The following is a 1153433-nucleotide window of genomic DNA, read 5'->3' on the forward strand; positions in this document are numbered from 1 at the left end:
TTTTGATCAGAAATGTTTTAGACCTTCATTTTAGTCCCACTCCTCCTTATTTTTTTTTTTTATTTTTATTTTTTTGTGGTACGCGGGCCTCTCACTGTTGTGGCCTCTCCTGTTGTGGAGCACAGGCTCCAGACGTGCAGGCTCAGCGGCCATGGCTCACAGGCCCAGCCACTCCTTGGCATGTGGGATCTTCCCGGACCAGGGCACGAACCCGTGTCCCCTGCATCGGCAGGCGGACTCTCAACCACTGCGCCACCAGGGAAGCCCCCTCCTTATTTTTAATGATTAAATTACATGAGATGAAGTTTGTATCAGTGAAAATAGATATGAGTAAAGGTGACCACCTCTACTCTGAGCGGCATCTTAGCCCTAAATATAATGCTGTGAGTTCAAATTAGTATTATTCAGCTCCTATCACCAGCAGTACTGAACCCTATTTTCTTCCTAAACAAAAAATGTCCTTAACTTGGCACTTGTATCACTACACTGTGATGGAATGTTTTCTTATATATCTTTCTTGTTCCACTTTAAAGTCCCTGGGTCCCTGTTAACTGTTATATTTACATTGCCTAACTCAATTTTTGGCACACACTAGATGATGAGTACTTGTACTATTGCATGAATCAATAAATGAATTAATTAATTAAGCACATAGATAAAAACAGTATGACTGATGTTGTTAAAAATCTTACTATCTTCTTTATTTTTTCCTCTTTCCTTTTTCAAAAGTCTCAGATTCTAATGTAGTGACCTAGAAATAATCATGGGATTTTTGTTGAAGTAATTTGTTGCTCAGTGTCCTGTCTATTGATATTTACATATGTCAGAACCTTTTAATGATACTCACTGGGCTCCCACCAGAATCATATTGTAGCTTCCACTGCTCAATAAAGTGAAATTAGAGCACAGTTTTTATAGAACTAACCCCATCTGTAGAATGTGTGGAAATATAGCATTATTCTAGACTGGAACAATATATTTTTTTAAGTTTTCATAAAATAAAGAGCAAAGACTTTTCTCAAGGATCCAACTGCTTTTGTAAGGATAAAACGAATATGGGTGTTAGAGCATCTCCAACTAAATAATGCTGCAAGGAACATAGGCATGCATATATATATATTTTTTTTTTTAAATTAGTGTTTTCATTTTCTTTGGATAAATTCCCAGAAGTGGAATGGCTGGATCATATGGTAGTTTCATTTCTTATTTTGGGGGGGACCTCCATACTGTTTTCCATAGTGGCTGCACCAATTTACATTTCTCCCCTTTCTCCACATCTTTTCCAGCACTTCTTATTTCTTGTCTTTTTGATAACGTAGTCATTCTAATAGGTGTGAGGTGATACATTATTGTAGTTTTGATTTGCATTTCCCTAATAGAGATGTTGAACATCTTTTCATGTGCCTGTTGGCCATCTGTATGTCTTCTTTGGAAAAATATCTATGTAGATCTTCTGCCCATTTTTTAGCTAGATTGTTGGGGCTTTTTTTTTTTTTTTTTCTATTGAGTTGTTTGAATTCTTTATATACTTGGGATATTACCCCTTATTTTATATATAATTTGCAAATAATTTATCTCATTCAGTGGGTTGCTTTTTGATTTTGTTGATAGTTTCCTTTGCTGTGAAGAAGCTTTTTAGTTTGATGTAGTTCCCTTGTTTATTTTTCCTTTACTACCTTTGCACTGGGGATCAGATCCAAAAATTCCATGCCAAGACCAATGTCAAGGAACTTACTAGTTCTATGTTTTCTTACAGGTCTGTGTTTTCTTCTAAGAGTTTTACGTTTTCAGGTCTTGCTTTAAGTCTTTAATCCATTTAGAGTTCACTTTTATGTATAATGTAACACAGTGGTCTAGTTTCATTCTTTTGCATATGTCTGTCCAATTTTTCCAACACCATTTACTGAAGAAACTCTCCTTTCCCCATAGGATAATCTTGGCTTTTTTGTTATAGATTAATTGACCACATAATGTGTAGGTTTATTTCTGGCTTTCTATTCTGCTCCATTGACTTACGTGTCTGTTTTTCTTCCAATACCATACTCTTTTGATTACTATAGCTTTGCAGTATAGTTTAAATAAAGCAAGGGCATGTGATATTTCCAGGTTTGTTCTTCTTTCTCAAGATTGCTTTGGCTATTGGGGGTCTATTGTAGTTCCACACAAATTTTAGAATTATTTGTTCTAGTTCTGTGAAAAATATCATTGGACTTTTTATAGCAGTTGCATTTCCAGGGTCTTGTATGTTAGCTAGAAGTTCTCAAAACGGGGAGTTTATAGATTTTTAAAAATTCAGCTAGCAACTTTTAGAAGTAACTTATCTGTGATTTTTTCTAAGCAGATGATTTTGTTCTTCCTGTATTCTAAGCTAACAGAGTACCATACTTACAGTAAAAATTATTTTGTCAATTAACTTTCCATCATCAATCTAATAAAGAGTTAATGGGCTAATTTTCCATTTCCATTTCATATTAAATTGAGTCTATTTCCTGCCTTATTGGGGTCTTCTTAAAAATCTGAATGTATCGCCATGATACCCATAACTCACTTCAGGAAAAGAAAATCAGGGTTAATTTTGCAGTGAATATATCTTATTCCTGTGGGGGGGGAAAAATAGAATGTCTGTGTTGTTGCTTAGGAAAAAAAGCTGCTTAAGTAGCACCATGCTTTAGATTGTTGAGTACATATTTGAGTAAATGAGTGAATGAATGAACATTGAAATGGTTGGCTTTTCTCTTTAGATGTTCTGCTGCTTAGCCTCGTGGTTATTTGGTACAATTATTACCCTTTCAATAATAAAAGGTGGTAGTTGGATCACCAGAAAACATGGATTACCTTTCAGAATTTAGACCCCTAAACTATCCTATGAATTAAATACAAGGAAAAAGTATTCATCAGGGTTTCAGTTCCTTCATTCACATACTCATTGTTTTTTGTTTGTTTGTTTATTCTATTTTATTTATTTATTCTTTAACATCGTTTTTAAAATTAATTAATTATTTTATTTATATTTTTGGCTATGTTGGGTCTTTGTTTCTGTGTGAGGGCTTTCTCTAGTTGTGGCGAACAGGGGCCACTCTTCATCGTGGTGTGTGGGCCTCTCACTGTCGTGACCTCTCTTGTTGCAGAGCACAGGCTCCAGACACGCAGGCTCAGTAGTTGTGGCTCATGGGCCCAGTTGCTCCATGGCATGTGGGATCTTCCCAGACCAGGGCATGAACCTGTGTCCCCTGCACTGGCAGGCAGATTCTCAACCACTGCGCCACCAGGGAAGCCCCTAACATCTTTATTGGTGTATAATTGCTTTATAATGGTGTGTTAGTTTCTGCTTTATGACAAAGTGAATCAGCTATACATATACATATGTTCCCATATCTCTTCCCTCTTGCGTCTCCCTCTCACCCTCCCTATCCCCCCCTCTAGGTGGTCAAAAAGCACCGAGCTGATCTCCCTGTGCTATGCAGCTGCTTCCCACTAGCTATCTATTTTACATTTGGTAGTGTATATATGTCAGTGCCACTCTCTCACTTTGTCCCAGCTTACCCTTCTCCCTCCCCGTGTCTTCAAGTCCATTCTCTACGTCTGCATCTTTATTCCTGTCCTGCCCCTAGGTTCTTCAGATCCTGCCCCTAGGTTCTTCAGATCCTGTCCCTAGTTTCTTCAGAACCATTTGTTTTTAGATGCCATATATATATGTGTGTGTGTGTATGTATATATATATATATATATATATATATATATATATATATATATTAGCATACGGTATTTGTTTTTCTCTTTCTGACTTACTTTACTTTGTATGACAGTCTCTAGGGCCATCCACCTCGCTACAGATAACTCGATTTTGTTTCTTTTTATGGCTGAGTAATATTCCATTGTATATATGTGCCACATCTTCTTTATCCATTCATCTGTCCGTGGACACTTAGTTGTTTTCTGAGGGAGGACTTTGTTATTAGACCAAATGAGTCTGTCTCCTTTATTTCCAACTGTGGGAAGCTGGACATGTTACTGTATGCCCTGAACTTCGGTTATTTCATTTGTTAAATGGAAATAATTATACCCAATTTAGAGAGTTTGTGTGAGAGTTAAATATAATTAAATTAAATAATGTATTCATGTAAATAGTATGAATACTCAGTAACTAATATTATTATTAACAACTTTAAAATTTAAATAATTTTGCTTAGAAATAGATTAGTTCTAGATAATTAATTTTCTTAAAATCTCTATAGTTCTTTGATAGAGAATAAAACTTTTCAGAATGTTTCTTCTTCTCTGAATAGACTACCTCAATTACAATAGATTTATGGATTTGCCAGTGTGTACAGCTTGCATGGCACACCTTGGCTTTGCTGATTGGCTCCATTCTGGGTTAGTGTCTTTTCTTCTGACCAGGGGAATTAGTGAAATGGATTTGGTGCCTGCTGAGTGGTAGTTCATCCTGTGCCCATCAATATTGTGTTAGGGACTTTGTGTATATTTTCCATAAAGAGTGCTTTCAGCTGGTAGTTCAGCCAATAGTCCTTTCCACTCTGATAGTTTCTGTTTGTGACTTAAATTACCCCCATCCAAATGCTGGCTTCAGATACTATGCTTATCTCCCAGACCAACAACATTGTTTAGTCCAGTCTCCCAACAAAGTAAAGGAGAAACTCAGTGTAAAATTTTTCTGTTCACACTTTCTGAATCCATCTCCCACCACTGAGGTACTATGTTTAACCATTACATGTCTTTTGCATGGAGAAAATTTTTTAAAAACCTCCCAAATCTGTAATTTCAAAGATATAATTTTATTTTGTGTAGCACAACTCCATTTACATGAATTTAATTAACCTTACCAGGAGAAATAACTCCTAATTGCTTTATTGCTTTAAAACATAATGAAAAGTATATGGTCATTGAAGCCACAGAGTTCTGAGATTCAAATTAGTTCCCCAGTACAGAAAATGTATACAAATACACAAAAACAAAGTGTGTTTAGAATCTCTATTAATTTCTAGCAATTTGAAGACTGACCAGTGAGAGTTCAGATTATCAGTCAAAACCATCTCAGATTCCACCTCATACCTTTTACTTTAATATGAAGTAAAGAAATAAATATGAAACACATTTTTTTGTTTTCAGTAGTACCACAGAAAATGGTGACCTCAGTTTGAAGTGCAAAGAATGTTTCAGCTGTACTCCATGCATAGGTTGGTTGTCAAATGGCCAACAAACAACTCAGAACGAACATGCATATGGAGGGAATTTAGGCACCCTGGAGAGTTTAGGCATTGTTGTAGTGCTTGCTTTTTTCTTGGCAATTGATTTATCTCAAGATAGATATGTTACTGGAGTTTTTACCTGGATGTGATGATCATTTCTCCTTCTCTTTTTGTTTTTTTGTGGAACAAGACTTAGACAGCAATGGGGTCAGTCAGTCAAGGGAGGGAGAGTACAGTAGATATTCAGAAATAGAGAGTCATAGTTTTGAGTAAAGACTGATCAGAATAGGAAAGTGGATTTAAAGAGTGATTAACCAAAGCAATAAATGAGAAAGCAGACCCATATTCAGAAAAGCCTTCTAAAAGGAAAAACAGGATGCCTATATATCTATCTATCTATCTATCTATCTATATATATATAGATATATATATATATCTATTTTTTTTTTTTTTTTTTTTGCGGTATGCGGGCCTCTCACTGTTGTGGCCTCTCCCGTTGCGGAGCACAGGCTCCGGAGGCGCAGGCTCAGCGGCCATGGCTCACGGGCCCAGCCGCTCCGCGGCATGCAGCCTCCTCCCGGACCGGGGCACGAACCGGCATCCCCTGCATCAGCAGGCGGACTCTCAACCACTGCGCCACCAGGGAAGCCCGGAATTCAGTATTTTTAATGACGTGTTCAATTAAGCGTCATGCCTATATTGTATGGAAAGTCTAAAGGGCAAAGAGAGAGTTTCAGTCTCAGCAAAGCCAGAGAGCGGGCAGCAGGAATTGAATCCCTTAACTACAAAAGGAGAATATTAATGGCCATAAGGCTTTTATTGGTAGAAAAATCATAAAACTACATATCACATACATGCATAATACAATAACATCCCAAATTCTATAAGCATATAAAGACAAAGAAATGACATGTATGCCTTTACTCCATGGTGAAATGAACAAAAGATGAGTTACCGAGGAATAAGGATGTCTTTGCTGATACTATAAGCTTTATTTAGTGAGGGGGATGGACTTGTTAGAAAGGAACTAATGAGCTTCATTTTTTATCCCTTCTTTCTGTCCCTTATTTTTATTCTTTCTTCTCTGACCAAGATTTCCAAGGGAATCCATCTCAGTCACCAAACTGGGGCACCACATTGGTTCTCTAAAGATAACTCAATCCTCAGTTTTTTTCTGTATTTCATAGTTGTGGAATCACCTATTCCACTCCTAGCTCCTGAAAACCCGGATGGTATTTTTCAAAATAGTAATTGCTGAAAAACTAAGGATGGGTTTTTAAAAAATCTATTATCTGATAAAAAATATATATATAATTTTATGGAATCCAGATTCCTCTAATTTCCCAAATGTCTCATCACAGACAACTTCCATTCACACAGTTTCTAGCTTTTAGTTACTTCTCATCATTTCAACCTCATGTGAGATGGTTAGCTAAATAATAATTGCTGTGTTAGCCTGAAGTAAATTTCACTTGTACCAACTTTCAGAATTGGAGAGCTGCTGGGCTCCTTCATATCTTCCAGTACCTACATTAAGAAATGATCCCTGAGAATTGGATCCCAAGAGAGAGCAGTCAGCATGTGTTAGTCCATACTTCCAAGTTCTTGTTGAAAAATTTGACCATTCTGCAGAACAGCATCCTGTATAAAAATCCTGAGCACCTGAAAAATCTAACTTTTTAGCTCCTGATATTGACACCCTGCCACTAATCTCTCAGATTCCCTGTGGTGGTGAATCTTTTCTCTTGTGCATCACGAAAGGATTGGCATTCTCCTCCAGATCCCTTTAATTATTTCCTTTAATATGTAACACTTCCAGTCCCAAAGCTGTATAACAAGTAATTTCTAACAGAATTCCTAGTCTTCTAAAGCAAGTCCTTTACCATATTTCTTAATGAAAACGTGTTCAGCCTGAATTCAGTTTTCACTATAGAGAAAAAATTTTTTTTCTCAAAGCTTTCTTCTTCTCAATCACCCCAATAACAATTTAGCGGCTCAGGTATGTTCTACTGGGCTGCTTCTTTCTCTTTTTCTCTGTGGATTTATTCTTATACAATCAGGAAAAATCTTGAAGGTAAACTTTGGCCCTCAGTGTTCTTATAAGAAAACTCCTACCTGAAATCTTTGTACAAGGGTTGACTGTTCCCCAAAAACAAAGATTTATTTTTCTATTATATATATTTAAGTATTTATTTATTTCATTATTTTGTTTGTTCATTTGTTTTGGTCTTGTGTACATGTGGGTTTTAAAATTTTTTAATGTTTATTATTTTGGGGATTACAGGAAAAAAATAGCTCATAGTTTCAAAGAGCTTATTTCCTAGCAGTTCTGAAAAGATGTATGCAAAAATGAGAGTATGTGGAACTTTAAAAGAGATACATTTGAGTTGAACCTATTAATTCCTTAAGTTGTCACAGGAAAAAAATAATCTGTCAAGTTATTTTTGACATTCTTTACAGTTTACTTTTATAATTAGTGCTGCTATATTCAGATTGCCGAATTAGGTCCATTTCTGAGTATTTTATTCTTACAGAACATGAGTGATTACAGTGGAAACTAGCTAGGAAGGAGTATTATAATTGGATAAAAAATTTAAAAGAGTGAATTAATTATTGGGAACTATAATTAATCAGGGTTATTCTTCTCAAGGTTAGCACTTTAAAATGTATTTTGCAGGTAATATAAATGCCTCACTTAGTTAAAACCTTTTATAATGATGATAATACACCTTATCACAAAGGCGAGGAGAAATCCCTTTTACATAAAATCCCTGTTTTGTTTAATTTTGTTACCTTTGCTCTATCATCAATCCAATGGTCAGCCAGCAGAACAGAAGGCAGGATAATTGGGTTTGGAGTATTACCACCCGCTTATGGAAATTTGGAGAGCTGCGGTCACAAGTGACACTGGTTTCAGTGCTGTTATACCAATTCCTAATGGACATCCGTCCACTTTCTCAAAGCCTTCACCTTACATTTTAGCCACCTGTCCAGCATGAGTTCAAGAGAGACCCTTTAGTGGGCTGCCCAGGTTGTTTTAAATAGACTTACATTTTAGAATCTAGAGTGTCTTTTTTAAATTGTAATTTTATGTTACAGAGAATTGCAGATATACATAAAAATTGATAAACTATATATGTATAGAAGCAGGGGGTATATTGGAAATCTCTGTCAATTTCCTCATCCCCTCAATTTTGCTATGAAACTAAAACTGCTCTAAAAAGAGAATAAAGTCTTAGGGAAAAAGTTGACAGTTATAATGAATCCACCTATACTCCTTCATCTAAAACCATCCACCTATGGGCAATTCTAACTCCTCTACTCTTCATCCATATTCTTTTTCAAATTAATTTGAGTAATAGCAGACATGGTATAATTTAACCCTTCATCACTTCACTATGTAAGCCTAAGACATAAAACCCCTTTTTTGTTAGTATAACCATATATACCATTCATAACTAAAAATTAATTTTTCTTTAATATCTTCAAATGTATTCAGTTAGCTCAAAAGGGAATTAGAATCTCTGGTAAAAAATTTTTTTTTCTAACAGTCGACAATTTTTTTTAAATTTTTAAAGCTTTTTTCCATATTTCAATTTCATTTTTTTGTTTTATATTCAAGCACACTCATATGTAATGCTTTCTGTAATATCGTTTGAAATTATTTATGTATATGTTTTTATCTGTTTATCTTTCCATTTGTAAATATGAATAAAGAGATACTTCAAATTACATTTACATCAAGCTAATGTAAGCTATTTCTGGGTAATGGGATCCAAGATGATCTATTTCAAAAATGTTTTGTGTGAGTGTGTATATACTTACACACACGCTTTTGGATATTTGATTTTTTTTAATTAAAAAAATATATACATACATACATTTTTAAAAATTCATTTTATAAAATATAGTGGGGTCACATGTCATTGCTAAGTTCAAGAGTATAATTTAGAATTTTAAAAATGTAGCTCATATAGCTAAATGTACTACATGTAATCAGGATAGTCTAAGTTATCCTACAGTAGCAAACAACTTCAAAATATCAGTGGCTTAATATAACAAAGATTTCTTTCTTTTTTTTTTTTAAATCTAGCATTTCTTTTCTCATTTCAGTTTGCATTACATAAATAGAATGGGGATATATTCATGTTGTGAAAGATTCAAACATCCAAAATGACATAATTTAAAACATGAATGATTCCTTCCCTTATTTCTTGACAGGTACCCTTCATATCATTTTTGCATGGATTTACTTACATATATGAACACTTTGTTAACACAAAGACTTGGGATGATATGATCTCTAGGACGTGTTGTTAAAGTGAAGAAAGCAAGTCACAGGATGAATAGCAGAGTCTAATCCCCTTTGTGTTAACAAAGATTTATTTCTTGATCACAATATACATTTGTTGAAAATCTGCTCACTGTAGTCATTTAGGGATCCAAGATGACTTAGCAACCAATCCCTTGAAAGATGTTGATAACCATCCCAAAGGGAAGAGAGAGAGAGAGAGCTTTGGAGAGCTTTGTACATGTAACTAAATGTGGGTTTCTTTGGTTTTTCTTAATTTTTATTTATTCATTTATTTTTGACTGCTTTGGGTCTTCATTGCTGTGCGTGGGCTTTCTCTAATTATGGCGAGTCGGGGCTACTCTTCGTTGTGGTGCATGCGGGCTTCTCATTGCGGTGGCTTCTCTTCTTGTGGAGCACGTGCTCCAGGTGCACGGGCTTTAGTAATCGTGGAGTATGGGCTCAGTAGTTGTGGCTCGTGGGCTCTAGAGTGCAGACTCAGTAGTTGTGGCTCACAGGCTTAGTTGCTGTGTGGCATGTGGGATCTTCCCAGACCAAGGCTCAAACCTGTGTCCCCTGCATTGGCAGGCAGATTCTTAACCACCTGGGGAAGTCCCTGTAACTAAACGTTTAGCCAGCAAGTCACTTCAGCTCATAACTTCTTGCCCAACTAATCACATGGCCCCACCCAACAATAAAAGTCCCAGGAAGTGCTTTCCTATCGGGCATCCAGAGCTAGTTTAGAACTAGAAATATCTGTCAAACTGCACTAATGCCTACCATAATAGTTCAATACTTTCCTACATAGGTGGGTTACCCAATTCATATATATAATTTTTAAATTTATGTTTTACTTTTCAAGTTTTATCTACCAAAGTTTTTGTGGGGTGGATCAGAAATAAGAAAATTTTCCTTAAAAGGACATAACAAAGTAAGACCATAGCTACATCTTGGGACCGAAAGAAGGTGGATACGAGTGCATACAAAATCAACTCTCATGTGCCAGACATTGGGGATAAAGACTGAGGGAGACACTAATTACTTTCTCGAGGGTTTCATAGGTAAAGTGAGGCATCAAGTCATATCTCATTTTCAATAAGAGCGTATCTATCATAGCCACATGCTGTCCATGTGGAACGGTAAGGTAGTGTAACGGCACTGTATAAATACCTGCCAAAAGGAAGTCAAAGAATTTGTCTTTATTCCATGAAGAAACTTTTCAAATTTCTCCTTCTCAGTTATACTGACAAGAACTGAGGCAGCTTACATATTGATTAGGAATTTTTAGAAGAATCACAGTGACTTCAGTTCTCTAACCTAGCTTTTTGTAGTCATGCTCAATATCAGTAAATCAAACCCTTTAATTCATTTCCCAATATAGTTTTCTCAATATATGAGGGATATATGTTTATTATGAAAACACATTTTTTAAGTTAAACTCAAATATAAACTACTTAGTGCTTGAACAACCAGAGATAACTGTCAACTTTTGGGCATATGTCCATAGAGATTATTTTCTTTGTGATTTTTTATGGATTACATTGTATCATAGTGTACATTTTATACACTTCAGGTACTTAAATGTATGATGCCACATTAAAATAGTTCACTATGTTTTAAATACTTCATGTCACAATATTGCACACCTCATTCTTAGTGTCTGAATTGTGTACAATTTTACTGTGATTTATTTAATCATTTCTATTTTTATTGAGCATTTATGTTGGTACAACTATTCCAACAGATATAAGCAATTTTGGGTTGAACATCAGTATAAGTTCATATTATGTTCAACTTTATTTCCTTTAGATAAATTGCTAGTTGTGAAATTGCTATGTCAAAATGTATGTTTATAGATTTTTGATGTTGCGTGCCGATTCATCTTCCAAATTATATAGCAGTGTATTCTTCCACAAGAAATGCATAAGAACATCCCTTATCTTAGGTACCTTATTTTTCACTTAGGCTATTATAATTATTTACTACAAATAAATAATAAAATTAAAATCCTTAATACAAAAAAAAGAAAATTTGTATGTTAACTAGGGAATTGTGTGTGGCTGTTAGTAAAAGAGCTGAAATTACAGCAACTTCTCTTTCTCACAAACAACAAATTCAGACAGGCAGTTTGGGGATATATGGCAGCTTCTCATATTATCAATGGCCTATGATTTGTCAATCTGCTTTGTTCCTTTTAGAATATGTCTCTATTTCTTAAGTTTGCCTTACCATCCACAATATGGATGTTGTAGATCCAGCCATCATATCTCCATCCAAGTCAATGAGTCAATGAAAGAAGGAGGAAAATAGATTTGTAAAAGTGTAGAAACCCGCCACCTGAGTAAGCTCTCCTAAAAGAGGTCATTTTATGAAGCCCCATCAAATGTTTGTTTACACATCATTGGTCATCCTTATCTGTATAGGAGTGTTGAAACTATTATCTTCAGCTGTATATATTACTGATTCTGGCAATATAGGTACTCCCTAGTAAGGAAGCCGTGGAAAATTGATACTAACAAGGAAATTAGCAGCTTCTGTCAAAACATTCTATATACATATACATTTAAGTTTTATCAATAGGTCAAAGTTATATGCCTTTTTTAGTTTACATTTTAATCAAGAATTATCAATAGTTTATAACTATTTTTTGGCAAGTTTAAAAACCCCAAGAGATAAAGTAAATTCAGGCTGCGGGAATAGATTTCTAAAGTAAGAATAGTTGAGTATCCAATAACTTCATAAAGATAAATTTTAGAAATGTTGTAAATTCAAATAGTACATGTATAACTAGATTAATTATTAAATGTACCTTTATTTTCTCTACTGAAAAAGCAGCACAATTTGTCTATTTAGCAATCCGAGAAGATTTTTAGAGTATTTTGAAAAATCACCCAGAGAAACGAACTGAAAGTCATGATTGAAAATGATAAAGGATCTTTCAAATTACAAAGTCACTTGTGGCAGGTTCCTTAATAGTTTAATCTACTCTCATAGTACCTTTCATTATACTTTTTAATAATAAAATATCCCTGAAGGTAATTATACCTTCCAGTTGGTTTTATAGAGCCCTATCTCTGATAAACTTGTGTTAAACACAACAAAAACACATGGCCACACATAAGTGTGATAATTTTTTTAACATTGTTAATTTTAAGATTTTTAACATAGTTGGGCCATCATGAGATCCCATGTTTGACAACAGTCTTTCTATGGAACAGACAAGCCAACAATAATGGAACAAAGTATTTCCTGGATAGAAAGTTCTGAGGTTTAAGTATAAGATCACGTTCCACCTTTTAGTCTAGAGCCTTTGGCAGATTTTTAAATTCTTCTGAGTTTAAGATTCTCTAAGGAAAAATGTAGGGAATATCTGATTTATAGTCTTGGATAAGGGAATTCCCTGGTGGTCCAGTGGTTAGGACTTTGTGCTTTCACTGCTGAGGGCCCAGGTTCAATTCCTGGTTGGGGAACTAAGATCCACAAGCTATGTGGCATGGCAAAAAAAAAAAAAAAAGAAATACAAAAGTACTTGGTGCTTAATAAAACTCCATTCAAACATAAAGTAATGCTATCATATTGGCAAACACTTATAAAAAGAGAGTCATTTGCCATACATCATTTGTTTTCCTGGAGGTAAAGGACAAACAAATATAGCTTTAGCCGTTATTGATTTTATAAAAATATTTCCGGAAGGCCTCAAATATTATTGGTCCTCTGCAAGATGCAGGAATATGAAGAAATAATTTACCTTAAATCTCTCCCTTTGGAGCCACTTGGGATCAATTTAGGAATCTATGGACAAGTTATAAGATTTTTGCATAAAATTTGATGTTTCAAGAACACATTGTTTAATGAATAACAGTACCATATTGTCTTTTAAAAACACTCTTAAAAATATAGAAATATATAGTAATTTGAGATTTCCACATAACAGTTTAAACTGCCTTCATCTGAACTCAGAAAAATCAGAACATACAGTGTTTCTCCTCCACATATAGAATATGAAATTTTTCCAGTAACAGTCCAGTGATTTACACTTTAGCATTCTAGCCTTGCCTCAATCCAGCTCCAGTTAGGAAACCAGAAACCACATTAAGTATTTCTACAGGAGGAAATTAACATAGGGAATTAATTATGCAGCTGTTAAAGGGCTAAACCAACACAAAAGGACCACTGAGGCAATCCAGACATAGTAGCTATAGGATATAGCCACCACCTCATGAGCTAGGGGAACAAAGAAAGTGGTTGGGGTGTCAAAACTGGGAAAACTGACACAGGGCTCCCCCAAACTGGGACTCACACATGTGAGGGAGTTCTGCCCACCTGGTGCAATTTTTTTGGGTCCCATAGAGGTAAGTCAGACCTTCAGGTAGGAATGGATGCTGCCAAGATGGTGCTGGTAACTCTAGGGGACACAGCAAAGTTGATTTAGGGAACTCTGTAAAAAGCTGGAGGCTCGGAACCAGTTGCTACCTCAAGACCAAGAGTAACTTATCAGGAAAGTTCATGACCCCTGCCCTTATTACTGATGCAATGAATTAGGATGAATTATCGTTGAATAGTAACTGTCTTCCCCTCTCCTCTTGATGTCTCCACCTCGAACAAAAGCAAAGTGTTCCTTAGCATGGTTCCAGAATATTTTGATTCAAAATTAAGAGAATGGGGAGGTAGAAAGAAATTTCAGAACATGAGGTGAGAGGGGGAAGATGAATCTAGAAATATTAATTCTAACTACAAAGGAGAACAAAGGGGGGGAAATGCCAGTAGACTGGAGTAGAGAGAAGAGGGTTTGAGATTTCACGATTTGAAGGACTTTAGAATAGACATGAGGTAAGAAAGTATTAGACTTTGGAGGGAAGGGTTTCTAGAAGTACTGGTGTGGGAACTTCAGTGTTCTCTGAGAAATGCATATAAATGTTGGAGTTTCTTTTTAGTTACTATCTGCTGGACAGAGTCTGCTGCATGCAGAAAGTGTACCATGTGGGTTTCAACACTTATTCAGTTTTCACAGAATAGAAACTTAGTACCTGTTAGAATGCTGTAAAAAATACCTTTATATATTCCTCCCTATGTAATGTTTACTGGTGTTTCACACTTACATGAACCACAGACAGAACACTACCCAAATGAAACCTCTTCTTCATGTTAAGGAAAATAAAATAAAATCATGGAAGGGAGAGGATGATGTTCACTAATCAAAAATTAAACATTATTAAAGTTCCGTAACAACTGTGTTTATGTGTTTCCTTTAATTAATGAAATGTTAGCACAATTAAAAAGAATAAATGATAATATCTAAATGTTAATAAATGTCATAATGATTAATTATATTATCTCCTACTGACAGCTCAAAAAAAAAAACATTTTTTTCTCTTGACATCTCAATAAAAGAAAACAGTCGACTTCATCATGTTACTTAGAAATAACAAACACCTTAAAATCTTATATTAAAAAAAACACAGAGTTAACAAGGAGCTTTCAAACTTTGGAAAAGCAATTGAATGGAAAATAAACATTTGGGGCTAGCTCATTTTGCCACTGTAGCATCCTTTTCCAACTCGTTTTGCTTTTGGATTGATTTTTTAAGTATATCTGTGACTGACAAGTCTTTCATCTCTGCACTGTTGCACAAATATACATTAAAAGTAAAAGTGAGCAGCCAAACAATGGTTGTAATTTACTTTCAATCATAAAATTTGCCTGGCTTAAGCCATTCTAGGTTTTCTTGGCGCCTCAAACAAGATCTTCTCCTAAGAGGAAGCTTGCCATGTCTAGACAGCAAAGCCTATGACAAATTATAGTAAATTTGGCAAGTGTTTAGAACATCTTTGTATAAAAGATATCACTTGCATGCTCTAGCTTTACCTTACTAAATGCATGACCTTGGGATTGATATTGACCTTTCCTAAGCCTGCATTTCTTCACCTGCTCAATGGGGAAACTAAAGTGTCTATGTCATGGATTTGCTAAAAGAATGAAGTGAAATCATGCTTCTATATCGCTGGCACATAATTACCAATACTTAGTAGTTTTATTATTAGCAATTTTGTATGGCACCTAGCCTATGTATCAGGAGAACGGCTGGGATTCCACAAGATTTTGCAGTTATTTTACCCATTGATCAATTCTGGTTTTAAGAAATACCTTCCCAGCAAAGATTAATTGATGGCATTTATTTCTTTCTTAACATTTAAAATGTGTTTGAATAGATCTGTTTTTATATTTGATGTTACTTCTCAAAGAATAGTTTCTCTGCTCATGATAATGCTATGGTTAGAAATTACTTGTATATCTCCAAACAAGACTTCTTAGCCTAAATATTTTAAGTATCACTATTATTAGGAGATAATCATATGCCCAGAATAACTTTACTAGTCATAATATAAAAGCTGTTAAATATGAAAACATTCCATATTCCTACTCCATAGAGAAAACCAGCTTTACAAAGTCTCCCATCATATTTTCCTCTTATTTTAGCTCTCTTTATGGCAGACTTTTATTCTCTCAACCAAGTCAGATATTTTACCTGCACTATTTCATTTTGCCTTTTGTCTTCTGCCCCTTCAGCCTACAATACTTTCTTTATTTTAAAAATGCATAGTATCACTTTCTTTCTGAATTTTCAGAAGCACACACAGACTCATACATTCACACATGAACATCCCTGGACACTTTCAGATAACCATCCATGGTAGAATCTGAAAACATAACTGGAAGAGACCTTAGTGACTAACAACTCCCACCTCCTTGTTTAGAAGACTTTGAAACCCCAGAGTGGTTAATAACAAGCCCTTTGTCACTCAAAGACAAGACATGAGCTCGTTTTGCTTCATCAGGCTTGGTCTACATATATTTTCAAGGTAGCATGTTCAACACTTATCCAATAAATATTGACTGAGCACCTTCTATTTGCCTGGCACCATCCCAGGCACTGGGAATAGAGCTGAAAGGGAAAAAATGGCAAAAATCCACCTTCACATTGTTTACTAGTAGGGAACAAATAAGCAAATAATGTTTAATATCATATCAATGAAAGACAAATTCTATAAGGAAAAATAAAGCATGTAAGATGACACAGAAGACCACTCTTACACCCCCTTCCATCTACTTTGCACTTACATTAGGTTCCATGCTATATAGGCATGTCCTCTTGTTCCTTTAAAACAATCCTTTAGATTATCCTTTTATTAGGTCACTGATCTGGCCCAGGCTTGGATTCCCCCCCGATCCACCCATACCCATTTTGCTCTACAGGCCTATTGGCCTGCTTTGTTTTCATCATTAACATGTGGTTCCCCAATCTGTAGTGGACTGGCCTTTAAATCATAGTACAAGAAGATTGTCTGGAGATCACATAGGCATGGATAGCTTTATAGCAATTTATTTCCTTAACTGTTCTGCTTTTCAAAGTTGCCTTCTTAAGCACCTGTCTGTCTGTGGTCTGCCAGTTCTTCCCTTGCTCCCCTTCCACAGTGTTCATCTCTTGCTGCAATAAGAAACTAAACTCTCTCCCAGTCCAAATCTCATTTTGATGCATTGCCCCAGGTTATAAAGACTCCCAGGGATAATCTGAGAATGGAAAGATTCAGTGTGGTGATTGAGACATTTTATTTCATCCCGGCTATAAACTTGTGACAGAGCTCAGCACCTCTATCTATCTATCTATCTATCTACCTATCTACCTATTATCTCTTCTTCCATCCAGTATTAAATACTTATAAAACATCTACAGTGAGATTGCTTCAAGATGGCAGAGTAGAAGGACATGTGCTCACTCCCTCTTGTGAGAACACTGGAATCACAAGTAACTGCTGAACTATCATCGACAGGAAGACACTGGAACTCACCAAAAAAGGTACCCCACATCCAAAGAAAAAGGAGAAGCCACAATGAGATGGTAGGAGGGGTGCAACCACAATAAAATCAAATCCCATAACTGCTGGGTGGGTAACTCACAAACTGGAGAACAGTTATACCACAGGAGTCCACCCACTGGAGTTAAGGTTCGGAGCCCCACATCATGCTTCCCAACCTGGGGATCTGGCAACGGGAGGAGGAATTCCTAGAGAATCAGACTTTGACGGCTAGCGGGATTTGACTGCAGGACTTCGACAAGACTGGGGGAAACAATGACTCCACTCTTGGAGGGCACACACAAAGTAGTGTGTGCATCAGGACCCAGGGGAAGAAGCAGTGACCCCATAGGAGACTGAATCAGAGCTACCTGCTAGTGTTGGAGGGTCTCCTTCAGAGGCAGGGGGTGGCTGTGGCTCACCATGAGGACAAGGACACTGGCAGCAGAAGTTCTGGGAAATACTCCTTGGCGTGAGCCCTCCCAGAGTCCACCATTAGCCCCAGCAAAGAGCCCTGGTAGGCTCCAGTGTTGGGTTGCCTCAGGCCAAACAACCAACAGGGAGGGAACTCAGCCCCACCCATCAGCAGACAAGCAGATTAAAGTTTTACTGAGCTCTGCCCACCAGAGCAAAAACTAGCTCTACCCACCACCAGTCCCTCCCATCAAGAAACTTGCACAAGCCTCTTAGATAGCCTCGTCCACCAGAAGGGCAGACAGCAGAAGCAAGAAGAACTATAATCCTGCATCCTGTGGAACACAACCCACATTCACAGAAAGATAGGCAAGATGAAAAGTCAGAGAGCTATGTACCAGATGAAGGAACAAGGTAAAACCCCAGAAAAAACAACTAAATGAAGTGGAGATAGGCAACCTTCCAGAAAAAGAATTCAGAATAAAGATAGTGAAGATGATCCAGGACCTCGGAAAAAGAATGGAGGCAAAGATCAAGAAGAGGCAAGAAATGTTTACCAAAGACCTAGAAGAATTAAAGAACAAACAACTAGAAGAATTAAAGAACAAACAAACAGAGATGAGCAATACAATAACTGAAATGGAAAATACACTAGAAGGAATCAGTAGCAGAATAACTGAGGCAGAAGAACGGATAAGTGACCTGGAAGACAGAATGTTGGAATTCACTGCTGTGAAACAGAAAACAAAAAAAAGAAAGAAAATGAAGACAGCCTAAGAGACCTCTGGGACAACATTAAACGTACCAACATTCACGTTATAGGGGTCCCAGAAGGAGAAGAGAGAGAGAAAGGACCCGAAGAAATATTTGAAGAGATTATAGTAGAAAACTTCCGTAACATGGGAAAGGAAATAGCCACCCAAATCTGGGAAGTGCAGAGAGTCCTAGGCAGGATAAACCCAAGGAGAAACATGCCGAGACACATAGTAATCAAATTGACAACATTTAAAGACAAAGAAAAATTATTCAGAGCAACAAGGGAAAAACAATAAATAACCTACAAGAGAACTCCCATAACGTTAACAGCTGATTTCTCAGCAGAAACTCTACAAGCCAGAAGGGAGTGGTATGATGTATTTAAAGTGATGAAAGGGAAGAACCTACAACCAAGATTACTCTACCCAGCAAGGATCTCATTCAGATTCAACGGAGAAATCAAAAGCTTTACAGACAAGCAAAAGCTAAGAGAACTCAACACCACCAAACCAGCTCTACAACAAATGCTAAAGGAACTTCTCTAGGCAGGAAACACAAGAGAAGAAAAGGACCTACAAAAACAAACCCATAACAATTAAGAAAATGGTAATAGGAGCATACATATCCATAATTACCTTAAACCTGAATGGATTAAATGCTCCAACCAAAAGAGACAGGCTTGCTGAATGGATACAAAAACAGACCCATACATATGCTGTCTACAACAGACCCGCTTCAGACCTAGGGACACATACAGACTGAAAGTGAGGGGATGGAAAACGATATTCCATGCAAATGGAAATCAAAAGAAAGCTGGAGTAGCAATACTCATATCAGATAAAATAGACTTTAAAATAAAGACTATTACAAGAGATAAAGAAGGACACTACATAATGATCAAGGGGTCAATCCAAGAAGAAGATATAACAATTATAAATACATACGCACCCAACATAGGAGCACCTCCATACATAAGGCAACTGCTAACAACTATAAAAGAGGAAATTAACCGTTAACACAATAATAGTGGGGGACTTTAACACCTCACACCAATGGACAGGTCATCCAAACAAAATTAATAAGGAAACACAAGCTTTAAATGACACAATAGACCAGATAGATTTAATTGATATTCATAGGACATTCCATCTAAAAACAGTAGATTACACTTTTTTCTCAAGTGCACATGGAACATTCTCCAGGATAGATCACATCTTGGGTCACAAATCAAGCCTTAGTAAATTTAAGAAAATTGAAATCATGTCAAGTATCTTTTCTGACCACAATGCTATGAGATTAGAAATCAATTACAGGGGAAAAAAATGTAAAAAACACAAACACATGGAGGCTAAACAATACGTTATTAAATAACCAAGAGCTCACTGAAGAAATCAAAGAGGGAATCAAAAAATACCTAGAGACAGATTACAACAGAAACACAATGATCTAAAACCTGTGGGATGCCGCAAAAGCAGTTCTAAGAGGGAAGTTTATAGCAATACAATGCTACCTCAATAAACAAGAAAAATCTCCAATAAACAATCTAACATTACACCTAAAGGAACAAGAGAAAGAAGAACAAACAAAACCCAAAATTAGTAAAAGGAAAGAAATCATACAGATCAGAGCAGAAATAAATGAAATACAAACAAAGAAAACAATAGCACAAATCAATAAAACTAAAAGGTGCTTCTTTGAGAAGATATACAAAATTGATAACCATTAACCAGACTCATCAAGAAAAAGAGGGAGAGGACTCAAATCAATAAAATTAGAAATGAAAACGGAGAAGTTACAACAGACACCACAGAAATGCAAAGCATCCTAAGAGACTGCTAGAAGCAACTCTATGCCAATAAAATGGACAACCTGGAAGAAACGGACAAATTCTTAGGTATAATCTTCCTGACTCAACCAGGAAGAAATACAAAATATGAACAGACCAATCACAAGTAGTGAAATTGAAACTGTGATTTAAAATCTTCCAACAAACAAAAGTCCAGGACCAGAAGACTTCACTGGTGAATTCTATCAAATGTTTAGAGAAGAGCTAACACCCATCCTTCTCAAACTCTTCCAAAAAATTGCAGAGGAAGGAACACTCCCAAACTCATTCTCTGAGGCCACCATCATCCTGATACCAAAACCAGACAAAGATACTACATAAAAAGAAAATTACTAACCAATATCACTGATGAATATAGATGCAATAATCCTCAACAAAATACTAGCAAACAGAATCCAGCAACACATTAATAGGATCCTACACCATGATCAAGAGGGATTTATCCCAGGGATGCAAGGATTCTTCAATATACGCAAATCAAACAATGTGATACACCATATTGACAAATTGAAGAATAAAAACCATATGATCATCTCAATAGATGCAGAAAAATCTTTTGACAAAATTCAACACCCATTTATGATAAAAACTCTCCAGAAAGTGGGCACAGAGGGATCCTACCTCAACATAATAAAGGCCATATACAACAAACCCACAGCAAACATCATTCTCAATGGTGAAAAACTGAAAGCATTTCCTCTAAGATCAGGAACAAGACAAGGATATCCACTCTCACCACTATTATTCAACATAGTTTTGGAAGTCCTAGCCACGGCAATCAGAGAAGAAAGAGAAACAGAAGGAATACAAATTGGAAAAGAAGTAAAACTGTCCCTGTTTACAGATGACATGATACTATACATAGAGAATACTAAAGATGCCACCATAAAACTACTAGAGCTAATCAGTGAAGTTGGTAAAGTTGCAGGATACAAAATCAATGCACGGAAATCTCTTGCATTCCTATACACTAATGATGAAAAATCTGGAAGAGAAATTAAGGAAGCATTCCCATTTACCATTGTGACAAAAAGAATAAAATATCTAGGAATAAACCTACCTAGGAAGACAAAAGGCCTGTATGCAGAAAACTATAAGACACTGATGAAAGAAATTAAAGGTGATACCAACAGATGGAGAGATATACCATGTTCTTGGATTGGAAGAATCAATATTGTGAAAATGACTATACTACCCAAAGCAATCTAGACATTCAATGAAATCCCTATCAAACTACCAATGGCATTTTTTACAGAACTAGAACAAAAAATCTTATAATTTCTATGGAGACACAAGAGACCCCAAATAGCCAAAGCAGTCTTGAGGGAAAAAAGCGGAGCTGGAGGAATCAGACTCCCTGACTTCAGAATACTACGAAGCTACAGTAATCAAGATGGTATGGTACTGGCACAAAAACAGAAATATAGATCAATGGAACAGGATAGAAAGCCCAGAGAGAAACCTACGCACCTATGGTCAAGTGATCTATGAGAAAGGAGGCAAAGATATACAATGGAGAAAAGAAAGTCTCTTCAATAAGTGGTGCGGGGAAAACTGGACAGCTACATGTAAAAGAATGAAATTAGAACCCTCCCTAACACCATACACAAAAATAAACTCAAAATGGATTAGAGACCTAAATGTAAGACCAGACACTATAAAACTCTTAGAGGGAAACATAGGAAGAACACTCTTTGACGTAAATCACAGTAAGTTTTTTTTTTTGATCTGCCTCCTAGATTAATGGAAATAAAAACAAAAATAAACAAATGGGACCTATGAAATTTAAAAGCTTTTGCACAGTGAAGGAAACTACAAACAAAACGAAAAGACAACCCTCAGAATGAGAGAAAATATTTGCAAATGAATCAATGGACAAAGGATTAATCTCCAAAATATATAAACAGATCATGCTGCTCAATATTAAAAATCAAACAACCCAATCAGAAAATGGGTAGAAAACTTAAATAAACATTTCTCCAAAGAAGACATACAGATGGCCAAGAAACACATGAAAAGCTGCTCAACATCACTAATTATTAGAGACATGCAAATCAAAGCTACAATGAGGTATCACCTCACACCAGTTAGAATGGGCATCATCAGAAAATCTACAAACAACAAATGCTGGAGAAGGTGTGGAGAAAAGGGAACCCTCTTGCACTGTTGGTGGGAATGTAAATTGATACAGCCCCTATGGAGAACAGTATGGAGGTTCTTTTAAAAACTAAAAATAGGGGCTTCCCTGGTGGCGCAGTGGTTGAGAGTCCGCCTGCCGATGCAGGGGACACGGGTTCGTGCCCTGGTCTGGGAAGATCCCACATGCCGCGGAGTGGCTGGACCCGTGAGCCACGGCCGCTGAGCCTGCCCATCCGGAGCCTGTGCTCCGCAACGGGAGAGGCCGCAACAGTGAGAGGCCTGCGTACCACAAAACAAACAAACAAACAAAAAAAAAACCTAAAAATAGAATTACCATATGATCCAGCAATCACACTACGGGGCGTATACCTAGAGAAAACCATAATTCAAAAAGACACATGTACCCCAATGTTCATGCAGCACTGTTTACAATAGCCAGGTCATGGAAGCAACCTAAATGACCACTGACAGTCGAATGGATAAAGAAGAGGTGGTACATACATATAATGGAATATTACTCAGCCATAAAAAGGAACAAAATTGGGTCATTTGTAGAGACGTGGATGGATCTAGCGACTGTCATACAGAGTGAAGTAAGTCAGAAAGAGAAAAACCAATATCGTATATTAACGCATATATGTGGAACTTAGAAAAATGGTACAGATGAACTGGTTTGCAGGGCAGAAATAGAGCACAGATGTAGAGAACAAACGTATGGACACCAAGGGGTGAAAGTGGCAGCAGGGGGAGGTGGTGTGGTGAATTGGGAGATTGGGATTGACATATATACACTAATATGTATAAAATGGATAACTAAGAAGAACCTGCTGTATAAAAAAATAAATAAAATAAAATTCAAAAAAAAGGAACAAAAAACCAAAAAAGAAACCATCTTCAATATGTTCTTTTGTTCAGAAAATATATTAGTAAGCAACAGTAAAAAAAATATTGCCTTTTTGGTGCTTACATTCTAGTGGTACACTAACTTCCTTCCTTCCTATCTTTTTCCAATCTATGTTAAATAAGAATTAATAAGTGAGAAAAGTTGTCACCAGGACATACATTATCATTTTTTTAAATTAAAAATTAAAATCAGACATTTTTCCGATTGAAGTTACATTTGATGTGAAGGGCTGGTTTGACAATGAGGACTGTTTTGCCAATTAGCTTATCCAGTTGAATTAACTAAGTCTGAAGCTGTGAACTTTTGTTGTATGTATATTTAAAACACATATGTAGTAGTCCTCACTTCTGGAAAATACATAATTTGCAACTCTAAACAAATGATAATTAAAAATATAGATATCAATTTTATAATGTGTGAAGACATAGATGTTTTTTCTAAATTATTTTGGGGAATACCCAGTCTACCATTTTGCAACTCACTGTGCTAGGGTTCTTCCACTTTAAAACTGATTATAGGGAGGGGTAGGGGCCCTCAAGTTTCCCTTGAATTTACTTTCTTACTTACTAGGAGATCAGCTTACACTGCAAAGTTCTCTCCTAATCGAATAAATGGAAGAAAGAAAGGTGGTAAAAATGTTTGAAAATTACAAAAAAGTTTATATTCATTACCCTTTGTTTACAGTTGACGGTAATCTTCCCTATGGGAAGCTGGGCTTCTCAACCTCAACACTGTTGACATTTTACACGAGATCATTCTTGGTTGCAGGAGCTATCCTGGGCATTGGGACTTGTTTAGCAGCATCCCCGGCCCCTACCCATGAAACACCAGCAACCCTTCCTCTTCTAGTTGTGATAAAAATGTCTCCAGTTATTGCCAGATTGTCCCCTAGGGTGCAAAATCATCCCTTATTGAGGACCACTGTGCTATTGTAACCAGATGTGTTGACTTCCTTCCTGATTTAGTATCTAGGCATCCCCTCGGATTTGCTTATCCCTGAAACTAAAATCTCACCAAACTTCTCTGTGTACATCTAGTCAGTAAGAGGAAAAAAAAAAAAAAGAAACTTTACCAAATCTATTCTCTGGGGTTATTGGTGGAGTGCCTCACCCTAAGAGGTACATATGTCATGGAACTATTTCTTTAGAAGATTTCCTCACATTCTACAGTGAGTTAGTACATTTATTCTTTAAGAGACACGTAATTCTACTCAGCATGTAACTGTCAAGCAGAGTCGTTGATTGAAAATTAACTCTAAACATTAAATATATACAAGCAAGGTAAAAACAACTACTCAGTTATTCCTAACTATGGTATGTATAGATAACTGTGGATTGACTTAACTATAGAATATGATTTTAAAAACGAACAATGCTGTGATATTTGGTGAAACTTCTTTGAGTGGAAAGGATTCACATCGATGGGCTCTTTCATGTGACTCAGTTTTAACCAGAACTCTAAGAAGGTAGGTGCCAACTGTGTAAATTGCAAAGAGAGGAACTATACAGGCAGGACTTACAGAGAGAGAGGTGGATTAAAACCAGTTTTGCCAATCTTACAAAGAGTTTTAATTTGGAGGGGCCAACAGGTCGGAAATAAAAGAATTTCTTCAAGGAGTTATTCATGATAGAGGACGGATTGATGGTTTTCACCTCCCCGCAAACCTAATTTTAAAAGCTACACGGAGAACCCTTGAAGATCCTAGAGACGTGACTCTTGGATATTAGTGGACATGGTGCATGGTGTCTGATTAACTCCCGAACAAAAAGGCTACAGCCGAGGCTGCCCAAAAGGTCACAGCAGCAGAGAACAGAGCTGCATTTGGAAGAAACCACCTTCTCCCTAAATGCAAGTCAAAGATAACTACACGCATCCCACAGTGGAAAGGTTGGCTGAAGGCTGCTTCCCCGGAGAGCTTCTGCCCAATGACAAGTGACCTCAGCAGAAGAGGCTGGAAGTACACAGTGACATGCAGAACTGAGGAGGAAAGGTAAATGGCCAACTGAAGGAGAGGCACCACCCAAGTAAGAGGAACACTGAGGACATCCCCCAGGAGTAAAAGGGGGCACATGTGAGAAAAAGGATCACCTTTAAACGTCTGCCACCTCCAGAGAGCACCAGCACCCCATTAATTAATGTCAGCCGGGAAGGACCTATCCTGTCAGCATCCTCTCCTCCCTCCTCTATTTCAGTCCTGGAGAAGGCACAGGCAGCCTAATGAGTGAGAGAACGGCAACAGCAGTCAAGGCAGAAAAATAAAGACACCAACCCTATAATTCCCTTCCTGCTAGACTAGGCAGCCAGAGGAAAGCAGGAGCTGGTGGAAGGAGGGTCCATTGGGAGAAACTTTTAACTTTGAATCACCTTCTGAGTTTGTGATCAATACAACACAGTAGACAAGTAATTACTAAAAGGAGATAATTTCTTTGTGGCTGAGATTGACTGAAGAGTGGTTGATTGGGTAAAGGGAAGAAGCCAAGCTGTGAGACTTGCCCAAGATTTCTAGGTAAAGAAGAACCAGTTGCATGAAAGGCATTTGGAGAAGCAGTGAGGAGGAAAAAATAAAGTTGTTTCCTGATTGCATTCTACAAGTCCTGCTTGTTCAACATATCAGTTACATACAAGTAAACACTGAACAGCTTATTCAGTGATAATCCAATTGACAGCTTTATAGTGATAATATAGTATCACTTTTATTTTGCTATAAATTACATAGTGCCTGCCTCTTCATCACTCAGACAAAAATGTTCTCACTTCTCTTTCATCATAATATAGTGAATTCCTGCCGTAGTACTGCACAGGATTTATCAGTCTCTAGTTTGAAAGAATAAGAAAAGAAAACCCCACACAGAAACAATTCAGACATGCTTGTTTTTGCTTGTAAATCTTCCCTAAACATAATAAAAATAATTGATTAAGGGAGACATTGGTGAGTGATGTTATAATTCAATCTCTGGGCTTTCATTATAGCATAAACCAACTGGATTTCTTCAACAGAGAAATAGCACTCACATCAATCTTGTCTTATTGGTGTCCTTTATACTACATATGTAATTACATAGCTTAGAAAAATGTTAGATTCCAAAAGCATTTATTCTTTCGATGGATATTCAAGACAGAAAATTCTCTACAGAAGCAAACTTGGAATGAATGTATGGGTTAAAAGTATATCTCAGCCAAAGGGGAAACAAGTGCTTATTTCTAAAGAGGTAGCTTGCCTAGTAAAGGAATTTTATATGCTGTATTGATATACCTAAGTTCCAGACTTACAGTTAAGACTTGGAAACTTGGATGAGTATTATTATTCAGTATTATTATTATTAAGCTTTTGACTGCAAAGCTTAGTTAGAGGTGAGGAAAGGAGGGAAGTGGAAGGGAAGAAGGTAGGAGTGATGGAGGTGGATAGAGAAAGAGAGAATTGATTTTAAAAGTAACTGAAAAAATCTAAGGTGCCTTCAAGTATAGCTGAAGCCAGGTGCTCAAGTAACATGAAACTGTCACTGTGCATACTACCTTTTCTTACCTTCTGTGTTGACTTCAAGCTCGTTCTTCACTCTGTGCTGACCTATGCAACAAGAAGCTTACATTCTTTTAGCTCCAAGTTCAGCGGAAGAGGATGCTCCCTTCATGGTTTTCCTTCTGAGCTTAGCCCTAAATAAATTGACATGGGTCGCATGTCCATTTTGAACACAACATTGTGACTGAATGCATAATACATGATGATTTCCCAAGCCAGCATAATACGCCCTCTGCTAGTTATGATGGTGGAACCAGCCCCAGGCAAATAATAAGAACTGAAAATAGTGTGGCAAAAGGAGTCTTCAAGCAAAATCTGCTCTTATAAAATAAAGGGAGAAAGGAAGCTAAATAGATGAAAACAACAGATTCCACTTAAGATGATTTATGTAATCTCTTAGGATTTAATCTTCTCATCTATAAAATAAATGTTGATAACACAAGTTCTACATATTTCCTAGATTCACTATTGTAAAGCTTAAATGAGATCACAGATGCACAAGTGCATCAAAAGAAGTACTGAGTTAAAAAAAATCTTTTTTAATATGTTGAAAAGGTCTGCAGATCAGAAAAAGTGTTTATATTGAGACTAACTAAATAGCTCTTTAATGGAGGATTATGTGATATTTCTCACTGTGCATGTCAGCAGTTATTGTTATTTCCTTTTCTAGGAATAAGGACTTCATAAAAAGGTTAAAATGGATCTAGTTGTTGTAGTTTTTTTAATTGAAGTATAGTTGATTTACAGTGTTGTGTTAGTTTCAGATATTCAGCAAAATGATTCAGTTACATATATATATATATATACACATAAATATATACACACACCCATATATGCTTTTTCAGATTCTTTTCCATTATAGGTTATTACAAGATATTGAATATCCCCTGTGCTATACAGTAGGTCCTTGTTGTTTATCATTTTATATATAGTAGTGTGTGTCTGTTTATCCCAAATGCCTAATTTTTCCCTCCTTCCCTTCCCCTTTGGTAATGATATTTTTTTTTTCTATGTCTGTAAGTCTGTTTCTGTTTTATAAATAAGTTCATTCATATCATCTTTTTTAGATTCCACATATAAGTGGTGTAAGATATTTATCTTTCTCTGTCTGATTACTTCACTTAGTATGATAATGATAATCTGTAGGTCCATCCATGTTGCTGCAAATGGCGTTATTTCTTTCTTTTTTATGGCCGAGTAATATTCCATTCTGTGTGTGTGTGTGTGTGTGTGTGTGTGTGTGTGTACATACATACATATATGTATACCACATCTTCTTGTTTTAAATTAATTTTTATTGGAGTATAGTTGATTTACAATGTTGTGTTACTTTTTGCTGTACAGCAAAGTGAATCAGTTATACATACACATATATCCACTCTTGTTTAGAATCTATTCCCATATAGGTCATTATAGAGTATTGAATAGAGTTCATTGTGCTATACAGTAGTTTCTTGTTAGTTATCTATTTTATATATAGTAGTGTATATATGTGAATCCCAATCTCCTGATTTATCCCACCACGACCCACTTTCCCCCTTGGTAACCGTAAGTTTGTTTTCTACATCTGTGACTCTATTTCTGTTTGTAAATAGGTTTGTTTGTACCATTTTTTTAGATTCCACATATAAGTGATATCATATATTTGTCTTTCTCTGTTTAACCTACTTCACTCAGTGTGACAATCTCTAGGTCCATCCATGTTGCTGCAAATGGCATTATTTTGTTCTTTTTTATGGCTGAGTAATACTCCATTGTATATATGTACCACATCTTCTTTATCCATTCCTCCATTGATGGCCATTTAGGTTGCTTCCATGTCCTGGCTATTGTAAATAGTACTGCAGTGAACATTGGGGTGCATGTATCCTTTCAAATTATACCACATCTTCTTTATCTATTCATCTGTCAATGGGCATTTAGGTTGCTTCCATGTCTTGGCTGTTGAAAATAGTGCTGCTATGAACATTGAGGTACATGTATCTTTTCGAATTAGAGTTTTCTTTTTTTTTTTTGGATGTATGCCCAGGAGTGGGATTGCTGTATCATATGGTAACTCTATTTTTAGTTTTTTAAGGAACTTCCATACTATTCTCCATAGTGGCTGCACCAATTTATATTCCCACCAACAGTGTAGGAGGGCTCCCGTTTTTCTGCATCCTCTCCAGCATTTATTATTTATAGACTTTTTGATGATGCCTATTCTGACCAGTGTGAAGTGATACCTCACTGTAGTTTTCATTTGCATTTCTCTAATAATTAGCAGTGTGTACCTGTTGGCCAACTATATGACTTCTTTGAAGAAATGCCCATTTAGGTCTTCTGCCCATTTTATGATTGGGTTGTTTGTTTTTTTTGTAGTTCTTCAAATATATAATAACCCTATGATATGAATAAGCAAGAATGAAATATTGAGATTCAATAAATATCCTCTTAAGGTTGAGAAGGCTATTTCTTTTTCCTAAGATGACAGCTTGGTGCATAAAAAAAAAAGAACTTGAAAAATGTGATCTTGAGAGTGTAACGGAGCTGCATTTGAGTTTCTGCTTCTGCTTTACCATTACTTGGGTGTGAGATGTTGGACAAGTGACTTAACCTCTCTGACTCTCAGTTTCTCATCTGTAAAAGTAAGGATGATAACTAGCTTGTGGGGCATTAGTGAGTTTTAGAGCTGAAGTGTGCCATAGGATTTTTCACATAGTAGGCACTCAGATGGTGATTTGATTCATCTTTGTTATTTTGCAGTCCTCAGTACACTCTCCTAATAGTTCTAGATAATGAGGTACTTTCAAAGGATAAAGTAATGAAGTGGAACTTAAGATGAACAGGTCAAGTGCTTGCTAAATGACCTTTGCTGTATTTCAGGAAGCCATGGGTATGAGTCAGACTTTGACTTGGAGGAACAGAGCCACTGTAAGTGATATAGAATAGGGGATTTTTAAAATAGGGATTATGGGAATTTCCTGGTGGTCCAGAGGTTAGGACTCTGCACTCAACACTGCCCAGGGCCCAGGTTCAATCCCTGGTTGAGGAACTAAGATCCCACAGACTTCACAGCCAAAAAAATAAAAATAGTAAAATAAATTAAGGATTACACCCTATGCAACTCTGGGAGCTGGTGGAGACAGTCACAGAGGAGATCTGGGTGTGGAGGAGAGAAAGGACACGCCAGAGTCCTCGTCTGTCTCTCATTGCCTACAAATGCCACCAGGGTGACCTGCAGAAGGAGCTGTGCTCTAATCTTCACCACCAAGTTGTAACACATTTGATCCAGGACTAGCTGACACTCAAGGGAGGAGATCTGGTGAGCACTGAAGACTGGTCGATGTCTGGGTGATGTCCCATACCAGCAAAGTAAGCCACCAGATCAGTGACAGCATGTGTGAACTGCCTGAAAGCCTGGAGACTGCACTAACTTTCAAGGAAAGAATAATGGCTGCTCTTTCCCTTCTACCTTCCATTCCTCTTGTGTCCAGCACTGACTCTAAACCATGCAGGTAGGGCAATCTGGGAAAGGTAGTTCCAGATGAGTTACGATGATACAGTACAAAGCCACCACACCGAGTAACAACTCAGAACCCAAATACCACTGATAAGGAGAAGCTGAAGAAGTGACCGTTTGTGGTTCACATTTAGGAGGGGGAAAAGCAGCTAGAAGTGCTTTCATCCTATTTTTTAAACTTTTTACTTTTAAATAATTTCAGACTTATCAAAAAGTTGTGCTGTACAAACAACTCCATTATATCCTTTACCCAGATTTCCCCATTTTGCCACATTTACATATTCTTCTCTATCTCTCTCTCTCTGTAGATAGACAGGTAGATACGTAGGTAGTTAGGTAGATAGATAGATAGATAGACAGACAGACACATTTACATTTTTTTTTTTCCCTGAAACATTTGGGACTAAGTGGTATGCTTGGAGCCCCTCTATCCCCAAATAATTCTGTGTGTATTTCCTAAGATCAAATAAATGACCACATTACAATTATCAGAAATAGAGAACTAGCTTTGATTCAGTACTATTATCTAATCTCCAAAGCTTATTTAAATTTTACCCTATTATTACAATAATATCCTTTATGGCCCAAAATTTAAAAAATAAAAAGGTCTGGTCCACATTTCAATCCAGGATCACATGCTGAATTTGGTCGTCGCATCTCTCTCGTCTCCTTTATCCTGGACCAGTTCTTTGGTCTTTGTCTTTCATAACCTTGTCATTTTTTAAGAGTATAGTATGTTATATACTTTGGTATTTTGTCTTTCCATTTTGGGTTGTCTGATTTTTTTTTCTCAAAATTTGACCGAGGAATTTGGCAGGAAGAGCAAGAAGTGATGCTGTGTTCTTTCTAGTGCCTCACATGAGATGGTGTCTGCTTTCTTCTCCAGTTTTTAAAATACATTCTTCTACCATATATGCACTTGTCCTATCATAGCAGAGGATTTTTGTTTCCTCGAGACTGGAGTTGGCAAATTTTTCCTGTAAAGAGCCAGAGAGTAAATATTTTTGACTTTGCAGGCCAAGTCTCTGTCACAACTACTCAACCTGCTGTTGTAGCATAAAAGTTAGCTCAGGCAATATATAACGAACATGTGTGACTCTGTCCCAGCCTTATTTATGGACTTGAAATTTGAATTTCATGTAATTTTCATGTCACAAAATATTCTTCTTCTTTTGGTTTCTGTCAACCATTTAAAAATGTAAAAACATGTAAAAACAATGATTTGCTCCTCAGTCGTACAAAAAATGGATTGCAATCCATACTTTGCTAACCTCTCCTCTAGCCCTGCAGGTATTGTTACTCAAAGCTGCTTTCTTCCTCATCATAGCTTCTCTATTACACAGCTATCTCAGCTGTGAAGTCCATCTTTGTATGTTCTCTTTGCCTTGAATGGCCTGAAATGTGTGGTGAGAAAGCAGAGCTGTTTAACTTGTAGAAACTGATTTTTCTTTATTACTCCATATTTTTTCCTCCAGTCCTTTTCTTGTATGTGAGTATTGTACTTAGAACTAATTTTCATCTATTGCACATTATACAATACTATTAGTTTGATTAATTAATGCATAATACATCCTGGAGACTAATTTGTTTACTCCAGTGGACTCATTAAGGCTTGCCGTATGAATGTGGGATTAGGTTTAAAAAGGGAATCACCTTCGAATGATTGACTCCCATGTCTGTTTAAAAAGAAAAAAAATCTGACAAGTGAAAATCAAGTAATCTATATCCCTCTCATTAGCCGTAAAAGAACATTAAAGGATTTCTAAAGCTATGTGCATATAACTTGATTTCCTATGGTGTTATTGTAGAGTTGCATGATTTACTTTCAATAATTGATCATAGAAAAAGCCAATTAAAGCAGTGTGCTAATATCTTCCTCCATAGGTGAATAGAGCAATGAGGACTTGCATCCCTGCTTAATTCTGTATGTCGGTGCATATTTTAAGTTTACCATCTTGCCACCCATGATAACGTTATTGCCTGTCATGCAGGAATAAAAGAACTTCTAATAAACAAGACTACTGTTAGGTGGGCCCCCACGAGCAAGCATTGTCAGAGGCAGGAGAACACATTTCTTGATGTTATATTTGTACTGTATTCTGCCCTTTAGGGATGGTTTATACACCTTGGTAGGATGAGATGGTGGGCCTAATATATCATAATCCTCCCCTGTTTCTGTTTCTGTTGCACTGTTTTTAGCTGAATACTTAGATATTCTGACAGAGCTGCCATTCGAAAATTCAGAAATGTGTAGATGTATGCACCTGTCCTGTGCCTGTTTTCTGCAAACCCTTATCTGTCACCCAGTGCCTTTTCCAAGGTCTCGGCCTTAGAAAAGAGCTGAAATCCAGTTATCAGCGGGGGTTTCTGCTGCAGATGTGTACCTGAGGGCTATTTTAGAAAGAACAGGTTTGTAATTAGAAATCTTGGTGCTGTGAGTATACTACAGGGCTAAATATGCAGACACTTCCCTTTTCATTGAGAAATCTCTGTAGAAGGTTTGAGGCAGATCTTCACAGCTTAATTTGCAAGAGAGCAAAGTGTATTGTGTTTTTATTGCTTGTGCAGCTCCGGGTCATCTCAGAGAGTGGCAGTGACTAGTTTATAAAGAGTTGTCATTATTGCCCAGCTTTGGGTATTTATGCTTTCAAAAAATGTGGCGTAAACAGTTTGTGATAAATTCTCTCTGAGCCAAGGTTACTGGAACTCCTTTACTGGAGATATTTAGGTATTGGATAGGAACCCAGCTGTCCTATGCTGTTTCCAATGCAATCAAGTCTGCAGACCTGAGGTTGAAGAAGATGACCTCCATTGATAGGCTGGCCTTGGGCGAAATTGTAAAGTAGGCAAAGTTCCCATTCCATTTGTCATTTCACCAGAATGCCCTCAGGCTCTTCCATGCCTCCCTCGGAGTTATTCCCCCGTCACTTCATCAGGCAATCTCTCCAGTGTTTTTTGTTGTTGTTTGTTTGTTTGTTTTAATCTAATTTAATTAATTTATTTTTTATACAGCAGGTTCCTATTCGTTATCTATTTTATACATATTAGTGTATATATGTCAGGCCCAATCTCCCAATTCATCCCACCACCACCACCATCCCCCCCAACTTTCCCCCCTTGGTGTCCATACATTTGTTCTCTACATCTGTGTCTCTGTTTCTGCCTTGTAAACCGGTTCATCTGTACCATTTTTCTAGATTCCACAAATATGTATTAATATACGATATTTGTTTTTCTCTTTCTGACTTACTTCACTCTGTATGACAGTCTCTAGGTCCATCCACGTCTCTACAAATGACCCAATTTTGTTTCTTTTTATGCATAAGTAATACTCCATTGTATACATGTACCACATCTTCTTTATCCATTCGTCTGTCAGTGGGCATTTAGGTTGCTTCCATGACCTGGCTATTGTGAATAGTGCTGCAATGAACATTGGGGTACATGTCTCTTTTTGAATTATGGTTTTCTCTGGGTATTTGCCCAGTAGTGGGTTTGCTGGGTCATATGGTAGTTCTATTTGTAGTTTTTTAAAGAACCTCCATACTGTTCTCCATAGTGGCTGTATCAATTTACATTCCCACCAACAGTGCAAGAGGGTTCCCTTTTCTCCACACCCTCTCCAGCATTTGTTGTTTGTAGATTTTCTGATGATGCCCATTCTAACTGGTGTGAGGTGATACCTCATTGCAGTTTTGATTTGCATTTCTCTAATAATTAGTGATGTTGAACAGCTTTTCATGTCCTTCTTGGCCATTTGTATGTCTTCTTTGGAGAAATGTCTATTTAGGTCATCTGCCCATTTTCTGATTGGGTTGTTTGTTTTTTTTTTTTAACATTGAGCTGCGTGAGCTGTTTATATATTTTGGAGATTAATCCTTTGTCCGTTGATTCGTTTGCAAATATTTTCTCCCATTCTGAGGGTTGTCTTTTCCTCTGGTTTATAGTTTCCTTTGCTGTGTAAAAGAAAAGCGTTTAAGCTTTATTAGGTCCCGTTTGTCACTCAAAATTTACATGGTCAGTGCCCTGTTCCCCTAGGAGCTCCATGATTGTATGAAGTAGTTATTTGAGTAAAATCATTTTAATAACTTAGTAAGTGATTCTAGGGCTTCCCTGATGGCGCAGTGGTTAAGAATCTGCCTGCCAGTGCAGGGGACATGGGCTCGAGCACTGGTCCAGGAATATCCCACATGCTGCGGAGCAAATAAGCCCGTTTGCTACAACTACTGAGCCTGCGCTCTAGAGCCCGTGTGCCACAACTACTGAATGCCTAGAGCTCATGCTCCACAACAAGAGAGGCCACCACAGTGAGAAGCCCGCACACCGCAATGAAGAGTTTCCCCCACTCGCCACAATTAGAGAAAGCCCACGCACAGCCACAAAGATCCAACGCAGCCAAATATTAAATAAATAAATTTATTTTTAAAAAAAGTGATTCTAGCTTAGTCTCCTATTCCTCCACATACTGTTCCCTCACCCTTCATTCATTCAACATATGTGCATTTTAGGACGAGCCTACCAGAACCTGTGTCATCATGTAAGAGGATAACTCTAATAGCACATATTTCTGATGTTATGGCAGAAAAGTGAGGAAGGTATTTTGGAGACCTTTTCACTCTTTCAAAATCATTTCATAAGAAAATAGTCCCCCTGAGAAACCAATGACTTCTCTAATAGTATGAGCCTTCCTTTCCTGCAAAGGCTAACAATTATTAAAGCTGACTTTTAGAATAATTGTTTGGCAGACCTTCTTGACTCTTTGCAAACTAGTGACCAGTAAAGAGGCAAGAATTGTAAAAATAAATAAAGAAGCAGCTTATAAAAGGCAAAGTTGGGAAGAGAAATGAGTGGCAAAAAGAAAGAGGGAGAATAAAGTGTCAACTGAATTTAGTTAGGAGAAGCTGCTTTTACCAGCCAGAAAGGATACAATTTGCAGATTGGGTTTGTTGTTTTAATAATTGCTTTCTGTGAAATGCTTTCCCTAAGCTATAGACTAAAGAAGTTGTAGAACCATAGAGCTTTAGTGCTGGAAGGAAACCTCAAAATTGATCAAATCACATATCTGACTAAACCATGTATTTTAGAGGAATTTGAAATACACAGTATAAAACTGCTTCCTTCAAACTCAAGGTGAAGAGGTATTGTCTATAATACAGGGAATATTAGAGCCCCTAAGGTATGGAAGAACAAAGTTTTAACCATGCAACCATAGCAGCACAGTGCAATGATTAGTAGCACAAAAAGTAAAGTCGGATGTATACAGAATTCTGTTTTACTAGTTGTGTGACTTTGGACAAGAAATACTATTTAGCTAAACCAAGCTTGTTACCCTCACTTGTGAAATTCAGATTATTAAAACAAATGAGGACCGAATGATATAATCTCAGTACAACGTGTGACATAATGTGGGCAATCAATAAATACCTCTTGTTAACATTGCTAATATTTAAGAAGCAATGTTTCTCTTGCCACAGGTAATAAATTAGGTAGCATTAGAGTGAAAAGCAAAGTGAAATTATGAAAGTTCAGTCACTACTATATGAAATATCTATAATCTGCTCACACGTAGGTATACTCCAGAATTTTCTTGCAAGTGAGATTTACGTTTGTTTGATTGTGAATAACTACATTCTAAAGAGGAATAACAACTGAAGGGAGGGAAGAGGAAAGATATGAGGTGGGGAGAATGCCTGTGATCCAATTACATTTGGGTAATTTACGGAGTAGTCTTCAGTCTGGGTCCATGAACTTCTAGTCTACATCAAGGTTGTCCAAAAGGTCTACAAGCCTGGAAAATTTAAAGGGCTGTGATTCACAAATCCCAACTTTTCTATGGATCCCTTCCTAAAACTGATCTGCCCAAGAACTCTGCTGTGACCTCTCTCTGTCCTAGTTACCTTATCGTGAAGTCACGATAAGGTAAGAAAGCCAGATATCTTACCCATCCCAGTCCTAAATCTTTGAATTCTTCTACCTCAAAGGAAAAACAAAACAAAACAAAAACCTCTGGGGTGACAAACAAAGGATATTTCAAAACGTTCTTGTAATTGATGTTGAGAATCAAAATGCAGCCTACCCTCGCCATCCACTTCCTTGACAGAAAGATTTTCAATATAAGTTTACTCTCTGTATTTAATAACTATTTTTCAATAATTCATAATATGTGTGTTTTAAAAAAAATTACATACAAATGATAATGAGATGCTGACTAAATCCTAAAGAATGTGTTTAACCCTTAAAGCCATATATTCATGACTGTATATGATATTCTTAATATAAAATTACTATTATAGGATTTTTTCTTCTTTAATTTTGTATTTGGTTCTTTTTTTTCTCTTACATTGAAGTGCTTGGTTCATATTATTACCCTATATATTTATTTAATTTATTCTGCCATTCATAATTATATCATCAGTACACTAAAAATTAAACCACTAAGTGAAGTTTGAGACATTTTTGTAGTTCTTTTGGTCCTACGATATATATACTATTATGGATATATTATCTGAGTAATGTACTTACTATATATTTAAACTCTATATAGCGATGAAACCAAATTTTACATAAAATTTTATCCATGTGTTTTACTTTGTTTTTAATTTTAGAGTCATTTTCCATGATTCATTTATATTCTAATATATAAATAAAATCATATAAATGGTTTAAAAGGGAAAAATATTTTAAATTCTTCTCAGAGAAATCTTGCTTTCATTCTAATTTTTATTCTCCTTGTAAGTAAGCATTTTCATTATTTCTTGTTTCTTTTCCAGTGTTTCTTTTTATGATAATATACAAGTACATGCATTTGCATATTCGTATTTCCACTTCTTTAAAAATTTCATTTAATATAACCTGGAGATCACTTACTACCAGTGCATAAATACTGGTCTTCACTCTTCTTTACAGCAGCATAATATACTCTTTTGGTAGAAATACAGTAATTCATTGAACCAGTCCTCTAATGCTGAACATCTGAATTATTTCCAACTTTCTGCTGTTTTAAATAATTCTGCTATGAATAACTATTGCCTTAATATTTTATACCTGGGATGGTTTTCTTGCTCCCCTGGATGAAATCCTTACAGTTAGATTGCGAAGTCAAGGGGTTAATAATACGTAATTTTGTTTGATATTGCCAAATTCTCTTCTATAGAAGTTATGCCATTTTGCAATCACTCCAGCAACGTTATAGTGGGTCCCTTTCTCCATAGCATTGCCAACAGAGTATATTGTAAAACTTTTGGATTTGTGTCATAGGTGAGAAGTTGCTTTTCTTTGTAGTTTAATTTGTATGTATCTTACTAAGAATGAGACATAATTTTTTCCATATATTTAAGTATCATTTGCTTAACTTTTCCTGGAACTCTCTTCACAATTTTTGCCCAATTTTGTATTAGGATTTTTTTTTACCATTTTCTTCTTGATTTTTTTAGCCCCTTTTTATCTGATAGGAGGATAAACCATGTGCCTGCAATATAATTTACTTATGATGTTTAAGTTTTCTTTGAAAGCTTAATATATCAGTCTTTTGTTGCTTTTGGATTTTGAATGTTAAAAAGCCTATCTCCATTCCTTGATTATAAAATAATCCATTCATGTTTTCATTTACTACTTGTAGTTTTTTTAAATCTTTAATCCATTTAGAAATAGTCTGGTGTAAACTGTGGGATTTATCATTTTGTAAATGACTATCCAGTTGTCCCAACATTACTGATTAAAAGTTTACTTCTCTCAGTGATTTCAGATGGCACTGAAAACCTACATCAAGATTCTGGACTTTACTATTCTAAAACATTGTTATCTGACTATTCATGTGCCAATACCTACACATTTTGAAAAACAGTACATTATAGAGAGTTTTTAGTATGTTTCAATTTCTGGTAGGTCTAGCCTGCCCTCCCCCCACCCAGTTGCTTGTCTTTTTCAGGTTTTTTCTTCTATCATTCTTAGTTGCTATTTTTTTTTTTTAACAAAGACATTTTAATAAACTTGTCTAGCTCCAGATAATAACTTCAAAATTTTATTGTGATTATATTAAATTTACTAACTTGGAGATCATTGACATTTTTATGACACTGAGTTATCCCATCTAAGAATGATTTGTCCTTCCATTTGTCTAATTCTACTTTTGATCTTCCAAAAAACTTAAAAATTGTCTTTATACAGACTTTGCTCATTTTTATCAACTTAGTTCTAGCTATTTAATCTTTAAATTTGCTACTAGAAATGGGGTTTTTCCTCTTTTATTACCTCTTCTAACTCATTACTGATTGAAGATATATAAAGTCTATTGGTATTTTATATTAATTATATATTCTTCTACTTTACTGAATTCTTACTGTATTATGCAGTATTTTAAAATCAATTATTTTGGATTTTTCAGACATATTACGATTTATACCTAGAGAATAATTTTACTTCGGCTTTTCAATTTTATGCCTCTGTTTGTTTTCTCTTGTTTGATTGCACTGAAAACATCTCTAGCCAAGTATTAAATAAGCGTAGAGATAATGGACATTTTTGTAATGTTCTTGTCTTTAGTGGGAAATCAGTTATTGTCTTCCCATTAAGTAAGATGCTGGTGTTTGGCTAAAGTATCTATTGATCTATTTATTCATACAGATAAATAAATAGATTATTGATTAATAGATATGTATAGGTTTACATAGATTAATACAGATACTGTGTTACTGAAGAATCCATACATTTCTGTTCTATTATGTAATTTTGAGAATTCGTCCTTTCTGAGTGTATGGAAATAATATGATTTATCTCTTCAGACACACTAACATGGTTATCTAATGGTTTTTGGATATTTCCTCCCACTTACATGCAATTTGAAGGTGGTTGGCTATATTCATGGGCAATAGATAGTTTCTTTTACTCTTCTTGCTCACTGTTTTTATTTATTTATTTTCTAAATTAAATGTAGGCAGCAATCATTATGCTATGGTTATCTGGAACTCTAAATAGACTTCTTTTTGTTAAGTAATATATTGGATTTATTTTAAGAAAGTAATTCTTTCAATTTGTTCTCTAGAGTTTAAACTTATAAAGAGATAAATCACCCAAGCGGGTCAATATATAAGAACATTGTGGTGTTGTCTTACTAGAATTGCGGAGGCATGGTCTTTGTCCCATAGTGAGTCCCAAACATTTTACATTTGCCTTTGAGATATCTCTGCCTTGCAATATCTCTAAAGAGTTTGCAACACAAAGTCTGAAAATGAGTAGGTTATCTCCTCCAGGAGAAATCTTCTCTAAGCTTCCTTAGTGACTATCTCTCTCCTGTGTATTTACAGTATCTTAGACTTTTTTTTAGTTCCAGTAGATAAATATCCTCTTGAGAAATACATTGAAAACTTTTAAAAAGGTCAGAGTCAAAATATTAATTTCTTCTTTACCTAAGGACTGTGTTTTAAAACCTGTAATACACAGATATTTCTATATGTAATTATTAACCGTGTTTGTTTTTTTTTTTAATGAAAAAACTGGCTCTTCCTTCTTTTAAAGTGTTTTGCAAACAAGTCTTTGGTTAAGTATGAAAATAAAAGTTTCAAGAAATTCACATACTATTTAAAACTATCCAAATATCCCTCTATTAAAATGATTGCTATTTCAATCAATTATTACATAATTTTAAGCCAGATAATTCCATATTCCCATAAAATCAGTTTTTTTACTTATACAGACAGTTCGAAAAGTGTATTTAAATTTTAGAACCACTGAATTATATCCCTTATAAAAAATTTATCACTGATGAGTTTTGAAAAATTGCTAGAAAACTATTCAGTGTTACTGGAACATTGCTTTATTCTCACTAATAGTCAGGCTTTTGTGTTTTTTGTTTTCTGGAAAAGGCAACATGTTTTTCATTTCTTTAAGAAGTTAACCTCTGTGACCCACCTTCTAAATAGCCATTGGAAAATGAGACGTCAATTCCCATCTTTCAAAAAAACAAAACTACGGAGAACAGATTTTAAAAGATTTTGAAATGTGTGGGTGTTTCCTTTAAACTATGAATCTAAAAATCTTCTGAGAATAAATTCTCTTTTCAAGGACTAATAGAGGTCATCTGTGGGGGTGAAAAAGAGTAGGTGAGAGTGGGGAGAAAGGAAAACATTTGTGGACCTAAGTCTACCTATAAACACCACTATGTTTATTATTTTATCAGATGAATGAAGAAAGAGAACTAAAATTTATTAGCTACCTATTTTGGGCCCTATCACACAGCCATGTTGTTAATGCTCACTTTTGAGAAAGGGATTCTATGTTTTTGGATTAAGAATCTGAAGAAGAGCACAGGAATTAAAGTAATTTTGTCCAAGGTGACCAAACTAGTGAGTCATCTCACTCCAAAGTCTGAATGTGTGTTTCTTGCTTTTAATGAGTATCTTAATCTTTTAAGACAATATTTTGCAGATATCTTTCATCCACATAGTACTGTCACACATTTTGCCATTACTGTGTACCACTTATGTAATTATTTAGTGATTTTCCCCTTTAAATTGACTTTAGGTCTACTCACTTTGTTAACTTTGCCTTGTTCTAAGAAGTAATAACCCAACACAAATATGCTAGACCAGTTATGGTTTTTTTTGCTCTATATTATAACTAACACACAATTTTTAATTTGTGTAATGCTCATCTGTGCATTACCTAAAATGTTGTCAATGGTTTTGTGATTACCACCATTTTGGAAATAACGTACTGGAAAGAAATGTACTGTCATGTCACCAAGATGCGTTTCTCCTTACCTCATTTTCAAGAAACTGATCTTTCTTCGTTTTGGAGCCACCAGCCTCCCTTGGGCTCTTCCTCCTCTAAAGAATCTATTAAGCAAAATAAAGTCAGAGCAGACATATCAGTAATTTAGTAGACACTCAAAAGAATAGAGTTACAAAGGTAAAACTTAGGAAAGTGGACTAAAAGAAGCCTAAGGCTGCAGCTAACTCAACTGTAGACAATTCCTGAGGTCCCCACAGAAGGAGAACTGACCTCTGGCTTCCTTGAGGTGGGGGAAACATGCAGACCATGCACTTCTCTCCCAGATTTAAGTGAGTAAAATGGCAGAGATTCTAAGGTTTGCTCTAGGGATACTAAAACACACAGTCTGGCTTTGAGCGTTCCTCAGATTTTAATAAGCAGATCCTCAAAGGATTAAAAACTAAGCAAAACATTTTCAAACATCAATGAATTTAACTTTATTCAAGCCAGACTGCTCTGATCATTGCAGTTCTGGGAAGCCAGTTCCAACAATCCTTTAAATTAAATGATTTTTAGATATGGTTTAAGGCTTCCATGAAGAAAAGTCCAGAAAAAAAGAAGAGATAAGTGTTCATGAAATCTTATAAATTTCCTGTTTGTTACTATTCTGTTTCTCCATCTGAGAATAGTAACAAAACCTTGACAACAAAAAAGTGGACTCCTGTATTTTTCATTTAGGTGATGTTATGGACTGAATGTATGCATACACCCCACCCCCAAATTCATATGTTGAAACCCTTAGGGTTTCCCCATGTGATAGTATTAGGAGATGGGGCCTTCAGGAGATAATTAGATGGGATCATGAGGGTGAGGTCCCCATGATAGGACACCAGAGCATCTACTCTCTGCCCTGTGAGAAGGTAGCTGTCTGCAAGCCAGGAAGAGAGCCCTCACCAAGAACTGAATTTGTCAGCACCTTTATCTTAGACTTCTGTCCTCCAAAACTGTCAGAAATAAATGTCTGTTGTTTAAGCCACCTATGGTATTTTGTAACACCAGCCTGAGCTGAGTAAGACAGGTGGCAAGGAAATAGCTTCTGGGAGAGGGAGACTTAGAGATTGTTGATTAAGAAACTAGAACTGGATACAAGACTACAGTCCTGGAAGAGAGATAGCAAAGGATAACTGGCTTTAAAAGGAAAACAAATCTAGCTGAATAATTGGTGATGGTGTAACATGACAAAAGGCCAAGGGCATAGAAACACTGTTTCTACAAGGTTTAAGATGAGGGAAGTTCCTGGGGGTTCCTGGCAGCTTGTATATTAGTTTGAAATTTAAGAGAGTATTAGATAAAGTATGGCATACTGGTAAAGTACATGGTCTCAAACTGTTTGGTTTTATATCTCAGGTCCTTCACTCACTAGGCTTGTGACCTTGGAGAGTTTAGTTTATCTCCTTACCCTCGATTTTCTTATCCTTAAAATGAGGAGAATTAAAGTTCCTGATTCAATGGTGTTTTTTTTTCTCCATCAAGTGAGATAATACATGTAAAATGTTTAGCGTTTATGTTAGCTCTTTATAATCAGTATATTTCTGATAGATAATGCAATTCATGTGGAAATATTCTTACCACCATACTTGAACTGCAAAATCAAACGGTCATGAACACATATGATTCAGCAATCCCACTCCTGGGCATATATCTGGACAAAACTTAATTCAGAAGGATACATGCACCCCTATGTTTATAGCAGCACTATTTACAATAGCTAAGACATGGAAATAACCTAAATGTCCATCAACAGATGAATGGATAAATAAGATGTAGTATATATACACAATGGAATACTACTCAGCCATAAAAAAGAATGAAATAATGCCATTTGCAAGCACATGGATGGACCTAGAGATTATCATACTAAGTGAAGCAAGTCAGAAAGAGAAAGACAATTACCATATGATATCACTTATTTGTGAAACCTAAAATATGACACAAATGAACTTGTCTACAAAAAAGAAGACTCACAGACATAGAGAACAGACTTGTGGTTGCCAAGGGGGAAGGGAGAAGGGACAGGGTTGGATTGGGAGTTTGGGACTAGCAGATGCAAACTATTATATATAGAATGGATAAACAACAATGTCCTTTTGTAAAGCACAGGGAACTATATTCAATATCCTGTAATAAACCATAATGGAAAAGGAAAAAAAAAATGAATAAATTAATGGAGAAGAATGTCATGAATAGAAAATTGCCTGGAAAGAATACATATTTGTGACATTTAATAAATAGGAGACTACCAAATCTCTTTAGGCATATCAGTTGTTTATATTTATTCTAAATGACCATAATTAATGCGAACTGAAAAAGAAAACATAGTTTACAGATGGTCCTGGTCCTCTACCAACTTGGAGTTGGTGTTTATAAAGGCAACTTCTTTCACCCATCTGTAGCAGATGTTGTATTACTTTTTCAGTTAGTGGTGTTAGGTTTAGATTTATTCATTTTCCATTCTTTCTAAGGGCTGGCATTTTGTCAGTAACTGCCCAAAGTCCATGGTATTGTGAAATACTGAAGGCATTTTGAGTTTCGAACATTATACTCTCTAACTACCTGGGTCAACCAGCACCAGATATTGTAACAATAGCCCTCCTTGACTGGTAGGCAAACCCTTAGATAACCACAAACTGAATAAGTAATTTTATTTTTTTCCATTGTGTGTAAGGGTTCCTGAAGAATCAAAATACACTATTGCTTCTTTTTTCTCTCCTTTAGTTAGATAAAAGAATAAGGAGGGCTGTTTTAGAATCACAGCATTGGAAACTGTAGTTGGTTGAATACTCCCGAAGTGTATGTCCACCCAAATAACTTATTTGGAAATAGGGTCTTAGCAGATATAATTAGTTAAGATGAGGCCACTGGATTAGGGTGGGCCCTATATCCACTGGTGCATTTATAAAAGGAGAGGACACAGAAAGACCCACAGTCTCAGAGGAGACAGAGACACAGAGATGAAAGTAATGGAAGCAAAGTTTGGAGTGATGTATCTACAAGCCAGGGAACAGTAAGGATTGCCAGGAGCTACCAGAAGCTTAGGAAGAGGCAAGGAAGGATTCTTCCCTAGAGCCTTCAGAAATACCGTGGCAGAGTTGATACATTGATTTTGGACTTGTAGTTGCCAGAACTGTGAGAGAATAAATTTCTGTTGTTTTAATCCAATAATTTTTTTTTGTAATTTATTATGGTAGCCCTGGGAAACAAATACAGAAACCATTTTCCCTCAGTCCCTCATTTTACAGGTACAGAATGAAAAATACAGCAAAATAACATAAATTGACAGATAAGAGTCAAAATATATTCATAATAGATTTGTTATCTAGGCCTGGTGACTTCCTGTATGACTTACTGATTTTCAGCTATCTATTAAATTCTTTTAACGCCTGTGAGAAACACTGAAGTTCTGGGTGGGGGAGACGTTTAATACATTTTTGTTTCATTGCCTTAAAGTGTTTCTTGTATCTAAATTATGGCTTTCACTGCTATGCTCCTATTATTATTTTAAAACAATTTATGTTCCTTTTCCTTTATGTTATGTGTCATTAGAGTCAGTGAAAAGAAAACTTCAAAATATTTGTTAACGTTGAAAATTTTTTTTTCTCCCAGCTATCCCCAATCAACTGTAATACTCTGATATTTTGACATTGTGAATCTTTCGCAAGGACAACTTCACAAGGTAAGGAATAGTCTTAAAAGAGTTTGATCTTAAAACATAAGTCTGTTTAAAAATTCTGTTTGATGAATTAAGAGATTCTTAGAACATTATCTTTAGTAATCTTATTTTTAAGGGATTGAGGTTGTTTGTTACTGCCTTTGCAAATTAGGGATAAATTGTTTTTTTTTTTATTTGTTCCACAGTTTTATTTAAGGAACAGAACAATAAATCTTTAAGTAGTAAAAGATAAATATGAAAAGTGCTATCAGGGTAATTGAGTTATGCTGAGCCATAAGTATGCATTTTGACAGTAATTTAGTGGTATTCTTTCAAAGAAGCCCTAGGAATGGAAGTTCTGGGAAACAGTAACATATGTTATTTGGATGGTAGGAACTTGCCTTAGGAAAGTTATCAGACATTATGGTGACACTAATCAGGGAAATACAAAGGCAGACTGATTTCATGTGTAAATGTACATTGTTTTTGGGAAAAAAATGTTGCATTTCCATAATCGGAGTAAGCCACAGTGCTGACATATACACGGGAGAACATTTGTACCTCTATTGTTGCTTTGGTGTATATGAAATGCAGTGACATTTTTGCTTTGGTGTATATGAAATGCAGTGACATCTTTATACTTGTATCATGTTGTCCATAGACTCTCTCAAGATTCTGCCAAGATTACCCTCATGAATTTTCTGAAATCTCTCATTTTTATCATGGCCCTCAAAAAACAATCCCTTCAGTTTCTAAGCATTCTCTCTAACATATCTTGGCAAAGGAAGGGAAGGAGTGAAGGAGTAAAAAACGTGAAATATAAGGGACGGGGGTGAAGCCACTTAGTTTTACTTAGCAGCCAATTTCTTCTGAACACCAATGAATCTCTTTTTCCTAAGCTCACAAAAAGATTCTCAGAAAATTGAATTTAGTAGTAAGTATCCCTGTAGTAGATTTTTAGATCTGTATCAAACCAACAAACTGGGAGCGGAGGTGGGGGTGGGGAATAGCAGGGGAAAGGACAACAGAAATATATTCTTTCACAGATCTGGAGGTCAGAGGTCCAAAACCGTAGTGTCTGCAAGGTTGGTTCCTTTTAGAAGCTCTGAAGGTCAATCTAGTCCATGTTTCTTCCTAGCTTCTGATGTCTGTCAACAATTGCTGGCATTCTTTGGCTTGTAGATGCATCACTCTAATCTCTGCCTCCATCTTCATATGCCTCAAATACCAGGAGTAAGGATTCAGATATACACTGGGGGGGAATACTGTTCAACCCACACTAACCTCCTCTGTTACAAGGCAGTCATTCCTCTGTGGCCAGATGTGTCTTCTAAAGCAGTGGTCCTCAACCTTTTTGGCACCAGGGACAGGTTTCGTGGAAGACAGGTTTTCCATGGACAGGGTGGGGAGGGGAGGGATGGTGCATGCAGTAATGCAAACGATGGGGAGCAATGGGGAGCGGCAGATGAAGCTTCACTCACTAGCCCACCGCTCACCTCCAGCTGTGCGGCCCAGTTCCTAACAGGCTGTGTACCGGTACCGGTCCATGGCCTGGGGGTTGGGGGCCCATGTTATAAAGCATCACTGGTTTATTCTCGGTTCCCACACAATCTAAGTAACTTGATGTGATGTGCCCTATTCAACAGAGCACAATATTCAGTAGGGCAAAATAAAACAAATTAAATTAGAGATGCCTTACTTAATTTTAGGATATTATTAGAAACCAGAATGCACAACTTTCTTTTTATTTTATATTAAGAACAGTCCCCCTGTCTTCATCTCTTTATCCCTAATCTAAATTGCATATCTATATGGCAAAATAAGTAGGTTTAAGTGTCTACCTTCAAAGACTCATCTGAGCACACAACTGAAAGTTCTTCTGTCCCCTGCCTGAATAGAGCTCTCTAGTTAGATAATAATATTTTCTACCATTTGGTTGGCTTTTCAGGGTTGAAGAAGGAACCTCAGCTGTCCACTCTGCTATTCATTAAAAATAAATGGTTCTTATAAAAAATATTAATTATAATAAACTTTAAAACTCACAATTTCAAGATGGGACTTTGGGTGAAATTGGAGAGCAGGGTTGAAGGGCATATCGAGTGAGCAGCCTATAACTCTAATGCTTCATGGAGAGCAGATGGCATTCAGAGTCAGTCCGCTTATGATTACTCCATGATAAAGATTAAAGTTACATGTCCCCTTGCAGAGGTACGCTTGGCAGGCTGCCAATGTTCTGAACAAGTTCTTGGCCCACCTTGTTCCATGTCAGATTTTTTCTTTCCATTTATCTGAATCACTTCATATTTCCACGAATAAATCTATCCATTAAAAAGTTAAGATTTTTTAAATGCTAATTTTATGTCATCATTATTATTCTGTTATATGAACCCATTAACAGTGACTGGAATTTTTTTTTTATTGTTCCAGATCTTAATCTTACAGTAATGTTTTGAATCCTACGTGTTTGAGCTATAGTCTGTCTCCAAGGTATGTGAGTTTGATAATTAGACAATGAATACAGGGCATTTTTTCTGTGAAGCTGGCCTTGTGACTGAAGAAATGTGGGTGTTATAACAAGGTAGCAGCTGTAACTGAAATTCTAATGCACAGCAGAGAGCCTGACACAAGGCAGTTTCATTCTTCTCATGAGTTGGCTGGAAGCCATTAATTCCAGGGAATAAAGTAGTGTATTGTTCTAACCCATGATCACTTGTGAGTTTCCATGGACAGCCCACATAAGACCTTGGAATGAGTATATATACACAAAATGTAACCAGCAGACAATGTTTTGATGCAGTTTGCAAAAGCTTAAACTCTTGAAAGCATGTAAGTGACTACCAAGTCAAAAGAATACATGTTTGAAGAATCACTTAAAACCAGTGATGCAATTAACCCTAAGAGAACCTGATTTGTTTCTTTGTGTTAGTATATATGGTATTACACAGAGGTAGGTATAAGAATAATTCTGAGAGGTCTATTTGTATTCACACTCAGTGACAGTCCATTTTCTTGGGACAATTTATTCTCTTAACTAATTATAATTTTTGAAACTTTTTTTTTGTTAAACTACAATATAAATACAGAGAACTGTACCACGTAATTATTATAAAGGGACAGCTAGATGAATTTTCTCAAGCTAATCGCACTCAGGTAACACAGATGGAACATCACCGGAACCCCATGATTCTTCTTCATGTCTCCTAGTCACTATCTTCCCCCAAATAGCAACTATGCTAATTTCTGACATCATAGTTTTTTTTCCTTTGTATTATTAGAATCCATATAGTATATACTCTTTTGTCTTTGGCTTATTTCATTCACCCTTATGTTTATGAGATTTATCTGTATTTTCCTGTGCAATTATAATTTGTTTATTTTCATTGATGCATAGTATTCCACCATGAGAATACACTATACATTTTGGTCACCTCCACTGATGGTAGGTTTTTGATGGTTTTTATTTTGAGGCTATTATGAGTAGAGTTTCTAAAAATATTCTAGTATATGGATTTTGATGACTACCCAGTTTCACTGTATATCTTAAAGTGAAATTTCAAGAGCGTAGGCAATGCTCTGTTCAGCTTTTGTAGACGTCAGGTATCATTTTAATATGGTTTCTTCTCCTGCCTGTATTTCTATGAATATATGATTTTTGTTCTTATCGATTCTTACACTTACTTGGAAAGCTGATGTTTTTCATGGTGGCATTTAAAATTATCATTCACAAGGATGATTGCCCCAAGAGTTATTGAGTAGATGAAATTTTATCTTTCTATTGAACACTAATTATCACAGTTATGATTACTAGTTTTATCTTCCTAATTTCTCCCAAACTTTTCCTTCTCTGTTACCGCATACCATGCCTTTAGTTCAGACTCTTATCTCTCACCTATACTGAACATTAGTTACTTAGCTAGTTCAACTGCTTTTACCACTGACACTCCCATCAAAGCTCCACTGATACCCCCCATCATAGATTTAATGGCAAATATTAAATAATCTGCCCCACTTCTGTAAGAGTTAGGCTTATTAAAATTGAATTATAATTTTACTGTTTCAAAATCTTCAGTGTTAGGTCATATCCAAGATTTTTTTTTTCCATCAAGCTCCTGCCTTCATAGGTAGTCTATAATCTATTGATCTATCCCTTTCCCAACAGTTTTACTATCTAGGCTCCAGCTTTAACACTGTTCCTTAGGTTGGGTACAGTAGATACTAATCATTCTCTCCTCTATGATACTTTTTAAAAGTGTAATACATTATTACTTTACTATGTAAGATATCATGAATTTGATTTCTCTATTAGACTAGAAAAATATATTGAAGGCTAGGGCTAACTTTGTTTTAGACCCCAGATCCATTGCACAGTCTTGGACACATGGTACATACCCATGGACAAAGCTAAAAAAGATGTTGACTGATACTTGCTTTTTGTGTGCTGCTATTACCAAGTATTTGGACACTAGAGTTGGTTGTTCCTTATTCTTCCTTACTATAAATGTAATGTGTATTCAACTCAGCTGCTGATGTTCAAAATAAAATTCTTAACCAGGATTGATTCTTGATGATTTCTCATGCTATCTGGCATTAAGTGTGGTGTGCTTCTGCTCTTAAAAATTAACTAAGCTGGAAATAGTGTCCTTAACCAGAAGAATGAGACATTAACCAGTTTTTTACAGGGCACAAAGTTATGTTTATATAATATTCTAATCCTCTAAATGTCCAAATTTAGTCATGGTAAAAAATACCAGCTTTATATTACTGATCAAAATCTTTACAAAAGTTCAAGGTCTCCCTGCTACAAGCTGGTCAGTGACCTCACCTTCCTCCAGGCTGATTGCCAATGCATAGCACTTTGCTGACTCTGCATAGAGGCCTCTAGAATGCTCTTGTAACTGCAAGATAAATTATGTTTCAATTCTAGATGTGCATTTTCAAAATGCTCAGCATCCAGTCATATGCCATGTTCATTTCCTTCAGCTTTCTTTTTACTTTTTGAAAACTGAACAGCACATGTATCAAATGTGTTAAATTGGTGATTTCACTTGCTGTTATAAAGTACCTGTAGTGCTTATCCCTTCAAGCCCCAGGGCCTGAATTTACTTCACAGGATTGTAAGTGCTGGAGGTTTAACTGGTGCATGTGCAAAGTGTTTGTCTTAAACTTGAAAAATCCTGAACTCTTGTTCTTTTTTGTACCTATCAATCCTAAATTACAACTTCAGTTTTATGACCCTGAGAAAGGGCTGTTGTAAAATACAATTGTTGTACGGGTTTTATCCTTCCTACAATGAAAAGGAAAAATGTGTGTACTAACCTTCAATAAACATTTAGAAAATTATATTGAAGGCTCTCCAGAATTGATGGAAATCTGTCAGAAGTATTGCTTAGTCCGTAACCTACAGGAGAGAACTAATATGACTGGCACACTTTGTTTCTTAGTTTCTAAATCCAGGCAAAGATTTCTTGAAAAAGACAAATACACCACTGCAAATGTAAAGGAAACACAAAGAGATTTTCAACTTACAGTACAAAGATGTAAGAAGTAATATAAGAGATACTGTCATCACATTATGATTCAGAAAATATATATCATCTCTACTCAGGCATTTGAAACCCAGGGCTTCACAAAAGCCATTTGTCTCTGCTCTAGGGTGCCATGAGATTCTCACTGACCAAGTGATGTTTGTTTGCCAAGACTAAGTTTTGTTGGCCAAGTCTTACTTTTCCTTTGTGGTTCACAGAGCAAGTTTTTTTGTCACTTATTGGAGAGTCTCATGTTCCTTCTTAGAAGTGCATAGGAAACCTCCACCAAGTAAAGAAGGAATAAGGACCAGCCAAAAATTTCAAATAAATTACTAATTGTGAGTGTGCATCTTGAGGACTCTTATTGGTGGGTCTAAAATAGTAAAATATAGCCCAGAGATGGAAACAACCTAAGTGTCCATCATCGGATGAATGGATAAAGAAGATGTGGCACATATATACAATGGAATATTACTCAGCCATAAAAAGAGATGAAATTGAGCTATTTGTAATGAGGTGGATAGACCTAGAGTCTGTCATACAGAGTGAAGTAAGTCAGAAAGAGAGAGACAAATACCGTATGCTAACACATATATATGGAATTTAAGAAAAAAAAAATGTCATGAAAAACCTAGGGGTGAAACAGGAATAAAGACACAGACTTACTAGAGAATGGACTTGAGGCTATGGGGAGGGGGAAGGGTAAACGGTGACAAAGCGATAAAGAGGCATGGACATATATACAGTACTAAACGTAAGGTAGATAGCTAGTGGGAAGCAGCCGCATAGCACAGGGAGATCAGCTCGGTGCTTTGTGACCGCCTGGAGGGGTGGGATAGGGAGGGTGGGAGGGAGGGAGACGCAAGCGGGAAGAGATATGGGAACATATGTGTATATATAACTGACTCATTTTGTTGTGAAGCTGAAACTAACATACCATTGTAAAGCAATTATACTCCAATAAAGATGTTTAAAAAAAAAAAAAAATAAAGGCAAGCAAGCACAAAAAAAAAAAAAAAAAAATATGTTGCCTAGTATCAAACCATCCTTTCATTCCTAAAGCAAATTAAACTTGGGTATAATATATTATTTTTTAATACAAAAAAAAAAAAAAAAAAAAAAAAAAAATAAAATATAATACTATTGTACAAAGCTATGCCAGAATGGTAGAGCTGCTGTTGCTGTCCGTGGTGCTGAAATATAGCCTTTAATGTCCATGGCAATTCTTATTCTAGCTTTGGCCCATGAGAGCTGTCTGCCCAGCATTTCCAGAGTTCAGAAACAAATGAATCAAGAAGTAGTAGACTATGGAAGGGAGAAAGTAAAAAAAAAAAAAAAGAGAGAGAGAGAGAGAGACAAACGTATGAGGCCATTGGAAAGACCCAATTTCTGAGAAAAGAAAAGGATAAAAATATTTTTCTTTTGAAATGGTATTTAAGCAGTCAGTGTCAGGGAAGCAAGCTATCATGACTTTGGCCAAACTGAAGTGGCTCAAGAAAGGTAATAAAAGGGTATAATGAATAACACCATTTTAAAAAATATATCATTAGGAGAGAAAGTTCTAGAGTGCAGAGAAAGGACATTTTCTCTAGGGATAAAGATATCATTATTGAAGTGCCAGTTGAATACTATTTTTTTTTTATCTTTCATATAATGAAAACATATTTTCAACTGTCATACTGTAGTAAGAAATTATTTATGTTCCAAACTGGGCACAGTTAATTTCATGTACCTTTTGACAGTTTCATCATATGTCTGATTGTTACAGGTGTTTTTTCTCCCTCTGGTAGTTTTAATGAGCAGCATGCTCTCCTCTGCTGACAGTATACTTATGTTTGTGGAGCCCATAAACCTGACAAATATTTAGAATTACCATGACAACTCAAGGTGGGATTGTGTAAACTTTCACTTTGCCAAAGGAATATAGAAAAATTAGAATAAAAGTGTTTATAGTTGCAAATTTCTGGAGATTGTAGATGTTTTGAGATATGGTTTGGGTAACTAGAGGATTGTTTCTTATACATGAAGAGTCAATGAATTATTTTTCTCTTTAAAGCTAGCCTCTTTAGGTCCAGGCTCGACCTTAGAAAAGATAGGTGTACCTCATTCTTTGAAGCAGCTGTCTCTGAAATACCCCTGCTTTTGTATGTTGAAAAACAGCTGTAGTAACATGCCTTGGTTTAGTGTTGCACTTTATACTTTTAAGTGTTACCACTTACATTATCTCACTGAGTCTCTCAAACTAGATTACACGTTAGTTAAATCAATTTACTTACCATTGAACAGATAAAGGCAATGGAATTCAGAAAGATCCTAGTTTAGGATCACTAAGCTAATCCTTAACAGATCTGAAATTAGAAATTAGCTCAGCTGGGTACAATATTTGTTTTACAATTCCAGAAGAGCAGGACTTTCTTGTTGTACATCAGATTGTTTGCAAGTGGAATGAACTCCCATGTCTCACTTACTGCATAGAAGACTAACAACTTTCAGGTGATCAAAAAGCTCCATTAAAGTTACCAGATTTTCTTTCATGGCAATTTTGTTTTTTGTTTTGTTTTGTTTTAACTGAAGTATAGTTGATTTACAGTATTATTTCAGTTTCAGGTGTACTACATGGTGATTCAGTATTTTTTTAAGTGATTCAATATTTTTTGTAGATTATACTCCATTTAAAGTTATTATAAAGTTACTGACTATATTCCCTGTGTTGCAAAATATATCCTTGTAATTATTTATTTTATACATAGTTTGTACATCTTTATTCCCTACTCCTATCTTGCCCCTCCTCCCTTCCCTCTCCCCACTGGTAACCACCAGTTTGTTCTCTAAATCTGTGAATCTGATTCTGTTTTGTTATAGTCATTTGTTTTATTTTTTAGATTCCAAATACAAGTGATATCATACAGTATTTGTCTTTTCTCTGTCTGACTAATTTCACTAAGCATAATACCGTCCAGGTCCATCCGTGTTCTTGCAAATGGCAAAATTTCATTCTTTTTTTTGTGACTGAGTAAATATATATACATATATATATATATGTACACACACACCACAACTCCTTTATCCATTCATCTGTTGATGGACACCACTGAGGTTTGCCTGGCAGTTTTAAGCAGTCTCCTCAGCTGTTATGTGTTAGCACTCCTATGTCTATGATTTCTGATATTTTGGGGGGAACCAGTAATATTCCTTAAAATGATCTAAATTTCTATTTTCTGATTTTTATTTTTTTTCCACAAACAAGTAATAATAATGTCCCTTTATATTGGATAGTACTTTTACATGTCTAAATTAATTCCACATTGTCTCACATTTATTTGGGGATATTCTAATTATTATAGTTTTCTCAGTTTTTATACGTAAGATTTCTGAGTCTCAGATAAATTCAAGAATTTCTGAAATTCATGATTGAAGTGGGACTGCAATATGGGTGTCTTGAGTCCAGACCCTGAGCTTTACCCGCTAGCTCCTATAGAACAGTGATTCTTATAGTGAAGGAGAGGGGGTATTTGGCTTTGCAGATGACAACTGGCAATGACTGGAGACATTAGTGGCTGTCAAAATTGGGGGTATAGTGCAACTGTCATTTAGTCAGTAGAGGCCAGGGTTGCTGCTAAATGTCTACAGTGCACAAGACAGCCCTCCACTACAAAGTATGATCCCACTCGAAATGTCAGTAGTACCCAATGTTGAAAAACCCTGCCTTAAAGAAATCCCTTTCAATATTCCCTCTCTTTCCTATTTTCCTACATATACTAAAGAGTAAAATGCTGATTTAAGGATAATAAATTTAATGTTTGAATCTAATCAGTTATAGACCAAAAATTATCAGATAGCAAAATGAAAAGCACCCACACTTTGGAGATAGGTAAAACTGCTTTAAAATTCCAATTCTTCTACTAAATAATATGTTCCCTTTGGATAGTCCACTTAACATCTCTGTGCATTAGTTTCTTCTGGGATAAAATAAAGATGATAATTCTGACTTTGTAAGATTTTTTTTACAGGATTAGGAATTACTATTATTACTATTATTTTCCTTCCTTCCCTTCTAAGAAGCTATCTCACTATTATCTTTTGTAGCATAATGCCTGTAAGGTGTTTCCTGAATGTCCAATGTCCATCACTTCAGTACCCTATAGATTTGACCCATTCTCTGGACATTGGTACCATCAACATGACTTGTCTACTAATATACCTTTTACTGGTAGATACATAACACCAGTAGGAGCCTGCCTCTTTCAGTCAGTGCCCAGTTTTCAGAGTTTCACAGGGATCCCCTTGGATGAATAGCATAATTGACAGAAATTATGATTTATTGATTTGCTTCACTCTTATTTGTCTCTGGCAGAATAAGAATGAGCTCAGGGTGTGTCATGCAGTCTTCACTAAAGTCCCAAAAGGAGAGAGAAAAACTATACAGGGAAAGAATAGATGCGACAATTAGTTAGATTTGAGTACAATCCCATTTGCATCTCTTCCAGCTGTTTATTTCTGTAACTCACTCGTGTTTCTGAGTCTCAGTTATCTTTTCCATAAAATAGGGCTGTCCTGGGAATGAAAACAAACAATACACATAACGTAGACCTAGCTATATGCTTAACAAATGATAGCTGTTTATTGAAACTAGTAAGTATCATGTACATGTTTCAACTGTAAATTCCAACTAGGCATCATGAAGGTTACTCTAAAGTCATTCCCATTAAAAAAAAAAAAATACCTATAAGTAGATTTTTCCAAGATATTTTTGAACTTACTTTTGTATGTTCAATCTCTTTTTTCCTAAAACCTCTAAATTAACATGATCATATCATTTGTTAGAATGTTTGTTTTTTTAAAAAAAATCTTAACTTGCATCTGCCTATTACAATGTAAAATTCAGTAGTTTACTTTAATGCTAGAGCAGCTCTCTTCCTTGTAGTAGCTCTGGTCCTTGGGGGTTTTGAAGTGATGAACATTTAGCACATTATAGTGGTGTGACTATCAGAATAAACTAGGACCATTCCAAAAAGGGAGATATAAGAAACAAACAAATTCCTTCTCTCATTTCAAAGTCTCCTTTTAGTTGTATCCTCTCTCAACTTCATCAAACTCTGCTTTCTATGTGAGAGTGTGAAGGAAAACATCAGTAGAAATGAGAAAAGTGAGTTTGCCTCTAAGATCTTTATTCTTAATTCAATAATGTGTGTCCTGAGGGACTCCATTTTCTTAATATAGAGACATTTAGTTGTGCACCTTCACAGTTGAATCCAGCATAAGCAATGACATCAATACTGCGTATTCTAGAGGAAAAGGAGAGACAAAATATCTCATTGCAAAGATATTCCAAAATATTCCATCTAATGCCTTAATTCATAGGAAGTACAGGAGTTGAGAAGGAATATTAGCTAAACAATTTCAAAATCACACATTTGCTGCTTTAGTGGAGAGGCCAGAAGCCATTCCACACTCTAATTCACTATTTCTTGTTTTAAAACACCCGAATGCTTGTGTTATTTAGAGTACTTTGGCCACTGGATCTCCAATTTAGGATTCTGTTCATTTATTTATCCTTCCATTGGCATACTCATTCATTCATTCAGCAATTATTTATTGAGCAGTTAGGAATTCTGGGTACAAGAATATGTTTTAAAAGTGATCATGTGAATATGACACTTAAAATCTAGTGAGAGAGTCATTTAAAAACACAAGTAGGGCTTCCCTGGTGGCGCAGTGGTTGAGAGTCCGCCTGCCAATGCAGGGGACACGGGTTCGTGCCCCAGTCCGGGAGGATCCCACATGCCGCGGAGCGGAAGGGCCGCTGAGCCGTGGCCGCTGAGCCTGCGCCTCCGGAGCCTGTGCTCCACAACAGGAGAGGCCACAACACTGAGAGGCCCGCGTACTGCAAAAAAAAAAAAAAAAAAAAAAAACACAAGTAGATAAATAAAATAAATTATAAGTGGATGTATTGCTTATAACGGTAACTGAAATATAAAACAATAGGGACATACTTTAAATGGAGCAATAACGCAGACTGTTCTAAAGAGGCAATAATTATGCTGGTGTGTGTGTGTGTGTGTGTGTGTGTGTGTGTGTGTGTGTTGGGGTATGCAGAGGAGGAGAGTGCAAGACTATTTCAAATCAAACAAAAGCATGTGAAAAGTTCAAGCCTCCTCCAAGACTGTAATGCGTCATTGACTCAAAACCTTGCTAGATGCCTTCCGAGTTAATATGATAACTTGAAAGCCACAGTTTTGTTATATAACACATTGAAGCTGCAGTTAATACACCTAACAAGGCCTGTTTTCTAATGTTATCACTTGATACAATGATTTTTGGGTCAGTTGTAGCCTCTTTGGCAAATAGGTAGGAGGCATTGTTTGGATGGGTTTTTAATGTTAATAATGCCCGAGTTTCCTTCAAACAGCCCTACAAAGACAGCGGCCAACTGCACTTAGAACACAGTTAACAATGTAGCTTATGGAATATCAACTTATTTTAAAAGATAAATATAAACGTGTATCCTTTGTTTCGCGTATCATCCTCTCTTTAGGGAAGAATAAAGAGACATCTATTTCTTCTTTGACCTTGCCAGGTAATCTCTTCACTTCACCCACAACACTCTCTACCCCCTCCCCTCCACCACTCCTTCTCCGTTACCCCCCAGCCCTCCCCCTCCCCCGCTCCCTCTCCCGTGCGCGCACACACACGCACACACACACGCTCACTCACACACACTTTGTACAGTCTCTTATAAAAGTGCTTGGTAATTGCATTCCTTAGTTGTTTAATTGTTCACCTCTAGACTGTGAGCTCCTTGCAGGCAGCCACTATGCCAACTTTGTATCTCCAAAATCTAGCATGGTGTCTGCATTAGAATGGGGTTCAGTAGATGTTTGTTTAATAAGTGATTGCATGAATAACCAAGTGAAAGCTAAAGTAATAGACACTGGCAAGGGCTCTTAGGAAACCATTCTAAATAGCCAAATATCTGAATATTTTTCTAAACCAAATCAAATAAAATATACACATGAGAAGCATATGGCAAATTTAAATTGAAAAACAAACGTTGACTTTACTTCACTAACAACTACATCAAAAAAAGACTTTGGTCAGAAACTTGCAAACTTTCAAATATTGCTCTACACCTTACCTCCCACTTTTCCTAAATTAAAGAAGATCTGTCTTCTCTCTTTGATTTTCTGTTCCGTCTCTGGGATCATATATCCCACACTGGCAAAGGATCTCTTGTTTATTCATCTGAAGATGTAGAATATTGCAAGAAACTGAAGTAGGTTAGGAATATTTAGCAATCGCTTTCACAAAGCAGCCCTAAAGGCAGAGGAGAATGAGAAGGAAAGATGGAGAGGGAACTGAGGATGGGAAAGGAGGAGAAGGGAGAAGGTCTGCTACAAATGCCGAATTTATTTTGGAATCCCTTTTTTTCATGTATGGAAATGTTAATATAATCAATATGTATCCATCTTTCTTTTATACAAATAACTTTTTTTTACAAATCTTCAAGTAAAACTGACTTTCTAGAAATATGTAATATCTTATTCCATGGTTTTACACTCTCCGGCACCCTGACTCATTCCACCCCCTTTCTACTGCTTTGAGAAAATGCGCTCGTGAATGCAAGTACATGTGTACACTTTTGCTAGAGGGAGGGTATCTCGCAGTCTCAAGAAGGTCTTTCCTAGAAAATAAAATGGAAGATAAAGAAGACATATGGTGAGGGCATGAAGCAGTAAAAAAGTGCAAATGTGGGGGACAAACTCTATAAATAACCATATTGTCTTTAACAGGGTTTCTCTTCTGTCCAGAAGCTTCCAGATATTTCCAGATATTGCACTTGAATAGAATGTTTTCTCCAAGAGCTGAAATGTAGACATTAAGAGTATTATCAATGAAGGCTATTTTTCATTGGTTTTGATTGCTGTAGAAGAACATACAAGCCTACAGCTGAGATTCATTGAAGCACTGTTCCTTTCCTCAGGGAGCTATTTCAATAAAAACAATGGAATCAGTTAGCATAGGTAATAAAATAATTACAGTAATTTATTTTGGCTATTAAATGTTGCATCCCCTTAGCTAATCATCCACTTCAAGCTATTATTCAAAGTGTTCTGCTCTTTTTGCCTTTAAGTTAAATATCATGAATTTCTATGCACTGATAAATCCAAATCTAATAAATTCCTGGTGTGTTTCCTTGCACTGTGACTACCAACAACTCTCTCTATCTTGTTAATTCAGTGTTACTCAACACCAGTAAAAGATGTTTTCTAATACAATATAAAAGCAAAGAATTACTTGTTACCTAACTTTGTACCAATATACAAGTATATTTAGCCTTCAGTGCTTTACGGCTATAGAGCACTCTGTGTTATAAACAAAGGAAGTATCTGAGAAGATTTGAATCATGGTATCTTAGAGTACAGTACTTTCTAAAACAACCCCAAACATCTCCTACCAGTGTTTAGTCCATGAAAGGATATCTTTCAGGATTCAAAGAGCTTAATGTGTGTTTCACCATATGAGTGAGTAGGTAGGTTTCTAATTAATTTCAGCTCTATTCAGTGTCACATCCATTTCATTTTGATAAGATCTAAACCAGGCATACTAAATAATCTGAAAGTACAGAGTTGTTTTCCTGTTTTGCAGGCATGTTATGTGAATTTTTCAGAGAGAAAACAAACTGGCATTCCTCATTCTCAGACTTCAGATCATTAAACAGTAGAAGCAGCAGAAATAATTTCAAATGATTCCTGTAGAGATTGCATATTCAGTTTAAAACTCGATCTTTCTTTGTACTACTGTCAGTGCACTTTAAAGGAAACAATTCATTCTTTAACCTCCCCCATCCTTTCCATGCTTCTGAACTCACCAAATAAATCAATACAAGTTTGACTTTAATTTAAGAATTGGTGGAAAACCTTGTCCTTTATTATGAGTACTAAGAATAATTTCCAAACTGAAAATATAATGTAACTAAGAACTTTTTTTTATTAACCATATTTCGGTTCTCAAAATTGTTTTGAGTTTTTGTTTGTTTGTTTTGCGGTACGCGGGCCTCTCACTGCTGGGGCCTCTCCCGTTGCGGAGCACAGGCTCCGGACGCACAGGCTCAGCGGCCATGGCTCACAGGCCCAGCCGCTCCGCGGCATGTGGGATCCTCCCACACCGGGGCACGAACCGCGTCCCCTGCATAGGCAGGCGGACTCTCAACCACTGCGCCACCAGGGAAGCCCTGTTTTGAGTTTTTGAGGAGTATCAGGCAGTTGAAAAGCACATTAAAAACTAATGACATTTTTAGTTCTAAAGTTGTAAAATCAGAAACTTCAAGAAACTTGTTCTCAAATGGATAGTTTTTCATTGACATTCTACTTCCGAAAAAAAATTTTTGAACATATTGATTTTTAAAAACCTTTCTATTGAACAATATGGTTTTCAGTTGAAACTGAAACATGTTTATAGGTTTTTACTGCGGTATAAATCTCAATTATACACCAACAACTTGTCAACACCTGAAACTTTATTTAGGTGAGGAGGTAGGATTTTTCTAAAAACTTGGGCGTAGTGTCCTCGAATTAATGGGGCTTTTCAATAACGTAATATATAAACACACTTCATAAAGTACCCATTGAAATGAATTGATTCTACTTCCTGAGTTGTGTTGATATTTGCAGTATATTAGAGCACATTGCACTTGGTATTATCTGTAATTCATTATAGCAGGAAGAAAGCACCCAGCAAATGTTGAATAACTGTACTTTCTCAGTCAAACTTACTACAGAGTCACAATATCCTGTCTAGCGCTGAACCCTTTGTTTTCCTTATAAGGAACATTATTCATGGTGATGAAAATCAGAACTTACAAAAAAAAAGAAAAAAAGCTTATATGCATACATCCAACCATAAGACATAAAAACTCCTCCAAATCAGCACCAGAGTTAAGGGTGCAGAGAATGTTTTCTAGGCCCTGCTAATTTCATACCCCATCCCCTTCCCACCTTTTAAAAAAAAAATACTTCAACTTGCTCTGTCTGATTTCTCTCAAGTCCCTCAGTCTGTTATGAATAGCTTTGATATTAGTTATTAACCATGCCAGAAAATATTATTTACTATGTTGAAAGTGATCTTGAGTAAATGATCTTTCCCAATCCATGAATATATTCCACTAGAGAGGAATATATTTTAAGGTTTTATGGACCAATTGCTGAATTAGAATTGGGTTTATTGGAAAAATCATTTAAATTAGTTTCTTCTGTTTAAAAAGTTATGTGTTGAATAGCTGGGAGCCAGGAAGTGATTTCACAAGGGAAATCTAAATGTATTATGATGAATTTAAGCAGTACAAAGAATACAAAAAGCTTTGCATGTAAATTGAGTTTATAAATTAGATACCATAAGTTGGTAATAGAACATAATAATACCTATGGACAAATTCCAGTCAACATAAAATTTGAGCTCTTTGAAGATATGGCCAAATCCGTTCTTTTAGAAGTAATAGAAAATTTCTGCCAGTGATGGACTTAACACAGTGGATAACCTTTTCATTAGGCAATTATGTGTTTCAGTTCACAGGATATTCAATATATATTTTTATTGTACGTTTTCAGATGTCAGTGACCCCATTTCATAAAATTTAAGTCACACTGAGGTTTTAAACATCTGAGGAAAATCAATAGATGAGACATTGAAGACTATTATATATCTGCTGAAAATATTTTTTATTCTCTTTTAAAAAAAAAATTTTATTGCTCAAAGCTCCACCTTAACATCAAAAAAATCATTGAAAACCTGGATGATAATTACCCGTGTCTTGAATTTTACAGTAAAGTGCTTTTGTATCTCTGCAGCATTTGAAGTTCTAATCCACTTGGTACAATACCCTAGGAAAGAAGGCAAGGAATGTAAAACCACACTAATCCATTGAGAAATGTTTTAAAAAAAGGGGGGAAAAAAGGTATTACTCTAAGTCAGGCTTTATTACCATCACAATCAATAGAAACAAATTTGTAGTCACAGTTCACCTTAACTGACACTAATTAAAAAGAAAATGGTGTGTAATTAATGTGTAATTAAATTGCAGTTCCTAATTAGTTTATTTGGGCTATTAGGAACTTACCATTTAGGCTTTGGAGAGAAGCTAGTAGATTTCACGCAAGTCTAACATAAAATATGTTCAAACAGTACAGAGAGTATTGTGTTGCTTTAGAAAGTAGATCCGAAACCCCTGAGTAAGAATTATAAAGGACTTATACGTTAAATTAGAACATTAAAAAATGGACCCATCTAAAAGTGAAATAAATTGCCTGCTGTAGATGGGTGACCCCGCCACTGGAAGTAAGCAAGGAAAAGTGAGGTGACTAATAGACTGACCTAGAGTGCATAGGTGGAAATTTAGACCAGGAGGCTTTAAGACTGTGTAAATCATAAGCTGCTATAATTGTATGGTCCTAGTAACTATCTCAGGGACACAAGTATTGGACTGAGAGTTCCCAGGCATGTTCTGTATTGCCTGAACTTGCCTCTCACAATCCTGGCTAAAGTTATAAATGAACATGTTTGTGAGTCCCTCTCTAACTTAAAGTAGTCCCTGTGTCTCTTCCCACTATCTTCACTGAAAAGCTAGAGAAGAAAAAGAAAACAAAAAGGATTATAAGGATAACCATTTGTGCTTCATTGTATAAATCGATGAAGATCTCATCCCCCTTCTTTGGAAACTTCCAACAGCAGATAGGGACATGGGTTTGTCACATTATAGGAGATGCTTAAGCAATTGTCTCAGACCTGGCCCTCGATTTTAGAAAGAGGGTTTAAGCAGCTTTCCAACATCACTCTGTAACTCAGAGAAAACCATGTGGTGTCTTAATAAATTAAGTATCAGAATTTTATTTCACTTAGTTAATTGAAGATGCCTACACCGTGGGCACCCAGTAACAGAATATCTAAATTATAGAGAGGCAGAGGTGAGAAAGTGCTAGCAAACCCCAGATCTCCTAAGGGAGAACGACCCTGTGGTCTTGGGAAGGATGATTAGAATAAGAGCTTTTAGGGACCCCACGTGAGCAAAGTGTGGAACTCTGGCTCAAGTGGTAAAGCACAGCCATCACAAATTGTCACAGTCCGTCCCCAAGATATTTCAAATAGCTCTGCCTCAGAAGTCCATCTGTTAGGCTTTTTTGTTTGTAAGGAAATTGAGAATAAAAAGATGAGGTGTTGCTCTTGTTCTGTTTTGTTGGTAACCATGGGGTAGAATTAAAAGAAGAGCTGGAAAATGCCAAGCAATTGCACACTGTGAAATCCAAGGAACCAGAATGATTCTGATGTATCTAGAAAACAGGATTTAATGGATTGCCACACAGGGCAACAGCACATGAGAGAATCGGCTTCTCTAATTTTCCTTTTGTGTTCTTCTACTTTGAATTCGAATGTCCAGGAGACACAGTGTGAGTAGTCTTGGGTTGCATGTTTATCCTCTGGCCTGGTGGGGTCAGGGCTCTTCAGTGTCAAGATCAAGAACACCTTTGAAGCCAGCTCCCCTAGAAAATCTTTATACTCTTAATAAATGAGGAGGAACTGGATGCTGGGCAGGGAAAATAATCAACTACCAAGTAAATAGGAAACAAAATAAAAACAAGAACACTTGTCTACAAATAGGAGCAGAAAAATAGGCTTTCAGCATTCATTCCACGGTTATTGATTGAGTGTCTGCAGAGTGTGGGACACTCTGCTCACATTAAAACAAACTTTTCTTTCACACAGCTGCCTATCAATGAGGGATCCATTATGAAAAGAGACCCTTTGCTTTTGGTGGTCATTTCATGTTGACTAAGCGTCCATGTCTATGTTCCCGTGTTACTTTTCTCCAGTTGAAAATCTTCCTTTTCTCATTTGAAATTTCTTTTTTAGAAGAAGTTTTTTATGTTTAAATGACTGTAAATTATAGGAGACAGAAGGCTTCTATCTCATCCTCAGTGACCAGTATCACGATGCGCACTATATTCACACGCACGCGCGCACACACACACACACACACACACACACACACACAATCATGATAATATCATGGCAGGCATTAGAATACCTACAATCTAGTTTTCTAGTCTTGATCACCATTCTTCATTTGCAAGAAATAAAAGAATAGGCTAAGTTATGATGCTAGAAATAAAACTCATTCAAATTAGAGTGAGCACAAGAAGAGAAAATATTGGAAGGCTACAAGATATCTTACAGCAGTTAGGGTCAGGAACACAACTGAGCCTCATAATTGACCACTAAGGACCGAGAAGAAAAACTCAAGTCACCACCACCCAACACCCACGTATACTCATTTCCTCAGCTCCTTTGAGTCTTAGATGAAATGACACTTCAGCATGGGCTTCTCTGATTTTTATAGTAAAACCTACCTCTCTCCCACTGCAGTGCTCTCTCTTCCCTACTTTCTTTTTCTTCTAAAGCACTTAACATCCATATCAGTTATGATAGACTAGGATTTGCTGCTATACGAAATAAACTCAAATATAATAATGGCTTGTAACAACAATAGTTTGTTTCTCATTCAAACCACATGGCCATCATAGCCCACTACACCTCTGCTCTAGGTGGATACACACACATACATATGTATATGTACATATAGATATACGTAAGTATGTGAATACAAAATTACTTTCAACTTAATTAATTTAAAATTAAGAGACTTCCCTGGTGGCACAGTGGTTAAGAATCCGCCTGCCAATGTAGGGTACATGGGTTTGAGCCCTGGTCCAGGAAGATCCCACATGCTGCGGAGCAACTAAGCCCATGTGCTACAACTACTGAGCCTGCGCTCCAGAGTCCACAAGCCACAACTACTGATCCCACCCACCACAACTACTGAAGCCCATGCACCTCGGGCCTGTGCTCCGCAACAAGAGAAGCCACTGCAATGAGAAGCCTGAACACCACAATGAAGAGTAGCCCCCGCTCGCTGCAACCAGAGCAAGCCCGTGCGTAGCAACGAAGACCCAACACAACCAAAAATAAATTATTTTAAAAATAATAAAATTTAAAATTTTGGCATTTGTAGCACAATATTTACTAGGACCTCCTGGATTGTGGTTGAGGACAGAGACTCAGTGGGAATTCAAAGAATTGTGCACTTTGTACTAAGAAAGAGCTGATAAGGTGCCCCTAGCCTCTGGGGTTAGAAAACCCAGGGTTAACCAACCATAAACATAACTTGTACTTTTTCTATCAATAACCCCACCCCAGCCCCTTTCTTACTCTCACTGGATATAAAAAGTGGATAGGAGGGCTTCCCTGGTGGCGCAGTGGTTAAGAGTCTGCCTGCAGATGCAGGGGACATGGGTTCGTGCCCCGGTCTGGGAAGATCCCACATACCGCGGAGGGGCTGGGCCTGTGAGCCATGGCCGCTGAGCCTGCGCGTCCGGAGCCTGTGCTCTGCAACGGGAGAGGCCACAACAGTGAGAGGCCTGCTTACCACAAAAAAAAAAAAAAAAAAAAGTGGATAGGAGGAAAGAAAGGGAGCATCAGTGTCACAGGCCTTGTTGGGAGTAGAGGATTGGTGATGTGATGTTTTCTTCTCATCCCCACAGGATGTTTCTTCCCTAAAGAGCCAAGCAGGTATGTGCTTGAGGTGAGGAAAGGTGACTCCAGGTGAATAAATAGTGAAAGCTTCAGTGAGAAGGAGAAACTAGCATTCCTTCTGTTCCATGGTTGGATCTCTTCTTTAGTAATATGCTTACTGGTCTGTGCCCATGCTAATCTGAATGGAGGAAAGATAATTGGTAAGATATTTCAGGTGAAATACACTTGAACAGCCCCTGCACGGCTACTGTCTTAGCAAGGATGCAAACTTCCAATAGGTCAAGTAGGAACTAGGGAAGTAACTGGCTTAAGCCATCCTATTGGTTCCCCACCCTGAAGAGGCAGAGCAACTTGAGTTTTGTAGGGAGGTGGAGGAAAGAAATGGCCTGGAGCTGAAGCTCCCATGGCAAGGGATTAGGTAAATGTTGAGACTGTGTGGAACCTCGGAAGAATCTACATCCATGTACTTATGAGAGCCAAAGGATGCCTGCTACACAGGAGCACTGATGGTCAGTATTAGCCAATAAAATGATGGGGCTCTAGCCTCAAGGAATTAAAAGAAAAGTTGACTTTTTCTCTCTTTTCCCACCCTCACACACTAAATACATATGAAACCTTACAAGAAGAAAGAGGGCATGTCAAACTTTGACTCAGTTAAGAGCTTAGAATTTTGAGCTGGACAGCCCAAATCTGTAATATCAAAACTTATCCAGAATATTATAGAACCTACCGAAGATATTGTTAAATCACCAGATTGGGGGACTTTGACAGGGATGAAATCAACAGTTGGAGATAAAGTCACTTCATTTGTACCCACCAATGATTTGAAGACTTCTCAATAAACTTGTTATACATGAAACCAAATAAATGCCACTATTGTGCTCAAAGTCTCTTAAAGCTTTTCCATTGTCTTTGGAAGAGTATTCTCCAAATTATTTTTCTAAATGGGTATACCACAAGAAAATGTTCTGTGGTATGTTAGAACAAGCCCTTGGTACTGCATCCTCAATCCAATGCGCACTGGCTTTTTAAAGGCTATGAAAAGTCCTATAGCTAAGACATCTGTTGACTTTGTTTAATCCAGCCTCTCCCCAATTACCACAGATGCTATTTTAGCAGTATTGCTATTAACGTCCTAGAAAAAGGTCTGTGTTACAAACATCAGCTACTTTAAAATAACAATTCAGTGTTTAGTGTCTTATATATGTTCCTGCAATATTTGGTCACTACCTAAATTCACAGCCTTGTCCACATCCCCATGTCCTGCTCAGATCAGACGATTTCACTCTTCTATGCACACATCCGTCATTTTTATTTCCACAACTTATTTTTTTTGTTTGACATTTTCATCATCAATATTATTTATTTCTATTCAGATCCATCCACTGTCATAGTCTTGTTTCAAGCACTATTTTCTAATTCATAAAGACTTCCCTAATCTAGTTAAGAATTGCTCCTTGCTTTTCTTTACACTCACAGCACCTTACTTACAATGCCTTATTTAACCTACTATTTAACCCAGGCTACCTTTTATTATTATTACTGCTGTTACTTCTAACAATATTATTACAAGATTACAGAGTGATTATATGAATCAGACACCATGCTCAGTCCATGTCAAAATAGCCCTATAAGTTATATTATTGCCATTATTTAAATAAGGCAACTGATGCTTAGAAAGGATAAACAACTTGACCAAGGTCTCAAAGCTAATAAAAGGCAGAGCCAGTACACTACTCCAAGTCTATCAGAAGCCAAGTCCTTGCTCTGAACCACTGTATAATAATTATTATGCCCCTTTGTGTGCATGTCTTTCTCCTCCACTTGATTATCAGCCCTCAGAGGGCAAGGATCCTCTTCAGTTCATGTTTATACACACTCTGTGCTTAATAAAGTACCTTTTAGATACCCAGGAAACATTTCTAGAATTAAATCAACCCATATGCAATCAGCATCATGAGGTAATGGAAAGGTATCTCCATGAGAATCATTTGTCTGCAATGAGTTCTTTGCACTCTACCTGCTTTCGAAATCTACCTGCTTTTGATTTCTCCTCCTAGGGTTTCTCATTATGATGCATCACCTAAGTTCCTTTTAGTTACAACATGTAATGCAACATGACTAGCGCAACATGAGCACATAAGCCCCAGAGAATGAAGAGCAGGAAGGTTGTTTTCTCCACACTGTGGATTTAAGAGAAGTTATAAAAAATATATGTTAGAGGTCAGCAGTGAACCTCCCAGTTAAGAGCACTGCTATGGAAGGGTTCCATCCTTGTTCATAGTGCACCAAACTGCTGTATTCCCATCGAAATTGAGTTGAATAAGCCATGCAAGCAGCCCCGCTTATTTTTCCAAGAAGATTGCCTTATTAATGTGCATTATGTAAATAGTGCTCCAGGTCAGACCTAACAAGAGGAATTTGGACTGCATGGGCACGTGAAAAATTGCCTCCTGTGCTTTTCATCCCAGTGGATCTCTGGAAATTTTCTGAAACTCACTTTCAGGCTCTGCCTGCTTCCTCAACTATCCCTTCCTTTGAAAACAATCCCCTCTGAAATGACCTCCTTCCAAAACACCCCAGATGCCAACCAGACATGGCAACCAGCTCAGCAGTTCAGTGACCCCAAACTTATATTTCATGGGGACTGGGTCTCCAGTCCAGGAAGAAATCAACCTAAAATAACAGGAAAGTCAGTTCACTGTGGTGGTTAGCTTAGCCACATGAATTGTGGAGCCCTGCAGACCTGGGCTCAGATTCTGGCTCTGTCCCTTAGTAACTATGTCACGTGGGGGATTAATACGTGCTCTCTAAGCCTCACTGTGTAAATAAGTAGAAACATTAGTAGTACAATTCTCTCTTCCTCTTCTTAGACTTATTGTGAAATTAAATTAGATAATATTTGTGAATGTATGTCTAACGAAATAAGCCTCAGCAAATAATGGCTAATAGATTTAGTAACAATAAAATTTTATATTAAAATTTGTGGTACTTAATATATTACCTGCAGAAATATGTCCCTTTTAAAAAAGCAATGGGAGAAGTTACCTTAAAGGTGAAGCCTAACAAATAAATCTAAAATGGCAGAATTTCATACATTGGGGGCACCACCCGCATTTTCATGTTAAGGGAGGGGGTGATTTTTCAGTTTACAGAAAGCAGACTGTGAACCACCTCTTCATTCACCAAATATATCATAGTTACCTTGTCAGTTGCTAAGGCACAGTGGTTCAGAATTAAAGACTGACCTGATGTTGCAAAGTGAAGAAAACGTTTCTCCAGCAAAGCACTTTATTACTACCTTTGGTGTCCTTAGGGCAGGCTGACAGAAACAGCCTTGTAGATTTCTAATTCCATTGGCTATAGACCTTTTGCTCTTTTTCTTAGCAAATCTTCTTTGCCCATTTCTTATGTGAAAGCAAGAAAGTCATTACTCACACTTTCATATAAAATACACTAACATAAACATCTTTTAAATATCCCAATTTTATACTCAATTTTATACATCTGGATTCATAGGTTTCCTCCCAGGTAGTCTAGATTTTGTGTACAATTTTTTTAATGTTTTTACTGATGTGCTCTGAAATTGTGAAACTGTGATAATCTCCACAATAGTTGTAATCTATTATTCTAGGTTGTCCAACTTATATTTAAAATTTAAAGGTAGATCTTAGAGGAAACATCATACAAGATAATTTCAAAATTACTTATACTATTAATTATTGTACTTTCTGTATTCTCTCCATTTTCTTGTCAGTTTACTATTGAAAAAATAATGAAGGGAAAAAGGACAAGGAAAAGGGAATAAAAATGCAAAGATTTTAAAAAGAAAAAGAAATAATCTAAATCACAGTGTGTGGGATATAAAAAGGAGAAAAAACATGAGAAAAGAGAATTGTACTAAATAAATTGTCATTCAGATTTCTGGTTCCTGGTAGTAAAGAACCTTTACATGGTCCTATGAAAAAGTTTCTTAAGCCCCCTTTTCTCAAAGATTTTGCTTGTGCTTTTTCAGTGGATTTAAGAAATAGGATGCTTTTGAGATATTGATTAGTGCAAATGTGGCTTAATAGCAGAATCATTACTTTTTAAATCTTGGAAATGCCAGTCCCTACTATTTCAACTGAACTTCAAGTTATTCGATTATAGGCTACCATTACTAATTGTATTTAAATTTTGTGGGACATATCTAGTTCAGGAAGTTTTGTTCTTCAGCAATAGATTTTTTTTTTTTTTTTTTTTTTAAGGTCACAGTTTTTAGAGCTTTATCTGCTCAGACTTCTGGGCATCTCATTTTGGATGTCTTAATCTTGAAACAGATTGAACTTGGATCACAGAAAAAATGTGGTCTCATTGACTCCTGAATAAAATATAATTTGGGTCACAATCCCCACTTGCTCAGAAGCATTAAAATGATGCATTTCTGTAGGTTTACATGGGCTGGTATCCCTGTCTGTCCTACAGTTCTTTACTGGAATTGAGCAGAAAAGGTCAAATGGGGGGTAATATGTCAAAAGGCTGTAATTAAGATTTAGAAAGATTAATACCGATGGTATTTAATGAAATTGGCTTTTAGAGGAAAGCTCATCTATTACTTTGATATTTAACATTTTTTTCTTATTAAAATGTTAGTGCTGAATAGAAGCACACAATCAGTGGCAGGAATATGAGTTTATACAGCCATCAGTGAAGGGGGCCACAACTAGTCAACAATCAGAGGTTTTGTGTGTGTGTGGTACTGATGATAAAATTACTCAGCTTTTCCACTTGAGATATATATATATATTTTTTTTTCCCAGAGCTGGCAAAAAAATTGTTCTATTGCCATAAGCAGCAGACTGACATAGCTGTATCACTTCACTGCACTGATGCAGTTTTTTTTTTTTAATTAGTAATTTCAGATATTTATAGCAATCTCAAATACACACAGAAAAAAAAAATCTGTCAATTTTTTACAGACGGGGGTTAATTTTTCCTCTAAAGGGAATACTGCGGTTAAATCCAGCATATCACATGGAAAAAAGACTCTGTAGTCTAAAGTAGCGGCTGATGCCTTTTGGTGTTTTGAAGAAGGAGCTGTTTCAAATTGCAAGGAAATTTCCATTTCAAAAATAGCTACTGAACTATCACAATGACTGCTTTGCATATATTTTTGGTCACAAAAATACCATTGTTATTTTTTACTATGGATATGCAAATGAGATGTTGATAGGATAAAGTTCTGTCACCTTCTGAGACAGTCTTATGTTTGCACTATTGAAGTTTTCCTTTTCCGCCCACTATTTCCTTTACATTTAATTAAAGACATCAAACTCATTTTGTTTTCCATTCTGCATGAGGTTTTCCTTTCCCTTCTCCTTTTAGCTTTTTCCCTAGTGATTTTTTCCCTGAGTCCTATTCAGTCTTCATATTTGCTCCAGGTGTTGCCTTATTTCACTGCATGAAATCTTCTATTTTCAGTTAAGGAAACTATTTTTCTACCTTATACTTAAAATACAAGAAAAATGTAATAGTTTATCATCATAATCTTATTTTGACTGGTTATATCCCCATTAGATTTGCTGGGTGCTTTGATATCATGTAAACTGTTTATTGCATTTGTTTATGAATGAAAACTAAAATATGCAGTTGGGAAAGCTCATGACGGTATCAAATATATGTGTGTTGGGGGGGGTGAAAAACAACTAATTCTGAAAGTTGTTATATCTTTGCCTGTTTCTAAATCCTGCCAACTATCCAACTTTTATAAAATACACATACACACACATATATTCATACATACACTCTCCAGTAATCAGTGTTCAGATTTAAAGTGTTGCATACTATATTCCATTCTGTAAGCTGGCTAAACATATATTTATAATAAAGTCTTGAATAACCAGCATTTTTTTTAAAGTGTTGTTTTTGTTGCTTTTTAAGAAAACCAATTTGAGTGTGAATGGAATTAGAAAGACTCACTGAATTAGACAGAATGAGAACTACCTCCTTTACAGCGGGAAGAACTTTCACAGCTGAAGCATATCAAAAAAAATTTCATGGTGGGGCAAAGAAAGGGGTAACCCACATCCTGGGAATATGAACACACTTCCTGTGTGGGTTATTCTCAAGTTTAAATAGCTGATAATTAAATGAGTTGCTACACTGCATATTTTTTATATGCATGCATGTGTATACATACACATGCACGTGTATTATTATAGTCCAGTCAATGCAAATATATATTTTTATGTTAAAAGCTATTTCATACACCTTCTTAAAACTATGCCATAAACATCCCTACCCTTACATTTGTTTTCTCTTAATCCAATTAATATCAAAATTATCATTAAAATAGTTCTTTGTATTCAAATGTTATATGAATATATACTTTGATTAAATCACTAACTGTTGAAGTTTCACTGATCTTGGCAAAGTGTGTGGTACACATTCATTTTTCCATTCATATTCTTTCTTTGGAAATGGAATTTGGTAGATGCTTCTAAAATTTATTTGCTTTTGAAACCTCTAATCTGCTCCCAAGGCTTGGAATTATGTGTAGATTATTTTAAAAGTTAAAATATATACATATGCAATTTTTAAATATTAAAATATCTGTGTCAAACTAGGATATTGTGACCATTGGGAGCAAATGTTCTTAAACTAAAGAATGAATAAGAGTGTTTGTAAAAACTTGCCAATTCAACTGAATGTTCTGTCTGGAGATGAAGAAATTGTGAACACTCATTCTCAATTAACATTTTTCCAATTTTGAATATTCAAGGACTATCAAATAATCTGTTTAAAATGTAAAGTTAAAGGTCAGGTTGGTTGACAAAGTTACCCTCAATACTCAGTATTTTTACCATCAAGCATTTCATTGTGAGATATACAATCTTTTTGGAATTTTCTCTTTGTTCAATATCCATATCAATTTTTTTGTTGTACTTGTGGAGAAAACATAAGGAAGTTTCTCTCTTTTGGTTTAGTTCTCTTTGGAGATAGATGAACTATGTTATAGAAAAGGTATAATTTCAAAACATTGAAATATAATGAAGGAAGTGCATTGAAAAACTAGAATTTAGTCAAATGAGCTATTTTGAGAATTACTGAATTGTAGTGAAATCTTTACCATTCACATGTTATCATTTATCTTTTTATTCCTTCCTTCCTTCCTCTCTTTCTTCCTTCCTCTCTTTCTTCCTTCCTTCCTTCCTCTCTTTTTCTTCCTTCCTTCCTCTCTTCCTTTCTTCTTTCTTTGTTTCTTTCTTTCTTTCTTTCTTTCTTTCTTTCTTTCTTTCTTTCTTTCTTTCTTTCTTTCTTTCTTTCTCTCTTTCTTTCTTTCTCTTTCTTTCTTTCTTCCCTCTCCCCTCCTCTCTCTCTTGCTTGAAAGTTTTTATATGTGGGTGTGGCATAGTATAGGCCACTGGTTTAACTTGGAGCAAAGACAGTAGTCAATTTAAGCTATGTTACAGAACTGAACTCAGGCCTGCTCACCCAAAGTGCAGCAAAGGAAATCTACTGACACCAGGTTGCAGTGAAGGAAAGTACAGTGTTTACCGCAGCGTGCCAAGCAGGGGAATGAGAGACAAGTCTCAGATCCACTCCAAATTGGTCTTTGATTTATGGGATTTTTTAAAGGGGAAGAACAAAGAGGCTAGGATTAATCATCATCTTGCAATTCTGTGACATTTCTTAATTGTAGTTTCGGTAGCTGGAATGTGTCTGGTTTATAATTTTCTAGCCAGGTGTTCCATGGCTTGGGGGTCAGTTAACTCATCTTGCCCTAGGGAAACAACCTGAGTTTGTATGTTAATGACAACATCTATAATAGCAATTTTAGTACATTAACAATGTTATCAACAACAGCAATTTTGGTCATCTGACTCTGGTTGATTAGGGTTCAGGTAGCACAGGACTGAGGTCAGAAGGGACAAGAAAGGGAATAAAGTTTTGGTTAGAGAGATTAATCAAAAACTTGGTAAGGGAAATCAGTTTTAGGCTGACTCAGTTTTCACTGATGTATGAGCACTATTAATTTTAAATTGGACTCATAAACTATTCAGTTATATATGATTATGTAAAGAATCAGGTCACAAAATAGTACATATGGCATATCACTTTTGTTTTAAAATATATAGAATTATATAGAATATGTGTGTATACACATGTATGCCTGCACACATGTGTATCTTGCAGATGAAAAGAGATTAAAGAAAACATTAATATATTATTACCTATGTTTGTTGCATTACTGATTTTTATTTTCTTCTCTGTGTTTTTCCATGTTTTTTTAAATTTCTACAATGAATGTGTATAATTTTTATATTAAGGGAATAACACATTTAAAAATGAAGAAAATAAAAAGGAAGATAGAGAGGGAGGTAGGAAGGGAGAGATGGAGAAAGGAAGGAAAGAAGGAAGTCTAACGTAGCAGGAATGTCTTTGCCTTTGTGAAGCTGAGTAGGGCACTGTTTACTTCCCGGCTTATCAGCTGTCCTCTTTGGTATCTGGATATTGTAAAGAGCTAGGAATTTTAAATTATGGAATTACATGTGCTAAAAAAGAAAAGTCATTATTAGCACAGATCTACCAAAAGAGAGAATAACTAAGTATAAGAGTATATGTGTGAGTACACATATTCAGATATGGCTTTCTGACATATTTTTCTTTAATATGGTCTAGTTTAGCATTAACTATAGTTTGCTTCCTCTAATTCTCTATAAACTCTTACAGGCAAGAAGGGAAATACATCTGAAACCGTGACCTTACTGTGCGAGAAGATGGCATATGATTGCCTTTTAGCCCAAGACTATCCAGGTTTCAGCAAGTAAATAGTTATGAGTCAGATAAAAAGACCTGAAAGAGATTTCCCTGTACATTCATGGGTCAGGGACCATGTATTGCATGATGTATGTTTTGCAATTGCAGCGTTTGGCACACAGGAGGTTTTGGTAAATCTTTGCATTGTTAAAAAAAAAATTGAACGATGTCTTAATCTAAATCATTTTTTTTTCTGATCAGTTAGAAGCTCACTAGCTCTTACTTTAGAAGTATAAACCATGCAAACATTCTTCTCAGAGAGTAGAAAAATGTTCAGGTGAATGCAGAGGCAGCCACTTCCAGCACAAGGATGTCAGAGATGCCAGATGAAAGACTTCCACTGTCAAAGCCTGCCTTGTGTCTCTGGGCCACAGTACCTGTGTTGTCCATGTGGAATATTCATTTTCCTGCTTAAAGTCAGTATTTCTGGAAGGGTAACCTATGTTTAGATTACCTACATCATAATCATCTAAAGTGTTTATAAGTATGCAGATTCTTAGAACTTACTCTAAACTTATTAGTTTGAGAAAATTGGGTAATGGTAATATTCCCAAATTCAGACTCTCAAATACAATATTAGCAAAGTCTCAAAGTAAGAATTATACCAGCTCTCTTACCCCCATATCACAAAATCTATATTTCGAATAGATTTTCATATATGGCAAAGAGAGTTTGTGCTCTACAGTGGAAGAATGGTCTGGAACAGCTGGGGTAAACCTGGAAAAAATTTAAAAGTTAGACAAGTATATTTATTGATCAGCAAAATCATAAGGGAAGGTTTTTTTCTTTTCTTTTTTAAGCTTCTTATCATAATTTAACAAATAAAAGTACACAAGTCATAACTGTGCAGCTTGGTGAATTTGCACAAATCTAACCTATTGGTGCACTCAGCAGTCAGATGTGGAATCAGAGCATCTCCAGCATCCAAGAAGCCCCTGTGCCCCCCTTCCTTTTATCACCCTCCCCCTTACCAAGGGTAACCACTATCCTGACTTCTAATACCATAGATTGATTGTGCATGTTTTGGAACTTTACATAAATGTCATCAAACAGAATAAATTCTTTCGTAATTGACTTACTTCACTCCACATTGTGTTTGATTCATCCATATTATTGTTGTAGTAATAGCTCTTTCATTCTCATTAAGGCATGCTATCTTTTTTGGTGAAATATGCCAAGATGTGCTTGACCGTAGATGGGTATGGATGAGTGTTTTAGTAGTTTTCCATTTTAGGCTATTACAGAGAGTGCCGCTATGAACATTTTAGTACATGTCTTTTAGTAAACATGTACACATTTCAGCCGAATACGTACACAGGAGTAGCATTATTGGGTCACAGGGTATGCATAACACCAGTTTTAGCAGACACAGTCAAATAGTTTTCCAAAGTGATTGTATCAAATTGTGCTCTAGCAGTGCTGAGTGTTCTACTTGTTCCACATCCTTGCCAGCACTTGGCATTCTTCTGTTCTTTCATTTAAGCCACTCTGGTGAGTATATAAACATCATATACTAATTTTAATGTGTATTCTACATGGGAAGTTGGTGTTATTGTAGTTGTTGTTTGTTTAAATATCTATTTTCTACACTTCAGCCTCAGAATTCTGATTCAAAAGGACGACAGAGGGTTTTGGGATGCGATATACTTTACAGCTCTCTAAAGTAATACTGGTACCCATTCAGGTATTTGAACCACTGACCTAAGATCCTGGCTTTCAAGGACAAGTAAGGGAATGGGTTCCTTGATGGACTCATTCAAAACGTTCCCACTGGGAGGTGAACATAAAGAACTCCTGGATAATTGTCTTAATGAGGGAAGATTGTTTTCAAATTTGTGTCAACCATTTTAATGGTCAGAGGTTTTTAGATATTCTACCAAGATATCCATCAAAGCAGGTTTGTACCCAAAGTGTACATTCAGTTTTTCAAAGGTGATTTAAAGTGTGGCATGGGGCTCTGTATTAGGAGAGAAAAAAGCCAATAGATTGTGTGTGTGTGTGTGTGTGTGTGTGTGTGTGTATACATATATGTGGGGGGGAGAGGGAGGGAGAGACAGAGAGAGGCAGAGAAATTCTAGGAATTGGCTTAAGTAAAGTTGACACAAAAAATTTACCATCGCAGGCTTTGAATATAATATTTAATTTTATCTTTGTAATTCTGAGGACAAAATCTTTAAATGATTCCAGGTATCTTTCCTTTAGTGAGTTCTTACCAAGCTTTACAGGATCTACCAAGATTAAGTTGACAAAGGAAAATAACCACACCCACAAGCTTTTTAGTAGTCTGCATGATATCTGTATATTAATACCAAATTAATTGGTTGGGGACTAGGCAGTAAGAATCTAAGCTTCGATACCAGAAGCTACTGCTGAAACCCTGAATGGGCAATGGATAATTTTTTTTTTTTTTTTTTTTGCGGTACGCGGGCCCCTCACGGTTGCAGCCTCTCCCGTTGCGGAGCACAGGCTCCGGACGCGCAGGTTCAGCGGCCATGGCTCACGGGCCCAGCCGCTCCGCGGCATGTGGCATCTTCCCGGACCGGGGCACGAATCCGTGTCCCCTGCATCGGCAGGCGGACTCTCAACCACTGCGCCACCAGGGAAGCCTCGCAATGGATAATTTTTGCTTTCTGGTTTTAGAACTCAAGAGAGAAATGTTAGGGATATCAAATTATGTATGTCATCAGATCACAATGTTTTACCTGACAAGGAATCAATTTTAAATCTCATCCAGAGAGTGAATGAGAGTGTTGCAGTTGCCCTAAGGTTTTCCTTTGTATCATTCTTTGATACATGTTGAGTGATTTCAGTGGGCTTTATTAGAGATATTTACTTTAGCCTCAGTTTAAGGCAGTAAATGTGTATTTCTTCTATTACAGCACAGCACACTTATGTGAGTGTAATAAAACAGCAGAGTTTGACACCATCCATTTCTTGTTATGAATTGCTGAAATGATGCTGGGGAGTGTATTTATAAGTAGTGCATACTAGTGTTTCCAAGTATTGACTTTGCTTGTGCTAACTCCATCCCATAAAACTTCTGACGACAACCTAAGTAAAGTTCAGTTGAAGATTAAATATTGCAAAATAAATGCCATAAATGGAAACCATTTTTCAAAACACTAAATTAGGAAGTTAAGGAATCAAGGCAATTAATCAATATTTCAAAATGATAAATATATTTTACAAAACACCACTTAAACTGAAAAGCTCAAAAAGGAGTTTTTTTTGTGTGTTTAAAACAATGTTTATTTTAGTCTTTTGTGGGAGATTTCTGATGAGGCTTTTGAAAAACACTTTACCTAAAATTTTTGCTACAATTATATACTTCATCAAAGTGATCTGAAGGAATACAGGTAAATCATTTAGGTTTTGGTGCTAATAATTACGCTTGTCATTTATTGAGAACATATGTTCCAGGTGCTTTACCTAAATGTATTCAATTCTCTTTACAAGCCTATATCATTATAATCCTGATTTTAGAAAATACACTAATGTTAAAACAACATTTGTTCAGTCAGTCATTCCAGTAAGTTTCATTTGGTGCCAAACAATTCCAGAGTTTAACAGGGAGTCCAAGTCTCCCAGGCTTGTGGGCTTACATTCATTCAGGAGAGAGGTGGTGAGGAAAAGGTAATAAACAAATAAGGAAAAAAAGAAAATGATGAGTTAAGAGAGAAGACAGGGAAGTGTGGTCATCTGGCAGATAGGCGGGGGCAAAGAAGGGAGGAGGTGAGGCAGCATATCACTGTGTGCATGCAGAAATCCACATGGAGGCAAACTTGGCATATCTAAAATAACCAAAGGAAACAAATATATGGTCACAGCTGAATTTAACATTTAGTTGGGAAGATATGTGAATATAAAATATTAAATAAGAAGACTTAATAGTAGCTTTAAATACCACCTATATGCTGATGACACCTATATGTCTATCTCCATCCCAGTCTGATTCCTAGACTTATAAATCCAAGTGCCTATGGGGTGCTTTGATTTAGGTGCCACCTAGCCATCTCAACCTTTCACATACTAGTTTATATATCTGCATCTTATAATTTTAATTAACATGAGTCATTACTCCTAGATCCTGGCTAAGTATGGCCCCATTGAGAGGATTAAATTTCTGGGCTTGCCAGAGGATAACCATAAACAAGTACTACTAATAATTGTTCAGGAAACTTACAGGGAACACTCTGATTTCCTTACTAATGCTCCAGATCATTGGGGCCCTCTGAGAGCCAGTCTTGAGTTTACAGTGGAAGAAATCAAATACCTGCCTCCTAGGAGCTTATATTTTAATGTGGAGTAGAGTGGAGCAAAGACAGTGAACAAAAACAAAAACAAAAACCTACATATACATATCTCACGTTATGCCAGGTAGTGATGAGTGCTATAAAGGAGGAAAAGAAGAAAAAAAAAAAGAGCAAGATATAGCACATACTTATCCCAGCTCAGGGAAAAGACACTGGGAGTTGCTGTAGTCAGGAAAGACTTCATGAAGAAGAATGCTTGATATAAATTATAAAAGAGGAAAAAAGCGTTATATCTATTGTTTGATAGATGGGGAGCTAAAATTACATTTTTAAAAGCCCTAAACATCACAAATTAAGTTTAACATGAGCCACTACATATCACTGTCTTTCAAACTTTATGCTACAACAAGTTGTTTTTGCCCACCTCTCCTTCTGCCATGTGGAATTTTGTGTTGCAAACTAAGGTATAAGAAGCTACCAGTACGTTTTCTTTAAAATTTTAGGAATCTCTTTAATCGGCCAGCAATAAAGTGGTTAAGAGGATTACTAATTTAGATATTAAACCCATCACTGTCATCTTATTCTTCCCCTTCCAGTAATCATCCACACATTTTTTTTAACAGTAATTAGCCAACTTTTATTATTTAGCGCTTTGTAATTACAAAATAGCTTGCAGTCATCATTTAGTTATTCTTAACGGCATTCCAATTAAGTTATTGGGATCTGTGTCTTGCATACTATCTGGAAAAATATTAAATTTCTTCCATACAATTTTGCTGTTTTCCATGGATATCTTTAGCTGTATTTCACTTCACTTGCTTTATATCTCACATCTCCTAACTTGAAGGTGCAAATTTTCTTGATGCAAGAATACCAGTGTTGAGGCTCAAGGCAGGCCACCCCAAAAAATGCCAAAATGGAATACTGATTATTTTTGAATTAAAGTTACTTGAGAAACAGCTGGTGCAAGAAGGACATTCTGACCCTCTCCTCTGTCTCCTTGAAAACAGGAAATAAATCTCCCCTATGAAAGTTACCCTCCCTGTACCAGGAGGTAGAGAGACATCCTTACCATCAGAGACGGGAAATTCAGGGCTGAGAAGGCTGTAGAGATGAATCTGGTTACTCCTTTATTAATTTACTACGCCAAGCCCAAGCTCTGTTTAGATTCTACACTACTTAAGCACCCAAGCCTAAGTTTCTTCATCCTGTTCATTCCTCACAAATTCATTTCTTTGTCTAGAAAATATAAAAGCTGCCTCCCCTGGTCACTGCTTAGGTTCTATTTCTATGAAACCTCTGTACACACAAATTAAATGTTCTTACCCTCCTGTTAATCTGTTTTCTGTCAATTTAATTATTAGGCCAGCCAAAAGAATTGAAGGGGAGTAGGGAGGAAATTTCCCTCTCCACGTCACCAGTTTGTAGCTTAACCTCTGATTAGAAAAACAGAACTTTTAAAAACATTTAAATCATTCATTTTGATGGGATTCAACATTTTGATGATTGTAGTATTCTAGTATGATTATACATGCTGATTTTATGGCACAAAATTTTGGAAAAATAAAAGTTTCCTATTTCTTAATTTTTGTTTTCACTTTAAGTTATACCATTTCAAAATACATGATTTATAATGATTTAATTGAAATCAAGAAACTCAGCTATAAAGTGAAATCAATTGGTGCACTTCAAGTTCACAGGAAATAATTCTAATTAAAAATTGGACAAAGAAAAAGTTTAATATAAATGGAATAATTAGAGACATATTTTGTGTTACCTTGGGTGCATGTTTGATTAAGTTCTTGTGATTTGGAATCAGCTTATTTGAATCCCACTTTACCAAGTGCCAGTTGACTCGGGCTGTGCCCTTTTTAAGTCTCAGGGTCAGGATCTGTACAGTGGTATTAAATAGAGTAGTTAATGCAAAGGATTGCCGTGAGGATGTTCATGACTGCTCAGTAAATGTCCCTTTTATGCTTGCAGAAGTAAAATTTCTCCAGAAATAAGGAAGACCTTCTTCCTGATATAGGATTACATATACAGACTGTATTTTAGGAGTATATATTGATACGATGATGATGTTGTTACTTAGAGAAATTAGCAGATTTTACTTAGACACTATGAGATTCACAGCCCAAGAAAGCCAGTGCTCAATCCTTAAACAAGTCACAGAATTTCCAATTCAGTAACACACACTCTGTTTGACACTTATTATAGAAGAAAAGGATTTTAAAAGCTGAATCCACCAGTTCATTGGATCAGTTAAGTCTTTATTATATCCATACACCCTTAAAGCTCTCTTTGTAATCAGCCTGTTCTATCATTTAACAGCCTTATTTTGTGTTTTGGCAACGGACCCCAAGTGAATGGGTCTATCTGGGGATGAGAAGAAAGGAAGCCACCCAAAGGCCCTTTTTTGCCTTTGCAAACTGATGGTTTCCAAGCAGTTTTCTGGTGTTTGGAAACACTGCATAGTAACTGGGGGAAGAGGCAGCTGTGCTTTGGCCCACATGAGGTAATTTGCAGACACATTTTAATTGCCTTTTAGGGAGCATGAAGGAGTTCCAAATAGTCTAATGAGTTCCAGCAAACACCTGTGAAATGCTTTTAGACGGCCATGTAATAACTGAAATTAAGAATGTAACGCAGCAATTGGAGGCATGGTGATTTTTTTTTTTTTTTCCCCTCCACTGAAAAGGATAGCTAGAGATGTTTGAAAGACCCCTTGCCTATATATAGTAGGTTTTCCACTCACCAAATGACCTTTGGGAGTAATCTAATGAATTCAATAATGTTTGATAGAACCTTCACATCAAACTTTATATTAAAAAAAATAAAAAATCTTGATCAGACAGTAATACTTAAATGAGAGGGATATCAGATAGTTATAAATCTAAAACTATACATCTATTAGTCAATAAACAATATTAAATGAATAGATCTGAAATACGCAAAAAAATCCTAACAATATGGTGATAGATGGAGATTGTGAAATACTTTATGTTTCTCTCCCTCCCTCCTTTCTTTCCCTCTCTGCTGCCTCGCTTCCTCCCTTCCTTCCTTGCTACATTTTTTTAATGGTTCATCAGTGATTTAAATGAAGATAGTTTTGAGAGATGGATGACACTTTAATCTTCCTGGTGTGCATTTGGGAGCTGCAACAGAGGAAAGATTCGTATAATTTGGAGATTAAGAAAAGAAAAAATTCAGAAATTATATCCTCATTCTAACTTTAGACTAACGTTATTATTTTGTGAGTGTATTTGTGTGTGTACCATTCTGTAAGTGCATTATGTAAGTGCATACTTCTAAGTAACAACAATCCTGAAATGTGTGTTCACATTCCAAAATTCTCCTTATACTTTTAATATATGTGGTATATGATATCACATATGCATACATACACACACATGTACTCCAACAAAATGAAGTAAAAAGCTCTAAAATCAAATCACACTGCATTGTTCCTCTGCAGGGCTATTTTTTCCTAACATAGTTGTAGGATACCTTAATAGATGTAGCTATAATTCATTTATTTTCATGATTGTATAATGTGCCACTGTAAAAATATTCACACTTTATTCCTTTGTGATAGACATTTAGGTTGTTTTCACTTTGTCACTATCACAGGCAATGCTTCCCTCATCTATGGCTGTAAAAGTATTTCTTTAGACTTCCTAGAAATGTAATTGATAGGTGACAAATTATAAGCATTTTCAGCTTGACTAGCTTCTGCCACCTTTCTCTTAAAAGCGGTTATAATAATTTGCTTTCCTACCAGTTTTGCCTAAGAATTACTATGGATTTATATGCCTGCCAGTTCCTGAAATTGTCAGTCAGTTTTAAGTTTGTCCATTTGATTGATAGGAAATTCCAATTTGGTTTATCTTGTATTTCCTAATGATTGGCAAGTTTCCGTATCTTTCGTATACATATTGATACTTCACATAGAATCTTCTGTGAATTGCCTTTTTCCTTTGTGTTGTTTCTTTAATTTTTTTTAAGTGGATTTTATGAGTCTTTATTTGGGACACAAAAACTTTCTTGGTTATATGGGCTACAAATACCATCTCTCTGTCTATGGTTTATCTTTTGTCATTGGGCTTATGGTAACTTTTGACACACACAAGGTTTAAAATGCAATTCATTATGGTTTGTCTTTTTATATCTTTTTAAATATTTATTTATTTGGCTGTGCCAGGTCTTAGTTGCAGCATGTGAGATCTAGTTCCCTGACCAGATCAAACTGCAGCCCCCTTCATTGGGAGCACAGAGTCTTAACTGCTGGACCACCAGGGAAGTCCCTATATCTTATTTTAGAAAGCCTTTCCTACATTGGGGAAATAATAAAGTTCCTATCTTAGAGTTTCTTCTGTATATAATACTGTTTTTCCTGTTTTTTAAATTTAATACATGTGAAATTTGGGCTGTATTTTGTGAGGTAGGGATCCATGTGGCTAATCCATACTTTTAGCACCTATCCTGTTTATCTGCAATGACCTTAAATATTGTTTCCACATATGCGTGCTTCTAGAGCTTCGCTGACTAATATGGGAGCCAGTAGTTAAAGCAGCTATTTACATTTACATTTAATTAAAATTAAGCAAAATTTAAAAATTCAGTTTCCTAGTTTCCCTAGCCACATTTCAAGTACTCACTAGCCATATATGATTAGTCTCTATTTTATTGGACATTGCAGATGTAGAATATTTTCATTATCACAGAAAGATCTGTTGGATAGTGCTATTAAGGAATTCAGCTCTCTTAGCCTTAATTCACCTCTGTCTGCCCCTGTCCCTGTCACTGCTCTAATGCAACAGTGTTTCTATAATCTTAGTATTTCATGGGGCAAGGCGTTCTCCCTTATTCTTATGTTTCAGAAGTGTCTTCTCTATTCTTGGTTTTTTGTTCCTCTATACATTTTTAATATCACCTTTAGGGAATTTGATTGAACTTTCATGTGTTTATACAGAAATCTGGATATAATTTATACATATATATCATTGCATTTCTAAACCTTGGTCAGTATACACCTTTCTGTTAATTTATAATTTATTTTTTAATTCATAAAGTTTTCTCTACGTATATCATCTACATTTTGAATAGCTTTAATCATAAGTACATTAAAGGTTTTGTTACTATTGTAAATTGTATTTTTCTTTTACATCATCTGCTTCTTGTTGGTGCGTAGTAATACTATTAATTTTTATGTATTGCTCTTATACCCAACTACCTCACTGAATTCTAAATAAACTTATTTTGTTCTATAAACTCTCTTAAGTTTACAAGGTAGACAAACAATATTTGTGAGTAAGGTCAATTTTGTATCTTCCATTTCAATTTCTACAACCTCTCTCTCACTTTCTTTTTTTTTTCTTTAGTAGTACCATGTGGACTAGATTTTTTGGGGGGAAATGAGGTGCTAAAATTGGATGTAGTTTTTTGTTGTTGTATTTTTTTAGTATTTTCTGTACAATTACCTTTCTTCATTTTCCTTTGGATTTATTCTGTTTGTTTTCTAATTTCTTGAGTCGGATAAATTCTTAGATCATTAGTGTTTGGCATTTCTTCATTCTTAACATAAATGTTAAGGCTGTTTTTTTTTTTTTTTTTCTAATAGCTACCTAACTTCATCCCATAATTATTTACAACACTATTCACTTGTAACTATTTTATAATTCTTATTTTCATTTCCCCCCTAATGCATGAAGTATTTAGAAAAACGTGTTTAAATTTCCAAATGTTTTTGGAAGTTTAGTTCTTTTTTTTCTATCTTAATTTTCATTCAATTATAGAATGTTGTCAGTGTGATTCTGATGCTTTTAATTGGACGGAGATTTGTATTATAGCTTAGAAAACTTTTGCTTTTCTAAAAATAGCATTCTATGTATGTTTGGGCAGAATGTCTGTTGTATAACTGTTGAGGACAATTTTCCATTATACATCCATTTGATCAAGCTAGATAAACAGGCCATTAAAATTTTATCTGTCCTTACTATTACTAGATTTTTAAAATTTATTTATTTTTGTTCTGTTTGGTAAAGGAATTAATAATAGAGGTGTGTTAAAATCCCCCAGTATGATCGTGGATTTGTCAAATTCTATACATTTTTATTACATTTTGAGGCTTAGTTATTAGGTTCATGAAATTTAGAATTCTTTTACCTTTCTAGTGAATTGAGTCTTTTATTGTTAGACAGTAACTCTCTTTATTTATAAAGATGTTTTTAACCTTATGATTTATTGGTCTAATGTTAAAATATTTACAACGTTTCTTTTAACTAGTATTTGCATGGTAAAACTTTTCTCATTTCTCTTCAATCTTTGCATATCCCTGTTCACATTATATAAATTGGATACTACATAGCTTGTGTGTGTATGTGTTTATTTTAGTTCATTTTGACAATCTCTTTATTTCATCCAGATTATTGAAGTTCCATTTATAATTATTGCTTATAAAGGTAAATTCTCTTTTACCATTACAGTTTATGCTATCTTTTCTCCTTTTTAATTCTCTTTCCCTATGTTTTATTTAATTGATTCACTCTTTCATTTATTCATTCATTCCAAATGATTTATTAAGTGCTGAGTGAATGCCAAACAGTACCTTAGCTGTTCAGAAAATAGCAGTGAAACCCCTACCTTCAGGAAGCTTACAATATAGGATGATGATAGACAATAAACATAAACAATTATAAATTACGGTTTGTTAAATGTGACAAGCAGTAAGGAGGAAAATAAAGCAGGAAGTTGTCAATAAATAAAAGGATTATTAGCCATCTAATTCAAGACCTTAAAGGAAAAAAAAGCAGTACTTCCTTTCAGTGAAAATAGCAAAATTCTAGGCTAATGCGTAGACAAAGACTTGGCAATTTACATTGCTTAATATGAGAAAGAAGATATTCTCTTATTCTTATCCCCCTTTCCCCTAATCTTACTCATTTTAATAATAACATGACAAAGTCCATCTATTCAGTCCTTGTTTTCTCTTGAGCATTTCATATGGGAAGATGATGACTGACCCCTCTGTCAGTTCTTCAAGAATGATTGTGAATGTGTCCTGGACATCACTATCTATCCTTTAGTCAGGCTCTATAATTTCAGAAATTACAAATTAGATTTTATAAAATATGCTCCAAATCTGTATCATTGGAAAACTGAGTGTTACTGGGATTATACTGATAATTACAATGAATCATTTGAAGTGCTAGTATTCAGTCATTTTGACTTTAAAACATGGACATTTCTTATAGGTTGGCCCTATTCAGGCCCTAATAATATACTTGTAATGTTCAGATCTATTGCTTGCTGTGATTATTCTACATATTGTTATTGTTTAAAAAATTTAGCTTGATTTTCTGAAAAAAAAATAATGCTTATGTCTTAAAATGTGTTTTCTGCTTTATTTGTGCAATATGACTTTCCCCCCATCAAGCATCAAGCATTTTTTCTTATTGGTAAGTTAGAAAAAATAAATAGGTACATTAAATATACAGTGAATACTATCATTTTAACAGAAGTATGTATTTGACTTTTCATATTTTGTCACTTGATCTTCCCAGATTGATTTATGACAGACAGTAAAGTTGTCAGAGGCCTTTTGTTGTTGGCAATGTTTTAGTTCTCAAATTATGAGAACATGGAGTTTTGCTATACAGGGAGAAGAAAGTAGTTCTTTGACTGATATAGATGAAATGACAGTTCATCCTGAGAATAAAGCTTAGTGCTGTGAAACTGGGGTATTGCTACTTCCTTAGCAGTGAAAAATCTTATTAAAAAATCACCTCTATCACATAGTTGGACATACTGTGCTGTCAGCTTGGCTACCAGGGTTAAAGCTGTTTAGAAAATTGAAAATGAGGAAGGGAGTAGTTCAACATAGCTTCCATATAATAAAAACTATTTGCCCTTGGAAAATGTTTAATATCTTGTTTCTCTGGTCTGAATAATCTAGAACATTGTTTTACTTTTATCTCTGGTATCTTGAACACACATAGAAGCTCTGCCATTTAATTTTCTTTCTCTGAAATTATTTTGCTTTTGAACAAAGTAGACATTTTATCTCTGCCTCATTTACAAATAAATAAAAAATAAATAAATAAGGTCCCATCAAATTCTTTTTGCCAGATCTTTTATCAGAATCAGAATATTCTAATATAAGTAGTGAGGAGCTCTACTAGATATTTAGGAAAATCAGAACATGTTGACAGCCCACAGAATAACTGGACTAATACCAATTTATTAGAAGCTGTCAGATTGCATAGCATAGGTAACATAAAGGCTGAAGCAATATGATAAAAAAAGACCCTTAAATTCTTCAGGATGAAGAAGAGGAGGACCAGAAGCCATCATAGTGGGGAATCCGAAGACAATTAGCTTTTTCTTATTATGAAAGTTAACAATATGTTAAAATTTCTTGTATATCTTATTTTACTAAAATTAGATTCCTCCCTCTCAAACTACAGTACCATTAGAAAATTCCTCTGACCCCACCATCAAAAAAAAAAGGAGTGGGGATTAAGGAGATGAAGAGGGAAGATTACTTTTGTTTTTGTATGTAGGGAATATAATAAGGGAGGTAGTGATTATGAAGAAAAGAAATTCAGTTATTTTACCAACTCCAGAAGAAACTGAATCTTGACAATCCTGGAACAGTCCCGTGATACCTTGTAAAAGAACCAAAATTGAGAATATCAATTCTTATATCCTGGCTAGTTCTTATTCATTTATTACATTCTGCCCTCATAAATTTTTGTTTAGAATTTTCAAAAGTATGATGTTTTTCCTCACTTAAACCAAACTTTCTCCTGTGATTCTTGAACCAAAACAGGCCGAGTTTAAATTGTCTCAGGTATCATTTACTTCTCACAATAGTTTTGCATAGCACTTGAGATAGGACACTGCATCATGACAGTGTCTGAACACTCTCACCATGCTAGTATAAAAGTGCTATTGTCAGTCTTCCCTGGTTGCGCAGTGGTTGGGAGTCCACCTGCTGATGCAGGGGACGCGGGTTCTTGCCCCGGTTCGGGAGGATCCTGCGTGCCGCAGAGCGGCTGGGCCCGTGAGCCATGGCTGCTGGGCTTGCACATCCGGAGCCTGTGCTCCGTAACGGGAGAGGCCACAGCAGTGAAAAAAAAAAAAAAAAAGTGCTATTGTCTTCTAAAAGCATAGCATATTTGCCTTTGCCATAGAAGTTAATATTATCGCCAAACTCAGAGTTTGATAGAGTAGATGACATTCGTTCGTTGACTGTTGATATGTCATATATAACTACTTCCTGCTACAGTTCATTGTAGGCCTAGATGGGAGGGTTTGTGTCAAACTTATTCACTCTATGAACATTTATTAAGTGTATCATAAACTCTAGACCAGGTAGTTACATTTTACTTTTTCCCCATCTGACAATCTTGGTTTTTAACTGACATACTTTATTCACTTATATTTTGTGTACTTACTAATATATTTGTGTTTAAATCTAATAATTTGCTCTTTGATTTCTTTTTTTCCAACTGTTTTTCTTCATTTTTTGCTCCCAACTTTCTTTCTCTTGGAATAATCAAACATTTTTATTAATTCATTTTATTTTAAAATATTTTAGCGATTACCCTAGAAATTACAACATGCATTTTTAAAATTATTAGCATCTACCTTAAAATAATTTTATAACTCTCTGTACTTTAGGACCCTATAATACTTTAACTCCATGTATATTCCCACCTCCTTTTGTACTGTTTTTTGTCATGTATTTTAATAATAAGTATGTTTTAAACACACAAGAACTACTTATTGTTGTTTTAAGAAGTCAGTATTCGTTTACACTGAACACATATATATCCTTTAATGTTCTTCATCTCTTCCTGAATTAGTCTCTCCATCTGGAATCAGTATTTAGTATTTTTTGAATATGGGTCTGTTGGTGACAAATTCTTATTTTTGTTTGTGTAGCAATGTTTATATTTTACCATAATTATTAAAGAATTTTTTTTTGTTGTTGTTATGGAGTACTAGCATGATAGATATTTTCTGTTATTAAGTAGTTGTTCCATTGTCACCTAACTTGTATAGTTTCTTTTGAAAAGTAACCCATAAGGCTTATTTCTTCTTTGAAAAGAATAGTGCATCCTTTTTCCCTATGGCTGCTTTAAATATTTTTTTCTTTGTGTTAGATTTCAGAATTTTTTTTAAAAAAAATTCTGCTTGGGGTTTATTGAGCTCCTTCAAACTATGACTTTATATATGTTAATGTTGGAATAATTTTAGCCAGTATCTATGTTAGTATAGGTCTTACAAGAAGGAAATACCAAGATGAAATTTTGTGCAAGAAGAAATTTATTAGAAGAAATGTCTGTGAGAGAAAATAGTAAGGATCCAGAAGAAAGTAGAAGATCTATTGGACTAAAGTTCATGTCTGATTCTGAATAAAGGAGAAGGAAGAGAAAGTTTGAGTGAAAGTATCTTAGACTTACAGTGAAGTCCTAAGGAAAGCTTGCCAAGGTCATTGGACAGTCCTTGAGCCACAGTCACCCATAAGAGACTTGTCTCTTCCAGAAACATGTCTGTCTTAGTATTCATGCAGGATATAGTCATTGTCTGGGATCAGGCTATTGAACTTGTGGCCTCGATGTGAACAGGGTGTTACTTTCAGATGAATTGTATGTCTCTTATGTTCCCTGCAGTCAGAGATCTGAGAAGCATTTTTCTCATGTTCACTGTGGTATCTCTTCATATACTACTTATGCTTTATTCTATCTGTGGTGGGTAACCTCTAGGATGGCTTCCAATGGTACCTTCCTTTGGTAATTCATCATGTTATATATTTACCTTCCTTTGAGTGTGGGAAGGACATAGTGAGTTGCTTCTAATGAGTAGAATATTGTCAACCTAATCGTAGGTCACTTTGCAGACTGGATTATAAATAGACTGTGGCTTTGGTCTACTGTTTCTTTCTTTCTTACTTCCTCTTTAAGAAGTCAGCTGCCATGGTATGAGGTATAATTTTCCCAATGAAGAGACCCACATGGTAAGGAACTGAGTGATTCCCAGCCAATAACAAACATGCTTGGAAGCAGACTCTCCATCAAACTTTCGGATGAGGTTGCAGCTCTAGTTGTTAATGTGACTGGAATCTAACTAGGGATGTTGAAATAAGGGCATCCAGATAATCCTCGCCCAGATTCCTGATATGTAGAAATTTTGACATAATAAATACTTTTTGTTATTAAGCCACTAAGTATTGTAGTAATTTATTACACAGCAATAGGAAACTAATACATCCTCTTTCTTCTCCTTTGGGAATTTAACTTATAGATAGGATAGGCCTTTCAAGCATGTCTTATGTATTTCCTACTCCTTTAAAAAAAATTTGTTCAGTGTGCTTCAGTATATTTTCTATTGATTTATAGTTCAGTTTACTAATCCTCTTTTCTGCTATATCTAATCTAGAGCTAGATAATTCACATTTGACTTCTACAATTTCTGTTTGACTATTTCATACTGATTCTACTCACCATGTAAATATCTCCATTTTTCCATCTATTTTTGATACATATTTATTTTAGCAACTTAAAACTCTATATCTGATATTCCAATATCTGGGTCACTTGTGGTTCCATTTCTATTGTCTGCTCCCACTCCCTCTTGATCACTTGGTTCTATACATGATATTCTTTGTAATTTTTTATTGAATTCTAATCTTTCATGAATAAAATGCTTCTTCAGACTGTCCATTACACATACGTTAAATATTAAATGAAACTTTTTAATATTAAAAATACACAGTAATTTGTAAAAGCTCATCTTCCTATGTAAAATAACCAAAATCATAGTATGTCTAGATTGACATAAATATATTAATCACTACCTAGGTAAATGTACTCAATTGCTATAATCTTTATGCACAAGATGGAATATAATTGAGGTTTATGTGAACTGTAATGGGCAACATTTAGTTATTATTAGTAATGGTAAAAATAAAATGCATAGAACTTTAAGTGCTCTGTATTATTTTATCAAATTTCCCAGTGTACCAGATGAATGCCATGCATCAAAAGATCTACATCCTTATTATACCTCTAACACTATTTGGCTTGTGTCCTTGAACATTATATATAACTTGGTTTTCCTTTTTTAATCTATCACATTGCATATTCTCTAGCATGCCTTTCATAAATGTTAGAGTGAGAAACTGACTTTATAAGAGAAAATGAGATTTAAAAAAAACAATACATCACAGAAAACAAACTTATGGTTACCAGAAGGGATATTAGGGATAGAAGGGAGATAAATTACAAGTTTGGGATTGACATATGCACACTACTATGTATAAAGTAGAAAAACAACAAGGGCCTACTGTATAGCACAAGGAACTATATTGAGTGTCTTGTAATAACCTATAATGGAAAAGAATCTGAAAAAGAAAAAAAAAAATACATATATGTGTGTGTGTGTATGTATGTGTATAAATGAATCACATTTCTGTATACCTGAAGCTAACACAAAATTGTAAATCAACTATACTTCAGTTTAAAAAATTGGTTAAAAAAAAAAGAGATATCATTTGGTAGAACTGGAGCTGTAAGTAAATGGTGAGCCCAAGTAGTGGGAAAAAACAAAAATCAAAACAAAACAAAACAGGGCTTCCCTGGTGGCGCGGTGGTTGAGAGTCCGCCTGCCGATGCAGGGGACACGGGTTCATGCCCCGGTCTGGGAAGATCCCACATGCCGCGGAGCGGCTGGGCCCGTGAGCCATGGCCGCTGAGCCTGCGCGTCCGGAGCCTGTGCTCCGCAACGGGAGAGGCCACAACAGTGAGAGGCCCGCGTACCGCAAAAACAAAACAAAACAAAACAAAACAAAACGAAAAAAAACCCAGAAAAACATTACATTAATGGATTTCAGCCAGCCCCAAAAGATATTAAGGGAGTATAGCTGTAAGTATGGATTTTAAAGTTATACAGTTACTTTTGAGTGCTGATTTAGCCATTTACTACATCATGGTATTGGCAAGTCATTAGATTAATATATGCTTTAGTCTCTAAATCTGTATAATGGGGATAGTAATAATAATATCTATCTACCAGGATTGTTTTGAATAAATAAGCTAATTCATGAGAAGCAATCAGAAAATTCTGAACTTCAAATAATTCAGTAATTGTATATAATAATATAGTGATTATTATCAACATTATTATTGTCATCATTATTATTATGTGCTTAAGTATCTCTTAGACCTGAAAAAAATCTTGAATATAGTTAATTATAAAAGAAAAGGAGATTTTTCTAAGTGGAACATCATGGAATAAGAGTATCTCTGTACTTCTGCATTGATTTCATTATTCTAAAGCAAGAAAAATGACCCTGCCCAGGCTATGATGCAAAGGTAATATAAGAGCTGTGCTGCATATTCTTATTAAAACCAAACTAGGCTCATGTCTGCATATTTGTCTTTCCATCCCAAGACATTTGTACTGCAGTGGTGAACAATAACTATATGCTCAGTCCCAAGTTAAGTCTGGTCTTTCTAAACTATGTTGAATTAAAGGTGACTGGTCCACTCATATACCCTTTCCATTTACAGAGTGAGATGCCCACAAACAGCACAGTACCCATCATTGATTACCTAATTACACAATCACTCCATCAGTAAATTAGTGCAACATCTATGACCCTATGTGTCACTACCACAACCCGCTCTGTCAATTCCCCTGGAGCTTCACTGAGACAGTTCTACTGACATAATATATTCATTATCCATTAGATCTGGCACACGCTCTGCAGTGCTCAAGTATGATACAATTGAGCGAAGGGTCTGGTGTCAGCCAATCTAATGACTTTCTGATTATCTGTCTTTAAATGATGAATGAAATGAAAATGTACTGGTCAAACCAAATATAAGATTGATAGGATGCCAAATGAAAATTATACGTAGCCTTATTTATGGGAAAATGGCAGAGACCTGCTTTTATTCAGCAATAGCTCCCTAAAGAGAGTTTTCCAAGTCATTCCCACATTTCAGTTATAAGATTACTATGAATCCACTGAATTTAAGTCCTAAATTGACATTTTGGGGTTATGGCAATACCCTTTGACTAGGGATTTAATTCACAAGAACTTTCAAATACTTTTGCATTTGCCTAGTCTTTCAGCTTTACTTGTGTAATCTGACCTCCCACTAATATTCTTCTTGCTTCTAGTTTGTCACCTGGATGAGATTATTTTTTGAGCTGTTTTTGTCTCGTGGAGAGCTGTAAAATAATTAAGCAGATTGATACATAGACAGGCATTTAAAAAAACGTGCCAGGATTATAAATAAGTGGGAAGCTCAAAAACATTTTGTTGTTCAAATAATTATGAAGTAGGTGTTTGATAGTACCGTCATTTCTGTTTCTGTTTAAATCTTTAGTTATTATTCTGTTAATTATAATTGAAAATCCAATAAAGCTTCATATTTGAGCACTCGCAAATCTGACTTAAATTACAGCTTCTTAGTTTATTCCCTTAAATAGAACACATTGGACTTTGGTTATAAAACAATTTTTAAAATCCAATAACCTTCCCAACTCTTTAAATCTTATATAAAAATTGAGCCTTTTGAAATATACAGACAAGAAAGAAACATAAATGTCTTCATTTTCCGTGTCACAATTAGGCTTACAGAATGTTTTTTTTGTTTTTTGTTTTTTTTTGGTATCAGGAAAGTTCCCATAGCGGCCCCACCATGATATAGCTATACAGGCTCAGGGCAAATCCCTGCCACACTCTGTGCTTCAGTTATGTAAAGAAATTACAGAAAATACGAGACATTCCGAATTAGAATGTCTGAATTAGAATGTCTAAAATAAATCTCAAATTTATCTTCTTACTTTAGTTTCCCTATTTGAGAAGCTGATCTGAAATTCAGACTTGATATTAAAATAGAATTTGTTTGGATCACATTTAATTAGAGCAAAGAGATAGTCTTTGTGCTTCTGGGAGACTGAACTCTAGGCGTAAGGGATTGATAGCTCAATGACCACTGAGAATAATTTGAGAGGTGATGTCCTTTATATTTGTTTTCATTTGCAACAGAATTAAATCTACTCTAGGGTGAAGAAATGTGCATGTGTGTACAAGATGTTCCCATTCCTAGGATTATAACTGCCTTCTTATCTTTTACTGTAAAGAATGACTACACTAGGTATTGGTTAAATGTCTTGAGAACTTTTAGGTAAAGTAAAAAACAAGGAAAAATTGTCCCTAAGCACACTGGTTAAAGGAGCTCACTAATTGATTAAGTACATCTCAGCATTCTTGATTTGGAAACCCTTAACAAGAATCTTATGAGCTTATATTTTGTAAAAATAGATAGGGTAGGTAAATATTGTTTTTTCCTTTTGATTCCAGGCAGAATGTAAAATATTTAAATGGAGACATATTAGAATCCCTAGAGAAATGTGAATTAATTTTAAGGTCTTTGACTGCTTTATTTTTATTTAATATGTGTTTATTTATTCAAAATAATAATACTAATTTGAAGGATTTACTGATTTTTATTTACATAACTGATATAGTAGCAAGAAGGTCAAAATTTCCTTTTACTTTGTAAAGACAGAATTTTCTTGGCATATGTTTTTTAAAGGTCTAATTCAGCATCCTCTTCACTGCCTCTCAATATATTGTTGGCTAGGAAGTAAATACAAAACATACAAAAATCAGAATCTTGAATGTGTTTTTCTTTTAATCACAAGACACAAATATGTTGGAAAGAGATAATTTAATTATATCAATAGAATGTCCAAGGTCATGTGAACTCTCACTTTCTGTCTCTAGGCTAGACTAAACACAATTTATTCCAGAAAGATACCTGTCTAGTGTCAATAAATGTCAATTTAGACTTCATGTAAAACTGGATCAGAGAAAAATAATTTTATTTATCATAGAAATAGCAGGAGCCAGAGTATCAGCATTTTTATGCCACTTCTAGAGCTCCAAGTTCCACAGGGTGATGCCTGGCAACACCTGCATACACAGTGGGTTGTGTTATAGGTGTTATAGGAGAGGAACCCTGGTCTTAGGGAGCCCAAATCTTTTATAATGGAAAGTAAGCATGCCTATCCCTTATTCCAAAGGGAGACACTATCTCTCTCTTCCAAGGTCCTAAGGAATTCTGCCCTTTCCAGAAGAAAATATTGTTTCTATAGTCCAAGGCTGTTTGCTATACAAACACCCTTGAAAAGATACTACAGAACAATAGCTTGCTCCAAGACATGCCAAAATATGACAGATCCATGAAGAATTGTCTCCAAACACCTATATTTTATATTTTCTAGAAAATAATAATATTGTCTTTATATTGGCTTAAAAGTTCATGGTTTAAAGAGCACATTCACAAACATTTTATATTTCTCTGTCAGCACACCTCTGGGCCAGGTTTTACTAGGTCCATTTTACAGATGAACACACTGAGCCTGGTAGACTAAGTAAATTGTTCCAGATGCCATGGCAATAGCTGATGAAGCAGAGACCTCATTCTATATCTTCTACCTCCAAATGCACTATATTTTCCACAAGACCAGAGTGCTCTCTTCATCTACCATACTTATTCACAACTGCATGTAAAGGGAATCAGTTAATTATGTGATATGAGTTGAGAAATGTTTTGGGAGGCCCTTCATCAAAGAAACAAAAAATTCCCCTGACTGCCCTTTGTATGTGCCATAAAATATATTCTTGAATTTTTTTTTTTTTTTTTCCATTTGAAATACTATCCCAGGGCTCTTCAAACTTTGAAGATTTGGGGTATCCACTGGAGTTCATCCAGCAACGCTCTCAGTATAAAAAAGGTATGAGGGAGAAGGGGCTGAGGATCAGCTTCTTAGCTATTCTACTCAGGAGCTGATAGTAGAAATGTTTCATTCTCATGTCTAACTGAGAACCCAGGGACATGGAGAGAACCAAATTGGAGAAGAAGATACAAGTGTACACATACTTTGCCCCGTTTATAACCTTTCTCAGTCTTGACTTGCATCTCACTCTTGACTTAAGCAGTTTCCTCCAGAGTCCCACTTTTTTTTTTATCATCAGGAAGGCTTTTGTCTACTATCTTTAATATAATCACTTTATGCAATGTCAACTTTCCCACTTGTCCTCAAAAATTAGAGAAAACTTTGCTATTATACTACCACTACTAAACACACCTAAAGAAGTATTTTCCAAACCTCAAAATGGTAATGAGTGAAGCATCAAAGTAAGCCCTTGATCAAGTAAATGTGGAAAAAGTGAGATTAAAAGAGTTATTCATGTCTTCGCGTGAGGGCTTCTCAGAGGGTTTAATATGCTGATGTAAATCGCGACCCTCCGAGGGAAGGAGGAGGTAGCTTGCAGGGTTTTCCAAATTTATTCCATACTGGAGCCCCTCTTTCATGCAGTGTACTTGGGAAATGCTGTCTTAATCAATGTGTATAGGAACAAAACCACAACGTATTAGTCAAAATATTTTTTTGGCACTTCATAATACCAATGTGCACCAGCATAATGGAAAATAAGAAGTTGCGTCTGTTTTCAGGTTGCCTCATGCAGCATAGACACATATATAGTCTGGAGATATATGTGTATTTGTATAAATGTATGTATATATATACATATATAATTTATAATATATAATTTGACTATATATATATGTAATTCTGTATATTTTTTTCAATTTAATCACAAGTCCAATATATTAGAAGGAGGTAATTTAATATCAATTATATATCTAAGGTGAGCTACATAACATCTGATACTTTATTTTGCTATATGTAGACACTTAAGATTTTTTTCCGTGTTTATTTTGAAAAAAAGTCTAATGGATCTGGGGAAGTCCCTATAAATGTTTATACAATCAGACATTATAAATGTGAGTCTCTCTCATAAATTATTATGCTGCTTTTAAAGCAGAATTTGGAGGCCTTGACAATCTATACTTAGGAGTAATTCCTGTGTGTCTCATTGTAATGCAAAATATTCATTTAAATATTTTTAATAAAGTTTCACTTCCAGCACGATGGAGTAACCATTATGCCCTCATGCCAACTATAAAAATGAACAAAGTATATAAAGCAAGTGATTTCAAATTCCACAATAGGAACACAGGACTGTAATCCCTCAGAGCAGAGAAAAATGAGGCAAGCTCCATAGTCATCCCAGATTTCTGCCTGGAGTCAGTCTCCACACTGCAGCATAGGCAGGTAAAGTCCATGGCAGTCCTCACTGAGCTGAGGAGGTAGAGATGAGTTTGGGACTGCTGGAATAACTGGAATTATGGGACAATATAAGAGAGGAAGAAGCTGTGTAGAGAATGAGCGCAAAATATCTGCGTTTATACCCCTCAGTATCTTTGTCCCGATATTAAACTATGCATGCTGAGGCAAGACGCCAAGAGGGCTGTTAGATAAGAGAGACTGAAGAGTTTTGAGCTGAACAAATATTCCAGGGGCTGCACAGTGCTTGTGGACTTTGGCACTCTAACCAAATGGTTTGGGGTTTCTAACCAAAAAGGAGAGATTTTCCTGATCACCCCAGTCATTCAAACCAGGTCATTCACCCTCGTCATTCAACACACTCAAATGGACATGCCTTAGTTGTAGTGCACTCTAGATAACATTACACCAAGTCTTAATATAATCAGGAAAAATCATCAATAAATTAACTGGCTATTCATATAAAACTCAAAACTACTTAAAGAAATACCACTCAATCCAGACTCTTAACAATATAGCATCCAACTGTCTAACAGTTAATAAAAAATTACCAGGCATACAAAAAGGCAAGATAAAGTGACCCATAAAGAGAGGTGGGGGCAAGAGGAGAGAGTTGAGTGTAGTAAAATAGTCAGTAGAAATAGACCCAGTGATAAGAGATGTTTGAGCTACCTGACAAGAACTTTGAATGGTCTTTATAAATAGATTCAAGAATTTAAAGGAAAAAATGATGGGTTCAATAGGGCATAACAAGTGAGCAGATGAGGGACCTCAGTATTTAAAAAACAGGGCAATAGAAACTATCTAATCTGAGCACAGAAAGAGAAAAGGCTGGAGAAAAAATGAACAGTTATCTCTGATATGCTATGATAAAATGTCAAGCAATATAACATACGTGTAGAGTCCTAAATGAAAAAAGAAACTCGGGAACACACGTGAAAAAAAAAAAGAAAATGACAAAAATATTTCCTAAATCTGTTGAAAAAATATCAACACAAGATGCTGGAAGCTCAACAAGTTCCAGTAAGAATAAGTGGACAGAAAACCACCCATGTAAAGCATAGTCAAATTTTTGAAAATCAATGATAAAGAAAAAGAAATACTAAAATTATCCAGATTGGGGGTGGGGTGACTTCAGTACTTACAGGGGGAAATATCAGCTAGAAAATGATGAAATGACTTGAAGTGCTGTTGACCTTGAATTCTATGTCCAATAAAAACACTCTTTAAAAATGAAGGCAAAATTAAGACATTTTCAGCTAAATAAGAGCTAAGATTGTTTATCACCACAGACTTGTTCCAAAAGAAACGTTAAAAGTCCTTTAGCCTGAAGGAAAAGAATTTACCTCTAGGAATGAAAAGCTGTGAAATTGTAAATATGTGGGTAAATGTAAGATTTATATCCCTCAGTTTTATGTGTATTTAACTAATAATTTATTGTTTTCAAAGCATAAATAATAGCAGTATACCTTGTGGTTTATAATTATGTGTAAATAAAATGTATTACAAAAATATTACAAAATATGGGAGGGTATAAGTTGAATTACATAATTGTGAGGTTCTTATATTGTACATACAAGTGATATACGGGTTGTGTAATATTAATATATGGTAAACTGCAATAAGTTAAGGATGCACATTGTGGTCCCTAGAGCATCCACTAAAAAAGAAAATCACAGGGGTATATCTAAAAGCTAACAGACAAGCTAAAAGTAAATGACTAGATTTCTCTAATGAGAAGTTTTTACTCTCTAGGGGAATATTAAATACAAGAACAGCAAGGTAGACATCTTCAACTTTAATCTTGGTTTATATATAAATTTGCTGTTGTTTATTTCAGAGCCAGGGAGTGGTTTGAGGTTATGGGAATTTTATTTCTTATCTAACCTTATTCTCTTTTGCTTTTCTGTGAAATACATTTTACAGAACTAATCTAATCATAATCCTGGAACCTACTCTTAGTAGTGAACCAATCAATCAGTCAGGTTGGGTATAAAGGGAAAGTTTGAGGACAAATGGACACAGTTTATAGAAGGATGTTGACTTCAAATCTTAATCACATATTCCAATTTTCAGTGACCCATTGTGCTGAATGCAACTTAATTTTTATCTTTTAATTTTGTTAAAACAAATAACACTAACACATCTTTCTTTAGATGATTAATATGATCAGATATCTCAAACATTTGTTTGTTCAATTGAAGGACTGGAATCATTAATTTTTGGCCATTGCATCAAACACACACAAAATCACATGAGTCACCCATGTGTAATGTTTACTTGGTTATGAATTCCCAGATGTGGAAATTGGCTATCTTTGCCATTTTGTCTCCTGAATTACATTTTCATTACATGCTTTCTTTATCCCCACCATTCTTTTCTTTCCCACTCCCCGTAGACTCTATTTTTTATTATTGTTATATTCATTAGACATAAAATCACTGTCAACTTACTATATGTCTCTAAACCTTTACTCTCAAATTTTTAACTTCTTTTACTATAAATCAGAGCAAACAGCTTGTGGACTGGCACTGATTCATGCACTATATACTTGGAGTAGAAATGGTATAAACTTTATGAGATGACACTGACGTGTTTCTAAAGAAAAAATGATCAGCTATAGGATATTAACGTCTGTCTGCTGTAGACACTAACTCAGTGTGCTTGCATCATTATATTTTTCTCTGAATTTCACTACTGACGCAGTCACTTTGGAAGCCCATGATGAGTAGAAATTAATTCATATACGAGCAGCAACGTATTCTTCGGTTTGAAACTACAAAGAGAGTAAAAAGGAAGATGGTTTACATACGTGAAAGCAAAGATAAATGAAGGGTTTCACCCTGTAAAGTCCTGTAGGTCTGAATGACAAGCACACCTCTTGAGCCAGGAGGATTAAGCCTTCAAAGACCGTAGATTCCTATAAGAACAAACCACTGTTTTCTCCATAAATCAAGTTTATTTATCTTAGCACCAGCGTACAGAATCAGGTAATAGTCCTAAAATAGTAGGAGCAGGAACAATGCAAAGGCCCTTCCTGAGAGAAGAAAGGGACCCATATGCACTGACATATGATTAAGCTAACATCCCATTGCAATGATGGTTTGTTCATCTTCACATTAAAAAAAAAAAAAAATCAGGGTCCACAAAAGATTTCAGAGGTGATGAACTGGACAAGAGAATCTTCATGAGATGCTGTCCAATTCGGAAAAGAGAGCTTTTTGCAGAGTTCCATGGCCAGGACCATCAAGAAAAGATTAAGGACCAAACAGCTAAAATTTTATAATATCTCTAATTGCATAATCACTTGATTAGTGTAGGGTGAATTACATAATTGCACAGTGAGACTTGACATTTCAAGACAGAGCATGCTATTCAAAAAGGGAAGGAGGGAGGGGGTTGGAGATGGAGTTAACAGGGAAACGTCACTGCCTGGCCAAACACTGTATACCAGGGAAAGCTGCTGAACACCATCAGAGTTTTCATCACACCTTCTAACTTCCTTTTTTGCCAGGTGAACAGATCACCATGGCAAGATGTTTCTCCACTTAGTGAACTTCAGAAAAGTTAGTTCACTTTGGGTATGGGGAAGTTCTGTGCTGTTACAGAAAGGACAAATATCTATCTTTGTCTATGTATCTATTTATCTATCACCTATACTGGTCTTCTTACCACAGCTTAACTTCTTAGTGTTGAGTATAATTGATAAGGCATTTAACACTTTACACACTTTAGAAAATAAGCTCATTGGTGTTCTCTTTTTTCCTTTTCGTTTACTTTCTCTCTCTTCACTTTTTTTCTGTCTTCCTAATGGCTCTCTCTTCTGAACCCAACACACTTCCATAAGTTGAAATGAACCACAGTATGTGAGTGTTTGAAATTTTAGAGTCATATTTGTTCTTATTCAGGGTCTTTGATTTTAATAGTTTTTCACCTTTTACTCAATGAATATTTTTTACCACATTATATGTGTTTTAATTATTTGATATGCTCCCAACAAGGTATTGTGATTCTTAAAGATATGAATTATTAGTCCCTAAGAGAGAATTCAATAAAAAAATACCACTTTTGCTTTTTAATTAACACTAAAACACAACTCTTCTTAATTTATTCTTACTTCCACTAGAAGAAACCTGAACAAGCATTTGCATCTATTATTGCTGAATAATACCTGTACAATATATTTTTTTCTCCTCAATTTCTGTGTTTTATGAGATTCAGGTTTTTAGATTTTTCCTAACTATATATTTTATATCCCATAAAAATGATTAGTTGAGCAAAACCCATATTTTAATGGGAACTCATAGTTATTGCCCTTTAAAAAAGAAACTGTTGGAGTCTTTTCAAGTCACTAACATGGGAATCTCACCTGCTTTCAGCAGTTTGTGAGCCACACACCCTCAAACGTGCACACATACACCCCTAAGGCATCACAGGTATGTCCATTAAGTTGCTTTTGCTTGCAGGAGAAAATCTCAACTCAGACTTCCTTAAACAATAAAGGTGTTTATAGCTGGAATACAGTGCTGGATATGGGCATAGTTCCTCAGCCTTGAAACTCTCCTTCTCTGTGATTTTCTTGACTTTGTTCTTCTTCTTGTGATGACATCATGCTTAGGTCATTAGTTAAATGACTGCCTCAGTACTATTAATCACATTCAGACATGAGAATGTCTAGAGGGGAAAAAAGTGATCATTTCTTCTTGTTTTTATTTCTTAGTAGTGGGAACCCTTTTCTAGAACCCCATTTCTACACCCAGATGACTATACTTCATGCCTCACTGGCTGAAGTTAGTTCACGTGCTCATTCCTAAACCCTTCACTACCGAAAGGGGTGGGGTTATAATATTTGGCCTAGACATGTCAGGATTTATTCCTGGCCCAAGAATAAGCTCACTGTCCCCTGAATCACATGGAGGAATAAATGTTTTAACAAATTCAAGGTTCATCTAAGAGTTGGGCAAAGGAAAGGAACAAATTTTAGTTAGATAACTAACAGTGTTGTACAAACAAAGCAAGAAAAATCAATAAGTGAATTTCATTCTGTACGACAAAGCAGTAATGAACTTTGGCCCAAAATATTCCAAATGAGAGTCAATCTTGGGTTTTTTACTGGGAAATATTTAGATATATAAATTCTCTGCCTAAGCCCATTATGAATAAAACAGTAGGCAATACAAAGAAATACAGGGAAGGGGAAAGTCATGTTGACATTATTTGAGTTCTAAATGCATCCAGGCATGAAGCCAGATTTAAATCTGGACTTCCAGGTATTTGAAACAATGATCTTTTGTACATGACCCTGTTTGAATTGGGTTTCTGCCATCTGAATTCCCTCCCACCCAAATTATTTCTAATACATACAAGGTTTCAAAATAAAAAGAAATTATATCCTCCTTCAGACTGGGTCTTTGCACCTTGAACCATTCATAATGGGAATCGTATCATGGCAAATTCAAGTTTCTGCTGTACTATCGAGAGCTTTGATGTAATCTTCTGGAACTAGAGTAGACATAAGGCCTCTGTACTGTTGTGTGAGAGAATAACTGGGAAAATTTACCGCCAGTTTAGAAACAAGAGTTGAGTTTTCAAACTCAAGTGGGGAAAAGTGATGATGGTGGACCCAAGACAGAAAGCCAAATTAGATGAGACCTGACAGGAGAAAATGTTTAAATTTTATTTCAAAGGACACATCGAAAGTGAACGAAAAGAAGACAAAGTCTAGAAGGATTCTAAGGCAGAATTCTGCTGCTGACTTGTTCTGAATTTGGATAGTGACAGTTTTGAATGGAGGCATGATAGAAACATTTAAAGCATCCTCGACTAATTGGACAGCAGAGAGTTGCCAACATGATCCAAGTTGGGTTTAAGAAAAATCATTCTACAAAGTTGCTTGAGATTAATTACTGTAGGAGGAGTTTAGAGATAGGGAAGCAAATTAGGACACTTGCATTCTTCCAGCTAAGAATAATAAAGGCTGACCTACATACTAACAAAAAGAAAGAGAAAATGTTATAAGGGTAAAATGTATTGAATTTATTGTAATAGGAAAAACATTAAAATTATTGTCAGATGATTTGGTTTATACTTCTGGCTCTAATAAAAGCTGTACAATCATGATCAAATGTATAAGGACAAGAAATAGTTTATAAATACCCATTAAGCTACCAAAATTATCAGTTCTTACATCGTGTTTTTTTCTACTTATTATGGTCTTCCAATTAAAGAACAATTGTTATATTTCTTGCACAGAAAATATAGCAAGTAATTCAAATATAATGGCCCTACCCACTTCCATCTACAGTAGAATAGCAGAACAATTAGGGCCATTTAATGTTAGAGTGTCAAGTATAACTCTTCAAAAACTTTCAGTGTACTAAGAGTAAATGTTGCTAAAATAAAAATACTTAAAAGAAAAATATGCCTTTAAATGAGTTCATTGGTACTACCATATTAATTTACATCTGTCAGATCTACAATCAGACGCATTCCACAGAAGCCAAATATAATGTGACTCCATGGAGACTGTTATTTTTTAAAATATTTATTGTCTTCTTTTTCTGTTCACATGTGAAGTGAATAAACTGGCAAAAAGCAATCTTGCCAAAATTAACTGAATAACAATATGAGAAATGTTCCTTTTCTTGGCTTCTCATAAAACAAAAGCTATCATCTGATCTCTAGAAACTTAGATATAATCAAATATGTGGTAGGAAATAGGGAGGGTTCTCCCAAATAAAATGGAAAATCTTAAAAGACAATGAAGACATAGGGCATAATTAAACTTATGAAAACACAAACAAAAATATAAGCCAAGGGTCAAAGCACTCCATTGACACACTGCACATTAAATGAAGATCATTTGTGTAAAGTAATTTTGCCCATTTAAAGTAACTTATTAATATACCACCATTGTCTTCTTCGGAATAGTCATGTTTATTCCAATGAAGATGCTGTTGGTCACACATATCGGAATTCTTCTTTTTTAATTGTTTGCAAAGACTTCATCATATCCTTTTGAATGTCCATAGGAATGGTAAATGAACTCAATACCTTATTTAAAGAGAAGGATTACCAGAATTATAAAGCAAAACCCAACCATATGCTGTCTATAATATATGCATTTAAAATGCAAAGATATAGATAGATTGAAAGTAAAATAATGGAAAAATTATACTGGGCAAGCCATAAGCATAAGAAAGCTGACACAGCTAAATTAATATCCAACAAAATAAATTTCAAAAATAGAATATTACAAGACATAAAAGGGGACATTAAATAATGATAAAAGAAACATTTCATCTGAAAGGCATAACAATACTCAATATATCTGCACCTAATAAGTGAGTATTAGAATACAAGAAGCAAAACTGATAGAGCCAATAAGAAGGAAAGAAAAATTTAGTCAGAAATTATAACATCCATTTCTCAATAATTTATAGTAAACATACAAAAAAATCAGTGGGGTATATAAACAACACAGTCAATCAACTGGATCTAGTTGACACTTATAAATCCCCAAACCCATATTAACACATATTAAGCCCCAAAACTACAGAATATACTTTATTTTCAAAAGACTTCACATAGATATTTCACAAAGGTTGACTACATGCTAGTTCATAAAATAAGTCTCAATAAACAATTCCATTTACCATTGCATCAAAAAGAATAAAATACCTAGGAATAAATCAACCTAAGGAGGTAAAAGACCTGCACTTGAAAAACAATAAGGCATCCATGAAAGAAATTGAAAATGACATAAACAGATGGAAAGATATACTGTGCTCTTGAACTGGAAGAATCAATATTTTCTACAGTATTTTTTTTAGCTTTTTTTCCTTTCTTTTAAATGAAATGTTGATTTACAATGTTGTGTTAGTTTCAGGTATATAGCAAAGTGATTCAGATATATATATATATTCTTTTTTACATTATCTTCCATTATGGGTTATTACAAGATATTGAGTATAGTTCCGTGTGTTATATAGTAGGTCCTTGTTCATTTCTATTGTATATATATAGTAGTATATATATTTGAATCCCAAACTCCTAATTTATCCCTCCCCCACCCCCTTCCCCCTTTGGTAACCATAAGTTTGTTTTCTGCATCTGTGAGTCTATTTCTGTTTTGTAAATAAGCTCATTTGTATCATTTTTTTAGATTCCACGTATAAGTGATATCATATGTTATTTGTCTTTCTCTGACTTACTTCACTTAGTAAGATAATCTCTAGTTCCATCCATGTTGCTGCAAATGGCATTGTTTCATTCTTTTTTATGGCTGAGCAATGTTCCATTGTGTATATATAACACATGTATAGTATTCTTAAAACATATCCTTTCTTTTGGTCCTGTAACTTCCTTAACTTCTCTCTCTGCTCTCCCTTGTATTATCAGACTTCGAAAATTAGTTGTAACAGACGTATTCATTAATAGAAAGGATATGCATTCATGGACTACAGATGTATTTTTCTTTGCCATCCTAGTAATGTTTTTTTTTAAAATGGAATGACTTTATGGAGTATGACGTCTTCTGCTTGTCACAGTCTTCACCACTTGTTCTTATCATACAATCCAGTATTTCAAGTACTTTAGTTCGTAGGTATTTAAATTTAAATATGCGTCTTCTCACACCACTACACTGAAACTGACCCCTCAGAGATCACTAATCAGTTCTAATTATCAAAGAAGATAGGATTTGCTCAGTCTTTATACTCAACGATATCTCTGCAGTATTTAGACTATTGACCATTTCCATTCATAATTTTGAAACAGTCTGGTTGTGTGTGTGTGTGTGTGTGTGTGTGTGTGTGTGTGTGCGCATATATGTTTTCCAGTAAAATCTCTTGGTTTGCGTTCTGAATTAGTTTCCTAGGGATGCTGTCACAAAGTACCAAAAATTAGGTGGCTTAAAGCCACTTCTTTTTACAGTTTTGGAGGCTTGAAGTACAAAATCAAGGCTCTGGCAGGACCATGCTCTCTCTGAAAGCTCTAGGGAGAAATACTTACTTCTTCTAGCTTCTGATATTTGCTGGCAATCTTTCACATTTTTGGCTTGGAGATGCTTCACATCCAGTTACACAAGTGGCTTTTTCCTGTGTCTTCTTTTTTTTTATATATAAATTTATTTATTTTATTTATTTATTTTGGGCTGTGTTGGGTCTTCGTTGCTGTGTGTGGGCTTTAGTTGTGGTGAGTGGGGGCTACTCTTCATTGCAGTGTGTTGGCTTCTCATTGCGGTGGCTTCTCTTGCTGCGGAGCACAGGCTCTAGGCACACGGGCTTCAGTAGTTGTGGCACACAGGCTCAGTAGTTGTGGCTTACGGGCTCTAGAGCACAGGTTCAGTAGTTGTGGTGCACGGGCTTGGTTGCTCCGTGTCATGTGGGATCTTCCTGGACCAGGGTTCGAATCCGTGTCCCCTGCATTGGCAGGCAGATTCTTAACCACTGTGCCACCAGGGAAGCCCTCCTGTGTGTCTTCTAATCGTCTTCCCTTTGTGGGTGCCTGTCTCCAAATCTCCCCTTTTTATAATGACATCATTCATATTGAATTAAAGTCCACCGTAATCTTAACCTGGTTAAATCCATAAAGACCTCTTTCCAAAAAATTCACATTCTGAAATATTAAGAGTTAGGATTTTAACATGTCTTTTTATGTGGACACAATTCAACCCATAACACCTTCTGTCTCTTTTGATACTCCTTGTTTCATTCTGTTTGCCCTTTCTCCTCCCATCCTGTGAAACATTCTCAAAGATTGGTCCCTGGCCCTCTGTCCTGGTTTCGTATACTCTCTATCATGGCAATAGTGTGATTTCAAATATTTCCTCTGTGCTAACATTTCTAAATCTCCGTTCCCAGACTCTCTTTTGAACTTTAGTCTTACATTACAAATTGCCTACTAGAACTCTCCATTGGATACCCTGGAGGCATCATGAACCAAATATATACTAAATATAAACTTTCCTTCTATTACTATTATAAATTTGAAATCTTACAGGTAAAATAGGAGAAACCCCCCACTCTTCTGACTCCACATCTAGAGAATTACTTAGGACCTTGGATTTAACTTTTAAGTAACTAAGAGTTGCTTTGAGCTTAGGTTCAGGAATCACATTATCTGTTTCAAGTTCTGGCTCTACCAATTGCTAAGTGTGCCCTGGGTGCTTCACGTTCTCAAGTGCAAAATAGGGTTAATATTGTATACCTGATGAGGTTGCTTTGTGGAAAAAAAATGATACAATAGTGGTCTTAGTCTAGTGCCTAGAACAATAAATGATCGTTGTAGCTGTAATAGTCGTTAATAATAAGAATAATTACTATATGCCACTGTATCTCCCTCCTCCCTTCCTGTACCCTGTTTTCAGGCTTCGTTGTTATTCACTTGTAATTTATAGCTAACCTGTCCCCTTACCTCCAATCTCTCCGCATTCTAATCCAGTCGGCAGACATCTCCCAGATTAATCATCCTGTACCACAGCTCTGTTCATTCCTCAGGGCACCATCCTTCACCGACTCCCATTGTCTACAAAATAAAAGTAAAATTTCTTAGATTGAAATAAAAGGCCCTCTGGTCCCAAACCTCCTTTCCAACCTCATTTTCCATAACTCAGCTTCATATATCAAATACTTCAAACTGATTTTTGACATTCTTCATACCTGCTTCGTATTTCAGCACCTGTGTGCTCATGTTTATGCTGCTCCCTTCCTCAAACCCAATCTCATTCAAACCCTGATTAGTCTTGCAGACCTAGGTAGAATGCTGTCTGCTATTAAAAGAAAAAAAACCTTCCTTAATCATCCCGGCTAGAAGTAACCTTGCTCTCTCTTAACACCGAGTAGTGCCTCTCATTTATGCATTCACTGCTCAAGTATTTATTGAATGATAATTATATATCAGCCACTAAAATAGGGACTCAGAAACAGTGGTAAAGAAAATGAACATGGCTCCTATCTTCATAAAGCTTGTGATCAGAGAGACGTATATTGAGCAAACTTAGAAATGGGAAAATAATTTCAATCTGTGACAACTACTATGAAGTATTATTTATTTTTTTATTGTATTAATTCATTTATATTATTTCCCTAAACTAGAATATAACTCATTTGAGGATGGGCACACATACTAATAGTATCTAGATCAAAGGCAATATTTTTCCCCCTTTGGCCAAAATCAAATGAATGAAGGCAACATGGAAGCTTAATATTAGAACCATCCTTTAGTATTTCTATCTAATGAAATATTTTGTTTTGTTTAGAATTTAAATTACTAAATCATTGTTGACAGACTAACTTTTGGTGTATTTCAATAACTGCAAAGTGAGATACAAAACAGAGTCACATTGGAATTCTATGGTAAACAAGAGAATAATGTAGACAAGTTATCTATGAATAAAGATACTTGGTAGAGCAAACAGAGAACAAATTACCAGATCAACTAATGAAACATATGTTTTTAGTATTCTGGCAACAATTTATGTAATCTAGGTCATATTGTTTAAGTCTTTTGTATCATAATTTCCTCATCTGTAGAAGGAGGGTGATGACAATGATTCCAAAGTCCTTCAAAAGTATGGTTAAGTGAAGTGGTTCTGTAACAGTACTATAAAATTCCTAAATGTGGTTATTTCCTTTATTTTTTTATTTATTTATTTATTTATTTTTTTTGCGGTACGTGGGCCTCCCACCGTTGTGGCCTCTCCCGCCGCGGAGCACAGACTCCGGACGCGCAGGCTCAGCGGCCATGGCCCACGGGCCCAGCCGCTCCGCGGCCCGCGGGATCCTCCCAGACCGGGGCACGAACCCGCGTCCCCTGCATCGGCAGGCGGACTCTCAACCACTGCGCCACCAGGGAAGCCCATATATATATATATATATTTTTTTTTTTTTTCGGTATGCGGGCCTCTCACTGTTGTGGCCTCTCCTGTTGCGGAGCACAGGCTCTGGATGCGCAGGCCCAGCGGCCATGGCTCACGGGCCCAGCCGCTCCGCAGCATGTGGGATCTTCCCAGACCAGGTCACGAACCCATGTCCCCTGCATTGGCAGGCAGACTCTCAATCACTGCGCCACCAGGGAAGCCCCCTCCTTTATTTTTGCATTGGTTTTAGAAATCATGAGTTGAGAAGAATTCTCTGGAACCAATGTCATGAGCCAATTTGATAGTTATAATAGAGTAACTAAAATCTAGATATTTTATTATAGATAAAGAAAGAGAGTCTAGTCTAAACAATCACAGGACTTGAGATTGCCAAGTGACAGAACCTAGCTCAGAGCAGTTAAAGAAAAAAGCCTTACAAAACAGAGAGAGAGAGAGAGAGATGGGGGTAGAGCTAGCCTGCAGGTCATCTGTCCTCTGGCTCTGCTCCAGTTAGGCTTCACCACACATGGGAAATTTGGCTTTTCTCCTCTTTCTTCTCGTCAGTGTATGTAGAGTCCAGGAAAGAACACCAACTAGCTTGACATGGCTCTTATAACTGCATTATTGACTAAAAAATGGGGTATGATTTTTATCTAGGCTGAGTTCGTATGCCTCTCTCTGTATAACCCCATCAAAATAATATAATTGGATTAGGTGAGGAACACCTCCCCAGATGGAAACTGAGAATATTTTCTAGAATGAGGAATGGGATACCATGTTGTCAAAACCAATAGATAACTCCAGCAACGTTTCCTCATTTTCTACAATTCACCTTCATATTCCAAATTCTTTAACCAAACTGAACTAGTTAATATTCTCCATACATGCTGCCTATTTTGGCATCTGTGTTTTGTTTATTCCCCCTTCATATATGGTTGAATTCTTCCCTCAAATGTGGTTGAATTTCTTACCTAAGAATTAATAAATAGAAGAGATTGCTATTTCAGGTGATTGTAGAAAGTTTCAAAATATGACCTACTGATCCTAACAGTGATAACTGTCCAGATGAGCTACAAAAATCCCAGAGTTTTAGAAGTACATCTGAGAGCAGAGGACACAAAGATGATTAAATGAACTAAAATCTGAACAGTAACAAGTCATTCCTAAGAGAGAAGGACTTACAACTGAAAGAGATGTCCCCTCCCCTCCCAGAGGATCACAGGCCTTTAAGGAGTGTAAGACGGTGACTAGTCGACTCAAAGTTGGGGCAGGGTGTGAGAGCCAGGAGGAAACTTCTTAGAGCCTCACGTTCTTACTGAGTGTGATCCAGTGGCTTCAAAGACTGGGGAGGGGGCAAGAGAACTGAGAGGAAACCCCACTGAGGCATTCTAGGCCTTCATCAATGGTACTGCAATGACCCTTCAAAGGTTGACGAGGGGAACAGGGTAAAGAAAGTTTTCCCCAGTCACAGAAGTCCGGGTGTGAGAATGGAGAGGAAAAAGTACTAACTCCCCAGTGATCCTCCAGACATTTGAAACCAATAGTGAATTGCATCTGTTTAAAGCTGCAACCAAACCTAGATCCAGCCCCGCTAATGTTTAGATTGATCCACCCTCCTCCTCCCCAACACTGTTGCCTGACAGAAGAAGAGACATGCCATGTTCTAGGGGTAAATATCATTTAATTTAATCTCTACTGTCTGCATATATATACAATCTATAGCATACAAACCAAACAGTATGAAACATGTGAAGAAGAAAGAAAATGTTGACTGATTGTCCAAAGAGGAAATACTCAAGAAGCAGATCCAGAAATGACACAGACATTGGGATTATCCAACAAGGATTTTACAATAACTATGATAAATATGTTAAAGGATTTAGTGGAAAAAGCAGACAACATGTGAGAAATACAATATGGGAAAGAAAATGTTTTGATAGAGTTAGCAGACTGTACACAGAATAAAAAAGATTCAGTTAACTAATAGATCAATATGTTATTCAAACTGAAAACACATGGAGACACTGTATTAGTTTCTTAGGGCTATCATATCAAAGTTCAACAGACTAGGTGGCTTAAACCACAGAAATTAATTTTCACATGTTCCTGGAGGCAAGAGGCCCATGTCAGCACAGTTGGTTTCTTCTGAGGCCTCTCTCCTTGGATTGGAATGGCCATTGTCTCCCTGTGTTTTCACATGATCTTCCTTCTGTACATGTACATGTGCAAATTTCCTCTTCTTAGAAGAATACCAGGCACAGTGGATTACGGCCTACCCTAATAACCTCATTTTAACTTAATTATCTCTTTAAGACCATGCCTGCAAATTTGGTTGCATTCTGAGATACTGTGGGTTACAATTTCAACATATGAACTTTGGAGGAACACAAGTCAGCTCATAGCAGATACATAGGAAAAACACCAAATGGTTTAATATACATGTCATTACAGTCTTAGGAGTGGAGACAGATAGTGGTGCAGAAGAAATAATTAAAGAGATTACAGAGGAGAATTTTCCAGAATTGATAAAAGACATCAACACTAAAACCCAAGTGCAGAAGATCCCCAAGCTGGATAAATATACCCAGATACATCATAGTCAAACTACTGAAAAGATAAAAAGAAAATTTTAAAAGCATCCATAACATGGGGAGAGATGCATTGAATAAAGGGGAACATCTATAAGAGTGACAAATGATGGCTAAATTCTCATCACAATGGAATTCCAGGAGACAATGAAACAATATCATTTAAGAGGTGAAATGTGGGTGGGGGGAGGGGTGACTGTCAACTGGAAATCCCATACTGAGGAAAATTAGCTTTCAGAAATGAAGGTGAAATAAAATATTTTTAGACATCCAAAGGTGAGTGAATTTGTTTCTGTAAACCTGCACTACAGGAAATACTAAAATAAATTCTTCAGGCTGAAGTGAAATGATAGCCAATGGAGCCCTTGATCTGTAGAAATGAATGAAGAATGTCAGAAATAGTGAATGTGTGGGTAGGTCTACAAGACTACTATTAAAAGCAAAACTGATAACAGTGCATTGTGGGGCTTATAACACATGTAGGAACAAGCAAAAAAAGAAGTTTTCTAATATCAAGATGGGTAATGCCTTAAATACCTAACCATCATAGTTTCTATGAGGAAATTTTTATTACAAACTCTGAAGTACTATTTAGCATCTATCAAGAGGGAATTTCTTCTTACAAATTAACCAAGAAAAAAAAAGTAAAGTATTCATCTTTCACTTCTTTTACTTTTTTCTTAAATGTCTCTCCTTTCTTAAGTTCTGTAAATAATATATAACAATACATATTATACATTAGAATATTATGTATACAAACATATATATATATGTATATGTATAGAGATAGATAGATAGATAGATATATCTCATGAGTTGATACCAACCAATACTGTACAAAATTCTCTGCTCAATAGGAAATTGACAACAAAGTTTGGAAGCAACATCCACACCAGCTAGAGAGCAGAATTTGAGCACACACAATTTGCTATAGAAGTCTTCAGTGGAAGCGCTAAATTTCTTTGGATAAATTATCTCTCCCCGAGCCACGGGCTTTGCCTTGCCTTGGTGCAACAGAGGCCTCATCATCCTTCCTCTTACACTGGGCACTGATTATCAAACATCCTCTGTTGTGCTGCTTGAACTACCATCCAATTCCCCTGCAGTCAATCTCAAGTAAAACTGAAAGGCTATGTTAAAAGAGCACCAACCTTCAAAGTTGCATGTGGAAAATATTCATTTTCACACTCTGTGATTGAAGTCAGAGATGTCTTACTGTCAGAAATCTCAAATGTCACTCCTTCTATGAGAGAGTAGAGGCCATAGGAAGTGTATGAAACTTTCCTTTTAAAAGAACTCCGAGTGAATACTTAGTGGCAACAGAAGGTGCCAGGTTGAGAAATGAAAAGCAACCGGGTCCTGTGAAAACACAGAGCTCTAGGATCTCAGCTGTCTTGGTTCCGATAATGATGATATCACTGTATAATGTGGCATTAATTTCCTGATCCTCATTTCAAAATTGGAGGTTCAAATGATGACCTGGTTTCAGGAATCAAATGTTGAAAGCCTTGATGGGTTAAGCACTATGAATTAGAGATGATGACTGGGGCTGGTACCCAGGAGACTCGGCTCCCTGTCTCAGTTCTTTCATGATTTGTCTCTGTGCCCACAGGTATTTTACATCTCTGAGGTTCCATTCCCTTGTCACAAAATGAGGCGTTGGAATTGAAGTGCCGAGATTCCTTTCAAGGCTGAAATTTTATGAGTAAATGTTCTGAATTTTCTTCGTAGAGAATTATTTTTACATGGGGAGTTTTACACAAAGCAAAAACTGGCTTAGAGTCAAAATTAACCTTGAAAATTCCATGTTGGAGACTAATTTGACACCTATCATTTTTATATAATTTCAAGACAACCTCCATATTAGATTTTTTTCTTTTTTGTCTATGAACACAAGTTGGAATGGTTGGCTTCTGTTCAAGAGTTTATGTGAAAAATACTAATTCTTATACACTTAGTCCAGAAATGTCAATTTTTTTTCCTTGTCTACTGTGTAGATTTGGACTACACAAAAGGTATTCAGGTATTTATTTAAATTAAAATTCAATGCATTAATAACAAATTCATAAACATGGTTCTTCCTTAAGCTTTTCAATTCAGTGTGCAAAAGTTACTATTCTATTTATAAGTATAACAAATTTTAGCAACTACCTTTAAGGAAGCCTTTGATTACTATTTGATCCCATTTACACATTTAGTTAATTAAACAAATTCACACTTTTAAATTGCATGTATAAATTTAATATACTTGATTTCCTTTTAATTATTTCAATTGTTTGATGAGCCTTAACAAGAAGTTAAATAATACATATTCTATAAATAAAACTTATAAATATAGTAATTTTTACAAAAAATTGCTGCATATAAGAACAGTAAGATTTTAGCTTAAAACATATTTAAACTAATTCCTCCATTTCCCATTTTACATTGGAATTGCAAGAATGTCCAGTTACTTTATAAGGTAAAAATCTTGTATATATTGTAAATACATGAAAAAAGTCAAATAGACATAATTTTCTTAACACAAAAATATTAATATTATAGTTTTATTCTCTTAAGAATTTTTTCTGTATTTCATTGTAAATGTACCCGGGTTTAAAAATATTACCCACTAAGAAAACAATTATGTCAATTTAGGCAATTTAAGGGATCTCTTCATAGCCAGTTGAAATCAAATAATGAAAAAGATATTAAGTAATAGAGATATCTAGGTGTGAAGACATCCAGGGTAATTTATCTTGACCTCAGTTGCTGGGCTGAGCCCATTCCTACAGTCACCATACCTTAAACTATGTAACTTAGTAAAGAAGATGGTCAGAAACCCCACTTCCTTCCGTTTGAGACATAGTACTACCCGATTAACTAATTGTCTCACAGAAATCTGCTATTCCACCAAGACTACCACATTACCTGATTGAATTTGCACCTTTATGCTTCTTAAGATTTTGAAATATGTTTCTATATAGTTTCAAAAATACATTTGGAATGATTTGCACAGAAATATTCTTCCTGTCTGGTGGGACTACATAACTTGTAAAGATATTACAAAAACTTCTGACCGATTCTGTGGGTCACACACCTTTATGGTCTTACCCAAGATAGAGAAGGCATTCTCACTATGAAAGTCTTGTAGAGACTAAGACTGACCAAAGAAACATCCAATTCTTATCACACTTACTCTGGGTACTGGGGTACACATCCATTGCAGAGATCGAAAACAAAATCACCTGCTTTATTTATTCATTTTTATTTTCTCTTATTTCTCCTTCATTCACATAAAGGTGAATTCTCATAAGATAAAACCACTGTGATGCAATCCCTCTGTATTTTCTTGTACTTAGTGTTATAGTTCCCAAATACTGCTCTAGGAACTTTCGGGCTTTAGAAAAAGACACATCCCTAGGATCTTTCCCCAGAGATTCAGCTTTCCAAGATCTCAGTTCAACCAAAGATTCTGTACATTAAAAAAAAAGATGTTTAAGAACAGTTAAGATATACATTTAGAATCTGGCCTGTTGGGCCAGGAGCCAGGAATTCTTAATACTCACATTTGGCAATGATATAGATATATGACCCTGAGCAACTGGCTTGGGCTCTCCAGGTATAACACCTTCATATTACACATGAAGAAACTGAGGAGAAGGTGTCATTATGATCTGAGCCTGTTGTCTTCCCCCAGTGTTTAAGCAACAAGCTGATTGTAAGCAAGTATATCAGTAATACATTTCAGGCAGAGAGAAATTAAAATCAAGGGATTGAATACAGAGGTATGAAAAGAGCAGGAAGAGTAAAGGACGGTTTAAAGGGAGCAAAGAGGTGAGGAAGGTTGTTAAAGCATGACTAGGAAGCTGCCGTTACTCCAGAGCCAAAGATAACACACTCCCTCGAGGAGTCAGAGGGTCAGAGTGGGGCTCTGGAAGTTATTCAGTATGTCTATTCCAACTGGAATCTAAGAACTGGGTAAACAATGCCAGAGTGGTCTCTGGCCTCGCTAGGCTAATTGCAAGATGGAAATGTGCTAAATTCCATTTATCGTCTAACCTCTCATCTTATTTATGATCATAGCATTTGGGGTCCTCAAGGATTAGCAACAACTCAGAGCCCATATCTAGTAATGCCCCAAAGATTGAGTTTCATTTTCCTCAGTGCACAGTTATCTGGCCAAATAGATGCAGGCTACTTTATAGAAGGTCTAGAGGAATATTTTCAGTATATATAGCAGGGTCACTTGGAGCATGTGTTGGGGGGCGGGATGTGGTCTTTCTGCAAAAACCCAGGCTTCCTTCATTCAAAGGGTTCCAGATCTGCTAACCTGTTCAGGTATAGGAATTGGTTAAGAGGCCATTATCTACATTATAACGACTCAAGTAAAGTCCCTGTATTCCAGACCTAGATGTTTGATTGATATTATACGCAGTAATCAATACAACAGTCAGTTAACCATCTAATTTAATGTTAGCAAATACTTTTTCTGTAATGGACCAGATAGTAATTTTCTTAGGCATTGCAGGCCATATGATCTCTGTTGCCATTGTGATGTGAAAGCAGCCATAGAAATGTGTATATATGTGAAAGGGCAAGACAGAGTTCCAGTAAAACTGTTTACAAAATGGCTAACATGCTAGATTTGGTCCATGGTCCATAGTTTCTCAACCTCTAAAATCTAATTCCTTCCAAAGGACCTTTGATTTATTAGCCACTACCAAAAATCCCTTCTTAAAGGGATCTAACAGTCACTCCAACCCTGCTGCCCATTTTTGTTACTGCATTCTCCTTGCCCTTTGACCTCTGCCACCTTATTATTCTCCCTGAAATCAGGGAGCTCCTTCAGTGATGTCAGCTCTTATAATAATCACCTGAAGAGGTCAGCCAAGTAAGCTTTTCAGGGATCCTAGCAGTCCTGTCATACAGACTTTCTCAATGCCATGGTCAAGATGAAGAATTGTCTGGACTCTGGCAGGGGACATGAAAGGCAGTGGGCAAGGCAGTAGGAAGCAGGTAGTATATGATAAATATACTGCAGCATTCCTATCTCCTAAATCATTGGATTCCTCTTAAACATTATTTCAGGCAAGTTCTGTCATCACAACCTCATTAAGTGTTTATCACTATTGACTCAATGCTTCAGTCAACCAACGAAGCAAACTGTTAGAGCTACTACTGCCTGATCAGTCTAACACATTGAATTCATTATTGTGTTTTGTCCTCCTTGGCCTAACAATCTCAGAAACCTTTCCTATACATATTACCCAGATTCTGCCAATATAAATTAAATGGGTCTTACAATTCCTTCAGTGTATAAACTATTTCCTTCGAGGCCAAGCTTTTGCTTTCATAATCGTGGGCCCATTGGAATATGACTCTAGTTTTGAGCATGAAAGCAATAAGTCGGGAAGAGGGTGTATCCTGAAAATAACGGGCACCATCTTGCAAAGTGACTGCCTCAGTTGAGTTTACTCTAGGATCATAAAGCAAGTGAAGGCTTGCTTTCCTCTTCCTGGGGAAATAAGAACTGCTCCCTCAGAAAAGGAGGCTCAGAGGACTTGGAATTCCAAAGCTTTCAGATTAATCTGAATCCACCCCAGATCATCATTACAATTTTCAGAGTTCTACTCCTTGTTAACCAATGCCCTGACATTTACGTAAGAGATATCCTGAAGCTGTCAATTCAACTTATGTTGTTCTACAACTTACAGGATCAAATTTTGGGTCTGATTTTCAGTGACTTAATTGTATGACCTCATGACTTAGAGACTCTATTAGGACCATCACATAACCTCTCTGTCCATATTTTGAGCTGAGAGAATTTAAAGCCAGGAGATTGCCATTTTCTTCCTTGAAGCTTTCCAGTATAGTCAGAAGCTACCTAACTGCCCCTCAGTCCTGTAATCATATCCACACAGACGCAGCCACTTGGAATTTTCAAGCTCAGCATTACCAGGCACATCATCCTGGGTGATGACAGGGAATAATTCCAGTTACCACGTTGCCACTACATGGTATGAACTACCAGTTTCCCATTTTCTGTTGGCAATAAGATCATGACAATATTTAGGTCCAATCAGATTACATAACCAGTTCCAATTGTTTTTTTTTTTTTTTGTTTCTGAGAACATTCTCAGTATAATGCAGCATCAGTTAGGGTCCAGTAAAGAAAACAGAAACCATTATAGACATTTCGAGAAGAGAGAGGTTTAACACAAAGAACTGGAGATGTTGAGGAGCTAGGAAAGCAACAGAGCAAAGAAAGGAGGGCTAGAGGAGCAAGGGAGAGATTGGTACTGCTTAAAATTCAAGGAGTTGCTCCACATCTGTGATTGCTTCTAAGGTGCTGGAGGTGGTGCTGATGGTGCTTTTGGAGCCCCAGCATTGTTGCTCAGAGAGCCTGCACTGCGTGATGTTGCTAAACCTGCCACCTATTGCTGCCTCTGGTCACAGTCCTTTGCTCACTGCTTTTGCTTTACTGCCAGAGGCACTGAAAATAAGCATCAAACAAGAAAGAAAGAAAGAAAAGAAAAAAGTAGAATAAACTCTCTTTTTTTGCTGTAATCTTCTAATCTCCAGCTGGTACCTCCTATTGGCAGAACCTAACAAGAAACCAGTTGGCAAAGGGACCTGAAAACAAGAGTTTTCTGGCTTCCAGCCCCAAGGATAGAAAGGATAGTACCAAAAGGTAAGTGTGAAGCCAAGGGACAACAGACAATATCTAGAATTACAAAGAATCCTTAGGGGTTGTACAGACTATCTCTGGCTGCCTAAGGTACTAGAACAACCTGTACTATTTTACATATGTAACTATCACTGGATTTAGTTGTCTCATCATTTTTGCTTTCCACATGATATTACCAGTGATCTTTGTTTTATATATGGGAACTAAACTTTTTGGTATTTCGTTTCTGTTGTAACTGAAGCAATGAATTCATTATACATACACTAGTTGGCTCTGTGGAATTCATTTTCCTATTGTAACCAATCACTACAAATCTTCACATGACAGAGTCTTTCACCATTTCAATCCCCTGAGTCATTCATTATGGCTGCAAATGAATAAATTGCTTGGGGCCCAATTCTGCTGGTGATATGTGAGAGTTAGACTAGTGAATATAAATCCCCCACATATTGACTAAAAGAAAAAAAGAAAGAAAGAAAAAAGGAGATGGATCCTGTTTTCGTTTAGCTCTTTGCACTGTTAATCAAAGCTAATTAAAACGCAGTGGGAAAAAAATAGCACCAAGTTAGTCTTTTGTAATGGAGAGTGCATAGCTGCCTAGTCAGAAGGGTTTATGTGTATGTGACCCCCCAAATAATCTTGTACCATTCTGATATTTTTACTTTACTCTGAATTCATTACATACCTACTGTGTACAATGAAATTTCCCATTTTCTAGAGGATTTTACAAACTGTAGAACATGTTCTCTGATCCCAAAAACCTATCATTAATTTGTGAAGGCAAAAATGTACAAAAAGGGGTAATAATACTAAAAAAAAATATACAAAGAGGTGACATTTGATACTAGCTGTATGAAGCTTAATGTGTTACCATCATTTGACTCCTGTGCCTTAGCAAACTCCACTTTTGTCGTTATGACCCCTAGAAGCCCTGAGATACTACTGGAGCAGAAAGAAACACACGTAGTGCGCAGAATCTCAAGATTTTTTTTTTTTTTTTTTGCGGTACGCGGGCCTCTCACTGCTGTGGCCTCTCCCATTGTGGAGCACAGGCTCCGGACGCGCAGGCTCAGTGGCCATGGCTCACGGACCCAGCCGCTCCGCGGCACGTGGGATCCCCCTGGACCGGGGCACAAGCCCACGTCCCCTGAACCGGCAGGCGGATTCCCAACCACTGTGCCACCAGGGAAGCCCCAAGATGTGTTATTGAATATATGTTGTGCTTCCCCTGGCCCTACTCAAGAAGTAAACTTTCCTCCAAATTTATATAAGCTAGCTTCTTTCTCTGGAATTGTTACATCTTCTCTGAACCCTATCTTTAATTCATGTTCTTCCAGCGACCCAGTAACCCACTCTATTAGTTTGCTAGGGCTGCCATAACAAAGTACCAAAAAATGGATTGCTCAAAACAATGGAAATTTATTCTTTCACGGTTTTGGAAGCTAAAAGTTTGAAATCAGGGTGTCTGCAGGGATATGCTTTATTTTCTAGGGGAGAAGACGTTTCTAGGGGAGAATCTTTCTTTATCTCTTCTGGCTTCTGGTCTTTGCTGGAAATCCTTGCTATTTCTTGGCTTGTAGATGCATTGCTCCAATCACCTGGACCATCTTCTCCCAACTGTCTTTACTTTGCATTCTCCCTCTACATGAGAACGTCCAAATGTCTGTCTCTGTGTCCAAGTTTTCCCTTGTTATAAGGGCCCCAGTCATATTGGATTAGGCCTACCCTAATGAGCTCTTTTAACTTGATTACCTCTATAGAGAACCTATTTACAAATAAGGTTACATTTTGAGGTACTGGGGGTTAGAACAACATATTATTTTGGGAGGGATACAATTCAACCCATAACATCCATCTTCCAAAGTAAATATTCAGAGATGTAGTTTTGTCATGTGTTTTGGCATATCTGATTTACTGTACCACCAATAAGGCTGAAAACATTCTAGATTCCTCCAGGAGCTACTTTCTTGGCATTTGCTACAGCACTAAAATTCAAGGTGTCCTTGCTCCTGAACCCAGATTGCATTAAAATATTAAGTTACAAAAAGCATACCTTACAAATAAGGGAGGTAAATATAATGTATTTATCTGTGCTTTTTATATGTCTTAATCATAAAATAGTCTTTAAAAACTCTAAGTTAAAAGTCAAATAGCTAGAATGTTTTTTCGAGATAATGTCCATCATAAAATTATGCACAAAAAATACTGGGAGAACTGTTAGAGAGAGGGCATGTGCATGGAGAACTGTGGCTGGAACACAAAGAGAAGAAGAATCTAAGCAGGTTTTAAAATTTTGTTTCTACTCTACAAGCTGGATGCTCAGAAAGATTAACCAAATTCTAATCATTCCCTTTGTAAGCACCTTTACCAACCAGGTGAGTGTTATTAAATAGAAGGAAAGTCAAAAGATAGGGGAGTGATCCCTCTCTCCCATCTATTCCACCTGTTCTAGCTGCCCCAATTACTAGCATCCAACCACAACCGACAAAAGTGTCTACAAGAAACAGCACCACCAACTGCTAGCCAGCAGACTGCCCCCCCGCCCCCCCCCCCGCCACCTCCCATGGAACAATGACAAGTAGGAAAGGTGAAGTAAAAATACATGTGTAGACTCGAATGAGATCAGGTCAGTGAACAAACTAGATTTGTAATCATATAGCAATTTTATATTTGAAACTTGTGTTATCTTTACGTCTGTTTAACGGGTTTCTTTCTTTCCCAGCTCCTCTACGAAAACTTAGGCAGGCACCATAACTTTTCTGCTTATTCTGGGTTCATAAAATAAATAAGTTTATAAGTAAAAAACCTGTGGTCGCTTCGGGGTCACTAAGTCACAAATGCAGTTTTTATTTGGAAATTAGAATGTATATCCTCTTACAATAACAAAAGCACTACATTTGATTAAAGTTAAATCTTCTCTCCTCCAGGTTGAGTCTTTTACAGCTGGAAATGGCTTTCAGTAAGGGGTGTTGGGGGAGGAGTGGGAAGGGGAAAGGAGGGAAGACAACAGACAAAATTCTCACTTCATTGATAAATTTGGGAGGTGGCTTCACATTCCCTGGTTCTGGCAGGAATTTAAAATTGCCTTTTCCCTGATGAGGTGCTTTTGTGAACTCTTCATAGAAACCCTCCTCTCCCCCACTACTGACCTCTCTCACCCGCAGATCTCTTGATGCTGGAAATGTCCTCTTACCCAGTTTGTCCTTTATAGCTTCTTCCTACAGCTTCTATCAATGAGCAACACATGCCACTCTAGATGGTCCCCTGGACAAGACATAAACACATCCATGATGATTCTCTCACATGTGTGGATCACTTCTGATCTATAGGACTAATCACACATCTTTCACTCCGACAATCTGAGAAGGCAGGTTGTCCTATGCCAGTCCTGTCCTATGCCACTTCCTCTTCCTAACCCACCATTTGGCAGTAGCCATCCCATTTCTTCACTTTTAGATTTTTCAGGTGCAAGTCGGATGCCAGTCCTCACAGAGCCTAAGCATGGAGGGCATATATCAAGTTCCCTGAAATGGTCTCATTGAAGTATCTCCCAACCCAGCGTGAAATGAGAGTCATTTAAATAGGATTAACAAACAATAACTCAAGTCACAAATCCCCTCTTCCCCAGGCGCTTTCAGATCCTTGACACAGATAAGGGTGTTCTGGGTGATCTCATAGATTCACATAAATTTACTCTGAAAAATATGCATCTTTACTTAGCATCTCGCTTGGGAATTTGTTATTGATTTTCTTCCCTTCTTGGCGGAAACTTTCATCTTCAGACACCATGGGCGCTGGTGTATTGCCCCAGGTGTAAGCAATAAAGGGCTGCACTTTCTATAGAAAATTTAAAAACATATTTTATGCTGTAGAAACTGTACCAATAGGAGAAGGAAGACACAGAAACAGTGGCCAAGCAGTTCTTGAGCTTGTAGTCTCTTCATTTTCATTTTCTTTACCATCCACAACTGCTCCATGTGATTTCGTGCTTTGCCGCGCAAACTCAAACTCCTCCCGAACTCTTCGGCGTCTCTCGCAGAAGGTGAAGCTCACAAGAGCGCATGTCTCTCCCAGCAGAGGGTGGGGCGGCGCGGGGTGGGGCGGGGCGGCGCGGCGTGGCGCGGCGTGGCGCAGCGTGGCGCGGGGCGGGACGGCGCGGGGCGCGGGCAGACGAGGGTGGTGTCCGCCAGTCTCTGTCCTGAAGAGCACCTCAACAGTCCCCAAATATGAGTCAAAGCAGATACCTGCGTCTCAGGCTGATGCTGCAAGACAAGCAAACGAGCCTCTTCCAAACACAGTCCGGGAGCCCCTTGCCGGGCCACTTCCCTCCTGGCCCCTGAGGCAGGTGAGTCTGTGCTCGCGAGCTCGCGAGCTCTTTACTCAGATGGTCTTGTGGACGTGAGCCTTGTTGGTTTTCAAAGCTACACTGTTTTGGGGGCTTGTCCCTCAGGTGCAGGTTTTAAAAGTCCGAGGTGCTCCATGTGGGGTTCAAGACCTTTTCTCCTCAGGAAGAAGTTCGAGGTTTTGACCGTGAGTCACTGCCAGGGCTGGGGTTTACGGCTCGATTGTGTCCCAACCTCTCTTACCAGGTTCCACCTGGGCCTTCTCTCCTCCCCCCACATGTAGGAGTCATGTAGCCAGTTTTTTGTTTGTTTGTTTGTTTTTCCAGATAAAGTTGTTCCATATGTAACTGTAGATTCGGTGTGTTCATGGAAGGGGATGGGTTCAGGATCCTTTTGTGTTGCCATCTTGAATGTAATATATCAATATTTATTTGAATGTGGACATATGCTTTATGTTATCAACAGAATGGAGGGTAAGTCCTTTAATAAAGAGCAACGGGGAGATTCTCTTCTTTCTTGGTTGATAGATTTATCACTCTGTCTTTGCCTAATTCTATTCATGTGATGATAAAAATTTAGTTCCATTACAGCCTCCTCCTCATATATTTCCTGTGTCTTAATATGTCTTTTGACCATGTCAAGGCAGTGGGTATTATGATAGGGCGCTGGTGTATTGCCCCAGGTGTAGGCAATAAAGGGCTGCACTTTCTGTAGAAAATTTAAAAACAATTATAAGACCAGCTAGAAGTCAATCTGCTTTTCATTATTACCATGTGCTAACAATTCTATGCTATGCTGTTACAAATGGAATTGTATTCCCCCGAAAGAGAGATAGTTTAAAAGATATTTATTTATTTATTTTATTTTTAATTTATTTTTTGACTGCGTCGGGTCTCAAGGGATCTTCGTTGAGGCATGCGGGATCTTTTTTTTTTGTTGCGGTGCCTGGGCTCTTCGTTGCAGCGCGCCGGCTTCTCTCTAGGTGTGGCCTGCAGGTTTTTTTTCCTCTCTCTCTAGTTGAGGCAAGCGAGCTCAGTAGTTGTGGGGCCCACGGGCTTAGTTGCCCCAGGCATGTGGGATCTTAGTTCCCCGACCAGGGATGTAACCCGCATCCCCTGCATTGGAAGGTGGATTCTTTACCTCTGGACCACTGGGGAAGTCCCCCCAAAAGAGATATTTTGAAGTCCTAACCTTTAGTACCTCAGAATGCAACCTTAATTGGAAATAGGATTGTTGCAGATGTAATTAATTAAGATGAGGTTATACTAGAGTAGGGTGAGCCCACCCCAATATAAGGAGTGGTGTCCTTACAAGAGGACAGCCGTGTGAGAACATGAAGACACAGGGAGAATGCCCCGTGGATATTGTATGCAGGGCTTGGAGCGATGCATTAACAAGGCAATGAGCACAAAGACGGCATTCCTGCACCAGAAGCTGGGAGAGAACTGTGGAACTTACTGTCCCCCAGAGCACTCAGAAGGTGCCAACCCTGTAGCACCTTGACTTCAGACTTTTGGCCTCTAGAACTGTGAGAACATACATTTCTGTTGTTTTAATCCACTCAATTTGTGGTACTTTGTTACAGCAGCATTAGGAAACTAATACAAATAGTAGTGATAGAGTACTCCTCTGTCTCTTATAATCACTAATTTAGTTACTGATGTCACAAAAATAAAATAATAAATATTAGTAAATAGCTACAAATTCTTCAGCCAAATGCATTTCGTTTCCAAACCTAACGCTCTATTGCAATATAATAGATTTCCCTTTTGATTGAAACTTCACCTTGGATTTGGACAGGAAGTCTAAAGGTAGGAGGAGGAATTTGACAAGCAGGAACAGTGGGTAGATGAGTGGAAAGCCATGTCTGCCATGTATTGGCAGTGCCTAAAAGAAGTAGGTGTGCTGACAATATCTGTTAGTCACAATATAAATGCCAAAATAATAAATACCCTGGCATTTGTATTATGATGTCCTTTCCTCACCAACCAAAACCATGATAAGAATATTTGTAGTGTCTTGTTATCCATTTTTTTTCTTTGCCTTAGCACCCACTTCTGTACTGTGTAACTTCCAAACCCAGCTCTGTACTTTACAAAATTCTGGATAAAATCTGTTTTGTTTTGTTTTTTTGGCCTTAACTGACTGTCCTCATGTCTAAAAATCTATGAACAGCCATTCTAGAACAATGTAGAAGGATGCCCACATGACCCAAAATGTCACGTGACATCTTTTGAAGCCAGAGAGGATGATTTCCCAAGTAAATTACTAAAATTTATAAATTGCTGGTTTGCAAAATTAACAGAACAATTTTAAAAATAAAAAGAGGAAATAACTGTAAGTAATTTTTGTGGTTTTATTTTAGGTCTTCCCTTTTATCCCAGTGGCCTGTTTTGACCAGCAAATACTGCTTGCCCCATACTTTCCCCCACATTCTAAATACCTAGGATGGATATTATGCATTCCCAACCTGTCAGCTTTGGCTGAATTACAGAGTGCTCAATTATACTCTAATCGAATAGCTGCCCAATGCAGGCCACGTAATGACTTCCTGATTATCTGCCTTTAAATGATGAATGAAATGAATATGTAACATTCTGTTCAAATATAGCATACTTAACATGCCAAATGAAAACTGATTTTGTGCTCCTCTCTCTGAAAAATGTATATTTTATTGTAATTCAGTTCAATGGTTGTTCTGCTGCTTGTTTCCCAGTCATCAAGATAAACGTTGAATGAGCTATCTAGGAGAACATTAGTCTTCATTTTTGCTTTCCAATAGATGCTAAAGGTGTTAAACATTGTTTAGATTATTTGAGTTCCTCTCTTTACATCATCTCATTGGGAGAAAAATGAGGAAGGTCATATTTTTAAGAACACTTCTTGTTGGCAGTGTTCCAATACGCACTGGCCAAAAAAACAAGTCTGTTATGATGAATGTGTTGCAAAGACAACAACATTAAAATATGAATAAATTATTTATTGGCAAGAGTATTTTTTTTATAAACCAGTAGTTTACAATATTAGCACATAAAAGAGTACATGCTTTGAAACCCAATTGTATGTCTGGTCTATAATAATAGTAGTTTGCATGACTACAGTAGTTCATTTTATTATCTTTTAAATGATGTAAATCATTTGTAAAAATTTTTAAATGCACTCCTTCCTGAGAATTTGCAAATACAGTAGTAAAACTTTTCACATAAATGGTAGATTAGATTATCTTATAAATATATGTTCAGTATACCAATTTCCAAAAACCAACTCAAGAAACTGCATGGGGGAACTGATTATATGAATAATAACTTTTAAGAGACAAAGTTTCCCACTCACTAGAAACAGAGAGAGGACACTCAAGTAAGTAAGGAGAGAATAAACTATAGAGGGAAGGAAAGAGAGGAGGAAGGGAGAAATTTTGTTACCTATTTTCTCTAATATATGGTTAATAATTGCACAATTAAATGGTGCTTCCATGACGGTCTTAGAAAAGGTTTTGCATGATCGAGATCAGCTTTCACTAAAATGCTGTCTGAGTTAAAGAAGACAGCATCCTCTAACAGCCTTTTGAAAATTTCCCTTAATTTTATTTGTATAAGGAGAATTTTTTAATTAAAATGGGGAAAAAACCCTTTTACATATGATATTTATTTCAAGATGTTAAAATAATTGATTTAGGACTCTCCTCAGATTATATTTGTTCTCCTTTTTTCCCCTCCTCATTCTCCTCCTTTTTCATGTTTTTTTTTTTCTTTTTTGCTCTTTAAATTTTTTTTCTATATATCCTCTTTTTTTCTAGTTATAAGAAATGAACTGGAAGACCCATGGGTAAATTCAGCCCATAAATGCTTTTGGTTTGGTCCATTAGAATTTTATAAAAGCTTTTCACTTATTTTTAGCATTTCCAAATGGACAGATTTTATATAAATATGTGGCTATCCAGTTTCTCAGTAAAATTCAGATCTAGGAATACTAGGCCTATATTAATTGTCTCCTTAGATAAGCCATGTACTGTCTAGTTTGCCAAAAACCCAGCCTATTTTTCTCATTTACATTGTAAAACTGGCACCCATAGGCTTTTGGGTTTGCAACTTCTAGGACCCATTTCACAATCCCTTGTTGGTCCAGTGGTATCCAACAAGGGATGTATCCATCCCAGGGGCACATAGGGCCATTCACTAGGTTCCAGAAGACAGTATTAGAACTTTTGCTTACAATTATTTTTATATTAAAATGAGAAAGAAATTGTGCTTTGTTAAGGTTTAATACACCTGTTGACATGGTGCCCACATTCACTGCATGTATCAGATGGCGATGTGTCTTATGTGGCTCATGGACTATTTGGAGAATAGTAAGCTTTCCACATTGTGGAGCACTTGACAGTTGCAACATCAATTTTAGGTCACTTTCAACATGGTATGATGTTAGAGTTTAATTAAAAATAAGAATTATATGATAAACTCTCAGAGAATGGATAGCTGACATTAAAAGGTTCCTGTAAAGAAATAGAGGTAATAAATAACACTGGTAGTTTGGAGCAAGTGAACATGACAGAGCTGGATGTATTCCTAGTGCAGTCTTCATCAGCCACATTATGAGCTAAAACATTATGATCTGATAAGGTCTGATAAGAAGTTGTCCACTAAAAATGAATTTTTCAAGGTAAAGGTGACATTTTAACACTGAGCATGAAAAGTGACTGTTTTTGTATTATGAAAAAAAAATTTGAAAAAGGATGCTTAAAAAGGCTTTCATTGTTCCATTCTGAAAGCCATAAATGTGTTAGCTTTAAAAGAAAAATGTCTAGTATCTCTCTCTCTCTCTCTCTCTCTCTCTCTCTCTCTCTCTCTCTCTCTCTCTCTCTCACACCCACACCCACACCCACACCCACACCCACACCCACACACACTTAGATGCAGAATCATTGAACCTGTTTTAAAATCTTCCAGATACAAAGCTTCAGAGCATTTTTAAGTCATGTAATTTTTTTTTTTTAAATGTACTCCTTCCTGAGAATTTGCAAGTACAACAGTAAAACTTTTCACATAAATGGTAGATTGGATTGAAAAGTTTTATTACTGAAAGATGATCCACTGTTTTATTTCTTATATTTGGATCCATAAATATATTTGTGAAGTATCTTTTACCTTGCTATGACAGTTTTGAAACCTAAGATTAGAATCCAAATAACTTTATAACAAGGAAGTTTAAGAGTTGTGTCACGGTTTTAAAACATAATTTTCAAAACTAATGAACTATATTCAATTTGATTTTCCCTTAAAAAAATTGCTTCATTTATTTGGTTGTAAGGTGTGTATTTTAACGTCTCTTAAATGTAGAGGAACACCTTAGGATCGATGGGTACCGTGTAATAGTTAAATTGGCGGTATTTTTCCTTCCTTAGCGGTGCATGAAATAATAGTATATTTTACATTTAAAAGAAGGTTGCACTAATAATGCTAATGGTAATACCCTTAATGAGAAAAAAATCAATTTTATGCAATTAATATATTAATACAATTTCTGAAATATTTTAATTTCACATTTTTATAAAAGTACACTTTGTACATTTCATTATCTTAAAGGTTCTATAGTGTGTAAAATATATTGCTTACAGTAAGTGTGTATAGTTCATAAGTATTTACATAATGAATATGTATCACAAAAAAGATTTATGGTTGGGGCAAAGAATCAAAACATTTGGATCCATAGCTATAGCCGGTATACCACATTGTTTAGTACTTTTTCTCTTTTGAAAATCTGGTCAATCAGGATAAAAGCAAAGAAAGGAAAACTACAGTATTTGTAGAAGAGGATCTGTGTCCCTTTTATGGACTGGACCTGCTTTTGTGGAAGAGAGCTTCAAAGATAACAGTAATGGTCTATTTCTTAAGACAACTGTAGCTATATGGGTTTTCATTTTATTATTATTCAAACCACACATATACATTACCTAGACTTTTGATGTATAGTATATTAAAATGTATGCTTATTAATATATAGTTATTTAACATATACTGTAGTAGACTGCTCACTGAAATATGCCATACCATTTAAGATATAGTTGTTTCTATGTTGTTTCTATATTCTGCTTATTGCCTAATAGTGCCAAGCATTGTTCTTTGGTACTAAGACATAGGAGTGAAAAATCCAGAATTCTCTTGTCTAAGAGCTTACATTCTAGTGGGAGAGACAAACAAGGAAGAAATAAACAAGATATTTTTTATAACTGATAAAGGCTAGGAGGAAGGTAGAATCCGGGTAGTATAATAAGAGTTGACTGGGTTTAGGCTGCAATAAATACTAGTTAGGGTGACTGTAGAAGGCCTAAGTTTGCAGAGTTTCTAAAGTGAGATTGATTGGTTCTTTAAAATACATCCCAAATCTGTCTACTGTCCCTCTCCCAAGCAGGATAATCTCTGTCTTCAAGATCAACAGCAGCTTCCTCCCTGGCAGCCTTGCTACCAGTACATCTATAACTATGATTTGTCCTTCTCCACCCAGAGCCTTTGAGTCAGGAGATTTCAGGTTTCCTGGGACTTTGTACCTTCATTGTTTTCAGATTCACTATATTCTGTCTTCTCAACTGTGGTTGGTGAGATTCAGGTGTAACATGTTCTATTAAACCAAATGAAGCGTGTCCCATACACATTCTCACTACATAGAACAAGAAAGGACAATGACTTCCCTCATGGAGCCAGGAGCTACAGCTGGGAGATTCACTCCCTTCAAAGGCAGATCTCCATGACCTGTTAAGAATTTGTTGTGTTCTTTAGACTCCACCTTTAGAATTTTCTAATACAATAACACCTACATACTGGGAACAAGAATGGACTCCTCTTACATTTGCTCTGGCATTTTGGCTTCAGTAATGTTATTTATTTTTTGAAATGATTGTTAATGAAAAATATACATATATAATTTTTAATCAACTAGTTTCCTTTGACATCCTGCTTCCTGATGTGAGCCAGTACAGTAAATAGTGATGGGTTTTCTACAACATATTCCCTGGAAGAAAAGGGCAAGTTGAGACTGCTCAGCCATAATGTTTCCTGTTTCAATCTATGGCTTGTTTTGTTTGTTTGTATTAAAGTTCTCAGTGTTCCTGGCCTCTGTATAGATAATAAACTCTCTGGCTATAAGCTTTTCTTTTGAGTAGATAAATCATCATCTTTTGTTTAGCAAAGCTAAATGGAGGGGGAAAAATGAAGGGAAAATATTTCCTAACGATATTTAGCAGTAAACTTACAACTGAGGATATATACATTTCTGGGTGGAGTCAAGATGGCGGTGTGGGAAGATGCAGAGTTCGCATCTCCCCACAACTAGGGCACCTGCTGGATGCTGGTGGGGGACCTTGATGCCCAAGGAGATGGGAGGAACCCCCAAGTGAACCAGTAGGACATGGGGGCACTGAGGGGGGACGAGAAGTGGAGGACAGGACCGGTGCCCCTGAGGGGTTCTCATGCCTGGTGGGACCCTCAGGGGCTCGGATCAGGGGGGAGCATGCCCAGAATTTCCCCTGCCCAATCGGCTGGGGATGTCTGCCTGGCTCTCGGGGCTGGGTCCTACACCCTCAGAGACCACCTCCAGGCCACGTTGGTCCTGGGGGCATAGGAGGGAGGCCTGGGGAGGATAGGAGAGGCAGGCAGGAGGGGCCCTCCAGGACCAGAGGGGTAGGAGAAGGAGCAGAGGGTGTTTGCCCCACCCACTTGGGCCCAGGAAGCCTGCTGGGCTCCCAGGCTGGGTGCCCCACCCTCCAAAGCCCCCTCCAGGCTACGTGGGTCCTGGGAGCATAAGAGGGAGGCCAAGGGGAGAACTAGAGAGGCAGGCAGAGGGGTCCTCCAGGACAGGAGGAGCAGGAGTGGAGGGTGTTTTCCCCACACACTGAGCCTGCTGGGCTCCCAGGTGGGTCCCCTGCCCTCTGAGACCAGAGGTGGGAGGCACGCCTGGGCTTCTTCTGTTCCGTTGAGCCTAAACCCCACCCCCCCACGCACCCCAGGGCCTTTTCCAGCCCTGTGGGTCCTAAGCACAGGCCCCGCCTACTGCCCAAACCCTGCCCCTGCTTAGGCCCTGCTCTCTGCAACCAAGGCTTTTTCCACTTTGTTTTTCTTCTCTTTTTTATTATTGTGGTTCTGTTTTACCTTCCAGTTGTCTCATCTATATCTTTATATTATTTCTAAGATATCTGTTAGTTTCCTAGTCTAATTTTATTTTTTACTTTGTTATTGTACTCTTTTTTTTTTTTTTTTTTTGCCGCCCCACGCAACTTGTGGGATATTGGTTCATGAGCTGGGGGTTGGGCTGAAGCTCCTGTGGTGGGAGCTCCAAGTCCGAACCACAGTGTTAACAGAGAACCTCAGACCCCAGGGAGTATTCATTGGAGTGAGGTCTCCCAGAGGTCCTCATCTCGGCAACAAGACCCAGCACTACCCAACAGCCTACAAACTCCAGTGTTGGAAGCCTCAGGCCAAACAACCAGTAAAACAGGAACACAATCCCACTCATCCAAAAAAAAAGGACGGAAAATAATGTCACAGACGAAGGAGCAAGGGAAAAACTGACAAGACCAAATAAATGAAGAGGAAATAGGCAATCTACCTGAACAAGAATTCAGAGTAATGATAGTAAAGATGGTCAAGAACCTCGGAAATAGAATGGAGGCACAGATTGAGAAAATACAAGAAATGTTTAACAAAGATCTAGAAGTATTAAAGAACAAACAAGATGAACAGCACAATAACTGAAATGACACTAGAGGGACTCGATAACAGAATAACTGAGGGAGAAGAATGAATAAGTGAGCAGGAAGATAAAATGGTGGAAATAACTGCCAAGGAGCAGAGTAAAGAAAGAAGAATGAAAAGAATCGAAGACAACCTCAGAGAGCTTTGGGACAGCACTAAATGCACCAACATTCAAATTATAGGGGTCCCAGAGAAGAAGACAAAAAGAAAGGGTCTAAGAAAATATTGGAAAAGATTATAGTGGAAAACTTCCCTAGCATGGGAAACGAAATAGTCACCCAAGTCCAGGAAGCACGGAGAGTCCCATACAGGAAAAACCCAAGGAGAAACACACCAAGACACATATTAATCAAACTAACAAAAATTAAATTCAATGAAAAAATATTTAAAGCAGCAAGGGAAAAACAAAAAATAACATACAAAAGAATCTCCATAAAGTTATCAGCTGATTTTTCAGCAGAAACTCTGCAAGCCGGAAGGGAGTGGCAGGATGTAATTAAAGTGATGAAAGAGACAAACCTACAACCAAGATTACTCTACCCAGCAAGGATCTCATTCAGATTTGATGGAGAAATCAAAAACTTTTCAGACAAGCAAAAGCTAAGAGAATTCAGTACCACCAAATCAGCTTTACAACAAATGCTAAAGAAACTTCTCTAGGTGGGAAACACAAGAGAAGAACAAGACCCCCAAAAACAAACCCCCCCCCAAATTAAGAAAATGGTAATAGGAACATACATATAGATAGTAATCTTGAATGTAAATGGATTAAATACCCCAACCAAAAGACACAGACTGGCTGAATGGATGCAAAAAGAAGACCCATATATATGCTGTCTACAAGAGACCCACTTCAGACCTAGAGACACATACAGACTGAAAGTGAAGGGATGGAGAAAGATATTCCATGCAAATGGAAATCAAAAGAAAGCTGGAATAGCAATACTCGTATCAGATAAAATAGACTTTAAAATGAAGACTGTTACAAGAGATACGGAAGGGCACTACATAATGATCAAAGGATCAGTCCAAGAAGAAGATACAACAATTATAAATGTTTATGCACCCAACATAGGAGCACTCATTACATAAGGCAAATGCTAACAACCATGAAAGGGGAAATTGACAGTAACACAATAATAGTAGGGGACTTTAACACCCCACTTACACCAATGGACAGATCATCCAAACAGGAAATAAATAAGGAAACACAAGCTTTAAATGACAGACCAGATAGATTTAATTGATATTTATAGAACATTCTACCTGAAAGTGGCAGAATACAGTTTCTTCTCAAGTACACATGGAACATTCTCTAGGATAGATTACATCTTGCATCACAAATCAAGCCTCAGAAAGTTTAAGAAAATTGAAATTGTATCAAGCATCTTTTCTGACCACAACGCTGTGAGACTGGAAATCAATTACAGGAAAAAAAAAACTGTAAAAGTCACAAATACATGGAGGCTAAACAGTGTGCTACTAAATAACCGAGAGATCACTGAAGAAATCAAAGAAGAAATTTAAAAAATACATGGAAACAGATGAAACAGATGACAACAAAAACACAACAACCCAAAACCTGTGGGACAGAGCAAAAGCAATTCTAACAGGGAAGTTTATAGCAATTCAACCTCACCTCAAGAAACAAGAAAAATATCAAATAAACAATCTAACCCTACAGCTAAAGCAACTAGAGAAAGAAAAACAAAGAAAACCCAAAATCAGTAGAAGGAAAGAAATAATAAAGATCTGAGCAGAAATAAATGAAATAGAAACTAAGAAAACAGTAGCAAATACCAATAAAACTAAAAGCTGGTTCTTTGAGAAGATAAACAAAATGGATAAACCCTTAGCCAGACTCATCAAGAAAAAAAGGGAGAGGACGCAAATCAATAAAATTAGAAATGAAAAAGGAGAAAGCACAACTGACACTGCAGAAATACGAAGGATTATAAGAGCCTACTACAAACAGCTGTATGCCAATAAAATGGGCAACCACAAAGAAATGGACAAATTCTTAGAAAGGTACAATTTTCCAAAACTGAACTAGGAAGAATTAGAAAGTATAAACAGACCTATCACAAGTAATGAAATTGAAACGGTAATTTAAAATCTTCCAACAAAGAAAAGTCCAGGACCAGATGGCTTCACAGGAATTCTATCAAACATTTAGAGAAGAGCTAATGCCAGTCCTTTTCAAACTCTTCCAAAAAATTGCAGATAGAGGAACACTCCCAGATTCATTCTATGAAGCCACCATCACCCTGATACCAAAACCAGAGAAAGATACCACACACACAAAAATTATAGACCAATATCACTGATGAACATAGATGCAAAAATCCTGAACAAGATACTAGCAAACAGAATCCAACACCGTATTGAAAGGATCCAACACCATGATCAAATGGGATTTATCCCAGGGATGCAAGGATGCTTCAATACGTGCAAATCAATCAGTGTGATACACCACATTAACAAATTAAGGAATAAAAATCATATGATCATCTCAATATATGCAGAAAAAACTTGACAAAATTCAACATCTATTTATGATAAAAACTCTGAAGAAAATGGGCATAGAGGGAGACTACCTCAACATAATAAAGGCCGTATATGACAAACCCACATCAAGCATCATACTGAATGCTGAAAAACTGAAAGCATCTCCACTAAGGTCAGGAACAAGACAAGGATGTCCACTCTTGCCACTCTTCTTCAACATAGTTGTGGAAGTCCTAGCCATGGCAATCAGAGAAGAAAAAGAAATGAAAGGAATACAAGTTGGAAAAGAAGAAGTAAAACTGTTGCTGGTTGCAGATGATATGATACTATACATAGAAAATCCTAAAGATGCCACCAGAAAATTACTAGAACTAATCAATGAATTTGGTAAGGTTGCAGGATACCAAATTAATGCACAGAAATCTCTTGCATTCCTATACACTAACAACGAAAGATCAGAAAGAGAAATTAAGGAAACAATCCCATTTACCATCGGAACGAAAAGAATGAAATACCTAGAAATAAACCTACCTAAGGAGGCGAAAGACTTGTATTCAGAAAAATATAAAACAGTGAAGGAAGAAATCTAAAATGACATAAACAGCTGGAGAAATATACCATGTTCTTGGAATGAAAGAATCAATATTGTGAAAATGACTATACTACCCAAAGCAATCTACACATTCAATGCAATCCCTGTCAAACTACCAATGGCATTCTTCACAGAATTAGAACAAAAATTTTTGCAATTTGTATGGAAACACAAAAGACCCTGAATAGCCAAAGGAATCTTGAGAAAGAACAATGAGGAATCAGGGTCCCTAACTTCAAACTATACTACAAAGCTACAGTAATCAAGACAGTATGGTACTGGCACAAAAACAGAAATATAGATCAGTGGAGCAGGATAGAAAGCCCAGAGTTAAACCCACGCACATATGGTCAACTAATCTATGACAAAGGAGGCAAGGATATATAATGGAGAAAAGACAGCCTCTTCAATAAGTGGTGCTGGGAAAACTGGACAGGTACATGTAAAAGAATGAAACTAGGACACTCCCTAACACCATACACAAAAATAGATTCAAAATGGACTAGAGACCTAAATATAAGACTGGACACTATAAAACTCTTAGAGGAAAACATAGTAAAAATGCTCTTTGACATAAACCACAGCAGGATCTTTTTTGACCAACCTCCTAGAGTAATGAAAATAAAAGCAAAAATAAATGGGACCTAATTAAATTTAAAAGCTTTTGTACAGCAAAGGAAACCATAAGCAAGATAAAAAGACAACCCGCAGAATGGGAGAAAATATTTGCAAATGAAACATCGGACAAAGGATTAATCTCCAAAATATACAAACAGCTCATACAGCTCAATATCAAAAAAAAAACAATCCCATTAAAAAATGGGTGGAAGACCTAAATAGACATTTCACCAAAGAAGACGTACTGATGGCCAAGAGGCACATGAAAAGATGCTCAACATCACTAATTATTGGAGAAATGCAAATCAGTATTACAATGAGGTATCACCTCACACTGGTCAGAATGGCCATTATCAAAAAATCTAGAAACAGTAAATGCTGGAAAGGGTGTGGTGAACAGGGAACCCTCCTGCACTGTTGGTGGGACTGTAAATTGATACAAGCACTATGGAGAACAGTATGGAGGTTCCTTACAAAATTAAAAGTAGAACTCCCATATGACCCAGCAATCCCACTGCTGGGCATATACCCTGAGAAAACCATAATTCAAAAAGAGTCATGTACCACAATGTTCATTGCAGCACTGTTTACAATAGCCAGGACATGGAAGCAACCTAAGTGTCCATCGACAGATGAGTGGATTAAGAAGATGTGGCACATGTGTACAATGGAATATTACTCAGCCATGTAAAGAAACGAAATTGAGTTATTTGTAGTGAGGTGGATAGACCTAGAGTCTGTCATACAGAGTGAAGTAAGTCAGAAAGAGAAAAACAAATACCGTACGCTAACACATATATATGGAATAAAAAAAAATAATGGTACTGATGAACCTAGTGGCAGGGCAGGAATAAAGATGTAGACATAGAGAATGGACTTGAGGACATGGGGTCGGGGGAGAAGCTGGGGCGAAGTTAGTGTAGCATGGACATATATACACTACCAAATGTAAAATATCTAGTGGGAAGCAGCAGCATAGCACAGGGAGATCAGCTCGGTGTTTTGTGACCACCTAGAGGGGTGGGATAGGGAGGGTGGGAGAGAGGCCTAAGAGGGAGGGGATATGGGGATATATGTATGCATATGGCCGATTCACTGTTGTACAACAGAAACACAGTATTGTGAACCAATTATACTCCAATAAAGATCTATTTTTAAAAAGTTATATACATTTTGACCTTGATAAAATATAAAAATTCAATGCAAAACAAAACAAAACAACTTACACCTGAAACCTGAAACTCCTACAGTATAAAATTATTAACTGCAGGTATCTGTATTATACAACCACTGACAGCACTTGGGGGATTTTGTTTCTGTTTGTCAACTCACAACCTCCCAAGAAATTTATTGGTTCCAACAAAGATGGTTGTCGAGTCCCAGTGTTCATCTTAACTCCTCAGTCTGTTTTCTAACCCTGTCCCTGCAATCTAGGTTTGCCACCAGCAAGAGCAGGTGCCTTGGCTTTGTCAGTGTGACAGCTCCCATCCCCACTAAGCTTCTTAGCATTTCACTTGTATTGTTGTGAAAATCCACCGCCTCCAATTTCTCCCTTTCTTACCCTTTGTATCTTAACGCCAGTGATGTTCTGTTTTTATAAGTGTCAGTGAATTCATTGGGACTTCCAAAGCCTCAATTCTAGTCATACGTTTTGGGGAAAATTGGTGACAATGCTTATTGCTCCTCTTTTGCTAATTCTTTTCACATTGATGGAAGAATGTCTGGAAAAAGATAAACTAATACATTAAGATGAGCCAAATAAGAAATTTTAAAAACTTTTGCTTATATTAAAATAGGATTCAGTAAATAGACTGTTAATTTACCACCATAAGAACAACGCTTTCTTGAGTTTCCACAACTTGATGCCTCACTAAGAGCTTTATATACATACACAGACACACGTATACATACATATGTGTATATATATGTATATATATAAAATAATGTATTATATTATCATTATGCTGTGTGTGTGTGTTTATAATGTAATGCATTATGTTATCATCAGAATTTCCTTTTTGGTAAATAGGAACAATATCTGTCTCCCAGGGCTTTGCCACAGTACTGAGATAATGCTTATTCAAAGAGCTTGGCACATGGGTAATACTCCAGTAGGTTACTATTGCTATGATTTTGATTTACTGTTGTTTCTCTCATTCTTACTTGATAGATGAGGAACCTGTTTCACAGAAATTAACTCCCTTCAAAAAGTTCACCTAATATGACAAGATTCAGATTTGAATCAAAGAGTGAAATCCTGGTTTCTGGAACCATTTCCCTTCCACCTAGGCATTTTGATTGTTTTACTTTTTGTTTTGTTTCAGTGAGTCAGTCATATGCCTTCTTAAGTTCTGTGCCTTATGCATGCTGTGTTTCTTTCTTTTTTACTTTTCTTTCTTCCCCAAATCTACTTGTTTTTTTCCCTAGCACAACTGACTGCTTCTGTCCAGTGCACCTCCTGCAAGGGCGGGGAATGGGGAATGAGGTTAGGAAATAGCCTGCGAAGCGTTCTCTTTTCACACCTTGCCTCATTTCTCACCCCTTCTACTTATTGTAGATCTCTGCATTGATTTTCTCTATCATATGTGTCAAAAAGTATGTTTTCTTATTTAAGTTGCAATTGTGGAGAACATACTGTCTTAGAATTCTCTCAAATACATGATACATATTTTTATTGTTATTTTCATGTATATCAGTAAAACTGGAAAATTAAATCCCATCGTCACAAGTGCCAGAGGACTTAGGGCCAGGACCTGGCTAAAGTGAATGAGGTGCCCAGGGTTCAAAATTTAAGGAGACCTGTCCTGTGAATATCATGCAAGTGGAGAATCTCAGCACCTCTGAGCAAGGGCCTGCTTCCGATTTGCACCATAGCAGCTTCACTTGCTTCCCCTAAGCCCAGGCCCTAGAAGTATCTAGGCATTTTTTCTTAGAATCAGTTTCCTTAGATCATTCCTAGATTGAGAAGGAGGGCACTTTGTTACTTTGGCTTTTTCATAATAATGGGCTTAATTTACAGCCCTCTTGGAATTTGCTATGGCAGGATAACAAGTTTAAAATCAGACAGCGTGCTACCAAAGGCCAGGTGTTCAAAGTATAATAAACACCTCCCTAAAGATTAGAAGATGAATATTTAACTAGATGACTCCATTTGATTTCCTTCATTCATTTTTTATTATTTCAGTGAAAACCTTCTTGATAGAAATTACATTGACAGGATTTTAATATTTTCTGGTAAATGAAACCTGTCATTCTTATGAGCTTATCTCTTGACAGTAGTATTTGGTAAACTCTGATGGCCAGTGATTTTCTCCCTAAATTAAGACTAAAGGAATTCCTTGCACCTTGAACATCAAGAGTACAAAATTTGTCCTGAGAGGTTGATGATTATGAGGAAACCAGTTGTATTAATTAGATCCTGTTTGCAAAGAGCCTGATGATTTTTTATTTTTTAATAGGAAAACAAAATAACCTCATCCATGGAAGCTTTAAGTGATTAATTATTGTTATCTTCCTTTCAAAGGCAAGGAAAACTATCATGCCCATCAAAACAGTTTTATGCAGAGAGTTTCAGTTTCCTTCTTGAAAAACTAGGCCCAAGAAGCAAAGCTATCTAGAACTGACATTCATTAAACATTAGCGGTTAGGACGGTTACTTTGGAAATAGGGGCCAACATATCTGTCTTTTTCCCCTGGGTTTATTTTACGATTGTAGTTCCAGAAATGTAGTGAGAAGCATTTTAGAGCTCCAGTGTCAGATTTTGCTAAGTATTTTCCAATGATCACAGTTGACAGTTTTCATTTGATTGCCTATCAGAACTCAGAGAAAAGTCCCAAAGTTATGCAAAAGCCTGATAAAATCATCAGGTTTCTCTACACTTGTGCATATCCCTAAATGTCGTCACCTTCATTTTCATGCTTACGCTTGGAGAGGGCCCAAATGTAATTCTGTTGTTGCTATTGTTTCTAACTTGTGTTACCAACATTAGGGAGATTCACAAGTATGTTACTGTTGTTTGTTGTAAATTCTCTAAGATTCTCATGTAAGATTGAACGCAATATAAAGGCGTACTTGGGATATCGACACAAAATAAGGTGTCCTGTTTTGCAGCTTTCATAATGCTTGTTTCATTGCGTTCCTTTGCGCTAGATTGAATTAAGTCTGAACCTAAGATAAATAATGACTTAATGATTATCTCTCTATAAATGATGAAATGTATACAGTCACCCAACAGAGAGACAAATAAATAGCTTGGGAGGAAAGCAAAACTATTAAAAGCTAGAGATGTGGTTTAAAAAAAAAAAATGTTAGTTTGTTTTTTTTAAGACATTTTTTTCTTTACTCCATATCATGTTTGTTAATGGTTATAGTGACAGGCATTGCATTTCAGAATCTGCTCAAATTCTCATGGAAGCAGCAACTGAGACAGAAGAAAACTGGCTCTATCGGGTTAATCTAGTATTTCCAAACTGAGTTTAGATCAAAAAAGAAACCCAAGATTTCCCAGTGAATCGGGATCTTGGTTTTATTAATGCAAAGCTCTTCCATCACCCACTCCGGCATGATGCTTCTGAAATGCAGAAACCTGTCAGTTCTGAGATAAACCTGTAATCCACATCTGTCCTTGGTGTTAGGTGGGCAGATCTTTTTGGTGTGGATATTTCCTGTCACTTATTCTCAGCACTACCTTTGTGTCTGAGGTAAGCTGATAGCTTTAGTCGATGCTCTTCGTGTCTTCCAGATTCTACGAGGACATCCAGACGGCTCTGTATGGTGTTTTGAGAGCAGCCCCCGTTGAAGCTCTTCTCCAGGTAATCCCCTGGAATGACAGCACGTGTGTCATAAACCAAAAGCCCACTTCTGGGTTCACGCAATCGAAGCATCTGTGAATGCTTGTTCCTAAGTGAATATGCAAATCAGCAGTAGCCTCATTTGGTATTTTTCTTGTTCACGGTCAGGATTCTAACCTTTCTTGCTGCTCACGTATATGGGGGGGAGAAGGCATGCCAAGAGCTGCTCCTCCCTCCTCCCAGGCTAAGTTAGTTATCCAGGGCCTCATTATGCTCTCAGTTTATCACTTATCATAATTCTCCTACTCCTTGATTTCATCTCTAGGCCAGGAGCTTCTTACTGATAAAGATGGTGCCTTAATCATTTTGTAACCCCCAGGGCCTGACATGTAGGTGCTTAAAGAAAGTTGGTTAAGTGATTGAATGAACTGATAACAAAAAACTTGAAAAAAATTATACTGCTATCCATACACATCATAAAGTCCACCGTCTATGCCTCCATCAAGTTTCGATTTTATATGTTTACATTTTTCATTGGTGTGGTCTTGCTTTCCAGCTAAGCAACCATCCTGACTTGGCTATTCTGTTAAATGCGCACATGACCATGTGCCCTTTTCATTTGTTGTATATATTATTACACCTTTGCACAGGAGAAAGAATGTTCATATTGGAGGGGAGACTTGACGTGTTCTAATGAGGCTGTCTCAGAGCTGGTGGTTCTTACCCTGAGAGTTCTTCCTGTCACCCAGTGTGTTTCAATCGAAGTGTTAGCCAGTTGGTGAATGAGATTTTGGAAAAGTTCCAAGCTGTAGTTCATTTTGTGCTTTTTCGAAGCTCAACTGTCTTTGCTGTCTTCATGGATGCCTTTTCTCTCTTTAGTACGTGGTTTGTTTTGCTTTTTTGAATATCTAACCTTATTTACAGTTTTCTTTCATAAAATAGAAACGTAATATAATATCGAGGCACATTACACTAGACTTGTTCAAAGGTTTTAAAAAGGCAATGAGATAACATATGTAACAACACTCTGAAAACTAAAGAATCCTACAACTAAAAGGAATTTATCATTGTTTATTGTCATTCATTTTACTTTTTAAAAAACATGGGAATGTCTGACTTTTGAACCTGTGACATGAGACAATTTTGTATTTTTTTTGTGGAGTTTTTGGTCTTTTTTGTTTTTCTTATAAGATGGCTTGTTTGTGTGTATGTATATATGTGTGCTTTCTAGAGATTTCCAGGGTTTTTTCTTTCTTTTCATTTCTTTCACTTTGGTTTTGCTTTTTCATGCCTACAGAGAATAAACTCTGTGATAAAGCTGATACTTCAACTCTAAAACTGACAAGTCTGTGGGATTTGGGGAGGAGGGGTTAGGAAAAAGAACAAGCTGAGGAGAAATTAAATAGTTCCCAAAGAGAGTTTTACTTACTGCAATATAATCCCAAAGGAAATTGCTATAATGTAAAAGACTTGGAATAAGAACTCTTGATATTAGGTACATGTAAGCTATGGTCAGAGGAGCTAAGAAATTTATGAGTTGCAGATCATCTCAGTTGCTGTGTTTGAAGACATTTCATTGGTGAATTCTGAAATGGAGTCTTCTGTTGGGTAGATACTTTGGCAGCCTCAGTAGTATTGATCCATTGAAGACAAAGAGGAAAATGTTCTGATCGGTATGCTAAGAGTTTGCTTCCTGGGGAAGGTAGGCAGTCTTATGCTTCCTAACTTTTCATTGCAATTGCAAAGCCCACCTAGGAAGACAGAGGTTTGAATTATTAAAGAAACTGAGTTTTCTAGCCATGAAGCAGAATTTCCAATATTCTGCAAATTTTATAACACATTGTTTGAAAATAAACATTTTCCCATCATGTTTAGAGACAGAATGAAAGATAATTCACTCGAGTGAGAAAAGTTAGCCATGATGCTAAAATTCAGTTGAATATATTAAAGGTGTATCTTGGGTTTTAGACACTTTTCTTAAGAATTGGTGATTTATAATTTGAACAGCTGGCCTGCTGTTTGACATTATGTCAATCCCAAAATAATCTGTGGGGAAAATTAATGTTGTTATTAATACTTTAAATCTTTTTGTCTAGATAAGCTGGTATAATAATAATTAAGCTTTCAACTCATACATGATTTTTTTTCCTTAAAACATCCTATTTTTGTGTTATGGCATAAATTAAATCTTTTTTTAAACAAAAGAATAAAGCATGGTATATAGCATGGGGGAATAAGCATTTCACTTCTTTCCTGGATGACAGTCTAGCTAGTAGCTAAGTAAGGGTGAGTGTTTTAGAGCAATACAGGCTTGAGATGAAATCTGTGTTGACCATTTTTCTAACTGTAAAACACTGCCCAGCCATTTAACATAGTCAGGTTATAGTTTCTTAACCTGTAAAGTGAGAAGTATAATAGAAACCATCTTTTGACCTTGTTATCATGATTAAATCAGGAAATAGATGGTAAACGGAGTAGTGTCTGGAACGCAATAGATACTTTAAATATGTTGGATGTTCATTTATTCCAGTAACTCTATGAAAGATACAGTGAAAAAAGGTAGAAATTTGTTTGACTCAAATGCTGTGGGCTTCTGCTGAGTTCGTAAGATATATCCAAAGTAGAACCTTTTATTTGTGTGATGACAAGTCTGTAAATATATTTTGATCCCAATGTTCTTTGGATTTGTAGTGAGGCCTGGCGGTACATAAGTTCCGAGAGAAGTAGAAGTGTGACGAGGTCTTCTTTCTGCTTTGACTGAAGTGCTCATTAGTGCCTGCTAATGAGAAAAGCTTAGGTCAGAAGCCAAAAGAGTACTACTCTTTTGGTAAGAAATGGGAGAGGTCAAAAAGCCAAGGTCAAAAATCAGGGATCAGGGTGAAATCGTGACTGTGGATAACCTAGTGTCAAGAATCAGGTGGCCACAAGCAGAAGGTACACTCTCTGATGGGGAAAAGAAATGAACACAAATTGTCACAGTTGGAATGAATTAAAACAGTGTGTTCCTTGACATCAATCAGAATATCATTAGAAGAATTTCCTTTGTAGTTCCAGTAAAAAGTTAATCTGAAGCATGCACTTTTTTTTGATGCCAGATAATAGACAAATATTGCTTTCAAAGCAATATGCCTATATATAAATATGAAAATATTTGCCTGATGGAATGGGAATTAAGGATAGGATCATGTTACAAGTTATAGTTAGTATCAAAAGCACCTTTGTGAAGCTAGGTATTCTACTTGTGATGCCTTGTATGAACAAATGCCTCAGTTCATGTTTGGGTTTGATTTGCTCATTTATTCATTCACTCATTTATTCATACATTTTTTACTTATTTTGTTTCTGTTAGATAACTTGATCATGCCATAATATTTTTCTGGCAAATGTTTCATTTTCACCTCAGTATGTTGACATGTTTGTTCTGCTTTCTTTCATTTTTCCCTTGGAGCCAAAACAGAGACACTTTCTCTGTTTACAGAGCCATGTGATCACTGGTGATCAGGGTATATTTTCCTGCTCTCATGCTTGCCCCCCTGCAGTGCAGTTCTTCTACATCAAACATTTGGAGTGATCCTTGTGAAATATGTCATTCCCCTGCCTGAAACTCTTTATTCACTTCCCCTTGGTCTCAGAAGAAAATCTAACCTCTTCACCTGGACCTAAACAGCCCTGCATAACTTGCTTAGCCCTCCAGCCCCCTGACACACCTCTCTCCTGCTTGCTCACCACTCTCCAGCCAATGTGAGCTGCTTCTTTTCCTGGAATATCCCAGCCCTTCTTCACCCTGAGATTTCTATGTCTGTCATCTCTTTGTCTATGCCTCACCAGAGGGCACTTGTCCTCATCCTTCAGGTCTCAGTTCAAATATTACCTAATTAGAGAGGGCTTTTTTTTTTTTTTTTTTGCGGTACGCTGGCCTCTCACTGTTGTGGCCTCTCCCGTTGTGGAGCACAGGCTCCGGACGTGCAGGCTCAGCGGCCATGGCTCACAGGCCTAGCCGTTCCGCGGCATGTGGGATCTTCCTGGACCGGGGCACGAACCTGTGTCCCCTGCATCGGCAGGCGGACTCTCAATCACTGCGCCACCAGGGAAGCCTGAGAGGGCTTTTTTGACCAACATATGTTGTTCTGTCATCAATCCATTTATTATCCTTAGAGCATTTACACAATCTACCATTTTTGTTTATTGATTTAATTACATTACTGTGATCTCTTTTGACCGCATTAACATATATATCCTTCGTAAGATTAAAGACTTTTTCTGTCTTGATTGTGATTCTATCCCCTTTTATCTGTCTTGATTGTGATTCTATCCACTGGAACCAGGAAACAAAAAAAAGTTTAGCAGTTGGTAGCTGCTCAATAATATTTTTTAACAAATAATACGTCATAGCTTATGATCTTGTCACTGTCATAGTTCATGATCTTCCTTTGTGCTTTGAGTTACTCAGTGTTTATTGAGGACTTAGCATATGAAAGGCACTTAGACCTTGGGGAACTACAGATTAGTAAAGACTCGTTTCCTTCCTTCTGTGATAGGGCTAACAAATAGGATGTTGCTTGCTTTGGTGAATTCCTGGATTGCTATGTGTAGAAAGATTCTGGAGCTATGTCTCAACACAGTAAAGGATGCCAGCAGCACAGTATAGAGAAGAGGAAATACTCATGTCATAGATTGACCATTCCTGATTAACAGAATCAGCACACTTTCAAAACACCTTTGTTATGGGAAAAAAAGTGGCTTTTTTAAGTCCCTCTTACGTGCCATGTTACCTTTAGCCGTGGAACTTTTTTGCACAGGCTGAAATCACCCGACTCCTGTCCACCTCCTGCCCCTCTTCATGGCCCCTTTACCTAGTAGTCATGTTACATATCTCAGCAAAGAGCTCTCCTTCAGGGATTCGTCCTCTGACTGCCTCTGCCTTCCGCTGACTAGGCTAATTCTTCTGCCCTACATTTTTCTGGCCCCCTGGACTTCTGTGTGTAGCACTTAGCGTTGTCATTGTATGTGGATCAGTGTCCTTAGTAGATTAATGTCTGTCTCTCACACTGGACTGTGAACTCCATGAGGACAAGACTTTGTTTTGCTCACTATTTCCAATACCAGCCACCTGAGATTACCCTGTGTTTCCTTTGGAAACTCCCTGTTAATACAATATTATTGCTGATTCCAAAACGCTGTATCTAATACGACATTTTTTTTTTTTAACATCACCCTTAATGATTTTGATACATTCTCACTGCTAGGGTTTTGTGCTTGTATCTAGAGATGATAATTTCATCAAGTATACAGTTTTTAAAAATATGACAATAAATGATTATGAAACAGAGAACTACAACCGTAGGTATTTGTACCACACAGAAACGGGTAGAACTTTCTCAGCCTAATCAAATCTCACCTCTTCAGCTTAGCATCATTCAACTACTTTTGCCTACATTATTCATCACCATTTCCAGATTTCTTTCATGTGTTATATCATGGAGGTTAGCAATTAGAACATTCCTTATCCAGATAGAGAACACAGTGTAAACAAACTTTTCTTCCCCCCTCAGGATGCCTTGTGTCCTCTCTCCCCAAAACCTCTTAGGAAAAAAAAAAAAAAATGAGTGACTTGCTTCACTTGTTAGCTGATTTTGCTCATTTTTTAAAAACAAGCTCCAAAAGCCCCTTACCACTTGCTTTTTAAAAGGTAAAGATGTGGAATGAACTAGATACTTAACAGGTTCAGAGCCGGCGACTTAATGTTTATAACCTTGAGGTTGCCTTTGATCCTAAATCAGCTTTTAATTACTATTGTAGTTACATTGGTGAAAAAAATAATTCTATTATTTCCAGAACACAGCAAGGATATGACCAATACTATCTCACGAGTACAGTTATTTTAAGGCTTTTATTACTAATTATAGTTGGTTTATTTTAATTCATTGTTCACTGGCCTCCTAGGCTATTAAGGTTCTATTCAGCATTACAGCTGCCACTGCAGCTGCTATTCCTCTGAGATTCCATGACTCCAGGAGAGTAGCAGGGTTCCTGTTTGCAAGAGGGTGTAATTGGACTCAAGGGAGATACTTAACTTGGTGTCCTATGGAATGTGTTACAAGAGGATGCATTATTCCCAACTCTAAGAAGAGGATAGGAATGTAAAGAGAATGGTACGTGAACTCTTTAACCATTACAAACTGACAGAAGCAACAATGAAACCAACCATTCAATTATCTATCTACTTATTCAGCTAGCTAGCTACAGCCAATTGTCACTTTGTACTAGATTTCACTTTATAATTTTTTCCTAACTGCTCAATTCTCAGACCACCCTCATTTCCCTTTTGCAAACAAAAAAAGTAGTAGGTATTTTAACATTCCTATGCAATTCATTTATTCAACAAACATTATTGAGCACCTACTATGTGCCTGGGACAACTTTTGCAACTCATGCAAACTTTATTAGCAAGCAAAGATAGTCATACGTCCTTTTCTGTAAGCTTGAGGAATTCCCACTATATTAGGTATTTTGACAAGTGGTTGCATGAAGAATTTGCAACAGCGCTCTGATGGCATGATCACCTAGTGTTCTAATTGAATCAAGTTAACAATCCTTCCATGGGTTTGAAATGGGGGAAGGGCAGGAGGGAATATAGGGTTATGGACTAAAGATATTTCTCTAATTATGTTAGGCTGTGAGGGTGACCGTATTCTTTCTGTTTCACCCTGTTTATGCAAGGGCAGACATTTTAGCCACCCCCAGAGTTAAACTTTACTCTTTTCATAAGTAAAAACTTATTTTCAAACACTTTATCCTAGTTAAAAAATCCTCTAGTGAAGATTTATGCAGGGATATTTACAATACTTGTCTTAGCCATCCATGGATCTCTGATTGAAGTCTTCAGATGGTAGCTAGTCTTCAGTGGACTGTGCATTTCTGATTAAAGTGCATAAAATGTAGACTGTTTCCAAGAGAATGAATTCAGTACACAAGTCATTATATCCCACGGTCTATACTGAAATATTTTGAAGTAAATTACAGGCAACATTAAAGAGAGGTTGGCATCTCACTCCCTGCCTGGATACTTGCTGAGTTACAGAATTAGCAGTCTTGCTACAGGACTGCAGTGAGAGCAGAGCCAAGCAGAGTGAGAGAAATCTTGGAAGAGCACACCACACCTGGAAACCAAATCCCAGCAGAGGCCACCACACGCAGTCAGATCAGACCAAGCCAGAACAAGACATGAAACATCCCTGCCAGAATTGACTGGCTTATTCCGTTGAAATTGGCCCTTATGCCTCTCTCCTCCCTTTTAGACTTGAACCCTGGACAGCTAGAACTAGAAGAGGATAGGAGGAGATGAAAAAAAACAAATACAAACAACAGCAAACACAACTTGCTTTCTTCACCCAACCTGTCCCCACTCTAGGACCCTAAGTTTGAGATCTACTTAGTGACCCAGAGAAGATCATTGTTCCAATGGATGAATCCTAGGATTTAAACTGGTCTGGAATCAGGTGTTTGCTTATACGGTGTGTGTTTATTTTATTGTGGTAATACGCGCATAACATGAAGTTTACCATTTTAACCAAGTGCTGGTAACTAAGCATGGAATTCAGTATATTTCTGTCACTGTGCAGCCATCACTGTCATCCGTCTCCCTAACTTTTTAATCTTCCCAAACTGAAACTTTGTACTCATTAAATACTAACCCCCCATTACCCTCATCCCCAGTCCCTGGCAGCCACCATTCTATTTTCTGCCCCTATGAATTTGACTACTTTAGGTATTTCATTTAAGTGGAATCACACAATATTTCTCCCTTTATGACTGGCATATTTCACTTAGCATACTGTTTTCATCCATGCCGTTCTTTTATGCGTTGGAATTTCCTTCCTTTCGAATAATATTCCTCTGTGCGTGTGTGTGTGTGCACATTTTGTTTATCCATTCATCTATCAATGGATACTTTGTCTCCACATTTTGGCTATTGTGAATAATGTTACTGTAAACAGAGACGTTCAGATATCTAGTTTCTGTACCTTCTCACCAACACTCGGTTTCTGTTTTTTTTATTTTTATTTTTGACAGTGGCCATTCCAGTGGGTCTAAAGTAGTATCTCATTATGATTTTGATTTTCATTCCCCTAATAATTACTGATTTTGGTCATCTTTTCATGTGTTTATTAGCCATTTGTGTATCTTCTTTGGAGATACGTCTATTGAAGTTCTTTGCCTTATTTTTTTTTTTTTTTTTGTGCGGTACGCGGGCCTCTCACTGCTGTGGCCTCTCCCTCTGCGGAGCACAGGTTCTGGACGCGCAGGCTCTCAGGGCCATGGCTCATGGGCCCAGCCGCTCCGCGGCATGTGGGATCCTCCCGGACCGGGGCGCGAACCCGCGTCCCCTGCATCAGCAGGCGGACGCTCAACTACTGGGCCACCAGGGAAGCCCTGCCCATTTTTCAAAATACTGTTTTTGTTGTTGCAGAGTTCTAAGAGTTCTATATATATTCTGGATATTAATCCATTATCCGATATATGATTTACAAATATTTTCTCCCATGTTGTGGGTTGCCTTTTCACTTTGTTGACAGTATGCTTTATATACAAAGCCTTTGGAGTACAGTTTGTCTAATTTTTTCTTCTGTTGCCTATGCTTGTGGTGTTTAATCTAAGAAATCTTTACCAAATCCAATATCATGAAGTTTTCCCCTTATATCATCTTCTAAGAAATGTAAAATTTTGCTCTTACACTTATGTCTTTGATCCATTTTGACTTAATACTTATATATAGTGTAAGGAAAGCATCCATTTTCATTCTTTCATATGTGCAGACCTAGTTTCCCAACATTATTTGTAAAAAAAAAAAAAAAAAAAAAGACTGTCCTTTCCCTACTGAATGGTCTTGACAACCTTGTTAAAAACCATATGACCATTTATGTGAGGGTTTATTTCTGGGTTCTGTATCAAATTCATTGATTAGCTCTAGTAATTTTCTGGTGGCATCTTTAGGATTCTCTATGTATGGTATCATGTCATCTGCAAACAGTGACAGTTTTACTTCTTCTTTTCCCATTTGTATTCCTTTTATTTCTTTTTCTTCTGTGATTGCCGAGGCCAGGATTTCTATAACTATGTTGAATAATAGCGGTGAGAGTGGACAGCCTTGTCTTGTTCCTGATCTTAGAGGAAATGGTTTCAGTTTTTTGCCATTGAGAATGATGTTTGCTGTGGGTTTGTTGTATATGGCCTTTATTATGTTGAGGTAGGTTCCCTTTCTGCCCACTATCTGGAGAGTTTTTATCATAAATGGGTGCTGAATTTTGTCAAAAGCTTTTTCTGCATCTATTGAGATGATCATATGGTTTTTATTCTTCAATTTGTTAATATGGTGTATCACAGTGATTGACCTGCATATATTGAAGAATCCTTGCATCCCTGGGATAAATCCCACTTGATCATGGTATATGATCCTTTTACTGTGTTGGTGGATTCTGTTTGCTAGTATTTTGTTGAGGATTTTTGCATCTATATTCATGAGTGATATTGGTCTGTAATTTTCTTTTTTTGTAGTATCTTTGTCTGGTTTTGGTATCAGGGTGATGGTGGCCTCATAGAATGAGTTTGGGAGTGTCCCTTCCTCTGCAGTTTTTTGGAAGAGTGTGAAAAGGATGGGTGTTAGCTCTTCTGTAAATGTTTGATAGAATTTTCCTGTGAAGCCATCTGGTCCTGGACTTTTGTTTGTTGGAAGATTTTTAATCACAGTTTCAATTTCATTACTTGTGATTGATCTGTTCCTATTTTCTATTTCTTCCTGGTTCAGTCTTGGAAGGTTATGCCTTTCTAAGAATTTGTCCATTTTTTCCAGGTTGTCCATTTTATTGGCATAGTGTTGCTTGTAGTAGTATGTTAGGATGCTTTGTATTTCTGCGGTGTCTGTTGTAACTTCTCCTTTTTCATTTCTAATTTTAATGTTTTGAGTCCTCTCCCTCTTTTTCTTGATGAGTCTGGTTAATGGTTTATCCATTTTGTTTATCTTCTCAGAGAACCAGCTTTTAGTTTTATTGATCTTTCCTTTTGTTTTCTTTGTTTCTATTTCATTTACTTCTGCTCTGATCTTTATGATTTCTTTCCTTCTGCTAACTTTGGGTTTTGTTTGTTCTTCTTTCTCTAGTTCCTTTAGGTGTAAGTTTAGATTATTTATATGAGATTTTTCTTGTTTCTTGAGGTAGGCTTGCATAGCTATAAACTTCCCTCTTAGAACTGCTTTTGCAGCATCCCATAGGTTTTGGATTGTTGTGTTTTCATTGTCATTTGTCTCTAGGTGTTTTTTGATTTTCTCTTTGTTTTCTTCAGTGATCGCTTGGTTTTTTAGTAACGTAGTGTTTAGCCTCCACGTGTTTGTGTTTTTTACGTTATCCCCCTTGTAATTCATTTCTAATCTCATAGCGTTGTGGTCCAAAAAGATGTTTGATATGATTTCAATTTTCTTAAATTTACTGAGGCTTGATTTGTGACCGAAGATGTGATCTATCCTGGCGAATGTTCCATGCGCACTTGAGAAGAAAGTGTAATCTGCTGTTTTTGGATGGAATGTCCTATAAGTATCAATTAAATCTGTCTGGTCTGTTGTGTCATTTAAAGCTTCTGTTTCCTTATTTATTTTCATTTTGGGTCATCTGTCCATTGGTGTGAGTGAGGTGTTAATGCCCCCCACTATGATTGGGTTACTGTCGATTTCCTCTTTTACGGCTGTTAGCAGTTGCCTTATGTATTGAGGTGCTCCTATGTTGGGTGCATATATATTTATACTTGTTATATCTTGTTCTTGGATTGCTCCCTTGATCATTATGTAGTGTCCTTCCTTGTTTCTTGTAACATTCTTTATTTTAAAGTCTATTTTATCTGATACGAGTATTGCTACTCCAGCTTTCTTTTGATTTCCATTTGCATGGAATATCTTTTTCCATCCCCTCAGTTTCAGTCTGTTTGTGTCCCTAGGTCTGAAGTGGGTCTCTTGTAGACAGCATATATATGGGTCTTGTTTTTGTATCCATTCAGCAAGCCTGTGTCTTTTGGTTGAAGCATTTAATTCATTCATGTTTAAGGTAATTATCAATATGTATGTTCCTGTGACCATTTTCTTAATTGTTTTGGGTTTGTTTTTGTAGGTCCTTTTCTTCTCTTGTGTTTCCCACTTAGAGAAGTTCCTTTAGCATTTGTTGTAGAGCTGGTTTGGTGGTGCTGAATTCTCTTAGCTTTTGCTTGTCTGTAAAGGTTTTGATTTCTCCATTGAATCTGAGTGAGATCCTTGCCAGGTAGAGTAATCTTGGTTGAAGTTTCTTCCCTTTCATCACTTTAAGCGTATCATGCCACTCCCTTCTGGCTTGTAGAGTTTCTGCTGAGAAATCAGCTGTTAACCTTATGGGAGTTCCCTTGTATGTTATTTGTTGTTTGTTTCTTGCTGCTTTCAATAATTTGTCTTTACTTTTTGCCAGTTTGATTACTGTGTGTCTCTTCTTGGGTTTATCTTGTATGGGACTCGCTGCGCTTCCTGGACTTGCCTGGCTATTTCCTTTCCCATGTTAGGGAAGTTTTCGACTATAATCTCTTCAGATATTTTGTCAGGTCCTTTCTCTCTCTCTTCTCCATCTGGGACCCCTATAATGTGAATGTTGTTGTGTTTAATATTGTCCCTGATGACTCAGGCTGTCTTCATTTCTTTTCTTTCTTTTTTCTTTACTCTGTTCTGCAGCTGTGAATTTCACCATTCTGTCTTCCAGGTTACTTTTCTGTTCTTCTGCCTCAGTTATTCTGCTATTGATTCCTTCTAGTGTAGTTTTCATTTCAGTTATTGTATTGCTCATCTCTGTTTGTTTGTTCTTTAATTCTTCTAGGTCTTTGTTAAACATTTCTTGCATCTTCTCGATATTTGCCTCCATTCTTTTACCAAGGTCCTGGATCATCTTCACTATCATTATTTTGAATTATTTTTCTGGAAGGTTGCCTATCTCCACTTCATTTAGTGGTTTTTCTGGGGTTTTATCTTTTTCCTTCATCTGGTATATAGTCCTCTGCCTTTTCATGTTGTCTATCTTTCTGTGAATGTGGTTTTTGTTCCATAGGCTGCAGGATTGTAGTTCTTTGTGCTTCTGCTGTCTGCTCTCTGGTGGGTGAGGCTATCTAAGAGGCTTGTGGAGTTTTCCTGATGGGAGGGACTGGTGGTGGGTAGAGCTGAGTGTTGCTCTGGTGGGCAGAGCTAGGTAAAACTTTAATCCATTTGACTGCTGATGGGTTGGGCTGGGTTCCCTCCCTGTTGGTTTTTTGGCCTGAGGCAACCCAACACTGGAGCCTACCTGGGCTCTTTGGTGGGGCTAATGGAAGACTCTTGGAGTCTGGAGTACTAGGAGTACTTCCTAGAACTTCTGCTGCCAGTACTAGGAGTACTTCCCAGAACGTCTCCTGCCAGTGTCCTTTCCCCATGGTGAGCCACAGCCACCCCCTGCCTCTGCAGGAGACCCTCCAACACTAGCATGTAGGTCTGGTTTAGTCTCCCCTGGGTTCACTGCTCCTTCCCCTGGTTCCTGATGCACACACTACTTTGTGTGTGCCCTCCAAGAGTGGAGTCTCTGTTTCTCCTAGTACTGTCGAAGTCCTGCAGTCAAATCCTGCTAGCCTTCAAAGTCTGATTCTCTAGGAATTCTTCCTCCCTTTGCCAGACCCCCAGGTTGGGAAGCCTGACGTGGGGCTCAGAACCTTCACTCCGGTGGGTGGACTTCTGTGGTATAAGTGTTCTCCAGTCTGTGAGTCACCCACCTAGCAGTTATGGGATTTGATTTTGCTGTGATTGCTCCCCTCCTACCATCTCATTGTGGCTTCTCCTTTGTTTTTGGATGTTGGGTATCTTTTTTGGTCAGTTCCGGTGTCTTCCTGTCGATGATTGTCTAGCAGCTAGCTGTGATTCTGGTGTTCTCACAAGAGGGAGTGAGAGCACATCCTTCTACTCTGCCATCTTGGTTCCAGTGTGTTTGTTTTTTAATATATGACTGAAGAGAGTTTATAGAATTTGCCCAAGATGCCTGGTAAGTAATGGGATCATGGAAGGAAGACATTGAGCAGTATGATTAGAGGCAGTGATTTGAAAAAATGAAAAGTTATTTTAAAAAAGTAAAACTTAATTTTAATAGCCCCACAAGTTGGAACCCTTTGTATTGATCAGCTTTTCTACATTGAAACTGCAAAGCAAACAAACATAAACTTCAGTGGCATATGATGTTAAGCACATAATTGACACATAACTCTGCAGGTTGGACACTGGCTTGTTCTAGGCTGGGCGACGCTGCTCAGCTGTGGTCACTCTGTTCCACGTGTCTCTTTTTTCTTCTCTTAAGACCAGAACGCTAAAGTGATCTTCTTATGGAGAAGACAAAACCTTAAGAGGGCAAATAGAATGAAGGAGCCTCTTAGGCCTCAGGCTTGTAACTGTCACACTGCCGGGTTTTATCTCATTCTCTTGTCTAAAGCAAATCCTATGGCTGGATCCATTGCTGGGAATAGATAATTATGGTCCATCCCTTTAGCTGGAAGAGTGAAAGGTTACATGGCAAAGGGGAAAAACTTAAGTCACCTAGACCAAGGTCCTTGATAGGTTTTAAAATAAAAAATTAACTTCTCTTATTATTTTATCTATGATTTCCTTTAGGGGAGAATGGAAACTAAAGTTTAATTTAAAGGAGGGAGGGGAAGTGGTAGAGTTAAATAAGAAGTCTCTACCTCCTGTGGTTATGTGTTTGAATTTGTCTTCACTAAATGTACAAGTGTTGCTACTTCACTGCGCACATGTCTGGTTTCCTTACAAATGGTGAACTACTTGAGGCCAGATGCCTTATTATCATAAAAATACAATTACTAGTAAGTAATGTTTATAAAGCACTTACCATGTGCCAGACTCTGTGCTATATGCAGTACAGATAGTATTCTATTTCATTGTTAAAACAACAGTCTTAAGTAAATGATAGAATCCTCATTTCACACATAGAAAATTAAGGCACAGAGAAATTTCATTACTGGGCAAATTATACAACTTCTTTATCTGGTAGATACTCCTGAGTAGTAAATCCATAAGTGTACATGGGGGCAGAACTACCATAATGCAGGGGAATGGGACGCTATTTTTAACAACTGTCCCAAAGTAAGTTTTCCAAAGGGAGAAAAATTATATTTGTCAGAAATACTATAAAGCAAAAAAAGTACATCAAAGCAATGATAAACAAAGTGAAATAGTCCATCATATTTGATGTTCAACATTGTAAATAATTCACAACTGCCCATTGGTATAAAAGTAATCCATTGGCATACAAGTAAAGGCAGGCTATTTCTGCCTTTATACAAGTAAAGGCAGGTCTCTTTCTCTTGGAAAGAGACCTACTGCTGCTATATACGTGTGTGTGTATATCTATATATATATTTTTTTCTTCTGCTTCTCAGGTTTTCTTTCACATATATTTTGTTTTGTTTTGTTTGTTCTTTTCACCTAAGCTTTGCATGCTTAGTAAATCTTTACTGAATGAATAATTGTCATATATAATTTAAATGACTAAGACACGCTCTTATATTAAGATATATATAAAACATCTCTTATGAGCTAAAGTCCTTACATTTTCTTTCATTAAAACAAAGTTACAGTAGCTTCACATTGAGTTATAATAAAATCTTTGGATCCAGATATGTCCTGTTTTGCTTGATCCATTAACTTATGCTTAAAGACTTTAAAAAAAAAGGTTCTGTGACCATTTTTATACATCCTACACTTACTTGGATTCAGAATAAGATATAAGAATTTTAACATTTATTATGAAAATTATTTGGTGGAATAGAATAAGATGGTCTGAATGATTAATTTTGTATGGCCAGAACACTGTGCGAATTTAAATGATATTAAATTAATGCTTTCATTTTTCATAGTCAATATTTGCATTTCTTAATAGTGAAAATCTGTTTTAAAAAATCAAATGAATCATGATCCTGAAGCCATGAGCAACAGGGAATTATTTTAAAAGAATTTCAGGCTTAGCTACACATCTCTTGATCGAGGTCAAAATTCTAACATTGAGATGTTAGAGGTCTAATTCAGCTGTCCATGCTTTCTAACATGGTTGAATGTTAGCAATCATTATATTCGGAACCAATAAGCATCTAGAGCTGTTCTTTTTTTAGAATTGCCTTTGGTCTGCAGAGGAGAAACAGCCTCAGTTAAGCTTTTAGCAGTGCTATTTTTATGATGTGAATTATTTAGATAGTGATTCTTTCGATCTGGTATTCTTCCACCTCTAAAAAAATAGTTCCTCTTTAAAAAAAATTCAATAGGATAGAAGTAGAAACCCTTTAAACATTATTAAAGCCTGAACAAAAGCATATTGGTATCATCAAATATTATCATTTTGGGAGGTGATCATATTCAGAATTCTTCCTGAGACCCTATTTTCTGTTGCAAAGGAGTGGAGTACCACCAGAAAACAGTACCCTGAGCTAAATACAAACCAACTAGTTCATATTTTTCTGTCTACTGGAAATAAAATTAATTTATTCAAGAAGAAAATTGTTCTTTTAATAATTTTTCTTTGGAGCATAGGTAAAGCTAATTTCTCCCCACATCAAAGATTTTTAAGATTCCTCCTTATAGAATAAAATGCAAAGCCTTTGAAAATCGACAGTAGCATTGTTTGAAAGGCACAATATGGTCCTCACTTTCCCTAGTTTAGGAAAGAAAACAAGAAAGCTTATTAGAATTGTGTGTAAAACAAGGCTAAATAGTCTCTAAAAGAGACCTAAGAAACAGACCCCATAAACAGATACAGCATAAACTATGTGATATTTATTTTGACCTTGTTTCTGTGGTCATTCTGTTCCCAGCATTTGCAATGTTATAAATAGGAGAGTGAAGGAGAAGGGTGTTAACTCTTTTAACAGTAGTGGAACCATTCTGACTGGGCTGCAGAGCAGCATGATTTATACAGTGGAGTGTTAGTGCTTGATTTAGGACTATCCTTTGAAAAATATATAAAGCCCTGCTTGGACTCCTCCCACCTAGGTAGTTATTGTCATTTCAATCCATTTGGTTAGCTTAAGTTTTCTACTTCAGTCCTATCTTAGAAAATAACCAAAATAATAGGACTAATTCTTCATCTCACCATACCGCTACTCCTTTGGAACTTATCTGACTTGTCACTGACCTGTATTCTGTTTGTGCTGGTCGTGCTCATTTCACACAACTCAGTTTGTGTTTCAGGGATAAAACTTTATGTTGGGCTTCCCTGGTGGTGCAGTGGTTGGGAGTCTACCTGCCGATGCAGGGGACACGGGTTCGTGCCCCAGTCCGGGAAGATCCCACATGCCGCAGAGCGGCTGGGCCCGTGAGCCATGGCTGCTGAGCCTGCGCGTCCGGAGCCTGTGCTGCGCAATGGGAGAGGCCACAACAGTGAGAGGCCCGCATACCACAAAAACAAAAAACAAAAAAAAACTTTATGTTACAATCCTGTTTCAAACAAAAAATTTCAATAATTTGAATTTCCTCAAAGCCCAAATTCCTCAGCAAGACCTAAAAACGTGTCACAAGGTACATGTAAAGTTCTTCACCCCTGGAGATAGTTTGCAGACCCCTCCCCACCCTCAGGTTTCACATAAGATGTCACCTCTTCTCTGAAGCCCTCCCTCAATTCCCTGGGTAGAGTTTACTACCCTATGCTATATCTTTTGTTTTCTTTATACCAAGTACATAATTATCGTGGAATACTTATTTATATTCTAATATTATAGTTCTCATTAGATATTGTAGCTCTTCAAAATATGGATTGTATAATGTTCATCTTATTTGTTACATGATTAGCCTCTCAAATAAATACATGTTCATTATTTGAAAGAGTCCTTAATAAATATTTATTGAGTAACTGTAAATATATATTTGGCTCTTTATTTCTTTTTATGTTCCTCCCCAACCCTCAGACTTTAAGTTCCAAGGGATGAGTGTTCATATATATTTTGTTCACCACTGTGAATCAATGCCAAGTACAGTACCTGGTGTATAGTTGGCATGCAACAAATGTTATAAAGTGAGCAAATACACTGATAAGTAAGAATGTCAGTGGCTGATAACGGCTTTTAATGTTTAAGAGAGTTTTTGTATGTGAAATTCTTTGACTCAAAAGAATGAACCTCTACTGATAAATATTTTGGCATCATGGAAAGATGGTTTTAAGATACAGCTGTGGTTTTCAGAATGTGGATCATGGCCCATATATTTGACATGCTGTCAACTTAGGTGACTGTGACCAGCATTTTTAAAAAAGAAAAGAAGTTGGATTTTATTAGTTTTCTGCTACTGTGTAACAAATTACCACAAACTTAGCAGCTTAAGACAACATTAATTATCTCATAGTTTCCGTTGGTTGGGTGTTGGGGCACAGGTTAGCTGGATCCTCTGCTCAGGGTCTCACAGGCTGCAATAAAGGTGTGGGAATGGGTGTCTGGCTCTTATCTTAGTCTCACTGTTCTTTTCTGTGACATTGTGATTTATAGTAAGAAACAGATATTGAAATAGGTATTTGCTCTTCATTGCATTTCTGGCAGAGATCTCCTAAAACCCTGGAATTCCCGAAGTGATGATGAAAGATGCCTTTTGTTATATTAATGGTGACTTGCGAACCACCTAAGGATGAGGTGAGGGCTGGTTGCCAGGAGAGCCAAACATGTGATTAGAGGGTTGGAACTTTCAGTCCTACCTCCTGACCTTCTGGAATGGGAGATGGGCTGGAGGTGAATCACTTACCAATGGCCAGTGATTTAATCAGTCATGGCTAGGTAATGAAGTCTTCATAAACCCCCCAGAGGTCTAGGTATGGAAAACTTATGGGTTGGCAAACATGTGGAGATTCCAGGAGTATGGCACACCTGGAGAGAAGTGTGCCTTTCCCTGCCCCCCCATTCATCTCTTCTATCTGGCTGTTGCTGAGTTGTATCCTTTCTTTTTTTTTTTTTTTTTTTTTTTTTTTGTTGCGGTACGCGGGCCTCTCACTGCTGTGGCCTCTCCCGTTGTGGAGCGCAGGCTCAGCGGCCATGGCTCACAGGCCCAGCTGCTCCACGGCATGTGGGATCCTCCCGGACTGGGGCACGAACCCGTGTCCCCTGCATCGGCAGGCGGACTCCCAACCACTGCACCACCAGGGAAGCCCCCTGAGTTGTATCCTTTAATAGACAGCAATCTAATGAGTAAATGGGTTTCTTGAGTTATGTGAATCATTCTAGAAAATTAATTGAACCCAAGGAAGGAGTTGTGGGAACCTCTGATTTATAGCCATTGGGTCAGACACATAGATGACAACCTCGGCTTGTGATTGGCATCTGAAATGTGTGTGTGTACGTGTGTTTGGGGGGGGGTAGTCTTGTAAGATTGAACCCTTAACCTGTGAAATCTGATGTCAGAACTGAATTGAATTGTAGGACATAAAGCTGGTGTCTACAGAGTTGCTTGGTAGTATGGGGGACCCCCCCCCCCCTGCATGCTGGAATTGGTACCAGAACCCATTTATGTTCCAAGATCAGGTAGTTGGTGGAAGAATTCATTTCCTTTCAGATACAGAACATCCGGCTTCTTTAAGGCTAGCAGGAGAGAGTCTGCTTCAAGTCTCTGACCTCTATACTCAGTTTAAAGGGATCACCTGATTAGGCCAGGCCCACCCAGGATGATCTCCCTTTTGCTTAACTTAAATTTAACTGATTAGGGGCTAGAGACTTTAACTATATCTGAAAATTTTCTTTACCTCTTCATATAATATTACCTAATCAGCACGTAGCATCTTGTCATTCACAGGCATTGTCCTTACTAAGGGGGAGTAGGGATTATACAAAAGCATGATTCATTGGAGCCATTTTAGAGTTTTGCCTACCATATTGCCCTAATAATATGTGTGCGTGTACATTTACAGGCTCATGTGTTGAATTATGTGTGTATAGCTGTATAAGTAGTGGGTCATAATGCAAAATCTATTTTGCAAATGTGAGTCACGTTCAAAAAACTTGAAAATCACTGAGTAGAGGATAAATTTACAGTGCTTCTCATATTCCCCAAAGTAAGGAAATATTCCAATCACAGCCAGTGCTAAGCAGCTTTAGAAGTTTATTTCCTGATATTCATTACTGACTATTGCAATTTTTGCATTCATTTGTTCCATCAATCCATGGTTATTGAATGCACACTGTATGCAAGCCTTTTGCGTTAGGCAGCAAAGACCATGGATTCCTTGAGATCAGCAGTCATGATATAAGATACTATGTGTACGTAAATAAATGACCAGTATAATTCCAGGGTAGTAATGGGGGGGAAGTGGTAGAGAATTTTGAAAAGAAAACAAAGGTAAAGTTGATATTTTGAAAGAGGTTTTAATATTACTGTATCTGCTAAAAGACCACATTTCTTTCCCAGCTTCCTAAAACTCAGCTTCATAGTTAATAATAGCAGAAATAAGGCAAGTAATTAAAAAGAGAAGAAAGGAAAAGATTAAAGAACTTATAAAGGAGCCAGTGACTAGAATATGCTTCTCACACATTTTAAAGAAATAATATCACTCTACTCGGCAATTAAAACAGAAATTAAAGTGCATTTCTAATATCATATCTTTTATTTTTTATAGTTTTATTACTTGCCTCAAGTCACTTCAAGTCTCAGGAATGGGGGTGAGCACCCACTCAAGTTGCTATCAATAAGACTTATGAGTCTTTGCATTTGCTGTGCTGACAATTGGTCTGGCACGAGCTGTGAAAACCCCCCATATCTAGCACAAACCCTGCTCTCACCTGTCTCTGCCACCAAGCGGAAGCCAGTGGCAATGAGGAGATCATACATATTATACTTTGATTGTTATCTGGACACGCAGACTTCCCAAAGTGCTCATAAATGAATGTCAGTTTCCCTAAACCAAAGCATATTTTGATTAGCTCATTTTATTGTTACACCCTATCCATTGTTAATGCACTGGAATACTGTTGTATTTCAAAGCTTAGGTCGAAATTTTAAAGCCTCTATCTCATCTTCGAATATGCCACCTATGGAAAGGGCTGCTCTGTCTTTAATGTTGAGGTATTGTGTGCTGTGCAGAGAAATGTTTTTCCTTAGTATCTTGTGACTTTCTATTTCCAAATGAACTGAGATTCAAGGCTATCACACAGTAATCACTTCCTTGGCAGTTAGATGAGGACACTCCAGTTCAGTGATTGTGAACCAATTGTCAGAGGACTGGCTGTCTGCAATTGTCATAAAGTGCCCTTTAGTTCCTTATTGCCTTAATATTTCTATCAGAGTCATTGTCTTTCATGATCCATTGATATTTCTCCCATAATATTGATAGATTTTTCTTTTAAGGATCTCAAAGAACTTAATGTGTCACAGACTCCTTTATTAATTTTGTCGATTAAATTTATGGATTTATGGATTCATAGTTTAGACTCATGAAGGATTTGTTCCCATTGAGCTACAAAGCCTGAGAGATTAATTACCACTCCCCCCATCCTCATTCTTCCGTCATGTTCCACCTCTATTAGAAAAAGTAAGCATGGAACGCAAAACAAAAGAATTATAGTTGTCGCTAATTGATTGTTTTTCAGCAATCATTTGCAGTATGTAATTATCCAAAATTATGTTAAAATTCATAATTTTATATGAAACTGAAAAAAGAAATAGACGTTCCATCTAGAAGGTAGTCTAAATATTATAAACCCAATTAAATCTAACAAAGTTAGATTTAGGTTGTCTAGAATGACAACCTTGAAATACTTGAGTCAGCCCTTTATCTCCTGCCCATGAGTTCTGTAAAGATAGCTAAAAATAAATTGTTTACTCATTTTTCTGTAATAGAGATCTCAATTCTCTTTGCACAGCTTTTCTTAGTGATGTTGCAGCTATTTCCACCTCTGTGTGTATTAATGCAAAAAGAGTTCAAGGGTAGATGTCCTTCAGATAATTCAAAATACATGTTATAGTTGTAAAAGTTCAGTTTCAAATGAATAACCTGCACTTAGTACAGAGTGACATTTAATTTAGATGTTCAGTAGTATAGATTATTGGTTCTGGGGGTTATACCTTGGCCGGTAATGAGTGCAAAAGTGACATATGACTGATGTTATTGTTTGCAAATGATTGTACTGCCAGGGAAGGTAACTATTAAAGATAATCAAATAGAACCCAGCTGTATAGTGAAATCATTAGTTTCAGCAAATATCTTGTGATTTATTCAAAAGCTTTTGCATTATGAAATGCTGAAGAATTTGAGAGACTACTCACCGTCATCCAAGGAGGTTGTAACCTCATAGATTAAATGGAATGATGAGTTTCTGTTGTCACAGTGACACTGACTTGAAGACACAGCCTTGGCAGCATAAGGTTAACTTGGTGGGATTAAAACAATGAATGGATTTACATAACATTTGAAATGCTGGTATAGGGTTTTGTTTGTCACATAAAATATTGACTTACCAGAGGTTGATTTGCTGTTAAAAACGTTCATTTCTGGTGTAGAATAAAATTCTGAAAAACATTTATCTTATTAATAGCTCTTACTCTCCAGATATTTTTTAAGAAAAATTTCTATTTGGCTGGACTACAGATCCATCAATCTCTGGACTCTTACTATATTCAAATTCCTTACCATGATAATATTCTCTTACTACTCCCACTTTTCTCTCCCTGAGATCCACAGAATAACTTAGCAAAGATGGTGATTGGCAACTTTAAAAATGATCTCAGGTTTTCATATATTTTTTTACTCATATATAATTGAGCTCTTACCTGAGGTTCATCAAGACTGAGTAGCTTGACTCATCAAGAGAACCCCCCCCAAAATCAAATGCCTTCAATTCTCCAGTCCACCATTTCACTAGAAGGATTAATGAATGGCATGTTTAAATTTTCGGTTTTCCAAAGAAGCTCTTTCATTGTTCTTCATCCTACCACAGTGCTGAGTTAGTATTTAAATGTTTCCTTTTGTGCATTTCAAACTGTCAGACTGAAGAAATACCAATAAGTGTGTTAGGTTTAGATAATCGAAAATTCCCTTTACTCAGCCTCTCAGTCTATATTTATCTGTCTGGCTGTGAAATCTATTCCAAGAGTATTCATCTACCACCCAAATCTATTCACCAAGCATCAAGACTCATCAGTGAGATGGAATAATGCCATTTAATTAGTCTTTGATATACAGCTTAATTAGGTCTTAATAAGGGGTAGTGCATCCTAAAATCAATTATCTTGCTCTTTTTAATAAGAGCAACTAATTAGTTGGAAAATCACCACAGTTCTCTTTTGATCCTCAAGCTTTCCATGGTGCTAGGAAGAAGGTTATGAAGAAAAAAAAAAATTCTCTAAAATATTTGGGAGAAATGTCATATTGAACCTAAAAGGATATATTCAAAACTATTGCAATACATTAGAAATATTTTACAGAAAATGCAATGCCACCAATTCAGCATCTTTGCGTGGTATTTCATAGTGTTTTAGTTTATGGGATAAAGAAAAGTCAAGTGCTTTTCTACCTGTGTGTCTAGCTTTTCCCTTTGCATTGTCCTAGATGTAGTTCCACCGCAACTTTGTCTACAGTGGTCAGGGTGCCACATTTACAAGGAGTCATCTTCATTAACTGGCGCCTCTTTTAGCTCTAACCTAGGAAATGCCCCCATGAGCTGCTGAAGGCAGTTACTATATGAACGGCTATGTGTTCCAGGTCTTAGGGTTCTTCTGTTTGGATTTTGTTTGTTTTCCCCAACGCAGTAGATTCTACTTAGCTCTGCAAAACAAGGATTGTCTTTTCATGATACTCATAAGTTCACTCTACATATATTTATTCAACCCATACTATGAACTAGGTCCTACTCAAGCCACTGAGATTTGGTTGTGAGTAAAAGAGCCAATGACCTTGGTCTTGTATAGCTCACATTTTAATGAAATGAGATAGAGGGGGTATGAACACAAAAACCCATTAACATTAACAGACATGCCTGCTCGTCAAGTTTGTCAGGAGTTGAAACGGTACTTCGTGGGGATCAGACTGAGTCTGTGGAGTGTACTCTGGATTATGCTCCACTGCTTATGAAATGAAGCCGCACTGCACTGTCTGCCCAGGTGTATGTGACTTGTTTTAGTTCGGCGCTGCTTAAGGATACAATAAGGAACTTGGAAGCCACGTTCAGGCTTAGCCTAGCTCCCTTTGGTAAAGTCACTCATCTCAGCAGGCAACCGGCTACCATAAAAGTTCTTCAGAGAATCCATTAATAATGGCTGCTTGCTGCTAACTACTTCCTAGAAATACACACTTCATAGAAGGGACAATAAATGAGGGACTTTTTTGAAGAGCTTAGTAATCAGGCTCAAGAAGGTATGGGTCATGGGCTTTCTGCTTGGCTCCAAAGAGAGTCATGTATAATTGGTACTTAATTAAAACAACTTTATGATGATAAGGGCTCCCTGTACCAGGGAGAGCAAACACATTGAAAGGTTTCTTTGGTACCCAAAGCTGTAAGCATCCTCTCCCTCTTGCTGGCCTCAATAGTACAGCATCAAAAGATGCACGGATACCCACACAGCTTGGGCATCCGTCACATTCAAGGAACTGCAGTAGTTTTAGTTACTCAGAATTGAAGAGACTATGTTAAGGACAGATGTGTTCCTGCTTCAGTCTCCATCACATAATACTACACCTTTTGGTCTTTGTCTTCCAATAATAGTCATTGATCACAGCACACCACTACTATTTAACAAGCATTGCATGCCTCTTTGTTTCTCCCCACCAATGTGTTCACCATGCTTTTCTGAGGGAAGAATTATTCTGAAAAGCTGTTCACTCTCATGAGGTCTTGTAAATTGTTGCCTTCCATTGATAGCTAATCCTGATTCAAATGTTGAACTTAACATCCTTGTGAGTAGTAACTGCTGAATGGGAAAAGCCAGTGAGCTCCTGTGAGACAAACTGCATCACAGGTGCCACAGAACAGAAGAGTAGATGTTCTGGCCTCATTTAATCCAAACACAGTGGGATTTGGGGAGAGAAAGTGAGTAGGGGTGAAAGGCGAGCCTAATGTTGGAAGAAGTGGGTAAACAGCTCCAAGTCTTTCTAAGAGAAAGATTGGATTGAACATGGCATTTATACATTATAAGGAACTAGATATCTAACCTAAGTAAGAACAAGGGGTTTAGGGAGAATTCTTGGTTTAAAAATTAGAAGATTATCAGAACGAAGTTTACTGAACTAAAATGCTTAGGTTTATTAGTGTTCTGCCAACATGCACACACAAGTCACACTCAAGTGTAGGGCCTCAGTACAGACCTCAGCTCCGTAAAGGACTGACTATTGAAAAGATGGATTGATAAATACAGAGGGGAAGGGAGGCCTTCATAATAGAATGAGTGAACACAGTTTCTGACCTTAAAATCCATTATTGTTACAGTTTAGAGATGAAAGTCAGAATTCTACTTCATTATTGTAGCCATATGCAGGAAACAAAGATTTCTGCCAGAACCTAATCTCTTCCCAGGCATTTTGGTGAAATGTCACATTTGCTTTGTCCAGAGTATGCGAAGGAACTTCTGATACTGGAAACTCTGGATAATCAACACATATCAACCATCTAGAGGAACTTGGCTCCAATCGTAAGCTCGTAGAGGCCTTCAGTTGACTAAGGCCTTAGCCGTTGGCTTGGGCTCATTGTGGCCTCTGTTTCTAAAGATTCAACATTCACTCTCTATGGAAGCCTCAGTAATTGCCTGTTCCATGCCAGTTAGCACTTTATTATAAGCTTTCATACTCATTGTTTGTATAGTGGATTATTGTCATGTCTGCATGTCTTATCTTTGATAACAGACGGTTAGAAGATACAGTTAAGTATGAAGAGTTGTCTGCAGTGTTTCAGATTCAGGCTGTTCATTTTCTTTGCTTTGTGACAGTGAGTGAGGAAGTTAAGTTCTCTGAGTCTCATGGATTGCGGTGAGGAAGGAAAAGATGCTTGTAGAATTCTTAGTGTAATTATTTGGCAATAGTAAGCCCTCAAATGGTGGTTCTTATTTTAAGGTTTTAAAGGCTATTTTCCCTCTTTCCACATTATTGTATTATGTAACTGAGCGTAATGTTAAATACTTAGGTGCTCTGGCCCTTTTTGTGTTTTCTAGAGAAAGCATTTTGTTCTTCTTCCTATTATCTTTCTTTATAAATTATACACTTGATATATATATATATATATATATATATATATATATTTTTAATGTCCACACATAAACCTTGAAAGTTAATACATAACAGTAGGTTCGCTATAACCTTCTCTTCCTACTCCCACACTGGGTTGTTACAGCCAAGCCTGTTAGTGTTATTTCCTTATAATCTGTCACTTAACACACCATGATGGCATTCAAGTCCAAAGGACTTCGCCATATGACCAATAACTAAATAGTCTTAGGTATCTGTTTGGCCTGTGTGGATTTTCAAATAACACAATTTTATTGAAAAGTAAAATACCTGTAGATTACAATGATGATAGGAAGCACAAGAATTCCTCTGTCATTGTTTCATTTCCTCCTTTTTAGAGATCTAGGAAGAACGGAAGCCAAGGGGAGCCTGTTTCTCTACATGGCTCACTTCTGTTTAGTTCATGTAGCCATTTATGGCTTCTTTTGCTTTTCTCTTTAATTGATTCCTTATTCAGCAAATAGAAGCAAGATGCAATTAACCTTGTGAATAGTTCTTTATGGGGGTACATATTCAGATTTGATTGGGTCTCAGTTGGGTCACTCTCATTGACCTCAAGGTTAAAAAAAGAGCATGCTGGCTGCTTTTGGGTAAGTAATATTGAATTAAATCTCTTCAGAGACTAGTTTAAAGCCTGGTGGAAAAGTCTTCTGGCTTAAACAGAGAGAGATAATTGGAGTGTCTTGTGTCATCGTTTGAGTACAAATTAATATTTTGGTGTGATTGCTTGCTATATGTTTTTGAAGGATTCCCAATGAAAGTGAGTTTAGTATACACACAAGCCTCACAGTTGTCTATTGAGAACAGTTGCAAGTAGTAGTTACAGCACTAATTACTGGACAGCCATTCTTTTAGGATACAAAGATCAGGTCATGTTTTCATGACACCTTAAACAAGTATCTACATAAGCCAGAGTGTTTCAAAAGTTAAATGCCTTCTGGAGACATATAGTTAATTGAAATGCCATAGGGCAATATTTCTGTTTTTCTCTTGTTTTGAGATAAAGATTTCCTTCTTCTGTCACTGAAGAATGAGTTGTGAAATCTGGGGCTTCAAGGGTAGATAAATTAAGAGCAGACGGGATCCCTGTGAAATCCTGGCATACAGTCTGTGAAACTACCCCAAAATGGAATGGCTTTCTTGAAGGTTTTTAGCCCCATGGAGCCACCAACTTTGTCTTTTCTGCACTCTGATTCTTCTAACTTGATGAAAGGTTTCAATTTAATAAAACAGTTTCTCAGTTCATTTTCTTGACCCCAACGTATATTTTAACTTTAAAACATTTCTATTCCTCAGGGTAACACTAGACACACAACAGTAAGGAAGGACCACTTCTAAATCCTTTCATTTTCTCATATCCCATATTAAAACCTAGAGTCTTAGTTTTTACCTAGTTTTAGAGGTGGGATATTTGGTCCTCAAGGTGTATCCTATCCATTAAATACTGGCTGCATATGGACTATGACCTTATCAAAAGACCTAAAGTATGTTTGCAACATGAACAAAATGTATTGCCTCAAATATGGGAAAAAAAACCCAAAACCTGAATTGGAAATCAATACACATTAATTCAGGGTCCATAACACAGTATATCAGTTCCATTAATTGTTAGGTTTAAAGATACAAGCTACTAGTTATAAAATAAAAAAGTCACAGGGATGCAAAGTACAGCACAGGGAATATAGTCAATAATATTATAATAACTTTGTATTGAATGTAATCTGTAAAAATATTGAATCATTGTGTTATATGCCTGAAGCTAATATAATGTTGCAAGTCAACTATCCGTCAATAAAAAAGATAATAATAATAAAAAATACTAAGTTTAGTATCATCAAAATTTCATAGCATTCAGAAATAACTTGCATGTTAGGTACCCTTGTTTTATAAGAATTCTTGGGTATGCACAATGACTGTTGAGGAATCATGGCCAGTCATAAATTAAGTTACTGACATATAGCCAAATAACTTCCAAAACAGTGTTATAAACAATAATTATTCACCAGTTTAAAACCATTTTAAACATGGATGCATGTTAATATTTTCAATATGATGTCAGGTAGTACCTCCAAATATGAGTACCTTGAATATCTAAAGAGTGACCTCTTGACCCTCAGCACATGGAGGTGTTTTCTACTTACCTCTTATCATAAAATGTTTGTATTAAGAATTGAGGGCTTCCCTGGTGGTGCAGTGGTTAAGAGTACACCTGCCAATGCAGGGGACATGGATTTGGGTCCTGGTCTGGGAAGATACCACATGCTGCCCACGCGCAGCAACGAAGACCCAATGCAGCCAAAAATAATAAAATAAATAAATGTAAAAAAGAATTGAAAGCAGGATCTTGAAGAGATATTTGCTCACTCATGTTCATAATAGTATTATTAACAATAAGCAAGAGATGGGAGCAACTCAAATACCTACCATGGCTGAATGGATAAACAAAATGGGACATACTAATACGATGGGATATTATTCAGCCTTAAAAAAAGGAAATTCTGTTATATGCTACAACATGGGTGAATCTTGAGGACATTTTGCTAAGTGAAATAAGCCAGGCACAAAGGGACAAATATTGTATGAGTCAACTTATATGAGATATCTAAAGTAGTCAGCTTCATAGGAAAGGAAAATAAAATGATTATTCTAAGGGACTGATGGGAGGGGGAAATGGGGACTTAATTGTTTTATGGAGTTTCAGTTTTGCAAGATGAAAAAGTTAGAGCTCTGTTGCACAACAATGTGAATATATCTGACACAATTCAACTGTATAGTTACAAATGGCTAAAATGATAAATTTTACATGTTTTTTACCAAAATTTTAAAACATGTATTATAAGAAGATACTGAGTCTTTTTTTTAATTTAATTTTTTATACAGCAGGTTCTTATTAGTCATCGGTTTTATACACATCATTGTATACATGTCAGTCCCAATCGCCTAATTCATCATACCGCCATCCCCACCCCACCGTGGCTTTCACCCCTTGGTGTCCCTCTGTTTGTTCTCTACATCTGTGTCTCAACTTCTGCCCTGCAGACCGGTTCATCTGTACAATTTTTCTAGGTTCCACATACATGCATTAACATACGATATTTGCTTTCCTCTTTCTGACTTACTTCACTCTGTATGACAGTCTCTAGATCTATCCACATCTCAAAAAATGACTCAATTTTGTTCCTTTTTATGGCTGAGTAATATTCCATTGTATATATGTACCACTTCTTCTTTATCCATTTGTCTGTCATGGGCATTTAGGTTCCTTCCATGACATGGCTATTGTGAATAGTGCTGCAATGAACATTGCAGTGAATGTGTCTTTGAATTATGGTGTTCTCTGGGTATATGTGGGATTGCTGGGTCATATGGTAATTCTATTATTAGTTTTTTAAGGAACCTCCATACTGTTCTCCATAGTGGCTGTATCAATTTACATTCCCACCAACAGTGCAAGAGGGTTCCCTTTTCTCCACACCCTCTCCAGCATTTGTTGTTTGTAGATTTTCTGATGATGCCCATTCTAACTGGTGTGAGATGATACCTCATTGTAGTTTTGATTTGCATTTCTCTAATAATTAGTGATGTTGAGCCACTTTTCATGTGCTTCTTGGCCATCTGTAGATCTTCTTTGGAGAAATGTCTATTTAGGTCTTCTGCCCATTTTTTGATTGGGTTGTTTGTTTCTTTAATATTGAGCTGCATGAGCTGTCTATATATTTTGGAGATTAATCCTTTGTCCATTAATTTGTCTGCAAATATTTTCTCCCATTCTGAGGGTTGTCTTTCCGTCTTGTTTATGGTTTCCTTTGCTGTGCAGAAGCTTTTAAGATTAATTAGGTCCCATTTGTTTATTTTTGTTTTTATTTCCATTACTCTAGGAGGTGGATCATAAAAGCTCTTGCTGTGATTTATGTCAAAGAGTGTTCTTCCTATGTTTTCATCTAAGAGTTTTATAGTGTCCAGTCCCAGTCTTACATTTAGGTCTCCAATCCATTTTGAGTTTATTTTTGTGTATGGTGTTAGGGAGGGTTCTAACTTCATTCTTTTACATGTAGCTGTCCAGTTTTCCCAGCACCACATATTGAAGAGACTGTCTTTTCTCCATTGTATATTTTTGCCTCCTTTGTCATAGATTAGTTGACCATAGGTACATGGGTTTACCTCTTGACTTTCTGTCTTGTTCCATTGATCTATGTTTCTGTTTTCGTGCCACTACCATATTGTCTTCATTACTGTAGCTTTGTAGTATAGTGTGAAGTCAGGGAGTCCAATTCCTCCAGCTCCGTTTTTTTCCCTGAGGACTGCTTTGGCTATTCGGGGTCTTTTGTGTCTCCATACAAATTTTAAGATTTTTTGTTCCAGTGCTGTAAAAAATGCCATTGGAATTTGATAGGGATTGCATTGAATCTGTAGATTGCTTCGGGTAGTACAGTCATTTTCACAGTATTGATTCTTCCAATCCAAGCACATGGTATATCTCTCCATCTGTTGCTATCTATAATTTCTTTCATCAGTGTCTTATAGTTTTCTGAGTACAGGTCTTTTGTCTCCCTAGGTAGATTTATTCCTAGGTATTTTATTCTTTTTGTTGCAGTGGTAAATGGGAGTGTTTCATTAATTTCTCTTTCAGATGTTTCATCATTAGTGTATAGGAATGCAAGAGATTTCTGTGCATTAATTTTGTATCCTGCAACTTTATCAAATTCATTGATTAGCTCTAGTAATTTTCTGGTGGCATCTTTAGGATTCTCTATGTATGGTATCATGTCATCTGCAAACAGTGACAGTTTTACTTCTTCTTTTCCAATTTGTATTCCTTTTATTTCTTTTTCTTCTGTGATTGGTGAGGCTAGGACTTCCATAACTATGTTGAATAATAGCGGTGAGAGTGGACATCCTTGTCTTGTTCCTGATCTTAGAGGAAATGGTTTCGGTTTTTCACCATTGAGAATGATGTTTGCTGTGGGTTTGTTGTATATGGCCTTTATTATGTTGAGGTAGGGTCCCTCTATGCCCACTAACTGGAGAGTTTTTATCATAAATGGGTGTTGAATTTTGTCAAAAGCTTCTTCTGCATCTATTGAGATGATCATATGGTTTTTATTCTTCAATTTGTTAATATGGTGTATCACATTGATTGACCTGCATATATTGAAGAATCCTTGCATCCCTGGGATAAATCCCACTTGATCATGGTATATGATCCTTTTACTGTGTTGGTGGATTCTGTTTGCTAGTATTTTGTTGAGGATTTTTGCATCTATATTCATGAGTGATATTGGTCTGTAATTTTCTTTTTTTGTAGTATCTTTGTCTGTTTTTGGTACCAGGGTGATGGTGGCCTCATAGAATGAGTTTGGCAGTATCCCTTCCTCTGCAGTTTTTTGGAAGAGTGTGAAAAGGATGGGTGTTAGCTCTTCTCTAAATGTTTGATAGAATTCTCCTGTGAAGCCATCTGGTCCTGGACTTTTGTTTGTTGGAAGATTTTAAATCACAGTTTCAATTTCATTTCTTGTGATTGGTCTGTTCCTATTTTCTATGTCTTCCTGGTTTTGTCCATTTTTTCCAGGTTGTCCATTTTATTGGCATAGAGTTGCTTGTAGTAGTCTCTTAGGATGCTTTGAACTTCTGTGGTGTCTGTTGTAACTTCTCCTTTTTCATTTCTAATTTTGTTTTGAGTCCTCTCCCTCTTTTTCTTGGCTAATGGTTTATCCATTTTGTTTATCTTCTCAAAGAACCAGCTTTTAGTTTTATTAATCTTTGCTATTGTTTTCTTTGTTTCTATTTCATTTATTTCTGCTCTGATCTTCATGATTTCTTTCCTTCTGCTAACTTTGGGTTTTGTTTGTTCTTCTTTCTCTAGTTCTTTTAGGTGTAAGGTTAGATTATTTATTAGAGATTTTTCTTGTTTCTTGAGGTAGGCTTGTGTAGCTCTAAACTTCTCTCTCAGAACTGCTATTGCTGCATCCCCATAGGTTTTGGATTGTTGTGTTTTCATTGTCATTTGTCTCTAGGTATTTTTTGATTTCCTCTTTGATTTCTTCAGCGATCTGTTGGTTATTTAGTAATGTAGTGTTTAGCCTCCACGTGTTTGTGTTTTTTTACGTTTTCCCCCCTGTAATTCATTTCTAATCTCATAGCGTTGTGGTCAGGAAAGATGCTTGGTATGATTTCAATTTTCTTAAATTTACTGAGGCTTGATTTGTGACCCAAGATGTGATTATCCTGTAGAATGTTCTGTGCGCACTTGAGAAGAAAGTGTAATCTTCTGTTTTTGGATGGAATGTCCTGTAAATATCAACTAAATCTATCCTGTCTGATGTGTCATTTAAAGCTTCTGTTTCCTTATTTATTTTCATTTTGGAAGATCTGTCCATTGGTGTAAGTGAGGTGTGAAATTCCCCCACTATGATTGTGTTACTGTCAATTTCCTCTTTTACAGCTGTTAGCAGTTGCCTTATGTATTGAGGTGCTCCTATGTTGGGTGCATATATATTTATAATTGTTATATCTTCTTCTTGGATTGATCCCTTGATCATTATGTAGTGTCCTTCCTTGTTTCTTGTAACATTCTTTATTTTAAAGTCTATTTTATCTGATACGAGTATTACTACTCCAGCTTTCTTTTGATTTCCATTTGCATGTTATATCTTTTTCCATCCCCTCACTTTCAGTCTGTTTGTGTCCCTAGGTCTGAAGTGGGTCTCTTGTAGACAGCATATATATGGGTCTTGTTTTTGTATCCATTCAGCAAGCCTGTCTCTTTTGGTTGGAGCATTTAATCCATTCACGTTTAAGGTAATTATTGATATGTATGTTCCTGATACCATTTTCTTAATTGTTTTGGGTTTGTTTTTGAAGGTCCTTATCTTCTCTTGTGTTTCCACTTAGAGAAGTTCCTTTAGCATTTGTTGTAGAGCTGGTTTGGTGGTGCTGAATTCTCTTTGCTTTTGCTTGTCTGTAAAGGTTTTGACTTCTCCATCGACCCTGAATGAGATCATTGCTGGATAGAGTAATCTTGGTTGTAGGTTCTTCCCTTTCATCACTTTACCATGCCACTCCCTTCTGGCTTGTAGAGTTTCTGCTGAGAAATCAGCTGTTAACCTTAATGGAGTTCCTTTGTATGTTATTTGTTGTTTTTCCCTTGCTGCTTTCAATAATTTTTCTTTGTCTTTACTTTTTGCCAATTTGATTACTGTGTGTCTCAGCGTGTTTCTCCTTGGGTTTATCCTGTATGGGACTTGCTGTGCTTCCTGGACTTGAGTGGCTATTTCCTTTCCCATGTTAGGGAAGTTTTTGACTATAATCTCTTCAAATATTTCGTCAGGTCCTTTCTCTCTCTCTTCTCCTTCTGGGACCCCTATAATGTGAGTGTTGTTGTGTTCACTGTTTTCCCAGAGGTCTCTTAGGCTGTCTTCATTTCTTTTCATTTTTTTTTTCTTTACTCTGTTCTGCAGCTGTGAATTCCACCATTCTGTCTTCCAGGTCACTTTTCCGTTCTTCTGCCTCAGTTATTCTGCTATTGATTCCTTCTAGTGTAGTTTTCATTTCAGTTATTTTATTGTTCATGTCTGTTTGTTTTTTTCTTTAATTCTTCTAGGTCTTTGTTAAACATTTCTTGCGTCTTCTCGATCTTTGCCTCTATTCTTTTTCCAAGGTCCTGGATCATCTTCTCTATCATTATTCTGAATTCTTTTTCTGGAAGGTTGCCTATATCCACTTCACTTAGTGTTTTTTCTGGGATTTTATCTTCTTCCTTCATCTGGTACATAGTCGTCTGTCTTTCTGTGAATGTGGTTTTTGTTCCACAGGCTGCAGGATTGTAGTTCTTGCTCTGCTCGTTACTGAATCTTTAATCCTAGGATTGCCCTATATATGGAATACTTTGTTAAACACAAAGAGTGTTCTTTTCTTATTCATTTCACTTTTCCCAATATAGTAGAAAAGAACACCATTAAAAAGCTTTAATATTTTTCCTCAACCTTGAGTAATATAAATTCCATGTTAAGTTAAAAATAAAAGTTATGACATCTATTAATTTTGTTATAAAGTTAATCCAATACATACATAAGTAAAACCTAAATTGACAAATAATATTTAACATTTGGACAATTATAAGGCAATCAAAAGTTATAAATGACAGTATTCTCGTATTACCTTTGTTTGCTTTAAATACCTGAACTCTTCTTTGTATGGCAATGTTGATACATTTATTAGGCCTTCACTTGGGAGAAATAATTTCTACATTGCTTCATTTTTACATTTCTGCCTCATGTTCTGTTCTTGTTAACACACAACAATAAAAATAGTATGATGTCTTGAACATCATTAAAAATGTAAATGCAGGTTACCTTATGTTTGATAAAGGAGGCAGGAATGTACAGTGGAGAAAGGACAGCCTCTTCAGTAAGTGGTGCTGGGAAAACTGGACAGCTACATGTAATATTATGAGATTAGATCACTCCCTAACACCATACACAAAAATAAGCTCAAAATAGATTAAAGACCTAAATGTAAGGCCAGAAACTGTCAAACTCTTAGAGGAATACATAGGCAGAACACTATGACATAAATCACAAGATCCTTTTTGACCCACCTCCTAGAGAAATGGAAATAAAAAAAATATAAACAAATGGGACCTAATGAAACTTCAAAGCTTTTGCAGAGCAAAGGAAACCATAAACAAGACCAAAAGACAACCCTCAGAATGGGAGAAAATATTTGCAAATGAAGCAACTGACAAAGGATTAATCTCCAAAATTTATAAGCAGCTCATGCAGCTCAATAACAAAAACAAAAAAACCCAATCCAAAAATGGGCAGAAGACCTAAATAGACATTTCTCCAAAGAAGATATACAGATTGCCAAGAAACACATGAAAGAATGTTCACCATCACTAATCATTAGAGAAATGCAAATCAAAACTACAATGAGATATCATCTCACACCGGTCAGAATGGCCATCATCAAAAAATCTAGAAACAGTAAATGCTGGAGAGGGTGTGGAGAAAAGGGAACCCTGTTGCACTGTTGGTGGGAATGTGAATTGGTACAGCCACTATGGAGAACAGTATGGAGATTCCTTAAAAAAGTACAAATAGAACTACCATATGACCCAGCAATCCCACTACTGGGCATATACCCTGAGAAAATCATAATTCAAAAAGAGTCATGTACCAAAATGTTCATTGCAGCTCTATTTACAATAACCCGGAGTTGGAAACAACCTAAGTGTCCATCGTCGGACGAGTGGATAAAGAAGATGTGGCACGTATATACAATGGAATATTACTCAGCCATAAAAAGAAATGAAATTGAACTATTTGTAATGAGGTGGATGGACCTAGAGTCTGTCATACAGAGTGAAGTAAGTCAGAAAGAGAAAGACAAATACCACATGCTTACACATATATATGGAATTTAAGAAAAAAAAAACATGTCATGAAGAACCTAGGAGTAAGACAGGAATAAAGACACAGACCTACTAGAGAATGTACTTGAGGATATTGGGAGGGGGAAGGGTAAGCTGTGATAACGCAAGAGAGTGGCATGGACATATATACACTACCAAACATAAAATAGATAGCTAGTGGGAAGCCGCCGCATAGCACAGGGAGATCAGCTCGGTGCTTTGTGACCACCTAGAGGGGTGGGAGGGAGGGAGATGCAAGAGGGAAGAGATGTGGGAACATATGTATATGTACAAGTGATTCACTTTGTTATAAAGCAGAAACTAACACACCATTGTAAAGCAATTATACTCCAATAAAGATGTAAAAAAAAATAAATAAATAAATGCAAACTTCAGCATTTAAATAGTACTTCGTCATAAATACTCAACCTGATTTAGAAATGCTTATATTTATTTTTTTTAGATTATTATTGAAAGGAAAACATAAATTGTTTGAAAAAGAATTCCAAGACACATTCTGAGAATACAAGTTTCCCAGTTTGGGAAAACCTAAGTTATAATCCAGTGAGAGAAGAGGTATTAGAGAGGTATATACAAAATGACATTGGAATATAAGAGGAAGCAATTAATTCTCCTAAAGGGACCCATGGAAGGCTTCAGAGAGAAAGTGTCAATATTTAAATTGGACCTTGTTAGCAAAGTATGAGAAATGCCAGTGGGCTAAGTTTTGGTGTATTGACAGAGCAGAAAATTCCAACAGAGGAAGTAAGTTTAGCAGAAGCCCGGACATGAAAACAAGTGGTACATACGAGGCAGCAACATGTAGTATGTTTGGAATAGTAGCTGGAGGTATAAATAGAGAGGTACAGAGGGCCAATTTATGAGGGACTTCGGTACCATACTTAAGGATTCTGAACTTTAATGGCATATGGCATATGGCATAATCAAAGACGATTGCATTATAGGGAAAGGTTGATCATATTTCTGTCTTAGAAATATACTAAAAAAAGAACTACATAAAGACAGGTATTATAGCAAATAAAATCATAGTTGCCACCAGGAGTTTCCAGTATACCTAAGAGATTTGTCAAGGCTGAAGGTAAATTAATGGCAGTTACTTCATTTATTGTTGAGGAAATAATTTTTTTTTTTTCTTAAGGCGGGACCAAAATTACAAAAGAAACTTGTGTATTGCTCTTATCTGGTTTTTGAAATATAGTGAATACCCCATAAAACTCTTTAAATAAATAAACTGAAATTTCAAACTAAAAGGACTGAGAGGACGTCTTCTCATATTTATAAATATTTTTCAAGTGAAAGCAGGTCACTGAATTACAGATGTGAAAGAGATGAAGTGCCCAACATTTTTATGACTCCCAATGCTGTGTTTTTACCACTGAGTATGATTCATGCTTCCTTCAAGAGAAGTGAGAAGATCTATCTTTTTGTGATAAGCCAAGTTGAGAAAAGTGCAGGTATGGGCATTTAGGTGGGGGTCATAATACACTGATTTTGGTTACTACTTGAATTGGAAAGAGAACAGATGAAAGAAAGATTCTCACTCATTCTTGGTGTGATAAGCCATCACTTAGTGAGAAGTTAGAACAGTCATTAAAAACACATTGCTAGCCTAACGTCCTGGATGTCCACAGATGATTTTAATTCATTATTTCAAATATTGAACTCCTAAACTTCCCCCTCTCAAACACTGTTCCTTTTTCTGTGTTTTCTGAATTTTACTTTTGGTTAATAGGATGGCTATTCCTCATGGACAGTCCCTCCTGCTTGATGAAAATATAACCCTGGGAGTCATGCTAGAAGCTTCCCTCTCCCAAATTCCCTTGCTTCTATGTTTATAGAATTTATTCATTCTGCTTTGTACTCACTGCAAGCAGCTTCCTGTATGTAATTCCTTATTATCTCCAGTCTCTGTTCTTGGAATATTTTTGTCTTTGGTCTTGCCTCCTCCTTAATTCATCTTTCACAATCTACCAGAATAATATCCACCTAAAATGTAATCATTCCTTTGTAGTATATTGGGACAATATGGTTTCATTCTCCTGCAGTCATCTAATGTGTGTAAATATCGAGCACAGCCCTTTCTGGCTGAGAATCATGAGACAGTATTAGTTACCCTTTGTGTCTCAGTTTTTCTCAGAAAAGTTGTGAGGATTAAATAACACTTAGAACAATGCCTCATACATAATAAATGCTCAACAGTGTTGTGATTATCTTCATTAAATTCCTTCTGGCTCTCCATCTTCATATCAAGAATATCCAATGTGATAATCAAGGTCATTTATAATCTGGCCACTGCTTACATTCTCCTGTGAGGTTAGGAACTATGGGCTAAAAACATACGGAGAGCTTTTTATGTTCCTGAATGAACCATGGGTTCTCAACCCTCCAGGACTTTGCACATACTGTTCTTTTTGAGTTAAATGCCTTTTCCCCTGTCAAAAACAATTTAATCTCTAGTTTCCTTCTTTGTTCATATTAAGGGGAGCTTTCTTAGAAGTTCCTGAGCCCTATCAGAGCATAGTAGTCCTAATGCCATACTCCTGCAGCTCCCAATACATATACCTCTACCATGACCATTACTATGTTGTCTGGTTTCTTTTCTGTCACATCAACCAAGCTGGACCCCCAAAAGATAGGATTCTAGGCCTTACTCATTTCTAAAATCTCAGGATGTAGGTCATTTGTATCTTGAATGAAAGTGACGTGGATTATGTTAAAAACAGTCCAAAATTTCATGAGATCCTCAGAAGTCTTTCTGTGGAGAATAAACCCATTTCAGTAATAAACTGTTATTTATTTACATAATTCAACATTATGAAATTGATGAACATGTATGAGCTATTAAAAATTAGCCTCATTATTTTTATATTTTGCCTGTTTTCCAACTTAATGCTCTAAATTGCTCACTGAATATAGTTTGAACAAGTTAAATATAATTGACAAAGTATATTTTTTTTAAATGAGAAAAGATGGACCTATATTTTAAAAGGATAGTGGCCACAAAATATTTGAACACAAAGGAAATTTGGATCAGAGGTCTCTTGGAGGCTAGCTAAAGAAACTGAAATGATCTGGTAACTGGAACAATTGAGATTAGGTAAACTAATTCCACGGTTCTCCTTTCTCAAAATGGTCTATTATTGCTTTAGTTCAGTTTACAAAATAATTTTTCAGTTTCAGAGAAAGCATTGTATTGATATTGGCAGGGGAAATAGCTGGGAATTGTAATTAGATTGTGGAGAAGAAATTATTATGATGATGCATCTCCTCTTATGCAGTATGTTAGATTTCTGTTTTCCATTTTTCTTTCATTCTTTTTGGATTATTGATTTGTTTTCCTTAGCTCCCTTTTCCTGTTTTTTTTAAACTCCAGGGTTCAGTGAAATCCCCCAAATAGTCTATGTTCTGGTTAACTTATTTTCTTCTGAAAGAAAAGGTCCTAAGAACAAACTGGAACACTGGCATTGCTCCACAGCCCCAAACTAATTCCCAAAGTAATACTGAAATCATTTGTGACCTCCTAAAGACTATGTGGTATAAATGTGGACTCATTCCTTACTCTAGGGAAAAAGTTTAGCATGGAACCCTTTATATTTATTATATGTGTGTGTATATATATATGTGTATATATATATGTGTGTGTGTGTATACACACACAATAATTATATAGATACAGATGTATACACACAAGTATATATTGTGTATATATATGTGTGTGTGTGTATATGTAACATTATATATATATATCCAAATATATATATAGAAAGGGGGGGGAAGAGGAAGGAAGGAAAAAAAGGGAGGAAATTAATTTATCTCTCCCTGCAGGAGGGCTGGGCAGGTGATTCAGGCCTGTCCATGTAGAGCATCAAAATCCACTAACTCCTGTGACTGGTTTAGAGCCAAAGAGAGTAAATGAGCATGTGGGATTTTTAACCACTCCTCTTAGTAACAATATGATCAATCTTGAGAAGATTCATCCAACTTGCCACCACAGGGCAAGAGTCAGATTGAAAAGAGAACAAGTTGAATATTAGGAGAACTGAGTCAGAAAGACAGAAACCAGGATCTATTTGAGCCCCTCCATCACTTTGTCCTGCAGCAGGCACAGCCTGAACCTTGAACTGAATTTTCAGTTATATGTGCCAACATATATATTGGATTTTCTGTTGCTTACAGAGAAAGGAATCTACACCATTACATGAGTATTAGGTAGTTATTCATAGGTTCTAGAGTTTTGCAGCATGTAAAAAGCCCTCAAGGAACTTGATTAAAACAGATTCTCAGTCCATAACCACAGAGTCTTTGATTCATTTGGGAGTGGGGAGAGATGGGGGAAAAGCACTGGATTCTACATTTTAAGAAGCATATCCTATTATTCTAATGCTGATAGTCTATACCCTACCTGCTGGAAAAACTAATGTAGTGATGACCTCTTTCCTTTTTCAGAATTGTTCAAAAGCTCTGTTGAGGGAATGTTTTAGACTAATATTAAAACCAGAATGAAAAGTAAATTGTATTTATGTCCCTTAATTACTTACCTTTCAAATGTCCACTCTTTTTGGAGATAACATCATCATGCTCATAAGGGGCTTGGAAAAATTAAAAAATATCATTAGCTCTACTGTAAGTTATGAAAATCACCTGTACTTTTAATTTAAATTAAAATAATCTAAGACTCAAAGATTATTTTTTTCTTTGCAGTTTTGAAGAGCAATTTATTAATTTACTATAACATTTAAAACCTTAAGTGAACCATCATACTCAGGACAGTTGACTAGCACATTTCTTGTTCAGCCAACAGAGCAAAAGAAAATTTTACTACCCAAGGTTCAGATAAAAGAGTTTGAAAAGCTGTCATGGTTTTTTTTCAATTCAGAGGAAAAAAAAAAAAAGAGAGAGAAAATGGAAGGTAGGCAGGAGGGAAGAAATTAATTGAGGAAGAATTAAGACAGCTATTGAGAATTCATTATATTGACTATGGAGTCTGTCAAGAAGGGTAGATAACTATTTTTCTAGTAATTACATTCTACTAATTCCATTTAATTTATTGACTTGGTCAGTGAATATTTACAGAGTGCTAGCTATGTTCCAAGCATTGCCCTAGGAATTAAACGATGAATACACACTGTGCTGCCTTCAAGTAGTTCAGTCTAATAGAGAAGTCCAAATATATTCAATGACTAGCATATATGGATTCCATAGGGCTAGACATGGTGGGGTTACAAAATGGAACTTTACATTTATAGGAGATATGCACTACTTCTTATAAAGATGCTTAGAGATAAATAAGTGCTTAAAATAGTTACTAATTGGGCACACATCAAAGAATAAAGGAATTAATCAGTGAAAAGATAAATAACTACATAAATTATGAATCATCTCACACGCTGGGGTTGGCTCCCAGAAATGATCATTTCAAAGAATAACAGCAAAGAAAGCAATTTCTCTACATTGTTTTTTAAAAGGAGGGCAAGCTGACACATGCTTAGCATAATCCATTGACCCACTTCTGTATCTTGGAAAAGCTGTGTGAGTTCTAATAGTGGTGCTGTTGTTTACTAGTGGTCACTGAACCTTTCTAAACCTCAGTTTCCTCATTTGTAAAAGAGCTGTGAAGTTTATTGCATTGGGCATTTCAAATGCTCTTCATTCCTCTGTGTAGATCCATATTTTCATCTGGTTTTGTTTTCCTTTTGCCTGAGGACTTTCTTTAGCATTTCTTGTAGTGTAGGTCTGCTGGTGATTAATTATTTCAGTATTAGTGTGTGCAGAAGTCTTTATTTCATCTTCATAGAGGTGTATTTGCTGGGTATAGAATTCTAGCTTAACATTGTTTTTCACTTCTTTAATGATACTGTTCCATTATCTTCTTGCTTGCATTGTTTCCAACAAGAAATCTTCTGTCTTCTTTATTTTTGTTCCTCTGTAGGTGGGGGGTGTGTGTGTGTTTTCTTTGCTGGTTTTAAGGGTTCTCTTTATCACTGGATGTTGGAAATTTTATTATGACATACTTTGATGTAATTTTCTTCATGTTTTTTTGTATTTGGAGTTTGTTGAGCTTCTTGGGCCTGTGGGCTCAGTTTTAATCAAATTTGGAAATTTTAGTAATTATTTCTTCAAATATTTTTCTGCCCAATCAGAGTCTGGAACTCTGATTGCATTATATTAGGCCCCATAAAGTTGTTTCACAACTCATTGTTTTCTAGTTCACTTTCAAAATTATTTTTACTCTATGTAGTTTTATAGAGCCTTATTGTTCTGTTTTCAAGTTCACTAATCATTTTTTTCTCTAATATCCATTTTGCCATCAAAACCATTCAGTGCAATTTGATCTCAGACATTGTTGTTTTCAGCTTTAGAATTTTGATGTAGGTCTGTTTTTGTATCTTTCATGTCTCTACTTTTGGGGTATAGAGTGTATAGTAACTCTTTTAATGTCCTCATCTGCTAATTCTGACATCTGTGTAAGTTCTGAATCAGTTTCAGTTGATTGATTTTTCTTCTCCTTATGGTTTATATTTTCTGCTTCTTTTCTTACCTATTTTTTTTTTTTTTTGGATGTCAAACATTTTGAATTTTACTGTGTTTAGTGCTGGATATTTTTGTATTCCAGAAATATTTTTAGGTTTGTTCTGAGTGGAGTTGAGTTACTCAGGAACAGCTTGATCCTTCAGGTCTTGTTTTTAAGATTTAAGGAGACTAACAAGGCTATAGTCTTGTTAGCCTAGAGCTAATTATTCTGCACTATAGAAGTAAATTCTTCTGGGTCCTTGACCTAATTCTCTGTGACTTTTGAGGTTTTTCCAGTTTGCCTCTTGCGAAGAGGTACTTTCCTGTCCCTGTCTGAGCACTGGATATTATTCCCTCTAATAATAGGCTATTCTTTTCCTGGCCTCAGCTAGTTTCATTGCATGCACGCACTGATCATCACCTGCCAAATACTTGAGGGGGTACTTGCTACAGATTTATGGAGTTTTCTCTCTGTGTAGCTCTCTGTAGAACTCTGACTTGCAGACTCTGACTTCCTTAGTCTCCCTACACTCTCATCACAAACTCCTTAACTCAAGGGTTCTGCAAGTTCTGGTCTGGTTTTCCCTTGCTGTGCTACAGTTGGGAAACGTTCTCAAAGCAGAAAGCTGGGCAACTGTTGGGCTCACCTTGCTTTCAGGAAGCATTGTCCTTTATTACCTGGTGTCTTAAAAATCATTGTTTAATGTATCGTGTCCATTTTTGGGTGTTTTTAAAGGGAGGACAATTCTCGTCTTCATTACTCCATCTTAATTAGAAGTAAACATTCCCTAAGGGTAATTTTTAAATACCAAAACATGTTTACTCTCAGGGCAAGATAGGATACCATTTCATATTTCATATTCCTAGAAGGGAGACAGTATTCCCCTGTTCATTTTCTCAGGAAAGGTACACTTGCAGAGGGAGATCTCATTATTTTGATAGACTCTGGAGAAGGTCGCAACAGCACAATATTTGGTGACTTGTTTGAGCTTGCTTCTTACCAAGAATAGCACACACTTTGGGAATCTTAGCCAAGGCTTTAGTGTTGTTTTGCACAGTGCCCTGCTGATTGCTGGAATCAGCTGAATTGTCTTCTGACTTCTCATATGATTCTTTCAAGATACATATGAGGAGTGTGTGTTTTGGTTTTACATTGCTCTTCTAGGTACTGGAAGGATACTGAGAGAATGGAAATATCAGCTGTTGATTCCAGGAGATGAAAGTATGGTGGACAATGGAATATATTTCACTGAAGAATAATAGAAAATGAAGATAAAGGCTACATTACAGTTTGCCAGAAACTTCATTTTAAAAGTCGTATTAAAATACCTTACTTTTGGGCTTCCCTGGTGGCCCAGGGAAGTGGTTGAGGGTCCGCCTGCCAATGCAGGGGATGCGGGTTCGTGCCCCGGTCCGGGAAGACCCCACATACCACAGAGCGGCTAGGCCCGTGAGCCGTGGCCGCTGAGCCTGCGCGTCCAGAGCCTGTGCTCTGCAATGGGAGAGGCCACAACAGTGAGAGGCCCGCGTACAGCAAAAAAAAACAAAACAACAACAACAAAAAAACCCCTTTTATTAATGTCTTTCTTTGAATATATTAACTTAAACTGGTAGGACTTAGGGTAAAATTATTGTAGTTTTAATGTTTTATATTTATATCTGAATGAATATATGTATATACAGACACATTTGTGTGTATATATGTATAGATAAATATGGTTATTATTAAGATAAAAATGTATGTGTATAAATTTTAAAGTTTAAGGACCTCCATGCATTCACCCCCACATCACACAGTGCTGTATAGTCTAGATGGCCCGTAATTTATTTCCCAGTACTCTTACTGATGACATTCGTGTGTCTCTACTCTTTATCTTCTACAGTTAATGCTTTGACACACATCCTTGGTCATATATCTTTATGAAGATATCTTTATGAAATTGAATGAATATTATACTAAATATTTCTATGAATTAGATTTTTAGAAGACATAGAATATATACAATTTTTCTCTGATTGTAACTGCCAGACTGCCTTCCCCAAATAATTGTTCTTGGTTTATATTACAGTGGATATAATAATAATAGTGCTTGCCACCTGGATCTTGGTATGAAAATATTTACTTGAGATATAATCATTGTACAACATAATCCACTATAATCTTTAGTTTATTATTATTATTATTAAATATATAAGGATAAGGTGTCAATTACTAATTTAGAACTACTACACTGAGTTGGCAGTCTAAATAATCACTATCCGTTATGAATCCATAATCACATGTAATCAGTTTATTACAAAATAGATGTATGAATCTTTGGTGTCAGTGTCTTAAGAGACCAAATGAAAATATTAACCTTTATAAATAGATTTGTATGCTAATGATTTATATTAGCACACAAATACTTACTATAATGATTTATAGTAAGTATTCCATTGCTTCTTGTTTTGTGCTAAGAACTAATATCATACACGATTCTTTCCATTTTGAGAGGTCTGTCCTATAAGTAGGTGCATTCCTGTATACAGCCGTTTCCATATTTGTGTCAGGAGGAATATTCAGAATTAGATAAAATTATATTGTAAACTCACAAGAAAGGAAGCTTGTAGGAACAAAATGAGAAGTTGTAATGTAATAAAAGCAGAGTTTCCAGACTAGCCTTTTAGGGTGTGTGAGAAGAATCCAGACCATATTTCTTTTCAGTTTAAGTGTGGAGAACTAGACATTACTGACCATAATGTGGACAAAACATGCCACTAGAATCCATAATACTGCTACAAATCCTTCTGGAATTGTTACCCAAGAAGCATTTTTCATTAGTGTTACTAAGTTACCTTAACTATTGTGCAGACAGCACCCTCAGGGACCATGTCTTTATTTACATCTGTTGTTCTTATTGCTAATCACGGAAATAGCAAATGGAGAAAGATAAGAATAGACCCATTTACTCTCTTTACCAACGGTAATACAGATAATAATCTGAGAAATATAGGGTTATTGCAATTTATTGGACATTCTGCTTCCTATGGGCACAGAATGAAATAAACCAACAGCCTGCATTTTAAACGCTGAGTTTTCCTAGTAAGGCAGATGTGGGTAAATAGATCATATCCTCTTAATGAGGACATATTAAACTTCAGCCTTCTGCCTGACCTACACTATTGTGAGCCCATATTTTTTTTAGCATTGACAAGTGCTACTTATGAGGAAACCAGTTGTGAAATCATCGAAAAGATCTTTTGTTTGGAAGCTAACATGAGATACATAAACACTGAGAATTAACATGGAAACTTGAGGAAACCTATACTGTATATGTTAAAATCTACCTCTCTTGAACAGTTTTTACACTGGAACTGCCTTAAAAGAAGGTAGCATAAAATGTTAAGGTTACTGTTTTTCCTCTCTGCACGGAACAGTTGTCGTTTGGTATTATGTCCGAATTTCAGTAGGTAAGAATTCTGTTGAAGTTGAATCCCCATCAGGAAGTAGTCTGAAACCCAATTTTATATACACGTTCTAATCATGATAGCGGAAACTTGTGATGACAGTAAACTCTTGAAGCAAAAATCATTCGTATGCATTCAACTGCCATTGTGATATTTACGTTGCTATTTATTCAGGGTACTGGAGAACAGACTGCCTACCTATAATTCAATCAGGAAAAAAATAGCCAATCCAGGAATTATCAAGCACGCCCACACTTCCAGTACTAATTTGTGATGTAAAATAATCTCTGCCTTTTCCTTTGAATAAACTTAAGAGAAAAATTTTAACATACTTTATACCAAGTAAGATACAGATATCATCATGGGATGCCTGGAAATTGGTCAGCACCAGTACATTTGGTTAAACGGAAGCTTTTAGATGCAGACTTGGGTGCGCTGTTTCCACTATGCAGCATGAAATCATCCATTTATATTCATTAATAATTAATGAATCCTCCCCTGGATTTTTTTTTCCCCAAGGCTCTCTTTTGGCTTCTGTATTTTATAATAGTAAACTATTACATGTATACATCCCTAAATCCATTCAGACATCAACGCACTTGGCTAGGAAAAAATCAAGGGAGAGAATCCATTGAACTGGGAGACTATGGGAGCTTTGTTTTAAGTATTTTCCTTGGAATAATTGAAAACACCATTTTTTTTTTTTTCATTAACTTTCACTTAGTGGTGATTTTTTTAATGAAAAGTCTGATTTCCACTTTCTGAGATGTATGTTTGGATGTAAGCACTAGGAAAACAGTAAGGTGTTTCCCAAACATCCAGTACTGTGTATTCTTTTCAAGAAGCCTGAATCCATGAGACCCAGGCATGATATACTTGGTAGGTAAATACATTGCAGCCTAAGAATTGAAATTAAGCTGACCAAAAGTTATGGACACATTAATAGACAAGTTGATGAGGAAAAAGCATTCTGAAAATTATTTTAAGTCAGGAAGGAAGGAATATGAACAACTTTAGAAATATGTGGCAATCTCTGTCATCAGCAAACCAGTGAGCAAATACTGGTATCAAGAAAGCAAAGTTACCACCACTGCCCCAAGTTGGGAGAATGGAACTTAGCATTTATTTAAAACCACATTAATTAAACTTTTAGAGACATGTTATGCTTTCTTTTCATAAATGATCTCGATTTAGATTCTGTGGTCTGTAGTCCTCTGAAAAATATCAGGAAAATAATTGACAGAAACTAAGTGGTGTTGGATCATATGAATTTGCCTTTAGAAATAAAATCATATTTATAAATCTTAAGAAAGGCACTGAAAGCTCGGTTTCACCTTTCAACAGAAATTTGAGGGGAATCTCACTTAGGATAGTGGGGGGACTGTTGATTGACTTAAAATTGATCTCTGCCCATATAGGTTGACAATATTTATGGTGCTATACATTAATTATAAGATGGATTGCTAGGGTCAGACTGTGATGGGTCTGTATGTCTATCAGAATGAGGGCTGATGAGGTAGACTTAGATGAAAAATAGAAAGCAGTTTTTAAAAACATTTTCTTGGGTTGTAAGTTGCCTGTACTTTTTCATCTTTAAATGTCCTGTGTAAATATCTTCCAAAGAATGACTCCTTTTATTTCCTTTGAGATGGGCAATGAATACATATAGAAACATGAACTTTAGACACTTACAGGACACTCTCCATTACTCAACTGCCATTTTGATTTTCTACCTATATAGGGTTTTGTTTTCCCTAATTCTCATTTTTGATGGTAAGTAGATAACCAAAATAATTTTGACCTACCAAGGCATGTCTTTGCAATATGCTGATGTTTCCATGAATATAAAAAGACATTCTCCTACAGGCATTGGTTTTAAAATGCCAGAACTATCCATTTTGAATGTAATTATGCAAAATAAATGAAAGAAATCTACCCTGCTGATATTTATGTAACAACTTCTAGAATAAATCTTCTGATTTACAAATATACTGGGACCATTAGCTAGAAGCCACACCACATCATTATTTAACAGAACTTTAGGCAATTTTGTTGACTTTTTTCAAATCAGCATTATTTTGCCAAGTAAAATAAAACAGAGAAAACCAATTGACTTTTTCCCCAGCATTTTTCAAGAAGAAATAAAGCTGCTTAAAAATCAATGAAGGTTGCACTTTCAGAAATATTTTTAGAAGTGCATTTTTTTTTGAAACTAGGATTCTTTTTCCACAATTCATCTTATTTTTATCGCCACTTAATATTCTTGAACCGTATTTAACTTCCCTGGGAAACTGTAAAGAGTGGGTTGAAATCCATAATTGTATTAGAGCCGTGGGTCCCAGTAACAATAGCTATTCCACAAGTGCTGGCAAATGCCTGTCATAAGAATATAAAAGCAGAAAGAAAGTGAGATTTTTCTCTACTTACTTTTAAGTAGTACTGATCCAGAAAAGGAGGTTGAAGGATTTTGGAAAAGAGATAGATGGAAAGGAGGGGTTTCATCTAGAGAAGAATTGTCAGTAGTCAAGTTTGTCTGTAGTCACAAACATCTAGACGTGCACACACTTAATATACTATATCAGCATTCCTGGGGAGCTTTCATGTTTGTCTGCCCATTGCACACATATCTGATGCCCTGCCCACTTCACAAATGAACCTTTCTTTTTTCAAAAATAGAATTTTGCCTTCTGAATAAAATGGGTTCATGTCTCTATATCTGTTTTGATATCCCAGAGTTTCAAAATAGCACAAAAAAACAGTCAAAACATTAAGGCTAATGTAGAAAGGGAATCGAAGAAATTATTATTTACTTCAAGTATCCAAGTTCTCCTAAGTCATAACAAAGAATATGTAGAAATAATAATGATTGTCAACTACGTTAAATGAATTCTCCAGGCTGCAAAGGTAATGGGAATAAGTAATTTGAAAATTAGAGACTTACTTGTTTGAGTAACTCTTTAGTTATTATTATATGTGCTTCCTATATGCCAGGTTTTATTTTGTGCACTTCACAAATGCCATTTTATTTAGTTTCCGAAATAACTTTCAGAGCAACATTCATGACACACTGAGATCAGTACTATTATTGTCCTTTTTTTTTTTTTTTTTTTTTGAACAAATGAGAAATCTGAGATACAAAGAGGTTAAATAACTTGGCAAAGACCACACAGCTGATAAGTAGTGGAGCTGAGCTGGGGTTCAAATCCAGACAGTCCTGCTTCAAAAATCTTCCTTTTACGCACCACAGGGTGAGGTCTAAGGTCTAAGGCAATGGTTATCAAACTTTTGTGTGCTTAAGAATGGCCCAGGAAACTTGTTAAAATGCGAATTCCCCAGACATTGTGATTCTGTAGGTCTGGCTGGGCCTGAAGATTTATAGTTCTATCAGGTTCTCAGGTGATGCTGATGTTGCCCACCTGCAGACCACATTTTGGATAGCACTGACCTAAAGAACTATGCAAATAAACAAGATAGAGAAGGTTTGCTAGTGGGTTATAAGTATCCAGGCTTAGATTCTTTACAGAGTCTTGTAGTTTTGGCTTTAGCTACAAAATACAACCATGCTTCCCTTTATAAACCCAAGTGATTGTGGCATGAGTCTCTACTAGTCTAACTCCTGGCAATGGTCCCCTACATTTCCTACCTCAAATCTTAGCTATGATGAAATAAAAGTTTTGTATGACAAGTGTACACAAATGCTTAGGAAAAAGTTCTTCACTGTGTCCCACTAGGCCAGTTTACCTTGCTGTTAGGCCACTGGTTCTGTTGCAGATAGCTTGGCTTCCTTGGACATAGCTAGCATCTTCAAGGAGCCCTGATGGCACCACACCTCAGGCTCCTGGGAAGCCCCAGCTGCCCTTTCCTGTCTCCCTTTGCTCAGAGTGGATGCTCAGCCCTTTTAAGTACAACATATGGGTCTCTGCCCACTAGCTCTCACAGTCCCTTGCTGGCTTGCACACACAGGACCAGATACAGTTTCCCTCGAGCCAACAACGATGGCTCCATATACCTGCATGGTCAGGCTGGCTTACTTCCCCACTATTGTTTTAGGTCCAACACTTTTTCATTGGTTTCATTTGGAGTTGAGTTTTCCTGAGATGATTGATGGTGGGGAATCTTTTCCTTTCAAGAGAAAATGTTCTCTTACCCTCAGGAGTGTTGTGTGACCCTAATGGCCTTAACAAGACAAGCTTAAAATACTCTAACGTTTATATATCTCCCCTAACCTGAGTTACTCAGCCATGTTCACGATAACCTTATTAGAAAAAGAACTACCTCCTGAAATATGAGATGGCTTTCTTCCCTTACACCCCACATCTGGTAGAAATTTCTGATGATTTGCTGTGATTTCTAATCTCCCACCTCTAGGATTCTTCAACCAGTTTAGGAAGTAGAAATTAAAAAAAAAAAAAAAAGAAAAGAAAAAGAAAAAGAAGAAAACCAGAAGAGCTCCCTAAAGTGAAGAAAGTAACTTCTTGAGCACAAAGAGAAGAAAAACAAAACAAAACAACACTATAATACCTTTAACATTTTTAGAAAAAAAAATAGATGTTATTGTTTAAAGCAGTTTTAAAAATTACACTTTAAATCTCTGTAGCAACAGACTTACTAAACAGATTGATTTACAGATTCTATCCCGGGGAGAGTTTACTTATTGTGTTTGTTTTATTTCTGATATACAGCCATAATAATAAGACATGCATAATGTTAGATTATTAAAATATCACAATGTCTTTGTACCCAGTCCTGAAGCATTAGATAGAACTATGATGATATCTAATCCACCCATTTACTGATTAATTGCATAAAGACAAATGTCATTTTCTCTTGAAAAATTAAAAATCTCATCTAAAAATCTTTTTTGGGGGATTTATGTAATCAGTGGTATTTAAAGGTGTTTTCAGAATTGTCATAGTATTAAAGAACACAAAAACAGACAATAATTAAGCCCTCTAAATCTAAAGAACACATGGTCGTGGAAGATACCTGTGGATCCTGTTAACATATACATTCTACCTGAGCTGTTTTCTCCTAAGATTTTTTTTAACATATTTTTTCTGTGGAACAGAATGAGAGTATACAATGGATCTATTCTGTATTCAGAGGATGTTTTTCGTAGCTCCTCCATTAAAATACCTAGCTTCACCTCTCCAGGGCTGGTTCTTAGCCTTGGTAAATAATACAGGTCAGACAACTTGATTCACATCTAGCGAAAATGGTTGCTACAAAAACCACCTTCAGAGTTATCCGATTTGCCTGCTTCTCAGGATGGTGTCTGAGGATTAGTGTAAGATTTGCAGTGGACCATCCTTAAAAATTCTGCCTTGTGTCATAACAAAGAAGAAAAAAAACTTAGTTTATTTCTTTCTCTGGCTGCCCATTGGAATTCATCATTTTAAATGTCTTGATATATCCATGTATTCATCTGTCCACTTGTACAACAAACTTCAAGTATCTGCCATCTTACCTAACCAATTATGGCTCATATTGCAAAACCCAGAGGAAATATGTGGCCCACATCTTCCATTTCCTCTATATTCTAGCTGCAGGCTCTATTACCTGAATCTTAAAACATCACCTTCCCTCCCCTATCCCAATCCAAATATAATTTTAAACTGTCTCTGTTAATGATGCCATCATTCTGTGTGGGTATACAAGTTCTTGACCTACAACTGTCCTTGACAATTCCTAAATACAATCCAACATATGAACATAAAGCCTGTGTGTGTGTATATATATATAGAAATCCTCCAGATGTCCAGAGAGGTAATTTGGGAACCTGTTCCTGAATGTTTGCAAAATTATTAATATGGAGCAAGGCTTTCTTTTTACATCAGAAGCTACATTCTGTGCTAGCTGATTAAACTAGTTGTTCTTTCACTTTGCATTCCTCTTCTACCAATGACTATAGGGGAGGAGGAAAAAACCCTTATATAAAACAAATTCAATATACGAGTACTAATGGACTCAGTAACATTTAGTATTGGAAAATTGCTGAAAATTTTTCAGGTAATGTGATTTTGTTTTCAATTTATGCCACTGAAAAGTAATGTAATGTCTAATGCCAAGAAGAAGAAAAAAAAACCCTACACTCCATAAAACTGTGTTACTGTATATGGCTTTGACATTTGAGAAGCAAATGAGAGCAAGTTGTCCTTTTCTCTATTTCTTAAACAGTGTGTAAAGTTGTTAGATTATACTGTAACATTTTAAGAAATCCTTTGTGCTATGAGAAAATTGCTTTCGAGAGCGTGGCGATGTGTACCAAATGTAAAGCATGTGAGTGAGAACTCAAATGGCAATACGAGGAGGGAAAGACCTGGAGCTGAGTGCAGAGAATAGGGGCCCCAGCATTCAATAATTATGTCAACGTGAGATTTTAGTTTCTTGACCAAGAAAGAAAAATCGTTCGCCTCCAGATCCTTCAATGAAATTCTTACTAATGTAGATCTAAATCAAGTACCTAGTTAGGGCAATTTTCTATTTAAAAAAAATACTACAAATGCAAATGGTTCAGACAGAGATGTTAAATGTTTTGTTTAGTAATCGAATATGCTGCTTTGAGAGAGAGAAATGAGTACATATTGGGAGTCCATTGTTTGGCGATAGCATGTATGGAAGTTCTAGAAAAAAAAAAAAATCTAGGTTTTAGTTTCTACTGCCATGTACTTTATTAACTCAAACAGCTTTCTTACTTCCTAAACCTGTTTCCTCTTTGGAGATGCTGGGATAATAAGATCTTCTCTACTCGTTTAAAGTTCAGTCCTGTGTACTAGAGTGGGTTTGTGAAGTAGATTAGCATGCCCCATCCCTCACAGTACCAGCAATTCATTTTATTTTATATTTTAAATATCCAGTGTTGAGTAGACGTATCAGGTATGACCAGTGACTGGTCCAAATTTCTACTTGTCTCAAATTGTGACACAGTAATATTTTAGCATTCTGTATACATAGAATTCTCTTTAGCATCTGATTCTCTTTGCACTTGTTCATTGCTCATATTAAAAAAATTCTTAAACTTTTTAATCATGTTTTATGTTGTTTCCTATTTAGTACCAGTGTCTTTGTACCAGCATCTCATAACAAGTTACTTCAGAAAGCCAATAAATAATTGAGAAACGTGCCCTTCTCTGCAGTTCCTTCTCTCAGTAAGCTTTTTTATTCCCCTAGTTCCTTTCAGCTTTCTCTTGGCCTTTTATCTTTTCAAAAGCATTTCTGCAATTTCTCTGTTGCTCTTTGACCTACCCATTAAAGCAAGCATTTGTTTCCATGTGTTTCTTTTTGGTTTTTGAGCAAGATGTTTATCTCATCTTATTCAGTTTAAAAAAAAAAAAATCTTCCTGAAGCTTTTCATTACTCATATTCTTTGTAGAGTTCAATCATTTGTTCTCATTTGTGTGTTTCAACTTATACCAGTGCATTGTTAACTTAATTCTTCAGAATCACCCACAATCTTTTCATCTTTGCCTTGTTTTTAACCATTTTGGGGTTTTTTGTCCTTTTGTCATTTGCCTTTTCAGAATTTCATATTAACCTTTTGCCATGTTTCAATTTCATGCTACACTGAAGTTGTGACTCTTCTCAAGTCCATTTTCTTTTTGTCATTATTTACTTTCTTTTATCTGTTCCTGTTCTATTTTCAGCTTTTCATCTTATACCATTCCAAAATTACATGGACATTTTCACCATTGTATAAGTTTTTGTTACCTTTTTCACCTTCTTTGTTCTTGATATGAGTTCTGCTGCCACTTTAGTTACCACACTTATAATTTAGAGTTTTTATGGAATTATACTTAATAGTTACTAGTTATAACTTCACTTACTTGCACTTTAAATTCCCACTTATGTCTTAGAATCAAATTTTATATTTTTTTCTAAGACTGTTTGAAACTAATTTTACTGTCCTGAAAATTCCCATTTCATTTATATCTCTTCTTTTTTTTAAAATGGAAACTTAGTCCCTGATCTTAATGTTATTTTAAATATTTCTGCATTGATTCCATCTATTTCTGTCTTTCAGATGACACACAATATTAACAAGCGTAAACACATTTTAGGTTTGAATCTGCCTAGATCTTTTATATTTACAGTATAGAACAATAAAGACAAAAGAACTGTTTATACTACCAATGCATTAAAAATGTTTCCACAATATAGCCCCTTCCATTGCATGTTATGTTTTATATGTATCTCTGATCCCTTTACCTCTAACAAGAGTAATTCTACTAACCACTTAGCCTTCCTGTAACAAGCTACTAGAGCAAACCTGTTGTAGAAGAACTAACATTTGTAGCATCATTGATATTTTCCTCATGAGTATCTTTAAATTAATTGTACTCCCCATGAATGTTTTGATGGGGAGGATCATCTTTTCCTGAAACCTTGAGATAACAAGGTTGGTTTTCAAAACCACTTTATTGACCACATAATTCATATCTGGGCTGTGATGACATATATGGAGGAGGAATCAAAAGTTTAAGAAATTCAGGTGGTTCCACATTTGTGTCTTAAGTCTTAGCCCTGTAGATGTTTCTTCTTTGAGTACCTTTCCTTCTCCTAAGATCTAATTATTATTTTCTATATATATATATATATATATATATATATTTTTTTTTTTTTTTTTTTTTTTTTGCGGTACACGGGCCTCTCACTGTTGTGGCCTCTCCCGTTGCGGAGCACAGGCCACGGATGCTCAGGCTCAGCGGCCATGGCTCACAGGCCCAGCCGCTCCACGGCATGTGGGATCTTCCCAGACCGGGGCACGAACCCGTGTCCCCTGCGTCGGCAGTCGGACTCTCAACCACTGCGCCACCAGGGAAGCCCTCAATATTGTTTTTAATGATTTTTCACTTTCATTTATAATTTTGTCATCTAGCTATCCCTATTGTTTGGTTTTGTCTGCTTTTGAGTTTTATTTTAAAAAAAGAATAATCCTGTATGTAGTCTTCTATGACTTGCCTTTTTCTCAGAGTAGTATGTCCAAGATTGATCCATGCTCAGGTACGTAGCAGTAGTTGATTTGTCATCACTACTGTGTAGTATTCCAGTGGATGGAAATATATATGTCTGAGTGCTTTTCTGATTTCTGTCTTTAGGATACATTCCTAGAAATGAGTTTGTTAGATCAAAGATCAACTTATTTTAAAGATTTTTGATGTGTATTAAAAACTTGTCCTCCAAATATTGTACTCTAGTTAAAATCATTTGAGCTGCCTCTCAGAACCCCCGTGTCTCTGCCATCTCACCAACACTGATTTTGCAATCTTTCTATTTTTTTTTCATTTAAAATTCCATGGCCATTCCCTTAAGAATTAGTTCATTACACCGTGAATGAAATTTTATTCAAGAAAATGGTGCATGAAGGCATGAAGATAGAATGTTAAGGTTGTTTGATAATGTGTGCCTCTGGGAAATACTATTTAGATGTGACCAATAAGTCTACAGTATCTAGCATATCGTCATCAAAAGGAGAAAATCAGACCTTGGGCTTTTATTGGAAGGAAATTGCTGCCACAAATCTAGTTTTGAGAGATACCAATTTTGTTCAGTTTTAAATCCGTGCATATAAAGCTCAACTGCAGTGTGTGACTGGCATCTATTTTCTGGTTAGACCTGCCTTCTGCTTTCCCTTATCACACTGTGACCCTTGTTAAGTAAATGGCATCTTTCCAGAGGAAATTATTATATCAAAAGGCTGCTTAGCCATCAGAATCATTCAAAATAAAAGCTTAACACTCCTGTTACAAGCTAAAAGAAAGGGTAAAAAAAAAAAAAAAAGAAAAACCCTGTTGATGATAAACTAATATTTTGGGGGACTTTTTTCTCAAAAACTTGGATTGATAAAATGTATCTACCAACCTTATATTTCAAGACTTAAATATGTTTCCTCTTCAGTTCCCCTTCCTCCATGTAAAATTTAATTATATCCTAAATTTTGCATTTATTAATCCTTTCCTTGTAACTTTGAGCCTGATAGTCAGAAGAGGATTCAATGATAAATTTTCTGAGGAAAGAGAATTTGAGATGTCAGTTTTTTTCTCACCCTTCTTAGAAATCTTACAAAAAAACAAAAAAGGTTGTATGACAGCAGCAAACAGCTTAGACCTTTCTCTAGGTAAGGATGAAAATGATGTTACAGATCTTAATCTGCTTCGACTATTAGATTTAAATTTTCCCTTAATCTGTTGTTGATATGACTGACAAAAAAAAAAGCCCTCTATGGATAGCTCTATCATTGACTCCATCTGGCAAGTAGGAAAGAAAAATGGCAAGTGATTCTACCTCTAACCTCTGCAAATTACTTCTCTCAAATTAATGCAAAGAAGTTTACATAAAACTGCCTTTTAATTGATATTTTTATTTTAGACAAACAGAGGCTTCAAAAATTTAAAATTATATTCATATTTTTAAATTTATTAACTTTGGATGAAATAGCATTTTATGTGTGGAGAAATCTCCAACAACCCTGTATTGACCAAATTATGTTGGAGAATATATATAAATTCTCCAACATATATATATATATATAGAGAGAGAGAGAGAGAGAGAGAGAGAGAGGTGTTTCCAAGCACCTAGAATATAGCATGCCACATAAAAGGCACTGAATAAATATTTGTTTAATAAATGAAAGTAGGATAGAAGTTCAAACTATATTCTTCCTTTAGGGCAATTCCTTCAGGGAAATTAATCGATTTCCTCCCTTAAACTTTTAGTTATTTAAACCAGGCTCTGTTAAACTACAGAGGACTGCATAATATTAAACATTATTTCACACTGATATTTGGACTAAATGAACCAATTCAGCCAGGGCTGGAATTTCTGTAGTATGTATATGCCCACTTAGTTATCTTATCCCATGGCAAACTTTGATTCTTAATTCTGGTTCTGGCCTCTTCACTCACATACTTTGTGATTTTAGGCAAGTTACTTATCTTTCTAAGTCCCAGTTTCCTGATCTGTAAAATAGGGATAAGAATTCCAAGTCTATGATGAAAATTAAATGATACAACTTATGAATATGTAAAACCGTATAACATGGATGTCCAAAATATGTTAATTCATCATTATTAACAAATAGATCCACTGTTAATATATTTTCCCCTAAATATGTAGCCAAAGCATCTGGTTTGATTAAAATCAGTAGGGTTATTGAATGTAAGCCTTGTGCTAGGTTCAGTGGTGAGACATAAAGACCAACATGACATCAACTCTACCTATAAGTGACTGACAATCTGCAAGTGGGGCAAAACAGAGATGGAAAGATACAAATCATTACATTTGTGGCATAATCCAAAAATTTATGAAAAGATTGCAAGTGGGAGTATATTTGGACTGGAATTGGAAAAATGAGTAGAATAAAGGAGGAAAGAATTGTTCATGCAAGGAACTATTTCAAAAAGTATTCAGAGGCATTCATGTGTGCGAGGTCTTTGGGACTCGCAAGCCAGCAAGTATAGCTGGACCATAATGTTTATGAAAGATCTAGAAGCACCTTACTCTAGAAAACTAGTTGGTTCATATATGAGTTCAGAAACTTTGACTGCAAGTAAAAGTATGCTCAAATTAACTAAAAAGTAATGTATTGGCTAAGTACACTGTAAGTAAGGGTCGATTCACAGATTCAACAACAAAAAAGTTTTATATCTCTGTTCCCTGCCACATAGGGTATCAGCTCCCATGAGGAAATTTTTTTTTGTCAGAGAATGATTGTCAAGAGCAACAAGATTCAATGCTTTTTCATTTTTGCCTTCTGAGAGAGAGATCCTCTTAATTCAGTGATCAAAGTTACATGTTTTGTCTTGATTTAGCTGACTTGTATCACACAATCATCCCTGAAACTAGCAGGGTAGCTTGGGAATTCCATTCTTATTGGCCTGATTGCCACTCCCATCCTTAAGCCAAAGCTGTGTTGAGGGAGGTAGAATGACACTGGCCAACAAAGGCCTCGTCCGGAGTTGGGGGTGGAGGCAAACCTGCCAAATGTCCAGGCTGCTATACAACTGGGAAGTTGACCTGAGATGCTGCTGAAGCAAGCATCATATGCTTTCCAGTCTTAGCAATGAGGGCCTTGAATGCTGTATTAAAGAGCTTAGAATTTATTCCATATGTAAAGAGAAAGTATCATGTCAAGTGAGATTTTTATCCTGGACTGTATATAGCCTGCTGTGGTGGGCTGTAAGGATAGAAGTAGACATCAATGAGCTGTTGTCCCTGCTTTCAAGGAAACAACATTCTCACGTTCCTCATGTGACCCAAACTATGTAGTTTGAGGTGATATTAAGTCTAAACTATAGAGCAAGTGTACGCATTCATCTAGTTTTTCATATATTGACATTAGTGAGATTTTTGCTTGACATTTTTGGAAATGATAAGAGTAGTAACTAACATTTATAGCTATGTTCCAGATGTTAAATTCTGTCCATAGGTTATGTCATTTAATTTTCCTAACAACCTTATAGGCTGGTATTTTTCCTTTGCAAATAAGAAAACTGAGGCTTAGGAAAGTTAAATAATTTGTCCAAACAGGTGGCAGATTCAGGATTCAAAGAGAAGCTTTCTGATGATCTAAAATCTATACACTTAACCTCTAAATATGGTGATATTTGATGAAAAATAATGCATACTAGCTGCTGTGAATGATTATCAGACTCACATTTTGTGGAAAAAAAGATAAAATGAACCATGAATCTCTCTCAATATGCTTTTGAAGGCTCATGCCTTCAAATGTGTCTGTAATCTGTGTGAAATTTTCAAAGGTATAGATGAGCAGTGGCTAGTTAGGTTAGTTCTCAAGCATAAAGAAATTTCTGATATTTTCTCCAAATATTAAAAAATACAATTATTTGGATTGAATAAGTGCTGGAAAACTGGGGGAGGAGTCAGGCATGGGACAGAGTGAGGAGCTAGGAAGTAGTTTTCTTTTCATTAGTCATTGCTTTCTTGAAAGAGGCCAAGGAAAGCTAACAAGTGATGTTGGTGTACTCTACCAAATTATTTTGGTTGATAGAAACTTGGAATTCTGGGAAAATTCCAAGTGGATGTAAGCACTTTAGGGAATTGGATAGTACGTGAAATATAACCTAGAATAATGTGAGAAAATAATGGATATTGGCCAAAATAGTCTCAAAACCCTTCTCTTCTCTGATAGGCTCTGATTTTGATAGCTCCTTTGAGGAAAAATATTTAGGAGTCATTCTGTCTAGAGAGAGCTCTTTGCACTTGATGCCCAGTCCATGTCAACAGTTAAAGCCAGAAATAAGATGCCAGGTACATTAAGAAATGAATAGAAAATACTTAAAATATTATAAATTAATGACATGATCGAACAAATGCAAACTGTAGTATCTGGAATAGAGTATTCCATTCTAGTCACTTTGGTTTATAGTTGCCTAAGATTATATATATATACTTTATAAGCACATAATCTTTCAGACAAAAGAAAAACTTTAGAATTTGCCTCTGGTATTTAAAGTCGGTAAGGCATAATATATCAGTCCAATTCTCTTAGCTTTTAGAAAGAGAGTGTTATTTCAAACAAAAGACCCTTATGTTATATATTTAAAAAACAGATTTACATTTTCTGAAGCTTTGATTTTTCAGACCAGAAATCCCAAGTTTATATGTAAAAGGGGTCTGTTAGTGTTCAACTGTGCTTCACTTTTCAGGCCAGAAATACTATGAGTGATTACCCTTATTTTGTATAATGTATATCTTAGTGGAAGATCTTTTTTTTCTTTACTTCTTAGGGGTTGCTTTCTTTTTCTTTTAAGATTTAAAATATTTCAGTCACCAAGTTTTGAGTGATTTCAACTCTACATTCCCAAATTTGAGTGTGTCTGTAAGCATAGCCTCTAATAAAATTGCCCTTAGTCCAAATTAGAATCAAATTGAGCAGTATTTTCAGAGTCATTTAAAGGTTTTGGATTTCATTTTAAACAGTTCCTAGTCTCAGATACATGTCTAAATGATGTGCATGTATCAAGACAAAATGGTAAACATTTATTGCATGTCTTAAGATTTTGTTGACCTGACATTCTGACATTCAGATAATTGAATGAATTTCTCTGATTTCATTGGCATACTTGGCATTAAGCATCCATAGCCTTGCTCTATTACGTAAAGACAATGACTTCACCATTATCAGGTGTCAATCTGGTGCTTTTTCATGAGGAATAAATTATGTACTGTTAGAGGTCAATATGACGAATTGTGTTGCTTTATTTTTAATGAGTGTAATTCTAAGACCACTAGCAAAACTAGTAATCTTGAAAGTTGATATAATGCTAAGTGTAATCAGATCTTACATTTATGGTAGATCATAGCACTAATATCTCAGTTCATATCCTTGCTTCCACATATAGCTACTATGGCAACAGAAAACTAAAAATATCCAACTATGTAACAGACCTATATTGTAGAGTTGGATTATTGTTTTCAATGGAGTTTTTCAGACTCATTAATGGATACTGTCATAGACTAAAGGTACTGGTATCTACTGGCTATAGTCATAAATGTGTCTTAAAGACAGAGATCACAGCACCAGAGTTCAAAAGTCCACTGAGTTAACAATTACCCACCTTGTGCATTTACCCAGTTACTGGTTTCTTAGCCAGGAAATCAGTCAAAAGGACACAGCACTCTGGTGTGTACGTACATGGCCAGAGACAGAAAACAGGGTTCCCCTTCATTCAGGTTTTTTACTCTTTGGTATGTGTTTTGTTTCTCTCAGGTTTGAGGTCATACCCCAATAATAAAAAAAATAACAATAAAAACAAACAGAAACAAAGATCTGTCACTTGTTAAGCACTTGTTTCTGTGGAAAAATGAAAAGCTTCATAGCATGGTGCTTGAGAGTAATGGCTAGTTTTGTAATCTAAAGATGGTCTCCTAACCTCTCTGTGCCTCAGTAAAATTGTAAAATGGGGATATTAACAGTTTGGGTTGTTGGGATAATAAATGATAATGTCTAAAGTGTCGAGCATATGCTAAGTTCTTCATCTATTTAATTATTATGCTTTGATATTTTTAAATCTAGTAAACCTTGAAAGGTAGATATTATTAGAAAGGGGGTTAGTTGACTTAATGAAGACCCGTAGCTGGAATGCAGCTCAAATGCAGACCTAGCTGATGTATGAGCACACCTGTTGCTCCTACATCACGTGCAACCAAAGCCTAGAAAACAGGGCACCTGTCAGCACCATTCCACAAGTTGACATTTAGGTGCTTACTGGAGGAACTAATTGGTCACTAGCTTGACCTTTTTCCCCCGTTTTATTTTCTTTAAACAAATATTACATATCTTTATTGTAAAGGAAAATTTAAAAGGACTTTAACAGGGTGTTTGCAATGTGCTATCCATTTTTCTCAAAGATTTATATGGATTAAATTGTTGAATCCTCACCCCACAGAGTGGTTAAGTAAATATCCCCAAATCATATAGGAATAAAAAGACAGCTTGCATTCTGTACTACTACACTTTAAATAAATGAAAGGGCATTATATCTCTGGATATGAAAAGTCAGTATTAATATGAATCTATAAATTCAGTAGTCTCAATCTATATCCCAACTCTATCAGTATGTAAGTGGAACTTGAGAAGATGATTTTAGAATTTATCCAAAAAAAAAAAAAGTTCAAGAATTGAAAACAACCAAGAAGAAAATGGGGAAACTTGGTATTAAGATAGGAAAACATACTATAAAAACGGTCATAATTAAAACATCTCTGACCTGGCATGGTAACAGACAATAGTTAACAATGGCAGACTAGAGAGTTAGACATGTATAATTTTGAAAATCTACCATATAATCAGTGTAACATTTTAAATCACTTCAACTTGCAAGAAAAGGGAATGGTGAGTTCTTCAATAAATAACGTTGGTTAAATAGCTGTGTTTTGGAAAAAATGTTCAATTGCTCATTCACAAGATATAAAACCAAACTCCTTATGAAATCTAAACATAGGAAACTATGAACATACTAGAAGAAAAATTGGGATAATATTTATACAATTTTGGTGTAAGAAAGACTACCTTATGCAAAATATAGAGACTATTAAAGAAAAACTAATAAATTTAGCTATATATTTTCCATTATATGATTTATAATTTTAACAAAGTGTACATTTACAGTGCTTACACTGAATTCATTATATTGAATTATTCAGCCATCTCATACAGAGACTACTTTTATATTTATCCTATTTGTTCAAATATAATTATATGCTCAGTAATAAGGAATTAAAAAAGTAGCTAATTCTTGGGTGTAAAACATAGACGTTCCCTCTTTTTATACTTACCTGGATAAACAACATAATGAAATTGATTCTCTCTGTCACAGGGTACATGGACTTACTTGGGGAGAATGAGGAATTATTAGAATCATAATATGTTAAATATCTTTATGATCATCTAGTCTAGCCATTTTTCTAGGAAGTTTAGCTTCTATGTAGTTACCTTTTTCAGAGTTCTTTATTTCTTATGGCTTTGAGTTCCTGTCTAGTGGCCTTTCATTTCAGCCTGAAGGATTCATTTTAGCATTTCTTGTAGGGCAGGTTTACTACCAATGATACTCTTTCAACTTTTGTTTACCTGGGAGTGTTTTCATTTCTTCTTCTTTCTTTGAAAGATAGTTTTACTGGATATAGTATTGTTGGCTAACAGTTATTATTTTGTTTTTTTCATTAAAAAAATATCGTATTCCCTCTGGCCTCCATGGCTTCTGATGAGAAACCTGGTATTAATTTTATTGAGGATACCTTGTACATGATGAGCTGCTTCTCTCCTACTGCTTTCAAGATCTTTTTTTTTTTTTTGGCCTTGGCTTTCAACAAATTGACTATAATGTGTGTCCATGTGGATCTCTGCATTTATCCTTCTTGGAGCTCATTGAGCTTCTTGAATGCGTAGATTTGTGCTCTTCTCTAATTTGGGGGGTTTGGGTCCATTATTCTTTCAGTCTTTCTATCTCTTTCTCTTTTTCCTCTCCTTCTGGGATTCCCATTTTAAGTATGCTGTAGTTTTCTTAATAGTGTCTCATAGGTCTCTTAGGCTTTGTTCATTTTTGTTCTTTCATTTATCTTTCTGCTTCTTGGACTGGATAACTTCAATTGACCTACCTTCAGCTTTGCAGATTCTGTATTTGGCCTGATCAAATCTGCTATTTGAAACCCTGTAGTGATTTTTTTCATTTTGATTATTTTGGTTTTCAGAATTTCTATTTAGTTCCATTTTATAATTTTTAATCTCTTTATTGGTATTCTCTGTTTGTTCATACTTTATTCTCCTGTTTTCTTTTTCTTTTTTTGCTGAAAACTGAGCATTGTGAATATTAGAATGTAGTAACTCTGGAAATCACATTCTTCCCCATCCTCACCATTTGTTTTTGTTTTTGTGTTTTTTACAGCTCTAGGCTGTATCTTTTAGTTTAATGACTTTTCTAAAATATTTTGTTAAGTAAGTATCCCTTGTCTATAATCTATAACACATTTTGTAAAAACTGTATTCTTTATATGAAATCTGCATTCCTTTTGCTCGTAGCCAGGTAGGTTTTGACCTATGTACTTGGAGGGCAGAAGTTGAGTGAGAGAAAGAGAGGGAGAGAATAAAAAGACAGGGAAAAGTTTCCTAGTCTTTGCAGGTTGTGTATCTGTGCTGGGGCACTCCTTTAATGTTTAGCCATGGCATGGACAACTCTGTCATGACCTTCCCCTCCAGCTTGTGTTGAGTCTAGATATTCAGTAGAGGTGAAAGTTTAGGGTCTTCTCAGGTCTTTTCTGAGCATATATCCTATCCAGTGGATGTGAATGGCTTTTTAAATTCCAAAGTATACACAGGAGGCTATCAAACACTGTAATTTCTCAAAAACACCCTCTCTTCCCAGATTTTCCTCCCAGGTTTTCAGTGCTCTGTTGTATAGCTCAGTCAGTCTTTTGCTTCATTCAGGTGGCTGTGGGTTGTTTCATTTGCCTTACAAATTTTCGAAGATTGCTGCTTTGCTGCCCTGAGTGAGTTTTGATTTAGGTGACACAAAATCAAGCTGCTTGTACCAGTCCTTCAAGCAGTCTCCAAACATCTGCAACAAACACAATTATTTGTTTATATGGTCTTCTCTGCTTCTCCTGGAATCAGAGACGGGGGTCCACACTGGGAATATTGGCTGCCATCTTTAATACCACCACCGAGCCAAAGAAGGAGGTAAGGCAAGACCCAATAAAAATGCCACCAAACTTTTCTACCAATTTTTATTTGCCATTTTCTTGATTAGGGATTCACTTGGTTGTTGTACACTTTTGAATTCTTTACAGAGATCTAAGTTGAGTTCCTAACAGAAACTTTTGGCTTGATTTTTTTGGTCTCTCTCTGGAGGGATGGAGCTTCCTGCACTGCTATTTTTACTGACGTCACTCTGATTATATAGATTTCTAAACTTACATATGATGGAGTACAGTATAAAGAATATTACAAGGTGAGAAACACACTGAACGTATTTGTAAAATATTTGATAGACAAAAGATTAATATCTAAATTCATAAATTAGCTCCAGTTAGAAAAAGACAAACCAATAGAAAAATTAGGCAATGGATGTGAACATGTAGCTTACAGAAAAAAAAAAAAAACACAAAAGGTTAGAAGCATATACAATCTTAATAGATTAGAGGGTAATTCACTAGTTTATGAGATATCCATTCTCTAGAATCCTCTCTGTAAATACTACATACTGAGAAGGAATATCAGAGAGCAATACATACAATGCGACCCCATCTTTGTCAGTCAAGTGTTTGTTTTACAACAACTTTAAAAAATACTTTAAAAATTAGCAATATAAGAAACCAAAATTTTAAAAGCCATCTGTATACTATGCTAAACTTATCTCATGCCCATAGAAAAGAAGTGTTTAGATTGGCCCAGTGGCCTTAATAATTATTTAATTGATATTTATGAGCACCTTGATGGGTCAGTTACTTAGGAAACCTATTGAAAGTGGTAAGACTTCACCCATGCCCCTACACTGTTTTTCACACTTCTCTGTGCAAAACTTTCTTTTAACTTTCACCTTACACAGCTTAAATGTCAGATGTCATACCATGGCTACAGGGCCCTAGCCATGATGCCTCTCTGACCTTCTGTTCTTTCTTGCCTCTCTCCCGCTCTGTCCCAGCCATACAAGGGCTCCTGGCAATTCCTTGAGCACTTCAAGTATTCTCCAGCCTTAGGGCTCTCATACTTCTTTCCTCTGCTTAGGATACTTTTGCCCCAGATATCAAAGAGCTTGGTCCTCTCTTTTCCTTGAAAAGTCACTTTATTACAGAGGCCTTCCCTGTTCACCATATATAACATTCCAACATCCCACCTGCACTAACATGCATACTCCCTAAACTCATTATCCTGTTTTATTTTATTGTCCTAAAGTCATTATCCTGCTTTATTCTCCTTCTTACCATCTGATATTCTATATATTTGCAAGTATACTTGTTTGCTCTCTATGTCTTTCACTAAGATGTATGCTTCTTGAGGACAGGAATTTTGTCTGTCTTGTTAACTGCTGTATCCCCAACGTCTACAATAGTCACTGACATACAATAAAAAAAATTACTCAATACATACTTCTAAATAGCTGCATTAATATTTAAATAAATTGAAATAGTAATAAGACAGGCACTCTCTAGGAAACCAGAGATTGGTAGAGTATACCTGCATGAACAAACACAATATAAAACATGATAAGATGTCTAAAGAGTTATACAGAGGAAATGATGCAAGGCAGAGAGAAGCAGGGAAGGCTTGACTTTAAGGAAGGTTTTAGAGTCAACATACTTTCTCTTTTAGATGGTAGAAATGTCCGGGCGTAGGGAGTTAGTGTGAGAAAAAGCCAGTCAAAGCATAGAGAAAAGTATGTGCAAAGGCCCTAGAATGAGAAACAGCTAGTAGATAGTTCATTTTGACTGAGTTATGGAAAGTGATAGGAAAGGCTAGAAAAGTAGGTACTGACCAGATTATAAAGTTTTTGATCACTTATGCTTTTAGATTAATTCTATCCTGAAGGCAGTAGAGAGTTCCAAAGGAACCTTAAGCAAGGGAATGATGTGTTCAGAATTCTGTGTTATAAGAGGAGCATAAGATATGTTGCATTTATGCTTTGGAAATTTGAGTGGCCAGCAGTGTACTTAGGCAAGATATACCAAGCCCTTTAGAGAGAAGATTTGGATGCAGATGATAAATAAGGTGTTTAATTCTGATCCTGTGAGTTTGAGATACTTTTAGGCCATTAGAAAGATCTGAGCAAGAGGCAGTCAGAAATACCTGTGTACAGTGTAAGGGACCTCAGTATAATAAAGGCTGGAGGCTTGTGGGTGGGATAACCCAGAAAGAAGTTCTAGATTGAGAAAACAGAGCAGAAGACCAAAGGCCTGAAGGGATTGAGAATGTTTTACCTGACAAGAAACAGAAAGATTTACTATCATCTAGAATTTGCCATCATATGAAAAGGGAATTTCATTGATTTCTTAAGTCTTCAGTGGGTGAGTGAGGAATAACAAAGAGCAATCTGTGTCAGCCATCTATTAATACATATTCTCTATAAAAATGATCTCAAACTTAATAGCTTAAAACAATAATAAACATTTGTTATCAACAATTTCTGTGGGTCGGGGAGTTGGGAGTAGCTTAGCTGGGTAGTTCTGGCTTGAAATCTCACAAAATTGTTGTCAAGTTGTTGGCCAAGGTTGTAGTCATCTGAGTGCTTAAGCAAGGATGGATGACCAACCCCCAAAGCTGTCAGCTTACATGACTGGCGAGTGGCTACTGGTTGTTGACAGGAGGCTTCAGTATCTCTTCACAGGTGCTTCCCCACATGTGGGCCTCTCCTCAGAGCTGTTTGAGTGTTCTCATGTCTTGGAAGCTGGCTTTCCAAAGAGCTATTGATCCAAGAGATAGCAAGTCAGAAACTGTAGTATCTTTTATGACTCAGCCTCAGAAGTCAAATCTCATCACTTCCACAGTATCCTGTATGTTACTAGGTAAGCCTTATTCAGTGCCAGGAGGTGGAGACTACTAGGCAAGAACACACATACCAAGAGGCGAGGATCATTGGGGGCTGTCTTGGAGGTCAGCCACCATGATGGAACTGTCCCATGACAAAATGATAAGTCCCTGGGTACTGGAGGTGCAGAAGCAAAACCTGGGCCAAAACTGAGTAAATGAGGAAAGGGGGTGGAGGAATTCTAGAACATGTAATGATTAGACTAGACAAGCTTCCTCCTTTCAGAACTCACGGTTCTGTTAGGAGTATTTAAACTGACTTGGAAAAAGGAAAAGAGAGAGAGAAATGAAGTGAGTTGAAAACACCAAAACAGTTTTCATTTTTATAGTGAAAATATTTGATAAATTATTTGAGGGTTACATGTATTAAGTGAGCCTGGAGGTGAGGGCAAAGCAGAGCAATCCCCCAAGATGACATGATTGGCAGTATACTCTGGAGAAGGTAGCAAGAATTTAAACACTGAGAGTTATTTAATTAGCCTAACTTCATTCAAGACCTCTCAGCCTAATTTTCATTGTTTGTCTTACATACCATAACATCCTTTGGTATCAGCCCATCTTTTTGCAGCATCAAGCCCCAAGACTCCGAAACAGTGTTTTAGATAACCTACTAGGCATTTCATTCTGTAAAGAAACCAATTATATATGAAATTAATAATTAAAAATTATAAATAGAAAGAACAAGAAAACATGCATACTATATGTCCTGCGGGTAGATTTTTGCATGGTGAATAGGGAATTAGGTGCAAAAAAATCCATTTATGTTAATGGGCATTGCATGTCTAATTTCTCATGCACCACACTGCCAGTTTCCCCTGTGCCTTTGTCAGTACATGGGACCGATGGAGGGGGAAAGAGAAGTGAATGATTTATTTGATGGTCTGTCAATCATAACGGCAACCAGAGAAATTCCAAAGCCATTTTTAACCTCTTTAGAAACAGTTAGTTAGACCATATGCTTTTTTCTTCTTGCCAGATGCTGTCATTCATCAATTTCCTATTAAGAAAATGGGATTCTGCAAAAACCACTGAGGTTCTTTCTCATTTGTACTAGATATGCCACAAAATCAGATTGCAAACATATTCTGCAGCTTCCACAAAATAACTTCTGACACTTGCTAATCTCCATATTAATTCTGACTGACCTTTAATGGTGTTTCTTATGTGTGGTCAGAACAGCATCCAAAAATATTATTTTAAAATTACCCTTACCCTGAGTTTAAGCCTAGAGGTTAAATAGATTTGTTTGTGATTATCCAGTCTATAAAAAAGATAGAAATTAAATGGTCATTTAAAAATACCAGCAACCTCATAAAATACTCTTTAGACAGTAAAGAGAGATAATAAAATGTTTGAGAATTAAAGGAAGCAGCATGAGTCGAACGTTGATTACCCAATAGGGAGGGGGAAGGGAGACGCAAGAGGGAGGGGATATGGGGATATCCCATATATCCCCCCATAGGGGATATGTATACGTATAGCTGATTCACTTTGTTATAAAGCAGAAACTAACACACCATTGTAAAGCAATTATACTCCAATAAAGATGTTAAAAAAAAAAAGTTGATTACCAAAAGATGTCAAAGAAAGTGAAAAAATTTAAAAAAAAAAAAAAGCTATATTGACCCTCTCCCACTACACCAAGTAGAAAGATCATTTTGTTTAGAGCAGGTGGATACTTAATTGCTATAAAATCCTGGGTGGATTTGTTTGCTTGTTTGTTTGTTGTCAAGGATGAAGACACCTAGGAAACCTAAGGGCTCCTTTTCTTAGGGACAGTAAAATCCTTTCATCCTGTACAGGCAGCAGTCTGTCTTCCGGCTTCGGCACATGGCTCTAACAGCAATTGGATTTGGGGTTTTAAATTTGAATGCTCTAGGTTGTTGGAATGTATTGACACTTGCCATGATTTCTAACACAGATTTTCTTGAAGTATTCTTATGATAACACTGGTGGCTTTAAATGTTTGCTTGTCATGCTGAATTCACTTAGCAAACCAACTAACACGGAAGTTTAAGGGAGAAGAATATCATTGCATAACTTTCGATCTGCAGCATTTTGCATTTCTTATTAATAGGAACTGACTCTTTGACACCCCCTGCAAATAGCTTATAGGAGAGAGGAATGCTCTGAAATTCAAGGCAAATTTCTTTCAAGAGTTAGGCACTGATCGAAATTCTGAGTTTTCTCTGGCTGTCAGCCAGCGAGAAACATGCAGGGTCTGCTTATTATTTAAGATTTTGGTAGAAAGCCATTCAGAAAAAAGAAAAAAAAAAAAAAATCCATGACTTTACAGACTTTGTTGTATCCACTTCAGCCTAATATTCTCAAGTCTAATTTTTTTTAAAAGGTCACAAACGAGCTGAAATATAGTTTTTTAACATTTTAATTTTCCCTTTTCTTCCCCTGCTGTTTTTTTTTCCCCTGCTGGGACTCTCCATTCATGAAGGTCAAGGGAATGATAATGCTGAGGTAGCTCTGTCTTTTTATTCATAGACCAGGTGTAGAGAGTGCATAGAGCCATAAACGTGTGCCACCACCACACGGTGCTGCTATTGACCCCTGCCCTGAGCTGAAGATTCTACCTTCTCAGGGGATAACAAATGATTCACTTCGCAGGTAGGCAGAGGCCTGGAGCTCCCTCCACCAGACACTGCCAGTTTTCCTGAATGATCTCTTGTGATTGGTTTCCTCATAGGAATAGACTGTGAGTCCACCACTGAACTCTGTGTATTTAGGAATATGTCTTTGACAAGAACAGCTGTCCTAGAGTTAAAACGATTAGTACTTTATCTGCTAATGCAGGTTCCCATTCGGCTGTTGGCTAAAAACACATTTTCATCCTGGGAAAACATCGCTGTCCCTTTTGGGCACCAAAACAGATTTTTGGTGTTTGATCAAGTTGAGTCATTAAAAAAAAAAAAAAAAAAAAATTCTGTTCAAGGTCACTTTGGCTTGACCTCTACTTGCCAACTAAGGTTCCAGTTCTGTACGGTGACCTAGAAAAATGAGCTAGCTCTATACATATAAATAGTAGCCAAGTTTCCTCTTTCTTATCCAGTCTCAACTGGGAGCATGGTTCTAATAAGGAGAGAAGTGAGCACAAAGAGCGACCACACTTTGATTCTGACCTTGACTTAGAGAGAAAGGCCTTTGACAGGTCCATGGGGAATGAGAGTAGATGGAACTAGAGGCCCACCGCCAGAGGATTATTTAACCTGCAGCCAATATTCTTTAGAACTTCATATTTAGGAGTATTGTTATTTTTAAATGCAGTTTTACAAATACATATACATTGTTAGATACAAATATACTTAGTCTGTTAAATGAAATATTCAAAAAACACTACTTTTTGAAATATTCTGTCATTTCTTTATTTTTTAACATCTTTGAGTGCCTTAATTTTTTTAATGGCATCTGCCTGAGCCCACTTAAAGACATTGGTCTTTAAGATTGGTTTAAAATAAAGCTAAAATAACCCACTAATAGCATAGCTCTTAACAAATTAACCAATTGTCACAAACTGGGTGGCTTAAAACAACAGAAATATATTCTCTCACTGTTCTGGAGACTAGCAGTCTATAATTAAACTGTCAGCAGGGCCGTATTCTCTCTGAAGGCTCTAGGCAAGAATCCTTCCTTGCTTTTCCTTTCTTCTGGTAGCTCCCAGCAGTCCTTGGTATTCCTTGGCTTGTATTCAATAGATGCATCACTCTAGTCACTACCTCTGTCCTTACATCATCTTCTTCTCTGAGGGTCTGTCTCCTCTGTGTCTCTCTCTGCATGTCCTCTGCTCTCTTATACATCAGTCATTGGATGTAGGGTCCACCCTAATCCAGTAGGATCTCATCGTAGGTACATCTTCAAAGATCCTATTTTCAAATAAGGTCATATTCCCAGGTTCTGGGTAGACTTGAATGTTGAGAAAACACTTCAACCCAAATGTCTCTTTGTCTAATTGACCTACTGGGATAACTGACATAGCTAGAAAAACAGCAGGAGCAGTGGCCTGCCTTTTTCTTTTCAAGGTATTTGATGACTTGACAGTTGTGGAGACCATAACAAAGGCACGTAGAATAAATAATGTGAAAATGAGACTGAGAGACACAGAGACAAAGTGGTCTCTGCATGCTTTCCTTGTAGATTCCACATATTCCCCAACCAAAGTTTTGGCTGCACTTCACACTTGCCCCCAACAGAGAAACTGCCTTCACCATGACCCAAGGCACAGGAAAGTGCCATGCAGGGGCTGGAAGCCATTGTAGATGTGCCACATCTTGGAGCATCAGTTGTATTAATTCGTAAGTTACTGAAAACCATATTTTTAGGTTAAAATACACATGACAACTTTTAAGCATTTCTTAATTTTAATTTTTAATTACCAGGGCTTCACATTTTTTAAAAATTATTCAGGAAGCCCATTCACTGTCTTCTGACACGAGGATGATTTCATTGGAAAATTCTCTCTCTATTCTGTATGACCACAATCAGCTTAATCTCAAAATGATGGTCATGTAGTAAAACTTCAACAAAGACTTGTTAGGTTAGTAAAGCACTCTAAGAAATTGCTCTGATTCTGCCAGTCCTAAACCAAGAAACTGTTCCAGAGTGTCTCATTTTTTGTAGAGACCCACGTCTCTTTCTTGACATCTGAACCTCTTTGTAATTGCATCTTCCATCATTTCCCCTGAACTCTGAACCGTTATTCCACTGCCTAAATCAAGCAGGAATGAGGTACTTCTGCTTGAAAGAAGTCCTATCTACCTAGAACTTGAACACACTCCATTGTTGAGTCTGATGGTAGAAGTACCTTAGAGAACTACCAGGTAAGAATGATTTTATCATTTACTGTTTTGTCCAAAATCTAGTAACTTCCCCTCTGCAAATTCAGACTATAAATAGAATAAGTTGCACACAGTGGTCTCCTCAGTAATTCTCTGTTACTACCACCACCTCCTCCCCCTGTTCTTTTCTTCTCTCCACTTCCTCCACTTCTTTGTTCTCTCTCTTACTTTTTCTTCTTCCAAGCCAGAAGTCTATATAGATCCCCTGGCCAATTCATTTTGTCCTATTTACTAGTTTCTTGTGGTATTGAGTTTGTATTTCAGCTTGAATTAATGAATTAATCATTTCACTAACTCCTTACTCTTGCCTTATCTAAATACAAACCAGGGAGTGTTAGCTGAGTGCCTCATCCCTTTATCACTTATGGTGCAACCAGAGTGAAGATAAACCAGAGGTATACCAATGCACTCTAACAATACAGGAGTTGTATTTATCTCTCCTGTAGCAATCTGGAGATGGGAGAGTGGTTCAGGAAGTTGCAGTTCTGTGAGATCATTTATTCAGGGACCAGGGTTACCCCCATCTGATACCCCACTACCTCCTAGAGGTATTGTCTTTTCTGCCCAGTCAAACCAGCTTATCAGCACCAGATCCACATTCCATCCTATTGGATGGAGAAAGAGAGGAAGTGGTGGACAAATAATATCCTTTTAAAGCTCAGCCTGGTGAGAGTTCCCTGGTGGCCTAGTGGTTAGGATTCTGGGCTTTCACTGCTGTGGCCTGGGTTCAGTTTCTGGGCAGGGAACTGAGGTCAAATAAATAAAAATAAATAAATAAAGCTCAAGTTGAAAGTTGTGCGTACCTCTTCTCAGTAACCAAAATATAATCATGTGACCTAGCTTTTAAGGGAAAGTAGGTCTCTAACTAGGAATTTTCTTTCTAAAGGAAAAGGGAGCTATTGGATCCAGGGAGCATTTAGCAGTGCCCACCTATTCCCTACTCACTTTGACAGTCACAATCTGGTCTCATCCCCATCAAGAATTCTCCTTGATGATTTCAGCAATAGTGTATACCCTTCACTTGACACTTACTGTACCATGCATTAATTGCTAATTAAAATATTGTTCCTAATTCTTAACCCTAAATGAAATTTTAAATATTAGGGAAGGAATTATTATTCATTTCTTATACTGCACTGCGATTAGCACACAGTAGGCACTCATCAGATATTTCCTGGTTCAGACAATGTATTGCAATACAGTTAGGGATCCTTAGGCATCCTTGATCACTTTTTATGACACTTACCCTAATGTGTTTCAAACTTGAGCTTCTTCATTAATATTCAAGAGAGAGAACTGTTGTCTTAAAGCAAACTAAACTTTTCTGGCTTCAGAAGAAGAGAGAGGGCTTCCCTGGTGGCGCAGTGGTTGCGAGTCCGCCTGCCGATGCAGGGGACACGGGTTCGTGCCCCGGTCCGGGAAGATCCCACATGCCGCGGAGTGGCTAGGCCCGTGAGCCATGGCCACTGAGCCTGCGCGTCCGGAGACTGTGCTCCGCGACGGGAGAGGCCACAACAGTGAGAGGCCCGTGTACCGCAAAAAAAAAAAAAAAAAGAAGAAGAGATAATAAACTATGGAAAACACTAAGGGTGAGTGTCTTTGAAATGGTTATACAGGAAACGGGAATTAATGGCCAGCATTAAGTGTTTCTTGGAGGGTTAGAGAAAGCACTATATTTGCAGAAAAGAGTCATTCAGTTAGGAGAATGATAAGAGAGATTGGTTAAGAGAACCGTAGAGGTCAGTAGCGTGTGCAGTGAGCTCTGGATAGTGAGGTTTAAGAAGGTGTGACCCAGAAGACCTAGAGACTGGGAAGTTGAAGGGCCACTGCACAGGAAATGACGAATATGAATCTGGAGGTTATGAGCCTTCATCTGTGTGAATGATGAGAGCTGGGTCATGCGGTAAGAGGTGCTTTTTTAGACTCTATTTTTTTCTCTATACACTTAAGACTTCTTAGAGTCTGCTTTATTCAGCTTCCCTATGTTGTGCTGGTAGCACATGGACAGTACCCCACATTGTAGCCATCATAGCGGCTGGTGTATCTAAAGATCAAATGTGTTTCCTGACCTAAAAGATCAGGCTACCCTTTGTCTCTGACAAAGAGAACCTTCTGTGAAAGCGGAGTAAATCAGAGAAGCAATTTCTGCGCATTTGCAATTGTTTTAGGTTGACTTATTAACCGATAAATGGGAATAATGTTCTAATAGCACTGTTAACTCCTGTCACCTGGAAGATGCAAAGACTAATGCTATGGCCACATTCTCCTTTTCTGGTTTGATGGTATTCTCAGCAAAAGAGGGAGTCCAAGAAGTAGAAATGGTTCTCTCCATGCTCAACTATGGGAGACAATGTAGTTTACATAAGAGCCAAGGTTCTGGAGTCAGACTGATGAGGTTCTGATCAGGGTTCCCCACCCTCATAGCTGTGGAACTTTGGGAAAATCACTCTAAAGTCTCAGTTTCCTCTCATAAAGTGGGTCTAGCAATAGGATTTACTTCCAAGGTATTGCCCTCAAACAAGTCATCATCCTCTCATGGAAATCCATTCTTTTGGATTCCCTCCTCTACCCAGCTCTCATTTTTGCAGCCCTCCTTTTCCTCAGCACGGGGAACTATTGAACAGCTAGAATGATTTTTTTGAAATGGTAAATAATTTCACTTATTTAATGACACTCACCTGCACAGGACTTTCTCTTGATTTCCCATTTACTCAGAATAAACTAAATCCCCATCCAGGTCTGTAAGGCTATAGAATGATTTGTCCCTGGTCCCCTCCCTGACCCAGCTTCAACTGCACTGGCTTTCCGCCTGTTTTCTAACACATTAAAATTATACTCCCCTTATGGCTCTGTGCCAGGAACCCTCTTCTCTCTTCTTTCTGTGGTTGGCTCCTTATAACTTTCAGACTTGAGCTCAGATGTCACCACACCTTACTCAGACCATCCATCTAAACAGTTCCCTCACATGGACTGTCTAGCGCATCACCTTATTTAATTTCTCCCAGAGCATATATCACTATCTTAAATTATCTGGTTTACTTATTTGTTTACTTGTTTATTTTCTGCCTCCCCCATGTAGAAAGAAAGCAAGAACCCTCTCTACCTTGTTCACTCCTGTTTTCCCAACACTTAGAGTGCCAGGAACATACTAGTCACTCAATAAATATTTGTTCAATTAAGGAATGAGTGAATGGCTAAATTGACCTCAGATTTGTATTACAAATTAACTGAGATAGTGCATAAAAGGCATTTTTATTGGTGTCAGACACGTAGTGCTCAAGAAATACGAGTGACTCTTACATTATGGACTGTCAGTACTCTACCACTTACCAGCCCCCACCTGCAGGCGCTTCCCACCCATAGTTCCTTCCAATCCTCCTGACAACATTCTTTCCCTGATAAGGATCCACAAAGCAAAACAGAGTCCTGGCTTTTTGGAATTAAGTAGCAGTGATAGTTATCCACCCTTATTAAACCAGTCATGGTGGTGGTGGTGGGTAGGGGGTGCATGTGTAAAATCATTGCCTTGGGGGTGAGGCATTGGTGTGAAGTAGGGAGATACGAGCTTTGGAGTAACTTAGACATAGATTCTAATCCCTGCTGTTTCAACACTGGCATTTTCTATCTGTGTGGGCTCCAGAAATGTACTGAACTTTTCTAGTCTTTATGATGTTCTCCTTTAGACTTGCTTTTAAAGGATTAAATTTAAACAGCTATTACGTATAGATTATCAGTGGCACACAGTAGGAATCCAATAACTAGAGCTATTAAGAATACTAAATACTGACCTTGATGTGTGTAACCAAATGTCCAAATCTCAGGCATGGTTATTGTTCCAAATACCTTTCCAGCTTCAAGCAGCTTCAGGGTCATTCTCCCCAGAGTAAGTGACGGGTGGAATTAAGTGAAGGTGAAAAGACTCCCACCCTCTCCCCGCCCCCCGCCCCCAAAGGATATTGCTTACTTGTGACAGTCTTACTGACTGTGAGGCTAAACCACCAAGCTGGTAAAGAATGAGTTTTCCCCTGAATCGCAGTTGATGCAATCCAGCATTATGGTCCAACATGTTTATAAGTCATGGGAGATAAAGACATGGCCATTTTCATGTCAGAAAACTGTCCCCCTGACTGGGAAAGATAGTAATTGAGATAGTGCAGAAAATGAAATAATCACCTCTTTAGGTCTCCTTTGTGCACAGTTTACTACAGGCTTAGTTTTGCCTCCATGATGTAGAATGTGCTGAATGGGAATTAGACGCTAAGATCCCCCTAGACCATGTTGTAGGGAGTGTGATCTGATTTTAAACAATATTCTTGGCTGTGCTGATGTACTTGGGAATATTTTAAGACTAGCTCTGTATTGAGCAAGCAAGTGCTGAGTTCAGACCAGTGTTTACACAATCCAGGATTTAAAAACTCAACCCTACTCTTGAGGATAATTGGGACTTTAAAAACATTCTGTTTAAGGATCCATAAAGAACAGAGTCCATCTATAGGATGTGAAGAATGGCCGTGTTGGGGAAGAAAAAATTTCCCCTCTACCCTTTCTAGGTTATTCTGGCTGGTCTAAGAATAAAACTGACATGAGACAGAATAATAAGAGAAAATCAAATTTAATTACATATGTGCAAGGACTCCATAAGAATATGAGGCCCACGGACAAGTTAGGCAATTGAGGCATATAATATAGCCACCTGAGAGAAGGAGAAAGGGGGTAGGGATTTGAACTGCAGAGCGGGGAGGAAGGCAACTCACATAGAGATGGAAAAACAAATGTTTGATAAATGTATGTTTTCTGAGCCCTGCAGAGACAATGGGACACACAAATGACTTTGGTGTCCAGCTGCTGCAGAGTTCCCCCCACCACACATAGCCCATATTCTTGTAGATATCTCTGTTGGTAGTGCTCTTCCGGGACCAGGCCCTTTGTGTAAATTCTTTGAGGCAGTTAAGGGAGAGGTAAAGAGAAAGACTTCTGAAGTGTTCTGTTTTTTAAAAATAATCATCCTCATGCCAAAGACACACATTTTGGGGTAGTGAATTTTGTTTCCCTACAGCTGTTCCAAACATATTTATGAGGGTTCACCCTGGGCCAAGATAAAAAGATGAAAAAGACATGGAGAATGCAGTCGGTGGTGGTGATGGTGACTGGGAGAAAAGGGTTACGTGTTAGACAGACATCTCAGTAAAAAAAAAATAAACAGTAGAAAGCAGAGGTTGTGTAAGCATCCATTAGATTGATTCACAGCATTCATGGAACAGTTCCTTGAGTGCCTCCTTTACTGGGGCTAGGTGGTAAGACGTCCATCCCAAATGGAAACAGATGGACTAACAATGAATTCCGTCATGGAAGTTGTGTTAAGGAAGTTCTGTGAAGGAAAAGCAGGTGAGCTGTGAGGACCTAGGCAAGCCACACAGTATTCAGCTGCTTACCTTTCCTTCTGTCAGTGATGACCATAGAGCCATCCAAGTAAAGAGCATGCATTCTTTAGGCAAAGGAAAAGAAAAATTGGTGATGTTCTGGCTCAGACAGGAAAACCTACCTCCTAGATCCTCCCTCCACCCTCCTATTTTGTACAAGAAAGGTGTAATCTGGCCCCAGGTGGGTTTTTTTTTCTCTCGATGCCAAAAATTGATGAGCTTTTTTTTCTTTTTCATAAAAATTCATGCTTAATACAATTAGGCACATTTATATTTTTTAAAAGATTTTAAAAAGATCTTCACTATCACCTACATACCTAAGTATTCTCTAGCTATTCAATTTTAAATTTATCCTTTTTTTTTTCTTTTCAATTGAGTCTTTTCATAGATAGGCAATTAAGGAATGGTTCAAAGTGGCATTTGAAACCCACTGTACTTTTTTCAAAATAGAATTCATCGTTCCCTCAGCTAATGTGTATGAGACATTTAAATTTTAAAAGATGGCCTCGCTGGTTGTACATGACACTAAGAACAGGCAGAAGCTGAAATCCTGTAAGGTAGCATACCATGTTATCAAATGCTCTTTTCCCTTCTGGTTAGTATTACTTACATTGTGCAAATGTGTTATGCAAAATAATTTAAAAACTGATTCTGCATCTTCGCCTCAGGTTCATACAATATTCATTGAAAGCTTTACAAAAAAGAAATTAATTTAGTATAAAAATCAAGCACTTAAAAATGCCCATGTATATCAGTGCAACAACATTCCAAAGGGAAGCTTGGAAAAAGGAAGAGCAGCTCAAGTCAGAATTTCATACATCTTATTTAATTACCTGTGCGTATATATCTATATTTATGTTTCTAGCACAGTAAAACCCCATGGAAACCTGAACATGAGAAATTCTCACTCATGCTGGTTTCATGGCCTTGGACAAGTCACTGTACATCAACCAAATTCGTTTCCCTCAGTCATTTAAATGGTGCTGCTAATGTTAATCCCAGTTATTTTATAAGGTTGTTTTAAATATAAAATCAAATTGTATCAAAATTAAACATGTTTTACACACTGAGGAAGTGCTGTGTAATTCTAACTCTCCTAAATTATCATGAGTCTTCCTTTCTGACCTGTGGATGGAAGTTTGGAACTTCTGATAAACATATTTTTGTTATTACATCTAAAGGCAAAAGCAAGTCATCGAAAATTTTGGTCTCTCTGTATGTGTAGAGTGTAGGATTTTTGTCATTTGGCTGGGCCAGAGAATTAAGTTAATGTTTTCATTTGTGCAGAGTAATGTATATTTACCAAAGTTTCTGCAACTTTAGGAGTTTTTATTCTAATATTTATTAGATAGGTATATAGTAGGCCCCTGAATCTTCTATAATTTTAGTATTTGAGACCTGTAAGCTTAGTATTTCTAAAATTGCAATTATATGGGTTGCAAAATATTACATGATTGTGAATCACCCTGTGTACATAGCAAATTTTTAGATGAATTTTCATTGTGTATTATATCTTATAATCCTGAGATACAGAATTACATCAGATGCCTCATCTTTTGGAAGGAGATTTTTTTTTATTATTAATCCCTTGTGCAAATCATAAAATGAAATTCTCTTTTTTCTTTCTTTTTTTTAAATTTTCAACTAAAGCTGCTTTGCTCGTTGACTTTTGTGCTTTACAAGTTAGTTTCTATATGGTTTCTTTCTTTTTTTTCTTTTTTGCGGTACACGGGCCTCTCACTGTTGTGGCCTCTCCCACTGCGGAGCACAGGCTCCGGACGCGCAGGTTCAGCGGCCATGGTTCACGGGCCCAGCCGCTCCGCAGCATGTGGGATCTTCCCAGACCCGGGCACAAACCCGTGTCCCCTGCATCGGCAGGCGGACTCTCAACACTGCGCCACCAGGGAAGCCCTGTATATGGTTTCTTTTTATCAGTTAGTGAATTTATGTTCTTTGTCCAAAGTATCATTGAGCGATCATTCCACTGGGAAGTCTTGCAGGCCCTGTTGATTCTTTCTCTCTTGGGACCTGATTTTATACGAATAGATTATTCTTCCCTTTGGCAATTAGACATATTTTGGTCTGAAGGCAAAATTGTCACTACATAAGTAAACATTATTTATCAACCACCATTACACCCCATTTATGTGGGGAGAAAAAAACAAAACAAAACACTTTACCCTTCTAGATTCTTCCGGCTGGTCTAAGAATTAAATGACATGAGGCAGATTAAGAAGAGAAAATCAAATCTTATTAAGGACTTACGAGGGTTCCATAAGAATATGGATCCCAAAGACAAGTTAGGCAATTGAAGTTTATATGCTGGCTGAGAGAAGGAGAAGGGGGTGGGGGCTGGAGATTTCAAAGGAAAGGAGGGCAACTGACTGGAAGATGCAAAGAGCAAATATTTGGTAAACAAATGTTTGCTGGCCCAGAGGCAATGGGACAGAGAGGACTTTGATAAACAGGCCTTGCTAAGTTTCCCCCAGTCTACCACACCTACTTCATATTATACTTTAGTTATCTATGGTGGTAGTTCTTTTTTTTTTAGAGTTAGCCCTTTATCTAAATTCTTTTAGGTAGTTAAGGGCAAGAGGTATAAGCTCCTCCTGAATCTTTTATTTCTTAAAAGCAATCAGCCCCCAAAATCCTGAAGGCTGAAGAGATACATTTTGGGGTGGACAGTTTTGTTTGCCTACATTTGCATCAACATTTTGTGATGACAGCTAGTGACTTTGCTAATATAAGTATTTCATAATAGGTTTCTTGTTTCTGACCTACATGAGCAGCAGAATAAAGCAGATTTAATTTACACAATGGGGGTGAAGAGAAGTTACACGGGGAAAATTAAATATTTTGGATTTTTCATAAGACTGCCAGAATCTAAGGGAAAAAGTTATTTATCCATATAATTTGCTTTCTTAAAGACCACTCTTTTATATACGTTTATTTGTATCACTAATTGATACTCATATGCAGATGACTCAACAGTTTTAGGATTCATTGGCAAAAGGAAATGCAGTAATCCTCATGCCTCAGGTACCAAAGTACCTAATTGAAATGCACTATGAGGAAAATTCAAGTTTATTAGACTTGCCTACAACGTGCAGTGTGACATTTTGCTTTATAGCGTTTGGAATCTCTCACCTCCCAAGAACAATGAACTTCAAAAACATAATACAAGTGGGAAAATTGCCTTAAAAATGTAATTTTAGAAATGATTATCTGAAAATACTGTTAAATGAAAAAGTTTGGTGAAAAGATGAAACTAATATTTCATTCATCTTCTGTTGATTCATATTTAAGCCCAATGTAAAGTTCAGATGTTTAGGGGAAAGAGAAGAAAAAATAAGCTGATTGAATAAGTCAGGATGACTCCTTAAAGTTTAACTCAGATATTGTTATTTGATAGTCTATGGTGTGTGGCTTATGACTTTTTTCTTTGTTGTTGTTGTTGTTTCTATAGGTAAAACATCTTTTCAAAGAAAATATACAATTGTTAAATCTATAATTTCTTTGGGGGATTCCATTTTCATTTAATGTGGACAATTTACCCATAAACAGCACAAAAATAATCCAAAAAACTCTGTCATGAAGGAGGGGTAACCTGATTGAGCATATGAGTAGTGGTAATCCTGTTAGTCTGGGGCTGCAGATGGGTCTTTCATCATACAGTAGTTATAATAGATAATAGTTCTTAACAGTGCCAGGCACTAAGGACTTTACACACATTAAATCATTTCATCCTTGCATTAATATTAGGAGATGGATGTATTTATTATATTCATTTTACACATGAAGAAATCGACGTTTGCACCTGTGACTGTGCTCCGTGTTTCAGCACAGACTTCCTCCCATAGGGTCCATCAATTTATACCCCAAGTAAGCTTCCAACAGACGACCTCAAATAAATATACAATCTAAATAAAAACAGCCTGTTCTCCATGCAGGCACTATTTTCAAACTCCCACACTCCTTGTGGCTCCCACCTACCCCCTCCTCCAACTTCCAATCAACTTTTATTTACTTCCTTGCCATATTCACATGATGGAGCCAACACTAAAGAGGTGTTGGTCTAATGTTTCTCATTACCACAGCAACCTGCAAGTTCTATAATTTATGCAGGGTCGGCTTCCAAGTTTTTTTTAATAACCTGTGAGAATTTTAGTCTTTCTTTTTGCTTCTTCTACTGAGAACAAAAGAGAGAAATCAGAATTCTGAAGCTCACCTCCAAACAGCCTAAAAAAGATTGACCCAAGCTGTGGCACTAGGTCTAAGTTCTAAGAAGCACAGGGATTAAGAGAGTGCCACCCGGCCAACACCAAAACCCCAGACAATTTTCATAAATTGATTATGTGAAAACAAAACAAATAAATGCTCAGGGAATCTGTCAAATTACTTAAAACAACATTTATAGCTTCCCGCCTTCGCCTGCTACTTTATTTTTATATGTGAAATTTTAAAATAAACTGAATTCTGAAAATGCCTAAGGGCCAAAGATTCAAAATGGAATTGATTCAGAGAGGCCACCCTCTCCTGCTGTTTAAAGAAATTGTTAATGGTGGAGCCACTTAAAAGTTTCGTGAAATGAAAGACCAAAGAAATGTTATCAAGAAATCAAGACTGAATAATCTCACCATTTTCATTGTTTAAAATCTCAAAACTATAAGCCAGAAGTCATAATCAAGTCCATAAAGAAGCTTATGGATTATAGGGAAGTCATCCAGAATTTGAATTCAACTGTTAGCTAGTCCCCAGGAGACAAGTTGCCTAGGACTGTCTGATAATTAAAGGGATCCTTTACTTCTATAAAGATTGGAAATACCAAGCTGTTTAACTGTGAAGTAAATAATATCCCCAATCTAGCATTTTATGTATTCTTCATACAAAACCAATATAAGTATCTCTACAATTCATGGAGTACCTAGACACGATTTCAGGAGGAAAGGTATTTTGTCTGAATTATGTTTCAAGGAGAATGTTTTATTTAGTGAAGAACTGACACACATGGATCTGTGGGAATGATAGAACTTAGAAAGTTAGAAGAGCTATAGAATATTTTAATGGGTACCATAAAAATCTTTTCAAAGCCAGACATGCATTTCTATAAAGAAATGAACTGTGCAAATAATGTGACCCATCACAAGCCTGCTGCTTAAAGCCCCAGATGCCATATTCCAGAGAGAATAGACATCAGCCACTGAATTGGATGCCTGGACTCAACTTGGATGTGCATGTTTCATAGCAAAAAGCATTGGTTTGTTTAAGAGTCAGCTGTCTTAAAAGTTCATGAAATGTGCGCATGATTATTATTATGTACCAGCCACTTCCCAGGCACTGTATTCGACTGAGGGGACAGATTGATATGGAAGAGAGCCATGGCTGTGGCTCTCAAGGAGTTTCCATGATAATGAGAGAAATGAACAACAGTGAAGTAATAATTCAGTTAGTAAGTGTTGTGAAGAGAATCAAATAAGGCTTACCCACTGGGGACCTACTTGAGATGGAGTGATAACTTTCTGAGAGGGGACATTTGAGCTGTGACTTGGGTGACAGGAAGTGAGAGCATGGAAAGATCTAGGGAAGAGACTGTTGGGCAAAGTGATCTGCAGTAAAAAAAATTCACACAGAAAGACACTTCTCTTTAGAAACAGGAGATAGAGACATCCCTCTCCCTGCCACCCCCATCTTTGACCAACAATGAAATGGAGGTGCATATTTGTGGGTAAGACGATAAGAAAGACCAGCTCCAGATTTAGCCTGGAAGGGGGTTGCTTTCTTTTGCTTTGGAAAAAAAAAAACGTGGGTTAACAATGATAATGCCCTCCTCAACTTTCTCTGGAGCGTTGCTAGGGTGACACTGTAATTCAAAGGACAGAATATCAATAAAGCCAGGATGTACAGGAATGTAAACAAGCTTTAAAAAAAATAGTCCAAGTGTTTGTTAAATAGACCACAATGGGACAGGTCCATTATCATTGCAGAAAGCTCTGTACTTAGTATGTCCAATTATCTAAATAGCTCAAAAACATAATCAATCCATCAGTAGTATTCAGCTTTCTAGCTCTGATATCTGATTCTGAATTCTCTGTGTTTATTCATACTTCTGCCAAATGTCGATCCAGAAATGTATTAGCATCTGCCAGTGATGAATAAACATAAGATTGTGCCCCTCCTGGAGTTCTTAGTCGGGCTGATGAACAAAGGCTAGTCCCATCCATACCCCATGGATGTTTCTTCACATCAAAGAACTGTGTCCTTTTCTGTAATAGTCAGCATAGTCAAGGATGAGTCTGACCTCGAATCCTTGGCCTTTAGTGGCAGCACCTCTCTTTTTTCCCTTGCTCAGCCTACCCAGAGTTATGCATTTTAAAAGACCAGCTCTGCTGGCTTCCTTGTCCTTCAGTTTTCTTAACAGGCACATACTTGTGGGATTCCAAAGGTACTGGGTCTGAAAACCCTGGGGAGCTGAGAGCAATCCACCGGTGCTTGGGCAGAGAGGAGCGTGAAGGCAAAGGGTGAGGCCAGCAGCATTCCCCAGCCACCCAGGCTTCTGAGTGTGAACGTGTTCAACATCTCTGGGAGTCTTTCTTTTCTTGGGTGACATGCAATGTGGTGTGCTGAATGCCTGTTAATTAGTCCCTTATGTCTGTAAGTTGTGGGATCCGATTGTCCTGGTGATAATTAAAGGGATCCTTTACTTCTATAAAGATTGGAAATACCAAGCTGTTTAACTTTGAAGTAAATAATATCCCCAATCTAGCATTTAATGTGTTCTTCATACAAAACCAATATAAGTATCTCTACAATTCACGGAGTACCTGGATACGATTTCAAGAGGCAGACGACTATGGTAGAGATGAATGAGTCACACACAGCCCTGTGTGGACATACCCCATCATTCATTTTCTTGAAGCTCTTTGCATGGCGAGTATCAGCAAGTCTTCACATCGCCTCCAGCCCATGCCATTTGCTGGGCTAAAGCAAGCCATGCACCCTTCTTAATCTCAATAACATTGTTTTTATGGTGTACGTCCTGCAGTCCAGATTAAAATGTCACTGAGGAGAATTGAATCAGAAGCTCCATCTCTCAGCCTGTTTTTTGCTAGTCTGAGTGGCCAAACGCTTTACAAAATCAGTGTCAAAATAGGTGCTTATAGCGGTGCTGGGGCCCTGACTCTGTAAACATTGAGGTCTCCAGTTTATGTAGAAAGACCTGACATAGTCATGGTGGTCATCCAGCATATTCGAGAAAAGGGCATTCTTAGTGGCATTTCCTCATCCATGGGTGTGTGTGTGTGTGTGTGTGTGTGTGTGTGTGTGTGTGTGTGTGTTAGGAGGGAAGGGTTTTCACTTCACCAGTGCACCAACTTGCCCATTGTTACTTACCTATTAATGTCTATGATACTGAGCTACCTGCTCCCACCTATTAAGAGAGTGTGAAAACCCATCATTACCATGATAGCCCTTTCACTATGGTCATAGGTTAGTAGTGAATTCTCACTACTGAGCATTCTAACTTCTTTTGTATCTTCTCATTTGCTTTTCCATCTACTAGTTAGCCCTTTTCCAAATAATGAACTTCTTCTCCTTGTCTTTTCAGGCCAGTTTAAATGCCATGACTTTAGGAAAGCCTTCCAGATCCCCAGACCCAGATGATTTCCTTTTCCTAGGAGTCCCTGGTAGTTTTTATATACCACTACCAAAGTGCTTAATACTGAACTTCGTAACTATTTGTTTACATATCTGCCTCATTTATAGACTGCAGCCTCCAGAGTCAGTCAGCAGGCAAGTTTGTGAAAGGATTAGGTAGGAACTGTCTAACATTTGATGCTATTTAGCAAGAAAGCTTATTTATGAAGAATCAGAAAATGTTGTTTGGCTAAATTGTTTTCCGTTAAACTTTCATATCCTCAAGTGCACGCATTGTATCTTTTTCATCTCATACACTCAGAGACCTAGCACCATATCTGAACAGTGCTTGGGAACTGTTTGGTCAATGAATAAATGGTTGTCACTTTCTAGCTGCAAATATTCCAATGACACTATACTATGTGCCAGAAGATATTCAAATGCATTAGGCCCCTTATAGTCAGAGGTTAAAGAAAGTAAAAAATTTGTTAACCTGGAAGGAGAGAATGCAGTCTTTGCATTTTCACATATTTGCAGAGCTGTGTCTTCTAAAAATGATAAAGTCTGCTCTTTCTCAAAGACCCAGCTCAGAGTTGCCCTCTCTGCACCTTCACTAAATTCCTGCAGGCAGAAGTGTTCATGAGCATGTTCTCTCTCTCTCCCTCTCCCTCTCCCTGTACCCTCCACTCCTCCCTTCTCCTTCTCTCTCTCCCTCTGTCCCCCCTTGCTCCCTCACTGTCACTCTTTCTTCTCTCTCCATTGTGTTACTACCATTTCTTAAATGTTTCTTAATTATCAACATTTTTACATTGTATTACAAATATTTGGGAGCACATTTGCCTTCTCTGCTAAACCAGTGATTCTCAACCAGGATTGTTTTTTCTCCCAGGGACATTTAACAGTGTTTGGAGACATTTTTGGTTGTTAAATCTGGAGGATGTGTAGAGCTTTTGCAATCTAGTGAGTAGAGGCCAGGGATGCTGCTAAACATCTTACAATGCACAAGACTGCCTTCCACAACTAAGAATTATGTATCTCATAATGTCAGTGGTGCTGAGATTGAAAAATTCTGCACTAGACTACCAACTCTTTGAAGGCAGGGAATGTGTCTGAATTCACTGCTAAATTTTTTGGATCTCCAGAGTTTAACATGGCTTGACCTATCTGTGTTCAGATAATGTTTGATAAATTAATAATTGAATAAATGAATGAATGATTGGTGGATGAATGAATGGTTGGTGGATGGATGAATGGGCAAGCAGATGGATGAATCAGTTGATCAATCTAGGACCATCTTTCGGCCCTTTAAATTCTTGGCATCCTTTTCTTTCCAAGTCAGAATTGCTATTTATTATCCAAATTACAGAGTAATCAAGTCACCAACCAAGATGTTGACCTGACCAGCTCTAATTTTGAGCAAGTAAGTACTTGACTACAGATCTTGAGACATTCATTCTCAGCAAATATTATGTGTCTGGTTGTTTGGTAACTGGGTCATTTGTATGCTGTCCTTTTGTGCTGATCATGTGTTTCCCCTATTTTATCATCTGTATTACTTTTGTAATGCTTCTTATAACTGCTTTATTCTCTGAGGCTGTTGAAGAATCTGATGTGACTCTCACTTAAAAACCCTCTGAAAGGTCTGCTCTCTGGGTTTCTCTTAGGCAGTAGGACTTGGTCACAATCTTCGCTGTAGAAAACAAATGCATTTTCTTTTGGTCAGTCTCAACAACTTATCTTTCAGTCAATTGCTCTGTGTGTGTGTGTGTGTGTGTGTGTGTGTGTGTGATTTTTAAAATAATCAAGCATATCTACAGATGAGAAAATATTACTTCACTGAGAAGGTCCCCAAACAAAAGCGATCCACGTATTCGGAAGTCTTTACACCTTTCTTTCACTTGTATTATTTTTGCATTTGCTACAGCTAGCCCCCTATGGATTTTAGGTAAAAGAGTATGTGAGTTGCATGTGATTTTTTCTTTTGGGCTTCTGAAGTGGTTTTCATCTGTGCACATGCTCACTGCATTATGAGCTGGCTCTGGACAGTGAATACAGAGACATTATCCAACACATTCACATCAGTCAATACAGAGACATCATCCAATACTTGAGTCACTACCCTTCCTTTCAGGTTGGTTCTACTTAAAACAACAAAAAGCATCTGTATTTATTTTTGGATTTAAACTTTAAGTAAAAACAATACTGTACACACACACACACACACACACACACACACACACACCACACACACACACACACACACACACACACACACACACACACACACACACACACACACACACACACACACACACACACACACACACACACACACACACACACACACACACACTACTACTACGGAGTAAAAATGCTGGGGAAAATTCTCCTCCAAGGGAAGCTATGTTTAGATTGACAAAATATGAATTAATTACATTGAACATATTTTTTTTTTTAAAAAAGATGAAGGAAAAGATTGGAGTTTAGATATCTTGGCAGATTTATACTTCCTTTATCCGGCATGCTTTACCTCATTTTTTTTTTTTTTTTTTTTCCGTTTTGAGATACAGTACACATGAACTGTTGCATGAAAATGCAAGCATATTATTTAAAGGACAAAATTAAATGATCACTTTGTACCCACTACAAGGCTAGAAAATAAACATTATCATATCTGAAACATCATTATGTGCTTCTTGAATTGACATTTTTCTTCTCCCTGTCTCCTGTAGTAAGTGCTACCCTGAGTTTTGTATCATTTCTTTGCTTTTATTTGTAGTTTTTACCCCCATGTATGTATGTTTCAATAAACAGTACATTGTTTAGTTTTACCTGCTTTTAAAAAAACACATGGAACCATACAGTATATTTTCTTCTGTCTTAATTCCTTCACTCACTGTTATATCTTTGAGACCTGTCAGTGTTGAGGTGTAGTTCTAGGTCATTATCCCATTGTGTGAAAATACCACAACTTACTCATTTCACTCTGAATGAAGATTTGAATTGATGATTCTTTTTTTTCCCTTTTACAAACAGTGCTATTGATACTGTAAATATTTTGAACAATATATCCTGGTGTACCTTTGCAACAGTTTCTTGAGGATGTATGTTTAGTAATTAAATAGTTGAGTTGTAGAGCATATACACATGTTGTAAGTCAGAATATGTTGGATGTGCCAGACTGGTAATTAAATAGCAACCAGAGCAGCAAATCTCAGAGGCTCACGCTAACAGAGGCTGATTGCACTGTCCTGTTGCACATGCATCATTTGTGAGCTGGGGGTTTGCTCTGTGTCCTCTTCAGTCCAGGACCAGCTTCGAAGAGAAGCCCCAGATGGTAACACTGCCAGAGTTGTGCCAGAGAGAAAAGACCACAGCACACAACAGCTTGGAAGTAAAATCTTCTACTCAGACGTGATACACGTCCTTCCCATTTATATTTTATATGCTAAAGTAAGTCAGGTAGCCTAGTCTGAATTCTACAGGATGGGATTTAAAATGCAGGGAGGGGCACTGCAGAGAAATGTGCCAGTACATTTGGTGACAGTAATACAGTCTACCACAATGTGTGTTTAACTTTACAAGTAATATCAAACTATTTTCAGAGTGGTTGCATCATATTGCTTTTCCACCAACAGGATCAGAATTCTTTTGTCCACATCGTCACCAGTGTTCCCTATTATCTGACTTTTAAATTTTTATCAGTCTAACAGGAGTGAGTGATATCTCATTGTTGTTTTAATTTGCACTTCTCTGATTTTTAATGAGGTTGAACATCTTTTCATATGTTATAGGCCATTTAAAAAATTCTCTGAAATTTCTGATTAATCATTTGCCTATTTGTTAAATTGGACGAGTATCTATCATTCTTTTTCTTTTTTTTTCTTAATATTTATTTATTGTGACTTCACTGGTGGCACAGTGGGTTAAGAATCTGCCTGCCAATGCAGGGGACACGGGTTCAAACCCTGGTCCAGGAAGATCCCACATGCCATGGAGTAACTAAACCCACGCACCGCAACTGCTGAGCCTGTGTGCTGCAGCTACTGAAGCCTGCGTGCCTAGAGCCTGTGCTCGGCAACAAGAGAAGCCACGGCAATGAGAAGCCCGTGCACCACAACGAAGAGCGGTCCCCGCTCACCGCAACTAGAGAAAGCCTGCGCAGCAACAAAGACCCAGTGCAGCCAAAAATAAATTAAAAATTTTAAAATCTTTTATTTATTTATTTATTTATTTGACTGTGTCGGGTCTTAGTTACGGCACATGGGATCTTCGTTGCAGCATGTGAGATCGTTCGTTGTGACGCACGGGCTTCTCTCTAGTTGTGTTGCAAGGGCTAAGTAGTTGCAGCCCGTGGGTTCTTTAGTTGTACTATGCCAGCTGCAGAGCACACGGGCTCCGTAGCTGTGGTGTGCATACTTAGTTGTCCTGTGGCATGTGGGATCCTAGTTCTCCGACCAGGAATCAAACCCATATCCCTTGTATTGGAAGGCAGATTCTTAACCACAGGACCACCAGGGAAGTCCCTCTGTCATTCTTTTTCTTACTCACTCATCAGAATTCCTTTTCTGGTTGTTAATCCTTTCTCAGTTGTGTGGTGCAAATATCTTCTCCCAAACTGTAGCTACAATTATGTCTTGTGATAAGAGAAGAACCTAATGTTTTTCAATTATTTTAAAATAAGTTTAAATTTAAACTTAAAAGTTGTAGAAAATATGTATAAAGATCCAATATACTCTTTGCTCAGAATTCATTTTTCTTTCTTCTGAAGCATTTGAGAGTAAGTTGGGACACGTTGCCTCATTGCCTCTCAATACTTCAGTGTGTATTTCTTATTTAAAAGAATAATCACAGTACATCCATCAAGATCAAGAAGTTAACATTGATTCAATATTGCTATTCATCCAAAGATACTATTCAGGTTTGGCTATTTGTCTTATTCATACTTTTTATAGACCCAGGATCCAGTCCAGCAACACATTTAATTCTAACATCTCTAGTTTTCTTTAATCCAAGAACAGTGTCTCTGTCTGCATTTCTGTCATACCTTGACATTTCTGAAGAGTACAGATTAGTTACTTGGCAGCCCATCCCTTAATTTGGAATCTGATGTTTTGTCATGGCTCATGCTTTTTGCTAGGAATTCCACAGGAGTCATATAGTGCTATTCTCAGTGCATCATATCAGGAGGTACACGACACTGACTTGTCCCATTACGGGTGATGTTAACTTTTATCACTTGGTTGGGATGTTGAATAACAGGACCCACACTCTTACATTAATTAATTAGGATGTTGTATGTCAATTGATAAGTAATTCATAAGTATAATTGGAGGAGATTCTTAGAAGTTATGTGCGTGTCCTGTTCCCCCGTTACCAACCAGATTTATCATCCACTAATGATTCTTGCCTGGCTTAATTGTGACAAAAGTGCTTGCCAAAGGGTGATTTTCTAATTCCATCTAGATTTGCTGGTTGGTATTCCATTGGAAGGTAGAGCTTTTCCCTCCTTTCCAATTAAGTAATTAATTAATGCATTTATTTACTTATATCAGTATGGACTTGTGTACTCCTATTTTACTCAAAGGTTTACAATTCTATCATCACACCATCCAAGATGTGGCCAATGGAAGCCCCTTCAAACTGGCTTCTGTGACTTTTGACATTTCCCTGATTCTTTGAGCACTTTCTTACTTTCTGGCTCAATTATTTGTAGGCTCATCTTATATTTCTTCTGTCGAGTCAGACATTTCTCTAGAGAGTCCAAGTTCTTTTAGTGGAAAATGGTATTCAGAAACCAAGAGCAAGTACATCACTGCTACTGAGGTGTCATTGCTTCTAGTTCACTCAGAAAACACAGATAGAAGATGTTAAGTCTATATGCACATACAGACACACAGACACACCTGTATGTTTCTGTATGTAGATAGACAAGTTAAAAACCATGGGTTCACACTAATGATTTTTGAAGCTAATCAAATACCACAGAGTTTATTCAAGTCTTTTCTGCTCCATGTTCCTAACTCCCTTCTGCAACAGTGAGAAATCTGGCTCCATTACTCTGTCTGTTTACTTCTTAGATCAGCCTCCCCTGTATGTAAACAAAGTTGTGGATGAGTCAGACCAAAGGTGAGCCCTAACAACCTGCTAACTATTCTCCTCCACTGACACCCACTCCTTTCAGGCTTGCAGACCAAGAAAGGAATAAGGAGGAAAGGCCTCTCAGAAAGTTCAGCCCTGGACATGAGCCCTGCCTGTCTGGAGTGCCAGGTGAAGGCCTGGCCCCAGTCATAGGCACTGTTCAAAATCTCAGCTCCCCATAAAGGAGGAGAACATGGAAAAGAAGTACTTAATTATAATGTAGACAAATGAATCAAACTTTTCCTTTATAGTTTCTACTCTTTTTTTTAACATTTTGTTCAAGAAATCTCCTACACACAAGAACATTAATATATTCTCAAATATTGTCTTTTTTTTTTTTTTTTTTTGCGGTACGTGGGCCTCTCACTGTTGTGGCCTCTCCTGTTGCGGAGCACAGGCTCTGGACGCGCAGGCTCAGCGGCCATGGCTCACGGGCCTAGCCGCTCCGCGGCATGTGGGATCATCCCAGACCAGGGCACGAACCTGTGTCCCCTGCATCGGCAGGCAGACTCTCAACCACTGTGCCACCAGGGAAGCCCCTGTCTTCTTAATGTTATATATTTTTGCCTTCACGTTTAGGTCATTTAATGTTCCTGGAGTTGATTTTTTATTGATTGTTGTGAATTTGGTTCCCAAATTATTTCTCTTTTTCCATATGGATAACCAGTTGTCTCAGCAGCATTTATGCAACTGTCCATCCTTTCCCCACTGATCTAAAATACTATCTCTGTCATATTTTTAGGATCTATGTACTGTTTTATTAGTGTATTCACCAATTTTTGTACTAGTACCAATGTTGTCTATTTATTGCCAGATCCAGGACAAGCTACATAATTTGAAGGCCCACAGTGAAATGAAAATGCAGGGACCTTGTTCAAAAATTCTCAAGAATTTCACAACAGTGACAGCAGAGTGTTAGCCCAAGCACAGGGCACTTCGAAGAACAGGCCTGTGTGCTGCACAGGTCACACACCCATGATGCCACTCCTCTCTAGAGCTTTATAATATGTCTTCTTGTTTCTGTTAGAGAATTGTGTTCCCAGAGTGTCTTTCTTCTTTGAAATCACTGCAAATTTATTCCCTTTCTCTAGGAATCCACTAAGTCTCAGATGTGAAGATTTTACTCCTTAAAATAAGTCTACCTCTCATATTATGCTCTTCCAGAAAATCTTTTTTTTTTCCTTTTCCAAGGGCTACCTTAGCAAAGTATCACAAACTCGGTGGCTGAAAATGACAGAAATGTATTGTCTCACAGTTCTGGAGGCCAGAAGTTCAAAATCAAGATGTCAGAAGGGCCATGCTGCTTGTGAAATCTTCAGGGAAGATAAACCCCTTGAACTTTCTGAGCCTCCACAGGTGGCTGTTCGTTCTTGGCATTCCGTGGCCTACAGATGCTTCTCTCCAACCTCTGCCTCCATCTTTGCACAGTGCTCTCCCTACATGTCTCCTGTCTTCACAGAGCTGTCTGCTTATAAGGACACCAGTCACATTCAATTAAGAGCTCAGCCTACTCTAGTTTGACTTCATTTTTACTAATTACATCTGCAAAGACACTATTTCCAAAGAAAGTCACATTCTGTAGTGCTGGGGCATTAAGATTTCAATGTACCTTTAGTTTTGTGGATGAGGCACAATTCAACCCATGTCAGATACCAGGAAATTCAGAGCTAAATATCAAGCTCAGTGACAACAACTTTGATTTCCATAGCTGTATTTTGTCCTTCATCCTTATTTACTAGTTCTTACTTATATTTTACCCAGACCTAATTATTTATATCCATTTCTGTCTATCATATATCTTTTGTGTATATCTTTGTAAGAACTATCCTCAGTCTTTTGTGGAATGATACAGGTGGTGAGTGGATATTTAAAATTTTACAGTTAAATCTCATGGTATGGTTCAGTCACCACACAAACCTACCAGTCTATCCACAAGTTTCATTTTGAGGAGGAAGACTATGTGATGGTTACCTGCAGACTGCTTGATTATGCACATGTTTAAACTTTTTAAAGTTTATAACCTTCTTAGTTCTCAGGTTTCCTAAACTTACAGTGAGAATAAAAGTTGTAAGTACTTCAGGTGCCCACCACGACATAAGTACTCAATAAACATTAGCCTTCATTTGATGTTTTTGTATACTTGCTGTGCTTAACAATAATGGATATATAAATTGCACAGAGTGTCACCATAATTCTGCTCCAACTGGCTTAGGGGAACTCATTCATTTATTTATTCAACAGGTATTCATTGAATGTCTAGTATATGAAAGGCATTTTCCTAAGTAAACTCATTTGTCTTCTAATCCTAGAACAGTACCTAGCAAGCACATAGTAGGTGCTTGATAAATCACTGTTGAATGAGTCCCTGATATCACAGAATTTATATTTAGTTAAAAGAAAGATGCATGAAATAAATACATAATGCAAAGTGCTATTACATTCTGTGAAGAAAAATAAAGCAAGATGAGCGAAGAGCGATGGAGTGGAGATAAAAAGTAATTTTACAAAGTGTTAGGGAGAAAAAGTGTTTCCTCTACCCTTGTAGGCTCTTCAGATTGGTCTAAGAATCCAGTTGACTTGAGAGAGATTGAAAATCAAATTTAATTTCATAAGTTTGGGGGCTCCATAAGAATCTGAGGCCCCTGGGCAAGTCAGGCAGTTGAGGCTTATATGTCATCCAGAGTTAATGAGAAAGGGTGTAAGGCTCTGGGACTTCAAAGGGGAGGAAGAAATTCACAAGGAGATGGGAAGAGAAAATGTTTGATAAACAAATGTTTGCTGTGCCACATGGGTAAGTCTTTCCTGTGAAACAAAGTTATCTTTAGTTATAGCTCTTTCTGGTGCAAGTTCCCTATCTAAATTATTTCAGGCAGTTAAGGTGGAGGTAAAAGAAAAGCTTCCTGAGTCTAATGTTTCTTAAAAATAATCAGCCTAAAATAATCCCCATGCCAAAGAGATATATTTTGGGGTGGTAAATTTTTCTCCCCTCCAAAAGTGAGGTCAGGGGATGTATTGTTAAAGAGGGAATATCTAAGGAAAGCCGCGAATGACATAACTGCTTGCTGGTCAGCAGGAACAAAATGCAAAAGCTCTGAGGTGGGAATGTGCTTAGGGAACTGCAAGAGGCCATTAAGTAAGATAGCAGTTGAGATATTTAATAATGTCAAATGCTATTACATAAATGTAAAATTAGCACTGTTTGTATTATAGTATAGGAGGTCAAAGAAGGGAGGGAGAATTTATTGTGGTCAGTGAAAACCTTGCAAAGGAGGGAGGATTTAAACGTGGGTGGAAGAGAATCCCCTAGTGTCTTTCAAAGTGTGATCAGGAAAGAGCAGTATCAGTATCTCCTGGGTGCTTATTGGAAATTCAGACTTGGTCAGAATGGCCATCATCAAAAGGTCTACAAGTAATAAATGCTAGAGATGGTGTGGAGAAAAGGGAACCATTCTACACTGTTGTTGGGAATGTAAATTGCTGCAGCCACTATGGAAAACAGTATGGAAGTTCCTTAAAAAACTAAAATAGAGTTACCTTCTGATCCAGCAGTCCTACTCCGGGCATATATCTAGAAAAGATGAAAACTCTAATTCGAAAAGATACGGGTACCCCTGTGTGCATAGCAGCACTATTTACAATAGCTAAGACCTGGAAGCAACCTAACCATCATCAGATGAATGGATAGAGAAGATGTGAGATATATGTGTGTGTGTGTGTGTGTGTGTATATATATATATATATATGAAATACATGTACCCATGCACACAGTATACATGCATACAGTATTAATCAGACACAAAAAAAGAATGAAATAATGCCATTTGCAGCAACATGGATGGACTAGAGATTATCCTACCAAGTGAAATAAGTCAGAAAGAGAAAGACAAATATATGATATCACTTAAATGTGGAATCTAAAAAAATGATACAAATTAATTTATTTACAAAACAGAAATAGACTCACAGACATAGAAAACAAATTTATGGTTACCAAAGGGCAAAGCGGGGAAGGGATAAATTAGGAGTTTGGGATTAACAGGTACACACTACCATATATAATATAGATATTCAAGAAGGACCTACTATATAGCACAGAGAACTATATTCAATATCTTGTAATAACCTATAATGGAAAAGAATCTGAAAAAGTATATCTATATATATATATATATATAACTGAATCACTTTGCTGTATACCTGAAACTAACACAACATTGTAAATCAACTATACTTCAATTTTTTTAAAAAAAGAGAGAAATGGAGACTCTCAGGCCTTACTCAGTTTATTTCCTTGAGATGGGACTCGGGAATTGGTACATCCACAGACTCTCAGGGGGATTCTTCTTCATGCAAAACTTGAGAAGCACTTCTCCAGCTTCTCACGCCTGCACATCACCTGGGGATCAGTTAAAATGTAGATTCTCATTCCGTGGGTCTAGAGTGGAGCCAGAGGTTCTACATTCTCTCTCTGCTCCCAGGTGAAGCAGACACTATCAGTCCACACACCACACACCAGTGCCTGAGAGTTGAAGTTGAACAACGTTTTCTGTGAAGGGCCGGACAGTAAATAGTTTATTAGGCTTTGCCAACAATACAGTTTTTGTTGCAACATGAAAGGTGTCATAGACAATATGTAAACGGATGGACATGTTCCTATAAAACTGTATTTAAGGACACTGAAATTAGAATTTCATAAAATTATTATGCATCTCAAAATAATCATCTTTTGATTTTTTTCAACCATTTAAAAATGTGAAAACCATTCTTAGCTCCCAGGCCGCAGTATGCTGACCCCAGCCTAGAATAATGTTACATAGGGCAGAGCGATTCTGTTTTCTTGTCCCCCAGTTGTATAATGAGTGCCTAGTGTTTATACAGGAGAAAGTTTTAAAAACTACATTTTTCCAAGTGGAAAAAAAGCTTTCAGGAAAAAAATATGTTCCTATTGCTAATGGCATGTAAGGATCAGTAAATGCTAATTATTTATTAAAATATAATACATACTCGATACAACCATGTAAAATATATGGGTTAAAGGAACTGGAGGAGTGTTAACCTACATATGACAAATGATAAAAATAATAGTTGGTTTCGAATGTATGAAAGGTTGACTTTGTATTAGAGGAAGGTTACGTAGTTTGCTTTTCTTCAGAAGGTAAAACTAGCATCAGTGGGTCCTAGTTACAGGGAAGCAGATTCCAATTCAACCTACAAAAGAACTTTCTTAAATAGTTGAAGTTGTGCAGCAGCAGAATTTGTTTCCCCAGGAGGTAATGTTTTTTCCTGTCTCTAGAGGTAGTTTAGAGAAACTCCATCATCTGATGAGCCATGTGGAAAAGGAAATTCTATTTTGGATAAATGATAGATTCCATGTGTAAGATTTTTCTCAACCGTATTCTCTTTTACATCCTCTCCAGTAGTCCCTTTGTTATGTCCACTCTGCGTAACTGTTTTAAAAGCCTCTAACTAGCCTCTTCACCTCCAGTCTTACCAACACAATTCAATTCAGCAGTGAAGTGTCAGAGAAATCCTTTGAAATCTCAGCTCTGATTATTTCCCTGTCCCCAAACCTTCAGTGGTTCCAGATGAACTATTCAATAGTTTTCTTGTTCTGACGTTCAGTCCCATTCACAGCTCTCACAAGCTTCACATTTCCCAATTGTTGCTCACCCACTTACAATGGACCACTTGTTACTCACAGAACTGCCTTATACACTGTCACCTATTTGCCCTTACACAGGCTGTTCCTGCTAGCTGCTGTACTCTTTTACCACTCCTACTCCTATTTTTCATCTATCTATGTCCTACCCACCTTTCAAAGCCCATCTCAAATATTACTTCCTCCATGAAGATGGGTGGTATTTTTCACACAGACACACACGTTTATTCTCCCATAGCATTATAGCATTTTGAACTATCCTCATAGTAATTAAAAAACATTAGTTTTCTGATCTATTTCTTTGGTAACTTGTCATAATCTGGCTCCTTTCCATCTCAAGAGCTTCATCTCTTATAACTCCTGCCTTTCCTATTATATAGTCTTTCCATTCTGGCCTCTGTTGGTTCCTCAAATGCTCTCAGCTCATTTCTAACTCAGAGCCTCTCTGCCTCTAATGCTCTTCTTCAAGTCTAGACCTCAACATGGCCAATTCTTCTTCTCACTCAGCTCTTCATTCAAATTATCTCCTTTGACTAGGCCATCTGCTCTCTATACCATTATTCTGTTTTTATGTTCTTATTAAGAGCATTATTACTCTCTGACACTATCTTATTTATATGTTTATTTATGATCAGCTTTGCTGCAACATTACTAGAAAGTAAGGCTCATAAAAGCAGATACTTTTTCTAATGTGTAGCTACAGAAAAGTGCTGGGAACATGGTAGGTATTGAATTGAAGGGATGGTTAAATAAATTAACGATTAGACTCTATGTGATTTAAGAGCAGGTGAATTACCTGTGCATCTTTTCCTTCTCACTCAGTCAGTATTAGCTGAGAGTGGGCCAAGGGAGCTAGCAGAATGTCATGAATAAACTCTACCATCTGGAATATTGCCATCAGAGTTTTTACCTGTCTAAGCAATGAACACCCATGATAAGGAGCCCAAGAACAAGTGAGGTGAGAGATACTTAAAAATAAGTAGTAAAATTGTGTGAATGAGGAAATAAAGCAAGATGCAGAGCAATGTGGAAGAATATGATGTCTTTTTTTTTTTTTGTGAAGTAAGCAATGATTAAAACTTACGTGACAGAGGACAATGTGGAAAGATACATGTCAGATTACTTTGGCAGGATGGGGGATAGAACATAGTATGGGAAAAAAAAGGAATAAAAAGACAAGTAAAACAGTTAAAAAAAAACAAACCTTGGAAACGAAAAGCACTGTTGAACAGCACACATGGAAAAATAAGTTTTTTTTTTTAATTTCCATAACACATGGGTAAAGGTTAGGGGATGTAAAGGCTGGAAGATTAATGTAAATCTAACTTCAGGAGTATAGGTCAAGCAGAGAGGCTGGGAATAGGCTCTAATTTTTCTAGTACTCATCTGATTTGATGTTTCCTCAATAATATATCAGTGACACTTGGGCAGAAATTACACTGCTGGACATCTGCTTCTGCTGAACTTAAATTCCTTGGCAAGGAGAATAGTTCTCTTTCGGTCTTTGCCTTCTGAAAAGTTATGATGAAAGTCATAGCAAGAGAATAAATAAGGAAAGCTAGTCGGCCACAGTTTCAGGAGTCACTTCCCTGATTACTATGGCAATTTTAAGTACAGGGAAGAAGTCTAAGACAAGAAGGAAATACTGTCAGAAGCAAAAAAACTATATTTAAAATATAATAAAGACAAATCCTTGTAAGGTCTCCATTCCAAGTCATTTGAGGGCATGTGTCACTGCCAGAATCCTGCGGGCTCTCCAACTTGAGAGGCAGCTGAAATGTCCACATCAGTTTTTGTGGCGCACACATCAAGCGCTCTCAGCGAATGCCCAGTGGATGGTACACGCCTGGAAGACAACGAGCCATCCACATTATCTCTAATTGCACACCATGTGCTTTGAAAACCACCCACAAAAATCTCACACTGGAATTACAAAGGAGCAGTCCTCATTATCCCTATTATCTTCCTTTTATGGAATTAAAGAAATAACAGCATGCACAGTAATTTACAATTTTTCTTAGCCTTATAAACACATCAAAACCACACTTTGTTGAATCAAGGCAAGTTCAAGAAACAAAGGCAATGTAGACAAACTCTCAGGTACTTATATTTCCACTCTGCCTTAATGTACTTGGTGTTTAAGAGCGGCGGCTCTGGACTTGGAGAACCTACGTTTGAAACTGTGTGATCTTGGGCAATAATATCAACCCTCTGAACTTTGTAAAAATCACTATAAAATATGCATAGTACAGTAGACATATCAGTGAATGATTATTAGGAATTATATGAAAGAGTGGGTATCAAGTCTTAGCATATCTTAAGTACATGATAAGCAATAGATGTCAGCTATTCTTACTGTTTTCTCATTGTACAGAATAGCACTCAAGTACATCTTTGTTGAATGGGCTTAATAGTGACTTTCAGAAGAAATGAAATGCTGGTGTAGGGCAGTCTCATTTTATGCCAAAGGTATATTCCTGAAAAGATCTCATAATTCAAAACTGACATAAGTCAACATCCATTTTGCCATTGTGACAAACAGAATGTAATTGGAGTAAATTTGCAAGGTGTTTATATCTGTAATCGCTATAGCTTAGGGGTTGATTTTGTGACCATGTCACCAGCATTTTTTTCTACCTTATTTACCGTGTTACATAAGACAGTTTTTGCAAACTCAACCTGTAGCTAGATTAGAGTTGCTTTTTATTTTGTCACCATCATCTCCAATAATTTGCACAGTATCCTCTCCTAAATTCATAACATTTTGTATCATGGTAGTTCTTTGGCCTTCGTAGCTTTCATCACACGTAAAGTCTTTCTGAAGTTACTACTTTTCAGCTGAAGCACTATCACTGGTAGAAAATGAACATTTCCTTGACATTATTAAGGTAGTTTAAAAATACAATAAGAATGAATGCTAAAATAATAGTGCCGTAAGCTGCCAGATCTTTCAGAAGTTCTGTTACTCATAAATAACAGCTTGGTTCACCTGATGTTGAAAAAGGATAGTAGGTATTTCCCTTTATCAGCCAAAGTGAAGCCAACATGAGTCAACAGCAGTAATGCAATTTATAACCCACTTGATCTAAAATTTCTAAAAGATAAAATGATTGACAATTTAAAAACATTGGTGAAATATTTGTTTCAAAATGTATATATATGATATGATTTATTTAAAGTATATATCTTATTCAAATGTTTATAAAAAATGATCAAACTCTAATAGCTCCACCAAGCCCAGTTAAGTACCATGACTACTGCGACCTGTTACATGATTATAAGCCAACATGGTCCGAGTTGCCTGTAACTGAGTCTAGTAAAGTCTCCCAACTCAATAAATCCTTACCGTAATGTTAATGTGCCAGCAGCTCTCAGGGCTTAATTGTTTTACAACATTCATAAATGTGTCTGTTGTCCTAGCTATGTTCAGAATAGAGGTATCACTGTGTTTCCTAGCCTGTGAATAGTCATGAGGTAAAGTAGTTGACAAATCTCTTTCCTTCTGCAGTGACATGTGGGTGAGTCAGTGAAACTTCCTTCTAGTGACTGAGTTCTATAGCTCTTCACACTTAAGGATAGAGGCACACATTCCTTGCCATGTGTTCTTTCCATACTCTCTCAAATAATGACAGGAGACCTCTTCCCATAAGATTCCTTTGGTACCAACCTAGGGCCTAAAAATCTTCTAACAGGGTAGGCTGCCTGTCTCCTGAATATCATTGGATATAGTAATTTTGAAATGAGGTGGAAAATCACATAATTATGTAGCCACATTTTTTTTTAATAAACCTGTAATGTGTTAGTGGGAAGATGCTTGTTTGTCTAGCAGTTGACGAGGAAACCTCTAGAACCTTTCAAGTTTGTTGGTAAATTTCCATCTTAAACTGTAGTGCCGAAAGGTTAAAAGTAGGCAAATTGAACATTTCCGTGAGGGGTGGGTTTTCCACTTTTCTCTTCCACCATCTTTTTTCTGAGTCCTCTAAAAGCCAGTCTCTTTCAGAGGGATCAAGATGGCCTGCAGAAAACTCCATGCTTTGATTCTCTCCATTCTCACTCAAAATGAATTGTTCTACAATGGCCTTCCATTTGAACCTTAATTTCTATTAGTTGACAATGGTTGCTAAAGTGATTATTCAGATAAAATAGCATATCTCCCCAAAATGTTCCCCCAAACCCTAATTATACAAGATACTCTGCAGAAAAAGAAAATGAAGAAAAAAAGAAGCTTTTCTTTGTGGTTTCTTCACTGTGGGAAATGCCTTATACTGCATCCTCTCTCTTGGAGATTAAAAGTTGACATTCTCATATTAAAAGTTCTAATCAGTATGGAAGCTGTCTTAACTTTGCTTAACCTAATATTTCCCAGAATTTCACCTTGCCACTACCCCTCGCTGCCACCTTTCTTTTTGTTAAATGTGACACCTTTAGAAACACTGAGATAACAATCCTTGCTGAGACTCTGGCTCAGGAAGATAGAATAAGCAAGGTGGCACTTGCAAATAATGGGTAATTGATAACTGTCATTATTTTTAGTCCCAGATTAACAGTTATCAAATCAAACCTTGAGTGTGTGCCTTTGTATCCACCCATATGTTTTTATCTAAGACAGGTGTGTCAGATTCTCTACACGCAAGGTTTTATTGTTTTAATTGCCTGGTCAGTGTTGAAGCATCATCTCCGTAGCTGCTAAAATTGCAAGTGTTTGTCTTTATTTTTACCTTTCCTATCCTGTACTTATTTTATGTTTTGTTATCTTAATTTTCTAGAGACTTCTTTGTGGTTTCATGGCTAGCTGCCAACATCCTGGGAGTGTGTGTTTTAAAATTATTTTTCAAAGATCCACACACTAAAAACACTGTTCCCAGTAAGAAAAGCCACCTCCAAAGCTGGCATTATTTTACTTTGCAAGAGCAAGTTCGAGTTGAAGGAAGCAGCACTGTTTATTTCTCATGGGCCTGTCTTTAGTCCTGTCTTTGGCTCACCCTTGGGGGAAAATCCTCATCCCTTCAGATCAAAAAAGAACTGCCTCCCAATGAATTAGAATACAATCTACATTTGACCGCCATATCACACAGTGATTTCCGAAATCTGGGCTTGTTCACGTCTGGGGAATGATGGCAGGATGGCCCTAGTTAGGAGGGCTTTCAGAATCTACATGGGTGATTTTGATTCCCTAAGCCTCATTTTTTCATCTTTGCCTGACTTGATTTCTTGTTCTGTTTTGTGCTTTACTCTTGCAAAAGTGTCCTTCCTCTGCCCAGCCCTAACTGATTCACGTGCACACACACACACAAATACACACTCACTCAGACAAGTCGCCAAGGCCGGGGGGGAAAAAGTGAAAGGTCATCTTCACAATGGGTTTTACAGGATTCTTTAGATGTAATGAATAAAATTGCAAATTCTATTGAGGCTTTTAGAACTAATGAAAATTATCAATGTGTTACACAGCTGCATTTCAGTTTTGTTTGTCTGAGCCTGCAACAGAATAGATTTTATAAATAGAACTTAAATGTGACCACAGAGCATGCATACTAATCAGTTCATTTTAAGACATTGTTTTTGCAATACTTTTAAGATGCACACATGCTGGGAAAAATTACTTGTCAGAGGAACAATGTGGAGCAATTTCTTACCAAAGTTGCTAATGGAACTACTTTTTTCTTTTTTGCTTTTATTATTACTATTTTTTTAAACACGAAGCATCTCTCCTTATCCATCTTTTCTTTTAGGTAGATGATAAAATAGGAAGGATTTAGAGAGAAGGAAGCCTTTGTTGCAGGGAATTTCTATGAGAAATGTGACTTACTTGTGGGAAAGCATCCACTAATTTGGGAAGGTTAAGATGAACATAATCAAAATATATTGGGTAGCACATGCTGAGTCGTGTTATCCATTACACACTTTCTTGGCTCATGTAAATGCGGAGGGTCTTTTTTCTTCCTGACTGGCTCTAAAGAGGCTGGAAGCCTGTGGGATGGAGTGCTAAGTGGTCCCCCACTGAAAGTATTCTCTATCAGCCACCGATTTCCTCTAAGGAGGCAATCCTATCTGAATACTTCTGATATCTGGATCGCTTCCCTCCCCTTTGACAGCACGCCCCCCTGCGGGAATGCATTTGTTTCACTTGTTTGAAGGTGGAAATCCCAGGGGTGAGTTTTGATGTGGGATGAGGCAGTCAGCCCAGAGCTTCCCATAAAGGTGAAATGCAGACACTCTTTTAGAAAAGGAAAGGTGACTCAAAGGAAAGCTTCACTTCCCCAGTCATTAGCAGAGATGAATGTGAGGTTGTTAAAACTCAAATATATTTTCAAAGCCAACGGTGGCCTCGGTAAAGGTGTGCCTCCTCCAATTCTACACTGGGCCTCGTGAAGGGATTCTCAGCTTCTGAGCACCAGTAGAGGCCACGAACCACTAAGAGTTTTTAGGGACTTGTTATACTGGTGGTGAGGTGGGGTGGGTGAGATAAATGACCTGGATCATTAAAATCCGTGGAAAAGCGAGGCATTTCCTGTAAGCCATTCCCCACCACTCAAACTCTCACTAAAGCTGTTGACAACGAGAAGAAAATAGACTTATGAATGCCAATTCCTCTCCAAATCAAACCAACAAATATCTATCGCATGCCCACTATGCCTGAAGTATTATATTTTTACCAAACTCTGCTGGACAAGTCGTTGTACCATCCCAGTCATCAGCAACTGTGGCCAGGGGGTCAAATCCAGCCCACAGCCTCTGTTTGGACAGCTTAGGAGCTGAGAGTGGTTTTTACCTTTATAAAGCATTGTAGAAGAAGACAAAGACTAACATGAAGATAAGAGAGGGAAAGGGGACCCCCCCCACCAAAGTCTAAAATATTGACTGTCTGATCCTTGACCAAAAAAAAAAAAAAAATAAGCTGCCCCTGCACTGAACAATATTCAGTAATCAAGAAAATCGTCTGGAAAATTGCACAGTCCCTGAATAATTAAATGCAACATGAAGAACTGAGCAAGTAGGAAAAGTTTGTTCGATAAAAAGCACCAGGGTGACTAATGTTTTCTTTCCAGAACTTGTAGAATCTTAGGATTGAAAGGAATCTTGGGGGTCCACCAATCAAAGTTTTCCAAAACGCAGCTCCCATATGAGATTGTGCAAAATAATTGCAGCGGTGCCTGGAAGGACAGGTATTTATTTTAGTATAACTAGAATTTCCAACACATCATTTCCCAGATTTTATTGCTTGGGATGAAGCTAAAATATTAAGTAAACAATTATACAAATGGCAGTAGATATGTTAGTCAGCATTAAGGTGGTTTGTGGATGAGTACGGCCTTCAAAACACAAAATTTAGTCTAATCTCGTTCCTATTTTTGAATGGTGAGGGGTAGGATAAGAAAATATCTTCATCTTAAAAAAAAAACCCCAAACATACTTAAGTATACCCTGATTATAAAGCAATGCATGCTCTCTATTTTAAAGATCAAATATTGTTAAAAATATATAGTATAGAAAAAGAGAGTTTCCAATTATCCCTTTGCCAGAATCACCCACTATTAATTTGGTCTATACCTATCCAGATCAAATTTTCTAGGCACAAAATTAGATACTTAATAGCTATTATATCTAGACCATGTTTTTTTTTTTTTTTTTTTTTTAGTTTCTGACATTGCTGAGCTATAAATTATTATTATGATTGACTCTTGAATCATGTTTAGATTTTTAATGGAATGTAAAAGGGGCTTTACTATGGTATTGGTTTGCAATCCAAGTAGGTGCATATTGGGAAGCAGAGTGCAAATTGGGAAGAATTTTATCCATTAATTCCAGACACAGAAAAGGTTGGGAAGCTAAATGAGTGATCCTGAGTGGCTCATGCAGGTCTTCCCTACATTCTTCATTTCTGCCTAGGCTGCAAGTTAACCTGAAAGGTTAATATCATTGCTGACAGCTTGTGGACCCCCGCTGATGATGAAATATACCACCTCTTCCTCAGCGGGGTTCCTACTTCTCTTCAAGGTCTCCTCACTTCGCATTCACATTAGCAATTCTCCAGTTTTTTAGATTACAGTCCATTTTTAGACAGGGCAAAGAATATGAAGAGCCAGCTGCCCCCACTACCACCCAAGGGTGTTTTTCAATGGAAGAGAAACTTGTGATAAAAAGTTAGTTCAAAAGGACAAAAACAATGACAATACAGTTTTGCCAGTGATATAGAAGAATTGATATCATGTACTTGATAAAAAAAAAAAAGTACAAGCTTATTTACAAATGCAGTGTCCTAGGGGTGTAAGCTGATGTCCTGTAAACTTAAAATACGCACTCATCTCTTACAGTCCTTCACAAGTGTCACAAAGGTATGAGTGACACCTCACCACTGTAACACACCTTCTTTAACAATAGGAAGGTGAAATGTTAGTTATTTGGTAAACTGTAACAAAGAAAAAAAAAGGACACCATTCATTTCTCTGTCTAGATTTCCTGCAACACTAGTAGCTGCCCTACATCCTATACAGAAGGCTTGATTACTTGGTCACTTTACCCAGAACAGATAGATTGCAGATAATATGTTGAATATTACTGACCTTGACAATTTCAGAATCTGGTCACTAGGTCTCCTCCCCCATTACCGTCCCCTTCATATGTCCAAATCAAATTGTCGTTTTTTGGATTAGAACCATATAATAGAGCATTCCCTCTGCCCACATGACAAAGCATAAACCCCTTACTGGGATAAATGGGCCTCACTATGAACATGCATATTTCTCCTGACTTACTTTCCCGATGATACCTCTGGGGCAGCTGTGTTTAAAAACATAACTTGCAAGTTTTCAAATGCTCGGAGCTCCTTCAGCCAGACTCTAGTTCTGTCCTGAGTCCACCTGTGCTGAGTTAACTTGCTCTGTGTTCCCGTGATATACTGTGCATACCTCATGTAAAGTACTTTCCAGAGTGTATTTTATTTATTTATTTTTAAACAATTTATTTTTATTTTATTTATTTTTGACTGCATTGGGTCTTCGTTACTGCACGTGAGCTTTCTCTAGTTGCAGCGAGTGGAGGCTACTCTTAGTTGTGGTGCGCAGGCTTCTCATTGCGGTGGCTTCTCTTGTTGCAGAGCATGGGCTCTAGGCATGCGGGCTTCAGTAGTTGTGGCTCACGGGCTCTAGAGTGCAGGCTCAGTAGTTGTGGCACACGGGCTTAGTTGCTCCGTGCATGTGGGATCTTCCCGGACCAGGGAACAAACCCATGTTCCCTGCATTAGCAGGCAGATTCTTATGCACTGCGCCACCAGTGAAGCCCCCAGAGTGTATTTTAATGTTGAGTTTATTTATCTGCGTTCCTCACAAGACCCTGAACTCTTAAATGTAGTGACTATATCTTGTTCACTGCTATATCGCTCAAATTTAGCACGGCCCTGGTGCCTAACAGATAAGCAAAAACCATTACATTTAAAAAATGATTCTTTTTAGATGGCAATTTAAAGAATTATGAGTACTAGAAGGTACTAGATAGAGCAATAGAAATCATACTAATATTTATTGTTATATGTACTATCTCAGTTAAATCCTCCAACCACATTTCTTTAAAAAGCTGATGTAGGGGCTTCCCTGGTGGCGCAGTGGTTGGGAGTCCGCCTGCCGATGCAGGGGACATGGGTTCGTGCCCCGGTCCGGGAAGATCCCACGTGCCGCGGAGCGGCTGGGCCCGTGAGCCATGGCTGCTGAGCCTGCGCGTGCAGAGCCTGTGCTCCGCAATGGGAGAGACCACAACAGTGAGAGGCCTGCGTACCGCAAAAAAAAAAAAAAAAAAAAAAAAAAAGCTGATGTTACTCAGAGGTGACATAATTGGCCCAAAGTCACAAAGTAGTGAAAACCAAGCTGGATTTTATCCTATGTTTATCTGACTCAAAAACTGTGTTCCTAACCTCTCTACTACCCTAGGCAAGTGCTAGAGACTGCTTCTCTGCAAATTATTTTAACTGTTAATTTTGATCCCTAACACCCTGACAAATAAATTTGCAGTGCCCAGTGATACAGCAAAACAGATGACGAGAATGAACACTTAACTTCTTCACAAGTATCCCTCCTATGGGCAGTTTTTTGGTTGAAGGACTGTATATTCATGTTTGGCCCTCAGCTCTTCAAGCCCCCAAATAGTTGACTCCTTTATCTAAAATGGATTCAAATCACAGTTATTTTAAAGTGGGAAAAGACACGCAAACTGAAGAATCTGTTTGAGAGGTGAGCTGGGTGTTCTAGGAAAGATGACCATTTGTCAGTCTTCTTGGTGGCCAAGTATTCATTGAAAATAGAATGTTTTCCAGGAGTTTTAGTCCAACTTCAAAGCCTGATTAAAACTTTAAATAAATAATGATTGGGGAGACAATTATTATTTCAGAACACTATAATCCTCACCCACCCCATGCTGTTCAAAGCAATGACCTCACCCCTTAACTTCAAAATTTATCCAGGAGGTTCAAAAACAGAAGAGAAATTTTATTTAGCTTCTGTTAGAATCTGTTCCCCAGGACTACATCATGGCTGTGCATATTATGATAAAACTTTATTCCATGTGCTCTTAAACCGTTTTCCGTGAAGGAGGTGTTCCATGGGAAAATCCAGTTTGGAAATGGGAGTGTTTAAGAAGTTAAGCAGTGTTTTTTACTGAAAAGCTTCTCAGACCTTTCATATGCTAGGCATTGTGACTATCCAAGAAGATGATGTGATTTGGGAAAACCCTAATCTGGCTGTATAACTTTTATTTTTGGTTTCATTGGTGCTTAGTAGAGGAGTGTAGGGATCACGGAATTAAATTTTTCAGTTAACAAAGTACTTCTGTTCTTTCTCAGAACCCTCGCAGCATGTATAGCATATAAGGATGGTTTTGAATTGTTTAAAATGAGGTTCTTTAGCGGCCCCTTAATTGCCATACTTGTCTGTTTTCACATCAAGTTGGGAAGATTTTAACAGTCACATTTTATCCAATTCTAAACCGTCCATATACGGTCTATCAATGTGGACTACACGGTTGGGACAAAGGGAGGATCTCTTGGGATGAGGGTAGAGTAATTTGTCACAGAAGAATCAGGATGTGAGCTTGGGCTAAAAGTTAACTTAGTTTGGGGTGAGTAGCAAGGAGGTAGAGGAGGAAGATGAGGATCCCCTGGGGCGTGGGGGGAACAGCATAAGCACAGGTACCGGAGCAAGTGTCAGGAGTGTCCACGTAAAAAAACAGCTCTGATGTGGCTAAAGTGTTCATTTGGGATTCAAAGACAAAGTGAGATAGGAAAGGTAGATTGGAGTTAAACAGGAGAGGTTAGCTTCAGGCTAATGTCAGAATACTCTGAATATCTGAAGGTTGGGTATGTCACTGAGAGGTATTCTGACATTTCACTAAGTTTTTAGTGCCAGTGCCTAAGGGACTCCTAGTTTCCATTGCTGTTCTTAACAGAGAAAAGCAATACAGACCACCAAAAGGTGATGTGAAACACAACTAGTTTTTGTTTTCTTAAGTAGCACTCAGGTGTGGGTCTTCTAAGTGGGAATCAAAAGACCTAGATTTAAGGCAACAAGGAAGAAACACAGCAAAGACAAGATTCTGAGCGCAGACTGGTTCGTGAAGCAGATCATGTCTTTCTTTGCCATTTAATCACCTTCTAGTCATATGTCACCAGTGCTGAGAAGCCTGATTCAAAATGGGCTGCATATGATGCCAGCCAGTTCTGGGTCACTCAGCAGACCCCCTGCAATGTGCTCACTCATGGCTTACTGCGATTTTCCTTTAACACCGAATAGTGCAGTGACGAAGACTACAGATACTAGGCTTGGATTGCTTAGATTTGGATCCTAGTTTCTCTGATACGATTTCATCATCTTGGGCAAGTCAGCTGACATCTTCTAACCTCAGATCTTTCGTTTGGAAAATGGGCATATTCCTGTTCTCAGCCTTTAGGGTTGCTGGAAGGATTCAGGAAGCCCTTAGTACAGCTCCTGGCCTAGGGTAAGGGCTGAGTACATTTCAATTGTGGTTTTGTTTTTGTTGTTACCCCTAGCTGCTTGAAATAATCCTAGAATCTTGTTCCTACTCTTAAAACCCCAGAAGAGGGAATCTTACAGAAATATGAAAAATGACATGAATGGAATTGTTTTATCCCAGGCAAATTAGTACATTTTTTTTTTTACATATTTTGCCATGGCCCGAAGTCTTAAAAAATAATCATAGGATCAGCACCTCCAAGTTCAGTAAAAAAAGTTATTATTTCCTTTAAATCTCATGTTGCATCAATCCTGTTAGTAGCCAGCACATATTTAACATGTTCAAACAAAATGCAATCCATAAGTATATTAATATATGTTAGGGTAATTTTTAGAATCTGAGCACAAAGTGACATTGATGTAGATTTTTACTTATTATCAATATATCTGTTTCCCTATTTCTACTCTATGACCATAGTAGTTATTAATCCCAGTATTCCTAATGTTATTTTATTCTTGGCTACTTTTCTGACATATTAGTGCTTAGCAAGAAAAAAAATGACTCCGTAATAGTAGACATGAATTCCACTATCTCTTCACAGCTCACTACGTCCGGTAATAGTTAATGGCGTAATTACTTTTTGAGTTTAAAAAAAATCCATTGGAATGCCTGCAGGTATATGTACATTTATTTGGTTTGGAACTTATTTTTTTAGCATTCATTTACTGTATTTGGTATGACGGGTCCAAATGAAATCAAGCATCCAGAGGAAATTATTTTTTAATATAGACTCATAACCCAGGTATTAATGATACTTTTTTTTTTCTCACTCAAAGGCAGTAAGGCCGTTTTTCTCCTCAAATCCATCATCACCATCTATCAGAAATATTTATTCTTTTTCTTTGTTCCTATGAGGGTGGTCTGTGAATTGAGGCAAGGCAGAAAAAGGCTATCTGTACCCATCATTCATTTATTCATATACCTCTGTGTACAAGGCACTGCTCTAGGCACTAAGGATACAGCAGTGAATGTGAAACAGACAAAAATCCCCACCCTCTTGGAGCTGTCATTCTAGTGGCATCACATTACAACACTACCACCACGTGATGGCTAAAGAAGGACACGCACATTGTCCCTCTCATACTTAAGCTTAAAAAAACGGATGCTATGAAGCATTACAACTTGGCCAGATCTTTTCTGGCCATTCAGTCGAAAACGTGCTAACTTGTTTCTTATGTGTGTTAAATCAGGAAGCGTGAAGAGTCCAAGAAACTAGGAGATCCCAGGATCAGAGATAAAGACAGTTTATTATTTGCAACAAAAGCAGCGATCAGAGCGACATTATGGAAGCAGTTCCCTGAGATGCAATCGCTCAGAGTGATTCAGTGAGGGCTGGGTGGTACCTGTACGTGCCATGGGGTACGTTACAAGAGGGGAGACTCTGATCTAATTTAGCAGACTCTAAGCTCATGTAAGGATTGTTTGCAAATCTGCCCATTCTCTCTCCAAATAGAGATATCATTTTTATTATCATGGAATGTAAGTGTCTTCAAGGAGAGATGTCTTATGCCTCTAAATCTTTCAGGAGAAAAATCACTCTTTTGACTTTGCTTATCCAAGGATGTATATACATATGTTCCACAGGGGATCTTGTTCTCCTTCTTTGCAGAGCTACCTGCTTGTATAGGCATCCCTGAAAAGATAGGCCCAGAGCATACTGTGGCATGTAGGAATGCCACCGATTGATGGAGAAATATCTCCCAACAGTGGTACACTCCAGTAAGATTGTATGCCCCATGAGAACAGGGCTGGTGTTCTATCCCATATGCCTACAATAGTGTCAGACATGTGGTAGGTACTCAGTAAATATTTATTGAATAAATGAATAGGATTTATTTTGAAGATGATGATGATTATGATGGTCATGATTTTGTCCCATTTCAATTTTCAGAAGGAAATTATTCCTTTTGTGGCCAAGACAAAAACACCACAGGGACACCTTAGACAGAATGAAGCAGAAGTCTGCTAGCCATGTTTGGTCGAAAATATGTCTGAGCAGGGTAAATTAACGTCATCTGTACATCAAGGAAACAGTGGTTCCCAAATCTGTAGAGGTTTTTTTCCCTTATTTTGTGGTTTTATTTTGTTCTTCTGATGAGCACTACACCTATAAAATGCTCAAGATAAATATAGGAATTTCAGAATAATTACAAAACATTAAAATTGCATCTTCCTACTGGAGATGTACAATGTGTGTTGACATCTTCAAAATTCTGAGAATTTCTACAATAAAAAATCAATAAAATCAACAATAACAAAAATACAGAAAAATAAGAGTGACCCGATTAACTTTTTTACACCTACCCTTTCCGATGTCCTTCTTTTAAATGTTAGTTTAAAATTAACTAACCTTTTACAGGATATGTACGCAACAGAATGTATTTGAAGAAATACAGCTACCTTTTAGGTGCCGCACATGTTTTAATGATCAGATTTCTAGTTGCTCCTTCATCTTGGTTATGGAAATGTGAAATGCCTAGGAGCTCTAAGCCAGGAAATAGTGGACTTTATTGTGTGCAATAATGCAAAACAGCAAAAGGGGATAAAAGTGGCTTTTATCACAAACCATGGCTTGTGACTTGGCCAGCTATATGGTCTCCGAAGAAAATCAGAGAACGTCGTCATAGTTGTAGGATTCCACATCCCAGGGACAGTGGTGTCATTACCACGGCTCCTCATTGCCTTCTTCCCGTTCTTTTCTGGTTCCTGCAAGATTTCTTTGCTGTCAGACACCGTTTGCAGTTGACAGTGGCTGGTTGCAGAAGGAGTGAATTTTCATCTTAAAGGTCTCTATAAGATGAGGGAAAACACTTCCTAGAAGCCTTAAGAAGATTCCCATCAGTCAGCTGGAAGAGATGGTATTTCATGTTTAAAGGAATTGTTAGCGAGATGGGGAGGTCACATGATTAGATCAGACCAATTCCCTATTATCCTCTAGGGCCAGGACTCCCTCCCTTGAAGACATGTCCCCCACTCAGAGCATACAGCAAAATAACAGGGTTCTACTGGCAGAGAAGAAGACAGAAAGACTACTGGTCAAGCTGATACTTAAGTTGTATGACTAGTGTCCTATGAAAAGGCAGTTGAGGTTGAAGTGTTGGAATTTTCAGTTTAATTCACAAAATATCTCAATACCCAAACATGGAAGCTCTACCTGACAACCTAATATTTCATTTAGTGCTTACAAGGCAGGTCAAGTAAGTACTTTTACTGACATTTGATAAGCGAGGAAGCTAAGCCAATACCTCCAATCCTTTATCCAAAAATCCCATAACTAGCTGATAGTGCGGAATGACTAAATACCCTGGCTTCTAGATACCTTAACCTCATTCTTAATGAACTCTTCTCCGAGATTTGGAACTTTGGTTGTATCTACTAGAGAAGAGGTGAGGTGTAGGGGTGGAGGTGGGGTGGGGGGGTCCCTTGTCTCTTTCAGTAGTAATCACGTTTATAAATAGGTACCTGCATCTGCTCAGGGAATCACGCAACGGCTTCAGCCAAAGAGCACAAGTTGATGGCAGCCTGTGTTAGTGGGGTGAGCCCCTGGCACAGCGCCAGCCCTTCCAGCTTGCAAGCCAGTGTGAAATGAAAGCAACTCTGCGTCGACAGCTTTGACAGAAGGCGCCACACACGAATTAGAGTTAGTTCAAAAATTAGCTGCCAGATTATTAATTTGAGAGAAAACAAGCAGAGCAGAGTTTCTCCCTTCTAGATGTCTGGCTGAGCTTTCTCTTCTGTTGGTATTGATCTCCCTGCTTCCTCCTGCTCTCCATCACAGCACAGGAGCCTCTGAACGTCCTTGCCAGGAAAGATTCAGAAAACAGCCAGGCAGGTTTTTGCTCTTTTGAAGTTTCCAGCAGGTCTCGGCAATTTATGTGGCTTTCTCAACAGTTAACTTGCTTGTGGAATTCAGGCCAGTCATCTTTTTTACAGATGAGCCCAGATTGCTTATCTGTTAAAAAAAAAAGAAAAAAAGAAAAGAGGGAGTGGAGTAAATAGGATAGGACTATAATCTCTCAGGATACTTTACAAAATCTTTTTTGTTTTCCGATGTTTCTGTTTAAAACAAAAAAAAAGAGGGATTGGAATAAATAGGATAGGACTATAATCTCTCAGGATACTTTACAAAATCTTTTTCGTTTTCTGATGTTCAAAATAATACATAATTGTTAAATAAGTTAATTCAAAAGTATACAATTTTCAATATGAAAATTGCCCATGATTCTCGCTAACTCAGAGATAGCTCTTATGGATGTTTTGTTGTATATTCTTTGAGGTTTTATTTCTTGTTCACATACTAAATTTTTATATATTATGGTTCTGCAGCTTGCTTTTTTTTTTTTTTTTTTTTTGCGGTACGCATGCCTCTCACTGTTGTGGCCTCTCCCGTTGCGGAGCACAGGCTCTGGACGCACAGGCTCAGCGGCCATGGCTCATGGGCCTAGCCACTCCGCGACATGTGGGATCTTCCCAGACCAGGGCACGAACCCGTGTCCCCTGCATCGTCAGGCGGACTCTCAACCACTGCGCCACCAGGGAAGCCCTGGAGCTTGCTTTTTTGCTTAGTAATTAGGCATACTTTCATTAAAACAATCTAGATTTTTCTTTTTAATGGCTGTATAGTATTCCATCCCAAACTTTTATCAATCTGTGTTTGTGTGGTTTCCAGTTATTTACCAGTGCAAGTAAAACTGTGGTAAACACCCCTCTAGATGCATCTTTGCACTCTTGTCTGTGTATTCCTGCAGGATAAATCCTTTGAAAAGGAACTGCTGAACCAAAATCCTTTTCAATACTACTAAAGATGCAGTCACCCAGGACGCCACCTCAAACCAGATCTTGTCTTCACGTGAGAACTCCCTTTTTCTGTGATGGCCTGCAAATTAGCAGAGTTTTAGACCTGCACTTCTGACGGGGCTTTTCACTTCCTATCCAACGAGCAGGCCTCAAAATGATTCCTTTCTTACTCATTCTTATGGGTGATAATGTGTTCCTCCCACTCGGCACTTCTTTTTATTTCACTACAGCTGTAACAAGCACTTATAAAAGCAGCAATCTAGGTTACCTGAAAACCTTTTCCTTGTTAACTTGGGTTCCAAAAACTAAGACTAGAGATAGAATTGGAAGGCAGTAGCTCAACCCTGGTTACATAAAGCTGCTCTTGGACATATCATTAACGTTTCTCTTTGGTTTATCTCTTAAAAAAAAAAAATAGGGATGCAATTCATTTGTTAGGCTTGAGAGGATGAACTCATAGACCCTGTTAGAGCAGACACACTCTCTCACCCTCCCTTCACACGAATGCAAAGCAGTTTACTTTAGAAAAATGCTAAGTGAATGAGATGCTTAATAACAATGAACAAGTATCTTACTACTTTGTGATTAGCACTCAGAAATGACTAATGTTTAGACCTCCTTGTTTCCGTCAAAAATCTATTTTATTAGATACGGAAATGGCCTAAATTACTTGGTATGCATTAGGTATGAAGAAGACCTCTTGCAGCACTAGATATTCAAATCTCTGACCCTTCTGAGCTGGAGCAGCAATTAGGATAGATGTCTATTCCATTCAGGCCCAAAAAAGAAAGTATTCAGTGCCAGCAACACCAAAGCACAGTAGTTTTAAACTTGAGATACTCTCATTTCAGTATTGACTCCTCTACCCTCCCCCATCACCTCTTGCCTCCAAATTGCTCTTATTACCCTCCAACTCTCTGGTATTTTTCAAAGACTTCTCAGGACCCTTGCAAAATGACTGCCTACTCTCGTTAAGTGGCAGATTAGTGGGCCCTACCCCACTCTAAAGAAAGGAGGCTTGGAAATATGTAATCTTTAACAAGCACCACATCACACACACACACACCAGGTAGCTTAGATCTACTCTTAATATCTGAGGACCTCTCCATGCTAGACCATGCATCTGAAACATTGTCATGCGTAGGGGGCATCTAATTAAGATATAACTCTGATTTCAGAAGATTTGGGCTAGGGCCTGAGAGTCTGCATTTCTAACAAGATCTCAGATGATGCTGATTCTGCTGGTCTGTGGACTGCTGTTTGAGTAGTGAAGCCCTACTATGGGACATTTAAAGGGCAAGTCTCTGTCATTCATCTCTATAACCCCAGTGTGTTGTACAGGGCTTGAGTATAATGCATGCTTGTTTGAATGAACAAATGAATGGATGTCAGTATCAGTGGAGGTGAGAACACTGGAAATGTTATCTAGACTGTAGCTAACTTTGAAAAAAATTCAGCACAGATGGTATGATACGTATGTTTGTGTTCCTTTGCCTATAGGACCCGAGAGTGGTTAGTTCCCCTAATCAGGTGTACACATTCCACATGAAAGGCCACTTTCCAGAGGCAGCTATTACAGGAACAGCTATCTTTATCTGTGAACAACCCTGGAGTTTTGTTAAATAACAAAAGAAATGTTAGTAAGATGTCATTGGGAAATCTGTGATGTTCAAGACAAGTGCATTGATAAAATATTGTAGAGGTCTTCCTGCTCTTGCAGGAAATTAAGAATTGAGAGAAAACAGGAGTCTATGTTCTCAGGTTACTAGGCTACTGATTAGTTAGGTCTTCTAACTCTGTGGTTAGCCACATCCTTCTAAAAGCACCTGCCTTAATGATACAGTTTATGCAAGGCAGTCTTGGAGCACCTAGAAGGATGGAGATCTGGCATTCGGATATATGATTTCCCTGTGCCTGCATGCTACTAAATGCCTGTTTGTGGGGCTAAATTTGCCCTGACACTTATTTTCACTGTCACCTATTACTGAATGTATAAGAAGGAGGTCTGTAGCTCACATGTCAGTCTAACAATGGTGAATAACCAAATTGGCTAAGGCCAGTAGGCAATAGGAAGTAACTGGGTTCAGATCCACTGACATCTTTAAATTTGATCTGTTCATGTACATTTAAAATAATTAAAATGACTCACAAAGAGTTATGTAAACATTGGCAACATTAATTGGAATCCGTGTAATGCTCTTTCTCTCTTTAGCAAAACCTTGACACAGAAAGGCACATGATTTATAAAGACTAAGAGTTTACATTTAGAATGTCCTTTCTCAGGACATTTCAAATCTGGACGGGTTGAAGCAACAAGGTCCAAAAGCTGGCTCTGAGCCAGTTATACTAGTGATGTATCCTCCTAGGGTTGGAAATTTACTGTGGCACCAGGACCATGATCCTCATCCTACCTCTCAGAGAAGAAAGGCAGAGATAAGAGGCAATGAGTTGGACTTCCCTGGTGGCGCAGTGGTTAAGAATCCGCCTGCCAATGCAGGGGACATGGGTTCGATCCCTGGTCCGGGAAGATCCCACATCCCACCTGCCACGTAGCAACTAAGCCCGTGCGCCACGACTAGTGAGCCCACGTGCTACAACTACTGAAGCCCGCACGACTAGAGTCCATGCTCTGCAACAAGAGAAGCCACTGCAATGAGAAGGCCGCGCACTGCAACAGAGAGTGGCTCCTGATTGCCGCAGCTAGAGAAAGCCCGCGCAGAGCAACGAAGACCCAATGCAGCCAAAAAGAAAGAAAGAAAGAAGAGGCAGTGAGTTGATGTAGAGGAGTGAGCTTGGCTCTAGCTTGTCCTACTGTCTCCATCCATCCAATTGACAAATGCAAATGTCTCCTTTAACGAAAGAGGAAAGTCTGGGAAAGTGCATTTGGGGAATCCTCAGGGTGAAGTAGCAGTGTATTCAAAGCAAACAAATAGTAATAATAATGATGATGATAACTTAAGTACTAAAATATGAGGTGAAGTGTCACAAACACATTTTATTAAATATTAGATATTATATATCCACTCTTCTGATCAAACCCTGAGTGATGCATGAGTGATCATTGGGCAGTGTATACAAAGGTAAGAAAATGTAAAATAAATTTCAGTTATGTTGAAAGGGCAAAGGTCTCTAATGTCAGTGAAATATTAGGAGGTTTTGCCTTGTGAGATGGTACAAGGCAGTTTGAATGACGGTTAAGAGTACAGAGTCTAATTTAAGCAGAGCTTGAGGGAGAAGTCCCACAGAGGGTTTTTCCTTCCTTCTAGGGCTTCAGAAGATACGTGGGTGCACACAGGAAGGCAGAACAGTGAGGAGATGGGATTTTAAGGTTAACAGAACAAGTTGCATGAATGCTTTCCCAGATTTACTCAATTACACATAGTTTAAACAAGAAGGCGGAGAAAAGTGTGTTTTGATCATCAAAGTATAAGTTAAACTTTGGTCCTACTCAAAATTGTATTAAATGTTCTATGAAAGGGAGTCAGGGCTTGAAAGACCAGGAAGGAGGCCCACTGCTGGTTTCTTTTGCTTCTCCTGAAAGGCCTTTTCATTCCTCAGGTAATTCCTGGCCTTGTGCAATTTAGGCTATTCTTTCTGAGTTAACCAGCCCATGGAGGTCAGCAGTGGTACCATGTATAAGTGAGCGTAGAGGGCTTTAAGGACCCACTTTAGTCATTATGGGCCATCATCAAGTTTCTGTCACAGCTACCCAGGTGTACCATTGTAATGCAAAAGCAGCCATACCTAGATAATATGTAAGCATGTAAGTATGATTGTGCGCCAATAAAACATTATTTACAAAAGCAGGTGGAGAGCTATAGTTTACCATCCCCTGCTGTATGTCAGTGAAGTGTGTGTCTTTGCCTTGATCTATTTCCTGTGAGTAAAATATCTTTTATAGTAGACTTGTCTTTATTGATTCTTTAGCAAACTTTTCTTTAGCATCAAGTATGTGGTCTGTCTGTACCATATTAGTACTAGGGACTAGGGTGTCGGGAAGTTGGGGATGAGAAGAAAGGAAACTGGATAAAAACTACCTAGAGTGGCTTAAACCTCCCTAGGAAACATGCGTATGTAGGTAAATAGGCAAGTACTGAAAGTAGGTTTAATGTATAAGCAGCCAGGTACAGGTTACAAACTGTGTGGTTGGTTTTGCTTGTTGGTTTGGTTTGGTTTGGTTTGGTATATTCCGTTGACCCAGTGGTATATGGATGGTAAAGAATTCTCCCAAAGCCCAGGGGACATAGCATTGACTGAAGTGACTGTGTGTCCATCTATGAAATTCAGCTCATGTGATTTGATGTTATCTACCCTTCTTTGGGTAGATCTTATCTACTCTTATCTACTCTTGCCTACATCTTATCTACTCTTCTTTGGAAAGACATGATTACTAAGGCTTTCATCTGTGTGACACATCACTTCTTAAATGTTAATGTTCCTAAGTATCATAAGCAGGGGCTCTTGTTAAAGTGCAGATTCTGGTTTAGTAGGACCAGGATGGGGCCCAAGATTCTGCATTTCCAACAGTGTCACTGCTGCTGGTCACCAGGACATACTCTGAATGGCAAGGTCTAAGGATACTTCATCAAGTATACAAACAGCATCCTCATTAGATGAGGAGACCAGCCTCCCAAACTAAAAAATTTTCTACTAGAGGAATTTCAGAGTTTAAACATTGAATAGGTAAATGATCCCACTTCCTTAAAATATCTTTCCAACTTCCTTCCCCAACAGTAAGTATATAAATTCCTCATTTATTTATTACTCATTTATTTTATTGAAGTATAGTTGGCATACAATATTATATGTTACAGGAGTACTACATAGAGATTCACAATTCTTAAAGGCTATACTCCATTTACAGTAATTATAAAATATTGGTGATAATTCCCAATGTTGTACAATATATCCTTGTAGCTTATTTTATACATTTTAGTTTGTACTCATTTTTATAATGTGAAGGCTGCTGTGGAAATGCAAGGGGATCACCTGAGTTGGCCAACACTTTATGCTAAACTTCAATGTTACACTTTAGGTGGAAATGGCTTCTCAGATAAGTGTGAGTCCCCAAGCAGAAACATCAGAGAATGGGATAAAGGGAAGGGGAAGTTTGATAAGGAGTTAAAGGATCACAGATGCTTATAGGTCATAAAATCTGCCTAAAACAGGCTAAAGGCAAGACTGAACCTACTGGAATAGCTGTGCATACACAACAGGACTCCAGACTCAGGGCTAAAAGAGCAAGATGAGGAGAAAAAAGTCCAGAGGAAATACGGGCTGGGAAAAGACCCTGGAATTTCCTCCACTTCACAGCTGAAAGGGATCTGAGGGATGATCTAGTTCTCTGTTTCCCACCTTTCTGGTCCCTAAGGCATACTTGCCATCAGTAACAGTGACCCATCAAGAGGGTCACTATGAACCCCTGGACCCAACATCATGCCTTCTATCTCTTCCCCACACTTAACCCACAGACAGACATATCAGGATCTCAGGGAGGAAGCTGGGGATTCTGATGGCTGATAGATCCCACTATTTTGAGAATCCATAAAGCTCCCTTATTTTATAGATGACAAAACCAAGGTGTAGGGACAATTGATTTGCCAAAGCTTAGCCAAGTCATTTTTTGACAGTTGGTCTTCGAAGTTGGAGCTCTCGACCTCAAGCTAGTACCACTCTACTGTTGATACGCTCTCTACTCTTCAGTTGGTTGAGCATTGCGTGGACCACTTATCGATTATTTATTAGCTCATTTACCCCCCCAACATTATATAGTAATTCATCACAGCTTTTTAAAAGGATAGGTAACAGATAAAGTTTGCATTTTTAATTTATAAGGTGCTCACCCTCATAACTGCCTGAACTATTGATTTTATGAACTTAAGAAAAGCTAGGTGTATTCATTGTTACTACCTTACCTACTTAGTAGCAAGATTAATTTATTCAAAAATGTTTATTTGACAAATAGGGTGTGATAATAATACAGGAAGCATGCTAGGAAATACTATGTATGTCAACACAGGCTCTGTCCTTAAAAGGCTTGCATTTTTAGTGGTGAGACATATATTCATGAAAATCTTTTAAGAAATGCTCCATGATTTGCCAAGAAGAATTTTATAGAATTTCCCATAAAACCTTATTAAAAAATGTGTACCATATTAGAATAGTTTATTACACTGAATTTTAATTGTTTGCTGTTTGCATCTCTCACCACATTAAAAAAAGGAAGAAAGCAGAGGTTAACCATTGCCTAGCATAATAAGTATGTGTATTAGTCATTGAACAATTATTTGTTGATTGAATATGCATGAGTACATAATCATATGCTTTCTATATATGGTATATGGTGTGTATATATAAAGTATACATCTAAGTATACATAATTTATTTAGTATATTTTTATAGTTTATGCCTTATGTATAAGATCAGACTCATTAGGACATAATGTTCTTTTCCATTTTGGAAAAATAATTTATCAGTATGGATAATTTGCTTCAACAACTAAACCAATGCTTCTGAAACATCAGCATGTGCAAAATTATGCTATCAAAATTTGAAAACTAATGTTGAATACCAAATATTTTGCATATACATGCTATATATATCTGTAAACACCAATTTATTCCTCCTACAAAGAAGACATACTCTGTTATAGTAAGTGCTTTGCATAAACTATTTCATTTTTTTCCTCACAACAACCTTGTGAGATAGGAAATAGTTATTCCAGGAAATAGTTATTCCTGCCATTTTACAAGCGAGAGAACTAAAGTAGGTTAGCTGTGGTCACAAAGTTACTACATGGTGAAAGCAAGATACAAACAGAGAGGACAAACTCCAGAATCCATTCTTTCAGCTCCTCAGTTCACTGCTGGGCTAGGTATACTACGCTCCCCTCCCAAGCCAAATCCAGCAGCTGCCTGTTTTTGTAAGTAAAGTTCTATTAGAACAGAGCCACGTTCATTCCTTTTAGTATATGGCTTCTCTAGAGCTCCAGCAGCAGAGTTGAATTCCTGTAATAGAGCCCATCTAGCCCTCTTAACTTAAAATATTCGCTATCTGATTCTTTACAGAAAAGAAAAAAATTGCTGGTCTTCTTATAATGTATCAAATATATCATTCACCTTTACAAATTAAATGAAGAGTTGGGTCCAACATTTTGAAATATATGTTGTACTTAATATAGTGTATGAAGTGCCTAGGTGTACCCCCCAGCTTTTATCATCATATTTCTGGTTAGTATGTAGGTAAAAATTCACCATAATTTGTTAACATTTTCTATCATTTTGATCAGTGACTTGTAAGACACATTAGGACTATATTGTATTAACTCTTGCTAGACATTCTAAATGTTCAGAATTTGGTTCAGGATGCATTGGAAATGTGTGGTTACTGTTAAGATGTGCTCTTCTTAAAGAGGTTGCAATATGTTTATAGTTTTGAAATCTAATGAATGTTTGGTGGTGTTCTTTTAGGGTAATAACTTCAAAATGTATTTATTTTTAATTATATTTTCTTACCAAGTTCTCTTCTAGAAGCTACAGAAAAACATACATTGTAAAATTGCTAATAAATTTTGGAGGGGTTGAGCAGCGTATTTTTCTTACTAATTTTAAGGAGGAGTTTTTCAACATTATTGTGAATCATAATTATGTCATTATATGTTATAAATATATTACATGTATTTACACTACATAATTAGACCTAATTCTAATTATGTAGATTCATGGTAATCAGCTAGAATTTGCTTTAAAAAACCAAGATAATTCCTCTAACAGATGCTACCTTAATAGAATATTAAGTTTGAGACAATCTCATGAAAATAGGAAAATTAATAAGTAATGATTAAACCTCTAACATGCAAGCAGAATAAGATACCATATCATCAGTCTCCTAAAGCTTCATTATAAGAAAAAGTGTTTGTTCTGAGATACCCTCAAAAATTTTATAGTGTTTTGGAGAAATCATTTCTTAAATTGAAAAAGAAAGCAATCCAATAAAAAGACCTCAAAGTTTTAAACACTTGTTTTGGTTATAACATAAATACTCTCTTTTCAAAGCTCTCTATATGAAAAATATTTTAAATTGTTCTAGTAACAAAGAGGTAAATAAAAACACTATTTCCCTCTGGAATCTTGTTCTCTAGATGCTAAATCTAGCATCATTGCTGTAAATTGCTAGTTGTAGTCTTTGATTGACATGTTTACCCAGATAATGTAACAGTTTTTGTGAAAGAAATCTACTTAGTGTCTGGATGACATGAAACATGTTTCCTGTGGAGGGAAAAGCCCCAAAGTTTTCTTTCAAATGAGAGTCTTCTCTCTCCAAATCTTTCGAGCTGATAATGAATTGTGTAATTTGTTTTACTCCCTCATTTACCCAACATTAGTTCAACTGCAGTGTGCATCTAAATATACTTTAAAAAAAATCCCTCAGTGGCTCTGTCCTTGACTTTATTTCAGATTAATTTTTGGCACTAAATTGCAGAGAAGCCCGTTGTGCACCACATGATGTTTGACCAAGGAACCCATGTGGTTCTCTTGAGCGTGCTCTGTCTTTTTCTACTGGGTTTTAACCCTTTCTGTGTTTTCTGGATACCCAAACAACTTGCCAGCATACTCCAAATGAAAGAAATCATCCTCTGTTATTAATGTTTTTCCCAGTAAGTGTAAAGTACATTTTTTTTTCTTTCTCTGTAAAGTATATACTTTCTTTTGAAGCTGCTGCAGATATCAAATTAACATGAGGATGATAAAGGATATTTCCCAAGCTTCTTGAACTTGCAGTCAAACTTGATCTTCACATGACCTTGAGCCTTAAGGGTGTAAAATAACAAGTGATAAGGACAGGGGGAGGAAGTAAAACAACTGCTTCTCAAAGAATTGGCCAGAGTGGGCAGAAAACAGCTTCATAGTCAACTTGAAACTACTCAGCTGATGGACTTGAGGGTTAGTGATTGGTCTGTGCTGAACTCCTCTACAACCATTCCACCTTGAACTGATAAGCCACTGACTTTAAACTGGCCAGTCACATTTCCCCGTGAACTTTTTTGGCCTTTACCTTTAGAAGCCCAACTTGCCTCTGTTTGGGGAGGCAAGGGGCTATTCTTACCCTTTTATGATCCAGATGCAAATCAATTCCCAAGGCTTTAACCTGCTTTGAGTTAATAGCCCTTTGACAATCTTAAAACCCAACCCATAAAGCCTAATCTCTGCACTGAATCAGGTTTTCCTAGCCTTAGGGGCAGGAAGCTTGGGTTCACATTACTCTGCTTAAGATTTTGTTTTCCTTTTACCAGGGAAATTAAATCAACCCTGATACACAGAAATCAACAAAGCTTTATGTCAACCCCTGTCTATAGCACACCCTTAGCAGTTAAGGATTTATTCTCTGTGGTTTCACTTATTCATATGTTACTTGCTCTTTTCTGTGCTAAGATACAAATTTGATTGGGCCCTTCAAAGTTGGGTTACCGTAGAGTCATTCCATTGGTCAGGGAGCCTAGAATCCTCATCTCAGAATAGTTTATTAATTTGATTCTCATTTTATGTGTAACAACTGAGGAAAAGTGATTAAAACTTTTCTCTTTTATGAACACTGGCTACTAATCTAACATCTGCTAGTCCTAGCCATAGCAATGGGAAGGTTAAGAAAAGGAATGATTTGTAAGTAGAAAATCATTTTGTAAATTATTATGATTATTACGTACCTAGTATTAATCTAAAGGAGTTGTTTACAACTATTTGGTTATCCCTTATTTAATTTTATGGGAGAAATAATAATGACACACAGTGTTATTTGGAGGGGAACCTCCCAAAGGATCATTGATAAATCCTTTTGCATGGCTGACTACTTCCTGTATGCATTCCACGAGAATTATCATATGTATAGCCATTGTTACCCCTAAAGAAGTAGAGAAGTTGCCTTGTCCTCTCCTTAAAAGCCTTCCCAAAATCTAAATCCATACCACCATCTAGATAAAAAGGGAAATTGGCCTGATATTTATTCTTCGCAACTCAGAAAGTGAGAGAAATACTAGAAAAATACTAAAAAAAAGAACTGTACAGATTTTAGAAGAAACGATATGTTCCTAGGAACTCAATACTCTGCGTGACTGTTTTTAAATTACGAGAATGGCTTTTTTTTCTTATTCCACTGGAGAGCAGACCACTACACCATTCGTTTTGATATAAAAGACTATCTTTTTATTATTATTCAATAGCCTGTCCACACAGCCAGAAATAGTGCCTAAGGAAGAGGAGATGCTTCATCAATACTTAAAAGTAATCTTTATTTCATTCAATTTTTTTTTCTTTTATGTACTTACTTATGCAACACAAAAACAACAGCATACCACAGTCTCATCAGGTACTCAAAATAATCTGGAGAGCAAGTTGGTTAAAATGACTAGAAAGGGACGAGGCAGTGTGTGAAATATGTGCCATTATTCCCCTTTGCGTTGTCCAAGGCAGACATCCTTAATCCATCACAGCCCTCTTTCCCACTGAGCCTGGACGCATCATCAGAATCGTTCTCAATGCAGGGCTCCCATCAGCCACTGCAATCAGCTGGAGTTGGCAACTAGTTCCAAACTATTTGCTATTGTTGGACTATACTGTATTTCCCTAAAACCTTAAACAGAAGGTAGCATCTTATAATCATGACACTTTTTTGCCTTTCAAACTACCATTGTGATTAATTTCTATTACCTGTTTCTCATAGTCAGTTAATCTCATGATTTTAAAATTTTGACCTAGGTGCCGGTGTTTTGTAAATACAGTATACTTAATCAGCAGCTTTTCAGACTTCAGATCTATAATGCAAAATTCATTGTTCTGTTCATGCATTTTTGCAGTGAAATGGAAATTTTGTACAGAAAAATTTGGGTTGCCTCATTATCAAGAGAACTAAAGTATCCCTTTCTACTAATCCCGTGGTTCTCAATCAGGAGCAGTTTTACCTACCAGGAGACATTTGGCAGTATCTGGAGTCATTTTTGGTTGTCCAAGGTGGGGAGAAAGTACTACTGGCATCTAGTGGATGGAGGCCAGGGATGCTGCCAAACATCCTGCAATGTACAAAACAGCCTCCACAGCAAAGAATTATCCAGACCAAAATGTCAATATTGTTGAAGCTGACAAATCCTTCACTGAGTTATTGAATGCTTAGTTCTAGAATAGATGTTGAAGGAGATAATTTTGTAACTGAAATCTTTATGCTGTGAACTTGATTTAAAAGAGAAACTACTTAAATACTCTTTTTAAAAAAGTGTAGTCATGCTCATATTTGAAATTTGTCTTTGGGTCCACTGTTACCAATTTGATGACTAAGACATTCTCCAAAGGCAGTGGAATTCCATGGGACTTGCCTAGAGATGACAACTACAACTCAGCATTGTATTCCTTTTCTATCAGCTGTGAATGACCCAAGTGTGAGTTCTTCATTGTTTCATGCTATATTGAATCTCACACTAAGAAACTACTCTTGTAAAAGCAAGATGCATTTCAGGGGTCCTCCATTTTCTTTTAAGTGTTAAGTTTAGTCTAGCAGGATTTTTTTTTTTTTTTCCATATGAAAACTCAGTTCTGTTTCTCAAACAGACCAGTTGTTCATTTATCAAATATTACCATTACCAGATGTGGTTAAATTCTGCTAACGAAGTGATGGGAATAACAAGGTTTTTACTTATACCCATCTCAAAACACAACTTTACATTCTGAGAATTCAGTCCCGTGTCCCTCCCCCTGTTGTCAACCAGAGATAGAGAATGTCTTTTAGACTAAAAGATTTTCAAGCCACAGCGGCTGAGAACATTTCATGTTAACTCAAATATATAAGCCTTAATAAGCCAATTTCCCATTCAGTTTAATCTATTTTCAGCAGATCAAAATAATTAAAAATGCTAACAGTTATGGTAATTTTCAATACACTGTGAGAGAAGCAATTTAGATAGCACCTTCCTGACGAATCTATATTTGTATAAATGCTGATCAAGAATATTTGTTCAATTTTATACAAATCAAACATGAATGATTTCTTCCATATTACTCCTTCTATTGTGTTTTGCCTCTATCTAGTTATCCATTTGCCACTGGCGTGCTGCTCTAGGAAGATTTGATTAAAATCAATAAGTTATTGGGAAGATGGCAATTAGCAGTCTTTCACCTATAATAGCATTGTCTGTTAAGCTTCCTTTGTGTTAATCACAATATTTTAGCAAGACTCTCCTATCCAGCCATGCAGTTTAATGAAATGGAAGACTTAAAAACATCCTTAATTTGGGACACTTGGAAATACACTTCTCTGTTTTTTCACTATTTCGATAGGAATACCCAGCATTTCTGCAGTACATCAGAATCTTTGTCTCTTTTGAGAGTTTCTCAATTATGAGATCTCAGAAATACCTGCACAGAAGTTAACATTGCATAAACCTCAAGTCAGTTCAATGTAGCATAAAAAGATACCAGCAAATATCAATGTATAGATTTGTTTAACTATTTCAGAGTGACTTGATAGTTTGTTTGTAATAGATAATTGACATGGAGAAGTTCTTCACTTTGGCTGTATGATCTTGAGTGCTGAATGCCTAGCTAAAGACTGAACCTTGACTAATGCCCCTCGACAGCAAGTAATGATTGTCAAAGTCATTAATCAGAATGAAGTCATGGTACCCTTTTTTTTTACATCTGTTATTTACTTCTTTGTTCTGAAGACTCCTTCATTTCATTTTAGTTTTTCTTTAGAGGCAACATACACACAATTAATGTGCTTGCTATTTAACTGTGCTTATTAGAAGGGCCACTTTTATTCAGAATTTTTACGTAATGACAGTTGCTCTGAAAACACAGACACTTAAGCTAGTAAGTAAATGTTGTTCATTTTAGACCTGTAGCCAAGATCCTAATTCATAAATTTACTACTATTCTCTATTTAGAGAATTAGTACCCCGAAAAACATTAAAATGGAGACATTCAGATAAATAGTGGCAGTTTGGAAATATTTTGATTTCTTAGAGCATTGCCTATTCAATTTTTGCCTAATAATATAAGACTTGGTGTGTTTGTCAGCTAGAACGTCTAAAAATGCAAAGTCCCAAGCTTGGATATGTAAATTGTACAAAAGAAATGTGGAAGTGGGTTTTACCCTCAAGAAATTGTTTATCTAAAAACCCAAAGAAGTAAAGGGATAATGCAATTACACGGGTCATTCAAAGCAACTCATTTCTGGAGGAAAAGAGAAACTATTAATAATAATTAATCAGATTTTTTCCAATCTTTAATGTTCAAGTTCTCTAAATAACTGTGCAGTGCCCCGTTATATTTGCCCTTGTAGACACAACCTAAAATAAATGAAGCAATTTAAGACACTCAACATTGCCTTAGCTCTTTTTTTTTTTTTTTTAATAATTTTATCTCTACATCAAGGAAGATTTCAGGTAGTTGGTGTCATTTTTGTGTACTGGTAAGTTCAAGTGACCCTTTAATAATAATGGGTCTCTTATTAGACTCAAAAGAAAGATGCTAACATCTGAAATTCTTACTGCAAAATCAGTGTACAGGTGATGTTGACATCTAAGTAACATTTATTACAATATGAAAACTCTGCAAAAAGATTTTGCAATAAGAAGACCGTGACAGTGGCTAGGTATCCAAAGAGATGAAAGGACTTGAAATAAAACTTAAGAAACACTGGCCTAGGGACAAAGAAAATTCATGTTCTTTATATAACTTAACCCATGTTACAATTAACCACCGCCCAGTCAATGTTATTGCTGCTGAATCAGATGTAAGTGAAAAATTTGCTCAGTGTGATTTGTTATACTAGAGGCCTCACTGGAAATAGTGTAAGTTTTGCCCATTTCTTCAAAGTTCTTGAATACACCATAGGGTATTTTTGATGGGAGCCTATTATTGAACATTCAAGACATTATCAGATCCAGGGTCAGCTTCACGGACAGCTACTTGGGCAGTTGTCCAGAGCATCTCTCTATAAGGGACACTAGGGTCGTACGGCAAGTATAATTAGATAGAGGAAATTGTATTTTTCGGAACTCTTCTTTGGTTGAAAGGATTAACATGATTAACTGCTTGGGGGATGTTGAGTGTGGGAGCAGGTGAGATCCTCAAAGTAAAAGCATGAGTAACTTCAGTTTCATTCAAAGAAAGAAAAGTGTGGGTAACTGAAAGGAATTTATTTTGTTGAGTGGGTGATGAGAGTTTGGCAGGGGCAGAGCTATGTCTCTGGGGACAGTAGAGAGATCATTTCTTATTTGTTACATACCTTGTAATAGAGCAGAAGTTGTTTCCAGAGTGCTTTGAGTTCCTCAAGAGCAGTATATATTAACGGTTTTGGTCATTCATCAAATATATTTTAATCATCTCTGGAAGATGGTTCTTTGGGACACCAGTCTTCCGTCTCTCTGCTGGCTTTCAGAATAAAGTCGCTATTCCTTGCCTCCCCCTCGACCCCCACCAAAAAAAAAAAAAGATTATCTCTGATATGTTGTTGGTGAATTTCAAGATTAAAGACAGTTTCTTGCTCTCAAGGATTTACAGTCAGTTTGGAAAAAGGATACACACACAAGTGTCTTCTGTGACATGAGTGTTATTTTAAACGTATAGAGCATAGCAGAAGCCTAGAGAAAGCCAAAGCTTGCTGTGCCCGAGGGTATCAGAGAAGGCTTCACACAATAATATGTGAACTAAGATGTAGAGAACAAACGTTATGGACACCAAGGGGGGAAAGTGGCGGGGGGCGGGTGGTTGTGGTGGGATGAACTGGGAGATTGGGATTGACATGTATACACAAATATGTATAAAATGGATAACTAATAAGAACCTGCTGTATAAAAAATAAAATAAAATTCAAAAAAAATAGTAATATGTGAACTAACAAGACAGTACAAGTTTGACAAGGGAAGGCAGGACATTCTGAGTAGTAGGATCAGCATATGCAAAGGCAAGGACGTAAAAAGAGAGAATGTGGACTTCCCTGGTGGCGCAGTGGTTGATAGTCTACCTGCCGATGCAGGGGACACGGGTTTGTGCCCCAGTCCGGGAGGAGCGGCTGGGCCCGTGAGTCATCGCCACTGAGCCTGCGTGTCTGGAGCCTGTGCTCCACAACGGGAGAGGCCACAGCAGTGAGAGGCCCGCGAACCAAAAAAAAAAAAAAAAAAAAAAAAAGAGAATGTTCAGTAAATGGCTCAGGTTTCAAAGAACAGAAGAGAATGTGAAGGGAGAGCTGGACAGCTGAGCAGCAACCAAAGTAAATCCTAGTCTTCATGCTAAGAAATTGAGGTTTTTATATAGTGGATATATAGAGGGACATTAAATTTTTCAGGTGAGTTTTACTAAAATTGATATATATTGATGCTGGATGCTTGGAAACACAAGGTACTTTGAGCTGGATGCTTATATTGTCGTGATGGCATGCAAGTTCTTTCTGAGAAGGAGTAGAAGATAAATTGAAGGTGGCAAGACTGGAGGGAGAAAAGTTAAGAAACTACTGGGACAAACTAGAAAGAGATGATATGATTCTCAACGAGGCTAGTAGTAAAGAGGATTGAAAGAAAGGTGTGAAAAAGGGAATAGGTTGGAGAGAAAGAAAAGGAAGTATGTTCTAAATGACAGCAACTAATGTGATGTGAGGGGTGAGAAGTGAAGAGGCTACAGTAACACTTAGATTGAGAACTGTGTCGATTTAAGTACCACTTGCTCAGATAAAGAAGAAAAGCCATTTCTTTTTGGTTGGCAGTGTAGTTTTGAAAGAGGTAAGATAAGATTACTTTTCAGAACATTGAATAGAATAAGCACTCCTAAAATCAATTAGGTCTTCATTAGAGCATTAAATATATGTTTAATAGCTTCTGAATGTTAAATTCTAAGTGAAAAAATGACTTATCATCATCTGTTTTAGTTCTGTCCCCAAGAGTCACTGAGCAAGAAAAGACACCAGATAAAAGACAGTTTAAGGACATCCTTTCTTGAATCATAGAAGCAAATAATTTTAGAGACCACCATGTCTCGTGGATTAAACGTCTCATTCTCCTCAAGGGGACAAAGCAGGCTTCAGTAGCCCAAGAGCAGTCCTCCAAATAAGAGTTGCTATTTCTGGAAACAAAGGTACACAAAAACCAGGGGGCATTTACAAAAGAGATCAAATGGGGTCCAAGGGCATCTGGGTGGAATAGAACACATTCTCAGCTCCAAAATCCTTCTGAGAATCTCTCCAGATGACCCCGGCTTAAAGGATCTCCTGTCACTCTGAATTTTTGTTCACAGGATTTTTCATAGTTGTAATGAATTAACTGTGATATAATATTTTGGAAAGGCATTCCTCCCTATCTATATTTTAAACTCCATTAGGGCAGAAATTATATTTATATTATTTCTGGCTATATCAGTCAGGGTTCAACCAGAGAGCCACTAGGAGATATATCCATATAGTATTAAATGATTTGCTGCTGGAATTTGACCTTATGCATGTGGGAATTGGTGAAGCATTCTCTGTAAGGCTTTGTCTTCATGTCTCATGCTGAAGTTCAAAGTCCACAAGCAGGCAGGCAAGAATGGAAGATGGATGTAAACTGAGGGAGATCAGGAGTAGGCTGGAACCCACAAACATGAGCTGGAACCCCACAAGGATGGACTGAAACCCGTGTCAATTCTTGTTTCCTCTGACGATGGTGGTGTGGATGTCTTGCATGCATCAGGGCCCATTTTGATGTAGGAAACATATTCCTGGCCCATGAGTCAAAGAAGCTTGAGGAAGATGCAGGGCAAGGTGGAGCATCACAGGTCCAGTTGCTAACTCACATCAACAAGGTGAGCCAGCAGATCATTGACAATGTGTGTGAAATTCAAAATGGCTCTTGCTTTGCTTCTCCCCTCCAAATCTTCCATAAGAAATGTCTCTTCTGGCCCACTCTACCCAGAAATATACAGGAAAGGGAATTCTGGGAAATGTCATTCAGCCTAGCTAAGTTGATACATTACAAAGGTACTACAATAGCTACATCTTCAGCACCTTCAGAGTGCCTGTCACAGAGTGGGTGCTAAATTAACATTCATGGAATGAACAAATACATGAATGACTGGTGGAAGGGGCAGGGTTTACCATAGACTGATGGGAGTTCAAAGAGCAAGAATGAAATAAATGTTTAATCAGTCCTTTATCATGTTGCAGAACGCAGTCCAGTGCCAATGAGAAAACACATACAATTCTCTGTGTCTCTTTCTCTGTCTCTCGCTCACGCACACACAGTCACACGCACACACACGCACACACATGCACACACTCTTTTTTCCTCTTGAAAATGTGTAAAGTGTAGGTAATGAATTAGTTGAAACAGCGTTGTCCTACTTTCCACGCTGTAAACTCATCACTGTAATAACTACAAAGCCTTTACAGTAATGGCACATGAGTAGGAATTTGTGAAATGAATTTTTTGGCAGTTCATTAGTAAATTTGGGTTTTGCCACAGCCTTAGGGAACAGAAGGGATCCCAGAAGGTATAACAATCAGCAGATGAACTAAACCTCCCCTCAATAATATGAAATGCTATTTTAAAAGAATTAAGCAATGAGAAATAAAGCCTGGAAAATGAAATAATAGCTCATTAAAATTAATCTTTTTGAGTTACGTGGGTTGGGACAAAATACATTCTAATCACCACTGTAATTCAGATAACTAATGTGGTAGTTTCAAAGGATTTTTATCATGTGTTCCCAAAAAGTCCTTTTACACTGGGTTAGCTAAATGCTTCAAGGTCTGTATCATGCTTTAATTCATTTTATGTCCCTGGAACCTATCAGAGTGCCAGCATGTCTTAATGCTCAGTAATATTTGTTGGAAGAATAAATGAGAGAATGAGTTAAGGGCATCTAATAGGAACAGACTGAAGTCAGTTAATGATATAGACTTGACTTGTAGGCAAGATGCAGCTTAGAATACTAAATAATGCATTCTTGTTGAGATGACAAACTGGCCTGGGATATTGGTTCCTCCCCCGAAGTCAACCCTAAGGAAACTACAGAAGCTGCAGAAAAGCTTGGATTTGAAGAATGAAAAGTGAAAAAACACAGAACCCCCAAGGAGTCTGAGGTCTGCCTTGGCCTTTTGGGAATTTTGGGTGGATAATGGTGAAAGTACAGATCAGAGGAGAAAAGGAGGCAACTGTGAGGATACAGGTTGTAGGATCCTATTAAGCTTTGCTTCTGCTCTTTTACAACAGAAATTGTACGCAATACTCTAGACCTCCAGTGTCAGACAAGAGCACGGCTAAGTTCAGGCTATGTAAAAGACATTACATTGACATTCCTTCAATATCAGGTGTGAGTGAAATTGCATCTTGCCCTCCGTCTCCTGTTGCTGACGATCCTTCAGCTCTACCATCTCCCACCTCCTCTCCCTCCTCCAGTCAGTAACTCTCCTTGCCTGTTCACTCGATGCCAGCCCCTGTATGCCAGCTGTTGTACTGTACTACTGTACTTTTCAAGGTGCTGTACTGTAAGATTAAAAGTGTTTATTTTTTGTTTGTTTTTTATGTATTATTTGTGTGAAAAGTATTATAAACCTATTACAGTACAGTATTACATGGCCGATTGTGTTAGTTGGGTACCTAGGCTAACTCTGTTGGACTTATGAACAAATTGGACTTACGAACGCGCTCTCAGAATGGAACTCATTTGTATGTAGGGGACTTACTGAATGAAAACTTGCAGGGTGGCCAGACACGCTCAGGTATTCACATCTCTGTTCCTCTAAACCCAGCAATAAAAGATTAGGAGGCCCTACCTCCTGTTAGGGCCACTGCTTCCTAAGTGTTTAAAGGTGAAACAATGAGCAGAAGAGTCGCCTGGTGGATTGGAAATAAATGGGAGTGCCTAGCAGACTTTCCATAGTTCCTGGAGTTCTGTGCTCCGGAGCTTTTCTCTTTCTAACTCCTTATATTCACCTGAAGGTGTTCCAGCCCTGTCTTTCAGCCCTTTCTATTGCCGATTTCACACAGATCATCAGGTACCCGTGACACGAATTAACAGGCAAAATAACCTGACACTTGCAAAATAACCAGCTACTAGCAAAGAAAGATCACAGAAGAACAATATAACCCATCTGAGGCAGAATAATTGAAATATACAGAGAAAACTTAAAATAAGCATGGTAAATTTGCTAAAAGATAAAGGAAGGTGTTTACAATATGAAGAAAGAACAAGAAATCATACAAAGAGCCAAGTGGAAAAACAGGAATAAAAATGATAGAAATAGAGAACTCAGTAGTCAGGATAAATAGCAGGACATAGAGAGTTAAGAGAAAATCAGATGGATGGACTTTGAAGAAATTTGAAAAAAACATGGAAAATAGAAAAAGAGATTCAATGGATGAAAATGTTGAAAATAAAAATACCAATATGTAGGCAACAGAAAGTATAAAATGAGGGAGAAAAAGAGAAAACAGGAAAAAGGAAATATCTGAAGCAATAATGAATATTCCTAAAATTAAAGATGAAAATGTCATATTAAAGGGGCTCAAATTGGGAGAGACAAGGGCAAGGTGAACAGGAGGGATAAGAGAATGTCACAGTTAAGTATTTTAGTGAAATTTAAGAGAAAAGAAAAAAATTCCAGAGAGAAAGAATGTCACCTACAAACATTGTCAGTTATTCATTTATATGTTTATTTATTTTTGAGATATAATTGACATATAACATTATATTAGTTTCAGGTGTACAACAGAATGACTCAATTTTTGTATCTATTGTGAAAGGTTCACCACAGTAAATATAGCCAACCTCTGTCACTGTACATAGTTACAAGTTTTTTCCCCTTGAGATAAGCACTCTTAAGGTCTACTATCTTGGCAGCTTTTAAATATGCAATACAGTGTTATTAACTGTAGTCAGCGTGCTGCACATTATATCCCTGTGAGTTATTTATTTCACAGCTGGAGGTTTGTACCTTTTGACCCTCTTCACCCATTTTGAACACCCCCTTTCAAACCCTACCCCGACCCCCTCCACCCCTTCCTCTGGCAACCAGCAATCTGTTCTCTGAATCTATGAGCTTGGGTTTTTTTTTTGTTTTTTGTTTTTCTGTTTTTTTAGATTCACACAGTATTTGTCATTCTCTGTCTGACTTATTTCACTTAGGATAATGCCCTGTACGTCCATCCATGTTGTCACAAACGGCAACATTCCATTGTGTGTGTGTGTTTGTGTATATCACCTTTTCTTTATCTATTCACCCCTCAATGGGCACTTATAGGTTGCTTCCACATCTTGGCTGTTGTGAATATGCTGCAATTAGCAGTTACTGTTTTTGTTTCCTTCGAGTAAATACCCAGAAGTGGAACTGCTGGATCATATGGTAGTTCTATTTTTAATTCTTTGAGTAACCTCCATACTGTTTCCCATGGTGGTTGCACCAATTTACATTCGCACCAACAATACACAAGGGTTCTCTTTGCTTCACATTCTTGCCAACAATTGTTATTTCTTGTCTTTTTAATAATAGCCATTTTGACAGATATGAGGTGATATCTCATTTTGGTTTTGATTTACATTTCCCTAATGATTAGTGATGTTGAGCATCTTTTTATGTACCTGTTGGCTATCTGTATGTCTTCTTTGCAAAACTATCTATTTAGATCTTCTGCCCATTTTTTTTTTTTTTGCGGTACACGGGCGTCTCACTGTTGTGGCCTCTCCTGTTGCAGAGCACAGGCTCCGGACGCGCAGGCTCAGCAGCCATGGCTCACGGGCCCACCCGCTCCGCGGCATGTGGGATCTTCCCAGACCAGGGCATGAACCTGCGTCCCCTGCATCGGCAGTCGGACTCTCAACCACTGTGCCACCAGGGAAGCCCTTTCTGCCCATTTTTTAATCAGACTTTTTTTTTTGAAATTGAGTTGTATGTGTTCTTTATGTATTTTGTATATTAACCCCTTATCACATATAGGATTTGTAAATGTTTTCTCCCATTTAGTAGGTTGCCTTTTTATTCTGTTGATGGTTTCCTTTTCTGTGCAGAAGCTTTTTAGTTTGATGTAGTCTCACTTGTTTATTTTTGCTTTTGTTGTCTTATGTTGTCATAAATTAATTGACCAAATATGCTTGGGTTTATTTCTGGGCTATCTACTTTGTTCCATTGATCCATGTGTCTGTTTTTTTTTTTTTTCTTTTTTAATGCCCATACTATACTGTTTTGTTTACTGTAACTTTGTAGTATAGTTTGAAATTGGGAAATGGTATGTCTCTAGCTCTGTTCTTCTTTTTCAAGGTTGCTTTGGCTATTTGGGGTCTTTTGTGGTTCCATACAAATTTTAGGATTGTTTGTTCTATTTCTGTTTTCATTCCAAAAATGCCTTTGGAATTTTGATAGGGCTGCATTGAGTCTGTAGATTCCTTTAGGTAGTATGGACATTTTAACAATATTAATTCTTCCAACCCATGAGCATGGAATATCTTTCCATTTATGTGTGTCTTGTTCAATTTCTTTCAACAGTGTCTTACAGATTTCAGTGTACAGGTCTTTCACCTCCTTGGTTAAATTTATTTCTAGGTATTTTATTCTTTTTGATGCAATTGTAAATAGGATTATTTTCCTAATTTCTCTTTCTGATAGTTCAGTTTTAGTGTATAGAAACACAACAGATTTTTGCATATTGATTTGTACTCTGCAACTTTACTGAATTTATTAGTTCAAACAGTTTTTTGGTAAAGTCTTTAGCATTTTCTGTGTATAATATCATGTCATAGAAGAAGAAAAAAATTCCAGGAGAATTTTTTAAGGAGGTAGGGGAAATCAAATAACTTGGTTATGGTTAGGTTTTGTTAAAAAGAGAGAGAGGGAGAGAGAGAGAGAGATAAATGTATTCTTAACAATTCAGAGCAATCCAGAATGCAAATATAGACAATACAGAAGGAGATATAGATATTGATAAGTTTAAGAAATTAATGAGTGAATAGACGTAACCTTGGTCTTATATTAAAGGCAAAAACTTGAGTACAAATGTGTAACATATAATTTCAAATATGAAGAACAAAACTTGTTTATACAGAGGAAAGTAAGAAAAGAGAAGGTGAAGGAGAAAAGTGCAGAATATGAAATATATCAAATGAAACAGCAGAAATGTTCTACTATAAAAATAATTAAAATATTTATAATAGAGAAACTCCAGACAACCTCAGGCTGTATTTTTAAACATAGCAAATATGATCTAAAAAAATTGTCTTTTAAAAAGAGATATTTAACACAAAAAAATCTCAAAAATGTTAAAAATAAAAGATAGAAACTTACAGACCAGGTAAATATTAGTGTGAAAACGAAAATGGAATAGTACTCTTAATATCTGACAAATTATAATTTGAAGGGGGAAAATGTGGTATAATGAACATATTTGTTTAGGATTTTGCTCTGGGTTACCTGAAAAAAGGAACAAGCTGGATTCAGTCTCACATTTCTCTTTTCTATCAGGAAGAAAGAATGCATCTGAACTCAGTTTGCCATGAGATTAATGGCCCTTCCCCTGCAACTGGAAGAGAGATAATTATAGACAACTCCTATAAAGAGCCATTATCTGTATTCAAAATACCTAGCACCCACAGGATTTTTCATTGATAAATTTCCTCTATAAAAGCGCTCAAAAAGGGTTTCAGTTCTGACCCTTGAAAAATAGACTCATGCTATGGGTCCATGGTCCTATTCCACCTCTCCGTGGGATGTTGGGAAGATGTGGGTATCTTCTCTCCTTTTTCTCTTTTGACTCTTGTCTTCATAAGATGCCCCTTTTCCTTAACATGTGCAAGATAATATTGTAGAATTCATCCTGAGCACTGGTGTACTGCCGGGGAGAAACCACTCAGCAATCTAACCTCTACAAGAATATTGTAAGGGTCAAAAAAGGAGGTTGCCTACTTGTAGAAAGAACATTAGAGCAAGATGATATCACACCTATGCATCTAACACATTAAAGGTTAGTAAAAAGCAAAAGTCGGTTCCTTGAAAAGATTTTCAGACTTTTGCCAAGACTGCCTCAAGAGTGAGAGAAGGACAGAGGATTAATATTCTAGAATTCACAAAGAACTCCTACAAGTCAACAAAAAGAATACAACTCAAAAAAAAAAAAAATGGCAAAGGATAAGAACAGGCAATTTCTGTAAGAGGAATCCCCAGAGGATCACAAGTATATCAAAAGTTTCTGAAATTTATTAGTGATTAAACTAAGACAAACATGAGCTATTACTTTATACCTAGTAAATAAGCAAAAAATTAAAATATAGAAAAACACCAAATGGTGGTAGGATTGGAGATTATTGCCATTGCTCTGAAAATCACTTGGTGGGTCTTATTCAAATGCAGTGTATAGGAGTATATATACACAGTATGCATACTAAACATATATACATAAATATATATTTATGTTTTTTATATACACACACACACACTGAACACACGCACACAGACACATGATCAAGCAGTTGTGACCCTGAGTTTAGAGTCTAAAGGTTTTCTCACACAGATGATAAAGGACATCTAGGAGCATGCTCATCATAATATTGCTCATGGTGATTGGAAATTAGGGTCTATCCCAACCTGAGTATCTAGCGGTGGGGTACTAGATAGGTCCCCAGTGGCAGATATATCCCAGGAAGTACAAGGAAGCCCTCATAGAAACAGAAGTAAAACTGGATGACCCAAAGGCAGATAGGTGGATTGTAAAAATAGTGTAATGAGTATAAAAATGAGAGAGACAGAGAATTATCTGTTTATTATTAAAATATACTAAGATACATACAGCAAAATAAGAAACATTGTACAGATTGTACCAATAGATGATTACCTGACTTAGCAAATAAAAATGCAGGATACCGAGTTAATTGTGAATTTCAGATAAAATATGAATTTTTTTTAGTATAAGTTTGGGACAAATATTTAGTATAAGTATGCCCCATACAATGTTTGAGACTTACTCATACTAAAAAGTTATTTGTAGTTTATTGGATATTCATATCTAACTGGGGGTCCTGTGTTTTATCTGTTAACCCTATACCAAACAAATGATACACAAACACATGAGAACGGTTGCCTTTTGAGGGTGGGGAGGTGTAGGAAAATGCAGATAAAATGAAATAAAACAGACAAGAAGAATAAAAGCAAAAAAGGGCAATGCATAGATCAATGATGATAAAATGCCATGCTCTGACCGTAACTGGCTAGCTGATTCTAAGAATAAAAAGAAAAAGGGGACATTTTTGGAGAAAAAAGGAATCTTCTGCCATGATTTATGAGAGCTTGGTTATAAAAGAGATGTGAAGATCGTGGTGTGGAACTGACTTGTAAGTGAGAAGTGAGATTCCATGGTAAATTAACAATTGTCCTTTTGGTTTGGGGAATAACTAATTATTTTTAGATAAGCAAAAAACCTATTTTCCTTCTTTCTGAAAGTTTCATCTTTAGTGAATAAAACTGTTTAATGAAAGTTCAGCACATTAAAATGATAAGTTCAGGGCTATTGTGTGATAAAAACATAGTTTGAAACACCATACCATATTTTAACACACATGGGTAAAATGCACATGCAAAGTAATTACTTGAGCAGCAAAGAGAGTTAGCTCTAAGATACTTTGGTCTCCTTCTGCCATTGTACCTTAGAGAAAATGCCCTCCGCCAAGCCAAACAAGACTCTTGGGTCCCAAAGCCCCCAACTCATCCTAAGCCCAGGTATTTCAGCAGCAATGCCATCCTTATCACCTCTTTTGTCCTAAGACAAACATAGTTTCCTCAGACCCGGCCATCGAAATACTGATGTTATTACCTTGCAAATTTGAAACAACGTGCAAATCAAAATGTTGGATTAATAAACCCTTAAAAGCAGCCAAATTCCAACAAGTGAGTTCACTCACAGGGTTACCCGCGAGCAAATGGCAGGATTCCTTGCTAGAGTCTTGTTTTCATAATTAAATCAGTATCTGGGTGTGGTAATTCTCTGCTCCTTTGCAACAACTTGAGATGTTGGCATCAGTTAGAGATAAGAGAAAAATTCATAGACCTAAAACCCCAATCCCTCTAAACCCCTCATGCTCTTGCACAGGGAGCACCGGTTTCCTTTCTCTTACTTACCTATTTCCCTCTACTCTTTATCTTACTAATTGTTCTTCCTTTATGCTCTATCTTGCCGTCCTAGGTCAGATCAGCCAAGGTTGGTACCCTCCTCTATGCTGCTTTTGGATAGAGTTTCACCAGTTCCTCACGGTTTACCTGTGTTCCTGCCTCTCCCAAGGTTTCTTTCTATAACTCAAGAGTCTTTCCTGAATTTATCACTAAAGTGCTTGACTAAGCAGCTGATGCCAACTAGCAGTTTATTTCTGAGATCAAAGATCTTTGAGCCAATTTCATACTTTCACAATAAACAATTAAATGGCCCTCTGCAATCTGGCTCATATCATTCAGTTTTCAGAGTCTAGTAGCCAGAGGGTGGGGTCTGAAGTTATACCGAGTGCTTTGAAATCCGAGCTCTGGTGGCCAATGGCTATGTAAATACAGCAGGTCTTAGAACTTCTCTAAACCGTATGTTTAATGTTCCAACCAAATACATTCTTTATTTTTTAATGCACATAAAGGAATGGTCACTGCCATTTCTTCTCTAACTTTTCCGTTAAAGTTCTTCAAAGAAAAAGCAGAACAGAAAACACATTTCTAGCAGAAAATATTTGTCCTCTTTGTCACTTAATTTGTCTGTGATCCTAGGCAGATAATTTCCTATTTTTATTTTATGTATAGATATGAATAATAATCATAACTACCTCATGATATTATTATGAACGTCAAAAATTCAGCAAATATTTATTGACTGTCTGTAATGTGTGTCTTCAGTAAACAGGGTGGTGTCTTGAAACTTGTTTCTAGTGTGAAGAGAGAAAATAAGCAAATATTAAATATAAATATCACCAAATGGTTATGAAATGTAGTATACATACAGTTTCTGAAATACTTGGTTGTTTGCTTTTAGTTCATTTAATCATATGCATATATATAAAGAAATTGACTTACATGCTCACTGTCCTAGGTACCCTGCCAGATAAACCAGCGTTGCAAACTTTTTTTGTAAAGGGCAGAAAATAAATGTTTTAGGCTCTGTAGGCTGTAACGTCTCTGTCACAATTGCTCAACTCTGTCACTGCAGCACCAAAGCAGCCACAGACAATACATTAACAAACAGGCATGGCTATGTTCAATTAAACTTTATGGACACTGAACTTTGAATTTTATATAATTTTCTTATGTCACAAAATAGCGATCTTCTTTTGATTTGTTTTCAACCATTTGAAAATATAAAAAGTACTCATATTTGGCATGCTATACAAAAGAGGCAGCAGCCTGGATTTGGCTCCAAAGCTCTCTGATGCAGACCAGCTTAATATGTGTACAAATTACTTGAGATGTTGTTGAAATGCAGAGTTGGTTTAGTGGGTCTGGGATGGGATCTGAGATTCTCTGCTTCCAGTAATCTCCAAGAGAATGCTGATGTTACAGATCTTGAGTAGTGAGAATATAGAAATTATTTTTGTGAATGTACAGAAAAACTTCTGCAAGCATACAGAGAACGTGCTATAGAATATATCTTGCAGGACAACGGGGAGTAAATAGAATCTTCAGTATTTTTACTTTAGACTTCTGTTGTGCTGATTTTTTTAAACTGAGATTTCACTTCCAATATAATCTTTTTAAGAACGTGAAATTCAGGGCAGGCAAAAGCACACTTGGCAAAGTCATATTATGACATTTTAAGGAGCTATAAACTCATGTTTTGTAAGAATAGCAACAAACATGGAAAACATGTATAATAGCATGTTATGAGAAAAAAAATAATACACACAGTATGTATTGTACCATACATAAACATGTATACATACCCACTAGAAAGAAATACCACAAAACGTTGGCAGTGATTATACATGGGGAATGAATAAGAGAGAGTTTTACTTTTTTCTTTGTACTTCCATATTTTCCAAATTTTCCATGGCAGACACATGTTATTTTAAAATCAGAAAAAATGAGATACTTTTTTTATAGAAGATAAAGAAGCAAAAAGTAGGCCATGCTAAAGTCATGAGTTATTCTTCACTCACAGTCAAGCATGGGCTTGCTTATTCAGCAAACGCTCCCAAAGCACAGACCTACAACCTTGAGAGAGTAGTAGCAGTAGTTTTGTTCTCCAAGTCTGGAAACTTCCAGTCAGATCCAACAACTGACAAGTGGCCCAACCTAGACTCCCACAGAGGCCTTCTAATTCCAAGACCCATGTTCCTTTTCCTCCTCTTTACTGTTTCTCCTTGAGCAAAGATGGGGTTGTGCAAAGCGGCTCACTATTCATTCAGATCTACAGATCTAAGATCACCCTAGGAAGAACTATAAATTTACGAATGTTTGGCTTAGACAGTGCTATAAACTAAGATATATATGAGGGGTACTTAAATTTTAACAGACATAATCAAAAGGGGTGTACTTCACATATTAACATTTGAGGATGCCCAGAGTTTGGGAAGGAGGAAGACTTCTTCTAAGAACTGGGTAACTACACAAAACAGAGGCTTAATTATTCTTCTTTGGAGAACAGAAATGACACCTGTTTTTGTTCAATCTGAGGCAGATATAAGGAAATAGATACTTATGAAATGAACCTTAGAAAATAAATCATGCAATCTCTGGAAGCCTCCTGACTACCTCCCTAGGTAGCCCATGCTTTATTTTGACAACATTTACTCTTACAAAGTTCTTATGTTGTGCTTCAATTAGAGAACTGCCACCCTCTGGCCTTTCTTGTCCTTCCTGGAACCATGTGGAAAAGTCATGAGATGTACAAGGCTCTTCTGTGAGGGAGCAGAGTTCCAGAATATCACTAGCTCCTGCTTAGGAAGCTGACGTCATGATTTAGCCCTGTTCAGTACAATACCTTACACCTGAGTCACTGTAAATTTCAAAGCCTTTGGTACCTTTATCTCATTTAATCCTTACAGCATGACAATATCACCTGATGTAGGCTGGGCAGGGTCTTAAAAGACATAACTCAAAAGAGTGTTTCCATGACTTGCCTAAGGACACACAGCACAAAGATGGTAGAGTTTACAATAGAAGTTGAAGTCTTCTGATTCTTGGCCCAATTCCCTTTTCATTAAACTTCCCTGTTGATTTTACAAATGGGATAAACACAGAGCCAGATGACAGACAGCTAGATTTGTTAGGACTTTTCACTTTGTTTCAAGTTACAATTTTCAGTAGTTTTTTGGGTCCTGCATTGAATCCAGTATAAGTAAAGCAGGAACTGAAGTAAACTAGGACACATTTAGCCCTGATGTTATGTGTCAAAATACCACTTGGATTTGTCCATTTTAATCTACATTCTAAGATTTTTCGAAACAAAGAATAAATAAATACATACATTCTTGAGCACAATGTTTCATGAATTTGGGAGTTTCATTTTGTGATTTTTTTTTTTTGGTAGGCTGATTACTGTTCCAAGCTTATCTTTTGATCTTCTAAGATAAATGCTGTTTTTTAAAAGAAATTGCTGTTGAAGTTACTACTGTATTTTGGCTTTGATGTGTTGCTTTATTCACATTTTCTTGTTTTTCCTACTATATATTACCTTTCAGGGTCTTTGAGAAACAACCTCTTCATTTGCAAAATTCCGATTACAGATTTTTAATAAAAAGAGGTATGGTTGGATTTATTTGGTATTATAGATTGAGTTAAAATCCATTAGTAAATTAAACTAAAATTATTTCTTTTACAAAGGAAGAAATTTATAAATCAAGAAACCCAGGGTTACCATAGCAATCCACGGAATCTAAAGATTGGAAACAGAGGACTATATTCTACTTTCTAGAAAACACTTCATTAGAGGAAAGATATATGATGTGTCTTCAGGGCGGAATATGACAATAAGAGTAGATCATTGCTTAACAAAAATACTTCCATTTTTTTCCCTGACTAAAAATAATGCAAGGTAATTTGGAACAATTTTTATCAAAAATATGCATAATACTTCTATCTTTGGCACCATTTGTATTCAATAACAGGAATGGGGTAGAATTGTGTACTTAGCTGACTACATTTTGGAAATACCCTAGCTGTAGCAAATATGTTATGTGGGAAACTGGGCAGAAGGAGTGAGATTGGAGAGAAGAAGACATTGTTTTTGAAAAGCAAGAAGTGAATCAAAGGGGAATGAAGTCAATCAAATGAGGTGGGCTTTCTCTAGGAATTAACACAGAATTGTGTGTGTGTGTGTGTGTGTGTGTGTGAGAGAGAGAGAAAGAGAGAGAGAGAGAGAGATGCATGTGTCTTTGCATAGTTTCTGGTCTTTTGGCTCATCAAATATACACCAAATAGACCTGCTGCAGTGGACATCTGTTGTTTTTGCCTGCCCAGCATCCATTCCCCCTTCTTTTAGAAACAGCATTTCATTTTTCCTTTGAAAAACTATACTTTGCCCAACATGTATAGTCTTTGTGTTGTATTCATTCAAGGTGTCTTGTTTTCCTCTGGCCAGAGGGTAGAACCTGAACCCAGTAGGCCAGCCAGACTCTCCTTTGGGCATCTGAATCTTTCATGAATGATATACAGGCAGGAAAGGGTTGGCAGGGCTCCATCTCAGCCATAGAACCATGAAGAGATTCTCCTTTGCTTCCTGAATTTTGACACTCAGACTTGCCCCATTACTGTCTTTTCAGAGGTTTGATTGCTCAGATTTTCTTATATTTAGATTTTTCTTTTTAAATTAGCTTAAGTTAGCCAGAGTTAGTTTCTGTTACTTATAACCAAACCCTAACTGTTATTCATGATAAATGGGGCATGAGACACACCAACTGCTAGACTGCATATTTTACAATTCTCTATTTTACTGTTGAGTTTCATTTGGGAAGCTCAATGGTCCTAACATTCATCATTTTGTAGGGGCTGAATTCTGTCCTTTCAACAGATCTTCATCCTTAAGGCAACCGCCAGTATTCTACTTGTAACTCGTTAAATTTGAGATTCAGGATGCATGTGAGGAAGAAAAATATGGTGAATTTTACAAACCAGTAGTCCGGTTTGGTTATTCCAGCGAAGCAGCAAAAGGGGAAGCAAGAAGACTAGTCAGTGTTCTGGACGCCTTACACCCATAGGTAGGACTTTGTGTGTCAAGAACGAGAGACTTTAGCCACAGACTGAGGCTGCAGAAGATGAGGAGGCCCAGATGAGATGGAAAAAACCCTCAGTCATCCAAGCATTTTATAGAAATAGGATAATTCATAAAAGTAGTTGCAAAGGGGCTTAGTGGAAAGAAGCGTTCAGCTTTTTTGTGAAGGACATTAGGGCAGGAGCTGTTGCTTTGATTTTGATATATAATGCCATACCCTGAAACTCACAGTTGTTATTTTTTATTATCATTTTTTTTTCCAAATCCATCTCTGGGTATTCCTTTCCTGAGTTAGGGACATGAGAGCCCAGTTTTTCAGATGAGAAAAAGTTGTATCTTTGGTAAATGACTTATTCAAAATAACAGAGCTAGTAAGTAGAAAAGCCAGTCAAGTCTGTTCTCAATAGTAGGAAGTTCTATACTTTTAAAATTTAAATTCCGTAAATTTTATAAGTAATACTATACCTTATGTGTATGGTATTATACATATGTGGATTTCTCTCAACATTGAAAGATTATTTCTTCAATCTCAGAAAGGTTGACAGTGTTTCTCAGGCTCCCAGAGGTTCTGAGGTTTCTAAGCCCCTCTAGAAATAGTAATTAATAGTAATGCTGCTAATAACAACAGTTAAACATTGTAGATCACCTGATATTTCTCAGTCTCTGTGTTATCCTCAGTATATGCATTATTTCATTTAAACTTTACAGAGGAGACATTATTAGTAGTATTACCGTTATCTTCCTTTTATAGATGAAGAAGCTGGAGCTTAGAGAGGTAAAAGTGAACTGCCTGAAGTCTCCCAGTTCCTGAGAGATGGAGACAGGACTCAAACACAGGAAGTTTGACTCCAAAGACAGGCTCTCCCAACATCACATTCCTACCTTCTCAAATTGAGCTTTGCTTTTTCTCGGCGGGCTGCATCTTTGAGTTACCATTCCTTAAAAGGTTGTGCTAAAAATTACTGAAAACAGTATACTTGTTACTTTCACAACAGTAAAGAATAGGTCAAATTAAATTCTTTCACAGCAGGTTATCACTGTCCCTCTCTCTCTCTCTCTCTCTGTCTCTTGAATTAGTAATAGTATCTACCCCCAAAGGAACTGTGGCAAGCCTCTGTCCCACCCTTTCTCCCAGGCATCTAACTCTTCTCCTATTTGTTCTATTTTAAGCTCCAACTAGAGTCCATCCTTAGTTAACCTTCCTGACAATTGGTTGTTCTCTCCTCGGTCCGCCATAGGACTGATAACAGTGTAAAATACTGTTTTTCGGTTACATAGTCGGCTTCCTCATGAGATTGTGTACTGCTCTAAGTTGAGAACTCAGCTTGTTATATTCCCAGAGTCTTACACAATGCCTGGCACGTGGTGGCACTCACAGTGTCCATGCGTAAATGGTCTAAGGAAGTCTTCCTTTGAAATCCACATTGTCCTCTACCTTGCAAGTATATTTTTAAAAACAGAGCTCCCTGCACTTGATGTCCTCCCCTTCCCTTGATTTCAATTATTTACATCAGAATTACTTAATCATGTGGCAGATAATTAAGGAATACATTATTTATGTTAAATAAATTAACCCGACATCCCTTCTCCTCTCCTTCCCCTTGGCTGCCGAGCCTGGGTTTCAGTCATCTCACAAGGAGCGCTGACATCTTGCGGACCTGCGTGGCACACTGTCGTGGCTGCCTGATCCTCCAGACTCTCTGACAAGCTCATCTCCCACCTTGTGCCCTCACTTTCCTTTCTCTGTCCTGTTGCTGCCATACCTAGGTTTTTAGCCCTGGAAACTCTGTGACCATGGGCAGCCTCCTATCCTGTGTGAGCCTCAGTTTCCTCATCTCTTATTGACGCACAGAGTTGTGGTAAAGATTTAATGAGGTCATGCCTTGGACCTTTTAGGAAATAAAATGTCCGCTTAAACAATTTTATGCTCCAAAATGCATTAGTATCCTATCATATATCTGTAGGAGACATCTGTATTCACCAGCAATAAATTGGAGTTACACATCTGTGGGATGTTAGAGCTGGAAGCATTTTATCATAATAATCTATTCCAATTTCTCTTTCCACAGATGAGAAGATAGGCTCAGAATGCATAAGTTATTCTCCCAACATTTACTAAACTATTAATAGTAATGATGAACATTTATTAATAATAACTAACATTTAATGAGTCTTCGTCTATACCAGGCATCGTGCTAAGGCTTAACATAGTTTATTACGTTTGATGATCACAATAACGCCTTGGATAAAGTATTACTATCCTCATTTGACTGATGAAGAAACTGAGGCAGAAAGTTTATGTAATATGCCCAAGGCCATGGAGGTAGTAAGTGTTAGGGATCAAGCCCAGGCTCATCTTGTATCTGGAGCCCAAGTTCTCGCTCATTGTTCTAAATTACTTCCCACAATGTCGTCAGTTAGGAGTAGGGCCCAGAGTGGGCACTGGAGCCTGACCTCTTGCTTCTAAGTCAGTGAATCTTTGTGATACTATTTCTTAGGCTACCAAATCCCCAGCTACACACCTCATATGTATATAGCCTATCCCAGCAAAAATGTCTCTTTGTTGCAGAAACAGCTGCACCAGATCTCTAATGACCATTTTTTTGGTTTTTTTTTTTGAATTTTATTTAATTTATTTTTTTATACAGCAGGTTCTTATTAGTTATCTATTTTCTAATGACCTCTTGATAGATCTTTATGGCTGGGCTCTCAGTGTCAGCATCCATGCAGCTATTTAGATATTCTCTTTATGTCAGCATTTGTGCCTGTGGAGTTTTAGCATTGGTAAGAACATTCTCTCCTTTACCACCAAATGGCAAATGTGCTTTGAAATATCTGTAGGATTTTCATACCTAATGGATCCATCCAAGCACATTGGTCAGTAACATACATTTAATCTCTAGACAATGGCTATTTCCTCTGATTTAGGTGGGCACTTACTTGTGTTGTGTATGACACTCAAGTGTACTGTCAGACCCCAAATAGAGATTTTTGATTTCAGATGTCGAATATGACTGTTGATTCTGGCTCAGCAGTGTTCCATTTTCTGTCCAGTGTTTACGTGGAAGCAGTTGAAGACTTCAGGGAATTTATGTAGCATGCCGGTACTCCAGTTCACACAAGGGAAGATGCTGTGCCCATATTTGCTGCATGGACTACGTGTTTTATTAAATCTGCCATGATATTTGAACATGCTGTGTTGCACAGAAGACAGTGTTTTCCCCAGAGGAGAGATCCTGTGCTTGATTGACGGGGCTGGTGACCACAGGTCAAGGTTGCTTGGTGTTATCGGCCATCTGTTATCTTGGCAAGTATTTGACTGGAGGGCAATTAATGTGTTCGTAATTTCCCACTTGATCTGAGAATAAGGCTAAAAAGACATTGTCACCAGTGGGAGCTGCAGAGCAGAGCAGAGTAGCACCAGCAGTTCGTCTCCTGGCTTCCTGCTCAGAGTGGCATGGGCTGAAATCAGCCTTTCTTTCTGAGTCCCCCTCCCTGAAAGTCATTGAGAAGGCAGCCCCCTTGTCATGCTGCTTAGAGAGAAAAGCCCAAAGCAGGTCTCATCAGCGGGATTATGTACACAGTTTTAAATCACTCCAAAAGGTCTTGATCATTATAAAACCTTTTTAAAGTAAGACAGCCAATTCTTCAGTTTTGCTAAAAAGCAGTGAAATCTCATATCTATTCATATGTTCATTTCTTGTTGCCCCATTTGGTTGAGAAGTCTGTGCTGAAACATAGGATTTTGATTAAGCCCTTAATATTCAAGGAGATATTTACCTATTGTTATGCTTGCTGTGTGGATGAGAACAGGAGTGATTGCTGTGGAACTTCTGCGGTTAACGGTCAAGTCACTTTCTTGTACCTTCCTCAATGCAAAATTGGCAACAAGTAAAACATTCCAGAGAAAGATCAGCTATAATATGTCCTTAGAGCCAACACGAAAGCCCAGGTGAGCCATACTGACTAACAGGAAATAAGATTTTAACATCCTAATGAATACATTAGTGTATGCTGCTGTTTATTGATCCACTGAGTTTAGGCAGCTCTTCCTTTTAAACTGAAACAAGGAATAAAAGCAGATGGAGAAGAAATTCTTAAACAGACTGTAAATGGATCAAGAAAAATAACATATTTTCAAGCAGGGTATGCTTTAAAAAGTAATATAGTCACCCAAAGAGATAGGAGGATTTGTCAAAAAGACTGTCATTGCTGAAGTTTAGTTTTTGTTTGGGAACTTCAGCTCCCTAGAAATGTAAGTCTAGCAGAGGACCAACATGTATAAGTTCAATTTTCAGAAGATATATTATGAAGATAAATCCCCGTCTCTCTTTCCTCATGCTTTTTATCTTTAGCTGATAAATCATGACTGAAGACACTCAAGCACATGGATAGACCTTATAACTAGTGATATTTGTGCAAGGAAATCATGCCTAGCTCCAAAGATGGATTCTCTAGATTTTCTAATCTCAGAGATATGAAGGGACCAGGGGACTCTGGTGGGGTTCAGAAAGGAGGAGTCTAGCTGTTTTGACTATTGTGATAACACTGCTTTGCTTTTGATTAATAACAAGAAAATCATTCCCCAAAAGTACTACTTTCCTTATATTCCCCCAAATGTATTCAAATCCTTCTCTATGGTAATTATTCCAAAAATCTCCTCCAATTTTTTTTTGTTATTATAATAAGAAACTCAAAATTGAGTATTATTAAAAGAAGTCCAGGGTCTTCCCTGGTGGCACAATGATTAAGAATCCACCCGCCAATGCAGGGGACATGGGTTCGATCCCTGGTCCAGGAAGATCCCACATGCCATGGAGCAACTAATCCCATGTGCCACAACTACTGAGCCTGTGCTGTAGAGCCCGCGAGCCACAACTACTGAAGCCCGCACACCTAGAACCTGTGCTCCGCAACAAGAGGAGCCACCGCAGTGAGAAGCCCGTGCACCGCTACAAAGAGTAGCCCCTGCTGGCCGCAACTAGAGAAAGCCTGCACACAGCAACGAAGACCCAACGTAGCCAAAATAAAGAAAAAAAAAAGTCCATTCACTTTCCATGCCTATATATAAATAAAGGGGTGTAGATATGTTATTGGCTGAAAGTCCCACCGGAGCAATAAATGCACTTTACTGTTCTTTACCACGTCAGAGTAGTGTTTACTGAGTTCCAAGATATTTATAAGTTATTGCTATTGATGGGCTGAAATATAATTGAGAAAGAAGGAAAGATAATCATCCAGTGATCAAAAACAAGTTGCTTTGTTTTTCTAATATTATTTGCCCAACTTCAGAGCAAATTTGCTGGTAGTGAATTCTTTTAGTTTCTTCATCTGATAATGTTTTGTTTTGTTTAGCTCTTCATTTCTGAAGGATATTTTCACTGGTATTTTCACTGGGTTCACAGTAGTTTTTGTTCACATTTTCACGGGGTTCATAGTATTTTTTGTTCAGCTCTTTAAAAATGCTGTGACACTTCCTCTGGCCCCATGGTTTCTGAAAAGAAATCTGCTATCATTCAAATCATTACTTAAACATAGGTAACATTCAAGGTTTTTTTCTGTCTTTAGCAGTTTAATTATGTTTGGGGGCATTGATTTTTTTTTTTTTTTTTTGCTTGTTTGGGATTTGCTGAACTTCTTAAATCTGTAGGCTTATGTATTTCATCAGACTTGAAAAGTTTCTAGCCATTATTTCTTCAGATTTTCTTAGTACTGTCTCTGAGAGAAGAGAAAGAGTACAGTACAGAATAATAGACATTCTGTTATTGTCCACAAGTTCCTAAGACTGTTGTCTCTTTGTTGTTCAGATTGGATAATTTCTATTGTTCTGTCTTCAGATTCACTGACTATTTTCTCCATTCTGCTAATGAGCCCCTCCAGTGAGTTTATAATTTCATTTATTGTAGCTTTTCAATTCATTAGTCTAATTAATTCTTTATATCATCTTTTTCTCTGAAGAGACTTTCTGTTTTTCCATTTGCTTTAAGTGTCTTTGCAACTGTTTGTTAAAGCGTTTTTATGCTTTTAAATTCTTTATCAAATAATTCTAACATTTTTCTTATCTGAGCATCAATATCTGTTTATTGTCTTTTCCCATACAAGTTGAGATTTTTCTGGTTCTTGGTATGTCTGGTAATTTTGTGTTAAGTCCTAGACATTTTGAATATTATGTTATGAAATTTTGAGTCTGTTGAATTTTAAGGAGAATGTTTATACTTTTGTTTGAGCAGTTTAGGTTCAAGTTGCAAGTTATAATGTGCCTTCTTTGGGCTGTGGCCTCAGTGTCAGTTCAGTGTTCAAATCCTTTGTGGTGCTGTTCAGACCTGTTCCACCTGTGTGCCACATGGTGACCACTGTGGGATCTGGGCAGTGATCTATTTGTTCAGCTCTCAAATTATTCAACATGCTGATTAGAATCAGATCCATGCAATTCATAAACAAGTCCATGGTATTATTATCCCAAACTTCTTCTCTTCAGTCTCCCCAGTATTTAACATTTCTCTTAAGTGCTCCGTTTCAGTTCTCCGTCCAGAATGCTGGGGCTTTGGTTGCCCAGTGCCCAGCCTTGCTGTGCACCACTGTGATTGTGTCTGCATCCAAGGCCAAGTTGCAAGAGGACAGAGAGAGAGAGAGTGAACAAGCGAGAGAGAGAGAAATCTTCTCTTGGAACCATAGTTTCATAAAATAGAGAGGAAGGTGTTCCTCTCTCTCATTTCTGGCTCCTGCAGGCTCCCATTTCTACCACTACTGCTGCTAACACAGGATTTCTTGGGGGCTCCAGTGTGAAGAAATGGAGAAACAGTAAAAGAAAAATGATCATTTCTGCCCTCTCTCTGAGTGTTTGGGAATTCTTTCCACTCTTCCAGCAAAATGAGAAGGAACTCTTTGCCTGTGCCCCAGTTACCACTTTGGGGTCTCAGATTACATTGAGATCGGTTAGGTTGAAAGAAACAAGAAGAAAAAATGTTAGTAAGCTCACTGCCATTTCAGAGGTGTTAGGAATTCTTGTGTTCTTCCCCAATCTGCTCGCTGCTCTTTATTTTTCAGAGTCTTCACCTAGTTGCTCCTTGCATCCTGTCAGGTTTTATAGCTGGGTAGAGGTTATATAGCTGTATAGAGAATGTATACGGTGTGAAGGATGGGGTGGAGTGTGCTTACTCTACCTCATCTGGCCCTGGAGCCAGTTTGCTTAATGTTAAAAGTATTAGTAATGATCAGTCCAGTCTCACCTAGAACTTCTAAAATACTTTACAAAGTTCTTGGAATTTATAATGTTAGTGCCACTAATTCAGCTTTACTATAACTACCAAAAGAAAAGTCTACAACTTCACATTTGTGACTTTTTAAAATTAATAGGTTATTTTGAATGTTGTCCATTGAGTGTGTAGTAATCATAAAAGATTGTCTCTTCTCTAAGCCCACAAGTTGTCTTAAGTGAAAATTCACAGCTGCTACAGTAAGTACTTCTAGCAAAGAACTAAACTATGATTATGGTGTGTTATTTTTTTGTGTGTGAACCGACAAGTGTTACTTTTAAACAAAACTATAATATGCTATCCACTTAGTTAGAAAAAGGGGCGGGTAGTATCCTCTTTATCAAGATAGAGTCTCAACTCCCAATCAAAGCAAAATAAATAAATCATTTCATAAAACAGTTTATTATTATTTAAATTCTACATAGGTGGATGTCCAATAAAATTTCAAGTTGCTCTGTTCTAGGGGATGCAGACTACATTTGGGCCTCTGGGGACCATGGTCCACTTTAATAGATGTTTTAGGTAATATTTCTTCTTAAGAAGAAACTGAAGCAAAGAGTTTGGGGTATCCAAGATCTAAGTCATTACTGGCAGCCTTCTTATGTTTTCCTAAATGGAAAGGTGGATACAGTTAGAAATATGCTCCCTTATAATATTGCTTGCCTTTCCTGATACCTCTCTCCTCTTCTTACCCATTTCTATAAGGCCACGTTACCTTTTTTCTAAGCCAACAAGATGATAAGTGATTTCATTTTATTAAAGCTTTGGCGGAAGACTCTATTATGTCTCTTAAGATGGTGATTTGTTGAAGAACAGAAGGGCTGAAATGATAAAATCCAGTAGTAGAATTTCGGGCATGTTAGCTGGCAAGAGAGAGAAATTCTACTTAAGAAGCGTCCCATTCCTCTAAAATTAAACCATGTGTATACATGCTCATTTATAACCTTTTGTCCATCCTATGCCTCTTTATTGTCTTTGAAACACATTGTTTTTAGCACTATCGCTCATAGAACTGGAAAAGGTCAATGGAATATAGCATCACCAAATGAAAGAGGAATTTAATTAATCATTTATTAATATATTAGTAAATGAGGGCAGCAGTTCCTTTAACAAACTGTGAATGGTAACTGTGGCTGTTCTTTTTTTCCCCAGTGACTTGGTACTTTTTGTTCTGTGATGGCAGTATTCTACTTCCAAAAGGGATGACTCAGTCTGTAAAACAATGTCTTCTTACTTGCAGAATAAGATTACTAATACTGAAAAATGGATCCCTGCACTTAGATGTTTGCTACTATCTCTTAGGTTTCCAAGTGACAAAAAGTATTTTGTGTTACCCATGAAATAATAATACAAAGAGCTAAAATTCATCAAGTCCTTATATGTGCCAAGCATTGTATTAAACACCACATGCATTAACTAATCACACTTTTGCCACCCAACCTATGTGGGCAGATGCTGTTTTTATTCATATTTTATAGATATATTAAACTGACAAGAGAGGTGAAGTAAATTTCTCAGGATAATTCAGATAGCAAGTGGCAGAGTTGGCATTTAAACCCAGCTTTGTGTAACATCCAGGACAATGTCTTATCTGTTCTGCTGTCAATAAATAGGAAACAGCTGTTCTTAAAAGTGTTATTGAACTCAAAGACCAGTAGGTGTTAGTGTGCTAATTAGTAAATATATATTTTAAGAAGGCACACTTAAACAGTCTCTTTGGTAACATTTTCACAGTGAGTGTGAAAGAAGTGCATATTTTTAAAAAGTTATACTCTGGGAAAGCATTTTGAAATACAGTGTTTGGAAAAGTTTACATTGAAAGGCAATTTCATTGCCAGAAACAATGTGTGTCACATTAAAAAAAAAACAAAAACAGCAACAACAAGAGTCATGTCTGAGCAGTTAAAAATTTGGAAATGGCATTTTCAAACCTATTTTAAAACCCTCGAAATAGTATTTTTACTTTTATTATTTTTTATATAAATTTATTTTTTATTTATTTATTTTTGGCTTAGTTGGGTCTTTGTTGCTGCGCGCAGGCTTTCTCTAGTTGTGATGAGCAGGGGCCACTGTTCATTGCGGTGCGTGGACTTCTCATTGCGGTGGCCTCTCTTGTTGTGGAGCATGGGCTCTAGGCATGTGGGCTCAGTAGTTGTGGCACACGGGCTTTGTTGCTCCGTGGCATGTGGGATCTTCCCGGACGAGAGCTTGAACCTGTGTCCCCTGCATTGGCAGGCGGATTCCCAACTACTGTGCCACCAGGGAAGTCCCTAAATAGTATTTTTAAGCTGGAGTTTTAACTAATCTTTTACATTATAATAAAAATAACACTTGATGACTAGTTTGCAAGAATAGCTGAATGACATTAAAGAAGATTGAAATTTATGAGCTACATTTAAGCCAAAAAAATACCCTTAACATAATTGGTGGATAAGATTGAAAAATGAATATCATGATTTAGTAAGCAATGTCAGTGATTTGTGCGGTTTCCTTTTTATCAATGACAATGATTAAGAACACATGTTAGGAAAAAAATCAAACTGAACTTGAAATCAGACCTGTGAATCATTATAACACAAAGTACATATTCAATCACTTTGCCCTCACTAAAAATATATTTAAAAACATGATGATGGGCTTCCCTGGTGGCACAGTGATTGAGAGTCCGCCTGCCGATGCAGGGGACACGCATTTGTGCCCCGGTCTGGGAAGATCCCATATGCCGCGGAGCAGCTGGGCCCGTGAGCCATGGCCGCTGAGCCTGCGTGTCCAGAGCTTGTGCTCCACAACAGGAGAGGCCACAATAGTGAGAGGCCCGCGTACCGCAAAAAAAGAAAAAAAAAAGCCAAACAAAAAAAAAACATCATGATGATGATGATATTCTTATACTTCCAGACTCAAATACAGGAACAAACAACAAATAGTATAGATATTGGAGTCAATCCACAATGTATACCTTTGTTTTCCTAATGTCATATATAACCGTTTCCTCATTCTTTTTTTTTTTTAAAGAGTTTTTTTATATGGACCATTTTTAAAATCTCTATTGAATTTTGTTACATTATTGCCTCTGTTTTATGGGGTTTTTTGGTTTTCGTTTTTTTTGGCCGTGAGGCATGTGGGATCCCAGCCCACCAACCGGAGATCGAACTCACATCCCCTGCACAAGGAAGGCAAAGTCCCAACCACTGGACCGCCAGGGAAGTCCCCACTTCCTCATTTTTAAACTTCTAATCAAACATAAAAGCAATAAACTTCCTAGCTATCAAAATAATACTAATCTATGCAACATAGATAACTATTATTAATATATTTTAGAAAGTACGTAATGTTTTGGACCATTAATAAATAATATAACATTTCATGCTTATCTCACCCTTTTCTGTTTTTCGTGTGTATATCATTTGGTGCAGTTTTAAATACATATAATGCGCATTTGAATAAGAATTTGTTGGATTCATGCTCAACAAATTTCTTTTGGGAAGACTGCTCAATTTAAAAGCTTGGGAGGCCAATGGAATGAGTTTTCTGTTCATGGGCAGCAGTATAGGATGGTGGTGTAGAGCATAGCTTTCAGAGTCAGACAGCTCTGTGTTTGAAGATCAAGCCAGCTCTATGTTTGCCAGTTACTTCCATTCTCTGAATGCCAGTTTCTGTTTCTGTAAAATGGAGATAAAATTACTTACTTCAGGCTATTACAATGAGAGGTATATTATATAAAACACAGAGCACAGTGTTCATACCTAATAAGAGTACAGTACCTTTTAATTTTTTTTAAGGTAACATCATAGCTTGCATAGAATATATGGGAAGGTGACAACATATGTCTTAGACCTATTTGTTCTGAGCAGATAAGAATTTATCTTTATACATGACAAAAAATGATAGCACCAGCATTGCTTATAATTGTATGAAAAATGGAAACTGAGTCTCATAGTTGAAAAGAGTATATAATTAAATTGTATTTTATTCATTCAGGTAGATAGTATATGAAATGGAAACAATGTACTAACATGGATAAATCACAAAAATGCAATTTGGAGACTTTTTTTAAAAAGAACAAGTTGTAGAATTTAAAAAACCAAGTTGTACCATATAACAATACATAAAAAAATTTGGAAACATGACAAACAATGTTGTTTACAGATAGGTGCATATAGAATGAAGGTATAAAGAAATGCTTGGGAATGATAGGTACCGAATTCTGGGGAATGGTGGTTACCTCTTAGTGTGTGAAAAAGGAATGAACTTCAACAGCATTTGTAAGGTTTTAATCCTCAGTCTTGGTGAGAGAAACATGGAAGTTCATTATGTTTCCCCTTTTACCTTTTCGTTTCCATATTTTTCCCTATTTAAAAAAAAGTCAAAGACAAAAATATTAGTCTATGCAAAAAATAATGAATGGCCAACGATTTGAGACTGCTGTCTTAAAAGAGAGGGAGGGAGAAAGGAAAAATATTTTGAGTAAAAATAATTTGCTTGACATTTTCCTTCGAAAAGCATTTTGAACAAGCAAGCCAAAAAAAAAAAAAAAAAAAAAGTGGAAGGGGGCACATCTGGTTAAGGGGCTGGCATTGAATGTTTAATTATTCCATTTTGACACAAGGACATGTTTTAACATCTTGAAAAACCAGGTAACTTTCCTTATGTGAAGCCTGAGCAAGAAAAGGAAAAGCGTTGTTAGTCTCTATACCTTTCTTCTTTTTATTTTAATAAGAAATGGTATCATCGTAGGCAGACAATTTGATGTCATATTTTTCTATGATATTTTCACAGTGTGCACTAGGGTGCCTGTACTCTGCACTATATGACATGCAGGAATTTCTTTTTTTCCCCTTCACATCAGAGCCTCAAAAACAAGCTCCTCGGCATCAGGCACAAAGACTATCAATAAACATTCCATCTTTTCATTTTCTCCCTTGTTATTTAATAAAGAAAAGGCAGAGACATGATTTTTGACTGTCCAACAGCAGTCATTTTCAGAATGATTTCTCTTCTCATGGGTCTTTGATGACCAAGAGTTCTCCCACCTCCAGCCTCTCTGCTTGACCCCTGGGGATGGGCAAGAAGCCTCACTAGGGAATGCAATTGAGAAACTTGCCCAGCACAGTCATTGGCCTCCCTTCTGATCAGACTGCCTGCGACTTGGAGGAATATCTGGCACCTGTGTGTGTCCTCGCCCTGGCTTCACGCATTTGTGTTCCCTCCATGGCTTTGCTATCAGTGGGAGTGGCTTGCTGACATACCTGGCAAAATGCAGGCCACTCCTGTTAGCATATCAGCAATGCAGCCCAGGTTGCTAGGGAGCTGCCCTCTGAGCATCCCTTGATCTATTTTTAAATTTCCATGCTTGTTTCCTCTCTGAAAGGAAGCAAAGAATAATATGGCTTGGCTTTCTCCTCTTTTAAGAAACAAAGTAACCAACAAGGCTAGGACCTGTTGTGAAGTTAAAAAGCGTTTGCTAATTAAGCTTCAGAATGTTATGGTATTTGTGCCCATCTAGTTTCTGCTTAATTAATTTCCAGATAAGGCAGCATCTCAGAAGAGGTAGAAGCCAGTGTCTAAAAGAAGTGTAGGTGAAATTTGCTGGTCTTTTTTTTTTTTTTTTTAATCCGTTATGAAGCTCTTGAAGCACTATTCTTCCAAGTGTTTAACGATAACCCATTGTGGGGCACCCAGGATCCGCCCCCCCCATGGGTAATAAATGAGGAATTTGGAGGGCTATTGAACAGTGAGTTTTCACAGCTGATACACAGAAAAGTATTTAGCACAGGTGTTTTGGTAACTGTGAAATACTGAGGAAATTCAGTCTTCTGTGACACTTAGATTCACTGTCTTGTGTGGGATGGAGTCTTATGGAACTTGCAAAATATCTGTAATATAAATAAAAGAAGAAGAAGGACAAAATTAGCTTTTCACAGAACTCCAGAAATTGTTCCTTGTATGGAAAAGTCTTCCGTTTTGGCCATTGGTAACTAGCAGTTTTCTTAGTATTTTTTTTCCATGTTAAAATGAATCCAATTTCAAATGTTGTTAGTGAATTTTTAAAAGGATGTGTTATATGCATGCAGGTGTGGAGAAATCTGGTGGTATAACAAGTGTGCTAGTCTCCATGTGTCAGGATATTTTTTTTGAGCCTTTAAGAAAAGATTTTTTTTTCTCCTTCTCCATGGCCGATTTCAGCCCTCAACAGCAGCTAATCAACAAGGTTAGGAGCTGTTCGCTTTTCCAATTACAAAGCTAGAAGCGAGTTACACTTTCTGGAATCCATAGTAATATTCCAGGGCTACCATTTGGGAAGTCGTGAGCTTGGATATCGTGGTTTTTCTCTGTACATCAGTGAGGGGTTCAGTTAGTCTGAACTTTGAGGGAACAGTCTATATAAATTTCCATGAAATTTCTTGTCTTCTCTTTTACAATTTATCATCTTCGGTCTGATGTAGTTTTACCAGATGAGATAGTGTTTAAAAAAAAAAAAACATGCATCTGTAGGAAAGTTTATATAGAAACCGCTAGAATTACAGTGGAATTTCTTCATTTAAAACACACAGTTTAATTCCTAACATCTGTCAATAACTTTCTGGGGACGAATCGTTTTTCTATATTCTTCATTGTCTTTAATATTCATAGAAACCCTATAAACGAGATGCTATTGTTATTCTCATTTTTTTTTTTTTTTTTTTTTTTTTTTTTTTGCGTGTTATTCTCATTTTTATAGCTGAAACAACTCCAGTTTCCTGAGAGGAAGTTATTTGCTTTAGGTCATTCAAACACAGGGCTGTCAGATCACAGAAACTATATACACTTTCCTACTATCCCGTGTGATCTCGCTTCTTTGGACAAATAGTACACATGATGGATGTTAACTGAAATTTCTGAAACAGTTTCTTAACTAACAAATTCAAGGCATCTACCAAGATGCACTCCCCAAAGGTTGCATGTGGGTTGGATCACTCTTCAGACATTAGCCAAGGAGAGGCAGTTTGGCCATGGGGATAAGCAAAATATGGGTTTTAATCCTGGCCCCTCTACTGACTATCTTTTCCCCGTTGGCTTCCAAACCAGTTGAGAAGTAAATCTAGGAAGTGAGATAGCAAGAAAATTGTCAACTTCATTACAGTAGAGCTGGATTGGAGAGTGTGACTTAGACTGAGGGGACAACAGGGGTTTCTCCCAGCCCCCAGCCCTGCTTGCCTACCCAAATGAACTCATTATCGCCCTGGTCTGTGGCAGAGAACCCAGACCACAGCCGGCTGGGGCAGCACTCCCCAGGCTGACTCATCTGGCAGAGAAGGATATAGGTGTGGGCAGTAGGTGAGTAGCTTCAGAGAGAGCCACAGAGTTGAGACCCTCTACCTCCCCTGAACATAAGTGAGAAATGGGGTAGGAAAAATGGGTGCGTACTTACTCCACCCAGCAGGCCAAAAGACATTATGTCCTGGCTCACGAAGGAAACGTGTTTCGAGGGAACAATCTGTTCCCCTTACAATGCTTCTTTGAGCTGAATCATGCAGGACCAAAAGGAGCCTGCAGAAGAACAAAGGGAAAAGTGTTCCAGACAGATGACACAGCACATGCAAAGACAGAGATAGAAGGTCCTGGTGTGAGATCCAGGTGAATAAAGAGAGGAAAATAGAAGTACTGTGCATTTATGTTTACAGCTCCCAATGTACTGCACTATCAGTATTTCCTTTTGATCTTCATGATAATGCTGAGAGAGAAAATTCTGATAGCATTTGATATCCTTAGTTTATATGGCATCTGTGATTGAATGAGCTAAGTTATATAAAGCACTCCACAGTGTCTAAAGGGCAATTGGTAAGTATTAGCTATTATTAGTTACCACTACAATCCTATCAGTTACTGTTACTGTGGTTGTTATTGTTATTATTGCTCTTGTTACTGCCAAGGTCCCACAGCTAGGAAGTACCATTATGAGTGACATAGCTAGTATGTGGTATAGCTAGTGAATCTTGTAGCAAGTAAGTGGTAGAACTGGGACTCAGTAACATGGTGTCTAGTAGAGTCCAGGGACTTAATAAGAGCTCTAAAGAGCTGTGCAAATCTGTGAGTTTGCCCTGTTACATGAACAAGTTAGCCTGTGACTATTTCGTGGGCCCTGGCTCACAAGACTCCTGGCTCAGAACAAAATAACTTTATGACTTGTGGGACAGCAGGAGGCAAGGGCTTCATGCTCTCATTTCTTCTTCTTGACCCCAAGTCCCATAAGGGTGATGTGGGATGGCCTAGGAGAGATGTCACCCACAGTGTGCTTGTGCCACAGCTGAGAAATCCAAAGCTTCGAAATCCCCCAATTTTATGAAGAGTTGAAACTTCCTAACCTTTACCTGGAGGGGAGATATTATCTTTATTATCCTGGTCAGGAAGCATATCTGCCCTCTGCCCCCTGAGGAAGATAGGATCTTTATCTTCTAATGCTGTTTGCTACACAGGTATCTTTGAAAACTATAGTCTAGAAAAAGGATGGATATAAAACGTGCAGAAACAGGGAATAGTCTCTCAACAAGCATGTTGACAGAAAGTCACTCTCTGATTTTTGGGATTAGCCATTTGGTTAATCTAACAGTACCCAGAGAAAGCTAAATTGATGCATATAACGGAGAAGTTTACAGATAAGCTTGGTAAACAGATTTCATTCACTGGAAACTTCCTTACAACTCTTCGCTTAAGGGACTGGCAGGAGAGAAGAGAAATTTGCCAGGAAGAAATCCAGCAGAGTGTCAGATCCCTCAGACCATGGATTGCTCAGGAACCCATAGGAACCAGAGCCCTTCCAGTGCTTGGAAGGAAGCATCATCACCTTGAGCATCGTGTGCTCCAGAAAGTAAGGATGGAGGAGTGTATATTACAAAATGGAGACATGGTCTAAAAGTGAAAAACAGTGACTGACTACAGAGGAGCAGAAGTGAGGTCATATATTCCTTTGGACAGAAGCATAAGTTCAAGCACTGAATTCTCTCTCTCTTTCCCCAAGATGCCTGGGTATATATTTTAATGAATTCTTTACCTTTTAGAAATACCTGTTTCTGGTTCCTAGCCCTAAACTTTCTCATTCAGTATGATCTGAGGAATCTCTTTTGAAAACTCTCCCCAGGTGATGAATGGACAGCAAGGACTGGGGACTGTTCATTTTGGATACATTTTAATATTTGGCTTCATATGCAGCTAAGTGATTTTAAATAATTGTTATAGCAGCTTATAATTTAAGAATTGTCTTTTGTGAAAAACAAAAATCAAAAACTCTCCCAGACAAAGTAAGGAGAATTAAGTAATAATCTCTTAAATCTTGTCTTATATTTGGAATTAAGATGTGTGGTTTCATTAAGTATCTACTCTTGGAAACTCTAATGCTTCCCCATAACAAAATAGGTTATGGTAATAAAGATGCTATGCTAGATAGTAGACTTGGGGTTTTTCAAGTTTGCTTTAGAGAAATCAGGCCTCCGAAATATACTCAAGAAGGGAGATTCATGTTAGCTTTTCTCATTTGTGGTGCCATTCTAATGCACAACTTCATAATTCATCTTGAATCTGTCAATTCCATCATCTAATCTCTAATCAAAAATAGGTGCTAGGTGACTCTAGTTCATATGCTAATGTGACTTTCTGTTTTTTCTGACATTATCATACAATGTCAAGACTCTTCCCAACTCTCTTTAACCATTCAGTTTTTCCAAAGAGCAGGCCTGTCAGCTGGAGACAGTAAAACTGGCTTCACGTTTTCCACACTTACAGATCAAATGCAGTCACGGTGGCTCCAAGACAACTGACTTTGCATAAGTACCTCCAGTTTCACATTGATCTACATAGAGGGTCTTTTCATCTGCCCCCAATATGAATATTAATATTCAATGAACAGACCAAACTGTGTCTGGTCCCAGGAAGGAGCACTCAGCGGCACATTTCAGGGCATTATGAAAGAAAACTGAGTTTTTTGTAGTTATATTGGTATTGTTCATTACCTGTTTTGTTAGGAAATTTCCGCCTCATGTACTGGAGTTGTTTTGTTATGTGCTAGTTGCTCTAACTAGGATTTCTAAAAAAAAAAAAAAAAAAAGTTGGAACAGTTAAACTTTATTTGCAAGTGGGAGTGAGACTGAAATTTTTGGGAGAGGGATAATCTATATTTAATATTAGATTGTTTTTATTTAACAAATAATAATTGAATGCCTCTTAGGGCAACACAGTAATTGGCACTAAGACATCCACAAAATAATCCCGTCATTTGTAGTTTGAACACCTCTTGGATGCTTATTGTCTTATTTTGTTAAGATGGAGAAAGTATAGTGTTTTTTTTTTTTCAAGGAGATTATATAATTTGAGGGTGGGGGGTTGAAGGAGTGGGGTAACATAAATAATAAATTAGCTAATAGGCTACAAATTAAAATGTAATCTCTTAGCAATAAGAGATTATATAAAATAAAGCATGGATACAGAATTTATTTTGACGGATAATTCACAAAGACCCAATCAATCATGATGAGTGGAACCAAATTATGAGCTTAAGATACATAAGGTAGTAGAGTGAAAATGGCGTCTCTTTAAGGTAATACAATTCGATTTGGCAAAAAATTTCCTAAGCAGTTTTACTTTAACTTTTAAAGGGCCTTTGCACTTTCGCTTTTTAAGAGGAAAGAATGCTTCCTCCTCCAAGCTGAATTCAGCTGCTCATTAGCAGTTCTATTGATGGGATCCCTAAGATGAACTGTCACCTTCTTCTGTCACAGGTATGGTAAAGGCCAGAAGAAGGAGTGGGGAGTGTCTGTGATTTTGAGGCAAGCTCAGTATCTATAGTTCATCTCGGCATCTGAAGAGAATGTGGGCTAAAACCAGGAGAACTGGGTTTTCCAAAGGTGATTAAAAATTCAAAATCAGGGTAAATTGTTTTTTAAACTATCAAACTTTACTCTGGATTCATAGGTAACCACAAATGATCTTTAAACACCTGTTTAAAGAAAAGAACCAGAGAAATAGAAGAAAACATTATCTTTTGTGTGTAGTTATCTGTTTCTGTGTAGCATTACCCCCCAAACTTTACACATTAAAACTACAAGCATATAACACCTTAAAATTCTGTGGGTCAAGAATCCAGGCACATTTAGCTTGTCCTCGGGTTACAGTCTCTCACTAGCCTGCAATCAGGGCTACAGTCATCCCAAGCCTTGACTTTGGCAGGATTCATTTTCAAGTTTACTCACCATGCGGACCTCTTCATAGGGCTCTTCACAACTTCAGAAGTTTCCTTCCAAGAGAGGAAAAGATTGGGGTGAGGATGGGGGGTTAGTGGGGCGGGGGGAGAGAAAGAGATCACAGTCTTTGTACCATAATGTCAGAAGTTTCATCCTATCACTTTCAGTTTATCCTAATTCAGTTTACTCTGTTTATTAGAAGTGAATTACGAGGCACAGCCCATGCTCAAAGAGAGGGAATTAAAGAGAGGGATTTACCCAGGGCATGAATACCAAGAGGGTGGATCCTTAGGAGCCGTTTCAGAGGCTGCCTTCCATATATAGAAATAATCTAATCCAGTCTCTCATTTTACAGCCAAGAAAACTGAGGCACAAAGTGGTTAATCACTTGTTAGTGTTGCATATCCTGTGGCTATTGTTGCAAGAGCCTAGGTATCCTGACATAGTCCCAAACTCTCTGATAAGAGAAGGGCAAGAATGGACCGGGTGGAACCGTAGAAGCTATTATCTTCTGCAATAGTGGTTTTCAAACTGTTGTTCACAGAATAAAGTGGGTGGGCTTCAGATGACTCATCTGGCTCTTCCAACAGTATAAACTGTATTTCAGTTAGTTTTACATATTGGTCTTTCTTTGAATGAAGTAGTTGTGCTGGTCAAAATATCTTGACAGTAATTGTTCTTCATGAATTTTATTTGATAAAGTTTTTTGGGTTTAATTCTGGAGCTGATCACACTTGTGCATCTTTTTCTGACCCTTATATCCTTTTATCTAGAAATTATTTTTATTACTTACAAGTAGACAAAGATTTTTAATAATTACTTTTTTTTTGTAAGACTCAGTATGTTGGAAACTGTCAGTTTTTAATCCTTTTATCAATCACTTAATTAAGCCAATTCAAAGTATACCTTCTTGGAATTGTTCTCTCACATCATATTACAATGAATAGAATGGTGAGACTTCTTGGGACCAGTGATATGATATCTTTGAATAAACTTTTGCCATCTAGTAAAAAAGATAGGTACACATCTATCTGAGGACCTATTACATGTAACTAGATCTTTCATATATTTCTGTCAAAATCATTTTATATCCCACCACATACGTTCAGTAAAATAGCTGCAAACCTCAGGAAGACACACACAGAGAAAACCCTTCATGCGAGGTTTATTTATTCTTTTGCCAGATTTCTGAAACTTTTGCTTTTTTAATGTATCACCTCAGCAATCTGTTTTTCAACCTGCTCTTTTCACTTAAAATTTTATAAACCCTGTTAAATTCTCTAAAAACACATTTTAGATCACTTTCACCCCTCGTTGTTTAGAATGTTTCCAACTTTAAAAATTTATTATAAATATCACTATGGGGGGCTTCCCTGGTGACGCAGTGTTTGAGAGTCCGCCTGCCGATGCAGGGGACACGGTTCGTGCCCTGGTCCGGGAAGATCCCACATGCCGCAGAGCGGCTAGCCCTGTGAGCCATGACCACTGAGCCTGCGCGTCTGGAGCCTGTGCTCCACAACGGGAGAGGCCACAGCAGTGAGAGGCCCGCGTACTGCAAAAACTATATAAATAAATAAATAAATAAATATCACTGTGAAGACTGTCTATGTACATTTATCTATATACCATTCTCTGAGTATATATCTCCTTCTGATAATTCTCTGGGAGTCAAATTTCTGAGAGAAAGGGTACTTAAAGATTTTTGGTAAAAATCACCAAATTGCCCTTGAGAAATTTTCCATTCCCAGGAGCAGATTAGGAGAATAGAGGAATGTAAATATAGGTTTCTACAACTTTTGTGACAGACCTTTTGTTTAGCGCACACACACAAACACATACACCTTTTTCTTTCTTTTTTTTTTTTTCTGCTAAGGGAACAGTCACTGTCTTCTAAGAGGAGGGGAACTTGTGTAGTAGGAAAACATGAATTTAGGTTTGTGTCTCAATGCCCATTAGGTCCAAGTGGATACTCCTCTTGGCCCGATGCACTATTGCGTTCCTAATCGCCAAAGTGTTATACCAGGAAAAGGTAGTGTTCTGTTTTGCTCCCTATCTCTCCCATCCATTCTGACACTGCATCACTTTAGGAAATATTAAAAAATATATCACAGACATTTAGAGGGGAGCAGGGGAACTCATTGATTTTCTGAAAGCAATTTGTTAATTAACATCAAAGGAATGAAATCTGACTTGCATAGCCTAGTGAGTGGCATTTTCCCGTAGTCCTGGTTGCTATGGTGATGAAGGAAACTCGTTTGTTCTGGGTCACTCCTAAATTTGTGCATGAAAGCATAAGAGATTATTCCTGTCTAATCAAGTTATATGGAAAAGTTGAAGGGGAGGTGCTGTATTTTACAGCCATCAACCCTCACCAGAAGAAAACACAATAGCTGAGAAAAGGGGATTATATTTTCCTTTTAAAAACAGAGCAGAGAATTTCTAACTGACCCCAAAGCATCTTCCAGCAGAATATTTTTTTTTCCCCCTGCACTAATGTGAGGAATGTGGAATCACGTTTCTTAAAGGGAATTAGAGCACATATTGAAAAACTCTACAACCCGACTTTGCATAATGAATAAGGAGTAGGGTGTGCATTCATTAAACAGTTTTACTTTTGAACTTAAATTCTACAGTGTGTCAAATGCCTCACTAGCTCTGCTTTGCCAGGAAGCCAAGTTCTGTTACAATTAACATAATTGGGAAAGCTGGAATCGAGAAGGAATGGCTCACCTTTTTTTTGTTTTTTTTACCAGATGTCCTGGCCCCTGTGGTGTATAGATTTAAGCATCTCTTGCACATTCCTCTGCCTGCCCAACACCTTAGTTACTCCTTAAGCAGATGGTAGTTTTGTATGTAATTACTGGAATTTCTGTATCAGCCCAAACATTATTTTTATAAAAGATTGTGGTTTCCTTATGTTTTGATTTTTGTTTATACAAAGCTTACTTTTTTTTTTTTTTTTTTTCTTCTGAGACACATAGATGTGAATTCAAATCTTTACCCTTCCATTTATTAGCTGTGTGGTTTGGGAAATTTTTTTTTCTTTTTTTTGCGGTACTTGGGCCTCTCACTGTTGTGGCCTCTCCCATTACAGAGCACAGGCTCCGGATACAGAGGCTCAGCGGCCATGGCTCACGGGCCCAGCCGATCTGCGGCATGTGGTATCTTCCCGGACCGGGGCATGAACCCATGTCCCCTGCATCGGCAGACGGACTCTCAACCACTGCGCCACCAGGGAAGCCCTGGGAAATTTTTTATACCTCAGCTGCTTTATCTATAGAATGAGTAGATTTACCTATACAGGATTGCTTTAAGTTTTCCCCTATATTAGTCATCTATTACAGCATAACAAAATACATTCAACATTTAACAGCTTAAAACAATAAATATTTATTATATGACACAGTTTCTGAGAGTCAGGGATCTGGAGCAGCTTAGCTTGTTGATTCTGGCTCAGGGACTTTCATGAGATTGCAGTCAGACATCAGCCACAGCTACAGTCATCTGGAGACTTAACTGAGGATGGAAAACCTGCTTCCAGGCTCACTCATGTGGTTGTTGAAGGTTTCCATTCCATGAGGCGGCTGTTTGTAGCCATGTGGTCCTCTCCATAGCAGCTGTCTTCCCCAGGAATGACCGATCTGAGAAGAAAAGTATGAGAACACAAGAACAAGAAAAATACCCAACACAGAAGCCACAGTCTTTTTTTTTTTTTTCGTGGTATGCAGGCCTCTCACTGCCGTGGCCTCTCCCGTTGTGGAGCACAGGCTCCGGACGCGCAGGCCCAGCGGCCATGGCTCACAGGCCCAGCTGCTCTGCGGCACGCAGGATCCTCCCGGACCGGGGCATGAACCTGCGTCCCCCGCATCGGCAGGCGGACTCTCAATCACTGCGCCACCAGGGAAGCCTGCGATAGTCTTTTTTATAACCTAATCTCAGAAGTGACAACTCATCATTCTTGCTGTATGTTATTTATTAAAAACAAGCTGCTGACATCCAAAGAGCCCAACAAGCCCACACTCAAGGAGAAGAGAATTAAGCTCCACTTCTTAAAGAGATGAAGTATCAAAAGATTTGTGGATACATTTGTAAAACCACCAAGTCTTCCATAGTATACAATTTACATTCATCTCACGTACAAAATACGTACCCCAAATCAAAGCCTCCCAAAGTCTCATGCTATTGCAGCCTCAGCTGAAAACCTGGAATTTTACCATCTAAATTGAGTCAAGGTGCAGATAAGACTCTTCAGATTTAATTCCCTAATTGTGGCCCCTTGAGTACAGTTTCCCTCTGCTTATGAAACTAAAAGCATATATTATCTGCTGCCAACACACACAGTGTACATACACCTCTATAATGTTGGGACAGACTTAGGATAACCAGTCTGAGCTTTCCTGATCCAAACAAGTAAAAATAGGCACGAAATGTCATTGGTGCATAACTATTGTGAAATCCTGCTGGACAACTGTTTTGATATTTATTGATAAGTTCTCAGAGTTTGGGAATAATTTTCCGTGGCTCTCAGCTTCACCATCTGGGCCCTTGGTTCTCCCTCATCCTTCCTTTTTTCGACACATAGAATGTATTTGCAGCTAAGTAGTTTTCTTAGCCTGCTTTCTGATAGAATTTTGGAGGTCCAAAGCCTTCTTTTCATTTTCTATTGTTTCTGTCCTTTTCAATTCAAGCTGGCAATGTTTTTGCATATATAATTCTTCTATAAATCTTATTTATGTGAATCTTATAGAGGATCAGTCTATTAGAGAATAGCCACACCTCCAGTTTCCTCAAGATAATCCTTTAGCATAGGATTCTGCTGAGACTCCTGAAGGACAATGCCCTTAAGATTCCTTAGCACTCCTATTGTTTGATTGAGAGGATCTGCAAGACACTCAGTTGATAGCTTTATTGAGTCTTTTGTCTGATTAAAAGGAACTCCAAGGCACTGTTGTAACTTTTTCTGAGGCCTCATGAAATAATTTTACAGTCACACACTTGGCTTCACCTTTAGATTAGTTTTCCTGGCAACAGTCTATATATGTGCTTTGCTGAGAAGCCATTGCTTAATTTTAGAACTGTTTGCTATCTGGAATGTCTTAGATTTCTCAAAACCATCAGGTCCTGGTTCTTTCAAGTTTAATGACCTTTCCTTTATTTTTCTCCTCTCTCATTTTACTGTAAGGAGCAAAAAGAAACCAGGCAGTACTTAGAACAACTTTCTTAGAAATTATGAGGTTGCGGTCACCTGTCAGCTGTAGCTATAGTTATCTCAAAGTTTAAATGGGGCTGGTGAATCCACTTATAGGTTCACTCATATGGTAGTCGGCAGGCTTTAGTACCTCACTGGCTCTTGGTTAGAGGCCTCTGTTCTTCATTATGTGGGTCTCTATGGCAGTTGGCTTCTCCTGGATCAAACAGTCCAAGAGGGTAAGACCTAGAGTGTGAGAGTAAGATACAGCATGCAAATTGAAGCTGCAGCCTCTTTGTAACCTATTCTTGGAATAATGTCTCATCAGTTCTGCCATATTTTATTCATTAGAAGTAAGTTATGAATCCAGACTGCACTCGAGAAGAGGAGAATTAAATATCACCTCTTAAAAAGAGGAGTATCATGGAGGAATCAGGCTCCCTGACTTCAGTCTATACTACAAAGCTACAGTAATCAAGACGGTATGGTACTGGCACAAAAACAGAAATATAGATCAAAGGAACAGGATGGAAAGCCCAGAGATAAACCCATGCACATATGGTCACTTTATCTTTGACTAAGGAGGCAAGAGTGTACAATGGAGAAAAAACAGCCTCTTCAATAAGTGGAGCTGGGAAAACTGGGCAGCTACATTAGAAGAATGAAATTAGAACACTCCCTAACACCATACACAAAAATAAACTCCAAATGGATTAAAGACCCAAATGTAAGGCCAGACACTATAAAACTCTTAGAGGAAAACATAGGCAGAACACTCTATGACATCAATCACAGCAAGATCCTTTTTGACCCACCTCCTAGAGAAATGGAAATAAATACAAAAATAAACAAATGGGACCTAATGAAACTTCAAAGCTTTTGCACAGCAAAGGAAACAATAAACAAGATGAAAAGACAACTCTCAGAATGGGAGAAAATATTTGCAAACGAAACAACCGACAAAGGATTAATCTCCAGAATATACAAGCAGCTCACGAAGGCTCAATATCCAAAAAACAAACAACCCGATCCAAAAATGGGCAGAAGATACAAATAGACATTTCTCCAAAGAAGATATACAGGCTGCCAACAAACACATGAAAGGATGCTCAACATCACAAATCATTAGAGAAATGCAAATCAAAACTACAATGAGGTATCACCTCACACCAGTTAGAATGGGCATCATCAGAAAATCTACAAACAACAAATGCTGGAGAGGGTGTGGAGAAAAGGGAACCCTCTTGCACTGTTGGTGGGAATGTAAATTGATACAGCCATATGGAGAACAGTATGGAGGTTCCTTAAAAAACTAAAAATAGAATTACCATATGATAAAGCAATCCCACTACTAGGCATATACACAGAGAAAACCATAATTTACAAAGACACATGCACCCCAATGTTCATTGCAGCACTGTTTACAATAGCCAGGTCATGGAAGCAACCTAAATGCCCATCAACAGACGAATGGATAAAGAAGATGTTGTACATATATACAATGAAATAATACTCAGCCATAAAAAGAAACAAAATTGAGTTATTTGTAGTGAGGTGGATGAACCTAGAGTCTGTCCTACAGAGTGAAGTAAGTCAGAAAGAGAAAGACAAATACCATATGCTAACACATACATATGGAATCTAAAAAAAAAAAAAATGGTTCTGAAGAACCTAGGAGCAGGACAGGGATAAAGACACAGATGTAGAGAATGGACTTGAGGACGTGGGGAGGGGGAAGGGTAAGCTGGGACAAAGTGAGGGGGTGGCATTGGCATATATATGCACTACCAAATGTAAAACAGATAGCTAGTGGGAAGCAGCTGCAGAGATCAGCTTGGTGCTTTGTGACCACCTAGAGGGGTGGGATAGGGACAATGGGATGGAGGCGCAAGAGGGAGGGGATATGGGGATATGTGTATGCGTATAGCTGATTCACTTTGTTGTACAACAGAAACTGACACAACATTGTAAAGCAATTATACTCCAATAAATATTTTTTAAAAAGGAGTATCAAAGACTTTTTGGACATATTCAAAAAACCACCATACCTTACTTTTATGGACTGACCTGCATCCTCCCAAAAATCATACGTTAAAGCCCTAACCCACAATTTGACTGTATTTGGAGATAGGATCTTTAAGGAAGTAATTATGGTTAAATTAAATCATTAGGGCGGGACCCTAATCCTATAGAACTGGTGTCCTTGCAAGAAGAAGAAACACCAGAGATCTTGCTCTCTCTCTCTTTATTGTGTGTACATAAATAAAAGACCAGGTGAGAACATATCAAGAAGCCCAGAAGAGTGGCCTTACCAGAAACCAGTCCTGCTGGTACCTTGACCTTGGTCTTCTAGCCTTTAGAGTTGTGAGAAAATAAATGTCAATTATTTAAGCCATCCAGTCTGTAGTATTTTGTTACAGCAGCCTGAGCAGACTAATACATTCACAAAACACTAATAAAGAAGGAATCAAACTTCTTAAAGTCAGAGAAAATCCAGCCCCGAATTCATCTGCATGTGAAAATTTTCTTTATATATTTTTTTTATTTGTAAAGTTTATGAAAATATTATATAGGATCAAGTAAAATTGACGTTTTGGAACAATGTGCTATGATTATACTGTGAGTAATGAGTAGAAGCCTTATTACACAAAGTAGGTGTGCAATAAATAGTAATTTTTAAATTAGAAATAGGTATTTGTCTATATCATTTATTCTAATCTTCATTAAAAACTCCATGAGAACTAATAATCTTATCCCTACTTTCCATATGAGAACTTGGGCTCAATAAAGTCAATGGATTTGTCCCATCTTGGCATTCCCAATAGTAACAGAACGTGCTAGAGTTGTGTTCTTATGACTATACAAAGCTGCCTTTCTAAAGAGTTCACACTGGTATTTTGAAACGATTCACTTTTTGGAAAATTGACATTTTAAGTAGGAAAACTCTAGGATCCTCCAGTGACAAATACCATGAGTAGAGAAACCAGTAAAAATTATTTTATCTTATAGAGTCTTTGCTTACATGAGATTCATGTATTTTTAATTGCCAAGCACCAATCCTTACATAGCAGCACACTTTAGGAAATAGAAAAGAAGATATACATTTATTCATTCAGCATTGTTTGGACACTCACACCCTGCAAGACATTGTATTAGTTGTTTCGGAGGTCTAAGAGAAGACTGACGAGGACTCTGAACAACTCATATTATCTCATAAAGGAAATTAGGTATGAGCACAAAGAATAATCTTGAGTGTATCGGTTACTATTGCCACAGTAACACTGGGTAACAAACCACTCCACAACTCAGTGACCTATAAACAATAATTTATTCTTGCTTACTTGTCTGTAGATTGCCTAGGCAGGTGTAATCTGACTTAGCTTGCTCTTTGCTTGTCTTGACACAAGGTGATAGATTGCATCAAGATTTGTTCCAAGTGTCTCTCATTCTCCCTGATTCAATGTGCTAGCCAAAGAATGTTCTTCTCCTGCTGATGGCAGATGCATAAGAGGGGCAAGCAAAAACCTCCAGTGCCTCTTAAAGACTAGGCTCTGGACACATTGCCACTTATCCCATATTGCATTGGCAAAAGTGACACAGTCAAGCTCAACATTAATGGGGGTGAGAAAATCGACTCTGCCTTTAATGGAGGACTTACAAAGAACAAAAGACATGGATACAGAGAAGGGTAATGAGTTGAGAACAATAATACAATTTATCACAATAAGTAATAGAATATGATAAATTCCTTAAGAAGCATCAAAGAAGGAAAAGAGTAAGCAATGTAAAAAATGAGTTAAAAAGCTCATTAGAGCTTATTTTAAACCCATCTTCTTCTTTAGTTAAACATACATTAATTGTTTAACTGTTTGGTGCCTCAGTTTCCTCATCTTAAAATGATTTTTGTAAAGATCAAATCTAATCACAACACGGGCATGAGTACCAGTGCCTGGCACATAGCAAGAACTCAATAAAAAAAGAATAAATACAAGACTAAAGTTGTAAGAGTTAATATTCTACTGAAAGAAGCAAGACATCCAGTTGTGAAACAACTGGAGAATGACACAGGCAACCTCTAAGTAAGAATAAATAGCATGTCAAAGTTGATCCATGTGGAGAGAGCTTAGCCAGGAAAGTCTTCTTTATCCACGTAGAATGAAGCTCACTAAATGAATAACTGTAGTTCTGTCTCTCTTTTATTTCTTAACAATTAATTTCGGGAGAGCATGAATATATTTCCATTCATCTTAACTGTTTATAAGATATTCTGGCAGTGAAATGACATGGTTGTCATGGAAGCAATCAAGAATCAGGAATCAGAACTCAGGAGACTATAGGTAGCTGACCATGGCTCATTTTTTACAACACAAAAGATTTTGGGTTCTTTCTTTACAGTAAGTCACTTGTGAAAGAACATGTCTAACAAAATTTTCACTTTGTGATTCCAAATTAAATTTATTAAGCAGATATAGTCCCATGAGTGCTAAATACAGACACATTTATGTATGTGTACTTGATATCTATATGCATCTTACACATATTTGTGCATTTTAGGTATGGCTAATTCTCATTCCCTCATTGCCTTGGCTAAGTTTAGAATTTTCCTACTATCCTGGATACTGAGACCAAAATTCAGCTCAAGGATCTTTTTATTCAGCTGTGTAAAACCTCTCTATTCTCAAGGTGTTTCCAATTTATAGTAGTTCCCCCTTAACCATGGTTTTGCTTTCTCTGGATTCAGTTACTCCCAGTCAATCATGGCCTGGAAATATTATACGAAAACTCTAGAAGTAAACAATTCATAAGTTTTGAATTGCTGGCCGTTCTGAGTAGCATGGTGAAATCCTGTGCCATCCCCTTCCATCCCACCCGGGACATGAACCATGCCTTTGCCCAGCATATCTACTCTGTATGTGTTCTGACGCCTTCTCCCCATTAGTCACTTAGTAGCCCTTTAGGTTATCAGATGGACTGTCATGATATTGAAGTGCTTGTGTTCAAGTAACACTTATTTTACTTAATAATGCCCCCAAAATGCAAGAGTAGTGATGCTGGCGATTTGGTTGTTCTCTTGCTGTGCCTAATTTATAAATTAAACTTTATCATAGGTATGTATGTACAGGAAAAACATAGTACGTATAAGGTTAGGTACGATCCACAGTTTCAGACATCCACTGAAGATCTTGGAATGTATCCCCTGCAAATAAGAGAGGACTGCTGTATTTGAGAAAATAAAAAATATTAAAAAATACATGTTCAAGAAAACTGATAAGAATATACAGAAAGAATAATCAGTTTCCCCTAGGTTCTATTCTATACATTCTGGCTACACCCGCTTCATATTTTTGAAGTATTTGAACAGACTCTTTTCCAAGGTGTCATCTTCATTTGTTTTACCCAAAATCTTTATTTCAGTTTAATTTGGCAGTGATCATGAATGTTCTAATTGTAGGAGAACTGTGTTAGGTGCTTTGGAAGGTACAAAATTAAAACAAACAAACAAAAAAAACACCGTAGTTGTCCAGAGAGATCCTAGCAGTGGAACAGCCCAATAAAAAACTGTTTTGTACATTACACAGAAGAATGAAATTTTGTATGTACTTTCCTCTAAGGGAAGAAGAATGCACAAAGTAAGCGACATTTGAGCTGCTCTTAATTGATGAATAGGATTTCATTAAAGAAATACTAAGTAGAGACAAAGTACCCTAGAGATAAAAATATGGAGATGTCTTGCAGGCCTTTGAAACTCTGCATCTTAGACCTAGGCAAAACACCAAAACTGGAAGTGTAGCTATGGAAGTTATAATAATAGTGGTGTTATATAAAACTACATATATAGAGAGAGCCATAAAGAAAGACTATGAACAGAAGGAAAGAAAACATAAAGGATGATAAAGGAAAAAAAAAAAAAAACCCACAGAACTGGAGACTAAGAAATGATGACAATGGGCAATAAAGGGAGTGCAGTGTCATGGAAAATGAGGAAGTATCAAATTCAAAAGAAAAATCAATTGGAGTATAAATGAGGATCATGAGGAAGAAGTTCGTGAAAATTATCTTACTGGAGGGAGGTTTTTTTTTTTTTTGGGTAAGTCATGAGAAAATAAGGAAAGGACAAGTCAACAGACAAGTAAAATTTCAAGGAGAATAGGAGAGAAATTGAAGAGGTCCATATTAAAAGATCTTAGTGTTATTGTTTTATTGAATGATCTGGATCTGGGTGAAGTCACGTAGTGAATTTATTCGTTCTTTCACTGCCCCTTAAACTGGATGCCTAGACTCATTCTTTCATAATCTGGATAAAATATCAGTTGGGTACCACTGCTTTTCTGACCTCTTTAATTCCCAAGAGTAGCCTTATTTTGCTAACTGAATAGTCCAAAACAATATAATATTTTATCTCAAAGGCATTCAATTTATAATTGTCTCTCCTTCCCCAGCTCAGGCTGACTTCAGGCTTAGAAGCTTGCTGTTGGGAGGGATACATATATTCATTCTTCCCTTACCCTTATTTACCTGTTCCCCCACTCCCTATTTATTTTTATCCCTCCAGGGTATAGTAAAGTGGAAAGTGGAGAAAGAGGGAAATTTCTCAATCTATGTGGCTGGAATAGTTATCATCTCTTGTCCTTATCCTCTTGAGGTAGATGTACAGTTTTCAGGCTCCATGTCTCTTTTGTTGAGTTTCTCAGAAAAGAATCTTTTGTTGAGTTTTTCAAAGATACACACACTGGGAAGCACCAGTGGCAACTTCTGTAATCCAAGGCAAGACTTCTTTCAATTCTACCCTCATCCTCTGGCCTCCTGATTGTCCACCTCTCTGCTGAGTCACTTCAGCCCTCCACGCAGTTCCTAAGATGGTCCCAGACTGACACTGTATCTTGAGAACCATTTTATTTCCCAGGAAATGTGCACCTTTTCCAGCTGTTGGTGGAGGGGCAGTTTGCTCCTGGTGCAGGTCACTCTAGGCACAGCTTTTCCCTTCAGACTTTTCCCGGTAAGAACCTCATGGCAAACCTTAGGCCCAGCTCCAAGGACATATATTAAGGACTCCTTGGGGTTCTTTTGAAAGGTCTTTCACACAATATAAGGTGAGGAACAAGGACAGGACGTAACGGTATTTCAACTCTTCTCCCCAGTGAATTCCCTCATGACCTCTTAAACTTCAATATCTTATACATTCAAAAGGTAGTGATGAGCCTATGCTAGCAGAATTGGTTTTGAGCCATCTCTTTTGCAAGTCCTGTGTAGCTGGTTTAGCAACTGTCTTTAGAATGAGGGAGTGTTTGGCAACTACTGTGTCATTCTCAGCCAAGAACCTATGCAGAAAATTCAAGACAACAGGAAGAGTTGAATTTAACATCCTGATACATTAGTAAAATGGGAGATTAGATCATTTATTGAGCCTCAGTGAGGGCATTTAGGGATTTTTGTGGTTAATAAAAGAGAAATAGGGACTCCGATAAAGGAGGTAGACAGTCAATTAGCAATGAGAAAAATATTTGTTGAATAACAATTGAGGGGGGGTTGATTACATCAACGTGAACTTCAAACCATCAATACAGTTATGGGAATTTTGCTGTCAAAAACCAATAGGAGGGCAGCTAAAGAGAAAAAGAATAGTGAATTTATTTTCCAATCATGACGACTGGCAAAATGTTTTATAGCCTAAGATGGTACTTATTAATGGTTAAGACGTAGAAGAGAAACCAGACTAGGCAGAAAGGAAACAACAATAATGACCTTAATCATTCATTAAGCATTTCCTGTGTGCCAAGGAGTTGCTAATGTCTTGTAACATACTCTTGTAATATTATCCTTGTTTTACAAAAAAGAAAAAGGAGGTCTTAGGATAGATTAAATAACTTTTTCTTAAAGTCCTGCAGTTCTAAGTAGAGGATGTGGTTTCAACTCAGATCTGTTCCACAGAGTCAGCACTCAAAGGTGAATCAGAAGAGTACAAGCAGACTTGGAGATTAATGATTATACAGATCCAAATGAAAAGAAGAGCGTGGTTAGTGTGAAGTGGAATGATGGGGGCCTGTCAATCAAGAACAGAAATTCCAAGTTACTATCATAGAGTACTAATGAAGTGCAAGTGTGGCTGTGCAAATGGGTTGCCCATGTGGAGTACAGCTGAAGGTCACTGGAGTAGAAATAAATCCAAGAACTGATACACTAGGGTGTTGTTTCCTTGATCCTTGTGAATCATGTATCCATTCAAGCTAAAGGTGGAGGATAAGGTGCAAAATAGAGAATCTACGACTTGGGGAATAAAGATGTCAAAGAATGTAAGGGAAACATCATGGAAGTAGGCAAAATTCGATGGCCAAATGAAAGATGTTTAATGGTATGGGCTTCATGAAAAGCTGGAATTGTTGAATGAAAGGGATTGCAAAATAATTAGGAAGTGGCAATAGGAAGTAAATAGAATTCCAACACTGACTCTTGGCTCCAAGGTGTGAGAAAAGGAGTCACCTCTAAAGGGAACTGAGCAGGATGTATGGTTTTCAGGAAAAGAAAGATCATTCTCCATGCTTTCTACCCAATCTAAAGTAACTCCCTCCTCCAGTATTCTCCATCACATTAGTCTCTTCTTTTTTCCTTGTGGTGTTTATTTTTATATAAAGCTACTCTTGTTTATACTTTATCCATCACTACCACATGAGCAACATGAGGGCAGGGACTTTGATTTCTTGATCACTGTAGTCCCATCATAGAAAATAGAGTTTGGCCCCTAGTAGGTGCTCAGTAAACACGTGTCAGATACATGCATGAGTTAGAGTGAATGTCTGAGGAAAATCTTGAGAATATTTTCAAGCTTTTTAACAGTATAATAGGAGTATCAAAGAGGAGAAGGAGGAAAGGTGGTCAGTTTAGGTCAAGAAGAGCGGCCTGACCTAGATGGAGAAAGTGTTTAGTAAAATAGAAAATACACCTAACTAGAGAAGTTTAACTTTTGTTGACAAATTGAAATCCCCTGAATGATGGAGGTAGAGAACCAAGGAGCAGCAGGCTGTAGGATCAAGTTCATTATGGGAAGAAGATTGGATTATAGAACTCAGTATTCCAAAGACCTTTTTGGGACTTGGGTGAACTGTAGATTCTTCACCACCTGTGACTCTATTGGACTTCAGTTGTTTGCAACGGCTGAAGAAGGTAATAAGGACACTGAATAGGATCCTGTTCCTCTCATATGTATCATATTTTTCTTGAAATCATAAAATAATTATTTGATTCTTGGTAAACAGACTTTTTCAGGTAAAATGAAGTGGAATGTTGATGTTATTGCAAAAGTAACTTAAGAAAACTACACTGGAGAAGGATATAGGACTGGAGAGCCCACAAAATAATTTCATTTGCTTTCAGGCTTCAAACGGTAGAGGAGAAGTAAGAAGTGGGCTATTTAAGGTGTGATTATTTCATAGTGTTAAAGCTTAAAACAGGTAGGGAAATAAGAAAGTGAAGGCAAGCAGAAGGGCTGAGAAAGCTTGAGTTTTTCCATTTACATTGAAAACAAACTGGGATTTGGATTAAATAAACAGGATAATTGTCAGACTCTACCACATTTACTTAGGTTTCTACACTGGAGTCAACCAGAAACAACCTCCAAAATGTCTGCCCGGAATGGCTACTTGACCTTTTGTTTCAAGGGAGTGAAGTGGTCTGATGAACCCTCACAAACTCCCTGGCATATAAAACTTTTCAAGAGAGTCTGCTCTTATGTTAGCCTTAAAAAATCAAGCAAAAGGTCCTAGAGTTTGCATTTGAAGCTTATTCAGATCTGAACTGATTCAAGAAAGGAAAATCACCCCAATGCTTCAAAAAATTGATTCTCTAAATTCTGACCAAATAGTTTGGAATGGTTGTTTATCCTAATACATTAGAGCTCATTAGATAAAACACAGGATTTGTCAGAGAGGATTAGTGGGGGTTCTATTTGTTTGTTTATTTATGTTTCCTTATTGGGATTTATAAATTCAGTCATGGATAGATGAGAGATACAGCAGTAACTGATCTTAAAAGAAATTAATTAAAATATTGGAAAACGAGGGATTTGGTAAATGATCCAGATTAAAACGTTGAACAAGCATGGGAGAGATTCAGAGAAAACAGTAAAATTTAAAAACATGGTTCAGCAAGAAGTGTCATTCTGTCTACAGTCTCCTTACAATAACCTGGAAAGAAGTGCTCATGAAGCCCAGGAGGCCAAGGTGCCACCCCTGGGTGCCTGTGTGTCAGAGGCTGTATGTGTAATGGTTAAGGCTGCTGTACTCTGTAGTTAGATTGCTGGGTTTATAACCCACCGAGATCACTTCTTAGCAGATCTTGGGCAAATAACATTGTCTCTTTAAACCCTGTCTTCTCATTTGTGAAATGAGGATGATAATAGAATCGACCTCATAGGGTGATTATGAGGATCAAATGAGTGCATGAGTAGAGCAACATCTGGCCTTCCATAAGTATTAATTATTATTTTTGCCATCATCATCATCATCATTTCTGGTGACTCTTACAGTGTCAGACACATGGCAGACACTCAGTAAATATGTGATGAGTGACTGATGGAATGAATGCTAGCCAAAATAAATCTTTCTACCCCCTGTTATCACACTTAAAGTCAACCATGAGGAGCTAAAGTTGGGCCACACACTTGGTGTCTTGTATGGTTCATTCAAGGCATGTAAATGAGTAAAGCATGTTTGGTGTAAGAAAGCAAAATAAGCCTTTTTGGCCTACATTTTATATTCTCACTTGAGGTAGATCTCTGGGCATTGAGAAATAATTTCTGTAGTCTCAGTAAAATAATAGCTCATACACTGATAAATGGCAGCTGATTACTTCTCTTTGTCAAGGATGCGATAAGGAGTGGTGGGGACTGTGGCAACCTGGAGACCCCACAACCTTGGAAAGCAGATACCTTTTGCGCAGTTCCAGCTGATCATTGCATTTCAGAATGCAAGCGTAGCATTACCAACTCTTTGATTTTTCAGAACCTGGAAAGAGAGCGTAAAAACACTTTTTCACGTGTTGTCTCAATAGTCTTTGTAGTTATTGCTAGTCTTTTCAACACTGGGCAGGCTAAACATGCCCTGACTGCACACTGATGATCCAGTGCAAGGTCCTCTAAGTAGGAGAGTAACCTATTAAAATGCAAATCCCCTGAGAATGCAGAGCTCCTAAAAATACTGTTATCTGCAGTTGTCACTGGAGAGAGGACTGGGGGTGAAAACATCTAGGGGAGGAAAGATAAAGGAGAGGTGGGAGGAAGCTACAGGGAAAACCTGCTTACTCCACCATTTCAGCTAAAACTGGTTGTAATACAGAGAACTGGAGAAAAATGAGAGGCTTTATTTTTTTGAGAGGCGATTTTTGAATGATCATGAAGGAACACTTAAGGGAACTATTTAAAAGTTAGCATTCTTGAGGGCTTCCCTGGTGGCGCAGTGGTTGAGAGTCCGCTTGCCGATGCAGGGGACACGGGTTTGTGCCCCGGTCCGGGATGATCCCACATGCCGTGGAGCAGCTGGGCCCGTGAGCCATGGCCGCTGAGCCTGCGCGTCCGGAGCCTGTGCTCCGCAACGGGAGAGGCCACAACAGTGAGAGGCCCGCGGCCCGCAAAAAAAGAAAAAAGTTTGCGTTCTTGGGAAAGATGAATAAATTAAAAATACTATTTTTCAATCAACATAAGAAGTGTGCGGCCATTAGTCTTAAAATCACCCATTTAGATATCGAGTGTTGTTTTCCGTTTGTCTCCAACCATTTCATGTTTGCTTCTTAGAGACGCAAATACCTCAGTGTTTTTTAATCTGTGAGACGTTTGGGGAAATTGAGAATTGTCTGTTTGTACCACTGCTGAGCACATTTTTGTTCTATGTAAGCTTGCTGCTCTTGTCATCAATAATGGCCTTGTCATACATTTGCAGAATGTTTGCCTTTGATTTTGGTCATAAACTAAACTTTTGAAATACATCCAGAAGTTCCCATCACTGCAGAAGTTGACCATGTCCCTGCCTCCAGGTTCTGGTGTCCTGCCATTGTCCACATCATTGATTTAGGACCCATTGCATTTAATTCCCTATTCAAGGAAAGTCGGGCAATAAAACAGAAAGAGAAGATAGAATTTTAGGAGCTTAAAATCTAGCAGAGAAGACAAAGCGTTAAACAATGGCAATGTAAGATTAGTATACTAGTTATAGTATACATATAGTATACTGTAGTATAGGGTTTATATATAGTATACCATATATAATATATAGCATAACATTGCAATAGAATATATAGTACTGCCTTGCAGTAAAAAAAACAGGGGTTGAATTTTGTTCCTCTGCTGACCAGCTGGTTGACTTTGGGCTTATCTGTAAAAATGGAATAAAGATACCTAATTCCCAAAAGGCTGAGGATGAAAAGAAATACTGTTTGTTCATCACTTAGCATGCAGTCCCTAGCTTATAATGAGTGCTCCAAAAAGACGGATATATAAAATGTTGCTTGCCTTCAGAGAGCTTATTATCTAGTTACAGGCGAAATATATTTCATATAAAAATTTAAATAGCAATTCCATTGCTACCTAACTCTGGATTATAATAATAAGGTATCTCGAGGCAATAATATAATTCATAAATGATGATAATGAGGGACATTGCTCAGGATTCCTATTTGGAATATTAAGATCTGTTAAATTATGTATACCTAAAAATTGTGGATGAAGGTATAGCATACATGTAGTAAACCACATGGACCTTAAGTGCACATCTCAGTGGATTTTTTTCCTATGTATACACCCATGTCACAATGAAGACATAGAACATTTCCATTATATTAGAACTTTCTTTTTTCCCCCTTTCCTGTCTATATATCCCTGCCCTCCACCTTCAATTAACTGCTTATTACTACTATTTCCAACCCTTTAATCTGAAGGTGAGAGTTATTAATGAAACAGCTCTAACTTCCAGTGCTGGATTGCCTACTCAGTGACTCTGGACAGGTCTCAGATACCATATCTACCACCCATGTCAGAGGCACTCTCTGGAGTAACTAGAGACAATTCTGGCTATAGGATACCTCCTTTATTTTTGTTGAATAAATGCATTTACTCAAAAGTGGAATTTGCTCCCAGATGGCTGTATATTACATTATTGAGATTCTGTCCTTTAGTTCCATCCTCCAAAGTTTTCTAAATGTTTGGAGAAGAACATCTGTGACTAAGAGGTGTTCTGCCTGATTTTAATTATTTTTACCAGGACAGAAATAATAGGCCCACTATGAATCTGACTCCAATTTTCTTTTGACTTACATGGAATACGAAGTGGCAAATTTCTCCCTAATCTGTAGAGAATCAAATAACTGTTTAATAAAGAAATCTAAAGTAACTTGTTTGAAGATACTACTTATTCTCCCTTATAGCTTAATTTTCAGTGTTAATGGAGGATTGGGATTTAGATCACCATATTAGTTTTCTAGGGCTGCCATGACAAAATACCACAGACTGAGTGGCTTAAACAAGAGGAATTTATTTTCTCATGGTTTTGAAGGCTGAAGGTCCAGAATCCAAATTATCAGTAGATTTGGTTTCTTCTGAGGCCTCTTTCCTTGGCTTGTAGGTGACTCCCCTCTTACTTCTCCTCACATGGTCCTTGTTCTCCACTTGTGTAGCCCTGGTGTCTCTTTGTGTGTCCATATTTCTTCTTCTATAAGAACATCAGTCAGACTGGATCAGAGCCCATCCTAACAACCTTATTTTAACTTACCATCATTTAAAGGCTCTGTCTGTAAATATAGCCACATTTTGAGGTATTGTGGGTTAAATCTTAAGCTTATGAATTTTAAGGAGGAAACAGTGTAGCCCATAACAATCACTGATGTGTATTTTAGAAGGTCGACAAGGAAAAGTGCCAGATTAGCAAGCAGAGGATATGTCCAACAATCCACAAATATGTGTTTGTCATGGAAGCTGAGAGTTCAAGAAAAGGAATAGGCATGGAAACTCCACAAACCAACATTACCCAGATGTACAAAAGACTAGAAAATAGACTGAAAAGGTAAGTGCTGAGAAGGTCCAGTTAAAGCACACACATTGAACCAAGAGGGATCATGAAGGAAGCCTTTCTAATGGAGAAGAATGGGAGCTGATTTTGAACAGTGTGAATATCATAGGTTTTCAGGAAGATGGAGGACATTATCTCAGAGAAGAAAATTTAGTACAGGGACCAAGGATGTCAGTCAGATAAAAATGGGTGGGATATAAATACAAGATAATGATTTATATTTACTTGATTCCTTTCAGATCTGCATTCATGGAACTCACTTTGATGTAAAAAATCCTGTCATTGTTACGAGAAACATTTATTAAAGCACCTCTTGGAACCAAATTCTCATGAGGAACCAAATTCTCTCTTGTTTCCTGAATGGAAGAGAAAAATCATCTTATTATGCCTTCTAATACCAGTCAAAATCTTCCCCTGTATTCTCACCAATGTCTCCAAATCTTAGGACTCATGGAAGATCTTTTGCTCCCTGGGGGCATATCACACCAATAATCTAACATAGCAGTTCATTTTCAAGATCAATGGTAGAGAGAAAGGTAGAACGATAGCCAGCTCCCTCCTGCCAGTGGTCCGGGACCCACAGGATGTCTCATGTCTACAGAGGTCCCAAGTGAGGCAGCCACTGACGTAACCAAGGAGAGAAATATTTGAAAACTACTTGCCTAATAAGCTACATGCCCCAAACATGTTACACTCTTCCGTCCATTGAAAATGCAATTTTCTACTTTTAAAATCACAATTGGACTAGATTTTTACATTTTTCTTCATATAAAACTCTGATCGTTATTTAAGAGAAATCAAACGATACAGTAGAACATAAGGAAGAAAACAAAAATCATCTGACAGTATCCCACCCTGAATTAAAACCTTGTTAGCTTTTTGGTGACTATTATTGTTAACATCTCCCTATAACTGGGTATTTTTAAAATTTTACATAATTGAAATCGTACCATACCAGCTTATTGGCAACCTGCTTTTGTCGTTTAACGATATGTCATGGACTCCTTTTGATCTCAACGTGTTTAGATCTACATCATTATTTTTAATAACTGTGTGGTACTCCTTTGTGTGGATAAACCATCATTCTTAAACCAGTCCCTTTTTGAAGGACCTAGACATCGTTTCCAACTTTTTTGCTCTCATAAGCAGGCTTTAATGAACATCCTTGTGCACTATTGTGCACTGATCCTATTGTGTTCTTTGGATAAAGTCATAGAATCTGGAGACATTCTTAAAGTGGCTGCTTATGAATAAGATATACAATTTTCCCCAAATATGCCAGCCCCATCTTTTATTTTGAATCATTTTGTATTGAATATTTATGGCTTTGTCTTTCATTTTCAAAGATTCTACTGTGCAACCTTATTCTCACACCTTCTATGTTGGTCAGAAGGAGAGAGCACGCATTACTGTTTTTAGTTCTATGTTCACGTTGCCATGGACTATATGTAACTAAAGGGTGGGGATGATAGAAACTCTTATAGTAGTTTGAAATGCAGGATTGTTGTAAGATGGATTGTTTTTGCCTGGGTCTTAAAAGAACGGTAGAAGTTAGGTAAAGGATTTTAGGGAGGAAAAACTTCAAGAACAGGTAAGGTAATTGTAATGTGCTCGGCGTCTGGTGGGTAAAGGAGGGAAGTAGTGATCAAAACATTTTGGGTCAAGATCTGTCAGTCCCTGTTTACTTCTCCAGATACATCTCTCTTCATTTCCCTCCTTGATCTCTAACCCATCTAAGGCATGTCTTTTAATTCTTTGAACAGGGCAAGCTGTCTCCTATCTCTGCTTACATTATTTCCTCTGTTCTGTGCCTCGGACATTCCCTAGAATATACACCCTTCACTTGATTAAGAAATGGTTACTACAGAGCTCATAATATGCCCAATCTTGGAGGTCAGTCTCATTAGGAAGCCTTCCCTGAATCACCAACACTGAATTAGATGCCCCTTCTATTTGCATCCATACTTCCACTAACATTATATTGATTTCATTGGATTTAAATACCCCATCTTAATTATCAGTTTTCCCCCATTCAAGGATGACATGCCTTGAGTGTAGCGGCTTGTGTCTCTCATTTCCATCACTCATAATCTGTAGGTTCCTACAGAACCCTAGAATCTAAACCAAGAAATGACAAAGGTCTTCATAGCTCGATTAAATATTGTAATTAATCGACTTTTCTTGCAAAATTAATGACAGCCAGTACAAGCTTCAGGCTGGCTACTTGGGAATGAGGTTATCACAGGCAGCTCAGAGATTTGTTGGGAAAATAGGTGCTTCTCCAGAAAGCTGGGAGAAGTGAAAATGAAAAGAAAACTCTGGACAACACAGTTTCTCTCTCAAGTCATGGTTAACTTAAAAGAGCCTCTTCTAAAATGGTATTTTGTGGAAAACAATTTTAGATGATGATAATAATAGATGTGCACAATGACATTTAAGGTTGTGAAACATTGCCTACAAAATCTATTTCTGGGTTATTCACCACATACATTAGCATATTAGATGCTCTGAGAACTCCTACAAGAAAGAAAGTTGTTTAGCTACTTTTAACCTCATGTTTCCCAAATGTAATTATGACAGAATACTTTTCAAAGCATACCTATTTATTTGTTGCAGAAAAACAGTATGAGGAAACATTGTCTTCAGAAGTCAGGGGGAGAATTTCTGAGATTATTCAGGGCTAACATATTTGATACCACTTGCAGCTGTCCTTCACAGGGCTTATCAGTCTTGTGTGCTGTGATTATAATTAAATTACTGATTTTAAATTAGTTAAAATGCATCGCATACTCATGACTTTAAGACAAATCTATGGAGACAAAAAGTCTAAGCTAAAGTATACTAATGGTAAAATATATGTTTATCATTCTTGGGTACACATGAGACAAAAATACCTGAGCAGGAGAGCTGCCATTAAGACTACTTTTAATAATCATGTAAAAATCATTTGAGATTGGCATACTGGTTTTTTGAGTCTCCCAAACGTGTTTTCCTAAGGAGGATAAATACTCCCACTGAACTCCTACTTATCCTTCTTATTTGCTCATCTCTAAAATTCTGTAAGTCAGTGAATTTCAAATGGGCAGAGTTTGAATTAATGTGATTTAGATCATAGGTCAAAGACTTAGCATTTTAAATGGAAATATATTTTCTATTGTTCTTCTATGGCAGAGTTTTGTGAAGTGTATAAAAGCACTCTTCATGTGAGCAAGCAACCCTAATAATTATGTTTCATTCACTTTCAGACTCTTTTTTTTTTTTTTTTGAGAGAACATTTTTGCTTGAGAAAGTTTTTCATGTGTAAAGAACCTCAATAAGAGCAGATAAAAGTAGAGTGTCTTGTTTGGAGTAGAAGATTATAATCATTAAACAATAACCACAGGGTAGGACACAGAAAATTTAAAAAAATTTGATATAAATACATTAAGATAGAGACTATGGTATATATTGAAGGTATATTACAGTGGTTGAAAATGTGTAACTGAGTTCAAATTGCAGCTCTACGCTTCCTAATTCTGTAAGCTTGGCAAATCTACATCTGTAAAATCGGAAAAATACCATTACTTCCTCTTGACGATTCTTGTGATAGTTAAAGAGTTAATAAATATAAAGTACTTAGCGTGTGTTCAGTACACAGGAAGTGCTTGGTAAATGTTATTTATTAGTAGTAGTAGTATTATAAAATTATTATAATTTAGTTCTGGTCCTTAAATTTTCTTAGTCTTTTTCAGCTGTTTCAGGAGACAACTATCTTATTTATACCTGAGTTTCAATGTTCTGTGATACATTTTGTACATTGTGGGTATTCAATATTGATTTGCTGTTTATTAGCTGATTTAGTATTATTTACTGATTTGCTAGTATTCAGTTGCTTACATTCTTAAAATCTATTTTCCTGGCTTTTTACCTAGTTTCTGTTTTCCAAGTACTAGGGAGAAGTCCATCACATCTTTTCTTCCCTCATCTTCACATGTCATTGCTAATTTCTCTCCTAGCCCAAGGGATTGTTCCTTTTCCTGAAAGACTTTTTTGGAGGGGTTCTTTTCTTTTTTTTAAGTTTCAGGTATACAGCAGTATCATTCAACATCTGTATACACTACAGAGTGACCACCACCACAAATCTTGTTACCATTCATCACAGTTGATCCTCTCAACCCATTTCACCCACCCACTGAATACCCTTCCTCTCTGGTAACCACTCATCTGACCTCTGTATCTATGAGTTTATTTTAATTTTGTTTTGTTTGCTCTTTTTAAAAAATTTTGTAGATTCCACATGTGAGTGAAATCGTGTGGTATTTGTCTTTCTCCATCTGACGTATTGCACTTAGCATAATACCTTCAAGGTCTATCATTGTCACAAATGGCAGGATTTCATTCTTTTTTTTTTTTTTTAATCCATTCATTCATCAGTGGATGAACACTTCAGTTGTTTCCATATCTTGGCTATTATAAACAATGCTGCAGTGAGATAGGGGTGCATATAGCTTTTCAAATTAGTGTTCTTGTGTTGAGTTTTTTTAATACAAATTCTCAGTGGACAATGTCTTTCTTTCTGTTCCCTTTGGTCTATTCTCTAGTTACAGTCTTCAGTTAGAGTTTAGCTATCACCCCCTACTGCGTCTTCTTTTTGTTGTTTTGTTTTGTTTGAAAGGAGAGAAGAAAGTATTTTTGCCACCTACAGCAAAATGTAGAATCCAGTGAAGGGTAATGATTAAAAAAAAATGGACTTTGGACACATAGAGACCTGGAATCATTTTACCTGCTTTTTCCCTTGCTATCTCTATCAGTGTAGTTGGTTATTTCTCCATGGGGGGCCTCAGCTTCCTCATTTGTATAATGAACATACTACTAACATTGGTGAGGATGAGAAAACATGTATGTCTAGGATGGGGGGAATCGGTAAATTTTGACTCTGATCATTATAATTTTCCTGTTTTACTATAATAATTCATCATTCAGTTAGCAAATCAAAGGCCACAATTCATTTCAATATTTAATCTTCAGCAAAATAGGAGTATGCTTAATCATCATGTATAATTTGAAACTGACAGGGGCTAACTTCAGAATCTTCTCACATGTCAGCTGATAAAGCATTATTTAACTTCTTTTCTGCATATTAAACAAATAGTATATTAACTTTGAATTTTAAAAGATCCTGTTTTAAAGATCCCGATCATTGAAGACTTCCTTGTTTGATGGTTTTCCAACATTTTATGTACAGATATTTTGAAGAGTGTGAAGAGCACAAAGCATCTCTCGATATGTTGTATCATTTTAGCCTCCAGTTAGAATCTTATTTGAAATGTGATGCAGTGTACACGAACAAAACCAAATTTTATGGTGTTTTTGTTTATACATCACATATCTCTCCTCCCCCTCTAGGGAGGGGTAGAAATTCTGCAGAAGTTAAAGCTAAAGAAAACAAATTTTGAAAAAACAAGTGATTGATGTGATGCAAGTCAGAATCGTTCAGTCATAGACTCATTCAAAAATGGATCTGCCGGCATACCTTTGCTTTGGGATGTTATGATCCTGAATTCAAACTGTCTCTGCCACACATTGGCTTTGTGACCATTGTTAGCCTCTCTGATCATCATCTTTTTCCATGGAAATACTAATGCCTGCTCTATAGGTGGTTGTTAAAGATAGGGGAGATAACATGCTTAACATATAGCGATGACTCCTGATTACTAGTATACTTTTCCCCAGAGCCCTTCCTTGTATTACAGAAGTAGTTTAAAAAAACAAACAAACAAACAGAAAAAACAACACACAGACAAGCAAAGTATGGCTAAGAAACAGCACCTGCTCACCCAGAGGTCCCAGTCTGTTGCTGGAAGAGTTGACCTAGATTGTTGCTGTATCTGGGGCTTACAGCCATGTGTTAATTTCACACACTGGCAAAGTTTGGATTTTGAACATCGATTTTCCTGGGTAATTCCTAGCTCTACCTCCTACTAACTCTGCAAGTTTAGGCAAGTTGCTTAACCTTTCTGAGCTTGAAGTTCCTTGCCTGTAGGACAAAGCTAATAAGGGTAGTGGAAATTACTTACATCATACATTTATATGCAGAGTTTAAGGACTCAGTGAAAGCTTTTTATTATTACTATTTAATAATAATTCTTCAGCAGAACAGCAGATATACTTGAATCATTGTTTTAAGAGGAATTTCTTCCAGTTTTCACAAATTATAGGAGAGCTCATAAGGAAGTTAAACAAGTGTAGATAGCAGTGATCTTTATTATATTTCATCTTTTTCAGACACTCAGACACTGGGTTCTCATTGAGCACCACATTGGGAGCACTGAGATTAATATTAATAAGAAGGATGATGGCTCTTTTATAGCCTCAGAGAAAAGAACAAGACAGTTTTTTAATGCTCCTCTCAAGGAGCCTACCATTGCCTTCTCTAAGTGCTCAGAACATTATCTTGCTATGGATATCTCCACCCTCGTGGCAGAGTCTGCATTATTGTGGTATCTCTAATCATAACGCAGTGAGATTCAGATATTTTACTCTAATTAATGTCATCTTAAAGGGTGTGCTGTGATGAATATATGTAAATATCTCATGCATTTGACCAGGCTTTCAGATCTGAACTCTGGCTTCCAGGAGTCAGTGCGAACTAATTGAATAACAGAAAGCTCATAATTTAGCTCCTGTAAAGAAACTGAAATTGTCTTGTACACTATGCAAACTGGGTCAGGGTACGTAATTATCTGTAGAATAAAATATGAAATAATTCCTCAGTTTCCTTGTGTCTTTTGAATTTTAGCTGAAGATATTAAAGTGGAGGAAAGAGCATGTTACAACTTTGGAAGTTGAAGACACATTTTAAATGTAACTCCTGTGGTCTGCGATGTAATACATCGTACTTAGTCCTTAGTGGGTGCTCCACAAATGCTTGTTAACCACAAGAAAAACACCAGAAGGTCACAGAAGAAATGGGTAGGACTCCTCTGTGTTGTTTTTTCAGGTTTTGTCTTGCTATATATCCTCAGGCAGTACCCTGGATTTCTCTCTCTGAGCTGAGAGGGCTAACAGTCCTGTCTTCTCTCTCCCCTACGGCCAGACCTTCATCCAGTCCCATTTCCATTGCTGCAACTGTGTTCTGCACTGTCTGGCCTCTCCCAACCTGCACATAGCTGCCAGACTAGCCTCCCTACTACATGACTTTCAGCATATTATCCTCTTAAAAAGGACTCTGAAATGCTCTGGAATACTCTTGCCTGGTCAAATAATATAGTAGTAGGAAAGATTATAACCAACGATGATAGTTATGAACCATGGCAGTAATAGTTGTTGAAAGTAAGGAAAAATCCAACTTAAACTGACAAACACACAGGCAAGCAGCATTTACTGGACAACTCAACTAAAAAGTCCAGTAACATGTTTGGCTTCACGTGCTCCAGGCTATCATGTTAGGCAGGTCTGGTTTCTTCTGATCTTAGATCTGTTGGTCCCACCCTCCTCCATGGATTGGCTTCATTTGCACACAGGCTCTTCTCCCAGTGGTTGTATCGATGGTTCCTAGTTATCCTGGGTATGTTCCCATCCAGAAGAAACGTGTATGTCCTTTTCCTGATGATATCCACAAATGTCCTGAGGGAATCCACAAATTCCCTCTCATTGGACATCTTTGGTCATATGACCATCCCTGAACCAATGGCTGTGATCGGAGGATTGGAATTTAATAGCAGGCTTGGGTTAAATAGCACACTCCACTCCTGGAGTCCCCTCAGAGGTGGCAGAGACAAAGTGCTGGATGGGTAGATTCTTCAATGATGATCAGGAAGTTTTGCCTGAAGTATGTGTAAATGGTGACTAGGTGGCCCAAACAAGAGATGTGTATCATGCACATCTGTCAATTTTACCTCTTGAACACAGTGTTAACACAGCTTTTAAACTGCTGAACTCTGTGGAATGTGTAGATTTATGTGAATACAAATGTCAGACAATACAAAACATGTCACTTGCTGTAAACGCTTTATAAAAGAGCTTTAAAATATGTATATTCTGGCTACTCGGAGAAAGAGCCAAACACTACCTGAAAATAAATAAAAGGAAACCACACAAGACTCTCTGTCCATATCCCCACCACCACCAAAAAAATCCCAACCCCCCAAAAAACTGTAGCTTTGATGTGTTATTTTAGAAGTTAAACATTAATTTAACTAGAAAAGGGTAAGATGAGTAATGTGAAAAGCTAAGTTAAAAGTATAAGATAACTTATTTATCAATTAGTATGTGGTTTGTAAAAATATTTTTAATAAGAGATGTAAAGATTTAATATTTGAAGCATTTTTTAACTTCAAAAATATGAAGTGTTTGCAGCTTCTGATTGCTACTTTTTCATTGCTACTTGCCATTTCTGCTCAATAAGGCTCATGCTTTCAAAATGCCATGCAGGACTTGTAAGGGTGGAAGAAGAAAGAAATCTTTATTCTCTGTTTCTGATGAGAACGATTTCTTTCTTACAAATGGAAGTGCCTGTGGATTCCCCTCTGCTGATTGGTGAGCTGAGCTGCATATATTTCCCACTTAGTTTTTAGTCTCTGAGAATCACACTCCCCATATTCATTCTCCCTAATATGTTTTTTTTTTAAACATCTTTATCGGAGTATAATTGCTTTACAATGGTGTGTTAGTTTCTGCTTTATAACAAAGTGAATCAACTATACATATACATATATCTCCATATCTCCTCCCTCTTGCTTCTCCCTCCCACCCTCCCTATCCCACCCCTCTAGGTGGTCACAAAGCACCGAGCTGATCTCCCTGTGCTATGCGGCTGCTTCCCATTAGCTATCTGTTTTACATTTGGTAATGTATATATATATGTCCATGCCACTCTCTCATTTCATGCCAGCTTACCCTTCCCCCTCCCTGTGTCCTCAAGTCAATTCTCTACATCTATTTTTTTTTTTTTTTTTTTTTTTGCGTTACGCGGGCCTCTCACTGTTGTGGCGTCTCCCGTTGTGGATCACAGGCTCCGGACGCGCAGACCCAGTGGTCATGGCTCACAGGCCCAGCTGCGCCGCGGCATGTGGGATCCTCCCGGACCGGGGCATGAAACCATGTCCTCTGCATTGGCAGGCAGACTCTCAACCACTGCGCCACCAGGGAAACCCCTACGCCTGCATCTTTATTTCTGTCCTGCCTCTAGCTTCTTCAGCACTATTTTTTTTTTTTTTTTGATTCCATGTGTATGTGTTAGCATATGGTATTTGTTTTTCTCTTTCTGACTTACTTCACTCTGTAGGACAGACCCTAGGTCCATCCACCTCACTACAGATAACTCAATTTCCTTTCTGTGGCTGAGTAATATTCCATTGTATATATGTGTCACATCTTCTTTATCCATTCATTTGTTGATGGACACTTCGGTTGCTTCCATGTCCTGGCTATTGTAAATAGAGCTGCAATGAACATTGTGGTACATGACTATTTTTGAATTATGGTTTTCTCAGGGTATATGCCCAGCAGTGGGATTGCTGGATCGTATGGTAGTTCTATTTTTAGTTTTTTAAGGAACCTCCATACTGTTCTCCACAGTAGCTCTATCAATTTGCATTTCCACCGACAGTGCAAGAGGGTTCCTTTTTCTCCACACCGTCTCCAGCATTTACTGTGTGTAGATTTTTTTATGATGGCCATCCTGATGGGCGTGAGGAGATATCTCATTGTAGTTTTGATTTGCATTACTCTCATGATCAGTGATGTTGAGCATCCTTTCATATGTTTGTTGGCAATCTGTATATCTTCTTTGGAGAAATGTCTGTTTAAGTTTTCTGCCCGTTTTTAGATTGGGTTGTTGTTTTTGTTTTTTTTGTTTGTTTGTTTTAATATTGAGCTGCATGAGTGGCTTGAAAATTTTGGAGATTAATCCTTTGTCTGTTGCTTCATTTGCAAATATTTTCTCCCTTGCTGAGGGTTGTCTTTTCATCTTGTTTATGTTTTCCTTTGCTGTGCAAATGCTTTTAAGTTTCATTAGGTCCCATTTGTTTATTTTTGTTTTTATTTCCATTTCTCTAGGAGATTGGTCAAAAGGACCTTGCTGTGTTTTATGTCATAGAGTGTTCTGCCTATGTTTTCCTCTAAGAGTTTTATAGTGTCTGGCCTCACATTTAGGTCTTTAATCCATTTTGAGCTTATTTTTTTTAGTGTTAGGGAGTGTTCTAATTTCATTCTTTTACATGTAGCTGTCGAGTTTTCCCAGCACCACTTATTGAAGAGGCTGTCTTTTCTCCATTGTATATTCTTGCCTGCTTTATCAAAAACAAGATGACCCTATGTGCGTGGGCTTATCTCTGGGCTTTCTATACTGTTCCATTGATCTATATTTCTGTTTTTGTGCCAGTACTATACTGTGTTGATTACTGTAGCTTTGTAGTATAGTCTGAAGTCAGGGAGCCTGATTCCTCCAGCTCCGTTTTCCTTTCTCAAGATTGCTTTGGCTATTGAGGGTCTTTTGTGTTTCCATACAAATTGTGAATTTTTTTTTTATTCTAGTTCTGTGAAAAATGCCATTGGTAGTCTGATAGAGATTGCATTGAATCTATAGATTGTGTTGGGTAGTATAGTCATTTTCATAGTGTTGATTCTTCCAATCCCAGAACATGGTATATCTCTCCATCTATCTGTATCATCTTTAATTTATTTCATCAGTGTCTTATACTTTTCTGCCTACAGGTCTTTTGTCTCCTTAGGTAGGTTTCTTCCTAGGTATTTTATTTTTTTGTTGCAACGGTAAATGGGACTGTTTTCTTGATTTCACTTTCAGATTTTTCATCATTAGTGTATAGGAATGCCAGAGATTTCTGTGCATTAATTTTGTATCCTGCTACTTTACCAAATTCATTGATTAGCTCTAGTAGTTTTCTGGTAGCATCTTTAGGATTCTTTATGTATAGTATCATGTCATCTGCAAACAGTGACAGCTTTACTTCTTCTTTCCCGACTTGTATTCCTTTTATTTCTTTTTCTTCTCTGATTGCTGTGGCTAAAACTTCCAAAAGTGTGTTGAATAATAGTGGTGAGCGTGAACAACCTTGTCTTGTTCCTGATCTTATAAGAAATGGTTTCAGTTTTTCACCATTGAGAATGATGGTGGCTGTGGGTTTGTCATATATGGCCTTTATTATGTTGAGGTAAGTTCCCTCTATGCCTACTTTCTGGGGAGTTTTTATCATAAATGGCTGTTGAATTTTGTTGAAAGCTGTTTCTGCATCTATTGAGTTGATCATATGTTTTTGCTGCTTCAATTTGTTAATATGGTGTATCACATTGATTGATTTGTGAATATTGAAGAATACGTGCATTCCTGGGATAAACCCCACTTGATCATCGTGTATGATCCTTCTAATGTGCTATTGGATTCTGTTTGCTAGTATTTTGTTGAGGATTTTGGCATCTGTGTTCATCAGTGATATTGGCTTGTAGTTTTCTTTTTTTGTGAAATCTTTGTCTGGTTTTGGTTTCAGGGTGATGGTGGCCTTGTAGAATGAGTTGGCTATATTTTTGAAGAGTTTGACAAGGATAGGTGTTAGTTTTCTCTAAATGTTTGATAGAATTCACCGTGAAGGTATCTGGTCCTGGGCTTTTGTTTGTTGGAAGATTTTTAATCACAGTTTCAATTTCAGTGCTTGTGATGGGTCTGTTTATATTTTCTATTTCTTCTTTGTTCAGTCTCAGAAGGTCATGCTTTTCTAAGAATTTGTCCATTTCTTCCAGGTTGTCCATTTTATTGACATGTAGTTGCTGGTAGTAATCTCTCATGATCCTTTGTATTTCTGCAGTGTCAGTTGGTACTTCTTCTTTTTCATTTCTAATTCTCTTGATTTGAGACTTCTCCCTTTTTTTTCTTGATGAGTCTGGCTAATGGTTTATCAATTTTGTTTATCTTCTCAAAGAACCAGCTTTTAGTTTTTTGTTTTTTGTTTTTTGCGGTATGCGGGCCTCTCACTGCCGTGGCCTCTCCCGTTGCGGAGCACAGGATCCGGATGCGCAGGCTCAGCGGCCACGGCCCACGGGCCCAGGTGCTCTGCGGCTTGTGGGACCCTCCCGGACCGGGGCACAAACCCGCATCCCCTGCATCGACAGGCAGACCCCCAACCACTGCGCCACCAGGGAAGCCCCAGCTTTTAGTTTTATTGATCTTTGCTATTGTTTCCTTCATTTCTTTTTCATTTATTTCTGATCTGATATTTATGATTTTTTTTCCTTATGCTAACTTTGGGGTGTTTTTGGTCTTCTTTCTCTAATCGCTTTAGGTGTAAGGTTAGGTTTTTTTATTTGAGATGTTTCTTGTTTCTTGAGGTAGGATTGTATTGCTATAAAATTCCCTCTTAGAACTGCTTTTGCTGCATCCCATAGGGTTTGGGTCGTCATGTTTTCATTGTCATTTGTTTCTAGGTATTTTTTGATTTCCTCTTTGATTTCTTCAGAGATCTCTTGGTTATTTAGTAGTGTATTGTTTAGCCTCCATGTGTTTGTATTTTTTACAGGTTTTTCCTGTAATTGATATCTAAGCTCATAGTGTTGTGGTTGGAAAAGATACTTGATATGATTTCAATTTTCTTAAGTTTACCAAGCCTTGGTTTGTGACTGAGATATGATCTATCCTGGAGAATGTTCCATGAGCACTTGAGAAGAAAGTGTATTCTGTTGTTTTTGGATGGAATGTCCTATAAATATCAATAAGGTCCATGTTGTTTAATGTATCATTTAAAGCTTGTGTTTCCTTATTTGATTTCATTTTGTATGACCTGTCCGTTGGTGAAAGTGGGGTGTTAAAGTCCGCTACTGTGATTGTGTTACTGTTGATATCCCCTTTTATGGCTCTTAGCATTTGCCTTATGTATTGAGATGCTGCTATGTTGGGGGCATAAATATTTAAAATTGTTATATCTTCTTGGATTGGTCCCTTGATCATTGTGTAGTGTCCTTCTTTGTCTCTTGTAATAGTCTTTACTTTAAAGTCTATTTTGTCTGATTTGAGAATTGCTACTCCAGCTTTCTTTTGATTTCCATTTACATGTAATATGTTTTTCCATCCCCTCACTTTCAGTCTGTATGTGTCCCTAGGTCTGAAGTGGGTCTCTTGTAGACAGCATATGTACGGGTCTTGTTTTTGTATCCATTCAGCCAGTCTGTGTGTTTTGGTTGGAGCATTTAATCCATTTAAACTAAAGGTAATTATCGATATGTATGTTCCTATTACCATTTTCTTAGTTGTTTTGGGTTTGTCTTTGTAGGCCTTTTCCTTCTTTTGTGTTTCCTGCCTAGAGAAGTTCCCTTAGCATTTGTTGTAAAGCTGGTTTGGTGGTGCTGAATTCTCTTAACTTTTGCTTGTCTATAAAGGTTTTCATTTCTCTGTCAAATCTGAATGAGATCCTTGCTGGGTAGGATAATCTTGGTTGTAAATTTTTCCCTTTCATCACTTTAAATATGTCCTGCCACTCCCTTCCGGCTTACAGAGTTTCTGCTAAAAGATCAGCTGTTAACCTTATGGGGATTCCCTTGTATGTTTTTTGTTGCTTTTCCCTTGCTGCTTTTAATATTTTCTCTTTGTATTTAATTTTTGATAGTTTGATTAATATGTTTCTTGGCGTGTTTCTCCTTGGATTTATCCTGTATGGGACTCTCTGTGCTTCCTGGACTTGATTGACTATTTCCTTTCCCTTGTTTGGGAAGTTTTCAACTATAATCTCTTCAGATATTTTCTCAGTCCCTTTCTTTTTCTCTTTTTCTTCTGTGACCCCTATAATTTGAATGTTGGTGCATTTAATGTTGTCCCAGAGGTCTCTGAGACTGTCATCAATTCTTTTCATTCTTTTTTCTTTATTCTGCTCTGCAGTAGTTATTTCCACTATTTTATCTTCCAGGTCACTTATCCGTTCTTCTGCCTCAGTTATTCTGCTGTTGATTCCTCCTAGAGAATTTTTAATTTCATTTATTGTTATTCATCTCAGTTTGTTTGCTCATTAGTTCTTCTAGCTTCTTGTTATACATTTCTTGTATTTTCTTCATTCTTTTTCCAAGGTTTTGGATCATCTTTACTGTCATTACTCTGAATTCTTTTTCAGGTAGACTTCCTATTTCCTCTTCATTTGTTTGGTCTGGTGGGTTTTTACCTGCTCCTTCATCTGCTGTGTGTTTCTCTGCCTTCTCACTTTGCTTAACTTAGTGTGTTTAGGGTCTCCTTTTTGCAGGCTGCAGGTTCGTAGTTCCTGTTGTTTTTAGTGTCTACCCCCAGAGGCTAAGGTTTGTTCAGTGGGTTGTGTAGGCTTCCTGGTGGAGGGGACTGGTGCCTGTGTTTTCGTGGATGAGGCTGCATCTTGTCTTTCTGGTGGGCAGGACCGCATCTTGTGTGTTTTGGGGTGTCTGTGACCTCATTATGATTTTAGGCAGCCTCTCTGCTAATGGGTGGCATTGTGTTCCTGTCTTGCTAGTTGTTTGGCATAGGGTGTCCAGCACTGTAGCTTGCTGATTGTTGAGTGGAGCTGGGTCTTAGCGTTGAGATGGAGATCTCTGGGAGAGCTTTTGCCATTTGATATTACGTGGAGCCAGGGCTCTCTGGTGGACCCATGTCGTGAACTTGGCTCTCCCATCTCAGAGACGTAGACCTGACACCCAGCCAGAGCACCAAGACCCTGTCAGCCACATGACTCCGAAGAAAAGGGTGAGGAAAGAAAGAAAGAAAGAAGAAAATAAAATAAAATAAGGTTATTGAAATAATTTTTTAAAAATTGTTAAAAATTTAAAAATTAAAATGTAATAAAAGGGCTTCCCTGGTTGTGCAGTGGTTGAGAGTCCGCCTGCCGATGCCGGGGACACGGGTTTATGCCCCGGTCCAGGAAGATCCCCCATGCCGCGGAGCAGCTGAGCCATGGCCGCTGAGACTGCGCGTCCGGAGCCTGTGCTCCGCAATGGGAGAGGCCACAACAGTGAGAGGCCCGCGTACCGCAAAAAACAAAAAAAAGAAAGAAGAGAGTAACCAAACGAAAAAACAAGTCCATCAATGATAACAAGTGCTAAAAACTATACAAAAAAAAAAAATGAAAGAAAGATAGAACCCTAGGACAAATGGTAAAAGCAAAGCTATACAGACAAAATTACACAAAAAAGCATGCACATACACGCTCACAAAAAGCGAAAAAGGAAAGAGTAATACATATCTATATGTAAAAAAAAAAAAAATGGAAGAGAGCTACCAAATCAATAAACAAATCTAGCAATGACAATAAACTCTAAATACTAAACTAAGATCAACATAAAACCAGAAACAAATTAGATGCAGAAAGCGAACCCCAAGTCTACATTTGCTCCCATAGTCCACTGCCTCAATATTGGGATGGTTCGTTGTCTTTTCAGATATTACAGAGATGCAGGGTACATCAAGTTGATTGTGGAGATTTAATCTGCTGCTCCTGAGGCTGCTGGGAGAAAGGTCCTTTTCTCTTCTTTGTTCGCACAGCTCCTGGGCTTCAGCTTTCGATTTGGACCTGCCTCTGTGTGTAGGTTGCCTGAGGACATCTGTTCTTTACTCATACAGGAAGGGGTTAAAGTAGAAGCTGATTACGGGGCTCTAGCTCACTCAGGCTGGGGGGACGGAGGAGTACGGAATGCTGGGCGAGCCTGTGGCGGCAGAGGCCAGCGTGACATTACAACAGCCTGAGGCTCGCCGTGCGTTCTCCTGGGGAAGTTGTCTCTGGATCCTGGGACCCTGGCAGTGGAGGGCTGCACAGCCTCCCAGGAGGGGAGGTGTGGAGAGTGACCTATGCTCGCACACAGGCTTCTTGGTGGCGGCAGCAGCAGCCTTAGCGTCTCATGCCCATCTCTGCGGTCCACGCTGATAGCCGTGGCTTGTGCCCAGCTCTGGAGCTCGTTTAGGCGGTGCTCTGAAGCCCCTCTCCTCACACACCCTGAAACAATGGTCTCGTGTCTCTTAGGCAGGTCCAGACTTTTTCCCGGTCTCCCCCCCGGCTAGCTGTGGCGCCCTAGCCCCCTTCAGGCTGTGTTCACTTAGCCAGCCCAAGTCCTCTCCCTGGGATCCGACCTCCAAAGCCCGAGCCTCAGCTCCCAGCCCCCGCCCGCCCCGGCGGGTGAGCAGACAAGCCTCTCGGGCTGGTGAGTGCTGGTTGGCACTGATCCTCTGTGCGGGAATCTCTCCACTTTGCCCTCCGCACCCCTGTTGCTGCGCTCTCCTCTGTGGCTCTGAAGCTTCCCCCCTCCGCCCCCCGCAGTCTCCGCCCGCGAAGGGGCTTCCTAGTGTGTGGAAACCTACTTCACAGCTCCCTCCTACTGGTGCAGGTCCCGTCCCTATTCTTTTGTCTCTGTTTTTTTTCTTTTGCCCTACCCAGGTACGTGGGGAGTTTCTTGCCTTTTGGGAAGTCTGAGGTCTTCTGCCAGCAGTCAGTAGGTGTTCTGTAGGAGTTGTTCCAAATGTAGATGTTTCTCTGATGTAATTGTGGGGAGGAAGGTGATCTCCACATCTTACTCCTCGGCCATCTTGGAAGATTCTTAATGCCTTGAAGGTTCTTAATCACATCTTAATGACAGTGCTGGTAATTTTACAGCAGATTATGATTTTTTAAAATCCCTTCTGGGTGAAAGTTGCCATCCTTTATCATTTTCAGAGTCAGCTTTCTTCTCCTATGTAGGAGGCTATCTTGCTAGTGTAACCTACATGAAGTGGACTGTGCAGGGTTAGGTATGAGAGCATCCAATATCCAGCAGTCTCTGAAGTATTGCCACTCTGCTGTGGTGGGAGATAATTTTAAATCAAAGTGACAGAAAGCACCATAGAAAGAACATTCTTTTCCCTGGAGGTTTGTGTTCCTGAAGATACTGCTTGGAAGCCAGACTTTTCCCTCCAAAATGTTGATTTCCTGACAGTGAATGAATAGTTCTTTTTACCATTTGGAAAGACAGGGACAGAAAGAGACTGGGACAATGGAACATGGTGTAGGTGGCCAAAGGGAAGAGGAAGGGAAGGGGAAGGGAAGGGAAGGGAAAGGGAAGGGACGGGAGGGTGTGAAGGGGGAGGGGAGGGGAGGGAAGGTGTTTATTATCTTCAGGATTAGACTGGCAACAGCAATCAGCTAAAATATGACTAATATGGTGTGACACATGGAGAGAGCAGTCTAGAGCAGAGGTTGGCAAACAACATTCTGTGAGCCAAATGTGGCCTGTCACCTGTTTCTTTGTACAGCTCATGAGCCAAGAATAGTTTTTACATTTCTAAATGTTTGAAAAAAAAATCAAAAGTAGTGTTTCATGACCCATGAAAACCATATGAAAATCAAATTTCAGTGTCTGTACATAGTTATATTGGAACACAGACATGTTCATGCATTTACATATTGCCTGTGCTTTCATGCTACAAAGGCAAAGTTGTGTAATTGTGACAGAGACCTATGAACTGCAAAGCCTAAAGTATTCGCTACCTGACCTTTATAGAAAAAGTCTGTTGACCCCAGTTGCAGAGGAAAGAGGAGATTTATCAGAGAACAGCCTAGGTTAAAATGGAGAACACCTACTTCAGTCTAGTGGAAACATCTATCCTTTAGGCAGAGAGGATAAGATGAACTCCCCCCAAAAGGTATTTTTTCCACAATGTTAACATATCCTGAGCAGAAACTAGAGCAGAGGTGTTTTTCCTCTGTTTCAAAGTAGGATAGGTCTAATCCCCTAAGCTTTGGGCGCTCTTGATCCTTTGTGTCAGGGACTCCAACTTGACATGGAAAGTGCTTATGTTATGAGACATGTGAAGTGTGCCACATATGAAGTATGTATGAGCTAATGAAGTATAGATTTTGGACAAATTCACAGCTATCAGGATTTAAGTGAGTCAACTTTAGCTTTTAGTGCAGAAACATTACTTAGCTTTGATGGGAGGAGACCCAGGAGGCATGTCCCTTAGCATCTTTGTTGTATGACCAGTACAAGAGACAATATTCATTGGAGTGACGATACTAGCCTACTTTTATTTTTTTTAATGATGTAGGAAAATTATGACCTATTCCTGTGTTAAGTGAAGACAAACAGAGACAAATAGACATAGCATGTTTCTTTTGGTCTTTCAGCACATATATTGTGACTGATGAATGGGGATACAGCAATTCTACCCATTTGGACATTGTTAGAGTAGATACCTATGTAAGTACTTGCTATTTCTTCTTCTTTTTTTTTCTTTAAAATTTTTAAAAAATATTTTTAAATATTTTATTTATTTGTTCATTTTTTAAATTGAAATATAGTTTATTTACAATGTTGTGTTAGTTTCAGGTGTACAGCACAGTGATTCAGCTATACATACATATATGTCAATTTTTTTTCAGATTGTTTTCCCTTATAGGTTATTACAAAATATTGAGTAAAGTTCCCTATGCTATATAGTAGGTCCTTGCTGGTTATCTATTGTATATATAGTAGTGTACCAATTTCTTCTTAATCTATTTTTATGAAACCATTTAATTTCAGTATGTGAGACACGTGAACAGGCAGCATGGCAAAATTGCTTGTTTTAGTCAATCGTTTCATATTCTTATGAATTTAGTCAATTGTTTGAGAATCTTATGATTTCCTAATTGCTTGTCAATTAAAACTCCTGGCCTCAAGGTTTTATATTCTAATAGGAGAGACATGAACAAGTGACATAAAATTACGAATCTAAAGGGAAATGTGGATGGCTTTCTTTCCTGTTTGGAGATACGACAATGGTTCATAATGCCCTATAATTTGTAATATAAGAATAATGGAAATTCCTGGTAATATAGTATTAGAAGTAATTATTGCAAATCCTCAAAAAATTTACTAGCTAGTCCTTTACAGAAAAAGTTTTTGATCCCTCTTCTAAAACATCTTGCTAGTTGTTTTTATTCTTTATTTGGCTTTGATGGGAAGGATTTTGCTTTCTGAATTCCTATTCATTATCAAAAATATTGATTTAATGATTTTGATTTTGGGGGGATCATCTGTATTTGGTATTAATGACTGTTTTGGTACCTGAAAAATATTGAAAATTAACAAGGAAAATAAAACCAATCAAAAAATATACAGGATATAAAGAGACAATTCTTGGGAAACCATAATGGCTATCAAATTTGTGGAGAAATTCTCAACAATATTAGCTATCAGAAGTTGCACATTAAAACAAAAATGAAATTTGATTTAACATCCATCAGATTGACAAAAGTTAGAGGGTTGGATATTATCAAGTGTTGGAAAGGATATTTTTAAGCAAGAAACTTCATCTCCTGTCTCATATGTATTTGAGCAGATTCTGGATGGAATAAGCTGGCAGCAGCTAGTGAATTTAAGCCTCTAAATACTTTATATCTTAGAGATATATTTGTGAGTAGTTATCACCAAAAAAAAAAAAAAATGTCTCTCACAGGTCCATGACAAGGGCTGTTCGTAGGCCAGCACTGAAACGAGACACCTAAAGTCCAAAACAACAGCCAGAAAACACCAACCAAAAAACAACAACAAAACCGTTCAAACAAAAAATCCCCAAAACAAGAACACCCAACCATAAACCACCCTAAAATAAATGTTATTGTGAAGGACTCATTGGGAGTTTCTAGTCTAGTACCAGCTAGGAAAGTACATAAATTTGCTTTCTTAGTATCAATATTTTATTCAGAGGATTTGGCTTCTGCAGAATTCCCAGGAACTTGAACTTTTATCCCATATGTAAAGGCATTAATGACCAGAATATATCATCTCTTGTGATACAGCTTTGTGCTATTTTCATTAAAAATATCCTTAATATAATCCTCCCCATCTGTCCCTCCCCCAAACTTGTGAGTTATACATTAAGGAAAGTTCTTTTATGATAGAGAGGAAATCCAGATTCATTCTTTATTCCCCTTTCTCGTTACCCATTTGAAGCTGTTTAATCTTTCCTATAATCATTCTGTAATTCTGACAAATTCCCTTAAAAAAAGAAAAAAAAAACTTTTAGAGTCTGTGATGCAAGAGAAAAGAACACATTCTTCCCTCATATTTATTTACAATAAACTTTAGTCACTTCCCGAGACTAGATTATTGTGGATGATCCACTTCTCAGTATATCATTCCACTGGATTCCCACATGCACACACACATACCCATTTGAATAAGTATGGTCAGTTTCACATAGACAGAGGGGGTGCCTTGGTCTAAAGCTGAGATTCATTGGTCCATATTCCCTAGTTTCTAGGGCAATCTGCCTCCAGTAGCCTTTTCGCTTCCTAATGATTACTTTATGTGTTGATGTTCTTTTGGAGTGACCTTCCTGCCACTTATGCGTGGTGAACTCTGCCTTTTTCAAGAGTGTGGGCGTAGCCCTCTCAAGCCATGGCTTTGGCTTTGGCTTTCGTGCATACATTTCCAGAAATAAGTATTATTGGTTTGACACTGTTCAAAGGAAGAACTAAGGTCTGAATGTGGTAAATTGCGGCACCAAAAAGACGTAGGTTTAATCAAGGATTCTTACCTGTCAAAATCCATAGAAGCATTTCAGGGCTTCCAGGGATGATTTGTGTTGATGGGGCTAACTTTGGAGAATTGGGATGAAAATTTAGTGGCTTTGTTTTTGTTTTTTGGTTTTCTTTCACTTTTTAAGAAATTTTTGGTGTCTTAAAGAGAATGTTTAAGAGAACTTGATCCATCAACTTCAAATGTTTACATTCTCTCTGCACCACCTTTAAGTTTGTGATCACACAGGTTTTAGGGGTGCAATTTACAGCAATGAATTATATGACAATTGAATTAATAAAGCAGGAACAAAGTGATTATCATGCGCAGCTAACAAATTGAGAAACTGTTTTGTCTTTGTATTTTATTCTGTTCCCTTGCTATTCTGTTTTAACAGTTTCATGGGAAGTCACATCCATGCAATTGCAAATATGACTTGACTGCATTTCTAAGTGGTTCCAGGGGACATTTTCTAGTTTTCTCTGCCATGCAAACTTAAACATAGCCAACAAGGTTATCATTTCATAGCTGTTGAAACACTGTCATTCATCTTCTGTGATGTAATTTTACATAGTCAGTCCAAACTGTAGCTGTGCATAACAATTTCATTGATATTCTGTCAAATGTCACAAGCTTTCAAGTTCAGTACCTACACATTTATTGCATTGAAGCTGAGATTACCTGAAAATTGTCTTGTCAGGTGCTTCTTCCCATTAGGTCTAAAGAAGATGTAGAGGGCATGGGAAGGGCCCCTGCTGTCTTCGTGTGTATGATAAAAAAGAGTTTTCTGAAGACTAGCAGTGTTCCAAAATAATGATTGCAACTTATTTGGGGAGCTCATTGCCTTGTATTTTGTGAGAAATGAATAAATGAATGAAATAAATGAGAATTCCTGTTGTAAGTCAGTAAAGCATGGCTTAGTAATCATTGATCTTGGAGCCCTCTACCACACGCTATATAGGTGAATTTAAAAGGAGTATATGAGAAGAAAAAATACAATATGCAGAAGAAAAAGGAGAAGGAGAGAAAGGCAGAGGACATGGAGAAGAGGAAGTAGTTATTAAAGTTGTTAATATATCCTAATTCTGAGGGACACAGACTTTACAGTTAGAAAAATCAGAATTTTGATTTCTGAATATGCCATTTTCTTGTCATGTGACCCAATATAATAATAATAAAAAAAAACTATTTTTGAAAAGTTAGTTTGTGCCAGGGACTGTTGAAGAGATTTACTCTCATAAAATTATTTAATCCTCACAACTCTATGAGATATGTGTTTTCAGTATTACTGTTATTTGTCATTCTCATTTTGTAAGTAAGGAAATAAAGCACAGAGAATATAAATAACTTGCTCAAGTAGTAAGTAGGAAAGCTAGAATTGAATCCAGTTCTCATTCTTAACCACGTTTAACCACTGACTCTTTGTTACAATACTTCCTCTCAAGTGACTGAACTTTCTAAACCAGACTTTACAAACATAGCAAATGGGATAATGATACCTACACTATAGGCTTGATGTAAGAATTACATTAGGTAAATCCCAAGAATGAAAATGTTCCCTTAACTCCACAGACTGTGGGTACGTTCCAGTTAATGACTCTCATTTCCTGTGTTCTTGCCTTCATTGCTAACTTAGGGTCTCCCAACCTTCTGCAAAGTCACCCCTCTCCCACTGGTATTTATGGGATTTCTCAGTTATGCCTCATGTGACCTGATGAAGCTGCCCATCAGGTAAAGCTACACCTTTCTCTTCTTTGTGCTCCCACTTCCTTATCAGTGACTTATATTCATGGAAATCCTTGAGGAAGATGCTCTAATGGTACGACTGATGACATCATCATGAGCATGCCACCATTTCTGCCAAGTCTGTTGTCTCTGGACCTGGTCCCATAGCCACCAGTCCTTTAGGAAATGCAGGTCCCCTCAAGCACAGTGAGCATCTCTCCACAATAACTTGGCCTACAACACAATACTTCAGGTTTAGGGCAACCTGATGGCATTATCAGAAAGTCATGAAAACTGCATCTTGAGCTTCCTGTTCCTAACCCATTTCTTTGCTGGGGCTTAAAACCAATTCAAGCACGTGGGCAATGTAAATATGTTCTTCCTTTCCCTTCATTGGTCTCCTGGGATCTCCAGAGCATGTTCACACATGCACAAACCTTCTCACTCAGAATTAAGGCAAAAGCCAAAAACCCTTAGCCAAATCAACACATGCACATAGATACTACAGATACTACCTTGTGGTACCGATTAGTCATCGGTAGACTTGTTAAGATAAATCTAAATTATTTTTAAATTCACCCAGACCAGATATACACAGAATACTTAGTAAATATATTAAACATTCATCCTTTCTGTTACCATTAACCCAGGAATAGATACGTTAAAGCTAACTCTCCAATTATATATCAAGTCATTCCTTCAGCAGTTCTCTTTCTTTGAAACATAACCTATAACGTTTACAAAGAGAATAGAGAAAAATGATAAACCACAATCTCTGCAATCCAGAACTTTATAATCTCTTTGAATAAAAGAGACGCACACACTAGAAACACTGAAGTAGTTAAGTAAATGTGCAAATGTTAACATTCATTTATAGATTCAGTCTCCAAATATGTATCGTCTACCATGTACCAGCATTGTATTAGGAATCAAAAATGCTGTGATAGATAAAACAGATGTACTACTGTCAGTCCCCCATGGAGCTCACGTTATAGTGGAGGAGATGAAAAAGAAAACACATGATAAGACTGTGAAAATAATTATGCAGGAAGTAGAATACAGACTAGAAGAGTAGGATTTCAGAGAAGGAGGTTGTATTAGTTTGCTAGAGCTGCCATAAGAAAATACCACAGACTGGGTGGCTTAAACAGCAGAAATGTATTTCTTCACAGTTTTGGAGGGTGAAGTACAATATGAAGATATTCATAGGGTTGATTCCCTCTGAGGCCTCTCTCATTGGATTATAGATGGTTGTCTTCTTCCAGGGCCTTCACCTGGTCTTTCCTCTGTTTGTGTGTCTTTATCCTAATCTCTTCCTGGTATAAGAACACCAGTCATATTGGATTAGGGCCCATCCTCATGACCTCATTTTAACTCAGTTACCTCTGTAAAGACCCTGTTTCAAAGTACAGTCACATTCTGAGGCACTAGGGAATTAGGACTTCAGCATATAAATTGGGTTTGGAGGGGGAGCACAATTCAGCCTATAACAGCACATCGACATTACCTCTGCCAGGTTTCCCTAGCACTGATCCAAAACTAGTTGGACCAGAATTATCTGAGAATAAAATATAGCAATTTGGGCCCTACTTCTAGAGAGTGTGGGCCCTAGAGATGTGATATTAATAAGCCTTCCAGATGATTTTGATGTGGATTCAGGTTTGGGAACTTCTAGTACAAGAATAGTTGGAAAGACATATATACATGGTCAAGCTTGGGTTGAACATTGAGGGTAGAGAAATTTGCAAAATATCAGTTCTCAAACTTTTTGGTCCTTCAAACTGTGAAGATGGCTAAGAATTTTTATGTTTCTGAGTTTTATCTGTCAATATTTACTGTGTTAGAAATTTAAAATGAGACATTTAAAATATTAATATCTCAAAAATTTTAAAAATTATGTTGACATAATTTTATGAATGTATTTTCTAAAACAAAAATAGAGGGAAAAGAGTGACATTGTTTTAACATTTAGGCAACTCTTTCAAATGTAGATCAAATACAACACCTGGAATTCTCGTGTCTGCTTCTGCATTCAGTCTGTTGTGATATCATTTGTCATGCAACCTCTAGAAAACTCCATTTATGAGAGAATGAGCGTGAAAGGGATAATAAGATCTTAGTAACATTATTAAAATTGTTTGATCTCATAGACCACTAAATGGGTCTCAGGGATTTCCAGGGATTCTTGGAGCATACTTTGTGAGTTACCGGTATAGATTTGAAGTGATGACTTTTTGCTTTCGTTAGGAGAGCTGTGCGAGAAAACACTCCCTAACAAGAATGTCTGTGACCTATTTAAGGATAACATGGTTATCTTGGCTAGAATACAGTAAAGCGTTAGCTTTTCTTGCACCAGATTGTTCTCCTTGTGCCGGATTATTGCTCTTGAATATTATTCTCCATTCATAAATGGAATTGTCCCTGCTTTGGAGAGGCAGGCATTTGTTCTTGTATAGCTGCTGTTTTTTCACCCCAATTGTTTTATTGTAGTTTTCTTTCTAATTATTAGCTTTGGCTGTTTTTTCAACCCAATTGTCTTGTTGTCGTTTTCTTCCTAATTATTAGCTTTGGCAACAATATAGATAATGATTAAGAACTTCGAGATTAAGGGGCCTGCAGACTCAGTAAAGGCCAGATCATCAGCATTTTAGGCTTTGAAGTGTACGTGGTGTCTGTCATAACTACTCCATTCTGCTATAGTAGCATGGAAGCAGCCACAGAAAAATGTAAACAAAGGAGTGTGGCTTTGTTCCGATAAAACTTTAGTTATAATGGACACTGAAATTTGAATTTCATATAATGTCAATTGTCATGAAAAACTGTTCCTTTTTTTTTTTTCCCCCAGTCATTTAAAATGTAAAAACTATTCTTAACTCTGGCTATACAGAAACAGGCATTGATCCAGAACTCGCTCCTGGGGCTACAGTTTCTCTCACAGTTAGGAGTGTGGGGTTTGCAATCAAATCAGAAGTCAGTCACTGATTCAGCAATTTATTAACTGAGAGATCACACTCCAGGCAACCCCTCTAAAGCCTCTCTTTCCCCATCTGCAAAATGGTAATAATGATAATGAATTCATGAATATGTCCTGAGTTTAACATGCACAAAGGACTTATCAGAGTGCCTGGATCAAATAAGCACCCAATTACTGATCACTACTAGAATCATTGCTAGTTTTTGTCTTTATCAACCAGTGTAACAACATTCTAATTATGACTTTGAGCTGAATTCTACCATGAGTTTACTTTTTGAGCTTGTAGTGAAGGATGATATAGTCTTTTATAGGAAAAAGACCTAAACGAGCTCTGGGTAAATTTGGGCAAGGCATTTTTCTCTCTGGGCCTCATTTTCTTCACCTTTTAAATGAAGATGGTGGGAGGCCAGGTTTGCTTTAAAATTCTGGAGGCTCTGACCCCAGAAAGCTAATTGGCTTGCTTGTGTCCTTATTTTTCCATCAAAAAATGAGAGTGGGGCTTCCCTGGTGGCGCAGTGGTTGAGAGTCCACCTGCCGATACAGGGGACATGGGTTCGTGCCCCGGTCCGAGAAGATCCCACATGCCGCGGAGTGGCTGGGCCCGTGAGCCATGACCGCTGAGCCTGCGCGTCTGGAGTCTGTGCTCCACAACGGGAGAGGCCACAACAGTGAGAGGCCCACGTACCGCAAGAAAAAAAAACAAAAAAAAACAAAATGAGAGTGAAACAATATGGCTATTCCTCTGAGAAATAAGGAATTTAAAAAAATATCCCCTAGATAAAGGAAGTTGAACACTTCAGGTCATTTTAGTGAACTGACAAATGTACGGGCCCATGAGACCATAAAATTGTTGACTCCTCTTCCACTTTTAGTTGTTTACCCATGCTGGTTACAAGTTTCAACTTTCTAAATTGACTTTCATGTTTGGGGGAATAGAATATATTAGGTATTTTATTTATTTTCTGTCACCATTAAATAAGTCAGTCCAAGTTGAAATAGAGTTCTGGAACAAAGAATTTGCAGTTCTCTTATTTAAGAGTCTTTGATAGGAACAGACCCAATCAGGCCAACTTAATTTAAATGGGACTTTATTGTATGGGTGCACATGGCAGGTTATTGTAGCTCAAAAGCTTCAACTTCTTGAGGATCTAGTTCATCACAACTTGATTTTGTTTTAGTGTCCACTGAATTCTTCTCTCACTCACAACCATCCAGGACCTATATATTATTTAGACTAAATCTTGGAATGAGCCATTTCTACTGGTTTAGTGTTAGGTGGAGATTTTTAAACCAAGCCATATCATGGGCCACCAGCTCAATATTTACTGAGTACTGACTATATGCAAAGTTCTCCATTAGGCACTGGAGATAAAACATTGAACAAAACAAGACCCTGTTCTATGAAGGAAAAAGTTGAAAAAAATGAAGAAGTGGTAAGTGCTACAAAGAAAATGGTTTAGGAACTTCTTTAGATAGGTTGGTGAGTTCAGTCCTCTCTGGGGAGGAAACATTCAAACCAAGGCCTGCAGGAAGTAAAGGAGTCAGTCACACAAAAATGATGATGAAGATGGTGGTGGTGATGATAAGCATGATGATAGAAGCAACCACACATAGTGCTACCCTGTGCAGACATCGCTCCACGTGCATTTACATACACTAACTTATTTAATCCTCAGAATCACCTTATGGGTATATAGTATTATTAATTGCTTTTATATGACAGGAATCTGAAGCCCATAGAGATGAAGTCAATTTGCTCAAGGTCAGAGCTTTGTAAGTGTCAGAACTAGAACTTGAACCCAAATCCTGTCTTTTAATTAAAACACTATGATACCCCGAGAAAAGAGCATTCCAGACAGAAGGAACAGCAAATGTAAGGTCTAATTTTTGAGTCAGCCTTGCTCTGGCACAGGTAGTAGCCTGATTATTGCTTCCTTGAGCTAGAGATTGTTGGTGAGAGGATTGCAGCAAGAATGGGAAGTTGGTTGGGTTGTCATCATGACCAGCATGTCATGTGTAACTAAGCCTGTATTGACCAGTAAGCAAAAAAAAAAAAAAAAAAGACAAGAAAGTTAGGCTTTCATTTATCAGTACATTGAAAAATGATATATTAGTGCAAATTGTTATTCTCAATTATCTTCAGAAAAACTGGTGTGACCGTTTTGGTTCAAATTTCCCCATTTGGATTCAGACTTAGATATTGATGATGTACATTAAATTATGATTTCTATTAGCTTATTTATTTTACTATGATATGTGTACTACATTATTTTACTATACTTGCTGCTAAAACAAATTTCTTATTTTATCACACGGAATGTGGTATTATTTTCTTCGCTGTAGTTTATATCCTAGGTAACTAAACCTTGGAGGTTCTATCAATCAAATCAACACAAAACCAAAGGGTCCTAGAATCTCTGTTTGTCTTGGAGATATGTGTATCACTGCACTGTCAGAACAACTATATGACATCCTTTTGAAATGTCATAAGTGTTGTTGGAAGGCATAGTAGGAACTCCATCATTCCGTGGCTGTGGATGCACACTGTTTTAATAAGAATAACAAACACAGTAGCATACAATAAAAGAGAGGAAAATGAATTCATTCAAGTAACTATTTCAAAAACAGCAGTTAATGATGAAAATAATACATTTTAATTTCCAAGTTGTTTTCCAAACTGCTTATAAACCAACTATTAACTGGGAATTCTTCCACTGAAAAATTGGTGTTTTTAGACACAGGCTTGAGTATTAATTTATTGGCAGAGAAATTTCTCCTCTTCAACTCAATTTGGGTCATTATATGACATGACATAACAGAGTAATTTAAATAACTCATTATTTTCCTGTATCTCACCCTTCCAGTATATATTATACATCATACTTTCATCCCAGTATTTATGGAGCAAAGCAATGTACAAGACATTCTAAAAGGAATATGAGTCACCGAGACTTCAAAATATACTGTAATGTAACATGTGTAAGACACATCATAAGTAACTATAATGCAATAATAATAATGACATTGATGATGCTAACATTTTTGGTGCACTTACTGTGCGCTAGATATCATGTGGAGTGTGTTAATATACTCTCCCTAATCCTTAGAAGATGGTTTCAAGGTAGTTGTTATTAATTCTGAAGAAGTAGAAGCTCAGAGAGGCTAGATAGCTTGCCCACAGAGCTAATAAATAGCAAAATCAGGATTTGAACATGTTTGTCAGACGCCAAAGAAAATGTCTATTCTATTATGATGACATTTTTCCGTGTGTTCAACAGAATGTTATTAAAGATGATGAGCAAAATGTTTACAAGGTCAAATCAGTTTAGGAACATTGGGTTGACTATAGTTAAACAGGTTTATTAATTGAAGGGCTATTCAGAACCTTTAATACGCTAATATGCAAAGTAGAGCTAGATGAAAATAACAAAGTATAAATGTTGACCGTGCATATTCAGTTGCTGAACCCCGCATCCACACCCAGTAGACACACAGAATATGGTATAAGAGTATTGATTTTTAAATACACTTTTGACAGGCCTCTTCCACCCAATATTTTATTGTTTTAAAAGAAGAGGAGAGGCATAAGATATATTAAGGAGAGAAAATGGAAAGGACTTAGTGGAGAGAACAGACAGAAGTAAACTGTCAACTTTCAACTCTACCCTGGGAAAATACAGAAATTTAAAAGGACAATGGAAAAATAAGAGTGTGGAACTAAGAGAAAAGGCTAGGAATAGATATGAAGAAAGCACTGTAATAACAAAAGAGCAAAGATGTATCGATCATCTCAGCTTGCAGTAGGAGGAGTCAAGGAGTAGAGAAACGAGAGAGAGAATGGGTAGCACTGAGGAATGGATACACATTGATAACTGTTGTGGGAGTGGCAAGGGTAGGGATGACTTAGAAGGGAAAAATGACATCAAATCTGGCAATTAAAAAAATCTTCATTGAACCTTGAGATAATGGTTTCTTTTGAGCAGTGAGGACTGAAACCCTATTGGGGGTTAGGAAAAGTTAAGATAGAGAATGTAGAAAAGTTGGCAGTGTCAAGGGCAATTTTATTTGAAAAAGGAAGATCTGAGTAGACTTGAAGGTAGAAATCAAGGACATAGTCAAGTGGTGAAGGTGAGTATGAAGGATAGTATGAACCAACATTCCAGAAGAGATTTTAGGGCTTGAGAATCAAAGGTATGGGTAGACCTTGTTCGATTTGAGGCCAGTGAAACTCCTCAGAGAGCAGAGAAAAAAATTTGATATGAGGAGAAAAGTAGGGAGATTATGAAGAAGTAAGAAGAAAAATTGAACTCTTTCTTGTGATCATCCGGCCTATTCAGTAAATAGAAATAAAATAATTCATGCAATGAGGAAATACAAGTGTGAGATTGTTAATTTGATGGTAGTGACAGGATTTTGAAAAACTTTACTGGAAATATTATTTGTAATTAAAATCAGTTAGGTCAAACCTTATAAAATTGCTTACAATTTGATCATTTTTAAACTTAAATATATTATTTTGGCATGCAAAAATTTTATATGGTTTAACCTAATGATATAAATGGCTCACAGACAGGGTCCAACTGAAGCTGAATAGCATGAATTTGCAGTCCACACATATTACCTGCAATTTTTTTGAGGACAAAACAGTGAACAAGAGCAAAAATAAGAAGCCAGGAAGTGAGCCTGACAAGAGGACAAATCAAATTAAAAAGTAAACAGTGGGCATTTACTTAGCATCATAGGATGCTAATGAGAGTCTTCAAACAATTGATCAATTAATAATGCAGTATCTGATGCCAGAGAGGGTTGGCTTAAGGGAGCAGGGCATGTGTGAAGAAAGGAGTTTTGAAGAAAAGAAGTGAAATTTAGAAATTAATTTTAAGATGAAATTGTTTTTAAAATAACACTGAAACTTATTTCTGGTTACCTGAGTAAGTGAGACCACTGTCCATGGTCCTGAAATATTAGTGAACTCTCAGACAAGGTTGTTCTTCCCCTATCCCATGGAGATGCGTCCCCAAACCTGGAGTGCGAAGAGGCGAAAAGCAAAGGTGGAAAAAATAAAAATAGCAAGAGAGAGACAGCAGATTGAGGGAAATAAGATGAAAGAAATGCAGTGAAATATGCTCAAGGTGAAATTAGAAATGGCTCAGTATTCGTTTTTGACTTGCTCCTATAAAAAGTTACCACAAACTTAGTGGCTTGAAACAATACATTTATTTCCTAACTGTTCTGTAGGTCAGAAATCCCAACACGGGTCTCACTGGGATAAAATTAAGGTGTTGGCAGGGCTGCATTTCTTTCAGGAGGCTCTAGAAGGTAAATCCATTGCCCTTCTTTTTCCACATTCTAAAGCCTGTCCACATTCCTTGGCCCATGGTCTCCTTCCTACATATTCAAAGTCAGCAACATTTCATTCCTCTGACCATTCTTTTATTGTAACATCTGTCTATGACTCTCTTTTCTGCTTCCCTTCTCCACTTTTAAGGACCTTTGTGATTACATTCAGCCCACCTGGATAATCCAGGATAATCTCTTTATCTTAAGGTCAGCTGATAATCAGCCTTAATTTTATCTACAACCTTAATTTCCATATAATCTAGCATATTCACAGTTTCCAGGGATGTAAAATTATCCCTTGCTTTTCAAAAGTTCACTTTACACAACTTTGCTTTTATGAAAGACCTACATTAGTACCTGCTTTCATGAATTGAAAGAAATCTGAAGAGAATTTTCAAAAAAAAAAAAAAAAAGGTCAAAAACAAAAATGCCTTTCACCAAGCTCCTTTCCTGAGATCTACTCTCAGCATCAAGGCACCATAGCTTTGAACTGTGTCTGTGAGCATCTGTGCTTTATCTCAATTTATTTTGTGCATCACTTAGCAAGATGTGTCCTAAAATAATTACTTCTTTGCTTTAAGCCATTTCAGCTTACAAAAGGCTTTGTAGAAACACTACTTTCAGAGAGCAGGGGAAACTTGTATTGGGAGATTAGGACATTGGAGTCAGGCATTATTCTGTCTACCACAGATGAGGCAGAAGAACATGCTCATGTCCTATTTCACCCCCTTTGGGAAGCCTTCCATACTTCCATCTTGCAGCATCTTTATGAAAATAAGATGAGAACATGCATGTAAAGTGGTTAGAACAGTGTTTGGTACTTGGTAAATTATGCTGGGTGCTTTGCATTTTCTGTCTCATGCAAGGAAATAGTGAGTCCACTAAGAAGGGATTTAAACCAGGTCTGCCTGGCCCAGAACCCATTCAGATAAACATTATAAGCCTCTGACAAGGTGAGACCTTAAATAGTAGAAATCATATACTGATGTTCTATTTCTATAAATCTTTTCTAATAAAAGAAAAAGTACCAGGGTTTATGGGGAGCTGATTAAATTTATTTTTATATCAGACATTATTGAATACCTGTACTATACCAGGTCCTGTTGTAGGCACTGGGGGAAATGGCAATAAACAAGACAAAAACTTCAAGCCTTTATGGAACTTACATTCTGATTGTTTTGTTTTGCTTGTTTTTTGTGTGTTTTTTTTGGCAGGGGAGGGCATGGAGATTTGGGGTACACAACACAGCAAGTAATAACTGCTTATGGCTTGAGGGTTAAGAGGCAGTGTGGAGGAAAAATAATGCCTCCCCCTAAAAAATGTCATCCATATCCTAATCCCCAGAATATGTCCCCTTAAATGGCAAATGGGACTTTGAAGATGTGATTAAATTACAGAACTTGAGATAGGGATATTATCCAGGGTTATCTGGGATGGCCCAATGTAATCATACAGTCCTTAAAAATGGAAAAGTGGGGCAGTGGAGGAGGTCAGGGTGAGGTGATGTGAGAAGAACTCCACCTGCTGTTGATGTCTTTGAAGATGGAGGAGGGAGACCATGAGCCTAGGAATGAAGGCAGCCTCTGGGAGCTGTAAAAGACAAGGAAATGCATCCTCCCCTAGGGTCTCCAGAAAGGAATGCCGCCCTGCAAATACCATGACTTTAGCCCGTTGAGACCTGTGTCAGACTTTGGACCTCCAGAGCTGAAAAATAGTAAATCTGTGTTGTTTTAAGCCACTAAATGTGAGATAATTTGTTACAGCATCGATAGAAAACTAATACAGGCAGTGAGAGAGGTGTAATAAGGATCATCCTGACAATCAAAAGATACTTTATATACCTCGGAACTTCTCCTGAAACAATTTTTAGGAATCTTTTTGTCAAAAGTAGCAAACCAGGGCTTCCCTTGTGGCGCAGTGGTTGAGAGTCCGCCTGCCGATGCAGGGGACATGGGTTCGTGCCCCGGTCCGGGAAGATCCCACATGCCGCGGAGCGGCTGGGCCCGTGAGCCATGGCCGCTGAGCCTGCGCATCCGGAGCCTGTGCTCCGCAACGGGAGAGGCAACAACAGTGAGAGGCCCGACCAAACTGAGCTAGGTAAAGCAGAACAGGGAGAGTTCATTATAAGGATACAAGGATATCCCACAAAACCCAAGGAAAGCAATGTAGCCACTCCCTTGAAACATGTCCTGAACCACCAGTGGGAAGACTGTCTAGACTTTTCCCTTCCACATTCCCTTCCTGCTCCTCTCTAATATCTCTCTCAACTACCTCCTTTAGTCTCCTCAGTCTGCCCAATTGAATATAGATTTTGGCAGATCAAAGTTCACATGCTACACAAGTCCAGTCACCCAAAGGCAAAATCTCAGTGGAAACTCCTTTTTCATCTTCATTTTTGGCAAAGAAATTCTCATTGTTTCAGCTTGGGGTAGGTGCCATGCCGTGTGGACCCATCATATAGGGACAGTGATGGATCAGGGAAAAGGAGATTTATTATAAACTGAACAGAAAATCCAGTATGTTTGTTCCATCATGCTTATTTCACAACTGGGAAGGTAATTTTAGGAAAATATGTCATTCTGTTTAGCCAATCTTATTCAGTGTCTGTTTGAAACAAAGAATAGTGTGAGGTAACGTGAAAGATACAAAGACAAACATTTATCAAGCATCTATCTTTATGCCAAGAGCTCTGCTAAATACTCGGGACATAAAGATGTAGAAAACAGTGTGGTTAAGAATGGAGGAGTGAGAACAATTCAGATTATTATGTGATGTGTGCTGAATGGAAGGTATGAGCAAAGTGCCACCACAACACAATCAACTTACATCCTGCTAAGTTGGCTGGGATGGGGTGGGACTGGAGCAAATTCCCAGAGAAGGTATTGGAACTTCCAGGTGAACAACGGAGGAAAATGCATCTCAGGAAGGAGAGCCTCAACATATCCTACAGTCATGAAAATAATCATTGAAGTGTAGAGCCAGTGAGTAGTTCTGAGTGACAGGGCTTACAGGGGGAGAAGATTCCAGTTATTCAAGGCTCACAATCTAGTAGAGTATTTAGAGTGGGTAATAAACAGCCATCACAAGGTCTGAATACATCAACATAATAATGCAATGACAGAAAAACACACTGAGAGTTTTGAAGGTAAGCTTGGGGCGACAGTGTAAAGTTAAAATCCAGCTGGGAAGACTAGTATGTTCCTAGGATAAGCTGGCTTTTAAGCAGTTTCATAAGTAGTCTGTGGTTGACAGAAATGAGCAAAATAGAACTAGAAATTAATTAAAATGCTCCTCTTTGGTTTCAAAGCACGTAAACATTATGCAAAGCAACCTACCAGGATGTGGATCAGTATAGCAAAGGCATAGCATTAGCTCCCAAAGGTGACATGGTTTCCATGAAACTGAAACTCTGTAATGATTTCTATCATCTCTCTTTTTTTTTCAATAATTGTCTAGCCTCTTTAGAGGAGAAGTCTATGCTATGCCAGGAAAAATATGGGAAAAGCATCTTGAATATCACATGGCAATAGGAAACACCAGAGGAAAAGAATTTCTATCATAAAGTGCTCTCTTCTCATGGAATCTTTGAAGTTGGCCACTGGACTGCACAGACCAAATTCCTCTTGCTTTGTTTCTTTTTTAAATTAATCATTTGAACATGTTGGGGCCTCAGATGTTTACTGGGTGATTATAAACACACTGAAGTACTGAAGGAAAGCTCCTGGGACACCATATTCACCCTCCTCATCTTTTTAGATTTTATTTTGACTCACCATCAATTGGAATTTTTAATTCAGACTATTCTCAAGTGTTACAGCAATTTTACATAGTATATTATCAAAATTCCAAGTCTTTTGATAAGGGTAATTAAACATGCCAAGTTTGTTTCTAGAGCCCTGAGTCTGCAGTTGCTCATCCACTGGTTATGTTACTGTACTTCATCTGCTGCTTCCTGTGAAGGTATTTTACAGTGTTTGAGAGGCGTATTCACCTTTAACTCCTTGTAAGCTTAGAGAAAAAGGAACCCAATCACTGACAACCTATCCGGGTGAAATTTCCAAAGACATACCATACTTCTGAGGCTTCTTTTTTTTATTTTTATTTAAAAAAATTTTTTAAACTATTTTTCTTCTAAAGAGAAGACTCCATCTTCTAGGGCTCAGGTATTGATTTTATCACTCCTTTTGCCATAATTCCATATTCCTTATACATACAAAAACACCGCTGATTTTCATAAACTGGTGGCATTTTTTTTTCTGTCACTAGAAGTTTTGTTTGGAAAAAGGAGAATGGAAGCCAGTTCAGAGTAATCTATCTTTCTACATAAGTATTTCTGTGGCACTTATCACAGCAGTACCTGGGCACTCAAAAGCACTATTAGACTAAAAACACGTACACTAGAGGGAAAAAAAATAGGTGCTAAGAAAACAGAAAGTTTAAAACATCAAGAGAAATAGAAAATAAATGTTCTTTGTTCATGGGCAACCAATGGGAGTTTAAAGAAATTCTCAGGAGCAATAAAAAATATATTCTTTGCCCACATCCATTTATTTGTTTAAAGCCTTCTAAAGGACTATTCTGGGCCTTTGATTTAGGTACAAAACACCAGTGAGACTTGTTGTGGCAAAGTAAGGACAAAATACGACACTTTTTCTGGCACTCTGGGTAGAAGACAAAGAGAAAGCAAAAAAATTACATAAAAATAACTGGGCACCAATGAACCGCAATTGTGCTTGGAATTCTCCAGGACAGTGTTGGTTTTTCTTCCCCCCCCAGTACTCAAGAAAGTGGATCTGATGCTTGTCCAGTTGAATATCCATAGACTGTAGTATCTGTAATGAGATACCCTTAGGAAATGCATTGTTTGATGGTGAAAATTGCTGAACTAACTGAAAGAGAAAGGGACTGATATAAATCAAAGTTCAAACTGACTTTGTAGCTCAAGTATCTTTTATTCCTGACCATAAATTCAGTAAAATTATAGTATTATATGCCAGAGGTCAATTAGGAGGGCAGAACAGTTTGTAGTGTCAAAGGCTATTCTATTCTTTTTAATATATAAAAAAGAAATTACTGAATAATTGCCCAATTTTGTATCAAAAATATAATATGCTGTACAATTATTATATATGAAAATTCATATTTGAAAATAAGCCATTTCTCTTTGGCACATGGAATTTAGAGATTCATATTACAATTTAAGCCAACACATTGAGAAAAGGCACAGTAATGGGAAAGGAATAAATATCTAATTTACAGGAGAGTAACCACCATAAAGTTTTATTCATATCATGGTATAATTTCTGAGTAAAAATACTTTCTGCTCCATTTCATGGTGGGTAACCTGCCTATTCTTATGATTTCCCTCCTATTTTAACAAAAACGACTCAAATTTTTTATTTGACCTCATTATATAGTCAGAAACACTGCAGATAGAAATTACATTTCAATGAGTGAAGCCATCTTCACCTCAGATTTACGTAGAAGTTGGAAAATTAAAAGTATTTTAATAAGGCTAGCAGTGATAGTTCAGGAATGAGATTTAAACTGAGCTTCTATGCCAATGAGTGCATTAACTTTATTCAAAAATAGTGTATGTAAAATGGCACACAACTGACATGAGCTGATTATGATAATGTCTTAGTGCAAATTTTTGAAAATCAGGTACTATAAAAATATACCATTAACTTTATGTTAATAAAATATTTTGCTTGATGCCTTTTAAATTATTCATTTGAAGTAGTCTAAAAATATAAAAGAACTCTTATTATCATTCAATTTACATGATTACTTTTAAGTTCACTTTTTTGGTTTAACATAAACAGAGTGTAAAATTCACATCAAGCTTTTGGTATTTAAAATGTGTAATTTTTATGCAAAAATTGGATGCTGTGTTACATTTTTAAGGTTGTCATTAGTATAAATATAATTTTGACTTCTGATTTGAAACAATTTAACCCTTAGGAGAAATTATCATGTTTCCCAGGTTGACTCATTATTGCTGCTTTGATTATAGATGAATTCCTTTGTAAAAACACTTTTTAAAGAATCTAAGCACTGACTTGAAGCCCCAGGGGTTTCCACAGATGCATTTGAAGAAATGATAGAAATTACCAGAAAAAGAGGATCTTTTTTCTCCCAAAAAGCTCAGCTTTGATTCTAAATGTTAAAGAAAAAAACACAAAAAAGCTATTATGTGCCCAGGATTGTGCTTGGCTGTTGATGGGTTTGCACAGGACGACAGCACCCTAGCTGCCTCACATGGCTTACAGTAAAATGGAAATTCCTGCCATCACATACAGCCATTATAGCATAGTACTCAGCACATAATGCTGCCCAGAAAGGTGGATTTACATAGTCAAAAAAATAGTAATGAAAGACAGTAAAATTGGGTAAGAATTGTAAATACAGTGGGGCTTAAGTAGAAGGGATGTGATCTAGATTTTTAGATAGGAGAAGATGTAGTCCTTCAAATAAGAGAGGAATTTGAATGAAGTATTAGATTTGTTCTCTTTAGAATATGTAGAGCATACCAAAGCCTAGTTCTGTCCACAGTATAAATAATTAAAAATTTACATTTACATATACGTGTATATATACTTCAGCCCACATGCAAATATAAAACTAGTTATATAAATCATTACTTCAAGCCATACGAAATTCTAAATATATGTAGATACTTGAAAAAAGTTCTCCCAATGCCAGACAATGGCTCACTTATTTCGAAAGGTGTTTTAAAACTCTATTCTTGGGAAAGAAAAGAGAACGGAAGAAAAAGGAAGTAGGAATTTGATTTGTATGTGCTATAGATCAGCTGGATGCTTCTTTCTCCTATGGGCCCAAGTTGTGATCGCTTCATTCCTACATATTTAAGAGAATGAGGCTCCGTTGCGTATCACTGCAAGCAAACTTGCCATCAGTTATAACCCTTGGCACAAGCATGAGTTTCTGACTTTTGCATGGCTCAGTACAACCCTGTCTTCCAAGAACAGTACTAATTTGACATGACTGGACAAGGCACCGAGTAAGGTTCCCAGAAGTTTGGTAGTATTTGTAGAATGAGAATATCTTATCCTTTCAAAATTGTGAGGAACCTTACAAGCTAATCATCTGCCCTCCCACCCAACTGAATATTATTTCAACATCCTCCTCCAAGCTTAGCATGTCTGTTCTTTCTTCTTTTCATGAAAGAGTTCCCGAATTATCTTCCATATTCCTCATCTTCATTAGGGCACGTTCAGGTTTCTTTTTTTCCTTATAAAGCATGTTTATTGATGCTACCATACAGCATCAGATGATACAGTGGTAAAACACACGCACGCACACATCACCTGACTCTACCCTCAAGAAATTTATATTCAAGCGGGGGCAGGTAAACATGATTCAAAGAACAACACAAATACATAATTGTGAACTGTGTTAAGCATAAAAAAGGAGATCACTCAAAACCAAAACAGAATATCCAGAATGCTACATAAATTCTAGATCGGATCTGACCTGCACGAAAACAGAGAAGCTATGACTGACCTTGATCTAAATTCTACATGATACTGCAGGGAAAAAGATTGCTTTAGCGGGCTCATTTTGAGTTCGTGGTTAACACGAACCTCTGCGTCTTTTTCAAATGTATTTCTGTCATATCAACTTTCCAGTGCCCTGTACTTGCATCATTGAATGTAAAATTCCATCATCTTGGTTTTGGCCCATGGGTCTAACATGAATCATAATTAAAGCATCCAACATGTGAAGTAAACTTTTGGATCAACTGAAAATATGATAAACATCATTCAGTGACTTCAATAAAGCCTAAGACAAAGGCAAAACCCTGAGGTATACTTTGAAGACTTCTCTAAGTTGATATACTGATACATATACAAGGCTTTTCAATACCTCACCATCTGTAGTACACAGTTGTTTTTCGTGCTAATATCCATCTCTCCTTCCTCTGGCAGTGTATTTCCTTGAGAGCCATTCTTCTGCCATTTTCACTCTATGTGATTTTGAGGGCTCAGTCTGTCCCTGGTTCTCAGGGTGTCATGTGACCAAACTTGGTCCATGAGAATATTAACTTCTACTGGCTACAGAAATAGGAACATAATCCAAGTCATTCTAGGGAGATTAAAGTCTTGAACTTTTGTAGAATCGTTGGGAAGAGAGACTCTCTTACTGGAACTGAAACTGGGAAGACTTAAGGCTGGAATTGCCAGGAGTCACCATATGGACAGGACCTAGTTAAGCATTCTACTAGATGAAAGTGGAGCCTAGAGATAAAGAGAACGAGACCAAACCCACATCTAGCTGTTCTAGAGTCAAAGCCAGGTCTTGACTGTGCTGTTACATAAGCCATAATATGAACTCTTCGGCTTCAGCCAGTTTGCATTAGGTTTCTGTCATTTGCCAAGTGTTCCAACTGATACACCATATTATTATCTAGTCCACATTTCCCTTTGGTGACAAGAATATCATGGGAGTCTTTGTCATCTGTCTTATTGAAATCTATGTATAGAATCTCTACAATACTTTATATGCTGGTGAGTCTAGTAACCCTTTTGTCAAAGGAAATTAGATTTGTTTGTTTGTAGTAAGTTTATGCTGGTTCACAGTGATCATCTCTTTTCTAAAGCCATCTGGTTAATAATCCACTACAGAAGCTTAACTAGTTTAGAAGACAAATTTTCACTTGCTCTATGTGTCACTAACCATGGAATAATAAGTATTTTTTTCCTCTGATCTTTTGGACATTTTTTTCTAAAGTCTCAGGCACATGATTCCCAAAGTTTTTGAGTATGAGCACCTTTTTAAAATACCAAAATATATCTCAGACCTCCAGAGTCTTGTGGTTCTGCTTTTTAAGTTACTGTTTATTTAAAAAATACATAAAGGCAAAAAATTATTATGAGTCTGTCAGTTTTAAGTGAAATTCTGTTTTATCAATCACAGCATCTCTCAACAATTGACAAATATAGGAAATATTGCTTATTCAATCTGTGAATAAATCTGTGTATAAATGACTTCCCAATTTCTTTCAGTCTGGCCACAGGAATAAGTGAGCCAGATGGGGAAAGTCCTGTTATAGCATATATGTTTGACGATGCCTAACATTTTATCCCTGGCCCTTTTCAAATACATGCAAGACCCCGAGGTCCCTTTCTTCTAGAATCAACGTCACTACTCCTGTGAACCTCTGTGGAGGGCGCACTTTTGACTCTGCTAAATAGAAGTCTTGGAATAAAAAGTGATGACCTGATGAGGAAGAACATTTGGGCTCTCAAACCCACAAAGAGGCTGGGGCATGAGCTGACCCCAGAAAAACTTCACTTAGAACCCGAAAGTGGGGTTGGACATGGGGCAGTTTCCTTGGCTGTCTCTAGCACAGAAAAACAGAGGAACTATATACTCCCAATACTCTCAGGGGATAATTACCCGACAGACTGACCCTAATGAAAAAAGCATTGCACAGCACCTTCTTAAAAGCTTTTGGTATGTGCTTTTTTAGTAGTGGTACTCAAACACAGACAACTGATAATGCCCCAGTTTTCTTTCTACCCGCTTTAGGCAGTGTATTTTTTTAAAAAATTTATTTATATTTATTTATTTATTTTTGGCTGTGTTGGGTCTTTGCTGCTGCGTGCAGCCTTTCTCTAGTTGCGGTGAGCGGGGGCTACTTTTCATTGCGGTGTGCGGGCTTCTCATTGCAGTGGCTTCTCTTGTTGCGGAGCACGGGCTCTAGGTGCGCAGACTTCAGTAGTTGTGGCACGTGGGCTCAGTAGTTGTGGCTTCGAGGCTCTAGAGCACAGGCTCAGTAGTTGTGGCACATGGGCTTAGTTGCTCCACGGCATGTGGGATCTTCCCAGATCAGGGATTGAACCCGTGTCCCCTGCATTGGAAGGTGGATTCTCAACCACTTTGCCACCAGGGAAGTCCCTAGGCAGTGTATTTTTTAAAATGAGGTTAAGCAAACTGCAGTTTAAGGGGGAACACGTTTATTTTGACCTCAGTAAACATTGTCATTTGGGCATATCACCGTTATGGTTGACACAACTTTGACATTGTGACACATTAGTTCAAAAAAAAAGACTTTTTCAGAATAAGATCTTTTAATACCAGGCAACAGTGTTTTCTTTAAACATATTGCTACTGTTGTTGTCGTTGGGGGTTCCCACCTGTAAAAGGTTGCGGGCTAGACTCTGACACTCTGTAACTCCTGGTGGGTAATTAGTGCCTTGGATGTCAAACCTTGCTTTTTCCCCCCCACATAGTGGTGAGATTCACACTTTGTCCGGTCTCTGCCTTAAGTTTTGAGAACACAGTTCACAGTGGACACAAAGCTGATAAACATATCCAGTGTCTCCACGTGGCCAGTGATGGAAATCTTGTCAGAGGTTGTCTCCAAACACCAAGGCATAAACTACTTGAATGAAGAGTTTTTTTGTAGTGCATAGTTTTAAGAGATGCAGCACATGAAGTTGAAGGATTTCGGAGAGTGGTCCTCCTAATGTCTGGGTTAATGTGAATGAATAGCTGAAGAGCTGCCGTATTTGGGTTAAAATACCTTTGTAAGTGGCTAATTGTTTGAAACCTGGGTAGCAAGTGTATAGTTCTCAGTGATAATGAACAGTAAAAATATAATGCCAGATCTCTTATTTTTATTTTTCCCAAATATTCTTCTAGAGAAGCAGTTAGTTGCTTGACTCAGATTTGAGGTATAACTATCATTCCACAAATATCCCAGCAGCTTGAGACTTTGACACCTGATGCCTAAATCACTGAAACCATCCTCCAAGTAGTCTTCTTGTCTCTGATCCACTTTCCTTTTTTCCCCTCAGAATAATCTTCATAAAATACTCTCAGAGCACATATTCTTTCCGTTATTCTGCATTTGCATTTCAGGTCTACAGACTAAGAGGAAATAAAGAGCCTGCAGTATGCTGGTTATTACAAATCTGAAATTTAAAGTGATGGAGAAAATGTTCCTTACTTTTTGTGGTGTTTTTATACCCTAGCTTACCTTCTTTCTTCAGTCTGGTGGATGATGTACGTTGTAGGTATAGGACAACACAATGAAAGACAGGGTGACAGAGTAGAAAGATCATGATTCAGGACAGTTTCAGAAAAGTTTATCTCTGAAGAGTCAAATAGTAAATGTTTTAGGCTTTGCAGACCAGATATTCTCTGTTGCAACTACTCAACTCTGCTATTGTGGCATGGAAGCAGCCATAGACAATGTGCCTAAACAAATATGCCTAAACAAATGTGCCTAAACAAATGTGCCTTGTGTTCCAATAAAATTGTATTTATGGACACAGTAATTGGAATTTCATATAATTTTCATGTCTCCTGAAATATTCTTCCTTTGATTTTTTTTCAACCATTTAAAAATGTAAAAACCATTCTTAGCTCATGAGCCATACAGAAACAGGCTGTGGGCCAGCTTTGGCTTACAGGCTAGAGTTTGCCAACCCCTTGTTTAGGAAAGAGATTGATTTGGTTATGGATCCAGGCTCTACCATGTAGATAACCCTAGATACAGGTGATCTAGCTTCTCTGGACATTAGTTTAATTGTTTAATTGTGTGTGTGTGTGTGTGTGTGTGTGTGTGTGTGTACACATGCATGAGAGAGTCTATTTGCAGGGGTATGTGATATTTGATGAGTAAGCAAGTGAAACAAACGACATGGTCTTGATCTTGGAAGGACTCAAGAATTATGACATGCCTCTGCTTTGGGAAATCAGATAACACATCTCTCATATGTAACTTTAAGAGCATTGTTATTTAATATGTACTCAATAATTACTGCTGATGTGGAAAAGACTAGATTTCATCTCTCCACTCTCTTAAGCTTTGAGGTGAAACAGTTTTGATTCAAATTCTACTGCATGGACCTGGAAAATTTTCTGAAATTCTTTGAGTTTTCAGTACTTCATCTTAATATGGAAACAATAATGATCTCTGCCATATAGGGTTGCTGTGAAAATTATGTGAAATAATGCATGTAAAATGCTTAGACAGTACCTATCCCTTAAGGATGACTCAATAATTAGAAAGTTGTTATTAGCAATAATACTAATATTAATATATTTAAAAGGCTTCAGAGAACCTACTGGATAAAGTACAAGTTACACAACTTTATTCCAACTGTCTGATCAACTGGCTATCCTAATTTTTTCAAAATTCTCCATTCCATGTGCCACATACTTCCCTATTGCCTGTTTTACTTTATCCTACTCACAACTGGCTTATTCTGACTTGCATGTCTTTGCTCATGAGCTTTCTCTTATCTGAAAGTTATTGCCCTAACTTTTCTTTAGTCATTTGCTGTCAGAACCTCCACATTCTTCTCAATAGGATCATCCCTAAGAACTCTAGACTCATTCATTTTTCCTTCACCATTAATACCAATACTACTTTGGCAGTGTCTAATATAATTTTGCACCTAACTGTATGTGATCTTTTATTCTCTATTTCTCTCATATTTATAAGTCTATAAGTCTAATCTTGGGAACTAGATCGTGATCACCTGTAAAGGAAGAAATGGTGAGATCCACTTGCTCTGTATTCCCCATCCCCCCTTCTCTCTAAAATACCCTACACCTTTGAAGATCTATCTGCTGACTGATGTTGTCACTTGAGTAGACTAAGTCTACACTATTCCCAATTCTGAATCTACCCCGATCTGAATCCTATAGTAAAGACCTTCATATAATGGAATATTCTCTATCCACTGGAGGTTGTAATCCACTGCCTATTTTTCCTCTTGCTTACTTACCTGTAATATCACTGCTTGAGCTCTGCTGTTTCTGCTGCTTCTGGTGGCAGAGATACATTTTACTTTTAAAATCAGTTTATCTTGTTGAAATTTTAAGCAAATTTTGAATGTCATGCCAAGTATAATGTATCCTTTTTAAAATGTTGAGTCTTTAGGTTCCCTTTGGAGTATTTCATGAGGATTCTGAATTTCACCACATGATGCCTGATTTTTTTCACTGGAGTTTATTAGGAGCGCAATTAATTGTGATTCATTGAGTAGCATTTGGCAAGACTAGATGAGGTCATTAAAACAAGATTTTGCGCTTCTGGACACATTGTCTTTTGTTGCATTGGAGATTAGGGAGAGGTAAATTTTCTTTTCCTCTCTTGCCTTTTTTTGCCTTAATATTGTATTGATGTATGCATTTTTTTTTTTTTTTTAATTCAGAAGGAGAGGAAAAAGACAAAGGGTGGGACCTGAGAGAAAGGTAAATATGATGACATTGTTACTTTCTGCCAGTGTAGCATCCCTTCTTCTCAGTGCCTCTGGCCAAGGAGATTCCAATCAAATGCCCTTCCAAGCTTGTGATTTCCTCTATCCCATCAGCCACAGGATGCACGGTGGGTAACGTTTGATGCTGCTCTGCCCTGCAGACTAGACCTTCTGGTTTGACAATTCCACAGCCCCATGCGAAGAGGAAAGGGAAAGCTGCCTTGGTATCGAGTTGTAGAGTGAAGAGAATGGGAAGAGACTTAAATGAAAAAAATTATTTGCCAGCTCATCTCTTGGCCTTCTCCTATCCCCTTCAGCAGGAGAAGATATCAAAGCGCTGAAATTTAAAACAATAGGAAAGGCAAGTCCTGCATCTTCTTGAATAAATCCAGTTCCCCTGAGCACTGGAGAGAATGCCATTAAACCCCAAATTGGTCAGAAAGACTGGGCATCTTTCTGGGAGCTCTGAGAAAGCAAAAGAAATGAAAAGGAAAGCATATAATAAAAGCAAGAAGGAAAAACATTTTTCAGCTATAGCTGTATCCTACCCTGCTTTATCCTTTAGTTTGGGCAGCAATCGCAGACCCATATGCTAAGCAGTGGAAGACATTTTTCAGAAGCATTTGTCTCTTTGGGAGGCTTCTAAGCTTGTTTTATTTGCAACTATGAAACCACCACTGGGTCTGTCATGTGGTTATCCTACAGATGTTTTGCATGGGTGGCTTGTTTCTACTGAATGAAATTTCCCTTTGGACTCCGGTTTGGATTTAAGAAATTCATGCACTATTTAGTCTTTACTTTCTTTTGGTAAAATTCTCACACTGTTTCACCTGTAGACCCATTGTCTTTGGAGCTTTTGATGGCTAAGAAGGAAGTAGCATGGCAGAAGCCTAGTCAAATAGCACTGATGCAAAGGAACAATCTCTGAAGCTTCATCAGCCGTCATGGTCAATTCCAGTTTGGATGGGCGGCAGGTAGTCTGGCAGTTTTCTCGGTGCATACAGAAAGCAGCGTGCACTGGAAGCTCAAAAAAAATCTTACAGAATTTCACCTAAAGACAGGCGGCAATCTTTTATTACACATGTGGGTTTGAGTTTTATTTTTTCTTCTTCTCTTCTCCAAAACAATCACAGTTACACATACAATTCATGGCAGGGACATTTATGGGTACCTAAGAGAGAGCAGTCCTTTCAGATACATTCATTTCAGTATTACCACTTTAAAAATAGAATGCAGAAGTATATAATGCATCATTCTAGTTTGCAGAGGAAAAAAGTTGCACTGTAACTTTTCGAAGACTTTGGTTTCATTTTCACTTCTTCAATTGCCAAAAAAATTTAAACTGATTGTGCTTTTCACAGGGCCAAAGAGGTAACTGACTGGTATGTCATGACATTGGCTTTTTTGGGTTATGCGGAAATGGGTCTGAATGGCTACACAACTGCTCACTGGTGGGTGGACTCTGGTACGTTACTTATCATTTCTGAATCTCTTTTTCCATCTGTAAAATGGGATAACATGGCCTTACTCAGGGTTGATGTGAAGATTAAATAATACAACATGCAAAATCTTAGCAAAGGGTTGTCACTTAATAAACTCAGTTATTGCTTACTGAGTACTCTCTCTTTGCTAGGCTCTGCTTTTTGCACTTTACATGTTTTAACTCAGCTAATTTTCATAATAACCTTACATGCTAAGCAATATTATAACCCCCTGCTCAGCTGGGAAAACTAAGGCAGAAAAAGGTTAACTTTCCCAAGGAAGCAAAGGGAGTAATTAGTGGCAGTGGAATTTGCTCCCATGCTCTTAATCACTGCTCCATTTTTGGCTCTCCATGTAGTATATAGATGACCAAAGAATTTTAATTCTCCTTGCCACCAACTTTATGAACCTTTATTTCCCTTACCTGTAAAACTGATGTGATTAGAACACTGGCTTTTAAAAGAGGTAGGAAACACCTTGAAATTGGACACGGCTGGACCCAGTCCTATGAAGATTCCGATTTTGTAGTATTTATTTATTTCTAGTCTTGGAATGTGAATTTTTCTGTTGCAGAGGTCATTCTGATGCAAAGCACCAGAAAGGTAATCAGGGTAGAAAAAGTCATACTAACCAGGAAAACATTCTTAACTTTCTGTTGTCTGAAATTTTACATCAATCCACATGCAGAGGAAAGTCTCCGTTTTTGAAAATGGTAACATATATCTCCTCTCAGAGGGTAACTAGAGTCAAGATACGGCTATAATTTTTGCCGCGCCAAGGTTTCACCACCTGTTTCTCCTTTGTAAGTGACCTTTGGACTTTTATTCACGTGGAGCGGTCATGCTTTTTTGTAGTTGAAACAATTCTCATTTCAGGAATGTGTTTGGCAGTAGCCTCCCCCCTTCTTACATGGCAGTAGTACAATAGAGGCTTTTAAGCTACTCTTAACAGAATTACCCCATGCTGTTTTCTTTTTCTGATATGTCTTTGCCTTTAGTTCATTTTTAGTACTTATGAAAGATTGCATGTTTTTTATAAGCATTCATCTGCACCAAGCATAAGTTGTAATCAAATTCCTTAATATTAATAAATGGCAGATGGAATTTTTTATGGCATGGGAAGAAAAAAATGAATTTAAGTTCACTGTGCTGCTAAACATTAATCTAAATGGATCTCTTTCTTATTATATCAACCAGCTTACCATCTTTACAGATGCATGTGCCCATTCTAACTTGAAGTAGCAGGGTAACATCTGCTGACCCAGAAATGTCCATAGGCAATGAGTGTGCCTGTGTATGCATGTGTGCACATGCACACTCCTTGTTTTCTGAGAACATCTATAGATTAAAAATAAGACATGTTAGAAAAAATCATTGTGAAATTTATACACTGAGAGTATCTGAAGATTTGATATCTGGCATCATCAGGAAAGCAAAACCGACAAATGATTGTCCTTTTAAAATGATCCCTTGCGTGGAAAAAAAGGGAAGCAAGGCTTCTGTTGTTTCTTTGTTTGTTTGTTTTGCGGTACGCAGGCCTCTCACTGTTGGGGCCTCTCCCATTGCGGAGCACAGGCTCCGGACACGCAGGCTCAGCGGCCATGGCTCCCGGGCCCAGCCGCTCCACGGCATGCGGGATCTTCCCAGACCAGGGCATGAACCCGTGTCCCCTGCATTGGCAGGCGGACTCTCAGCCACTGCGCCACCAGGGAGGCCCCTAGGCTTTTGCATGTTTGTTTTTGTTTTCTATTCTTTGCTCCATTTTTTATTAGGTCCTATTTGACTTACTCAAAATCTGCTTTTAGATTTAACAAAGCAACAACAATAGCAGTGACAAACAAAACAAAAACCTAATATGATAAACTCATTACACATTAAAGTACAAATGATTCATACGGGATACTTATAAAGGGAAGCAAGTCTTGAGCCAAATACAACACAATTTTTAAAATGGTTAAATGAGTGCTTATTACCATGTCACAGTCACAGTTCTAAATGATTTAGTGTGTATTATTTAACTATCACAGCAATCCTATGAGATGGGGGCTATTATTGCTGTTCCCACTTTGCAGATGAAGAAACTGAGTCTCAGAGATGTTAAGCAGCTCATCTTAAGTCACTCAGCTAGAAATGATGGATCCAAGATTTAATCTGACCCCATAGCTTGAGCTCTTTGTCAACACTGGCACAGCTTTCCAGTTGGGTGAACCAATAGGTCAGAGGTCCAAATATCCAACTGTTAGAAGTAAAATGCTGTTGCTTAGACTAAAAGGAAAACATGGGACCACTGTTTAGCTGCTATGAAAATCAAGTTGCTCAGCCATGAAGTTGAGAGTCATGGGAGAAGCAAGAAAAAAACACAGAATGGAGAAGGCAAAAGAAAAATGGAAAAGAGAGGCTACAGAAAACAGAAGTAGCCATGCAGAGGCAAATGAGCTTGCCAGTCTGAAGAGTAGAGAAGAATGCTAGTTTCAAGGAAAGAGAAGACAGCCCTTTAACAAGCAGCTTAAATCTCCACACCCCCGCAGGGCACTAGGGTGCCACATTAAAAATACATCTGTCATTGGACAACTCTATAGTGGGAGCAGGTCCTGGGACATTTAAGGAAAGGGCTAGCCAGTTCCTGCTTCCTGCCTTAGCCTCTGAGAGTATGACTCCTTTTTACCTCATCCCACTTTGTGCTAATCAGGACAGATGAAGGAAAGGCTTAATTGGGAATGAGATGAAGTCATTCACTCTGCTGCAATAGAAAGCTAAACTGTGTTACAGTAGAACATACAAGTTATAACATAAAACACAGAAAGTCTGTATGCATCCCTAAGTGTGTACTCCAGACTTGAAGGAAGATCATAGAGTACCCTTCCAAGAAAACTCATTTTATCTTTGAAGAAACTGAGGCAGAGTACCTGGTATATAGTTGACTCTCAGTAGATGAGAGAGACAAAGAAGGAAGAAATAAAGAGTGATGGCAAGGAAGAAGGAGATGGGGAGAGGAAAGGAGGCCGAACATGTGCATAAATGACTAGTTATGTGAGCATTGTATCTTCATTAACTTAGGTGCTTTTATTTTTCTTTTACTTAATTACTTTATTTTTTGGCCGCACTGCACGGCATGTGGAACTTCCCTGACCAGGGATTGAACCCGTGCCCCCTGCTGTGGAAATGAAGAGCCTTGACCACGAGACCTCCAGGGAAATGCTAGGTGCTTTTTTTTTTTTGTGGTACTTGGGCCTCTCACTGTTGTGGCCTCTCCCGTTGCAGAGCACAGGCTCCAGACACGCAGGCTCAGCGGCCATGGTTCACGGGCCCAGCCGCTCCGCGGCATGTGTGATCTTCCCGGACCGGGGCACGAACCCACGTCCCCTGCATCGGCAGGCGGACTCTCAACCACTGCGCCACCAGGAAAGTCCCTAGGTGCTTTTTAATGAGACATGATAGGCAGCCAAATACAACTGGTTGAAATAAACCGATAACTCTTAGAGTCACAAAACCATTTAATGGGTATTTTAGAGGAAAGACTTCTCAACTGAACCAGTGCTTAAACAGTTTTAAATGGCTGATTAAACCCATCTATTTTATTTTAAACTAGTGAAACTGAACCTCAGTTAGTCTTCCATAAATCCTAGATTTCTATAAATGTGATGAGTAATTGGGAGTTATCATCATCCCAAAGCTTTCTAATGTGCCAAATATTTAACAGAGTGAGTTAGAATATATTTTTCTGGCCAATTCATTGATCTTTCGGTACATTCAATGAGTAATCCTTTCAAAATGGCAGACTTACCTGAAGAGAGTAAAGCTAATCTGTCATACAAAATAGAGTTTACTGTGAGGGAGCAGAGATGGTGTCCTGCCTTTCTTTTCTTTAATCCTTCTTCATAGGTATTGCTATTGGTATTCATTCGATCTAACCACAGTGCCCAAATCTTATTCACAGCATTAAGGTGTACTATATTGTAAGAATGTTGAAGTCTACTGTGACTTTAAAGGTTAAATAATTATTTTTCTTATACCCTAATCTCCTTGAAGATTCTAGAGTCCTTTTTAAAAATTTGTTAATATACATTCTATCTCTATGTTAACAACTTCTGGTTATAAACAATATGCAGGTTTGGGATTATCCCTTTTTTAAAACTCTCTTGATGGTGCTGGATTTTTGATGCTTCGTTCCCACCAGTAGATTCACTGTGAGTCAGAAAGACATATAAGTGGAGACTTACAAAGAGAGACATTTTACTCCTTGTGTTACTAATGCAGGAATCCTACACTATGCTCTGACTCTTGTTGATAAGGCAAAGAAAAAGGGGAGTACCGTGCAACAAGATCATTTTCTAGAGGAGAAGACAATTGCTTGGGAAATTAATATTTTGAGCTTTGATTCCCTAATATGTTTTGTACAAAGTTGGCTGTATTGTCTTTCCACAAGTCTGACACATGAATACCATTTTCTCCATTTTTTAAGAAAGATGCAAATATCCTAAGTAAAGTTGGCTGACACCAAAGGATTTTTTTCAAGAAGATAAATCCTTAGTTTAGGGGTTTTGTTCTTTTAACTCTGCAACCCACTGGGTTTTACACCTGTGAAACAGTACCATGACTGATGATTGTAATAGATGCCTGATGCTATCAAAATGTAAACCCTTATCTAGAGTTTGATACTAAAGAAGGCAGAAAGGCCTGCAACAATTTTAGAAAGAGTTCTGCTCCTCAGTAATTAACAATTTTATTTTTTAAACTTATTTTATTATTCTATTTATTTTTTTTTTTTGGCCACACTGTGTGGCTTGCGGGATCTTAGCTTCCCCACCAGAGATTGAACCCGCGCCCTTGGCAGTGAAAGCATGGAATCCTAACCACTGGACCCCCAGGGAATTCCCAACAATTAACAACTTTAAAATTTGGTTCCCTTAAGTGTTATATTAACTGTGTGGGAAAATTCAATTATCTGCAACAACTTTTGATGCCCAATAAGCCAGTGTCTTGCTCCTGAAGTAAATAATCCATTCTAGACATACTGTATAGAATTAAATCTGGGGTAAGTTTCAAAGTTTCAGTCCTGGCTTTTGCCATTTCCAAGTGCTGTGACCTTCAGCAAGTTACTCAGACTCTCTAAGTCTCAGTTATTTCATGTAGAAAATGGGAATATTAAGGCCTGTCTCACAGTGTTGAGGAATGTGCATTGAATATGACACAGTAGACATCCTTAATAAATGGCAGATATTTTTACTTTAAATATTTCACTTTAAATGTATGTGGAAGGAATATGTGAGTTTCTCAACAGTAATTAATGGCACTGTATTTTCCAACAACTTTGAAGTCATGCCCTCTAAATATAATTAGATGAAATTTGCAGCACAAAGGTGTAAGTTCATCAATAGTCATTAGTCCCGCTGTGTCCCTGCATGATCTCCAGCAGTCCAAAGAGTCTCCACAGACCAAATTGCTGGAAGATTATATTCTGTAGTCAAATGGTGTGCAGGTCCCTGCCTAGGCCATTGTCAGGGCCATGCACACACAGCCTCAATCTATCAGTCTAGACCTAAAGAAAGGACCTAAAGTGTTTGTAACCAATAAATGAGCAATAGGAAGTTTCCATTTAATAAACACATACTGTGGGTTCTAAATAAGAAAGTTTTAGGTTGAAGTCTTGACTCTGCCTTCATTAGCTGGATGACCTTGGTATGCTTTCTTTTGCTCTTTTTAAATATGTGGATGACAGTATATTCACTTCAGAGGGCTTAAATTGAATAGTGAATGTTAAGGGTATTTAGTACATTGTTAGCTTCTTTTGGAACCTCCTCCTTCTTTTGCCCTCATGATATCTTCTGGGTTTCCTCCAGCCTCACAGCCTGCTCCTTCTCAGTCTCCCTGCCAGCCCCCTGCCCTGCTTTACAAGAAATGGAGTGCCTGCAGGCTCCCACGTTGGTCCTTCTACCTACATACTTGCCCTAGGCATCCTCATCCCATCCCACATCTTAAAGCGCCACCTAAATTGTCAATGAAAGCTCTAACTTGCAACTTATTAACACTGCCGCAGTAGTTTAAATTGGCCAAAATTTTACAGAAAGGGTCAAATTAGCATAAAATCAACATCTGTCTGACACTGAAATCCAGCTATTGTAAAAATGCAAGAGGGAGAGAGAAAAAAAATGGATGATTTAGTACCAGTCACCCAAGTATCAACTTCCAAACAGCAAAAAGAGAAGGAAACATTGGAGTGTTTACTTGACTTGCTTGAGCCAAAGAAATCATGCAGTTTTTCCATATGATAGTGCAGCTTATCCTTTAATTAAAAATTTAAAAAAAAACAGTTTTTGAAGGTTAAGAGTTCTATCTAAAACTTCACATCATTTTCAAGGAAAATTAATGAAAATTATTAATTGTTATAGCTCATTTATAAGAAACTCGATGAGAACATTATGAAGAATTAGTGAAATTATTATCAGATGGAATAATTAAAGATCAATTGTGAAATAATCACATAATTCTAGCTATACGCTGTATTGCTCTTCATTAATCAAAGATAATCTGGAATTGCAATACTTAATTAAATGCAGAAAAGTGTTTGTGTGTTCTGGCTGTGAAAGGAGATAATTGGAGAGTACAGAAGCTGTACAGTTATCAGCTTTTGCTGATTTTTGGAGTCTAGAAATATAAATTCTGCAGTGTGGGGGGCTGATCATTTTGTGGACTGGGGAAATCTGACCTACCGTAGATACTCCTGTTTTCAATGAGGTAATACTCATCTCTTAATCCTGAAAAAAAAAGGGCTTTTAATTCATCAATAAGAAGAAAGTAATGCACCTAATTTTGGCAGATGTATTAGATCTCAAAGGCCCATGGACAAATTCCATCTCACTTTGTTTTCTTCTCTGCCAAATTAGCAACCTACTGGCTAAAATCCTCAGTGTTCCTTGAAAGAGAAAGTAATTCATTCTTTCTCCCATTTGTAAAATAAGGTCATGTATAATTCTCCTATTGATCTTTATTTCTCTGTAGGAACTACAGTGAAGTCACACATCAATTTCAAATGCAATTTTTAAAAGTTTTATTAAGTTAAAATTTACATACAATTAAATGCACCTATTTAAGATATGTATCAATGACTTTTGACAAATATATATACCCATGGTATCACCGTGACAATCAAGATATGAAACATTTCATTCACTCCAGAAATGTCCTTGTGCCCCATTCCAGTCGATCCCTACTCCCATCTTTGGTACAAGGCAACCACTGTTCTGCTTGTCTCATAATACAGATTACATACGTCTTTTCTAGAATTTTATCTAAGTGGAAGTATACAATATGTACTTTTTTTAGGTCTGACTTATTTTGCTTGGCATGATACTTTTGAGATTCATTCCTCCTAACTCCTCCCTTTTTTATTCCTCTTAACTCCTTTTTTTTAATTCATTGGATGAATATGCCACAATTTACTTATTAACTTTTGATAGAGGTTTGGTTTATTTTCAATTTTGAGCTATTATGCAAAAAGCTACTCTGAACCCTTGTGTATAAGTCTTTTGTTTGGTCATATTGCAAATCACTTTTCATATTGTTTTATTTCAATTGTTCATTCTTGTTCACTGTATCAACCAACTAAAAATAAATTTCAAAAATATCTCCAGGATGGAGGAAGATTGCTTTCCATGCTGCATGTGGAAATATAGTCAAATATAGAAATGTCTTCTTTTTGTAAAGAAAACACTTACATACGTCATTTCCTTTCTTCTTTGCATCGTGCTTTTGCAATAAGTAGGGAAGATACTATTACTGCTCTTAACTTACAAATTTGTCAGTTGGGTCTTAGAGGAGTTAAGTGATTTACTGAACACCACCCACCCAGTTGATAAATGCTACCGTCAAAACCAGAACCTGCATTGCAAGTTCTCAATCTGGTGCACTTTCCACTCTGCCATGTAGATTTTTCTCTTTTTTTTTTACTTCCTTCAACACATAATTATTAAGTTCCTTCTGCTTACCTAACACTGTGTTAGAGTATAGGGAGTCGCATAACAACAACTACAAAAATCCCTGTGTTCTCTCGAGGCATTTGTTAAATTGAGAAGACAATACATGTACATGAGAGAAATAGAGCGCATTTATAAGGCAATTAGTTAAGGTTGTTAGAAACTTGCATTCTGTGCTGCATTGAAAACAGGTGATGAATTAATAAATCACTAAATAAAGGGGTAGGGAATTATCAGGAAGAGGTTCATTAAGGAAGTGATTTTTCTGCTAGACATTGAAAACCAAAAAGTATGGATTGAGATAGAAGAGGTAAGGAGAAAAGCCAAGTATGCATGTCTATGTGATGAGGAATAATTTGGAATCAGTGGGACTGAGAGGATTTACTTTCAGATTGAACCCGTAGGGTGGGGCGAGTTGAATGTCAAGTCCAATTATATGGAATGGACAGCAGGGAGACGTTGTAGATTCTACAACGGGGGATGGTGAATGACATGGTCCAAGTGATGTTTTAGAAAGGATCCATTGGTTGCAGCTTGCGGAATAGGGTAGACCTAAGAATGACCATCAAATAGACTCATTAGGAGAGTATTATAACCTAGGTATGAGGTGATGAAGATCCAGACCAAGGAAAGGAAAAGTGAAGTGTAAATGTTTTTAAAAAACCAGACAAGCTATTACCACTCTTCACTGATTGGTATCCTAATTCTGAGGCATTCAAACAAAATTTTTCTAGAGACTAAATGTCCTTGTACTAACAGAACCAGGTTTCACAGCCACAGAAATGACTATAAAGCTATGCTTTATAGGACTTAATTTTGGCCTGAAGCTTCATTCCTTTTACTACAATTCACCGCCTGTCAACTTACCAAAGGATGCACTGACTTGCTGATTTCAGCTTCTTTCTTTAGAATATAGTTTAAAATAGCACCCATCAGTCTTAATCTCAAGTATTTTCCAAAATGTTTCCCAAATTAATAAGTGCAGGATTAGAAGCAGTGACCCTGTAGGGGACTATGACAAAAATAGCTCACCCATAATTAGACATGAAATCTTCTTTCATTGAGCTATAGGATATTGGCCAAACTCAGCAGCTTTCCTACTGTGCTGTGTCAAGGGCTCCTTAAAGCAAGTGCACCCCAAGTTCTCTCCCCTGTGGCCCAGTGATCTGGTGGATGCTTTTATTTTGTTCCCCGTTTTCAGGCTACCAACTTCAGCCTCATTCACGGTGTCCTAGGCACACATGTAGCTTGGATCCTGGTAATTAAATTAACTGTCCTCCTAAGCAGACCTCAGTTAAAGGTGCATGTGGACCATGGCAGATCAAAGACGCTCCTTCACAACATACACACTCTCTAGAAAACAGACTAAAGCTGTAATGTTTGATTGATTCGGAAGCCAAAGGAGCTCTTAACCAGAAATGTATAATAATGAAGTTAAGTTACTCTTATCTTTCTGAAATGAGTCCAGTGATTGTTTCTATGCATTGCCACTGGGAAGACCCCATAAACTTGGGGAAAAGACAAACTTCAGATCTTGCTCTGTGTGCGTATGCTCCATGCACAATAGTCATTTGATCTCAGACATGTGACTTGCCTTTCTCTGCCTCAGGTTCTTCATCTGTAAAGTTAAAATAATACTGGTACTTGCTCCAAAGAGTCAAGAAATATTCAATAACGTGATCTATTTAAAGTGCTGAGTATTACGCCTGACTCATACCAAGCACTTAGATATCAATGATGATTTTTGACCCGGTGCTCCTGCTACTGTTGTTGTTTTATTGTTGCTACTGCTGTTGTTGCTTCAGCCCAAATTTTTAGAGATTCTTTTCAAGATATTTTCAGTGTAATAGGGGAAGCTGAAATATAAATACCCCATGGCAGAGTTGTAAAAGTTCCATATATAGGTACAAGCAATATACTATGGAAATAGCAGAAGAAAGAATAATTCTGCAGGGGCAATCAGAGACCATTTGGTGGGTCAGATGCATGAAAGCTGAGCTTTGAAGGTAGAATTTTTCATTTAAACTCAGGCAAAGGAAGGCTGCTGGAGATTTTTGAAGGAAGACTCTAACCTGTATTTTATCCACAACATTGTGAAAAAGGGGCGGTGTAAGAGAAAAATTAGAGGCCCAGAAAGAATAGCAGATTAGAAATGCGTACTTTTTGTTGATTGTTTTTGTGGGATGATGGACCAAAAGTAGGAGGGAGGCAGAGAAGTAGGACGGAGGCCAGAGTGACATGGTGAAGGGCTACCTTCCTGATGTATGGACTACATCCAATCCATCAACAAGTCCTATGATTGAATACATACATACAAGTCCTATGATTGAATACATACATACATCTTGGAACTCATCCACTTTTCTCCCTCTTCCATTATTTGAGCTCTCAGCAGAATTTCTCACAGTGGACTCCTCTCTGCTTCTTGAACTTCATCCTGCTCTTGACTTTCATGACACACACTGGTTTTCCTCCAACCCCTTGGGTTCCCCTTCTCACTCTTCCAGATGTCTGCTACTCTGCTTGCCCATAGAACACACCAACCTTGGCATTTTCTATCTACATGCTCATCTACTTTCATGCCATAAAACACCACCTGTTTCCTAATGAGTGTCACATTTATGTCTCCTTTGTGAACTTATCACCAACTCCAGGCTCATGACCATAACTTCCAATCTGGCATATCTGCATGGATGTTGTCATGGGCATGCCAACATCCACATCTTAGCCATATTTTCCTCTCCTAATCTTACCTGAGTTGTGCCATCTCACAAATGGCACTGCATCCACGTAATTGCCAAAGCTCAAGATCGAGAATTTTTCCTTGATTTGTTTCTTTCTTCCGACCTCCATATTCAGTTCATCAGTAAGGGCTGCCAGTGTTACCTCCAAAATCTCCCAAACCCTGCCTCTGTTCTCCATCTCTGCCGCTCTCATCATTGTCACTTGTGCTAATGTAAAATATTTAGGAACTGGGCTAGTTTTGCCTCTTTTTGACCTCTACAGTCGTGAACTACTCCGGAGCCAGGGTGATCTCTTAAAAACCTAATTCCAGTCATGTTCTTTCCTTTCATAAAAATCTTCACTTAACATCCAAACTCTATCCAACTTCAAAAGTCCTGTTTCTCTGACTTTTATTCTCCCACCTCCTACTCTGCTCATCACACCAACTTTCATTCTTTGCTCTGAATATACAACCTTGTTCCTGCTTAGGATACTTTGTGAGTGCTTTTCTTATTGGTCAGTACTTCGTTTTGGTGTCCTCTGTTCAGAGAACACTTTTTTTTTTCCTAATCTCCCAATCTGAAGCCCCCTCCAACTCTCCCTGAGTTCATCATCCTACAGTAACCAGACAGTTTTATCTATTATTTATTTATTCATTCTTCCTCTCAGTTGCCTCCAATTAGAAAGTAAACTTTAATAGAGAAGGAATCTTGTCACTTGTACTCAAAACTGTGTCCCAACATCTAAAATAGGGCCTAACATGGTAGCTGTTTAATAAATAATATTTAAATGAGTGATTTTTTTAGTGCTATCATCCTGTATACAACTCACTGTTCTTTCTTGCTTGGATTATTACAGCAAGCCAGCTCACTATTTGTATCACTTTAATATTCATCCCTCTAATTCAGTCTATACCTAGGATCTTTTAAAACTGCAATCTAATCATGACAGCCTCCTCTCTCTCATAAGCACATACCATACAAGACATGACCCACATCTACTTCTCCAGCTCATCCCCTGCCACTCTCCCTTTAAGCTCAATGTGCCTCTTCTTCCTCTTTTTTTTTTTTTTTTTCCTAAATGCACAAATAGTGGAAGATGATTGGAGATGTCTTCACTACATTTTTCAGTCATCAGTATTCAGGAATGCTGATAGTTTTCTACTCTTGCACCCTCACCATATAGCCTATGCACCCTGCACCAGCATGTTTTTGCAGGCTCCTTTTTAATTTGTAAAGCGAAGGAACAGGAGGCCCAAAGGTGATTACCAGTTAGAGCGGCTCATCATTAAAAAGGTCTGAGACTTGTGGCAAACGGATGACTGTAAGATACAGGTCAGATGGGTTTTGCACTATTCAGGCTCAGGCTGAATTACAAAAATTAAATAGCACTCTAATTAACCAGAGTAGTTAGCACATAATTCAGATCTCTGGAACTCCAGCTGACTGTGGATTTTAAAAAATTGCATAATGTACAAATAAAAAAACAAAACAAAACAAAATAAAACCCTGCTCTGGTTGGTTTTCCATATACAGGCTTCAAGGGTAAGAAAACATTGCATATTTCTGGAAAAACAGAATTATTCTTACTGTCCAGGAGAAAAAAGGTGAATTCTGTTTTTCAAAGAGAATAAAGGATTAACCTAGTGAGAAGTTTTGCATTCTGTTGTTAAGCACTGCACACATCCTGATTTGGACATTTTAGGACTATACCAGATGAATGCAAAGGACAGGAGATAAGGTGAAAACAAAATTGTAGGCAAGTTTTTTATCTGAATCAGCTTCCCTGATTGCTTTCTGAAGGTGTAGGGTAACCGTTCTCCACCAAGTAGAATGCAACCTAGATGAACCTAAGATTTTCTAAATAAAGAGAATGACGACATCAGCAAAAATTACTTAAATTCCTGATAAAGAGATGCAAAACATATTAGGAAACTTCTAAGAGGGACTTCAGATATGAGAAGCCAAATACTACAGAAATTTTCAGATCACAGCCTCTGCATATAAAACAAAAAAATAAAATGAAGCCTGATTTTACTATTGCACCAGAGAAGCACTGGGAAATCACCATGAAATATGGGCAAATATAAAAGCTGAGACATGGAGCAGGCAAGTGGTTCCTTTAGAAATTAAAGATAATACCAACAAAGGGAAAATATAACAAAAATCCTGTGTTTCAAATACCTAAATTTCAAAAATCAATTAAAATATTTGAATTTAAGGGTTAATTTTATACTTATTACAGTAAGTCACTTCACTTTTTAATTTTCTCTTAAACATAATGAGGCTAATAATAATTGCTAACATTTATTGAACTTTTACTATGTGTCAGGTACTATGTTCAACACATTCATTATCCGATTTAAGCTCACAGCTTTGCAGCAGTGAGAATTACTATCTGTATTTTACAGATGGGGAAACTGTGATTCACAAACTCATAGTAAATTAGCCCAAGAACTCATAGATAGTAAATGGATGAGTTATGAATCTAGGGGTAACTGGTTCCAACATCCATGTTTTTAACCACTACCGTATGTTACCTCCCTAATTTAAATTCTACCTTTTCCATAGAAATGAAATGAATAGCTGTTTAACTAAAATTTGACCATATGGGGCTTCCCTGGTGGTGCAGTGGTTGAGAGTCCGCCTGCCGATGCAGGGGACACGGGTTCATGCCCCAGTCCGGGAAGATCCCACATGCCACGGAGCGGCTAGGCCCGTGAGCCATGGCCGCTGAGCCTGCACGTCTGGAGCCTGTGCTCTGCAACGGGAGAGGCCACAACAGTGAGAGGCCTGCATACCGCAAAAAAAAAACCTGACCATATGAATCACACTCATAAAGGACCATGGTCACTCATAATGTAGTGTTTGCTCATAATTTAAACTTTGGAGAAGTGGCTTGGGTGTTTTTCTTTTTGTCCATTTCAGAATACTGTTTGTCATGATGCTAACAGAGAAATCAGTTCTGTATTTTGTTCAGTTCTCTGCAGAGTTTGTCCTACAGTGATCTAGTCACTGCTGAAATCTAGGCCTTAGTCCTTATTTTTAAAAAAAGAGTAATTCATGGGCCTTACAGACATTCTTCACACTGTACTTTTCTTTATAGCCAAGATGAGTGAAGGTATTTTATGCTCAATTAAAAAAGCTATTTGAAGGTTAAAATATTAAAAGAAATTACCCTGGAAGTTTTTTACCCTCTATATTCTTGTGCCCATTGAGTCATTTTGAGATCAAAACTTTTTTTCAGAATAAATGTATCTTAAAAGTAAGTACTTTTCTGGAGGGGGGGGCTTCATCAAAAATACATCTACATGTGGAACAACACCTAGAGAACATCTACTGAACACTGGCAAAATACCTCAGACCTCCCAAGAGACAAGAAAATCCCCACATACCTGGGTAAGGCAAAAGAAAAAAAGAAAACCCAGAGACAAAAAATAGGGATGGGACCTGCACCTCTGGGAGGGAGCTGTGAAGGAGGAAAGGTTTCCGCACACTATGAAGGCCCTTCACTGGTGGAGACGGGGGTGGCAGGGGGGAAGCTTTGGAGCCACAGAGGAGAGTGCAGCAACAGGGGTGAGGAGGGCAAAGTGAAGAGATTTCTGCAGAGGATCGGTGCCAACCAGCACTCACCAGCCCGAGAGGCTTGTCTGCTCACCTGCCAGGACGGGTGGGGGCTGGGAGCTGAGGCTCAGGATTCGGAGGTCAGACCCCAGGGAGAGGACTGGGGTTGGCTGCATGACCACACCCTGAAGGGGGCAAGTGCGCCACAGCTAGCCGGGAGGAAGTCCGGGAAAAAGTCTGGACCTGCCGAAGAGGCAAGAAACCATTGTTACGGGGTGCACGAGGAGAGGGGATTCAGAGCACCACCTAAACAAGCTCCAGAGATGGGTGCGATCCGTGGTTATCAGCTTGGAAACCAGAGATGGGCATGAAATGCTAACGCTGCTGCTGCAGCCACCAAGAATCCTGTGTGCGAGCACAGGTCACTATCCACACCCTAACCCCGGGAGCCTGTACAGCCCGCCGCTGCTAGGGTCCCATGATCCAGGGGCAACTTCCCCGGGAGAACACATAGCATGCCTCAGGCTGCTGCAACATCATGCTGGCCTCTGCCACCGCAGGCTCTCCCTGCATTCCAATTATAATAACAGTACCCCTCCCTCCCCCCACAGGAGTGAGCAAGAGCCCCCTAATCAGCTGCTGTTTTAACCCTCTCCTGTCTGGGTGGGGAACAGATGCCTGAGGGTGACCTACACACAGAGGTGGGTCCAAATCCAAAGCTGAACCCCAAGAGCTGTGCAAACAAAGAAGAGTATGGGAAATTTCTCCCAGCAGCCTCAGGAGCAGTGGATTAAATCCCCACAATCAACTTGATGTACCCTGCATCTGTGGAGTACCTGAATAGACAACAAATCATCCGAAAATTGAGGCAGTGGACTTTGGGAGCAACTGTAGAGTTGGGGTTTGCTGTCTGTGACTGACTTGTTTCTGATTTTTTTGTTTACCATAGTATGGTTTTTAGCGCTTGTTATCATTGGTGGATTTCTTTATTGGTTTCATTGCTATCTTGTTTTTTATTATTACTTCTTAATTTTAATAATTAATTTTTTTTTTTATTATTTTTTTTTTCTTTCTTTTTTTCTCCCTTTTCTTCTGAGCCGTGTGGCTGGCAGGGTCTTGGTGCTCCGGCATGGTGTCAGGCCAAAGCCTCTGAGGTGGGAGAGCCAAGTTCAGGATATTGGACCACCAGAGACCTCCCGGCCCCATGTAATATGAATCATAAGAGCTCTCCCAGAGATCTCTGTGTCAAAGCTAAGACCCAGCTCCAACCAACGGCCAGCAAACTCCAGTGCTGTACGCCCCATGCCAAAAAATTAGCAAGACAGGAACACAACCCCACCCGTTAGCAGAGAGGCTGCCTAAAATCATAAAGTCACAGACACCCCAAAACACACAAAATGCGGTTCTGCCCACCAGAAAGACATGATCCAGCCTCATCCACCAGAACACAGGCACCAGTCCCCTCCACCAGGAAGCCTACACAAGCCACTGAACCAACCTTACCCACTGGGAACAGACACCAAAAACAACAGGAACTACGAACCTGCAGCCTGCAAAGAGGAGACCCCAAAACAAACACAGTAAGTTAAAAAAAATGAGAAGACAGAGAAACATACAGCAGATGAAGGAGCAAGGTAAAAACCCACCAGACCAAACAAATGAAGAGGAAATAGTCAGTCTACCTGAAAAAGAATTCAAAGTAATGATAGTAAAGGTAATCCAAAATCTTGGAAATAGAATGGAGAAAATACAAGAAACATTTAATAAGGACCTAGAAGAACTAAAGTGCATACAAACAATGATGAACAACACAAATTAAATTAAAAATTCTCTAGAAGGAATCAATAGCAGAGTAACTGAGGCAGAGGAATGGATAAGTGACCTGGAAGATAAAATAGTGGAAATAACTACAGCAGAGCAGAATAAAAAGAATGAAAAGAATTGAGGACAGTCTCAGAGACCTCTGGGACAACATTAAATGCACCAACATTCGAATTGTAGGGGTCCCAGAAGAAGAGAAAAAGAAAGGGACTGAGAAAATATTTGAAGAGATTATAGTGGAAAACTTCCCTAACATGGGAGAGGAAATAGTCAATCAAGTCCAGGAAGTGCAGAGAGTCCCATACAGGATAAATTCAAGGAGAAACACACCAAGACACATATTAATCAAACGATCAAAAATTAAATACAAAGAGAAAATATTAAAAACAGCAAGGGAAAAGCAACAAACAACATACAAGGGAATCCCCATAAGGTTAACAGCTGATCTTTCAGCAGAAACCCTGCAAGCCAGAAGGCAGTGGCAGGACATATTTAAAGTGATGAAAGGGAAAAACCTACAACCAAGATTACTCTACCCAGCAAGGATCTCATTCAGATTTGACAGAGAAATGAAAACCTTTACAGACAAGCAAAAGTTAAGAGAATTCAGCTCCACCAAACCAGCTTTACAACGATGCTAAGGGAACTTCTCTAGCCAGGAAACACAAGAAGAAGAGAAACACCTACAAAAACAAACTCAAACAATTAAGAAAATGGTAATAGGAAGATACATATCCATAATTACCTTAAATATAAATGGATTAAATGCTCCAACCAAAAGACATAGACTGGCTGAATGGATACAGAAACAAGACCTGTATATATGCTGTCTGCAAGAGACCCACTTCAGACCTAGGGACACATACAGACTGAAAGTCAGGGGATGGAAGAGATATTCCATGCAAATGGAAATCAAAAGAAAGCTGGAGTAGCAATTCTCATATCAGACAAAATAGACTTTAAAATAAAGACTATTACAAGAGACAAAGAAGGACGCTACATAATGATCAAGGGATCAATCCAAGAAAAAGATATAATCATTGTAAATATTTATGCACCCAACATAGGAGCACCTCAATACATAAGGCAAATACTAACAGTGATAAAAGGGGAAATTGATAGTAACACAATCATAGTAGGGGACTTTAACACCCCACTTTCACCAATGGACAGATCATCAAAAATGAAAATAAGTAAAGAAACACAAGCTTATGTGACACATTAAACAAGATGGACTTAATTGATATTTATAGGACATTCCATCCAAAAGCAACAGAATACAGTTACTTCTCAAGTAGTCATGCAGTATTCTACAGGACAGATCATATCTTGCGTCACAAATCAAGCCTTGGTAAATTTAAGAAAATTGAAATTGTGTCAAGTATCTTTTCCAACCACAATGCTAAGGGACTACATATCAACTACAGGAAAAAAACTGTAAAAAATACAAACCCATGGAGGCTAAACAATACATTACTAAATAACCAAGAGGTCACTGAATAAATCAAAGAGGAAATAAAAAATACCTAGAGACAAACTACAATGAAAACACGATGATCCAAAACCTATGGGGTGCAGCAAAAGCAGTTCTAAGAGGGAATTTTATAGCAATACAGTCCTACCTCAAGAAACAAGAAACATCTTAAATCCACAACCTAACTTTACACCTAAAGCAGTTAGGGAAATAAGAACAAAGAACCCCAAAGTTAGCAGAAGGAAAGAAATCATAAAGGTCAGATCAGAAATAAATGCAAAGGAATGAAGGAAACAATAGCAAAGATCAATAAAACTAAAAGCTGGCTCTTTGAAGAGATAAACCATTAGCCAGACTCGTCAAGAAAAAAAGGGAGAAGACTCAAATCAACAGAACGAGAAATGAAAAAGGAAAAGTAATATCTGACACTGTAGAAATACAAAGGATCATGAGATATTACTACAAGCAATTATATGCCAATAAAATGGACAAATTCTTAGAAAAGCACAACCTTCCTAGACTGAACCAGGCAGAAATAGAAAATATAAACAGACCAATCACAAGCAATGAAATTAAGACTGTGATTAAAAATCTTCCAACAAACAAAAGCCCAGGACCAGATGGTTTCACAGGCGAATTCTATCAAACATTTAGAGAAGAGCTAACACCTATCCTTCTCAAACTCTTCCAAAAAATTGCAGAGGGAGGAACACTCCCAAACTCATTCTGTGAGGCCACCATCACACTGATACCAAAGCCAGACAAAGATGATGAGGCCACCATCACACTGATTCCAAAGCCAGACGAAGATGTCACAAAGAAAGAAAACTACAGCCATTATCATTGATGAACATAGGTGCAAAAATCCTCAACAAATTACTAGCAAACAGAATCCAGCAGCACATTAAAAGGATCATACACCATGATTAAGTGGGGTTCATCCCAGGAATGCAAGGATTCTTCAATATATGCAAGTCAATCAGTGTGATACACCATATTAACAAATTGAAGGATACAATCATATGTTCATCTAATAGACACAGAAAAAGCTTTTGACACAATTCAACAGTGATTTATGGTAAAAAAAAAAAAAAAAAACTTCCCAGGAAGTAGGCATAGAGAGAACTTACCTCAACATAGTAAAGGCCATATATGACAAACCCACAGACAACATCGTTCTCAATGGTGAACAACTGAAACCATTTCTTCTAAGATTAGGAACAAGGCAAGATTGCCCACTCTCACCACTGTTATTCAACATAGTTTTGGAAGTTTTAGCCACAGCAATCAGAGAAGAAAAAGAAAGAAAAAGAATCCAAATCAGAAAAGAAGAAGCACAGCTGTCACTGTTTGCAGATGATACTATACATAGAGAATCCTAAAGATGCTACCAGAAAACTACTAGAGCTAATCAATGAATTTGGTAAAGTAGCAGCATACAAAATTAATGCAGAGAAATCTCTTGCATTCCTATACACTAATGATGAATAATCTGAAAGAGAAGTTAAGGAAACACTCCCATTTATCACTGCAACAAAAAGAATAAAATACCTAGGAATAAACCTACCTAAGGAGACAAAAGACCTGTATGCAGAAAACTATAAGACACTGTTGAAAGAAATTAAGGATGATACAGATAGAGAAATATACCATGTTCTTGGATTGGAAGAATCAACATTGTGAAAATGACTATACTACCCAAGGCAATCTACAGATTCAATGCAATCCCTATCAAAGTAGCAATGGCATTTTTTACAGAACTAGAACAAAGATTTCACAATTTGTATGGAAACACAAAAGACCTTGAATAGCTAAAGCAACCTTGTGAAAGAAAAATGGAGCTGGAGGAATCACGCTCCCTGGCTTCAGACTATACTACAGAGCTACAGTAATCAAGGCAGTATGGTACTGGCACAAAAACAGAAATATAGATGAATGGAACAGAATAGAAAGCCCAGGGATAAACCCACGCACATATGGTCACCTTATCTTTGATAAAGGAGGCAAGAATATACAGTGGAGAAAAGACAGCCTCTTCAATAAGTGGTGCTTAAAAGCTGGACAGCTACATGTAAAAGAATGAAATTAGAACACTCCCTAACACCGTACGCAAAAATAAATTCAAAATGGATTAAAGACCTAAATGTAAGGCCAGACACTATAAAATTCTTAGAGGAAATCATAGGAACAACACTCTCTGACATAAATCACAGCAAGATCTTTTTAACCCACCTCCTAGAGTAATGGAAATAAAATCAAAAGTAAACACATGGGGTCTAATGAAACGTAAACGCTTTTGCACAGCAAAGGAAACCATGAACAAGACGAAAAGACAACCCTCAGAATGGGAGAAAATATTTGCAAACGAAGCAACTGGAAAAGGATTAATCTCCAAAATTTACAAGTAGCTCATGCAGCTCAATGTCAAAAAAACAACCCAATCCAAAAATGTGCAGAAGACCTAAATAGACATTTCTCCAAAGAAGATACACAAATTGCCAACACACACATGAAAGGATGCTCAACATCATTAATCATTAGAGAAATGCAAATCAAAACTACAATGAGGTATCACTTCACACCGGTCAGAATGGCCATCATCAAAAGATCTAGAAACAAGGGCTTCCCTGTGGTGCAGTGGTTGAGAGTCTGCCTGCCGTTGCAGGGGACACGGGTTCATGCCCCGGTCCGGGAAGATCCCACATGCCATGGAGCGGCTAGGCCCGTGAGCCATGGCCGCTGAACCTGCGCGTCTGGAGCCTGTGCTCTGCAACAGGAGAGGCCACAACAGTGAGAGGCCTGTGTACCGAAAAAAAAAAAAAAAAAAAAAATCCAGAAACAATAAATGCTGGAGAGGGTGTGGAGAAAAGGGAACCTCTTGCACTGTTGGTGGGAATGTAAATTGATACAGCTACTCTGGAGAACAGTATGGAGGTTTCTTAAAAAACTGAAAATGGAACTACTATACAACCCAGCAATCCCACTACTGGGCATATACCCTGAGAAAACCATAGTTCAAAAAGTGTCATGTACCACAATGCTCATTACAGTTCTATTTACAATAGCCAGGACATGGAAGCAACCTAAGTGTCCATCGACAGATGAATGGATAAAGAAGGTGTGGCACATATATAAAATGGAATATTTTTCAGCCATAAAATGAAATGAAATTGTTATTTGTAGTGAGGTGGATGGACCTAGAGACTGTCATACAGAGTGAAGTAAATGAGGGAAAAACAAATTCCGTATGCTAACACATATATATGGAATCTAAAAAAAAACGTTCTGAAAAACCTAGGGGCAGGACAGGAATAAAGACACAGACATAGAGAATGGACTTGAGGACACCGGGAGGTGGAAGGGTAGGCTGGGATGAAGTGAGAGAGTGGCATGGACATATATACACTACCAAATGTAAAATAGCTAGTGGGAAGCAGCTGCATCGCACAGGGAGGTCAGCTCCATACCTAGAGGGGTGGGATAGGGATGGTGGGAGGGAGATGTAAGAGGGAGGGGAGGGCTTCCCCGGTGGCACAGTGGTTGAGAGTCCGCTTGCCGATGCAGGGGACACGGGTTTGTGCCCCGGTCTGGGAAGATCCCACATGCCGCTGGAGCGGCTGGGCCCATGAGCTATGGCCGCTGAGCCTGCGCGTCCGGAGCCTGTGCTCCGCAACGGGAGAGGCCAGAACAGTGAGAGGCCCACGTAACGCAAAAAAAAAAAAAAAAAAAAAAAGAGGGAGGGGGAATGGGGTTATATGTATATATATGCTGATTCACTTTGTGATACAGGAGAAACTAACAGAACATTGTAAAGCAATTATACTCAATGAAGATGTTAAAAAAAAAAAAGTCCTTTTTTATGAGGGGAGGGGAGAGGGAGTGGGCAAAATGTTCATGGATTTTTTTTTACTTTAAAATAGTTTTTATTTTAATTGAATGGAAGATTCTTTAAATTCTATAGTGCTTTACAGTTTTCAAAAGTTTCACGTACATGATTTCATATAATCCCATAATAACCCTTTTTTTTTTACCTACACCTATCTTGCCTCTCCCCCCTTCCCTCTTCCCAGTGGTAACCACTGGTTTGCTCTCTATATCTATGAGTCTGCTTCTTGTTTTATTCTCTAGTTTGTAATATTTTTTATATTCCACATATGTGATATCATACAGTAATTTGTCTGAGTTATTTCACTTAGCATAATGCCCTCCAAGTCCATTATAGATTCTTTTTAAATACCTTTAAAGAATGGATCCCAACTTTACATTTATAATGTAGTTCTACATCACTAAAAAATGGGTTAGTTGTAATATTATGGCTACTGCCCTGAATTTTCTGTTAGAGATAGCAATATCCATAGTTCCTCTCAACTTAAATGAAGGTCTGCTTATCATTGGATAACTTATTCATTTATGCAGTAAACAAATATTTATTAAGTACTTGCTATATGCAAGGCACCCTTTAATGATAAAGAATATCATTTCCTTTATGGAGCTAACAGTCTAGTTGTAGCGGTTGGAAAGAAACACAAGCAAGAGGAAAATGTCAAATAATAAGAATTGCTATGAAGAATATAAAGCAGGATGACGTGATAGAATAATACTGATGGGTGAGTGTGGCCATTTTAAAAGGATGGTCAGAGAAGGCCTCATTGAAGATGTGACATTCTATCTGAGACCTTTATGATAAGAGTGAACCATGCAAAGTTCTTAGAGAAGAGCATTCCAGATGGAGAGAAAAGGGCAAAAGCCATAAAATGAAAATGTGTGATGTACGTGATGAATAGAAAGTCCATGTGTCTAGAGTGTAGAAAATGTCAGAGGAATGCTGACATGAAGGTGAAGATACCATCACGGGACAATAGACCTTGGTATGAAGTTGTAATTTTATTTTCATTGCAATTATAAACCAAGGTGATTTTCAACTTGGAGGATTAATTTGGGGCCGTAGGATTTAATCTAAGAACTTTGGATTTCACAGCTAGGACAGTTTTTTCTGGCCTCAGACAACAACAAGATATGGAAAAAATTGAAGGCCTTGAGCCTTAGTGTTACATTGAAGCTGGAGTTTAAGCCCTCAGATCCAGAGACCACTCATCAAGATGCACGTTACATGTTTAACTTAATCACTGTGCTGGGCACTATTTTAGGCACCAGTGATACAGCTGTGAATACGAAATGTTACTTGCCTTATATTCTAGGTAATAGAATAGAGGGAACATATTATAACACTGAGCACTTGCTGAGGGTTCTTTTTAATAATCTAGCTTCCCTGTTAGTTTTTCAGCTTCAGGACCTGACTGCATTATTCATCAACTGTGATTGCCCTAGAGCCTATTAAAATGCTTGACACATAGTAGGTGCTCAGTAATTCTTAACTGAATTGAAAATTAGCTTTCATCTCATTGATATGCAGTATTCCATTGTGTGTGTGTATCTTCTCTTTTTTCAAAACCATGTTCTATTTTTGAATATAAACATATTAGAAAATCATTTTTTTTTCCATGAAGGGTTTATGTTTTTACAGGGCTTTGCTATATTAGTCAATATATTATCTTCATTCTGTGACATGCAGTCTACCTTAATCCTGTGAATTTAAATCTCTATGGAATATATCTGTTTTGGGCTTCAATTATGTGAAATCAGTTAAATCCCCCAATTTTTTGTAAACAGTATTTTCATAGCCACCTAAATATGCCCTGTTTTGGTTTTGCACATCATAAAGGAAATCCTGAAATGGAGAATCTTTGTCTTTCCCTATTTCCATCTACTTACACTATTATTTTAAAAACTCACTAATTTATGATTATTGCAAAAGGCAGTTTAAAATACCATCATATTTTGGTCTTTCTCTGGGTTTTTCCTTCACTCTCTGTGCTCCCGGTCCAAAGAAGTATGGACAGTTCCCCAAAAAGTGTCATGGTCTCTTTCATGGTGCCCATTCAACAGCATTGCAATGTCTTTTTCTCTCTTCTTATTCTCCCTATGTACTTTATCTTCAACCTTTTGTCTTTAGCTTAACTGTAGCCATTCCTAAAAGCCTTTGTTTAACCTTCCATATCTGGGTTAGCTGCCTGTGTTTGTCCTATTACCAGCTTTGTCACGTGCTATTGTAATTTCCATTACTCTAAGTTTCTTTTCTAGACTGTAAACTCCCCAAGGGCTGGGACTAGATTGTAATTACAATTCTAATGCCACCTCCTAACTCAGTGACTACCAAAGAGTGGACCTTTAACAAAAATGTACTGAGTGAATGAGTAAATGGATCAATTAGCTGTCATTTTCTGAGGCAGATAATAATTTAATTTGTTCTCATTGTCTGGTACATTTAAAAGGTCTTTGTTCATACCTGTGACTTTCCCTGTCTCCTGAGTTCTATTTTTATAATTTTCTTTTATTTTGTATAGTTTGGTACTTAGCGTGTTACTTCAGAGCAATATAGCTTTTAAGTCTGGGGTAGACAAGAAAGAGAAGACAATCTAGTGTTCATATAAATCTGCCCTTAGGACCCATTTCTCAAGAAAAAGCAGATAGGAAGGAGGAGTGGTGGTTGAAGATCTAGCAGCTGGTGTCATTAAGGAAGAAAACCTAGCATCCTTTCCACGTTCACTTTTATTCATTTGATATTCCAGCTCACAAAGGCTCTGGCTTGACTGTTGACAGTCAACATGTGAGAACTATGGTTTCTACTCCTTTGTACAGGAAATCTGTGTGGCTGTATGAGAAGGAGTGAGAGATGGTATTTTCATCTCATGAATAAAAACTGTGTATCTTGATATTGCTGTCAAAGAGCTGAAGTTACTAAACCAATGATATACTCTCGGGGAAATATAGGTGAAAAAGCCTCTTTTTTCTTTCTTTTTTCCCTCTCCCAGCTCTTCACCAGCGTTCAATTCAACCCGAGGAACCAGGAACTGAGGAGGAAGTAAGTAATTGACATTCAAAGCCTCTATTTTTAGACACCTTTACATTTTTCTTTTGCATCTAACTAGCAAGGATTTTTCCAAACAAGCTTTTAATTAGCAGGTGAGTTTAATTGATATGTGGGTTTCTCAGAAGGGGAAGGGACCTCAATGTGGAGGAGGAGGGGGGAGGGCTTCCATCACTCTCACTCACAATAGAAGACCATTAATTCATTTGCACCTGGATGTTTTAAAGGATCAATTTATTGTAGCAAAGAAAGAAGGCAGAGACTCAAAAGGTTGGAATCTGTCAGAGAAGAAAGAGAGGCACTATAATTTAACATGTTATGTGGATGATTTAAAACTTGGAAAAATATTGCTACTGATGTCCAAATAGAGGAACTAACCTATTTGCATAGAGTCAGGTTCTGTCCAAGTGCTGAGAAAAGATCAGTGTTTCACAATCAATGAAGTTAATTTTTTTTAAAAAGTTTTTAGTAGGTAGGACAGTGGAAAATAAAACACATAGGTAGGTCAGTTTCATTGGTCTCAAAAGAGTAGTTTATTAATGTAAGTGAATGTGAGACTGTTTTAAAAGTGAAATCCAGGGTAGTCTTGCTTTTTATGGTGGTGGGAGAGAACACATATCCTGTGTTCAGTTTTGCAAAGTGGGAAGTTGCAGGAAGCATGGGAGGGTGTATACATCATCATTCAGAAACCATTAGTTGCATGCAACAGAGGCCAATACTGACTAATATAAGTAGAAAAACAGAAGAATAAATTTAAAGCATATTGGCTATGACAGAATCAAATGAATGGCTGAATAGTCAAGCCTCATAGAAGGATGGGGACTACAGAAGCTCTGAAATCTAGGTAAGAAACTAATGGAGGGTCTGATTGGTATCTGATTGGCGAAGCATGATTAAAATCCGCCCCCTCCCCCATTGACAAGGGAAGTGAGATGCTTCCATTCAACCAATATCATCTCTGGTGAGGGACAAAGTGTTCAACAAGTACAAAATTCTAGATGCTGATACAACTTTTGACCTCCCCTAAAACTTGATATATGTGTATAAACACATATGCACATAACGTATAACCTATACATGCATCTGTAGACATCCATTGTCATATATGATTACCAAAATTGTGATTACCAAATTTTCTTCCAGTATTCCAGCACCAATACGCCCTACTTGCTTCAGGATGATTATAGGTGTTGAACTGGCATCTTGAAATTCTGTGCCACATCAGATATTGCTAAAATGCATATTCTCCATTGGTCTGCCGTCCAGAGGAAGAAAATTCTCCTTTGATTCTCCGCGGCTAGCAACCAGAAAAAAATGGCTGCGCTTTTACCCTTTAAGATGCCTTTTCAGATTATTTGATATTTATTCTTTAAAAAGCCTTAAACAATAGCCTGAACCCTGTTGAGTTCACCATAGAACTGTAAGAGACTTGTATTTATTGGACAAATGGTAGTTACATAGACCACAGGGTCCTAGAAGAAAAGCCGGCTACATAAATATCTCCTACCCCTAAATTTCTGCTTCAAAGATGGACCCAAAATGATTTTTATTGAGTATTATTACAGTAGAAAATAATTGTTTCCGATAGGAAGATATAGTTTATTATTTAAGAATGAACCACCCTCTTCAGGATAAATTTGGGGGATTCATCACACTTATCCTGAAGACTATATTTCCTTTTCTTTATTAGAAAACAGAATAAGTGAGGATGTTTGGAAGACTTTTGCCTGACCTCATGGTTAGTCCAAAAGGAAATGCATTACTATCTTTGGCAGAGTATTTAGTTTCATAACTTGGCTAACTTGGCTTACATATAGGCACTTTGTGTATTTGTAGGAGAAAAGTCTGAAGAGAACAGCATATGCAGTTATGGTTCTGCCTTGTATGATCTGTGGTCCTCTCTGTGTATCATCCTCTAGAATGTTAGCTGTGTGAGCTCTCATAGCAAGCAGCTACCCGAGTCTAGCGTGTGCTAACGATAGGAAGGTAATGAAAATAAGAACCTTTGAAAGTTATAATTGGTGATCCACCCTCCCAGAACACATGAAAATTAATTGGCCAGATGTTCCCTACCCAACTGTAATGGGGGTAATGTAGGAGACTGAGTTTTCAACCTTCCCCAGGTGTGCGCATTTGAGCAGGGAAAAGTGATTATGAGTGACATGGTGACAGGTGCAGTGCCCATGTTCCACAGTGCCCTTGTGTATCTGTTATATATTTAGGATTTTTCTCCTGAGGCACTTCAGAGATATGAAAATAGACATGGAACAAAACCAAAAGACCCTGAAAATAGAAAAAAAAAACTCAGAAGTTCTGAATTTTGTATTATGTGTATATTAATTGTATTGTTATTTAAGGTTATATTTATACCTGTACCTGCTAGCTCTTGTTATAATTATGTCAGGCACTGTGTTAAGCACTTTGCATTTTGTGATTAACCTTCACAAATTTAGAGGTGGATACTTACATCACCTCTACTTTTTAGATGCGTCACTGGAGTTCAGAGATTGAATCAATCTTTCATAGTTACACAGGGAGTAAGAGAGCAGATCTTTTTTTTTTTTTTTTTTTTTTCTTTTTAAAGAGCAGATCTTGAGGATCTAAGGTCAGAGCCCATGGGCTTACCTACTAAGCTATACAATTCCAAAGTAGCAGGTTTGTTCACCTCTGCAAAGCAAAGTCACTTTGATAAGGCCATTACTTGCGTTATCTCATTTAATCCTCATAACCACCAGGAGAGGTACAAAATACTGTCCCCATTTCACAGAGAATGATATAGAGGTGAGGAGTTTGATGAACTTGATCAAGGTCCCAGGTGACTGCAAAACAGAGAAGGTGCTCAAATTTAGTTTTCTTTGACTTCAAAGCCCAGATGTTAACCACAGTGAAGCAGTGCTACAGAAAAGATAACGTCTTTTGCAACTGAAACTATGAGATTGTTACTCTGACTTAAGTCTGATTTCCTTCACTGTCCTTATTCACACGTTTACATTTGCAGGAAAAGTGATTATCCTGCCATCTTCTCCTCTGCAGCATTTCCTTGAGCTTCAGTTTTGAATGGAGCCCAAAGTGTCCCCTGGTTATTCCATGCAATTGCCCTCAGGGACTATTTAGGAAGAAAATGTTTTTCTCCTAATAAAACAGCACAGCTGTCTCAAAGAGCTTTTAATCCATCTTTTTAAAAGATGTGGACTTTCTAAAATAATGTCGCCCCCATTTGTCTTCTCTGAAAGAAGATATTTCAAACACAGGAACACCTATCATAATAAACCATTAAGATGACTCCAGCCTTTCAGTGTATTTTTAGAATTTCATATTTCACCAAATGCTGTTATATATAATTCTTGGTAGTGGGATATGATGGGATATGACAGTTATCTCATTTGCGAAGAAAGACCAAATAACTCATTGTCCCACATCCACAAATAAATTATTCTTGTCCCCAAGCATAAGATTCTGTTTTGTTAGTTTCCTCACCTTAATGGATTTTCTTTTCTACATTAATACTTTTTGCAAGACTCTGACCCTTAATATCAGTTTGGCTATTGTGAAAGAAGGAAAATTCCTGGAAACCAGCCTCACTGATCTTAAAATGAAGCATTAACAGAGCAGTCTATACCTCTAGAAGTAAAATGAGGTCTGGAGTGATAATTATTTTGTAGGATTTCATTCAGCATTTTTGTCACATGTCAACCATGTGAAGAGAAAACAAATTTTTCCTACCTTTTGAGTAGATACCATCTGTTTCAGCTCAAGGAGGGCTCAGGGTTCTATTTTTCTTTCTTTCTTCAGTTTCAAAGGGTCCTATATTTGATTCAAACATTACAGTGCTATACTTGATTCTGGAACGTCTAAAAACTAAATTTGAGGGTCTTAATATGATGCTTTAGTCCATATGGCATTTAAAGGTATACATGAATACGTATAAGTGGAATTTTTCCCTAATTAAATTACATCAGTATGTTGAAAATATGCCTCACTAAGTTTTGCCTGTATTTTCACTTCTTATTCTTCATAGTCATGCATATTTCTTAAGTTTTTTTTTATCTTACCTGGTGTGAATTTTAGTCTATGGTGTCCTAGTTGATAAACCTCCTTGAGTAGAGATAGTTCCTATTCTTCCTTGTTTTCCCAGTTCATTGGACATTCATAAACGCACTCGATAAATCTTTTGCAAACCGAAGTGAAATTAATTTAATGTATTGTTAAGCCTTTTGTCATGAAAATTTCTAAGCATATGTTCATAGAATGACTGAAGGTATACATAAGTGCTTTTATCATAAACAGCCAATAGAGAACACTTAAATTTACATTTGTATATACATAAGCTAGCGCAAAATAACTTACTTGATATAAGCATTATCACATATTTATATATTTATTTAACTATATACAATTATCCAGTTACAGTAGTTGATGTAGCACGTTTGTGTTCTCTTTGCTAAATGTGTGTGTGTGTTTGTGTGTGTGTGTAGGTATGTAAACACTCATTGCATCAGGAGGCACTGATGTCTTAGCTCTAATCTTTTATGAGGAGATATATAGGACAGAGGAAAAAGAATATCCAAGTTAATAGTCCTAGTATCAGCAGTAACCACAGCTCAGCTGGACTCCCTGGATTTTGATATCATCTGAGTGCAAAGCTAATAATAATTTCAGAAGGCAGATGGCCAGTGGCCTCCACTAAGAGCTCCCCAGAAGGGGCTTTTTAGAGCCCACTGCAGTGGAGAGTTTTAGAGTAGTGAGACAGTCCTGCTAACATCCTTTTAATGACATCTTTGAGGCAACTAAATTGCTAACTACTTGACCAGTTTGCATTAATTCTGGTTAATTTTCAGTAATCAGATGATTAGGACAATTATACAACCAGTGATATTTGAACAGATTCTGTAAAATGTGATTGTTTACTTAGACCTATAGTAGCCAGTAGAGTTCTGCCACTTACTACCTTCAATATTTAACATAAAGACTGAGAGGTAGAAAACTGCAGAGATAGAACTAGATGAAAGTATAAAATCCTTAGGGAGGGTGGCAATGGAGCTGAACACATTTTGCATGTCTTTGAGGTACCAGTTCTTCTGGCCGGGATGTTACATTCCCAATGTTATTTAATTCTCATCCTTAGGGATAGATTGATTATCTCTAGTTTCCAGATGAGGAAAGTAAAATTCAGAGTGTTTAAGTGACTTGCCAATGCATTTACTTCTTTCTTTTTTAAAATTAATTAATTAATTTATTTTTGGCTGAGTTGGGTCTTTGTTGCTGCGCGTGGGCTTTCTCTAGTTGCGGCGAGTGGGGGCTACTCTTCGTTGTAGTGCGTGGGCTTCTCATTGCGGTGGCTTCTGCTGCAGAGCACAGGCTCTAGGCATGCGGGCTTCAGTAGTTGTGGCACGCAGGCTCAGTAGTTGTGGCTCGCAGGCTCTAGAGTGCAGGCTCAGTAGTTTTGGCACATGAGCTTAGTTGCTCTACAGCATGTCAGATCTTCCCGGACCAGGGCTGGAACCCATGTCCCCTGCATTGGCAGGCAGATTCTTAACCACTGCACCACCAGGGAAGTCCCTCCACCACTATTTCAAAACTTGAGGTCATCAAAAACAAGGAAAGCCTAGCTGTCACAGCCAAGAGAAGCCTAAGGAGACATGATGACTAAATGTAATATCCTCAGTGGGATCCAGGTTGTTTTCCTTTGTATGAATTCCTAGGCACTGAGCCACCATTTGTGTTCCTTTGGGGCCTGCAGAATTTATTCCTCTGGGGTTTTGTTTTGCTGATTAAAATTTGAGATATAATCCAAAATTTCAATGCAAAGGTTCATTGACAATAGTTTCTTTCAACCATTACTTATCTTGGTGTCACAAAGGGCTGTCAGACATCTGAGGTCCCAGTGGAGGAAGGTTTCTCACTCAGGTAAAGGCATATGATAATTCCATACACAGACTGTCCACCTGCCACTCATTTCCTTTCTTCAGGAGGGCCAAGGATACCCTACTTTCAAGTCATCCTGGGGCTGCATCTGCCCAAAGTCCACAGCTGGCCCCTCTGCACGTGTCCAAAGCTTGGCGGGGACACTGCAGCCCGGGTAGAGACCGTAGGGGAAAGGCACGTTTACTTCTAAGAAGCCTCTTTTTCCCCTTCCAAGTTGGATACAAGTATCCCTGTTTACTGTCTCCCCCTCACCCAGACCTCGAATTTAAGCTCCTTGAGGACTGGGACTTTATCTTATTATTGTACTCTAGAGTCTGATACATTCACTAAATGTATTCAACAAATATTTATTAAATGTCCAATATATGCCAGGCCTAAAGAAATAATGAACAAAAACAAACAGCACTCCCTGTCCTCCAAGAGCTGACATTCTAGTGCAGGGAGGCAAACGGTAGGCATAAACCTTATGTAAAATATATAAAATGTTAAGTGGAGAAAATGCACTGTGGAAAATTATAAAGCAGGACAAGAGGCTAGGGAGGGAGTGATCGGGGACTTTTTGTGGAGAAAGTGACGTTTGAACCAAGACCTGAGGAGGCGAAGCAGGAAGCCATGAGGACAGATGAAAGGAAGAGGGTTATAGGCAGAGGGAAGAGCCAGTGCGTAGGTATGAGGTGGAAATGGGCCTGACGTGTCTTGAATATAGCAAGGAGGCCAGAGTGGCTGGAAAGGAGTGAATGAGACCGAGAACAGTACGATGTTGGATCAGACAGGTCATGGAAGAGGAGGGTGAAAACTTCTAGGCCGTTGTAGACAATTTACTGTGAGTGAAATGCGAAGCCAATGGGAAGTTTGAACAAAGGGTATGGTGTGGCCTGACTTACCTTTCATCAGATGATCACAGATGGCCACGTTGAGAACAGACTGAAAGAGGTCAAGAATGGAAGCGGGGAGAATATTTGGAATGTCTTAAAATAATGCAGGGAAGCATAATCACATATGGCTTAAGCTGAGGGTGGGTGGTAGTGAAGGTGGTGAGTAGTGCGATTCTGGATATATTTTAGAGATAAATCTGACAGCATAGATAGGAGGTGTGAATGACAAAGGCCAGTCAAAGATGACCTCAGGGATTTTGGCCTGAACAACTAGAAAGATGTAGGTACCTTTTAACAGTGAGTTCGTCTATTGCAAGTTCTGGGGAAAAGATTTGGAGCTGGGTTTGGGGCATGCTAAATTAGAGATGTCTGTAAAACATCCTTCCTGAGATACTAATTAGTCTGGTGATTGGATATCCAAGTCATTTGGAGTCCAAGGCAGAGTTGGAGCTTGCGGGGTATATATATATATATATGGTGTCATTACTATAAAAATTGTATCAAAAAGCCATGAGACTGGATGAAATCTCCATGGGGGTTAGTGAGGGCCCAGTAGCTACTAGTTGATAGTTGATACATTTAAATTATCTGTATATGAATGAATGGATGTGTACAACAGAGGTGAGATTGGAGAAAGCCTAGTTTATCTGACCTCTGAGCCATTGTGTTTCTTATTTTTTGTGTAGGTCCAGGTTTTTAGTTGGCATCAGGAGAAAGTCTCTGGTTATTTTAAGCAACAATGACAGCAAAAATAATTTATTTAAAAGGTATTGGGGCACTTACAGAATTTTTTTTTTTTTGAGAACTAGAGAAACAGGAGTGAATGCTACATATGAAGAAATGGGGCAACCATTTAAAAGAATTGCACAACCGTTTAAAAGAAGAAAGTTATCAACATATCAGATTTAGGAACAGAGTAAGAATGGTGATGGTAATAATAATATTTGATGTTAAGGGAAAAAGGATCCTTTTTGATCAAAGCCTAGAATGTGACGGAGCATTTGCTCATTTAATCCTCACTCCATTTTTATGAAATATACATTACTCTTCTCACTTTGTAGATGAAGAAACTGAGGGTCAAGGTTGTTAATTAGTTCTGGTAGGTCACACAAATGATGGGCACCGGCATCTGGATTCTGATCCAGATTTGTCTCATTCCCAGCCCACACTTTTCCTATTTTACCAGACTGCCTTTCCAAAGCAATAAGTAGGTACAGCCATTTGGAAGAAGCCTTGCATTCTTTTCAGTACATGGTGATGTCAGCAGGGCTGATGGCTTTTACCTGCTTAGTAGAAAGGAAAACTGGAGCTAAATCACCTGGCCCAGCTCGACTCCCTCTCAAAGCAGCCTTGAGAGTTGGCTTCTAGTCTGCTAAATGCAAGTCCAAGCTCTCACACCACCACTGTGAACTAAGTTTTGCAAAACTAGTTGTGATCCTAATGACAATATCTCTATGCTTTTGCAAAGGTTTTTACGAGTTATTGATTGCTTTCAATACCAGTATATATGAATGAACTAAACACCTGTATTTATTGATTGTAAAGTTCAGTATTTTGGACAATGTAGCAGTACCTCTTTATGCATTTCTGCTCAACTTAAATCCTAATTGTGATAGCATTTTCCCCTAGTGCCACAGAATTCCTCTGGATTCTACTATTTTTAACTTTTCACTTTTTTTTTTTTCTTTTTTTTGCGGTACACAGGCCTCTCACTGTTGTGGCCTCTCCTGTTGCAGAGCGCAGGCTCAGCGGCCATGGCTCACAGGCCAAGCCGCTCCGTGGCACGGTGGGATCTTCCCGGACCGGGGCATGAACCTGTGTCCCCTGCATTGGCAGGTGGACTCTCAACCACTGCGCCACCAGGGAAGCCTGACTTGATTTTTATTTAGTTTTTTTCTTAATTGCCCCCCCCCCATCACTCTTATTTGGAAATAAGGAACCTCTCTCTTTCCCCAGGTTCTGTCATTCTGATGTGGAGAATCAGTCTCTCTTGTCAATACAAAATTTCTCTGCCTGCTTTGTCATTTATTTATTTATTTTTTTGGGGGGTTCGCGGGCCTCTCACTGTTGTGGCCTCTCCCATTGTGGAGCACAGGCTCCGGACGCGCAGGCTCAGCAGCCATGGCTCACGGGCCTAGCCGCTCCGCGGCATGTGGGATCTTCCCGGACCGGGGCACAAACCCGTGTCCCCTTCATCGGCAGGCGGACTCTCAACCACTGCGCCACCAGGCAAGCCCTGTCATTTATTTTTGTATTGGATTGTCTTTAACTTTATTTCTCTGGTCCCTTTTCTTTTGAATCTTTAAAAAATTTATTTATCCTGACTGAATCATTTCAATTCGGTGGAATGAGATTGTGCCGGCTTTTCCTCCTTCAAAGTGTTATGTTTATCATGAGATTAACGTCTTTATTTTTTGCTCTGAAGTCTCCTGAACATTTTCTCTCAGCCATTTTTATTTTCTTTCTTGTGTCCGTGGTTCTGTGCTGTTAAGGTTCTTGATGGCCCGTTCTCTACCTATCTTTCAGTTTGTCCCGTTTTCCTACTTCAGCTTTTTGGGAGGTTTTATTCAGTTTTTTACATGACAATATCAGAAGTCTTTGCTACCAGATACAGTCAAAGAATTATAAGTCCTCTGTTCTGCTCTCTGCACATGTTTATTAGTAAATAGATAGTATTGGAAGAGGTTCCATTCTTATACTACACTTGTCCAGAGTTTCATTTATTAAAAAAATACTTCTATCAGAAAGAAACTATATCTCAAAATAAGACTCAGTTTTACGAAAACTTAATGTTATTCAAGTGGTTTTGGCTGTCTACAACAAATATTTTTCAGGGTTATTACTTCACTTGGAGTTATTTAAAGTTTTGATAAATAGTACAACTACAAGCAAAAGACATTTTGCAGTGGATATTTAACTTGAGTGAACAGTGTTGATAAAATTGGGCCACCAGTTGGGTGTGGTGGACAGAGTTGAGCTTCAAAGTTAAACAGATATGAGTTTGAATCCTGGTTTCAACTTTTCCAAGGGTGTGGCCTTTGGGCGAATTATATTTCTCACCTCAAATTTCTCTTTTTTCTTAAAATCGGGGTAATATGTATCTGCTCTGTGAAAAGTTGGAAGACTAAATGTGATAACATGTATAAACATTTTAATTCAGGGACTAACTTATTGTAAGGTGCTCAATAACTTGTAGCCATTGTTATTATTTTGTATAAACTGTCAACATTTCTAGTCTTTTTTAAATTTGAAATCATTTCCAGAAGTAGACATGACCTTTCTCCCATCACTTCAGTTGGAGAACATCTGTCTTCTTCCTATTAAGTGTTCATTATTTTATAATTATAATTTGAACATATACTCCTCCTATGTAGGAAAAAAAAATACATAACAACCTAAAGATGTTTTGATAGCTGTAAGTATAAAGCTGATTTTGCCTTAAGGGAAAAAGCTTAAAACTGTTTAACTATTTCTGGATTGTATCATGACAAAGTAGTGAAAGTCATAATTAAAGGGAAGTCTGAATACACCCTTTATTAAGTCGCCTTAAGAACTGGTATAAGAAATCTAATGAATCTAACCTCATGGAGTTGTTAATGCTAAAGATAAGACCCAACTCCTTAGTCCTTATAGGATCCCCCTGCAGATGGTCGCCTCATTAATTTTAGTTAAAATTAGAGGAGTTAAGAGTATGACACAAATAAGAATCCCATTCTCGTAAGTCAGGTTTTATGAATAGAGAACTAAATTCTGACTGTGAAAGTATTGTCTTCCCAGTCAACTCCATCTATGTTCGAAACCTTTATCATCCATCCTAATGTCCTTCTTGAGCGTTGTTGTTCTGCTGGATGACTGATACTTGATATATCTTCTCACCTCAATGTCAACAAGTCAGAACATCTCCATCCTTTCTGGCCACTCACCTAAAACAGTCCCCTAACTATATTTTATCATGTGTGCCAGTGGTCTCATATCTTACTAAGTCCTTTAAGGCATCCTTGATTCTATCATTCAATCAGTCTCTGCGACTTTGTTTTCTAATCCTTTTGATTTCTACTTTAGATCCTTAACTGACAGTCTTACATGTGCATTTTATATCCCACTTACTTTGGTACCAGTAAAACTGGTAAGTGCTTTCAGATAAAGCACTTCACAAATCTATTAACATGTATAAAAATTAGAGCTGGGTTTCCCTGGTGGTGCAGTGGTTGGGAGTCCGCTTGCTGATGCGGGGGACATGGGTTCGTGCCCCGGTCTGGGAGGATCCCACATGCCGCGGAGCGGCTGGGCCCGTGAGCCATGGCCGCTGAGCCTGCGCGTCCGGAGCGTGTGCTCCACAGCGGGAGAGGCCACAACAGTGAGAGGCCCGCATACCACAAAAAAGAAAAAATTAGAGCTGTTTAATATTAGTATAGAATGGCCTAAAATCAGTGGGGACTCAGAAACACAACATGATTCCCACTTCTTTTCACTACTAGGGATTCATTAAGTACTTCTCTTAAAGATGAAATATTTTGGAAGCCCGCAAATACCTACCCAAAGACTTTCTTTTGTTCCTTCCTTAGTCTAGCTCTGTAGTTCTAAAAATTTTGTTTGGGTTGTATACATAACCATCATATGAGATGCATCTCCTCCATGCTATAGGTTATGAGAGATTTAAATGATCTTCATGCCAAATTTCGCCTATCTCTGATTTTTGCCCTACACGTTGCTTTCAAATCTAAGCACTGCTTAATTTGGGACTCCAGTGTCCCCTTTCTCACCCACTTAAGTGGCCATTTACTAACTACAGAATAAGTTTCAAGTTCTTTAATCTCTTACCCAATTGTTCAACCTCATCTTTTGTCCTTCCACAGATCCTCAGGAACATCACATTAGGGTTGTTCATTTTTCCCTATTACAGACTGTGCTTCCATGTTGGAAACTTGGCCCAATCCCCTTTATCTGAAATAACTCCCCTCCATTTCCACCTGGAGAATCCCTATATGTCTAGTAACTTTGAGTTAATCACCCACAACTGGAAATAGGGTCTCCTTCCTCTGAACTGTACCACTTGGTTTCCAGCACACACTCGTCACTTACCTCCACCATGCTCACTGTGGGAAAAAGAGCAATGTGGAAAACCAAGGGGAAAATGACTCATTATCTGACTTCCAGGGACAACAACTATTAATATTCAACAGTATGTCTTTTTTGATTTTTTTCTCTTACATATCACCATTGTTCTCATAATTAAAAGGAGAAGAAATAGAAATGCTATCGTTATTATTGTGAGATATGATTTTATGATTTTACAACCATTGTATTCTGTAATCTTCACAAGTACTATAGGAGTATCTTACGTTTATCCTCATTTAATAAAAAAGAAACCCAAAGCTTAGATATGTTAGGCCTGTTTCTCAAGGTCACAGAGCTACAAAGAGGTAGAAAGTGGGTATGAGCCCAGGTTTGCTTCCCTTCAGAGCCTTGAATCTTAACTGCAACCCAGTGTTGCCTCTCTGTACATAGATGCTGCTGTATATAATTGCAACAAAATTAGTTTTTCTTACATATAAAAAACAATTAAAACTTTGAGACAGAATGGAGAAATGAATTTTCTAAAGCTCAAAGTCAAACTGTACATTACGGAGACCCTAATGAATCATGATCTTAAAAGGACAGACTTACTCATAAGAATAATTATGGTTTCACACCTTTATGGTGCTTAACACACATCAGGCAGTGTTCTAAGTGTTATAGACATTAACTCATTTCACCCTCGCAATAACTCCGTGGGAGAAATACCGTAATTGTCACCATTTTATAGATGTGAAAACTGAGGAGCAGATTAATTACATAATCAATCTAAGGCTATTGGGATGTGTCAGCCTGTAAGAAAGAACTATACTATGTATATTATATTGTATGTTATATTATCTAGTTATAACTAATGCTGTATACCTATACACACACACATTACACACACAGGTTTAAAACTTCTGCCTTCTAACCTTGTGTAGTTATTCATTTTTCTTAATATAACCACAGTTTTACCTTGGCCATAATTTGACATTTAATATGTAATCAGCAGCTCAGAAACACGGTATGATTCTTGAACCAGTTTCGGTTGTAGAAGCAAGGCACTAACTTTAATTAACTTTAACTAGGACTGCTTATAGCTCTGTGTGAAAAGAGTCACAAAAAGGCCCATTAACTCTGAACATCATTTCTGTGTTTTTGCTTCTGTATGCCCTCAAGATAGTACTTTTTCCCTGCTGTTCTTTGATTTTTGCCTCTTTTTCCATTTTTTCAAATGTATTAGCAAAGGGTATGAGTCTAAAATTAGTCATGTATCCACTGTAGCCTTTTAGTTGATCTAAACATGTTATTTATATGATTAGAAATGGAAGAGAATTTTGAGGACAAATTCTGTTTCCAGGTTGAAAAACCTTGTTTTTCGGAATCCCTTCATCCAAGTTATGGGTCATTATTTGGTCTCGATTATTTTCTGAATGTGTGTGAGTATGTGTGTTTTAAAGATACTCTTTAACAGTTCTCACTCCAAAGCAATTGTCTTAACCCTGCTAACAGCAGGACCTTACTCCACCCTTGCCTGCCTATGGTTAGGTAGCATAGAAACTGCTAACTTTCAGATATTTAATGTGCAACTGTAAAAACCTGCTACATGATTCCACATGCAAACATTTTATGAAAACTAGCAATTAAAATGACTTTTTACTATTTTTGTGACTCTAGACTTGCGGGAATGCTTCAGTGACGGCTGAAGCCAGGCATTTAGCAGCCATTGTCCTTTTTGTATTCTGTGCCAGGCACAAGGGCTCCTTTCCTCTTGAAAGTTTTATCATGTACAAGGCTATTAACATTATAAGGATAGACTGAAGCATGAATAAATCCTGAGACTTACTGATGATGTCATTACATTGGTCAATAAAATACATAGAGGGAAAGGCTTCCCACGCTACCAGGCTCAGCTAACTAAATCAGGATACACGAGCAATTAACTCTTTAATTAAGATGAATGGGTGACATTAGCCCTCCTTAAACTCTGCTCGTCAGCATTTACAAATAGAAAAAGACGGATGCCTCCTTCCCAAGAAATGTGGGTTTTATTTTTCATTCATTGACGCAGTCTCATTCTTCCTACTTTGTAAACAAAGTCACCAAACTATAGGGGTGGTCGGCAATATTTTAACAGGTTCATTTCATCAGTCATATCTCTTACTGCTTAAGGCCCCCATATTGGAATTTATTAGGTTTTTTATGAAGCTAACTTTGTCACTATTACTATTGAACACAATTGCTTTGCCTTTTTCCCTACTGCCCACAAGGAGGATTCATGTCAGAATCTCTTAGATGAATGCAACACAGCATGGAAACACTATCTCTCCGTTTGTTCTTCCAACAGCTTGTCATTGTTATCTGCTACTTTGCCAATAACTTGGCTCAGGATTGCAAGTCTAGAAATCTGTGTTCCAGTTCTGCTGTTCTGCTCTCTGGTTAGCCTTAGGACCCTAGGCAAGTGTATCTCTGAACCTCCATTTCCTCATCTCTAAAATTTGGTTACTAGAGCAATTAATCCTGTAATTCTCTTTCAATAATATTTAACACAGTAAAAAGGAAAACAAAGGTATGACTCATTCTAGGAACAAAGTGTCTAATCTAGTGCTGTCCAAGAGAAATATAAGGTGATCCACATATGCAACTTAAAACTGTCTAATGGCCACATTAAAAAAGAAAACAATGGGATTAATTTTGCTATTTTATTTAACCCAGTAAATACAAAGTATTATTTCAGCATGTGATCATATATGTATACACATATGTATGTATATATTTAAACATGTATATATGTATATACATATATTTTTACACGCATGATTACATGATCTATTTCATATATGACCTGTTAATGTTAATTTTTGTACTAAGTCTTTAAGATCTTAGAGCACACTTAAATTTGGGATATTTCACAAGCCACATGTGGCTAGTGGTTACCATATTGGACAGTAAATTCCAATGTTAAAAAAAAAAAGAACAGATACAACTATATCTCTTAAATATTTGTCAATTTTAACTAAATTTTTTAAATAAAAAATTGCCCAAGATAACTCTCCAAAAACTAAGTAAACAACAAAACTTGGATTGTCCATAGGCAGTAGAATTTTTCTAGATAAATATGATTTCTTATAAAGGGAATAATCACTAATAAGCAAATCTATGTATCACTGTGTGGCATAAAATGAGAAGACCCAAGTGCAGAAAGAGATACTGTCCTATTAACTTCCCTACTGTAAATGGTAAGTAGTGTGTTCTCTTTGTTTACAAGCGCTTCAGCTACATGGTTAGTGATACTGACAGTCTACCGCATCAGATATTCTAATCAATAGAAAGATACTACCTATACCGTATAGAAATGTACCATTTAAACTAAATTTTTATTTTTCATTTGCTTTGTTTCTTAACTTCATTTATGTTTTAAATGGAAATATTTGAATTTCAGGGATAATGACATGTGTATTTATATGTAGCATACTTTAGCTAATCCCATTTTTTTGGTTTAATTGGACTTGATAAATGTTTATTGAGTTAAAAATACATTGAAGTGTAGAAAAACATTTTGTTTATAGAGATCAAAGATGTTGATCTTTGCAGCTTCTTTGTATCTCACATTATCTGGATTTTTTTTTTCTTCAGTTTGAGATATTTCCTCGAATAGATAGTAGCAACAATGAATATAATGTTAACCAAATTCTCTTTACCTTTACTAAATGCTAGGGACAGTGATAAGAGTATTATATATTTTAAATAACAGAATCTAACTTGGATCTGTATGTATTAAAAAACTAACTCAAAAGCAGACAGATATTCAGGAATACCTACTGAATGTTTTCCAGACCCTTTTTAAAGTGAAAGAAGTATTTTAAAAAATCTTCCTCTATGATGGACCCTTTATCAAGTGAAAAATATACACATTAAAAAATAGTCAAACATAGTTCTTCACCTTATGAGAGAGCTCACCATTCAGTGGATGAAACAGATGCTCAAGTAATTCCAAGACCACATTATAAAATGCTTCTGTAGAAGATTTGGAACAGAAAGGAAGGTTTAGTCTTCCAAGGGACAGTAAAAACACAGGAAAGGTAGCATTCTAGGTGAATCTAAAAGAAATTGAACCTTTCTAGGTATGAATGTCGCAAACCAAGGGGACACAGAAATGAGAGAGCATATAACGAGCTCTTCTTCAAGTAGCCTGTGAGCTTAAGAATTAGCACATAGTGGGAAGTGGCAGAATCTAAGAGTGAAAGTATGCATATATGTTTGTCCCATATAGAATTTTGCCTTTGACTTTGCAATGGGAAGTGATTAGAGGTTTTTAAGTAAAAAAGTTAAAAATCAGATTTGACTTTTACAACAATAATTAATAGTATCAAAATGGTGGATGATTTGGGGAAGCAGGACTCTAATTTTAGGCCATTGCAGTGTACGAGGGTACGGATAACAAGGATCCAAGCAAGCTTGGAGGGCTAGATGTGAGGGAGGAAAAGATTTCAACATCATTTCTAAGGCAGATTCCACAGGGCCTGTTAAAAGTAGCTGATGAAAGGGAGACATCCATTATAGCCCAAGAAGCTCTAGCCAGGTGAATGCTGGTATTATTAAATATTAAAACTGCCCTGGACTTAATTTAATCATTTTTGCTTGTTTCAAAGACACTTTCAGGTTTTAGTAATATTCTCTGTCAATTATTTGAGCAGTAGTTTATTGTAATGCTGTGGAAAATACACTGAAGAAGCAGTAAGAAGAACTATTTAATACACTGCCTCTGCAAATGATGAGTGAGATTCTTCACTCTGAAAAGATCAAAGACAAGTGTAAGGATCAAGCCTATGAACAGTCTTTGGCTATGGAGAAGTCACTTAACTTCCCTAAGTCTGATTCTTCCTTGTAGTCTGGTATTTACAGGAAAATTAGTAATTAAGTACATGTGTGCTTTAAAAATCATTCACAGCAAGTATTCTGGAGGGAACACCTTCAAATCATCCTAAATGATCCAGAAAATGGAAAAGTTACTTAGGAATTTTTCTTTAATTAATTAATTGGTTTTTATACAGCAGGTTCTTATTAGTGATCCATTTTCTACACATCAGTGTATACATGTCAATCCCAATCGCCCAATTCACCACACCACCCCCCCCACCCCACCACTTTCCCCCCTTGGTGTCCATACGTTTGTTCTCTACATCTGTGTCTCTGTTTCCGCCCTGCAAACCGGTTCATCTGTACCACTTCTCTAGGTTCCACATATATGTGTTAATATACGATATTTGTTTTTCTCTTTCTGACTTACTTCACTCTGTATGACAGCCTCTAGATCCATCCACATACCTACAAATGACCCAGTTGTGTTCCTTTGTATAGCTGAGTAACATTCCATTGTATATACGTACCACATCTTCTTTATCCATTCGTCTGTCGATGGGCATTTAGGTTGCTTCCATGTCCTGGCTATTGTAAATAGTGCTGCAATGAACATTGGGGTGCATGTGTCCTTTTGAATTATGCTTTTCTCTGGGTATATATGCCCAGTAGTGGGATTGCTGCATCATATGGTAATTCTATTTTTAGTTTTTTAAGGAAACTCCATACTGTTCTTCATAGTGGCTGTATCAATTTACATTCCCACCAGCAGTGCAAGAGGGTTCCCTTTTCTCCACACCCTCTCCAGCATTTGTTGTTTGTAGATTTTCTGATGATGCCCATTTTAACTGGTGTGAGGTGATACCTCATGGTAGTTTTGATTTGCATTTCTCTAATAATTAGTGATGTTGAGCAGCTTTTCATGTGCTTCTTGGCCATCTGTATGTCTTCTTTGGAGAAATGTCTATTTAGGTCTTCTGCCCATTTTTGGATTGGGTTGTTTGTTTTTTGGATATTGAGCTGCATGAGCTGTTGATATACTTTGGAGATTAAACCTTTGTCCGTTGATTTATTTGCAAATATTTTTTTCCCATTCTGAGGGCTGTCTTTTCGTCTTATTTATTGTTTCCTTTGCTGTGCAAAAGCTTTTAAGTTTCAGTAGGTCCCATTTGTCTATTTTTGTTTTTATTTTCATTACCCTAGGAGGTGGATCAAAAAAAGATCTTGCTGTGATTTATTTCAAAGAGTGTTCTTCCTATGTTTCTCTCTAAGAGTTTTATACTCTCTGGTATTACATTTAGGTCTCTAATCCATTTTGAGTTTATTTTTGTGTATGGTGTTGGGGAGTGTTCTAATTTTATCCTTTTACATGTAATTGTTCAGGTTACCCAGCACCACTTATTGAAGGGACTGTCTTTTCTCCGTTGTATATCCTTTCCTCCTTTGTCATATATTAGTTGACCATAGGTGTGTGGGTTTATCTCTGGGCTTTCTATCTTATGCCATTTATCTATATTTCTGTTTTTGTGCCAGTACCATGTTGTCTTGATTACTGTAGCTTTGTAGTATAGTCTGAAGTCAGGGAGTCTGATTGGTCCAGCTCCGTTTTTTTTCCTGAAGACGGCTTTGGCTATTTGGGGTCTTTTGTGTCTCCATACAAATTTTAAGATTTTTTGTTCTAGTTCTGTAAAAAATGCCATTGGTAATTTGATAGGGATTGCATTGAATCTGTAGATTGCTTTGGGTACTATAGTCATTTTCACAATATTAATTCTTCCAGTCCAAGAACATGGTATATCTCTCCATCTGTTGGTATCACCTTTAATTTCTTTCATCAGTGTCTTATAGTTTTCTGCATACAGGTATTTTGTCTCCTTAGGTAGGTTTATTCCTAGGTATGTTATTCTTTTTGTTGCCATGGTAAATGGGAGTGTTTCCTTAATTTCTCTTTCAGATTTTTCATCATTAGTGTATAGGAATGCAAGAGATTTCTGTGCATTAATTTTGTATCCTGCAACTTTACCAAATTCATTGATTAGTTCTAGTAGTTTTCTGGTGGCATCTTTAGTATTCTCTATGTATAGTATCATGTCATCTGCAAACAGTGACAGTTCTACTTCTTCTTTTCCAATTTGTATTCCTTTTATTTCTTTTTCTTCTCTGATTGCCATGGCTAGGACTTCCAAAACTATGTTGAATAATAGTGGTGGGACTGGACATCCTTGTCTTGTTCCTGATCTTAGAGGAAATGCTTTCAGTTTTTCACCATTGAGAATGATGTTTGCTGTGGGTTTGTCATATATGGCCTTTATTATGTTCAGGTAGTTTCCCTCTATGCCCACTTTATGGAGAGTTTTTTTCATAAATGGGTGTTGAATTTTGTCAAAAGCTTTTTCTGCATCTCTGCAGTTGATCATATGTTTTTTCTTCTTCAATTTGTTAATATGGTGTATCACGTTGATTGATTTGCATATATTGGAGAATCCTTGTGTCCCTGAGATAAATCCCACTTGATCATGGTGTATGATCCTTTCAATGTGTTGTTGGATTCTGTTTGCTAGTGTTTTGTTGGGGATTTTTGCATCTATATTCATCAATGATATTGGTCTGTACTTTTCTTTTTCTGTAGTACCTTTGTCAGGTTTTGGTATCATGGTGGCCTCATAGAATGAGTTTGGGAGTGTTCCTTCCTCTTCAGTTTCTTGGAAGAGTTTGAGAAGGTTGGGTGTTAGCTCTTCTCTAAATGTTTGATAGAATTCGCCTGTGAAGCCATCTGGTCCTGGACTTTCATTTGTTGGAAGATTTTTAGTCACAGTTTCAATTTCATTACTTGTAATTGGTCTGTTCATATTTTCTATATCTTCCTGATTCAGTCTTTGAAGGTTATACCTTTCTAAGAATTTGTCCATTTCTTCCAGGTTGTCCATTTTATTGGCATAGAGTTGCTTGTAGTAGTCTCTTAGGATGCTTTGTATTTCTGTGGTGTCTGTTGTAACTTCTCCTCTTTCATTTCTAATTTTATTGATTTGAGTCCTCTCCCTCTTTTTCTTGATGACTCTGGCTAATGGTTTATCAATTTTGTATATCTTCTGAAAGAAGCAGCTTTTAGTTTTATTGATCTTTGCTCTTGTTTTCTTTGTTTCTATTTCATTTATTTCTGCTCTGATCTTTATGATTTCTTTCCTTCTGGTAACTTTGGGTTTTGTTTGTTCTTCTTTCTCTAGTTCCTTTAGGTGTAAGGTTAAATTGTTTACTGGAGATTTTCCTTGTTTCTTGAGGTAGGCTTGTATAGCTATAAAGTTCCCTCTTAGAACTGCTTTTGCTGCATCCCATAGGTTTTGGATTGTCATATTTTCCTTGTCATTTGTCTCTAAGTATTTTTTTATTTCCTCTTCGATTTCTTCAGTGACCTCTTGGATATTTAGTAACGTATTTTTTAGCCTCCATGAGTTTGTGTTTCAATGTTTTTTTTTTCCCTGTAATTGATTTCTAATCTCATAGTGTTGTGGTCAGAAAAGATGCTTGATACAATTTCAGTTTTCTTAAACTTACTGAGGCTTGATTTGTGACCCAAGATGTGATTCATCCTGGAGAATGTTCCGGGTGCACTTGAGAAGAAAATGTAATCTGCTGTTTCTTGGATGGAATGTCCTATAAATATCAATTAAATCTATCTGGTCTGTTGTGTCATTTAAAGCTTGTGTTTCCTTATTGATTTTCTGTCTGGATGATCTGTCCATGGGTGTAACTGAGGTGTTAAAGTCCCCCACTATTATTGTGTTACCATCATTTTCCTCTTTTATAGCTGTTAGCATTTGCCTTATATGTTGAGGTGCTCCTATGTTGGGTTAATATATATTTAAAATTGTTATATCTTCTTCTTGGATTTATCCCTTGACCATTATGTAGTGTCCTTCCTTGTCTCTTGTAACATTTATTTCAAAGTCTGTTCTAACTGATATGTGTATTGCTACTCCAGCTTTCTTTTGATTTCCATTTGCGTGGAATATCTTTTCCATCCCCTCAGTTTCAGTCTGTATGTGACCCTAGGTCTGAAGTGGGTCACATGTAGACAGCAAACATATGGGTCTTGTTGTAGTATTCATTCCGCAAACCTGTATAGTCTGGCTGGAGCATTTAATCCATTCACATTTAAGGTAATTATCGATACGTATGTTCCTATTACCATTTTCTTAATTGTTATGGGTTTGTTTTTGTAGGTCCTTTTCTTCTCTTGTGTTTCCCACTTAGAGAAGTTCCTTTAGCATTTGTTGTAGAGCTGGTGGTGGTGCTGAATTCTCTTAGCTTTTGCTTGTCTCTAAGGCTTTTGATATCTCCTTCGAATCTGAATGAGATCCTTGCTGGGTAGAGTAATCTTGGTTGTAGGTTCTTCCCTTTCATCACTTTAAGTATATCATGCCACTCCCTTCTGGCTTGTAGAGTTTGTACTGAGAAATCAGCTGTTAATCTTTTTTTTTTTTTTTTTGCGGTATGTGGGCCTCTCACTGTTGTGTCCTCTCCTGTTGCGGAGCACAGGCTCCAGGCGCCCAGGCTCAGCGGCCATGGCTCACGGGGCCTAGCCGCTCCAAGGCATGTGGGATCTTCCCAGACCAGGACACGAACCCATGTCCCCTGCATCGGCAGGCAGACTCTCAACCACTGCGCCACCAGGGAAGCCCTCAGCTGTTAACCTTATGGGAGTTCCCTTGTATGTTATTTGTTGTTTTTCCCTTGCTTTCAATAATTTTTCTTTATCTTTAATTTTTGCCAATTTGATTATTATGTGTCTCAGCATGTTTCTCCTTGCGTTTATCCTGTACACGACTCACTGTGCTTCCTGGACTTGGGTGGCTATTTCCTTTCCCATGTTAGGGAACTTTTCAACTATAATCTCTTCAGATATTTTCTCGGGTCCTTTCTCTCTGTCTTCTTCTGGGACCCCTATAATGCGAATGTTTTTGCGTTTAGTGTTGTCCCAGAGGTCTCTTAGGCTGTCTTCATTTCTTTTCATTCATTTTTCTTTATTCTGTTCTGCAGCAGCGAATTCCACCATTCTGTCTTCCAGGTCACTTATCCGTTCTTCTGCCTCAGTTATTCTGCTATTGATTCCTTCTAGTATATTTTTCTTTTCAGTTATTGTATTGTTCATCTCTGTTTGTTTGTTCTTTAATTTTTCTAGATCTTTGTTAAACACTTCTTGCATCTTCTCGATCTTTGCCTCCATTTTTTTCCCCAAGGTCCTGGATCATCTTCACTATCAGTATTCTGAATTATTTTTCTGGAAGGTTGCCTATCTCCACTTCATTTAGTTGTTTTTCTGGGGTTTTATCTTGTTCCTTCATCTGGTACATAGCCCTCTGCCTTTTCATCTTGTCTGTCTTTCTGTGAATGTGGTTTTTGTTCCACAGACTGCAAGATTGTAGTTCTTCTTGCTTCTGCTGTCTGCCACTACTTAGGATTTTAATGAGATTAGGGAACATAAAAAAAAAAAAAGCTGTATGCGCTTTTTCTCATATCCTTCCCCACAAGAAAAGAAAAGTTTGGTGATACCAAATGACTATCTAAAACTACCCTTTTTCAAATCTTCTCTTCCAAAAAGGTAATTAAATGATCAGGTTAAGCAACTTCACTAGTTGTCAAATCTCTCTTTGTTGTAATGTGTCATCATTATGTTCCTAATGATGTATTCTATTACACTTTGGGTTGGAAGCAACCAGTTATCGGCCACCTGACCCTTTGGAGTTGTGGGAATATAGACTGGAGGCTTCAATTTAGAGTCATTTGCCTTCCAGGAGACTTCTGGCAATTTGGGGTTGTCATTACTGGGGATTCGTGCTGGCATCTAGTAGATAGAGACCAGGGATGCTGCAAAAAGGTTATAGTGCATAGGGGAGGCCCTCCCCACCGCCACCCGAAAACAATCTTGTCTAAAATGTCAGCAGTGCTAAGGCTGAGAATTTCTGATATACACCGTGTGTGAAGCTCCTTCTGAGTTTCAAAGTGGTGCTGTTGTAAGTTAAAGGGAGTTGTTTAATATTTTAAATTAAAACATCATCAAGTGGGGCGATTCATGAAGGAAGCACTCTGTGACCTTCCAATGGAAGATGGGAATAGAAAGTCTGTGTTACCTCATTTTCTGTCTCAGTAAGTGTGTGTTTCCCTGCTTGTAGGACCAGTTCTCTTTGAGGTCCTTCATATGCCACTTAACATTTTACCTGGTAAATTGCTTTTAAAAAATATCCAAGGTGTAGTTGTAATACCAGGGAAAATGGGCCACATAGATTGGCATGGCATTCCACTTGACAGCCATCCCCTCAAGCATGGTCTGTTTATATATCTGTCTGCTCGGGAAAGCGAACTTAACTTTAGAGCTAGGGTCACAAGTTTGATGCTTAAGGCATGATATTCAGCACCAAGTCTGGGCTCTTTCACAGCAGTTCAAAACTAATTGCTGCCTCAAACTCCCCCAGGGAGCCCCAAAACCTGCCCCAAGTGCCCTGGGTTATTTCCTAGGACCCCTCTCACCACTGTGCACCCAGTACCACAACAAGGGGTGAACTTGTAGCAGAGCAGGGAGCCCCAGGACACTGCCTCTAGGTGTAAAATCAGGGCCTGCGGTAATTCCCAGTGCTTTGGCCCCAAGCCACACCTGCTGTTAAATATGCATCAGTCCAGGTAAAGTAAATGGGTGAAGTGGCCAAGGTGTAAGATGCTCTAGGGCTGATGCCATTGAGCCTGACTGAAGAGTAAACACTAAGGAGTGGTGGGGACAGTGGGGCACAGAAAGCACACGCCACTGTAAATATAAGCAGCCTCGACTAGATCCAGCAGATGGTCGCCATGTGGGAATGCAGGCCCAGAGTTGCCAGCTTTTTCAAGAGAAGCAGTGAAATCTAATGATTTTTAAACATTGGCAATTAATTCAAATGTAAAACACTATTCAGCCCCCACTGCAGCCTATATAATCTCTTCTGGGGATAACCCATGGGCCAGCAGTTTGCAAATTCTGCTTTAGAAGGATGGGGAGAGGAATGTCTTGAGTCTCAGTTCCAACATGGAATCATTTCTCCAAGTACAAGCCTCCTCTCCCCAACACTGAAGAGGATTTCAGAAACAGCATTGCAGTTGAATTCAAACTGCTGCTGGTATTTGAGACAACAGTGGGCCTGCCTGTTAAAGAGCCAGACAATTGACACTTTTGGTTGTGTCTTTTAAGGCCCCAAGGTCCCATATCCATGTGACCAAAGAAGAGAGAGCCTCCATGTACTCACTTGTCAAGTTTGCAGGAAAACGTTCCCTATAGGTGGTTTAAATATGAGCTTCATGTTATGCTCAGGTAGGTATGAAATTCAGGGAATATATTTATGATTTGACCCGAAGAAATGCGTCAAGTAAAAAACATGCTAAATACTCTTTTCTGAGTAGATGTTGCTAATGAAAATGCATCAAGAAGCTATTTCAAGTGAATCTAGGTACAGGTGACAGAAAAGTTCACTTAATGTTCAAGTCTGGAAGAATGAAACAGTTCCATAACTCTGCTCCCAAATAATAGATCCCCCAAAGAGCCTCCCTGTTTTGCTTTTTATCAGTACCTCTACCAACTTTTTGAACATTTGGATCACTTAAGCAAGTATTTGCTGTCCCCTCCCTAATTTTAGGGTCCTTATCCCAAAGTAATAATTTGTACAATAACAGGGTTGAGAACAAATATTTCACGGAAAACACTGAAAAAGAAGAGCATCAAGTTTTCAATATAGGGTCAAATTGTAGAAGTCTCTGTTATGAAGAAGAGACTGTGAAGGGTCAGGTAAACTACCTGGAAGGCAGGCAGCATGCATTGGAGCTAAAAATGAATCATTCCCCCTAACCAGCTATGAAAATCCATAAAAAGTCTAAAAGGTGGAGAGAAGGTTGGAATCAACAAGGGCCACATAGTTCACAGCAACCATCACGTCATGAACGTTTACTCCTAGAAGGTTCTTTAGAAGAAATAACCTTCAGCTATTTCCTGTTCCAGCAGAGGAAATTGAAGCCTAGAAAGTGATACCCCAGAAGCTCCCAAAGTCACAGAGCTTGTTTTCTGCTGACTGTTCATTGTATTTCCCTCTGCTGCCATTCCTGCTGCCATATTTCTTGTGGCCATTTCATATGATTGGGATAAGAAAATGTGAGAAGAAACCCACGGATGGTGTGTGTGTGTGTGTGTGTGTGTGTGTGCGCGCGCGTGCATGTGCGTGTGTGTGCACACGTACACATACTGTTTATTGGTAACTCTGTTCATATGTTCAAGGAAAAGGAAATTGCACCCAAGAAGTAAAATGAGATTTTAATATTCTAGTAATTCTCAACCCCCTCTCATGTTGAATAAGTCAAAAGCTGTTAATATCTCACAGTAACCCATATTGGTTCTGAGGAACTCAAGGTTTTCAAGAGGAAGGAAGGAGCATTTTCTGAGAGCCTGTTACGTGCTTTCTCTTAACATACATTATTTAATTGTAATCCCACAGAAGTCTGAGCTTGGGACTCAGAGAAGTGAAGTCGCTTTCATAAAGCTGTCATCACTGTCCCAGCTGGCAGTAGGGTGTAGTGGATAGAGCACCCTTCCTGAGCCCACTGCTTGTGGTGTGAACCCCAGGCTCCAACACTCCCAAGATGGAAAACTTTGACCTACTTAATTCAGTCTCTAAGTGTGAGTTCCCTCACCAGCAAAACAGGAATAATCATTGTTCTCACATCATTTGTAATATGGGAATAAAAACTCATTGTTGTAACTCTTAAGGTTGTTTGGAAGATTCAGTGAAAAAAATCCATGTAAAACACTTGGCTCATGTTGGGTTATAGGGGAAATATTTGGGAAATATTAGCTATTATTATTGTTACCATTACTCCTGGGGTTTCAGGGTGCGTGCGTTTCTCACTGTAGCACACATTCTCTCTACACCTCTAATCGTAGTGTACCACCTTCCGTGTTATACTGATGTGGTAAAATTCTGTAATGAAGATTTCCATCTTTCAAGGATCAACAGACATTTTAGTAGTAGTTTATATTCATAATGGGTTTCTAATGAAGAAAGTGTTAACAATGCTCAGTTGAAAATTAGGCGGAATGATTGCACCCAGAATACCTGAATCCCGCCTACCCTTTTACTAATCATGGACACCTTGACCACTTTCCTAACACAATGCATGCAGAGTAAGTCTTTTGTTTATTGATTGGCCAAATATATGCAGGACCAATGTATGCTACTTCATCCTTGGCTCTTCTGAGGGAAGCTGTTACCATGGTAACAAAGGCATCCTTTGACTCCTATTTCTACACAGAGTTATAGAAATGCTTCTTAAAAAATACAACAATATTTAATGTCGAATCTAAAGTAATTTTTCTCATTGTTCGGGGAGCAAAATTGATTTTCTCTGGGCAAAGTTTGTTTGGCTGCCCAAATGTACTGTTTATAGTAATGTGTTCCACCAAATTTCTTTAAAAGCCAGTTAAATGTATTTTGTCTTAACTTCTAATCTAATTTCATCATTTGGAAGTGCCTCTTGCTGCACTGTGCCTATTTTGATTTGGAAACAGTGCACATTCCATCTTTGCTATGTCAGGGTAAGGTGGAGGGGAACAGAATGAATCATTTGATTTCTTATATCAGAGGTCAGTATGTGTGGGGAGGGAGAGAGAACACATGCTTGGGGATGTTCAAGAGTCTGTGGCTTATTCTAAAACTGAGATTTTCAGGTGGCAGCTGGTGCCTGGTTTATGATTCCAGTGGTTCAAAACCCTTTCTTTCCCAAGAGGCATCTGTTTTAATTTTTTTCAAAATTAAAAATAACGTTCCTTGTTCTCGTTACCAGAATAATGCATGATCATTTCAGAAGATTCAGAAAATGTAGATAAACAAAAGAAAGATTCCCAGAATCCCACATTCTAGAGATAAACCATTGTTACTATCTGGGTATATCCTTCCAGAGTTTTATGTGTTTATACATATATTTTATTTCACAAGACAAGACCAAGACCAGACCTATGTATTGTTCTGTTACCTGCTGTTTTTCATTTAAGTACTAGTGTCCTAGTACTGCTGACATGTTGAAAGATCACTTCTAAAGCACTGTGTTTAATGGCTGCAAAGTTGTAAGTTATTTGAAGATATTGGTAAATTGAATTAATACTCATTTGTTGGATATTTAGGTGGCTATCTAGAGTTTTCCTTAATTTAAGCAGAATAGTAATGAATTTCTGTATATGTTAAGCGTTACACACACTTTTTATATACATTTAAATGAGAAAAAAATAAAGGTAGATTTGTATGCCTTGCTGGGAAGGAAAGGATGTGAGGGTGGGGTGAGGTTGAAGTGACTCTTCAGTATGTCTCTACTTTCCCTTCATGGGAGGACATCCAGACGCCCCTAAGAGTGTCTGCATCGAGGAGTCATTGCAATGAACTTGACATCAGCTCATCCTCTGTGACCCTGAGCCATTCAAATGCTGGACCCTAGCTTCAGATTCCTAGGATCTTGGGAGGAATTTTAGCTTCTTTCTTTTATTTATTCCACAGACATTTATTGAGAATCAACTGTATCCTAGTACTCTGCTGTTCTCTGTGAATTACACCACCTACCCATACTTCATCTCTGACCCCACCATGTACACAAGCATTTACGTTACGGGATGTTGTAAAACAGCATGGACTTTCACTTCTGAGAATCAGGGGTCTGAATCCCAAGTCTCCTACTTAACAGTCAATTAATATTTCTGAGACTCAGCTTTCTCATCATTAAAGTGGTGAAAATAAAACTTCAGGTGTTCCCCCGCCCCCAGATTTCATTGACTTAATCATGGAAAGGGCTAGGTGTGTGTGTCGCATACAGTAAGGTAATGGCAATGGTGGTGCAAATAGCAATGGGGAATCATGGGAAAGGGAGGTGTTCATACTTCCTAGGGGCATCAGGAAGGCATCTCACTTCCAGTTTTGTGCTTAATAGACTGAGCACAGAGCTACAAGTTTAAAACTCCATGTCTGAGCTTCCCTGGTGGCGCAGTGGTTGAGAATCCGCCTGCCGATGCAGGGGATGCGGGTTCGTGCCCCGGTCCGAGAAGATCCCACATGCCTCGGAGCGGCTGGGCCCGTGAGCCATGGCCGCTGAGCCTGCGCATCCGGAGCCTGTGCTCAGCAACGGGAGGGGCCACAAAACTGAGAGGCCCGCGTACCGCAAAAAAAACAAAAAAATAAAACTCCATGTCTGAGTGACAGCTCTCCATGACTCACTGCCTGACCTTGGGTTAACCACTTAATCTCTCTCTGCCTTGGTTTTTCTCTCCATAATATGAGCATAATAACTCTTACCCACCTCACTAGGGCAAGGATGATTAATCAGTGTTTATAAAACTCAACAAATCCTTTGGGTATGAAGTGCAGTGAGATTGGAAAGCATTATTACTATTAGCTGCTTTCTTAATATCAAAACCAGCATGCCAGGGACTGCTGAATGGAGTACCGTAGAGTTATACCCTCATCCTATGTCATTGTCAAGGATCTTAGTTTCTTTAGCTGACCCTGAAGATATCAGTTTTTCTACCACTGTAATGTTCACTCTTCAACAAGGAGTAGTCAATTTCCTGCTTATACCCCAGTGTCCACAGCTACCCACACCTATAAGCAATATTTATTCCTTTAACAAATACTTATTGAACAGTTGGAAGGTGCTGCAATGGATACTGGAGGTACAAGGATGTATAAAGATCAATACGGCCCTTACCTTCAAGGTATTTAGTCTCTGGCGAGTGACCTAGACCGGTTACCTACAGTCCTATTATAGCCCAAGTGCTCTGATGGAAAATATATAGGACCCTGATATGTACATGCACAGTCACCAAAGTCTTCCTGCTACAAGTGATATCTAAATGAAAACTGAGAGAGAGGCAGCCTTATAGCTGTGGAAATATAGGGGAAATGGAAGAGAAAAAGGACAGAATGCTCTAAGAAGGAAAAATAATATCGTTGCCTCACAATGAGAGTGACAAGCTCTATTAAGGAAATTGAAAGGAATTTCTTAGGATTGAAGCTAAAAGAAGGGGAAATTTTGTATAAAAGGGTACTTCCAAGACAATCTAATTCCATCTTTTGATCAGGCTAGCCTGTTGCCCTCATCATCGGTACCCTTCATTTAATGTACCTCCTAGCCTGGCTACCTGACTCCTCTCCAGCCTGAATAGCTGAAGTGACTGCTTCCTCAACAATCTCCTGGGCCTTTAACCTCTTGTGCTTTTTTTAAGTAGTGATACTAATAAGCACTTTTTTTTTGAGGGAGAGGTCTGACTCCTTGCTATTGTCCAATCCCTTTCTGACTTTTCTTGTAGCTGTTGCTTTTTCTTTAGTATAGCTGTCAATTTCAGAGATGACGTTCGTGTGAATTGGGAGCCCAAATGTTAAAAATTGAAACTCTATACATGTAAAACGAAAGAACTAAAAAGAGAGAAAGGCATATCTGGGAAGAGTTAAGTTGAATGTCACTATGGTATTCCTGTGTATAACTATGAAAAGAATATGCATGATTTAGTTTTCTTTTATGCAATGCATATTGTACATTAATTCTGCATGCATACAATAGCAAGTCCTGAAAATAGCACCAGTAAGTATATATATCAAAACCTAAATGACATAATGAAATCTTAAACAGGAGGTGAGAATCATATTGAAAGAACTAGACCCCAAAAAGGAAGAAGAAAAAAGAAACTTGTCAATAATAAAAAACTTTTATCAACATCAGAGTTAATCACCTCATTTGGTAACTGACAGTTCAATGAAGTTTCTGTTTTAAAATCATGGGCAAAGCAGACTGCCAAGTTTTATTTGTCATCCAGTATAAGTTGAGATATAGTCTGAGATGGTAGAAAACCTTTCTTCTTGGGTTTTACCTTTTTAATCTCAAATGAAAACTGGCACTCCATCTGGACAATGTCCAACGTGACACATTCTGGGAGCCATCAACTACCTTTCCTTACAAATCAGGAACACTGATTAAATAATCAAGATTTTTGAAAAGCCTTGAGGGAGCTATACGTTTTTTGCATCGGTAATTGCCATTCTGTTTGTAGCACAAGATGTTTTTAAGCTCTGGATAAGAACTTGTGTTTAACATACTAGCACTGAGTATCTTATTTGCGGGTTAGCAGGAGTTTGACATTCTTTTGAAGTAATATTATAGGAAATATGGAAATTGCGAAATTTAAAAAATGTCTTAAACTAATGAAATTTGTCACTAAGAAAATGAAACAAGGTTGTATGTTTTTGAGGAGTAGAATAAAGGTAATGATATTTTGTCAAGCACCCATTTAAATAGAAGCTGTTATTGTTCTTCTGGATAGTATGTAATATACAAATAGCTACACAATTATCAATCCTCTATACATAAATTAAAAGTCACCTCTCCTTTATAATAAATAGAAATGTAAAGATAGAAAATTCTGCCCGTGACACGTAGTCAAACACACCTTTATGGTGATTTAAAATAACCACGGTTCAAATTAGCAAGACACTGATTAGAATAATAACTGATTTCCCAGAATTGCATGCACTAAGGAGCAATTCTTTCATTAGAGATGTCAAAATTAGTCCAGAAAATATCAATGAACATTATTAATGTTATGTTCAGCTTTGGCCCTAGGCAAAATTGTCAATTTGGTGAAGTTATTCTTTGCCATTTCTCAACATCCCTTTGAAGGACTTTATTTATGCTGGATTCAATCATTTATTCATTCACCAATTTTTTATTGAGAGCCAACTAGATGGCAGGCACAGTTCTCAGTGCTCAAGATATAGCAATTAAAAAATAGTCAAGCACCCGGTGTATATGGAGTTTGCATCTAGAAACTAGGGTGAAATCAGACTAAACTAAAGAACTAAATAAGTTAATAAAGAAGAAAATTCTGAGTTATAGTTAATGCAGTGACAGTCATCAATTAGAATGGCACATTAGAGAATATCCAGGGCTACCTTAAGTCGAGTGGTCAGGGAAGACCTCTCTCATGAGCTGAGACCTTTGAGCCAGCCATGGGGAAAATGTCAGGGAGCACCAGTGCAAAGAGAAGGATTCTAGCAAGTGCAAACCCCAAGGCTATAAAACTGAGATGGGGGCATATTTGGAGTTTGATGGACAGGAAGATCTGTGTGACTGGAATGAAAAGAACAGCGAGACAACAGGGTAAGATAAGGCAAGAGAGTCAGACAGGGGCTTTTGGCTCGTGTAGGTTCTTAAAAGTCTTAATTGAAATTGTATTTTCAATCTGAAGGGAGCTCACTGCAGACTGTTAGTAGGTACATCGGTCTTCTTCCTTCTTTTTTAGAACTTTTGTTCCCTTGTTTTTGAGAATCTTCTACTATTATAGCTCTCATAGTAGTCCCCTTTCCTAAGTTGTTTTATGATCTCTTCTAATAAAATGTACCTTTCAACTTTCTACTCTTTAAGGTACCTGCCAGGTAATTTTGTAAACTAATCTGATCAACCAATATGAATTATTCATAGTAAATGTGGCTTACAATAATACCTCTCTAAGACAGCATCTTTTCTTTACAGCAGTCTGTATTATCTAGACCTCAAGGAGTAAATACTTTGGAAATTATGGCTATTTACTAGGGAAAAAAATAAACATACAATTTAAGTAGCTGCTTTTTCCCTCCTATGCAAAGAATATCCTTGGTTGTGTGAAATCTTCTGATCAGTGGGCTGAACATCAGTAAGAATTATCATCCTTGGTTTTTATGATCAGTATAATTTATTAAGCATACCTTATGTGACAGGCACTATATTAGATACTTTATATCCATATTTTCATTTGATTCTCACTTCTAATGCTATACATTCCCAATTTATAGATGAAAAAAGTAAGGCTCAAAGACTTACCTGCCTTGTTCGATATTGTGGACCTGGAATGAGAACAAGGTCTGGAAATATAAAACAAATGTAACAGCTGTTTGCTGAATAAATGTATGGTTGGTTTAAAACAAACAAACAAAAACTCAGCCTGGAAGTTAATGGATAAAGCTGTGATTACATTCAGCCCTTACCGACTTTGAAACGTACCCTCTATATAGCAATGCCTTCCTCATTTAGTACCTGATGGGTTTGATTTTCTGATCCACAGCCCAAAGGAAAATGCATTCAAAGGCAAGAAGAAACACACAAGTGAGGCAAAGTCTTCAGTCAGTCGCAAGATTCCCTCCCCTTCTTTTTTTCTGGTTCTGGGGGGCAATTTGCTATATCTCCTGGGAAAATCAGGGAGATTAAATGACTAAAGTCTGATAATTCTGTTATTTTGACAGGACCAAAACTTGCCCATAGGTGTCTGCTGGGAACACACACACACGTGCACACACATGCACAAATATATACACATTTATTGCAGATGGGAAAATGCAACGTGGAACACAGAAGGATCTAGGCTTTTGCCTCCGGTCAGTGTCTATAACCAAGCAAGCTTGTTTTTGGGTGATGTTCAATAACTTACCAGTTACAAAGAAAATACCTGTGTGATGTCTAAGAATGTGATAAGAGTTATCTTCAAGGAATACAATTTTGTTCTTTGATTTTAGCGGTATCTACACATCTCTGTCAGAAGCTGAACGAGTGCCAGAGTCTTTAAAACAAAAACAAACAAGTGTGTGGCTCTGACTCTTCCTTTTCAGAAATAATACTGAACCTTTGGATAGGCACTGTCCTGAAGAGACGATGATGCTTCTATCTGTATTATAAACGTGGACTTAAGGATGAGTTAGAAGAGTTCCCCCCCCACAAAAAAAAAAATGCTCTTACAAAGCACTCATTCCATGGGTTACCATGTGGGAAGAAAATGTTCCTTGATCACACATGTTTAGAAAATAAAATGAATTATCTGACCTCTTAGAAGTTTGCAAAGACCATTATTAAAGGATCCAAGAGGTCCTAAAAAACAGATAAACAAGCAGCAACAACAACCTATATAACTGTGTTTACCCAGTGTATCCCAAACTAATTTGGCCAGAAAAAAAACCATGAAAAATCCATGGAATTAATGGTCCATGGAATATTCTTTGGGAAATGCCAGCCAAGGAACTTTAAGGGGTTCATGATAGATTAAAAAGTAAAGTTCTTGTGTATGGATCTAGCTTTCATAACCTTAATGATTGTGGGGTGATTTACAAGATTTCAAGGGGAAACATCTTTGGGGTAATATATGTTATTCATACATGGAACTATTCCTTCTGACTCTGTGACTGTAGGTAGTAAATCATGGCAGGTGGGAACACAGGCTGTTGGGTCCAGTCCTAAGACTGCCATTTACAACTTACATGGCTTTGTGTGACTCACTTAAATTCTTTGAATCTGCCCTATAAATAGTACTTAGCTCAAAGGAAATATGGAGATAATGTAAACAAAGCTCTTAGCATTATGTTGGGCAAATAGTAAGTGCTCAATAAGAGGCCACTGTTTTATCTTTTTTTTTTTTCTGATGCTTCTCATGAGTTTGTGCAGAAACATTCATACTGTCTAGAGCCCTCTTCTTGTCAGGGCATGCATTTGTAAGAAGGCCAAGTGGGTATTAACTATCTCATATATAGACCTCATTAGTGGAATTCACAAACCAAAACCAGAGTTTTATGGATACAAAGTGCAGAATGGTTTCTTGCAGTGTTACCCACTTCTTTAGCTCTAATATTCAGTTAAGTGGCACTTTAAAAAGCTATTAGCACAAAAATCACTCATATTAAAACTAGTCTTAACATTAAAAATCAGTTTTTTATAAAAATCTGAGACTATCCTTTAGGCTGTTACTAAGCTTGGAATGTCCCCGGAAAAAACAAATGAGTATCGTAAAATAATCTACCAAAGAAATTTGCAGTGTGACATAATGGGTTAATGTTTAAGCTAAGTTACAGGCCAACAACTGCCAAACAGACATTTGCATTTGCCACATTTGCAAGTCATTGGTAGAACTGCAAGCAAGTGCTTCAAGTTATCCACAAAAAAATTTGCTGCTCACGCCTCTGTAACCTACATCATAAAGGAAAAACTCCTCTGCAGGTTTATAAAAAGATTTTGCTACGTATACACTTAAGTTAGTAATGACTTATATAGGATTCTATACTGTATTATTGGGTTTATTATTTATTTCGAAAGCAGAACATGACAACAGTCTTCATAATTTAGAATGACTATATATTTTAAACCTTGTTATTCCTCTGCTCCAATCTAGTGGTGTCCCATCTTATTCAGAAGAAAAGTGAAAGTCCTTGAAACGGGCTCTAAGGCCGTCTGATCTCATCTGACCTCACCACTCCTCTCCACTTGCTCATGCTGGCCCAATCACACCATCCTTCTTGCTGTTCCAGGTGTGGCTCCCGACCTCGGGCCTTCATATTTTCTGTTCCTTCTGCCTCACATGCTCTTCCTCCATATACACACCAGATTGGCCGCCCAGTTCCTTTAGGTCTCTGCTCAAATGTCACTTCCCTCAGAAGCTCCTCACATCCCTCCCCCGCTTTATGTTTCTCCATAGCACTTAGTTCTATCTGATGAAATAACACCTGCACAGGAGACAATTTTGAAAGTTTCAGAAATTTTGCAGGTAGTTATTAAAACATTGTAAGCTTGAAATTGACCAGGGTGGGAATATTTACACCATGGTAATTGGCAAATGCTACCAATCAGAGCTTTTATATTTTCTGGTTTACCAGAATACCACAAAACATAATACATGTTTACTTGTTTATGTGTTTACTTTCATCCATTCCTAGGGTATAAGCTTGAGAAGAGCAGGGGACTTGTTTGTTCACCACTGTCTTATCTAGTGTCCTGGACAAGGTCTGATACAAAGTAGATGATTAGTTGAATGAATGATTGGTGAGGATATCACGTATTAGGATTTTTATGGCCTTTACTATTTGTGAAAAATGAGATTGGTTCTTTTATCCATTCACTAACGTAAACATTCAATAAATATTTTTGAAAGCCCCTGTACCAGTTACTCACTCTGTTCTAAGATTTGGAGACATTTTAGTAGAGAATGGAGAAAAAGTTCCTGCCTTCATGAAGCATTCATTGTGGTAGGGGAGAAAATACAGTGAACACAAACAAACCAAAAGAAAAAAAAAATCCAATAAAAACAGTAAGTTCAGATATTGGTATCTGTTAGAAAAAAAAAAGTTTAGATATTGGTAACTGTTAGTAAAAACAGACAGACAAACAACAGCAACACCCAGAATGAGGTCATGGGTAGAGAGGGACTAGAGAAGGGGTTGATCTTTTACACAGAGAAGTCAGGTGAAGCCTTTCTGAAAGGTGATGTTTAAAACTGGGATATGAATGATGAGATTAAGGCAGCAAACACAGATCTAAGAAAAGAGCATTCTAAGCAGAGGGCACAGCAAAGTGCAAGGGCCCTGAACTGGGAATGAGCCTGGTGAGCTTGAAGAATAGAATAAGAACCACTAATCTTGAAGCATATTGGGTTAGGGAGAGAATAGTGGTGGCTGAGGTCAGAAAGGCAGATGGGGCCAGATGACTCAGGGCCTTACAGGCCATAGGAAACCATTAGAAAGTGACATGACTTGATTGAAAGTTTACGAAGATCATTCTGACAATGGAGAATGTGAAGAGAGCAGTTAGAGGCTCCTGTAGTTTTTCAGCACATATACAATAGAAATATACAATATAGAGGTGAATAGAATGGACCCCAATGGGTCTTGTTCATTTTAGAGATGAATTTAACCAAACCTTCCACAAGCATGAAATCTCTGGCTTTTCCATTGCTGTTCAAGAGAGATAAAAAGACAGAATATTTTTCAACTTTAATTTAAAGGTAATATGTAACCTTGATACCCAAAGGAAAAAAGGGAAGTATGAGAAAAAAAAAAAAAAAATTGCAGCCTGACTCAATTAAGATTCTATATGCAAAAATCCTGAATAGAATATAAGCATGCCAAATAAAGAACTGTGTAAGAAATACTTTGTGACCAGATAATAGTGGTGAGAGTAGACAACCATGTCTTGTTTCTGATCTTAGAGGAAATGCTTTCAGTTTTTCACTATTGAGAATGATGTTTGCTGTGGGTTTGTCGTATATGGCCTTCATTATGTTCAGGTAGGTTCCCTCTATGCCCACTTTGTGGAGGGTTTTTATCATAAATGGCTGCTGAATTTTGTCAAAAGCTTTTTCGACATCTGTTAAGATGATCATATGGTTTTTCTTCTTCGGTTTGTTAATATGGTGTATCACATTGATTGATTTGCCTATATGGAAGAATCCTTGCATCCCTGGGATAAATCCCACTTGATCATGGTGTATGATCCTTTCAATGTGTTGTTGGATTCTGTTTGCTAGTATTTTGTTGAGGATTTTTTCACCTATATTCATGAGTGATATTGGTCTGTAATTTTCTTTTTTTGTAGTATCTTTATCTGGTTTTGGTATCAGGGTGATGGTGGCCTCATAGAATGAGTTTGGGAGTGTTCCTTCCTCTGCAATTTCTGGAAGAGTTTGAGAAGGTTGGGTGTTAGCTCTTCTCTAAATGTTTGATAGAATTCGCCTGTGAAGCCATCTGGTCCTGGACTTTTGTTTGTTGAAAGATTTTTAGTCACAGTTTCAATTTCATTACTAGTGATTGGTCTATTCATATTTTCTGTTTTTCCCTGGTTTACTCTTGGAAGGTTATACCTTTCTAAGAATTTGTCCATTTCTTCCAGGTTGTCCATTTTATTGGCATAGAGTTGCTTGTAGTAGTCTCTTAGGATGCTTTGTATTTCTGTGGTGTCTGTTGTAACTACTCCTCTTTCATTTCTAATTTTACTGATTTGAGTCCTCTCCCTCTTTTTCTTGATGACTCTGGCTAATGGCTTATCAATTTTGTATATCTTCTGAAAGAAGCAGCTTTTAGTTTTATTGATCTTTGCTCTTGTTTTCTTTGTTTCTATTTCATTTATTTCTGCTCTTATCTTTATGATTTCTTTCCTTCTGCTAACTTTGGTGTGTTTTTTTTTGTTTTTTTTTTTTTTTTTTTTGTGGTACGCAGGCCTCTCACTGTTGTGGCCTCTCCCATTGCGGAACACAGGCTCCAGACACGGAGGCTCAGCGGCCATGGCTCACGGGCCAAGCCACTCTGCGGCATGTGGGATCTTCCCGGACCGGGGCACGAACCCGTGTCCCCTGCATCAGCAGGCGGACTCTCAACCACTGCGCCACCAGGGAAGCCCTAACTTTGGGTTTTGTTTGTTCTTCTTTCTCTAGTTTCTTTAGGTGTAAGGATAAATTGTTTTTTTGAGATTTTTCTTGTTTCTTGAGGTAGGCTTGTATTGCTATAAAGTTCCCTCTTAGAACTGCTTTTGCTGCACCCCATAGGTTTTGCATCACTGTATTTTCATTGTCATTTGTCTCTAGGTATTTTTTGAATTTCCTCTTTGATTTCTTCAGTGACCTCTTGGTTATTTAGTAACGTATTGTTTAGCCTCCATGTGTTTGTGTATTTTACGTTTTTTTCCCCTGTAATTGATTTCTAATCTCATAGCGTTGTAGTCAGAAAAGATGCTTGATACGATTTCAATTTTCTTAAATTTACTGAGGCTTGATTTGTGACCCAAGATGTGATCTATCCTGGAAAATGTTCCAGGTGCACTTGAGAAGAAAGTGTAATCTGCTGCTTTGGGATGAAATGTCCTGTAAATATCAATTAAATCTATCTGGTTTATTGTGTCATTTAAAGCTTATGTTTCCTTGTTAATTTTCTGTTTGGATGATCTGTCCATTGGTGTAAGTGAGGTGTTAATTTTCCCCACTGTTATTGTGTTACTGTCAATTTCCTGTTCTGTAGATGTTAGCAGTTGCCTTATGTATTGAGGTGCTCCTATATTGGGTGCATATATATTTATAATTGTTATATCTTCTTCTCGGATTGATCCCTTGATCATTATGTAGTGTCCTTCCTTGTCTCTTGTAACATTCTTTAGTTTAAAGTCTGTTTTATTTGATATGAGTATTGCTACTCCAGCTTTCTTTTGATTTCCATTTGCATGGAATATCTTTTTCCATCCCCTCACTTTCAGTCTGTATGTGTCCCTAGGTCTGAAGTGGGTCTCTTGTAGACAGCATATATATTGGCCTTGTTTTTGTATCCATTCAGCCAGTCTTTGTCTTTTGGTTAGAGCATTTAATCCATTTACATTTAAGGTAATTATCGATATGTATGTTCCTATGACCATTTTCTTAATTTTGGGGGGTTTGGTATTGTAGGTCTTTTCCTTCTCTTGTGTTTCCTGCCTAGAGAAGTTCCCTTAGCATTTGTTTTAGAGCTGGTTTGGTGGTGCTGAACTCTCTTAGCTTTTGCTTGTCTGTAAATATTTTAATTTCTCCGTCAAATCTGAATGAGATCCTTGCTGGCAGAGTAATCTTGGTTGTAGGTTTTTCCCTTTCATCACTTTAAATATGTCCTGCCATTCCCTTCTGGCTTGCAGAGTTTCTGCTGAAAGATCAGCTGTTAACCTTTGGGTATTCTCTTGTATGTTATTTGTTGTTTTTCCCTTGCTGCTTTTAATATTTTGTCTTTGTATTTAATTTTTGATCATTTGTTAATATGTGCCTTGACATGTTTCTCCTTGGATTTATCCTGTATGGCACTCTCTTTGCTTCCAGGATTTGATTGACTCTTTCCTTTCTCATATTAAGGAAGTTTTCAACTATAATCTCTTCAAATATTTTCTTTGTCACTTCCTCTTCTTTTTCTGGGTCCCCTATAATTTGAACGTTAGTGTGTTTAATGCTGTCCCAGTGGTCTCTGAGACTGTCCTCAATTCTTTTCATTCTTTTTTCTTTATTCTTCTCTGCAGTAATTATTTCCACTATTTTATCTTCCAGGTCACTTATCCGTTCTTCTGCCTCAGTTATTCTGCTATTGATTCCTTCCAGACAATTTTTAATTTCATTTATTGTGTTGTTCATCATTGTTTGATTGCTCTTTAGTTCTTTCAGGCCCTTGTTAAATATTTCTTGTATTTTCTGCATGCTGTTTCCAAGATTTTGTATCATCTTTACTATCATTACTCTGAATTCTTTTTTCTGGTAGAATGCCTAGGTCCTCTTCATTTGTTTGGTCTGGTGGGTTTTTACCTTGCTCCTTCATGTGCTGTGTGTTTCTCTGTCTTGTCATTTTACTTCACTTACTGTGTTTAGGGTCTCCTTTTCGCAGGCTGCTCGTTCGTAGTTCCTGTTGTTTTTGGTGTCTGCCCCCAGTCGGTAAGGTTGGTTCAGTGGGTTGTGTAGGTTTCCTGGTGGAGGGGACTTGTACCTTTGTTCTGGTAGATGAAGCTGTATTTTGTCTTTCTGGTGGGCAGGGCCGTGCCCAGTGGTGTGTCTCGGAGTGTCTGTGAACTTATTATGATTTTAGGTAGCCTCTCTGCTAATGGGTGGGGTTGTGTTCCTGTATTGCTAATTGTTTGGCATGGGGTGTCCAGCACTGGAGCTTGCTGGTTGTTGAGTGGAGCTGGGTCTTAGCATTGAGACAGAGATCTCTGGTTGAGCTCTCACCAATTGATACTACGTTGGGCTGGTTGGTCTCTGGTGGACCAGTGTCCTGAACTTGGCTCTCCCACCTTAGTGGTTCAGGCCTGGCACCCAGCCGGAGCACCAAGACCCTTTTGGGAAGCCTGAAGTCTTCTGCCAGCGATCAGTATGTGTTCTGTAGGAGTTGTTCCAAAATATCAAAATATATATCAAAAATATAGATATAGCAAAAATATAGATATATTTTTGATGTATTTGTGCAGAGAAAGGTGATCTCCACATCTTACTCTTCTGCCATCTTGAAGGTCTCCCCTAGAGCAATTCTTGACTCCTCTTTTCTTTAACATTTCACATCCAATCCATTTAAGTTCTCAGAATTTCTCCACAGTCTGACCATGTTCAGTCATCTACATTGCTACCATCCTGGTTCAAGGCATCATCATCACTTGCCAACATTATGATGACAGCTTCCTAATTGGTCCCCCTGCTTCTCTCATATTCTTACACAGCAGCCACATGATACTTTAAAACCTCAGGTCTGATCATATATCAGAACTTTACAGTGGTTCTCTCATCTCCACTCCAACTTCTTCCTCCTTCACTCATTCTGGACCAGTCACACACAAGTCTCCGTTCTGCTCCTGAGACTTGACCACCTTGAACCTACCTCATGGACTTTTGTTCTAGCTCTTTCCTTTGTCTGAACTGCTTTTTTCTTTGAGAAACCATTTGGCTAACTTCCCTGGAAATTTCAAGTCTCATTAGATCTCCCCTCAGTGAGGACTAGTCTGACCACAATATTTTATACTGCATCTTGCACAATTCCCATTACTCTGCTCTATTTTTCTTTCCATTTTACACATCACCTTGCAACACAATATATATTTTACTTATTTTTCACATTCTTTATATATACCCCTTCAAAAATGTAAGCTCCAAAAGTGCAAGCATTTTTGTTTTGTTCATTGATGTTTCTCTAGCACATAAAAGAGTGCCTAGTAATAGTGAATGTTCAATCAGTGCTTTTTTGAATAAATGAATGAATGAAAATCAATAAAAAAGAAAGCTGGAAAGTGGGCAAGTGCTATAAACAGACAATTAGTTGAGCGGAACACTGAAATGACCAGTCAACACAGGAAAAGCTGCTCTAATCGTAATAGTTGGCAAAATGAAAAACTAAATGAAGATAGCATTTCCTTTTCATCTGACTGGCAAAACAAATTAAATCTGATAACACAAAGTGTTGGTGAGGATTTGTGGAAACAAGCAGTGATACAAAGTCTGGTTTGAATGTAAATTTCAACAATCATTTTGAAGTTCACTTTAGTAATACTGAATAAAATTATACAAATTCTTCGAACCACCACCATTATTTCTACATACTTTCCCCAAATAAACTCTCCCACATTGACAAGGAGATGTTGGCAGCACTGTTTATAATACTAAAAAAAGGGAAAACAATATAAATTCTTCAACAGGATAAACCAGTACTATATGTATTAACAAATTTAATGTGGAGTGAAAACAAATTAAAGAATGTATACAGTCTGTAACCCTATTTGAATTTTTTTAAAGACACAAAATACAAGAGTTATATATATAATTCAAAAAAACAAAATACAGAAAAAGCATGGGAATGGCTATGTTGACTTCAGGAGGGTGACAACCTCTGGGGAGGGGGTAAAAGAACGTTTGGGCAGTAAGGCTTTTAGTGTTATCATTTATTAGTTTCTGTTAAAATATTTTAAGTAAGTATCATAACTTATATTTACTTAATCTCAGTTGTCGTAGTCTTTTATATTTTCTGTGATATAATGCTGAACTTAAAATTTTTAAAACTTAAGGTAACATTTTGGGAAGTAAGAGTAGAAAAGAGAGACAAAAAGAGAGATTGGTTAATAACAAGGGAACAGCGAGAAAAACATAAAATTCTGTTTGGAGAGCGGAGATATAAGTATATTTGTAAGCAGAAGAGAAGGGGCTTTGAAGAAAGGTGAAATAGACAATATAAAAGGTAAAAGAGTACAATCACGATGACATGTGAAGGATGTCAAAACAAAGGCACACAGGTAGCTGTTAGTTTTGACATGAGGGAGTCATATTTCTTCTACAAGCAGAAGGAGGAAGGAAATACTGGTTGAACTTTCAGAGTAATACTGACATATAGAAGAGAAAGATAAAAAGAAATTAAACAAACTTAATGTTGTCAGTAAAGTTGAAGACAATGATATATCAAGACTAATTTCTCAGTAAGGTACTCAAGGGTTTTGGTAATTTGAGAAGACCAGAGAAGATTTGAAACCTCTGCAGGTATTTAATAGTTTGTAACACACAAATAATAGTTACACACACAGATATTTACAATACACAGATAATAGTTACCAAGCAGCCTTGTAAAAATAATTGTGTTAGGAATTAGTGGGTTTCATGCTGTACCTGACGTTCTAACTTCATCCAGCAGTGTTCAGAAGCCAAGGAGTATAGAAAACGAATTGGGAGAGGAAAGACTGACTCAGGGTTGAAAATCAACAGGATTGTTAAGTCAGAAAAGGAAAGAGGGGGAGCCAGGAATCTATGGTATTTTTTTTTTATTTTTATTGAAATATAATTGCTATACAATATTGTGTTATTTCTGGTGTACAATGAAGTGAATCAGCTATATGTATATAGCTGAGAAAAGAGGGAAGTGAGATCTTCCAGAATCTGATGGAAAGGGGAAATAGTAAGAAGTTGGAGATGTGCAGATTATCATGAAGACAAAGTAATATTTTCAGCAAGATTGCAATGATAGGAGGAATAAAGAAGGAAGGTGAAGGTACACTGGAATTTTGGAGATTGTCATCTTAGGCATTACGTAGTTGAGGATTAAGTCATATGTTTAAAGCTGGGCAAAATGAGTGAAAATGGTCATTAAAATGTGGAAGAGTACTTTGAAATCCACGTACTGGATGATACCAAGTGTTATTGTTGAGATAACCAATGGTGTTGGAAGTGATGAAATGAGAAGAACAGCAAGATAGTTGTTGAATTATTAAGAAGAGAATATTACTATTAATTTAGGAACAAGGGTAAAGAGTGAATGCTAACTCCCTCTTGTAAGAGCACTGGAATCCCAGCTAACTGCTGAACAGTAACTGACAGGAAGACTCTGGAACTCACCAAAAATGTTACCCCACATCCAAAGACAAAGGAGAAGCCGCAATGAGATGGTAGGAGGGGCGCAATCACAGTAAAATCAAATCACATAACTGCTGGGTGGGTGACTCACAAACTGGAGAACACTTATACCACAGAAGTCCACCCACTGGAGTGAAGATTCTGAGCCCCACGTCAGGCTTCCCAACCTGGAGGTCCAGCAATGGGAGGAGGAATTCCTAGAGAATCAGACTTTGAAGGCTAGCGGGATTTGATCACGGGGCTTCGACAGGAATGGGGGAAACAGAGACTCCACTCTTGGAGGGCACACACAAAATACTGTATGCATCAAGACGCAGGGGAAGGGAGCAGTGACCCCACTGGAGACTGAACCAGACCTACCTGCTAGTGATGGAGGGTCTCCTGCAGAGGTCGGGGGTGGCTGAGGCTCACCGTGGGGACAAGGACACTAGCAGCAGAAGTTCTGGGAAATATTCCTTGGCGTGAGCCCTCCCAGCATCCACCATTAGCCACACCAAAGGGCCTGTAGGCTGCAGTGCTGGGTCGCCTTGGCCAAACAACCAACAGGGAGGGAACTCAGCCCCACCCATCAGCAGACAAGCAGATTAAAGTTTTACTCAGCTCTGCCCACCAGAGCAACACCTAGCTCGACCCACCACCACTCCCATCCATCAGGAAGCTTGCACAAGCCTCTTAGATAGCCTCATCCACCAGAAGGGCAGACAGCAGAAGCAAGAAGAATTATAGTCTTGCAGCCTGTGGAACAAAAACCACATTCAAAGAAAGAGAGACAAAATGAAAAGGCAGAGGACTATGTATCCAATGAAGGAACAAGATAAAACCCCAGAAAAACAACTAAATGCAGTGGAGATAGGCAACCTTCCTATCAGAAAAAGAATCCAGAATAATGATAGTGAAGATGATCTAGGACCTCAGAAATAGCATGGAGGCAAAGATCGAGAGGATGCAAGAAATGTTTAACAAAGACCTAGAAGAATTAAAGAACAAACAAAAAGACATGAACAATAGAATAACTGAAATGAAAAATGCACTAGAAGGAATCACTAGCAGAAAAACTGAGGCAAAACAAATAAGTAACTTCAAAGACAGAATGGCGGAATTCACTGCCACGGAACAGAATAAAGAAAAAAGAATGAAAAGAAATGAAGACAGCCTAAGAGACCTTTGGGACAACAGTAAATGCACCAACATTTGCATTATAGGGGTCCAAGAAGGAGAAGAGAGAGAGAAAGGACCCAAGAAAGTATTTGAAGAGATTATAGTTGAAAACATCCCTAACATGGGAAAGGAAATAGCCACCCACGTCAAGAAAGTGCAGAGAGTTCCAGGCAGGATAAACCCAAGGAGAAACACACTGATTCACATAGTAATCAAATTGACAAAAAGTAAAGACAAAGAAAAATTATTAAAAGCAACAAGGGAAAAATAACACATAACAAACAAGGGAACTGTCATAATGTTAACAGTTGATTTCTCAGCAGAAACTCTACAAGCCAGAAGAGAGTGGCACAATATATTTAAAGTGATTAAATGGAAGAACCTACAACCAAGATTACTCTACCCAGCAAGGATCTCATTCAGATTTGACAGAGAAATCAAAAGCTTTACAAACATACAAAAGATACGAGAATTCAGCACCACCAAACCAGCTTTACAACAAATGCTAAAGGAACTTCTCTAAGTGGTAAACACAAGAGAAGAATAGGACCTACAAAACAAACCCCAAACAATTAAGAAAATGGTAATAGGAACATACATATCGATAATTACCTTAAATGTGAATGAATTAAATGCTCCAGTCAGAGTACACAGGCTCACTGAATGGATACTACAACAAGACCCATATGTATGCTGTCTACATGCGACCCACTTCAGACCTAGGGTCACATACAGACTGAAACTGAGGGGATGGAAAAAGCTATTCCATGCAAATGGAAATCAAAAGAAAACTGGGGGGAAAATAAATAAATAAATAAAGCTGGAGTAGCAATACTCATATCAGATAAAATAGACTTTAAAATAAATGTTACAAGAGATGAGGAAGGACACTACATAATGATCAAGGGATCAATCCAAGAAGAAGATATAACAATTTAAAATATATATGCACCCAACATAGGAGCACCTCAGCACATAAGGCAAATGCTAACAGCTATAAAAGAGGAAATCGATGGTAACACAATAATAGTGGGGGACTTTAACACCTCAGTTACACCCATGGACAGATCATCCAGACAGAAAATTAATAAGGAAACACAAGCTTTAAATGACACAATAAACCAGATAGATTTAATTGATATTTATAGGACATTCCATCCAAAAAACAGCAGATTACACTTTCTTCTCAAGTGCACCCAGAACATTCTCCAGGATGGATCACATCTTGGGTCACAAATCAAGCCTCAGTAAGTTTAAGAAAATTGAAATCATATCAAGCATCTTTTCTGACTACAACACTATAAGATTAGAAATCAATTACAGGGAAAAAACCATAGAAACACAAACTCATGGAGGCTAAACAACATGTTACTAAATAACCAAGAGATCACTGAAGAAATCAAAGAGGAAATAAAAAAATACCTAGAGGCAAATTACAATGAAAACACTATAATTCAAAACCTGTGGGATGCAACAAAAGCAGTTCTATGAGAGAACTTTATAGCAATACAGTCCTACCTGAGGAAACAAGAAGAATCTCCAGTAAACAATTTAACCTTACACCTAAAGGAACTAGAGAAAGAAGAACAAACAAAACCCAAAGTTAGCAGAAGGGAAGAAATCATAAAGATCAGAGCAGAAATAAATGAAATAGAGACAAAGAAAACAATAGCAAAGACCAATAAAACTAAAAGCTGTTTCTTCAAGAAGGTAGACAAAATTGATAAACCTTTAGCCAGAGTCATCAAGAAAAAGAGGGAGAGGACTCAAATCAATAAAATTAGAAATGAAAGAGGAGAAGTTACAACAGACACCACAGAAATACAAAGCATCCTAAGAGACTACTACAAGCAACTCTATGCCAATAAAATGGACAACCTGGAAGAAATGGACAAATTCTTAGAAAGGTATAACCTTCAAAGACTGAATCAGGAAGATATAGAAAATATGAACAGACCAATCAGAAGCACTGAAATAGAAACTGTGATTGAAAATCTTCCGAGAAACAAAAGGCCTGGACCAGATGGCTTCACAGGTGAATTCTACCAAACATTTAGAGAAGAGCTTACACCCATCCTTCTCAAACTCTTCCAAAAAATTGCCAAGGAAGGAACACTCCCAAACTCATTCTACGGGGCTGCCATCACCGTGATACCAAAACAAGTCAAAGATACTACAAAAAAAAAGAAAATTCCAGACCAGTATCACTCATGAATATAGGTGCAAAAATCCTCAACAAAATACTAGCAAACAGAATCCAACAGCACATTAATAGGATCCTACACCTGATCAAGTGGGATATATCACAGGGATGCAAGGATTCTTCAATATACGCAATCAGTCAATGTGATACACCATATCAACAAACTGAAAAATAAAAACCATATTATCATCTCAACAGATACAGAAAAAGCTTTTGACAAAATTTAACACCCATTTATGATAAAAACCCTCCAGAAAGTTGGCATAGAGGGAACCTACCTCAACATAATAAAGGCCATATATGACAACCCACAGCAAACATCATTCTCAATGGTGAAAAACTGAAAGCACTTCCTCTAAGATCAGGAACAAGACAAGGATACCCAGTCTCACCACTCTTATTCAACACAGTTTGGGAAGTCCTAGCCACGGCAATCAGACAAGAAAAAGAAATGAGGAATACAAATTGGAATAGAGGAAGTAAAGCTGTCGCTGCTTGCAGGTGACATGTAATATACGTAGAAAATCATAAAGATGCCACCAGAAAACTACTAGAGCTAATCAATGAATTTGGTAACATTGCTGGATACAAAATTAATGCACAGAAATTACTTGCATTCCTATACACTAATGATGAGAAATCTGAAAGAGAAATTAAGGAAACAATCCCATTCATCATTGCAACAAAAAGAATAAAATAACTAGGAATAAACCTACCTAAGGAGGTTAAAGACCTGTACTCAGAAACCTATAAGACACTGATGAAAGAAATCAAAGATGACACAAGCAGATGGAGAGATACACCATGTTCTTGGATTGGAAGAATCAATATTGTGAAAATGACTATACTACCCAAAGCAATCTACAGATTCAGTGCAATCCCTATCAAACTACCAATGGCATTTTTCACAGAACTAGAACAGAAAATCTTAAAATTTGTATGGAGACAAGAAAGACCCCGAATAGCCAAAGCAATCTTGAGGGACGAAAACAGAGATGGAGGAATCAGACTTCCTGATTTCAGACTATACTACAAAGCTACAGTAATCGAGGCAATAGGGTACTGCCATGAAAACAGAAATATAGATCAATGGAATAAGATAGAAAGCCCAGAGATAAACCCACGCACCTATGGTCAACTAATCTATGACAAAGGAGGCAAGGGTATACAATGGAGAAAAGACAGTCTCTTCAGTAAGTGGTGCTGGGAGAACTGGACAGCTACATGTAAAAGAATGAAATTACATCACTCCCTAACACCATACATAAAAATAAACTCAAAATGGATTCAAGATCGAAATTTGAGATTGGACGCCAGAAAACCCTTAGAGGAAAACATAGGAAGAACATTTGTTGATATAAATCACAGCAAGATCCTTTTTGGTCTACCTCTTAGAGTAATGGAAATAAAAACGAAAGTAAACAAATGGGACCTAATAAAACTTAAAAGCTTTTGCACAGCAAAGGGAACTCTAAAGAAGACAAAAAGACAACCCTGAGAATGGTAGAAAATATTTGCAAACGAATCAACGGACAAAGGATTAATCTCCAAAATATATAAACAGCTCATGCAGCTCAATATCAATTTTTTTATCTTGCCCTGACATAATAGTGCAAAAATAACAAAGAACTCAATCAAAAAATGGGCAGAAGAGCTAAATAGACAGTTCTCCAAAGAAGACATACGATGGCCAAGAGGCACGTGAAAAGCTACTCAGCATAACTGATTATTAGAGAAATGCAAATCAAAACTACAATGAGGTATCACCTCACACTGGTTAGAGTGGCCATCATCAGAAAATCCACAAACAACAGATGATGGAGAGGGTGTGGAGAAAAGGGGACCCTCTTGCACTGTTGGTGGGAATGTAAACTGATACAGCCACTGTGAAGAACAGTATGGAGGTTCCTTAAAAAACTAAAAATAGAATTAGCATATGACCCAGCAATCCTACTACTGGGCGTATACCCAGAGAAAACCATAATTCAAAAAGAGTCATGTACCACCATGTTCATTGCAGCACTATTTACAGTATCCAGGTCATGGAAGCAACCTAAATGCCTATCGACAGGTGAATGGATAAAGAAGATGTGGTACATATACACAATGGAATATTACTCAGCTATAAAAAGGAATGAAATTGGGTCATTTGTAGAGATGTGGATGGACCTAGAGATTGTCATACAGAGTGAAGTAAGTGAGAAGGAGAAAAACAAATATCGTATATTAACTCATGTATGTGGAATCTAGAAAAATGGTACAGATCAACCAGTTTTGCAAGGCAGAAATAGAGACACAGATATAGAGAACAAACATATGGACACCAATGGGGGAAAGCAGTGGGGTGTGGGGTAGGTGGTTGTGGTGGGATGAATTGGGAGATTGGGACTGACATCGATACACTAATATATATAACATAGATAACTAATAAGAACCTGCTGTATAAAAAATAAAATAAAATTATAAAAAAAATATAGAGAGTGAATGCTGTTTCTATCTAAATATGTATAATTTTTTAGTCAATATAATGTTATTTGAGATTTAACCATATTGATAGCATATATATCTAATCCTATTTTAATTTTTCTACACTGTGTATTTGTACAAATATGCTAATATATTATCTACTACTCTCTAACTGATGGAAATTTAGGTTTTTTAATTTTTTTTATCTTGCCCTGACATAATAGTGCAAAAATAAATTTTATTTTAAATGTGTTTCATTATGTACCCATGAGGGAATATCTTTAGGACATTTATGTAGAAGAGAAATTCCTCGGTTGTAGGCATATACATCTTCAACTGGAATATGCAAGGTGCAGGAAGATACATACAGTAAATACCATGTTTGTAAATTTTTAAAACACAAAAACTTTATATATATGCATATCAACTAAAAATATAAAACTTGCTTATGAAATACCAGGACAAATAATTACTCTAAAGAAGGAGAATTAGTTGTTTATTACTTTTTTAATATGTGTTTAAAATATATCATAATAAAAAGATAAAAATCGGGCTTCCCTGGTGGCGCAGTGGTTGAGAGTCTGCCTGCCGATGCAGGGGACACGGGTTCGTGCCCTGGTCTGGGAGGATCCCACATGCCGCGGAGCGGCTGGGCCCGTGAGCCATGGCCGCTGAGCCTGTGCATCCGGAGCCTGTGCTCTGCAACGGGAGAGGCCACAACAGTGAGAGGCCCGTGTACCGTAAAAAAAAAAAAAAAAAAAGATAAAAATCATATGTTTTCAAAATGATGTAGTTCATTGTAGAAAGTTTAGAAAGTGCAATGAAAGAAGTAGCTGAAAAGAAAATAACCTTCATCTCAGTACTCTGAAATAAGAACTATTAATAATTTGGTATTTTCTTTTTATTATATATACACATATGTGAATATAAATGAGTTACACTTTATATCATGTTTTAAAACATGCTTCTGTTTTACTTAACAGTACATCATAAATATGTTGTTAAACTTCAGGTTTTAGCTCCAACGTGTTAAGACGTTGGAAATTATCACTCCCATCCTTAAAAAAAAAAAAAGCTGAATAAACTGAATACCATTATTATTATTATTTTTGTGTTTTGGATCCATTAGTTAACTGAGGTTTCAGGACAAAGTGCCACTGCAAAATCTAGAGAGAAAGGAGAGTTCAGAGAGGCATAGCTAAGCTCTGCATACTGGAGCAGATGGTGCTTGAGGCATAAACTGCTAGGAATGCTTAAATGGTAATTGTAGCAAATTGTTGGAGGCTGTGTGTGGATGTGCTTGAGAGTGAACAACTCCTTGGGGGGCCCTGGTCTCCGAGGTTCCCCATACATTAGTGAGCTTTACCTCTAGGAACCCCACCAGGTTCTCTTGTCAAAAAGCCAGGAAAGATCCCCCTCATGGCTCTGGCAGAGGAGGGGAAGGGTAACCATTATGAAGTGTGCCTAGTACATTATCCATAATTAAGGTCTGCTCTCCAGAAAATACTTTACCGGAACCTTATCCAAAGTGGGGAAATATCCCATGGAGGGGTGGGGTAAGGATCTAAGAAATACTTCGTGAAGCTCACGGCCCAGGAACACATGACCACTAAATGATTGAGATGTAAGTCTGTGATTATGAAATGCTTCCCCATGTCCTGTATTTTGTCACCATATGAAAACATTTCCAGTATAATGGCAGTGTATTAAAGCTAAAAGAGCTGCAAGACACAGACGTGATCTGAGGAGGCGTTCTTAGAGAAGTTCAGAGACAACATGGGTATCAAAATCCAGGCTTCTGGAGAACTTTGAAGCCTCTAGCACCTATAGCTATAACAGAGGTAAAGCACAGACCAACTCCAAGCCAGATTCATGTAAAACCTTAAACTAAAGGCCTATTTATCTCAGTTCTTATTACTTGCAAGGTATGCTAAAAAGTGAGTAAAAACATGGTCCTAAGTGACAAAACATGAGAACCAGACCTAGATATGGTAAAGATTTTGGCATTATCAGTCAGAGTAACTGAAAATAACTATGATCAATTTGTTAAGAGCTCTAGTATAAAAAAGTAGACAACATGCAAAAACAGATGGTCAATGTAGTAAGAGAGTTGGATATTCTAAGAAAGAATCAGAAAGAAATGCTAGAAATAAAAAACACTGTAACACAAATGAAGAATACCTTTGATGGTCTCATCAGTAGACTGGACATGGCCAAGGAAAGAATCAATATTTGAAGATAAATTAGAAGAAAGTTTTCAAATTGAAATGAAAAGAGGAAAAAGAATGAAAAAATATAACAATAGAAATCCAGGGACTGCTGGTAACTTCAAAATCTGGCATACACACAGTTGGAATACCAGGGAGAAGAGAGAGAGAATGAAGCAGAAGAAATATTTGAACGAATAATGGTCAAGAGTTTTCAAAAATCAGTGAGACACTACACCACAGATGAAGGTAGCTCAGAGAACATCAAGCAGAATTAACACCAAAATATCTACATTTAGGCATATTGTATTCAAATTGCAGAAAACCAAAGATAAAGAGAAACTTTTGAAGAATGCCAGGGGTGGGAGAACACCTGCTCTATGGAGGATAAGAATCCAGTGGACTTTTCATCAGAACCATGCAAGGAAGAAGATGGTAGAGTGAAATATTTAAAGTGTTGAAAGAAACCACCAACCTGAAATTCTATATCCAGCAAAAGTATCATTTAAAAATGAAGGATAGGGCTTCCCTGGTGGCGCAGTGATTGAGAGTCCGCCTGCCGATGCAGGGGACATGGGTTTGTGCCCCGGTCTGGGAGGATCCCACATGCCGCGGAGCGGCTGGGCCCGTGAGCCATGGCCGCTGAGCCTGCACGTCCGGAGCCTGTGCTCCGCAACGGGAGAGGCCACAACAGTGAGAGGCCCGCGTACCGCCAAAAAAAAAAAAAAAAAAAAAAAAGAAGGATAAATAAAGACTTACTTGAAAAAAAATGAGGGAATTTATCTCCAACAAACCTGCCCTGTAAGAAATGTTAAAAGGAGTTTTTCAAGTAGAAGGAAGATGTATGTCAGAAACTTATATCTATATAAAGAAAAAAAGTGTTGGAAAAGGAACAAATTATGGTAACATATTTTATTTTTTAATTTTTAATTGATTTTAAGTGAGAAAATCCAGTCTGAAAAGTTTACAAATTATATGATTCCAACTATATGACATTTTGAAAAAGGTAAAACTCAATAATATAAAGGTCAGTGGTTGCCAGGGATTCAAGTTGTAGAGTTGTGTTGAATAGGTGAAACACGGGGGAATTTTTTGGGCAGTAAAACTGTCCTGTATGGCAGCATAGTCATGGGTACATAGCACCGTGCATTAGTCAAAACACATAGAACTTTATAGCACAAAGAGTGAAATGTTTATAAGTTTTAAAAAATTAATTTAATTGTTCAGAGAGTTCCAGGGTAGAAATCAGAATGTGATTTTCAAAAAATCTAAGTGTATTACAAATCTACAAAATATTCTCACAGGAGAAAATGTGCTGACCTAAGTAACATTGGATATGAGTAGAGTCTGCAAGAATAAAGTCAAAACAAACTATACATAAACACCGTACTCTAGTTGATAAAGTTGAGTCACACAGATGTATGAGTTAACAATGCTGAAACTGCTAGCCATGTATCCTGAAATGGAAAAATTAAGTAAGTGAATGACAAATGGTGGTAGCCAGGTTTCTCACTGTTGAAGTGGGAATTTATAGGTAAGCAAAGGGGAAAGTCTAGAATGATCCAGGTGATAATGGATTAGAGTTGGAGACATCAGTATGAACTCATATTTAGCTTAATATAGTTACAGATGGTTAAATATGGAAATATTTATAATTATGTATATATACTCTAGTTAGTATACTCATATATTTCATTGCTCTGTTAAGCATAGAAGCAATGACACCTCAATAGCAGTGAGCACACCTACTACCCAGGTTTTTGTTTCTAATACCATTCTTCAGTGAAGAGAACTAGGGCTCCTTTGTGAAATGACTGATTCTAGGTTTGGGGCAGAAAATGTAGAAGATGAGCATCTTATAGTACAAGAGAGTAAGACAGTGCTAAAAACAAAACAAAAAACAAATAGACAAAACAAAGCACAATGATGGGGGTATATTAAAGGGACATAGGAGTGAACTAAAAGAATATTCAATGGCCATAGCTGAAACTAAGCAATAAAATAAAACATAAATTAGAATATAACCTAAAGTGTAAAGTAAATATTCATAATTTTATGCTGATATAAATAAATTATTGAATAAATAAATAAATGGGAGAGAAGAGACAAATCTCCTATGCAGAAGAATCCTAAACAATTTATGTAGATAGTCTGTTCTCAAGGAGTTGGAACGTAACTCCCCACTCCTAAAGTGTGAGCTGCGTGTAATGACTTGCTTCCAAAGAATACAGTCTGAAAAGGGGGGGAAAAAGAGTAATTGTACAGTGAAGAAATCTGACAAACCCTGCTTCAGACAGGTGACCAAATTCAGTGTCAACAGTGATAAGCCATCCTTGCTATGACCTGATAAAAATGGCACATTATTCTGTGTCTCCTCCCCCAAAGCTGTAACTGTAACTATTTATTTGAGAAGTTGGGGAAAGTCTTCCTGAGAAAATAGCATTTGAGCTAAGCACTGAATGTTGACTGCTCTCTCCACAAATTAAATTCCTTTTACAATGGTGGCATCTAATATTTTTCCCCATTTTGCATGGATGAGACATGCTTATCACAGTGACACACAGTTCCTTCGTGTGCCTCATGACAGGAGTTATTGGAAGTCAGGGACGTGGTGGCATGGGAGGCATCAGAAAACACCTCTGAAAATACAAGGCAAGTCACCAACAATGTTCATGAATCCACTTGAGGTGGCTTCATTGAGCTGGTCAACCCTTCACTGACCAGTTTGATAAAACATCCCTTTCACATGACCCTATTCTTGGTACCACAACAATGCCTGCTGAATCCTCAATGGGGCAAACTGCTTGGTAGTCCACTTAGTATTCTGTTCTTAGTTTTAAAATCTGTCAAAGTGTAAACTGCTTGGTATTCCACTTATTATTCTGTTCTTAGTTTTAAAATCTGTCAAAGTGTACAGATTATAAGGAAGCATCTTCATGTCTGAGAGCACAGGTGCCCACCTGTGCTTGGTGGAAGGAAGGGAGGGGAGAAGGAGAGGAAGAATTGAGGGGTGTAGAGAGCGAGAGAGGGAGGGAGGGAGGGAGGAAGGAAGGAAGGAAGGAAGGAAAGAGGGAGGGGAGGAGGGAGAAGGGGAAAAATAAAAAGGCAAAACAAAATAATTCCACCTTGTTTGAATAGGATTTATAATTGAGGTACATGATAAGGCTAATAGATAAGGAGATGACTGCCATTGAAAAGATAGTTCATTCTACTCAGTTCCCAAGGTTGAGCATACGTGTCGCACTAGAGAGTGGTATCTGGCACACATGGGGTCACTGGGGTCTGTCACAAGGCAGAGGAAGAGGGGAACTGCATGCAAGCACCTTTACTGTGGTTTCCAAGGGAAGAAATGGCAAATCAAGGTAAAAAGGCCTAGGACTGGCTAGTGTGAATGATTTCAGGGGGCTCTGGGGCAGAGGGCTTGTACCTCATTGTCTGGTACCTGGCCTTGGGGTGATTACAGTGGGGTTATAGTGGCCAGGAGTGTGAGTGCCTGACATGGGAGATGTTCTGGGCTGTGGACTTAGCTGCTCAAGAAGAGGAATTAACTGGCCTTTAGCCAGGGCCTCAAAACAAGAGCAAGACATCATTTAAAAAACAGTATTACACATCTGAATGCTACCAGATCCAAAGAAGCAATTTATATGCTGTATACTTTCTTAGGGGGTGAGGGCGTGTATTCTCAGGTTTAGCCACTAATTTTCAGATGATTGAACAAACACAAAACCCAAACTAAAAACAGTTAAGTCCATAGAGAATTTGTTTTATCACTTTGCCTATTAAAATCAGTGAAAGTCCGTTACAACATACCAATTAAAACATCTTTATTTTAAACAGATATGAGGCAGGATTTATCTGAAGGAAAGGTAGTGCTACACTCCATTAATTATATTAATGTTTAATTTAGCACTATTCACAAATTTGAGGCAATCTATGCAGTTATATTTACCATTAGCATTTTACTTGAAAATCATTAAATTCTAGTCTGTTATCAGTAATGTCAAAGCAGGTTTCATGTAAAGATTCAGGGGAGAGAAAGAGAATGAATTTGTGTGCTCAGAAGACTAATTTTCAGGTGATGTAGAAAATGTCACTGGAAAGCCCAATGATGTAAGCTAGCATCAAGGTCATTAATTTTTGGTTTTACTAGTAAAAATGATGCTTTAATGAATTGAGAAAATTAAGGAAACAAGGACAGGTAGTTAAATTCTGTAGTTAAGTATATGACTCTCCCTCTGTCCAAATGGCTTGTATTGACATAATTTCTAATATGAATAAAACATTACCAAGATCAATATCTAGTGTTTGTTCCAACCAAAATGTGACAATAATCCATCCATGGTAGCATTTATTTGATCAAAGACTTTATGGTTATTCAATCTATTTAGCAGAAGAGCAATAACATTTTACTGAAAATTAAATTAGGGTTTTAAATGCAAGGCAGTATTCTTTCTAAAAGTATTTTGGCAGGAAGCATTCATTCCAACAGGGACATCTTTAATGATATCTAGCACTTATAAGGCATTCTCATCTTCCAAGTGTTTCACTAACACCGATTAATTAACTTTCATTATATTGCAACAAGATAGGTAAATAACAAGGAGAAAGCCAGTTTTTTTCAGTCCAGACGGGAAGTCAATGTCAAAATTTAAATTATGCTTAGGATTTTGGCTTCAGTCCTTTGTCCCAATCATTAAGTAAACCATACCTACCTCAGTATCGTCAAATGCTATGAAATCACGCCTTTCAAGAAAAAGAAAAAAAAAACCCACAAAGTCAAGAACTAAAGCTGAAAGGATGATTTCAGTTTTTCAAGACTTCTTCTGTACTTTCCTCTAAAAGAAAATGGTGGGGAGGGGAGAAAGAAAAAATAGTAGTGCCTTCTAGTGCTTTCCCTATCTCCCTCTTTATAAAATACCTTTATAGTCTTGATAAGTTCAAACTGTAGTCCCTACAATGTGAAGTCTGGTAGTTTTCAAATTATCTTTAAAATAACAGACTATTTTTCATAAAAGTGTTGGTGAGAAAATACTGAAAAGAATCAGATGTGCAAACTGTTTGTTACAGCTCAAGGATGTCTGCATAACAATGTGAGAGAAAGGATTCTTTTCAAATACACTTACACTCAAGGTATCTTTATATAATGGAGACTTAAAAAAATTACTACAGGTTTGAATAATGCATACCTTCTTTTGTCACAAGATTCCATTCTTTAAATAAATAATAAATATCTCCCAGGCTACCCCTAAAAGAAAGCCACATGAAGATTTCAAACTGTGATTAACGGCAACAAAGGCAGTCCTTTTGTAGGAGTGATTGGAATACGGGTGTAACTTTATATAGACTAAATGTATGTCCCTTTTCCCAAGTCATAGTTGTAAATGAGAGCAGTGTTAGAACCAAGGAAGTTTCTAGGCTATGTTAGAAAATCTTTGACCGTTGGTTCCTTTTTCAGGGGTTGGCAAACTATGGCCAGTGTGGGTCAAATCCAGCCACCCACCTGTTTTTGTAAATACAGTTTTATTATAACATTGCAATGCCCATTTGTTTACACATTGCCTATAGCCACTTTTGTGCTTCAACACTGGACTTGAGTAGTTGCAGTAGAGACCGCATGGCCAGAAAAAGTTAAGGTATTTACTCTCTGACCTTTTATGGAAAACATTTGTCAATTATCTGCTCTATTAAAGGTGACAAGTTGAGTCCCTGAGAAAAGTCAGACTATACTCATTGAAACAAGAAGGAGGCTATTAAATAATGAAAAGGAAATAAATTTATACATAGGGAGTATCTACTTTCTGAGACAGGCCATGATCCAAAATTCATTTGTAAGTCACTTATTCATCACTCTCTCATGTTCATCAACTCATAACATGACTTTCTAAGTTGTAATATAGTTCAAATTGTGTTTATAGGCCAGACTATGGATATTTAAAGTATTGGTTCACCCATCTTTTAAGAACTCCTGTGGGGGGACTTCCCTGGTGGTCCAGTGGTTAAGACTCTGCGCTTACACTGCAGGGGGTGCAGGTTTGATCCCTGGTTAGGGAACTAAGATCCCGCATGCTGTGCGGTGAGGCCAAAATAAATTAATTAAATGTTAAAAAAAATAAAGTTAAAAAAAACTCCTGTGGGTCCTGAAGTTACCTAGAGAAGATCAAAACAAATCCTGTTCATAGTACTTTATTCTTATGAAACCAAAAGATACCACTGGGAATGAGCAGTGTAACACGTCTAGCTTGTTTTAAAGGAGGTTTGTAGAGGTCACAAAAATGACTTCTTCACAATGGATAGGAAGGGGACTTACCCATTTTTTCTGGGGGGTGTATATTTTGTGTGATGTTCATGTAAAGTAGATTCCTCTTATGTTTCTGACCTTCTCAGATTTCCTGGACCCATGATGAAATCTTCAAGCTAACTTTTAGTGATGATGATGACAATAATGATATATAACCCTTTCCAAGTGTGTACTGTGTTCTCTTCATTGTTTTAAGCTTTGATATGTATTGATCAATCTTCATAACAACCCCAAGAAGTAGAATTATAATTACCCTTACTTTACAGAAAAAGAGATAAGTTCTAATAGGTTACACAGCTAATAAGGAATAGAGGAGAAAACAGGTCCCTATCAAAGCCTTAAAGATAAACTAATTTCTCTTAGCCTCATGAATCACTTCAGAAGCCCTGCTTCTATAGGTTTATTTCAACCCAGACAAGATATATATGCTTAAATTACCTTTCAGTTAATTACCTATTATTGCCACTAGATAGTAAAACTCATGGTTTCTGAATTCTACCCTACTTCATTCCAACCCTGCCTCAATTTTATTTTTTATTAAGTTTTGTGAGTTTTTGAACCAGAGGCTAGAAAATAGTGTTTGTTCTTAGTAGTATTTGGGAGGATTGGATTGAGTCACTGGAAGGAGGGGAAAAATGTTTAAAGCCTGTTAGAATTACATCTTTCAAAGAATGAGTATATAGTGAGTATATATTTTTGCCATTTACTTCAAAGATAGTTACATTTTAATTGTGGACAGGAGTAATGAATTGCTCACTGTACTAATACAACAAAAGAGAGCAAAAACATTCAAAATGTGATCAGTAGTGTGCATGGTGAGTTCATTAGCTTTCAGCATCTGCTTGTAAATTTGGAGTCAAATAATAGGAGGCATACATATATATTACAAGTTTTATATATATATACATTCTTAATTAGTGGTCTGTATCTGTTAATAAATACTGGTTTTCTATGCTGTTTAACTGTATTAGCTATTTTGTCAATCGGTTTTAGTAATATTAATGCTGTCTTAAAATTTCCTTTACCTTTTCTCATACTCTGATCATTTAGTAATATGCAACATTACTTTTTTAAAATAAATTTATTTATTTATTTATTTATTTTTGGCTGTGTTGGGCCTTCGTTGCTGGTGCAGGCTTTCTCTAGTTGCGGCGAGTGGGGGCTGCTCTTCGTTGTGGTGCGTGGGCTTCTCATTGCGGTGGCTTTTCTTGTTGCGGGGCACAGGCTCTAGTCACGTGGGCTTCAGTAGTTGTGGCATGCAGGCTCAGTAGTTGTGGCTCACGGGCCCTACAGTGCAGGCTCAGTAGTTGTGGCTCATGGGCTTAGTTGCTCTGTGGCATGTGGGATATTCCTGGACCAGGACTCGAACCCATGTCCCCTGCATTGGCAGGTGGATTCCCAACCACCGCGCCACCAGGGAAGTCCCAACATTACTTTTTTAATCAACTTACTTTACTAAAGAAAATATAAATGCTAACTATTTCAGCTTTTGATCTAAATCATATAAACTTTTATATTATATGAAAAATTGTATTATTTTATATTATTGTAAAGATTATTTAGACTTCAACTTCTACTAATAAATCACCAAGAAATTTGGACTAAATTTCTTATGAAGACAGCTAGAAAACTTAAAAAATGTAAAAATGCCTATTTGAAACCTTTGGAGAACAAATCATGATGCTAGGCTGGGGTCTATAAGATGGTGGAGGGCCTGAGAGGATCCTATTCTTAGGGCTATTTTTCCTGGAGTGTTTTCTGATCATTAAGCTAATCACCTAGGAGACTAAAGATTATGCAGCACTATTAAATAGCTCATGGACCAAACAGGAGGTCAGAGCCCACAAGGGGAAGGAAAGGAGGCTGTTGTCAAACTGTGATCACTTTGGTCTGTGACTCTGTAGGACTGAATCTTTAGAGTAGCAGAAACTAGATAAATTCTCACAGGGACTGCAGATCGCTTTCAAACTAACCTAAATTGGAAATTGGATGGAAGAATCATAGGTTAATTGTGCCCCTAGGTATCTTATGAAAACAAATATTATTTTTTTTATCAAGAGAAAAAATATTATCCAAGACTTAAATTTCTATATTTGGGGCTTCCCTGGTGGCGCAGTGGTTGAGAGTCCGCCTGCCGATGCAGGGGACGCGGGTTCGTGCCCCGGTCCGGGAAGATCCCACATGCCGCGGAGCGGCCGGGCCCGTGAGCCATGGCCTCTGAGCTTGCGCGTCCGGAGCCTGCGTTCCACAATGGGAGAGGCCACAACAGTGAGAGGCCCGCACCGCAAAAAAACCAAAACAAACAAACAAACAAACAAAATTTCTACATTTGTTTAATTGTTTAGTATACATTTTTAAAAGGAAGCATACAAAGTTATGAGATAACATAAATAAAAGCCAGCACAAATAACTTGCAGCATGAATAAATGCCAACAGAAACAAAAGAGAGTAAAAACAGTTTCATGGAGACTTCAGTTATAAAAGTTATGGAATATAGATTTTAAAGTAACCATAATTGCTATGATCAAGAAAACAAAAGAAAATACTGAAATTATAGGAAAAAGTGAAAATAAGAGAAAAATAGATATATGAGAACTGAAAAAATAGAATAACCAAAATTAAATACTCAGTACGTAACTTTATCAGTGGATTAGACACAGACAGACTTACTAAACTGGAAGATAAATAAGAAAATGTCCAAAATAAATCATAGACACAAGTATGGAAAATCACAAGAAAGTATAAAAAACATAGAGGATATGATGAGAAGGTCTACAAATGTCAGGAATGAAAAAAGAAGTCAAAACTACATACCTACAGATATTAAAAGGATAAAGATATGACAACTTTATGCCAATCAACATATACATTTACAGAATCAATTTTAAATCTAAGCATATCTGTAATTATTAAAGAAATTTAATTTATACATTAAAATCTTCCAAAACATAAAATTTCAGGCCCAGGAAATTCTAGCAAACATTTTTGGAAGAAATGATGTTAATCTAGCACAGATTCTTTCAAAACCTAGAAAAAGGAGGAAATACTCATTTTATGAGTTCAGCATAAATAATCTTGATACAAAAATCCTGTAAAGCTCATTATAAGGAAAAGAAATTAATGGCCAATATCACTCATGAACATAGATGAAAATTTCCTAACCAAATTATTAACAAACCAAATTCAGCAATTTAAAAAAGAATAGTGCATCATGAATAGGCTTATGCTTTGAATGCAAGGTTTATTTAATAGTTGAAAATAACTGTAATACAACATAGTAACAGAAAAAGGGAAAACTATCATACAATTATCACAAGAGATACAGAAAATTTTAATAAAATATAACATTCTTTATTGATAAAAAGTTTAGCAAAATGAAAAGAAAAGAGAACTTTCTTAATTTATAAAACTTACAAAAACAAATTCAAAAATTAAAAAATAAACCACGTCCAACTTTATATTTAATGTAAAATATTGCAAGCTTTCTCTCTGCGATCAAGTGTGAGGCAAGTTTGCCTAACATAACTTCAGTTTAATATTGCACTAAATGTTGTAGCCAATATAATAAATCAAGGAAAAAAAAGAATCAAGTAACAAGTGGAAACCAAGAAATAAAACAGTTCATTTGCAGACAAATCTACATGAAAAGTCTAAAAAAGCTGACTTTAAAATGTTGGAATCATTAAGGTCAATATATAAAATCAACTGTATTGACTGTACTAAATAAGCAATTAGAAAATGAATTTTATAAAACCACACCATTTATGATAGTGTCAGAAAAATAATCCACCTAGGAACAAATCTAATGAAAGCCATGCATAACTCTTCAAATGAAATAATATAGTATTGAGAGAAGATAAAGATGATCTAAATAAATTGAGTGGAGGTTTTAAAATTTTTCTTCTGCTTGGTATAACTTGACATGTTGATGAACTTGACAAGTTGATGGTAAATGCATATGGAAATGCCAAGCGCCAAGAATAAACAGTATAATCTAGAAAAGATGAAGTCAGAAGAGTTATTCCACCCAGTATCGACTTTATTTTAAAGCTATGATAATTAAGGCAGAACAGTATTGCTGTAAATGTAGACAAACTAAGCAATGAAACAAAAATTCCGTAAACAGCTTCATCCATGTACTGATTCTTGATTTATGACAAAGTTGGTAATGCAGCATGGGATAAGTACAGTCTTTTCAATAAATGCTGCTTATTCATTTGGAAATCCTCCCAAGAAAAAAAATGACCCCACTTCATATCATACACAGAAATTAATTCCAGGTGAATTGTGACTTAAATTGTGAAAGATAAAACAAAAACCTTTCTAGAACACAGTATTTGGCATAGGGAAATTTTTTTAAGGAATATAATAGTCATAAACATAAAGAAAATTGGTAATTGGATTGCATTTATATTAGTAACATTGATATATTAAAGCATAGGATTAATGGAGTGAAAAATTAAGCCTCAGAGTGGGAGAATATATTTTCATTACATATTACACACAAAGGACTTAAATCCAAAATATACAGAGGTCTCCTACACATCATTTAGGAAAAGAGAGAGAGCACAATAGGGAAAAAAATGGATAAGTACTTGAACAGTCATTTCATAAACGATGCCTGATACACATATGTTTATTGTGTGAGTCTCATTAGTTATCAGGGTTATGCAAATTAAACCCACAATGTGATGTGACTATACACCCAGCAGAATGCCTAAAAATAAAAAGCCAGAGAGTATGAAATGGTGGCAAGGAAGTGGAGCTCCTGGAACTCTCACACACTGCCAGTCAGTTGGCACACCTTCTTTGGAAAAGCATGCTTTGGATTTTTAAATAATAAAGAAACATAACACAAAATTAACACATTCATGTGGTCTGACCTCACACTTGTTAAGTGTTGGATGCCATTGTAAACATTGAGAAGTTCCTCTCAACAGCAGTCAAGTAAGTAGGTTACATCTTGGAGATCATATGTGTGAACTTTGCGTAAGAGTGGGAAAATCAGCAAACAAAGTGTTCAAATGTTTTATGAAAACTGCAAGCTGCATGGTGTGGCCATAAAAAAAAAAAAATTAAGAAAAATTCTCTATTTCTAAAAAATTAGGATAAAGTGAAAATGATGTGAACTGGAAAAATTGTTAAGTAGGTCAAAAAGTGACTTTAGGGCTTCCCTGGTGGCGCAGTGGTTGAGAGTCCACCTGCCGATGTAGGGAACGTGGGTTCGTGCCCCGGTCCGGGAAGATCCCACATGCCACGGAGCGGCTGGGCCCGTGAGCCATGGCCGCTGAGCCTGCGCGCCCGGAGCCTGTGCTCCGCAACGGGAGAGGCCACAACAGTGAGAGGCCCGCGTACCAAAAAAAAAAAAAAAAAAAAAAAAAAAAAAAGTGACTTTATTGGTGATGAAGACTGATGTTGAAAATGCCACTCAAGAGTTTGAATAAAATTGTTTCAGAAAGTGTGAAAATATTCTTGTTAATAATTTTAAAATATCTGATTCTGCATATATGTTCAAACAAAAACTGTACATGGATGTTTATAGCAGCATTATACATAATAGCTAAGAGATAGAAACAATGCAGATGTCCATCAACTGACTAATGGATAATCGAAAGGGTATATATGCATACAATGAAATACTATTGAGCCCTAAAAACGAATGGAGAATGGATATGTGCTACAACATAGATGAAGATTGAAAACATTATGCTAAGTAAAATAAGGCCAGGGAACTCTACTCAATGCTCTGTAATGGCCTATATGGGAAAAGAATGTGGAAAAAAAAAAAAAGAGTGGATATATGTATATGTAGAACTGATTTCCTTTGCTGTATACCTGAAACTAACACAACATTGTAAATCAACTATACTCCAATAATTTTTTAAAAAAAATAACTCAGTTACAAAAGACTATATATTATTCCTTTCCTATAAAATGACCGGAACAGGGAACCCTGTAGTGAGAGAAAGCCTGTTACTGGTTGCCTGAGGCTGGAGAAAGTGATGGACTGATAAAGAGGTAACAACCAAAGGGTTTAAGCTTCTTAATGAAACTCTGAATGTATTAAAAAGCATTGAATTATACTCTTTAAATAGGTGATTGGTACAATATGTAAATATATGTAAATAAAATGTTTAAAGACATCTAATCTTGAATAGGTATGTGTAACTAAACTGATAAATATAAGTAGACATTTGATGATTTCAACTGTAGCTCAAAAAGTATACATGTTCACACTAGCCCCAAACATCTCTTTGTAGATCTCCTCTTTGGGAAAATGGAGGCCCTCTCCAACTATATCTTGGTTAGATATAGGAATGAAATAATGGGTCAGTGTGAATGTTGAAGAATATCAGTTCATTCCATTTTCAGTTCTTCCTGCCATGATTGTCCATACCAGTTTTGATCTCCATCCCTGGTCAATTACCACTTGGTCCATACTTTTCCCTTGACCATGTTTGTGTGTTGGAAGATGGAGGCAGGAACGGATTAAGACCTTATTGGTTCTAATCAGGGAATTGACCATATTGTCAACATCTATACATAATTCAAAATAAGAGAAAACAAAATCTAACTCAAAATTTACATAAACGTGGAAATTAAAATAGCTTTCCAACTTTTTTGATTGTAAAACTCTAGATAAGTTCATCAAAACTGGCTTCTCTCTCCTCTTTCCCTTTTTCTTTTTGATCAGATGACATACTCTACGATGATGCCAGTGTCGTAAGTAACGTTTCATTTGGTGGTCAGTTGGCCGAGCATGGAAAGTGGGTGAAGGCAGATGCTGAGCATCAAGACATATCTTGCTTTGGCTCTGAGTAGAAAAATTAGCATGTATAGAAATGCAAGAGTGTAACTATGCTGTAGTTTTAGCATTTGCATAGAGGCACATAGATGACATTTTCCTTTCTTTTCTTTTAGAAATTTGCTTCTGTCATAAATCCTTAGTTTAAATCTTCCTGTCTCTGACAGTGTAAAAGAAACCTTAAGTAATGGAGGGGTGGGGGAAGTAGGTCAAAGAGTTTTATTTGATATGGGTGAAAAGTAGCAGGAATATATTAAATTGATAAACCTAGTTTTCTCGTATATTTCTATAAAAATGAAAGAGGCTAATAGAAATACACAATCAGCATACACATGCAAGCATAAACCATGTCCGCCTGTGTTCTCCTAATGATTGAATCATTAGTGGTGCCGTATTGTTATCGGTGTCTTCGACACTGCCTTAGGCATGACAGTCAAAATGTGACTACTACACTCATTGACAGTTTGACAGTTTCCACCTGAATCAGAATTCTAAGACAAGCTTGCCATTTTAGAAGGTAACTACCACTGCAAAATTAAATCTAAAATAATTTACAAATATATCATACTATATTTTAAGCAGTCACTCTATTAGCATGTTTTAGGCCTTGTTAAAAAGGTTTTTATCTAGTTATTAATTGTTATTTTATTTTCTCACACAGTATGTTGAGACCCTTCTCTGCACTACTAAAATTAAAAAGAAATTTTAGTAACATGAAAATGCTAAGATGGCAAACATTCACTAAAAATGGGGAAATCTTAAAATTTATTGTTTTAAATGTAACACCAAAAAAAGGAGACAATTGAAAAAAATCAAAAAAATTGAGGGATTTTATCTGTTTTATACGTAAGTTTAAGATCATGGACTGATTTTATGATTCTGGAGGCTTTTCAATATTATTCCTCCAGTAACTAGCCTGCATTTACTCAGAATATCAATCAGCTGCATTTTTGTAGTGCATAAAACACTCTCTAATTAAGCTTTATTTAATTTGTTTTAACTCGGAGTGTAAAGGAGATGACACAATGTGAATTACTCATTATAGCAACCTCCCCTCAAGACTACAAATGGGTACGAAGTAATGTCTGTGTGTGTTTTTATACTGTAACATCACTTACAGAGGAGTTCCTCAGAAAGATAACAATAGTAATGACACTTAGCATTTATATAAGCGTCCTCTCCACAACACTTTATAAACCTTAACTGAATAATAGTACTCGCTGGAATGAGGTTGCAACACCAGTGAATTAGCATGTCCCTTGCTGTAATGTTAGAGCTCAGAAACGTCACCTCACTGTGTCTGTACCTGTGGGAACGATTGCCCCCTCATGATGGATTAAAACCAGATACGATTGATTGGCTGATCTCTGCCTGCACTGTGAAAGAACCTTCATAACCTTTGGATGTTTATACTGATTAACTCAAGCAAAGGCATCTTTATTTGTGGTCTCAGACCAGCCCCCCATTGACATAGCCAGGTGGAGAGTTTAGGGTAATTATTTGGACAATTCAGCCCCAAATCTCCACTCACTCTGAGTCAATGAGGTAGTTGCCTTATTACTCTATACCAGGGTTTCTCAGACTCAGCGGTCTTGACATTCAGGGCTGGAAAATTCTTTGTTGTTAGGGCCGTCCTGTGTATGGCAGGATGTTTAGCAGCATCTTTGGTCTCTATCCACCAGATGCCAGTAGCACCTACCCACCCCACCCACTAGCTGTGAAAACCAAAACTGTCTCCAGGCATCGACAAATGTTCCCTGAGGCTCAAAACTGTCCCCAGTTCAGAACCATTGCTCTGTGCTTTGCTGGTGGCCAGCATCCTTATTTTGCATCTCAGCACTACATATTTGTCTCCAGCAACACGTCCTTTGGCAGGGAGCTTTGGGTACATTATTCCAGTCTGAGTCTCACTAACTAGGAAACTCCAGTGTGTTCGTTTCGGAAACCTTCATTTCAGGTCAGTTTGGATGACATGCGGCCTTCCTACCTCCCCCAGTCAGCCCAGAGTCAGGAATCCTCCCACACTGAGTACAGAACAGCGGTGTAAACATACCCTGAAAATCAGTTTAGCATTACAGGTTATGAAAAACTTACTTCACAGGGTTCTGCGATAAGTTGACAGAGGCTAGTTTGAAAGCTCAGCCTTACACATTTTGCTTCTTAGCTGGGCTTCGAAAATTGTGACGACTGTAGTTGTAAGGAAGATACTACCTCAAGGCCTCATCATAACAGCTTCTATCTGCCAGATGTCTGCAGTTATTTTTGATTCTGTATTCAGTAAGTTTTATATGGATCTAATTCCCAGAAAAACTCTCCAGTCTGTTTACATGGACAGGATAAACTGGCTGTGTTTTCTTTGTATTCCTAGTGTGAGCTGGTAATTATCCATCTACTGCTGGGATATTTCATGTAACTGGTGGACATTTTAGACACCATGTGCATCCTTAATCTCCCTAGGATTCTCTAGCAACAAAATTATTTGATATGAAAACCTTTGATATTACAAGTTGTGTTTAACATTTCAAGCCGCATTTACATCAGTTCAGTTCAGTGAGCTGCTACGCACACAAAACGATGTATCATGGAGAGAAGGAAACCTATAGATGCACTCAGTAGCCTGAAGGTATATTACGCCACATAAGAAGAGTGTACTGCTGAAGGAGTATCTAAAAATTTATTAGCACAGAGTACATTAGTGAGGCAGTTGAGCACCATCCCAGGATATTTTTCCAAATAAATAAATAAATGAGAAGATGGGTAGCCAGTAAAAATGATGATGAAGTTCTTGATGTATAGATTACATATACTACGACTGTGGCCTAATCTGTTATGAACTAATTCTCCAAGTGTCAATGTACCAAATCCTCTATCTATTTAAATACTACAGTTTAAAATCTCAGTCTTTTTTATTTTCTGCAAATCACTAAAGGCTTTGACAATTTCCATGTGGGCTAGAACTAGGCAAGCCCTCAAACAGTTACTGTAGATCAAGGAGGTACTAATGGCTGTAGCTGAAACACCTGCTAACCTGCTATTGTAAGCATTTATCCACTATTTGCCTGCGGCAGAAATAAATGAATAAATAAACTTTTGCTAGTCATATTACATGAGTTAATGCATTATAGCATTATGTAAAGCAGCAAAGCACATTCTTCTGGGGCTTTTTAAAAATCATTATTTGTGGCAGGTTAGAACATATCTGCTGGCTTCTCTGCTCCATTTTCCTCACTCAGGTTTCTGTCAGAGCCCTCGCAACTACAGGGCTGGTTAGCCTTTGCTCTCTGAAGAGCACCATTGAGACAAACAGACTGCTGAATCCTCAGAGTTTGAAAATGGCATTGCAAACATGATGAATGTATTAAACACCTCAGCTGTCGATGAGCAGAATCAATAACAGTGGGTACCGAGCTTACGTTATATCTACTTACACAAGGTTTGCACATATTTGAAAAGGAGATCTTTTGACAAGTTGGCACCAGCTGTTTCGAGAAATAACCCAGCTGTATATCCCCAACACACCTGGCTCTCCTTTTATAATTTAAGGAGAAAGGATATAAAGCAGTGACCAGAAAGGGCAGACCACTGCTAGAAGCCTTATTAGCAGGTATATTTTCATTCGTATGTTTAAAAAGGCTAAATTATCAATTAAAAATAAAAACGTAGAGTTGGTTGCTCTGATCCTTTAAAGCTATAAGGATAAAATACTTTAGTCAGTAAAATATATAAAATACATCTCTGCAAGACAGTATCATGAAACACAATGATTATAATGAATAGCATCACTGAACATAGTATGAATAAGAATGTGTTGTGCTTCAAAATACACTGTCCTTGATCTAAACTTCCAAGGTTAAATTTATGTTTGCATTTTCTGTAGGATTTGCTCTAATTTTTAAAGATCTCTTTGCTTTTCTAATTCGGAAATCTTATACTGAAAATTGTGCATATTAGGACCTAATATGAGAGTATGCTTCCAGAGAGAGATGTCACCTAAAACAAAGGGAGAAGAGAGTTTAACCCTCATCATTTTTAGCATCCTCTTTAAACATTTTGGTATTTTACTGCCTGTGGAAGAAGTGTTCCTAATTTAACTTCTTCAGTTGTTGTTGCTTAATTTTCTTATACTGCAACAGGAATACTATGGTAGAAATTAAAAATGGAAAACATCCTTGGCATTATACAACTTTGCATAAAATTAGCAATGTGCCATATTTCCTTGCAAGACAATTGCCTAAATCATTTACATTTAATGCATTAAATTTTGGAATATATCTATGGAAATGATATTAAGAAAACAATAGCATTAAGAAGAATAAAATAATTATTATGGAGTGTAAGACATGTACACTGAAAACTACAAAAGTTTTGGAAGAAATTAAAGAAGATCTAAATAAATGGAAAGACATCCAATGACCAATGAATCAGAAGATTTAATATTGTTAAGATGGCAGTATTCCTCAAATTGATCTACAGATTCAACACAATCCCTATCAAAATCCCAGTGAGCTTTTTTGCAAAAATTGACAAACTAATCCAAAAATTCATGTAGAAATGCAAGGGACAATGTCCAAAACAATTTTATAAAAGAAGAATAAAGTTGGAAAACTCACACTTCCTGATTTCAAAACTTACTAAAAAGCTGTAATACTCAAAATAGTGTAGTTCTGGCATGAGGATAGACATAGAAGAGAATGGAATGGAAGAGAATTGAGATTACAAAAATAAAACCTTACATTTATGGCCAATTAATTTTCTACAAAGGTGGCAAATCAATTTTATGGGGAAAGTTGGTCTTTTTAACAGATGGTGTTGGACAACTGGATAGCCACATACAAAAGATTGAATTTGGACCCCTACCTCACACCATACACAAAAAGTTAACTCAAAATTAATTATAGGCCTAAATGTAAGAGCTAAAACTTATAAAATCCTGGAAGAACACATTGGAGCAAATCTTTGTGAACTTGGGCTAGGCATTTTTTTCATTTTTTTTAGATTTGACAAGCAGCAAATAGATAAAGTAGACATCATTAAAGTGAAATACTTTTATGCTTCAGAATACACAGTAGAGAGAGTGAAAAAGCAACCCACAGAATGAGAGAAATATTTGCAAATCATATGTCTAGTGACTTGTATCTTAGATATATAAAGAACTTTAAAAATTCAATAAAAAGAAAAATAATCCCATTAAAGAATGAGCAGAGGTTCAGAATAGGTATTTCTTCAGAGACTATGTACAGATGATGAATAAGCACATTAAAAGATACTCAACATCAATAGTCACTAGGGAAATGCAAATCAAAAACATAATGAGATATACCACTCTACATCCTCTAGGACTGATACATTAAAAAAGACAGACAATAATAAATGTTGAGGATGTAGAGAAATTGGAAGTCTTGTACATTGCTGGCGGGAATCTAAATTGGTGCAATGACCTTAGAAAACAGTTCCTCAAAAAGCTAAGCATAGAGTTATCATATGTCCCAAGTTATCATATACCCAGGATAAATGAAAACACACATCTACCCAAAACTTTTACATAAATGTACAAAACTTGTGCATGCGTATTCACAGCAACATTATTCATAGTAGCCAAAAAGTGTAAACAATCCAGATGTCTATCAACTGATGGATGGATAAATGTGGTATATCCATTCAATGAAATATTATTCAACAGTAAAAATAAATGAAATACTGATACATGTTATAACACAGATGACCTTGAAAATATTATGGTAATGAAAACACTAATCATAAAAGACTATGTTTCATATAATTCCATGTAGATATAATGTGTAATAATGAAGGATAACTAGACATAAAGCCTCTGTGTTTTCTTCAGCTTTTTTGTCAGTAACAAGTCTTAGTGTTTTTCAATATCCAGAAGATAATATGCATGATATCTAATAGTGTTACCAAAGGAAAGAGTCATTACCATTTGGGAAATTTCTCTGAATTTTTATTTTTATTGAAGGGGAGAGGTCTATGATTTGTGGCAAAACACTAAGATTACTGGATGTTATGTGTAAAAATAACTTCTATGAAGTAAAAAGTTGCTAAGTTCAGTCACTGATTTCAGCACAACTATGTAATGAACCCCTGCAATGTATCTAGTGCTATTTTAGGCCAAGGGTCTTTAATGGTGAACAAGCTTCTATGAAAACAGACACTAAACAAGTAAACAAATTAATAAATTTAGCTTGCAGATGGTAATAACTGTTATGAAGAAAACAAAAGAGGGTAATGAGATAGAGTATCTGGGGGAGGACTAAATGAGGGAAAAGATCTGCAGAATCCAAGGAAATAGAGCTCCAGGCAAGTGCAAAAGGCAAAGATCGGTAAAGAGGAGTGAGTTTGATGTCACCAGGAGCAGCAGGAAGCCTGTGTCTGTGGTGATTCACACGGAATGGGAGAAGGTCAGATGAATAGGCAAGACCAAACCATCTGAGGTCTGGTAAGACCACACGGGAGTCTGGAATTTATTCAGAGTACAATAGCATGTTGTTGGGGGAGGGGGGTTTAAGGCGGGGAAGTGCCAGGATCAGATAGGATTTTTAAAATTATATTGACTGTGTAGAAGAGTGTAGAGGCAGGGGCCTGTGTATCTTCTCTTCAAGCCAAGGTCAGTGGTGCCGTGGACGTGGACGGCAGCCGCGGAGATAGTGAAAAGAGCTCAGATCCCAGTTACTTAAGACATTTCTTTTTCTGTTTGATTTTATTTTGTGGGTTGTAAGAATATCGAACATTTTGTTTAGAGTTTAAAAGTGAATTCTGACTGATTATCTGGTCTTGCCAAAATGAAAGGCACACAAAGGCATCTGTTTCTGGGCAGCTCTAGCCACCTCTACTTCAATTCTTAGGGTGTAATCAATAAATATAACAGAGGCTATTCATTCCACCAGGATGGATTCCAACAAAAGGGCTCTATTCACACTGGTAACAGGCGGACTTCACCCATTCCATCACAGTATATATTATGACTAGCATCTTCAGTCACCTACCTGCTTTACTGCTTAGTGGTGATGAAATGCTCTGTTGGCATAAGAATGACTGTCAGCCGGGCTGTTTACACTTGTGGTGGCCAAGACGATGTCCTTCCAGTAGAGGGTGAGTCCCTGTGTATGATGACAGATCATTCACACGTTTGAAAGATTATGAAATTTGGTGTCTGCTAAAGGTTTGGATTGGGTTTTAAAGGTGTTCTCCCAAAAAGATAGTATTTTCAGTGCAACCTTTTAAATTGGTGTTAATAGGTTTGGGTGAATTTTAGTGGACGCGTGGTACTGGTGACATTTAAACACAGTGGGGGTTTTTTTGAGGCATGGTCATTATCTTTTGCCCAATCTCTTCCATGGTGAGGACCCAGCTACCTTTTCTTGGATTTGAATTTACCAGGCCAATGGCAGTATGGATACCTACAAGCCCTTATAAATAGTGAACATTCATTCACTTGAGCTTTTTCAGTAGAAGGCTGGTGTTCTGGGTTTATTTTAGAGCAATTAAATATGATTTATTTTCCATCATTTATTGACTTACTCATCCAGCAAATGATTATTGACTGCTTACTGCTATGTTATACAATGTGAGGCAGACAAAGCAGGCTAATTAATAATAATAATGGCTAGCATTTGTCAAATAGATACTAAGATCCAGCACTCAGTGCTTCACATGTTTATTTCACTTATTAAAAAGACCTGACGATGCAGCTGCTATTGTTATTTACAATTTATGGAGAAGAAAACTGAGGCATAAAGAGTTTTTAAAATAAGCCCACGCTAGTACATGATAGATCTGGGAAGTGAATTCAGGAACTGTGCCTCAACAGCCCTTGCTTCAGTGCTAACATATTCAAACTGCCCAGAGATGGCTAACATGCTGTCCTCAAGAAGTTTGTATGCTGATAGGGGAGAGGCCACTTAAACAGACAAGGATAGTTCATAGTTAATTCATATATAAAAGCAGTTAAAAACAAAAAGCTATAGGTATTGAAAGAAAAAAGTCACTCCTCTCCAAAAGCAGTGGTTCTCAACTTTGGCGGAAGGTTGTAATCACCTGAGGAGTTTAAAAAATATATATTGATGCCTTGGTCCCAGCCCCAGAGATTTTGACTTAATCGACCTGGCATGCCCTTAGGCAGCTGGAGTTTTGAACGTTCCCGAGGTGATTCTCATGTACAGCCAAGTTGAAAACCCTGGGCTAGAGGGACTAGGGAAGAAGTGAGGAAGGGGAGAGGGTCAGAGTTGATTTGTCAAGAAGAAGTAACTATTTTAAAGTCAAGAATGTCACGGGTGCAGATGGGAGTGGAAGGTCATGCTGTGATATGGAAGAGATCCTCACTACTCAAATTGTGGTCCTGGTACCAACAGCACTGGCATCACTGTGGTGTTGGTTAGCAAATGTGGGATCCCAGGCTGTCCCAGACCCCATGAATCAGAATCTGCATCCCCAGGTGATTTGTGTGTACATTATAGTTTGAGAAGTGCCAGCACAGAACAAAAAAATCAAGATGGGAAACTACAGAGCATATTTGGTGGTTGGCAAATGGTACCAAGGGCCAGTAGGTGGTGTAGAGAGTGGAGCACATGCATTGGCCTGCTTTGATTGATAAAATAAGCAATTAAAATTTTACTCTCTATGGTTGGAAGTTGAAAAACTTCCAAGCAAAAGTGATGGGTACAGGGACGGTTTAGGATAATAACCTGGTGATAAATTGCAGAACAGATAGGAGAAGGGAAGAGCCACAGGTGTAGAGGTGCTTAGAGAGGCCTCTGTGTGAATTCTCTATTCACAAACACCCAAAGAGTGAAACTCAGACCAGGGTGCAATTCAGTAGGCAAGTTCTGATCTTCAAAACACGTTGTTTTACTTTCAGGAATTCTTCTTTTCCAGCAGTCTGACTTCAGAGCTACATTATGTATCTGAATAGAGATAGAGACTGCATGGCAGCCAGTGTGTATAGAACAGCTTTGCCATTTCATCCATAATACACTTTCCCCCCCAATAGTAGAAGACTAAATAGAGGAACAAGAACAGAATTCTAATGGTATAAGAAAAACATTTGTTTTTTCCAGTTAGCAATATGATAACTACTATAAATTTTTTATGTCATCATGGAACAGGATATTGATAAACTGTTCTGACTGTGAGAGGGGTTACTATGAATTCTTGGGAAATGATATCTTCAGATATTACACCAGCTGAAAATACTTAATCCTGAACCCATATTGTATGTAATTTTTTTAATTTGATAGTTATGGCATTCTCTAAGATCAATAGCAATTACAGTGCCTAAGGATCATCATTAAAAGGGCAGCAATCATTTGATGCATGAAAATGAGCTTATTTATAGAATTTTTGGTTGGCCAGGTGCTGGGCACATGCACTGACATTATATTCTTTTAATCTAAGAGAAAACTTTTTATGATACAATGTCTAATACATTGTTTTGCACATAATAGTTCATTTGTTAAAGTAAGAAATGCAAAGGTTTGATATGAAAGGATATTGTATAATGAATAGACTTTAGAAATCAACTTTATAAGGATAAAATTTATGTAAAATAAACTGCAGTTGTTTAAAGTGTATAGACTTTAAAATTGAAAATAACTGGATACTGAATAATCAAATGCATTACAAGTATCTTTGAATTTATCTGTTAATCAATATAATACATTACCACAATGATCACAAGGTAATAACTCTTAGTGTGGTTCATATTTTTAAATTTAAACTTGCAGGTAGAAATTTCCAAAGTTTACCCATGTCTTAAAACTTGATATTGCAATTTGTCTGTGTTGCCACCAGATGATGGTGTTTTCTTTATTTGTGATCACTTGATCTCAGCCACTGTTACCCTTGTAAAACAGGTGAGGTGAACTGATACCCAAATCTTTTTTCATTTGTCCAAAACAAAACAAAGAAAAACACTAACAAATTGCTTTTTTGTTGGTAGGCATTCACAATATAAATAAGAATATGACATGGACTCAAGCCCTCAAATTATTCAATATCCTAGTAAGGTATTATAGAATACAATTACTATGATAGAGGAAATTATACAGTAAAAGAATTGTTAAATGTAATATAAGAGGTAATAAAGTAGCATAGAGGGGAGAATGCTGAATTCTTCCTAGTGAAATCTGGGAATATTTCAGAATAATATTTTTCTATTAATCAAAGCTTTGAGGGATGAATAGTTCACCACATGTGGAGAAGAAAAGGAGAATATGTATAGGGTAGGAAGCAAGACATGCCATGGCACAGAGCGTAATTATTTGTAAAAAGACAGTGAGTCTGTGATCAAAATATGGGGTCCATGGCTGAAGTGGGGAAAGACAGTACCTGATAGTAGGTTTAAAATAGATGGTCAAGGGCAAGGCATACCCTACTGTTGGGTTTAAGTCTCATTTTTTAGGCAGTAGGGAACAATTGAAGATGTTTAAGAAAAAGATGTCATGATAAAATCTAAAAGATAAAGAGATTTTAAGAAATAAATTTATGGATGTAATTTTGTCTTATTAGGAAGAAACACAGCTCGTAAGAAGATTCTTGGTGAGGAGACATTCTCAACAAGAATTTTCCAGTAGTCTCTCATTTCCTCTGCTTTTTCCCCTGCTAGATTATCAAATCAATCTGTGCTACAGTCTCTTACCATTTGCCCTAACATTCAGGGAATGGAGTGACTCGTAGTTCCTTGTTAAAGCCTCTCTCTCATTTCCTCCTCGGGACCTTCTCTCTAGCCGAAATGTGGTTGGGATGTATTTTTGGCCTTCTTTCCCCTCTTCTCTTTTTTCCTTCCAGTGACCATGGCTGTGCCCTGGGCTGTTAGAGCTCTTTATAAAGGTTTGGAACCCATTTGGGATGAGGTTGGGGGTAGGAATGGGATAATTACTTTTCCTAATCTAAATCCTTTAATGGCTGCTTTGTTTATTGCTTGCCTTTACCTTGAGTGTTTAGTCTTTTTCTTAAAATAGAAGTGAGGGCAATGTGCCCTATATCTGTTTTGTTCTAAGAATAGTTGGTTTGCTCATATGGGGTGCTAAATGCTGCCTAAGTCTGGGTACCCTGGAATAAGGGCTACTTCTCTGTTTTCCATAGAAATTGCTTTTTGGAGCTGGCTTTTCTCTCCACTAGGCTTGCCAAAAGACCAAAGGCTCACAGTTTGGTCACTGATAATACTAATGCTCTCCAACAATTAGTTGGCAACCTTTCCTAATAGAATATCTTTGAAGTGTTTCAGGTTGGGGCTGGAGGCTAGAATTGGGGCTGGCAGGAAAGGGTGCAGGCTTTTTCATCTGAGAACCAAAAATACCCTCCCGACTCCTTATTTCCCAAACTTCATTGCACTGTGGAAGGCGTTCTGCCCCTCAGTCACCTTGCCATCATTACAGGGCACTTCCAAGTGCGTTTGGAAGCCTGGCAGTGAATGTTGTCTCCTTACCAGAGAAATAAGGTTGCGAAGATGCAAAGAGCACAGCATTCTTATTATAACTCACCTTCTCACTGGCTTCTGGGCAGAGCGCTCACCTGCCCTTAATCTGTTACTTCTCTGAGCGTGTTTGTTGACGGCTGGGAACTGTTCAGAGGCTTTAGGGAAGAAAAGAGAAAGAAAAATAGAAAGTTGAATTCCCAACCATTCAATACCCCCTCCTTGAGCTAGTGCACGGTATACTGTGCCTCTTAGGGTGTGAAGCATGTGAGGGGACCACAGCAGCAAAGGTTCCTGAAGCCTCTTGAAAGCACGTATAAGTGAAAGCAGCTTCTGAACTGTTTTTTGCTGCCCCTTAAGAGAATTGTACGCTGTAAGAAAGATCTTTCTTGATGTTGCCGCCATCCCCCCTCTGTTCCTTCTTGCCCCCTTCCCGGGCCCACCTTGAACAGCTTATTTTAAGCACCATCTTTTCTCCTGGAGGGAGCATACACCACCTCCAATACCACTGCTAACACTTAGGTAGTGTTCCATGCCCTTTCCATAGAATAACTCATTTTCTACTCACAACAACCCTAATGAAGTGTTAGTCACCATTTCTTTGATGGAAAAACTGAGGCTTAACGAGTTACACCCGTTACATCCATCTAACTTGCCTGAGATGACTGAGCTGGTTGAAAAAGAGGGTCAGACGTGCTCTGATGCATTACTCAATCATCTTTCTGTCTTTAGCATCTTTATATCTCACATCTGAAAGGAGCCTTATTAATGACACAACCATTCATGAGAACTCTGCTGCCAGTAAGCCCAGTGAATTGTGCACATCTGTCTTACTGGATTCTAGTCCCTGTGCTGGATACCTGTTCTCGGAATAAACGTGTCCATTTCAGAGACTATACATCTTCTTCATCTCATCAACCTTTTCATTACGGGGGGACACAGCTGAACCAACGGTTTCAGTGACATTACTCTGCTCTACTCACCATTTTTGGTACCTGGAAGCCGTTGCAAATCATAGCATCTATTAATCTTTCAAAAGATGTTCACAGATATTGGAAACAAATGTGGAGAACTGTTGTGCTGCCTGGGAATTTGTTGATATGTCTTTCAACAGGTCAGGCCACATAAGTTTGAGGGGGAGGAAGAAGATGAGATGGGGGGAGAGAGAATGTTAGAATTACTATTTTTTGTGCAGCACCTACTACAATCTGGCATTGCTAGGTGCTTTCCCCATATGTCACAGATAATGCTCCCAACAAATCTAGGTGAGAAGTGTTTTTGTTTGACTCCATTTTATCAATATGATGATTGAGGTTCAGAGATGTCAAGTAATAAGGACCAGGGTGACACAGCTCGTAAGGGGCTGAGATCATGTGAAACTATCGTCTGAAGCCCTTGTTCTTTCACTCTATTAAGATGCTTTTAAAGAAAGCATATGACAGTTGCTTTTAGCCAAAGGGAAATTGGAGGTTCATGACCCAGGACTTCATTCTCACCGTGGTGCCATGTCATTTGATGGTAATGAGGATTTTAGGGGCCTCGTCTGTGGGCAGAATGTCAGGTGATCCTTGGAGTATTTAAATATAGATCTTCACTTTGGAAATGAAGCTAAATCACCTTTGCCATGTGAATTAGTTTCACCAATAGGACATGTTGGCCTCATTTACTTTCTATGTGTTAATTTATTAGTGGGTCATCAGATATTGTAAGGGTAGGATTTTGTTAGAATTTCTGTCTTTCAGTGCCTCTCATTTTTTCTCTTCTTGCCCTCTCCCCTCTGTCCTTCCTTCTAGCATCATGGACAAGAGCTGAGGTGTGTCACAAGCTGTTCATGACCTTGAGTGAGCCACTTGACCTTTCTAATCCTCAGTTTCTCTGTCTATAAAATGTGTATAACAATAGTACCTCAAACAGTTGTTTTGAGGAGAATATTAATTAACATGTTTATGCAAGGTACTTGAACAATACCTAGAATATAGTAAGCTTAAATTTGTCATTGTTACTCCTTTAATAAATAGGTATTAATCCAGACATGGTGCAAGGCAACTGGGACTCTTTGCTGGGGCGCAAATGGAATTTCCCTGGTAGAGGATATCACTAGTTTTCATCGTGATGTTCCTTTCCATTCTCTTGTATGATAATATTTCAAATATAGTTTAAAAAATGGATTTTCAGAGTCTTTTTGTTTCTTATTCCCGGCTCCCTGGCATCCCATCTCTTTGTCTCTTTTCTCTCAGAGTACTTGGCACCGTGCCTCTGTGAGGGTACATGGGCTCAGGGAGTGATCTGGGAGAAAAACAAACCTAGTAATGTGGAAAACCAAGGTACATAGGAAAAATAACAATTATGTAGCCCTCACCAAATGTTTTTCATCTTGAAAGTGCTTTGAAAACATTAACTAATTAATTAATCAAAGAGAATTTCTACCAATCAGTGAAAATGCTCTTTACAATGTATTAAGCCTCTTGAAAGGTATGATTTATTCAGCGATGTTTCTATTTAGTCTTCAGGGAATCATCGGTTTCCCTTTTTGGACACATTTCAGGAGATTTGGGGAAATCTCTGCACACCCCTCTGATTCTGTGCATCCCAGCCAGCATGAGCAAGTAAACACACATCCACACTCACCCCCATACACACAAACACAAAATATTCCTTTATCATGATGCCCCTTGCCATTAAATATGGTAAAATATTACATAAGATTCTCTAATCTACTCTGCTTATCCACTTTTTATTGACCTGCCAGCAAAGTCAAGAGAAAAAATTCCTGTTGAGTGTCGAGTATCAAGGTCACCTGTTACATCCATCTACTTTCCTGTCTCCTCTACTGGCCTGGGAGCCTCCCAAGAGCTGGGACTTTATTGCCATATCCTTAGAGCCTAGCTACTCAAAGAAACTCCCCAACATTAGCCCTATTCTCTAGCCTACAAAATGCCACTTCATCTCTGTGTGACATAGCAGGAGATTAGTAATAATAATCTTATGTTCATTCATTCAACAAATATTGAGCATCCGCCATTCATTTATTTATATATTCCTATAGCATACACTTTATTCAGTGCAAGTCTTTGTGTGACTCATGGTGATGGATTCAAAAATGATCCAGACAGCATTACTGCATTCAAGAAATTTGTTGTCCAGGAGGAAAGAGAAGGCAAGAACATGAATAACTTTAATGTAAGGGGAAAATGATATTCACCTACATTGAGTTACCTTCAGAAAAAGGAGAGAGGATTTCTGGCTGGGGCAATCAGGGAAGACTTTTGGAAATAGTTGATGACACCTGAGTGGGATATTTGAAGAGGAACTGGCTTGTGGAAATTGTGAAGGAGGCGATGGTGCGCCAGACAAAACGAAAGTAAGAGGGGAAATCCACGGACAAAGGAAAGCACAGTTGTATGGGAATCACTGATTTTTGACTAGAGCCTAGGCTGGGAGAGAAGGTTAGGGGACATAATCTAAGAAAGGAGAATTGGTTCTATGTTCAGGAAATGCATGGCATATGCAGGACTATACTGGGTCAGCCCTGGAAACAGCCATCACTAATCTATCTCAGCACTCAGAAAAATGTATTATAGATTACGGGAATGTGGTGTCCAAATCCCTCTTCAGACCTCTCTCCAGGAAGTCACTTTTTTTTTTTTTTGAGATATAGTTGATTTACAATATTGTGTTAGTTTCAGGTGTACAGCAAAGTGATTTGGTTATACGTATTATATATGTATATATATACTTTTCTATTCTTTTTCATTATAGTTTATTACAAGATAGTGAATATAGTTCTCTGTGCTATACAGTAAATCTCTATTGTTTATCTGTTTTATATATGGTACTGTTCATCTGTTAATCCCATACTCCCAATTTATCCTTCCCATTTGGTAACCATAAGTTTGTTTTCTATGTCTGTGAGTCTGTTTCTGTTTTGTAAATAAGTTCATTCGTACTACTTTTTAGATTCCACATACAAGATTCCATTATATGAGATCATATAGTATTTATCTTTCTCTCTCTGACTTATATCACTTAGTATCACATCTAATCAGATGCCTTGAAACACATTTGTTCAGGAGAGGAGAATTGCAAGCCACTCCTGGGCCACACCATGGAGAGCCTTAAGTGATAGGCTGAGGAATCTAGGATTTATTTCTCTGGCTTCAAGTAGTAATCAAGAATGGATTCAGAGTCAACACCATTAATATCATTCACTGGACTATAATAATGTACTCTGAAGATATACAGAATTTCTGTTGAAATGTGGGTGTTTGGAGGCTTACCTGAACATTAAATTAAGCCTTTCAAAGATTTTATGTAAAATTTAAATTTTATCTCCTCCTTTATTCTCTGGTTATCAGTTTCTATTTCTTGTTATTATTAAGTTTCTAACGAGAGCTGTTTACCTTTTGGTTTCTAATTCCCTACAGGCTTGTAGATTCAGACCTGTTGTAATACTACATAAAATTAAAATATGTAGGTTCTGAGCAGTTGTTAGAGGAGTTTTCAGAATTTAAATTCAGATACTATCACAACTATGCAAGCTACTCAGACATTATTTCTTTTATCTGACTGATTTTTGGAAAGATGAATGATTATTGTCCAAGTTACAATCTCTACCATTAAGTTACAGAACCAAGACAGTCATCAGTTATTCTCTTCTATCCAAGGTGTAGCCTATGCAAAAATGCAAATACTGGTACATGGGTGAACTACTTGGCACCAACTTAATCTGGCTGGATAGAATCACATTCTGAGGGTCTTTCCTGACCTTTCTCAAAAGCAAAAATCTACTGAATTTTCAAAAGGATGTTTGCAGACATTGGAAACAAATGTAGAGAAGTGCAGTGATTTTAAAAAGCTCAGGTTGTCTCTGCTTCTAAATTTCCCATTCTTATGAAAGTAAGACTTTTCCAGAATATTCTCTGTAAGGATTCTAGGAAATTAAAGAGAATATCTATTAAGAGTGAATGATCTGGGAAATGGTTGACAGCCACATTGCACTGCTGTTTAAAAGGAAAGGGAATAAAGGCTTGTCAAAGGGGACTCAGAATCCTTTGCTCCAATGACACTCATTTTGATTGGGTCCTCCCACCAAGCTTACTTGTGCATGCTCTCTCTCTCTCTCTATGTATGTATATGTGTGTGTATATATATATATATATATCAGATTTCTAATTTACCAAATAAACTAAATAATGCTTCTTTCGAGGGGCTATCTAAATTGCATTTAGTTTCCTAGGAGGATAGAGATATTACTATACTTAAATTATTGTGCACACCAAGGGCAAATCAGCCACTGCCCTCACCACCACCCCTCCCCACATCCAGCTCCATGTGCAAAGGGGTATCAGGAATTCAAGACGGCAGAATGTAGAGCTCACCACACAGGTGATGGCATCAGACGGACCTGGATTTGCATCCCAGGTCACTTACTCACTAGTTGTGTAACTTTGCCCTAAATGGTTTATTCTTTCAGAGCCTCTGTTTCTTAATCTATAAAATGGGGATTATGACTGTACCTGCCTCAGAGAATTACTATGGGGAATAACTCTCCCAATCTCTGTTAAAGTACTCAACAGTAGAATTATTAGGAGACTCCTCAAAAATCTTTAAAGTTCCTTTCTTGGAGACCACCACATAATCGTCACTAACATTTCAGGTTTCTGACACAGCTTTCCTTGAAGGTTGCCCTTTGTGACTTTCTTAACCGGTTATCTTATCATGAGTTAAGGATTCTGCTGCTCTCATGAGAAAAATCAGCAGCCTAACATATACATAGGAAGGTGTTACTGAGGATCCCAGAGAGCTTTCTGCCATCTGAGACATTCTCCAGGGAATAAATGTATTCTTAGGGGGAAGGAAAGAGGGTTAATATTTAACATTTTCTTAGCAACCCCTCACTCACTTTATTCATAATATTTCAGTATAGGGCAAGCTAATAGCCAGACAGTTGCAGGAGACATATCCACAGTCAAGGGCCGGTATGTATTTATAGCTGGAGGTATATGTCTACAGCTGTGAGCTGTGTAAATACATGGACCCAATTTGTGGATGCTTTTTGTGTGCACAGAGAGGACAGAACAGAGAGATGAATGCTAGTTATAGGGTAGAACATGCATGGGATGGAGGTGTTTTTCCGTATCTAAGCATCTCATTCTTATGAATTCTTACAGGCTAGGAATTTGCAAAGAGCTACACACCAATATCCCCTTTAGAGGTAATACTCCAAAATGGAAAGGTGTTTAACAAAAGTTTCCTATTCATAACCAAAGCCTCCCCTTGTCACCGAGCAAGCCCAGCAGTCTGCTAGGAGCAGAACCGTACAAAATGCAATTTTTACCTTTCTGTGGTTCGGAGCCACTGCTGGTGCTGAAAATGAGTGGGGAGGCAGTGAGGCATTGAGTTCAAGGTCAGGCCTGAAAAGGCAGAGGAATGAGACCTAAAAAAAGGTGGAACCCAGAGGAGTGGTGACAGGTGGGAAGGGAGGTGCCAAAGGTTCGCTTGCTTCCCTGCAGCTTTTCCTCCGAGGGCTCCCCAGGTCCCCATCCCCTTCCCCAGCCAGGAACCTCTGAAAAACTTGGATACTCTGCCTGCCACTCATGACACTCTGTACCACAAGTGTGTCGTGAAAGAGGCCTGGGTGTAAAACCTGGCTCTGCATGGTGACACTGGCTGTGATCTGGATCAGGTAACTTACAGTCTCTGAATCTCAGATTCCTTGTAAGATTTAATGGGAAAGACAAGCACCAGCAGTGGCTCTTCCTCTTGGTAGACCCAGATAGATCCTCAGACCCAATAGCCTGGTTAGGCTGCAGACCCCATAGTGACCCCCCCAATCCCGACCTCCCCTGAAACTCTCAAGTCAGACCTAGGTTTAAATCCCAGCTCTGTGGCTTACTCGCTCTAAGACCTTGGGCAAGTTGCTTGATATTGTGTGTGTGTGACAGTGAAAGAGAGAGAGAGACAGTGAGTGAGTTTAAAGTTTGCTAGGGTACTGTTGGATAAAATGGAAAATAAAAATAGATATCTCAGTTTTCCCCTGGAGTTTATAGTTTAGCAGATTTCTTTTTGTTGGGGAGCCTCGGTTTCCTCATCTGTAAAATGGGAAAAACAGCATTTAGCCAGAAGAATCGTCGTTAAAGTTAAAATAAAAAAAGTTCTGAGCAAGGTGACTATCATGAGGTGGGTGCTCAGTAATGGATTACTGATGTCCTATTGCATGCAGTTTCTACAATATTGAATTATCTCTATATTCCCCCACGATGCCATCCCCAAAAATCTGTCTGCTGTATTTACCATGAGCCACTTTTGCGTAGTCTGATTGGTTACTGGATAACGTGAGCCAGGCAGCAGAGCCTGAGGCCTAGTCATGTGGACTTAAGCACCAGATAAACCTGTTCGAGTCCTTCTTTGCCACTTATCCAAATGTGTGACCTTGGGAAAGCTACTTAACCTCTCTTAGCCTCATGTTACTCATCTTTGAAATGTAGGTAAGAACAGTTCCTACCCTAAGAATCATTACTCCTATGCTAAGAGTTGTGTGTGTGTGTGTGTGTGTGTGTGTGTGTTTGTGTTTGTGTGTGTGCGTGCACGCGTGTGCGTGTACCCATAAGAGAGAAAGTTTAACGTCTACCAGGTATTCTGAGATTAATAATATGGTCTAGAGAGTTGTGTGCATTGGGAAGACTATATACTAACTAAATCACAGCACTAATGGAAAATTGGAAATATGGCAACTTTTAAAAAGAAAAGTGAAATGATGCCTTGAAAGCCTATACTAAGGGGGATTTGACTCAGCTAGAGAGATCACAGTTGGCTTCCCTGAAGAAATGACACTGGAGTAGAAAACCAAAGGACAGATAGGAGTTTGCTAGATGAATAGGGAGGGAAGGACATTCATTCCTAGCAAGCTTTCAGCATCTGCATCACAAGCATATGATTGCCATCTTCTCGTCAGACTGTAACCACAAAGAGCTCTGGGATGTGTCTTTGTCATCTTCTGTCACCTGTAAGTTCCTTAAAGGAAGTAAATGCTTAGTAAATATTTCTTGAATGAGTGAATGTTAATAGGAAATCAATATGTGTTTGTTGAATGAAATAAAAAATAACTGCTCTGCCCTCATCTCGTGGCTTTATTCAGGATGCACTTAAGGAAGACACATAATTTAGTAAAAAAAAAAACCAAAAAAACCCGACATGGACCTTGCAGGCAAACAGACCACGCCCTCTTTATTTTGGCCTTATCACCTTGAGGAAGTCACAGGACATCTCTGTGTCAGTCTCCTCATGTGTAAAATGGGAATAAGGGTAGCTTCTTTACAGGATTATTTTAAAGGTTATGATGGTAAGTCTGCAGCGCCTGATAAAAAGGGTGACTCAGAGTACACAGTCAAGAGATGAGTGTTGTGAATATTATCAGTATTAGAACATTGGCAAATTGCAGGCATGCAGTTTTTCAAAGACTTGCAGATTGCTGAAGACAGGCTAGGTACCGCTTGAAGGCCAGAGGGTGTTATCATCCGGACATTCCGCAGACCTTTACTTTGCTGGAAATGTCTAGAGTTCATCGATGCACTGCAGTCTCTTTCCAGTGCCTGAGTCAAATTGCAGGTTCAGATTCCCAGATGCATTGGTTATCATTGACTAGCAGCAGTTGGTAAAATATCCTGGGGCCTCAGTTTCCTTCTAGGGTTAATCATATAGTGTTTGCACAAGATAAAATGAGTTAATTCATGGGCATCTCATAACACAAAGCCTACACAGGATAAGTAAGCAATACCTGTTAGCTGTTACTATTTCGACGGCCAGGCCCTGCTGGATTTTCTGTCAACTACTCTGTAACTGAATCAGCCTTTCCTGGGCTGGGAATTGCTTCCTTTTGTAATTCCCTTTACAGAAGGAAGAAAAGCAACTCCCCGCTGAGGTCTGGAAGCCTAGCTTCCCGGGCATCGCACCCTCCTGGGCAGGTTCAGGGCCACAGAGGAGTCTAGGTGAGGCAGGTCAGCAGGGGCTAAAGGCTCTGGAAACTCTGCCTTCCCTCTGGAAACCACGGAGCTCGGCCCTACCCCTCTCTACGTTCCTAATCCTGGAAGGCGCGATCTGCCTGGAAGGCAGCCGAACAGTGGGCACGCTCGCAGCCCAAAGCCAGCTCGGGTCATCCGCGGGGCGCTCGGGCTTGCTGTGCTCCCCTGCGTGCAGGGACCCGGCTGCAGCTGCGGTGCCTTGCGTTTCGAAGAGCTGGAACCTCGGTGCGTGCAGCCAGGGAACCGAGCCTCCCCACCCTGCCCCCACCCCCCGCCAACCCCAGAGCAGAACTGAACTCCGCACCACCCGCGGCTCGCGCACTCGGTGTCTGGTCTTGGAAATGCCTGGTTGGGGGAATCTCTCTGGAGACAAAGGGGTGCAGGAGCCCCTAGCGCCCCTCTTTCGCTGCCGTAATCCCCTGCCTGGCCCCGCAGCCACAGCAGCTGCAGCCCCAGCGCCACCACCCAAGCCCCGGCGGCCTCAGCCTGTGCGCGCGCTCGGGGCCGGGGATTGGCTCGCACTCCCCATTCAGGGGCTGCGCAGGCTGGCGGGAGGTGCGCGGCGCTCCGTGTGTCTGTGTGTGTTTGTGTCTGTGTGTGTGTGCGCGCGCGTGCGTGTGGGCATGTGTGTGTGCGCGCGTGTGTGTCTGTGCGGCGCGCGGGCGGGCGCGTGTCTGTGCGCGCGGGGGCTCCAGTGCGGGAGCCACTGGGTGTGCGTGCGTGTGTTATGGGTTTGATTCCAGAGCAGGTTGCACACTGGTCCTGGGTGGCTCGCAGGCTCAGGTCGTGCTTGGGCGTCCTCCTCCTAATCGTTTCCGAAGTAGCAGCAGCCGCAGCAGCGGCAGCAGCGGCAGCAGGAGCCGCGGCACATCGGCAGCAGCTCAGCGGCACAGCCGGCAGAACTGTGCAGAAGCGAGCACCGTTTGGGGAGTCCGGGGGGCGGGTAAGAGGGAGGAGGGGGAAAGCCTGTCTTGGTCTTTGGGATTATTTTTCCCTTTCTTTCCTTCTCTCTCTTTCTTGAGGGTGTGTGTTACCCCCTCGAAGTGAAGGAATTTTGCTCCAAAGCGAGCCGGGACCGAAGACTCTAGGCTAAGTTATCTCTATGTAGATGGTGTCAGGGAGCGAAGCTACTGACCGAGCCGCTGGTAAATGCTTTTCACTTCTTACTCTTTAATGCTTAAGGCTTTTTCCCCCCTCTTTTCTTTCTTCCTCATTTCCTTTCTGTTGCTCGTCATTCTGCAATCGCTCCTGAATCAGCCTGCAGTTCCCTTTTCTCTCTCTCCTTGCGTTTGTGCAGTTTGCAACTTGTTTCGTGGTTTTCTATGTATTTTTTTCCTCCTTCATCCTCAGATGAATGCTGGAACATTTAAATTCGGCACTTCGGGAGGTCATCATTAGTTGCATGAGTTTCAAGGGGGAGGGGAAAGATTGGTAGAGCAGACTGTTATTTCCCTGCAGAAGGACTACCGGTTTCTCTCTAATGTTCATCGCAATTATAGGGATTTTTTTTTTTTTTAGGATGCATTTTAACGTTACATTGATGTTTAAGGTTATCGTTCTTCAGGATTACAATGCATTTTGACTCAGTTTTGACAGCATGACAGAAGCCAGTGATTCCAGAACTACTGTATGGTACATGCTGGCTAAAATATTCAAAATTAGAGGAAGAATCATTTGCATTCCAAAAGAGAATTTCTTAAAAATGCTGTTTTGCCTCACATTGCTGCAGACTTGCAGGAGGTAATAATAGACACCACTACTCATGTTGCTTGCAAAGATAATAAACATATAAGTGGTTTAGTGCATCACATACTGTCCTGTCCTCCAGTGTTTGAGCTTTTGCTTAAATTTACTTAATAATAAATTTAGGGCTATGGAAAAGGAGGGAGATTGCTGGTATTGTTTTATTTAAAATTGTGAGACATGTTCAGCAATTTCTAATCCCCAAACCAGCCCTTTCTTAGATCTTACTTGAAGTGGCATCTGGTCAATTGGGGAGGGGGAGGGCAATTTCTGCCATCCACATGGAACAAAATTATTTTAAATAGCCAGCATAATGCATGCAAATTGAACTCTTAACTCTTTTCTTAAAAATAGAACTGACTCTGTAACTCTTGCTTCCAGGATGTTTTAAATATTATTTAAAAATTAACGTACCACAGTTCTTTCATGTATTCGTATTTAAGTTCTTTGGAGGGTCCTTAGCAGTTAACCATGTTTCGTGCTCTTTTTCCCCCTAACTTTTCAGTTCCAGTTCAGTAGAAACACTGAAGGGTCAGTAAGTAAAGGAAAATCAGCAGTTTAAAAAGAAATCAGTTGATAGTTGTGAAAATTTCTGCTAAGCCTTGGGAAAATAAGCTAAAATAATGACAGCTTAAATGTAGGGAGGGAAGTCGGGGGCAGGACGGATTGCAATTTCAGTATGTGTGTTACCATCCTGAGGAGCTCTGAACTCTAGATTCAGATGAGGATATCCAGTGCAGGGATACTCTGAGGCACACACATTTTACAGAGGGAAAATATCGTTGTTTAAGGAAGCCTGCTTCTCTGTGGTTGCCAGATCAGAGACCAGCAATTACCTAGGTGCAAAGGGGATGTTTGCAATAATACTGCTCAACTGTGTTTTAATGTAAACTTAGCTGATGTTGGAAGAGCAGCATAAAACAGTTTACGACTTGGAACAAAACAAACTGTAAATTAACTCAAGTCAGACCCTCTTTACTATAGAAGAAAGCCTACTCCAAGACACCATGCAAATTCACCTGTTCTGGGCTGCCTGTGTTGACAAAAGCTTTTCTTGAGATTGTGGACAGGATTCCTAAGATCTAAAGCTTATTTCTTCTTTTGTAGTCTGCTGATGGTAATAAGACGTTTTATTTAGAATGAAAGCTCAGCTTACTCCTGGGTCCCTTGAGATGGCAATATTGCTATTTAAAATATTTTTACGGACCCTTGCCATTTACAATTTTGATCAAGTTGGAGGGAAAAACCCAGCTTCCATTCATTTGGATCACAGTTGTCTTTGAAGCATTTGTTTGCCTGGTTACGAAGGAAAAATGAATTTGTATAGTAAATTATGATCCTAAGAACCCAAGTCTTCTAAAGCATGGTTTTCTCATTCTAAGACCAAAACCAGAAAGCAGTATACTCCATGCTGAGCAGCTGCATTATTTCTCTGGCATATTCCACAAACAGGGGCACAAACAGATAACTGACCAGGCTAAGGACTGATTTCACGTGGCCCATGAAACAAGATTTCTAATTGTTATATAATATATTCAGAGCATGAATTTATTTATGAAACAGCACAATTAGCTTCAGTTTCAGCATCTTCACTAGTTATGAAGACCAAGAGTCCATTGATTTAAAGAACACATTCCTTCCTGCTGTGGTTGTTTTTTACCCACCCACCCCTTTCTACGTCTAGTTTCCTGGCAACTTTGGAAAAGCTCTGAGAGTTTGTGTTAAAATATTAAACATAGCTATGTTTTGCGTGTATTGCCTGGTGAGATTGCTATTCAGTCAGCTGGATTTGTAATTACTCTTATATGGTTCTGTGTGGTATAGTGTTTGTGGCTTGTTGGTGGTTTTCTTATTATTGTTATTGATGTTAAGTTTTCCATTGAATCTTAACTAAGCTCATTTTAACTTTCTGTGCCTGGTGTTGATCTCAGATTAATGTGTCAAAATAATACCATCCTCTTGCTAAGCTTGTTGGTAAATTAGGTACTTTACGTTCAGTTGGTGTTTGTGTTGAATTTCAGCATTTCCAAAGGCATGGCATCTGATATCCTGGGGAGAAGGTAACTTTTTTGGGAGGACAGGCTGTGTAGCAAGAGACTGTTGGTTCATGGAACTTGACAATGACAATACATTTGCCTGTATTGTTAAGTCTCCTATTCTCATTTTGATAAGAGTAGAGTTTTATCTGCATGTGTGAGGTGTTTATTATGCTAGAGTTACTGAATGTTTCTTGAAAGTAATGACTTTTTGTTCATTGTGAATTGAAAGGGACTCTGCACTCCTTGTGTGTTTTTGAGGAAAACCTGTATTGGTGAGCTTTTCCATTGTTTTCTATTCTGTGTAGACTAATTTTGAGAAGTGATTTCTGGTGAAATATGGTCAAGGTCATTGTCAAGGGCCTTTTTATCCCTCTCCACTTAAAAACTCAAACTTAAACTGCAAGTCAGATTTAAAGTGACAAAACTTATATCAGACTACTGTCTCAAATGGGACTATGTGAAAAGCATATGTTTTTGTCTCTCGTTACTTTGTGTGAAGCAACAGTTTTATTCTTTGACTTACTGGTTCCTTGTAACCCTGATATACTCACAGGAAGAAACCTTCCATTCTGTACTCATAGTACATACAACTGATTCTCAGCCTTCAGGGAAGATTGTAAGGACATTTTCGGGGGGCGGTGGGGGGGAATGGCTGTCTTTTCATATGTTCTTAATGGAAAGAGGAACGTAACAATATTTTTTTAAATGTGATGTCGATCTAATTAGATAATACCCCATTTAAAATTTTGTGAAACCAACAGTAATTTTATAAGAATCATGTGCAGTGAGAGCAAATAGTAGCTTTGTCAAAGTATTTCTTTATACTTCTGCTTTCGCTTTTGCTTTGTAAGCAGAATATCCACAATGTTCGGGACTTTGTACTACCAGTAAATTGTGTGCATATATGTGTGTGTGTGTGTGTGTGTGTGTGTATGTATATATATATATGATTGTTTTCTCTACCTAAGATAAACCATTACTTAACATATTATTTTAGCTCTGCTAAAAGTATCCTGTTCATATTTCTAGAAGATTTTATTAAGTTGAAGAGATATAAAATCTTTTCCCAAAAATTCATGTTACTCACTGCCCCGAGTCTACTTAATATATTGCATTTTCCAATGTGATTTTGAACTTGAAATATTGCAGCCTTTTTGTATGAATTCCTCGTGGCAAAAAATGAAGCACCTTGAGGAATAGTTTGCACATAAAGTTCCCTCATTTTTGCTGAAAGACTTTAATTGGTCTCCCTCTTCTAAGTGTAGCATTACCAACCTTTTAGACAAAAAGAATTATCAGGAAAAAAGTACGGTTATGTGCTTTTCAGCAGTACTGTGGGTAAAAAGAGAGCAGGTGTTTTAACTCTTTGCATGTAAATTTAATGAATAGAAATTGAGATTAAATAATGCAGCTAATACGTTAAAATAAAATCTAGTTTCCCTAGCAAACATTTTTTCCCCTGTACAATATGAATTGATCTTTGACTCTGATGGAATGATTGAGAGCGTTCCTCATCTCATCACCAGAATATTGGTGGTGGGTACCAAAGATCCTGCATCCATTTTGGGAAAGTATGCTTGCGTGGTTTGAGAGGAAAGAGATGGTTTCTTTAAAAGTTTAGACTTCTTATGCTTTGACTGCAGTTCTTTCAGAGGAGGCTCTGTTCTCCTTGATACTTGTTTAGATCACCTATGAAGACTCCTCATTATTTCTCCTGTCCCTGATTTGGTTCTTCCACAGGTTATTCTAATATTAATATGATGCCAGATTTCTCAGTTTAGTTGTTCTTATCATTGTGTTAGTTTGTGATTTCTGGAATATGATGCAGATATATAAAAGTTTAGGACCCGGCCTTATGAAAGATAGTGTATTTAATTGTTCTGGTGACTAAATTATTTAGCTGTATAGGCTTAAGCCTGTTAAAAAATATTAGAAATTTTGTGTGATCCATTTCTATCATTATGGCCTTGGTAAAGTACTTATTTTATAATATATAAAAGGGAGTTATGGATCTTGTAAAATAAAGAATTTATTTATGAATTTGGTTCAAAAGAATAAGTCATTTTTGTTTGTTTGTTTAGTTGTCTCAGTCTTCAGTTTACCTATTAAGAGGCAAAAACTAAAGTTGGAGAATATAATTCACTTGGTGAAGATAAAATTGATACTAACAGTAATGTACTGATTTCACATCTTTAGGGAGGACAATTCTATGGAGGATTCTTTTGGAAAAGGCTGATGTTTAAATGTCATTTTTATTATTGCTTAGGATTTAACTGATACTCAATGTCTTGACATTTCTCCTCCTTTAATTAGAGGAATAAGAGTATATGTGGAAAAAGAAATACATCATTAAATAGAAATGCTTAGGTTCTTAGATTATTTCTAAGAATGAAATTGCACTATTAGAGAAGATAGCTATGTCCACGTTTCTGGCTAATTCAAACAGTAAATATCTACATAGCTAAAATTATAGTTATTATTAGGGAACTTACTGCAACAGACTTTGTGATCTTAACTGTGATCATTTTTCTAAACCATTTCAAATATAAGAGTATATGGTTACATACTATACATTTCAGTAGATATTACCTATTACCTAGAAGGAACACAGGCAAATTAAAGCTGCATGAAAGTGTATTTCAGGCTTTTTTTTTTTTTTTTTTTTTGCGGTACGCGGGCCTCTCCCGTTGCGGAACGCAGGCTCCGGACGCGCAGGCCCAGCGGCCATGGCTCACGGGCCCAGCCGCTCCGCGGCATGTGGGATGTTCCCGGACCGGGGCACGAACCCGTGTCCCCTGCATCGGCAGGCGGACTCTCAACCACTGCGCCACCAGGGAAGCCCTATTTCAGGCTCTTATTTTTTTCTTATTCCTTCAATAAGCACTTTTTAGATTCCCAAGACAGGCCAGGTACTGTGCTCTGCTAAGAGCTAGATCTTATGCTAAGAGTAATTTGATGCCAAAGTGATGTCTAAGAAAGTAAATGAGAATAGAAGTGTTTTGTTTTTTTTTTTTTTTAATACAAGGTAAAGCTTTGCTCTTTGTGTCACTTGAGAGTATATTAGAAAAGTGATTTAATTTAATTTTTTTTTAGGATTTGCTCAGACAATAATTGTATACAAATATCTTCTCATTCTCTGCCTTCTATATGCCCAACTCATGTCTATTCATGTAGTGTGGTGTGATATGACCTCTGGAGTTGGAGACCTCAGTCAAAATGTGGGTCTACCTGCATGGATTTAATGGAGGCATGAGAGCAAGGCAGTGTCAGTTTGTGGGAAGAGGATGCAGACCAGAGGGAAATGTACTCTGTAGTTGGCTACCATTTCCTTATGGTAATAATCATGCCACCAGTTTTATTTTTAGCCTCGCCTAAACTTTTGGAGAAGATGCAAACTGCTTTTCTAACCTTAAGAATAATAATATGATTATTACACAAACATTTCACAGTGGTTAGGGCTCTGCAATTTGTGTGACCTAGCATCTAATTTTTCTCCTCTCTAATTCTGTTTATATGCCCCCGCATATAATCAGACTCAGTCAGATGAAACCAATTACTAAGGGGAAAAAAAATCAAATTTATTTATTATATTTATTGGGTGTGTCTGTTGCTTAATTATCCATTGGCACATTTACATGTGGCCATGGAGAGGGCCGTGGATGAGTGTGGAAAAATGATCAATGATCACTTCTCACAGTCCAGAGGAGGCTGCCAAGAAAACAAGAAAAAAATAAAAAACACAAACGGAAAGAACCTACAACCCTACCCTTTCTTGTTGCTATCAACGTGGGAGACCTGAAAACTGAAAAACAAGTATCACCCAGAAATATGCGTTTGACTTGACATAGGAAAATCTGGAAAAGGTTGGGAGTTGTTTTCAGACTTCTTCATAACCACTAGATATAATGTTAGGAAGAAATGTAAGGAGTTCCGTACGCTTTGAAACAAATAATGATTTAGATGTTCCAAGGTGTGTGTTGGAAAATGAACTCAAATTATCCTGTGAAGCAGATGACCAAACCCACCCCTTGGCTGTGAGTTGGACTGTGGAAAGATGTGGGAGGGATGGTGGGGAGGGTGAGGGGATCTACAAGCGGCGTTTGCAAAGTGACTGACTGTTAGGTGTAACTGCAGTGATCTGATGCTAAGACAGCACTGTTAAAGCAGTGAATTAAAATACATTTTGTTTCTGACCTTCGATGGTAAAGACATAACACAGACTTTTATATCTGGTCTCATGTGTTTTTGTTTTAAAAAATTCCTCCCCTCAAACAAAAATGTTTTCTGTTTCACCTACTCCCCCACCCCAGATTAATGGGATCGATCTTAAGCATGGCTTACTTCTTTTTTTTTTTCCCACTTGCTCTCATCATCCATTTTTGGAAATATATCAGTGTGGAAGTTGTTCTTCAAAATAGATCATAACTGAAATAACCACCGTTTAAAGTAAATGTGGCAAGGCTAAATTGTAACAGAAACATCATCTTACGTATGGAATTCTTCAATTCCGGGGACCACTAAATTATCTGTTCTAGCCACACCGTTAAGGTAGAACGTGCATATGAACTTCAGCGAGAAAAGCAGATCACTTTTGAATTTGAGGCATTTGAAGATTGTCTTCAAGGGAACACTGACTGAAGTATGATTTTAGGAATTGTAGCACACCGTTAATGCATCCTTTAGAGAAGACAATGAGTAAATTATGATTTATTGCTAATTGCCATTTATTTGGAGATGCTGGTGTTGAAGAAACTATTTCAGCATTTAGATTATGCTTCTGTTACATTTGGCTGCAGAGAAATTAAAATGGCAACATGAGTCCTGAGAATTGAGAGGGAAAGGTGGCTTTATACCTGTCGACTTAGCAAGAAAATATTAGCGATGAGGTACATTTTGCATTTATTCTAATCTGTATTTTAAAAGTTATTCTGTTAAAAAAAGGTTATTACAGAGCAAAAGTTGCTCTCAGCTGAATTCACTGAAGAAGCCGAACAGTAAATAAAGAACGTGAACTCTCCTTCCTATGACAGTGATTTTTCACTAAGGACTCTCTCTCTAGGTATGTAAGGGGCACTAGTTCTTTTTATATGATTTGTGTAGTTCCCATAGACTGAAGTCTATTTCTGGGCAATTTTCAAGTTAAAATTGTGTTATGGCTACCCTGAAGGTTGTCATTTCTTGGTTTTTTCTTGTCAGTCAATTCATAACTGTTTATTAAGCCCCCGTGGGGTATATACAGAATCATATACTATTTGGGTGTGTATACGTGTGTATGATTGGTTTCTGGTCTAGAAGCTTACAGTCTGTAGGCAAAAGTACCACTGTATGTGTGTGTGCATGTGTGTGTATAGAATAATACTTTAATTACAGAAGTTAGTAGTAGTTTTTTGTTTTGCTTTGTTTTGTTTTTAATAGCATTGTTCTGGAACTCCAAATGCATTTACTCTGAGAAAAGCATAGCTTCACGTGAGGTCAGGGATATAACTTCTCAGCTTTCTTTCTTTTAAATTCAGATATAGCAGACATGTTTAAGTAAAGAAGAAAGCCAGAGGGCTTGTATTAAACTGGGGATTCTTGCCAGGTTAACATCTAGGTTTCAGAGTAAGGGCAGATCCTGATGCTGGTTATTTTTAGGACGTGCCTGTTACCTGTGTCGGTCCAATCAGTGAATGGATGAATGACTTGATGCCCCAGAGCTGTCAGTTTACATTTTTTTATGACCAGTGAGTCAATTTATGATTTACTTTTTTTTTTTTTTTAAATGGAGTGTTTTGAAAAATGATAGGAATTGTGAAGGAAAGAAAATTTCCAAGTGTTCCCATGGATGGAAAATGTTCTCTAAAGGAATATTTTCCCTGTTGTACTTGAAAGCGTATGGTGAATATGTAGGTTCAGGGATTTACTTTTCAAAACTTATTCACTTTCTTGAGTTTATCTTTTATCAGTCATTTGTGGGAATGATAATATTCTTGAAAAGTACCTGGTGAATAGCTCTGAAAGTGGATGGCAAAGGAAGAGTGCAAAGAGGCACTGACCCTTTTCACAGCCCCAGGTAATAGCTTGCTGGACTTCCGGCAGTCAACTTTGACTTTTGATAACCCTGGTCAGGCTCTTGATTAATGCTCATTTTTGCTGTGATTTTCAAGATGTGCATATCTCATTTCCAGCAAATTGTAGCTAAACCATCAAATTTCTTTTCCATCTTCTGTTCCTTGTGGATCTGAGTCAGAGAAGCAATGTCTGAGAAAAATAGGAAGGGATCTTCATTTAAACTTTAACTCTTGGCTCTTTTCCTGTTGGATCTGTGAATTTCTGAGAATTTCTGAGATCACTTCTCATCTGCTGCAGGAGAAGGATAGAAAGTTTCCTAGTCTTTGTGATAAGAATATGTTCTTTACAACTCACAATATTGTAGGATCTCTTAATTTCACAGCAGTTTCTAAAATTAACCAACACAGAATAAAAGCACAACTTGATATATTATTATTATTTTATATATATATATATATATATATATATATATATATATATATATTTTTTTTTTTTTGGCTGTACGCGGGCCTCTCACTGTTGTGGCCTCTCCCGTTGCGGAGCACAGGCTCAGTGGCCATGGCTCACGGGCCCAGCCGCTCCGCGGCATGTGGGATGTTCCCAGACCGGGGCACGAACCCGTGTCCCCTGCATCGGCAGGCGGACTCTCAACCACTGCGCCACCAGGGAAGCCCCTGATTTATTATTTTTGATTGTGGGGTTGGGTTATGTTCTTACTTGTAAGTTAGAGAGACTAATTATGGTGAACGTAAACATAAAGGGAATGCGTTAGAAAGATATTGGGAATCACGGAGTCCCCGGGAAAGATTTGGCACTTGTGCTTCTGTCACTGAATACCGTGTGCCCAGCTGTAGCCCTCCGCATCCCTGACACTGGGCTCTGCCATTTCCTTTAGTATCAGCTAGCGCTGCAGCCCTGGAGGTTGCAGTGGTACAGTAGATGACTATTCAGACCAGGCCTGGAAGGAACCACTGTCCTTTCTTCTGGGGATCCCGTGCTCTCGATTCAAAGTTCTAATCCGGTGCATCCATCCAGTTGGCTGCATTTTGATCACGTGTCACATCCCTGTAACTAGAAAGTCTGGAAAATCAATAGTCTGGCCCTTTTGTATTCTAGAATGAGGCAGAAAGACTTAGACTTTGAGCAAGATGTAAATGGTGGAATTCCCTCAAAATAAAAGGGGAGAGGCAGTCAACGAAACTGGTAAACAAAAAGCCCCCAGCAAGTATTTACCATAAGTGACCTGTAGCATCTTAGGGGATGGACGGCAAGGGCTTCAGTGCATGAACTTGGAAGGCTAATAGTGAGAACTGCTCTCTTGCTTAAAATGGATTGGAGTATATGCCTGATTGTAAAGGTGTTAAGCAAAATGCTTTTGATTTTAGCGCACACCAATCTCAAATATGTTCGTCATGAAGAATTATTTTAGTTATCACCAAGAACCATATTAAAATGTTATTCATGGGTTTCCCTGGTGGCGCGGTGGTTGAGAGTCCGCCTGCCGATGCAGGGGACACAGGTTCGTGCCCCTGTCTGGGAAGATCCTACATGCTGCGGAGCGGCTGGGCCCGTGAGCCATGGCCGCTGAGCCTGCGCGTCCGGAGCCTGTGCTTCACAACGGGAGAGGCCACAACAGTGAGAGGCCCGCGTACAGAAAAAAAAAAAAAAAAAAAAATGTTATTCATGTGAATTCTGCTTCATGTTGAAATTAAAGATAATCCACCTAGAATGGGCTGAAGTTTGCCTATGCGTAAATATGTAAAGTCAATAAATGGTGTGAAAAAAAGTGAAGATTTGTTTAAAGTACTGTAAGGAAGACATCTGGATGGCTGAGTAATTGCCTGCAAGGAAATTAGTAGGAATTTGGTATAAAAGATCAGACCAACTTTCTACTTATAAATTGCTAATAAGAGCAGTTGTGGTACTTGAAAGAAATAAAACCACATTTCTTTTTTTCTGTGGTTTAGACTCTCTGAGGTTCAAACACATCTTCCTCACTAAATTATTAGCAAACATAGTGAGATGTAGGACCCACACAAGTAATCCGTGTATCTAGTAAAACTTTTGCATCTGAAGGCTCAGTCCTTTATTCTTCAATTCCAAATTAATATATTTATCCTTCCATCACTGTCTCTCAAGGATTTTGAGAATTAATTAGAAACAAAATCACTTTCAGTCCTTGGATGTTACATTCTGTGCTGAAAAACTATGAGATACTGAAGTGTTATTAATAATGACAAAGGTTCATCCAATAAAGTAATCTGACTGAATTCTCACATGGTTGGTATTTTCTAATATAAATTACTGTAGGATTAGATAGTTAAATATTGAATATTGTCTCATTTAATGTAGTTGCATGAAATATTAATGATAATGATGGTTCTCCAGTTTGGGGAATAGGGAGGTTTTTCTTTTTTAACTGACTAATAGCCTTAGGCTGGTAACATAATACGTTTCACAAGATGATAATGACTATATTTAAATGTAGGTATAGCAGGAAATAAATGGCCACTGAATTGATAAATTTTAAGCAGGTCAAACATCACAAAATTTTTTTAGTCTTTGTATTAAATAGTTTTCTCTCTGTTCTAATGTCACCACTGTGATCATTGTGGTTGGCCTTGAGAATTTGTTAAAAGAACAGATTTAGTCTATTAGGCCCTTGAAGAGGAGCATTGTTGATGTTGTTTCGTTGGCATGAGGTGTAAAAGTCCGAAAACTAGATTGGACTTGGAAGGAAGGCTGGCCGTTTTGAATGTAATAGTTGAAATGGAATTGTTCATGAAGATTAAAAAAAAAGAAGGCAAAGGAAAAATAAGGAAAGAATGAAATAGAGAAAGAAAGAGAACTCGTGACCAAATAGTGCAACTGGTAAAACTTAGGTCTACTTAGAATTCACTATTTAATGAATAAAGCAGAAAACTTTTAAATTAAGACTTCTTATTGTTCGATTAAAAAAATTCCCTGTTTTGAATCTTCTTCATGTTCTGGAGCCTGTGCACTTATATCTCAAATTAGGGAAATACAACCCAGTGATAAATAGGGTGACTATTATTGAAATATTTTGTCATGAATACAGAATAAGAACATAAACCAGTGCATCAAATTGGTTTAAATCGGTTGTTTTCTCCATTCCCTCCCGCCCCCCCAGGGGAGAACTTTAATGTTTTGTGGGATGATTTTATTTGAAATTGCAGTTATCCTTGTTTCAGACCTTGTAATTTAACAGTTGAAAAAGCTTCCTTTTTTGTTCTGTGTAGTTAACGTATGTGGTGTGAGTGAATACATTTTATTTTAAAAAAGTGTTTTGGGGTAGCATTCTTTTCACACAAACTTATTCCTTGATAAAGGAGCTGGCTGTAATTTGCAGAAATGACTGTTTCTTTTTCTTTAGTTGTTGGATAATTGCTCTTTGTATACACTGTGGAAATGTGCATATAGACAGTGACAAAGCCTAGCAGATGCACTTGCAATTATCTGGAATTTAAGTAAATTTTGCATCTGATACACACAAAGCAAAGGCTTTGTCCAAGCAGGCTCACATACTGGCATGTAGATTGCTGTGAATACAGTGAGTAGATTTTTAATGGAAAACAAATGGGCCTGTTAGTAAGTCTTGTCTTTTACTTGAAAAGACACCCGCTTTAGGCATGGCCTACAACTTATTCATATTCGTAGTTGTTTCAGTTCTAAATATGACCTTTGAAATTGAACAAAAATTTTAGATGTTTAGAACAAAATGTGTAGATGTGTTTTTATTGGAGTCACATTCATAGTTTTTTGGAAAAAGAATGGTGAAATAAATATTTGTTTCATATTTCAGTGTTACTTTTTTTCCCCTGCTAAGGACATCGTTCACTTATTAAGACTCTAAAAATTTAAAAGGGGATTTCATGGTATAAATTAATCATGCTATAGATAAAAGGTAATTACAATGTTACTTTAACAACCTCAATTCACAAGGGGGACCCTAGGAAGGAATGTATAATGGGTCCAAACTCGACTTCTTATTGTAAACAAAAGAGATCTAGCCAGAGGAATTGTTTTCTGCAAAAGCCTCTTTTCGGAGTTTTGTTTGAGATTAATCCTTTCCACTGTGTATTTTTTGTTGTTGTCAGATTTACGTAAGTGAGATATTTTTGAAGGCTTAATCTTTTGCTCTGTAGTTATTCTTAGAAAATATTAAATGTATGGATGGAGCTTCTTGGACTCTCTTAAATGCCTTTAGGTCTTTTGGCCGGGTGGGAGTAGGGTGGTTGGTTAAATTATTTCTACTTTCAATGGGAGAGTTATAAATAATTGGTCCAGTTGACTTCTTTTTCCTAGTTTAAAGGTGCTCCGTGCTATTCTGGCCCTTGAATGAAGCAAATTTCAAAAGTAACTCAGGCAACATAAAGGAGTGCCTATCTTGCCCATTTTCTCCTTTCTTCTCAATCTAAAATGGAATCTAATAATAACTGGAGATCTTTTCTAATTCTTTTAAGAATCAGAAGCCTCCAGGGGGTCTAAGGGTTGAGTAATTGTTTGAAAAAAAGTAGATAAAATAGATTTGGGAAGAAATTTTTGAGAAGGAAAGGGAGAGCCTGACAGAAGTATTTTGGGCTCTGAATTAGGGCAAGACAGATGTGCTGTTACTGGAATATTGTGCCTACAAAATATGCCTCCACCTTAACCATTTTTCCAAAAACAAAACTTCTCCAACTAAGGACTTTTTATAGAATTTTCAAAATTCCAGATTATTCTCTGTGTTCCACAATCTCTCCAGTGCCGGTAATGACCTCTCCACTCACCCCTCCCCTCCCCCACTGCTGTTTACATTTCTTAATGGATCACAGGCTATCTTTAGGCTTGGAGAGGAACCAGGTACTTTCTTTGGTATTTAAGCAGCTTGCTATTTTGAAATTCCCTTAGAGAACTGTGGGCATTTTTATTTCTGTGTCTTGAAGCATCTCTTTCCCTCTCTGAAGGAGAAGCTGCTTATATAATACCCAGAAGCAGACCCCTGGGAACCGCCGAGCTATTTTATGGATATTTTGCAGAAAAAGAAAAGCAAGTGCTCCTGTGTCATGCGCGCCTCCCACGAGGGTCTCAATTTGAGATATTTGCACAATAGCAGATTCTCAGAAGGATAAATATATACAAATCCATTTTTCAAATGGCGTGGGATCGGTGGGAAGCAGCACCTAGGAGGGTAAGAGCCCACTAATAGCTCAGACTGAAAGAGAGTCTTCAGCGGTTCCAGAGCCAGTACCCAACTGTCTACAGAGCTTGCCAGAGAGACAGCTGCTGCGTGTGGAAGACAGTTTTCCTCAGTTAGATATTTTGTTCTTGTCGATGGCCAACCATGACTCCTGGGGGAAATCGGAGAGAGAGAGAGGAGAAAAGAAGAGCAAATTAATCATATTATTAATCCTTATTGAAAATTCAGTCATGTAACTAAATGTCAACCTGGTGAACTTTCCATGAAACCAGAAGGGTTGTAAAGACAGTTGCGGGGTTTGAAAGTTATGCCAGGTGATAAAGCCATCTAATTTAACCTGCAGATGAAATGACTGACACAATTTCAGATGCATACCTGGAGAAAATAGTAGTGTAGGAATTATCAAATAATCCAGACGCAAAGCTTGCTTTTGAAGGATTGAAAGGGCTTGAATCAGTTTTCTCTGAGAGATGATAGGTTTGTTCTCTGTTCTCTTTTTCTATATCTGTGTCTGTTTATGAAAATAGGTGTATATGTGAAAGATAATCTTTTCTTCACTGTTCTTCTCTTTCTCTCCCTCTCTCTCCATATGTGTGTGATATGCATGTGTGTGTATGTATACACGTATCACACCTACAAAGATGTGTAACATTAAGCCCAGGTTGCTGCTGCACCCTAAAATATCAGCTTTCATCCACATTTATCATGTACTTCCAGATCTCCTGACTCTGTAGCACATGCAGTTGATTAGATGAAAGCAGAACGTCTGTTATCTGAAAGATAGTAAAGTTCAGTTTTTGTAACTTATGACTATAGCCAGATTGTGAGTTTCTTTCAAATTTCTAGAAAGGGGTTAATATGGTAGATAATAGTCTTAGTTTCCTCTCTTTTCTTTTCCTTTTTTTTTTTTTTTTTTTAAAGATTGCTCATTTCTTTTGAAAACAAACAAAAGAATAGTTTGGTACAGTTTCCCAGATTCTCACTTGTTTGGGGCTGAGGACTTCAGGGTCCCTTTGAGCCAGGTTTATTTCATAGTTTATGAAATAAACTATAGTTTATTTCATCTACCCTGTAGGTCTCCAAAACTAGAAGAAGTTACATGTTTGAGTGCCTAATGGTAGCCCCTATGCCAGACTTTTGATCTATCATTTTTCTGATAGAGTCTCAAAAGTTTTCATTTTCCAATCTGCATGTCCTTCTTGAGTTGGGATGGCAGATGGCCAAAAGGTGTGTGTTTGGGGAAACAGCGGGCTTTTATTCCCCCCCCCCCCCAATCAGCTATTTGGAGGGTACTCTAGGAACTGAAAATCACAGCTGTGGAGCCAATTTAGAGAGAATATTTCACAACTGACTTGGGGAAGATGTAGCCTGCCTTCTTGAGCCACTGTGCTTGTCTGGCCAATATGGAGCTGAGATGAGGCTCTTCACTCAAGGTTTACATGTCTCCACTGTATCTCACGTCAAATCAAGCACTAGGAGACGAGCTTGTCAATCTGCAGCACTCTCTGGGGAACTTGAGGTCTTGAAAACCCTGGGTCACATTGATCCTTGAGTAAAGGTTGTTGCATGTCTTCTGAGATTTATCAAAATCATGATGACAGTTTTCATTTGACTGTTTCAGACCCTTATTTGTGGATGCACATAAAAGGTGAATGATTCTTGTCCACATGCCAGAGGTTGCTGTCTTTCACATTGCCTTGCACATAGTATGTGCTTGATAAATGTCTGTTGAGTGAAAGCATTGTGGATTTCTTTTGCTTTGGGAGCGTGGAAGAATCTACCATGTGATTTTAATTTTTTTAAAACAATGGCTAGTTGAATGAGTTATCTTGGTTTCATGGATATATATTGGAAGTAACGTTGTTCATGTTCTATTCTTTTATAAATAAGGAAATTGTCACAAATAAGACTGAAGGACAGATTCAGGCATTGAACAATAAGTGTGTGGCAGAATTAGAATTATTAGAGTCCTGAATTAGGAGTCCATCAAATGTTTAGTATACTGAAGATATTTTAAATAATTATGTTTACATTTTATCCTTCACATTATTTAGAAGATGCTATAGTAGCTGCTATATAGGAATGATAAAAGTAGTAATCTTTTTTGTATGAGAAAATGCATCATTATCACTTTCCATGTACAAAGAGAGGCCAGGTATATAGTGTCTTATTGGAAACTGGGAAATGAGCTAATAAAATTGGTTTAATATAGGGGTCAGCAAACTATAACCTGTGGGCCTAATTTGACCTAGTACCTGTTTTATGTGCCCGTCAATGAAAAAAAACTAATCAATGGTCAATCTAAGAAAGAAATGGAAAATTTTATTCAAGCCAAACTGAGGATTATAACCTGGGAGACAGTCTCTCAGAGAGCTCTGAGAACTGTTCCAGAGAGGTAAAGGGGGAGGTCAGTATATATGTGATTTTGGCAAGGGGGGTACATGCAATGAAGCACACATCTCAGTAGGAGTTTGCTGCTAGCCACAAGGAAGAGACATCTTAGTTAATGGTTTCAGTGCTTTTGTAAGTATGGGAAGATGCAAGAATCTAGGTTCATAAAAAATTTCTCCCAAAAATAGCTATCTGAAGTCCTGTTCTGCCGGTTTACCAGAACCGAGCACAGAGTGCCTCATCCTAATCTTTGCCCTGAATTCCTTTCAGAGTGTATTGTAGGTCAGTGACCGCAGTGGCTAATGACTTGATTCTTGCAGAACTGGACGGTGGGCAATGTTCTTTATTTTATAATCCCTTCCCTTTTGGTCTTGATTTCAACCGGTTTGGGAGGCATGTCACGACCAATTTGTTACAGGGCACTAGGAATGCTTATTCCCAGGTCAGGCAAGGATTTCATTGATAGGCCACTCAGTGTGCTATTCCTGGAGTAGGGCTTGTTAACAGTAACCAGAAGTGTCTGGACCTCCTGTCTTACTTGCTGTTATGGTCCAGGAAATGGTTCCCTCTTGTTGATTCTTCCCATATCTAGAGTTACCCTATCACAGTAATTGATCTTATAGACCTATGTCTGAGGGTTCAGTCACACATTTGATAATGCAGGAAACAATAATCTTGTAAAAAAAAAAAAAAGGCAGAATACAAGTTAAACAGCTAGTACTATTAATAAGGTCATAAGTAAGTCTTTAAGCAAAGACCATTTATTAGGTGCAGCCCAGCATCTCCCCAGGTTGTCTGACCAGTCTGTTCTGTACCAGTCGCTGTCTTTAAGGGAAATGATATATTGGTATTGTACATAAAGTCCACTGAAGATGTCTGCACATACAAGACAAGTGGTGGGTCCTTGTGACCCCCTTACAGGGTTGAGAAAGGAATGTTAACTACTAAAAAGTTATGTAGCTGATGCCAGAAGGAGAAAAATTGATCTTTAAAGTTGAGCAGGTATTTGTGCCATTGGAGAGGCCTGGTTAACACACAATGCAGATGCACCATGCACATTAGAGGGGCAGGAGGAGGCCGAAGGGCAGAGAAAACGTTTTAGTTTGAAATTTTTCTTGTCTTGCCTTAAAATGCAAATTTTTATTTCATCCTGATCATAAGCCAAGAGCGTTTTTCTGTTTTCAGATGGCTGGGAAAAATATCAAAAGAAGGGTAATATTTCATGATACTTAAAAATTATGTACAATTAAAATGTCTGTGTCCATAAATAAAGTTTTATTGAAACACAGCCATGCCCATTCCATTGCATGTTTTTGATGGCTGCTTTTGCAGCAGCAGTGTTGATTAGTATGGCCCACGATGCTAAAACATTTCCTATTTGTCCTTCTACAGAAAAACTGTGCTGGCCCTTATGTTATTTGAGGTTTACAGTGGTTCAAAGGCAATGCAACAAAACTGGTGCATTTATGTTGAACTAAAACATAAAGTGAAGTATGAGTCTAAATGAACAAGGCAGAAAATGGAGGCAGAAAGAAGGCAGACCAGGTATCACATGAAAAGGTGCAGAGGCCAGAGAGAGTGTGATGGATTTGGGGAAAAGAGACGTCTTCATTCACTTCATCTGAAGCAGAGCATCAGTGAAGGAGAGTGCTGGAAATTATAGGAGTCAGATCATTCATGAGTCACTGATTTATTTAGCAAACGTTTATTGAGATTCTGCTAAGTACCAAGCACTGATTTAAGAACAGGGGTAGTAAAAACACATGTAGTTTATGGTTTAGTGGGATGAGATAGACAAAAAGATAAGTAAACAAATAAAAGATCAAAATAATTTCAGAAAATGATAAGGACTTAGAAGACAAGAGATAGTGACATTTATGCACATAAGTGTACATCTACGTGCATACATGCACCAGTTAATTTAGATAGGGTAGACAGAGAAGGCTTTTCTGAAGCAATGGTATTTGAGCTGAGACCTCAATAACAAGAAAGAATTGGGCACTTGGAAAGGTATGGGATTTTCTCAGGCAAAAGGAACAGTAAGTGCCAAGGCCCTGAAGTGGGAGTGAAAGTGGAGTGTTGGTGAGATGGAGAGAAGACCAGATGTGGTTATAAGGAGGTCAAGGAGAAAGAGAGTGGGCCATGATGAGATCTGGTCAGTGACCAGATTCTGAAAGATTCTGTAGGCCTCGGTGAAGAACTTTTAGATTTTATTCTCAACGCAGTAAGAATTTATTGGAGTATTTTAAGCAGAGGAGCGCTATAATCATATTAATATTTTAAAAAGATCACCCTCCCTTGAATATTACTGTATCTAAATGGTACCTCAATGAATCTGACTTAAAGTGAATAGCTATCAAACTTCTAGCTCTAATAATTCATAGGAAAGAGAGGGAAAGAGAAATATGTTTCAAAGACACTAGAGGGATATAATCAGCACAATTCTCATTTTGTCCTGAAACTCACAGGCACTGATGAACTCAGGTGCATGTTGTCATGGTAATAAGAGGCAAAAGACATGGGATTTTTTTTGTTTGTTTTTAAATTTATTTTTAAAATTTATTTATGTTTGTCTGTGTTGGGTCTTTGTTTCTGTGCGAGGGCTTTCTCTAGCTGCGGCGAGCCGGGGCCACTCTTCATCGCGGTGCATGGGCCTCTCACTGTCGTGGCCTCTCGTTGCGGAGCACAGGCTCCAGATGCGCAGGCTCAGTAGTTGTGGCTCACGGTCCCAGTTGCTCCACGGCATGTGGGATCTTCCCAGACCAGGGCTCGAACCCGTGTCCCCTGCATTGACAGGCAGATTCTCAACCACTGGGCCACCAGGGAAGCCCCGGGATATGTTTTTGAGGTGGAGTTGGCAGCTCTTGTTTTGGCTGCAAAAAGTGAGGGTAAGAGAAGAAAGAAGGATGACTTCTGAGGTTCTGGTTTGAGCATTAGAGTCAATGATGACATCATTTATGGAGAAAGAATATCTTTAGCGGGTAAATGCCAAAACCACACCTAAAAGGAAGGGGGATCCACTGAAGATAGACTGACTGGTGGTAAGGTCAAGAGTAGACTAGGTGGTTGAGTCTTGGAGTCAGGGAGTTGGAGGTGAAAGACCATGGTGGTGATTCTGATGAGATGCTGAGCACATTGACTCAATTAATGAAAGTTTGAATGGAGAGAAGGCAAGGGATCTAGAGTATATTTTGGAAGAGGAATCAACGTGACTTAATTGGAGGTGGGAAGGAAGGGAGAAGGAAGACTCTATAGTGCCTTCAGGTTGATGGTGCGCATATACTAAATGATGGGCAGCTTCAGTCAGGGCAGAACAAGTGTTGGAGGAAGACATTAGAAGTCCAGCTTTGACCACCTGGTTTTGAGATAGATGCCTTTAATAGGGATGTCCTGTAGAATTAGATATATGAGTCTGAAGCTTAAGGGAGAGAGATGAACAAGAGCCTTCAGTAGTGTCAGTGTGAGCAAAATTGCCCAGAGAACTGGTAAGAAGAAGAGAAAAGAGAGCTGGACATAAGGTGTTGGGAAACACCAGTGTTTCCAGCTTAGACTGAGGAGAACAGAGTGTGGGGGAAGATTGAAAGGTGCAAGAGAGGAGGACCATGGGAGAGGAATGTTGTAAAACTAAGGCAAAAAAGAGTTTTAAGGAGCAGGGCACTATAATCAGTGTCAGATACTGCAGAGATGTTCATTAGATTTGGACTGGAAAGTATGCATCACATTTAGCTGTTAAGAAGCCACTGTTAAATTTTTTAGCAAGATCACAGTCAGTGGAAGGCAGAGCTACATTGGTATAAGCAGTTAATGGGAGTTCAGAAAATGGAAACCAAGATACTTTATCCAGCCAAAAATTAGGTGCAAACCAAGTAGAAATTAGGAAGATCAAAAAGAAAAGAAAAAAAATGTGCTGTCAAATACCAAGCATCTATTTGAATTGTTAGAACTTTCCCTCTATTGCCGTTAGTAATCATGAGTTTTACTTTAATTTGCTTTATGGAATTAGACTGTTCATATGAAAGTTTTATGTTATAAATCACAGTTTACAGTTTATAACTGGGAACATATTGGAAAGAAATCTGTAGCCAGACCTTTATAATTAAAAAGTAACCTCTATCTATTAAATTCATATATATATATTTGTTGCTTAAAGAAAAGCCTACCAAAAATGTAGTGGATGAAGAATTCTATGTGCCAAAGATAGTAGATGTTTGGACCATGATATAGAGTTGCTTTTTGAGTATATCATATATTTGTTCTGGTCTGATTGCTTAATTAAGAGCCATTTATTTAATAAAGTGGAGAAGGTAGATTGGAAAATTTAAAACAACATTTTTATACACATACGAATACCTTGCATAGAGCTAGTTTTTGGAATGAATAAATGGTTAAATTTATTATATATGATCATGTATAAATAAATGATTATGTGTATAGATAAGCTTATTGGAACCTTTAGTTCTATTCATAGAAAGTTATTATTTTCAGAACTTAATCAGGTGGTTTAAAACCTTCTATAATTTACTCATGTAAAAGCTCTCTGATCATTGGACTTTCTGGAGGAAAAGTAAGTTGTTCTTTGTGTGTTTTGTTTAAACTTTGTGCAGTTGTTGTTATTTCCTGGATTTCTATTTGCCTGACACAAAATGACAGTTTAGTCAATTAGCCAATACATTGGTTGATGGGTTAGTTAGTGAATTAATCAATTAATTAACTGATTAGATATTTTTAAATATAGTGTTAATTAATTGGTTTGTCATCCTGTGGGCCTTTTGAGATAGAAATGTAGGCTGGTGCAAAAGCTACCTCAAAGATTCTGAAATCCAGAAGTTCCACATTTCTAAATTAAGATCCAATTTAATTTGATGAGAAGCTCTGAAGTTTGAGGCGGATTGGTGTACGTTGTCAAGGAGGAAAGTTTGGCCTTGCGGTCTTCATGCATAAGCCTTGGTTAAAGGTACTGAAGTTTGATATGAAAAGGAAATTACCTCCTAAGACTAACAGCATCATGAGTTACTCTCATTTTCAAGCTTATGGAAAAGTTGTTCTCAAGGCATTCATACGTATTTCACATATCTTATTCTCCAGAGTGTAGGCAGTAATCTTAGATCTTGAATCTTGATTTCTTTATAGACCAGTACTGACCTGATTTGTGGGGTTGGAGGAGTTATGATGACATGCATAACTGCCGTTATACTTTATTGCATGAAAAGAGCATTGTCCAAGACCTACCCAAAATGGAATTATAAAAAAATATGAACAGTAAGAACCAAAACAGCTTAAATGTTCCTTATTTTTGTACAGTCGTTGACTGTTAGATTAGAGTCAATCAAATTTTAGGCTTTTTAAAAGCAGGCTGCAGGAACCACCCCCTCCCCAATCACGTTTTATTACAAATGTTGCTTTCCATGTTATCCACGAGAACAGCCTACTGGATCAAAAGAAATAATATTGTGTCCATGGCAGTGGCTGTTTTATACAGCAAAGCACATAGTACAAGCTTGTTGATAGCTAGAATTTGACTGCTCTTTTAGTTCTCCCTCTCTCTTTCTCCTTTTTTTAGTAGACAAATCTCATTGGAGTCTCCAAATGCTTATTTTATTTTGCTTTCTGATGCTCCTGCCTTTACTTATTCAGTGAGTTCCTTACAGAAAGTTGCTTGCCCGAGTTGATTTAATTCATATCATATGAAAACTATTCTTGTACTTTTATGAAATTGATTCTGTTATTCACAATATATTTTACCATTCTTATAACAATAAAATGACGGGATATCTTTGGACAGACTGTATGGTTCATATGAAAAAGAGCTAGGGAAAAAACGGTCTTTTTCAGAAAAATATCACTGGAGTAGCTAGCCATTTCAGAGCTGTAAATCACTTAGGAGAACATTTAGTTTAACCTCCTAAAGGAGAAAATTTGGGCCTAAAGCAATGAAACAAGTTGTGAAAGCATCCATAAAACCTGTTGTATTGCTTAAATGAAACTAATCATAAGACATTAAATTGAATGTTAACTCTATATTTTGAAAAAAGAAAATTAACACTATATTTAAAAATCTCATCTTGTGAAAAGAACTATAAGCAGTCTGAAATGAAGTAAATTATAACCAAAATTTCTTAATAATCAATGAATAGTAATAATAGTTAATAATAATGTCTTTTAATTATTCCAGGTAAGCATTTCCTCTTAAGAAGTATTAGACACTTGAGAGGTTATTTTGGAATGATATGGATTTTTCTTCCCCTTTAAAGTTCCTCCACATAAAAAATAATTAAATGCAATTAATATATGTAAAGTTCTTTTTTTTTTTGGTGACATTTTTTCATAAAACCCTCTAGGACTCATTTGCAAAGCTGCTTTGAAGTTAATTTCAGGCAGGTCTTCCTGATTTGTAGTTGTGGTGAATTATTGTTAAACTGAAAGAAAAATATCTGAAAAACCCAAATCATCCAAACTTACCATTTATTTTATCTTTTGTTTAAATTGGTTTACTTTAAACCAGGCAAGTGATACTAAGTAGTTCAAGTCTCTCATAAATTAAACAGATGTGATGAAAATCTTTCTATGAATTAATATAGGATACAGCAGAATTGCTGTTTAATAATCCAGGTGTCTTCACCCAAAAACAGTATTAAGATACCTATCACCTGATTAAAATGTCCCTACAAATAAAAACCTCTTCCTGAGTGTTCTTTTCCTTTTAAACTGTCATTTGCATAATTGGGGGAAGGGTATTTTCATTATGCAAATGGTTTCTAAGGCTCAAATCAGAGGAGTTGCTTAATTGTCAGTGAATAGGTCAGTTTATACCTCCTCATTCATATTTGAAGTTTTAGTTGAAACCACTTAATGGCACAAGTGGCAAGCTTCTGTCTTGTAGCATAATTTAATTGATTGTGACCAGGATGTCAGGTTTACTTTAAACTTTCTATGCGTGTGTATTTGTGATTGACAACCAGCCTTTGTTGCCTGGTTAGAAAGGTAGAACTTCTTTTATGTCTTAAAATTATAAGGTCATTTTGAAGATATGTGTAATTCAGGGCAAGGCAGTTGACAACCCTGCCAGTGTCTCATTTCTAGAAATACAGTAAAATTCAGTAAATAAATACTTTGATGATCTTGGAAGAGGGACTCATATTGTACAATAGAATGTAAAACGCTTTACATAACACATGTACTCTTTTCAGATGGTTCATTATTAACAAGGAGTGTGTCTAATGAGCATTTTAGCTTCTTACTTAGAAAATATACTCAACTCTCAGTTATAGGCTTTTGGACTCTAGTTTGTGGATTATCTGTAACAAAATGTTAATCCCAGCCATGATTCTGAGTCAATTCCTTTGCTCAGGAATTGTAATTCATTTTTAATATTAGCCTTAGGGGTAGAAACGTGATTAGAAATGCAGAATAATGCTTCCATTCGAAACCAATTAAAACAACTTCTGATTCTCCAACTTAATGGATAATTCACAGCACTGCATTTCTCCATTAGGATAGATTGAATTTGATGTATTGAAGGATGATTTAAGACTTAGTCACTGAAATATATTTTAAGAAAACATTTAATTTTAGTTTTTACTGATGAGGAAAATTCTTAGTTTTGTGCGTCATTTGAAATATACGAAATTGCATTATGTCTTGGCAAAAGAAAAGTTCAGTTTCTGTTTTTGATCTGTTGCAAAAATGATGTTTCATGTAAACTGTACTATATTTGTTTTAAGCTAGCTATTCGTTGCCGTGCAATAAAGTATCATTTTACAGTATATAGAGAAACCATCACTTACAAAAGTTATTTATTTGTGGCAGTATTGTATAATCTGGTACTTTTTTTATTTCAGGCAGGGATAAAAAACACAGTTGAAAAGAAGATGGTTAATGGCATATTCTGTAAAGTCTTATTGCATTTGCTAGATTCATTGGCTTTACTTTTTAGAGACCTTAGTGTTTAAAACCAAAGATGGGAAATGTTACTACTCTTTGAATAAGTACATGGCTTATTATTTGGTTATGAGTAGGTACCTTAGTAGGGAAATAAAACTTGATATATAAAAAGATTTTTAATAGTCTTCCAAGCTTGCAGACTGTGTTCCTTTCAGGCAGTATGCTCCACTGGGTTAGAAGGGACTTGCGTTGTTGAATGTCAAAGAAAAGCTTTTCTTCCACTCTGCAGCCCACTTATACGAAAGGAATGTGGGAAGGGAGCCTGTCAGATGTACTTTAAAATTAAGTAAAAAGAATTCTGTTTAACCATATTACTCATCTAGACCTTATTTCTTAACTGACCTTTCTTTCCAGCTGTTTTCCTAGGATGATTGGAATACTGAGTCAGGAAAACTACATTAATTCATTCATTTAAAAAAATTAAAAGGTATATATGTCCATGCCACTCTCTCACTTCATCCCAGCTTACCCTTTCCACTCCCCATGTCTTCAAGGGAATTCCCTGGTGGTCCAGTGGTTAGGACTCGGTGCTTTCACTGCCGGGGCCCAGGTTCAATCCCTGGTCAGGGAACTAAGATCCCACAAGCCGCAAAGCGCGACCAAAAAAAGAGTCCATTCTCTACCAAACGTAAAATAGATAGCTAGTGGGAAGCAGCCGCATAGCACAGGGAGATCAGCGCGGTGCTCTGTGACCACCTAGAGGGTTGGGATAGGGAGGGTGGGAGGGAGATGCAAGAGGGAGGAGATATGGGGATGTATGTATATGTATAGCTGGTTCACTTTGTTATACAGCAGAAACTAACATATCATTGTAAAGCAATTATACTCCAATAAAGATGTTTAAAAAAAATAAGTTGCAAAGGGATTCATAAGCAGATAATGACAAATAAATAGAGAAATATTAAACATGAAAAAAAAAATTAAAAGGTCAAGAAAACGTCCACAGTGCAGATCATTAAGAAAAAAATAAAACCAAAAAAATGTTTTTAAACAAAAGTTCTAGAAAGGAAGTTGGTTTTGGTTCTGTTTTCCTTTCAACTGGAACTCTGTGAGTCTCTTTGCTGCCTCAGTGTTTGCACAGCAATGTGCTATGGATTCAAGGGCTTTCTTCTGTAGTGTCTTTTACTGTTTCCACAGGCAGTGTGTATAATTTCATAGAAAGATCTGTTGAATGCTGGGAATGGTCTGTGGAGGGTAGAAAACGTCTAAAAGATGTAAAGATTTGTCACCCACTCCCTGGGTATCAAATATATTCATTTTATTAGTTTGTCAGTCAAGAGAATGCCAGTTTTTTATTGAAACCTGTAGGACATTCGCTGGGAGCACTGTTGAATAATACTTATAGAATGTTACTCTGTTTCCACCATTTTGGACTTTTAAAATGTGGGGTTTTTTGACTTCTAAGAAGGCAGATGAGAAGATAATGTGTAGTATAGCAAACTTTTACCTTAGTGCCATGTTTCTGATATGCTTAATTTAAAAAACATTAATCTTTCCTTCTTTTGATCTATACGGATATGCTTGCTGACAGTGAATGCTCATTCTAATCCGAACTGCTGAAATCTTTAATGAATTGTGGTAGGATGTAATAGAGCGGATGCAAACGCAAACCATTGAGCCTAGACTAGCTTTTTTAATCCTAAAGGACCTGAAGTCTTGGGTTCCCTCCCAACTTTACTGTCCTTTGAGCCAACCTGGGAGTCCTGGAATTGTGCATTCAGATCCCAGATATGTTATGGCCAGGCTAGCCAGGTTAATATACTTACTAAGATTTTTACAAAAATGTAAGAGGAACCGGATGCCCGATACTTTTTAGAAAACTTTTGGTCAGTTCAGCAGTAGAAGAGAATGTGCATACCCTTTTCCATTCTTAATCTGTCAAAATCGCTAAGTAGACTAGAGCTTGTTTCTTTGCAAGTATTTCCTTGCCCTTTTTCAAATTTTATTTTTAAAGCATATTGTTTTATTGTGTGATTTTACTTGATGAAAATGCTGAAGCATGGCATTGTCTGAAAGTAAAACAATGCAGAAAAGTAAAAAGAAGAAACTTTAAAAATCAGCCATATTCCCAGAACCTATATCTAACTGATATCAACATTTAAGTGGTATGTGTTCTTCCAGAGAAATGCATTTTTATTTACTTGTATGTACTTGTGCACATACTGGAGCATAGGTACATGATATATTTAACTTTATGTAATGAGTCACTTATTTATACAGCACTCCATATTCCTTCTTTTCACCTCATATTCTGTTATGCTTTTTTGGTCAATAAAAAATTTCAAAAATATAATTTCATGTCTGTGCAGTGCATGATTCTGCTTAATACATTTTAATTCATTTATTCATTCTCCTGCCATTGATTCCTTGCAGTTTTATAAATAATGGAAGTGCTTGCATTTTGAATATCATTATTGCCCTGCTTTAACATACATATTTCCATTTCTTTCTGCCTTATTCCTCCATTGCCCAGAATGACTGTGTCTCTTTGTCTGTTAATTTCAGGATCACATATATAGACTTAAGTCCCAAAGGCATTTCCCAGCTTTCAGTTAAAAGGATAAGCCTGTTGACTCTGTGAAAAGATTTTAAACCTGAGCATTTCCAATTTAAGGAAAAACGCTCACAGAAGTTAATTTTGGTGGAGCATATTTAATTTTTTTTTTTTTTTCTTTTGCGGTACGCGGGCTTCTCACTGCTGTGGCCTCTCCCACCGCGGAGCACAGGCTCTGGATGCGCAGGCCCAGTGGCCATGGCTCACGGGCCCAGCCGCTCCGCGGTATGTGGGATCCTCCCGGACCGGGGCACGAACCCGCGTCGCCTGCATTGGTAGGCGGACTCCCAACCACTGCGCCACCAGGGAAGCCCCTAATCTTTTACCTTATTTGGCTGTTAATTTATGAATGCAATGCATGCATAGGCAAAACAAAAGTACAAAAGTATATATGTATCCAGTTCTCTGTATATATGTTGCTAGTTATTTCTGTTCATTCTTTTTTCAGTCTACCCCTCCCATACCATCCTGTGTTAACTTTTATATTAATATTTTGATGCTTATCATTCCACACTTTAGTGTAGGCTTATATAAATAAATAATGAAATAAGATGCCCCACTCCCAGAAAAAAACATTCTGGTGCCGTATCATACCCATTATTTTCTAACGTACTCCACTTAAGCATGGTTAAATGTATATAACTATTTCATTCTTTTTACGGCACGTAATACAGTGATTCTGCTTATATGAGTTACCTCAAATGGTCAAATTCATGAAGACAGAAAGTAAAATAGTGGTTGTCAAGGGCTGGGGAGAGGAAGGAATGAGGAGTTGCTGTTTTAAAGGTACAGAATTCTTAGTTTGGGAAGATGGAAAAGTTCTGGAGATGGATGGTGGTGATAGTTGCACGAGAATGTGAATGTATTTAATGCCACTGAACCATATAGTTAAAAATAGTTAAGATGGTAAATTGTATGTTTTGCATATTTTGCCCAAAAAATTAATAAATAAACATACATAAACGAGCACTTGAAAAAAATAGCACATAATACACCATCGTGCCCCAGGTGAGGTTCAATCTTTCCACCTTTTTTGGGCCCACTGGCTCCTGGTGTGTTTTACTTCTGTCAGCCAGTACCTGCTTCTCTCTGAAGGGCTTGGCTCCAGCAGCCAGGGCTGCTTTACACCCGCCTTGGGAGTAGCCCAGAACCAGCGACTGACAGTTGCAGGGGGCTACCTGTGACAACACTGAACGCGACCCCGGCAGTCTCCAGAACTTTTCTATGTGACTGAGCCAGTTACCTGCTGTGGGACGCTGCTTAAAATTGCACAGTGGCCTCCCTCCCTTCCCTATCCCCCTCCCCTAGCTGTTTTTCCCAGGAGCACTTCCTAATGAATCATTTTTGTACAAATCTCATCTCAGAGCCTGTTTCTGGGGAACTCAGTCTAAGACATAGAGTGTGTATATGTTTTCTTCCCTGACAATGGACATTTAAATAGTTTATACTTTTGACTCTTACAGCCTTTTCTTCATCATTCAGACTTGTACACACATCTTTACATATGGTTGTTTTCCTTTGTTGGAGGATAGATGCATTCTAACATTGAGATAGCTGAGTAAAAGAGTTGATGTAGTTTTTAAATTTTAATAAACAGAGCCGGAAGAAAATCCAGAAAATGATGGCAGAAATTCATACCCCTTCCAGCAATGGATGAGTGTGCCTGCCTGTTTTCCTACACGTTAACCACATTGGGTGTTAACAGTTTTTAAAAATTTTCTTCATCTAATGAATCAGAAATGGTTTTGGTTATAATTTTTATTTACCTGATTCCTAGAGTAGTTGGGCCTCCTTTCATATATATTTCGTTTTTCATATCAGTTTGGTTTGCCATTAGTTTTGCTATTCACGTTATCTTCGTGAATGGGCAGTCTATTCCACGTTGGGTGTGCTGTCTCTTTCTTATCAATTTGTAGACTATCTTTGCATTGGGATATCTTAATTCTTTGTCTCCATGTATATTGACACTATGTTCTTCCAGCTGTCATTTGTTTGGCCTTTGTACTGAGGATGTTTCCTTAGGAACATCCTCGGTTTGGGAACCGTGCCTGCCCATTTGCTCCCCAGGGTATTGATGTACACATTTGTGAATCATATGCATCGTTCCTATTTGGGTCAGTGTGCACAACTTGAGTAAGTGCAGACCATCCTATTTATAGGCTTACGCTTTAGGAATTCCCACAACAAAGCTTTTAGCATGAGTCCTGCAGGCTGTCCCACTTACAGCTTTGTGCTTCACATCAACACATGAGAGGAGGAAAGGGATCAGAGGCCTGGCTGTCCAAGTGTGTGGTTATCAGGCACTTGTGAGAAAATGAGCTTCCATCCGAAAACGTGAGAGGATCAACTCCACTGTGCCATACGTTTCAACTCATTTACACCCTTCCACAGACACATGAGCTCCCAAGTTAAATTTTAGCCTCGAATTATCTGTTGTGATAGTTTATATTGATTACATGATCAGCTGCACATGGGCACAGGCCCAGACACGCACCCGCCCTACCCTGTTCCATCCCCTCCCTTGATTAACCTGAGCAAAGAAATAGAAACGTTCTTTCTTCCACTTTGGACTCCTTTTTGCCTTTCAACTTTTATTTCCTTTCTAATCCATTTATTAATTTTTCCATATTACTGTGCCTCTCTGCTTATTTTTAATAATTAGAAGTATAAAAATATTTACTTTTCAAAACAAATCCATGTCTACATAATTAACAGACATTTTTGCCAAGTACACTTTTTTCCTTTGGAATAAAGTGTTAAAAGTACAAAATAATACATAAGCAAAGAATAAACTAAATGATATTTAAACAATGGATTTCTGTATCTAGTTTGTACCACTCAATGATAGTATAATTGAGTGACATGGTCCCAGCTTTATGGAGATAGTCTTTTAAATCTCCAGATTCCTCAAAGCTTCTTTGGCCTTGGGGTTGTCGAACTTGCTTTTTTATTGATCTTTACATTTCAACTTATGCACCTAAAGTTTTCTCCCCGCATCACAGGAGAGGAACAACCCCGTGATACACGTATATGTTTCCTAATTAAAGCTTAAATCTAGTTCCCAGCAATTGCGCTTCTGAAATGTTGGAACCACAGGGTGAAATATTTTTAACTTTTTCCATCCATCACATTGGTTTTTAGGTTTCTAGTAATGTCAGCCAGAAAAATATCTGCATTAGGAGCATTTCTTCATAGAGACTGCTACTACATTTCTTAAATGGGTAAGTTAGTTTTAAAGATATCACTGGAATTTATCCCAAAATGTAACTGAATTTTTTATCGGTTTTAGGGTACAGTTCTTAGTTGTTCAGTTCAGATATGAACCATAGGAAGTAAAGAATGTAGCACAAGTTGGTGTCAGAACAGCAGTAAAATTTTACAAAGGAATTCTGTCTTTTAGAACGTCAAACCCTTTGCCCAGAGATACTGTCCGTTTGGTATTTTAATGGACAGCTTCTTGGATATGTGAACTAGGATGGCAGTGCTAGGTGAGAGCATATGGAGTGTTACTTTTTGGCAACTAATTCATTATTTCGAAAATGAATAAAAATCTCCTGCTTGAATACCTAATAGAGTTGGCTCTTCTGCTGCTTTATGGCTATTTGGGCAAACCTCTAGTTCCTCCTTTAAAAATTTAATCATGGTATTTTATATTCCTCCCCAAAGAAGTACTATATTTGTTTTAAATAGGAAGAAATGTTTTGATTCTATTTCTTCACTCTTTTTCCTTTTGTGTAACACAACTTTTATGAAACTAGGGCTATTGTTTAAACATGACAACAACGAAGGCCACAGCTTTTTGGATGAACGATTTTAAAGTGATACAATAGCAAATGATAAACAAATGTTAGGCTTTAGTCTGTGCCTGGTGTTTTGCCCAGCACTTTATAAAGCATTACACCATTTATTCCTCATAACACCCATGTGCACAGGTAGTATAGTTATCCTTGTTTTATAGATGTGAAGAGAAAAACTTTAATAGGTCAGGTAACCTGGTCATACTAATAATGTACCTTGGCTAATAAGGTAAAATTCCACAATTCCTTATTTGGAGTTTAGGACTTTTGGAACTATAAATTCTTTAGAAAGACGATGTTAATGCCTTTTTGTTCTTGCACTAACTCAAGCTAACTGCTCATTACTACATCCTCTGCTTTTCTTGTGCAAGGAAATGGTTAACACCGTTGACCTCGAGCAGGAGCCATTGTAAATGACAAAAAATGGTGAAATCCATAAACTTCTAAGCAATGAGTTATAGCTTTGTAATTCCTTTGTACTATTAGTCCTGTTTAATAAACCTTGTCTTCATCACACAAAGGCAAACTTAAACCTAGCTATGGGTCATAATGTCTACAGTTCCCAGTGTGAATGCTTAAATGTTTGGGTTTTATTTATAGGAGCCTGAACATGTACAGTGTTTCAGTATTTATGGAAAGGTGCTCACTGTGGGTTTGAAAATGGAGTCTTACATGTCAATAATAGTAAGTCTTCGTGTTCTTTGGGCACTTGGTGAGAGAGGCTGAGAATCTTGCTCAGAGGGGATCTGGAGCCACAGCAGTTAAGCCAGGACAAGGCAAGGGTGAGAGGGAGTCCTTCTTGTGTGTTATATATATTTGCCGTGGCAGCCAAAGTTCGGGAGTCCCTCTTCTCCCTGTTAACAGGAGAATTTGGGGCCAGATATGAAGTTGGAGGTTTTGTCCCTTCTATTAGGAACCGAGTTACGTTGATTTCTTTGGTGAACTCACTTGGCAGGTGACATATATTATGGTTTCATTTCCTATCCGAGAAGCTAATGTTAGTAGTATAGATTTATGTCACAGGATATGATCTGTTATTAGATTACTTTTGTCTTTGTTGTGGAATCAAGGTTATTGTAAAGTGCATCATTCTATTGGCTGTGAATTAGCTGAGGCATATTGTCATGGTTGATGGCCATGAAAGCTTTCAGCTTAGTCCTCTCTTCTGACTGTTGGTCCTCTTCTGTTGCTACCAAGATTCATCTCCTTGTGGGGTTGTGGCCTCTCAGTAATCATAAAAATCAGAATACAGAAGACAAAAACAATTTGCCTTACAGCACATTCACAGATTTTATTGGCCTTTTACCATTTCTTTCTCTATAGAAGTCTTGCAGTGCCCCAGATCAAACACACTTGGAAAGAAAAGCTTTCACAAAGATAATCACTAAACTGAGTATGTCCATTGATTCCATTTTCCTTCCACACTGAACTCTAGTGCCTGCATCCAGCCATCATTTAACACATATTTATCAAGTGCTTCCAATACATCAGGCATGCCATTGGTTCTGGAAATACCATGGTGACTAAGGCTGACAAGATCCCCTTGCTCTCAGAGCTCATATTCTCATGAGGAGAAGACAGATCATATCATATAAACAATCGGTATCAAGACAATTTCAGATGGTAGTAATTCAATAGAGATAACAAATGCATAGTGTACATAGAGAGTGATGGGGCTGCGAAAGTGGTTTATTGTAGTCAGGGGAAAACTCTCAGAGGAGGTGACATGACCTGAAATCTGAGTGATGAGAAGGAATCAGATGTAAAAATTCTGGAAGAAGAGATTCCAAGCAGAGGGATTCTAAGGCTGCCATGGAAGGTTGTGTAGTATGTGCAGTGAACAAAGGCACCTGGCCAAGGCAGAAGTAGGGGCTGAAATCTCATGCTTCTCTTACAGAGTTATGCTATCAGGCAAGGGGCTACATCTTCCCAGAGAACATCAGGACTTTTTAAAATTTTAACCACAAAAACTGTTCCTCTTGCCAAGCCATGTACCTGAGGGGACCATGCCCACCAAGGGGGTATGTATGTGAGTTTTGTTTTGCTTTGTTTTGACCAAAGACCACTTTATAGGCTATAGTTTTGAGTGAATTAGGTGTGTAAAGTTGACTTCTTAGAGCTTAATAAGATTGTAAGATTACTATTGATATATCATTGCAAGGGATGTATAATAAAGCTTTCAAATATGATACATTCATCAGGGAATGTTGAAAAGCTTCTTGTGAGAACATAGCAGGTTGGCAAACTGAAGTACCTAGTATTGCAAAACACTGATACCATCAGTAAAATCTGAAGTGGAACAAGTACATTGTCATTGACTGAATGAATCAGGATTCAGATGCATTATATTTTGTGAAAAGAATGTATTAGATTGTAGGACTTAGGAATTATTTACTGGTGTTTGATGCCATCTCAGAAAACCATTCATTTCCCCCCCAAATGATCATGAGCTTTATAAGAGGAAGACCCTGACAAATATTTTTGGACTTAACGTTTCTGAACATCACAGAATTTGAATTTGACAATGGTTTTTGGAGAAAGGTAGAATAAAGCATGGGGTCTTTTAGGCTTAACAGAAGAGGAGAAGATTGTAGTAATCTGCTCTTAGCTCTAGGGAAAAGAAATGGGGAAAAAAACAAACAAACAAACAAACACTGAATTCAGTGAGTCTTAATTTTCTCACTCTTCCTTCCCCCTTTCCCTAACTGTATTATAAAAGATCTGGCCCAATAAGGGAGTCTGCTTAAGGATTAGTTCCCTATTCACATAAGGAAGGTGATAGCTTGGGCAGGCCTGTGTTCTGAATTTTAATGGATTCCCCTCCCTTCCATCCCCGCCCCCCCCACCAACCGGGTGAGGAGAGGTAAGAAACAAATGGGCCAAACAGACTAAACAGTACAATAACCCTACAGAACCCTGTTACATAAAGAGAAAGAACCCAGATTAGATACTTCAACGTGAACAGATGTGGCTGGTTAATTCAGCTGCCCTGACCAAGCGATTAAGGGAATTAAACCTGGCCTGTTTCATTACGCTGAGTATCCTTATACCTACTCTTCTTTCGAGATACAATGCTGCTTGGAGTCTAAGAGTTATCATCTGAGACCAGGGTGAAACCAAACATTATCAATCCCAGATGTGACATTTCACCTTTTCCCTTAAATAAATGCATTTGTGAACGTAGGAAGCTTCTGCAGAGTCTACCTAAATTAATCCCTTTTTAAAAGGGTACGCAAAAACTGTTACAGGTTTGCTTTGTGATTTAGCTGTCTATTAGAAGGGTCTAAAATTTATATAAACCATCATTATACAAACCTGTTCTCTAGCTTTAATGAAAGACTTTCTTGCATGTAGTTTACACTATATATATGAAGTGTGTAGATGGTTTAAACGTTTTTCCAGCACATACTAGAGTCTCACTGAATGTCTTTAATTAGTGAATGTAAGAATGACAGGACTAATCTTTTGGTTTCCTATGATATTTTGAAACTCTAAATGTTTTTGTTTTTTTAAGTGGTTGGGAAAAACAGAATCTTTTCCTCAAAATGCCACACTTTTCTAAAATGTGATGGCAATATAGGGAACACAGTTAGTTCTTTTTAGTTATATCCTTGCCGAGGACAACATTTATGATCATTTTTTAGAGTTAAGTAGGGGTAGTAAACATTCTTTGCACAATGATATTTTAGCATGCAGGTGTTTGGCTGAGATTCCAACCTAGAAATCACTTTTTAAGCATAGGTATTTCTTCAAAGAGCATATGAAACGTCATAATCATAGCATACTAATACATTTTATGTTATATCTACCATTTATTCATACACTTCCCAGGATTACTGGATGGTCTTCTTTGTAAATTCTTTGAATTCTTTGTAAAATAAGCTTGGAAAACTGTTTAGCCATTACTTAGAAAATTGTCATTATGTAAGATAATACATGATTTCTGTAAAGTATTTGCACCTTGTAGTTTGTTTCTTTGTTTGACATCTTGCCATCTGTGTTTTCATGGTAAGGATACCAGCATGTACCATTGTGCACCTATTCCAAGTGGGTAAATCAAATCATTATGCTACAAGGACAAGATGTAAGGTTTTTGGTTTTTTCCTCCTCTGATTTGAATAGACTCACTGCTTCTATAGTCTGCAATGTTGAGTCATCATGGTACTAACTCCAAATATATCAAGCCATTTCCCTTTCTGTCTCTCTTGTACCAATTTACTTTTCCCTCTTCTGCCCTGAGTAATCCTCAGAGGCTCACAAAGTGAGGAAAATTCTAGTGTTGGAATAGAGATGGAGGCCTCCTGTCTGCTGTCCTTACCTGAAAAATCATTAGTGTGCACTGTTAATCATATTGACAAATGCCATTTCTTATGATAGTCTCTTTAATTTCTGTTTGTTTGTTTGTTTTTGCATGTATTAGAAAGGAGCTAGGACCCAAAACAAAAGAATTCCTAATTATGTGGGTAAAATACAAAATGAATGCACTTTACATTTGTAAGAATAGTTTTTCTCCTCTCTCATTTGTGGGTTGAAGGAAAAAGGTTGATAAACCTGAGCTATTTCTTGTTTAATGAAACTTAAGTCATGAAACTAGGGTGGATCCATTCACTATGGCTGCTAACTCCCTCCTGGTTATTGGAACTGTCCTTGGAAGAAAGGATAAAGGAAAATGCTTTCATTCTTACTAATATCATCACTCATCTTAATGAGGTTAAGATAGATTTCCCTATGAGAGCAAGACACTTTTGTTTATGCCAAAGCCCACCTGATTACTACCTAATGAGAAAATGGGATTTGGTGATACCTGGATTGCAGAAGATTATTTGTCATGCATGTTCCTTAGAGATTTGTCAGCAGCTAGCAGTGATGTCTCAGATTAAGGTACCTACTCACACCCCAAATTAGAGCCTCTCAGCTTCTTGCCCTTCCTGTCTTGGCTATAAGAGGTGGGAAAAAAAAAAAAAAAAATATATATATATATATATATGTTATGAGTATTTCCTTCAGCAATTTGATTGACTAGTAGGTATTTTCCCTTTCTGGTCTTATTACAAATAAATATTCTTCACCTTGAATATTATACGTGGGATTTTTCTTGTCTCCTGAGATGAATCAATATATTTCAACTAGATTACTTTTGTCAAAATAAACAGACCAATTTCCAACCCAGTGTTCTTGTGCTCCTTTAGCCATATAACTAAAGAACACCAGGGGAAATCTGAATTATTTATCTGGAAGCACTGTGATATAATTATTTATATTGCAATAGAAAATTAGATGATTTTTACTCTGAATGTTGTATGCGCAGCCCCATCATATTTTACACAGTGTTTGTAAGTGTGTGTCCATTTTCTAGACATTTTATCCAGTGGGAATTGATATTCATTGAAATCAGTGAAAATAACTAACATCCAATGAATACTTACTGTGTGCCATACACTTGCTATATTAGCCCATATAATCCTCAGAACAGCACTGCGAGATACGTATATTCTCATTCTGAAATTTAGAGAAGTATTTTAAGTATTCAGATGCTTTTAGTTATAAGGAATAGTCTGATAGAAACTGATGAAAGCAATAAGGAAGTTTTGTCTTATATAACTGGAAATCTAGAAATATATCAGGCAGGATCCAGTTAGAGTTCTGGCTTATTTTTGTGTGTGTGTGTGTGTGTGTGATTTTACTCAATCGGTCCTAATCTCTGTGTCAGTATTGTCCTCAGATTATTTTTCCTAATGGTTGGAAGAGAGCTGTCAAGATTCACTGGAGCAAAATACTTCCTTGTTCATATCCAGTGGTAGAGAGAAACTGGCTCCCTATTAGTCTCCGGGGAAAGGAAGAATTTTACAAGAAACCTCTGTTGTAAGCCTTTATTCAAATCACACTGATCACTCCTGATCTCCTGCCCATTCTTGAGCCGATCACTGGCGAAATAGAAGTGGATTACTATGATAAAGTTTATACATATCAGAGCTCGGGCCTGAAGGTGAAGGTGGGGGTCATAAGAAGGATGGGATAACTGAACACGGTTGAGATTCCCTGGAGAAGAGGGAAAGCATGCATGGGTTCTAGGTAAAAATCATTGTACATAGCAGAGGGAACCGGGTGATCTGTAAGGCCTTCTAACTACTTACTGGTGGTCCCTAGTGGTAAATCTAGGTCTTTTTCATTTCAGAAGCCCAGGCTTCTTTATTATCTCTTGTGATGAATATCCGGTCTTATTTAGGAGAATATATTTTCAATAAGACTTTAAAAGTAATCTGAGTAACCTTGGACATGTTATTTTCTCTTGGTCTCAGTTTCCCTATGCATACAAAGTAAGAGTGAATTGAAATATTTTAGGTTTGGGCACAATTACTCTGCCACTATAGCATGAAAGCAGGCATGGGCGACATGTAAATGAATGGGCGTAGCTGTGTTCCAAAACACATTATTTACAGTAACAGGTGGTGACCCATGGATTCTAGTTTGCCAGCCCCTGAACTGGATGAGTTCTAATGTCTCTCTACTCTAAAATGTAGGCTTCCGATTATATACATCAGTAGCAGTTTTAATATACATTTTGAATCAGAAACTTTTATTCTAGCTGAACTTCTATATTTAATATAACAGATTTAAGAGATATTAAAATTCATAATTGCTAAGACTTTACATTGTGTATTTCCTAGTATAAAATTTTAAAATTTATCCTCTGTAATTTGAATATCTGCAGGAAGTTTGTCTTATTTGGAGTTGTCATAGCATTCTAGAAACATTTTCTCCCAGATCATGTTGACACTTGTGAAAGTAACATTCCTGTCTTTACTGGCATGTTAACCTGATGGAGATGACAAATCCATGTCAATAAAGGTAGGATAAAGGCCTAGGAAAAGAGAAAATGCAGGAGAGACCCTCAGCTGTTTATCGACATGTGATTATCAGGTGTCCATCTTTTATAAAAAACAAAGTTGCTCATGGAAAATAACATTGAATAGTCTTTTACAGTTCCTAATCTTCTTCATAATGTATTCTTCTCTTAATTATAAAATGTGCAAGTAGATAAAGGGTATATAAAGCCACTCAATCACCTTCATTAACATTAAATGAACTACATTGCATATAAAAAGACTTGTTCAGTCAATTTCCCCTGAAATAATATATCACAATTCTTGTTACTCCCAGAGTAAAATAAATTGGTTTTAGTGTTTCGTTTTAGTGGGTCAGTGTTACACCCATAGCAAAGAGACAGGTGCTTGACAGACAACAAGAAAACTATCAAAGAGCTTGATAGCTGAAAAGCCGTCTTACCTGTTTCTTTTTTCCCCCTAAATTCCACTTAAAAAAAAAAAAATATATATATATATACACACACACACACACACACACACACACACAAACCAGACATCATCTTTGAGTCATAGAATGAATAGACTAATGAAGGTTCATTATGATCATAGTGTATGCCCTTTGCTTCTACTAAGAACAATAACTCATGAGAAATAGAGATTTTAATTTTAGGAATGCATATAAGTAATCACTCATTCATTCGTCCACATGTGTAAAATTGCAAATAACATGTGAGGAGATGAGATTTCTGCCTCACTCTAATCTGTGTATCTTGATTCACTCTCACTGCCATGGAAATATTTGGGGGAAAATATCTAGAGTGTCTAAAGAAAAAAAAAAGTGAAAGAAAAGGATGATCAGAACTTTTGGAGAGGGCAACCAGGTGGCAGAGGTCTGGAAGACTGTACCACAGTCTAGTTGATCGGGAAAAAAAGGCAATTCCATTCTTGCAGCTCCAATTCCCACATTTGTAAAATGAGACAATAACTTTCAGAGGCCTGTAAAAATCAAATGAGGTAATATACGTGAAAATGCTTTGTAATCTAATGTGGTTGTATTGAAATGAAGGATTTAAAAATCTTTCCCGGAGTAGATTCCTTCTGAGGTCTGGTCTGCACACATAGAGGCAAGCTCTGTCTTACTGTTTTCTATCTATGTTGCTAATTCTTCTCTTCACTTTGATTTACCTTGTCTACAGATTACAGACTTAGATTAAGGCATATTCTCTTTTACTTATTCATCCATCCATCCATCCATCCATCCACCTATCCACCCATCCATTTATTCACTCAACATTCGTTTTCTATTATTTAGAGGGGATTGAGGTGAGTCTCTTTAGCATGATTCAACAGCCTGAATGGATGTTTTCTCCAGAGGGAAGGGCCTTCTGGAGAAATTGATGTAGGCAAGGTCAGAGAAGAATATGAGTGGCTAAGTCATTTGCTGTGGTTAGATGCCTGAGTGGGCATCGCCATGGCCTGGTAAGGTTGGTTGGGGAGAGATTGTGAAAGACTCTCCTGAGCTATTGGCACTTCTTCTTGGAAGGAACAAACAGCACAGTTCTAGAAATTTAGAGTGCTTCCATGAAGATTCTGGGGCTCTCAAGCCCTCAAAATTAGAATAAATTAATTTGACAAGCTTTGTTTCCTTCCAAAAAAAAAAAAAAGGAAAAGAAAAAAGAATTCTATTCAGGGCCAAGAGCAAGAAGGTAATCTACCAAATTCTAGTCCTTTGGGGTTGGGAGGTGGTGTAGGTCAGGGGAAAAGAAAAGAATGATAAAAAAATGGAGGAAGAATAATAAAATATGGGAGAGTGTCAAAAAGATTTTTCCTATCTCTAAACTTTACATAGATCCAGCTCTATGCCCTGAAATTAGAGCTATCCACCTAGTTTAAAGTTCTTTATCTTCTGGCCGGTCCTGTCATGTCACCATTATAAGTGTCACCACGTATAATACATTTTCTATGGGAAAATTATTCCAAGTGAAATTTACTCACAAACACTTTTGAGACATAGCATTGTCAGTGAGCAGATAGTCAGCCTTGAGCTCAGGTAGAATTCTCCTCTGTACACTGAAACACCTGAAAGTCAACATTCTATATGCCTGATGACTCAAGTTACTGGAAGTCATTTTGGAAGCTACAGAATAGCATTAAGAATGCTAGGAAGGGGCTTCCCTGGTGGTGCAGTGGTTAAGAACCCTCCTGCCAATGCAGGGGACACTGGTTCGAGCCCTGGTCCGGGAAGATCCCACATGCTGCAGAGCAGCTAAGGCCGTGAGCCACAACTACTGAACCTGTGCTCTAGAGCCCATGAGCCACAACTACTGAGCCTGCACTCTAGAGCCTGTGAGCCACAATTACTGAGCCTGCGTGCCACAACTACTGAAGCCCACGCACCTAGAGCCCATGCTCCGCAGCAAGAGAAGCCACCGCAATGAGAAGCCCACACATTGCAACGAAGAGCAGCCCCCACTCGATGCAACTAAAGATAGCCCGTGTGCAGCAACGGAAGCCCAATGCAGCCATAAATAAATAAATTTCTTAAAAAAAAAGAATGCTAGGAAGAAACTTGGAAATACTTTTTCCTCTTTTTGTTTCATAGCTGAAGAAAGAGGTTCACAGATGTGCAGTCCCTGGGTGTATTTGGTCTGCCCAGACACTCTCTATCCAGAAACTGTGAGCAAGCTTTGCCTCACAGGGTAGAACAAAGGAAATCTTAAGGAATCTCTCCAAAATGGGCGAAAGATTACATTAGTCATTTCATCCCTTTGGATCTTAGAATCTTATCTGTAAAATAAAGACTGTGGGCCAGATGAATTATAAGAGCCTCTTTATTGGCTAATTGAGCCTTCCTTTTGGAGATGTGGGTGTTCGCTGGTTTGAGTTGGAGGCAAAGTGAATTACCTCTCCTGTCTGTCTGTTCTTACCAAAGTTTGCCCATGGCTGATTTCGTAGGGAAGCACTGAAAGACAGTGATGAAAGTTCGTATATATCCTGTGTCTGCGGCATGTTTTATTCATTGCATAAAGAGGTCTTTTTTGAAAGAGGTATCAAAGGGATAGAGAATACCCTTAAAAGAAGACCTAAATTTCCTCCCGCTCTAAACACGCATAACCTTTCACATAAAATAAGGCAGACTGGTGAGTTGTCAGGAAGTAAGTCAGGAAAAAGAAATGACTTATTTCTTTAATTTGGGGGATGGAATGATGTATCTGAGTTAAATTTACTCAAATGATTGCTGCAGAACCAAAATACAGTAGTACAGGAAATTAATTGTGGTAAAAATTTAAAATGCTATAAAGAACTGTGTTAATTTAATTTCCCGTTAACTTTGTGGAATGTACAGAACATAAAATTCACAGAATGACTCATAAAGCTGGTGGTATACTTTACTCTTCTGACTGTGAGGCTGTAGTCTCACCTTCATTTTGTTGTACTTTTTTTTTTTTTTTTAAAGAGATTATCTTGAAAGAACCTTTTTTTTTTTTTTTTTGGTCTCTGCATCCAAAAAGGGCATCACAAATTACACCATATGTTACTCTTCTGGATCTGTCAAACTTTTGTTCATGAACCTAAACCTGAATTAAATTTCTCTGTCTCAGCTTTCTGTAAAACGGATAGGTGTTTGCCTATATTTATCTGTCTTTGAGGGGTTCCTGCTCATCGATTTTAGCTCTTTTTTGAAAGATTGTAGAGCAAATATCAAGGCTCTGGAGCTAGAACACCTGGAGTAGAATTCTGGTTCTGCTGTGTACTAACAGTGTGGCCCTGGGCAAGGTACTTAACTTCTCTGTGCCTCAGTGCTTCATCTGGAAGATGGGAATGATGAGAGAACCACAATTCATAGAAACTAGAGGATTAAGTAATTTAAAGCATATGAAGTGCTCAGAACAAGATCTGATGCATAATATATGCTTAGAGGATGCTAGTTCTTATTATTGTTATTGTTGTTATTTTGTCTTGATTAAATTATCCAGATTACAGTGGAAGTTCACATAAGTTTATGTTCTTCAACACCTATGTACAGGGTCTTCATATCACATTTTATCTGCCCTTGAACTTACCTCTGTGTATCTACTATCAAAAAAAAAAGAGGAAGTTTTTGCATCCAAGGGACTTTAATATCTACTTGTTAAAACAAGACTCACCCCCCAATTTTCAAAACCCAGAAACAGAGTAATTGAATAACAAACTCTAATATAATGGTTCAAATTGAATACCCAGATGAAAAATCCATTGGAATTCATCAAGGCAGGGTTTTTTTAAAGTTGGTGCAGCCCAGTGTTGAATCTAGCTTGCAAATATGGTTCACATGTATGATTGCCAGATATGAGGATTGTCAGAGGACACACAGTGAAATCTGAATTCCCAAGTAAGCAACCAATTGTTTTTAGTATAAGTATATCCTATGCAACACTTAGGACATTCTTAAACTAAAATATTATTCATTGTTTATCTAAAATTCAAAATAAAATGGATTGCTGTAGTTTTATTTGCTGATTCTGGCAATTCAGTTCACACTGGTGTCTTTATAAAAGTAGGTATTCATTGCCTACTTCTAATTTTGGAAGATTTTACATAGAAATACGAATTCTTATCTTTTTTTTTTTTTTTTTTTTTTTTTTTTTTTGGGGTAAACGGGCCTCTCACTGTTGTGGCCTCTCCCGTTGCAGAGCACAGGCTCCGGACGTGCAGGCTCAGTGGTCATGGCTCACGGGCCCAGCCGCTCTGCGGCACATGGGATCTTCCCGGACCGGGGCACGAACCCATGTCCCCTGCATCGGCAGGCAGACTCTCAACCACTGTGCCACCAGGGAAGCCCTATTATCTTCTTTTGAAAAATTAGGAGGTTTGGCAAAACTGGACCCAGGTGGCAATGACAAGCCAGACTTGAAGCTTCTACTCCCTTTCCGTGGGGTATGTAATCTCCCATCAACACTGTCTCCCAACTCTCATTGTCCTTCTTCATTGTTTTGTCTCTAATTCCCATCACTTTCTTCTGGAGACCTTCAGTTTTGAGATCTTTACTATAACAGCTACGTAGGAATTTGGAATTTGAATATATTTTGCTCATTTCAGTATGAATGCTTTTAATAATGGTTCAGTTATACACTAAATTAGTAGACTGAAACACAATCTATTTACTCTAAGGGTCTGTAGATAAATTTACCAAGGCATTATCTAGCCGAATGAAAACTCTTCCCTCTGAGCTGTCATGGGCTAATACAGCCTCTGGGACTTACTACCCACTGGCCCTCTTAAATGCTTCAAGCCTCCTTCTGAGAATTTTAGCTTCTAAGATTCTGGCAACTTGTAGATAGATGAGGAATAATAATTTTCACATTCTGCACTACTGGGGCCAATCCAAGGACAGTAACAGGAATTCCTGCTGTCCCTTGCAACTAAACTTCATCAGCAGTTTCCAGCTAACTGTGTTTTAATGCATGGCATTCTGAAGTGGTTAAAATGTCATGAAGGGTATTAACATTAGTAATTTCTTAAATTGTGCTTGGCTTAACATGTGAAGAGTCTTCCTCACATTATACCTGTCACACATGAGAAAGTCATACACCTGGATGAATGTCATCCTTTTATTGGTTTGTGTGGACACAAGCCATGAGAGAATTATTTGAACGTCTTTTGAGATTCAGAGAAATTAGGTGTGATGTTCGTACTGTGAATTCACTTTGTTAGTGTAAAAGTGTAGATAATTTTCAAAGGTGAAATATATCTAATAAAAGTGCTCTTCTTCTGTCTCTATATCCCTGAAGGGTGACTGTTTGTATTTACATTGTTGACCAGAATGGCAGTAGAATCACACAGTCAATGAATTAAAAGAGTCTCTTTGCAAAACCACTCTGTTATCTTCTCAGTTTTAATTACCCTCAAGACAACATGTTTGCTGATAATGTACCTATATGTCCAAAATAGAAATTGCAACATGAGAGTGTCTATATTATGATCAGAGAATAAAAATGAGCCACATAGTATAAGTCTACAAGTCCAGATTCAGCTGCATTTTTCTGTTCTACTGGTGAGACAGGACACAGAATTCCCTTTATGACTGTCGTCTGGTCAACACATCTCTTCTGAAAGCAGATTATTCAAGAAGACTTGCTAATGGGAAGTACCATTAGCAAATAAATACATATTTATTTATTGGAATTTTAAAAAATTCACAAGCCTGGAATTTCACTCAAGGAAAACAGGCTTAATTTAAACTAATATATCCACGTTTCAAATTGAGGTAATAGGCTATTCAGATAAATGAACAAGCAATCAAATTAGCCTTAAGAATAGAGATTTACCAGAATTGACTATCGATCAATTCTCTCCTTCTTCTGGATTTAGTTATTAGCTCTAAGACTTGGAAAAAAAAATATCTCAAAATTTTGGTAAACTATTTGAAAATTGAAGCATCATGGTCATAATTTGTTGCTAAATATTATGTGAGCATTCTCTTTTTCATTAAATAGCTATTGAGGTTCCCCTATTTGCCGGTCAGTGTTCTAGGCACTGGAGATAGAACAGTGGCTAATAGGGACTGGTCTCTTCTCCTGGAGCTCCCGTTCTAGGAGAGACCCAAGGTAAGCAGTAAACAGAGGATGTCAGACAGTGTCAAGGGTCATGAAGAAAATAAAATGAAGATGGGAGTGAGAGGCAGGGCTGGCAAGACTACTTGAAATCATGGAATCAGGTTTTAACGTGGAAACATGGGTAACAGAATGAACAGAGCCATCCATGTAAAGGATCTATGCTATAAGCTTTGTAGGCAGAAGCAACAGCAAATATAAAAGGCTTAAAGTGAGATTAGCTTGGCTATTTCAAGGAACTGAAGGAAAGCCATTGTGAATGGATGCTAGTGAACCCTGGGAGAGAATTGTGAAGATGAGGCTGAGAGTGAGTGGGCTGCACCAGACAGGGACGTCCGTTCATATACTCCTTTCAGCCCAGGACTTCCAGATTGACCTTTCTGCAACATCTGATAGCACTTGGTTACTTCCTCTTTGAAAATCCTTTGGCATCTTCCCACTGTCTGCACGAGGAAGTTCAATCATTTTAGCATGGCACCTCATTCCTGACTGCAAGTACTCAATAGCCTTATGTGGCTAGTGGCTGCTTTATTGGACAGTGAAGCTCTACAATATAACTATAACCTGTGGTCCAGCGTGACACAGTCGTGGTTAAAAAACTCGACTTTTGGGCTTCCCTGGTGGCACAGGGGTTAAGAATCCGCCTGCCAATGCAGGGGACACGGGTTCGAGCCCTGGTCCGGGAAGATCCCACATGCCTCGGGGCAGCTGGGCCCGTGCGTCACAACTACTGAGCCTGCGCTCTAGAGCCTGTGAGCCACAACTACTGAGCCTGCGCGTCTGGAGCCTGTGCTCCCCAGCAAGAGAGGCCACGACAGTGAGAGGCCCGTGCACCGCGATGAAGAGTGGCCCCCGCTTGCCGCAACTAGAGAAAGCCCTCACACAGAAACGAAGACCCAGCACAGCCAAAAATAAATAAATTTAAAAAAAAAAACAAAAAGAACTCGACTTTTGTAGTCAGATATTAATTCAATCCCAACTGCGTGCTGTGGGATTATAGATTGGTGAATACCTGCCTGCCTTAATTCCCACATCTATAAAAGATGAATAATATTGTTATCCTATTATCATTAGAATTGAAGATGAAAACATAGGTCAAGTATCTAGTTCTACACCACAGACTTTCAATTGGTTAGATTTTTCTTCTATCCCTTACCATTCCACCTATCCCATACTTAATCCTTTAACTGTGTTGAATCTCTATGATAAAAATAATAATTAAAAGGACAAAGACTTTCATGTCTCTACACCTTTGGTTATGATCATCTTTCTCAACTTCCTTCATCTCTATCCTTTCTTTTCTCCTTTTCCTCCAGTGTCATTTTGTCCATAAAAATCCCGCCCAAACAAGTCATATGCATATATTAATATAGATTTGAAGATACTTTACTTCTGACACTGATTTCAATATTTTTCCCACCAGGCTGTATAGTCTTTATCTGAGGAGTTATCCACTGGGGGCATACAGACCAAATTTGATCCACAGTCCTGTTTTATTTTGCCTAATATAGTGTTTGTTCAAATAGGATTTAAAAATTGGTTGCTAGCATTTAAGAATCAACTAAAGTTGCATAGAACCTAGATTTGCAGCTTCTCATGAAAAAAGAAAAAAAGGAGACAGAAGTGTTGGCAACGCAAGGCCTGCATTTCCATGTCATGACAGTCTACTGAGCCAAATTGAAGCTTTCCCTTTAGATAACATGTATTTTCCAGGTATCCAGTCTCCACCATTCCTTCTTGTCTTTTTTTTTATTTATTTAATTTATTTATTATACAGCAGGTTCTTATTAGTTATCTATTTTATACATATTAGTGTATACATGTCAATCCCAATCTCCCAACTCATCCCACCACCCCACCCCACCCCTGCTTTCCCCCCTTGGTGTCCATACATTTATTCTCTACATCTGTGTCTCTATTTCTACCTTGCAAACTGGTTCATCTGTACCATTTTTCTAGATTTCAGATATATGCGTTAATATACAGTATTTGTTTTTCTCTTTCTGACTTACTTCGCTCTGTATGACAGTCTCTAGGTCCATCCACTTCTCAGCAAATGACCCAGTTTCGTTCCTTTTTATGGCTGAGTAATATTCCATTGTATATATGTATCATATCTTCTTTATCCATTCATCTGCCAGTGGACATTTAGGATGCTTCCATGACCTGAGTATTGTAAATAGTGCTACAATGAACATTGGGGTGCATGTGTCTTTTTGAATTATGGTTTTCTCTGGGTATATGCCCAGTAGTGGGATTGCTGGGTCACCTTCTTGTCTTTTGACTGTAAAGCTAAATGTCAGGGGCTATTTATCATCTCTCTTATAATTGCAATTTTTTTTTTACCCGTTACCATTACTTCACTGGCTACAGCATGCTAATGAATTTATGACTTCTCTGTTTCAGTGTTAAATCTGCCGTCTTCAACTCCACACCCTTCCTGTCTTTCCAAAAGCAGCTAGAGACTTTAACATATACAGACATTGTGTCATTTTCTTCTGATTGCCAGTGCTCACTCCATACTTTTGGCGATAGGACTTGAGTATTATATTTGATGTGAGATGTGTGGGTGTCCTGGAATGTGTGTAGGCGAAAAGCTTCCACTTTTGGTAAAACCCCCCACCAAGTGATCTTCAAGCTTAAAATACAGCCATGTTGTCATCAATTCTCAACAGGGTTTTTTTGGAGAATGGCAGTAACATAGTGAATGAGCTGCTTGAGGCAGAGCCCACTGATGGTTTTTCCAGATTAATCAACATTTTCATAATGGTGTGATTGTATCTAAGATCCTAGCAAAGCCCTCAGGAAGCAGAAGAACAGATAACATTTTTCAACCTCTATCATTGAAATGAGACCACTAAAGTAGGAATTTATGTTGTTTAGTTCTTAAGTCTCTTCAAAGACTTCTGGAGGAATTTCAAATAGCTCCATTTAAAATATGACTTTATCCTATATAATCTAGAGTCATATTCAGATAGGGGTTGGGGATCATTTTGAGGGGATGTGAATTACTAAGGTATTATTATTATTATTGTTAGAAATGCCTTCAGAGGTCATCAAGCTCAAGTTTGTCATTTAATGCTTTAGTAGGTGACGTCTAGGGAATGTTCACTGGCTAAGTCCAGTTCCCCCAGTTAGATAGCGATGAAGTCCCTGTTTGAATTCAAATATCCTCTCACTTGGTAAAGCCCTGGAGATGCTTATTTATTAGCACTTACTTTAGATGCAAAATTATTTTAGGATCATCAATATAATTCTACTTGCTTGTTAAAAATGGTGAATATTAAATGTTACTTAGAAAAACTGTGCTATTAGTATAGATCATCTTGTGCTTTTATTTTCTTGTTTTAGAAAAAGTACTCCTACTTCAGAAAAAAATCAAGCTAAAAATATATATATATATTTGTTTTTTTTCTCCTGATTATAATGCACAATTATGTACATTCAACTTGAATGATTCAGGAACATATAAGGAAGAATGTAAGTGTCATCCAAAATCTTACATCCAAATATTATCACTGTTAATTCTTTGGTGCATATTGTCCCAGACATCTCTTTATTCATACCATATATAATTTTACATAAATGGAATCATGTATTTACATTTTAAGTATCTTTATTGTTTGCCCTCTTGGCAATAGAAACTTACCGTCATGCCCATGAACACAGAGCCATATAATTTATTATGGGGGTATAAGAATCTAATAAAATAAATATATTATAATTTGTTTTACTAATATGACATATAAGTTGTTTCTAACCATTTTACTACAGACATTAAAATGAACATCTTTATTCACGTACTTTTAGTCAACTCTAATCTTTTAAAAAGAATCCCTAGTATTAGAATTAATGAATCTGAGGGTATACATACACATTATATTTTTGATGCATATTGTGAAATTTCTTTCACAGAATTATCAACAAATATTTTGTGTTGATTTACTTGTGTATTCACCAACAATGTGTTTTATCATATTTTTACTCTTTGCCAATGTAAGTGAAAAAATGTATCTCTTTGGTTTTCATATCTTGGCTGACTATTTATTTTGTAAATTTTTTCTGCCAATTTTTGTAGGCAGATGTTTGCATTTTTCTTTTAAATGTGAAAGAAGTCACTATATTAGATTTATCAAATATATATGTATATAGCAAATATATATAGTAAGTAGTCATATTTTTTAACCTTTTCTTTCATGTATTTTTTTTCCTGAAAAAAACAGTGTCATATTTAGTAGGCCCATTTATTAAAGTAACAAAAGACTGTAAGTCAGTTTCATCTTTGAGGTGGTCAATAGGTATGCCAAGATGTCTAAGCTTTGCCACTAATGAGTCAATGTGATTCGAGGCTTGTATTCTCATTCTTTCTAATCTCAGTTTCCTAACTTAATACATGAGAAAGTTGTATGAGAGAAATTATTCATAAGGACTCTTTCAGGTCTAACATTCTTTGAACCTGTGTTACATTTTATTGGACTTTTCTACATTATCACTGAAACTTTGAAAAACATTAATTTCTTAATAACAGGACATAAAAAAAAATTGTAACTCAACAATCTAGTTTCATCATTAATCAGAGTTGTGCTTTATTTTAGTCTTTTTATCCAAGGCAGCCTAGTCACATATATTGTATGGGTACAACATACACAGGATATTTGCAGTCGTAGAATCAGTACCCCAATAAATACATCTCTTTGCTCCATTGTAACTTACAGTGTGAGAAACTGAAGTACTTTCTTTTTCCTTCGTATTCCATCTACTAATACAGACCCTTGACCTTTGTGGATTCTCAACGTCATAAATATAGCAAGCATACCATTTTCTTCATAAAATGTAATGAAGAACAACTAGAATTCTTAAACAATCCCCTTTGTGCTCTGATGAGTCAAAAGATAATAGTATAACCAGTGCTTCGGTTTATCTGAAACATTTTGGAAGGGTGGAAGGGGCATACTCAACATCTCCGTATTGTTGGATGCTGGCCCATACCCTTCCATTCTCAGCACTAGGAGTGTAAACTGGTGACTAAAAACTCCTAAACATGGCTCCATTGCTTCCTAGGTACATGGGCATGTCACTTTGCAACCTCTCTAAATCATCTTCATCTGTAAAATCAGGATTACATCAATTCCTTCCTCATGGGGTTGTTGTCAGAGATAACCCAGATATTAATGATGGCTGACATTTATCCAGTGCTCTGTGCCTGGGACTGTGGACTAGATTTGTTATTCTCACAACCTAACCTACACAATACTTGGCCCTCAATGAATGTTGCTTTATTAATTTCATAACCATCTTCCACAGGTGAAAATAATGAAACATTTTGTTCAGTTTATATAACAGTTTCCAGTTACAAGGAATGGAAAACAGGTGCTGGGTAGAGCCCTGACTGGACCTTGCTAATTACCAGACTCACTCTGTCCTGGGGGCCGCCCTCCAGCTAGTGTTTCAAATCCTTACGGTTGGTGGCACAATGACTAACAGCCGCATGGATGTTCCTATGATGTGGGCAAAAATAACCAGTAATTTCTTAGAAACAAGCAAGTTAAATCTATGACTGTCAGGGAACAACCAAGCACCCTGGCTAATCTTTAACGTTAATTTCCTAGTTCCTCTGTTCAGTAGTAACTGCAAGCCCATTCCTTTTCAGTTGTTCTACATTGTGTTTTCCTTCCTGGGCTCTTTCATTCTTCACTGGTCACAATTCACACATCGCACATCTTCTGGGGTAGTAGATGCAGGCTGGGGGCCCATTCTGTTGGTGGAATTAAAAATATATATATATATATATACACATATATATATATTAAAATATATATAAATTAGTTATGAACACTTGAGTGTTAAGAATTGCAAATAAAATAAAATCTAGATTTCTGCCTTTCCTTGGAAAAAAAGAAAGGTAGATATGGCAGCCCTGGGCTTTTATTCCCAATTAATTGCAGTTGGCTGGTGACCCTCTTAGATGGGTCACATGCTTCGTCCTGCACTATCCCCATTGCTTTCTCTCCTTTCATTTCCCCACCTTCATCTTTACTGCGTGCCCACTTGTGGACTCTGCCCTATGAGGATTAGGTTTTTCCTCCTAACTCCCATTTGCTTGCTTCTTTCTTCTGACCTTTCTCCTTCCTTCCCCACTTTCAGGAGTCAGCTCTGTGTTTGCATCTTTGCTGCTTCTTCTGGCTTCTGTCTCCATAGTAACAGGAGCAGAGCAGGGAAGTGAGAAATTCTGGGTACTACCAGCAGGGGGTGAGAGTCCTGAAAAGGAAGGTGAAGGAGAGTCTGCACAAAGGAAGAGGTGGCAACTCTGTCCCATGTTTAAACGCAGCTGATGCCTGCCAGACACCCTTTATTTACCACCCCTTGCCTCCTTTCATGGGACATCACTTCCTGCAGGGGTTCCTTGGAATGTTCCAGTGTGAAAGAGCTGAAGGGCCTTGTTCCAGGGTCATCTAGTCCTGTGCTTCACCACGTCCAGGCTTTGCTTCAGGAGCCTCCCTAGCATCACCTCTCACAATTTGGATTCAGTAGAAGCAGAATGGGACCTGGGAACATGTAGTTGTTAGAAGTGATCCAGCTCTTGTAAGGAGCTGGTCCACAGAAAGACATCTAGAAACTGCTAAAAGCTTCATTTTGAGTATAGGAAATCTAAGACCCAGACAAGGGGCAAAACTGTCTAAGAGGCTCGTCCTGCAGACAGACTAGTGCTTACATGCAGGATCCAAGATCTCTCCTTCATGTCGACATTCTCTGGAAGTACCAGAGAGTATTTGTTTTCCAGTTTAATATCCAATTTAGACCGGCTTTCATCTGAGCCAAAAGTAAAGAGAATTTTAATATTGGAATGTTCGCATTAGAAACAAATTAGATTTGGGGGCTTTCCTTGAGAAATGGCAACCCTGCATGCCCATACAACACGACTTAAGTTAGTAAACTCGAAGTCATGTGAGTGCTTGAGTTGGTAGTTGGTTCCAAAATAGGATAACCTCATAGGTATACATATATATATATACTTAGGCTTATAACAGGAATAGAATGAACAGCTTGTTAGGATAGAAAAGTTGTTTCCTCCACGCGTCTCCTTTTATCCTGTTGTGTATTTTGAATTCTTTAAAAGCCGCCTGAGTTGTTCAGTTCTCCTTCCTGCTGAAGAGACCTTCATATAGGTTCATTTGGGCAGTTCCCACTGCAAGCAGTGGGCTACTGTGCAATCTTGCTTTGCCATCGTTAGAGACAGATAGCCACGATTGCTGGATTAAAACACCTACCTATGTGAACATGGAATTCAATGTTTTGTCAGAATTCCACTGAGAGTCAAGAAAAGGATATTAATTTTAAGTAAATAAGTACAATTTTATTCACAGTCTGGGGAATATTATAAGATTACAGGTATAGCTAATTTCAAGAAATCTCTGAGCTTTTGTAGAATACATACTCAAGGGTAAAACCACCAAAAAAACTGCATGCATGTAATTGAGCAACAAATAAGCCCCAATAGAGGTGCCTAGTGGCACAATTTGCAAGTCTGGCCTTAGAATTCAGGTTGAATGATGTCCCTAGGATTCAGTGGGATATATATTTTGGCTGCCTTTGCTATTGGGTTTCTGTATTGTCAAGGGTGGATCACAAAACAGTTATGATCATTAGTAGGAGAGTTTTTTTGAAGGGGGTGAGAAGCCTAGAAAGTAAAATCTTGGAAACCAACTAAATGCCCTTGTGTTTTATTAGCTAGCACTTTTTATAGCTCATAATAAAGTCAGCTCAGAAGGCCACTTCTTGAACACGGCTATGAATATTGTAGTGTATGAATTCTCAAATTGTTTATAAGCAGGCTGGGTGAGGATTTTTAATAAATAGTTGGCCAAGAGAACTATTTTGATATATATGTATATGAATCATGCAATGCAAAGTTGAATTGGATTCCTCTTCCTCTCTCTCCCTCCCATTACCTCACCCCAGGGCAGCAAGTCCCATCCACATTGAAGCTGTGGTTACTATATTCTTGTTTTTCCTTTTGCATTGAGTATCTGTGGAAATCATGGGGATTACAGTACTGTTTACATACCTTATTTCTAACTTAGCTGAAACATTTTGTCACCTTTATTTCCTGCCATCTTATATCTATTTCTTAATGTTTTTCTGTGGTGAATGCAAGGCTCCTACAGATAAAATCCTCACCTGAATTGCTTTATTTTTCAGCTCAAAAATTGAGGTGTAATTATTGCAAGCAATACCAAGTAGGTGCATGTAGGCAGGGTGGTGGGAAAACTTCAGTGAAAGACAGAAGTTAGAAGGAGAAAGCACATAGGCTCGCTTGCTAGAATAATTTTCTGCGTCACATGACAGATTGACAAGTGTTAGATCAAAGGGATAGGATCCAGTTTAGTAATATCTGCAGGAAAAGCGTTAACCTTAAAATCAATTGTATATTGTGATTAAGCACATATATAATTCACATCTCTTTATTTTTGCTAGTTTTTGTGAAAATTCACTTCATGAAATGATGCATTCAGTTCAATAAAATGGAACTAACATCCAACATTGCTGATGTACCTGATACTCTTCTACCTGATATATGGAACAAGGTGAACAGAATAAAGCAGTTTGGCCCAAGTTCAGTTTCCATCCACTTGAATTCTATCTTAAGAGCTGTAGATTTGTACATCATGTTGTCGCTGAGACTCGTTTTCCTTAGTTACAAAGTTAATTGTGACAAGCTGATTGTTGTCTTTAACCCTGATGAGTAGCCTTTGAAAGGTGTGTTTGCAATTTTACTGGATATTTCTTTCTGTTGCAGTTTGAAAAGTGAAAGCCAGCTAGTCAGTTTCAGTTTATTTTATAGAGATTTTGTAGTTTCCTCTTTCCTGTCTTTTTTATGAAAATATATTGCGGACTTTCCGTGCCTAATACTAAAAAGAGATGACAATGAAACTTTAAAATGGCATCATTTAAAAGAAGGTAAGCATATAAACATAAGTACCTTAACCATATTATTCTGAATAACGCTGATACTCATTAGGGGAAGCCTTTTTGTTTTTAGCAAATATAAGTAAACACACTGCAAACACCAAACTGTCATTCAACATTTGTAACGCAATACAATTTTGGGGGGGTGGGGGGGTGGAGTATGGTGTTCAGATTTCTTTTTTTTTGGATGTGATACGATACTACAAAATAAAACTCTTACATTGTTGCAGGGTCTATCTTTTTTTTAAAAAAATGATTTTTCCCACTTTAAATAAAAATTCAAGAAAAAAATCTTTTGCATGACCCATTTTTCATGCATATTTGGTAAGTCAGTATGCATGTTTTTCTGACCATACATGCACCTTGACTTTCCTAAATCCTTAAGATAATTAGGAAAATAGGCATTTGTCTATGTCGAAAAGCCCCAGTGGTAAAATGCTATATCGGAGTTGGGCACTTCACACATCTTGAGCGGCGGGGTGGCGGGGGTGATGGCGGCTGGGCATTTCAGGAAAAGTGAGAGAAACCTGCTCTAACCTACATGGAAAAACCTAGAGGAGATGTTAGGAATAAGAAAATGACACTGGATATTCCTATGTGCTTTCCTACTTTCCAGACCAGCCCAAATAACCCCGCCACCCCCCCCACCGCAAACCATCGATGAGTCTTGTTGCTTAATGCAATCTGGAGGGTTCAGCAGCAAAGACTAGGTCATCCTTTCAGGGTTTCACTTCACTTAGATATGTTAGAATTAGGTGATGTAACAATTGGTTGTCCCAAATTGATATCCCAGCACTGAACTCCTTCCTCTCAGAATAAGGAGGAAAAGATAGCAAAAAGAGAGGAAGGTGTCCACATGTGAAATTATTTTAAAATAGTGGTTCAGGCAAATGAGTTGAATTATGATTATTACTGTCTTCCAGCAGTTGTTCCAAGTGACTGTTGAACTGTGTTGATAATTTCTGAGTCTCTTTGAGGCTGAAAGCCATGGGTTGGCTATTTACACTACTTCACTTGATTTCACGTTGACCACTCTGGTCACATCTTACGGGCATAGGGACCCTTAGCTGCCATAGAAATTAGTGCTGTCTTCTAAGGCTCCAAAATTCCTCCTCAAAAGGGAAAACATTCTTCTGGAGTAGGTTAAAAACCTTTGTGTTGGTGATTTTCTATTATAAATGAAAGTGTTTTTTATATATCTTGGTTTGTGGGCCACGTTATATTTTGTAATAAATAATACAGCAAACCTGCATACATATTATAATGGTTTAGGCTGGGTGGGAGTACATTAAACCATCAGTTTCTCATAGGGTGACTTTGTATTCAGGTGCCCAGATGCAATTTGAAATTGAAGAGTGATTTAATTCTTGTTCTTCATTCTTTCCATTCCTGAAATGTCACCACAGACTCTACTTTATTTGAAACATATACACACAGAGATATTACTATGCATAGTAGTTCTTTAACTGCAGTGTATTTCATTAGGTTGCATGCATTAATTCTACTCCATTGGAAAAAGAAAAAAGAAAACTGGAAGTAACTACATGGCACTTAACTTCATATGAATTTTCATGAGTAAATATAGGCACTGGCTTGATGATATTAGATGAGTGATCCTCGAAAGTTCATTATTCGAGGCCTAATATAACCAAATGTGTAATTACAGAGTTGACAGTGTAACCACTCCAAAGAATTTGTAACCACTTTGAAGAATTTCATGCCTCTGCTGATTTAAAACTTTTGCCTCAATTTAGATTCTTTGCTGTTAGACATTGGTAATGATGTCATCTACCACCATTCTCTATATTACATCTACTTTCTTCCACTCTTTTTTTTTTTTTTTGCGGTACACGGGCCTCTCACTGTTGTGACCTCTCCCGTTGCGGAGCACAGGCTCCGGGCGCGCAGGCTCAGCGGCCATGGCTCACGGGCCCAGCCGCTCCTCGGCATGTGGGATCTTCCCGGACCAGGGCACGAACCCGTGTCCCCTGCATCGGCAGGCGGACTCTCAACCACTGCGCCACCAGGGAAGCCCTCTTCCACTCTTGATGGTATTTTCACATTCTCCTAACTGTCAGCCAGGTTACGTTTATTCATTTATTCAGTGATTATTTATGGAGGGAGCTATTATTCTGGCCAAGGCCACAGTAGTAAAGGAAGCAAGGAAACTGCCTTCACAGAGCTTGTATTGGGAGCAGAGTGTGGGGTGGCAGGAAGAAGCCAGGAAACAATGAAGTGACTCTAGGGTAGTTTTAGACAGTGATAAGTCCCGCAAAGAAAATTAAACAGGATGAGAATGAGATTCTGCCTTGGTAGGAAGGTCAGCTTTAAGTATGCTGGTCAGAGAAGGCCTTCTGAGAAGGGGACATCTGCCCTGACTCCCTCCTGGGGAAGATCCAGGGGGAGGAGTGTTGTAGGATGAGGGAAGAACCATTGCAAGGGACCACAGGCAGACCAAGATGGAAGGTTTGTTTTAAAGTTTTGAGCTGTTATGTATGCACATGAATAAAGTCAAAAAGAGATGAAACTCAACAGGTAAGTGGGGATCAGACTATTTCAGGCCGTATTTCTTCTTCATTGTGACTCATCTGCTTTGTTTGGAATAATTGTTCAGCGTTTCTAAGATAGCTTACTTATAAACCAATTACACCCTTCAAAATCTTAGTTTTTTAAAATTCTTTAGAGCAATAATACAATGATCACATTTCAATATGTAATCTTAATTTCTCCTCTATTTTAATTGTATTATGGGTTTTCACATTATATCAATAAAATGTCTTTGCTTTGAATTCTTATATTCTATTTAGACATAAACACGTTTTCTTTCTTCCAGAGTTGAGGTATATTTCATGAAGTTTTTCTTCCCCTACCTATTATTATTTTACATCTTTGAGTGGGAAGGTCAAATGATGTTGGTGATTATTTTCCTGAGGCACTGAATGCAGGATTTATTTAATTGTCTGCATAATCAGTTGAATTAGTTTTGAGCCATCCTGTTTTCCAAGGGCCTCATCCTGTTAAATATGTGCACTTTCTCAAATTCTTTTTTATTTGCTCCTGTGCTCCTAACCTCCAAAGCTTTCTTATTATCTCTCACCAGTCTTTGCCCCTCGTAGCAATTTAATACTACCTGTAGGTTTAATTAACTTGCTGTTTATTTCTCTGGCCTGGACCATTAATGAAGATGTTAAGTAACACCAGTCAGACCCTCCTACACTGAATATGCTTTGCCATTTAAATTCTATTTTGCTCTGGGACCTTCAATTCGATTTTTAACAAAATACTCCTCCCTTAATCTGAATCCAGTTTGGAAAGCAGATTGTATGAATCTTGAGTGTCTATTTAAAAAAAAAAAAAAATAGGTGCATGATGAATGTATATAAGATCTATTGGTTTCTTCAGTCCTGGTAAGGACATTTTGCATTGCATTTTGAGGAAGGTTTTAGCAAACCACTTCACAGACTTTGCTATCTTCCTCTTATTAGAAGAGCAAGTCCTCCATACCATTGCTCTATAAGCTTTAAGTTATGTTATGATCATTTGATTTCTTGAGGCACTTCAGTGGTCACATAGGGAGAAAAATTTTCTTGGCTGATGTCAGGTCCTAGACATCACTTGTATTTATTCCTACTGTTTTCATTCAGTTCCATGATTTGGAGCTTTTTGTTTTAAAGGTCTTCATTTAGACCCCCGTTCAAATATATTCAAAAATAAGAATAATGGTTTACAGATTCATTGCCAGTTGTTTCCAGTTTGTAGCAGGAAGTTACATTAGGATTATCTCTGTTTTTCATCTTAGGCCCTGATTACTTTCATTCCAACACAGGATCCTAGCCCAACCATGCAAAACTTGCAGAAGTGCCCAAGAACTGGTTTTGCCACCTTTTCACCACCAACCACCTTCTTGTTAAAGCAGCTGGAGGAGCTGAAAGGGGAACTGGGAATGGAGGGTGAGATTTCTCAGAAGGAGCTGTAGGGTCTTGTGAAGGGGCAAGGAGTGGACCTCTTGGGCCCACCGAGCAAGGTTCCAGAGACTGATTGACTCAGGTCCCCTGCTAACACTTAGGCACAGAGTATGGTGCTGGGACCATTCCTAGAGAAGAGGAGATGAGAAAACATGGCCTAGATTAGGGAGCAGGGAGAGGGGCTGCTTTGGGAATGGTCTGTGCTCCTGGGCTCCATTGTAGGGAGAGATGTGTAAGTGTCTTCTGTGGGCTTTTGTCTTCTGTGTAAGTGTCTTCTGTGGGAGAAACTTTCCTAGAGGAGGTTTCTTAGAAGGCAAGACAGGCCCAGGAGAAGGAGACTGGAGATGTATTGTGCAGCACAGAAGGAGACTGGAGATGTATCATGAAATGAAGACTGAGGGGCATTCCTTATAGCAGCCAATGGAGACCCTTAGGGGGTCTGTGATGAAGGTGTCCTCGTGATGGCAGAAGGTGGGGGAGGAGTCCTTGAACAGTCAGGCATTAAACGTCTTTCATGACCCAACGACTCCAAGGCCAGGTTACATCAGTGCTAGTCAAGTAAGTGGTAGTGTACCCTGTACCTTTTATCCCTTCTCTGCTTCCCCGCTCCAGTTCTGGAGGGATCAGAATTCAAGGCAGACAAGCTAGGAATTGGGAAAGAGGAGAAACTCGAAGCAGTAAACAGAAATTCAGGGAACTGCGATGGTCCTTCTCCATGACCGTGTAGTTTAGGCTTGAAGGAGAAGAGAGGGGAAAAGTTAGCTTTAAATGAACTTTGGAGTTTTAACTAGTACCTAGGACTGGACATCTAAACTATAGATTTTTTTTAACTGAAAAGCATTTTAGTTAACTAAAAGTCACTTAAAGACTTTCATTATCTCAGAGTGGTTAGAAGAGTCCTGGGGTTGGGCTAGATTGTCCTTAAAGGAGAGAGAAAATCCACTGCCGCTAGAATGAGGTTCATGACCAAGCCTAACTTTTTGCACCTGTGCCTTGTGTAGCTCTGCGCTTTCAACCTAACCTTTACCTTTTTGCTTTTAGAGATTACTAAGAATATAAACTAAGTGATGAGACTTTCTTTCAGTTTAACAGCTCGGAAGCTCCTTGGATTCAGCATCCTCAGATTCAGCATCCTCAGCCTTTATTTGATACCTACATTTTGTCTCTTTGGTCTGTAGAAATGAAGCCCAAATCTGGCTGCAGAGAAATTCAGTAGGAAATGTAAGCATCAGGAAAAGGTGACAGGATGACGAAGGATCTGAGATCCTTCCCATATGAAGAACAAATATAAGGGCAAGGGGCATATTTGCTGTGTAAAAAATTGAGAGAATCTGGCACCTATCTTCATATATCATGGATGAAGGACTGTATTTAATTCTGTATGTCTTCATAGAATCAAACTTGGGAGCATTCTAGGGAGAGAGATTATATGCTAACCCAATTACAACTTTAAAATGTTCAGAGCTGTTTTTAAATCCTGGAACCAGGTGTGCCTAAGAGAGTACGCTATTGTTTCTAGATATATGCAAGCAGAGACCGACTGGCTAAATGCAAGGGATGCTGCAGGAGACCCCTGCATTGAGGAGAATCTCCGATTTCATAGCGTAAGATCCCTTGCCAGTGCTGAGGTTCTGGGTGTTGGTAGCGTGTCCTTGAAGAGGCACTGCTCAGGAACCCAGACCGTCACAGCTCTGCAGTTACCACTGTAATACACACCTGAGGCAACTTTGCACACGGCGCCTGCACTAATATGTTTGTTCTATCACGCCCAATATGGCTACTGCCCATACTGCAGTTGTGTAGCTGGATTTTGTTTTTCTTTCTGGTTGTGGTAGCTAGCAAATGGAAACAACACAGAAGACAGATGCAGTATTAACTGCAAAAATAGAAGGTTGAAGCCACATCACATTTTAATTTAGTGTTACCGAAAACATCTGTGCATCTATAATGTGTGAAGCCTTATGTCAGTGTTAGTACTGGTTTCACTTTAAAGACTTAGTTTTCCAAAGTTATAAATATATCTCTAATCAAAATAACTAAAGGTTCTGAAATGAAGGCTCAGTGTACAGAAGTTGCTCTTTCATTGTCATAAAAAAAAGAGAAAAGTACAAGTCCTCGCCTGCTCAGTTAATGCTTCACCAACATACATCCTGAGGGGAGTCGAGTTTGAAGGCCTGGCTGCATTCTGTATGTCTCTTCTGGGATTTAGTTTCCAAACTGAGACTCTAATAACCTTCTGCTTCTGCTATTTACAATAGGAGTTCATCTGTCAGCATAAAGACATAGCCTTCTCTCTGGCAGCAGAAATAGGGCTTCTAGGATCCATTAATTCATCCATAAGTATTTTTAAAGATGCAAACATGCTGTTATTTTCACTACGTTAAAACACACACACACACACACACACACAGATCTCTTCATCTTCCACTCCTATCTAGCTAACACCCTGTTAATCTGCTTTTCAGCAGAACTTTCCAGGAGCTTTCTATTCTCGTGGTCTTCAGTTCTTCTCAAAGCATCCTTTCTTGAACTGAGTACCTTGTGGATCTCAAATATTCTTACAGTTTTAAGATCATTCCCAATATATATTACTATCCCAGACATTTCACTTACCAAAACCAGGGAGCAGACATGGTTGCCAGAGGAGATAAGCTTTGACATGAATCTTGAAGTTGAAGTTAAAAATTTAGACAAGTTAGAAGTTGGCTGGCAGAAGGCTGAACGTGAAGTCCCCAGGTCAGACATATGGCCAGGTGGGTCTAGATGCTGAGAGAATAAAAGGCAGTCTCCTTGTGGAATTAGGGTCAGGAACACAGAAGGCAGTGAAAGAGTTGGCAGAACAGAGGTGAGATGCCAGACTTCCTGTGAGAAGAAATACTAGCAGAGACCTAAAAGAAGTATTTGAGACACTAAATCTCTAATTATATCTATTTTCCTTGTGTCTGAATCTGGTTCTGGAAAATTCTTCATTTCCAACACTTACTTTTCCTTGTAGAGGCCTTTACCATGCAAAGGAAAAAAAAATCTATACAATGTATTTTAATAAATGCTGAAAAGTACATGAATAATATTTCCTCCACTGGCAGTTACTAATCTTACTTTACTGTAGCTCGAAGGCCATAAATACATTGAGCTTTAATGAATCTTTGAGATAAATTATTGATGATCATGAATTTCCTCACGCTGAAGCCAACTTAGAGCTATACCCCTGCAGTTTTATGAAAGTAAATTGTGTCTGTATATTATAAGTCTATTAAGAGAATCATGATTTCCTGCTGATGAGAGCTGTGGGTAGTATCATTTAGCAACATGGTGGTCAGTTTTCAGTAACCCTTAAGTTATTAGATACCAATTAGATGCATTTGCTTTTTCGTGACACATCAGGCCTTTGGTGAAAGGGGAGCAGAGCACAATAAACGAATAGTCGCGTGCATGTAGATAGTAAATCATATAAACATCATGCATTTCCTCAGCAATTGGCATTGAATTTGTGACAAGTCAGCCTTTATTGAGTGCAATTCCCTGGGTGCATTCAACATTTACCTGGCACTAATGACTAATATCAGTGCAGATATGGATCTCATTAAGGATATGGAAATAATACGTAAGGGATGTCTTAAGGAATGCCTTTGGTTGGGAAGATACCCCCAGCAGGCCATAATTTATGCAACCAGCCTTAACTGAAGATTCAGAAATCCATAACCACCACCAATGCATATGGAAGCGGAGTTCCTGAAACAGATTCTGATACTTTGGACTTGAGCAAGGGAACCACGTGTAGGCTGATGTTCTTGGCTGTGAACAAATTCATCTTCACTCTTCCCACCAAGTGTCTAATTACCAAATAGGCAAATTGTGAAAGTGTTCAGAGTCCTAAGAAAGCAGGGACACCAAAACGTTTCTAACAATCAGCATTGAAAGAAAACAAACTTGAACTTTGTAACCAAAGCAATCTGGAAAAACTCCATTTTAATTTCAGCATGTGCATGAAATTATGTGTTTTATGATTTAGTTTTTCTTTTTTTTTTTTTAATTACAAACTCAGGAGGAAGTATCAAAATATTTTCAGGTTTTAGTGCCCTTTAGTGCCCCTTCAGCTGACTTTGTTCTGCACTGAAATGGAAGCAAAGCCCCTCTCTGAGAGTGCACATGTGTTCCAGACTGTGTGCTGGTCCAGCAGTGTCTTTGTGACCCAGAAGGTAATTAGTCTGAGCCCAGAAGGATGATTGGATTACCCTTATCTGCACGTGAGCTTGCAGCGTGACAAACTTTATTAATGGTCATAAAATTATCTGATCCCTTTTTAACACCAGCCTTAGCATTTGTCTCTCTGACCTCGTGCAGGAGTTATTCCCACAGGCTGACCAATGTGCTGGGCGAAGATGAATTCTTTTTTATTGGTTTGAAATTTATTGTCCGTTAATTTCATCGATCAAAGGGAATAAAAGATCAAAGAAAGGGTAGCCCATTACATGAAGATACAAATCATTATTACTTTCTTTAATATTTTTGACATTAACATTAATCACTATGAACTATGGCAGTGCTCCTTTGGATATAATATGCAACTTCAAATACATTTTATTTGAACACCACATTATTGCTCACCATGTTACTTAAGCAAGTTTTCTTTTAGCACAGTTTTTTTTTCCTCATTTGCAACCAAATGGGGGGAAAAGCATCATGTTTGTATCTCTAGAGGCTGTAATCACACATCTGTGTACCTGAATCTGCTTTTGCAGCAAAATACTTAATATTTAATAGACGTGACTGAGCTGTGTTCTTTCCTCAATAGACTACACCAACTTGAAAGGCATATAAATATTCAGGATCTGTGGAATCAAAGACAAATTTGATATTTGGCGGGGGGGGGGGGGGGGGGCGGAAACTTAGAGCTGTGAATGATAATAGGATTGTGAACTTGATTTGAAAATGTGAGGGAAAAGATAGAAAGACGTCTTTGATGCATCTATAAAGACATACATTTCCTAGCCAAAGGACTGTTTTCCAAGACAGTTTTGTGGGGATTTTTTAGAGCTAAGTATGAAATATTCAATTATATGTGTACTTTTGAGAAGATTGTTGGGAGCAATTTGTTATTTCTTCTTATTCAATACACATCTTTGATTATTTACAACAAAAAGGATTTTTTTTTTTTTTTTTTGCTCCTTTTTTTTTCTTTAGTCCCTTCCTTTGAATTTCTGCCTGTGTGGTCAGTTATGATCTCATACAACAAAATAGATATTTGAAAGCTGGAGAGATTTTCAAGATTATTCTATTCAGCTCACTTTACAGGTGGAATGTTTGGATGAAGCAGAGATAAAAGATTTGTCTAAGGATTCACAGCTGGCCAGTGACACTGCAGGCTCTGGAACTATACATTCTGATTTCCAGTTTATTGATCTCCAAAATAAATCTCATTTGTTCTATGGCTAAATTGCTTCAAAGGCATGCTGATTATTTTCAAAATAATTGGGGTTGCCTGTTTATTTGCTTAAGCTTAAAACTGAAGGTTCTTGTCCATCAAATGTCAAGTGGAGTTCAACAGTCATTTACTCAGCATCTCCTGTGTGATAGGCCCTGAGCCAGGTACTGGAAAAAGCAAAATGCTTGAAAAGGGAGCTCTTGACTTCAAAGTCTTAGTGAGGCAGACAGGCTCAGGTAAAAATCAAATTACAATATAGTGTAAAGTGTAAATGCTAGAAACTTCATGCTGTTTGTGCATGCATTCAAGGGAGGGAGGGCTTATCTTCAGGCAAGATCAAAAACTGTTTCAGGAAGAAGATAAGTCTTGTCTGTGTGAGGTATTGAAGATAAAATAGGTGTTTTCCTGGCAAAAAAAGGAGGGGGAGGGACTTCCCTGGTGGCGCAGTGGTTGAGAGTCCGCCTGCCGATGCAGGGGACACGGGTTCGTGCCCCGGTCTGGGAAGATCCCACATGCCGCGGAGCGGCTGGGCCCGTGATCCATGGCCGCTGAGCCTGCGCGTCCGGAGCCTGTGCTCCGCGAAGGAAAGGAAGGGGGGAATTCAAGGTGGAAAAGGAAAACTGAATGTGCAAATATCCTGAGAGGTGAAAAATTACAGTGTGTTCAGAACACTCAGCTGTGCAGGAGATATGGGGACAAGGGTGCACATGGTGGGAGATGGGGCTGAAGGGGAAGACAGCAGCCAGATCCCTCACAGTCTGGCTAAGGGAGTTGGCGAAGCCAGAGCCAGGTTTATGCAGATGTAAAGCATCTGCATCCTTTAGGTCTGATCTGTGTTTTAGAAATACTGTTTTGAGGACGGTAAAGAGGACTGGTTAAAGGGGGCAGGGGTAGGACTGGAGACAGAGGACATAGGCCATCTCCTTGGCCCAGGAAAGAGTGACAAGGGCCTGAAGTATGACAAAGTGTGATTGTTTGTTAGAGAGGATTTGGTAGACTGAGGAATTATGAGGGAGGAAGAAAGGACTGTCCTGGAGATTGAAGTGTCAAGTGTAACTTCCAGAGTTGTGGCGTCTGTTTTTGACGTATGATATAAAGTGACTTTGAGGTAAGGAAGAGGGGTAAGAACACAGTGAACTCAGTTTTGAATATGTTGAGTTTGAGGTCACATCATTCATCCATGTGGTCATTGTGCCTAATACTCAGTAGGATGTACAGTTCTGGTTTTCGGATGAGAAATCCAGGTCGGTGGTATAGGTGAAGGGATCACCAGTGTGTACAAGTCACTTAAGCTTGTGAGAGATTGTGAGCATCCCGAGAGTGTATAGAGAGGTAGCAGAAAAGGACACAGATGGAGCTCTCAGTGGCACCAATATTTCTGAGACATTTAAATGAAGAGCCATTGGTGTAGAAGCTGGCTAAGGGATGGAGAGCTGGCAGACTGAGATTTTAGAAAATAAGGGCAGAATGTTTCAGTGAACCAGAAGCCTAAGGTCATGGTAAGATGTGTGCTGAAAAGTGTCCACTTGACTTGTCCACTAGTGGAATACTAGTGACTTCAGCAGAGGCAGTTCCGGGCATGGTTGGGCAGAGATCTATTCCAGAGGCAAGAGAGGATATGGGCAAAACCAAGTACAGTTGACCCTGGAAACAATGATGAGGTTGGGGATGCCAAAACCCTCACAATTAAAAATCAGAATATCACTTTAGAGTTGGCCTTCCAAACCCACAGTGCTGCATCCTGGTATTCATCCAACTGCAAATCATGTAATACAGTAGTATTTATTGAAAAAATATCTGTTTATAAGTGGACCCACCCATGCCATTCACACCCATGTTGTTCCAGGGTCAACCGTACAGACAGTGACAAAGTGGTGATGGTCAGAGAAAGTCCAGGAGTCAAGGAATAGAATTGGGGTGGACAGATTGGAGCAGTTTCAGAGACTGATGGGGAAGAAGACTCTAGAATGGGAGAGACTGGACATAGAGGTGAGGGAGCAAATTAAAGGAGAATGTTACTGGATAACGTGGTCCCAGCACAGAGGGAAAGCCGCCTTTGACAAGGAGGAGGGAGAGTTCACACTCTGAAACTACAGAGTAGGAGAGTGTGAGGTAGACTTGCTTGAGGGAGAAGACATGACGTGGAGAACCCTCCCAAACTGCATTATTTGGAATATAAATCCTGACTTACTGGCTGTGTGTCCTTTGCAAGTTTTATTATCTCTCTTTTCTTCAGTTTTGTCATCTGTAAAATCATGACACTAATTATCTAAACCTTATTGAGTTATGTGGATTAAATGAGATAAAACCTATACAATTCTCAGTTCACTACCTAACACAATGTAAGTGCTTGAAAATGGTGGCTCTGATGAAGGGCCAGCTGAAGAGCTTTCATCCCTACATCCTTCCTGACTTTTTTCATTCCCTTCTGCAGAGGTAGCTTCTCTCCATTCCCTTTTCCTTCCTCCACCTTACAGCCCTACCCTGGCATCTTCCTCGTCCAATACAGAGGTCACTCTTTAGAGTTGGAAGTCAATTTATTATGAATGGCCTCTTGTTCTTCTGTATTTAAGATTGTACATGGTTCAAAGGGAAAGCACAACTAGTCTATCATTATCAAGCTGTCTCTTTTTTCCTAGTTCATTCACTCAGCTTGTTTGCAGGAAGCAACTGTAAGCCAGGCAGAGTATGTATCACAGTGTAAAGACAGACCTGTCCATTTCAGGGGAGCAAAGAGAATTGCTGGAGGCAAATCTCCAGAATCTGGAGGCAAAACAATAGTCATTTGCCCAGACACTGAGCTCTGGACACAAGGAGTTCAGTCTGCACATTCCAACACTGACGGTTGCTTGGGTCTTCATTTGTACCTTGAGGAGAATGAGTGATGGCAGAGGGATGAGTGGAGAGAGTAACCTATACTCATCTTCTCTGATCAGTTTCTCTTAGACTGAAAGATCAGTTGTCTTCAACATGATGCTCAACCACATTTCTTAGTCCCTGTCTCAAAATTTGTCAAAGTTCCTTAAGACATCCCAATATAGCCACTTACTTGTGAGCACACAGAGCAAAAAGGTAAGTAATCAAGAACTCACCGGAAAAAAAAGGCAAAAGGGTCTCCTTCCAAATCATAGTCACGTTGAGAATAACCATGTGTGAACCCCCGTCACTTGTCTCCCTGCCCAGTCTCCTATACACACGAACACTCCAAGAGGTATAATGAGAATTTTTCCCCAAATATTTTGTTTATTTCCATGGTGAAAAAGAATCGTGTGATTGATTAGTCCATTGAAAACCCATTAAAGATCTACTTGCCTTGATTAAATGGCACCATTTTAAAGGTTAATCAGTGTCATTTTTTTTATATGTAAAACTGAAAGGTACAGTGCTTCTTATGTACTGAAAATTACCACCAAAAAATGGAATGAGAGCAGTCGTTGAAATGCATACTGACTAAAAGTGTGGAATAAATAGTGCGAACCATTTCTTGGTCAGAGCCTATGGGTCAGTACACTACTAATAATACACATTTTTCTCACTTCTAGTAACTCCAAGGTCAGTATGAGTGTCCTTATTTATAGTTTTCTCCATGCATCTCTATACTAAGCAGGCTGAAGAATTTCCCCTTTTTCTCTGTCCTTTGATTTCCAACAAACTGTGTCGGTAGATCTCTTGCCACCAACGTGGAAAACTGTGTCCTAGACTAATGGAGAAATACTCTGTTTTTCTTTATGTAGCTTTTTATTACAATTTGCTTTACTCTCATGTATTTTCTCAATTTTTATATTATATTTAATATCTAAATATCCTTCTCATATGTAGGGTTGAATCATCACAGATAAAAGTCATCTTTGACCTTCCTCCCACATCTGGTCCCCTCCCAGATTCTCTAATCAGCTTGACATAGGTAATCATTCTATTTTTTTTAACATCAAAACATCATTCTGTAGGTGTTCATCTGTACCTGGCATATTTCAGCCTGTGTTATGTCCAAGAGATAGCTTATTTTGCTTTCTTAATTCATCTTGTGAGACTTACAAAAAAAATGTTCAAATGAGTTTTGGAGCTATTGAAAAGGAGAAACCCTTCACATGTAAATCAATTATGAGTAGGTACTAGAAGGTAAATCCTGTAACTATTTAAGTAAGCTTCTTGACTTTATTAGGTGATAAGAGAGAGGCTAGTTTGTATTATCTCTTGAGATCTTGACAATCTCCCAACCTGAGATTCTGTTCTGAAGACTTTTCCCCATTTGTCGATATAGAGTGTGGTTTCCTTGCTGATGACTCTCATCATAGTAAGTCTTTAGTTGTGAGAACTAAGTGGTGATGTTCCTTATGTGATTGCCTGGTGTTTGCTTTTCAGTGAATTCCTGCATCAGGGAACAAGCATCCTCTTTTAATATGATGCAAGCACACTAGTGTTGGTTAACTTATCTGTGCTTCATCGCTAGAGAGAGAAAGAAGAAAGACCCTATAGCAAAAGCCTGTACACAGCATGCTCTTTTTTGTGTAAAACATATTGAAGAAGCAATACCACTTTGACAGTGCTATGCTCAGTGGCTTTGCCACAGATAGAAGAATTCAATAAGAAAAAAAAAAAAAAAAATCTAGATGAATTTAATCTGCATTCATGAATAATTATTTGGCTATGATTTCCTTATTTACCAAGTAATTATGGTTTTAAAATCTGTTTGGGTTAGCATTTAGCATTTCTCCATCCAAGGGAATCATAACATTGATGGAATATCTATCAGCCCATTCTTATGAGCTAAAGTAATTAAAAAAATTCTTTATTATTCTCTGTATGATAGTAACCTATAATAAATTTGGAATGAGTTGCTCAAATATTGACTATCAAAGCAATGTACTTCTGCTTCACTGAATAAAGGTGGGGGGGAAGAATTTGAAGGGCTTTAGGCTTTAATGACACTCATGATTTCAGAATTACCCATACACTGGAAAAGAAATGAATGAGGTTTCGTCACACCACACATACACAGGACCAACCACAAAATGATATGCAATGTGATGCCAATATTCATCAGACATACAGAAATGAAGTTAGAATCTGAACTTCAGAAGCGTGAAATTTTAGGGCTGTTATATGATAAGTTATGATTCAGTACTTTCTTTTGATTAAGTTAAATCAGGAAATTCACCCTTTTAAAAATGTGCCCCATCTCATTACTCTATATAAATGAGCAGCCATTATAAAATTATTGCTGCTGCTAAACAAAAACACCTATTTGGGTTATTTTCTATTTTGAGTTACTTTCTAAATTAGGTATAATACTACAAGAAATTAAAAAAAAAAAAATCTTCCAACAACGTGAGGGCATTGGGCAAGAATATGTCTCAGGTCTGACTGCTACCACTGTATAGTAGTTCTAAGATAGCTATCATGCCAACAAATATTCTTTGATTTGTTTCCCTTTGAAAATGTTATTTGTAGCTATTTAAAATTTGTAAGTGAGGATGATGGAGCAGAGATAGGGGTTCTCAGCAGGTACTGGGAGAACAGTGTACTTTTTTTTTATAAGAACCACAATGTTGAAACTATGTAATTACATAGTAACTGTTGACCTTGTAATTACACTGTAAGTACCTGTAGTGACAAGATAAATGCATGGTTATTTCAGTCTTTTAAGCTATAGGGCTATCATGCGACCCTAACAATGTAAGCTACATAGTAATTTATTTGTAGAGTAAATAGTGCTTACCCACAAGTAATAACCACACATGTGCAGTGCTTGCTACACAGAGCCATAGAAACGTGGTAAATCCGTGCCCTCTAGGTACTTTTATTAAAATGATACACAAGCCACATGCATGTATATCACTAGGATTACTTAATTTTTTTGTGGACCATTTGGAGGTCTTCATCACTACCTTTTTTCCTAAAATGTCCTTGTCTCTACATAAACAGAGTGAGCTCTTTTTATTGATAATTCTTTTTTTTTGTTACAATAGCATGTAATTATATGGTTTGTTGACCGGGAGTCCTCTTACTTTTACAAGTTTCCTTCACTTAAAATAAAGGCACTTTCACAAAAAAATGCACATGCATCAAACAATGTTTTAACAAGTTTCAAGTGATCATCTTTATATGACTGTGCAGTAGAAATAGTAGTTGTGAAGAATTTTCTAAATCATACATGCTTTTGTAATGTAAACAATAATCGTTTGTGCTACAGTTTATTGAATGCATATTAAGCCCTAGGACATCATGAGAATTTTGCCATGCCTAACCAAGTTCGGATTTCAACATACTGAACGTTTTTTGGCAATTTGATAAGAACTAAGAAGATAGGTGACTTCTTTTTCAGTTATTTATTCATTCAAAATATTTGTTTTCAGTCTCTCCATTGTACCGGATACTGTGCTATGTAGTCTTTAGAGACTAAGTATAATGTGAGAGAAAATTGAACCACTTATTTCAAATCTATTGTATAAAAATTATAGTGAGCGTAAAATACAATGGGAATCAGTGCACGTTATCGAGTCATAAGGGCAAAGGAGGGCTTGTGATGGAGGAGGAGAGTGTTCCGGCTGAGGGGACAGCATGGTACAAATACCCAGAGACCAAGGAGGAATGACAGGGGCAATTAGAAGCCTCTGTGTCTGGGACTTGGCGTTTGAGAGTCTGAGCTTGTGGAGAAAAGACCCCAAAAGACAGGCTCTGTTCCTCGAACAACCTTGTAGTGGGGAGTCGGGATTTCCTCATGGGGTCAGAGAACGTTAAAGAAGGTAAACAGAAGAATGTAAAGAGAATATAACACCTAGAACATCAGAGGCCCCTCCCCTATTCTGTCTGCATAGTTCTTCACTCTGGAGTGTTTAGTGTCACCACCCTTAGTGAATATTATACATTTGTCCAGGTCCAATGTAAATGCACGGTGGGTCGACTGATGGCACTGGAAGTACCAGTCCGGAACTATTAACTGGCCAAGGTCTAGTCAAGATGATTATAATTGGATCCTGAATTTGATGTATGGCACACTAGTGTTTATAAGTTCTGTAGGTGGGAGTTTGTCAGCCTGAAGGTGGTTTCAGCTCATGAGACATACTTCAGTCTTCCCTTGTTTAAAACATTGAATCATTCAATAAATAAGCCACTGGCATTTTTTCCCCTGTGGCCTCTCTGTTGATCCTCTAACCAACACTCAGTTTTCACATGGCATATTTGTTCCTTTTTTTGACAAGGGTTTGTGAGTGAACCTCCCTAGGAGAGACTATATATGTGAACCACTCCGAAGGGCTTATGGAAAGCTAAATTGGGACTGTTTTTCTTAGCACATCAGTGTATGATCATGAGAAAAGGAAAAAAAAAAAAAAAAAGCAAAAGGCAAACTTTTGTTTGGATTCAAATGTCATCTTTGCCTGTGCCGCATTTATTTTTACTTCCTCTCTGACAAGGAATGTTAACTTTCCAGGAAAACTCAACTTCTCTAAGAGAACAGCCAACACAAACAATTTTTGTTAAGGTGTGGTTTTCCTTGAGGCTGTGATTTTATCATTTGGAGCCAATGGTGGGTTGGAAAAAAAGAAAGCTTGGAGTGTACATTTCCTTTACTGGGCCATCAGCTGGAATCATGCTTTGGATATTGTGACTCTAGTTTTCCAGTCCTTTGCCTCTCAGGAGACCCTGATGTGAAACAAAATGGAAAACTCTATTCACATTTTCTTTGGGTCAGATCTCCAGGGGACCTGAGGAAGGTGAAAGAAACTTCTGCTTGCTCATGACATACTCTAGACAGACATGTTCCCTGAACATATTTGCATGGTCAACTTTTGATATTGGGGCAAGGTGGATTTTCTGAAATGAAAGCAGCATTTTCCTTTCTTAAAAGGCAAAAAAAAAACCCCACTCTATTTGGGTAGGATGTTCTCAGAACAGTTTTTTATATAAAATATTCAGCTATACAAAGATCTGAATTCCCTAATTTTTGCCCATGTCTCTTCTGTATTGCAGATCAAAGATAATATATATTTATTTCTATTTTTTCAATTCATTTAGAGCTTAAGTAGATTTCTCTATTCCTTCTATGTGTTAAGAGAGACCCATATTCACTTGCAGGATTTTCTTGGTGCTTTTGAATTTGAATGAATATCTTCTGCTTATAATATTTATGTTTTAATATAAATTTGTAGCATAAACAATTGGCAGGTAAAGCCATTCATGTCCTCCTTTTATTATGCAAAAGATTAAGCTCATTTATATATATGCTGTTTCGCATTTTAACCCCATCTTACTAGTTCTTTTATAATCATAAACTGTATCAATGATTGTTATTTAGAAAATAAGTAGAGTAGAAAGGGTGGAGAATAGCTCAAGAATATAATCTCACTAATATTTATAATTATGTGACATCTTGAATTCTACCTAATACTTGAGCTTTACTTTTTCCTTGAACTTTTACTATTAATGATATTCAGGCTGAAAAAAAAAAAAAAAAAGGTTGAAATGCCAACATCATATTGGAAGACAAATTTACATTTCATTCCCAACACTGTAATTTAATAAAAGTTTTATGGTGCTATGGGTACTTAATTATGCTTGAAGCAGAGCTGAAATTTAACTTTGTTCCACATACAGAGAGGATTTGGTGGTGCTTTATTTTAAAAAGATCCTTTGAAAGAGCGTTGTACTATGTGATACACCAAATATGCTGCTTTTAAAAGACACTTTGGAAAATAATGAATTACTTAAATTGTATTTCATTTCTGTTACAGAGAATAAACTCTTATAATTCACTTAAGGTGATTTAATAGATGAGGTTACTGGATTATCATGCCTTAAAATATTCATTCCTCTTAGAACTGCAACTCTGTTGATGCTACTATGATATAGACTGTGTATGCAGCTTTTACAATTGTAAGCCAAGACATGAGTTTTCTGACTTTTTTTTAAGTAAACATTATTTAATTCTTGGGGGCACCCTTGGATATAGGTTTTATCCCTCCTTCCCGAGATAGGTTTTATCCCTCCTTCCCTCTTCTAATATCTAATCAACAGTCCTATTGATTAGATCCTTTTGAAACTCAGTGAGAATCATGTTATCCTCTTCTGCTTAAAATTATTCAAAGCCTTCTTCCCCAGTGTTGACAAAATCTAGTCCAAACTGCCACTTAACAGTTCTCCAGTCTGGCTTCTCCCTACTTTTATTTGCATCCCTCATATCCCGGCAAAACTCCAGTCCTCAGAACAGGACCCTCTCTGCACTCCTGTTGCTTCATGCTGTTCCCTCTAGTAGGATTCTTTCGCTCTTCCTATTTCCACCTGGTGACTTTTCTCATCTTTTCAGACTTGGCCCATATGCTGCTTCTTTCTCAGACAGAAGTTTTTTTTCCAACTTTGGCTTCCTGTACTATATTCTTTATTTTCCTTTACATTTAGACTTACAAAAGAATTTTTTTCTTATACATATGACATCTCCGTGTTAACTTCCAAGATCCTTGTCAGAAGACTATACATCTCACTCATGCCCTGAAGCACTTGTACAGTGTCTTTTATGTAGTAGCTACTTCATCGTTGTTTGTGGAATGAATAAATTCAATTTTGGAGCAGATGTTTGTAGGTGTTAAAAGCGACTGAGTGGCCACACCTCTTTTCCTTTGAATAAATTTTACTTAAGGTCTCCATTTAAACTGATTATAATGTCAAAACTACCACTATAAACTATTACCCTTATCTATGCATGAAAGTCTTCCATCATTAGGAATTCCTGATTGGTTACCAGTGTCAATTTTTCCATTCACTTTACAACAGAGTATCTTTTATGTTGACCACCTCATCGTTTTGTAGGGTTGCATGATTAGCATAGGTATTCCCAGGCATAGCTATTTTGAGAGTGAGGGATTTTTTTAATTAATAAACTTTATTTTTAAGAGCAATTTTAGGTTCACAACAAAATTGAAAGAGCTCCCATAAATCCCTTGTCCTTATGCACACACCGTCCCCTTCGCTATCAACTTACCACACCTGAATGGTGTATTTTTTACAATCCATGAACCTAAATTGACATTTCATTACCACTCAAAGTCCATAGTTTACATTAGGGTTCACTTTGGTATTAGACTTTCTGTGCATTTCCACAAATGTATAATGACATGTACCCACCACTATTATATCATATAGAATAGTTTCACTGCCTTAAAACTACTCTATGTTCTGCCTATTCATCTTTTTCTCCTAACTGCCGGCAACCACTAATGTTTTTACTGTCTCCATAATTTTGCCTTTTCCAGAATGCCTTATAGTTGGAATCATACAGTGTGAAGCTTTTTCAGATTGGCTTCTTTCACTTAGTAATATGGATATAACAATCCTCCATTTCTTTTCATGGCTTGATAGCTCATATGTTTTTAGTGCTGAGTAAAATTTCATCATTAGGACGTACCACAGTTTATCCACTCACCTACTGAAGAACAGCTTGTTTGCTTCCAAGTTTTGGCAATTATAAATAAAGCAGATACAAACATTCATGTGCAGGTTTCTGTGTGGACATAAGTTTTTGGTTCATTGGGGTAGATACCATGGAGTGTGAATGTCAGATATTATGGTAAGCATGTATTTAGTTTTGTAAGAAACTGACAAACTGTCTTCCAAAGTGGTTGTATTGCATTCACGCCAGCAAATGAATTACATTTCCTGTTGCTCCACATTCTCACCAGCATTTGATATTGTCAGTGTTTTGGATTCGGGCCATTCTAGTAGGTGCATAGTGGTATTGTTTTCATTTGCAATTCCCTAATGACATGTGATATGGAATATCTTTTCATATGCTTACTTGCTATCTGTATATAGTCTTTGGTGACGTATCTGTTCAGGCCTTTTGCCCTTTTTTAAAAACAGATTTGTTATTCTTGTTATTGTTGAGTTTTAAGACTTTGTATATTTTGAATAACAGCCTTTTATCAGATGTGTCTTTTGCAAATACCTTCTCTCAGTCTGTGACTTGTCTTATCATTCTCTTCACATTTCTTTCACAGAGCAGGAGTTTTTAATTTTTTTTTTTTTTTTTTTTTTTTTTTTTTTTTGTGGTACACAGACCTTTCACTGTTGTGGCTTCTCCCGTTGTAGAGCACAGGCTCCAGACGTGCAGGCTTAGCGGCCATGGCTCACGGGCCCAGCCGCTCCGTGGCATGTGGGATCTTCCCGGACTGGGGCACGAACCCGTGTCCCCTGCATCGGCAGGTGGACTCTCAACCACTGCGCCACCAGGGAAGCCCAGGAGTTTTTAATTTTAATGAAGTCCAGCTTATCAGTTATTTCTTTCATGGATCATGCCTTTGGTGTTGTATCTAAAAATTCACACCCATATCCAAGGTCATCTAGGTTTACTCTATGTTACCTTCTAGGAACTTTATAGTTTTATGTTTACCTTTAGGTCTGTGTTAATTTTCAGTTAATCTTTGAAGGGAGTAAGATCTGAGTCTAGATGTATTTTTGCATGTCATGTCCAGTTGTTCTAGCACCAGTTGTTGAAGAGACTATCTTTGCTCCATTATTATCCCTTCATAAATAGTGTGAGTACTTTATAACAAAATATCCCTAATTCCTCCCTCCAGTTTCTTATATCGTTGCTATTATTCATTTCACTTATATATAGCTTACCTAAGGATCTAGAATTCTAGATTGGTAGGGTTTTTTCCTCTCAAAACATTGAGTGTTTCACTCCCTTATCTTCATGCTTGCATGATTTCTGCAGAGAAGTTGGATGTAATTCTTATTTTGCTCCTCTGTAGGTAAAGTGTTTTTTTTTTTTTCCTAGCTTCTTTCAAGATTTTTTCTTTAGCTTTGATTTTCTGAAGTTTGAACATTATCTAATTTTAGTTTTTTAGGCATTTATTCTGTTTGCTGTTCTCTGATTTTCCTGGATCTGTGGTTTGGTATCAACACTAATTTGGGGGAAATTCTCAGTTATTGTTGCTTCAAGTATTGCTTTTGTTACCTTCTCTCTTCTTTTTCTGTTACTCCCATTATACATGTTACACGTTTTGTAGTTGTCCCACAGTTCTTGTATATTTTGTCCTTTATTTTTTTCCCAGTCATTTTTCTCTTTGTTTTCAGTTTAGAAGTTTCCACTGTCATATCCTCTAGTTTAGAGATTTTTTCCTCTATCTTATCCAGTCTACTAATAGGCCTATCAAAGGCATTCTGTATTTATGTTAGTGATTTTGACTTATTTCTGTTTGATTCTTTCTTAGAATTTCCATTTCTCTACTTACATTATCCTATTCTTGTATGCTGTCCACATTTTCCATTAGAACCCTCAGCCTATTAATCATAGTTTAAAAAAATTATAGTCTAATAATTCTAATATTCCTGCTAGTCCTGACTCTGGTTCTGTTGCTTGTTAAGTCCTTTCAGACTATGCTTCCTGCCTTTTAGTATGCCTTATAATTTTTGTTGTTGTTGTTGTTGCTGTTGAAAGGCAGACATGCAGTACTGGATAGAAGGAATTGTGTTAAATAGGTCTTTAGTAGTGTGGTAGTAAGGTATGGGGGGAGGGTAAGTGTTCTGTAGTCCTATGATTAGGTCTCAGTAAACTTGGATTGTGAACCTTACCAGTGCTTCTCAGTGTTCCCCTGCGTAGGTGGGACAGGATGAATGGAGAGGACTGAAGTTGTGTATTTCCCTTCCCTCACATGAAAACCTGAGAAGGTTGGATTTGGGTATCTCTCTTCCCCTACATGAAAGACTATATAGAACTGGAATTAGACATTTCCCTTCCCACAGATGGGTTAGTGTCTGATGAATCCCTGCCAGCTTAAACTCTGGTAATATAGTTTCTCCTGAGGTCAGGCCTTGTTAAGAAGTATAGAATGTTCTAGCATATTTCAAAATGATTTCTTTTCCTCTCCCTTGCCAAAAGCACAAGGGAATTTTTCTCTGATATTCACTGTGAGAACCTGATAGAGCTTCTGGAGGTAAAACTCACAAAAGTTTGGGAGACTCACTATGCCTGGGGTGCCCCTGGAGTTTTTAACTCTCAGACTTGTCCAAATTGAGCCTCCAGCAATTTGTTAATTATAGTTCAGATTTTCTTATCCTGCCACTGGTTCCCATGGAGGTTTCTGATTGTGGGTTTCTGCTCTGGTAATTTGTGATTCTCTGTATCTGCCTATCTCTCCAATTTTTAAGGGCAGCCTTTGACCTCACTTCTCTGTCATATCAAACCAGAGTTGTGACTTTTCGGTTTGTTCAGCTTTTTACTTATTAGAACAGAGTGGCAACTTCTAATCATCTCACACGCCAGATAGGAACTAGAATTTGAGAGTTAGTTTTTACTTTTTGTTGACTCTTTCACTGTTTGAGTCTCTACCTCTGAAAAGGATAGCAACATTTTGGTTAAAATACTTTATCTTCAGAATTTCACAAGACTTCCCAGTCATCACAAGAATTTTAAACCATGGATTAGTAAAAACAACACAGTAAATAAAGATAAAGATAAGAAATAGAAGAATTTAGATTACAGTAATCATTTGAGCTCCCTATTTGAGTCATGTGATAATTTCTTTTAGAAAAACATGGGGATCTTGACATTGAGATGTATCTGTAGATAGATTATAAGGTATCGGCTATTTGAGAGTACAGACTTGGATATATAATAGGCATTCTACAAATGTATTCTACAAATACTTGTTGATTCATCAACTGATTGACTGATATAATCTATACTAACTGTCAATCTGAGATAGTTATTGCAGTGGTGCAATACATGATGACTTTTATGAACTCTGATAATTAAAATGTGTCAAAAGTAACAAAGTTCTAAATAGCTATTGTTATTAGGTGTGTTTTTTTCCCTTAAAAAGAACAGAATTTTGCATTTTACTTCCTAAAACATTTAAAACTATGTAGTCCTACCGTTCTCAAACTGGGCTGAGGCAACTGTGTGAACCTTAGCCAACTCACTTGGAACCTATGAGATATTTAAAATATTTAAACACAGCAACATCTGTCTAAACCACTTTTGTTAAGTTGTTTGGGCCTAATTGCTTAATAACTGGAACTGTTATGTAATTCTTTGCCCTAGGGGCATCATGAAAATATTACTGAGACACTAAGGGTACCATGAACTAAGAAAGTTTGGGGATCTCTGATAAAACCCATCATAAAAATATGAGTATATGGTGGAGGTGGGGACAAAGAATAAAATACGAGTATATGGTATACATCAGAAAAGTTAAGATTGAAATTGACTCATCATTACTAAAGCATATAAAGTGATATGAAAATAAATGTACAAACCTCACTTTAGTAGAATAATACTGGATAATTTGGAGTATAAGTAGCAATTCCAGATAAGTTGGTTTCAGAAGGTACAATTTGTGTCAGCTCTTTAGAATTCATAGTACAGTTGACACTTGAACAATGAGAAGATTAGGGTCACCAACCCTCCGCACAGTGGAAAATATGTATATAACTTTACATGTCTGTGGCCCTGCAAATCTGTGGTTGCACACCTGCTGATTCAACCAACTGCAAGTTGTTTAGCACTGTAGTATGTATTATTGGAAAAAATCAGCATATAAGTGGAGCCACGCAGTTCAAATCCATGTTGTTCAAGTGTCAACTGTACATTGGCCAATAGAGAGGATATTAACAAGGGTTATTATGTTCCCACATACCCATATAAATCTATTTATCTCATTACATAGCTAATGCCAATTACAACAATACTGGATTATATCTGACAGTTCTTTTGCCGAATGTTTCTACTTCTCTGGGGACAAGACTGAATGAAAGATCCTACTTTGTGGTGGGTTTTCTAAACAGTGTCCATATACACGAACATGCATACATATATCACACCCCAAGGGAATTCGTAATTAAAGGCAAACACCAGTCACACATGAGATTTGATAATCATTGAATGGTAGTTAAGGATAGTTAATTCTTCAAGTTATTTTTTTTTCTTCAATACAAAATTGTTATATCTTTGTCAGATCTTTAGAAGTATTCAAAAATACGTTACATACTAAAATTTTTATTATGCACACCTTTGTTCTGATTTTAATTTAGAATTATTTTTTAAAATTAATTTATTTGTTTATTTAGTTTTGGGTGCGTTGGGTCTTCATTGCCACATGTGGGCTTTCTCTAGTTGCGGCGAGCAGGAGCTACTCTTCGTTGCAGTGTGCGGGCTTCTCATTGCGGTGGCTTCTCTTGTCGCGGACCACGGGCTCTAGGGCACGCAGCCTTCAGTAGTTGTGGCACACAGGCTCAGCAGTTATGGCTCTTGGGCTCTAGAGCGCAGGCTCAGTAGTTGTGGCGCACGGGCTTAGTTGCTCTGCAACATGTGGGATCTTCCCGGACCAAGGCTCGAACCCGTGTCCCCTGTGTTGGCAGGTGGATTCTTAACCCCTGAGCCACCAGGGAAGCCCTAGAATTCTTTTATACCTTTGTCTTGGAATGAGAATGTCAACCAGTGTCGCCCCCACCCCCCAAAAAATGAGTTCACAAGGAAATATGTCAATTGACATACCAATATAAGCGACATATATAATTTAAAATTTTACAGTACCCACACTAAAACCAAGTAAAAAATTAATTTTAGTAATGTATTTTATGAAACATATCTAAAATATTATCAACATGTAACAAATAAAAATTATTCAGAAGATATTTCATATCTGTTTTCTTACTGAGTCTTTAAAATCTAGTGTGTATTTTTTACGTTCAGTGCACCTCATTTTGGACTAGCCACATTTTGAATGCTTAGTGACTACCTTATTGTACAGTACACGTACAGACTGTAGTAGAATCACCTGTTGTTGCTTATTAAAAATTCAGATTCCTGAATCTTCCCTGACACTTGCTGAATCAGAATCTCTGAGGAAGAGTCTAGTGATCAGAAATTTTTAAAAAAACTCCAGCTGATTCTTCTGCATGTTAACATTTAAGAACCATTTTACTTCTAAGAATGGTGAATGATTAATCTCTTCCCACCTCCTCTCTGTCTCTCTCACACACACACACACACACATACGCACACGCACATGCACATGCACACACACACAGTTAATCTTGGTTAATTATATCTTCCTGGTAAAAGGAGTAAATTCTCTTTCTTTTGTCACCCCTTCCGTAAGTATATGGTGCTGAAAAACGTGCGTTTTCCACAATGATAAGAAAAGACAAGTAGGGCTTCCCTGGTGGTGCAGTGGTTAAGAATCCGCCTGCCAGTGCAGGGACACAGGATCGAGCCCTGGTCCGGGAAGATCCCACACGCTGCAGAGCAACTAAGCCCATGAACCACAAATACTGAGCCTGCGCTCTAGAGCCCGCGAGCCACAACTGCTGAGGCTGCATGCCACAACTACTGAAGCCCGCGTGCCTAGAGCCCGTGCTGCGCAACAAGAGAAGCCACTGCAATGAGAAGCCCACGCAATGAAGAGTAGCTCCCTCTCACCACAACTAGAAAAAGCCCACGAGCAGCAGCAAAGAGCCAACGCAGCCAAAAATAAAATAAATTAATTTTAAAAAAAGACAAGTAATGTGACACTTTATAAGTAAGAGGAATGCTAACAAATATTAATATCTTAAGTCAGCCTGAATAATTTAATAATTTATGAGTCCATTTTATATTTTCAAAATGTAAATCATACATTTTTTGTTATAAGAATACATGACAGTCATTAGATAACTTCACTGGACTGCTTTTATATTTTAACTCCAAAGAATTCAGTTATGAGAGAACAGGCATCATAGCACAGTGCTGGCTAAGAACCTGGGATGTGAGATCAGATAGATCTAGGTCCAAGGTCCAGCTCTATGGTCTGTCCTTGGACAATATGTTTAATATTTCTGTGCTTAGGTGTTCTTGTTTGTAAAATGGAAATGATGAGTGTTCTGATAGCATAGGTATGATTGTAACAATGAATGGGATAAAAATAAGGCTCAGTACTTAATATGGTGTGGTTCTTGTATGGTTAGCACACCATCTTTTCATGCCAGTCAACGAGAAAATAAACCCTAAAGTTCCTTATGCACATACTTATTTCTTTGAACTATATTTGTTGGCAGAACTAATTCACCTGTTTATATTGCAAGAGTTCAAATTTTGAGAATGTCTGCTAGGCAAGAGCAACATTTTGGCCATGCATAGCTGCCACTGACCCTGAAGTTGAGCAATTCTGTTCTAGTTAATTGGTGGCTACTCAAAGGGATTTACAGTGAACACAGATAATTTAACAGGCACAAGTTATTAGATTCCTCCCTTTTTTCGAGTTAAAGCATTTTCAGTCAGTTTTATACTTAAGGGTTGAGAAAACTTTACTCACTATTTCCTGAATGAGTTTGGGACACTCAGGGAATTGGTAAGGGTGGCTTACCAATCCCCAGAAGTGACAAATGGCAGTGAAAGTGAAAGAAAAGAGTTAAAAATATTAATATCTCAAAAGGATCATTCAAGCCCTTTTCTAGAGGCAGGTAACTTTTTACACACCTCCTATTAGTGAAGCAAGTACAAACTGAATTCTTGCGTTAAATGTGTTTACTTTTGCCCTGAAATATAGTAATACAGAGAGTGTGTTTCAGTTAAAAGGAACCCTGGAGCAAAAATGTGTTACACTCAGGGGTAGAAGCAGAGCGTATCATTATCTCATAGGTACAGCAGTCAAGATAATGAACAGCTAAGAAGACTGGACAATGGTAGGTGAAGGATGGCTTGTCATGGAACTGTCGATAGAATCTGAGCTCCCTTTCTTTAGAAAGTGCCATCCAATTGCAGGGATGTGCTGAGCCCCTGGAGGAAAAAATAAAATAAAAGTAGCCTGATAGTACTTAGTAATTTTAAGCCTGATTTAATATTTTGACATTATTACCAAAAGCCTTAAGTCAGTGATTTCAGTGTTTAATTCCTGTTATTCTATGAGTTGATGGTCTGGGTTTATCAAGTTTATCAAGACTATTGCCTTGACCTTGAAACAGAAATTCCTCAAGGATTCTTCCTTTGAGGGTTTTTTTTTTGTTCTTGTTGTTCTTTAGTATGGAGTGGAAGATTTGAATAAGGTTTGGAATTCTGTCCCTGGTGAGGGGCATTAGGATACTTTATGAGTTATAATGAGAGATGGGCTGAAGATGTATTGGGTTGGCATAAACATGGATTGCTACTGAACTGAGTCCAAGAGTAAGCATCCTCATTGGATAAAAGCTAGATAACATATGGGCCAAAAGAATCAGGTTGGATTTCAAATGAAAAATTCACTAATGCTATAAATCCAAGAAGGTATGTTATAGAAAAAAAATCTATGTCTGGTGATAGATGGGATCAAGGAACAGTAAATATAAATATTTTTGGTTTATTTATTCATTCATTCAACCTCTATTGGATACCCACTTCATGCCAGGTGTTGTTCTAGGTGTTCTAGGTCCTGGGACAGGGGAATAACAGGCAAATCCTCTGCTCCCATGTAGGGAGACGGATAAGAGGTGGATAAACAAATGAACACAGTGATTTCACATCGCAATAAATGAGATGAGGAAAATAGAACAGAGCATTATGGGAGAGCAACTGGGGGTCCAGGACAGCTGCTCAATAACAATCTCTCTGGAGAAAGTATTTTCAGTCAAGAGGGAGAGGAAGCTAGAAGAAGGGAGATCTAAATGCATTCGAGTCTAAATAGAGGAAGGATGCAGGAATAAGCTGCCGTGTTTCTGGCTTCCTCTTTAGTGCTTAAATTCAACCTTCTTCACCTAAACAATCAGAGCCCTACCTAGGCATAGCTGTTAAGGTCTTTTTGGTAAGTCTAGTGGTTTCTTCCTTCCCAAATCTTCTAGAAATGTCCAAATAGACAGACACATTATAAATTGCTGGAAAGTTGCTCAGGGCTTTTTCACTCACTTTAGTTCTTGTATAAGAATCTTTCTACCCTTGTAATACTAGACAGTCTTCTGCCTCTTCCTAGAGCCACCCATTGAGCCACCCAAAAATAAAATCTTGTGTCTTACAGATTCTATGTATACCAAGCACCCAGTGCCAGGTACACAGTAGATACTATATAAATATCTTCTGCATAAAAGAAAGAATGGGCAAGAAAGTCTCAAAAAGTCAAGCTGTTAGTTCCTGAATATACTTCCAGGAGTTGTCAAGCTCAAGGTCTAGGATCGATTTCAAAAGAGCAAGGAAATTTTAAAATTCCTGGGTCTTACCTTTAGAGACTCTTATTCGGTGGATCTGGAGTGATACCTGTGCATCTGATGTTTTTTTTCTTTTTCTTTTTTTTTTTTCCAAGTTCTCCAGTTGAATTCTTATCAGTAAGCAGTTTCGTGAGTGCTATCAGACTTAGGGAGGGAGACTGGGGAGAAACAAAGATTTACTCTTTCCAGGCTTCCTGGACTTTTGTTGTTGTTTTAGTAAGTGGTGTATTTGAATTGGAGCCAACGATCAAGATTGTTCTTATTGTGTTTAAGAATATAGCAGATAAAGGTAAATTTTGTTGTTGAAATTCAAAATTCAGAAAGCAAATGGGGCAAGATACAGGTCTTCTCTTTTGAAATATGCTCAAAGTCTGCCTCTCTGTACCAGCCCCCAACCCTACAGTGAAATCAGTTCTTTTAATAGGCAGAAAGTTACACAAATTGAACCGTATTCAGTTGTTTCGATATTCACATACTGAAAGCTTTGGATAGTTAGGACTTTAGATTAGAATTCAACTTTTCCCCCTATTAAGTGCCAGCCAGGCGAGTTGCATTAATGACTGTGGTTATGTTTGAATGTAAATGGGGGACATCTGGCGATATCAGGAGATCAAACGCTGGGAGTCTGCATGATGATTCTCATCTGTTTGTCACCCAGCAGGTGTAATGGATGGCAGGCATGTGGGCTCTTTGCCCAAGTTAATGTACAGACCTAATCTATCGAGGAGGGAAGTTTTCCTTTGCCATTTTAAAGTGTCACAGCTCAAGATGGGTGTATGGGGAGGGTGTTGGGGGGGAGGCAGGGTGGATATTTCCTATTGCACCCATTTCTTTAGTAAAATTGCCGCTTTCTAGCCTACAGGCATTTCCCTTGTCCCGTTTCAACAAACTTCCACAGCCCAATATGTTATTCAAAAATTTATGGAAAATGTATGTTAAAGTGAAAAGGGTATATTGTACAGAAGAGGGAAGCAGCTTGTAAGCATATCATTATGTGTGAGCGATGGGGCCCGCAGATGGTACTTCTCCTCAGAAACGAGAGTGGTGCCAAAAGCTGAACTCTAAACACGTTTAAATCACATATCTTTCCTTAAAAATGGAGTATTTTGGAAGGAAAAGCAGATGTATTTAAGTACACAAGTGGTATTCTTTTGTTCCTCATATAATAGAGCCCTTTACAAAAGTCGTTGCCTTCTAAGTGTGCAGTAAGCCTTTGATTCCTCAAATTCGCCAGAGGATTTAGTGGCAGTGCATGGCTCAGTTCTTAATAGGATTAACCACTGAGGTAGTACCTCACTAGGAGAACGACTCTTCAAGTCTCCTTACAGCTACTGAAAATTAAAGGATTTGTTTTGATGACTGTGTTCAACGCTAACAGCAAACCTTTGTTTTGTACATTAGAAATAGTAACAAAAAATTATCATGACATATGGGCTTCTTATTTTAATTGAAAATAAATTTAGTTCTTAGACTGTGCCAATCTTAAATTAAGGGGAGGGTAGCCAAAGAGACGAAGGCATTTATTTGCTACTTAATATGATTTTCTGGGAATATATATATATATATATATATATATATATATATATTTAATCAGTTTTTGTTTTTAATTAATTAATTTTAAAGGAGATGTTGGGGGTAGGAGTTTATTAATTAATTTATTTATTTTTGCTGCGTTGGGTCTTCGTTTCTATGCAAGGGCTTTCTCTAGTTGTGGCAAGCGGGGGCCACTCTTCATCGCGGTGCACGGGCCTCTCACTATCGTGGCGTCTCTTACTGCAGAGCACAGGCTCCAGACGCGCAGGCTCAGTAGTTGTGGCTCACGGGCCTAGTTGCTCCGCGGCATGTGGGATCCTCCCAGACCAGGACTCGAACCCGTGTCCCCTGCATTAGCAGGCAGATTCTCAACCACTGCGCCACCAGGGAAGCCCAATTTATTTATTTTTTATTAAAAAAAATTTTTTTTTTTGGCTGCGTTGGGTCTCCGTTGCTGCGCGCAGACTTTCTCAAGTTGTGGCAAGCAGGGGCTGCTCTTTGTTGTGGTGTGCGGGCTTCCTATTGTGGTGGCTTCTCTTGCCGCGGCGCACGGGCTGTAGGTGCGAGGGCTTCAGGAGTTGTGGCACGCCAGCTCAGTAGTTGTGTTTCGCGGGCTCTAGAAAGCAGGCTCAGTAGTTGTGGTGCACAGGCTTAGTTCCTCCGTGCATGTGGGATCTTCCCGAACCAGAGCTTGAACATGTGTCCCCTGCTTTAGCAGGTGGACTCTTAACCACTGCACCACCAGGGCAGCCCTATAATTTTTAATACAGTAATCCTGCTGATTTCTTGTTTGGGGTGTGTTTATATTTATTCTTCTCAGAGAATTTATATTTTAAAGGGTACAGTTCATGTTAGTGAGATGAATATGGTAAATAACCAGTTCATTTTTATCTCTTCTTCTGGAAGAATGGCATATTCTTTCCACTAGCACCTTATATAATGAGTGTTTTAGCTCTGAAATTAATGGTGACTGGGTATCCTTAATTTTTATTGATGCCATTAGACCTGACAGCAATGTGATTATAATAGGCATTATTTGTATTAAAAATTTTAGAACATAACATTTTAATATTCTCACAGCTTCATCTGTTTAGTGATTGTACTTTTAGAAAATATAAAAGTATAATTATATCTATATGACAGTTTGGTTATGGGATTTTTAATTTTCAAAATATTGCGAACACGTTATTTCCAAATTTCTCTATCTCCTTTTTCCTCTCTTATTCTGAAATAGTGAACATAGAGTAAATCTCTTCCAATTGTAGAGGCCTATAATGAGTTGATGTGTATGTGTGTGTGAGAGAAAATACGTGTATGTGTTTGTTTGTACCCATGTATGAGTAGTGTGCCTGAAGGGGAGAAACGTGAATTTTTTTTTTTAAATGCAATTTCATCATTTTCCTCTAACTAAAAGTAAAACATAGTGATGGCTGATAAAATGTTGGTAAAGTCCACTGGCAGCTATTCTTAATGCAAAAATATGAATCAATTATGATTTTTAGTAAACTGATCATTTCAAACTGAGTGCAGTTAAAGCAAATTTAAAGGAGCTTCAGAAGTTTTTGTTCACAGACTGGCTAGCTGTATTGATTGTGTTAATTTTTGTGAAAAAGTTTGTACTCTCTCTTTACTGTCAAAAATTATCATAGACCAACCCTGGTCAGTGTTCATGTAGTTGGAAACGAAATTCCTTAAGCTTTTTTCTTTGGCTTCTTTTGTAGCTTTATAGCATTTGGTGGAATGCTGTGCCTATTTGTATTCTACAGTTATTCTGTATTCCAGGTCAGGCTCTCACCAAGGATGACTGTGTGTTGATGTAAAGTTTTAGGTGGTAGGCTGACTTGATACCTTGTTGGCTTACTCACTTGAATAACCCTCCCTGGGTGGTGAGAATGCAGGGCCACGAGTGAGCAGAAAAGGAGTTCAGCTGTCTCCATATCAGGGAATTAATACTATGAACAGCTGGGTAACCCTTTGAAGGTGTCGTGGGAGATAGTTGAGGGGATCAGATTAACAAATTAAATAGTTTGCTCATAAACAAGGGTTAAATATGTTGATTACTTTATAATGAAAACACCTGAGTAGTCTGAGACATCAGGTGAAAAGAGATGGCTACCATACACAAAGATCAAACTCTTTTTCTGATTTCAAAAGCATTCTTATTCCGTGGGTTAGTTGTCCATCTATCCCTATTTAAAAATAGATGATAATTTTATAAATGTGTGTTTATGTTTCAGTGCAAATCCAATGCCCCAGAATGTTTCAGCGTAAATCAATTCTAAGCAATGTCTTTTGTCAAGTTTTTATTTTTCCTTAAAGATTTCAAAATGTCTCTGAAGGACCCACATACATTCCTCAACATAAAAGAAATAATCATCAAGGGATTCACAGGGACCTACAGGTTTCTGCTTGAACCAATCTGTCTCCGAACACAGTATATTGTATCCTAAAGCTATTCAGAAAATAAAAACAGTCCTTATATGATCGAGTCCTCTTTTGATTGCACTCTGGGCCTCCATATGAATGCTCTTTTAAATACTTTAGCAAAAGCAAATGAACCTCAACTATCTATGAATTAATTATAATTAGTGCCTGATTTAATGTTTTCTTTTGCATTCCTTTTTATATGTATCCCTCTGAAACAAACATTATTCTAAGCTGCAGTACACAATTATTAGTTCAGGTTGAAGTGATTCTGTATAAAATTGGCCTCATATTTATTCATTCAAAAAATGAGCAGGGAGAGAGTGAATATTTTATAAAACTCCAGTAATGTCTCTATCAAAAAACTCTGGGGCTTCCCTGGTGGCGCAGTGCTTGAGAGTCCGCCTGCTGATGCAGGGGACACGGGTTCGTGCCCCGGTCCGGGAAGATCCCACATGCCGCGGAGCGGCTGGGCCCGTGAGCCATGGCCGCTGAGCTTGTGCGTACAGAGCCTGTGCTGCGCAACGGGAGAGGCCACAACAGTGAGAGGCCCACGTACCGCAAAAACAAACAAACAAACAAACAAAAACTCTGAAGCAAAATAAGGTTCGACCCTTTCAAAATTACTTAAAGAATTGGTATTACACGGGGTATCTTTTTAAACTTTTGTCGATTATTTTTTTTCTTTTTATTGAAACTGTTGAACATAAGCTTTGGATCACATATTCTGCATTTGAAAGTTGAAAATATGATTGTGTTTTGACTGGTTTGGTGCATCTCTATGATAGAAACCACATATTCTGAGTAAAATTATGCCAGAATTTGACAGGTTATTGTGGAAATCTCTGTGTGGGAGAAAAGATGATTTAAATTAATTGAAATGGTATCCTAAAGCGTGAACATTTCAGAGATTCCATACAGTGAGAAAAGGAGACTTCTTTGCTCAGAAGTGGTTTTGGAGGGAATAAAGCATATTATAAAAATAGATATTATTCTAAGCATACCTTCTTGTTATTCTGTGTGATATTGGTCAGAGCCACCAATGATCGTGCTCTGCTAATTAACCTCTAACGTTTACTTGACAGTTCTATAATCTATTTGTCACAGCCTTCAGGTCCTTAGGGGGGCTTCAGGGACCTCTGGAGGTTTTGAAATGTTTTCTCGGGGCTTTCTCCTCTTCAGATCTAACTTAGCCAGCTTGGAGATATCGATGAATTTCAAATAGCATTTGTGTTGAGGCTGCTCTCTTGCTCCGCTGTACAAATTTACCATTAAAAGGAAATAAAATATGAGCTCCCCCTCCCTCCACTGAAGCCCGAGGAGCCCGCACCACCACCCCAGTGGTACATTCGGCACCGGACGTTGACCTAATGCTCGCCTCATGACAAAAGAAGTGAGAGGCATTGAACAACCATAACTGTATTAGAGACTTCTTTGCAAAAATCAGTGTTATGTTTTAAGTTGTTCATATTTAGTAGCTTTGCTATTTATGTGACTTTTGATGTGTCTTTCTAATGCATATGACTAGGTGGCAAGATTTCACGGGTTGGCTTGCAGCTCACATTTTAATGCACGTTCCTCTGTGTCTGACACAGGTCCTTAAACAGCCTTAGCGCCCGGCCACAAGCATGCATACATGAATACAAAGACCTGATTTCCTTGTTAACTACTGTCATCTTCTTGGGAACGGCTGTGCAATAGAAATATAATGCAAACCCCATATGTTATCTTAAATGTTCTAATAGGCACATGAAAAGTAGTTAAAAGAACCTGGTGAAATTAATTATGTGAATATATTTTATTTAACTCAATATATTCAACATTATCTTTTCAATGTGTAATAACCAATATAAAAATATTGAGTTAGTTTACATTTTTATACCAAATCTGTGAAATCACGTGTGTGTTTTCCATTTACAGCACATGTCATTGCAGACTAGCCACATTTTAAGTGCTCAATAGCCAATAAGTAGCCATATGTAGCTGCTGGCTACTCTGTTGGACAACATAGATCTAGAGCTCAAAGTAATATTTGATATATGATCAATTAGGTATTTGTCAAATTAATGCATGAATATCACTAGTTGACTGGTTTTAGTATATCTAGGTCAATTAATACTTCTCTACCTCATAAAATTATTTTATTGCAGGTGCAAATGCTTTATTATCAAATTTCCTTATTGAGTAGTAGAGCGACCTTCTATTTGGACTTAGAATATTCCATTTTTGAATAAGGCTGAAGTTTCTAAACATTTATGTGAATCGCAGAAATCAAAATGGCTTGAGTATTCTGAAATTTATTTGAAATCATCATTTCATTTTCTTCTGCCGTGTGGAATGAAATTCATATGCTCATATTTTTATGTTTATGAAATATTTTTATTCATTAGAAAGAAGTCAGTTAATTTGCATTTACTAATCTCCCATTCCTCACATTGTAATATCATTCTCTTTATATCTCAAGGGAAAATTGTTCATATTTCTTTTAAGCCTATAAACTTAATTTCCATTAAGGGAACTTGTAGTTTGAATGAAGATAACAACATCTTGCAAGTTTTACGCCTATTGTCTGGCTTTTTATAGGTTTGTCGGTATCATTTTGTTTTGTGGCGTTTGTGTAAAATATGTAGCCTGGTATTTGTTTAATTTTTCTGATATGTTTAATCGTGGAAAAGTCTATCTGAAAGATGCAAATTAAGGCATTCCTAAATCACTCCCCAAATGTCAATAATATTTAATTAATTTAAATTACACATTTTTTAATACTTCTAAAAGAATATTTAGAATTCTCAAATTTCCTATAAACATTAAATGAAAAGTTAAAATAATTTGATTGAATCAACAGTGGACCCAGATTAACTGCCGTCAGTAATCTAGAATATGTATTTCTGTTAGAGAAAAGGGCTTGGAATAAAAATAGATAGATGGCATTGTCCTGTGTATGCACAATTTTCTGTATTCCATGTGAATTTATTTATAAAGAGAAGTGTAGGACAGTGCTAAACAGCATGTAAGCAGCAATTATCACCGGCTGATGTGCTTATTTTGTTTGTTTTTAAATTGGAGTATACTTGCTTTATACTGCTCTGTCAGTTTGATGTGCATTTTTTTTTTTTTTTTTTTTTTTTTTTTTTGCGGTACGCGGGCCTCTCACTGTTGTGGCCTCTCCCGTTGCGGAGCACAGGCCCCAGATGCGCAGGCTCAGCGGCCATGGCTCACGGGCCCAGCCGCTCTGCGGCATGTGGGATCTTCCCGGACCGGGGCACGAACCCGCGTCCCCTGCATTGGCAGGCGAACTCTCAACCACTGCACCACCAGGGAAGCCCTTGATGTGCTTTTGAATGACATTTACTGTCTTTGTTTTTTATTTTTCTTATTTATTTTTTTAATAGCACCAAATTCAATAAATATTTATTGAGTAGCTATTATGTTTTTTACATCTCTATTGGAGTATAATTGCTTTACAATGGTGTGTTAGTTTCTGCTTTATAACAAAGTGAATCAGTTATACATATACATATGTTCCCATATCTCTTCCCTCTTGCATCTCCCTCCCTCCCACCCTCCCTCCCTATCCCACCCTTCCAGGTGGTCACAAAGCACCCAGCTGATCTCCCTATGCTATGTGGCTGCTTCCCACTAGCTATCTACCTTAGGTTTGGTAGTGTATATATGTCCATGACTCTCTCTAACTTTGTCACAGCTTACCCTTCCCCTCCCCATATCCTCAAGTCCATTCTCTAGTAAGTCTGTTTCTTACCCCTAGGTTCTTCATGACATTTTTTTTTCTTAAATTCCATATATATGTGTTAGCATACGGTATTTGTCTTTCTCTTTCTGACTTACTTCACTCTGTATGACAGACTCTAGGTCTATCCACCTCATTACAAATAGCTCAATTTCGTTTCTTTTTATGGCTGAGTAATATTCCATTGTATATATGTGCCACATCTTCTTTATCCATTCATCCGATGATAGACACTTAGGTTGTTTCCATCTCCTGGCTATTGTAAATAGAGCTGCAATGAACATTTTGGTACATGACTCTTTTTGAATTATGGTTTTCTCAGGGTATATGCCCAGTAGTGGGATTGCTGGGTCATATGGTAGTTGTATTTGCAGTTTTTTAAGGAACCTCCATACTGTTCTCCACAGTGGCAGTATCAATTTACATTCCCACCAACAGTGCAAGAGGGTTCCCTTTTCTCCACACCCTCTCCAGCATTTATTGTTTCTAGATTTTTTGATGATGGCCATTCTGACCAGTGTGAGATGATACCTCATTGTAGTTCTGACTTGCATTTCTCTAATGATTAATGATGTTGAGCATTCTTTCATCTGTTTGTTGGCAATCTACATATCTTCTTTGGAGAAATGTCTATTTAGGTCTTCTGCCCATTTTTGGATTGGGTTGTTTGTTTTTTTGTTATTGAGCTGCATGAACTGCTTATACATTTTGGAGATTAATCCGTTATCAGTTGCTTCATTTGCAAATATTTTCTCCCATTCTGAGGGTTGTCTTTTCGTCTTGTTTATGGTATCCTTTGCTGTGCAAAAGCTTTGAAGTTTCATTAGGTCCCATTTGTTTATTTTTGTTTTTATTTCCATTTCTCTAGGAGGTGGGTCAAAAAGGATCTTCCTGTGATTTATGTCTTAGAGTGTTCTGCCTATGTTTTCCTCTAAGAGTTTGATAGTTTCTGGCCTCACATTTAGGTCTTTAATCCATTTTGAGCTTATTGTTGTGTATGGTGTTAGGGAGTGATCTAATCTCATAATTTTACATGTAGCTGTCCAGTTTTCCCAGCACCACTTATTGAAGAGGCTGTCCTTTCTCCACTGTGCATTCCTGCCTCCTTTATCAAAGATAAGGGGACCATATGTGTGTGGGTTTCTCTCTGGGCTTTCTATCCTGTTCCATTGATCTATCTTTCTGTTTTTGTGCCAGTACCATACTGTCTTGATTACTGTAGCTTTGTAGTATAGTCTGAAGTCAGGGAGCCTGATTCCTCCAGCTCCGTTTTTCATTCTCAAGATTGCTTTAGGTATTCGGGGTCTTTTGTGTTTCCATACAAATTGTGAAAATTTTTGTTCTAGTTCTGTGAAAAATGCCAGTGGTCATTTGAAAGAGACTGCATTGAATCTGTAGATTGCCTTGGGTAGTAGAGTCATTTTCACAATGTTGATTCTTCCAGTCTAAGAACATGGTATATCTCTTCATCTATTTGTATCATCTTTAATTTCTTTCATCAGTGTCTTATAATTTTCTGCATACAGGTCTTTTGTCTCCTTAGGTAGGTTTATTCCTAGATATTTTATTGTTTTTGTTGCAGTGGTAAATGGGAGTGTTTTCTTGATTTCACTTTCAGATTTTTCATCATTAGTGTATAGGAATGCCAGAGATTTCTGTGCATTAATTTTGTATCCTGCTACTTCACCAAATTCATTGATTAGCTCTAGTAGTTTTCTGGTAGCATCTTTAGGATTCTCTATGTATAGTATCATGTCATCTGCAAACAGTGACAGTCTTACTTCTTCTTTTCCGATTTGGATTCCTTTTATTTCCTTTTCTTCTCTGATTGCTGTGGCTAAAACTTCCAAAACTATGTTGAATAAGAGTGGTGAGAGTGTGCAACTTTGTCTTGTTCCTGATCTCAGTGGAAATGCTTTCAGTTTTTCACCATTGAGGACGATGTTGGCTGTGGTTTTGTCATGGCCTTTATTATGTTGAGGAAAATACCCTCTAAGCCTACTTTCTGCAGGGTTTTTATCATAAATGGGTGTTGAATTTTGTCGAAAGCTTTCTCTGCATCTATTGAGATGATCATATGGTTTTTCTCCTTCAATTTGTTAATATGGTGTATCACGTTGATTGATTTGCGTATATCGAAGAATCCTTGCATTCTTGGAATAAACCCCACTTGATCATGGTGTATGATCCGTTTCATGTACTGTTGGATTCTGTTTGCTAGTATTTTGTTGAGGATTTTTGCATCTATCTTCATCAGTGATAATGGCCTGCAGTTTTCTTTCTTTGTGACATCCTTGTCTGGTTTGGGTATCAGGGAGATGGTGGCCTCGTAGAATGAGTTTGGGAGTGTTCCTCCCTCTGCTATATTTTGGAAAAGTTTGAGAAGGATAGGTGTTAGCTCTTCTCTAAATGTTTGATAGAATTCGCCTGTGGGGGCTTCCCTGGTGGCACAGTGGTTGAGGGTCCGCCTGCCGATGCAGGGGACGCGGGTTCATGCCCCGGTCCGGGAGGATCCCACATGCTGCGGATCTGCTTGGCCCGTGAGCCATGGCCGCTGAGACTGTATGTCCAGAGCCTGTGCTCCGCAATTGGAGAGGCCCACGTACCGCCAAAAAAAAAAAAAAAAAAAAAAAAGAATTTGCCTGTAAAGCCATCTGATCCTGGGCTTTTGTCTGTTGGAAGGTTTTTAATCACAGTTTCAATTTCAGTGCTTGTGATTGTTCTGTTAATATTTTCTATTTCTTCCTGATTCAGTCTTGGCAGGTTGTGCATTTTTAAGAATTTGTCCATTTCTTCCAGGTTGTCCATTTTATTGGCATAGAGTTGCTTGTAGTAATCTCTCATGATCTTTTGTATTTCTGCAGTGTCAGTTGTTACTTCTCCTTTTTCATTTCTAATTCTATTGATTTGAGTCTTCTCCCTTTTTTTCTTGATGAGTTTGGCTAATGGTTTATCAATTTTGCTTATCTTCTCAAAGAACCAGCTTTTAGTTTTATTGATCTTTGCTATCGTTTCCTTCATTTCTTTTTCATTTATTTCTGATCTGATTTTTATGATTTCTTTCCTTCTGCTAACTTTGGGATTTTTTTGTTCTTCTTTCTCTAATTGCTTTAGGGGCAAGGTTATGTTGTTTATTCGAGATGTTTCCTGTTTCTTAAGGTAGGATTGTATTGCTATAAACTTCCCTCTTAGAACTGCTTTTGCTGCTTCCCATAGATTTTGGGTCGTCATGTCTCCACTGTCATTTGTTTGTAGGTATTTTTTTAAATTTCCTCTTTGATTTCTTCAGTGATCACTTCGTTATTAAGTAGTGTATTGTTTAGCCTCCATGTGTTTGCATTTTTACAGATCTTTTCCTGTAATTGACATGTAGTCTCATGGTGTTGTGGTTGGAAAACATACTTGATACAATTTCAGTTTTCTTAAATTTACCAAGGCTTGATTTGTGACCCAAGATATGATCTATCCTGGAGAATGTTTCATGAGCACTTGAGAAGAATGTGCATTCTGTTGTTTTTGGATGGAGTGTCCTATAAATATCAATTAAGTCCATCTTGTTTAATGTATCATTTAAAGCTTGTGTTTCCTTATTTATTTTCATTTTGGATGACCTGTCCATTGGTGAAAGTGGGGTGTTAAAGTCCTCTACTATGAATGTGTTACTGTTTATTTCCCCTTTTTTGGCTGTTAGTATTTGCCTTAAGTATTGAGGTGCTCCTATGTTGGTTGCATAAATATTTACAATTGTTATATCTTCTTCTTGGATCGATCCCTTGATCATTATGTAGTGTCCTTCTTTGTCTCTTCTAATAGTCTTTATTTTAAAGTCTATTTTGTCTGATATGAGAATTGCTACTCCAGCTTTCTTTTGGTTTCCATTTGCATGAAATATCTTTTTCCATCCCCTCACTTTCAGTCTGTATGTGTCTCTAGGTCTGAAGTGGGTCTCTTGTAGACAGCATATATATGGGTCTTGTTTTTGTACCCATTCAGCCAATCTGTGTCTTTTGGTGGGAGCATTTAGTCCATTTACATTTAAAGTAATTATCGATATGTATGTTCCTATTCCCATTTTCTTAATTGTTTTAGGTTCGTTATTGTAGGTCTTTTCCTTCTCTTGTGTTTCTTGCCTAGAGAAGTTCCTTTAGCATTTGTTGTAAAGCTGGTTTGGTGGTGCTGAACTCTCTTAGCTTTTGCTTGTCTGTAAAGGTTTTAATTTCTCCATCAAATCTGAATGAGATCCTTGCTGGGTAGAGTAATCTTGGTTGCAGGTTTTTCTCCTTCGTTACTTTAAATATGTCCTGCCAGTCCCTTCTGGCTTGTAGAGTTTCTGCTGAAAGATCAGCTGTTAACCTTATGGGGATTCCCTTGTATGTTATTTGTTGCTTTTCCCTTGCTGCTTTTAATATGTTTTCTTTGTATTTAATTTTTGACAGTTTGATTAATATGTGTCTTGGCGTATTTCTCCTTGGATTTATCCTGTATGGGACTCTCTGTGCTTCCTGGACTTGAGTATTTCCTTTCCCATATTAGGGAAGTTTTCAACTATAATCTCTTCAAATATTTTCTCAGTCCCTTTCTTTTTCTCTTCTTCTTCTGGAACCCCTATAATTCGAATGTTGGTGCGTTTAATGTTGTCCCAGAGGTCTCTGAGACTGTCCTCAGTTCTTTTCATTCTTTTTTCTTTATTCTGCTCTGCAGTAGTTATTTCCACTATTTTATCTTTCAGGTCACTTATCCGTTCTTCTGCCTCAGTTATTCTGCTATTGATCCCATCTAGAGTATTTTTAATTTCATTTATTGTGTTGTTCATCATTGTTTGTTTCATCTTTAGTTCTTCTAGGTCCTTGTTAAATGTTCCTTGCATTTTGTCTATTCTATTTCCAAGATTTTGGATCATCTTTACTATCGTTATTCTGAATTCTTTTTCAGGTAGACTGCCTATTTCCTCTTCATTTGTTTCGTCTGGTGGGTTTTTATCTTGCTCCTTCATCTGCTGTGTGTTTTTCTATCTTCTCATTTTGCTCATCTTACTGTGTTTGGGGTCTCCTTTTTGCAGGCTGCAGGTTCGTAGTTCCTGTTGTTTTTGGTGTCTGTCCCCAGTGGCTAATGTTGGTTCAGTGAGTTGTGTAGGCTTCCCGGTGGAGGGGACTAGTGCCTTTGTTCTGGTGGATGAAGCTGGATCTTATCTTTCTGGTGGGCAGTACTGCATCTGGTAGTGTGTTTTGGGGTGTCTGTGGACATATTATGATTTTAGGCAGCCTCTCTGCTAATGGGTGGGGTTGTGTTCCTGTCTTGCTAGTTGTTTGGCATAGGGTGTCCAGCACTGTAGCTTGCTGGTCATTGATTGAAGCTGGGTGCTGGTGTTGAGATGGAGATCTCTGGGAGATTTTCACCGTTTGATATTATGTGGAGCTGGGAGGTCTCTTGTGGACCAGTGTCCTGAAGTTGGCTCTCCCACCTCAGAGGCACAGCACTGACTCCTGGCTGCAGCACCAAGAACCTTTCATCCACATGGCTCAGAATAAAAGGGAGAAAAAGTAGAAAGAAAGAATTAGTAGAAGTAGAAAGAAAGAAAGAAAGAAAGGAGGAAAGGAGGGAGGGAGGGAGGGAGGAAAGAAGGAGGGAAGGACGGAAAAAAGGAAAGAAAGAAGATAAAGTAAAATAAAACAAAGTAAGAGAAAATATAATAAAGTTATTAAAATAAAAATATAATTATTAAGAGAAAAAAATTCAAAAAACAAAAAACAGACGGATAGAGCCCTAGGACAAATGGTGGAAGCAAAGCTATACAGACAAAATCTGACGCAGAAGCATACACATACACACTCACAAAAAGAGAAAAGGGGAAAAAATCATAAATCTTGCTCTCAAAGTCCACCTCCTCAATTTGGCATGATTTGTTGTCTAAAGGAGGGAAGAAAGGGAAGAAAGGGAGGGAGGAAAGAAAGAAAGAAAGGAAGTAAGAAAGGAAGGGAAGAAGGTAGGAAGGGAGGAAGGAAATAAAGTAAAATAAAATAAAGTTATTAAAAAGTAATGATTAAGAAAAAAATTAAAAACAAAAACAAAAAACGGACAGATAGAACTCTAGGACAAATGGTGGAAGCAAAGCTATACAGACAAAATGTCACACAGAAGCATACCACATACACACAAAGTGAGGAAAAGGGGAAAAAATCATAAATCTTGCTCTCAAAGTCCACCTCCTTAATTTGGGATGATTCGTTGTCTATTCATGTATTCCACAGATGCAGGGTACATCAAGTTGATTGTGGAGCTTTAATCCGCTGCTTCTGAGGCTGCTGGGAGAGATTTCCCTTTCTCTTCTTTGTTCTCACAGCTCACAGGGGCTCAGCTTTGGATTTGGCCCCGCCTCTGCATGTATGTCGCCGAAGGGCGTCTGTTCTTCACTCAGACAGGACGGGGTTAAAGGAGCTGCCGATGTGGGGGCTCTGACTCACTCAGGCCCGGGGGAGGGAGGAGCACGGAGTGCGGGGCGAGCCTGCGGCGGCAGAGACTGGCACGGCAGTGCAGCAGCCTGAGGTGCGCTGTGCATTCTCCTGGGGAAGTTGTCCCTGGATCCCAGGACCCTGGCCGTGGTGGGCTGCACAGGCTCCCCGGAAGCGGGGTGTGGATAGTGACCTGTGCTCACACACAGTACTCTTGGTGGTGGCAGCAGCAGCCTTAGCGTCTCATGCCCGTCTCTGGGGTCCGCGCTTTTAGCCACGGCTCGCGCCCGTCTCTGGAGCTCCTTTAAGCAGTGCTCTTAATCCTCTCTCCTTGCACACCAGGAAACAGAGGGAAGAAAAAGTCTCTTGCCTCTTTGGCAGGTCCAGAGTTTTCCCGGGCTCCCTCCCGGCTAGCTGTGGCGCACTAACCCCTTCGGGCTGTGGTCACACCGCCAACCCCAAGTTCTCTCCCAGCGCTCTGACCGAAGCCTGAACCTCAACTCTCAGCCCCTCCCGCCCCGGCGGGTGAGCAGACAAGCCTCTCGGGCTGGTGAGAGCTGGTCAGCCCTGATCCTCTGTGCGGGAATCTCTTCGCTTTGCCCTCTGCACCCCTGTGGCTGTGCCCTCCTCCACAGCTCCAAAGCTTCCCCCTCCACCACTCGAAGTCTCCGCCCGCGAAGGGGCTTCCTAGTGTGTGGAAACCTTTCCTCCTTCACAGGTCCCTCCCGCTGGTGCAGGTCCTGTCCCTATCCTTTTGTCTCTGTTTATTCTTTTTTCTTTTGCCCTACCCAGGTACGTGGGGGGTTTCTTGCCTTTTGGGAGGTCTGAGGTCTTCTGCCAGCGTTCAGTAGGTGTTCTGTAGGAGTTGTTCCACATGTAGATGTATTTCTGGTGTATCTGTGGGGAGGAAGGTGATCTCTGCGTCTTACTCTTCCGCCATCTTCCCGGAAGCCTCTGTCTTTGTTTTTATTTAACTGTACCTTTTTTTAAACAATGATACTATAAAAGAATATTCAAAAATAAATTTGAAACTATAGATTTCATTGTAGTTACATAAAGTCTATAAAATCTAACAAAAATTTATATTTTAGAACAAAAAATTACAGTTTGGGTTGGGTTAGTTTCATTATAAGTTAATTAATAAGATTTAATTTCAATCAATATATGCATTATCTGGCATATCAGTGTAGACGGAAACCTAATAAATAACAACATTTGGTAAATGTATTGCCTTAAAGCATGCATTATTTGTTACTGAATATTTGATAAGTGAATTATACTGGTCAAAAAATCATTTCCATTTATCCAACTGACAAATATTCATAATGCGTATAATATGAGGTAAATTTGATACTTCAGAAAGCAGATTTTTATGTAATTCTACTTCACTAATAAAACATAATAATAGCTAACATTTAGTATGTACCAGTCATTAAGTGAATTATCTATGTAATCTTTACAACAACCCTGTAAATTAGACATTGTTATTATCCCTATTTTACCCAGGAGAAGTCTAAGGAACATAGAGGTTTGAAATTTGTCTTGGAATCCATGGCTGTTGTGTCTTTGTCACATGTTAAACCCCAGCAGTTTAACTGTAGAGGCTAGAGATTTATAATCATTATGCTGTATTAAATATACTATGTACACTGACCATGCCTGTTTTTATTTTACATTGTAGCAACAGGCTTTTAAATTTATAATTAACATGATTTGAAGTAACAAAGCCAGTAACATATCTCTTGCCTAAAATTAACAGCTGTCTTGTTGTTATAGAGAATTCCTAACTTCTCTTTAAAATAAACTTGTAATCTAGCTGAAACAAATATTTGACTTAAGTGCAGGCTTATTTACAGGTCCAAAGATGAAGGTCAGTGACCTGTTCAAGGCTGTACAACTAGTCCATGGGAAAGCGTACAAGCTCCATGTGTTTCTACTGTTGAGGCTTACTTTTATGACTTGGTACTATTCCTAATTATAAAAGTAAGGTTTAGATTCAACCCATTAGTGAATCTTCAAAATATTCTCTCAGTTTTATTTAGTAATAAAATTGTTAAATTGTGGCTCTTATTAGCATTAAAAACTAATATTCAAGAGAGATTAAAGGATCAGAACTGCACAAGTGAGTAAACAGACTTGATTATAAGGACACCTAATTATTACAAGGTAGGATATAATTAAGTGCTAAAGTTGTACAATATAAAGACAATAAAGGCTGCGGAGTTTCTAAGGAGGAAATCAAAGAACTGTATTGCTTTGCTGGGCTGTGATTGCCAGGTTGAAAACTTGGAAAAAAAATAAAAACAAAGCAAGTTGACACAAGGTCTTATAATTGTGTGTAGTCTTGTCAGTTTGTCTTTTAAAGACACACAGTTTTGATCAGACAATTCTAATTCTATCATTTCCTTATAATCAGACTATCAATGTACCAAAATAAGCAAGATAGCAGAGCAAGGAAAGCAGAAATTGCGATGAACATTTGTTTTATGCCTGCTGTGTTCTAGAAACATTTTGTTTCCTTATTCAAATTTGTGTTGTAGGAGTTTTGCCCCTGCTCCCATCTTACAGATAAGTAGACTGAGGCTCAGAGGGTCTGAGGAACCTTGTATGAGATTGTACTTATTAGTGATAGAGACACAATTCAAACTCAGGTCCGCTGTGATTTAAGTTCTGTGCTCTCCATTGCTCTATGGCAAGCCCTCTTCCTATCTGGAAGATCAGGAAGCTAGCACCCAGTATTTATTGCATCCTACCAGGAGTCTTTGTGGAGGGCTGGAAGGCTTTTCAGAGTGGCCAGGGAAGATAGAGCCATCAGTCTGAAAATAATACTTTCCCTTGGGAGGAAGGTGATTAGGAGTGTGGTATCCAGCTGTGGCCACATCTGGGCACTGGAGATGGGCTCAGTCAGACTGGCCCCTCTCTTGCTCACCAGCACTGCCTGGGAACCTACCTGGGTTGGCTGATTGGTGGGGGGTGGCTCCTTTTTACATGTGGATGACTACGTTAGTACTCAGGGGATGAGAATGAGTTGAACAGAGCTGGGAAATTAGAACCATTCATTTTCAACTGTTGTTTCTCTTTGTTGACCTTTCTTTTCATGTTTGCATTATTTGTGAAATTCCTTTGCAAACTTAAGAGATCTCCCTGTGTCTCCATCACTGCCCCAGTCGTACTGCCAGGGGAGAAGGGAATCTAATGAATAGCGAATGTCTTAAGCAAATTCACTTAATTTGTGGACTTTTTTGAAAAGGGGAGGGGTGTGTGTGAAATTTTAAGAGTTAATCATTGGGAAATGAGCCCAAAAATCTCTGTTGATGATTTCGGACCTGTGGCCTTGGAGTCATGGTAACAACTGTGACAACAATGACAGCTGACAAGTAATGTAGGGGTGCCGTGTGCCAGGCACTGTACTAAGTGCTTTGATAGATTATCGTGTTTAATTTTCACAACACTTCTGTGAAATAGGTGCTGTTATATCCAAATTTTAGCTAAGGAGAGCTTAGGTCATTTGTCCAAAGCAAGTTGTGTTAGAGTCAGGGGACTTCCCATATCCTATTGACTGTGGCACCAGCTAGCAAGTATTTGAATTTAAAAGTTGACGAAATAATGCTCAAACTGTATGGGTGAGCAAACAGTACATTTTAAGATGAAGTAAATAATGTATAAATGTGAAGAGCAGACCTAAAATCTGTATATTGCTAGAAAGATGCCTTTAAATAATATCCCATTCTAATACTGTGCATTTCAGTGTTATAATATTATAAACAGCATCACATTTGAAGGATAACAAATGGGTATGCTATTGTGTCTTAATGGGAATGGTGTGCTATAGTCAAAATAACTGAACTAATAATGTTTTATACCATATTTTACATTCCTCTTTTGAAAGATATTTGAAAGGGTAAGGTATACAGTTAAGCTAATTTAGCTCCCAATTCCAGCTTCCCTACATTTTGAAGATATGTGGTATTTATTTGCATTTTTATTCTTTTTGTTTGTTTGTTTTATGTGCTCATTTTAGTCTTATCTGTTTTCTTTTCTTTTTTAACAGTCACATCCAACTTTTTATTGCCTAAGCAGTCTGGGGCTTGCTTCATCACTCGGCTTTGCTGCGGAGCGCTCCGGTAGAGCTCACTGTTGCACACTGAAGATCCACCATTTTGGTGAGTGGAATCATAGCTACAATTTTGTGTTTTGCTGTGCCTCAAGTTCTGTTTGCATTGTTGACCAAAGTGCTTTCATGCAGATCACAAAATAGGGCTCTTCCAGCTCTGTGCAGGAAAGCTGGCTTTTCTTTTTTTTTTTGCATTTTTCCTTATGGACAAAAGTAATTAGTACTGTCATTTTCTCTCTGCAATCTGCGATTGTCTCTCTCGCTCCCAACCCAAGAGAATGACTTTACCATTCTTCAGTCATGCATCTGGTTCTTATCTACCTGGATGGACTCCCCCTCCAGCCCCCAATTCCTCATTCCCTAGCCTCTAAGAATAACTTGGCCACCACACTTTTGGTATTTGTTATGTACATATGGAAATAAAAGGTGATGGTTTTGATTAGCTGGACCACATAACATCACATTGCCGTGTGTAAAGTCCTTTTGGATAGAAAAATGTGTTCCCCTTGATCTGTTTAATGTTGTTAATCTATGCAGGCAGAAAGCAAAAAGGAAGCTGGCGAGTCTTTCTAATGCTCCTAGTAAAATCCTTCTGCTTTTATTGTCCCTGAACTGGCATCCTCAATATATTTCTACAGCATCTAACATCATATATCAAATGTCTTCCTAAGGCTTTCTTGGGCTTCCTACATCCTTTTTTCTCTGGTGTTTTGCTTTCTTCGATCTTGCTTTTACAAGTCAAATCCTACCAAGTTTGACCCATAGATGAGTTCTATGGGGACAACTAATATATTATGCACTTCTAATTTGGGAATGGGATATCTGACTTAGCTAAAACATTAGTTACAGAATAATTTCAGTAATTTGAGTATGTATAGAGATTTTGTGGCCAAGGATGTGGTATGAGAGGAGGTCCAGTAAAGACTCTTAAGTGATTAGATGGATAAATGGAAAAGGTATCTGGATTAAATCCTTTTTTTCTTTTTCTATATTTTTTATTGCTTGCAGAAGCTTTTTCAATGAAAATGAGGCAGTGAGTATAGGTCTAACGTGGCTGAGGGAGTGGGCATGGGAATAAGGGAGGGATGATGATGGGAATACCCTCAGGAAGGAGGTGTGTTTAATACAGTCATCAGACAGCTTAGTTCAATCAGTCAGTTTAGAGTCTACTTTCTCTAAAGTATCGTTGTTCCTAATGTCTTGGAGATCAGATCCAAACTGGGTTGTACAAGGAAAACTTGATTTTGTTAGAGCACAGCTCTGACTTCACGGTTGCTCACACACAGATGAGGCACCATCCTCTCCCAGAATCATCTCCGGGTTCCACTTTGTGTCTTGGAAACTTGGGTCCATCATTGTTTCTATTCTTAAGGAAATATCACCAAGTGTTGCAAATCCATTATAAATGCAGAGTTGTTAATTTTGGAAGGAATAGGAGGGCGTACGGTGAAACAAACCTAAGACTCTGACATATCCATGCTAGCCCATCTGTCCTCTCCCAGAGCAAGTAACAGAGGAGAACACTGCAGAGTTAGAGGAGGTGAGTTTGGTGGGGCAGGACCTAGAAGAATGAATCCTGCATTGGAGAAGGAGGCCTGTGTTTAGGATTCCTAGAGGATTTTCCTTACTTTGTTAGAGCCAGCAATTGTCCCCTGTTTTTCCCTTTCTTGCTCATCATCCTAAGTTTATCATCTAAAAAGCTTACAACCTTTTGATTAGGTTTTCTGGAGAAGATGGATCTTCGGTACATGGTGGTCAGGCAGAGGATAATGAAGAGTAGCATGTAGATGTGGGAAGAGGGAGAAAAGGCTACATGGTCTTAGAAACTTCCTTGATAGTGAAAGCAGGTCTCCAAATCTCAGTGATCTGCCTAACGTGCTGGCCTGAAAATCATTACGCTTTCTCAAAGTTCTCGTTAGGTTTTGCCATCATTTTAGTTAGGGCAGTACTTTGGTAATTGACTATTGCAACCAAAAATGCCTTGAATTTTGGCCGAATAACAAGCCAGTCAGTGAGGCCGGGCTTAGTTTTCAGAAAACTACTATTAACTTTGAAAAGAAATTCTTCACAATAACTCTCTGGCATCATATTTTATGTTCTGTTGAAACTGTTCTCAAGAAATACCCACCTACTTGGAAAAGGACTCTGCAAGGCTTCTGCCCTCTGCTGTTCATTCAGAGTGTCATTTGCAGCCCTAATAGAATCAGTGAGAGTAGCTTTCCCAGACAATAGGAGGCTTTATAAATATAAGCTGGTGTTTGCCCAGGTTTTCACTTTCCTCCTAGACCACCAATGGCTATTTTTCTTTTCAACTTAGGCTTATGCCTGAAGTTTAAATGATACTCTCTTTGCTCATAAGAGGCAGAATAAAGTATACAGCTTTTCTGGCCAGGGATCTACCTTAAACGTTTCCATGTGTCTCCTTTTGCTTCGCTGGTAGTATATAAAATGGTTTTTACTCCATGGTGATGGTGGATTGATAGCAAACACGAGATTTAAATGGAGGTTCTTATAGTTCTAGGACAGTCGTATGTGCTTTCAGCCAGACTAGGATGAAATGCAAGCTGTGTTTTTATCATCACTAAAACATGCTTTTTGGCTATTTTTCACTATTTTAAAAATGAAGATGAAAGAGAAAGCAACTTAAAAATCATAGAAAAAACTGTGATACTTTGAAAGATTGCCTTTGATAAGGGCTAAACAGAACGAATGTTTCTTGATTTCCAGTATTATTGAAATGAAACCCTACTTTAGGTAGGAAATTTGGGAAAATCAACAGATCTACATGAAGGCTGTGTTTTCAGCTACACATCGGCAGTGGGTGAGGTGTGGATTTAATTCCCCATCAATAGAAAGCAAGTGACATTTTTCACTTTCCTTCCCATTTAAAGAGTTCATAATAATCAGTATGTACTGAATATATGTGACCACATCTCTTTAAAAAAATAAGATTAACACATTTATTCTCTAGTTTCAAATCCACTTCTATATAAGAACTGAAATTATTAGCATCATTTTGAAAGTATTACACTAAGCTCTTTTTTCCCCCTTTGCTTTTTTTGCCTGCAGAGAAACACCCTTTAATACGCAACATCTAACCTTTAAGATGAGTACATTTTGAAATTTTTTTTTCCCTGCATTACATGCCTGAGTTGCTTCTTAACATTGTGAGACTTACAACAGGTTTTCTTTAAATATTTCACATTCTCTCACATACAGTCATGCAAATATTATATATTTCACAAAATATTTTCTTAAAAATTTAAAGAACAAAGTAGAACTTATATAACCAGAACTAATATATGATGTTTGTGGTGTTTTAATATAACAATTATGAATAGATGAAAAGTAGAAAGGAACAGTTAGTAAATGCATACCATGTACCACATTTAAAACATGTTTTCTCCTTAATGTAAATTATTTTATTTAACATAAAAACAAAGTCTTATTTAATCCTAAAATCTGCGGTCCAAGGGGTTAAATATTTTGTTCAAGGGAACCAAGTTTTTGGGTCCAATCTGTTACTCCAGATACTGATCCACTGATTGAACATTTTTTGACCAGCAAAAATATGGGATTATTCTAGAGAAAACCATATGTTTTATTATAAAGAGTTACATAACTTTCTAAATTATGGATTGTCTTGTTTAAATTCCTGCTGTTGTCACTTATGCTGAAGTGGGACTAATGTACTTAGCATTTTTGCCAACCATCATTGGATGCAGATTTTGGTTTCCATGTCCCTGAATGTATCAATATATATCAGGGAGATATTTGTAACATGGACTAAGAAAATTATAAAATGCTATTTAAATTTTTAAGTAGCTCATTTGGAAAATTGACATGGAATACCTTTGAATGACTTTGTTTACTATTATACTACAGTTACAAAAAGAAGAAAAGTATCCTATAGCTGCTTATTGTATCTTCAGAACTATGCAAAACAGGATGAACAAATAGAATAGAATTTGAATAAAACCAAGCATCTCAACAAGGTGTTGAGTAAATAAAGGAAAATAAGTGAATGAGTTCAATTTGACTGAAAAACTAAAACATAAAAATATATTGTTAAAAGGTCAGTTTAAGGGCTTCCCTGCTGGCGCAATGGTTGAGAGTCCGCCTGCCGATGCAGGGGACATGGGTTTGTGCCCCGGTCCGGGAAGATCCCACATGCCGCAGAGCGGCTGGGCCCATGAGCCATGGCCGCTGAGCCTGCGTGTCCTGAGCCTGTGCTCCGCAACGGGAGAGGCCACAACAGTGAGAGGCCCTCGTACCGCAAAAAAAAAAAAAAAAAAAAAAAAAAAAAAAGATCAGTTTAATATAAATTAAATACCATGATACATAATATAAATTATAAATAAGTCAAAAGATTATAGTCAAGGTCTTTAAATGGATATTTGCGTGTGTGTGTGTTGTGTTCATGCATATGATACCCAGTTCCATAGAAAATGGGTTGCAAAAAGTAAGGCATCTTAATAAAGAATGTAAGAATACAAGATCATAGTCATACAAAGAATAAAATATCAAGAGCATAGGGAAAATAAATAAATACAGTTGAGTCTCCTTATTTGTGGTAGTCATGTTCTATAAAGCTGTCTAAAACACTGAATTAGCAAATGCTGAACCACTGCTCCTAGGGGGAATAGAGGATTAAGTAAGTGCAACCCTGTGGTCGCAACGTTTTTATCAATCAAGAGATCAATACGTAACCTTGTTTTATGTGTGTTTCTGTTTAAAAACAAAAGAAAAAAGAAAAGAAAAAAAAAGACTTCTTATTTAATATACATTGTTGATTGTTACCAGTGAACTCACAGACAACAGCACTATAACTCCTCCCTGAACAAAGCTTATCTAGCACATGTCCTTTCTCCATTAGGCACACCACAGCCTTTTTGCACTTACATCACTAGACAGCACTTCAGTACAATGCTTGGGGGTCATTTTATTTTTTTAAATAATATTCTTTTTTCTTTTTTTTTAAACCCCACATTTGTTTATTTATTTATTTTTGGCTGTGTTGGGTCTTCGTTTCTGTGGAGGGCTTTCTCTAGTTGTGGCAAGCGGCGGCCACTCTTCATCGCGGTGCGCGGGCCTCTCACTATCGCGGCCTCTCTTGTTGCGGAGCACAGGCTCCAGACGCGCAGGCTCAGTAGTTGTGGCTCACGGGCCTAGTTGCTCTGCGGCATGTGGGATCCTCCCAGACCAGGGCTCGAACCCATGTCCCCTGCATTAGCAGGCAGATTCTGAACCACTGCGCCACCAGGGAACACCAGGGGTCATTTTAAATAGCAAAATCACCAGCAATATGCACAAAAATGTAAAAATGTGACATTATGGAGACAATAAAAAAGGCTTATTTATAACATGAGCACTGACACCACAAGGCAGTTGCCTTGTTCCATCTCAGCTGGAAACCTGCATCGGGTGATTCAAAGTTTTCACTGCTCTGTGCCAGGAGTCTTGATTTCAGAGTTACAAATATCTTTAGTTCCTCTGTAAAAAGAAGTTGAAAGTGGATACACCTATGTTCAGTAATTAATGTTTCAATATTTTATCTTATTTGGAAATTATCTAGATATTCATTGAATAGTCATCGTTTAACTTATCTCTGTACAGATGGTTCCTGACTTACGATGGTTTGACTTAAGATTTTTCAACTTTATGACGGTGCAAAAGAGATTCACGTTCAGTAGAAACAGTACTTCGAATTTTGATCTTTTTTCGGGCTGGTACATGTAGTATGATGCTTTCTTGTGATGCTGGGCAGTGGCAGTGAACTGCAGCTCCCAGTCAGATATTCAGTCATGAGGGTCAAAAACCGATACACTTAAAACCATTCTATACCCGTGCCAGCATTCTGTTTTTTACTTTCAGTACAATATTCAATAAATTACACAAGACATTCAACTCTTTATTATAAAATAAGCTTTGTGTTAGATGATTTTGCCCAACTATAGACTAATGTAAGTGTTCTGAACACATTTAAGGTAGGCTAAGCTAAACTACGATGTTTGGTAGGTTAAGGGTATTAAATGCATTTTCAACTTATATTTTCAATTTACAGTGGGCTTATTGGAATGTAACCCCATCTTAAGACTGTAGAGCATTAAGGTTTCAAGTGACCAAAAAGATTTTGGAAAGTATATTTGACATGCCATAAAGCATAATTATTGTTGAAAAGTTTATTTATAAACTTCTATCTTATTTACATCTACTTATTTACTTATTCTTAACAATTATGTTTAGGTTACTAATGAAAATTTCATGAGGCATTAAACAGGTGACCATAGTCTTTTTTTAAAATTTATTTATTTTATTATTTAATTTAATTTATTTATTGTTTCTGGCTGCTTTGGGTCTTTGTTGCTGCTTCGTTGCTTTTCTCTAGTTGCAGCGAGCGGGGTCCACTCTTCACTGCAGTGCGCAGGCCTCTTATCGCGGTGGCCTCTCTTGCTACGGAGCATGGGCTCTAGGCACACGGGCTTCAGTAGTTGTGGCATGTGGGCTCAGCAGCCGTGGCTTGAAGGCGCTAGAGCACAGGCTCAGCAGTTGTGGCGCACGGGCTCAGTTGCTCCGCGGCATGTGGGATCTTCCTGGACCAGGGCTCGAACCCGTGTCCCCTGCATTGGCAGGCGGACTCTCAACCACTGAGCCAGCAGGGAAGCCCCTAACCATAGTCTTAAGTTTTCTTTCTTGCTGATAAATTCTGTAAGCGAGATAACGTGAGCGTATTTGAATGTTAGTAACCAAGATAGAATAAAAGTAGTATGTTTAATGTTGATAACACTAAAAATATGCCTGTTTTAATTAAGCCAACAAACTTAAACTAGCTTTTATTTTCTGAAGATTATCCTAGATCATGAAACATGAAAAACAGTTTAATTTCTATATTTCTGAGAGTATACTTGATTTATATAAGCAGTTGTTTGTCTTTGAGACAATTAAATAGAACTATTTACAAATTAAATTTGGCGATATCATCTGGGGGTAGAAAAAATATCACACATCTATAACATATATACATAGACATATATAAACTTACAGACAAACTCAGAGATCTTACAGCTTTTGTTTTAAAATTTTAGCCATGAGACAAATAAAATAATGCAAAACTCACTAGCTTATAAAAGAACAGTTGAATCCAAATTGTGTTTCTGGCACATAGAATAAGTTAAGGTTATCTGCTCAGATGGCTAAAGCTTTTACTAATATTTGTGGAAAAGACTTTTAAGAATTTTCATTCACCTAATTCCCAAATAGCTTCTTTTTTTTTTTTTCTAATAAGAATTACCTTCCGAAGTTTGCATTTCAAGAGATGGCTCTGGGTTCCTAGAGAAGACCAGGTAGAGCATTTACATCTCAGAGAACACAGAGAAAGGATTTAAGTTTCTCAGAAAAGGGATTTTGTTTCCTAAATTCAGACTTTTACAATATCTGTACGTCTTTCAGTTGAATGGGGGAGGCTTTGGGGTTGGTAAAAAGGATAAGTGGGCTTTGAATTTTTTCTATAGTCACATTTCTGTTCTTGTAAACACTAGATTTGTAAGACAAATAAAACTGTTTATTTTTAGTTTCTCAAAGAATTGGGTTGTAACCTGAATGATATCCAGAAGCTGACCCAGCCATCCAACTACATTATGCTCAATTTGCTTCTTTATATCAGGAAGAAGATCTTCAGCTAAGATGGAAATCAAAAGTTTCCCGTGTTCTAGATTTAGAGCTGGGTGTCTTTGGAGTGTTTTAGTAGATTCTTCCACAGTAGCTTCAGAATGCTTTTCTTTCCCTGTGGATACGTAGTATCATTTTAGCTTTGGGAAGAAGGCCTGAAAGAAAGTTCCTATAAGGCTCTGAATATCAACTTCCAACTTGACAAACTTCTGAACATAAGGCCACTTAAAAAAAGTCCTTTTGAATATCTTGTCAGGTTTCAGCCAGGACAAACAATAAATATTCTTGGCAGTATTGAACAGCGCTGTGAACACAAGAGGAGTCCCCAAAGAGGATGCAAAGAATATTGGCCTCCCAAGATCCAGAGCCATATCTCAAAGATAGACACAAGAAAGAAAAACTCAGTTCCCCTGAGAGCTGGCAACACTCAGTAGAACCAGGCCACAGACAGAGTGCAACCCGCATTTCTGTCTGGCCATATTTGGGGGCCCCTCAACCTCCCAGTTGCCAAATCAAGTTCTCTGGACATGAAATGAAATAAACAAGAGGCAGTAGGCATCCCTGGGAGAGACAGGATCCATAATCAATGTTTTTTCCTGCTAATCCAAGCTTGGAAAGGAAGGGACTGAAACCACCCAACCCAGATTGCGACTTGAACCCTCCGTCTTTTAATTGAGATCACACATCTGGTCTCAGGATTTAATGAAGCTCAGGTCCCTGATGTCTTGTTGCAGACGAGAATTCAGTGAGAGACAAAGTGATAAGTAAGAAGTGGATTTATTTAGAGAGATGCACATTCCATAGACAGAATGTCTCAAAACACAAGAGTGGCCCCAGGGCACGGGGTCGTCTCAGAAAGTGAGAGGGGCCATGGGAGAAACACACTCCACAGACAGAGTGTGGGTCCTCTAAGAAGGCCAGAGGCCCCAAAATATGAGGTGGTTAGTTTTTAGGGGCTGGGTAATTTCATAGGCTAATGAGTGGGAGGATTATTCCAACTATTCAGGGAAGGGGCGGGGATTCCTAGAAATCAGGCCACCGCCCACTTTTTGGCCTTTTATGTTTGGCCTCTGAACTGTCTGCTGCCTGTGAGTATGTCATTTAGCATGCCGATCTATTATAATGAGTGTATAATGAGGCTCAAGGTCCACTGGAAGTCAAATCTTCTGCCATCGCGGACGTGGTTGGTCCTAACCAGTTTTTGTTATATCCTCAATGGCTGTGTCATTCTTTTAAAGGTTGTGCCCTGCCTCCTTCTGTCCTGTTTCAGGACTCTATGAAATTTTACCTTCCTCTCTTGACCAGACACCAAAGATACAGGTCTGGGACAGCTGACTTTGGAAAGAATTCTCACCCTTTGCCAGCTTCTGCCAGTTTTCCCAGGATCCCAGCTAGGTTCTGGAGTGAATATGGTGTCTCATTAAGTTTCATTCTGGTCACCAGAAACTATAGAGGAAGGAATAATAATTTTCCCTCTACCCTTTCTAGTGAGTGCCTACCTGAGACTCCTTTTTCTCTAGGGCACCTCATAAATGGATAAGCTTATGTTAAAATGGTTGAAAGTTCTCCACTGTGGTTACTGTAATGCAAGATTATCTTTGGTAAGGTTAGCCTACTTGTTCAGCCTTAAAACAAAATTTTATTCACCTGAAGCCTCACCCTGGACCCAGTCCAGCTTAAGTCAGACCCAGTCTGGTTCTTAAGTCAGACGCAGTCCAACTGCCTCGGTTCTGAACCCAATCTGGAAAAGAAATGCTCAAATAAAGCCTGAAAGCTCATAATGCAAACACTGGCATAAGAATTCAGTAAAAAGGAGGAGGAAGAAGAAGGGAAGGAAGAGAGTGGTACTTGAAGCCTTCTGCTGTCCTGCGTTAGCTATTTAACCTTGAGAAGCATGTTTAATATCTGAGTCTCACTTTCTTTATCTGTAAAATGAGGTGATGTCGACTCCTGGCTAACATTGTGGCAAATGTTTTGAAGTGGTTGCAGTGAAAGTCTAGCACAGTAGGTGGTGTGTAATAGGCCCTCAGTAAGCAGCCCTTGTTGTTTTTCTGCTGTGCGCTTATCAAATCCCCAGCCATTATTCACGGCTCATTCTGTGCCATCCATTCTCTGGTGCTTTCCCTTATGCGTGCTGCCCACGATGATAACTACAATGATAACTCTTACCTCTGAATTTCATATCGCTTCTTTCATTCTTTTAAAACACCAACTTATACTTGCAATGTAATTGAACCTTTGAGAAAGCAAAAAAGACTTACAAACTTTTACCACATTTAACATACTATACTCTTAAAAGACACACATATAAAACATTTCACGAATTAGTTTTTTCAATTAAGAATTACATGAAATAAGAAAGGTCATCTCAGTGGAACCCAAGAAGGTGAATTCCCATCTAAGTAATAGTGGAAAAAACATAATTTAATTGTCACCTCTCAAAGTTTCAGTTTTTTCTGCAAAGTGGCATCAAAGTGGCTTGCCCAGGGTTGCAAAGTCAATGATGAAGCTGGAAACAAGGTCTGTCTGACTTAGAGCTGAGGTTTGATCAGTGACTGCTCTTAAACTTGGCAGGCTTGATCATATTACTAAACTTTCAAGGGCTCCAGGTTCCCATGTGTATAAGTGCTTCCCTCATGGGCTGTTAGGAAGAGTCAGTTAGTTATTCCGTGTGAAAATGTAAAAATCCATAAAACAGTGCTGGGCTTATAGTAAGCACTTTTATTTTTGTTGTTTTTGTTATTTTAATTATTATGACTATTGTCATTAGCAGTAGCAACAACAGTCATCGTATTATTATAGCAGTATTACCCAAAAAGCAAAATGAGTGTCACTGGTGGTGCAGGGTACTGAAGTGATTAATAGAACAGGGAAACAGGGAAACAGAGCAATGAGGAAGTTATTCCCATTTCAGATTTCTCTGATAAGTCCATTAATTCAAGAGGAGCATCTCAGTTTATATCTACTAAAGTTTTAACAACTCCCTTAAACTTGTTCTTTTCTCTCTTTTAGGAAAAAAAAAAGCTAGCAGGCTCAGACTCAGAGCTTTCATTAGCTAACTGTATGTAGTTTGAAATGAGGAACGTTTTAAAAATTAAATTTATTTTTACAGCTACCTTCTAGCCATGGCAAACAATACCGTTTCTTATGCTTAAGTCTTTCATCATTAACTTTTAAAATAGTGTGTTTAAAAAACAAAAATTTATCAAGATATGTACAAATAGTAAGAAATAATGCTGATGGTGTGAGAGGGTGGCCATTGGGATGGTAATGATGGAAATATGGTTGGGAAATATTGCGGTGTAAGAAGCTGGCAAAAAGTAGATGGAGCGAGCAAACTCCACAGAGGAACCACTGTAAGCAGAACAGAGGGTTTACACAGAGAATTCGTGGAATATAAGGTCAGTGAAGGTCTCCTTTTGCTCATTCCGCCACGAAGTGATGAAAATGTGGGTCGGGGAGGCAGCACTGTTCTGTAGACAATTATTGGGGAATCTCTTCTCTAAACCACAGCATTCGGGTGAGGACTCTCAGTGGCCACTTCTTTTTGTGATTTAAGTTCAGGAAACCTTTTTGGAATAACCAACTTGATTCAGGCTTTTCTCCTTAGGAAACTAAGTTCCTAGAGGGCAGCCACTGTGTCTGGCTTCCTTATTACTAAATCCCCAAAGCCTAACCAGCTGCTTGGGACATTATAGGTGCTCAATAAATAGTGTCTGAATGAATGAGTGAATTCTTTCTGCTGAGGGTCCTTCCCTGAGTTCATTTCATATTTGTGTTACTACATCTAAGAACTTTGATGGGATTGGCATAGAGAGAATAAGTGAATTAATTGAAAATGTAGTAGATATATGAGCTTCAGTGAGGTCATCAGTGTCACTGTAGTAGTGTTTCGGAGACCCACCACTGTCAGACGAATCATTGGTATCACAGATTGAGATATTAAATTGATCCAGAAGCCCCAGAGTACACACAGATGTCCCTCCTGGGACGAGGATATGACTACAGGGGCTTCAGGAAAGAAATGTCACCGACCACTGAGTTTCCTTAAAGGACCCATTCAGTGGTTTTTTTTGGCCACGCCATACGCCATGTGGGATCTTAGTTCCCTGACCAGGGATTGGACCTGTGCCCCCTGCATTGTACCACCAGGGAAGTCCCAGGACCCATTCAGTTTTAACTGTTAGGAGTCATCATGGATTGCCAGCAGTGGGGTGGAAAAGGCCGTTGGTAGGGCAATGGAGAGCAAAGAGATGGTGCTCCTGCATAATGGCATGACTATTTTAACAGGACATGAAGCAGGATGATTCATGAGACAAATAATTCTCTACTACAGTCTGTGAGTGTGTGTATGTAAGCTGAGGTTGTCAAGGGAAATGCTTTCAGAAAACTTGCCTAGTCTACCGCTCTAAAGCTTCCTCCTTACGTCAATCGAATATTGAAGATCATTGGTTCAGATGAGGGCGTGTGAAATTAGCCATTATAGGATGATTCTGCTTTTGGTGTGCTTTCTCATTCAGGTATAAGAGATGGTAGTGATTTTTTGGTGAGGGTACTGGGAGGAAGGTTATAGGGATTTTGTAATAAGAGACACCATATCACACCTTCCCAAATTCATTGCAAAGCAGTGAGTTCTAACTATTTTGTCAAAACCCCTCTGCCTATACTGACTAATATTTTGAAGATGTACCTATAGGATATCCAGGATTTTGCCTCTAATTACCCATAAGCTCTGTGTTGTGGGATTGCTTTGGAGAGCCATATTAGTTCTTTATGTATACAAAACAGATTGAGAATTTCCCCAAAATGTAGATATATTTTAGACCAAACGTTGAAATTCAATAACAACAACAGCAATAATAATAAATTCTGGAACTTAATAGTAGCTAGCATATGGAGACCATATAGTATCATGGGTTGGCTCTGCTAAGGACTAACCATACATACGTTATCTCATTTGATTCCCACAGTGCTCCGTGGGACACTCCAGACTCATAACTTCTGTACTCACTAAAGCTTCAGTTCATCACCCAGCCTTACCTGCATATTGTTTTTCAGCTTCTCTCCTAAATTGGACAAGCATTGAAATAGCACTTTTTTTTCACAGTATAATTCATCATTGTTTAATATAAAACAAAAAGACCCAAATTTGTTTACTGTATCACATCAGTATTAGAACCCAAGCTGATGTTATATATTATGAATGGCAGCTTTCTGAATAAGTAATACTCAGTCAATGTCTTGATCAGACAGTCTAGGGAAAAAATGATATTATACATACATTTTGGTTGTATGAGGCTCTTAGTCACAACTTCTTTAACATGAGGGCCATGGTAAATTATTCACCTGATTCAAATATGATAGAATTATTTATTTTCAAATTTATCCATTCCAGATCATGAACTCCAAATTGCTCTTTTGTATCCTTGAAGGCCACCTTAAGTGATAAAGAAATTCCCCTGACCTTGGAGTGACTCCAAGACACAATTCAAAGGCAAGACACAGCAGCATTCAAGAAAAGCTCAACATAAATTTGAATGTGCTCTAAAGAGAGGGCAGTTGTCACCATGGTGATTTTATTCTTTCCTAGACTGAGCTCAAAATGAAAGGGGAGGAGTTTTCAAAGCAAAGATGCTGAAATAGGTGAATCAAAGATCTGGATATAATTTTTAACTATCATTAGAAATACGGTACTTAGCTTGAAGTTTGGAGCTTACATTTGGGATCATATACTCAAGATAGTGATTGTTAGGTAGCCTGAGAGCTCACCCTTCTATTGTTAAAATATTTATAGATAATTGCAAAGTTATCTTATCATTATCAATATTCTGCTGAAAGGCATTATACTCACACTAATTTTTCCTCAACTAATAATATTGAATGTTTACCATTCCTATGCAACACACAAAGTACTTTGCTTGCATTATTTCATTTAATACTTAACAAATCTATAAGAGAGATAGTATAATCATTCCCATTTTAAAGATGCAAAAACTAAGGCAAAGGAGGCAAAGGCTTTAAAGTTCTTTTTAATTTTGGTTTGGATCTGGTTTTAATTTTTTCAATGGTGTATTCTTATAAAAAAATCAGGTTTAAAGCCCCATCCTCATGGAGCTTGCCTGCTAGTGGCTTGTGTGAGTCACACAGTAAGTGGCAGATGTCAGATTTGTCAGGTTCAAATTCAAAAACACTATTATAGATAGCTAGAATCAGAGTATCAAAGCATATGTAAATATTGTAGGATGTTGAAAGCCTTGTTTAAGGTCAGCCATACCTACAGGTCAAATGTTGGAACAGTACAGGAAGGAAGACTGTTGACTGTGAGTCTGGAGTGCTCACAGCTATTTTTGTGCCCCACTATCACCATTTCAGGAATAAACTACCAAGGATGTAACTTTTTTTCCTATCCTCTATTACCCAGAAGTCTCCCTGGACTTCTAGCAGTTCCTGTCAACCACAATTGAAGAATGATTCTCTTCCAGTTGGGAAGGGCCTTCTCTTAAACTGAGCACATGATGCAGAAATTTATCAAAACCAACCCTGGCTGCCATTGTGGTGACAGATGTCCCAGCTATATCTACCTCAAACAATCCTGGAGTGACTCTTTGGAATTCTAACACATGCCAACAGTCATTTCCAAACACCACAGTTTTTTGCTCATGCTCTCCCTCTTGCTTTTCATGTGAACTTCCTCTGGTAGATCTCTCCCCTGTACTTGTGCTTTCTGACTCTTAAAACTGGGGGGAGCCACTCTCTCCTCTTGGAGAGATCACTGGGACTCTGACAAGATGAATATCGTGGTGAATGTTTATCAGCATATGGGGGTATTGACCCCTCTCATGGTCCAGAGCTCCTGTGTTGTTCATCTCCTAACCCCAAAGCAAAAGAACCTTCCTTTGTCTCTTTTTCAAATACTTTGGAGAATTCCTAGCCAGTATCTTCATTTCCCTGGAGGAAATGCATGGCAGCCAGCTGCTAAGTGCTGGTGTTCGCATGCACCTGTTTGTTTATTTTTTTTAAAATGTAATTGGGAATATGCCTAGAAGCCTGAGTCTGTTTCTCTAGTGCGCTGGAAGCAGATTTAGGCTCACAGAAGACAATCACAGCCTTGTCTTGTGCATCTCGCACAACACTACAACTATTGCATGCACAGGTCTCTAGTTGGCATTTTGCAAAGACGTGATGATTAGGAATGCCTGGAACACGGACTTTTAATGGGTTACCGAGACACGAAAAACTAACCAGGAACATTCATGAAAAACGCCACGTAGTAATCATAACCCCTGATCACTGATTACAAAGCTCTTTATCAATGGCTTTTAATGCTGGCTGCATTTTAACATCATTTAGGAAACTTTAAAACACACACACACACACACACACACACACACACACACACACACACAGACCCTGGGCTCCACCTTTAGTGATAGTGATTTCATTGGTCTGTGGTGGGGCCCACGTATCCATATTTTGCAAAAGCTATATAAGTAATGTTATGTATTTGGTCCTGGGAGCCATAATGCCTACCTTTCTCACATTATCTTTGGGCATCTGCCCCCATGCTCACATACTGCAGTCCATTGTCCTGCTTTCAGTTTGAGCATACAGAGCTCATTCCTTCTGTAGGGTCTTTGGTCTCTCTTTTCCCTTCTACAGAAATGCTCTTTACCTAGATCTTGGCACGCCATTCCTCTTGTGCCATTTAGCTCTTAGCTCACAGACCCTCTTAGTGGAATCTGTATAAGCAGCACCTTCTGGGGTTGTGCAGTGCATTTCAAGGGAGGCCATAAACTAGGATGCTGCCTTTCCTGATGATCAGCACTCTTTCCAGTTCTTCTCAAATCAAATAGTTTAATTTTTCCCTTTTCCAGGTTACTAATTGAGACTAATTTGTTTATTGGGTTTATGTTTTTATTATTTATTTATTTATTTATTTATTTTGTGGTAGCGGGCCTCTCACTGCTGTGGCCTCTCCCGTTGCGGAGCACAGGCTCCAGAAGCGCAGGCTCAGCGGCCATGGCTCACGGGCCCAGCCGCTTTGGGGCACGAACCCGTGTCCCCTGCATCGGCAGGCAGACTCTCAACCACTGCGCCACCAGGGAAGCCCTATGTTTTTATTTTTTATTTTTATCTCCTATCACTAAAAGTTAGGAATCAAAAGAGCATAGGAACTTCCTCTGACTTGTTCAGCGTTGTATTTCTGGTACCTAGAATAATACCTTGCATAAACTTGGTACCCAATAAACATTTGTTAAGTGAATGTTCTGTGTGTGATATACAAAGCTTAAAATCTCTGCTATAAGGCAGTAATATTGATATAAGGTGGTTGAAATTCATCAGGAAATTTTAACAGCCAAAGTAAGGTTCCAAGTAGATTTCAACTAAAGAGAGGGTGGTCTTTGACAAGATTTGGGAGGATGATCTTTGTAAGGGGAACAGTATCCCTTAAGAGCTAGAGCAAGTCATGCTCAGAGTAGCACAATTTAGTTATCTTGGCTGGGATGAACAAGCTATGATTAAAATTACGCCAGTCTCATGATATAATGAAATCATCCAAAGTGAAGACAGTATTTGGAAATAGATCACAAGTGGTATCTAATGCAAATGTCTCTAAATAATATGATCATGGCTGTCATGGAGAAAATAGTGTCCCCAATTATTATAAAAGCTTGATTTTCAATTAATATTCTCAAAAAGCTAATCAGATAACAGCAACAACACTGACTACCATTTATGGAGTGCCTCCTTAGTGCTGGTTATTAGACCAAATACTTATTTATTATATCATTTTAACTCTTATAGCAAACTTATGAGGTGATTACTATCCACAGTTTACCATCGACAAAACAGAGACTTAGACAGGTCAAGCAATTGACTGAAGTCCTACCCCAAGTAAATGGTTGAAGTGTGATTTGAACCCAGAGTTGTGGACCTCAAAGCTGCTGCATTCACCCAAATTACTGCACTGCTTGATTTGGACCCAGTTTCATCAGATGTGATCCGGATGATTGTCTGTCTTTCCTACTAATTACATCTCACCAAATCAGAATTTTAATAAAAAGTACAGAAAGGGCTTCCCTGGTGGAGCAGTGGTTGAGAGTCCGCCTGCCGATGCAGGGGACATGGGTTCGTGCCCCGGTCCGGGAGGATACCACATGCCGCGGAGCGGCTGGGCCCGTGAGCCATGGCCGCTGAGCCTGCGCGTCCGGAGCCTGTGCTCTGCAACGGGAGAGGCCACGACAGTGAGAGGCCCGCATACCACAAAAACAAACAAACAAACAAAAGTACAGAAAGTCTTCGAATTATAATTTCTTAGGAACTTTTATTATTTATTTATCTATTTATTTTTGGCTGCATTGGGTCTTCGTTGCTGCACGTGGGCTTTTTTTTGTTTTTTTAGTTGCGGCAAGAGGGGCTACTCCTCACTGAGGCACGTGGGCCTCTCTGCGGTGGCCTCTCCTGCCGCAGAGCATGGGCTCCAGGCGTGCGGGCTTCAGCAGTTGTGGCGTGCGGGCTTCAGTAGTTGCGGCTCGCGGGCTCCACAGCGCAAGCTCAGCAGCTATGGTGCACGGGCTCAGCTGTTCCGTGGTATGTGAGATCTTCCCGGACCAGGGCTCGAACCTGTGTCTCCCGAATTGGCAGACGGACCCCCAACCACTGTGCCACCAGGGAAGCCCTCTTAGGAACTTCTGAAGTCCATCATTTGGAGCTTGAAATATGCCTTCTTAAAAGAATGTTATGAATACTGCTCCAATCCCCAGGCCACAGAAGCCAAACGTAATTCTGAACATTTTCTTAGACAAGAAAAACAAAGTAATTTTATTTTGCCTGTTGTTTACATACTAATATTTAATTATGGCAATAGAATATAACATTTAAAAATAGACAAAAGAATTTGCTGATGTTTTAATATACTGTACAAATATCTGAGCAAAAGAGACCCCCGAAATGCCCATTCAATTTTTGGTTTATACTTAAGTTGAATGCTGGTAGCTAGTGATGGTTTAATTAGAATAGGTGAAAAGATATATGGGTGATTTTGTATAGATGTCAAAGGAGATTAGGGGCTCTTTCAAAGAATTTAGGTGAATTGCAGTTGTTTTCACTACACGTGATTTCATTTCAAACTGGATTATTTTTTTTCTTTTCTCGTAATGGTATCATTCCTGTTAAAGCATGTTGACATAAGGAGAGGATGAGGGGAGGGCTCGGACAGGATCTGCAAGTCCAAGATAGATGAAAATGCAAGTGCATTACATGTATTAGCGAGCATCAGGGATTAAAGACAGAGGACGGGGGATGAGCGTAGGAAGAAATTTGAAAGAAGAAATATTGCTTGGGTTGGACCCAGTCACTAAACTGCTCTTAGCTTGAATCGCTTTACTTGTTGTCCAGAGTCTAGAGTACAGGGCTGCCAGTAAGATTGGAGCTGGGTGACCAGAGGGCATGAGCTCTCAGAACTCAGCAGGCAAGGCTTGTCTGCAAGGCTTAGGTGTTTCTAACTCAAGGGAGGGGCTGCTTTCTCTTTAGTTATAGAGGATTGACAGACTATATAGAAAGGTAATTCCTGTTGAATTCAAGTACCAGTACAAAGACAGTACCAGTTTCTGATAATCAGCCTCAACTGATACTGAGTGCACAGGTGGGCCTATTTTTCTTTTCTTTTTTTAATGATTTATTACTGTCAGAGAAGAATGGTAATAAACTATTCCAGTATATTTCCTTCAAAAAGTGGAGCTACTGCTGGTTTGTTTTTAAAACAAATAGTTAATTCAAAACTAACAGAATTCTCCTTTAAAAAAAAAAAGATGGTAGTTGCTTATTTACTTCGTTTCAAAGGTTTTTTTTTTTTTTTTTAATTCAGTCTCCCTAGCAACAGAGACATCTGTCTCTATTCTCTTAGTCATTAAAGCCAAAGAAAGTAGCTGCTTCAAAAATAATAAAGGCAATTTCTATGAATTGGGTAACTGTTAATTGTTGCCAAGAAATCTTAGTGAGATAATGAGGCATACAGCAATTGACGAAGATCTTTTCATTGATGCATGAGCTTCTAGCTAGCCCATGGTGGTTAGCTAATATATACAGTACCATCGATGAGGTATTGTGTGATTTGCTATGTAACACAAATAGAGAAGTGATCTTTACTCTTTCTAATTTCTTTCAGAAGTATGCCTTGCTGTGATTTTTCTGATTGCTTAGTAACTAATCATACCTTGGGATTCCAGGGAATATATTTGCCCATTACATTTCATGAAAGTAGAAAGGTTTGAAGCATTCACAACGGAGATCAATGCAACAAATAGTGTAGTAGCTGTTGGCGGTGTTAAAACACAATATACTTATTTGAGTTGTAGATTCTGCAAAGCCATTTTAGTGAAAATACTTAAAATTGCACTCGATTCTAAAACGTATATTGGCATTTGTGCTAAAACTGTTTGCAGGCCGCTTGTAATGAAACCCCAATCACCCTCTACAATAGCTTCACTAATAAACACAAAACAGTTTTTCAACGCTTTCTGCTTTCCCAGCAGCCAAGGAAGCAAATTATATTAAGTCAGTATTTTTTATCATTGGCCCTATGTTTGGCACATGCCTGGCTCTATGTGAAACTACTGTTAAATGGGTAATAACAGAAGGAGAAACGTATAAGCATATAAAGCATATAAAAACAGGTTTTTGTGATTTTTTTTTTTTTAAATCAGGAAATATGCTTCTGATAACCAGATGTGGAATAGCTCATCACATTATTGGCTCCATAAGCCTATTTTAGTTTCTTAAAGGGGGCGGGGGTGATTACAAATGGGAAGTGTAAAAAATGCTGAATCTAGTTTCAAAATTAGGATGTTTATAAAATTTACACGTGCATGGGTAACTATCAAGGCAAATACAATAAATATTAAATGTATATCAATTTTAGCAGAAATTTGAATAAGAATTTTGCTTTTATTATGGCATGTTGTAATGTAGTGCGGATAAGAAACAGAGGAACTAAAACATGTTTTGAACCTCACAGTGACATTTGTTTCATGTCAGACTCTAGATATATGTAGTTTGGTACAATATACAGGTCATAAAAGCATTGCTGGTTAGAAATTGGATGAGATCTTGGAATAAAAATGTAGGCACAGTTAGGCAAATCTTTTTGGTGTAGAGCTATTTCTGTAATTTATGAAGTATTTTCTTTAAAAAAATCCTCTCAGTGCAGATATTTCTAGTAAATGCTTATGAATATAAATGGATAAAAGACATTATCTTTTGTAAATTACAGTTTTTGTCTGCATAATTTCACACTGTTAAGGTGACAAACTGTTAATTTCCTTTCAAGATGCCTCTAATAGAATAAAAGTAGAAAGAATTTTTTTAACAACCGGGTAGAAATAGACTTGAATAGCTGTTGGTGACTTTTTATCAAAAGTTTAAAAAATTCAGTGTCAAGAAAATCTTGGCACTTGATGTAGCGTTTGTAACATACTCTGGAAGATCTCAAAGTTACAGCGCTGGCTTTTTTGATCAGGTTTTACCATATTGTCTCTCAGCATGTCACTTAACAGCTGGTGCAGACCTTGAAATGAATATTGTCTCAAACAAGGGCCATGTATAGGATGTGTCTCTTTCTCTAAATAAAGGATTGGGAAACTGTGGCCTATGGATGAAATTAGTCCCACTGCCTGTTTTGATATGGTCTGTGAACTAAGAATTATTTTTACATTTCTAAATAATTGGAAAATAATCAAAGAAAGAAAAATATTTTTTAACGTGAAAATTATATAAATTAAAATGTCAGTGTTTAGAAATAAGATTTTATAAGACACGAATAAAGACACAGACCTACTGGAGGACTTGAGGATATGGGGAGGGGGAAGGGTGAGGTGTGTGACAAAGCGAGAGAGAGGCATGGACATATATACACTACCAAACATAAGGTAGATAGCTAGCGGGAAGCAGCCGCATAGCACAGGGATATCAGCTCGGTGCTTTGTGACCGCCTGGAGGGGTGGGATAGGGAGGGTGGGAGGGAGGGAGATGCAAGAGGGAAGAGATGTGGGAACATATGTATATGTATAACTGATTTACTTTGTTATAAAGCAGAAACTAACACACCATTGTAAAGCAATTATACCCCAATAAAGATGTTAAAAAAAAAGAAAGAAAGAAGATTTTATTGGAACATAGCACACCCATTGATTTACATGTGGTATGTGGCTGCTTAATGCTACAATGTCAGGGTTGAGTAGTTATGACAGAGATAGTCTGGCCCAGAAAGCCTAAAATACTATCTGAAGCTTTCCGGAAAAAGTTTTCTGACACCTACTTTAGATTTAGGTTATAGTATCAGAGAGAATTTTTTAAAATGTGACACATACAGTATTTCCTAATAACTAATAAATGCAGCTAACATGTAAAGGGAACTTTATTGGGTCAGGGATTGTGCTAAATATTTTGTGTGGCTCATCCCCTTGAATTTTTGTAATAGGTCTATGAGGTGTATACTGAAAATTTTCCCATTTTATAGATGAGAAAACAAACTAAAGGAAAAGATTTGCCCAAAGCCACAAAAATGAGAGTAGTGGAGCTTGGATTTAGAGCTAGGTTTGTCTGAGGGCAAAAATCCAACTGCACTATAGTCATTTCTATGAGTACGAGCGCTTCCAGATCAAAGAGAAAAAGACAAACATTTCACTAGAAAAACAAAGGAAATGAGTAGACATTTCCTCAATGAAGAAACACTAATGCCTTTTTCCCACACAGCTATTAATTTGGGGATGAAGATGAGAAGAGTTACTGAAGCCCTTCCTGGTTTTCTGACTTGGAGTCTGAGATTTGGATTTATTTCCCCCTCAAACTCTGGTTAATAATTCAGCAGGGGTCTCCAGAGTTTCTGAAACATGACCTTCAGATCCCCACCCTGGTGTCTCCTGGCTAGAGCTTAATCATGCTAGCCAGAAAATATGGGAGAAGTAAATTTCTCTAGTGGATTCTCTATGAAAGAGAATTCACTGGAAAAGAAAAATAAAATTGTTACGACAGGGAGAAAGAGTGCTCCAAGAAGGTCTGGCACACAATTCTGTGGTGTTAGGAAAGCCATTTTAACCCAGATACACTGTAATAACCTAGGATTCCATGGACACAGGTGCTCATGGGGAGGTTCGAAAGGTCTTAAACCACTTCTCTGCTTCTTTCTTTCTTTTTTTTTTTTTGGTGGTACGCGGGCCTATCACTGTTGTGGCCTCTCCCGCTGTGCAGCACAGGCTCCGGACGCGTAGGCTCAGCGGCCATGGCTCACAGGCCCAGCTGCTCCACGGCATGTGGTATCTTCCTGGACCGGGGCACGAACCCGTGTACCCTGCATCGGCAGGCGGACTGCCAACCACTGCGCCACCAGGGAAGCCCTGCTTATTTCTTTTTTTCTGGTCCTGTGTTTTGTGCCAGATTGTCTTTGTATGAGCCCAGATTGTCTTTGTATGAGCTAGGATTCCAATTTGTAAACAACCTAAAAAGAGAAGGAACGTACTGGAAGAATGTCAGGTAGCTCTGAGAATCAGCAGGAAGCCAGGAAGGCAAGATTGAGAAAGGAGACAAGAACAGAAGATTTGGCAACAAGAGCCATTGGGTAGAGCTGACCAAAGGGTTGGGCTGAATGGGACAACATCATTAGTATTGATGCTGCTGAATGCTGCTACCTGGATTGACTTTTGACCTGTCCCTTAACCTTTGTGTCTTTTGTAAAAATTCACAGTTATAAATAGGAGTAGCCAATTGCCCAAGTCTTAGACTACGTCCATTAGCTCACTAGCCAGGTGTAGGAAGACCATGTGGACTTCTTCAGCTTCCAGAGTGAGCGGGAGAAGGTTTGAATACTGTGTAGACCAAATATAAGAGAATTTATCACTATATTTGGTGAAGGACTGGAATGAAAAGATGATTTTCATAGTCCTTGACTTTTGATGACTCAAAGTCATCAAAGCACTGTGGTATCTTTGGGCAGTGGTTCTTGGAAAGCACAGCCGAGGGATTGCTCACTGACCCGGTGGATGACGAGAGGTGCCCTGTGATATCTTTCCAAGAGTTGGGAATGGTGACACCTGAGCTGAGCTTCAGAGGGTAAATAAGAATGTGCACATGGCAGGGAGGAGACGATGCACTGCGGCTGGCTAATGGCACATCCCCAGTAATTATAGAAATCAAAATGCTGCTAATTTGATGGCATATTTAAAGTTTTAAGAATCATCTGAAATGGAGACTTCCTGTTTTATGTGTTACAGCTTTATTGAGGTGTAATCGACATACAATAAACTGCACCTATTTAAAGTGTACAACTTGATGGGTTTTGACATAGGTATACCTCCATGAAACCATCAGCATAATCAATTCCATCACCGCACAGGTTCCCTGTGGCCCTTTGTAATCCTTCCCTACCTCCACCCCCATTCCCGGGAAACCACTGTTCTGCTTTCTGTCACTGTATAGGTTTGAATTTTCTAGAATTTAGTATGAATGGAATCATTCAATATATACTATTCTGGGAGATGTGGCATCTGGTTTCTTTCACTCAGTGGGAGGACATTCACCCATGATGTTGTGTGAATCAATAGCTTATACTTTTTCATTGCTCTTTATAATTCCAACCAAAGAAAACAAACAGGAGACTCTGTCACTTGTCACTAAGTTTTTAGATATGTTTAGATAGTCCATTGAGAGTGAATCACAAAAGTTCTCCAGAGCTTATCATTTTGAAATGGTTTCACTAAAGATTGTGCTACTTGGATGGGTCACCTGGAGCAGATCTGGGTGAATTCACCACAGGTTGGTTTTCTTATCACTTTAAGTCAGGAAGGCACATCTAATCAACAGGCTGGGACAGGCCTTGTACACCTCAAATTCTGTGATTTAAAATTAGATAAGTTTGTGTATTTCTTAGATGGCAAATCAAATTTCCTTGCAAAATGAAATATTCTTGGAATTTACTGGTGAAGTTATGTTAGATCTAAATTTAAACCTATGTATAGATTCAACAAACATTTCATGGGCTTCTAATAATGTGCCAGATACTGAACTTGGTCACAGAGACGTAGAGATGATAAAGGCATGGTGCCCTGGAAGGACTTCTGACGTAATAGGGGGACAGGCTTCGAAAAGTCACAGTTTACAAATTGCTATTTATTGAGCATCTGTTATGTGCCAGGTCTGAGCTGGACCTTGTGGAAATGGCCACTTCCCTTCAATCAGAGAGCTTACTTTCTAGTGGAAGACACAGATGATAAGTAATTAAGCACATAGGTAAGCTGGTTTAGTATAGATTATGAGAAATTTTATGATGGAAAAGAAGAGGATAATGAGGTAGTAAATTAGGAAGACCATTTTATGGAAAGAAATCATGGACAGCTTTGCTGAGGCGCAGAGGAGTTGGGGCAAGAACATTCCAAGAGGCACAGAGAATAGCAAGCACAGAGGCTGATGTGGGTTTCCTGGTGAACGGAACACAATGGAGGAGGATTTGGCTGGGGAGAGTGAACCGGTGAAGAGTGCCTTGAAGTGAAGGTAGAGGGGTAGGCTGAGGAAGATCCTGTAAGGTTTTATCAGCTACGATCAAGAGTTTGGGGGTTTTATTTTATTAAGTGAACCAGGGAGCCCCTAGAGGAACTTAAAGGAGCGAGTATCTGACTTCCCCCCCCCCATAGTTTAATTTTATTTCAAAAATGAGGTCAAATTAACACAATAAAATTAATAAATCAAATTCATACCATAAAATGAACAGATCTTAAGTGTGCAGATTGAGTTTTGACAGTTGAACATAACTAGTGTATAACCACCACCATCCAAAACAAGATACAGGGTATTTCAATTCCAAGAAACTTTCCTTGTGGTCTTTTCTGATTTGCTTTAAAAAGATCAACATTGAGAAAATGTGCAGGGGTTTCACCTGCATGTTGTTATCTGACTTTCCTTCTTATTTACCTCTCCTGAATCATAACACTTTTCAGGAATCGCTGTTCCCTTCTGTTCTGGCCCCAATTAGTTTCTTACCACAGACTATGTGTTCTGATCATTCTCTTTCAGACTTTCTCAGGTACTTTATTTTCAAGGTTGCCTCCTGGTGAGACTTTGGTCTTTCCTGTCCTCTACCCGTCCAAATTCTACAAGCCTGACAAGCCTCAGCTCAAATCTTACCCGTTCATAAAGCCTGAAGCCCATAATTAATCCATTCCAGACAGGTCTGTGTACTCTGAACGCTGACAGTGTTTCTCAGCTATTCCACATGGAGTTTTTATTCATACTGTCTAGTGGAGGGGTAAAGAGAACTGTATGGTAGTAATGAGAATTAATATACTACATGATTTAGAGAAAATGATCATGATAATAATACAGAGAGGAGAGGCAGGTCAGTTCTACCTCAATGAAGCCTTGTAATTTTTAAAGGGAAAGCCTTATGCAACATGTATAGACCTGGCCCCAAACACCCTGCAGTCTTGGTTTGGTAAAACTGCTGAAGCTATTTGGTTTTTCTCTTTATCTTGCAAGGAGTTGTTTTTGTCCGCGATCTACTCAGCCAGTCATGAAGGCTTACACACTCCAGAGAACGCTGGATGCCTTTCTGCCGGGCTCAGACTTCACTGTCTGCTGCCTTGTCATCCATCTAAATGCTAACTAATGCCTTTTTTCGAGAAAGCCAAACGCTCAAGGCATTGGCTTGTCGATGGTGGGTGTTTGCTTGTACTAGTCCTGTGGCCTACTGAGGTAATGGATCTGCAGGATTTGCTTATTTTAAAGATGATTTGATCTGTGTGGGTTGACGTGTCAAAAATTCAGGATGTTATTTACAAAGAATTGCAGAGAAAACAAGGGCAAGTGGGACCTCAGCCAAGATTTTCTTCCTTATCCATGCTGCCATCACAAATATTTAATTGGCATCAAGGTAAATATTCAAAGGTTAATGTAACATACTGTTAATGGATCAAGAAGGTATGTGGTCCTTCCTGCCTCACTTTGCTCCTGGAATATAATTACCAGCACAGGGATGGTCAGATGTGGAAGCTTTGTATCATCTTTGGCATTCACCTGCCGGTAGCATACATAAGAGATGGCGATAGTTACGATACATTTTGTGTATTTGTGCATTAGTCACAATCCGTTGTTTGCATTTCCATGGGTTTAAGATCCAACATTAGTGAATTAGATAGTACTTTCTGGCAGCAAGACGATGACGAAGATTTATATGTTTACTCCAAAGTAGAGTTGGATTTATTTCTAATGCAAGTCCCATCTTTGACATTTCTTGTGGGCATAAAAAGACCCGTTCTAAAAGTTCTTTTTCGTGGTACGTACTTTTCTTTTTCATGTTTCTCACATAAACGTAGAAGAATGCCTGGCATATAATAAATGCTCGATAAGTGTAGCCCAGGACTACTCCTATCTTCTTGCTTCTCTAGGTAACTACTTCTTTTTTCACGGAGAGTCTTCTTTGTGCAAACTGTTTCTAATTTTTGTTTGTGCTGTGGCTGCAGTGACAATAATATTTGAATGATGTTACTTATTGTATAAATAATAATGCCAAATTTTTTCTTCTTTCCTTCTTAAAAATTATCTTAGTCATAGAATTCTATTCCAAGCAAACCAATTATGCTAAAATATATTACTTCTATGTGGTCATCATCTGGGAAATGAATACAGAGTTACCTTAGGCTATTATTTCTGCTCCAGCGCATTATTTTTCAAACACTTAACAAGAATCACGATAAATAACATTTAAAAGTAGGAGTATTTGATCTGATGTACTCCGTGACATTTAAGTGCAAGTCACACAAATGATGTGTTAACAGAAGAGAGTGGTTATAATCATATAATCACTTATGTCTTTGCCTCTTGTTTCTAATTGGGGTTTTCCACTTATGTATTAATGATAAAAGAGAGCTGCTTTTGAATGGTCAGGGAGTCTTAGGCCTCTTTAAAATAAATATTTATAAGAAAGCATTGAAATTTCATATTTGCGCTTGCTTGCAAGAGTGGGCCATACACCCTGAGGGTACTCCAACCTGGCTCTGACTTCTCTCAGAGCTGTCTTCCCTGTTGTTTCTGCCTGTTTTCTTTCTTTTTTTTTCCCGGTATGCAGGCCTCCCACTGTTGTGGCTTCTCCCGTTGTAGAGCACAGGCTCTGGATGCGCAGGCTCAGCGGCCATGGCTCACAGGCCCAGCCGCTCCGCAGCATGTGGGATCCTCCTGGACTGGGGCACGAACCCGTGTCCCCTGCATCGGCAGGCGGACTCTCAACCACTGCGCCACCAGGGAAGCCGTGCCCTTTTTCTTAGTAAAGAAGAGATTAGCAGCTGTTAAATTCATATTAGAACCCAACTGAGACTTTATTCAAGATGAAAACAGAAAACTTGAGAGCACACTGAGAAAAAGGGAACCCCTTACGGAGGGGATAGTCAGTTTAGAAGCATTTTGTCTAAAACGGATTGTTTCTGAGACGCAGTTCCCACGTTCCGAGAGGTTATTCTATCCATAGATATGAACCAAAGTTATGTGATGATTGAAAACAACACTACGTTGATAAGCATGGTTTTTCCTATTCTGTATCAGCTAAACAAAGTTACTAATGCTCGTTCTCTAACCACGTCTGTGAAGCTTTAGCACCTTTGCATTAGCATCACCTGGGGGTGGGGGTGTGGGGGGGTGTTGCAATGCAGACTCCTAGGCCCACAACGACCTATGGAATTAGCATCCCTGCAGTCAGGGCCCAGGGCCCAGGAATCTGCTACTTCAGACCTTTTCTAAACTGTCTGTGTGAGAGATTTTGCTGCCAAAAATATGTGTCTTTTGACTTTATTAATACAAAACTGTTACGAGTGTGGGATGTGGAGCCTGACCAGCTGGCTTTGTACCCCCAGCTCTACCATTCACTTGCTCCAGTTACCTGACCTGTCTGTTTCTTATTTGTAAAGTGGGAGGTACAAGAGTATGACCACTTAGGGTTGTTTTGGGACTTGGGTGAGACAGTCCCTGTGAAGCACTTTGCACAGTGCTTGGCAAATATCAAACATGCTAAGTGTTAATTGTAGTTGCTATTATACTAGTATAGTTGTTATTGTTTCATTAATAAAAGTAATAATGATTACATTGAAGCTTACCTGTGACAGATATGTAGAATAACCATACCAACAGAAGTCTCATATATTTTTGAAGCATAGAAATGACTACCTCTGTAGCTCTCTTGAAAAAGGAACTTAAAAAAATAAATAGAAGTGAAGGGATTTTTTGCATTGGGGCTGTTCATTTCAGCAGTTTCAGGAGAGATGCTATAGTGACAGCCTATAGAAGGCTGCCTCAAGGGTGGGTGACCAGCTCAGAGTGAGCCCTGCTGTCTTGTTCATTGGCTGAACGACATGGCAGATTTCTCCATACTTCTTCACCCTGCAGCGCCTTTACCTTTGCCAATGGCTGCGGCCAAAACCTGCGAGCAGCCTTCCACCCGCTCACACCTGCACGCTGAAGGTCGTCCATCGGGCCGTTTAAAACATGCCCGTCACCTTTCCGCCTGTAAAGGTGGCCTTGCATTTTCACTGTGTATGTTTTCAGCCAAGTTCCCACACACTGGGTTTTTGGCGATGAGAGGGCTTTAATTACGGCTATTAGACAGTCTGAGCGAATGACAGCGTTTTGCCTCTGGTCGTCTAGCAGAAACTTGAAAGGGGGAAGGCACAGCTAGAGATGGCGTGTGAATGGTTCCTGCAGTTCAGATGCCAGGGGCACCTGGGGGATGCGAGACAGTGCTGCTGTGTCTCCTCTGGGTCCAGGGGAGGCCCACCATTCTCACCTGGAACACACTGGCTGCTGTCTCCGGCTACCAGGAGGCAGCTGTGACTGCCCCCAGAGACACCACTTTCCTCCCTCTCCGTTGTTCTTGCTGGTAGATCACTTTTAATTTTCTTGAGGCCACGCTTCGGAGACTGAGAGGGTCTTTCAAAATGCTCTTGCTAAATGTGTTGAAGACTCTGCTCCTTTTGCTTTAATAGTTAACTGTTTTCCTTGTTTTCCGTGTAAGGAAAGCATCTTTCTTTCTTGCCATCTCCTTTGCTCCTGCCACATTCTCTGAACATACGTAGTGCCTGAGAATCAACTTCTCATGTTTTTTTTTTTGGCAACAAATTGAGTTTTCCTTTAAAATTATAAACTGCTTCCCTTGTATATCTGTTATAAAAAGCAATCCAGAGAATTAATTCAGGCTATTTTCAGACCTATTTCAAACATTTTGATGACTCAGAATCTGAATCAGAGCAAATAGAACACGATCTAAATACTACAAGGTGACACAAATTCAACACGAGAAGGAAAGGATTAAAAAAGCAGTAATTACAGTTATTCATCTTTAATTAGTTTATATTGAGAGAAGTAATGCTGAAGTTCTAGAGATATATGTTTAGGTATCAATTGCATCATTTTTCAAATATATGGTCCTAGGAAAATAAAAATAACTGAAATTTATGGACCCTGTAACCAAAATACAGAGTCTCTCTCTCAAAGTTTTAGATGGCTTCTTTATTAGTTAATGAATTCATGATTTATATCGTATCCCTCACAATAATCAGCAGTGTAATAATTAATCTACCTTGATTCTAGTAACTTTTGGGGGGACTTTTTTGATGCATAGAAAGAGTATATGGTGTAATTCCTGCCTACAAGAAGCCTCTAGTCTAATTTAGGGGAGAAGCCTAATATGAAAGTAATGTGAAATTGTTTATTTGCCTGTCCAGTAATTACTTATGGAATACCAACTATGTTCCAGACAGGGTTATACTATTATTTATCTGTGACCAAACTGAGTCTTGAAGAAGTAGTGAGTTTTACACAGTACTGCCTTACTGGGAGATTGTATTTCCCAAAGACAGGGACAACAGTAGTATCTCCCATTCCACATGCCCTTCTGCGGTGTGGCCTTGGACTGGCTACACTCCATCAAAAGGTGGAGTCTATTTCCCATCCCCTGATTGGGGGTCCTCTTAGTGACTCACTTGTAATCGACAGACTTTTGAGACTAGGTCAGAAAAGGTCAGGCAGCTTTCATCTGGCTCTTTTGAAATGGTTTCCCTCTTGGAACCCAGCTGCCATGCTGTGAGACCTCAGGCCACGTGACGGAGCCCATTGTGGGTGCTCTGACTCCAGTCTTTGGGTCATCTGCACCCAAGAACCAGACATAAGTGAAGATGATTTCAGACCCCAGACCACAGTCTTCCCAGTGGAGGCCCCCATCATTATGGAAAAGAGGCAGTCCAACCCCCTGCACCCTGTCCAAAATCTTGACCCAAAGAATCTGATGTTTTACACCACTAAGGTTGATTTACTCTTGCCAACATCTAATGATAAAGTATTGAACAAAACAGAGATCAGGAAAAGAGATGCTACTGATATGTCTGATAATAATAATCAACTAATAAAATTCCCATTGATTTGCTTGCTGTGTGCCAGATTTTGTGACCTAGTGTTTATATAACCCTCACCAAGACCCCAAGTTTGGCATCATTGCACTTCCCACTTTGTAGATGAGGGAACTCAAGCAAAGGGGGTTGAAATAATGCATCTCCATAGTAAGTGAAGCAAGAGGATGGGGAGCCCCTAAGCTTAACTTCTTGAGTAGATGATGTATCTAAGGGCTAAGTATGATTCGATGTAGCTCTGGCACTTGAGTTCAGAGACAATATCACTCTGAGGTGGGGTGGTTTTAGACTTTGTGAGGTTTGGTGGGGAGATAAAGTTTATACTGAGCCTGGTCAGGTGTGTCAGATCTAGATAAGCAGCGTAGAAGAGTAGAGGCAGGCATTGAATGTGGAAGTAACCATGGAAACAGAGATAGAAGTGAGAAAAGAATTCATGAGTGCTTGGATGGAGAACAAACCAGTAAGAAGAAAAGCTGGGGAGGAGGATGATACAGGGTGTTGGATGGGCTTCTTTAGAGATACAAGCAACTGAGGTGTTTGATCTGGGAGGAAGATGTCTGGATTAAAAGTTCATTGGAAGGTTAGTCTAGCAACAATATGGAGACTGGACCAACCTGAGGCAGGTGGGCCACCAGAAGAAAAGAGAACAGCTGAGATGTTATTCAGTTAGCCCAACAGGGTAATAGGCAGGTGGCACAGTGATAACATGAAGGGTAAAGTTAGGTAAATTTCTAAGAAATAAGTAGATTGAATATAAGGGTTGAAAGAATAGGAAATGGTGAAAATGGTTTCTAGCCAATGAAGCTGGAAGTGTGATAAAAATCTCCTTCACCAAATACTGCCAGAAATAATTAATGCTACAGAAGGCCAATAAAGGCATTAGCATTAGAATTGCAAGACAGGCACTGCAAAAGTTGACAAAGCTTACACAATAATAATAGCATAATATGCTATGATTTATTGCCTTGTATCTGGAAGACTCTTCACTTTTCTGTATTTGACATGCAACTATGATGTTTGATGCTCACTATAAGACTATGAGTTAGGTATGGAGAACAGTGGCTGTCTCATATCCCAAGGATGTAACTGAGTTATGTAGAACTTGAATTCCTAGTTCAAGATCCCACAATAGAAAGAGCTTATCCTGGGACCAAGTCCTTTGACTCATAATCCGCTGCTGTTTCCATTTATAAAAACTGCCTTTTTGAGTAGATTTTGGACTTGGGTAGGTAATTTTTTATTCTCAGAAGCTGAGGAACACAAATATTCTCGATATTCTGTACACTTACAATATCTTGTGCTTTCTGGCTTAGAGGACCAGTCTTGCACATAAGCCCTTGTTATATATACGAACTTGGATTAGTGGGTAAGTGAAATTGTGAATAAGGCTTGAGGAGGGTTCTTGAACTCATTCTGTCTACAAATTGACTTCAGGGAATTTTAAAAGCTATAAATACCTAGTTTTCAAATTTTGGTTACTCAGAGCAGAAACCACAGAGTCACTTTAGTTCTTAACCCTTTATATGCTGTCCTATTTATTTCCCATCCTAATTATCTCTAGAATCCTTGTATTCTCCTTATTCATATTACTACTGCCTTTATTTACACCCTCTATGTGTTTCTTGGAGAAACTCAATAGGCTTCTAATTTGTTGTTGTACTTTATTACCTTTACACACCCATATCAACCAATCTTCATGGAAATCTGACCAGTTCGAATAATCAGTGGTTCTCCCAAGACTTAAGTATGAGTTTTCAAGCTCTTTGGCATATAAGTCCCCTTGAGACCCTGTCAACCTCTTCCCGTGCCATCTCCTGTAGATCTACCTCATACCTTACATTAAGAGTAATACTGATAGAATAATGGGTTTACACACACACACACATGCGCGTGCACACACACACTTCTTTCCTCTGTATCATAGCACATTTTTCCCTTCCTGGAATACATTTCTCTACTGTATCCACTGGGAAATTGCTGTTTAGTATTGAAACCCTACTCATGTCAATTTCTCAAACACCTCCTGTTTCCCTCTGGTCTACCAGTGTCAGTCCTTCCTGCCTTTGTACTGCGTGTGGGCCCAGCACAAACTCCATGGTTCCTGGATCAACCTGTATTGTAATTATTTCTTCATGCCTGCTCTGCCTACTAGATTGTAAACCCCTTGAGGACAAGCATGATTGTCAGTCTCTGCATCCCTTGATAATTTTATAGCACTGACCATACTGTGGATGCTCATTACATAACTGTTGACATGAAAAAAGGCAGAATCTTTTGGCAATAAAAGATTTTTGGCTGGGAAATGTCATTACCATTTTGCCAGAACCGTGAATTTATCCAGCACCTGTTTTCATGAAACACTGTGCCGAGTGCTCTCAGAACAAATTACGCAGATCCGCTTCTTGACCTTGAAGAACTTATTTATAATTTAATACGTATATCAGGCATGAGGGCAAATAGGGAAAGTACAGACAATAATTGAATTACCATCATTAAACAGATATACAAATAAGTTAGATTAAATATTTACTTTGCTTGTGGGTTACCTTGTAAAGGGTAATTGCATTTTAGCAGCTGGTGAGTGTATGGGAACCATTTGAGTTTTATGTTTAGACAATAGGATCCTATCATAATGATTACAGTGTAAACTGAATTTTGATGTTTTTATGGGTGAAGATGGGCATTAATATTCCCTATGAGGTTAATTTATATTATATTGGAAGAAGAAACCGTATACCTTGGATAAAATCCAAATCTAGACACCTCTGGACAAATTAGAGCAAATGGAGCTTGTCTGTAGAACTCCACTATTTAAAAAAATGTGGAATCTGAAAAATATCTGTTTTTCATCAAAAGCAGGAAATAAGGTATTTGACAACATGCATTTGTCTACTGAATGTGATGGAATATGTGAAGAAATATGTTTTGTCAATAAAATAAATTGCCAAACAAAATATAATCCTTTCTGCAAATGCATTTAGTCTCCAGGATGAAATAAGCTACTTTCACAAAGCACATTTTTTCCTTTGAATTATTTTAGATTTGCTGTCTATAAAAAGCTAGAGAGAAAATGTGTTTTGTCAAAGACTGTATTTCAAGGTATAAAGATAAAATATATTTAATTAGGAAAAAAGTAGGCTCCATCGTGGAGGGTCAGTAAATGTTTATAGTATACTGATGCAGTTTAAATGAGTCTATAATTTTTGGCTTAAGAGGCTAAATTCTCAGTCCAGTGTTGGATGCATACTTTTATTTTTTTCCTTCAGTATTTTATTTTATTAGTTTTCTTCCAATATTTTAAAATTGATGTGTAGTTGATTTACATTGTTGTGTTAATTTCTGCTTTACAGCAAAGCGATTCAGTTATACATATATATACATTTTTTTTTAATATTCTTTTCCATTATGGTTTATCATAGGATATTGAATATAGTTCTCTGTGGATGCATTCTTGAAAACATTCAAGTTATACCCTCATGATCCTTGAGCATATTTTTAACACTTTTATTGTACCACGTTATTCACCACATCACTGAAAGAGTTAATTATATGACTAATTAGGTTCTTTTTTTTTTTTTTTTTTCATTTTCCCCTTGCTCTGTGAATTGCTCCTTTGCCCCAAGGCTCCTGAGGAATTTTAACTTACATAATTAATTAAAGTAGTTTAACCCTTCCGGTGTGACTCAAACACCCCACCTTGTTTAACATCATTTTAGATCTCTGGTTAACAGCCTGTAGTGCTATACAATGGACAAGTTAATGTCAAGTAATTAAGTGTTAAGTTAGGATAAAGTATAATTCTTAGAAAAGGGACCAAAGGAGTGATATGTGTGGAAGCAGCTTTGAGAAGAGTGAAGTGTTATAATACAAATGAAAGACGATGTGAATGGGGACGTTTTTTGTCTTTTTCTCCTATTCTTTTTTTTTTATTAAGAACACACTTCCTCACTTGTGATATCTGCTTAATATTTAAGGATTGAATGAGATAATGTCTATAGAGCTCTTGGCTCCACGCCTGGCACTAGTTCTATATTGATAGATCATTTTCCAGTATTAAATAAACATTGTTCCATTTGGTTCTCAAACTATCCACTTTCTGGACAAGTATAATTTCCATTTTATGGAAGAGTTACCTGAAATTCAGAGGATCACATAGTGATGGACCCGAAGTTGGGGGATCCATCTCTAATGCGGGGTGAGCAGGATTGTCTAGGGAGAAGGTAACATTTGAACTATATCCTGAAGCATAAGGAGGAAATTAAAAGGCAGAAACTGCATGGTAATGCTGAACATAGGTGGCTTGTTGAATGTATTGTTAATAACTATATTGCCAGGGAGAAGGGCTTAATTTATTGGGAAATGAGCCTAGAAAGGTAATCTGGAGTCATAAAATATTGTATGTACTAAGGAATTTTCACTTAATTCTAGAGGGACTGCAAGCAGATGGCTGATATGACTCAACTTATATTTTAGAGAACTAGTTTTGGTGATGAGGGTGAAAGCGGATTCGAGCAGGGAAGAGAGCTGAAGGCAGGGTGTGGATCGGTGGATCACTGTTGTCTTCCAGGTGAGAGACAGTGAACTGGATCTGGGGCCGTGATGAGAGACATGATGACGGTAGGAGAGGGATGTCAAAGACATTTCTCAGGTCTCATCAGTGAGAGGTCATACATGGTAGGGAAGGTATAGGTGAATTTGGGAATAACTGCAAAGTTGCTCAGGAAATAAAGCCATTAATATAGATAGAAAATGCAAAAATGCATAGTTGATGATGGTAAAGCAAATCTATTTGGTTTTGAGCATAAGTAATGTAACTGAAAGATCAATGGGCAGATGTGTTGTTAATGTGGATCCTGAGTCCAAGAGAGAGGCTGGGAGGAAGGAATAAAAATTTGGAGGAGTATTATTATATTTGTTTTTGTGGTTGGTGATGTATGAATGAAATACCTTTATAAGAAGAATTTTAATTAATATTCAAAATAATGTATCAAAGTGAAATTTGACAGATATGAAGCCCTAACTCTGCCGTGCTCCTCTCACTTTTACTTGGTAACAATTATTGAGGGTGTGTCAGGCTCAAGGTTAAGATGTACATGAATTATCTTGGTTAATTCAAAAACCTTGGAGAAATCTGGAGGAATTGATATTAACATTTCCATTTCCCAGTGAGAAAACTGAGGCTTGGAGAGATTAAATTAATTGCCCAATGCAGAACAGGAATTCAGATCCTTGTTTATCTCAAAGTCTGTATTCTTAAAGCACACCCCATATGGAAAAGTTCAAATCTGACTCATCTTCAAGGCATCCGGTTCTCAATGGCAACACTTGTTGGGATTTCATGGAAAGCCTAACCTCTTCTTTGACGTGAAATTATTCGCAACTATCCAGCAGAGAACTTGAGCTACAGAAAGCAGAAAATGGATATGTATTCCTGTTCTTCTTTCACCCGTATCCTTCCCTCTCTCTTAACCCTTTAGCACCCCTTCTGGATATTATTTATGACCCAGAGTTCCTCTACTTTCATTGTAGACATTGATACACGCTATTTCTCTCCTACTTGACTGTAGACATTTTGAATCCAACATTATCTTTGCCTTTCTCACAATAGGTAGCAGAGGGCCTAATACTGTGCTAAGTACTCTGCTTGCCTTGCCTCACTTATAACCCAATGAGGTTACACTGTAATTATCTCCATTTTTAGAGGAGAAATATGTAGCTCAATCAATAACTTGCCCAAGGACTCACAAAGAGTTAAGTCATAGATGAGGCTATGAACCCTTGTCTAGAGCAAGAAGAGTGCTAGGTGACTAAGTGCCTTGCACACAGTAGGACCTCATCCTTGTAGGAACGAATATGAACAAAAACACTGTTTCCATAGGCAAGACTTTGGGGTTGTGAACATTAGTTCTGTTATACGGCAGGCTTTTTTTTTTTTTTAAACGGTGCTCATGGTAATAGGATTCTGTCTAATATGACTCATTTCAGAGAAGACTTGAATAAAAGAACTCCATAGTAAAGCCCCCAAATTTAAAGTCAGTATTCACGAGTATCTGAAAGGCACACGTTCATTACTTAATCTCACCAATCCAAATAATGAACAGGGGAGTCCACAACAGAATTATAGAGATTGTTCCAAAGCTTAGAGGCTAATTTGATTTTGTACGGAATGTTAAGAAAGGGTTTTAAAGAATTTTAAATGAAAAGGCAATTAACGTTGAAACCTTCATTAATGGATAGTTGAGAGGAAAAACTGGACTTCTTGCTGAGTTTTTGACTTTTTCACTAATTGCAAAACTTTATGGTATTTTTACTGTATATTAGAAAGTGGTAAGACACTATCTGTTTAATACAGCTAGACCTTATGGGCAAATAGAACACTTTTAAGGGCTTTTAATTTTTTTTTTTTAGTAAAGAGGACAGAGCCCCCAAGAACTAATTATGACTGAACAACTCTCATTTGATAAAACGGATGCAGAGTAATAAAATGTTCACTAAGAAACAAGAATTTTGACTCAGCTTAAAAGATTCTTGAAACTATTATTTGTTTCTTCATGTTAGTATACATTGACCAATTTTTCATACAACAGAAAGTGGATACTTTACAAGAAAACTATAAGGAACAGTCCTGAGCATTGAACAACAAAAAAATAGATATTATTTATGAATGTTGGTGTATTGATTCAAAATTCTCTAAACTCTTTAAATACAGTTTATTTCTCGCTTTAACACTAATGATTAAAGTGAATGGAACATCTGTTCTTTGGTTTTTCAGATTGGCACCAGCATTTTGCAAACTTTGCCCTAGAAATGTTAGTAACTGTTATGTTCCCCGTTTTCTACCACACGTGTGTGTCTTAGGGCCTTAGAGTGATGGAAATAAAGACAGAAGTCTTTTGGCTGGCAAATTATTAGAGATTTTATTGGCTGTATGGTATACCCTCATGCCATGGTATTAGGAAAAATCTTGTTTCTTGCCTTTCAGAGCAATGTAGATAAATTTTATAAGCTCCAGAATTAGATTAACTTTCTAAGTTGTCTCCCATCAACTTCTTTCGCCATTGCCAAGATAACAAGCTACCTTATGGCAGAGTGGGGTCAGGGGTTAGGAGGCTGAGGGTCCCCCCCAAAGACGTAGTTTGTTATCCAGCCTTCGTCCTGTGGCTAATCTTTTTATATGTCATATTGTCCACCACTGAATCTGGTGAAAAACTCTCAGCCGTCCCTAATTTTAGATTTGATGTACCAGATAAGTAAAACGGGTTTTTTTTTTTCTCTTTGTCATCTCTAACCTTGTTTACTGGGGTGTGGCAATGTTAAAGAACTAGAGACATGTTCCTTTAACAAAAACAGGGTAATTCCATCTGTTGGCAATATAGAGAACACAGAAGAGACATATGTAGGTGTCTAAGCAATTAAAGTCATCCCATCTTGAGAGGATCCATGGTAGTAAATAAAGAAAGAACCAAAGTTTGAAAAGTCACTCCTTTCTCCAAGGTAACTGCTCATTCTTTATTAAAGCTAGAGCTCATTTAATCTAATTATATCATGACCCAACATACATATCAGAGGCATTCAGCCTATATATTTCAAGATGCTCTGGTTAATTGATTGTCATTTAAGTGCATCATATCAAAGACTTTTCCAGAGTAAACTGGAAATAAGATCTGGACTCCACCTCTGCCACTTACCAGCTTTATTATCTTGGAGATTCCTTAACTTTTTTCTTTGACTTGAGATCTTCCCTGTTTAAATCCATGTTCTCATGAGCTGAGACTAGACTGTCTCATTTTATAATCAGAACATTTTTAGAAGCTCAGAAAAAGACACAGGATCTCTCCATAACGGAAAACTTGTGTACAACCATTTCTCATGTGCATATTTTCCTGTATTTGAGGATTTGTACTTTAATTGTGAAAAAAAGAAATATGGCAGTAAAGACAGAAATATAGCAGGCAAAATGTGTTCTTGCTGTTGCTTGGTTGTCTTGCCCCAGCATAGATTCTTCTCAGTTCTCTCTCTCTCAAAAGGCGTAACTCCTGGAATCGGCTTCTTTGGGAGAGGTGCAAGGAAAACGAATTTTGGATGATAAAAACTGCTGACTTTATGTTTTCATAGAATCTTTTAAATGCATTATATTATTTTAAATAATGTTTCAGGAATGTTACTATAACACGCCCCCCTTTATATTTTGGTTTATTTAGGTATGGTTTATCTAGGTATGTTCTCATTTATGAGTGATATCAATAATTTGTCTGTTGTAGATCTTTGATAAACTAGAGAGCAAAATATTAACATATTGGACCTTGAGTAAGATCTCAGTGGTGCTACTTTTAACTGTTGATTCACTTAGGTAGTTGAGTTTTAATCTGTGCCAGGGTATAATTCTTTTCTTCACTGACACAATAGTAATAATGATAATTATTATGATTATTATAAAAATCTAGCGTGTTCATTAAGCTACAAAGAAAGAAAGCAAAGTGACATCCTATGGTGTCAGTTCAATCAAAGATCAGTGTTGTAGGGAGGGAGGGCTTATTGAACTAGGAAAACCAATAGGAATTAATTGCCATTTACTGCAGATAAGGAATGACCCAAGTCCCCTCTCTAGGGTCAGGTTTGTCATCTATGCTATATTTGGTGTCCACATTTATTGTTGTTTGTATTAAAATATATGCCCAGTCTGCGTCCCAAACAACATATGCAGATTTTGGTACTTTAGTTCCATTCCTTTCTTTTAAGTCAGAAATCATAAATCATAGACATTTTGAGTGAACCTTTATGCTAAAATATAATGTATTCATAGTAGAGGAGGTGCAGTAATTTTATGAGACTGTTTTACACACTGGTACATGAAATTATTAGATTAACCAGTCCGTATCATGTTTTTTTTTTAACTGTTGTTTTTAATCCTTTTTATTATGCCTTATCCAAATTACTAGTGTAAGTAATGTGTTCCCTTATTTCCACATTAGATTTATTAAATTGTTCATTTGGCCATATGTTTGGATGCCTTGACATGAACTGGATATCAATTCCCTTGTCACTCTTTTCCTTATTCTGCCATATTGTGAGCTGACACCAAAATACACACTGCAAAATGTATGTGAGGCTGGGACATTAAAATGATTGACAGTGAACTTACAGAGCAAGGAGGAGGCTAATCCATATATGACACACAGAAGCTGTTTTCCTGGCAACAACTTCATCATTGTTTCTAAACATGAGAGATGAGCCAGTGTACCTAAAAAATCATTCAGGTAAACAGCAAAGAATTTTGTTTGGCAGGACATGAATGCCATAGTCTTTCTTCTCACTTCACTGTGGGAAATGGAAATAGATTCTTCTCACCTAGATTAATAGCTGTTTTAACTCAGTAAAAGATGTGTAAATCTTTGGCAGTGTCCTATTGAGTCAATGTTTTTATATGTATGTAATAACATCTCAGAGTAGTTAAGATATACTTCAGGCCCTTGGGAGGAAAAGTTCACGTAAATTTGGAATGTAGGCTGGATGCGTAGCCACCTTTTGGGGGTAATAAATTGTTTTGAGAACAATTTAAATCTGATGATAATCTGATGATATCATTATATCATTGAAATCTGATGATAGCCTTTATCAAAATTTTAGATCCAATGTCTCAGAGTATTCAATGTTTCCCATTACATGAAGAAAAGAGAAAATAGGAGGCTAAGGTGCATTGAAAAAAAATTGTATGAGGCCTAAGAAAAGACTGTTCCCAGATGGAATTCACTGAAGATTCTGTTTCTTTGCATTTTCATTATAATTAATTCTTTAATATTGCCAGCTGAATCTCACGAATTGAAAATGTTCCAGTCTATACAATCTGGCATCATGCTGCTCTTCTGAAATTCCAGGGTGCTTTCCTAAGGGAAGATTGGGAAATTCACAGTATGAATGGAGCAATTAGAGCAGAGGTGTGGCATCAAGAGATATGGGCTGAACACTTACACCATCATGACAATGGCCTCTTTCCAAATACATCCTAGTCAAATTAGCACATGGTAATAAGAGTAGAAGAGAGAGAGAGAGATGCTGCTCTTTGGAAAACAGTATAAATTTAAAAATTTAAATTCCATGTTCTTCATACCGTATCCTGAAAGAGATGTTCACATCGGGGAGTTGGAAGGACCAGTAGATGGGTTGCCAAAATGTGCAGAATCTCAGGCAAGGGCACATGGGGAGTCGGGAGAGTGAGAACCAAGGAAGGGCTTAGGCCATTTCCTGGAACATAAATTATTGATCAGGGGCCCTTCGGGTAACAGGATGGAGATTTAGCAAAGATGGGAACTTCATGGTGTCTAATCCAATTATTTTGGAGAAGAGAAGTTGTTTGAGTCACAAAGGGGCTACACGTACATGGGGTGGCAGAAGGTCCATTACTTCATGACTTGCTCTAGGATTGCCCGAAGGCTTAGAGTAGTCACTCTTTTAAGACGTAAAACACAGAGGAAGTGTCAAACTCCCGGAACTTTATATAAACTTCATGTAATCTTTTATCTTACCCTATGACATTTTAATTGTAAAGGCAATGCATACTCATTGTAGAAAATTTCTAAAACTAAAAGGGAATGTTTTCCCTCTCCCTATCCAAAGATAACCATTGTTAACTGTCTTATCCTTGGTTCTAGAAGACTGGGAATGAGTGCAGAGATGGTAGGAATAAACTCACAGACAAGTATCAGTTTTATTCACAAGCTTTATGAGGCATCAGTAAGGCTGTGAAAATCAGTACAGACAAAGGATACCTCTGAGCAAGCTTGGTGTCCGCAATCTGCTCCTCTCAGGGATGTGGCCAGAAGAGACGTGATGATCTGCAGCCTTTGTTAGCCCCAAACAAATGGTCCCTAATCTTTAAACATTATGGCCACTCCCCCAAAACCACCACCAAAAGACCCACATCAGTTCCAGGGAAGACCATTTTGTTTTTTGCTTTCTGTTTCCGTCAATTTTTTTTTTCTTTCTCCCTCCCTCCCTTCCTCCCTCCCTCCCTCCCTCCCTCCCTCCCTTTCTTCCTTCCTTCCTTCCTTCCACCCATCCATCCATCCATCCATCCTGGCAAAATTGAGTTGATAGTATATATACAGTATTGGACTCTGCCCTTTTCATTCATTTAATACTTTGAATATTTCCTACATCAATATGGGAAGACTCTTTAAAAACATATTTATAAATTATTAACTCAATTTTAATGAAGCAAATGTAGACCTCACCAGATTTTTATTCGTTTGGGAAAAATTAGAAGGGGTTAATTGAACAAATACTCCTGTTTAAAAACTTACTTACTAAGTTTTGAGGGTAAAATTGACTGAACTTTCCACTTGTACTATTAAGAAAATAATTATGAGTGTTTGCTAGAGAAGGTACCAGTTAAAATTAACTGTTGAGAGTTTACCTCTGCAAGGAAAGGACACACGTTCAGAGGTCTTACTCATATAACTTAGAATTTGTCATGAAAAAATTTCACATAAAATCTTAATTTTTTTTTCTTTTGCTCCTTTAAAATTAAACCTCTATTTGCCTTCTTTCTTCTTTTTTAAAAATTTTTCCTTCTCTCTTTTCTCGTGAACCTTCAACAGGGTGTGTATTGTGTACTAACCATGTTAATGGAGTCCATAGATAATTTCCAGAGGTTGAAAAGGCCTTTGACTTCAGAGAAACTGAAGCCGTTTTGAAAGAAGCTGAAGAGGTGTACATTAGAATCCTCCCCATACACAGGAATAGTGGAGTGACATTTGAATTTGACAGAGGGAGTGAAAAGATCAAGTTGAAATGTGGCACTCGAGAAGGCAATGCAGTCTCATCCGTGCCTTCTCTGTTTGCTGAGAGAAGAGATTCTGAAACTTTGAATGAGAAGGAAAGGGCATTAGCATCAAGCGAGAGAGGACAGGAGTCAACCAGGATTTGCAAATAACAAAGTCATCCCGGGCTAAACTCTAGGAAGACCTTGAAGCTGAGATCCAAGATCACACACTTAAAAATGAGTAACTTTTGTTAAAGAAGAGTTCGTGTAGGTGACCAAAGTTGAATTTGCACAAGAAAGGCAAGATCACAGAGAGGAGACTCTGGAGGAGTAAGGCTACCTGGGCTGGTTGGGGGAGTCTAATTCAGGAGGCTGGCTAATCTCAGAGTCTATAAAATGACTTCTCAGAGGTGAACAACTTCCACTTTGGCTTTCAAAAAAATCTGAGGGCACCTACATTGACATTTTATCTACTTTAAAAGATAGACTCTTCACTGCAGTTATATGGTTCTGTTCGTAATAATAAGCACTGCATTTTTCCCTGGAGTCTCTCCTCAAAATTTAGGGCACCCATGGCCCCTCAAGTCCCCATGGTTTATTCAGAGCTGAAGACCAGGATTCAAACTGTAGGTTCCAATATCACTGCCCTTGACTCACTTGGAATAAGTAATAATTCAGAGAGGGAACTATTCATGGAAATTTACCTCCTCAAAAGCTACGATCTGTAGTTAGTTGGTTATAAATAGTATTTCTGCCTCTGTATTGTTAGATGCTGTTAGAATAAGAACACATTCATGTATTATTTGGGAATCTAAAAATAAGTTTAAAAATAGAAAATAAATTATAGTGTAAGAAAAAATAGCATAAGCAATGTTGAAAAAAGAATTTTAATTAGGGAATGCATTAAACATGCTTTAGTGGTAATGTTTACCTATGATAAATAAAACTGGTCAAGGAAGTTTAGCATCGTGGTTAAGAGAACTTGGGTCTACAGAGTCATACGACCTACATTGAAGCCTACATTTGCCAGGAAATAGCTGAGAGATCTTGAGACAGTCCTGCAGTTATAAAATTGGAATAATAATACATGCACACCAGATAGAGTTGTTTTGAAAATGAAATGAGATGCTTATAAAGCAATTCGCACATCGCCTGGCACGTAGGAAGGTCTCTCTGATAGTGCTTGTTCCTACGTGAGGCAGAAAAGGCCTGTGTTAGCTCAGATCCTTCGAGTAACAGATGCTGTGATGGAATTACGCGTGCAGGAGATGAATGGAGGGAAATATCTGTGAAGGATAAAGGGGAAGGAGCAGGAGTGGCAGGGAGAGCTTTCAGACCATAATGTAGGTCTGACACCTGTAAGGAAGGGGCAGAAGGAAGACAGATTGAGCAGGAAAGTCTCAGACTGCAGCACAGTTCTAAAAAAGTTGGGGGCAGTTTGATGCAAAGCCCTTGTGCTAAAGTCATCTCCTTTTTTAAATTTTTTTTTAATTTTTTGTTTTTTTTTTGCGGTACGCGGGCCTCTCACTGCTGTGGCCTCTCCCATTGCGGAACATGGGCCCTGGACGCACAGGCTCAGCAGCCATGGCTCACGGGCCCAGCCGCTCCGTGGCATGTGGGATCCTCCCGGACCAGGGTACGAACCTCTGTCCCCTGCATCGGCAGGCAGACTCTCAACCGCTGTGCCACCAGGGAAGCCCTTCCTTTTTTTTTTAACTTTTTATTTTACATTGGAGCAGAGTTGATGAACAATGTTGTGTTAGTTTCAGATGTACGGCAAAGCAGTTCAGTTATACATATACAGGTATCTATTCTTTTTCAAACTCTTTTCCTATTTAGGTTGTTACATATATTGGGCAGAGTTCCCTGCGCTTGTTGGTTATCCATTTTAAATATGGTAATGTGTATATGTCAGTCCCAAACTCCCTAACTATCCCTTCCCCGACCCTTCAAGTCATCTCTTGAAGCCCTGTGTCCTACAAGAGGAGGTCTTTGCAGTCACTGGCTGGGAACATTCCAGGAAAAGCAAGGACCCTGCAAATGTGTTGTGGATCTTATGGACAGCAGCTAGGGATTTGTAGCCACAGGATTGCCATGGTCCATCACTTGAGCTGGGGATGTGATACAGTAGTTATAAATCATTAGTTTATTCATTAACATATTCCTTCACTCCAACATTTTGGTAGCTTGGTTCAGGGTACCCTGTCTCTGAACCTCCATTTCCTCACCTATGAAACGGGTAAGATAATAAGTACGACACACTTATTGCAGGACTGATTTAAAGATTTGAGATATATAGAGAAGCATGTTATTTTAATAGTAAAAAGTGCTTTGGAAATGTAAAAGATCCCCAAACTCTTTCCTTTAGACATTTTCTAATTCACAAATTTCTTTTCATTAGTCTGGCCTTTCAATTAGCTTGATTTTACTTGACTTTACTTTCAATTAGCTTGACTTAGTGTATCATAACTAATTTCACATGAAAATATGTATTTGTAAAAACAATCAGACTCTCTTATCTTTGAAATTAAGTATTTAAGGTTTACCAGCAGAATGTTTTATTTGATGATGGTTGTAAGTAGGCATGGTAGTGAATGTCACTATTCAATACACAATTCGTGGAACCTAAGGAATTTAACCCACTGAATCCATGTTAAAGATGCTATGCATTGGAACTCAGGGATACTGTTAAGCAAGCATCAGTTGATCATAATTGTGTCATGGAGCCTCAAAAAATGATTGGGACATAGAAGGCCCCCTATAAGTATTTGTTGAATGATTCACAGAATCAGTTTTAGCTGATAAACTTTTCAGGTTTATCTCTGTGATCTTTCCTCGTAGAAATGAGGGACCCTAAACAAAAACATAGAAGAAAACATGATGAAAGTCCAGATCCCTGATGCTCGTGGACATTAGAAAGAAATGGGTCTGTATTCGGACCATACCTCTTAGAATCACAAAAACCACCAAAAAATGATAGGATCCTAAATGTTTGTCTAATTCTACTTTATTCTCGCAGCAGGTTTTCTCAATACTGGTCAGATAACAGGTTTTCTCAATACTGGTCAGATAATTCTTTGTTGGGGGGAAGGGGGGTTGTCCCACGCCTTGTAGGATGCTTGGCAACTTCCCTGGCCTTTACCCACTAGATGCCAGTAACGTCCCTCTCCCGATTCTCCAGTTGTAACAACAAAAATAATGTATCTGGAATTGCTAAAAGTCCCTGAGGGGATAAAACTGTCCCCGGTTGAGAACCCCTGTTTTACATATTAGGCAACCAAGCAAACCTTGAGAGTTTAAATAAGTCACCAAAACCCTTGGCAAAACTAGCATCACAACTCTGATCCAAGGACTAAGTATCTATCCAGTTCTCCTTCTACTGTGAGGCATTGTCTGTGATTCAATATGGGATTAAATGTGCCTCCAAGTAGAGTTGCTGTTATTTTTTCATGACTATTCCTGTTTATTCCTAGCATTCTTCCAGTTTGTAGGCTGTTTGACATCATATACATTTTATTGCATGGAAGGCAAGGTTTGATATTCCTTTCTATATTGGATTAAAAAGAAAGTTGGGCTTCCCTGGTGGCGCAGTGGTTGGGAGTCCGCCTGCCAGTGCGGGGGGCGCGGGTTCGTGTCCCGGTCCGAGGGGGTTCTGTGTGCCGCGGGGTGGCTGGGCCCGTGGGCCATGGCCGCTGGGCCTGCGCGTCTGGAGCCTGTGCTCCACGGCGGGAGAGGCCACAGCAGTGAGAGGCCCGCGTACCGCAAAAAACAAAAACCAAAACAAAACAAAAGTTCCTCCTGGAAGTGAAAGGGGCATGTTTTAAAGCCCAAAATTGACAGGGAAAAGAAAGTTCAACAATCTTTCTCTTAGGGACTGACTTGAAGATGTAGGATCCTTTCTTTGCCCAGCTTACACTTAAATAGAAAAATATATCTATATACAAAGATTTTTTTAGAAAAATTTGCCTGCCAAGTACGGAAGACACCTCTCTAAAGTGGCAGAGAACAGAATGATCTTGTAGGGATGGTTGAGTGTAATTTCAGATAATTCTATATCAGGTTTCTGAGAACCCTTTTGGAAAGCTCTGTTATATATTAGTGCTGGGTCTCAAAGAAATGGAAAATTAGTATTTTCTTTCCCAGCCTACAATTTATTGATCAAAGAAAACTTATTTTGGGCTTTGTAGTGTTGCGACAATCTGAAGCATATTAATAAAGAAAGAGAGTTGCTTCTTAGGGAGATAACCTTGATGACTGTAATTTCTCTCATGAGTATCAATGTGCTTATGTGCCAATATATCACAAGTGAAGGGGGAGGGAGGGAGCAGGTGCTGCCTAGCAAGGGCTGTACAGAGCTCTGTGTATTTTGCTTTGTCTCCTTTCAGCCTTTCTCAAGGAGTTCTCATCCTTCACTGTTTATTCTGGAGAAGGACTTGAGATAGTATTATAAGAAAAGAAAGGCTTTTTGATTGTGAAGGTAGAACGTGCTGACAAGGAGTTGCCTTATTCTAATCATTGGGTCCACCTAATACAATCATCAGAGAACGCATGCACACATGCATCTATTCCAAAAGCCACCTGGTCACACATCCCTGCCCCCTGCTCCCCCCCCGCCCCCATTAACCTTGTCACCCTGTGCAGATTTCTTGGTCTCTGTCTGCCTCAGTTTCCTAATCTGTTAAATGAGGAAATGAATAGGACCTTGCTCAAATACAGATAAAATCAGTTAATGTTTTTAAAATATGTAGAAAATTGCCTGGCACATAATGGATGTAAGTGTTTTTTACATGAAAATAATCTATTTAAGTATTTAAGATGCATAACGAGTGTATAATATGTAGTGAGCACTCTGCAAAGTGTTGGTGACTTATTACAACAACAGCCAAAAAACCCATCAGAGACAGGCTGATCCCCAAAGCAGGAAATAGGTCACATTTGTAAAATGTACTTTTGAGTTCCTGTTTATTGAACACCTGGAGGCCACTGTGATAGCCACAGAGAAGGCAGCGATAGCAGTCAGCACTGCTGTGCTCTAAGAACTGGTGGAGGAGGGAAAGTGAAATATAAGATAATGTGAAAAGTGATGTCATAAGTAGAGACACAGTGTAATAGAGGTTTCCACTGAGAGACTCTCATCTCAACCTGGACAAGGGGCTTGAAGGCAGAGAAGACCTGCAGGGGAAGTGGTGTGTGAGCAGTGTTCTAGGTGAGTCAGGATGGCTGGGATGGGGCAGGAAGCACTGCACACAGAGAAAAACAAGTAAGCCTTGGAGCCTGGCAAGGAGCGTGGTAAGAAGGGAAGTAAATGCCATGGAATGGCTAGGTCAGGAAGGGCTCTGCAGCTCAGGGTAAAGAGTGTAGGCACTGCCTTGAAAGAGAAAGGAAGCCACTGGAACATTTTCATTTGGGGAGTGGTATGGACAAAGAGGTAGGGATTTTCATGGATAAACTACAGTCTCCTGCTGTGTGGAGGAAAGTCTGGGAGAAGGCCAGACTAGAAAAGACAGGAAGCCCAACTTGGTGAGGTGCCACTGAAAGATGAAGAGCCTTGAACCTCATCACCTTGAGAGCAATGAGGAAGTAGAGATGGATATGGAAATGGCTACCAGCAGGATGCCAACAAAATCATATTGACCCTTTTCCTGGAGTGGGATTTGAATTGAGGAAAAAGTATGAAAAGGAGGCTTACTGTTTCTCACAATGTTGTAACGTCTTATTTGGCCTTTCCAGACCTTGAGAAGAAGAGGAAAAATACATAATTAGTCATCAGGAGTTGTCTTTATGAGACATTCATGCCACCTTAGAACACTGTGAACTTAGATTCCTTCCTGGTACTTCTTGTTGCCCTCTTTCTAGGTCCCAGGGCGTGGACCAAAATTTTGGAACTTTTGGTAAGATTATGATTTTCTTTGACCCTTTTCTTAAACCATAGTTATTTGAGCAGTGCCTGAAAGGATCATTAGAAATCTTCTAATGACGTAGTGGCAGAAAAGTTTTTATCTCGAATGCCATCAGCAAAGTCTTAATAGTGGCTGCTTGGAGTGCTGTGTTGACAAAGAATATGGGTCCCATATGGCTTGGTGGAAGAGTGACAAGATCAACTAAAGATGACCAACATGGGTGCAGCAGAAGCACATATGCGTCATATATCCATTTCTAGGATAAAGATACCAACCCCATAGTATTAATGGACTTGACAAAGGTCACCAATCTAGTTAGGAGCATGGCTACAAAGAAAACCATATCACAGGGCTTCCAGTGCTGAGATACTTCATTCATTTCTTTATCATATTTGCCTAGGGTGACTGTGTGTACAGACCACCTTTTCTTGTGTTCTTGTTTTTATTGTTATATTTCTAGGTTTTAATAATTCACACAAGGTCCCTGCTTTCATGGAGACCATCTTCCAGTGGGAAGTGGGTAATAAATAAGTGAACAAGGAAGGTACCATCAGATGGCAGTTGAAGATTATGGAAGCTTGGGCACGGTGATGGGAAACAAGTAAAACATGGCAGTGGGGTGGCCGGTCAAGAGAGTTTTCTCAGAAAGGTGGACTTTTTAGCTGAGACTTGAATGAGAAGCAAGAGCCATTGGGGCCAAGATCTGACAAAGTAAACACCAGGCAGTATGGAGAGCGAGTGGAGACACGAAGCTGAAAGGAGCTTGAGTGTTTGAGGAACAGAAAGAAAGCCTGCAGGGCCAGAGCACCATGAGTGGGACAGTAGGACCTGGCAAGATGGGAGAGTCAGGCAGCGTCCAGGTTATGTTTCCCCATCTGTCAGGGCAAAGAGTCTTGGGTCTTTCTCAGTGGCCCCAGGCAATAGAAAAATGAGGGACTAGCCCCTCGGTCTCCAGCTTCTTAGTGTATTGTGCTTTTGAAAGTCTCCACGAGTGTATAACTCTCTCTTTCTTTTTATAGGAAACTCCTTGATTATAACTGCCAAGATCAAACAGCTGATAGGATCAAAAACTGCTCTGTATAGATTAGAGTGGAAAATAGCAACCTGGAATAAGTGTGTTTCCTTCAAGTGACCTTAGTAAAACATTCATGGGGTGCTGACAAGTACTTTGAATTTATACAATGGGGAACACAGTTTAAATACTTTGATATATTGGAAGCAGCTTCTAGAGAATCTCAAAAAAGATTGCGAAGCTCATTTAAATCTTGTACCAACCCTGTGAGAATTGGTAGGAAACAGCTATAGCTATTTTTTTTTTTTCCAGATGGATAAAATGAGGCAGAGAGATTAGATTACTTGATTTCAGATTTCTTCCCGTGGTCTTGTATTCAACCTAATGGATACTTTCTGTGCACCTTAATTTATAAATAAATCTACGGTTTAAATCCAAGCTGTGGTAAAGCATCAGTAGAATTTTCAGTTTTTGAGCCCTGGGGTCCCAATTTATGTAAGTACCTTACTAATTATAAGTAACAAAATGAAGTGAATCTTTCCAGCTTCATGTGCTTGAGTGATATGCTAAGCGTATTGACTTTTATTTGAAAATTTTTTCTAAATATTTTCTGCTAGGGTTTATAGTGGCCAGCTTTCAGACTGCCGCATCGGACGTTTGCATATATTCCATCAACTGCATTGTCCTTTTCCTTTCCTCCCTCTCTTCCCCACTCTCACCCTCCCCAGGCTGATTTACCTGTTCTGTGCATTCTGTTCCTTATAGGCTGTGCTCTCAAGTGATAGCTTATGAGCCTAATAAATCCAGGCAAATGTGTAAATGGATGTTAATGGTCCAAACTCTCCTTCAGTGTAGCATGTATACACTTTAATGGCGACCTTTGATGGTTAATACCTAACTCAGAGGAATGACTAATGGCAGAATTAGGAAGCCAAGTAGATTTGGTGGTCAACAGTGTAGCTAATTAAAAGTAATACACCTGGGGGAAGTCAAGGACTTTGTGTGCCCCTCAAATCATCAAGATATGCCTATTCCCAGAACCAGTTCTCATCCTAAAAGGTGGGTCTCGTTTTACAGGATTTCATGGACCTCAAGTGGTGTTTCTGACCCGGATGTATAAAGGTGTGGGCTGTACCTAGAATGTTTCTCAGCAACTTAGCAGAAATTTATATTGATGTGCAAAGTAATACCCGAGGAAGAAGTGAAGAAGGAATAATTTTTTTTATTATTTTTTTTGCGGTACGCGGACCCCTCACTGTTGTAGTCTCTCCCGTTGCGGAGTACAGGCTCCGGACACGCAGGCTCAGCGGCCATGGCTCATGGGCCCAGCCACTCTGCGGCATGTGGGATCTTCCCAGACCGGGGCACGAACCCGTGTCCCGTGCATCGGCAGGCGGACTCTCAACCACTGCGCCGCCAGGGAAGCCCAAGAAGGAATGATTTAATTATCCTGCAAAATCATTTGTTCATCTACTTCATAGAAAATATTTGTCTTTTGGTTTGAGGCCTTTGCTCCGACGAGATTCTTTCCAGGAACAGGCCAGATTCTGGTTGTTTTCTTCTCTCTCATTGACCCATGATCTTAAAGCCTATTTTGAGTTACAGTTATCCAGTGTTGTAACTCATAAGGGAGAGGTCCAGAATAAACGGACATTGAGATCCTTTTTCAGTGCATCTCCTGGGCGTATACACCTGGGTGTACCTGGATGTGTACAGGAAAACCCACTCTAAAAGCATGCCTCATATTCTACTCTAAAATGATATCTATTTAACTAACCTCCAAAAATATTGCATTTTGTAATCTCCCAGTATATTTTTTTTCTTCCTCAAAAGAAGACACATGAATCTTAAATTCTGCTTTCTATATCAAGGTATATGCAGGTATATGCAGAAAGGAAATGATTCTTCCAAAAGTATGGATAAAGAAAAATTATATTTATTTCTAGAACAAGTTTTGCCACCTTCCAGAGCTTTTAACTCATCAGTAATGAATTTTCTAAAAATATTGAGACAGGTAGATTTGTTAGATCATGTAATTCTAAAAAAAATCTGGTTTGAGCCCTGAATTAGTAAAAAAAAAATTTTTTTTAATTTTAATCACTGTAAATATGTATTTTCAGGCCTTCATATGTAATGTAGACCAGTGGTGTCTCCATGGAAAATAGCTTCAGATGCCATCACTTTTGTCTGGCTAGGAATACCACCTGTCTGGGAGTGAAGCAGTGTGGATTTTCTAAGATTCACTTTGTCATCTTGGGCTCTTAACTTTTCACAGGACCTCAGATTCCTCATCTATAAACAAACTGGTTCGGCAAAAGTTTATTTTGAGGGTACCTCTCATCTTTAAAATTCTAGGATTCCAAGAAATAAAAACAAAAACCATAAACGTTTTCATGAGGATAGAAAGAGATGTTGTGATGTACCATCCTGGGTCCATCTCCCTAACGTTAAGCTGTGACCCCCATAGCAATTTATCTATGTTGTGCTAGTTTATGTCCATCTTGGGATATAATTATTTACATACTCGCCTTACTTCCTCTCCTAAATTGCAGGTCAAAATTGATACAAATATGACTTTATATAAATCCTTGCCCAAGATAGGCATCCAACACATGCGTCTCTCCTAGATGGTTGCCTCCCACGTAATGTTCTTGTGTGGCTTATAGAAATGGGCATTGTTGCTTTATTTTTGATTTCCAATATGCCATTCACTCCTTCCTTTGGTAAAACTTTCCTGAACATCTGTTAGGAGCAGAGAACGGTGCTAGATGCTGTGAGGGTTAAAAAGATTCCATTTCCTATCCCAGGGAGCTTCTAATAGTGGTAGTGCATGAACATCTGCATATGAGAGAGTCGCCAGTGTCAAGGTCCTGGGCAATGTCTTGCCAATAGCCAGTGTTCAATAAATGACAGCTGGTTTCTCCATCAGCTACACATGCAATTTCTAGTGTTATTGTTATTTCATTATTTTTAGAATCGAAAATCACTAAATGTGAGGAAAAAAAGCAAAAAAAAATTGTCCTATAATGATTAGATAGTGCTTCAAATGATGTGACTTTATCATAGACATCTGCATTTGGTTAAAACTCTTTGGTGCTGCTTTGAGAAATGTACGGTGTTTCCTCACAGCAGGACTAGGCATCCAATCAGCTTTCAGGACAGTTTCCAGGGTGGTTCCTGGAACAGCAATAGTGTCATCACCTACGAACTGGTTAGAAATGCAGGTTCCTGTTGGTCTGAATCAGAAACTTCAGGTTGATATCCAACCATCTATGTTTAAACAGGTCCTCTGGATGATTCTGATGTACCCTAAAGTGTGAGAACCACTGTTCCAGGATGTAGGTAGAGCCGTGGTGAATGGCCCTGGGGAGGAGCGAGAGTGTGACACTGAGATGCCAAAGACAAAAATGGGTTGAAAGATGAGGAATTTCACAACCATTTTGTCTCACAGAGTTACAGCCTGGTGAGGAAGCCAGTAATCACCGACTCTGTTGTGTGCTGCAAACCCAAAGTTCAGGTACAGCTGTGGCCTGTTCCAGAAGGAACTGAATGTCTAAGGTTTGGGCAAGACCCACTCAGGAGCAGAGTTCGTGGCTTTGATGCTGTGTGGGTGGCAGGAGAAGACCCTAAATCTATTTGATTCTAACAAAGCATTATGGAGCCTATTTAACAAGATACTTTTGTACAATTCTTTTCCCTGTACTTTTCTTGGAGTTAGTCGCCATATCCTCTCTGATTTTTCTTAAGCTGACTCATGATTTTATCTGTACACATATGTGCATATACATAAATATACAGAACTATTCATTGATGATTATAATATTAAGAATGCAGCTTGCTTTGTACTGTTGGGTGATAATTAGTATGGATTAGGTACCAACTCTGTACTAAGCACTACCCTAGGTCTTTTACACGTGACTTCTAAATTAATTCTGATTTCTTCCAGTAGGAATTATTAACACTACTTAAAAGTCTCAGTAAAAGGTAAGTCACTTGCCCCAGGTCACACTGCTAGGAAGGGACAGAGGAAGGTTCAGTCAGGCAGTCTGGCTCCGGAATCCTCTCTCTCAAACCCTACACAAAGAGTTCATGGGATCGAATGCATTTGTAGTTAAAAGTATGTGCGCCAACAGGGAGGCTCAGCCTCATGAATGTGTACTTTGTCTTGACCTGTATTTTTCCCGCCCCCAGACTTCTCATGGCTTGAAGATAAGATATCAGGCACCATAGTTAATTGGGTTTGAAGCGTCCTCCAAAATGTCATACGCACATTCAGAGCAGCTGAGAATTCTAACTTCTATAGATAGAGAACTTGAGCCAGTCCTAAAATATGGCAAAGCGGGACATAGATATGAGGATATGAGCGTGGGTTTGGGGAGGGGAGCGATATAAATAGATGATCAGGCATATTTCAGGGCGGCAGCCACTGGGGAAGAAGGAAGTATCTACCAGCTGGCACAAAACTGCTCCTACATCCTCCCTCTCCAACTTCCAGATTCTTCTCCATTTTTCAGCAAATGGTTAGGCTGTCCTCTCTATTGTCATATGTTTCTCTCAGCTTGACCTTTTGTGACTTCTTTCCCCCCTTTAAATATTCTTGGTGTTAATTTCATCTTTTATGTTAAACGATATAAATAAAACCAGAAAAAACACACGGTGTGTATTTCCCCGATTGCTCATCCGTCTTTACTGATTTAAGATGGAAGAATTATAAACTAGAAAACTGCAAACAAAGAAAAAAAAAAGAAACTCATTCATCTCTAACAGTAAGAATGCTGACGGCATAATAATTAATAATAAAAACAAATACAGATGTAATGGCATCACCTTATAGAATTGCTTGGAATGTATTGCAAATTATAACTTTTTGTTGGTTTAATTTCTAAGCTAGACCATATCCATTTTTTTTTAACCTTAAAAAACTGCATCAAAGAACACCCCAAAGATTTTCATTTTAAATTTCAGTTTTGATACACCATTGTAAATCAACTATACTTCAATTAAAAAAATAAATGTCAGTTGTTCAGTGAAGGAAGATTTCAGGCAGCCATGTTTCCCTGGCACACTGGGCTAATTACGTGCCTAAGATCAACTTCTGTGCACGGTTATGGCTCCAGACTGTTCTATTCTTTAGACTTATATTTTCATGCATAGTTATTTTGATAGTCCCTAAAATCAGTGCATTTGTAGGGGAACCACGAATTCACTAGACACAGAAGTGAATTCACAGGTGCGTTTTCTTCACCTGCCTTACACCTAATTGAAAACTGCCTCAGTACGTGAAGCTTCCTTCCCAAGCAGCGTCATATGTAGCCACCAGAAAGGCATCTTTGGCCAAGAATGACAAATAATTTTGATTTGGGCCAAGAATAAGTATTTGGTTAGTTTAGCAGAAGCAGAAATATTTCCCAAATTTGTACTTCCTACAAAATGGTCCCTTTTAAAAACTCAGCTCTCAATGAGAAGTCAGGGTTTTCAAAAATGAGCAAAAGCAATTGTGTATAGGAGATTCAAAAAGCAATTTATTTGCAGCGTTCCCAACACCAAATAGCTTTAGTGAAAAACAGCACTGCTTTTATTCACTTTTTTTAAGTATGCAGGTTATTAATACATTTTGAAATTAATAGTTTGGAAATTTTCATACCCTTCTAACTATGAGTCAGTAGTACATCTGTACCTGCAAGAGTGACTTGAGGCATTCATTTCACCACAATGAAAGTGTCATTTAGAAAGCCATTAGAACAGAACCTTAAAATTAACATTGTGACCCTACAAGGAAACATTAAATGGGTTGAAAAGTAATGGTCTTGAAAAGGAGAGGCCTGCCTTTAGAGTACAAGTTTAAAAAAAAAAAAAAGCAGGAAGAAAAAAGAAAAAAAATATCCGCTAATGAATAATTACTTTAATGAGCCTCTGGTCTCAGAGCTGCTCACGTTCACTTGCATTAATGCTGGAATGAAATGTTGGATGGTGTGAACACGTTAAAATAGTCATTTTAGTGTTTTTTTTTATTCAACAAAGCAGTGGTATATCCCAAACTCCTCCATGAGGTGCCTTTTTGGCAGTTGACCTTGTCATCAAAATATGAATGCTGTCCATGCAATCATTCCAGTCACTGGAGGCTGGAAACACCAGTAGGACCATGGATCTACTCGGAACCTTCTAGCATCTCAGCAACCTCACCAGAGGCCCCGTTGCACAGGGTCTCTCTCCACAGAAGGCATTTTAGCAAAGTAAATACTGAAGGCTCCAATGTGTGATGCTGCGTACAATTATTACTTTTGCAGAGAATTCCTGTGCTTCCAAGTCAATCTGTGTTACGTGAGCAAAAATACAGTGCTATTACAAGGAGTTGCTCCGAAGGGTGAATAAAATGACCTGGGCAAAAACTTGGCACAGTGCCATCCTTAAGAAAAAGGCAACTATTAGGTTAAAAGTATTTCTCAACATGGCTTACAAGGTCCATCATGAACTGCCCCAGTTTACTATAGAAGGTTATTTCTTGTCATTTCCCTTCCTCCTCTTGCCTCTTCCTTTATGTTCTGGCCCAGGGGAATCTTAACCTTGAGCCTGAATCACAAATATCCTGGAGGGCTTGTTAAACGCAGATTGCTGGGCTCACCTTCAGAGCTTCTGAGTCAGTAGGAGTGGGGATGGATTCAGAAGTTTACCTTTCCAACGGGCTTACAGGTAATGTTGATGCTGCTGGTCTGTAGACCACACTTTGAGAGGCACTGGTCTCATCTACCATTTCTGGAAAATGCCACTGTTCCTTCTAACACCAGGAATGTTGACACCAAGGTCCTGCTCGCAGCACCTCATCCAAGCCTTTGCTAATTCCTTCTGCCAGAACTGGCTTTTATTCCATGCTTTGTTACCCTACCACTGTTAGTTCCATTCGCTACTATAGCATTCATCCCCTTGCATTGTAATTGTTCAGTTTGCATGTTGCACGTTTATCTACTCATTTGGACCATGATCTCTTCCCAGGGCAGGGAACATGTCCCAGCCATTGTAATGTCAGGGTTGTACGTGTTGCCTGGCAACAAGAGTTTACTAAAATTTTGCTTGAATGAATGGACGACCAAACCGACACCCCGTACCCTTTGCCTTTGTAAGAGTAGTTTTCGCCTTCAGAAATGCTGTTGTTTATTGACTCTGAGAGTGAGTCCTGGTCTGTTCTTCAAGACCCTGGTTAGTATTTTTAAAGTCACAGAACATTCCCTAACTTGCTGGAAAAAGCACTCCTTCTCCTAGGCACTCATTGCTCCTAAGTTTCGTTTCTCTGTCCCTTCTTGTGACTGAGATTTTTAGTACTGCACCTACATCTTATTGTTCTCAGTAACCCTGGAACCTAGTCAAGTGGCTGGAACTTAGGAGCCTCTTGGGAAAGGTGTGTGGAATGAGGGAATGTGGAGAGAGCAGCTTCTGGGCCAGGGCAGCCTCGTCTGGGAAGTGGACTGAATTCATCGCTGGTGTCCCAAACTCTCCACTCCCTTCCTGAGACTCTTTCCAAATATCTTCTAGAATCCTAATTTCCCCCTACCCTACAGGCCGAGTGAGACACAGAGAGTATAGTTAGAGAGCTACCACCAAAACTCAAGCAAAGGGCTTCCCTGGTGGCGCAGTGGTTGAGAGTCCGCCTGCCGATGCCGGGGACACGGGTTCATGCCCCGGTCCGGGAGGATCCCACGTGCTGCGGAGGGGCTGGGACCGTGAGCCATGGCCGCTGAGCCTGCGCGTCCAGAGCCTGTGCTCCGCAATGGGAGAGGCCACAACAGTGAGAGGCACGCGTACGGAAAAAAAAAAAAACCTCAAGCAAAGTAAGAGGCACCCCAAACTAAGCAATAGTGCAAGAACGAGGTGGAGATGCCATTAGGAGAGGAATCATCGTGGTAACAATCTCTAAATTGTCCAGTTTAGAATATTGAGCCTCAGGGTCTGGGGTGAAAGTGAACTAACTGTGTTTGGATCCTAGCTTTTCCACGGATCTTATACTTTAGTTTTCTAAGCATTGGTTTCCTTATCTGCAACGTGGGAATAATAAATTATTATTGGTAAATGAGATGATGCATATAAAAATACTTAGCACAGCGCTTGGAATATAAAAGTATGCAAGGTACAGAGCTATGTGGGGCAGCTGTAATAAAGTGTCAGTGCTGAATGGGCTCAGGCTGTGTCATAGACACAAAGGTATGTGAGTTTGTTCTTTGTCCTCAAAGAATTTACAGAATAGTTTGGTAGGAAAAGCTAACCACACCAAAAGAAGCCTTTGATTATATGTTGCCTCTTCATCACCAAGGAAATAATCCAGTACAGGTTTTAATGTGGTTGGAATTCATAAAAGGTAGTGACCAGGGATGAAGGGCTTGAATAATAATTATACTCCATAATATGTTGTACTTGGGGAACTAGAAGTTAAGAACTAGCTGAAATATGGGGAATAAAAAGAAGGGTCTGGGACCTTCGAATTTTCTAGCATGTAAGGTTCCATGTGTATTATTGCATATTGCTACAGGCATTTATCTTTCAAGGATATGCCGACTGAAAACAATGCACAACCTAAAAGTTGCAAATTATGTTTTACTAAGTGGGCAAAACTGAGGACTTAAGCCTGGGACACAACATCTCAGATAAATCTGAGGGACTGCTCCAGAAAGGCAAGGGGGGAGCCAGGGTATATAGGAGTTTTTGCAACAAAGACCTGATAGTCGGAACATCAAAAGATTACTATTAATTAAGGAAAACCAGATATCTCAAGGAATTTAGCACTTTTCTGTGTATGGAAAGATGCAAAGCCTAGGCTCACTGAAATCATTCCTTTGATATGCACCTCAGCTTTCTGGGGCCAGTATCCTGTGCTTCTTATCCTGAGTCTCCTCAGGGTGCACTGTCAGGTGTGGCTGCCCTGGCTGACTGCTAGATGGTGGGGCGTCCTGCCTCCATCCTGAGTTCCCTCCCGGCTCACGGATGGGGAGGCTACAGTGTGATGGCTTGATGGCTGCAACATCCTTTGTTTACTGATACGGCAGGCAATATTTTTCATTCACAGGTATAACGGTGTAAACTCAATTAGATGGCTTGGACACAGCTAACAATTGAGTTATCTGAACCCAATTTATCAACAGTAACCCCATGGAAAGAATGACAAGAATTTTAATGGGTTTTACAGACACAGAAATATAGATCAGTATGTGTGTGTTCTTCTATAATCTGCAGATGTGCTGCTCATGAAAGATTTCCTAAGCATCTCCGTTTGGATAGACATAAGTAATAGTAGTGAACACCTATAGTGTTGACTGTGCGTCCAGGCTAGTTCTAAGTGCATTTATATTTATGAAGCCATGCAATCCTCAGAACAACAGCATGCAGTAGATACTATGATGATGCTTAACTTACGGATGATGTGACTGAGGCACAGAGAGATTGGGTTATTCATGAGGCCCCAGCGAACCCCAGGCAATGTGGCTTTTGAGTCCACGCACGCAAGACAAACGTCATTGGAAGTTCCTGTTTCCTCTTCCAGTCTGCAGAGCTCTGCTTGTAGCCTGCCAGCCCAGCCAGGGTTAAACGGGTGGGACCATACCCAGGCCCTGTTTTCCTTGAGCATCTCACTAGCTGCCCTCCACCAATGTCCGCGTGGATGAGGATTCAGTCATTTCTCTCCGTGGTGATCTTTTAGTGCCAGCCTCCTTGGGATACCCACACATTGCAAATGCTAGTCCCATCCTCCTGTTTGCTCAGACAAGTAGATTTGTCACTTGAAATGATCTTTTAATTGTTTCTTTTCCTCTGGCTTCTTTCCAGGGCTTTGTAGCAAATGTTAAATGCTGTTTAAAAAATGTTTTTCTTCTCCTGGAAGAGGTTAGTGTGCGTGTTGGTTAACTGTTGAATTTTGAACTTCCCCCTTGGTAACTGACAGCCCATAATTAAGCATTACTTGAACTCTGACCATGTCTACATGTGGTTTTGTAGCCTATCATCAAATTGCTGTTGAATATTTTCTGTGAAGACGGCATACAATGAAATGCTCTCTGACTCAGTAGTATCTCATCACGGTTAGGTTAACACATTCTCTGATGTGTTGGAGACCTGGAAATTTTCTTACCATGTGACAAACATGTTGATTTCTTCTTGAAAACATAATTTCTATATAATACATCAATGATATATTTTCCTTAGGGACACAGAAGCTCAAATCACGGAAGAGAAGGTGAAGGAAGGGCATTTATTGAAATATCTAGTATGTGCCAGGCTTCAGGCTATGTGTTTTCCTGACCACAGGATGGGGTGACGTACCTCCTACCTGTCCCTTGCCAACACTCCTGATTGAGGGCTTGTGAATTAACACCTTGGTTAGAGCATATGGCTTAGATTTGGGGATTCATCTCAGATACCACTGGGGCTTCTGGTCATGATATCACCTACTCTAACTGTAGGGAAGGCTTACAGACCAGCCAACTGCTTCCTTAGGGGCCCCCATCCTAGTGACCAAGACACTCCAGAGTAGCACGGATCAGTAGCATTTCAGAGTTCTGAACCAATAGAGAAATAAAAAGAGGGTGAGGAAGACGAGATGAAATTTTACTCTTTTTACTAATAAAACTGATATTTGTAATCAGAAATGGAAAAACATGCTCTGCTAGGCCCAGGCAGAATTTGGGGCCCCATAGAAATGCCTTGGGTAAAGAAGAATCAAACCCCTCTTCTAAAAAGATTTTAGTTTTGTTCACGTTGGTGTTTCTTGTTGCTCTTGGCTTTTTTAGTGGCATATAACTTATAGAAAGGAAAGGCAGATGTCTTCTACAGCTTGATCAAATTTTATATACATGTATACCTATGTAATCACCACCCAGATTTAGCATGTTTCTAGCATCTCAGAAGGCTCCCCCCTTGGAGGAAAGCCCGATTCTAGCCTCTGCCACTGTACAGAGAGAATAGACAGACCCTTTCAAACGTTACAGTCTGGAGGAGCACAGTAGCGTTTGTGCATCTTATGGGAAGATGGTCCCAGGGCCAGAGTCAAGGAGCGTGCAGGGCAGAGAGAGAGACTGGACTATGGCTGAACAGTTTTTCCTTTCAAATCTGCCAAGCAGATTACCCTTCTCCTTCCCCTGGGAATAACTGAGGGAGGCATCTAGGTTGGCCAAGTGTGTTATGCTAATAGATCACCAGTCACAGGGGAGGAAATATAAGGAGTGGAGAAGTCCTCCCCCGACCTGTATTAGGTATGTGAACCCCTGGAGGGTCGACAATGTTCTAACAAGATGCACTAAATATCACAGGATTAACGTGACACATCTTCCAGGAACATCAATTTTACTGAACAAGTTTGGGGGAAATATTATTTTAATAGTAGCACAAATACAGAGATATTTATAGAACAGAATATGAAAATTCCCATGAATTTTTAAAACAAAACACAATACTTTAAAGCTCTTTCAGGCTTGCTTTGGGTTGCTTTGGGCTAAGCCCCCAGCTCCCCCTGGGGTATACGTTCATTCCTGTCTGCCTAGGATAACTTCAGTGGAAAAAGTCTGGAAGCTCTCCTAGGACACGGAGCATGTCACATGAAACCTTTATTAAAGCACCAGAGTGAACCTGGCAATATTAGCAGATTGAAAAGCAAGGAGAGGGATTCAGAATGAGAGAGAGACAGTCATCAGAGAGGCACGTGACCGAGGAGGCAGACACACAGCACGGTGCCGAAAGGGGGGACCGGCCAATGGACAGGAAAGAGGGAAGGAGGAGGGGAGAATGGGAGAGAGACAGTAAAGGCTAAAGACAGAGTGGCTAAGACAACAAGGGAAGGGGAAGAACTGGAGGTCAGAGCTGAGGCAGATGCAGCCTCCTTGTACATCTGCTTTTATGATCCAGGGAGCCATGCCACATAGCCCTGCACAGCTCTGCCAGGGATGATCTCTGCACGAGGTATGTCTGCTATGGGATTCTGTTTGCAGAGAGGCAATGCTTACTTCAGTCCCCTTGAAGATTATGTATGTCTGGTTGATCATTTGACCTCTCCATGGACTAGATTAGAGGGTGGGGTGGGGTAGATTGGAGTGGAGTGGAATGGAATGGAATGGGATAGGATGGGATGGAATAGAATAGAATAGAAGCCTCATCCTATCAAGCAGACCTTGGTGCCAAAAGTGGAAAGTCAAATACCTGTGGAATCTAGGCAGGTAGAAAGGTGTATAGCTGTGTTAATTTTTGCAAGTGCAGGGTATTGTAGCAAACGTGAGGGTGGGCTCCTTGTTTAAAGGCGCTCAAATTGAAAAACAAAGAAATAAAAAATCTGGCTGACTAGCCAGTCTTTTCTGCTATTAATCACATTTTCCAAAAAGAGAAATCAAGGCCCGGAAATTAAATAATTTTCCTAAGGCCACAAAACCAGTAAAAGTTAGAACCAGGGCTTCCCCGGCGGCGCAGTGGTTGAGAGTCCGCCTGCAGATGCAGGGGACACGGGTTTGTGCCCCGGTCTGGGAAGATCCCACATGCCGCGGAGCGGCTGGGCCCGTGAGCCATGGCCGCTGAGCCTGCACGTCCGGAGCCTGTGCTCCACAACGGGAGAGGCCACAACAGTGAGAGGCCCGCGTACCGCAAAAAAACAAACAAACAAAAAGTTAAAACCAAATATAAACCAACGATCTTTTTTATTTCCAAAATTTTTTATTGTGACATCAACTTCAGAGTTTCCAAAATCTCTCAAGAATGTTCACTACAGACCACAGAGGTAGAAAGCCATGATCCTCCACAGAAATGTCATCTACAGAATATTTACCCGTAGAAGAGTTATCAGTCATAATACTGCTATTTAACAAGAAACAGTGGCAACCTTGGTATTTTAAATAGCATGTTTCACAATAAACAATAACAGCAAAACTGGGACTCCTGAAAGGCAAGAGAAGAAACGGTTATTGATTTGGAAAAATATAATTGCCTTAACAGCAGAAAGATTTTAATATGACACTTAAAAAGAAACTGTCAGTTGGTGTGCTCAAAGACTCATTAATAGCTAGATATTGGACAGCTTTTTCACTATTATCTTGCTGACATCACTTTATGTAATGAAGTGATTTTGATTTTTCTCAGAATATGTGTATAAAATCCAATAAAACATTGAAAGGAAAAAAGATAAAAATTAGTGGAGGTGAATGACTTTTCTAAATAGGTGATTGTTCACAGCGTTCATTATTAGCAGTAGATTTTTACAACATACACTTGCTAACATTCTAGTTCTTGTTTTATTTTTGTAAGAGCTCGGGCATGAATGTTGATTCCCCCCTTTTGATTACGAAAAGCCTGGCAAAGTGGAATTAGACTCAGAACCTGACCTGGCTGATTTTGCATATTTCCTTTACCCAGAACTTAGAGACCTACCATTATTCAGCTTTCTCTGAATTATTCTCTGAATAATCTCTTTTTCCCATTTTTCCTACTTTTTTATTGGACAAACCCATATTTCATTGGTGAGAACCATCACCATCTTGGTTAAGAAAATTAGTATCTCTTGATACATATATTCCCTCCTGATTCCAGGCTTTCAGGAGCTAGAATTTAAACATCCTGGTATAACTCTAGCCACAGAGGCCTTTGTAATTACTTTAAAACACCCACACAATAAATTACCTCTCTCCTGGATGTGAAGCCACAGAGGAAACGTTTTTGTGCCCTCACACTTGTGAACAATTCTATTGTTAAGGATGGTATATTAAGCCGGTCGCCTTATTCATTAATAGAAAATACAGCAGAGTGCATTTTCAAGTATGTGCAGTGAACTGCATACGCAGTGTACATTATTGTCATCAGAGCTGTGCTGAGGGAATTTAGCTAAAACTGTTTAGAGGCACACCATAATAGTTGACTGTAATTGTTTCAAAATTGGTTTTCTGGGGTTTAGAGCTTGGTTTTTATTATTGTTGTTATTTATTAATCTCATTCTATGACTGTCACAACTGATCCTGGTTTTGCTAACACTTTCAAAACAGGCACACTCTACAATGATTTTATTTCATCAAATAATTGCAGTAGGACACTTCACCTTGAAGGGAATTGAAGCTTCGTACATTTTTAAGTTATTAACAGAATTCCTTACATTTGGCGTACAATTATAGGTCTACTGAAACCAAGGATTGGCCAATAAATGGAAAATTGTGTTCCCATTTATCCAAGTTCTTCATTTTTTTTAAATCTCTATATCCTTGGTTCTTAAAAGACAAAGAGCTAAATGGCATGTATTTTGACAATTATTGCAGAAACATATAATGAACTTGGTTACTTATCCTAATTCATTGAGAGCTGTGTCGAGAGCAACGTAAAGAAGTGGATTTTATTTCCAGTAGTACATTAGTACATATGGATTTTCCATTTTAATGAGACAAGTAACCAAGTAGCTTCCAACTCCATATCCCACCCACTCATTAATATATTACACAAATATGGATAACTTCAAAGCTCTATACTTAATGAGAGAGGGTGAATAACCTTTCAGTGTGTTTATTACTTCTATTTTATGTTTAAAAAGCTTGCCATTAAACCAGTGTTTTCTCAATTCAGTCCTTTATGTATCTCTTTAGATATTTCCCATGTCGGGATATCAACCCTGTTGGGCTATTATTTTTTAACCTGTGGTTCTATCTCCTTCTTTCTTACTGTGGTCTGAACCTTACTGGGTGAACTAATCAACACATTGCTGCTGTTGGTCCAGTCTCCAGCCTTGGTCCTCAGGACAGTGAGTTCCACTGCTTCTCAGTCCCAAGTCCTCCCCCCACCCACCTCCCACTAAGGCATTGACACTAATAGAATGAATGAGAAGCAATGGAAGTGTCACTTGTTGGATTATTGGTACTGGTTTTGAATAAACCAGTGGAAGAAGAGACAGGGGAACATAGTGTTCAGAAACTCTCAGGGCTACAGCTCTGTTAAATCCTTGTAATCATCTGTTTTTGCCTATACTTGTCCAAATTTCCCTCTATACCTGCCTTTGTGTTGGAGTGAATTAGATCACATGTTGCCCCCCCCCTCTACTTCTTCTTCATTTCCATGTTGCTCTTTTCATTGTGACATCATTATAATGGGGAAGGGGTTGTGCTACTAAGATGGCCAAGAGTGGTACCTGCTCAGTGCAGCCTTAGAGGGTCCTTCTTCCATTTGATCAAATTCTAGTTGAATTTGTGGCTCACCCCGTCTCATGGTGGGCTGAAGTTCTCTTCCTCATATTGTGTCTTTCACCCCAGGGTGTAGATATTATATGTTTCTCTAAATTCTCTGACTGTATTAGTCTTCTCAGCCTGCTCTAACAAAATACTATAGAATGGGTAGGTTAAATAACAGATACCTGTTTCCTCACAGTTTTGAAAGATGGAAAGTCCAAGATCAAGGTGCCAGCTGATTTGGTTCTTGGTGAGGGCCCTCTTCCTGGCTTGTAGACGGCTACGTTCTCACTGTTTCCTCATATGGCAGACAAAAGAAAAAAAAGATATCTTCCTCTCCTAATAAAGCCACTAATCCCATCATGAGGGTCCTACCCTCATGGCCTCATTTAACCCTAATTACCTCCCAAAGGCCTATTTCCCAATACCATCACACTGGAGGTTAGGGCTTTAACACCTGGAATTTGGGGGGAACACAGTTCAGTCCATAGCACTGACCTCCTCTATCCTCTGTGTGTTAAATAATCTTGATCTCTCCTCCACCCCTTTCAACATTACTTAGCATCTTTACTAAAACGGTACTTACTTTTTATACTTAAAATACTTTTAAAAGGAGATATTATATCAGCTCCCTAAGTAGAATACCAATATCATTTGCCATGAATAAAAGGTGAATTCATAAATACAAAACTATGGGGAAAAAAAAAAAAAAGCATGCTTTTCTAGCTCTTCCTTCTGGTGAAGAAATAAAACATGTGCAAATCAGGATTTGCCCTAGGTGTCCCAGATATTCTGTTACTGATTAGAGCTTGAGAGTTGGTTCAAGCCATGAAGTTTTTGTGTGATCATATTAAATGACTTTAATCCAGTTTAGAATGTATCCAGAGTACGGAAAATGGGGAAGAATTGTGGCTCCTATGAATTTCTTCACTTTTCTGAGTCCAGATTTATAGGTGTGAGTAATATATATTTGTTTCTTGATGCGAGCTGTACTGGCTACTGCCTTGTTAACTTTGATTGGTGGAATCATGATCATTTAGGCTATTAACAGAAACTAGTCATGTGTTTTCAAAGAAACTGGTATAAATTAGAATCTTTCATTAAAGACCCATCAGCCATTTGCACATTTCAAAATTTGATGCCATTGCTTTCTTGATGGGTTAGCAAACTGACCATAAAATTCATCTAATCCTTTTTCTAAGGGTAAGAGTCAAGAAAGTAGAAATCTATCTATATTAACAGCTTAAAATATTTATGTTATCAATTCTGGCATAACTAGTTCAAGAGTAAGATTATAAAGTGATTTAGCCAATGTTGCTTGAAGGTTAGGCATAGGGAAGCAGCCAAGGAGTCAGCCCTGTTACTGTCCGTTCAGATCTCTGTTTGCTTTCAAAGATTTAGAAAAGAATCAAAGAAGTGTTTACCTGAGAAAAGAATCAAAGAGGCCTCTAGCTCTAGGTAAAATGGCATATCTTGCTTTTCTAAGAGCAAGATAAAGCACTTAAAATATACTGAGAAACATTTCATGAATGTTTTTTAAACGGACTCAGAACAAGTTTCTTAAGGAAGCCCATGAGTGACCCAGGATTGGAATCATGGACGGGGAATTAAGTGACTTCCTGGAAATAACTGAACACTTAGCTATGTAGGAGGCAATGTGGTTGGTTCTAAGCATCTTGAAAGAGTAGTAGACCAATCTGGGCTGTCACTTAGAAACTCTGATCTCGGGCAAGGCATTGAACTTTACTGAGCCTCAGTTTTTCCATCTATAACTATACTTGTATGGCCAAATTTCAGTGATCTATTTTGTACATGTCTTTTCCTATCACTTCTGCTTTATGCAATCTGGCTTTAAGTGTCAACATTTCCTCAACTGATATACAGAGGAGGACAATGAGAATTAAAATGGATAATTTTCCTGTATCGTTGTTTTGAATGAAGGGGTTAGAGAATATGTTTTTATGTATCTGAAAATCTGTTTGTTTTTTTTTATAATCTGTATACTGTCAAATTGTATGGTACATAGATTTGCATATTGGTAATATAACCAAATGTCAGAAAGAGTTTAGGGCATGAAACTCTGAACTTCAAACAAATTCATAAATATCTGAACATATGCCCTTTTTTGTTTTTCTGTAATGATCTTGGTAAAATAAATTCTAGGAGGCTTTTGACATACATGTTTTTATATGAGAAACACTTTTTTCTGACTTAAAGTCAATCACCAACTCATGATGGTATGTTATTTTGTCATACAGAAAATTTTATTGCAATGCTCTAGGTAATTCATTTATGTATAACTTATCTATCTCTTATAAATTCTACAAAAGCTTTAATGCCACCGACAAAATGAAAATACACAACAGAAGTGTAAACATGAAAACAAAATGATTCAGGACAAGGGAAATGTAAATAAGTATGAAAAGTCAAAACCAGGGGCTTAATGACCTCCGATATGTCGTTACTTGCTTTCATGATGGTTGATTTCATGTTGTTATTATTGGTTAGAGAGAAAGATTCTAGTCGCTTTAACATATATTTTTACATTTCATTCTAACACTAGCATCACGAAAAGAATTTCACCCTTTCCTTTCTGCAGGTGATGAGTCTTATTTTTATAGAGGTCCAGTGATTTGCCTCAACTTTCTCAGCTAAAAAGTGTCAAAATTCTAAATTGAAAACAGTGCTAATTCCAATACTAATTCGACACTCCACAAACACTACTACACAATATCTAATTACTATGAATTGATTCAGTGTTTGTCTTCTGCACCCCTCAGCTAATTCCTGTCCCTCACAACCCTGGTTCCCTTAGGTAGCTTTATGTTTTTAGAAGCTGGGACTAAATATTTCACTTATGTAAATTCTCAGAGTTTGTCTGAGATGTGTATTGCTGAATAGTGTTTTCGGAAAATATTTAGGAGACGTGTAATAAGAAAAAAATACCTTTGTATAGAAACTTATATAGGGGTGAGGGTGCTCTATGTATGGTGACAGAACTGCTATCAGGCTACTGTAAATCAGAATGACTGTCCCAGGCTCTGCTTGATTCTTTAGGAATCAAAGTGACTATAGGGCACAATGATACCTGATGGGAGAAGCGTATATATGGGCAACGGGAATTCTTTGAAAATACTATCAGTGGCTTAATAAAGAATAAAGGCAAACACATAAAATTAGCATGCAAGCTCTGTTCTATGCCTACCAATAAAATCAGGCAGATTGTAGAGGGCATGGGGGCAAGATTAGAATATAGAGCTAAGGGCAGCAGTATCCTCTCCCATATTTACATTGGGACTTCTGCTTTCTGCCTTCTTCAGTTTCTATGTAATGTAGTTTGCAGATTTTTTTTTTTTCCATTCAGTTGATTCAGTCTGCCTTTGGAATTTTTATCAACCATATTTTACCCCTGTGGAAGTGTGATCAGGAAGGAAGGGAGACCACATACTGCGATTCGCTTCATGCATACGCAGCTCTATTTTTATTGTATCTTAGTCAATGGAAATTAATTGCTAATTATCCAAACATTTCTATGATAATATTTCAAGCTCTCTTGTAGCAGATGTGGCCTCAACTATATTTGGAAAGGAGTAGATGGTATTATCTTTCTTGATGGGAATGATTGCGTAGGGCTTGAAAATTTTTTGCACCATTTTTTATTTCAGAAAGAAAAATGGCTATCCTTCTTTTGTAACATTTGTTAAATATTCATACTGACCAGAGTAATTATGCACTGACTACATTAGCAAACATGTAACTCTGTCAGCTTTAAGAAATTGGGAAATGAAATTAAACAGTTTGTGAATAATACAATATATTTGGTTATATGCTCACACAGACATATAGATTGTTAAACCATCAGCACGCTGCATTTGCAGTCATTGGCAATGACAGACTTCTCTTATTTGGGGACTCTCATGCTGAATTTTTCTTTTCTTTATTGCATTAGATGTCTGTCCTTCAGTGTCTGAACATTGCTTTTTCATTTCCCCTTTATGAATGCTAATAATATACTGGATAGAGCACTGGCTATTTTTAGTAATTCAGCACTTCCTTATATTTATACTGTGAACAAACTTGAGAGAATTTAGCTCTGATTAAAACAGATAATTTTCTCTCTTTAAAAAGAATAATGTGGGACTGATACATAGTGAGGACAAAAGGAATTTGATGGGCATGGTGTCAAAGCTTAATTGTGTCAATAATTATTTGTGTATTAGTGCCAAGTTTTTAATGAGGAGTAGTCACTTGTGTGTAATCATGATCAATGACAAGTAGTTAAAATATCTTCATGAAGTGGCAAACTGGGAGAAAAAAAATGAAGCGGTATTAACACTGTCTACAGTTCCTTACACACTAGCCCATCTGAAGTCCACGAGTATTAAAAAACCGAAGCCCCTGTAAGGATGTTGCTATGGGTGTAAAATTGCATGTGTTTATACAAGATTTTTTCCATGTATTCTAAGCTTGTTAGGTCTTCTGGGGGGAAGGACTCTTGATGCCTTGCTCACCAAGCTGTCACTCCTACCCAGAGACCTAGCTGTCTCTATGTATATTTTCACTGCTCTGTTAAGGTAATGGCTCTTCTTCCCGTTCCACATTCACACTTTCCAAGTCTTTAGGACTTATCACCCACCATCCTGAGGACTGTTGCTCTTTGTTTAAGATCCTGACATTTTCTAAGTGGCTTGCTCTTAACTTTTCTTCATATTTTTGAGCTAACAAATCTGAGTGACCCACGCCCGTAGTAAGTAAGTAAGTAAGAGGAAGACTAAAGTACCTCACAGGAACCCTGAAGCATCCCTGGAGGAACTGGGTCCTGCAGTGGCTCAGATACCTGCTTTCTGTCTCTACAATGTGTAGGGTCAAGTATAAGTCTCAGCAGTCGCATGGCAGAAGCCCAGAAACTAGTTCCCTTAAGTATTACCACACTATCGGTTTGCTTGCTGTCATTGTTAACTTTAGTTATCTGTGTCAGCTAACCTCACATTGTGAATGAGGGCAGTCCAAATTAGTGCCATCCCGTTGTGCTTACAGGCATTGGGACAAAATTTTATTAACCGATGAGCATAACAAGACTTAGATACAACCATGGATATATGTGATTGACACAATAGCTGTGAAATGGTGTGCTTGGCAATAATGTGCAAACAGAAGCACAATTTATGGATTTTCCTAATTGTGTTTGCTGTTAGGTTGAATTCAAAATTAGCCTTAGTGGGGGATCGTTCATGGGTTTTCTGTGCTTTACTGTCATTTGTTGGAATGCCTATATTTTATCTCCCTTATTACAATTTCCTTCAATCTGATTTTTCCTTTGTGAATGATATTTCTGGAGCTGGAAATCGGTGTTTCATATACTGTACGTTTATAAGAAAGACTTTTTTTTTTTCCCGCTTCTTTTGCTATCTTAAGAGTGAACTCTTTCCCGTATGAATATTCACTGAGAGGGAACACACACACACACACACACACACACACACACACACACACACACACACACACACAAACATGAAGTGGTTGCTGGTAGCAGATTTTGAGTAGGCCTTAGCCATGGAGTTGAAGTCTGAAGACTTGCTGACATTTTGAAAATAGTTTTTAGAACAAAATGTCAGATGATCGGAGCTTTATATCATGCACGAGCAAATTGCGCAGCTGATGCTAACTAAGCCGATTCCTCTAGAGCTCTGTGAGGATGGATGACCACTGCGCTTTTAAAAGAACTAAATATATCCACATATGTATGCCACACTTCATATTTTGCACATGCTTTGCTCTGCCAGGCTTATATTTGAGGCGTCCATGACTGACACCTTTGTAGACCAATGCGATCTTGGCAACCTGGCATGATTTTTAAAAAGGAGCCATTGACGATGGAACGTCATTCCATATCCCAACTTTGGGCCAATGGTGCTGCCACCCTTCTGTGATGGCTCATCAAGGCAGCTGTGCTGTATTCACATTGAAATGAGGGGATTTTTAAAACCCGAGCAGCTGTATTATTCAGACTTAAAATAAAAGCTTAGTTTCCCCAAATGGGTGTGACGTAAACATCTCATTAAATATTTTAAATGCCAGTGACTACACAGGTGGTGGCAGCGGCTTGCATTTGTGTGCGAGCTCCTGGGAGGAGGTCTCTTTACTCTTTCCCTGCATTTGTGTTCTCTTCCTACTAGCAGGACTCTGGGGAGGGAGGCTCCGTGCTACAGTTGGCAAGAGATTCAGAAACATGGAGTGAACATTGCGGCTGTTTGATAACTTTTAATTAGGTCGTCTCTTGTCTCCGAAGGAAACCCAGGTGCTTTGTCCTGGCCCACTTCATTTTCTTGAGTTACAGTTTCCAAAAGCTAAACCTGAGAAGGGTCGAAAGTTTCTTTTCTCTTAGATTCTTGCTTGGTTTCTCTCCTCTATTCATTAGGTAGTGTTGGGGGCTGGCCCTGATTTACTAGACAGTTTGCATTCTCGGGGGGATGACGCACTTTACAGAGACCAAGAGATTAGCAGGATCCATTAGGACCCCATTTCTTTCCTCTGCCTTTGGGAGGAGATTGCTTATTAGCCTCCACCTCCAAGCTTTATGCTATTAATAGTAATTAAATAAAGATGTCAGAGGTGACTTTTGTCTCTGAATGTAGCAGCAGCCTGTGTGCCCGGCCAGTCATTAGTTAAGAAAGCATCGCTCCTAAGGGTGTATACAGTCATCACTCAGTATCTGCGGGGGGTTGGTTCCAGGACCCCCTCACACTCCCACCACCCCATCCCTGGGCAGATGCTGAAATCTGTGGAAACCATACAGTCAGCCCTCGGTATCTGTAGATTCCTCGTCTGTGGATATGGAGGGCCAACTGTGTATTTTTTTAACATCTTTATTGGAGTATAATTGCTTTACAATGGTGTGTTAGTTGCTGCTTTATAACAAAGTGAATCAGCTCTACATACACATATATCCCCATATCTCTTCCCTCTTGTGTCTCCCTCCTTCCCACCCTCCCTATCCCACCCCTCTAGGTGGTCACAAACCACCGAGCTGATCTCCCTGTGCTATGCAGCTGCTTCCCACTAGCTATCTGTTTTACATTTGGTAGTGTATGTATGTCAGTGACACTCTCTCACTTCGTCCCAGCTTACCCTTCCCCCTCCCCGTGTCCTCAAGTCCATTCTCTACGTCTGAGTCTTTATTCTTGTCTTGCCCCTAGGTTCATCAGAACCTTTTTTTTTTTTTTTTTAGAGTCCATATATATGTGTTAGTATATGGTATTTGTTTTTCTCTTTCTGACTTACTTCACTCTGTATGACAGACTCTAGGTCCATCCACCTCACTACAAATAACTCAATTTTGTTTCTTTTCATGACTGAGTAATATTCCATTGTATATATGTTCCACATCTTTATCCATTCATCTGTCAGTGGACACTTAGGTTGCTTCCATGTCCTGGCTATTGTAAATAGAGCTGCAATGAACGTTGCGCTACATGACTCTTTTTGAATGATGGTTTTCCTAGGGTATATGCCCAGTAGTGGGATTGCTGCGTCATATGGTAGTTCTATTTTTAGACCAGTTGTGTATTTATTGAAAAAAATCCATGTGTAAGCGGACCTGTGCAGTTCAAACCCATATTGTTCAAGGGTCAATGTGTTAGTTTTCTAGTGCTTCTGTAACAAGTTATCACAAGCTTGGTGGATGAAAACAACACATATTTATTCTCTTATAGTTCTGGAGGTGAGAAGTCCAAAATGAGCCTTTTTGAGCTAAAATCGAAGTGTCAGCCATGCTATTTCCTTCTGGAGGCTCCAGGGGAGAATCTGCTCCTTCGTTCTTCAGCTTCTAGGTGCTGCCGTGTTCCTTGTGTCTTGGCTACATCACTCTCGCCTCTGATTCCTCCACGCCAGCTTTACCTCTTCTCTGGAGTCTTCCTCTGCCTCTCTCTTATAAGGATCCCTGTGATATTGAGTCTACCTGCATAATCCATGATAATCTCCCATTTTGAGATCTTTAACGTAAAGTCCCTTTTACCATTCACAGTCCTGGGGATTTGGACATGGACGTCTTTGGGAGGCCATTAGTCAGCCTCCCTCAGGGTGTGAACTTTGGAGGGCGGCTGGATCTGGATGTGAATTCTGACTTGGCCAACTGCTACCCATACATCCTTGGGAAAGTTTTTAACCCTGTTTCCTACCCATAAAATGGGGATAATACTGCCAACTGCACAGATAATGTATGAAAAGCAATAGGCTTTACACAGTAGGTGTTCCACAAATGTAATCCCCATCCAGCCTTTGAGAAGGAAATGTAGAAGGAATGGAACATTTCACAGGTCCGATCAGGCCAAATTATTGGTCAACAGAAATGGCTAGTCTTTTATTTTATTTTATGTTTTTGTTTCTTCAGTAGACTTTGTAGTTAGAGAAGTGATAATGTACGTAGGGGGTTTAAGACATTCTCATTTTATCAGTATTATGATGAACCAGGGCATTTTCTCACTGCACCTTCTCCTAGTGGGTCTCCTATTGGGTTTTGACAGATTCTTCCTGTCACCCAGCTGCCTTGTGTCACAGGATGCCAATGGGACTGAAAATCCTATGACTGATTCTGCCCCTGCAGAGAACAATAGCCATTTGAATTTGATTTGCCCATCTTCTGGGAAGACAGTCAAGGTTCCCCGTCAGTGGGGCTGAGTTGACAATGGACACCCCTTGTACTCTTTACAGCGTGTTCACCTATTATTATGATGATGTCATTATTCACATTATTGCTCTCATTATTATTATTATTATCCAGTGACCTCTGTTCTGGGGAGGAACTCCCTGTGACAGATGGGAGCTTCATTTATCGGACTGCTTTATGCTGCACAATTCCCCTGCCATTCTGAGTTTATATTGAGACGGGCTGCTTTTCGAACAAAGGCAGCCTGATCACAATTTGTCAGTGTACTTGGTAGCTATATATCACCAAAGCTCTCTGCCAGTCCTTCTGGGACCCAATTATTTATGGAGCTGACAATATGGGATAACTTGTCTTGTTATGAATGCCACTATTACAATCAAAGCATTGCTATCTTGAATGGGAAGGCAACAGAAGTTCTAGTTGGTCAAAAATTCCATTAACTAAGAGTTAATTCACATTGTCCCAGGTGATCTCTTGGTGCCCCAAGTGAGTTGATGAGATCTGTGGGGGAAAGTTCTATTTCAATATTCTTTTCTGTCCAGACTTGGGAGATCTGTTGATAACCTTCGTTTCTGTGTAATACACATTTGGGGTTTTACAGCTTGGGAGCAACCTTCCTTCTGAGACACTCTGGACAGAGTTTACCAAGTACTCTTGGGAATGGAAATGAAACCAAAGACTTGGGCTCTCCCAGGAAAGTGCTTATAATGGAATGAGGGGAACGATCCAGATCAAATCTATATTTACCAACACAGATGATAGCGAAATAAATATCAACCAAGTCCAGCTTGACTGCCTCGAGCCTGAAAACGGACTCGGATGCCATTCTAGTGAAGTGATTCCTTTCTTCTCCGCTATCCTTCACTCACTCCTGGGTCACACTGATTTTAATCAAATTCCTCATCTCTGCTTTTAAGATACCTCAAAAGAACTCCGAAAAGAAAGGAAACTAATTAAACCTAGAAGATATTAAAGTTTAAAAAAGAAAAAAGGGCCACACAAAGAAGAGATGAACAGAAAAATGAAACATGATTTGATATACAATAGAGGGTATTATTTTTAGGACACGAGATGGTACATTTGTGGCATCAGAAGGAATGGAGGAACCTATTTTCAGAGGTAGATCATTTGAATTTGGGTTTTTTTGACTTACTGGCTTGACAGGTCCTAAGTATAACATTCCTGTGTTTCAAATAGAGAGCGTATTTACAGACACACCTTCTACTAAAACATGTGCTTCCATAGCTTTAGTTACACAAAGAATTATTTTTATCCCTTTCTCTTTTATTAAAATGCTCTTTGAACGAGGCATAGTGCTTAAAAGATTAGATCTTATAGGGAAACATAACATATTGTATTTAAATATGCTAATCTCTTAGAGGAAATGAAGGATCTGAGCCTGCTCATTAAGAAATAAATTAATTCATCACCATCGCATTCATCATCAATCATCATCCAGTTGTGTCCAGTTTTCAATTAAGTTTTTCCAAACTGCTTTGTGCATTTACCAAAAGAACTGATTATCTCTGATGATGATTTTTTGTGGGTATTCGGATGTTGATGGCAGTTGAATTGGCATAAACATGCTGAATGTCTTTTTTATTCAAGTAGTTAAGCAGTAGCTGTTCAGTGCATACAAATACATTATGATGACAAGTAAAAAAATCTTATGTTTTAAGACGTATTTTCATGGTCAAATATCCAGCGTCTCAGATTGACAGGGAATATTTTACATGAGCACTGCTGACAGTAATACACACAGGAACATTTATTAAATAGGCATCGTTCATCTGTTCATTCGTGCATCATTCCTTGAAACAATTTTTATTAGACACCGATAAGTTTCCAGTACTGTGCCAGGCTCTGCATATACAGATCGGTTTAATGCAACTGACCTTATCGCTACCCTAGTGGAGCTTCTAGTCCCTTTTACTTAAGTTTCCTTGTTCTGAGATGTATTTTTACTAGATAACACACTGCACGTCAGTTTTAGTGATTACACACTCCCTCCCTTTAAAGTGGACACTGAAAGCCATGATCACTTCACCGATGACCCTCCAAGTATACATACGCCTCCTTAACACTTGGAGTTAATAAGCATTCCACGCCAGAAGAACAATTTCTGACTCTCTTTTTAAGGTTTCCTTGTGGAATGAGGATGTATGAAAATGACTCACCATGCCTGCCACTTATCTCTAGATTCCTATAACATGCAGGTGATCACAATCTGCCATCGTGCTGTTAAAATGATGTATAACCCTACCAGCACTCTGAAATGATCGAGTATTATTGCAGCCTCTTACAAGTTGGGCACTGAGATAATTTGGCTAGTGTTGGAGAAAGACTATTCCACAACCCCTGTGGCTCCCCCTTCATTGAATAAATATGGCATGCTGCTGCTTTTGTTCTCCTTGTGTATGGAAGAGCAATTAATGTGTCAAAAAAGAAAAATCACAAAAATGTACAGACTTTTTCCCCCTATGAAAATTGCAACACACTAAGTTCAATCTGCCTTAAAATTATTGTACAACATTACAAGATGTTGTTATCTTTGAAATATTAGATAACTTGTGGTTGGCATTACCTTTCTTATTGTGATTTCATGACTTCTGTGTCCATTAAGGATCCAACAGTGGGTTTAAGTATTTCTTTAAAAGTGCCATTGGGCTACCGATGTTTACATAGACACCTTGATGTATTGTTTTCTTATTTAGATAGTTTAAGTGAAGCATTTTTTAAAAATGCAAACCTCTGTAGATTTTAATTAAGAGAAAGGATCATGAATATGGCCAGACCGCTGCAATTCTTGCTTTCTGGTCAGTTATTTTCCTGATATTCGAGCACATTCTTAGAAAGAGTCATGAAATCTTTGTGATGAGAAAGGAATCAAAATTGTTTTCTATTGATAGTATTCAGATGAATGAAAGGGGAAAGACAGGAATTCAAAGGTTTTGTTTTTTATCCATTTTGTTTGAGGATACAGTCCAAACAACTAAGTTACTTCAATATTCTGTACCATAGTAAGCGCTCAATAAATATACGTGAATTGAATGAATAAGTGAACTCAATCTCTTAACAATAAAACTTATTACTAAACTTAGGAAGGAATTTAGTTCCTGATAAACTATTAATCTAGTCCACTAATTTCCTTTTATAGTTTAAATTAGACTAGTTCATTGTTTGAAAGCAAAAATGAATATTTTCATTTTACACTATTGAACTGTGTTTATTTTCCCTCTCCACTGCTAGATTATAAGCTCCATGAGGCCTGTGTTGTTTACTCCTATATCTGGTGCCCAGGATAGTCTGTCACAAATAAGGTCTTCAATTATTATTCATCTAGTGAAGGACCTAGTGTCTTTCTGAAAAATGTACACATTCAAAAATACTAAGTATCAATTCTGCTTCTACATTATATGAGGGATATTTTAAAGAACAACACATGTGGTTGCCTAAAATCTTGAACAGTTACACAGAGTATATAGATAGTCCAACAACACAGACTTTGTTCTCTGTCCCCTAAATATATCACGGGGCTTCCTAATACTCTGCCTTTGTCAGGCTTCCCCTCTGTGGATAACTGCCCTGCTCTCCCAGCCCCTTTGCTCCTAATTTCTACTAATTCTCGGAGACTCAACTCAATCAATTCCTCTTTCAAAAAGCCTTTCTTATCTCTCCTTACAACCCTCCTCAGAGTGCCCCGTCCGCATTTTTGCTTTCATCTGTGACTGTCTTCATACTGATTGTGTTGACTGATCATGGGCTTGTGTGTCAGTCTCTTTCACTAGACTAGTGAGGATCTTGAAGGCAAGGATTGTGTTTTATTCACTGCCATGGCTCTAATGCCTAATGGAGTGCATAGCACAAAGGAGGGCTTGTCAGTGCTGTATGGGAGGAAGGAAAAACGTGGAAGGAAAAAAGGGATGGAGGGAGGGAGGAAGGAGGGAAGGAAGGAAGACAAAAGGAAGGAAGGAAGGAAAGAAGGAAGGAAGGAAGGAAAAGAAGAAGGGAGGGAGGGAAGAAAGAAGGATGAAAGGGAAAAGGAAAACGCTCAAAGGAAACTCTTCAATGAATATTATAAAGAAGTTGTCTCCACTGGATAACAACCATAACTTAGAAAAGGGAGGGAAAAATACAGGATTTTTAAAAATTACTGTAGATGTTATGAGTGTTTATCTATCTGAAAGACACTCTCCATTTCCTTCCATCTAGTCCATGGCGTGCTCATTTCTGATAGCGTCTGTTCCCCCTTTCCTCGGGCAGCCATCAACATAAAATGGCAGTGTACTTTAATGGTCACCTATATTGATGAACTAGTGGTGAAACCTCACTTCCTGCTTGTATTAGAATTGTTACAAGTGTGCTTTTGAGAGTTCAGAAGAAAGTCATCATTAAAGGAAAAAGTAAAGAATTATTGCTGTGTAACAAGCAAGCTTAAATATTCAAGCTTGGGGTCATTTAAATGTAATTAGCTTATCATCTTGTTTTCAATACACATTGTAAGGGCCAGGATAGTGTTCTGGTCCTAGAATTGAAAACTTTTATGAATTGAGTTCTTCCAGTTCTCATAATAATAGTGAACAGCTACACAGTACTTATTATGCCAGTAACTATTCTGCTCTACACAATCAACTCACTCAATCGCACAATAATCCAATCAAATATAGTTTATGTCTTTCATTGTTGAGGAAACTGAGGCATATGAAGTTAAATAATTTGTCCAGGGTCGTGCATCTTAAACTGAGGTTTAGTTGAAATTCTAACCTAGGTAGCTTAGATTCCAGGCTAATCCTATCAAACCTCTCTTTATTTATCCCCGAACCTCAATGATGCAAAAGCTCTTTCATGGCTATGGTTGGAAAGGCAATTATGCTTAATAAAATAAGCCAGTATAGTATGATTAAAATTTCATTTTCGGGAAAATGGTGGGGTGAGCTTGGCCATTTAAATACATTATTTAATATAATTACCACAACAAAATTAGGAGATTGGTGATAATTTTCCTCAAAACTCACTTCCGAATAAATCAAGGTGGTTGAACTAGGACTGCAACACAAATATCCTTGGAGTTTCTCCTAACTTTTCTTGCTAAATCTATGGATTTCCAGTTTATTTAGCAAAGCCTCTCCTCCAGTAGGGATTACTAAGCCCTGATAAATCTTTTATTCCTAGAAAGCAGATTGGGAGGACAGAGAACAATAAAGGGGATTTGGGGCATTTCTGCCACGTGGAGACCAATTAAAAATGGAAAGTAAGGGGATTTTTGAAACATGATTTTAGTTTTCATTTGGGGATGTTTTATGAACAAGCCTGCTTTCAACAAGGTGAACACTGAGTAAGTGAAGCATACTGGTATTGCATGTCCTGGAGCTTGTGTACTTTTGACTGACCAGCTCTTAATCAGGACTCACAGAATTCAGGGAGTTGGCTTACTTTTCTGGTTTATTATAAAGGCTACAACTCAAGATCAGCCAAATGGAAGAGATGTATAGGACTAGGTACGTGGGAAAGGGTGCAGATTTTCCAAACCCCCTCCAGGTGTATCCCCCTCCTAGCACCTCGAGTGTTCACCCACCTGGAAGCTCTCCAAAGCCTGATGTTTAGGGCTTTTATGGAGACTTCATTACAGAGGCATGGTTGATTGATTAAATCACTAGCCATTGGGGATTGAACTCAATCTCCAGCCCTTCCTTCTCCCCAGAGGTCTGGGAGTAGAGCTGAAAGTTCCAAACCTCTAATCCCAAGGTCGGTTCCCCAGGTAGCCAGCCACCCAGCCTTCTGCTCTTTAAGGATTTTCCAAAAGTCATCTAATTAACATAAACTCAGGGGTGGTTGAAAGGAACTTGATATGAATGACAAAAGACACTCCTGTCACCCCTATGGCTCAGGAAATTCCAAGGGTTTTGAAGCTCTGTACCAGGAAACCAGGTCTAAGACTAAATATATATCTCTTATTATATCACAATAGCATACCAACATTTAGCATTTTTGACCTCTGAGGATGATTCGGAGGAAAGTGGAGGAGTACTCCTTCTGAAGCTGCTGCTTAATGACCATTTTCACAACTTCTTAGCACTCCTTTGGAGCCCTACATGTTTACAACTAAAAAGCAAGCTCTTTTCTTTTTCTTGAAAAATGTACCTCAAACCCTTTGGTAATATGCGGTTTTCCACCCTGTGGGAGGCCAGTAAATCCCTGTTGACTCTCTTTATATTCAGCAGCTTCAAGTAAAAGGGAAAGACGCCATGGCCATCCAGGCATTGCACACACTATGGCTTTTTTGCATGCTCCATTTAGATGCCTAATAGTTAAGCCAGTGTAGTGTGTGGCGCTCAACTTTGAACCACTGGCAGAGGCACTTGTATACAACATTTGCTCCCTTATGTCAAGGAAATAATCACATTGGAAAAGCAAGACGCTATACATGCTTTCAAGCTGTTCTGATTTCTTCTACTTATTTACGTACCAAGCACTCTATTTTTCTATTTCTTCACGAGGAAAGTTACATGGAGTGGGGCAGAAATTTCATTTTGAAGTTTATTCACTTTGAGAACCTGAAGAAGTAACGGCTTGGCTGCCAGCATCACTGAATATCATCATAACAGTCATTTTAGGTACACATAAACACACGGTTCATATCTGCTTCGGAATTTGTACTGAGATTTGTTGTACGGAAGCCTTTATGTAACCGTAACATGAAAGCTAGTAGGAGAGAGGGTGTCTTGCCTCTCAGATTGGGAGTTAAATCAACGTTCAGTTGCATGGGTTTAAAACGAGTAAAGTCTTAATATAGGTCCCCAATTTCTAGCAGTTACATAGTGTTCAACTGAAAGGAAGCCTCTCAAATATAGTCCATGGTAAGGATATGTGTGTTAGGCATTTCTAGACACTTCTGAAAAAGTCCTTACAGAAATAATGTGTCCTAGTAAACAGAGTGGTTTGCTTCAGCTTAGCAACGTTTAGTGATTTGAACTACATTGAGGTTATAATTCTTTTGAGTCTTCTGGACATTACAGTAAATGAACATATATACATATATACGCCCCCCCCCCACATATATATATTCATTTTAACTCTGATATAATTGTATTTACTTAACGTGTCAAAATCTGGATCAGTTGGACTTTAAGAATGAAGGTGGAAGGGTTTTCTTTTTGGTGTTTATTAGATAATTAAATAAATGTTTAATCCTTTTATCCATTTGTAAAAAAATATCTAACAAAACAGCAAAAAACCCATGTCACAATTAACGCAATCATCAGATTTGCCTGAAATTCATAGCATTTTCTAAGTCATCTTTTCAAATCTATGTTTTCACCTTTACGTTAATAATATTGCCAAATAGGGTTTCTGCCACTGCTGTAGAAACTGTGACAAATTCAGTCCAACGTGAAATCAATGAAAGCTGCTTTCAGCTTGGTGAAATACAAGGGCAAGGTCTCTTTGTGCACAAAATGAGACTGAGCCCTGATTTTCTTCTGGAGATGAATATTTCTGTTGATATTGTCCAGAGCAGATATAGCCTGTGGATAATCAATTGATCTGAAGCTAAATGATACAGATGAAGGATGGATCTGTTCTTGTGTTTAGGTGTTGAAGAATAGAGCCTTTGTTTTGTATGTGAAAATTACCCTTATTGAAGTGATTGAGCCAACGACAGATTTCATTTGGAACATGCTTTTAAAAACCTGCCAGCATTTTCCATGGGCTGAAAATGTTTATACTTTTGTAGTGTATTGGCAGGTCATGAAACCACACAGGTAATTACAGAATTGATGATACCTCTCCAGTGCCTTGGTGTTGTGCAGTTTTGGTATGAATCTAGATGTGCGAATGAAGGATATTTGTGTCAAGACGCAAAGGATTCCAATATTTCTTCTATTAAAAAAAACAAATTTTGTAAAAATTAAAATAAACCATAGACTAGTTTGAACATGATTATGCATTTGAACTTGTAAGTGTTTTAATAGTAAGGAAAATTCTGTATTGTAGTTTAAAAATCTTCTACTTTTTGTGGAAGATACCATCTGATTCTGTCATTGGCTTATTAGAGTGAAGCATTTTTATTCCCTATCAATCGATCTATAATCATGTTCACACTACTTCTGTGTTATCTTTTTTCCACTGTTGTCATTTACTAGTTGTGTGACCTTGTGCAAGTTACTTAACTTCTCAGTTCCTGAATTGCTTTATTTGGAAAACAGGAAAAAATTAGAATCTAATTTGCATACTTGCCCTTAGGTACAAATGAATTACTACATATAAAGTAAATAGAAGAGTGTCGGCCACATAGAAAGTGCTGAATACATACAAGCCACTTTTATTAAATATTCCAACCCTGTCTGCCTTATAAAGTCATACATATTGCCTTGTAATCTTTCATAGTTTCTTATAGGATGAACCTAATTATATCAACCAGCATGATAGTAAAGCTTTTGTCATATTCTTCTCTGGTATTGCTGATGAAGTGGTAAAGACATAATTGGTTGTGTAATGGGGTCCATTTGTGGGTCCAACATTAAGTATTCATTAGAATACACATAGATTTTGCTCTGTCAGGAGACCCAGTATAAGAGGTAAAACAAACAAACAAAAAAGTTTACTTCTTCAGGGACCTGCCCTGTTGTGACATGTTAAAATATTATTATATTATGTATATTACAATTATTATTATATTATAATATGTGTTATTATTATGCTTTATGGAACAAAATTTTCCAAACTGTGTTTTATGGGATACTACATCCAAAAGGTATTAATAAGAATCCCCTCCCCCACCCAGTTCCATGGTCAAATAATACTGAGGAAGTAGTTTAAAGAATCAAGCTCCTGAGACTTCTCAGAACCTTTAATGCTCTCATGTGCACTAAGATCATTCAAGAAGGGGAGGTGGCAGTTTTCAAACTTGCCCTGAACCATTTTTTGAAGGGAACCTCTGGAGCATCTTGTGTTCAGTCTAAAGAACGACAGGATTTGGGAAGTGCTGCTCTAAATCTGGGACCAGGACCAGAGGCCCAATATGGGTCTTCCCCAGTGATGCCACAGTGTCGGGATAGTTTCTGTATTATGAGGATTCCCCAATTAAGTACTGACATTTGAGAATGATTTCCAAAAAACTAAAATAAAATCAAGCCAACTCAAGGGTATCCCTGGAACTCTGTCTCTGTCATTCATTTGCACGTCAGTACATTCCCCCCTCAAGGAAAAAGCAGGTAGCATTGGGAAACTGACAGGGATTTTGTGGCACGTGTATGGTCATATGGCATGCATAGAAAATGGCACTATGTCTGAGCAGCCCTGAACGGCTTGTCTCAGGCTCTTACCTTTCCTCTAAATGATTCCCTGAGCCCCGTATTTTAGTAACTGCTTCCCTTGTCACTCTTGAGTTGTCTGGGTATGGCTATAGCAAAGCACTTTAATTTTATGACTTTCAGATGTCTTGTTAGTGGGCAAATGAAGTGACGGGACAAGTGGGTTTTGCCTAGTTGCTAAGGAATAAAAATAACAAGTGCCTTTATTACTTTGCTGACAATCTATTTATAAATTTCTGAAGGAGGTGCCTACAGAGGAAAATATGCATGTGTTTTGGACATACCTGCGATTTCTCAAATAAAATGATTTATTGGAGGCCCCTGCTTTACGCTGCTTTGGTAACATGCGCGAATATTGTTTCTACATTCATGGTAGGCTTCAGGCTTGGGTCTTTAATAGCCGTTATAGAAGTGACATATGGGGAAGGCTATTTTGTTCACCTCCTTTAGGCCCTTTGAAATACTGAATTGCATATGGCTTTCCAAATATTGTAGTTTTGTCACCTTAATCATGCAGATTGGAAAAAAAGAAAAGCAAACTTACTTCCCTCCCTTCCTTCCTCCCTTCCTTCCTTCCTTCCTTCCTTCCTCTCTTCCATCTATCTATCTATCAATGTATCTATCTATCTATGTATCTATCTATCTATGGGTCTATGTATGTATGTATCTATCTACCTGTCTATTATTTAACATTTGCAGTGGGTTTTTTATAATGGAAATTAACCCATGAAGTCATTCTGTGAAAGCTGTGAATGTTCTCTTGGTTTTCATTTGTCACTGCTCCTCCTAACATCAAGCTCTTTTTAAACTGCAAATCAAGAGCAGCTCTTCCCCTGGAAACCTTTCACTGCATTGCCAGAGGTTGAGCCCCACATGGCTGGGAAGGGTGGATGGCTAGAAGGGCCTTGTGGGTACTGACATGCAAATGAGCAGTTCCAGCCAGGTTGCTCTCACCTGATGAGAAACTCAAAGAGAACAAAAACAGCTTTCCTGGTTATACATCTGACCTTAGCAAGCCCTTACCTGGAATAAAATGGCAATTTAAAAAATTGCCTGGACTATGAGAATTTTGAGTCCAAATGGCTAGACTTAGCACCTGTTGGTGTCTCTGTCATATTTAAGTTGCATGTTGGTTGTATCTTAAGGGGGTTTAAAACTGAAGGGAAAGTGGAGGAAATGGTAAAATATGGTGACCTGTTGTTTATATGTGAATGCTATGGTATTTCTAACTTTTGAAAACCCACTTTTTTTTTTTTTATGAGCTAAGCATTGTCATTTGTTTTCATGCAGGTGTGGTTCATAATATCCCAGCATTCTGAGTTAATAAAGCAGTTTTGTAGACTCTCATACCATCGCTGCTGTGATAATTTGGCAATGTTATAGTGGGAAAAAGTATCTTATATAGTCACCTCAGTGGTTCCATTTACTTTATACAAAGAAAGGCTTCCATCCTGCTACTCTCCAGTATTTAGGTTTCAAAGGGCTGTCCCCCACTTGAAGACAAAAAGCTACAACATGGTTCCAAGGTAGAGTAAATCAAAGTGTAATGACGGTGGTTGTTTATTGAAAAGCCTCTCATTTAAAATGAGTTCCTTTCCTGCTTACCAGGTAATGATTTACATTTTTCATAGAGTACTAAAATATGAAACATCCCAATTGCTACCAAATTATTATAACATGAGGGTATGAAAAGAACTTGTACTCAAATAAGCAAAGATGATAAAAGAATCTGGAAAATTTCCACAGGTGAAGGATCTTTTACGGTCAGTAAAGACTTTTAGACTTGTGTTCCCTTCTGATGTCTGGGATGGAAAAAAGGCAGTTTAGGGAGGGAGATTTTTTTATATTTATATGAACACAATGGGCTGTAGTTGTTAACTACTTATTGTCATATTAAAACCCATCATCTATATTGTAGAATTAATACTTAGAAATTAAAGAATTATAAAATTAATTGTCCAGTTTGTTTGGAAGGTAAGATTTTTATAAATCTAACTTAAAACTTTTATCAACGGAAGTGCCTTCCTGTTGCTCATTTAATTAATATTATTGTTTTACAATATCAAGATACAGGGGCAGTTAATTGACATATAAATTAATTGAACTCTGTAATGAAATACCAGTTTAATTAGTCATTTATGGTGTGTAATCGGAAAGGTGAGAAAATTCGGCAGAAAATGCCACACTATCATTACTCTCATTTTGTATTTTTTTCTTCCTATCTCAGGACAAATCAAAGTCATTTTGTGAACTCTGAGTTCTATTTTTTTTGACTGTGAAAATCTGTGTCATGGCCTTGACCGAAATAGCTGACATGTAAAATTTATTACTTACTTGCTCTTAATTTCTTCCTCACTTGTTAATCATTTTATTTAAAAATAAAACACAGACACAGAACTGAATAAAACAAATATGTAACTTAGTAAGTTATTACAAGGCATCATTCTTGTAACTACCACTCAGGTCAAGAAATAGAATTGGGGGACTTCCCTGGGGGCACAGTGGTTAAGAATCCGCCTGCTAATGCAGGGGACACGGGTTCAAGCCCTGGTCTGGGAAGATCCCACATGCCGCGGAGCAACTAAGCCCATGTGCCACAACTACTGAGCCTGCGCTCTAGAGCCCACAAGCCACAACTACTGAGCCCGCGTGCCACAACGAGTGAAGCCCATGCACCTAGACCCTGTGCTCCGCAACAAGAGAAGCCACCTCAATGAGAACCCCACGCACTGCAAGGAAGAGTAGGCCCTGCTCGCTCCAACTAGAGAAAGCCCACACGCAGCAACGAAGACCCAACACAGCCAAAAAAACAAAACAAAACAAAACAAAAAACAAACAAACAAAAGAAAGAAATAGAATTTGTTCAGCCCCCTACCACTCCTACCCATGAGTCCTGCACATGTCACATCCATCATAAACCCCTGCCATCCCTCAAAATGTAATCTAATTTTATATTATCACTTTCTTGTTTTTCTTTATCACCCAGGGATGTATTCCTAGATGTCATGTTTGGGGACTGTTTTTAAGTCTCTTTTAATCCACGATTTCCCCCTGCATTCTTTAACTGCCCTTGCAATTTATTTGAAGAAATGGTCATTTCTTTGTTTCTAAAGCAATGATTTTGACTTTATAAAAGACAAAGTATCCAAATGGCCAGCATTGGAATCTTCTGGGATGTGCTTTGTTAAGTATTCAGTTAGTTTCTGGTCTTTCTGCCACGCACCTTGCACTTCTGCTTGGATAGTCAAGCACGTCTGAACCCAAACATTGCCATAGTGACACTGCCCAGTGATGGGATTCTGAATTACAGGAAAGGTTGGTGCTGCTCTCTTCACCTATTTCTGCAGAGGGAGGGTAGATGGGGGAAGTCTTCTCTCTGCAGTTACTCACAGTGTGGCCTATCTGAAATACAAACAGTCTCAAGAGGTTATAGTTCAGAAAGCTGGATGGACCGTACAAGGTTGGGAGGGAGGAGGTCAGTGCAGGCCGCTGGCAGAGGCTCTAGATGGGCTGGGCGCTGTGTATCAGGAGAGAAAGGGAAGCAGGAAGTGCTATTTTGGCACGTTTTCTGTGCCACGCTCTTGTGCAGGTTGTAACTCTTTCCTACAACAATATCAGTGAAGAGTTAATATCCTAGTTTTGCAGGTGAGGAATCTGAAATTCTTTCTCACCAAGAAATAACCTTCTAACTGGTCTAGTTTCCATGTCCAAGTTTTTAGAAAACTTCAACCAGGTAATACCACTCCAGCATCCTTTGCACTTAGAATAAAACCCAGACTCCTTCATGGGAGTGCTGGTCAACAGGGCTGAGGACGGACCCCTCGCCTGTTGCATTGCCTCTGTACTGTCCCCATGGCCCACCGTCTTTCACTGTGCTCTGGCCATATTGGAGCTACTCCTTAGATACCTACCACAAGCTCATCCAACAAGATTGAGGAGGCTGTAGCTTGGTCATTTTTAGGTTTTGTGTTTTCCCTCTCAGGAAAAGTCAGCATGCAGCACTGGTCCTGGGGCCTGTTTGTTTGCTTTTTCCTCTCTCTGAAACATTTTACTGGCACATTTTGTCTAGCTGGATCTTACGTCTTATTCAGGCCTCAACTTAATTGTCCCTTCCTCAGAGAAATTCCTTGCCCACTCCATCTACATTAGCTTTTCCCTGTAATTATCTCCTCCACTTACTCTTTTTCCTTTCTGGCACTTATCAACACTCTAATTATCCATGTGTTTGTTTAATGTTTATCTTCTACCTGACCCTAAATTACCTGAAGGTGGGGTATGTCTGTTTTGTTTACTGTGCCTAGTTATCTGCCTGGAACACCACAGATGCTCAATAAATTTTGGTTGGAATGCAAACTTGAAAGGAGGCTCAGAGAGGTTAAGTAACTCCTCCAAAGTCACACAGCTAGTAAGTATCAAAGCTAGAGATTTGAAAACACATCCTAAAACCTATGTATTTTCAACTATAATTGGTTTTTCTAAACTGTGTTCCTTGGACACTAGTGTTCTGATATATCTTAATAGATGTTGCAAGAATAAAAAAGAATCTATGTTCAAATAAATTATGGATATTATACAACTGTTTAAAGACAATTAAACGTGTTTCCTTCCCACAGGACATATGAGAGACTTTAATATGCAAATATGCACCATGACTCTACGAGAAACTGATATGGTATGCAGCATTTCTCACTAGTATTTGGCCATGATTTACTTCTTTCAATTAAACTAATGTCTTGTGGGACACCAGAATTCAGCAGAAGCCAGGGTGGGAATGACTCTACTATATACCCTGCTTCTCCTTAGGAAGTGAGTAAACAGAAATTTCTATCAGGAAATTGTCTTAGTATTCATATATGTATGTACATATATGTACATATGTATATGTGTACATACGTAAGTTTTATGCTTTCTTTCCTCCTCCTCGCCATAAATATTGGAGAGATTTAGCTTAAGAAAACAAGATTAGAAAATAGAAATTAAAGAAAGTGAAGTGGCATGTAATTTGGATTATTGTAGAGAAGATATGTGAGATGTATTTTTAAGAAATAACTGATTAGAAAATATAAACTAAAGAAACTGGTAGCTTAAAACGGTAAGCATTTTTCCCCCACTTTAGCATGCTATTAAAAATGACTGGGAGTGGTCTTAAATTCTGACTTCCCTTAATGGAGAAGGTATGAAATTACAAAATAACCAAGGTAATCACACCTTAATCTTGTTAAATTGAAACACTGTAATCTACATTCAAATTTCACATATGGTCAATCTTGCGAGAGCTGGGTGGATGAGCCAAAGCACTATTTGGAATTTTAAATATAGTCTTTCCTACCTCTTCAAAGCCCATTTACTTCTTTATGAGAAATATTTCCCTGGGACTGGGGTAGGGAACCCTAAGCCAAAAAACAAAGCAAGTAATTTTTTCTTTTTTTGGAATTGAAAGAAAAAAAAGTTGATTTCCAAAAGCCTGACACTCATGACCAATTCCATCGTAAAGAAAGCGGAGTGCATTTCAGAAAAGGGTGGAACTACGTGAGGAGAAAATAGGTTTCAGCTGTATCTTGCCAATGCCGTATTACAATCTGTTGGCAAATGTGATTTTTAAAAATAATAGCTAAAGTGAAGCATTGTTGTCTAATGCTGGCTGAGTGTGTGTGTTAATTGAATAGGTGTGATATGATAGGAAGCCCTTGTCTTGTCATGGAGCACACATTAGGGGGGAGTTTCAAGAAAACAGGTGTCCACATTTGATTTGAAAAAAGAGTATCCTTTTATTCAGTGGGACCACCAAATGAAAGGCCTCTTGACTTTCTGGTTGCCCTTCTCCATATGAATACAGACACCTCTCAGATACAATGAAATGTTACTCGAAATGTTCATGACTTCAAAAAAAAAAACATTCTGGAAAGAGAAATCCTGAGGATCAGAATAATGGCGAAATAAAAAATAAGTCATTTGTGAATTCTCTGGACTATTCTATGCCATCTGTTACATGCCACTGTACTGGGTTTTAACACTTTCACCAGCGACTTGGAAAGTTCTTTTAAATCGGCTTTTCTGTGGGGATTTCTGATTATGGTAACCACAGGCCATGCTACTGATGATGTCTCTGACTGCAGCATCACAGGGGAGATTTGGCTGTTTCATTCATTCCAGCCGCTGTTGCTTCCCAGCAGGTCCCTTGTCTCTGGAGTATTTTACTGTATCTCTAATAAAGGCAAAACAGAGCTGTTCTGAAGGTTTCAGTAGACACAGCCTCCACAGCCAAGTCCTCCAGAAACCTGGAGGGAAAGAAAGCTGAGACAAAGGTACAGTATCCAAATCCTCTGTGAAATGGATGCTCATATCCTAGCCCTCCTCCTTGAGCCTTCCACCTACGGAGAACTTTCGGGGGTTCTCTGCAGTTGTGCATCCAGGACCCTTTGTTTTAGGGTACAAGTGTGATTGTGTTCAAAGTGCTAGAAAATGTAAACCCCTTTTTCCAAATTAGAAAACTGCGTATCCTAGTGCAGCAAATATTCCAGCTTAAAATAAGGACCTCTCTCATCTCGGTGGTGAAAGGGGAAGGATGGGAATAAAAAGGCACAGGGACCAGCAGTCACCAAAATGAGATTCAGAAGATGTCTTCCTCCATCCAGGGGTAGATTCCTGTGTGGCTTTAGGTGAGATGCTTCAGCTCTCAGACCCTTAGTTTTTCTCTTCCATCAAATGGACTTGTTGGGACTTCAAATTTTATTATAAAAGGACGTTAGAGATCATCTGTATTTCTATGATGTGTCTTCACTAGAGATGTAAAAGGCATGTAGCCAAGTATGGAATATTAGACTCAATTTTTGAGTTGAATGAATGCGCTCTAATATTCTTCCTATTATGCTCTGAGGCTAAAATATCCTATTGCTTCTGAGCTTACATAAGCTGACCTCATTTACTATGGGAACATTTTAGGTATTTAAGAGCATGAGGGTGAGCACCATAGAAAGAATAATTCAATCTAGGTGTAAGAGACTCTTTTTTTAAGCTTCATTAACTGATAATTATTTGAGGGCAAAACAATACCCGTACTGTGTTTGATAAATGAATATTAACCACGTCATGCTGATAAAAGTCATGAGCAGAACTAGATCCCTCTGCATTTGGGTGGTGGGGGGAGACTGTTATTTTGATGCTAATGGCTTATGTTCATTTTGGATAGATAGATATCTCAAATGACTCAGCAGAGTTGACTTAAATTAGATTTGTCCATTTATACTTTGCTTATTAGTATGCCCCGAATATCTGATGCCAGCCTTATATTACAATCTGTGCTTCATAGAATTTATCTATCATGACCTAAAGATTTCTATGATAAGAAATTGATTGATCATAAAAATCATGATTATGGTTTTTTTTTTGAAAGGGTAGCATTGTGTTTTTTTCCACAAAAAAAATTGTATTCTCAGAATCAGTAATATGAAATAGCTTATTAAAATCTCTTTACAATGTATGCTCTTTTGGAGTCTTTTGGTTATTAGTTCTTTATAGATATTAACTTTTTACAATGGAGAGTTGTATTAGTCTGGGTAGGCTAACAGCTGTAATAAATAACTTCCAAATCTCAATGGCTTAACATCGTAAAGGTTTTTTTTTCCGCTTACATCGTGTAGTCCATTGCAGGTTGGTGGGAGCAGGGAGTGGAGGAGGGATGGGAGGGGAAGAGACTCTGCCCATCACAGGTATTCAAGGATCCAGGCCCCTTCTGTATTGTGGCTCCAACCCTCTCCAGGTTCTTGGGGTCTTCTCTATTCAGTGGGTAGTTGAGAAAAAAAGAGTGAGGATTATAAATGGGAGGTTTTCCTTAACTGGTTCAGCTTGGAAATGGGGACCTCATTTCTACTCAGCCTCCATTGGCTGGATCTCTGATATGAACTTCAAGGGAGGCAGAGCATGTGGTTTGACGGAGTGACCACAAAGCAGAAAAGACACAGAAACTAACGAGCATTAACTGTCCCTTCCACAAGACCTAGATGACAAGTTAAAGTCGATTAAAGACAGGTTTGGTGAACATAATACATGAAAACCTTATGCTGAGCATAACAGTGGTTTGTTTACTGTGGTGTTAGTGCAGATAATAGACAAGTAAGATGTGCAAATAATTACACTGTTTACAAACAATAGAGTGTGGTTGTACATCCAGACATATATAAATACTGTTTAAGGGAGGGATAAATTCTAACAATTTGGAAATTTTCTTGATATCATGGTACTGTCGTTGGGCTACAAATTCAATTACCAGAATTCCTGACTCTCTCTGCCATTTGCTTTCTGCAAAATCCTGAATAAAATTTCTGAAACTCACTTTATCATCTATAAAGTGAATATCATAATGCCTGCCTGTTTCATGATATGAAAGGGAATTTCAAATTAGATAGTGGATGGGGAAAGCTTTTGTAAGAAGTCATTCAAATAGCAAATTAAAACTGTTGCTGTATTATTATTATTATTAATTTTTAATTCCATGACCACAGGTAAGGATTATGTTTATGAAGCCTTGTCGTACACTCACACACACATGTATGCACACACCAAGTGCGTGCACGCACACACACACACACACACATACACACACACTTTCAGGTAGGAAGGACTGAATCAGATGCTCTACTTTTTCAGTCTTCAGATTGAAGCTAAGAGTAAATGCCCAGATATTTGGTATCCTCGTCACTGATACTTACTTCACCTGTGCCGATTTTATAACCTATCCTTGAAAGTACTATCCATTATCTGTGTCTGTTCAGATAGGCTGGACATGAAAATCTTTGTCCTTTCTGCCTCGTAATAGTGTTAAGAGCTTTGGGCAAAATTAAGTTTGTGATGATGTTCTTTAAAGGGAAGTTTATTATTGTTTTAATAAGTTCCAAATATGTTTCTAGTTAATTTGGGTCACCAAAGGAAAAGTTATTTCAATCACACCTCCATATAAACGTTCTGCCAAATCTAGTATGTTTTACATAACACATTAGAGCACCAAGTATAGAGGAGGCATTCATATCTGGTGTCCACTGTTTTTTGTTACCTTTGTATTACTGATCATTAAATACCCAGGTTGCTTGTTCTCAGTAATATCATAGCATTCCTCTCTGATAATTTCACATTCTTCTGGAGGTGCAGGGCACCGGGATTCAGAGTCAGGGAGTGGCAATTTCTCAGTAATCCCAAATGTAGCTTGTCCTTAGAGCCTCTGATCAGTTTAGACATGTGTTTAAGATGGTGTCCCAGAGTCGAGATTAACTAGACTAAAGGTCATGGCTTTGGTCTAAAATTCTTATAATTGGAATTATAGGAATAATTCCTATGATCATTAGAGAGTCAGGAATTCTGGTAGTTAAATTTGTAGCCCAACGACAGTACCATGGTATCAAGAAAATTTCCAAATTCTTCCAAATTGTTAGAATTTATCCCTCCCTTAAACAGTATTTATATATGTCTAGATGTACAACCACACTCTGTTGTTTATAAACAGTGTAATTATTTGCACATCTTACTTGTCTATTATCTGCACTAACACCACAGTAAACAAACCACTGTCAAGCTCATGCTCAAGACCAAACCTTCTTCGTCATTCCTTCACTTTCAAGCTGTGGCCACTTGGATGACTGTCTCAACCAAAGGATTGGCTGGCACGTTGTCAAAGAGTTAACATCTACGGAGGTTTAATGACAGTTCTTTAGCTGAGGTTGTTGACTCAGTCCTGGGAAAATACAAAGGGATAGTTTTTTGGGGGATCAGCAAGTTCTACCTACAAATTCTGACACACCATGGTGTCTTCAGTTACCTAGGCCTGTAGAGGAATTCACAAGATAAAATTAGATTATCTTTTTAATGATAGCTTTGAGGTGTACATGCCTTTTATTCAGTTCCTGTTCATTCACTCCTTAGGTCTCCCTCTGTGCTTGTTTTTAAACTACAAATGCAGTCGCCAAGTCAGATTCAAACACTGTGCCGTGTAAAGTCCCTCTCAATCCTTCCCCAATCCTAAACTCAGCTCTGGACCACTCAGACGGTTATCCTGATTCCTAAGCATGTGGACATTCTTCAGCTTCTGTTAGGAATGTCTTTTCCCTCCTTGGCCACCTTGAGAATGGCTATTTATTCTTCACACCTCAGTTTAAAAATGTCTCTCTCTAGAAAAATGGTACAGATGAACTTACTTGCAAAGCAGAAATAGAGACACAGATGTAGAGAACAAACTTATGGATGCCAAGGGGGGGGGGGCGTGGGATGAATTGGGAGATTGGGATTGACATGTATGTACTACTGTGTGTAAAATAGATAACTAATGAGAACCTACTGTATAGCACAGGGAACTCTACTCAGTGCTCTGTGGTGACCTAAATGGGAAGGAAATCTAAAAAAGAGGGGATATATGTATACATATAACTGATTCACTTTGCTGTACAGCAGAAACTAACACAACACTGTAAAGCAACTATACTCCAATAATAATTAATTTTTAAAAATCGCATTAAAAAAAAAGCCTTTCTCTGGAACGCATGCTGAGATGCACCAGGAAGAATTAAGGCTTTCTAATGTATGATCACATAGCGCCCTGTATGTAGGACTATTACAGCCTTCAGCCAGGATAGCCTGACTGCTCCCTCTTCTGTTTCCCTCAGGCACATTGAGAGCTCTGTGAAAACAGAAATGATATTTTATTTTTGCATCTCCAAATCCTACCCAGCCTGGTGTTTCGTAGGTATTCAGTAAACACACATGAATGAATGAAGGAATGAATGTCCCTCTTAGAAGGAGCTGGGGGGATTACAAGATCAAGTGACTGATAGGTTTGCCACTCTGAAAAGTTAGGAATCACAAATTTAGACCTGCAAATTTGGAGTGGGAAAAAATAAGGTAGTATTGCAGAGGGAGGGCAGCTAAGCATGTGGCTGCTTTGGGTATTTACTCATCAGACCAGACTGAAGCAGCCTTAATCAGGGAAAATCAATCTGCCTGTTTTCATTGTGAGCCTAAACATGCTGACGGGGGAGCCCAGATAGGTGTTCCCAACAATCTCACAGCCACCCTCACGTACGCTGTAGCTTTATTTACTTTCTGTGTATAAGTTTGAATTGTTTGTACTTATCTAGAGCAGAAAATTTATCGTCTCCAGGCGGTGTTTTGAATCATGTGTCCTTGAGGTCAAACGTCTTCATTTACAGAATACAGTCCAAACTCTGCCTGGCATTTGGACTCCTCGGTTTGCACTAAGTACTCTCTGTATTCACCAGCTATCTTTGCTGAAATTGTCCACACATCTTTCTTCGTATTCTGTTCATATCGGTTTTTTTGTTTGTTTTTTGAAAGTCCACCTCTTTTCTGTAAGACTGATGGAAACTTTATTCCTGAAACTTTTGCAGTCCGACAAGTCCCCAGGGATGTCTTCATCCTATGAATTCTCTTCTCCATTCACATAATCGCATCCTCACTTCTGACATGTTCTAAATATTTTTTTAAAATTACGTTTGACAGAGTCAAACTTGAAATTTTTCATGAACCTCTGTGCTTTGTTTGTCCAGCTTCCTTTTAAGATTACTGATAGGAGGAACCTCTTTGCATTCAATTGTAGCAGTTAGCACAAGGACTTGACCGTAGTTAAGTGTGTTATCAGTGTGCATGGATATTTGAAAAGGACGCCTGTGTTTAATAAGAACATTAAATTAAACTTAAGAGTGGAAGTGTCTGTGCAGTGGGATACAGAGCTTTCTTTGGAGTCAGAGAGTTGGGTGTAAATCGCAGGTCTGTTCTCTCCTTGGCAGTGTGAGCCAGGGCAATCTACCTCAGCTCTTTATGCTTCGATTTTCTAATCTCTAAAAGGGGACAGTAGTAGTTGTGGAAAGGAAAACGTGGAAATAAAATCCATGTCAAGGTTGGACTGCGTGGTAAGTATCCATTAAAGGTGAGAGAGTATTAGTGATACTACATTTTGTATACACTAGGGTCACACTTTCTGTGTTCGCATCACAACCCTGCCATTTATGGGTGCTCTCTTATCCTGGGCAAGTCACATTAATTCCCTGAGCCTCTGTTTCTCTCTCTGTAAAATAAAAAAAGGTAGTAGCGCTCTCCTTACAGTGTTATTTAGAGGAATAAACGAAGCTCTGTGTAATACATTCAGCACAGTGCATAGACTGTATTAAGCGTTTCATGAATACTGGCTGCTGTTGCTGTTCACAGTAGCAGCTATGCTAACTGAAAATTTCACTTGCTCATACCGACATGTTCATATGGAGGAAATTATATCCTTTATCACAATAAAAAAATTGTTTTTTCCAAAAAGAAAATCCTGTTACGACCCATATCCCTCTTTGGCCCTTCCTCTTGGTGTCATAGAATAAAAGACAAATGGGCTTTAAATGGGGTTCAAGTTAATATGAACATTGTTTCTTGCTTCATTTGTTTATTTTGTGCAGGGATGCTTCTGTAGAAATGAGTTCTCTGGAAAAGAGTAGCCTTGCCTGGGTAATTTATATGGATCTGATGCTTAGCCCAACTCTTGGCAGATAAGGACATCTGCCACCATGGAAAGTGTGTAGACCACAGCAGGACACTGCTGACCACACATTTTGGGTGCACCCATGCACCCACCTACTGAAGGGTTCACATTCTCGCTCATGTCAAGCAAGTACATACGTCGGCTGGAGTATTTACATGGAATCTGATTCCCTCTTTCTAGAGAATAGCTAATGCTGTTTCTAAGAAGGTTAATACACTAGAGAAGTCCTTGTAGGAAGATGGACAAATGTGATTCTTTTCAAATCCTTCTAAGGGAAAAATATACAAACGAGTTGTTACTACCATTTTCCAACCTAGTAAACCCACACTGGTTTGCAGGTCACTTTCAAAATAGGATTTGGTTTAAATCTCAGGTGCTGTCTGTCAACCTACTGCATAAATGTTAGCCAGGGTGTATGTGTGTGTGTGTGTGTGTGTGTGTGTGTGTGTGTGTGTGTGTGTGTTTGAAGTTTCTTATAAGAAGAAAAGTTGTTCAGGCCAAATGTATAAGCTTTCAAGGGTAATGATATGCCTCTTATAATACTTACTTCAAGTGATTTTTTTGGATATCATTCTTTCCTTTTCTCTTTGTACTGCCCTAGTTTCTCCTTCTCAATATCCTTTGCTGGTTGCTGGCCCACCCTCTTCCCCTCTTCAGCTCTTTCCTAAGCCTTTCTATCTTCTCTCTGTACAATTCACTATCTGGGTGATCTCATCCTGGCCCATGTCTTTAAAGCCACCTAAATGCTTAGGGCTGTTGCCCTTTGACTCTGTTCCAGGCACACCAGCCTCCTTCCCTGCCTTGAAAATTCAGAATAGGCCACCCCTTTCAAACTTGCTATTCACTATAACTATAAAGGTATTCTCCCCGGTAGCTGCACGGCTCGCTCAATCAGTTCCTACAAGTCATAATCGTCATGTTATCTGCAAAACTTTCCCTGACCTGCCTATATGTGTGATCACCACAAGGTAACCACTCACTCTACTGCTTTTTAAAATAATTACATCGGGTGGGGGCCCAACTGGAAACAGATGGCACACTCTAAAGGTTTCACTGAAAAGAGGTTAATGAAGGAACTATGTATGAAGGTCTAGACAGGGTTAAGGGAATCAATAAGGAGTGATGAGGCACCCAGGGTTAAGCAACTGTGGGGCAGCCATTGCCACCCCAGGCCTGAAGGGACAAGCAAAGAGGACTGTGTTGCCCAGAGCCTATTTTCCAGCAGGATCTTTGAAGGAGGGGCTGCTCAACAGAATTGTGGCTGGAAAGGGACACAGCCACTTCAGGAACATGAAGACTCACAGGAAGCAGAGGGGGTGGGGGAGATAAAGTGGGAAGCAATACCCTGGACTTGCCCTTCTCTTGCCCTCTGAACACTTGCTGTTTCCTCCCATCGGCTGAACCCAGTAGGATTCCACGGGGCAGGTGAAGCCACCTCTAGAGTTCCATTCCCTAAGCACCCAGAACAGAGCAGAGAAGAGTGGGGAAAGGATCTATAGGAGTGAACAAAGACAAACTCTCAGAGGATATTTAAAAAGACTTATTTTCACTTGGCACTTGGAATTGTGCTGTTGTACACTGGGAATTATCACAAAATCAACATTAAATATTGGTCACCTCCTTTTTGATAGGTTAACCTCTATAGCACCCAAACTAACATTGGCTGAAGTCACACCAAGCTAGTGTGTCTTCTCCAAACAGCAGGAGTTTTGTTCAAAATATTTAAGAACAGTATGAAACAGGCACTCGAAAATGACAACAGTAGCCCAACAAATGAGAACAGAATGCCATACTGGGGTATACAGCACAATGTTCAATATAGAGCATTTCCCAGAGATACTCGAATATACATATTGAAAGGGGAAATCTTTTCTTTTCCAAGGACATTTGGAAAAAGTGTGCCTTATATCCAGGAATTGATGTGATCTGGATAACATAGGCAGTGTGCTAAGCTCAGTGTAGAAGCTGTCTCACTTCAGCCTCCAACAGTCATACCCAGTAGGTTCTTGTCAGTTTATCCATTTAAGGGTTTAGATCCTGAGGCTCAGGGAAGGGTGATTTTTGCCTAAGTCCACTTCTTTAGCTGTGAAGGTGCTGAGACCCACAGGCAGACTGGAACTTTCAATCCAAAACCCTAGCTCTTTGACTACTCTTAATATTAAGCCTGCCTCCAAGATAGTATAGTGGAGGTTTCAGAGCAGAAACTATTTATATTTTGAGCTTTCATTTTTAATTTCTGTTATTTTTAAGAGAAATCCCTAGGAAAGTCTCTTTTTATTTCCTGCAGGATTTTATCTCTCAAAAAGTAATTTGGATTCATTCTTGGATTTGACCAAAATCTAGAGCAGGGTCTAAAGATATGATATGCTTCTTCTCCAGACCACATTCCTTGCCCTAATCTCTGTATACAAAATATGCCTAAAATATACATGTTAATTCTGGAAATAGATTTCCTTCTGGCTTTTGGTCTGTAAAGTGGGGCCCAGAATTCTGAAGTGTGAATATTTATAGCAGGTGACACATAACACTGTTTTGACCATGGTACCTGTGAAATATGATTGCAGGACTTTACCTTGGAAAGGGCTCTTTTATTATTTTTTTGATTTTTGAATTTTATTTTATTTTATTTTTTATAGAGCAGGTTCTTATTAGTTATCCATTTTATACATATTCGTGTATATATGTCAATCCCAATCTCCCAATTCACCCCACCACCCCCCCACTTTCCCTTCCTTGGTGTCCCTATGTTTCTGCCTTGCAAACCGGTTCATCTGCACCATTTTTCTAGGTTCCACATATATGCGTTAATATATGATATTTGTTTTTCCCTTTATGACTTACTTCACTCTGTATGACAGTCTCTAGATCCATCCATGATGCTACAAATGACCCAATTTCGTTCCTTTTTATGGCTGAGTAATATTCCGTTGTATACATGTACTACATCTTCTTTATCCATTCATCTGTCAATCGGCATTTAGGTTGCTTCCAGACCTGTCTATTGTAAATAGTGCTGCAATGAATATCGGAGTGCATGCGTCTTTTTGAATTATGGTTTTCTCTGGGTATATGCCCAGTAGTGGGATTGCTGGGTCATATGGTAGTTCTATTTTTAGTTTTTTAAGGAACTTCCATACTGTTCTCCATAGTGGCTGTATCAATTTACATTCCCACCAGCAGTGCAAGAGGGTTCCCTTTTCTCCACACCCTCTCCAGCATTTATTGTTTGTAGATTTTCTGATGATGCCCATTCTAACTGGTGTGAGGTGATACCTCATTGTAGTTTTGATTTGCCTTTCTCTAATAATTAGTGATGTTGAGCAGCTTTTCATGTGCTTCTTGGCCATCTGTATGTCTTCTTTGGAGAAATGTCTATTTAGGTCTTTTGCCCATTTTTGGACTGGGTTGTTTGTTTTTTTTAATATTGAGCAGCATGAGCTGTTCATATATTTTGGAGATTAATCCTTTGTCTGTTGATTCATTTGCAAATATTTTCTCCCATTCTGAGGGTTGTCTTTTTCTCTTGTTTGTAGTTTCCTTTGCTTTGCAAAAGCTTTTAAGTTTCATTAGGTCCCATTTGTTTATTTTTATTTCCTTTACTCTAGGAGGTGGATCAAAGAAGATCTTGCTGTGATTTACGTCAAAGAGTGTTCTTCCTATGTTTTCCGCTGAGAGTTTTATAGTGTCTAGTCTTACATTTGGGTCTGTAATCCATTTTGAGTTTATTTTTGTGTATGGTGTTAGGGAGTGTTCTGATTTCATTCTTTTACATGTAGCTGTCCAGTTTTCCCAGCACCACTTATTGAAGAAACTGTCTTTTCTCCGTTGTATATCCTTGCCTCCTTTGTCATAGATTAGTTGACCATAGGAACGTGGGTTTATCTCTGGGCTTTCTATCCTGTTCCATTGATCTATATTTCTGTTTTTGTGCCAGTACCATACTGTCTTGATTACTGTAGCTTTGTAATATAGTCTGAAGTCAGGGAGTCTGATTCCTCCAGCTCCGTTTTTTTTTCCCTCACGAATGTTTTGGCTATTCGGGGTCTTTTGTGTCTCCATACAAATTTTAAGATTTTTGTTCTAGTTCTGTAAAAAATGCCATTGGTAATTTGATAGGGATTGCATTAAATCTGTAGATTGCTTTGGGTAGTATAATCATTTTCACAATATTGATTCTACCAATCCAAGAACATGGTATTTCTCTCCATCTGTTTGTATCATCTTTAATTTCTTTCATCAGTGTCTTATATTTTTCTGCATACAGGTCTTTTGTCTCCCTAGGTAGGTTTGTTCCTAGATATTTTATTCTTTGTGTTGCAGTGGTAAATGGGAGTGTTTCCTTAATTTCTCTTACAGATTTTTCATCATTAGTGTATAGGAATGCCACAGATTTCTGTGCATTAATTTTGTATCCTGAAGCTTTACCAAATTCATTGATTAGCCCTAGCAGGTTTCTGGTGGCATCTTTAGGATTCTCTATGTATAGTATCATGTCATCTGCAAACAGTGACAGTTTAACTTCTTCTTTTCCAATTTGTATTCCTTTTATTTCTTTGTCTTCTCTGATTGCTGTGGCTAGGACTTCCAAAACTATGTTGAATAATAGTGGGGAGAATGGACATCCCTGTCTTGTTCCTGATCTTAGAGGAAACGCTTTCAGTTTTTCACCATTGAGGATGATGTTTGTTGTGGGTTTGTCATGTATGACCTTTATTATGTTGAGGTAGGTTCCCTCAATGCCCACCTCCTAGAGAGTTTTTATCATAAATGGGTGTTGAATTTTGTTGATAGATTTTTCTGCATCTATTGAGATGATCATATGGTTTTTATTCTTCAATTTGTTAATACAGTGTATGACATTGATTGACTTGCGTATATTGAAGAGTCCTTGCATTCCTAGGATAAATCCCACTTGATCATGGTGTATGATGTTTTTAATGTGTGGTTGGATTCTGTTTGCTAGTATTTTGTTGAGGATTTTTCATCTATATTCATCAGTGATATTGGTCTGTAATTTTCATTTTTTGTAGTATCTTTGTCTGGTTTTGGTATCAGCGTGATGGTGGCCTCATAGAATGAGTTTGGGAGTGTTCCTCTGCAATTTTTTGAAAGAGTTTGAGAGGATGGGTGTTGGCTCTTCTCTAAATGTTTGATAGAATTTGCCTGTGAAGCCATCTGGTCCTGGACTTTTGTTTGCTGGAAGATTTTTAATCACAGTTTCATTTTCATTACTTGTGATTGGTCTGTTCATATTTTCTATTTCTTCCTGGTTCAGTCTTGGAAGGTTACACATTTCTAAGAATTTGTCCATTTCTTCCAGGTTGTCCATTTTATTGGCATAGAGTTGCTTGTAATAGTCTCTTAGGATGCTTTGTATTTCTGCGGTGTCTGTTGTAACTTCTGCTTTTTCGTTCCTAATTTTATTGATTTGAGTCCTCTCCCTCTTTTTCTTGATGAGTCTGACTAATGGTTATCAATTTTGTTTACCTTCTCAAAGAACCAGCTTTTAGTTTTATTGATCTTTGCTATTTTCTTTGTTTTTATTTCATTTATTTCTGCTCTGATTTTTATGATTTCTTTCCTTCTGCTAACTTTGGGTTTTGTTTGCTCTTCTTTCTCTAGTTCCTTTAGGTGTAAGGTTAGATTGTTTATTTGAGATGATCGTTGTTTCTTGAGGTAGGAATGTATTGCTATAAACTTCCCTCTTAGAACTGCTTTTGCTGCATTGCATAGTTTTTGTATCGTCGTGTTTTCATTGTCATTTGTCTCTAGGTATTTTTTGATTTCCTCTTTGAGTTCTTCAGTGATCTCTTGGTTATTTAGTAACGTATTGTTTAGCCTCCATGAGTTTGTGTTTCTATGGTTTTTTCCCTGTAATTGATTTCTAATCTCATAGCGTTGTAGTCAGAAAAGATGCTTGATATGATTTCAATTTTTCTAAACTTACTGAGGCTTGATTTGTGACCCAAGATGTGATCCATCTTGGAGAATGTTCCGGGTGCACTTGAGAAGAAAGTATAATCTTCTGTTTTTGGAAGGAATGTCCTATAAATATCAATTAAATCTATCTGGTCTATTGTGTCATTTAAAGCTTGTGTTTCCTTATTTTTCTGTTTGGATGATCTGTCCATGGGTGTAAATGAGGTGTTAAAGCCCCTCACTATTATTGTGTCACTGTCGATTTCCTCTTTCATAGCTGTTAGCAGTTGCCTTATATATTGAGGTGATCCTATGTTGGGTGCATATATATTTATAATTGTTATATCTTCTTCTTGGATTGATCCCTTGATCATTATGTAGTGTCCTTCCTGGTCTCTTGTAACATTCTTTAGTTTAAAGTCTATTTTATCTGATATGAGTATAGCTACTCCAGCTTTCTTTTGATTTCCATTTCCATGGAATATCTTTTTCCATCCCCTCACTTTCAGTCTGTATGTGTCCCTAGGTCTGAAGTGCATCTCTTGTAGACAGCATATACACAGGTCTTGTTTTTGTATCGATTCAGCGAGCCTGTGTCTTTTGGTTGGAGCATTTAATCCATTCACGTTTAAGGTAATTATCGATATGTATGTTCCTATAACCATTTTCTTCATTGTTTGGAGTTTGCTTTGGTAGATCCTTTTCTTCTCTTGTGTTTCCCACTTAGAGAAGTTCCTTTAGCATTTGTTGTAGAGCTCTTTGGTGGTGCTGAACTCTCTTAGCTTTTGCTTGTCTGTAAAACTTTTGATTTCTCTGTCAAATCTGAATGAGATCCTTGCCAGGTAGAGTAATCTTGGTTGTAGTTTCTTCCCTTTCATCACTTTAAGTATTTCATGCCACTCCCTTCTGGCTTGTAGAGTTTCTGCTGAAAAATCAGCTGTTAACCTTATGGGAGTTCCCTTGTATGTTGTCATTTTTCCCTTGTTGCTTTCAATCATTTTTCTTTGTCTTTAATTTTTGTCAATTTGATTACTATGTGTCTCAGCCTCTTTCTCCTTGGGTCAGTCCTGCTTGGGACTCTTTGTGCCTCCTGGACTTGGGTGGCTATTTCCTTTCCCATGTTAGGGAAGTTTTCGACTATAATTGCTTCAGATATTTTCTGGGGTCCTTTCTCTCTCTCTTCTCCTTCTGGGACCCCTATAATGCAAATGGTGTTGCGTTTAATGTTGTCCCAGAGGTCTCTTAGACTGTCTTCATTTCTTTTCATTCTTTTTTCTTTATTCTGTTCTGTGGCAGTGAATTCCACCATTCTGTCTTCCAGGTCACTTATCCATTCTTCTGCTTCAGTTATTCTGCTATTGATTCCTTCTAGTGTAGTTTTCATTTCAGTTATTGTATTGTTCATCTCTGTTTGTTTGTTCTTTAATTCTTCTAGGTGTTTGTTCTTTAATTTTTCTAGGTCTTTGTTAAACATTTCTTGCATCATCTTGATCTTTGCCTCCATTCTTTTTCAGAGGTCCTGGATCATCTTCACTATCATTATTCTGAATTCTTTTTCTGGAAGGTTGCCTATCTCCATTTCATTTAGTTGTTTTTTCTGGGGTTTTATCTTTTTCCTTCATCTGGTACATAGCCCTCTGCCTTTTCATCTTGTGTATCTTTCTGTGAATGCGGTTTTTGTTCCACAGGCTGCAGGATTGTAGGTCTTCTTGCTTCTGCTGTCTGCCCTCTGGTGGATGAGTCTATGTTAGAGGCTTGTGCAAGCTTCCTGATGGGAGGGACTGGTGGTGGGTAGAGCTGGCTGTTGCTCTGGTGGGCAGAGCTCAGTAAAACTTTAATCCACTTGTGTGCTGATGGGTGGGGCTGAGTTCCCTCCCTGTTGGTTGTTTGGCCTGAGGCAACCCAACACTGGAGCCTACAGGGTCTCTTTGGTGGGGCTAATGGTGGACTCTGGGAGGGCTCACACCAAGGAATACTTCCCAGAACTTCTGCTGCCAGTGTCCTTGTCCTCATGGTGAGCCACAGCCACCCCCCCACCCTGCCTCTGCAGGAGACCCTCCAACACCAGCAGGTAGGTCTGGTTCAGCCTCCTACGGGGTCACCCCTCCTTACCCAGTGTCCTGATGCACACACTACTTTGTGTGTGCCCTCCAAGAGTGGAGTCTCCATTTCCCCCAGTCCTGTTGAGGTCTTGCAGTCAAATCCCACTAGCCTTCAAAGTCTGATTCTCTAGGAATTCCTCCCCATGTTGCTGGACCCCCAGGTTGGGAAGCCTGACGTGGGGCTCAGAACCTTCACTCCAGTAGGTGGACTTCTGTGGTATAAGTGTTCTCCAGTTTGTGAGTCACCCACCCAGCAGTTATGGGATTTGATTTTATTGTGATTGCGCCCCTCCTACCATCTCACTGTGTCTTCTCCTTTGTCTTTGGATGTGGGGTATCTTTTTTGGTGAGTTCCAGTGTCTTCCTGTCAGTGATTGTTCAGCAGTTAGTTGTGATTCCAGTGCTCCCGCGAGAGGGAATGAGAGCACGTCCTTCTACTCCGCCATCTTGAACAAGTCTCCGGAAAGTGCTCTTTTAGAATCTATGTACCACGTACATGAACAATTGACAAACCTGAATTTTATTACTTACCATGTTATTGATACCTTTTAAAACCCAAATTGCTGCTTCCTTTCTCTCTGCTTTATTCTGGTATCTGAATTGAATACCAAAGAGAAATTACTCTTTTAAGCGCTTCTTTTGCAATAATTATTTTGAATCCTTAAATCCTGATCCATGCCTTTTTTGGGGTCCCAGGTAGGCTAGGCTACCTGGGTGGATAATTGGAAGGTTCCTCTGGGTACAGGTTTTTCCATCACAGCTTATAATGTCTTTGTTAAAATGAACGAACTTTGTAAAATGGAGGAAGCAAAGATGATTAATATGAGCCGGAGCCCGTTGGAACCTTGATTTTTTTTTTTTTTTTTTTTGGTTTATGTACATCATACTTGCTGATTAAGTTAATGAAGGAAGAGTGAAGACTTCCTACTCATCATTTTAATACACTTTTGCATTTCCCAGGAGAAAATTTCTCATTTTTCTCAAGGTGATTTGCGTGTGTGTGTGTGTGTGTGTGTTTGTGTGTACTTAAGTTGTCCAAATGATAAATAGTGCCCTAGGTAAGTTGCAGGCTGTATATGTAAGAAAAAGTAATATTGCATTGGAAAGTTTTTAGATAAAGTAGAATTCAATTTTGTTTTGAAAGGCTATGATGAATGTTAACCACTTTTTTGCTGAAATTCTTTTCAGACATATCTTAATCTTTTTTAATTATCCATATGTGATATTTTAAAATATCAAATGTATAATGAATTAGGAAAATTCTGTTATTAATAACATGTGAGGGAACAGTTTGTTCTTGATTTCCTTTCTCCACCCCCTTGAAATAAAGACAGGGTTAAGCTTGAAAGCTATAAAGTGAGCTGAGTTTTGTAGTTTTGTTTTGTTTTGTTTTGTTTCTTTGTTACCAGAGTTCTGCAACAGAGAAAATTATTTCCCTGGTTTCCTCACAATGAAATGCTGCGTGTTTCATTCAAAACAACAATAATGGAAACATACCCTGCATGTAATATGTCTAAACACCCACAAATAAACAGTGGGTGTTTAGACATAACAGTGAGATTAATGCCACCTTCAACTTGGGCTTATTCTTAGGCACTTATGTAGGCATGAAGATTTAATTTTCCCTGTCACATGAAGCAAATGCCTCCTCTGATTGGGTGGATTTGTTCTGGGGTTCTCCTTACTACCCTCACTTCCCACACTGCTTTTTTGACACATTATTAGTCCTGTTAGATACAGACCTTGTTTCATGAAACACTGAAGAACAATTGTTGGTAAATAGAATTAGCATGTGACAAAGTTTTAATTTTGTACGCAGTGTAAATATTATAGATGCCATATTGCTTTGTTTTAAGATGGTATAGTGCATGTTTTGGTCCTTTAAAAATTTTTATAACTTTTAGTTTTTGAGAAATAGAATCCCTTTATCTTAGATTCTAAATACGTCCTGAAACATATTAAGCATCACAGACCTTATACTTATTTAGAAGTTGATATCATCGTAATTTTATTTTCAGATGGTCAGTGGTAGGACAATTTGCATTTTAAGTTCCAAACGATGTAACAGATTTAACAAGAGCCAAGCTAGCTTATATGATCCAAAAGCTAATATTGTCTCCAACACTGATTTTCTTCTACCTAACGTTTTGTCGCAGTGTTAGACATCTGGACTTGAAATGTGTCTGTTTTATTTGTTTTCCTTCCTCTGTCCTACCCCACATCCAGTTAATTGTTAAATCCTGTATTTTCTCCTTCTTCAGTGTTTCTCCTCTCTGTCATCTGTTTATTTTTTGTTTTTCATTCTAACCATCATTATTCTGATAAAAGGCCCTCTTTTCTTTAAGCCTAAATTTCCCAATGCTTTTACCTCCCTGGTTAAGGTCATTCCCAGTTCACAGCCCTTACACGAAGTTACCAGATTACTTTCTAAAAATCTGGTAAATCTCTCAACATTCAGAGAACCTCATTCAAATCAATAGTAAATCTTTCGCGCTGTACCCTCAATGAGTCTTTCTCCTGTGTTTCCAAGGTGGTCTTCTAGAATATTCTCTGTAGGAATTTGACATCCTAGCAAAACCTAGTTATTTCTGAAGGTGCCTATTTTTTCCTCTGAGACTCCTTCCCACCTCCCCGCCTCCTGCCATTCTATTTACCCAACTTTTTCTTTGTGACTAAACGCAGCTCTTTACCTTTTCTGAAGTTTTCCTTGAATCACCAGCCAGGTAGGGCTACCCCCCAAACTCACTGAACTTTTTCTACCACTTTATGATTCCACTTCATTGGGCTGTGCATTATAATAACTTTATTTATTGAATAGTATCTTTTCATTACATGTGTATTATTTGGGAGCATTGGTCAAAAGGACTCACAGTTGGATCTCATTTATTCCTCTACCAACTTTGAAAGACAGGTACAAGTGTAGCTGAGAAATCCAAATTAGCCCTGTGCTTTCAAAGCAGCAGAAGTACCCTGCTTGTCTGACTTCAAAACCTTTGTTCTTTGAAGAGGTCTCAATATAACCATTTGTATTTGCAACTTCTCTGTTAGATTTTTTGTCTTTTGAGGGTAGGCCTTACTCTTACTCACAATTGTATCTTCTACGTAAGGTACCTTACACATAGTTTTGTAATTTCTGCACGCTATTAGAAATAGGTATCAATTTAATAGATAGGGGATGATAAGTCTATCAGGATGGAAAAGAAAGCAGCATCTGTGTGATCCCCATGGCTTGATCTGGATAGGGGAACTGGATAGGGGATATATTTTTAATACTGTCCCCTCCCACTTTCGGGGGCCATAGGTAGCTCAACCTAAGAATTTTATCTGGGATGTGGTAAAGAGAAACTGCAATGTCAAAGCTTTTGCAAGTTCTTGGTATTGCTGAAGGTGTTGACCCAGGGCAGCATCACATTAATGATGCTTTTAGTTAGAAAAGTAACAACCAGGTGTAGTCCAGGCAGGTGACATTTAGACAGAAGGGAAATAAATTGGTTCCACGTGATAAAGTGAAAGGGCTCTTTTCTCCAGGTTTTCACCTGGCAGCCTAAAAGATTTAATGGATGGTGTTTGTGCTGAATGGATAGTAGTTGTATATTAAAGTATCATTTGAGATATAGGTAAATATAAGTCCTAAAATATTAGAATACAGGGCAGTCACTACTAGTAAGGGAATAGCTAATTATACCAAAATCCCAAACCTATCTCTTTAAGTGTTCTCCTTCTAGAATGGAGAAGGGGCCTGTTGTTTGGATCCAAAAATGTCCTATTTAAGCTGTTTAATTTGCTTCGAGGCAAAAATACAGTTGTCTGCAGAACTTTCCTTATTTATTTGCACATATGCCACGATAGGGTCTCTGTCAGCTTTGGTCATATGATGACACATCTTGAGTCAGGTGTTCGAAGGTACAATAGATTAATGAGAAGTGACTTGGTCTTATCCTAGGGACTGGGGTGGGTGTCAGAGAAAAATTCTGGTCTGCTGAGAGGAGCAGTTGATTCAGAAGGTGATCTATATTTCTGTTGGCGAAAGTAGTTGAAATGTGGCCTGAAAGATAATAGGGACACAGAAAAGGACTGAAGTTAGTTTTAGTGTCATAAGGCCCTACAAGTGGATTTGTATGACTTATCATTCACTTTGCCTGAGTAGCAAAGTGAGGTCTATTTAATTAAATGAAAGTCTCAGTATGCTTATTAGAAAAAAGGAACTACAGGAATTCCCTGTTGTCCCTGTTGTGAAACATGGAAAGCCTCGAGGTTTCCAGGCCTGCACAGAGTCAGCTATTTCTGTAGTAACAGGAATGGGAACACTTCGATCATCTCCTTACATTGTACACATCCCTAACCACAAAGTTGTAATGTTGTTCTTACAGTGACAAATGAAAAATTATAAACATTTCATTTGGAGGCAAATTTACCATGTTGTTCTCCGAGTCCACTTGGCCAGTGAAAGAGGCAATTCCTAAAAGCTCCTTCCGTGGCAGCGTCACACCCCTGCAAAACCACAGTCGTTGGCTTTTTCAAATCACAAGTGACATGTTGAGGTTGAAGAATAGCTGACTCTGTAGGCCTCCTGCCAAAGTGAACTTCCTGAAGGATGCACACACCTGTCTGAACGTCAAGGCCTGTGCCCTCAGACTTCAGGGTGTTTCTACATTTGTTTTGCGAATTTGAAACTCTGTCTTCCAGCATCCAGATTTGCTCCAGCTTTATGAAAGCAGCTCCAGAGCCAGGTGAAGGAAGTGAGTTTCTCATCCTGGTCCGGGGCTCGTGGTCCAGACGGTGCTTTAGTGCACTCTCCCAGTGGGTGAGGACGGAGTGTTAGCGTAGACAGCAGAGTTAAGCCGGAATGTCCTGCAGAGACTCACCATCACAAAGGGTAATACTGCTTTATCGATCCCTTCCACACTGTCTCCCACCGTTGTGTTAAGCCTGTGGCGAATACAACCTTTACAAAACGAGATCTGGAGATACGACTTACTTTCTAACTTGAACCTGGACTTTAAAAACATGGATAAAAGCCTGTTTTGTAGGAATGGCGTGGTATTGGCATTTCAGAGTGTAAGTGATAAAAATAAAATCAAAGTCAAGTATCTCAACAGAGGGAAAAAGTCACATTGAGACTTGCACACATGCATATAAAACGGGGCCACAGTCTTCCATTTAAAGCAGAAATAATTTGACCGCGTTGTATTGAAAAATCCAATTTTTTTCTTGTTACTTTAAGAGAGGCAACATTGTTAGCATACACTTTTAGAGATTAGATCCTCATTTTCGTCTCAGACTTTATGAACAGGGAGCATTATTTATGTCAATGAGGTTAGGTGAGGTTCTGTAGACCCATAGATTGATTTTCCAGAAATATTGATGATTTATAATCTCTTATACTTTGTGATTCTTTCCTCTTAATAAGGCATTCCGCTATCAAGGAGTTAAAAAAAAAAAAAAGGCTTTTGCTGAGAGCTGCATGGGAATGTGTTTTTAATTGGCACTGTCACCCTTCTAAGGATAATGGGAAAAAGCTTATACTTCATCGCTTGCATGATTTTTGATTTTACCTTTGTTTGTTACAATGCAGTATTAAGGGGGAAAAGAATTGGCCATAAGGTTCCTTTTAAAAAGGCTTTTCCTTTCATTGTACGTACTAGTGGGATGAGAGAGAAGTAAAAGACAGATTTACTTTTACGTTTAATCGAGTCCAATAATAATTGCACTGTGGTAACTTCTTTGAGCATTACATTTTCGGTAAGTAATTTATCAGCTGCATTCTTTTGAATTTTATTTTATTTTTAACTTTTTTTTTTTCTGGAGGGGATTAACAGTTACCATAGGATTTATACACTGCAGGCATTTTTTCCCCCTTTAATAAATAAAGCTTATTGATGGCATAGGCTTCCTGAAGCCTCCCTGAACTTCGTTTTTACACTTATAGCTTGAGGTTTAACCTATTTTGGTTCTTGTCCTGACTTAGTTAAGAATGGCTGGGTGGCTGATGGGACGTGAGGACAAGAGAAGAAATTCATGGTTAGCGCAGGTGACCAACTTGCCCTAGTTTATCCATGGCATTTCCGGTTTTAGCACTGAAAGTCTCTGGGCGCAGGGAGCTCCTGGGTCCCAGGCAAACCAGGAGAGTTGGTCACCCTGTGTTGGCACATGGTGCTGGAGCTGGACCGCCCCGATAGAAGCTTCATGTGGAAAGTTCTAAATTAATAAAGATTCAGTTTCTTCCCAGCTGAGAGAACAGAAGTGAAGAGTGAGACAACAGAACAGATGGGGAAGGATATTCCTTAAAGGCAGGACTGGGGAAATTCTGAGAAAGAGCTGACTCAGGCCACGGCCAGCTCACCTTGGTACCATTTGACCTGCCTCACCTTTTCCTTTTCCCCAGCTTTTTTCAGATGAAGTGCTTATTTACAAATCCTTCTTTACTCCCTCCTTTCTGTGACTGTTCTCCGTTCCCTCTGGAGAAATAAATTGCCTGAGCCTGAGATGCCCAGTTACCTGTAGGCTGGTTCGGTTTGGCTGTTAACGGGTATTTCGATTCTTCAAGCCTAGGGTTTCTTAGTTGTATAAGGGGCGTCTTCAAGTAGATCAGCAGAGAGATCTGCTAGAAATAACCATGGCCTATATGTGAGCAGTGGTGTTCCTGAAAGGTTTTGTAGGAAATTCGGGTACAGCAGCCATGGTATTTTAGAACTTATGACAGCAAAACTGCTGAACTGTTTGGCCTGATTTTCCCTGAAATGAGACCATTAACGTTGTTATAGAAACAAATCCAGCAGCAGCCCTTTACTCCTCTCTCTTCCTTATAATTATGTTCCTTTCTCCCTTCCCATGTCCATTTCTCCCTTTTTCCTTCCTTTCTTTCCTTCATTTTTTCTTTTAAATCCACACAAGTGTTTGCATTTCTAAAACTTTGATTATTCTTGGTTCTCTGATTTTCCTAAGGAGCTGCTCGCGCGCGCGCGTGCGCGCGCGTGTGTGTGTGTGTTTCACATGCCCTATCTTTCAGTCAACAAGAATACCTGACATACTATTGTGTAAAGCAGAAAAGATCTAGCTGTGCATTTGGCACAACCTGGGAAAAGAAATATTGTTGCATCAAGCAGAAAATATCTAAATGAGTTCCTCCTTGCATATCAATATATTAATGGAAAGATTAGAATTCTGCATAGCCAATTCTGTATGTAATAAAAATCGTGAGATATGTTGGTTTCAGTGGCGCGATGGACAAACATGTTAAAATTTTCATTGCAGAACAGCACATACGACGACGTGCACTCTTGCATTTTTGTTTTGTTACGAAACTTAAGAAATCTGCATATTACATTTTGCCTGAAATCTTGGATTTCTTTAGAAGGGGTTTGGAATGAAAACACTTTTCTTTATTTTTCCAGTCTAGATACTATATATGGGTTAGTTCGTGTTTATTTCTACCAAAAAAGCAGTCATTTGTAAGTAGCCGATCTTATTCGAGGTTTCATCTATAAGGCAAGTTAAATTAAGAAAGATTTTGTAGTTTTTGATAACTAATAATCCTTGCCAAATTTAGAATGTAGGTGCAATTTGCTTTCTTATAAAAATTTTCAACAGTAGCAAAACATTTCAATTAAATGCTATTTTATCATTTGTTGTTTGGATGCTGGGATGGAAAATAGCATTGCTAATGATATTGATTTAAGTTAAAAAGAGTTTCTACATGAGGGAAATTTCTGCTAATATATATGTATATATACATATGTATTTATGTATATTCATATATTTTAAAAAGATTTTTTTTCTTAATTCAGTTGAGTGAATGTGAAATTATTCTTCAAATAGGTTAATAGGGCCGTTCAATGCATCCATTAAACATTACATAAATGTTTCCTGTTTTCTTGAAAGACTTTTGCTTTTTTAAAGTACTCTTTGAATCTTGTTTTTTAATTTGGAGCTTCATTCTACTGTTTTTCTTCCATTTTCTACTACACTATTTTGTGACTAATAGTGAATACAAAGATTTGTGTTTTGTTTTTTTTTTAATGACTTTAGAAATCTTTATGAAATATTTTCTAAGCTTTTGGTGTCCTCTATTGTTTTTACAACTTGAGAAAAGTTCTCAGTTAAAAAGAATTCAGAACTTCTAATTTTACATTTGCCTTTTTAGTCAACCCCCAAATAAATTGTCAAAAAAATAACTTCTTATTTTTTAAGGGGAGGTATAGAAATACAGGGAGTTTCCATACAAATCTGCCAATTTCCTATGTTTATAACATTTCAAACGTATGATTCCATTCCTCCTCTGTTGCTTTAACAAGGAAATTCCCCTCAAATTACAAATAATAATGATAGTATCATGCTATTTTGAGTCAAAATTATTTGGGGGGAGATCTTACGAAACGTATGAAGTGTCCATTGATATAAATGTGTTATTAAATATTTACCCTTAATTTTAACAATACTAACACTGTGTTTAAACTCAAGAAGAGATTCTAACTGTAAAGTGTATCTCTGTTTTTTAAAAAAAAACATCTCCCATTAGGTTGTCATTTCTGTCCTCTGCCTCTTTACCACAAATTCAAGCAAGGAGAACTAACGTTATTTATACAGTTTAGGCAAGGTTGCATTTAAAGGCCCATTATGTTATTTTCACCATGATTTGCTGTAAATCATCCCTCATTGTCGTCTATTTTATCCTTCACATTCACACACATGATTAGAATGATGGTATGGAAGGTCAAGCATGAAAATGATGCCATTTTGATGATGCATTCAGCTTTGTATGACTGATATTTATATTGGTCTTGACTCTTCCACTTACTCCATATACAGTTTCAAGGAAATCGTCTCCCCCCAATTTCCTGGTGTGCAAATCTGATAGGTATACTACTTGCTAATAAAACAGATGTCTAAGTTGAAGTTGCCCTGCTAGCAAAATACTTATTTACATAGAAGAGACCTAATAACATGTTGTTAAATCATCTTCCTTGTCAACAAATGACACATTTCATATCTTCCTGAATTTTGATAATTTAGATAGCCTATCACTGTTTTCAAATACAACTATATACCCAGAATCAGGCCAGTGATCCATACTCAGCAAACATTTGTTGAATAAATATACCATGTTTAGGTTTCTTGTTATATATGGACCCAGCTGTTTGATTTTCCATTTGGGGGATGGTACTCTCCTCCTCTTAAAAATGAGAGATCAACTAGCTTGTTTTAAAGATGTGCCAGCCTTCAGAGTCTATGATTCTGTAATGTATGTATTTTATACGTTAAGTGACTCACAGCCAAGCAAGCTAACTTGCAAAATCAGCAAAATGAGCCACCTGAACCATAAAACAAAGAAAAAAATGGCCACTTACTGCATTTTAAAAACATATTTCAGATATGGATTTCAGAAATGGAAATGTACTAATATAATAAATTTACTACAACTAGAATAGTAAATTTATTGTTAAATACCCATCTCATTTTACACATTAAAAGTAATTTTACAATTTTCTTTGACTTATAAAGGGACAAAGCTTTCTGACATTTATTTTTTGCCCAGAAGCACACATGCTTTTGAAATCTCCATATTCAGGAAAACAGATTGTCTTTAGACCCATTTCTGGCCACTCAACCTGTGTACACAAAACTCATGCAAAAGAACAGATGACTTGGTGTTTTCAAGAATTATCCTAATTCCTGTTGTTGAAAACATATCCTTTGGAGATATCTCAGGAAATGAATTCTTGGCTCTGAACATAGTTTTGAACCAGAAAACAAGTAGAGCCCAAGGTGAGGAAGTGAAGTTTATGTTGTTATAACCCGGAGTAGGCAATTTCTTTTCAGCCTTTTTTTTGCTCTTTATTGCAGAAACCAAGATATATACATTTTTCCTCTGGCAGGGGCTTGTTAAATACAAACAATAGCATTTATATAGCACCTTATACCAAGGTAGAAAAGTGCAAGAAATCCTGAAAGTGCCATTTATAAATAATATATAAACATAGTGATGGTAACAAGTTTTTGTTTTTGTTTTGTTTTGATTGTGGAGGGGGTGGAACGAAGTGTCTCATTTCTACTGTATTTCAGTGTCTGTTGGTACACTTAAAGGGCCACGCATGGTATTAATCTCGATTAATTTGCAATGGTTTGGGATCACTACATGCCTGACACTTACATGTGTATATTATTGTACAAGATTGAAAAAACGGCTTTGAACCTACCAAGAAAGTCAACCCATTTCCCCTTTTTATGTCCTCATCCTATTTGTGCTTGCTGATTTAACCCCAAGCAGTCTCTTTTATAGCCCTTAGGCTACATTTTGGTGATAGCTGCCAAAAGGTGAATTTAGAGGGTCCAGTTTGGTGCAAAGGTCTTGAGTATAAGTCTTAGCACCAAAACTTGGAATTCAGCCCTTGTCCTGCTAGGTAATATGATGCAGAAATCATTCTTTCCAGGCTTGTTTTCCTTCACTCTATAATAGGAATAAAGATCTAACATAGCTAAGAGGGTCAAATAATGTTGGCTATATAAAAAGACCTGTATATTTTACATTTTTTGAGCATGCACACCAAACAATAAAATATTTAAACACAGTCTTTTATCTATTGTATAACTAAATATATATAAATAAATTAAATACATGTGTAACTCTACTGTTACAGCATGCAAATTGTTAAATGAAAATGACTATTTTTCTCAAAAACAAGATAAAGAAACCAAAATGAATAGTAATTCTCATGTTTTCTTCCTCCCATCCCAGTGATTTTCTTACCCCCAAACCTGAGGGATGCAACCCACTTTGGAGATCGCTATTTTAAGTAACTTGGAAAATGCAAGGTATAGCTGATGTTGTCATGACTAGTTTAGCATGGCTACAGACTGAATTCAAAATTTCAGCCTCTGCACCCATTCTGTTGGGATAAATAACTGTATGTCTACTTCTTTAGCAATCTAAACAGAGTTCAGAGTAGTGGGTCATTAGGTTAATGTAGGAGCAAGCAAAAGGAATTCTAGAACCTTGTAAGTTTTTATCTAATCTGATTATTATTTAAAGCCCTTTGTAAAAATAAGAACTGACATCTGTACAGTACCTAACAGTCCACAAATCTCTTTTCAGGCACATTAACTCATTTAACCCTCCCTATTTGCATGTAAGTTAGGTACATTCAACATACTGATTTTTACAGATAAGTAATTGAATCTCCCCTATTTTCTGAAATACCATCTGGCTCCAGTGCCCATGCAAAAGGTACTTCCTACAGCGTCTTGTGGCCTTAACTTTTTGCCTCCCATCGAATGTTGAAAGTTTCCGATATAAGGATCGTTATTAGAAATCATTTCTTTGATTTTCTTACTATGGGTAGCAGATTGAGTAAAGCAGTATACTATCCTTTGCGATTTCTCTACTCACCATCTCCCTGGCCCCTGCCTTTCAGTGTTACATAATTTAAGGAGAAAGGAGTGATAATTGGGGCTCTTTTTTTTGCTTACTATAACCCATTTAACACACCAGTTTCGATCCTGCATCTTGAAGCTAAGAATCTAATTGATTGTGGGATTTTTAGCATGCTGATATGACATTGTATGTGACCAAAATAAATTATTTTATTGATATCATCTACAGGGACTCTTATCCTTGACTAAACCCCTGAAATGATATGCACATTGTTATGTGTATGTGCATACTTGCACTTTTTTGGAGTGAGGTTTTATATATTTCACCAGATTCTGAAAAGTTCTGTGACCCACAAGGACTCACTGTCTTGGGTTTCAAGCTCTTCCGCGAGATTCCTATCTATTCCTATCTGTTGTCTAACCTTGATGATGGAGAAGCACATAGAGGGCGTGGGGAGACTAGACTATCATTTGGTTCCATTTCTTGAAGATCATTTGTTGGCTGCAGTTGCTTAGAAAAACGAAGTTTTCAGATTCACTGCAAACTTCCATTCTCTTTTCATGGCCCTCACAAACCTTCAGAGTGTCTTTGAGGGGGCAGGAAGCAAAGCCTCTTTCCCTCCAGGTTTGAGGGTTTTGTTATATGAATACCTATGTTCTCACCTATGCTTTATACCCACAAAACTGCCCCCCTGTGGTTCCCACTAAGGCGGAGCTGACTGCTGTGACTGTCTGCAAATCCATTTGGTGGTGGCAGGGGTAATTTTTCAGCTGAACATTGATGATGTCTAGCTCTTTTCTACTTTATGGTTTAGGGCATTTATAATTTGGGGCAAGAAGATAAAACATTTAACCAAGTGGAATTCAGCAAATGTCCCAGAGTGTGGCTTTCATGATTACAAGTTCAATCAACCCTTTTAAAGATTTACTTTTTTCCCCCTGAATTTCTCTTTGAAAGTCTATTTCAAGAGGAATCTTTACTTCATTTCACAATACTCACTCAAGTATTTCAATAGAGAGAACATAAAACAAAAGAGAGTATCAGCTATGAACTCATATAGGTTTCTTGCATTTGAAAGAAGGGTCTCTCACCTTTAATCCTTAGGCTTCAATTTAAGTTTGGGGGTAAAACATTGGAAAGGGGGTAAAGGAAATGATGTCTTGTGTAATATAGGTAAAACAGCTGCTCTCCGCCAGTCTGTCTTCAGCGAGGCTTGCTGAGGCAAGGAAGGAATCAGGTGTTAGAACAAATAGAACTATGAAAATGGGTCTGTATTAAAGCATGCCTGGAGGACTTTAGTGAGATTCCCTTTGGGAGACCAAATTTGGAAACAGCCCTTGGGACCACACGCAGTTGGCTTCTCTGTCAAGTCACTGCAAAAAGTGTGGGTCTTCACGGCCTGCCGAGCTGAATGTGGGGCAGAGGCATGTGTCCTGTATGGGGAAATAACCTGAATACAAAAGAAACAAGAAATCCAAATGGATGATCCCACCCCCGGCTAGAGACGAAGTAACAGAATTAAACCGATTGTGACAAGGAAGTCCAGTGGTATGAATAGAAATCAGCTGTGAATAGAAGCCTTAAAGACAGGCCTGGTACCCGCCTTTAAAAAAGGTATTGTGTCTTTGAAACGTTGAGCGTCAATCTCCTTGTCCTGCATCAAATCACGTTTGAAAAAATCCAGCAGAATTAACCATGCCTCGTCAAAAAAAAAATCTTTTTTTTTTTTTTTTCTGGTAATGTGAATAACCCCTCTTCACCACCAACCATGGCTTTAAACTTTGTTGTCATTAAATTAGGTCTTCTCAGTGTCTTAGATTTGCCAGTTGAGGTCAGCTCAGAGATGCACTAACAAATTGTTAAACAGTCGTAAGAGAATCATTCTTATGCTTTTGTTAGGGAACCGTTGACCCGAAACTGCCCGCCTTGGCCAGGCAGGATGCTAACCCCTTGCAAGAGTTGTCTCACAACAGGAGGTCCTGATAAGGAACTTGGCGCTGCCGCTGAAAACTTACCGGGAGAATTTGGGAGGGGCCAAAAGAGGGAGGAGACGACCGACCTCCCAGAGTCCTTCTCGCTGGCGTCCATCTTGGCTGAGGGATGCGCGCGCCACCAGGAAGGACCCTGAATCACCAAATATGGGCCCAGCAAGATGATTGGCCAGAGACCATCCGGAAGCTAACGCCCTCACCATAAAACCTGAGACCACGGGCCCCGAGGCAGAGCAGTTCTTCCGGTTTCCCTTCTCGAAGGAGCTGCTCTCCGTTCGGGCACCCCTTCCCAGTGAAGTCTTTTGCTTTGTCGGTACGTGTGTCTCCTCGGACAATTCATTTCCGAGTGTTAGACAAGAGCCCACTTTCAGGCCCTGGAAGGGGTCCCCCTTCCTGGAACACTTTGATTCTGCTAGATGTGAAAACGCTACTCCAGCATACATCTCAGATGTTCTGTGTGAATCAACTGTTCTCAGTTAAGTACTGTCTGATTTAACAAGGAATGCTGTAATTAGTGACTTGCCTCTCAGGAAGTGAATGGCCAAAGGGAGGCCGACAGTGGATCATGCTTATCTTCAGAGGGCCACCTCCTCTGATGTTGATAACAGCGTTGGCCAAAATGGCACTCCCTCACGTGTCCGGCGAGAGGCAGCAACACCAGGTAGGTTTGAAGATCTTAGCTTACTTTTTGTATGTACTTTTGCCTGTGTCTTGCACCTGGGTGTTACATGATAGATGTTAAGGGCCTGACATTCTCTCCAGATTAACCAAAGTAGTGGTCTGGAGGCTTTTGCATTTGTTCGCCCTGAACCTAAAGGTAAGAGGCCAGTCTTGATTGTTACCTAGGGTCTCTGTCCCCCTTAGGGTGTCCCAAAGTCCCATCAGCAGTAGCTGTTGGGACTCCTCTCCCCCCACATCTTCCTCCCTAGCCTTCCTCCTCCCTCCACCTCCTCCCTTTAGGTGATGTAAGTTGAATTGAAAAGTCAGCAGCAGTGGATTTCTCATTCAATATGTTCTCGGGGGAACCTGCTTGTTTAGAATTCACATCCCCGCTCTCCATCCCATTATAAAGGAGGTGGAGTGGGGGAGGATTGCTGCTGGTCGTAATTTTCCAAGAACAGGTGAAATACATTCTGTCTTGAATAAAACACCCCGGAGCCATAACTTTTGAGGCTATTTCACATTTTCCCCCCTGGCAGAGGCTGTTGTGTTTTGTTACAGAGCAAGGAGTTGTTATTAGAGTGTTATGGAAACCAGGTGTTAGAGCTGATTAGTCACTAATCTTCCATCTCTGGGAGCTTGGCTCCAATCTTCTTTCTGTTCATCAGAGTCATTCTGTTGCGTTAATTTATTCATCCCCACTCTAAGAGCCTTGTCAAATCAACATGGTGGTCTCTGCTGGGTCCCTAATGCACTATAGCCCAGATCACAAACCTACTATATGACACATAATTCAGGATAATTGGTAGTCAGTGCTCAGACGGCCCTGTGATTAAATGGGTATGGAGATTGAAATCGCTTCTCACCTATTAGAAGGGAGTCTCGCTAGGCCAAGGGCGTTCTTCAGCGGAGGCTACTGCTGGAAAGGGCTGCATTACATTCCTAGCTTTATGTGGTTTCTGATGGATGAGATAGCACTTCTTTCTCCTCTTAATATTTTACCTCTCAAAACACAAAATGAGCCACTTAACTTTATATTTCCTTTTTTTAGACTCCATCTCAAGTCTTCATTAGTAAATCTTAATGACTGCTAAAATTAAAAGAAATGCTTCACCTAGTATAAAAGGGAAATAGACCATCCCCCCCCTTTTATGCTGCTTTTGCCAACAGCTCACTTTTGACAACTGTTTATAATGCCACAAAGGGAAGAGTTTGACAAGGTGTTTAATTTTTGACAAGTAATGTGACCAGTTCTGTGTGGCTTGAAACAACTGTTTCTGATGAAAATAATTTAGCACAGCCAGGAGGAAGCTTTACGTGGTAGTGAAAGCCGCATTTACATTCGCTCTGAACCTTGTTTCTTGTGTCTGTGAGGTCTTTAAAATTATAGAAATAATGTATGTTTGCAAATTTGTAAGATACAGACAAGGTAATAAAAATCCATGATGTCTCTCTATGAAGGGAGAAATTATTTGGCATTTATTTTCTTTTGGTCCTTTTGCACATGAAGTAAACCCAAAGGATGTGTGGATTAGATCAATTAGATCCATGATGTTTCTGTTCTGCTGAGGTTCATGTATTTGCCTTTTAATTTCAACAGTTGTTCGTGTTACTTTCTACTCATTTTCCTGTATGAAGTAATTCACATCTATAAGAAGTCTTCCTGTATGAATCACTTTCCCCCCTACCCTGGGAAAATGACCACAGTAAGAAAGCCACTTGCTACAGCTTGAGATGGAAATGACAATACAAACATGCAGTCCCTAAATAAACAAACAGACAGACAAACTGGTCTTTTACCAGAAAACTACTTTATAAATTATTGTAGTTTATAGAATCACTCATGGTCTGAAGGAGACTTAGAATTTCTAATTTATATTTACTACAAAGTAAGGGAGGAAAGCATCTCCACTTTTATAATGTGTACATTTAGCTTTTGAAAGCCACAGTTGACAATTAGGGCTCCAGTTTATTATTTTAGAGTTTGTAGAAGTTTTTAAGAGTTCATGTTCTAATTTTCACACTCCTAAATCACAGCAACCTTAGATAGTGTGGTCATTAATGTATTCATAGTATTCTAACATAAATAAGTAACAAAATTTAAATGCCCAGTCCCCTATTTGGAGGCATAAGCATATTTCTTTTTCTTTTCTTTTTCCACTGTTAAAAATAATACTTTACTAGGGACTTTGTGATATAATTTTTCATTCGTGATTTAGATTATTTGCTTATCATAAATTCTCCATATCAGAATCTGGTGAGACGTAATAGTCCTGCAAAAGTCTAAACTTAAAAGAAAATTATTGGAAATGAACTCAAAAAACTTCTAGTATGGCAACCTTCACTCAAACTTTATTCAAATTCTTTGAGGCAGGCTGGCTTTGAATGTCTGACATTTACATGATTGTAACAATTTTATATTGGCATGGCTTTGTTTTATTCTTTTTTGGCTAATTGAACTGGACTATCTCCATTACATAATCATGCCCCAGATCTTGGAGGGTCACCTTGGATGGTCACAGCCCTCCATCAATAAGGGTATAAGTGTGAAATAAGGATAATGATGATTTCCTCAACCTGATGTATAAATTCTGTAATTAAGGTTTTTATGGTATGGCTTATAGCTTTCAAGGATGAGAAAATACTTTCCGAACAGAACCAGGGTTGTTCCTGAAAGCTATAGCTCTTGTTAAGGTTCTCTACACCTTTCAACAAAACTCTGCATCCCCTCTCCCTATGACCTATATGGTTGATAGCAAAGGTGCAGCAAGAGAGGAATGAGACTTCTAGGATGGAAATATTTGAAGTTATTGTATGTTCAGAGCTATGTTTTCTCTTTTCAAAACTCTTCATCATTGAGCCAGAGTGGAATCTGTATTTGCTTGATTCTCATGGTGTGACGTAAGCCATGTGCCCAGTGAAATCTCCCAAGGGTTTATCTTGGTAATTTATTTTTCCCCTTAATACTTTACTTGAGGTTTCTAAGGACTATGGCATTAGGAGAAGAAGGAGCCTGGTAGGCTAATACATTTTCTAAGTCAAAACCTATAAATATGTTTAAGGCCCACTGGCTTTCTCTTTTCTCTATACTGAGCATCGTCAGTGTTTGAGAGGGCCCACTTCACCAACTCATACCAACCTGGATATGCTCATTGTTTGAAAAGAGCTAATTAAGCAGGTGGGCAACACTAATGCAGGTGGGCAACACTATCTCCTTTGTATTATTATTAGAAGCTTGAATATTTTTGCATGAATTTATTAACTACTAGTGAAATATCTGTTTTCCTTCAATTTTTTAATATCGTGTAGATGTGCTTAAGTTATTTTTGTTATCCTTTATTGTGCAGTTGGTAAATATTTTCCTTTTTTTCTTTATGTTTTGGGTATATTAGCAATCAATAAGTGTTGCTATGTAGCATTGTTATATATATGAATATATATAAATTTATATATATATATATAATTGCTTTTTTGTGAATGAGATTGATTGATTGAAGACTCTATTTCTGATCATTCCCAGATTTCTTTGTCTAGTATTCCATTTCTTCATGTAGACAACCATCTATGTGCTTTCACATACTTAGGTAGATTTCTAAGACAGTCCCCAAGACCCCACCCCCTTCTCTCTATATCCTGTGTAATACCCTCCTTCTCTCCTTGAGTGTGGGTGGGGCCTCTGAATATGATGGGAATTCATCCGCATGTTTAGGTTACATTCTTTGGCAGAGGTGAGGGATTTTTCAGATGTGATTTCAGTCCCTAATATGTTGACTTTAAATTAATTTTAAGGGTGGGTCTGACCTAATCAGGTGAACCTTTTAAAAGAAGGCATCGAGAGCAGAGAGATTGTCCTCATTGACGGAATAAAGTGTCATGTTATGGAGCGAGCCATGTGGCAGGAAGCAGCAGGTGGCATCTAGGAGCTGAGGGCTTCAGTTCCACAACCACAAGGAACTGAATTCTGCCAGGAGTCAGTGAATTTGTAGAGGACCCCAAGCTTCAGATAAGATTTCAGGTCCAGACACCCTCCTTGACTCTAGTCTTGTGAGACCCTGAGTACAGGACCTGACTAAGCAATACCCAGACTCTTGACCCATAGAAACTGTGAAATAATAAATGTTGTAAGTTGCTAAGTTTGTGGTAATGTATTACACAGCCATAAAAAACTAATACACTTGTCATCCCCAGTTCTCCTTTGAGCAATCCCTTGATAAAAAATTAAATTCAGGGCTTCCCTGGTGGCGCAGTGGTTGAGAGTCCGCCTGCCGATGCAGGGGACACGGGTTGGTGCCCCGGTCTGGGAATATCCCACATGCCGTGGAGCGGCTGGGCCCGTGAGCCATGGCCGCTGAGCCTGCGCCTCTGGAGCCTGTGCTCCGCAACGGGAGAGGCCACAACAGTGAGAGGCCCGCGTACCGCAAAAAAAAAAAAAAAAAAAATTCAAAACGTGGAACTAAATCATGATAGTTTCTTGCTAATTTTAATGTTTTGTGTACGTAGAAACAAGAGGATCAGAGACCAACCGCAAGAAGGTAGAAGTCCGGTAAAATGAACCTTCTTTTTTAAAATTTATTTATTTTTGGCTGCGTTGGGTCTTCGTTGCTGCACACGGGCTTTCTCTAGTTGCGGCGAGTGGGGGCTACTCTTCATTGTGGTTGGCTTGCTTCTCGTTGCGGTAGCTTCTCGTTGCAGAGCACAGGCTCTAGGCACATGGGCTTCAGTAGTTGTGACAAGAAGGCTCAGTAGTTGTGGCACACGGGATTAGTTGCTCCACGGCATGTGGGATCTTCGTGGACCAGGGATCGAACCCGTGTCCCCTGTGTGGGCAGGTGGATTCTTAACCACTGCACCACCAGAGAAGTCCGAAAGGAACCTTTTTATTCAAAGAGAATTGTTGTGTCGTATTTTTTTTAAATAGCAGCTAATGTTTTAGAATAAGGTTTTGGTAAGCCTCAGGGGCACCTTTATATTAATTTTTTTTTTTTTACATCTTTATTGGAGTATAATTGCTTTACATTGCTGTGTTACTTTCTGCTTTTTAGCAAAGTGAATCAGTTATACATATACATATGTTCCCATACCTCTTCCCTCTTGTGTCTCCCTCCCTCCTACCCTCCCTATCCCACCTCTCTAGGTGGTCACAAAGCACCGAGCTGATCTCCCTGTGCTATGCGGCTGCTTCCCACTAGCTAGCGATTTTACGTTTGGTAGTGTATATATGTCCATGCCACTCTCTCACTTTGTCCCAGCTTACCCTTCCCCCTCCCCATATCCTCAAGTCCATTCTCTAGTAGGTCTGTGTCTTTATTCCCATCTTACCCCTAGGTTCTTCATGACATTTTTTTTCTTAAATTCCATACATATGTGTTAGAATACGGTATTTGTCTTTCTCTTTCTGACTGACTTCGCTCTGTATGACAGACTCTAGGTCCATCCACCTCATTACAAATAGCTCAATTTTGTTTCTTTTTATGGCTGAGTAATATTCCATTGTATATATGTGCCACATCTTCTTTATCCATTCATCCGATGATGGACACTTAGGTTGTTTCCATCTCCTGGCTATTGTAAATAGAGCTGCAATGAACATTTTGGTACATGACTCTTTTTGAATTATGGTTTTCTCAGGGTATATGCCCAGTAGTGGGATTGCTGGGTCATATGGTAGTTCTATTTGTAGTTTTTTAAGGAACCTCCATACTGTTTTCCATAGTGGCTGTACCAATTCACATTCCCACCAGCAGTGCAAGAGTGTTCCCTTTTCTCCACACCCTCTCCAGCATTTATTGTTTCTAGATTTTTTGATGATGGCCATTCTGACTGGTGTGAGATGATATCTCATTGTAGTTTAGATTTGCATTTCTCTAATGATTAATGATGTTGAGCATTCTTTCATCTGTTTGTTGGCAGTCTGTATATCTTCTTTGGAGAAATGTCTATTTAGGTCTTCTGCCCATTTTTGGATTGGGTTGTTTGTTTTTTTGTTATTGAGCTGCATGAGCTGCTTATAAATTTTGGAGATTGATCTGTTGTCAGTTGCTTCATTTGCAAATATGTTCTCCCATTCTGAGGGCTGTCTTTTGGTCTTGTTTATGGTTTCCTTTGCTGTGTAAAAGCTTTTAAGTTTCATTAGGTCCCATTTGTTTATTTTTGTTTTTATTTCCATTTCTCTAGGAGGTGGGTCAAAAAGGATCTTGCTGTGATTTATGTCATAGAGTGTTCTGCCTATGTTTTCCTCTAAGAGTTTGGTAGTATCTGGCCTCACATTTAGGTCTTTAATCCATTTTGAGCTTATTTTTGTGTATGGTGTTAGGGAGTGATCTAATCTCATACTTTTACATGTATCTGTCCAGTTTTCCCAGCACCACTTATTGAAGAGGCTGTCCTTTCTCCACTGTACATTCCTGCCTCCTTTATCAAAGATAAGGTGACCATATGTGTGTGGGTTTATCTCTGGGCTTTCTATCCTGTTCCATTGATCTATCTTTCTGTTTTTGTGCCAGTACCATACTGCCTTGATTACTGTAGCTTTGTAGTATAGTCTGAAGTCAGGGAGCCTGAATCCTCCAGCTCCATTTTTCCTTCTCAAGATTGCTTTGGCTACTCGGGGTCTCTTGTGTTTCCATACAAATTGTGAAATTTTTTGTTCTAGTTCTGTGAAAAATGCCAGTGGTAGTTTGATAGGGATTGCATTGAATCTGTAGATTGCTTTGGGTAGTATAGTCATTTTCACAATGTTGATTCTTCCAATCCAAGAACATGCTATATCTCTCCATCTATCTGTATCATCTTTAATTTCTTTCATCAGTGTCTTATAATTTTCTGCATACAGGTCTTTTCTCTCCTTAGGTAGGTTTATTCCTAGACATTTTATTCTTTCTGTTACAATGGTAAATGGGAGTGTTTTCTTGTTTTCACTTTCAGGTTTTTCATCATTAGTGTATAAGAATGCCAGAGATTTCTGTGCATCAATTTTGTATCCTGCTACTTCACCAAATTCATTGATTAGCTCTAGTAGTTTTCTGGTAGCATCTTTAGGATTCTCTATGTATAGTATCATGTCATCTGCAAAGAGTGACAGCTTTACTTCTTCTTTTCCGATTTGGATTCCTTTTATTTCCTTTTCTTCTCTGATTGCTGTGGCTAAAACTTCCAAAACTATGTTGAATAAGAGTGGTGAGAGTGTGCAACCTTGTCTTGTTCCTGATCTTAGTGGAGATGCTTTCAGTTTTTCACCATTGAGGGTGATGTTGGCTATGGGTTTGTCATATATGGCCTTTATTATGTTGAGGAAAGTTCCCTCTATGCCTACTTTCTGCAGGGTTTTTACCATAAATTGGTGTTGAATTTTGTCGAAAGCTTTCTCTGCATCTATTGAGACGATCATATGTTTTTTCTCCTTCAATTTGTTAATATGGTGTATCATGTTGATTGATTTGCATATATTCAAGAATCCTTGCATTCCTGGAATAAACCCAACCCCCTGTTGATCATGGTGTATGATCCTTTTAATGTGCTGTTGGATTCTGTTTGCTAGTATTTTGTTGAGGATTTTTGGCATCTATGTTCATCAGTGATATTGGCCTGTAGTTTTCTTTCTTTGTGACATCCTTGTATGATTTTGGTATCCCGGTGATGGTGGCCTCATAGAATGGCTTTGGGAGTGTTCCTCCCGCTGCTATATTTTGGAAGAGTTTGAGAAGGATAGGTGTTACCTCTTCTCTAAATGTTTGATAGAATTCGCCTGTGAATTCTGGTCCTGGGCTTTTGTTTGTTGGAAGATTTTTAATCACAGTTTCAATTTCAGTGCTTGTGATTGGTCTGTGCATATTTTCTATTTCTTCCTGATTCAGTCTTGGCAGGTTGTGCATTTCTAAGAATTTATCCATTACTTCCAGGTTGTCCATTTTATTGGCATAGACTTGCTTGTAGTAATCTCTCATGATCTTTTGTATTTCTGCAGTGTCAGTTGTTATTTCTCCCTTTTCATTTCTAATTCTATTGATTTGAGTCTTCTCCCTTTTTTTCTTGATGAGTTTGGCTAATGGTTATCTATTTTGTTTATCTTCTCAAAGAACCAGCTTTTAGTTTTATTGATCTTTGCTGTCGTTTCCTTCATTACTTTCTGATCTGATCTTTATGATTTCTTTCCTTCTGCTAACTTTGGGGTTTTTGTTTGTTCTTCTTTCTCTAATTGCTTTAGGTGCAAGGTTAGGTTGTTTATTCAAGATGTTTCCTGTTTCTTAAGGTAGGATTGTATTGCTATAAACTTCCTTCTTAGAACTGCTTTTGCTGCATCCCATAGGTTTTGGGTCATCGTGTCTCCGTTGTCATTTGTTTCTAGGTATTTTTTGATTTCCTCTTTGATTTCTTCAGTGATCACTTCGTTATTAAGTACTGTATTGTTTAGCCTCCATGTGTTTGTATTTTTTACAGATCATTTCCTGTAATTGATATCTAGTCTCATAGCATTGTGGTCAGAAAAGATACTTGATACAATTTCAATTTTCTTAAATTTACCAAGGCTTGATTTGTGACCCAAGATATGATCTATCCTGGAGAATGTTCCATGAGCACTTGAGAAAAATGTGTATTCTGTTGTTTTGGATGGAATGTCCTATGAATATCAATTAAGTCCATCTTGTTTAATGTATCATTTAAAGATTGTGTTTCCTTATTTATTTTCATTTTGGATGATCTGTCCATTGGTGAAAGTGGGGTGTTAAAGTCCCCTACTATGAATGTGTTACTGTCAATTTCCCCTTTTAAGGCTGTTAGTATTTGCCTTATGTATTGAGGTGCTCCTATGTTGGGTGCATAAATATTTACAATTGTTATATCTTCTTCTTGGATTGATCCCTTGATCATTATGTAGTGTCCTTCTTTGTCTCTTCTAATAGTCCTTATTTTAAAGTCTATTTTGTCTGATATGAGAATTGCTACTCCAGCTTTCTTTTGGTTTCCATTTGCATGAAATATCTTTTTCCATCCCCTCACTTTCAGTCTGTATGTGTCTCTAGGTCTGAAGTGGGTCTCTTGTAGACAGCATATATATGGATCTTGTTTTTGTATCCATTCAGCCAATCTGTGTCTTTTGGTGGGAGCTTTTAATCCATTTACATTTAAGGTAATTATCGATATGTATGTTCCTATTCCCATTTTCTTAATTGTTTTGGGTTTATTATTGTATGTCTTTTCCTTCTCTTGTGTTTCTTGCGTAGAGACGTTCCTTTAGCATTTGTTGTAAAGCTGGTTTGGAGGTGCTGAATTCTCTTTAAGTTTTGCTTGTCTGTAAAGGTTTTAATTTCTCCATCAAATCTGAATGAGATCCTTGCTGGCTAGAGTAATCTTGTTTGTAGGTTTTCTCCTTCATCACTTTGAATATGTCCTGCCAGTCCCTTCTGGCTTGCAGAGTTTCTGCTGAAAGATCAGCTGTTAACCTTATGGGGGTTCCCTTGTGTGTTATTTGTTGTTTTTCCCTTGCTGCTTTTAATATGTTTTCTTTGTGTTTAATTTTTGACAGTTTGATTAATATGTGTCTTGGTGTGTTTCTCCTTGGATTTATCCTGTATGGGACTCTCTGTGCTTCCTGGACCTGATTAACTATTTCCTTTCCCATATTAGGGAAGTTTTCAACTATGATCTCTTCAAATATTTTCTCAGTCCCTTTCTTTTTCTCTCCTTCTTCTGGAACCCCTATAATTCGAATGTTGGTGCGTTTAATGTTGTCCCAGAGGTCTCTGAGACTGTCCTCAGTTCTTTTCATTCTTTTTTTCTTTATTCTTCTCTGCAGTAGTTATTTCCACTATTTTATCTTGCAGGTCACTTATCCGTTCTTCTGCCTCAGTTATTCTGCTATTGATTCCTTCTAGAGAATTTTTAATTTCATTTATTGTGTTGTTCATTATTGTTTGTTTGCTCTTTTGTTCTTCTAGGTCCTTGTTAAACGTTTCTGTTATTTTCTCCATTTTATTTCCAAGATTTTGGATCATCTTTACTATCATTACTCTGAATCCTTTCTCAGGTAGACTGCCTATTTCCTCTTCATTTGTTAGGTCTGGTGGGTTTTTACCTTGCTCCTTCATCTGCTGTGTGTTTATCTATCTTCTCATTTTGCCTACTTTACTGTGTTTGGGGTCTCCTTTTTGCAGGCTGTGGGTTCGTAGTTCCCGTTGTTTTTGGTGTCTGTCCACAGTGGGTAAGGTTGGTTCATTGGTTTGTGTAAGCTTCCTGGTGGAGGGGACTGGTCACTGTGTTCTGGTGGATGAGGCTGGATCTTGTCTTTCTGGTGGGCAGTACTGCATCTGGTAGTGTGTTTTGGGGTGTCTGTGGACTTATTATGATTTTAGGCAGCTCTCTGCTAATGGGTGGGGTTGTGTGCCTGTCTTGCTAGTTGTTTGGCATAGGGTGTCCAGCACTGTAGCTTGCTGGTCGTTGAGTGAAGCTGGGTGCTGGTGTTGAGACGGAGGTCTCTGGGAGATTTTCGCTGTTTGATATTATGTGGAGCTGGGAGGTGTCTTGTGGACCAGTGTCCTGAAGTTGGCTCTCCCACCTCAGAGGCACAGCACTGACCCCTGGCTGGAGCACCAAGAGCCTTTCATCCACATGGCTCAGAATAAAAGGGAGAAGGAAGGGAGGGAGGGAGGAAGGAAGGAAGAAAGGGGATAAAGTAAAATAAAGTAAGATAAAATAAAGTTATTAAAGTAAAAAATAATTATTAAGAAAAAAAATTTTTAAAGAAAAAGAAACAACGGACGGATAGAATCCTAGCACACATGGTGAAAGCAAAGCTATACAAAGTCTCACACAGAAGCATACCACATACACACTCACAAAAAGAGGAAAAAATAATCTTGCTCTCGAAGTCCACCTCCTCAATTTGGGATGATTCGTTGTCTATTCATGTATTCCACAGATGCAGGTACATCAAGTTGTTGGTGGAGCTTTAATCCGCTGCTTCTGAGGCTGCTGGGAGAGATTTCCCTTTCTCTTCTTTGTTCGCACGGCTCCGGGGTTCAGCTTTGGATTTGGCCCCGCTTCTGCGTGTAGGTCGCTGGAGGGCGTCTGTTCTTCGCTCAGACAGGACGGTGTTTAAGGAGCAGCTGATTCGGGGGCTCTGGCTCACTCAGGCCAGGAGGAGGGAGGGGTGCGGATGTGGGGCGAGCCTGCGGCGGCAGAGGCCGGCGTGACGTTGCACCAGCCTGAGGCGCGCCGTGCGTTCTTCCGGGGAAGTGGTCCCTGGATCCCGGGACCCTGGCAGTGGCGGGCTGCACAAGCTCCCCGGAAGCGGGGTGTGGATAGTGACCTGTGCTCGCACACAGGCTTCTTGGTGGCGGCAGCAGCAACCTTAGCGTCTCAGGGCCGTCTCTGGGGTCTGCACCGTTAGCCACGGCTCACGCCCGTCTGTGGAGCTCCTGTAAACAGCGCTCTTAATCCCCTCTCCTCGCGCACCAGGAAACAGAGGGAAGAAAAAGTCTCTTGCCTCTTTGGCAGGTCCAAACTTTTCCCCGGACTCCCTCCCGGCTAGCCGTGGCGCACTAACCCCTTCAGGCTGTGTTGACGCCGCCAACCCCAGTCCTCACCCTTCGCTCCGACTGAAGCCCGAGCCTCAGCTCGCAGCCCCGCCCACCCCGGCGGGTGAGCAGACAAGCCTCTTGGGCTGGTGAGTGCCGGTCGGCACTGATCCTCTGTGCGGGAATCTCTCTGCTTTGCTCTCCGCACCCCTGTTGCTGCGCTCTCCTCTGCGGTCCCGAAGCTCCCCCCCTCTGCCACCCGCAGTCTCCGCCCGCGAAGGGGCTTCCTAGTGTGTGGAAAGCTTTCCTCCTTCACAGCTCCCTCCCACTGGTGCAGGTGCCGTCCCTATTCTTTTGTCTGTTTATTCTTTTTTCTTTTGCCCTACCCAGGTACGTGGGGGAGTTTCTTGCCTTTTGGGAGGTCTAAGGTCTTCTGCCAGCATTCAGTAGGTGTTCAGTAGGTGTTCTTTAGGAGTTGTTCCACGTGTAGATGTATTTCTGATGTATCTGTGGGGAGGAAGGTGATCTCTGCATCTTACTCTTCCACCATCTTCCCGAGAGTCCTCTATATTAATTTTATTGTCATGTTTCCTTAGAAGAAAAGCATGCCTATTAGTAACAGGAGAAAATGATCATTTTGAAAACGGGGAAAGGAGTGCAGCTAACATCTCTACAGGATAGGCAAGGACGCAAGGACAAGATGTGGTATGTTTGTACACAAGTGTATGGTACAATGAAAGACACGATGGTGTAGTCTGCTTATTTCAAGGACTTGAAAATCCACTCCCAATGGAATCAGATGGGCCGTTTGTTTAGGTGTGCTTTGGACAGCATTGAAGAGGTAGGTGGGACTCAAGCCTTGCAAAAAATTCTTCTGCTTCTTCCTGCTTGAATTCTGATTCTTTCACACAGAAAAAACATGACAGTGAAGCAGAGACACTGGCTACATTGATCTTGCTGGCACAGTGCCATGTCACCAGATCCATTAGCAACATCCATATGTGGCCTCACAGGATTGAAAGGAAACATTTCATTTTCAAGAAAAGTTCTTTAGTAGCGCTCAGTGTTAAAGTTGGGTAATATCGTTTTATGTCCATCATTCTGGGGTCAAACCTAGGTGGAGGAGAGGTGCTACTCACTGCTTCTTCTCCCTCCCTCCCATCTTAGTGCAGGCAGCACCTGTCAACCATGATGGCTTTTCTGCTGAGTCCAGATTGCAGCACCAGAATCCATTCAACACAGGGAGCCCTAGAGCTACTACCAGTGGGTAGGTGTTGGTAAAAGACATGAAAACTTTTTTATTGTTTAATTGCCTGTCTCTCCTTACTCTATGTGCGAGGACCCTGAAATCTTGGTAGGATAAGGGAGTTCTGCACATGCCCACAGCTAACCAGGGGCAGAGCAAGAAGTAGAAACTGGTTCTCCAGACTGTAGTCCAGCATACACTTAACAGAACAAATCACATGTAAGGTCTGGTCATCATCGTGTCAGTGAAATAGGACAATGAAGAAGGAAACCAATTCCCTTCTCTTGGCTTTGAGCCCTTCCAGCATGGCTGGGAAATCTCAGGGCAGTAACCCTTCTCTAAGGTGCAGTAGGGAGTAATGATTTCTGGCTTGCTGGGCTGTATGAGCATGGAGCTTTACTCATGACGGTAGTGGATGGTGATTTTTTTTTGTACCTAATATTATGGGAGGTTGAAGAAAGAAAGGCAAACAATGTTGTAGTACTTAAATACCTGTAATGGATGTGAGGGGGAAGGCAGCAAAGGAGTCTTACGGCATCTATGGGATCTAGTCCCCTTTCTGTGCAAGTCTGACGTCAGTGATGGAAAACACCTACATTTGAATCTGCGTTGCTATCACAGTATAGAAGCACAGACTGAGCACGTTTCTCTCAAAGGGGAAAATCGTGCTGATCGGGGGAGGAGTGTGGAAAATTTCTAATATATCTTGTTCACAAAAAGTGTCATTTTAGTGTCAGTTCCTATTTCTTTTAAAGCCATTAAAACCCGTCCATTGCAGTTGTAGTCAGGAAAGACAGACATCGTGATTTGTTCCTGACACCTTGGGGTACGTTTGCAGCATTGCACCCCTGGGAAATCACTGTAGATGTGCAGTTCCTGTGACTGTTAAATGGAAGTGTGAATCTGATTCCCCACCTACACCCGGCAAACTTAGGCAGAAGATACCTTTGTTTTCTTAAGCATTTCAACTTACCTTAAGTGGAGCCTGTGAATTCTTTCCTTTGTACACAGCCTGGGGACTCTACCACACAGTTTATATCAGATGGAATGTTGCAGGGGAGGGGACAAAACCCAAAAGCACATGGGAATGGCTTCTCTATTTTCACATACAAATTCCTCTAACCCTAGGCAGAGTCACAGGCCCAGGGGAGGTATAGCTATTTGCAGGTAAGGGCTTACCTTTTAAAGTTCATACTGTCATTTGAGCCTATTTGGGGTGTTATAGACTATGAGGTCTATAAAAATAATTTTTGATCTCGCCAGTCAGCTTTTGATGACAGCAGTGACAATGAAGATGATGATGGTGAAAATGGCCTTTTACTGAGTGTTTACAGTAGCAAAGTGCTCTTCAAGGACCCTCACAGAGAATACGTTTATTTAGAGCTTATTTGACAGAAATTGTGCAGTGTACTCTTCAGGCGTCCTTCTTTGTCCTAGCCATCATTGTTTCTGTTTTTTTGCATGAGGAAACTGAGACTCACAAAGGTGAGGCATTTTGCCCAAGATGGCGAGCAAAGCCAAAAGCCAGCTACACGTCTGTCTCATTTCAATCCCAAGTTCTTTGCATGACATCGCTAGATAAGCACAAGTCACTGCTAAAGAGGCCTCATTGCTTCTGTGTCAAGTCAAAGGTTATGGACCAGGGGTTACTTCACTAGTGATGAGGCCATAGCAGCCCCCCCTCCCCAGCCCCTTTGCTGAAGTTGGACAAAGGATACCAAAAACATGGGAGAAGCTGCTTCCCTGATGACCTCTCAAACCAATACGTACCAGTGATATTGGGTTGGCCAAAAAATTTGTTCGGGTGTTTCATAACATTGTACAGAAAACCCGAACGAACTTTTTGGCCAATCCAATACTATCAGACTCATTTGATTCACAACCACTGAATTCATCATAAATAATAGAAGATGACACATGAAGCAAATCACCTCTTTCTTCTCAAAGTCTCTCAATTTCCTCTACTTCGACATGACCCACTTTAGGCAAGATTTCCACTAATGAACACATAAGCTAGTTTCTGATTTCTAACTGTACATTAAAGCTCATCTAATGCAAAATTAACCTGTCTTTATTACTGGAACTGCAGACTATTAAGATAGCATGCAGAGTTACCGAATTATAAATTTGGAAGAGATTTCCATGTGAGACACCTGTGACTTGAGAAGAGCTGTTCCCCTTCTTCTGAAATTGAGTTTTGAGTCAAGGACTCATGAAGGTGAAAAGGAATGGTGGGGGGACAAGGGAGCACCTCTTGAAGGTCACATACTTCAGTTTTTGGTCCCTGGGCAAACCCAATTTATCAGGGATCATCATCCCTGGGAGGTAATGACATTTGCAACACAAGGTATAAAAATAGTAATGCTCCATAAATGTTAGCTGTGATAAGCACTTCCTTTGCAATTTCTTATTAATCCTCAGGAAACCCTCGAAGATGAATAATATTCTCATCTCCATTGTTTGGATGGGGACATTGGGCTTAAAAGTCTTTGTTTGTATGGCTATTTATTAACAGAGCAAGGCGTGAGGTCCCTTAGTTGCTGAACATCATGCTCTTATCTACTGTACTGTACTCCCATCCCTTATCTCCTGAAAGGGTTCAACGCCAGTAGAGAACACTGGCCAGCCTATATATGGGGTTATGATATATTTATGCTGATCCATGAAATTATAAAAACAGAATAAACACTGAGAGCAGCTGGTGGGATGTATGGAAGAAGTCAGTCTCAGTGGGGAAAAATGTCCCCCTACTACAAAAGAGTGTCATCATCTCAGTTCCTGGAATTGATGTATTAGCTGTGTCCTGGTGCTCACTTTGGCATTTTAAGGGGGGCTTTTAATGTCTTAGCTGGGAGTGGTGACATATTAAGGCATTGTTAACCATTCATAGCCTAAATTAATTAAACTACTCATCTCAGCATTTGGGGCGTGAAAGTAGCTATAGACGATATGTAAAGGAATGTGTTCTTTTAAATTTTTATTTATTTATTTATTTGGTTGCACCGGGTCTTAGCTGCGGCAGGCGGGCTCCTTAGTTGCAGCTCGCAGCCTCCTTCGTTGTGGCATGCAAACTCTTAGTTGCAGCACGCATGTAGGACCTAGTTCCCTGACTAGAGATCGAACCCAGGCCCCCTGCACTGGGAGCACGGAGTCTTAACCACTGTACCATGTGGGAAGTCCCGAGGAATGATATGTTCTGATAAACCTTTAGTTACTAAACTAGGCTGCAGGCGTGTTTCTGATAAATGATAGCTGTTGTTAGTAATGTATTATTATTACCATTTTATAAAAGAATATATATTTTAATATTAAAAAATAAGAAAGCACATGTAGGACAAAAAGGTGATAATAAAAAATAAATTTAACTTCATAAATGATTCTTTATATATTTTTTTTATTTTTCCGAGCTCTCTACCATCTCATATGAACACCTGTGTTTGGATACCAAATTTCTGAAACACATTTACAACTTTTTCATTGTAAAAGAGTTTAAATATATTCAAAATAAAATGAATAGAATAATGAACCTTCATAAACCTATTACCCAACTTAAATTATTAACATTCTGCTATATCATGTATACCTCCACTTACTCCTCATTCCTTCCACACAATTATTATTTATTCACAGTTTTTAATGTAATATATATATAAATGCAAAAATCTTACTGTGAAATTCTAACAAATGTATATGCCTGACTGTGTAACTCTCACACCTTTCATGTCTGTACCATGTCTTTCATGTTTTACCATGTTGCTCGTGAAGTAGTTCATCGATTCTGGATCCTGAATGCCAAGGTTGGCAGTAAATTCTCAGAGGTCCCACCTGGAGTCACCAGAGAATGGGGAGCAGTTGCTTCTTTTTTCTGTCGTTCTGCTAGAGATGGACATTATCGTGACCACTTTTACTAGTGGTCTTTGTAAAAGCCAAAGTATATAAAGCAGAAAGATTAAGTAACTTGACAGAAAGAAACAGTAGAAGTAGAATAAGTGGTAGAAGCAGGCCTCAAACCCACATCTGTCTCATTCCAAAGCATGGGTTTCTTCTATAGCATGGTTTGCTAAAAGCCAATCCATCCCTTGTTCCTGGAACAGAGCCTAGCACGTAGTATTTGCTCAATCGACGTTTGTTAAAAGAATGGGAGAGAGGATCAGTCTTTGACGGATACAGAAATTGGATGACAAGGGTCCGTGACCTCCTTAATACTTTTGCCTGGCACTGGCAGAACTCAGTAGATTGATTATTTGTGAGCAAAACCTGCTTCTCATTGTAAACTGCACTTTCCCTGCCACCCTAGGCAGTACAGAACATCAGAACATGTGCCAGAAAAATGAATAGACTGTGTCCTGGGACTTCTCTGGCAAGTAATTCAGTACTGTGTGCCCCATAAGCACAGATGAATATCTGTCCATATAATCATAAATCAGGCAACCTCAACCCAATCATCTGGATGTCTTTCAAACAGTGACATCAGCTTGGACATACTCCAAGTCCTCTTTCTGTATGCTCTGTTATAAGATGGACTTTTGTTAAGCATTTGTTGGAGTATGATACATCTGTATGTACATCTATATCTACATCTGTATCTATTTCTGTGTGTGTGTGTGTGTGTGTGTGTGTGTGTGTGTGTGTGTATGGTGGGGAGAGACACTGACAAGTTGCGAGAAAGAAGGAAAAGAGAGAGAGAGAGAGAGAGAGAAAGAGGAGCAAAGAGGGAGAAAGGAAAGAGAAAAAGTAAAGAATGAGGGAAAACAGAGACTTGAAGGAGTCTGAGAAGGGAGTTATTGGCATATTCTCTGATGATTTAAGTTATTATTGTGGAGGTGATCTTCACCAGAGACCGCCAAGTCAATTGCACAGGGGCAGAGCAGGTGATGTGAGCTGAGTGAGGATGTGGGGAGCCCAGAGCACGTGCATTCTCTAAAAGGGACCATCCCTCTTCAACTCTGTTAATTGCACAATAAGCCATAGAGATTCAGGGTTGTATGTGCATCTGATTTTCTAAGGAGAAACCAGGTATCCGGATGTTCGAATGAAATATCTTGCTTTCTGAAAGCTGGGTAATATGTTTTCAAAAATTGTGCACATATTCATGCAGTTTACAGGGCCCACATTACACTGGCCAAGGGCAATGCATTGGAAGAGTGAGCCTGTGAGCAGTCAGTTGACAACTTCTGATGATCTAGGTGTTTCTCCTCCCTTCTTCCAAGTCTGCATTTCACACGAGAACTAGAATGGGGACCTAGCTTTCAGGAAGCCCCAAAGTGAAGTGGCAGAGTTAAAACTTTAGAGGACCTCTCTTTTTTACTGTTTTCTTTAAAAACAAACAAGAAAGCAAATTTTGGGTAACCAAAGTTTGCTTTAAGAGTGCAGGGAGGAAATCGGAAACAAATCTGTTATTCTGCATCCATCACCCCCATATTCCAAAGAGGTGGGGACAGGGCGTCACCGCCTGTCCCATCCCAGCTGTGTCATTGATCATCTGCCACCAGCCTTGTAGCACACACAGTTGAATTGCTTTTCCCGGAGGGAAACAATGCCTCCAGGTGTGCTAATAATAAAATTAATAGCTTAGGGAAACTGCTTGCTACAGGAGTTGCAACTGCTTGCAACAGCGGCAGGAGAAAGGCAGGATCGATTTCAGTGTTTAACTGTCCTAATTCCATAGTGTATACCCCGCCTCAGCCCCTGGTGAGCTGTACTGGGTCTCACGGTTCATCAATAGATGCCTGATTTAAAACAAAGAACCGGTTTCAAGATGAGACGTCTTTGTGAATAAAAAGATGTACGGTAAAACTGCCAACATCCTTCCACTCCCATCTTAACACTGCAACTCCAAGGGCAGTCACTAGCGGACATGGAAGGGAAAAAATCATGTGCATTGTCTCTCCTTCTGCCTAAAACAAAAGAAGGAAACCATCTAGGCACCGCTGCTGCTGATGACATCACATAAATAAGAATTTATTGAGTTGCTCTGTGTTTAAAGGACTGTGAACATAAAGATGTGTGAATACTTTCAGCTGCACGGAGAGTAATGTGTTTCTGCTCTAATCGGCCTGCTATCTGGTGGTTCAGTTTATACCTTCTCTGGTAGCTGGCATTCTCATCTTTTCCCTGGAGGGAAGGATCACTGTTGCGATCAGCTTCTTGGTCACTGTTGGAGTTTCCCTATCCACTGAGTTTCCAGGCCCAGTGCTTTCAGAGGCTCTTAATCCCATATTTCTTAATCTCCTCTCAAGCAGCAAATCTGCCTTCCATCTACATGACAATGACACAGTGCCCACCCTCTTCCATTTCCAGGAGGGCAGTGAGCCCTCACCTTCTCTATGTAACTTTTCTCAGCATCTGCTATTATTTCTGCTGGCCTGTCTGCCTCTTCCAAGCTATGTCCTCTCCCTTACTTCACATTTTCTCCCTTTTGAGAAATAAGCTCTTTGAGGGCGGTGAGGAGTGCCTTACTTCCTTTTGACATGTGTTTCTCAACTGGCCTCAAATAAGTCCTTGCATAACATGAGCTCCCAAAAGAGAAAGGTTTGCATTTTTTTTTCTTGCCAGTTTATTGTTTTAAATGCCAGCGAGTTGTTTTTCTTTTTGTTTTTGTTGTGTGTGTGTGTGTTGTGTTTTTTTGTGTTTCTAGGGAGCCTTGAAAATAGCCCCATCCCTTTGTTCATAGTGTGTAAATTGTACTTGGGTTGAGGTATACATTTCTGTCCTTCGTACCACCACCAAGTAAGAGGGGGGATAGACTGACTGGTCTAGTAGGGGCTGGTCCTCTGAGGTACTTCTTTGCAAGGCCGGTTTGCATCAAGCCCCATTTTCCTCACCACCCACTGCCTCCTATGATGAGCCAACCAAAGAAAAGAGTTGACTCTTTGTGCGAATTCAAAGAGAATAAAGCAGAAGTGCCTTCCCACCCACCACCGCTTTTCCTTTTGTGTGAATTTTCCAAAGACAAAGCATTAATTTGAAAGTAAAAACTGGCGTTAAGTTTGGTGGTTTTTTTTTTTTTTTTATATTTATTTTTTATGGTGATGGTGGGAGTTGATTCCCAGTATGGGTTCTTTTCAACTCATTTTCCCGACATGAGAGACCATTCCATATTAGTTCAGTCTGAGTGGAGCCTTTCACTTTTCAGTTAGCCCTTATTTTTGTCACCATTTTATTACGTTAAGTTCTACTTTTTTTGTTCTCTCTCTGTCTCTCTCGAATTCCCTCCCCCGCCACCTCTCCTCTCTCTCTCTTTCTCTCTCTCTCTTTCTCTCTCCTTCTGTGGGCAGAAGGGGTCCAACGATGATGGCAGAGAAGCTTTTCTGGAATTTTCTCTCTGAGAAAAGTATTTTCTGAATTCAAATAAGAAGTAGGAGTGGGGAAGTGTTACACAGAACTGAGATGTAAGAACAACTCTTCCACCAATATATAGGATCTTATGGAAATTTAAAGCTCCCTTTTTGTTTACTGTATTTAATTAAAAGTCATATCTTCAGTGATGCCAGTCCAGGAGGCCTAGCATGAGAATGAGTACATGGTGCAATCCAAGTACAGCAGCCAGTCCTCTATGTAGCCTACGTTTTAGAGATTTTCCACAGACATTTAGAAAGGGTATACATTTTCTCTTCAGAATCCAAAGATTTGCAGAATTAAAGAATATCCCATTTATTTGATTATAAAACCCACTGGCAAACCAAACCAATTGCATTTACACACTCTAAGAACCCAGAAAATGTAGGAAGGCACTGAGTTCCAAGAACCTTGCGCATTATATTCCAAAGGAGTCCTGAAACAAACGGGGTGTTCCAGGGAAAGAGACAAGAATGGGGAAGAAGAATCCAGAACATTGTACCCAGTGTGCCATTAGCCTGCCTACCAACTTCATTCCTTCCTCGCCAGTGGCTTTCAATTTCTTTCAATCGTTCTTTTCCTCTTTTATGGTAGAAGTCAGAGTGATATCAGGATTTTCCTAACAAAGTGACTCACATTCTAGCCAGATTTGTTACAAAGTAGCTATGGCTTAAAGTGAGAATTATCTGTGTGCCGCAGATCGAGTTCACGGGACCTGAATTTTGTTCCCAAGAACATAATATTCAAGTAAAGGTAAAACTGTTATTGTATGTCAAGCATTTGATTGGAATTATATTGCCTTTTAAAGATGAAATGCTAGGTGAATGAAGAAGAAAAAAGAAAAGTCCAACTTTAATGACCTTCATTTTACATCCTGAAAATGAATGGTAATAACCAGAAAATAGAGAAGTTCCAGTGAGTTAGGGTTCATAAATATTAAATGTAATGGAGGAAAATCACAGATTTTTAAGAAATTAACTTGAACAAATGGTGATTTTAGTTTCGATGTTGTCATTTTGAGGAATGATCATTAGCACCGTGGATTGTAATGGGCACGAGCTTACTGTGTAGAAAGAATGCCTTCTGATTAAGTTGGGATTTTTTTCCCGATGCTTCAGCCAGTTTACAACTGTACTGTATATCTCTTCATTTTGCGCTTGTGATTGGCTCCTAGGGCTCTTTGTTTAGAGATGTGTGTGCTCTATTTTCATGATTAAGCTTTTTATGATTAGACTCCATTTTCCATTTTGTTTTAACTTTTACTTGGAATAATATGCAATGCCTTGGAAAACTGATTGGCTGACGGATGTAATTGAGTTCAGATGCAGTTTCCTTTCTCTCCCCACTGTTTCTAGTCCCTGCTCTGTTCTGAGTTGTTTCTGACTGCCTGGAGACCAGGCTTTCAGAGCTTCTGTTTAGCGTTTTCTCACAGTGAACTTGTTTCTTGCACAACCCAACTATAATTGACTTCAAGGCAGGCAGTTCTTGGGAGCACAAGGAGGGGCCCCCTGGTCTCACACTGAACCTGTTTTCTTTAACACATGCTTATACAGGCCCCAACAGTCGCTCCTGAAGGCAGCAGTTAAAGGCATAGATTTTAATGACTTTTCATAGAAAAAAATATCACATAACAAAGCCCCCTGAACAAGTTGGTAAAAATTTGTTGGGTTCCCCAAATTTCCTCTCTCTATGCAGCCCTCGTGGCCACTTAAACGCTCTTAGATCCTTTTGGGTTCTTCCTCTGAATCTTTCTCCAGCATCTCCTGCTGCATCTCCTAGTCTCTTCCCTACCTTTACCCTCAGATCTGCCCTTCATTACCTCTTCTTTTGTTAGCCTCCTTCTCTCTGGACATACCCAGTTTGCATCCCCACCCCCTCATCTTGCTCAGCAAAGAAACTACCTTCTCCAGGGAGGCACTCTTCTCTGTAGGGGAAGCAAAGGATTTTAACTAGCTAATCACGATTAATTATGTTTCTCGTCGCATTAAAGTGAACCTTGCATTGGTATTTAGGTATCCTATGGGAGAAAGCAGTGCCCTCTTCTTCATTTGCTGGTTTGGATAATCATGTCCACAGTAGAATTTATCCTCCTACTTCCCGCTTCAGAATTCTCCATCTTGACATGCGTGTTCCAGCCAATGACTCCACCATCCTCCCAGTCACACGGGTATAGCTCCTAGGAGTACCAAACCCCAGCACTCTTGCTTTGGGTCGGGATATCCGTGAGGTGTAACTTGAACTCTGGAGTCACCTGGGAGGATGAGGATGAAGCTAATCCCTGTGGCCTTAGCCTTGCTTCACTTGCTTCCTTTTTTTCTCCACTGTGTCCTGACAAGTCTCCACTGAGAGAACGTCCTTAATAAGTCTTGCCCATGAATCCTCCTCTCAGGCTCTGCTTCCCAGGAACTTGAACCAAGACAAATCCTGCGTGGTGTTATTATCCATATTTTATGGATGAGAAACCTAGGGGATAGTGATGGTGGGTAATTTGCCGAGTACCACGTACATCTTGTAAAGGGAGAAGCTAGAAGCAGAGTCTGGGCCAATCCAAATCAAAACGTGTGTTCTCTTCACCATACAGTATCAGCTCCTGATGCCGCTTGAATCATTTTCCAAAGTGCAGTCTTGACATGTCACTACTCTGCTTGGAATCTTCAGGGGCTCTCGTTCCCTTCGTTCCTCACCTTGCCTGTACTCCCTCACAGTCCCTGCCGAAAATTACATCTCAACCTTGATTTCCACTGCATCACTACTGTTACCCTTTCTGCCCAGGTTTACAGGACTACTAAGTGTTCTTCACAGATGCCTTCAGGTTGGTTGAAATCTGTGCCTCTCTTTCTCACACCACAATTTCTCTCTGCAGTACCTTTCCTTCTCCCTAGCCTCCATGATGCTTTAAGAACTGACCCCACACTACCCTTGATAGTAGAGCTTAACTATCACCACTTTCATGAAATGTTAGGACCTCCCCAAACTGAAGCAATAGTTTTCTCCCCTGAACTAGTGTAGAAATTCATAACTTTATTTCATATCATCTGGGTCAGGAAGGAGGCAAAGTTATTTGCATTTGAAGAAAGTGGACAGTAAAGCCTCTCCCTAAAAACAAGTTAGAGACCATTGATTTCGGTAGAACCCTCAGTGGGTTAGAATATGTCATGCTATCATAATAAGACTATAGCAAATATTATTGGTGGTTATCTTGATTTTTGTGATGATGTTTTTTTTTCTAATTTTCCTTTTTTATTCTTTCTTGTATTTTCTAAAATAAATCAAATAAAAATATTGCTTCTGTAGGTCCGATTCCCTTATATTATAAAGAGGGGGAAAAAAGGGAGAGAGAAAGGTAAAGAAAAGAGAATGAGAAAGAAGAGGACAGGAGGTTAAAAAAGGAAGGGAAGAAAGATGGGGGGGAAGCAGAGAAAAAATTTAGTTGAGATATAAAAAATGTGAGGAGTTATAAAATCCAGAAACAGAGAATCTGCCATCCTTAAATAATAATGAGGAGAGATTCATAGCTGCAGTAAGGAGTGAGTGGATAATGTAAAGTTTTCATATTCCAGTGTGTTTGCTGTGGATGTTATGTTTTCTGTATTTGCTGCTCTTAGAGATTATTATAAGGACTTAGAAAGAAAAAAAAATGGCGATTGACTGAAACTGAAAGAAATAAGAAGTAATGGCCTGAAAGTGGGGTGTGTGTGTTGGGGGTGGGAGATAAATTAGACAACAGAAAATAAAATTAACAGTAGGGTCAACTAGACAACAGAATAATATCCCGAAGAAAATAATTGAAGCAGTATCATCCAAGCTGTTCAGAATGAGAAGAGATAAATCAGTGAGAAGATTCATGTGGATAAACCACAGAGGAGCGAGATGGACCAGAGGTGAGAAAATCCGTTAGGCTCTCCAGATGCAATGTGTGCACGGATTTCCTGGAGCAGATGCCAGAAGGTTCTTGCCCCTCACTGCAGGAATTAGAAATGCATGGATATCCTCAGTGGAATCCCATTTAGGATTGCCAGTCTTAATTCTAGAATTCAGAGGGGCCACGTTTCCAGCATCGGGTACCATATGCTGCAGTGGTAGAAATTTACTAGCATGCCTGGGCCGGGGAAGCCTGGGGTCCTTGTTTGAGGGCATTACTTCAGAGAGAATGGAACAGTTACTCAGAACTAGGTCTCCTTCAGATGAGAATCCTATTTGCCAAAAGCTTTCTTCAAATGCTCAAAAATTGTTGTTTCAAGTAGAGCCTCTAAAGTGACCATGTTTGCACTGTACACATCAACACAGACAGCTGTGATCTGAACAACAGACCTCCTGCATATCTTACAGATGAACCCCGGGAGCTTCCTCATCAGAAAGATCTGGGCCATCTGAAAGCCTATCCTGCCTTGCCCAAGAATTAGTTGTTGGTCTTTGACCTCTGACTCATATCTAAGAGCCTTAGTCTTTTCATCTGTGAAAGGGAGAGGATAATATGTTTGCTCCACCACTTTGGTATGGTGATTAAATAGTAATGTACCTCATACAGTGCCTCGTGTGTGGGGAATCTTTCCACTGAATGTGTTTCTTTCTTTTGCTTCCCGTGTCAATTCTTCCTCTTTTTCATTTCTACCCCTACATTAAATACAAATGTTAATCTTCAATTGACATACCAGATTTATCTGTAGGTAAAAGCCCCCTTTTGAACTGCTTAGTGTTAGAGATGGTCGGGAAGAAGTTTTTTCTTTTATCATCCTCCCACAAACCTCTTATCTAAGATGCTATATTAGTTTTCTACTGCTGCTTAAAAATTATCACAAATTTAGCTGCTTAGAACGATGCCTATATATTATCTCAGTGCCTATAGATTATCATCTGCCATGGGTCAGATGTCTGGGCACAGTGTAGCTAAGCAGGGTGTTCTGTGTTTACAGTCTCACAAGGCAGAAATCAAGGTGTCAGCAAGGCTGCATGCCTTTTTGGAACTCTGAGGAAGAATCCACTTCCAAGCTCATCCAAGTGGTTGGTGAAATTTAGTTCCTTGTGGTTGTAGGAATGAAGTTCCCATTTCTTGACATGTGGCCCACTTCATCTCAAGCAAATGACAGTGCCTTGAATCCTCCTCATGCTTTGAATCTCTCCAGCCTCCTCTTCTGCCACTTCTCTGACTTTCTGTCAGACAAGAGAAAGCTCTGCTTTTAAAGCCTCATGTGATTACATTGGACCAACCTGGATAATCCAAGATAGTCTTCCTATTTTAAGGTCAAATGATGAGCAACCTTAATTACATCTGCAAAGCTCCTTTTTCCATATACCATATTCATTGGCATGACACCAGTGGGTAAAGGTCAGGAGCGCAAAATTCTGCCTACACAGATGTTTACCCACATATCCAACTGCCTTACCTAGATATCAGTCTCAAACTTTATCGTACTTATCATCTTTCCTGACATCTTCAAAAATGTTTCTGCTTTTGTGTTCTCCTTCTCTTCTCCTGTCCTCTTTTATCATGGTACCTATGACATCTTACTTTATTATCTCTCTGCCTGACTAGCTTACTACAAAAGGCTCCATGCGGGGAGACAATACGAGCTATTAATTTTGGGATCCTCAGAGCCTGTCACAGTTCCTGATACAATGCTTGAGGAGTGAATGTTCTAATCCACAGTAGAGAGAGCTCGGCATGTCCCAAATCTCATGACAAATTATTTAGATAGATCATGTATCGTGAGCAGACACCTGACTTAGAATTTAGGTCCAAGCTTTGGCCATTGAGTAATCTTATACCTATAAATCACTTCATTTATTTAGACCACGGCTTTCTCTTCTGTAAAATGAGGCGTTAAAATTAGTTGATATTTAGCAAACTTTTCATTAGAGTCACAGATTTATTTTTATGTCACAGTGGACTTAGGTATGAAAATATATTTATTCAGTAGTAAATAAATTTCCCCCCATGCTTCTCTGTCAAAATCATGTGTTACTTTAAAGCACACATAATCAAAAACCCTTGGGCTTCCCTGGTGGCGCAGTGGTTGAGAGTCCGCCTGCCGATGCAGGGGACGCGGGTTCGTGCCCCGGTCCGGGAAGATCCCACGTGCCGCAGAGCGGCTGGGCCCGTGAGCCATGGCCGCTGAGCCTGCGTGTACGGAGCCTGTTGCTCCGCAACGGGAGAGGCCACAATGGTGAGAGGCCCGCGTACCGCAAAAAAAAAAAAACAAAAAAAGAAAAAAAAAAACCCTTGATTAGCAGTGACTATAGCTAACGTTACGGTGACTTGACACATTTATTGCCACATCAAAAAAATTTTAAAAAAAGAAGAAACGTCTTGAAGAAAGAAGTCAGATGTAAGGAAGGGCGCTGGAGGCAAGATTTTAAATAAGATAATTTTGTATTAGAAAAAGAAGGTCAATTTATGTCAGTATATTGGTGATTAGATTTTAATATTGAAAAAAAATCAAGGAAATGATTTTGAAGGCCCCCCTGGAAACTTGCAGCACCTAATGGTTTAATCAGATTGAATGATCTGATGGTTTGAGGTTGAATGATCTTAAAGTTTATTTATTAAAAATAAATATATATATTTAAATATTTAAATAAAATATAAATTTTATTCTGCCTTCCGTTCTTTCTTGGTGGGACATTGGTGGAACTTCTCCATGATTTGGGGATCTTTGCAGTGTTACACATTGTTGGTGCAGTGTCTAAATTCACGTGTCTCAAAGAGGTTCACAAACACACGGGGCCGGGCCGAAGCAGGATGGAGAACACACACAGGCACAGCTACTGAGCTCCTGCCAATTATTCTCTTAAGAGATACAGGCATGGTGATGTCAGATCTTCTGATCTTAAAGCGAGTTGGAAATCTGGATTTTATTTATGTTATAAAAGAACTGTGTTTTTAAGTATTAGCAAGGAACTCAACTTTTAAAAACCCTGTATGAACCATATAAAACATCTCTGCGAACCAAATGAGGTCATTGGACTGCCGTTTTGCAGCCAGACGTGGAGTTAGAGGAGTGGGACCCCATAGGGGCTAGCAGTTCTTTCAAGGTTTCTCTGGGTCAGGCTTTCTTCTCCATCACTGGCCACTCCACTTCTTGGTGTTTTTGTTTCCCTACAATGAAATGCGACAGCACGTGTGAGGGTTCTTTGTAACGTGCAAAGGGCTGCGTAAGTAACTACCGAGCGGTATTCTTATTTAAGTCTTCCATTGCATTTAAGAAGGAAGTGATGTTATTTTTAAATTTGAAGTTAACCTATGAGAGATGTGCATTCTAGGGAAGGGGTGTGTGTGTGTGTGTGTGTGTGTGTGTGTGTGTGTGTGTGTGCGTGTGCACTGACACCCGAGTAAGAGAGAGAAGGGTGGGAAGAGAGAAAGGGGAAAGGAGAGAGAGAGAGAAAAAGAGAAATGATTTGATATGCAAGTTATTTTATGGTGTCTCTGATAGTCATGACGTGTAAACATTTATTCGTTGCATCAATATGATTGAGGTATACTGATAGAGCTTAATGCCTATTTTAATCATTCTAAGCTAATAGTAGGTGGTTGAGCCTTTAGGAGCTTCGAGTAAAACACCCTGAGGTACCACATGCTGGGGAGAAAGCAATTGAATAGTCTCATAAATTTGCACTGCTAACTTAGAAGAGAGAAGTGCTATCAAATAAATAAGCCAGGCGTGCATCAAAGAACACTAGAACCACATGGACATAATTCATGTTTTCTTAAGGCATAGAGAATGCACATTTTACCTTAAGATTTTGGTGGGAAGTCCATTTATTTTGGTATATTGGCATGAAGTAGAGCTCTTCTAAGTGTTTTCATTTAAGAAGATGTAAAGGTAAAAGGGATTTGGCTTAGCTTCACTTAACTGTCCATCCTCTTAATAAGACCAGTGTAATTTCACCTAAGTTAATGAAGACTTCCATGTTTTCCCATGTCTGGGTTTGTCTGTGTTCATGAGGTAGCCCTCTGCCCATGAACATTGCTCCTGACATCCAGAAACGCATCAGATCACGCCAACAGTTAGTGGAACGTGTTGCCTCTTTCTTACATTTTGGAAGTCATTTCATTTTGCTTTTTTGTTCTTTTCACGTCAGTGATCAGAATGAGAACAGAGTTGCTCTGTGGAGATTTCTCTCAGCCTTTGGTAGGAGGGAACCGTGAATATAGTAGTTTCTAACATTCTAGGAAAGTCAGCTGGAAGACTCAGGAAGCTACACCTGTTCCACAGAATTTTCTTCCTAACTCCTCATGTTTCTTCTTGTTCGGTTCTCAGTAGGACTTCACACTGTCTTGGCACCTTGGGCAAGTCTTGCTTGAGCCCTTCAAGTTTGCTTTTCCTTATGTGTCAAATGAGGATAATTGTAATACCTATTTCATAGCACTGTTATGAGGAATAAATGAAGGCAGGCGGGTGAAAAGCACAGCTTTCCTGGAGGATGGAAAACATGCAATAAATGTTAGCTATTTTTAGTAATATTGTTATTCCTCACCTTATATTGACAGAGTGATTGAAGTTTCTAATTTAAGGCAGATGATGATTTGTTTTTATAGCATTTCCTGCTTTTGGTAAAACCACTTGTCTTCCTCCTATGATTCACCCAATTCTGTTGAAATGCCAGAATTTGAAATCTCACTTTTCCTCAGGTCCAGGGCTCATTCCAGCTGCTAAGAAGAGAAAGAGAGACAGAGAGAAAAAAAGCAAGTTCTGTTTTTGGGGAGATAATGCCTGATACTAATAAGGCTCAATAAATATATTCTTCTCTTATCCAATTGTATTGGCTCTCAGTGGCCACTGAATTGGTATGGCATTTAGTCATACACAATTAAAACTTTTTCTTTTGTGTCTTGCTTACCTGGTATATTGTAAACTTCTGGGAGTAGGAAACCATCCCTTAATGTCTTAAAGTCCACGCAACGAATTACATAGAGCTAGAAATAGAGATTCCAATAAAATTGATGGCTAAATTTATTTATCCCATTGCGTGGATTACTTCATTTATCTCATGTGACAACTCCGTAAAGTGGATATTGTTGTTACTGTTACTCCTATTTGCCCACTGGGAAACTAAGGTGTAGAGATGTAACTTATGAGAGATCGTGTAGCCAGTAGTGATTGAAACAGGACTGGTACTGAACAACTGAGATCAGAGTCCATTTCTTTTTTTTTCTTATTTATTTATGTATTTGTTTATTTATATATTTTTTGGCTGTGTTGGGTCTTCGTTGCTGCACGCGGCCTTCCTCTAGTTGCAGTGAGCAGGGGCTACTCTTCATTGCGGTGGCTTCTCTTGTCGTGGAGCACGGGCTCTAGGCTTGCGGGCTTCAGCAGTTGTGGCACATGGGCTCAGTAGTTGTGGCTCGCGGGCTGTAGAGTGCAGGCTCAATAGTTGTGGCGCACGGGCTTAGTTGCTCCGCGGCATGTGGGATCTTCCTGGACCAGGGCTCAAACCCGTGTCCCCCTTAACCACTGCTCCACCAGGGAAGTCCCAGAGTCCATTTCTAACCACCCGGCTATGCTTCTTCCTGGGAAGCAAGATGAACGAATGCATGCACGAAAGAACGCAATTGTAGTCTGTACAGATTCTAAATATTAGAATATTCATCCTACCTAAAAAGAAAGAAATCTCCCTTTTCCTAAATTAATACTCATTCTTGAACCGTCAAATCTCTTTGTTCTTTCAATGCCTTTTTAAATGCCTGCCTCTACACACTTTTTTCTATGAAGTTGGAGCAATATAGTTCACACTTCAATTTTGTAACAGTATGTTGAACAAACACCACAAGCAAAATTGTTCGCTAGGCACTATGGAAGAAAAGATGTAAATGAAAAGGTCTTGCCTTCCCTTCAGGAGATTACTGTCTAATAAACACAGATAAGTAAATAATGATAAAACAAAGTAGATTATGATAATTGATGGACACACAGATAGCTATGACAACTTTCTTAAAGGGAGAGACTCGAGAGAGAGTCCAAGAAGGCCTTTTGAGCTTTGAGAGCCTTTAAGATTCCACTTTTGGTCTCTCTTTTGAAATAATCTCTTGTCACCTGATTTATTTCTTCTTTGAAAATAGTATCTCTTTCACAATTTCCCTTTTGTTAAACTGATTTCCTAGGCCTTTGTGAAAAATTACAGCGACTGTTAGGTCTCACTTGAAACTACAGTCAACCTACTAAGGTTTCATGAACATTAAACAGTGATACCATTTCAATCAGTAGGATAAAATATCTGTGATTGTAAATTTTACATTGAGATAACCCTGAGGATAAGATTCTACAAAGTAATATGAACATTTTTATAAGAGTTAATAAAATTAGATGGTTTGACCATCATCTGTCATTGAGATATCCATGTGGACTCAGAGAGTAATCCTTTATAATGCATTTGGTCATAAAAGATGCAGGAGCCAATATTATATTGTGTTTCCTTAGAAATGTATTTATCATTCACAATTCTGTGTTGAGGCACACTTGGCTAAGCAACGTGTTTTCCTCACTCTTTCACCGGTATGATAACATAACAAGAACTGATTTTTGTTTTTTGTTTTAGCATCCAGTGGTAAATTAATAAATTACCCCATATTCTGAAGACTATAATCCCAGGGGGCAGTGGGTGCACCTCTATATTTACTACCTTGCGAGAAAATGAGTTTATTATTGGCAGCCCTGTGCATATACTGACTGGTTATGATGACTAAAAGATTACAGTTTTTTCTCAGTAATACTAATGATAGCTGACATTGATAATACATCATTGTATTATGACTACTATATGTCAAATATAATATATTGACTGATTATATACTTACCATTTGCCGTCACTTGTTAAGAGCTTTACATGCTTTATTTCATTTTCCCCCTAAAAAAGCCCAAGAGGTAAATTTTATTATTAGTCCCATTTTACAGATGATAAAACTGAAGGTTATGGAAGTAACGTCTTCAAAGCCCAAATTCTTAACTTCTAAATGTAAAGTACTTCCCCACCAGAACTCTTCTTTCTAATAGTTTAAGACAGTTATGTCTCGTTGGTACCACAAGTTCTGTTGATTTGAACAGTGTAGAGAAGATAGCTTTTAGCTTTGGGGCTTTATAACCAGGAAGAGCATGTTCGAAATAATTCTTCAAGTGGAGTAGATGAGAGAGAAGAGATGCAGCTCCAGTAACAGACTTTCCTTGAAAAGCTTCCACAGATAACAAACCTGCGGCAGCAGCGGCAGGTAAAAAGGATTCTTCTCGCACCAAGAGTAGCAGCAGCTGCCCTGCCATTCTCTGGGTCCCCGTTCATTAGTAGTCAAGGTTTTCATTGTGCTCAGCAAAACAGTCACAGAAAATAAATGAGCTGCACAGATGGGCCCATAGAAAATCTACTTGATGTATTCTTGAAAATTCACAGCTAAATGACTTTGAAGAGATGGGGCTTATTGTGTCCATGATTGAGATGAGGTGTGGCATGAATCTTTCAGATACAACACTTTCCCTGTAGAGCTTTTTAAGACAGATAAGGTGGAAAGTGGTCTCTGGCCTCTGGCTCCTGGATCTACCAGGGCTTATGGAACCATTCCCCTAGTACATTTCAAGTATATTTGCTTTATACAGAGTTAAACTTGAAGACCTGTATAAAAGAAACCAGCTTCATTTTATGTAAGCTGAAGGTCTTTCATTTAAGGATTTTTCAGCTTGGATTTTCAAAAGGTAGCGGTGTTAGATCAGTATTTCTTTGGACCACCTATACCACTCCCACCAGAATTTTCTGATCGTTATCTGGTTGTTTATCAAAAATGCATTCTATCCCATATGTACGTTGGAGTAGAAACCAGGAATCTTCATTTTTAGCAAGTACCCCAGGTTATTCTGGTGACTAGTATGTCACATTTTATGTGAAGTTAAAATAGTACAGTTTAAATATAATATAATGAAATACGTATTATATGAAATATTTGAAATAATGTGATTCCCTTAAATTACAAAAAATTATAGTTGGGCTTTCCAATTTTAAAGCAGACAGAGCAGATGAATTACATGCTTTACCATCAGTGATGCTAGTTTAGTTGGTAATTTCAAATGCTTTTTTTTGTATCATTGACCCACATTGTTTTTTACTTACAAATGATGTTGATCGTTATTGCTGTGTCATTGTTATGTTCACTGTTGCTATGTATTTTGTATATTAAAACTATGCCGTTCGATATTTATTAAACGATAATGCTGTCTCTCATCTTGGAAATTTCTTAAGATCCTTAACATTGAAAAGGAAGTTATATGTGATGATTATTTTGTGAAGAATATCTAACAACCACCAATGTATCCTGTATTCTTTATTTGGGACGGTGGCCTCTATAAAATATTAGCAACAATATCGAGAAAATTGGAAGTGGAAATAAACTAATACCACTACTGATTGCATATCTATAATCCTATGGAAAAAGTTACCTTGAATAGTGTGAGTTTTGACTTATGTGGGGTCTTCAAGAATTGCAATTTGCATAAAAATGACCCACTGGTAGATTAGAGTTTGAAAACCACTGCAAAGCTGGTGACCAATTTCTTGCTGAGTTGGCCGCCGTAGGCCTTTTTTTTTTTTTTTTGCGGTACGCGGGCCTCTCACTGTTGTGGCCTCTCCCGTTGCGGAGCACAGGCTCCAGGCGTGCAGGCTCAGCGGCCATGGCTCACGGGCCCAGCCGCTCCCAGCGTGTGGGATCTTCCCAGACCGGGGCACGAACCCGTGTCCCCTGCATCGGCAGGTGGACTCTCAACCACTGCACCACCAAGGAAGCCCCTGTAGGCCATTTTTAACAAGGATTATTTAGATAGAAGTGGAATAACAAGCTTACAATTCTAGCAAATAAACATCAGAATGAAAGGATGCAGGATCATAATATTGATCATCTCAGGAGTAAAATTGACATGGTGGTCTCCGGGGGAGCCATTCATGTTGTAGTCTATGTGAATGGCATGTCTTAGAGTTGGGGAAAGCAGTGGCCCTGAAACAGTTCTGTGCTCATAAATGTTTAACAACTGATGCTGGAATTGAGGGAGCCCCAGTTTGTAATATTTGCCAATTTTTATGGTGCAGACACTCCCGCCATAACCAACTTCAAGCTACCAACCTGAACATGAATCAGCTTATCCAATTCCAGAAAATTTCACAGTCAGCATTTCTGAGCTGATGCTAGCTGGTTGCAATATACCCTTGCCTGAAGGGACCTATGGGTGTGAGAAAACGACATGGTCAGTCCTTAATTATCCAGAAGCAGATTAACCCTTTTGTGGGCTAATGAAAGTTATAAATCAGAACCCTCCCTCATTTCTTATATTTGAGAGGCACAACATATAAAACCCTCCTCTTTTGTAATGGGCCTGCTTTGTTCCTTGTCTATACATCAATATTATTGTCACCATATTCTTTTTGGATATGTAACCTGTATTCTCCAGCTATCCTTATTTCTCTAAGAGTAGAAGAAAAACACATGTGAGGTTTACAATTAAGTAGACTTGACATTTTGATTTGATTAGCAATAGTGGACCTTGGGGTTGGATTGGAGATTAGCATTAGGTATGGTATCACATGAGCAGAGGAGGAAAACTAAGGGGTCTATTGATTGAACAGGATGAATTCACTGAAGTTGACTTAGCAGACAGATTTACCTTATCATACAGACATAGATCTTAGCTAAGGGGCTTTCTCTATTTTGCCTTGTGCTGTAACTATAGTAGTGCATTTTATTCTTCTTCGTTGCTTTATAAGTTCCTTCCCTTGCCAGTCTTCTGGCCTGGAATATATTTCTTTATGCTTTTTTCTTAGATTATTTATACAGTTCCCTCTAGGAACACTTCATCTTCTAGAATACGATGGAGCAGAGAGAGGCACTGCCTTCCTTAGAAATCCCTTTCCTTCATTACATCTTCACATCCATCTCTTCAAGACGCAGTTCAAGTAGTACCTCCTCCTCCCAGATCAGTCTAGATGAACACAATCTCACCCTGCTCTCGACTTATTTAGCAGTGGTCCACAGCTTGAGAAGCTTTTGAAAAACAGTCATGTTTAGGAGCCACTAGGGATTCAGAATTAATTGGTCTAGGGTGAGGTGTGGCTATTGGTATATTTTCAGAAAGTGCTTTTGGTGACCCTAATATGCAGCCAGAGTTGAGAACCACTGTTCTGTAATATGATACTCTCTTTTCTCCACAACTCAAAAGCAGTTCAGACTCCATAAACTACATAGAAGTAAGGCTGGCTCTGTAGGTTGAAAAGAGCTTGTATGTTCAACTGAAGGTGGCAGACAGCTCCCAGGCAGCAACCATACTGAGCCTGCACCCTACTGGAAGGGAAATTATTGCAAGAAGAGCTTGGGAAAACTCAGAAATCATTTCCTAGGATCTTGCATAATCTTGGAACTGAAATCCATTATAGTGGAATGTAGTCCAATGCCTCACATTGAAAAGAAAGAACTTGAATCCTCAAGAGATTTTCCCAGTGTCCCAAGTGACTTTCCCAAGATCATATAACCTGTGGTCAAAGGGCCAAAAGATGAGCTTATAATTTTAGAATGTATACACTGGGCCAAACCATTTTATATGTATAGTTGACCCCGGAAAAACGTGGGGGGTTAGGAGTGCTAACCTTCCACAAAGTCGAAAATCCAAGTATAACTTGTATTGGCCCTCCCTAGGTGTAGTTCCTCTGGATCCGTGGATTCAACCTATCACAGATTGTCTAGTCCTGCAGTATTTAATATTGAAAAAAATTCCACGTACAAGTAGACCCACACAGTTCAAACCCATGTTGTTCAAGGGTCAACTGTATTAATTTTTTTAATATATTATTTTTTTCCTTTTTGTTACTTAGTAGTATTCTGTGGTATTGATATACATAAAAAATGTATATATCATAAAGCTGACCAGTGTAAACTGTACAATCCAGTGATACCTACAGAGTATATCTGTAGAGTGGTGCAGCCGTGACCATAAGCTGATTTTAGGACACTTCTTATTACCTCAGAAAGAAAGCTTATACCCATTAAGCCTCACAACAGTCATAAGAGACAGATTCAGTTTTACTTTGCTTAATGAAAGGACTAAGAGAGAGGTTAAGCAACTTGCTCATTGTCACACATGTACCTAAGGGTAGAGCCAGAATAAAAAACTCAGGTGGTGAGAGTCTAAAGTCCCCACTCAGAGCTGCAGCCAGTCCAGTGTTCCGTTTACTCACTCTGTGGGAGGGGATTCGGTTTAGATAAAAAGTAAGTGGGGAGATTTTTTTTTTTTCACCTGCAAATCATTTATGGGGAAAGGATCTTACTAGGAAGAAAAAGGAACAGAGGCAAGTCTCCCAAGTCTTTCCATCTCCACTGAAGCCTTGCCCTGTCCCGTGAAGTCATTTTATCCAGGCTGCTCTGTGCCCTCCTACAAACCTGGAACTTATATTCTGCCTCGTCTATCTGCTATTTAGTTTTCCCCTTCTAGAGTGCAGTATCCTTGAGGATGAGGACCATGAGTTATGCATTTTGTCTCTTTCATCATACCTAATGTTATCCTTAGCCCATGTAGTAGTTCTTCATAGATACTTGGGACAGATGAATGAATGAATGATTCCTGGTAATGCTACAGTATGGCATCTAGAGAGCAGGTTTTCTAGATTTTTTTTCCCATCATTAAAAGATTACTGGAGGGGACTTCCCTGGTGGCACAGTGGTTAAGAATCCGCCAGTCAATGCAGGGGACACGGGTTCGAGCCTTGGTCCGGGAAGATCCCACATGCAGCGGAGCAACTAAGCCCGTGTGCCACAGCTACTGAGCCTGCGCTCTAGAACCTGCGAGCCACAACTGCTGAGCCTGCACGCCTAGAACCCGTGCTCCACAACAAGAGAAGCCACCGCAATGAGAAGACTGTGCACACAATGCAGAGTAGCCCCTGCTTGCCACAATTAGAGAAAGCCCGTGCACAGCAACAAAGACCCAATGCAGCCATAAGTAAATAAATAAATAAATAAATAAAATAGTAAAAAAAAAAAGGTTACTGGAGGAAGATTCCTAAAATTACATATGCATGATGTCATAGATAACAGAAAATTATAATTTGTTTTATCTAAATACTGCATTTTCAGATAAATTGCTGGTATTACCTAGTTTGGTCATTAAAAAAAAATCCATAGTATATATACACTTAGATTTATCCTATTTTAAGTTGTTTTTGAAAAATACCGACCTTCAAGTGGTAAAAGCTTTGTCATGACATCTTCTTTTTTTTTTTTTTTTTTTTTGCTGTACGCGGGCCTCTCACCGTTGTGGCCTCTCCCGTTGCGGAGCACAGGCTCCGGACGCACAGGCTCAGCGGCCATGGCTCACGGGCCCAGCCGCTCCACGTCATGTGGGATCTTCCCAGACCAGGGCACAAACCCGCGTCCCCTGCATCGGCAGGCGGACTCTCAACCACTGCGCCACCAGGGAAGCCCTGTCATGACTTCTTACTTCTTAATGAGTTTCTAAGAAAGAACCATGAGTTCCTATCGTATTTTACTCATAATTATACCTTAGGATTGTGTTTAGAAAAGTAGGTGGCCTGAGTCACAAATTCTAGTGGAATCCTTTGGAGTTTTAATTACACAGCACTGCCACCTAGCATCAACTACAGTTTTTTGATTTTCCTTTTTTTTAATTAAAAATTTGAGGGTTTTATGTATTTAAAATATTATTTAAGGGGATCGGTCTGCAGTCTTTTAAGAAGCATGAGTGGAGATTGCTTCAGGAAGTATTTGCTGCAGCTTCCGACCCATGTTGTTTATTTGAAAACCCTTGTGATTGGGAGTGAATTGGTGTCAGTGAAGAGAGGGATTGTGAAATCTGCTGAAGAGTTTCAAATGTCAGAGCTGCATATTCATGAGTTGCAGGCACCTGTGGCCGTGCTGTCTTACTGCAGAATCTAGTGCCGCAGCCTTCAGAAGGGCACTGGAGGTGGTTTCCAAATGGCATTGTTGTTTATTTGCATATAAAGAAATATATAAAGGAAATAGTGGGGAACAAATGCACATAGAATTATTTCAGGCCAGAGAAAACACTCAGTCCTCTTTCGAGAGCATGCCTGCTTGAGCCGACACTCCGCCTGGGAGTTGATGATTCCCGTTACAAAATCTGGACCCCTTTGGCTTGGCTGACAGTGTCGGTCAGCAGATTTCCTCTGCCAGCCTGGCAAGTCAGGAGAAGCCGGCTACAGATTAAAAAAAAAAAAAAAAAAGGACATCAGCCCTCTTTGCCGTTTCTGCAACGTGATGGACAATGTGATTGCAGGACCCAGTTCTCAATCTTCTCAGTTCCCAAACTGTGCTTAAAAAAAAACAGATCAAAACAAATCAATAGTATTTAAGAGGGGGGAAAACATCACGCTTAGATTGATGCTTTACATAATGAGCCCTTATGAGATGCAGTGCCAACTGTTAATCAATAGACATGCCAGAACTGCCTCTAATACAACCTTGTAGAGTTTTTAAAAATTAATCCTTATTAAAAATATTGACTTGTTGTGACTTGCTGGGCCCGCTCCTGGCTCTGAATTTTATCCTACTTAGGACGTTATGCTTCACTGCTTACGCTGCAGATAATAATGTAATGATTATTGTCTTAAAACCTGGGAATCAATATAAGATACTAGCAAATTGCTCCAAGTGTCACAATTATGAAAATTACTCGAGATTTTAAAAGGTTTAAGTGAGCAAGATGTTTTTCTCTCTTACACTTTTTTTTTCTGGTTTGCTTATTTCTACAGTTTTCTCAGGATTGGATGATTCAAAAGTTTCATTTCCAAAAGGGCTTTCTCAGTCATTGTAATTTAACATGTCATCTTCCATGAGAGCTGCCATCTTCATTGGTGCACTTGTTTCAAAGGATCCCCTCCCCCCAACCCTCACACCTCAAAAGGCGTTTGTGCCTCTAACTTTACGAAAGTTCTGGTATGAAAGGAAAAATAAAACATCCAAAGACTTTACCAAGGGGTGCTAGTAATTGAAAGGCACGTAATAAAAGAAGAAAAATAAATGAATAAAAGTGATAGAACAGATGGTTGCTTTTCCGGGAGACTCAGAATGTGAGTTGGGAAGGATGTAATAATAACACTAAGAATAATAGCAGTTAAGACGTATATAGCAATTCCTTACACAAACTGTTTTTTTATGTACATGAACTCATTTAATACTCACTATAGTCCCAGAAGGATTGCATGACTATTATCCCTATTTTACCGAGGAGGCAGTTGAGGCACGGAGAATTTTGTTTACATGTCCAGAGTCAACATAGGAAGTGGCAGGGCAAGGGTGATGAAGCCAAGCCTCTGGCTTTCTTGTCTGTCTCTGCTGTTAACCACTGTGATAATTGGGACCATCTGTCAAGCACAGCCTCCTCCTTTTGCCTTTGAGGAAGTTGGGTGGAGCTCAGCACACTTAAATGACTTATCTCAAGGCATCAGCCAATAGTAAATGGTTGCATATCCCGGTAACATAGCTTAAAAAATGATCCCTTGATCCCTTCCATCTTCCAGGTTGAAGTCTCTATCTGTGAGGGTGTTCAGACCAGGGGTGGCAGGCATTACTGTGCAAAGCCAGTGAGTCTCAAAGCCTCCTGAGTCACCCTGGCAACTGTGTCCCCCATCTTGTCATGGCCAGCTGTTGACAGAGCCGTTGTTCCTCTGAAAATGAGGGAGGGGTGGTGGTGGGAGGGAGCCCCACTGTCGAGCTCTATGTTTGTGAATAAGGAAAATGTTTTCCTTCTATAGCCTCTTTAGAGACAATTAAGCATTAGCTTTTGTTGGATGCTAAATTATGAGTGAATTTAGTTTAAAGTATGTGAACCATGCACCCTTTGAAATTTGCCTGAAAAGGCTCATTATAAAACTAATGCTATGAAAAAGCACTCCCTTTTAGATTAGGGAAAGCACCTGAATAGTTTTCATAAGTGGCTGCGCATCATTTGAAAGCATTCTAGTGTTGCCTGAACCGCTTTCAACACACCTTTCAACTAGGAAATTTCACATTCAGCATATCTGTAGTTCTACACGACTTTCAATAATATTTAAATTGGTTAACTGTATTTCTTTTATATCTCTTTTAATGCTTTTATTGATTTGAGGTAGATAAACTTGATTGTGCATGAAATCTTATTTTTCCACACAAAGGAGATAGGATTTGAGTATATACCAGGAGAAACGTACCTCTATAGCAGGCCAGGCCTCTGAAATGCAAGGGTCTGGGTCAGATAGATGTTTGCTGAGGCCTTTGAACTATGCTGGTACTGACTCCAGCGTTTGTTTCCCCCAAAATCAGTGCTGGCAAAAGATGCCCTGGAGAACATCTCTTTATTTAAAACTCATGAAGAAGAGAAAAGACTCACGAGTTTTGGTATGGAAAGAAAAAAAGAAATGCTTCTCTTAAAAACCCAGGTGTGTTTTTTAGGGTAGCTTATAGACTCTATGATTCTTAGAACCAATAGTGTTAGATTCTTTTAGTCCCACGGAATCTAAAAACCAAATTTGTGAACATTTCAGCTACTGTGTGCAAAAATATAGTAGGCGATATAAAGTAAAAAATTAAAAAGACTGTGTATTGTATAGGCCAAACCAAGGACAGGGCTCACTTCACCGCTCACACATAGAAATCCAATTAGATTAGTGCACCACAAATAAGACTCGATGTGTGACACATGAAACCCTGAGCTGCATCAGGGCACTGATGTTCTTGGAGGGTGTCTGCCTCATACATAGAGCACTTTATCCATAGTAGGGTCATGAGAGCTCTAGAGAACTGGGTTCACTTCTCAACTCTGCCACGATTTAGCGTCCTTACATGGGGCAAATTACACCACCTCTCGGAGCCTCAATTTTTTCACCTGAAAAAGGGGAATGATAGTACTAATCTTACACGAACAAATGATAAGAAACTCTGCCGCAGCTCTTTATTTTATGCCAAATGCGTGTCACATATTTTGCAAGGGTTTGGGGGTGCAGCGCAATCCGGATGGTCATGATTCCTGCCTCCCTGGCGCTTCCAGTCTAGTGGGAGTGAATTGGGACGACAGATGTGAAGACTGTTGCTTGTAAGCACTGCAGCAAGTCATAAGTGCATAATGAAGCACACAAATAGACTAAACTTGTCAGATACAGCAAATGAAAAGAAAAGCAATGAAAAGAATGTTTTGGAGTTAGGATGCTGACGTGATAGGTTTTGGACTTTACGCCTAGAACTGAGCTAGGTGAGGGCCACGAAAGCAGAGCCATCGTGACACTCATGTGCAAAGGTGAGGGGAAAAGAGGAGGTCAGGGCCCTGTGTGCGTGGGTGAACCTGTCCACGGCTGCTTTCTATTGAGTCGCGAGAGATCATGATTTCCCCTTCAACCTCTGGGCTAGTGTTCTTCGTAAGGAATCCCAGGAAAAAGAAATACCCGCCATCAGCAGGCATCTTACCCATTACAAAAAAGTGTTTAGTTAGACATTCTTCCATTTAATCGTAGCACCAACGATAAACAACACGGTGAACTAGAGTAAAAGGAACTCTGCATGTGAGGAAGGGATTTATTCAAGGCTGTGCAACCAGTGAATGGTAAGAGGCAGAAACTCAGTTCTTCAGGAGGCTTTTGCTCTACTCCTCGTCTCTTCTCTGCATCCCAGTTCTGTACATTCGGTTTAATCTCTTAGATTAAATGTACTCACTAAAAAAGACATCTACAACACGACTAGATATCATAGGGAAGAGGAAGGTGACCATTCCTTCTAGACTTCCATTTGGAAAACCAGTGAGGACAGTAAACATAATCGAGTATTTATTGAAATATATTTAAGGAAAATTTGATGCATAGCTCAAGTCTAGGGAGTTTTCAGTTATGCAATAAAGTAAGAACTATTTGTTCCAGTATTAAAGCTGATGAAGAACTGTTTTCTGAGGACAAATTTGGCCCAGTCTAAAGGAACCTTCTTTCCCCAATGAACTCTAGATATGGGCTTTTAGCATCTCTAGCATGTGTCTTAATTTGGATGTTTATCTTTAGTGAAAAGACCAGAACTATCCCTCTACACAGACGATAGTCAAGCCAATGAGTCTGTCCTTATTTAGCAGTAGAGACTATTGACACACCAGGCTCTCACGTTTAAAGACAATCTTAAACCTTTACGCATCATTATCAAAAACACAGTCACAAGAAATAATATTTATGGAAGATTGTCTGAAGGACATTCATTCTCTAAAATTTCCTTTCTGAATAATTGCACAGTTTAGGCTCCTTGTAGAGTTGCTTTTGCAAAATTGTGTTTTGTCATCATGCCAGCAGACTACACTGATAGAAACTTGAAGAAATAGTGGGAAGAAATACATTATTGTTTATAACAGTGACTCAGTTGGAGATTTCTGTCACAGCTAGAAGTTTTCCTCTTTTTAAGGATCCATAAGCGTCTGGAAAAATGAACTGCTTTTATTTTATGGAAACCGTATAGCACCTTTGTTTCCGTCTTTGCTTTGGCTTCTAGGAAACGTAGACTTAAATAAATCTATGCACTACCTTAAGCCTTTGACAGGGCACACAGCATCCCAGTTTGCAAACATTACCGTCATGGTTTTCTGTTGTTATTTTTTTTTCTGCCCTTATATTTCTTCCGTTCCAATTCCCTCAATGTTTATTTTTTTTCTAAAAGCATTCTGAAAGCTACTTCATATCATTTGTAAAACAATGTGGGAAATGAAGAAATATTTGGATACAAAGACACATCTGAATTATAACCATTTGATCTCTCCTTTCTTTGTGCGTACCATTATTTCATGTAGGATTTAAATAATACATAAAGTCTATCAGAAGTTTAGAAGAGGGAAAAATAAGGCTAGATATTGGCACGAGTGTAGTCTTTGAGTTGGATTTTCAGTGGTTTTCAAACCTGGTTGCACATCAGAATCATCAGCAGAGATATTTAAAAAACACAGAGTATTGGATCCTACCTCTAAATATTTCGATATTTTAGATCTTGGTTGGGGCCCTGGCATCTTTATTGTATAAAGCCTTGCAGGCAGTGTTGATATAAAGCCAGAAGGGAGAACCACTGGCAAAAGGGTTTAATGAGTAAGAACATGCTAGAAGAATAAAATGTATACAAAAATGCAACGTGAATTAATTCAGTAGCTCATTACCAGCTTACTTGGACTGAAAAATGGCTTAAAATTTGCCAAACATTGGATAAGTTCCTACAATGTACAAAGCTCTAGGATTGGGATCAGAGAATTTTCAAGTTGCCTTAGAGTCCCAGTGCCAATTGGATAATGCCTTTCCTTTGTGGCATCACCACCACCATCATCCCAAACAGATGTTGAAAAGCTACTCTAGCAAAGCACTTCACTCTGTGCTTGCAATATGAAGTACTCTAAGATATTACCCTTACAGTCAAAGAGAGTCGGCTACTTGGACAGACAAGACATGTACATAAAAAAGATAATTAACAATGCCAGGCAGCATATGCTAAGTGCCAAATTAGTGGTGGCAACAATAAATACTCTATGAGTTCAGGGAGGGAGAGCACCATTGTGGGCACTGACGTTGGAAGCCTCGTAGAGAAAGTAGAACGTAAAAGCCCGACCTTGCTGTTTGTGTAGGAAATAGATAAATATTTTTCTGAAAGTCAGTATAACTGTAGCTGTCTGCTCATGCAGTTTTATTCAAACTTCATTTTAAAATGCAAGGCCATATCTTTGTATGTGTAACTGCGGGTTTTAGCAAAATAATGTCCCCTCCTAATTTTTTTTTCTTTCATTTATACCTCAAAGTCTAAAATTATCAAGCAGGAAACCAGCTAGAAATATATATATTTTTAGGAAGGGCATAAAGCTCTGACCTATCTATAAAATTACATCCATTTATGAGGAGGGTCAGCATATTCATAGGATTTCCACCCTGCCTTAGGTTGACTGCTGTTTATCAGAGAGTTTATTGTATTTCAGTCTAAAAGCAAATCTGCTCTATTACAATTAGAGTGAAATTGTGCTTAACGATTTTTTTCATTATAAAAATAAGAAAATGCTTGCTAACATGTAATGTATTCACTTAATATGATTTAAAAAAAGCACTTGATTTCATTTTTCCCCTAAGTATAAAAAGCATTTAGAAGGAGTTGTCTTTAGAGTGACTCAACAGAAAATATCTCAGCCAAGACTGAAGCTAACATCATTGAGTCTGAGAAGCAGTATAATTTCTAAAACTTTTTTTTTTTTTTTTTTTGCACCACAGAACTCTCGAAGTGTGTATGACAACCTGATATGGAGGACATGATTTATAGAGTGATCTGAAAATTAATAAACAATTATACCAGAAAGTGAAATGGTGCCTTAAAAGAAAAAAAAAAAAGATCTTTATGGCTTTTTTATGAGCATGGGTAAAAATCCATGAAAACACTCAAGAATGCTCAGATGCTTTCTGTCAAGCAAGTAAAGAGCACTTTAAAATGTCTCTGATAAAACTGGGTATAGAGAAAATAGCATTGGTGTAACGTTAATAAGTGGAGAGTTAAATAACACAGCAGACTGGTTCCCTCGAGTTACCAGCTTCAGCGCTTTGTGTGTCCAGTTGAAACATGAAGAATTTGTCCGTAATGAGTCCTCACACCCAGGCTAAGGGCAAACAAATCCAATTTTTAAAATTGTTTTTCGAACAGAAGTTCCTTCCTTCTCTTCCTCCAGCTTTTGAATCAGCCTTCGTTTTTACTCTTCTCTCTAACTCCCCGAGCTAAAGGAGGTCATTACGGTTAACAGTGAAGAGCGTGTCCTTGAGGTTCGGAAGTTTTTGAAGGTTCAACAATTGAGGCTTTTTGTCATCATTGTTTAAAGGCCAGACTAGACTTCGTTTCCTCAGGACTCTGCTGTGCACAGACAAAATAGAGCCACATACCATTTGGAAGCAAAAATCAACAATAACCCATTTCTTAGAAGCCAGGCTACTTGAAGAGACCAACTTGAAAATGCCAGACTTTTATTAGACTTTGCACATCACAGTCGTGGGGCCCTTGTGAAAGAGGGTTATTCCATAAACTTAGCAGGATAGGTTGATTATATTTAGCACAAGCGGGTCCCTGATACGTTTCAAAACAAACAGGTATTTGAAGCCTTGAGTCGCAATGTCTAAAAACTAAGCACTGTGGCTTGTCCTCCATCCTGGACAAAGAGATTACATAAAAGGAAGAGGGAATGAAACAAAATTGTGATGAAAGTGACATATGCGCCTTGCGCTTTTTGTGCCCGTTTGAATGTACATTACACTATTCCCTTTCTACCTCTTAGAGCTTTCAATCTGTCATCACTTCTAAATGTACCCATTTTGACAACCCTAGTCCTTTATCCTTGGCAATCTTTCTTCCTGGGAACCTGCCTCTATGAGTTTGCTAGGGCTGCCATAATAAAGCAGTACACACTTGATGGCTTAAACAACAGAAATTTATTTTCTCACAGTTCTGAAAGCTAGAAGTCCGAGATCAAGGTGTCGACAGGGTCGGTTTCTTCTGAGGCCTCTCTCCTTAGCTTGTTGGCATCATCGTCTCCCTATACCTTTACATAATGTTCCCCGTGTGCATGTATGTGTCCTTTTCTCCTCTTCTTAAAGGACATAAGTCATATTGGATTAGGGCCCACTCCAGTTATCTCACTCTTAACCTTAATTGCCTCTTTAAAGACCTTATCTCCAAATATAGTCACATTCTAAAGTTCCAGGGTCCAGGACTTCAGCAAATGAATTTTGAGAGAAGGATGTCATCCCCTAACCTTCCACCCTTTGACCCCTCAAGATCTGTCTTTCTCACATGCATCACCACCCACCCCAGCATTAGGAGCCCTTTAAATGCAGAAAACAGAATACAATTCAATATGGCTTTAGTGAAAAAGGAAAACTCTCAACTCACACAGTTGAAAAGTTTGAGGTAAATTTATTACAGCTTCAGGCACAGCTGGATCCAGATATTTTAGTGATTTTATCAGGTATTGATCTCACTCTCCACCTGTCAGTTCTGCTTTCCTCTATAATTCCTCTACCCTCAGGATTATAAAAGGGCTGCCAACTGCTCCAAATTACAGTCTAGCCTATTGGCAACTCCAGCACAAAGAGAGAGTGCTGCTTTCTCACCTATTATAATAAAAGTCCTGCATTCAAGTCTCATTAGTCTGGCTGAAGTCTTCGATCTATCACTACACTAATCTTGTGGTCAGGCCATGGGATGCTCTGATAGGTGAGACCTGGGTCCCATACATGGCCCTAACTCAGAGGTGGAATGAATCATGGGGACAGATGGGGTCCCTCAGGAAATTGTAATTGACATTACTATTATCAGAGGCAGGAAGGGGAGCGGCTAAACAGGTAAAAATCTATAGATGTTCACCCCACTCTCCCACCTCACAAATGCCCAGTGATCTGTCGTATCTCTACTCAGCCATCTCCTCCTTGAGATCACCTTTGAGTATTTTCAGCAGAGGAAGCACCTCATCCTACCTCGTCCACATCTTAATTATTACATGACCTCTTGGCAAGCCTTGCTTTCTCTCCAGGCCACGAGAGCTCTGAGCGGAAGAGAATCACTGTTTCACCTTTCATACATCCAATGCCAAGACAATGACTGACGTATAGGAGTCAGTCCTATATGTGTCTCTGCATGTGTGAGTGTGTACACATTTTAAGCTGCTCACCTCAGTGAACCACAGAACGGGGAAGTTATTTCTTCCTTGTGAATCTACTATCATCCCTAGTAGAAACAAAAAGGAGCTGTCTGGGAGTGCCTGAGACAGAGATACCCATCCTTGAATCAGGGGATGGAGGACATGAGTTATGATAATCAAATTGCTTCATTGTCAGAGGAGGATATATGACAGAAAGAAAGCTGAGTGTCATTAGGCGATTTTCATTCTGTTTCTGGGCCTGTTTCCCTATTTTTAGAACAATCTGATGTTTAGATTAAGTTTTAGAAATTTTCCAAGATCCTTTGAAGAGCTTTATTTGATGATTGTGAGGTAAAATGTGTCATATAGCAAGAGGCAGGCAGGAGGGCTGAATCCGATGATGTGCGTAGTGTAGGGATTGAGTGATCTAGATCCTGACATCCAGGCAAGCAAATTCTGAATTTGAGAATTCCACGGAAGTCAGAAGAACACCCACTGGGTAGACCCACTGGTGTCAAAGGGAAGTACAGATTCAGTAAGAATCTTTCCATGTCCCGGCTGGCTGGTGTTAATCCTGTTGCTCCCACTCAGACTCTCTCAGCCCACCTCTGCTTGTTTAGTCTTTTTCTCAGTCCAAATGCAGGAATGCCTTGGTCCCCTTAGTTTGTGTCTGCTCTGTTCTTTCTCTGCCCTACATAAGCATCATTTCAGAATCATACCTCTATTTGTTTCCAGAAACCTCTCCACTTATTATCCCTCCTCTTAAGGGCATAAGGCATCTTGGTTGAGTAGCACATTTTCTTTTGCAATTCCTGGGGTTTTTCTTGATCAGCAGATTTTTTATGAGAAACTGGGAACCCCTGTTTACTGTCAGGTCGTAAACTCTGTCACCGTATGTAATTGCAGATCTATGAATTTCTAAGTGCGTGATTGGGGCAACCAATCCATCCACTTCAACTTCAACTGTTCATGACTCTTACCATTGCCACACAGTGAGCACTCACAACATAATTTTTAAGGGTTGAATGAGTGAATTAATCAATGTATTATTTAGTTATTTGGATTATCCATATTTCATTAATTTTAAAACATATATTTTTTCACATTTTAACGTCTCTGAAACAATTGATGACAACAGTGAGTCACTGTTGGCCAGAGACCACTGTAATGGCATTGGCATTGTCTGTGCATGTACAAACATGGTGCAAATTTCAATCAAGTCATGCATATCAGTAATATACGTTAAAGTTAATTGTTGTCTGTATCGAAATGCAGCAACTTGGTGTTTCGTTTAGTGGACGTTTAAGGAATAAATAGTTGTTTTCTGATAATCTTCCATTTAAACCTTCTCCAAAGATCAAGAAAGCATCAACAGCAAAACTTGCAGAGTGGATGTAACAGCTTGAAGGAACATCACCAAGACGATAGCAGAACATTATTTTAAGAACTGCTGTATAACCAACTCTCCAGCACAGAGAATTTTCATGTGTGGAAAAACATAGACATTTATGACTCAGTTAAAAAAAAAAAAAAAAAACCACAATTCAGAGGAGTTGGATTCTGAATATGAGGAAGTGTTAAGAATTTATTTTGTTTATATTTTCCACAGTGGGATTATACAGTTAAAATCTATATTTAAATAAGTCTTAAGAGCTCTTTCAGTAAGTACAAAAAAATGTAAGCGATAAAGCATTAGTTCATAGGATGATTGCCAACATTTTTATTACTTAGTCATTTTATAAAGTAATGGTGTATCATACAATCAATAGATTTCAGGTCCCATGAGATATGAGAATATCAGTGGGAGAGATATTTTTGGCCCAAAGACCTAGTTATCATGCCTCAAATCTTGCCACACAGTATATTTCCTGCTTTTCCCTGAGACTAAATTAAGATATTCTCCATGAAGATAGGCTTGGATTAGACCTAAGGAAGAGTTTCTCCAAAGTTAGAGTATGCTGAAGACAAGAATTAGCTATTGAGGGAGACTGTAAATTCTTTAGTCACTGAGATTTACAAGGGAATTCTTTTTCTGTGCCAATGATGGTTATGTTTGCATGCACAGAGCAGCTACCTTTGTAAAGTGCACACTTCCTTTCACAAAATGGCGAGCTGGCCTTCCTTCTTTCTGACTGCCTAGGGACAAGACAGAGAGCTTATGAAATAGTAAGAATTGGGACTTATCAACATATCAGAAGCCTGTGAAGAATAAAAAATAGTCAAGTTGTTTGGACTCTCACTCCACTGATCAAGAAAAGGTGTTCTTGATCACAGATTAAAAAGTTGCTTCACTTGTTTCCATTTCTGTTTTAGAAAATAAGAGACAGTTATTTGCTTATGATCAGATATTCTTTGAGAGAAGCCTTTTCTGGAGGACCATGTACATTGTATTGAGGTGTATAAAATGTAATTAGACAGCAGTAATTGCAGACTTGGCTCATAAATAGATCAATGCCCTTACGTGGCTGAATCTACAGCTCTTCCTACAAGCAGATGAAATAAATCCCAGAGAAATTGGGATCTGAGTCATTTGCCTTTCAAAATGAATACAAAAAGATCTGATATCTTGAAGGAATCTTCGAAGAGTTTCTTGTCATTTTCACTCATCTAACCGTAAGTGATAATGTCGAATGCCATGGCAAGTAGACGCTTTTCATTTATTTTCTAATTTGAACTGGGCTGATTGGCATTTTGTAGATTGATGGGGCAATATATAAGAGCACCAGAAAGCTTTAATCCAGGTCGGGACACAAGAGTCATACTTCAGACTCTAGAGCTATGTTATACATCTCTCATTTCTCGGTTTTGTTTATTTGTTTGTTTTCTCCTTTGCCTGACAACTCCTCCTCTTCCTGAGACACACCATGCAGGCAGTATTTCCCCAGGACTTTTTACCTAGCCACCTCCATTAATGAGTTGTGTAGTTGCCATATTGCCAGGACTTGTACCTACATTCAACTCAGAATTAAGCAGACTGTGGTATACCTTTTCCTAGTCTGCCTCTCCACTGGGAGTCTGTGGGCAATTTAAGGGCAGACATGTGGCCTGGACCCAGTACTAGGACAGTTCCTGGAATAAAAGACATCTCTCTCTAAACGGTGGAACAGTTGAGAAATGCATGTAAAGTATTATTTGTACATGGGTAAATCGATGACCTTGTCCTTGATATTCCTTATTGGAATTTTGTTGAAGTTTCTCCCTAGAAATAACTTTTTCCCACACTCTTGTTTTCTGGTACTGGGGCTTCTCTCATGTACTGTTGTACTGATGTGATTGAATAATATGACCAGCATCACTCCTCTAAAGAATACGATAGATAACTCAGTGACTATGGTAGGTGACCTTTTTTTTTTTTTTTGCCTTATTTGTCCCTATTTATATTTATTCTTTCTAACTATTAACCATTTCTTTAGATATAATGCTTGGCCACCTGTAGTTGTTGCTTGATTCCTCCCACTGCTTTTTTTAACGATGTTACTCATTGAGTGAGCTTGCCGTTTTCTTGGTTTTACTTCTACCCATTCCCCCAAGCGCTTTCCTTATGTGTAACAATTAAGAAATTCTCAGCTGAAAAAAGAAAAAGGTAAAAAACAATCCAGCTACAAATAACTTATTAATAGGTTATTGGGTCATAACAGGAAAGAACAGTTAGGGGACTTCAGGGTTTGTTAACCTAGCCATTTATGACATAATCAGGAAACCAGGTTCTTTCTACCTTTTGGTTTTGCTGTCCACACATTGGCTTTATTCCAAGCATGGCTTTCCTTTGGCTGTACCTTGACAGTAGCAATGAGGGCTATGTGCTTCCTCCCCCATGTTTAGCAGGAGAGAGAGAGCATCTCTTCTTATTGCTCTTAGAACAAGAAAGATTTTCCCATATGTCTTAGGAAACCTTCCCATGTCTCCTTGCATGGAGTTGCACCCCATGCCCATTCCCGGCCAATTCCTATTGTCAGTGAATGTCAGACACCAACTGGCTTAGACCTGGGTTCACAAACAAATCCTTGACAAGGGAGAATGAGAGTAACATAAGTAGTTTACTACTGGAGGGGAGATCAAACCACTAAGTGTTATGGCTTCAGTACAGTGGGTCAGGGGTGGAGAGGAAGCCACTGTGTCTAACTAAAACATGGCTCCATCCGTGTGCTGTTTATTTCCTTCAAATGTTGAGTAACAGCTCAACTCAGTGTCCCAAAATGAATCACAGTCTTTCTCCAAGAGCAAGTCCACTTCCAAATTTTCCTGCACTATGAATTTCATCAAAATTTTCCTTATTATTGATGCCGAAAGACAAAGGGTTATTTTTGACTCTGTCTCATTCAGTCTCAAACGTGGTACAATATAAAGATAGCAAAATACCTAGTTCATTCATTCAGCTACTATTTATACCAGGCATTAGGGATATAATTGTACATAATAGCATTACTGGAAAGATTAGTAATATAAAATCAATTTATAATGGTAGAAAAAAAGTCTTGTTTTTAAACAAATTTTGCACATCCTTATACAATTTTGTGACAAAGGCTCTGGTGGCAAAGAATAGGGTAACATGAAAGAAAAACTGGAGTTCACATTAGATTGGTTGGATGGGAAAGACTTCTTGGAAGAAGTGATAATTAAGCTGAGTCCCGAAGAGCACAAGGAAGCAGACAGGCTGACGAAGAGAATTACACGCATGGAGAGAATCACATACAGTGGTATAATCAAGGAACCGAATGAATTCCAGCAAGGGTGTGGCATGACAGAAGGCAGGAGAAGGGTGTTTCAACAAGAAAAGATTGATGACATGGTTCAGCGCCACTGAGAAGAGGATGAGGACTGAAGAACACTTGTTGGATTGGCAACATGGGTATCTTTTGAAACTTGAGCTGGAGCAGTTTTAATGGAACGATGGCAACAGAAGCAAGATCGGAGTGGTTTGAAAAATGATTGTAAGATGACAAAGTGGGGACACTGTGGGTACAAAGCTCTTAGAAGAAATTTCTCTGTGAAGTGGAACAGAGTAATGGTTGACAGCTGAAGAAGACTGTGTGTCCATTAAGTGGATTGTTTTATTTTTTTGTTCGTTTTGAAATGAGACTAGAATTCCCACTAGCAGACTCTACAACAATGTGGAATCTTGGGGGTCTTTTTAAAAAATTCATATATCCCTGACTCATAAACACCTGATACATAGTAGATACTCATTAAACCTTTGATGATGAAATAAATGGATATTTGAGATCATGTTTATGTGTGGATGGGAAGTATCAATTATAAAATGTGAGGCCAAAATTACACAAGAGAGATCTTTTAGAAGGAACAGGGCCCAGATCGGCTGCACACGTGAAAGTTTTGGCATTTCATGGGAGAAAGAAAAATTTTCCCATTGTAATAATAGAGCAGGAAAAAATGGGTGCAGACCCAATAGGTTTCTAGATTTGGGATGAAATTTCCATATCACAGTTTCTAAATGTTCCTAAAGAGAATGAGGCAAGATTATCAGATGGAAGTAAGGAGGGGCATGTGAAAATGCTCTTGTCGGACTTGCTGAGAGTAGCGATGGACCATAACAGAGAAATGTAGTAAAATTTGGGGGGGCAATTTAAGGCCCTGTCTCAGGAATTTATACTTACACCATTCTGTTTTGTTGGATAACCCCCATTGTTGTTAATCTGCATGAGTGCAGCAGGGGTGGAAAAAATCTGATGGCTAGTTGGATGCATTCAGGGTTTTACCAAATAAATTCAGGAGAAGGGAACTGAGGACACTTGCTAAAATATTATTCTGGTGAGAACTGGAGGGGACAGCAGCAGAAGAAAAATGAGCCCTTGGAGATCAGCTCAGAGGATTATTGTTGTGAGCCGAAAGGATTGGGGGTCATGTTTTCAGATGCTGGGATATCTGAAAATGTGATGTTGAAGGCTGCCCTGCTAGTCCCACTTGGTCACCTGGCCTGGACAGTCCATATTTCTCCCAGTATCTCTCAGAGCTGCAGATTTTTTTCCATGTCCTCTGTACTCGCTCTTGTCTGCTACATTAGTCAATTGCAGTCTCCTTCTAACATATCTCTGTCTCCAGCCTCTCCTCTTCACCTCTACCTTTGTCCTAACCCAATCTTTCTCTGCAGTGATACCTGATTGATCTCAAAACAGTGTCTCCATCACACAGCATCCCTGCTCACAGACCTTCATTCCATATCTAGGACAAATCTAAAAAAAAGCTTGGCAGTCAGAGATTTCTGTCATTTTCTCATGCTTGAAATACTGAATTATTTTCTGGTAATTCCTTGACAGGAGTTCACTTTGTCCCCACACTGTCTCCGTATTATCCTCCCTCCTATGTCTTTGCCTGGGAACTCCTTCCTCTTTCTTTCCATCAGTGAAAATCACTATTGTGATTTTTGTTGTTGTTGTTTTGTGGTACGCGGGCCTCTCACTGTTGTGGCCTCTCCCGTTGCGGAGCACAGGCTCCGGACGCGCAGGCTCAGCGGCCATGGCTCACGGGCCCAGCCGCTCCGTGGCATGTGGGATCTTCCCGAACCGGGGCACGAACCTGTGTCCCCTGCATCGGCAGGCGGACCCTCAACCACTGCGCCACCAGGGAAGCCCCACTATTGTGATTCTAATCTAACTCTTTTTACTATTATTTATACTAAAGATGTAGTTAAGTGTACTTTGTCTGCCAAGCACTTACGGCATCCTTTATGTCTTCTTTGGATGTTCTGGTGATTATATCAGAAGTCTTAACATTTAAAGCTTAAGAATACTTTTCTTTGTACATCACATTTTAATGATAAATGACAATAGTAATAACTATGATAACAAAGACATCTTCAGTGGTCCAGAAATGTGGGAAAAATGATTCTGTATAATTTACCCACATCCTCATTTAACACATTAACCTCACTCCTATATAATGGAGTATATTTAAAGAAAAACAGCACTTTTGTCTTGGGTACTTGGAACTATGAATGATGTGGAAATAAGCTTTTACCATGTGATCCACAAGCAGGGAAGTGGTTACCTTTCCCGACGTGTTCATCTCAGGGATATAGCAGCTTCCCTTGAAGCGAAAAGAATATTTTTGGCTCTCTGCAAGTGTAACCTTCAAGGAAGTGAGAAGGCTAGGAGGTCAGCTTTGTAGGGAGGCCCTGGCCAGCAATTGACATGTGGGAAAAAACACATCTGAGAAGCTGGGCCTTCGGACCGCAGTACTGTTAGTCACTATCAGCTCCTCCCGTGGAGGTGTGCTGGACTTTTCACCTGGGGCTGTAAGTGGTGTCTGTCTGAGCCTCCCAAGGGACAGAGAGTCTTTTTCCCAGGGGGAGTGTGACACTTCATCACTTGTGTGCACCCAGAGTGCCATCCTGTGGCCTGCACTGAGCTGTGTTTGTGTGCAGTTGTAATTGCCTGTGGTGTTTTTAAGTTTTATGAGAAGCAGAAATCTAGTGGAGATTTATCAAGGGTTCCTTAAAGCGTGACCAAAAGGTACGGAAAATGAGAAAATGCAAAGGAACAGCTTTTACTTCTTGTCAGATTGGTTCCAGTTACAATCCTCATCTGGCCCATTGCTGGTTCTATTCTGCTATCTCAGTCTTAATTGCCATTTTAATTCCTTTTCTGGTTCCCATGGTTTCCCACCCCCCCCCCCTCACATGTACATTAGCAATGACGTTTGCTTTTGTCTTAATTTCAAAACAGGTTTTAAAATGCTAATACTTGTAACGTCAAGAGATTAGGTAACTTGATTTAAGGAAATCTGGCATTTCACACTTGGGCAAACTACAGTAAAACAGTGCCTTCCAGACAAAGGATGCACCTGGCTCTTTTCCACTACCTAAAGCATTTCAAATCACAGGAAATGAAATATGACAAATTATTTTAATACTGTTCTTTTATTCTAGTACAGGTACAAGGTAACAGGTACTCTCATTTATTTCTGGAGGGAATATTAAATGATGCAATCTTTCTGGATGACAACTTCTCACTGTATATTTAAAAAAAATTCAAATGTTGATATATGTTGAATATATGTTCATATATGTTGAATATATGTTCATATATGTTGATAGATAACATATATATATGTTCATATATGTTGATCCATCTAGTCTTCATTTCAGAATTCATCCTCAGGAAATGAACAGAACAGTTTAGAAAGATTACTGTATTATTTGTATTATTTACAGTAACTTAATTTTTAAAAACCCAATTAGCTAATAATAGGAGAACTGGTTCAGTAAGGTATGGAGCATCATACAAAGGAAATGCTGAATAGCCGTTAAAGATGGTGCTATAGTATAGAAGAAGGAATATTTAATGACTGGGAAAATATTCTCAATATGTGAAGGGGCAACAAGCAAATTATAGAATAGTGATCTGGGTCTTACAAAGAACATAAGAAGGAACAAAGAATAACCCCATTCTATTCCCAAGCTAAGGTAGAAACCAGCAGAGGGAGAGCCAGATAATGGAGGTTAAAATAGCAGCTCCCTAATACTCTTTGGTACTCCTTGAACTTAACCCCTCCACCAGTGAAACTCAGGTAGGCAGTCACAGGTAGACCCAAGCAGTGCCAGGTCTCCTGGTCATGGCGGCTGGAGAGTGGAATCCCCTTGTTCATTTCCTTTTTTCATTGTCACCAATCAAATGAGCAACTCCTCCTCTCCTGGGGAGAAGTAACCAAGGGATTGGAAAGGCATGGAACTGGTTTCTGGAACTAGATGCCTTTTCCATCTGGGACGTGGAAGTTTCCTCTTTTCTATGGCAAGAGAGGAGTAGGAACATAGGCTTTCCCATTCAATACTGTGCAGCTCTGGAGTGCTTCTTAATTAGTTTAGGACTCAAGAGAAGAGAAGATTATTACTCTTGCCACTTCTATAAACACTAGTAAATATGTTTAGTGGACTATCAAATTTTTGCATGTGTGTATTACTATATATTTAATGGCTAGAATATATATCCGTGCATATATCCATGCAAAATATTTTCTACAATGAGCATTCACTGTTTTTATGAAGTATATATATATATACATATATATAAATATATAGGAAATAAATAAATAATGGAATAGATGAAAATGCATTCCTTTGTATTATAATACTTAGAGTATATTATAGAATATTTGAGTATATGTTTACATTATGGTGTTAAATATATATTTAAATATACATTTGAAAAGAAAAAAGGTGAAATGACTAAGTTAACTTGATGCATAACATGTGCTAAAATTCTGTAGGTGCTTTAATACAAGATTAACCATTCCATATGGTGTAACAAGGCACCCTTTCTCCATTAGGTGGAGAAAATAGTCGGGAGAGAACTATGTGTTGGCCACAGATACTTGCGCATTGGAAGCCCCTCCGCGTACTCATGTGTGGATTGACGAAGGAGTAGTTTTGTTTTGGTGGCATGGAATGTGGAAGGGAGGAGGCGGTTGGAGGGCCCCTTTGGGTAGGAAGGATGATTGCTGGGAATGTGGTGCTTCCTGTTCTCAAGAAAGCTCCCTCCTAGAATCTCCTTGGACCCACCCACTTATTTGTGCAATCAGGTGTCCATCTTTCACTTTGACAAGTTTATGGAAAACACCATAAACTATTTAGCTAATGCCAGGATAGAAAGTATTAAAATACTTTTCCCTCACAGGAGGGACTTCCAATCAAGTCACCATTTCCAAGATAATCCTGTTAGTGACACATCATCAACCAATAGTATCAATAAGTATTTGATATTATGTATTACGCCTCATGCTAGACCCTTTACATGCACTGACTTCTTGGATCTGCCCTAACAGCAATTCAAGACGTCAATTCTTATGCCCACTTTATAGATGAGAAAGCTCACATACAGAGCTTAACAATTGCTCAAAGTCACACAGCAAGTAAGTGACCAAGTTAAGTTCATACCTGTACAGGTTGACTCCCAAGTTTGTGCTCTTTGCTACCATCCCTAAAAGTCTTCACAGTCTGATCTTTTCAAATGTGACATGTAACTTTCTGGAGGCATATCACAATTTTTGGAATGCAAGGGTACTTTAGTTTAATATTTTGCACCTTTTTGAGAAACACGATCAGAGTTCAAGGGTGCCACATGATTTTTATTAAAAATAATTAAAACGGGACCCCAGTCATCAAGAACACCTTGGTACTGGAGGGAAAAAAATAAGTGGCTGGCGCTTGAAATAAACACCCCAAAGCTGTATGTAATCACAAAAGAAAATAAGATGAGGATGCCAGCCTGACTTACAGGATTCTCCCCCTTGTGATTCTCATAAAGAACAGACCCCAGGGATAAATCACTTCATCCCATATCATTCCTTTCTGCTTTTTTGAATTTAAATTTGAAAATGTGAAGCCTGAGAAGTCCTAGAATCTATTCTTTTTAATAGGAAATTTAATTTAGGGGCTGGCATGGAAGAAGAGCTGTAGAACCTCTAATGGATTTTTTTTTTCTCTGAAGGAACATGAAATTAAATATTGGTAATTATTTGATACGCTTTTAAATGTAGATTCTAAATCCATCCTATCAGAGGAACTTCCAGATGTACCAAGCATGAGTGTGACAGTTGAAATGGTGAAATGCTTAAAAAATGATGAGAAACTTCATTTTCGAAACCAGATGACAGATACAAAAAGTTGGCAGTGTGTCTGAAAGAAAACATCGCATGCAGAGGGAGATCTAAAAATACTGTAAACAAAAACTGAAAGACAACTTGGAATTTCACTTCAGAAATGTTGTAGATTTTAAAATAGCACCAGTGACTTCTTTTCCCCTTTACAATGAAATCTGATGAATTTCCACTTCAAGAGTTTTCGTTTTTTTTTTTCCCAATGCTTGTGCCATTTTTTATAAATTTTATTTTTGTTTATAGTTTTTCTTTTTCTTTTTCTTTTTTTTTTTTTTTGTGGTACGCGGGCCTCTAGCTGCTGTGGCCTCTCCTGTTGCGGAGCACAGGCTGCGGACACGCAGGCTCAGTGGCCATGGCTCACGGGCCCAGCCTCTCTGCGGCATGTGGGATCCTCCTGGACCGGGGCACGAACCTGTGTCCCCCGCATCGGCAGGCGGACTCTCAGGTGGTGGTTACTGCGCCACCAGGAAAGCCCTATAGTTTTGTTTTTAATCACTTTTTATCATAAGATTTAAATGCACTCTCTAAATATGTTCCTCTATCATGGTACCATATTGAGCTTCCAAAAGCTAATGCACTTTTTCTTTTAAATTTATTTATTTTAGTTATTTATTTTTGGCTGCGTTGGGTATTGGTTGCTACATGCGGGCTTTTCTCTAGTTGCGGCGAGTGGGGGCTACTCTTCATTGCGGTGTGCGGTCTTCTCATTGCGGTGGCCTCTCTTGTTGCGGAGCATGGGCTCTCGGCATGCGGGCTTTAGTAGTTGTGGCACGTGGGCTCAGTAGTTGTGGCTTGCGGGCTCAGTAGTTGTGGCTCACGGGCTGTAGAGCGCAGGCTCAGTAGTTGTGGTGCACAGGCTTAGTTGCTCTGCGGCATGTGGGATCTTCCCGGACCAGGGCTCGAACCCATGTCCCCTGCATTGAAAGGCAGATTCTAATCCACTGCGCCACCAGGGAAGTCCAGCTAATGCACTTTTATCTCCATGGTAATATCTCACTCAGTCATGGCAAGATGTTGACTGAGAGCAGTGGTTTTTAAGCTGTGCATCAGATGATCCATTAGAATCCCCTGAAGGGCTCCATAAAGCAGATTGCTGGGCCCCCACCCCCAGATTCTCTGATTTGGCATGTCTGGGGAGATGCCTGAAGATTTGCATTTCTAGCAAGTTCCTGGCTGATATCTGTGCTGTTGGTACCTGGACCACACTTTGAAAATGTCTGACTTTTCTAGAAGAAGAAGAAGAAGCCAAAACCATCTTCCTGTTGCTCCCATGCCTTATGATGAATATCAGTGTAAGTAAAAGCTGAATTGATGCTGCATGTGTATTGGTGAAAGGGCAGGGATGGAGGGCTGCAAACTGTTTCAGCATCGATAATCGTAACTGAATCTATAGAATGATGGAATAAATGAGAGGATGAGTAACATATGGATTTGGAGGGAAAAGATTCAAAAACTCAAATCTATATCATAAAGCATTTTAAAGTTCTTGACTGAAGTATAAATTTGAAAATGTTTAATATGCATATATGGTATGTGCTAGCAGAAATTTAAAACCAAAAACAGACGCTGGCCCTAAAATGAAATTCTGGTGATCTATTAATTATATCAGTAAGAGTGACTAGGCCAGTACAAGGGAAATATTTGCATATCTCTGTAATTAGAGCTAGATGTAGGGGGCAGCTTATAGCCACTCTTTCTGTCTTTGGCAAGATGACAGTGGTGAAACCTAGCCAGCTTCTTTTGGATGTGTATGACACAATGTAAACTGGATAGAAAAGTTTTCAGAATTTACTGGAGTGGCTGTAAAATATACAGCCCCTTCATCCATATCTTTAGATCATATCCAGAATTAAAACATCCTTGAAATAAATCCAGGAAAAGAGTAAATGAAATACAAGGTATGAAGTATCAATTCTATGGAGCTTGGGAGAGTTCAAAAAGGGCTGCATATAAATAAGGTAGAAAGTGGTAAATTATGGCAGCTGGCTGTGCCATTTAGCTAATGAACATCACTGATATTCAGAGAGAATTGTCTCACCTTCTACCAGTGTATATCTGTCTCCTCCCTCTCTCCCCCTTTCCTCCCTCCCTCCCTTCCTTCCGTCCCTCCTTCCTTCCTCTCTTCTTCCTTCCTTTTCTCCTTCCTCATATTCAACAAGTAGTCTTGCACATTTACTCTGTGCCAGGCACTGACTGTGCTGGGTAGGCTTTGAGATGCAGCAGTGAATAAGACAGATGTTATCTTTACAATTTCATGGGTCTTTGCAGTCTATTAAGGATGTTAGATATTAAACAAATAATTTAAAGTAGGAAATGTCCTGTGAAGTAGGAATGTGCACTGTAAAAGCATATGACAGAGGGGCAGGTCCTAACAAGGAATTGGGCCAAGTTTCTCTGGGTGAATGATTAAACTTGCTATGGCTGTGTTATTAAGGGTAGAGAGTTTGCCTTATCCATTGCTTTTCCTTTGCCTTTAGAGCACTGCCTAGAACATCATTTGCACTCAATAAATATGTGTTGAATGAATAATTCTGAGTGTGAGTAGGGCTAGCTAGATGAAGGGTTGAAGGTAATAGGGAGCATTCCAGGAAGGGGGTACGTATCATTGTGCCCAAATATGAACTAAAATGTATGGAGCTTGGCTGTCCAGTATGGTAGCCACTAGCAACATGTGGCTGTTAAGCAATTAAAATACGGCTAGTCTAGGGCTTCCCTGGTGGCGCAGTGGTTGAGAGTCCACCTGCCGATGCAGGGGACATGGGTTCATGCCCTGGTCTGGGAAGATCCCACATGCCCCAGAGCGGCTGGGCCCGTGAGCCATGGCCGCTGAGCCTGCGCGTCTGGAGCCTGTGCTCCGCAACGGGAGAGGCCACAACAGTGAGAGGCCCGCGTACTGAAAAAAAAAAAAAAAAAAAGAAATACAGCTAGTCCAAGTTGAGATACATTATAAGTATAAAATGCACAATAGATTTTGAAGACTTAGTATGAAAAAAGAATGTAAAATGGCCTATTAAAATTTAAAATATTGATTACATGTTGAAATTATAGTATTTTGGATATGTTGGGTTAAATCAAATGTACTATTACAATTAATTTCACCTGTTTCTTGTTTCACGTGGCTCCTAGAAAATGTAACCTTACACATATGGCTTACATTTGTGGCTACCATATTATTTCTTCTGCACAGCACTGATATATAGTATGCCATACGTATGATTTTATTGCAAGGGGAGTCTGACATGTATTGCAAACTTTTGCCTTCTGACCTGAAATACGAGAGCATTTCATCCCACTCGTTCCTGCACTGTGGAAAGTCCCCATGCAGAGAGAAACACGTGTCTTGCTGAAACACTGTTGTGTTGTAAAAGCTTACTGTTTTGACCTATTATTTGCCTTTTGTATTGTGCATCTCAATACAAAAATCTTAGTATCTAAGAATGCTGCTGAGCAAATAGGCTTAGTGAGCAGCTTCTGAGAAGCATGGTGATCGATGTAAATGCCAACCATATTTCTTTCATGAGTCCCATTTCTAGGTTGTTTGCTTGAGAGGTTATGGTGATTGTGGACGGTTTTGTTTTTATTTGGCCAAGTGATGATATATGTAGGCAAATTGGGTGTCTCTTCTGAGAAAGAATAAACTATGAGAGATGGTAGTAGAGTGGGACCATTCTCTATAGACACAACTTCAGCTTCTAGGTGTTTTAAATCCCTGAATAGGAAACAGTGCTAATGGTTAGAGTCTTTCTATTCTGAATACATTCAGAGGGATTGTGGCGTCTGGAAAGGAAAGGAACGTGATGTAACAGTTGATTCTGAGGTCCAGCTTTGTGTACACATAAAGCAACGGAAGCATGGGAACTGGCCGCAGTTTTGCAATTGCTTTTAGCTGAGGGGGGGCTCTTTGGTTTCAAACAAATAACTAAATTCCAGTAGAGTTATAGCATTCAAAGCTATAAAAATAAAACAATGGAACAACATTCTCCCATAGGGAAATCTATAAACCTAAACATTAACTGTAGTAAGGTAGGGTTAAAACAATTAAAATGCATTTTACTGTCTAATGCTGTATATGCACTGTACTTTTACATGATATTTTTATTGTCTAATTCTGTCCTTCATTCACTTGAAATTAGGAGGGGCCAAGAAGTAATATTTCATTTAATTTTCTTGATGGAGGGGGCTTTCTCACTGCTTCCTGATGAACTAATTTAGACAAGTTTATACTGTCCATTTTGTGCTCCACACAGCAGCTGAAAAATGGCCAAGTTCCTGGGCCCACCTCATCTTAGTAAAAGATGGAGGACATCTCACTGGCCTTATAAATTTCATCTATGAGATTTTTCACTTTGAATAAGAGCATCAAACTGACTTTGGACTGTAGTTCAGTGAGGCAATGATACTTCTTTGTTCCATGTATATAAATTTTTGAGTTTTCTTGTGTTAGCTTTACTTTGGGTATAATGTTTTGATATGCAAAGTTATAGCGTTGGAATTCTAGCTCTATCGTCTCAAAGGTCTAAAGATAAATAATACTTGATAAATATCATTGAATGCCTACTATGTGTCAAGGCAAATCTCAGCTTGGCATCATACGAGCTGAGGCATCATCCGCACTTGAAATATAGCAAAAATTTCTTAACAAAGGTTGCTCAGGAAAACTGAACAAGGCAGAGAAATGTATTCAGGGCCAAGGTCAGGCCTTTTTGGGAGGCCTAGTTTGATGGAGGTCTCATGGCTTCTGCTCAAGTAAGAGTTCACAAGGTTAATTTGCTCTATGCTTCTGAAACACAAAAGAGAATATTTTAGAGGGCTATGAAATATCCTCTCTGAGGTTAGGGAAAACTTTGCAGAAACTAAGAAAACTACAGAATAGAAGTGCCAAAGGTGATAAAGAAGGATATTGAGGAGGAGGAGATGCTGAGCCCAAAGCATGGGGAAATATTAGCCTGTAATACAGTTCGACAAGTATGATAGAATCTAGCTGTATCTGTTAATGTAGGCCAACCACTGTTGTAAAACAGCCCAAAGAAAGCATTTGTTTCTCAATAACAGTAGTAGATAGGTGAATAGCAGTGAGTAGTTCCCTTTCACACTGTCCTTGGGGGAGGAGGGGAGCCAGGTTGACAGAGACTCTGCTCCATTCAACATATATCTTTCAAAATCATCTCCATTTGGGCCAGCTGTATAGGGAAAGGAACACGGTGAGGCATCTAGGAGATCGTTATGGGTTGTGACTAGAAATGATCCACATTAATTTTTCTCCCTTTCCATTGGTGCATCTCAGTTATACAGCCATACCTAAGTGTCAGGGAGACTGTGAAAGACAGTCTGGATGTGCACCAGGGCAGAAGAGGAGAACCCAGAGTTAGGTCAGCAGCACGTGATCTCTGCTAGATGGTCTCAACAGAACATCGATCCCTTGTACCCTTCACCCAATCTGACTTTTCCCTTGAGATAACTTTTGAGGAGACTTAACACAGCACCCCATACCAAATCAATACTTGTAACATTCCAGTTTTTCAAAAGTATCTTCCCTATGTTCAACTGCATGCTCCACTCTGATCTCACATGTCATAGCTGTCTGGGAACAAGTTTGAATGAGTATAACAGGATACATCATCTTGTTCAGATTGTGACCATGTAGGCAACATGATGAATGTGAAGACCACGTTTTTAGGGTCATACATAGGTTTGGGTCCTTATTTTCGACTTCATAGCTTTGTATTCTTGGGTAAGTATCTTAAACTCTTTGAGTCTTAGACTCAACATTTTAATGAGGAAAACAAAAACAGAAACAAAAAGAAAAAGTAATTTACCTCCCAAAGTTGTCAAAGGAATTCAGAATTTTTTAATGTAAAAATAATGCTTAGAAATTAAAATCTTAACTCTGAGTCTCAATTTTTTGTGTTAAGATAGCTATCAATACCTATCTCTCAAATAATTCATTTTCATAAACCAAGAATGGAGGTTGAATTTTCTTAAATGATGTTTTAGCATCTATGATGACAGTAATATTTTTTTCTTTACCCATTAAGATGATTAATGTAAGAATAATCAGTTATATTCCTCCCCCTAAATTCTGCCAATCATGCGTTATCTAGGGCCATGTTTAGTGCATAGTTGGTGCTCTTCAAACACTTGCTGAAGGTCTGTGTTCAAACCAATACCCCAGAATTAACAACAATCCAAATTTGCTGCAGGCTAAAACTCTGAAGATTCTGCTGTGATTGTGATGTCCATATTTTCTGTCTCAGATGGGATTCATCCAAGAGAAAGGAACTTGGATAGGCTCATTTAAAACTTGCCTGCCAAATGAATTTGAAGTAAAGTTGGTAAACTCTTTTATCTCTTGGTTTTCCTTCCTCTGAGATATTTAGTACAAATTGCTTGACTGACATATGGGAAAAAGAAAAGACATTTTCTACACTTCAGTGAGGGTTAACAAAAGAACTGTTTACACTCCTAGAGATCAGCTGGCATAGTGACCATGGACTTCTGAGCTTCCAAGGATCACAGTCAAAGTGTTCAGAACCAGGGAGAGAAAGGGTGAAAAGAGAGAAAGGGCAGTTTCAGGAACAGCTGCCTTCTTCAGACCTGCCCCACCTAGGAGTTGCCTTCTTCAAAGTCTTCAAACAAAGACCAAGAAGAAAGCCATTTGTGTCAGAACCATGTCTCGTGCTGAATGCATAGAGAAAGCGCTCCCTTCCCTGCTGTGCTCCACGTGGAGATGAAATGGAAGCTGTCTGTTATACATTTGTGCCAAAGCCAGCCTCCTTCCCAGGTAGAGTAGATTCTATCTGGGTCAGCCAATTAACCAGCCCTTGTCTTAAATTTCTCCACCTTCTCTCAGTGCAGCCTGCAAAGATTTATTGGACTCAGGAACTATAAGGCTCTTCCTCTCCTGGACGTTACCAAAGAAATGAGGAGGGATCTCAATAATAAATGGGAAAAAATTGGATTATTAGTGAGAGTGATGACTACTGATGATGAAGTATTATCTGGATATAGGGAGTAAGGAGTGAGTGTTGAATTTAGGTAAGACAATCCATCCAAGAAGGTTCTTCTGTGTAGAGGGCATGTGAGCTGAGCCTGGCTGCTGAGGAGGAGACAAGGACGCAGTCATACGTAAGTCTTAGCACAGACCCTTCTGGAAACAGGGGACAGCAAGGGCTAAGACACTGTGGGAACGTTCTTGGCTAGTTCAAAGAATAGAAAGAAGACCCTTGTGTCTAGAGTGGAGTCATTACGGTGGAAGGTGTGAGAACAAGAAGAATCCAGGTCAATTAGTTCCTCATAGGCCACGGGAACAAGTGAGTTTGGATTTTATCCTGAGTGTGATAAGAAATCATTTGTACCTACTAAGAATTTATTCATTTTTGTTTGTTCCGTGTGGTTAAATATTCTGTGCTTACTGAAAGTTCTTTTTCAGGTGTCTTGAGCTCTGCACTCAAAATCTTAAAGGCTGTCAAATTGCAAAAGAAACAGAGAATCATAAAAAGAACTTTAAAAATATTTACTGACACTTGCAAATTGCCAACTCTTGAATGGCAAACTTTATTCCTTTGTAATTTCCTTTACATTTAGGACAAAGTAAAATCTTTTATTTTTTTCCAGATGATTGTAATGAGGACTTTTATTTAATGTATCAGAAATTACACCATTATGAAGGCCCTATTTCCAGAGGGTGATTGCTAAAAGCCATGTTCTTTTTTAAGGCATGTTTTCTATTTAAAAGCACTTATCTTTGCAAGAATGAATGAAGTGGTTAAGGGAATCGGTGCTAATTAGGAATGACAAGCTGATGATCAACTCCAGTCCCCTTTTTCTTCTTGGTATGTTTTTCTGTGAGTTTTATGCAAGCCATTGGCATTTATTATAAATTCTTTCTTGTTTATGAAAACATAGATTTCAATTATTTATTGCTTTGATTTCTATAGTTACATTTGTTTGATGTTTGTCCACTTATGAGAAGTAAAAGTTTTGAGAGAACAAGAAACTATAGACTCTTTCATTTAAGGCATAGAACCTCCAAGTAGAAACTAAAGAATATGTCAGGTTGATTTAAATGAAACCGTAGCTCTGAGATGCATGTGTTGGAAAATTGAGATTTGATGTGGTTTAAGGTTTATTTTTACTTTGTGCTGTCTGTTCTTCATTAGATCTATGGCAATGCCATGGGGACACATGCTACCACAATTTTGTTTCTCCCCCAAATTGTTTGGAACTCAGGATTATTAAAGTGATGCTTGGAAACAATGAGTTTTTGATGGTGGTTCGTAAAATGACTTGGGAAACTTGATGAGGCTTGTGATTGCTGTTGTGTTAAGTGCTCTTTATTCCCATTCATTATGCATTCTTTTGGCTTTAGCTTTGGCTTTGGGGTTTTGGATGTGATCCTACACTAAGTGGTACCCATCCCCTAAGTAATGAAGTGCTTTGGGGTATGTTTTCTGGAGCCGACCCACTTGCATTGCAAGAGATGCAAGTGAATGAGCTAGGTCTTGCTTATAAGGTTTCGATGTCCCCATAGTCCCCGGCTACAAGTGAAAGCAGGCATTCAGGTTTAGCAACCCTTGACAATGGGTGACATTAAAATGTTGAGAAATTAGTGGAAATTCTCCAGTTATTCCCACATGAAAAATAAAAGACAGTGGTCAAGCCGTGCTTTGTCATGAGTAACTGATCCAAAGCTACAAAGCACAGGTAGAGATGATGGCCACTTAGATTAACAGAGCAATGGGAATAGTGGTAACTGCTAGGGAATTTCTGCTGGCATTCATCTTTTGGTTTTTACTTACTGTAAAGTTAACAGATGTTTATAGAAGTTGTAATTGGGTGGGACTCAAATTAAAGTATTGTACTGACCTCAAAGTATAATGTAACATAAGGATCATTAGTAAAGTATAATATACATGTTGAAGAACCAGTGTAATTTATCCTTTTTCCTCCTACCCCCTTCCAGCCACACTGTAGAGGAGGGTCTTTTGTTTTGCTGCTTCTCTATCAAAACATGTGGAGATACAAATGGAGTACACAGAAAGAGGATAGTATATTTAGATTGATGTGCTTAGTGAAAAAGTAGCTTGGAAGAGAAGGGGAAATTAAGATAAGAGACAAATGAATGTGTAGACAGGGAGAGAAATTTTGGAGGGCTTTAGGAGAAAGAAAAGAGAAAGTGGAATAGCTCCTATGGGATGTGTGGTTTGGGGAGATCAAGTGGTAAAACAACTTTCTGGGAAATTTTACTTGTAAAAAGATAAGGAGGTTTGCTGAATATTGTGAGATGCAATTTTCCATTAATCCCTTTATACACTCTGAAAACATTTCAGTAAAGATATCCACATTTTTCTTCAATACTCTTGGAGTTAAAGTCGTGCTTCCATCTCGTGCATCACCATGCTGAGATGGGATCTTTCTATCTGACAGGCATATAGATCAAGATTTTGATGGAAGAGCTTAAGGCAGTATATCAATAAATTAGGTTATACAGATAAAATAGAATATGCAAAAAAGATAATAAAACTTTCCCCTACTACTGCACCGTAAAATAAGATCATACTCTGTATAATGCTTTGTAACCTGCTTTTCCCACTAAATATGTTTACATACTGATACATATCATTGTATCCCATTTGAAGGTTACAAAATATTTTATTGTGCAAGAGGTTGAAATTGATTAGTTCATTCTTCTATTTTTGGACAACGAATTGTTTGCAAACACTTCGTTTCTATAAACAGTACTACGACACATATCCATGTAGCTAAGTCTTTGGGTATATCCTAATCTGTTTTGCTGAGACAAGAATTGGTGAGGAACAAATCGTTTGGAAATAAAGGATCAAATTATAAGAGGTATCTAATATTTTCTGGGAGTGAATTGCCAAATTAATTGAGGCAAAGCAACTAAAGAATCCAGGCAACTAAAAGAAGTAAAGAGTTTCAGCATAGAAAAGTATGAAAATTAAGCAAAGAAAACTCAGAAAAATATTACAAGATGAATCAAAAAAGGTTTGCAATTAATAAAAATTATTTTCTTAAATCTGCCCTGTAGTTAAATGGACCAGTGAGATGTTATAAATATGTCATAAGTGGACTAGAAAATATACTTAGTACACATAAATGCAAAGTAATGTAGTAATTAAGTGATGTAGGTAACGTATCATATCAAGAATGACACAAAGAACCTAGCAAAAATCCAAAGAAAAAGCAATAGTTAAGATCCATGAGAATCAATTTTTATGAGAATAGATTCCAAAGATTACACTCTCACACAAATACTAAGAGCTTATATGATTTTGGTTAATGAAATCATGAAGCCAAGGTGAGGTGAAGGAGACATGCACCCCTTTGTTTTCCTTATTTCATAAAAGAAGAAACAAAGAACACCCTTTGAAATTTGATACTGTTCTAAGAAAACAAAGAGGAAATAACATAATCTTTTACTAACCAGAATTTGGAGATAGTGTGTTTTACATTTTTCTTTGTATGCAATATTTGCTGTCATTTTTCATACATGTGGTTGATGTCATGTCCAAATCAGTTAGGAATGTGTTAAGCTGCAAGTAAAAGAAAACTCAAGAGATCCTTTAAGGAAAAAAAAAAAAAAAAGTTTAAATTTTCTCGTGTAACAAAAAGTCCAGAGAAATGAGGCTCCTGATGTCAGTTTAGCAGCTCAGAATGGGGTCAGATACTATGGCAGTGTATTGCATTGTCATCTCCCAAATGAACCACACTTTTCAGTCTCTTGCCTTTGTGTAGTCCCCTGCCCTTGGATTTGTGCTTAGCCTGTGAGAGGGTAGAGGAAAGTGCTTCATTTTTGTCTTGGACTTTCTTGTTTAGAATTCCATGGTACCAAAACCAGGCTCTTCCTTCCTCTCTTAGCTTCCTTCTATCATAAAAGCTTGGCCCATCTTGCTATTTAGAAATATGTATAGACATGGATGAAACTTTATATTCCTAACTCTCTGTTAAAACTTCAACTGCAATACAGGAAACCTCAGTAATAGAGGGTTATGGCTTTACGCGCAAGATTACTCTCTGTCTCTGTTTCAGTTTGTGCAATGAAAATTTTGCTACAGCTGACAAGAACAATTTATTTCGTTTTGGGTTTTACGATGAGGTGAGACTAGGGATCCTGTCTGCCAGAATTCACTAAAGCCAAGGGTCTGTAAGCCACCATGGTCTTCTAAGGCTTCTGTTTTCTTCTGATTGGCACATTTGTAGTTGGTTACAACTCGTGGGAGAGCATGCAATGTGGATTTCCACCATGTTCGAGTGAAAGATTTAGGCACCACGTACAATGGTGAAGAAAAAACGTTGTCTTAAGAGTTATAACTGTATGGAAACCTTGTGTAAATGCACATTGTAGGACATTTTCTAAAAACAAAATGGTTTTTACTAGTGTCTCCACAATTATTGATCCTTCACAGGTTTCTGGAAATGAAAGCAAGACAAGAATAAATAAGTTCTTAAGGCTTGGATATGTAAGAAGAATGTGCTAGACTAGTGATTCTCAAACCTGAATGGGCATCAGAATCACCTGGAGGGCTTGTTAAATACAGAATGGTGGGTCCTATCCCCAGAGTTTCGGATTCAATAGGCCTGGAATAGGGCTGAGAATTAGTATGTCTAACAGATTTACAGGTGATGCTGATGCTACTGGTTTGGAGACCATGCTTTGAGAACCACTGGGTTGGAAATATGGTAGACCAGAGTCAAACATGTAAATGTCAGCAGGGGTCAAGCAGGTATGTAAACAACGAAATAGGATAGAGTGACCAGACAACAGAGAATATTGAAAACTAGAGATCTGGAGACACAAGTTTCTGGTGAAAGGGGGCAGCCACCAACAATCTTCTGCAGATTGTATGTTGTGTTGCTGGGTGATCTGATTTCTAAAGAGCAGCTGGAAATATATATTTTAAGAGTAATTTCTCAATATGCATATGTTGAACACTAACTAAAATAGGATTTAAATAATATGTGAGTCAAATAAATGTGTCTTCAGGTTGGATGTGGCCGTGCAGTGGCTGAAACGTAACTCAGTCCACCCCACCCTTTCACTCCCCAGCCCAACAGTAACTCACACTTGAATATGCACCTGTTTTGATTAAATGTAGATGTTGAAATTTTTGTAGCACTTCCTCTTGATACATCCTTCAATAATGCATATGTCTGTTTTTGGTAACAACATTTAAAGAAAGCGTAGCCATAAGATCATGTTTATTACAATCTTTATTCATCTTTGATTTTTTTTTCTCTCCTCATAACTCCTGGCCCCTGAAATGTTTTTAATAGAAAATTTAACTAAATAGCCTTAGTACAGCTCATAAATGTAAGGGATTATAAATGGCTCAAGATAAGAGTATTCTCCTACCTTCAAAGTCTGACGCACCAGTAGAGTTAAGAGTTGGTACCGTTTGGAAAGTTAAGAGTTGGTAGTATTTTGAAAGTTAAGAATTGGTACCATTTGGAAGCAAAGAAGAAGAAAGAATGTTGATTTGCATGGGTTGCGTTCTTAGCCTTTTATTTCTTAGCCTTTCATTTCTTAAATCAGTTAAAATGTTTTACTAACCATCTGGTCACCTACAGATTCAGGAATAAACCACTGCCAAAATACAGCAAGAGATCTTGCAAACACTTTGTGTAAAAGAATAAAATAAAATCCTGGTCAGTTTATCCATCTTCATTAATTATTCATAGTGTAGTTCTTTTTCTTTTTCCACTATGACTAGCAAGTATCATCTAGTTATGAGAGGCCATTATACAAAATCATTAAAACATGCTTAACTGTACTGTGTTAATTATGCAATGATAAATTATTCTTTATTTCTTCATTAACAGTATTGTAGCAGTAGAATTAGCATTGTTTGTTCCTTTTTGGAGAAAAAAATCATTAATATTAAAAAATGAAAATTCTGGAAACGTAATGTTGTGGAATGACAGCTTTAATTTGATTTTTAAAATCCTATTTGCTGCTCCCCTCAGCTATAAAAGTTTAACCATTATGTCACTGTAATTACATCGGCTGTTTATCTCTTCTTCCATGGTTACATCTAAGTCTGTGCAACAAACTGAGGACCGGCATTAGACTCTGAATCAGGAGACCTAAGGGATCTTACTAAATCTGCTGAATTGAATCTAGTAATATAATATAAACCTCTTCTAGTTTTACTCTCTGCTTTTGAATCATTTCATTAATGAACAACAAACAATTCAATAAATGCTTATGAAGCACTGTTCTAGGCACCGTGGAAGATAGATAAACTATCTAGATGAATATTAATTCCCTGCCTTGTAGTATTGACAGTTTGCCTTGAAAGTTAGACATTTATGTAATCAGCATAAAATAAAGTGTAATCCCTGGCGTGGGGTGGTGCAAAGGCAATATAAGGACGTAGAAAGGAAAACGAGTCCAGCTAGACTGCTCAGTAAAACTCGAGCTTGGCCTCAAACAATAAAACAACAGCAATAATGACCAACACCACAATTTGCCGATCCTTTACTCTGCCTGGGATGCTAGCTCTAAGAGTTTTCATGCACAAGGTCTTTAAATCCTCATGGAATCTCTATGAGTTTGGTCCTAGTGTTGTCCCATTTTACAGGTGCAAAAACACAGAAGATTTTATTAGCTCAGTGGTTCTCCAAGTTCTGGTCCCAGGACCAGAAGTATCAGAGTCACATGGAAATTTATAGAGTACAGATTCCTGTGCCCTCCCCATCCCAGTCTTACTGAGTGAAAAAACTCTGAGATTGGGACAGCAATCTGTGTTTTGACACACCTCCCAGGGCATTCTGATGTTCACTGAAGGGCAAGAATCACAGCTTTAGGTGAAGAGGATAGGGCAGCAGAAGGTCTAACAGATGACATAGAGGTTATGATGCCTGGTCATTGGTCTCATCTTTGGCACCTACTGCATGTGTAACCTTTAATACGTTACTTAGCCTCTTTAACTCTCAGATTTATCATCTGTAAAATGGGGAGAGCAGTTCTCCTTACTCCCCATCACTGTTGTGAGCATTAAATGAGATTCACACATATATAATTCTTAGCATAGGTCCTGGTACAAAGTAACTTTCAATAAATGGTAGCTCTTATTACAGTGATTGTCATCACATCATCACCATCGCCATCACCATTGTTATCCGCATCCAGGCGAAGAGAGCAGCATGAATTGAGGAAGGGAGGAGAGAGTAAATAGTTTTCCTAGGCAGAAGATGAAGGGGACCATTTCTCTCTTTTGCGGAAGAAGCAGGTCACAAATAATGAATTGAAATATTAAAGCTTCAATATTTATATCCTTCAAAAAACCTCTTTGATTAATCTTCCCCCACAGGGAATTTTTTTTTTTTTTTTTTTGGTGTGCTTTCTTTGAACATGTTTGGATATAGCCTGTCCTGAATAAATTCCCGGTTTTTTATGGTACCTTATAATTGTTCTAAGTTGAAAGACACACAAAGCATCTCTCTGGAGTAGCCAGCCAAGTCCCCTGGGTCTCCCATTTCTTTAATGCTCTCCAGGGGGAGAGTTGAGCAGCTCCTGTCCTGGAATCAGACTGGGTTCAAAAGCAGCTCTTCCACTCACCAGCTGTTTGACTTGAGGCCAGTGGCCTAAGGTTCCTCATCTATTAAATGGGATGATATTAAATTAAGTTGTTTCTTTGTTTTAAACAGGATTATTAAGATATTTAATTTAATTGTTAAATTAAAAACAGGTGTACCTTTGGGTAGGCTCACTGGGGAAATTGGAAGAGGTAATGCAAGGAAAGCTCTTATCTCCTTGCCTAGAAGATAAGAAGCTCTCAATAACAATCACATCTTTCCTTAATCCCTCCACCCCTCCCTCCCTCCCTCCCTCCCTCCTTCCCTCCTTCCTTTCTCCTCCCTCCCTCCTCCCTCCCTCCCTCCCTCCCTCCCTTCCTCCCTTCCTTCCTTTACCTGGAGAGTTAAAGAAGGATGCCACCCATGGGTTTGTGAGATTCTAAAATGTTACAACTTAGCAGGACAGGGCAAGAAAACAACAGTGTATACTTGCCAACTCTTTCCATTGCTTTTCCTAAGTGATAAAATGTGTGTGCACTGGTCAGCTTGAGGGTAGGCAAGCTGGCATAAGGGAGATAAGAGGGACGGAGGGTCAAGGAGCAGAATTGCCGTAGACTCAGTAGCTGCTTAACAAACCTTGGTGGAAAAAGGGGTTAAAGGAGATATACCTTCTGGTCTCAAATACGCACCTGAGAAGATATTCTGGGAGCTCTTCCAAGTATATTGCCAGGGTTTAAATTTCCGGAGTATGATTATGTCTAAGCACACTTCTATTACAATCCAGTTACAGGGCTTTGGCCAAATCACGTTCCCTTCCCTCTGCCTTTTTGTTTTAAGTAAACGAACAAATTACTGTAGACTTGCTGGCATGTATTTGGCCTACTCTGTGTTAGGCACTACATTCCTTTATCAGTATTATAGAATGGTCACTCTAAGTCCTTACGGTACTATCCTAGAAAAGTGAGGATTATTACTCTCTGTTCACGGAGGAGTAATGAAAGATGAAGACAGGCTAAGAATTCTGCTCAAGGGTCAGGGTTAGCATAGGGTGTTCAAGTTGGAATTCAAAACCACGTGTATGGACTCAGAGACTGAACTCTTAAATATTACCCCAGGAGAAAAGTGAGCAGATTGAGACAGAGAATTAATAGTGTTCGCACCTCAAACTAGAATACTGTGGATTCCACCCACCCACTAGTTTTTACGTATCCTACTTGGATTTTAACTTACATTCTGGCGATTCCCTATATGCTAAAATAATAAAATTCCCTTCAATCCTATGTTTCTAATTTTTTAATATTTCTATACTGCCCTTTTACATGCCAGCCTTTACTATTCTGCTGTCTGCTCTCTTGATTTTTAAAACCTTCAGCAATGCTAGGCAACTCTGCTCTTTTTCCAGTGAAGAGTAAAAAATATTTCTATCATTTGCACTGCATCTGTGGTAGCTGGGATTAGGTCAAACACTGAATAAATAAAATAAAAGAATAAAAAAGTAGCCAGAGCAACTATTTTAGATGTGAAATTGAAGGTCTCAGATTCTCCCAAAGGTTGATTTTCCTGAAGGATTGATCTGAAAATGAAGAGACTGTGCTTTTCTATTTTAGATATTGTTATTTATTTTGCAGAAGCAATGGAAAGATTGGCATATGATTATAGGGCTAGCATGGAAATGTTACATTTATGAACTCGTGCCACTGGCCCGAGGGATGTGTTCTCCTCACCTCCACTCACATCCTAGCTTCTCTCTGTCTGTCTGTTTGTCTGTCTGCCTCTGTCCCTCTCTCTTTTTTCTTTTTTTTGGTAAATCCTGATGCGGTAGATGAGATGGGACATGCTTGAAATAATTTGGCTGTTACTGCATATGGAAATATATTCATGAGTGATTAAGGAAATGTGACAGTTGAGTAGTGTGTGTTTTGTTCCTAAACTCTGGGCTGTTTTCCCATGGCGTGTGTGTCACATCCTCCAATCCCTCTGGCAGCTGCAAAGGAACAGAAGCCTTCACTGGCTTCTTGAATAGGGAATCATCCCACTGCGGAATATTCCCCAAATTGACCTAAGCAAGCACTGTGTCAAGATGTTTCTACCTGTATGGTTCCTATATGTCTTCCCCTACTTGAAGTGAGTTGAGAGCTACACTTCTGTCACCAGGCCATGGATCTTTTTCCATCTGAAATACTATTATTTCTTCAGCAGTTTACACATCTGGGGCATTGAATGTTGCCGACATGTGCTTAGCAAGTCAAACTGGCAGACAGACTTGTTAGCATCATTAAATTGTACCTAGGCATTTGGATGCCCAAGATATGTGCAAGGTCAGACGGAAAATGAGGTAAATAACTTTCTCAGCCTAGGATTTTATTATCTGAAACAGCTAACTCTTATATGAGCCAAGTGCAAAGGAAAATAATAAAGTCTTTCCAGAGAAGATGTAGCCAGAGTGGATAAACAAAGGGAAAGGTGGGCATCATGGCCATTATAAAGTTTTTTTTGCTTATATTGTGCTAGGATGGGAGATACAGGGTGGGAAGTTTACCTTAGGTAAGTTCAGGTGGTGGCTTCTTAAATTGGGCTTTCTGGATTCCAAATATGTGAAACTATCTCAAGTTGGTTTAAGCTGAAGTGGAAAGTTTTTTTCTAAGGGTATAGAGCTGTCTCCGTGAATCAGAGTATAGAATTCTACATAGCCTTGGAAGGTACTAGAACTAGTGGCTGGAAAATCATACGGACTCTCAATCCTACATCTCTGTGTAACTGCTTTATTCTTCTCTCACTCTGCAAACTCATTTCTTCTGCATCTGCTTATCTCTTTATGAGCAGGGGGTTCCAACCTCACATTTTCCAAGCTTGTACATTACAGATCCAACTACTCAAATATAGTCAATTTCAATTAGTCCCTTCTTTACCTCCAGATATTTCCATATTGCCGGAGAGGATACTCTGATTGGCCTAGCTTGGGTTATGTGCTCACCCCTGTTCCAATCAAACTGAAGAAGTGGGGAGTGGATAAATTTTATAATATGGTCATTATATAACATTGCTCATGGCACTGACATTGTAACAAACGTACTTTAAGTATCTGTGCTTGGGTCTGGCTTCCAAGGAGTGGGTGAGAAGCTTGGAACAGAGTCCCCGTCTTATTTGTTTTCTATCCACCACATTCAGCAGAGTTCCTGATTATTTGGAATGCACAGTAAGTGCTTGTTTAGTGAAAAGCATAGAGGCTGAATGAAGTCAAGACCCAGTTATGGAATGTCTGACTCTTTTCCTCCTTCAACCAATTGAGCCTCTCCTTTTAGTGTCTTATTGCAGTGATCACTTCTCATGATTGTGAGAGTGCAGATGGTCACTAATCGTCTCAAGGAGAGGTGCAAAATTCCCCTGGAATGAATTTGAATTCAAATTTAATTTTTAAAAAATCACATAAAAACACTTGGGTATAAGGGAAAGGGGGTTAACACAGAAAGAGAGGTCAAGGAATTTAACCTTGATTAAGAGTTGGAAAGTCATTCATTTGTTTTCGAAGTTTCTTCTTACTGGAAATAAAGTTTAATTTTCCAAAATTGTAGTCATAAAAAGAGGTAGCTGGACATAGAGTCATTTCTAAGTTCTTAAAACTTGAGGTCATTTTTTACACTGTAGAATTTTTAACCCATTGTTAAAAAACAGTAGAGGACATGGAAGAGAAACAAGAGGAGATAGCATTTGTTGGTGAAATCTGGGTTTAAAACCAGATATCTGGATCCACATCCAGCCTCTGCTACTTTTTTGTAATCTTAAGCCAAGCTTCTTTATTTTATTGCTCATTGGTAAAATGGGGATGGGATAACTAAATAAAATGTGTATACTGGTGTTTAAAGAGTTAGCAAATGTAGTCTCTCACACGGTATATTAATTGAGACCTTTCCAGTTCATGTAAATAAAAGATTGCAGATATCTAGGTACATAGGTTAATGACAATTTGGGATAAAACTCATGCCAAATCATAAAACATGAATGTCCCATGATATGTGAATCACCTTTTATAAGTAAGGACAGTCTAATGCCATCTGTAATCTCTTCAACTGTGGTTTATAGGAAACGTGTAACTCTGTTTTTTCATCCCTCAATATATGTTGAGTTGTCTCTGCTCTGTGTTATCAACTGGTCCTGCTGGCCAAATCAACCTGTTACTTTTAAAAAATCCTGCTGTTTCCATAAAGTGTTATGAAGTGGTATTTGAGTCCCCACAGAAAATTGCACATTATCCTGCTGGGGAATCTGAGAAGGCATTTGATAGAATCTGACTGACATTTGATTCTGGTGTGTGCCCTTCTTTTGTTTGCTCAGTCATTTGTGCTTTGGGTCCTTAGCTGATGTTCCCAACAGTCCTGACTACTTAGGGTTTCTAGCAACATCTATTGAAGACCAATATTAATTTATCAAGCATGGGTTTTTTTTTTCCATTCCCAGGATTTAAAGAGTGTATGTCTTTTGAAAGTGGGGTTTTGATGACCTCTTTGTGCCTTTATTCTTTCCCCACAAGAGTGACCCTCCATTTTTATAATCAAAGGCAAGGAAGAAGGCAGATTCACTTTCCAGGCAGTTGTACCAGAACACAAACATTTTATAGCATGAGGGATGTTGGTAATTGCTTTGGGAGGGAACATTTCCGTCTCAAAAATCAGAAGCTACCTCTGTATTTCAGGCAGTTCATCACATATGTCTCCCGCAGAGGCTTTTATCCACAAGAATGGAAGAGTTTACACTGTTGTAACATTTGATACTATATTAGACAACAGAGGGTAGTAGGCAAATGTGAGAGACTTTCATTTCCTTGAACCTTTGTATGATTACAAGCATTATGTTTCTGGTAAATGGCAGTGCTAATGGCTGTAAAAATATAATGGTATACCTTGAGGGATCATTAGGAAATTCAGGAATGCAAGTACATAATTTTGAGATTGATGTTATTGAGTTATCTTTAAATTTGCACAATTTTCTATTGGGCTCTGCATTTTCTAATCCTCTTTCATATTACCTGATTTACAACCAAACTACAATAGTAAACAGAGGTTACAAAGAGTCCTTTTAATAAAGGTCTGTATAAATGAACTCTTAAGCTATTACCTAAATTCTTGCTCCTTACCTCTTGGTAAATACCCTTCTCAGCCAGAATGAATAAGAGCTTCTTTCTGGGGGTTTGTGTTCTTCTGGATTTTGAAACTTGAACTATCAACACTTTTGGTCATTTGGTAAATTAATTATCGCCTTCTATCTCATACATGCAAAATAAGACATAGAGACATAAACACAGGAGAAAGAGTGATGTAAGAAAAAAATAATTTGATATCATTGGCGCTTTTAATACTCACTTGACAAACCTAAATGCCAGAAAAGAATTGGCAAAATAATAATTAGCAGGAGCAGTCAGGGAAAAACTAAACACATATTATGTAAAAAGGTCAAATTTCCAACTTACTGTTACAAAAGCAGTTAACTGCACGTCTGTCTTCTCAAGAGATGCACAGCTTTGGCTTGTAGCCTAAGAAAAAGTATCAATTTCAAATCAGCAAACTTCTAAATACAAGCAATTGCCTATAGTTATGTTGTTTTAGTTAGTGCCCCCCCCCCACTCTTGTTCATCAGGAATGTCTTATTTATGTTAATTCAACATTGTTACAAAATTTCTAGTAAGAAAGTCCTCTTCCTCTGGGAGATCCTTGGTGAGGCATAGTGAGTTTCAAGCTAATAATTGGCCAGAATTCCAAACTTCTTGCTTTTGTTTGCTATCTCCACTGAGCAAGGAAGGTTTGGCATACAGTGGCCTGAGAGTCAAAGCCAGCTTGCAGGCTGTTTTTGCAAATTAAGTGTTATTGTCACACAAACACACCCATTCATTTAAGTATTTTCTCTGTCAGCTTTTGTGCTACAGTAGCAGAGTTGAGTAATTGCAATAGATCCTACCTTGCAGGGCCACGGTGGGAGTGAGGGTGGGGGTGGGGTGGGAATTTACTACCTGGACCTTTACAGATATGTTTGTTGATTCTTGACATGTGGTCATGATAGGCCACAGAACGATGCTGTAAAGGTAGGCCACCGATCTGACTTCACCTCATGTCAGGGTCCAGCTCCTATTCTTTGAGTACTATCTAAAAATTTTCCAAGCAGTTAGCAATATCTATGCTTTGTTTTCCACTTAAGGAAGCAGAAGCTATCTTGAAAGAGAACACTTACATTGTATTTGTTTGAAGCAGGAGGAACTCCTTCACAAAATTTGTATGAAAATTCTTATGTAAATCCTGCAAGTTAACAATAGACATGAGCAATATAAGGCAGTTAATTAAATACTGAGAAAGACAAAAATTGCCTAAGACTTTTCAAATATTTTTTCCCATTTTTGTTTTTTTTAGATGCCTCTATGTAGATGCACAGGTATTTTATTTTATTTTATTGATTGATTGATTGATTGATTTTTTGCGGTACGCGGGCCTCTCACTGTTGTGGTCTCTCCCGTTGCGGAGCACAGGCTCCGGATGCGCAGGCTCAGCGGCCATGGCTCATGGGCCCAGCCGCTCCGCGGCATGTGGGATCTTCCCGGACTGGGGCACGAACCCGCGTCCCCTGCATCGGCAGGCAGACTCTCAACCACTGTGCCACCAGGGAAGCCTGCACAGGTATTTTAAACATAGCTTTATTGGGTGTTCTTCAGTGGTGGGTTCTCTGCAATGTATCTGCTCCTGGAAATAGCTTCACTGTCAGGAGACAGGGTCCCTGCCCTCAAAAAGCATTTCAGATACAGAGCGAAATTCTCTCCTTGTTATTATCCCTTTCTGGATTTTGCACCTCAGTTCTTGCACCGTGTCACCACTGAAGTTGTCTTCAGTGAGTGTTATTTGCTTTCCCATAACAGTAAAATAATAGAAAATATTGCCTCCATTCTCACACCCACATGCAATCAAATTTATAACAAAAATTATGCATGTTGATTGTGCTGTGAACCCCCTCCCCCAAATCTTATTTTAGGTGAGGGGTGGAGCACAGTGAGTTGACATCACCCTTTAGCATCCTGCTCTAAATGTCTCTAGTAGATAGCTTCATTCTCCACCTCTTCTCTTTCTGCCTCTCTGAAAATGGCTCTTTTACATCCTTCCCATATTATGTGTAAATTCCTCTGGGTTCCAGTCCCTGCGCCTACTCCCTTAAGACATTTCTACATTTCTCTTTATTATATAGAGTAATTTAGACCCGTCCCAAGTCCTCAAATCTTACATTTCTATATCCAACACTTAATTTTGGCAAATAACAGAATTTCCACTTACCAGGATCCACCTTTCTGAACCGATAGTGAGTTAATTACAAACTAATCCTTTTCATTTCATTTTCTCCTTATCATATGTGCTATTTCTGTGATGAACTTAATATGGTCAGTTTAAAATACAGGGCAAAGTGCATCTGATTTGCCTGATTTGTTGTTAGAACATCTCAGTTTCAGATGTTCAATATTAGTGAAACTTTCATGCAGCAAAGATTGAATACCAAATGGGGATATTAGTACCTGTGTGTCCATCTTAAGAAGGTGATACAGTGCTAACCCTTTAGAGCTCAGAAATGTAGCACCCTAACAGATATTATTTGGAATAGTGGTACTTGACTTATACTTTGGGAATCACTAGGTAACAGCTACTGCAATTTTTCATGGCTCGGTGATATTGATGACTCATGGCCATGATAAGGATGATGGTGATGGTGGTGAGGTCTGTCACAATTTGAGCATCTGTTATTAGAAGATTCACATGTGCCCCTTTGACATTCTCACATTAACCTTTCAGAGTATGCATCTTGTCTTCATTTTTCAGGTATGGAAACTGAGGCCTATCCCTCTCATCTCTTCATGAGATTTCTCACGACGTCCTTCTCCTTTGTTTCCATTGTTCATGATGTAAAAGAGGTGCTTGCATGGCCAGTTGATCAGATGTTTCCCTTACTGAGTACATCAGGATTGTGATGTGGTTGGGGACTTTCGTGAGGCAACTGCCTTAGACTGGGGGAACTGGGTTCTCAGACAGTTACAGATCTAATCACTAAAAGGGACATAACAGAACTTTCTAAGACTGCCCTTTTTTTCTGAGTTACTAGTATTTTTTTTCTCACTACCCCGCATTTTTCATCCATTACCATATAATTGATCCTCTTTACCCATTTCACCCTCACCCAGCCCCTTCCCCTCTGGTAACCACTGCTCTGTTCTCCGTGTCAACGTGTTAGTTTTTTTTTGGTTTGGTTTGTTCATTCATTTTGTTTTGTTTGTTTGTTTATTTTATATATTCCACATATGAGTGAAATCATACTGTATTTGCCTTCCTTGGTTTGACTTATTCCATTTAGCATAATACCCTCAAGGTCCATCCTTGTTGTCATAAATGGCAAGATTTCATCTTTTTTATGGGTGAGTAGTATTCCATTGCATATATATTCCACATCTTCTTTATTTATTCCTCCATTGATTGGCTCTTAGGTCATTTCCATATCTTGGCTATTGTAAATCATGCTGGGATGAACATGGGGGTACAGATATCTCTTCAGATTAGTGTTTTCATATTCTTTGGATAAATACCCAGAAATAGGATAATTGAGTTTTGTCATGAAGGCAGGCCTTGGATAACTCCCAGTCCCAGTCTCTGCATGAACACTTGTTAGGTATGTGGAGTAAGCAAGTCACAACCTCCTGGTATCTCCATTTCCCCATCTCCAAAGCACGCATAAGTATACCCATGTCGCAGGATTACAAAATGAGTGGTAACTTACGTAAGGAGCCTAACTCAAGGCCTGGCACTTTGTAGGCATTCATTAAGTGGGAGCTTGACTTGACGATGGTTTTGACTTTTAACATTGCATCTAGAAACCTGTGGTCCGATAGATACCCTCCGCTCCCCATGACTATTTGCTGCTGCTTTCTGCCTCATGTACAGGAAGGCACGCTCAATGGGATGGGAAGCGGGTGTTTATTACTTTCCTTCATTAGGTTTGGAGGCTGCAGGCTCTCTGAGCTCTGCATGGTGGAGAGGAGCAGGGGAGGGACTGTCTTTGTGGTTACGGTCACTTAGTCAGTGCGTAAGGTGCAGCCGTCTGTTCAGCTCCTGATCTCGGGTGGCAGAAAGGAGCATCGGAGGCGAGCAGAGGGGCCTGCGTGTGGGGAAGGCGGAGCTGCGGAGGCAAAGGCTTCAGTAAACTTCCACATTTCATATTGAAATTTTAGCAGGAGGTGTAACCAGGCTGACTTTTGTGAATGTTAAACAGTTTGGACTGGAGAGAGGGAAAAAAAGGCGTGGAATTAGACTAAATACCAATCTGACATAGACTTTTGCCTTCTCATTGCTATGCAAATAAGAATACACACAAGCACACAAGGTTGGACCGTGATGGCAAACATTTGGACTTATAGGGTATATTTTGCCCCTCGCCCCTCTGTGGCTTTAGCTCACGGGGATTTCTAGCACAGAGGAATGTCATTGCATTTCACAATTCGTAAAATTTATAGGCAGGAGATCCGGGGAAGGCTTTCACCTTTTCCTGCACAAATGGCTCCAGGGACCCTAACCGATTCTAGAAAGCAGCAATATGTATCTCTGAAGCTAGGGAGCAAGGTACAGTTGTGAATTTGCTTATCCTTTCTTGCTCTGGACATTAACCAGAGTTGGCTTTTTATCCCCAGACATATCAATATAACGGCACAGGGGAACAGAAAGCAAATTGCCTTTGACCTCCTATTTACTAGTGCATTAAATTACGAGGGCACTATCTTCCACTTTTGTAGATTTGTAAACCAGATTTTCCCTGGTCCACTCAGAGGTCACAGGAATAGTCTGTCTCGAGATATTTTGGAGTGTATCTATGTTCAGACTTGTCCTTAAATGTTCCTAAGAGGAGAGACTGGAAATCTTCCAGGACACAGTCTGGTTTTCACACTGTGTCTTTTAAAGCCCTATCTGGGGGTAGGGAAGGCTGAGTGAGTGAGACTGGGACTCCCTCCTCCTCTCTCTTTTATGTGTGGGTCCTGTATTGCATTTCATTTGGTGCTTTAAAGGTTTTAAAATAAACCGCTTTCACAGAGGAGTTCTAGTACACAGGAAAGGAATCTGTGAATGCACTGTTTTTAGGTTGACTTAGCTAGCGTTTCTGCTTTTGGTAATAGGCAAAATTTGCAGAGGAATTAAGGATAAAGGGACCATGCATTATCCATTACATCTTTTTAAACATAGAAACATGACACCTGCATTATTTAAGAAACAAGTAGGCAATCCAATTAACATGTTATCAGGAGGAAGAAAGATATTTTACAGAAGCTTTCAGATTGAGCTTTTAAAAATATATATTTTTAAATGAAAAACGTGCTCATATAATGAAACTTTTTATTGGATTTCTGAAATATCTGTGACACCAGCTCAAATTAGGAAACAAGAGTATTGGATTCCCATGCACTAATTCTTTTCCCACACCTTTGTGGGTAAACTTCTTTCATGATTCATCATAATTTGAAACGGGGAAAAAATGTGGGCACGTTGATGTGTATTCAGAATTGACAGAGTCCCAAATCAGATGGACATTTGGCTTTCCTGGTACCACGCCCCTCAGAGGTCTGCAGTCAGTTTATAAGATACAGATATTCAAGCACAGTGAAACAATGCCCAGGGTGTGATCAAAGGCCAATAATGAGGGTGAGGCACGTTTAAACAACCGCCTGCAAGATTCGTTGTCACAGGGAAACTGTAGCTCTCCATTAGACACACCTAAAATCCACCTATGCATCATTCATGCACATATTTACATACACACACACACACACACACACACACACACACACACACACATCTCAGATGGGCTGTCAGTGATTAACAAATCAACCCCCTAAAGTAGTCGGATAATCTGAAAAGTTAATAGTGAACAGTGTTACAGCTCATAGGATTAGTTAATTAGACAAAGGCTTGCAGGCAAGATCTCTGTAGTCTCTTCTGCTAAAGTGATGGAACCCACTTAGGCAACTGATGAAAAAAGCAGTGTGAACACTCTTCAAGGGAGGGAATGAGGAATGTAACAGAATAAAACCTCAGCATAGCAGTAACGAGCTGGCAGGAGCATTGCCATCCAGTGATGGCCGTTTTTCAGTGCCGGAAAAGGCAGAGTCTTGGGGAAAAGATTTATAATTTTGGTTACCATCTTTCCTCCTGCTTCAAGGAAATTTTAATTACTTTTTAAAATCAGTCTCTAAACTTGCATTTCCCCACATGAATTGTTGACCTTCACGGTCAAGGACAACTAGGCAGAGTGCTTGTCCATAGGAGGTAATACATGCATTTTATTAGGTAAAGGATGGATATTTAGCCATATTCAAATTAAGATTAATATCTTATTATTTTAGAATTGCCTTAAGGAGAAAAGTATGTTGGCAGATGCTGCTTCTTATCTTGTAACTGGCTCTTTGTGATCCTTTCCAGGGGCCACAAAATTGTTTCTTTTTCCTTTGTACCAAAATTCACAAATATAGTGACCTATATTGGCCAAGCAGGGGTTTCAAATAAGTGAAGCAGACTGTCTGTAAAATCAAAAGGAGAGGTAAGATACTACTACTACTTCTACTACTACTACTACTACTACTAATGATAATAATAATAATTCGGAGCATAGTACCCAGTTGTTTTTCTTAACAAGACATTTATTTATTTATTTATTTAGTCACGTCACACTGTGCAGTATGTGGGACCTTAGTTCCCCAACCAGGGATTGAACCTGTGTGCCCTGCATTGGGAGCATGGAGCCTTAACCACTGGGCTGCCAGGGAAGTCCCTGTAACTCAGTTTAAAATTGACCTCCCAAATTAGGCATTTGTTTTCATGATGGTTTGCTGGTTTGTCTGATTAGAATTTTTTCAATTAAGCTCTTATAACCATGTAACCATAAGCAGAATCATGTACTATTTCAGGAGGTAACATAGAGATATCTGTGGTACCTTTAGTCAACTTCCACCAGTAGCAACATCCTGCATAACTGTAGTCTAACATCGCAACCAGGATTTTGACATTGATACGGCCAAGATACAGAACATCGTCATCAGCATGGATTCCTCATGTTGACCTTTGACAGCGATACTCATTTTCCTCACACCTTCATCCTTTCCTTACTCCCTGGCAGCCATTAGTCTGTTCTCATTTCTATAATTTTGTCATTTCAAGAATAGTATATAAATGGAGCATACAGTAGATGACCTTTGGAATCGGCTGTTTTCACTTAGCCTTATTCTCTGGAGAGTCACCCTGATTTTACTTTATATCAGTAGTTCATTCCTTTTTATTACAGAGTAGTATTTCCTGTCAGGGGTGCACCAGCATTTTGTTTAACCAGTCACCCATTGAAGGACATCTGGGTTGTTTCCAGTTTGGGGCTCTTATGAATAAACGTTCTGCTATAAACATTTGTATGTAGGTTTTTGTGTGAACACAAGTTTTTATTTCTCTGGAATAAGTAAGTGCCCAGCAGGGCGAGTACTGGGTTGTATGGCAGTTCACATTTAGTGTTTTTAAAAACTGCTCAACTGTTTTCCAAAGTGGCTGTGTCATTTTAAATCTAGGCCAGCAGTGTGTGAGGGTTTTTCTATATTCTTGTCAGTATTTAGTGTTGTCACTATTTTTTTTTAAATTTTAGTCATTCTGTCATTCTTACAATTCTGTAATAATATCTCATTGTGATTTTAATTTGCATTTCTCTAATGGCTTATGATGTCAAACATCTTTTTATAATAAGTCTTAAAATGGGGTAGAATGATTTCTCCCACTTGCTTCTTACTTTTTAAAAATTGTTTCAGCTGTTTGAGTTCCTCCGCCTTTTCTATGTAAACTTTAGAATAATCTTGTCTGTGTCTATAAAAAGTTTTGCTGGAATTTGATACAAATTTCAATCTATATATCAATTTGGGGAAAATTAGTATTTTTACTATGATGATTCTTCTAATTTATAAATAAATTATAGCTCTTCATTCATTTAGATTTTTAATTTCTTTCATTAGTGTTGTATCATTTTCAGCTTACCATTTCTGTACACATTTTGTTAGATTTACATCTAAGTGTTTCTGGGTTTTTTTGAAAATTATAAATAGCATTGTACTTTGGATTCTGGCATCCATGTGTTCTTTGCTAGTATGCTGAAATGCAGTTGATTTTTACATGTTTTATCTTGTATCCTATAATCTTACTGAACTCACTTATGTTAGTTCCGCAAGTTTTCTTAGGATTCTCTACATAGACCACCATGTCATTTATAAAGAGAGACAGTTGTATGTCTTCTTTCTGCTCTGTATGCATTTTGTTTCCCTTTCTTGTGTTATTGTGTGGACTAGAATTTCTAACACTGTGTTGAGTAATGTGATGGGAGCAGACGTCCATGCCTCATTCCCATCCTTAGGGAAAAGTGTTTAGTCTGTCACCATTAAGTATAATGTTAGCTGTAGGGGTTTTTTGTTTGTTTTTTTTGATACTCTTTACCAAGTTGAGGAAGTTCCCTCTACTATTTTTTTTCCAGAGTTTTTATCATGAGTAGATGTAGATTTTTGCCAGATGCTTTTTGTACATTTATTGATTTTTCTTCTTTAGCTTGTTAATATGGTGGATTACATTGATTGGTTTTAAAATACTGAGCCATCCTTGCAAACCCAGAAAAAACCCTATGTGGTCAAGATGTATAATTATTTTTTATATATTGTTGACTTATACTTGCTAATATGAGAATTTATGCATCTATATTCATGGAAAATATTGGTCTTTAGTTTGTTTTTTGGTACTGTCTTTGTCTGGTTATGGTATCAGTGTAAGTAACTTCATAAAATGAATTATAAAGTGCTTCCTCTTCTTCTGTTTTCTGGGAGAGATTTTATAGAATTGGTGCTAATTCTTCTTTAAACATTTGATGGAATTCTCCAGTGAAATCATCTGGGTCTGAGATTTTGTGTGTGTGAGAGCTTTTTTTTTTTTTTTTTTTTTTTACATCTTTATTGGAGTATAATTGCTTTACCATGGTGTGTTAGTCTCTGCTTTATAACAAAGTGAATCAGTTGTACATATACATATGTTCCCATATCTCTTCCCTCTTGCGTCTCCCTCCCACCCTCCCTATCCCACCCCTCTAGGTGGTCACAAAGCACCAAGCTGATCTCCCTGTGCTATGCGGCGGCTTCCCACTAGCTATCTATTTTACGTTTGGTAGCGTATATATGTCTATGCCACTCTCTCACTTTGTCACAGCTTACCCTTCCCCCTCCCCATATCCTCAAGTCCATTCTCTACTAGGTCTGTGTCTTTATTCCTGTCTTACCCCTAGGTTCTTCATGACATTTTTTTTTTCTTAAATTCCATATATATGTGTTAGCATACGGTATTTGTCTTTCTCTTTCTGACTTACTTCACTCTGTATGACAGACTCTAGGTCCATCCACCTCATTATAAATAGCTCAATTTCATTTCTTTTTATGGCTGAGTAATATTTCATTGTATATATGTGCCACATCTTCTTTATCCATTCATCTGTCGCTGGACACTTAGGTTGCTTCCATGTCCTGGCTATTGTAAATAGAGCTGCAATGAACATTATGGTACATGACTCTTTTTGAATTATGGTTTTCTCAGGGTATATGCCCAGTAGTGGGATTGCTGGGTCGTATGGTAGTTCTAATTTTAGTTTTTTAAGGAATCTCCATACTGTTCTCCATAGTGGCTGTACCAATTCACATTCCCACCAGCAGTGCAAGAGTGTTCCCTTTTCTCCACACCCTCTCCAGCATTTATTGTTTGTAGATTTTTTGATGATGGCCATTCTGACTGGTGTGAGATGATATCTCATTGTAGTTTTGATTTGCATTTCTCTAATGATTAATGATGTTAAGCATTTTTTCATGTGTTTGTTGGCAGTCTGTATAGTGTGTGAGCTTTAAAATCACAAATTAAATTTTCTTGTTAGTCACAAGGTGAGTCAAATGATCTATTTCGTATTAGGTGACTTGTGATATTCTTAGGATTTTGAGTTGTTGCTCCATTTCATCTTTGTTGTCAAATTTACTTTTGTAGATTTCTTTGAATTATTCTCTAAGAATCTTGTTTATGCCATCAAGGTCTCTAGTGATATCTCATGTGTCTTCCTTTTTACTTTGTCACTCTTGCCAGAAGTTTGTCAATTTTATTGATTTTTTTTCAAAGAAACAACCTGTTTCATTGCCTTTCTATATTGTTTTTATGTGTACAGTTTTATTTAATGTGGTTCTTTATTATTCCCTTCCTTCTTTTTATTTGAGGTTTTTTTTTTCTTTTTCCTTCTTTTTCTAGAATCTAGAAGTTGGATTATTGGTTTGAGACTTTTCTTATTTTCCAGTGAATGTGTTTAGCTCTGTAAATTTCTCTGTCAACACTGCTTTAGCAGTTTCTCACAAATTTTGATATGTTATATATCCGTTTTCCTTTACTTTAATATATATTTTGATCTTGCATGAGACTACTTCTTTTACCCATGAATTATTTAGAAAAAGTGCTGTTTAGTTTTCAAATGTTTATAGAGATTTCCTTCTCAACTTTCTGTTACTGATTCAGTTTGATTCCATTGTGGTAAGAGAACATACTCTGTATGAATTCAGTTCTTCCAAAACTTTTGAGGTTTGTTTTATGATCCAGGCTATGTCCTGTCTTGATATGTTACATGGGCACTTAAAAAGGATATACAATTTTCTGTTGTTGGGAGGAATATTCTGTAAGTATTGAGTAGGTCTTGTTGGTTGATGGTGTTTTGATTCTGTACCCGTCTTGATTTTCTGTCTAGTTGTTTTATCAGTTGTTGAAACTCCAGCATTGAAATCTCCAACTGTAATTATGGATTATTTATTTTTCCTTTCAATTCTGTTATTTTTGGCTTAATACATTTTGCAGCTTTTTTTTTTTTTTTTTTTTGGTACATACATATTTAGAATTGCTACTTCTTTTTGGAGGATTGGTCCTTTCATCATCATATAATGCTCCTCTCTGTCTCTGATAATTTTCTTTCCTATGAAGTCCACTTTATCTAATATTCATATAGTCACTCCTGCTTTCTTTTTATCAATGTTTGCATTATATATCTTTTTCCTTTGTTTTACTCTCAACATGTCTACATTGTTGTATTTAAAGTTACTTCCTTGTTGACAGAATAGAGTTGGGTCATATTTTTAAATTCACTCTGAAGATCTCTATTTTTTAATTCATGTATTTAGACCGCTTCCATTTAACGTAATTATTGCTATTTTAGGGCCTAAGTCTGACATTTTACACTTTGTTTTCTATTTGTTCTCTTGTTCTCTCTAGTTTTCATTTCTTTCTTTTTCTTCCTTCTTTCCTGGTGGTTATTGAACATTTTTTGAACTCCATTTTGATTTATCTATAGTGTTTTTGAGTGCATCTCTTTGTATAGCTTTTTTAGTTGTTACATTATGCCTACATATCTTATCACAGTTTACTGATTTCACCATTTTACCAGTTAGAGTAAATTGTGGAAACCCTACCTCCCTTTATATCTTTTTATCCTCCTCATTTATAATATTTCTTAAATGTGCCCTCTACATATATTTAGAACCTCATCAGACAGTGTTATAATTTTTACTTCAGCCATTAAAAATAATTTGGAAAACTCAAAAGGAGAATGTCTGTTGTCTTTACTAATATTTTTGCTAGCCACGTATTTTCTTTTTTTCTTATTTCTTCTTTCACTATTTACAAGATTTATTACTTTATTATTTTCTTTCTGTTTTAGAGAACTACCTCTTTAGCAATTTATTTAGAATAAGTCTGCTGGTCATAATTTCTCTTAGTTTTCCTCCATCTGAGAATGTCATGTTTTCTCCTTCATTCTAGAAGCATATTTTCACTGGATCTAGTTTTCTGTGTTGAAACTTCCTTTCTCTCAGCATTTGAAAAATGTTGTGCCATTTCTTTCTGGCCTCCATGGTATGATGAGAAACCTACTTTCATTCAGATTGCTTTCCCCTATAGGTAAGGTGTCATTCTTCTTTCATGGCTTTCAAGATTTTCTTTGTCTTAAGTTTTCAGAAGTTTAACTGTGATATATCTTAAAATGGATGCATTTGGAGTTATTCTGTTTGGGGTTTGTTCAGCATCTTGAATGCGTAGCTTTATGTGTTGGCCAAATTTGGATGCATCCAGTTGCTATTTTAGCACTTTCTCAGCCCCTCTTTCATCTTCTTTTCCTCTGGGACTCTGACAGCATAAACATTAAGTCTTTTGCTATCATTCCACATCCTTGAGGCTCTGTTCATTTTTTCTTCTTTAGTCTATTTGTTAATCTACTGTATAGAGTGGGTAATTTCCATTGTTCAGTGTTCAAGTTCCCTCATCATTTTTTCTGTCTCTTCATTCTTCTCTTGAACCCATCTATTAAGGTTTTTTATTTTAGTTATGTTAATTTTCACTTCTAAAATTTCCATCGGAGTCTTCTTTATATCTTCTGTTTGTTTGCTAAGATTTTGTTTTTTTAATGAGACTTTCTATTTTCCATTTTTTAAAAGTGTGTCCATAATTGCTATTGAGGCATTTAATGATGGCTATTTTAAAATCTGTGTCAAATAGTTCTAACATCTTTGTCCTCTCAGTGTTGGCATCTATTGATTAAACTCTTTTCATTCAGTTTGAAACCTTTCTAGTGCTTGGAGTGACAGGTTTTTGTTTTTTTCTGAAGTTTGGACATTTGGGGTATTATGAGAATCTATGACTTATTTTAAACCTTCTATTATAGTTGGTTTCCCCTGACACTGCTGTGTTAGATGAAGGATTCCACCTCATTATTGCTAGTTTGGCATAAAAGTTCAGGTTCCCTACTCAGTCTTTGCCAAAACCCAAGGGCAGATAGTTCCTCATTAGGAGCTGGGAGAGGGGAGGAGTTGGGAGTTCTGGTTCCCCACTAGACCTCCACTGATACCTCCCTCAATGGTAGGGATAGGAGTGCCTCATTACTCCTCCCCGCATGATGTCTACTGATACCAACAGCCACCAACCATGGGCAGAAGGACTCATTTCCACTGGGTGATAATGAAAGTCCTGAGTCTCCACTAGTCCTCCTCCTATACCACCCCAGCAGAGGAGAGAGGCACCTTATTACCACCCAGTGGGAGTGGAAGGCCAGGCTCTCTCTGAGGAAAGGATGGGCTCATGACTTCCTGAAAAGCATGAATGTCTAGCTTCCTTCTTAGTCTTCTCTGAAACCACTGTTTGGGGTTGGGATGCCTTGTCGCTTCCTCAGCAGCATGGAAATCTAGGCTCCGCACTTGGCTTTTGCTGGTGAAAGTAGGAGTAGGGCTACTGAATTTTCTATGTTGTTTGGCTGGAGTGAGATGGTTAGTATCTAAATGTTTCCTCTCTTGTTAGGCTGCCCCTTTCGTAGTCCTTTGGCTAGAGGAAGCAAACTTTCGTTGGAACTTTTGTTGTCGGGGTCTATTGCTGTGTCTGGGTTGCCAGTGTCTTTAGCTCCAAGTCTGAGATATATAGGGCCAAAAGAAATATCAGAAACTCACCACAGTATTGTTCCTTGAGTCCTGAGGGCACTAGTTAGTCGACCTCTTACTCCCACCTTTCAGATTCTTCTTATGGTTGTTTCATATATATTATACAGGGTCTTTAGCTGTACCTCATGGGAGAAATAGGTAAAAGTACATTTATTCCATCTTTTTGGAAGTGGGCATTTCTAGACTGCCCGATTTTTCATGATATGCTCAAGACCCAGATTTTAATATAAATTCTCCTGTTTTGTCTTTTTTTATATTGGAAATTAATAGTTAAATAGTAGGCAAAGTGCAAAATGTCTACAGTCCGACTGTCTGTGCACTCTGCTCGGTTTCCTAAGAAATTAGCTTTCCTGGCTAAGATTTGTCATTTTCTTACCTCATTTTATATAAATGTCTATCATTTATCTGGAGGTGACATTACTGACAAACTGAACTATCAAGGGCATAGCTAAGAAAGAGGAGTTTAGTGGGAAAAGATCACTAGGCAACCAAATTAGAAGTCAAAATGTCCAGACACTAAATTTCTTGTACTTTATAAATAGGTAATAAGCCTTTAGGCTCCCTCTTAGAGCATGATTTAAAAAAAATATGTGTAAAATAAAATCACATACATACACATGTAGAAAGTCAGCGCACTTTCCAAAGCATGATGCAAATTAGAGGAGATAGGATTTCATGAGTTAGGAACACTGCAAACATTAAAAAGAAAAAACTCAAAGTGCAGCAGAAGAGAAGAAAATGATAAAATCCATTAAAAACAGCCAAATCCCCTAAAAAACACTTGTGGCTCCTCATTATTGGCGCACACATTCTTACACATCCTCGGTAGGTGCTAAAGGTCTTCCTTTATCTGTGTGTTGTTCAGGTATTGATATCTATCATTAGAAGTTTGAGTTTCAGGGACTCATGTGATCATCTCTACCCTCTGCCTTATGCAAATTTGCAACTACTTACCTAAGACAAAAAATTGTTTTTAATCATTCAGAGGAGAAAAAAAAAAACACTTCTTATAGAGTCCCTACCATGTTGTTAGGCAGCATATTGAGAGCTTTACCACAGTATCTACTTTAATTTTTATAAACACTCTATGCAATAAATACTATTATTTTCCACTTTCACTGTTTGAGAAATGGAGTTTGAAGGCCAGGAGTAATTTTACAAGGGCTCTGACTTCTCAGTGGCCATGATGGGATTGGCATCCAACAAGACTCCAGTAGCCATGCTCTTAACCAGCCTGTAATATGGATTCTAAAATGTTGAGATCACACATTGGGAATTAAGGGAGAGGTTTTTGGACATCTAGAAATTGCTTTAATGTTAAGACACTTGAATTCACTCTGCAGCAGCAAAAACTTCCACACTGACATTGACTGTGTCCTCTGGGGTCTTGACTGGTGACTCTCAAAGATGCTTCTCTGCTTCCTAAGTCAGGAACTGTAGGCTCCAAGAAACTGAGGATTAAACTTTTTATAAGTGACTGTGGCAACAGCACAACTGTGCTTGTTGTTTACAACAGGTATACCCTCTTTTTCATTGCCAATTGTCAAACAAAGGTGTTCACAATTACAGGCAGTTTGATACTCTATATTAGGGAGGGTTCATGAGATCCAGAAGGACCTCTTGGTATGAAAGGACAAGGAAGGGATAACTTGGCTTCCACTGTCTTGGTGCAGATGCCATCCACATTGCTGTGCATCCAAGCTAGTCCTTTGGTATACACAGGCATCCCACTACAGCGTGGTAAATAACCAAAGAAGAGCAGAGGGGTTCCAAACTACAGATCTGCTCCCCAAGTATTTCCTGACATATTGAGGAGGCAGTGAGCAACGGTAGCCTAGAGAAAAATCATTACACTGGCTCTGGGTTGTATTTGCCATTTTAATGAAAATTTATATTTTCCTCTTCTGTCTAGGCCCTTCCCTATGGTCCAGGCTATTTTGCATGGCCAGTGAAATCACTAAGAGCCTATCACTTGGAACTTAGTGGCATCTAAGTGTTTTGGTCTTGTTTGCTAGGTAGAAGGCTAGTGTTTTCTGAATGATGTTTGTGTATATTTCCAGGCCCGGGGTGTTAAGCAGCAGGCTGTGGGGCTCCCTGGTTGCCAGGTCATATGTTGGAAAGGCTTCTTTGCATCAGCTTACCTACTGTGTTCAGTGCTCTTCCCCGTTTTTCTTTGCCACAGTGGATCTCCCAGCCATGAAAAGGACAGTATGGGTAGGCTTAGGTTGATGGTCACAGGGTTGTGCCAGTTAGACCTCTGTGAGCAAGGTGATGTCCTGTAGGTAGGTGACTAGGGGAAAGAAGAGACCAGGTGTGTCCAAGATACAGATTTGCGAAGAAGAGAAAACAGATGAGGAGTTTCCTGAAGGCTCATTAAAGAAATCAGAGGAAGATTGCATGTCAAGAATGCCTTACATTATTATTCTCCAGACGCAGCCAGGCAAATTTTATGTTAGTCGAATGTGACCTGGTACCATTACTAAAGCATCACCAGCATATATTTACGCCTCATACGCCTTTCTTTTATTTTTATTTATTTAATTTTGGTATTTGTTTTTCCCCAGTCCTTCGATAGCAAAAACAGAGTGTAATTAAAGTGGAATAAAATCAGATTTGCTTTGAACCACTTTGCAGTAAGATCTTGCATTAGAGTGACAGACTTATCATGCCATCTTTGCACATATAGAAAATCAAAAGATGAGTTATTTTGCTATTACTTTTTTCCCCAAATCTATTCAATTAAACAGCAAGAGAATTAATTTACTGTGTCGAGTTCTTCTATTAAGGCTGATTGTTTAAGTATACATTAAGCGTTTGCAGAAGAAATGATGCAGCGCTGACCAAATTTGCCTTCTTGTGTTTTTATCTGAGTCAGGGCGTGAGTCAGAACTGAAAGCAACATTTCTTAGGATCACAATCTGGGTTTTTCTCCTGTGATGTTTTTAGGTGGCCAAGTGACAAGTGCCCAAACTCAGGCCTGACTTTTCAGAAAGCATCGGCCTTCTGCCGGACCTGGATAATGGATGTCAAGGATCGGCGACACCGCTCTCTGACCAGGGGGCGGTGTGGCAAAGAGTGTCGCTACACGAGTTCTTCCCTAGACAGCGAAGACTGTCGCGTGCCCACGCAGAAGTCCTACAGCTCCAGCGAGACTCTGAAGGCCTATGACCACGATAGCAGGATGCACTATGGAAACCGAGTCACAGACCTCGTTCACCGGGAGTCAGATGAGTTCCCAAGACAAGGTATGTAGAGCTGACCGCACTGATGGTCCGAGCTGTCTTACATGCTTGCACTGTTGCACGTCGATGAGAGAGGTTGGTAGAAATGGGGAGCAAAGCAGGCCGGCATCAACTCCCCATTAAAGTTTAGTTTAAGAGAACAATCTTCTCATTAACCCATATCAAACTCCTGTGGGGATTATACAAGGGCCTCTTTTGTTCTAGACACTCAATTCTTTGACAATTTGGTAGTTGCTTTTGGAGACCTACCAGGGTAGGTTTTGACAGATGTGACAGGCAGCAGACCCTTGACCCCATGAGGGTTATTCCTGAAACCATCACGGATTCTGACCTTGAGGAACATGGAATTATCTGTGATTTTTTAAACTATTTTCCTTGAAACCAGCACACAAGCCTCCCAGAGTTCAAATTTCTCCTGCTTCTCACTTTGGGCTTCTTGCTTATATTCTCTTTGAACAAATGCTATAATGATAAAAACATATTTGAACCACACCCCTGATACAATAATGTTTAATTTCTCTCTTCCCCCCCCCAAAAAAAATGTGATGTTAATTCTGAGTTACACATTTTTTTGTTTGTTTTGGAGCACAGGTGAATTCCAATTTCAGTTCCACTGATATAATTCCCATGTACTTTCACACAAACTTAATTTTCATATAGTATTTTGATTTCTTTGGGGAGGAGAATGTTTTCGCTCCAAGCACTAACGGTTGGCATTCTCTTCATAGTCACTGTCCGTGGAGAATTTTGTTATCACTTGTCATGGGTTGCTATAAATGTATGGACAGGTAGACTCAAGCACAAACAGTCCTGAGAAGCAGTGTGTCTGAGTTGACTCACGGGCTCCACGTGTTGTGCTTTGTGTACCAGCCTTGCCGTGTATGTGATTTACATAAAGACTTAGCAAAATTACAAGTGTATGCACAAAAATACAGTGAATGCACCAGGAAGGGTCGCTCTGCCTGTGCCAAGGGTCAACGGCCTGCCTGCTGGGTTACTGCATCATGTGTTTATAACACCGATTCTGTAGTTCTTGTTCTATGTCCCTGTCAGTAAATGTTGCGACTAACTTAATTCCTCATGAGATGCCTTAGCTTGCGTCTTAGTCCTTTCAGGCTGCTGTAACAAAATACCGTGAACCAGTGGCTTATGAACAACAGAAATTTATTTTGCACAGTTCTGGAAGCAGGGAGGTCCAAGGTCAAGGGACTGGCAGATTTGGGGTCTGGTGAGAGGTCTTTCCCTGGCCCACAGACAGCCATCTTTTCCTGTATCCTCATATAGCTGAAGAAGGCAAGAGAGCTCTCTGGGGCCTCTTTTAAAAAAAGGGCACTGAACCCATTCATGAGGGCTCCACCCTTGTAACTTACTTACCTCCCCAAAGTCCCACCTCCAAATACCACTGTGGTTTTCGTTTCATGTAAAAAATTTTGGAGGGTCACAAACATTTACTCTATAGCAGCTTGGAATTCCATTCCCAGTGTCTTAGCTTCCTTAAGTTACTTTACTTATCTATTAGAAAACACCACTTATATGTAATATATATGTATATATCCTATAATCCAGCAGTTGTTCTAAAAATAACATGTTCTCAAATTCTCCTTGTTTAGCCTAGGTTCAACTTTTATATTTAATAGAATATTCAACAAAATCAGTGGAGAAGCAGCTAAAATTGTTTTTCCACTGCCATTGTAGACCCTTGCAGAATACACTTTTTATTTAATCTTCACTCTTATTTTCTGAGTTGCCTTCATGTAAATGAAACATTTTGCAAACAGGGGGAGGGTTCCTTGAAAATTGTTCTGTATCAAATGTGTTTGATCTGTGAGTACCGTCAACAAGTGTTTTACTTTGTTAAATTCTCACCCAACCCCAAAGTGCATGTAGTGGGAATTGGAGAAAAAAAAAAAAAAAAAAAAAAAATATATATATATATATATATATATATATATATATATATATATATATATATATGAGGAAGCACAGCTTAATTAAGGGAGGGCTTAAATATCCACTATGAAAAATGAGGACACCTACCTGTTATTTCCAAGAGCATCTCTAATACAAGACTCAAATATTTTGAAAGGTGATGCACGTTCAACACGGTTGAAAGCCTTTCATTTTCTGCTGTACTTTTGGTTTTATTTATGATACTACTGCATACGTTTTTGTTTCTTGTGATGCTGGGCTGAAATGTGGCCTCTCCTTCCTAAGTCTCACTAAAGGTGCATCCTGGCTTCTGGATCATTGTGCACTGAGCTGTAGATCCCAGATTATTGTTGAAATGTGGATTTGCCTATCACCTTTTCCCTTATTAATATTTACATAAAATGAAACCAAGTGCTTGGGATTTTATTTTCATATATACCTTTATTCTTCCTGTTTAATCTTGTTCCTCTCCATTGATAATAATGGAAGTCGCTTGGCCATATCAAACTGCTAGCTTTGCAATTAACAATTCACACATGCCTTGTGTTGTTATTGAGCCCATATTTGTTTGTGTAATGTGTTTGCATGAATTAAAAACTGTGCAGGCCAAAAGTAGAAATGAAAAGGCATTGGAAGTATTTGCATATGCAAGTGCAATTCCTTCTGAAGACATCTATGAATTTATGCATGAAAATGTAGTCAGTCTGAGTGGATCTACTTTGATGGGTTCTAAAATTGAACTCTGCAGGAAGTAAATAAGCACATATTTAAGGAGAGGAGGAACAGGAGATGCAATCTGGCAAGCAGCACTTTTTTTTTCCTTTTCTTTTCTTTTTTTTTTTTTTTTGCGGTACGCGGGCCTCTCACTGTTGTGGCCTCTCCTGTTGCGGAGCACAGGCTCCGGACGCGCAGGCTCAGCGGCCACGGCTCACAGGCCCAGCCACTCCGCAGCACGTGGGATCTTCCCAGACCGGGGCACGAACCCGTGTCCCCTGCATCGCCAGGCGGACTCTCAACCACTGTGCCACCAGGGACGCCCGGCAAGCAGCACTTTTAAAGTGAAACCTAGCCACTCCAGAGAGGATTAAAACAAATTTTACACTCAGTAATAACAGTACTTTTTAAAAACTGTCATGCATTTCCCATTTTATTTTCTTATTCATGAAATCAAAGAGGAGGATCACCTCGGCACTTATTAGCCTAGAGGTACATTAGCAAGGATCAGAGCGGGATCATCTCCTACGGTATTCTTATTTAAAACCCAAGGCACTGATCATAAAACAAACGCGCTTCTCACATACAAGCAAGTTTGGCACACACAGTTGGATGACTCTCCAGATGCTCAGAGGGGAAAAGACTTGCCAGCTAGCAGAAGTGATTTGGGGCCCAGGTCAGACCTTGTCCTGTTTCCCCAACTGGCTGGCAGCAAGTATCAAATGTGAGAACCTGCCAGGTCCCAGCAGGAGAGATGAGCCACATGTTCCCCTGAGAAGCTTATGGAAATTCCTGTCAAAGTAAAACTTCTTTGCTTGCTTTCAACACAGAATCCTCCTCTGCCTCCTTCTGTTGTGGGTCTCTTCTCCTACGAAGAGACAATGCAAATTACCTGTCTGGCCTCTCTGTGCTGGATCCTCCTGGTGTGAAGGGAGACAATTATTGACCTTAGGTCTATGGCCGCTGGAGTCATTAGTAATTAGTAAATGACTAATCCTGCACTAAATAGCATCCTAGTGGTCTGAGAGTTAATGCGCCTGACAAAAGTGACCAGTGGTCTGATCCCTGGGCAGACCCAGTTGCAGCCTAATCTTTGAAATAGGTGCCACTTTGAATAACGTAGGTCAGCCAAGTTCCCAGGCAGGTTGTATCAGCTTGTTCTTTTGGACCCTGAAGTTAGGGTGTAGAACACTGTGGTATACAAGACATCCTCCCGTGGCTTAGGAGCCTAAAGTTAGCTTTGAACTCTGCTTTTGCATATTTATGTACCTGTGACTCTGGTCTAATTCTGTGCTTCACCAGGATTACTGTCCAGTCTTCAGATGTATTAAACAACAACAATCATAATAACAAAAGAATAATGGCTAACAATTATGGAGACTTTCTTCATGTCAGGTGCCTGTCGAAGCATTTTACTTGTAGTAATTCAGTCAATGTTCAGAGCAATGTTGTACGGTAGGTACTATTATTAATCCCTTTTTTTATGGATTAGGAAACCTAGGCATGGGGAAATTAAATACATCATCCAAGGTCACCAACATAGGAAGAACTGGAGACAGGTTTCACATCCAGGGAGCTGGACTCAAGAGCTGTGTTTTAAACCGTTATGTTTGAGCACTTCTCAAATAAATAAGTAAACCAATGAGAACAAGCCATTCAGCTTCAGTCAAAGGCCATGAAATTCAATGGAGAAACCTTTTAGGTATCAACACCTATAATAAGCCTTTCTCAGTATAGGAAGTATAATCCCTAATGTTGATGGAACATAGAATGAGCACCACCAGCCTCAGTGCTGATCTAGATTCCTGTTCTCGCCCATTCCCCTCCATGTGCACAACTATCCCAAACTCCCCGGAAGCCTACCTTCCTACAGTGCTTCTCCACCACCCACCCCTGTAGGAGAAAGCTCCCAGTGTCAGTATGTGCGCCGGGCTGTGAACACTGATTCTCTTCCCTCCCCTAGGTCATTGCTTTTTGCACCACCTCTCATCCCGGAGCACTAACCAAGAAAGGGGTCACTCTCTAAATGCTATTGCTTAGGTAAGCAGAACGGACTGGTTTCTGGGATATAGCCAAGGCTCAGTGGGCCAGAGAGTTCCGCCAGGCTTCTCACCCCTCTAACAGCCCTTCTTTCCAGTTAGTGGTGCAAGTCCCTTGAGAGGGGGCCAAGATTGAATTCTGTCTCTGTACCTCAGGCTGTCTGTCTGGGTCAAGGTTGAAGAAAGAACTAGAGGAAGACTGGATTTTTGAAAGGATGCTTGCATCTCTTCTCTCCATCAGATCTAGCACAGAAACAACTTTCACTAACCCCTTGATACCCTTTAAAAATACATCAACACACACACGTACACATTTGAGGCTAGGTTTGATTTTGGCATTTCATAAACTAATTTCCACTCTTGTGATCTTTAAAATAATTTGGGCAATACGTTTTTGCTCTGTGTAATTTGGCATAGCATAAATTAAACATGTGCTAATGAGCTGAAAACTCATGAACTACCAGTAAACTCAAGTGTTACCTGTATCGATTCAATTAATGTATGTTTTAATTGTTGAAGTACATTGGAAACCTGTGAGCATTTCTGTTTATACCATTGTGTTAAAATAGTTATTTTTCCACTGTACCCAAAGCAACAGTTAGGTTCTATTTTGAAAACCCCAGCCTTTCAATTTATCTGCCACAATAAACCATTATGTTTTAGGGAAATTCAGGAGTTTGGTTGGTCAGTATTTGGAAGGCTGACCAGTACCTTGAGAAGATTGCTTTCCATTTATTCTTCCACCCCTAGGCAAGACTTCTTTTCATACCTCAACTGAGAATAGCATTTTACTTCTTAGTCTTTGGTTGTGTTGTTGCTTTTAAAAAAAAAACCTTTAGAAAAAGAAGGGCTCTACAACATTTCAATGTAAGATGATCTGTCATCTTCTTGCTGGCTAACTTGAATGCTTGTTGCTTCATCTGAAAGGCATATGGGAGAGCAGTTAACAGTGCAGACCCAGAGTTAAACTGTGTCTGTGTCCCAGTATTGCTGTGTTTGATCAGTATGACCTTGATCACATTCTAGAGCACAGACTAGACTAAGTCTTATTTTCTGTTCTTGTAAATGTTTCCATCAATAGGATTGTTGGGATCCTTTCTTACGATTATGCATGTACGCTATGGATGTTGTCTTTCTTTTAATAAAGTGCTGAATACATGCTAGCAGTTATGATTACTACTGTTTTAATACTATTGTCAGCAAGAGTGGTGATCATCTTCCCTCCAACCCTTACAATATTGTGTGTGACAGAAATCTCCCTTCTTCCCACGTCCACACCTTCGATTTGTTTCCTGTGACTTGCAAAACTTCTGACATCTTCAAAGCCAGAATTTCTCTTCCAGTTGTTGATAGCGTGTGTTTGACTCCCTACGCACCGTACCTTTTGCTCCCAAAGATGAACATAACTCACAGGTTATTTCCCTATTTTTAGAAAGGAATGAAAAATACCATGTAGCAACTGTCAGCTGATGCCAACACACTGTAAGAGTTGCTAGTCCGACAATTTTACAAGTAAAAAAAAGAAAAAGATTGGAAAAATGCTCTAAGGTAGTGTCACTGGATACAATTTTTTTTTAAGATTTTTGTTTTATAGCATATAAATGGCATGTAAATCTTAGGAATGGGTTTAAATTACAAGAAGATTTTATGAATATAAACTCTGGATGAAAATTATTTAATTCTCATCACTCTACATGTAATAATTTAGAGTCCTTTTCACTTAGAGAGTTGAACTTATCTGGATTTTCATTGTTGTATTCACTGCCCTTCTAGCATTACAGTCTTCATGTTTCCCAGTTGTTATTCTTTCGGTAATTATCTACTGTCAATTTTGCATTCAACTTTGGATCTAAGTTTCTTTGAATTGTCTTCCTTTTCCTGTTCTTTTTCCGCGGTAATTCTCCATTTCACCTGAGACCTTTCCTCTTTCTTCTCATGGCACTTCCTTTAGAACAGTCTCGTTTGTACAATATGAATGTTCACTGCTTATGCTTCTCAAGACTCTTTGAGTTACAAGTAGGATAATATCTCAACTGAAATTAGCTTATGAAAAAATCTGTTGCTTTGTCTTATGTCATTGGAGAATCTAGCAATACATCTGGCCTCACACTGAAGTCTTTTTTCTCATTCTCTTTACTTGGCTTTACTTTGGAGAGAGATCTGTTGGAAGTTGTCTGTTGATAACCCCACTCTCATGTCTCTTCCCTGAGTAGCATCATTGGAAACAGTCTTCTGCAGTCATCAGCAGAACATTCCTGAGGAAGATTCAGATGGGCCTGGCATGGGACACATGCTCATTCCTCTGTCACTCTGACTTCAGTTGGCCATGTCTTGGGCTTAGGCTATACCTAGAGGTAGCTTATAGTGAGTACTTTCTAAGGCTGATGGAATAAATGCCATATAGGATATAAAAATAAATGTTCTGATATCAGACATAGGTAAAGAATATTGACCGGCCTGATAATACATGCCTCCAATACTAGTGGCACTCAAGTCTGAAACAAGTGCAGTCTTTCCAAGCTCCCATATCTGCGTCCCCAACTGCCCTTGGAATATTTTTCATAGAAAATCCAGTAGGAAACTTAATTTTATTTTCCTCAAAATCTGTTTTCATTTTTTTCCCCCCGTTTTGGGGGATGGTATCATAACTCCTGCCTTTAAGGTAGAATCTTCTAAGACTGTCTTTTTTTTTCCTGGCTTCTTTATATCGATGTTCACTACGTCATGATCATTATCTTTCTTAATTTATTTTATTTCCAAGTTTCTCATCCCATGGGAAGCTTCCAACATTTCAATATTGTCCCACTGCTTGACCATTTAAATTGCCTTTTTCCATCAGTCTTTCCCCTGGTATGCCTTTTTGTATCATGGATAGTCTTTGAGTTTCTAAAGCACTGCCTTATTTTTTTAATTTATTTTTGAATTTTTAAATTTTATTCTATTTATTTTTTTTTATACAGCAGGTTCTTATTAGTCATCCATTTTATACACATCAGTGTATACATGTCAATCCCAATTGCCCAATTCATCCCACCACCACCACCCCCGCCGCTTTCCCCCCTTGGTTGTCCATACATGTGTTCTCTACATCTGAAGCACTGCCGTATTTTTAAGGGGTGCCCGCGAGGCAATCGTGTTAAGTTATGGGACACAGCAGTGAATAAGGCAAACATGGTCACTAACCTCACAAAACTCAGCAATCCTAAAGAGGAAAGAAATAATAGACGTAGAACTAGATATGGTCTGATAAACAGCGCAAAAGGGAAAATACTGCATGGCTTTGGAGAGGTATCTAACCCAGAATTGTGCATCAGGGGTCTCAGAAATTGTGACATCCTTTCATACCCTTGAAGGATGAGGAAGAGGTGGGTGATCAAAGAGGCAAGAAAGAGCATTCAGGCAAAAGATAGAACATATGCAAAGATCTGGATTGGACAAAGATGAGTTGTTCCAAGGATCTAAAAGAAGTTCAGGTTAGCTGAATGTGGTGTGGGGACAGAGGAGATGGAGTGGGAGAGAGAAACTGGCTCCTGAAGGCATTTCAGAGAAACGATGCTTGCTCCAGTTGATGGAGTATGTTACAGGGAGACAAGATGGTCGGTGAAGTGGGGTAGGAGGCTGTGTTTTATTTAGGCAAGGGAGCCTAGTAGCCTGAACTGGGATAGTCGAGATGACTTGAGAGATGTTGGGGAACAAAGACTGTTGACTTTTTAGGACCCTATAAAAGCGGAGGCAGGCAGAATGTTCTGGATCTCTTGGGCATTGACCGTTCTCTTCTCCTGCAGAGAGAATACTGCCTTCCTGATGCCAAAATTACTTAAAGAGCCAGAAAAGGTCACTGCTTGTAAATAATCTCTTAAACGGAAATGCCTAAGATTGTTAGTTCAAGTTCCCCTGGAATGGCAACACAAGCCAGAGTATAGAAACGTGGTATTATAAGAATTTGGATGTTTTTCTCGCTCTTATTAGCCTGCCTATGCAAAGAGTAGTACCAGCAACAGAGTACCTCGTATGGATCCAGGGCAAGGAAAATATAGGAAAAGGATTATGTTTCATCTACTGCCCTGTGTGACCACAGTACATTGCTCATTTTCTCTTATTGGCTAAATAAATCAGGACCTCATACCAGATGTGTGTGTGTGCCTGAGTGGGTATTTTATTCCTGCCAGTTGGTAACTTGACTAGCAAAGCAGAGGATGCTGAGGATATGAAATCAATACTTTCCTGGCAACTGAGGGGGCAAGCAAGGTGAGGGAGGGAAGAGGAGTCCAGGACATTGCCGAAGTTTCTGGTTATGGCAACTGACTAAATGTTCCTGCTCATCACGGGGGCTTGAAACAGAGGAGGGGCTGGTTCGTGGGTTAAGATAGGATGTGTAACTGTGGACCTTTCGAGTTTGAAGTGCCCTTAGGCCATGCACGTGTAGATGTCTAATAGGCAGTTAAATGTACAGCTCTGAAATTCTGCTGAGATGCTTGAGCTGGATAGAGATTTACGAGTTGACAGCTAATAATTTTATGGGACTTGGTGTGATCAGCCAGGAAAGAATATACAAGGAGCATAGATAAAGGGGTTCATGTGAGAACACAGGCAATCAATGGACAGGAAGAGGCCAAAGATCCTGCAGAGAGAGTAGAAAAAAACTTACTTTCCTTTCGATGCTCTACTTAGTCTAAATTTGACTTAGCATTCATTCCAGGTAAAAATGAATAAAACAGCACCTGTCTTATTTCCCACTCCACTACCAAGAGTTGACTTCCTTTTCATCCCCTAAATCAGGTCACGACGCAAGGCGCACAGGCCATGCTTGGCCCCTAGGTGGCCTACAGGTTGCGTTAGACGTTTAGAATGGCATGTGCACAGCGAATCCATTCACGTTCCCGTTCGCTGCAGGGGCCCCATCACTGCTTTTTATCTTAGCACCCGTCCTCCTCTTCAGTCACTTATGTTGCATGCCAGGGCCCTCTAGGCTGTTGCCATTGCGAAAGAGCATGAACCTTCCCGTGTCCACACTCCTTCCTTGTAGAGTATCTACCTGCCTATTCCAGATCTGTTAGCCCCACAAGGCTTAACCTCCGGATCACCTCTGTGGGGAGAGCTCAGCCCTCGGAATCCTGCTGGCCCTTCCTGTTACTGTTGGCATTAGCTCTTTATGAGTGACTCAGCCTCCCCAGCATGTGGATGCTAGGACTCCTGTGAATAGGAGATCAACAAAGTGCTTTGCAGCTTTCTGTTCTGACTGGTGGAGGCTGCAACAAGAGAATTTATTTTTATCAGTGGCTTGTTTCCTGTTCTAATGAGAAGAATTTAAAGCTCCATGACTCAGAAGAGGAATCCACTTAGAAATCTGGGTTGTGTTTCTGTCCAGCAGGACAGTATCAAATCTCACATTGTGAAATGCCAACCTGCAAGAGTTTTCTGCAACACACTTGGATGCACATATATTGAGTTTCACTACCATTTGCTTTTTCAGAGTGTTGGCGATCCAGTGATGCTATTGGCTTTTCTAGGCTGGTGCTACATACTACAGTCCTGTCTCTGCAGGGACCTACTATGTCATACGTGTAGGGAGCCTTTGGTGCAATGCGATTGGTGACAGGATATAATTCCGACCGGAAGCTTTAGAAAAACGGCACTGTGAGAGGTCGAGTAATTAATTGCCTGCGTCTGTCTCAGGATGCCTTACAGTCTAGGTCCAGGAGGGGTGCTGCCCCACCCGTTGATGAATCGTCATGCTGATATTATCAAAGGAGACATTACATTTTCAGTGTCACATTTTTAGGTTTTTAATGTAATTTTCAGCCCTGGCAATTCCAGAAGCATCCCTAGGGACATATGAAGAGGAGGGGGCTGGTGTCTATCCAACGTGAATTCACGTTCATTTCTTGAGCACCTTAATCGGCACACGTATCTCACAAGACCTCTTTTTCTGCTGCAGCCAAACTCCATCGTAACACCAAGTTACTCAGTATTCCTCCTGCTTTCCTTTCCACTCAACCTCAAGTCAGATCTACTTTAGTAATAAATCTCTGCTGGGAGCCATCAGAACAAATACTGAGTGTGTGCAAAGATATTAAAATAAGTGCAACACAGACTTATTTAATAATGTCCAATAGCCTTTTATACTATTTGGAATATTTTACCAAAGTTACTATGAGAATTATCTTTAACACATTTTCTCCAGGATAGAAAGATCTTTCTGGGAATGGAAAAAAAAAAAAACCAAACACACACACACAGAAAAGTCAGATGGGCTCTGTTATATTCTCAGCTGAACCTGTTATTCTTCTCCCTTTTCCAGATCTTTTTCTTTGGCCAGAACCACCAAATGTGAAGCTTCCCTTTGTTCACCCTGATTTCTGAATAGTAGGCATCGGGCAGTTGCTGTCCCAGTGGGATGCATTTTATTTTAAAAATAGTTTGAACTGCCTCCTTTTCAATTCCCCCTCTTCCATGGCCACCTTGACTGTATAATAGGTGCCTCTCTGTCTCTCCTTGTACAGTTCAGGTCCACTCCACATATGGGGAATTAAAGCGCTCAATTTATTTGCAGCACTGTGAACCAAAATGTTGAATTTATTTAGAGAGTCATTCCAGTGGATTAAATTTGTTTCTATGGATCTATTTGCTGTAGCTGGGATATTGACAGAAGAGAGGAATATTACTTTAATGTCCTCAAAAAAAAAAACAAAAAAAGATCCAGTCAACTGCAGGATAAATATCCATAGCCCCCCAAAAGCCCTCTCAAAGTGACTGCAAATTCAGGTGACCCCATCAACTTTACAAAGGTCCCTGTCCACCTGGGAACCTCGGGTTCAAATGTTCCTTAGTTCACAGTGGCGATTCAGTTAAAGCTCACACTCTTGACCCCCATTTATATTGGTTGCAAAAGCCCAGCCAGGAGATGACCCAGTTAACACTTTGTGCTTCACAAACCGAGAGCTTGAACAGCAGGGAGGCTACAGCAAAGTGCTGAGTTGTCCTAGCTGAGCAGTGAGGGGACAGCAAGTGGGGCCACCCCCTCACTTCATTTCTGTTTCTGGACCAGTGGCAACTCATCAGACTCTTCTGGGGAGTTTTGAAAAGTCCCCATGCCCAAGCCGATTCAATCAGACCCTCTGGTGGGGGAGTGGAGGAGGGGTGCAGAGTTGGATATAGGCATGAGTATTTTTAAAACTGTACTTTTATATAAATGAAACATCTCAAAGGATTGAGTGCAACAGGACACAGACTACAGATTGTAACAATTTCTTTGGTAACTAATAGCATTTCAAGCTTACAGGGCTTTATGCTTAGCATAGTGACTTGGAATCTCACTTTCCATGCAGAAGCCCCTAATTCCAGTTTTAATAGCACCTCATAATTCTTAGAGGGTTTTGGTTAATAAATGCCATGTAGCCAGGAGCGCATTACCTCATGTTTCCGAACCAAACCAATAATGAGCAACCATTTGACTCTGTATCAGTTATCATAGGTCCCTGGTTGCCAGGGTCCACCTATTTGTTAAGAGTCAGAAGAAGCAAAGGGACTGATTCTTCTAGAACCCCTGCTTCTTCTTGTACATTTTGTTAAACATTAAAAGCGAGGTTTAATTTGAGCACCTGGCTTGGAATGTAGCATGTAATCAATTAATTGTGTCAATTGATCCAAAATCTTCAATGTCAAAGCAGTCACGACAAATTGAAACCTACCCTCAGAAGAAAGACAGCCAGGTTACATGTATGGTGAAAGGTGAAGCCAGTGAGGAAGGATAATGTTAATGTTGGGTTCCTACCTGCTTTTCAATGTGAATAGTTCTTGAGCCTGAGAATAGTTCAAGTGAGGTTGAAAGTCTGACACTCACAGGGAGGGTAACATATCAAGAAACCAAGCAGTCTGGGTTTTCACCCATGTGTCACGGTGGAGACTGTCCTGACTTGGACTGTGCCTCTCAGCTCTGGCAATTTGGTGCCTTGGGGAATTCGGCTCTAGTGTTGTTAGATCTTCCGACTTTTCAAGAAAGGTGAGAAATTTGGATTTTATTTTCATAAAATTCTCAGATTTTATTTTTTATTTTTTTTTGTGGTTCACATTGCTTCTTTGTCTTAATTTTATTGGAGTATAGTTGACTTACAACTTTGTTTCAGGTGTACAGCAAAGTGATTCAGTTATACATGTATTCATTCTTTTTCAGATCCTTTTCCCATATAGGTTATTACAAAATATTGAGTAGAGTTCCCTGTGCTATACAGTAGGTCCTTTTTGATCATCTGTTTTATATATAGTAGTGTGTATATGTTAATCCCAAATGTTGCTGGAATGGCCACTCCTGGGGCAGTTTAAGTAGGCTCTGCACACATGCTGGCCTCATCTCCTGCCCCGGAATTTTCTGATGACAAAGTACTGAATGCCGTTAAGGACGGGGACAGTGGAGTGTAAGAATGTCCACCGTTGGCAGCTGTGGGGCTCGCTTGACCAATAAGTTCAGAAGCCAGTGGATAGGAAGCTAAGGATAAATGCCCCTCCCCTTCACCCTGAGAAGCACAGCCTAAGGTTCCAGCTCCACCATCACTAAACACCCACAGCAATGACCAACTCTATGACAGATTCTTATATTGGTGCTCCCTCCTGTCCTGTTTTTCATCCTGTCCTTCACTCTTGTTCCTTTGAATCACTTCCCAAATAATATACTTGTTCACAAGAATTTTTCTCAGCATCTGCTTTCAGGGCAAAGTTGGTTAAGGCCTTTGGCAGCTAAAGCGTTTTAAGCATCGTCATGTAGGCCAAAAGAAGACTATCTATAGAAAAGACGTAGCTCCTGAAGCTGCCAGCGTAGGACTTCTTAGCTGGGAAACGGTTGATTTAAAAAGAAGGCGTTGAGCTTGTGATAAAAATGTGGCTTGGTACTTACTAAATTTTAGAAGGTTTGTGATTTGTTTTTATGGATTTTGTTTGCATAAGAAATGTACTTTTCTTTCCTGTTTCTTTGGTTGGTTGGTTTTTCAAAAACTTTTAATAAACTTTTAATTTTAGAATAGTTTTACATAAAAGTTGTAAAAATACAGAGTTGCCCGGTTGGTTGTTTTTTGTTCTTATTGTTTGTAGTGCATGTGAGATTTCTAACTACATGCCTAACAAACCTGATATTGCTCTTTCCCCTTAGAAGCTATTATATCAGATCTCAGAAAGTGCAGAATAGCAGGCTTACCCTGCAAGTTCCTTGAGGACGAAGACAGTGCCTCATTCAACTTTCCGTCCCCTTTAATACCAGCCAGAGTGCCATGCACGGGGACATTTAATAAATATTTGTTGAACAGGGGATTCCCATCACACATTAGAATCTGGAGGGATCACATCCGGTCCCCAAGCTCTGCCTGCAGCCCCCACATCCCCTTTTCACCTCCCCACAGGGCAGCTTTCCCCCTGTGTTTCGGTTTGACCACGGCAGATTGGGAAAGAACATCGGAAGGCTCAGGTTTTTTTTACTCAGGGCTGGCTTTGCGAGACCACCCCCCCCACCCCCTCCCCCGCCGCATTCTCAGGCATGATCAAGTGATCTTGGTGCCACACCAAGCCAGAGCTGCCTCTTGGCCACCTCTGGTACCCGGAGAGCTTTCTAGGACGTGCCTGTGCCGTGCATGTCACGATGTGTTTTTAGCCAAACCTTGAGCCAACAAGTTTTGCTTCTTTTCTAGATCCTCTAAGCACACATCCTTCTTATTTACTGTGTGGCTAACAAAAACAACAATGATAACACAAGCTATAATTTCAGCCTCGGTTCTCAGAAAACCTTTACAAGGTCCTTTTATTAACCCTTTTCAGGAAACACAAGCGACTTGATCGCAAAGCCATAAAACATAGAAAATTAATATCTGTGTGAACAACTTAACATTTGTTCAACCTTGGTTTACATCTCAGGAGAATGATTAGTCGAAGAACGTTAAATTATGCAGTAGCTTAAGCTACTTGCTTTCAGTCTTTAACAGAATTAGAAGAATTCAGCATTCTATGTACGGGATTCAGCACATTTTATAAAGGGACTGGGTCAAGAATGAAATGAACAGAAGCCACCTTCTTTCATAGAGTTTTGTCGTGTCTTGTTTTTTTAATTATAATACTTTCTGGTTGAGTACTTATGAAGTACCAGGAATTCTTTCATGCACCGTACATGTATCCATTCAATATCTCCCCAATTTTAAAAGTGAAAAAACAGGTACAGAGATCATAGATAATTAAAGCTAAGTGGACAGTGGGAATTCACTGGAGGATTTTCAGCTGCAGAGCAGTATAATATCATTTACCTTGTAGAGAAGTCCCTGGCTTCTCTGCGGGAAACAGATCCTAAGGTAGTTAGAGAGGCAGCAGGGAGAATAGGTAAAAGCCATCCAGGGTTGCTCAAGGGAGAGAACATCCAGAGTCCTACATGGGGTTCAGGTGTGTCTGATGGAAGTTTGGCGTCTCTGAGTTCAGTTCATACATGAAGGTAGTAAACTGACTCCTTGTACTAGATTTGCTAAGTTTCGGATATGAGCAATGGACATTTCGTAGAGTGCGATGAAAGCACATTTCAATTAGATCTTGGCCCTTATCCATAAGTCTTACTTTCTGGATCAGAACGGTGGGTCCAACCCTTTTGTTCCTTATCTCAAACCAGGTGCCCTCTGCTAGCCTCTACTCCCCTGCCCTCTATACACAATGAGTACTGAGTTCCTACTCCTCAGTCACCCCTAGTGGAGAGTGATTCCTTGGCTTTTCGGAGCTGACTTAATTCTGGTATATCATAGTTGTTTTTTTTTTTTTTTTTCCTTAAGAGAGAAGAATCTTTTTTTTTCTTTTTCTTTTTAAAGACCAGACAATCCTCTGTCATGTAAAAACATACCCATCCCTGGTTGTATGGCCTATCACAGCTTCTTGTTCACAGGTAACTTTCATAGAGAGCTGCAGAAATACCAGCTAAGCCAAGTGTTGAGGAAACAAAACAAAGAAGTGGCTAAGAGCTCAGCTTGAAAATTTGCCATTTGCATGACTGACTTAGCCCCCAGGCCAAGCAATTATTCTGAAAACTCTGTCTTTTTGGAATTTTCTGTCACCATCATCCATTTCCCCAATTCTCTATCACCATAGTACTCTCCTTTTTGTCTAAGACAGAGACAAAAGAGTTGTAACAATAATGTTAGTAGCTTAAATGTACTGAACAATTACTGTCTCATCATAACCTATGAGATTTGTTTGTGAAAATCATCACTACTCTTAAGGACTACCAAGGTTTAGAGGGTTTAGTTACCCTACTAAGGACAGGCCCCTTGTATGTAAGGAATGGAAGAGGACTAAACTTAAGCCATCTGATTTGAGTGGCTGCTGTTTGTAGGGGCTAGAAAATGTTTGTTGATTGACTATGTAACAACCATACTTCCCTCTACACTTGCTGGAGGGAAGAAATCAAATCCAAATGTTGAGATGGTCTGAACAGCCAGGCTGCTGAGAAGCAGAGTATCATTACAGCTATTAAGACAATGCAGAGGGTTATTTTGGTGTTCAGATCTGTGCAGCCAGATGGAAATCATAGTTCAGGCTTAGTGTTGTCAGACAGCAGAGGCTTTGGGCCAAGGGGAAGGCACGGGTGAGTGATTTTTGACTGTTTATCTCTAATGTGTGTGGCCAGTGTCACTCCCATCTCTGATGGCTGTGATTTATTCTATTATACTGTCAGGATTAAAACACCTTAGCAGGAGAAAAATAAAGGGAGGGATACAAATGCTGTGTCATTGATGTGACAGATGCTATTTCTCTGGAAAGCATGGACGATGAGGGCATGGAAGCTCTCAAAAGTGCCACGGCCGGAGAATATCAGAACCAGACAGACCCTTAGGGACCATCTGTTTCAAACCACTCATTTGACAGATAAGAAAACTGAGACTCTGGGGCTTCTATGGTGGCCAAGATCACACAAGCCTCTAAGTTTAGGGCTGGACCCCTAGTTCCCACCTCCTAGTTCAGTGTTCATCCCGCTCTGTCATCAGCTGGTCAAGTTCATGGTTCCTTTCCCTAGATTCATTGAGTAGAGTTTTACATTATATTTAGGAGTTTTACATTCTACATGAAGTAAAGACTGTCTGTTTTTTAACAAGGTTAAAGAAAAGTAGGAAGCATGGGCTGGAAATTATTCCCTTTGCTCTGCAGTATCCATGCAAGTATTATCATTTTAACCCCAGAGCGGTGGTCCTTAGCTCTCCTCCTTGCTATCTTTTTTGGCTAGCGCCTTTCCATTCCCTGAACCAAAGGAAACCCTTTGCACCTCCTCATTCCTGTTAAGTGATGAGCTGAGCCATTCTTTGCCTGCTGTAGCCGCCAGCTCCTTGCTGTGTTCTCACCCATCCTTACCTCACGGTCTTCATCTCCCGTCTCTCTCCCACTGTTTCCTGTGTGAATAGAGAGGCTGGATCAGAGCAAGTCAGAGTTCCAGCCTGCCAAGAAACCCCAGTGCCTGTCTCTCCACCTCCTGCCTCCCTCCTCACTTGTTACTCTCTGCACAGATTTTCCAGCAACTCAGATATTCTGAACTCCTTGAAATCAGTAAAAGGACCCAGAATTTGAAGCAGAAAGACGTGGCTCCATGCCTAAGGCAGACCTCGGGGAGCCACGTGTTGCTGGACGAGTCTTAGGTCTCGCTGGGGCGAAGTGTGTTCCTCTGTACAATTGGTGTCTTAGTCCCTACTCCAAAGTGTTATTTGGGGGGTAGTCTTCATTAATGGTGAAATACTTTGTAAACAGTGTTCGTTAGCACCAGATTGTTACTGTGAGTGAAAAGCCTAGTGACAAATGACTTTGGAAATGCTACAGTTCTATTTGCAGATCCCCATAAGCTCGAACGCATTCACCTGTTGACACAGACCTCCTGTGGGAAAATCTGTCCCAGCCCAGAAGGCTGAGCCCAGGAACCCCCAAAAGCTGTTGGATCTTTCGGGTGTCAGAGAGTGCTGTGCTTTCCTCTAGCCTCACTGCCCACCAGCGCCATTCTGTGTCCATCCATAAACAGGGCCAACTTCCCAACTCTGAATTCTGCTTATCACTTAGTGGAGAGGTAGCATTTCTTGTGGCCCAAATCTCACCAAGTCTCCCATGTAAATATACCATCAGGCTCTGCCTGTACTCTTCTCTACGAGATAATGCTGCCACGGCATGGGTTAAGACCACAGCGTTTAGCGATTTCCATTTCTCTAGGCACGGACGTGGACACCTACATGCAAAAGTAGCCCTTGAAAGACAAACCAAGTGAACCGATTGCAGAGACGAGGGTGGCGGCAGGGAGGTGGGCATTCCTGATCAGTCAGAGCTCAAATTCATCTAAAACGAACCAGCCACGTAGTAAATGGGACATTTAGAGTTGCCTAGAGTTCTAAACTATCTAATTTTGTAGGAGCTAAAATCTTTATCTGTAAGGGGGTGCTTTGAAATTTAAAAAATCACTTTTCTAAGAGAATGTTTCTGTTGCCCCTAATAATTTTCCTACCTTGTGTCCCTATGCTGAGGCAGGTAAGCTTGCCGTGGATGTAGTACCGCAAAGAAAAATGGGAGGAACAAAGACCGCTGTTGTCCCTTCTCTCTGATCCCAGTGGGTTGGTACCAGCATAAAAGGAATCTTTTCCAAAGCTCAAACTAGGGATGGATCCCTCAGAAAAATGAATGTCTGTAAACAGCTTGAAAACCTCATCCACTGTTTGCTTTATTTTCATCCCCATTCAAACCTTAGGGCTGTGAAAAGGATTCGAAACCTCAAATCCAGGCTAGTTACTTTAAACCATAGGAGATCACTCAGTCAACAAACACTTACCTATGGCTGGCTTTGTCACTAGTTTTGTTTGGGAGCTGGGGATACAGACATGAAAAAAGGTATAGTCCATGCTCTCAGGAAATTCACAAGTCCATGCCAGAGAGGTAAAAGGGCTCTATAATGCTAATATCAGACAGAAACTACCCCGGCCCACAGATGCACAGAGTATTGCAGCAGCAGAAGGGAAGGCTTCTTGGAGATGGTTGAGATTTTGCAATGCGAGTCAAGGTTGAGTTTGCCGAAGGTTTCCTGAGATCCATTTAGGTTTGCTCTAGTATGAACTAGATTACTAAAATAGACAGAGAAAATAGCATCCCGATATTTAAATATATGATTACCCTTTCTTTATAAGTACTTAGCTGGAAGTGTCTTAGGATGAATACTAAAGCGCCTATCTGTGAATGTACACCATATTGGAAACAGATTTACTGTCCCAAAGTGTAATGCTTACTCAGCCATCTGATGAGATTTGAGCACTGAACAGTTTGAGAGGGATGCATAGAGCTGTTTTATTACAAGATGCTGTTATGAGTTATAGCAGCTTTCCTTATGCTATACGGCTGTCGCCAAACAAGTTACATGAATATAAGCAGTTTTATTTGCAATTTTTTGCTTACATTTTCTTAGCGTATTCCGATTATGGCTTCTCACAGCCCGACTCATGCTCCTGTGGCAGTTCCAGTATATTGCTTTATTCAGAGCCAAAAGGAGCCTTTAAAAATATTTGTAGGGCTTCCCTGGTGGCGCGGTGGTTGGGAGTCCGCCTGCCGATGCGGGGGACGCGGGTTCGTGCCCCGGTCCGGGAGGATCCCGCGTGCCGCGGGGTGGCTGGGCCCGTGAGCCATGGTCGCTGGGCTGCGCGTCCGGATCCTGTGCTCCGCGGCGGGAGAGGCCACAGCAGTGAGAGGCCCGCGTACCGCAAAAAAAAAAAAAAAAAAAAAAAATATTTGTAGAAAGTTCTCCTCTGAGTATGCAGTGTTTGTGTTTAATGGATGCTATCACCTGGCACTTGTTTAAAAAAAAAAAAAGAAAAAGAAGACTTTTCACTCTTGAAAATATGTGTTTATTTCAGAGCAAACTTAATAAACACATTAATTAGCCTCTCATTTGATGCAGTTTTGGCGACCTCTGAGTAGGAGGTTTTGTGTTTTAGAAGAGAAAAATAAATAGCATTTTGAATTTCATTTGATCAGGACTGAATCCAAAACAACTAAAATAAGAAAGAATTAATTTCACATGAGAGATGTACACTAGGCTTGGTTGTTACATACACATTATAGGCTGGAAAATTAGTGATGTCGATTCCCCTTGAATGTGTGAAAGTAAATCAGAGAAATTGATGACGTTAATAAAAATGATAATAACAGTAAATTTGTCTATACTAAATGCAAATAATTGTTAAGCTGGCACCCGAATGAACCTTAGACAGCTAGGGACTTAGTTTCAATCCCATTTATTTTTATTTTATTAAGTATCTTTTTAATCAGATTGTTATTAATAATTACAATCAATATGTAGCATACAATGCTCAGAATTCAGCGTCTTCCTTCATTTTGCTGTTTAGTTTTGGAAAACAGTGTGTTCATTAGTGCTTGGCTTGGCCCAGTGTTTGAGAGATCCCGGACATTTGCACAGGACTGCATGCATAACCAAGCTGCAATGACAAGGTGGGGAGGGCACAGGCTGCTGCATGGAGTTTTGCATAATTTAGGGGATCAGTCTTCAAGAATCTTTCAAATTACTAGCACTGGATTTTTGTTTTTCCTGTATGAAGGAAATTCACATCCATTGTAGAGAATTTGTAACTAAATATATAAAGAAGAAAATTATAACAACCTATTATTTTACCTCCCAACAGTAATTACTGTTATCATTTTGGAATATTTATTTTCTAGCCTTTTAGCTGCTTATGTATTTGTGTAATGTGTTTTCAAACTTGGAATTATATGTACTATGTAGTACCCTACTCTTTTTATTTATTATGTCATGAATGTTTTCCTTTTCTTAAAATATTCTTCTGAAATAAGTTTTCCTTAACAACTAGCTGTGTGGCATTGTCCTATGGATATACCCACACTATGCTTTTCATTTACTCTTTTTCTTCCAGTGGAATTTTAGCGTTCATGCATTTTTTATTACAGTGCTTCAGTGAACATCATTCTACATAAATCTCTGTGCATGTCACTAATTTCCCCTGAAAAACTTGTATTTTAAATTATGCTAATGTAGAAGGAAAAAAGAACAAGTAGGCTAGACTTTAATGTAGGTTTAAACATTTAGGTACTTTTTAAAACAAAATTAAAATTCAACTTACAAATCATATCCCAATGTCATATTTTGTAATGTATCATTTTGTTGTAATGATACTTTGCTAAACCAATTTTAATTTGTATGAGTATAGGGATCCTGCGTCATACTTCTCTAGAGCCCAGTTAAGGAGGGGGTCTGTGAGGTCAAATGACTACCCCTCAAACCTCAGGATTTTTGTAATGGCATCCTAATTGCTAAATCCTATGAAATTTAGGATTGTAACGTATGGTTGCAGGATATACTTTTAATTTCACTTGACCATACACATATATAGTTATATACATATGTGTATAAACATACACATACCAAATCTATGTTAGATAAATCACACAGAACATACTACATGTATTAAACACATTAAAATACGTATTTATATATCTATGTTCATGAACATACATAAAAATCATTTATTAAATGTGTGTTATATTATTTAAAGAGTTTGTACATAGAGTTCGGTGATTTGATTGGATTTGGTTGTGCTGTATTTTAATCAGACGGTCATTAGAACGGTTAATGATAAATTCTATAGGTCGTATAGTAATCTGATCTACTGTTAGTTTCTATTTGCCCTAACTATAAAATATCGCTGAGAGTTTCTCTCTAAAGGAACTCCTGCATTCTGGTCCAAAATGCACGAATGCCAGAACAGAAAAGATGGAGTCAAGAGACAAAGGCAGGGATTGCTGGATTTTTCTGTCTCATTTTGTATGTGTCTGTGGGAAGCTTTCCACCTATACAACAAATCATCCCTAGGGAGGACAGTGTCATGATATGAGAAAGGAACGAAAAATGAAATGATGTCTGATTCCCAAGGGAAAAATAGGTCTTATGTGAAAATTAATCTCAGTGTGTTACAACAGTTGCTATATAAACCTGAACAAAATAGAAAAAAAAAAAAAACCTTGTGAGAAGATGCTTTTTCCCACTGACGCTATCTTTCATAGCCATCTCTGTAGTTTTGTGGGGCACTACCAAGGTGTTGCAGTATAAGGGCTCAGACGCTGTGCAGCCAGCACATGTGCTGCCAGATGGGACCCTGGCAAGAGGACCACACTGTCCTCAGGAAGCCTTGACCCTTTACCCAAACTCTGACACTAATTTACTTTCATTTCCTTGGCAAGTCAGTTACCCTCATTAAGTCTCAGTTTTCTTCCCTAAAGTGAGGCCAAGAAACATGAATGATCCTTAAGACGCCTCTCAGATCAGTATATCTTGTCATAATTAATTTCACAATTAATTATTAATACCACAGTGTGAGAGATCCGATGAGCAAGACCGCAACTATATTTAAATGTACAGATACAGGAGAGTGCCATTTGGAGTAAAGAACCTCCAGATTCCCCCCTGCGAAAAGAGTTTCCTTTCTCCTCCACCTACTTCCTGCCCTGAATGTCATTTTCATGCTCACCAAGATCCTCTACCAGATTATGACATTCCTCTTCTTTGATCCAAGTGGATTCTGTTTATAAATATTGAATGATTGACATAGCTTCCCAGTACTGCCTTACAGTGGCAAATGGTGTTATAAAGAAATTGGGCATTTTGGAAAAATTCATATGCATGTTAATTATATACAGGAGGAGTCAAAAATATCTTTCCTTACGTTTTTACTTCTCACACTCCTGAGGAATTGAATGTTTGTTCTCCTAGTATGCTTATCAGTAAATTCTTAATTTTGTTAAGGAAAAAGAAATCCAGGGCAAGTGCTTACATTATCACCATCATCTGCTTGAAGCCTGAATTTCATTAAGTAGATTGTTAATAAAATGAGGAATGATATATCACAACTGCAATGCTGTGTCTCCCAAAGTTAATGAAGAGTTATAATTTTCTAGACGACAAATTAAAAGGCTGTTAAAATGGTTGTAAGACTGTCAACAGATTTAGCAGCATTCCAATTAAAATAGTGCATTAAAGAGAATTAGAATCTTGAATTTGCAGAAATGAGAAAATATGTTTAATATGTGATTTAATATAGTTGGGAGCCCCAGAATCTTTACATAAGATGAGATGGATATCATCTTAAAGATGACATGACACAGTTAACAAAAAAGTGGGACATCACTATCTAATACAGTTTCACAGACTTGTTCAATAATTTGCTTGCCTCAAACATTAAAATTATGGTTTTTTAAGTTGTAGAAATAATATTCGAGTAATAATTATCTAATATATAAAATATATTCATATATGCATATTATATGTATAATATTAATATATATTAGTAATATATACATTTTTATATCACCCACTCCTAACAAATCATTGACTTTCGTTTTTCCTTTTGATACTCATCCTTCTGGATACATAGAATAGTTGATAGAACAGAATGCATTTTTACATAGAATAGTCACATTTTTACATGCTTTTTTTCAATTATACTTTAGTCTTACTTATCTTCAATGATTTCCTTTTTAATCACTGAATGCCACATATAGGATTGAGGCACTAAATTTTGCTTAACCATTCCCTGGATGTTAAGTAATTAGGTCACTTCATGTTTCAATAAATAATTTTGTATTTACTTACAGTAAGTTTCTAGAAATAGGATTAATGGGTGAAAGAGAACGGACTCTTTTGTGACTCTTGAAACATCAAATGCCTTTCATCATTTTACACTACCACCAGTAATTTAACTATGGTTGTAATTCAGCTACAGGCTGAACAGCGTTAGATGGCATCATTATTTTATAATTTTTGCAAAATTAATAGGTAAGATGGTACCATATGGTTAACTTATTTTTAACCAATCTGCCCCGAGAATTTCACTGGTAAATTGGATAACATGACCATTTTTCTCTATTAATTTGGCTTTCTAAGTTTTGTTCTTTGACAAGTGGTAATATGTAAGGTGGCCTGCGTATGACGCCATAATTTTCCATTAGCAGGTTTTTGAGATGTTCATGGAATTGAGATTAAGTTCAAACAAAGGTAGGCATCTGTTGCTAGGAATAATAATATTTAATATAGCAAGACAGCAAGTGTTTAGAAAAGTGTTATAAAGTCAATAACAGGCATAGCGAGGATGATTTTTTTAAGTGGGATTAAACTTGAAAATTGACGCTTCCTAATTGGTATTTCAGGAGCTATAAAATCCCTCCTATTCTAAAACAAAGAAGAGGAAGAAACAGGAGGAGAGAGAGCACTAACAAACAGCACATAGATGAAGTGGCACATTCCTACCTACTCTCTATAAAATCTAAAAGCTCTGCACACCCTACTTGCCACTCCCTATTCCCCTCTATCCTACCTCATGCCTCCTAATCTGACATTTACTGATTAATGTATTTGGCTGTATACCCCAAGAAGGTAAGCTCCATAAGGGCACAGACTTTGTGTGTGTGTGTGTGTGTGTGTGTGTGTCTTTTGCTCACTACTATATTCTTAGGGCTTGATAGAACAATGCCTGCCGCATAATGAGTGCTTCATAAACACTTGCTGAGTGAATGAATGAATGAATGAATGAATTGTGGAATATCAGAGAAGAGAAGTTGCCCAAACTCTAGTTGATACATCAAACCTGATACAAATAAATGACTATTCCAGGACAGAGTTGTAAACAAGGAGATGCAGTATTGGCACCATGCAGCAAATGATGGTGACAGAAGGCAACCAGTGAAATAGAAGATAAGATTGGATCCTGTCTTCATCTGTCTAAGTGTGTCTTCATTGCTTTCTGAGGAGGGATTGAAGATGGATTCCAGAAGCTCACTGTATATTATTATCACTTAGGCAGGGATATACACACATATCCACATATTCATGTGATATATCCATGAATACACATAGCTACAAGCATATATCCACATAAAGGCACATATTTACACACATACATGCTTCTGTGAGTGTATTGTTTAAGTTAACTTGAGTAAACTCTGCAGGGGGTATCCTGGTGAGTAGAATCAGTTCATCTCAACTAATATTTTCAAATCTTTTAAAAGTCTTTTAAGAGTGTCTTGAGATACTGCAATGGAGAGGAGCCTGGAATAAGTGAATTTCAATTGGTAATTGCAGCTCAGGTTCTGGTGTTCATACTGTGTAAGCCAGAGTTAGAGCATTCTGTAAAGAGTTATGCTTTCTTATGGCTAATGATGCTTTTCTGAGAGTTCTGCACACAGAGAGCACAGTCTGGTGGGGCTCCAGCCTTTCTCTGCACTCCCTCCCTATTACCAATGTCTTCGTATGTCTCAGTCTTCTTCTCATCATTCATTCGTTATTCTTTAGCCTGTTTTTTCCATCACATCTAGGACTTGTAGTATCCTTAACCTTTGACTGCCATCTCACCTATAATTCCCCCAACCCAGCAGACTTCCCTAACTTAAAATGGCCATGGTTATCTAAGGCACAAAATCTGCTTGCTCTCAGCAGTCTGTACTGCAGCTAGAAAGGCTCCTTTCAGTTGGCTCGTGATTCTTTCTATTCAAGAAATGGCCCTTGGTATTTTGTCCTTAAAGTCAATTGACTTTATGATTGTATTTAACTCTTATTCATTTTTTAAAACTTTCTCTTGTACATTTGAAGTCAAATCAGCACTAAACTGTCTCTCTGGTGGTTGTATATCTCAGCTCTCCTTTGATCTTCCCTTGGAATTGAGAGTAAGAATGCTAGAAGAGACCAGTAAAAGATCAACTCATCAACCCTACTGTTAATCACAAAGTGAATTCAACTCTTTTACCATCTACCCATCTCCCAGGAAGTGGGTCCCCGAGCATCTGCCTGTTATTCCTTTTGTGTGTTGTACTCAATGGACATGTTCCATATCTCCATTTTCGTGACTCTTCTGTCAAGGACAATCTCTTAGGCACTGCCTGTCATTGTGATTATTGCCAATATCACTGAATTAAGGTAATCAGGCCACATTCATTGCGTGCACTTGGAGCAGAAGCTGAAACCACAGGTAAAATTGAAATGCCCAGTAATGGCCATTTCAGTGTTGGTTTCCTGTACTTTTCCTAAAGTGCACTTGCTTTTGCCTCTCCTCCTCACCTGCTGAGATCAGTGTGTGGGTGTGAGTGTCTGAGGGCTCGGGTTGATAAGTTGCTGAGGGAAAGGGGTGGGGGAAGGCCACACAGCTTGAATTAATAAATACGTAAAAATATATGGGGCTCTAGTATGCCCTACTGCCTTGTCTCCATCACTACACAAGGATGTCTTCATATATTAACTGCAGCATCAGAATTCCGAAGGCAGGGAAGCAAAAGTAGCAGCTGTGGGAGCTCCCTAAAGTGGAGCCAGGCATGACATTCTGAATTCTGAAATTGCAAACCCACAGCTCAGTGGTTGCAGCAACACAGAATGCAGATGGCGTGTTCCTTTGGATTGTCAGAGTAGTTCTGCAGAACATAGAAGCGGCTTCAGTTCGCTCCTGTTGGCTCTGTCGCTGCCTTTTAACACCAACGTGTCAGTAAAGCCGTGTTGCAGTGACAATCATGTGTTGGTAATGGGGCTCAGAGGAGGGTACCTTGGGAAAGTTTGAAATTAACCATTTCAGAATGGAGGAATCTTTTACACATGTTCCATGTTAGAGAAATGAAAAAAGGCTGCACTACATAGATTAGGGGGCTGCCGTAACTTGGATTCACTTAATGTGTGTTAGGAAATTGAAGATTAGATGAAATCCTTCATTCTTTTTCCTTTTTTTAAAATTAAAATTACAAATGCATGTTGTTTTTCCCCCATAGCATGAATAAAGTGAGATAAGTGCACATTAAAACCACCTCAGTGATTAAGCCATCTCCTTTTCATCTGTAAATATCAGATAATAGAGTCAGAGTAAATACAGAGCTGTAATTGAGTTTAAGGGCTCTGCTGAAGCACTGTTAAGAATAGGGCCTAACGACTTCTCCAGAGGCAGCTGAGTCAGAAGGAATCATCGCCATTTACAAATCACGTTTAGAGGCTTCTCCTTTCAAGGAACATTCGCCTTCTTTCCCCACACAGCCTCCCTGGCTGGTTGAGAGAATTAGGTTCCTTGAGCATTTGCAATATCCCATATTCTTCTGGGTATCCCCAAACTTACCAACGGCCTGGTGACCCTAATCCAACAAGTGGGATCTATACATGTGAGACTTATTTAGAAAATATTTTTGTTTTTAATTTTTAGAATTTCATCTTTGAGAGTATCATCTTAGGGCTGTCTTCTATTAAGTTGAGGGACAGAGGAGCAATGGGGAGGATGTGTAAGATAATATTTTCTCAGTAGAGAGATTACTTATGTCTTGCAAAGGCAACTTGTCAACTGAGGCTTTCTCATATGGGGAATTAGAATGTCCACACCCACACTGCAGCCATGTATGTGGGATTCACATGCACAGCCACAGATACAAACACACCACAACCATGCACGGTTAGAGATTTTAAAATATCTATCTGTCAGTCTGTTTACAGTGGGCCAACTTAGGATGACTAAGGACCCATCAGTGAAAGGAATTCAAGACCAAGCATATTTTAATGGGGGCAGGCAGCTTGATTTGTTTCACTGTTGTAGAATATACTGAGGTCAGATGTCCTAATTCTGCTTTTTAGCTCTATGACCAGTGGCAAGTTAGTAACCTTCTGTAAGTTTGAATTTGTTTTTGTTTTTCTGGAGATATTAGTAATACTTTATTTTGGCTTGTTGTGGATGTTCAATGAGAAAATCCATGTAAAGGCACTTAACACACATTACCTGGCATTTCGAAGTCCTCAGACAGCGTTAGCAGTGATCATTATTACGTTAATTATATTTGTCCACACAACCTGGGAAAGTCATGGAGGGAAAATCAAAAGCAGACACAACTTATCCATCTGCATTTTTGTAAAGACCTTTCAGAACCTTACTGTGAAAATTGTTTAGAATCGTAAACACTTAATGCTAGAAGGAAACATCAAGTCTTAGTCTAATCCTCCTCATTTTACAATCGAGAAAGAAATGTTCAGGGAACACTAGAAAGTGACTTTTTTAATGTCATACGTCTATTTGGAAGAAATGACCCTGTTTTCATTTGCATACTGGGTTTTCTCCAGTCCAGTGTGATTTCTGCTGTCACAAATAGCACTCATTTATTCCAACCTAAAAATTAACTGGACTTCTTAAGTCTTTGAAAATACAAAGACTTCAGTGTCAACTTACTATATGCAAACTTTCCCAAAACCTATTAAATGACTGGAACCATGGGACCAGCTGGTACCGAGGATAAAACCAATTGTATATAATAATGCGTGGTCACTGCCATGTTAAGCACTATATGCAGCCGACCTTTGACCGTTTGTTCTGCAAATACTTATTAAACCTTTGGTGTATGCCAGGCACTGTGCTAGCAATAATAATAGATAATATGTGTTGAACACTTACGACACTTCAGACCATGGGTTAAGGGTTGCTTGTGTAATCTAATTTGATTCAAATAGAAGCCCTATGAAATAAGTACTACTATTATTCCCATTTTATGATATATGAAGAAAAACCAAAATCAAACAAGATGTAAGTCCTCAGTTTATCTTACAGTGTTTGTCTTCTGGCACATAGTCGATGCTCAATGAAATAGTTGTTGAATGGATAGGCTTATAGTCTAATAGGAATGAAATATGTATGAAAAAATTAATGCACTAAAACTGCCCTAGGCAGTATAAAAACCGACACACCAAACTATAGTTAGTGCTCAAAAGAGGAAATGGGATCCATTCAGGAAGAGACCTGCATAGATTGATTCTTAAATACGCGGATGAATCCTGTCTTACAGCACATTTCAGATTATGGCCTTCTTTTTTGCTGGATGCAGAAGCAGATCATTCAGGGCTGAGCCACATAGAAACAACTTTTTTAAAGTGTTATTCAGACCTTCATTTTCAAGCATTCCTTTTACTTTTAGAGGGACCTCCTTCTATAATGACAAAGACACATCTGGAACACACCTTAATGCTAATTCCCTGTTTAAGTCAGTTCCTTAGGATAAAGAGCACCTACACTGAGTCTTTAGGGCCCCTGAAATAAATTCTCCATTTTCAAATGAACTCTCTTGTAAGCAAGAAGGGACTAGAAAATTGCTAGTTCAGTTAAAAAGATTTTTATCTTAAAAAAATTGATGCTCTTCTCTTGAGATTATATTACAGTTCTAGCTGTGATGCATATTCACAAAAGGAAGAAAGTTTAGTCCAAAAGTAAGAGGCAAACTCACCTATTTGGCAATGTATCAAAGCAGGCAAAAAAAAAAAAAAAAAGAGCATTTTGTGTGTGTTCAGGCCAAGATGGGAAAGGAAGTAGGTGCCATTGTTGAAGCTTCTTTCTCTCAGGCCTGCTTTCCTCTTTTTCTATCTGGAGGCTGACAGGCACAGATCACCTAGAAGCAGTGAAGTTAATTTTATGCAGAGAGGAGACATTTTTCCCCTTGTGCAGACATGAGCTTTACAGGATTTATCACCTGCTCCTAGAATGAGAAGCTTCTGTGCCAGGAATTTGTCTGCTCTAACTTTCCTTGACTTTGGTTCCTCAGCCAACTGCTTGCCCCTTGTCTCCAGGCCAATGATTAGGTCGTTTGCAAAGGGAGAAGGGAAAAGAGGCAGCTAAGGCCAGGATGGCCAAATTGCTCTGTCACCCATGCCTGCTTTGTGTTTTGCTTTCTCTGTATCTTAGCTCTAGGTATCCTCCCCTGCTCAGACTTTTCTTTGTTTTCCCCTTACTGTCTGCCTGGATCTTGAATCTCTTGCCTTGGTTTTTTTGTCTTCTGGACTTTCTTTGATAATGCTTGTTTACGATGCTCATGTATTTAAGTGCCAAAAAGCGTTTGTTTAAAAAAACTAAGAATCAAGGGACCCACTGTGAGTCTGATCCTGTCCTTTTCATCCCCCAACGTCACAGAGAGAGATTCTCGGCATTTCTCTCTCTGGGAAACATGGTGTAAACACTTGTGCTCCAAACTCATATAGATCAAGTCCAAATCCCAATTCTTTGCTTCCTGACTGTGTGACCTCAGTTATGCAACATCTCTGTACCTTTTCCTCATTTGCAAAATGAAGGTATTTCTTTGTTCTGTAGCATTATGAAGATCAAATACCATGACTCATATCAAATGTTTAGCCCAGTTTTCAAAATATCTTAATTTCCTTTTCCCCTCCCTTTTTTCCTCTCCTTATTCTCCCTTGAAGGTGGAGAAAAGTCTAACACTGTTATCCAAAAGAGAAACAAGGGGGAATGAAGAATGAAATGGTTAAACCTCCAATTTTCCTTTTCTGTACTTAACCAGCGGGTCTTTCAAGGTACTTCACAATTTGTTGAGAGAACCATTAAAGACCATTAGTAGGTCATCTGCCACTGACTCCAAAACTATAGTCTTTAAAATTCACACAAATAGGGAAATCATCCTAATAGCTCCGATCACTTTGATTTGGGCCATAAGGCCATGGTGATGGATGCACTAAGCATCGCATAAATACCAGGGTGTTTCCTTTAGCTGGCATAATTTGAAAAATACAAATGGTCATGTGCTATCATTATGTAATATGATATCATTTAAAAATGTAAAACTGTAGCAGGGGCACTTTGACCGATTGGCCCTGCATCTTTAACCATCTTGTTGAACACCCTTCCGTTTATTCTGGTCTCATCTAAATGACCCTCACATCCCAAGGTGCCTGATATTTGGTCTTGTCTCCTTCAAATCCTGAAAGGAGAATGTACATTAGTACAGTGTATAGAATTGGACTGAACTTTGGAGATTAGATAGTCTTTTAAAAGTCCTTTAACTATGAGATGTTTGCTTGTAGCCCAATCTTCTAAATGTACAGATAAAGAAACCCGTTTGAAGCAGTGAACTCCCTGTGCATGGCTAAGTGGAATAAACAGCTGGTTCAGAATTTGAACACAGATCTCCTTAATCTAGGTTATGCTGAAAAATTAGGTTTGTATCCTTGTTTGCACATGAGGATACGTGTGTATGTGTGTTGTGCATATATATGTGTATATGTGTGTCTATGTGTCTATGTATATTCTCCCCTCTAGAAAAGGTGTTGAGATACTGAGACCCCTGTAAATGTCACACTTCTGAGGGTTTTTGTTTTTTTCCTAAATGCAGTCATTTTTATTCACCAATAATAAAAATTATTTGTTCATTTTTGAAAAGTCAGACAATTCAGAGGAGTATAATGAAAGCCAAAATTGCCGGAAATTCCAGAAGTAACATCTTTAAAGCTCTTGATAAATGGTATGTTGATACATTTTAAATTTCAGAAAAGCATATGTAAACCTTCCGGGGTAAAACCAGTATTTGGTTGGTCTTACTGCCAGGACTTAACATTCTAAGCAAAAGCATGATGTAGGCCAACACTACTCAAAGTGTGGTCTGGGGCCAGCAATATCATCACCTGTGAACTTGAGAGAAATGCAAATCATCAGGCCCTACCCAAGACCTACTGAATCAGAAACTCCAGAAAAAGGCCCAAGATCTGGGTTTCCACAAGCCCACCTGACTGTTCTGATGAAAGATCAAGCTAGAGAGGCTTTGATATAATGCATAGTCTGAAAGATCTGAGTTTGGATTCATCTTTGCTGTGACCCTCATTAGACTGTGACCTTGAGTAAGTTAGTCACCCAACTGTGAGCCCTGGGCTCTTCATGGTGAAGTGCAGATAATATTTCCCTTGAAGTGTTGGTGTGGAGATTAGAGACAGATTATGTGAAGTATTGAATACAATGACTAGCCCATTGAAGGAACTTGTTTGATGATCACATTATATGAGGCCATCACAGCTTTCATCAGCTGTTCATTTGTATAGCTCATCCTTGAGAATACAGTTGTATGTGATCTTGGAGAGAAACATGCTGTTGTTCATATTTAAAATTTGCAAATGGCACTGCAGCCAGAGAAACGCGATTGCTGTCTATTTCAAAATGTGTACTCCTCAGAAACAGCGTGTGACTCTTCTTTGCCAATTGTCTCATTTTAAAGGAATGTAACTAATTTTTCAAAGTATTTTAATCTATGTATTTTGAGCTAATAATTCTAGACATGAGCTTCTCCAAGGAAAGCTACAGTTGGATCGTCTTGAACTACAGATGTGAAAGTATATGGGATTCCATCCTTCTCTATTTGCCACATAGAGAAAGATCTAAATAGACCCAGGTGGTTAAATCCCTCTTCCTAAGAAGATTAGCAGTCACTTGGGTCACCGTGCATTTGGGTAGAACCAAAGAAAAGGCTATTGAAATAAATATGAAATAGAAATAAGTATGACTGCACACATTTCTAGTTTTATTTGTAATGCCTTAAGATAGTAGTCATAGAGTTGTACTATAGCAAGGTAAATTGATCTAAGGGAAGGTGGCTGAAATAAGTTATGGGGTAAAGGAAACAAGATGGACTTACTAAGGTGCCAAACAACTTCCCTCTAAGTCTACAGAGAGTCCAGATGGACGAAATTTAGCCCAACCTGGCCTAAAGTGGCAAAATGTCAGTATCTGTGCCTTTCAGTCTTATTCAAGTGCAAGCTCTCTCCAGGAGCCCCTACTGGCAGCTAGGTATAGTGATGTTTAGTAAGTCTATGGAGAATTTGCCTTCCATTTCTGTTCCACGTGTTTTAATCACCTTAGATTGAGAACAAATTGCTGTTAAAAACTTTCAACAATCTCAGAAAGATTTTTAAAAATAAACCAATAAAATGTAATAACACAATGACAATATTTAAGTAGGAAAATTATGGCAGATAAATTTGGGAAGGTTTATCTGCTAATGGCCACTTGACATTTTTAAATAGAGCATTTCAGTAAATCACTGGAAATGAGCCAACAAGAATTTATATTCATCTATTTAAATGATACTTATAAATAAGTAAATATGGTTTAAATATAGTTTGATGCTAGAGTTTATAGCAGCAAATGTTCTAGTGTAGGTTTCTGTTCTAATTTCAGATCAATTCAACAAGCATCTATTGTAGATTTCATATGAGCCAGGAAGTATGCTAGTTCTTGGAGACCCACAGAGGAGAAAAGCCCAATTCTGGAAATTAGGAATAATAACCCATATTAGAGTCCAGCATCCTTTACCTCAAAAAACCTTTCTTCCTTGTATAACATCCTATACAAGGGGACTTACATGACTTGCAGGTCAGAATTTAAAACTGTTCCATTTCTGCTCTTAATTATATCTTGTGGCATTTAGCTTACATGCAGTTCAAGAGCTGTATGCTGTGTAACTGTTTATAATAAATGCCAATGGAGTATTTTCATTATGTATGCATTAATTCATTCATTCTGCAAATATTTATTATACATTGTTGTAGGATAGTAGCACACCAAGATGTGCACTGAACTTACATTCTATAGTGGGGAGGTCAACCATGAATTTGTAAATAAATAAGTAAGTTAATTTCAGTGAGTGGTACTTTTTTTAAGAAGAAAAAGATAAATAGAGCACTTACAGAGTACTTTGGAGAAGAGTGCGGAAAGGACTCTTTACACAGAACTTTCTGCAGAGACCTCTGTGAAAACGTGATGCTTGAATTGGAACCCAGAGGAGGAGCAGACGCCTGTGCTGCTGTGGAGATCAGAGTGGAGAGCGTTCTGGGTAGAGGAATGGTCAGTGCACAGGCCCGAGGAGGGAGTATGCTCAGCGTAGTTTGGATTTAAAAAAGGCCAGCATGAATATTAGAGGAATGCAAATCAAAACTATAATGAGGTATCACCTAACACCAGTCAGAATGGCCATCATGAAAATGTCTATAAATAATAAATGCTGAAGAAAAAGGAGCCCTCCTACACTGTCGGTGGGAATGAAAATTGATGTAGCCATTATGGAAAACAGTATAGAGGGTCCTTAAAAAACTAAAAATAGAGTTACCGTACGATCCAGCAGTCCCATGCCTGGGCATGTATCTGGAAAAAACTGTAATTCAAAAAGATACATGTGGGCTTCCCTGCTGGCACAGTGGTTGAGAGTCCACCTGCCGATGCAGGGGACACGGGTTTGTGCCCCGGTCCGGGAAGATGCCACAGACCGCAGAGCGGCTACGCCCATGAGCCATGGCCGCTGAGCCTGCACGTCCAGAGCCTGTGCTCCGCAACGGGAGAGGCCACAACAGTGAGAGGGCCGCGTACCGCAAAAAAAAAAAAAAAAGATACATGCACCCCAACAGTCATAGCAGCACTATTTACAATAGCCAAGACATGGAATCAACCTAAGTGTCCATTGACAGATGAATGGATAAAGAAGATGTGGTACATATACACAGTGGAGTATTACTCAGCCATAAAAAATAATGAAGTAATGCCATTTGCAGCAATATGGATGGACCTTGAGATGTTCATATTAAGTGAAATAGACAGAGAAAGACAAGTATCATATGATGTCACTTAAATGAGGAATCTAAAAAAAATGATACAAGTGAACTTATTTACAAAATAGAAATAGACTCACAGACATAGAAAATGAACTTATGATTGCCGAGGGGATAGTGGAGGGTGGGGAAGAGATAAATTAGGAGTTTGGGATTAACATATACACACTACTATATATAAAATAGATAAACAACAAGGACCTACCGTATAGCACAGGGAACTATACTCAATATCTTGTAATAATCTGTAATGGAGAATAATCTGAAATATGTATATATGTATAACTGAATCACTTTGCTGTACAGTTGAAGCTAACACAACATTGTAAATTAACTATACTTCGGACAACAACAACAAAAAAGAGGCCAGTGTGACTGAACTTTTATGGATGAGGGAGGGAAATTATCCTACAAGATGAGTTTGATGGAGAAAGCAGGACATACGGATGTATTCTGGAGGCTTCTGGAGGCTATGTTGGGTATTTTTTGCTGTTATAATGGGAAGCCATTGGATTTAAAGTATTTAAAATACATTTACTTTGTTGTTAAACTTTTGGACTGACTGACCAAGAACCTTAGTCATTTTATACTACCCTTTTGAAATGGAATAAAGTCAAGTCTTCTATGAAACATTCATTTGAGATATTGGGAAAAAACCCAGTGCTCTACTGAGTCATTAGTTCAATTCAGGAAGTATTTATCGTTACAAAAGTAAGCTAATAAGGCTTTTGAAAGATACAATAATGATTCAAAAAAAAAGTTTCTGTCTTAAATTAGTCACATGCTATTAAGAAAAGAACTATTTATAATTACCTATGATATAAAATTTTAATGAAATAAATTGTATAATAGAAGCCTAAAGGATAACCCAGCAGATTCTGAATAACATTATTCATTTATTCTACAAATATTTTTTGATTACCTGCCACATATCAGAAATAAAACAATGGTGAACAGAACACATATGACTCTTGCTTTTATGGAGTCTGCAGTCCAGTTGGGAAGGCAGGAATAAATATGAAATATAGTCATAAATTAGAATAAATGTAATGAGAAGAAAAGAATGGCACTTAAGGCAGTACTGGCATGTAGGCACTTAATACATATCAGCTGAATTTATGAATGAATGAATGAGTCGTGGATAACAGAATAACAGGGAATGACATACTTTACACAGCATGGTCAGAAAAAGCCTCTCTGAGAAACTGCCATTTAAGCTGTGATCAAAAGGAAGTAAAGACATTGTCAATTCAAAAGACTGCAGGGAGAGGCAGCCTCTAGGTAGAGGGACAAGTGTGTGAAGGTCCAGACATGGGAAAGAATTCTAGAATGTATCAGAAAGCCAGAGGGATGATATCGAAGAGAGAGAGTGGCAAAATAGGGTAAGACCTTGCAGTCCATAAGGAGTTAAGTTACATTCTAAGTCAGTAGGTAAGCCACTGCAGGGCTTCATAGGTTTCAATGATCCTCCTAATTTCTGCCAAACAAATTGACTAAGTGGAGACAAGACCTGATAATGGAAAACCATTTATGATGGTATTGTTTTAAATTAGATAAAAAATGGTGGCGGTTAGGCTGAAGTCAGAGTACAGATGAGTAAAAGTGGATGGATGCAGAGGTTTTACAGATGCAGTCACTGAATGAAGTAGGATGATGTATTTTCCTTCTTCCAGTTTTTCAAGCTAAAAACTTGGGAGTTATCCTTGACATAGCATGAAGTGTGACCCTGTTTTTAAAAAAAACAAAATCTGTCTTTTTCCTATGCTCAAACCCTATAGTGGTTCCCCATAACATTCAAAGAAGAAGGTAAAATTCTCAGTATGACCTATAGTTCCCTAAATCCTCTTCTCCCATGTTAAATCTCTGCCTCACTTTCCTACTAGTATCCTCCTGACTTAGTCTGAGCTAACCACACTGGCCTCCCAGAATTCAAACACAACGATCATGCTCTACCCCATGCTATTTGTTCTTGCTGTTCCTTCTAGATGGAATTCCCTAGATAGTCATGAAAGTGGTCTTTCACTTTCTTTGGCTCTTGGCTCAAGTATCCCCTTCACACTGAGGTCTTCCTTGGTCACTCATCTAAATGTTCAAACTCGCCTCACTAATATACTTTATCTTTTCTCTCCGCTTTATTTTTCTTCTTAGTATTTACCAGTATCTAACGAAGTTTATTTTTTATTTATTTATTTTTACTCTTTTGCTTGTCTCCCCACTAAAATATAAACTCAGTACACATTGGTTGAATGATTAAATAAATGACAGTAGTTGCAGCAGAAGGTAGTGCCTTCCAGGATTAATGCCGTTATAATAGCTAAAGTTTATTGACAATTGGAATAAGTCAGGGATTGGGTTTATTGACTCCTTGTAACAACAACTTTCTCAGTGTGAGATAAGGCTGGGTACGGGTAGGTAGATTGGGGGCTAGTCAAAAGAATATCGAACAGCTTGCCAAGAAGTTTGGGCATGGTCCCGTAGATATTCAGGGTTCGTTAGGGTTTTAAAGAGGGAGGTGGTACAATGTGTCCTATGTTTTATGTTAATAATACTTTGGAGAATGGTATGAAAGAGGAAGCATGATTTTGAAATTAGGAAAAATGTGTCAGGAAATTCCTGAATTAATCCAGCTAGAGGATGTATGTCAAGTGTCCAAACTTCAGTTTTGAATATGAAAATCAAAGGAAGAGAAAGAGATATGGGGAATGGAAATCATGTGTTACAGCAGTGCTCACTGTTGCTGTGAATGGGCTTCTTTCCCATTAAGACAATTCGTTTAGTTTTTCATATCCCCAGTTTCTCACAAAGCATTTGATTCAGTTGGTCATTTGGAATATTGAAATCTACCTTGAATCTTGTGGTGCTGTTTATTATAGAAGAAACCGTGTTACTGTCCTGACTCAAACATTTGAAACTGTCTTGAAATGTTTCATAATTTCAAGCAAAGTCACTGGATTTTTAGGATATCTCGGTTCTCGCTATGTTTCTGTCACTTACCAGACATGTGACCTGGATCATGTCACTTCTCTAAATGTTGTTTACATTATGGTATAAAGAACATCGTGGAAGAGGAAACCAGAGAGTTGTCTTTGACGTCTGGATTTGGGTCTAGGCTATCTGACTCCAGATCCCGTGCTCTTAACCACAGGCCCAAATTGCATGATCCCTGGGGTCAAAGTAGGATATTTGCATGGTTCCAAATTAATATAGGAGAAAGCTTTCAAAACACAGGGAGGATGAGCTGTTTTGACAGGAAGTGATCTTCCTGTCTAAGAGAGGCTGGATATGAGTGGACATATAGTGCTTCCACTCAGCAAGTTTCCCAAGGAGATCCAAGACCTAAAACAGTAGCTGAATTAGATGGCTTTTGAGTACTTTCAGGGTCCTGTGTAAATGAGAACCCGAGAGTCAGCAGCTGTGCAGTTTTCTACCGCCTAACATCGTTTCTGTTTCCTCTTAATTCCTCTAGCGACTGGAATCCACAGCAGCTTTTTAATTTAACACTCATAGGTTTATATCTTATGTTTTCCCTTTAATTTTGAAGGCATGGGTGATGTTTCATTCTTCTTCAGGTCTTCTCCAATGTGTAGACCCAGACTTTGCTCACAATCGACATTTAAATCATACTTCATATTTCTTATCTATTGAAGGATATTATGAAAGAATAACTTGTTCAATGCTACTTAAATGCCAGTTGAAATAAGAAATTATTTCAAAAGTGTATATATAAAAGCTGAGAAGTCCAATCAACTGGAAACTCTTTGAAGATCAAAAGCTTGATAGATGGTACCTAGGGAAATAAGACCAAGCCCTTTACCCTCAAAGCCTCAAAGCCTGAGTGTGTATGTGCCTTCAGAACTGATAACATTGAGCGTCTAAATCTCCTTAGCCATATCCGAGGAAGATGTATTTTCAATGCAGGAAGTTCTGTCATCTTAAGATAATCAAAAACTATCTTTCTCTTTGTTGGGAGCAAAAGAGAATATATTTTGTTGAGAGTAAAGAAGAAGGAGGACTTCTTCCATTTGACAGATACGTTTTCCAAGAGTCTGTGAAAACAATTATGGCAAATGGAACCATAAAGGGCACCATCATTAGAATAAATGTGGTAAAAGGAACCACCATTAGAATAGATGTGGTAAAAGCAAGGCCCCATTAACAAGAGCACCACTGAGTCAGGCTGCAGGGAATGGTGAGAGAAGACAATAGGCAAGCAGAGAATCTTGTTAATGATTTGTCAGAGCCCAAGTGGTATGGAAAACAACTCAGAGTGCATTTACTCCTCCTTTTCTGTAGCCCATCACGATGTAAAATTGAGGGGGCACCTGGCATTAAATACTGTATTTATAGAAATGCAGTAAAAAAATCAAGATAGCATTTAGTGTATTGTTCTTATACAAAAGAGAAAGAAGGAAAAAAATTGCCTTTATCGACCAACATATTCCAATTATAATGTTTTATTTAAATAATCACAAATGGGCAATTTGTTCAAACTTACTTCTGTATTCACAGCATGAAATAGTCCCCTATCCACTCAAGTTTTTCTATGAATGTAAGATGGGATAAGTAGAACCATAATTACAGGAAAAAACTTGGGCGTTGCAATTGCAGCCCAAAGTGTTGGGGCATTTGCTTTCATGGCCTTGGCAGTTCCATTTGTCTTTGTTGGGCTTTCTTTTCCCCCCTCTCTGTAGCAACGGTTTCCTTACAGTATTTGAAATTAATTATCAATACCTTTTATGCTTTTTTTGTGTGTTTTTGTTCTACATTTGTATGGATAGCTCTTGCTATTCTTTGTCAAAATTGCCTCCTTTGCCTTCTGTACGTCTCAACTGAACTGTGATTGAATCGTGGTGAGTGTTTTTTTGCTGGTAGCTCCACCCGCCTCAACAGAAACAGGCTTTGTTCCCTGGAAAACAGCTTTGTGACAACTGAACCCGAGGCTTCTGTCTTGCCAGGGAGGGGTCGGGAGATGAGAATTCTTTTCATCTGGAACTGGACGCTTGGCTTTGCCCCAGTTTCATACCCAGGAGCAGCAGGCATTCATAACTTGGGATTCTTAATGTGACCTATCACTTCAGGAATATCCCGTGCAGTATTTTATTTGCTTATGCTGGGTCGAGTTCATAAACACTAATCACAAAAAAACTAATTAGCTCCACAATGAAAATGGAAGCACTGAACATCTGAGTGCTTACAGAATAGTCTTTCAGGGTTATTGATTCAGTTAGTTATCGTGTATATTTCATGCCCTACATATTGCAGGAAAATCATAATATCCTATAGAGACACACTTTTCAAGGAAGCCAGGAATAGAAGGTACTGCGTATAAATTTTAGGGCTGAGTCCCAAGTCAAAGAGGCAAACGGATCCTCTGAATTACATGCAAACACAGTGCCAAACCAGGTAAGGAGTTAGTTTAAAAGGTAGGATGAGGTTCAGGAAGAATTGGATGTGCATTTAAATCCCAGAAACAATAGTGCATGTCATGGAAATTCCAAAATGAATCCATACGTCATTAACAAAGATGAAAGAAATTTTCTATCAGTGACACAGGCAGTAAGTAAAATAGACGAAGAGGAGAAAAGTAAGTGGAGTAAGCCTATCCTAAAGAACAGGAAAACAAGGCTGAATTCCTAATGGATTATGGGGACAAAGCAAAGAAAATGGGAGGTGAATATTCTAGTGACTTCAGTGCTCTGGCTTCACCAATTTCTGACTGTGGGACCCGTAGAACTACTGACTTCTCTTCTTAGCCTCAACTTTCTCATGTATAGTGTGAGAATAATGATCATATCACCTCCCAAGTCTGTGTAATGAGATACCCTTTACATAAATTTCTTACAGCAATACCTAGTATATATTATGTGATAGCTGTGGTTGCTATTATAACTATAAATATTTTATCATTATTATTATTAGGAAAACAAATATTCTACACAAGTTGATCAGAGAGTCTCCCTCCCAACTTTTTTGAGCCTTTTAACTCAAAAATAATTGCAAAGAAATTTGTAATTATCACTTATTTCCTGTGTCCTCGGGCCACCTAAGATTGGGCATGTTCTTTGGGGATGGGCAAGTGGTGGTATTGGAACTGGGTTAGAGTACTTCTAGGGAATTGGAAGAGAGATTAGCGTTGCTGTTGCTTTCTAGTTTGTGGTTGGTGTGGGTGTTTGGTGTTCTCGTCTCTTGGCTCCAAGGTGAGGGACATGGATCCACCTGCGTGGTGGGGAAGGTATGTCTTTAAAAGTAGGTCTCTAAGCAGCAAGGCTGGCATAATGTTTATCTCTTAGAAAATTAAGGAGATTTAGAAAATCTGTGCCAGCCTCCCTAAGTACACCTTCTAGGTTCATGAATCCAGTGGATACCTTGGCTTCACTCCATATGGCAGCAGTGTTGGAGAAATAATTTCAATGGAATTATAATAAACTCATTAAATCAATGGTACAGGTTACCTTGTCTACATCCAGTTATGAGTTGATGTACGTACGTGTATTATAACAAAATATATGATTTAAAAATATTTAAATAAGAACTCTACTAATAAGTATAGCATATATTTATTGAGTCCTTACTATGTGCCAGATACTATTTTAACTTTTTATAAATTGTTCTATTTATTGCCCCACCAAACCCTTATGATTTAGGACTCTTTCATTCTCCTTATTTGGCAGTGGGAAAACTAAGATGAAGAGAGGGTAAGTCGCTTGCTGAAGTTAACACAGTTAGAAAATAGTGGAGTTGAGTTCCAGCCTCGGAATCCTGACTCTGGACCCGTGATCGTAACGAAACTTAAAACAATAACTGGCCTTAAGCAATTCAGTGGTTGCCATTTGGATTTGATTGAAGGACAGTGGAACTCTTAAAATTCCTTAATGGTACTTGATGAACTTTAAAATATTCCTTCGATGTCAGTATTAAAGAGTTCATCTTTTGAAAATAATTTGTTTCCAGATACACTTAATAGTATAAAATTATTAAGTAACATCTGCATGAGCGCCACCTTTGTCTCTAAAAATCGGAGTTTAGTGGCACTTTTTAGACTTGGCCAAGCAAACGGTGCATTTGCTATTCCAGGAATTCCCATTCAATAATGCATTCTTCTTTCCTTTCTTTTTTCTTTTTCCTCCTTCCCCTTCTCTTTTCTTACTCCCTTCTTTTCTCTTTCATTCTTCCATGGTGCTTGTCATGTTTTGAAGGCTTTCAGCTTTGGGTTCACATGCTATAGGTACATTGCATTTTGGCAGTAAAAGGCCCCCTTAAAACACACCCTTAGGTTTGTAGGTCCTATTATTTGAAGTGGCGAGCTCTCCTGATATCCTCAAAGGACATGGAACTGAGGCTGTGATTTGCAAGCATTTTGCACGTGTCACCTTAACCCTATTTGTCTTTTGAAATCAGAATTTGTGGAGGGTTTCGAGGTTTAAAACCTAACAGGAAAGGAAGGTGACAAAATACACTGTTGGATAGAAATTCAACTCAGATTTCATTGCAAGTCGCTCACTGGCGTTGCCAAACTGGAGCCTCTTAGGTTATTGTGAGCAGGGCTTAATTGTTTTAACTTGGCTGGCTAGCAATCTCCTGCTCTGTGACTTCCTTAGGGGACACCTGTTTTATGAACACACCCTCTCACCTCCACCTGGGTCACTATGACCACTTCCTTTTGCACACAACATAATCGAGCCTAGTTTATCCCAGAAAATGAAACATTAGCATGACAGATGAGACCAATTATTGTAACCCCTTTATTTTAAAGATGAGGAAACTGAAGCTGAAAGAGTGACTTATGAAAGATAATACGAATACTTAGAGGTTTAGCCATGCCTCAAACTGTACTCTTCCAAATCCATCCCAGCTATACCCCCCCGTTATCAAAACAAATCAAACTAATCAAACTGTGATCAGTTGCTGGTGTAATGTTAGTGGTTATTAATAATGAAGGCTCTGATCCTGTATATAGTCTAAGGGACCTTACAACACATAAGCCCTCAGTGGGAGTGAGTTATGCACTTTGTGCCATGTGCTGTGTTCAACACTCCTACCGAATCACTTCAGCAGCCCTACTGGGGATCTATCATGGTCCCAACGCCTTTGTAAACGAAGAAACGAAGCCTTGCCAGATTAAGACATTTCCTGAAATCCATAACCATGAAGTGGTGGAGTTTACTTTTAGGCCCCTATTTCCTGATGTCAACCTCTATGCAGTGCTGCCTCCTGAAGGGTTTCCAATCCATTTCTCTCCTCTCTCAAACTAGAACATGTGTAAACACACACTCACACCCACAACCGTCTCTCCATGGTTTCATCTGATGTTAGTCCTTGTGGTTTCTCCTTTCTTTGTCAAGGTAGGGGGCCAGGATTCGGGGTGGGTGCGGTCATTTGTAGTGTCTCTTTTTGCCGGCCACATGCTGTAGCCAGCTGATCTAGACCATCCCTACTTGGGAGAGCTGCTTGCAGTGTGCACCAGGCTCAGGCAGCCACAGCCTTTGATTAAGAGCATAAAAAGGCATCTCTGGTCTCTGGCTTTTTTCTGCTTTTGTTCTTGCCCACAGGAGTGGTAGGGATGGAGACTGAAGAGGTTCAGTAGGCTGGCTGTGAAGAAAGTTGAAGAAAGCTCCTTTATTACCTGAGGAATATAAATCACATGTCAGAACTTTGCAGAGGGAAAAGTGGACAGAACTGTAGAGACTTCTAAGGTTCCTTATATTCTTTTCTTTTTTATTGGAGTAAAATTGCTTTACAATGTTGTGTTAGTTTCTGCTGACAATGAAGTGGATCAGCTATACGTACACATGTATCCCCTCCCTCCCCCCATCCCACCCCCTAGGTCGTCACAGAGCACTGAGCTGAGCTCCCTGTGCTATAGGGCAGGTTCCCATTAGCTATCTATTTTACACATGGAAGTGTATTGATGTCAAACCTAATTTCCCAATTCTGTCTAATCAGCTATTACAAAGCAGGGTCCAGCAAACTTAAATGCTAGTACAGCCAAACTTCCTGTGTTTTAATAGCATATATAATAGGTAGAGAAAAAGAAAACAAGAAAAATGAAGGCAAGCAAGTTTACAATCCATTTTTCTTTGATGATTAAGAAAAGAATTAATCAGTATGCATATAAATATTCACTTTTATTAAGTAGACAACATTTTTAGGCAGAAATAATTTACAATTTGACACTTTCACCCATTCATTCAGCAAATATACTGTAACTACCTAATGCAATAAGTGAGGGATTTTTTCAGCCCACTTAGAATTCACAAAACAACAGACACATTAACAAGTAAATTATAATTAAGGGGAATAACTGCTACAGTAAAGATGTCTATAACATGATTTGGGAATCCAAAGGAGGACATAATTGCTGCTGGAGATTTTGGCCAAGATATTTTGGGGTAATGACATCTGAGGTGAGTCTTCTGGAATGAGTAGTCATCATCCAGATGGTAAATGGGGGGACGGAGTCCTCCAAGGCAGAGGGAGCCCATCGTGTAAAGACTCAATGTGGCAAAAGGATGTGGACCACTGAGGAAAAGGTGGATTGTTCAAAGTAGTGGGGGGACATCAGGAAGTGGCAATGAGAAAGGAGACCGGGGTTAGCCTTGGGAACATAGCTGAGATGATAAAAGCTTCACACCAAAATGTGCTAATTTCAGATGCCAGTCTCAATATGCGTTGGGATGTTTTCTCATAAATCGAATAAGATTAATTTTCTATTGTTCACCCTTATAACTAATAAAAGCTTTGCAAATAATGTTAAACAAAGTTAGATGAAATCACAATGTTGTTTCAGAAATATCTGGCATGTGGATAGGTATTTTTAATAAAATCTTAAAGCATAAAATGAAATTCTGTGCTTTCTCAGTAGATACCAAATCAGTTGGGCCATCTCATAATTAAAATGTCTACGTGGTTACAAAGGTGAACCCGTTTTTCCTTATTATCACATCTGTAATGCGTACCCACTGTGGTTATTCAGCGGGCTATGCAGAGCGTTACCAAGTTGGTTCTTGTGGTTGCTTGCTTCTGCTTTTTTTCCCCTGTAGGACTGAGGGGTTTTTTGTTTGTGGCCTCACTTGCTTTACTGTTTAGTTTTGTTTCTTTTTTTTTTTCCCTATACAACTAAGGTTGCTATACCACCCTTAACATTGGAATGGCTCAGTGACTCAAAACAACACGTTTATTTCTCACTCGTACTCCATGTCCACTGTGAGTTGACTAGGGCCTTTGCTTTCCATTGTCCTCCCGCAGACACTCTGCTGATAAAGATTTCACCATCTGGAGCACTGCAGGTGGGAAAGAAAGGAAAAACAAAACATATGGAAAATCACACCTTCTCTTCTTATTAAAGACTCACTGAAAGTGACAAATGTCACCCTTGCTGACATTTCATTGGCTAAAAATATGTGGCTTTCTCTACTTTTAAAGGGGGTTAAGGAAGTACAGTCCTACTATATGCCTTGAAAGAAGAGAACCCCGATTATTTGGGGGCCACGCTAAATTTCCTGCATAATGTATTAATCAGCTCAGGCTGCCTTAACAGAATATTACAGAGTGGGTGGCTGAAACAACAGACACTTATTTTCTCACAGTCTGGAGGCTGGAAGTCAGAGATCAAGGTGCCAGCATGGTTGGGTTCTGGTAAAGTGCTTCTTTACTGGCTTGCAGACAGCTTACCTTCTCACCGCGTCCTCACATGGCAGAGAGCACTGGTGTCTCACCTTCTTTTTATAAGGGTACCAGTTCTATCTCCTATACAATCACTTGGAGGGCTAAGGCTTCAACATACGAATTTGCAGGAAGGGGACACAATTCAGCCCATAGGTGAATATATCATATGTATTTTTTTTATCAGGTTTGACTAAATGTAAACTTTGGGAATGACACTACTGAAATGGTTTGGTGCATATAAAAGACGGATTGGCACTACAGTAGCATAAACCATATTGATTACATTGACAAATTATTAAACTATGTGCTCTAAAAATTGTTAGTAAATATTGTCAAGATTAGATCCTAAAATATTCCCGTACAGGCTTTTGTTTAAACTTATTTCAACAAGATTCTTAAAAAGACAAGTCAGAAGGGAGTAGAAAGGGAGCTTGCTCGTCTGTCACTCCTCAACTCTCCTCGTTCCTTCTCCGTTTGTGGAATGGAGGCACTTCTGCTGACACACTGCAGATTCTGCCTTGATGCGAGGCCATCCCTGACGATATTGTCAGTGTGTTCCTAGGTCTCTACTCTTCTGGTTTAGGCCTAACTTTAGCTAAGTGATAGGTGTGCCACCATTTCTCCATGGACAGGTCACGGCTAGCTCTCCTGTGAGTTGTTCTCGTTTAATTGTCATTTATTATTTTCCCTCCATCTTTATGTTTTAAAATTAGAAAAGGAGGTTTTATTTTAGCTCAATATCTAACTGTTAGTCATTGGTTTGTCCTAAAAGATAAATTATTTTTCATTCCTTGCTACTGCTGAAGGAGTTTTTAGTTAGTTTTTTTTTTTTTTTCTTCCAAAATGCCAGGATAGCTGGTGAGAAAATCAGTCAAGCTTAATCACTAGATTTATTCATGTGTTATAACTCAATGGAATCATCTACCTGTTTCAACAAAGAACACATTTGACTGCTTCTTTTCTTCCTTTTTTTTTCTGTTTGTTCCTGATTTTTCTATGAACATTTCAGTCAGCTGGTTATTACTATGCCATTAAATGATTCATAGGGAGGTGGTGCATGATCTTTATGAAGTACTGCACATTTGAGATGATTGAAGAAACCTTCTGTCTTAAATTTCATGAAGGAGGAATTATGTGTCTGTGTTTTATTATTGAAGATGAGGTTGTAGGTATTGTTTTATTATTGAAGATGAGGTTGTTACTCTCAACCAAAGGATGGCTCTTGTGACTGAAGGCAAAGAAACAGTTGTGACATTACTTGGCTAATTTAGCTGTGGTTTAAAAAAGAAACAAAGCAAAATTTACGTTTCACCAAATAGTTTCCCCAATTCATCACCCTAAGTACTGTTGGTTTCCCCCTTTTCTATCACTTTTTTCTTTTGTCTTTCATTGCTGAATGGAGTGAGGTTGCAGAACACATTAGGATCATTTTTTTTAAAAAAAACCTGTAATCTTAAAACAGTTTAAAAATGTTTTTCAAGTTTTAAAATTACTGCAAAGATAGTACACAATTCCTGTATACGCCCATTCCCAGTCTTCCTGTTAGTAACATCTTGCATGGTACATTTGTCATAATTAATGAACCAATATTGATACATTATTATTTACTAAAGTTCATAGTTCATTCAGATCCTCTCAGTTTTTTCCTAATGTCCTTTTTATCTTCCAGAATCCCATCTATGACAATCCCAGCCTTGACATGGCTCCTTAGGCTTTCTTGGTGTGACAGTTTCCCAGATTTTCCTTGGTTATAATGAACTTGGCAGGTTTTAGGAGTCTGGTCAGTTTTCATAAAATGTTCCTGAGTTGGGACCTGTCTGATAGTTTTCTCCTGGTTAGAGCAGGATAAAGTGTTTTTACAAGGAGGGTTACAGAGGTAAAAATGCCATTCTCATTATATCATGTCAAGGGTACATCCTGTCAACATGACATCATTGTTGATAGGAACCGATTGCCTGACTGATTCTAGTCTGATTCTAGTTTTTCAGGTTTCTCCACTGTAATATTACTCTTTTGGTCTTCCTTTTCCATAATTATTATTATTTTTTTTTTTTGGAAAAACGTCACTCATGCCCAAAGAGCGGGGAGTTCTACCTCATCTAGAGCAGAGTATCTATGTGAATGATTTGGAATTCTGCATGAGAGTTGTTATTCTCCACATGTAATCTATTTATTCAATTATTAATTCATATCACTATGGACTCGTGGATGTTTTTATACGTTGGGTTATAAGCCAATACTACTTGACTTATTTTGTTGCTCAAAATGTTCCGTTTTGGCCACTGGGAGCTATTTCAGTTGGCTTTTGGGTCCCTTTGTTATATACCCATCATGTGGGTCTTTATTTTGTTTCTTTTGTTTTGAGCACTTTCTTACTTCTGACACTACAAGATATATCAGACTTTTATATGTTTTCTTGTATATTTTCTGCCCCCAGACTTAGAATCAGCCACTTCTCCAAGGGGCCCTGGTTCCTCCCCACCAATACACACTTTTTTTTTTGAATACTATTAGAAACGACAGTTTAGGTGTGATTTGATGTTTTCCATTCTCTGTTTTGATTTAGCTTTAATGTAGGTTGGCCACTGAGGACTTGATGTTTCTCCCACACACTATGAAGAAGTCCTGTTTTCCTTCATTCCCATTAATGTACTATATGAGCTTCAGGTTTTGCTTCCAGATGTTTTGTTTTATTGACTAGGACCCTTAGAATCAGACTTCTTTGGCCATCTAAAAAGGGACATACTTTTTAGTTCAACAGAGCATAGCTTTCTTCTGTAGTCTACCCAACTGTGAGAAAAATACCAGAAATTAAACTAGAATTGATAACAGAATGCCTCTACTGAATTTTTTAAGTGGGTTGATGAAAGAAGTTTGCTCCTTAACATAAAATCATGACTAGTTAAATTAATTGTTCTGAGACCATTGTATTAACATTTTCATTTTTCTTTCTTTTTTTTTTGCGGTACGCGAGCCTCTCAGTGCCGTGGCCTCTCCCATTGTGGAGCACAGGCTCTGGAAGCGCAGGCTCAGCGGCCACAGCTCACGGGCCCAGCCGCTCCGTGGCATGTGGGATCCTCCCAGACCGGGGCAGGAACCCGTGTCCCCTGCGTCGACAGGCGGACTCCCAACCACTGCGCCACCAGGGAAGCCCCGACATTTTCATTTTTCTTAAACCCTATGTTACAATGATCTGCCTTTTGGAAGATCTGTCTGAGAAATGGCATACTGCAGTAGAAGTCATTGGGCATGGGATGGCAGTTTCAAAGAGGCAAAAATTATTTATTAGAACAATTACTTTCATCATAAAATATATTAATTTTAGACCTAGAAGGAATCTTAAAAACTATCCTCCACTCAGTCATCTTAATATTGAGTAAAATGACTTATCTAAGCTCATTCATTTATGTAGCTGCCAAATTAGAATGAGAATTCAAGTGTCCTAGAATGCAAACTTCCATCTAGGGTAGAAAAAAATTTACTTCAAAAATTTACATACGAAATTACAGAGAGATGAAACTTCGATTCAATGAAGCATTTTGGTGGCTGGGGACATGACAATCTGAATTGCATTTGCTATTTTTACCTGATATTCACTGGATAGAACCAAAATTTTTGAAGAGAAATTCATCTTTGCTTGGGACCAAATGTACAAGGAGAAATTAACTTATGTAAAGGAAAATAAAATACACAGCTAACTAGGCTGATTTTGATGATTCACCGAGAATGTATCCCTTTGAATGATACTGAAAATGGAAATAAAGGTTTCCTAAGAAATGCCATTAATCTGATGGTGTTGTCTTCATCCTTTCCAGCAATCAGCCAGAGAGTTTGTGTCTCATAACTTAGTTTCTTATTCCTCCGTTTCCCTCTTTTTGATTCTTGGAAGTGGTTAGAAGGAAAGATATCTGGAAGGCAGGACACATTAGAAACTTGGAGGGGATTAAGATGTCGTGTCTGAAAAAAATAAAATTAAAAAAAAAAAAAGATGTCATGTCTGCTCTTTAATTTCTTGGAGCAGCATTTCTTAGCTCCCGGGCTACCAGAAAGAGGAGTGTTAACAGCCTTTAAATGAAGATGAGATCTGGGTAAATGATGACCATTTTGACCCTACAAGATCAGCCCATCTCAAGCCTCCTTTGTCCTTGTGGTGTCCCAGGCCCTGAGAGACAGAAGGACAGGAAAAGCAGCCTCATTTGAGGGTGAAGAGAGAATTTCAGCTTTCTTAAGCATCTTTCTCCTGCACTGCTAACCAGCATTTTACAGAGGACATAGAGACTGGGTTCCTAAGAGCTGTTCCTCTTGTTTTGGGAACCTTTGTTCAAAAACAGGCATCACTGAGAGTTCCAGGAGGTGAGCAAAGAGTCAACTTGCTGTGTACCAAGCACTGACTTCAAGATTATGACAGAAAGCTGGTGTTCCCAGGCTCTCCCTCTATTCTGGTTTCAGTGGCCACATGGATTGATGCATTGGTACATGGGAGAGTACCAGGGAGCACGTAGCTTTCATTGTAAGGGGACAAAAGTGTAGTCCAAAATATCAGAAAACTCACCTTCCATCACTTATCATTTATGTATCAGTTTTGTCAGGTTTGGGGACCATGAGCATATGCAGTTGACAGAAAGAAAATTGGTACTAACAGGAGAGGATTTAAAACTGCTTCTTTAGTTAGAGAATGAATGTTTGAAGAGAGGTATTAACACAGACATTGCCTTTGGTAGAAATAAGCTTTTTCAGTGGCCTTTAAAAATTGTTATTAATATTGTTTTATGTAATTGTCATAAGCCCCAGTACTGGAAAGAAGCTAATATTCCTGATTTCTTTAAAAACTATATTTGGACAAACCAAAAGAGAGTGATTCATAGAATATCAGTATAGGAGGGAATGTTATTTGGTGACCCACTGACGCTAGTGAATTTTTTTTTCTTCTGAGAAGGAACTTTTTTCTTATCTCTGAATATAATATGATTAGCTCTGATCATTTAATTCAGCTGAATAACACATAGTGAAAAACAAGCAATCAGTAAAAGGAAAGCATAACATGAGTTTTACCAAATATCTGGTTCCTAAGTAAATTCTTTCAAAAGAATCCAGTAGTAAATGTGGCCCAAGGAAATGTTTTAAGAAATTTTGCCAGCAGAACAGAAAGACCTGGCTTAATTATCAAGGGACTTCTAGTCAAGCCCACCCTTTCCCCATCTTCTCTTCCATTCTTCCTTCCTTCTTTCTTTTCTTCCACCCATTTAAATTTATTTATGGAAAACCTTCTCTCTATACACCCAGCACTGCTGTAGGTGGTGAAAACACAGAAACTGGTTAGAAAAGTACTCCCTTCATGGAGCTTAAAGTCCGGTAATCAGCTTTCACACATGCTGCAGGATTATAGTCGATGTAAACAGTGAGACTACAGGAAAGAGTCTGCCCTAGCACCCATCAGACATTTCCTAATGCCCTCCCTTCCCTTTGGGTAGAGAGGAAAGGTTATCTCATCCCAAACTCAGGTAGCTAGTGCACAAGGGAATTCTCCCATCTGCTTTTTAAACTGGACAGGGGGCTTGTTATTCAGGAATAACTCCATTCCATCAGTCCTGCTTAGAGTTTAGAAAAGAGTTGTTCAAATCAGGCAGTTCTTTGAAAGGCCCTGGCTAACATGAAAAGAAAAAAAAAAACAGGAAATTTACAGTCTGAAGCCAGACTTAATGACACATAACGAATTGCAGCTCTGTTTGGGAATCTCCCTAGGTACCGTTCCTAAGGATTCCAAGTGTTTAATTGAAATTTCTTTGGGGACAGTAGTCATCATTCACTTAAGCATTATATTTATATTTGTGCGTGAAGGAAGGAAGTCAAAGGGCTAATAGACAGAGTGAGCAGAGTGGCTGCTTTTCAGCTGCAGGCCACGATGAGCCGGCAGTTCTCAGAGGAATGCCTATCCTGGAGACAGCTTGCTTACGATGCCCTCCAGGGACTGTGGGAGGAGGACAGAGTTGTGACTGACAGCTGTTTCTTCCTGGACTGAGACAGCGTGCATGATCCCAGTGCAGCCTGTTAAATCAAACTATTTTCAGTCGAGAGGATTAGAACACCTCGAGATGCAAAAGTATTCTGTTCTAGATTTATTCTTATAAAGGCTATTCTTTTTACCCTTGCCGTTAACGTCAAGTGTTTTCATCCCAGGGGACTTGTGCCTTCACCATTTTCAAAGAAAAGTTAATGAGGAACTATTATTCTAGGAATATTTTAGCTGCTAAAATTTGTGATGGAATCAAGATAAAGTCACACTGTTACACTAATTCTGCTTTCTTTGTATAGAGATCCTACTTTCTTTCAATTTGTGATACAAGAGTCGTAGATTAGCTTTAACTAGTTTATTCCACATTCTATAAATCTTAAGTGTTGACTCTTGTTTTTCTCTGGATTTTCCAGGTGCAGTGTTCACCTCCATACAGGGAAATACTTACATGCAACCAGTTTAATTTTTTAACAGCTTTGTTGAGGTATAATTTACAAATCATAAAATTCTCCCGTTTCAAGTGTGCAGTTGAATTAATTTTAGTAAATTAACAGTTGGGCGCCCATCACCACAATACAATTTTAGCACGTATCTATCATCCCCAGAAGATTTCTCCTGCTCCTTTGCCCCCAGCTCCAGTTCCAGGTAACAAAGTGGTTTAATTTTAAGCTCACATGATCACAATTTCTGCTCATCACCTGAAAGGTCTAGGTTTGATTTCCTTGGATGTGCACCTTAGTCTGTATTTTTGAATACAGTAGATATTATCATTATTATTTTATAAATAAGGAAATTGAGATTGAGAGAAGCCAGGAAATTGACCCAAGGCCCCAGAGCTGAGAAGTGGGAGGATTTGAACTTTGTTTAGTCTGATTCCACAGCCCTTTTGCACTGTGCTGCACCATTGCTCCACTTGGAAAATAAGCTGGTTGTGGGTTTTAATGGAAGTTGGAAATTAATCAGAGATTATTCTTGTTTTTCTTGTGTATATACCATTTCACTCTTCTTTCTCATTTCTTATTAATATATATACTTTATATATGCACATATATACTATATATATATACACACGCACACACACATATATCATGTCTCTTTTTTTATTTTGGGTTGTGTTAGGATTTAATAGCTGCCAGTTTTCTGATGCTAACTTACTGTTGTTATTGAAAAATAAAATCGCCCGTATTGAAATACAATTTTATAATGTTACTCATTAACTAACCAGTTCTTTACAGCAGAAAGTTTATTAAGAGATACTTGCATTATTTAGAGTTTTTGTTTTTAATTTGTAGTACAAATCATCAGAGATCTAACACCTGACATATCAGAATGATGCGTAATGTTATCAAGTTGGATAGGTGAGGATTTTAATAAAAACTTAGACACTGACTCATGACACTGCAACAGAAATTAGTGTAAGTTGGCGAGAACTTCTCTGGAGCTGCCAATCTCTGGGTTCGAATCCCTGCTTTTATATGGACCAGTTTTATGTTCTTCAGCGGGTCATGTCATTTCCCTGGTCCTCCACTATTTAATATAAAATAGGTCTGACTAAATGGCAGTTACTGGCATTAGCGAATTCTCAGCAGGAAGCCAGTGTTTCATTTTTTTGGATCAATTAAGTTGTGTACATTTACTGTTATAAAACACAGCTTCAAACAGTTCGATATTGGCTGAATTATTTTGGATAAATCTAGATGACGGAACAAGGAAAAATGCATATGAAGGATCCACCACCATCATGACTGATGTCCCATTCCTGTGAAGTCAGAAATCAGTAATGCTGATGCCTGGGTTCCTTTCCTCTAGGTGGAACTCTGGGAACAAGGTTTCTTTCATCAGGTGGCACTGCCATCTTGAATCCATCTTCACTCATATCTCATGTACCATAAGGGAATGAGAACATGGAAAAGGATCATTTGCCTTTTAAGGTCTCTGGTTTTTCAATGGCACCATCATTTCTACTTCACTAGGTTGACAAGAGCTAGACACATGCTCCGACCTAGATGCAATGGAAATTGAATAATAGATCCTGGCTGGAAAGCTACGTTCTCTGGCAGTTCTGTACTGTGGAAAGGGAAACACTAATTTTGGTGGACAGTTAATTTTCTCTGACACTCAAACTGAGTTTCTAAGGCAGAAGATTAGAGGTGATCTGACCCTGAAACTTAATGGAGTCTAAAACCTTGAGCCAATTAAATATTCCAGGAGAGCATGGTGGGTAACTGCATTACCTTACTGTCAAATGAGGGGATGGTCTTAGTTAGCTGTTTCTAGAAGTGTTCTGGCCCACAATCATTATTTAAATAAGAAAGCAGAACTGCTCTGGTTGAAGGGACTTTCGGAAGAGACAGCTCTGAGTAGGTCCTGCTCACTGACTGCGGGCTGGCAGCACAATCCCCGGGGATCCTGAAAAGACAGATTAGAAATCTCGGGATTCCTTCCTCTCTCTCCATAATCTGATTTAAAGTTTTCATTTTCTCTCGCTCCTCTTTTTCTTTTTTTTTTTGGCCGCACAGCTTTTGGGATCTTAGTTCCCTGATCAGGGATTGAACCCAGGCCCTCGGCGGTGAAAACACAGAGTCCTAACCACTGGACCACCAGGGAATTCCCTATTTCTTAAACAAAACTTATTTAAATGGTCACTACAGAAAGTCTAGAGCAGAGACGGAAGACTGGTAGCCCAAGCACCTCTTCTATTTGGATTGCACTTTTTTGAAGTTACGTTTTGGGCCGTCGTTTATCAATTGCTAAATATCACATAAAATCTAGATTTTAGGCTTTTCTAGAAAAATTGCCAGACCTGGCAACAGTAATTCTGCCTTCTTGGATGGCAGAAATCTGCTGTAGCTGAGTAACAGCTGCTTTATCCAAAGGGACCTGTGTTTTCTCCTATTTTCCCACAAGCCCCCATGGCTCCTTATTGCCCTGTACACAGGCTGACTTAGCTCCGTTATGTTAACTGCCTGGCTTCTGTAAGTCATTTAAATTTACAAAATATGATCTAATGGGAAATTGTGTGACCTCGCTGAAATTTTTATCTTTTTCAGGCAAGCAGATAATTATTAAAAACTTATGAGCAAGAATAAATTGAATCTCCACTTTGAATTGTTCTTCAGCCTATTTTTCATAGAAAGTTCTGCTGCGTGAGCCTCTCTGTCTTGAAAGACATTTATTTATAAAATGAATTTTCCACAATAATTATTCCCAATCGCCTGGGTTACTCCCTGTAGCCTTTTGGCTGCGGGATTTTAGTCTTCTGCTCTGAGTTAATTGAAGTAGTGATTTTTCTCTTACCAGATGAAGGGTCTATAGAGCAACAATATATATGACAAACAGAAAATGGCAGTTTTTTGAAATTTGGCAATCTTTTTCTTAGAGTTGTAGTTAATCATGTCTTTCTGAGGATGTGGAGTGAAACTTTGACATATGTCATGGTTGTCAAAGTCGGCATTAACACAAAATAATAAGTTATTTAATATAAGATTCAACTTTATTATTTTTTCAAGTGAGCTGTCTATCACCAAGTTCTGAAGTGGATTTCTTTCAAGTCTCCCTGTCTCCAGAGAAAAAGGGGAAAAGGCAGTGTGTCCCTGGACAGGATCTATGACTCATTATGTCAATCAAACCCCACTTCAGAAGGGAATAAAGAGATTTGTATCTCAAAGCTGTGCATAACGACTCCTCGGCTTTTCATTTCATATTTATGAGCGGTTTACTTTGAAGTGTTTATCAGCCAATACGCAGAAACATGAGGGAGCCTTGCCTGAAACCATACTCAGGCGTCTAATCTGTGAAATGCTCGCTGAGCAGACTAGCTCATCAGTGCATGCCATGCAAAAATAAATACATAAATAAACTTTTTGTTATTTGAGGTCTCGGAGCCATGTCTTTATATGAACTATAAAAAAGCAATAAATGGTGCTGAACAGTTTGAAATTGGTGTAACACGGGAAACTTAGCTCTGTGATGTGCAAAAAGGAGGGAGGGGCAGATCATTTCTTGCTTGAAATAAAACCTGGTAGAATGCAGAGAAATAAAAATACACAAATATTTACGTATACTTCTCACCTGGTCTAAGGCTTTGGGTCTGTCTGAGTGCCTACTTGATGACAGTGAATAGTATAAGGTGCTTTGTTTTGTTTTGAAGATGTAATTCTCAGAATGGTTGGGAAGATGGCATTGCCAAGATGTTGAAACCACTATATGCAAAGCTGTTTTACATTTTTTAATCTGTATTAATACCCCATGCGTACTTTAAGATATATAAAACAGGTAGAAGGAAAAGTCAGGAAAGATAATAAAGAGGGATGCATAGAACAAAATAAAATATTGATTCTTGATGAATGAAACTGGTACATTTTCTCTATTTTTAATCTACCTGCATATCTTTGTTTAATTATTTCAACAAATATTTATTGAGTACTTACTATACGAGATCCTGGCTTTACAAGGGAACAGATCAGCCAGAGTTGCTGAGGAGGATCTCGTGTTAGGGGAGGCTGAGAAGTCAACGAATCAATGTCAGTGTCAATGTCACGTATCAGTTAGTTACTGTGACCAAGGGCTCAATTCCCCTCTTCTTTACATTAGATCCTCTATGTCCGTGCTCATTTCTTGCTTGTTAATAGCAAAAAGGGTATTTAAAGGAATAAGTCAAATCCACTGTGATAATTTACAAAGTATTTCATTGATTTGAACAGTTGGGAGAAAATTAAGTCTAGGAGCCTATAAGCCATTCTCTTATAAAAAGATTACTTTCCTGTTTTGCCCTTTTTCTACAGATTCTTCAAAGAGCTTTTTCCTCTTCCCAGCACCCCACCTTCCAGTATGCTAAGTGAGAAAAGTTGCTCTGATGCCTAATCTCTTGCTAGCAATATTGTATAATCACAGAATTTTAAAGATGAAAGTCTTTAGACTCAGCTAGAAAGCATGGCATGTAAGAGAGCACACAGGCTTTGGAGCCAAAAAGAGAAATGCATGTACAGAGGCTATTCCACTCTTTATCTCAAGCCTAATGACTTCCTCCTAGTTTTGTTCTGAGGATTATGTGAGATTTTTCACATACAGTGTTTATAACCCAGTCTTGAACATACAACACAATCAGTATTAAGCCATAAATGTTTGTTGAATAAATGAATGAAGGATGCCACCCTTCTGCTCCCATCCTTTTATCTTCCAAAGAACCTGAGAACTCAGGGGATTAAGGGGTTTGCCAGTACTTATATATTTGCCACCCAGAATCATGTTTTCTATAGGACAATGAAATACAGTTACCCGTCCCCTGACCCTGCCTTCCCATCCCCACCAATGTAGGTGGAACAGGAGGTAGATTTACCAGGAATATAATGTGGTATTGTAATTATATATTTGTATGTTTATCTTATTAATCTGGAGGCTCCTGAAAGCAGGGACACAGGTTTGTCATCTGTGTATTTCTAGTTCGTTCTTAGCACACCTTTTTGTCTGTTTGTAGAATTGAATTGAACCAGTCAGTTTGAAACACGAATTGTGGGTGCCCTTGGGTCTGTGTGAGCCATATAATGGCAGTGATTCTTGGGGAGACTAGTACAAAGAAGCATAAAACCTGCCAGATATGCAGGAAAGTCAACCAAAGCCTTTGCGGGGTGTGTTCCTGATAATTCTGATGGATAGGTTTTCTGAAAGGACTATTTTGATTTTCTTATCTGGATGGAGATGGAACACACTGCACACAAGAGAGAGTGATCTGGAGCCAGTTCTAAAAGAGAGGAAATTGAATCAAGAAATAAGTGTTTGAAATAATAATCTGCTTCTGATCCCTAAACAAGCTGCAATGAGAGCAGAGGAATTAATGAGGCTTCTGACCCCCATGACATAGGCATACGGGACTTAAGCCAGTACAGCGGCAATTTCCCTGGTGGTCCGATCACGGGCTGTGAGGGAGCAAACAAAACCAATGTCGCCTTTGAAAGCAGAGCTGTCTTCATAAGGGAAAGGTTGTTTCTCAGATGAAGGCTCACGAAGTGCCAGATAGGGCAAATGTTTTTCATAAAGCACCTGGAAAAACCTCAGCAAAGAGAAACGTCTCAATAGAGAACAATTAAGTGTCACATTGGATTTCATTGCCTGTCATTGCAGAGAAGTGGCAGTTTTGCTGGGAAAAGTTGGCTTTTTAAGAAATAAACAATCTACCTGGAATGACCCCTGATTTTAATAGGAAAAAAAAAAAGGCAGGGAAACGGAGAGAGGCATCTTACCATCTCCCTTCTCAACTGTCAGAGGCATGCTTTGTGACCTCTGGAAAGCCCAGGAAACTCCTTATTTCTCTGTTTCTCAAGGGAGTGTAATTCTTGCTCCTTTCCACAGGTGATGTTGATTCCTAAGGCAGTTTGCTTTGAAAATCTTTAATAAACATGCTCTCCGATTACCAAACAGAAGCGATAGGTAGTAGAATCACTGGATTCCGGAAGATGTTTTGGGGAGATGAGGCCAAGGAAGTTGTTTGTAATGACTGAACAGTTGTTCTGCTAATTAGAAGAGGCAGGATGATGTTAACACTGGGTGTGCCTTTGCCAGAACACCTGCAAATGCAGACCAGGCACTCTTCTGTGCCTCTAAAAGAGACAAGTGGCCAGAGCATTTGATGTTGATGGAGGGCCAGATGTTTTTCATGCATTCCAGGATGAATACACTAACACTATTAGAACACAACCTACTTTTTTTTTTTTTTTTTTTTTCCAAATCCTTTGAGGAGGTTGGTGTTTTGACTCATTATGACTTTGGCCTTTTGTACACGTAAGGATGTCATGGAGGAAGCAGGGCTGGCCTGTGGTTTCTGTGGGCCCTTGGTACCTCTGCCTTTGACAGACCCTTCCTCTCTAAAACAACATTTAAAATTATATTTTACAACTGCATTGGTATAAAGATGGATATATTATTGTCAGAGTTTAAAACATTTTCTACAAACTGAAAGTTTACTTTTTTTCCTGATTTTAAAAGAAATTAAACCATTTTTCTGGGCTCTGAAAGATATTTTGGGCCCTAGTGACTCTGCCTGTAGTCCCTACTGGGTATCTTGGCCCTGGCCTATTGAAACTGACATGTCTTTTTGTTGTGTTTACTCATGGATCTAAAAATGTGAATTTCAGTGCTTTGAGATAAAGACTTCTTGTCTTCTTCTATATATATATAAATTTATTAGTTTTATTTATTTATTTTTGGTTGTGTTGGGTCTTCACTGCTACACACGGGCTGTCTCTAGTTGCCGCGAGCAGGGGCTACTCTTCGTTGCAGTGCACGGACTTCTCATTGCGGTGGCTTCTCTTGTTGCAGAGCACGGGCTGTAGGCACACAGGCTTCAGTAGTTGTGACATGAGAGCTCAGTAGTTGTGGCTCATGGACTCTTGAGCACAGGTTCAGTAGTTGTGGTGCACGGGCTTAGTTGCTCCACGGCATGTGGGATCTTCCCGGACCAGGGGCCAACCTGTGTCCCCTGCATTGGCAGGCGGATTCTTAACCACTGCGCCACCAGGGAAGTCCCATGACCTCGTCTTAAAGGTGGTACCTCCATCTGAGGAAAAGTAGAAGTTTGTGACACAATGCTAATTAATTTCTGTGGATTCAGAATCACAGTTACAATTTACACTTAAAGAATAGTTCGGTCCATATGTAACACATCACCCTAATTGCTCTATTTTCCCCCTAACCTATGTGCCATTCCTTTTCAAGACAGTGTTTGTACATTGCATTTATTATTGTCTCACTTTTTAAAACTGAATATAGTCACCATCATTTAATTTTTTTCATATGAATTAAGGCAGCCCTAGTGAATGATGATGGTTCAGTGTTACGTGTGCACTGTAACAAATTTAAATGTCAAGTGCTCTGCAGTTGTACTGAACCATCTGGTCTATGCATTGTCTCACTCTTCTAGATGTCGGCTTCATTCCCTCTACTCTCTCCTAAACCTCTAGCACCTTCCCATCCTCTATCAGAGGTGAAATCCCAAGTCCACATCTACCATCTTCCCATTCCCAGCATCTGCAACCACAAACTCTGCCTTCCTGCCTGTTACTGTAAGTGAATAATCGCTACTCGTATCCCGGGAGCAACCGCCATTTGTATGCTAGATCAGAGTCCCACTGGTCTATTCAAGAATGTTGCTGCACAAATTCTCCCACCTCTAAATGAACCATTTTTTCATTTCTACCAGTACACAAATATGCTGTGACTTTCTCCAATTTCTTTTCACCTCTTCTTCCACCAGCTACTGTCACATTCCTTTACCCCTTATTGCAGCACATCTCAGAAGAGGTATCTATTGTACTGCTACCAATTCCTCTTCCCTGTTTTCTTGAAACGCAATCCAGTCAGATGCTCACACATACCCCTTCACACAACTTCTCTTGCCAAAATCACCAGTGATTACCATGTCATTACATCGTGATGGGCAGTTCACCAATCTCATCTTAATGACCTGTCAGCAACATTTGAAACAGTTAATCACCCCCTCCTCTTTGATATACTTTCTTCACTTAGATTGTCCTCTGGCACATGCTCATGGCTTTCCTACTACTGCACAGGTTGTTCTTTTTCATACTCCTTTACTGCTTCCTTCTCTTTGCTCCAACCTCTGAATATAAAAGTAACTCAGTACCCAGTCTTTGGTATTCTTTTCTTTTCTACCTACAGTTATTCCACACTGGTGATCTTGTCCAGTTCCATGACATAGAATAGCATCTGTATGCCAGTGACTCACAAATCTCTTTCGCTTGTATCAGACCTGTTGCTTATAGATCCATCAACCAACTCAGCATCTCCATTTTTATGTCTAACCCATATTTCTAACTCATGTATCCAAGACTGAAATCCTGATCCTCTGCACGCATGCGTGCGCGCACGCGCGCACACACACACACACACACACACACACACACAACACACGCCCCGCTTGATCTTCTTGCAGCCTTCCCCATCACATTCGATGGCAACTCCCTGCTAGTTTTCAGTTTCAAAGCACTGATGTCATTTGCAATTTCTTTCTTTCTGCCACGCCCTCCCATGCAATCCTCCAGGAAATCCCACTCTGCTTCCATCTGGAATGGGCTGTGATGGGCTCTTAAAATGCATTCTGAGTGGTTGATGACGCTCTTGATCCCTCGCCCCAGTCTTCTAACACAATTGTGCAGTCTCGAAAGATGTAAATTAGATGATGTCACTCCTTTCCCCCGAAACAATGCAGTAGCTTTCTGTTTCACTCTGAGTAAAGAACAGTGTCCTTAAAATCACCCCAAAGCCCTTCAGGACTCAGCTCTCGCTAACACTCTACCCTTTCTCTGAAGGTTGCACCTTTGCTCACTTAATTCCGGCTACACAGTCCTTCTTGCTGTTCTAGAACATGCCAGGTGTGCTTCTGCCTGGGACCTGTGCACACATGGCTGCTTCTTGCCCCGTGTATTGGAAAGCTGACTCCCTCAAGTCCTTCCAGCCTTTGCTAAATGCTCCCTTTTCATTGAGGCCTTCCCAAGATCAGGTTATTCAAAATACTCACAAATGGCTTTCGCTACTCTACTTTCTCTTTTCTCATAGCACTTGTCACCTTTGAAGATACTAGTACTTAGTCATTACATTAACTTTTTATTGTTTGTCTACTCCAGCTAAAATATAAGCTCCACAAGAATAGAGATTGTTATCTCTTTTGTTTGCAGACATATTCCAAGCCCTAGAATAAGGCTGAACACTTAGTAAGCACTTGACAAATATTCACCAAATGAACGAATGAATGAATAGGGCTTTTTACCTTCGTTCTCCTTGCCTAGAGTCCTATTCTTTTAGGTGTATGTCTCTTCTCTTGTATTCGTGTGTTTGCTCCCATGTGGTCAGCTGTCCTTCTTCTCGGGATAACCCTCACTCTGGTGTTGGGTGATGAGATAACAGTATACGTTACAAATGAGTGTAGGTTCCACGAGTGAGGGCACGAAAATCTCTGCTCCTGCTGCTGTTCCTAGTATTGTCTAAAACATTTGATTCAGTACCCCTATGTTCTGGCTACACTGCTAAGTGTTTTATGAGCATAGATAACTTTGTCCCTACAGCCTTTTGAGCATAGGTATTATTAAACCTATTTCATAGGTGAGGAGACTAATGCTCGGGGGGAGGGGGTCAATTAACTTTCTTGTGATCTGACCATAAATGGTGGAGTAGGAACTCAAACTCTGGGTTACTTGTTTGTGAAGTATTCTTAACCACAGGAACGTAGAGTCGTTCTCCTAGGGAGAAAAGTGCAAGGGTTTCCCGGCAGTGTATCTGTCATATAATGATTTGGTTGCATTTACTTTTTATTTTTTAATTAACAGTAATTCTTAGAGCAGTTTCGGTTCACAGCAAAACTTAGTGGAAGGTACAGATATTTCCCATATGCCCCTTTCCCCCACATGTGCGTAACCTCCACCATTGTAAATTTTCCCCATTGGAATGATAGACATTTGTTATAACTGATGGATCTACATTGGCACATCATAATCACCCAAAGTCCGTAGTTTACATTATGGATCACTCTTGATGCTGTACATTCTGTGGGTTTTGACAAATGTATAATGACGTGTCTCTATCATTATAGTGTCATACAGAATATGTTCACTACCCTAAAAAATCCTCTGTGTTCAGCCTGTTCTTCTCCCCCTGCCCAATTCCTGGCAACCGCTTACCTTTTTACTGTCTCCATAGTTTTGCCTTTTCCAGAATGTCCCATAGTTGGAATCATACATATATAGCCTTTTCAGATTGGCTTCTTTCACTTAGTAATCTGCATTTAAGGCTCCTCTATGTCTTTTCATGGCTTGAGAGTTCATTTCCTTTTAGTGCTGCATAATATTCTATTGCCTGAATGTACCACAGTTTATTTATCCATTGATTGCATTTACTTTTGCTTCATGAATTTATTTCTGATTGACTGGAACTTAAAGAGGCATGCAACTGGAGGCATTTCTTTGTAGTTTAACTCAAAATATAAACATAAAAATTTTGAATGACTGAACAACAGAAAAATTATGATATTGCAAATATTTTAAAGTAGGGAATGGAGCTAGATTGGCCCAAGGCTCCTATTTTTAAATTATTTTAATTTTTAGGAAAAAACCTTAAACCACAGAAAATTACAAAGAATAAAGTATATAATACTCATAATTTCTAATTAACAAATGTTACTATTTTGTGAAATTTGTTTCAAATCCTCTTTCTCCATGCACCCCCACCCTGAACTTCATCTCCAGAAGTAATTGCTAATAAAAACTTGGTGTAGATTTTTCCAGTTCAGATTTATCCTGTTAGTGTATATGTATCTGTATATATACAGTGCACACCACTTATTGTATTTTTCTAGTTGTGTTTTTGTAACGTGACATTTGGATTTTTAAATCCATGTTTATTAAGACCAAGACTATTACTTCCAACAGTTCTCTCCTCATAAAATTGCGTTGTGTGGCAAATGGTGGCCAGTGTTAAAGGTTTGCAGCTCTTCTTGCCAGTTTCTCAGGGACTTATTTCTTCCAAAAGTAAGCAGTGTCTGAATTAAATTACTTAACACTTTTGACTTTGGTGACAGTGTTGAGTGGATAGTGTGAAGATCTTGTTTTTGAAAACTCATCAGTTGATGCCTCTAGAGACTGAAATCCCCGTGAAGTTGTTGTCTCCGTTGCAGGCCAACACATCCATCACACATTGAAAACAATGCTTGTAAGGCCCTTTGGTTGATGGCTCCATCCACTTTGGGAATATGTATTTTAGTGGTGAGATAGTCTCTGGTGTTGCTGAGACTGATTAGTTACAGCGTGGCTCACACCACCAACATAAAAGTGCTGATGGTAGAGTATTTCAGTTGTGATGACATAAGATTTTTTTCCCCCATTGGGCAAGCTTCTGCCTTCTATTCCTGAATTTCTTTTTGACTTTGAATTTATGTGACTCAACAACTCTCTGTAAGTCAACAGCTGGCAGATGCTAAATGTAATTAAAGCTTTACATGTATTTGTAACCTACGATGTGAGTTTGAAATGCAGGAAGCAAGGTGGGAAAGGAAGAAAAGGAAAACTCTTGACTCAGTTTCAATTATCCTCTCCCTGTTTAACGGATGCTAACAGGCACTAGGAAACTATGGTCTTGCTATTTTCTACAAGCTCAATGGCTGGATGCTTAACATGGTTTTAGACAAGTATCTAAATCCTAACAGTAAACGGTGACGAAGCAGTTGATTTAAGGGAACTGATTTACAAACAAGAGTATATCATTAACATTTCTCCCCCAAATATTTGCAGTTACGAAGTAGACCCTGATTAGTCACTGAAGCAAAATATCTGCTATACATATGTTCACTTGGTGGTACACCGTGATCTATCCATCTCACTAGATGTCAGACTGTAGATGAGTTAATTAACTCTTGGGATCTAGAATAATTCTTCAGTGATGGGAAAGTCAAAATGTTTTCAAAACATCAAGTGCATGACGGAGACAGGGACCTTCATGAGTGCTGAGAATGCAAATGTCATATGCCTTTGTCAAAATTTCAGTTAATATTGGTAGCTTCTCTACTGACGTATCAAATCTTCTTTATATTACTTTGGGAAAGCAGGATATTACATGACATAATGGAATAAGCATTAAATATACCTAAATATATGCAGCTTAACTGGAAAAAGTATTTCATTTGTATAGTGGTAGAAAAAATTTGAAAATAGAATCATACCCATCATTTTGTAGTTTTACTGGGTAACATAATAGTAATATTCATAATAATAGCTAATATTTATTGACTACTTACTCTGTTCTACAATGTTCTACATTTATAAATATTTGTTCATCGACACAGTGACCTTTTGAGGCAAGTACTGCTGTAATTTCCTCCATTTTACAGGTGAGAAAATTGAAACATAGAAATATTAACTAGCATGATCAAAGCAACAACAATATAGTCCTGAAAGTAAGTAAAAGAAATCTCTAAGCAGCTAAAACAAAACAAAATAAGGACTAAAAAGGAGCTGAAGTCAGAAGTCTGAAGATTGAATTGCAGGCTAACAGTAGGCCTTTAATGAGGGCAAGCGTTGCTCTCAGAGTATTTGGAAGATTGGACCTGAACTCAGAGCAAGAGGGAGGGCATGAAACTGAGATTCCTGCATTCAGCTGGAAATTGACAAGAGACATGTGGTGAATGGTATCACTTGGCCTGAAAGGAAGCAAATACACATTTTTCAGGAGGCAAGAATCCTCAATTTAGGCCCTTGTGATTTTTAAAAATAAAAATAAACCCATGTCAGCTAAAATTAAATCTAATTAAGTATGTAAGAAAACAGACCTTTATAATTAGGAGTGAGCAAATCAACGAACAACCAGTTTTGATCTTTAAAGTCCTAAAATGTTAGAATTTGTCAGATACATACTTTCAACTGTGTATAATATGCAAATTAGCAAGAAAAATGGAACAGAAACACTTAGAAAGCTATATAAATTTTATAAATGAAACACATAATTGTTGAAATAAAAGGTTTAGTACATGCAGTAAATATGAGATCAGGCACAATTACAAAGAGAATTGGCCAAATGAAAAGAAAACCAGAGGAAATTGGCAAGAGATGGCACAGAAAGAAAAAATGTTAAAAATATAATAGAGACACTAGGAGAGAAGGATGGTCTTAGTTTAAATTAGTGATGACAGTAAAGATCATGGGAGTGAGTTAACATTTAAAGACAATGGCTGAGAATTTTTTTAGAATAAATCATAAATTCACAGAAATTGGAGGAACAGCGTATATCAAGTAAGATTAGAACTATAAATAGACTAATGTAACATACATATTGTAATCCCTAAAGCAGCCACTAAAAAAATTATGTTACGTGATAGCTTAAAAGCCAATAGAAAAATTAAAGTGGAATTTAAAAAACAATTATTAACCCAAGTGAAGGTAGAGAAGGAAATACAGAAAGGAACAACAGAAAAGGGACAAACAGGAAAAACAGCAAAATGGTGAACCTGAATGCAGCCGTATCAAAAATTACATTAATATAAATGAACCATCGGACCAATTAAAAGGAAAAGATTGTCTGAGTAGTTAAGTAGCAAGTTCCAAATATATGCTGTCTACAAGAGACACATGTTAAATACAAAGACACAGAACAGTTGAAAGCAAAGGAAGGAAATTAGACATATAATATGTTCACTGTTAACAGTAAGCTTAAGAAAGCTGAACAGTTTCGCATCAGGCAAAATACACTTTAAGACCACGAGTATTACCAGAGAAAAAGATAGATATTTGAAATTGATAAAAGGGTCAATTTGCCCTGGTGATAAAAAATTGTATGTGTCTAATAATATAGTTTCAAAAAGAAGCCCATGAAGAAGAAAGGTGGCAGGGGAGCGGGGGAGCGGAATTGACAAAAGTAAATGGAGAAAGAAAGAATACATAATTAGTTACAGATTTAACCCTTTCCTCAGTAACCGATAGGACATCTAGACTAAAAATATCAGTAAGGATGTAGAGAACACCATTTTTAATCATCTTGACCTTATAGACATTTATAGACCACTACATACAACTTTAGAATACACTGTAGTTTTCAGTGGTACATTCAGCAACGTATACTGTATTCTGGCCTACAAAGTGAGTCTCAGTTAATTTCAAGAGGGAATCCTAGAGAATTTGTTCTCTGTCCACCAAGTACTTAAGTGAGAAATCATTAATAGTAAAGAAATCTAGACAAGTCCGAAATATGTGGAAATAAAACTACACACTTGTATCGAAGAAGTACAAGAGAAATTAGAAAATATCTGGAATTGAATGATAATGAGTGTACAATGTATCCAAATTTGTGAGATGCAGCTAAAGAGGGGAAGATGATAAGTTTGTATTTTTATTTAAGAAATAAGAATTGTTTTCCAATCAGTGATCTACATTTCTACCTCAAGAACCTAGAAAAGGAGGAGGAAATGAAACCCAAAATAAATAGAGATAAATAATCAAGATAAGAGCAAAAATTAAAGAAATAGAAAAGAAATGAAAATATTAAAGCCAAAAGCCGGTCCTCTGAAAAACTGATAAAATTGATAAAGCCATAGTTAGAATAATCAAGAAAAAAAAGAGGGAATACACAAATATCCCAAATCAAGGACATTGTCATAAACTGTGACAATTTAGATGAAATGGACAAATTCCTTGTAAAATATAATTAATATTAAAAAACATATATTATCTCAAAAATTTATTAGATATTATCTCAAAATAATATTATCTCAAAAATTTATTAGAAATAATCACTACATATTGATGATAAAACTATAATTATTCTAAACATATATGTACCTATAATATAGCCTTAAATAGAGATAAAGCAAATATGGATAAAGCTATGGGGGAAAACACCCATCATAGTAGGAAATTTCATCATATAACTGTCAATTCTTGGTAAGACAATCAAATGGCAAATTAGTACCATGTAGAAAAATTGAACGCATGGTTAATAATTTTGTTTAATTGACATATATAAAATCTTGATTTCAGTAATTAGAGAACATGTTTTCTTCTCAAATACACATGAAATACTTATAAAAATTTAGCAGGCTATGAAGCAAATGTAAAAATTGTTCAAAAGTTTAGTAACATAAACATGATGCTCTCTAGCCAAATACAATTAAATTAGAGATCAAAACCAGAAATGTATACAAAATATCCCAATACATTTGGAAATTTAATAAATAGGTTAATCAGGAACATGAAAATATTTAGATCTAAACAACAGTGAGAATGTTGTGAATCAAAACCTCTGAGATGCTGTGAAAGTGGTCTGTAGAGAGAAATATATAGCCTAAAATGCATACAATAAAAAGGAAAAACGGCCGAATACTATGACGTAAGAAATCAAATTTTAAAGATATGGAAAAGATCAATAGAGTATACTCAAAGAAGGAAAGAGAAAAGGGATAATTTGTATACGTAAGTATAAATAAACTAGAAAATATGTAGAGATAGTAGATAGAATCAGAAAAGCAAAAATTTGTTTTTTTGAAAGACAAAAACCATTATTCAATCACTGCTAAAACCAATCCAGTTAAAATAAAGCACAAAGAAATGATGTCAGGAATGAAAAAAAAAAAAGACAGCATCCTATTGATACAAACCTAGCAGAAATTTGAAGGGACTTAAAAATATTTGGATAACTTGGTGCCAATCCATTTGAAGACATAGATGAAATGGGCACTTTCCTAGAAAAATGTATTGTTCCAAAATTTTCAAAATCAACTCAAGAAAAAGAAAAGAGCTAATAATTCTGTAATTTTTTTTTTTAAAAGCAAAGTTTCTTCATTTGTAAGCTGATGATGATCATTATATTATGTACATTTGTTGTGTGATTACTATATGGCAGGTAGTGTTCTAAGCACTTTTACCTGCCTTATCTAATTCAATGCTCACAAGAATCTTATGAAGGCAGGTGCTATTTTTACGTCTATTTTACAAATGAGTAAGTGGAGACTCATCAGAAGTAATTAATTCTGAGAATATATGGTCAACGAGTATTTTTAAAGCAGACACTGGAACTCGCACTTTAACCCTAGGCCGTATACATAGTGACTATTTTACAGGGTTGCGGTCCTAATTAATTGGAAAACTGTATATAAAAGCATTTCGGACAGCGCCTGCCACATTCTGAAGTCCTCGGTAAAAGTAGGCTACTTACGTTCTCAAACTTAGAAGAGCTAGACCATTGGAGCTAACCCACTATTGTCCTTTGATTTCTTTATTTTTTCTAATTAATAAAAAAACTGGAGAAGCGGAGTCTCACAGGGTCAGATGACTGTATGCCTTTGTAATTCTCTTACATAGGATAACTGATTGGTATAGTTTTTAATACTGGAATGATTTTTAATCTTGTTGGAATTTTCATCAGCAGAAGAGAGTCTCCAGCTAGCTGGAGCATTTCCTTTCCATTTCTGAACTGGCAGTTGTTCAGCAGGATGCTTTGTTGTAGTCGCTTTTGGGTTTTCCAAGTTGGGCTTTGTTCAGGTTGGAATGTGTGAAAATGCCGTATCAGAGGAGAATGCCACATTCACCTTTGGCTTTGAGGGGGTAAAGCTTACAGGAAAAACCTCAAATATTGGAAACTCTCCTCTCTTCACTAGCCTTTGGTGTTTCTTTGATTTGGAATGTGTTTATTAACATTGGAGTGATTCTAGTTACGAATTGGATAAGTTGTGACATGTCAGACAGAGATTCAGATAGAGACCAAAATAATTATTATACAAGTTTAGAAATACCAAAATATTGTGTTGTGTGCTCTACACAACAGAAAATTTCGATTCTTAAGGTGTATTTTTGAAATATAAATATTGGACCTAAATTTTATGAATAATAATGCATGTACATCTACTCTAGTTTTAAGCCACAGGATTTTTTGTGAACAGTTTTGTCAACATTTGGGAAACTATCTGAATGTGTAAAATCAGATGAACTTTAGAAGGGCCTTAAGAGAGAGTTGATGTGAAGAATTTTAGAATACACAAGCATAAAATTTAGAATTCATAAGTAGTTCCTTCATTGGCTTTCAAAATTGTTACCATTGCATGTACAAATATGTAGATTTTAAATTTTTATGAAAATAATATTTTAGATAATGTTGGTAACTGATTTCGACTGATTTTTTGGTGTAGCTTACACATATCTTTAATTGCTCAAAATTTAAAGTATTGACATTCAATGTAAGATAATAATTTGGTGATACATTTTGATGAATCAAACTGAAATGAAAGTTATGTTTTATCTCTTATAATTTCGATATTTTTCTTGATGGGTTTCTATTTTGCAAAAGCTTATAGCATCTGATTAAATTCACTTTCTTTGATAAAGAGAATTATAACATTATAATTTGTGTTTTTTTCTTAAATATCTGCTAAAAAGTTTGGAGTGAGTATTCATTCCTGACTTTAACGTGTAGAGTCTAACATTTGCTTGAGAAAAGTGACCCGTGTTTATTTACAAGAGATTCTCTTTGTCTTAGGATAAATGATCCTAGAAAAAAGGCCACTTCCAAAAGGAATCAGTGTTTAGAAAGAAGCAATATTTCATATTAAATAGTAAGAATAATTTATTGTGACTTTATCTTGAGAAAATAAGATTGATTATCAAGAGTATATTTTATTTTATGTTTAATACAATTTATTATTCCAAATGTGCTATAATTATTCAAAAGGATAAAGAATAACAATTTGTGTGGGGCATGAAATGCATTTTATGGCACAATTGTATGACTGTACAACATTACATCTTTCATTCCTAGTGGCGTTTTGCAGCATGATCACAGGGGGTCATATTTTGCAAAAAAAATATTTGATGGATTCATTAATTTTCCAAAGGGCCTCTCATTAACCTTTTATTTAAATAATTATCTTTCCTCATTCAAGTTGAGATTTTCCTGGTTCTTGGTATGATGAATGATTTTTGTATTGTATACTGGCTATTTGAAGTATTATGTTTTGAAAATCTGGATCTTATTTAAATCTTCTGTTTCAGCAGGCTTCCTCTGACACCAAGCCAGTGGGGAAAGTGGGACCCTGAGGCTTGACTGCCAGGTGGAGGTGAAAGTCCAGGCTCCTCACGTGACCCACTTTGACAAGGGCGGGAATTGGGGTGAAGTGGGGAGGGATGCCTCCTTGTTACTGGGCAGAGTTGGGTTTTCAGCCTCGCCACTGGGACCCTGCAGATACCAACCTGGTTGAGAGGGAGAGGGGCACCTCCTTAGAGTTCCTCATGAGTCCTCCAGTGGTGGTGAAACTAGATTTAACATTTATCCTCCTCTGACTTCAGCAGGGAGAGGGAGGGGTACTTCAGTACCACTGTGTGTAGATGGAAGTCTAGAATCCCCTCATGGACTCCAGTGACACCTTTGCAGGGAATCAGGGAAAGCTCTTTGCCACTGGGTGACAGTGAAAGTTCCACCTCACCACTCAGTCTTCTTTGATTCCACCCTGGTGTGTTTGTGGAGGTGGGGAAGGACCCCTCATAGAAGTAGGCTTTACTTTGGGTTTATTTTATCTGCTTCCATTGGTATTTCCAATTTGCAGATTTCTCCAGCACCACGTCTGGGATATATGAGACAAAAAGAAAACCCAGAGAACTCAGCTACGTTTTTCCTCAGGTCCCAGGACCCTAATAGATCTGTCTTCTTCTCATCCTCTTTTAGACTCATTTTATGTAGTTTTTGCTTGTACTGTCCAGGGATTTTAGCAGTCTTTAGTGGGAAGTGTAGAGAGACGTGGGAAATTTTATCTTAATCGAGAACCAGAAGTCCATCATCTTTTGATCATGCCGACATTAATTTCTGTTTTCTGTTGTTAACAGCTTAATTCTGTTAAATCTTTGTTATCTTATGTCCTTGATTACAATCCTAGTGTTTTTTAGCATCACTTTTATTGACTTCATGGATATCTGCATCTTCACAAGTTTTATAATTTAATCTCAGATTGGCACCATATTACTTCCTGTTATCAGCAACTAATTGATGATATAGACATTAATACGGTGGTTGATATGAGAAGAGATACGAATAGTAAGTGGGTGAGGATAGGTGGGGATTAATTTTGTAAGTGATCACTATTGACTAGTTTCATGTTATAGCAACTTCTGCTCTCCCGTGTGAAATTTCTTCTCTTAAACTCAGGGGACTCACATAGTAAACATTTAGATAATAAAAGTTTTCTGTATTGTACCCACCCCCATTACTACGGTTAACTTTTATCTTCCTGCCCTCATAGTAAAAATCTGTTCAAATGCTGACATTTTCAGTGCTATTTGTATTCGCTGGTATTACCATGACATGATAATTCTGACTTAGCGACATATGTGCTTTTCCTACTTAAAGGTTATTTCAAAATGCGAGAAGTTGGGAAAAACTTAGAAAATAAAGCCAAGATCACAGTGCACTGACACATCCTTCCTTAGGATTTTTTTCCCCAAATAAAATTAGCTGGTCAAAGGATGACTCCTGATACCTGTTGCAAAATTTTTCTCTAAAAAAGTTTTGGAAAGGATCCGGGTCATACACTGAGATTACGATTTTAAAAAAAAAAAAAGACAACTTAAAGCAAAAGAGACTTATCCATGGAGTTATTTTTAAAGACTTGTGTTCTGCTATCCTGATCACCTAACAGTTTTTAGACATTGCTGTTCTCTCAGTGTCAATATTTAGACATTGATAACACCTTAAATTATAATAAAATTCCATGATATAAATGTAATTGCTTTTGTGTAATCATTCATCTATCAAAATATTGACTCTGGCCTTGACAATGTAATATGGGGCCACATTAAGCAGTGTATTGTCAACAGCCATAAAACACTCACCGGAGATGGAAGGAGTTGGAGACATCGTCCACACCCGCTTTAATTAGTGATCTAGCGAGGTTGGAGGCAGATAGAGGGTGAATATGTGTTCCATGAATGCTGCAGTATTGTGCCTCTTTTTATCCTCTGCAAGATAGTAAAGAAGGAGTGAAATGTTGACTGCTTTCCACTAGAAACCTTAGCTTGGAGAATCACACAGTGACTAGTTTCTCTCTTCTATTCAAAGCTGCCATGGAGCTTAATAAAGACATAATTATACAAGATGAATTAGAGCCAAATCAGTCTTCCATCAATGAGCAAAGTAAGTGTAAAACAATAAGTTGACATAATATTAACATTCCCCTGTACTATTTACATGCTAAGCAAAGTGGTATAACATGAGGACTTCGTCTCAGCCAAAATACATGAAAAATGTTTGTCTGAAATAAATTCACATAGAAGAGTGCTTGGGAAACTGGGTATGGTAAGAGCAAATGGAAGGGGACGTGATAACTTCTCTGTGGAGTAAACTCCCAGTCCCTCGTGTCTACCACTAGGTGAACATCTGGTGGGCAAGCTGCGACAGGATGAAGGGTTGGAGCACCGGATGACCTTTCATGGCTCCCTGGCCCTTTTCTCTATAGTATTTATCACTGTATAGATTGTACTTTTTTATGTGATTCTTTGATTAATGCCCCTTTCCCGATTAGACTGTAAATGTCACAGACTGTATTTTTATACTTCTCACTGTTATATCTCCAAGGCCTAGCACAGCACTAGGAACAATAAATATTTGTTGAGTGATTTAATAAATGTTAGACCAGTCTTTCCTTTCTACTATGTCTATGGCTCTCCAGCTTCATATATTAAACCAGCAAATTTGGGAAAGACTTGGTCCAAAATCTGCCCCAGGTACTTAGAGTGAGGTTTCTCTTCTGTGAGTTTGTTGAGGACAATAAGGTACCAAACTAGGAATTGTGGGGAGCGGGTAACATTGGGGAAGTGTGGTCCTAGTGGAAGATGAAGCTGAGGAGTTTAGAAGGGAATATTTTTGAAGAAACAATTCTGTTTTTAGGGGAAAGCCTGCCTTTCTACAAGTGTGAACTTATTTAACTTTTTCTGGTGAATTTGGTATAATACCTTCAGTTTACAATGTTTCTTGTTGACAGCTTCAGGTATGTAAGCTTGAAGTTGAAGCTCTTGAAGTACACTTTTTTCTTTTCTAACATTGTGATTACTTGAAAAATGCATGCAAATTTTCACTGATTTATGAAGATCTCAAGTTTGTCTTAACAGAAAAGTATTTTTATTTCTTATCATCAAGTAAATGTCGTAACCAAAGAAGGGGCACCGCATTTATTCCACAGTTCCCCATGCCCTAGGCTCCCTGTCTATGACTTCTAATACCCAGATTGAAGAGCACGTGGGCTCCTCAGGAAGCTGAGGCTTCCTTTGCTCACAGGGCCATTTCTCTTTTCCTGAGGAGGTCTTTGAAGCTAGTCCCGGATAATGAGATGTGAGAAAACCATCAGGAAAGTTGCCTTAATACATACACACTCCATTTCAAATGGAATCATAGAGCTCAAAATTCCCACATGTGGAATAAAAACATGTATGTTTTAGTTTGAGTTGTTTTCTTTTATTGGAGGAAAAGGAAGCAATATCCCTCATGACCCTCCAGAATGAATGTGAGCTCTGAAGACAAGGTGGGAGAATGCTCATATGAAATGACTTTTTCCAATGACTGAAGAATGAGAAAAGCAACAATGGAGAGAAAAGTATTATAAAATCAGATATATATGAACTCAATAACTTTAGTTTTATAGACTACTGAAACTGAAATATACATTTTAGTGTACAATTAGAGGACAATACCTAATTGCCAAGGACGCAAACTGGAACAGAATACATTGGGTAGAGAATTTCAGACAGCATCATGAAATTGTGCCCAGGGAATAAACATTTAGAACTGCACTGAGTGGTGGTGGAAACACCCCTCTTCCCTGGACAGGTAGTAGGAAATGACCCCGCCCCCCACAGAAATATTTGCTTGGGTTGGCTCTCCAATGAACAGGTTTCACTCTCCAGAAACAATTGTGTCAAGTATTGGATTTGATCCCATTTACACAGTGAAATAAGCTGTGGAAGTTCAGTGTGCAGTAGAGAAGGGAAAGGAAAGCCTCAGAATAAAAACACTTGTGCCTATCACAAATTAATATTATACTAGGATAATATAAACAGTTATTTGGAGCTTTTTAAAAATAAAATCTGAGAAATGATATCATGAATGTAGATGATCATAGTGTTAATTATATCATGAGTTTGGAGACATGAGTGGCTCTAATGTAATCAATAGAGAGAGAGTGAGTAAGCCCATGGCTTTGGTGTTATTTAGAAGACTTACTTCACTTATAGCATAAAAGTGCATTTCTTCATTACATTTATTTCATTGCCCATAAATTGGGTAAGAATTAAAAAATCAGATTTACATGTCAGTAAATACAGTGGACCACATGAGTCCATCTAATATGCAGTGAGACCATAAAATGTCTTTTTAAGAAGCTGAATGTTAAAGCACACAGATAGATAAAGCATTCACTGTGCAAAAATGTTGCCCAATTGGTTTTTGATTGAGACCATTTGACATTGCAGAGAGAGCATAGGCTTGGGGTCTGCAGATGTAGAGGTGATTCGTGGATCTGCCACTTGCCCAGGTGTGACCTTGGAGACAGTATTTAGCTTCCCTGTAAAGTGGTTAACACCTAAACTGCTGTGCTTTTATGAGATTGAAATGAGATAAAACCTATTAGAGTACCTGGCCCCATGCCCAACACATGGTGACGTAGACGTGTTCAATAAATGCCTATTCTCTTCTGCTTCCCTTCAAGCCACAGGCCCACCCCTGCACTCCCCACATGTGCACACATTCACTGTCCTTGATAAAACCCACTTGTGGTTTTAAATGATATTAGCAAAAAGAAATCGATACCATTTAAAAACAGTATCATATGATATCACTTATATGTGGAATCTAATTTAAAATGATATAAATGAACTTATTTACAAAACAGAAACAGACTCACATATCTCGAAATCAAACTTATGGTTACCAAGGGGGAAACGTGGGGGGAAGTGATAAATTAGGAGATTGGGATTAATATATACACACTACTATATATAAAATGGATAACTAATAAGGACCTATTGTATAGCACAGGGAACTCTACTCAATACTCTGTAATGACCTATATGGGAAAAGAATCTGAAAAAGAATGGAGATATATATATATGTGTATATATATATAAAACATATTCACTTGGCTGTACACCTAAAACTAATACAACATTTTAAATCAACTATACTCCAATAACAATTAATTAAAAAACAAAATAAAAGTGGACTAACTCCATCTCTAGGATGCTCATTTTATTAACACCTTACCTATACTCACTTAAAAAAAAAAAAGAACAAACTTGGGTGTATGTATTATCACATATAAAACACACAGTGATTCTGAGAGGAATTTAAGAGATTAATACCCAGATTTTACAGAAGAGAAAACTGGGGCTCAAGTTGTTAAGAGAGACTTGCCACAATGAGGCTTACCAGTGGAAAGCTAGGACTGGTCCCCAGGTCTCCTGGCCACCACTCCCATTTATTGGAGGATTAAGCTTCTTTGACATGAAGACAGACTGCTCAAGGATCAGATCCAGGTTTTACTACAGTCTAGATGTGTGACCTTGGGTAAGTCACTTAAATTCTCTGTTCCTCAGTTTCCTTATTGACAGAATGATTCCAGTAATGTTATCATCATCATAAAGTCGTTGTGAAAATTTTAAATGTAAATTAAAAGTTGCAGAATAAAAGATGCCTGGAGCAAAGCACGTGCTTGGTATATATTAGCTCCTCTTATAAATCCAGTGTTTTTATCAGCTACATGGTGCTACCTAGACAACAGTAAATACTTAAAAATTTTTCAAATAAAATCTGAGCATTCTGTTCTAGGATTAAAATTAATCTTAGACGTTTACTTTTTTGTTGCTCTTGTTCTCAGATATACCCCAGTATCCTAAATACTCTTGCTTAGCTGTATACTACAGCAAATCAGGTATATTTTTTGAACAGGAAAATGTCTGTCTGCTTTTTGTAAGAATAAATTTGAAGTTTGAAAGCTTTTCACAAATTTTAATCGGTCTCTTTGTTGCTGTCACCCTAGGAACTAACTTCACCCTTGCAGAGCTGGGGATCTGTGAGCCCTCCCCGCACCGAAGCGGCTACTGTTCCGACATGGGGATCCTTCACCAGGGCTACTCTCTGAGCACAGGGTCTGACGCCGACTCCGATACAGAGGGAGGGATGTCTCCAGAACATGCCATCCGATTGTGGGGGAGAGGGATAAAATCCAGGCGCAGTTCCGGCCTGTCCAGTCGTGAAAACTCGGCCCTTACCTTGACTGATTCTGACAACGAAAATAAGTCAGATGATGAGAACGGTAGGCCTGCTTCTTAAATATTTTTTAATGTTCTGGGTACTGCACAATGTGGGGCTTGGGATGTTTTTGTGTTTTAATAAAGAGGCATATAAAAACCATTCATTTTCTTTTAAATCGACCTTGTCTACCCACGCTGAGCTGGGGGAAAATAAACCAGCAAACCTCAAACACACAAAAAATGAGAGAATTTTAAAATCACATTTTGATGATAGCACACTCTTCAGGCATCGTCAGTTGGTCTTATTAGCAAGTAAATTGCATTGCAAAAGAAGCAACTTGATAAACTATGACCTATACCTAGAAAATGTCCTCTCTCCACAAGTTTCTAGGTCTTTGTATTGATTTCCTCTTCCCAGTAAATGGCAACCTGGGTTATTTTTTTTCATGAAGAACTCTTAAGAATCCTACCTTATCTTAGACTTTCATTTCCAGGCGGCAATGCCTCATATCCGTATTGGAGATCAAACTTGGAACAGATGCTCTGGAGTTTAATAATGACAAATAGGAAGAGACTTGTCTTCAAAAAAGTATTCTCGTCTATGTTTATTTTTCTCCTTGGTACCTATGTAGGTTCACGGCTTCCCACACCTTCTGTCACAAATCACTGTTGCTTTATCCATCAGCTTTGTGGATGTGTTTTAATGAAATTTTGAAAATTGAATGCTTCCGATCATTAAGCAGTAAATATAGGGAAGCCTAAGCAAGTCATTAAAGAGAGAAGGTGCTTATTTGTGGCTTTCTTAGCAACTCAGAACCGTGTTGAGTCCAAAACATTTTTTAAAAGATAAATTGCATTAGGTATGGTGGATTTATTGAGAAAACATCAGATGCTATGTGGTTTGTTATGAATATATTGTGTGTTTGCTAAAAGAATTACCGTTAGAATGTTTACAAATAGATCAGTTAAGCAGGTTTCCATAAATAGTATAAACCTCTACTAGAGCAGCTCTAAGTATTTTCTTGCCTTTAAAAAATAAAAGAAAGAAATTGGCAGGCAGGCAGGCAGCTTGTTGTAAATACAAAAGCATAGCTAAATATCGTTTATTCTCCAAACCGTGTTGAAAACACATCATTTCCTGGGTAAGTCGCGTATATTCTAAAAGATGTCACTGTGTTGCATTTAAATTTATGTTTAATTGTGAAATAATTTATTCTACAGTGAGGACAAGGGGATGCATCTTCCTTATGTCTCAGTTCAGGTAGCTAATCAAGGTGTCCTCTCAAGGAAAAATCTGCACTTGACTCCTTTTGAATTTTAACAGAATTCTGACACTTGGTACATTCAGCACTCTAAAGGTGCTTATTTGTTGGGAAATTACTTTCAGAAGTTTTCATAAAGGCATACATTGAATCCATTTACTGATGTACTTTTTCCACTTCAGTGTGTGTCAGGTACTATTTAAATGCAGGCAGTTTGATTGCCTAATAAATAAAATCATTTGTAATCCAAGAACTTACGGCGTATCTTAAACAAGGTGTTTTAGCAAATGTTCCATGGTTGGAATTCTCGCTGGTCTCATGGGCACCATCTATAAAGAATTACTTATACATATTCCTAGAATTCACACCCTTTCTTTTTTAAGCTGTATACATCTTAAAAACTCAATGAATAAGGGGAGGTTTCCAGAGAAGAAAAGGGAGCAAAAAGGCTTGCCTTGAATTTACCTACAACTGTTAGGGTTGAGGGGATTTTACAGGTAAAGATGTAAACCAACAGTAGTTGCTTTTTTCCAGTATCATTTGAAACATATTCAAACAGTTTTCACCTTGCGGCACTCTGTATAAATCCCTGTGTACTGATAGGAAATAAACCCTTAGATACAGTGTGGCGATTTTTCCCTGTAATGCTAGTTCTAATACAATCAGAATTGCATAAAGAACTTAGATAATGTACTTAGAACCAGGAAGCCATTCTTTTGTTCCTGAATCTGGCAGAGCATGAAGCGGGGATTCTGAAGCCAGAGTTCAAGCTTAGGTGATAGATGGTTATTTAAAAATGTACAGATAGAATGTGTTTCCTTTTCTCTTTTTTAATTTTTTCAATATTTCACAGATTCCAAAGATGTATATGATGCATGCTCTGTTCTCCTTGGGGGCCAGAAATAAAAACAAGAAATTGTACACGTCACATCATAAACTCCTCAAACAAATAAAAAGTGAGGTGTGAGCTACTCTGCAGCCTGAGGTGTTAACTTCAGTCAACTTCTTGCCCTTTCCTTTTGATAAATTCTATTTAGCTTTCCCCCCAAAATCAATGCGTTTTCACCTCAGTGGTTTTATGAAGTTTGGGAATGTATTATCATATAGATTGACAGTTGCCCCACTGGTTCCACACCACAGCATGGACACTTACAAAGCCATCATTAATTTCTCACACTCGTACTCCGCCATGGCTTCCTCCGTAATAAACGCTCTGTCCTTCAGAACCAAATCAATAACCTTTTAGATATGCTTCTCTTGAAGAGGAAGTAACGAGAATCTATACTCTGAGAAAGAAGCCCTCCAATTCCATTTTAGATTTTAAGGATATGTGGCCATGGAATGAATCTTTTCTTTGGACCCCATGTATTTTTATTTCATTTTTATGGTGGGATCTTGGGCTACAGAGATTTTCACAGTGCTTATTTTAAATTGCCTTAAAAAATTCCTAGTGTGGTTTTGCTAAGCATAGGTAGCAAGTCAAGACATATCTCAAAAATCAACTTGGCTTTCTGTAACCTAAAATATGGATCCAACCTTCAAACTCATGTAATAAAAATCCCTAACTGTCAACAGTTCTTCGTACATGCTGCTGTGACAAAAATGACCTACTAGTAACTAGGAACTTGAAAGTCCCATCACGCCAAACACACAGGTGAATTTGTCCTTCTCCCTTTTATATTTTTTTTTCCAAGTGTAGATTCTTCAAGGTTATCACCACGCACAGCTCTGCATCTTACACATACTCCATGGCCACCAAATTAATATTGTGCTCCCTTGGATTGCTTTAAATAGATAAAACTCTCGTGTTCAGGTTATTTTATCAGGTTATTTAACTCTATCTTTAAGCTAACGATGACTTAGCTAGAAATGGCAGTGAGAGTTGGAAACAGCGAGGCCAAGCTTTTGCAGCTGTGAAATTTAACTGCATCTATAGAAAGGGCTTTCCCGGTGACTCTAAATTAGAAGCATTCCTTTTTTGGGTAGTAAATGTCCCACTTAAAATATGCCCTCTTCAAGGCCCTTTTTATCACCTGAGTTATAGAGAAAAAGGGGCAGCCACTAATACACAAGCATAACTAATTGCCTTCTTAAAAATGCGAAATAGCACATGCTGTAAAAAATCTGGTCTGCACACTCTTGACCTCCTTAGGCAGTTTCTTTACCTTGGGGACTTAAAAATATCCTTGAGATTTTTTTTTTTTTTTTTAGCATAATTCTAGTTTCAGTTATTTTATTGGAAATCCAGAAAGAAAAAAAAAGGAAAAGACAAAGAAAATAAGATAGGCTCTGGGATAGGAAGCCAGAAATTACAGAAAACAAAATCTGACCTTGGATGAAGCTTTAAGAAAAGTATCCTTCCTTTGCCCTGTTTGTTTCCACCCAAAGTAAATAAGGACAGCGTTCATTTTCATCTGTTGTCAACTGGGAAATTTATAATTCTCCTAATGTACTTTGAGGATGAAAATAGAAATGTTGGGTTAATTCCATTATATTACACCAAATGCATTTATAAAGCAGGCTGGCTCTCGGCACCTAATGGATTTGTGTGAAGTTTGTTTGGGGAACCCAGGTGCTGTTAGATTGTGAGTCCTCTTGGAAGAGGTCTGTAGTGTTCCTCTCTCCTCAAGAGAACTTGAGTGCACCCAGGTATTCGTCGCAGGTTAATGGAGACATGGGGCATGAACTCAGATGGGAGACAGGCGTTCCCTTAGTACCAGGACACTGTCTGTAGATCGTTACCTCCAACTACATGGCCTTCATTTGTCCTAGGAGGTGAGTTTCGTAAGTCTTCTTTCTTTCTCTTCAAAAAGCAGCTCCTCGGTAGATTTTACATTAGAGTATCCTGTAAGCAAACACACCCAGGACCTGCCAGTGGGTTTCTATTTCTGTCCCACTCTATTCCTCTTACATATTCTTAAATTTATTTTGTGTTTTATAATCCGCTCTACTCCTTTCTCCCCGCCCCCAAGCCACATGTAAAAATTACAGAGAGTGCCCGGAACAAATATAAAATCTTACTAACAGCACCAGACAGTGATAGCCAAGAGCTCATAATTTTGCTCTTCACAAAAGCAAAAATGTTCAGAGTAGGAATAGTTAAAGAGATAAGTACAAAATCATAGGGTAATAGTTGTACTTTTGATGTTGATATGTGGATGATTTCTTTTTCAGCCAGATTTTATGGGAAAAAACTTCCATGGTAGCTAAAGAAAATGTTGCCTCAATCCCTTAAAAATAAAACAAAAATCACACTTTAATCCCTTTTGGATGACCGTTACTTCAAATTGCGTTTCTAAACTTTATCTTTTTTTTTATACTTGCAAATTTGAAAGAGTAGCACTTATAAAGAAGAATGTGAAATGAGTTATCACGGATAGAAAAAAAGTGAAGGACGTGAGCACCAAATGTCGCAGGTTCTTAGTCTTGTCTCTTCCTAAATGCAAGGATGATTTGATTTTAATAACTCTGGTCCAGTTCCCTGCACCTCCACATACTAGCGGCTCTAGGGGCACCTTATCTTACCAAAAGTTATTCAGGGGAGTCCTAAATATATGATTATCACAGTGTTAAAATACAGCTGATAATAATATAGAAACAGAAACAAAATTTAGGAATATCGCATTGTCACATGGCATGATACAGAAGCAAGAATCAAACTGATTGGTATTTTGCAAATGCATCTAAATGGGACCTCAGAGATTCAGGTTTTTGGCATATTAAGCAGTGCTTGCGTAACTTTAAAGTAGAACAGAGTACTTGAAGGAGTGTAAGAGTATGTGCCTGATTTCCAGGACTGCATGTTCCAGATTATAAACTTTAGTGGCATGGTTTTTCATTATTTATATATTTCTTTCTTTCCTTTGGTGGTTTCTTTCATGTTTGTTAATGCTCAGAGGGGCTATCAAGCAATGGCTGCATTCAATAAATACAATAAAAAAAAATGAAGCATTAAGCCTTACTTTTGGCAAGGGCAGCCTGGTTATTACACATGTAATCTCCAGGCCTTCGGGGAGACATTGGGCTTGGTGGATAATCATTTGCTTTTTAAGCTGCTGAGTTTCTGATGTCTGTACTTTCACTTCAGTTAAGAGCAAAGGCAGTAACCGGCTGAGATGCACCATGTTCGTGTCAGTTCACGATTGGAAGCCTCTTAACTCAGAAGAAAACTCTTAACTTTTTTGCTTATTGCTCGGTCACTTTTTAGTTTAGTTGTTGTTTGTCAAGGATCAAATTAAATTTAAAGATGGGGGAGAGATGTAATCAAGTATTAAATAAAATGAGTTAAAGCTAAGGAAGTTGGTAGTATATATTTTCTACACACAACTGAATCAGGATGAATTGCTCAGAACCTAAAATCAAATCAGACAGGATTTGAGAAGTGCATATGAAAAGTAATGAGACATTTCAATTACCCATTCTGAAACTGGGATGTGTGAGGGGAAGGGGAAAATTTCAAGTGATACATTTGTAAATAGAACAGAAATTGCAGATATGTACCTATTACGTCTATATGCTTATACACAAAGGAAAAAAGGTTACTGGTGATGTAATGTTCAGTATTATTCGGTACTAGCTGAAGGAACTGCCTAGAAGATTGTCCTTTCACGGTTTCCCTAAACTCAGTTTGAGGAATGTTAAAGCAGTAGAAGGTAGAGGTAAGTGAGTCACGGAATAGTCATCAGCTACAGAGGTGATGAACTATGTATAGTCTGCGAGCGAATCTAGCCCATGAGTTATTTCGTTTGGTCAGTGCAGTGTTTAACACATTGTACATTACTAATCAACATTTTAAGAAGGGGAGATTTCATATTAGAAATTTTCATTTTTGGCTTCTCTTGCAATGCACAAGACTCATTAACATTTGTCCAGGTTTCCCTCTGGACAAACAGGCATAGAAGCAGTAACCATAGCAGCTCTAGACAAGCCCATTTCATCTGGTTCACCTGAGCTCCCTCCACGCTACTCCTATCAGTTAAGGTCTGCCTTAGCCTTTGTAGCACTTGAATGACCAAACTTGACCTATGTACAAACTTTAGGGAAATCAGAGTTCATAAAAATGTAGAAAGAAAGCTAGAAACCAGCAGTTGTAGCTTAATTTAACATGTGTTTAGCATAGTGATGTTACTTCTTTTCTGTAAGTTTGGCTTATCTGTAAAATGGATTTACTTTTGCTCTACCAAATTTCTAAAACAGTTTAAAGGGGTTCCAATAAAATTAAATCAAATGAAAATCAGTTTAGCATGGAAATTAATAAAGTAACTGTATGTGTGGGCCGGGGGAGGCTAACTCGGTGATACGCCATCCCCATCTTCTGAAGTAGATGCCCTGACGTATTGAACAGTTAAGGTCAGAACCTTTCATTTTAACACATATGTTTAAGTTATTTTAATGTAAAAGTATCTAGATGGACTTTTAGGAAATAGATGGAGGGAGAACGTACTTTAAAACTTTAGCTACTTCACATATATACACTGCGAAACGTAAAATAGATGGCTAGTGGGAAGCAGCCGCATAGCACAGGGAGATCAGCTTGGTGCTTTGTGACCACCTAGCTGGGTGGGATAGGGAGGGTGGGAGGGAGGGAGACACGAGGGGGAAGAGATATGGGAACATATGTGTGTGTGTGACTGATTCACTTTGTTATGAAGCAGAAACTAGCACACCATTGTAAAGCAGTTATACTCCAATAAAGATGTAAAAAAAAAAAAAACGAAAAAACTTTAGCTACTTCAGCTGATTAAGGAAAACTCTGAGGCTTTTCAGGAGGAAGCCATTCAAAGAGGAGGAAAATGACTTCGTACTATGTTCAGCTTGGTCAGGCAAGAGGTTTATGGAGTCTGTTATAATGAAGTGAAAAACAAAAAAGTAAAGACTAGAAGAGGAAAATGCAGTGATATATGAAGACCTCCAGCACCCCAAAAGAGAAAGACTAGGAGCGTTGTTGGGTCATGCTGAGTTGGGAAAAAGCGGGTCAGAAATCGTGCTCCACAAACTAAGGAACGTTCGTCTACATGGATAAGCAGGATATCCAAGTATTGTTCAGGGACGGCTCTGAATCACAGTACAATATACTCCCAGTTCTCTTTGTATCCTAAGGATATGTGTGAAGGAGAGAAGATAATTGAAATACAAGCATGTTTACTAATGGAAGGGATTGAAATATTTGAGTTAGCATTCTTTGGAAACTCCATTTGTGGAGTTTTATACTGGCCTGGCCTGAAGTGGGTAGAAGAGATCGACACTATAGCAATACTATTTATGCTTGTGTTAAATGTGAAAAAGGAGGGTGTGGATTTACGTGGAGAGAGCTAGGCTCACAAGAAGGTTCAGGGAATATTTCTTTATAGGGTATTTTATGCAAGAAATTACACTTTCACACATTCACTGATCCAAAATGATCTTTGAAATATTTTTTTTTAGAAAAAGAAAATTGGTATTTGGAAGGTAATGCACATTGGTTAAATATGCATATTTTAATACACACAACGTATGTGATGCTGATAAAACTATGTTCTGTTTTATTTAGTATTGACAAAAAGTAAGTAATCGCACATGAGACACTTCAGTCTGGGGGATCCTTATTTTATTTCTGAAAAAAATTTCTGAAAAAAAAGTTGAGCTGTTGGATGCTCAACATTATACAAAGCTGTTGTGTGTCTCTTTGTATTTGTGTGTCTGTGTTGTGTGTGCATGGAGTTCAGTTGGGAGGAAGGATGTTATTGAGAGGGATGGATTTCAGGAAATAGAAATTGATCAAATGCCAGGGAAATGGTATCATAAGGGTATTTATGAAAATGCCAGAATGAGTACTGTTGATGTTTTGTAGTGTACAGTTTTAGGAGAAGGAGAAAAGAGAGACCTGTGCTGACCTTCTTTTAACTTGAGCTCTGTTGGTCATTTTAAGGCCTCAAGCCACTGTTCCAAATATTCCGTTCCATCCATGTACCTCAGAATGAATGTAACAGAGCCCACTTTCTCTCAATTCCCACATAAGAACTCTTGCATCTTGGCAACCCTGAACCAGTTTGAGTTGTCAGAGAAATCATATGTGATTTGGTGGGGAGGCTAATTTAGTTGCAGCATAAAATGTATTCTTCTCTATCTCTCCTCCCTTCCCAGTCATGATCTCTTTCCCTAATACTTTACCCCCTCACCCTGCATCTAGCAAAGATCACCCCATCAGTGAACTAATTTCTTTATTCTTTCATTCAACCCTCTTGTTAAAATTGGTGGGATCATGTTTCCAAAATGTGATTTTAACATCATGGCTCACTGGATTGCAGAAAAAAATTAAAGCTTTTATTTAAAGGTACATTTCTTTTCCTTTATCCTTTAAAATTTCTATTTTTTGAGTGTATTTTATAGTGCATGTAATGTATTAGTGTATGTACACACCCCCACACACATATATGGTAGAGTACATAAATGCAGAAATGTATATATTGGAAGTGTGTCCAAAATTTTTATGTTGATGTAGATATATAACAAAATGTTAAGTGACTATTGTTTTAGACATTTTATTTCCCAGGAGATGAAGTCTAAGCAGCAGTCTCTCCTTGGAATATTTGGATAATCCGTTATCTTGTGGCAACCTAACAGATTGTCTTTCTTGTTGTTCAGAGCTGTCTGTACCAATCATACCTTACTCTTTTTTTGATACAATTCCCATTTTCTTCTCTCAGTTCCCTGTGGCAGCTTCCAGTTCTTTTATGGATAGATAACAATATTTACTTTGCTGTTTATTGAAGAAAGCAAGCACCCCTATACATTTATAGAGAAATCCCTGTCTCTTCTCAGTAGAGAAATAAGAATATAAACATTGGATGTATCAGCTGACTGGTATAGTAGGGGCACCTTTAAGGAGACAGTTGTAATTAGGTTGTAAATGAAGATTAGAACTCATATAAGTGAGAATGAGATGATGGATATTCTAAATGAAAGAAAACCAACGTGTATGGTGGTTGGGGAATGAGGAGATGGTGCAAAGATGATGATGATTTTTCAGGAACATTGTCTTCCCCAAAATTCCAACTCAAGTCAGACTAATGGGAACATAGTAATTTCATTGGACAGCAGTAGATATATAACAGTAGAGGTGTAGGAACTAGATGACCAAGAGCTTTGAGTTATGGTCTGACCAAGGAGAGTTAGAGAACAACTAAAAGTTTATTTGAGCACGAACAGTAATGTTTTAGGAAGCATCTGATTAAAGCAAACATGCATGTATGTACACACACACACACACACACACACACACACACACACACACACACACGTTTGGACAGGAAGGTAACAAAATTAGAAGCAGTGATATCAGAGAGAGAAGCTGTAATCTAAGTAAGAGGACCCAAGAAATCTCTGGATTACATAGAGTCCTTCTTCTTGGCATTTCAGTAGGAAAAATTAATCCCTGATTAGCATATGAACATTGAATATTTATAATTAAAATATTAAAATTTGAAAAAGCATCAATTTGAAGCTCACAGAGTACAGAGAATGTTCCTTACAGAGGAATCTGTTATGCTTGCACATATAGTACAGTATTACAACAGCCAGACTCCAGTGTTTATTACTTTTAAATCACATGATTAAATAATAAAATAGCATCAAGTATTGGTATGGACAGGGAAAATAGGTCATAATATTATTTTTAAAGGAACAGCTAGTGTGTTGTAGGTGAACTTTGGCTAGAACTATTCCAGGTTGATTAATAGTTTCTTGAAGATTATTTCTGTTTCTATATCCTTGTTGCTCTTCTGGAATCATATTCTCATGTAATTTGTTGAAGTTCCTCTGTAACTGTGTTGTTTCCCTTTCATCCCTAATCCTTTATATTTTTATCCCTCATTCATTTACAAAAATCAGTCTTGAAAGAGATATATTTATTTTTTTCTTTCAAGCTTTCTATTTGTCTTTATACTTTTCTCTAGTTTTTATCTTTTTTCATTAAGTTCATTTTCATAGTTCTCTCATTTTAATTTTTGGAGTATATTTTGTTCTTTTTCTAACATTTTAAGATGAGTATCATGTTTTGCAACTTTCAGTCTTTCTTCTTAAGTAAGAGTAAATATATTTACCAGGTCCCATAGGATTTGATACGAAGTGTTGTCCTCTTCATTGCTTTCTAAAGATTCTCAGCCATCTGGACTCTTAAAATAAAATGGAATCCTAATGCTACCAATTTTTACTTTAGTACTAATAATTGCTGGAAGAAGCCAATTTTTTTTGTTAATTCTTTATAATGTCCGAATTGAGATATAAATAATACATAATATTAACATATTAATGCACAATATATGTACATAAATATACATATGTGGAAACAACATACTTTTGCAAAGTATATCTAAAATATATGAAAATATCCATGTATGTGTGTGTATCACCACATGTAATTTGACACCAGAAATAACCATGGTTAATATTTTGGTGCATATTTTTTGCAGTCTGTGTGCTGTGTGTATATGTGTGTATGCAGTGTAAATATTTGTACAGAGTTGGCATCATGTTTTTTTTCCAGTAAATCTATTATTATAAACTTTTTCCCATGACATTAATTTCTGCAATAGTTAAGGGGTTCATAGAATTTTTGTAGCATGAGACATTTCCTCAATTTTCTTTCAGTGGACATTTATTTTTTTTAGAAACAATAAAGTGTAGTATGATGAGTAAAATCCTTGTAGCTAAATTCCTGTGCACATCCCAAATTCTTTTCTTATAATAAATTCCTAGAAGATTTAGTACATACATGGTTATTTAAAATGGTAATCATTTTCAACCAATTTCTTTATAGGAATGTTTACCCTTGCACCAGCACTATGTGCAAATGACCTGACACACACACTTGTGCTCAGAAGTCACTGAAAACTATCTTAATATTTTTCCTATTTATTGATGAAAATATTTTTATCATTTATTTGAATACAAGTAAGGCTGAGCAACTAATCATGTGTTTATTGTCTATTTGTATTTCTTATTTTACGATTTAGATACCCTCTCCAGGTGAGAAGATATTGGAATCATCCTTCTCATTTTTTAGTTTGTACTAACTTTTTACAGTGCCGACAGTGACCCCAGAGTAAGTCCTGTTGTGCTTTGTTAGTTCTACAGATGGTTTAAAATGTTCATTTATAGGTTTGAAAATTATTTGGCTACATTCTCAAAATCATATGACTTATTTTCTGTGGAATAGAAATTAGAAATATATATACAATAGAAATATATATGTATATGTATATACATACACACACACACATGTAATCTATCAGGCTTGAAAGCTGGAAAACCATTTTAAGTGGTTGCATTAACCAAAGAAGAAAAGCTAACTCTGAGTAGGGTAGGGAATTTTTTTCCGTATTGAATATTTCAGCTGTTGCTCAGAATGCAGGACTTTACTTCAGATTGTTAATTTATAACAAACCAAGGATAGAATTGCATTCCACATGATGAAAGGAAATTCACATCTGCTAAGACAATCTGCAAGGCACCTTGAGGAGATAAAATCAAGTAAGTGATGTATTAAATATTCTTAAACTTCCTCCATCTATGGTGCCTTTGATTCAATGAGGATAGCAATCATAAACACAGTGGTATTCCAGCTATTGGTATTTTTACAAAATAGGTAGTACTGCATGCAAGATAAATATCTCAGTACATAAAGAAATACTCTGAAAATAATCATGGGGAAGCAATTACTGTTATAATAAGCATATGGATGTGCTAATATAGAGTGTTGCTTAATAATTGATGTTATAGAGAAAAAAAGAGTAGAAAAAGTTCTGTATTCTGGGGCATCCCCTAGTACATTCAGAAAGGAAAAGACCCTAGTGAAATGCAGAGCAATTAAGAGAATATGGGCTGTCTTCCACTTCCGCTGATAGACATTTATGGCTGTGAACAGCAAGGCACATTGGGAAGGCAGGAAGTATACAAATCAACTTAATCTGTCCCTCTGTGATATTTCAGGCCCTCCACAATATAGTCCAATTTTATGTTTTTAGCCCTTTCTCCCACTTCTCCTCCAAATATATTTTCAGCTCCAGCCCAACTGGACTACTTATTTTTTCCAGAGCATACTCTTTCCTCTGGTGTCTTTGTTTGACCTGTTCCCTGTGCTTTCATTGTTATCCCCAAACCTGCCCATCTATCACATTTCCTTACATCATCAAAGAATTATTTAAGATGCCAAGTACTCTCTGAAACTATTTTGGTCTCTTTAACTATATATGAACTTCCACTCCTTTGAATTCTTTAGCATTTTATTTATCCATTTGTTTTGGAACTAAGGGGAAATGGTGCAGACTTCATCAAGATAGAGAAGTAAATGATTCGAGATACATTTTGGAAATACATATATAGAACTTGATGCTGGTTTGAATGTAGGTGCCAATGAAAAAGAGCTATCAAGAATTACTGACTTTAGTGATTGAAGGGATTCCTGGTTACTAAGATGGGGAATATTTGGAAAGGATAGGATTTGGGAGCTGAACCAGAGTTTCATTTTGGACACTGTTAAGTAACATAAGACATCCAAGTAGAAGGGTAATGCGGTTAGTTGTGTAATTATTAAAAATGGAACTTAGAGGTGAGGTCTGAACTAGAGACCTCAATTTGAGATTCAGCAGCATGGCAGTGGTCTCTTTGTATATCTACATGGAAGAAAATGAGCTCACACAAGGAGAAAGGCAGGGAAGGAAGAGTAAAGAGTTATTTATTGCAACAACCAAGGCAAGAGATGATAGTGTCTAGGACCAATGGCGGTGGTGATAAATGGTCTGATTCTCAGTATATCTTGAAGGTAGAGGTAGTAGTATTTCTAGGTGTATTGGCCAATACGTTTGTGAAAAAGGGGTGTCAAAGGTGACTCTCAAGTCCTTTACCTATTTTCTAATCAGGTTATCTGTATTTTGATATTGAGTTTTAGGAGTTCTTTATATGTTTTGGACATTACTCCTTATCAGATATATGATTTGCAAATATTATGTCCCATTCCATTGATTCCCTTTTCATTCTCTTGATAGTTCCTTTGCTGTGCAGTAGCTTTTTAGTTATATGTAGTCCCACTTGTCTGGTTTTGCTTTTGTTGCCTGTGCTTTTGTTGTTATCAAATCCAAGAAGTAGTCGTGAAGACGAATGTCACGATGTTTTCCTCTATGTTTTATTCTAGTAGTTTTACAGTTTCAGATCTTGTCTTTAAATCTTTAATCCATTTTGAATTGAATTTTGTGTATGGTGAAAGATAAGTGTTCAATTTCATTTTTTGCACGTGAATATCCAGTTTACTCAGTGCTATTTGTTGAAGAGACTGTACTTTCCCCACTGTATTTTTGGCACCCTTGTGAAAGATCAGTTGACTTCATTTGCATGAGTTCATTTTTGGGTTCTCTGTTCTGTCCCATTGGTCTATATGGCTGTCTTTATACAAGTAACATAATGTTTTGATTGCTGTAGCTTTATAATATATTTTGAAATCAGGAAATGTGATGCTTTTTTCTTATTCTCAAGATCTCTTTGGCTATTTGGTGTCCTTTGTGGTCCCATATGAATTTTAGGATTGCTTTTTCTATTTCTGTAAAAAACTGTCATTGGGAATTTTGAGTGGGATTGCATTGAATTTGTAGATTGCTTTGGGTAGTATGGACATTTTAACAATATTAAGTCTTTCAGTCCATGAACATGGACTGTCTTGCCATTTATTTGTGTCTTCTTTCATTTTTTTAATCAAGATTTTGTAGATTTCAGCATACAAGTCTTTCACCTCTTGTTTAAGTTTATTCCTAAGTATTTTATTCTTTTTGATGCTATTATAAATGGAATTATTTTATCAATTTCCTTTTCAGATAGATTACTGTTAGTGTGCAGAAATGCAACTGGTTTTTATATGTTGATTTTGTGTCCTGCAACTTTACTGAGTTCATTTCTTATTTCTACCTGTTTTTTTTTGTAGAGTCTTTAAGATTTTCTACATATGAGATCTACAAACAGATCATTTTACTTCTACCTTTTCAATCTGAATGCCTTTATTTCTTTTTCTTGCCTAATTGCTCTGGCTAGAACTTGCAGTACTATGTAAAATATAAGTGGTGAGAGGGGGCATTCTTGCTTTGTTCCTAATCTTAGAGGAAAAGCTTTTGCTTTCTCCAAAGAATATATTCAGATGGCCAAGAAGTATATGAAAAAATGCTCAACATCACTAATAAGGAAGTGCAGATCAAAATCATAATGAGATATCATCTTGCACTTGTTAAAATGACCACTATGCATTAAAAAAAGGATAAAAGTGTTGGCAAGGATACGGAGAAGTTGGCACTCTTGTACACTGTTGTTGGGAATGTAAAATGGTGTAGCCTCTATGGAAAACAACATGACATTCCTCAAATAATTAAAAATGGCATTGCCATATGATGCAGCAATCCCACTTTTGGCTATTTGTTCAAAGGAATGAAAATTGGGATCTTGAAAAGATGTATGCAGCTCTTGTCACTGTAGCATTATTCGTGATTGAATAATGTAGAAACAATCAAATGTCCATCACTGGATGAATGGGTAAAGAAAATATGGTATATACATACAATGTAATATTATTCAGCCATAAAAAATTAAGGAAATCCTGCCATATGTGACACCATGAATAAACCTTAAGAACATTATGATATGTGCAATAAGCCATTCACAAAAGGACAAATACTTCATGATTTCACTTATATGAAGTATCTAAAATAGTAACACTCATGGAATCAGAAAATAGAATGGGGGTTGCCCCCTAGGGGTTGGGGGCCTGGGGAAAATTGGGAGTTGCTGTTCAGTGGATATACAATTTCAGTTATGCAAGATGAGTAAGTTCTAGAGATCTGCTGTACAACATTGTGCTTATAGTTAACAGTAGTGTCCTGTACACTTAAAATTTTGTTAAGAAGGTAGATTTCATGTTATCTGTTCTTACTACAATAAAAAAGAAAAGAAAGGAGAAGAAAAGAAAAAAGAAAAAGATGATGCCAAGGCTTTGACTGGAGGTATGATATTGTCCCAACTGAAATAGTAAATTCAATCAACTGAAACTGAAGTGGAACAAATTTTGGAGTGGAAAATGGTGAAAGACTGATTGTGGCAGCATTAATAGAGAACAGGGTGATAAGAACTAAAGACACAAATAGAGACAACAATTTACATGAGCTCTGCTGCAACTCCAAGGAGGGGAGTCAAGAGAGCTTTTTTTTTTTTTAATAAGAAGGAACTGTATATTTATGTGATGGGTGAGAGTGATCCGATAGAGAAGAAGAGATCAGTTGATGATAGAGAAGAGAATGGGATGTCTTTCACAAGTACAGGAGGATGGGAAGTTCACCTACAGTAAAGAGAGGGGGCAGATTATGGCAGGTGGGTAGAGCTCTGATGGAATTCTGGAGAATTTCTGCATTGATTACTTCTGTTTTCTCAGTGATGTGTGAACTGTGGTCATCAGCTGAGAGAAAGGATGGGGGGGGGAGGTGTTAAATTTTAAAGAGAGAAGATAAATGAGAAGAAATTGCTAGTAGAATGAAGACACTACCTTTTACTACTTTTCATGGTCGGATGTGTGTGTGTGTTTGTCCACATTCTACTAACGTGCCCAGGCACAAAGTAGGTAGTGTTTGATGTACCTTGGGCTCTGGTTTTACCAAGCCAGTACCAAACACCATAATGCAATAGAGGGGTAAGTGAGTACAAGGAGTATTTATAATAATCATAATGATTCACCCTGAAAGTTAAGTAAGGATGAGAATGAGAACATCATAGGGTGAGAGATGGTCATAAAATCAATTGATTAGAGGGACACATGGGTGTCAAAAGATAATGGGGTCAGGGTATGAGAGAGACTGAGCTACGAAAGTAGGCAGTGCTAATTAGAAAGTGGGTTGCATGAAATTGAGATTAAGGAAGGGTTGTTGTTATCAACGATGACAAGATAGGACCATGAGTGTGAGTAGCTGAAGCTGGATGGCAGACAGGAGGAGCAGCAAGAGCAGTTCACATAAATGGAAGTGAAAGTGTTGGAAGAATCACCTATCTGTGTACTGAAATAGCCACCACTGCAGACAGGAGGAGTAGTGAGTGAGTGATAGACAGCCGGTCGTAAAAATTATCCAGAAAGACGGAGGAGTGATGGCAAGAGGGAGATATGGTGTCAGTGAATGAGAGGTAATGTGTGTTGTAATCAGATGGCAAGAGACTCAGTGTTGAGCACATGTACAGAGCATTGAGGGAGCGTGGCCTAATGGTTTGAAGGCACAGGAAGGAAAAACTGCCACCTCTTGAGCACAATCTGGGAGAAGCAGAATCCCAGGAAGAGTAGGATTTCCATTGGAGCAATAACGTGAAATGTGCCTTCGGAGATATGGTTGAGATGTTTTTCAGTGATAAAGTGCATAATAAGGACTTAAAATGGAGAGTGAAGGCAAGGCTTTTGGTGTGTGATAAGGAGAGATGGACCTCTGGAACCCAGTGGCATTTAACCCCTCTTGATGGGATTAGAAGAACTAGGAGGGGTGTGGTTTAACCCTGGTGCGCAGGTTCACTGTTGATCCTGCAGAGATATCCTCAATCTATTTCTCTTATTTAAGGCAGTGGTCACCTGGTGATGCTGGAGAAAACATGGAGTCATCCCTTAGTATAGAGAAATGGTTGTCCTTGGATAGGGGGCAGGGGACAGATCCTTTATAATATTTCCTATTCAAGTATAAAGGAGGAAGAATCATTTTCTAATATACTATAAGAAATCTTGATGACATGGACATCTTATACATGTTTCTACAGTCTAGCACATTGTTTATCAGATGAGTCACAAAACTGTGATAGGGAGAATAGGAAAGAAGGCAAGAAAATGAAAAAAAGGATAGAGAAAGGACAATAGAAAGGCAAACTCAAAAAGATGAAAGATTAGGAAAAATCGCTTGATAAATTGCAATCCACTTTATAAGACAAAGTATGGAACCCAGGAAAGATAGGTTCCGTTGATTAAGAATCGAACTTAGGGCTTCTCTGGTGGCGCAGTGGTTGAGAGTCTGCCTGCCAATGCAGGGGACACAGGTTTGTGCCCCGGTCCGGGAAGATCCCACATGCCACGAAGTGGCTGGGCCCGTGAGCCATGGCTGCTGAGCCTGCGTGTCCGGAGCCTGTGCTTTGCAAAGGGAGAGGCCACAACAGTGAGAGGCCCGCGTACCGCAAAAAAAAAAAAGAAAAAAGAAAAAAAAAAGAATCTAACTTAGCTTGAGTGTATGTGTGTCCATGGTTTAATCTAAAACTGAAGCTTCTCATTTTGAAGAGGAATAACCCTGTGAGTTAAGAAATCAATGAGCTAGGAGTACAGGAAGAGACAGGAAGATCATTCCATACCTTCTAAAAAATATATGTGTATTGTATAATAGGGCGCAAAATAGTGTTCCTGCTGAAATAGTAGGTTAAGAAAGAGGGATGACTGTACTTTGAAAGCACAGGAATGACAACTTGATCTTGTATGCCTTTTTTTGCTTTCTGGAAAGATGTATCAAAAAAATTAGGTGCCAAAACATGACTCTGGATCATTCTCTAGGGTCTGTTTGGTGGGCATAATTCTTTTAAAATATCAAAGATTTCTCTCACTATCTCCTCTAGGAAAACTGTGCCTATATTCATGACTGTGACCTTTGTTCAGCTTTCAATTTATTTGTGTAAAAAAGAAAACCCACCAGATATTATGAAGAAAATTCAAGAACTACATATACTCTGTGTTGCATATTAATATTGGTATGACATATTTATGGGAGAGGCTGGAGAATTGAGGAGAAAAAGTCTGGAGGCCTGGGTTCTTGTCCAATCTCTGCCAATAACTAGCTGTACGGCTGAGGACAACAGGCCTAATCTCATTAGGTGTCCACAGGTCATGATATGAACACGTTGGGGGCAGGGGAGCATGGCTATTAAGTGCATGGATCTTGGAGTCAGGTAGATAAGGCTTTGAGTCCTAGCTCTGTCCCTTATCAGCTGTAATGACCTTGCCAATTTACCCACTAAGCTCTCAAAACTCTTCTGTCTTCTGTAAAATGGAGATAATGCTTGTACCTCTCCAATATTCTTGTTATTATCAAATGAAATGGGGTGTATCAAGCTGTTAGCAAAGTGCTAGACGCATGGTAAACACTCTACACATAGTATTCATAATTTTTGTACTACTGTTTTAAAAATAATTTTCTCGATTGCCATATTTAGTACATTTATACTGCTTTTAACATTTATAGATTTATCACATTCAAGTGATTCAACATGATTTCTGGTGTCTTCTTCTTAATCCTTGGCTATCAGTCGGTCCTTGGGCAGAAATGTAAATCCCTGTTCTTGTACTGATCCTGCAGTAAAGGTGATGGGGATTAGATCATTTCCACTTACAGTGTCCATCCCCCTTTTCTGGGAACCTGTCATAAGTGGGAGTTCTGCCTTGTATATCAAAGAGGGATTCTAAAAGATGATTTCATTTGTGCCTTTATTTTGTTCTTCAAGCCAAGGGAGTTAAATATTAATTAAGGAGTCTAATCCAGTAAATATGGAGAAGAAACCATCTCAGACTCACAGAGTTTGTGATAAAAGGAGCTGGGAAGGGTTTGAAGCCAACACTGAGCCAGGATGAGCAGAGCAAGAGATGTGGGATGAGATCAAAGTATGCAAGAAGACCAATCACAGTTGGGGGTTGTCCAGTGATCAGAACCAAGGACAGGGTCCTAGCAGTGCTGCTTTTTAAAGGGCAGTCCAAGGAAGATGAATCAGCAAAGTCGATGGAGAAGGGATACTCAGAGAAAAGAGGGGTAAATCTGTCCTCCTTCTGGAAGTAGAGATTACCAAGAAGAGCAAGGTCAACGATGCCAAAGTGTTTAATTAGGATGAAGAATGAGGAGAGGCCTTTGGGTCTGACATTGATGACATTTGATGGAGTATTCTGAAGTAAGGCTGTTGCAGATGCTTGATTAAAATGGCTAATGGAGAGGAGGGTGGAAAGAAAATGAAAGCGGAGAGCAGGCATTACATCCCGTACACCTGTAAAGACCTTGTATTCCCTGTACTAATGTTTTGTATACAGTAGATAATTTAACCATGCCTCTTGCTGTGTGTATTTTGCAGGTTTCAGCTTAAGTGATGCTAAATGACAATTTTATCATATTCTGTCCAAGAGGACCTTGGTCTAGAGCAAAGACACTTAGGGAGAGGGGCAGATGTGTGGAATGACTCAAGTTAGAATTCTAGGAATTATGTTTGCTGAGAATCGTGGATAATCAGTAACTGTCTCATAACTTATGTGGCATTTGGGTCATTATTATAAAACAAGTCTTCAATTTTTTTTAAAAAGAGGGTATAAAATGTTCTGAATAAAGGGCTAACATGCTTAACTGAAAAGTGTAGCTTCTCTCTAAGCTTAATCAGTGAATTTTAATCAAAGCCATTGACCTCTGTTCTGTAGTTATGTGGTTATTCAAAAGTTGCACCAGATTTGGGATGATAGATAAGCTTCTGTGATCCATTTAGAACTAAATCACAAATCTTTTTTTCTAAGAAGACCCCAACTTTGCAGATTTAGGTGTGGGAGTGAATTTTCCTACCAGAACACTAGTCTTCCAAATTTTGACAAATGGCATAAAATGACTGAAAAATTAGATTTTGTTCTGGTTAGTAAGTTAGTTATTTAGTTTTGACTGTTTTCCATTGTAACCTTAGCTTCTTTTTGTCATTTGCCTAGTGGTGGAAGAGAAACTAAGGTGTAGAAGAATAGAACTCTCTAGAGGCTGGGTTCTCCTTCCCTCTCCAGAAAATGCATAATTAATGGCTCCTCCCTCCTTTCTTCTTTTTTTCTTTAATAGAACGTCATTTTTTTAAGCCTTTTAGTAATCCCTTTAAAATAACACAAGATTGGCACCTTTTTTTTTTTTAATAAAAGAAGCAGTTAACACTTAGGTTTTAGATTCGGACAGACCTGGGTTAGAATCCCACTTCTCTCATTTGAAAGTTGGATGGTCAGCCAGTTTCTTAAGCTTTCTGACTTTCTCTTTTGTCATTGGTAAAATAACAAAAGAGAATATAAACACTCATTCTTAAAAGTTCTTGTGGGGATTATGTAAGCTAGTGCCTTGTAGGAGTGTTACAACTTCCCTAGTTCTGTATTCGAACAAGAGGTAAAATCATAATCGTGTATAGAAACAATCAGCCCTGGAAAATCCCTTAAACTGTCTCTAAAGTAGAGAATGCATGGTTTTGTGCATGCAACCCTATACTGTGATAAGTAGGTATGAAAGTTTAATGCTTACAGTAATACACAGAACATAATAAGGTGAATGTGTATCAAGCCTGGATATATTAAGTGTATGGAGACACACATACTGTGAGCGTTAGGGGGAAATGACATGCCTGACATATGAGCAGATTCATGTCTCCCATCCCTCACTCTCACCGAAGCATAGGGATACTTTTTCTCTCCTTTCTCCAACACCCACCATCAGAGAATTCTCCAGTGTACACAATGGGCTACCACTGTAAGCCAAAGGCATGTCACAGTTCCTAACACATAGTAAACACTCAATAAATAGCCATTTCTAGTTTTCATGCCTTTCGTTTTCCTAATAGAAATTTTTTTTTTTTCCAAATAAAAAGTTGCTCAATAGCTTAAAAAGGGTCTAAAGAGCCTTCTTCAGAGCCAGCAGTATCAGAGCTCTAAGCCATGCAGTCTTGTTGTCTAATCCACCCTTGGGTGACCATGCTCAGGTGATGCAATGATGCAGGATGATCGAGCGCAGTATGATCTTTTGAGTTAATTTTGCTCTCTCTCTGTAGTCTCCTGAGAGCCTGATAAAAGGAACATTTCCTTAAAGCTAATACATAGGAAGGCCTAAAAGTTCCAAATTTTGCAGCTTTCAGTGGATTTGAGGTAAACCCTTTACAAGAAACAGGGGAAAATGGATTTGGTTAGGGTTCTAGTTGCTGTCCTCAAAGGAGATTTATCAGCTTAGACATGTGTGTATGTGTGTGTGTGCATGTGCATGTATGTGTGTGTGATGGGCTTTAGCTTTGGTTAATAAACAAAATTACCTCAGAATAAAATATCCCTGATATTGAGAGAATAATACTACAATATTTGGTTGGTGTCCCACTGCTTTCGCAACGATGCTTTCTGGGGATGCCGAACTAAGCTGAAGTGGTAGTAAGAAAAAGAACAGTTTAGTGGAGCCTAAAGACAGAAACATAAATCCGTGTTGTTCTTAGCGTACTGATGCTGTGCTAATACATTTGCCATAGGCAAGAAGGAATTCTAAATATTAAACTAACTTTAAACCACTAGTTTGAATATCTGAATCTCCTTTCTAATGATCTCACAACCTAGGTTTCGTCTGTATGTTTCAAAGGTCTTCATATTTTGCACCCAAAAGTATGTGTCACGGTGGAGAGACACAACAAAAAGTTTCATAAAAATTTTTTAAAGTGAGATTGGAACATTCTAAAACCTTGCTTGAGTGCCCCGCTGTTGATTTCTCCTAGGAGTGAAATATACGCGGCCACTTCTTCAGAAAGAACATATTAAAGTTGAAGTATAAGGATTTTTCGATCAAAAGGATAATGATTTTTTAAAATCTTTACTATGTGATAAATTATTCTGAAGTCATTATAAAGATGTACAAACTTCCACTAGGGAATAACCCAGAAAGATGGTGGTGACTTTGAAATCAGTATAGACGTAACATGAACCTCCTTCCATCCTTGGCGGAGGCGGCTTATAGCATGATCCTGCTTCTATTTTTTAAAAAGTCATTTTCTTATCATCAAAAGATTTTTTATTTTCATTTTTAAGGGAAATGCACAGAAACAGCTACACATATTAAAATGTGTGAAACATGATGCCCTCACCACCAGTTTCCCTCTATTAAAAAAAAAAGGTTTCATGGAGAATTATGAAATTATCTCCCTCCTTTACTTACCTTTCATGAAGGAAATGACACCTAACTTTTAAACCAAATTAAATCTCAAAATGGGCCATCTGAGCCTCTCCTCTTGTCTCTAAGCCAAGAGAAAGTTATTAAAATTGAAGATGGAGAGAAGAGGGGGGTAGCAGAGAGAGAGGGGCACCGCAGTGTTTAAGAGGCAGGAGGGGAGATGAAAGGCCTCGGATGCTGGAGAATTTCCTGGTGCACTTCCCTGAGAAGGCACTAATGACGGTGATTTGGGGTTATACAAAATCACTGACTATCCATCCGCATTGGGTAAGATCAGAAGGTCCTATCATTACAGTGAAGGCAGGATTCCTGCAGGCAAATATTACGATTGACTGTCACTTAGGCCTCAGGCAAGGTGAGTTCAAGCTCGTGAAAATGAGAAAGCTCTGGTGGAGCCCCTTCAAGAGAGACAAACCTTTAAAGGAAGCCCTTTTAACCATTTTTGCCAGCAAGGCCGGAAGCAACTCCTCAGGAAGTTTGTCACAATTGCTCTTGCAGGAAACTCTGTATTTTGCACCACATTCTCCAGTGAAAGCAAACCCAGTACTGCTGACTGTTGAAATCTGTAACAACGCTCTCTGGGGGTGTTGATTATCTCCATCCACTTCTTGGTGCCCTTGAGAAATTGCTCGCGCTTCTCCAAGTTTCTCCTGTAACTCATTTTTTAGTAACAGCAATCTTGAGGTGTAATTCACATAGCATACATTCACCCATTTAAAGTATACAATTCTCTGGTTTCTGGTCTGTTTGTGGAGTTGTGTGACCATCAGCACAATCAATTTTAGAACATTGTTAGGGCTCCCCAGAGAAACCGAGTACCTTTAAGCAGTCACTCCCTGCTCTCCTCCCTCGCCCTGAGTCACCAGCCCTACGCAACCATCAGTCTGTCTTGTCCCTATGAATTTGTCTATACTGTACATTGCATCTAAATGGAATCATGCAATGCGTGGTCTTTTTGACTAGCTTCTTTCACTTAGCATCATGTTCTCAAAGTTCACTCTCCTGTGTTACAGAATGTATCAGTATCGTTCCTTATTATTGACAAATAATATTCCATTGTATGAATATGCCATGTCTATTTATCCATTCATCAGTTCATTAACATTTGTGTTATTTCCACTTCGGGGCTGCTCCCATGATTGTTGACTTTGACATCGTGTATGACTTCTGAATGGTATGACGTAACAAGCATAGGCTTTGGGGTTACCTGCATCTGGGCTCAAACCCCAGTTCTGCTGCTGCCGATTAGGTGTGGGCCCGTGGTCAAGTTCCGTAGCCTTGTGTTCCTTTATTTCCTTGTTTTATACAACGAGGCATCCTGTACCATCCCATTGGCTTGCTGTGAGGATTAAATGAGATAACCATTGAGCAATTTTCCATATCTTGACTAGGCAGTCACATAATAAGAGCTTTCCCATGGAGATCTTGTATACTTTATAGAAAAGTAATCTGGGTAATGCCAGGCTATTACACTCTGTTTTAAATCAAGCAAGTGAAGACTTCAGAGACACCTCCTGGTATTGACAGTGTGCTCCGTGAAAGACTCAGCAAAGCTCCATGAGAGCTGTTTCTGTTCATCTTTTCCTAACTCAGCCTCACTCTTTAATTCCAGGTGGTAAACCCCACAAACCCTCATCTTAGATGTAGTACCATTCAAAAAAATTAAATCAATGCTGGCAACCCGCCCAAAAGAGGAACTAGCACAGGTCTTCCCATTTCATAGCATTATCTGTTGAGGAACAGATAACGTCCTGGATTCACTAGGTAATCCAGGATTTCAGAAACCCAAGAACTAAGCCTTTTACGTCTTTAAATTTAAAGTGTTGTTTATCATGTGCTGTTAAAACTTTCTCATTTGAATTTCAACCAGAGAAAAATATGCAGGATACAAATAGGACCCTTTATAGAAGTCTGAGAGCATGCCGAGAGTTTTTTTTTTTAGTAATTGAGTCAAAGATAGTGGCTCACCAAGTCTTTAAGTAGAAATGCCATACCTAAATAAATGCGTCTAAATGAGGTTGCAAAAAACGAATAGACTCATTTAATTAAACTTTCTTGTAAAGTTTGCTTAAAGTGTGTAGCAATTCACCTTGTCACTTCTCATCCAGGATGTTTAATGATGGGTTTGCTTTAGTTTCCAAATCAAAGTCAGCTTCTCCCTCTTTACAGCCTGACATTAGGCAGCCTGTGGAAATTGCATTATTCTCCGCATGAATATTCATAGAATTAAGTATTATCGATGGACTTAAAGAGCTCAATTATTTTTTGCAATTGCATGCTTAGTTGCGTATGCTGAAGTGGAATTGATTGAATATTTCAAGGCCTGGTCAAATCCTTGAAATAGAAAATGTGAATGGGTATCAGCAGGAAACCATCATCCATACTTTATCAGCTGGATTTTTAAGACAATTACCATCAATATTATTCCTTGATTTATAGTTCACACAATGTCTTAGATTATAATGAGCACAATTTTTTCCTCACAAAACTCTGTGAACAGAAAGTATTTTACAGATGAGGAAACTGTCCTATAAGAAGGATATCTTATCTAAGATCATACAGTAAGTACTGAAGCAAGATTAGAATCTAGACCCTTCTGACTTCTAGTTCATTATTACTTTTTCTGCATCTTATTGTCTCCCTGGGAAAGGAGTTGTTCTATAGGTTTGAAAGTACCTACCTAGTTTCAGTTTTTATTTCAGCTCCTATATATGTCATGGTATTGTTAGCTTAATTGCTGGGCCACTGAACCACATGGACATTTGGTGGTGGACAGAATACAGCATTTCCTGATGCCAGGGGTAAATGTAATTCTTCATTTATCATTTAATACAAAAATAAGGTGTTTGTTTGCAATATTAATCAAACATTCAAGGAAAACACACACCAGCAATTCATTTGATAAACATTGAATGCAAATAAGCAAGCAAAAGAAATGAGGGTGGGTTAATTCTATACGTATTTGAAATATACCACTTGCTTTGCCCTTGCTTCTGAGATGTTCAAGGTCATCTTCTTTTCTAGGATCATTGTCACTGTGTTAGAGCATTACTATTACAGCGATGGTTGGTGGTGACTGGTTTGTAGAGATATAGGGTACTTGAAAACAGTGGTCCCATTCAAATGTCTATAGCAACCAGGTAGATAATATAGATACATGTGTTTTGCAAGTGGTGGGAACTGCAGAGGGCCAGCATGTGTGCTGAGTTAAAGGAGACATATCTTGCTCTGGTTGGTAGTTGCCACCTTGACATTAGCATCAGATTTTTCTAGATCTTCTGGTTTTCCAAATAAAGACAGAAATCAATTTTCTTTGATAGTTGTGAAGTCTCTTAATATTTGAATTGATTAAATCCAATGAAATTAAATCATTTGTAGGACAAACAAAAGCACAAGCCACAGGTATTGGTCCATGGGCCATTTATTTTCAACTTCCACTGAAATGGACCTTCCTCCTGGAAGGAAAACCCATCCCCATTTAATACTGAGATACTAAAAGTGGAAAATTCATACAAAGAATCAGACTTAACCAAACCTTCATTTTTTTTCTGGAGAAACCCCTACATTTCATTGTATCCCCTTAATTCCATTGTGGCCCATTGTGATTTCTTGTTATACATAAAGACATCAAATCTAACAAATTTACCTTGAAAACCAAGCACATAGAAAAAAAAAAAACTGGAGAAACACAATAGAGAAAATAAATTCATTTCTGCCAAACTACAATCTCTCAAATCCTTTCAACTCTCAAAATCATGGGGAATCTTGGAACTGGAGGAGTTAAGGAGTTGACTTGGAAAAAGAAATGCAATAAATATTGCTCTTTCTCAAGAATATATCTCTATGTATGTGTGTGACATTAGTGTTTGAGCCTGAGTATGAATGAATTCGGGATCTTTTGACAAGAAGCTTTAGCAGAAGAGTAGTCCTTACTTTCATTGTATTTCTCAAGGAATGCCCCTACTTCTTGATAACATTTCTGAGGTGCCAGAGATTCAGGTGACAAATGACATTTTTATTCCTGACATGCTACTTTTTATTATATCATTGAGAATAAAGTTCAATAAGTGACTTCTGATAATACTTTACTGCTGTCTTTATGAAAGATCGATTCCATTAAGTAGATACATTTCAGTTGCCATTACTTCAAGTGATGCCATAATATACTTGAAATGCAGTCTTTAGTTAATAATAGCAAGCTTGTTGAGTGTGTTAGAGATGTGCTGAAGTACTTACTTTGGGGCTAGGTATCAGCCAGAAATAGTATTTTAGAGCCATATGCTTTCTGTGTATCTTCCCCCAAATCTAATGTATATATACTTAAAAACAAACAAACACGTTTGCAATTATTTTTTAGGGGCTGCTGTCACTTAATGTAATGAAACCATCTCACTGAATAAAAGTTAACAGACAACTCAGAAGTCATTTCAGGAGTATTTTAATGGTCTTGTTCTTCACAAAAATGAACTCAAGCCTACCTACATAGGTAAAACTTAAGAGATGTCATTTGAAAAGAATCAAGTAGTAAGAATAAGGAACTCAACCAATTTTATTTTTTTAAAGGTTTATTCTTATTGTAAGGAGTAATAAATGATTGTATGTGGTGAAAGAGATGTGTATTCATTAAGACAGGAATTTGTTTCGCTCAATTTTTAGTGCTCAAGAAAAGGAGACGGGACTATTTAAAGAGAACAAAGTGGATAAACTTACAGAAAACTTGCAAAAACAGTGCAAGAAACTTCCATATCCTGAAGGGGCAATTTCAAAAGCCATTGTGAAATTTTAATAACGTAGGGAAGTGTTCACCCATCTATTGTTAAGTTAATAAGCAGTCTAAAAATTGGCATGCACATTATAGAACCAGTTAAGCTTAAAACAAAAAAAAGATAAACTCACATAGAAAGAAGACCAGAAACATGTGCTCAAAAACATTAACAATGGTGTACACACACAATAGGATTATGGATGGTTTTGTATGTGTTGTTCTATCTGTCTGATTTGTTAAATGATAAGAATATAATTCCTTTATACAGAGAAAACATTTTTTTTACGTAAAATTGTACGTATATTGGTATGTTAAATGTGCTTATGCCATTTTTATTATTCAAGTATGTTTTTAGTTTATTGATAATAAGGGAAATACCAGTTATATGAATGATCCTTGATGGAATTGCTAACAGTTAATGATGATATTTCATAGCAGAATTTTCTTGTAGTTTTGAAATCCCTCTGCTTTTCTTAGTTTTTTGTTTTTTTTTTTTAAGTTAGAAGAATTAGGTCACAAGGAAAGTATCAAAGAAGAATTTGGGTGGGGGGTAGAACCTTGTAATAAATATTAATTTCATTTCCCTATTAAAAAAGTATAAATTCTGTGCTTTCATTATGATATAACTACATTGTTTTAGCATTATTTCTCTCTATCATCAGAAAATAAAATTCCTACATTTTCAAAATAGAGTATGTAGAAATATTTGTGGATAGCATGAAATCCTTTCAGTGATGATACCAGCAAACATCTCCAAGATATAATGTCAGATCTGGTTAATCAGTACAGTAAAATATGCTAGAATTAGTCTTGATTAGGAAAATAGCAGTCAAAGCATTCAACTCTTTTCACTTGCTGGGACAGATGGCCTATCTTTATGAAGGGAAATATCCAAAAACAACAACCCACTATCTTATCTTTCAAAATATGGTGCTCAGAATCATCTTGGAAAAGAGCTATTTAAGCCTAATAAGCCATATGCTCAATGAATTGATTTATTCCATTCAGTGGTATAGACAGAAAACTCTTCTTTGCAATGTCTTTATTATACCTACATTCCCTGCAACTCAATTTTAAAAATTAGCAAAGCTTCCAAATAACAAGTAAATAGTTGTAGAGGCGCAGCTTTTGTGTTGACAAAAGAGGGGGGAAGTTAAATGCATTTAAGTGAACAGTCTCTGATTTGCCAAAGATTCTCCCTATAGAGTTGACAGTGTCTTTGAAGATCAGATAAACTGACAGCTTCCTTAGTATACATAAAGCAGGCCTAAAATTATTCCAGAAAGAATCCCTAAGGAAGAATACAGCTTCCCTGTCATCCTTTATTTAAGTTAGAGGTTGACCGGGGGCTCAGAAGGAACTAACAATGTTTCTGGGTCCTTAAACAAGAAAGTTCATTTAATTTTTAATTTTATGTATTTTAAAGTACACTTCAGTGCATTGTATTTAGTGCTGTAAAGAATGCTGTATCAAAATAGGCAACTACATGTGTGTATGATTGAATGGAAACTGGACCTGTAAACCTCCAGCCACATCCAGATGATCCAATATCTGAAACCAAACATTGGATAGGCATTCCTTTGTTTTAAATACTGTATTCCCTAGAAAAAAATTTAAGTATAAATTCCATGAACAGAGGAACTTATTTAGTCAATTTAGGGAAGCAGTGTTATGAGATCAAAGAGTATGAGCCTTGTAACTGAGATGGGTTCCAAACGTGAGTCCACCATTTGCTTCACTGTGTGATGTTGGGCCAGTTACTTAAACTCTCTGAAGCTAAGAGAGTAGAGGAGAGCATGGTGATATAAGTAATCAAAACTAAAGTAAATTTTAAAAATAAATTATACCTCATTTTTATATATAGATATGTATACTTATATAACTGTGGCTATTTTTTGATCATCTGGGGAATTCAATTTAAAATTGGTAGATCAGTTACTAATTCCTTTGCGCCTAGAAACACACACTATTTGAGAAAATGTGTCTTTTACTTTTAATTGTGTAACACAAACAGAATTCTGATCTTTCTGGGACATATTGAGTCTTTAACTGAAAAAGATGGAGTATCAGTCCAGAGGCAAGACCAAGAACCTGATCTAAATTCTCAGTTTTCAAAAGCTCTATATGTTGTCCCATTGTGTGTGTGTGCGTGTGTGTGTGTGTGTGTGTGTGTGTGTGTGTGTGGTAATGAGAGGCAACTGAATGACTTAGCTTAAAATTTCTCCACGGGATTCCAGGAGATTTGAAGAAGTCTTTCAAAATGATAAAATAATCTAGAATACATTCATGACTCTCACTATGAGTCTGCTAAACCACATTAGCAAAACTCAGTTTTGGCAAAGCATAATCCTCATTGTGCAGAATACACCTGAAACCGTAAGGGGTTAATTTTTTCATCTCTCAGTTATTAAGTGCTCTATTACACTATATATTTATAATATCACGTTCATGTCTAAATGCATCTGTTTTGACTAAATTATTGCTGATCAAACCACGTATGTGTGTGGAAAAGGACAGAATATAGAAATACAAATGCCAGAAAAACATTGACTACTTAAATTTGAGTATTTTCATTAAAAGACATTATCAGGGCACTCCACTGATTGAGACTTTGCCTTCCAATGTAGGGGGTGAGGGTTCGATCCAGGGTCAGGGAGCTAAGATCCCATATGCCTCGTGGCCAAAAAACTGAAACATAAAACAAAAGCAATATTGTAACAAATTCAATAAAGACTTTAAAATTGGACCACATCAAAAAAAAAAAAATCTTAAAAAAAAAAAAGACATTATCAGAAGGCTGACCAAGATATGTTTTGTGGGTGCTTGTTTGGTACATATATCTCCAGGTACCAAATCCAGCGTAGTGGGATTTGAAGTTTCACCCAGAAGCTATATTGAAACGTCATTTAGCTTTAACAGGTGACTTGACTCTCTCCAGTTCAGTGCACTTCTAGAATCTCCAAGTGTTTTCAGCAGTAGTTCTCAAAGTACAGTCCCCAGACCAGTAGACTCAGGTTGGTCACCAGGAAACTTGTTAGATAGGCAGATTCTCAGACCCCACCACAGACATCCAGAATCAGTCTGCAATCTGTGTGTCAACAAGCTCGCCAGAGGATTTTGATGCTCACTCAGGTTTGAGAACCACTGATGTAATGTCAATCTTGTGAACCAAATGCCAACTTTGCAAATAAAATGGGTTCTTTTCTTTCTTAAAAAGTATTTCATTAATTACTGAAAGACAGTCCAATTTCTCTCCCTCAGTAATCTGTCAAAATTTTTCCCCCCCGCAGATACCCTTTCAGTAAGAAAAGTGATTGCCTAGTGACTTGTTACCACTTGTATTTGTGGGTAATGCCAGACTTTTTTGTCATAATGAGATTGTCTCTTATCAATCTTGGAAGCAGTGAAAGAAAATATGGAATATTTTTAACTATGTTTCTCCCTTGAATCAGAAATCAAGGAAATACTCTACCAGGGAAAATAGAAAGGTCGGGCAGTTTGCACTTCCCAGTGGTTTGAAAAAAAAATGGTGGCTGTTAACATTTCTGCTAAATCAAAATTGATCTAACTTTTGGCCCAACCTAGCATAATTCCCTTTGAAATGTTTTGTCACGTCTGTCAGTTTAGTTATAGTTTAAGATGTTGCATGTTTAACTTAGGGAGATGAGTGCAGAGTCTGAAAATATGTCATTGAAAGAAAAAAAAGTGACTTCAGTTTATGAAAAAAATATAGTAAAGGGACTAACTAGGCATGTTTAGAGAACATGAGTATTTGAGACCCTGCCATGTGTTCATCTCCTGGAATAGAACTAAAGATTAAAAATTTATAGTGGACTTATATCTGTAATTTAACATCATTTATGTAAAAAAACTTTTATTATTGTACCTAATTTTGTACCGTTTGGGCATCTTTTTTTAAAAAGGCTTTATCTGTTTTTTTTTAAATTTTTACTGGTTCTGATGATCATTATGAATTCAATTCTATCAGTTTTTTACATAAATCAGAAGTTCTGTTAGAGGAATAATCTATTCCAGTGTTATAACTCAATTCATTGTTTCAAGGGGGTGATGTTGGGCCCCATCATTATTTTTAATCTCTGAAATAATATATAGGTCTCATATTGAGTAAAATATTATATAACTCTCTCTCTCTCTTAATGAGGCTACTCCTTTTTAAAATTTAGTTTACTGAAGTGTAGTTGACTTACAATATTGTGTTAATTTCTGCTGTACAGCAAACTGATTCAGTTTTATGTATATATGCATTCTTTTTCATATTCTTTTCCATTATGGTTTATCACGGGATATTGAATATAGTTCCCTGTGCTATATAGTAGAACCTTGTTCTTTATCCATTCTAATATATAACAGTTTGCATCTGCTAATCCCAAACTCCCAATCCATTCCTCCCCCACCCCCTTCCCCTCTCCCTCTCTGTTTGTGAGTCCGTTTCATAGATATTTTCATTTGTGTCATATTTTAGATTCCACATATAAATGATATCACATGGTATTTGTCTTTCTCTGTCTGACTTACTCTACTTAATATGATAATCTCTAGGTCCATCCATGTTTCTGCAAGTGGCATTATTTCATTCTTTTTTATGGCTGAGTCATTCCATCACACACTCACATATATATATATATATATATATACATACACACACACACACATACACACACACACACCACATCTTCTTTATCCATTTATCTGTCAGTGGACATTTAGGTTATTTCAGTGTCTTGGCTATTGTGAATAGTGTTGCTATGAACATAGGGGTACATGTATCTTTTCAAATTATACTTTTGTCTGGATAATGTGAGGCCACTCCTTTTACATTTAGCCCAAGTGAGGCCATGTTTGTCAGACTCACTCACCACAGTGAGCACTATGAACTTGTAAGAGGTCAGGGCCCATGTCAGTGAGGGTACTAATGTAAAAGATTGCCAATTTGTGGCAACTCCTGCTGCATTATTATCCATGCCTGTGAGGCTGGTTGCCATGAATTGTCTAATTTGAATTTTCTGAACCATGCGTTTAATGCTCACAGACCTCAGGTATTTATCCAAACACATTGTAGGTTTACCTGCCTCAAATATCCATCCATCCATCCATCCGTTGCCTTCAGAGCAGAGCAATAAAAATGAAGTCAGACCCTATGCCTTACGTATGGAACCCGTGTGATTTACAGCCAGGCTGAGTATAAAATCATAAAACTTTCAGTACGTGGTTAATATATAACCATCAAAATAACAGAGTGCAATTCTAAATTTATGAGGCTGAACTTAACACTGAATATCAAATAAGAATCACATTGATCTCTGTAGTGGATGACTTAAAAACACATTAGGTGGCATAACTGCAAGACAGTACATTGATTTAAGCATAAAATGCATAGCACGCAATACTTTACCACCTAACGTTTCTCAATAATGAACAAAGCTGTTGTATATTGATGAAAGGAAAATTATTTGTTTTGTTATATTAAGTGCTCATGAAGATTCCTTGCATTTAGGCTAGGCAAACATGATTTGAATCCCACTTAGCAAAGGGTGACATTGGATGGACATTTTACTGAATTTACATTTGTTTCTCAAAATAGCTATACAGAACCATGATCTTGACAGTTTTCTCACTTTTTTTAATGTATATTTTTTAACATCTTTATTGGAGTATAATTGCTTTACAATGGTGTGTTCACTTTTTTTTTTTTAACAAAGAGGAAAGATTCATACAAGGTAGGTACTGACTTTCTGTAGAAACGCATTTTGCTGTAAATTTTCTGAAACTGATAGAAGCAATTCCACAAGGAGTTTTAAGGTCAATATCTCTAAATGCATGAGTCTATCTTGTAAAATTATCATCATCTTCAGAAAATCTAAAAGCCTCTTTAAAAAGAGAAATAATAATCTTATAATAAATACAAGTTTTATAAAAAACCTTTGCAGTAGAAGAATCTTTTTTAAATTTTTACATTTATTTTTTATTGAAGTGTATTTGATTTATAATGTGTTAGTTTCAGATGTATGACAAAGTGATTCCGTTTTTTATATATATGTGTGTGTTTATATATATATATATATATACACACACATATACATATATATATTCTTTTTCAGATTCTTTTCCCATATAGGTTATTGCAAAATATTGAGTAGAGTTCCCTGTGCTATACAGTAGGTCCTTGTTGATTATCTATTTTATATATAGTAGTGTGTATTTGTTACTCCCAAATTCCTAGTTTATTCCTCCCCCTCCCACCTTTCCCCTTTGGTAACCATAACTTTGTTTTCTTTGTTTTTTTTTAACCTTTATTTCTTTAATTTAATTTTTTTTAACATCTTTATTGCAGTATAATTGCTTTACAGTGGTGTGTTAGTTTCTGCTTTATAACAAAGTGAATCAGCTATACATATACATATATCCCCATAGCTTCTCCCTCTTGCATCTCTCTCCCACCCTCCCTATCCCACCCCTCTAGGTGGTCACAAAGCACTGAGCTGATCTCCCTGTGCTATGTGGCTGCTTCCCACTAGCTATCTATTTTACATTTGATAGTGTATATATATCCATGCCACTCTCTCACTTCATTCCAGCTTACACTTCCCATTCCCCGTGTCCTCAAGATCATTCTCTACGTCTGCGTCTTTATTCCTGTCCTGCCCCTAAGTTCTTCAGAACCACTTTTTTTTTTTTTTTAGAGTCCATGTATATGTGTCAGCATACGGTATTTGTTTCTCTCTTTCTGACTTACTTCACTCTGTATGAGAGACTCTAGTTCCATCCACCTCACTACAAGTAACTCAGTTTCGTTTCTTTTTATGACTAATATTCCATTGTATATATGTGCCACATCTTTTTTATCCATTCATCTGTCCATGGACACCTAGGTTACTTCCATGTCCTGGCTATTGTAAATAGAGCTGCAATGAACATTGTGGTAATATGACTCTTTTTGAATTATGGTTTCCTCAGGGTGTATGCCCTGTAGTAGATTGCTGGGTTGTATGGTAGTTCTATTTTTAGTTTTCTTAAGAAACCTCCATACTGTTCTCCACTGATAGTGGCTGTATGAATTTACATTCCCAACAATACTGCAGGAGGGTTCCTTTTTCTCCACACCCTCTCCAGCATTTATTGTTTGTAGATTTTTTGATGATGGCCATTCTGACTGGTGTGAGATGATATCTCATTGTAGTTTTGATTTGCATTTCTCCAAGGATCAGTGATGTTGAGCATCCTTTCATGTGTTTGTTAGCAATCTGTATATCTTCTTTGGAGAAGTGTCTGTTTAGTTCTTCTGCCCATTTTTGGATTGGGTTGTTTGTTTTTTTGATATTGAGCTGCATGAGCTGCTTGTAAGTTTTGGAGATTAGTCCTTTGTCAGTTGCTTCATTTGCAAATATTTTCTTCCATTCTGAGGGTTGTCTTTTCGTCTTGTTTATGGTTTCCTTTGCTGTGCAAAAACTTTTAAGTTTCATTAGGCCTCATTTGTTTGTTTTATTTCCATTTCTCTAGGAGCTGGGTCAAAAAGGATCTTGCTGTGATTTATGTCATGGAGTGTTCTGCCTATGTTTTCCTCTAAGAGTTTTATAGTGTTTGGCCTTACATTTAGGTCTTTAATCCATTTTGAGTTTACTTTTGGGTATGGTGTTAGGGAGTGTTCTAATTTCATTCTTTTACATGTAGCTGTCCAGTTTTCCCAGCGTCACTTATTGAAGAGGCTGTCTTTTCTCCATTGTATATTCTTGCCTCCTTTATCAAAGATAAGGTGACCATATGTGCGTGGGTTTATCTCTGGACTTTCTCTCCTGTTCCATTGATCTATATTTCTGTTTCTGTGCCACTACCATACTGTCTTGATTACTGTAGCTTTGTAGAATAGTCTGAAGTCCAGGAGCCTGATTCCTCCAGCTCCGTTTTTCCTTCTCAAGATTGCTTTGGCTATTTGGGGTCTTTTGTGTTTCCATTCAAATTGTGAATTTTTTTTGTTTTACTTAGGTGAAAAATGCCATTGGTAATTTGATAGGGATTGCATTGAATCTGTAGATTGCTTTGGGTAGTAGAGTCATTTTCACAATGTTGATTCTTCCAATCCAAGAACATGGAATATCTCTCCATCTATTTGTATCATCTTTAATTTCTTTCATCAGTGTCTCATAGTTTTCTGCCTACAGGTCTTTTGTCTCCTTAGGTAGGTTTATTCCTAGGTATCTTATTCTTTTTGTTGTAGTGGTAAATCGTAGTGTTTTCTTAATTTCTCTTTCAGATTTTTCATCATTAGTATATAGGAATGCAAGAGATTTCTATGCATTAATTTTGTATCCTGCTACTTTACCAGATTCATTGATTAGCTCTAGTAGTTTTCTGGTAGCATCTTTAGGATTCTCTATGTATAGTATAATCTCATCTGCAAACAGTGACAACTTGACTTCTTTTCTGATTTCGATTCTTTTATTTCTTTTTCTTCTCTGATTGCTGTGGCTAAAAATTCCAAAACTATGTTGAATAATAGTGGTGAGAATGGACAACCTTGTCTTGTTCCTGATCTTAGTGGAAATGGTTTCAGTTTTTCACCATTGAGAACGATGTTGGCTGTGGGTTTGTCATATATGGCCTTTATTATGTTGAGGTAAGTTCCCTCTATGCCTATTTTCTGGAGAATTTTTATCATAAATGGTGTTAAATTTTGTCGAAAGCTTTTTCTGCCTCTTTTGAGATGATCGTATGGTTTTTCTCCTTCAATTTGTTAATATGGTGTATCACATTGATTGATTTGCATATATTGAAGAATCCTTGCATTCCTGTGATAAACCCCCCTTGATCATGTTGTATGATCCTTTTAATGTGCTGTTGGATTCTGTTTGCTAGTATTTTTTTTGAGGATTTTTCATCTATATTCATGACTGATATTGGTCTGTAATTTTCTTTTTAGGTAGTATCTTTGTCTGGTTTTGGTATCAGGGTTATGGTGGCCTCACAGAATGAGTTTGGGAATGTTCCTTCCTCTGCAATTTTTTGGAAGAGTTTGAGAAGGATGGGTGTTAGCTCGTCTCTAAATGTTTGATAGAATTCACCTGTGAAGCCAGCTGGTCCCGGACTTTTGTTTCTTGGAAGATTTTTAATCATAGTTTCATTTTCATTACTTGTGACTGGTCTGTTCATATTTTCTGTTTCTTCCTGGGTCAGTCTTGGAAGGTTATACCTTTCTAAGAATTTGTCCATTTTTTCCAGGTTGTCCATTTTATTGACATATAGTTGTTTGTAGTAATCTCTCACGATCCTTTGTGTTTCTGCAGTGTCAGTTGTTACTTTCCCTTTTTTCATTTCTAATTCTGTTGATTTGAGTCTTCTCCCTTTTTTTCTTGATGATCTGGCTAATGGTTTATTAATTTTGTTTATCTTCTCAGAGAACCAGCTTTTAGTTTTATTGATCTTTGCTATCGTTTCTTTCAATTCTTTTTCATTTATTTCTGATCTGATCTTTATGATTTCTTTCCTTCTGCTAACTTTGGTTTTTTTTATTCTTCTTTCTCTAATTGCTTTAGGTGTAAGGTTAGGTTGTTTATTTGAGATGTTTCTTGTTTCTTGAGGTAGGATTATATTGCTATAAACTTCCCTCTTAGAACTGCTTTTGCTGCATCCCATAGGTTTTGGATCATTGTGTTTTCATTGACATTTGTTTCTAGGTATTTTTTGATTTCCTCTTTGATGTCTTCAGTGATCTCTTGGTTATTTAGTGGTGTGTTGTTTAGCCTCCATGTGTTTGGGGTTTTTTTGTTGTTTTTGTTTTCTTTTTGCAGTACGGGGGCCTCTTACTGTTGTGGCCTCTCCCGTTGCGCAGCACAGGCTCCAGATGCGCAGGCTCAACAGCCATGGCTCATGGGCCTAGCCTCTCCACGGCATGTGGGATCTTCGTGGACTGGGGCACGAACCCATGTCCCCTGCATTGGCAGGCAGACTCTCAACCACTGCACCACAAGGGAAGACCGTGTTTGTATTTTTTACAGAGTTTTTCCTGTAATTGATATCTAGTCTCATAGCGTTGTGGTCGGAAAAGATACTTGATACGGTTTCAATTTTCTTAAATTTACCAAGGCTTGATTTGTGACCCAAGATATGATCTATCCTGGAGAATGTTCCATAAACACTTGAGAAGAAAGTATATTCTGTTGCTTTTGTATGGAATGTCGTATAAATATCAATTAAGTCCATCTTGTTTAATGTATCACTTAAAGCTTGTGTTTCCTTATTTATTTTCATTTTGGATGAACTGTCCATTGGTGAAAGTGAGATGTTAAAGTCCCCTACTATGATTGTGTTACTGTCGATTTCCCCTTTTATGGCTGCTAGTATTTGCCTTATGTATTGTGGTGCTCCTCTGTTCGGTGCCTAAATATTTACAATTGTTATATCTTCTTATTGGATTGATCTTTTGATCATTATGAAGTGTCCTTCTTTGTCTCTTGTAATAGTCTTTATTTTAAAGTCTGTTTTGTCTGGTTTGAGAATTGCTACTCCAGCTTTCTTTTGATTTCCATTTGCATGGAATGTCTTTTTCCATACCCTCACTTTCAGTCTGTATGTGTACCTAGGTCTGAAGTGGGTCTCTTGTAGACAGCATATATATGGGTCTTTTTTTGTATCCATTCATCCAGTCTATGTCTTTTGGTTGGAGCCTTTAATCCATTCACATTTAAGGTAATTATCGATATGTATGTTCCTGTTACCATTTTCTTAATTATTTTGGGTTTGTTATTGTAGGTCTTTTCCTTCTCTTGTGTTTCCTGCCTAGAGAAGTTTGTTTTGCATTTGTTGTAAAGCGGGTTTGGTGGTGCTGAATTCTCTTACCTTTTCCTTGTCTGTAAAGGTTTTAATTTCTCCGCCGAATCTGAATGAGATCCTTGCTGGCTAGAGTTATCTTGGTTGTAGATTTTTCCCTTTCATCACTTTAAATATGTCCTGCCACTCCCTTCTGGCTTGCAGAGTTTCTGCTGAAAGATCAGCTGTTAACCTTATGGGGATTCCCTTCTATATTATTTGTTGCTTTTCCCTTGGTGCTTTTCATATTTTTTCTTTGTATTTAATTTTTGATAGTTTGATTAATATGTGTCTTGGCGTGTTTCTCCTTGGATTTATCCTGTATGGGACTCTCTGTGCTTCCTGGACTTCATTGACTATTTCCTTTTCCATATTAGGGAAGTTTTCAACTATAATCTCTTCAAATATTTTCTCAGTCCCTTTCTTTTTCTCCTCTTCTCCTGGGACCCCTATAATTCGAATATTGATGCATTTAATGTTGTCCCAGAGGTCTCTGAGACTGTCCTCAATTGTTTTCATTCTTTATTCTGCTCTGCAGTAGTTATTTCCACTATTTTAGCTTCCAGGTCACTTATCTGTTCTTCTGCCTCAGTTATTCTGCTATTGATTCCTTCTAGAGAATTTTTAATTTCATTTATTATGTTGTTCATCATTGTTCGTTTTCTCTTTAGTTCTTCTAGGTCCTTGTAAAATGTTTCTGTTATTTTTTCCATTCTGTTTCCAAGATTTTGGATCATCTTTACTATCATTACTCTGAATTCTTTTTCAGGTGGACTGCTTATTTCCTCTTCATTTGTTTGTCTGGTGGGTTTTTACCTTGCTGCTTCATCTGCTGTGTGTTTATCTCTCTTCTCATTTTGCTTTCCTTATGTGTTTGGGGTCTCCTTTTTGCAGGCTGCAGGTTCGTAGTTCCCGTTGTTTTTGGTGTCTGTCCACAGTGGGTAAGGTTGGTTCATTGGGTTGTGTAAGCTTCCTGGTGGAGGGGACTGGTCCCTGTGTTCTGGTGGATGAGGCTGGATCTTGTCTTTCTGGTGGGCAGGACTGCATCTGGTAGTGTGTTTTGGGGTGCCTTTGAGCTTATTATGATTTTAGGCAGCCTCTCTGCTAATGGCTGGAGTTGTGTCCCTGTCTTGCTAGTTTTTTGGCATAGGGTGTCCAGCACTGTAGGTTGCTTGTCGTTTAGTGGAGCTGGGTCTTAGCATTGAGATGGAGATCTCTGGGAGAGCTTTCACCCTTTGATATTAAGTGGAGCCGGGAGCTCTCTGGTGCACCAGTGTCCCGAACTTGGCTCTCCCACCTCAGAGGCACAGGCCTGAAACCCAGCTGAAGCACCGAAGCCCGAGCCTCAGCTCGCAGCCCCGCCCACCCCAACGGGTGAGCAGACAAGCCCCTTGGGCTGGTGAGTGCTGGTTGGCACCGATCCTCTGTGCGGGAATCTCTCCACTTTGCCCTCCGCACCCCTGTTGCTTTGCCCTCCTCCGCGGCTCTGAAGCTCCCCCCCTCTGCCACCCTCAGTCTGTGCCCACCAAGGGGCTTCCTAGTGTGTGGAAACCTTTCCTCCTTCACAGCTCCCTCCCACTGGTGCAGGTCCTGTCCGTATTGTTTTGTCTCTGTTTTTTCTTCTTTCTTTTGCCTTACCGAGGTATGTGGGGAGTTTCTTGCCTTTTGGGAAGTCTGAGGTCTTTTGCCAATGTTAAGTAGGTGTTCTGTAGCAGTTGTTCCACGTGTAGATGTATTTCTGATGTATTTGTGGAGAGGAAGGTGATCTCCACGTGTTACTCCTCCGCCATCTTTAAGGTCTACAATTTTATTTTCTTTGTCTGCTTTGTAAATAAGTTCATTTGGTTAAAGTTTTTTTTTCTTTCCCTTTTACGGTACGCGGGCCTCTCACTGTTGTGGCCTCTCCCGTTGCGGAGCACAGGCTCCGGACACACAGGCCTGTAAGCGGCCATGGCTCATGGGCCTAGCCGGCCCACGGCATGTAGGATCTTCCCGGACCGGGGCATGAACCCGTGTCCCCTGCATCGGCAGGCGGACTTTCAAGCACTGCGCCACCAGGGAAGCCCTGGTTAAAGTTTTTGATCGATTAAGGGGAATTTGGAAATCCTAATAGCTACAGGTGTTCGGGTAATGTAGGTAACATAAATGGACAGAGTTGGTTCCATATGAGTTGAAAAACAGTAGCTAACACTTAGCCAGAGATTCATGGAACCATTAGAATGCACTAGGACCCTGGTTAGCTGGAGACTAGTCCCTTACTTATTCACTTCATTTGATTGTTATGTCTGGGTCCCAGTTCTTGTGTTTTGCAATAAAAGATAGAAGTGCAGATTTGTGTATGTAGACTATTAATTTTAAATCATTGAAAGTAAAATTAAATGTAAAATAATAGGTACAGACAAAATTTAAGCCCTCTTAAGTCAGTTTTCACTACACGAACGGTTGGTTTATGACCTCTCATCTTAGGGCTTCTGAGGACATTGCTCCATCCAAAGGAGCAAGAGTCATTCTTTCCACTGGTGGGAGAAATCAGTGGAAGGACCAGATATATTCATATGTTCATAACTTACATGGGAAGTATCACTTTGATAAAAGCTCAGTTAATATGAAAAGTTTCTTTGCAAGCTGATTCTCTTTCCTCACGAAGTCCGTACAGGTAAAAATCATTGCCAAGACAAGTGGGTAACATTTAATTAATCCACATGTTATTTGCAAAGTAAAGCTAGATGCAAAGTTGGCTGACACACTTACACACTTGAACTTTTCTGTCGATCTCTGTTCCAACCATAGGATAATTTGGCAACTCCATTTTGATAGAAAGGTATTAAAAGGAAATTGTACTATTTTTTCAAATAAGTGACTCTTCTAAAAATGTACTATAGCTTTTACTGTACATTTGAAAATATATGCACATATTTGTGATATTGATTTTACCTGTTGTATACCTCCTAACATGTTTTCAAACCATTTTTTCTTTATAATAAATTAACTTATTACACTCTTCATGACATGCAAGACGGACTGTGATGTTAAAGAATAATGTTTTCTAATTATCATTGACATTTGCAGAGAAGATTAAAATTTAATAAAATTAATTGTCCATTCTTGAATGGCTCACTTTGTAGTTAATCATAGAACTCTGATTTCTTCTACTTACTTGAAAACTTTGGAGTTCCAATGTCTTATTAATATCCAATATGAACCCGGCACTTAGAAAAAGAGTTAGTTTTGTTCCCCTGTTGACATGGTTAATATATTCTAAGCAAAAAAGTATTGATTTTGAAAGAAAATTCTGCGGTTGTAATTTCCAACTGAAATATTCAGAGGTAACCTCACCTAACTTATTAGGCAGTTGTCTTCTGGAGGTTATGTCGGATGGCGAGGAATGCAACCACCTCACCGAGGTACATCTCTAGTAATATAATTTGAAGTGCTAGGGCCCCTTGCATCCATTTCTGAATCTATTATTAGTTGATTAAATTAACTGGCTGGATCAGTACAGTGAGAAGAGACACAGTAATGATATTATAGAATTAGTATGCTATGATGAATTGTCAGGAGAAGTAGCTGTGACAGCCCTGTGGCCATATGCACTTAGCCATGCAATTTATAGTCATTTGGAGAACCAAGGACTTTTCAGTTTGGGTTAGGAAATTTGTTCCTGCTTTTGACGTAGTTTGAGGGATATGTGTATAAGAGTGAGGCAGGTGCTTAGTGGCAATCCAGGAAGAAATCAAGTCTCTGTTTTTAGATACTGGCATTTGGGTGATTTTCAAAGAATAAACCACAGTATATGGATGCCTTTATTGTAACAGTGCCAATTCCTTTCAATAGATTTATAGGATAGTGCAGGTTCTTTATGGTTGTGGAAGATAATGTTACTTTGGGTAAGATAAAAGTAAATGCGATCTGGTATCACAATTTCCCTGCTTATGGAACACTGTAAATTCTCATCTATGTATTGCATTTACAGCAATCCTGAGAACATTGCTGGGTTGTTTTGATTTAGATACATTTGGGGCTCCTAATGGCAAGGAGTTTTTAAGCAACTTAAAATATAACATTACTTTTTTTTTTTTTTGCTTTGCAACTGTTTGCAAGATAAACGAACTGTCAGATGCTTCTGAAGGGCATAAGATGGCAGTGGTTGGTGATGCAGATCCTGGTGGCATAACACCACATTAGACCAAATTTACTGCAGGATTCCCAAAACATGTACAACTGTGAAGTCGCCTCAATACTACTATTGCATGAGAATTATTCCCTGGCTGTGTTTGTTTTGTTTTTGTTTTAATGTTTACTGAGAGCATATTCAGGAGTACAATGGACATGGGTACTGACATTCTTAACTCCAAACCAGATTCATGCAGAAAACTACTCTTTTTCTTTTAGTATGCTATAGAAATTTATGTGTAATTGATCCCTTCTATTTGTCAAGCAGGACTGTCATTTGATCACAAAGCAAACCATGGAGTGTTTTTTTTGTTTTTTGTTTTGCTTTTCTTAGTATAGTTATTGCTTCCATCAACTGCTAAATTGATTCTGAAATTTCTATGAAAATCTAAAAGAAAATGTTGTCTTAGTATCTTAATGTATGCCTTAGCCCCTTCACCTTGTCCCTAACTTTAATTACCCAGAATTACAAAGTTAGAAGAGCTGCTTGATAACTCTGTCATTTGGGTTATTTCACTTTGAAGCTAATAGGAAGACACCTATCAAGCCCTCCCTTTTGTCAGTCTCACCAGTATTCTTCCAGCTCCCTAAAGCCCTTATCTGGGAGTTATTTTCGACTCTGCTCTTCACCTTCCACGTCCAATTTATCACCAACACCTGCTGATTCTTTCCCAGCAGAGCCTCTTAGATCACCCCTTCTTTTCCATTTCTAGAGCCCCATCCTGCCCCCTTTCATCATTCCACACCTGGAGAACTGTGCCACTCTCGCACTTCATCTCCCTGCCACCTCTCTCCCCATGCCAGGAGGGCCTATATATACCAGGCTGCCAGATGGATCTCTTAAATATTGATTATATCCATTCATATTGCCTCCCCGTAGCACTGAGGCTTTTGCTTTTTCTTATTTCAGCCTAAGGGACTTGGGCACTTTTTTTCTTGTCTCTCTCTTCCCCTTTCCTTAGCACACATAATTGGCTAATTTTATTTGTCATTTATAATTTTTTGATCCAGGCACTGTGCTAAGTGCTTCCCGTGTATTATCTATTTTAAGACTTATACCATTCCTGCAAGATAAGTGGAATGGTTCCCTTTTTATAATCAAGGAAACAGAGGCTCAGAAATGTGAAACAACTTGCCCATCAACATGCAGCTGTAAGAGGTAGAGCCAGGGTCCAGGGTATGCGAATCTGCCTTTGCAATGATACACTCAGGCACCATGCAACACTGGCACCCTTGCTGGTACGGCTCTACTGCCATTACCTTTAGATGAATTTGCATTTTTTTTTTTTAAATAAATTTATATGAAGATATTTCTAAAACACACACATACGATCACACATTAGATGCCATATTTTGTAAACATTGGATCACTTTTATTTCCTTCCTTAATTCATGTTTTATTTTAAAATGCTCCCCCTCTTCCTTAGGATGTGAGAGGGTAGGTACTTGCTGGTTTTAGCAGGATTTAAGAGCCAAGGCTGTATGGACAGAGGATTTGATACATTTCTAGAGTTTCTTTTAACTTGTCAAGGGCACACCTAGAGCATCTCTTCACAGAGAACATCCACTTCTGCATTTGACATGTAACATGATGCTTTCTGTGATAGAAGCAGCAGGTGATAGAAGGTAAATGGAAGCCCATGTATGTCATTCCAAGGCATTGTAGGAAGAAAATGGGAAATAAAGGAGGAAGGATAGCTGAGAGATTCTCTGACTAAAACATTTGAGCTTCCACTGGAGAAGACAGTGTGTTAAAATAGGTCCAGGGAATTTGAAGGGAACAAGGTCTTCCATTAGGACTTGGGAACAGATGTCACTTCTCAAGATGGTCTTCAAGTCCTCCTCAGGTCCCAGACAACCTTAAGGTCCCCTGAAGCATGAATGGGACTCCAAAGATCCAATATTTCATATTCATTTTTTTCTGATAATTCATGTCCCTCATTCCCTTTGTGCACATTCAGAGACTGACCGTGGTTTTTCTTTGACATTTCTGTATTTATTTTTAGTGCATTAATTTGCATTGAATAATGTGTCACTTAGTGTTTTTGCTTGTCCACGTGCAGCCTAGTCTCCATCCCAATCAAATTTAACTGCTTTATAGAGACGTATGGAGTCAAAATAATTTCCATTCTTCCAAACAAGACTTTGTACCCATAGTCCCTAATGAAGGTGAACATCCAACTCACTAATTGGGTCACATTGTAAGGATGGCTTTGTTGCTGTATTTTAATGTTTCCATTTGGTAAACCACAGACTAATTATATTTTCTTCCATTTTGACACTTGAGAAAGGCAATGTTTTGCAAACAAACCTCTGACCATTCAGCCATATCCAGAACAAAGAGCAGAGCATAAGTAGTGAAGAACCTTGTGCCATTTGGAGGACATGGAAATTTGGATACTTTCAAAATTGTATGTGATTGTTGGATTCAATGTGTCCTTTTCTCTTTTATAACTTTTTTCTATAAAAAATATTAATGTATTTTCTGGAAGGAGGAAAATATTAATTATTCTTAGGATTTGTCTTGTTTGGCTTTGAAAGGTCAAGAACAGGGAAATCAGAATTGGTAAAAGCAATTGGTGATGAGGGTGATGAGTAAATCATGTAGCATGCTTTGGTATCGAGAATGAATATAAATCATTATCCTATAAATATTTATCAGTGAACAAACTTATGTCTTTTTTTAAAGTTATGATTGCTTCAGGGTAGTTTAAACTTTAACATTAAATACAACAGATCATTTTATTATTATTATATTTTGTATAAATTTATTTATTTTTGGCTGTGTTGGGTCTTCACTGCTGCACATGGGCTTTTCTGTAGTTGCGGTGAGCAGGGACTACTCTTTGTTGCAGTGTGCGGGCTTGTCATTGCAGTAGCTTCTCTTCTTGCAGAGCATGGGCTCTAGGCACAGGGGCTTCAGTAGTTGTGGCATGTGGGCTCAGTAGTTGCGGCTCTTGGGCCCTAGAGTACAGGCTCAGTAGTTGGAGCCCGTGCACTGCAACAAAGAGTAGCCCCCTGGGGCTACTACAGCAAAGCCCGTGTGGAGCCCGGGCTTAGTTGCTCCGCAGCATGTGGGATCTTCCCAGACCAGGCCTCGAACCTGTGTCCCCTGCATTGGCAGGCGGATTCTTAACCACTGTACCACCAGGGAAGTCCCCGACAAAGCATTTTGGGGAAATTTAATAATTTGAGTGATGTAGATAACCATATTAAGCAATCTAAACTTAAAATTATATATATAATAAAATATAAAATAGATCTATATATGAAAGATTATATATACACACATAAAGATAAAGATAGTAATTTACATCAATGGCTAGATATCTACAAAGATAAAGTTTCATCAGCATCATTTCCCATTTTGCTTAGAGCTCTGAAAAGCCCTGCTCAGTCAGAATGCCTGAAACAAAGAGATGGCTTTGTTTAAAGTTATATCAGATATTTCAGCACATCCCCTGCCTAACTTTGTGGAAAGTGCATCCATTCAAAAGCCAGACAGGCCTAGATTGCAATCCTGAGTTTTCACATCACTTTCTGTGTTTCTTTGGATGAGTTATGCGACTTCTCTTCAGTAAACTTGAATAAAACTGCCTACGTTGTAAGGCTGAGATGATCCAAGGAGGGAAAACCCAGGTCTCACTGGAACTAAAATCAGGTTAAAAGACAAATTACAAGTAAGGAGAGGAAACTCACTCCAAGTTCTACCAAATGGTAAACATTCCAGGACTTTGCAGCAACAGAGAATTTTTGTTTTTGTTTTTCTCTTTTGTTTTTTTTTTGGTTTGTTTTTTATGGAGCAAATTAGAATTAAGTTGAACTTTGAAGGAAAAATAGTAGTCAAAATGGTAAAAGAAAAGAGAGTAAAAGATAAGGGTGTAAGCAGGTACAGAGTTTTACACTCCGCAAACTGTGGTCAGTCACCTAACAAATCAGGATGCCAGAAGCTAGAGTATTTTGCAACCTGAAAAGCACATGTCCTTGAAACATAGACAGCTAGTTGTTGCCCTTTGGGAATGTAATTGTGGGGTGTCAGATCTTTTGAGTCTTCTAGAGAATCCTGAAATCCAGTTTTTGAAAAGCCCTCTGGTTTTTGAATAACGTTAATTAAATTGTTAAAGCGTTCTAGGACCAAATCAAAGAATCACGTGGATTTGTGGATGCTTATCTCTTACTATACTGTGAGGCCCATGTCTCCCTGTAATAAGTATGACACAAGGGTGGTGTAGCTGTCTTTCCCCTCTTTTCAGCAGCGGAACCCTGGAAGTTCTGTGACCTCATCTCCTACCAGTCCCCTTTGCCCTGCCCCTTCCCAGCCACGTTATCTTTCAATACGCCAGACCACAGCAGTTTAGGAAGTTTTGCCCTAGCTGCTCTCCCTGCCTGGGTTGGTCTTCTCCTGGATACCTTCCCGTCTAACCCTGTCTCCTACAAGTTCAAACGTCAAGGCTATTATGTATAATTGTAACTCCCTTCCCACCTCTGCTCTACCATGATATCCCTTGTCTTTTTTCCATAGTACTAAAACCCTCCAACCTACTACATAGTTTACTTATATAACACTGATCTGTCTCTCCTGCTGGGATGGTCGGGCAGGTGGAAGAAATCTTTGTTTTGTCTACCAACAAAACTAAAACTGAGCCTTTAGGTTGTACACACTCAAAGCATTTGTTGCAAAATGAAATAAGTTAATGGGTAAATGAATTCATTTATGGTTTAAAGGCCATCGTAGAAAAGGATAGACATTTTTTAAAGTTCGAGACGAAACTGAATGAACCAGAGCAGAGAGGACCTTTGTTCAAATTCAGGATCGTGGGACCAGAGTAGTAAGAATTGGAAAAGGCTTATTAAATTGTAAAAAGTATTTTGAGGACCCAGTTAAACAGTAATACTGTTGATGCAAAAACTTATTCTCTGATTAATAAAACTTGTGTGAAAAAAAGAAGTATTGTTGACATCTCAAAAGAAACAGTCTAATTTAGGCGCTGATCCATGCTCTTCAGTATTATTTCTCTGACAACAGCAATAAAGATAATTATATTTGAGTGTTAATGATTGTTTTGCAAAACATTGTTCTGACAGAGTAGGCACTTATTCCAAAATTAACATTTCCACTGTATGCACATTAACCTGGCTCTCAGTCAGTCACTTAACTTAAGTGCCTATTTTAGCTCCATTGAACTAGAGATCAGACTAGTCTTGGTGTGGCATCTTATAGGGTGTCGTCCTTGAGGTTTTTAAAGAGAGTCAAGTCCACTCAACAGGTGGCCCCTCTTTGAACCTCTAGAAAGAACTGTAACGAACATAAAGATATTCAGTGGGCAGCTTAATCTGCTAATCCAGAGCACAGACTTTGGAGACCAGTAGTCTGGGTTTAAAATGGCTCTTCCACTCTGAATTCCTAGACAGTTCATCGTGAGACTGTTTCCTTATCCATAAAATAGAGATAATGGAAAAATCTACTACATGAGATTATTGTGAAGATTGCGAGCTAATGCATATAAAATTCCTTAGCATACTGTTCTCAAGTACCACATAGTACTTTTGGTAGTATTCCTAGGAAGGTTATGATTACCTTCTCCATTGATAAGGTATACTCATGGCTTTAACAAGTTGTAATCATATCTGTTTGCCATTTGTGATAGTGGTGATGGTAGTTTGACAATTAGAACCGTTATTCTGTTCCAGTTGGATGTAATCTAATATCCTGGCTAAAAACCAAAAAAATATGGCTAGCATTTTCACAATACTCAAAATACTTTAGATGTCTACAGTGTGCAGTTCAACATAGTAAGTTCTCACTGTCCCCAGTCAGCATCCCAGGAGGTCTGTTTATTCAAGCAAATCAGTATATCCATGACTTCAGCTATGAACCTTTAGGAACTTCAGTAGCCCTAAGCTAATAGGTAGAAAGCTCCCTATCTGCCTTTTCAAGGGGTTTTCAGCTCTTTCCCAATCTCTTATATTGCCCAAGTGCTTTGCAGCAGTGCGTCGTCACGCAGCCTCTCTGTGCATCCTGGAGTGTTCTCTAGGATGCTTGAGTCTTTATTTCACATTTCCCTTCCTTGTGAGAAGACAATTCCAGGTGGGAAGAAGAGGGAGTTACTAGGATGCACGCCACCGATAGCAACAGTCTATTTGATGTCCATTTCATGAAGAAAAATGTAAAGTGGAGTGACTAAAGGCCTTAATGTGAGATGCCCCCTTGAATCTTAGTGCATCCACGTGAATTCTGATGCCAGGGCTGTAAGGAGCCCACTGTCAGGGTACAGAAAATGAAGACCTCTCGGCTTTCAAGTTTAAATGCCTTGCTCAGCGGGGAGTCCAGAGAGATTTGTTCAACTGAAATGAGCTTATAATCGGGCTTTCCTCCAAAGATAAGGAAGGACAACACCCTGTAGTTTTATGATGCGCTCTTACCAGGAAAACACAAATAGATTTCTCTGTGTTGGTGCAGTGTTGACTCCTGCTCCGGTATAGAATATTTCAAACTGCAATCAGGAAAATTTTCCATTTTAGACCACTAAGAAGAAAAAGCCACACTTGAAACTAGATTTTTTTTTTTTTTAAGCAACACATAAGAAATACAAATCGTTCGTGTCTGCCTCTTTTTTTTTTTTCAATTTCTTCTCATTTGGAGGGTGTTCCTAACACTTGCAATTATTCAAATGAAATGATTTTAGCATTTTTAGGGGTCATAGAGACATTTACTCAGCGAAGTTAGCTAGCTTGAAAGACATAAATTAACTGCTAATCAGTCCTTAATGAGAGCTGGATGGCATGATGTTTGAGCACTTGTCTGTATGAACATACCAACCAGCCACGCCACCTTTTGGACTCACCGTTAGTAGACTAGGTTGATTTTGAGGTGGATAAAATGCATGGCTAGATATTGTGTCCACCGTGAGGTTGGCAGGCTGTTGTTTATCACAAGATTTTAATGTTATTAATGAACTGTTAACAAGCTGTCGATTACGATGTTTATGAAAATTAGGGAAAGAGACATTGAAAGATTGATGTGCCTAGCGTTAAGAATGCCTCCTTGAAATATCACGATGTTAATAATTCCTCTTTTAATAACTGTTCTTAAACATTTGCTCTCCTTTACCACTGAGCTCTTCCCAAGATGTGTGCAGTGGGTTTTTCCATTGCACACATCTTGGGAATGCACACATTCTTCAAGGATGTGTGCAGAGAACAGCACAGATCAATCTGTAGGAAGTGTTTTGCTCTATGTTAGCAATTCTGGAATCATTTCCATTCAGCCTCGGCCATGAGTGAAGTTCAATGTTAAGTGTTCTGAAATTCACCTGTAACTATTTTATGATTCTCACGTGGGACTTACAGTTTTCCCTTTCTTCCCACTGGAGGCTATCCACTACGGTAAAAGCATTGCTTCCCACACCCCTACTCCTTAAGTGTCCTGCACTGACATCAGCTGCCCCAAATCCCAGGCCTCTTTGTAGTACTCAAGATCATCTCTTTAGAATAAATCCTTTCTGTGGTTGTGAACTGTCAAATTAAAAATATTTCTTTCAAATGTCTGCTTCTCTGGGGACTTCCCTGGCGGTCCAGTGGTTGAGACTCCGCACTTCCAATGCAGCGGGTGCGGGTTCATCCCTGGTTGGAGAACTAAGATCCCGCATGCTATGTGGTATGGCCAAAAAAAAAAAGCCAACAAAAAAAACACAACACATTTAGAAAAAACTGAATAAAATTAAAAAACAAAACAAAACAAGAAGTGTGCTTCCCTGCCTATACACCCAGACGAAATGCACTGTTTGTGGCCACTACATCCACTAACTCTATCTTTCTTATATTTTTTTTTATTTCAAATGCTCTTCAGTTTGTTGACCTAATACATGCCCATGCATCCTTCAAGGACCTTTACAACTCTTATATTTCTCTATAGTTCTTTTTATCTCCTTCCCCTGGCAGAGTACATCAGTCCCTTTTTGCAGTGTCTCCAGAGTACTTTAAACAAGTCAAGTGTCTTCCACCATCACCACCTCCTACCCTCCATCAAAATGTGAGCTCCTTCAGAATCCGGTCTGCCTCATATTCATCTTAATGAATCACATTTTTCAGCATTAGAAAAGAGCCACCTCGTGACACTTTTAAAGAAATTCTGCTCAGACTTATATTTTATAATAAAACTAAGGTTATTAAATGGTTCGCAATATTTATAATAATTTTGCTGCAGCCTCATCACTTTTATTTTTAATTGTTATGATCAGAATTTTATCCAGATGGTGATAATGAGAGAGCAACCCTTTAAGAATGCTTCACCTCACAGTACAATTAAAGCAGACATCTTCTAAAGGCTCTTAATATTCCCCCCAGAAATGTGAAATTACATCTTGTTTTGTTTCGTGAAAGTCATGTTTTCATTATATGAAATTGGTATTTTATGTGAAAGAAAAAATCTTCTGTTCAGCTTTGAGCATGGAGACTTGTGCACTTCTTAGCATATTGCTTATTCCAAAATTATTGAAAATATTATTCTTGAAGTTTTTTTTTTAAACCATACTCTCAGCTCTGAGAGTTATAATGTTTCATAAAGAAAGTATCATAATCTACAGAAAAAATCATGCATTCATATCTAGTTGAAATGATGGATTAAGCTGTTTTATTATAAGTATATCAAAATGCGATAAATATTTGCCAATGAAATGTAGTTATCATAACGTTTTGCACAGTGCAATTTCATGTTAATGTCCAAGAGGAATATGGATGGCTTTATATGTTTGATTATAGTACCTGCTCCGCAGTTTGAAAAATTTATTTGTAAGTGTTGAAAATGTAAATAGGAAAGTTTCAGGTATCTATGAATTATTTCTAAATACCACTTAACTCCTCCCAAGACAGATGAGGGCAGTATAAAACTGCAATTCTGATGACTGATAAAACAAGCCGGACAATTAAAGGCAATAATCCAATAAACTGAAAGAAAAAAGTGAATCAGCCTTTTGAGAAGCAGGAGGGCGCGATGGAAAGAGCTGGGCTCTGGGGTCAGCAACCGTCTTGACCACCTAGTACCTTCATGTCTTCATCTATAAATGGTGGAGATCATGCCCAGCTCCTAGGATGACCCCGTGGATGAAATAGGTTAATGATAATAAACAAATAACACTCACTCCATGCTTGCTGTGTGCCAGGCCCTGGTCTCATGCATGCTTCAATTTCTATTCTTTCAACTCTAAATAACATATAGTTTGTGATGTTTTGGTATGCTCTTGTTTTTTATTCCCCTTAGACGTTTGTGGATTACCTTCCTGAGCATTTGTGCAATTTATGTAGAAATAAGATAAAGGACAAGGTATTCTATTAGTCCTTAATTCTACAACTTCATAACTATATGAACTTGGGAATATTACTTAACCTCTCTACGTCTCAAGTTTCCTCAACTGAAAAATAGCGGCTGCTGCTGCTTCATATGGGGACAGGTGCTTTGCAAGGCTGTTGTGAAGATTAGGTGAGATCATGCCTGTGAAGTACTTAGCACAGTGCCTGACCCATAGCAAGTGCTCAGTCACCTCTTATTGTTAGTTGCACAGTCCCAGCATTATTATTACTATTGTGAAGGCTCATGCGGTCTTTAGAAACCCTGCTGTATGTAAGAAGTCAATAGAGGGAAATGGAATATTTTGTGGCTAATCATTTTTGCATGTATCACATTCCCCTCGTATTTCCTTTTGTTAAGATTCCCAATCTTAGAGCTCTACTTTTCATGACAGGACAAGGAGTATGGATGGCTTTATATGTTTGGTTATGGTACCTACTCTGCAGTTTGAAAATTTTATTTGTAAGTGTTAGAAATGTAAATAGGAGAGTTTCAAGTATCAGTGAATTATTTCTGAATACAGAGAATAAATTCGGATGACAAGGAAAACCTGGAGTCACAGAGGCACAAGCCTGCCCGTTTTCCCCTTGTCCCACTGTCTTAAAACCTTTAAATGTCCTTTTAACCTGGGTAATGGTAGCTTTGTCTTTCCTTCCTCCACCCACACCAGTGCTGTTAGGAATTGAAGGGGCTTCAAAATAAGCTTAAGATCCAGGACTCCCTTTGTTCTGCCCCTAGACACCAAGTCCCGGAGGAACACACTGCAGTCAGTCTCTCTTTGAAATTCTAATTAATCTACATTTTAAAAGTGTTTTTTAATCTACATCACTCAGATTTTCAAGAGCTTCTCCACTGTTATTAGATGTCATATTTCCAGCCCCATGTTTGTGATGCTTAACTACGGCCCACACTCCTAAATCCTCCAGAAGTCTCAAGGGTTCTAAATGCATCCTTCCCAGTTTGCACTAGCATCATTTTTTCCTCTCTTGATCTCTTCCCACAAGTCAAAGAAGTCGTTCCTTGGTGACTCGTAAACACCACTTTTGGCAGACAACTTATTAATCTGATCGTTGTTTGTGGTAGCTGCAAGATTGTCTCTTACACTGATGGGGAGAGGAGGCTCAAAGTCGACGTTATTTTTGGATTGACTTTAAACATTATTAAAGGATTCAGAAGTTTATAGAATTATGATGATATGAAAGACATAACAGTCTTGTGGGGGAAATAATGAAAATGCCCATTCTGGGAATGTATTTGCAAAAGAAAATTGCGTGTTTTTCTGTACATCCCGAGTGCCTGCAGTCATCTACTTTCTTCATCTACTTTGTCCAACATGTATGATTGACTACTCAGTCAACCAAGATTTAGATTCTTCATTGTGAGCAACGCCATAGTAACGTAATCCAGTACCACTCTTCTCTGCTCTTCTTTTTTTTTTTGTCATCTAAGTTTTCTTTTTTGTTGTTGTTTTTTTATTTATTTTTTTATACAGCACGTTCTTATTAGTTTTCTATTTTATACATAGTAGTGTATACATGTCAATCCCAATCTCCCAATTTATCCCACCATCCCCCCCACCTCTTTCCCCTCTTGGTGTCCGTACATTTGTTCTTTACATCTGTGTCTCTATTTCTGCCTTGCAAACCGGTTCATCTGTACCATTTTTGTAGATTCCACATATATGCGTTAATATACGCTATTTGTTTTCCTCTTTCTGACTTACTTCACTCTCTATACATATATACAATGGAATATTACTCAGCCATACAAAGGAACGAAATTGGGTCATTTGTAGAGACATGGATGGACCTAGAGATTCTCTGCCCTTCTTACTTTATCTCTCATGTTGGTGTTTTTAGGAACGGGAGAGAACATCAGCTCCACTAGTTTAAAAACAGCATACGGCTGACAACCCCTTTCTGTTCCATATACTCCTCATCTATCTTGCCAGCATAGCTTTTTGGCAAAGCAGTATTTTTGTCTGAAGAAGAATATATTGCATAAAAATAAAATGTTGTCCATAGGGCTGTGATTTGTAAAGAGATTACAGGGAATGATCAATTCATGAACCCCTTCTAGTCAAATACTGCCTGTCTCTAGAATCAGGCTGATTTTGTGACAAAGCCACTTTGGCTACTAACTTACTACAGGATCTTGGGGAAATTATTTCAACCTCATCTAAATTCCTCATGTCTCATAAGTTCTGTAGTATGTTACTTCTCTATACGCTGCCTGTCTTATAGTAAATGCTTAATAAATATGCCTATTATTATTGCCATTCCCAATTATTGTTTAACATGATATTTTCCAAGAATTATGGAGGTCTTATAGTGCCTGTGAGACATATCTGGCTAGGTACTGTGAGTATTAAAGGCTACAAGTCTGCCTGTAAAATATATTTCTTGTAGAATCCTAATATTAGTCACGCTAATATTGGTATTAGATAAAAATGATACTATAGCATCACTTTAAATATGTGCACTTCTATTCAAAATAATATTATTTTAAAAGTATATTGCAACTGTTTTATTAAATAATATCAGATTTAAGCATTTTGATAATGTTTTCATACCATTTTGTATGTTATTAATTTAGTGACATAAATAGCTTGCCTTTCAAGATCCTAGAATAAAAACCACAAGGACAGATTATTCCAGATGTGGTTCCCCAGCTGGAGTACTATGAGAAACAGGAGAGTGGATAGAGGGCATCATTTGGTCAGGATGTGTTCATATGTCCAATTTTTAGTTTCGAAAAAACAAAGAAAAGATAGGAAAAAAAGAGGGCTGGAGGGAGGGTAGGAGCAAGGAGAAAGAGAGAGAGTTAGTCAACAATAACAATCTCAGGTTTCAGCATCTCGTATTCTATTCTATTTTTCCATCCATATTCACTTATTGAGCATTTCCTCTGTGCTTTTTTTTTCAGTTGCTATTAATTTTTGCGTGTCTTTTAATATCTCAATTTTGAGTAAATACTCTCTTCTTGCAGAAGACAAAATGGTATAGAAATCGAGATCGTACAGTCTCCCCAACAGATTTTTTTTTTTAATAAAAAAGCAATTACTCTCACTATTATGGTTACATGGAAACACTTGGTAGGAAATGGATCCCAACTGTCTCTAAACCATTAAGGTGCATTCATAACTCTATGCTTGGGACAGGTGCAAGCAAATTTCAGTTCTGTACATTTTTTTTGCAAACTTTAGCAGGTTACTGAAATTCTTAAAGAATGTCATCGCCTCGGTTAATTAATTAATTTATTTATTATTATTTAAAAAAAAATTTTTTTTTCACCAAGCCAAACATTTGGCCATATTTTTATTTACAACATATACTATAAACATATACAGTATGGCTATAAAAAGAACATTTTTAAAAAAATTTAACTGTCAAGAAAGTGTATAGTGTTATAATACTATACTACATGTTCATATTTTATTTCAAATTGGTTTGCTTATCATCCATTTCAAACCATTAAGAGTGAAATGCTACTTAAGGATAATTAAAAATTACCTATTTGCATTATTAACAATAAACCCAACAAATTAATAAGAAAGAATCATGTCAAATATTAGTATCCAAAAAAATGGGCTTTTTCAGAAATTATTATGTAAAATATAGCAGCCAATTTCAGTTTACTTTGCTCTGTGATAATGTACATATGCACTTGAATAGGATTCTAGCATTTGCTTTTGGAAGATACTTTTAAGAAGTTCTTTGATTTCTTAAGGTCCAACAACTGCCACACCCAGCCAAATCTAATCCAACAGTTCATGCAATGGCTTTGGACAACGAATCATTGAGAAATCCTCATGATCTGGGTAGAGTTGCATGTTCTACCGATATTACATATGATGGAAAGAGACATTACAAGCCAATATCAAAATTGTAGCAAAAGAAAATACATACATTCAAATCAGTTGTGACAAAGGTTTTCTACAAATATTTTAAATGTCATACTTTTAGGAAACCAACATTTAATGTGTATTTGGATTTTACAGTATCTATACTCTAACTGAAAATTTAACAGAGTAGTCAGATGGAATTCAGTCTAGTATTGCAAATCTTTCCGTTCAACATTATTGAGCACCCGCTATGTGCATAGCACTGTGCTAACATTTTAAAAGTCGAGTATTAAGATCCTTATCTTTACCTAAGCACTACCTTAGTGTGAGGTAAAAATATATTAAATTAGCGTTAACTCATTAGTTTGCTTGTGGTAATATATGTAATCCTGTGCCAGCTGGCGTCCCTGTGCCATATAATGAGCTTCACTCATTCACACACACAAATATCTGTACACCAACTGTGCCAGGCATTGTGCTAGTCACTGGGATACCATGATTTGGCATATGTTCAATGAATGCAAATTAATCTCAACCTATGCAAAACAATTGGAAAACTACCTTACTTTTCTAAAATGATCACCTCTATTTTTAAAAATAGCATTCAGTCTTTAAATATGTTCATAATCAGTAGCACGCATTAGTTGAATACCTAAAATATGCTAGTAGACCCATGAGCTGGAGCAGCAATTCAACGTCTTTTTTTTAACATCATCTATGTTCACCCACAGTTGATTACTTAAAGAAGTTTAGAAATTGAGAAAACAAGAATTTGAAATTTCACAGGTGTCTTTGCAAAAGTGAAGCATGATTAGTTTGCCTGGGATACTTTTCCAGTGCTGTCATATTGAAGGTTTGAATGAGGTATATGGTGCATTTGATTTTATCTCAAAATTGAGTAGCCTTGTTTTAGGAATGGGGGGAAGAAAACGTATTTTCTTTATCCCTGGCGACCCTTATAAATGATATCCACCTTGAATAATTGTTCAGTCGAAGCCGAGCTCAGTACATAGGGAAAAATATATTTCCTCTCTTTTTTAACAGTGGCCAGAGCCTCAAACAAGGTAGTGGCATGCTTTGTTCTTTTGGACTCCCAAATGCTTGTGGTAGTTCCCTGATAATATGTGTTGTCACTAATAAAGATAAAATTCTTCTTCATCAGTAATGTCCTCTGTCCACAAAATATTTATATACACATATAGTTTTACTTCTCTCTTCTAGCAAATCTATAAATGGAATTTTTGAATGGAAACCCTATGATATAAATAACTTAAAGCTTTCGCATAGTTTTACCTGCTTTGCAATCAGCCGTTTTCTCCTTCAAAATCAGTGCCTCTCATTAAGACTACTTCTGGCAGGGATGAGGGTCTAGCATCAGTTTGTAGAAAAGTGGTCATGATTTTGCCTCTGGGTTTGTTTTAATTGTTCCTCTCTATGCAGTAGGGTTTGTGGCTTGAATAATAGAGAATTCATTTGTAAGCTTTGCCTCCTACGTTTCTCCAAAGATTGTTGTGAGGACTAAATTAACCCCAAATTACTTATTGCACATCAACTCTGTGCCAGGCCCCCCTCAAGGTGCTGCAGACATAGGTGTAAACAACACAGTTCCCACGTTCATGGAATTTAATTCCAGTGGGGAAAGCCTGAACCTGAACAGGACAAAAATCACAAGTAAGGACTGCAGAATAGAAAATGCAATATGGTAACATGTGAGTAAAGCATCAAAGATCTGCTTCAGGAAGGTCATGGAAAGCTTCTCTGAAGACATATTGTTTGATCTGAGTTGTGAATTATAAGGAGGGAGGTAGCCACGGACAAACCCAGGATAAAACGACATGTCTGAATGTCCTGAGAAGAATGGATGTGCAGTGCTGGTGGAAGGAAAGGGAATCTCCATAAAGCCTTATATGACTGAGCTGGAGGGCATAAGAGATGAGACTGATGAACGGATGGTAGCAGAATCATGTAGGGCCATGATATATAAGGAGTTTTGATTTTATTTTAAATGAAAGCCAAACCATTGGAGGGCTTTTGGGGTGGGAGTGGCATGGTGTAATTTACATTTAAAAATAATAACAATATATGCAATAATCTACCAAGATTGAATCTTGCCTCTGTGACTTACCTCCCTAAGCCACCATTTTGTTACCCTTAAAATGGGCATCATTATGATCCTGTATGGGCATCATATGATCATCATCACTCGTATGGTAAAGATGAAAAAGGCAATCAATACACACTGCTCTGTCAGCGGTAAGCCTTCAGCAGACAGAGGTATTCAAAGAAACACTTAGGTCTCTCTTAAGTGTCCCCTTCATTCTCTAACCTGGACCATTCATTAATTTATTTTGTGCTCTCCTCCTCTCCCTTAATGTCTGAAATTTTTGACAATTTTCTCTGAGATTCATGGCATTCGGGCCTCTGGAGATAGCAGGGGGCCCGGTTTACTGTCTGTTAATTGTAGCTGTTCTCTGCTGGAAGTGCCATCACAACTAGAATAACCAGGGAGACTGGGAGGTGGTGCAGCCTATTAAATGGCCCCATGGGGCTGCCCTAGCAGCAAAAATCAAAACAAACAAACATTGTCCCAAAACAGGTTTGGGCGTTAGGGGGTTTAAAAATGGACATTTTCCCATTAATAACGTATCAGTTAAACTCTAATGTGACAGCTCTCAAAAAAGTCCTTCTAACAAAACTATTTTGAATCCCGAATCATTCATTTTGCCTGCATATGTCAAAGCCAAACCACGCCTAGCAGATAATTTGGTCCATAATTTCCAAGGGTCCAGGTAACAGCAAATAGAAATAAGTAATCTGCTGCTATCCCATATTTCCAATGTTTCTATACAAGCTAACTATTTCATGGAACCTGAGAAATCCAAAAGTGTTTAATGATTCAAAATATCTAGTTGAATAGCTTATATAGAAACTATATCCAAATAATTAAGAATATTTTGCCCTCTGTTTTTAAGAGGAGTCCCAAACCTAAAACCCTACATAAATAAAGAAATTCATCCTTTAACCACGAATCTTTATTGTTAGGCTAGCCATAATATTGCTATGAAATTTTCATAGTAAGGGCAAAACATTTAGATTGTAGGGCATTAAAACAATTAACGAATTTCTTTTTATTTGAACCATTACATACAGAAGCAAATGATATACCTTATTTCATTGCTTGGTTAACATCAGCCTGTGCAAAAGAAGGATGTTTTTCAGAAGAGAATTACAAAATAGATAAGGTTGGTTTCCCCCATATTTAACTTGATGGCAAGGAAGCCAGGAGAATTTCTTTGGAATGTTAAACCTGGGATGAAATTGTATCTAACTATTAGGAAAAACATGGATGGGGAAGGGGAACACATTAAAAATCTTTTATGTAAAGTAAAGAAAATTTACTTTAAAAAATGAGATTATATCTGTACAAACACAAGATTGAGAAAACGGTTTAAATGGAAGGAAATGTAAGATAATTGTTTTGCGTTACATTATCCTCCTCCCTCCTTGCCTAGCTAGTGTTTTCTACAAATAGATTGCATTTGATCTTGAAATGTGTATGAATACCTACCTATACGCTCCTATCCCTGTACATAAACACATATTTATCAATTTATATATCCACGTACATATGGATCACAACTTAGGAAGCACAAGGTAAACTTATTTTTCCTACCACCTACTATTCCTAAAAGGACATTCTCATACAGAATGCCTGCAACTAATATTTTCACTACTACATCACAGGAATAAAAAAAAGTTTTATTCTTTGATGTATTGACAGTGAGGATCATTACTACTTTACACTTAAGTAAATGATTCTGGGCTATTTTTTCATTGTATGTTTCAATGCTTTCTGTAAACTGAAAGTCTGAGTATATATCTACACTTGAGAAAAATAATGGCCAAGATAAGAGAAAATATATAGAAGTTAAATTCTAATGCAATAAAACCTCCCCTGGAAATAAACTTTTACCCCTGTTCAATTACCTGCTTGCCACCATAGATTTCTTAGGTGACATTCCCAATTTGGAAAAGTACAGTAAGTGGTTTATACCCACAAAACAGCTCATCATGGATGGACTCGCTATATTTACATCTGAGTTACAAACACTTGAAGTTTGCAGCATGAAGCAACCAAAGATTGAAAAGCAAGGGTGTTTCATATCACTCTAAATTATCATTTCCATAGATACAACCTTTATCATTTCTTCTCTGCACTTAAAAAATAAAAACCGGTTAAGGTAACCCCACTGCATAGTCTTCTTCTGCTTGTTGTACACTTCACTGTTACAGAGTGAATCAGCTTGGCTAAACGTACTCATTAGTGCCCAATTTGTTTCTCTTCGTCTCTTTAAAGAAACCTTGCAAGCAGTTGGAGCACTTATTTTATTTTGATTCCACAGTGGAAAATGGTATTCACATAAGTAAGCATATACCAAACAAAAATAAATCATTATTTCTTAGATGACCAATATCAGCAGGAATCTCATATACTTCTCTGCTGGAGTTGATTTCCAAATTCATTGAATAATTATTGGTGCTGCTTTTCATAAGTGAAAAACATCTTTCCCTTTCTATTCTGATTAACTTTTAAATGCTACCTTTCCTCCTCATTTCCTCAACACTTCTGAGAATTATTTGTAAAGGAGGGGGGAAAATGAAACTTCATATTCAGCAAATGTTAAGGTGGTTAGATAGAGTATAATCCATAACAACCACTCTCCTAGCCCTGAAATTTAAAGTTTTTCTTAGGAGCCTTCAGACAAAGAGTGTCAAGTTAGACTATCAATAAACAGAATCAGTACCAATTAATGCCATAATGTTTTAAGGTAAATCTGGAATTTATTAGACTGTTTTAAAATATAGCACTTAGATTATTAAAGTTCTATTTTTCGTTTGCTCTGCCAAGAGAAAAAATACATTGTTGTTTCACTTCCCAAAGGATTAATTGAATTTTGCTAATAAACCTTGAGTAAATTTGGAACAATAGGCATAAGCATTTCTATATTCCCCCCTTAACAAAACTTATTAACAGCAGGTAACTCATATTCCTTGCCTCTCAAGTGAATTTATAAGACGCTGATTGGTTTCAAGTCAGTTTTACTACAGATTAGACATTGTGGCCACGTTACAGAAACTGAGAGTTCTCTACTCGGTTTAGAACTTGAATGAACATTTTTAATGGCTGCTGTGTACAGTGTATTGTATTAGGCACTATTATTGAGAAAACTACCAAATAAGACTTTAAAATTAATTCCAGCATTTAGACTCAGGAAGGGTAACAGTGGCAGGTTGAGATTCTGTCTAATGTTTAGACTCTTTCTGTATGTGCTATTGCTCCTTTGAGGAATTTTTCTCCTTTTATGCTTTTGGTTGATGATCTTACATTTTTGAGCTTCTAATTAGAAGGGAAGCTGAAGCAATTTAAGGAATGATTTTTACCAAGTTAATTTTTTTCTTGAGGTAAAGCCTGAGCATAGTTAATACCCAAACATAGAGCAATGTAACATTTGTACTATTTGTATCTTTCCAGCAAATAGATATTTATATTTATTTCCATATTTATCTATTTAGCTCCTAAAGTGAAAATATAATATTAACATAATTCAAAAAATAGTAAGATAAAATCTAAGAAACATTTTGGAATAAAATATCATAATGCACATTAGTCATTGCCCTTTTATTGAAAAAACTCCTTATTGTTAAATCGATGTATTTGCAAAAAATACAGTCCAGTCCAGATCTATGAACCGTCCAGGACTAACTCAAATATGTCTTTTTTGAAATTAAAAAAAGGTCTATGTAACTACAAAAAAATCAATGTGATAACATACCTTTGAATTATTCTGCCGTGGAATCCCTTTATCTCTTTACCAAGAAAAAATTTTCATATGAATATGAGTTTTAATTAACATGATGGACAGGGTACTTTACAGATATTCTAAAATATCTTAATATAAACTGTTATTAAATAAAACATATTTGAAATTATAATAATGCATTAGATAATCAAATAATTTAATAATACATGAAAACATTTTCAAACAAAATATATTTTCATTAATATTTTACTCATAAAATACCCAAGCCAAATTGTTTCTAAATAAGTAATTATTTCATATTTCAGATATAACCTGAAAAAATGAATTTATGTTCAGTTATTGAACTTTTGAACCTCATAAAAAATCATTTTAAAAAAGATTAAGAAATCTGCAACACAGAATGGCTTACCCCTGAATTTTATCCAGATTTAGTATAATGGAGGCTCTAGAAGTATTGATGGGACATATAATTCATGATTTCATATTCATAACATAGCTGAAATTTAGAATATATTGTTATTTATTGGCAATATCTACTCAAACACAAAGAGACTATTATATAGTTAGGTCAAATTCTATGAGTTTCTCTAACCTTATGGGGGAAAAAAGATAGGAAATTATAGACAAGATTTAGATTAATTTGAGGGTTGAATTGAATATGCTATATGACCCATCTATTTCCTTGTCCAAAAATTAGCAAAATAGCAGACAGAACCACTTGGCTAGAGAGAATGTATTTAGTAGTTGAATGCAAACATGATAGCCATATACGTAGGTGCTCCAACCTAGAGTAATCTTCCATGTGTGTCTCACTTATTGTGTCAATTGTGTATTATTTTAAACAATTTTCCAATAAGCAGATCAACTTCCTAATGTGTGTCTTATGAATTTTTCATGGGGGAAAATGAAAGGATAGTATGATCAGAGAGATTTGGGGAATGTTCTCCATATTTGATACCTTCAGTACATGAAAGTTCTCAGGGTTCTAACAGAGAAGACATCTCTTTATCACAGTGTCTCCCAAAATACCATTTACCAAGCATTACTTATTAATATTTCTATAGAATAACATAGTGTGTGAAATCCCGCCGTATAAAATGGAGTCTACTACTAACTACCTGATAATCCAGTCTACCTTCAATTTCCCAGCTTTAGTTTCATCAGGAAATCTGTACAGCAATCAGAATGAACTATGTATTTTTCCCTCCATGAATCCCCAAGATGTTCCTTTCCTGTGCCTTTGTTCACATTATTTCCTCCATATGGAATGTCTATTACCTCTCTCTCTTACCTCTGTAGGTTCAAATCTAAGTGTCTAGTAGGTGTTCCACACATACGCTCACATAGATGATACGCCAGTATGAGATTCTACGTGTGCAGCTATGCAATCAACAATATCAGATGAAGCTTGAACAAACATTTTTAGTGCCTCTGAACATTGTGTATTATGCCAGGCACTATTATGAGGAAACCAGCCAAGCAAGGTTTTTTCCATGTACCACATGAGAGAATTAGCACTGCCGTTTTCACAGGAGGCAGAGAGCATCAAGTTAGACTTAGAGAGAGGGTAGGACATAAGTTGTATCTCGATTAAATAATCTACCTGTTAACTTTCTTGCAAATGTGAGCAGAAGCTCTAAAATCATAGGCCCCCTGTCTGTAGTGAGTGGGAAGACTTAGAAAGGAGATGGTTTGCTTTGTAGACATGCTTCACCTGCTTTTGCGACTAAGAAACAAGAATCTGTGTGGGTTGCTTTCTAAGCTGTGATTCAATGAATCAACAACTGTTAAGGGCACTAAATCCTATGGTGAAAACACTTTGAATTGAATCCTGTCTCTGCTTATTGTGATATTAGGAAACTTACTTAACCTTTCTAGGCTGGTTTCTCCCTCTGAAAACTGGAATAATAATACCAATTTCCTAGAGTCCATGCATGAGTGAATAATGAACTGTATATAAATACTCAAAAGATTGGCATGTGGTTAAGTTCTCTATGTGTGGAAATATTATTAATAACATTACCCTTCTTTATCCTTTTGCTACTCCTTCCTAAGTCACAAAGAATTCAGTAGCCTTTCATGAATATTCAACACTTTGTCTGAGACTCATGAAGCATTCTTAACCATCTATATTCTTCTTGAAAAGAATAAGATTCTAAATCATTACCAAGGCCAAATTTTAAAAGATGGAACATTTTATCTATAATGCATAATTGCCAATTCTAATTCAGTTACAGTATAAAGGCATTATTTAATTTAATTTATACCTTTGACCATCTCCTATGGCTGGAAAATAATGTCTTCTTTTACATGGTAGTTCTAACCTTTCCCCAATTACCACTGTCTGATGTTCTCAGACATAATTTGTTTTCAGTAAATAGATTTTATTTTAAGAATGTCTATCCAGCCCTTTATATGTTATAACCAGATCTTATTTTAATAACTCTAGATAACAGGGTCCTATTTTTTCGTCTCTTCAATAGTATATTGAGATCATTCTACTTATAACAATTTAATGAAAATAAATGTTTTTGTGTTATTGAATAGAATTTCCATAATACAATGAGTTTCCTGAGATAAAAGCTTCAAGGCTAAGTGAAATGTAGAACAAGGACAATGATTCTAATGGAGAGATGGCAAAACAGTGTTTATCTAGGGTGCCAACTGCGACTCATTGGAAATGGCTTCCAGGATCCCTATATAAAAAGGATGATTCAGGCTTAGGAACAAAGAGTGCCATGATGGTCCTAAGTCTAGGAGCAGGATATGGTGGATCTTGAGCTTATATTCATTTTTTCCTGTCCAAATTAAACTTATGTGTAATATCTGTAGTTACTGGGAAAATGTAAAATATATGAAATACCAAGAATATTTTCCCTTCAGTATTGTAGTGACTCTTCAACCCCCTGACAAGAAAAAAGTACTATATGTAATATTAATCGTGGGCAGACTTTTTCCCTCTTTTAATTTTTTTCTTATGTCTTCTATCTTCATCCTCTCTCCCATTCTTCCGTCTTTTTCCCTTTCCTGTTCTGCTTTTAGATTCCCTTACTTTTCTTTTCTCCATCTCTTTCATTTTCCTTCCTTCTTTAAGCTTTTTTAGCATCTACAGTGTGTGCTTACATATGAATCCAGGTGCCCAGGTAAGTCAAGAGTCTGTGCCACATTTGAACAGTAACATTGTTTGGTTGTATCTAATTGCTCAATTGTAAGTAGTCCTGATCACATAGAGGACTCCAGGTAGCTTTTCCTAACCAGGGTATGGATGTTCCAAACTGCTCTTTGCTAACCCCTCCCTCAACTGCCCAGCAAGCTAATGACCCAGGAGGCATCTGTTTCCCACCTGACTCCTCAAGGTCATGGAGAGCTGGCTGCTTTGAAAATGCTTACATGCTCACCCACCCATATCATCTTTCCAGGACTGCTCTCCTTTATGGAGAGTGAATTGCCTTTTGGTATTCCTAGATATTAATCCAACATCTACTTGAATATTAACACTTTCCAAGCCCAGACTAAAGGCAATTTTTGCCATAGTGTTGACCATATTTTAAAAAGTAATATAGCAGAGGTTATTTTTTGTTTGTTTGTTTGGGCGGGGGGGGGGAGGGCAGGAGGACAAGTAATATTTTAAGGAAATTTAGCATTAGCGACCGACTAGTACCTGTCTCTACGGTAACCAAATCTTAATAATTTTCTATTCTTTGCATTCAGTCAACTCTTTATCTTTCAAGTAAAATTGCTGTGTAACTCTACGGATGTTTTCGGAACTCACTCATCAAACTATATTATTGTATATCTTGTATACTCTGTTAGCATGCACTTCCTTGAATATAATTTTTTCAGCGATTTTTCTACACTTGTATCAACTGAACTCTGTAAATCCCCTTTTATCAAATTCTAATGAGGAAAATCAAATGCAAAGTAATTTTGTTCCCCATTTCATCAATGGATAAGTTACTGTTACTGATAAATTGTTCTGTGATATGGTCTTAACCCTTCTTCTCAGGTAGAAATGGGAGCGAGAAAAATTATCTCTACCTTTCATATGTTATGGTGGTAAAGGGTGTGGGAAGCCTTTCTCTATTGAACAGTTGTTGTTTTTTTACTCTGCTGTATAATAATTTTATTTTTCCCCTTCTGAAAATGAGTTTTGTGCTCTTCTTGTGAAGATGGGTAAGGCAGTGGAGGAAAGTTATTCAATTTTCTTTTGGGAGAATGTTGTAGCTACAGAGAAGGGTCACAGCTAGAGCATCATTTGGTGAGTTTCCCTAGAATCGGATGCCTTCTCTGCCATTTACTTGACATGTACCCTTTGGTCAATCTCTTATGCTTTCTGGGCCTCAGATGTTTGTTTCAAAACTTTAGTTATACCAAAGGAGAAAATAATGGAAAAGAGCATACTCTTCTCAAAAAATTGAATATTATTAAACAATTTCTTCCACTCTGAAAACCCTACATATGGAAACCCAAGCCCTTTCCTCACTTCCCCACAGGTGATCATTTTTATAAATTCCTATCATTTTTTACTTGCTTTTCTCATCCAGTGTTTTCTGAGATGGGGTCATACACATCGATACATGACTAGATTTCATTCCTTTCAACTGCTTATAGCATTATATTACATGAGTGAATCATTTATTTGACCATTTACTAATGATGAATGTCCATGTTATTTGCAATATTTTGTATTACACAAAATGATATGATAACCATCCTACGTACGTGTGGATATCTCTCCATTGGTTGATAACTAGAAATGGATTTGCTAGAGTACAAGGATGTCAGTTTTTAATTTTAGTAAGTATTGTCTAGTTGCCCTCTAAGTAGCTATATCACTCGAGCTTCCACCAATAGTGTAAGAGATGTCCATTTCCCTCCAGTCTTAGCAACACTTGATACTATTGATCTTATGAAAGTTTGACATTTATCTGCCAATTTTATTAGAAAATATTATATCATTTTACTAACATTTCTTGATTCTGTTTTTATTTAAATCGATACAATGAGAGACTTAGGTTTCTAATAAAATAATAATTAATTAATTTTAAAAGAACTTAAAATGTATTAGAGATTTGAGATCTTTGAGGCATTTTTCAAAAATAGCACTATTTGCTTATGTCTTGGAATTATTAGTTGGGTAAAAAGGGAAACTGTATAGTATGGTCAAATTTCATTGAGAGCTCTCACCTCTAACCTTCTCAGTGCAAAGGGGCCTGTTATCTGTGTAAGCATCCCTGTTGAGTTTACCATGGGCTGGTTATGAAGGTGTAGGAATCCTACCCCAATTATTCAGGTATCTTGACTTGGAGTTGTGCAACTTGCTTATATAGGAATGGTTTATGAAACATTACCGTTTCTGGGCTAAAAATGAAGTTGCTGTGCATACAGAACTTTGAAAATGCACAAAATGTCACACTGCCTAATGGCCTTTGAAAATTAGCCATTTAGGTCAAGAGGGAGATGACGATAAGTTTTGTAATTCTGTGAAAGTCTTTCAAGTGGTCAGGACATTTCAATAGCTTGACATTTTCTCCATCTGTTCTACGTTTTGAAATATGAAACCCAAGAAAGTGAGCACCCATGCAGTTCTGGTTGGCTTCTGTATGGACTTGGTAATGCTGGTCTAGCAGTGGTCCGGAAATTACCATGTAGGTGTCAGATTCACACCCAAACTTCTTTTTGTTAATAAAGTTTTTTCAGGACAACTAAGAAAAGCCCACTTGTTTAGGTCTTGTCTATGGCTGCTGGCCCTACAAAGGCAGAGTTGAGAAGTTTCAACCGTGAGGCCATCTGATACAAAGTAAATTATTGGCTGCCTGGCCCTTTACAGTAAAGGTTTACTAACCCGGGGTCTACTACACACGTGATCTGAGTAGACTACATTCTGAAAGTTTGAGAACTAATTTGTGAATAGATACACGGATCCTGTGTTTTTATTACATTGAAACATTTAAAGGACTTTGAATAAATCTCTCAGCAGATGGATTATAATGGTGGGAAATTTACAGTGAAATTTTGTTGATAAAATATTTTTTGTTTGTCCTAAAAACAGGTGAGGATTATAGTACAAGTACTTCTGAAAAACATCTTAACTGGTGGAAAGTACTAATTTAAACAATGTCTTTTGTTTGCTATTATTTTCTAGTATATTCCTGAAATAGTATCCCCTTTAACTTGAACAAAGGAGCTTATTATACATGGTGACTCTTTAACTTTTAAAAGTTAAAAAAAAGACAGCTAAATTATGGTTTATGGATTTTTGTAGTGTTTAACGGTAAAAAATCTGTCTTCTGATTCCTCCAAACATACCCCAGTAAGTTAATTCATTATGTTCAAAAAGGCTTACTTAAAATAGCATTAAATATTAGTATATTCATTGGCAAATAAATGTTTAATAATTATATTTTGTATTTCCTCAATTCATAATGACTGGTATTATGGCAATAGATAAGTAAGGTAGTCTCAAGAGATTTTAGTAATGCAAGAAAATAACGCCAGCCTCAAATTTTATCAACATAGTCAAACTATAATCAAAGTCTTATTTTTTTTATATTTCTACACATCCAGTGTCCAGTAGACTTGTCTCAAAGTCATACATATGTACACACACACACACACACACACACACACGCACGCACACTGTCCTGAACTCTGCCATGGTAAAAGAATTACGTTGGTGACTTTCATATGTAATAGATGAGTAAGCTCTCAACCAAGAAAAGTCAGACATTTGGGGACAATCAGGTTTCAATATGAAACTAATGAAATGTCTGGACAAAAATCAGAAACTACTGTTAGCAAATACCTAAAATAAAAACAGAAGTAATCACACCTCAAACAAATGAAAGTTAAAAGAAGCATCCCAGCTTCAACCTCATGTAGAGAAAGAACTCACCCAGAAGTAGGTTACTGACCCGAAATAAATAAAACCAGATTTCTATTCCAAAAGTTGCAACTCTCCAACTTCCACTAGTTCCTGTCATGTTGTTGGCAGTAATTTTCTTCAGAAAACACACTATTAAGAGTTTATGCTGACCAGGAATAGGAGAGGAACTCCGTGTCTTTTCTAATCTATAACCAAATACCTTGTGCTAGGTAAAATCTCACTGAACTTTTGCAGTAAATGAACATTTCGGCAAATATTAAAACAAATTATTGTACTGAAAATGTGTTTCTAGAAAAATAGTCACAATATCAGTATTATCAGATTCAATGTGTACACTGAATCATACATATTTTTCCTTATTTATATTCAAGTGATCACTGGCACAATTTCCCTGTGCCTCAGTTTACCCACTTGGAAAAGTGTATATAATAATGACACCTACCTTATAGGGTTGGGGAGACAATTAAGAGTTATTACACATAAAGCACTTTTAAAAGTCCTGGTATATAGTGTTCCATCAATTTCACCTGCTTGTAGTAGTAGTATTAGTAGTAGAAGAACTAGTAATAGCAGTTAAAAGCATCTTCAGATGTCCCAAATTTCCCAGTTTAGAGTGTAAACAAATGATACCAATATTAACAGATGCACTGTCCTGAGTCTTCGTTGTAAGAGAAAGATGTAAGCCATTCATTTGTTTATTCATTCTAGAACCACTAAGCAGGCTTTGTCCTAATTCTGGGCAGATATATTGGACACAAGCACAGTTGCACAGTTGTCTCTGCTCTCAATGAGTGTACATCCCAGGAGGGGAAACAAATTAAAAGCAAATAATTTCAAAGCAATTCTATCTAAGACAGAGGTAGGAACTATGAGGAACTTGGTAGCAAATAACTAAAAGCTGTTACAAAGGGACTTCATACATCCATTTTTATCCCCCCAGCCACCCTGCAGGGTTGGTCTTATCATCCTCATTTTTCATATGAAAAAAACGTGATGGGGATGTCACTAACCTAGATTCATGCAGCCAGGGTATGGCAAAGGCAGGATTGATCCTAGGTCTTCAGGGACCAAAATCCATGGTTTTGCAATCCCTCAGACTTTGCTTGCCTGGATCAGGGTACTGAGAGTGTTGGCTAGGACATTGCTTACTCCATGGTGTGGCTGCCCAAACCATCCCTAGTCTGGACGCCACAAATGGAGCAGAAAGAAACATGGAGAGAAGCCATTTCATTTTAGGACTCTTGACTGCAGCCTGTTCGTCTGGCGTGATTTCTTCTCAGTGCTTATGTATATGCTAATCACTATGGCTCAGTGTGTCCTTGTAAATAACAATGCTGTGGTGAAATGTTTAATCTTCCCTGGGGTTGGTGGACCTCTTCAGCAGTTGGTCTAGTGATAAGCTGAGCAATGGGAGTGTAGCTTCTTGTTTTCCTGAAACCACGTGTTGCCAAGAGTAATGAATGACTGATACTGAAATACAAGTGATTTGAGTTGGAATGAAAAAAATGTAAACAGTTTGAATTCTGTTTTTGGCTGAGTTTTCTTTTTCTTTTTGTTTTCCTCTCGGACTTTAAACTTTGAGGGACCGGTGAAAGGCCATCTACTCCCTTTCTCGTCTGTTGACTGGATCTCTTCAGACGGAAGAGAATAATAAATTATTATTCTGAAAATAAATAATAAAATAAATTCTGAATAGTCCTCTTTAGCCCTCCCTCCTGGTGCCCTATCTCTAAAGCCTGGACAAGAGCTACAAATATAAATAGTGGCTCCTTGCCCCAGTTTCTGTATTTGTTTGGCATCGATTAAATCACTCCACCTTCTAATTTGGAAAGTTTATCATTTAAAGCTCCATCCACACATCTCCTGGGCCAAAAGTGTGTTAATTTATTATACTATTCTAAATATATGACTTGGAACTGATATTTCACTATCCACCAGCAGTGTTTCATGAAGTCTGGAAACCTACCTTCACCTTCTTCTAATTGCCTTTTGCCTGAACTATTATCCTTAACCATTTCTCAATGTTTTATTATGACTGCTTTCAAACACACAATAATGTTGTAAGAATTATTACCTAAACTTTTTGGAGAGTTGATACCCATTTAATGTCTAACTTTGGTAACACAGCTATCATCTTGATTTTTGCACTCACCCCATCTCAGTCTTTAAAACAAATATACACACACACACACACACACACACACACACGGAGATGCTTGCCAGGGATTAGAATTAACAAACGGTCAGGAATGTGGGCTTTAGAACTTATTAGACCTGGTTTTAAAGCTTAGCTACATTAGGTAAGCCTCAGAACCTCTCTAACTTCCTACTCTATGGAATGAGGAGGGCAAATCCCACTTCAGAGATTACGTGCAGATTACGTAAGGCAACGTGTATTAAAAATCTGGCACCATCCCTGGCCCATAATAGGTACTTAATAAATGGTAGGTGTTTCAAATAATTACTACATGATATGTACTTAGTTATAAAAGTAAGTTGAAATTGCCTATAAATTGGTGTATGTAAAATGTGCTAAAATAGTTTAAACTTGAGTAATTTTTTTCCTAGTTAATTTAACGAGCATCTCCCTTGATCCTCACTGAGCTACTGAGCTGTTAGGACCCAGAGTTGAGCGTGCATCTCTGACCTGAGACTCAGCCAGTAAAGTTTTATCTCCAGTAAAGAGGATCAAGGAATGCTTTGCAAACATGAGCAGCAGCACCTGACCCCACTGGAATCGCATGGAACTGCTTCCCGCAGAAATTCTGGGCTTCCTCCCAAATGCTCCATCTGAAGGTGAATGCCTAGTGCAAAATGCCGCACATGTGACTGTATCCTAAACAGTTAATGCAGAATACTGAAAAGAGCCCCTGCCCAGGCTGTCTTTCTTAATGAATTGTGACAGTGCACTAATCTAAGCACAATTGGCCTAGTGTCTCTCATTGTGACAGCAGCATTTCCACCAAGGAAAGCAGCAAGGGTATTCTGAGATTGTGGCTTGTCCGGCGCTGAGTTTGATTTATGAAATGAGACCTAGGTGCCTGGATTGAACAGATTGGCTTGCAAGAGACAGCTGTAGTGGAGGAGCTGCTGCCAGGTATGGGGAGTGGAAATAGAGAAAAATGAACAGTGGGATAAAAGTTCCTTTCCCAGTCCCCACTTATCAACATGAAACATCTGTTTCAGCTACAGTGGTTCCCAGTGGCAGGCAGAATTATTGATACGGTGAAATCACCGCCTCTATGCATCACAATGGTTTGCCCCTACCCCACCCCAGCCGGCTGCATTGTAATAATTCATTACTGTACTAGTGCTACCAAAGACACCGTGCACCATTGAGAGGGGATTAATGCCACGGCAATTGTGCAAATGGGGAGGGTCGGGAGGAAAATTTTCCCCAGGAGCAATAAATTCCTGCCCACTGTTCTGTTTTATTGTGGATGAACACAGCAATGATACTGGTTGGAAAATGAGCAATATGCTTCTGCCTGTCTCCAGTTGTGTTTAATATTCTTTTTAATGGGAGAACATAGCTTTTATTTAAACTAAACATAATGAATGCATTTGAAGATTTGGATCGGTGTTTTAAAAAATCTTGCTAGCTCATATGTTATGTAAGCACATGCTGCTATAAATAGGAAAACAAATATGCTTAGTTCAGCTTTTTGTTAGACGAAATTTGATTAGGGATGTGCAAAAGTTGATGCTGTCAGCCAACACATAGCACCGGGGGGCCATACATACCATGTTAGAAGGAAAATTAAATGCATTTATTATGAAAGAAACTGATTTTGCAGAAACATACCAAGAAAGTTTACATGCCTAAATAAATAGGAACTAGGATGCCTTAATTTCAGTAATATCACTTTATAATGCAAGGTGGCAACCTTGCATGAGTTCGTATGGCAGCTGAAGAACAATTAGAAGGTTTATTAACCAAGTTCTCATGGTTCTTAGCCTATTCTAAGTAGCAGAACAATGCAAAAAGAAAAAGAAAAAACAAGAGCGTATCACTTGTGAAGATGCTTTACAAATGCTTTTCATTTTTAAGTTAATCTCCCAACTAAAACTGTAATGTGGCCAGTTTAGATGTGAAAGCTAAAGAACATAGGCAGTGCTATACGGTTTGCTCTCTGCTTTTATTGGAGCACCTGGCACTGGTCCTTGAGATGAGAAAAATAGAGTTTGGTGTTTCAGACAACAACGAAGTTGAGCTTAGGCAAATTAATAAGCAGATCCTGCCTGTCAGCCTGGGCCCTGAAGAGGTTAACGGACTCCAGTGCTGACAACGTGATAATGAGGATTTATGGTGAGTGGGAGGTGAGGGTGTGTGGATGCTCCCAGGCTCCCATGTGTGGTGGCTCCAGGCCCTCTGCAGACACAGCACCTCAACAGGAGCGAAGATTACCTTCTGGATTGCAGCAGCAGCTGAGCCTGGCTACATTGTGGCTAAATTCACAGACACTAAAGATGTGTAAGTGTAGGGGTGTGTGTGTGTGTGTGTGTAATTGTATTCTTTGATATTTTGATACTTTGTAATTTCAGATATACCCCGAGTTGAACCACATTTTCATTAGGAAAAGAAAATATTCCCTTTGTCTAGTATGAGGCATATTTGGATGGGATGGGTGGTTGGATGGATGGACGGATGGATGGATAGATAGTAAATGCAGTTCATGTAGCTTTCAAATATCTTCATGTTCTGTCCCCGACCTACTTCCCTGACTTCAAATACTACACCTCCTTTTTGCTCCCTCTTTAAAAACTATGTATATAAAGCTATTTTTCTTTTCCTCAAAAATGCCCACTCGCTTTTAGCTCAGGAGGCTTCGTACTTGCTTTTCCCTATGACTGGGACACTCTTCCTGGCTCTTGACCAGGCTTGTTTTATCACCATTGAACAAAAACCCCAGATGTCTCTTTCTCTCCTTCCTTCATCCCTTACCACAGGCGATCATGCTTTCCTGCTTTCTTTTCCTTATAGCTCATTATTTTCAAAACGTATCGTGTTTGCTTACCTGTTAATGACCTCCCTGCTGCCAGAATATAAGTCCCATGAGAGCCAGGACCTTGTCTAACTTCCTGTTATTTCCCTTGCACCAAGAACTGTGTCTTTTATTTGGTGCGCATTAATATTTCCTGAGTCTGTGTGGAGTGGGTGAGGAAGTAAGGCTTTCAGAACCATAAGCTATTCTGTGACTTTCCATATGGGTGTACTTAGATTCTGAGGTCTATAGCTTCTTCTAAGTAGGCGATTCTTAAGAAATAGCTAATGTTGGGAGCATTAGGAAAGGAAGGAAGTACCAGTGGTGCGGCAAGTGATCTCAGCTCACACGGGGGTGCTCAGGTTCAAATCAGAATGTACGTTCTCAACTCTCCCCTCATTTGCTGTTGGCATTAACTCAGTTTAGTTTTCACAACTTTCACTCTGTGCTAAATTGGGTACCTTAATGGGTGGTGTGACTTATTAGTCAAAAACTAGAGGATGTTTCTCTGTGGGGTATTACTATTAATAGCACATCATATTTCACTATTCCTGACTCTTTCATGTGTTGATATCCGTGGTTAATGTAATATTTTGCAAAAATACATGGTTTCCATTTTTTTATTTTTGAAAATCAGTATTTCAAAAATTGTGATACCTGCTGCCTTTTACATTAGAAAATGAATTGCTAAACTGTTTCATAAGATGTATTCCTCTCCTACTACAGAAGATGTCAATAAAATCATAAACACACACTTGGGAACAGAAGTGTTTATCTGCACACACTTAATTCAGACCGGTTTTGTTTTCCCTGAAGAGGCAAGTTCGCGTGTCGTTTCTCATATTTAAGCGACGATATCTTGACCCCAAGATTGTCAGATACCTGCCACAGGACTCGTCCGTGAGACGACTGTGGAGGAGGCTGTACTGAGCCCCGTGCACATGCCACATGGTTTCAATTACAGCTTTATATGACTAGACAGTGTGGTGCCAGGAAGGAACGATTGAAATTTATGCAAAGGGTCTTTGTCTTCGTGGTGCAGATACCTGGGTCTCTGCTTTCAGGATCTTCCTCTCCTTATGATTATTAACGTTTGTTTTATCCTTGTGAAGACCAGTCTCTAAAGTTAGAGATTCTGTGTTGAAATAAGAGAAACCGAAAAGAATAGCCTGGGTCCCTATACGCATCCTGTCGTGCTTTTTTTCCTTCAGTTTCCACACTTGTCTGAGGCCTGTAGGGTGACATTGCCTTTCTCAAGGGTGCTTTTGGGAGCAGGCACCAGATAACAAGTGTTTTTCCTAAGGCTGCAATCGGTGAAGGTTTCCTCAAAATTTGGGGACGGGGTGTGATGGCTTTTTCTATGACTTAAGAATTAAATCAGAGCACAAAGCATTACCTACATAGTTCTTTGAAGAGGTATGATAGTGACTTATGAGAAAAACAAAGCTTAGGTCTAATAAACCATCTAATAGAATTGAAAGCATCAGCTCAAGTCAGTTATATGGTTGCTTCCAGCTTCCGGGTAGGGTGATGGACAATCTTTTTTTTTTTCAAAAGTTCCTAAAGAGTTGACTCTTTATAAATATACATGCACTGAAAGTGAGAGATCAACATGGTCCTAGACTGGAAGGTTCTCTGGGGGGAAGGTGCATTATGGCTCCCTTGTCTTTTCTCACCAGTGAATTATACACGACTAGGACATAGTAGGGATTCATGGAGTATTTGTCAGATCTATGCGTCAGTAAATGTTCAATTTAACCTCTTCTCTTATGGTTGGGAACAGAAACCCAGAGGAAAGATGTGGGTAACCCAGGGTGATGGAGCCAGTTGGTGGCTAAAATGGGACTAGAACCCAGTTATGCTGTGATTTTCCACTTCGTCAGTAACAACAGGTGTGTGGTGAAGATGGAATGTCCTGGGTATTGGAAAGGAGACTTAGGCATATACCTTATTCATAATGGCTGCCCATGTTACTCTGAACCCTGATGCACGGATCTATTTAGTTTAAGGCATCTGTGCCGGTACTAAATCAAATTCACCGACAGTAACTTCAAATTCTTATTATCAGAGACCAATATGGCAGCTGTGGAAATGTAAATGCATTTTTGTTGGTGAGAGGGGGAGCTGAATGAGAAGATGAGCTTTCTGACAGCATGTCAGATTTCCGTGGATGGAAGGAGAGAGAGAGAGAGCACAAGGAAAGTGGGGTGAGAAGTGGAAAACAGCCCAGAGAGGGAATATGACAATATATTGTAACTGCCTTTGGAAGCTTCAGTTCCTTATATAACTCAGTAAAGTAGAGGCTGGGAACAACAGGTTAAGTCATGTTTTTAATAGAGTTTTAAAAGCTTTCCAGTTCTTGTAGAGGCTCACAAATCCTCTTTCTAATGCATTTGTTTTCTTGAAATGGCCCACTCTTTTTGTCTCAGAAAACCCATCTTCCACCTCTAATTGAACAAAAAAAAATGGTTAAGCATGCCCGGTCACTACTGTTTGAGTAAAAAAAAAGACAAATCTATCTTTTCCCCTTGATAATGAAACATAGCGTTTGGAACATCTCTGAATCTCATTATAAAATAAAAGAAGGAAACTTCAGAATGACTCTATCATTAACTGCTTGTGTGACTTTGGACAAATCATATTGAACTTTCTGTACCTCAGTTTCTTCATTTCTTGGGGAAGTCATTAAATTAGAGGCCCGCCAAGCTTCCTTTTATGTCTTTTATCCCCATGTAGTTCATAGGCCAGGGAGAGAACAGGCCATAGAGTCCAAATCTACCATCAATTCAGGATCAAAAGAACGGATAATTTAGGGACTAGAGTTATGAACTGTAAATGGAGTCCATGCAAAAACATCAAACTCAGTTCAGCTGTCCACTCCTCTAAGCATTCAGTTTGCTTCTATATAAAATTTGAAAGGGAAGTGGATCTTTTGGTCTGGAGGAACTCCGATTCCTTTTGGAATATTCACTAGGTGAATCATGCTCCAGCCAATTACCAACATGTTTTAAGTCTTCCTCCATCCCTGTCTGTAATGGTTTTAAGCTTTATTATTTGCCATCCCTTCACTGTTTAGGGACACAGGTAATCAATGAAAATGTGTATTTCAAGAATATGCATGTCCCCCCGATCGTAGTTTATCAAAGTCACTTTGAATCATTTCAGTTGAATTTTCACTTCTTGTAAATCATCAGTGTCTATAATCATATTACAGGGTCACAGGGGATCACCAAGAAAGGTATATTAAAGGGATGGCAGAGGAGTAAGTGCAATGCTTTGAGTCATTCCTGGGTAAAGGAGAACAGAATTTGTTCTTGGGAAGCGGGTAAGGGTGGAAACATTCTCTTTCGTTTCCAGTAGGCATACTGCTCACTGGCAAACCTGAAGAGCTGTACCAGTCAGGATGTTTACTCTTTCAAATGAGAGGAACTGCAGTTCAAACCAGCATAAACATGAAAGGGAATGTAATTAGGAAGATCAAGGAGTGAATATGGATGGCTTCAGGCATGGCTAAATACCAGGGTTCAAAGAACAATGACACTAGAAATCTCTCTTTTCTTTCTTCCTTCCTTCCTCCCTCTCCCCCTCCCTCCCTCTCCCCCTCCCTCCCTCTCCCCCTCCCTCCCTTCCTTCCTTCCTTGCTTCCTTCCTTTCTTTCTTTCCTTCTCTCTCTTTCTTTCTTTCTCTCTCTCTCTTCCTCTCTCTCTCTTTCTTTCTTTCTTTCTCTCCCCACCACCCCCGTTCTCCCCGGCCCACCTACCCACTCCCCCAACCATTAATTCTGTTTTCTTCTGGAATACGCTTGCACTCAGGCCAGCTTACCTTGGAATTTTGGCTAACGGTAACATCAGACCTGTACGATCTATATTCTACCATAGTTCCAGCAAAAGTCCTGGCACTAGGATTGGCCTGGTTTTAGGCACTTTCATCCCTGAATGACTCTCATCATGATCATCCAAGTCTGGGTTACATGTCCATGACAGGAATCTGCAATGGAATTTTCCCTCTCAAACAGTGTTGCCTAAAGTTAGAGCAGGGCTGCTTCTTCAGTGAATATAGGAATGCTGTTACCAGAAATAAAAGAGGGGGTAGGAGAAGTATGCATATGTCAGCTGCAATTGTTTCCCCCCAGAAAACAGAATTTGTGTGTTTGACCCACAGGAGTGTGAAGCAAAGCAATACATGATCGTAAATTAATCAATAGTTCACCTTCTGATCTTTTCTAACTCAAATTTATCTATTCTTCCTGTATTCATGTCATTCTTCCAAATGTGACATCGATCCATTGATGTTGGATTCTTTCTCTTGAGAAGCCAAAGAAATTCCCTATTATACAGAGTTTCTTGTTCACTGATAAACACTAGAACAAAGGAATTTCTGAGTAGTCAAACTCAAAACATGCAATTCATCGCTTGGGTTTTGTTCCCAGCTTTGAAGTGAAAATACAGCTCTTGTTTGAAACAGATATCTCCTCTCAATCCAAACAAACTATCAAATTTCCTGAAAAAGGCTGTATGTTGAAATGCTTCATTTCTGAGTGTCATAAGCATGGCTTATCCCCTTGTTGCTGATATGGGTGTATATTTTTCAAATGTATCTCCTGGGAACATTAAAATAAAACATTTCATTATCCATCTTCCTTTTATTTTTTTTTCCAAGTGATGTCTCTGCCAGATATGAAATGCATGTAATTCACTGTTGCTTTTAATTTGTCAGTACATTAATTTTAGTTGATAAAGAAGTTAACTGAATCTGCTGTCCCAGTTATCTTTGATAATTCAGGTTCATTTGGCTCTTGCTTTTAAAGACTGTTCTGTGTCTCCCCAAATCTCCTTGTGTTTATACAGCTTTTAAGTTGTCATTGACCCAAGAGAATATTCAAGGGTGATTATAGTTTTCAAGCTTGTTTGTATGCAATGGCCATGACCTTTTCTCAAAAGACACACAGCTGCTCTTAGCTGCACCTTGACCTCTAACAGGCACTTATTACAAATCAATTTCATAGATTCTTCATAAAATAATATAGAGTGTCTCTGGTAGCAAGATGATGAGAGGACACCAAGTTCTTGTCCTTAGGAGGTTAGAAAGAACAACTGAATCATGAAGTTTGAATGACTGTTGAGTGGTCTTACTTTTTCTCGCTGGCTGTCCTTAAGAAGAACTATTGTGCCCTAAATTTTGGAGACAACTTCTTTAGTAGATGCCACATTGATATCTGGGCAGAGTGGAGCCAAGGTGTTCATTCTTTGGTTGAAATCTCAAAGTTGGCTATACGGAGTTAGGCATGTCCTTGGAAGAGATGCTCCACTGTCTCTGGTTGCTTAATTACACTCTAGTCAAATGGGGACCTCAAACCACTTTGAATATCCTTGGGAAAGGAAGGAGAGCTTAATTCTTTAAATGACTTAACCTAATCCCACAAGTGTATAATGGCCTTTGTGGTTTCTTCTATAAATTTACCACTATGGAATGTACACTTAGTAGGTGCCTAGTAAGTACCGATAAATCAAATTGAACTAAATCCGACCTGTTTTTTTTTTCCAACTCTATTATTTTTACTAAGTACATTTTTAGTTGTCATGAATACACACACACACACACACACACACACACACATCTGTCGGGTTTTTTTCTTTTAATAAATCTAGATTGTTTTTAGTAAGCATATTTCTTTTATTTATTTATTATTATTTTTATGTATTTATTTTTGGCTGACTTGGGTCTTCGTTGCTGTGCAGTCTTTCTCTAGTTGCGGCGAGCCGGGGCTACTCTTCGTTGTGGTGCGTGGGCTTCTCATTGCAGAGCTCCTCTTGTTGCAGAGCTCGGGCTCTAGGCACACGGGCTTCAGTAGTTGTGGCATGTGGGCTCAGTAATTGTGGCTCACGGTCTCTAGAGCGCAGGGTCAGTAGTTGTGGCGTAAGGGCTTAGTTGCTCCTCGGCATGTGGGATCTTCCCGGACCAGGGCTTGAACACGTGTCTTCTGCATTGGCAGGCGGATTCTTAACCACTGCACCACCAGGGAAGCCCCATCTGTGGGGTTTTTATGTGCTCTGCCACTGTTCCTGAGCTTTTACTGTGTTGTTTAGTAAAAACATCATTTTTAGACAAAATGTAGACTACCTAGAGGTAACTGGGCTTCAAAGTGTTTATGCACTAGGATATTAATTTCCATTTCAGAGTATTCCTTTTTACACAAGATGGATGTTCTGCTTTCAATTTATTAGCTGCATAAATGAGCTTATCTATTTCTAATTTTGACTTAATATAAAAAGCATAAAATTTTAGGTTTCATCCATCTAATTTTCATTTTGTATAATTATTTCTGGTAAGCTGATTTTAGTTTATGCCATCTGTTCTTCAGGTTCAGGCAGATAATATTAAAGGTATATATTGGCCAATATCTGAATATCCACATTCATAAGTCACGCCACATTTCTGAGAAATCCATAGTGGATTCTGAGGCTGCTCCCTGAGAGAAGACTGTTACCAGAGCTAAATACAGCAGTGAGAATTCCACTGTCCGCTGTGCTGTCTCCAGTTGTGTTTGGAAGTGTATGGTTTCTTCTCACAGGCCTTTCTTACCTTAGGCCAAAATGTAAGTGTTACTTTAATAATTTCTTTTCTCCTTAGCCTTAGAGCCATCTTGGAAAGCTCTCTTTTCTCTTCTTTGCCCTATCAGTTCACTCTAAAGTGCTGGAGAAGCAGAACACCTCAGGTATGTTAGCAAGTGGGTCTGTTACAAGCATACCAATCACTTGAAAAAGTGTGGAATCCTATAGCACAGGCGAAAGTTTATGAGATTTAGATAATTCAAGCTCATTTGCCTCCGGCTTTTAAAGGCTGCTTTCCGCCTCCCCAAACTTTATGCACAATGGTTAAGTCCTTTTTGAAAGAGCCCATGCCTCAGCAACTTTGAAAACCGTAGACACACACACCCTCGCCAAAAAAAGAGAACCCTTTTTTTCTTTCTTCTTTTGTCAAACAAATGAACAATCACTTTAGAGACTTCTTCCAGAGTTAGTGTAACACCCCTCCTTAAGTCACAGCAAAATTTCCTACTTACCAAGAAACTTTCTGGCAAAATATTTGCTAAACATACCTATTGCAAACAATGCCAAGATTTTCAAATGTGATCATTGATGAAAAGAGGCACAGCTAAGACAGCCAGTTTTTTTGTTCATGTGATGTATCATTTTGCTGGTTGTCTTCGACTTGGTGATAGCATTACCTCTTCAGGCTGCACAGGTCAAAGTATTAGTCTTCTGCAGTGACCCTTTGCCGTCCCAAACTTTTAAATTATTGTAAAATAAATATTGTTAACTACGGTAAAAAAAAAAAAAGCAAGTAAGAAAATATTCTAATTTTCCTCCTTATTTCAGAGCAGTCAACCTTTTAGTTATAATTATGAGCGATTTCAAAATGTCAAGCAAGTTAAAAGGATTTCATTGCTATCTTTAAGAAGATAAAGCTGACATCATATACAAAAGGAGACATCGCAACAGAATTTTATTAGTAGTAAAAACACTAAGAATAATAACAAGAGGCAACATCTATATCATGCTTCATATTTGCCAGGTCCCTTCCTAAATGCTGTGCGATATCCACACGTGTTAGCTTCCAACAATGTTATGAAGAGAGTACTGTTTTTTGTTTTGTTTTGTCTTTTTATTTTTTTTAGAATTTTATTTATTGTTTTATACAGCACGTTCTCATTAGTTATCTATTTTATACACATCAGTGTATACATGCCAATCCCAATCGCCCAATTCATCACACCACCACCCCCACCCCCCCCACTTTCCTCCCCTTGGTGTCCATACGTTTGTTCTCTACATTTGTATCTCTATTTCTGCCCTGCAACCAGGTTCATCTGTGCCATTTTTCTAGGTTCCACATATATGTGTTAATATACGATATTTGTTTTTCTCTTTCTGACTTACTTCACTCTGTATGACAGTCTCTAGAACCATCCACGTCTCTACAAATGACCCAATTTCGTTCCTTTTTATGGCTGAGTAATATTCCATTGTATATATGTACCACATCTTCTGTGTCCAATTGTCTGTCGATAAAACCATAATTCAAAAAGACACATGCACCCCAATGTTCATTGCAGCACAGTTTACAATAGCCGGATCATGGAAGCAACCTAAAGGCCCATCGAGAGTACTGTTTTTATCCTCAATTTGAAGATGAGAAAAAGGAGTCAGAGAGGGTTTACATAAGTGACCTAAAGTAGCGCACTGGGGGGTGAAAAGGTGGAGTCAGAATTCGAAGCCAGGCAATCTAGTTCCAGAATCTCCCCTCTTATCTGCTGTGAAATGCTGTCTAAGCATTACAAACAAGTACATTCAGGTTGAAGTCACATTTTCATTCATTCATTTATTCATTTTTTTTAATGTGGGATAATATGCGTAACATCCAGGTGACAATCTTAACTATTCTTAAGTGTGCAGTTTAGTGGCATTAATACATTCACATGTTGTGCAACCATGACCACCATCCATCTTCAGGACTCTTTTCATCTGTACCCACTGGGAAACTCTGTACTCGTTAAACAATAACTCCCAATTCCCCTCTCCCCATAATCCCTGTGAATTATTGTTCTGCTTCTTGTTTCTATGATCTTGACTGATTTAGGTCCTTCATATATTAGAATTATATAATATCTGTCCTTTTGTGTCTGGTTTATTTCACTTAGCATAATTTCCTCAAGGTTCATCTTATTGTAGCATATGTTAGATTCTCCTTCCTTTTAAAGTCTGAATAATATTCTATTGTATGTATATACCACATTTTGTTTATCTATTCATCCTTTGATAGTTCCTTGGGTCGCTTCTACCTTTTGGCTATTATGCATAATGCTACTATGAACAGGAATGAACAAATATCAATTTGAGACTCTGCTTCCGATTTGACCTGGTATATACCCAAAAGTGGAATTGCTGGATCATACGAAAATTTTATTTTTAATTTTGTGAGGAACCACCGTACTGTTTGTCATAGTGGTTGCATCATTTTACAATCCCACCAATAGTGCATAAGGGTTCCAGCTTATCTACATCCTGTCAACACTTGTTATTTTCTGTTGTTGTTAATAGTAACCATCCTAATGGGTGTGAGGCAGCAAACTTTCCTTTTTAATCAGTCGTGTAAACTGGTACACACACGTTGAGAATATAGCCAGTGTCACTCAAAAGTAAATTTCCTAAGTATTTTCTTACTTCTTGTTTGTATCTATAGTTTACAAACTAGATGGGCCCCCAGATCACTCTGCATCTCACTGTATATAAAGATAATCACAGTTATTCAAATGTTTTATATATATATATATATATATATATTAAAAACACTTGTTTTATATATAGATACATTAGACTTTATGTATTTAACTTTTGTGTCTCTCATGGAAAATAGGACAAACATATTTAAGCATAAAGCTTCTCTCCCATTTCCAAAGTATGGAATTTTCAATTCAGAAGGAGCCATTATCTCATGTCAAAGTTGAGGGAACTGAAGTCCAGACAGGTGAAGTGATTGGTCCCAAGTTGCAAATCTAGTTCGAGCCTGATCCAGCCTAGAATCCTTTTCTCGAAGCTTTCTCCATCCAGTGCCCCATCCAACCTCTGTAAGATATTATCCAGTGTCTGTAAGATAATATCTATAATATCTTACTATGATATCTACAATCTGTAGCATTACGCATTATATTATAGATGTTAATAAGATACTTTCAGTTTAAGATCATTCCCATCTCCCATATGGAGTTCAGATGTGAGCCAGCTCCCACCAGTTCTCCAGTTATACTGTTTGCTGTAGGTATATTTGTTTTTAGATTGTGAATTGAGATGCATATTCAGCTTAAAAACTGTGAAAGGTTCTTTTAAAATTTCATTTGCACTCAAGATGCTGAGTGTGAACATAAGTTCATCTCTAACTCTCCATAGTTCTTAGCATAAAGATGATGACCCTGACATGTCACTGATATTTTTAGAACTAATGGCAAAGTGTCTTTTTTTTTTCCTTCTGCTGAATACACCACAGACAGCCACAGTTCATTGGGCTGGAGAGTTTCAGCTGTATAACTAAAAATAGATGCCTCTGTGAAACACTAACAAAGACAATGTCAATTTCCCTAAACCACCAAAAAAGCATGTTTTAAAACAAATCTACTGCATTTCAGTTGTGCAGAATGTCTACTTTATTCGCCTCCTGGCTGGGCTTTTAGGGGACTCCTTTTGTTTTAATACCTTTGGTTTTCAAATCCATCACTTCAGGATCGTGTGATTTGTGCAACTCACACTGTTGAAAGAAACTTCAGTTGTTTATGCCCTTGCAATGAAATTGTAAACTGAGCTTTCCTTTCAACCCACAAATAAGCAACTAATAAGTTAGCATAATGCACCTTTTGGTAGGAAGAAAGCCTAGACTAAGTGTAGTGTTTTGTCACTGTCACCTGAACATCCCTCCAGGCTTGTAGCACTATTTTAAGCACTCTGTGCCCCTATTTTTTTGCTTTTGTTGGGGAGGGTATAAATTTTTTCAGTTCATATTCAAATATGTTGTTGTGTTTTTAAAAAACTATTAAGATGTATAGAAGTCCAGAAAGTCTTTTTTTTAATGTTCTTTTTGGGGATGCTTGGAGTCCCTTCAGGGATACCATTGTGCTTTTCCCATATTTGGAAGAAAATAAAAGAAAGACATGGACTCTTTGCTTTACAGAAGCCACATTATCAGAAGCCTGCTTCCTTGAGGTCCATGTACTAGATGGCCTCAAGAGGCAGCCTGCTTCTTGGATGTTCTTCTAGCAATTAGAAGAACCCCCCGTGCACCCCCCAACAAATTCGAAGATTCATAGGAATACCTACTGAAATCACTTTCATTGGGGAATGATGTCACATTGTGATGCCAGTGTGTTGGTTATTTTCCAGCAAACTCAGCCTTTCCTAGATATTTTATTTCATGTTTATAAGAGATATTATACTGCCCTAACTCTGATTATTCAGCACCATATCTAATACATAGGTGGGCACTCAATAAATATTTTAGAAAAATATGTGGTACTTATATTGCATGTGCCTTACTTATATCTCAAATACTATCTACAAAAATTAGCAGCCAGGGTTTTATGCCAGATAAATAAACATCTGTACAAAGCATAAGCAAATGTATCTCTACTATAAGGTATAAATTAATTTAACTATTTCTGGTAATATGATTTGATTCTAATTTATGAATTGTATTTTGTTTGTTTCACCTAGAAGTTAACATTCTTGGTAATTTCAGATACGTATTGCCTATTGATGATACAGCATTTTGCAGTATGCTTGAGATGAATTTAAGTTTAACAGATTTGAGTGATTGCTGGCCTGTGAAAAGCTTAATAGTTGTAAGTTAGAGATAGAAATAAGCTGCAGAGCCCAAAAGCAGTGAATCCTCAAGAGACAGATAGGACAGTCAAGTTTCATAGCCCCTTGACTGGTCAGTTTCACACACGGAGATACACAGACATGCACACAAACATACACACATAGGCACCCCTTCCTTGGATTTTCTTCAGATTAATACGGTCCATAGGGTACTGAAGTAAATAATGAATGCAGTGAACTCCACAGTCCCCATATAACCAAAAATTTTAAAAAAATAAGATGCTACTTTTTCATGGAAATCCGGAAAGGGGCAAGAGAAAAGGTAGGAGAACAAATCATATTTTCTAGTTTAATTTCTGCAGATCATGGATCTTAATGCTCAAAACAATGAACGTATACTTCTCTCCTTCTCAGCATTACTGCTGCGACTGCAAACATAACCAGGCATGCATGCCTACTGATAATAACAACAGCCAACATCCATTTATCATGTGCTGTGTACCAGGCACCTTGATAAGCCCTTCACGTGGGTATTTTTGTTTAAGCATCGTACCAGTCACATAAGATGCGTCTCATTTTTATCCGCATTTTATACATAAGGAAAACACAGCTCAGAGAATAAGAGAAACGAGCCCAGTGTCATAAAGATTGCAAAGGACAGAATCAGAACTCCAACCAAAGTTATTATTTCACTCCGGACCACCCAGTGCCAACTGGCTAGTTGTCGCCCAGAGGACAGGGTTTACTCCAGGGCAACTGATTTGAACTCAAAGGCAAGTGAATGCCTTTTCAGTAAAATATGAATATTCTTGGATCTTAAAAAATATTTAATTTTATACACGATTTATTTGTTTCATTTCGACTTCTCAAGAGTGTTAGTTGTTTGGTTCCTTTCTCAAGGTCAAAGAGCTGTATTTCATAGAAGAAAACATTTAAATCATGAATCTAGAATGTTTACTGTGGTGGTAAGGATGTAGGCCGGCACATGGAAGCTCACTGAAATTTCAAATAGGAAGGATGAAGATGGCTGAGCACAAAATCCCAGGGAGCTGCCCCAACTCACTGTTGGATAAATGGGGGGCAGAACTGCTGCAGGGGGAACTTAAGGACAGTTTTTTACCTTCACGGTATGTGATTTCATTGGGGATGCAGAGTAGTATTTTTATCTCAAGAGACTTGCTTCTTATCAGGAAGGAGTGAAGAGTTTAAGCCATGAGGAAAAGCACAAGTGATCTGGAGAAAAAGTGCCTTCGTAAGAGCATTGTTTTCTTTTTTCCCTCCCATTAAGAGAATACTGCAGAAACAGAAACAGACTCACAGGCATAGAGAACAGACTTGTGGTTGCCAAGGAGGGGTGGGTGTCGGGGAGGGATAGATTGGGAGTCTGGGATTAGCAGATGCAAACCATTATATATAGAATGCATAAACAACAAGTTCCTACTGTATAGCACAGGGAACTATATTCAATATCCTGTGATAATCCATTCTTTTTCCTATTTTTATTTTTGTATTTATACTATATTTCATATCATATTCATATTCAGTTATATATACATATAACTGAATCACTTGGCTGTACAGCAAAAATTAACACAACATTGTAAATCAACTATACTTCAATAAAATTTTAAAAATAAAGAGAATACTGAAGGGTTAAGCAGGTAAACCCTAATGCCATCTACAACCTTATATTCCTGGAGAGCATATCTTTGACAAGTATGTATCCTCTTTCTATATATGAGTAATAAAGAAGTTAACATCTGTTGCAGTCTAATCATCTATCTGGATACACAGTTTTTATAGCAGTTAGAAGGAAAAACAAGTAAAACTCTTCAGTGATGAATTGCCAATGTGAGCCTGTATCATGAATACCATATTAGGTATTTTTTTATGTTTCCCGTTATCCAGTATTATTGATAGAAGCCTTTGAATTGAACCCGTTTTCATTATAACATTAGGGTGAGGAGCCATAAATATGCTTACCTTAGTATAGGAGACCAAATCATTTGTAAACCTGCTCTGCAAAAATTGAAGACAGACCCTGTCTTTTCACAACAGGCTTGACTGTATTAACTTATAGGAGATTATGGTCAATCACCCTTGTAGAAAAAAGATTGGATACTGTTTCAGCTTTCAAATCCCTTTTATTAGTATTAGCAAGAGACTCATTTCTTTCCAAGTAAATTCTCTGGGGAAAAAAAAAACCCACATAACTATGCATTTACTGGAAATGTACTGATCTATTCACATTTAATTCAGAAAATCAGCATGCATGGTACCTATAGTTGAGTCTAACTTATGATCCATAACTCCCCCCCGCCGCCACAATGTGTCTCAGACTTGCCATGTCACATTGATATGGTTACCATGGTTAATTATTTAAATATTTAATATTTTAAAACCCAGATCTCCCCAAATATTTCACGTGTCTCTAGTTTGGCCGGTCACACATTATTAGAGGTGCTTAAGTTGCAGGTGATGTCAAGTGCAGTTTCTTTCTCTCTGGTATCAGTGGTAAGCACATTCAAGGTTAGGTGCAACTCACAGCTCTTTGGTTTGGTAAATGTTTACATGTCTGCTTATTTAATGACTCTAATACGACTCTTTTTATGATGTTGGGTTGCAGAAATAGTGTGAGAAGTTATTAAAGGTGAATGTATCTCGTTTTGTTCAATAAAAAAAATAATCAGCTCACATTTTCTCTTGAAGCAGTTTTTGTCCTCCTGTTAGATGAGAAGAGATGGTGAAAGGGAGAAGCATGAACTGAGTTCTTAGTCTGCTCTAAGCATGTACTCCACAATCTGCATGGTTTTACTTGAACTTCACAATCACCCTGTGAAAGTGTTATTATTCTGATTGACAGATGGTCAGCATGGGAAGGAACATGCCCAAGGTCACAGAGCTACTGAATGACAAAGCTGGGGTTTATCAGTATCGGCCTTAATCCAAAGTCCATGAATGTCCAGGGAGAATGACTAAATAAAGATTCTGATTCTTAATGATATTGATCTAAATGTGATCTTTCTTAAGAAAGAAAAGATCTAATGATGACCGATCTCACATCTAAACCCCCAGTCTGGCTATATTTTCTATCCTTTAGACTATAAGGTTATTGACTGTCCTTGAAGAGGAGGTAAAGCTGAACTTACCAATATGGTTCCCTTTGCCTGGCTCTGAAAGGTCCCTAAAGGTAGTTTGACATTTCAGTGTTCAGAGACAGCTGAACTCTTCCTCCTACACTCCTAACTCCCCTTCAGCCGTCTTCCTGTGTGGCTGAAGAACACTACTTCCTACCTACTGTCATCACAAGACAGCCCTACTGCTCCAAGTTCAGTTGGTTTTTGGAGAGGCACAGCAAGAACTTTTCATCACACTCATATCTACCTAGTCTTACAGTTCCACATGTCTGATATCCATAACAGAAAAGAGTAAATTGAATTAATGGAGTCCCAAAACCTACACGTGTCTCAATACATACAATGTGACAAATTTCTTGTTGCTATTTTTTGGAGGATTCTCATTGACTGTAATTATATTAGTCATTGACATCTTTCATTGTGATAACATCTTCCAAGGAATACATTTACAAATTATAGCTAAATATAGTTTTACTCTTCCTGTTAGGTAAAAATAAATAAATGGATATGGAAGTATTTTTTACAAACTTAAAAAAATTTTTTTTCATATTTATTTAATTTATTTCTTTATTTTTGTCACTGCATTGGGTCTTAGTTGCAGCATGCAGGATCTTCGATGAGGTATACGGGATCTTTTTTGTTGCGGTGCTCGGGCTTCTCTCTAGTTGTGGCATGCAGATTTTCTCTCTCTAGTTGTGGTGCACAGGCTCCAGGGCGCATGGGCTCTGTAGTTTGCGGCACGCGGACTCTCTCGTTGAGGCACGTGAGCTCAGTAGTCGTGGCGCGCCCCACGGCATATGGGATCCCACTCCCCGACCACGGGTCGAACCCATGTTCCCTGCACTGGAAGGCGGATTCTTTACCACTGGACCACCAGGGAAGTTCCTTTACAAATGTTTTGACTTCCAATTTTCCAAAAATATTGTTTTCAATGGAAAATGATTTTGTGAAAGCGTATCTTTAACTTTTTCTTTCAGGATCATGACAATCACTTATTCATGTATGGGCCATATTCTGACATATTTGTACAATGTCACTAATGGTTTTCTTCTTTGAGCGGCGTCTGCGGCGTCTCCCCATCCCTTTCGATTGTGTGTGAGGAGGCCTCAGCTGAACAGGAATTTGTGGGAAGTGTTTTGGACTTAAGCCTTTTGCGATTGTATCCTTGTGTTATATGTACCATCGAGGCAAGCATCACAGGATGAACCAGAGGGTGCCCAGCCAGTTTTGAAGAAATGAATCCTAACTTTGGATTCAGCAGTTAGTATAGCACCTTGATCCTTAAATCACATGCTCACCAGAGTTAAAATAAAATTTAGAAAAAGAATGGAAGATAAGCTTTTCTTGCTCTCTTTTGAGGAGGGAAAATAGTGCCCTTATGCCTTTTCAGAGGAGTTTTCAAAGATACCTTTTAAAACATTCCACCTTCTAAACAGAACCCCTCCTAAACATCATGGAAGCTGGAGAAAGTATTCATTCCCTTTCATAGTTGTTACAGCAAATATAAGCCTGGAATTATGAGGAAGATAAGAACTTATTTTATAGAGTACCATGGTACTGAATCAACTGAAATAAAATTTTATGTGTTAGGTTATTCTACTGGCCCTGCATAATTTATGTATGTGGTGGAAGTTTTCATACACTATAGCATTCAGGTTGACTAAATATTTGGCCAAATCTTATATTTATGGATAGTTTGAAGTAATGAAGTAAACTAGAAGCTTGATCAGAAATATAAACCCATACACTGGCATCTGTTCTATTCACATTTCATTACAGGAATTTTTCTGGAAGGATGGCCCACCATGAGTGCAAACAGGGCTTTTAGGAGTTCTTGAATTTTCAGAAATAAGAATATTCTACCTTGCAACACTAGAATGTCTGTGTGTGCTCTTCTCAGAAATTAGGCATAAGATGAACTCTAAAATATTAGACATGGAGGAAAGGGAGAAAAATAAAACTTCATGTGTTCAGAAACTGTCCACTTTGTATTGAAAATCTGAATGAAATAATCAGGCTCTCTGTAGCCCACTGACATATATTTTTGATAGCTAGAATAGTTTGCCTATGACAGCATCCTTATTATTTTTTTCCATACTTCTTAGAAATAGGAAACCCAAAATCTACAGTGCTCAGAAAACTATCAGGCAAAGCTGGGTTTCATCCTATTCTTCTAAAATGTGTAGCAATTCTCTCTTTGTGATGGAATCAAGCATCAAACATAGATATTTACTGTTCTAATACCGCTTTCTCACGTAGGCTATTTATAGGAACAGTACATTGAATCACTGGTTGTTGTATGCATTCCCACCATTTCTTCCTCGTATCAGTTTAGCAGTCTTACCATTTAATATGCACAGGAAGAGCAAGCAAATAGTCTTTTAAAATTGTGACACTTCCATGATAGAAAACACTTCTGTTAAACTCAGTTGAATAGTCTACTTTACCATATTGAAAAATTATGTCACTTGTAAACATCTCTGTCCTCCCAAATGATGCATAATTAAAATTCTTTAATTCTGACTTTCTGTTTTCCTGTATTAAAAATGAGAAGTGCCTTTAGATTTGCATAGAAACTTTAAACACTATCCTAATCAAATTATTCCATCAGACACTCTACCAGGAGTGTTTAATCTTGACAATAGATAAAAAGTAAAAGTTTATGTGTGTGAGTTTTTAATCTGAAGTTAGATAGGAAGATCATCAAACCAGGGATTAGTCCTAGCACTGCATCAAAATGCATATTTTATGTCTGTGTAATTAGGTTTTAATAAACGTATTTGATGGTTACTTTAAAAACATATTTTTCAATGCAGAAATAGCATCGTATAAACTACAGTAAAAAGAGACTCTTGCAAGACTATTTGTTTTTTAATTACAGTCTGATGATGATAAGCATTTGTTATTTTCCCAAGTAAAGATTAATGTTATAAATCAATTTTCTAAATCTGAGGCTTAAATGCAATATGTTAGACACAACTCTGACTGTCTGTTATCATCAAGTCTGGCGTTTCTGGAATATTTGTCGTTGTGTGTAACCTTTTAATTGGGGCCACAGTTTTTAAAGTGCTTCCATGGTTTATGATGCTAGTGTTAGACTTAATGAGTCATTAGCCATTAACAAATTACTTCTGTGATTATTTTTCTGATTGCCAGTTTTTATTTCATTCTTAGCCCTTTACATTTTTAGTTACAATCCATTTTTATTGGCAATTGAAAACCTAAACTATTTTAGCGAAAATATGACATCAAGATTCTTTTAGCTGTGTATGTTTATTAAAAATAAACTATACAGGATAGAAACTTGATATGGGCACAGTCACAACTGGAATCTTATGTTTGTTTTACCAAACAAGAGATTCCTTATTTCTATTTTGGAAAAACTGCAAATGAGTTTTGTTTCATCAGAATCTTATACATTTACCATATTTTTAGTATTCATTATCTTCCTTTATACTTCTGTCTATACAAGTCATATTTTCCAAAAATGACTTATTTTAAATAAATGATCTTTACAAGTTTAATAGTTAAAATTCTGTTATAGCCACAATAAAACGTTGCAATGATCAGTGAGCCCCAGACAGTCTACTAGAAAAGATAACTTGTGTCAATCATCTGTGAATAGAAAGCTTTCTGCATGGACTGGAACCAAATGGGCATAAAAATTTTCTGCCATAATGAAGCTTTAATAAGCCAGTGATATAAGGTTTTGCAGTAATGGATGGTGACCAACACGGAAATCAAGTTAGCAGACCTTAAACACAGAAATTATATTTATCTATATTGACAAATATAATTGCTTATTTTATGTGGCTGCAGTGCAATTATAGATCAACATTGTTCTTCCAAATATGTCAGTAGAGCCTTTGAATTCCATTATGATTCTGATATTCCACGTTATGGTGCATTCAAAAATTAAGTGCAGTATTCACAGTGCTTGTTTTTGGCTTAGAGGTGGGGTAGGGTAGTTCTTCTCAAAATCTATTTGCAGTTAATTTGGTTTGGTTTTTATTTTTGTGTTTCAACTTAGAGAGAAAGAGTCTTTCCCAATTGCGGGACTAAAGGAACACAGTGTAATATTTTCTAGTTAATCTGATCAGAATATGGGTCTAAGAATGACGGTATGTTCCATGGAGGGGAAGTTAGAGGAGTTGCCTTTACTCAGTGCTCTGAAAAGAACCAGTCAGTGCCTTGGTATGCTATCACCAAGTATCCCATGACCTGTCATGGAGGCAGGGAAGCAACACAAGGTGATTATAGCCATTTACAATCAAGTAGAAAGGGATTCTGCAGTAAAATTAAGAAACTACTAATTCTTTTTAAATTATTTATAGAGGCCTAGCTAAGGAGGTCTATCTTCTGGAAAGGGGTTATCAGTTTGGTTGTGGAAATTTGATGAAAGATCAAGGATTGAATTGTCAAGCCATCTGTGTTCTTTTTCTGCTGTATCATTAGAAAGCTGAATGATTCTGAACAAGTGCTTTAGAATTGCTGGACTTTAATTTTTAGGGAAAGTGTTAAAAAATATATATGGATCTATAAGACCTTGGCTTTTCTAGAGAGGATTCCTTCACTCAGAAAGCATTGAGTCCATATTATAAAGATACTTCTACTTAATGGCATGGCCTTGTTTCCTAACTCTGCAAATTGGCAGTAGTTCTTCCTTGTTAACTTATACAGATCAAGTCAGACTGGGATATTTGTCAGTTAGACTTGTAAGTACAGTCATAGTTTGTTGTCCCTTTGGGTATGAGCTAGCATTCTCTCCCATTAAGTAGGGTTTTCCGAATGGTTGTAAAGAGGGAATGGGTTTTTAGCTCTTTTCTAAAGAGGATAGATAGATGATACATAGATAGATAAGAGCATGGTGGTGGGAACAGAGAAGTGAATTACTATAGTAACAAAACTCTAAGAATGAAAGTAATACAAGGTGCATTACTATAAGAATTCTAGTTCAATCATCTCCAGCAAAAAAAAAAATTTCGTTCTGAAGTATACAGAATATTAAAGTTGATAAGATAATTGCAATTTTATGATTTCAAGATGGTTGCCACCTATTCGAAGTGTCAAATAATTACCATACACATTCAACAGAACCGCATGAATGCTTCCTGTGGCATTCCCACAGCTCTTGTTAGACACGCAGGTGTGTGGTGATAGACACATGCCTGTGGTACCTATAACAGTGAAAAAGTCAAGAGAGATTTTATGTTAAAAATCTAGAGGAGCAAAAAAATAATCTCCAATTCACAGCATTGCAGTACAGTGGAAAAAGAACTCAATTAAGTGTCAGGAGACAGTAGATTGAGTCCCAGCAGTGTGATACAAGGAAAATCACTTTCTTTCTCTGAGCCTCAGTTTCAGGGAATCTTTTCCTTGACATGCAACTCCATTCCTGGCAAAGCAGGCTGGAGACCCCATTTGCTCATCGTCTTTTGCTCTTTAGACCTTGTGTGGTGTCTGGAAGTTGATGGTAATCAAGCCACAGAGTCAAGGTCTCCTATGCACTATTCTCCCTTTAATGTTCAGTCAAGACTTCCTGCACTTTCTTTTTCACTGAAGATGTCCAGTGTAGAAATTCCAATTCCAGCTATCTGTGGCCCTCACCTGGGCATGTGGTTCTTTAAGGGAATAGTTGTAAAAGAGAAACTTAAAGGAAACATCTCAAAAGTTAAATCCCTGTAGGGTTTTCACCACGTTAACTCCCCCTTTTATACCTTGGATTGGAAATATAGACTGTGTTCTAAGTGTAAAGTTAAACACTGTTCTGAAGCCTTCTGTTACAAGCCTGCTACTTTTCTTGCTGCAATTATTTAATCTTGTTTTGACAGTGGACAGAACACAGAATTTGTTGGACTTTTATTTCAAATTAGCAGCTGTCTGGAATAAAAAATTCTCATTACTCTCCATCATGCCTAAAATGGCCTGGTTTGCTTGACTGAGGATGTTATATTATTGGTTCAGGAACAGAAAGGGTCTTGCCTTGGTGGCTTTAGAGTGATGGTCAAAGAAGGTGGTGGTGGTGATGGAGAGGTGACGGTTTCCTCCCTCTCTGTCATATCTGTAACGTTCCATTTATCTTTCTATAAAGGCTTTATCTGAAGAAAAATTAAAAGTTAAAAAAAAAACTTCATGCTAAACAGGAAGTTTAATTGGTTCTGCTATTTTTGGAAACCAGAAGATAAATGCTACGTGTGAAGTTAATAAACCATAATTGGAATTTGCTTAAGAGCATTCTTTCATTCCACATGGAGCCGTCCACTGCAGGAAGCAATAGGACCTGCCTGGGATTCAGGAATATGTAAGCCCCTTTCCCAAGGACAGCCGTGACTTTCTCCGTGACCTTGAGGAATTTAATAACTTCTCTGTGTCCCTGCTGGACAATAAACAAATTGGGGTGCAAATAGAAAAGCTAAAAACAAACACAGTAACAAAAAAACTGAATGCTTTTCAGATCTTGCATGATAACACTATCATACGTGTGTTAACATTTACCAGTTTCCCACTTCTGTATAGTACTTTCTCCAAAAAAAGAAAGCTTAATATCTTTATGATTAATATTGAGCTGGGCACCTACATAAACTTATTGTGAGTAGTAAGTGCCCTTTAGGTTTTGCATATTATATAGATGTGACTGTCCACCCTGCTGGAGCTATTTGCCAAATGTATATAATCATTCTCATTGTGTTATTGTTAATGAGATAAATAGATGATAGATGTAATATATACCTATATCTGTATAGATATGTAGATATACAGTTGACCCTTGAACAATATAGGTTTGAACTGCACGGGGCCACTTATACAAGGATTTTTTTAAACATTTTTTTAATACTATAAGTGTTTTTTCCTCTTCCTTATGATTTTCTTAATAGCATTTTCTTTTCTCTAGTTTATTATTTAAGAATGCAGTATATAATACATATAACACACAAAATCTGTTAATCAGCTGTTGAAGTTATCAGTAAGGCTTCTGGTCAGCAGTAGACTATTACTTGTTAAGGATTGGTGGATTCAAAAGTTATAAGCAGATTTTAACCTCTATCCCCCATGTTACTCTAGGGTCAACTGTAATCTCTGGGATAAAGAGATTCACTCCCCTCCTCATATATTTATGTGGGAGCAGACCCTGGGCCATAGCAAATACTTGATGAACAGCAGCATATGGAAACATAAAGAGCTTTGCAAAGCACCTGGGTTCCGATTCCAATTCTCATCTTACTAACTGTGCAAGTGTGAGCAGGTTCTCAAACTATTTGACTCTCAGATTCCCATCGGTAAAATTATTTTTTTCTTAACAGCATTCATAAAGGACTACAGATTTCATCTAGCTTGAATATAAAGTGATCTCAAGAAAAAAAGCTGTCCCATTAGCCAAAGGATGAAATTTTAAAAATAAAAACATTTTTGGCCAAGTTATTTGTGAAAACTTTTACAGGTAGATGAAATAGTCATGTACACTTATAGTCTTTATTTAGTTATACAAAATTTTAACTGTACTGTATATTTGTTCAAACTGTAACACAATACCCATGTGATAGTTTTAATTACACATTCATACTTAATATTAATGTCTTTGTTAACTAATGCAGGTTTTCAGAGCTCTCATCTTCACTTCATTCTGAGGGTTCTGGGATATAGCAATTCATTAATTCATGCATGTTATCAATTTTATTCCAAGCCACAAAAATCCATTACAACTCTTAGTTTTTTCATTCATTCCATAGGCAAATGTTTATCTCCATAGGAAGCAGTTACTACATGTTTTTTAAGAGAGATGCATAAAATATTTATCAACATGCTTATTTGCAGGCTGTAGAAATCCTGGAAAAATGATAAAATCTACATTATTTTTAAAGTTTCTCTCCCTTTTTTCAGTGATTACAGTGTAGTCAGTGGACCTCCAAGAGTTTGCAAACATAGCACCTTTTGAGATGCTAATGTATCTTCCGCAAGCGTAGTATGTTGTGAAAGTAATGTAATTGATAGGACATGCCATAAAATTATAAACAGAAATATGTGCAATACCTGCTTTCTAAGAGATATCTCTTTTGGTGGGCACTTATCTTAAGCTTAGGTTTATATGGAAATATGTTTAATGCAAGTAAGATGACATAGTTAAAATTACTAAATAATATGTAGACTGCTAAAGAATGAGCTACCTAGAATGTACCTAGAATAGCATTTCTCCAAATTTTAGTTGCAAGATCCCTTTACACCCTTAAAAATATTGACCCAAAGAAATTTTGTGTATGTACATTAAAATTACATCTATCAATATTTACTATATTAAAAATTAAAACTGAGAAATATTTAACATTTATTAATTTTAAAATAGCTATAATAAACTCATCACATGTTAACATTAAGAACATGCTTTATGAAAAATAAGTATATTTCAAAAAATTTAGTAGAAGAATGACATTGTTTTGTTCTTTCTAAATATCTTCAATCCTGACTTAGTACAGCTGGGCTCATTGCTTGAAACATATGAAGAAAATCTGGCCTCATGCAGATATTTAGATAGAAAATGAAAACTTTATTAGCCTTTTCAGTTAATTATGGATAATCTTTTTTGACTTTATTCAAAAACTCAACAAGTGGTAGTTTCTTAAATATTATTTCCAGTGTGGGATCTTTTTGAAATCATATTAATAATTTTTTTACTCTATTAAATTAAAATCCATTGACTTTCTTGAGCTTGGAATGGATCTTTTTTTCTTACGCAGTAACTTGTAACACCATGTCTTGGTCATTCAGAAAATATTGGTTCACTGAGATATGCAGATCTTCCACATATTGAAACATTTCATTATGAAATGTCAAAAAATCACAGTTGTAAATATCACCATCAATCTCATCAGCAACGTCTTGAAGTATTGGAAAGCTGAGTATTGAAATGCTCATGGTGTGGATTCATGTTTTGCACGAAACTAATTTTTGCTTGAAATCTTGCATTTTATCATTGGCAACAAATACTACTACAGTTGACTTCCTTCAAGTGACTAAGTCACTTCATGCATTTTTCAGAGAGCATCTGTTAAATACTGAAATCTGAATAGCCATAAGTTGTTTTTCAGTAGTTATTTTAAGTAAAAACAATGTCCCATAGGAAAAAAAATAGTTCACCCATAATTCAAACAATCACATAAATACTTTTCCTCAGTCCAACTATTGGATATTTGTTTGCAACAGAAAATGCTTCATGTATATTTACCATCACATCACATAGAATATTTTTTAAAGGTACTCAAAGGTCAATATGTAATAAAATCAATAATTTTTACTGCTTCATCAGGGGCATTCTTGAGTGAAACTATCATTTTTTTCCCTGCAAGTAAATGATGATGAAAAACACAGTGACTGCTAGCACCACTTGGTGCCACTGCCTTGATTTATGCTAAGATACCACCAGTTTTAGCCTCCATTGCTGTTGCACCATCTGTGAAAAAGAAAATAATGTGTAAACATTATTATGAAAATAGTTTTGAACTTGGAGACCTTCAGGGGTCTCAGACTACACTTGAAAAACCACTGACAGAAGAAATTAAATAAATGGTATTTACTTGTAATAATGTTGATAGCTGACATCTTTTGTTTACATGTAGTTTCATATTACTGCATTGTTCAGTGTTGATATCCACAGAGTAATTTTGATTATTTAGTCATCTCCTTATTACCATTGTGTATTCCTGTTCATTCACCAATTTTTCTCAAGGTGGTATCTATACTGGGCCTTCACATCAAAAATGTTCATTTTGTGAGGCTCTGTTAGGCTTATTGGTAAGATATTTTTATAAATACCATCTTGCCCAACCCCCACCCCCCAAAAGATAGGTTAGACATATAGATGGCTAAGAAGGAAGGAAGGAAGAGAGGCAATAAGGAAGAAAAGTGGGGAGGAAGGAACCAAGGCAGTAATGAAGAAACAAATGAAGGGAAGACATGCAAGAAATAAAGAACTGAGATGCACACTTAAATGCTTTTCGTCTGGGTTGACACTGAAGTTTGGTCAGGGAAGGTCTTTGAAATCACTCTTTGTTCAATTCAGTAGCTACTCTTAATCATTTTGCTGAATTAAACCTAAGTGTCATGTGTAATCCCGTTAAATTTATTTTTGTGTGCCCCCCAAATAAGAAAACCAATATGAAGTTGTGATATAAGGTTCCGGTGTGTTTGGGGAAGAACAAAACAAACAAGTATCAATGACCATGTTTTTAAAAATTCAGACTCATACTTTGGGGGAAGAACACTCTCAATGAAAACATAGCTTGTAAGAGCTGCTTCTGCTTCTTCGTCTTCTTTTGCATTTGTTTTTACATAGAAGAATGTTGCTGTGGTTAAACTCATTGTACTAACAACTGCCAATGTGTGCCTGTGACTGAACTCTAGGAGAAGGCTCTGCCAGGAAACTGTCTCCTAATGATATGATCTGCATATTTTAATGAGGCCAAAAATGTAGGTAACTGTGTAGACTCTGTACTCTGCTCATTCTGGGGTTTTCAACATTCTTGTAGATTGCACATTGTTTCCATTTATTAACATATGATAACTGGAAATGGGTTTCATATCACCATCCCTCAGCCCTATATGGCTTGACATTTTCAGAGTTCAGATGAAATACTAATAACCTGTCTGTGCTTACTCTATTTTATGCTTATTCTAATGATGTCCATTCAATCAATGAGAGGATAGCATGGCCACTACATTTAATAGCACAGAAGCAACTTGTATCTATTTACAAAAAGTAAAGCTATTCAAGGTATTAGGAGTAAACCTTTTTAAAAACGTTTTTACCTTCCTCTCACTTTTATGGTATGAGTGCTCGATTTTGTTTTTTGTTTCACTCCAACCTCAAATCCCTCACTCTCTTTCTCTCAGCCCTACCACCAGTGTTCATTGAGCACCTGTTAGGAGCCAGGTGCTGTGTAATCACTTTATATTCATTATTTTATTTAATCTCTACAATATTACAGAATAAGCATGATTACTTACAACTACTTGTGTGTGTGTGTGTGTGTGTGTGTGTGTGTGTGTGTTTACACAGGTACACTTGTATATGTGTTGTGTATAATAGGGTGTACATATGCTGGTACATGTGTGTATTTGTGTATATCAAATATGCATGCAGTTGACATGATGTGTATGTTGCTAAGTCTAGTGTGGTAGATATAAGTGGAGACAAACTTCATGATATTGAGTAAGCTGTCCAAGGGCACACAGCTTCTAAGTTAGGCCTTGGATCAAACCCAGGTTTATCTAAACCTCTGGGTTTATCATGGCTTTTCTCTTAGAATATTTGGAAATAAGACCTTTTGCTGTGTTTTATTCCACTCAACCCCCAAATTATTTAATTAAGTCATGTACAAAACAGGAAGAAATTTCTTCATATTTTATTTCTCTGAAAACAATTAAATATAAAAGTATAATGTTTGGGGTTCTTCCATCCTAAACTAATAACAAAATTTCATGAGGAACAATCTTGAGTAGATTAAGCCTTTGACTAAGAGTCGAAGAACTGGACTCATTTCCTTCCAGATAATTTTGATGAAAATGGTTAGTAGGTCACTTTTTAGAAACAGCATCAAAGATATGGTCAAAATAGGTAAATTTCAATCATGAATAAATAATTTATGATTAAAAATATTATCACCCAGACAAAACATCTGAAAAGAAACAGATTACAGTATCCTAAAGGCAAAATTGACTCTACCTGAACATAAAGTTTTTGTTTTCATTTTTTAATGTTTTCTTGGCACTTTGGATTTATTGGTATCACGACATTTATTACTCTTCCTGTGGCAGCCAATTTATCTGCATTTCCTAAGTATATTGTGGATTTTTTTTTCGAGGCTACCACTGCAATTGATTTTTTATTGTATATAGAATCCTTTGCCATAATTAGATCTCTAGGAAGTTTGTTGAAATGAATAAATTAAAAGACTTTTAACAACTCAAAAAAAAATGGAATCATGTGCCTAGGGAGTAGTCCATTTTAACACATTTTTACTGAGATGTAATTGACATGTAACATGATATTGCTTTCAGGTGTACAACATAATGCTTTGATATTTATATACATTGCAAAATGATCACCACAATAAGTCTAGTTAACATCCATCACCACACATAGTTACAGGATTTTTTTCTTGTGATGAGAATGTTTAACATCTTCTCTCTTAACAACTTTTAAGTATGCAATACAGTAGTAACTATAGTCACCATGCTGTACATTATATCCCCATGACATTTATAACTGGAAGTTTGGACCTTTTGATACCCTTCACCCATTTGGCCCACCCCATGCTCCCTGCCTCTGGCAACCAATAATCTGATCTATGAGCTAGGGGTTTGTTTGTTTTTTCTTTTTTTTTTTTAAGATTCCACATATAAGTGAGATTAAACTTTATTTGTCTTTCTCTCTGACTTATTTCACTTAGCATGATGCCCTCAAGTTCCATCCATGTTGTCAGAAATTACAAGATTTTATTCTTTCTTTATGGCTGAATAATATTCCTTCGTATACATACACCACATTTTCTTTATCCGTTCATCCATCAATTTTAATACATTTTAACGCATGTATGGTTGGCCAGGTGATTTAAAATACAGATTTATGGACATATTGCAGAAATTCTGAATCAGTAGATCTGGGATAGGTCCAGGAATCTGAATTTTTTTCAAAAGTACCTCGGGCATTTCAGACCACACTTCAAGGAATGTAGTGTTACCGTAAACAATTTAAGAAGTGATTGAGAAAGGTCCTGATTTGTGACTGACTCGCAAATTTCCTTTCTCTGCTTTGCACATTTAAATCCCTGTTCCTAATAGATAAGCTTCATATGGAACACTTAATCCAGTAGTCACTTGTACCTTCTTTTCCATCCCAACTTGAGGCTTTCCCTGGTTACCTCCCTTACCTGATCGCTCACTTTCCCTTTCTCTCCATCAATGAGTGTAAAACATTCCCATGATATGAGTTATACAAATAGCTGCCTGGAATAAGCATTGATTACTTTTTATGATAGTTTTATAAGAATGCACACCTTTTTACTAGATATGAAATTACTTTGCTGAAAAAAATTATATCTCACAAAGAGGTGAGTGGAAGAGGCAGACTATGTATGTAAATTATTAAAGAGGAAAATCTAGAAATGTCATGCTTTGTAAATGGAAACCATACAATGTTTGCCTGAAACAACTTCTAAAACTCTAATTCTACAAATTTAGTCCTGTTAGAAACACCTTGAACTCAGGAATCTGCATTTTAACAAGGAACCTAGATGATCCTGATGTATAGAGATGTTTCATGAGGAACTTTGCACTAAAGATACGGTGGAAGCAGATGGCTAATGTGTTTCAACACGCTTTTCATCTTTAAGCCTCATCAAGTATTTTCCTGCTCAAAACTCTGACTAACCCTTCCACATATCGTTTGTGTTCTGCTAAGGCCTCAGGTAGCCAGTAAGGGAAGAAATAACATATGAACATATGAAGATAGGGATATAGAACTTTAATAGTTGGCAGCTTTATTTTTAACATTCTAAATATTTAATGTTATTTCTTAAAAGGTTAAGATAATGGATCTGTTTAGCATAATTCCTGACAATCTAGAATTCCCATAAAAAGTATCCAGAGGTCTGGAGGATGTAACATTGAGTTTAGCTCTCAAAACCTTGATTTTCTTTCTAATGCTGTAATCATTTCGTTCAGATTGTCTCTCAAATGGTTTTCACCGTCTGGTTGTGTGGTTTCTTTACCCACAGAATTAATTCATAGATATACTAGAGACATAATTTTACTTAAAGGTATTTTCGTTTTTTTGGAAGGATATATTAATGTATTCAGTGCTCTCAGAGATGGTTACTGGATGAAGTTTACAAGAGAGGCTTGCCTACTTCTCGAGTAGGGATCAGCAAACTTCAACCCACAGACCCAATATAACCTGCTGCTTGTGATTGCCTGGTCCATTAGCTAAAAATAGATGTATCTTTTCTTTCTTAAACATTTTATTTTGAAAAAAAATCATTTTTTACATTTGTGATGGTTTCAAATTCAAAAGCAGAATATTTTGTAACGCCTGAAAATTATTTGAAATCCAAATGCTAGCGTCCTGTAAATAGAGTGTTATTGGCACACAGCCACACTCATTTGTGTATGTATGTGGTTGCCTTCATACCACAGAAGACACTGTTCTGTAGTTACAGCAGAAGCCATATGTGTCGCTCACTGCTGGGCGCACTATAAACCGCAGTTGAAGCAGTCACAACTCGACGGCGTTTCAAGAGCCCCATGTGTCACCCATCCGTGTGAAAAACCACTTTCAAAGATAAAATACGAAAAATCTCATTATAGATCAGTATTAACAGATGAGCATTTGCAGTAAATTTTGATGATGTGGAATGCTCACTTTGAATCCCAGTTAAGCAAAATGTGAGCACACACATGAAAAGGATTTCAGCCTTTTCATTCGTTTTGCAAAAAGGAATACTCCATTATTAGGATTATATTTTGAATTTTGTCAAAAAATGGGCGGACATTTGTTTTCTTTCTTGTTAGGTATCTACGTAATATCCTCAATTTTGCTGGTTGGTCAGCAAGTCTGAAATATGTCCTGTTTGGTTCTATACAGAAAAAGTTGCCTGATCCCTGTTGTTAAATACTGAATGCACAAAAACCGAGGTGCTTAGTTTGGTTATGGAAAATGTCTCGTTGCGATAGAATTATCTTTCAAAAATATGATTTTCCCTGATTATATAAGTAATAAACGTTACCAATACAAAATTTGAAAAAAGGCTACAAGGTGTAAGTGAAACTCCACCCCCTTAATCTTTACCACCTGGATATGAATACATCCTGCCAGCATATCAATATATTTCCCTCTAGATCTGTTTTCAAATACTTTTATATATTTGAAAACTTACCATAAAAACAATACTCAGTATTACTTAAAACTTTATAAGTAGTTTCCCATACCATTTGCCAATCTTTGTAAATGTTATTTTTATGATCTAATATTATTCATTCATTTGGATGTGCCGTAATCTGAGTTCTCCTTTAGTACGATCATTAAGATATTTGGTTTTAACTTTCTTCCCTTTTTAATAATTTTATGGTGAATAATTTAGTTGCTCAAATTGCAGATTATTTTATCAGAGATCTTCTTCTATTGAAATATAGTTGATTTACACTATGGTGTTAGTTTCGAGAGTACTGCATAGTGATTCAGTTATTTTTTTCTGATTATATTCCATTATAGGTTATTACAAGATGTTGAATATAATTACCTGTGGTACACAGTAAATCCTTGTTGCTTATCTATTTTATGTATAGTAGTTTGTATCTGTTAATCCCATACTCTTAATTTGTCCCTACTCCCCTCCCTCTCATCTTTGGTAACGCATAAGTTTGGTTTCTATGTCTGTGAGTCTGTTTCTGTTTCACATATAGATTCATTTTTATTATTTTTTAGATTCCAGATATAAATGATATACACTATTTGTCTTTCTCTGACTTATTTCACTAAGGTCCATCCATGTTGCTGCAAATGGCAATATTTCATTCTTTTATATGGCTGAGTAATATTTCATTGTATATATACAATACCACATGTTCTTAAGACAATCATCTGTTGATGGGCCCTTGGGTTGTTTCCATGGCTTGGCTCTTATAAATAGTGCTGCTATGAAAATTGGGGTGCATGTATCTTTTCAAATTAGAGTTTTCATTTTTTTCTAGGTATATACCCAGGAGTAGGATTGTTGGTTCATAGGTTAGCTCAGTTTTTAGTTTTTTAAGGAACCTCCATACTGTTTCCCACAGTGGCTGCACCAATTTACATTCCCACCAACTGTGTAGGAGGGTTCCCTTTGCTCCACACCCTCTCCAGCATTTATTATTTGTAGTCATTTTGATGATGGCCATTCTGACCAGTGTGACGTGATACCTCATTGTGGTCTTGCTTTTGCATTTTTCTAATAATTAGTGATGTTGAGCATCTTTTCAGGTGCCCGTTGGCCATTTGTATGTCTTCTTTGGAAAAAATGTCTATTTCCAGAATATTTTTAGATGATATACTGCCTTCATTTATTTAATATAAAATTTATTTGAAGGATTTGGATAGCACACCTTAATTTTTATAAACATACCCTATGGGCAAGTCAAGCTACCCATTAGCTGCTTGATAAAACAAAGGTTGCTTGATCCTATTAAAGCCTAATAGTAAAATGATAGTTAAGATAAAGGCTCTAGAGCAAGCCAGGGGGCTTTAAATCCCAACTGGGTGACCTAAGTAAAGTAATTAAGCTCTGGAAATTGGAAATAACAGTGGACTTTATCTCATAGGGTAACTGTTTTCCCAGTTAAAGTAAAGGAGGTAGTATACATAAAGTGCTTAGATCAGTGTGTGGCAATCAGTAGGAGCTCAGTATGTTAGCTGCGATATAATAAAACAGAAATATTCAGCCCTTTTCTCTCACTTAAATTGAGAAATACACACCTGACTTTTGAAAGGAAATCTTTCTTCTACTACATTAAATTCAGCTTCTTCCCCTCTTCGCACTGTCAAACTTTCAAAAGCTGCAGAAATGCCATTAATGATATTTATGTTGGTGAGCCAGTCACTTAATCTCTGTTGAATTCTCCTTTGCCTCACCTTTATGGATTGTTGAGAGGATTAAATTAGATAATACATGTAAAACACTTAGCCCAGCCCCTGTATGGAGTTAGCCCACCTGTACCGTGTCACATATGCCAATAATAACAAACATTTAAAGTCTACAATCAGCCAAAAGATGCCTTCTTGCCCCAGTGGCCTTCCAGAAAGTTCCCTAATCCCCCTTGGTAGAGAGTAGAATCACAGAATTTTATTGGAGCAGTGGTAGCCTCAGCTGCACAATCAGATGAGTGGGCTCTGCAGACAAGCTGATTTAATTAGGGGTGTGTGTGTGTGTGTGTGTGTGTGTGTGTGTGTGTGCGCGCCCGCGCGCACGTGCTTTTTAAGGAAGTAAAAAATGAATATAAATGGGTCAAATGGAAGACTTAAATTTCAGGCCCACAGCTGTTCCATGGCTCCTTTCGGCTTCTGATGTCAAGTTCCTCCTAATAAAATATTAAATGTTAATAAAAAAATGTTAAAACCACTATTAGTTTTTGGTCAGGTTCCTTTTATACTTCTGTTTAATTCAAACAAGCTTGTGGGCACATTCTTTTTCTCCTGCTCAACTTGAAATGGTTACAAACAAATAACCTCTCTCAAAATCTTTAATCTCTCTGAAATTTATTCTCCAGGAATATTAGCTCACCTTATTTTTTTAAGCAAAAATAAAGTTCATTATAATTTGTTAATCTAACTCTGCTGCCAAGTTGGCTGTTTTATTTAACAATAAATTGAATACAAAAGCTCCCTAAGGCAGGAAGATAGAGTACCAAGCTCTGAAAGTTTGGCAGTTTAATTGACATTTCATAGTAGCCTCAGGCGGAAATTAATTTCAACGCTGGTTATGTACACATACTTTTGTTGTTGTATAGGTTAGTGCATGTGTACATATATATACATATATCTGTCTCGAGGGTTACACTACAAGTAAATTAAGTGTGATTTTGTTTGTTTTATATATAATCTTGCCTGGATCATACAAAATTTCATGTTAGACTTGTGAAAGAAAAGTTATTCTTTAGTGATTTTTTTCAGAATGTGTCTTTGGAAAGCTATGTATTTTTAAGTTGGGTGAACACCACTAGAAAACAAAAAAAAGTTTTACATCCTGTTATGGTTTGAATTGTGTCCCCTAAAATTCATAGGTTAAAGTCCTAACCCTCCTTACCTCAGAATGTGACCTCATTTGGGGATAGCCTCCTTAAAAAGTAATCAAGTTAAATTAAGGTCATTTGGGTGGGACTGAATCCAAAACGACTAGTGTCCTTATGAAAAGGAGAAAATTGAATACAGAGGCATGCTAGAGGAAAGATGATGTAAAAAGATTCAGGGAGAAGATGACCATCTGTAAGCCAGTGAGAGAGGCCTGGAACAGATCCTTCCCTGGGCCCTCAGAACGAATGAACCCTGTTAGCATCTTGATCTTGGACTTCTAGCCTCCAGAACCACTAGACAATAAATTTCCATGGTTAATCTCCAGTGCTCTGTTACAACAGCCCAGCAGACTAGTACACATTCCCTTAAAGGCAGTATAATGCTTTATAACAATAATCTACATTAAAACAGACTAAAGAAAGTAGGACAAAAGAGAGAGTTTGATTATTCATTATGTATTGAGGGACATTTGTAAAAAAAAAATCTAACATGTATGAGGTTAGTCTTGAATCAATTCATGACACAGAGGCCCCACTCAGGAGTCCCAATCCATCATTAACATCCATCAGAAAGTCTCATGCCTCACAAACTTCTTAAAATGGGAGATAGGAGAGATAACTATGTATACATTAAATGGACCAACTTTTAAGAGAAAGATAAACATCTCTCAAACATGCTGAATTACACTGCATACATTCCATTGCAGACATTCTAGTAAAAAGCAAAAATCTATCACCAGTATTCTGCGTGGGTACAGTGATATTCTGGAGCCTGGAATTGATAATTTTACTTTAGGCAGTTTAGGTCTCTTTACAATTTCTCCCCCAGGGTTGAGGTCTTCATCCAGCTGGTGGCCCTGTTAGGGAGTCAACTAAAGGATTATGAGGCTTTATAAGTCCTAATGTTGTTGGGACTGGTAATTCATGAGCAGTAGATGCAGAAGCCACAGGGAAAAGCTCAGAGCACCAGGAGAACTAAAGACAGGAAGGCAAGAGTCTCTATGAGCCTTCAGATTAATCTTCCCAGGAAGGAGCGGAGACACTAATGCTTAATGAACATAAAAACAGACTACAAAAAGCGGGAATGAAAAAAACCACATTATAGCTTTTACTTATTTTGTTGGACTTTTATTTCCAAATCACACAATTGTCTGAGATGATTTAATGCACAATTACATTAAAAAAAATGAAATTAACATGTTTGTAAAAACAACTGCTAAATAAAGCCATAACATCTTTCCCTGCGCTCCCAAGATAATGAAGCGTATTTTTCTTCTCTAACTGTGTTTCTGTATCATGAGGATGGAATTTGGGGCAGGAAGAGGGCATGGAAATAGACTTTCGTTACTAAGAGGCTGTCTTGCAGCTCCCTGGGAAGTGGCTTTTGCCACTTCCAAAGTGCAGTTGCTGAAAAACAGAGCAGTAAGGCCTGTAAAGAACGGTGTCACTATGACACCGAAGACCTCAATGCTGGAACAAGTTACAGGGGCAAGAGCAGAGCAAATGGAGGGTGGCAGAGGGTACATATTTTGTATCTTGGTACCTACTGGGCTGCAAAATTCTGACTATTGATTCAAGATGCTGCTTTCCTTTTGATGTAGGTATAGCCACCTTAATAATGATATATACTTGTGTACCTGTCCATATACACAGGTATATGAAGCCTGATAGAGGCCTCGTCCTCCATGTATGTACACACACCAATGTTATATACAACACACATTTGTAAACACACAATCATATTAAAACTGTCTCCAGTGTCTAATTGAAATGCTTCTCCCCCCATCATTGATCCATAAAGTATCCTTAAAATTTCTGAGAAAAAAATAAAATCATGTCTTCTTTCAGAATGATTTTTGTGGCAAATGTGGTATAGTGTAGTGATAAATGAAAAGTAATGATTCTACTCAAAGGTTGAGTAACATAAACATATAAGAGTATCTACCATATTCCAGAGCGGTGCTTGCGTTGGGGATAGAGATAAACTCATAGGATTTTGCTCCTGCCCTCCGAGAGCCCACAGTCTGTCTGATAGTTTTATTTTTGTTCCATTCCTTATCTAACACAAGTTACTAGTGCATGGATATATGTCCAGAGAATACATCACTAAAGGGAAGAATATAATTTAATGCTTTTCTCCCTCTGTCTCTCAACTACTGGATGGGATTTGGTTGAGGACCCTGTATAAGTTGGAAGTGACAACCCCATCCCCTGTATGCTTTGCCCAGGCAAGATGAGCCTTATCAAAGGACCAAATCTGTGCCTGGTGTACTCCTTTTTATATTATGCAAGATTTAAAATGGAGTGGGAGCAAAAAAAATCACAGGAGCAATTATACTTCACATCTATGAATAAATTAATGAAAAGTTTTATGTAAAAGTTCAGAAAAAATATACATATATACATATGAAAATATCAAGAGATTGTTGTGGTATCTTAATGGGGAAGCAGAATAACTTACAAGTTAGATTGGACTTCTGATAGGATGACATGAAGACATCTCGTCTTACACAGTGCTATAGTGGAGGTTTGTGGAGATTTTTTTGTTTGTTTTTTGAGTATTCAGGCCATGATCTAGTCTAATTCCAGTTATCTTTGGTTTGGGGCCTAGATATTAGCGTCACTTTAAAAAGTTAGCTGTAAAAATATTAGTTATTCAGGCTAATATCTGAATTTGCACAAACATGTGGGGTATTATCTGTGAGAAAAGAAAGCACCAGAGGAAACCAAAGGCCTTCAAGCTAAACCAGAACTAGACAGACTTGTGTGTATCTATGTGTGTGAATATGTGTGCATGTGTGTAGGTGGGAGTGCATGTGATTGCGTATATTTGTGTTTGTATACATGTTTGTGTATTTATACGCATGTATGGATGTTTGTGAGTCATGTATGCATGTGATTGTGCGTGTTTATGCATGTGTTTTGTATGCCTGTGTGTGTGGTATGCATGTATGATTGTGAGCTCTGTGTCTGTGACTGTGGTTCGATGCCTTTTCAACTCCCATGAGATTTTTTTTTTTCTTCATTTATTCTTCTGATTAACTGTCTTAGTCCATTCAGGCTGCTCTAACAAAATGCCACAGACTGGGTAGCTTATGAACAACAGAAATTTACTGCACACAGTTCTGCGGGCTCTAAGTCTGAGATCAAACATGGGCCCTCTTCCAGTTGCAGACTTCTCACTGGATCCTCACATGGTGGAAGGGGCTGGGGATTGCTTTGGAGCCTCTTCTGTAGGAGCTAATCCCATTTAACAGGGTTCCAGCCTCATAGCTTTAGCTCCCAAGGACCCCACTTACTAATACCATCTCCTTTGAGGGTTAGGATGTCAACATATGAATTTTAGGGAGACAAAAATATTCAGATCATAGCATTAACTCAAGGAATTTCTGCTTTCACAAACCTCTTCTGTTACATCGTTTGCCTAGTTAAGTACCAAATAAAGAACTATATTAAATATAAAATAGCAGATAAAAGTACAGGATGGTTCCTTAGCTGTGTTACTCTTAAAAATTTCAGGTGGGATACCTCACGTAAGTCTGGGTTACTTATTTTGTGTTCAGCTGTTTTCCTCCACATCTCTTGCAACAATATATAATGCAAAATCTAAAGAAATGCTTGATGCTTTCTTAACATAGTATTTTCTGGTCCTAAAATTTGTAATCTGTAAAATTATTGTGAAAATATTTTGAAATATTTGAGAAGATGAAGATTGCATGAAACCCCACAGAATTCACAGGTACTATTTGAATAGATAAACAGAACTGCTCACACCAACCTGAACTGAGTATTAGGTCACGTCCCTTCTTCCTGCTCCAGGAACTTTTCTCTCTCTTCTTTCATCATCAGTTCTCTTTCTTGGAGCTTAACTATAAGTATGAACATGCTTTTATGTCGCATGTTATTTTTTCAAAATCTATTCTTGATCCCACTTCCTCTGCTAGCAATGGCCTTAATTCTTCCCTTGTCTTAATAGGATAATGCCTGGAAACCACTGTCAACACACTGTCCTCTCTCCCTCTCTTAAAACACATTCTTTTCCACTAAAACTGACCTTGTAAAGATCATTAATAACCTCCATGTTGTCCATTCTCAGTCTCATCTTACTGGACCTATAAGTATCATTTGATCCAACAGATCACTCCCTTCCCCTTGAAATATTCTGTTCCCTTGGCCTCCAGGATGGTTTTGCTCCTAACTCATTAGCTGGTTTTTCTGAGTCTCCTTTGCTTTGCTTTTCTCTAACAAGAACAAGAGTTTGTTTTCTCTGACCTCTTAGTTTTGGAGTTTGCCATGGCTTACTCGCTGGAACTTGCTTTTCACTACTTAATATCTCCCCTGATTTGGTGATCTTACCCAGTCTTGTATCTCTATTTGTATGAGATCCAGTGTTACATGAGATTTACTCTGAACTCCATACTAAAATATTCAATTGCTTACTTAATATTTGTACTTGAAAGTCTAATAAATATCCCACACTTGACATGTTAAAATTGAATTCCTGGTCTGACCATCCAACTGGCCCTAGCTGCAGCCTTCCCCATCTCTGTCAGTGGCAACTCCATCCTTCTATTTTCTCAGGTCAAAATATTTAAAGGAGTTTCTGACTCATGTCACACCTCATCCCATATCCAATTCCCTCAGTTATTATAATTTAGAAATATCTCCAGAATCTAACTACTGCTTACCACTTGCACTGCCATTACTCTGGTGTAAGCCACCATCATTACTCCCCTGCACCATTGCATTGGCCTGCTTTCACTCTTACCTCCTTCAATCTCCGTTCTCAAAAGTGGCAGCCAAAATGATCTCTTTAAAAGGTAAATCAAGCCATTGCCCCCCTTCATTTCAAATCCCTGCAATGGCTCTCCATTTCACTCAAAGTAAAGACCATGTTCTTACAAGGACCTATGCAGTCTACCCTGTGCTGAGCTTTTACTACTCTTTCCCATTTCCTTTATGCTCCAGTACACCAGCCTCCCTGCAGATCCTAGAAATCTCCAGGCATGCCCTTACCTCCAAGCCCAGGCACTTTCTAGTCTCTCCGTCTGGATTACTCTTCCCCTAGAAAGCCACAGCCTCACTCCCTCACTATCTTCAGGTGTTTGCTCAAGTATCATTTTCTCAGAGATCTTTCCTGACCAACCCGTTTAAAATTCCAGCACTTCCCTATGGCCTTCCCACACTCCCCATCTCCCAACCTGCTTTGTTTCTCTCTATGAAACTTATCACCTTCTAACATACTATTCAACATACTTGTTTATTGCTCTTATTGGCCTCTACACTATATGCTCCATTACGGCAGAGATTTTTGTGTATTTTGTTCATTGCTGTCCAAATCCCGCATGCCAAACACCATAGGTTCTTGATATATATATTCTTTTCAGAAATAAATAATAATATAATTGGCATCGTACTATATATGTTACATGTGGATGTGATTTTTTTCCCGCTTAATATTACCCAAGAAAGCTCCGATTTTGCTAGGTATTTTTATCTAGTTCAGTATGATTTGTTTCTGGTACAATAGTATCCCATTTGTATTAATGTTCCATCATTTATGAGATCCCTATTACTGGATATGTACATAGCTTGAATTTTTAACTAATAGAAGGATATTACCTACATAAATATCCATCTGCATAAATATTTGTACATCCTTCAGATTATTTCCTAAGAATTATTTTTCTGGAAGAGGTAATTTGGACCAAAGTGTGAGCTGATTTTATGGGTTCAGATGTGTTAACTGAATAAACCTCCAGAAAGTTGGCATTTACTCTTCCATCTTAAGTTATAAGGATACCCTTTTCCAGCACACTGAACCACATTTTATATTGCTGCTAAAAATCTTGCCAACTTGATATGCAAAATGCATATGAATTTTAATTAACTTTTTATTTTGGAAGAATTTTAGATTTATGGAGGTTGCAAAGATAGTATAGAGAATTTTCCCTAATGTTAACATCTTACATAATCTTTGTACATTTGCCAAAACTAAGAAATTAACATTGGTATATTCCTATTAACTAACTCCGTCTATTAATGTTTTGAGTTATTTGTTTTTACTGGGTTGAATCCTACCTTACCCATTTGTCATTTGTATGTCTTCTTCCATGAAATGTAATTGTATGTCATTTGCCAGTTTTTTTAAGTGTATAATGTATTTTTGATGAATTAACATTGTCTGTTTTAGATATGGTAGACTAAGATCTATTGAAAGCAGTGATCATTTATACCTGCATGTCTCAAAATGTCTATCATATTATCAGTAATTTCTCCAAAATTGGTAGATGTTTTATGACAAGGGGTTGCCTCATCCTAAGTATTTGGGAAACACTAATATATAATATAGTGCAAGCATGGTTTTTTAACCAAGATTAAATAGATTGAAGTTATTTCTTGATTTATTAGTTAATGATTTATTAGTTAAATCTCTGTTACAAGGGACAAAAACTCTAAGTCAACTTGCTTAAACACAAAAGGGTAATGAATTGTATGATGTAATGATAAGTCCCAGGGTAAGGTAGCTAGATTCAGGAATCACGTGTTGTCATTAGGACTTGGTGTCTCTCTATTTCTCAAGTCCACATTGGCTCCACTTGTCAGGATAGTAAGAGGGCCTCCAGCAAAAATCTCATGGATCACTTATTTGTTCCTAAACCAATCGCAGTGACACGAGGAATAAGCTGTGTTCAGTGGCTTTTTCCAGGGGCAAGTGTCCACTCCTAGAGGTAGACAGAATCTCATGTACTGACATCAAAAGAATGCATATCCCTGAATTAAAATTGTGAACTGTTTCCTGGGGTGAGTATGAATGTCATGCAGTTAAACTAAATGTCTGCTGTTACTGGATTTCACACATGATCATTAAGAAGTCCACTTTAATTTCAGATGAGACCACTCAGTATCCCAAAACTGTCATGAGCATTGTTTTCAATTACCTGTGACATAAGTAGGATAAACTTTTTTTTTTTTTTTAACCCCATTTTACCTATGGGGAAACTCAGCTCAATGATACATAGTTAGTGGTGCTAAAAGCTGGCTCTTATTCCTTATTTACTGATCATTCTTTCCATCTGTAACTGCATTACTTAGAACCATTACTTGTAACCACACAGAAAATTTAACACTCAGCATCAGTTTTTACGGTGGTCCATCAGCTACTATGCCAGTTATTAATGCCTTTTGTTCACATGTTCTAATGACCCACTATCCATGGCACATTTCACAAACACATTTGAAAAATTCTGAGGCTTTCACCAAAAGGCTGTCAGCTGTTACCCCAATGATCTACTGCTTAGATATCCTACTGTGAATTCCCTGGTCTTTCTTTTGTTTCACTATATACCTACACAGTTGTCAAGGATACCCAGCTCTCTATTGTCTGAACAGTCCACAAGGTGTTTTATTAAAAGTCCCAATTAAACTTGTACAGCCATTCACCTGTACATTCATCTCTTTACTCTCTCACACACCCACACTCAGCTAACTACCTGATCTAAAAAATACCAAGGGGTCAGGAGCCATCAAGAGAATGAACAAAGTACATGGGATCTTTGGGTATCGCATAATAGCTGTGGCAATGTTATCTCAAGTAATTGCTGCCCTAAGAAAGCAGAGCAAAACCAGATTGAAAAGCTGTAAATAAAGAAAGCGAGAGAGCAAGGGGATGATGGGCAGTTTTTCAATTTTATGGCTATTGCATTATTAGTGTTTTAAAGACTAAAAGGGTGTTTTCAATGTAAAACTTATTGCTTGAGGTAGGGCAAGAGAGAATTTGGTGAGATAGCAGAGAAGCCTTTAATTTATATCATCATAAAACTGTAGAAATCCTTGAAATTCAAATTGCATTATTTACTTTGTAAACGTCTATTTATATATAGTTAATTTTCAAATTTTGAGGCAGTATAGAGTAGTGGATAAGAGCAACTCAGTGCTCTGTGGTGACCTAGATGGGTGGGATGGGGGTGTGGGAGGGAGGTCTGAGAGGGAGGGGATATGTGTATACATATAGCTGATTTACTTCGTTCTACAGCAGAAACTAACACAACATTGTAAAGCAACTATACCCCAATAATAAAAAAGAGCAGGGGTTTTAGAATCAGAGATGATGATGATGATGATGATCATTTCACTTACTACTTGAATGTCCTTGAAGAGTGCATAACCCTATTTGAGACACGGTTTCATGATCGAATTACTAAACTTACTAATTATAGCACCTACACTGTGATACCTTATAAGGATGCAACAAGATAATGCATGTAATGCATTGACTACAGCCTCTCCACAAAGAAAGAATCAGTGTATTAGCTTTCTTTCAATAATGCATAATGTTATTAAGAAGGTTGTGAGCAAATCATCCCTTTTATTTTATCTTTAGGCTTTTGTAATTTTATAAAATTTATATGACTCTCTTTAATAATTTGTATAAAGCTTTGGATATTCTCCAGTAAGCTATCCCTGGTACTATGCAGAGGTAAAAAGCAGACAGAAAAAACAAGGATGCTTAGTCTCTGGAAGAGAAGGCTCATTGGTCATGATAAAGAAGAGGTTACACTTATCCTATGTGGTCACAGGGAAAAGAAATAGATGTGTGAATAGAATGTTCAGGAAGACAGATTTCGGTTCACTGTAATATGATTTTGACTCACCCTAAAATTCAAAATTAACCTACAATGCTAAAGTCTACTTCTAGAGAAAGTCAGCTCCTTTTCCCTAGAGAATTCCAAGTAGAAGCTGGGCAAAATCTTAGTCAGGAAATTATAGAGAAGATGCATTTGTGGAAGAGGGAGTGAGCATGGGTTAGGTGAGGTGGTGGATAGGAGCCCTTCCTGCTGTGGGAGTCCATGATTCTGGTTTTTAAATAAAAGTCAGATATTTTTGTTTTCGATAAGTGTGTATTCATTGAATCACTCATTGAGGAAAACTTTATTGATACAACAAGAAATGTCATGGAACCTTGTTTATTAAGCGTATACGTTGTGGAGTCTGATACGCCTGTGTTCAGTCCTGGTCTTGGCATTGAATCTATTATGATTTGAGCAAATGGCTTGACATCTCTGAAGCCTTTATTTACTCATGTTAAAATGAAAGTAATAGTGGGACTTTCCTGGTGGTCCAGTGACAAAGAATCCAGCTTACAATGCAGGGGATGTGGGTTGGATCCCTGGTCAGGGAGCTAAGATCCCACATGCCACGGGGCAGCCAAGCCCATGAGCCACAACTGCTGAGCTCGCGCACCTCAACTAGAGAGTCTGTGTGCCACAAACTACAGAGCCCACATACTCTGGAACCTGCGCACCACAACTACGGAGCCCGTGCGCCCTGGAGCCTGCACGCCCCAACCAGAGAAGAGAAAACCTGCGTGCCACAACTAGAGAAGCCCACGTGCTGCAACGAAAGATCCCTCCGGCTGCACCTAAGACCCGACACAGCCAAAAATAAATAAATAAATACATAATAAATCTTTTTTAAAAAGTGGAAGTAATAGTTTTTACCTAAAAGGTTTCCTAGGAGTATCAAATAAAATGTAGCACGTAATAACCTTAGCACAGTTCCTGTTATCTATTATTATGCACTCAATAAATGTTTGTCATTATTATTATTAATATTGAATAAATGAAAGTACATTTATGTGTGCAGGATCAAAGGTGAATTACCTGCTATCTTTTTTTTTTTTTTCTGCGTTGAGTCTTCATTGCTGTACGTGGGCTTTCTCTAGTTGTGGCAAGCAGGGGCTACTCTTCGTTGCAGTGCACGGATTCCTCGTTGCGGTGGCTTCTCTTGTTGCAGAGCATGGGCTCTAGGCACATGGGTTTCAGTAGTTGCAGCACACAGGCTCAGGAGTTGCAGCAGGCGGGCCCTAGAGTGCTCGGGCTTCAGTAGTTGTGGCACACGGGCTTAGTTGCTCAGTGGCATGTGGGACCCTCCCAGACCAGGGGTCGAACCCGTATCCCCTGCATTGGCGGGCAGACTCTCAACCACTGCGCCACCAGAGAAGTCCTACCTTCTCTCTTAACTTTTGAGAATTTTGTCAGCGAGAAAGACTTGAGCACAAATATCTAGCATCCAATGGAGTAAATAATATTTCCATATGTTTCTGTAGGAATCTACTCATTTGCTCAGCGTATATGTGTCTATACCTATTAACAGGAAGTATAGACTCCTGACATCAGGGAGTTGGTGTGCTATTATAGTGGACGAAGAATGTCAAGCTAATAAACCATTTAAAATAGGGTGGAAGGCATGGAGAATGACATAGAGATAGCAGGTGTGGTCAGGACCTACCTGGCCGAGAAGGCAACAGGATCTGTTACTTGGGTGATGGAAGAGAGTTTAGAGGGAGGAAAGACGGCTACCAGATGGACTCATTAGGTAACCTTCATGGCAAAAAATGATATTAGAGTTCATTCCTAAAGGATGATTAGAATTTCATGACTTATCCATTATTTGATTCAGTCAACTAATGCTTCATATGTATGTGAGACTCATTATAATTAGTATTGGAAATTCAAGAGAGTAGTCTCCCATGGAGCATGAGATAAAGAATAGGCAGCTGTCTCTGAGATGCAAGAGAGCAACAATAGTACCAAAAGTAAGAAAGCACACTTCTTGCAGAAAATGTAACAATTAGTTGGTGGGAGAAAAGGCTGGAAAAGTAAACCTAAGTTTTAAAGGTTTAGAGGATGCAGAACTTGATTCTTTAGATATTAACGAATTAAAATCTTTGGACAGGGAAGTAATGTGATCAGATGTTTGAAAAACCAACTCAGGGACAGTTAGGAAATGGTTTCAATACTTATGTGACTTCTTTATCATTCATTCATTCATACATTCATTAATTCAGCAAGTACTGACCCTATGTGTCCAGTCCAGGGCAAGAGGATTAGTAGGGGGTTTCCCTACTAATAGACAGAATTACAGATACAAGCAAGTATGAAACAGACATATTTGAAGCCAATACATGAAGAGGACTATAATTTCAAGTGAAATGAAGGTTTAAAGAAATAACTGTATATGTGTTTTCTCTATTCTTTGTTAGAAAAGTAGAAGATTCTTTTAGAAATCCAATTATGCCATTTTTCTGTCTACCTTAGCCTGTTATGAGCAAGGCTTGAAGTTGGACTGAACAGATGACCCTAGATAAAGACGCTAGGATAACAAAAACCTAGTATATTCAACCAATTGCAATAATTCATATTTTTAAGATTTCATTTAGACTATTATGAATACTTTTAATATACAGTCTCTAAAATTTATGAACTGTAGTTAGATGACATTTTCAATCCACAAAAGCAAATGAATTTATTTAGATGATATACAATCTTTCTAATGGTGGGACTTTTTCATATAAAGCTTTTATTTTAATAATTTAAAATGAACACCACACACATTTATTGAGAAGCCCTCAAGGTCAGATTTTTCAAATGCCACCCTCCGTTTTGTAAGCTAATGCAAACTCATAGTTAAATAAACTGGTAAGTAATCATACTGCTTTCCTTTCAATATCACAAAGTAATGTAAAGTTTCCTCTATAAAATTAAATTTTTGCTTAATTGAGAGTAGACAACCAGAACTGACATAAATATGGAGACAGAGTCAGCAATAGCAAAATGGGAGTTGTGCTTGAAAATGCTTTGGCAATGCTTCTTCGGCCTACAATAGCAATCTTCTTTTAAAGCAGTCTGTGATCATAGGTTCACAAGGGTAAGACAATAGTGGTCAGGTGTGTTGTATGACCCAAAAATGATTAGGGCAAGAACAATAATGCATGTTAAGGAAGTTCCCAAAATAACTGCTACCAATACTCTGTGGAAATGCCTTGGTGTCTGCCCTTCCTGGTCCAGATTGTTCCTCTCTTACGTGGATCCTTTCAGGTGTTCAGCATCCTTGCAATGAAACCCCTGTCTTGTTTAGGATAACTTAAATTAGTTTTTATTGTTTGCAACCTAAAAACAAAACAAAACAGAAAGAACTTAATCCTTACATTTCTTTTATAGTTAGAAGCAATAACACTTCGAATTTTTAAAGTTAGCCTAAGCAAAAATTTTAAAATGGGACCTAATCAAATTTAAAAGCTTTTGCACAGCAAAAGAAACCATTAACAAAATAAAAAGACAACCTATGGAATGAGGGGAAATATTTGCAAATGGTGTAACTGACAGGGGGTTAATATCTAAAATGTACAAACAGCTCATACAACTCAATATCAAAAATAAATAAGTAAAACTCAATCCAAAAACGGGAAGAAGTCCTAAATAGTTATTTTTTCCAAAGAAGACATACAGGTGACTAACAGGCATGTGAAAAGATGCTCAACATGGCTAATTATTAGAGACATGCAAATACAAACCACAATGAGGTATCACACAACCACCACACAGAAGTCGGAATGGCTATCATCAAAGTCTACAAATAATAAATGCTGGAAAGGGTGCAGAAAAAAGGGAGCCCTCCTACACCATTGGTGGGAATGTAAACTGATGCAACCACTATGGTGAACAGTATGGAGGTTCCTTAAAAATCTAAAAAGAGAACTACAGTAGGATCCAGCAATCCCACTCCTGGATTTCTATCCAGAAAAGATGAAAACTCTAATTTGAAAAGATACATGCACCGCAGTATTCATAGCAGCACTATTTACAATAGCCAAGACATGGAAACAACCCAAATGCCCATCAACAGATGATTGGCTTAAGAAGATATGGTACATGTATACAATCGAATATTACTCAGCCATACAAAAGAATGAAATAATGCCATTTGCAGCAACATGGATGGACCTAAAGAATATTATAGTTGGTGAAGTAAGTCAGAGAGAGAAAGACAAATACTATATGATATCACTTATATGTGGCATCTAAAAAAATAATACAATGAATGAATCTATATACAAATGAATCTATATACAAAACAGAAACAGACTCACAGACATAGAAAACAAACTTCTGGTTACCAAAGTGGGGTGGGAGGGGAGAGAGTATTAGGAGTATGGGATTAAGAGATACACACTACTATACATAAAATAGATAAGCAACAGAGATTTACTGTATAGCACAGGGAATTATATTTGGTATCTTGTAATATAAGCTGCAAAAAAAAAAAAAAAAAGCAGTGTGCTGAATACCTGAAACTAACACAATATTTAAATCAACTATACTTCAATTAAGAATATAAATAAAGAAATAAAAATAAAGTTAGCCTAACATATAGTCAGTATAAACTGGTTTTCAGCTCAAGAAATAAGCCATTGGTTGCAAACTGTTTCTTGTGACTTCAAAGCCAAGGTTCATTTTTCAGTGGTTTTAAAATTTTGCAGAATATTATATAGGTTCTCTCATACTTTCCTCTACCCTGTACTACCCCAGAGTAAAGAGCATTCCTAGTGCAAGCAAAGGAAATTCAGCCTTGCCACAAATATAGATGATCTTGAACTCTAAATCAATTGGAATGGATTTTAAAACACAGCTAGGACAAGTCCTTTTAGAAATTAAGTTAGGGCAGACAATAGTACTTCCAGAGTAACACTGTGATCTTGATGTGATTGATTTCAGACTATTGCTTGAAATATTCACAAAATTCTCCTTCCTCTTTTAGCTCTGAACTGTTCAAGGGTATGTTTATTAGCAACAGGGAGAAATGCCTGGTAGCTTTAGAAGATTGCCCTGTCTCTTTGTATTACTTCTTTCAACTCTGATGTTTACTTCAATGTTTAAAATGACACTGAGGGGATCTGTAGCTTCAGATGGATTTTGGTAAGCGGAAACCTAATGTCCCTGAGACCGAATCCTTTCCCGAACAACAGGCAGTTATTAATCACGTCCTCTTTGTCCATTATACGTCTTCCCTTTTTTTCTGTCGTTGTTTTTTTCTTTAATGATACACATTAAAAATTAATGTCTGTGACAAGATTTTAGAAGAGTATCCACTTTTATTTTGTTAGCAGGTGGGATCCAAGAAGAATATCCTGCAGAAACCTCCATTACAATGCCCTTCCTGACAATTCAATTGTAAGATGCTATTACTATTTATTAATTGCTCGGGCTGCACTGTCATGGTTTATGATGTTAGCACAGACCCTGGATTGAGTTACATCCTTGTATTCAATTAGAGACTGTGTGTTATTGCACATATTAACGCTGTCGAACCACAGATGCTAGCCGTCTGTAGGTTTGCTTTTTTTTTTTCCCTTGTAGTCCTCAAAAATGGGGCAACTTAAATCAGTACTCCTAGAAAGACTTAAAAAATAAAATAAGCACATAAGCACATGAGTTGCAGGTTTAAGAACAAGGGCCATGTAAAATTTAAATTTGAAAGACTCTATCAAAAGTATTTGCATAATTAGAATTGGGCAGCAGTTTAATCCATCTTGGTGGTCACTTGCTGCTGAAGAGGAGTATATGCTCGTCTGATTTCTGTTTTCTGGTTATTGCCGGTTTCTCCTGTCAAAACACTGTTCTCTGGCTAAAGGGAGGACCAAGTTATAAGATCAGAGTGACCAAGTAGGATTCTATAATTATAATCAAAGGGGATAAAATGTATCCGGATGAGGAAAGATGCATGAGTGACAAACCAGTCCTAACAGGACATTGAGGAGAGAAGGAATCTGCCCCTCACTTCCTTCTATCCTGGCATCTGATGAACTATTGATACTTCGCGATACAGAAGTATACCTCCCAGTATAATTCACAGTGAAGTAGAAGCACGTGAAAGATGCATGGCCTACAGCAAGGTCTAATTCCTTAGACTCTTTTCATGACTTATTCCAAATAGATGTTTTCCTACAAAATAGGTATGTACTAAGATACCTCAGGAATGCCTTATCTTTGTCGGACCATCATTTACCTTTGAGAATTCCACATTCACCATGGTCAGTTTTGTCACTTAACGTCAATGTGGATTGAAGCTTTCCTGCTTTTGCACAATCATGGCCTCCTCTTTGAAAACATGAGGCGTACACCCCATTGCTCTGGCCAAATGCCAGGTTAGGTAATTACATTCTGTTACCTAAAGACCCCCTGTAGTTTCAATTAGAAAAATCGTTTTACCTCACTCTTCTACCTGTGGTGGTGTATAAGGATAGGTACTGCGCGGCTAAACAGCACACTTGTCTCACCCCCGAATAAGCTGCTCTTTTTCATCATCTTTAATTAATATTTATTGGGTACCCACAGGGTGAATGGCTTGGGACAGGGTGACTTGGTAATTAAGTGTTCCCGAGTGCCAGTTGTCTCCTCTGAGAGTGAATATGGAGGACCCAAGTTTGAACAGTCTATTCATCATCACAGAAATAGCATCCATCCTTGTGATATGGTGCTACCTTGCTCTCTTCTGATATCTGTCCATCTGGTACACCTCTAATCAAAAATGTCCTTCAGATCATTGGATCCTAACAGCTTCAGAATTATGTCAAGACACTCTTTGTGGTGACCAGAGAGTGTGAGCTGCCTTTCATATCTGACCAATTACAGATTACAAATCTCTGCTCTTCTGGGGGGGCGCGGAGGGGGTGAGTTTGTTGTCCTAATGAGCAGCATGCTTTTAACGTTGAACATGACCTCCGTGTGTCTAGGATTACATTGTCATCTGTACCATCTGCTAGCCTTTTTTGCTATCTAGCTCTGTTCACTGGAGGCAGAGGCTCTGGAAACTCTTAGAAAGCATCAGGTCTGATGCTTTTCTTCCAGTTTCTCCAGACGCTATCTTGATTTGTAGCCTGATTTTAGGTCTGTCTCTTGAATGACTTTGTATTTCAGTGACCACACTTACTTTTGCCATGTTTCAACCACTTTGCTCATAAATTTGGAGATTTCAGGTTTTATAGCTTAACTTCTAAGGGGGTGTGACATGGCCGTGAGGAGTAAGCATTTCAGGGATTATCTTTTTCAACCAAAGAGGGTTCATTCTTATACATGAGACATCAACCCTCTGGTCTAAAGGTTTCATACTACACAGCTGCACACTCATGCATCCTGACGCAGGCTCTGGGGAGGTGGAGAGAGGAAGCAAAGCACTTGCTCTTTGAAAGCTTCTACCCTAACACTAAGTAGACAACCCTGCACAGATGGCATCACACAGAGCCTTTAGCTTCTCTCAAGGATGATGGCAAAACATGAATTAAGAAAAACTATACTTTTCATATTTTATTTTTAAAGTTTTATTCCAAATTTGAAACTGTCTTATCACCTTGTCTCCTTGATTTCGGGAGAGGATGACCTGTGTGGGAGTGTCATTAGTGAGACAATGAAAATATTCTCTCTTTGGGGGATTATTTTAAAATGTAGGATTGTTTATATTTTATTACAAAACCAAGGGCGAGAGCTTCACGTGCAATGGTTGTAAAAAAGATTTTGCTTAAAAAAAAATAAGACTGGGTCTAATGCAAAAACAAAAATTCTAAAGGGTATTAAAGTACACCATAGCTTCCAAAATACATGTGCTTTCTCCCCTAGTTCAGCCAGTCCTCTTTCCTTGCCTGTTTTCAACCTGCTTCCCCTTTCTGGCCCCTTCCACTGTGTTACCTGGAACTTTTTACTACGGCTAACAAGTGTCCGGTATCTTTAACATTGTCCTGGGGCCCTTCACTGTCCCACCATCATATGGCTTTCACCACAGGTCCTTTATCAGGTCTCATTCCTCAGTTGCAAGCGACATAGACAACTCTGGGAAAATGAGCAAAAGAGGAATTTAGTGGAGGAATGTGGACACTCAGAGGATTGCTTGACAGGCTAAAGAACCAAGTGCTAGAAATGGGCCTGGGGAATGTGTGCAAAAAACTCCTGTTTTAGAAATGCTTTCTGAAATATTTATAGATAACGTAATGTTCTTTCTAGAATTTTCTTCAAACTTTTCCATTGTAGGGTGAGGGTAGATGGGGCTAAAGGAAACGAGAATCATCATGAGTTGATGAGTTCTGTAGCTGGATGATGGGTACGTGAGAGTTCATTTGCTGTGGGGCATGTTTGAAATTTCCATGAAAAAAAGTCAAAATGAAAAGATGGATCCAACGCTGCTGCTCCTGGGAGCTTCCCAGTGACTTTGAACTGACAGAGATGGGTGTTATGACTCTTCAGTGGATCTAAGATGCCCTCTAAGGAAGACACAGTTAGTTCATAGTATTTGCCCTGCTCTAATCCAGTCAAGGTGTGTGTGTGTGTGCACGTACGTGTGTGCACGCTCACGTATAGGAATGTATGTCCTTTGAAACGAGTATGTATGTAAGTGTAGGAATATGTGTTTGTGTGTGTGTGTAGGTATATAAGCATGTGTGTTCTGTAAGGGGTGTGTGTGTGTGTGTGTGTGTGTGTGTGTGTGATAAGTCTGGCAGTGTTTGAGGTGTGAGAACAGAGGTGACAGGGTTGAAGTGCCTTGTCATCTGCAGCAGGTCTGTCCCGTATTTAATTGGCAACTGTCCTGTTTAATAATCACTTCAGCCTTTGAGGTTTCTGTCCACTGAATACTAAACCCAAAATATAAATGTCCTTTTCCCCCCATTGAGTATTTTTTATTATTGATTTTTTAAGATATGATTTGTATGCTCTCAATCAATGCAATATAATGTAAAAAGATAATCTGCAATGTAGTTTGTTGTCAATAAATTTCCCATATTATGTCTCAAAAAATTTAAAAAAATAAAAAGAAATGGGCAGGAACCAAGGTGACCTGGATGGCTAAGAAGAAGGAAAGAGAGAAATTGTGACCAACTGAAGAACTGCCTGGTTAGGAAACAACAGATAAAATGAGTACTTACCTTATTTTTGTGTCCATCCCTGGGCTGAAGTCCCAGTTCCAGGCAGGCAGTGTCCGATGGAACTGGCCTGCTTTTCATGCCTGGTTTCTAGCTGTCTCTAGAAGATGAGTAGAAGATTGTGGGAGAAAATGGGATCCTCCTGGGGTGTGATGAGATGCAGTGGGTGTTTGACTAACCAGCATCAACAGCTCTGAGTCTCGGGGAGAAGGGCAGTTCCTCCAAGGGAAGACAGCTGTTTGGCTGAAGGAAAAATTCCTGGGTGGCCCCAAATAGTAACTGTCCCTCTCAGTGTTCTCCATGACTCACAACCGCTCATTTTGTTCTCCAGCTTTAAAATCTCTAGTAGTTTTTGTTATTGTATAATCAATTCCGTACTCCTTTAATATGCTATCCGAGTGTGGGCTTTTATAAACAGCCCCAATCTACCTTTCTTTTTTGCCTCTCTGGCCATTCTTGTCCATACCCAGGCTGTAGATACTAGTCGTGCAAATCATTTATTTTTTTAAACATGCTGCTTACTGTCATGTCTGGATGACTTGAGTCAAGCTTCTCTTTCTACCTGAACCACCCTTCTTTTTCCCCTTTGCCTTGCTAATTCTTACTCATCCTTTTTGATCCCAAATCACACGACCTGTGTTCCATTGCATTTACTTGGGAATCTCTGCGGGCTGGCCTTTTCAGGGTGGGTGCTCCCCCTGCCTCAGCCTAGAGAGTGAACTCCTTGCGGGCAGGGACCATGTTCCTCACCTCCATATATCTTCTCTGTGTGGCCACTGGCTCCATATGACCTGTACCAGGTGATCACCCATCATTAGATTTGCAGTGAGCATCTCACGCTATGTCTTCATGTCGATCATGGACTTTGTACAGGTGCATTCATAGAGCTGTCCTAATCCATATCTTATTAGTGGTCAGTGGCGTAAAGCTCAGTACCTTCTCATATTTCATTTGATACTTTTTACTGACTTCTCCCTCCCCAATCCCCATTCTCCAAATCCTTCTTCCATCTCCTCATTCTTCCCAAATCTCTGCTGATCTTCACATCACCCACCCTACAGTTGAGACCAAGAGTGGGAGCTCTTTTGTTGTCTTGAACTGAGTTGAGTCAGTGTGAGGACTTGTTAACTCAGTTGCTCCCTCTTCCTTGGTGAAGAGGATTTGGGCATTTGGGGTGGCTGGATTTCACCACACCCCCTATTTTATTTTGGTTTTGGGTGGCAGTGCTTAGAGATTAATATTTATTGAACGAATCAATTAATTATCACAGCAGAAGTACTGAGGAAAGAGGGGAAAAAATAGGTGAAATAGGAATATGTCAAGAGGAAGCTTGCTTTTTGTTATTACTTCTGTAATAACCCCTTAAAAGGAACTATTTTTCCAAACTTGATGTTTGACAAAGATAGCAGGGAACTTGGAAGCAAAAATTAAAAAATAAAATAAAAAAAAGTACTAGGTCATGTTGCTTGCTCTAGATATTTTTGGCATGGCTAAGATGTGCTAGGAATATTTCATTTTTGACATAAACTCTGACCACTTTTCAGTTGCAAATGACCAGAATGCATATATTTACCCAGGACAGGGTAGGGTTTGTGATCATGATATTATGATGCACTGCGGCCATGTTAAGGATTCAACAGACTTATCTGAGCCTAGTGTATCTACAGCCTCTGGTGGAAGAGCTTGAGTGACCTATTTCTTCTTTTTTGTTTAAGAATCAGGAGTCTAAGCAGTCAAATTGTGAATCAGGAGCTAATAGGATGAATAGAAGCTAGAAAACAGCATGCCACAGTTTAATGAAAGAAAAATGTGTTCCATGCTCAAGATACAAAGAAAATGCTACTTTCAGATTACAGTTTTTGCAATCTATTTATTTCCTTCATTTTCTCTAACTGCTATTTCACTCAACTACAACTTTTAATATTCACTGGACAAACAATACAGAAAAGCTTTCAAATCTTTGTTGAGCCCCTTCCAATGTATTTTATATTTCACTGTCTATAATGGAGTATTTAGTTATTATAGGACATTACATTTTGCATGGTTAAGTTATTTCTCTTCTTTTCAAGACGGCTAAGAATATCAGCCTAGAAAATCATGCTGGTTCAGTGGTTGACTTTAGTCAAAAATCACTGAATCCCATTGCGATCCAGTGTTTTACAAAGTGTGGTTCTTGGGTAATTGTATTGGCTTCAGGAGGGGATTTGCACTAAAAATGCACATTCTTGAGTCACTCCTAAGACTAAATGCATCAACATGTGTGCTGGTGAACAGAGGATGTGGATTTTTAACAACCTTCTAGAAGAGCCTGTTCACACCAACGTTTGAGGCTTTGCTGGTTTCAGTATTAAAGGTAATAGCAGCATATAATTTACGGAGTTGGTCCCCAAACCTGTTTAGTCTTCTTTTATTTCAGCTGTGCTGTTTTGCTCTTCAAAGCCATGCTGTGTCTTCTTTTGCCTCTTCAGATCAAACGTCCAGCTGTCCGATCAGTGCAGAGCAGTGAGCAACCCACCACCTCAACTTGTATCCCTTCCACTCCCTGAGTCAACCCTCATAAGTTGATTACATACATTTTTGTGTAAGATATTTAAGACTCTGATCTTCATACATTCTTTTTTTTTTAACGTCTTTATTGGAGTATAATTGCTTTACAATGGTGTGTTAGTTTCTGCTTTATAACAAAGCGGATCAGCTATACATATACTTATATCCCCATATCTCCTCCCTCTTGCATCTCCCTCCCACCCTCCCTATCCCACCCCTCTAGGTGGTCACAAAGCACCGAGCTGATCTCCCTGTGCTATGTGGCTGCTTCCCACTAGCTAGCTCTTTTACATTTGGTAGTGTGTATATGTCCATGCCACTCTCCCACTTCGTCCCAGCTTACCCTTCCCCCTCCCCATGTCCTCAAGTCCATTCTCTACGTCTGCATCTTTATTCCTGTCCTGCCCCTAACACATATGTATGGAATCATACATTCTTCTAGGCAGGGCCCATAGCTAATTAAGCTTAAAAATAACATTTGGAAGTTTATATATTATTATCATTTAATCAAAGTCATATATTTTACTGTGGGAAATTTGGCAATACAGTAAACGACTAAGAGCTAAAAATAACTCAATACCCGATAATGCAAAATCTTTACTATTATTATATTTTTAAAACATTGAAAACACATAATGAAAACCTATTAAGAATATAGTCAGTCATACAGAGTGAAGTAAGTCAGAAAGAGAAAAACAAATACCGTATGCTAACACATATATATGGAATCTAAAAAAAAAAAAAATGGTCATGAAGAACCTAGGGGCAAGACGGAAATAAAGACACAGACCTACTAGAGAATGGACTTGAGGACACGGGGAGGGGGAAGGGTAAGCTGTGACAAAGTGAGAGAGTGGCATGGACATATATACACTACCAAATGTAAAATAGATAGCTAGTGGGAAGCAGTCGCATAGCACAGGGAGGTCAGCTCGGTGGTTTGTGACCACCTAGAGGGGTGGGATAGGGAGGGTGGGAGGGAGATGCAAAAGGGAGGGGATATGGGGATATATGTATATGTATAGCTGATTCACTTTGTTATAAAGCAGAAACTAACACACCATTGTATAGCAATTATACTCCAATAAAGATGTTAAAAAAAAAAAAAAGAACATAATGTGTATGCAGTTAAGAATAGATCATTGCCAGTGAGGTCGATTGCATGATTTGGTTTAGTGTTTGGGTTTATTTTGCTTTTCCTTTGCAAAGTTATTTTGGGAACATCTTCACAGAACTTAACTTTTACTTGCCTAATGTGGAACAGATACAGTTTTAGTCAAATGGAAGCAATACTTGAGCTCTTCTAATGAAAATTGTTAAAGTTTAGAGTATTCCTATTCTCTTACTAGGGTTATATTAGGCTACTAGCATTATTCATTATTTCTAAATAAGGTGAAATGTGGACCCCCATGCATGAAGATATTTATTACTTATTGATATTTAAAGGTTGTTAAATTAATCTTATTTAAATTACTCCTACTGCCAACCACTGTTACAATAATTTATTATATAATATTACTTTAGGGTTTTCTTTTACTTTAATATAGAACTTGGAAAAGCAATATTTTGCCTGTAGATTTTTCCTACAGTTCATTGTAACTGTGACTAATTCATCACAGCTTTTGAGACATGCAAAATCTATAATACTTCACAATGTTGATTTTCTGTTTCTGTTTTCTAAGACTGGCACTTGATTTGAAACCATATAATGAAAAATTACATGCATCTCACTGGAAGAAATATTGCTTTGACCACTTGGAAGTAGGAAGATGACCAGGAAGAGTCTTGTGACTCTGTAGAGGAGGATTGTGTACATGAAAGTCTGATAACTTCACTGAACTTTGTTATGCCTGTCCTGAGTGTTGAGATTAGACCTGCCTTTAGTTGTTTAGTTTTGATCCAGAATTAACGTCTATTGTCATTGCATTCTGTCTTCTGTTATTGGCAAACCTCTGTTAAGTAGCTCAGAATTTCTTCCAAAATATAATTCCTCGTGGAATATCTAGAGACCCCTTATTCTCTTTGTGAGTTACCATGCCTCCTCCTTTTTCTGCTTTCCTTCTTTCCTCCTCTTTTCCTTTTTCCTAAAGGATCTTATACTGCTTTTAGTTGAAAAACATTATACTGCTTTTAGTTATCCCCATTCGAAGAGGCTGGGCAGAGGCAAAAATAGAAGAGGTGGCCTCCATCTTTCCTTTCTGCCTCTTAGCAGATCTTACAATGGATTAAAGAGGAAAACAAATTAAGAGTAAAGTGGGGCTTTGCATTTATTGGTAAGGATGGATTGTATCTATTCTATTAGCATGGATGATTGAATGCTGCCTCAGTATCATTGTGTTTGATATTCAAGCTGATGCCATCATTTTCTTAGTGATGATTGAAAGCTGCTTCTGTATCATTATGTTTGATATTCAAACTGTTGTTATCATTTTCTTGGTTTGCATGTAGAAAAGACTGATGAATTATTAGTTACATCAAATCTTTAACGTGTGTAAATTAGTCAAGTACAAAATATGTTTATAAAATCCATGGTTATTATTCTACTGTTAGTATTATTTTTGAGGCTTCATGCAAGAGCAGAAGAATATGTAACGGTCTTACCTGCTACTTACTTATTCTAAGTTTAAATATATAAAGTACAGAGACCCTAGAAAAACAAACTGTGTATATGGATACAAGGAAAAGGATTGCTTTGTCAACCAAACTCTTGTTATTATATAAAGACTAATGGAAATAGGAAGGGAGTTGAAAAATGCAGGTAAACTTGTTCTTTAAAATTGTCAGTTTGGGGCTTCCCTGGTGGCGCAGTGGTTGAGAGTCCGCCTGCCGATGCAGGGGACACGGATTCGTGCCCTGGTCCGGGAAGATCCCACATGCAGCAGAGCGGCTGGGCCCGTGAGCCATGGCCACTGAGCTTGCGCGTCTGGAGCCTGTGCTCCACAATGGGAGAGGCCACAGCGATGAGAGGCCCACGTACCGCTAAAAAAAAAAAAGAAAAAATTTGTCAGTTTATATGGAGTCTGGATGTTTTGTAAAGTATATACAAAACAGGAGGGGTACAAACTAGGTGGCCATTCATTCATTCTTTCAAAAAATACTTATTTACTAAGAAATATAGCGAGCCATAAAATAGAAACAGGCTTTGTCTTCATGGAGTTAAGAGGAACAGACATGAGTTGAAAAACTACAAAAGATGTATAATCATTAGTTGTGATAGGTTCTATGAGAGGAAATTAAGGGGATGATGAGAAAATATTAAAGGGAGCATAATCTTGGATAGGGGAAATCTGTTTTAGGGATTGATTTTTAAGTTCAGGCTTAAAATATGAGTAGGAGTTGACCAAGGGACCTGTGAAAAGGAAAGCACTTCAGACAGAAATATCAGCATGGCAGTGACGTTGAGAGTGTTCCCTTTGTATGTATCACGTGCTCCATCGTGTGTTTTTAGAGTAGCATGTAATATTTCATACGGACTCTAGCAAAATTTTTTTGGATCCATGTAATACTGAATTGACTATTAGAGTAAGAACAATGAGATACGTGCAAGTAATTTCATGCAATTGGACTTATTCTTTCTACCTATTTACACACCCCTTCATGATTCTTCTAAGAAAGTTCTTTGTATGACTTGGAGAGAATGGCTTTAACTACAGCTAACTTTGTGAAAATTGGTTTGCAGTCCAGGTTGGAATAAAAAGATCAGAAACCACGTGTTGATACTGTTTAAAAAGGAAAAATAATTTGGTATCTTAGTGTTACAAATATGTTGATGTCTGAAGTTCTATTTAAAGCTATTTTTAGTAAGTAAGACTCAGCAATGGAGTCAGATTTGCTGACATTGAGGTTCATTGGGGTATAATGACACTTAAGGGTTGCTCGACTTCTGTTCCATTTCCTGATGCCCAATCCCATTATTAAGGAAAGGGAGGGTAAAAAAGAAGGGTAACTCTAAAACTATCAGCTTAACTGTTGACTTTACTGAATTCTTGCTTGATTTCTAGTTGCAGGATATGAGTGATTGTTTTTACCATCATTCATAATTGGCACATAGAAGTATTTGCTGTATAACATTTGAAGGTATTTCTAGACATGAGTTTCTGGCTTTGAAAATTAGCCATCATCTTTTTTTTTTTTTTTTTTTTTTTTTGCGGTACGCGGGCCTCTCACTGCTGTGGCCTCTCCCGTTGCGGAGCAGAGGCTCCGGACGCGCAGGCTCAGCGGCCATGGCTCACGGGCCCAGCTGCTCCGCGGCATGTGGGATCTTCCCAGACCGGGGCACGAACCCGTGTCCCCTGCATCGGCAGGCGGACTCGCAACCACTGCGCCACCAGGGAAGCCCTATCCATCATCTTGCCTCTACTTTTTAAATGTGTCTAAATTAAATAAATCCAAATTAATTTGTTTGTGAATGTTCTATCTTCACTCACATAATTAGCCATCAGACTTAAACAACTTTTCTAGTGCAAAATGTCAGTTAATTATTAATACATATTATTAAAGTGAAACAAGTTGCTGGAAGCATTTTTGAATTTGTAATTGGATTTCTGTATGTTATTCTTAAGTACAAGAAGTCAACTATCAACTTTCTTAATGGTAAACTAATTTTAATTTTGTTACGTATGCTGTGCTCTTGGATAAACAGAATAGCATCTATCTCAAGAAATTAAAAGAAAATATTAATTCAATCTTATTATTAAACTATATTACTCCCAAGTAAGTTTAGTTATTTTTTTTAGAGTAAGTTTCTCATAGGCTTTGGGATCTAGTATCAACTCGCCATATCACTCCTCATTAAAAATAGAATCTCTCTTTTTTTTTTTTTTTTTGTGGTACGCGGGCTTCTCACTGCTGTGGCCTCTCCCGTTGCGGAGCACAGGCTCCGGATGCGCAGGCTCAGTGGCCGTGGCTCACGGGCCCAGCCGCTCCGCGGCATGTGGGATCTTCCCGGACCGGGGCACGAACCCGTGTTCCCTGCATTGGCAGGCGGACTCTGAACCACTGTGCCACCAGGGAAGCCCTTCTCATTTTTTGACAGTAGTTTGTCCATATCAAAGATATAGTGTGTTCAATAAAATATTAAAAATGCAATATAATCCAACAAAGATACCTAAGAAATTTATGGCAGAGTATACACCATTTATATAAAATTCCCAACCTCTATAAAAATTAGTACATAGATTGCAGCAGTGCTCTCAGAAATACCTGTCACCACCACGTACCTTCAATTCGGGGTGGATGTAGCATCCCATACCCGGCCTGGGCCGAGTGACATCATGCAAATGGTGGCATTAGTGTCATGAGTAATAATGGCTTCCCCTTCAGCCCTGTCAAACAACGTCAGGTTGCTAGGCTCTAACTTTTGTCGCAGAGCTCAAAGAAAATATAAAACAAGTACCAGGTTGCTGTGGATGGGTTAGCAAAGTAATTCACCAATAAATAATAATTACCCTAGGAGTAAATATGGAATCTGAATTTTTTAAAATGAAATCCATAAAGGTTCTTTCTCTGTAGGTTTTATTTTTCTTTCTTTTATAAAATTAGAGCTTGCCGCTTCACTATGGGGTTCTGACAGTTAAATAATAGTTTGCAAATGATTAGTGGAATGAGAAATTACTGCCCATAGATAGAGCTCTGTGACTCAGCAGATAAAGATATGCAACTCGTTTACCAAGGAAACCCCACTGGACATGCTGGAAAGTGAAGGCAGAAGTAGTGTTTTCTGTTGTAAGTGCTCATGCCAGTTTGTTAAACTTCCTTTAATTATCAGAATAATTTTCATGTGGAACTTAAAACCAACTGGGCCAAATATATTTCACTTAGGCATTTTCAACTTTGAAAGGGTGTGGGTGAATTACATTAAATGGCTCTCCACACCCCTTTACTCTCCTCCCTCACCCTTTCATGGAAAAGGGATCATGGTAATATCCAGCTATCTTTCTAGGACAGCTCCAAGTACAAAGAAAGGACAGTAGGCGTGGTGATTTTAATTATCCATGTAAATTAAACTATGTGCTGCAGTCCTGTGATTGAAACTCATTACTTTAACTTTATTGTTTAGTTATGAGAGTAAACCTCAGCTTAGTGAAATTATAAACCAGATCCTGATGGCTCCACGCATTCACAGAATTTGAAGGAAAAAATAACCCAAAAACCACAGTCAGGACAACAGAGTACCTCAGTTGTCTTTCATATGTTATCACACCAAACATAGCACCATGAGGCACTCACTGAAAGAACAGTTTTCCTTCTTTAAAATCTTTTCCTGTGCAAGAGAAATATGCTAGTGTTAGAAGATATTTATTACAAATTCAAAAACAAAGTTGTAGTAGATGCTTCCTTTTACTTGGCCAATTTTACTGAACAAAGAGTGGTCTCATAACCCTCTCTCTCAAAATTAGAATCTCAAGCTCAATTTTTTTCCCCTAATATCTGATATATCTTTTAATATTTTAGGGTGTACTGTTTCTCACTGTGACAAATAAAGGTCATTCTTCTTGTCTCTATTTTTCTACCTCTGGATGTTATCCATAACCGTCAGGTAGTGTCAGCTCCGTTGACTGTAGACTAATTGTCCTTAAATTAAATATATTAAAATTTATAATTGTGGTGAGAAACAATGCTGTATTTCCCCTTGAGTCATTGTTGAATCAGTTTCCTCACATGGGAGATTCATTTAGAGATAGTTTTACTTGGCTTAAAATAATTGAGGACATTCAGAATGCCGAAGTTATTGGAATAACTTGAAAAATTGTATATTCTCTGCAGATTTATTTCAAGTACAAATTTTAAGGTAGATGCCTTTACTTGACACTTAATTAACACGTCTACTTTCGGTTGATTATTTCTCGGAATGATATTTCTTATCCCAATTGTGATATTTTGATTTGTAACAATTACATACTCTAGAATCTAATAATTTGGAATTTAATTGGTAATTAAAGCTCTTCGAGTTTTCTAACAGAGGTCGTTATTATTAGTGATACAGGTAATAAGAGTGAAAGTTTATTGAGCACTTAACATGTGCTAGGAACCATGAAAGCACCTCACAAGCATTGCCTCACATACTTTTAACAATATCACTATTAAATGAAGATATTCTTGTTATTTATTATCCCACTTTAGGCCTAGGGATGCTGAGTAACCCAATGTAGTTTAAAAACTATTAAGTGGCAGAGCCAGGAATGGACCTGTGTCTGTTTGACTCCCAAGCCCATCTGGTGTGGATAAATAGAATGATAGAACAATGTATCACAGTTAGACCTAAAATACAAGTGAGGGTAACTGAAGAATGATATTTAGCTCTCATATCTGGCTGCCTTTCTACTATCAACATATTTTTCACTAAATTATGTTAAGGTGTTTCTTCCCAGCTTTATTGGGATATAACTGACGTATAGCATTGTGTAAATTTAAGGTGTACAGCATCTTGATTTAATACCCTTATATATTGCAAAATGATCACCACCATTGTGTTAGCTAATGTCTGCAGCACATTGTCTAATCACTATTTCTTTTTTTGTCATGAGAACGTTTAATATCTACTCTCTTAGCAACTTCCAAGTATATATCACAGTATTGTTAACTGCAATACTATGCTGTACATTAGATCCTTGAAACGTATTCATCTTATACCTGGAAGTTTGTACCCTTTGACCAACATCTGCCAGTTTCCCCCAACCTGTAGCCTCTGGTAACCACCATTGTACTCTCTGTTCCTACGAGTTCAGCTTTTTCCGATTTCACACGTATGTGATATCACGTAGTGTTTGTCTTTCTAAGTCTGACTTACTTCGCTTAGCATAATGTCCTCAAGGTCCCCCCAGGTTGTCACGAATGACTGGATGTCCTTCTTTATCGTGACTGAATAATTTTCCATTTTCTGTATACACACCACATATTTATCCATTCCAAAGAAAGTTCATGTGTCATATAAATATGCGTACAGAGCCTAGCACAGCATTCAGCACAAATGGGGTCTCCATAAATATTTGTTCAATTTAATTTAATTGATGTTTATTTTTTAAGTGTACTAAAATATGAAATGCATTTGCTCAGTTTGGAATGTAGCTTTATTAATGCATGAATAATTAAACCTCTAAAGTTTTCAAGTTAATAGTGACTTTCTTTCTCTCCTGTCTTCTAAATGCAACAGTGTGCTTGCCGCCATCTTCTCTAAGGCAATTTGCATGTGCCCCGTAATATGAATTTCCATAAAATAACGTCCATGACCGGGCCTGTGGCATCTTGTGATGCATCTAGGGAACTTCTAAGTTATATCAAAGAAAGCCAGCACTAATTTGTAGAGCTCACATTATTCTCTTTGAAAATGCCCTTGCTCCTGGAAGAACCCTTTGTATGAAAAGGGAAATGGATATAGAGGATCAGCATTTTATGTTTCACATTATAAAAATTTCTTAATAATTATTTTCCCAAACTGAAGTTATAGAAGAAAGCCAATACCTGATAAAAGAAAACAGATGAAAAGGAAAGGAAAGGAAAGAAAAAATGTTGACAGTGTAGTATAGTTTGGTTTTGTTGTGGTGATTATCTTTCTTTTGGACTGGGAAACTCCACCTGTGATTATATCTACATCACTTGAATTGTAATTGCAAACTGTCAGTGTACTGTCCCATACATATATAATCCCCAGTCTCATTATGTTTCCAAATACAAATATAAATTATTGCCTTTCTTCATCTCTCATTTTAAAATGAAATGGATTCCAAGTAAAGTGCTCTGTGGGACAGAATTAAAAAGAGAGAGAGAAATGGAGCTGGGGAACTAGGTGAGATCATGTTTGAACATGGCATTAACCTCCTCCTTGCTGCCATCCCTACTTTTTCCACATTTTGTTCTATGCCATGCATTCCACAGATATTTATTGAATATCTTCTGTGGATGAGGCACTGTGATAAGGAATTAGCATAAATTCCAAGATAAATAAGAATAGCCCTACATCCTAAACTAATCTACAGTCTAGTAGAGAAGAGATAAAACACACCCAAAGACAATGTCGACTGTCCCCCAAGTTGGAGAGATAAAAGATTGTGGGGGGCTTCCCTGGTGGCGCAGTGGTTGGGAGTCCGCCTGCCGACGCAGGGGACGCGGGTTCGTGCCCCGGTCCGGGAATGATCCCACATACCGCGGAGCGGCTGGGCCCGTGAGCCATGGCCGCTGAGCCTGCGCGTCCGGAGCCTGTGCTCCGCAACGGGAGAGGCCGCAACAGTGAAAGGCCCGCATACCGCAAAAAAAAAAAAAAAAAAAAGATTGTGGGAATTCAGAACAAAAAGAGATTATCTTGAATTTTGGAGAGGTCCAGAGGGTAAGAAAAAAATTCCGTTAGAAAGTGAAATGTGAGCTGGCCTCGAGGAAAGAATAGAATTCAGCTACTGCCGAAGTCTGATGGAGATGCTGAGAAGGGTGGCACGCTGGTTCTCTCCTCCTTCTCCCACTCTAGAATAAGAATAGCTTCCTTCTAACCACCTTTAAACACTGCTCACCCTTAATTCGTCTTTCCTACCGATTCCTACAGTAGATATGGAATTTGCATGCCTTTGTCATAAGAGGACTTCCCGTAAAGGCAATCTTAAGGACTCTAGGTGAACTAGGTTAGGGGCAGAGAGGAATTTACTTCTCTTTGTTGACTCTCCGTTTCCTCCTCTATGAATAAGAAAAATGGAGTGTAACTGGGATCACAAGCACCAGCTCCAGTCCATTGGTTGTGACTGCCTGGTATTCCTGGTAGGCTGTGTTCTGAACACTAGCAGGCCAAGCCTGAACAAAGCCGAAAGAATCTGGTAATCAAATAATATGTCTGCCATTGGCATAGAGTGCAGGAGTGATGTTACACTCGCCACGTCTTTCCAGCCACAGAGTTAATCATTTCAACTAAGCAGACATTCCACATTTGGGGGTTGCTAAATACCAAGGCATGCCTTTATTTCCAACCTTCTCCATGAAGAGTGGGATTTGAGGTAGAATTTCTCAATTTGTAGAGGCACTCCTAGGACGCCATGATCAGGCTTTATAGGCAACACACCTGGATGTTAAAGCAAAGCTGAAATACCGAGCATTTGAGTCGTGTCATATTCTGTTTCAGAGAGAGTTTAAGCAGACAGGCAACCTCAGAATTTCCTAGGAAGTGGACTGGGCAGCTCTAGATTTGAAAGTAGTTGAATATCGGTTGGATTTGGTTATATAAGCTCAAAAGATACCTTGAAGATATCAAAAGACATCTTGGCAACTGGGTTTTCTAGTTAATACGAGGAATGAGACATGAAGATCTATGGAAAGCACTTGAGAATGCACGTAATTGGGTGAGATCTCTGATGTAGACTGAGATATATTGGTTAATTGCTAAAATAACGTGGCAAGGCCCACACAGCTATTCTGGCAACTCTAAACCTTGCTTATTTAAATTAGGAGTTTCATCAACATTGTTTCAAAATAGTTCATTTAAAATGATTATCCTCACACTGGATGCTGAGGCACAAGATGGTGCATAATAAACTTAATCTTTATTTTATTTTATACAATCCCTACCCTTCCAGGGACCCCTTGGAATCATTGGCTGTAATGAATTTATAGCATGAGCACTCTCCGTCCCTATAGATAAGCAGAAAAGAATAGCACCTTTTGCATCTGTTTGTTTTCCTTTTACTGATGTTTCTTTGGCAGTATATTTAGCCTCCTAACTACACCTCTTAGGTTTAGAGAGGGCTAAGATTTATTACAAAATTATTTTTAAAATATAGTTTATCCATTGCCCTCCAGTGACACAAATGTCAGAATTACCTATGGAACTCCAGGAAAACCAATTTAATTCTTCCTGTGTCTGAGCCTTTGTGGTGTCTATTTTTATGAAGTAGTTTTCTTGTGGTTTTTTCCCCGTTTTACAGTTTTTAAATGGATAAGTTGTGGTATTGTATCTTATGGTGAAGCAAGGATGATGAGAGCCATCACAGAACACTGCTAGTTGTCAGTGCCCTTAAATTATAATTGATTAGTACACGAATAAAGAAGTGATAGGCGATTGGATTTCAAAAGAAAATGGGACTACGTATGACTGGTTTGAAGGTATGATTTTATTGTGGAAGGGTTGAAACACAAAGGTTTCCCCAAAGTCTCATTTTTCATAGACATGAGATAAAATCTGTAACTCATTCCACTGGGGTTTAAACCATTTGTTGGCTTTAATTTAATTGGCTAGAAAGCAAGGAATAATGGTTTACTTTGAGCTCTCTTTTATCTTCCTTAGTAACATGTCACTTACATGAGCCATGGACGCTGTGAGTGTTTTCAAAAGACCTCTTTAAAGTATGCCTGCACTTCTTCGGGCACTAAAATATGTTTTACTTGGAGATGTTCAGGGGCAATAAAATACAGAGTATCATTTTAATAATAGAGTAAAACTCAGTGAAAGGAAAGTAAACAGCAAATATAGGCTGAAACTGGAGTGATGAGTGAAGCCTGCTTCCCGGAAGTGAAAATGCTCAGAGTAGACAGAGAAATGCTTTCTGAGCTTGTTTGGTAGGAAATACTGTTAACTATGTAGATTCTCTGTGAAACCTCATTATACTTAGGCTGCTAAATGTTTGCTTTGGCACGTTGTGTTCTATCGTTTGTATCACATCATTCTCAAAATCTACCAGCACAGCCACTTTAGAGCAGGTGAGCTTGCCTGGATGAACTGAACACACATTTTTCATCTGCCCTAATGAAATGCACTTATTCTTAGCCATGGGGTAGTCAGTCATCTTCTGTGATGCCTCCAGATCCATTCAGCAGAAGCTTTCCTGTTTCTCAAAATATCTCACCCTAGACATGCAGGAGCCACTTCCATGAGAGGAGCAGCAGTTTATCCTTCACCGACATCCTATTGTTAGCTTGGCTCTTGAGTTGGCCTACAGTCGTGGTCCTGCTGACTAAGGCTCTGCTCTCCTGGGTCTCACTGTGGTCAAATCAATGCCTTAGTTCTCTGGGAAGGAAGAATGATAAGGCATCTAAGTGTTGTCTGCTCTTTAGTCAACTGTTCTCTTAGCTGTTTCTTTAAACGTCCGGATTACCTGTTCTTTAGGTTGCAGTGCTATCTCATTTAGATTATGTCACTAGGAAGCACGCAGATGGAGACCTTCCTGCCCTCTTCAGGTCAGTGGCCCCATGACCTTGCATAGGACATTGCAGCTTACTGAATCTCAATATTCCCATCTATTCATTCCAGAAGCTATCATTCACTAGCGATCCAAGTTTAGCAGGTATTATTCAAAGTCCTGAAGATACAATACAACCACATCATCCCTACCCTACCCTCAAGGAAGCAACCATCTTATAGAGAAGATGGGAAAGTGAATAGTCAGTTAGGGCCACGGCCCCATCAGCTTCCTAGAGGAATTGTTAGGTGAATGAAACAATAAACGGGTCAGTGCTTCCTTTCTTCCCCATTTTATTGAGACATAATTGGCATACGTCACTGTATAAGTTTAAGGTGTACAGCATTGTAGTTTGATTTACATATATTATGAAATATTATAGCAGTAAGTTTGGTTATAATCCATCATCTCACATAGATAAAACAAAAAGAAAAGAAAAAGAATTATCCTTGTAATGAGAACTCTTAATGTTCCTCCCAGAGAAACACATAACAGTGTCTTAAGGGTTTGAAATTTAGTTAGAAATACCAGGATTCCCGTAAAAAATAAGTAATGGCAATAGCCATTAAATAAGAAGTGACAAGTAATTGTTGGAAAACGAATGCTAGAGATATCCAGAGAAATGAGAGATCCCATCGGAAGTTTGGGGAAGGCTTCTTAGAGGAAGTGCAGGGCCCGAATGACTGACAGGTCGAACTTATACAGGTAACAAGCCAGGGGAAGGGCACTCCCTACAAAAGGGACAAGATGTGTAGAGCTGGAAATGGAAACAATTCATATGAGATGGTAAGGAAAACTGCTCCAGTAAGTTCTTGAAGGTAAATATTGAGAGTTATTTTAGTTCTTCTTCCCAGGGTTCATGGTTCCTTTTTATTTATTTATTTATTTATTTATTTATTTATTTATTTTTGACTGCGTTGGGTCTTCATTGCGGTGCGCGGGCTTTCTCTAGTTGCGACGAGCAGGGGCTACTCTTCATTGTGGTGCGTGGGCTTATTGTGGTGGCTTCAGTTTGTTGCGGAGCACGGGCTCTAGGCGCGTGGGCTTCAGTAGTTGTGGCACGTGGGCTCAGTAGTTGTGGCTCACGGGCTCTAGAGCTCAGGCTTAGTAGTTGTGGTGCACGGGCTTAGTTGCTCCGCAGCATGTGGGATCTTCCCGGACCAGGGCTCAAACCCATGTACCCTGCATTGGCAGGCGGATTCTTAACCACTGTGCCACTAGGGAAGTCCATTCATCATTCCTTTTTAATCTGATAGATAACAGGTCATTGGCAAAGTGTATTTAAAGCACAAAAGTTAAACAACAGTCATATTCCCTTCAGACTGCACTCATATAAACAGAGTTGGCAAAGTTACAATTTTTTGACTGTCTACAAGATGTAGACTACAAGTAAAGTATATGTGTAAGTCTCCATAACACCAATAGTAGGAAAGTAGCATCATTTATGTCACAGCCAATCTTATAGGTTAAATACAGGATTGCTTTATTTATAGATTTTATACAATATTTAAATCAACACACATAGTTTATAAACCATTTTGTAGATTGCCTTTTCATGTAGTCTTAATATTTTCTCAGAACTCTATATCATGCATAGACATTTAGTTCTCTATTCATGGAAATGAATCTTGATGGAATATTTCCAATGGCTGTGGAGCCAGCTACTATGGTAAGTTCTGGGGATACCAAAGGAGAAGTCTCTAGAGCTTTGCCTTTTACCAGCCTAAAGGTCATTGAAGAAGATAGATAAGCAAAGCATAGGACAATTTTTAGTTTACTCTATAAATATGTGGGACAAGTTTATTTCCAGTTTTCTTGTTAATTATGTTTATTTGCCCAAAGGAAATTTTATTCATGTGCAAGTTCTTTCCTTTTCATGAACTCTCTAGTAATCTTTGTTCTGAAGTAGCTAAAATATTAGCCGAAGGGCACAATTCTTCTTTCAGAAATTTCTCTTGATAATGATTGTATACGAGTGCCAGAAAACATATCAAAATGCTAATATTTGTAACTAAACTAGTGATATAAATTTTACATAGCCATCTCTAAAATTGGGGGAAATGTAGAGGAAAAATATTTAGGAAAACCAGATATGATCTAGGATTCTGAAAGAGAAACTAGATAAATTCATAGTTATTAGTGAAAGATATCAGCTACCTTAATATATAGTGTTTATGGGCTTCCCTGGTGGCACAGTGGTTGAGAGTCCGCCTGCCGATGCAAGGAACACGGGTTCGTGTCCCGGTCCAGGAGGATCCCGCATGCCGCGAAGCGGCTGGGCCTGTGAGACATTGCCGCTGGGCCTGCACGTCCGGAGCCTGTGCTCTGCAACGGGAGAGGCCACAACAGTGAGAGGCCTGCGTAACGCAAAAAAAAAAAAAAAAAAAAAAATATATATATATATATACATATATATATATATATATATATATATATATATATATATATACAGTGTTTATTTCCTGACCTTTTAAGAGTTTGAAGATATGAAACCTAGGTCTTTTCTTTCACAATTCTATCAGACACCTAAAACTCCAAGTGCATTTTCACTTACATGTCTTCCCTAGACATTTTAAAGAAAAACAAAAGGGAGAAAAGTTAGGTTTCACAAAAGATCTCTAAATGTTGCCTAATTAAAGACATAGATAATTATTCTTTGATTCCATAATCATGAGCCTTTTCCCATCTCCAGTAGCACCGCTGCATCTAGAAGAATTTTGGCTTTTGCTTATGGTCTTGACTAGTAACTTAACGTGGTGATTAAGATACTTTCTTTGTATATTTGTACATATACAAAGACATGGATGTCCTTTCAAATTATACCCACCTTCTCCTTAGGCTAATGCTATATTAAATTGCATTGAAATGCTAAGGTCTCTAACTATAATGATTTTCCACATCCCATTTACCTGTTGATTATTAACGAATGCTTCCTGAGTTGTGTTCTTGCTATTTTGTCTTTAAAACTACTTTCAGGGTTTTAGTATCACATTCAAGAGGCCAGTCAGAGTTCTGTGCTTGAGGCTTCATTAAAATTCTGTCCTACACATCATCTGACTCTCACTTTATAATCTATCAGAACACCTGTTTTCTTTACAGTTGCCACGAGGCAGCTCAAAACACTGTGGTATTTAGCATTAATAATGAGCACAAGATATGTATTTTTGACACTTTAAATTTTCTTTAGAAAAGTGCACGGAAAAAAGCCAAGTTTGAATGAATTATCTAAACTTTTGCAATTTCATAACATGGATTTTAACCAACTTTTAAAAAAAATGTGTATCAGAAAGCGACTTCTCTCTTTGTCACTGGGCATTCCGTTGACTAACTAGGAAAGGATGTAGAGGGACATAACTTTAAAATGTCACTGCATAAACTAATAGTGATACAGAAAGTATTTTAATAAGATTCTGTGCATTATTACTTTCCCTATTTACATACCAGTCTCACAGACAGTTCATTGTAATTCTCACTCCAAGAGGAAGTTGAGAAGCTTAATGTCACTGTTAATATCTAGATATGTTTATAATTTGGTGACTAAAGTAAGTGATGGGATATGTCTGTGTATGTATGTATGTGTATATATATGTGTATGTATATATGTATATATGTATACAAACTTACATAAACATACATCACTTTTGTGTGTGTATATATATATATACACACACAAAAGGAAATATGTATATGTAAAAGAATATATATATATATTCTTCTAAGTTCAGGCATTTAGGATATTATTGTTAAATGATCCTCAATATAATTGTACCTATTTGAAATACTTCAAGGGAGGGGTAGGGAGATAATGGATGGTCTCAGAAGGGTGAAAGTCTGTCACTATATTATGTAAATGAAGAAATGTCTTCTAGTACTTATGAACTGCTGTAGTTTTAAGTACTAATAGAGGACATACTGCAAGTTGATTATTGTAATCCTACAGTGTTATCTCATCAGTGAGCGGATTAAGGGAGCTCTCTCTGCTGAGGGGTCTGAATAAGCATTTTCATTTACTCCCTGCTGGGTCATTGACAAATGGAGGTTTTATATGGGAACATTTCAAAGCATATACAGTAAACAAACCTATAGTTTCTTGCCTGGCTCGAGTTCTTTACTGGATCTGTGCTATTTTAGAAGGAATGATGCCATCCAACCTAGCATAGCAGTCAACTGATTTCTGCCCTGTCCCGCAAAGAGAATATTGTGTACAGGTGGTGGTGGAGGGTAGAAGGGATAGACAGGGAGAGAGCTGGGTCTGTCCTATGAAAAAATATCTAGTAGTTTAAATTCATTTCTCCTCCTTCTCTTTCCCTTGGTTCAAATCCAGACACTCAGTAATAACATTCACTTTCTGTCTAATGACCCTACCACAGGTGCCAATAAAGCTAACATCCAAAACTTGGATTTTCCTCTACCTTGACCAAAATCAAAACCTGCCTTTATGTCACCCCCTCAGGGTCCCAAGAAACCACTAACTATTCAATTTGATGATAAGATTGGAGAAAATATGTAATAACTAAAAATAGATGAACGTATTATTATTAGGTTGAATCATGTGAAATTGTCATTTTTGTAGGACAAAAAAAGTTGAATGTTGGTCATTTCCTATAGCTCAGTTTGTAATTTTCAGATAATGTGTATGGGTTAACTGGGGTAAATAACATCTGATGACCATGTGAGTATTCATACACTCTCCACAATACTGCATATATGTGCCAACACTTGTCATATATTCTTTTTTTAAATTTATTTTATTATTTATTCATTTATTTTTGGCTGAGTTGGGTCTTCGTTCCTGCATGTGGGCTTTCTCTAGTTGTGACGAGCGGGGGCTACTCTTCATTGCAGTACACGGGCTTCTCAGTGCGGTGGCTTCTCTTATTGCAGAGCACAGGCTCTAGGGTGTGCGGGCTTCAGCAGTTGTGGCATGCGGGCTCAGTAGTTGTGGCTCGCAGGCTCTAGAGCACAGACTCAGTAGTTGTGGCACAAGGCTTAGCCACTCCTCGGCATGTGGGATCTTCCCAGACCAGGGCTCGAACCCGTGTCCCCTGCATTGGCAGGTGGATTCTTAACCACTGCACCACCAAGGAAGTCCCTATATTCTATCTTTTAAGCCTCTAATAATCTGATTACCAACATGAAAATTAAGACGAAGTAATCAACCCAGGGTCACATAGTAACAGTAGAAGGACCAGATAAGAGCTAGACTAAAATTTTTATGACTTTAAAGCCCATGTTCATTTTATGTTGTCTCCAAAAGAATACACGTGATTTAATGTTGAGCCTGATTCAGAAGGTGGCGGTGGTAGAAACCAATGGGAAGATGGGAAAAGAGGATTCTTGGACCTTGAGAATCATACATGTAGCCTGTACCTAGGCTGTCTGTGTTTAGATTCAACCTTGGAGAAGAGAAGAGGTATAACCTACTATGGTGGCTTACTTTTTATATGGTTTGTGCAGCAAGCAGTACCTCTGTAGAGAATGTGGAAAGAACAAAGCTTTACTTAGTCCACACCCTTTCCTCTTTCAGTGCAGGGTTCAAATCCTTAATGCTTTCCCCTCCACTGTAGGCCACTCTATTTTCCCTGTTCTGATAGGGAACAGCCATGCATTTAATTCTATTGTGTCCTTTGTGGTTCTCCCACGGCTTCTCTGCTTTAATATTATCCCCCTATCTAGGTTAGAACCTCTTCCAAGGCAGAAACACTATCTTATTTTTATTTCACATTTTCTAAAGGGTTTGTCCCAATGCTGGACATATAACAGGTCACTGAATACATGCTGACTGCTTGATCAGTTAAGGTACTTGATTCTAAGTTTTACTCCCAGATCTACCATTGATCCATTTATAGAACAGGAATACCAGGGGCACTAACATTAACATCAGAAGTTCTTTCTAAGAAATTGAATCATTCAAACAAGAACACCACTGTCTATGCCAAAACAATACGTTTTCTTGAATAAGGGTTCTAGGTGTGTAATATACATTTATTACTTGTTAGAGCCAACGGCTCAACAGCTAAAATTGTTATATTACTTTCAAAGTAAGGAAAAAATTCAGTGAGTCCAGATTTCACTGCTTCATCTCATTTACCTCTAAGTAAACATGGAATTATAGTTCACTAAGAGAAGACAGTGAAGAATCTAAAATATGTAACCAATTCATCTAAATAGTTTGCATTTATTATTTCTTAGATATGGGTTTTGACCTATAATTCATAATCAAAAGCTGATTTTTTTTTTTAAACACACACATCTATACACACATAATTAGTTTAGATTTAGATAGGGACTCCAAGAAACATGTCAAATTAAATTTTCAGTTTAAGGTTAGTTTTAGCTTTAATATGATATTTGCAAGATGCATCATTTAAGATGTGTTAACTGAGTACTTTAAGATACCTAAAAGAACATAGAAAACATTCTAAAACCAAAGAATCATGCTAAAGAGTGTTGAAAATTAGAAACTTGATTCACCATTTGTCAGCATAGACTAAATGGAGCCTAAACATTTAACTGAAGTTAAAATTCGGGTTAATGATACCAGATATTTAATCAACCAGTGCCCTAAAATACCCAGCAAGGAGCAGTTGGGGGAGTGCACATTTGAGCTTTAAAGTATTTTTGTATACTCTGTAGCCGGTATGCCAGTATGTGTCTGTGTTAGGTTAGGTCTTATTGTGCAATGTATATCAAGATGCCTACTCTTTAGATGCCCATATAACCTCAAACAAAGTGGTTATGAAACGGCAGGATCTCTGCAGGAAGCAAAGAGATATCTCAAATAGTACATAATCAAACCTGGAAAATGGTGTAACGTCATCAGATGAATGGTGAAGTTTATATAATGTTTTTAGTTAATCCCTTCCTTGCCAGAAACAGACTCCTTCATGTTCCTTCCGTAAGGAGTGGGAAGGTGGGATTTTGTATAAGAGTAATAATATGGAAAGTTGTCCCATTATGTCTATAGAAGATGAAAAATGAAAGCTATCCTGAACATAGGTAGACTTTTCTAGCCAGATTGTTCTAGGTGCAAAAAGGTGCCGAAGACCTTTGCAGATTAGAGTTCAAGGTTCATCATTTAGTGCTCTGTCCATGGTACTTGTGGCTTGGCTCCTGTCTATGTGTTCTTCTCTCTAATCTTTGCTATCATCTACTCTATCTTTTCTCTACATCACGGCATTTCGTACTCACTGTTCCTGCTTCCCCGTAACTCTGCCTCCATAGGGCCTATGATGGCCTATCTGACTTATCTCTCAATTTCAACTCTCACCTTCAGCTCTAATTCTTAACTACTTAATTCTTTCTTAGTATTAATTCAAATTCCTAAACAATGGCTCAGTTCAGTTTTTTTTTGTTTGGTTGGTTTTTGGTGCCAGATCATGTTTGCTATAACAGCCTGTAAGTCAGAGCTCGCCTCTAATGAATTAGCCAAGATTTGGTGAGATGAAGGTGACAGAAAGGTCAGATGCCAATAGCATGGTCATTTGGAGCTGACCATTCTGGCAGGGCTATGGCTGTGGTTGCCATTGCAGGGGGTGATATAGGCTATCATGTGACACTTTTGACAGGTCTCAGAAATAAACAACACCCAGGCTATTCATAGCCGGAGATAGAGGTTGTCAAAATGAACTTTTAGTATCTCAGATTAATTGGATTAAGCCAAACCCATTCCTTGAGCCAGTAAAAAGCAAGTATATCGCTACTCAAATGTTTGATTTTTTTTTTTCCTTGAGAAAGGGCCAGTTGGGTTGATTTCTAACACCTTTACTTACTAGAAGAGAGATCTATAAATGAAGTACAAATTTTGAATGCCCATTGAGTTTGAATAAACAGGCTGTGGCATGGCTAGAGCGAGACATGATACAAGCCACTGGATTAATTCAGGGACTGTGCAGAAACATTCATCCTGGATGCTTTATATTGGGCGTTGGTGAGGCAAGCTTATCGTTGTGTATGGTAGGTTCTTGGCACAGCCAAATTTGACATAATATTTTAATATGCCTTCTTACTGGTTGCAGAAATCCTTATTATTTCATGAATTAGTTCCAGCAATGCAGAGAGCCCCATGTATTTTTAGGGAGTTCTGGGATCAGCATTGAAGAAAATGTTGCCGTTGTGTTGGAGTGTAGAATGTATGCGGAGTAGAGTCCAAATGTGACTTGGCCACCTGAGGCTTAAAAAGGTCTAAAAGTTAGCTAATGCAACACTATAACCATCAGTTCTCGCCGTATTGGGGCATCTTTGATCGCTGTAAAAAAATTACCTTTAGAAAAGATTTAATTAAAAGTTCTACTCTCTCTTTTCTCATATACCAAAAAGAACATCGGTGTACAGTGTTAATTTATAGTATCATTTGAGTGCTGAACTCTCTCTGTTAACCCTCAATTTGTATAGCACAATCATGTTTTTCAGGTTTTCTGAAGACCTTACAGATCTTTCTAATAAATTGATATATTCTCTTGCATTCTCTCTTCCCTTTAGAAAGTTACCAATTGAGTTGTTCTTGTCCAATTTATTTTAATATCCCTACTCTTTAGTGTATTAATTACTGCTTATATCATGACAAGACCTTTTTTTAGTTAAATATGATGTGATTTAAATGTTCTGGACAAATTAGTTTGCTTAGAAAAAGTCCCATTTGGACATGGACTTAAAACATTCCCTTTGATAGACTGAGGGCATGTCTACACTTACCTTTGAACAAAAGTGGCATTCTGTTAAGCTAAATGGATCTCACAGTCAACCTTATTTCAATGATCAAAAGCTAACAGTTAGGACTTGAAAGAGTTAGGTCATAAAAGGGGACTGGGCTGTAAAATGATCAATGAACCAAGAGTTAGAAGGTCTAAGCCGAACTCTGCCCTAATTATCTGTGTGACCTTGGGCCCCTCATTTTCTCTCTGGGTCTAGTTTTCCCATTTAAAAAAATGAGAGTTATGGAGTATTCACTCTCTAAGGGTCATTTGCCTATATTATGTATTTCATACCTGAAGGGAAATACATTCATCCTGGCATTTTATAAAGTAAGAATATAAAAATATAAATCTATCTAAAAGCCATAACTTTCATATTAAGATAACAAATATCCTGGCAGAGAACAAAAATGAGTGAATCTCAACTAGATCCATTCTAAGGGATAACACCTGGATTTGTACAGTACCTTGCCCTGGGAGACAGGAGCTGTTACTTCTATGGTCTCCTTTGTCCATTTCACCCTCCCCCCCCACCCCCCGCCCCCCAGCAGAAAGCCTCTGTCCTAATAAAAATATCCCGTGTAGATGCAAGGGCATCTATGTGCAAGAGGTAGTATACTAGACTCCCAGGGCTGCCATAACAAAATGCCACAAACTGGGTGGCTTAAAACAACAGAAATTTATTCACTCACAGTTCTGAAAGCCAAGAGTCCAAAACAAGGTGTCTACAGGGCTGCACTCTCTCTGGAGGCTCTGTGGGAGGATCTGTTCCTGGCCTCTTTCAGCTAGAGGTGTTAATTTATAGTATCTGTTACTGACAGCTAGAGGCTGTCAGCATCCCTTGGAGGTTGTCAGCATCCCTTGGCTTGCAGTCACATCACCCTCTGCTCCCTTTTCACATCGCTTTCTCTGTGTGTCTGTCTCTCTCTGCTTCTCTCCTATAAGAATACATGTGAGGTCATTGAGGGCCCAGCCAGATAATCCAGGATAAATTCCTCCCCTCAAGATCACCATTAATCACATCTTTTGCCATATAAGGCAATATTCAGTTTTTTTCTGTATAAGGTAATGTTTGCAGGTTCCGGGAATTAGGACACTGACTTATATTTCTGGGGGCCACCGTTTGGCACACTCTAGGTGAGACAACGGGTCACTAGTGAACATGCATCTCACTGCTGTGAGAGCACCCATGCAGTGCTGGATGATTGTTGCACATAGGAGCACAGGCTCAGTGTTGCCAGAATTTCCAATTTTGAAAGAAAAACTAGAAACCTGGGTTTGCGTCTCTGTGTTTGTCAGTGAAATCCCCTGATATTTGATGATGGATCATTTGAAAAACAACACTACATGTGCCAAATAAAACCCATGTATGGGCCACATTCGCTGCAAGGGCTGCCATAATAAAATTTTCTTTGAAAGAGCACTTTGTATGCATGTTCATTAACTCAACAAATATTTATTTAGCACCTAATACAATAATATTTATTTTAGATTGACCAGGGGAGACCTTGCCACTTTGAGAAAATTATTCCCAAATTGTAGTCCTCATAATTTTTCTTAAGAAAAGACAGAATTCACTTCATATTTCCTTTTTGGAGATATTTTCTATGACTCTGTAGACTTCATTGAGATCAACTGGGCTTTATGACCCAGGAATGAATTTAAGACCCAAATTCAAAATTTTAAATGTGGTTTGATCCTTGAGTACATTGGAGATAATAGTGCCCCTAGACTTGCCTAATATCTCACATTTACTGTGTGTTTATCTTGGCTATCTTGACTATGACTCTTTGTAGATAACAACAGAAAAGCCGTTTGCATTTCATATAGCCCCTCATCCCTATTGAGTCAGCACTACTGAATTAGGCCAACATGTTAGAATATCAAGTCCTTCAATTTTCTTCATCATCGGCTGTCCAACCACATATTTCTTTAATACAGAGGAGAAAGTTCTTGTAGGTGCCTAGTCTGCTCTCAGTAGCTGTGAGTCCTTGCCCAATTCATTAACCTTGGTTTTTTTTACTTAGAAAATAGAGATATAGAGAGTAGATCTTAAAGTTCTCATTATAAGAAAAAGAAAAATCGTAACTTGTGAGGTGATGGATGTTAATTAAACTTACTGCACTAATCATTTCACAGTATATACATATCAAATCATTATGTTACGCGCCTTAAACTTATACGATGTTATATGTCAATTGTATTTCAACAAAACTGGAAGAAAAAAAAGAAAATAGCAATATATCTCTTCCTAGGTTGTTTTGAGCATTAAAGGGGTCAATGCATGTGAAGTATTTAGAGGAATGCCTGGCACATAATGAACACCTAGTAAGCATTAGCTATGTAATTATCTTTATTATTATCAAATGTTGGTAAATATCTTCACTTTATTATTCTGTCTCCTTCCCTATGGCAGTGCTTCTTAAAATATGATGTGTGTTCTGTTCTCCTGAGGATCAGGTTAAAATGCAGATTCTGATTCGGTAGACCTGAATGGGACCTAATTCTGCATTTTTAACAATGTCCCAGGTGAGCCTGATGCTACCTATCTGAAAATCATCCTTTGAGTAGCCTGTGAGACTGCCTGCACATTGCAATAATCTGAAAAGCGTTCAAAAAATACCAACACATAGCTCCCTCCCCACCAGCAAACCAATTAAATCAAGATCACTGGTGGTAGGAACCCAGTCTATTGATTGGTATTTTTGTAACAGCTCCCTGAGTGTCTCAGTTCAGGCTGCTGTAACAAAATACCATAAGCAACAGAAATTTATTTCTCACAGTTCTGGAGACTGGAATTCTGAGGTCAGGGTGCCAAGCACGGTCAGGTTCTGTTGAGAACCTTCTAGCAGGTTGCAGACTGCTGTCCTCTTGTATCCTCTCATGAGGAAAACGAGTGAGCTACCTCTCTGGCTTTGTCTTATAAGGGCACTAATCCCACTCATAAGGGCTCCACTCACATGATTTAATTACCTCCCCAATTCCCCACCTCCAAGTATCATCATATTAGGACTAGGGTTTCAACATATGAGTGTTGGGGGCACATGAACGTTCAGCCCATAATGGCAAGGGAATCTAATATGCAACCAGAGTCAAGAACCACCCTCTTACACTATAAAAATTTTCATACCCTCCCGTATAATGGGGTGAAAAGAAATGTCAGGCCTCTCTGTTACGAATTAAATCCTCACCCCACCTGGAAGAAGCCAGCAGCATAAACAAGAATACGTTTGAAGTGGTGCCCACAGCAAGTCTTGTAAGTATCTTATGGGAAACACAATATTTTGGTATTTCCCAACCTGGTGCTGTTAACCAGAATCATCCCTTGTTTGTGTTTGTTAATCAGCTTGATGAGCAGTTTCTGTGTCAATCTTCCCAAACTGTGTTGGCCAGTTTCCAAATCAAGTACATAAATTACACACTGCCCTCTCTTCAAGCTGCTCACCACCCTTTAGAATATCAGGAAGGAATTTCGAACGTGCAAATCTGTACAAGTGGATTCCTTAGACTCGTACTGTGTGGTGGTGGGTCTGATGTGACACTATAATGTGTCACAATATTATGACACTGTGATGACATACTTTAATGTCAAGGAGTAATATTTTGACCAATATCCAAATGTCAGCCTTTCTTTTTAGCTCTGATGCTCCTTATAGAAGGGTGTTTCCTGGATCAGTTATTTATAGGTGTTGAGCCTCCATAGTGTCAACCTAAGCACACTATTCCAAGAACCAAGGAGTAACATATGGCTCAGCTCTACTGGGATCTGCTGTCAGAAAGAATGCATGAGTGTGCTGGCAGTTCCTTAACAAAAGACCAAATGAAGTAAGATTTCAAGAACATGGAAACTTCCATAGGGTCGACTCCTCTGTGTAAACTACACCCTGGATATCACTAAAGTCCCATCGACCTAGGACCGAAAGGACCAATTGTAACCCTTCTGCCATTTCTGTGTGCACCTATGGCAGTTTCTCGATGAGTATCTCTATTTAGACTGAGATCCTTCTGTATTCTCAGGTCATGAATTCTACTGTAGAAATCACCTTGAACTTGAAATTTCCAGCAGGTTATAGTCCTTTTGGGGAAGTGTAAGAGGAAAATAGAGAAGCAAATAGTGAAACCTGCCTAAGTCCCTAGCGACCGTTTTCAGTAGTTATGTGATTTGGTGGACACTGTTAGAAGAATATAGTTTGTATTATTTTACTAGTGGTATTATTATTATATATTTGAGGGATGTCTATTATCTCCCAATTATCAGGGCATGGAGTTGGGGAGTGAATGTCTTTCTTCATATTCATTACTATTGATTTAACTGAAAATGGCCAACCCACCTAATCAAGGAAGAAAGAGCTGCAGTAGGAGGGAATGTATCCATGGCCTTAAAAACAAGAATACATGAACACTATCTAATAGTTGCATAGCATCTTCTTGTGCCTTCATGAACAACAAAAAGATACTTCTATTGCGGGAATCCAGAATTTTTTAAATGCCTAAATAGATAGTTAAGGAATAGGCATGTTTGGAACATAACTGGATAACAGGGAGTAATCTCTGAAAAAAATATCCAAGGTGTGAATGCATGTAGTCAGCTACCAGTGTCCAAAACTATCTATGTATGCTCCCTATCTGTGTAAGAAGTAACATACACACACCTAGAAAAGAAGAATGGAATATTCTGCAGCAGATTGCTAACAGTGGGGTAGTGGCAATGCATGGTTCTGTATTTTTTAAATGTTCCATAACAAGCCTATATTACTGCTTATATAATCAGAAAACAACAATAACAACTGTTGAATTACCTTTTTCTTCTTTTGGCTTGTTGGCCCTTCGTGATTACTTCCTAGTCAACATTGATTGTTTCTTAGCTCTTTTTTTAAAAAAAAGTTTATCTTATAAACACCAACAAAATTTAAAAAAACAAACCCATAAGTTTCTCTATATCTCTATGCCTAGGAAGTTAGATTCTTTCTTTCTTATTCCTATTCAGTGGCTAATTGTTTGGTCTGTGCCCTCTACCATGGATAATGCCTTCTCTATTAGCATACATTTAGAGTCTTTGTTTTCTAGAACAAACGTCAGTCAGTGTCTCTGGAAATCTGCTCCCGAAATCTTCATAGTCTACAATCAAGTAGAGAAGATCATGGAATCTTGCTGAAATGTTTATGCAAATATTTCTGAGGGCATATGTTGTCACCTTATATGACACACTGTACCCCAGAAAAGTATGGGGTCCACATGCATTCAAGTACAATCAATCCCCTGTTTCCTGGCATTAAGAATGAACTCTCTGGAAATAAAAGATTTTTGATTTGAGAGTCCCCACTCAGCACACTCCCTTCTCATACACCCCCATCCTCCACGTCTCAGATGGGAAAAGAGAATTGTTATTTACAAAGAAGGACCACTGGAACTGCGCATTTCCACATAGGAAAAATAATTCTTGAATTTAACTTTTTGATATAAAAAGGATGTATCTGAAATATTACATAGGCCCTCATGCACAGACAAACCCAAAGGATCATGGTCAGTAGGTCTAAAGAGTCAACAAAAAACAGTGCCCCTTCCAAAAATAGTTCAGCAGAGCTTCATAAATTATATGCACAGGATATCAAATATTTGGATGATTGGAATTTCATGTTATGAATTATTTTCCTTTTTCATGTAGGTATATGGCCTCTTTTCAAATCCACCATTTTCTTCCCATGATTTGCATTTTCTGGCCTCTCTACATCTGTGCCATTCCCTCTGTCTGGATTGTTCTACCCCTTGTCCTGCTCAGTAAACTGATGCTAATACCTCAAAGACAGGAGAAAATGGCCCCTTTTCTCTTAGAGCATTCCCTGACCCCAAGGGTAGAAATAGTTGCTTATTCACCTGTGATCCTGTAATATTTTCTGCAAACTTCTTTATAGTTATTTTTATTGAATAAATTATGTGTGCCTTATGAATTATAGATTCAGAATTCTGAGAGGGCAGAAACCATGAATCCTTTTACAATAAATACTTCAACCATAGCACACAGTAGGTGCTCAATAAATGCTTACTGAATGAAAATTTAATCAGATGACATAGTGTTAGGGGCTTCTCGCTCTGATGAGAAAAAAACAATTTATCTTCAGTGTGCAAAGAGGATGCTTCTGCCCTATCAAAATGGATGCATCATGACACCTTATAGCTTTTCTGAAAACTCCAGAGAAATTCCATCTTTTCTGGGGTGGGGCGGGGGGGAATGAAAAATAGTTTGAGTTCAAGTCCCTTAAATACTTTTTAATAAGCCCATACGAGGTATTCAGCATTTGCTTTCATAGCTATATAAAATCAGTCTTCTGACAAATTTCATATTGCCTCTTTTCTATTTAGATAAACTTCAATAATTAAAGTGTCCAGTGAAAGTCTGACAATTCGGAGGACTGCAAATTAGGAAGCAATCTTGAATGATGTAATGTGACAGTGGTGTGCAATAACTGGAAAGATATTCATCTTAGATAAGAAAGGTCATTGGCTTTCTTGTCCCTGGCTCATCTGGAAGTCAAAATGGACTGGAAGATTTCCTGGGCTAAGCATGCATGGTGTTTGGTTGAATGTCCTGCCCCTTGCTGCCAGGTGGAAGAGGGTACTGGAGAAAAAGAATGGTGTCAAGAATAAAGCATGGGCTCTCTGTACAGAATCCCATTTCTGAACCTTACTTATTGTGTTAACTTAGCTAAATTTCTTAATCTGAGTCTCGATAATTTTATCTTTACAGTCACGCTATAATAATATAGCTACCTTAGCAGTCTGTTGAGAGGATTAAATAAAATTATGCGTGCAAAAGTCTTACCATAATACCTGGCACATACTTTGTGACCCAGGATTCAAACCTGTAGCTGTATAAATGGAGAAAATTAACTTATCTGAATTTCGTTCTTTGAATCCATCATACAATGTATGGTGCTTCAAGTGCCCAGCATCTGTAGCTGCTCAATCAGTGGCTGATATTACTTAATTAAAGTAATCGCTGATGTATTTAAATAATCTCTGATGAGCTCATTGCAGTGAATTGCGGTAAGCTAGTCACACCCTTGTCTCTCCTTTTGTGTGTTTGTAGAAGCCTCTTAGCCCAGTATTGGTTGTCCTTTGCCACTAACAGCTGTCTTCAGGCTTCTTGAAATTCTGTACTATGCATTCCCATATGGTTTTCTTTTAATTTTAGTTTACTTGAGTAAGTATTGTTACTTTCTACTATTGAAATAGAAATTAAAAATAGGAGAAAGATTTCTCTAAGAGTCTGCTTTAAATCTGTTTCTAAAAATGGTAAAGACCATCATCAGTAAGAAAACCTTGGCTTGACTCGCCTCATTTTATCCAAAGAACTCTTATCTCTTCTTCATGTAGGATTACATACACTAGATGTGGGTAACTGAGTGAATAAACCAAGTATACTTTTTTTTTTTTTTCAATTTTATGCTAGACTCAGGTGGAGAAAAAGCAAATCGGTCAGCAGTAATTTCTGTTTAATCGCTGTCCCCTTGCCTTCTGAGCCAGATTCTTGGTCCTGAAATCCCTGTTCTATTTTTCACATTTACAAATAAGGAAATTGAGGCGTGATCTCAGGAGTTTCTTTAAGCCCTTGAACAAACTGTAGTCCTGTGATTTAAATTAATGTTGCTATAACTAGATTCCACTCCCCCGTTTCTTGGTTTGGGATCATCTCTTCTTCATTACATCTTTTTTTCTTTACTTTATATCGTGATAATTGAATTCTTTTTTTTTAATTTTATTTTTTTATTGAAGTATATTTGATTTACAATGTTGTATTAGTTTCAGGTGTGCAGCAAAGTGATTCAGTTACACATATACATATATCTATTTTTCAGATTCTTTTCCCTTATAGGTTATTATAAAATATTGAGTAGAATTCCCTGTGCTATACAGTAGGTCTTTGTTGGTTATCTATTTTATATATAGTAGTGTGTATATGATTAGGAGTTTGGGATTAACATAATTTATCGTTACATCTTAACATGTTCCCCTTCGCACTTAGGAGAACCTTCATGTCTTTCATGAGTACCCACCAGATATCCTCAACCCGGAGCGTCTGAATACATGGAGTAAACACAGAGGGAGAGCTGGTATGAAGGGTAGTTTTAATAGGCAGCTCCTCTAAAGCCTTGAAAAGAGTGAATTTACATGTAAAACAATATAAATTATTGATTGGGTTCTGTCGGTTACTACAGAAGTAAGTGGCTGTCTGGGTTAGCTTATAAAATCACAAATAAATCACTGATTTAAAGTTAACATTTCCAAATTCTGTAATATATTCTCTTAGCCTTTTAAAATTCTCAAATGTCTACTGTGAAATGAGAGAAAACACAAGTGACAGGGGTTACAGCCTTCCCAGAGCCCAGCATTCACGGGTCCTCTGGAGACCCCATACCAGCATGTTTTAAGTGATGAGTAGACTAGACAAGAAAGGAATGGCTGCTCTTCCAAAACTGAAAGAATTGGGGGTATGATATTATAACCAGTATATAGTTTATATATACTTTATATATTACAAAGAAAAATCTTTAATGCTCCTTAACCATTTATGTGAGACTAGTCCTTTGTACTAAACTGTATAGAACGTATCCCGAAGTAGTGTCCCTCCAAGTGTGATCTGCAGAATGCACTGCTACCAATTCACAAGAAGACATATAAACTGAGAATATTAGAAACTTTTAGAACAACTTGACATAACCAGGATATCCATTTTTCTAATATTTTTTTTATTATATTTTCTGTCTCTGACAGATTGGAGACTTTAAAAAAATCAGTTGCTCACACAGATAATTTGGAAACTTTTTTTAAAACTCAGTTGTAACACGGAATAATTAAAAATAAAAAAAGAAAGAATAAGGAATAAAACTGGGAAGGGCTTTCTAATCGTTTGCACCTGAGTATCTGTACGTGTGAGCGGTACCCTTCATGTAGTTCCGACTATCCTGTTAGGCTCTGAGCTCCTTAAGTTACTTCCACGATGTCTTTTCATCCTCGAGGAACTCTGTGTGGTGGGTGCTCTTGAGGCTCTTCTGTTTGGCCCAAAGTAGATTTTCTCCCCAAATGGCAGCTGTCAGAAGAAATCCCTGATTTAAGTTTTCACTCTCCTTGCATCGATCCATGTTGTCAAAAATGGGCTTGTGATCTGTGAACAGAGTTCCCTCCAAATCCTGTGAGCACAGAGCAATGCGTCGCCTTGCTCAAGAGTCCCATTCAGGTGGCACCCCGCGCACCACCAGGCTGTTGAGGAAATTGACAAATTTATAGCCTTGTCGCTGCCTGGCTCTTCAGTGGGGGAAGTGCAGTTTTTCTTCCAGCAAGCGGACTTAGTTGTCTGTTTGCTGTTGGCCTCAAATGTGAGCACTGCTGGTGATGCATGTCACAAATGGAAGTAATATCATTTGAAGTAGTCCTGCTAGAAGCCCAGGAGCAATCTAACTGCATTAACTCCTCCGTCTGAGTGGAGCAGGCTGAAGAGCGTACATGGCTCGACTGAGCTGAAGTGAAGAAAACAAGGCAGCCATACAAGAGTCCATGACGGCAAGGAGCACGGGAGCCTAAAGCGGTTTCGCTCACTGCCTTCAAATAAATGACACCAGAGTAGCGCAGGACATCTAATATTATGTTTACAGACCTGGTTAAACCTTAGAAGTAGCTGCAGTAGCGGCTTCCTTTCTTTTCGAGGGGTTTCTAATGGTAGGTTCCCCCTCCTGCCTCTTGGAGCTATGGATGACAGCTGTCTTATACTCAAGAATACCCTGTATGCATTTCTACTAGTGGTTTTAAAGCACGAGGCAAGAATTATAGGCTTCCTTTATATTGTTTTCAAAGAGTACAAGTTTTTATTAAGAAATAAACTGAGGTTCAAAGAAAGAAAGAAAATGAACTAAGGTTCAAAGCCATTGTTTTTACTGTATTATGATAAATAATGGCCCAACAAGTTATCTTGTAATGAGCATTAGAACTTAGGTACTCCTCTGTAAGTACTTGAACTTCAGGAAACGTTATTACCCAGCAGGCTATCTTTTCACATCTTCATTGATGCTGTGAGTTAGGTCACACTTCCTAGGTATATTGGGAAATAGAGTACCTCTCCCCAACATCATTTATTTATTCAGCATATCTTTACTTAGAATTTTCTCCAAACACAGCTATTAAGCTGCCCTGAGTGGTCCGTGTGGTCTCATTCAATCTCATAGTCACATGGGATGGGAGCTAATATTTTCCCCACTTGCAGATGAGGAAACTGAATATTTTTAAAAGTGAGTAACTTGCCTAAGATCTTAGGACCATGATAGGTGTTCTTTGTCACTGTAAGACATTAAAAGTTTTATTACTTAGGTAAGACATATGAGAAGTTTAGTAAAAACTAATTGAAATTGAAATACATGTGTATATGTATTCCAAAAAGTGTGGTAAGTAATCTAATCCAAAGGATGCAATGAAGGTATGACATGGGGACCATGGTCCCCAACTTTCACAAAATATTTATTCAGTGGGAAGGTAAATATGTAGGCAATGGGTAAATGTGCAAACTAGAATGTGATGTGAGACGAACTCTAAGGTCTTCCTCCTAAACTTAAAGTTCTGTAACTTCTGACTAGGATGATCAAGGAAAGCTTCCTGAAGGAGGTAGAATATGAGTAGAAAATGGAAAGATCCTGATTGTTTGAGATGGGACAGTGGAGAATTCCAGGAGACAGCACAGGGAAGCAGAAAAAAATGGATATATTCAGAGAAGATGCGGCTTGGGTGAAAAACGTCCATGAAAGGGATTAGTACAAGTACAGCGAAACAGTACATTGGGGTCCGAAAATGGACAAGCTGGAAAAACAAGCCAATACACTTGGGAAGAATGAAGGTTCCTGAACTTGCAGGTACCATGTTCGTAGTGGTTTTAGGAAGATTTTTCACAGGCTTGAGTACAATGAATTATGGTGGAAGCTTGGGGGGAAATACTGCAGGCAGAGAAATTGGCCAGGTAGCCATTGCTTGTGTACAGCATATTGGTTAAAAGGCATGGAGTGCAATGCATAGAGATGGAAAAAAAAAAAAAAGGTCAGATGCACGATACACGTACGGGTAAAATCAACAAAAATTGACAGCATAGCTTAGGAGTCACACAGCCTCTTCAGTAGGTTCAAAGCCTGCTATGTTATTTGCCAGACTTGTGGTCTTAGACAAGCTACTGAACCTCTCAGTGGCTCTAGGAGCAACTGGTTTGAGGTTTAAGCCAAATTGAGTCAACGAGTCTGTCCATAATGAAGAATACATTGGGAACATGACATACTGGTCAGACTAGCATAACGATTCAGGGCTTAAATAACCAAAGGTGCCACCTACCAGCAGTATCAAAGTGTTGACAAAAAACAATGCAGCTATTTACCAAGGGTCAAGTGAGGAGTCCATAGACATCTCATAGATCTGATTTCTCAGGGGCTAAGAATACTCTTGGGGGCCTGCGGTGTAGTACTTCACTGGAGAAAAATAAAATAGGCATTCAGGTGAGGGTGCAGGCTTGAGGAAGCCTTGGAGACAGGAATGTGCCTTGAGCATTACAAAGAGCAAGGAAAGCACTTTAGTGGAATGCAAGAGGATAAAGCTCCAAAGGGAGGTTGGGGGCAGATTGAAGACATCTTTGAATTTGCAGATTTAGCAAATAAACATACAAGTGATCCTGCTTGGATCATACTATGCTGAAAAAATTACTTGTTGTTGATGTGAAATTCAAATTGAACTGGGTGTCCCGTGTTTTATCCTGCAGCCCTATGTTTGGATGCCAGGGAAAGGCAGTTGGACATAATTTTCAGTGAGAAACATTTGAAGGGCATTTTGAGCAATGGATGGAACGATTTTCAGTGAGAAACATTTGAAGGGCATTTTGAGCAATGGATGGAACGATTTTTAGAAGGATTAATTGGTTGTGCAGGAGGGAGGAGAGACTGAGAATAAGGCAGATAGCTGTGGATGGTCTAGGAATAATACTGGTAAGAGCTGATGAGATTTCTCCTTCCACCCACCATCCCACCATCTCTCAAACCATGTTTCTACACTGGCCTGTCACTCGTCTCCTTCCTTACTCCTGATGCCATATCTACCTTTGCAGAACACCTGGGGACCTGAACAAGAGTCCCTTGAGCCCAGCCTTTTCCATGTGTCTTAAGGACAAAGTTATATGATACCTTCTTTCCTCATTTTCTTTTTGTGATACCTTAATGTGATACCTTCTTTCCTCATTTTCTTTTTGGTCAGTTAGAAGCATCTTGTTAACATGGTTGTTTTAGGTTAAGTGAATTCACCACTTCTCCGAGATGAAATAGTTGTGTATTTTCTTTTCAAGCAAAGATGTACAACTGTAAAAATCAAAGTTCAGATGACTTGCCCATCTCCTTTTCTGCTTGTACCAGTCCCTTCTGGATGTGCCTTTTCAGAAGGTTCCAGTGAGGAGCTCAAAGGCACAACATTAGCTACTGACCTTTTGGGCGGGGGGGGATTCCCTACTCATCTGACAGTAGCTTCTCTGTGACTCAAGTCAGTGGGTAGAGTTACTCAGGCTCCCCTCTTTGACCCTCTTCTGCCTGCAGCTTCCAAGCGTTGTCATGAATTTCAGGAGCTAGGGGAATTGGGGCCTGAGAAACAAGTAGAAGCCTAGCAGAGATGGCCGCGGCGATGATGCTTAGAGGAAACCTAAATCTGCTTAGAGAACAGCCAAAGTCTTAAGTGAACAAACAGTACCAAGAAGGCACCAAACATGAGGATGTCACTGAAGGTTAATGCGTGAGAATTAAAGCTCGAGAATGAAAAGATATCAGAGAGACTTACAAGCTCAGCTTGCTTGTGTTGTGCAGGAAGCTTGGCAAGAGGGCAAGTGGGGCAGAAATCTAGGTCCTAATCCCCTTGCCAAGCAGTTAGCTCTGGCACAGTCTGCATCCATCAGGAGGGGACACCTTTTTCTTACTGGCGTATGGATGCCGTCTAGACGAGTGATGCGGCTGGACAGAGTGAGGTTTGAATCTGGCTAGTTGTCAGACCGTGTGCTCTGATACTTGCCCATCCTGAGCCTAAATCTCTTTACCTGCAAAGTGGGATAATAATAATGCCTACCTAGGCTCATATTGCTAAAAAATGCTTCTCACAATGACTAGAACATAGCTGCAAATAAATTATAACCACTACCACAAGACCAGCAACACATACTGTCTGTACAAAGTTATTCAGGAGTCCCATAAAAGGCCTTGAAGGCAGATTTAACTTTCCTTCATAAAAATCATCCACTGGCAAACTTTTTCTATGAAGGGCCAAATAGGAAATACTTAGGGCTCTGTGAGCCATAATGCCTCTGTCACATATTCTTCTTTTTTTTTAAACAACACTGTAAAAATGGAAAAAGCATTCTTAGTTTATGGGCCATACAAAAACCGTCTTCGGACTAGATTTGGTTCATGGGCTACAGTTTAATGATAAAGAATGCAAAGAACACAGACGTCCGTGAGTTTGTTAATTTGGGATACCTATGATTTTAGCATGGAGTCAGACAGCAGATAGATAGAACTCGTCAGTCATTGCCCTAAGCTCTCAGCCAGCCCCTATAGTGGTGAGAGTGTAGACTCTAGGTGTCTATTTGTCTCAAAATCAGATGTCCAGCCCGAACACAATGGTCACCATGCTGTATGTGCTCAGTAAATATTTTTGAGGGAATGAATTGAAATGATTTAAAGTTTTTTGAGCTGGATTTCTTCATCTATAAATTGCAAAGAAACACATCGTCAGGAACAAAGGAGGTACTGTATAAAATGTGTGTATTACAGTGCCAGTCACATAATGACAATAATGTCACCATCATTATGTTCCAGTGTAACCGTTGTCAACATGCACTTAGGTATCACTTCAAATTATTGTATCAATAGTCAGCAGCTGATTTGAAAGGAAAAATTAAAAGTTCTAAGGATAGAGTGATTAAAAGTGGAGAAACACTAGCTTCATCCATCAGAAAGAGTGTATTTATCTCAGAATGATGATAATTTCTTTTTCTTGAAAAACAAAACAAAATCAGACCTTGAGGAAAGGCCACTGCTTTCTACCTCTGACGCTGACTGTGCACATCTATAAGCCTTTCCTCGCTCCCACGACTCCCTCTTCCTAAGCACATGGCAAAGATTAAAGTCCTAGGTGATCCCTGGGGAAAGGTGCTGTTACAAACCAGGTGGGTACCATTAGCACGGAACATATAAGGATGAAGATTACAATGAGATAGAGACTTTACTAAGGAATAGGGTACACTGGACGTCATGCAATTCACACTGTCACGTACCTTTACGATTTGCAGAAAAATAGCTGGTAATAACCAAGCCATGATATCTGAGCTATAAAACAGGCAGTCAGCTTATACTTTAAGGGAGGAAAGAAACTTTTCAAATGTTGCAGAATGTAGGACACTTTCGGATAATGGGAAGTTCCCCATTAGGAGGCACTACTTAATAGTCCATACCTGTCAGTCTATGTCTCAGTTGCCTCATCAGTAAAATGGGACAGTTGCATCTACCTAGCTGGTGGCGGACATGATTTGCAAATTACTTCCAGATGAATGTCCATAGATCTATGATGAGCCTTTAAGGCACTGTATACTATAGGTAAATGAAAACCAAATTTGAGAACATGTGGATAGTTGGGAAGGCGATTTTAAATAATTGAGACACATTTATCTTCTATTTTTGAAATGAGGTTCAGAATTCAGCTGGAATTATAGTATCATCAGATACTTTGAACTTGCTACAATTTAAATAGGGTCATTTGAGCAAAGTACAGAGCGTCATTCATTCCCAAGTTTAGCCAGTCTGCCCGCTAGATTGACTGGTGATGTCTTGATTGGGTATGATTCCCCTTGACTTATTTCTCTGTTGTTGATAATTAAAAGCTGTGTGGTTTTATTCTCATGTAATGATAAGTGAAGGGGTAATGTCTGCCAGACTTTTCCCATTCACTTGTTGTTTGCAACAGTGCAGAGCCTTGGGATCACCATGAATTTTAAGCTGATGTCCTGGTAACTGAATATCAGTGCAGATAGTATATTGATGTTTTGCATCTGGGAGCTGATACACAATCTCAGAGCCAACTGGAAAACAATCCCCAGTGTAAATGGATAAATTGGCACTGGTGACCTTATCCTCTCATTCCAGCTTTGAAAAACAGACACTTCTGTGAGTGGGTAGAAAACACCATCTATCAACCACAGTTTCCACAGTTCTCTGGGACTAATACAAGTGCCTAACTTTACATCAGAAGGACAAAGCATATTGAAGAAGCAGAAGACAAAATGATAGTTAGCCTCTCTCTAATCTCGGTGTGTTTTGTTCTGGTTCTTGAAGCTTTCCCTTCATTATGGTTTTAATCATCTCGATCAGCATTATTATAATCACAAAATGTCAGCCTAAGAAAATGATAATCTCATCGTCATTATGTTTCAATGTCACCTTTGTCAACTTGTGCTTAGCTATCATTTCAAATTACTGTATCAATGCTGTAATTAGATATAATTTGTGATATGACCAGCATTCACAGGTGAGTGGTTTTTCAAAAAATCCCACACCAACTGAAATAGTTTATTATTATAGGTCTTTTCTTTCAGAAACAAATATGTTTAATGTGGGCTGTCCCTTGAGAAATATTTCATATCAAAATGTTACATTTTATGAATACAACATGAATTAATATTTATGACTTGAATATTATAGCCTGTGTGTGTGAGCTTGAAGCACTGAAACCTCTATCTCATTCTTTATAGTTTTTTTTTTTTTTTTTTTAACTCAAGATGGCATTTGGGGTTTTTTTTAGGACTGTCCTCATGCATACAATTAATGAAATTCAAATATCTCTCTTTTACCAAATTTCTTATTGCAATTGACCATTCTGTAATGATTTCTATTATTTCATTACAGAGAATCATAGGTTTAGGATACTTTCCACTCTGGTAAGTTCTCTTTTAAACCAAGATAAGATTAAGGTGTAAGAGAGGAAGAAAAGCATTAATTTGGAGAAAGGTTTTCCACCTTCCTTTATGGGAGGAAGTCTAGGCTAAAAAGTAGGACTGGTTGATCCAGCATAAAAGTGATTCATGAAATATGACATCTCTTTAACATTGAGGAAAAAAATGCTTTCCTTCATTGAGTGCTTTCTTCCATATGCAAAATATTGACACATCCCTATTATATCAAACAAAAGCCTTCGTTCACAGAGATAATTTTATAGAGCAGCTGGTATCATGTGATCTTATTAATATTTATGAAATATGATAATATGAAAAAGGGGGAACTGGAACACAGCCCTATCTTTCTAGACCCTATTCATTTCAGCTTCAAAATGTTTTTTCATTTCACACATCAGACGCTAATTAGCAAATATCTAATTAGTGTTAGAAGATTAATCACTCTTGGGAGTTGTTGAGGCTTTGAGCTTTCATGCATGCAAAAACAGTGCCATTTTAGGTGCATTTGTTAAGGTACAGTAACTTTAAATGATACAACTTTTATTTTTCTTTGAAAAAAATTTGAGTTACAGCAATGGAGTAAATGTAGGCTCTAGTAAAAAGAGATCGAGGAATATGCAATTGGAAAGATAAAAATGACACCATTGAGAGCCACATATTCAATGCAATCACCAAATGTTAGCAAGAGCTTGCTCTATTTTAGGCATTGTGGGAGGCCCTCAGAAGACCCAGAGAACCAAAAGATGTAGCCCCTGACCTCCAGATGCTTAGGAAATTAAAGGAGGGGTTTGCAAACTAAGGCCCCAGGCCCAAATTCAGCCAGCCACAGTGTTTTTGTATGACTTTAAACTGAGAATGTGTTTTACATTTTTCAGTGGTTGAATAAAAAGAACCAAGAGTGATATTTCATGACACATGAAAATTTAATGAAATTCAAATTTCAGTGTCCATAATTTTTTTTTTTTATTGGAACCCAGCCATGCTTATTCATTTATGTACTGTCTATGGCTGTTTTCGCCTATCACGGCAGAGTTGAGTAGTTGCAACAGAGACCATATGGCTCTCAGAGCCTAAAATATTTACTCTCTGGCCCTTTACAGAAAAAAATTTTTGCCCATTCCTGAATTAAAAGCTAAATATCTTGATATAGTAGAGCAGCTTGGGGAGTCAAGTAGACTGATATCAGTTCTGTAATTGGTTAGCTGTGTGACTTTGGGTAGGTGATTTAAAATTTCTTAGCTTCAGTTGATAATACAGGAATTATTCATCTCTTCATAGATCTATGAAAACTGAGTCTTTTAAGAACTAAATAGAACTACTTAAATAATGTACCTCACTTGGTACTTGACTGATGGTAGATAAACGGTAAAAGTTACTCCCCTGGATCCCAACCCTTCCTAGAAACAAAATAAAGTTAGGTTTCTTTATTAGTTCTCCTTCTCATCCTCCTTCAAAAGGTTTCCAAATGGAAGGGTGAATGGTCCAGAACTGGAAGGAGTATTAATTCTTCACCCAATTCATGAATAAGATGGAAAAAGGGATAGGTACTAACCTAAAATGATCTCACTGGAGATTTCTGCTTCTAATATTATGGTACTTTGTCCCCATCTTGTCCCCAAATGCCCTTAAGCATCAATTCCTTCTTCTAGTAAAACCTGAAGGAAGGAAGTAGCCAGGAAAAATTTATTGTTAATGTAAGTTCCAGTGATGTTGTTCTTATTTTTTTATTCATAAAAATCTCTGTTTATACCAAATTCCTGTTTACAATTCATAGCTGTCAGATCTTTCATTTAAGTACACACATATTAAATTTATTGACTGTATCCTGCAGAGTTAATGATGGGTAACTCATTAAATGCCACAGGGAGCCTATCTTTTATAAGGAAAACTGGAGTGTTTTTTTAGAGGGTGGGGTGTTTTGGGGGCGGGATTGGGGTAAACTGAAAACTTTAAAAAATTATTCTCTAAGCTGAAAAATCTCTGTTTCAGTGCAGCAGGAATTGTAATCAAGACACACACGTATACAGCCATTAAAGTTATCTACATTGAAATTTGGCCATAATTCAAATTGCTTTATATATTCTTGGGAAACAAGACTACAAACTATAGAAAGCATTTAAAGTGAGGTTTAAGCTGAAGATACAATGGCTCCATTTTATCTCTCTGAGGGTTGTGAGCAATGTTAATACATTTTCTCTGAAACAATATGCATTAGAAAAATATTTTGAAATAATATTGATTTTAGGTGACTGACACCTGAGTTGATAATTTGAAAAATGAGATCACAATGACATGTTAGCATATAATCACATGCCGCGCAATAGAAACAGGAACTGCCTTGGATGGTTGCTGTAGTTGGGGGAGAACAGGAAAAGCTGGTGTCCTAGAATAGCTCCACTCTACTCACTGGTCACTCTGTGCACTTAATGAGCCCACTCAGTCTGGAAGTGCTCTGGGCAGCAGGCAAGTTGTATTTAGAGAGCATGGCAGCAGGTGGGTGGAGGTGGGGTGGGATGACCTAGCAGCAGACAGAAGGATCTGATGCCATTGGATGAGGGGGGCCAGGAGCCCTTAAACTCTTTTAAAAAACTATGGGTTTTTTAAAAAACTATGGGTTTTTTCTACCATATTTTAAAAGCCAAATACAGAAGAAAAAAGGAAAGTGATTATAACTACAAATAGAGGATCTTGGTCACAAAGAAAGTTCTTCCTATTGAAGAGAGGGTGTTTCCAACCAGGCAGGTTGTTAAACACAATTTTCAAGAGCCTTTGTATGTGTGAACGATACTGAGATTTACAAACATCGTCTGGCCCCCAGGAGCTTACCATCAGGTCTTTCCTTGGTGTCTTTATGGATACCTAAACCGTCTGAATAAGAACGACCAGGAATGGAGGTAGTTCTTAAAAAATACAGATTACTGGGTCCTCTCCTGGTCTGCCTCCATCTAGATCTCTGTGGGGTCCTGCCCTGGAATCTGAATGTTAGTGAGCTTCTCGAGTGATTCTTAAGTACCTTAAAGATTGAGAAAAATATCTCTGGGTCATTTTCAAATAGAAAATAATAACCAGTTGTTTGTTCTGCATGTGTTTTGCATTGTCTTTACCTATTCCTACATCCATAAAGCCATCTTTCATAGTATTGTCCTTTGTTTTCCCCCAAACAAGAACTTTACCTTTGCCCACCATTATATTCTCTGGTTTCTTCCTGTCAACCACAAATGGCTTTTGCAGTGGAAATTTAAAAGACTGTATAAAGCCAGTAATGAGTTAGAAGTCATTCCCACAAGATGACAGAATAACATGAAGTCACAGTTGCTTCTTGCTATGTACCAAACCACCCTGAAACTCAGGGGCTTGTGGGTCAACTGAACAGTTCTTCTGCTGGACTCACCTGGGGTCCGTCACATGCCTGCAGTCATCTCAGGGCTTCAGTGGAGGCTGATTGGTCTAGGGCAGTTATTCCCAAAGTGTGATCATTGTACCAGTATCATCACCATCACTAGGGAAGTTGTTAGAAGTGAAAGTTCTCAGACACCATGCCAGAGCTACTGAATCAAAAACTCTAAGAGTGGGACCCAGCAATCTGTTTTAATAAGTCCTCCAGGTGATTCCAATGCACACTCATGCTTAAGAATGCTGGTTTAGGGAGTAGTAAATGGGGAGCTCATTGCCATTCCAAATGGTCTCATCCTCCAATAGGCTAGCCTGAGCTTCCTCAGATGGTGGTACCACCTTCCAGTAGGGTGAAATCAGACATTGAAAGGCCTCTTGTGGCCTAGGCCCAGAAGCTGGCCATTGGTTAAGTTGGTTAAATCTATTGGCTAAAGCAAATCACATGGTGAGCCCAAATTCAAGGGGAAGGAAAATAGATTCTACTTCCTGTTGAGGGGAATGGCAAAGTCACACAGCAAAGTGGCCCAGATACAGAAATGGTAATAATTGTTTTGGCCATCTTTGCAAATAATCTACCATACTAGGTACTAATATAATAGACCTAAATGCCTTATTCTCCCAAGATTTCCCGACATGATCCTCAGGATTTTTCTCTTCTATGCAGAATACAATGCTGGTTGTATTAGTTTCTGCGGGCTGCCCTGACAAAAATAACCCAAACGTGGGTGACGTAAAACAACAGAACTTTCCTTCAGACAGTTCTAGGTTCTGGAATTCCAAAATAAATGTGTCAGTAAGCCCATGCTCCCTCTGAAGCCTGTTGGCGAAAATCCTTTCCTTGCCTCTTCCTAGTTCCTGGTGATTGGCAAACAATTATTAGTTTTTGTTGGCTTGTAGTTGCACCCCTCCAGTCTCTGCCTCTGTTGTCACGTGGGGTTCTCCCTGTGTCATCACATCATCTTGGAGGACACCAGTCACATTGGATTAAGGATCCAGCCTAATTCAGTATGACCTTATCTGAATTAAAATAATTACATCTGCAGTGATCCTATTTCCCAACACAGTCACATTGTGAGGTCCTGGGGATTAGTACTTTAACATTTTTTTTGGTAGCGGGGGACACAATTCAACCCACGATACCTACCTAGGTTTCAACCCTCTGGTTGACTATATGTTACAATATTTAGAATCAAGGAGTAACTCTGTACTGGGAGGAAGGATGGATTCCAAAGGGCTTAATAAACCTTTTAATTCACTGCCTGGTTGTATATACTTGACCCTCTTGTGTGAATAGATAAATAAATGTTTCATTGTTTAGTGATGTACTGGACATGGAGCGCAGGAGGGAATGTCAGCGTAGAATGTGATCCTTATGATGGAGAAGCCACAGAAGATGGTATCTTCCTGAGCTGTTTATTTTAAAGTATCCTATTACATAGCATGGAAATCAGTGGTATTGTTCAGCATAATAATGCCAGGGGCACATTTACAATATCCTGTTATAGCTTGGAAATATTGATGGCTGCAACAGGATATATGTAGTTTCAATTGTGTAAAGTGATGGTTTTACATCATCTTCCCTGGAATTTATCAGGACCCTTTTATGCTATCTCTTATGTAATAAGCCTTTGGGTTTTAGAACATGTACACCTGTCTATATGTATGGTTATATAGAGCTGTATCAATGTATTCATTCGTTCATTTATTCATTCATTCATTGTCCATTCTTTCATTCAACAAACGTGGACTGAGTGCCTATTGGGAGACTTGGGAATCAGAAATAACGAAATAATAATGAAACAGTTTTCTGCCCTGACCTCATGGGGCTGATATTCAAGAGGGGGACATAAAAATTTTAAATAATAATAAATATGCAGCATAAAATACAGTTTCAGACAGTAAAATGTGCTATGAAGAAATATATGTGTAATTGGGGAATAGAATTATATTTGTTCAAATAACTCTAAGTATCACGTGAAAGCATGTTTTTAATATAATAGCATCCAAATATCTAGTCCACCATCAGCAACAATGATATCGTCATTGTTCAGTGACCCTTTCCAAGTTATTGGAAATATTTTCCAGTTGATGCTAATCAATTTCAATAATTGAGCTTGTTGTGACTGTTTTTATGCTATGTATGTTAAAAGCATGGATTTTGGGTTCTGAGAAACCTGGGTTTGAACTGAGACTTGGCAGTATGGTTATATACTCTCTCTGAGTTTAGTAAATGTCCTCATTAAATGAAGATAATTATACCTAGTTCTTATGTTGTCCTAAAGCCCTGGTGGCGCAGTGGTTGAGAGTCCGCCTGCCGATGCAGGGGATGCAGGTTCGTGCCCCAGTTCGGGAAGACCCCACCAGCCGCAGAGCGGCTGGGCCCGTGAGCCATGGCTGCTGAGCCTGCGCGTCCGGAGCCTGTGCTCTGCAACGGGAGAGGCCACAGGGGTGAGAAGCCCGCGTACCAAATAGTCTTATGAGGACAGATCAATCAAATATCCTCCTGTCTTAAATGATATCAATCAAACACCTGTGCACAATGGGAGCACCATCTTGCTGGGTAAACATATTTATTTAAAATTTTAATTGTTGGACTTCCCTGGCGGTCCAGTGGTTAAGACTCCACGCTTCCAATGCTTACACTGCAGGGAGCGAGGGTTTGATCCCTGGTCGGGGAACTAAGATCCCACATGCAACACGGCGAAAAGAAAAACAAAAACCAATTGTTATTCTTCCGAGATGAAGAAAACAGGCGTAGTTAATTTTTACATCTTCAAAAATGTATGACTTCTCCATCATGCATTGTATATCAAATACAATAAAAAGGCAAAAACCATTTACACTAAAATCTGATTCATGCTTTCACGTAATATTTATGGTTTTCTATTTTTATGGAGGCACCCAAAGTTTTGTGACTCTTTTAAAAGAAAAAAACCTTTAAATAGTACCTTGCATTAGGACTGCATTTTCATATTCTTAATTTGTGCATAATAATCTTGACTATATCTGCTACCCAGGTTGCTGTACAAGCTTCTCTTTTATACCCTCCATGAGTAAATTAGGACCATGCTTGTAGACTTGATAGGTCATCCATACCAATGATAACTATAATATTGGTAAGGAAAAACACTTGGTTCTGTCATGTAGGTTGCATCTCCAAGTGTAATAATTATTTTGCAAATGATGACATTATCAGAAAAAAAGTTACTGTATACTTACCACATCTGAAGCAGCTCGCTCAATATTCAGAACAATCCCATGAGTCAGGAAATGATATCAGCATTTTACAGATGAGACCCTGGGAAATTAAATAACTTATCCAAATATGTCAGACAGAAAGTGGGGAAGCAGAGATCTGAACTCTATTATTCTTACTCCGGCATCTTTAGGCTTCATCATCATGCTGTATAGACCACTTGATGGAGAATGCATGGGGCTGAGTGATTTGTGTCATTTGCTGTAGAGCTAGACATGGAAAGTCCTCTTTTTTTTTTTTTTTTTTTTAAATATCAGAAGCTAGTATCTGACTTGTAAAATATTCCTCCATTAAGTGAGCCATTGTCTTCTGGAATTATCCCTGATAAATGGTATGATCTGCCCAGAAACCTTACAATGTGAGCTTCATACTGCTGAGATTTCAATCCCTGACCTGAAAGGAAATCTTTATTCAAGACATGGAACCTGGTGCCCTGATAGCTCAGACCTCCCCTAGATGCCCAACACGAAATCTTTGCTAACCACTGAACTGAACATTGAAGTGACAGAAGGTTGCACAGAAGGTAAATATTCTTTGAGATGTAAGTCTAAATTAGGAAGGATTGGGTAGGATTTACTGTGAATGGGTGCCTACATTTGAGAGTCTCATGATTTTAGGTATCCTACAGAGAGATGTTAGCAGGGACTCTGGTTTAAAAAAGGGAGGGGGTGTTCTTCAAGGCAGAAATAATGACAGCTAAGCTTCAGAGCTTCCATGGTCCCTTGGCTTTCTTGCACCCTCGAAGACTGAACTAATCTCTCTGTCAACTTCAGTGTGTTAATTTACAGCTTAACACCCTTGGGCCGTATTTCTATCCCCTTCCCCATGAGTGACACCTCAGTCATCAAACTGGCCTCCTCACCTGGGTAATCTGGGTACAGAGGCTCCACTTATCTCACCTTCAAAGGGGCAGTCACAATGACTGCACTTGATACATTCTGATACATTCGTAACATGACAGTGTAAAGTACAGGGTCATTCTAATGGGACTTGGACTTGAGGGGTCCACTTATTTTGGTAGACTAGCCTCTATCTGGCGGTGGGCTCTGAATTGGGGTATTGGCTCTTCAGGACCCATTACGAACAGTGACATATGAAGGAAGAAGAATGATTTTGACCTCATAAATGCTTCTCAACCACATTTAGTTTTTGGAAATATTTTGAAATATTTATCTTAGACTTTTTAAAATCTTCTTTTCATAATGATTCATGCCAGAATACAGAAACTGTGTTGGCTCTAAATGTGGAACCACACAATTAATAGTAGAGCTGCCAGGGACTTCAGAATTCATCTAGTTTAACCTTCTCTTTACAGATGTGTAAACTGAGGCTTGGATAGGTCATATGCCTAGTCCAAGGTCACCTGACTAACTAATGGTAGTCTTTTAAATATTCTCTAAGACGCAAAGATGTGGAAATATCTACTAAACTCCTTTGCTCTACATTTTTAATCACTTCTATTTCTGTTTTATCGTACTGCAACATGCTCTTCAATCCTTCCAGTTAAAAGGATGAGGGGAAAGGGGGAAACAAGGATAGGAGGAAGAATACATTGGCATACGTCAAGATAACTTACAGCAATTCAAAAACTCACATTAAATTCCTCAGGGCACTTTCCCAGAGCAAATCACAGGATTTTCCCCTAAGTACTTATAAAACAGGTTCAAGGAATAAGGACTCTGGTCATTCATCGATTCCTGATTTTTATTCCCAGACTTATCACTCCCCAGGATGAGAGGTTTGAGAGAATAGCTGCATTCGTAAAATGACTAGAATAATTTTAGCCACCTCAGGGATTCAGTGACTGTTTAATACAATAAAGGACTCTGAGATAGTCGGATGAAAGGTGCTTTAGATGGCAGACAGGATTACTCGATTAGAATTTCAGAGAGGAAGAAAGGAATCTTTTGTGTTGACAGGTTTTTTTCTTTTTCTTTTTTTGGCAGTCCTGTAGTGGTTAAAAATTTTTCTTTTCCTTACCAATTTCTTCAATTTTAGATCGTGTCCTTGACTTGGTACAGCTTTCATGAGGAGGACTATGTGTTGGTATAAACTGCCTAGCTCCCTTTTGGATTTTTTTCCAGTATGCATTTTAGCCTCTTTGAATTCATAGGGCTAATTTTTCTCATTTCCCGTGGTTGTGATGTTTATAAAGTAAAATAGAATTACCTGGGGACAGTGTTTTGTAAGTCAGTATTTGTTACAGGTCACAGAGGCACACACACATACTCACACACACATAAACACACAGTCACACTTCCCTGTATTGAACTGTTTGGAGACCAGACTAGTTTTGTTTCATTCTCCAAAGGTTGCCATCATATCATTAATCTCTCTCAGCCCTTAAAGATGGCCCTTTGCCATATTCTGTCACAAAACAAGATATAGACCATTTACGTTATTTATGTATTTATTTATTTATTTATTTATTTATTTATTTATTTATGGCTGTGTTGGGTCTTCATTGCTGCGCGCAGGCTTTTCTCTAGTTGCGTTGAGCGGGGGCTACTCTTCGTTGCTGTGCGCGGGCTTCTCACTGCGGTGGCTTCTCTTGTTGCAGAGCACGGGCTCTAGGTGCGCCGGCTTCAGTAGTTGTGGCTCACGGGCTCTAGAGCGCAGGCTCAGTAGTTGTGGCGCACAGGCTTAGTTGCTCCGCAGCATGTGGATTCTTCCCGGACCAGGGCTCGAACCCATGTCCCCTTACACTGGCAGGCGGATTCTTAATCACTGTGCCACCAGGGAAGTCCCCATTTACTTTAAATACCTAAAAATAACAATGCTGAATCAGTGGTTACACACATGCACACACACACACAACCAGGAGATATTGCATTTTGTAATTTTTGGAAATCTCTGTGCATTGTGGGTGGGGACGAGCAATAGAATTTGCAGGTTATTGAGATTGAAATGTTTTATTACATTAGTTGAAAATGTTCTTTGCTATTAAAACAAGTAGTGCTAATTAATAATCCTGCAGAATGGTAGAGCAACCTTTAAACTACAAGCATAGATTATTAATCCTTTGCAGTAGAATTCTGCTTTTCCTTTCTTTCTCTTTCTCTTCTTTTCTTTTTGTTTTTAACATCTTTATTGGAGTATAATTGCTATACAATGGTATGTTAGTTTCTGCTTTATAACAAAGTGAATCAGCTATACATATACATACATCCCCATATCTCTTCCCTCTTGCATCTCCCTCCCTCCAACCCTCCTTATCCCACCCCTCTAGGTGGTCACAAAGCACCGAGCTGATCTCCCTGTGCTATGCGGGTGCTTCCCACTAGCTATCTATTTAACGTTTGGTAGTGTATGTATGTCCATGCCACTCTCTCACTTTGTCCCAGCTTACCCTTCCCCCTCCCCGTATCCTCAAGTCCATTCTCTAGTAGGTCTGCATCTTTATTCCCATCTGGCCCGTAGGTTCTTTATGACCTTTTTTTCTTTTTTAGATTCCATATATATGTGTTAGCATACAGTATTTGTTTTTCTCTTTCTGACTTACTTCACTCTGTATGACAGTCTCTAGGTCCATCCACCTCACTACAAATAACTGAGTTTTGTTCCTTTTTACGGCTGAGTAATATTCCATTGTATATATGTGCCACATCTTCTTTATCCATTCATCTCCTGATGGACACTTAGGTTGCTTCCATGGCCTGGCTATTGTAAATATAGCTGCAATAAACATTTTGGTACATGACTCTTTTCGAATTATGGTTTTCTCAGGGTATATGCCCAGTAGTGGGATTGCTGGGTTGTACGGTAGTTCTATTTTTAGTTTTTTAAGGAACCTCCATACTGTTCTCCATAGTGGCGGTATCAAATTACATTTCCACCAACAGTGCAAGAGGGTTCCCTTTTCTCCACACCCTCTCCAGCCTTTATTGTTTGTAGGTGTTTTGATGATGGCCATTCTGACTGGTGTGAGATGATATCTCATTATAGTTTTGATTTTCATTTCTCTAATGATTAATGATGTTGAGCATTCTTTCATATGTCTGTTGGCAATCTGTATATCCTCTTTGGAGAAGTGTCTGTTTAGGTCTTCTGCCCATTTTTGGATTGGGTTATTTGTTTTTTTTTTTTTTGATATTGAGCTACATGAGCTGCTTGTAAATTTTGGAGATTAATCCTTTGTCTGTTGCTTCATTTGCAAATATTTTCTCCCATTCTGAAGGTTGTCTTTTCGTCTTGTTTATGGTTCCCTTTGCTGTGCAAAAGCTTTTAAGTTTCATTATGTCCCATTTGTTTATTTTTGTTTTTATTTCCATTTCTCTAGGAGCTGGGTCAAAAAGGATCTTGCTGTGATTTATGTCATAGAGTGTTCTGCCTATGTTTTCCTCTAAGAGTTTGATGGTGTCTGGCCTTACATTTAGGTCTTTAATCCATTTTGAGTTTATTATTGTGTATGGTGTTAGGGAGTGTTCTAATTTCATTCTTTTACATGTAGCTGTCCAGTTTTCCCAGCACCACTTATTGAAGAGGCTGTCTTTTCTCCACTGTATATTCTTGCCTCCTTTATCAGAGATAAGGTGACCATCTGTGCATGAGTTTATCTCTGGGCTTTCCATCCTGTTCCATTGATCTATGTTTCTGTGCCACTACCATACTGTCTTGATTACTGTAGCTTTGTAGTATAGTCTGAAGCCTGGGAGCCTGAGAGCTCCATTTTTCTGTCTCAAGATTGCTTTGACTATTTGGGGTCTTTTGTGTTTCCATACAAATTGTGAAATTTTTTGTTCTAGTTCTGTGAAAAATGCCATTGGTAGTTTGATAGGGATTGCATTGAATCTGTAGATTGCTTTGGGTAGTAGAATCATTTTCCCAATGTTGATTCTTCCAATCCAAGAACATGGTATATCTCTCCATCTATTTGTATCATCTTTAATTTCTTTCATCAGTGTCTTATAGTTTTCTGCCTACAGGTCTTTTATCTCCTTAGGTAGGTTTATTCCTAGATATTTTATTCTTTTTGTTGCAATAGTAAATGGGAGTGTTTTCTTCATTTCAGTTTCAGATTTTTCATCTTTAGTGTAGAGGAATGCCAGAGATTTCTGTGCATTAATTTTGTATCCTGCTACTTCACCAAATTCATTGATTAGCTCTAGTAGTTTTCTGGTAGCATCTTTAGGATTGTCTATGTATAGTATCATGTCATCTGCAAACAGTGACAGCTTTACTTCTTCTTTTCCGATTTGGATTCCTTTTATTTCTTTTTCTTCTCTGATTGCTGTGGCTAAAACTTCCAAAACTATGTTGAATAATAGTGTTGAGAGTGGGCAACCTTGTCTTGTTCCTGATCTTAGTGGAAATGGTTTCAGTTTTTCACCATTGAGGGCGATGTTTGCTGTGGGTTTGTCATATATGGCCTTTACTATGTTGAGGAGATTTCCCTCTATGCCTACTTTATGTAGGGTTTTTATCATAAATGGATGTTGAATTTTGTCGAAAGCTTTCTCTGCATCTGTTGAGGTGATCATGTGGTTTTTCTCCTCAATTTGTTAATATGGTGTATCACGTTGATTGATTTGCATATACTGAAGAATTCTTGCATTCCTGGGATAAACCCCCCTTGATCATGTTGTATGATCCTTTTAATGTGCTGTTGGATTCCGTTTGCTAGTATTTTGTTGAGGATTTTTGCATCTATGTTCATCAGTGATATTGGCCTGTAGTTTTCTTTCTTTGTGACATCGTTGTCTGGTTTTGGTATCAGAGTGATGGTGGCCTCATAGAATGAGTTTGGGAGTCTTCCTCCCTCTGCTGTATTTTGGAAGAGTTTGAGAAGGATAGGTGTTAGCTCTTCTCTAAATGTTTGATAGAATTTGCCTGTGAAGCCATCTGGTCCTGGGCTTTTTTTTGTCGAAAGATTTTTAATCACAGTTTCAATTTCAGTGCTTGTGATTGGTCTGTGCATATTTTCTATTTCTTCCTTATTCAGTCTCGGAACGTTGTGCATTTCTAAAAATTTGTCCATTTCTTCCAGGTTGTCCATTTTATTGGCATATGGTTGCTTGTAATTATCTCTCATGTTCCTTTGTGTTTCTGCAATGTCAGTTGTTACTTCTCTTTTTTCATTTCTAATTCTATTGATTTGAGTCTTCTCCCTTTTTTTCTTTATAAGTCTGGCTAGTGGTTTATCAATTTTATCTTCCCAGAGAACCAGGTTTTAGTTTTATTGATCTTTGCTATCGTTTCCTTCATTTCTTTTTCATTTATTTCTGATCTGATCTTTATGATTTCTTTCCTTCTGCTAACTTTGGGGTTTCTTTGTTCTTCTTTCTCTAATTGCTTTAGGTGTAAGGTTAGCTTGTTTATTTGAGATGTTTCTTGTTCCCTGAGGTAGGATTTTATTGCTATAAATTTCCCTATTAGAACTGCTTTTGCTGCATCCCAGAGGTTTTGGGTCATAGTGTTTTCATGGTCAGTCATTTGTTCCTATGTATTTTTTTATTTCCTCTTTGATTTCTTCAGTGATCTCTTGGTTATTAAATAGTGTGTTGTTTAGCCTCCATGTGTTTGTATTTCCTATAGATTTTTCCTGTAATTGATATCTAGTCTCATAGCATTGTGGTTGGAAAAGATACTTGATACGATTTCAATTTTCTTAAATTTACCAAGGCTTGATTTGTGACCCAAGATATGATCTATCCTGGAGAATGTTTCATGAGCACTTGGGAAGAATGTGTATTCTGTTGTTTTTGGATGGAATATCCTATAAATATCAGTAAGTCCATCTTGTTTAATGTATCATTTAAAGCTTGTGTTTCCTTATTTATTTTCATTTTGGATGATCTGTCCATTGGTGAAACTGGAGTGTTAAAGTCCCCTACTATGATTGTGTTACTGTCGATTTCCCCTTTTACGGCTGCTAATATTTGCCTTATGTATTGAGGTGCTCCTATGTTGGGTGCGTAAATATTTACAATTGTTATATCTTCTTCTTGGATTGATCCCTTGGTCATTATGTAGTGTCCTTCCTTGTCTCTCTCTTCATTCTTTATTTTAAAGTCTATTTTGTCTGATATGAGAATTGCTACTCCAGCATTCTTTTGATTTCCATTTGCATGGAATATGTTTTTCCATCCCCTCACTTTCAGTCTGTATGTGTCCCTAGGTGTGAAGTGTGTCTCTTGTAGACAGCATATATACAGGTCTTGCTTTTGTATCCATTCAACCAATCTATGTCTTTTGGTTGGAGCATTTAATCCATTTATATTTAAGATAATTATCAATATGTATGTTCCTACTGCCATTTTCTTAATTGTTTTGGGTTTATTATTGTATGTCTTTTCCTTCTCTTGTGTTTCTTGCCTAGAGAAGTTCCTTTAGCATTTGTTGTAAAGCTGGTTTGGTGGTGCTGAATTCTCTTAACTTTTGCTTGTCTGTAAAGGTTTTCAGTTCTCCGTCAAATCTGAATGAGATCCTTGCTGGCTAGAGTAATCTTGTTTGTAGGTTTTTCTCCTTCATCACTTTGAATATGTCCTGCCACTCCCTTCTGGCTTGCAGAGTTTCTGCTGAAAGATCAGCTGTTAACCTTATGGGGATTCCCTTGTGTGTTATTTGTTGTTTTTCCCTTGCTGCTTTTAATATTTTTCCTTGTATTTAATTTTTGATAGTTTGATTAATATGTGTCTTGGCGTGTTTCTCCTTGCATTTATCCTGTGTGGGACTCTCTGTGCTTCCTGGTCTTGATTAACTATTTTCTTTCCCATATTAGGGAAGTTTTCTACTATAACCTCTTCAAATATTTTCTCAGTCTCTTTCTTTTTCTCTTCTTCTTCTGGGATCCCTATAATTCGAACGTTGGTGCATTTAATGTCCCAGAGGTCTCTGAGACTGTCCTCAGTTCATTTCATTATTTTTTCTTTATTCTACTCTGTAGTAGTTATTTCCACTATTCTATGTTCCATGTCACTTATCTGTTCTTCTGCCTCAGTTATTCTGCTATTGATCCCATCTAGAGAATTTTAAATTTCATTTATTATGTTATTCATCACTGTTTGTTTGCTCTTTAGTTCTTCTAGGTCCTTGTTAAACGTTTCTTGTATTTTCTTCATTCTATTTCCAAGATTTTGGATCATCTTTACTATCATTATTCTGAATCCTTTCTCAGGTAGACTGCCTATTTCCTCTTCATTTGTTAGGTCTGGTGGGTTTTTACCTTGCTCCTTCATCTGCTGTGTGTTTCTCTGTCTTCTCATTTTGCTTAACTTATTGTGTTTGGGGTCTCCTTTTCGTGGGCTGCAGGTTCATAGTCTCCGTTGTTTTTGGTGTCTGTCCCCAGTGACTGAGGCTGGTTCAGTGGGCTGTGTAGGCTTCCTGATGGAGGGGACTAGTGCCTGTTTTCAGGTGGATGAAGCTGGATCTTGTCTTTCTGGTGGGCAGGTCCACGTCTGATGGTGTGTTTTGGGGTGTCTGTGGACTTACTATGATTTTAGGCAGCCTGTGTGCTGATGGATGGGATTGTGTTCCTGTCTTGCTAGTTGTTTGGCATAGGGTGTCCAGCACTGTAGCTTGCTGGTCGTTGAGTTGAGCTGGGTCTTGGCATTGAGATGGAGATCTCTGGGAGATTTTCACCCTTTGATGTTACGTGGAACTGGGAGGTCTCTTGTGGACCAGTGTCCTGAAGTTGGCTCTCCCACCTCAGAGGCACAGCCCTGACGCCTGGCTGGAGCACCAAGAGCCTTTCATCCACACGGCTCAGAATAAAAGGGAGAAGAAAAAGAAAGAAGAAGGTAAAATAAAATAAAGTAAAAGAAAAGAAAAGAAAGTTTATTAAAATCAAAATAAATAATTCTTAAGAAAAAAATTATTTTTCAAGTAAAAAAAAAAAAAAAAAGAAAACCAGACAGACAGAACCCTAGTACAAATGGTAAAAGCAAAGCTATACTGACAAAATCTCACACAGAAGCATGCACATATGCACTCACTAAAAGAGGAAAAGGGGAAAAAATAAACTAGCTTGCTCCCAAAGTCCACCTCCTCAATTTGGGATGATTCGTTGTCTATTCATGTATTCCACAGATGCCAGGTATATCAAGTTGATGGTGGAGCTTTAATCCACTGCTCCTGAGGCTGCTGGGAGAGATTTCCCTTTGTCTTCTTTGTTCGCACAGCTCCCGAAGCTCCCAGGGTTCAGCTTTGGATTTGGACCCACCTCTGCGTGTAGGTCGCCTGAGGGCATCTGTTCTTCGCTCAGACGGGACGGGGTTAAAGGAGCAGCTGATTCGGGGGCTCTGGCTCACTCAGGCCGGGTGGAGGGAGCGGTACGGAAGCAGGGCGAGCCTGCGGCAGCAGAGGCCAGTGTGACGTTGCACCAGCCTGAGGCACGCCGTGCGTTCTCCCGGGGAAGTTGTCCCTGGATCACGGGACCCTGGCAGTGGCGGGCTGCCCAAGCTCCCCGGAAGCGGGGTGTGGATAGTGACCTGTGCTCACACACAGGCTTCTTGGTGGCGGCAGCAGCAACCTTAGCGTCTCAGGGCCGTCTCTGGGGTCCGCGCCGTTAGCCACGGCTCACGCCCGTCTGTGGAGCTCCTTTAAACAGCGCTCTTAATCCCCTCTCCTCGCGCACCAGGAAACAGAGGGAAGAAAAAGTCTCTTGCCTTTTCGGCAGGTCCAGACTTTTCCCCGGACTCCCTCCCGGCTAGCCGTGGCGCACTAACCCCTTCAGGCTGTGTTGACGCCGCCAACCCCAGTCCTCACCCTTCGCTCCGACTGAAGCCCGAGCCTCAGCTCGCAGCCCCGCCCACCCCGGCGGGTGAGCAGACAAGCCTCTCGGGCTGGTGAATGCTGGTCGGCACCGATCTTCTGTGCGGGAATCTCCCCGCTTTGCCCTCCGCACCCTTGTTTCTGCGCTCTCCTCCGCGGCTCCGAAGCTTTCCCCCTCCTTCACCCGCAGTCTCCGCCCACGAAGGGACTTCCTAGTGTGTGGAAACCTTTCCTCCTTCACAGCTCCCTCCCGCTGGTGCAGGTACCGTCCCTATCCTTTTGTCTCTGTTTATTCTTTTTTTCTTTTGCCCTACCCAGGTACGTGGGGAGTTTCTTGCCTTTTGGGAGGTCTGAGGTCTTTTGCCAGCGTTCAGTAGGTGTTCTGAAGGAGTTGTTCCACATCTAGATGTATTTCTGATGTATTTGTGGGGAGGAAGGTGATCTCCGGGTCTCACTCTTCCGCCATCTTGAAGCTCCTCCTCTCTCTCTCTCTTCTTTCCTGCGTTCCTTCCTTCTTTCCAGAAATATCTGTCACAATGGGAACTGTTTTAGGGTCTATGTTTGTAGTGGTATTTCAGTTCAGCCAATCATAGTAGAGTAATCTCATGGCTTCTACCAAGGAATGAATATCAGTATATCTTTGGTGTGGAAAGATTGGGGATAACACCAATCCAAAATCTAGAAGCTCTGTTTTATTTCATGTAGAAGGACATTTCCCCATGAACCATTATGAGCATCATATCTAGTACACTTGAACTTTGCAAGGCTTATCTGTGTCTTAAAAAGAAAGTGTATTGGCTCCAAAATGAAAATAAAATTACAAAATCCAAATCGATCAAGTTTGATTAAATGTCTACCAAATACTGAACTTACCATTATGTCAGTCAACCAGTATACTGCTACCCAAGTCAGTTTTTATGAAATTATATAGAAATTAGATGTTTATATAAAAATAACTCTTAACTGTTAGATTTCTATACAGGCCTGTTATGGATGGGTGGGGCTTTTTGCAAAGAAGCAATCTGGGAACAGTGAAGTCCTAAAGTGTCCCTTTCCAGATGACTTTTCAGACAACTTCATAATAATGTCAAATAAGATTTAATGTATTTGTGTGATGTATGAACTAATTACCAGTTACAGGCTTGAGGTTATTGTATCATATGTGGTAACTTTGTGATGCGTTAGCTGTTTTTGCAGCGTGAATTCATTTCCTCCCGCTTTCTCTCTCAACTAAAAAGTTGCTGTAAGCTGACTTTTGTTCCATTTTACCTCAGTGCATTCACGGACTCCTCCTTCCAGACTATTGCCAGGTGTTAGCATCTTCCCTGAGTAATTTCAGGCATTTTCCTTTGAATGAGAATGGCTCACTTGGAAGGTTGTGAAAGGCATATCCATGTGGAATTGAGAGGATCTTGTGTTGTGATGTGGTGGGAAGGCTTGCCAGAAATTGCCCGTTTCAGGCTGATGATGCAAAACCAGACATCTGTTAAATTAACATCTACCTAACATTTTGCCTTCAGTCAAATGCATTTTTTTTAAAAAAATTAAATCTCTCTCACTCCCGCTTTCTTTTTTTTTTTTTCCACTGTCAAAACAATCTGTCACAAGATATTTAATTTCTGTGTAATGGGTTACTTAAAGAAACCAGCATATGGTGCAGTGAAAGTACCTAGCTACGAGTTTCAGGCAATGGTGCATACTGCTGTTTCACTCTTTTCCTGGACCATATTGTGCCCAGCATAGATTTTATTATGGTGCAGGATTTAAATTATTGCCAGGGTCTCTCACAGCTCTTGCCTTTTAAGATCAAAATATGAGTGTCAGTATTCTTGTCCTGCCATGGAATCAGAAATCACTTTCTACTTTGGTTAAGTGGTAGTCAATTTCTGGCAGCCTTAGTGAGAGAGAAAGAGTAACTTCATTATACACAACACTTTTCAGACCCCTACTTGTGTCCAAGCACTTGTGAATAGCACCAACCTGATCTGTAGCCTGGCAGTTTGCTCTAGAGAGGCTGATGTTTGACACAGTGACAGCACTCGGGACATGATGCCAAACTGCTTCATCCCTGATAGTCTGAGTAATTTCTACACAATGAATAACCCCTGATACAATAGAGTAGCCCTATTGTTGGGGGAGAAGATTTTAAGCCACTCTCACCATGGGGAGCAAAGATTAAGCATGATCCATATGGCCTATGAAAACCTCTCGAACAATCTATGACGTACAGTATCAATGACTGTATGAGTATCTCCTTGTACAGTAATGTACATGTATTTCTGTATGGTGAAGGGTGAAGTGCTTATTATTAAAAACAGCAAATAATGTTTAGTATATGCCAGGCACTTTTCTATGCCCTGGAAACGAAATGGTGAGCAAGAAATACAAGATTTCTGCTCTTAGCACACTCACATTCCCATGAGAAGAGACCCAGTAAACACATAAGCAATAGGCAACCTGTAAGCAAAACATAAGCTTATAGATCATTTTATCTATCTATTTGTCTATCTATCAGCAATAAAGAAATACATATATAAGTATATTTCTTTTACAAAAAACTAATAAATGAATCTGTAAGCAAAATAAAAGTTTACAGATTATTTTATCTAGATATAACAATTAAATCTTTCTTTGTGAAGATAGAGGTACAAACAATATCTATATAAACAGATAAAATAGAAGTTTTGAGATTATTTCACTTCCTTGTCTCTCTCTCATCTATCTGTCTGTCTTACCAAGGGTGAGTCATTAGTTTTGTGTAATTTAAGTGGTTATACAAACCTACTTCATTGTGTCCTTTCTTTGAGGGGCAGATATTCATTTCTTCAAAGTATGAAAGTTCCCAGCTTGCTCTTTATTGGGACTGCCAACAGCAACCTATGGGGGTTAGTTAAAAAGTGAGGGCTGTCGAGGAGAGGTTGACCTCTAGGCCATTGGTGAGGGAACAGGAGGATGAGGTTTACCTCCTTTAAGCAAGGACAGAAGGTACCAGCTCCGTGGTGAATGCTCTCTAATTGTTCATTCACTGAACAACTATGTTGGGGGTTTTCTGGGGAGAAAAAGTGAAATATAATACCTGCAATAAATCACTTTAGTGTATTACTTATCAATCGAAATTCTCAAGTACCCTAGAAAGCATCTCTGGGCCACGGTCAGTGCAAATCGATCATAAATGAACGTGCTAGACAATGTGGCAAAATCCTTGCTCCACTTGTATCAAATAGCTTGGGATAGCTGTGTTATTAATCAGAACTCCCTGAAGTCCTAAAGTTCAAGCAGCACATACATACCGAGGTCTACATTAGGCAGAGTCAAGAGGATATAGTATTTCTTTTCAGTTCATTGAGAAATTTCAACTGTCACATTTAGCATGATTTTTGAGAGTTGCAGTTCTTTCACATTTTTATTTGTATTTTTATTTTTATTTGTATTCTCTGGAGCTTCTAATATTAGTCTCTGATTTTTGAAGCACTAGTTAGGAAGCCACCATATTTAACTAAAGCTGATTGCCACTGAGATGATTCAGCCAAAGATGGGCCCGTATCCCTTTATCCCCCCCAGGATAAGGGGGCCGTGGTAGCATTGTCCAGACCCATTGGCATCACAGTTTGTAATGCCCATAAGCATTGGAGGAGTTGCTGCTTTGGGCTTGCAAGATGACTGGCATATTCCATAAATATTTGTTGTACATAAGACTGAGATTTCTTCTCTTGCTGTCTTCAGGGAGATCAAAAGTGATAGGAAGGGCTTCCCTGGTGGCGCAGTGGTTGAGAGTCTGCCTGCCGACACAGGGGACACGGGTTCGTGCCCCAGTCCGGGAAGATCCCACATGCCGCGGAGCGGCTGGGCCCGTGAGCCATGGCCGCTGAGCCTGCGCGTCCGGAGCCTGTGCTCCACAATGGGAGAGGCCACAACAGTGAGAGGCCCGCGTGCTGCAAAAAAAAAAAAAAAAAAAAAAAAAAGTGATAGGAAAATAGGAGAATTACATTCTTAAGCATCCTAACAGCATAGTCTCTTGCAGTGTCATGATATTCATTCATGTGACAAATAGTAAATACCTCCTAGTCGCCAAGCCTTATGATAGGTACTGGTGTGCAATGGGAAGTTAATAATAAATGAATGAATGAATGAATAAATAAGGGAGAGTTCCTGCTCCATGGAACAATAGTATAATTTAGTAGAGAAACAAGACATTATTCAAATAGGCAACAAATAAAAATATAATTACAAGCTGAGGAAAAATACTTTGAAGGACAGAAACATGATTTTAGAGAACACATATGAAAGCAAGAGGGCTAAATTTGATGGGATCAAAGATTTTTCTGAGACAGCATCATGAGCTAAAAGTGAAAGGATGGAGAGTGAGCTAAGTGATGGGCGGGGAAGGCCATTTCAGACACACACAACAGCATACCCACCAGCCCAGTGGTGGCAGGGAGCCCATGGTCCCCAAGAGCTGACAGCAGACTGATGTGGCAGGAACTCAGGGCTTGGGGGAGAGTCTAGGAACAGAAACATTAGGTACTAGGCCAGTAAATAATCCTGATTTTTTCAAAAGCAAACTCTGAATAGAAATCTATGTAGAAGAGCATGAAACCACTTAGAAATCTTTGACTCTCACATAGCATCCAGACCTGTGCCCAGTTTGGGGCTGGGCAATGAGAGAAGGAGATGGGAACTAGGGATAATGAAAGCTTTAGTAAATGTTAAAGAAATCATGGACATCATATGTGATGAAGAAAAGATCGGGGGCGGGAGTTGGGATAGGCTTTCAGGATCAGCATATGCCTTCTGCACAGCTGAACAGTGCCTGGCTCATTTCCCTTTCTAATGAGACCAGCGCAAAATCCATCCATTTAGGCTATTCAGCTTTTAGGTAAATGTACCAAGCAGTTGGGGTAGTGGGGAAAGAGGGGTTGACATTGATGGATGGAGTTAAATACCAGAGTCCCACCCCCATGTCAGGCAGACTTTTCTAAAGCAGTATTGTGACAGAAAGGCCTGGAAGATTCCAGGTGGGCAGGGCCGGCTGGACAGAGCCCAAGTGTCTCCCTCAGAGCGGGAGGAGGAAGGCTAGATGGGGTCTCCTTCTGTCAGCATGGAAGGATCCCGTTCCGAGCTGGCAACAGTGTGGCACTTGGTGGGATGCGTTCATCAAACAGGGCTCTGCGGGACATATGGGCTTTCCTCTGACACAATTTCATTTTTTGTCCAGAATTACCACCAGAGCAATATCCATTCCTTCACTTAACTCTGTGGTAGGACTCTCCAACCTTTTGGACAATAAACTGTTATTTATCTTGGTTCTAAAATAGGGATGACATTGCTCCTGACCTGCCTTAAAAAAATGGTTAAATTCAAGTAAGGAAGGTTACCATGCCTTGATTCAATAAATGGAAGTATTACACTCTAAATATAAAAGATGTTAACCAAGCCAGACTCTTTGAGAAGACTTGAGCATATGTGTTTTTAAATGGAGTGGTGATTATTTTCCATTAGTTTTCTGACAGTTGTTCTGATCAGATGCCTTAGATTCAATGACCTCACTCTACAGTTTTCATCATTTAAATGAATCCAATGACAAAGGAGATGGTGGGTTACAGTACTGTTACCAGGGTGGATGTGACCTTGACAGTTACATTCAGAGCCGTGAATACTTAGCTGTGGACATAAGGCACCTAGAATGACTTGAATTCTCATAACAAGCCTAGGACACATATACTGTTTTTTTGTTGGGTTTTTTGTCGTTGTTGTTGTTTTCTGCTGTGTGTGGGTTTTGTTTTTGTGTGTGTGTGCATTTTACAGATCAGGACTGAGGCACAGAGAGGTAAAGTAATTTGCCCAAGATCACTAAGCTAATAAACAGAGGAGCTTGGGACTCGCATCCAGGCAGCCCAGTTCCCGAGCCTGTATTCCTAACCGTTATCTATATCATCACCAAGAAATGGATTGGGCTGAGAGCGTGGCAGAGATAAGAAACTCAAGAGCAGTTGTTTCTTTTCTTTTTTTTTTTTTTTTTTTTTGCGGCACGCGGGCCTCTCACTGTTGTGGCCTCTCCCATTGCGGAGCACAGGCTCCGGACGCGCAGGCTCAGCAGCCATGGCTCATGGGCCCAACCGCTCCATGGCATGTGGGATCTTCCCGGACCGGGGCACGAACCCGCGTCCCCTGCATCGGCAGGCGGACTCCTAACCACTGCGCCACCAGGGAAGCCCCCAAATGCTTTTTATCCACAAAATAACTAAGATTACTCACAATACAAAGGGTTTATTGCAGGAGTTTCATCTGTTCAGTGATGCCGATATTAATCTTTGATCATATATTTATAGAAAATCCATAGACTTAGTGCTTTGGTAAGGTGCACAAGGGGGCCAAAAAAATACCAGGTGCAGGTCTTAGCAAAGCGGAAAGCCATGTCTTTATTAGCCACTGTAAAATCCATGCTCTCATGTCTTTTCTTTTTTTTTTTAATTAATTTATTTAATTTTGGCTGCACTGCGTCTTTGTTGCTGTGTGCGGGCTTTCTCTAGTTGCAGTGAGCAGGGTTTACTCTTTGTTGCAGCGCGCGGGCTTCTCATTGCAGTGGTTTCTCTTGTTGCGGAGCACGGGCTCTAGAGCGCGGGCTTCAGTAGTTGTGGCTCATGGGCTCTAGAGCGCAGGCTCAGTAGTTGTGGTGCACGGGTTTAGTTGCTCCACAGCGTGTGGGATCTTCCCGGACTGGGGCATGAACCCGTGTCCCCTGCATCGGCAGGCGGACTCTCAACCACTGCGCCACCAGGGAAGCCCGAGCAGTTGTTTATTTTCAAAGGAACTTCTTTTTCTGTGCTCCTCCTCCAACCTGTTCCAACTGTTCAGAGACGACAGATGCTTGGGGGGGTGGGGTGTGAGCAGCAGAGAAAAGAATATCCTTATAAATTATTGTTTTTCAATTTCAGGATTAAAACCACAAATTTCCCATCACCCATCTTTCTGGAAACTATAGGGCAGCCACTGAATTTAATTCTTTCTTCCCTTTCTCCCTTAGTCCATAGATGTGGGCACGTGTGCACACACACATGCACACACACACACATTTCTAGTAGCACTTGAAAAAGTTTCTGTGGTTCTCTGTGCTTTCTCAGATTCACATAATTTGGGACTGACTATGGCAATTAAATATGTGAACAGCTCTCTGGAAGATCCCAACAGTTTAGGCTTTAAAAATGGTTTTGACAACTGAATTTTATTAAAAAGCCATCTCAGAAATACTGACCAACAGCACCTCTGTGTTTAAAATTTGAAGCACACTGTGGTTCCTGAATGTTCTCTTTCTTATTGCCTACTTACATATTATATTTTTAAAATTCACCTTCAATAGTATATTTAATGCAGACTCAGTTGGGCATCCTTGTGTCTGTCAAATTTGGAAAAGCATCTTCCTTATACGCTGTTGTCTTCACTTCCCTGACTTGCTTTCATTTCCCACTTCCTTCTTGGAGATTCAGCCATCCTTCCACGTGTGATTGCTGGGATGGAAATAGCTCGCTCGTGTCACCTATAAGGACAGAGGGAGAAAGAATGTTTAAGTCAGTTGCCATGTTCTTTTCCAGCATCTCCAAGAGACAACTCCTTCATTTTGCTACTCAGAGGAATACATCCGTCCTTGACACGTTGGGTCTCAGGAACTCCACGAATCAGTAAATACCGCCCATTCCAATCTGACCGTTGGTCATAGCAACTAAATTTCAGGCCGGCTGGAGTGCACAAATACACCCAGCACCTTCTGAGTGTGGACCAGCCTGTTCAAATTCCTTAAAGGGAAAGAGGAACTTCAAGGACACATTTGCAGAAAAGGAGACAGAAGAGAAAGGAATCTCGCGATTCGCATTTTAATCTTCTGAATTACTTTTGAAAGCCTATGTTTGGGGAACCCCTAATGGCTAAACTTACACAGCAGAAGGAAAATAAAATGCCCTTATTAAATTTCCTAGGAACACATTTCAAATGTTCCCTTTCTCCTGTCTCCATGCCTCAGACTTTGAGTCATTTTGCCTCTCTCATCTGTTTTCAACTCAGTTGAGTTACAGCCAATCAGATAAGAGGAAAATTAGATTTTAATGGAATATTTGATTTTCATTGCTTAATTGATTTAATTGCAAGTTTCTATTTCAGACTGGTAGAAATGCAAAGATTTTCAGTCAAATGGAGAAAAGCTCCCATTTTTCTGTGTTCAACAATGACAAACTTAATAATTCACTGGAGCCTGGATTCTAAAACTTTAGAGGCAGGAAATACTGGTATCTTTCTGAATTGTTATTCTTAATCTGTATTTTAGTTTCTCTTTCATGTACACATATCTCAGATCAAGGTCCTGTGTTTACACTTGCTTATTCTTTTGGTGTTGATTTTGATGCATGAATTTTTGTCAGCGGGAAGAATACACATGTACCTATTTACACTTATATATTGTATAAGAGGGACATTTAATACCACAGAATATTTCTTTTTGCTGCTTGTAAAGCAGAAGGATAATTAAGTGTTAGTTCTCAAGCTGCCACAGTAGGTCAACGGGTTTCCTGGGTTCTCTTAGACCAACCTAGACAAATGGCTTCTAGTCTGTGTCAGTGCCTATGATATATACCAGCTGCCTAGGGCACTGGGATAAGAACAATCCCTCGGAAAAAGATACAAGGTTCAGTAACCAATGGGGAATGTCGTGTGTGCCCATCGTTGGTCAATCATCTCTGTTTTAGGCAGCCAGCTTGACCACAGCCTGATTCTCCCAGCGCTTTTCCATGGTACTGTACCAGCACTGCATCTCTTCACAGTTCCCGAATTTCCTCAACCTATCATCATACCAATTCTAGCAGGCTATGTATTTGACATGTTAAGTTTTCATTTTTTTATCTCTGTCAGTTTAGGGAAAGTTAAGATTTCTCTAATCATTTTGAGAAAAGTGTGTATGTGTACAGAAACTCCAGCATACGAACATTGAATGATGGATGATCCATATTTGAATTTCCTATCGGGTACCTTGGATACTTGGCAGTCTATTTGGAATATAATTTTCCATGTGAAAATCTGAGCCTATTGGGTGCTAGTGTTTTCATCATCATTTTCATGATCGTCACCACGATGCCTAGTTTTGCAGAGACTTCCTTTTCTCCAAAGGGAGGAAAGCCAAAAGGTTAAGAGCGAGGAGTTTGGTGACAGCTTACCTGTGTTAGAATCCTGGCTCTGCCACTTGCTAACTGTGGAACTTCAGGCAAATTATTTACTACCTTTCTGGCTTTTATTTTCTTCATCTGGAAAAATGGAATAATAGTAGGGCCTAGCTCACAAGATCATGTATGGATTCAGTAAGGTAATAGATTTCAAGTGCTTAGAGGTGTGCCAAGCATACAGTAAGTGCTTAATAAGTGCTATGAATACTACTGAACTTATAGTATGTGCCAGGAACTAGGCTGAGAAGTTTACATGGTTTATTTATTTAATCCACTCATACTCAACTGGGGGGTGATTTTTGCGCCCCCGCCAGAGGACATTACGCAATGTCCAGAGGCATATTGGATTGCCAAGACTTGGGGGTTGCTACTGGCATCTAGTGGATAGAGGCCAGCGATGCTGCTCAACGCAGAGGACAGTAGTCCACAGCAAAGAATTGTCCGGCCCATGATGTTAACAGAGCTGAGGTTGAAAAGCCCTGATTTAATCCATATAGTAGGAATTATTAATATTTTGCTCATTTTACAGAAGACAGGAACTGAAGCTTGGAGAAAGTAACTTCTTACACCGCAGATTCGATGCATCTGACTACTATGCAGCAGCCTTTTAGAGCAGAAGGGTTTATTTTGTTTTTAAGCTGAATGTGTACAAGCCCTCTAAAAACCCCAAATCAGAAATCCTGCATGTTTTGTGGAACTAGAACAGTTGAAGAATGGGATCAGGCCAGTCAGGAGAGACACTGTCCAGAGTGCAGTATCACTGTACTAGAAACCCGTCCAGTGCCAGGCCTGACCCCTGTGATGCTGCTGGATCCCGGGGAGGTCTAGGGGGCTAAGCCGAGGCGGGGGGGGGGGGGGGTCGGGTGGCGCAGGCTTTGTCTGCCTATAGTCACAGAAGTATATTTTAACAGATTTGGTCAGCCCTGAGAAGCGCTTCAAATGTATCAGTTCACAGTTACTGTTTCTAAAGACGAGGCCAAGTTAAAACTGTGAAAAGTGAGATTCTCTAAAGAAAAAAAACACTGAGTAAATATTAGTACAGTTAGTAGTAGTTGTGGCAAAAATCATAAACGTGACCCATATGACTCATGAGTGGGAAACACTCTGTCCCAGATGACCCTTGACGACAGGGGCGTGAGAGAGTTCCTCTAGGTATCCTGGGATCTGGCGCATAGCAGGGACTGAGGATATACGTACTTAATGAATGAACCCAAGCTCTCAATCTTACTCCATCAGTACAGCGCAGTTTAATGGTGGTATACCTGTAATCTCAAATATACACAATCCCATACCATTTTATATCAGAATAGAAGTTAGCAATAATTGGCTGATTCTGGTTCTCAGCCTCTCAGCCTTTGCTCTCACATAGTCCATCCCTACACCCCAGTGAATCGTTCCTCTACTGTGTTCCCCTGCATTGTGCATGGCGAATTAGCTGAATGCATTCAGAGAGTCAAGTGACTCAAAAATCATCCCCTTTATTGTGACCTCTGGTCAAACCCAGATGTCACAAAACAATCTGTGATCTGCAGTAGTCCCTGAGGTCTGGGTGAAGATGCCACAGCTACTAGTGGAGATGGGTTCCCAAGCCATTTCTTTGTGAATACTTATTACAGGAGTCAATTCCATCTGAATGCAGCCAGATAAATGGCAGTCTCGTTTACAATGCTCATAAATGTAATTTTAACCGTGACTTTCACTAGATTAAGAAAAATCTCTCTGCTTTTGGCCTCCCACACATATGATTTTCCCTTGTTATGTAAACTCCTGGTCAGTTGCTGTTCAGTAGTCCTTCAAGTCACAAGGTCCCGAGGGGGAATGATAGTATTTGTTATGTAGACAACAGCAGAGTATGTTGAAATGAGAGTATTCTAAGTACAAAATCGGTCATAAGAATGAAATCTGTTTGCAGAAACAAGTTGTGTTCAATGGGTAGGTGTTTTCGTGCTTCAAATTAATATTTGTCCTTTGCAGTAGCAGATGTTCAGCTGTAGACGTGGGCTGCCGGTGTGAGTAGGCACACCACGGAAGTTCCAAGTGAAGGGCTGAGAGACAAGTGTGGCTCTCACGGCCAAGGCAATCCCACCCCCTCCTCCCACGCCTTCCACCTTGTGATGATAAGTTCTTGGCATCTCAGATGCACACGCTGGGTCTCACTTCTCAACTGTATTGGGGCTACGTTTCCTAGCACATCAGCGCCTCCTGCAAAAACTGTGGCCCTCAGACCTGCAGCATCACCACCCAGGGAGCTGGTTAGAAATGCAGAATGCCAGGCCCCAATCCACACCTACTTAGGAGCAGAACGTGCATTTTAATAAGGTCTCGGGTGATTCCTCTGCACACTGAGATCTGAGAAGCACTGATCCGGAGCACCCTGACCTCTGATCTTGCTGTGGCCCTTATCAAATGTTTATCTTATTTCTTTCGGTATTATAGTTTCTATTTTGCATATATTACTTGAGGGCAAACATAGCCTTATTTTGTTCAGACCCATTTAGTTTGTAAGTGCATTTCCTAAACATAGTGGTGCTTAATCAACTCCTGAATTTAAGTTAGATACTCAGATTATAACCCCAAGAAGAGGAGGCAAGCCAGAATGGGAAGAGAGGTTTTTTGCACTGCAGTTCTGGATTTAGGCGTACATAACTGTCCTACTTTCCAGCTGGGGAAGCTTGGGCAAATCATTTTAACTCCTCTAAGCCTGGGTTTCCTTAACAGTAAAACGCCAATCACAATAACTACCTCATAGGTTTATTTTAAGGATCGAATGGGATCAAACATGTAAAGCCATTAACCTAGTGCTGATTGGTTCACAGTGAGTTCTCCATGCATGTTAGCTACCATCATCTTAATTATCATTGAAACCAGGAAGTTCTATACATATGATAAGCCCTAAAAGAAATCGCCCTCTCCCAGCACTTCTTCAGTTGACCTTGTGATTCTTAACCGGGGTTGATTTTATTCTCTGGGGATGGATGGCAATGTCTGGAGACGTTTGATTGTCATGATGGGGGATGGTGCCATTGACATCCAGCTGGGAGAGGCCAGGGGATGCTGCTTAATGTCCTACGGAGCACAAGGCAGCCCCACACAGCAAAGCATGATCAGGCCCCAGTGTTAGTAATGCCAGTGCGGAGAAGCCCTCTATTACCCACCGAGGGACGGAGGTAAGCAAAGCCAGCATTTTTCTTGAGGATTTAGGTACCTCAGTATATTAAGCCTCTCAAATATTAATGTTGAGGCCCCTTGTCAGAATTCATCGACTAAGAGGCAAATCATTTCCTCTGGAACAGAGCCACACACAGGAAAACCTGATGCAGCCTGATTAACCTATTAAAGCACATTGCATTCTTTAATATCAAAGAGAGCTAGGTTCTTTGAAATGTAAAACACCGTAAGTGAAAGAATAGCGCCTGCACTTCCCCCAGGAGCGCAAGGTCATTGTATAAATAATGCTGGTTCCCCTATTAATTTTACTCCATTTGGGGGATCTGAAGGAGACCACAGTGGTTGGGGAGAGAGGAGACCAGAGAAGGCTAGACTCTGGCTGCCCGTGACTGAGGTCAGGCAAGATAGCTGTGGTCTGCAGTCCAAAAGAGATGCTGGAAATGGAGCAAAGTGAATGTCGTTACAGCTGGTAGAAGGATCCAGCAGGAAACTCCTGTCTCTTGTTTCCTTAAGAAATCGGAGCTGCTGCAAGAGAATGTATTAATTTCCCAGGTACCACTGCAAAAATAAGGACAAGGAGGCGAATGTGAGGTTTTCTTCTTACTGTGAACAGATTAAGCAGACACCAATTTATACCTCATTGTTAAGAGGAACTTTTTTCTCACAAGTGAGACCACATTTACATCTTTTGTAATTAAGCTAAAGGACTTCTTTAAAAAAATGACATTTCCCCCACCCCCCGTCATGAAGTAAATATTTTATGTGAAGTGGGATCAAATGCTGAAATATATACATGAGAACCACAAAACAAAAAATGATACCAAGTCTCAGAACCTCCTTCAGCCTAATCATCTGCTGGGCTGGAATAATAGCCCAGCCTGTCGGTGTTCTGGTTTTGGAAAAGGCCATGAATGACTAACTGAAGCAGTTCGGGAGACAGTAGGTGGGCTGGAGCGGGGGACTCGCTATTCCAAAGGGCTAGACGTTGCCAGCTTCTCGGAAAGCAGGAGTCATGGCAGTGACTAGCGCGTGCTCCCCGACATTCAGGTGGCAACCATCCATCAGCAGGAACGCGGGGTACAGTAGCATCCCACTATACATTTCCTGCCTACTTTGCTTTTGGGCAATTTTCATTTTTAGGAAAATTGAACCCAGAGAACAGTATATTAAGAGTTCTAAAAGACCAACATCGTTTATTGCCCACACAGGAGAATCTAGCTGGGCAAAGAAGCATGTTTTTCCCCTAACAATAGAGTTTTCATGGCTGCTATAAGCAATACAGTTACTGAGCCAGATAAATAATTGCAGAGCAACAGGGAAGATGAGGTGTGGGCAAGGAGGAAAAGGGATGGTTTCAGGTGAGTTTTGTACAAAGATGGGGTCAGCGAGGTGAAGAGAGGTCCTCCCAGGCCACATCTGTTCTGCACTAACTAAACTGAGTTATTGGCCACACACTTGTGCTACAAGCTGGAGGCCGCACCGCCAGCCTAGGCTGCACCTTTGGAAGATGGACGTTTTCACAAAATGAAGGATCAGATGGAAGCTTGTGACAGGTGCTTGGCCAGCTTTCTGATGGGTCAAATCAAGTGCTAGCTTCCTAAGGAAACGGTGACAAGCCTGGTAATATACATGCTTATGGAGTGTAAGTGCCGACGCGTCATGCCCCTGGGTGCATGCCTAGGTCCGTTTACTGGTGTTCATCTGTCTGCATCCTCAGCCCTTATACAGAGATGAAAAGACCAAGCCTCAGATATATTTCTCTTTACGTTTAGGCTTTTCCTGAAACAGGTACGTCCCAAACTTCATCTTCCATAAAAAGACCAGGTTTATCCTTTGGATGCATCTTTCTCTTTGGCCCTCTTGCTGTTTCCATTCAAACAGGCCTGGAGAGTCTCCTTCTCTTCCTTGGGTTCCTCCTTAGCCTTTCCGGGGTGACTGTTCTGGTGCCAAGTCACCTCTCCTTGCTGTCGAATGCAGTTCTCACTACCTGCTGAAGAGACTCGCTGATAAAACTCTCCCCAAAGAACCTTCTTGACCTTCTCTTTTCCTTGACCACAAGGCTACTTCTGTGCTCTCTCAAGTGAGGGCCCATAAATCTTTGGAAGTTGCATCAGCTGTGTGCGCTTACAGACTCTTGTCACCCTCAGCATTATCTTTCAGTGTCGAATCCAGTCAGAGCACCTTTGGAGTACCCAGGAGGATTCATTTTGTAATTTAGCAAATAGTTATTAAGTCTATCCTATGTATTAGGCATGGTTCTAGGTGCTGGGAATCCGAGAGTAAACCAAAAAGACCACCCCCCCACTCTTCTGGAGCTTACATTCTGGTAAAGGGATCAGACGATGAACAAAGTAAGAAAACTATAGCGATTTAGATGTGTTAACTGCCTTGGAGAAGAAACCAAAAGGGGGATAGGGAATTTGAGGTGAGGGGGTGATGCAGTTTTAAACGGAGTAGGCATCATTAGAAAAAAATGATATCAAAAGAAACTCTCAAATGAGGTGAGAGAGTAATCCTTGTTCACAAGGAAGAACATTCTAGAAAGAGATGTGTGTAGCTGCTGGGGAAGAGAATGAGGGAGAAATTAGTAGGATTTGGGACCTGAAAAACTGTGGGGAGGACAAAACACGTCCAGCCTTTAGAATATTGGAAAGGCTCTGGCTCTAACTCTGGAGGAGAGAAGGAGTTCTTAGAGGGTGTTTAGCAGAGGAGTGAGATTAAGTGGCTTATATTATAAAAAGAATCACTTGACTGCAGCATTGAGAATAATAAGGAGGAGGCTGTATTGGTTACCTATTGCTAAATAACAAACTACACCAGAAGTTGGTGGCTTGAGACAAGAATTTATTTCTCAAATTTCAGTGTGTTGTTTGGTCAGGTCTTCTGCTGGGCTTGCCTGCCCTCGCACAGTTACATCCAGCTGGTGGGTCAGGTGGTAGATGGACTCCAGGAAATGGTTGGGCCTCTCTTTCCCTCTTCCTGTGATCTTTCATCCTCCAGGAGGCCAGACAAGGCTTTCTTTTATGGAAGTGGCACCCTTCCAACAGGGCAAGCCCCAAATCCGAAGGGCTTATCATGCCTCTACTTGTATGGTGTTTGCTTATGTCCCATTGGCCAAAGCAAGTCACAAGGCCAATCCCAGGGTCAGCGTGGGAGAGGACTACATAAGAATACAGATGCATGAAAGCCGGATACATTGGAAGTCCTTATTGTTGCAATCTGACACAGGAGCCAAAAGCGGAAATCGCAGAAAGCAATTAGGAGGCTCTACAATAACGCAGAAAAGAAATGATGATGGATTGTACCAGGGTGATGACAATGGAAGTTTTAAGAAGTGCCTAGATTCTGAATATAGTTGGAAGAATGACCTTATTTGTATTCTCCTAAGTCGCTAGTGTAAGGCTATTAAGGTTCCAGGGACTGGCGATATTCTTACTATGCATGAGATGATATCATAACAAAGTAAATGAGGTCAGAGATAGGTTTCTCTTATTGCCAATAATTATTCAATGAGTTTTCTGAACAACCGTACACTTCGTAATTCACTTAGTGCCATGACTGTACACGGCACCCTGTCAATATCATCGTCAGCTAATATTTATTGAGCATCCTCTGAGTACATGGTATTCACTCACAGCAGCAGAGGTGAGCTGCATTAATTCTTTCAGCCAGTGCAGGATTATTGAGGAGTTTATTGCCTCAACTTATTAATTGGTGCCCCAGCAGCCCCAAGGAAAGCATTCAGCTTCCAGAATATAATTTCTTATTCCCTTGGAATAGATGTAGCTTTGGTAGGGTCTGACTGCACAAGGAAAATACAGAGTTCTCCATCTTTATGAATACGCTAATGCTTTTTTATTAATCTTATTATCAGAAGCTGGGAGCTGTTAGTCCCATTTAGTAGATGGAGCAGTGGAGGTGGATAGTGGTTAAGTGCTCTGGCCAATGCCATGTTTTAAGATGGTGGCAGATCTGAAATTGAAATACAGTAACCTTTTTTTATTGCACTACACTGCCTCTCAGTGGTGCACGCGATTCCCATTTCTCTCTCACACTAATGCACAGTCATGAAAACTCATTCTACAAGATTTAACTGGCATCTCTGCTCTTCCGGGGAGTGTTTGACACACTGTTCTTTGACATCTGCACAGCCTAATCACTGGAAAAGTGGTTTGTTTGTTTGTTTGCATTGTTTTTTTAAGCCCCTTATTATAGGGGATTTGTCAGCTGTTAAAATCACCACTTTTTTGTGTTAGTTAAATTCTCATCAGAAAGATGTTGTTGATTTCAGAGCGCATCTAGATATTTAGGAACCAACATGTGAAATAAATGATTCAATTGAGATCCCTATTTTCATTTTGTTCTAGAAACAGTGATTCAGTGGTGATTCTTTTGATTGATCATTCTTTTTGAGAGAGTTCTACCTTTTTTGTTGTTTGTTTTTGCATTTGCCCACTGGGATTGCTACTTTAAAAAGTCCTAAAAGTAAATTCTTGGTGGGTAAGGTATTATGTTATCAGGAAAGAGTAACACATTAGACTACAAACATGCTAGGAGCGTTTATTTATGGTCATTTATTAATATGACCCATCTTTACCTAGTAGAGACAGGTCCTAATTGAAAAGAAAACAGAAGGAAGGCTTGAGCAGGGGCAATATCTTGGCTTCCCTAGAAGCACAGCTTAAGACAGGGATTCTTATTCAAGTGGTTTATGAAAGAATGCTTCTGGGAGAAGAGGGAGGGAAGCAGGATAGGACAGGGAAACAAAGAGCAAGGATGTGGTCTCAGCTGGAGATGAGCTTCAGTGTAATTTAGGATTGGTCCCACCTTAAGGCAAGAAGGGAGCAGAGGATGGGACAGTGGGGGACCGCCTCTTTTGAGAAGGCTCCCACTGGCTGAGAAGGAGACAGCAGGGCGTGGTTATCAGCCACCCCTCACAGCAGGAGATGAATGCCCATCAGGCATCTGGAATGTACCAACAGCATCCACTACAGGCCAGGGACAAGCAGGGAGCTTGGGGTCCCCAGCATCCTCAGGGCACTCAGTAGAAGACTTGAAAGACAATGAAGAAAATGAGGCCAGAAGAGGAAAGGCCCATCAACCTGGGAGATTCCTAAGGACAGTTCCTGATAAACTGTATTTCTCCTCTGGTAGCCACCTGAAAGAAGGGAGTATTTCCCCTACCTTGTTCTGCACTTGCCCAACACTCAGCTTAGAAGAGCCTTAGAATCTAGCAATGGGAGGCACCCCAAAGCCCTGATCTGCCTTCCCTCAACTGTGACTGCAAGATCCCAACTCCTCACTCTCCAGATTGGAAAGGGCTGTCAACGGTCCCTGCATTCACTACTGGTCCCTGACCGGCATTTTCCCCTTTAATCTATAGCAATGCTAGCAATGCCTGGAGCATGACACTTACACTGTAGCTGCAGATGTGGGCAGGAGGTGAGATGCTGCCAGCCCTCACTTCCAAATGGTTCTCTGTGTCTACCTTTCTTTTTTTCATGAGAGAATTAAATTTGGAGCTAAGAACGACTGTGGGTGGAAAGGGGCAGTTTAAATGCAGAGATTATTTGTAAATCTTGAAAGTCACACCCTTAAATGTCACATACTCTGTCTGAGAGGCACTTGAGTGTGTACCCTCCAGAAAGTCTGTTTGTTGTAATTCCATCACATTACATATTTTAGTGCATATCTCTTCCTAGCAGCTTCCAGAGCTTTTCAGATATTCCGCATCAGAAATTGCACTGTTTTATCCTGGATTTTACAAATAGCAACCAGATTCTTGTAAAACAGAACTATCTGATAAGTAAGGTTGTGAATTGCTTTTTGTGATTGTCATAGGTAAGAGTATTGAAGAAACTGGCAAACAGTGCAGTACACTGGTTACCGTAAAAATAAAACCTGTAGCAGTGAATGTGTTTTTCTGATGAATACATTCAAGGCTGTGATCATTGTGCAACTTCTGGTTGGATGCTTTCAAATGTTCCGTATTGAAAAACATCAGTAACAAGAACCAAATAGTCCACCAAAGGCTGTATTCAACTCAGTGGAGAGGAACGTAAAGTCTTAGAGTTTCACTGAGGCCAACTCTGTTCGGTCCACCATGGGAAGCAGAGAATTGAGGTTCTCTCTTGATTTGTTTTCCATTTATACTTTAGGGTTAGGTGGCCGCTACTTTGGTTTTCACTTAAGCGGGGGGGGGGGGGGTGGGGGGGGGGGGTGGGGGGGGGTGTTCAAATCACTATGCAAAAACAGAAACGGAAAACAGATAACTGGCTTCTCTTCAGCAGACAAAAACCAAAATGCCTGAACACGCTAATTAATGTAAGCAATTTTATAAGCAAAATAATTTGTTTTAGTTGGCTAAATAAGATCTGATATGATTAGAATATTTGATAAACTAATTGCAGAAAATTAAATCACCAACCTTTAATCATCTTATATACTTATTGCAATTTTGGAAACAGATACGAAAATGGACCTGAATTATCTTATCTTTACAGTAGTAAGAAGAATACATTAAGGGTTTTTTTGAAACTTCAGAGGTTACATCCTTTTTATAATTTTGGAGAATATTTCTTTTTTTTTGAAAACCAGTACTTTACAGACAATTCCAACAGCTTGAATCTGTAGTGAATCCATACAGAACCACCACAAGAGTGAAAAATCTTCCCTAAGAAAGCTCCTTGTGTCCAAGGAGTGAGGCTTATTAAGGTGAGGTGTCTTCCACAATGTCCTTTCCTATCATATCCCCCCTAAGGAAAAACTAACCTCCCAGAATAAATAAGTGGATAATCGGGCCTGAAATGACCCCATAGGGAAGACCCTATGGAACTGAGAAACCTCTTCTCTAAGGCTTAGTTGCTGACAGGTCCATATAAGCTGACTTCCAACTAATGTGTCAATGATTGGGGAAAAAATGATAATCTTCCAGAGGACAGTTGCTAATTCTTCCTGCCTAAGAATCTCAATTTGTTGTAATGAGTTAATTTCAACACTAGCTGGAACACTGGTTGACTCTGACCATGTGCTCAAAAAATATACACTGAGGTAAATAAAAGGAATGGCCTTCCATAGCACCTAAGGGCTGAAGAAGCTACAAAAAATTCCACTTTACCACTATTCTAGCAGGATTCTAACAACAATTTTCTAAAGGCCAAGGACTATATTAGATGCTTTTGCACATAATTTCTGAATGATAGAATTTTATACCTGTGAGTACTTTCAGTATAAACATCAAATCAACATGTTTTATATATATATATATGTGTGTGTGTGTCTGTGTGTATATATATATATATATATATATATACACACACACACACATATATATTATACACATGCACTCACTATGTACAAGATAGTACCCAAAGGAATAGCGATATATATTATACATTAAAAAATAAAGGCACTTAGTTCCTATAACCTTCAGAAAATTTAAAATCTAAGTGATGAACTAAGAATAACCTAGAGATATTAGAAGAGTAACAATTCACTAACAGCCTGAGATATCCAAAGCCAGGACAAGATTAATTTGGAAAAGTATATGTAATAAAATGTCTCAGGCAAGGGGCACTTTGAAATTGGAGAAAAGAGCATTTACCATGAGCTAATATAATCTAGAAAGGAATTTTTGAGGATGAAGGACAAGTTATGGGGAACAAAGGGTAGCAAACATTTAACAAAATAAATTCCAGGGGAAATTACACAGGGAGGTGGCAGAGTATGAAATATATTTGGGTATATATACACCAGTTGTGTGGAAATCAAAAAAAATCACTAGAAATTGACGGGTTTAGGTAACATCGGGGGATGACCCCATTCACTCACTCATTTATCAGACACATACGTATTGAGCACCCACCGTAAATTAAGCACTGCTCTAGGTGCCAGGAATACAGCAGTGAACAACAGTATATCCTGACTTCGTGAAGTTTATGCACATATCAAGACTGTTATAAGACAGTGTTTGGCAATATTAATTATCCCATGTGGGGTGCACAGGGCATTTCTCTTCTTAGTCTGTTGCTTTTCACTTGTGCACAGACTGGCAGAGACCAGGGTCTACACATATTTGAAATAAAGGCATTCATTCAACTTGTTGAAAATTCAGTAGCATTGTTTATCGCCACATACACTGGAAAACATGATACTGGTGGACTGAATATTTTATCCTATTCCACATTGTTTTAGTATTGTATAGACTAATAGCCAGAAAGGAAAGAAATGAGAATATAATTACTGCATTTATTTAAAAAGAAAGAATTAAAGGTGACGGAATGCCGTGGGTATTTGAGTGGATATTTCTACTTTCTGTGTAACCTTAAATGGATGATGTTCAGCTAATAACCTCCACTTTTCCATGCATGGAATGGGTAGCCTGAGGGCCCTATCTTCAAGCAGAATATAAATGCCAAGTATGACGAAGCAAATCAAATCGATGAGTATCACTTTTCCTACCGCTTTTTTGCAGAGACTGTCATTCTTTTCTGTCTCCATGCCTCATTCATATGTACTGTTTCTCTTTTATATTATTTTGTATAACTATGATGTTTTTCATAGAAAGGATGATGAAGCCATTTCTGCAAAAACCAGTGTCACTGAATTCAGATATGGTTAAAAACTTGAATCCCCATGAGCACAGATGATCAAGCAGTCAGCATTTACCAAGTAGGCAGGTTACTTTGTGTAAAGATTTCTGAAAGATACTAAAGATGCAAAGATAGTGTAAACGTGAATATTGCTCTCATTTAGTCTATAACACAGAAAAATAGGGCGCAAACCTGAAAACCCAAGTAATAATAAAGCAATACAGTACAGGCTCAGAGGTCAATGATAGGCAAGGATACAAATAACTAGAAGGTTGAAGACAAGGGTTTCTATTCTGGCTCTGCCATTTGTTCTTTGTGTAATATTGGCTAAGTTAATTTTGATAAACCTCAGTCTCATCTTCTGTAAAAAGGTTCTAATAGCCATTTGGTGGGTTGTCCTGAGGTTTAGAAATTAGAGGCAACGATAAATCCCTGTCACTTAATAAGCACTTGTATGATTACTAACTCCTCTTTGTTGTGTAGGTGCTAGCTGTATACTAGCTATTGTGCTAATTACTTTACATTTATTACCTAATGAAGTTTACAGGTGAAGACAGTGAGGTTGAAAGAGAAAAGGGATTTGTTCAGGGTCCCACGATTTGGAAGCAATTTCAGGTCAGGATTTAGACCTAGGAGCAACTCCAAAGCCAAGCTCGTTATTATCATACAAATCACTTTCCGTAGAGCATTTGAGTAGTTATTGTGGTTAAAATAATTTCATCACTGTAAAGTTCGGAAGGTCAAGAAAGTCTTCCTGGGGGAATATGTAACTTGTCTCAGTGTTAGATAAAGAGCTAAGAGTTTAGTATGTTGGGATGAAGGAGAAGAGGACATTCTAAAGAGAATGAGGAATGAGGCTGGAAGGGATGTGCCAGGTCAGGCTGGGGACAGGGGAGGGAGCTCCTGTGAGGAGGTGACAGAGTGAATGTTTACAGGGATAGGTTGGTGTCAGAGGTGATTGAATATGAGGGGAAAAAAATCTGTACAACAAAGTGATTTTTACTAGTTCTCTAAAGAATTGTGAACCTTTGATGATTTCTTATAAAAACTGATATGTATTTGGAACGAGAAAAGAAATCACAAATTACAAATGTTAAAAGGCTGACGATAATTGCAAATATTACAGTTGCCAGGAAAGTAACATGATCTTTTTTTATCATTAGCTTGACACACCTTTCTTTTCCCCACATTTTTTTTTTCTGCGTGCTCTTTGTTTCTTCAGATAATGATTTTTGCTATCATTTTTTTGAACCTTTGATGATTTTTAAGCTGCTACGTAAGGTAATGAAATAAAACAGACTTTCAATCGACCAATCAATAACTATTGGTGATGGATGTCATTCCGAGTGGCATTTTAAGAAGGTTATTCTGGTTTGTGAAGGATGAATTGGAGATGAAAAGAAAACCTCTTAAAATGAGTGTTTTCAATAGCTGTGTCATGACAGTTGGGAGATGTGTCACAACTAACAAGGCACTAATAGTAAAGTATTGGTTTGCCGAAGATTAGCTGCTTTATCCATTAGAGCAGATTCAAGGTCATTTCTAGAATAATGCCACTCGCCTTCACTTAGATTCCGAGTGCTTTCTTGAGAGGAGGAAAAGGGGTGTTGTTATGATCTGGTTGGGTCTTTGGCAGGACCCTAGGACTGTCCCTAGAGAAGCGAATGCTGCATTTCGTCCCCGTCCATGTGTTTCAGGACAGAAAACCACGGCGAAGTGCTGCATTAAAAGATTATCACAATAGTCCAGGCAAAAGTGCGCAGGTGGAACAGGTATTAAAAGTCTGGAAATGAAACAATAACTTTAAAAGATATGAGGGGGTGATTCTTGATAGTTACCGATAGTCGAATGTTGAGAGAAAGGAAAGAAGAGAACCCTGTATGACTCCAAGATTTATACACTTTACACAGGTGAGGGAATTGGGAGAAAAAGCTTGTTTTGATTCATGAGTTTGATTGTGGAAATTCTTGAGTTTTAAGCATATCATCCAAGTGGAAAGACCCAGAGGGCAGGTTGAATAACTAGAGCTTACAAGGAAGGGCAGAGTGGAAATAAGTCTTTGTGAGCCGTCTACTCTGAGATGAGAAAATATTGTCTATTTTAACTATTAAAAAAAAACTCTTTCAGGTGGATTTCCTAATAGGAGTTAACACATATGAGGCACTTGCTGTGGGTCGGAAACAGAACTCATAACAGCACATGCATTATTTATTCCAAATGACAGCCCCGTGAGGCAGGTAATGTTATTATGCCCGTTTTGAGATGAGGAAAGAGCCACAGAGAGGCAAAATAATCTGATCAAGATCACACAGCAAGCAGGTCGTGGAGCTGGGATTCAGTCCCAGGAAGCCTGGTTCCCCAAACTGAGCATTTAACCACCATCTACTCCACAGTAGAAGCACGTGGGCAGAAAGCTCTCCTGCAGAGAAACAAGACCTGTGAAAGTCATATTCCAGCTAGAAACATTAACGTGATTTGGGCCACCTTGGGCACCCTCGTAGAGTCAGATGGTCCCCCCCCCAGTCAAGGTATCTTAAGTCATATATATCAAACTGCAAACGTTGCCCTCTCAGGGTCCCCACCTCCTCACTAAGGAAGTGGTGAAAATAAGCAACAACACCGATAGCCATTTATAGCTTTTAAAAACATCTCTTTTCGTCGCCTTGATTTCTTTTTATTTTTCTTTGACTATATTTTGCCGATCCTGTTCAATGCGACCCAGGCCCCTCCCCGGCTTTTCTTTCACTGAAACGGTTATATTCTTGTAACAGGGTCTTTATTTTTATTGGCAGAAAATTCTCAGTCTACTTACTCCCTTGTATCAAGTTAATTTTCACTATAGAATCTATCTCAATAATGCCATTTAAAGGATGCTGCTTCCAATACACTCTTCGAGATGTTTGCAGAGAATTCTGGATTTACCAGGGCACCACTTCCTTAGCTACTCACCGGCCCTGCAGCCTCCTTTCCTTCTACATCTGAGCACGCTCTGTTCTCTGGCCAGCTGCCTTCTGTTCAGCCTCTGTGTGTTCCCCATTCTCGGCTCTGCCTTAATGATCAGTAGGGCTTCATCTTGATCACATTGGAGGGAGGGATGGAGGGAGATTGTTACTTCTTTATTTGGGTCCAAACTATAGACATATCCTCCTATTGGCAAACCATGAAAATGATGACACTCCCCAGTTTAACAAGATCAAGCAATCCCTCTTTGGATACAGCAATGTGGCCAGGGTGGAGATAGGAGGTCTCATTCCTGGACCAGTTCTCAGTCTATATCTGGTGGTTTATGCAAGAACTCCAAAATACCAGATGCTTAGGGTCCAGGGATATATTATTGGGATACACCATAGTTAAAGTGAAATGATTGAATGTTTTGTTTTGCTTTTAGTTTTTCCCAAATAATAACTCTTATGAGTAGGAGACATGGGATTTATTTTCCGTATTAGAACTGCTTCATTTCAAAAAGATGGTCAGTTAAAAGCTTGAATGTAACCTCTTCCTGCTGGCTTACTACTGCATTAGCTCAGGTTACCATGGGAAGCAAGCAGTTATTTTCACCAATAACTTAACTTATACCAAATACTCGACCTTGGAATAAGCAATTTACATCCTTATAAAAGAGGTCACTTAGGGAATTAATCCTAGCCCCCATGTGGCAGGAAGGGAGTAGAGATGGAGCAAAGCTGGTGAAACAGCATTCGAAACCATTTGAATTAGGAAATCATTTCTTTTTGACTCTTTTAAAAATGGAGCCTACTTTAAAATGGTACAGGAAGGCAGAAGGATGCAGTAAAAGTCTATAGAAATAGTGACTCAAAAACTCTGTTCCAGGACTCAAGAAAGCAAGCCTGTTGTCACATTTGGAGGGAAACCAGAAAGAATTGAGGTTTTCACTTTCCTAATAGCTCTTTTCCAACACCTTTCCTTCAAACATCTTGCCCTGCCTTTTATTTTGCCTTTCTTAACAAAATGACTGGAAAGAAACCACCTTTCCAACTTTAACCAGGAAACATAGGTTTTTGCAACTGCTAATATTTTGGTGTGGGCTCTTCCTTTTAAAGACAATTATCAAGACGAAGCATTTGTTTCTTCTTTTGTTTACCCGTGGCAGTTTGTCAGCAGTTATGATAAGTAGAATTCCATCTGTCAGTAAAACTACGTTGCAAATTGCCGTAGAAATTAGCAGCTTTCATTTTTGCCTACATAAATAAATATGCGAAATAAATTGCACGTAAACGCATCCTAAAAAATCACAGGTACACCGCACAGTTAAATGCCAGTCAGAAAAAACCAGAGACACATGGCGATTATCTCAGTTTTCAAACCTGGAAGATACACGAATGTGTTTCTAAATGAGAGAGGCAGTGTATCATGCTTGCTGAGATAAAAACAGAAGCTGCCAGACACTGCACTGTGGCTTTATTCTCAGAATCCGTTGCCTGAAACCCGCTCTATCTTTTCCCCATGTTCTCTCTTCCCTCTCTCTCTCCATCTCTCTCTCCATCTCCCTCTCCCTCTCTCCCCGCTGTCCTTCCCTCGCTCATTGTTCTCTCTCTCCTCCTGCCTTTGATGCACATACGTTGTCACATTCCATTGACTCTTCCCTCTTCTCTGTTCTTACACTCAAGCCTAGCGATGCTTTCGCCAGGCAGCGGCAGCCTCTCCTGCGAGTTTTAGTCATGTGTGCAGCTCAGTTTGATCGAGCGTTCCTTTTCTGCCTTTGCACTCTTACAAAAGATTAAAAGGTGGCGTCACATTGCTCCCCTGTTCCTTCCCGCAGGAGGGACTTAAAAGGGACAACAAAAACTAATCACTTTCAATAAGCATTTTCTTGCTGGGGAAAAGAAAAGAAAAGAAAAAAAAAAGGGAAAGAAAGAAAGGGGGGAAAAAAAGGCAGGGGGTGGATTTAGCGGTGTAATTTGAGACCGGTGGCGAGGATTGGGGCGAGCTAGTGGAGATGCTGCACGCTGCTAACAAGGGAAGGAAGCCTTCAGCGGAGCCAGGTAAGAGCGCCCATCGGAGGGTTTGACCGAGTGGCTTAGTTAAATCTCTGTTTTCACCGTTTTGTAATTGAGAAAGGCATCCACAGCAGAAGCCGATTTTTCAGTCGACTTCCTTTTGTTTAACATAGAAAGTACCTGTATTAATTTTGATGAATTAGAGCATGCAGCAAATTCAATTGAAAATAGATTTGTATAGCAAATGCATTTAAACTGAATGATTTCTCCTCCGTTTTATTTCAGGGGAGAGATGAGAAAGATGATTTTGATCAGAATAGCACTTTGCATTATGTGAAATTCTAAATAGCTAACGGGGAAAAATAATAATAAAAATTCAATTGATCTTGTTTTTGAACTCCGGGACTTAAACCCTGGGAGACAGCTGGGATTTGAAATTTTTCTTCTAACTGAACTTCTGCTGCGTTATAATAATTTTTCACCGGAGGTTTAGGCAAGGGTAGAGTTTAAGTCGAGCTGCTGGGCTGTGTTTGGCTTGGATCTTGTGGGTGAAGCGCTGCTTCTATCTCCCTAACCTGTGTCAGGTTGATGCTTCATAAATGGAGATTGTGTTGCCCCAAATGAAAATATGAAGTTAAAACATCAGTTTAGGGCATGTGTTAGAAAAGGATCCAGTAAATAATTAGGATAACTGAATTATGACAGTTTGAAATGGGAGTTAACTCTGGAGGTGCTGTTTGATCAGCCGTCCTGGATTTTAAGCGGCTCAACAATAAAGGGGACTAATTATCAGCCTCAAGTCGGAACTTTGCATTAGGACCCTAAATATAGAATACATGCGGACTTCTACTGTAGGTGGCTTTCGGGAATCTGTCCCTTTTGTGCGCTATGAATGAGAGTTGTGGATTATATTTGATGGCATTTCTCCTTTAAAGAGCTTTGGGATGAAGCTTAAAAGGCTCACATCTATTTTAACGTTGAACAAACACCAAATGCAATACACTGTAGTCTCCCAGCGCCTGATTTTTGTTGCTGCTGCTGTTGTTTTAAAGTTGTGATCATTTGTTTTGAACCTCAGTCTTCATTGATTTTATGTTCCTCGCCTCTGCTGCTGAAATTTATTGCTGGCGTGAATGAACTGAGATTTGAGAATGCAAAAAGAAAAAATTTTAATTAGCCAGAGTTTTGATTTAAGGATAATGACATCCAAATGATATCCGGATTTTTACCTAGGATGTTACCTAAAATGTTTGAATTAATATTTAGATGATTTTTGGAAGGTTGGGAAAATCAGAATATTAAAAGTATAAAATTCTGTTAAAAAATGCTTCTCCAGAATGAGATATAGAAAGGTGACTTTAATGCCTCCACAGGGTTTGGTCCTAGAAAGAATTGCTAGACTGTGACATGGTTGAGTTCAGCACTGTGCATGAGAAGATATTTTATATATTTATTTGGTGATAAGATTATTTTCTTACCAAGTTTCCAAGCAACTTGCCCCTCAGTTCCTTACCCTGACGTGTCTCGTGTTTGCCAGACCATCTAATGGCATCTTGTGGTCGCAACCTGTGAATCCAATTTTATGGGGACATCAGGAGCTGCTGAATATTAGGGAGTGGAGACCAAACCGACTATAGGTCTCATCACACTTCATCATCTAGAGATAATCTCCAACAGAAGTTCTCTGGAAAGCCCCTCATACAGGTGTGGGGAAACTTAATTTTTCCATCATGGTTAAAAGAGTGGCGAAAGATGTGGATAAGGGGAAAAAGAAACTGCTAGGATGTTTGATGTAATCATGCTGGTGGCAGCATAGTGAGTTTTTAAAATCATATCACATGTCGCTTTCTTTTTTTTCAACTTAGGAAACTTTGCAGAATCTTGAAGCGGCTCTTCTCAAATTCAGTCCCTGTTTCTACATAGCTTTCTCTGATAAAACCTTTTCTTTGACTCTAGCTTTAGCTAACCATTGAGTGTTTCAGTGTCGCTGCTGATAATAATGATTACATCTTAAATAAGTGACAAGTGTTGAGAAGACGGACTGGGGGAAATATGTTGTCTGCATCACATATGCGTTTTAATTTTATTTATGAAAATGACTACTTCGTGGTGAGGAGATGATAAATTTGAAGTTGTAGCTTGGCCGTTTGTTATCACTGAACCACTGTCCTTCTCCTGGAGAACTAAATGGAACTAAAGCAGGCAGAAATAAATCAGTTGTAAACTGGTTGGTAGTTCAGCGTGCACTTTTTAAGCAGATGGTAACCACAGCTATCCTTTTACTCAAACTATCTGATTAATATAAATAGCATTTTTCTGACTTTTCCAGTAGATGTTGCTGGAGAGCAAAGAAAAGATCATTTTTTTTTTTTACAGGCAAAAAAAGAAATGTGATAGACTTAGAAAAGCCAACGAACAAGATCCTTCTCCCCAAACTCCGCTGGTAGCATTTTGCATAATTTGCTAATTAATGGGTTATATTGAATCATTACCTTTTATGATGTTCTATAGAAAGTGATTAAAACTTGAGCTAGATTTTTAAATTATGAGATTGTTCTCTTTAGACCCTATATATAATGCCTGTTTGCTGTTTTCCGTTTTTAAAAAATCAAGTTAACTGCGCATTACTATTCAGAACATTTCATCCCTGAATGCTAAAACCCTTTAACATGCAAATATGATGTCAGAGGAAGAACTGAAATAGAATACCCCGAGAAGAGTAATGATCAAACACATTATAAAAATATGCACCAGTTGCCAACATGTAATAAAATATTAAGAAATTAAAAGCATGCAACCTCTAAAGTAATAGAATTTCATTGCTCTGAGACTGTTTTCCCACCGAATATTAAGTGCTTAATAGATCTCTCTGTTAAAAAACAATTGAAAACCTACATGGTTTGTCACTGAAGTTATTTTATTACGTGATTTTGAAAAATTAGTCCAATAGGATTTTCCTCTGACTAGGAAATATAATTAACATTGGCTGTTAAGTGCCAGATTTCCAAAGCAAGAGCCACAAGGCTTGATGGAGAAACTGGGACTGCAGAGAGCAAGCATCAGTGCTAGAAGCGGAGGGCACCCACGCTGGAGCTACTCTGCTGGAAATCACTCTGATAAAATGACAAAGACAACCCAGAGGAGCCCGGGATTCTAGTACCCAGACACAAACTGATGCAATTTCAGAAAACCAGTGACCTCTATCTATGAGAGTATTTATTTTTGGAAATGATCAATTAACCGATTTCAATTGTGAAAGAGAAGTGTGTACAATTTTTCCAATGCAAAGGGGGCCTTGGATATTACAAAAGCACATTCAGACAAGATAGCCTATGTGGTAGAGCTTTCAGTTTTTCTTACCTTAAACAGTCCATGCTGTTTTCTGGTGCATTTTTCTTTTGCATTGAAGCCTTTCTTTATCAGTTTTCATTCCTGAGGTGTGAAATGCTCCATAGGTTGTTTTTGATTTAACACCCATTTCTCATTTCTCTTTTCTGGGAGGGAAAAGCTTACATTTAGAAGGCATGAGTATCATCTACTCGTATTTTGTAATTAGCACTGTAAGTATAGTGTAATGAGCACTATAAGTCCACTGGGGTAAGGTTGTTTCAATTTTTTTTTTTTTTTTTTTTGCTTTGATTCATATACATGTTTTGTGTTTGACCCATAGTGATTATTTTTTTCTCTCTGTCTTTAAATAAGAAAAGCTTTACAGTTTGGTGGGAGAATTTGGTTTCTTTCTCTGGTTGATTTGCGCTTCGCTTTAGGTGTTCTCTGTTTTTCGTTATAGCTATCAAGCACTGACTATACTCAAAGCACCGTGAGTTAAATGTGCCAAAACATGTCTGTCCTGATAGCAAAGAGTGCCTGTCCTCTCAGTGAGAACCTTAGGAAAACAGAAAATGTCGACCAGACCTGAAGAATTACCTAGTGGGTTAAAATGTGCTGGTTAATCCTGACTCTTTCCCTAGGAGAGCAAAGAAGGAAAGGTCACTGCAGATTGAGGGGATCCTGAGGATGGTCGCCTTTGAATCAGGAGTAAAAGGCGAAAACACAAAATAATCCGGACGAGCCAAGTCAGAGGGGTCCTGTGGGCAGTAACACCAAAATGAATGACCAATGCCAGTACGATTGAGGACCTTGAATGGCAGGTATTCAATAGCCACTGGAAAGATGTGATCTGGCAGCTTCTAAAGGAGTGTTCTTTGTGTGGGAGTCAGGGAGGAGTGGAATAATGGGTCCATACCATGCCACTTGCCCATAGATAGTGATGCTAAAATGCCTATTTAGGGTCCATCTGCCCTCTCATTAAATTGTGGCCCTAAGGAGCTATCGTTATCCGTGGAATATTGCTTTGTCTTCTAGGGTCATTGTTGAAAAAACAGGGAGAACCCCTAGTCTTGAGGCTTGAAGCTTTGAATAATCTACTGCATTAGCCTAGATATAAGTGGTAAGGTTGAGAAACACTGCTGAGGGGAGGGAGAATGACTCGGAGAAACACCTTCCTATTGTAATTATTGCAATCTCTTGTATGTACTGTAGATGTCACGGCCTCATTAGACAGGGATTTTGTGTATATGCTTTTGTTTTCATAAGAAAAACCTTCACCATTTGTCGGAGATGAGACCTGTAATTTAGCAGGTGTGGTATTCTCTCCATACTATTTGGATATAATCAATTAGTGTTAGGTTCATCTCTGGTTTCCCGACATCGATTAGAATGGGTTTTTATGATCTTTAAGGTTTAATCTCTCTGTAAAGGTATATACTTCCTTTTTGGGAATTAATTGCTTCCCTGAATTGTCTGTGTGTCAGTTATTTTGTATAAACCTTGACTAACTTAACTTGAACTGGGAGATGCCTAGAATGTTTGACCGAAGTTCAGTTGTGGAGACTCCTCTGATCATTTAATGGAAGTTTATATATTAACATATAAGATGTTTTCTTTCATCTGATAGACTTCATAATGAGAAGGAGCAAAAATAATAATTAAGTGGAATGCCACCCTTTTCCTCAGAAACTGATTTAACCAGCCTATTCCCGTAGACAGGGTGACCGACGTCACCTCAGAACCAAGCTGTAGATGAATGCTTTGTCTTGTCCTCCAACTACTTTAATCTAATTTGTTCCATTTACTTTTCCAAGCTTTTCATCTTCCCACCATTTTAATACCATCAGAGATGGGGGTTACCCATGACATTCAAACTTGACATTATCAAACACAAAAGGCATCACTCAGACAGTTGACTGCATTACAATGCAAGGGAAAAAAATAGATTCCCAAAGGCTTAGAAATTATTGTTTCATACCTTGAATGTAGGTGGATATTTTTTTTTTCTGTTTCCTTCAGTCTGCCTCATTTGACTGTTTTGCTTCCGTGTGTTTGCAGAGTACTGAAAACCTGGAAAAACTAGCACTCACCAATCCGTAACGTGCACATCCCTATGTTCACTGGAGGGATGTGTATTAATACAATGGAAATTTACAACTCTGTTATTATCTGTTATTTGCTAGTCACTGACCACTACTTGATACAGGACCAAAGTTGAGCCCTGCACTGGAGCTGTCTTTTCACTGTTGCCATCAGTTCTTCTGACAGTCAGTTAGCTGTGGCCAGACCTTCTTCCTGACTCACACATGTGTGGTCACTGCAGTAACTCCATCATTGCTGGGTAGACCAGAAATCTATTGAATGCACAGCAGTCCTGTGTTTGTTTACCCATGAAATCTGTGTGTGTGTGTGTGTTGGGATGGTGGGAGGGATTCTTAAAGTTAATATAAATTTATTTGTACCTCCCTTTGCTTGCTATCATGAACCTTCTATTCAAAGACAATTTACCCCCATATGTAAGACAACATTTGTGAGCTGAACAGATAGTATTATCAGATTGTGGTGAATTGCTTCAGTGGTATTACCTCATGCGTAGAGATCGGCTGTGCTGTAGAACTCTGTAAAACAGTCAGCTACATGGTATCCTACAGGTTTAATATACTTCTGTAGCCTTGTACTTGGGAAGGATTTCTGTAATTGGAGACAATCTAGCTAGGAGAACTTTTTAAGCCATTGGAGGCCAAAATACAGATTTTTGGAAAATGTGACTTTTTAGGCTTGAAACAGAGTGGATTACAAATTTCTCTTAACTGGACAGAATCATTATTGTGCACATAGTACAGTCTTGATTATCCAGGTTCGAATTTCCAGCATAGAGAGCATTCAGATTTCTTCTCTGACTTCCCTGTCTTCTCTCTGACTACCTGACATGTATCGTTTCTCTAATCACTGGCACCTCTGCTAAGGGTATGGAAAGGCGTATTTGAACAGCAAGATCCAAACCTATGAATTTGCCTTCAGGAAGAGCTAATTATGTAAAAGGTCTAAGAGGTAGGTTTTTGAAACTAAAATTGACTGACTAAAATTTCCATTTGGGGGAACCCCTCTTTCTATTTACAAATGGTGGTTTACTATAGCTGTTAAGATGCCAATATTTTAGCCACACATTTAAGAGGCAAAAAGTAAATCCACTAGTCTGAACCATGCCAAGAAACTGGTTTCATTGCTCTGGCTTATATCATGTCCCTGCCCTACCACCCGACCAACTACAGTGTTGAATTACCTGGCTGGGTAGCGTGCCTAGCTGGCATTTTTTAAGACCATTGAGATCAAGCAAGTATACCTTGTGCAGGTTATCAGGGTTCTGCTAAGCATATTTCTTTAGTGTTAAGTACAAAAGTGGATTACTGGTGCCCAAACCCCACTTAGTTAATCTCCAGTACTGGTCCTATCTCATTTCCATTATCACTGACTACCAGTCAATCCTTGATAAATTATTTACATGTAGAATTTGACCCCTGGAGGTCGTCAAAGTCCCAATTGACTTTAAAGACGTGAAAATCTCTTAGATCCCAGAATTACATTGAAATGGTGAAAGGACTGGAAGGGTAGCTGGCTTTTCCAGAGAGGTTGTAATCACAGAATAGGCATGAACGTTCCCAGCCACCTTCCAAGTTCGCAGAACAGAGTGCAGGATTCCATCTAGAGGATATTGCTACAGAATCAGAATTTGATCTCCCTCCTTTTCTTATACATTAGTTGTGGCTTTGACGTTCTCAAAATCTTGTGGTCATACCTGCCACGTTGTAACAATGTCTTGTCAAATAATGCACTCTTCTCTCTTACTACCCTTATTGGACAAACATGTCTATAATTGGTTGCACTTTTGAGGTGCATAATCAAACTTCAGGAGGTGTTTCTATTTCTAAACATATTGTGTAATATAATGTAACTAACAAAATATATAATATGTAATATAAATACAGATATACTAAAGGGCAAAAAATGTTATTACTCTTGACACTAAAAATAGTTTTTTTTATCATTAGAATTGAGGTTATTAGAAAGAAATGTACTTGAAGTCTTTAAATGTTGAGGTGTAGCTGATGACGTAGTATAGTAACCAATAGTTTTCAATCCATAGTGTAAATGAAAATTTAAACAGTACTATAGCAGACAAAACTGAAAATGGAGAACCTTGATCATGAGTTATATGTATGTAGGAGATGCCTCTTGTCGTTTATATGTGTGTGCACATTTATATACATGTATATACACGTATATATATATATATACATACATACATGGTTACTCTGTGTATGTGCATATTTTTATCTATATCTCCATCTCTGTATCTATATTGATATTTGTACCTGTATCTATAGTCAGAGTTAGAGAGAGAGAGAGTGAATGGGCATATTCCTAGTAAGATAAAACGTGGTTGTATTCCTGGTAAGAGATCATGTTTCTTTCCAGCTGACATGATTAATTTCCCACAATCTGACATGCAGTGTGCTAGGTACCAGATGAACCAGACATAACTCTTAAGGAGTTCATGGTCTAGTCCTGAATTAGAAATTATTTTAATGTTGAATGTTTCACTCATGGATATATTTAATAGTTGGAAACATTGCGAGAAAAAATTCAAGGATTACAAAGCCATCAGAGCCCTCAGTAGGTAGTTCTAAATTTAATATGCTTTGCCTGGTCAGGAGGAGGATTGGAAAAGAAACACGGCAAGCGTGGTTCTGGGGAAGAAGAGCCTCACATAAAGTGAGCTGGTCTCAACTAAAAATAAATCTGGCTTTATGGGAAAGCCAGGCCAACGAGACTAAATTCTCTGTTACCCCTTACTGCTGGCAAGTCACGAACGAAACGTAGGATCCATTTGTCTGGTGTTCACTTTTCTGTGAGTTCTGTATAAGCGAGAACACAGGGAGAGTGCCATCAACATGCTTAGTATTAAATGTGTACGCATAAGGTCTTGTCTGAAAATATATGCAAACAATGTGTGCATATTTTTCTAAAGTGAAATGGGCTTATGCAGTGACGATTCCTTTTTCTCAGTCTGTGGCATTTATGATGTATGTTTCATGTGTTTATAACCACATATCATATGTAATTTATATACACACAGATATAGTCTCTAGAGGTCAGTAGAATATAAGAAATGGGCAAACATTCACATCTAGATGAGACCTAGAGATTCTGAAGGCCATTTTTCAAATGATAAAATGATGATAGTCGACTAATGACATTAGGAACTAAAATCATTAATCAGTGTTAACAAAAAAATCATGTCATTCTTGTTCCTGAAATGAATCTATTCTATTTATTTTAAGCAAATTTCATATAGATGCACATTTACATGGCAAGAACCTTGACAGAAACCCAAGCTGTAATTACTTTATGATGGTTTCTTATAAGACTGTGATTCTCTAGAATACTTTTTGAAGATATTTTTAATGTTAACAGAACAAAATACTAAATTGTTTTTAAACACTTGACTATTACATTCAAAACACTACTTCTATTTTAGCTGCCAATTCAGTCTCCTCCACTCTTAGAAATGAATGATTTGATGATTTATATGTTGCAATTCTAATTGTTTTTATGAACTAAATGTCCCTGATGTTGGGAAATATCTTAGAAAGTTGTGATTTATTTTATATATAAAGCTAAAATTGTTGACAGTTCAGCAAATTACCGCACAGTTGAGCACGTTGATCAGATTTTTCTCTAGAAATGTCATGCACAAGAAAGTGTAGAAAATGATGGCAGGTAGCTATGAACTACTTGACGGTGGAGTTGCTGGCGCCTCTTACATTCCATCCCATGCCAGAGAAAACAGTGTGGCAGAGCTTCCGGTTTCATCTGGATTTGAGAAGGAATGATTATCACCTGAGCTGAAGTTGCCTGCCATGGCTTAGAATTTAATATGTCTTGCACGTGTGAATGAAGATCACTCACACTTGGAACTAAGCTATCGATAACCTATTCCCATATGTGTTCATTTACACCATAGCAGATTGCATTCTTAGCTCAGTTTCCTCCATGATAAACCCTAATCCAGGGGTTGCAAACACAAATGCCTAGAGGGGAATATTCAGAAATAAGACAATAGGAGGTGATGGGGGATGGTAAAGAGCCATTCCACATTTAAACACACACCTTCACACCAAACCTATGCTAAATGAAACCGAACAGAAACCTATAAGCATTTTTAAAGAGTGATCACATGAAGTACTTAATAGAAATTTAGGCTTAGAGGGGCTTCAGTCATCACCAAGAGATCCCCAATAGGTATTTGATAAATATTGATAGATTACTTCCAATAGGTAATCTAGTCCTTACTTTGCTGCCAAATTATTAAATGAGGAAGATACAATATATTTCCTATCCTCAAGGAGTTTGCAGGGTAGTTGGATGCCTCCAGGGCATCCCCTCCCTTGCCTCTGTGCCCCATGTCTGCTCTCTCAAGCTTTTGCATTCTCTGTTCCATCTCCACAGAATTCCTTTCAGTCCTTGCAGCTTTCATAATTGTGTCTTTGCAAATGCTCGTCCTTCTAGTCTTCTGCTAACAAGCCAGCTTGCCCCTGGCTGATTCCTATTCATCTTTTAGATCTCAGGTTAAATGTTGATTCCTCCCAGAAGTTTTCCTGGACTATCCCTCCCTAAGCCTAAACTCTGAGCTCCCACTCTGTAACTCTATAACAATGTACTTACCTTATTGTAACACTGTTTACCATTTATAGAACTACCAGTCTAACTGTACATATCTGCATAATCTATTAAGCTCAGTGAAGGCATGAACCATGTGATCAAGCTTGTTCATGGTATATGGTGAAGCCTAGTAAAATATCTGGCAGCATAAAGTTTGTTTAACCAGTAACTCTTGCATAAATGTTTAAATACCTAAATGATCACAATGCATTGATAAATTAAAAAGAAGCTGTCACATCTTCAAGAAACTGGGAAGGGTTGACAGCCTTGTTTGGACTCAAGTCTTATTCAAGGACAGGTTCAAAGTGGTCCCAAGTGTTACCTTTCTTCTGCCTCTCCTTATCTGCCTTGAAATAATCAAGGTCCCTAAGTACCAGAATAGAACCATCCTCTTAGCTGAAGGGGGGTGTACACTTTAAAGCTGTGGTTTTCGAGCTAGTCTCTGATCAGATTACTTATCAGAGACAGTAGACTTGTCCTGGTGAAACCCTAAAAGCAGTGACTCCCTCTCTCCACTCTAGTGATTCGTTTAAGATATGGAGCCTTGGCTATCAGAACTACTGAAAAAGATGACGCAGAATAAGTAAATATTGACTTGTTTTTAGTTGGGTCTAGGGACCTCACTTTATGTGAAGATCTTCCTCCTCCAAATCATCCTTCCCTGCTATCTTTTCCCACTCTTCTCCTTAAATGTTTCAATGAGGTCTTTGAGTTCTCTGATTTGATAAGATGGAGCTATCTCTCTTTACTTGCGCATGAAAGTCCCTAATAGGTGCCAGTCTTCCTTTTAACACCCAGAGACTTATGTTTGCATCCCAAACAGATTCCCACTCTATCATTCTCTACAGAGGGACACATTTAAGTGACTGGCTAGTTTTTAGTGTCAGAGCACCCAATTCACTTCTATCTGGTTTTTAGTTGGTTATGTTAGTTAAGCCATATACCCTCAAAGTAGAAAATTATTCTCATAGTACCCTGAAAAATGGTTAAGGATGGATTTGGAATTAAAGAGTGGACAACTTTAACCTTTCATGATTTTAACTCAGCTACATTCCAGGTATTATTTTAATTTGCAAATGTGTGATGAGTTTGGCGAGACGTATGAGGAATGTGGTAGAAAGAGCATTCAGATATGGCATCTTCTCCTTATTAGTATTACTTGAAATTACCTTCTGCCTTTACCGTCTAGTCCTGCGCTCACTGTCATTTATCTTTATTGTTGTCCAAAGGAGGTAGTATATATTTTATAAACAGTATAAAATGAGATTTTCTCCATATATTTATATGATTAAGACAGCTTTGGAACTATATTATCATTCAGAAAGGATAATGAGAAAGTTTTAGGAAGAACTAAAGCACACGTGATACAGCATGGAAGCTGAGGGGGGAGCTCGCTATTATTCTACACTTTGGTAATATTTGCTGTCTGTTTTCAGGGATCCTCTTTTTTAGTATTGTGTCAGGAGAGTTAAAAAGAGGGACATGTGGAGATTAATCCTAAATCCTTTTCTTCATCTCTGGTAAAAGTTTAAGAACTCATCCATCAAAATATTTTCCTAAAAATTCATTATCTTTCTGTATGACACAAAAGCATAAACAACCTTACAGCCCTCCTAGAAGCTCTTTAGATAACAATTTTTTTTTAGATAACAATTTAATACAAATGTTCAACAACTAATAAAATAATTATTCTAATTTTTACTAATAAACGTTAAAAGGCTGGTCAGTTTACTGTCCCCCTGGCAACATGCCTATTAAATGATTTGAGTTCACTACTGTAACTTCTCTTTTAATTTTTTACCTATACCTTCTTACCCCAATTTTTGCTTCCGTGAGGATTATGTTGGCATGTCCATTTATGCCTCACTCTCCTGTTTCTTCTCCAGAGTGTCCTATTAAATTCACTCAGATATCTTTTGTAGACACTCTTTTTTTTTTTTTTTTCTTTTTTTTTGTGGTACGCAGGCCTCTCACCGCTGTGCCCTCTCCCATCATGGAGCACAGGCTCCGGACACGCAGGCTCAGCGGCCATGGCTCACGGGCCCAGCCGCTCCGCGGCATGTGGGATCTTCCCAGACCGGGGCACGAACCCGCGTGCCCTGCATTGGCAGGCGGACTCTCAACCACTGTGCCACCAGGGAAGCCCTGTAGACACTCTTAATACCAAAAATAGTTTATTTTTTTTGTGGAATAAAAAAAGAAAGTTTTTTTCCGTTGCGGAGCACAGGCTCCGGACGCGCAGGCCCAGCGGCCATGGCTCACGGGCCCAGCCGCTCCGCGGCATGTGGGATCTTCCCGGACCGGGGCAAGAACCCACGTCCCCTGCATCGGCAGGCGGACTCTCAACCACTGCGCCACCAGGGAAGCCCAAAAAAGAAAGTTTTTAGAAAAACAGTAATTCTCTGTAGAGTGGAATGTACTTTCCATGAGAAAATATATTCCATTTGTAAAGAATTAGAACCACCTCAAACCAAGCACAGTATCCCTCATTTCCAAAGCGTTCTAGAATGAGAAATAATAATCAATATTGGAGTAAAAAAATATATATATTTCAATTTAGTTAGATGATTTTACTTCACAAAAATGCATGCGATTATAAAAAATAGACCTTTGACTTTTAACTTGGGTTTATTTTGCAATTTTGTACGTGCTTGTGGATTTGTTAATGTTAAATTGGTAATTGTTGATCTCTGAGGAGGGGTGTAGCATCTTCAGTCTGAGCTTATTACTGTGTAAAGTATGGATTGCCTTTACCCTAATGGCCTCTGAATCCTATTACCATCCCATTAGAGAGTGTGGGATTTTAGTAATTCTGTTGTTGTTTCCAGTGGGCAGTGCATATAATGGGGAAGGGCAGGGGTTAATGCAATTCATCTCTTTTAATACTTGTAACTCTGAGTCCCTTATCACTCACTGTGGTTTCGTTGGAGTCCCCTCCGCCCCTCCCCTCCCCCACCCCACACCGCTTCTTTCTGTTATCTTTAAGGCCCAATATCTTTCTATATGGCTTTCCTAACCAGAAGAGTTTGGAGAAGGGAGTTTTTGGTGATTCGTCAGTTCAAACAGAATTTTAGCTATTAGCTTTTCATAAACTGAAGATAAATAAGGTGGTGTGTCAGCTTGTGTGAAACAGGCTGCGGCCCAGAAAGGTTTTCAGTGACTGTCATTGTGCCAAGAATAGTATTGAAATAGCTCTTCAATCAAGATCATTTATAAGGCCTTTTGGAAGGAGAAGCATGAGACAAGCGGGTCGGATCAATGCCCACTAGTGTTCTGGGTATAATGTTTCCATGTGTTGGCGGAGACAGCTGTGTCCTGGGTCCTAACAGTGCTAGAGAGAGGAATTGGGAAAGATTTCAAAGTGATAGAAATTAGATTCCTTTAAAGAGAAGTTTCCGAGCAATGGTTAATTCCCTCTCTATCAGCTGTACTCAGTAGACATGTCTGATTACGTACCCCTGGTTTTATTCATGAAATTTGTTTTTAGCTAATACAGCTTTTTTCAGAATAAATACGAACATCAGATTACTTCCCGGTATGTCAAAACAAATTAGTTTCCCACAGTGATGCAGTGAAAGGTGTAACTATTTTCCCTTTTTATATGTCAGAAAGCATTACGGGGGCTGGGAAATTCCCACTTTTTCCCCCCTTAGCCCGAGAGCCTGGTGGTTTGCAAAGGTCTGGTTTAATGCAGAAGCATGGTCACCTAGAGCTCCAGCACCCCCCTCTGCTGCCATTAATGAGAATCGCATGCTGAGATCCTAAGAGGCATCTGAGCGCAGAAAAAGGCAGGGAGTGGCAGGAGATGATCAAACCATTTCAATCTGTTGAAAGTGAGTGATATTCCCAGGGCTTATTGTTCACTTTCTCAGAGAATTAAGTTTCCATATGTTTCATCATAAATGGAACGAGTGTGCAACATTATTGCAACATGACAGTGTCTGCTGGATGATGCAGTAGAAAACTGGTGTTTGGGGGCAAATTGCTTCTTGTCTTCATGTTCTAAATATAGTGGTGGCCCACCTGTTATAGCTACTAGTCTAAACCCAGTGGTGACGTTTAGATATGGTGCCTTGGTATGTAGTAGTTTGCATGTTTTTGTGAATATGCATGCATTGAGTTGTTCCTTAATTTGAGATATCACTTCTCATATTTCTAGACAGACTGTGATATTATTTCTTTCCATCAATTGGGTATGTTGAGTGAAATTTATTTTAGAAGGTAATTATGTAGCCACAGGTATAGTTTTTGTTCCAATGAATTGATATGAATAAGCATTGTTAAAAGATATTATTTCCTTTTGATGCTTAGTTACAGATTACCTTTTCAAACCACTTTTGTTCCCACAATCACTTGGGAAGCTCCAACAAACAAAAATGAAATAAAATAAAATCTACTACAGGTACCTACTGACGTTAGTGTTTTTAAAAAGAGATATACCTGAGACCATTTGCTGAAAATTACTAGGCCCATGTAAGAGACATGTATAACCTATGTAGAATTTCTTACAGTTTTGCAAAGGCCAGTATGGGGGATCCTGGTTATTCAACAATTGGAGTGTGGATTTCTGTTTTGCATTTATGTTTGGGTCCCATTTAATTCACCTCGTCTCTTTGTTCTTGAAACTTTCCTTCAGATCTGCCAATCTGCCAAGAAACATAAAAATCAGATGACATGAATGACATGAATGTTTCTCTCAATGAGAGAAAGACGTATCATCTTTTCTATCTTCATAAAGCCACAAACTTTTCTGTTGTCTCTCTCAGTGTTCCCTTCATGCACAGTACACACATTATTTAACCTTTGTTAAATATCGGCAAATCGGTAATGAAATTTGACTCTCTGTTAAGACTACGTGGTTTGGTTCTTAAAAAAGAAAAAAAACAGGAAAACTAGTATCAGCATACAAAAATAAATGTGAATTCTTGTGAGGGAGAGACAGGAATACTGAATACCACATTTTATACCATATTCCATTCTATGTTTTCTTGGCTACACACTCTCCAATAAGTTTATGATAGCAATGAAAAAAAGCACATTTATTTAAATACGTATTTTCTAACTATAAAAGTAGAATGGTCCGTGCATGAAATTCAGAAAGTTCAGAAAAAAGTAAACATAATAAAAACCACCCACAATCTCACCCAAATCTATTTTTAAATGCACTTAAGCAAATGAATACTTTAAGAATCAAGATTTTGTTTCATGCATTCATTGTCATACTGTGGGAATTCCCTCACGTATTAAGTAGCACTCAAAAACGTTATGTTACTATTCTACCAGAGTATATGCCTTAAAAATATACCATGACTTAAAAAGTAACTTTCACTAATTTTGTGATTATAAAAATCTAATTATATGCTTGTTATAAATACTTCGGAAAAATATACAAGTGAAAAATGGTTTTACATTTTGAAATGCTACTATAAAAAGATAAATACTGATAATAGTTTGGTCTATCATTTTGATCATTTTGCCTATATAATAAGTAATCATAATTATTATTTTTAAAATTTATGTTATTTCTATTCAGATTATACACTTGATCTTTTAATTTAGTCTCTTTCCACTGAATTTTCTGCTTAATTTCATCCTTCTAAAAACAAACTCAGATTTCTTTCTTTATAACTACCCTTAATATTTTTAGGGTATGATAAACTTCTGCTTGTCGTTTTCATTGCTAATATTTTACCTCAGTAGTTTTTTTATTTTGTTTTTTCACATAAAGCTATTTAAACTCTTCATGTAGTAAAGCCTTCTAATATTTTAGCTATCTTGAATTGGTTCTCAGCTTTAAAAGAATCCACATTATAAGGTCCAATAAATATGTACTATTTTCTCCTAGTAATTAAAAAAATGTTAATAACATTAAACTTTTAAATCCATTTAGAAATTTATGTGTGTGTCAGATAAGGATCTATTTCCCCCTCAAAGTTAATCTATTATTAGAATTTTCGCCTGTAGTCTATATTAAATCTCTTGTGCAGTAGAGTCTATTTCAGGGCCTTCTGCTCTGTAAAATATACTTGTGTGTGTGTATTTATATATATATATTTTTTTTTCTGCACTGTTAGTCCACTGATTTATCATACTAAATTTATAGTAACAGAGGAAGGCTTTCTTCCCTGTTTTTCTTCTGTTCAGAATGTCATTCTTATTCATTTTCCCTAATAAGTTGAATAAAATCACGATATTAAAAACTTTAAGCTTACATTTATATACATTAAATTCAGTTTGATGAAATTTCAACCAGATTTATTCAATTGTATGCATATATAGAACAGTAGGGAAACGTTAACCGTCTTCAACGGTATTTTTCTCTTTAATTTGAGGTTTTTATAAATGGTAGTTACTTTTTTACCTCTTTTCTCCAACAAAATATTTCTACCCTTTTGAATATGTGGGTTTGGTGTTTTGACTTATTACTCTGTCATTTGTCTTAATCAGGCAATTTTTTTGAATTTCATAAAAAATCCCTTCCGCATTTGCGTACAATGATGCAAGAAATTTCTCCCACATTACTTCCTTTTCTTCTTAGAAAGCAATGTATGTCCGTTAAAAAGTGCTCATTATATTAGTCTATCAAGTGCCCAGTTACATCTTCTGAACGATAGCTGCACAAAATAAAATGCTGATTTCACATTGTTGGTCTTTATCCATTTGTGTGTCAACATTAAATGCACAAAGCAGTCTGAACGGTTCTGATTGCTCTAGCTTCCCGGGTAGAATTTTCTAAGATATAATCCATAGAAAGTCAGTCCAATATGAAACTCTGCAAAGAAAGTGTTCCTTTAGTGGAATAAGTTTGAGAAATAATTCATATAATAGCCTTTTCTTGGCACTTCATAATAACTATTATCATATTAAAAGCTCTGGGAAGGTCGACAATAAAAACTTCTCTCATCTATTTGAACCCAACTTCTCCCAGATTTCATCAATAAAATGAACATTTGCTGTTTTTTTGGAGGAGGGGGCAATTATTTGGTTTGATGGTTTGAGTTTTGTTATGGGATAAATGTAATACTTATCACTCAACCAACAAACATACTGAGCATTCAAATGGCATTATTCCAATCAATTTCAATTTCCAGTGAGTCTTGTTTCTTTTAGGTGTGGAATGAAAGATAGCTCTACTCAGATCTTTAGAGGCAGATCTCGAAGCATTTCATTCACTGACCATTTACTTAATGGTTAATAACAGTGCGGTTGCAGTAGGCAGTGTTATACCATCATCATACACAGAAGCTCTATGCTCCTTTGCAAATAAATTAAGCTTTTCGCAGATCTAATTTTTTCTGTAAAATGGGAACAGTATCACTGCCGGAGGTTACGAGCAGCAGCAATGATGCATATAAACTCCTTAATACAATTTCTACACAGAGAAGCCACTTATAAAATTACAGGTGGCATTACACTTAATAATCATTTACAAGAAAAATGAATAGGACATATTCCCTGTTCTCAAACGCCCTAACAGTTGGTGCAATAAGAAGTAACAATTTCATAATGCTGTGCAATTGACATGTATTTTAATGGTACACTGTTGAGAGGGTGAGCATGCAAGTAAGAGAAAGAACAGACAAATGCAGTGAGGGAGCTGAAATCAAGTTATACAGAGGTTCTCAGGGGGTGGTTATTCCACATTCCAGTATATGCCAGTCCAGAATGAGGATTTTACCCAGGTTGAGTATGGGAGGCTGTCACAAGTTCCTTAGCTCCAAGTGCTTGCTAAATTGGGCTTCTTCTCTGGTAACCGTTTTATGGAATGTGATTTTAAAAGCATCCCAAAGTTGTGAGTGCCTTTGTGTCCTGTTGACATCTGATTCATCAGTGGGTAAACATCCTGCCATTGTTACTGGAGCACCATTTTAACCTCCTGGAAGCCAAGCCCCAGCTCAGCAAGAACAAGGTGGAAATGTTGGTAAACCCCTTTATTACTTTAAGTCTAGACTACCGTAATTCTCCACTTGAGGATCTTCTAAACTGTGCTATTTATAGGATGCAGCTTAAGAGTATAATGCGGCCCCAATCCTTCCTGGCATTTTGTCACATCAGCATATTTAGAACCATCAATTCAGTCCTCGTATCAGTTACCCATAAAATAAACATTACATTGATTGTGACGTCATTTTACTCACACAAATGGTACCACAGAGATGTGGTTTCATTCTGCCTGTCTCATGGATTTTTCTTTCACCAAACCCTGGTCACTTCTAAAGACTTAAATTTGGAAGTTTTTGATATGGTCCATGAGCTTGAGATGAGTATATTTAAAGTTATGTTGGCAAGCTTTAGCTTTTATTATATTTTTAAAGGTAAATTCTTTATTACTTCAGGAAAATATCTGTTCTTTATAGATTGGAAAAACATAAATTCCTTTTTTGTGTTTTTTTATGTCATAATCATAATGTTCAATATTATGGAGAAAATTTGGGCTTAGATATTTTTCTATACATATACTATAAAATGTTTAATAAAATGAAATTTATATCACACATGATTTAGTAGGCTACTTTTTAAATTGATGTCACTGTGGTCTTTTTCTTTACTTTAAAAACTTTATAACTATAATTTTTCATTTTATAAAATATGTGATTTTTTCATTTAACAATTATTCCTTATATAAATATTTATCAAGTGTTCACTCTTTACATGGCCCTACCCTAGTTTCTGAAGGAATACAGTAATAGATAAAACAAACACAGCCCATGTCCCTATGGAAATAATCCTCTATTAGTAGAGATTGGAGCTCCTTTCATTTTGGAGCTATTATAAAAAAGATGATTTGGGGTCTCAGTTGAATCACTCAGGAATATTTGATCTGGCCCTCTCTTTCCATTCATGCTAAGAATACAAGTTTTTTTGTTTTTTGTTTTTTAAAGGGGATGGCCTTGGAAAAGCTTTCCACTTTCTGCCATCTTTTGTAGAAATTCTTCTAGTCATGGACCTCTAACTTGATCATCTTCTTATGGACATAAATTCTTCCTCTGTTTGGGCTCTTTGAATTCAGACTTTTTTTGAACTGCATTGGTGGTTATAAGCCCCAGGCTCTTTGCCAAATCCCATTTAGCTGTAAGCCTCACCCAAAACTATGGGACTCTGGTCACTGTTCATTTCTTTAGGCTTCTGTCTATCTGTGAAGAGAAGTTGGGAATTAAGACTTAAATTAAAACTATAAATGCTTATTCCTCATCTTCACTCTAAGCTTTCTAGATTTGCCTTTAGATGATAACATATACATTGTATCCTTTGAGTCTATCCATCCAGTTTGTAAGAACACTCCTGAAATTGGAAAGAATGTCCCCAGTCACAGCTATTTCTTTTAGAGTTTTGAGATAAACCACCATTGTAGATCTTTGCATTACTGGTCACAAGCATTTCTGGAATGGGTCCCTGTATAGCAGGAATGCTTGCTACTTTCTTCTCTCTCACCTCAGCAAAATAGGCATGTTGGCAACGTCATGTTAGTCATATCATGCTGATGTCATTGGGTGACAATCACATGTAGATTTCGAGATGACTGGGATACATTTCTTTGCTGAAATGTGACTTTTCTCTTGCATGTCTAGACTTTCATGTACATTCCTTAAGTTACACATTCTCTGCCTGTTAGAAAGGAATATTGTATATAACAATGATAAAATATGCAGTATTTAAGAAGAACTTAAATTCTTTAAATCTGCTAGTAGATTAGAAATCTGGCTTGAAGCATCCACTGCTAAAATTAAACTGTATTAAGATCAGCTCATACAATGCCAGGTGCCAACTTTCTGTTTCCTTCTGTCTTTAGCCAGCCAGTATAGAAGTTGTATTTCTCATTGATGATAACATACGACTTTGCTCCTAAATGCACTATGTGAAATGCGAATTTGAGAAAGCACATGGTTTTTATTTTAATCTTTAAAATATGTAATCTATAAAAATATAATGCTTAATCTAACCAACATGGGAGTGTAGTAGCTAAACATGGTTCTAGAAACCCGAGTTGTTACAAATAAGTCTCTCTCGTAGATATTAGAAATCAGCTACCATCAAGATAATAATCAACTTAGAAATAGTGTTTGCATCCAGCTTTCCTTCTATAGAGATATGTAATTGTTGTGTGTTTTGTTTAACATAAAAGATGATGTTTTCATTAATTAGAAATAACATTTTTAAAGCCTAGACTATAAATTTAATGCTCTTAAAGTAATTGCAATTTTGTGGCATGCTTCAGTATTTATTTTTATAGAGTCAAAGACTCAGAAGGTGGAGAGCGAGAGAATTGTATACTTCAGCCTCCTTTCCTATGGAAAGAACTAACCCCAAGCAGTGATTTTCTGTCTTCGATCATATGTTGATAGACGGCTAAAAAAAGAAAGTCTGATCAGTTCACCAATGTCACACTATTTTTGACACACCAAAGTCCTTGCAATTTTACTTACACATACAGGTTAGGAAGTGAAAGACTGATTAGCTCTGGCAGTTTGAAAAGTATTATGTTTGTTCTGACCCCAGCTCAAATGAAAGTAGAATGATTCCAAACCTTGGAATGGTCACAAAACTGAAATTACTCATTTGAAACTGCCAGGACCGATCAGTGCAAAATCAAGACGTTCTTTTGGGTCCTTCCTTTGGAGAACATCAATTTCAAGGATTTAAGATAATCGTCTCACCTTATTATCAGAAAATCTTCCTTTACATGGCAGCTACTGTCTCTCAAGACAAGATAGCCCCTCACTTATTAAGAAGGGAAAGAAAAGACAAGGTACTGGGAGAATAAGCTATCAAAAGAAAAATTAGTGAAAATGAATCAAAAGACTTTAAGCAATAAAATTAGGTTTCTCCTACTCACTTAGAATCACAGATATTCTAAGGCCCCAAGAAATACATAGCCCAAAGCTGACTTTTGAATTATGGGGAAACTGAGGCTCCGAGAATGGAAGTGACTTACACAGAAAATTAGGACCAGGGAATTGATGAGAATTGACTCTGGTTTTTGTTCCTGATCAAGATTTATGACATGAAATCTAACATCACCAACATTCACAGTAAATAGACCCATTCTGCAACAAAAGGTTAATTTTCAAATCAGTTACTTTTTCAAAAAATACTAGCCCTCAAGCAGGCGTGAAATATTTCTTGTATTACTGTTCTCATTAAGGAGAATAAACAGAGAACCATTTGGATTTCCTCAGTTGTTTAGTATTCCTTTAGCAATTTCAGACTTATTTGTGTCTGAGGAAGGAAGCCTCTTCTATCGAAACATGACATATAAACTAATGGCTGGTTTTGACATTGAACTTCAGATCTAGGATTGGTAGGAGTGTTTGCACTTAATGTTTGTAATGTACAAATAGATCCTTGTGTAAATCCTCAGCAAGAACAGCCTTGTGTAAACCCTTCTCCGCCATCTCTCCCCTCCCTCCAAAAAATAAAGGAGGAAAAACTCCATCACAGACACTAAGCATGGGGCTTATTGGAAAGACAGAATGACTATTTGGTTTAAGTGTAATTTCAGTGTGTAAATGTTCACAGCTACCTAAGGAGTGAACAGAAGGCAAAACCTCCCTACCCTTATTTAGGTTTCCCCTTTTGATTTGAATCCTCCCCCTTGAATTCCCTTTGAATTCTACCTTGTCCAGTGACCCCTGTTGTTTTCTAGTGTGATGGCAAGTTGTATGCTAGATGGCTCAACAACTACTGGGGTTGATGGGGGAGTAGCAACACTAATTTAATGCTAATTATATGCTAAACCGTTGACTATCATTTCAAGTAAACCTAAATGACAAAAGTAAGTAGCATCCCTATTTTGCAGATTAGAAAATGGAGGCACTAAAAGTCTAGGTAGTTTCTTGTATGCTAACGCATATATATGGAATCTAAATTTTTAAAAATTGCTTCTGAAGAACCTAGGGGCAGGACAAGAATAAAGACGCAGACGAAGAGAATGGACTTGAGGACACGGGGAGGGGAAAGGGTAAGCTGGGACGAAGTGAGAGAGTGGCATGGCCATATATACACTACCAAATGTAAAACAGATAGCTAGTGGGAAGCAGCTGCATAGTACAGGGACATCAGCTGGGTGCTTTGTGACCACCTAGAGGGGTGGTGGGATAGGGAGGGTGGGGGGGGACGCAATAGAGAGGGGATATGGGGATATATGTACATGTATAGCTGATTCACTTTGTTATAAAGCAGAAACTAACACACCATTGTAAGGCAATTATACTCCAATAAAGGTTAAAAAAATATAAAAATAAAGCTTTACTGCCTAAAAGTCTAGGTAGCTTCTATGATGTCCCATAGCTAGGAAGCAGGAAACCTGGCTTTGATTCTGCCACGCCCCTGTTTGCCCCCTTCTACTGGACTGTCTCCCCTGAGGACACTGCTAGAGACCCTTAGTTCCAAGAATCTCCTGGGCTGATTCCCACTGATTTTATTGTTCCATCAGTGAATTTTCCGTTTTAATGATAGGAAAAAAAATATTCAGAGGCATTCAGAAATCTCTCTTCTTCCATCAGGACTTCTGTGTCACATTTGAAGGAAAGTGATCAAGGTTTTCTCCAGCAATCAGTTTACCTTCAGAGGATACAATACAGTGCTAGAACTATGGCTCCCAAAAATATATGAAGAGGCCAGTTCAGAGCCTTGCTTTTCCAAATCCAGCTTTTTAAGGGAAAGCCTCATGGGCTTAGACCTCCACTTCTCAGCTCCCACCGTCTCAGAGTTATGAGGGTTTCTCCTGTCTGAAGTAGTAAGACTGGGGCAAGTGTTGCTGGGACATTAAATGCACATTTGAAATGTCCCTTGGAATGTCCTAGGAATGGTTCACTTAAACAGAACAGATAAAACCGGCATTTGACACCATAGGGGAGGGGAAGCAGGTGAGAGACATAATAGTATTATATTCCTCCTAATGTATACGTACTCATATGTTATTATATTAAAATTAACATTTATTTCTATACTTATTTTAATATTATAATGCTATAGTATTATTTTTAAGATTATACATGGTGCTATATTTCAGTATTTCTATCATATTCTGTACAAATCTCTCCCAGCTTACCATATTTTTTTTGTAGTCACACGCATACACACACACACACACACACACACTGCTCCCACTCTGCTGTTTACTTGCTACTCTGTGCTCGTCACCCCTAGTTATTCAGTGCCCAGCATATTCTGAATAAGCAGGAAATGTTGACTAAAAGAATGAATGAACAAACCTACAAATGACAGGAGGCACTGAGATTACTTACACCCACATGCCATGAGATTCGACGCATTAACCCCTCTTGCAGTCAGAGAGATTGCTTCATGAGAGATCCGTCAAGCATGAAGGAGTGAAGTAAAACTGGCACATGGATATTGTATGTAGGCTACTGTCTGTTAACTTTGCATTTTTACTTTACATACCAGGAGAGCAGATTGATATTGCATTTTAATTGTGTATATTAGCAGAAGGCATATGGTTACAACATTTTCCTATTTACCTTCTGTAACATGAAATTTGTCATTTTCCTCAGGAAATTTTCTCCCAGGATTGAAGGGAGAATGCCTGCTTTTTACACCAGTTCAGTTTTCTCCCGTGCAAAAGTCTCCTGAGATGTGTAACGAGTCAATGCCAAGATGACGCTGGCACCATTTTCTTATTGCCATGGTGATCTCCAGCTCTCCTGAAATCTCAAGGGAGACTATGGTATTTTAAAAGCAACTTGAATTTTGGCAATTAAAAAAGCTGGAAGGCATCATCTTTCTCCATTTTGCCAGCTTTGGTAAATATGGATACAAATGATGTCTAGAGAGGAAGGAGATGATTGCACTTTATTAGGTGGGTAACCCCGTGTTAGAAGATGAAAAGCATCATGGAAGTTATATGTGGGGTATTTATGGCGATTCAGAGCCCTACTGTGAATCTTAAAGTGTTCTTATCACAACCTTCCTACAAACAGCTATTCTCTTCCCCGTGGTCACTAGCATTTTAACAGACAGTTGAAGGTATGATTGTCAGAGTGTTTTAATGTTGGAAGTACTGTGTCATATATGTAAATGTTGGCAGTTATCAAAGTAAAGGGAAAAAAGTAATTCTCCTAAACTGGAAATTAAGTTAGACAAGCATAATTCAGACTCCAGGTTAATCACAGCCTCCTCCCATCAGGAAAGTTCTTACATTAAGAGTTCTTCATTTGAGCAACTGCGCTCTCCTAGAAAAGCCTCTAAGATTAAAGGGTTTTGTTTCACTTCAGAAGACACTGGAAATTTTCTTAGGTATTCCTTTTGAGCTATAAAATGAACACTTGGAATAAATGAACACAGAAGCAAACATTAAAGGGCAAAACGTATATAGGAGAGGAACCAGGGCTGGTGGAAGGAAAGCGACTTCTTGTATCTTTGGGTACAACTTTGTGTTTAGCGTGAGCTGGGAAAGTAATAGGCAGCTCAAGATAGGGCTTCGGGTCATTTTGTGTGTGTCGTCCTATTAGGGCAGCAAATTGTCAAGGGCAAAGAAAGAAAGAGTGGAATAATGCTCTTTAATTAGGAACTTCACACAAATGCAGATTCCCAATTTGCAGGTGGGCATTTTAATTGATTTTTACAGCCACCTATACCTAATGTTTCGCAGTTAAAAATAAATCATATAACTCTCAAGTGCTGCCTCTTGCATATAATTAAAATCTGATTATATCTGAACATTATCAGCAGCTCGAAATTAAGAATTTTCTATGGATCTGTTTGATTCCATTGGGGAAAATACTGCCAGCAAGGAGTTTGGTGGCCTCAATGGCAAAACTCAGAGGCCTGTTTTCTTGTCTTAAATCCCTCTGGGTAAGAGCAGTGACTATGTTTGCTCACCATCTTCTTTAATGCCATTTTTAGCTGCTGTGACCTGAAATAGAAGTAGCCAGATGGTTTTGTGGGAGGTTTTTAAATTATTATTGTTATTTGTTTGTTGACTGCTTGTGTGTTGTGTTTAGCACAGAGATTTGGTGATTTTTAAAAAATTGTTCACTGTTTTTTGATGAGTGCAGTGTCCCTATGATAGCTGACAGATGACTTGCTGAGTCGAAAAGCTCAGTGAGGTGATTGAGAATAGCATAAAGAGCTTCATTATTTTGTTTTCATTTACAGATACATGGAACCAGAAAACTAAAAAGTCCTCCCAAGGCTCTTTTATTGCACAAATATGTTAATGTTCAGTCTGAGCTAATAACTTTTTCCTTCTATATTCTCACTAATGGTATGTTCCTGTATTCGGTCTTTTAATCTATGCCTTTCGCCAGATTTGGGATTTTTTTTTTTTACTTGTTTCTAGTAATATGTTCTTGAAATTAAAGATGGAGATGGATTTGGGCAACATGTTAGAAAGTTTTTGTTAATAGAACAAGTGTTAAATGTATGCTTGCTCTTTTTTATGTAAGAAAGATTTTTTTCTTAATTTTTAAGCACAGTTTGAAAAAATATCTACACCATTTAAGAGAGAATTTCAGCATCCCCACTGTGCTGTAGTTTTTCTTTTCCTGAAAATAGATCCACAAATGTCATAAATTAGTCTACAGATTTTACCTTATTATGCTTCCTCCTTCAAAAAATATGCAGGAAAGTGATTATATGTGGTGTTCAACTCAAGGCTGATGAGTTGGTTGTAATTATCAAGGCAGACATAATGAGATGAAAACAACTCTTTCTCGAGGGCCTCCGAGGAGTTTTCAGTCACTATCATAACCCTGTCACGCTGGGTTAACTGTTTTCTGCCCAAGTAGATGTCAACACAATTAATTTCGCAGTTTCCTCAGCTGATATGGTTAGGGTTCATTTGCTCATCTAGGCAAGAAAATCCCCATATGTTAAGGGTGGAACTGATTTCTGGGTTCTTCATAGGCAGATGAAACCATGAGAAAAATAGACACTTCTCTGCGTTTATATGTAACTAAATGGCATTCTCTCTCTTTTTGTCCTCAGACATATAGTTCTTGTCATTATTTGCCATTGCCATTTGACATGTATTCCATCATTCAGTCACTCAACAAATATTTATCAGGTGCCAGCATAGTGCAAGGCCTTTTGCCAAGCTGTGAGGTTACAGGGAGAGCAAAGCCAAAAAGCCCTTGTGGAGTTGGCAGTCCATCTGAGAAGAAAGACATTATTTAAATAATTGCACCAATATATCTAATTAACAGAAAAATGTGAAAAACAACTAGATAATTCACGTGGTCCTTGTAACTCGTTCTTTAGCCCTGACATAATAAATGTTTGCCATGGAAGAGTATTCAATAGAACTTTCCACAATGATGGAAATATTCTACATCTGTGTTTTCCAATACATCGACACTAGCCATATTTAACTTATTGAGAACTTGAAATGTGGATGGTGTGACTGAGGAACAGAGTTTTTAATTTTCTTTAATTTTAATTAACTTACACTTAAATATAAACAGACACATGTGGCCCTTGACTACCGTATTAGGTGACGCTACTCTAAAACGTACCATATTATTACCCGTATCTACTTTTGCCCTTGAAAATGGCACTTGCTACAGCATAGAAACAGGACAAGGTATGTGTAAGTTTGATTTGTCATTTACTCCATGAGCTGTAAGGAACACTTTCAAAGACCAAGAGAATCTATGAGGGAATGACTATGTTTTTGCATATTTGATAAGAAATGATGAAATAGGGCTTCCCTGGTGGTGCAGTGGTTAAGAATCCACCTGCCAATGCAGGGGACATGGGTTCGAGCCCTGGTCCGGGAAGATCCCACATGCCACGGAGCAACTAAGCCCGTGCGCCACAACTACTGAGCCTGTGCTCTAGAGCCCGTGAGCCACAACTACTGAAGCCCGCGTGCCTAGAGCCCGTGCTCCACAACAAGAGAAGCCACCGCAGTGAGAAGCCCACACACCACAACGAAGAGTAGCCCCCACTTGCCACAACTAGAGAAAAACCTATGTGCAGCAACGAAGACCCAATGCAGCCATGAATGAATGAATGAATGAATGAATGTATTAAAAAAAAGAAATGATGAAATAATGTCCTCGATCTTAGTGTGTGAGTAGATTACAAGCTTATCTTTGATTTATGTCTTGAATCCTGTACCTGGTGAGGATATTTTCCTAAGTCCAATATTTTTTTGTTATTCTTGCTCTATGAGTCACTGAGATTGTATATTAACTTCGTTGATTAATGTGATTTATTACCATAAATCTTCTCCTTTAGCTTATGCTGCCACTTAGTCAAAACTGCAAATGTATTTTCACCCAGAATTGTATTCAACATCATTCCACTGTAACCAATTTCTCATGCTCATTTCGTAGCGTGTATGTATTTATTAATGATGGAAATTGAAAGAGAGAAAAGGAACTGGGGCAGGGGGGCATGCAGAAGGATGCAAAGAGGAAGAGGAAGGGAAAAGCAAGGAAGGGGGGGAGAAAGGCGGTACCGTAGAATTAAAACAACCCAGAGGAGGTAGCCTTTGTTGCCAGGGAACATGGGAATCCTTTGGCCGTGCATACAGCTATGATCATTAAAATTGCCATCCTATTTCCTTCCTCTAGCATTTTTATTACTCTCTAGATTCCTCGTCCCTGCAGTTTTGTAGTATAGAGAATAACCGAGTGTTTTTGGACCCTACATTCCTCAGCTGCTTCTTGTTTGTTTCTCATTCTATTTCTTGCCAAAGAAGGAAAAATGAGCCAAACAATTTTCTGCTCCTTCTCTTTTCCAACTGATATCCAGGACCTTTTAACTCACTGCCTTGTATGAAACCCCCTGCTGGGCATCTGTAAGATGTGTGTGTGTCACCTCTCCACTTGGGGTTCACGCCATCATACTGTCTCACCATCTGTGTTTTTTTATTGATGAGGGCAGAGCAAAGAAAAAATATTTCCCTATCAATTTCTACTGAAGACTGAGTGTTCTGGGCCATGGTTTGGGTCAAGTAAGCTTGCGGGGGGTGGGAAGAATATATGTTGTTGAGACTATTTTAGACTATTTGCTCAAGCCCATTGAAGAGGAAAATGTATCTTATGAATGCATTTCAACTCATAAATTCATATATTCTTTCAGTTGATATGAATTGAGTGCATACTTTGCAGTGGCTTTCCTAGATTCAGATGATATAAGGAAAGAGAAAGATAGAGAGCAAGACAGACAAGGAAGCTGATAAATGGAACTTACATTTTGTCAGGCAGTGGGGCCAGAAAGGAGAAAGAAAATAAATATGTAAACAAGGGACAAAAGAAAACTTCATAGAGATAAAGGCTGAAAGATAAATTAATGCAGAGTCATATGATAATAAATGGTCATGAGGAGGACTTCCTTAAAAGAAGATGGTCAGGGGCTTCCCTGGTGGCGCAGTGGTTGGGAGTCCGCCTGCCGATGCAGGGGACACGGGTTCATGGCCTGGTCCGGGAAGATCCCACATGCCGCGGAGCGGCTGGGCCCATGAGCCGTGGCCGCTGAGCCTGTGCGTCCGGAGCCTGTGCTCCGCGACGGGAGAGGCCACAGCAGTGAGAGGCCCGCATACTGCAAAAAAAAAAGAGGATGGTCATGGAAGGCCTCGTAAAAACGGGGACAGTTGAACTGAGACTTGGGTGATAGAGGGAGCCTGCTGTGGGAATAGCTGTGGTAGAGCTTTCCAAGGCACACCAAGGCCAAGGATCCTGAGATGAGTATGACTCTGATATTTCAGATTCTCAGAGTTTGAAGAACACATAGATCCAGTAGGCTGAAGCGACATGAAGAAGAGGAAGGGGGTGTTAGAGAAGGTTATAGATACTTAAGTGTTGCTAGTTGCTTGACCACCTAGATGTCCTTTTGCCTATGTGACAGGTTAGTAATCAATTAATAGACCATACAGTTTCTTAAATTCCATTAGATAGTATGAGGTCATAATATTATTTCAGTTTTATTGTTCAAACCAGAGGTGTTTCCTTGAATTGTTTAATATCTATTTTAAGGAGGAAGTTTACGTTGGTTTCAGATGTCACAGATTTCAAGGCATTAAGGTAAAAAAGTCCAGGTTCAGAAATAGCTGTAGGATGCGTAAAAGTATTCTTTAAGACCACAGAATCTATCAACAGATGAATGGATAAAGATGTGGTACATATATACAATGGAATGTTACTCAGACATAAAAAGGAATGAAATAATGCCATTTGTAGCAACATGGATGGACCTAGAGTTTATCATACTAAGTGAAGTAAGCCAGACAAAGACAAATTATATGATATCACTTATATGTGAAATCTAAAAAAATGATACAAATGAACTTATTTACAGAACAGAAATAGACTCACAGACAGAAAACAAACTTATGCTCACCAATGGGCAAAGGTGGGGATAAATTAGGAGTTTGGGATTAAAATATACACACTACTATATGTAGAGTAGATAACCAACAAGGACCTACTGTACAGCACAGAGAACTATACTCAGTATCTTGTAATAACCTGTAGTGGAAAAGAATCTAAAAAAGAAAATATATACATACACACACACAGGCATATGTACATATATATTTTTTCCATTACTGAATCACTTGGCTATACACCTGAAACTAACACAACATTGTAAATCAACTATATTTCAATAAAAATTTTTAAAAAAAGAAATACTTGCAGAATACTTAAAAGTGTTCTTTAAGACCATAGAATCAGTTTGAGAAATAGGAATGAAGTTGAACTTATACTGTTGTCTCTTCCTCATCACTGGTGAGGGAGGATGGAAGGATCTGTATCTCCAAGCCTTGCTAAAGACACAGCACTTGCAAACAAGAGGCAGCAGAACGAAGGGGAGTGTCACAGTGGGACATGAAAAAGAAACTCTACAACAGTGCTTTATTTTCCATTAAGTACCTCCTTTAATTGGTCTGGAGTTTCATGTCTGTGTGTTTCGAAATGTGTCTCAGGGGTGAGGCATGTATCCCCCCATTTTCATAACTCAGAGTTCTGATTAGTGTGAAATAAAACAATACTAAACTGGTTTCTGATTTTGTTAAAACACTGAATTTGAAAAGACTAAAAATGGTAGACGATAGTAACAGAAAAAGAAAAGGCAAACATGAAACATGAGAGCCGGACCTGTCAGTCCTGTTTACTACTAAAATAATGCCTGGCACATAGTAGATGCTCAGGAAATGTTTGTCAAGAATGGTAGAAGGTGGAGGTGGAAAATTAGTACATACTCTGCAATTAAAACTAAAGCAGGTAAAATAGCTTAAGCCTTAAATAAGCCTTGAAACTCAAATTGGAAAGTTAGTAATTAGCGAATTACCATTTCATTAACAAAATAGGGTAGTGAGCATTCTTTCAGTCTCCTCCTTTGTATTCCAAATTGATATTGATTATTAATGTTGTTTTGGCTCCGTCATCAGGAGGCTTTGTTTTACGTGGTTTAGTCACTTTTAATCTTTTGGGGTCGCTTTCTTGTGACCTAAGTATCTAGTAGGTCTCCATGTCTGTAAGTACATTCTTATGTTGGATTTGAGTTTCTATAAGACTTATCATTCAAAAATCCTCTACTATTTTCCTTGTCCAAGAAGAGTAAGTCCTCTAGAGTATGTTCCTGATACGTGGGGCAGCAGGACGAGTTATATCAGTGTGTTCAAACTGTTTTTCATGGGTGCTTACGATGACCCAGATCTTTCGGCAGATGCCAAGCCTAAGAGCAAACTTAGGACCAAGCTTCTGGTAGCTTGAAGAGTTTTAGGGGAAAAAATGCATGACTACTAAGTGGTGTCAAATAATGAAGGCACAATGAATGAAATCTGTAGATGATGCAAAGAGAAAAAGAATGATTAATTCTATTTGGACACATTCAGGAAGATTTCCTAGAGCCGAACTTTGAAAAGTATTGGGGAAGCAAACAGAAAGATGATATTCCAGGCAGAGGGAAGCGGTTTGGTCACAGACTTGGAGGTGTGCAATAAGGTGTGTTTCTTGACCTGCGATTAATGACAAGGTCCTCCCTTGTCAGTGCAGAGAGATGAAATCACAAATGTTGTCCAGGCCAGATCGTGCATGTGCTCCTAAAGTTACTGAGTGCTTTCCACTTTATGCCGTAGTCCATGGGACATCATTAAAGAATTTTAAACATGAGAATGTAATGATTTTATGTTCATTTTTATTTTTTAAAAACCATCTTGGCAAACGGAAGTATGGAAACAACAGTACTCAAATCTTTTATTCTTTTTAAAAAAATATTCTTTTATCACTCGAAATTAAGAATCTGCTACGAGTCAGCTTTTGTCTATATGCTGAGTACAGGGATATGAACAATGAATAAATATTCGCAGTAGGGCATGCTGTGACTCTCAAAGGCAATGATTATATAAGTTACACTATCCAAAAAGGGCCAGTGAATAACTATTCACCCCAAAGTACTCCCTTTAGATATAGCCTCCTGTCCCCACTGAGAAGTTTTCCCCTGGGGTTACTGCCACTGCGTACAATTAGGCCACCTGCATGTGTGCTTGAGGATTATGTGTTGAACAAGTCTTCTCTTCATTGGGCAGAATAGCTATCTAATGGGAACTCAATTTTGAACATGTATGTAAATGGTGTAACCACATCCTCTTACTGTTACTGAACCTGTTCAGGCACGGAGTACATTGGCCACATTTTCCTTATCATCTCATAAAGTGGTTCTTAACTAGGAATACATATCAGGATCAAGAGAGGAACTTTTTAAAACTCTGCATATGGGCTTCCCTGGTGGCGCAGTGGTTGAGAGTCTGCCTGCCGATGCAGGGAACATGGGTTCGTGCCCTGGTCCGGGAGGATCCCACATGCTGTGGGGCGGCTGGGCCCGTGAGCCATGGCCGCTGAGCCTAAGCGTCCGGAGCCTGTGCTCTGCAGCGGGAAACGTCACAGCAGTGAGAGGCCCGCATACTGCAAAAACAAAACAAACAAACAAACAAAAACCCAAAAAAACCCTCTGCATATATGGGTGCCAGCTAAGAGATCAGAATCTCTAATCTCAGATCAGGGGTAGGACCCTGAAGAATTTGTAGTTTTAAAACCTCCCCAGTGGATTCTTACACATTCACCTACTTGAAAAACCACTCATTCTAATCAGGTATCCCAAGCATAGATTTTTAGAGCTAAGACTAGAAGTCCCATCCCCTGAGGCCTAGCTCAGGGCACTTCCCATTACTGCACCTCTTCCTGTGTCCAGCCAGCCAGCCCTGGACCTGGAGCCAAGAAATCTGTGTTTGCATTGCTTTAATTTCAGTCTAAGTGTATTAGCTGGCTCATGCTGCTATAACAAAGTACCATAGTCTGCATGGTTTAAACAGTAGACATTTATTTCTCACAGTTCTGGAGGCTGGAAATCTGAGATCAGGGTGCCAGTGTGGTTGGGTTCTTGGTGAGGGCTCTCTTCCTTGGCTGACAGATGGCTACCTTCTTACTGTGTCCTCGCCTTATCAAGGGGAGGGAGAGGGAGAGAGAAAAAAAGAGAGCGAGAAAAGGAGAAAGAGAGGAAGGGGAGGAAAGCTCTCTGGTCTCGTCTTATAAGGGCACCAGTACCATCACGAGGACCCTACACTCATGACCTCATCTAAACCAATTTACCTCCCAAAGGCCCCACCTCCTAATATCATTACATTGGGAGTTAGGGCTTCATCACGTGAATTTTGCAGAAGCACAAACATTCAGTCCATTACACTAAGAGAGTGGTTCTCAACCCTGGCGTCACATTAGTGTCATGTGGGGAGCTTTAAGAGAATACTGTCTCTCTGATCCTAGCCCATGAGATTCAAATTTAATATGTTTGCTAGGCCTACCTCTTCATCCTACTGGTGATATAACTTTACTTACATCCTTGATTTTGTCATCTTCAAAATGGGAATGGCATTCCTAGCTCTGCTCAACATGACATGAGATTACAGATATCAGAAGGTATTGGTTATCTCTCAAGCATTATAAAAGTACAATTTTCAGTCTTAATTGACTGTCTTTCTTTGTTAAGGAGCTTCACATGAAATCAGTATTTTAAGTTTTACATAGCAGAGCTTTTAAGGTCCAGGTTTTCTGCTCGCTGCTGCTCAGATGATATCAGGAAATCAATCCCCCAAGAAAGCATAAATCCGGGGTCACAAGTTCTAATCCCCACCGGGCCAGGACAGACCTTGTAAATAAAGAGGGAGTGAGGAAAATCATTCAGTGTTCTGAGCCACTTTGGATTGAGACCTAGGAGAGAGAAACGTCTCTCTTCTACTAGAAAAGTAATAGTGCAAACATGGTGACTAATGGCAGCTGGCCTTGGCCTCTCAGGGCTGAGGAAGCTAGAGAATGAATGCCGCCTGAAGGGGCAGCTGTCTGTACTCGGCCCAGCATGGGCAGATCATCCCATTTCTCCCCAGAGAATCCCAAATCTATGCTCTTAGGTAAAAGCTCCCAATATTTAAATGTTAACAACTAATTAAACACCCAGTACGTACACAGACACATACACACAGAGTAAGCACGTCATAGGCTAACCCTGCCTGGTCTAAACAACACACATTTGTCGTCTGAATTTTGCCTGCGTGCCCCAGTGGCCTGCACACCACTAGTTGATGACCGTGCCTCTGGGCTTATTATACTCTTCCATCTACTAAATCGTTGTTTTTTTACGTATATTGTTCATCCACAAAGAAAACGCCTCTCTGTGCTGGCACCCAGTTGGCAATCCCTGGCATGGATCCTTATTTCCTTTCGCTCAATTTTCTGGCATTCATTGCTATGGATTATATTCATTCCTGTTATCAATATTTACTGAGCTAGATGGTACTGTGCTAGATAATAATGATATAAAAGTCAATAAGACAGAGTCCCTGCCCTGTGTTGCTTCCAGTCTAGTCTAGGATGGATGCCCAGTGCAGTGACCGAGGTCTGAAAGAACAGGATACGAATGTGAGATGCAGACATCTAACCCAGACTCCTCCACTGTGTCTTTAGCTTCTAGTTCTTTTTATGAATAACAGAAACTGTCCTGCCTTTTCTTTTACCCACCTTTTCTTTCCCTTATGTTTCTGAACATTTAGCCAAGGCACTGACCCCACGGTGTAACGACCACATCTAACCTTTGGTTCTTTTGAGGCTTAGGAGATATATGATGCCCAGAAGGTCAGGGTATAAAACTAGAAGTCTTACCACCCAATGTAATGCTAATAACTAATACTATCACCATTGTATTTGACATGCAAGCTATGTGATAGCTACGAAATTCTGCTAGGAAAAAAAAGACACCCAGGTGTACTTGGTGCACCTGGCTTTTCTGTTTGCAATGTGGGTCTGGGGCGCTCAGTGATGCCAAGTGACTCACCCTGCAGACCGTCTCTTGTAGCAGGCTTCTCTCCAGGGAAGTGTCTCCCCAACCCTGAGATAGCTATCTGTTAATAGAAGGAAAAACAAGTTGTGAAAGTAGGCCATGTGCATCACTGATAAACATGAAAATTTCATTGGTGAGAGCCCTCCTTTCCCTGCCAAAGTGACCTTGGTTGGCGCAAAGATGACAGAGTGCTTCCCTGCCTGGGTCTGACAGCATTGCTATCACAGCACGTTTGACAAATCGTTCACATTAAATCGGGGGGCACTTTCGGCAGCGCCGACGTCCCCTCTCCATCACTCCTGATTACCACACAAACGTCAACCGTGGCACCAAGCACATTTGTCAGAGGGAGTAAAAAGCAGTTGTTAGTAAGAGCACTACCTGTCACACTAATGGACTAGAGCTTGTTGCTTTGTGTCTCGCCGGAGTCTACAGATTTGCAAAAAAACAAAACATAATTTTTTTTGGAGGGTTGTCCGGTGTTTCTTGAAAGTGCTTTTGTGCTTGGGTAGAGAGAGGTATTGAAAGCTTGTCAGATGGGACATCCAAATGTCTTCTCTTGGCCAGAGAAATAGATTCTAATTTTTTTTGCGACTTTGTTGTTTAGTGACCACTGTCATTTCTTTGTGGTCAGATAGACAATAGCAAGTGTTTCAGTTAAGAAAATCTATACACTATACGCTTAAATTAAATTAGTAAACAACAACTACAAAATGAATGGAACGATTCTTTGTTATTCAGTAGTGAACAGTCTACCCTTTGTCTTTAAATTTTAGGATACCATTTGAAGGAGGTGAAGGATGAATCTGTTTCTGTCATCTTGTCCTGTACTGTGTAGGTGTCATGCTTTGCGTAATGCCTCATGTATTATTCATACACTTTCATGGTCCAGCCATAACAACCCTTCAAAGCAGACTGGCCATACACTATTACTCCCATTTTAGAGATGACAAAACTGAGAATCAGAAAGGTTATTGCCCACAAGTTGAGTATCATTTCCAGTTCATGCCTGTTGACTCTAGTCCACAGTATCATTATTATTTGGATATCCAGTAGGGAATATGCATTTGTTGAAACGATTCTATGTTGGCCGTATTACTAAATTATAACTCCGTTTCCAAGTCATCCTCCTCTTTTCCCCAAGTCCTCTTTTACTAGTCAGTTTGTATTTGATTTCTGTTTTTCTTCCTTGTCTGAGGATGCAAAACATTTATTTAAAATTTCTTTTTTTTTTAGAAAATTGGGGAAAGAAAAGTGAAAGAAAAGGACAGACTAGAAACTTTTATCTGACTGTACTTTATAAGATAGCATCAACTACTCTAAATTATGGTTTGGGAGAATGAACTTCTGGTACTAGAAACAAATAAGATTGTTGTGTTAGAATCTGAGAACTGTTGCCATTCTGTCTATCGTAGGCCAATGGGTGGTCCCCTTTGGTTTCTTGTGAGTTCCATCTTCTAAGTGATGTAACAGGCTGGAGTGATCAGCATGAGACAGACGGGCTAAGCTGAATAAAATAGCACTTGTTAAGTAATTCCTTTCTTGTGTTATTCTAGAAGTCTTAGATTAATGTTTCTAGATGTTCATGCTGGTTCATTTCCGTTGTATATCTTAGTTACTGTCAATGTCCTTTTCATAGGAAAACATGTGATCTTTAATTAGCTATTCATTACAACCTTCTCAGATCCCTGAACCAGGAAATCTCAATGTACTAAACCTACTCTGATTCATAAGAGGGCAGTCCCTCATAAATCCATTCAGTCATCAGATTCTATTCCATATTTATGATGTGCCCATCCCTGGACTAAATCCTGGGAACACCAAGAGGAACCTCCCACTGGTTTAATGTGAATTATTTTATGAGAAGAAATGGACACTTGCCGTGTCCCTTGCATTGGCAAGTGGATTCTTTAATGTGAATTATTTTATGAGAAGAAATGCTAACCTTCATCCTATTCCCCAAGGCTTTGCATGACTGGATCCCAAGCATTCTCTCATTCTTTTTTTTTTTAATATAATAGTGTTTATTTATTTTTACTTGTTGACAGTTTGCTTTATTTATTTATTTATGGCTGTGTTGGGTCTTCGTTTCCATGCGAGGGCTTTCTCTAGTTGTGGCAAGCAGGGGCCACTCTTCATCGCAGTGCGCGGGCCTCTCACTATTGCGGCCTCTCTTGTTGCGGAGCACAGGCTCCAGACGCGCAGGCTCAGTAATTGTGGCTCCCGGGCCCAGTTGCTCCGCGGCATGTGGGATCTTCCCAGACCAGGGCTCGAACCCGTGTCCGCTGCATCGGCAGGCAGATTCTCAACCACTGCGCCACCAGGGAAGCCCTCTCATTCTTATTTTTAATGGACTACTAGTAATCTTGTAACTCTTTCTTTTTTAGATCATAGGGGCGTTTAACACATCAATATCAATATCTCTCATTTGTCTTTCTCTGGTAGCAGGTTTCCTTTCACACTGAGATATATAAAATAGATCAAAGAGGAGCATTCATGGTTGACATAGGAGTGTAGGCTTCTTGTGATCTGGAATCCTGGAGCATTAAGTCCTGCTGGAAGAAGATAGGGAAAGCCCTGGTCTCGGGTTGCATCCAGATCCATCTCAGAGTCCCTCCCCTTCTCTTTTCGCATGTGCCTCCCTGAGCGATATTGTTGCTGTGGGATGACCATGCCAAGGAAGGGAGAGTTTTGTCAAGAAAGTCTAGATGAGAAAGTCTAGTTTAAGGATATTTAACGTATAGATTGAATGATAACAATTTATATTTTGTATCATGTTCCAGCTGCTCTGAAGCCATTTCATACACATTCACTTCAACTGATCCATATTTCCATGCCATGAATTTGTCCCAGTGTTTATTTTATTTTACAAATAAAGTATGAGGTCACAGTGTCATGTCCAAGGTTAGAATTACCAAGTTATTACTGAAGCCAAAACTGGAGCACAAGTTCTCGAAGTCCAACCCTGTTAACTTCTTTGGAATCCCGCACACACAGCTCACAGCAGAACAGTGCCTTCCTAGATAGAGCTGTCTTCATCATCCACTGCTCTCTGCTTCTGTTTCCTCCATCGCCTAGCTTATACGTGCACATTTCTACCTGTAACCAAGTTTCATCGAGACATACATTTCCATGGAAATGAACACCCATCCCCAAAAAAGATAGGCAGAAGGTGGCATTTATTTAATTTTCCTAAGATACCTTGCCTTATTTCCTTTATATCTAGATATACTGCGTGCTTTTTTTTTAAGGCTAGGGAATGTGGCCCTGTGTTAATTTCCATGGCTACACACCCCGTCATCCAACACTGGCTTAGCGGCATATGATATATTCAATACATTTTAAACACTGCTGCATTTAAAAATAACTTTAAAAGGTTGTAAATGTCAAATTGAGATTTGAAATATGTCAGATAACTGTCATTTTTACACCCTTCATTAATTTCAGTTGGACTCAGTAAATTGTATTTGACAAACTGTTATCGTACATTGACTACGAGCATGCTACATTTATGTAGCACAGCCCTGACATACGGAATGTTTTGAGGGGAACTTGAATATGTGACTTCTCTTTGACCTCCTCTATGACATGAGACCATCAAATGACAAGTGTGGCAGCATTCAACTCTCAGGTTGTCCAAATGGTGGCAATTTGGAAAAGCTTCAAGAGGCTTGTTCGGAAATGGAAATGTCCACTGGAGAGTTTCCAATAAGAAAAACAGACATATTTGCTCTCAGTGCAAAATGGCAGAATTTGGACTATAGCTCAGGCAAAGGGGTCATGAATAAAAAATTCCTTTGGGTAGATCTGAGCAGGGGGAGACATGCATGGAACAGTCAGGTCCGGTTTTAAAAATAATCTCATTATTAAAATTAATAGCAACTATCAACGATTAAGTGCTACATGAAGGGCACAACACAAAGAGCATAGTGTTTAAAACCCCAGGCTCTCTTCTGTCAGACTATGCAAGTTCAAAGGCTGGGTCCACGACTTACTCCGTGACTTTGGGCAAGTCACTTGACATCTAGATGCCTCAATTTGCTAATTTATAAAATTAGGATAATAATATTACTTACCTCCCAGAGTTACACTGAGGCTACTGTGAGTTCAGTGAAGGTTATCTGTTATTATTATACAGCAGGACCCTGTGAGGTGCTTGGCGCATATTCATTTATTTCAGATGGCACGAGTCATCATCGCTAATTTACAGATGAAGAAACAGAGACTTCAGCGGATACTTATTTTGTTCAGAGTTATCCACCTCGTAAGGGGCAAAAACAGGGAGTCAGGGAACTGATATCATTTTTTAGGTCAGTTTGTTCATCTGTAAAAGGTAGTAATTGAACTTGAGGGTCCCACCTACATCAACCATTATTGGAAACAGTGACACCAGGAGCCACCCACTGTCACCCACTGAGAAAAATGACATCCATAAATCCAAGTGCCCAGACACGGTTGGTTTTGGGTTGTTTTTTATAAATTTATTTATTTATTTATTTACGGCCGCGGTGGGTCTTCGTTGCTGCGCACGGGCTTTCTCTAGTTGCGGCGAGCAGGGGCTACTCTTTGTTGCGGTGTGTGGGCTTCTCATTGCAGTGGCTTCTCTTGTTGCGGAGCACGGGCTCCAGGCGCGCGGGCTTCAGTAGTTGTTGCACGCGGGCTCAGTAGTTGTGGCTCACGGGCTCTAGAGCGCTGGCTCAGTTGTTGTGGCTCACGGGCTTTGTTGCTCCGCGGCATGTGGGATCTTCCCGGACCAGGGCTCGAACCCGTGTCCCTTGCATTGGCAAGTGGATTCTTAACCACTGTTCCACCAGGGCAACCCCATAGTTGCTTTTAAAAATACATACATCCTCGTATTTGCTCCCTTTTCTCTCTTAAGAAGAAAATAAGCTGGGCTTTGTGTGTATGTATGAGTGTTAGTGTCATATTTTTAACACAACATTAAAGAAAATGTCAGTAAGTAAATGACCTGCTAGGTGTGTCTCCAAAATGCAGCTGTGGAAGAAATTTTACCTAGAAATTACTGATTCTCAACTGTGTGCTGTTCTGAATAAAGACCATTATTCTTTTTCATTGTTTTCTTTTTCTTTCTCTTGGCTTTAGCACAGAAAAAAAAAAAAAAAAAATCACTCGAAAACCAACCAAAAATAAATTCTTAAAATTTGAGGAATCTTTAGAGATGATTGAGCTCAGAGTTCTCAGGTTCTCAGTTCATCTGAATGTACTTGTTTCTGTCGGGACAAACAAATGTGATCACGGTGAGCCTGGAGGGCACTCTACTGCCGAGATCCAGCTGATATGCCTAAAGGTATGCCAGCTTTCAACCCAAAATCATATCTGACTTTTATGACCAAGTTCATAGTTTTTGAGTATCATTAACTAATTTTTAAAATGTGTAAAGCTGTTGTGGGATAAACAGTAGCTGTCTGCAGGCCATTTCTGGCCCAGAATGAGCCATTATGTTACTTGAGATTTAATCTGACCCAGACATTTTGCATATTCAGAAACCTTCCCCCAGAGAGAAGGTAAAGATCACCTTTCAAGATCTTTAAGATCATACAGAGAGGCCACAGTGATATAGGACAGGAACCCAGGCCCCCAGAGTTCTAGGCCTTGGTTAGTTTCAATACCTCATTCTGCCTCTTTTACTTGTTATCAGGCAAGAGTAAAGTGGTGTGGCCCGTTAACTCACACAAGAGAGAAAACATTATCTTGCATGTATATTTGGGAAGCGGAAAACACTTTTAGATTGGATTCATAGGATTTACTCTTAGGTTGGATTCACAGGATTGGATTTGAGGATTGTAGAAAACAAAAGGAAGATTTTTCCAGCCTACGGTTTTCTGACCGCATGAGGAAGAGAGAAACACATCAAAATCAACAAGGGCGTGTGGTCCACCCTAAGGGATTTCATCTGTGGGAATGACCAAGGAGCAGTGGGGAAGGCTGGGGGATTGACACAAGTCACTTCCAGGCTCATGCAAACCATATCTCATAGCAGGCAGTTTCTAAAAGCTGATCTGTCCCTCATCCCCCTTTCTCCTTTCATTTTCCCACTGAATAAGCATGAAGCTCTCATAAACGTGTGAGCAGGTGATCTCCTTTATCTCTGTGCTTCCTCTTCACTGATGGCTCCACCCACTGGAAGCAGATGCTGTCTATCTCACCGCAGGGGTTCAGCGTCCTTCATATTAGTTATTTTACGTAAACAAGGAATCTAAGAGGGAAGTTATAATTTATGAGAACTGTGTGGAGCTTCCGACAATAGTCATAAACATTCTAAACTTTATCTTGTTTCGGAACAAAACATACATTTTGTCACCTAATAAGGATTTTTTTTATAACAATATTTCTATTCTGGACTGCCCTGTTACTGTGAATAATATGGCTGGAGTGATTTTTTTTTTTTTGTCCTATATGTTTAGAAATATCTGTTCATTTCTGTGATTCTTCCTTAAGGGTTAGAGGACAGTAAATATTATCAGGTGACCTGACCTTTATCAAGTCTCACTGTTCAGGAAGTTGACTGATGGTGCCTTTTGGAGTTCAGGTGTTATAGTTGGTGAGTTGATTTTTGCTTTGTTTTGTTTTGAGAAAAGTAATGAGCAAGTTGTAGATCCCTGATCCTGGGATTGAGGCCCTTTGACTCATTTGGTCTCTACTGTCAGTCATCATTTATTATCATTTTGCCTCTGCAGAATCAAACAGAAAGTGATAGTTCTTTGATTGCGTTATAATTTCAGACTATAATAGATTTTCCAGTTGGTTTTCTATGGATTCCGACACTTGTGGGAAAAGGGATTCAGACTTGTTACATGGCAGATTTTTTTTTTTTTTGAATCTTTAGTGTCATCAATGAATAAACAGTCAGACTGTCTTAATCATAATTAAGGGAGATAGCAAATAGTCAGTTTTCTCCCAGAGTTGCACATCACTAAAGAACAGAAAGAAAGGCAAGCAAAACTCCCCGATTAGACTAAACCTTCATCCCCTTAATATTTCTTATGCTGGTGGTGGGAATAGAGACCAAAACCAGTTCTTTTTCTTTTCCTCCATTACTCTACCTGCGATTTTTTAAAAATCCACCTTTTTTCCTAGGGAATATTTGCCATTAGGTAGAATCTTAGCTTCCAGATTTAAAGGCTCATCGAGAGATAACCAGTGTAATCAGCTGAGCTTGCAAAGAATACACAATCATAAAATCATTTAATTAAATTCCATTAATGCTGTTTGTTTTGGTGCCCATTTGGGTATTTATAACACCATTGCTGTTTTCAGTGCCAAAAGGTTTACCACTTAATTATTATCTTCGCTTATTGGAGATGTTAGCATCAATTTGTAGGGTTCCATAATCACACAGTGGGTGTTGCTTCACCAGCTATAACACACTTTCCAGAACTACAAGTCCCACAGCCTCTGCTTGATCTGAAGATGAAGCTGTGGAAATCAAATGAAAACATTTGTTAACTTGTAAAAATGAAACACAGAAAAGAAGAACGGTTATTCAGACTGTGAGTAAATTTGATGGGTGTGAACGGATCCCTTTATTGCACTCTGTTTATAGCATCCCTGCCATTTTCTGAAATGGCAGCCCAATGCTTTTCATTGTCTTAATTAGATTAAGAATGGATTAGAGGGGCCAAATCTATTATTAAAAAGACAATTCTGCTGTGTTCCTGAAAACCCCCTTTTGGTTTTTAATTTCTTAAATTCCACTGATGCAAAATAGCAAATGCCTTCCTTGTAATTACGAGCATGTATGCATTCATTTAAGGCTGGTAGGAAGTTAGGAAAATCAGATCTTTGATTTTTTTGGGAAACTATTTCTGAAGAAATAAGGAAAGGAAGAAAGAAAAGAAGGGAGGGAGGGTGGTTTGTGAGGGCTGTGTTCCTTTTCACTATGACGGAAGCGTGGGGAAATAGTGTAATTGTTTTCTTCTGCTTTGGGTTTACTCAAACATAGAAAGGACAATGCATGACTCTACGAGCTGATAATTTCTCCAGGTACATTTGTTTTTTTCAGTTTAGTTCCTCACCTGAAATACTTGAAAATGCAGGTTACTCATTCTTCTAACTTAGATGGAGTGTTTGTTCTATGGGAAACCTTCCAGGATGATTATCTGGTTTGGAATTTTGCATCTCTGTCTCTCCTCTTTGTACCTATACACATGCAACTTTCAGTTTAAAATTTTGCTATATAATCTTTTATAAATAGTATGCAAGTATTGCTTTGAATTTCAGTTGGAACAGAGCTGCTGTGTTGGAAACTATAGGGTTTTATTTTGTTTTTCCAATAGGTACCCTACTTTTAATTTGTTGTTGGGTTTCCCCCTCTAAACTGTGTCACCTTGAGATGATATTTCTTACATATTTTCTCTGCATTTTAAAATTACTATATAGTTATGTGGTTAAATTTCATCGTGTCTCTCTCTCTCTCTCTCTCTCTCTCTCTCTCTCTCTCTCTCACACACACACACACACAAATGAATGCATGTAGAAACTGGTGAAATTTGAATAAGGTCAGTGGTTTACTTAATGATATCATACTGGTGTCAATTTTCTGGTTTCAGTAACATACTATGGTGATGTGAGATTTCATTGGAAAAAGCTGAGTGAAACCTACAACGGGAACTCTCAGTACTATTTTTGCAACTTCAGTGGGTCTTTATTTTAAAATAAAAAGTTTAAAAAATGTATAGTTTTAGTCCATTAACTACTAAACTACTACCAGCAAATATTGATTCCTACTTGATCTGTATTAAATTAGTTTTATTTTCATAACCGACATCGAGATATCACCAGCCTTTTGAACACTCACAATTCTTTTCTTCTACTTCTTGGTACCTTGCATGTATGCCCACCCCACTTAACTCCCATACCCCTTAGCATAGGGTCCACATCTGAACGGTCTTTTTAGCCCCAGAAACTAACAATGGCCCCAGAGCTTTAGACATCCTGTTCCTGGGACATTTGATCGTTGTATATTCCTATATAAATATAAAATATGAAAGGAAAATAAGTCATGGAAGGATGGTTAAGTGAAGAGAGAGCAGCTACCTCTGCACAATGTGTGCCCCACAGTAAAAACACTCTGAATAATCTGAATGAAGGAATTAATTAATTAATTTTGTTCACATGTGAATTTTGTACTTTAGCAAGATAGGACTCTGTGCCTGCCGAGCCATCTGTTCGTTTGAGTACTTTGTGACAGACTCAGATTCTGAGATGGCTCATTAATTGTCATTGCTTCATTGAGGTGCGATATTTGGGATTGGAGGTCTTGAAGTGATACCTAATTGAGGAGGACTGTGACAAAATTTATCACTAATTACTTGTCTCTCAAATGGGAATCAATGCCATCCGCAACATACGATGGTGATAATGGTTATCATTTATTGAGTGATTAGTATTCTAAGCACTTTACATGCATTCTCTCCCTTTAATTTTACTCCATTACTAGCTTAGAGTTGAGTAAAATAACTTGTCCAGGGTCACCCATAATTGGCTTGTGAGTGTCTGAGCTGGGACTTGAACCCAGGAAACCTGCCTTCAGAGGACCTTATGTGGTCTCCCTCTCAAATGTGTGCCCTTATGCTCTTAAATGGTGAGTGGTTACATATTAGACTCATCTGAGGACCTCTTCCTGGACCCACTCCCAGATACACTGATTTATCTGCGGGGACATTTTGTTAAAGTTCCGTGGTTGGTTCTAATGTGCAGCCGTGGTGAGCATCACTTGCTTAACTGCACATCGGAACTTAATATCTGTGAAGAGTGGAAACTACCTATTCTACTGATAAGTTCATTTTGTCTGGGCTTCACCATTGCAGTGCAGGGTAGTGGTCCCACCCACCTACCTATGGAGAGAGGGAGCTGGGAGTCTACCTCCTTTGTCATAAATTTCCCACCTTTTGTTAGCAATCTGCTTCTCATATTCTCAGCTACAGTCTTTCCATTTCCACCACCCACCATCTGCCACTGATGTTCATTTTAATAGCATTTACCTATATAAAGACATCTGTTTGCCAAAAAAAAAAAAAAAAGAAAAAGAAAAGAAAAAGAGCTTTTATACCAAGAATCCTAAAAATTCACCTGTTTAGGGGAGCTGGGCAGATCAGGTTAATGAAGGAAGAAGGCAAGTCTTTGAGTAGGGTGTTCCGTTTTTAAAAGACAGAAGTGGGGCTTCCCCGGTGGCGCAGTGGTTGGGAGTCCGCCTGCCGATGCAGGGGACACGGGTTCGTGCCCCAGTCCGGGGGTATCCCACATGGCGCGGAGCGGCTGGGCCCGTGAGCCATGGCCGCTGAGCCTGCGCGTCCGGAGCCTGTGCTCCGCAACGGGAGAGGCCACGGCGGTGAGAGGCCCGCGTGCCGCAAACAAACAAACAAACAAAACAAAACAAACAAAAAACACTGAAAAAAGAAAAAAAAAAAGACAGAAGTGGTTATCACTGGGGCAAACTGGGGAATATATATCCCATTTCTAAGGGTACTCACTACTCTAATCTCACAAGGTAGCCACACAGAAATCCTGCTCAGTGTTCTGGGTCTTCCAGTTTTTCGGGAGACTCTGGAAACCTAATTTTTGGTTTGTTTTGTTTTCTATTGCAAAATTACTGGGCAGCTGGTTCCGTTTGGGTTTTTATTTGTTTGTTTGGGTGTTTTAGTTTTGTCTTTTCTTCTTTGTTTATTAAGGTATAGTTGATTTACAATACTATATAGTTCCGTTTCTTTTTTTTTCAACACCGTACAGGTCAATATTGTGTCACCAGTAAAAACACCAAAGAACTGGTGTGTAGCTCAAAGCAAGCAGCTGCCTTATCCTGCTACCTTTGTGCATTTGGAAATAAATAATTTCTTTTTCCTCACTGACTACCAAGTGTTCCGAGTTCCAGTCTTTGCCAGAAATTGCCATTCTGACTGCAGACAAGGTACAGGATTTTGTGGACCCTGTTTCCTCATGTGTGAAATTGAACCCAGGGCAGGGCATGATAGAATTATAGTGGGCATTAAAGGCTTGGGCTCTGGAGGAAGGCTGGTGAAGCTGAGACCGTCTTGCTACTGCTCACCAGCTCCGGGATTTTAAATGAGTTATTTAGCTTTCAGAGCCTCCGTTTCCTCATCTGTAAAATGGTGGCAAAAGATACTAACTCTCACGGTTGTCCTGAAGATTAAATTAAATTGTGTATTTAAAGTGTTGAGTGGTAAATCATTGGCCCTAGTAATAATGAAAGATATCTTTTTTTTTTTTTTCCGGTACGCGGGCCTCTCACTGTTGTGGCCTCTCCCGTTGCGGAGCACAGCCTCCGGACGCGCAGGCTCGGCAGCCATGGCTCACGGGCCCAGCCGCTCCACGGCATGTGGGATCTTCCAGGACCAGGGCACGAACCGGTGTCCCCTGCATCAGCAGGCGGACTCTCAACCACTGCGCCACCAGGGAAGCCCGAAAGATATCTTTAATGAGTGTAATATTTTTAATATTGAAATCAGGCAATCCACAGCCCTGGACTTTGTCCCATTGCTCTTGTTGGCCTCAAGCATTGGGCAGACCTGCTTGTTCCTCCTTTGATACCCCATCCATTGACATCGCAAGATCTTTTGCTAGTATCCCTATATTTCAAAAATTAGCAGGACTGATGGCTTCATGGTGATGGACGGAAATGCGCGTTTCCACTCCCTCTGACGTGGACCATACTGATCTGGAGGTTATGCTTGTAGAAGCAGAGGAAATGACCTTTGGGAGAATAGAGGCGAAGTGTGATTAATAATGCGTATATGTATGTATTTTAAGAGGAGGGTTGTATTAAATGTGAAAAGTCAAGTTCCATTGCTTCACTGCCTGTAATCTTTCTAAGGGGATAAGAACTTCTCCAGTGCCCTTCCCCCTGATTGGGTGTAGATTTGCAGCAAGGGCATATAAACACAAGCAGACTTGTGTCATTGCCACCACTGTGCTGTGGAGTAAAGGCTGTACCTTATCAATTTTTGCATCCCTGGACACCTAGCATAGGACCTGGTATGTAATTAGCAAATATGTTTGGTAAACTGAGCAAGAATGTTGTCAAAGTGTGGTGATAACCTACCTACATCACAGTCATCTGGGGTGGGGCAGGGCATGTTATTTAAAGTGAAGATTCCAAGGCCTTACCCCAAGCTTATGAATTCAGACTTTCTGGGAGTAGAACTTTCATTCTGCATGTTCAAGCTCCTCAAACAATTCTTATGCATAGGAAATTGGAGAAACGACCTCCTTTTCATTTCTCCCAAGAAGTTCCTAATATATTATAAAAAATCTCAAAGGCAAAAATATTTAGGCTAATGTGTGTGTATATTCATGAAAAATTCCTGCTGACAGCTGCATGTGTTTACACTATTTTATATACTGGATCGTAATAAGATTATGTAAGTGTGTCCATTTTGAACGTACTTAGGATTTATCTTTATTAATTCAAGCAAAATGAGTGAAATTGGGAAATTAGTTCTATTCTTACTTTTGTTCTATTCCGTTTACTTCATTTTATTATCAAAAGGTAAATTCCAGCTTGGCTGAGGAAGACCTCGGCAAACCCTTTGGGCAGCACAGCTCAGCAAACCTCTGACATCTAAGAACTCAGGACTGAAAACTGCATAAACGCAGAGAGAGATACAAAAGTCTTCCATGTGTTAAAAACACACATGGCCTTAATGAACTAATGTTTGAAAGACGAAGGATTGGATAAAATGGTAAAACAATGAGTTGAGATTCAGAATAAGCTTCCATGTTTGGCAAGTTCTATCTAAATATTGGCGAAGATTTTGATTCCTCTATTCCCCTAATAAGGTTTTAGAAAGATATCAGAGAAAAAGATTCAGCACTAAGATTAAGCCATACCACGCAGTTCAAGTGAGTATCATTCTTTCTCAAAGTGCGTCGTGTTTTTCAGAATCCCTCAAACACTGCAGACATGACAATCGCTTAAAGTAGTATTTCCAAGGAAGAAAATGACAGATCTTCGGTTGGGAGGAAGGACATGGCTCTAGAGCTATTTTTGCTGTATGTTTACTCCAATCCAAACAGCCAAAGAGGAGGTCAAAGGGTGGAAATTCTTTCATTTCATCTTTGGGGTTTGGCTTTGTTTTCCCCTTTTTGATATTTCCTTCTTTCACTGTCTTGTCAAAGCTGCATATGTTGTCATTCATTTCCTCTTGCTGCTACCTGTTTCCTAACAAAATATACAATTGTTTGCGCTCGTGGCAGGGAAAACAAAAAAGGCAGATCTTTTTTAAACAAAAGTTTCTTAAAATCTTGCTCCAAAACTTAAAAAAAATAAAATGACACTGTAAGATGCTGCGTAAGATGGCAGGAGGCTAAGACTCGCTTTAGGTCTCCTAGACCCAGAAATAGGGCTGCTGCCTCTTGTTCCAAAGCCAACTGTTTCCAACACAGATTATTTGATTAAGTCCCCTCATTCTCCCCTGAAAAAAAGGAGACTGTATTTGTTTCACTTTCTAATACGGAGTTCTACTTATTTTTATTTTTGTCATCACATTTTATGAAATGACATAATTTCTACCGAAAATTACTAGGAATGATTGACTGTCCTTTTCCCAGCTTGTCTGGTTTCTGTTTAGCATCTCAGAAAAACACCTAAGGTTGTTTTAAAATTTTTTACCTTTTTTCAGGTTCAGTTCCAGCACCTCCAGTCAGTTGAGCTAGTGCCATTTTAATTTGCTCCTTAACCCTGTGTTTGCCAGCAAATCTGATATTATTACAATCTGGCAGTCTGCAGGCTACATCATAGCCACGAGGGGTTTGTTTAGCCAGCAAAGGGATTTTTTAATTGAATCTGAATGCCTTCAGATAAGTACACTCCCTCGTACCCATAATTGCCTCATACCTGGCTGCTTCCCCCATTGGCCTCTGAAGGAATCCTAGCAAGACCAACTCTGGTGCTGATCTTCTGTTACAGCTTCTCCATCCATTTTTTCTGCTTGTGTAACTGCTAAGTTTTGGGAGAGTATGTTTGTGTGTATGTGTGTTGGCTGTTGGTATGTGTTGATGGTACGTGTATTGGTTGTGTGTGTATGAGGTAGGTGGGGTGCCACATGTCTGCTGTGCATACTGTAGTTGTATGCTTTAGTATATGTGTATTTGTGTGTGTGTGTGTGTGTGTGTGTGTGTGTGTGTGTGTGTGTGTGTGGTGTGGTGTTGAGTGGGGATGCTAACGGAGCAACTGGTGATTTTGATTTTCTTTCTTTCTTACCCACCTCCCTTAATGGCCAGATAAATTCTGTCTCACTTGGGAGTTTTTTTTATTTTTTACCATCTTTATTGGAGTATAATTGCTTTACAATGTTGTGTTAGTTTCTTCTGTATAACAAAGTGAATCAGCTATATGCATATGTTCACTTCGGAGATTTTAATACTTATCTAAAAGTTAGGTGGTTTTCATATTTTATTTGCCAATATTTACCATATAGTTTATGTGACACTTCTTCTCCTCCCCAAATACAAAATCCTGATATAAAAAGACTCATCTAGTTATAAAAGTATCCTTAGCCTCAGATATTTGACTCTGTCAGGAGTTCAGGATTCAGAAACTTCTCTTTAACAACAGCTGATGGCATTTTTAAACTGAGGACTTCATAACGAGAACATTTGTTGGGAATGACAAAATATATTCTATAATATCATTACCAAACACTTAGTGGAAGTGTTTATCTGCAGAAACATAACATTATATAGAGAGCTATAAACAAGGTGCTTCTTGCATTAACACCCATCTTATTTCACCAGGGAACTATTCACCATCTGAACTATTTGCTGATTTTCAGTGTTGCATTCCTGGTGGCCTCATTTAGCAAATCGCTGCCTCTGTGGTGGCTGGTTTACCCCAAACAGAGAACGCTCACATTTCCTTTTTGCAGGGTGCAGGTTCAGATTTTCTGCTTTCATCCTCACCACCTGTATACTAGTCCTAGCTACTGCTCTTCCTAATTTGCTCTTTGAAAAATGTTTGCAAAGTCAGGACTAAGATGATTTTGCACAGTGACAATTGCAGCTGCCTGTTATTACAAGTAAGTTTAATTCCTTATGCATATGTGACTTTGTAAAATACAGCAGCCATTTCCTGATTAAAGTCTTCCCAGTGATTCAGGTTTATTTTTTTAGTCCATGCTTATCTTAACTGTTTTATTATCATGTACTACCTCACTGAAGCCATCCAAAATTGTATTATTTAACCATCACTTATCTCATTTTTTAGGGACTATATACTTACAGTAGTGCTTACTGTAAATAAGCAGTAAGTATGAATGAATCAAATATAAATATGAAATATTTACTGATATGTGTGAGGGTGAATATTTTTATGTGTCTGTGTATCTCAGATAAGGAACAAATAAAAATAGAGTTTAAAAAATGTAAGTTAGAAAAGGAACATCTTCTCAGGTGTATCAGTTATCTATTGCCGAATAACAAATCACCCCAAAATTTAGTGGCTTAAAACAATAATAAACATTTAATAATCACCGTTTCGTGAGTCAGAAATTTGGGAGTGAATTAATCAGGCAGTTTTCACTCAAGACCTCTCATGAGGTTACACTGAGGATGTGTAGCCCAAGTGCAGCGTCTGAAGGCTTTGCTGGGGCTGAAAGATCTGTTTCCTACATAGCTTATTCACAAGGCTAGCATGTTGGCACTGGAAATTAGTAGGAAGCTCAAGTTCTCTTCTGCTGGGGTTCCTACACATGTTGCTTGAATGTCCTCATGACATGGCAGCTTGCTTTTCTAAAAGCAGGAGATTCAAAAGAGATGAAGAAACAATCTTTTATGACCCAACCTTGGGACCCACTGTTATATCTGCCCTATTCTGTTCATGAGAAGGGTGTCGTTGAGTCCAGCCCACATTCAAGGGAATGGGAATGGGCTCTGCCTTTGGAAGGAAGTAGCATGAAAGAATTTGTGAACATATTTTAAAACTACCACATGATATTCCTGTAATTTTTAACTTTTATAATGCCCATATAGTCCACAAATTGGAGTCGATTGTCAGTAATTTTTTTTTTTTTTTTTTTTGGTCAGTCTTGAAATGTGATCAGAAGGCCACTGTGGGAGGCAAGCTTCTTCCAGGTACACAGAATGGCTTCAGGTTGGACAATATATGTGGGTTTTCCTGCTATGTGTTTCTGTAGTGGCTTCCCAGAGTGCTCGATGTATTTAATAAAATTAAATCCACTTATTGGCATGATATATAAAACAACCCAAGGCTTCCCTTCTCATTTGGCTAAGTGGCTGTTTTTTTAATAGAAAACAGAAACTTTACTAGGTCAGTGCTTTATATACATAGGTTTTGCATCTGGCTCACCTGAAGCTTTTTACAAATAAAAATTCCTGGCTACTAGCCCAGATCTACTAAATCATAAATTCTGGGGAATGGAACCCTGAGACTTGTTATTGTTTTTAAAGCTCTAGGTGATTCTGACATAGCCAGTTATTATTAGAGCAGTGTTTGGGAACTACTGCCGTACTTAGCCAAATCTATTTACCAACTAAAGTCACTTGTAAAGGATGACATCAAAAATAAATTGCTAACATTCATGATAATGTTATTTTGCTTTCAAAAATGCTTCTGTTTGGGTTTCTAGGCACTTTCCCCATACCAGCCCCCGACTGACTATGACTATTTGATTCTGTAGCTACGTCCCCCCAAGGCAGTAACATGAGGGGTCGTCCCAGTGGTCAGGGCACTGGCCCAGAAATGCACTGTTCACGCTTTCCGAAGACAGTGACTCTGTCTTCTGATTAGAGTTGTCCTCCTTTTACCCAAAGGTTTTCCATGCAACCAAGGGAGCATAACAATGACGTGAGGGCTTGGAAAGGAAATGTCTTCATTGATTTTTATTTCATGAATTGATGCCTCCATAAAAATGGCACAGGCTTGGTTTACAGTGTCAGTGTGTGGAACTGAGGGGAGGACTGTTAAAACCCATCCATTTTCCCAAAGTTTAAACCACCCTAATGAATTAATCCATAGATAATGGATTGAATTCAGTGCAATTACCCCAGTAAGTAAGGCTTGTTAAAAAGAGATAAGGTAGCACAGTGAAGAAAACAGCAATTTCCCCTATTACCTGGATTTCATCTGGGTACTGATAATTCAGTATATGTGTTTCCTTTGAAAGAGGGATGGTGGGGCCCCATTATCAATGTAGAAACCAGTGGGTATTACACTGTAAAAAAAAGAGGATAATTCTGACAACCAACCCTTTTCCCAACAACCTTAAGTTCCCCGAGATGTATAGTTGATGTAACCCACTAAATCTTTATAAATATAAGGTTTTGATTCCTCAAGACAGGAAGCTCATCCTTACTCCACCACTTACCCCTTAGTACCTTACATTATCCTAGTTACATTGAGAGAGAGCCACATTATTTTGAATAGGCTGCTAAAAAGAAAGTATCTATAGGTATCACACAAAATAAAGATGATTACAAGAATGTCTTCTATGTGTAAAGAACTTGGCAGTTTAAAAGCAGTGTTACAGAATCACTCTCTATGTATCAGATTTCTGTGCCCAGGCATTAGAAGAAGTTTAACACACAACCCTGGGCCTCAAACGGCTGCCCTGTACAACTTGAAGCCTGCTTTATAGTGGCTCATCTGTATTTATCTTCCAGTTGTTACTTCTACCACTGTATTCAGGCTTTTGTTCCTCACTTTGTGTTTTCTTCAGAAAGCTCCTAAGTGACATTTCCTTCCCCATCTTACCTGCCATATGGATTGATTCCAAAGACTCTGTCATCTTCTCATGGCCCTACTCAAAAACCTAAGTTCTTGGTAGGGTTTATAGTGGTTTATCCCTCCATTATTTGTGGGACTGACCCAAGAGCTGCAGCTTAAGGCCCTTCCTGGTCTAGTTTTCCTTACATTTCCAACGTTCGATTACGTTACCTTCCCTCATGGTGTTCTGCATTGTATGCTCTTTCTTCTTTGTTTATGATCTGTCATTTCTCCTCCTGTGATGGTATTCTACCTCCTGAAAATATACTCTACATTCCAGTCAACACCTCCTTGTTCCTAAGACATCCTTCTCTTCCTCATACACACTGATTCCCTCCATCTCTGAGCTCCTATATCAGTGCGAAACAGCAAGGCATAGTATAAGGTGGCATAGAGAATGTAGGCTTGAGAATGAGCTGGCCTGGGTTTAAAGTCTGCCTCTATCAGCATTAGCAGATGCTAATTGTATGACCTTGGACAAATAACCTCTCTGGCTTGAGTTTCATCTATAAACAGAAGGTAATAACGCCTACTTTTTCGGAACATGACGGGGGTTACGTAAGGATAGAGAAAGCCTTTAGCACACTGTTACTATTGCTAACTTTCTATACGTGACCATTTACTCTTTTCCCTTGTATTACTCATTGAATTTTTAGCTGCGTATTGCTTGTGTTGTGTTCTAAATCTATTGTCAACCACCCAAAGGAGGCTCATGTCATTGGATCTTCACAGTTGAACCTGGCATAGAGCTTTGCATAAAGTACTGATAATGGATAATTATTGTAATTTATTAAACACTTAGTATAAGTGAAGTACTCTGCTATATTAACCCTCAAAACAATCTATGAAGTAAATCCTATTAGCATCACCATTTTCTACGTTAGAAAATTTGGGTCCAAGGTCGTATAGCACCAAAGTGGTAGAACAAGATGTTGAATCAGACCGAATGGTTTAGTGTTATATTTTTCACTTCTATAAGAATGAGAGAGAAAGAGAGATTGGAGACAAAGAGAGACCTAGGTTTGCATCCTGTTTACCACTTTCTAGATGTATGACTTTGGGTGAATTTCCTAATTTGTATAAGCCTCAGTCTCTTGATCTGTAAAATGAGGATATTAAAAGTATTTACCTCCTAGGGTTCTTGTGAGGATTAAATGAAATAACCCATGTTGAAGTACCTGGTGTGTTTTAAAGGTTCTATAAATATTAACTATTAATATTTAATCATTATACCCTTACAATCCATCCACTTATATCATATGCACATGCCTTGTTGGTACACACTTTTCAGTTGATTGGTATCACACCACAGCCTCTCTGGACAAAAACAGTTTCATCATAAGAAAAATCCAGGACTGAGCAAGTACATGAATGGACTTCACACTAGAACATAAACCAGGATGGTGTTTTCAGACTCTGAACACTTTCAAGGCTTACTGATGGGGTGATAATAACATTCCATGCTCACCTTTGCAGTGTCCAGTAAATACACACATCTGGTTTTCTCATTGTTATATAGAAAGTCAACTACATTAGGCAACAAAACTCTATGGGATTTGGGGAAATTATTGCACTTCTGGTGCCTTATGACACCACCCAGGGTGTGTTATAATCACCAAGAAATGCACTGCTTGTTACATCTTGTTGTAATTCAGTTTCTATGTAAAAATTTAAAAAGAAGAAGAAGAAGAAACGGGACAATACGTGGTGGTTTCAGTGACCATTGGTCTTGAAAAAAAATCTCAGATTAAAACCTCACCCTTCCCCAAACATTTATTGTTTAAAATAGAATCACCTTTTCTAGTATATTTAAAGGCAAACTGGAGCAGTATTCTAGCAATGCAGTTCTAAGAGCGTCACTACTCAGAGGGGAAATTAGCAAGGCAAAAATATTAGACACGGAGCTGCATCCCTGAGTAGCTTTTCTCTGCTGGGAAAACGCCAGGGTGGGACGCTGCCTCCAAGGCAAGATGATGAAGAAGATGAATCCTGTTTTTGATCCACCTGGGAAAGTGCTCCCCAGCGTCCTCCTGTAACCCCAACAGGGTTTTGGATCACTGACGGAGATTGCTGCTCTTTCATGGTACTTGTGGTTGTAATTGATTCATTCACTCATTCAACAGTTATTCGTGGAGCGCTTACTACGTGCCATGAACTCCTGCAGCTATTTGGGATATGAGATTGATGAAACACCTGCCCTCTTGTTGCCTGCCTTATTATATTTGGGAAATACAGTCAGTAAGCTTGGAAAGAAAGAAACACAGTAACTTCAGCAAGTGATTTGGGCTATGAAGAAAATACAATGAAATAATAGAATGGAGGATGACAAGAAAGGGGCCACTTCATAGAGGGCAGTCAGGGCGGGCCACGCTGAGGGTGTGACATTTGTGCTAAGGCTTGAACTATGATAAGGTGCCAGCTATGGAAAGATCCGGAGGGTCCCATGCAGAGGAAATAGCTACAGCAAAGGTCCTAAGATAGGACCCAGCTGGGTGTATCCAGAGATAGAAAGTAGTTGAACATGGCTATGGCTGAAGTATAGAGAGCAAAGAGGGAGGATAGAAGTTGATGGGGGTAGCAGCCAGATTATATATGGTCTTCTAGGCTCTGACATGGAGTTGGATGGAATTTATTACTACCCCTCCAGTGGGGAGTCTTTGAAGGCAGATATGAGCTAACTTTCATTGAATATTTACCATATGCCTACTACTATTCCAAGCACTTTGCACTATGTATTTAACCCTCACAACTAACTTGTGAAGTGTATATTCTAATGCCCATCTTACATGGGACAAGTATAATGCAGAGAGGTGAAACGATTGCCCAAGGCTAGTAATTAAGACCTAGAAACAGAACTCAAGTCTGTCTGACTCTTTAGCCCATGTAGCTCCACCTTGCCTCTCTACCCTAGCTAATTGCTGGATCAGTGGTATATATATTTGTTCAAAAGACATGGGTACCAATTAGGTTAAAGCTTGCATTAGTATTCACATTTTTAAAAAGAGGAAGCCAGTGTTGAGAGCAAAGAAATAAATTACTAATGGCAAAGTTTAAAACAAAGATGAGGGAAACTTTTTTTATTCTTTAAAGGGCCACATGACTTTCAGACATGCCTTTTATTTTCTTCTCCATCATTCCACCCACCATCAAGTTCTGATGAATTTACCTCCTATGTATCTCTCTCTCCTCTACTCTCCCTGTGCAGAGCTGCTACTCCATCCAAGTCACCATCAGCTCTCACCTGGATGCTCACTGGAGTGCCAGCTCTTCTCCCTAAGACCGCACAGCCCTGCCAATCACTTCTCTACCTTGCACTCAGATCAATCATTGAAAATTAGAAATTGGATTATTGTACCTGTGTTGGACCTTCTTAAATCACTCAGGAGGAGCTTCCCATTGTCATTAGAATAGAGACCAAACTGCTTAGCATGGTCTAGAAGGCCTGGTCCCTCCCTCCTCATAAGACTCACCTTAGTCTCTGAGCACCTGCCCAGGGACCTTCTTCCTTTTCTTTTGCTTGGCATTTCTTCTTCCCAGTTTAGGTTTATCTCACTTTCTAAGGATGGTCTCCCTGCACCCCACCCCCTTAGCCTTTACCTATAAACTTCTACTCTGTTAGATTTTGCTTCAAACTTGGTTTCCTTAGAAAAGCCCTCCTGGACCCAACACCCCAGACTAGGTCAGGATGCCTCTCACACACTCTTTGGGCTTCTGTTTTATAACCCAGTTTATGGACTGTAATCATGTATTTATCCATCTGATTATTATCTGCTCCTCTCTTTTGATTATGGGCACTGTGAGGTCAGGAGATGGGTCAGTTTTGCTCATGTTGGACCCTCAGCACACCTACCATGATGCCTGATATATAGAACACATTCAGCAAACACTTGAGCCTGGTAGCATGTTCACTGCCAGAGAAATGACTGTAAAGGGGTCTAACTCTGCCATCTCACTTCTACAATGATGAAGTGGGATTTTTAACAGTACAGTGTGGATGTTGCCTTACCCAGCCTCTCAGCTCCCAAGTTGGGGGGCCCTCTCAAAAAAGCTCTAGAAGCTCCCTATCAAGGAGAGTGAAATGGAAAGTCTCTGCTCTATACACACAATAGTAGCCCTACGGAGCACGACAGCATCTGTGAGGCAGGGCATCCTGCATCCAAGTATACCAGGTAACTCTGAAAGAAAAGAGGAAGCTTTTAGGGAAAATCATTCCGTATTCTTTGTGAATAAATTGGCCTGTTGCAAAATATGTGAAGACATATCAATGAAATAAAATGCCAAAGTGACACTGGAGTAGAGAATCAATAACTCTACTCAGCACTACATGTCGAATCAGCTTTTTAATACATATGTGTAAGGCAGCCACCCACCAGAGCCATACTGAAATCTACCCAGTTGAGAAAAATAAATCAATTATGAGTCCTGAAGTGATTAAGCTTTTTGCCCTTCACTTTCAAAGTAGTCCCTTTATTTTGTTTAGACTCAGTATAGGTGAGTGGTACACACACATGCGTATGAATGTAAGGTCAAGTATCCAGCATACTGTCCAGCACACTATACTTAAAGTAGGCAGTATACCCTGAGAAAACCATAATTCAAAAAGATTCATGTACCACAATGTTCACTGCAGCTCTATTTACAGTAGCCAGGACATGGAAGCAACCTATGTGTCCATCAACAGATGAATGGATAAAGAAGATGTGGCACATATATACAATGGAATATTACTCAGCCATAAAAAGAAATGAAATTGAGTTATTTGTAGTGAGGTGGATGGACCTAGAGTCTGTCATACAGAGTGAAGTAAGTCAGAAAGAGAAAAACAAATACCGTACGCTAACATATATATGGAATCTAAAAAAAAAAAAAAAGAAAATGGTTCTGAAGAACCTGGGAACAGGACAGGAATAAAGGCGCAGACGTAGAGAATGGACTTGAGGACACGGGGAGGGGGCAGGGTAAGCTGGGACGAAGTGAGAGAGTGGCGAGGACATATATACACTACCAGATGTAAAACATAGCTAGTGGGAAGCAGCCGCATAGCACAGGGAGATCAGCTTGGTGCTTTGTTACTACCTAGAGGGGTGGGATAGGGAGGGTGGGAGAGAGACGCAAGAGGAAGGGGATATGGGGATATATGTATAAGTATAGCTGATTGACTTTGTTATACAGCAGAAATAACACAACATTGTAAAGCAATTATACTCTAATAAAGATGTTTAAAAAATCAAGCTATTTTTATTCTACATATTAAAAAAAAATACTCCATGCAAGGAAATACCCTACTCTTGATCATACTGACAAAAAAACAAACAGAAGTTATGGCTTGACAAACATTTTATTGCTCGGAAGTGTGATTTCCCCTCCATTATCCTGTAACATTTTCTGAGGTAAAACTGACTGTTTATACATTGCAAGTAAGAGCTAGCGGAGGGTGAAACTGAGGCTGCTTGCAGGGTTTCCAGCTTGTTTAATAAAGGTCATCAGTGAAATAGCAAGTCTAGGAGGAAATCAAGGTTTAATTTGGGATATTTGGAGTTTGAGGTGTTGGTGATACACGTGTGAAGATGTCTCAAAGGTGATAGCTCGCTCAAGTTAGAAGTTTGGGCTGGAGTTTGAGGTGGGATCTAGCAGCATTTAATAAATACTCAGAAATATAAATTAAAAAGGTGATAATGCAGAAACCCAATATGCTCTCTAAGGAATTTCACAGTTTGTTTATCAGAGGTTTATCTCTGCTCAAAGAGTTTACACTCCTCTCAGGTTGACAAGATATACTTGTCAACACTTTTAAGTTCAAAAAGTTTTTTTTTTTTTTTTTTTTTTTTTTTTTTTTGCGGTACGCGGGCCTCTCACTGCTGTGGCCTCTCCCGTTGCGGAGCACAGGCTCCGGACGCACAGGCTCAGCGGCCATGGCTCACGGGCCCAGCCGCTCCGCGCCATGCGGGATCCTCCCAGACCGGGGCACGAACCCGTGTCCCCTGCATCGGCAGGTGGACTCTCAACCACTGCGCCACCAGGGAAGCCCCAAAAAGTTTTTAGAAAGAAGAAATGTTTAGGGCTAGAATCGTTGGCAAAACCTTCCAGAAAAAAAAGTTAGGACTTGAACTGGCCCTTGAAAAATGAATGGAATTTGGAAAGTTCTTAGAAGACATTCAGGAATAACTGGAACAAATCAGTCAAAATACTCTTGAAAACACATGGCAAATGCAGGATTTAATCCTAGCAAATTAACTTCACAACATCAGGTAGAGTTTCATTTGAAGCTCTCCAAGTGTTAGCTGAAGGGATCTTTCTAAAGCAGAACTGAATGGGTGGTGCCAATCAACCTAAACAGTGTGTGGTTTAGCTTGGCTCCTGGGAATATAATTTCAGCAGCTTAGCTGTACTCCTCCTCTCCCTCCCTCTCTTCCTTGTTTTCTTCTTCCCTTGCTGCTTTCTTTCCCTCCATCTTTGCCCATGTATTAATTAACAACCTTGTATGGCTCAGGCACTGTACCTGTACCCTCCTATAGGTACAGTCATTCAAAAGAGAGGTTTGATTAATCAACAGAAATCCATCCCTGGAAACATACCTCAAAGAAAATAATAGATCATTTTGTAGTCCTGATGTGAAAGGCAGTATTTTTATTATCAACAGCAATTTTGCTTTGGTTCATTGATCCAACCCCAAGAGAGACATTTCCTCCAGTTATAAGGAATGGTTGGGCTTTTCCTGAGCAACTGGTTTGTTTCTGTATTATGAACACCACGGGTGTTGTAACTGCCTGGGCTTCCTCTTTGAGCTGGTTGCTAGAAAACTTGGGCTTGGAAACAAATTTTGGCTCAGATGTCCTGAATCACAAATGCCAAGGTTGGGACATGGGATTCAAAAAGCTCAACAAGTAATTCTGATGATCCAAGAAGTTTGAAAAGCTTGGCTTTTGTTTCTGTTTGTAAGACACTTATAGTTTATAATGAATATTTGGCCAATGATTGCATTTCCATATAGCCCCAGGAAGTACATCCAGATTCCTGCTACAAGCAAGGCATTCTGCCGATATTTGGCTTAGACTTTGAAAATAACTTAAATGTTAAAATCCCACGAAGTTGGAGAAAATGTCTCGAAAGTTAGAAATTCTTTTTTTTTTGTTTTTTTTGCAGTCTCAATAGGTGCTTAAAAGTATTAGGGTTAATTATTCATTTGATTATTATTATAGAGTACATAGAAGAAGCTTCACCAATGTCTGAGGAACTCAGCTGAATTTTTTTTAAGGGAGACACAAAAATGTTAAATGACTTGATCAAGGTCATCCAAGTACTTAGTCCCAGAATCACCTCTCGTAGCAGCACCCACATCTTTTGATTCATAGTCCAACGTTCTCTCTGCAGTCTCAGCTTCATAAAGAAAATTGATGGCTCTGTAAATAAAATACTTTTCCCATGTACTTAACTTTAAGCAATCCCACCCGAATCCCCTACGTTCCCCAACTTACTCAGCCTGGAAGGAACTGTTAAACAAACCTCCAATATATCGAAAGCCTCCCCAAAGCATTCATTTGTCCTTGAAAACTACTTTCTCTTTTTTTTTTTTTTCCTGCAGTCCAAGAGATGAGCACCAAAAACAAATTTCTATGAAATTAACTAAAAGATTTGGGCACTGATTTTAGATCCATTGTTAAGTGGATTGTTAAGTCCATTGTTAAGTCCATTGTTAAGTTTCAGCAAATCAGAATATTATCAGATGCTGACATGTTGAAGATTTCCCAATTGGGAAATCCCATATTTTGAAATATTGTCATTGTCTTTGTCTAGAGCAATGTTTCTCAAATGTGGTACAGGAAGGAGCTATTGAACTTCTTTTCATTTATTTTGTGTATCCTTGAAAATGTTGTGTACATTTAATAATGTGTAATATAGCTTATGTAATAGAGAAGTATATGTTTTATAAATAAGTATACATATAATGTGAGTTTGTGCCTTTTTAAAAAAAACTTATATGAACACAGGAGTCAAAATAGTTTTCAGACCACTGATAGAGGTCTGAAAACTAATTTTTCTATTGTTTCTATCCCAGGTCACTTAGAGAAACAAATCACCATTCCCTCCCTCCCCGACTTTCTCCCTCTTTCTTTCTTTCTTCCTGTGTTCCTTCCTTTCTTCTTTCCTTCCCTACTTTTTCTTTTTCTCCTAAGAACGTTCTCTAAGTACCTATCTGTATTCTCTGTAGATCAAATCACCAATCACATGGGATGCTCAAAGAATTTCAGCCATTCTCCAAACTCAGTAGTTCTATCAGCACTTTATCTCAAAATATGTTCTGAAATATCAGAGAATTTCCCTAAGTATAAGAATTCTGACTATTATTAAATTATTAATACAATTTTTGGGGGTGATCACACACTCAAGTTTAAATACATGGCAAGAAACGTATGAGGAAGAGGTTTTTTTTTTCTTCATTGACCAGTTATTTTGATGTATGTTTCAGCCTACATTTTCTAAAAAGCCTGCTTAATGATTTTTAAAATGTTTAATTCACCTTCTCACAAGAGGATTTCCACATATTTAAATCTCTTTTTCGTTAAAGAAATAAATAAATCTTTCAGATGATTGTGGAAAATTCTAAGTATACAATAATTAGATTTAAGAGGATTCTCTCAGAGACGCAATTTAAAAATTCTAAATGCATGATACACACTTCTGTGAAAAGCATAATAATCACCTATACAATTAGCAAAATGATTCTCTTGAGTTCAAGAATGTAAATTGGTGAGTGGCTATCTGCATTAATCAGATAATTTCCATGTTTTACTTTGGGATGTAGACTTTTAAAAATATTGCTTTGTGGATTTTATCTTAATAAGTCATTGAAATGGAAGGAAAAGGTTGATTTAATCCATGCTTCAGTAGCTTAATAGTCATCTGATTTTTGAGGGGTTTAGCACTGTGCCTCAGGCAAACGTGGAGGAGAGGAAGAAGTCCATCCAGAAGCTTCTCAGATTAGTTTGTTCATTCATTTCATTCATTCGTTCACTTAATGTTTAAGGAATGCTTATTCTGCATCACAGCCTCATGTGTGAGTGCAGACTCATGCATTAGCTGTGATTGCTGATTTATAGAGCATCAACCTAAAATGGTAGGCTGACATTTGACATGAGAAAAGAAATAAGTATATCATATCAGATTTATTGTTACTTAGAATTTATTTTTATAATATTTTAGTTGCATTTGATAATAAGATAACCACCGCTTCTTGAATTATGTTTGAGATAATGTGGTAGGCACTTTAGACTTATTGTAATGCTTTCAACTCCCCTGCAAGGTTGGCATTATAGCAGAGCATAGGAGTTGAGAGACTGAACTCTGAAGCCACATTGACTGGGTCCAAACTTTGACTCAGCTCTCGTTACATATGAGTGAACCAGAATGAGTTCTTTGGTCTCTCATTGCCTCTGTTGCTCTGTGCAAAATGAAGAAAACAAAATCACCAATGTCATAGAGCTATCGTAAAGATTAAATGAAATGATAATATACATAGAACTTAGAACAGTGAAGTTAGAGCAAAGAATTTAGAGCAGTGTGTTTACTCTCACTATGATTGTTGCTGTTTCCATTTTAATTGATGAGAAATAATGTATTAGTATTAAAAACAGAGTTTATTTACCTATTGATTTTGCCTGGGATACAGTGAGGCAAGACTTTTCACAGGAAGAGAGGCTGATTTGGTCCTTGAAGGTTGTGTGGGATTTCAGTTCAAATTAGGAAGTGCACTCCAGGAAGAAGGAATGAAATGAACATAGGCATGGATGTATACTAGTCCAGTGTAAATCTGAAGAAAAATTAGTAATTGGGGAGTCTGGAATGCAAGGTATATGACAAGGATAAAAAGACCAGGTTATAAAGGATTTTTAATATTGTGATTTGGTCTATATTGGCAGAATGTGTGTATGAATGCTCATGCATGCACAATGGAAAATTCAATGACTGTGAAAACACTTGGTTCTCAAGTTATTTTCTTTTTAAATTGCCCTCATTAGATAATCTTAGCACTTGTCAAAAGCCGATCTGAAAAGAAGGCTCAGAAACAAAGGAAACCACTTAGATACAAATAATCGCTTTATTTATGCTCAGTAACAGTGTAAGTCTGGACAGCAGCCATCAGTTAAATAGACCAAAAATTAGACTGAGATCAAAATTGCGAGCTCAGGCACAGTATTAATTTTCTGATTGATGATGAGTAAGAAGAAGCTGTTGGGCATAGCCTCAGCTTTATTTCAGAGCCCCTCTACATTTCTTCTAATTTATTAAGTATAATAAACGAGTCACCAAGGATGAAGGATTTGTTGTCAGCTGTAAGACACAGTGTGAAGGATGAAGCACTCCTGTCTTCTCCTGATAATCAGTTGATCTGTGAAATTAACAGGCATATAGATAGATTATTTAAAGATCAATTTAGCCAAGAATTGCTTTCAAATGAATATATCAGGCATCAAGCCTGTTTTCTGAGACCATTTTGTAAATTGGAATACATGTTATGTGCAACTTCTCATTTCAGGGCTCAGGCAGTTTCAATTCAGGAGGCTTTGCTCTTTCTAGAAAGTGTATGAAAATCAAAAATGAGCGGGTTCACTTCATTATGTATAATGAGGAGATCTGTAGTTATTCTGTAAGTAATCTCCGAAAAGAGTTGCTAGAAAAATTCTCCTTGCTCACATTACTGGCACTGGGCTAACACTTCCCTCTTAAAAAATCTTTTCAGCATGAAAGTTTTGGAATTAAGTTCCTAATAAACTTCAAAAGTCCAACAGCTGTGAGTAATTATGATACAAGCATATCAATCCATGTGCAAACAGATTTACTTGGTAAGCTCCAATCCTCTTGCTAACCCTTCACTGCGATAATTAAGCACACTCTAATGAGTTTGTGAGCAATTTCCATATGATTTTCCCCCTAATTATTATTTGAGTTGCCCATGTTTATAATACTTAGTAATATCCTTAAAGTATCAGTGGTGAAGGCACAATTTTGGCTGGTGTATTAATTTGTATGTTCTCATTCATATGCTAAATAAATGAGGGAAAAACATCTATTTAAAGGTCAGAATTTTTAAATGGATTCTTACATGTGTGTATGTTCACTTTTATACACTTTATTCAGTACCCATAGAACCAGTGAGTCATTTTAGCCTAAATCAAGTCTTACCTTTCTCTCCTAAAAGACCTCCAAGTTCTTACGGTAGCCTTTAAGAATCAAAAAAGAACAAAATAATACATATAAAATAAAAGAATGTGTGGCATACAAAAAGGAAAAGAAGATCAAAAAGATATTTATTGCACTTTGCTGTACAGCAGAAATTAACACAACATGTAAATCAACTGTACTTGAATAAAATAAAATTTTAAAAAGCCAAATAGATCTTTTAAATTAAAAAAAAGATATTCATTGGACTGGACTCGTGTCAACAGCCTTTGCTGACATCTCACGGGCTGGATGCAGCCTCATATCCTATTAGGTGCACATCTCAGAAAATAAAGAGAGCTAGATAAATGCTGGTGGTATTATTACCTTATATTTTAAGAACATCTTATGATCATCTTAACTCCATGTTTTTTATGGAAACACCCCCACTAATGAAATTTTCAATAAATGTCACTCAAAAAAAAAAAAAAGATTCTAAATGATCTTAAGTAAGTGATCTGGCTCTGGGTACCATTCAAACTTTATTTCTTACCATTTGCTTTTTCTCCCGGCTCCAGAATACTGACCTTCTTCCTATTTCTCACTAAAGTCAAACCAGTTTGGAAAATAATATAAAAAAGGATGTATATGTGTGTATAACGGAATCATTTTGCTGTACAGCAGAAATAAACACAACACTGTAAATTTCAATAGAAACTTCAATAGAAAATAATTAATTAATTAATTAATTTTAAAAGCTAAGCTGGTTTATATCTTAGGATCTCTTGCATTTAGTACAGCCCTGCCTGGTATATGCTTTCTCCATCACTTTATGTAACTGGCTCCCTTTTTCCAAGGGTCCACTAAGATACCACTTCTGTGGGGAGACACTGGACTCTTAGTTACAGTGATGCTTTAATGATACAGTCATTCTCTACTGTCTTACCCAGTTTTATTTTCTTTTATTTTATCTTTAAATATCATCACTATTTTAAATAAGCTAGTTTGTGAACCTAGAATGTAAGCTTCATGACATGTCAGGTCTCTCACTCAGCTCTTTATTTTCAGGGCCTAAAACAGTGCCTGGTGCATGATACAGTCTTAATAAAATACTCCTTTGGTGAACAATTAGATGAATAAATAAGATGACACAGAAGGAATCTCAGCTATCTGGTCTACCCCTCATTGCATAGATGAGTAAACTGGAGTCTATTTCCATCCATGATTTGTCTCCAAGAGGACACAGCCTGTTAGAGTAGACCTAGGAGATTAAGGTCCCAAGTTTCCTAATTGCTGGCCCAATGCACCATCATTTTGCCAATTGCCTTTATTTTCATCTATCTGGTTGTGCCTGTTGAAACATATATTCACACACATGATATGTATTAACATTTGAAGATTTTGAATCAAAATCACACCAATTAAATCCTTTCTACAAGTGGACAAGTCACTTAACTGCCCAGGGCTTTGGCTATCTCGTCTACTATATAGGGATAGCTTATCTGTAATATAGTAACACATTATCTATGCCCAGTCAAGTGGTTGTGAGAACAAAGTAACAAAAAAAACTTGCAGAATGAATTCGTAAATGGAAAAATGTAGTTTGCAATGATAATAATCAAGACCCAGGTGGCACTTAATTAAATAATATAAAGCAGAACTTAATTCTTGGTATGTCTACTTTTGAATAGGTTCAGATACTGAAATTCCATAGAAATTATAAAATGTATTCTTACCTATCTACGAGAACAAAAGAAAGAAATAGAAAAAATAATTTCCCCAGATGCATCTTTCTTCTTTCTTTTGAAAGAACAAGTGGGTCTCACAAAGCTGTCCCCAAATCAGTATATCAGTGTTATCTGAAAACTTTTCCAAAGTACTATAAAATCTCTGGCAGACCTTAGACCTACTGAAGTAGATACCATAGGAGTCAGACAATCTGTGTTATATCAAGCCCTCCAGGGAATTTTGATGCACATTCAATTTGAGAACTTTTGCTATAAGTGATTTAATTAGGTACACATGATAACTTTCAGAATTCTAAGATCTAACTGTGTTAGTACATATTTTCATAGAAGTTCATCGTGAAACCCAAAAGTCAGATGTGCATCAAAGTGTGTCGCCTATTTATTTCCGTCACAGCAGACTCACAGAACCAAATAGATCATGGAGAGTAGATTCCCATAATGAGATAGGAGACCAATAATTTATCACCGACATCTCATGGACGATTGCAGGAGGAGGTCATTATAATTACAAAGACACTCCTGCCAATTAGGCAGTTCACTGGGGAAGTAAGGAATTTATTGGGATGGTTCAGAAAACAAACAAACAAGTGTTCTGGTTTTCTTGAAAAGATGGTCACTTTCTTTTCCTCCCAGAATTCTTGATCTTTCATCTCTCAAACAATCCTTTTGGAGTTGACAGGGGAGCAGAATTCCCCCGCCCTGCCCCGATAACAGTTTACTAAATATTATGAAGAGGGTAAAAGTTACTGAGCCTCAGACTCAATTTCAATCATGAAACAACTAGGTATTAAAATGAAATCTGTCCGCTTCACTTACTAGCCTGGTGAACCCGGGCTAGTTGGCTAAGTTTCCCTGAGCTTTGGCTTCCTCATCTGTGGAAAGGGGAGGATAAAGCCAGCCTCAGAGAGTTGTTACAAGGACTAAATAAAATAATATAGAGGGAGGACCCACCAGCATACCACCCATCAAGCCTGGCACAAAATGACACTCATTCACTGATGGCTTCTCCTTTGCCTGCTCTCTTTGGTAAAAAACCGCAAATGAGTCTTTTTCACACTCTACACCTCTTCTCTTTGTTTGCACCCCAGATTTCCAAAATGTCAGGTATTGAAGAAATGAGGACACAGCGACTGTGAGAAGAGAGACATGATCTCAAAATACAGCAACTTAAGTGTCAGCAGAGATGGTACTTATAAAATGAGCTCCTTTCTGCTGAGACGACGGTACTCAGTTGACCAAAAGACTTAAGTAGCTCTCTCAAAGATCCATTAGACGTGCAAACAGACTCTTTTTCAATTCCCATTCTTCATGCTCCCTGCATCTATATGTGTGTCTATACACACACACAGCCCTGCACACCAAATTGAGTCTATTGTAAGCTTGTATTATTATCATTCCCGTGAAGTACAGTACAAGTATCATAGTCGGGCTTCATGTCAAAAGATTTAAGATAGAAAAAAGCATGATAGAACCGTAAAAGGGTGGGACATACAGCATTGTTGAATGGTGGAGATACAGTGCTGAGACAAATTCGGGGAACTCAAAGAAGGGATCGAGGACTCATCTCCTTGATATCATTTGAGTTTGCATGTTAGGTTTGTGAATATTATGCATTGTATGGATGTAGCATGTGAGAAAGAGGTGCGGTGGGAGGGACAAGGTCTTCTTTAGAGGAGAGTGTTGGAAACCCCACTCCTACAAGTAAATCATGGGGTTTCATACAAGATTTGGCAATGCCATGGTGCTCGGTACATAAGCTTAAGTCATCAGGGTTCCCAAAGAAGATGTCCTAATGTATCACTGCAAAGTGAGATGTTACTCTTTGATGACATTAAGGCAAAACTTCCTCTCTCAAACATTCTGCCCTGCCATTAGTTTCAAATCATCTATGCATTAATTACAGCTTCCAGTTTATTTTTTTTCAACAGCTTTATTGAGGTATATTTTATTTACCATAAAATTGTCAGGCTTTATATCAGATTGTACACATGTGAGTGTATAATTCCATGACTTTTAGTAACTTTACTGAGATACCATTACCATAAGTAAATTTTAGGGTATTTTTGCTCCCACCCCTAATAAAATCCCTGCAGCCCATTTACAGTTAATCCTCATTCCCATGCCCAGCCCCCAGGTGACCACTTATCTACTTTCTGTCTCTATAAATTTGCCTTTTCTGGACATATCAATGGAATCGTACAATATATGGTCTCTTGTGTCTGGCTTGTTTCACTTGGCATAATCTTTGTGAGGTTCATCCAGGATCCAGCCTTTGTCAGTAGTTCATTCCTTTCTATCGCTGAATAATATACCAACAGCTTCTGTTAAACACTTTTTTAAAGGCTTATGTTTATATATTGATATGTATACAGAAACTGGAGGAAAGACTCATTTCCAATGAAGGGCAAAGTAGATCCAGATTCAGAATAGGGTTTTATTCTCTAGATCTCACAGAATGTGACTGATTATACTTTCTCATTTATTTGTCCCTCTTGTAAAGAAACTACCACATCAAGTATTGCACTTTTAAAAATATAATTTCCCAAGAAACTATTCAAACCAGAATGGTGAAAATATAACAGCAATTTCTGGCAAACTGTGTTTGGGAAAAAAAACAAAAAAACGCCAGGCATTCGTTTGGAGAGTGCTGTGATGCAAATACATGTTAAGTAATGTAATGGAGTTAAAAATTATCATAGTATTAAGATGAGTCATAGGAATCTGAAAATAAGTAGAAGATTCATTACTTTTAATATCTGAAAGTAAATTAATTCCGTATCTCATGGTTTCGTTGATCTCATTTTCTTTCATATTCTAATATCGTGTCAGAGAGATTGCTGCAATATTTACATATTGTCTTTGCTGCCTGCAATATAGTTACCCTCTCAGATTATCCACCTGGATCCATTTAATTTCATAATGGCTTTCTTTGGAAGTTGAGTTGTGGGACGTCATAAATGTTCAGGGAAAGCATGCCACTGTGGACTCAGAAATTATACAAAAAAAGCTTCCAGTACACATGCTAAATAAAAACGGGTCATATAAAGTTTATTAACAAAACAAATTAAACCAGCGTGGTAATGGATGTTTCACATGAAATTTCACATGAAATGTTCATGTGTTTCACATGAAATTCCTGGAGCAGCATTGATGGGCTTTGTCAACCTGAGCTTTGAATTCATGTTTTGCTCACATCACGTTTGCCTTTTTCTGTTTTCCCAGTTTCTCTTCTAAGTGGGGCAAAGGCTGTCTTCCTTTCTCTGGGATGGGAGAGGTCGGTCTTGCCACGTATAGTGTGGATTTCCAGACTCAAGCAATTCCAGAGGATTGTAAAAGGGTCAGGAGGTGGGTCTGAGTTGCCCAAACAATAATAGTGAGGGTGGAGTTATGCACTCAATAAATGGAAGCTACTGTTAGGTATGTGTAGTGTAGATGTTGGGAAGATTCAATAAGATAAATGCCTTATGATGTAGCTTCTATCATTATTCCATTTGGCAGATGAAGAAACTGAGGCTCAAGGAGGTTAAGAAATGTGTCGAAAATCACTAAGTTAGTGTCACTTTATGCTAAATAGTTTCCCAAAGACCTGCCCCTCCCCACCCCTCTGGCTCCTCAGCTACATTAACATGTCAAAGGACCTCTAAGGTCTCCGTTTATTAATCTAAAGAATGAGAGGTTCATTCTACACAAGCGTCCTTTTCTTGAGCAGAATCACATTTTCATTTTCCTAATCTTTTAAAATGACAGATTTATGGCTGGGGTGAGGGAGGAATCAGTGTCAATTGCTCGTTGGGATAGAAAGTGGTGTCAGCAGCGAGGAAAAAACAATGTCTAAACATGGAGGAAGGGTGGGGAAGAAAGATGGTGGTGATGACCAACAAAGCAGGGGACTAGGGCTATTGTAGTTGCCACAGGAAGTCGTTAACAAGCACCAATCAAATCAAGCCTGTCAGTCAACCATAAAATCCCCCTCAATCTCTGAAGCTTCTCTGATGCTCTTCACAGGGAAACTTGTGTGTTCTTTTTCTTTTGTCAGAGACATGTAATTTAGAAAGCAGAGATTTTTTTTTTTTTTTTAGGTAAACAAGAAAGAGTAAAAGGAAATAAACAATGAAGCTTTTAAAAATGCTTTCATAATCCCTTCAGTGGATGTTATCCAGTAAATAAGTTTCACAGTATGTTATCAATGTTAGTTTAGAGAAAGAAAGTTCAAAAAGTTAAGCTTTGATATCTTTATCTTTTCACAAAGTTTATTCCTGAAGGAGCTATATGTAAAAAGAAAAACAAAAACAAAACAGAACAAAAAAGAATATATATTACCACAACAAGAAAAAAATCCTTTCCTGTATTCATTCCAAGTAATGGGTTTCACCTCATAGCTATTCTTTTCTGCAAAAGGTTCATGTTAGTATCCTTGGGTATTATTTTCTGATGGTATCAGGGCATAGTGGGTCATTATCGAAGAGCTGGCTTATTTCTGGAAGATGTTATTAAATGTTGTGGAGGTACGGTTATTTCCATTAAAATGCCAAAAGAAAGGAAAAATGTGGAAATACTAAGGGTAGTTCTGAGGAAACCAAGCTGCACCTTAGAAAATGAGACACTGGTGTTAAAACTTTTAGTTGTTTTAGAGGTTAGCCTGCTCCATTCAGTTACACAAAGGCTGAGACAGGAGACACAAACTCAGGTATGTACTAGAATGAAACAGGTTATATAAATGAGTGAACCAGGCTGATTGGTGATAGAGACATGGGAGCATTAAAAACATTCCATATTTCCCCTCATCCTGTGATAAAAATATAATAGCACAAGTGCAAAGTTAAAAAGTAACAGATATTCAACCCCAGTGTCAAGGCAGATAATTTGGAGAGGAAAGACATTGGCAAGCCAGATGGCTTATGAAGGGCACAGCTGTAATTCAACTCAAGCCAATTTTTCCTTCCATATTTTGAAAATCTGGGTCAAAATCCAGAGGAGGATAAGGGTTGCATGTAGCTGAAGGGAGAGAAAGGAGCAACTGAGAAGTCCTTTCATGCCTGCATAGGATGTAGAGATATGAGACAATTTCTCAGCTTTATTTATGTCTTGGAGGAAATGTGGCGCTCTCAAAGAGTTCCAGGAGTGGGATGTGATCATATAAAAAGTGGGATGTTGACAAATTAACCTGACAGTGCTTTGTTCAGTGGTTTCAAATATGGAAACCAGTCCTGAGACGTTTACAGAAGAGTCGTAGGGACTGGAATTAGCATAGTAACATTGGAAATTACCACACCGATGGGAAGTTGGTAGAGCTGACAGATCTAGGATGAAGGTTAATGTCCAAGAAGGTATAGTTGTTGACACAGACTCTCAAGAAAGATATTGGTGCTACTGACAGCATCCGACCATAAGGAAAGGAGCATGTTTTGAAGGGAAGATGCTGAGATACCAAGTTATTTCACGTGGGCAGGCATTCCCAAGGACAGGAACAGGAAATAGAAATGCACATCTGCCTGTAAGTGCCCTCTGGTCTGATCCCCTCCTGTAGGAAGTGCTTCTAGGTTCAGTTTTAGATCTTTAGACCTAAGATACTGGCAGAAGCCTTCCCAGTTTAGAAACTTGGGCCCTATCCTGACTTCTCCTCTCATTTTTCTCCTATATTCAATCCTTGGGTACATTTTGACTGCAAGTCACCCTGAAATTTGTTTCAACTTCACAAAATCTGTAAAAAGCTTTGGCTAGAGCTAGTCTCTATCCAAAAAGCAATCCCCAGGATCTGCTTGGGTGCGTCCATATGTATACATACCTCTGTAGAAAACCACAGAAACTAACCAGTGGTATGAATGAAAGCAAAGGGAACCAAACTAGTCAAGTGCATTTCAAAATGTCGTACAAAAATGCCTTAGTAAATGTATTACAGACGATGGCCCATTCTCACAGAGACTGACCAGCTCTTACAGGCTTCTGCCCAGCACCTGGCTTAGACAAATTATTTAAAATCAGTGTGCAATACTCTTTCCTCTCATATTATAATAAGTACACACACACACACACACACACACACACACACACACACACACACACACACACACACACACCCCCGCAGTATTTAAACAAATGTAGTAATTAGGAATTCTACTGTTTGGTGATATGCAGAAAAATGGGTTTAACATTTATTTATCATATACTGTGTGCAGGCATTGCCCAGTTTTTCTTTACCGTGGTGACCCTGTTTTGGAATCCGTCCCAGTGATGGGGACAACAGGACTGAGTATTAGAAACCTAGACCATCCTAGAAAATCTGGACCATATGGTCGCATACCTGTACCTTCCTCTTTTTCTCCTCACAGAGCTTGAAAATTCCAGCAAGTGATTTGGAAGTCTGTTTGATGTTGGTCTCTAGTGAGAAACAATGCGACTGTTCACTTACTGCAATCGGATGGATACCTGTCTGGGAAAGAGGGCGGAGGGTGGAAGGGGTGCTGGGGGACCCCTCACCACAGGCTTTGATCTTCCTTGACTCCTCCTGGGATAGCTCACCTTTTGATGTTGGGAATCAGTTAATTACTAGCCGAAATTGGTTTGAGGGACTAGGAAACAGTCTGAAGGCTCTGTTCTCAAACTGCCTGTACTTTGATCTGAGGAACTTTAGGGCAACCTTCCGGGGCATCTCAGGCAAATGAAAAGGGCTCAGTCCACGGCCCTGATTTTGATCCTCTTGTTCTACTGTAGTACCATCCTGATTTAGCAGACCTCTTCTCCTTCAGAGCCCGTGTGGTTTCAATGGTAGGAAAATGATAACTTTTAGCAGCAATTGTTAAGCATCTTTTGTACTGCAGAGAGCACACAACTTGATAATTCCCTCCTTAGATCTTAATTTGAAACTCCTATCTCTCATTTTGTCTGTATCTCTTGGTAAACACCACCTTGAATAGCTCTTGCAACAAAAGGACTGAATATTAGAAACCTAGACCTTGATTTGTAAGACAGTGTATTAAATTAATGGGTTGGGAGTCAGATTTCTTGCCCTTTCCTTTGTTGATACAAGTTAACATCCTCCAGGTTCACCTGAAAGGCTGAGAAATGCTCTGGGGTTTGATGGGCAGGTGGTGCTGGAGAACCCAGCTCTCCTTTCTCTTCCAAACAAGGCAACACAAGCTGGCACCTTGCCTAGTAATCCAATTCTCCTAATGAACACGTCTCCCTAGTCTGAGGCCCTTGCATTGTGACCATGCCACAGGGCTGACAAAGAGATAATTTTCAGTGCTCAGGAAAAAAAAAAACAAAAAACAAAACACATGCAGAAACCTTCTGAGAGTGTGTTTTGTTCTTATGTCATGGCCCATTATGGCATTTTCATTTGAACTGCATCTGAAACCCATTTAAAGAGGTGGACTGTTCCCTTGGAAAACACAGACAGGAGCCATCTGGGTGTGTCTTAGAGGAGCCTGTTTGTTACCCTGGCTGTCATTATCAGACCTTAAGGGTACTAACATTGTATTAAGTATCTAAGCAAACGTAATATATTTGATTCTCCTGTATATTAATCCCTTGTCCTTATATAAGTAGTAGATTCATATCACAGTATCTCAGGCAACAGAATACCGTTCAGTATTCAAAGATAAAATATGCATTCCTACACATGGGCATTTTCTAGTTTTTCAAATGGAAATTAAGCCATACAGATAAACCATACATACATGGAGACTCTGGGATTACTCCTTTAGCAGAATGATGGATGAGGTGTTTTTTGTTTTGTTTTTTTCTTTATTCTCACCCCCATCATGGGAGGCGGCCCATACTTCAAAGAGTTTTAGAACTTTCTGACCTTCTGTAAGTAATAACGAAAGTCCCCAAGGCCAGAGAAATGAAACCACAGGGTCTTTTTCCGTAAAATAAATTGTGTTCCCTCATCTCAATATCTATACCCTTCTGTGAGAAGCAGGTTTCCCAACTGAAAGACTTTCCACATTGCTTTGACTTTCCCCGCTGTGGTCCCTTCCTCATTTAGCAAACTTCGTTCTATATGCATAATTGGGAATTAATTTTCTAATTAGGTTCTTCACATTTATGAAGTTGTTTGATGGGGTGTCTGTTCTTATAACATGGCCTAAAGGCTAAAGTAGCGGTAATAATTCTTTTTTCTGGCTTTGCCCCTAATTCAGCTAAGGTTCCTAGGAAATACATTTAACTTTTATGAGTTCCTGGTAATACATCTTTAATGCTGATCTACCTTTGAAAGGTTGTTAGGAGTGTGCTCACTGAAGCCTTTAAGACTCATTACAATACAGTTGGTTTTATTTGTGATAGCTGCCCAAACAAAATGAAGCCATTTCTTCTGCAACAAGAAGGATATTTAGAAAACCAAGAGCAGCAACAATTACAGAAAGAAAAACCAGATGATGATGCTGGGAGGCAAAATAACATTGAACTGACCCTTGGCTCAGGTATGAGCTGTAAGGGTCTTCATCTGAATTCTCTGTGATTTGCTGCAGTGGTTCCACGGGTAGAGAAATTGACACTCTATGGTTCCACCACCCTCTGATCCATGAAGTATATACAAAACCATCTAAATTGTCTTTTTGCTCGCTCACCATTAGAGTTGGAAGTAAAAAAGAAATCCTTGTGTCACAATTTTTTCATGTAGCAAAGAAGATCATGTTACTTACTATTATGGGTACAAAATAGCATGTTTATGAGAACAAGGGGGCATCGAAATTGTACAATAACAAAAGGGCATCCTCATTTCATAGGATATCAGTGTCATTAACCCTACACAAAATTTGGCTCAAAAAAAATGGATACTCCTCAGTATTCTCCAAATAAGAACCACCTCTCACATAATTTCCTTTGCACATCAATATTTTCATTTGCGTTTGCACATTTGCATGTATGTCAGGGCCAAGCAAAAACAAAGTGTAACACTGGATATGTGATGATTTTAATGGTAGGTGATACTCAAGCCTCAGAAAAAAATATTTTTCTTACCCCAGACCAATTTCACTCTTTATCATCTGAGTTACCTTCTAAGTCCCTGTATCTTCTGAACTCATGACATTCCTCTATAAAAGTTCCCACTTTACAGCTGCAGCTGTAACTCTCAAGATCCAGTTAAGTTTCAGCATAGAAAAAGCCATATGATAGAATGGGAAAATCGCTCTACCCCAGGGACTCAGGAGGCCTGGTCGCTGTGCCCACCTCTAATACTGAGTTTCTGTTGTGATGTTGGACAAGTTATCTCAGCTGTTTGTTCCAGTAAAGGTCAACCAAAGAGGTCCTTTCTATTCTGAATGCATTTGGCTTCCAACATTTTATCCATGTCTTACCCAAAGAAATCTCAGTCAGTCCAACTTTCTGAAAAATTATCCTGAACCTACCAGATGCAAGGATAGCATAGTGGTTAAGAGTAGAGGATGCAGGCACTGCATTTGGGTGTCATCATTGCCTCTTCTCCCCAGCTACTTAATTATCTCAGCCTCAATTCTGCAGCTGTAACACGGACTAAAGATCCTCTTTCACTGATCGTTTTCTGTTCCCTTGCTGTCTCGTCCCCCTCCTTTCACTGCTAAATGGTAGAATTTTGTTCTGATTTGTTCTGTTTTGTTTTAAAGATCTAGAAAAAGGACTAGAAGGAGGACTTTGATCAACCGGCCTAGATTAAGAGTGAGGAATCAAGGATTATGTATCTAACTCAGACTAGCAATTGCCTGACCTTAATTTTACTGGCTATATAACACCCAAAGTCTTCTTTTTAAAATTTAAATCAAAACACACCCTCCTGTTGTTTAGATGCCATCCATGGTTCCTCACTGCACCGTATTTAGAATAAAGTCCAAACTCTACCATATTTATCGTTAATATTTGACCTCGGACCCCTTCTTTTCTTTTTCATCCTCTTCACCACTTACATCCTCTTCCACAACTTCAGTCTCCTCCTTCCCATCTTCCTCCTTCAGAAGGAGACATCTCTAGCCCCAAATTTGTGCTGAGTTCATACTTGCATTTCTAACAGCTAGCATAATTTATCCGCCTTGAATTCTGGTCAGCGTGTCCGAGTTGTCATTCATCCTATCCTTCCCCAGACGACCAAGCAGCCATGGCTTCTGACTTCCGTTAATGGCACCTCTGTTGTTACAGGCAGCCAGACTCACGATCTCATTCCTTTTGATCCCTCCCCATCTCTCTCTCCCTTTCACTGCTTACCAGCGTTTCTATTTATACCATTATTTGGACTTTCCCTTTCCTGTTGCCATTATTATTACTCACATCGGGTCCTCATCCTCAGGAATACTACAGTAGTATCTCAGGGCCTGAAATAGTGAAATAGCCTCCCAACAGGTCATCCAACTTCTTCCTTTTTTTTCTCTTTCACTTCAGGTTATAAAACTGTAAGATTAATTTATGTCCTGGAGTACAGCTCTGAACGTTTCATTGTCCGTGCTCCCAAACATTTGTGAGCCGTATAGTAGAGTCTAAACTCTTTAGCCTGACTTTCAAAGTCCTGTACAGTATGACCCTGACTACTTTTCTAGGCCAGTTTTCTGCTTTTTGTTTATTATTCTATTTATTCATCCCTTTATTTTTTCAACAAATATTTGATTAAGAACCGAAAGTATGCAAGACCCCAGAGATACAACAATACAAATGTGAAACTTTCAGTCTAATGGAAGAGAAAAGCCAAACATACACACACACACACACACACTCACACAAGTAGTATAATAGAAACAAAGAATATGATAAAAAAGTAACAGGGAAGTAACTCTATACATTTAAGTAACTTAAATATATCTAATACTTGACCTAAGTTGAGTAGTTTAGTAATTCTGAATACTGCTTAGTATTTTCTGCCCATTTTTCTTTGCTTATGTGCCCTTTTCTCAGAATGTCCTTATCTCTAATAGTCAATATCTGATCCACATTTAAAGGCATATTTATTGAGGCTTAATTTTTTTGCCTCCTCATTGTTACTTTCTCTCACTCCACCCCTTCCAAGCCCCTCAAGCCAGCCTTTGGGCCAGAGATGGGTCATGTGACCTCAGACTCAGCCAATCAGCTGAGCTACATCTCCCTGCTCAGAGGGATTGGTTCTGAAATGGCATGTGACTTAAGCTAGGCAGACAGCTAATCTGAGGACTTTTGAAGAAACCACTGGGAAGTAGTCTTCATTTATTCCTGTTGGATTTGAACCTGAGAGGATAGAAGATTTAGAGTTACCAGAGCCACCTTGTCTTTTGGAGAATGGAGTCAACTCAGAAGGAGATAGGGAAAAAGAAACCCATTCTTGGTAAGGTCTTGGGAGGTCCCCACATCAAATCGCACCACACTCTTGGAATTGTTAGTTACATAAACCAATCATTTTCCCTTTTGCTTAAGTCAGAGTGGTGTTTTCTAAAAGAGAAAAAAAAAACTACCATCAACCGATCTCAAATACTACTCCTTTCACTGAACCTTTATTGGTGTTCCCAATTCAATACAATGTCTCTCTACCATCAGTCATTTTGTATCTCAACTCTGGTACATATTTTATCATCCTTATTTTAGAGTCCTTTGTGAACTTGTCCCCTACCAGATTTGAATGGAAGAGCTCTTGATTGGTCTGGCAAACAGGACCTGAACTAAGGTTTGGTAAGTTGCCTCAGGTACAACATTTAAGGAAGCACTCACTCTCAGGCGTTAACTCTGCACTCCCACGAGAGGAGAGAGTGAGTGCCTCCTTAAATTTTGCTCCCTATGCATCGCTCACCTCACTCTAGTTCTGATTCTGCTAACAGAGTAACTACTCAATAAGTTTTTGGCAAATTCAAGAGAATTCCACATTTTGCATGAGATTGGGAATTATCCAGCATTACATTTTTTAGCATTATACTCATTTGGCAAGCTGATCCACTTTTATTTAACCTTTACCTCTTCGTCATGAAGTCATTTGTCAATATACAACAATTATAGGGATGGTTTGTTGATGACATGACTCAAGAAACCTCTAAATAATATTTCCCAGCAAGGAGGTGAAGTAATAACTCTACTAAGAGACACATTCAGAAATAACATAGAATAGGGAATAGAGGATTGAATGCTCACTCATTTACTTGTATTTTCATAGTTCAGTGTCTGTTGTGGAGCCAGAATTATACAACTCATTATCTAGGTCAATCTCGTGAGCCATCTTGTCAGCACAGATGTGCTACTTTTTACACTAGAATTCTCAGTGGTAAAGCTGCTTCCAAGCTGACACCTATTATTAATAAAAGTGTTAAATAAATAAATTAGAGAAACAATGAAATCAGTGAAGTCTGTACAATAAGCACAAGAAGCTATAAATATTGTAGCTTCATTTTATATGAAATTTTGTTAGTTATTTAAAAAACTGTGGGAGATCAGTAGTCACTTTGTGTTTGTGCTGGTGTTGGTTTATTGGTTGTAAGCAGCAGAAACTGACTCCACATAAAGAAAATGTTTCAGAAAGGAATATCAGATCGAATAAACAGGTTCCAAAGGAAAACATTGGAACAGGCTGGAAGCAAGACAGCTCCAGAGCTAGATAACAAGAACATACATCTGTCGTCTCATTAAGCACAAACAGGACGAATCTACACCAACAATTTCCCTCACATGGTTCTACTCAATTTTTGTCTTTGCATTATTTTACTCAAGACTTATTCCTAGGACAGTGGGATCATTTCCTGGTTGTGATCATACATCTTCCCCTCGACCAAGAGAAAGCAAGGCATTCTCTTGAAAAGTTCTACCAACACTATACACAAACAACAGATGTCCATTACTTTGGTACAGTTAGAATCTGAAAACCTTCCCTGTCCTACTTTACACATACTCTGGGCGAATTGCCAATCTGTGTTCAGCATGAGCAAAATCACTTTATCATGATACTTTACTGTAGCAGTCACATCACATTGGCTCAGATTTCAGAAGCACAGAGCTGCGTCCATAGGCGTGTGGGTGAATTTGGTAGGGGAAAAAAAAAAAAAAAAGATTTGGTGTTGCTGTGTTTTAGTTCAAATGTTTGGCTCCTCGAGGTATATGCTGCCATCTATTAGTACATGAATTGGACTAATCTCTCTGTGAGCTGTGTTGAAATGCTTTTGCCAATAGATATGGGGAGTGAGAATGTCCAAGACACAGATTTTTAAATCCCCAATTCTGTCCCAGACTAGCCCTTTTCCCCCTGGTGGATGCTTAGAAAATGTGTGCACAATCCAGATAAGCTAGATACAAGGACACTATTATTAATTTGGGCATTGACCCCAGTTACCAACGTGGAACTCCAGTGATGTGGGCTGGAGCGTATAGAAGACTCTTTTGTCTGGGTTTATTAGGGCTAAGTAGCCTGGAACTAATACACGCTGAAAGTCTTGTTTTTCTACTTTTCTGGAATTACAAACCTGATCTTACTCTCAAATTCAAGGCAAGTCCAATGCAGGTTTTTGTCCTTCCCATAGGATAACAAAGGCAAAGCCAAAAGAGCGTAAGATTTGGTCCCAGTGCCTAGAGTTCAGCCTCTCCACGCTACCCAAGTCAGGCCTTTGCAGTGATTCAGAGCTTCCCCCCAAGATAGCTGCATCTGAGCCCCACTGAAAGACCGACTATAAGGAGAGGAACCAGCGCCAGCTTCATGGGCTTGTGATCTGTGTAGTTGTCCTGTACTCAGAAGAACTTCACACACTTGGTTTAATATACTGCAGTCCTCTGTTGAAGTTGTTAATAACTCGAACAAAAGGCTTGTATTTTCATTCTGCTCTGGGCCTTGCGTATTTTACAGCTGATGCTGAGAAGGACAGAAACGAAGGAAGCCAGAGTAGCTTACAAGTGGGCGCACCTAGGCCACAAGGTGCCACACCTTTTAATGTCTTTAAACAAATGTCATCTCTTGACACACTAGCCAGGTACAAAATGCTAGAATTTGAGCAATCCATATGTAACACACTTTCTTCTTAGGAAGGGCAGCAAAGGTAGGGGACAGGTGAAAATGATGAAGAAGAACCATAGTGTTCCCACTACTAGAAGCCAGCGCTCAGCCCGCAGTCTTTGGAACTAGACCTCAGACGTGTTGATTTATCCAATACAGATCACTTTTCTGAAACATAAAATATTTTGATAGGTAGGGCATGAGAGAAATGCATGAAGGTGGTCAAAAGGTACAAACTTCCAGTTATAAAACAAATAATTCCTGGAATGTAATGTACAGTCTGGTGACCATAGTTAATACTACTGTATTGCATGTTTGAAAGTTGCTACGAGAATAGATCTTTAAAGTCCTCATCACAAGAGAAAAAAACTGTAACTGTATGTGGTGATGGATGTTAACTAGACTTATCGTGGTGATCATTTCACAATATACAAATATATTAAATCATTATGTTATACACCTGAAACTAATATATTGTTAAATGTCAATTATATCTCAAATATATGTGTGTGTGTGTGTGTGTGTGTGTGTGTGTGTGTGTGTGTATTTGAAATTGGTTGTTCTCCAAGGGTGAATATTAACTCCTTGGATGAATTGGCTTTGCTGTTTTTAAAAAATATATTCTGTTTTTAATTTATTCAACCATTTGCTATATGAAGCCTGCAGAGCACTTTGCTAAGTTCAAGAGAAAATACAGCATTCTATCAGTCATTGAAGGTTGACTTAAAATATAGTTAAGTACAGAATGCTGCATCTCCTAGTAGAATAGTGTTCTGTTAAAGCCAGATATTGGGACATGTTATTCATGTTTAAAATCCTTCAATCTATTCTCATTGTAGAAAGTTGAATAAAAATGAAATTCCTGAATAAGGTCCACTCATATTTAGCTCTTGGTATAAATATCACTTGCTAAGAGAAGCCTTCCTTGTCTTTCCAAATCAAATCAGGACTCTTGATGTGCTCTCTTAGGGCATCTGTTGTTCAACATAATATTTTTCATAATTAAAAAAATTATTTTTATTGAAGCATGGTTGATTTTCAATGTTGTATTAGTTTCAGGTGTACAGCAGTGATTGTTATACATATACATATATCTATTCTTTTTCAGATTCTTTTCCCATATAGATTATTACAAAATATTGAGTATAGTTCCCTGTGCTATACAGTAGGTCCTTGTTGTTTATCTATTTTATATATAGTAGTGTGTATATATTACTCCCAAATTCCTACTTTATCCCTCCCCCCCACCTTTCCCCTTTGGTAACCATAGTTTGTTTATTATGTCTGTGAGTCTGTTTCTGTTTTGTAAATAAGTTCATTTGTATCATTTTTTTAGATTCCTCATACAAGTGATATCATATGATATTTGTCTTTCTCTGTCTGACTGACTTCACTTAGTGTGATAATCTCTAATTCCATCCATGTTGCCGCAAATGGCATTATTTTGTTCTTTTTTATGGCTGAGTAATATTCCATTGTATATATGTATCACATCTTCTTTATCCATTCATCTGTCAATGGACATTTAGGTTGCTTCCAACTCTTGGCTACTGTGAATAGTGCTACGATGAACACAGGAGTGCATGTATCTTTTTGAATTATGGTTTCCTCTGGTTATACGCCCAGGAGTGGGATTGTAAGATCATATTGTAGCTCTATTTTTAGTTTTTAAAGGAATCTCCATACTGTTCTCCGTACTGGCTGTACCAATTTACATTCCCACCAACAGTGTGGAAGGGTTGTCATCTCTCCACACCCTCTCCAGTAGTTGTTATTTGCAGGCTTTTTGATGATGGCCATTCTGACTGATGTAAGGTGACATTGCAGATTTTGTATACTTTGTTATTTGATGTTTCCCTCCCATATTAAGTTGTAAACTTCTTAAGGGACAGAGCACAAACTTCTCTTACTCTCCAGTGTATGCCAAGTACTTAGCATGGTTCCTAAGCACATAGTAAATGTCCCATAAATATATATTGGATTAAAAAAAAAAGCATGGAAGTGCATACTCTGTTTTTAAAGTGGCATCAAGTACAGAGACCCTGAGACGTGAACAAATGTGGCACGTCTGAGGACCAGAAAGAAGGACCAGTATGCCTGGGACACAGGGAAGCATGGCTTAGGGGAAAGAGGAAAGAAGTGAAGTTTATGAGGGACCCAGGAACCTTGCGGACTAGAGCAAGAAATCAAATGTGATGGGAAACCATCAGAAAGGTTTAAGTTGTTGAGATGTATACTGAAGATGATGTATGTATTATGACACCATAATATTTTGGAACTTAAAATTAAGTCTGAAGCATAAAACTTAATACAACATCATCTAGAGTAGAGGTGGGCAAACATTTCTATAAAGAGCTGGATAGTAAATATTATAAGCTTCTCAAAGCATACAGTCTCTGTCACAGCTACTCAAAAATCTCATGATCGTGTGAGAGTAGCCATAGACAATACTTTTTTTCTGCGGAGCCCAGGCTCCAGATGCGCAGGCTCAGCGGCCATGGGTCACGGGCCCAGCCGCTCAGCGGCATGTGGGATCCTCCCGGACTGGGGCACGAACCCGCGTCCCCTGCATCAACAGGCGGGCTCCCAACCACTGCACCACCAGGGAAGCCCCATAGGCAATACTTTAGAAAAAATAGCTATTGCTGTGTTCCAGCAAATCTTTTTTTTTTAAATTTTATTGGAGTATAGTTGATTTACAACTATAAATTGTAGTCAGTTATACATACACATATCTTTATTTAGAAAAAGAAGCAGTAGGTCAGATTTGGCCCATCAGCCTTGGTGTGCTGATCTCTGATTTAACAGAACTTGGGAGCATGTGCAACTCTATCACACGCGATGCCTATTAAAAATGCAGATTCTTGTGCCTTCCTCCAAACACACTGAACCTAAATCTCTAGGTTTGAAGTCTGAGAGTCTAACAAGTTGTCCTAGAGAATTTTATGCATGATTAAATTAAGAACCATTGGTCTAGAAACCCAGTCCATTCCCCTGGGAGCATTTCTAGAGTACTGAAAAATGTAACCGACTGACCTATGGTAGCACATGGGGGTGGATTCTCACGGTAGAAGGAGTAATGTTTGGGATGTTCTGTATTCCGTTCAGGGCACAAGGCAGGTTGTAAGAACTGGCCAATACATCAGAATGGAGCGTTTCAGGAGACTGTCAGGCAGGGCATATGGTTAGTAGCAAGGCAGAAAGCTCTGCTTAGATTAGGCTTCAGAGATCAGCCCTTCCTTTGAGTTCCCCGGTTTTAATTATTGATGCTAAAAATACTTTTCCCTTAATTGTTTTGTGAAATTAACTTAAATAAAGAATAAAGCGGTTCCATACATGCACAGGCAAACATTACACTCTTTTCACATAAACACTGGGATGATTCCTCAGAATGTTCCTTTTCAAACGTGGCTGCAAAATAACACCCAGAGAATGTATTTCCAGCCACACAATACTGTGACAGTAAGCAGACAGCACACGAGAGCCTGTTATGCTTTATAGATTGCAATGATTATATTGTGGGAGCAGTTGATGCATTTGCTGGTGTTCATTCTGTTTCGCATTTGCATTTAAATTCCTGTGGAACAAAGATAAGATAAAGAGGAAAACAAATGATGCTTATTTGTTGTTGTATTGAACTCCTATTATAAGTGTTGCTTTAAAAGTGGGTGAAGCTTGGCAAGGAAGCATTCCACGTGTTCTTTACAAAACATCAGATACACATTCAATCATCAACTAGAAATATGCAGGCGGACATATCCCTAGGGCTTTAATAAAATCATAAATCAATAAGGCACAACCCAAAGTGTGGCTGAATACAAGGAGAAAATGAAATCCTCAGTACTCTCTTTGACACATTTATCCACATTTTATTGTTACATAAGAAATGTAGAACTGCATTTGAGTATTGAGACTGTATCCTTTTTATTTCAGGCATTTTTTTTTTAAAGCATGGCTTGTTATTCACGTTTCCTCTTTCAAATAATCTGGGCATCCGCAGCGTGATCCTTGGATGAATTTATGCAGATCAGTTCTACATCCAGGGTAATTCTTTCTGCTCCTCTAAGCTCTCTATTTTGTTGCGATCCAAGGAAAAAAATCTTTTTGTAGAGTTCAATTGTGCATTCCAGGAAGTGGATGTTGGATTCCTCTATCTATGCAAGAAACACACCTGCCTCCCCACATGATGTGTTTGCCGTAATGAAACCCAGAAGAGTGAGAAAGTGCCGCCTCTTTCTCCCAAGTTGCCAAGTGGCGTACCGATGCTCTGATGATTTAATGCATCGTTTTAAACACCACACTCATTTCTATAGATACACCCGAAATCAGATAAAAATCAATAATTCAGTGACAACAGTTAATTTTATGATGTATCTGAACTCATAACACGGTTTTCTCTGACTTTACTTATTCTTTGCAATACATTTCTCAAAGGAATGACATTAGTCAAACTCTTTTCTGGATGTTGGCAGTGAGAGTCTGGAAACACTCCTCAAAAGTGGGGTCTGAAGAATACTCTTAATAAGAGCTATTCCACAAAAATTAAATCTGGTTGTCAAGTTAGAATTATTAAATCTGGTTGTCAAGTTAGAATTATGACTAAGAACCAATCTGGTTGTCAAGTTAGAATTATGACTAAGAACCACCGCTTCACCTAGCTCCTTCACTTAGCTCCATATTAAAGGCTCTGAGAAGTCCAGCAGGAAAGACATGTATGAAGATTTGTTTGCCCAGACTTTTTGTTCAGAGAAAAAAAATTTTCTTTTTGAAATCTAACACCTGGCATTGGAACATGTTTTCTTGGGAACACACATACCAAAACTGTGGTCTAAGTGTTAACTGGTAACTAGCAGTAAATACAGTCTCCTGTTTTCATTTCACTTTTTATGGCCCCTAATGCATGTTTTTAATATATAGTTTGGGCATGTTCATTTATACATCATTCATTCAGCAAGTATTTGAGGAACTTTTCTGTGCCAGGGACTGTTGGGTGCTGGGGACACATCAGTTCAAAAGCATATTTTCATTTAGTCTTCAAAATATATTACTTAGTCGCTAATATAAATAGCAAATTAGATTAAAAATCAAAGTATTGCAACACATCAAATACATACTATTTAAGACTCTTAAGGCAGGTAGTCAGGAAAACTGCAAAATAATAGATATTTTTCCTTATGTGTCATTAGGGTACCTTGAAGTGAGCAGGTACCTTATTTATTGTTGTGACTCTCCCTGGAATACAACGATGCATTTGAATAACTCACAGTTATGAGATTTAGAATCAGAAGCAAAGAAATTCAGAAGGATTAATTTTAGCCTCTTGCTTTAGCTGAATTTCTATGATCTAAATCAGTCCCTTCAAATGTTTTGAAAATCAGATCATAAACAAAATTTTATAAGCTGCCTCTTTTAGAATGTGGACTTAGAATGGCACAAATCTGACCCATTTTTTCAAATGTAAGGCAAGTTGGGTTAGAAAATCTATTTTTAGAAATAGTAAACAATTTTAAAGTTCGTAGAAGCTACAAGCCATAGATTTAGATAATAACACATGGAGAAAAGTAATTCTAATTCTCATTCTTATGTAGCGTACGTCACTTCAGCCATGTCACTAGAGCTGAAAGGGGTTGCCAAGTTAATTTAGTCAAGTGGTTTTCACAAACTATACATCTTTTTAATCATGACTTTCATTTGCTGGTTGGAAGACTCAGTTCAATCTGGCTTAAGTAAATAAGAACAACAACAACAATAATGAAATGAATAAAGACCAAAAACGTAGTCTAGGAGATGTCTCACTTCATCTCAGAGTGCAGGGGTATCATTTGCTCAGGCTTGACAGATTCAGTGGTGCAGACCATGTCACTGGGACCTTGTATGTGTCTCTCTCTTTTTCAGGTTTGGCATGGATCTCAGACAGGACCCTCCACCTGCCGGTTCCCAGCAGTTGCAGGCTTACAAAATTCCTCCAACTAGAAAACCCAACACAAAGAACAATCTCTTTCTTTCTTTCTTTCTTTTTTATAAATTTATTTTATTATTTATCTTTCGCTTCATTGGGTCTTCGTTGCTGCGCGTGGCTTTCTCTAGTTGCGGCGAGCGGGGGCCACTCTTTGTTGCGGTGCGCGGGCTTCTCTTGTTGCGGTGGCTTCTCTTGTTGTGGAGCACGGGCTCTAGGCATGCGGGCTTCAGTAGTTGTGGCTCGCGGGCTCTAGAGCGCAGGCTCAGTAGTTGTGGCACACGGGCTTAGTTGCTCCGTGGCATGTGGGATCTTCCTGGACCAGGGCTCGAACCTGGGTCCCCTGCATTGGCAGGTGGATTCTTAACCACTGCGCCACCAGGGAAGTCCCAGAACAATCTCTTTCTTAATGATTCTCAGAATTGATACTCATTAGGCTCTCCTGACTCAGATGCTTATGCTGCAACCAATCACAGTGATGAAAAGAATAGAGTGACCTGCTTGGCCAGGCTTGGAAGATGTTTTTATTCCTGGAGTTGGCACAGACCAATAGTGAATGATATGGAGTGGGGTAGATGTGGTTTCCCCAGAGGAAATTGAGGTACAGGTACCAAAAGAAGGGGGAATTGATGCAGCGCAGGCAAAATCAGTAGGTGTCCATTATGTTGTTTTCAAGTGAACATGTACATAGAATCCTGAGGTGTAAAATAAAGAAAAAGAGGAAATTTCTCATTAGACTGTCCTTGGGGAGAGGGGAAGGGACCCAGAGACCTGCTCATTCAGCCTCTCCTCTCAGCTCTTGAGGGAGCTGACCATCTGTCCTGATTTTTCTGGGATAATCCTGATCTGTGTCTGTTGTCCAGGGTAATTATTAACAGCACCCCTTTTACTCTCAAAAGTGTTCTGGTTTGCTTAATAAAATTTGGGGTTGCTAGATCTTGGGGAATCTCTGAGATCTATTTTTGTCCATCAAACACAATTGGAAATCTCTTGATCTACACCACCGCATTCATTTTGATAAATATTTCTGTGTTTCACCTGAATAATATGCAGATCTTGGGACATTTTATCTCTAATCATCCTCTCCCATTTTACTTCTTTCCCAAAGTTAAACTTCATTGTTGTAAGTTACTCTACACAAACATTAATTGTATAACTATATAATTTATACAATTAATGTTTGTGTAGAGTTACCCACCTTTAACAGATTCTATGTTTATTATTGCTTCTTCAACCTCAATCTTTCTCCTGAGATAAATTGTCATCTTCCTGAACTAATCCTTTGGAACCTTTCTACTCAAAGTGTGGTCCACAGACCAGAATCATCAACGTCATCTGGGAGCTTGTTAGAAATGCAGAATTTGGGGCCCACTGAATCAGATTCTGTAGTTTAACAAGATCCCCAGATAATCTGAATATATATTAAAGTTGGAAAACCCCTATTTTAGGACAGAGATTGGACTGGCTGCCCATTAGAATCTCCTAGGTGGCCTTAAAACTTAAGTACGTGTGTGTGTGTGTGTGTGTGTGTGTGTGTGTGTGTGTGTGTGTGTGTATTTATATATATATATATATGTAGAGATACATATATAGATGCCAGGCCCTTCCTCAGACCAACTAAGTTAGAATCTCTGGGCATGGGGCCAGAAGCTACTCTAGAAGTTCCTTTATTTAGGATCATTTGGTAACAAATTCTCGTTTTCTGTTTGTCTGAAAAGTATCTGCTATTCACATTGAATAATAGTTTAGTCAGTTCTGCAATGCTAGGTTGACATTTATTTTCCCTCAGTGATTTAAAGATTTAGAAGATTTTCACTCTTTTCTGGCTTTAATTGCTGTTGCTGGAAATTTTCTTGAGAGTAGTTTTTCCTTTGTAGGCAGTCTGAGTTACTAACTTTTCACTGTCATCAAGACCTTCTGGTTTTCGATGTTGTGCAAGTTTACGGCATTGTGGCCAGGTGTACATTTCTTGTCACATTTAGAATTTGTTGTGTTTTCTCAATCTGAGGATACAGGTTTTTCATCACTTTTGAAAAATTCTTAGCCATGTTATTATCCCACATTCTATTCATTCCTTTTTTTCCTGGAAACTATGTTAGACTCATGCATAACATTTTCATTTTATCTTCCTAAGCGTTTCTTATTCTCTCAAATTTTAATCTTCTTGTCTCTCTCTTCAGCACTCTGAATAACTTCTTGGTATCTTCCCATCTAATATGTGACTCATACACATTGGCCTTTTATTTACATGCTTTTATTTTTTTCAGTGTTTAAATTTCTATTTAGCATATTTTATTTCAGGAGTTCTTTTTATAACCCGACCAGTCTTTCTTCAATTGTGTCTTTCTCCTTGCTCATTACTTCAGTTCTTTAAAAAGATATTTAAACATAGTTATGTTACAATCTGAATCTCATAATTCCAATATCTACGGGTTTCTTCCTGTTGTTTCTGCTGATTACTCCTCACGAACACCTGTTTCCTTGTTTGTTTTGCAGTTTTGGAGAGTGAGCTTATGTTATCTGGAATTTATCTGTGGATATTTTGTGAGGCCTGAGTTGAGGCTGCATTCCATCTTTGTAGAGAAATATGTGTTGGCTTCTGCCACGTTCTCTAAAATACAACTGAGTCAAGACTATGATTTCTTGTCTTGGGGTTTCCTGATATATGCTGGTTATGTAAATGTTGAATCACAAATTTGCCTGAGGGCAGGCCTGTGGTGATACATTTTTCAGAAGGTCCTTTTTTCCATCTAGAATTCATCATTAGAACTCCACAGATTCCCTGGTCTGTCTCTTTGCTGACTGGTGAATTTTTTTTTTGTTCCATCCTTTCTTTGAGGGGCAGCACCCCAGCTTCAAGTCATTCACACTGTTAATGAGTAAAGTGCGGCTCAGAGTTTGACTTTGCTCGGGCTCACCCAGCACCTGGGAGGCAGAGATGAAAAAAAGGTCCCAGATCTTCTCATAGACCAGTCATTTTCTCTCCAACAAAACAAGCTACAAAAATAGTATAGTGCCTTCTTCTAATAAGAATGGCTTCACCCTTGCCTCCAGTTGAACAAGGAACAGCAAGATTCAGTTATTCCTCCTGGCTAAGTTTGACAAATTATAGAAATAGGTTACTTAGATATATTTTAAGAATCATAAGAACATAAAAAAGTCACATGGGATAAGAATTATAGCCCACACTATTCAGTGTTTTGTCTTTTATAGTAGCGCCAAGGGACATTGGTGTGACATGATGAGAGTTGCCCTTCATGAGGTTCCTCAAAGGGGGCATCCCTAACTGGGGAACATCTATCATCCAAGAATTTCTCTAAACCCTTCTTGAACTCTCATTATAGTTTTGGTTTGTACAACCTTCAGGCATGGCTTTATATATATATATATATATATATTATATATATATATATAATATATATATATATATATGGAATTGATCTTATACTAGTCAGGACATGGGCTAAGTAACCCTGAGGTCCTTTTAAAATATGATTTTAAGTATCATAAATCTTGTTGTATAAGTAGACTCTGCAAGTGGAAGGCACATAGTAGAGTGGTGTGGAACACAGACTGTGAGGTGACAGCCTGTGTTCAAATACAGGCTTTATGCTTGTGTCCTAGCTATGTGACCTTGAGCAAAATCTTTCACTCTTCAGAACTTTTGTTTCCTTTCCTGGACATGTGGTTTTCCCCAAAGGAAATTGAGGTACAGGTACCAAAAGGAGGGGGAATTGATGCAGCGCAGGCAAAATCAGTAGGTGTCCATTATGTTGTTTTCAAGTGAACATGTACATAGAATCATGAGGTGTAAAATAAAGAAAAAGAGGAAATTTCTCATTAGACGGTCCGGAAATGGGCAATGATTTTAGGGTTATCATAGGTTATTATAAAAAAAGGAATAAGATAATGCATGTAAAATTACATAGTACAAGAATTAAAGTAAGCAGTGAAATGAAACTATTCTTAGTAGGACCATTATGAATATTTTTATTATTACTAATAATATTATTTATTTTTTATTATAATATTATAAATAAATATTATTTATTTATGAATATCTGCATCAGGTCACCAACATCACACAAAAATGTGCATGTGACCCCATCTCGTTTATTTTAAAACATTTGGATGGTGAGGGGCGGAATAGCATATGAGAAGGATAAAGTTGATACTTATACCTTCCAACTATTTAGAGTTTTTGAGTACCAGTGCGTACCAAATAAATCACCGACTTTTCAGGAAACAATCATTAAAATATCTTTGCATGTGCAGTTGTAGGAGTCCTGCATTTTGAAGAAGAGAGAGAGAAACTAACAGATAAACAAGGTCACTTGCGGTTCCATTCTGGATTTTACCCTTATATAAATCGACTCTGATATTGGGTCATCGGGTTCCCTCAATTATCTTTTTTTAATTAATTTTTATTGGACTGTGGTTGCTTTACAATGTTGTGTTAGCCTCCACCGCACAACAAAATGAATCAGCCATACACATACAGATATCCCCTCCCTTTTGGACTTCCCTCCCATGTTATTTTTGCCCAAAAAACAAAGCAAAAGCTTGTGGCATGTAATAGCTCTAATGTTAATAAAAATTGAATGGTCTTCCCTGGAAAGTGGCCTCTCCACTCTTTCTTAAATGTCTCAGTCTGCCCCGACATTTACTTTGCACTAGTGACAACACTCAATTTTCATTGACATTATCTTCCCAATACAATCAGATCAAAAATTGCCAACATCATTCTCATTCCTCTCCTGCAAGCAGATAATACAGGATAGGGTCTGGCTGATAACTTCCACTTCAGTAAGCTCTGATTCCACTACTTGGAATGCTCTGTGTGGTTTTCCCTTGGACTAGAGTCAGAGGTATTCATGTAAAACAGGTGATTCCCATCAGCAGAGATGCACGTGACATTTGCCTTTAATTGGACTTCCCTCCTGCTGGGTGCAGAGACTCTGTAGGTCCCTGAGGGTGACTTGTACCAACTGGAGCCTGTATCAACAGGGACCTTCCAGGTCCCACGTGTTTATCCTTCCCCCAAAGGGCTTGTGCTCATATCTGTAGGTTGGAAGGAATTGCAGTGAAATTTCTAAGAAATGGTTGTGAGCATATAGGATGTTCTAACTCAGTTCACAGAAGCGTTGCCCATGTTTTGTGACACTTTCAACTCCAAACTAAATCGACTCAGGGTTGCTCACAAAAATCAGGAATTGTTCTTCAAACCCTTATCATATGAGTGATCTTTTGCAGGTGACTTAAGTTCTCCAAGCCTCACTTGCCTCATCTGTAAAATGGAAATAAATATTAATATTTTTTAAGAATTATTTGAGATTTCAGTGAGATAGTTCAAGTACAGGACTTCAAGGGCCTGGCACATTTTATATAACATGTATATATATTCATAATATTTAATGTTAATGCTAATGTTGGCCTACAGTTGTTCTTTTTTTTTTTTTTTTTCCACAAATGGTCGGAGATTTCTGTTCCTCAGTTTATATCTGGAAAACAAAGTGGGCAATTAAAGACATTATTTTAAATGTAGTCTAAATTCTACTTGTACTTGATATGCCCAGATG

General features: G+C 38.1%; 1 protein-coding gene and 1 non-coding gene across 5 annotated transcripts; both read left to right on the top strand.

The window, feature by feature from the left end:
• Positions 1 to 121493: 121493 nt before the first annotated feature.
• LOC101319582 (teneurin-2-like) lies at positions 121494 to 858516 on the top strand. Of its 4 annotated transcripts, XM_019945544.3 has the most exons (7): positions 121494 to 121684; positions 138887 to 138956; positions 388667 to 388716; positions 573578 to 573689; positions 782506 to 782804; positions 854173 to 854247; positions 858143 to 858516. In XM_019945544.3, exons 5-7 carry the CDS (start codon positions 782579 to 782581, stop codon positions 858433 to 858435), a joined length of 594 nt encoding a protein of 197 aa, XP_019801103.1. In that variant the 5' UTR covers positions 121494 to 121684; positions 138887 to 138956; positions 388667 to 388716; positions 573578 to 573689; positions 782506 to 782578; the 3' UTR covers positions 858436 to 858516. The 4 variants fall into 4 exon arrangements, 3 of the variants coding, with proteins under 3 accessions (XP_019801103.1, XP_019801121.1, XP_019801107.1); XM_019945562.3 differs by lacking the exon at positions 854173 to 854247; XM_019945548.3 differs by lacking the exon at positions 388667 to 388716.
• TRNAE-UUC (transfer RNA glutamic acid (anticodon UUC)) lies at positions 498595 to 498666 on the top strand. Its single transcript has one exon. It is a non-coding gene; the product is annotated as a tRNA-Glu (tRNA).
• Positions 858517 to 1153433: the final 294917 nt, after the last annotated feature.

The sequence above is a fragment of the Tursiops truncatus genome, chromosome 3 (assembly GCF_011762595.2).
Source record: "Tursiops truncatus isolate mTurTru1 chromosome 3, mTurTru1.mat.Y, whole genome shotgun sequence".
Classification (NCBI taxonomy): domain Eukaryota; kingdom Metazoa; phylum Chordata; class Mammalia; order Artiodactyla; family Delphinidae; genus Tursiops; species Tursiops truncatus.

What these genes read in the sequence shown, in the direction of transcription:
- LOC101319582 (XM_019945544.3), top strand. Translation starts at nt 782,579, where the DNA reads ATGGATGTCAAGGATCGGCGACACCGCTCTCTGACCAGGGGGCGGTGT. An exon ending in AGATGAGTTCCCAAGACAAG is followed by an intron (nt 782,805 to 854,172) that starts GTATGTAGAGCT and finishes TTCTATTCAAAG; the next exon opens with CTGCCATGGAGCTTAATAAA. An exon ending in GTCTTCCATCAATGAGCAAA is followed by an intron (nt 854,248 to 858,142) that starts GTAAGTGTAAAA and finishes CTGTCACCCTAG; the next exon opens with GAACTAACTTCACCCTTGCA.